This window comes from Balaenoptera physalus (assembly GCF_965194825.1).
Source record: "Balaenoptera physalus genome assembly, chromosome: 1".
Lineage (NCBI taxonomy): Eukaryota > Metazoa > Chordata > Mammalia > Artiodactyla > Balaenopteridae > Balaenoptera > Balaenoptera physalus.
Window position 1 is genome coordinate 44,966,786 of NC_138882.1, and position 1,100,042 is coordinate 46,066,827.

General features: G+C 36.8%; 5 protein-coding genes, 4 long non-coding RNA genes and 5 pseudogenes across 37 annotated transcripts in view; 9 read left to right on the forward strand and 5 right to left on the reverse strand.

Moving 5' to 3' along the window:
* The window catches only part of LOC309666474, a 55,254-nt gene extending 27,741 nt beyond the window's left edge, over window positions 1-27,513 (reverse strand). The window contains exons 1-2 of one of the 2 annotated variants that reach the window (XR_014267119.1): window positions 18,714-27,513; window positions 16,124-16,247 (exon numbers count right to left, since the gene is read on the reverse strand). This is a non-coding gene — a long non-coding RNA (uncharacterized lncRNA). Of the gene's footprint in view, window positions 1-16,123 lie in introns of both variants that reach the window. The other variant, XR_014267120.1, reaches the window with a different exon arrangement.
* Window positions 27,514-42,629: 15,116 nt separating this feature from the next.
* PDC (phosducin) lies at window positions 42,630-68,825 on the forward strand. The gene is made up of 3 exons (XM_082473834.1): window positions 42,630-56,062; window positions 58,143-58,294; window positions 61,138-68,825. Exons 1-3 carry the CDS (start codon window positions 56,002-56,004, stop codon window positions 61,660-61,662), a joined length of 738 nt encoding a protein of 245 aa, XP_082329960.1. The 5' UTR covers window positions 42,630-56,001; the 3' UTR covers window positions 61,663-68,825.
* Window positions 68,826-87,070: 18,245 nt separating this feature from the next.
* LOC309666293 (small ribosomal subunit protein mS38 pseudogene) lies at window positions 87,071-87,914 on the forward strand (annotated as a pseudogene). The gene has a single exon. The product of its transcript is annotated as a small ribosomal subunit protein mS38 pseudogene (transcript).
* Window positions 87,915-95,821: 7,907 nt separating this feature from the next.
* Window positions 95,822-138,082, reverse strand: ODR4 (odr-4 GPCR localization factor homolog). Its single transcript, XM_082473808.1, is given in 16 exon segments — window positions 95,822-100,022; window positions 101,264-101,374; window positions 110,326-110,511; window positions 117,797-117,905; window positions 118,610-118,738; window positions 122,215-122,283; window positions 123,125-123,220; window positions 124,228-124,368; window positions 125,275-125,311; window positions 126,350-126,456; window positions 128,360-128,455; window positions 132,363-132,497; window positions 135,046-135,057; window positions 135,059-135,167; window positions 137,012-137,115; window positions 137,923-138,082. Coding segments are annotated over 14 exon segments (1,383 nt in total). The 5' UTR covers window positions 135,146-135,167; window positions 137,012-137,115; window positions 137,923-138,082; the 3' UTR covers window positions 95,822-99,954.
* Window positions 138,083-138,199: 117 nt separating this feature from the next.
* On the forward strand, window positions 138,200-211,368 carry TPR (translocated promoter region, nuclear basket protein). 5 transcript variants are annotated; one of them, XM_082472503.1, is made up of 52 exons: window positions 138,200-138,340; window positions 138,706-139,023; window positions 140,544-140,648; window positions 142,872-142,945; window positions 144,825-144,921; window positions 146,042-146,145; window positions 146,485-146,649; window positions 160,007-160,099; window positions 160,539-160,619; window positions 160,700-160,787; window positions 161,514-161,654; window positions 162,069-162,160; window positions 162,588-162,785; window positions 164,951-165,058; window positions 166,049-166,275; window positions 166,938-167,101; window positions 167,554-167,687; window positions 167,776-167,924; window positions 168,949-169,111; window positions 170,421-170,555; window positions 171,073-171,213; window positions 172,182-172,347; window positions 173,378-173,544; window positions 174,535-174,687; window positions 175,119-175,235; window positions 177,042-177,245; window positions 177,350-177,534; window positions 177,990-178,137; window positions 180,123-180,260; window positions 180,363-180,494; window positions 184,786-184,916; window positions 186,123-186,333; window positions 187,275-187,418; window positions 187,788-187,986; window positions 188,971-189,176; window positions 189,383-189,444; window positions 190,133-190,341; window positions 191,435-191,707; window positions 192,566-192,714; window positions 193,376-193,459; window positions 196,406-196,603; window positions 197,428-197,559; window positions 197,770-197,860; window positions 200,428-200,612; window positions 201,828-201,896; window positions 202,008-202,102; window positions 204,506-204,612; window positions 205,843-205,950; window positions 206,091-206,247; window positions 207,936-208,054; window positions 210,451-210,546; window positions 211,170-211,368. In XM_082472503.1, the coding sequence occupies exons 1-52, from the start codon at window positions 138,271-138,273 to the stop codon at window positions 211,223-211,225; spliced, it is 7,338 nt and encodes a 2,445-aa protein (XP_082328629.1). In that variant the 5' UTR covers window positions 138,200-138,270; the 3' UTR covers window positions 211,226-211,368. The 5 variants fall into 5 exon arrangements, with proteins under 5 accessions (XP_082328629.1, XP_082328630.1, XP_082328632.1 ...); XM_082472504.1 differs by having other exon boundaries at window positions 202,011-202,102; XM_082472506.1 differs by having other exon boundaries at window positions 202,011-202,102; window positions 205,855-205,950.
* PRG4 (proteoglycan 4) lies at window positions 211,320-235,642 on the reverse strand. 9 transcript variants are annotated; one of them, XM_082472540.1, is made up of 12 exons: window positions 233,629-235,642; window positions 232,937-233,038; window positions 229,945-230,067; window positions 228,521-228,640; window positions 220,200-220,346; window positions 215,328-217,808; window positions 214,672-214,749; window positions 213,976-214,112; window positions 213,537-213,693; window positions 212,874-213,071; window positions 212,298-212,435; window positions 211,320-211,520 (listed from the first exon to the last, which is right to left on the reverse strand). In XM_082472540.1, the coding sequence occupies exons 2-12, from the start codon at window positions 233,010-233,012 to the stop codon at window positions 211,423-211,425; spliced, it is 3,753 nt and encodes a 1,250-aa protein (XP_082328666.1). In that variant the 5' UTR covers window positions 233,013-233,038; window positions 233,629-235,642; the 3' UTR covers window positions 211,320-211,422. The 9 variants fall into 9 exon arrangements, with proteins under 9 accessions (XP_082328666.1, XP_082328669.1, XP_082328665.1 ...); XM_082472543.1 differs by lacking the exon at window positions 229,945-230,067; XM_082472539.1 differs by having other exon boundaries at window positions 212,298-212,423; window positions 232,937-235,642.
* Window positions 235,643-322,745: 87,103 nt separating this feature from the next.
* On the forward strand, window positions 322,746-333,594 carry LOC309649829 (elongation factor 1-alpha 1-like; annotated as a pseudogene). Its single transcript has 5 exons — window positions 322,746-322,836; window positions 325,026-325,204; window positions 327,694-327,796; window positions 329,629-330,458; window positions 330,783-333,594. The product of its transcript is annotated as an elongation factor 1-alpha 1-like (transcript).
* Window positions 333,595-346,815: 13,221 nt separating this feature from the next.
* On the forward strand, window positions 346,816-412,204 carry LOC309666507. The gene is made up of 2 exons (XR_014267128.1): window positions 346,816-347,385; window positions 402,524-412,204. It is a non-coding gene; the product is annotated as an uncharacterized lncRNA (long non-coding RNA).
* Window positions 392,754-900,400, reverse strand: HMCN1 (hemicentin 1). Of its 8 annotated transcripts, XM_082472451.1 has the most exons (107): window positions 899,693-900,400; window positions 790,721-790,791; window positions 773,183-773,341; window positions 772,253-772,375; window positions 712,747-712,918; window positions 710,867-710,973; window positions 700,216-700,336; window positions 699,005-699,268; window positions 697,547-697,691; window positions 693,544-693,665; window positions 688,449-688,724; window positions 667,653-667,794; window positions 666,437-666,564; window positions 664,075-664,188; window positions 658,622-658,780; window positions 645,664-645,858; window positions 642,909-643,004; window positions 641,258-641,385; window positions 638,896-639,040; window positions 635,337-635,449; window positions 633,471-633,630; window positions 632,677-632,845; window positions 629,120-629,247; window positions 627,014-627,286; window positions 625,922-626,017; window positions 623,181-623,375; window positions 622,061-622,191; window positions 621,761-621,908; window positions 619,681-619,807; window positions 617,135-617,289; window positions 607,805-608,083; window positions 607,007-607,288; window positions 605,864-605,972; window positions 604,358-604,527; window positions 603,022-603,176; window positions 599,179-599,302; window positions 583,751-583,852; window positions 582,653-582,829; window positions 581,956-582,107; window positions 580,707-580,830; window positions 576,257-576,432; window positions 573,775-573,871; window positions 570,343-570,465; window positions 569,421-569,582; window positions 567,127-567,408; window positions 564,502-564,669; window positions 560,144-560,257; window positions 559,475-559,561; window positions 551,194-551,385; window positions 547,493-547,666; window positions 546,095-546,208; window positions 545,110-545,255; window positions 541,126-541,276; window positions 539,594-539,788; window positions 538,013-538,126; window positions 533,522-533,709; window positions 531,848-531,944; window positions 525,586-525,747; window positions 524,728-524,841; window positions 524,413-524,615; window positions 524,038-524,119; window positions 523,797-523,928; window positions 522,972-523,121; window positions 517,727-517,886; window positions 515,496-515,620; window positions 515,084-515,267; window positions 514,412-514,509; window positions 513,241-513,519; window positions 507,251-507,447; window positions 500,680-500,761; window positions 498,937-499,073; window positions 494,894-495,035; window positions 493,709-493,853; window positions 493,197-493,324; window positions 492,738-492,894; window positions 490,929-491,050; window positions 490,563-490,727; window positions 488,833-488,940; window positions 488,255-488,392; window positions 488,006-488,140; window positions 484,526-484,795; window positions 475,785-475,975; window positions 471,762-471,975; window positions 470,497-470,631; window positions 469,897-470,087; window positions 468,250-468,331; window positions 462,551-462,820; window positions 461,482-461,652; window positions 461,178-461,348; window positions 453,243-453,413; window positions 452,899-453,069; window positions 452,142-452,312; window positions 451,803-451,973; window positions 448,816-448,965; window positions 448,388-448,525; window positions 446,712-446,833; window positions 445,834-446,071; window positions 440,356-440,418; window positions 438,892-439,011; window positions 437,834-437,968; window positions 428,617-428,730; window positions 422,049-422,174; window positions 419,768-419,896; window positions 417,509-417,859; window positions 413,785-413,904; window positions 395,994-396,120; window positions 392,754-394,362 (listed from the first exon to the last, which is right to left on the reverse strand). In XM_082472451.1, exons 1-107 carry the CDS (start codon window positions 899,958-899,960, stop codon window positions 393,996-393,998), a joined length of 16,908 nt encoding a protein of 5,635 aa, XP_082328577.1. In that variant the 5' UTR covers window positions 899,961-900,400; the 3' UTR covers window positions 392,754-393,995. The 8 variants fall into 8 exon arrangements, 7 of the variants coding, with proteins under 7 accessions (XP_082328577.1, XP_082328578.1, XP_082328579.1 ...); XM_082472452.1 differs by lacking the exon at window positions 440,356-440,418; XM_082472453.1 differs by lacking the exon at window positions 417,509-417,859.
* On the reverse strand, window positions 504,738-506,354 carry LOC309637829 (BAG family molecular chaperone regulator 1 pseudogene; annotated as a pseudogene). Its single transcript has 2 exons — window positions 506,317-506,354; window positions 504,738-506,186 (listed from the first exon to the last, which is right to left on the reverse strand). The product of its transcript is annotated as a BAG family molecular chaperone regulator 1 pseudogene (transcript).
* LOC309666357 (cytochrome c oxidase subunit 5B, mitochondrial pseudogene) lies at window positions 891,934-892,359 on the forward strand (annotated as a pseudogene). Its single transcript has one exon. The product of its transcript is annotated as a cytochrome c oxidase subunit 5B, mitochondrial pseudogene (transcript).
* Window positions 900,401-1,003,896: 103,496 nt separating the features above from the next.
* LOC309666450 lies at window positions 1,003,897-1,045,990 on the forward strand. Of its 4 annotated transcripts, none has more exons than XR_014267115.1 (3): window positions 1,003,897-1,019,431; window positions 1,034,833-1,041,817; window positions 1,042,187-1,045,990. It is a non-coding gene; the product is annotated as an uncharacterized lncRNA (long non-coding RNA). The 4 variants fall into 4 exon arrangements; XR_014267116.1 differs by having other exon boundaries at window positions 1,034,833-1,034,902; window positions 1,041,197-1,045,990; XR_014267117.1 differs by having other exon boundaries at window positions 1,003,897-1,018,323; window positions 1,018,921-1,019,431; window positions 1,034,833-1,045,990.
* A 2,227-nt stretch (window positions 1,045,991-1,048,217) lies between these two features.
* On the forward strand, window positions 1,048,218-1,083,802 carry LOC309666534. Its single transcript, XR_014267147.1, has 2 exons — window positions 1,048,218-1,048,806; window positions 1,082,785-1,083,802. It is a non-coding gene; the product is annotated as an uncharacterized lncRNA (long non-coding RNA).
* On the forward strand, window positions 1,053,466-1,065,703 carry LOC309638431 (RNA guanine-N7 methyltransferase-activating subunit-like protein pseudogene; annotated as a pseudogene). The gene is made up of 2 exons: window positions 1,053,466-1,053,490; window positions 1,057,815-1,065,703. The product of its transcript is annotated as an RNA guanine-N7 methyltransferase-activating subunit-like protein pseudogene (transcript).
* Window positions 1,083,803-1,100,042: the final 16,240 nt, after the last annotated feature.

Genomic DNA, 1,100,042 nt, shown 5'->3' on the forward strand with positions numbered 1-1,100,042 from the left:
TAAAGCTTTAAGGAGTTCAAAATGTTTTCTGGGAAGTGGAAATTCCAATTTTGGTAGCATCCCTATGAAGTCTTGGTTCAAAAAGTTCCACCAAAGCCAGACATTCCAACATACTTAACTCACGGCTTTTGAGACTGCTTTAAAAACACCTATGCCAGGAACATGAACACACCTACGAAAGAAACAAGGGAAGTAACCATCAAAGAAACCTTGTGGACCCCTGCTTGGGTTCTGCAAATATTGAAAAAACAACCACCTTGAGTTCAAGGAGGACAGAAATGAGTACTCTCTGAACCAGTCTGTCTCAACACGTAGGCGTTCCAACCCCAACCTGCTCTTGCAGCTCTCCTTCCTTCCATCACGATCCTGGATCCTAGATCACTCAGCCAACACTGCTTCCCTGGAAACCAGTCCTCTTTGGCATAATAGGCTGACAGCACTTGATTTTGCCATTACAGTTTTCCTTTCCCTTTTGATTCCACAGATTCCCATCACAGCATCTGATTCTACTTGAATGGGCATGCATTGTTGGAAATTTGACACTGGAGGCAAATAAATAGAGATGGCCTGGTGCCTGGTTAACAAAACTGTATTGTTGTCCCTGAATAGATAGAGCAAAAGAAACCAAAGATTTGGCTTTCATCCTTGAGGAGCCTACATATAGAGGAGAAAAAAATATGTGTACATGCATTATTTTACATTATATATAAATATGAAAGAACTCAAGTATAATTAGAGGAACAAGAAATAACACTGTCAAATAAAAATTGCCATGGAAAAGGGGGTAAAAGAATGATCAAAATGATGTGAAATAAATATGAGGAGGCTTCCTGAAGGAAGAGAAGTACATTCAAGATAAAGAAAATGGGATGGGCAAGAAGGCATGAAAACATAGTTCATTAAGTTTTAGGCAATCATAATTTTTATATTCTTAAAAAGCATATAGCAGTTCTAGAATAAAACAAATTCTGGAGAAGGATGTTTATTTATTTATTTATTTATTTATTTATTTATATTTCTCTTTGATTTGATGGCGAAGGAAAACAGGAATAATACAGATATAGAAGAGAATTTTAATTGAGTAGTAGTTTTGATTATGAATCCTAGATTTTAAATGAAATCAATATTGGCATTATCTAAGTCTAAACTCATGAATGTCACTAAACCTGTAGCACTGGCACAACCTTAATTTGGGAAGAATGCTTAGAGTATTTTACTCCTCTCCCTTGTTTTTTAATAGTATCTTAAAAATCTAATAAATATTTATGTTGTACATTTTATAAAAATAGATGGTTATGTGAAGAGCACAAATTTCATCTCATTACATGGACGAACTTGTAATGCTTAGAACAGTCCAAAGTGAGGACTGCCACAGGATTGAATAAATTTCAATCCACAGGATTGAATAAATTTCACAGCCACAGGATTGAGTAAATTTCACAGCCACAGGATTGCATAAATTTCCATTAATGAAAATATTCAAAAATGACTATTAAAGTCTTTATTGAGTTTGTTACAATATTGCTTCTTTTTTTTTATGTTTTGGTTTTCTGGCTGCAAGGCATGTGGGATCTTAAGTCCCCAACCAGGGATCGAATCCGCACCCCCTGCCCTGGAAGGCAAAGTCTTAACCACTGGACCGCCAGGGAAGTCCCATTAAGGGCACTTCTAACTTTGATCCTGTGATTTCATGGCTCTAGCTGAGAGATTTCCATATGAGCAATCATCTTTATTCATGCAGAGTCTTCAACAGAGGTAAAAATTCCACTTTATTCTAGCAATGAGCTACATAACCGTCTATGTCCTTCCCAAGACCACCACCAGGGATTCTCGGCATTGCCTAGCATTTCACAAAATTTGGCTCTGGAAGCATCTATATCACAGTTGCTGGAATGATTACTAAACTTTTAGATTCCTCGGCCCCACCTCAGACCTACAAAAGAAGAATCTTTTTGGGTGAATCCCAGAAATCTACATGTTTAACAAGCTTTCCAAGTGACTGATGTAACACTATAATTTGTGAACCACTGCTCTAATCTTTGACATTCCTGCTGTAAAGGGAGACCAGTGAGGACTATTTGCAGTTATGATGGCAGTTGCAGAGTCATCCGTTCCTTAAGGAGTGAGTTAAGCTTGCAAGTATCTCAAGCATTATTTAAGCATTCAACCACCTTTGGAGAGTAAACTTACAGCATATAAAATGTTCCATGATCTTTTCCTTACAAGAGACAATTTTCTATTTTCATGGACATTACAATTACTGACAGTAATCTTTCTCACAATTCTTTTTCTCACCAAAGAACATTGAGTGAATAAGGCCTCAGTTATCAGCAGTGTCTGGTCAAGATTTGAATCTATAAATATTTTAGCCTTTTTCATTTCTATTTGATATCAGAAAAGAACACAGTATTCAGATCATATTTGCAACCTAAACCACAGAACACGAGTTAAGAAATCCAAGGAAATCGCCTTACTTATCTCTATTTTACTGTAAAAATAATTAGCTATTCGGTTGTATTACCAAACCATAACTGCTTTATCATCCGTCCTATAGTTTATAATGGCATTAGCAAAATTGAAGATCCTGGACTCTCACCTACTATTTTTTCCATTACAGTTTTTTAAACTATATGGTAAAGATTTAGCTATTAGTAGTAAAAATATGGCTGAACTGGGCTAATTGAGAGAAAGCTAGTCCAAATTAATTTAAAAATTGATCATTAAGGCTTTTATAAAATATTATTTTCAATAATATATAAGATATCAAATTTCAAATATGAAATGCTAATAGTGAGCATAAATAATCTTTTTAGGCACATGAAAGTAAAGAAAAATAATTAATATTACTTAAGTTTTTGCAGATTTATTCTATAAATAGACCAGGTCCAAATTCTGTCTAAATTATCACAAATTCCAAATAAAAGGTTTTGAATTTGTACTATGTATCTGTCTTTTGGATATATATATATTTTTTTTAAATAAATTTATTTATTTATTTATTAATGGCTGTGTTTGGTCTTCGTTTCTGTGCGAGGGCTTTCTCTAGTCGCGGCAAGTGGGGGCCACTCTTCATTGCGGTGCGCAGGCCTCTCACTATCGCGGCCTCTATTGTTGCGGAGCACAGGCTCCAGACGCACAGGCTCAGTAATTGTGGCTCATGGGCCTAGTTGCTCCGTGGCATGTGGGATCTTCCCAGACCAGGGCTCAAACCCATGTCCCCTGCATTGGCTGGCAGATTCTCAACCACTGCGCCACCAGGGAAGCCCTGTCTTTTGGATAGTAATCGTCAAATTATTGTATAGATTAGTTACCTTTCATGCCTACCTCAACTTATCGTCTAAGGATATTTTTTATTAGACTAAGAGTTAAAAATACTCTTTAGACAGAAAATGTGTTTTTATTCTTTAAGTAATTCCTATAATACCCCTTAGGTAAAAATTAAACATAAAGGGCTTCCCTGGTGGCGCAGTGGTTGAGAATCTGCCTGCCAATGCAGGGGACACGGGTTCGAGCCCTGGTCTGGGAAGATCCCACATGCCGTGGAGCAACTGGGCCCATGAGCCACAACTACTGAGCCTGCGCGTCTGGAGCCTGTGCTCCGCAACAAGAGAGGCCGCGATAGTGAGAGGCCCGCGCACCGCGATGAAGAGTGGCCCCCACTCGCCATAACTAGAGAAAGCCCTCGCACAGAAACGAAGACCCAACACAGCCATAAAAAATAAATAAATAAAATAAAATAAAAAATTAAAAAAAAAAAAATTAAACATAAAGAAAATGTTAACATTTAAAGGTTACAAAATTTTCCCACAGGAAATATTTGAAAAGATCACTTCAATTTATAAGAATACATTTTGCCAAAGTTAGAAACATCTTATAATTTACAAATTCTAAATTTTAATTGGCTGCTGAAACCTAAGTTTCGCTTATTCTAGAAAAGGAGTAGTTTTGGTTTGGGAGGCTAAACAAGATCAGAAAAGAAAATAATTATTCATAGGAAATACTCTATTAGAACCCCATTTTAGGGGACCAGCAAAGTAAAATATTCTGAAAAGAATATATGTTTTGTTAGAAATGTGTTAAAATATGTCCTAAGTGAATAACTAGTGTTTCTTTGGTTATATAACTTGATTTAACCACTCAGATAATGACAGAACTAAAATTGGGCAGAGACTTAGTAAGGTAGTGGAGTATGATATTGGTAGACAAAATCATACAAATCTTGGAGGCAGAAAGCCCTTGTTTGGGCATGGACATATATACACTACCAAATGTAAAATAGATAGCTAGTGGGAAGCAGCCGCATAGCACAGGGAGATCAGCTCGGTGCTTTGTGACCACCTAGAGGGGTGGGATAGGGAGGGTGGGAGGGAGACGCAAGAGGGAGGAGATATGGGGACATATGTATATGTATAGCTGATTCACTTTGTTATACAGCAGAAACTAACAAACACACCATTGTAAAGCAATTATACTCCAATAAAGATGTTAAAAAAGAAAGCCCTTGTTTGTAACCCTACTCTGTCACATGACAGCTCTATCACTTTGGAGAATTTACATCATCTCTCTAAGCCTAGGTTTCCCTCTTTGGAAATAGGGATAAACAGTATCTACTTTCTAGGGTTTTTATGGAGACTAAATGAAATAACAACCTCAATGCACTTAGGACCAGAATTACTGTATGTGAAGCCTTCAATATATATTAATCATTATACACACACACACACACACACACACACACACACAAATATATATGCCTGTGCATGAAAACTCCAGAAAAAAATATAAAGGTATACACAGTAAATTGTTACTAAGTTCTGAGAAATAAAAAATGGATTCTAAATAAATCCATGTAATAGAATATTATGGACATTACATGCTCATTAAAAATCATATTTTTAAAAAATAATAAGTAACATAGGGAAATGGTAATGTTATAATGTTAAGTTAAAAACCAATACATAAAACCATAGATTCTGTGAAAAAAAATGTATGCATAAGAAAAAATATTGGAAGGAAATTCCTCAAAATGTCCAGGGGTACTCTCTTTTTGGGGCATTACACACGGTATTACACATGGTTGGATTTCCATCATCATGGTCAATGTCCTTCTGACATACTCCTGTTCATTCAAGTCCTTTTAAAACTACTGATTTTTGAAGCCCCTAATTGACCATAATATTCCACATGTGTTTTAATACAGTAGGATGATCACTTACTGTGATCTGAATACTCTTTAGACAACCAAAAGCATATATATTTATTGTGCATTTATCAAGCACATACTCTGTGCCCAGCACTGGGGACACAAAGATGAGATACAGAGTCTGCCTTAAAAAACTTAGAGAGAAAAAGAAATATAAAGGTATACACAATAAATAGCATTATTCTAGTAAAGGACAGAGGAAAGGTGAACAAAAGAAAAAGTATGATGAATATTCTGATAAAGAGTATTCAAACTTTACTATAGTAGAGGCACAGACGAGAACTGTCAATTATTTTTCTTTGATTTGGGGTAATTCACCCGAGTTTTGACACATGAGTAAGAATGGCTTTGATTTCACACCTGCTAAGTTAAGAATGCATGTGACATATCCTTATGGAATTATCCAGTAATCAGTGGGATACATGAGAGTAGAAATCAAGAAAAAGTTCTGGAATGGAGATGAGAATTTGAAAGCCACCAACACATAGGTTGAAGCCATGAGAATGCATGAAGTTGGTAAAAGCGAGTATGAAGAAAGAAGCAGGACTCTGATCCACAAACAGAAAAAGGACAAAGACCTCAAAAATATGCGTTAGGGATGTGAAAAGCAAGAGGGGCACACAAATAAAGGCTGAAAAGAAATGATTAAAGATGTAAAATAAAAACCAAAATAGAGCTGATGAAGAAGCCCTGCATGGAGTTTTTAGGGAAGGAAGGGGGTCGACGGTACTAGAAGTCTAGTAAGGTAAGACATGCAACGAATTCAAGGCAAGGATACAAGGACACAGCACACACTGCTGATAGGAATATGATATAATTCTCCATTTTTTCCTATCAACCTGGAATAACTGATCTCCCCTTCCTTTACGGCCCCATTTTATAAAACCTATAACATTTCATTGCATTTTATACTCTTCATGTATAACTCTCCCTCGATTTGGTGTACAAGGTTTCTGAGGATAGGGACCCAGTCTGACTAATCTCTATTCTCATTAGTCTCTAGCTTCCATCATAGGACCTGACTCATGGTAAGTACTTAACAGATGTTTGTTAAATGAATGCATAAGGACCAGACTTCCTGTTTCAATACATGTTATTCTAGCTAAAATTGACAAAATTCACCCCAAATTTGAATGTTATAATGCAAAGAAATTAAGCCAGAAGAAATTATTTCCTTTATGAAATTCAGATAATGTCTGTGTAATCAGATATAAAGGTGGGTACATATACTATGCATATCATGCATATCCACAAATATTTATGCTGTCCAGACGTTCCTTCTATTTTGTTATTATAATTCTGTCAGTGTATTTTCCTTTTTTCAAGTCTCTATTTATCACTTCATCATTCTTTGAATATAAATTTTAAAAAGCTATCCAAAGCTGCCTAGTCAGTTTAAGACAGTCACACCCTCTGCAGTTCAGCTGGACATATGACTAAAACTATGTCTAACAAGTTGATTGAAATTGATGAAAGTGGAAAAAGTATAAATTCAGTTGGTATTTGAAGAAGTGGGAAAGTAAAACATGAGTAGGCTTTAAAGCGTATTTTTAATGTGCTTCATATTTCCTAAACTGTAATTTTAATGAATCATCAGAAATTATTGTGTCTGTATGTACTATTCAGGGAATCTCGGGAAAAGTACAGTCATCACTGGGCAGTCAGGAAAACAGGTATAAGATTTTATGATACCTCTTCCGTGAGAGCCAACGTACCCCCAGTGTCAGCATTATGTGGTGTTATTCTTCCAGGACTGAACACCACCTGAAGAGTGAACCAAGCCAGCTCCTTCAAAAAACTTGACAAGTTTCTTCAAATATGCCAAAATTGCACCATTATTCTTTTGTTTGCTCCTGAAAATACTGAAATGAAGACAATTTCTCTTATTACGCATTACTACCCTTTATGTGCTAAATCAGTGGTACTCAACCAGGGCAATTTTGCCCCCCAGAGGACATTGGCAATATCTGGTGACATTTCTGATTATCACAACTCAGGGTGGTGAGGAGGGCTGCCACCAGCATCTAGTTGATAAGGGCCAGGGATGTTGCTAAACATCCTGTAATGCACAGGATGCCCCCACTCCAACAAAGAATTATCCAGTCCAAAATGTCAGTAGTGCTAAGGTTAAAACACCCTGTGCTAAAAGATAGAATGTGTACAACTTTCTGAGAACTCTATCCATCTTTTGAGGCTCAACTAAGCTACCAGCCCTGTCATGAGGCTTTCTCAGATCAACTCACAATGACACCTTCACAGCTTAGACTTTCCATAATTTAGGTTTCATTTGATGATGACCCAACTCAAAGAGTTTTCTGAGGGATCAATTGTTCAGTATTCACTGCTGTTACATCTTACTCACCTTTTCGTAATTTGCCTGTGTTCTATGACAATAGTACTAGATAGTTTTATAAATCAAGAGACTCACTATTATGTTACTTTCTCTTTCCAAATTGTCTGTTTTGTTTGCTTGTTTTACTTTTCCAGGATCTTTACTGTAATACTGGTTTCAGAGATAATAAGTTTTGAAGTGGGAAAGAGTAACTAATTATCCCATTGTTTTTCCAGCTAAAATGTTTGGGTAATATTTCTAGTAACCCATATTGTTAATGTCTATTGTTTGGTGATTCTAATAAGAATAAAAACAAACAAAAAGGCTATGATTTTTGGCCTCTGATCAATCATGTAATTCTCCTCCAATTTAAAGTTTGAAGATTTGGTTTGTTATTTCAAATACCAGGAATTCACACCCCCATGGGCCAGTAGTGGTAGGAATGGGAGACATGAAAAAAAAAGTTCTGAATTAAAGTCAACAGTTAAATATAATTCATTAGCAATACTCTTATGAAACATGTGATTTTCTTGAAAAAGAAAGTTATTTTAATAAGTCACTGCCATATTGGTCTTTTTTTCCCCCTGATTCTTGAAAGCCCTTTAATGTGTTGGTCATGTACAACCATAGAACCTATAAGTGCACATGGAAGTTTGTCAAGGATATAAATTGTTATGCAAGGTGATAGTAAGACTTACAATAATTATTCTCAATTGACTTACCCTTTTTTTTTTTTTTTTAAGCTAGCTAGATAGCCAGGTTACTTGGTTGTACATTTCTAAGAAAGGAAAGGCCAGGATGATAAGATCTCAATTTTGCCTAAGACTGAAGGGGATGGTGGTAGAGTCACTAGCAGAGGCCAGCTAGAAGATTTCAGTTTTCATTCTGAACTGAAACCTGCTTTCCTATTACTGCCATGCTGCTCTCCTTCTGAAGCAACCCAAACCAAGTCCAATCTGTCTTCCACAGAAAATTCCTTCAGATACTTAAAGACAGCTGCCCTATTCTTCCCAAGTCTTCTCTTTGAACTCATTTTGATATATGAAATGTCTATTCTAACAAAAGACAGAACAAATTCAGAGAGCCAGTGCTCTGTGGTGCTGACACCTGAGTGTAACCCAAGAGTGAGCAGTCTATCTTTCAAGATTTAAATGCAATTTGACTTGAACTACAATCCCCATATGTTGAAGGGTGCCACCTACAGCTGTCTTCAGGGATTCTTAGATGGGGAGGGGAATTGAAGATTCACTTTTCTCCTGGTTACCCCTGGCTCAGAGGTTATGCTTTCAGTGAGTAGTCAGTCTTACTTGATTATCACCTTCTGTGAATATTCTCTTTCTCTTCTGTCTTTAGCACTAATTCTAAAATTAAATAGTAGGCATCCTTGTTCTTAAAAGTCCTTTCACCCTCCTGTTTAATCCTGTGCCCTTTTAAATGCTCTCCCATAGATTTCACCCATTCTTTTAGCTCCGGCATCAACACATGACATTTGTAGCCTTGAACTCCAGCCTGTCTCATTACCTCCTATGAGACAGGGTCTGGTTTCAGCACATTTGCATTATCAACGGTACCACTATCACACTCGTCAACTTGGCTCAAAACCACTTTAGTGCATTCAGGTGTTCCTTTCTTTGCCATCAAGTATTGTCCATTCTTACTTTAAATCATAACTTACATATAACCTGACTCCTTCATTTGCAAAAGCTGGTTCTCTTTCACCACATATGTGGCTTCTGCTTTCAGTCTCTGTCTGATGGAAGCCCTCACACTACTGCCGGATTCAGCTTTCAAAGACAGGGCATTCATGGTCCACCTCTGTTCCAAACCTCTGACCAGATCCTGCTGGTTTAACTCCCACCTTTTTCAGGACAGTATCATATCAGCTTGCTTCTCCAAGAAGCCAACTCAACATTTCCCAATACCAAACCACTATTTTCTTATTAGTCCTCCTCCAAGGAAACACATATTTCTGTTTCCACACTTGGTTCATAATTTCCCCCACTGTGTTAGCTTGTTAGCACTACCACAACAAAGGACCACGAAATGGGTGACTTAAACAACAGAAATGTATTTTCTCATAATTCTGGAGGCTAGAATTTCCTCTTCTTATAAGGATAGCAGTCATATTGAAGTAGGCCCCACCCTAATGACCTCATTTTAACATTATCTCATTAAAATCCCTATCTCCAAATGTAGTCACATTCTGAGGTTTTGGGGGTTAGGAGTTTAACATATGAATTGGAGGGGGATACAATTAAGTCCATAACAGCCACCTAAGTTTTCTTCTTCCTCCTTCTCCTTTCCAAATCCCAACCAATATTTAAGGCCACATTAAAATCCCACTTCCAGTTCTTTACCACTTAATCATTCTAACTCAACTTTCTTTTTCCTCTAAGTTCCAACCTCATTCACTCTGGTCCTTGTATAGCTTCACCTTCCTGAATCAGTTCTTCGATTTAAGGTCAAACCAGACAGCAGGCCTGTACGTATGTGATTATGCTGCCCTCAAGTGACAAACATTGTGAACTGGAAGCAGGGTGGACTGCTAGCTGAGACTATGAAGTTCAACGCAGAGGAGCTGAGAGTAGCTACCCCACAGCTGTTCACTGACCACTTTCAAACCCACTTTTACCTGTGACCTCAAAAAGCCAATGCAGTTTTCACATGAAGTTAACTTACTTCACAGGAGAAACAAAGTGGGAGACCATTCAATCAGTGCAGGTATTTACAGTACTGTGCATTTACAGGTTTCATATGCATTTTCAATTCAGTAGTAGGAAATATCAGAAATGCTCTCTCACAATCCTGCAGCCTGTGGAACAAAGACCACATTCACAGAAAGATAGACAAGATGAAAAGGCAGAGTGCTATGTACCAGATGAAGAAACAAGATAAAACCCCAGAAAAACAACTAAATGAAGTGGAGATAGGCAACCTTCCAGAAAAAGAATTTAGAATAATGATGGTGAAGATGATCCAGGACCTCGGAAAAAGAATGGAGGCAAAGATCAAGAAGATGCAAGAAATGTTTAACAAAGACCAGAAGAATTAAAGAACAAACAAACAGAGGTGAACAATACAATAACTGAAATGAAAACTATACTAGAAGGAATCAATAGCGGAATAACTGAGGCAGAAGAACGGATAAGTGACCTGGAAGACAGAATGGTGGAATTCACTGCTGCAGAACAGAATAAAGAAAAAGAATGAAAAGAAATGAAGACAGCCTAAGAGACCTCTGGAACAACATTAAACACACCAACATTCGCATTATAGGGGTCCCAGAAGGAGAATAGAGAGAGAAAGGACCAGAGAAAATATTTGAAGAGATTATAGTTGAAAACTTCCTTAACATGGGAAAGGAAATAGCCACCCAAGTCCAGGAAGCACAGAGAATCCCATACAGGATAAACCCAAGGAGAAACAAACTAAGACACATAGTAATAAAATTGGCAAAAATTAAAGACAAAGAAAAATTATTGAAAGCAGCAAGGGAAAAACGACAAATAACATACAAGGGAACTCCCATAAGGTTAACAGCTGATTTCTCAGCAGAAACTCTACAAGCCAGAAGGGAGTGGCATGATATACTTAAAGTGATGAAAGGGAAGAACTTACAACCAAGATTACTCTACCCGGCAAGGATCTCATTCAGATTCCATGGAGAAATCAAAAGCTTTACAGACAAGCAAAAGCTAAGAGAATTCAGCACCACCAAACCAGCTCTACAACAAATGCTAAAGGAACTTCTCTAAGTGGGAAACACAAGAGAAGAAGAGGACCTACAAAAACAAACCCAAAACAATTAAGAAAATGGTCTTAGGAGCATACATATCGATAATTACCTTAAATGTAAATGGATTAAATGCTCTCACCAAAAGACATAGACTGGCTGAATGGATACAAAAACAAGACATGTATATATGCTGTCTACAAGAGACCCACTTCAGACCTAGAGACACATACAGACTGAAAGTGAGGGGATGGAAAAAGATATTCCATGCAAATGGAAATCAGTAAAAACTGGAGTAGCAATACTCATATCAGATAAAATAGACTTTAAAATAAAGAATATTACAAGAGACAAGGAAGGACACTATATAATGGTCAAGGGATCAGTCCAAGAAGAAGGTATGACAATTATAAATATATATGCACCCAACATAGGAGCACCTCAATACATAAGGAAACTGCTAACAGCTACAAAAGAGGAAATCAACAGTAACACAATAATAGTGGGGGAATTTAACACCTCACTTACACCAATGGACAGATCATCCAAAATGAAAATAAATAAGGAAACAGAAGCTTTAAATGACAAAATTGACCAGATAGATTTAATTGATATTTATAGGACATTCCATCCAAAAACAGCAGATTACACTTTCTTCTCAAGTGCGCACGGAACAGTCTCCAGGGTAGATCACATCTTGGGTCACAAATCAAGCCTCAGTAAATTTAAGAAAATTGAAATCATACCCAGCATCTCTTCTGACCACAACGCTATGAGACTAGAAATCAATTACAGGGAAAAACATGTAAAAAACACAAACACATGGAGGCTAAACAATACGTTACTAAATAACCAAAAGATCACTGAAGAAATCAAAGAGAAAATCAAAAAATACCTACAGACAAATGACAATAAAAACACGACGACCCAAAACCTATGGGATGCAACAAAAGCAGTTCTAAGAGGGAAGTTTATAGCTATACAAGCTTACCTCCAGAAACAAGAAAAATCTCAAATAAACAATCTAACATTACACCTAAAGGAACTAGAGAAAGAAGAACAAACAAAACCGAAAGTTAGCAGAAGGAGAGAAATCATAATGATCAGAGCAGAAATAAATGAAATAGAAACAAAGAAAACAATAGCAAAGATCAATAAAACTAAAAGCTGGTTCTTTGAGAAGATAAAGAAAATTGATAAACCATTAGCCAGATTCATCAAAAAAAGAGGGAGAGGACTCAAATCAATAAAATTAGAAATGAAAAAGGAGAAGTTACAACAGACATTGCAGAAATACAAAGCATCCTAAGAGACTACTACAAGCAACTCTATGCCAATAAAATGGACAACCTGGAAGAAATGGACAAATTCTTAGAAAGGTATAACTTTCCAAGACTGAACCAGGAAGAAATAGAAAATATGAACAGACCAATCACAAGTAATGAAATTGAAACTGTGATTAAAAATCTTCCAACAAACAAAAGTCCAGGACCAGATGGCTTCACAGGTGAATTCTATCAAACATTTAGAGAAGAGATAACACCCATCCTTCTCAAACTTTTCCAAAAAATTGCAGAGGAAGGAACACTCCCAAACTCATTCTATGAGGCCACCATCACCCTGATACCAAAACCAGACAGAGATACTACAAAAAAAGAAAATTACCGACCAATATCACTGATGAATATAGATGCAAAAATCCTCAAGAAACTACTAGCAAACAGAATCCAACAACACATTAAAAGGATTATACACCATGATCAAGTGGGATTTATCCCAGGGATGCAAGGATTCTTCAGTATATGCAAATCAATCAATGTGATACACCATAGTAACAAATTGAAGAATAAAAACCATATGATCATCTCAATAGATGCAGAAAAAGCTTTTGACAAAATTCAACACCCATTTCTGATAAAAACTCTCCAGTAAGTGGGCATAGAGGGAACCTACCTCAACATAATAAAGGCCATATATGACAAACCCACAGCAAACATCATTCTCAATGGTGAAAAACTTAAAGCATTTCCTCTAAGATCAGGAACAAGACAAGGATGTCCACTCTCACCACTATTATTCAACATAGTTTTGGAAGTCCTAGCCACGGCAATCAGAGAAGAAAAAGAAATAAAAGGAATATAAATTGGAAAAGAAGAGGTAAAACTGTCACTGTTTGCAGATGACATGATACTATACATAGAGAATCCTAAAGATGCCACCAGGAAACTACTAGACCTAATCAATGAATTTCGTAAAGTTGCAGGATACAAAATTAATGCACAGAAATTTCTTGCATTCCTATACACTAATGATGAAAAATCTGAAAGAGAAGTTAAGGAAATACTCCCATTTACCACTGCAACAAAAAGAATAAAATACCTAGGAATAAACCTACCTAGGGAGACAAAAACCTGTATGCAGAAAACTATAAGACACTGATGAAAGAAATTAAAGATGATACCAACAGATGGAGAGATATACCATGTTCTTAGATTGGAAGAAGCAATATTGTGAAAATGACAATACTACCCAAAGCAATCTACAGATTCAATGCAATCTCTATCAAATTACCAATGGCATTTTTTACGGAACTAGAACAAAAAATCTTAAAATTTGTATGGAGACACAAAAGACCCCGAATAGCCAAAGCAGTCTTGGGGGGAAAAAAACGGAGCTGGAGGAATCAGACTCCCTGACTTCAGACTATACAACAAAGCTACAGTAATCAAGACAATATGGTACTGACACAAAAAAAGACATACAGATCAATGGAACAGGATAGAAAGCCCAGAGGTAAACCCACCTACCTATAGTCAACAAATCTATGACAAAGGAGGCAAGGATATACAATGGAGAAAAGACAGTCTCTTCAATAAGTGATGCTGGGAAAACTGGACAGCTACATGTAAAAGAATGAAATTAGAACACTCCCTAACACCATACATAAAAATAAACTCAAAATGGATTAAAGACCTAAATGTAAGACTGGACACTATAAAACTCTTATAGGAAAACATAGGAAGAACACTCTTTGACATAAATCACAGCAAGATCTCTTTTGATCCACCTCCTAGAGTAATGGAAATAAAAACAAAAATAAACAAATGGGACCTAATGAAACTTAAAAGCTTTTGCAGAGTAAAGGAATCCAAAAACAAGATGAAAAGACAACCCTCAGAATGGGAGAAAATATTTGCAAATGAATCAACGGACAAAGAATTAATCTCCAAAATATATAAACAGCTCATGCAGCTCAATATTAAAAAAACAAACAACCCAATCCAAAAGTGGGCAGAAGACCTAAATAGGTCTTCTTCTTCTGCCAAGAAGACATACAGATGGCCAAGAAGCACATGAAAAGCTCCTCTACATCACTAAATATTAGAGAAATGCAAATCAAAACTACAATGAGGTATCACCTCACACCAGTTAGAATGGGCATCACCAGAAAATCTACAAACAACAAATGCTGGAGAGGGTGTGGAGAAAAGGGAACCCTCTTGCACTGTTGGTGGGAATGTAAATTGATACAGCCACTATGGAGAACAGTATGGAGGGTCCTTAAAAATGTAAAAATAGAATTACCATATGATCCAGCAATCCCACTACTGGTCGTATGCCCAGAGAAAACCATAATTCAAAAAGATACATGCACCCCAATGTTCATTGCAGCACTATTTACAATAGCCACGTCATGGAAGCAACCTAAATGCCCATCGACAGACGAATTGATAAGGAAGATGTGGTACATATATACAATGGAATATTACTCAGCCATAAAAAGCAACGAAATTGGGTCATTTGTTGAGACGTGGATGAATCTAGAGACTGTCATACTGAGTGAAGTAAGCCAGAAAGAGAAAAACAAATATCGTATATTAACGCATATATGTGGAGCCTAGAAAAATGGTACAGATGAACCGGTTTGCAGGGCAGAAATAGAGACACTGATGTAGAGAACAAACGTATGGACAACAAGGGGGGAAAGCTGCGGCAGGGTGGTAGTGGTGGTGTGATGAATTGGGCGATTGGGATTGACACGTATACACTGATGTGTATAAAATTGATGAGTAATAAGAACCTGCTGTATAAAAAAATAAATAAAATTAAATTAAAAAAAGAAAAGAAATGCTCTCCTGTGAATGCAATATGTTAATAGAGAAAGTGGGTATATGAAATTGAAAATTATATTTTAAAAAACTGGAAAATTTTTGAAATTTCTCCAGGGGTATATATAATTTACCTATTTGATTACACATCCTGAAAAGGCTTGCCATTTTTCAATCCTTTTAATATTAATCTTAGAAACATGGAATTTAAAACATTAAACTTAAATCCTCTATTCATAATTATGAGTATAGAAACAGCCTATGTTGATTAAATAAAACAGCAGAAAAATAATAAAAAATAAAATAAAACAGCAGAGACTGTGCCCTACAACAAAACCCAAGACAGATCTGAAAAAATGTCCTCTTTACCCTTTGATAAACTGCCTATTGGCTTGCAAAGGCAGTGGCTAAATTCCCCCTTGGTAATAATTTCACATGATAGTCTCACTGAGTGTGGAGTTAAAAACCAGACACAGAGCATCAAAATTCCACCTCAGATGATGTAGGGAGCTGCCTAGAAAATGTGAATCTGAGGCTAGCAAAAGGCCTCCAAATTCCCTCTCAAACTGGCCTGCACCCAAGCCTAGGATTCCTGCCACTAATACATTTTTTCCTACTTACGTGATGTTTCTTGGAGTTTCTCTGGCAGTTGCATTTTGAAATATCACAACACAACATTATCTGGAGAAATAAGACACTATAAATCACAAATTCTTTAGAATAGATTAATCTATCAGAATACTTACTGTCAAAAGGGAAGCAGCAAATAATGAGGGAAGAGGTGAACCTGCAGGGAGTGTTGAATGGCCGGGAGGCTGGAGGAATGGTACATACAGCATACAGCACTGCTAGAAGAACAGCCAGTGTGTGCTGTAGGAGTGGGAACAAGGCAAGATCAGCTAAGCAAGGAAGCCAAATGTCAAAAGGGAAAGGGATCAGAGGCTAAACACAAAACTCGGACAACTTGGGAATTCTACGTGGGACTGGCCTCGTTGACCAAAACTAAAATATGGAAATTATCCAATAAGGAGGGAAATTTCATCAGTCTACAAATTAAATTAAGCAAATAAAGGGTAGAATGACCAAATTTGTTTTAAAGAATTTTAAAATTGACAACTTTACTACAAATAAATTCTCACAGAGATACTGAAATGCACACAGAGATACTGAAATGCACACAGAGATACTGAAATGCACACAGAGATACTGAAATGCTAACTTCTCTGCTCAGTATTGAACAGGTTGTTCCACCTCTTCTCAGCCAGGATTAGGAAAGGCCCTTATTGTGTTGCTAAAGATTCTATTCACTTTATATCTTGAAATGTTTCCAAAAAACTAAATAAATGTAAAAAAAGGGGTGGGGGAGGAAACGTAACTAAAATAACGTTCTGCGAAATAAGGAAAAGAGGTTGCTGACTCTTAAAATCTAAATAGAATCCTCCCAAACTGTAAAAAATGAGCACTAGAAAGTTAGCCACGTTAAGTGATAATGTAATTAAGTTTGTTTTGTTTTGTTTCTGTACATCTGACGAAGCAATTGTTAGTTGGTCCTTTTCTGGTGATGTCCTCTTCCAGGTTACACACTGATTTGCATCATAATAGTTCTTTCCAAGAAAATACTGATACAGTGATACTCATCACCCAGTGAAACTTACGTTTCTCTCAGTGATTATGATAGCTCTTTAACACACAAAGACAATATTCTGAGATCCCTTCTGCCTAACTCCTTCTCTTCCGTGACTAGGAAAGACCTCAAGAAACAGTAGGAATACAAACTTGAACAAGGGGTAAATAGCATCAGACTCCTTGAATGACTCTAGCATCTGAACCAGGGCAAAGACAGCTGGCAGCACTGCTCCTTCCAATAAAGGGCAGTGCGGTGTCCTAAGCTGGGTTCTCTTTTATCTCTGCCCTTTTCCCCAGTTAAAAGACAATACACTTTAGGTAAAGGATCAATTTTTTATTTACAGTCCCTAAAGATGACATTCAAAATATTTTCTTTAAAAAAGGAAAGGCAGAACAGATTCTGGATATAAACAGGTATTTGGCTACCTTATTGTTTCTTATACATTTTGCTCAACCTCAATTCCATATTTCATTCTTATTAGTTTTCAATTTTCATAAAACGTAAATACCATGATTTAAATAACACCTATTTTGAAAATAAAGCCAAAATATGTGTTTCTTAAAATTACAGCCAAAATCTACTAGTAACTTAGTTAAGCTTAACATAGTCATGCAGCTACAGAAAGAAAGAAAGAAGAAAGAAAGAAAGAAAGAAAGAAAGAAAGAAAGAAAGAAAGAAAGAAAGAAAGAAAGAAAGAAAGAAAGAAAGAAAGGAAAGAAAGAAAGAAAGGAAGGAAGGAAGGAAGGAAGGAAGGAAGGAAGGAAGGAAGGAAGGAAGGAAGGAAGAAAGAAGGAAGGAAGGAAAGAAAAAGAATGAGAAAAGGAAAGAGAAAATCAAACAAGAATCAACAACCTTGACACCATCAATATGAAGAGTTAACACACAGACTTTTTCCTAAGGTGTTGATCATATTTTAATAGCACATTTACCATATCAAAAGATATGTCAAGAATTTTGAAGGTGGAAAACAAGAATATATATAGTCTATTCATTTGAGACCATACAAGGAAGAATATTAAATATCAGATGTAGAAATATTACTAGAAAAAGTAGAGACATGTAATAGGAATAGAAAAGCCCATCTGGAGCCAAGTTAATGTCAAAGCCCTGGTTCCAACTCTTATTGGCTCTGGGATCTTGAGCAAGTTACTCAACCTCTCTCAGTCTGTTTCTTCACCTATTAAATGTAACAACTCTGCCTCCACTTGAGTTATTGTGAAGATCAAGGTGAAACCATGTCAGTGAAAGTGTTCTGTAAATTATTAAAATTTATTCAATGTAATAATAAGGTAATATCTTTGTATGGTGACACATGGTGACTACACTTGTCACGGTGATCATTTTGAAATGTATAGAAATATCAACTCACTATGTTGGTAACAGGAACCAACTAGTGTCATAGGTTAATTATACTTCAAAAACAAGTAAACAAACTCATAAAAAAAAAGAGATCAGATTTGTGGTTACAGGTGGGGAGTGTGAGGTGGATTGGATGAAGGTGATCAAAAGATACAGACTTCCAGTTATAAGATAAATAAGTACTAGGAATGTAATGTGCAACATGATTAATATAACTAACATTACTGAATGTTCTATATGAAAGTTGTTAAAAGAGTAAATCCTAAGTGTTCTCATCACAAGGAAAAAATATTTCCTTCTTTTTCCTTCATTTTTATTTATCTGAGATGATAGACATTCACCAAACTTACTGTGATAATCACTTCATGATGTATGTAGGTCAAATCATTATGCTGCACACTTTAAACTTATACAGTGCTGTTATGTCAATGATATCTCAAAACTGGAAGAAAAAAGTGGTTCAATATTACCCAATTAAGCATTAGAGTAATAACAATACTAATAATAAGCTAAATCCTAAAACAGATTCATATTTCCTCCAAGAAAAGTTGTTTTCTTCACAAACTATGCCCTAAGATAGTAGAAATGTGACAAGAATGTAAAAGCTTGACAAATTCGTTAGGAACTAACTCTGAATTTAAAAAGGTGGTAGGCTAGACAATCTCTCATCACCATAACTACACCTTTGTATCTCACACTTGAAAGTGAATGTTATTTATAGATAAAGCCGTTCAGTTAATTCTCACAAGAGGATTACCAGATTGCCAATCAAGCAAAGGCCCCAGCAGGTGGGGTTTATGTGAGGTAATAAGACAGGTTCTGTCAAAGCACTTGTGGAGTGTATTCCAGAATCATTGACTCTCCCACACCTTATTCTTAATCCAAAAAATTATATCCTCTGGCCAAGAACAAAAAATAAGGGCCGGGTATTAAATAGATGTATTCCACCTAAAATACACTGTAGGTTATAAAGAGATTGTGTGTGTTCCATACACCTAGATTTTAGAAACTGTACTAAGAATTCAAAAGGCCACCTGGTGTTTTCAAGCGTGTCTCAAAATAAATTATATTTCTCTGTCACCTATAAGAATCATATTCTACATCCAAACTTGGACTCTTTACTTAAGCTCCAGGCTCAAATTTCCATGTGTATTTAGGACAAATCTACTTGGACTACCAAATAGTCTATACTCACACTAGACTGGACTATTTCATACTCATTATGTCCAGAAACATACTGTCCCCAAACCTCCTTCATGAGGATTTGGTCTCAGTGAATAGTATCACTATTGTTCTAGCCGCCTGATGAAAACGTTACATCATATTTGACCCCTTCCTCAGCCCTACTCCCACCACAGCCATTAATAAATGAATGTCTCTGGCTGATATCTCCAAAATGTCTTTTGTATTTATTCAGTCCTATGTTCTATTCCTATTGTCACTACCCTTGTCTAAGTATTCATCGATTTCCACTAAATCATCTGGACAATGTCTTAACTGTTCTCACTGACTGCCTCACCTTTCCAAATATATTTTCCACATTCCTAATGGAGGAGTCTTCTAAACAGTAAGATTAAAAGTTCTTAGCGAGGCATTTAACAATCTAGGCTATATCTGTCTTTCAGACTTATTTCTAAATTGATGTCTCCACAAACTCCATTCTCCAATCATACCACACACCATAATAGTTACTATTCCATGGGTACTGTAGTCTATAGTTCAGGGCATTTACTCATGCTATTCTCTGCATCAAGAAAGCTCTTTTCTCCCTTCTCCAAAAAATAACATATTATTTATATTTCCAAACCCAGTTCAGGTACTATTTTCTCCACCTCCTCTCATTTGAGCTATACCCCAACACTCAGAATTTATCTCCATCTCCTACAACCTTATAAAGCCCTGTTTGTATTTCTTAAAAAGTATTTCTTTCATACATGCATGTTGCTTTCTCATTAAATTATAAATCCAAATACTGTAAGCATACTATTTTTAGCTTAGCATTTCCTATGGTCTCTAGCTGTGTGTGTGTGTGTGTGTGTGTGTGTGTGTTTTATCCATCAGTAACTCGTTGCATGTTTATCAAAAATAATGACAACCATTAAATGAGTGCTTATTATGTGCCAGGCTCTATCGGCAACATTTTACACTATATTAATTGAGTCACTTAATCCTTAAAATAAATCTATGAAGTAGTTAACATTAGCCCCATTCAATATGTAAAGTAATAACTGTCCCCAAAAGTTAAGCAGTTTACCCAAGGTCAGCACTAGTCTAGAGTCAGAATTGGAACCAAGATCTTTCATAATTCACAGCTTGTGCCTTCAACCAACTCACTACACAGCCTTTAATGTATAGCTCTGAACACTTAACCATTAAAAAACTATAGTAGATAAAAATGCTACTATATGTATACTGACTAAAAACATTGAAAACATTGGTGCCTAAAAGGTAATATGATTAGAATCCATAAATTAAAACTCTCTCTGTAAAGAATAATATTTCCTACCTCATAAGACTATTTTGAAGATTAAATGAAATGAAGTATGTAACATGCTTAGAACAGTACTTGGAACACAGTAAGAGTTCAAACAAGTTTGTATTATTTTTTCATTTGTGAATAATATGGAAAGTACACTCAAACTTATTTCCTAAATCATAAAATACTAGGGCAAGGAGACATACTTTAAATTCAAAGTGGCCTGAATGTCAGATAAAAGGGAATGTTTTAAATTTAAACCTAAATTTATAAAACATTTCCCAGTGTATCTGCTATATATAGAAAATATAAATATATTAACAATTGTTTGGAAAAAGTTATGAAAAATGTTCTCACAGATGAGATCACAAAGAGATTTACTAAACTTTCAAGGCTGATGGCATCTTCCACATTTCTACATTCCTCTCCTCCTTTGCTGGGAATAGGGCACTGGAGTCTGTGAAATTTGGACCATGAAGTTCACCCAGCAACAATAATCATACCAATGACTATTAATTCAGCAATTATGCAGTTCATATGTATCGACATTTTACTTTTCACAAAACACCGATGAAGCTGGTGCTGCTATTATTATTGCTGTTGTTGCTAGTATTATTATTCAGATGAGGAAACCAGGGTTTGAAGAATCTAGGTAATTTGCCCAAAATTACACTACTGTAAGTGACATAGCCAGAATTTAAGTATGTGTCTGTCTGACTCTGAAGCCCAACCTCTTAATCACTCTATTTTCACTCAATCTCTAATCTACAATTGCTTTGGATTTTTTCTTTTATAAAGAGAAGTTTTTAGTGTGATTCATGACATTATAAATACTAGCTTTTTTAAAAAAAACAACTCATTCAAGCAAAACACTCAGTGTCTAGGCAATCCAACTTCTTTTAGTTTAACACAAAGAGTAGGCATAAACAAATTATAATCTATGTAGTCTGAATTCCAATACCATAAAACCGGAAGGCATGATGTACATTTATCTGTCCACAGAATCTTTTCCTAGAATGGTCTGAAACCAGCAATGACATCACTGGGGGGTAGACTTACTTCATTACCATATGACTGTATGATGATGCGTTCTGAGTATGTTTTTATCTTGCTTTTTTAAAATATCATATGGGTAATACATCAAATAAGGTATTTTTAAAACTTCAGCTTTTCCCAGCTGTTGTCCAGTCTTTATATCTATATATTTGCATTGCCGTTTTCATGGTGATTCTCTTTTTCTAATTTGATACCTACCACTGCTTTCTTTACGGCCTGGGCCCTCACTTTAAAAAATGCCCCTGTATATAATGGTTCACTTGAAAATTCCATCCCCTATATGAGAATTTAAGTTTTGAATATTTATATTGGACCTGCTCACTAAAATAAAAAAGGGAAGCACTCAGACTTTACCATAACTATTTCTGAACTCTCCTTTCTCCACCACATAAAGAAGCAGAAAGATAAACACAGAATTCAGAGGGTTTAATTTAACATGATGCTGGTTGGGGGCCCCAGCATCTGATGACAGTAATTATAGACTTCTCTTGCAAAATTCAGTATTTTGAAGTTGAGACAAGCTTTCATTTAAACCTAACTTTCAACTATTCAAAATGTTTAAGTTATTTTCATTGTTTTGTCAGACATCTCAAATGCTGTTTCTCAGTGATTATCCTGAAACTCCACAGATACCCACTAAAAGATTCTTTTTTCCTTAAATAATTTGAAGTGTTATGCTTTTGTGCCACTACCCTTTCATCATTTCCAGCTTCGTGTTTCTGATTCTTTGATCAGACCTAGAGTCATTAATATCTAAAGCTATTCCAAAGGGAGTTAAGATTCTGGGAAAATTACATTGCATGCTCTTTTCACGCATTCTGTCCTAAAATACTTTATTTGGATGAAATATTTAAATTAAAGTTTAAATTGGAAAACTGCAAAATGGCAAGACAGTCCAGAAGGGCGTACATGGAAGGAAAGAGGGGCAATACTCTTGCTGAAAATAGGACATGTGGAAATAAAATATTGCCCGCCATATCAGTAAACAAAGGATGTTGCAGCCATCAGTGATTATAGCCACTCCCCGTGGTGAGCCTTGAGAGAACTGAGGATGAAAGCAAGGAATGCCTGCCATCTAGCAGTCACCAGACTGCAGTCACCCCTGATGGTGCAGTCTGAGGAAACTCAGGATGAGAAAACACAGGATAACTGGTCCCAGACAGCTGAGGTGAATATCAAAGGAATGACTTCAGTGAGCCCAGAATCTTGCATCTTCCCAAACATAGAAGAGCACTAAATTCCTTAATTTGAGACATCTAGTTTTCTTTTGTTAACAGTAATCTTTTGTTTCAGCTACCTGGTGCTGTTGCAAAAACTCCTATATATTCTGGCTTCCCCCTCCTCCTCTTCGGAACAGTTTTCTCAGCGTTATCTGAGAGGCTGTCTCCTGGGCTTGAAGTCCTAAGAATGTCCGCCAAATAAAACATAACTCTCAACTTTTAGGTTGTGCATTTTTTTTTTCAGTCGAAGTGTTATATTCTGGTTGTATGTATAGGAGCTCTCTACCATTTTTTTTTTTAACCAGCTGGAGAGATACAAATTTCTCCTAACCAAACATCTATAAAAATCTGTGCATATCAGTTTATTTTGTTGTTGCTATTAGAATTGAGACTTTAATTTAAACCACCATCTTGGTCAGTCAAAAACTGACAAGGTATTTCCTCCTGCTACCTATGTAGCACTTGCAAAGTTATTGTTTAAATTCTTACACAATCCTCCAATAATATTTATTCTGTCCTGCAATGAAACCTAGTGTGATCAATTCATAAAAATTTCTCAAGGTACATTTAATAATCAGAAAAGGAAATGATACTTTTCTAAGCACATTGGTGGTAGACTGAATAATGGCCTCCAAAGATATCCAGGTTCTAATCCCTGGAACCTGTGAATGTTACTTTATGTGGCAAAAGGAATTTTGCAGATATGATTGAGAATTTTGAGATGGGGAGATTTTCCTGGATTATCCAAGTGGGTCCTAAATGCAATTGCAAGTATCCTTTTAAGAGAAAGGTAGAGGAAGACTTGACTACAGAAAGGAAGAAGACCATGTGATTACTGAAGCAGAGATTGGAGTGATGTGGCCAGAAACAAAGGAACACCAGCAGCCTCTAGAAACTGGAAGAGGCAAGGAATGTATTCTTCCCTGGAGCCCTCAGAAGAAACCAATCTTGCTGACACCTTGATTTTAGCCCCAAAAGACTCATTTCAGACTTTTGGTCTCCACATCTGTAAGAGAATACATTTCTGTTAGTTTAAGCAGGAAGTTTGTGGTAATTTGTTACAGCAGCAATAGGAAACTAAAACAACATTCTACATACCTGACTGTATTTTATAAACAGGAAAATTATGGCTAAATATGTTCAAGTTAATTTACTGACCTTTCAAAACCAATATTCTCAAAGGTAAGAAATAAACCAAGGGAACTTCCAGTTTCTAGTCCAGCTTGTAAGATGCTTGGAAGTTGCCACTCTGTCCTAACAACAAGTAGAAATCTGAACAAACTGAAAAATCAACAGCTCTTCTTAGATCTGTCAGAGAAGTGAGATCACAGGCAAGCCATTGCCCCCCAAACTGGAGAGACAGGCAGATAGAATCACAACTTACCAGAGCAGAAACCCACCAGCAGAAACCTCCAGAAATAGTAGCAGCATAGGAAAATTTGAACTTTAATAGACAAATTGCTGAAGGCTCAATGTAGACAAGTCTGAGAGTTAAAAACTCCAGGGCATTGGATCACTCAACCAGGAAACTATTCTCTTATCAAATAAATAGTTACTCATCATGATCCTTTCAAAACCCTCATCACTCTCTGTCTACCAATTCTCAATTATCATATCATGAATTCTGAATTGCTGCACTGAAAAACCCACCCTAAAAAAAGAAAAAAAATTTGAGGCATTTTACCTCCTGGAGCTCAACCAAGTTCTCACAGTGAATATCAAAGAAAAATCTCCTTGGGCTTCCTACAGGGAAGGGAGAAAACTAACCATTTTGGAATATGCAGAGCATTCTGTTCTTTTAACAAGTCTGTGCTCAAGAGAAACTATTTTACCAGCACCTAACCTATTTGGGTTTTATTAAAGCCTAACTGACCCCCTCTAGCCTTCCATGAGGGGCAAGGAAAATATTCAGCTCCACCCCCCTCCAGCCAACTCTCCCACCTAAAGTGTGGGAGTAGGGGACTGAGAGGCACTTGTGAAGTTCACAGTTCAGACACAGGCTCACTAAAAGACTAAGACCTAATCATAGGCCCCTAGGACAGTGGTCCCCAATATTTTTGGCACCAGGGACCGTTTTCGTGGAAGACAATTTTTCTATGGACCAGTGGTGGGGCGGGGGGATGGTTCAGGTGGTAATGCAAGCGATGGGGAGCGGCAGATGAAGCTTTGCTTGCTTCCTGCTTGCCTCCTGCTGTGCAGCCCAGTTCCTAGCAGGCTGCGGCCCAGTACCGGTCCGTGGCCCAGGGATTGGGGACCACTGCTCTAGAACATTTCTGCTCTCCCACACCTTACCAGCATATCAATAAAGGCCTATTTCTGGGAGTTCCTTTCACCCAGTACACCATGTCTAGCTTTTAGCAAAAAATTACAGGCATACTAAAAGGCAAAAATCACAGTTTAAAGAGACAGAGCAAGCATCAGAACCAGCTTCAGAATGTAAATTTAAAACAACTATGATTAATATGCTAAGGGCTCTAAAGAAAAAAGTAAACACGCAAGAATAAATGGATAGTGTAAGTAGAGAGATGGAAATTCTAAGAAAGAATCAAAAAATATGCTAGAGATCAAAAACACTGTAACAGAAATGAACAATGTCTTTGATGGGCTCATTATTAGACTGGACATGGCTGAGGAAAGAATCTGAGAATATTCAATATCCTCTGGATATTGAGAATATGTCAAAAGAAACTTTCAAAACTGAAAAGCAGGGCTTCCCTGGTGGCGCAGTGGTTGAGAATCTGCCTGCTAATGCAGGGGACACGGGTTCGAGCCCTGGTCTGGGAAGATCCCACATGCTGCGGAGCAACTAGGCCCATGAGCCACAACTACTGAGCCTGTGCATCTGGAGCCTGTGCTCCTCAACAAGAGAGGCCGCGATAGTGAGAGGCCTGCGCACCGTGATGAAGAGTGGCCCTCGCTTGCCTCAATTAGAGAAAGCCCTCACACAGAAACGAAGACCCAACACAGCCAAAAATAAATAAATAAGTAAATAAATAAATAAATAAATAAAAGAAAACTTCTGATTGGAAGTTCTTTAAAAAAAAACAAAAACTGAAAAGCAAAGAGAAAAGAGACTTGGCTGGGGGGGGGAAACAAAACAAAACAAAAAAACCAGAACAGAATATCTAAAAACAGTGGGACAAATACAGGATAAGTGCCAAAAAAGCTATACCTAGTCATATATTTAAACTGTAGAAAATCAAAGATTAAAAAAAAATCCTGAACAAAGCCAGAGGGAAAAACACCTAATGTATAGAGGAGCAAAGATAAGATTTATATCCAATTTCTCAGAAACCATGAAGACAAGAAGAAAGTGGAGTGAAATATTTAAATTGTCAAGAGAAGAAATGAAGCCAAAACATTCAATAAAATTAAAACAATACTTATTCTATATCAGACATAAAGGTAAATATATTTGTCAAACAAAACTATATGAATGAAATCAAATATAAACAAAATATGAGAAAAGAATACTTAAGAACCATGAACCATTTATATGTCAATCTTTAAGATCATTTCTTGAATTAGAAGCCACAAAATAACATTACAGTTGCTTAACTGGCAACTACAACTACAACTCAGAGGGTAATGAGAGATGCTCATTGTGGAAAAGAATCTACACCTACACAGAAAAACTGGTTACCCTCAGTAACACAATGCATAAATGTAAGAGAAAATAGCAATACCTAAGGTTTATTGCCAACTTACCAAATGTAAATTTGGTTACATGTATTTACTCATTTAAGTGGATTAACACAACTATGCCCATTTTAGAGACACAGAAATGTTAAGAAACTTGACCAAGGCCACACAAGTGGTGAACCCAGGCAGCCTGGCTCCAGAGTCTACACCCCTAAGCACTAGACTGTCCTCAGTGAATTCTAAAAAGGAACTGCATTGTTTTCCTCCCTAGGACATGTAAACTCTATCCATGTAAGTTAGCTATTTTTTGAGGTACCAGTTTGAGGTACCAATTCAAAGAACTATCATTATTTAGGCTCACAAAAGATAAAATTATAATTTTAAACACCTTTAATCCAAATTTGTTATGATTTTTTCAAATAAAAGTAGTTTTATTTGGAATTCTTTAAAAATTATTTTCAACTTCTAGCATCTCCTGAGGTTGAATCCCATAAAATTTCTAACTTCTGTGTGAAGATAATTTCTTGCATCAATTTGCTTAAATTTATTTCTTTGAAACTTAAGATGGTGTTTCTTATGTTGAATAAGTCCACATTCATAAGGCCCACAGCCTTTAAGATTTTATGAATTACAAGTATATCTATTCTAAGGCAATGTTTTCTCAATTCTTTTTTTTGTACAAATTTTTTTAATTGATGTATAGTTAATTTACAATATTGTGTTAGTTTCAAGAGTACAGCAAAGTGATATATATATATAGATTCTTTTTCAGATTCTTTTCCATTATAGGTTATTATAAGATATTGAGTATAGTTCCCTGTGCTATACAGTAGGTCCTTGTTGTTTTATCTATTTTGTATATAGTACTGTATATTGATATATGTTAATCCCAAGATCCTAATTTATCTCCCCTCCCCTCCCCACTATCCCCTTTGGTAACCTCAAGTCTGTTTTCTATGTCTGTGTGTCTATTTCTGTTTTGTAAATAAGTTCGTTCGTATCATTTTTTTAGATTCCACAAATAAGTGATATCAATACTTTCCCAATTCCTAAGATTTGATTCAAAATATACTTTATACGAGTGCTTCCAATCATTTTGATATTAATTATCATTTTTCTGGAAGCTTTCCAGCTTTATTATTTCTTTTTTAAATGAATCCAATGTTTCCAATATGGGTATACTATGGTTTTATACAAGAGCAAAGTCATTGGCCAATAATTTATGTAATAGTCATCAATTCCAAGTTCTCCATTATTGTGAAATATAATTGAGGTGACATTCTCTAAAATGTATTGATTTGCCAAATACATATGAAGATCCTGCTGTGTATTAGGCACCACTGAAGTACAGAGTTGGCCATGGAGGAGCTAATAATCTAGTGAAGAAACACCATGAATAAGTATAGCAAAGAGAATGTCAGATAAATCATTTCCAAGTAAATGCTTCCTTTATTCATTGAGTTTAGATATTTTAAAACAACATCGAATGTATTTGTTTCCCTAAGTTTTATCTTTCTTGATTGGGGTCAGAACTTAACCTCTATTTTCTTATCTAATATTTTCTTTATCAATTGCCCACTACCAATGACTGTCTCAATTAAACAACTGTTATATAATTTAGCTTAAAAGAAGGAGGGGGAGGAGAACGGAGGGGAGGAGGGAAAGGCATCATGAAGGACAAAAACCACTGAGCAATCTGATCTAAAGGCTATTAATGGTTTTATTATTTTTAGCTCAATGAATAAATTACTGTGGTAAAGGTAGCTGAATTATAGACTCACAATTATGTTTAATGTCTGCTCAGTTCCAGGAAGTTAAACCGCAAAGTACTTCCTACTTTATGAGTAATATTTTTACTAATACATAGAATTTACCTTTTTCAGGTGAAGTATTTCATGTAATACAATATCTGTAATAGCACTGACAAGCCCTTTTCCCACAACTTTTCCCAGCAGCAATTCGAGGCTCAATTAATCGTAAATCTTGATAAGTCAACAATGTATTACAAGGGTAATAACAAGTAAATATTCACCTAATTAAAAAAAAAATAACTCTTCAATGTTATATTTATATTGGTCACATATTTAAGCCAGAATGAGAATAAACAAATAGCTAAAAGAAACATAATCCAACCCAATAAAACAAAGAGTATATTTCTTACTTATTTTTCAATATTTGACTTGTAACAATGTGTAGATCCTATTAATAAGTTTCAAACTCTAGACTCAAAATGTGAAGTTAAAAATCAGATAAAACCGCCAAAGAGAAATAATATGAATACTTTCATTAGAAAGGTTTGTATTTCTAGTCCTCAAAGGCCAGATATATAGATGTCTGAGAGTGCTGAATTAGTTTCCTACCAAAAACAATGAGCCTTAAACATCCTGGAGTAAAAGGAAAGGGTAAAGTTTTTAAAGCAAGCACTGAAATTATTTGAATTACATCAGGAGAAGAGAAAGGATACACAGAAATGAGAGCCATAGAAGAAAAATAATAATAATAGTTAGATTATTGTCTGCTCATTGTGTGTCAGTTTATGGTGTTAACTAATTAACAAACATTAGATTCTCACACTGATGCTCTAAGGTCAGTATTCCTATTTTACACGTTAGAAAACTGAAGTCAGAGAAGACTGTCGCAACAGTAAACAAAAGAGCTAGGAACTGAACATGGGCATCTCTTATTCTAAAAACAGTGTTATTAACCACTACCTGATGCTACCTACCTAGCAAGTAAAAAGCAGTAGAAAGAAAGTATTCACTCTTAATTTTTTGTGGTTTTCTATTTTGAAATAATTTTAAGCATACCTAGGAGTTGCAAGAATAAGACATGAGAAACAATGCTTAAACAAATGTAAAACATTAACAGTTGGGGAATATGGAAGATGAATATACTAGAAGTCCTTGTACTAATCTTGCAACTTTTTGGTATGTTTACGATGATTTCAAATTTAAAAGTAAAAAATAAATTAAGAAAGTATGCATTTTTATACATTTTTCCCTTAATCAGAATTATTGGAGTAAATTTGCAGACATGATGCACAATTTCCTCAAAATACTTCTATGTGTATTTCCTAAGAACAAGAACATTCTCTTTCATAACCACAGTATAGTTGTCAAAATCAGAGAATATTGATAGAATACTATTATCAAATCTATAGACCTTATTCAGACTTCACCAATTACCTTAATGATGTCCAAGTATAGAACAAAGTAGTATTGCAATCTGGGACCCTGTAATCCAGGATCACATATTGCATTTAGCTGCAATATTTCTTTAATCTTTTAAAATCTGAAATGGTTCTTTATTCTTTATCTTTTACAACATTTTCATGGCAAGTCAGTTACTTTGTAGAATGCCCCTCAATTTTGTTTTTGTCTGATTTTTCCTCGTGATTAGATTCAGACTATGAATTTTTGGTTAGAACTTCACAAGAGTGATGTTGTGTCTTTCTCAGCGTCAAAAAGCACATAATGTCAGTTTGTCTCATTGCTGGTGTTGACCTAAACAATAAAACAGCCAGTTATTTTGTCGGCAAAATGGGTTTATTCAAGAACAACAAAGAATTGCAATTTGGGACATGCAACCTATGGAAAATCACAGACAAGTCCTGAGAACAAAGGTGAGGAACATTCTTTTATAGAGAAGGGAGAGTTAGGAGGAGCTGTTATAAACAAAGTGTCCACGGGAGGAAACTGGGAGTTCAAAGTGTTGTGGGTTTTTTATTGGCTGAGTTGTGACAGTCTCTCATTGGCCGGGCTGTTGCTAGGCCAGGAGAAGTTCTTCCCTCCTCCTGCTGGGTAGTAAAGTAGTAACTTCCTGTTGGAGATGCAAAGGTACATCTTTCTCTGTTGGATCTGCAATTGACATCCAGTGGTAGGGCATGAGAGCTTCTGACTCCATTGTAAATAAGGTTTCTGTTTGTTAATTTTCACATTGATGATGGTAACTGATCACTTCATTAGGTAGTTTTTCTCAGGTTTCTCCACTGTAATTTGTTATTTTTTTCTCTTTGTAATTAATACATAATTTGTGGGGAGATACTTTGAGACTGTGTAGATATCCTGCTCCTTACCAAACTGTCACACAATCGTTTTAGCATTCACTGGTAACTCTACCTGAATGAAATATTACCCATGATGGTTCTGAGAACATACTAGTTTGATGCTATAAAAAAAATACAAGTATTTATTTATTTTTAACATCTTTATTGTAGTATAATTGCTTTACAATGTTGTGTTAGTAACAAAGTGAATCAGCTATACAGATACATACATCCCCATACCTCCTCCCTCTTGTGTCTCCCTCCCACCCTCCCTATCTCACCTCTCTAGGTGGACACAAAGCACCAAGCTGATCTCCCTGTGCTGTGCGGCTGCTTCCTGTTAGCTATCTATTTTACATTTGGTAGTGTATATATGTCCATGCCACTCTCTCACTTCGTCCCAGCTTACCTTTCCCCCTCCCCATGTCCTCAAGTCCATTCTCTATGTCTGCGTCTTTATTCCTGTCCTGCCCCTAGGTTCATGAGAACCTTTTTTTTTTTTTAGATTCCATATATATGTGTTAGCATATGGTATTTGTTTTCTCTTTCTGACTTACTTCACTCTGTATAACAGTCTCTAGGCCCACCCACCTCGCTACAAATAACTCAGTTTTATTTCTTTTTATGGCTGAGTAATATTCCATTGTATATATGTGCCACATCTTCTTTATCCATTCATCTGTTGATGGACACTTAGGTTGCTTCCATGTCCTGGCTATTGTAAATAGAGCTGCAATGAACACTGTGGTACATGATTCTTTTTGAATTATGGGTTTCTCAGGGTATACACCCAGTAGTGGGATTGCTGGGTCATATGGTAGTTCTATTTTTAGTTTTTTAAGGAACCTCCATACTGTTCTCCATAGTGGCTGTATCAATTTACATTCCAACCAACAGTGCAAGAGGTTGCCTTTTTCTCCACACCCTCTCCAGCATTTATTGTTTGTAGATTTTTTGATGAGGGCCATTCTGATCGGTGTGAAGTGATACCTCACTGTAGTTTTGATTTGCATTTCTCTAATGATTTGTGATGATGAGCATCCTTTTATGTGTTTGTTGCAATCTGTATATCTTCTTTGGTGAAATGTCTATTTAGGTCTTCTGCCCATTTTTGGATTGGGTTGTTTGTTTTTTGATATTGAGCTGCATGAGCTGCTTGTAAATTTTGGAGATCAATCCTTTGTCAGTTGCTTCATTTGCAAATATTTTCTCCCATTCTGAGGGTTGTCGTTTCATCTTGTTTATGGTTTCCTTTGCTGTGCAAAACTTTTAAGTTTCATTAGGTCCCATTTGTTTATTTTTGTTTTTATTTCCCTTTCTCTAGGAGGTGGGTCAAAAAGTATCTTGCTGTGATTTATGTCAAAGAGTGTTCTTCCTGTGTTTTCCTCTAAGAGTTTAATAGTGTCTGGCCTTACCTTTAGGTCTTTAATCCATTTTGAGTTTATTTTTGTGTATGGTGTTAGGGAATGTTCTCATTTCATTCTTTTACATGTAGCTGTCTAGTTTTCCCAGCACCACTTACTGAAGAGGCTGTCTTTTCTCCATTGTATATTCTTGCCTCCTTTATCAAAGATAGGGTGACCATAGGTGCATGGGTTTATCTCTCGGCTTTCTATCCTGTTCCATTGATCTATATTTCTGTTTTTGTGCCAGTACTATACTGTCTTGATTACTGTAGCTTTGTAGTATAGTCTGAAGTCAGGGAGCCTGATTCCTCCAGCTCCGTTTTTCTTTCTCAAGATTGCTTTGGCTATTCAGGGTCTTTTGTGTTTTCATACAAATTGTGAAATTTTTGTTCTAGTTCTGTGAAAAATGCCATTGGTGTTTTGATAGGGATTGCATTGAATCTGTAGATTGCTTTGGGTAGTATAGTCATTTTCACAATGCTGATTCTTCCAATCCAAGAACACGGTATATCTCTCCATCTGTTTGTATCATCTTTAATTTCTTTCATCAGTGTCTTATAGTTTTCTGCATATAGGTCTTTTGTCTCCTTAGGTAGGTTTATTCCTAGGTATTTTATTCTTTTTGTTGCAATGGTAAATAGGAGTGTTTCCTTAATTTCTCTTTCAGATTTTTCATCATTTGTAATACAAGTATTTAGGTCCTGATATTTAGGTCCTGATTGGTTACTCATTAGAAATGTGTAATGATTGGTTTTCAAAATCACTTGAGTAAAAAATAGATAATGGAAAGAGCTTTATGTGTAATTATAGCTGTGCTTCCTGTCGGTAATACTGTTATAGTGAGAGGTCCGGAAGCTTTTCCCTTTTAGTTCTTATAGAAATACAGACCTTAAATACAGAATTTATTTTTAGAAAGGAACATTTACTAATATTAGGAAAACACTTTATTCTCAAAGTAAGTATTTCCAGCATTAACACTTTCCAGCCAAAATCAGCCCTTCTAGAAGAACTGTTAAATAATAGAGAGAACACTGAACATCTGATCAGGACAGGTAAGTTCTTGGCCACTAGAATTTGTGAGACCTTAGACACCTAATGTAAACTCATGTGGCCTGAGTTTCCTTTTTTATAAAGTAAAAGGCTTGATTTAGGCCAATGGTTTCTTGACTCTGGATGCATGAGTTACAACATAGCTTTTTACAAATACTGATATCTGTCCAGCCTCCAGAGATTCTGACCTAATTGGCTTGGATATATCTCTCCAGGTGATGCTGATGCCAATTATGTTTAAGAGTCACTAGGTTAGGTGATCTCTGAGATGAGCCTAGCTCTGATTCTATGATTATGTGATTCTATTTCTCCTTCCCATAGCAAACCAGAGAGGTGGTACACTTCTCTTTCTCCTCCAGTCTTAATGTAAGTTTCTGGCCCATGCTCAGGGTAGTGATTTTCAAACTTTAGTGGTTAGTAGTAAATAGCTAGTTAAAAAGGCAGATTTCTAGGATCCACCCCACAAAATTCTGATGTAGTAGGCCTGAGACATTGTCCAGCAACCTGTATTTTGTACAAGGACCCAGGTTCTGAGGCTACTATTTGAGAACCACACTTTTAGAAACACCTTCAAGCGTATAATATGTAATCTCAAGGATGGGGTTCTATCTGAGGAAGCTTCGGGAATCTGGTTCACTCTGGAATACAATTTTTGGCTAAATTATGAAGTTGATGCAGTAATTCCAGACCCTGAGTTTCATAGCTCTGAGCCTTCTTCTTCATTTGAACTCCAGTCATATAGCCAGGATCCTGGCTTTCATCAAAACCTGCTCTAAATAGGTCAGAGAAAGAGAATTAGAATCCAGAATAGACAAACAATTTCTACAAATAAATAGAAACATTACAAAATTACAGTGGAAAAATGGGCAAAGGACATGAACAGGCAATTCACAAAAGAATGAATCCAATAGTAAATAAGCTTTAATAGTATCAGTGAAATAAAAATTAATAAAAGAGTGAGACACCATCTTTCATGAATCAAATTGGCACACATTTAAAAGACTGATAGTATCAAGTGATTATTAGGGAAACTGGTACCATCGTGCATTCATAGGGAAATACAAACTAGATGAGCCAGTTGAGAGGGCATGTTGATAGTATCTATTGAATATGTTCATATTCAATGATGCTAAAAATGTAATTCACTTCTCAGTATTAACCTTAGGAGTACTGGAACATAAACAAGAGAAAACATATTCAATAACGATTTTTAAAAAAGAAAAATGGAAACCACCTATATGTCCCTAAAGGAGCAAATGTCTAAATATGTGGTATAGTCTTGGTAGATATTATGCAACAATGAGAATAAATAGAAAGGATCTATATGAACTAACTTGGGTAGCTCTCCAAGACTGAGAGCTGAGTGAAAAATCTAGTTAAAGAAGGCTATTCAATGTGGTACCTTGTCTCCAAGGTAACACCATCAATTCCTTCCTTTTGTACATACATGCCATTCCCCCATCAAGAAGCTAAGTCTGTTCTTGCCCTCTCCTTGAATCTGAGCTGATTTTAATGACTTTCTTGACCAATAGAATGTCACAGAAGTGATTTTGGACTTTTGAGGCTAAGCTGTAAGAAGCTTTGCAGCTTCCTCCGGGTCTCTTGGAACTTGTTATTACTTCTCGCTATGTAAAGAAGTCCGATGGTCCTGAGAACAGCATGTAGAGAGAAGATGTCAGCAAACCCTGGCTATTCTAGCCCAGGCAACATGTGACATGTGAGTGAAGCTACCATCTTGGGCATTATAGTCCTAGCAGATGCCATGTATTAGAAGAACCAAGATCCCAGACATAGGGTCCCAGTCAAGCCATTCCAGACATCCCCTTTTGAGCTACCTCAGTTGAGACTCCAGACTTGGTGGAGTAGGGATGAACCATCCTTACTATGCTCTGCTTAAATTCCCAACTCATAGATTGGATGTTGGTTGTTTTACACCAGTAAAAAAAAATATTACTATGATGGTTACCAAATAGTGATTTTTTAAACTCCTTCATTCCTACTATATGTTGATTGGCATTTTATTCTAAAGAAGGGATTTTCCTTCTCCTCTATTTATTTCTAATTCATTCATTTATGTATATCAGAACACAGTCATATAACCTTATTTTATTCTATAGATTATAATCCATTATTATCATTATTTATTTCGATGCTTAAATTGTCCCAAATTTGACCAGTGGGGCTCTTTCAAGTGAGTTCCAGTATCATTTGAACAGTTCCCCAGATTTTTTAAAAATATTTATTTGGCTGCGCTGGGTCTTAGTTGCAGAACACGGGATCTTCATTGCGGCATGCAGGATCTGGTTCCCTGACCAGGGATCGAAACCAGGCCCCCTGAATGGGGAGCACAGAGTCTTAACCACAAGAACACCAGGAAAGTCCCTCCCCTGATTTTTGAACATTCATTAATTTTTGGCATAAGATGATATCCCAGGCTCATTTTATGCAATAGTTTCTCTGATCCAGCTCTTATTTCTTTTTCAGGGAGCCCTGGCTACTTTTAGTGAAGATGTTATTTAGAAACCAGGATTTGGGTAGTCCTCATTGATACAGGAGTGTTGTTTCTATGCCCTCAGTACACAGAGCTAGAAAATGTATGTATGTGTGTTTGTATATATACACTTGCACACTGCTAGGTAGGTGGGAAGATGATAGATAGTAGATGGATAGATAGATAGATAATAGATAGGTAGATAGATAGATAGATAGATAGGTAGATAGATAGATAGATAGATATGGAACAAACCATGAATTCATACTGATACCTCAAATCCCAATCCAAAATCACTGGCTTCATGCTAATCTTCCCCCAGTGCATAGTTGTACTCCTGTCAACCATGGTGATAAGTTAGACTTCTTTTACCCTCAATGTATATACCTGTTTGCATAAAGTAGTAATAGATTGCTTACCCACAACACTGCAAAAAACAGTCCTACTGACTAGAGTTCAATATTTGTGTACAGTTCTTTTGGCATTTATTCTAAGATTAAGTTTTCAAAATACTGTATCCAAAATTTACCTGGCCTCATTGCCTCTCACCTTCAATGTGGTTCTACTTCTCATTTGAAACTGCTTAATTCCACTTTTTTCTGTTTGTATTCCATTTTAGATTCCCCTCATTCTTACTGGCCTTACTTTACTTTGTGGGTTTCATTTGAGTATGTAAAATATTAGTGTGATTATGAAAGTCAAAACTGTATGAAATATTATACTTGGAGATGAGTCACTCTCTCATCCCCAAACCTTCATTCCTGCTCACTCCCAGTAGATAGCCAATCTTTTTAGTTTCTTAGCTTTTCCTTCTTGTGTTTATTTTTTGGAAAAATAAACAGATGCATGTATATTTTCTTATATCTCCTTTCTTACACAAAAGATAGCATACTATGTACTACTTACATTTTTTAAGGATTATTTTTATGATGAATTTATTGGCTTAGCACAGGTTTCTCTTTTTTTATTTATTTATTTTATTTTTGGCTGCGTTGTGTCTTCGTTGCTGCATGCGGGCTTTCTGTGGGCTTTCTCTAGTTGCAGCGAGCGGGGACTACTCTTCATTGTGGTGCGCGGGCTTCTCATTGCGGTGGTTTGTCTTGTGGCGCATGGGCTTCAGTAGTTGTGGCACGCAGGCTGTAGAGCGCAAGCTCAGTAGTTGTGGTGCACGGGCTTAGTTGCTCTGCAGCATGTGGGATCTTCCCAGACCAGGGCTTGAACCCATGTCCCCTGCATTGGCAGGCAGATTCTTAACCACTGCGCCACCAGGGAAGCCCTACTTACAATTTTTACTTTTCTTCTCTCACTAAACAATAAATCCTGCAAATCACTCCATATCAACCTTAGAGAGCTTTCTCTTTTAAATTTCCAAAGTACTTCATGATACGGATGTACCATTGTTTATTTAAACAATCTCCTATAGATGAACATTTATATTGTTTCTAATATTGTGCAATTAATAGCAATGCCACAATGAATAATTTTCTGCATATTAATTTTCTTATAGTTGGAGATAGTTTTCAGGATAAATGCCTAGAAATGGAATTTTTAAGTTGAAAGGTAAGAGCATATGAAGTTTTATTAGGTATTACCAAACATCCCTCCATAAATTTTGTACCAATTTGCATTCCTGCCAGTAATGTATAAAAGTGACTGTTATCCACAGGTGCCAAGCTTTAAAATTTTTGCTTATCAGATAAGTGAGAAATGGTATCTTAGTGTAATTTTAATTTTTCATGTTTCTTATTTCTCATATTATGCATAAAGTTGAACATATTTTCTTATGCTTAAGAGCCATTTATGTATGTAAATATTTTATACATAATATACATTATAAGTATAAAATCTATGGTTTAGGATAATGGTTGCTCTTGGAGAAGGACAAGTGGAGACTGGTAGTAAAATATGGAAATTCATTGAGCTTTTGGTATGTGCACCTTTTGAGTAAATTTCAGAAAAAGGTATTTTTTAAATGAGTGTCTTATATATGCCTTCTAAATTAGAGGAAGAAATTAAAAGGTATTAAAGAATATAATCAACTCAAAGAAAGTTTGGATATGAGTGAGAAGGGCAAAAATAAAATCAAGAAAATATCATTAAAAAGCAGAACAGGGGCTTCCCTGGTGGCACAGTGGTTGAGAATCTGCCTGCCAATGCAGGGGACACGGGTTCGAGCCCTGGTCTGGGAAGATCCCACATGCCACGGAGCAACTGGGCCCGTGAGCCACAACTACTGAGCCTGCGCGTCTGGAGCTTGTGCTCCACAACAAGAGAGGCCGCGATAGTGAAAGGCCCGCGCACTGCGATGAAGAGTGGCCCCCGCTTGCCGCAACTAGAGAAAGCCCTTGCACAGAAACAAAGACCCAACACAGCCAAAAATAAATAAATAAATAAAAATAAAGGAATTCCTTTAAAAAAAAAAAAAGCAGAACACATGGAGAGCACAAAATAAGATAAGCATTAAATATATGAGTAGTCACGATAACTGTACATGGACTAAGTGCTCTAATTAAAAAAGAGACATTAGTAAACTGGATAAAAGACAGTATATACCTATATGTTATTTAAAAGAGACATGCATGAAACATAAGGATATTAAAAGTAAAAATATGAGAAAAGCCAACTCAGGCAAAAACTACCAATAGGCACTAAGACAGAAAAGAATTGTTATATATAGAGGTGGTTAATACATATGATAAACAATAATTAAATAGGAAGCTTTAACAATTTTAAATTTATGTACACCTAAAAAATGGAGCCTCAAAATAATATTGACCAAAGTGTAAAGATCAGATGTTAAATTCATAACCATAGTTGTGATAATAACAGATCAAACTAACAAAAAGTAGTAAGTATATAAGAAATATGAACAACTAGCAAACAAGAAGCAAACTTGATCTCATGGTCGTATACAGAATGTAGAACTCAACAGTTAACAGAAAATTGTTTTTTCAAGAATAGGAAAAATACTTACTAGGTCATAAATGAAATCTTTGTTTCAATAAATTTCAGATTTTGTCATACAAACCACATCCTCTGACTGAAAGCAACCCAAAGCAACACTTCAAAAAGAGATAACTTTTAAAAAATCCCCTATGTTTGAAAATGAAAATGATTGATTTACAGATATCATAAACCTGTAATTTCTCAGTACAAATTGAAATATGGCCCAAGGGGTTAAGCAGATAGCATCATTAGGAGAACTGAGATGCAGATTCAGATGATCAGACTGACAGTCTCATGTTCTGTCAAACTGATCAAATAAAGAAAAAACTCTGAAAGAGTTAGAACCTCTCTGGCAAGAGCTTTTTTTTTTTTTTTTTTTTTTGAAATAAATTAATTTCAATACATTTTGGCTAAAATAATGTAGAAAATATACATCCCATATAGTCTGGGCAGGAATAAGGCAAGAGACTGTCATTGGCTTTCCGCATTAACATCTCTGTTGGCCAGTTCAACAAACTTTCTATTTTGCTATTACCTGGGGTGAAGGGATGCAAAAATAGCCTCTATCGAATATTAGAATGGTGGTTCTTAAATTTGGAAGTATATTAGAAACACCTAGGAAATTCTTTTAAAAATGTAGGACCCACCCAGGGCTCATTGAATCATAACCACCAGGGGCCAGAAATGTGTATTTCCAAAGTCTCCAAGGACAATTCTGATGCACAACCAGGATTCAGACCACCAAAAAGACATTTTACAATAATTTTACAGAAAATTATTTAGAATGTTATATAAGTTTAGATAAAAGAAACATTTTAAAGTTGTCATTAAAAATATTGTGACCTATTTCAGAAATGAGACCAAAAAGAAATGGCCCATTCCAAGTTGTTCTTTAAAAAAATATTCAAAAATTGGTTTTACTGGTACCATCTAAGAGAATTAATTTAAGATTTTGCCCCCAAACAAGCAAACAAACAAAATGAAGCCAGAACAACAGATGAGAAAGAATAGTAAAAAAACTTTGTCATCAATTTTGCTCTACTTTGTTCCTAATTTTTATTTTTAGTACCTTGGAAGACCAACAGGTGACTTCCCTTAACATGACTGAATACAAAGCTTTAGGAGAAAAAATAGTCCTCAGGTGATCTTGTCTTGTCCTTTGATTTGCTGCCATTGTATTATTATTATTATTATTATTATTATTGTAAGAACATTTAACATGAGATCTATCCTCTTAACAAATTTTTAAGTGTACAATACAGTACTGTAAACTATAGACACAACGTTGTACAGCGGATTTCTATAAGTTAATTATCTTGCATAACTGAAACTTTATACCATTTTAATAGCGACTCCCTATTTCCCCCTTCTCCCAGCCCCTGGCAGTCACCGTTCTAGTCTCTGCTTCTATGTGTTTGACTATTTTGATGCCTTATGTAAGTGGAATTATGAAGTATTTGTCCTTCTGTGACTAGATAATTTCACTTAGCATAATGTCCTCAAGGTTCATCCATGTTGTCACATATGACAGGATTTCCTTCTTTATTGTAAGGCTGAGTAATATTTTATTGTATGTATATACCACATTTTCTTTATCCATTCATCCATTGATGGCCATTTAGGTTGTTTCCACATTTCAGCCATTGTGAATAATGCTGCAATGAACATGGGAGTACAAATAGTTCTTCAATATTCTGACTTCAATTCTTTTGGCTAAATACACAGAAGCAGGATTGCTGAATCATAGTATATTGCAATTTTTAATATTTTAAGGAACCTCCATACTGTCTTTCATAGTGGCTGAACCATTCAACATTCCCACCAACAGTGTGCAAGGGTTCCAATTTCTCTACATGTTCAATTACACTTGTTATCTTTTGTTTTTTTGATAATAGCCATCCTAACAAGTGTGAGGTGATATCTCATTGTGATTTTTATTTGCATTTCCCTGATGATTGGTGATGTTGAGCAACTTTGCACATACCTATTGACCATTTGTATATCTTCTTTAGAAAAATGTCTATTGACATCATGTCTTTTTCCTATTGAGTTGAAGGAATTCCTTGTATGTTTTAGATATTAACCCCTTATCAGATACATGGATTGCAAATATTTTTCTCCATTCTATAGGTTGTCTTTTAGTTCTGTTAATTGTTTCCTTTGCTGTGCAGAAATGTTTTGGTTTGATGTAGTCCCACTTGTCTATTTTTGCTTTTTTGCCTATGCTTTTGATGTTATAGCCCTGAAATCACTGCCAGGATCAATGTCATGAAGTTTTTCCCTTATGTTTTCTTATAGGAGTTTAACAGTTTCAGGTCTAACATTTAAGTCTTTAATCAATTTTGAGTTGATTTTTGTGTATGGTATAAGATAAGAGTCTAATATCATTCTTTTCCATGTGGATATTCAGTTTTTCCAGTAATGATTTGTTGAAGAGACTATCCTTTCCCTATTACGTATTCGTGGAACCCTGGTTGAAGATCACTTGAGAGTATATGCATGGGTTTATTTCTAGGCTTTCTATTCCTTTTCCATTGGTCTATAGGTCTGTATTTTGCCAGCACCATACTGCTTTTTTAAAATTAATTAATTAATTAGTTTATTTATTTATTTATTTTTGGCTGTGTTGGGTCTTCATTGCTGCATGCAGGCTTTCTCTAGTTGCGGCAAGCGGGGACTACTCTTCATTGCAGTGCGAGGGCTTCTCATTGCAGTGGCTTCTCTAGTTGTGGAGCATGAGCAGTAGGCTGTAGGCTGTATTTCTTGAAAGCCATCAGGAATATAACCAAAAGAAGAGCAGTGGTAAAGATTCATAGGAATTCAAAGAAAATTCAAAATAATTGGAAACAAATTGTAAATAATGATAGCATATTTACATGGGACTTTAGAAATTGTGACACTATACTATTATATCATTTAATCCTCACAACAATATGTGAAACCTACTATTCCCTCCATTTTACTGAGGATGCTGTTTTAGAGAGGTTTACTAGATAATTAATGGTCACACAGCCAAGAAATGACAATTAGCATTCTAACTTAGATTCCAAGTCCACTATTTCTCCACTGTATCACACATAATCTATTTCTATACACTGATATATGGACCATAAGTAATAAATTTAAAATTTCAATAAAAACAAGTAAACATGTCTTGGCATTTTCCACCAACATTTGGTGTAACAGAACTCAGGAAAAAAACCCAATAAAGCATGTTTAAAAACATAAGTTAATCTGAAGGTGAGGAAGATTATTCCATATGTCCCCCAGAAAGGAAACATTTGGAAATCTATGTTACTGAGCAGGTAAGTATCTTAAGGTATGAGGAAAAAAAGCAGCAGAAATAAGATGATAGTGATGTTGACATGTACAGCACAGATAAAATGAGAGACTGGAATGTTCCCTATACAGATTATAAAACTAATGGAGAGTCCACTTTTTAGTCGCTTCCTTCAGTGCAAATGAAAATGTCTTGATTACTTTTGTTGACAATATTTTTCAGAAGATAGAGGATTGAAACTAAGTAAATTGCTACCCCAGAGTTAATTCTGACCAGCAAAGAAAAACCATCAAGTAACAAGAAAATGTTGGAAACCTTCAAAAGGAAATAACCGGGGCTTCCTTGGTGGCGCAGTGGTTGAGAATCTGCCTGCCAATGCAGGGGACACGGGTTCGAGCCCTGGTCTGGGAAGATCCCACATGCCGCGGAGCAACTAGGCCCGTGAGCCACAACTACTGAGCCTGCGCGTCTGGAGCCTGTGCTCCGCAACAAGAGAGGCCGCAACAGTGAGAGGCCCGCGCACCGCGATGAAGAGTGGCCCCCACTTGCCGCAACTAGAGAAAGCCCTCACACAGAAACGAAGACCCAACACAGCCAAAAATAAATAAATAAATAAATAAATAAATAAATAAAAATTAAAAAAAAAAAAAAAGGAAATAACCAAGGGACTTCAGAACTTACCAGGGAAAAGAAAGGAAAGGCTGGGTACAGGAGAATACATAACTGCAGACTCATAGAAAAGAGTCAGATATCATTCTATGGCCCAAGACTCTAAAAGGAAAAGTAATCTGGAGATGACAAACTAAAATTCTGACAATAACCATCTCCACTTATCTCTAGGAAAGGTGAAAGATAAAGTGGGTGATTGTGTAGCATCACAGGGAGTGTCCAAATGAACTCAGATTTGTTAAAGGGTATCTTTGGAAAGAGGGCACGCAATTAAGTATGATAAAATAATCTTAGAAATACTACAGTCCAAAATAGACTAGGTTTCATTAAATTGCTAAGAAGAAAAGGAGATTTAGAATTATGTCCAGAGCAAGACAATGAAGGAAGATGTCAGTCTCTTCTTTAGAAGAATAGTAAATTGCAAAGAGAAAGAGAACCATGAAATTCTTACTTTTCTTTCATTTCCTCAATCAAGGAGAATAAAAGTTAAATAAAGAGACGAACACGTATTGGAAAGGGAAATAAAATACTAAACAAAAGAGATAACAGCACTATTTCATTCTGGTAAGTCATTTCAGCATTTTGGTCTAGTTTCCAAAATTTCCTCCCAGCTGTAAATTTTATTCTGCTATTTGAAGAGTGAGAGAGAAGTTTTCGAGCTCAAAATAAGGAAGGATTTATTTTTAGTAAAAATGATGTCACTCACCTATGGCCTTTATAACCAAAAGTGCCCCAGCCCCTTCTGAAGAGGTAGCCCTATGTAGATCACATAACCTTGCCTTCTGGCTAAAGCTGATTAAACCAAGGGTGTGACCTTTGCCAAATTATGCCAATCCATTGGGTGAAGTGACTTGAAGCAAAATGGTTTGAGCTAAACCAATCAGATTATCTCATAATATTATTTTGGAACATGGAAATAACCAAGCAGTTATCATAGGTGTTAAAGCTTGAAGAATTCCCATAGATAGGGACTCAGAAATAGAATCAAGGCCATGAGGGGGTCATGAGAAACTGAACATATAAAGAAATATAAACTATGAGTAAGCAGAGACTGTAAAGTAGAGAAAAGATACACGAACATGAAGAAACATGCAAGTGTCATTACTGACAGCAAGGATCAGCCATGGGGAGACGACCACAACCTTGGTGGTGGAGCCCTACTGGGAATATCAGTAGACCTCTGTTGCTGAGATGCTTAGAGAAGCATTGTATCCTCCAAGCTTCTGAACGACCATTCCATTCTCCTAGGGCCAGAGTGTGTACTGTCCTTGAGTTCCCAAGGAATCCATTCTTTTTCATCAATTCTACCTTACAATAAACCTTCTCATACTTGAAAAAATGGGGAAGGTAGATATGTGATAGCTCTGGAACCAGAAAACCTGCACTGTAGACTGTTTAAAGAATATTCTATAATTTCATCTTTTTAAAGGATGTTTAATCTGCTGTAGGCAGGATGGATTACTGGTTAATAGTGTGGGCCCTGGAATTAAATCAGACATGAATTCCAGACCTGTATTCTTCATAGACATAATGTCAATGTTTGAACACAAAAACTTTGTTTTGTCTGCTACCATATACCTTGTCCACAGAAGAGTGCTTATCATATAGTAGGCATTTCACAAACATTTGGGAATAAATGCATGAAATTGAATAAGTTACAAGACCTATTTAAACCTGTTTCCTTATCTGTAAAATTATACTTGACTTACCTTAGAGGACTGTTATGAAGATTAAATGATGCAAACATATAGTACCTCACCTGGCATGGTGAGTACTCAGAAAGTGTGCTAATTATTAATACTTTTCTTGTTTTGTAAGACATTTTCAGGTAGTTTATAATGTTTTTGATTTGTAAAGTGACAGTACTCCAGTCTCCTTAAAATCAGATATAAAATCTCAACATATAATTCTACTACTCTTAAATATTTTTACATCAGTCAGGAATCATATAAGTGAAATAATGGACCTTGTGGGCTTTGACTCTTTTTGGTAAGTTTTTATGATTTACAAAAATTGCTCAATTCATGACTGCAGCAACTGGATCAAACGTACTCTTACATACTCCCAATTCTGTAGTAATTAAACACTTCATTGTGCACCTCATGACATAGGGGATAGAGTCTAATTTTCTTTGCATCCTCAGTGCCTAGGTAGTGCTTGCTTGACACAACATAGGTGCTCAATACATGTTTATGGGACTAATGAATACATATTCATTTTATTGTAATAAATAAATATTCATGTACTTGCTGTCTCTCGGCCATCTGGTGCATCTTGTAAACTATAAATAAGCTGACTACTCTTAGATCAAAGAATATACATTCTATGGGGTAGCCTTGAACCAATGAGCTCATTGCAAAAGTCTAATTTCCAAAGACTGCAATAACACTTTTGGTAAGCATCCCCTAGCAAAGAGGCAGTCAATAAATTGTTTTTGAATAAAAATTCATTGTTTTGAATGGCACATGCAAGAACAGTGAAATGACTAACATGATGAAACAAACAAGAACTAGGAAAGATACAATAAAGCAGATGGAAGATATAAGGCAGAAGTCATTAACATTACTGAAAACTGTATTTGAACTTTTCCAGGATTTTTTTTTCCAAAACAAAAGAATAAAGATTACCAGAGATTTTAATACACAAGATATTTCAGGGCACTAAAAAGGGAGAAGAAAATAGTTGTTTGACCAATTTAAGAGGAAAAGATGGACCATGCCAGAAGAAGTTGTTGAGAAGGATAGTTATTACTGTTGGATCAAGACAAATTTCTTGATCAGAAAAACTAATTTTTTCTTTCAGAAGATGACAAGTGAATTTCTGAGAATTGTTATCAGTCTATGCTAAAAAGAGATAATATCAATTTTTTTTCTCAAATAATGTAAAATTGGTGGGGCAAAGATTGTATTTACCACAGGACTTGAAGCTTTTTGGTTTTTTTTCATTTATTTTTTGTTTTTGCCTTACTGTTAATAAATAGGCTTTGTTAATTCTCTTACCTCAATCCTATTACTTGTTCAGAGCTATTTCTGTAAAGGTCATCAATATCCAGGGATCTTAAATCTGAGCTTAAACCTGTTCCACTTCGAGAGGAGTTCAGCAGACAGTAATTCTTATCCACTGAACACAATCGAGGACACCAGGCACTAAACTGTGAGTCTACAGGTAGTCTTCTTGATAATATAACTTTTACATTTTTACCTTAGGGGAAAAATAATGATTTCACTATTTATATATTATTGTGTGTTCTTTTAAAATATTGCAAAGTAACATTAAGTAATATTTATCTACTATGAAGATAATTAAGTTCTGTGTATCTTTCTGTTTTAAAGTAATTTGCACCAGTCATCTTCACTAATGTAAGTTCAGAGTAAACACACAATCTTGAGTCTGATATTCTAGAAAGTTAAAACCATGAATAGAGTATTAATTTTGAAATTTACAATTCTTCAGTCCTTCCTTTGAGTGAAGGGAGAACTGAAAGAAAGAAGTGATGATTCCTTGAACTTTGTATTTGAAGAGTTGACTCCCAAGCTGTGAGAGGGAGTATTAACGTTCAGCACTAAAGCACTCTCAGACCTCTGAACCAAATATTTAACAAGTTGTTTGTTCTTGGGCTTTCTTCTTGATATTATATTTTTTGTTTTGTGTTTTGTTTTTTAATTTTTAAAGTGGGAAAATGATGTCTGTTTCAAGAAGTTTACTTCAAAAATTTAATGAGACAGAAATGATGTTTTTAAAAGAAAACACATGGAGTTTGTTGATATTTGTTAAATTAGGTAAAATTTTTCTTTCAGTTTTTTTCTTTTGGCATTTTGCTCCTGTGGAGGTGATTATTATTACTAATAAACCTTACAGTTTGCATCATGAAAATGAATGAAGTAAGGTTTTCCCATTCTTTTGCCATGGAATATTTTTATTAACTGCAAAAATAGCTCTTAATTATAGCATCCATTTTAAATATAAATATATTTTTGACGATTATACATGCTACTTAGAATTACCTAATGTTAAAGCTAGAAAAAACTTTAGAGATCACTTAATTCTCCATAGCAATTTTTTGCCTAAATATTATGTTTGTAAACTGGATTTAATATTACATAAGTTATTGTCAAATATATATATAAACCATCTGTGATGTCTATAATGGAATTCAAATAGTATGTCCTGGTATAGTGTTTTTACAAGATACAGAGATTATTCAAAACAAGATATATATGCTCTGAATTTCCCACCAGATTCTGACATTTCTGTTTTCTTCAGAACAAGTAAGAGAATATCTGTATGTAGTAAGAGCAAACCTGGATAAGTTAATGTCTTCTTCATTTGTTAGGAGCAATAATTCAGTTATAATTTGAAAGCTCCTATTTTCCCAGAATATTTTTTACTGATGATACTGGTTGACAAATATGATTGTTATTTGTTATACATTCCTGACATACAAATTGTTCAAAAGCCTCCCTACATCTCTCACTTGCCTGTCTCATTTGTTGACAAATCAAAACTATTTGAGAAAGGTAGAAGCTAAGAAAGCATTCTATCTGCTCTGCAGTGTCTTACATGAAAGTTTCTATCACAGTTCTTCTATCAATGTTATTATAAACTTTAGACACTAGGGAGGAAAAAAGTAAAAAATAAAGTAAGGGATGTTTTCAATAGCATCAATATGTGAGTTTTATATGTAAAGAAAAGAAAAAGAACATTTGCTTAGAGCCAACCATTTGCTCAGCATTATTTGTTACAGCCATTTTGAGGATGGTGTGTCCTATGTTCCATTCATGCTTCTGGGGATTTATTTCTAAAGAAAACTCTCCTTATGATATAAAAATGTAAAAGTTGACCTACCCCCAAATTAACAACTAGAGTGACTAAAGGTGGCAGCAGAAATCTTGAGTGTTGTTACTGTCTCTTTAAAGTCCTACTCTACTAGACAACTGAAATTCAGAAAATATATATGAAAAACTATGACATAAATGCTGAAAGGAAATTCAAACAGAAAATCACTTACAAGCTGAAAAATCAGAGTTAGAGAGATAATTCATTGGAAAACAAATATGTCACATTCAAATTAATACCTCCCATTTTCCACATATGTACACATTTACAGAAAACCTTTTTACTGTTGTTTTCAAGGCAATTTCATGTACATTTTATTAGCCTGTATTTCATGACTTCAAATTAATCTCCTTTTCAGGTTTCTCATTCTTAAATGCCTTGTGGCAAACAGACCTTACTAGAAGTAAATCAAAGTATGATGGTAAAGGACCTTAGTCAGTAATGAGACAGGAGAATGTAAAACAGCTTTGAGATAAATGTACAATATGAATGTGGATATGTACATACACACACACAACACACACACATACACACATATATTTGAGTGAGGGAGATAATTAGACATAAGCAGTGCATATACATATTGATTCCAAAATGATATTTATATTAGTTTGACAATGTCTGTTATTAATTTTAAATATTTGGTTCTAGTATCTAAAATTTTAAATTATTTATTAATTATCATTCTACTCAATACTTATTAAGTTCCTACTATTAAATACTATATATTTTATATAATACATTTTATATCATTTAATCCTTACACAGTCATTTGAGGTAGACACTATTATCACCCCAATTTTACAGATAAGAAAACTAAAGTACAGAGAATTTTAGTGATTTGGTCAAGGTCACACAGCCAATAACTGGCAGAGCTAGATTTGAACCCAAGTGTTTATGTGTTGTTAATCGTTATGCTATACTGTCACTTGGAAACATTGCAATGCATGGTTCCTGCCCACAAGAAGCTAATTCCTCACTGGGTAGAAGACATATATAAATAAACCAATTTGAGAGTAATTCAAGAAATTAACTGATATATTATGAGGCATAAAATCCCCTCTATATTAATATTAAACCTAAGACCACATCACTCTTACTAAAAATCTCTAGTTCTCAAAGTCAGTAAATAAAAGAGTGGGGTGGGGTAGAGAAACAGGAAATTATGGCTTGGGTGAAATCATCAGAGTTAATTTTGTGATTTGAGAGATAATGCAGTCTTCACAAGCCCAGTAATAGCTCCCATGATCTGAGGCAGTGCTGTCAGACCTATCTGATGTGAAATTCCCACCACTGATGACTTTTTTTTAATAAGAAAGAAAAAGCAGAACTGTTTTCTACAGGAGCCCAATATGACATTGGGGAAGACAGTCGTAGCAGGGCTTAAGGCATCTGACATTAATATATTAGCACTGGTGAGAACATTAACCCGGCTTAGTTGATCAGATTAGCTCACAGTCACCTTGAAAAACAAAGGAAGGCACAGATCTATAAAGATGTATGGTTAGAGGTGGAAAAGGGTAGAACATGAAGCCCTGCAAGGGTGAGCAGCAGAGTGTATTACCCGTATGGAGCATAGACCAAGACACAGAATCTAGGTTTCTATCAAAAGTGAAGGTGAAGCAGAATTTCTATAGATTTTTCTCACCTAGCAGTTTTGCTTGGTTTCAGCCACCTAATAACACAGTATGTTCCAAGTATGCCTTAAAGATAGATAATTTGCTACATTCCACTTCAGTTAAGTTAAAGAATTATTTTAATCAAGCACTTCAGTACTTTACTCCCAGTTGGTTATTTACATCCCATGACTAATCATGTTCAGACAAAATAATGTCATTTTTAGTATAGCACCTTCTCTAAAACAGCTTCTTATTCCATGTTTCCAGAAGGGAACATATGCATTCATGTATAAGAGAGAGGGAAGGTTATTTGTTTTAAATTGCACGACAACAAAAAAATATTTTGAATATTTCACAATGAAGATACTTTAATGCTCTGTTTTTTATATTTTTTATGTCCATGGAAAGATGTCATGTATGTCATAGGAAGTTCATTTTAATCTTTGGTTATTTAACCTCTTTACTTTGTACTTAAGGAAACCAGTATCAGAATACAGAATCTAAAACCTTAAACTACAGTTAAAAAAAGAAAAAGAATGAAAACACATTTACCTGAACCTCAGCCCTACTAAATAAAATGGAATACTTCTATTGCGCCTTTTCTTCCCCCTGGCATTTATAGCTTTTATTTCTCAACAGAAAATAATAGTTATTGTAATGCTTAAAACAGTTTTTTTCCCTCTATATGAAAAATACTGATACACAGTGTATTCTTAGATCTACAACTAGTTATTTGATCTGACCTAGATCAAGGTGAACCCATACATTCTAACCAAAGTCTATGTATCACTCTTCTGATTTACTTTTACACAACACTCTAGATTGTATTGCAATTAGTATAGAACACCAATATTTTCCTAAGGACATCAGAACAACCCAGAGACTGGCCAAGAAAATAACTGGCATTTGTATTATTTGATATGTAGGGGTTTCCTGGCCTATATTTTTATAGGATCTTCTGTGGCATCCCAGGAATGCGGGTCCAGAAGCAAGGAAAGAACTAATAAGCAATCCAAAAATTGGACAACATAATCCTAGGTATGCCTCATTTCCCTACCTGCAATTCTTAAAGGATAGATGGGGAACCCTGAGACATACAGAGGCCCCAAAGCTTTAGAAATTAAGGAAAAGATGGGCTATTCAGGCCCAAAGCACAGAAATAGTGGCCACCATCTATTACATAATGTAGATAATTCTTTACAAAAGTAAGAACCAGGTGCTATGAACTGAACTGTGTCCCCCCAAATTCATATGTTGATGACCTAACCCCAGATGTGATGGTATCTTGAGATAGTAATTAATAAGGAAATAATTAATGGTTAAATGAGGTTATGAGGGTAAGACCCTGATCCATAGGATTAGTGTCGTAACAGGAAGGGACACCAGAGCTCCTTCTCTCTCTGTCATATAAGACACAAGAAGGTAGCTGTCTGTAAGCCAGGAAGAGAGGCTTCACCAGAACCCAACCCTGTCAGACCTTGATCTGAGACTTATAGCCTACAGAACTGTAAGAAAATAAATTTCTGTTGTTTAAGCCTCAAAGTCTGTAATATTTTTTATAGCAGCCCAGGAAGACTCAGTTACCAGGAAACTATGTTTACATGTGAGTTTTGACAAATAGAAAAGTGGCATAAAGTTTGAAAGACTAAAGTGTTAGTTTCCAAAGATATGCCACACATTGAGAAGATTTTTATATAAAAGTTGAGCTACATAAAAACAGGACTAAGAAACAGGCTTAATTTTAGAAATTGATCTTAAAGATTGCTGAAGCCATAGAATTGTTACTTCAATTACATTTAAAAATTCAAATGTCATTCTTTGGAGTACAGAATTAATTCTTTTAAAAAGGTTGAGGTGAGTCCTTGAGTGAAGTACCTCACTTAGTTGCACAAATCTCCACACAAAGCTCAGTGTAACATTTCCTTAATTTTGCTACACAAGCAAGAGTAGTTCTATAAAGAGCATTTTGTAGTTTTATTTTGATACATAATTGTTGTATATTGCCTATTACACTTGCTTTTATGAGTGATCCAGAGACATAGGATTGATGATAAATTCTCAATCAGTATGTATGATTGTCAAGAACCAACAGCAGGCAAAGCCATTTTGTCTTCTGTACTAACTTTCCAGTCATTATCAGTCATTTAGAATTAATTCAGATAACTTGAAATAAATAGACTCTTCTATTACATTTAGAATAAATGAATGAGGTTTAATCCAAAACAGAGACATATATAATTCATATAAGTACTATCTCAAGAAAAACATAATTTAAATAAATACTATCTCAAGAAATATATCATTAGAATAAACACTATCTCAAAGAACAAGGACATGGTGACTTACTGATCTGTTATTTTTCATATTCTCATCTTGGTTTTAATGCTTATGCAAAAATTAGGTTGATTTGTTTCATTCATTCATTCATTAAGCATGCTATTAAATAGGTGATGGCATAGTGGAAAAAATAAGTATTTTAGAGATTTGAAAGTCAGAGAAACCTGGATTTGAAATTTAGCTCTATCTACTCCATACTACCTCTGTGAGCTTTGGCAAGTCACTGAAACTCCCAGAGCCTGAGAATTCACATCTGAAAAGTGAGGAAAATTGTTCTGTGAAAATTTAAAACAGTGTGTATAAAGTACATAGCACTTAGACTCTTTCAAAATTGCTGCTGTCATTTACGGATTTTTTATAACATGTGAAACAGTTATAAGAAGTAAGGCAATGACAAGTGAAGACTAGTCTCTGTCCTGGAAGAACTTACAGTAGTAAAGCATGTAAAAATAAGTTCTATAAATTGCTGTGGATGCTAGGAGAAAAATCAGTTTAAGGTACAGTGATGAGATGAGCCCACTATTTGAAAACCTACCAGTAAATTACAACAGTTAGTATTGAAAGCAAAGCTCTTCTGGAACACTGAGAATCTACGGTAAATTCTAAACTAGATGTTCTGATTAGATTAGATCAACATATATGAAATGATAAACAAATGTCATCATCACGGTATCATGTGAACAAGAATAATGATGATAATGAAATATTTTAGGGGTGGATTTGGGGATTTTAGAGAGTTTTTTAAAACAAATACTTAAGAATTTTACTTACTTCCTTTCTATTCTAGATTATCACTATTATGTGCAAAACAGGAACTAAAAGAAAAATTGTTTTAAATTGTGTCATTTTATTTCTTAATAATTTCTATTCCATGGATGGGAGGTGTTAGAGTTTTGAGGACAAAGTTCGAAAAATCTTATCCCACATAAGCTATTATTTTAAACTACTATTAAAATCCTAAACTAAGAGGAAAATAAACACTAACTTGGTAGAATTATGCTTTTAAACTATATTTCTCACCAATATTAACTTTACTTTTACTTTTGAAGAATTTGGTATGTAAAATTTATGGCTAGTGGGAAGCTGCTGCATAGCACAGGGAGATCAGCTCAATGTTTTGTGATGACCTAGAGGGGTGGGATAGGGATGGTGGGAGGGAGGTGCAAGAGGGAGGGGATATGGGGATATATGTATACGTATAGCTGATTCACTTTGTTGTACAGCAGAAACTAACACAACATTGTAAAGCAATTATATATACTGCAATAAAGATATAAAAAAAAAAAAGAGTTTGGTAGTACCCATTTGAGTGAGTGACATTCTGTCAAAGGTCATCCAAACACAATTTTTACTTAACACAGATTTCATTAATTGAAACAGTATTATAACTGTCTAAAATCAAAAAGGAAAAACATCACAGATTTTTATAATATATCATATGGAAAATACAGTAACTCTTGAACCACAGTAAATCTTGGGGAAGGTAGCAGATTATTTTGTCTTCTTGCCCTACTTTATCACTAATTTCCAATCACACAGCATGTGTTTACAATAACCCAAAGTCTTGTAATAATCCTATTGTTACTTTAAATCCTTTAACCTAAATCAGACATGGAATTTTTTAGCCACTAATAATACCATTGCAAGCCAAATATTGATCATATTTTTTAAATGACTGTTACATTATATATGGAAACATAAAAGATAGAAATGTAAAAGATATATTTTTATTTTATTTTACAGACTTATATAGCACTTACTATGTGTAAGCATCTGAGCACCTTCCAAATACTAACTGGATTAATTTTAGGATATTAAAGCAAATTTTGAAGAAGATAAATTATTTGAGATAATCAGAAAGCCCCATAGTAAGTTAATGACAGGGGATATTAACAGGTGGGCAGGTCAAATATATCAATAGCTAATTACAATAGACTTGTGTCTTCCTCTACAGTGTCTTCAAGCAGTGCAAGCAAATATGCCTCATATTTCAATATTTTTCTTCAAATTTCTGTCTCTGTTGACTGGTTCCCTTACTAGTAAATTTCACCAATCTTTGTACTCAAATGGGGGCATTAGGTAAGGAACAGACTCTGTCTTTTACTACATAGGTAACCCAGCTGACTTCAGTCTTAGTATTTGTGAATACCATACTAGAAGAGTTTTGTTCTTCATGTAATTCAGAGCCCAGGGGAATGCCTGGCCCATAGTCTATTCTTAACATATGCTAATCCAATCAATGAAACAGGTTTTCCCCCATGTAACTGGATTATCTCTTCAGTAAAGGGATTCCTTGAAATTGGTGAAAGTCTTTTTGAAAAGTGAAATTTCTTTTTTTCTCCACTAGATTGCCAACTAGGTTGGCAAGAAACAGGTCAAGAAATAAGTTATGCTTCTGTCTCTTCACCATTTGAAATAAAATTATTTTTAGGTTTTCTTAAACTTATTTATATTTATTGTGAATAGTAGCTACCCCAAATTATTAATCTACTTTTGCAAAATAAAAGAGACTGTCTTGAGTCTCTACTTTTCTGGGGACTAAATAGCTATTGAAGTTATGAAATAGTATCCATTACTTTGTTCTGTAGTGGTCTTTTGAAGCAAACTTATAATACTCATTTTTCTTAGACGTAAAAATTATTTTTAAATAATTGCATTAAGTAATTAAGTAGCCTCTTTTGTCCAACAATTTATTTATTTCCATTTTCTCTTATTTTCATTTTCTTTTATTCTTTTTCATTACTAAATCCATTCAGATTTAAAATTCTCTATTACATTTATAGCTACATAAATACTGTGGAATGGACTGGCATTCCTTTGACAGCCTTCTCTTAAAAGTCTTTTCTTGTTCAAATTGGCAAATCAAATTGGCAAAGACCTTTGACCTCCAGTGATTCTGGGTAGGAACTGTAATGAGGGAAACAATAAAATTAAGATACCAGTCCAAATGTTGGGAGCAGAAGTCCCAGCCAAAAAGGAATCAAGACAAAGAGCTCTGTTTTACCATTCTGTGCCTTGGGAAATCACCAAACAGACCAAGCTCAGTGTTTATCAACAAAAAACTAAGATGGGATCAAAGCATAAGCTGGGTGATATCATTGCGTAAAACTGACTTTGAGGACTTCCCTGGTGGCACAGTGGTTAAGAATCCACCTGCCAGTGCAGGGGACAGGGGTTCGAGCCCTGGTCCGGGAAGATCCCACATGCCATGGAGCAACTAAGTCTGTGTGCCACAACTACTGACACTTGCGCACCTAGAGCCCATGCTCCGCAACAAGAGAAGCCACTGCAATGAGAAGCCCAAGCACCGCAGCGAAGAGTAGTCCCCGCTCTCCACAACTAGGGAGAGCCCATGAGCAGCAATGAAGACCCAATGCAGCCAAAAATAAATAAATTAATTAATTTATTTAAAAATAACTGACTTTGAAAGAAAGAGGCAAAGGGGAAAGGGTAGAAGAAGGAGAAAGGGTAAAAAGATAGCATATCCCCTGTCAGTATATTCTCTTTGACTTGAAAAATTCAAGAAAGTCACAACTATATGGACCTTCTTGGGGAATGTGTTAGTATGTATAATAGAGTTTTCCAGATAAAGGAAAAATAAATAGGCAAATAAGTTGGATTTGAATGTGAACTAAGAATAAATAGGTTCTACATGAAGGCATCAGGGAGTTTCCTAAGAATAAAACTCCATGTGCTTTTGATAGATTTTGTGACAAATTTTAGCTTCTCAAAATTCTATAGGCATAGTTACTGGCTGTTTTCATTTGCTTGGTGGGTAACGTCACCAAAACGTGCTTTATGGTATGGAGAGAAGTTATAGTGTTAGGCTTCGAATCACACTATTCCTTAGATAATAGTTCTTTAATGCCAGTTCAGAAGCTGGATTTGTCAAATCACACTGAGAAAAAATGATACAGTATCTTAACTTCCATTAATAGTGTAATGCTTTAAGACAGCTCTAAAATCAAATGTAGATTCAAACCCTTGCTCCACCACTTACTATGTGATCTTAGGCAAGTAAAACTTAAACTCCCTGTCCTTCACCTTCCTCACTTGGCATTAACAATTGTCCCTGCTACACATGGTTGTGTGAGAATTAAGTGACTTTTGACACAATAAAATGATTGGTACAATGCCTGGCACATACAAGTGTTCATAGTAAGTATATAATTATTATTAATTAAAACATTATTATTATATAAAATGATTAGAATATAATTTTATGAAATTTAGTAACAAACAGTAATAATAAAGAAAATCAGTAATAAATAATGTTTACTAAGTACAAAGACCCAAGCTGAAGGCTTTTTAAGTAAAAAAAAAGACAAACTATAAATTATGTAAAATTCTTAGGTCCAAATATCTTTAAGGACACAAATATTAAATTAATGTGCTTTTACAAGGTAGATAGAAAACTAAACACTGCATCACTTAGTGATAACCCTAACCCTTAACTTACATGGAACCTGGCAGCAGAATATATACATATATTTTCTCCTAGAATTCATCTGTCGTCATTACTTCTTTGTTTATCCTATAGATTATATCAAATCTGAATCTCTAAAATGGAAGGAGCCAAAAGGCAAAGTTTGGAGGAAGACTCTGAAGGACAGGCCACACACACAGGTAAGCAAAGTTAAAAGAAAAAAATAATTATAAAATTAAAATTAGATCTGTAGATCTCTAATGTTCTTATTGCCACTATTCAGTATGAAATTTAAGTAATACCTTTGAATGGGTTGATGGAATCATCTAAAAAATATTTGACTGGATAAATTAATGTGAAATCAAATACTTTTAGAACAGTTTTAATTAGATGTCGATTTGAGTTTGAATGAATTCATATGAGTACTAAATAAAAATGCATGAAAACTAATTTCATAGTGGCAGTGTTTGGAATACCTTCTAAGTATGACACAAAACCAAGAAACCATAAAGGAAGATTGATAAATTCAGCTATAGAAATGAGGAAAGGAAGGAAGGAAGGAAGAAAGGGAGGGAGGAAGGGAGGAAGGAAAGTGGGGAAGCAAATGTCTGCTATCTGGTAAAAGTCACCAGGAGCAAAATCCAAAAAAAAATTAACAAATTGAGGAAAAACATTTGCAACTAACTGACAAAGGGTGAATTTCCTAATATATACTAAAATTTCTACAAATCAATAAGAATAAAACCAACAACCAAACGGAGAAATGGGCAAAATATAGAATAGACTATTTAGAAAAAAAATTTTATAGGCACTTACAAAGTTAGAACTATATAGTGAAATACATTTTTTTCACATGGTTTGTAAAAGTAAAAAAGTTTAATATCACACTTTGGAAAGGCATATTCATACATTACTGGTAGCAGTGTAAATTGGTACAACCTCTTTAAAGGTAGTTTAGCAATACTAAATTAGAAATATATATGCTTTTTGACCAAGCAATTTTACTACCATTACCTATATGTAGACCTGCACAGAGAGGAAAAAAGATGTATGTGCAGGATTCTTCACTCAGAATCATATGTCAGAGAAAAAATGTGGAGCAACCATTTACATCAATAAGAAACTAAGTAAATTAATATCTACACAGTAGAATACCATGCCGCCATTTTTTAAAAAGGATGTTTATGTATATATGTGAAAAAAATCTCTAAGATATATTATGAAGTAAAAAAAGAAAAGTGAACAGAAGTGTGCATAATATACTACCATTTGTAAAAAAAGAGGAAAAAAAGGGATTCTCTTTTCTTCACACATAAACGCATGCTATACACATGCATATTTTGTATATGCAGAAGACACATCTGGAAAACGAAGACTACACAAGTAAAAAAACATCGATTGTCTGAACATAATTAATATAAATAAATTTATATTAAAATTGTATATTATTATTATATAAATAAAAATTATTAGGAAATATGTGGGAGAGAGAATACATCTACATACATAATACAATATTAAAATATGGATATGGCTAAGTTTTAGTGAAGGATATTTAAAACTCCATATTTTCAATAATTTAGACCTTCTTCCAAACACTGTTATTATTTATCAGGGCAACTGAACATCAGAACTTCAGTTGGATCATCTTTGATTTAATTAATATTCTTAAATCTGAAAATTCCATCTTTTCTATATTTGTAAAAAGATTCTTAGGATCTTAGGAGGAATTGAATGGTTATATAATAAATTTCTTAATGCCATTTTAGTTTTAATTGAAGTCAGGCCTCCCTCTTACTGGTTGTCTTTTAAGTGCTATTGTCATTATTGTTCTCTGGATATTGATAACATTTCAATCTGTTTCCCCCCAAATCCTAGTTTCCTTTGTTAATAGTATGCTTCCAATTTTAGTTTATTGCTGAAGTTTCTTTCTTATTTAATGACAGTACTATTTTTCTAAAATTCTAGTTTCCTCTCTATACTCTAATTTTTTAATACCTTTCCCACAATTTTTTCCAATAGCTCAAAGTGCATAATTTGTATTTTCATTAACACAGATGTTATAGAAAGATTCTTAGTCAAAACCCACTTAACAAGATTAATGTGGGAGAACATTTCTATGAGCAAGGCATTCAGAAATTTCTAGCCCAAATAAGATAATTTTTCTGATATAGAAGATAGCAAGTCTATTCCCATGGCAATACTTATACAAATATCAATTGTGTAAATAGTCCTTTTGAAAGTAAAAAGGAAAACAATTTGTTTTAAATTTTATTCCAGGACCCAAAGGAGTAATAAATGATTGGAGAAAGTTTAAATTGGAGAGTGAAGATAGTAATTCATTCCCACCCAGCAAGAAGGAGATTCTCAGACAAATGTCTTCTCCTCAGAGTAGAGATGACAAAGACTCAAAAGAAAGATTCAGCAGAAAGGTAAGATAAGAAGAAATCAAAAATAATCTACAGGGTGTTTTTATTATAGTATTGTTTGTATTAGCAAAAATAAAAGGAAATGCAGTAAACGCCTATGCCTATAAAGTCATCCCATACTAAGAAATACATGGCAACTGTTAAAAGAATGAGTTACAAATACATGAGTTGACTTAGAGGTAGTTCTACAACATGAGAAAGCAAGATACAGAGAATTTTAAGTTATATGATCTCATTCTCTAGAGCAATGGAAAACAAACGAACACTGTATATGTGTTTATGCTTCTATGATTATATGAGCATGTATGTAGAAAAGTATGGAAAGACACTCACCAAATTGACAATATTGGTTAATTGGAAGGGTGAGATTGGTTGACAGTTCTCAACCTCCTTTCCAAGGAGGAGGAAGAAGGTAAGCAGAATAAGCCACACTATGAAAAAAATATATCCATGATTTTTTTAAGAGCAGCATTTTAAAAAATTCTCACTTATTTCTTATTATATAATGTGTATGTCATACATACATAAAAAAGCGAAACATGAAAAGATGATCTCTAAAATCTTGATGGAGATTATCTTAGAGTATCAGAGTGGTAAAATTTCAGTATTTATTACTTCCTTCCTTTAGCTTTTAGTTCAGTTTTGAATCTTTATAATTAGCACATATTATTTATATAAAAACAACAGCAATACTAAAGAAATACTAAAAGAAACCATAAGGTGATTTTCATTGTGGGGAAAAATCACTTTCATGGTTTATTTATCTCCAAACCAGCATATATGAGTTGTTGTATATTGATTGCTGTATACTGATTCTCAACAGACAGTCTGTGCATCAGAAATATTCTTGGTTCTAGGCTTCTGGCCATTGTAAAAAATCTTCAAATCTAAGATCTCATTTTCAGGGACTTCCCTGGTGGTCCAATGGGTAAGACTGTGCTCCCAATGCAGGGGGCCTGGGTTCAGGGAACTAGATCCCACATGCATGTTGCAACTAAGAGTCTGCATGCTGCAACTAAGAAGTGCTCATGCTGCAACTAAAACCTGGAGCAGCCAAAAAAAAAAAAATTAATGCAATAAAATGTTTGTGAGGGAAGTGGAAAAAAAAAAAGATCTCGTTTTCAGATTTTGGTTCCTTCACTGAGTCACTATGTGATGTGGATGAGACAATTAAATTTTCCTATCTGAGGAACTATAACAATACCTCCTCTGCTTGTTTTAAAGGGATGTGAAGAGAAAATAAATGAGAACGTATTTTGAAACACGTAAAATGCTATACAAATGTGAGACACTATAATGATTAAAAATATTGTATTAAGGTTAAGCTTTAGAAATGTATCTGAATGCCTAAATATCTATTTGCCTGAAGATGTGAATGGAACAAGTTCTCATAAGAATGCTCAAATGCATATGTAAATCAGTATTTTGTGGTTCAGCCTGTTAAATTAGCAGAACTATGGTAGCAACTTAAAAATTATATAAAACATTTAACAATGTTTAGGATTAAAACAAATTAAGTTGGAACAATAATTTTAAAGCAGAAAACAATAAGAAGAAGAATGAGGACATTAGAAAAACAAATATAGGAGGAAGAAACAAGAGAAGGAAATAATGAGAGCACCAAATACTTCTACTTAATCTCAGTATCTTCTGTAAAAAAATTAACTGATAGGTTTACTGTGAAGATTAAGAAAAATAATCTATGTAAATTGTCTAAGACATAGTAGATTTTCCATAAATTTGGGAGTCATCCAACTTCCCTGGCTCTGGGCTGCTCCACATCTCTTAGTCACACTATGTCCCATCATCACTCCTTTATATCTTCTGTGTGTGTGTGTGTGTGTGTGTGTGTGTGTGTGTGTGTGAAGGGAAAGGGTGTTTAACATTCTATTGACTAAGTTAATAATGACATAGCTATTAAGAAAGGCTCTGCAGGTAATTTTATATTCCAGCTTCAGTGAAAAGTAGCTGTCTTGGAAGATGGAAGTTAGGTCTTTTCTCATTTTAGCCTAAACCAGTGCATATGAATCACCTAGAGGGCTTGTTTAAACATGTCTCACTCAGCCTCACACTTACAGAGTCTGATTCAGTAGATCTGGGGTGGCATCCCCAAATTTGCATTTCCCAGAACTTCTCAGGTAATGGTGATGCTGCTGGTCTTTTGGTTAATCTGGTGAACTCCAAATAGTAGTAAAAGCTGTCTTTCTTAAATTCCATCCTACATGTTCCAAAAAAATTAGTAAGTGATAAGAAAAAATCTTTTTCACAATTTTTCTGGAGGAGACAATAATGTCCAAAGGCATTTGCTGGAAACACATTTAAGTGCGTGTACATGCACTTGTGCATGCATGCGCATGTGTATACACTTTTATGAAAGTCACTCTAGAGTAGACCTTGCTGGATTTTTTTCACCCAAAGTGGCACATTTCATGACCATCTCATAGCTCAACTATATTTAGCAATACTTATGCATGTATTTAATCATGAAATAATTACTGAACCCCTATTGTGTGCCAGACACTAAATTCTGCCCCCATACAGCATAAAAGTTAGAAAAACTAATATTAAACAATGAAACAAATAAACATATACTATAATATCAAGTAATGTTTATTGCTACAAAGAAAAATAAACCAGCATAAAGAACAGAAAGCACGGGGCAGGGACACTTTTAGGTAGAATAATAAAGAAGGTGACATTTGAACAAATGAGGTGAAGGAGAAGGCCATCTCAGGAGGTGGGGGGACAGCCAACGCAAACTCTTTAAGTTGAGAATGGGTTTGGTATTATAAGGAATATAAATTTCTGACTGAATGATCTCTATCATTTCTTTCATCTATTTCCAGATGAGCGTTCAAGAATATGAGCTAATCCACAGAGAAAAAGAAGATGAAAATTGCCTTCGTAAATACCGTAGGCAGTGTATGCAGGATATGCACCAGAAGCTGAGTTTCGGGCCTAGATATGGGTTTGTCTATGAGCTGGAATCTGGGGAGCAATTCCTGGAAACCATTGAAAAGGAGCAGAAAATAATCACAATCATTGTTCACATTTATGAAGATGGTATTAAGGGTTGTGATGCTCTAAACAGTAGCTTAATATGCCTTGCAGCCGAATACCCTACGGTCAAGTTTTGTAAAATAAAAGCTTCTAATACAGGCGCTGGGGACCGCTTTTCCTCAGATGTACTCCCCACACTGCTCGTCTACAAAGGTGGGGAACTCATAAGCAATTTCATTAGTGTTGCTGAACAGTTTGCCGAAGAATTTTTTACTGGTGATGTGGAATCTTTCCTGAATGAATATGGGTTATTACCTGAAACAGAAATGCATGTCCTAGAGCAGAGCAACACGGAAGAAGATATGGAATAAAGATTCACTATGTCAGTGTCTCATATTTCTCCTTTAAGCATTGAACACTGATTTTGGTAGTATTTATATTCCTTTAGAGAACACCAAGTGTAGCAATGGCTGTTCTAATTTGGGAAAAAAAAAAACCCAGACTGACACTAAAATTATATGATTAGCATTTCTTAGTTTTAGTTACTCAAACTGATATAATGCTTTACTTCAAAACATTGTAGTCTTCAGTAATATTTTAGTAGACAAAGAGGATATGGATAATATTGTGACAGTTTTCAAAAATCCCTTTCAAGTTATATGTTGGCTTTTTTACTCCATGTTTTTTCCTCATTGTTATTACTGGGTTTTTCAAATTATATTTTTAATGTAATTTTTTTGCTTGTGTAATAATAAATTCTCATAAGAAAATACATTTCCTATTTAAAGTCTATTCTTTCTCAAATATTACATTATCAAGGCCCTAAAACATTATATAACTTAAAATACAAAAAATTATCATTCAGTAAGATATCTTATATTCCAACCAAACTAATACATTAGAAACTTAGAAACATTGTGGCACATTAAATTTGTTTTAAAAGTAATTGTTTAAAAATACAGTTTCAGAGTTTCAGAAGCTAACTTTATCTAGGAAAAAAAGCAGGGTAGAAGCAAGGTCTTTTTATTCTTTAGACAAAATAATATTTAGTGGTAATAATAATTACAACTATTATTTATTGATTGTCTTTTATGGGCCAATATTTTATATATATCATTTCTAATAACCACAATTCTGCAAGTAGATATTACTCCCATTTCATAAATGATGAAACAAATTCAGAGAAGTAGAAGTTCTACTTCCATATCTCTTGAAAACATTTGGAAAACTCTCCTCCTACACAAAACACATGGAAATGCAAAATAAAATATAATTTGAAAAATGTTTTTAAACACACGAATGAGCTGAAGAGCAAGATAAAAGAAATTTCTAGGTGTCTGAATCGGAGTGGAAAATGACAGCGAATGAGAGCCAAAGTGATATAGCTTATCTTTGAAGACATGGTGCTTGATAAGTAACCAAGTGTGGGTTCTCAGAGACAAGTGTGCTTAAAACAGGTTTGCACATTTTCCTCTGGTGAACCAATGTTGACACCAGACATTTGTCACAAATTCTAGTCTCCATTCTCCTAAACGACTATTTTATGGCTTCTCTTCTTTCCTTAAAACATTTTTACCCCATGCCAAACACTTCACCTTGCCCATATTTCATTGAGAAAACAGAAATTATCAGATGAGCCCTACCTCACCTTTCCATTACCAATCTAAAATATGCACCTGCATGTAAACACGGTTTCCATTAATGTTAAAATGGAAGAAGCTCATGCAGCTCAGCCCGACTGATCAAACTGTGCTATGGATCCTATGCTCACCCACACAGTAATTTTATTCCTGAAATTATTTCCCCTCTATCTGCATCATCTATTTCTCACTTTCTCTATGCTGTATTATTCATATTGGCTTACAAATGAGTTTTTAAATTGTCCACTATTTAAAATATGCCCCTTATAATTTAAAATTTCCAGCTATTCTTCACTTCTCTGCTTCCCTTTAAAATCACATCTCTTGGGGGACTTCCTGGTGGTCCAGTGGTAAAGAATCCGCCTCCCAATGCAGGGGACAAGGGTTCGATCCCTGGTTGGGGAACTAAGATCCCACATGCCACGGGGCAACTAAGCACACGCGCCACAACTACTGAGCTCTCGCGCCTCAACGAGAGAGCCCACGTGCCGCAAGCTACAGAGCTCATGCACTCTGGAGTCTGCGCCACAAGAGAAGGGAAAACCCGCAGGCCACAACTAGACAGAAGCCCGCGCACCACAACAAAGAGCCCGCGCGCTGCAACGAAGATCCTGTGTGTCGCGACTAAGACCCAACAGAGCCAAAAATAATAAATAAGTGAATAAAATAAATATTTTTAAAAATAAAGTCACGTCTCTTGATAGAAGTGTCTAAAGTCATCATCTTTATTCCTCATTTCTAATTTTTTTCACCCCACTCCAATCAGGCCTTTGTCCCAAGCACTCTAATTACAGTTGTAATCACCTTGTCAAACTTAAGTTTATTCCTTATAAGTCTTATTGTAACAGGGAAGGACAAATCTGACTCCATATTGGATCTATTTCTTTTACTTTAACCTTTGTATTATACTGTTTTTGTTGCAAGTTAATCACTAAAATAATGTTGCTTATAGCCTGAAATACACAGGATAGCCCATTCTCAAGGTGTTGACCTTTAAAGGTATAACATTTTTCCATTCATCTAGAGATATAAAGTTGCAGAATTGAGTATAACATTTGTCTTGTTGGAGGTTTATAGGAACACTGTGACCAGACTTACATGGACAGATGCAAGAACAAAGGATTATGGCACCAAGAAGTTTGCAACAATCTACCACACCCCTTCCCCTTTTAGTATAAAACAAACCTGAATTCTAACTCAGGTGAGATGGTTCTTTGGGACATTAGTCCACCATCTTGGTCTGCTGGTTTTCTGAATAAAGTTGCTATTCCTTGTCCCAACAACTCATCTCTCGATTTATTGGCCTGTTGTACAGTGAAGAGTATGAGTTTAGACTCAGCATTATTCCTTATTTTATTCTATCTCCTATAAGCATGTGTCAGAGCTGACCACCTCCCCTATTTTTAAGTCACTTTTTTGGCTTCTTTGAACACATCCTGCTTCTATCCTACTGACTATTCTTCTAAGTCTCCTTCTCTAAGTTCTCTAAACATTCACCCTAGGTAACTCCCTCCTGTCTATAGTCTTAAATACCATTTATATTCAGACTGCTTTCAAACTCACATTTCCAGCTCTACCTCTCTCCTAGACCCCAAAATCCTATGTCTCAACTGGAGGAAGGGAAGAAAAAAGGAAAAGAAGAATGTGAAAGAAAAAGAAGGTCTGCAATTATACTAGATATTGGTGATTCAAATATGGGTGAGATAGAATTCCTAACTGTGACCAGCTTACATTGACCAGTCCTTAACATGTAGTTACTGCAATAGGTAGTTTCTGCTTATGAATCCAAAATTCCACCTTCTATTCCTCTTTATCAATTGGGAAAGGCATTTTAAATACCCTATGGCCTATTTCTAAATTGATGAATGCTAGGAGGGAGACTGAAGGGTAATTATATATAAAATGAGGCGATTTTAAAAAGAGTTCCACATGTTTTCTCCTATTGAGTAACTGCTAATGAATTTATTAATCCCTTACAGTGTTCTCTGTTAGGGAATTACTGGACTTAAAAACCATAGCAAAGAACAGGATCCTTATATGTGATATTTATCATTTAAAAACTCCTTAGTGGAACTGGTCTTTTAGGGTGATATTAATTCCATGGACTGGAAGTAAATACTTAAAAAGATGATCACAAGGCAGTGGGGAAGGATAGTCAAACATGTATCTCCAAAGAGAACAATATTTTAAGATTAAAGTATAAGTTCTTTTCAATCACCAGTCATTATTAACTGCAGTGTAGTGTAGCTTTGTAGGGCAGAGGGGAGAAAAGCATCACTTAATGGTGAAAGAAGTCTCTCATCTATAGAAAAGAATAAAAATGAGTGCTTTGAAAGATTCCTGTTTAATGAAAGCTTTACTCTTGTAAGAAATGACCCACTGTGCATTAATTTAAAATAGAGAGCTAGCAAGCTTAAGCAGGACTAAACTCTGGAATGTATTTAACCCATAATTGTCAAAACAAAAGTAACTAGGTGGCACCTATGTAAAGGGAGTAGTGATGATAGCAACCATTCTCAAAATAAGCACTCAGTGACTAATAGATGCCAGAGTGAAGCTTTGATGGTAACACTCATCAGGAAGAGTCGGAAAAAGGCAGGATTTGACTAGAATATTTGAAGCCCGCTGCTGCAGAAATCCTGGACTACAAACTCCCCTCATGTAAACACTTAATCTGCTGTGATATTTGGCAGGAGGAGAGGAAGAGATAATTTTTGTCTCAGCAAAAGAATGAAGTTTTAGATGTAGAGATTTAAAATGTCATAACATGTCTCATAACAAACCACCCAAATAATAACTGGAATAGACTTGAAAGAAAAGCCAAGAGTGTTAGTTGAAAAGTAATATAAATATAATAGGAAAATCTGTAGGAAACAGCAAAATTATCTTGGAAAGTGAGAAGATTTTTCATTAGTTTACAATATTTATTGATAAGCTGCAATGTGCCATGCAATGTCCTGATCTTAGGGAGCTCAAGGTAAAGAAAACAGACATTTAAGCAAGCAGATGATAAATGCATCTACACTGGTATCTAAATCTATGTCTATATTAGTAGTGGTAGTTAATATCCTGAGCACCAGTGCCAGACTTCCTAGGTTTGAATCTACTCACTAATTTTGTGATCTTAGGCAAGTTAGTTAACCTCTCTATACCTGTTTCTTCATCTGTAAAATAAGAATAATAATAGCACATTTTGGAAAAAATGAGTAAATCGTGTAAACTACTTAGAACAGCACCTGTCACATAATAAACAATACCCAATGTTATTATTACCGTTATAATTACTAACAGTTATATATGAAGTAAAATGGTAATATAGTACATAAATATAAGATCTTAAAGATATGCTTACATAAATAGAGGCTCATTTATGAAGAAGTTTGAATGCGATTATCTATCCCAAACACATCACTCACATTCCTCTATATAAGGAACTTATTTTTAAAATCTATATATTTGAATTGAAAGAGAAAGATCCTTAAAAAAACCTGCCATTTCAAATTGACTGTAGATACCACAATAAATACAAATTAAATTAGTTCTGAAAACAGAAGTGCCAAACAAACATTAGCATACAAATAAGAAAGAAATCTACAGAATTTTGAGGAGTTTTATACTGACTTTATTGCAGAATATAATTACGATCATATACCTAGCTGCTCAAATATATCTAGTAAGCTATTATCTTATAATGAAAATTTGATGTGTTTTTCTTTGTTCTTTTTTTCAAATACTCTACAAATATTTGAGTATCTAATACATGCATAGAATTATGTTAGATAATAGAGGGTGGTAATTAAAATGGGTAAGATATAGTCATATCAGGACTTGCAATTAGGAGCACACATTTCTGAAATTTAAAAAGATAGGGATTTATTTTTATTTTGTTTATTACTGTCTAAGGTCTTATATTCTGGAATCCAGCTGATATAGAATTTCAGTGAAGAAATTGTCATCCACTCATGCCTCTCTGATTAGCTAACACACTGTCATATCTATTCAGTTCCTCCCTTACTTTCACTACTCTTTTAAAAATCTTCAATTTCAATATACCATTCTCTGATGATAGGCATCTACCCCTCAAGCTCTCTCAGCCCTTTACTCCCAATGCACATTCTTTAAGACCTCAAATTTCTCAACCTTGTCTTTTTAACACTATCTCCATTTTCATGGTTTCTGTCCTTCCCATGTAGCTTAGACACTTGGCAGATGACATCAACCACCTTCCTGTTAGCACACTCCGTATTTCATCCTCTTATTCTTCCAAAGCACTTCTCTTTTAAATCCCCAAATTTCTGGACATTTCAACTACAGTCCATAGCTTATCCAGCAAACAATTCCCTCTTCCATTTCCCACAGCCACCATTTCATCCTTTATCATTCCCTGTCAGTCTTCCTCTCACAAATCCTTCCCCCTCTGAAAAAAATGACATTGCCTTCAACATCACAGAAGAAACTGAGCCTCCTCAGCAAGAAGTTCCCTAATTATTTACCCCACATATATTAATCCTCTATTCACCATTTCATTGTTCTCAAAGATGTCTCTCTGTACAAGGCTAATCCTGCCATCTGTGATTTTAATCAGATTATATCACATTCAAATTTCACAACTTTTTTGCTTATATTATACAATTTTTCTTCTCCTTCTATATTAACTTCTTATTCACAACCTAAAATTAAGTCTACATCTCTCATTAAAATTTTTTTCTCTAGTTCTTCAGAATTCTCACTAGCTATGATGCTCTCTAGCATTCTCCTTCCCTTCACTGCCACACTCTTGAAAAAAAAATCCATGTCCTTAATATTTTTCTTTCTTTCTTTCCATTTACTTCACCTCTCTTCCTCAACCACTCCACTAAAAGTGATTCTAACAAAGATCAACAATGACCTCTGTGTCAGGCAGGTTTCTGGCAAGAAACAGCACAAACAGAAAAGGTATGATTGAAGGGAATATAATGAAGAGACTGTGTATACAAGAATGTGGGCAGGAAACTAACAGGGGATGGTAAAGCACCACAGGGCTAGCAACAGGTGAAAGTGACTACTACCCCCAGGCCTTGAGGAAACCAGAGAGACATAGTTATAGGAAAGTGCTGCCCAACAGGAGCTTTAGTTGTTGGGAGAGAACACTGCCCCTGCCAATCTATGACCTAGGAGGGAGAGAGATATCAAAATAAATAACAGGAGTTATCTCTCTTTCTGTTCTCTTATCTCTCTTCAGTGCCTCCCATTGTCCAAACCCAACCAGAAGCCAGAGGGCAAAAGAACATTGTTGATGTGTATTAGGTTAACTTTCCCTGGGCACAAAGCAGGTTGGAGAAGGATAGAAAGTCGTTCTTAAGGGGCAAATGGGGGATATAAAACACAGCCACCTAGCACCAAACACACTAGACTCTACAATCCTCATCTTGATTTTTGGCTTCATTGAATGCTGGTGTCCACTCTCAAATTCAAATCCTTTCCTCCCAGGTTAACACCCCTCTTACAACAATGGACAAATCATCCAGCCAGAAAATCAATTAGAGAACACTGGCCTTAAATGACACATTAGACTAATGGACTTAATAGATATATATAGAATATGCCATTCAAAGCAGCAGAATACACATTCTCTTCAAGTACTCATGGGATATTCTCCAGGATATATCACATGCTAGGCCACAAAACAAGTCATGGTACATTTTTAAAAAGTGAAATCATATCAAGTATCTTTTCTGAGCATATATCTATGAGACTAGAAATCAACTACAAGAAAAAAACTTCAAAAACCACAAACACGTGGAGGCTAAATAATATGCTACTAAACAATCAATAGATTGTTGAAGAAATCAAAGAAGAATTTTAAAAATACCTGGAGACAAATGAAAACATAAATACAACAATCAAAAATCTATGGGACAGGGCTTCCCTGGTGGCACAGTGGTTGAGAATCTGCCTGCCAATGCAGGGGACACGGGTTCGAGCCCTGGTCTGGGAAGATCCCACATGCTGCGGAGCAGCTGGGCCCGTGAGCCACAATTACTGAGCCTGCGTGTCTGGAGCCTGTGCTCCGCAACAAGAGAGGCCATGATAGTGAGAGGCCCGCGCACCGCGATGAAGAGTGGCCCCCGTTTGCCACAACTAGAGAAAGCCCTCGCACAGAAACGAAGACCCAACACAGCCATAAATAAATAAATTAATTAATTTTTTTTAAAAAATTAAAAAAATCTATGGGACAAAGCAAAAGCAGTTCTAAGAGGGAAGTTTATGGTGACACATGCTTACCTCAGGAAACAAGAAAAATCTCAAATAACAACCTAACCTTACATCTAAAGGAACTAGCAAAAGAAAAACAAACAAAACCCTAAGTTGGTAGAAGTCAAGAAATAATAAAGAATCAGAACAGGAATAAATAAAATAGAGACTAAAAGAACAATAGAAAAGATCAATGAAACTAAGAGCTGGCTCTTATAATAAACAAAATTGATAAACCCCTAGCCAGACTCATCAAGGAAAAAACAGAGAGGACCAAAATCAGTAAAATCAGAAATGAAAAAGGAGAAGTTAGAATGGAAACCACAGAAATACAAAGGATCATAGGAGACTACTATGAGCAACTATATGCCAATAAAATGGACATCCTAGAAGAAATGGAAAAATTCCTAGAAATGTACAATCTCCCAAGACTGAACCAGGAAGAAATAGAAGATATGAACAGAACAATTACCAGTAATGAAATTGAATCAGTAATTTAAAAACTCCCAACAAACGAAAGTCTAGGACCATATGGCTTCACAGATGAATTCTACCAAACCATTCTAAAAAATTTCAGGGGAAGGAACACTTCTGAACTCACCCTATGAAGCTATCAACCTAATACCAAAACCAAACAAAGATATCACAAAGAAAATCACAGGCCAATATCACTGATGAACATAGATGCAAAACTCCTCAACAAAATATTACAAACTGAATCCAATAAGACATTAAAAGGATCATAAAACTTGACCAAGTGGGATTTACTCCAATGATGAAAGGATGCTTCAGGGCTTCCCTGGTGGCACAGTGGTTAAGAATCTGCCTGTCAATGCAGGGGACACAGGTTCGAGCCCTGGTCTGGGAAGATCCCACATGCCGTGGAGCAACTAAGCCCGTGCGCCACGACTACAGAGCCTGCACTCTAGAGCCTGTGAGCCACAACTACTGAGCCCATGTGCCACAACTACTGAAGCCTGCACACCTAGAGCCCGTGCTCTGCAACGAGAAGCTACTGCAATGAGAAGTCTGCGCACCTCAACAAAGAGTAGCCCCCACCCGCCAAAACTAGAGAAAGCCTGCATGCAACAATGAAGACCCAACACAGCCAAAAATAAATAAATAAAATAAATAAATTAAAAAAAAAGTTTTTAAAAAGAAAGGATGCTTCAATATCCACAAATTAATCAATGTGATACACCACAATAACAAATTGAAGAATAAAAACCATATAATCATTTGAATAAATGCAGAAAAAGCCTTTGGTAAAATTCAAGATCCATTTCCAAAAAGTGGGCATAGAGGGAATATACCTCAACATAATAAAACCCATATATGATAAGCCCACAACTAACCTCATATTTAATGGTGAAAAGCTGAAAGCATTTCCTCTAAGATCAGGAACAAGACAAGTGTGCTCATTCTAGTCAATTTTATTCAACATAGTATTGAAAGACCTAGCCACAACAATCAGACCAGAAAAAGAAATAAAATGAATCTAGATTGGAAAGGAAGAAGTAAAACTGTCACTGTTTGCAGATGACATGATACTGTACTTAGAAAATCCTAAAGACACCACCAAAAAACTACTAAAGCTCATCAATCAGTAAAGTTGCAGGACACAAAATTAATATACAGAAATCTGTTGCATTTCTATACACTAACAACAAAAAAAGAGAAACAACTAACAACTATCAAAAAGAGAAATTAGGAAACAATCCCATTTGCAATCACATCAAAAAGAACAAAATACCTAGGAATAAACCTACCTAAGGATGTAAAAGACCAATACTAAAAAATTAAGACACTGATGAAAGAGATTGAAGATGACACAAACAGATGTCCCATTAAAGGGGTTACTATCCAAAATATATAAACAGTCCACACAACTCAATATCCAAAAACAGAAACAAACAACCTGATTAAAAAATGGGCAGAAGACCTGAATACATATTTTTCCAAAAGAGGTATAGAGATGGCCAACAGGCACATGAAAAGATGCTCAGTATCACTAATCATCAGACAAATGCAAGTCAAAACCATAATGAGATGTTACTGCACACCTGGCAGAATGGCTATCATCAAAAAGACCACAAATAATAAATGTTGGCAACGATATGGAGAAAAGGGAACCTGCTACACTGTACACTGTTGATGGGAAGGTAAATTGGTATAGTCACTGTGGAAAACAGTATGGAGGTTCCTTAAAAATAGAACTACAATATGATTCAATAATTCCACTCCTGGTGTATACAGCCAAAGAAAATGAAAACACTAATTTGAAAAGTTATGGGCACCCCAGTGTTCATAGAAGCATTATTTACAATTACTAAGATATGGAAGCAACCTAAGTATCCATCAACATATGAATAGATAAAGAAGATTTAGATATATACAGTGAAATACTACTCAACCATAAAAGAGAATGAAGTTTTGCCATTTGCAACAACATGGATGAACCTGCAGGATATTATGCTTAGTGAAATAAGTCAGACAGAGAAAGACAAATACTACATGATATCACTTATATGTGGAATCTAAAAAATAAAACAAACAAATGAATATAACAAAAAAGAAACAAACTCACAGATACAGAGAACAAATTAGTGGTTACCAGTGGGGAAAGGGAAGAGGGGAGGAGCAAGATAGGGATATGGGATTAAGAGATACAAACCATTATGTAAAAATAGATAAGGAACAAGAATATATTGTACAGCACTGGGAATTATAGCCATTATTTTCTAATAACTTTTAATGGAGTATATTCTATAAAAAGTGTGAAACACTATGTTGTATACCTGAAACTAATGTAATATTGTAAATCAACTATACCTCAATTTAAAATTTTTTTAAATTAAAAAATACTTAACAGCAATGATTTAGTCAACTTTCAAGCGTTTGATCCCTAACTGAATGTTTGAAGCCTAAAAAGATTATAAAGACTACTATGGTATTGACACAAATTTAGGTAAAGACCTGCAGGTTTTATGAAAAAAGTTATTATTTTTTACAGCAATTTTACTTGAAAATTTATATATATATATATGTTGTTTCAATAACCCTTGTGCCTTTAGCAAGAAAATTTGAGAAGTTATTTAAGAACAACTACATTTGTCATGGGCAGCTGTTTGTATATCCTGTTATGAAAGTAAAGCACCTCACAAACAAATTAAATATTAAATTACTGAAACAAATATAAAGGCAAAAACACCATGTAAGTTGTGATTACTAAAGAATTCAAGTGAAGGCAATACTATCCATGCTATGCAATAGTAGCTTTGGAGATTCCAAATAACATAGCTAACATTTTTATAATGTGTTATAATATCTATAAGAATTTCACATACATTACCTCATTTGATTCTCACAATTCCTCTATGAGATAGGCAGAGCAATGTTTTTAATACATCCTGCTCAAGGACAGAGACAATTTTTTTCAGCTTATTTGGGGTATAATTGACAGAATTGTAAGACATCTAAAGTATACAACATGATGATTTGATATACATATACACTGTGAGAGGATCTCCCCCACCACCAATCAAGTTAACTAACACAGAGGATGGAGGAATTGAAGTGTTTGTGGTTAGTTCATTTGTCCAGGTTTATAAAGGTTCTAAGATGTAGAGTTTGAACTTAATGCCTAGTGCCTACACTATTCACATTACATCATACTCCTCACAAAGCAGTCATCAGTACAAAGAACACAGGAACAACCAAAATTGGGATTCTGTAAGATTAGAAAATATGTTTTAATATATTCAAGTCCATATGGCAATTCTACAGAAAACAAAACAAAACAAAAGTTACATGGAATCCAGACAAAGCTTCAGTAAGTCTCACAACTCCAACAACTAATGCAGTGGCCATGGTCCTGGGCAGAGAGAACAAGGTTAAGTATACACTAATCTCAGTTTTCAATTATAGGTTTTCCTTATTTGGGCAATAGCATTTAGCGAAAACATTGCATTTTATCTTTACTTGAGGTTCTCAGTTATAACGAGTGTCAAAGTCCTTATATCTTTCAGGGCTCTTTTATTTTGCCATAGTATGTAAGATAATGCTTCAAAAATTAGTTTTCACAAAACCAGGTGTTTCACCCTAGGCTATTTTATTTCTCAGAGTGTCCATCCCCACTCCCAATCCCTGAACACATACTAGTTTGATTTAATCATGGTATCTCAAAAATAATAATTCATTTTTAAACGCTGACATTTATTCATTGCTGACAACATATAATTAACTCCCCTACACTGTTCCTGTTCTAACAAATTAATGCACTTTCAACAGGCAATGATAATCACACATGAAATTCAACTGGCTAGGCAACTTGAATTACAGAGGCTTACATAACAAGCTACATAAGTCCCAAGAAGTTTAGAAGAATAAAACCATGGCTTTACAGTATATTTATCTTTTATTAAAAATACAGATGCCATTTTTGCCCATCATTTTCCTACTTTGAGTGTTTAAGGAGAAGAGGGATTTATAAATAATTTTGTTGTAGCTTTTGTTTTGGTGGGGGAATGGGAAGGAATGTTAAACCTGATTTGACTTTTCCTGAGGTGAATAGCAGTGAATTGCTATCCATTTGAAACGAGCATTATCTTCTAAGTGGCAAAGTGAACATTTAAAGTAGAAAGAGTTCCGAACATAACAATAGTAACAAAAACATAAATGATTTAAACTCACTAGTTAAAAGGCACATATTCTCAAATTAGACTTTAAAAATCAAGGTACTTGCTGTTCAAAAGAAATACATTTAAAACATAATGACACAGAAGCAAGAAGAACTACAATCCTGCAGCCTGTGGAAAGAAAACCACATTCACAAAAAGATAGACAAAATGAAAGGCAGAGGACTCTGTACCAGGTGAAGGAACAAGATAAAACCCCAGAAAAACAACTAAATGAAGTGGAGATAGGCAACCTTCCAGAAAAATAATTCAGAATAATGATAGTGAAGATAATCCAGGACCTCAGAAAAAGAATGGAGGCAAAGATAGAGAAGAGGCAAGAAATGTTTAACAAAGACCTAGAAGAATTGAAGAACAAACACCTAGAAGAATTAAGGAACAAACAAACAGAGATGAACAATACAACAACTGAAATGAAAAATACACTAGAAGGAATCAATAGCAGAATAACTGAGGCAGAAGAATGGATAAGCGACCTGGAAGACAGAATGGTGGAATTCACTGCTGTGGAACAGAATAAAGAAAAAAGAATGAAAAGAAATGAAAACAGCCTAAGAGACCTCTGGGACAACATTAAATGCAATGACATTCACATTATAGGGGTCCCAGAAGGAGAAGAGAGAGCGAAAGGACCCGAGGAAATATTTGAAGAGATTATAGTCGAAAACTTCTCTAACATGGGAAAGGAATAGCCACCCAAGTCCAGGAAGCACAGAGAGTCACAGTCAGGATAAACCCAAGGAGAAACAGGCAGAGACACATAGTAATCAAATAGGCAAAAATTAAAGACAAAGAAAAATTATTAAATTCAACAAGGGAAAAACAACAAATAACATAGAAGGGAACTCCCATAAGGTTAACAGCTGATTTCTCAGCAGAAACTCTACAAGCCAGAAGGGAGTGGCATGATATACTTAAAGTGATGAAAGGGAAGAACCTACAACCAAGATTATTCTACCTGGCAAGGATCTCATTTAGATTTGATGGAGAAATCAAAAGCTTTACAGACAAGCAAAAGCTAAGAGAATTCAGCACCACCAAACCAGCTCTACAACAAATGCTAAAGGAACTTCTCTAAGTGGGAGACACAAGAGAAGAAAAGGACCTACAAAAACAAACCCAAAACAATTAAGAAAATGGTCATAGGAACATACATATCAATAATTACCTTAAACGTGAATGGATTAAATGCCCCAACCAAAAGACATAGACTGGCTGAATGGATACAAAAACAAGACCCATATATATGCTGTCTACAAGAGACCCACTTTAGACCTAGGGACACATACAGACTTAAAGTGAGGGGATGGAAAAAGATATTCCATGCAAATGGAAATCAAAAGAAAGCTGGAGTAGCTATACTCATATCAGATAAAATAGACTTTAAAATAAAGAATGTTACAAGAGACCAGGAAGGACACTACATAATGATCCAGGGATCAATCCAAGAAGAAGATATAACAATTATAAATATATATGCACCCAACATAGGAGCACCTCAATACATAAGGCAACTGCTAACAGCTATAAAAGAGGAAATCGACAGTAACACAATCATAGTGGCGGACTTTAACACCTCACTTACACCAATGGACAGATCATCCAAAATGAAAATAAATAAGGAAACAGAAGCTTTAAATGACACAATAGACCAGATAGATTTAACTGATATATATAGGACATTCCATCCAAAAACAGCAGATTACACGTTCTTCTCAAGTGCGCACAGAACATTCTCCAGGATAGATCACATCTTGGGTCACAAATCAAGCCTCAGTAAATTTAAGAAAATTGAAATCATACCCAGCATCTCTTCTGACCACAACGTTATGAGACTAGAAATCAATTACAGGGAAAAACATGTAAAAAACACAAACACATGGAGGCTAAACAATACATTACTAAATAACCAAGAGACTACTGAAGAAATCAAAGAGAAAATCAAAAAATACCTACAGACAAATGACAATGAAAACACGATGATCCAAAAGCTATGGGATGCAACAAAAACAGTTCTAAGAGGGAAGTTTATAGCTATACAAGCTTACCTCCAGAAACAAGAAAAATCTCAAATAAACAATCTAACCTTACACCTAAAGGAACTAGAGAAAGAAGAACAAACAAAACCCAAAGTTAGCAGAAGGAAAGAAATCATAAAGATCAGAGCAGAAATAAATGAAATAGAAACAAAGAAAACAATAGCAAAGATCAATAAAACTAAAAGCTGGTTCTTTGAGAAGATAAACAAAATTGATAAACCAATAGCCAGGCTCATCAAGAAAAAGAGGGAGAAGACTCAAATCAATAAAAGTAGAAATGAAAAAGGAGAAGTTACAACGGACACCGCAGAAATACAAAGCATCCTAAGAGACTACTACAAGCAACTCTATGCCAATAAAATGGACAACCTGGAAGAAATGGACAAATTCTTAGAAAGGTATAACTTTCCAAGACTGAACCAGGAAGAAATAGAAAATATGAACAGACCAATCACAAGTAATGAAATTGAAACTGTGATTAAAAATCTTCCAACAAACAAAAGTCCAGGACCAGATGGCTTCACAGGGGAATTCTATCAAACATTTAGAGAAGAGCTAACACCCATCCTTCTCAAACTCTTCCAAAAAATTGCAGAGGAAGGAACTCTCCCAAACCCATTCTACAAGACCACCATCACCCCGATACCAAAAACAGACAAAGATATTACAAAACAAGAAAATTACAGACCAATATCACTGATGAATACAGCTGCAAAAATCCTCAACAAAATACTAGCAAACAGATTCCAACAGCAGATTAAAAGGATCATACACCATGATCAAGTGTAATTTATCCCAGGGATGCAAAGATTCTTCAATATACACAAATCAATCAATGTGATACACCATATTAAAACACTGAATAATAAAAACCATAAGATCATCTCAATAGATGCAGAAAAAGATTTTGACAAAATTCAACACTGATTTATGATAAAATCTCTCCAGAAAGTGGGCATAGAGGGAACCTACTTCAACATAATAAAGACCGTATATGACAAAACCCACAGCAAACATCATTCTCAATAGTGAAAAACTGAAAGCATTTCCTCTAAGATCAGGAACAAAACAAGGATGTCCACTCTTGCCACTCTTATTTCAACATAGTTTTGGAAGTCCTAGCCACAGCAATCAGAGAAGCAAAAGAAATAAAAGGAATACAAATTGGAAAAGAAGAAGTGAAAATGTCACTGTTTACAGATGACATGGTACTATACATATAGAATCCTAAAGATGCCACCAGAAAACTACTAGAGCAAATGAATGAATTTGGTAAAGTGGCAGAATACAAAATTAATGAACAGAAATCTCTTGCATTCCTATACATTAACAACTAAAGACCAGAAAGAGAGATTAAGGAAACAATCCCATTCACCACTGCAACAAAAAGAATAAAGTACCTAGGGATAAACCTACCTAAGAAGACAAAAGACCTGTACTCAGAAAACTATAAGACACTGATGAAAGAAATCAAAGATGACACAAACAGATGGAGAGATATACCATGTTCTTGGATTGGAAGAATCAATATTGTGAAAATGACTATACTACCCAAAGCAATCTACAGATTCAATGCAATCTCTATCAAATTAGCAATGGCATTTTTTACAGAACTAAAACAAAAAATCTTAAAATTTGTATGGAGACACAAAAGACCCCGAATAGCCAAAGCAATCTTGAGGGGAAAAAATGGAGCTGAAAGAATCAGACTCCCTGACTTCAGACTTACTACAAATCTACAGTAATCAAGACAGTATGGTACTGGCACAAAAACAGAAATATAGATAAATGGAAATCCCATTGGATTAGGATAGAAATCCCAGAGATAAACCCACGCACCTATGGTCAACTAATCTATGACAAAGGAGGCAAGGATATACAATGGAGAAAAGAAAATCTCTTCAGTAAGTGGTGCTGGGAAAACTAGACAGCTACATGTAAAGAATGAAATTAGAACACTCCCTAATACCATACACAAAAATAAACTCAAAATGGATTAAAAACCTAAATGTAAGACCAGACACTATAAAACTCTTAGAGGAAAACATAGGAAGAACACTCTTTGACATAAATCACAGCAAGATCCTTTTTGACCCACCTCCTAGAGTAATGGTAATAAAAACAAAAATAAACAAATGGGACCTAATGAGACTTAAAAGCTTTTGCACAGCAAAGGAAACTATAAACAAGAGGAAAAGACTACCCTCAGAATGGGAGAAAATATTTGCAAATGAATCAGTGAACAAAGGATTAATCTCCAAAATATATAAACAGCTCATGCAGCTCAATATTAAAAAAAACAAACAACCCAATCAAAAAATGGGCAGAAGACCTAAACAGACATTTCTCCAAAGAAGATATACAGATGGCCAAGAGGCACATGAAAAGCTGCTCAACATCACTAATTATTAGAGAAATGCAAATCAAAACTACAATGAGGGATCACCTCACACCAGTTAGAATGGGCATCATCAGAAAATTTACAAACAACAAATGCTGGAGAGGGTGTGGAGAAAAGGGAACCCACTTGCACTGTGGTGGGCATGTAAATTTATACAGCCACTATGGAGAACAGTATGGAGGTTCCTTAAAAAACTAAAAATGGAATTACCATATGACCCAGCAATCCCACTACTGGGCATATACCCAGAGAAAACCGAAATTCAAAAAAACCCATGCACCCCAATGTTCATTGCAGCACTATTTACAATAGCCAGGTCATGGTAGCAACCTAAATGCCCATCAACAGACGAATGGATAAAGAAGATGTGGTACATATATACAATGGAATATTACTCAGCCATAAAAAGGAACAAAACTGGGTCTTTTGTAGAAACGTGAATGGACCTAGAGAGTGTCATACAGAGTGAAGTAAGGGAAAACAAATATCGAATATTAATGCATATATGAGGAATCTAGAAAAATGGTACCAATGAACCGGTTTGCAAGGCAGAAATGGAGACATAGATGTAGAGAACAAACGTATGGACACCAAGGGGGATAGTGGGGTGGGGTGGGGTGGTGGTGGGATGAACTGGGAGATTGGGATTGACATATATACACTAATATGTATAAAATGGATAACTAATAGGAACCTGCTGTATAAAAAAATAAAATAAAATTCAACAAAATGGAAAAAAACATCAGGACCCAAAAGTTGGAAGTAAAATAATGGAAAAGTTATAACACGAAAATAATTTTTTAAAGCATGAATCACTAAATTAATATCAGACAAAATAAGTTTAAAGAGAAAAAGCATTATTATAGAAATGGTCATCACATAATGATAATATGGTACATTTCACCAGGAAAATCTATCAATTTTAAACTTAACACATACCTAATAAAATGTCATAAAATATACACAGTACAAATTAATAAAATACAGGGAGAGGGGGCTTCCCTGGTGGCGCAGTGGTTGAGAATCTGCCTGCCAATGCAGGGGACGTGGGTTCGAGCCCTGGTCTGGGAAGATCCCACATGCCGCGGGGCAACTGGGCCCTAAGCCACAGCTGCTGAGCTTGCGTGTCTGGAGCCTGTGCTCGGCAGCGGAGAGGCCACGACAGTGAGAGGCCTGCGCGCCGCGATGAAGAGTGGCCCCCACTCGCCGCAACTGGAGAAAGCCCTCGCACAGAAACGAAGACCCAACACAGCCAAAAATAAATAAATAAATAAATAAATTTATATTAAAAAAAAAAAAAAAAGCAAGAAGTTTAAAAAAAAAAAAAATACAGGGAGAGGAACTTCCTTGATGGTCCAGTGGCTAAGACTCCATGCTTCCAGTGCAGCAGGTGTGGGTTCAGTCCCTGGCTTGGGAACTAAGATCCCATATGGTGCAGCCAAAAAAAATTTTTTTAATTAAAAATTTTTAATAAAATAAAATGCAGGGGGAAAGTGACTAATCCACCATCAGATATTTCAGTTCAGTTCTTTCAATCTTTAATAGATCAAATAACAAAAAATTATTATCGATGTAGATATTTACCACATAATTAATAAGCTTGATCTAAGGGACATATAAAACACTGCAACCAAGAATTAGTGAATTAACCATTTTTTCCCAGCTAGCACACAAAGAAGATTTTCAAAAGTTAATAAATTATGTCACTATTAGACAGATTACATTTTAGGAAACTGAGATTAAATCTGCCATGATTCTCAACCTTGCATTCAACACAGTCAACATCCAAAGTGAAAGCTCCCCAACCTCTTCCCATTCACTACTGCTTGCCCACTCCCAACTTGCTGTTTGCCATAATACTCTACTGTACCATTATCCCCATTCACTTACACTTCCCCTCTAAAAGCAGCACACTTCCCTTTATTTTCAACCTTTTCTTTAAGCATTCCTTCTACATCTTTGCCATAAGTAAAACCTAGTTCTTAAAAGAAAGTACCCGTTCCCTTTATTGCTTTCAAGTGGTGATTGTTTATTCTTTCAAAATCCAAACAGCATTTACACTGTAGATCATTGTTCCCACTTGCTTCTGTAAAAAATCTTATGTGTTTTTTAAAAGGCTCATGCTGTTTGTCTGTATCACTTTTCCTCCATCCTTGGAATTGTCAATTAGTGATATTCTAATCACTCTTCCTCATTTATCAAAATTTTGATACTCAATTCACACAGCCTTCTCTTATGCTTCAAATTCTATTATCATGTTGGGTATTATCATTATTCTAACAGACCACCCTTCCATAATCTGGACTCTGTTCCTTGACCTCCTCATCTCTTGACCTCCAATAACCTACTTTACATCAGCCACTCACTTCATTTGCTATCATCTATGTGTTTCTTCCCAAATCACTATTCCAAGCATTCTTGTTTATGATCACAATCATGTTTCCATATTTACCTGTCAACTACATGCAGGATCTTAGTTCCCCAACCAGGGATTGAACCTGTCTGTGCCCCCTGCAGTGGAAGTGTGGAGTCTTAACCCCTGGACTGCCAGGGATGTCCCTCAACTATCAAAATTTTAAGTCTTTTATTTTTTCTCGATCTCCATGGCACTGATGCACTTACAATTCACCAGAACATTCTCTTTCTTTCTCTCTCATGGTGTTCTCTCCCTTTTCTCTTTCTTCAATTTTTTATTCAGTTTAGATTTCATAGTTCATCCTTTAAATAATATCCTTTAAATAACAGTATTGGCAGTATCTTACATTTCTTAGCCTTTCTTTGCTTTCAGCTTATCTGTTGGATGAGACCCTCAAATGCTGCTATTTACTTTTTCTATTCTTAAATCTGAGAAGTCAAAGACTACTGGGGGCAAAATAATATAAGTTCATTCATTTATTATTACTAAACTCAAATGGGGCTTTACCACTGTCTGGTAATCCTGCTATGTTTGTTTGTTCGAATTGACCTCCCATTATTTGCAACAAGTCTTTGAAGTCTTCTTTATGCTCCTCTTTCTTCACTCACAGTAGATGACCTTGCCAACTTCATAGAGATCTGAAGCCATCAGATAAAATTATCTTTAACTTTCCACTACTGAACCTATAAGCCCATATACACATGCACTAATTTTCTTCTCTCTCTGAGCTATTATATTATAGAGTTCCTTCTCTCAAGGTCAATGCTTTAGAGACTATCCCCTTCCACCTTTTCAGGAATCTTACTTTCATGTTTTCTTCTGTATAGTCATCCCTCTTGCTTCTTCATATTCAATACCTCCCTTTCATCAGTATCTTTCCCCTGAATATGTATATGCCCCACTACTATGTTTAGCAAATTACTTTCCTGAACCTCAATTTCTGAATTGTTAAAGTATGATAAAAATGAAAATACTTTGTAAACTGTAAAGCACTACATAATGAGAGTTAGTTTAATGTTAGAATTTGTTTCAACCTAAAGATAAAAGGAATTAAGTGATTTCCCAAGGTTTTGTTTCCTAATTGAAAGACCTAGGGATACAACTCAACTCTCCATTATCAACAACTATTATTTCATTTATAATTAAAATCTAGAAAATTATTTTCAGTAGTACTAACTTGAAAGCACAGAAATATTTTTTAAATGAAAATTTTTGTTTAGATATAGATATTGCAGTCAGCATCTTAGTTTATTGACATTCAGAATTTTAATCATGGGGACAGGCATCAGGCGCGTCTACAACTAAATTGGATTTGACTAAAATAGAATCTGAGCTGATTAAAGTACCTTCATCCCTATCATCAAGTTTCCCTTCACAATTCTGTAAACATAAGATCTCCTTAACAAACTGAACAAATGGATTGAAAAATCTTTTCCTAAAAAGAATATATATATATACGGGTAGGAATAAGTTAGGAGTATGGGATTAACAGATATGCACCACTATATATGAAATAGAAAAACAAAAAGGATTTACTGTATATAGCACAGGAAACTATATTCAATATCTTGTAATAACCTGGAAAATGTCCTGAAAGAGAACTATATATGTGTGTGTGTGTGTGTGTGTGCATGCATGTATAACTGAATCACTTTGCTGTATAGCTGAAACTAAAATGACATTGTAAATCAACTATATTTCAATAAGAATTTTTAAAAAACACAAATTCACGTACACACACATATGCACACACAAAAGAAAAATCTTTTCCTAAAAGGTAAGCCTTTCTAATTAAAATTTTTTGTACAGGGTTATTTTGGGATCAGAATTTAAGTAGTTCCACAGTACAGTATAAACTCTACTTTTATTTGATGGGGCTAATTATGTAAAATATTTACAAAATATTTTTACAAAGATGAAAAAATAAGGAATAATCTGATTATTGAGATAGTAATAGTTACCCAAATGTCTACTCTTCCTAACTATATGTCCTTGGATACAACATATAATAATCAATGTGTGGGGACCTTCAAGATGGCGGAGGAGTAAGACATGGAGATCACCTTCCTCCCCACAAATACATAAAAAATACATCTACATGTGGAACAACTCCTACGGAACACCTACTGAATGCTGGCAGAAGACCTCAGACTTCCCAAAAGGCAAGAAACTCCCCACGTACCTGGGTAATGCTAAAAAAAAAAAAAACCCAGACAAAAGAATAGGGATGGGACCTGCACCTCTGGGAGGGAGCTGTGAAGGAGGAAAAGTTTCCACACACTAGGAAGCCCCTTCACTGGCAGAGATGGGGTGTGGGCAGGGGGGAAGCTTCAGAGCCATGGAGGAGAGCACAGCAACAGGGGTGCAGGGGCAAAGCGGAGAGATTCCCTCACAGAGGATCGGTGCTGACCAGCACTCACTGGCCTGAGAGGCTTGTCTGCTCACCCTCTGGGGCGGGCGGGGGCTGGGAGCTGAGGCTCGGGCTTCAGATGTTGGATCCCAGGGAGAGAACTGGGGTTGGCTGTGTGAACACAGCCTGAAGAGGGCTAGTGCGCCACAGGTAGTCAGGAGGGAGTCCGGGAAAAAGTCTGGACCTGCCTCAGAGGCAAGAGACCATTGTTTCAGGATGTGCGAGGAGAGGGGATTCCTTTCCCGTCTGACCACAGAAGGCACAGCACCACCTAAACGAGCTCCAGAGACACGGCTTTCAGCTTGGACACCAGAGACAGGAATGAAACGTTAACGCTGCTGCTGCAGCCACCAAGAAGCCTGTGTGCGAGCACAGGTCACTATCCACATGCCCCACCCCTCCCCCCACCACAGGAGCCTGTGCAGCCCACCACTGCCAGGGTCCCGTGATCCAGGGACAACTTCCCCGGGAGAACACACAGCATGACTCAGGCTGTTGTAACGTCATGCTGGCCTCTGCTGCTGCAGGCACACCCTGCATTCCAATTATAACTACTGTACCCCTCCCTCCCCCTGGCATGAGTGAGCCAGAGCCCCCTAATCAGCCGCTGCTTTACCCCGTCCTGTCTGGGCAGGAACAGAAGCCTGAGGACAACCTACATGCAGAGGTGGGGCCAAAACCAAAGCTGAACGCCAGGAGCTGTGAGAACAAAGAAGAAAAAGGGAAATTTCTCCATGCAGCCTCAGGAGCAGCGGATTAAATCGCCACAATCAACCTGAGGTACCCTGCATCTGTGTAATACCTGAATAGACAACAAATCATCACAAAATTGAGGCGGTAGACTTTGGGAGCAACTGTAGACTTGGGATTTGCTGTCTGCAACTGACTTGTTTCTGATTTTTATGTTTATCTTAGTATAGTTTTTAGCACTTGTTATCATAGGTGGATTTGTTTATTGGTTTGGTTGCTCTCTTTTTTTAAATTACTTTTTTGTTTTTTTATTTTAATAAATTTTTTATTTTAATTATTTTATTTTATTCAAAAAAATTTTTTTCCTTTCTTTTTTTCTCACTTTTCTTCTGAGCTGTGTGGTTGACAGGGTCTTGGTGCTCCAGCCTAATGTCAGGCCTGAGCCTCTGAGGTGGGAGAGCTGAGTTCAGGACATTGGACCACCAAACACCTCCTAGCCCCACGTAATATCAATCGGTGAGAGCTCTCCCAGAGATCTCTGTCTCAATGCTAAGACCCAGCTCCACTCAACAACCAGCAAGCTCCAGTGCTGGATGCCCCATGCCAAACAACTAGCAGGACAGGAACACAAACCCATCCATTAGCAGAGAGGCTGCCTAAAATAATACTAAGCTCACAGACACCCCAAAACACACCACTGGGCGCAGCCCTGCCCACCAGAAAGACAAGATCCAGCCCAACACACCAGAACTCAGGCACCAGTCCCCTCCACCAGGAAGCATACACAACCCATTGACCTAAACTTACCCACTGGGGGCAGACACCAAAAACAATGAAAACTATGAACTTTCAGCCTGCAAAAAGGAGACCCAAAACACAGTAAGTTAAGCAAAATGAGAAGACAGAAATATGCAGCAGATGAAGGAGCAAGGTAAAAACCCACCAAACCAAACAAATGAAGAGGAAAGAGGCAGTCTACCTGAAAAATAATTCAGAGTAATGATAGTAAAGATGATCCAAAATCTTGGAAAGAGAATGGAGAAAACACAAGAAAGGTTTAACAAGGACCTAGAAAAACTAAAGAGCAAACGAACAATGATGAACAACACAATAAATGAAATTAAAAATTCTCTAGAAGGAATCAATAGCAGAATAACAGAGGCAGAAGAATGGATAAAGTGACCTGGAAGATAAAATAGTGGAAATAACTACAGCAGAGCAGAATAAAGAAAAAAGAATGAAAAGAATTGAGGACAGTCTCAGAGACATCAGGGACAAGATTAAACACACCAGCATTCAAATTTTAAGGGTCCCAGAAGAAGAAGAGAAAAAGAAATGGTCTGAGAAAATATTTGAAGGGATTATAGTTGAAAACTGCCCTATTATGGGAAAGGAAATATTCCATCAAGTCCAGGAAGCGCAGAGCCCCATACAGGATCAATCCAAGGAGAAACATGCCAACACATACTAATCAAACTATCAAAAATTAAATACAAAGAAAAAATATTAAAAGCAGCAAGGGAAAAGCAACAAATAACATACAAGGGAATCCTGATAAGGTTACCAGCTGAGCATTCAGAAGAAATTCTGCAAGCCAGAAGGGAGTAGCAGGACATATTCAGAGTGATGAAAGGGAAAAACCTACAACCAAGATTACTCTACTCAATAAGGATCTCATTCAGATTTGATGGAGAAATTAAAACCGTTACAGACAAGCAAAAGTTAAGAGAATTTAGCACCACCAAACCTGCTTTACAATAAATGCTAAAGGAACTTCTCTAGGCAGGAAACAAGAGAAGGAAAAGACCTACAAAAACTAACTCAAAACAATTTAGAAAATGGTAATAGGACCATACATATCAGTAATTACCTTAAATGTAAATGGATTAAATGCTCCAACCAAAAGACATAAACTGGCTGAATGGATAAAAAAAAAAAAAAAGACCCGTACATATGCTGTCCACAAGATACCCAATTCAGACCTAGAGACACATACAGACTGAAAGTGAGGGGATGGAAAAAGATATTCTATGCAAATGGAAATCAAAAGAAAGCTGGAGTAGCAATTCTCATATCAGACAAAATAGACTTTAAAATAAAGACTATTACAAGAGACAAAGAGGGACACTACATAATGATCAAGGGATCAAACCAAGATGAAGATACAACAATTGTAAATATTTATGCACCCAACATAGGAGCACCTCCATACATAAGGCAAATGCTAACAGCCATAAAAGGGGAAATCGACAGTAAGACAATCATAGTAGGGGATTTAACACCCCACTTTCACCAATGGACAGATCATCCAAAATGAAAATAAATAAGGAAACACAAGCTTTAAATGACATATTAAACAAGATGGACTTAATTGATATTTATAGGACATTCCATCCAAAAACAACAGAATACACTTTCTTCGCAAGTGCTCATGGAACATTCTCCAGGATAGATCATATCTTGGGTCACAAATCAAGTCTTGGTAAATTTAAGAAAACTGAAATCGTATCAAGTATCTTTTTTGACCACAATGCTATGAGACTAGATATCAATTACAGGAAAAAAAACTGTAAAAAATACAAACACAAGGAGGCTAAACAATACACTACTAAATAGCCAAGAGATCACTGAAGAAATCAAATAGGAAATCAAAATATACCTAGAAACAAATGACAATGAAAACACAATGACCCAAAACCTATGGGATGCAGCAAAAGCAGTTCTAACAGGGAAGTTTATAGCAATAAAATCCTACCTCAAGAAACAAGAAAAACCTCAAATAAACAACCTAACTTTACACGTAAAGCAATTAGGGAAAGAAGAACAAAAACACCCTGAAGTTAGCAGAAGGAAAGAAATCATAAAGATCAGATCAGAAATAAATGAAAAAGAAATGAAGGAATAAATAGCAAAGATCAATAAAAATAAAAATTGGTTCTTTGAGAAAATAAACAAAATTGATAAACCACTAGCCAGACTCATCAAGAAAAAAAGGGAGAAGACTCAAATCAACACAATTAGAAATTAAAAAGGAGAAGTAAAAACTGATCCTGCAGAAATACAAAGAATCATGAGGGATTACTAAAAGCAACTATATGTCAATTAAATGGACAACCTAGAAGAAATGGACAAATTCTTAGAAAAGCACAACCTTCTGAGACTGAACCAGGAAGAAATAGAAAATATAAACAGACTAATCACAAGCACTGAAATTGAGACTGTGATTAAAAATCTTCCAACAGCGGCGGCGGAATGGTCAGTTGAGTCTCCCAGTTGCGTCTGGGAAGAGTCGGCGTGAGGCCGTGGCATGCAGGCTTCAGGGACGGTGGAGGCGGCCGCGGCCGTCTGGGGCTCGGGACCTAAGACCCGAGCGTTGACACCACCCGCGCGCTCCGCTGAGTGCCTGGGGCCGCCGCCAAGCACAGACCATGTTCATGGTGCGCCTGACCTCCCAGCTGCTCAGGGCTGTTCCCCGGGCAGGTTGCAGTGGGCCTTGGCCTGTCTGCGGGGTGTTGGGCAGGCATGCCTGCAGGCCTCGCTACAGCATGCAACCAATAGGCCCAAGTGGGGTTGCCTCCCTTCCTGACAGGCGGGGCCACATGGAGCTTGAGGAGATGCTGGTCCCCAGGAAGATGTCTATCAGCCCCTTGGAGAGTTGGCTGACCGTTCGCTACCTCCTGCCCAGACTGGACGCTGGGGCCCCAGGGACTGTATCTCCAGCCCAAGTCTATGAGTGTCTGCCCAGCCAGGGGGGGGAAGGGGTCACGCAGGGGGGTAAGGAGGTCTGGGACGCGCCCCAGATACAGTGCAAGAACGTGCTCAAATCCGCCGGCGGAAGATGAATCATCACAAGTACCGCAAGCTGGTCAAGAGGACCCGGTTCCTGCGGCAGAAGGTCAGGGAGGGACGCCTGAAACGGAAGCAGATGAGGTTCGAGAGAGACCTGAGGTGCATCTGGTGGAAGGTGGGCCTGAAGGAAGCCCCCGCAGGCTGGCAGACCCCCAAGATCTACCTGAAGGGCAAATGAGTCTCGTGTGTCTCTCCCCCAGCCCTGTTACTGCTGATGACCCGTTGTAATAAAAATTCGGAGAACTTAGCCATCAAAAAAAAAAAAAAAAAAACTTCCAACAAACAAAAGCTCAGGATCAGATGGCTTCACAGGCAAATTCTATCAAATATTTAGAGATGAGCTACCACCTATCCTTCTCAAACTCTTCCAAAATATAGCAGAGGGAGGAACACTCCCAAACTTATTCTACAAGGCCACCAACACCCTGATACCAAAATCCAAGATGTCACAAAAAAAGAAAACTACAGACCAAAAACCATATGATAATCTCAATAGATGCAGGAAAACGTTTTGACAAAATTCAACACCCATCTATAATAAAAACTCTCCAGAAAGTAGGCATAGCGGGAACTTACCTCAACATAATAAAGGCCATACATGACAAACTCACAGCCAACATTGTTCTCAATGGTGAAAAACTGAAACCATTTTCTCTAAAATCAGCAACAAGACAAGAATGCCCACTCCCACCACTATTATTCATCATAGTTTTGAAAGTTTTAGCCACAGCAGCCAGAGAAGAAACAGAAAAGGAATCCAAATGGGAAAAGAAGAAGTAAAGCTGTCACTGTTTGCAGATGACATGATACTATACATAGAGAATCCTAAAGATGCCACCAGAAAACTACTAGAGCTAGTCAATGAATTTGGTAAAGTAGCAGGATACAAAACTAATGCACAGAAATCTCTTGCATTCCTATACACTAATGATGAAAAATCTGAAAGAGATATTAAGGAAACACTCCTATTTACCATTGCAACAAAAATAATAAAATATCTAGGAATAAACCTACCTAAAGAGACAGAAGACCTGTATGCAGAAAACTATAAGACACTGATGAAAGTAATTAAAGATGATACAAACAGATGGAGAGATATACCATGTTCTTGGATTGGAAGAATCAACATTGTGAAAATGACTATACTACCCAAAGCAATCTACAGATTCAATGCAACCCCTATCAAAATACCAATGGCATCTTTCACAGAAGTAGAACAAAAAATTTCACAATTTGCACAAAACCTAAGACTCCAAATAGCTTTGCTTTCTCAAAGCAATCTTGAGAAAGAAAAACAGAGCTGGAGGAAACAGGCTCTGTGACTTCAGACCATACTACAAAGCTACAGTAATCAAGACAGTATAGTAGTGGCACAAAAACAGAAATGTAGATCAATGGAACAGGATAGAAAGCCCAGCGTTAAACCCACACACATATGGTCATCTCATCTTTGATAATGGACGCAAGAATATACAATGGAGAAAAGACAACCTCTTAGTAAGTGGTGCTGGGAAAACTAGACAGCTACATGTAAAAGAATGAAATTAGAACACTCCCTAACACCATACACAAAAATAAACTCAAAATGGATTAAAGACCTAAATGTAAGGCCAGACACTATAAAACTCTTAGAGGAAAACATAGGAAGAACACTCTTTGACATAAATCACAGCAAGATACTTTTTGATGCACCTCCTAGAGAAAGGGAAATAAAAACAAAAATAAACAAATGGGACCTAATGAAACTTCAAAGCTTTTGCACAGCAAAGGAAACCATAAACAAGACGAAAAGACAACCCTAAAAATGGGAGAAAATATTTGCAAATTAAGAAATGGACAAAGGATTAATCTCCAAAATATACAAGCAGCTCATGCAGCTGAAAAAAAAAAAAAACCCAATCCAAAAATGGGCAGAAGATCTAAATAGACATTTCTCCAAAGAAGATATACAGATGGCCAAGAAGCACATGAAAGAATGCTCAACATCACTAATCATTAGAGAGATGCAAATCAAAACTACAATGAGGTATCACCTCACACCAGTCAGAATGGCGATCATCAAAAAAATCTACAAACACTAAATGCTGGAGAGGGTGTGGAGAAAAAGGAACCCTCTTGCACTGTTGGTGGGATGTAAATTGATACAGCCACTATGGAGAACAGTATGGAGGTTCCTTAAAAAACTAAAAATAGAACTACCATATGACCCAGCAACCCCACTACTGGGCGTATACGCTGAGAAAACCATAATTCAAAAATAGTCATGTACCACAATGTTCATTGCAGCACTATTTACAATAGCCAGGACATGGAAGCAACCTAGGTGTCCATCAACAGATGAATGTATAAAGAAGATGTGGCACATATATACAATGGAATATTACTCAGCCATAAACAGAAACAAAATTGAGTTATTTGTAGTGAGGTGGATGGACCTAGAGTCTGTCATACAGAGTGAAGTAAGTCAGAAAGACAAAAACAAATACAGTATGCTAACACATATATATGGAATCTGAAAAAAAAAAAAAAGGTTCTGATGAACCTAGGGGCAGGACAAGAATAAAGACGCAGACATAGAGAATGGACTTGAGGACACAGGGAGAGGGAAGGGTAAGCTGGGACGAAGTGAGAGAGTGGCATGGACATATATACACTACCAAATTATAAAATAGACAGCTAGTAGGAAGCAGCCGCATAGCACAGGGAGATCAGCTTGGTGCTTTGTGACCACCTAGAGGGGAATAGGGAGGGTGCGAGAGAGAGGCAAGAGGGAGGGCATATGGGGATATATGTATACATATAGCTTATTCACTTTGTTATACAGCAGCAACTAACACAACATTGTAAAGCAATTATACTCCAATAAAGGTTTTTAAAAAAAATCAATGTGTACTTCGATTGTATCCATCAAATTTGGATCCATTCAACAAATTCTTGCTCTGCTTACAACAGAAGAGTGTTGTAAAAACCCAATGAGATAATGTATGTGAAAACACTTTAGAAATGGCAAAAGCCAAGAAAAATAACTGTCATTTCTAACTCCAGTTTTTTCTCCTGTCTTTAATCAATTAATCAAAACCCATTAAAATATTACTTTACCTTCTAAGAGGTTATGAATTATATGAGAACTCATTGACTACCTTTAGTGAATATTTAATACCATATTTGATATTCCCAATATAATTACTTATTAGGTTAAAATGAGAAATCAAGAAAAATTTACTAGATATTTTGGCTAATTTATATTTAGACAAATCCTTTAGATAATGGTCAACAAACCTAACAAGCATTTTAATAGAGCTTGATGATCCCCAACAATTATGGTAATACGGTTTTGAACCAGTTGGCATTTGAGCATTATAGGAATAAGTAAAAGGGAAAGATATTTTATATTTTCACCGAAATGTCACAACAGAAAGAAGAAAGACAGAGGCATTTTAGTAAAAGGCAGACTATGGTAAATATAATATTTGGATTATGCTTTTAGGTAATAGTAATTATTTCTCTGGGAACTTCTTTAATAGTCTCCCATTTCTCCTGCATTTTTGATCATTTTTATTATTTTACTTATTTGTTTATTTATTAAGAATAAATTTATTTATTTTTATGTATTTATTTTTGGCTGAGTTGGGTCTTCGTTGCTGCGTGTGGGCTTTCTCTAGTTGCGGTGAGCGGGGTTTACTCTTTGTTGTGGTGAGCGGGCTTCTCATTGAGGTGGTTTCTCTTGTTGTGGAGCATGGGCTCTAGGCACGTGGGCTTCAGTAGTTGCGGCACGCAGGCTCTGTAGTTGTGGTGTATGGGTTTAGTTGCTCCATGGCATGTGGGATCTTCCCAGATCAGGGATCAAACCCGTGTCCCCTGCATTGGCAGGCGGATTCTCAACCACTGCACCACCAGCGAAGCCCCTTGATCATTTTTAAAGTTTGACATATACTAAAGTATATATATGTGTAGTTAGTCTTCAGTGATGAATGCCATCAACTCTTTCCCTCTCTGTATGCATGTGCTACTCCTCCCCTGAGAAATGTACTTTTTCCCCTCCCATGGAAACTAGGCTGGTCCTGTTTGCTCTGACCAACAGAATACGGAGGAATGACATTCCAGGACTTTTGAACGCTGACCTTAAGAAGTTAACAATTTCTACCTACTTCCTCTTTGAACATTGAATTTGGGGGCTCTTTTTTTGGAATTCAACCACCATGCTGTGAGAAGCCTAAGACCTATGGAGAGGTCATGTGGAGGAGAAACAGATAAACTGCCAACCATGTGGATCAGGTATTTTCGATGTCACAGTTCTTAGGTAATTGAAGCCCTGGCCAACGTCATGTGGAGCAGAAGAACCTTTCAGCTTAGCCAGTCTACTCACAAAAACATGGTAGTTTAATGCCAACAATTTTGAGGTTGTTATGAAGCCAGAGATAACCAATAGATGTTGATTGGTACCTAGAAATAGGATTCTATTGGGCCAAAACCAAAACATGTAGCTTTAACTTTGGAACTGAGAAGGAGATGGCTGTACAACCTTCAGGAAACAGTGGTGGTAGAATAACAATGAGGAAATTGTCATTAAAAGGCAACTGTTGGGTTTCCCTGGTGGCGCAGTAGTTGAGAATCTGCCTGCCAATGCAGGGGACACGGGTTCGAGCCCTGGTCTGGGAAGATCCCACGTGCCGCGGAGCGGCTGGGCCCGTGAGCCACAATAGCTGAGCCTGCGCGTCTGGAGCCTGTGCTCCGCAACGGGAGAGGCCGCGATGGTGAGAGGCCCGCACTCCGTGATGAAGAGTGGTCCCCGCTTGCTGCAACTGGAGAAAGCCCTCGCACAGAAACGAAGACCTAACACAGCCATAAATAAATAAATAAATAAATAAAAATTTTTTAAAAAAAGAAACTTGCTTTCAAAAAAAAAGGCAACTGTTGTTGTGAAAGGCAGCACTTTCACCTACAGTAATGCAAAAGGTAGAATAAACTTGTGGAAATTGCTAAGGGGAAGAAGTAACCTAATAAACTTGTGGATCTGGCTGAGGAGATTTCCAGGCAGAATACTGAAAATGCCAACTGACTTCTTCTAGCTGGCTAAGATCAAATATGAGAAGAGAGAGATGAACTAAATCAGAAACAGTTGGGTTTTGGAGAAAAATTTATAAAAAATATAAAGGACCCAGAACACCTTTTCCAGACAGCAAAAGGTTCTCAAGAAGGAAATGCCCTATGGGCAGAGATCAAATCCAGGGAATTGCTAGTGAAACAGAGCATCAGGGTAAGTTAGGATCAAGGGTGCAGCTGTAATAATCTTTAAGATTTCAGAAATATTTAAGCCAGTGCCTCATAGATCTCTTAGCTACACAAAGACTTAGAATCTTATGAGCAAAGACTGTACTCCTCTTAGCTAGACAATGGGTATCTAAGATTTTTAAGGGTATTGTCCTTCAGCACCCTCTCTGCTCAAAGTAGAAAGAGAGAGGTCCGTCTTGAACATTTGTGGGTGTGCCTTTTGTCTAATGGAATGGATAATTTGATTCATAGTAAATACATGATATTTTAAAAGGAATTACATCAGTTTAGTCTAAAAGGGAGAGACAGCTCAAAATAAAAAGATGCTTCTGGGTCTTGAACCTTTCTCAACCTGCTTCAATAGAAAGCAGGTTGAGAAAGCTACTCAGCTTCAAATATAAGCCATTTCTCATGGAAAAAGACTCAGAGTAGAGCCAAAATCTTGTATGGAAGAGCCAAGAGATGAGGACCACTCTCAAGAAGAATTAGGTTCTAACTGACATACATTCTCTGCTCGTAGAATCATGACGAATTAGACATGTGTCCCACTGGAGTTCTGAATTGCTATGGAGCATTCACTGCATTGTACCTCCAACTTTCCCTCTTTTTGAACAAGAGTGGCTATTACCTGTCTTGCCATTGTATGCTGAGTATGGGGAAGAAAACTTGGTTCTTTAGTTCATGCATCATTAGATTGAGAGCAACTGCAGTAAAGGTTGCCCATGTGTACCTGAAACCAATTTAGATGACAAAATTATGAGCCTTGAGCCTGAATCTGATGACACGAGATGAGACTTTAAGGTGTCTAGGGAGGTGGTGAATGCATTTTCCACATGTCAGGAACATGAACTGCTATAACCCGGGGTATATTATGGTAACTAATTTCCAAAGATGGCTTCCATCAAGCCCTTTTCTTCTTGCATATGCATAACCACTGAGAGGTAAAGGTTCTCCTTCCCTGTCCCCTTTGATCTAGGCTGGTCCTGTAGATTAGTTTGACCAATACAATGTAGTGAAAATGATGTTCTGAGACTTCCAAGCCAGGGCTTCAAGAGAACCCACAGCCTCTACTTTTCTCTTCTTGGAATTCTCACACTTGGGATGCTACTTCTTGGCTCCCAGCCATCATGACAGGAGGAAGTCCAGCCACCATGATAGAAGAACCACAAGACACATGGAGAGAACTGACGTGTGATAGCTTAGTTCCCAGCAAACAGCCAGCATCAACTGCCAACCATGTGAATGAGCTGTCTTGGATGTTTCAAGCCCAATCAAGTTCTTAGAAAATTGTAGCTCTAGACAACACCATGTAGAGCAGAATCAGCCAACTGATTCCTGTCAACTCAGAATTATTAGAAAAATGAAATGGTTGTTGTTTCAATTAAGTTTGGGGGTAGTTTTTTAGTAACAGACAACCAAAATAACACATATGTAAATGTCATGAAGTAAATAAAATGATCAAGAAACTCATTTCAAAAAAGAAACAAATGGAACCTAATCAAACTTACAAGCTTTTGCATAGCAAAGGAAACCATTAAAAAAATGAAAAGACAACCTACAGAATGGGAGAAGATATTTGCAAATGATGCAACCGACAAGGGCTTAATCTCCAAAACATACCAACAGCTCATACAACTCAACAAAAAAACAAACAACCCAATCAAAAAATGGGCAGACCTTAATAGTCATTTCTCCAAAGAAGACATACAGATGGCCAGTAGGCACATGAAAAGATGCTCAACATCCCTAACTATTAGAGAAATGCACATCAAAACTACAATGAGGTACTACCTCACACTGATTAGAATGGCCATCATTAAAAATTCTACAAATAACAAATGCTGGAGAGACTGTGGAGAAAAGGGAACCCTCCTACACGGTTGGTGGGAATGTAAGTTGGTGCAGCCACTATGGAAAACAGTATGAAGTTCCTCAGAAAGCTAAAAGTAGAGTTACCATATGATCCAGCAATCCCACTCCTGGGCATATACCTAGACAAAACAATAATTCAAAAAGATAGATGCACCCCTATGTTCAAAGCAGCACTACTCACAATAGCCAAGACATGGAAACAACCTAAATGTCCGACAGATGAATGGATAAAGATGTGGTATATATATACAATGGAATAATACTCAGCCATAAAAAGAAATGAAATAATGCCATTTGCAGCAACATGGATGCAACTAGAGATTATCATACTAAGTCAGTCAGAAAGAGAAAGACAAATACCACATGATATCACTTATATATGGAGTCTAAAATATGGCACAAATGAACTTATCTACAAAACAGAAGCAGACTCACAGATATAGAGAACAGATGTGGTTGCCAAGGGGCGGGGGAGAGAGAGGGATGGACTGGGAGTTTGGGGTTAGTTGATGCAAACTATTATATTTAGAATGGATAACAACAAGGTCCTACTGTATAGTACAGGGAACTATATCCAATCTCCTGGGATAAACCATAATGGAAAAGAATATAAAAAAAGAATGTATATATGTGTATAACTGAGTCACTCTGCTTTACAGCAGAAATTAGCACAGCACTGCAAATCAACTATACATCAATTAAAAAAAAAAACTCATTTCAACTCAAGAACTAAAACATCACCAATACTGTTTCATTTGTTCATTTGTTCCTTCTTGCCTTCCTATCCTGCCATCACTCACTCTGAAATCGTAACCATGAATTTTTACATGATCCTTTACTTAAAAAAAACAAAAAAAAAGTTTACACAAATATATGTATTCCAACATAATATAGTTTAGATTTGCTTGTTTTTAAGCTTTATAAAACTGCATGTAGGCTTCTAAGACTTGCTTTATTTAATCATCACTTTATTCTCAGGTCATTCTCACTGCTAAATAAAATTACAAAGCCCACAATTTATTTTTTATTCTCTTGTCAGCGAACATTTGGGTGGTTACAAACAGGGCTGCCTTGAACATTCCCACACACGTACTCTTGTGCACATATGCAAGAATTTGTCTAAGGTATGTATGTAGAAGTAGAATGGTTAGGTTTTAGAGTTCATGGATGCTTAACCTTATAAGATAATGCCAAATTGCTTTCCAAAGTTTATTAGTTTACAACCCCACCTTTAGATATCTTCTTGATGTACATCTTCTTCTTGGTATTGCATATTTCTTAATTTTGCAATCTGTCAGATGAAGTATTATTCATTGTGGTCTTAGTTGATCACTTGAAATTAAACATCTTTTCATGTGTTCCATGTGTTTAAGGGGGTGTTTAAGTCATATCCCCTTAAAATACCTGGTTTCTTTTGCTCATTTTTTTACAGGACAATGATGAACAGAAGTAGTGATAATAGGTATCCTTGTCATGTTCCTGATTTTTAATGTATGCAACTTCATCATGATGCGTTATCCTTTTTTACATAATGTTGAATTCAGTTTATCAATAATGCTTTTGACTTTCAGATCTGTGTTAATAAGTGCTATTAGTCTGTAATTTTCTTTTCTTCTACCATATGTGTCTGGTTTTAGTATCAATAAAAGTTACACAGGCCTCATAAAATGAGCTGAAGAGTATTCCCTCATTATATATTCTTTGGAAGAGTTTGTATAATATGTTGAAATAGTATGGTCCTTGAATGAGTAAAACATCTGTAAATATGAGCTAGATGTTCTTTATCAAAAATTTTAAAACTATTTTCTATTCAATACTATTAAGTTCATGTAGCTTTTCTATTTCTTCTTCAGCCAATCTAAGGAAATGGTACTTTTCTAGACCTTGGTCTATTTTGTCTGTTTTCAACTACATTAAGATGCTCCTGGTAGTCTCTTTTCATTTTCATCTCTGCTGTGGGTTAGGACCCCTTTTTCAATCTTTATATTGTTTACTTTAGCCCTGTTTTCTTCTTGTTCAAATATGGCAATTTGTTTTGTCATGAAAACAACTTTGACATTGTGATTCTGTTTTCTAATTCATTGATTTCTTCCCTTTCCTCTGTCTCCTTGCTTCTATACTGTGTTTATTCTGTTGTTCTTTTCCTAAGTTATACACTTAGCCTTTAATTTAAGCATTTAAAACCATTTCCCTCTAAGCGCTCTTTCTGCTGCATCACCCAATTTTTCCAAATGTAGTATTTATAATTAGGTTCTAAGTATGTTTTTTTTTTCATCTATGAAGTTTTTTTAAACTTGTAAAACCATGATTAAAAAAAATTAACCTAAGTTATTTCTGATTATTCATTTAATATTAATTTTTTGAAATTTATTGTAACTTACTTCATGCCTAATACATGGTCAATTTTTGCTAATACACAATGCTTAAGAATATTCTGTTGATTATTCTAAATATGTTCATCGAATCAACATTGTTAATTGCATTATTCAAAACTGTGTTTTCATTCATTTTTTTGTCTGGTTGATTTATTAGTAATTGAAAGCTGTTAAAATCACCTGTTCAATTTGTTCGTTCAGCCCTAGAGTTTATACATTTTGAGGCCATTTTATAAAGCATATACAAATCTAAAATTGTATATATTCCTAATAAATTGATCCTTTTACCATTATTTAGTGGCCTTCTCCATCTTTAATAATACTATCATAAAGTCTAATATTGAGTTGATAGCACCAAAGCTACATAAGTTTTCTTTTGCTATTTGCCTAGTGCAGTTTTTTCATCCTTTAAATAATCCCGTATCAGCCTATAGCTGATTTTTAAAAAACTGAATCAATGTTTTTAACTGGGTTTAGCCTATTCACAGTTATTTTAATTATTTGACTTGTTACTATTTATCTTACTAATTTTGTACTTCCCCCACCCTAATTTCTTTCCCTTTTCTTGTATTGAGGTATTGCCTTCTTATTCCATATTTTTAACTTTTTTCTTTGGAATGATTCATCCCATATCTATTATTTAGCGGTTACACTTGAAATTTTACTACACATATTTAACATAATTTCAAAGTTAAACAGTACCTTAACCCATTTTCTGAATAATAAAATACTTCAGAACACTTTAATTCTAATCACCCTCCCATCTTATAAACTACTGTCCAGTTTTTCAATTATATCCTATTTTAAAAGTCCACATTAATGTTGCATAAAATGTTTAGTTTTATTTAGTTACAATCTTGCTTCTTATAAACACTTCTTTCATTACGATTGTTTTATACAAACAACACTTTTGATTTACATGTTTTTCATTTATTTGCTTACTAGTTCTTCAATTTCAGATCATCCTTTTGGAATCATTTTCCTTCTTGAAGATAATCCTTTTGCAATTTCTTTAAAGAAGTTCCACTGATGGTAAAATCTGTTTTTCACTTGAATATGTCTTTATTTCAGTTTTGCTTCATACAAATTCCAAGATGATAATTTGTTTTTCTCAGAATTTTGAAGGCACTATTCTACCACCTTTGGAGTACATTGTTGCTATTGAGAAGCTTTCTGAAGTATCTGTCTTGCCTTCACTGATAATCTTTTTCCCCCTTTGATTGCTTTAAGAATCCTCTGTTTGGTATCTCACAGGTATACTACATTGGGTTTAGGCTTGGATTTTATCTATATATGCTTGGGATACATTGTGCTTCCTGAACTTATGAATTCATGTTTTTCCAACAAATGTGGAAAATTCTGTTATCTCTTCAAATATTGCCACTCCTCCATCCTCTCTATTCTCTTCTGCTGGTACTTCTAGTATTCATAATTCTTCCTTCTGTATCTCTTATCTTTTCCTTAATATTTATATTTTCTAGCACCTTGTTTCTCCTTGCTGCACAGTGGATAATTTCTTTATATCTAGCTTCCAGTTTATGTATTGTCTCTTCAGCTGAGTCTAATATGATATTCAACATGTCTAAGGGATTTTTTTTTTTTTAATTGCAAGTAACGTATTTCTCATCAAGCAGTTCCACTTGTTTCTTTTTCAGATCTGTCTGTGGTTCCATCCTTCATGTATGTTGATGATAAGACCTTGGAAAATTGAGTCCAAAGTTTATATCTACAGCTTCTTTCTCAAGCTAGCTAGTTTCAACTTGCACCTGGTGATCTCCAGCTATGAATAATATTGCTTATCTTAATCTATGGGAATCTGGGGCCTATATCTTGTTTCTGCCAGGAACTATAGGGTATTACAAACTGAGGCCCACTTCAGCTGTCCTGGATGGGACATCTCAGATTCAGATATATCTCCTTGTTTCCGGTCTAAGGAAAACTGCATATGGCAGTGCTGCAATTGGTATTTGTCACCCACGCAATCACTGTCAACCTTATGCTTAATATAGTTTTCACAATTTCCAGATCAAAATGTGTTCATTTTGTCAGGGAGAAAAAATAGAGGTGTAGCTCTTGGAGATTTCCCCTACTTTCTTTGAGCCTATTAATGTATTCAAAAGGAGATTTTATTCAGGATCTAGTTGTTTTGCAGTACCTAATATATTACTGGAAGCAAAAGTCTTATTTAATATATTAGGTTATGATATACTAACCAGAGAAAGCTCATGATTTATGACAATCCTTGCTGATTCAAGAGGTCTGGAGACGTTTCCTACCCCTCAATTGGAACTCAATCAGTATTTTGGAACTGAGTATAGAAAGGTCCTAAACTATGAACTTATCCAATAAGTTTTTGCCCCACTTTGTAGAAATTTCTCCTATTGTTCTATTACTAAGATATTCAGTCAACCCTGACTATTCAAATTTCCAATGTCCTGATCAATATGTGGTTCAGGTCAATAGGACTAAAATCTATGAAAATAAACTATCATTTTGAACATTTTAAAAAATAGATAATAACGATTTGTTACATGCAACTTCCATCTATATTCATAACTTTATTCTTGGAAGCCTGAGCCACCTATAATATAAGCAGGGCTAAACAAGGCAACTGGTGATTTCATTTTAGTCAGAAACACACCTAATAGGCATTATGGCAGCAGATCTGACTGCTATTGTCTTAGACGCAGATGGATTGTTTGCATCATTATTATTCATAATTGTTGGTCAGTGTTCTCTGGATGATCAGGAAGCTCTTTGTGCCTCACCCTAATCACTGAAGTAATGAAAGGAGATACCCGCAGCAAGGGCTGCAACTGCAAATGCTGCAATCACACCTAAAAGTAAAACAAACACAAAACAAATGGAAATGGAATGAGCAAAAGAAAGGCTTAAGTGATCCTAGGCTTTGAAATGCCGGTAATTGATGGGCCTAAACAACAATAACAACACACACACACACAAATACATATACTTACGCACACACATATACAGGCATGAAATGCCAGCAAAGTCTTAGAGGAAAATATAGCAGTAGGTTGAAAATTATATTTTACAAAGTTGGACTGGTAATCATATACTTCACCACCTTTGCAACACCTTAAAATAAAAAAGTATCTTTCTTATACACATGAGTGCACTCACACACATCTAAGAGACAATCTAAGAGACAAACTAATACATACTTAAAAAGGTTTCTATAAATATTTATATTGACATTTCAGCTGTCTCATGCTACTTAGCTTAATCCAAAAAGACATCTCCAGTGGGCAGGAGTCCTCAATAATTACCATGTGAAGTCATTTATATAGCTATTGAAAACTACAGAAACTAAAATCTAAGAATTATTAAGCTTGGGTTGGTAACTTTTAATTTTTTTCCCTGAGCATTTTAAGTTAAAAAACAACAACAAAAACAAAACTGACCACAGTAGTCCAGACATACACACACACACACACACACACACACACACACACACACACACACACTTAGGTACAAAGAATTTAGGTAATTAACTTAAGAATAAGTGACATGAAAAATAACCAAAGTTTCTGGCTTCTCTCAGTCAGTCAAAAATCTTAATGCTTATAAAGCATTTCTCAAATTGGCATTCAACTAAACAACAGTCTATATGTTCTTTGATCAATAAGTCTGAAAAATGTTAAAGTGACTGTCACACTTCTTGGAGCCTTTAAAATACTAAAATGCATTAGAATTTCCAGACTTGAATTTGACTTTTTTCATAGAGCACCTATCAAAATCTTTCACAATAGCAATCCTGGGAACACCAGTTTGGAAAACACTGGCCCTACTATACTAATTGATTCCCAAAACTCAACATGTTTTTCTTCTAAAAACACCAAAACATTTAATAGGAAGTGTCATCTTTTAGGGCACTTGAGACAATGCTTTATTTATAAATCTTTCTATCTCTTAGGGTGTACCACTTTCCATAATACTGAATAAATACTAGCTTAATCTAGTTCTTTTAAGAAATGAAATGAAAATAATTTTAAAGTAACAAGAAAACTCAAATCCAAAATACCATCTTTTCAATGTTATAGAAGAAATATAATACCTATGTTTTGCTGAATTTTCAACACTATTGTAGTTTTAATTGGCTGTTTTGGTGGTTCATCATCTGTGTTGTCCAATGAAGCTTCAGTATTCATAGAGGAACTTACACAGGCTGCAAGAGGATAATAAAAATAAATCCTAATTAAAATGAGAATAATTACCGCTTAAAAATGAGTTTTAAAGAACATTATAAAAAACATACAGTGAGCTCCATTTTCCTTCAACTTGACTTTTATTTTTTTTTTCAGCTTGACTTTTTAAACTTGTTCTTTATCAAATGCGAGTGAATTAAATTTCGTGGACTATATATCAAACTGATGTACTTCTTAAAATACTTTATGGGGACTTCCCTGGTGGCGCAGTGGTTAAGAATCCACCTGACAATGCAGAGGACACGGGTTCGAGCCCTGGGCCAGGAAGATCCCACATGCCGCACAGCAACTAGTCCTGTGTGCCACGACTACTGAGCCTGAACTCTAGAGCTCACGAGTCACAACTACTGAGGCACGCGCAGCTAGAGCCCGTGCTCTGCAACAAGAGAAGCCACCGTAATGAGAAGCCCGTGCACCACAATGAAGAGTAGCCCCCACTCTCCACAACTAGAGAAAGCCTGCGCCCAGCAACGAAGACCCAATGTAGCCAAAAATAAATACAATTTAAAAAAAAGAAAAGAAAGATTCAATTCAATGACCTCAGCTTCTATCTTAAAAAAAAATACTTTATGTACTTTTATAACTGATCCAAACCAAGGAGCCACAGAGCCAGTTCTGAATGACTCCCACAAATTATAATCTGATTACTATATGGTAGTGGAGATAAATGATACCAAAAATCGAACTAGATAGAACAGGGTAAATTTTGCTCTTAATTGGGATTAATTTATAATATTCTTATTGATGGTTTTGGCAATTAATAATTTTAAGTAATCAGTAATAATAAAAGTAGGGATCAGCAATCTGTAGCCATGGGCCAAAGTGCAGCCCATGGGCCAGACCTTACATGCCCTGCAAAGCCTAAAATATTTACTATTTAGCCCTATACAGAAAAAGTTTGCTGACTCTTGATCTAACCTGAATTACATAAGCAAATTGGGACCATAAGTTTGACCTTAAAACAATTCAATGTTAAGCAAAGTAAGTACATTATCTCATTTATAGTTGGAAAATAAAACCTGGGACATTAAGTGCATATTTGAGGGTCATAGGCAACAGAATGAGGATTCAAATACAAGTTCTCTTTCTTTTTTTTTTTTTTTTTTAAATTTATTTATTTATTTATGGCTGTGTTGGGTCTTCGTTTCTGTGTGAGGGCTTTCTCTAGTTGTGGCAAGTGGGGGCCACTCTTCATCGCAGTGCGCAGGCCTCTCACTATCGCGGCCTCTCTTGTTGCGGAGCACAGGCTCCAGACGCGCAGGCTCAGTAATTGTGGCTCACGTGCCCAGTCGCTCCACGGCATGTGGGATCTTCCCGGACCAGGGCTCGAGCCCGTGTCCCCTGCATTGGCAGGCAGATTCTCAACCACTGTGCCACCAGGGAAGCCCACAAGTTCTCTTTCTACTTCATTATGGTGACAATAATTTGTGTAGGTCAGCCAAGCTGAATTTATTTAACACTGACTAAAAGTGTCTGAACTGAAAACATCCTTAGGGATCACATAGACCAATGGTTTTCTTTTTTTTAATTAGTGCTAGAAAATCTGACAGAAAATCCAAGTATGTAAAATAGATGAAAGCAGAATTACTCTGGTTGAAGCAGGTATGAAGGGCTCCTGGAGCCAGACTCCCTCCTTCCCCTAAGAGGTGACAGCAGAGTGCTGTTCTATAGAACTCGAGGGAACTATGTTTGAAAACAACTGCAGTTGATCCTTAAACAACATGGGTTTGAACTGCGTGGATCCACTTACTTATACGCAAATTTTTTTCACTAAATACATACTATATGATCCATGGTTAGTTGAATCCATGGATAGGGAACTGCCCATACGGAGAGCCAACTGAAGCTGTATGTGGATTTTCGACTGCGTGAGGGTCAGTGCCCCTAACCCCCATGCTGTTCAAGGGTCAACTGAACTTCACGTTGATCCCTTTATTTACAAAGAAGAGAAGAGAACCACAGACTGACACAGTAAATACTACTGTTTAAATTCAAAGTAAAATAGCTTATTGCTTGGATTTAAAATATCTTTTATAGACATCTTTGTATCCCAAAATACTGGCACATGCGGATGTGCTCACAAGGATGACACATAACTTACTGAAATAATTATCTGTGGTACCGAAATGGATGAAAAAAAATTTGCCTGCTTCTCATCAATTTCCTGTGAAGAAAAGTTTGTCATTTTGAGAAATAATCCTTAGTAGCCACCTCATTAGAATCAAGGGCAAAACTGTTATTTTTTTCCCTCTTTGAGCATATGACTAAAGTACTTTAAAAACAAACACAAAACGTTTTTCTCTTTTGTTCTACTCCCATATCAAACTAGTCACAAAGGCCAACAAATTCTCATGAACTGTCTCCAGAATTATTCAGTCTTCCATATTTCTACAGCATCCAGTTTTCTCGGGGGCCATAACACTTTACTTCTAGACTACATTAGCCCACCAGCTTAAAATTTCCCCTAACTTCATCCATATGTCTAAAAGTTGAATGGAGAGTACAATTTTATTCATTTTAAAAACATACACTCCCACACACACAGAACTTTGGCTTTTTCTTTTAGCAAATATCACTGCTAAAAAGCTTTTTCTTTGGGCCACTAAAGTCCTTATCTCAGATAAAAACAAAATTAATGAATGAAGCATGAATTATACCTATTTGCTACAGGAAAATTTTTACTTTTTTACTTGAGTACCTATAGATAAAGAGCACAAAAATGGTTTTATTTGTCATGACATATTACTCACCCATTTAATACTGATTTGTTATTTGTGAAGAAGAGCATGCTCTAAGAGGTCAAGTCCTCTGTATAAACAATTCACTTCTATTAAAAAAAGACATTCTATTGCTCTGCTATTTCCATTTTAAAATCTCTCATTCAAAATCATATTGATTTGATACAAAGCTGAGACAATTTTACTGAAGCAGAGCATTTTTCAAGGATGAATAAATCCTACCATAACAATTTGTTTGTGTCTGTTTTTGGTGGGGCTATGTAGAACTTAATTCAAATCTCAGATACTGTCATTTTTACCAATACCTTAACGTCATCTGAACTTTAAATGCAAATAACGTGATTCAATAGGAAATTAGATCTTAACCATTCCTTAAAACCAGGTAATTTTAACTGCAGACAAATCTCAAATTATTCATGTAAGAAAGCAACCTTTCTTAAGCAACTGTCAACAAAGGAGAAGACAAGGGCCATGATGAATGCACGCTAAGTTGTATATATATTCAATTTCATTCCAAGCTGCTGATAGGTAAGACTATTTAGAAGCTTAAAATGAAATATTAGCACTTGAACTCCTTAGTTCAGCATTACTTTTTTTTCTTTATAATTAAATTATCAATGTTTAACCAAGCAATGAAAATTAGTTTCACCTCTGATATCAAGACAGAATTGGCAAAGATGGGTTTCACCAGATTTTAAAGGTGTGTCAAATTTGCTGATACTGTGGATAAAGTACATCTGAATTATTAAGTTAATATCTACCAGGAGATGATTAATACATTTAAGAAATTTTAAAGCCACAGTTATCCCTCACCTTAAGTGAGTCATTTTGACAAACAAATTGTTCTTCATCCCTTAAGTCATTTTAAAGTATGTTATTTTAAAATACTTACTTGGCAAAATACGTATTTTAAACATAGCAACTACTTGGCAACTACATTACAGAACAGAAATAATTAAATAATCAAGCAAATAATAACATCAAATACTTGGAAAATAAAGCTAGATACTTATAACAAGTTTAACAATCCTAAATGTACAGTAATTGATTTCAAGTTTGAATTTGAACATTTGAACTCCACTTTTCATGGTTTATTTTACCTGGAAACCCTAATTTCAAATAATTAGCAAAATCTATGCACACTACATAGCATTACTCTTATACTTTAATGTTTTTCATTATAATTCAGAAGGTCCATTATTTAAAAGTTTTATAATAATCCTAGTAAATATCACCTTACATTTCTATATCTCTTTCTGTTTAGAAAGTATTTTCCCTAACATTTTTACTAAATTCTAGTACCAACACCAAAAGAATCCGGGGTTCAGAGAGGACTTGTTCAAGGTTACACAGCTGTAAGTGGAAGACCTGGACTCAGCTAAAACATCTTGGTAAAATAATGCATCTAATATTTTTGAATAAATTAATAAATGAAAGAATAGATGCAAAAGTGAACATAATTCTAAACCAACAGAATGTATATGTAAAAGCACTTAATTTTTCTATTAAAATGTTTATGTTTTTACCCTATCCCATAATTTGGAATGTGTTATTTTGCTACTAAATAACTATATCATTCCTTCTAATTCAACAAATACTTGATGAAGCAAAAATAATATAATTCTAGACAAGTCTTATTCTTGGCCACAATAAATCTGATGTCAATGTTCAATTCCTAAACAGCTTAGAGTTACTTTTACTGTATTCATCCTTGAAAATGAACTCAAATGTTACCTGCTCTGAGAAGCTTTCTCTGAATCACCTACAGGGATAATGCCTGTGCTAAATGTTCTGATAATTCTCTGTTCATTCCCCTGTTATGGAACTAACCTCTAGTTAAAGTGAAATATAATAGTAATAATAAAGAAAGAAAAAATGGAAAGAATTTACTAAAATTTGAAAATATTAATGTCAAACCTTTCTTACTATAGATTACAGGTTATTGCTAACCTACCATCAAAATATTTTTTCTGATTGAATTATTAGCCAAATCACTAGAGACCCTAAAATTATGATCATTAATCTTGATGTTCTTGAGTTCTTAGTTACTCTTTGGAACTCACTACATGCCCTGCAATAATTAATAATGCATACAATTCTATCTTCCATGTCAGATTATAGGCTTCTTGAGGAAAGGAATCTGGCCATTGACTTGTCATCTATAACACTACCTTGAACAGAGCAAATGCTTAATAAACATCTAACAAATAGACATATTAAATGCTATAAATTGGAATATTTACGGGGCAACAATTAGTGTTACATGTTGTCATATGTTTTTAATGTTCTATATCCCTTAAAATGTTCTGAACTATTGAGCCATAGAGCTATGACCATTATATCCTTTTAAAATCTTCATCATGTTCAGTGTAGTGTACTACACAAACCTTAAAAACCTTTATCTCGCTAGGCATAAGCTTACAATTTTTCAAGCATAAAATAAGTATTAAAAAAAGCTGTGCTATAGTTTCCTAAAAATGACCAATTCAGTATATGTCAAGTCAGTTAGGAACAAATATTTATGAATGCCTATCACGTTTTAGGCATGGAATTCAGACAGATAAATAAATACTCTCGAGAAACTTGCAGTCTAATATGAAAGATTAATATTAAACATGCAACTGATGAGTTCAATAATGACAAGAATGGAAACTAATGCAAAAAAGCAGCAAAAAACTATGATTAAGTATAATGAAGGAACTCACCTAGTCTGAGCACATAAAAGTATCTACACAGGTTAAAAAAAAATTCTATTTAGCTCCTTGAAGACAGGATCAGTATCTTATTGAATTTTGGTCCCCAAACCCTAGGACTGACAAAATCAATAATTTGTTCAGTCAACAAATATTTACTGATTACCTACAATGTGTTAAGGCTAGGTTCTTAGGAAAGTGCTAGAAATGACAGCAGTGAGCAAGAAAGGAAAAGTCCCTTTCCTTGTGACTCTTATGGAAAAATCAATAAATGTTTGCTGAAATGCAATATAAAATTGTTTCATACAGGTTTTAATTTATTAGGTTTTAGTTTTATTTGGGGGAGGCTGTCAAGCAAGGCTGCCATAGTTGCCTCCTTAGGAATGTATTACAGTGGTGAAAGCTACTTGGATTTTTATTTTAACCTGTCTTAGCAATTTAAACAATGGATATTAATCTGTTATTAATTGAGATGAATAATTATAACTATTTTTAAAGTATAACTTATAAAGTATTGAATAAAATACAAACTAGTCTATAAATGCTTATGTTTAAAATATGACATAAAATTAAACAAGATAAAAATATTTCAGACAGATGGTAGTTTTAAAAACTCTAAATGAAATCTCTCTCTTCCTATTCTTTTATATCTGATTTTTAAAGTAAGTTGTGAATGGGCCAAGTTTTGCATACAGTGCTTCCCTTAGTCATACTTAATTCAGCAATGTAATATGCACTAAAAGTGTGACAAATAATTCAAAAGAATATGAAAACTATATATGATAACAGATCCAAGCTTCTAGCCAACAAGTGAGAAATTACACTGACATAAGATGAAATTAAATGAGGATGATGTAACATCATTTATTTAAGTTAAAAAAATTGTTTTAAATGATGGAATTAAGAGGGCTAGGCTACCTAGATCATGGAAAGTAATAACCCTATAGTCTGACCTGGTTAAGTGTCACAGAAAGGCAATAAAACAAAACTGTCGGAAAAAAAGCACAGACTCTAAAACCAAACTGCCTAAGTTTAAATTCCAGCTCCACCATTTATTACCTATGTAACCCTGAAAAAATTACTTGACCTTTCTGAGCCTCAATTCTCTTATTGGGAAAACTGAGCTAACAATAGTATAATAATCATTATAGGGTTCTTATAAGGACTAAATGATTTAGCATTTGTAAGGCTCTTAAAACGGTGCCCGGCACATAGCAGGTTCGATAAAAACAACAGCTAATATTATTAGAGTATTAGGTTCAATTCAGGGTAACATATTTCAAGAAAGGCAAGCCAGTCTATACTGATATTTTAAAAGGCAGTTTTTAATCCTTCTTAGGTCACCAACCCTTTGAAAGCTATAGATCTTTCTCCCAGAAAAAAATTATACAATTATGTTCAAGCGGTTTAGGGATCTCCTGATAGCCAACTATGACCCAAAAATTTTGGACACCACAGGTTAAAAATTCCTAACCTAAAGAAAGGTAAACAAGGTGGTAAGGAAAAATAAGGTCTAGAAACGGTAATAATGAGAACAGTTAAAGGTATATGGGAGTATTTGGCTTTGAAATATTTAGAACATGACAACTGCCCTCAATTTAAACTTAAAGCAAGGCCTCAATAAAGAAGCAGTACAGTTGACACTTGAACAACATGGGTTTGAAATGCACAGGTCTACTTATACTTGGATTTTTTTCAATAAATACATACTACAGTACTACACAATCCACGGTTGGCTGAATCTGTGGATGTAGAACTGCGGATATGGAGGGCCAACTGCAAAATTATACATGAATTTTCGACCAAATGGAAGTCAGTGCCCCTAGCTCCTGTACTGTTCAAGTGTCCACTGTACTCATGTTTAATTGCTCCAGATTACTGAAAAAGTAGAGGTTTCAGGAAGGCAGACTGGAATTCAGAATAAGGAAGAAAAAAGTCTAAATACCCATAGATTTCAGTATTATATGAAAGAGGATGAACCAGGTCAACTCTAATGATCCCACGTAAAACTAATTCAAGTTATCAACAATAGAGTTGGTCAAGAACTACTGTTAGGCACTAGTGACAGAAGTAAACAAAAGCAAACAAAAATCTCTGCCCTCATGACTCTAAGATTAGTTGGCAGAAATAGCATAGTCGCTAATCTGGAAAAACATATTTCACAAAGTAGCAAACATTTCTACCAGTCTACTCCAAAATCTATCACTTAGAGAATATGCTATAGCTATACCTTTAAAAATATTAGTTTTCAGAACACTGAAACATAGCTGCAGCTTTAACATCTTTTACTGAGCAATTTCGAGGGGTTTTTTTTTTCCCCTTTAAAACAAACTTACTATTCCACATGATTAATATGAACTTGGAGTTGTTGAAAAAACAAGCCTGGTGATCTCCAACTAACCTGAGGCTTTACTGACAGATTTGAAATTCACCAACCAAATACTTACTTGATTCACCATAGAAACAACAGGACTCAATCACTCTACTCTTGTGGGGAATGGGAATTAGTTAAGCAACAGAAGAATAACTAAGAAATTAGAATTAGAAAAAGGACTTAAAAATGGTTATATTCAAATTTCATAAACATTTATATTCAGAAGTAACCTAAAGACTTTCTACTATGATATCAGAAATTTCAAGACTGATACATGGCTAGATACTCAATATTTATGGATACTTGCAAATAACTACCTTTACCACATTATTTTTAAAATGTTTCAGGAAGACTGTCATACACATTTATAGACACGTTTTCATATCCTACTCTCACTAGAAACAAAAACAAAGCAAAGCAAAGCAAAACAAAAAAACCTTTTAAAATGTAAGATGAAATATGAAAATAATGGTTAGGGGAAGAATATGTGTTACACAATTACATAGTATGGCAAATCTATGCTCTGTAAAAATAATCTTGATCTAATTTTTGGAACTGCCCATTTTAGCTTAGTATCCCAATTATAATGAAGGGGATAGGAAAATAATAGCAAATAGTATGGAGATGTTTAATAGAGTGTTTAAAAAACTTCTGTAACTTGATGCTTAACCAAATAATTAAAATAACAGATTTTGAGAAAACTTCTCTTATAATAAAAGAAATCCCTTAAAGCTATATATTTCTACCTGTTTAAGACTGAACTTGTTTTATGAAGATCTACTTGCTAGACTTGGAAAAATCTAAAGTATCTTAAATTTTGATACAATTTTCCAGGAAAACACTGCATGTTTATATACTGTGTAGAAAAAAAGACACATTTTTAAATGCCTCGAAAGTATCAAACAGAACTAGCTTTAAGGAAATCTAAAGACATGATACTTAAACTAGATGTCCCATAGGTAACCTCAGCTATAGTCTAATCTGGTTCTTTTTTTTTTTTTTTTAAACATCTTTATTGAAGTATAATTGCTTTACAATGGTGTGTTAGTTTCTGCTTTATAACACAGTGAATCAGTTATAGTTCTTAAATAACCTCATATAATTACCTGTGTTTATTTCCTCTGCAATTTCCAAATCTTCTATTTGAATCATCTGATCTAACATCTCTATAAAATGGTCTCTTATTTCTTCAGCTGACTCATCACCAAATTTATAATCACATAACATTACAGTGGATCCCGGAATGGGGACAAAAACTCGGTGAGGGAGGATGTGGAACTCTTTTTCAGAATCTAAAAGGAGAAGAAACAATATCAATATTTAGACAGGTCTGTCACTCGTATCAGTGATAAATACTGTATAAGTATATGAAAGCATATGCCAAAAGAAATAAAACCTTAAAAGGTCTTTTCATTTTCTAATTGATCTCGCACAAAATTGCTTACTGAATTCTTTAACTCAATACCTAAGGCCTCTGCAAGGGACATAAATGATACTCCCATGAAATATAAACTCACCACTGCCTTCAATGTGAAGACATTGTTGATTATACATTCTTATATTATCCACTGTCCTATGAAGGAATACCTAGGAGATAATTTTGTCCCTGGTCTCAGAAGTTGTTTTTCTTGTTTGTTTTAACCTTACAAGTACTGAATTTTCTGAACAATCTTTCCCTTTTTCATGCAAGTTTATAGAGCCAAATTAGTGGCTCACCTACATCAAGTGTACAGGTCATGATAGCATTCATTTCTGTATTAATCTCACCACTGACTTCATCTTACATGATGTAGCCCCCTAAATCAAGCATGTGTAGGACATTAAGTTACACATTTTCTGTACTAATCTCACCAACTCCATCTTGCTTTCTTTTTCATTTTCCCTTTGCCTTGTTCTCATTATTAATACCTACTTTACCTTCTTAACTTGTAATGCCTTTTTGTAAATAGCCTTAAATCATTTTTAGAAAAAATAATCTGGACCTAAGTAAATAATGAATATTTCATTCTTCTTTCAACACACACATTTTGCTCAATTTCTAACATAAACACATAATTATTGTTTGGCTCAAAACCATGACTCTGATGCAAGTAACAAGATAGAGATTTTGTGTAAAGAATGACTTTTTTCAGCAATGGATATGATTTCAAAAGCTACCAATGTACAGATCAAGTAGAAAACCAGGGCTCACTTTAACAGTAACCTACCTTTCCTTGTCAAGAAACAAGTGGTAGCTTTATATAACTACAAACAGATGACAATGAAGAATGCCTTAAGTGCCATAGGAAATGTCGTGACTTAAATATGTATTCCTGCCAGATTCTGCTTAATATATTGTTTTCAGATGAGAACTGGGAGAATTTTACTCTTTGACCAGACTGCCTCCTAGCTGTAAAATTATATTACTGCAATTTGTCTTATAGCATGTAAACTGTCCACACATTGATATTGGGAATATAGTATTTTATTTTGGGCCATAGTTTCTTAAAACAGGTTAAGTTCAAAACTTTCAAAGGTGGCCTAAGTGTAATTGGCATGCAAAATTTTAAAACAATTTCAAACTGCATTAATTCTAGGTTTGCCTGAAAAAGAGACAAATATGCTTGCTTATAAAATCAAATGTTAAAGAATTGGTTGCAATGAACTTATATTACTGATTAAAAAAAAAGTGCTTACAATTTTCAAGTTAAAGTTAAACATTTATTATCTAAATAAGACCAAGTTTTCTAGCTGGTCTGAGGTTTAAAATGGGAGAGGAAAGCTTTAAAAAAAAACCATACATCTTAAAAAGTACTCAAAAAAACAATCCTTTAGGCGTATTCCCATAGCAGAGTATTTAGTTCAAAATTATTTAAATAAGTTCAAAACAGAGAAAAAAATTTAAAGTTAAGCCAATATGATAAGAATTGAGATTTTGCTGGTTAAGTATAGAATCCTAACTCATACTGGAATATTATAGAAAATTTTGTAGAATAGGCAATATCTGAGCTGACTCTTGAAAGATAAACAGACATTTGCATGAAGGGATGAGAAGCGCGATCCAGACAGTGGAACCATGACTACAGGCAAAGAGGAATATAAATGTTCTGAGAGGACAGGCAGTATGGATGGATGTGGATGTAGGGATGGAAGAAGGTAAGAGATTTCATAGTTGATGACCTCAGTTTTCACAATGAGTATGTCATCTACTGAGAGTAAGTTGGGCAGGACTGAATGCAGGCGGATAGAGAATAATGAAGAAAGTATGGAATACTTGTTAAGGGAAAGAAAAGGGGAAGACCAGAATAAGTAAAAGGACTGACTGGAGTTCTTATTTTATTTATTTATTTATTTTTTTACTGTCACCTGAAGTATTAAGTTCTTTCGTCTGGATAGCCAGAATTAAAAAATTATGTTTACTTTAAAGATTAAGAATGTAATGTTAATATGCCCTTTGCAGACTTCCTTATGCATGCAAAAAATATTCTAGTTCAGGTTAATTTCATGGCATACATTCTAGATTTTACCATATTACAAACCTACAAGATTTTACCAGTATATAAGAAGCATAAGCAAAACAAATATCGTATATTAACGCATATATGTGGAACCTAGAAAAATGGTACAGATGAACTGGTTTGCAGGGCAGAAATTGAGACACAGATGTAGAGAACAAACGTATGGACACCAAGGGGGGAAGTGGCGGGGGAGGGGTGGTGGTGGTGGGATGAATTGGGAGATTGGGATTGACATATACACATTAATATGTACAAAATAGATAACTAATAAGAACCTGCTGTATAAAAACATAAATAAAATAAAATTCAAAAATTCAAAAAAAATAATGATATTGTGTTAGCTATTCTAGGTCTTGTGCCCCTTCATACAAACTTTAGAATCATTTAGTTGATATCCATAAAGTAACTTGCTGAGATTTCGATAGGAATTTCATTGAATCTATGATCAAGTAGGAAAGAATTGACATCTTAACTATATTGAGTCTCTCAATCCATGAACAAGAAATATCTATCCATTCATTTAGATCTTTGATTTCTTACATCAGAGTTTTATAGTTTTCCATATACAGTTTCTATGTATATTTATTAGATTTATACATAAGTGTTTCATTTTCGGGGCCCTATTGTATTGTATATGTTATTTTTTCATTGCATATTCCAATTGTTCATTTCCATATATAGGAAAACACTGACTTTTATAAATTACCTTGTACGCTGTGAACGTGCTAGATCACTTATTAGTTAAAGAGTTTTTCGTATCCTTTTTGTGACTTTTCTAGATAGACAATCATGTTATCTGAAAAGTTTTATTTTTTCCTTCCCTATCTGTATATATTTTGTTTCCTTATTGCACTACCAAGGACTTCCAATAAAATGATGAATAGGGAATAAAAAAAAAAAATGTCCTGCTGGGATTTTGACCTGCATTATGTTGAATCTATAGATCAATTTGGAAAAAGCTGACGTCTTAATAACATTGAGTCTTCCAATCCATGAGCATGGCATCTTTCTCCAATTATTAGGTCTTTTCTAATTTGTCTTGGCAGTGTTTTGTAGTTTTCAGTACATAGATCTTATATATATTTTGTTAGGATTTATCTCTAAGTATTTTATGGTTATTTGAATGCTATTATAAATGGTATTTAATTTTTAAAAAATTTCCAGTTTTTTCTTACTATAGAGAAATATAATTGAGTTATGTATTTTGACCTTATATTTGACCTGGGACCTTGGTAAATTCACTTATTAGTTCTAGTAGTTTTATTTTTAAAGATTCTTTTGGATTTTGTGTGTACACAATCATGTCACCTGAGAATAAAGACAGTCATTATTTCCTTTTAAAAAAAAAAAAAAAAGAAAGATAAGCTAAGTAAAATGAGGACTAAATTTAAGATCCAACAATTGGGTGTATATATACTCAACTTCAAAATTTACATGTTCGTATTATTATACTTGCAATATATTTTTTTATCTTGATATCTTAAAATCTACTAACATGTTGCTGGAATAATTATCCTCTTACTACAGTTCAAAAAATGTATACTTATACTTGGTTCATTTTTGAAATATAAAGTTTAAGTTGCACAAAACTTAAAGTTAAGAAAGTTTAAATACAACCATCATTAAATAATTCTCTTCCTTCAGTACCTCCAACTTAATAGTCACTACTACTTGATGAGGGCTTGGCCTACCAACCTGTATTAGGGACTTTAAAAACATCATCTTCTTCATCTCACAGGCTCGAAAAATAGCTACTATAATCCCTGTTTTTCACATAAGACAGTGGATGCTTAGACAGGCTAAATTATTCGCCTGAAGTCACTCCAGTAGTGTTAGAGAAGACACAGAACCCAAGAACTTCAGTCTTTGCTCCTTCCACCAAACTACACTGTTTATTCTCTCTTCCCACAAGCTCAAAGGCCACTCAATTATCAGTGAAAATATTCTTTCATTTTGTAAAAATGTAAGATTGGATGATAACATTAACTTCTAATATATCAAATTTAATGTATAAACAACTGCTATTAGAAGTAATTAATTTTACTGATTGGACAGCAGCAAAAATTTCAAAATACTAACTCACTTAATAGAATACTAGAGCAGTCATTTGATACCCTTTTTATGAAGCATTTGTAATGGAAAGGAATATTTAACTAATGTGTGTGATAAGGCAGATCTTTGGCATTATTGGTGGATATATCCCCATGTCCCAGAAAATCCTCAAATTCACAGTTCAGTTGTAACACATACTGTTACTCAGAAAGTGAAGTAGTGTTTAATACCATGAGTTATCACACACACAAAGTCAAGTAGCAAAAACAAAGCCACAGAGATGAGACTGCTAGACTAATTGGGTGGCTAAGTGACCAGGTTTTACATACTTCCCAAAACAAAACTCTCAACCCAATTGCTGCATGTAAAATTCAAATTCATGTCTCAGCAAAACTATACATTATTAGTGGATGAGTTATTCCACTAATAATAACTTCAGGGTTATTTGTGAAGTACATGAAGGGCAGATGTTAAATCTGGAAATTCCAGGTATCTATCATACTAGGGATAGAAAAAAGATTATAATCAGTCCACCAAACCTGATATACTAGCTATTATAACTAAAAGAAGTTAGTTATATACAGGAGCTATGTTTTTCTCCTATAAAAATAAACATATTCCCTTAACAAGCTAATATGTATGTTTCAATTATGTACATATTCAACCGTGAATTGCAAATCCACCTGAATAGTAGAAAGGCAGATAAATGTGTAGCTTCAAAAAGCATACTCAGGGCTTCCCTGGTGGTGCAGTGGTTTAGAGTCTGCCTGCCAATGCAGGGGACACGGGTTCGAGCCCTGGTCTGGGAAGATCCCACATGCCGTGGAGCAAATGGGCCTGTGAGCCACAACTACTGAGCCTGCGCGTCTGGAGCCTGTGCTCTGCAACAAGAGAGGCCGCGATAGTGAGAGGCCCGCGCACCACGATGAAGAGTGGGCCCCACTTGCCACAACTAGAGAAAGCCCTCACACAGAAACGAAGACCCAACACAGCCAAAAATAAATAAACAAATAAATAAATAAATAAAAATAAATTTAAAAAAAAAGCATACTCAATATTATAATTTTCTTTTTGAGTAAAAAAAAATTTTTCTAATACAAATTACTGAAAAGGTATAAATTGTTCATGTTTCTCAAAAGATGGAATAGTTATAAAAGGTTAAGACACCATGACTCAGCCTTTTTTAAATCTAGTAAAGTCTGTTAGAAATAGATGAGAAGTATATAAACTAGTACACACACACAAAAAAAAATTGGAAAGAAAAAGAAAGATCAATTGCATATACACCTATTAAAGACTCTATTATATATAATGGTCAACACTAATAAATTAATGGCTTTAAAATGGTAACACAGACAGTCTCTTCAGTAAGTGGTGCTGGGAAAACTGGACAGCTACATGTAAAAGAATGAAATTAGAACACTCCCTAACACCATACACAAAAATAAACTCAAAATGGATTCGAAACCTAAATGTAAGACTGGACACTATAAAACTCTTAGAGGAAAACATAGGAAGAACACTCTTTGACATAAATCACAGCAAGATCTTTTTTGATCCACCTCCTAGAGTAATGGAAATAAAAACAAAAATAAACAAATGGGACCTAATGAAACTTAAAAGCTTTTGCACAGCAAAGGAAACCATAAACAAGACGAAAGGACAACCCTCAGAATGGGAGAAAATATTCGCAAATGAATCAATGGACAAAGGATTAATCTCCACAGCTCATGCAGCTCAATATTAAAGAAACAAACAACCCAATCCAAAAATGGGCAGAAGACCTAAATAGACATTTCTCCAAAGAAGACATACAGATGGCCAAGAAGCACATGAAAAGATGCTCAACATCACTAATTATTAGAGAAATGCAAATCAAAACTACAATGAGGTATCACCTCACACCAGTTAGAATGGGCATCATCAGAAAATCTACAAACAACAAATGCTGGAGAGGGTGTAGAGAAAAGGGAACCCTCTTGCACTGTTGGTGGGAATGTAAATTGATACAGCCACTATGGAGAACAGTATGGAGGTTCCTTAAAAAACTAAAAATAGAATTACCATATGATCCAGCAATCCCACTACTGGGCATATACCCTGAGAAAACCATAATTCAAAAAGACACATGCACCCCGATGTTCACTGCAGCACTATTTACAATAGCCAGGTCATGGAAGCAACCTAAATGCCCATCGACAGACGAATGGATAAAGAAGATGTGGTACATATATAAAATGGAATATTACTCAGCCATAAAAAGGAACGAAACTGAGTCATTTGTGGAGACGTGGATGGATCTAGAGACTGTCATACAGAGTGAAGTAAGTCAGAAAGAGAAAAACAAATATCATATATTAACGCATGTATGTGGAACCTAGAAAAATGATACAGATGAACCAGTTTGCAGGGCAGAAGTTGAGACACAGATGTAGAGAACAAACGTATGGACACCAAGGGGGGAAAACCACGGTGGGGTGGGGATGGTGGTGTGCTGAATTAGGCAATTGAGATTGACATGTATACACTGATGTGTATAAAATTGATGACTAACAAGAACCTGCAGTATAAAAAAACAAACAAACAAAAAAACTAATACTAAACTTTCTTTGGGTTATTTGTATGGAAATATGTTAATATAAATGTTTCAGACATTACATGAAATTTCTAAAAATCTTATATGTTCCGGTATAATGTTATAAGTCATAATTCTAGTTATTTCTTTAAAATGTATATCTCAGAAATAACTTAAAAAAAAAAAAAAGGTAACACAGGTTATCTATTCTGGCAAAAATTCGCACAAAATTTTTCTTTTTAAATCCTCCCTGAAATTATTAAATGTTGACAGATTTACTATTACAAGGTGTTCAAAAACTTTTTTTTAGGTGGCAACTGAAAATTTTCATTCAATAAGAAAAGTAAATGATGACATATTGTTTTAAAAAAGATATATGCAGTTAAAAAGATGATATTATCTATTATATCTTGACATCCTAATATATCAATTGAACACATGCAAGAAAAGTACTAAATATTATACTCATAACTTTTTTTTCTGAAATTTCATTCAAAATCAGATCCTCAAATAGTATTTCACAACGATCAGCAACTGTATTCAATATATCTCTTTTCATGGCCTATGGAAAACCAAAACAAACCACAATAAGAAATAAAATCCATTTCTTTAAATTTGCATTATTTTATTACCAAAACCCCCCACATGAATGACTTCCCTGTATAATCATGTCCACTAAAATAACTAGTACGTCATTCCATTTGTCCATTTATGTAACAGGTTTATCTACACATTAATAGTTTAACAGCAAATTTACCCAGACTTCATCTAAACAGTAAATTTAAACCAAATAAATGAACAAAATTTTGCATCTGAACAAATAATGCTAGTGGTCCAAAGTAGAAAATGCATAACTATGACAAAAGTGCCAGTCATCATTTTTTAAATTTCTAAATTATATTGATTATAGAACAATACCTAATAATTCTTTGCAGGTGTACTTTTCCTGTTATTTAAAAAGTTCAATTTCCCTCAGAAGAAATGATTTCAAATATTCTAATATGTTACAACTGTGGAACACTTAATACACTTGTATAATCACTTCAAAAAGGTATAAAAATAGACATTCTACATATGAAAATCTTGGGACCAATTACCTGGTATATTTGGACTGCCCAACAGACTGGACTTTTATCAGTTAAAATCAAATGAATAATTATGACATTTGAGATTGAAAAAAGGTAAAATTTTAAGATTCTTGAATAATTATGTTAACATGCTTCAGTTTTTCATATACCAGTTATTCCTTTTTGTTTTTTTTTTTACCTGTACAGCATCTTTAACCTTGGGTTTATTGCTATGAATATAAGCTCTGCATTTCACAGCACCCTTAAGGTTTACAGAGCCACTGCAGATCTGGACTGTGGCTGTGGATCTGTGGTCTGAATTCAGAAGCTGAAAGACAAAATCTGTTTAGATTCTAATAGCCAATGACTATTAATTATGTGAAACATTTAAACATTATATATGTGAGTCATTTCATGAAGCAAGAAGGAATTTTTAACTGAACCAGGTGTCTGAAAATATTCCCCATAAATTTTTAAAAGGCCTTCATATTTCTCCTTATAAGTTACATGTTATTTTCTGAGTATTTTGAACATACTCTGAAATTAAATACCCTACACCTAATTTTTTTCTTACTAATATAACCATCTAAAGTACCAATATTCATTCAATATGTTCATTAAACATACATTATTTGCAGATTACGCAGATAAGTACTATTAAGATGAAAAGATGTAAAAAGAAGATATGATCTAGTAAGAGAAGGTACGCTATGCAAGATTTGCACAAAAATAACTGGAATACAAAGCAGGATGTGATAAATATGATAAAATTACAAGCAACATATAGACATTTATTCATACATTTTTAACTCATAACTTTTATAGACTGAAAGTAATGTTATAGGCTTCACAGCAGAAAAAAAGCAAGTCAACTATGCCTGTCACCAGAAAATGATACCAGTGATTGTCATTTTCACCTCACAGACCCATTCTTATTTAATCTAAGTAGGGTTAGTTTATGCATGGTTTTGAGCTTTTTCACAGACATTTTTAACCTTATCATTTCAATAAGTGCCAAAACAAGGAGAGGATCGAAACTTTGAAAGTACTACTAGAGGCCCATAAAATCACACTGGAACCAAAAATTATGATTAAAAAAAAAATAGACATGGTAAAAATATATGTTCTAAGTGTACCTGAAATAAATATTCAACAATAGGGTCAATTCTGAAGAACAGAAACAAATCATACAACTCGTGACCAGTGCTAACTAACCATGTGCCTAGGCAGTAAGAAACAGTCAGGAAGTGATGAGGACAGATGGTGAAGAAATCAAAAGACTTGAATATGTAGCCACTGAAAGAGCATGAATAGTCAACGTCTAATGTAATTCAGGCAAAGGCTAAATTTTTTTTAAGAATTTAAACTTAAACACAGTCAAGATCTTGGTAAAAAATTTGTCACAGACCAAATAAATAGACCAGAAGATTCCAGGTCCATGCAAAAATGTCAATCATCAAACCAAGCAAAAGGGTGGCGATGCTGATACTCTATTTGGAATAAGCTTCTTATGATACTTGTGGAGATCACTGATATATCAATAAGTGGAGCAGAGGAGGAGTAATGGGCTTCCCTCATCCACTCAACAGAACTTTACTATAAAAAATAATGCTCTATTTTACATACTTAATATCTAATTTACAATACATATTATATAACACATTTATAGCATATATATTATATATGCATAAATTAGAACATTATTTTCCAACTGGACTAGACTATATATATGAAAGACTACACACACACACACACACACACACACACACACACACACACCAAGGAGAAGACCTTTTAAAGAATAAAAGGACTGTTTCACTCCTTTTCGGCGGAAATGTACCTGGGCTCTATACAGGTCAACTCGCCTTGGTTTCTTTGGACTTAGGAACAAACTAGCTACTTTGAGAATCTAACCTATTCATAAGTGGAGGAACTTCTGTGATGCTGACATGATATTTTGGAAAAGGAAAGACCCCTCTGGTTATGGCAACCAAATGAAACCTTACCGAAATGGTAACATTTGGGCTAGATCTTCATGTACAGAATAGGAGTTTGACAGTCTGGATGATAAGAGAAAAAAATGGCACTAGTAAGACAGACAGCTCGGGAAACACACAGAACTTTGAAGGCATAGAAAGCATACTTCTAGAATAGTAAGTTAGAAAATAACGGAAAGGCATGTTGAGGCCATGAAAAGCCTTGAATTAGACTTTTCTAACTAGTCAACATAGAGCAATTAAGGAATTTTCAGCAAGGAAAGTAACACAATCGGTGTCTAACCCTTATACACACTTAATAAATACTAACTGAAAAAAAAACTAGTAAGTAAATGAACAGTGAATGAATGCAAACTGTGATTCAGAAAGGATAATCTGAGGTAATATGCAGGATAGATCAGAAATACGGCAGATATTCCAAGAGATATACAAATAAAGGTATCAGGATTTCGGAGAATGAATCACTTTGGACAAGAATGAATAGATGGAGAGAGACTAGTTAAGAGTTACTTGTGATAAACTAGGTAAAATAATTATGTTGTAAGGCTAATGGCACTGGGACTATAAGGAAAATAAAAGAGGAGCTATGCTGCAAAGAAAAAATCAACAAGACTTGATGAAGGGTGACTGGGAGGAAAGTGGCATCAAATACTTATTGACTACTTATTATATATTGGTCATTTTAAAGTTTCCAGCTGGCTGACCAGTGTAATTATTGACAAAAATATATGATACCATATACTATTAATTATAATAAATTATCTCATGATATTATCTTCTACTCTTCTCTCTATATTCCCACCCTCTACACATCTTCTAACTGCAATTTTATAACTAAAATAATTTTAACTGAATTGTTTAATAAACCGAGAGGTCACATAAGCATAACTAGTAAAAAGCGTATAGGTAGAAGAATAGCCTTAAAATAAAGAACACTTCTAAAATCAAAAAGGAGGAGGAAAACTAAAGACTGAAAGTACTTTTAAGATACTGAGAAGAGAAACTGAGAAATGTTTAGTGGCGTAAGTCCAACAACAATTTAGTAATGTTCTATTGCTAAACACAGAAAAGGAAAAGAAGAAATTAAAGCATCCTCATATGACAAACTGCTTTTGAGTCATTTTATTCAGTTAAAAAAATATATAAGTCCTGGTAGTATTTCCCTGTTTCAACATTTTCAGTATATTGAAATGAAAAGTTTTCTAAAAACATGGATGTTCTTTATACCCTATCTGGCCTCTAGGATAATTTCCAGCAGGATTAAAATCAAAAGTATGCATACTTTTAGGAATAATTATGCAACTTTAAATTCCTGAAAAGAGATGTGTAATTTAAAACAACCATATAAAAACATAAACCTTGCTAATACTGTGTGGGTTTTGTCAAATCAGAGGTATAAATCTGCTTCAAATTAGGTATATAACAACTCTTGGCACATCTGTGCACACTTATTTTTAAGTTAAGAATTGCAACTTTGCTCATAAAACTTACAACACCAAATATCATACACATGTATATGTGTGTACATATATATGTGTATGTATACATATATACATTTTTTCCTAATTGCTATCTACTTGATGTTAAAATTTTAATAGGCTTGAGACAATAGACCCAAATAGATTTTATTAAAATAATGTATCTTGGGAATAACTTTCTTAGAACTGAACATTTTTTATAGTCCTTTACGTCTCTAAAATTCTTTGACTCTCTAACAATAACCATAAAAACAGAAACAATTTCATTAAGCTTATTCTAAGAAATACTGTATTTTAATTTTAGATAAGGAGTATGTTAAAATATTTACCAACTGTGTTAGCACTCTGACATCAAAAGAATGATTAGCTGCTTGAGTATTTCCTCTAGAAGATTTTTTCTGAAACAACACAAAAATTTAAAAAATTAGATTGTTGAGGTTGGAGTGGAACATAAAAGACAATTTAGGGACTATCCGACATACACTAAGTAACTCAGAGGGAAAACAGGTCTTATTATTTGTCTTATTTTAGCTTTTTCTATAGATGTGTAACTTTGTGTAGTCTACATCAATTAACGTGCACTCTTAAAAACCATTAATCTCCTACTTTTATTCCCCTAAAGCAAGGATCGGCAAACTATGGCCTATGGGTCAAATTCAGACTGCCACCAGTCTTCATAAATAAGGCTTTACTGGAACACAACCAAGATCAGTCATTTACATATTGTCTATGGCTGCTTTCATGCTACAACAGCAGAGCTGAATAGTTGTAAGAGAGAACACATGGCCTGCAAAGCCTAAAATATTTACTGTTTGGTTTTTTACATTAAGTTCACTGATCCCTGCTCTAAAGGGAGAGATCACCAAAGTTCCTCCTCAAATCAAAGATATTTTAGAAGCCCATATAGACCCCTCTTATAAAATGGCCAAATTTAGTTTTTAAACTGTTATTAGGGCAGAACATGACTTTAGTTTTAAGCAAGCAGTTTACACTGTAGAAATTAGATGTTATTTAGATGACACTCTCTCCTTTAGGTTTCAAAATTCCTATGATTTAAGAAATAATCTCGTATCATTTTCTGAGAAAAACATTTGCGCTTTAGTTTAAAAGACCTTAGAAATAAAAAGTAGATGAATTGTTTTCATGAAGGCAAGGCCTAAAGAACTAAAGATAAGTCATCTTTTATTTTTCCTTAAGCACAAATAATTTCATAAGAAAGATGATTTTCTCTTAACTCACCTGTCCTTCTAATAGGTCACAATCTTCATCTTTAACTTGTCCATTAATCAAATAAATACTATTTTCTATTTGCTTGGCCCAATGTATAAGTCCATTCTTAAAAGAAACACAACATGGGTATCATTCAAATATAATGCCATCTCAAACTCCCTCAAGTCGACTTTTTTCTACCTAGTATACTGAAATATTAAAAATCCCTAAGTATCAGCAATGTGGCATTTAAATTCAATATCATAAACAACAAAAAAGTGTATCCCCAATTTTTGGCACTTTACCCATATTTAATAAGAGTTTTTCTAATCTTTTTCCCAAACTAACATTTATGTCACAGACCTAGGAGACTTAATAACCACAGTCAAATAAAATTCAATAATTCCTGTTATCTTAAAAAAAGTGAGAAAAGAGAAAGAGCCTCAAACAAATATATAAAGCAGTATTAAAGAAGAAAAAATAAGCAAGCTCCATTTACCTCCTTCAATATGAAAAAAGAAGAGAAATAAGTTATGAACAAAATGGTACAGAAATACAAAAAAGAACTGGAAGATGGAAAGCAAAACTAAAGATGAAGATAGTTCCCTGTGCTATACAGTAGGACCTTGTTGTTTATCCATTCTATATGTAACAGTTTGCATATGTTAATCCCAAACTCTCAATCTATATTCAATATCCTGTGATAACCCATAATCGAAAAGAATATGAAAAAGAATATATGAATCACTTTGCTGTACAGTAGAAATTAACACAACATTGTAAATCAACTATATTTCAATAAAATAAATTTTTTAAAAAACTAAAGATGAAGAGAAAGCAAAAAGACCAAAGAGTACATCTTCTTACATAATTATATTTTACAATGTACATAATTACATGTTAATTAACAAATATTTATGGAGCACTTATTATGCTAAATACATTAGTATGATAACAATGTCCCACCTCTAATTTTTTAATCTGGGCAGAGCAACAAATTAGTTACCCATAACAATATTATTATAATTAGAATGCAATTTTTGAGGATTATAAAATGAATTACACACACAACCAGAATAAAGGCAGATCATCTATTCAGCAATCACTAAAGAAAATTCATTTTACCCTGATACCTTTGTATTTTTCTCCAGAGTATAGCTGACAGAAGTAGTAGACAGTGGGACATGAATATTAATATATACTGTACACTCTAAAGAAAGCCATGAAGCTGATAGTCCATTTTGATACTTCCAATCTGCTGGTTTTGCAGAACTCTTTAGCAAAGGGGGAAAAACATAAAATATGTGATTTACATAAAACACACGGAGCAATAAAACATCATAAAATGTACAACCCAGTAACTTATACAAGCTGTTATCTAATATATTTGGCCAAATTCCTTCATCAAAGGGTAATAGGTTAGAACTAAATAAAAATAAAGCATGCATTAAAAGTTCAGTATTCTTCAGCATATCCCAGGCAATCTTGGCAACTCCCTCGCCCAGTGAAAGGCTTGCTTAAAATTCTGACAAGTCCTCTGGTCCTGTAGTTCCCATCTGTAGCTTCAACAGTGTCAATTCTGAAGCTTCTGATGGACAGTAAATAATCACTGAGCAAATACTAAGTGCCAGACATTTTCCTTTCTGTCCTATCCTTGCTAACAGAACTGCATTACTTTTTCACACTGCTTCTTTTTTTTTTTTCTTTTTGGCCACACTGCATGGCCTGTGGGATCTTAGTTCCCCGACCAGGGATCAAACCCATGCCCCCCTGCAGTAGAAGCATAGAGTCTTAACCACTGGACCACCAGGGAAGTCCCTCACATTGCTTTTTAGACACCTTGGCAAAATGTTAGTCTGGATTCTGCTGAGTACAGACAGCTTGTTTACTGGGCACTGTGGCTCCAAAAGCCTAGACACTTTTACTGCTAGCCTCTCAAATATAATACCAGACACATAAACAAGGTAGGGACAGCTTAACAAAAATATTTTAACAATAAAAAAAAATATAAATTGTCCTTGTCTGTAGTGAAATTAATCATATTTCAAAATAAAAAACTACAGGTGGTTGTGGACATTAATAGGAAGAGATAGCACTGAAAATTATTAAAACTAAAAATTGAATTTTATTTAAAAATAGTTTGCAACACAGAAAAATCTTTAAGGAGCAGTTTTTCTTACCTTTGGATTGTGGATATCATAAGTTCGACAAAATATTCTTTATTAATTAAGGATAGAAATAACCAAAAAAATAAAAAATAAGAAAGCAATTCTTTATAATCAAAAGAAAATAAACCGTCAAAAAATAAAAATAAAGTATATGCATCCAAGAGTTTTTACAAAATCATACCACTTCATGGCATGACACTTAAAGATATGTATACACATATATATGTATGTATATGTTTGTGTAAATACATATACTTATATACATATAAATTCCTTTGACTATAATACTTGTGGTACTTTAAACTATTTCCTACTGTTTATAAATCCTGATAATCACAATGAACAGAATGATAGTTCTTACAAAACTGTCCTCAAATATAGACCCTTTTTAACAAATAGGAGTGCTGTTTTGAATGAAGTCAAGCCTGGGAATGTTTATTGGGTCAAAGGGTCTGTACATGAAACTTTCTAGTTAAATACCAAAGGAGTTAACAGCCCACCTTCTACAGGAATGATCCCTTTTTGAATTTTGTCTTTTTGCAGGTCCTAATTTATTGGGCCCTTGCATTGCTTCACTCCCTTGGTGAGGCTGCCTCATGCTTGGGAGGTACTTGCCCTGGTAATATGTAGAGGAAAGAAGCTAAGAAGGCCCTATAATTGGCTTTTAGTGTCACTTGATCTTGGCCAAAGATATAAAAATTGCCAGCTCGGTGCACCTGTGCTTTGCATTGAACATTTTATCTATAGGAACTGGAGGTAAACAAAATAAAAGCATTACTTTGCCTAAGCTGTACCTTTCTGTAGGGGCCCTACTGTATTTTAATGTACAGGGGTGGAGAGCTGGGAAAGAGTTCAGAATGCCCAGTCCTTGCCACCTCTCTCAAACTCTTTACAACCCTGACACATGATTAACAACCATTCTTACCATTATTATTGGCAGTCCGAATTATGTGTTATTTACAGAAAAACGTACAAACTAAGCCTATTTTTTAAATGATGACTTAAATAAATGTTTGGGGAAAAAACCTGCAGGAACATTATTTTGGTATCATATACTTTAGAACATAAACACCTAAATAAAAGATACTTTTTTGTAGAAGAGCAAAAGTGAAGTGTCACTCGTTCTGAGACCTCCTCGTCTGTGAAATTCCACAGTCTCTTTTTATTCATAGATTTTTCCACAGCAAATACTAGCTGAAAGAGAGGAAAACACATCAACTGAATGCAAAATAAAATAAGAGAGTGCAGAAAAAGACAATTATAATATCCTTAAGCACCCATCTAGCTTTAAAATTCCATGATGCTATCATTAAATTTCCTTTTTCTCAAAAGAAAGAGTGAAACTGATTATTAACCATTTAGATTCCATGTTTAGGGATATACAAAAATTAGGTATTAAATAAAAAAATATAATTCACTGTCATTAACGATCAACTGAACATGATTTGGGGCAACTAACATTTAAGTGAAGTACAGAATAAAGACTTTAAGTAGAATGAGAAGTGACAAGTGATTTTTAACCTATAAAAATGGAGCGTGTCACCCATTTGGCATTTCTTATTTAAATGTCACAAAAGATGTAAGGTAATACATAAGGGCACATAAAATATAGTAATAACATAAATTCTAAGTGAAAAAACATCAGAAATAGTGACAAAAATCTATGCCACATGTAAGAATTATAAAAATGCATACTTGATATGGGGAGAGGGTTCATAAATTTGGCTCTAAGCTTTCTAAAAATAATGTGCACAGAGAAACCCAATCAGTTCCCTAATTCGCACGGTCCAGAAGCTAAACAATTGATCAGAAGAGGCATAACTTTCTTAATAATGATAGCAAAAGAAATTTCTTCAAAGACAATATTATGTAATATAACAAACAAAGTTCTTAGCAATGACCTTATGGGAGACAATGACAAGTTTTATAAGGTTACTTCATATACTGTCCCTCAGTGCAGGTCAATGGAAACAAAGTTAGATAATTAAAACGCTACAATTTCTGAAATAGGGCATTTCTAAAATTTTACATGCTTCTTAGAAACGAAAGAGATACAAAAAGCAAGAGGACGGAGGATCTACTGCATCTCTCTAGCACTGAGCCCACATTCAACCCAACCACAAGAGGATGCACAGCCAATGCTATCAAATACACATGGATATAGATTACATTTCAAAATGCCAAAATAGGATGAACGATTGTGAAAGAGGTACATTTATTTAAAATGGTAAAAATGGCAGAAGGTTGAATAACTTGCCAGGGGAGGGATTATCACCATTTTCTTCCTTTACCTCCATAAGTACAAATATCAAAGGTTTGAAGGTGGGATATTTGATGGGAGAGAATGTTACAAAACTGGAAGAATCTGTAGCACCTGGATTCTTAGCTGTACACTTTTTTACTAGAAAAAGGTTTGGGGGGATTCTGTGGGGTTTTTGCACTTCTCAAGATAATGAGGTCTCCTTCTCTCTTGGGGTGGAAAATAACTTTTGAAGGCTTATTTGGATCTTAAGTACTAAAAGAGATGAAAACTGGCTGCACAGAGTTTGCTTTAGGTTTGGGCTTAAGGGGAAACAGCTTGTGGACCCTCACATTTACTTGTAAACCATGTTACCCAAATAACTGACATAGGAATTAAACAAAAAGCAGGGGATTCATAATAGATACTCGGTCCAGAAATAAAGAATAAGTATCTGACTGTCGTTATTTTATGTCTTACTCTCAGGATCCTGAGAGAATTGAAGAGGTGAAGAATTGCAAAACCTATTAATTTCATATTACAGCAATCACTTGGAACTAAATGGAAGGTCTAGCAGAATACTGCTACTGCACAAGAAAAATTGTTAAACCATTATAACTTGTTTCACAATAGTAAAAAATTATCTTTAAAATAATGACTATTTTAAAAATATGTAGCTTTGGTTGAAAATATAAATACTGACATGTATTACACTCAAGATACCAAGCAATTGGGTGGAAAAAGCTGTTTCAACATAATCCCAGCATAGAGAATTAATCTAAATATGCCTAGGATCACTGTATACAAGTATAATCAATTAAGATATAACTTTAAGAATTTCTGATATTTCAGACTTACTCTATGTAGGATATTTTGAAATTCATTTCCCATTTCTAAAGTTGTAATAATAAATACTCCAAGAACTAAAAGTCCCCCTGGTAGCATTCTGGATACCTAAAAACAGAAATATAGTATTAGCTAACAAAAGCATTTGACATCATATGCAATCTTTTGTGTTTGAGAAGCTAAATATTAAATCAGCAAATGCCTACCTAGTACCAACTATATGCAAAGCATTGAAGTAGGGGCTTTGAAAAAACTGGTTAAAATATTGAGAAATGGGGACTTCTCCGGTGGCACAGTGGTTAAGAATCCGCCTGCCAATTCAGGGGACACTGGTTCGAGTCCTGGTCTGGGAAGATCCCACATGCCACAGAGCTACTAAGCCTGTGCGCCACTACTACTGAGCCTGCGCTCTAGAGCCTACAAGCCACAATTACTGAGCCCGCATGCCACAACTACTGAAGCCCGTGCGCCTAGAGGCTGTGCTCTGCAACAAGAGAAGCCACCGCAATGAGAAGCCTGCGCACCACAATGAAGTGTAGCCCCCGCTCGTCGCAACTAGAGAAAGCCCGTGCACAGCAACAAAGACCCAACACAGCCAAAATGGATGAAAACCAAGACGAATGGGGTATTATTATGCACACAATCTTCCTAGAGTGTTCTTAACTTTTTACCTTAAAACTACTTTATAAATAAAACCATTTAGTAATGACACTCTTTAGCTACATCAATAAATAAACTCCTTTCTCCTAAGATCGAAAACTAAAATATCTCCTAAATTTTTCAATGGCTTCCACTATCAGCTAAATAAAATACAAATTTTTACCTTAGACTGGTATTGCAGACTCTCTAAAATCTGGCTGATCTGATATTCAGAGCCTCATTTGATACTACTGCCCACGAAATATTCAAGCATCAATCACAAACTTCTCACTGTTCTCCACATATATGGCTAGGCTTTCTAACTCTATACCTTTACTCAGGCTGCTCACTCAGCCTGAAAAGACTTTCTCTTACACGTCTACATGTCTGAACTCTACTGAATACCTCGAAGTCAGCTTGAGGAAGCTGCCTTCCCTGATCCTTTGATCTCCAAACTCCTGCAGGACCTCAGTGTAGTTTTCCCATGGAGCTTATCACATGAAAGTGTACTATGGTTATGTCTGAACCTTACTAGTTGATCTGGGAGCTCCTTAATGGAAGAAGTTAATTCTCAACTACCTTTGTATCCCTATAACATTCAGCAGAGTCTGGGATTTGAGCAGAGGGGGTCCAACTTGAAACTCCATTGTTTCCTGTTGTTTAGATTTACCTCAATTTTTAAAGCCTTCTTATTGATATTGGGCATTTAATATTATTTCCAATTTTTCTGTACCTTAAAATAATATTGGTTAAAAATCCTAGCAAGTTTCTGTGTTCACAGGATTATTTGCTTATAATAAATCTCCTGAGGTGGGTAACTAGGTTAAAGGGTCATACATATTTTTAAGGATTTTGACACATCCTACCAGTTTGTCCTGCATAATATCTGTGATTTTCCTTCCACATCATTGTGGCTAGTTCCTAGTGCCACATGTATTCCTTTCTACCATCTATACTCATAGTGCTCTGGTTACCTTTTATGTACTTAATATATGAGCAAACTGATCACAAAGTTAAGTCTTCAGAAAATTAGATACCATGGTCTAACCCCTAATATATTTGCATTATGTCTGCTGGTGGTTCCCTCTGATTTCATAAATTCTATTTACTACAGTGACACAAGCTTGACATACATAAATAAGGAATAAAGCTTTCATACTTAGCATGGGGAACTTGCACATCTTTTCAAAATCATCAACAAATAAAATTAACCATTTCTTTCTAGAGGCAAAAAGATTATCTATTTTACTACATAAGTTTTATGTTTGTGTGTATAGATGTATATAGACTAGACATAGATATAGATATAGGTATGTAATTTTACAGAAGGCCAAAAGCAAAATTAGAGTAGAAAGTTATTTACAAACCATTGGAAATTTAAGTTTAAAATATTTAATATTTCATTAGAAGTTGGTATTAAATATTTATTGCATTTTTCAAAAATATAACTACATACTACCCCCCATCACAAATGCAGATAAACATGTGTGTTTGAAGATTTAAAGATAATTGGAGAAGGAAATAATTTTATTTTTACCTAATTTAACATACTTTATTGGATGATATAATCCATTCAATAACTACTTTTAAGTGAATTTACTCATCATTCCCTCTGACTCACCCCAAATCTGTTTCCTCTTCGTGTAATGGCAACGCCATCTTCCTAGACCCAGGCTAAAAACAAAATCTCAATAATTTTTAGCAACTCTCTCACAATATCTTTTTACTGCCAATCTACTTGGTCACTGAATCATCTTAATACTAGCTCTTTCTCTGAAATGTTTTGGCAATGAGGTTTTAGCCCACTGCTTTAGTTTGCTTATTTATCCGTTCACTTATCCAATATTTTGGAGTTCTCATCATAAACCATGGGAACACTATGCTTGGCACTAAGGATACGGCCATAAACAAAACAGCCGTGACCCTGTCCTCAGAAAGCTTAGAGTCTAGTCACTAGCTCATGTCACCTTTTTTTTTTTTTTAATTAATTAATTTTATTTTATTTATTTTTGGCTGTGTTGGGTCTTCGTTTCTGTGCGAGGGCTTTCTCCAGCTGCGGCGAGCAGGGGCCACTCTTCATCGCGGTGCGCGGGCCTCTCACTATCGCGGCCTCTCTAGTTGTGGAGCACAGGCTCCAGACGCGCAGGCTCAGTAGTTGTGGCTCACGGGCCTTGTCGCTCCGCGGCATGTGGGATCTTCCCAGACCAGGGCTCGAACCCGTGTCCCCTGCATTGGCAGGCAGATTCTCAACCACTGCGCCACCAGGGAAGCCCTCATGTCACCTTTTTTTGAACTATTACTGTAACTGTATATTTTCTGCTCTCTCTCTCTCCAATCCCTCTACTCTCCATTTACACTGTACCAAGGCACTGCAATTACTTTCTCAATTATTGGCAGGATTATTTCTCAATCCTTCTCAAAATAGGGAGCTCTGAAAGTCTACCATAGAGCTACTGGCTCCAAAAGAACTCCTTCCTTCCTAGAATGACACTTCAAAACCATCCATAAACTGGCCCCATACAGTCTTACGTCTAAAAGCATTCTTTTATATACACCATGCTTCAATTATACCCAATTGTGTGCTATTCTAACATACCTTTAAATTTCCTGCCTTTGGGTCATTTATCCACTGTCCTTTGTGCATTCAATGTGCTCCTTGACTTCTACTAGCAAAGTCCTATTCATCTTTCAAGTTCAGAGCCTTCTGTGAAGCTGTTTGAATCCAACCTTTGACAGATACTTAATCATTCCCCACTCTATATTCCTATAGTACTGTCCTATTTTTAGTCACTTCTTTTACAATTTGTTTTGGTAATAATGTCTTTCACTTTGCTTAAAATATAAATTCTAAGGACATTAAAGAAAAATTTAACCATCATTTTATTTCCTCAGTACCTGGTTTAAGTCTTTAAAACAATCTGACCAGCAACAATGTTACCAATAACTAATATTATTTTAAAATAAGGAAAAATTGGAAATAAGGTAAATGACCAATAACAGGATATAGGTTAAAAAACACAACAGATAAAAGTTAACAATGGAAAAGCATAGTGTACAAGATCAAAGGCTTTCAAGTCACACCGCCTGGGTTCAAATCCCAGTTTCACTACCTATTACACTAATCTTGGGTGGATTACTTAACTTCAAGTAAGAAAATGCTTTTTTAAAAACTAGATGCAAGTAATCAATAAATAAAAAATATACTCATGGATGAAACAGAGCAGAAAATACTTCTATTTTTGATATACTACCCAAGTTTTGAAAACTTAAGAACGAGTACTCTGAAATCCTAGTCTAGTAACCTGAGGATAACGTACTTTTATTTTGTTAGTCAATAAACACAAACTTAACTATATAAAGAAACAAACATGATGACCTGGTTGGCATGTTCTGTGGCCCATTCTTCATCCAAGTTATCCAACTTAGCTTTGGAATGTTTGGAGCTCTCATCTTGTTCCTCTTTGGGTGGTGTTCTAGTGGCAAGAATCACGTAATCCTTTTGTGAAGAACACTTAAAAACAAATTAGAAAAGCTTATTAGGGTGATAACTGACTGAGGAATGCAAAGCCCTTATGACATGCAAAAACTGAGCAATATTTATAGCAGCTTAAATTGTTTATACCTGTATTATACCAGAATCTACAGAGTAAACAATTTTCATGGATAGCCTTACAACATTTTCCTCACATGTTATTTATCTTTTAATATATTTAATACCAGCTCCTTATTTATTTGGGCAACCTGAATGTGAATCATGCAGTGGTCCTTAAAAATGGCTTACTGGAACAGATTAGACAGTTCAACAAATATAAAAACCCAATAAAATAAAGCAACAAATGACCTTGTGCATCTTACTTTCATAAAAACAATGATAGTGGGGAACGTGTTCATGTGTGTCCACAGAAAAACAAAGGTGAAGTGATATTAGATTTATGTTCCTCAGTTTTAATAGCAATTAAACGCTAACCAGAAGTGGGAAACCTAAAGATAAATTTAGGGAAAATTTAATAGCTCAGTCTCATTACAGTGAAAATTTCCTATAAAGAAAGAGTAAAAATACAAGTTAGCACAATGTTATCCTCACACATGACCTGAAATTCTAATCGTTAGTGTCATCCTGGAACAGAAAATAAAGGAAGAGAAATTATTTCAATAAAAGTTATTTCCAGAAAGTTACATTGAAATGCACACAAGGAAAAGGTAGGTGCTGATTAAGAAAGCTCTTTCTTTTCATAAAATCTATGATTTTGAAAAGAAAAAGCAACTGACTCTGGGAGTAGGAGACAGGCAAGCCTGAAGGCTTGAGCGGAAGGAAAGAAAAGTGATGAATCCTGGAACAAAGAGAAAGAAGAAGCATGTAGAATACTGAAAGGAATGAAAAGGCAGCATGAAGAGAGATTGGAATTCTCCCTAAATTGTGGGAGACTTATATGTAAGATGGTGATTTTGCTGAGCTCTAGAAACAGCCTATGTGCTGTAAGGCAGGTTTGGAAGAGGGTATTTCTCCCTGACCTTTCACCTTTACTGATCACTTCTGTTCCTAGCAAAAAGAACCCCATACTAGATGTTAAGTAACCTGAATCTAAAAGAAGTTCAGATTGTTGCCAGGAGAGGTTGTCTGGCTGTCTAATGAGAAGCCTCAGAGGGTGGTATTACCTGGGTGAACAGTGCAGGGTCTGCCCTCTGTCTTACAAGTTAAGAAATTGGATTTGTGAAAACTCTGAGAATGTACCTGTCTCTCAGGGCTACGCTGACATTACCTAAGATCATTCAGAATTATGCTAAAACTAGAATACCATGAAGGGATGTGAACATGCAAGTCCTCTGCATGGTGCATTCTTTATAAGTAGGCAACATAGGGCATCAAATTATAAGAGAAAGTAGCTTGGGAATGTGGATAGAATCAGAACAAGTTAATTATCCAATTTGAAGGTTCTAAGCCATCATGTTAAAATATCCAGAAAGAAAACTGCCCCCAGTAGGGTTTTATTTGCTATTAGGCCTCAAAATTAATCTTTGGACCAGAGTACACTCTCCCCTAAATAGTGTTTAGATGTATGTAGCCAGTTTGTTTGTGTGACTCTCCTTTTTTCATTTCTGTGTACTGCTGACAAGTCCTCCCTGCTGATTAACACATTCTTTTTTTTTTTTTAATATATTTTTCTTAACCGTATTTGCTTATTTATTTATTTTTATTTTATGGCTGTGTTGGGTCTTCATTTCTGTGCGAGGGCTTTCTCCAGCTGCGGCAAGTGGGGGCCACTCCTCATCGCGGTGCGCGGGCCTCTCACTATTGTGGCCTCTCTTGTTGCGGAGCACAGGCTCCAGACGCGCAGGCTCAGTAATTGTGGCTCACGGGCCTAGTTGCTCCGCAGCATGTGGGATCTTCCCAGACCAGGGCTCGAACCCACGTCCCCTGCGTTGGCAGGCAGATTCTCGACCACTGCGCCACGAGGGAAGTCCCTGATTAACACATTCTCCCTTCAATTATAATAAATCAGTGGGTGCTTATGCTTTTTAAAGTAACTGTCCAAATATCCATTCCATTTTGGTTTGATTTTTGAGCCTTAACTCTAAGAGGGAAATAAAATTTGTGTAATTTCCAAATTTCTCCCAGTCCCTTTCCCTCAATCTCCACTGAATCAATATTAAAAAAAAAATTCAATAAATGGGTACGATAATATACAATAAAATATATGACCTATATTTGCTACAAGTCTGAAATAAGACAAACTAGAAATAAAATTGTAAAAAGCTACCTTTGTAAAGAATTGGACAACCCGGAATTAAAGATTAAAGGGGTGCAAAAGTCACTTTGGAAAGACAATAAAACGTGAATAATCTGGTCAGTAGAATTCTAATTTTGCAGTTTCTACCTTATAAGTTACTTTTACATTGTCAAAAGGGAATGTGTTCTGACTTGGGCAAACCTGGGCTACATTCTTCTTTTTCATTCCATCCCTCCATCCCCTAACTTGAATTTATTGTTAAATAGCATATTTTAACTTTAAATCAACAAATTTGCTTTATCAGTAAATGCATAGGAAAAGGATACATACCTGTCCTATTAAAAAGACCAGAGACAAAAGCTTTTCCTTGGAGACTGATGTTTGAAAGATACTGGCCGACAGTCTCTTCTACAATGTAGGTTCTTCCCATTATTAAGAACTAATTCAACCTCCTAAATGACAAGAAAAAATACAGAACATTTTTAGGCAAAAAATATAATTTGCAATGTTTTCCTCATGGGGGTAGTATAAAGAGAGAAGTTGTACTACCCTGATACTACCCCATACCTTACAGTGACTGCTTATTCAATAGGGTATTCTTTCTTGCAAAGGTTGAATGTAGCTTCAGAATTCTCAACAGAGTGTTGCAGGAAATGACTACCAATCAACCAGAGTTGACATGAGCGATAAAACCTACTCCCATACCTCAGATAAAGAAGAGAACACTAAACTACTAGTAGCCAACACACCTGATTTCTCATTCAGATCTATTACTCCTTAGTTGTATCATCTTTGGTAATTTACTGCTGAGCCTCACTGTACTCATTTCTAAAACAGAAAAGATGAGAATTTCTGAGTTGCTCAATGGGAGGTAAAGGGAATCAAATTCATGTATTCAGTAAGCACACTATAAAGAACCACTATGCACAAGAAATTGTGCCAAGTGGGATGGCACGAAGATGAATAATACTTGGCCTCTGCCCTTGAGGAACTCAGAGTACAGCTGGAATGATGGAAGTAGACAAATAGCAATACAGTAATAACAAACATTTGTAGCTCTTCCATTTTGTGTAAGGCATTGTTCTAAGTACTTAACATATGGTAACATTTAATATTCAGAAAAACCCCCATGAGGTAGGGGATATATATACACCCTTTTTTTATAGATTTAGAAACTGAAACGAAAAAAGGTAACATAACTTGCCCAAGTGACAAAGCTGGTAAGTGGCAAACGTAGGATTTAACTTCAGGCAGTCTGGCTCTAAAATCCATTTCTTAAATAGGATTCTTAAATACTGTGCTCATACTAAGGAGTCATACCCAGTCTCTCAATTAAACTTTCACTAAGGGGGGACTCCTGTTCTGCCCTCTCACCAGTTTTGGGATGAAAATCAGCATATTCCTCTTACTGGCTCACGCTCCTTTGATTTGAGTTTCTGTAGCTTAAAATCAAAGATGCTGAATAAAAGAGGTAGGAAATAATAAATGATGATCTCAAGGAGTTCACATTCAATGTGGGAGAAACAAATGTAAAGACATGATTCCAAAAAGCTATAAAATAGCCACAGAGAGACTGAAGAAACACAGTTGCAGCATTCTGAATAGCGGTAATAGTCACTTAGGTCCTGCAAAAAAAATTCCAATCTTATTCAGGACAACAAAGTCCAGGCAACTCTAGATGTGCTGAGGTGGCTTATCTGACATCAGTAAAATAAACTGCCAGTCACAATGATTTACATTACTCTAAAACTAAAGCCCAGAGAATTGCTTCCAGTTTGAAATGGCATATTAGATGGTCTTTTTCCAAAGTTCCTGTTTGGTTTTGTCTCAAAATGCATTAAATTTCTTCTTAGCTCTCAGGTTTGCACTTTTTTTTTTTTGGTGAAGTCTAGGACTGCCTGTCTAAATCATTAATGCCTCTAAAAAGTTAAGGGCCTTCCACTTTTACCACCCTAAGGTATGCATTTCTGTGTATTAAACTTTCTTCTACTTCATCATGCTATTCTACTCCTTTTCCTTCTGCCCTACATAATTCTTAATTCTTACAAGAAATAGCAGTTAACAGTGACTCCAAGGTTATGATATGTAACTTTCTAATCTTACTTTTTCCAAGGTGTCATCTACTAGTCACATTAATGTGTAAGAAACTGAATGCAATAGAAAGATGAAAATCTTTGGGTTATGAAATCTGGTTGACTGTCGTATATTTTTTTTCTTTAGTGCTCCTTCAAAACTTTGAAATGTAGCTAACCATACTTTATAAAGGACACTAATAAAAATGTAGATCTTCTCTTACACAGTTCAATTTTTCCTGAAATGCTGTGTATCAGCAGAAGCTTTGCAAGTTGTCCAAACGCTGACTTGAGACCACTCAACTTCCCTGGACTCTGGTTTCCTAGTCTACAAAATAAAGAATTTGGATCATAGCAGGTCGGAAAACCTAATTTTAGGATTCTCGAAGTCCAAGTACAGAACATCTGCGTTTTCCAAATGGTAGATCAATGATGATAATATTGTGGCCCTAGGACATAATACAGTACTGCACATACAAGCAACCTTAATTAAAGTGCTTATATAAAATATTTTGGGGGAAAGAAACAACCTTAAGCTCCTTACTGCTAGTCTCAAAGGTCTGCTACTGTGGGAATTGTAGGGAGAATGACATTAGGAATGCTTTATTTTCAATAAAGAATTTAACAAATTCTTTTAGAAGAGTAATCAAACATGAAATAATCTACGGATTCAGCTTAGAAGTCACAGAACTACAATTTGGAAACAAGTAGCTCTGTTATGGTGGCAGGGTGAGAAGTGGTTTTTAAGAAGGAACGTGTTTAACAACTTCCGTTCCAACAGTTTTTCAATTTTAACAATATAAACACAAGACAACATTTTCTGTAACGTTACCTTAAAACACAAATAAAAGCTACACTCAAACTCCTCTTGGTTTTTTAAAATCCTCTTCCTGGAAAATAAACCGAGCTCCTTAAATTCCTATTAAATCACTGTTACCAACTCCGCCACCAAAAAACCGAAAAATCTAAGTAAGATAAGTCTCACAACTGGACTTGAGTGTGTCGTACAGGAGTGACCGTCCATATGTTTCCTACACTCTATCCCTTTCTGTCCTCCTTGAAAAGGCAGTTCTCTGTGCCCGAGTGCACACACATCACACACACACACACGGATTCCACCCTCAGGCTGACTCACCTGTACTCAGACTGTGCACGCGTGGCAGACAACTCAGTCGAACTGTCAGACCACCTGAGAAAGGTGTTTAGAGTGCAAGTACCAGCCTCCAGGGACCAGATTCGTCTCCGGTCCCCATTCCACAGTCAATGAATTCATCAGAAAGCGACGAACTTCCCGCACCTCACTTCCTACTCCACACCCGTGGTCTCTGGAGTCAGGTGGCTCAGATTGATGACGCACGCTGGCCCCCTGCTTTCACCGCAGCGCCTCAGCCAAAGCGACTGCGGTCGCCACCCCGCCCCCTTCCGGGCGCCATTAAGAGCGTGGCGGTAGCCCGGCGTCTGCCGGCCGGCCCTGCTGGGACCGATGCCCTCTAGCGGCCCAGTGTCTAAAAGCCGCCAAAGAGGACGACCCATGGCATCCCGGAGCTATGACGGTAAGGTCGCTCTCCTCTTCAGGGAGGAACGTAGGTTAACGGGTATTATGTGGCGCCACCTCGCGGATAAGTGGTCGCGCGACAGGCAAGGAGAGCCGGGGGGCGGGGAGAAAGGAGGAAGCGGACTTGGTGGTGCGGAATTGGGCTCACGGAAGGGATTGGGAAAAACTACGTTTCCCAGAAGCCTAGGCGGCTAGAAGCGGGTGGAAACGGGGGCCGGAAAGCGGAGTGCACGACAGGGGTCAGAGGCTGCCTCTGAACTCGTATTCCCAGGGTGCACAGCTTCCGGTGGTTGCGCGCGCACTGCGGACGCGGGCGCTGCGGCGCGTCCGGTGCAGCGGTTAACGCGGGACTCGATTTCCCAGGGTCCCGCCGTGGAAGTCTCCGTCGGGCGGGCGCGCGCGAGCCACCGAGCGAGGTGGCGGAGGCAGCAGCCCACGCTTCTGGGTCCTCTTGGTCTTCGCCTTTCTTCTCCGTTTCTGCTCCGTCGGCCGCTGCCGCCGCCGCCGCCGCGGTCCCCGGCCCGATCGACATGGCGGCGGTGTTGCAGCAAGTCCTGGAGCGCACAGAACTGAACAAGCTGCCTAAGTCGGTCCAGAACAAACTTGAGAAGTTCCTTGCTGACCAGCAGTCCGAGATCGATGGCCTCAAGGGGCGGCACGAGAAATTTAAGGTGGAGAGCGGTAAGTGCGACGCTCTTCCCGCCCTTGTTTCTGGGCGCGACCCCAGTGATGGCTGGTCTCCTCCCCTTGCAAGCTCGCCCCGTCCACGGCTTCACTGCTAGCATCGCTTCTCCGGCTCCGTGGACACCATAGGCCTTCTCGTAACTGCTTCCTTCACAGTTTGATACGAAGGAGCCTGTTTGTTTGTTTTTAAAATGTGAATCCACATTGAGTTCCTGTTTTCTTTGTAATTAGGGTGGTCTCATTTAGGGACGCCTAACGTCCGGCAAACAGAAATTGTGAAGATTTGGGTCTGTTTACACCGGGCTAGGGGTCTGCGACTCCTAACTCTTCTAAGCCTAGAGTACCCTGTCTGTATGTTGCACGTTAAATGATAGTAATTTCTGCTCTGTTTTCTAGTCATTTGCCTTCAAAGGCCTATGTCTTTAATGATAACTTTCTGCACTTGTTCTGAGTCTGTCTCGCTCTGGTGCGTTTTGTGTTCACAGAAACGAGTAGGTGCATAAGACAGCGCTGGAAACACAGTGCACGTGCAGTAAATGTTTAATGTATCCGACTTCTTTCTAAAAGTTGGAGTTTGATAGAAAATATATTACGACCTTATAAATACCTGTAGTAGTAGACCCTCAGATAAGAAAGTTCCTCACAATGGTGACTTGAATATCGTTGAAGAAAGATTAAGAGCATAGTAATTACCATTAGTAAAATACAAATCGTCTGTTGTGTGTCTTGGTTTACCAGGTTGTGTGTCTTGGTTTACCAGGTTTTTTTGGTGGGGGGGCGGTGCGGGACTGGTAACTGGTTTTTGCTAAGTGGATTGAAAATTCTGAAGAAGTTTTCATTTTAAAAAAATAAATAAAATTACCAAGCAGAATTGATGTTGAAAATTAATTCTCTGAATCCCAACACTGAATATAGTACACTGCATTCTATGTGTTAATTTACACAATAAATATTGAGCGTCTTCTATGTGCTTCTAATGTGCTGAACAGTACACTATCGGTCGCTTCCCTTGGAAAGTTAACATGTTTATTTTTACATAAATTTAGTAATTTTATATGTTCAGGCATTATTTTGGCTATCTTAAGACAAACCTTTTTAAAGCAAAGCAGTTTTTAACCTAAATAATTTTTTCTCCATTTAATAAATATATTTTTTGGGTCTGCTTTATGCTAAGAAGTCTACTGATGTGTGGGGGAAATACTATGATAAATGAGACATGTTGCCTGCCTTGAAGAATCTCATAATCTTGTGGAATAGGCAGAAAAATAATTTGTTAAAACCCTCTCAGGCCTTATTTTCTTTTGTCATTTTACATATGTCGGTTGGAAATGTTGGATTAAAGTCCTTTTCTGTACTTGATCTATTTATCTTTACTCAAATTCTCTCTTATTTGCAGTGTGGGTTCCAATACTATGTCTTAAATTTTAAAATCAAGGTTATCAAAAATAAATAGCAGTATTGACAGTGTGTACATGTATGTTTGATTTTTTTTTTTTTTTCCCTCTGATCATCTGTAGAACAACAGTACTTTGAGATAGAGAAGAGGCTGTCCCACAGTCAGGAGAGACTTGTGAATGAAACCCGAGAGTGCCAAAGCTTGCGGCTTGAGCTGGAGAAGCTCAGTAAGTATTTAATTATATCTTTCTAATATTGGAGTATTGAGATCTTCAGATACTCCTTTGTATGCTTTGGAAACATTTATTTACTATATATGAAAATAGTGATTGTCCTTGTTTTCATTTCTGGTAATATTATGTTTTTTTCTTTCAGTGTGATTTTTTTTCAATCAGTGGTAAAGACTTTGAAAGAGGACAGGGCTTAGTGGTCAGGAGGCATGTGTTCTAATTCTGACTGCTATTAAAAACTCTTATGTCGGGCTTCCCTGGTGGCGCAGTGGTTGAGAATCTGCCTGCCAATGCAGGGGACACGGGTTCGAGCCCTGGTCTGGGAAGATCCCACATGCCGCGGAGCAACTAGGCCCGTGAGCCACAATTACTGAGCCTGCACGTCTGGAGCCTGTGCTCCGCAACAAGAGAGGCCGTGATAGCGAGAGGCCTGCGTGCTGCGATGAAGAGTGGCCCCCGCTTGCCACAACTAGAGAAAGCCCTAGCACAGAAACGAAGACCCAACACAGCCATAAACAAATAAATTAATAATTGGGGGAAAAAAAAGTTAAAAAAAAAAAACAACTCTTATGTCATATGTAAATCATAACTGTTTGATTATTGTTTATAAAATGGCTAGAACCACTTGTCTATCTACTTAAACAGCTGTACAGGTCAAATGAGGTATATATGAAAGCATTTTGAAAAGGCTAAAGCATTATCTAACTGAAAAAGTAAAGAGAGTGACTTAATTATTTTTATGTTGTTGAAAAATTAAAGTCTATTAGTTCCATTATTATATTCATGTTTTAACTCTTGTTATGATATTTATAACTACTTATGAACCTAAGGATGTAATTTTCTCTTTAAGGCCTAATTCCATTGAAAGATGAACAGCTATTTTTCTTCTTAATTAATTTCTTACATCATTAAGTCCTAGAAAGTACACAAGATCTTAAAGGTCCTGACATTTCTTGGGAGGATGATGTGTTTTTATGTGCCTTGTTTACAGAGAAAAAAGTGAATGTCAGGAAGATCTTTATAGAGTAGGGACATAATATTTGTTATTAGGTATAGCTGGATTTTAATTTCATTGGGAATGCAAGAAGCTAATAATCAAGAGAATGGCTGAAACATTAGTCTTCTTTCTTAACCAAGTCCATGCCCATCGGCTGTATGTTTGAGTCGAAACCCTTTTCAACTAATTTTGGCACATCTCATTTTTAAAACATGTGACGTATACATATGATGGTATATATACATGTGTAATGAGGGTATGAATACTTGAGTAGCTACATCTGATTTATCACCTGTACATAGTTTTGTCTTGGCTTTAAAAGAAAAGGTTTGTAGAGCAATAGTGCTAAAAAATTTCAAGAAAATGACTGTGATCCCAGCTTCTTTTATGAGATCTGGAAAAGGGAGAGGGAGGAGAAGATGGGGATAAACCTAGATAGACATGCCTTCCTGGGGTGTACAGTTTATATTTTTTTAGTTTGGAAGCAGTAAATAACATTAAAATGACATAGAAAATTTGGACAAATTTAGCAGGTTTTTTGTTTTTCTTTTAATAAACGAATTGTTTAACTTGGAAGTAATAATAATGTATTTGTTCATTAAATTACCAGCACATAACATAGACGTGTTTCAGTGGAAGAAAGTTTCAGAAAGTATACTCTTCCTAATTATTGGAATATGTTTAGAAGAGAAACTATAGGGGAGATAGCCCATTATGAGTGGAGATTGTGGGACTGAAAATTCAGTATCAAGCATAGCTCTTTTTAACGTGGTAAACCAGCTGAATTACAGTTATCCATTATTGTGATTTACTCTGCATACATTTCATGTAGTTTAAATGTTATTATTTATTCTCTTGATTTTGTCTTTTTTCACTTAATTTTTAAATTTGCAAATACAATTAATTCACTTTTTTATGATTGACTTAGAAGATGTCATTGAAAAATAAGGAAATTGGTAATTGCATATACTTTTTCCTAAAAATGTTGGCTAAAATGATCACAAATATGATTTTGAAGACAGGATAGCATATTTAAAAATTTGTACTAGAAATACAGTAAATTTGGGTTGTACTCACGAATTTGGAACGCAGTGTTGTGCAGCTCAACCTTTCTGAAACTCAGTTTCTTAATTTCAAAATGTGTATGGGTGGCCGTTGAATACAAACTGTCATCGCAAATTTTAAGCTTATGTACGTGTGTTCATAAAATTCCTTTTATCCAGACAGTCAACTGAAGGCGCTAACTGAGAAAAACAAAGAACTTGAAGTGGCTCAGGATCGCAATATTGCCATTCAGGTAAAAGTTATTCCTGTGAATAAAGCTACTTGTAAACCTGATACTTGAGGAAGTTTTCTATTCTGATTGTGCTTATTGGTTATTTAGTCAGTGGGAAGATGAAATATGTTCAGTTAGGAGAAGCTACTAACAAAAATGTATATACATAAATTCCTTAATAGGATTTTATGTTTTAATGATTGATTGGATATTCCTTTTACTTATTAGAATAGGTAAGTTCTTGATATAAAAAAACACTTGCTTTTAGCTGTGTAGCTCTTAAGTCATGAATTAAAAAAATTTCCTTTTGCATTATAAGTAAAGTGCCATAAATCTGTAAGTAGGGTAGATATTCATAGATCCATCTGTCTGTCTATCCACCCACTCACCCACTGACCTACCTATCTTCCTTCCATTCTTTTAGAAATTATCTATTTAATGCTTACTATTGCCTAGGCATTATTTCCAGTATTGTGGTACAGTTGGGGATATGTGTGAATCCACATTGGTAATCATTTCCTTAGAGTAGTGATTAAGAATAACAGATTGAATATGATTACAAGAATTGCGGGCCAGTTTGTTTAATAAAGTGGTCATACCCAGTGATTCTTTGATCAGATAGACCTTTAGACTCTTGCCATTGCTTTTTAAAAATTTGTGTTTGATTTGAGGTTAAAAGATATTTGATATATGGAAGACACTTATAGTGGGAAAGAGTGATAGACTTGATCCAATAGAAATTTAAAATTTTCTACATAAAAGGAATTAAAAAGCAAATAAATCATAGAAAGTATTTTCTCAATAAAAATATGACTATATATATTCTTAATACATGACTGCTTTTCAAATTATAAGAAAAATTATTCAAAGGGGGAAATGGGCAAAGGTTTTTAAACCAGACAGGAAGCTGTACAAATAGCCAATAGCAATATGAAATATTATTCTACATCACTTGTAATCAGAAAAATGCAGATAATGCAACAAGGTAATTATTTTTCAACTCCCCATGTTAACACTGATTTTTTTTTTCTCCTTTTTTTTTTTTTAAGCATAATCTTCACTTCTGGCATAAGTGGCTTGAGATTGGCAATTATGACTTAAAGAAAAGCCTATAAATTGCTGTTGTCTTGCTGCAAAGCAATTTGACAAAATATATTAAGAGTTTTAAATAATTCTGTTTCTGGGGATCTTTCTTGAGAAATAATTTGAACCAAGATGCAGTGATATTCATTTAAGTTTTATTTTATAACAGCAAAAATTAGAAGTAAGTTAAGTTTCTTATAAAGGCTTGTTGAAGTAATTATATAATTATATGACACTTCCAAGTGATTAAAAAGTGACATGGAAATTTTTTTGTGAGTCTAGGAAGAATAATTTAAAAAAACCCAAAATACGGGGGCTTCCCTGGTGGCGCAGTGGTTGGGAATCTGCCTGCCAGTGCAGGGGACACGGGTTCGAGCCCTGGTCTGGGAAGATCCCACATGCCGCGGAGCAAATGGGCCCATGAGCCACAATTACCGAGCCTGCGCGTCTGGAGCCTGTGCTCCGCAGCAGGAGAGGCTGCAATAGTGAGAGGCCCGCGTACCGCGATGAAGAGTGGCCCCCGCTTGCCGCAACTGGAGAAAGCCCTTGCACAGAAACGAAGATCCAACACAGCCATAAATAAATAAATAAATAAATAAATAAAATTTAAAAAAAAAAAACCCAAAATATGAACAGAAGTGTTGAGATTATGGTTAGTTTTTAAACATTTTGATGTATAAGCCATAAGTAAGAAAACCAACCATTTTTAAACCACTGCTAATGTTAACTAAGGTGCCAATTCCATGTTCATTTCTATATATTTGATCAACTTGATTTTCTTATTTAAATGTTTTATGCTTACTCCTTTATATGACAGAGCCAGTTTACAAGGACAAAGGAAGAATTAGAAGCTGAGAAAAGAGACTTAATTAGAACCAATGAGAGACTATCTCAAGAACTTGAATATTTGACAGGTATGAACAAGGACCTTAGTCTCTAACTTCACTCTTTCCTTTCTCTTCTGACAGTGCTAAGATTTAATCCCCAGTCCATTTCTATTAGCTGGTGTTTGTCATAGCTCAGAATAGAGTTCAGAGTAATATCCTGTTGTTTCTCCTACTCATTTATCTCTAGATCATTCTGAGCACTTAAAGAGGTGTCTATAGACAAGTACACAAATGAAAAACATCTGAAAGAATTTGGACCAAGGTTTATGTACTACAGTATTATTTATAGTATCAAATTGGAAACTGTTTAGATGTTCAGTTGTAGAGGCTTGAACTCCTTCGTTTTATACAGACACCCTTGCTGGTGTAAGCTGTCCACAAGCACTCAATATAAGAACCTAAAAGGCGAGCCCATATTTAAAAGCACAGGCTGAAAGAATTAGGAAGCAAGAAATATAAGATATTTAGGTAGACATAGAATATAATATGTAATACAGTTGATGTATTCAAGTGAATGTGACTCTTAAGCAGTTTAATGGTATCCAGTTCCCTTTGGTTCCTTTTTATAAGATTTTTCAGAATTTTTATTTCTACTGAAGGAAGAATTTTCAAATACTTATGTTACTGTACAATAATAGTCAATTAGTAACTATTCTATTCTCAGAAAAATTAATTCAAAGTATTTGTTGATGATTTTGATCAGCTAATGGGTAGGTAAAATTAAATTTTTTCATAAAAACCTTCATGTAAGGAATACAAAAAAAATTAAGCATGTATATTCCTGCTGTTTTGAATGTAAGGTTTTGATGTGTATCATTGCTTTTTACCTTAAGAAATGACTAATTTGTGAAATTTTAATAGACCTTTGGTTCATATGAGGAAAATTAATGTTAATGTTGTATATTTAGCTTTAGATACTGCATTTAAAATAAGATAGCCAGTATAATTTACATGTTTGGTTGGATGCGTGAATTTGGCTTCATCATCTATTTGTTTAAATTTGTGATTAAGTGTGGCAGAAACAAGTTAAAATAGAAGAGTTGAGAACTACATATATAAATATTTGTATTCCTAGAGATGCATTTTTGATGTTTGGTTCCTCTGACCATTCATTAGTCATTTTCACATTCTCTTCTGACCCTTCTAGAGGATGTTAAACGTCTAAATGAAAAACTTAAAGAAAGCAATGCAACAAAGGGTGAGCTTCAGTTAAAATTGGATGAACTTCAAGCTTCTGAGGTTTCTGTTAAGGTGAGAAACAAACAATTTCTAATGCACAAAATACAACTTTTGATTAAAACTCACCTAAATTAAATGTTAAATATAAGCAAGTTATCTATAAAGGAATTAAAAGCTACATTTTTTTAATATCAGGGAATTAAGTTTTAAGACAGTTTTAATTGAACTGTTTTGCTTATATGATGTTTGTTTCATATTGTTCTTACCTGATTCTCTTTTCTGTTAAGAGTCCATGCAAATACTTATTTCTGTTGTAAAAGTTCTGCCTGTGTACCTTAGCTACACACAAAAGCTTTCGAATAACCGTATATTATATTTAACTGTAAACCTTTTTTTCTTGGATTTCCTTAGTATCGAGAAAAACGCTTGGAGCAAGAAAAAGAGTTGTTACATAATCAGAATACTTGGCTGAATACAGAGTTGAAGACCAAAACTGATGAACTTCTGGCTCTCGGCAGAGATAAAGGAAATGAAATTCTCGAGCTTAAATGTAATCTTGAAAACAAAAAAGAGGAGGTAACTTAGTAAAATTGTATCTTTATGTTACTTATAATTTACATTTGTGTGCCAGCTTACACAAATTTATTCAGTGGCGTACCAAACTAAATATATTGTAAGATTAGGGGTCAATGTGGAGGACATAACTCATGAACATTTGGCCTAAGAAATTAACCAATCACATTTCTTTAATCAGATTATAATTGATTTACAATGCTGTGTTTCTACTGTACAGTGAAGTGAATCAGCTATATGTATACATATATCCCCTTCCTCTTGGACCTCCCTCCCACCCCCCATCCCACCCATCTAGATTATCACAGAGCACTGAGCTGAGCTCCCTGAGCTATACAGCAGGTTCCCACTAGCTGTCTTTTTTACACATGGTAGTGTATTTATGTCAAACCTAATCTCCCAGTTCATCCACCCTCCCCGTTCATCCACCCTCCCCTTCCCCCACCCCCGCTGTGTCCACACATCCGTTCTCTATGTCTGCGTCTTTATTCCTGCCCTACAAATAGGTTCATCTGTACCATTTTTCTAGATTCCACACGTATGCGTTAATATACGATATTTGTTTTCTCTTTCTGACTTGCATTTAAATAAAGAACTTACATATCCTTGGATGAATTTTCATACTATCTACTGTCTTATGGTGTGTCTTTCCTAAGATACATGTTTAAGAAGTGGTGGTGAGTTTCTCTGAGCTAAATCTAAACATGTTGTTCTGTGAGCCATTATTTTTCATTTTCTTTTTTTTTTTTTTTTTTTTTTTTGCTCAATGTTTCCCTTTTCAAAGCACCTACACTGTGTTTTCATTAGTGGCTCTTTACATGCCCCCCCTTACAACCGAAGGTACGCATTTCTCCACACTCCCTTCACGGTTTATTTTTTGCAGCATTTTTCCTAATGGCCATTCTGACTGCTGTGAGCTGATAGGTTTTTTTTGTTTTGTTTTGTTTTTTTTCATCTTGATCTTTTGTTAGCACTTTTATGAGTTCATCAGTTTTTCATCAGAGTTCTGAAAATGCTTATTCATTCAGTTCAGCAGTACAGTCAGTTACCAGAAACCTGTACTTGTCAGAGTCTTTTCCATGAATTTCTTGATGATGAAACCCTTTTATAGGAACATATTTGCAAAATCATCAGGGTACACCCAGAACTGTCTGTAAATGACAAAAGACTTAAAAATGACCACGGTAAAAGATTTGATGAAAGTTCATAATAATGCAGTTGACAAGAAAATTAGTTATTTCTGAGATATACATTTTAAAGTAATAACTAGGATTATTACTTATAACATTATACCAGAACATATAAGATTTTTAGAAATTTCATGTAATGTCTGAAACATTTATATTAACATATTTCCATACATATTTCCATACAAATACAAATATAAGATTTTTAGGAATTTCATGTAATGTCTGAAACATTTATATTAACATATTTCCATACAAATAACCCAATGAAAGTTTAGTATTAGTTGTTTTGTTTGTTTTTTTATACTGCAGGTTCTTATTAGGCATCAATTTTATACATATCAGTGTATACATGTCAATCCCAATCGCCCAATTCAGCACACCAGCATCCCCACCTCACCGCAGTTTTCCCCCCTTGGTGTCCATATGTCCATTCTCTACATCTGTGTCTCAACTTCTGCCCTGCAAACTGGCTCATCTGTACCATTTTTCTAGGTTCCACATACATGCATTAATATATGATATTTGTTTTTCTCTTTCTGACTTACTTCACTCTGTATGACAGTCTCTAGATCCATCCACGTCTCAACAAATGACTCAATTTCGTTCCTTTTTATGGCTGAGTAATATTCCATTGTATATATGTACCACATCTTCTTTATCCATTCGTCTGTTGATGGGCATTTAGGTTGCTTCCATGACCTGGCTATTGTAAATAGTGCTGCAATGAACATTCGGGTGCATGTGTCTTTTTGAATTACGGTTTTCTCTGGGTATATGCCCAGTAGTGGGATTGCTGGGTCATATGGTAATTCTATTTTTAGTTTTTTAAGGAACCTCCATATTGTTCTCCAGAGTGGCTGTATCAATTTACATTCCCACCAACAGTGCAAGAGGGTTCCCTTTTCTCCACACCCTCTCCAGCATTTGTTGTTTGTAGATTTTCTGATGATCCTCATTCTAACAGGAGTGAGGTGATACCTCATTGTAGTTTTGATTTGCATTTCTCTAATAATTAGTGATGTTGAGCAGCTTTTCATGTGCTTCGTGGCCGTCTGTATGTCTTCTTTGGAGAAATGTCTATTTAGGTCTTCTGCCCATTTTTGGATTGGGGTGTTTGTTTCTTTGATATTGAGCTGAATGAGCTGTTTATATATTTTGGAGATTAATCCTTTGTCCGTTGATTCATTTGCAAATATTTTCTCCCATTCTGAGGGTTGTCTTTTCGTCTTGTTTATGGTTTCCTTTGCTGTGCAAAAGCTTTGAAGTTTCATTAGGTCCCACTTGTTTATTTTTGTTTTTATTTCCATTACTCTAGGAGGTGGATCAAAAAAGATCTTGCTGTGATTTATGTCAAAGAGTGTTCTTCCTATGTTTTCCTCTAAGAGTTTTATAGTGTCCAGTCTTATATTTAGGTCTCTAATCCATTTTGAGTTTATTTTTGTGTATGGTGTTAGGGAGTATTCTAATTTCATTCTTTTACATGTAGCTGTCCAGTTTTCCCAGCACCACTTATTGAAGAGACTGTCTTTTCTCCATTGTATATCTTTGCCTCCTTTGTCATAGATTAGTTGACCATAGGTGCGTGGGTTAATCTCTGGGCTTTCTATCTTGTTCCATTGATCTATGTTTCTGTTTTTGTGCCAGTACCATATTGTCTTGATTACTGTAGCTTTGTAGTATAGTCTGAAGTCAGGGAGTCTGATTCCTCCAGCTCCATTTTTTTGCCTCAAGACTGCTTTGGCTATTCGGGGTCTTTTGTGTCTCCATACAAATTTTAAGATGATTTGTTCTAGCTCCGTAAAAAATGCCATTGGTAATTTGATAGGGATTGCATTGAATCTGTAGATTGCTTTGGGTAGTATACTCATTTTCACAATGTTGATTCTTCCAATCCAAGAACATGGTATATCTCTCCATCTGTTGGTATCATCTTTAATTTCTTTCATCAGTGTCTTATAGTTTTCTGCATACAGGTCTTTTGTCTCCCTAGGTAGGTTTATTCCTAGGTATTTTATTCTTTTTGTTGCAATGGTAAATGGGAGTGTTTCCATAATTTCTCTTTCAGATTTTTCATCATTAGTGTATAGGAATGCAAGAGATTTCTGTGCATTAATTTTGTATCCTGCAACTTTACCATATTCATTAATTAGCTCTAGCAGTTTTCTGGTGGCAGTTTTAGGATTCTCTATGTATAGTATCATGTCATCCGCAAACAGTGACAGTTTTACTTCCTCTTTTCCAATTTGTATTCCTTTTATTTCTTTTTCTTCTCTGATTGCCGTGGCTAGGACTTCCAGAACTATGTTGAATAATAGTGGTGAGAGTGGACATCCTTGTCTCGTTCCTGATCTTAGAGGAAATGCTTTCAGTTTTTCACCATTGAGAATGATGTTTGCTGTGGGTTTGTCATATATGGCCTTTATTATGTTGAGGTAGGTTCCCTCTATGCCCACTTTCTGGAGAGTTTTTATCATAAATCGGTGTTGAATTTTGTCAAAAGCTTTTTCTGCATCTATTGAGATGATCATATGGTTTTTATTCTTCAGTTTGTTAATATGGTGTATCACATTGATTGATTTGCGTATATTGAAGAATCCTTGCATCCCTGGGATAAATCCCACTTGATCGTGGTGTATGATCCTTTTAATGTGTTGTTGGATTCTGTTTGCTAGTATTTTGTTGAGGATTTTTGCATCTATATTCATCAGTGATATTGGTCTGTAATTTTCTTTTTTTGTAGTGTCTTTGTCTGCTTTTGGTATCAGGGTGATGGTGGCCTCATAGAATGAGTTTGGGAGTGTTCCTTCCTCTGCAATTTTTTGGAAGAGTTTGAGAAGGATGGGTGTTAGCTCTTCTCTAAATGTTTGATAGAATTCACCTGTGAAGCCATCTGGTCCTGGACTTTTGTTTGTTGGAAGATTTTTAATCACAGTTTCAATTTCATTACTTGTGATTGGTCTGTTCATATTTTCTGTTTCTTCCTGATTCAGTCTTGGAAGGTTATACCTTTCTAAGAATTTGTCCATTTCTTCCAGGTTGTCCATTTTATTGGCATAAAGTTGCTTATAGTAGTCTCTTAGGATGTTTTGTATTTCTGCAGTGTCTGTTGTAACTTCTCCTTTTTCATTTCTGATTTTATTGATTTGAGTCCTCTCCCTCTTTTTCTTGATGAGTCTGGCTAATGGCTTATCAATTTTGTTTATCTTCTCAAAGAACCAACTTTTAGTTTTATTGATCTTTGCTATTGTTTTCTTTGTTTCTATCTCATTTATTTCTGCTCTGATCTTTATGATTTCTTTCCTTCTGCTAACTTTGGGTTTTGTTTGTTCTTCTTTCTCTAGTTTCTTTAGGTGTAAGGTTAGATTGTTTACTTGAGATTTTTCTTGTTTCTTGAGGTAGGCTTGTATAGCTATAAACTTCCCTCTTAGAACCGCTTTTGCTGCATCCCATAGGTTTTGGGTCGTCGTGTTTTCATTGTCATTTGTCTCTAGGTATTTTTTTATTTCCTCTTTGATTTCTTCAGTGATCTTTTGGTTATTTAGTAACGTATTGTTTAGCCTCCATGTGTTTGTCTTTTTTACGTTTTTTTCCCTGTAATTCATTTCTAATCTCATAGCGTTGTGGTCAGAAAAGATGCTTGGTATGATTTCAATTTTCTTAAATTTACTGAGGCTTGATTTGTGACCCAAGATGTGATCTATCCTGGAGAATGTTCCGTGCGCACTTGAGAAAAATGTGTAATCTGCTGTTTTTGGATGGAATGTCCTATATATATCAATTAAATCTATCTGGTCTATTGTGTCCTTTAAAGCTTCTGTTTCCTTATTTATTTTCATTTTGTATGATCTGTCCATTGGTGTAAGTGAAGTGTTAAAGTCCGCCACTATGATTGTGTTACTGTCGATTTCCTCTTTTATAGCTGTTAGCAGTTGCCTTATGTATTGAGGTGCTCCTATGTTGGGTGCATATATATTTATAATTGTTATATCTTCTTCTTGGATTTATCCCTGGATCATTATGTAGTGTCCTTCCTTGTCTCTTGTAACATTCTTTATTTTAAAGTCTATTTTATCTGATATGAGTATAGCTACTCCAGCTTTCTTTTGATTTCCATTTGCATGGAATATCTTTTTCCATCCCCTAACTTTCAGTCTGTATGTGTCCCTAGGTCTAAAGTGGGTCTCTTGTAGACAGCATATATATGGGTCCTGGTTTTGTATCCATTCAGCCAGTCTATGTCTTTTGGTTGGGGCGTTTAATCCATTCACGTTTAAGGTAATTATCGATATGTATGTTCCTATGACCATTTTCTTAATTGTTTTGGGTTTGTTTTTGTAGGTCCTTTTCTTCTCTTGTGTTTCCCACTTAGAGAAGTTCCTTTAGCATTTGTTGTAGAGCTGGTTTGGTGGTGCTGAATTCTCTTAGCTTTTGCTTGTCTGTAAAGCTTTTGATTTCTCCATCAAATCTAAATGAGATCCTTGCCGGGTAGAGTAATCTTGGTTGTAGGTTCTTCCCTTTCATCACTTTAAGTATATCATGCCACTCCCTTCTGGCTTGCAGAGTTTCTGCTGAGAAATCAGCTGTTAACCTTATGGGAGTTCCCTTGTATGTTATTTGTCGTTTTTCCCTTGCTGCTTTCAATAATTTTTCTTTGTCTTTAATTTTTGCCACTTTGATTACTATGTGTCTCGGCGTGTTTCTCCTTGGGTTTATTCTGTATGGGACTCTCTGCGCTTCCTGGACTTGGGTGGCTATCTCCTTTCCCATGTTAGGGAAGTTTTCGACTATAATCTCTTCAAATATTTTCTCTGGTCCTTTCTCTCTCTCTTCTCCTTCTGGGACCCCTATAATGCGAATGTTGTTGCGTTTAATGTTGTCCCAGAGGTCTCTTAGGCTGTCTTCATTTCTTTTCATTCTTTTTTCTTTAGTCTGTTCCGCAGCAGTGAATTCCACCATTCTGTCTTCCAGGTCACTTATCCGTTCTTCTGCCTCAGTTATTCTGCTATTGATTCCTTCTAGTGTAGTTTTCATTTCAGTTATTGTATTGGTCATCTCTGTTTGTTTGTTCTTTAATTCTTCTAGGTCTTTGTTAATCATTTCTTGCATCTTCTCAATCTTTGCCTCCATTCTTATTCCGAGGTCCTGGATCATCTTCACTATCATTATTCTGAATTCTTTCTCTGGAAGGTTGCCTATCTCCACTTCATTTAGTTGTTTTTCTGGGGTTTTTTCTTGTTCCTTCATCTGGTATATAGCCCTCTGCCTTTTCATCTTCTCTATCTTTCTGTAACTGTGGTTTTTGGTCCGCAGGCTGCAGGATTGTAGTTTTTCTTGCTTCTGCCTCATTTTCTTAAACATTCATATTTTATGTAAAATGCTTTTTTGGGTGTGGGGGATTATTTTGCTTTTACTTGGCAGCTAAACTTTATTTATTTATTTATTTTTAACATCTTTATTGGAGTATAATTGCTTTATAATGGTGTGTTAGTTTCTGCTGTATAACAAAGTGAATCAGCTATACTTATACACATATCCCCATATCTCCTCCCTCTTGCGTCTCCCTCCCACCCTCCCTATCCCACCCCTCTAGGTGGTCACAAAGCACCCAGCTGATCTCCCTGTGCTATGTGGCTGCTTCCCACTAGCTATCTGTTTTACATTTGGTAGTGTATATATGTCCATGCCACTCTCTCACTTTGTCCCAACTTACCCTTCCCCCTCCCCGTATCCTCAAGTCCATTCTCTACGTCTGCATCTTTATTCCTGTCCTGCCCCTAGGTTCTTCAGAACCATATTTTCTTTTTTTTTTTTTTTTTAGATTCCATATATATGTGTTAGCATACGGTATTTGTTTTTCTCTTTCTCACTTGCTTCACTCTGTATGACTGACTCTAGGTCCATCCACCTCACTACAAATAACTCAATTTCATTTCTTTATATGGCTGAGTAATAGTCCATTGTATATATGTGCCACATCTTCTTTATCCATTCATCTGTCGATGGACACTTAGGTTGCTTCCATGTCCTGGCTACTGTAAATAGAGCTGCAGTGAACATTGTAGTACATGACTCTTTTTGAATTATGGTTTTCTCAGGGTATATGCCCAGTAGTGGGATTGCAGGGTCGTATGTTAGTTCTATTTTTAGTTTTTTCAGGAACCTCCATACTGTTCTCCATACTGGCTGTATCAGTTTACATTCCCACCAACAGTGCAAGAGGGTTCCCTTTTCTCCACACCCTCTCCAGCATTTATTGTTTGTGGATTTTTTGATGATGGCCATTCTGACTGGTGTGAGGTGATAACTCATTGTAGTTTTGATCTGCATTTCTCTAATGATTAAAGATGTTGAGCATCCTTTCATGTGTTTGTTGGCAATCTGTATATCTTCTTTGGAGAAATGTCTATTTAGGTCATCTGCCTATTTTTGGATTGGGTTGTTTGTTTTTTTAGTATTGAGCTGCATGAGCTGCTTGTATATTTTGGAGATTAATCATTTGTCCATTTCTTTGTTTGCAGATATTTTCTCCCATTTTGAGGGTTGTCTTTTTGTCTTGTGTATGTTTTCCTTTGCTGTACAAAAGCTTTTAAGTTTCATTAGGTCCCATTTGTTTATTTTTGTTTTTATTTCCATTTCTCTAGGAGGTAGGTCAAAAAGGATCTCGCTGTGATTTATCTCATAGAGTGTTCTGCCTATGTTTTCCTCTAAGAGTTTAATAGTGTCTGGCCTTACATTTAGGTCTTTAATCCATTTTGAGTTTATTTTTGTGTATGGTGTTAGGGAGTGTTCTAATTTCATTCCTTTACATGTAGCTGTCCAGTTTTCCCAGCACCACTTATTGAAGGGGCCGTCTTTTCTCCATTATATTCTTGCCTCCTTCATCAAAGATAAGGTGACCATACGTGCATGGGTTTATCTCTGGGCTTTCTATCCTGTTCCATTGATCTGTATTTCTCTTTTTGTGCCACTACCATACTGTCTTGATTACTGTAGCTTTGTAGTATAGTCTGAAGTCACAGAGCCTGATTCCTCTAGTTCCGTTTTTCTTTCACAAGATTGCTTTGGCTATTCAGGGTCTTCTGTGTTTCCATACAAATTGTGAAATTTTTTGTTCTAGTTTTGTGAAAAATGCCATTGGTAGTTTGATAGGGATTACATTGAATCTGTAGATTGCTTTGGGTAGTATTGTCATTTTCACAATGTTGATTCTTCCAGTCCAAGAACATGGTATATCTCTCCATCTGTTTGTATCATCTTTAATTTCTTTCATCGGTGTCTTATAGTTTTCTGCATATAGGTCTTTTGTCTCCTTAGGTAGGTTTATTCCTAGGTATTTTATTGTTTTTGTTGCAGTGGTAAATGGGAATGTTTCCTTAATTTCTGTTTCAGATTTTTCATCATTAGTGTATAGGAATGCAAGAGATTTCTGTGAAGTAATTTTGTATTCTGCAACTTTACCAAATTCATTGATTAGCTCTAGTAGTTTTCTGCTAGCATCTTTAGGATTTTCTATGTATATTATCATGTCATCTGCAAACAATGACAGCTTTACTTCTTCTTTTCCGATTTGGATTCCTTTTATTTCTTTTTCTTCTCTGATTGCTGTGGCTAAAACTTCCAAAACTATGTTGAATAATAGTGGTGAGAGTGGGCAACCTTGCTTGGTCCTGATCTTGCTGGAAATGGTTTCAGTTTTTCACCATTGAGGATGATGTTGGCTGTGGGTTTGTCATATATGGCCATTATTTTATTGAGGTAAGTTCCCTCTATGCCTGCTTTTTGGAGGGTTTTTATCATAAATGGGTGTTAATTTTGTTGAAAGCTTTTTCTGCATCTAGTGAGATGATCATATGTTTTTTCTTCTTCCGTTTGTTAATATGGTGTATCATATCGATTGATTTACTTATATTGAAGAATCCTTGCATTCCTGGGATAAACCCGACTTGATCATGGTGTATGATCCTTTTTTTTTTTTTTTAAATGAGCTTATTTATTTATTTATTTTTGGCTGTGTTGGGTCTTCGTTTCTGTGCTAGGGCTTTCTCCAGTTGCAGCAAACGGGGGCCACTCTTCATCGCGTTGCGCGGGCCTTTCACTATCGTGGCCTCTTGTTGCGGAGCACAGGCTCCAGACGCACAGGCTCAGTAGTTGTGGCTCACGGGCCTAGCCGCCCCGCGGCATGTGGGATCTTCCCAGACCAGGGCTCGAGCCCATGTCCCCTCATTGGCAGGCAGATTCTCAACCGCTGCACCACCAGGGAAGCCCATATGATCCTTTTAATGTGCTGTTGCATTCTGTTTGCTAGTATTTTGTTGAGGATTTTTACATCTATGTTCATCAGTGATGTTGGCCTGTAGTTTTCTTTTTTTGTGACATCTTTTGACATCAGGGTGATGATGGCCTCGTAGAATAAGTTTGGTAGTGTTCGTCCCACTGCTATATTTTGGAAGAGTTTGAGAAGGATAAGTGTTAGCTCTTCTCTAAATGTTTGATAGAATTCACCTGTGAAGCCGTCTGGTCCGGGGCTTTTGTTTGCTGGAAGATTTTTAATCACAGTTTCAATTTCAGTGCTTGTGATTGGTCCATTTATATTTTCTCTTTCTTCCTGGTTCAGGCTCAGAAGGTTGTGCTTTTCTAAGAATTTTTCCATTTCTTCCAGATTGTCCATTTTATTGGCATATAGTTGCTTGTAGTAATCTCTCATGATCCATTGTATTTCTACAGTGTCAGTTGTTACTTCTCCTTTTTCATTTCTAATTCTATTGATTTGAGTTTTCTCGCTGTTTATCTTGATGAGTCTGGCTAATGGTTTGTCAATTTTCTTTATCTTCTCAAGGAACCAGCTTTTAGTTTTATTAATCTTTGCTATCGTTTTCTTCATTTCTTTTTCATTTATTTCTAATTTGATCTTTATGATTTCTTTCCTTCTGCTAACTTTGGCATTGTTTTGTTCTTTCTCTAATTGCTTTAGTTGTAAGGTTAGGTTGTTTATTTGATGTGTTTCTTGTTTCTTGAGGTAGGATTGTATTGCTATAAACTTCCCTCTTACAACTGCTTTTGCCACATGCCATAGGTTTTGGGTTGTCATGTTTTCATTGTCATTTGTTTCTAGGTATTTTTTGATTTCCTCTTTCATTTCTTCAGTGATCTCTTGGTTATTTAGCAGTGTATTGTTTAGCCTCCATGTTTTTGTATTTTTAACAGATTTTTTTCTATAATTGATACCTAGTCTCATAGCGTGTGGTCGGAAAAGATACTTGATATGATTTCAGTTTTCTTAAATTTACCAAGGCTTGATTTGTGACCCAATATATGATCTATCCTGGAGAATGTTCCATGAGCACTTGAGAAGAAAGTATTCTGTTGTTTTTGGATGGACTGTCCTATAAATATCAATTAAGTCTATCATGTTTAATGTATCATTTAAAGCTTGTATTTCCTTATTTATTTTCATTTTGGATGATCTGTCCATTGGTGAAAGTGGGGTGTTAACGTCCCCTACTATGATTGTGTTACTGTCAGTTTGCCCTTTTATGGCTGTTAGTATTTGCCTTATGTATGTAGGTGCTCCTATGTTGGGTGCATAAATATTTACAATTGTTATATCTTCTTCTTGGGTTGATCCCTTGATCATTATGTAGTGCCCTTCGATGTCTCTTATAATAGGCTTTATTTTAAAGTTTATTTTGTCTGATATGAGAATTGTTACTCCAGCTTTCTTTTGATTTCCATTTGCATGGAATATCTTTTTCCATCCCCTCACTTTCAGTCTGTATGTGTCCCTAGGTCTGAAGTGGGTCTCTTGTAGACAGCATATATATGGGTCTTGTTTCTGTGTTCATTCAGCCAGTCTGGGTCTTTAGGTTGGAGCATTTAATCCATTTACATTTAAGGTAATTATCGATATGTATGTTCCTGTTACCATTTTCTTAATTGTTTTGGGTTTTTTATTGTAGGTCTTTTCCTTCTTTTGTGTTTCCTGCCTATAGAAGTTCCTTTAGCATTTGTTGTAAAAGCTGGTTTGGTGGTGCTGAATTCTCTTAGCTTTTGCTTGTCTGTAAAGGTTTTAATTTCTCCCCTGAATCTGAATGAGATCCTTGCTGGGTAGGGTAATCTTGGTTGTAGGTTTTTCCCTTTCATCACTTTAAATAGGTCCTGCCACACCCTTTGGTTTGCAGAGTTTCTGCTGAGAAATCAGTTGTTAACCTTATGGAGATTCCCTTGTATGTTATTTGTTGCTTTTCTCTTGCTGCTTTTAATATTTTTTCTTTGTATTTAGTTTTTGATAGTTTGATTAGTATGTGTTTTGGCGTGGTTCTCTTTGGATTTATCCTGTATGGGACTCTCTGTGCTTCCTGGAGTTTACTCAATATTTCCTTTCCCATGTTAGGGCAGTTTTCAACTATCATCTCTTTAAATATTTTCTCAGTCCCTTTCTTTATCTCTTCTTCTGGGACCCCTATAATTTGAATGTTGGTGCATTTAATGTTGTCCCATACGTCTCTGAGACTGTCCTCAATTCTTTTCATTCTTTTTTCTTTTTTCTGCTCTGTGGTAGTTATTTCCACTATTTTATCTTCCAGGTCACTTATCCATACTTTTGCCTCAGTTATTCTGCTATTGATTCCTTACAGAGAATTTTAAATTTCATTTATTGTGTTGTTCATTATTGTTTGCTCTTTAGTTATTCTTGGTCCTTGTGAAACGTTTCTTGTATTTTCTCCATTCTATTTTGAAGATTTTCGATCATCTTTACTATCATTACTCTGAATTCGTTTTCAGGTAGACTGCCTATTTCCTCTTCATTTGTTTGGTCTGGTGGGTTTTTACCTTGCTCCTTCATCTACCCTGTGTTTCTCTGTGTTCTCATTTTGCTTAACTTACTGTGTTTGTGGTATCCTTTTCGCAGGCTGCAGGTTTGTAATTCCTGTTGTTTTTGGTGTCTGCCCCTAGTGTGTAATGTTGGTTCTGTAGGTTGTGTGGGCTTCCTGGTGGAGTGGACTGGTGTCTGTGTTCTGGTGGATGAGGCTGGATCTTGTCTTTCTGGTGGGCAGGACCGTGTCTGGTGGTATGTTTTGGGGTGTCTGTGAGCTTGTTATGATTTTAGGCAGCCTCTCTGCTAATGGGTGGGGTTGTGTTTCTCTCTTACTAGTTGTTTGGCATGGGGTGTCCAGCACTGGAGCTTGCTGGTTGTTGAGTGGAGCTGGGTCTTAGCATTGAGATGGATCTCTGGGAGAGCTTTCACCATTTGATATTACGTGGGGCTGGGAGGTCTCTGGTGGACCAATGTCCTGAACTCGGTTCTCCCACCTCAGAGGCTCACGCCTGACACCCGGCCGGAGCACCAAGACCCTATCATCCACACAGCTCAGAAGAAAAGGGAGAAAAAAAAGAAAGGAAGAAAGAAAGAAAATTTAATTAATTAATTTAATTAAATAAAGTTATTAAAATAAATAATAAAAGAATATTAAAAATAAAGAAAGAAGAGAGCAACAAAACCATTAAACAATTCCACCAATGATAACAAGTGCTAAAAACTATACAAAAAAATAAAGAAAGAAAATAGACAGAACCCTAGGATAACTGGCAAAAGCAAAGCTATACAGACAGAATCACAAAAGAAGCATACACACACACTCAGAAAAAGGGAAAAAATACACGTATTTTTTTTTAAAAAAAAAAGGGAGAGAGCAACCAAATCAGTAAACAAATCTACCAATGATAATCTCTAAATACTAAACTAAGATAAACATAAAACCAGAAACAAATTAGATGCAGAAATCAAACCCCAAGTCTACAATTACTCCCAAAGTCCACTGCCTCAATTTTGGGATGATTCGTTGTCTATTCAGGTATTCCACAGATGCAGGGTACATCAAGTTGACTGTGGACATTTAATCTGCTGCTCCTGAGGCTGCTGGGAGAAATTTCCCTTTCTCTTCTTTGTTCGCACAGCTCCTGGGGTTCAGCTTTGGATTTGGACCCGCCTCTGCGTGTAGGTCGCCTGAGGGCGTCTGTTCCCCACCCAGACAGGACAGGGTTAAAGTAGCAGCTGATTAGGGGGCTCTGGCTCACTCAGGCCTGGTACTTGGCAGCTAAACTTTATACCAAATTAATTTCAGTTAATACAATATCCTTCCCCCCACCCAACTCTACTTTTTTGTTTCTAGGTTTCTAGAATGGAAGAACAGATGAATGGCTTGAAAACATCAAATGAGAATCTTCAAAAGCATGTAGAGGATCTGTTGACCAAACTGAAAGAGGTGTAGTTGACCAGTTTAAAATGTCTCTTTTACAAAAATATTATAACAGTTAGGAAGCTATTGATTCATAAAATGATTTCATGTTTTGAACCATTCCTGGCACCACAAAATGGCCAGGGCACTTTCATATGATGTAACTAGGCTAAAATTGCTAGAATCAGTTACATACTATATCCAAGGTACTGTCTAAAAATGAGTATGGTTAATTTTAATGACATTTAAATATTGTACTTTAAGATAAAAATATCATTAACATTTTATCCTTAAGATAACTTATCTCTATAATGACAACTGATTTTAATTTTAGTGCTTTAATCTTCATCTCTTTACTTTCAAAACTGAATTTTTTATCTTGGCATTTGATAAGCATTCTAAATTCAGTTCAAATCAGACTGTTGTAATTGGGTTTTTAGTGTTGGCTTTTTTTTTTCCCCCTCAGGCCAAGGAACAGCAGGCCAGTATGGAAGAGAAATTCCACAATGAATTAAATGCTCACATAAAACTCTCTAACCTTTACAAGGTAGGTACCATACCATATGTTGTAGTGTCCTAATGTTGCATTATTGGATGTTGGGTAACTTCTTTAAGATTAAATTTCAGAGTGCTGCTGATGATTCAGAGGCAAAGAGCAATGAACTGACCCGAGCAGTGGATGAATTACACAAACTTTTGAAGGAAGCTGGAGAAGGTAAGACTTTCCAATTATGGGAAGATTATTTTGTATTTAGAGAGAAGGTACTGTTTTCTTTACCCTTCTGTAGATTTTTGGATTTAGAGGTCAGATACCTTATTAGGGACAAAATTGGATGTAGAAGGAAGATCCTTAGGTCAAGAAATTTTAAATTCTATTTTCAGCAAATATTTGAAAATATAAGTAGCTAATATTTTTCCGTTTCTTTCATTTGATAACCTTATATATTCTGATTTGTAATAGGAAATTTTTCTTCCATTTTTGAAGCATTTCCTTTGATAAATACATATAGGTTTATAGTTTCGGTACTCTCTTAATCCATAAATAAGCCTTTTTAAGTTATAATGTATTTTAAAGTCTATGATTTCATATATTCCTGCTTTTTTTTAATGTAAGTTATTTATGTATGATCTTTTCCAGGCATTTCCTATGTTCTAGACATCTAAGATCAGATTAAAACCAAAGAGACACTTAGGGCCACTTTTTTATAATTTGAGTTCCCCTATTTTCCCCTCTTATAAAAGGGCCATCAAAAGGAGAAATAGATTCACTAGGCCAGGACACCTCAGGAATTATACGTACATCAAGAGCTTCCAGTGGGTAATAACTGTCAACCACAGCCTCTGTAGAATTTAATATTGTCTGCTGACTATTCTGTTACATTCTGTAACTCAAAGATTTTAATTATGTGCTTGATTATTCTGTCTCTAAAAATGTTTTTAGCCAATAAAGCAATACAAGATCATCTTCTAGAAGTAGAGGAATCTAAAGATCAAATGGAAAAAGAAATGCTTGAGAAAATAGGGAAATTAGAGAAGGAATTAGAGAATGCAAATGACCTGCTTTCTGCCACAAAACGTAAAGGTATGGATTAATAGATGCTTATTAAAGCTTTGAAATACTAGAACTTCCCTACATAGTCCTCACTTAACTTCACTAATAGTGTTTGTCATGTTGTGATGTAGGAAACTCATTAAGTTATAGCATTACAATTTATTTATTTTTAGTTCAGCATTACTTTATCTGTATCTTTATTGTATTGTCAGGTGTAAGTACCATTTGATCACACATAATTGTGTGTCAATTTCCAGAATAGTTTTAACTATAATTACTGCATGATTTTTAGAATTGTGTTACATGACTACTTGTCATATTTTATAGTCTTCATAGGAACTTATATGTAATGTACAGTAGGTATCACTTTTACTTGTAAGAAATATTAGTGGCTTTACTTTGAAATTTTACAAAAATATACTTGATTTCTGTGTGTTGGCACAGGGGCCATCTTGTCTGAAGAAGAGCTTGCAGCCATGTCTCCTACTGCAGCAGCCGTAGCTAAGATAGTGAAACCTGGCATGAAGCTAACTGAGGTAAAAATGGTATTAAATCTTGTTATTTTCCTTCAGCAAAGGTGTTCACATCTCTCTGACACTTATGCCCCAGAAAAATTATTCTTAAAGTTGCCTAGATTAACGGATCATTTTAGGAAAGGCTTTCTTACTTTTTTTGTTTATTTGTTTGTTTTTAGTTGTGCCTCACGGGCTCCTTAGTTGTGGCATGCAAACTCTTGGTCCCCTGACCAGGGATCGAATCTGGGCCCCCTGTATTGGGAGTGTGGAGTCCTAACCACTGTGCCACCAGGGAAGTCCCCAGGAAAGGCTTTCTTGGTTCCTGGTTCTGTGTAACATACAGTAAACATTTCCATCTTGTGTAATTGCTAATGAATGTTTATAAAGAAGCTAGACAGACTGTATATATCTGTTATGCTTAGATTTGAAATGTCCCCTCTTCTTTCAGCTGTATAATGCTTATGTGGAAACTCAGGATCAGCTGCTTTTGGAGAAACTAGAGAACAAAAGAATTAATAAGTATCTAGATGAAATAGTGAAAGAAGTTGAAGCCAAAGCACCAATTTTGAAACGCCAACGTGAGGAGTATGAACGTGCACAGAAAGCTGTGGCAAGTTTATCTGTTAAGCTTGAACAAGCTATGAAGGTTGGTTCCATTCCTAAACTTTAATTGTAGAAAAAATACATATGAGAAATCATTTACTAGATAGGGTAGTTCTTTCTTAGAATTAAAGAATTTAAGTTAAAAGGCTAACCACTTTTTCAGTGATAGGGAATTATATATTTTAAAACTTGTCATTACATTATTAAACATCTGTAATTGCAAAATGTTTTATCTTTATTCAGCTAACACTGAAAACCTTTAGCATTTTTTAAGACATTTGGGATGATTTCTGTAGGGTTCTCTAGTGGATGATAAATAGCCAGATGTCCCTGGGCTACTCTTCAGATTAAAATAACAATCTCTCTTTGTTAATAGAACCTTTCTAAATTTAGCAATAGTCATTTTTTGTCAGGCAATTCTGATATTCTGTCTAGAAATGATATTGTTTGACTTACCATTGAAAAGAATTCCTTTTTTTAAATATCGTTTCACAGTTTGACAAATCTTTATATACATTATTTTATTACTGTTCCTTTGCATATTAGAAGTACCAAGGAAGCTTGTAAATATTCTTTACCTCTTAAGAGTCCTTTTTAATAGATAATGGTTTAAAAAGAGTATTTATATGCTGATAATGTTGTTTTTAGGATACAACTATTATTAGTGAGAAATCTTCAAGATTTATTAAGCAAGTTTTATTGGGGAAAATCAGTTAAATCAACTTGTATCTAAACTGATAAATTTCTTTTTCCTTTTTTTTTTTTTGAGAGTATAAATATATTGTATAAATTAATTGTATCCTTAATTCAACTTAAACTTTTGTTGCTGTTGTTATTACAATTCAGATATCAGTTTAAATCAGGGTGTATTGTGTCTAATGGTCTCTTTCTCCTGAATCAAATGATGTCTAGCAGTCTTGCCTTGACAGGATATTGGGTTTTTATTGGATTTTAGACACACCCCTGCCCCTTTGATGTGGTTTAAAAAGAGGTCCTTTGGATCTACTTGACTTTCTCACTGTTGAGAGTGAGCATTTTGCCTGGAGCTTATTGTCTGAATCAGGTAGTAAAGTAGAGGGACTTAAAATTCAGATAATAGCAGCTGTTCATTGTGGGAAAAACCTATTTGTTAATTCATCACTAACGTACAGGTACAGTAATAAATACAGACTTTTTTCATAACTGCCAAAGACTTTAAACATAATTTCTGTATGTTTTTCATAGTTGAATCTTCTGTCCATAACATACATTATGTCCAGTCTAGATTCTGTGGTGCTTATTTGTTAGATTCTTAGAGTTTTATAACCAAATTACTTCCTTCCTTGGCATCTTAATTTATCCCAGTTTGAACTCAGTAGATTTGTGTCGTTACCACCTTTCATGAATATTTGCCTGCTTCATTTTGTCAACTGAAATTGGTTTATCCACGTTCCCTGAGGGCACTGTGCTCAAAGGTACTTTAAACACCAGGAAAAATATGAGCCATCTTTCACTCAAATAGTGTGTAAAACATTATTATGTGAAAACAATACATTAAGAAGCAAAGTTTGCATGAATTTGAGATAAAACATAAGGTGTTAAAGATATTTTGTGCTTACATCAAGCTTCTTAAAACTGTGCCCCTAAATCCCTAATGATATTGTGATGCTAAACTTTACAGAGCACTGCAATATGCTGTAATTTCTTTCCTTTTTTTAACAGCCTTGTGACATTGGCTGCTGCTTCTTTAGAATTAATTCCTGATGCATTTTTAATAGAACCAAGTCTTTTATGCATCTTACCCAACATTTTTTACTTTTAACATTTATTTCCAGATAGTATAATAATGATTATCGTTGTAATGCAGTCCTTTGTTTTTGTCTTAGTAACGAAGCTTTTTGAGAGTATTTCTCTGATATCATTTGATAATACACTATGAATTTGCTGTGGCTGTAACATTGTAGTTCACAGTTAACTTGGGAATTCCTCATCATTATCATACAGTGATGAACGTTATAATGAGCAATATTTGAGATATTAAGAAATACATGTATTCATATTTTTAAGAAATTTCTCTTTAGAGGCTAGTATATTATATAGAATATTTTTTATATATAAGTTGATTACTGTGGTATTTGAGCACTGTATATTTTTGTTGTTTGTGTAACTGCTATTTATATAGATCTTAGAAGGAAATACAGAATCTTCATTTGACTTTTCATTTTGAAGGAGATTCAGCGATTGCAGGAGGACACAGATAAAGCCAATAAACATTCATCTGTGCTTGAAAGAGACAATCAAAGAATGGAAGTACAAATAAAAGATCTTTCACAACAGGTAAGAATTTTTTGTTTCTTTTCCTATATTTTTTCCCTGAACTGACTGCCTAGTAGTGTTTGAATCTGTTTGCAGGTATGTAAGATAGAACTAGCACATATGAAATTCTCATCAACTAAGAAAACCACTCTAGCAGGATTGCAGCCTAGTCATTGTTTTCCCGTAGCTGCTCCCCCTTTTCTTTTCTTTACGTGTTTGATAAATTTTCAAATCGAAGGTACTGGTTGTAATAAATGAAGTAACTCAAAGATAAATAAAAGTTTTCTTCCCCCTGCCCAAGTCCCAGAGTTAACAGAATGGTGTTATTCTTTCACGCCTTCTTACACGTACAGATACACAGGAGCTTATGTAAACATATGTAAACATTCTTTGTTTTTACTAAAATAAAATCATGCATTTTGTATATGCATCTATAAATGCATTACCCTACCACTTTTTTTTTTTTAACTGAACAGGTTTGGAAATGTAGGTCTGTTTTGTTCATATATTTTACCCTAATTTTTGTGTGTGGGTATACACACATACACACAAACATAGATCAAAATTTCACATGAATGAAATTAACATCTATTTTCCATGCTCCTCTTCTGCCCCACCACTTAATACATACATAAGCATGCAAGTGCAAGCATACACACACACACACACACACACACACACACACACACAAAATGGGTATATATTTCTGTGTGTTTTATTTGGTCGTTGTTTTAGAAAAATGGAACCATGCTTTTGGAATCTGTTTTTTAAAAAATAGTAGTTTTCATTATGTACGTCCATAGAAATGAAAAATAAATTTTTTCAATTTTCTTTATTTAGGCCTTAATATCTAAAATGATAAGCTTGATGTTTTGTTTTTCAAGATAAATTAATACTAAGTTGACAGTGTTGATAAAGTAACATTGTCATTTGAAAATTTTTACTTTTCTTCTAAACATTTCCAGAATCAAAGCCAATACTATTTGATAACATATTAAAACCCTTTTTTAGATTAGAGTGCTTCTGATGGAACTTGAAGAAGCGAGGGGTAACCATGTAATCCGTGATGAGGAAGTAAGCTCTGCTGATATAAGTAGTTCATCTGAAGTAATATCACAGCACCTAGTATCTTACAGAAACATTGAAGAGCTTCAACAGCAAAATCAACGTCTCTTAGTGGCCCTTCGGGAACTTGGGGAAACCAGAGAAAGAGAAGAACAAGAAGCAACTTCATCCAAGTAAGCAATAGACTACTTTGGTTTATTCAGCAAACATTTATTGAAACCTTTTATGTGCCCCTAACAGTGCTGGATATTGGGAATATAGTGATTTAGGAGAAAAAAAAAACAACTGAGCAACAATACCAAAAAAAAAAAATTCTACTCTCAGGGACCTCAGTTTGTGGATGAGACTGATAATAGATAAGATAGATAATAAGATCAATAAATAGATAATTTTAGTTCAGTGTGATTAGTGCTGTAATAGATAAGCCTATCCGTGGGAGCATAGGGTATGAGACCCAGCCTAGATTTTAGGGAACAGGCCAGGCTTCATGAAGAAGATATTTAAGGAATTACAGTAAAGAATTTTTTTTGAAAAAATGGTTTTGGTACTAGAGGAGGAAGAATGGCTCTGAAAGCAAGAAGACTGGAGTTTGGACTCAGTGGAATTGGTTTAATTTTTGCAAACAAATTTTTCAGATGACGTTGGTGAGTGTCTGTGTCCTATATGGTGGGGGTTTTAAAAGTGATTCTTAAAATAGCAGAAGAAAGAAAGGATAAGAGAGATGAAAATACTGTGCTTAACGATAGGCGATTAAATGCTTAGTCAATTTGCAATAGAAATTATAAGTGCCTCTCAATCTCAGTCCTGTGAAATAGACTGATTTCTTTTCCTGCAGAATAACTGAGATTCACCTCAAACTTGAGAGCGCCCTCGTTGAAGTGGAACAACTCCGTGAATCACGGCGACATCAAATGCAGCTTGTCAATTCCATAGTTCGTCAGCGTGATATGTACCGTATTTTGTTGTCACAGACAACAGGAGTTACCATTCCTTTACAAGGCAGGTTTTTATATGTTATCTTAAAAATTTCCAAGTATTTTTGGGAAATATTTCTGAAATGTATATTAGGGAATGGATTTTGCAATATAACTAGTATCTACTTTAATAGTGATAACTTCAAATTTGACTACCACATATGAGTGATCATAACACATCATCAATTCTAAAATACATTATTTTAGGTAAGAAAAATGCTGATCATTGTTGAAAAATATGCATCTGAGAGGCAATGAATTACAGTGTTTATTCTGGTTATGTTTTAACATTTAATCTGCAAAAATTACCTTTATTTAACTAGAAGTCATAAATAACTTTAATAAGTTGTTTAGTAGGTTCTTTGTTTCATAATTTCTATAATCTTATGATTTCATTTAAATGAGTCGACTTGTTGATTTTTGGTAATGATGTATTTTGTGAAGAAATGTTACATCATTCTTTTTACGTTTCTGAAGCTTCAAGCTTAGATGATAGTTCTCTTGTGTCAACTCCAAAACGTTCAAGTACATCACAGGCTGTTTCCACTCCTACTCCAGTACCTGTAATTGAGTCAGCAGAGGCTATAGAAGCCAAGGCTGCCCTTAAACAGGTAAAGACCCCACCTTTACAGCTTTATCTTGGGTCAGGTTTTTTGAGAATATGGACTATCATCTTCTAATAATTTCTCCAATATTTAGTTGCAGGAAATTTTTGAGAACTACAGAAAAGAAAAGGCAGATAATGAAAAAATGCAGAATGAGCAGCTTGAGAAACTTCAGGAGCAAGTCACAGATTTGCGATCACAAAATACCAAAATTTCTACCCAGCTAGATTTTGCTTCTAAACGGTAAATTTTCTTTTCAAAAATTAAGTCTAAACGGTATACTTAGTTTTCAGTTGAATCAAATCCAAGTGTTAATTTGCGATAGTGTTACTTTTTTTGGTGGATTCTGATCCAGGATGAGATGTACAGGGGTTCATTTTTTGTTTTTGGTTAATGATTATCCTGGATATTGCTAAGGAGTCCAGGTAGTTATTTAGTTAAGTTGAAGTTCATGTAAGGAATGTTGCTATTTTTCCTTCCTGAGATTAAAGAAGATACTGTTTCCATAGGACTTAATTACTTTAAGTAAGGAGGATAAGAGAACTGTGAGCAAATTTCATTCAGCCTTTTCTAGTCTAGGTAGAAGAGAAGCAGGCTCTAGAGAGTTAATTTGGGAAAATTCACTTTCTTGGTCACTTACAAAGGAATAATGGTAAATTTCATTCCATAGTTATTACCAGAGCCATTGAATACTTGTTAGTTTATCAAGTTAGGAAAAAACTTATTTCTTTGTATACTACATGGTCAAACTGTTTTTGTAAGTATGTGACAAGCAGTTGTCTCTGTACATTCCAACAGTTTGATATCCCAGTAAAAGCACCTTTTTTTTTCCTATGTTGATAGCTCTAGCCAGCCATTTTCTAAGCTTTCAAGCACATAAGAAAATAACATGAAGAATTTTAGAGAGAAAAAAAAGGATTGGCAAAAATCCATCACTAACCATGAGTGAATATCTTAAATTGCATACTGTATTGTGGTGGGTGTCTCGTGTATCAACATTATATGGCATTATTTTGAATATGATTAAAATACTTGTAAATGAGTAAGATTAAAAAATTAATTCAGCATGAAATACTGTGCTTAATTAGAATTTGAATTTGACTGCTAAATGTGGAATTTAGAAAAAAGAATGAAGGTTTTTACATTATTACATAAGCCGCTGTTTTCATATTATTAATCATGTAAAATTAAGTTCTTGTGAAAATCAAGGAACTAAGCTAGGATATAGTACTATAGTTGCTTATGGAATTTTTTTTTTTCATATAAGTTATGAAATGCTACAAGATAATGTTGAAGGATATCGTCGAGAAATAACATCCCTGCATGAGAGAAATCAGAAACTCACTGCAGCAACTCAAAAGCAGGAACAGATCATCAACACAATGACACAAGATTTGAGAGGAGCTAATGAAAAGCTAGCTGTTGCAGAAGTGAGACCTATTTCCGGCATCTCACTTGCGTTATAAGTTGCATTTGACACTTGTTTTTTAATTATTACTTTGCTTTTACTGGTTGGTGTAATGTAGATACTTGAGGTTTGTGAATTACATGTCCTTATCAAATAGTTTCCAGGCATCCACTTGTCCATCAGATCAGTTGGGTGATTGTTTCTAATAAAACTGGAGAGGGAAAGAAGTTTGTTTGTCTGGACTAAGATTGTCTTACAGATTTTCCATTTCAAAATAAATTTGTAAGTCACTGTTGCTCTAGTTACAACAAAGGCAGTGGGTGAATATTTTATCCATTCTTATTTCTAATAAAGGACAATATAAAAATTTCAGTAGCATTGAATTATATTTCTGAATTTCAATGAATGAAATATAATTGATGAAATGAATGATGAATATAAATGTCAATCAGAAATTGACAGTACTGTCAACTAAATTCTAAATTCTTTGAAGATAAATTTTCATACAATGTTTTACTTTTTATAAAGTTGTCTCTCACAGCATTTTAATCATTACTTATGAACCTAGGTACAGTTGTCCCCCATATTTGGCCTATCAAGAAACAGACTCAGAAGCTAAGTAGTTTGCCTGTTTTGGGGCCATCATGAGAGATGGGTTGGTTGGGACTTAAAAACCTAGCTTTTCTAATTCTGTTGGCTATATTCTTTCATTTTTGTCTTGTACCCACTCCTTTGTGGAGACTAGACAGCAGCACTTTTTCAAACTGATGGAGTAAGCTTTATGATTGATAGTTTTTGACTCATCCTGAAAATATGAATATTTGAGGATATTGATTTTCAGCGAACCCTCCTATATCCCCTGAAACTCAGAGTGTACTCTTTATGGGGAAAAAAAGTTTAAATAGATCAGTCAGCACTTTCAAACAGATACTTAGAAACCAAGCTTAGATTCCAAAACTTGCATAATTTAATAGTATGCAGGTATGACTATAGCACAATTTTTCAGTTTTGCCTCTTACGCTCTGGCATTTTAGATTTTTTTATTGTTTGTTTTAAAGTCTGATTTGTTAGAGCAAAGATAGTGTAAGTATTTGTGGTAATTGCAAGATTTTTTTCCTTTGATCCATTAGTATTTCCAATATTTGCTTCATATTTCAATACGTGAAACTAAGAGTTGTATTTCCTTATATAGTGAAGAGATGTAGTCTCTACTGTTAGTTTCTAACATTAAGAAATATGTAGTAATGAAGAATCATTTTAATTTTATAACTGTTATTACATTTGACACATTGTTTTTCAACATTTTTTCTTTAACTTGTATTTGCCTCAAGGTAAGAGCAGAAAATTTGAAAAAGGAAAAGGAAATGCTTAAACTTTCAGAAGTTCGTCTTTCTCAGCAAAGAGAATCTTTGTTGGCTGAACAAAGAGGGCAAAACTTGCTGCTAACTAATCTGCAAACAATTCAGGTAACCAAATAAAAAAGGACATGTAGAAAAATTAAGTTAAATTTGAACAATTTTGACATTGTATTTTCTCAGGTTTCTTAATGAGAAAATTCACGTCATTTTCGTCATGCATTATGATCATTGAATTTGAAGTTTATTAAGACGTCAGTATTCTAAATAAAACATTTAAAGAGAACTGACTGAAGCCATGCAATTGGCAGTTTTAATCCTCAGGTCTATATTTATAGAGTTCTGTACAGTTTAATTGTTTACAAGATTAAATCTTTGGTTTATATTCTTTAAAACTTCAAGAAATCTGAATGGCCATTGGTAATATGGTTTTTATTTTCCCTAATAAATAGATGTTTTAGTATGGAAAATGTCGAAATACCTTCTTGGTAAATGTTTTAGATCTTAACCTCTTCATGTAGAAATGAGTTGTATTCCCATAATTTTCTATTGCGTTTGGTTTTTTTTTTTTTTTGGTGGGGGTGTTTACTTTTTTCTTAAGTATAACCAAAATCTTTTTTTACCTTAGGGAATATTGGAACGATCTGAAACAGAAACCAAACAAAGGCTTAGTAGCCAGATAGAAAAACTGGAACATGAGATAGCCCATCTAAAGAAGAAGTTGGAAAATGAGGTGGAACTAAGGCATACACTTACTAGAAATCTAGATGTGAGTCTGTGTTCTGAATTTCTATAGAATGTTTATGTTTAAAAATTAAGCTGGTGTGTAGATAAGTTGTCATCTCATGTTGAAGCATAGTTTTGAAGAGATCTCTTAACAGACTCTTAAGTTTTTCTTGCCTTTTTGTATGCCTAGTAATTTTTGATTGGGTTTTATCCTATTGGGTGCTGGATATTTCTGTATTTCTATAAATCTTGAGCTTTGTTCTGGAATGCAGTAAAGTTCATTGAAAGTAGTTTGATTCTATTGAATATATTTTTTACGATTTATTAGGCAGGCCCAAAGCAGTGCTCAGTTTAGAACTAATTATTCACTGCTACCAAGGCAGTATCTTCCTGACTACTAGTCCCAGTGTCCAGTGAATTAAGAGCTTTTTCAGTCAGGCTGCTGGAAACAGGCATTATTTATTCCTAATATCTGTCTCTGAGCACCAGAGAGTCTTCATTCCACTCTCTTTGGGTGATTCTTTACCCTGTCTAGGGTAATTTCATAGGCATGCACTGATCACAGTTTTGCTGAATATTCAAGAGGGATCCTGTGCAAATCACAGTACTCTGTGCAGCTCTCTTCTCTCTGATAGTCTGTCTTATGAACTCAAACTAGCCGCCTTCTACTCTCAGTTCTATGTTCTCAATTCAGGAATCCTGTGGGCCTCATTTCCCTTTCCCTATGCCTTAGCCTGGACACTCTTAAATCAATAAGCTGGGAAATTGTAGGGTTCACCTCTTTTGTTTCCTGACTCAGGTATCACAGTTGTTTTAATGTGTTTTGTCTGGGGTTTTTTGGTTGGTGTTTGTTGTTTTGATTTTGGTTGTTTCAGATGGGGAGGTAAATCTCATCTCTGTTACCCTGTTTTAGCCAGAGTTTTAAAGTTCTGTAAAAAGATAACTTGAACCTCTAGTTACTTAAGAACTTAAAGGTAAGTGTTTGTAGGGTTAATGTATTTTTTCTTATAGGTTCAACTTTTAGATACAAAGAGACAGCTGGATACTGAGACTAATCTTCATCTTAACACAAAAGAACTGTTAAAAAATGCTCAAAAGGAAATTGCTACATTGAAACAGCACCTCAGTAATGTGGAAGTCCAGCTTGCTTCTCAGTCCTCACAGAGAACTGGTAAAGGTAAATAATTAAGTAGGCTGATAAAAAGTACCTCTTTAGGTTTATAACATATCCTGTAGATAAATAGCCTATTCTTTGTGGATACTAGCAAAAGATTTAAAAAACAAAAAACCTTTACTATTCATATAGTAAAGCTCAGTTTTCCACTTAAATTAATAAATTTGCAAACTTGGAAGATTCAGAATAGTTGTACATATGGCAGCTGACCAAGATATGCTCTTAGTTTTCCAATTATTGAAACCATTTTACTGATACTTTAAGAATGTTTCTCTTGTGGAGGGTTAATATTTGAATTTTTAACTCTCCCTTTCGAGATGAGGTTACTTGTTGAATTTGTAATGACATGGCTCACTTACAGAAATAATTGATTGGCTTGGTCTCTTTTAGAGCAATATTTCTAATCTTTGGTCATTGATAGCCGCAGGTAAAAAATTTGTCTCATTAGGTTTTGCTTCTCTTTGTCAATACATTATTTCAAATGCAAAGCCATTGTGTCCAGATAATCTTTCTACGTGGTTTTATTTCTTAATAGAAGAGAAATTTAAAACATAAGTATATATGTGTATATGTGATATATATAATATATATATAATTATCCAATACTTCTTTCTTGTTATCATATGATATGAAAACATTCTTTCTAATCTGCAATTTCTTCCTTTTCCATGAATTTTAGAATGAAAATTGTGCTAAATGATTAAGGTGTAGTGTTTTGGAATAAACAACGTTTAAATAACTTAAGAATGGTAATTTCTGCAAGTAGCTGTCTCAGTTTAGTGGAAATATTTTGTATTCTCTTTTTAAGTATCTTTTTTTTTTTAAATATTTGTAACAGCGGAATTCTTTTGAAGAAATAACATACTGACAGTAACCTGTTTTTATTTTGGTATTCAGTATGGGTTGAAATATACTTTCTAGATAGTTAATTACTTATTTCAGCCTTAATCCTAACTTCACAGTCAGGATTGATAACAGTCATCTCTAATATCTTTTAAAATGTTAATTTTAAGAAAGCTGTTAAATCTTTTAGGTCAGCCTAGCAACAAAGAAGATGTGGATGACCTTCTGAGTCAGCTAAGGCAGGCAGAAGAGCAGGTGAATGACTTGAAGGAAAGACTCAGAACAAGCACTAATAATGTGGAACAGTATCGTGCAATGGTTACCAGTTTGGAAGAGTCCCTCAACAAGGAAAAACAGGTATATACAATTTTGAAATCAGTTTGCATGCACTTATTAACTTTTTTTTTAAAGTTAGGTTGTTGCTATGTGTAAGGCACTGTGTAAAAGTATGGATTCGACTGACATCATTGCACTTACCTCTTAAGAGTGCTTGAGTCTAATAAGCCAAATAAAACAAACAAAAAGATCACACAAAATTTGTGAAACATGGAAAGTGTATTGCTGTAGAAAAGGTATAGATGAGATGTTGGTGTGAGTGGGAGGTAGGTGAGATTATTTGTCTTTTGAGTATGCATAACTTCACAGGAGAGAAGGCATTTGTGTCCAGCCTTGAAAGAAAGCATCATTTGGAGAGTTAAAGGTAGGAAGTTATTCCACGTAGAAGGCACCATCAGCCAAGATAAAAAGGCTAGTTAGTGTATTGCGTTTATGAAGTGAAATAGTGAGGAATATAATTATAAACGTAGTCAAGAGCCAAATGTGAAAGGTTTTCAAGTCATACTAAATTATATGTTGTAAGATTACTGAGGCATTGATTTTTTCCCAACATGTCATAACCAGAATGTGCTTTAATTAGAAAGATTAATGTAATAGATTGGAGGGTATGAAGTTTGTTTTGGAGGCTATAGCAATAGACTAGGGCCACAGTTTTAAAAGATCCTTTCGTGGCTGGCATCATGGAAATCAAAATATGTGGGGAGGAAAACCCCTTTCAGTGGTAGAATGGACAGATTTGGCAAGTGGATATGAAGATTGAGGGGAAAATGAAAATTGGAAATTTCACTTCAAAAGAGAAAAATGACCAGTAAACAGGTAGAGAGGTAAATTATGCATAGTTTTAAGTGATGTTTTTGAACTCTTTAATCAGAATTTGATGGATTTTTTAAAAAAATACGAGGCAAACATTAACTTTAGTATTTTTAAAATTTAGTTTAGATTTGGGGAAAGTAACTGTATAATTTTAAATGTGTATATTCTTTGTATCCTACTGTTTGGTTGATGGTGAAGGTGACAGAAGAAGTACATAAGAATATTGAAGTTCGCTTAAAAGAGTCCGCTGAGTTTCAGACACAGCTGGAAAAGAAGTTAATGGAAGTAGAGAAGGAAAAACAGGAACTTCAGGATGACAAGAGAAAAGCCATAGAGAGCATGGAACAACAGGTAAATTAAGTTATTACCGTATCAATCACTTTTCTATGGTAAGAATTTAAATTCTTTTAACCAGCTCATTAGTTACTATTCAGTTCATCTCAACAGATATTGAATGAACACATACCCAACAATTTTAGTTTTATGTTTTACTCTACTCTGTACATCTGTATATGTTTCCTTTTGGATATTTAAGACTACTTTATGGTACTAGGTATCAGTGCTGCTTTTTAGAAGCCTCTGCCTAAAAATTGACTTTTGCACATAGTAATATGGGGTCAACATAGACCTGCAAAATTTGTCCAGTAGATTATATCAGGTTATGACTATTTTAAATTTAGTAAGAAGTCTTTGGGCTACTTGTATTTTGAAAAATCTATCTTCAGTATTTTTAAAGTATGTTTGCAATTAACTCTGGTTTTAATCTTGTTCTTCTGATTTAGTTATCTGAGTTAAAGAAAACACTCAATAGTGTTCAGAGTGAAGTACAAGAAGCTCTTCAGAGAGCAAGCACAGCTTTGACTAATGAACAGCAAGCCAGACGGGACTGTCAGGAACAAGTAAGTGTCACTCTTAGAGCCAGTTATTGAGAAGTGAGCTTTGATCTTAGGGAACAGTTCTTGGAGTATATTAATGCATTTTGGGGATTGGTGAATCTTAAAAAAATGCAGGTTATTTCCACTCTTGTGGAACTTGGAATAACATCAGTTGAAAAGTATAGATGAAGGCTAAAAGTAAACACAGGTTTCCCCTGCTGTCCAAAAGTAGAAAGTTCCTATGAAGCCGTGTGTAAACTGAAATGGCATAAAGTGAAGAAACAATTATCTTAGGACACATCTTGCTAATGGAAGCACAAAATAAATTGAGATAAAGCACAGGTGCTCACAGACACAGTTCAAAGCTATGACAGCTTGATGTTGAGATGCTGAGTGTAGTTCTCAGGGAGGGAGCTTGGCGGTGCCTCTCTTGCTATTCGGGGTGTGCACAGCCTCTATCATGGCTCCTGCAAAACAAACTCTGAACACTGTTTTCATTTTTCTCCTTTTTTGTAAAAGCAAAAATGCTCTTTGGATTTCTTTTGGTTAGCAAAAACAGATGCTAATGTAGGTTTTTCATAAAAGCAAAGTGGCATAAAGCAAACTTTCAACAAGTAGGAGATACCTGTAGAGCAATATCCATTAACAAAACAATGCTGATAAATGGGAAAAATATAGAAAAATAGGAGTCGGAGATTAAATGTGTACTTGCTTTCATTTGAAAACATTCTTTCACTATTATAGTCCTTCACTAATTATGGTTGTAAAGCTGTACTACAGACAAGATAGAGATACTTTTCTCAACAAAACAATTTTAATACCTTTTTAATGCATTACTGAGCTTACACAGATTTCTATACACCACTGTTTATAAGCTTTAAAAGTACAAAACCACATTATTTAAGTATGCATACAACATGCACACACATATATGTGATACTGCTTTTTATAATTTTTTATGAACAAGAAATGGTAAAACAATTCAGGAAAATGGGGATTATTGAAATGGTGGAATGGGAAAGAAAGACATGTAAGGATATTGGAAACATTCTCATTTTTATGTTTGGTGGTATATTAATAGCTATTCATTGGGTTACTATTGTTTATTGGTTACATAGTGCTTATATACATAACATGTATATATATCAGGATTACTTTAAAAATGGAATACAGGGGAAAGTGCTTCAAATTGAAGGTAAATTAGACAAAAATGAATTGTCTTTGGCTTATTGCCAAACAGCATAACATTGGAAATTAGAATCAAAGAATGTATCCATAATTCAGTATTCAAATAGATTGTTTTCATTTCCCTTCATTCACTTTGTGTGTATATATGTATTTTATGTAACTCAGTTATATTTAGTCTTTTTTTCATAAAGACTGTTCCGAGTTACTATATCATCTTCTTAAGTTTCATTTTGAACAGATGTTTAATATTTCATTAAATAGATACAGTGTGATTTTTTTTTTTAATTTTTTAACATCTTTATTGGAGTATAATTGCTTTACAATGGTGTGTTAGTTCTGCTTTATAACAAAGTGAATCAGTTATACATATACATATGTCCCCATATCTCTTCCCTCTTGCGTCTCCCTCCCTCCCACCCTCCCTATCCGACCCCTCTAGGTGGTCACAAAGCACCAAGCTGATCTCCCTGTGCTGTGCGGCTGCTTCCCACTACAGTGTGATTTTTAATCATTCTCCTATTTTGGTACATTTAGAGATTGTCTTCACTTTTATTACTTTAAATAATACAATGTGCGTCTTTTCAAAGACTAGCTTTATGGGTTTTTAATCATCTGTGTCGTTGGGGAAATAATTCCTTTCAGGCTAAAATAGCTGTGGAAGCTCAGAATAAGTATGAGAGAGAATTGATGCTACATGCTGCTGATGTTGAAGCTCTACAAGCTGCCAAGGAACAGGTTTCCAAAATGATGTCAGTGCGTCAGCACTTGGAAGAAACAGCCCAGAAAGCAGAATCACAGTTGTTGGAGTGTAAAGCATCTTGGGAGGAAAGAGAGAGAATGTTAAAGGTATTATTGTACATCATAATCAAATGTTTGGAGAATTGAAAGCTTTGGGTTTTTTTTAATGTACATTGGAAAATCTGCTATTATGATAGACTCTTGGCTTATAGGATGAAGTTTCCAAGAGTGTGTCTCGCTGTGAAGATCTAGAAAAACAAAACAGATTACTTCATGATCAGATTGAAAAATTAAGTGACAAAGTCGTTGCTTCTATGAAGGAAGGTGTACAAGGTCCATTGAATGTATCTCTCAGTGAAGAAGGAAAATCTTCAGAACAAATTTTAGAAATTCTCAGGTAAATCCAATATATTCTTAATGCTTTATTACTTCTGTAGTTAACAACAATTATGAAGTGACACTATAAATGTATAAATTAGACAAGTGGGAGTTATATGATATTTAGGTATAAAGCTCATTTTGTCTCTTATTAGTCAACAAACCCACTATCACCCAATTAGTGATCACTTTCGACATTCAGACATATGCCAATTTAAATAAATTAGTTCAAGTTGAATCTAATAGTAAGAACTTGAGTGGGTTCTTTAGAAAATTAAATGCCTTTCGGATTATTTTAAAGGTAGAAGCCACTGTCTGTAATAAAATATATCTCCCATTATTTTTTAATGAAAACATTGTATAAAAATAGTTTTTAAAGTGAATGATTTTTGTCATCTTAAAAATTATCCAAGTTTTGAAATGTCATGTTGTTGGCATTTTTCTATTCAAATAAAATCTTACATATTCTTGTAGATTTATACGACGAGAAAAAGAAATTGCTGAAACTAGGTTTGAAGTGGCTCAGGTTGAGAGTCTGCGCTATCGGCAAAGGGTTGAACTTTTAGAAAGAGAGCTGCAGGAACTGCAGGATAGTCTAAATGCTGAAAGGGAGAAAGTTCAGGTATGTATCCTAAGCTTTAAGAAAGCACTTGTTAAATCAAGAGATGAGCTCATTTCAGTTTCTAATAACATAAAATTTAGTTTGAAATAAGCATTCTTTTTAAACGCCTAAATTCATTAAACATCATTAAACACTGGCACAATACAGTGGTGAGAGACTAATGGTAACCAGACTGACTGGTTTCAGATTCTAGCTTCACACCATGAGATGTGTGCCTTGGATACATTGTTTAACTTCCTTGCTCTTAAACTTCCTTGTCTGTAATATTGGGGTGATAATGAGGATTGAGTTAGTGCACATGAAGCACTTAGAATCATGTCTGGTGCACAGTGAGTGCTTAATAAATTTCAGTTATCTTAATTTATTACTGTAGTTTTCATTATAGATTGATAGTCATTCTAGAAAAAAAGGTAGGTTGAAACTGCTACAGAATATTCCTTTCTCATCAGAGGTGCAAAATGTAGTCAAAACAATTGACCAAAGGAGAAAAAAAGATGCTTAGTGAATATGTGATCACAGCATAAGCTTATTAACTCCTTAGTCCACACTACCACCCAAAGGCTTACTATTGCATAACCTCATTCTGAGGAGAACAGTAATATAACTCCACATCTGGAAGGAAGGAAATTAAGACCTTGAATCATTGATCTTCTTTTAACTGATAGTTGGAATGGCTGCTAGAGAGAAACCATTGAAACAAGGGAAAGTGAATAATTGAACAATTAGATGTATGGGATTTACATTTTCAGACAGAAATTTAAAATTCCAGAGTTATATCCTATTGAGAAAACAACCCAAATTCAAACATATCTCATTATGGAAATAATAAACAGACCCTCTAATTCAATGGAGTTAACACTTGGAGGAAAAGAGCAGAATCGGGGTTTCTAACGGAGATTGTATATTCTCTCAGTCTCTTCTGCTTTCTTTGCTGTTCCTTTGGGCTGTAGAAAGGCAAATAATACTAGAAAATGCCCAGCTCAACCAACTCTTACATACAGTCAGAGGAGAGTCAAGAAGTAACATACATTATGTCAAAAATAATAGAATGTCTACCAAAGATTAACAGTGTAGCATGGCAGTCATGAACCATAGATTTAAAAATGGTGAAGGAATAAAGTAACGTGTGCAAAAGATGGATAATTATACTCAATGAGAACAGAAGAAAAGTTCTTCACAAATGAACAAATATTCAGTAAAATTGCTCAGAACCAAAGTGATGAAACAACTGAGTGAAATGAAAAAGAGTTTCTGGGGCTTCCCTGGTTGGCGCAGTGGTTGAGAATCTGCCTGCCAATGCAGGGGACGTGGGTTCAAGCCCTGGTCTGGGAAGATCCCACATGCCGCGGAGCAACTCGGCCCGTAAGCCACAATTACTGAGCCTGCGCGTCTGGAGCCTGTGCTCGGCAATGAGAGGCCACGATGGTGAGAGGCCCGCGCACCACGATGAAGAGTGGCCCCCGCACCGCGATGAAGAGTGGCCCCCGCTTGCCACAACTGAAGAAAGCCCTCGCACAGAAATGAAGACCCAACACAGCCATACATACATACATAAATAAAAAGAATGTAAGCAGACAAGAATAGCATTAAAAAAATAAAAAATTAAAAAAAAAAAAAGAGTTTCTGAAAAAGGGGGAAAAAACTGAGGATCAAAATAACATTGTTTTAGAACTATTTAATTCAGTGTAGGAAGAAAAAGAATAGATACAGAAAGAGATCTGGATTGATGTTCTCTTATCTAATGTAAAAACTATTTGTCAGCAGGATTTGTAGTATCTTTTTACTTTCATCTTTTAATTTCTAGTATTTGTTTAAACTCTGTCATTAGCATGAATCACAGAAAAACATGTAAGACTTCTAAGAATTTGTTTTAAAAGTTGACATTTAAATCGTTTTTACTTTTGTAGGAAAGATTAGAACTGGTAGGAAAAGGTAGGTCTTAATCTATTGTTATATGTTGCTGTATACATGTTTGAAACCTTTAGGTAACTGCAAAAACAATGGCCCAGCATGAGGAACTGATGAAGAAAACCGAAACAATGAATGTAGTTATGGAGACCAATAAGATTCTGAGGGAAGAAAAGGAAAGGCTAGAACAGGATCTACAACAGATGCAAGCCAAGGTTTGTAACGTACTAATGAAGAGTAGAGGCACATTATTTTTAATAGTATTTTAAATAAATTCTCACATCAGGTATTAAAAAAAATACTGGAACTATTTTCAGGTGAGGAAACTGGAGTTAGATATTTTACCCTTACAAGAAGCAAATGCTGAGCTGAGTGAGAAAAGCGGTATGTTGCAAGCAGAGAAGAAGTTATTAGAAGAAGATGTCAAACGTTGGAAAGCACGTAACCAGGTAAGTGCAGTTAAACCCATTCCAAAATATGGAAACATGTTGGTTTAAAATAATAGGGTAAAATTTAAGGGGATAAAAATGTATGATGAGCTAGTGGAAAGTATTATGTGTTTATCAGTAAAAGTCTAACGTGTAACCTGTACATATGTGACAGGCATTAAACTTATAACTCAGTTTTTAAAGTTTTGGTTAGGTTTTGTATATTTTTAAAAACAGCTAATTTATTTACTTGGATTCCAAATTTCGGCTTTTGCTTTATCTCTAAAATGCTTTGGTACATGAAAAATGGATTCATGTAGTTTACTGAATCACTTTAAGAAGACTTGTTCACTGACTGCTACCTTTTTAGGAGGGACAAAACCATATAGCATAGTATGGTTAGAAACGCCAGCTCTAATCAATGAATTTAGTAAAGTAGCAGGATGCAAAATTAATGCACAGAAATCTCTTGCATTCCTGTACACTAATGATGAAAAATCTGAAACAGAAATTAAGGAAACATTCCCATATACCACGACAACAAAAAGACTAAAATACCTAGGAATAAACCTACCTAAGGAGACAAAAGATCTGTATGCAGAAAACTATAAGACACTGATGAAAGAAATTAAAGATGTTACAAACAGATGGAGAGATATACCATGTTCTTAGAGTGGAAGAATCAACATTGTGAAAATGACTATACTACCCAAAGCAATCTACAGATTCAATGCAATCCCTATCAAACTACCAATGGCATTTTTCACAGAACTAGAACAAAAAATTTCACAATTTGTATGGAAACACAAAAGACCCCAAACAGCCAAAGTAATCTTGAGAAAGAAAAACAGAGCTGGAGGAATCAGGCTCACTGACTTCAGACTATACTACAAAGCTACAGTAATCAAGACAGTATGGTAGTGACACAAAAAGAGAAATACAGATCAATGGAACAGGATAGAAAGCCCAGAGATAAACCCATGCACGTATGGTCACCTTATCTTTGATGAAGGAGGCAAGAATATAATGGAGAAAAGACGGCCCCTTCAATAAGTGGTGCTGGGAAAACTGGACAGCTACATGTAAAGGAATGAAATTAGAACACTCCCTAACACCATACACAAAAATAAACTCAAAATGGATTAAAGACCTAAATGTAAGGCCAGACACTATTAAACTCTTAGAGGAAAACATAGGCAGAACACTCTATGAGATAAATCACAGCGAGATCCTTTTTGACCTACCTCCTAGAGAAATGGAAATAAAAACAAAAATAAACAAATGGGACCTAATGAAACTTCAAAGCTTTTGCACAGCAAAGGAAACCATAAACAAGACAAAAAGACAACCCTCAAAATGGGAGAAAATATTTGCAAACGAAGCAACTGACAAAGGATTAATCTCCAAAATATACAAGCAGCTCATGCAGCTCAATTATCAAAAAATAACAACCTAATCCAAAAATGGGCAGAAGACCTAAATAGACATTTCTCCAAAGAAGATATACAGATTGCCAACAAACACATGAAAGGATGCTCAACATCTCTAATCATTAGAGAAATGCAAATCAAAACTACAGTGAGGTATCACCTCACACCAGTGAGAATGGCCCTCATCAAAAAATCTACAAACAATAAATGCTGGAGAGGGTGTGGAGAAAAGGGAACCCTCTTGCACTGTTGGTGGGAATGTAAAGTGATACAGCCACTATGGAAAACAGTATGGAGATTCCTTAAGAAACTAAAAATAGAACTACCATATGACCCAGCAATCCCACTACTGGGCATATACCCTGAGAAAACCATAATTCAAAAAGAGTCATGTACCACAATGTTCATTGCAGCTCTCTTTACAGTAGCCAGGACATGGAAGCAACCTAAGTGTCCATCGACAGATGAATGGATAAAGAAGATGTGGCACATACATACAATGGAATATTACTCAGCCATAAAAAGAAACAAAATTGAGTTATTTGTAGTGAGGTGGATGGACCTAGAGTCTGTCATACAGAGTGAAGTAAGTTAGAAAGAGAAAAACAAATATTGTATGCTAACACATGTAAATGGTTCTGAAGAACCTAGGGGCAGGACAGAAATAAAGACACAGACGTAGAGAATGGACTTGAGGAAACAAGGAGAGGGAAGGGTAAGCTGGGACGATGTGAGAGTGGCGTGGACATATATACACTACTAAATGTAAAATCAATAGCTAGTGGGAAGCAGCTGTATAGCACAGGGAGATCAGCTCGGTGCTTTGTGATCACCTAAAGGGGTGGGATAGGGAGGGTGGGAGGGAGATGCAAGAGGGAGGAGATATGCGGATGTATGTATATGTATAGCTGATTCACTTTGTTTTAAAGCAGAAACTAACACACTATTGTAAAGCAATTATACTTCAATAAAGATGTTAAAAAAAAAAAAGAAAGAAATGCTAGCTCTGTATTCAAACAAAAGGTTGGGAATTGGCCTTACCACATACTAGTTATGTGATTTGTGAAAATGAGGACATTAACCTTTCTGAGCCAATTTTCCTTATTTGTGAAAATGAGGACATAATACCCCTCTTCATGTTACAAAAATTAAACAATAAATGAAGCAGTTCACACAGCACCTAGCACCTGGAAAATGCTCTAGGGAACCACTCATATCTGAAGAGGACAATAGAATTTTAGAGCACATTTATTCTTTTTTTTTAATCAAACAAGCAATCTGAAAAATCAAGAAAGGAGGATAATCTTCCCAAATCTAGATATATTCCTGGTAAATTATGATGCCTTCTTTCCTAGTTAATGGAATCAATTACATTTAGGATTATTTTCATATTTTTGTTTAGATTGTAATGCATTATGACATTTTCTTCCCTTGTATATGTCACTTCAATGAAATTAGGTATTTAATATTAATATTAAAAGCTTGTAGATTCTTTTTTTTTTTTTTTCACACACACACACTGTATTTTATTTTTACAAGAGATAAATATACTGACACCAAGCATTGTACATGGATGACCACAACAAAAGCAACAATGATTGCAATTACCAAACATGAAACACACTCATACTATGTCATAATATTGACATTCAGTCCAGTAATCCTCCACTGTAACAGCTCCTTTACTTTGCAGTGAAAATTGATTTGTATATTCTTTGCCTCTGAGTCCTTGTGGGATTTTTTTTTTTTTTTTTAAATTCAGACAGAAAGTCACAAAAATTATACTCATCCTCATCAGTTCACTCAGTCCCATGTAATTAATTGTTGTTTTTTTTTCATCTTGATCTTTTGTTAGCACTTTTATGAGTTCATCAGTTTTTCATCAGAGTTCTGAAAATGCTTATTCATTCAGTTCAGCAGTACAGTCAGTTACCAGAAACCTGTACTTGTCAGAGTCTTTTCCATGAATTTCTTGAAGATGAAACCCTTTTATAGGAACATATTTGCAAAATCAACAGAGTACACCCAGAACTGTCTGTAAATGACAAAAGACTTAAAAATGACCACGGTAAAAGATTTGATGAAAGTTCATAATAATGCAGTTGACAAGAAAATTAGTTATTTCTGAGATATACATTTTAAAGTAATAACTAGGATTATTACTTATAACATTATACCAGAACATATAAGATTTTTAGAAATTTCATGTAATGTCTGAAACATTTATATTAACATATTTCCATACATATTTCCATACAAATACAAATATAAGATTTTTAGAAATTTCATGTAATGTCTGAAACATTTATATTAACATATTTCCATACATATTTCCATACAAATACAAATATAAGATTTTTAGAAATTTCATGTAATGTCTGAAACATTTATACTAACATATTTCCATACAAATAACCCAATGAAAGTTTAGTATTAGTTGTTTTGTTTGTTTTTTTATACTGCAGGTTCTTACTAGGCATCAGTTTTATACACATCAGTGTATACATGTCAATCTCAATCGCCCAATTCAGCACACCACCATCCCCACCTCACCGCAGTTTTCCCCCCTTGGTGTCCATATGTCCATTCTTTGTAGATTCTTTAGATCCCTTTTTTGGCTCCATTGTAATGGCTCTGAAATGTTCCTTTGCAGCTATGAAAAATAATAGTGAATGACATTTTATTTTCCCCTTCCATTTTGGCTAAACATCTTAGCTAAACAAAGGAACTAAAGCTTTGATCTTATTTTCTTGTAGTTTGGTGCTTGATCATTATGTATGCAAGTAGCAAATGTAAACACAATTAGATACTCTGATATTTTATTATAGCACATTAGTTTCATAAAACCTATAAAACCATATTATACATTTTTGCTGTTCTAGCATCTAGTGAGTCAACAGAAAGATCCAGATACAGAAGAATATCGAAAGCTCCTTTCTGAAAAGGAAGTTCATGCTAAGCGTATTCAACAATTGACTGAAGAAATTGGAAGGCTTAAAGCTGAAATTGCAAGGTATGTGGAAGAAACCTTAAGTTGTATACAATTCTTGAAATCTTAAAGAAGTTTGTTTCTATTCTTTATGTGACCCCCTAGGTGCTTCCTGATTTTAGAAAGAATGGAAAGTGCTGGAGCCCTTACATGTGGCTTTCCTTTTATTACTTTATAGAGCCAAGCAAGCAGTAATTTAGTTTTATGCCTTCATATATGCATTATTTCTTAATATTTTATTACTTTTTGAAAAACTACATAGTTGGTATGAATCTAAAGCAAACTTTTTTAAATAGTCAAAATGACTTTTGCAAGTAGATTTTTCTTTTATTTTTTTTTTTGGTTAACATATATTCATGAATCTATTTTGAAAGTTTTTAATAAAGAAAGTTTTTAAATGAACTTATAGTGAAGTATTGCCTTTTAAAGATAAATGTAATATTAAAATTAATGTTTCTGGTTTACTTCTTTTAAGCTTCAATGTCCTTTGTCCCTGTCATAGCCCCTATTTATGTGATACTTGATAGCTTACAAATTTTTGTCATATTTATTCTCTTATTTTTTTCATAACAGTAGGCTGGCATTTTCAGTAGGAGAGATATTACTTAATTTTAAAATGAGGAAGCTAAGATTCAGAAAGGTACCCAAGCTTATAAGGTTAGTAGCGGTTAAACCCATGTTCCTAATTCAGGTCATCTGATTTCAAGTTCGGTTCATGATAAAAGTACAGGGGTTGGCACACTATAATCCACAGGTCTTTTTTTGTACAGCTGGAAGCTAAGAATGATTTTTACATTTTTTAAGTGTTGTAGAAAAGGAGGAAGAGGAACATGTAACAAACACTGTATGTGGCCTATAAAGCCTAATGTACTTACTCAGCACCCAGTAGAGTGGAAAGCGTGTAGATTTTGCTATCAGGCAGATGTGGATTAAACTCTGTGTACCAATGCAGAGTAAAAGTGTGCATGTTACTTGACCACTTGTAGCTCAGTTTTTCTCATCTCTAAAATGGGCATGTATGACATATAATAAGTAAATCAGATCTTTCTAAAGGACCACAGGTTCATAAGTTAAGGAATTATCTTTTGAAGTGTGTGTATGGTTTTCTTAGAATTTTCTAAATAAAAAACAGACTAAAGCAACACAATAAAAATGTAACTTAAAGGATTTTAAAATTTGGAAAGTTCCAAATATTTAGTCTTTCTCCTTTACCCCATTTTTTTTGCTTAGATCAAATGCATCTTTGACTAACAACCAGAACTTAATCCAGAGTCTAAAGGAAGATTTAAATAAAGTAAGAACTGAAAAGGAAAGCATCCAGAAGGACTTAGATGCCAAAATAATTGATATTCAAGAAAAAGTTAAAACTATTACTCAAGTCAAGAAAATTGGACGTAGGTACAAAACTCAATATGAAGAACTTAAAGCACAACAAGATAAGGTATTTTGAAGCAGTTTTCTTTTTATGTATTCTTCATATATATATTATCATTTTTTGATATACACAGTTTTGATCTACACAATTTACACAGTTTTTATATATATATTTGGATATATGAGTGGATATATGGATATATATTTGGATATATATATAAATATTTGGATGACTTACAAAAACCTTATTCATAATTTTTAATTATTGGTTTTTAGATTCTAAACAAGGGTAAGTTTATATGTGATATCTTTATTTGGTTTAAGATTTGCTCTTTAGTATGTCCCAAAATGAACTATAAATTCATATAGAAATAGTAGTAAATGCTAGGTATTTTAATTCAGTTTCCCAATTTCAAATATTGCTCCTTTTCAAAACTATGTTCTTGTAACTCATTGCTGATTGAAATTGTGTATATCAAAAAATGCTAGTTCTTTATAATTGATCAGGTTGTGTTATAGTTTTAAATAAGTAGTCTGTGTTAACCACCTACCAAAAAGAATTTTTAAATCCTTGTTTTACTTTGGATCTGAATTTTGTTTTTAATTCCCAGTGGTAAAGAACTTGTATATTGACTTTATTGTGTATTTAGTACGTTAGATGAAAAAACATATAAAGAAAAAATTTCAAAATTCTTACGTCTCAGTTAACCATTGTTAGCACTTTAGTATGCTTTCGTTTACATATGAGTGATTTGTTTTTCCAAATAACTCTATGTCAAATAATGCATCATCATTTTGATTAGCTGGTTAATACCTAGTGGTATGGAAAGCCCTAACCTGTTTAACTAATAGCTTACTTTTGGACATTAAAGTTGTTCCATAGAAGATTTATTTATGAATACCCTTAAAAATAAATTTCTTTACATACTTATGATTATTTTCTTAGATGAATTTGCAGAATTATTGAATATAAATGTGCAGGTATATTATTACTCTTTGTCATCTTAGGTCATGGAGACCTCAGCTCAGTCTTCTGGAGACCATCAGGAACAGCATGTCTCAGTCCAGGAAATGCAGGAGCTCAAAGAAACCCTTAATCAAGCTGAAACAAAGTCAAAATCACTCGAGAGTCAGGTGGAGAATCTGCAGAAGGTATGAGTGGAAGAGTAGTAGAAGGTGTTGAAGGAATTGTTTTCTTGTTGAAAAGCTAAAGAAGTACAATGGAATTTTACTCAGTCATAAAAAGGAATTTTGAAAAGAGAAAGATGTGTTAAACACTGATACTTTCTCTTATATGGAAAGGTATATGTTTTATCCTTTTACTTTGAATGACTTATGTATGTAAATAATACCTAATCATCTTTAAGTGTTCACTTGCTTGGTTTGACCACCATTTTATATTTATACTTCCATTTAATCTAAATAAGCAAATTAATAAGTTTTACATTTTAAGTCTGTAGGGCATACAGTTATATTGATTTTGTTGAATTACATAGTGAATACTTTGTCTTCCTTTAAAAGGCATTATCTGAAAAAGAGGTGGAAGCAAGAAATCTCCAGGAACAGACTGTGCAGCTTCAATCTGAACTTTCACGACTTCGTCAGGACCTTCAAGATAGAACCACACAGGAGGAGCAGCTCCGACAGCAGATAACTGAAAAGGAAGAAAAAACAAGAAAGGCTATTGTAGCAGCAAAATCAAAAATTGCACACTTAGCTGGTAAGTTTCTGTATACTTTAAGATTTAAACTTGATGGTGAAAGTTGGTTACTTGATACAGGCTTAAAATTAAATAGGAAGGAAAAAAGTGACTATACTATAAAGTGACTTCTGTGTATGTGCGTGTGTGCTTTAGATATTTAGGTTTATTTAATTAGACACAAATTACAGCAATTTTAATTTTCAAGTGATGAGGATGTCCTTAATTTATTTATGAAATCTTTCTTAATTGTTAACTGGTAGTAGATAGTAGATAGGGAGTACAGCCATCCTTCTGCTTTACTGTGTAACTGTTACTACCTTTTGATGGTGATCCTTTGGGTCCACAGTATACTGTCCAGAAGCCTTCTGTAAATTCCTAGACAGCATTAGATCTTACCAGCCAAGTGAGTTTTCTGTGCCTCACTTCACGGAGGGCCCCTTTAGCCCTTCAGGGAGAATATCATGTCAAATTTATGAGGAGCCCAGTGCTACAACGCTCAGGGCCTTACTGCACCTTGCTTACCAGTCTGCTCGTAGGTAAATAAAATGCCAAATCAGTTGAGTTTTATTATATGCAGCTTTTTAAATGATCTCTAAGATAGTGCCCCTGGCAACTTATTTCATAAAAGAAGTTACTTAATTATTCTTGAGTATATGCTGTAGGTTATATGAAATGAAAATTTTATAATTCCTAATATATTAAAATATTAAAGACCATATAAAAGGGCTCCTGCTGACTAGTTTATGGTAGATCCTTTGTCTTTTTGAGATCTTAGGAAAAGTAAAATGTTTTATTTTGGAGTATACTTTATATTACAGTAATAAAGCAAATACAGATAGGTTTAGAACTTTACTTATTGAGATGTATATCAGAATTATTGTCGATGTTAAAGTTCAGGAATAGAATCTGATACGACTTTTGAGTACTTATTACGCACATAAATGCGTTTTATTTCCAGTGTTTGATTATGATATTAATAGAATCATGTGGTTACTTCTGTAGGTGTAAAAGATCAGCTAACTAAAGAAAATGAGGAGCTTAAACAAAGGAATGGAGCCTTAGATCAGCAGAAAGATGAACTGGATGTTCGTATGACTGCTCTTAAGTCCCAGTATGAAGGTCGAATTAGTCGCTTGGAAAGAGAACTCAGGGAGCATCAAGAGAGACACCTTGAGCAGAGAGATGAGCCTCAAGAACCTACTAATAAGGTAATTAGCTAATTTGGTTTAAGTGACAAATCATTTTTGCCCTGTGCATTTTACTTGAAGATGTCTGGTGATTTAGGAGCCTTTGTCAGACTGAATTTTGACTAAACCAGGTATATAGAGAGAATTAACAAGTAAAATATTTTGATGGCATTGTTTAGTGGACTCCTGTGGGATAGGTACAGTAATCCAAAGTTTTCTTTTTATAGGTCCCAGAACAGCAGAGACAGATCACGTTGAAAACAGCTCCAACTTCTGGTGAAAGAGGAATGTGAGTTTTGTTCTTTGACAGTCTGTTTACAGTCTGTTCCCTGTTTTTCTTTTAAAATACAGGAAGGATCTAGTGATCTTTGGGCAGAAAAAATCTGTATTATAAAAATATGTAACTAAAGAGCCATTTATCCTGTGCAAAACTGCATCATGTAGTTGCTGAGATTTTTTTTTCCAGAACTCTTGTTTTCAGTATACTTTCAGTCCTATCAGATAGGTAGAGCTTTGTGACAGAGAAAGTGTCTTTCATCTTTTAGTTTGTGATTGATTTCTAAGATAGGCTACTGATGTTCCCTGTGATGTTATATGATACAAGGATAAAAGGCTGAGCACAGTTGAATACTTTCTACATTGTCAGGATGCACCACTGCAGAACATTTCCTGCACAGTTTTTAATGCTTAAGTTCAAAACCTCTTCAATAAGAGTTTTGTAATATTTAGTGAACAAAAAATGTAGAACTATACTCAACTGTCTCTTTAATTTTTTTTCTAATCTGCCAAAAGTCTACCCAAAGCAGTGTTAGGAAAACAGAGTTAATAAGGTCTGAATGCATATTAAGGTCATAATTATTAGACACTCACTTCAGGAAGCATATGTGCTTTGCTTTTGATAGAGTATATGTACTTTATAAGGAATATTTGTAGTAATCTTTTATGATTTATTATTCTTGCATTTTCCCCTCTGTAAGTGCCAGCACCTCAGACCCACCAACAGCCAATATCAAGCCAACTCCTGTTGTGTCTACTCCAAGTAAAGTGACAGCTGCAGCTATGGCTGGGAATAAGTCAACACCCAGGGCTAGTATCCGCCCAATGGTTACACCTGCAACTGTTACAAATCCTACTACTACCCCAACAGCTACAGTGATGCCCACTACACAAGTGGAATCACAAGAAGGTAAGTAAAATAATAACAGGTCTGGTTGAACTGTTTACTTAGATTTATTACAAGAAGATGACAGTAACTTCAAGGATAAATGAGGCTTCCACTAAAGCTACAGTCAGACATCATGTACAAGTGGGCATTTAATATTTTCAGGCGTATGCCTCCTGGGATACTTGTTAATGTAGCATATTTCCTCCCTCCCTTCCTTTTTGCTTTTTGTGTTTTGAAGCTAAAGAAGGAGGGAAATACACCCCTATTAAGTATATGGCATGCTTTTCCAGGACCAAATTTTTTTACCTCTATTAACTAAGAAAGATGATATGAAATCCACTTTAGAAAACCATATTAAATCACTGGTTCAACCCAAGCATCAACTTCTTCCCTGATAAACTGTCTGACCTTGTAATTGCTTTCTGCACTTTCTTCCCGTGTCACTTTCTTACTCGTTACAACAATTACAACCACATTTTATTCAGTTGAATACATGTTTTTTTATTCCGCTAGATTGAGCTCCTCAAGGGTGGGAATTTGTTTCTCATTGTTTAATCGCTTTACCCAACCCCAAGATAGGTGTCAGTAAAAGTTACTAAATACAATTTTCTTAGATTCTTGTCTTAACAAATGTTAGAATTCAGTAAATTAAGTGTTTAGAAATATATAAAATATATATATGCTATGAAAGGACAGAATATTTTATTTGAACTACATTCAGTAAAATAATTATGAGATATATTACCAATTAAATTTAACAGTCATTTTGTATTAGTTGAAAACAAAATGATACTTAATAAAAACTTATAATTTGACTTTGAGTTTCTTAATATCATTTTATTTGGTCATCATTTACATAGAATAATAGATGCAAAAACAGTTTATTTATTTAATTCAGCCAACAGTTTACTGCACACTTTATGTCTGTCACATAGGCAATTCAAAAATGCGTAATACATTATTTTTACCCTCAGTGTTTTTTGTCTAGTGAGTGGAAGAGGTATGTACATAAATAACTATGCAAAATGTCACCTGTAAGAGAATAGGGAAGGACAATTCCGGCTTTGGTAAGAATAGAAAACTTAATATATTAAATGTTTTAATTATTTTTCAGCCATGCAATCAGAAGGGCCTGTGGAACATGTTCCAGTTTTCGGAAGCACAAGTGGATCTGTTCGTTCTACTAGTCCTAACGTCCAGCCTTCTATCCCTCAACCCATTTTAACTGTTCAGCAACAAACACAGGCTACAGCTTTTGTGCAACCCACTCAACAGAGTCATCCTCAGATTGAGCCTACAAATCAAGAGCTATCCCCAAACATTGTGGAGGTGGTTCAGAGTTCACCAGTTGAGCGGCCTTCTACTTCCACAGCAGTGTTTGGCACTGGTACGATTAATTTTAAAATGAGGTTAGAGTAGACCTGTGCATTTATAGTTTCTTGAGTATAATACATATTTTGAATGTTCTTTGTACCTACTTGTTTCCTACCAGGTATGAAAATGGATGACGATATTCCTAACATCTTATTTTATGTTTACTGCTGAATTCTATTTTAGGTCACTCGTTTTTGTCATTAAGATCTTTCTTCCTTTCCAGTTATTTTTTGACTAATTTTAAAGGTGATACAACCTGAAACTTATTTTATGTACAGTTGACCCTTGAACAACACAGGTTTGAACTTAGTGGTCCACTTAAATGTGGATGTTTTTCAATAGTAAACACTACAGTACTATACATCCTCAGTTGGTTGAATCTGCAGACACAAAGGAATGGCTGATATGGAGGGCCAGCACCCCTAACCCCTGAGTTGTTCAAGGGTCAGCTGTAACTTAATACAAGTCCTGAGCACTAAGAGGTATCTAAAAGAACGTCAAGTAAGAATTTTCAAGTCTAAACATATAAGGAAAATTTTTTTATCCAAGGAGTCCTGGGTTTTATAAATTATAAGATGGCCCTATATAAGCTTTGTGAGTAGCAATTCTATATCAGTACAGTCACAGTGAGTCAGATGTATTGTTGTAGAAGTTAATTGGCTTTATTAATCAAAGGTTAAGACCATTGATTCAGAGCGTAAATTGCTCTTTGTTTACACATAGATGAGCAGGAACAAATTATGTTGTTCTGTCCAAATTTTTACGTGTTTTTTTTTTTGGTTAAATGACCAAGATATTTTTTAAATTAACTTTGTCTAAATTGAGTGATTATCACGCTCTAATTCGAGATTTAAATTATGTAATTTCAAAGTTTCAGCTACCCCAAGTTCTTCTTTGCCGAAGCGTACACGTGAAGAGGAAGAAGATAGCACCATAGAAACATCAGACCAGATCTCTGACGATACAGTGGAAATGCCTCTTCCAAAGAAGTTGAAAAGTGTTACACCTGTAGGAACTGAGGTGTGTAAAGATCTTTCTGTTTACTTTTACTTCTACCAATAGAACCAAGATATTCTTTCAGTTACAGCATTATTAAGAGAATGGACCTTTTGGGGTCTAAATCCAGAAAACTCTCTTGTTGAACTTACTGTAAAATTTCCACTGAAAACCCAGGTATTGTTGCTGTTGCCAACACTGTTTTATATTCTTTGAGTATGTTTAATTGAATTAGTTCCCATTTCAATTTTAAGAACACAGTTACAAAAACGTAGGATGAATTCCATTTCAATTTTGTTTTTAATTTAAAGAATAAGGAAGTTATAGTCTCATGGGAATTTTAAACTGGTACCTGCCAGCTTTTTCTCTGATTGACCAAAATGGTATTCCTTTATTTTCTTTTGTTGAAGATAAGTTATAATGAATTGTTTTATTATCAAACATTGAGACTACTAAATTAATTTCACTTGCATGTATTTAATTAATGTTCATGAACCTTATTTTATATATACCAAAGAGGAATGTGATTGTTTATATTTTATAAGTAAATATAAGTGAACATTTCTGATGTACAGCTTCATAAAATTACAGCTTTGAGTTTTGTTTTATTGGGAGAACTCACTGAACAGGTGATGCTTCATCTAGTGAACTGATATGGTTACCACACTTGTATGTCATGATTCAGGAAGAAGTTATGGCAGAAGAAAGTACTGATGGAGAGGTAGAGACTCAAGTATACAACCAAGATTCTCAAGATTCCATTGGAGAAGTAAGTAAAACATACTTAAAGTAAACAAATTATTGCTTATAGTGAATGAAATGAGCTTTGACAAATTGAAATATTATTTGGACTTCTGTTTTCAATTTGCTGCTTTTATATTTAATGAAATATTGTTAGAATTGCCAGTGCAATTTCTGCTTTACTTCTAATTAGTATCCTGCCTTCTAAACTTTATTAAAGAAATGTTTTTGTTTATAGTTAGCACAGATTTTCCAAGCTAAGGTTGTCATGAGTAAAGATTACCCACTCTTTTATTTGGAAGGATGAGCTGGTTGAGGCTGGAGTTCATCCGGAAGTGCCCCACTTGGTATCCTTTGTTGCTCCCTCTATTGCTTCCCTTACTGAATTAAAATAATCTGTGAAAGGAAACGCATTTGTATACCTCTTCATCTTTTGAACTCTCATTGAGGCTTCTCCAGAGGCAGCCTAACTAATGGGAATGCATAGACTCTGAAGTTACAAAGCTCTGGCTTCTGTCCTTAACTGCACCACTTAGATGCTGTGTGACTGTAAGCAAGACATTAATTCTCTCTAAGCCTCAATTTTCTCATAAGATAACATAATTTTTAGTTTTGTAGAGTACCTAAAATAGTACCTGCCACATATTAGGCACTCAAATTATTACTTTTCTTCCATTCCTCCGCCCTACAAATTGAGAGTTCATAATTTATAGTAATTCATATTTATAGTAATATTATAATATTAGTTAATACAACTCATTATTATATGCCAAGTGTGGTTCTAAAATATTTGCATTTATTAACTGACTTAATCCTCATAAGAAATCTTGCAACAACCCTGTTTTACAGGTGAAGAAACCAATGCCCAGCTAAGTCATGCACCCGGGTTTTCATAGCATTGGAGCTAGGGTTTGAACTCAGGCTGTCTGGTTTCCATTTGTCTTGTTAAGCTTGAAACAGTACTTTCTGTCTGGATAAATTTTTAGGATCATTTTATTCTAAAATTATTTTATCTGTATAAAATAAAGGAATTGTTTCAGGCTAATCATAAGTAACCATAGATTGAAAGTAAATTTTAGTTTCTTAGATGCATTAATTTTGTAAGTTAATTTTTTCAGTTTTCCTTGGCTAAGAACAGAAAACTAAACCTCCAAGATGAATATGTAATACTCTAAATGACATCGATTTTGTGTATATTTCAGAGCGGGTCATACCTGAAGAGCATAATAACAATTTTGAAATAAGATGTGAATTTCTGTGTTATTGCCAGACTTGGTTAAATTATACTGAAATCTTTTGTGCAAAGCTTTTTCTTGAGATTGGCAAAATTATCTGTGACTCAAAAGTGCCATTGGGCTTTCCATTTTGTCTTCTAGCACTGTCTACTTAGTGTGTGAAAGTGTAACAGTTCATTTTTCTAATTTTCTGACAATGAAGCAGATGTTCTAAGTGTTGCTTTTCTTGAAATAAGCATGTTAGTTTGTTACGTTTTTAATTATACCATGACTTACTCATTTTTTCCATTACAGTAAACATCTTTATGAATGATTTAGTTCATAAGACATTGTTTCTGGCTTGTATAAAAAAACAGCTTTTGGAATTCCCTGGCAGTCCAGTGGTTAGGGCTCCTTGCTCCCACTGCAGGGGGCATAGGTTTGATCCCTGGTCACGGAACTAAGATCCCACATGCTGCGTGGCATGGCCAAAAAAAACCAGATATTGCTGAGTGCTGAACTAAAATAAAAAGTAAACATTTCACTTTTTATAGTAAATATCAAAAATAAAGTTAAATTGCAGTTTATTTCAGTAGCTAAAAAAATGGAATTGTGAGGAAATAGATTAAGGGAAGAATTATTTTTACGTCTAGTATATCTTTAATGCAGTTTAAAGGCTTAAGATAGAGTTTTGAGAGGGGGAGAAGTATTTTTGTAAAAAGACAATTATAATAGTTTGTTTTAGTGTGTTTTACACAGTATTTCTGATTTGGGGAAAATTTTTTGTCTTTTTTAAAATTATATGTTGCAGTTCCATGGATAGTCTTTTTTCTGCCTTTGGTCCGCACTGTTAACTAACCACGTTGGCTGTTGAGCGCTTGAAATATGGCTAGTCCTAACTGACATGTTCTTAAGTGTGAAATATACATTGGATTTTGAAGACTTATTACAAATTTTAAAATGTAGGATTAATAACTTTTATATAGGTTACATGTTGAAATAATTTTTGGCTATATTAAGATTATTGTTAAAATTGATCTCACCTGCTTTTTTTTTTTTTTTAATTATTATTTATTTATTTATTTATTTTTGGCTGTGTTGGGTCTTCGTTTCTGTGCGAGGGCTTTCTCCAGTTGCGGCAAGCGGGGGCCGCTCTTCATCGCGGTGCGCGGGCCTCTCACTATCGCGGCCTCTCTTGTTGCGGAGCACAGGCTGCAGACGCGCAGGCTCAGTAGTTGTGGCTCACGGGCCCAGTTGCTCCGTGGCATGTGGGATCTTCCCAGACCAGGGCACGAACCCATGTTCCCTGCATCGGCAGGCAGATTCTCAACCACTGCGCCACCAGGGAAGCCCTGCTTTTTTTTTTTTTTTATGTGACTGCTAAAAAATTTTAAATTCTGTATGGGAAATGTATTGTGGCTCACATTATACTTCTGATGGACAACACTCATCTACAGTAGTACCACACTGGTAGATTTGACACATATATACCTGTGTGTCTATATAAAGTATTTTCTCTCCTTTTTATTGGAGTATTACCCAGTGGGATTTATAATAATTCTTCTATAGGAAGACTGTAAAGAAACCCAAAGCATTTATTTTAAATTAATTCTGCTTTCAAAACCGTATTTTTAAAAATAAAATTCTGGTAGTCCATAAGTATTCTTTACCCTTTACTTATATCTACAGTATGTCACTGATAGTTTTAAGTATACTTGACTTTATTTGTTTGTTTATTCATTTATCTTTTGCTTTTAAAGGGAGTCACCCAGGGAGATTATACACCAATGGAAGACAGTGAAGAAACCTCTCAGTCTCTACAAATAGACCTTGGACCTCTTCAATCAGATCAACAAACAACATCATCACAAGATGGTCAAGGCAAAGGAGATGATGTCATCGTAATTGACAGTGATGATGAAGAGGAGGATGATGATGAAAATGATGGGGAACATGAGGTAAATTTGGATTTGAAATCATTTATTGTTTTAAACTGCTGGATGAAATGCTGAAATCCTTGGGAATTCTAATGCATCAACCAGTAAATTCTGATTCCCTGTCACTTTAAATAGATTATTATGCTTTTCTTTTATCCTGATTAGTTATGAACTTAACATTTTGCATAGAATAAGTGATGGAAAATCTCATTTTTTTTTTAATGATTACTGAGTCCTTTAGGATTTGGTAAATTTGTTAGATTAATTAAACTTAAATCTCACTGATAAGTGACTATAGATTTAATTGTAAGCACTGTGGTTTCTGGAAATAAGGTTTTTTTTTTCTTGTGGAGCCCTTATAGTTCTTTTCAAAAGAAATTGAGGTGTCATGATAATTAAAACATATTCTAAGTGAAACTTTACATTTTATTTTGGGAGTTAATCCTATATTGACAGCGCCTCATTTTTAGATTCTTTTATTAATCAATGTTTTTTAAAAGCTTATAGCATAGTATAATTTCACCATTTTCTTATTCAATGCCACATTTTAAATTTAGAATTAAAGTGGACCACTTGACATTCTGTGGACATCTGGGAGCTTTAATCTTTGAATTGATCCCATACGAATAGTTAGAATTCAGAGTTGATTATTACTGTATTAATTCCAGTAAGCTTCATAGTTTTGATACTTGTTGCCACTGAAGTAATCCCATACAACTCTCAGGACAACTCCTGTATCCTGGTCAATAATGAGTCACTTAAATTTCTAACCATGGTATCAAGATATGCAGAACATGTGTACCATGTCCTAGATCTTTATTTATACTTGGGGAGTTTTTAACTAGGATTATGAAGAAGATGAAGAAGAAGACGATGATGATGAAGATGACACAGGGATGGGAGACGAGGGTGAAGATAGTAATGAAGGCACTGGTAGTGCAGATGGCAACGATGGGTATGAAGCTGATGATGCTGAGGTAACTGGCCGGAATTTTGACCATCAATTTTCTTTAAGAACTTGCTTAGTATTGTTTTTCAAGAATATAAAAAGGCTTGTATTCTCAGAACGCTACAGCTTTTCTTATCTTTGGGTTTTTGTTTGTTTCTACTGTGATTTGGTTTGGTTAATTATTTTTTAAGATAACTACTTGATTTATTTGCATTTAGCATTCATATTTTATTTTTAGGGTGGTGATGGGACTGATCCAGGTACAGAAACAGAAGAAAGTATGGGTGGAGGTGAAAGTAATCAGAGAGCAGCTGATTCTCAAAACAGTGGTGAGATTTGGTTTTGTTTTTCTTTCGTTATGTTTTGTTTTGTTTTTCTAGTCTCTTTTTAATTGAACACTTTTAATATTTTGATTTAATTAATTTAATATTTTAACCTGACGTTTTCTAAACTAAGACTGCACTTAATTATCACATAGGTAATAAAACTTGGTTAGTAAACTGGCAAGCAAAAGATAGGCTCTTGTTCTTGCTTTGTCATTATTATTCTCATAAAGTCTACTATGTTTATATCTAAAATGTAGTCATTATACTATTTTTTCTACCTCATTGGTCTGCTGTAAGATTCAAAAATTTTAAATCTATAAAGCATTATAAATGCCGCGTGTTGCTGCTGCTCTTAAGCGGAAAATTAAGTCAGGGACTTCTAATAGTAATGGCAGTTCACAACCAGAAGAGGTCAGTCTAATCAAGCTACATGTTTCAAGATTTGTGGGTGTAGGAGTTTTGCAGTGTTGTCCAGTTTTCCAATGAATAAAAGATTTTTTCATCAATATAGCATACCTTTTGTTAATTCTTGAAAGGATGAGTCCTGGAGGTCAGCTGAACTGTTGTAGGCAGTAAAGAATTATGGAATTTATAGAAAATAATTTTATTTTAGAATTGTTTTAAAATGTTTTTTAAAGAATTGGTGATCGTCTGGTATGCCATTCTGGTTTTAACAAATACTGAGCCAGAATCATTAATAGTAATATAATAAAAACTTTATATATGTAGACTAGTGGGAAAACAGTATATCTGAGTTTCTGTGTAAGCCTGTGTATTTAAAAGTGCAAATTTTATGCTCATTTGAATTAAAGCAAAGGCAGGCAATCTTTTCAACTTTTAATTGTTTAAGAGAAAAATAAACTAATGAATACTGAACCATATAATGAAGATAGTGTTGCTTTTTAAGGGAGATGAGCTAAGGAGAGAGATTAATTATAATAATCTACACTTTCTAAAACATTTTATGGATTTAAGAAGCACCTTTTTTGTGTCACATAACTGGGTTATAGAGGGAAATTTTTTGCCTGTTTAGGTAATATTACTAAAAGCTAAGTCTTGTGAGGGTGGGTGTTCATAGCCATTTTTCCTAGATACAAAACATATAACAGATGTTCATTGAATACTTGTTGGAGACTTTCTTTTCTTTTTTACAATCAAGCAAAAATATGCCTAGTAGTCTAGATAATTTTAAGTTAGTGGATGGATTTGGTACATTGCTAGTAATTACAAAATAAGTGCTTTTTCTGAGCAAGTATACTTGTACTGAATTATTTAATTCTTAAAATAAGCCTATCAGATTCAGGTACCAGTGAAGAATCTGAGAAGCAGAAGCAGAGTGATATAACCAAGATCACATAGCTATTAAGTGTTAGAGCTGGCTATTTACAATAGCCAGGACATGGAAGCAACCTAAGTGTCCATCGACAGATGAATGGGTAAAGAAGATGTGGCACATATACACAATGGAACATTACTCAGCCATAAAAAGAAACGAAATTGAGTTATTTGTAGTGAGGTGGATGGACCTAGAGTCTGTCATACAGAGTGAAGTAAGTCAGAAAGAGAAAAACAAATACCGTATGCTAACACATGTATATGGAATCTAAGAAAAAAAAAAAAAGGTCATGAAGAACCTAGGGGCAAGACTGGAATAAAGACTCAGACCTACTAGAGAATGGACTTGAGGATATGGGGAGGGGGAAGGGTAAGCTGGGACAAAGTGAGAGAGTGGTAGTGTATATATGGACACATATACACTACCAAATGTAAAATAGATAGCTAGTGGGAAGCAGTCGCATAGCACAGGGAGATCAGCTCGGTGCTTTGTGACCAGCTAGAAGGGTGGCATAGGGAGGGTGGGAGGGAGGGAGATGCAAGAGGGAAGAGATGTGGGGATATATGTATATGTATAACTGATTCACTTTGTTGTAAAGCAGAAACTAACACACCATTGTAAAGCAATTCTACTCCAAAAAAGATGTTTAAAAAAAAAAAAAAGTGTTAGAGCTGGAATCTGATTCTAGACCTCAGACTTTTAAACTACTAAATTGATATCCTATTCAGCTTTTCACTTTTGTTGTTTTACTTTGTATGTAGAAGACCTAGACATCTGAAGGGCCATTGACATTCAAAATTTAGGAAAACCAGAATATGAAAGTTATTGTAAGGCTTTTTACCAATCTCCTTCACCCTGTTTGAGTGTAATACTAATAACTGTAGTGGTCTGATCTTTAGGCAATTTGCCTATTTTAATAATATGAGCCAAAATTTATTAAATGTTTATTTTATCATATGTTAAGCTAGGTGCTTTATGTCCATTATCTTCAGAAAAATGTTTCTTGTACATTACATTTTTGTTCCATTAACCAACCAAATAAATAGAAGGGAGTTGCTAAGGCCATACCACTGTTAACTGCACACCCAATATCTCTGGGTCTACCACACCTCACTACTTTTTTTCTGAAAATATTAGGTGAACATTCCTAGTGGTAAGATTTATACTTCTAGGGACTGTCCAAGTTACTTTGTGGTAAACATAATAGTTCAAAATAAGCTCTCTCTTCCTATAGGTGAAGGAAATACTGGTACTGCAGAGTCCTCTTTTTCCCAGGAGATTTCTAGAGAACAACAGCCATCATCAGCATCTGAAAGACAGACCCCTCGAGCACCTCAGTCACCAAGACGCCCACCACACCCACTTCCCCCAAGACTGACCATTCATGCTCCACCTCAAGAGCTAGGACCACCAGTTCAGGTATTAAAAATACTAGTCATTCTGAAAATTTTACTTGAAAAAAATGTTGGTTTTTTTCTCCCTTTCTTTCCATTAGCAATTACTTTGTTTTTCCCCAGAAATTAAGTGAACTTTCTAATGTTTGGTATATTTTTGTAAAATTTTTGAGCTGAAACTAATCTCTGATTTCTTTTCCCTGAAATATGGCAGTAATTTACTTCATAGAGGAAGTGAACTTTGGAAAGGCAAGGCTTATTAAAGTTGTGTGTAAAGTGAGATGATTATATTCATAGAAAATAAAAGTCTCCTCGCTGTTTTTACAGGTTAAAGAAAATTTTCTTGGATTTTAATTAAAATAAAATGTATTTCAGCAGCTGACCACCATTTGTTTTGAAGGTTTCTTTCTCTAAGGTGCACGTTTTTTTTTTTTTTAAAAAAAAGGAAATTTCTGTTCTGCTTAACAGAACTTCTTTTCCTCTTATTTTTTTGCAATCATATATTAACATCCACTTTTAAAGTTCATGAAAGTGTGCATAACCCTTTACATGTAACGCTCTTTGTAGTAGGATTGGGCATCTCTTATCAGAAGCTCTTGAAGAAATAGCAGGAAAAGTACAAAGGCTCTATTAATCATGTAGCTTGAGTCTCACTCTGTAGTGTACTAAACACTGTCAAGTGTAGATTCTACTAAAATACCACTGATGAAGACAACCTCATCTTCTGAAAATATAAAGTCTTACAGGATTGTTTATGGATCCTGCAAAATATACCGATTCTATCAATTTAGAATTGTCTAAATTGGGAAACAGTTTACAAGTAGTCAGTACTGCTGTTTGAACTCCAAAGGATAATTAAACTTTAAGATCAAAGGATACTTACTAACACTTAAATTAAGGAGATAGGAACTAAATTAGATAGGAACCTACAAATAAGATAGGATGAGAGTTTGGTTTTACATATTGGTTAATATTATCTACTGGCTCATAAAATATTTGTCTATTGGTTAATATTATGGTCTATATAATTAAAAACATGTCATTGTTTACAAAATGGATTTCTTTAGTACTGGTACAAGATTAGTAGCAGTTTTTCCTAAGAAAAATCCCAGTGATTACATTATCTGCTAACATTTCAGTTATTTTATTACCAGCGTATAATAAGCCGTACCTTTTAATATTTGGTGTTTCTTTCATTGCCTAGTTCCTTAAAACAAATGAAATTCCTTTCTTGACATAGAGAATCCAGATGACCCGGAGGCAGTCTGTAGGACGTGGGCTTCAGTTGACTCCAGGAATAGGTGGCATGGTAAGTACCTACCTGTCGTGTAAAAGTGATTCATTTGTTCAGCAGTTATTTGTATAGTCCATACGTATGCTCCTGTCAGGCCTGTTTAGTACTTGTTTTCTGTCTTTTTAGCAGCAGCATTTTTTTGATGATGAAGATAGAACAGTTCCAAGTACCCCAACTCTTGTTGTGCCACATCGTACTGATGGATTTGCTGAAGCAATTCAGTAAGTCAGCGAGAGGGAAACATACTTTGTGACTAATCAAATTCTTCCTGTTTCCCTGTTAACTTGATTACATTTGATTGATTCATTATTTGTTAAGTCCTATGCTATGTACTAAGCAGTTGAGGGTAGGAGGGTTGAGGGTGTAGTTTTGGGGAAAATCACATAGAGGTGAATGAAGTACAGTTGCTTCCATCAGGAATTTGAAATTTAAAGGCAGTATAACAATGGTTAAGCGCATGGACTTTAGAGTTAGAATGCCTGGGTTGGAACCTAGCTGTACTGCCTACTAGCTATGTCAAGTTACTGGGTTCTTTGTTCCTGAGTATCTTCATTTTATTAATGAGAATAATAATACAATAGTTCTTACCTCTTAAGTTGTGAGAATTAAATGAATTTATGTTAACATGTTTGTAATATCACCAGGCACATAATAAATGCTTTATAGATGTTGGTGAAGGTATTGGTAATTACAGTGATCATGATGGAAAATATTGTTGTGAAAGCTAAGCATATGCACAACTAACGATAACCTAAACAATCTAGGAGAATAGAGGCATAAGCAATAGACTTTGTTTATATAAACGAAGGAATGATTTATTCTAACACTTAGGGGAAGAGAATCTGAGAGGACTTAATGGGGACAACATTAAATTGAGTCTTGGAAAAAAATACCTAAAACTTACTGAGCATTCCCATGAATCAGTTTATTTAATCTTCGTAACTATGAGGATAGATACTATTATTTCATTTACAGATAAGGAAGCACAGAGATGCTAACAAATTTGCCAGAGGTCAGACAGCTAGGAAGTGACAGCTTTTTTATTTCAAACAAGTCTGGCTCTAGAACCTATTTTAATGCTTGTGCTATACCACTCCTTTTAGAGAATAAAAAGGCTTTCCACGTGGAAGTGCACATGTTTAATTGTGGCTGAAGTATCAGTTGCATGACAGGATGTACCTGAAGAATAGAATAAAAATGTTTCTACAGATTTAGGGAATGATTGATTTTTCTGTAGTATGTGGTAACATATGGCCATCAGAACCAGTTTTAAACTTGCTCAGTTAACCACAACTCACCTCAGCTAACACAATTTTACAAGCCAACTGATCAATGTCAGCCCCACCCTTCCAAAAGTTAGCCAATCAGAAACAGACTCACTCCTAAAGAACTGCTGAGTACCAGCCAATCAACAACATTCTCACATAACTCAGAAGAATTTAAGGTCCTTCTAATAGAAGAATAACTTATGGAGACAGGTTTAAAAATTCACCTGAGGGCTTCCCTGGTGGCGCAGTGGTTGAGAATCTGCCTGCTAATGCAGGGGACACGGGTTCGAGCCCTGGTCTGGGAGGATCCCACATGCCGCGGAGCAACTGGGCCCGTGAGCCACAACTACTGAGCCTGCGTGTCTGGAGCCTGTGCTCCGCAACAGGAGAGGCCGCGGTGGTGAGAGGCCCACGCACAGCGATGAAGAGTGGCCCCCACTTGCCGCAGCTGGAGAGAGCCCTAGCACAGAAACGACCCAACATAGCAATCAATCGATCAATCAATAAATAAATCTTAAAAAAAAAAAATTCACCTGAAAGAGACTGTCCTTAACTAAAGCAATAGTGTGAAACAGAAAAGAAAATAGATTCAAGAGTTACTACTGAGGTAGAATCCATAAACATCAGTAGCTGACTAACCAAGAAAGGTTAGGGTAAGGAGTGGGCAAAGAGTGAGATAATGCTATTTTATATCCTGGATTATGGGCAGAAAGATGGATGGTAGTGTTATTAGGGCAGCGAGAAAACAAATTTCTAGCCATCTAATACTAAAGTTTTTTTCTAGACCTTGGGAGCCACCTAGTGAATTCTTTCAGATAAGAAATGGGCTCGAGAGGTGACCTGATTTATCTATGACTAAACATTGAAAACTGAGACAAAACTTTTTTCATGACTTTATTCTTTTTTTGTTACATTTCATGTTCAGTTTATGTTGCTTTCAATATGTCTACATAGAGATTTCTAGCAGATTCAAGAAATGTGAGGTGTAGTTCAGGACAGCTGAAAGCTATTTATGTATAAATCATGTATGTATAAATCATGTATATATAGATCACATAATACAAATCACATGATTTATATTATTGCTAAATTCTTGACAACTGATATTTTGAAAATATTTTCATAAGTGAGAATTCCTTTATCAACTTTATTTTCAAACTGTTTTCTTTCTTCTTTGTTTATGCTTATTCTTCCTTATTCCTCATAAGTGAGAATTCCTTTATCAACTTTATTTTCAAACTGTTTTCTTCCTTCTTTGTTTATGCTTATCCTTCCTTCTTCCTATAGTCTTTCCATCATTGCAGTTTAAACAAGGTAACTTTAAGTGTCATCTTAAATGAATTTTTGTCTGTTTAGTTCCCCACAGGTTGCTGGTGTTCCCAGATTCCGTTTTGGGCCGCCTGAAGATATGCCACAGACGAGCTCTAGTCACTCTGATCTTGGCCAGCTTGCTTCTCAAGGGGGTAAATCGCTAAATAAAAGCTTAGCTCTCCTGGATTTGCATGTATTTTGCTAATAAGCTGTTGTGACATGATTTTTTTTTTTAAGTGAGCAAATATTAATATAAAAAAGTTTATCTCTAAATAAACCTTATCCTAATTTATGGAAAAAGCTATAATATATTTACTACTTATTAAGCACTGCCTTACATATTAGTCTTTCCAACAAAATTTTCAGTTCTTTGGGCATAATGACTAGCTTTTACATTTGTATCTCTTTTGGCTTTTAGTATAGTATCAGGAATATCTGTTGTGCTAATAAATATACCTAGGTACTACCAGCCATTGTAAAGTTGTTGGAAGGAATACAGCATATTTTTTGTTTAGTTTGACATTTGACATTCCTAGTTAAGTGTATAAAACTAGTTAGATATTTTCCATTAACATTAGAAATAAGAAAAATAAAATGTTAAAAATACGTGGAATAAAATGACCCCTAACTTAAGTAATAACAGTTGGTTATTTGGACATGAATTGTGCTATTTCTGGAATTAATTACCTTTTAATCATTAGTTGGCATTCATAGAACCCGCTATATTTCTGGGAAGCTATTATGGCATTTTGTAAGTGAATAGGGAATGCATACTGTTTTAATAATAAGCCCAAAACAAAGATTAATATGCAGCCCTCGTGTAAGTCATGCAATACATCTTAGTCCCTGGTGGTTTAGGATGTGAGGTCTAACACTGCTTCCCTCTACCAATATGAAATTGTGAGTTGACTTCAGCGGAATTCACAATTTTATGTGGCTTTATTATAGGACACTTGCAAGACTTGGAAGTCAGATCTAGGCTTAAATTGGAATGCTACCACTTTACTAGTAACTTTGGGAAAGTTAATTAACCTTTTTGAAATTCAGTTTCTTTAGCGAAAAGGAGACTAATAATACCTTACTGTTTTGGTGTAGAGTAGATTCAAACACAGTACCTAGTTCATAGTTGGGCACTCAGTAAAGTTAGCTTGCACGAAACTTATAAGAGCACTTTAGCTGTTTTTTATTTAGCGTTACTTAAATTAGTGTTAGGGAGCTTAAAGGATACATTTAAATTGTATTTACATTTTTGAGGGATTGATTTTTGCTTGATGGGCTAATTGTGGGCTTCAACAAAGTTGTGTGTCTCCACTGATTAGTTTTTTTCTTTTAGATGTCTGGGATATTGACAATATTTTGTTCTTTCAATCATTAATATTCAGAATTGTCTTTAGGTTTGGGAATGTATGAAACACCCCTCTTCCTAGCTCACGAAGAGGAGTCGGGTGGCCGAAGTGTTCCCACTACTCCTCTGCAAGTTGCAGCCCCAGGTAGGTATCAAAGGCAGATCAATAGATTATGTGTTATAATGGTAAAATGGAAACCTGTGATATATCTTCTAGCTAAAAATTAGAGAAACCACAAAGTTGTTAAAGTTTTCATTGCTTTTCTGGTCTTTCATTTTTTCAAGTGACTGTATTTACTGAGAGTACCACCTCTGATGCCTCAGAGCATGCTTCTCAGTCTGTTCCAATGGTGACAACATCCACTGGCACTTTATCCACAACGAATGAAACAGCAACAGGTGATGATGGAGATGAAGTATTTGTGGAGGCAGAATCTGAAGGGTAAATGTTTACCGTGTAATTTTTGCTTGCTTAAACTTGTCAGACTTTTACAATTTTTTTTTTTTTAAGCCAGGAAGCAACAGTCTCTTGAGCTGTATTTTCAATAACATCCTGTTACAAAAGTAAACCAAGCCATATATTTTGGAAAACTAATTTTTGCACAAAATAACATATTTTAAGACTTAAGACATTGTTATTACAGAAGACAAATAATTTTTTAAAAGGTTATCTCCTTGAAAATTGCATGATGCATTCTAGAACAAAGTATTCTTTAGAATCACCCTTCCATTAATGTCGCTGCTTGAACTTTTCCCCAAGAAAGAAGGCTTTCTGTGAAAATTAGGAAATATTAGGAAATGACTCAATTTTCCATTTAGTAGTGGGCTCTCAAGCAAACCTCACCTATTTTTTATTTACGTGCATTTAGAACTTGGTCTGAAACACTAACTTGTTAAAAATCAGAAATCTTCAAGACCTGACTGTTTTTAGCACATCAGTTATAAACAAAGGTTAACAAAAGAAGTATTTCATAACAAATCATCTGGGCTTTTTTAAACCAAAGGAGGTGGAGTAATTTAATGGGAAGAACCATTGGACAGTGGTCTTGGAGAAGTTTAACTTCCAAGGTGGAACCTGATTCTTCATAAAATAACAAAAGTTGGACTGCTTCGTAGTCAGAAGCATAGCTAGAAGTAGAACCCAGATTTCCTCGGTAGAGCTCAGAGGTTTTGTTTTATTTAGCAACATTTTCTTAGTGTAATTACAGGCCAACTCTAGTATATAAGAAAAAAGGCAGGTCTATTATTATGCCTCTAACACAGTGCTGCTTAATTTGGGGAAAGTTACAGATCCTGCTGAAAATACTAGCTGCCTTTAATTCCATACCATGTATGCAGGTCCCTTTATATATGTCATTTCTAAACCACACAGTATCTCTGCAAAGTATTATCTCCATTTTACAAATGAGAAAGCTCAGACTCTGAACATGTTAAAATAACTTGCGTAGGCTGCACTTCGCCAGTTCTTCTCAACTTTAGCAGAGTCATGAGAGGTATCTTTCAGGTACATTGTTATTAATAAGTGCACTGAAGTTTGCATATGATAAAAACTGGAACTGATTCAAGTTATTCTTGTACTCTTATCTCCCTCACTTGCTTTTTGATGTACTTTCTTGAATGGGAGAGAGAGAGAGAGATGGAGTTATAGCTTTGAGCCAGGAATTCACCTACCCTAGCCTGTCTCATCTGGGCTAGAGCCCATGGTGAAATAGTGGTATATTATTAATAGTTGTAACTGTTGTGAATTATTTTAGTGCTCTGCTTTCCTAGAAAGTTGTTTTGCGATATATCAAAATCTGGATAATATATCTCTTGTGAATATCAAGAATGTGAACATCTTTTGTCAAAAAGAAAAAACAACAACAGCAAAAAAGAGGAAAAAACAAAAATTCAAATTGGAACATGTCCTAGTGAGAAAAGGAGTGAGGAAAAAGGAGCTTGAGCTCTCTTTTCCCCTGCCTTTTAAAAAAATGTATGGTTACCAATATCAGAGACTGCAGTTTTGAGTTGGAGGGGAGCTCTGGGTTATTTAAATGGTAGACTATCGGAAAAAAAAGTTTGGGAAAAATTTAGGATACATTCTAGGATCAGTTTTGTATTTTCTAATCAATTTGTGTTTTTCTTTCTTAGTATTAGTTCAGAAGCAGGCCTCGAAATTGATAGCCAGCAGGAAGAAGAGCCGGTTCAGGCGTCTGATGAGTCAGATCTTCCTTCCACCAGCCAGGACCCTCCTTCCAGTTCTTCTGCAGGTAAGTTCCTGCTCTTGGCTACAGTACAGCTTTTATACATCAAACTTGTTTGCAAAAGATCCTGCTCTGTTAGCTACAATTGATAATTCTTTTTTCCTTGACTTTTAAAATGCTTCATTTAAAAGGGAAATTTTATGTTATTAAAAGGAACTTGGTTTATATTAAAGGGAATTGGTTACATTAGAGGTGCTATAGGGGCTGTGAGGGATGGGTTATTAGGAGAGAAGCTAAGGAGTAGTAGTACTCCAGGCCTCCTGCCTGTGTTTAAACCAGAGCAGCTCCTTTTTTATTTCTTCTACATATTAGGTTCTACGTGAGATTTGGTATGGAGGGTTGAGGGTTGGGAGGCCTGTTGCTTCAACAACAACAACAAAAAAATTGAAATTTACTGATATAAATAGTTTTAAAGTTTGGTTTTTCACGTTTTTGAAGTTAACTTTGAAAAGGGCTATTTTATGTATCTTTCTTGTAATAAAAATCAATTCTGCAGGACTTTTAAAAAAATAATTAACATTCGTTGAGCACTTACTGTATATCAGACAGTATTCTAAGCCCTTTACCTGTATTTACTTATTTAATTCTCACACCAACCCAACGTGGTAAGCACGCATACCCATTTCATAGTAATGGAAACTGAGTCACAAAAGGTTGAAAAATTCCTCCCAAGTCACATAGTGAGTAAATAATGGGCAAGCCAGGATGCAAACTCAAGAAGTTCAACTCCAGAGACTCCACTCTTAAACAGTATACTACACTAGCTTATCTATCTCAAAGTTTTTAGGTAGGGAATTACATTTATTATTGAAGAAATATATACTCAGTCATCCTCTCTGTTTTCATTTTAAATTGTTTATAGCAGTAATCCTCAAACTCTGTCATGGAACCTTCAGGTTTTATGGAAGACCTGCTTATTTACTACTTTTTTCAATCATGGAATTTTCCTATCTCAAGATCTCTTCTCCCTTTCAGCCGCTTTTCTGTGACACATCAACCTATAGCCAACATCCCCAGGTTCAGATCCTGTATCTGCCTTTTAACAGCTAGTAACTTTAAATCTCTGCTCATTTCATTGTGAAATATGGGCATTCATAACTCATCTTGCCATCAAGATTAAAAATAATGTATGTAAATTATATAACTCAATGCTTTACACACAGTAAGAAGGCCCCAAAAAATTGTAGCTGTCATAGTTACTAGTAAAACAGTAATATTATTAATAATATAATAACTGAAGTTCTTTGCCCCCAGTTACATCCTGATGTCCCATGAGAATTGTCTTTCCTCAACAGGGGAATTGGTAGTAGCTGTATCTTACCAGAGCTTGCATAAGAAAATATGGTTCTTGTTCCCTTTTACAGCATAATATGAAATTAGGGTGTTTTTAAATTTATTTGATAACATAAAACACTAAACCTCCCCATCTAAGCAATTATCCATTTGGTCAGCAAATACTTAAGTGCCCACCGAGTGCCAGGCAATTTCACAAAAATGTTACTAAGAAAATGGTATTTAAGGAAAGACCTGAAAGAGGTAAGGGAGCGAAGCTGTGCAACTCTTCAGGGGAAGGTGTTCCAGGATGAGAGAAATAGTAGATGCAAAGTCCATAAAGCAGCAGTGTGATGTGTTCAGGGTCAGCAAGGAGGCCTGTGTGGCTGGAGCACAGTCAGGACAGAGAGAGACTAGCAGGAGGTCACAGGGTGGGGGAGGAAAGATCTAGCAGACCATTGTAATTTCTTTGGCTTTCATGGATGTAGCAGGTTTTTGGAGGGCTTCAAACAGAGTGGTAACATGATCTGCTTTAAAGACTTAACAGTATCAGTTTTGCTGCTGTGTAGAGAAGAGACTGAAAGTGAGTAATGGACAGAAACAAAGAGAAAGTTTGGAGGATATTGCAGTAATTCAAGGTAAAGATGATGATGTTTTAGACAGGATGGTAGAGTCAAGGTTGTGAGAAGTAGTCAGATTTGGGATATATATTTAAATTAGAGCATGCAAGATTTGCTAATGATTGGATTGGGGGCATCTGGAAAAGAGAAGAGTCAGATATGACTCATGTTATATTGTAATGGACTGTTGTTTCCTGAGGGATGTGGTATTTTGTTTCCCATTGTATTCCCCAACCCCTAGCACAGTGTCTGATAAATGGATAGGCACCAAGTACATATTTATTATTAAATTAGTAGAGTGAATGAATGAAAAAAGTCAAAAAGAACATTTTTTTAAACTTTTTACCTTTTCTGTTTGTTAAATGTCCCTTGTTAAAAAAACATTTAAATATTGAAAGCAGTGGACACCTCTGCATTTTATCCATGCATTCATTTAGTAATTAGTTTTTGTCACTATAACTGCTTTCTTGTTTATTAACTTGCTTTCTTGTATATTAATGCTTTTCTTAGATACCAGCAGTAGTCAGCCAAAGCCTTTCAGACGAGTAAGACTTCAGACAACATTGAGACAAGGTGTCCGTGGTCGTCAATTTAACAGACAGAGAGGTAAATTTCTAACATATTGATCACGTGATAGGATGTGGGATAGTAATAAAAGGAATGAGTTTTCTAATCCTTAAGCCTCCAATGTGTATCTAGTTTTTTAAAAACGTTCCAAGGGTTGATTAAATAAGTACACATTGAGCATGTGATGTTTACTAATCTGTAAACATCTTGCAGACAAGTTTGTATGCCATAGGTATATCATGAATATGTGCTTACATTTTATTTTTATTCATTTCTTCCTTAAATTCATGGTGTAATCTGGAAAAGCTAAAATGTTATAGTGCTATGTAGATGTAACTACTTGTTACATCTTTGCCTATTGTTGTTATACTTTTTATACAGCAGAATAAAGCTTTGTGACTTGTTTAGCTAGTAAAAAAAATGTAAAATTTCAATATCTCTGTTTTCCAATGTAACTGTTAGTGATTGCATTCATGTAATAAAACATTAATCTGATTGTTGTAAGTTCCATTGAAGATGTGACATATCTAACAGTTTTTTGTCTACATGCCTACACACTTGATCTTGAAAATTTTTATAATGAACTAGGGTAAGTGAATACTCTAGTTTTGAGCTAACTTTTTAAAAGATGCATTCAGTTTAATTCTTTTTTTCTCTTATAGGTGTGAGCCATGCAATGGGAGGGAGAGGAGGAATAAATAGAGGAAATATTAATTAATGTTCTATAAACTATAATAACTGTGAATAAGATAGTCAGATCTGTTTTAGTGTAATGATTGTTGAGTTGAAAAACATTTTTGTATTTAAATTGGTATGCTTATATCAACATTCTTTATTAATAAAATGTATTTCAGTGTCAAAGTTTATCATTCTTTTCTTCATTTTAATTAGTCGATTCTTCCTTTGCCCATCAGTCTACGGACAGTTGTACCAGACATTAGATAAGGTCCGTCCAGAACGAGTAGTAATGGCTCTTGCTGTTCTAGTTGTCACATCGATGTTATAGTATTGATCTAAACAAAAGAGAAGTCATTTTTTCAATTAAAAAGGAAACAAAACACTTGAACTTAAAAATAGTTTATATTTATTATTATACTCGAAGACAGTATTTATCATTTTAATATCAGAAATGTATTAATTAATTTGAACTTTCTGACAAGGAGAAAAACAATTGCCTTGACTGATCTTTCACCATCTTTCAATAAAATTAGGTTTAACTCTGCTTTTTCAAAGTAAGAATTTGAGAAAACCGAGTTAGTTTAAAAAATAATTCATTTGGGTTTTATTCTTTAAAAAAATACATTCTGATGTCATTTATATAGGCAGAATAACTTATATTTTTATGGATTTTTCAAGGAAAAATATCCCAGGTAATATAATTTCATTAATAAAATTAGTTTCTCAGCAACTTCTTTCTGATCTTACAGACTGTGTAATGATGTAAATCAGTACAACTTCGTGGCAAACAAGACCTCTGTTAAATGCCACAGATAATAGAAGTAAAATACTGTCTTCAGTAGCAGTTTTACTCAATTAATTGGATGTTTCGTCGTAATAGGCTTTAATCTCATGAATGATAGGGCAGAAATGAATTGCAATCCATTCAATTTAATTGAAAGTAAAGCAAAAATCTAAACTTTCTCTTCTTCAGAATAATTAGAATAAGTGATATAATTTAATTTCTCACCTTTAGTCACCACTGAACACTTGTTTTTGCTTTGAATTTATTCATGTTTCAGAGATTAGATCCCATCTTCAGAAAGCTATTAAGACTTTACTTAATAACTTACCTTTAGAAAAGGCATAGTAATCGTAGCCATCAGGTTTTCTGATGTTGGGCAGTGATACAGCTGAAGTAACCACATTTGGAAGTCCTCTCCACAGTGTACTCACTTTAACTTCATTATGGAGGAAACCTGCAGATGACACTTTAAAGGTATCAGATTGAAAGGCAATGTACTGTATTGGAAAGAGCAGCTGTTCGAGTCAGACAGACCTGGGTTTTAATCCCAGTTTGGTCACTCAGGAGCTCTGTTACCTTGGGTGAGTTAACTTCAATGCCTCAGCTTTTGCTATCTCTGATATGGTACAAATATCTACCTTTTAGGACTGTTTTGAGGGTTACAGATTTGGATTTAATGTTATTGGTTAATGGCATTATAATTAACAAGCCTGAATAAATTGCCTTTCTTAGCCACAAAGAAAAAAGTATTGATCTTTGGTCATTGATTGAAGCAAATTTATGTTTTGCATTAATAAGTATTAGGGTTATATGGTCAGTATTTATATTTAATAAGCCATACTCTATAAGAAACTATTACATCTACTTCATGTGTAAGAATTTTTAACACAGTAAAAAATATTACCTTTGTCTTGATAAGTGACTCTGATGGGTGAATAGTGAATTCTGATGGTGTGTGTTTGAGAAGTTTCTATAGCACGTTCAAATCGACGTCTCCTAACCTGTGTCGTTTCTCCATACACTGAATAATTTATCGCAAGCTTTCTTCTAGTACACTTTTGGGTGGGTTCCTGTTTATAAGTATACTGCTGAATGCTGCCACCTATGATGAATTAGAAAATCACATACAATATGAAAATTAATTTTAATTCCCAAAAGAGATGGAAAAGAGCTTTTACAAGGTAGAGGAAACAATGTTTTTCATAAAGTATGTCCAGACATTAATAATGGTTATTATTAGTCAAGGTATTATAAAAATAATTACTAAATCTCGAAGTACTTGTGAATAAAGCCAACAGATTGCATATTTATATATTTAACTTTGAAAATAAATGACATTCTATATATCAATGTCCTGAAAACTCATGAAATTGTGATTTGCATGTTAAGAGAGCTAAATACTTCTTACTGCCCTTAATTTTTATTTTTTAATTGAAAATACTTGATTCTAGCCATTAAAGATATCTTTTGACAGTAAACCCTATAATAAATGGAAATATTGAATAAAATTTTCCTGGCAGATCACTTCTTAAAAGTTTTTTAATTTTGTCAATTATGTAACACATACCTCTCTTGAAAAAATACACAGATTCAGGTCTGTTCTTGTATTTAGCTATTGAGAGAGCTGCCACTATTTTTCCATTTAGTCCTCCAAATCCTTTGGGAATTAGTTTGGGATACCCTGCATCTTTTATATCATTGGTGAAACGCCAGTACTGAGAATCCTGGTAATTAAAAAGAGGAAATGATGTGAACAGCTTTTTTAAAAGGTTAAAAAGGAAAAAAAAAAGGTTAGGAACTCATTCTTAGATTTAAGTATAGGGAGAAAGTTTTAACTTAGTTAAGTATTTGAATAAGTTGACAATGTTACCAAATTGAGTGTTAACTATTTATTAAATTTTAATGATAGTTTATTAAAATATGGAGACCCTTCTGAACTGGAGGTTAAATTGTCATAATAAAGAATAACTATTTGCTGATTTCTCTCACAAAGATTTTTTTCTTACCTTAAAGAAGAAAGTTTTTCCTTCACAGTTGCATCTAGTAAAAACAGTATCAATGGGGGAGGGAATGCCCCAAACTTCAGTAATTCTACGAGGTGGAGATGGTGGACTGAATGCATTTAGCATCCAGAAATAATGACCTAAAATTGAAAGTGATGATCAGCCTACAAGCTGAATGAAGACTAAAACCTATCCCAGAAGAAATCAAAATGAAATCTTTTAAGAACAGTTTATCATAAAGAAGCAGATTGAATGTGTTAACAAGCATTCTGTGATGTTTACTCAGAATTTTGAGTACTAATACAGAAGGTAGTATTTGAACATTTCTGAGAGTAGATATTTCTCAAGTCTGAAATTTAGCATAACTTAAAATATTTTAGTTTCCCAGCTTCTCTAGAAAGAGCCTTCTGGCTTTGTGATTTACAGAAAATCACTTATCTCTCAATTTCTTTACCTGTTAGAATTAAGGAGTTATAATTAAATAACTTTATTTTGTTTGTTACTTTACTATGTCTAATTTTGTTAATCCAATATTTTGGTATTTACCCTCAGGTCCTTATAATATTGTGTGAGGTAAGTTCATCAATCAGGTTTCCCTCCAGGAAGCTCAGCCCAAACTTGTACTCTCCTATGGCTCTCGCTTTCATAAACACCAAGAAAAAAACAAGGGGCAGAAAGACAAATGTGTGCAAAACTCACCTCGAAATGCAACTAGTGTCCCATTGCGCAAAGCAGTCAGTCCATCTACTGGCCTACCGTTGCATAAATTAGTCTCATCTAAAACAAATTAACACAAATTAAGCCAATATAAAAATGAGAAAAGTGTTCCCATTCTTTTCAAATCCTCCCACTGGGTTCTATTTCCTCTGTTTGCCCTTTCCTAAGCTCTTGAAGAGTATAGTTTGAAGTACATGTATTTCAGAGGTGAAAAAGAAGTGACATATTTCACAGTTGTTTTACTTAAAGGTGATATTATTCAAAAAGTGTTATATAAAAATAAATTATGAACTGGAATGGGTCAGGGTACCTGATCTTCATGTAAATTAGACAAGTATTGGATATTTGATCTCAGTGTGAAATTCTGTTTCTCAATTCTGATTGCCCTGTGGAATTGGTTTGGAAAAGAATATTGCAGATTTTTGCAATCCTAGGTTATTACTTGATTTTCCAAATAACGAAATAAACTTACTGTGATTACCCCTCTGCTTACCTGTAGAGAAGATGTAAAACTTCACAAGTTCAGGGTTCTAAATAATATATATCAATAGAATAATACTAAATCAGGGCATCCTGGTTCAGAAAGATTTAAGTTAACATTGCCAATTTTAAACATGAAAGTAACTGATTCATATTACCTGAAAACATGGGGTTGATGCCAATGCCTTGACTGGGTCCTCTCCCTATGAAATCAGTGGCTGGAATAACTATAGGAGTTAACACAGGGGGCCTAGGAATCATGTGAGGTTTTTCTCCTTCAGTAGCATCTGCATCTTCATTCTTTGGACTTACTTCGATTATTTCTGAGTTGGGAGTTTGGTTAGGGCTGGTGGTGGTTTGGAGCTTGGCTTCTGCTAAAGAGGTAGGGTTTGCTGATGTCATCTTTGGGGGAGTTGGTGTAGTCTTTGGTTTTCTCACTCTAGGTGTTTTTGGCTTTTTGGTACAAGTGAGCTTTTTGGGTGCTTTGGTTGGCTTTTGGGGTTTAGGAGTTGTCACTTGAGAGTTAGTAGCTGTACCTTTTGGTATAGCTGTTGTTGGTTCAGGTTTGCTTGTAGTCTCTTCAGTTGTCTTTTTTGTTGCTGTCATTACTTTGGGTGCAAGAGTTGTTGCTTTAAGAGTAATTTTGGATGATGCCATGGTATCAGTTGTGTCTTTTTCTGTGGCCTTGTCTTTAGCTGTTGTAGTCATTTCAGGTTTGGTCACTTTAGGAGCCTTGGTTGTAGGTACAGCAGGCTCCTTGGGACTCTTTTCAAGAGTCTTTGGTGTGGGTTCTACAGGAAACTCAGGAGATGATTCAGCAGGGCCCTTGGGAGTAGTGGGAGGCTCCATGGTGGTAGTTGAAGTAGAGGCCTCTGAGGTGGTTGGAGCAGGTGTATTAGGAGAACTTGGAGTAGGTTCCTTGGGGGTGGCAGAAGCTGGCTCCTTGGGGGCGGTGGGAGCAGGCGCCTTGGTGGTGGTGGGAGCTGGCTCTTTGGGGGTGGTGGGAGCTTGCTCCTTGGTGGTGGTGGGAGCTTGCTCCTTGGTGGTGGTGGGTGTAGATTCCTTGGTGGTGGGAGCTTGCTCCTTGGGGGTCGTGGGAGCTGGCTCTTTGGTGGTGGTGGGTGTAGATTCCTTGGTGGTTGGAGCTGGCTCTTTGGTGGTGATGGGTGTAGATTCCTTGGTGGTGGGAGCTTGCTCCTTGGGGGTCGTGGGAGCTGGCTCTTTGGTGGTGGTGGGTGTAGATTCCTTGGTGGTTGGAGCTGGCTCTTTGGTGGTGATGGGTGTAGATTCCTTGGTGGTGGGAGCTTGCTCCTTGGTGGTGGTGGGAGCTGGCTCTTTGGAGGTGGTGGGAGCTTGCTCCTTGGGAGTGGTGGGAGCTGGCTCTTTGGTGGTGGTGGTTGTAGATTCCTCGGTGGTGGGAGCTTGCTCCTTGGGGGTGGTGGGAGCTGGCTCTTTGGTGGTGGTGGTTGTAGATTCCTTGGTGGTGGGAGCTGGCTCTTTGGGGGTGGTGGGAGCTGGCTCTGTGGTGGTGGTGGGTGTAGATTCCTTGGTGGTGGGAGCTGGCTCTTTGGTGGTGATGGGTGTAGATTCCTTGGTGGTGGGAGCTTGCTCCTTGGTGGTGGTGGGAGCTGGCTCTTTGGAGGTGGTGGGAGCTTGCTCCTTGGGAGTGGTGGGAGCTGGCTCTTTGGTGGTGGTGGTTGTAGATTCCTTGGTGGTGGGAGCTGGCTCTTTGGAGGTGGTGGGAGCTTGCTCCTTGGGAGTGGTGGGAGCTGGCTCTTTGGTGGTGGTGGTTGTAGATTCCTTGGTGGTGGGAGCTTGCTCCTTGGGGGTGGTGGGAGCTGGCTCTGTGGTGGTGGTGGTTGTAGATTCCTTGGTGGTGGGAGCTGGCTCTTTGGTGGTGGTGGTTGTAGATTCCTTGGTGGTGGGAGCTGGCTCTTTGGGGGTGGTGGGAGCTGGCTCTGTGGTGGTGGTGGTTGTAGATTCCTTGGTGGTGGGAGCTTGCTCCTTGGGGGTGGTGGGAGCTGGCTCTTTGGTGGTGGTGGTTGTAGATTCCTTGGTGGTGGGAGCTTGCTCCTTGGGGGTGGTGGGAGCTGGCTCTTTGGTGGTGGTGGTTGTAGATTCCTTGGTGGTGGGAGCTGGCTCTTGGGGGATGATGGATGTAGATTCCTTGGTGGTGGGAGCTGGCTCCTTGGGAGAGGTGAGAGCAGGGGATTTGCTTATAGTTTCAGCTTTGAGTGTAGATGTAGCAGGAACTTCAGATGTGGGTGCAAAATCTTTAGTAGATGTTTTCTCTGCATTTTGTGTCTCTTTAGCTGAAGTAGTCCTCTCTTTTGCAGTAGTTGAAGTCTGTTTATTTGTTGTAGAAGTCTCTTTAGTTTCATCTATTGTCTCCTTATTGGCTGTCAAAGGCGTCTCTTTAGTTGTGTCAGAATTAGGTGGAATACTGGGTTTAGATAGTATCGGTTTTACTATTTTTATCTTGGGAGTTGTGGTAACTTTATTACGTTGAGTGGTGGGAATGTCAGGAGTTGGGGTGAGCTTGAAATCACCATTGTCTGGTCCATTTCCAGCTTCATCTATTACTGGTGGTTCTGGGGTAGGTTTCTTTTTAGGGGTTCTTTTCTTCTTGTTGTCTTTTACTAGTGAAAAAAATATACATCTTTTATTTTTGTATAGTTTTTTTTCTTTAATAGTGACATAAAGATGCCATCCTTATCATTGACTAGCTGTGTTGTCTCTAGGCAAATTGCTCATTTCTAACATGTCTATTAACTTACTGTAAAATGATAAATACTCAACCTATCTTATTGGGCTATTTTAGGGAATGAATGGGCTAAGGGGTGAAAAACACAAGTAAAACTCAATAGAATTAATACATGGAAGCAAGTGGCAACTTTGAAATGATCAATATGATCAATAACACTAATTCTACTCTTTATGTCAATGTTCTTTGCCCGTCACTTTCTCAACTCTTCTTATTCCTTATTGCTCAGTGCCACTTCCTTCCTACTGGAAACCTAGTTCCAACATCTTTTAGACTCACTGTGCCAGTTCCCTCAGAGGCCTCTATAACTACATCCAAGGAATCTGTTCCAGTCACCCCCATGGTTCTTGCTTAGTCCTGCTTCTGTGCACATGGCTTTTAACTGCTTTCTTTCCTCTGCCTGTATAAACTCAGCAGTCTCGGGATACAGAGAGGAGATTAGGATGCCATGGCAGCAAAAGGACCCTGTTTAACAGGATTTCCTATAGCAGCTACCCCATAGGTGACATACAGAGCCCAAGAGGCACATCACTGAGATGAGCTCCATTTAGCAAACACTTCTATTGTGTGCAAGACTCTCTGGATGACTCAAAGATTAAATATCTGGCTATTCAGCTGGAAAGAAGGCTTCGGGGAAATAACCACCCAGGAAATGAGTTCTTCAAAACTCCAGTATCCAAAATCCATTATTTCCTGGAGAATGAGAATGTATTTTAGAAATTCAGGAAATAATAAAAAAGCAGAACAAAGGGAATCTCTTTTCAGGAGGTAATAGCCAATTCTGTAGTTTCTCTACTACAGAAAAATCAGCCAGATATGATGGATAATTTATTAGGAAAATAATAAAGAGGATCTGTAGGGCTTCCCTGGTGGCGCAGTGGTTGAGAATCTGCCTGCTAATGCAGGGGACACGGGTTCGAGCCCTGGTCTGGGAAGATCCCACATGCCACGGAGCAGCTCGGCTCGTGAGCCGCAATTGCTGAGCCTGCGCGTCTGGAGCCTGTGCTCCGCAACAAGAGAGGCCGCGATAGTGAGAGGCCCGCGCACCGCGATGAAGAGTGGCCCCCGCTTGCCACAACTAGAGAAAGCCCTCGCACAGAAATGAAGACCTAACACAGCCATAAATAAATAAATTAATAAAAAAAAAAAAAAAGAGGATCTGTAAAATGTGGGTAATAATATTGCCTTTCTCAGAAATGTATGAGAATTTAATGGATTAACATTTTAAAACACTTAAGGAAGTATATAAAAAATAAATAAAATAAATCTGGGTAAGGAGAAATGAAAACACAAGATAGAGGAAAGAGAAGAAAGAAATGATATCAGGTAGACAGGACTTGAAATAGAAAACTATTAATAGTCATCTCTGGTGCCATCCTGTGGTTCTACAGTTGCTTCTATAGTATCTTCTTCCTTTGCTTTATAGAGTGGTTTCCTAGCTGCTTGGCACTAATTTCCTTTAGGAAATTTTCACTGGTATCTTCTAAAGTAATTTTTATGAAGTTACATACCCCCCCAAATATTGAAATGTCCTCAAATCATTCTACCCACACGCCTTACTTTTAGGTCATTATTGTTAAGATGGCATTGATATAGCCACTGATCTTTATCAATGCTCAAACCTTTGGGTTTCTTCTTTAATTCTCTATTAAGCAGCTGAATTTTTGGAAAACTTGATTTTCCGAAAAGTTGAAGAGGAAGAGGAGGAGGAAGACTCTTGATTTTCAGAAACAGAATGTTCTATAAATCAAATTAAAAAGTTGATCACACCAACTGTGATTTAAAGCAAAAAAGTACTGCCAGTTCAAATACAACAAGAAATGCTGTTTATTTATCTACAAATGTCTGTGTTCTGCTTTTGTTTTATCAGTACTATGAGCAATGGCTCTTGTAAATGTCAGTTAAAAGCAAGGCACCTGAGCTTGTCACAGATAACTAGGAGTATAACTATATAACTTTCTCTCAACTTCCCCATATCTTACAGAATCAAATTGTTCTGCAAAGAAAATCATGGCTTTTTTTTTTTAAACAATAAGACTTGTTTCTTCTGATTATTTTAACCTAGTCCCATACTGAGTTTGGTAAATAGGGAAAATAAATAACTGAGCATTTATACTTTGGCTTAAACTCTGCCCTAAAACAAGCAGTGTGATGAGCCTTTAATGACTCAGAAGATCACCCTGTACTATGAGGAGTCTCATAAAAGTCCACCTACAGGTTATTTCATCTCAGAAACCTCCTTTTGTTACATCTGTCATCTTCCTACCTTCTGTTATTTCCTCTGATTCTATAACTTTCTTAGTCTTCTTGCTTGATGATTTGGGTGAAGGTTTGGTTGTTGATTTGATGGTCTGAGATGCTCCTGGAGGTGGAGATGCAGACTTTGAAGGTGGTGGTGATGCAGGACTGTGCACTGAGACCAAGCAAGATGGGTCGGTTAACTTCTTGTTCATATTCATCAGCAACTCTGTGAAAGGCACTGATGCATCTGGCTTCAAGAGTAAATGCTGGTGAAAACCTGTATAGGCAGGCTCTTAGCCCAACACCAACTACTCCAAGCTATCTGAAGATGCATTGCTACAAAAAAAAAATTGGTTCTCAAATTGTAAATTATGATGGGGAGCAAAGGCTCAGGAGTCAGAAGACTTCCAATTCTAGACCTACAAGGGTCTATTGTTGTGACCTTGGGCAAATGGGCAAACCCTCTTGAACCCCTCTTGCCTGCAAACTGAGATGTTTCTTCTAGATGATTTCTGAAGGTATTTGCCTGCCTAAAAAATACTTTATGAGCTCTATACTTTGTGCCAGCCTTCTGTGATATCAAAATAATCACTGCATGTGGTTGACAGATGTTTGTGCTCTCGAGAAGCTAAATATAAAAATTACATTTTCCTGTTTTCATATTCATTTAAATCAAATGATACCAATTTACCTTTCTTTTTTTCTTTCTTTTAATTACAAAAGTTCTACATAAATATTAACTCGTGGAAGAATTTCACATCTTCACATTATGGTTTCCTCAAAATGTATTGCCCTTCTCCAAGATAAACAACTTAGTGGTTTGATGTGTATCTTTTTAACCTACATGGAACATGTTTTGACCATTAGGAACCAGAAGAAAAGAAGAGGGACTTCTGAAAGATAAGAAAGCAGAGAACAGGGTGGGGGGAAGCACTCTGGGTAGAGGACAGTGGTGATAAATCCTCCTGCTCTTACCAAACTTCTCCTCAGAACTCTGTTTTTGCAATCTGCATGAACTGACCACCATACCTTCCCCTCTTTCTCCTCCCACCACACAAAAACACCAGGTACCTCAACTCAAGAAACAGTTTTACAACATTCTAGCTAGTGATCTTGAGCAAACTATTTAACTTCTTGGATTGTTTTCTCACCCACATTCAGAGGCGCTTGACTGCTTCAGTTCTTGAAATGTTATGACTTTGAGATATATAGATGCCTACAAGAGATATCTATAGCAATCTTAAAACACGTAAGTGTTCTCTGGTGGCACAGTGGTAAAGAATCCGCCTGCCAATGGAGGAGACACAGGTTCGAGCCCTGGTCCAGGAATATCCCACATGCTGTGGAGCAACTAAGCCCATGCACCACAACTACTGAGCCCATGTGCCAGAACGACTGAAGCCTGCACACCTAGAGCCTGTGCTCTGCAACAAGAGAAGCCGCTGCAATGAGAAGCGTGTGCACTGCAACAAAGAGTAGCCCCTGCTCACCACAACTAGAGAAAGCCTGCATGCAGCAATGAAGACCCAATGCAGCCAAAAATTAATTAATTGATTAAAAAAAAAGACTAAGTGGTGAGTCGCAAGATAGTTTGATTGTTATTTTTTAAAAATGAAGTAATAAGAGCTACAATCCTGCAGCCTGTGGAACAAAAACCACATTCACAAAAAGATAGACAAGATGAAAAGTCAGAGGGCTATGTACCAGATGAAGTAACAAGATAAAACCCCAGAAAAACAACTAAATGAAGTGGAGATAGGCAACCTTGCAGAAAAAGAATTCAGAATAATGATAGTGAAGATGATCCAGGATCTCGGAATAAGAATGGAGGCAAAGATCGAGAAGATGCAGGAAATGTTTTAAAAAGACCTAGAAAAATTAAAGAACAAACAAACAGAGATGAACAATACAATAACTGAAATGAAAACTACACTAGAAGGAATCAATAGCAGAATAACTGAGGCAGAAGAACGGATAAGTGACCTGGAAGACAGAATGGTGTAATTCACTGCTGTGGAACAGACTAAAGAAAAAGGAATGAAAAGAAATGAAGACAGCCTAAGAGACCTCTGGGACAACATTAAATGCAACAACATTCGCATTATAGGGGTCCCAGAAGGAGAAGAGAGAGAGAAAGAACTGGAGAAAATATTTGAAGAGATTATAGTTGAAAACTTCCCTAACATGGGAAAGGAAATAGCCACCCAAGTCCCGGAAGCGCAGCGAGTCCCATACAGGAGAAACACGCCGAAACACATAGTAATCAAAGTGGCAAAAATTAAACACAAAGAACAATTATTGAAAGCAGCAAGGGAAATACAACAAATAACATACAAGGTAACTCCCATAAGGTTAACAGCTGATTTCTCAGCAGGAACTCTACAAGCCAGAAGGGAGTGGCATGATATACTTAAAGTGATGAAAGGGAAGAACCTACAACCAAGATTACTATACCCGACAAGGATCTCATTCAGATTCGATGGAGAAATCAAAAGCTTTACAGACAAGCAAAAGCTGAGAGAATTCAGCACCACCAAACCAGCTCTACAACAAACGCTAAAGGAAATTCTCTAAGTGGGAAACACAAGAGAAGAAAAGGACCTACAAAAACAAACCCAAAACAATTAAGAAAATGGTCATAGAAGCATACATATCGATAATTACCTTAAACGTGAATGGGTTAAATGCTCCAACCAAAGACACAGGCTTGCTGAATGGATAAAAAAACAAGACCCATATATATGCTGTCTACAAGAGACCCACTTCGGACCTAGGGACACATACAGACTGAGTGTGAGGGGATGGAAAAAGATAGTCCATGCAAATGGAAATCAAAAGAAAGCTGGAGTAGCAATTCTCATATCAGATAAAATAGACTTTAAAATGAATGTTACAAAAGACAAGAAAGGACACTACATAATGACCAGGGATCAATCCAAGAAGAAGATATAACAATTATAAATATATATGCACCCAATATAGGAGCACCTCAATACATAAGGAAACTGCTAACAGCTGTAAAAGAGGAAATCGACAGTAACACAATAATAATGGGGGACTTTAACACCTCACTTACACCAATGGCCAGATCATCCAAAATGAAAATAAATAAGGAAACATAAGCTTTAAACGACACAATAGCCCAGATGGATTTAATTGATATTTATAGGACATTCCATCCAAAAACAGCACTTTCTTCTCAAGTGTGCATGGAATATCCTCCAGGGTAGATCACATCTTGGGTCACAAATCAAGCCTCAGTAAATTTAAGAAAATTGAAATCATATCAAGCATCTTTTCTGACCACAACGCTATGAGATTAGAAATGAATTACAGGGGAAAAAACGTAAAAAACACAAATACATGGAGGCTAAACAATACGTTACTAAATAACCAAGAGATCACTGAAGAAATCAAAGAGGATATCAAAAAATACCTAGAGACAAATGACAATGAAAACACGACGATCCAAAACCTATGGGATGCAACAAAAGCAGTTCTAAGAGGGAAGATTGTAGCAATACAAGCCTACCTCAAGAAACAAGAAAAATCTCAAATAAACAATCTAACCTTACACCCAAAGGAACTAGAGAAAGAAGAACAAACAAAACCCAAAGTTAGCAGAAGGAAAGAAATCATAAAGATCAGAGCAGAAATAAATGAAATAGAAACAAAGAAAACAATAAAAAAGATCAAAAAACTAAAAGCTGGTTCTTTGAGAAGATAAACAAAATTGATAAACCATTAGCCAGACTCATCAAGAAAAAGAGGGAGAGGACTCAAATCAATAAAATTAGAAATGAAAAAGGAGAAGTTACAACAGACACCACAGAAATACAAAGCATCCTAAGACACTACTACAAGCAACTCTATGCCAATAAAATGGACAACCTGGAAGAAATGGACAAATTCTTAGAAAGGTATAACCTTCCAAGACTGAACCAGGAAGAAATAGAAAATATGAACAGCCCAATCACAAGTAATGAAATTGAAACTGTGATTAAAAATCTTCCAACAAACAAAAGTCCAGGACCAGATTGCTTCACAGGTGAATTCTATCAAACATTTAGAGAAGAGTTAACACCCATCCTTCTCAAACTCTTCCAAAAAATTGCAGAGGAAGGAACAGTCCCAAACTCATTCTATGAGGCCACCATCACCCTGATACCAAAACTAGACAAAGATACTACAAAAGAAGAAAATTACAGGCCAATATCACTCATGAACATAGATGAAAAAATCCTCAACAAAATTCTAGCAAACAGAATCCAACAACACATTAAAAGGATCATACACCGTGATCAAGTGGGATTTATCCCAGGGATGCAAGGATTCCTCAATATATGCAAATCAATCAATGTGATACACCATATTAAGAAACTGAAGAATAAAAAGCATATGATCATCTCAGTAGATGCAGAAAAAGCTTTTGACAAAATTCAACACCGATTTATGATAAAAACTCTCCAGAAAGTGGGCATAGAGGGAACCTACCTCAACATAATAAAGGCCATGTATGACAAAGCCACAGCAAACATCATTCTCAATGGTGAAAAACTGAAAGCATTTCTTCTAAGATCAGGAACATGACATGGATGTCCACTCTCACCACTCTTATTCAACATAGTTTTGGAAGTCCTAGCCCCGGCAGAGAAGAAAAAGAAATAAAAGGAATACAAATTGGAAAAGAAGAAGTAAAACTGTCACTGTTTGCAGATGACATGATACTATACATAGAGAATCCTAAAGATGCCACCAGAAAACTATTAGAGCTAATCAATGAATAAGGTAAAGTTGCAGGATACAAAATTAATGCACAGAAATCTCTTGCTTTCCTCTACACTAATGATGAAAAATCAGAAAGAGAAATTAAGGAAACACTCCCATTTACCATTGCAACAAAAAGAATAAAATACCTAGGAATAAACCTACCTAGGGAGACAAAAGTCCTGTATGCAGAAAACTATAAGACACTGAGGTAAGAAATTAAACATGATACCAACAGATGGAGAGATATACCATGTTCTTGGATTGGAAGAATCAATATTGTGAAAATGACTCTACTACCCAAAGCAATCTACAGATTCAATGCAATCCCTATCAAATTACCAATGACATTTTTTACGGAACTAGAACAAAAAATCTTAAAATTTGTATGGAGACACAAAAGACCCCGAATAGCCTAAGCAGTCTTGAGGGAAAAAAACGGAGCTGGAGGAATCAGACTCCCTGGCTTCAGACTATACTACAAAGCTACAGTAATGAAGACAATATGGTACTGGCACAAAAACAGAAACATAGATCAATGGAACAAGATAGAAAGCCCAGAGGTAAACCTATGCACCTATGGTCAACTAATCTATGACAAAGGAGGCAAGGATATACAATGGAGAAAAGACAGTCTCTTCAATAAGTGGTGCTGGGAAAACTGGACAGCTACATGTAAAAGAATGAAATTAGAACACTCCCTAACACTGTACACAAAAATAAACTCAAAATGGATTCGAGACCTAAATGTAAGACCGGACACTATAAAACTCTTAGAGGAAAACATAGGAAGAACACCCTTTGACATAAATCACAGCAAGATCTTTTTTGATCCACCTCCTAGGGTAATGGAAATAAAAACAAAAATAAACAAATGGAACCTAATGAAACTTCAAAGCTTTTGCACAGTGAAGGAAACCGTAAACAAGACGAAAAGACAACCCTCAGAATGGGAGAAAATATTTGCAAACAAATCAACGGACAAAGGATTAATCTCCAAAATATATAAACAGCTCATGCAGCTCAATATTAAAAAAGCAAACAGCCCAATCCAAAAATGGGCAGAAGACCTAAATAGACACTTCTCCAAAGAAGACATACAGATGTCCAAGAAGCACATGAAAAGATGCTCAACATCACTAATTATTAGAGAAATGCAAATCAAAACTACAGTGAGGTATCACCTCACACCAGTCAGAATGGCCCTCATCAAAAAATCTACAAACAATAAATGTTGGAGAGAGTGTGGAGAAAAGGGAACCCTCTTGCACTGTTGGTGGGAATGTAAATTGATACAGCCACTATGGAGAACAGTATGGAGGTTCCTTAGAAAACTAAAAATAGAATTACCATATGACCCAGCAATCCCACTACTGGGCATATACCCAGAGAAAACCATAATTCAAAAAGATACATGCACCCCAATGTTCATTGCAGCACCTTTTACAATAGCCAGGTCATGGAAGCAACCTAAATTCCCATCGACAGATGAATGGATAAAGAATTTATGGTACATATATACAATGGAATATTTCTCAGCCATAAAAAGGATCAAAATTGGGTCATTTGTAGATACGTGGATGGATCTAGAGACTGTCATACAGAGTGAAGTAAGTCAGAAAGAAAAATAAATATCGTATATTAACACATATATGTGGAACCTAGAAAAATGGTACAAATAAACTGGTTTTCAGGGCAGTAATTGAAACACAGATGTAGAGAACAAATGTATGGACACCAAAGGGGGGAAGCTGCGGGGGGGGGGGGATGGTGGTGTGATGAATTGAGAGATTGGGATTGACATATATACACTAATATGTATAAAATGGATGACTAATAAGAACCTGGTATATAAAAAAATAAGTAAAATAAATTTAAAAATTTAAAAGAAAATAAATAAAAATGAAGTACTGAAGATCTAGTTGATGCCTTCATTTTTCAGTTGGACCCTGACTATCTCTGTGAATTCTGTAAATGATGCACTACCTTCATCAATTTTTTATCCTTGAGTTTTACAAAAACGTCAAGTAATCTGACCCACCACTTGGTAGCATAAACTATCGTCTTTATTAACATGTTCTCTCAATGCTTTGTCATTCTCTAACCATCTTCCCTCCCCATCCATCCTCTGCCCAAAATAAATTCTTAGTTTTTTGTCTCACAGCCAAAACAATTATCAGAGTGATGAGTAAATATGGAGCACTCATATGTCCTTCTGAAAGCTGCAGGAACTCTGAACTCTGCGATTTTGATTACAGGGGGCGTGTCTCCATTATTTTTGGAATGCTTTCCAATGAAAACATTGAAGAGTTAAGAAATATTCCTTAACTAGGCTGATTAATAGTTTTCCACCCTATTTCTCCACTGTTTGAAAGAAGCAGAAGGTGCAGCCTTGTTTAAATAAAATAAGATTATGCAAGCAATGATAATTTTCACTTTTACCCCCATAGATATTCTTGTTTTAACAGAGTAGGATTTAAGAACAAACATTTGGTAAAAGAAAGGAATTCATTATTTAAGTACATTGTTTAAAGTCTTTTTTTTTTTTTTTGGTAAATCTGGAGGGTTTTATTATGCTCTCAGAGTACTCCTTCAGGACCTATAACCAGAGAAGAGGATTTTAAAATGGAACTACCTCTTTTTATTGACTCCTTCACACACAGGCATTTAGATAGAGACCATTGAGGGTACTGTAGAGATCAGAAGGGAAATACAACGGACAGTTAGCTTCTTGGTTTGCCTATCAACTTAGTGCTTTAAACTGACTCAAATTTACTAGTTCAGAGAAGCTGGATGTGTTGATTCTGTCCTCAAATATACACTCAAAAACATTGAGAGCAAAAGCACAGATAGCTCAAAGGACAGTTGACTTTGTGGGGTCAGCACCATAGGATTAGACAAGAAATCATCAAATGAGCTGCTTACTGTTGATTTAACCTGAAATGGAACCACACCTGGAGGAGAAAAGCATGTATGCCCAGCCCCTATCCTCTCCGTTACTCAACCTGCAATCACTTGCACTCCTGGAGCCTGGCTGAGCCAGGGAGTGCTTTACAAGAAGCATTCCTGGGCTTCCCTGGTGGTGCAGTCGTTGAGAGTCTGCCTGCCAATGCAGGGGACACGGGTTCGAGCCCTGGTCTGGGAGGATCCCACATGCCACGGAGTGACTACGCCCGTGAGCCACAATTACTGAGCCTGCGCGTCTGGAGCCTGTGCTCCGCAACAAGAGAGGCCGGGATAGTGAAGAGGCCCGCGCACCGCGATGAAGAGTGGCCCCCGCTTGCCGCAACTGGAGAAAGCCCTTGCACAGAAACGAAGACCCAACACAGCTAAAAATAAATAAATTAATTTAAAAAAAAAAAAAAGAATAATTCCTCATTCTTTAAAAAAAAAAAAAAAAAGAAGCATTCCTTCTCTAATTCATCTTGGTGAAACAAAATTAATATGAAATAGCATATATGTTAGTAAAATCAAGACGTGAGTTGGACCACACGCATGTTAAGACATTATCAGTGAAGCTAAGATAGGTGCCCAGGTCTGGCTGTACTGAGAGGCACTGATTGGTACTGGGATGCTTACCTTTTTCACAAAAACTGTCATAATCGAAGCAACACTTGCCGTACTTCTTACATTCTGAGTCACAGTCACACGCCCTCCCTCTTGTAAAGGACTCGAAGCAGCGGCCTTTACAGGAAAACTCTACCCAGAGCAAAACAAAACATTATGGATTACTGGTTACACAATCAGTCACACCCATATATTGATAGCCATTTCCCACCATATAGATGACTAGAGTTCCAAAAGTGCATAGCTAAGTCTTTTATTTGGAATTTGGAAGATAGATGGTTTCCCAAGTGGAGACAGCCCTGGTCAAGAAAGAAATATGGTGACTAAGGAAAATTTTCTTGCCCTTCAAGGCTCCAAGAGACACCCCAATGCTGTCTGAGTCATTTCATGTATGGACAGTGGAAAATTGGGAAATGTCTAAAGAGGTAAGTACACTTCATATGAATTCCCACTATTCTCTCCTTTTGATACTGCTACTTTTTAAGTAGATTTTTGTCAATTGAGCGTGCATATTCTACAACAATATATTCTAAAGAGCTGGCTTAATATAACTAGGTCACTGTTTAGGCTCAAAAATCATTTATAATACAGAAACCGTTGTTATGACAAACTGGGCATGGTGTAGAGTTGAAAGATTTCAGCCTAATCCCATGATATGGACTATATAAGAAGCCTACTCATTTCCAAAAAAGCCTTGGTTAAAGCCACGATGATTTACCCAGGCCTGTCTGAAATAATTACCTTACACAACAAACAAATTGTACAACAATATATTTATCAACTTCACATGCAAATTCTGAAGCAAATATAACTTTGAGCCACTTTTAATTATAACTTTCATAAATTAAATATGAAATATTTGCACATTAACAAGAAAATGGTCCAAAGTATGTTTAAATGAAGTATCATAATTTAAAATTCATACCCTTTGGGATGTAACTGAAATTCATCATTATACACTCATTATTAAACACTTTTAAAGTGCCTTTTTCAGGTAATTTAGAAACATATTAATACCAAAAAGTTAAACAGTAAGCAAGATTATTTTATGTCCATGAATTTTTTGATGAAGCTATTGAAGGGCTCCATCCCTAAGCAATTACCTCCCTGGTTAATAGCAAAGAATTACTCATTACGATTTACTTAATGATTCCCGAGTCATAGTATTGTCTCTATTTAAAACAAGACATGATACTTGGCACTAGTCAATAACCTTGTGCAAGTGACAGACTTCCAGGCTCCCCTTAACCTCCCCCAGTGATCACAAGCTTTGACACCACCCTCAGGCGCAGCACACTGCAGCATTTACGCGAGGGAAGGGAAAGGCACTTCAGCACAGAGAAGTGAAATAGTGTGACAACAGCACTGCAAGGGGTACAAGGGGACTCTCACAGGACATGTGCTTGACAGAGGAGACACCAGCTCTCAGGACTTACCTACAGTGCAGACTTTCTTGAAGTCAGGGCAGCACTCCATGTAGTGTTGACAGTTATAATCACAGTTGCAGATGGCATCTCTAGAATACCCTTCCCCACATCTCCCTGCACAGCTTGATAAATCTAAAATTATACAATACTAGTGTAAACAGGGCCAAACCACTTTGTAAAAAGGAAGAAATCTAGGGAGGAGGACAAAGCTGCTTGGTGAGGCAGAAGTTTATCAATTGGAAAGGTTGGGAATGATGGTTAGCAATGGGTCCAGGTGACCTTTGCCTGGTCTCCTAGGTGACCTTGATCATGCCATTTTATTCGTTACTAGACTGAGAAGATAAATGCACTTTTGAAAATCAGGGTGAGTAATGGCTTTGCACAAAAGAGCGTGGTATTCCTGGAGGAGGGCTGGCAGCTACAGCTCTACTAATACTGCTACTAGGATGATGACTAGTTGCCATTTACTGAGCATCTCTGTGCTGGGCACTGAGTCACACATTATCTCCAATGCTTATGAAACGTTGCCAGGTGAGTATTAGTAGTCTCATTTTTAGAGATAAGAAAGCTGAAACACAGAAATTTTAATAACTTGCTCAAGGGCACCCAGCTACTTAATAACTCCAGTATATATGTATTACAGGTCAATTAACACCCATTAATCATTCATAGTGGACTTCCCTGGTGGCGCAGTGGTTAAGAATCCTCCTGCCAATGCAGGGGACACGGGTTCGAGCCCTGGTCCGGGAAGATCCCACATGCCGCGGAGCAACTAAGCCCGTGCGCCACAACTACTGAAGCCTGCACGCCTAAAGCCCGTGCTCCGCAACAAGAAAAGCCACCACAATGAGAAGCCCACGCACCACAACCAAGAGTAGCCCCCACTCGACACAACTAGAGAAAGCCTGGGCACAGCAACAAAGACCCAACGCAGCCAAAAATAAAATAAATAAATTTTAAAAAAAATCATTCATAGTGACCTCTTTCACTGTTAGAAGTGTCCTGATTTGCATAGTAAATTATCTGGTCATCCTAAGTAAACAGCCCACCTAGAATTTGAACTCTGATATATTTGATTCTGATGCCCAGACTTTTCCTAATCACATTGCCTCTCATTCCTGATCATACATTCACAGCAAGCTAGTCATGCCAGCACAAACTTTCCTAGGCTCCTGCTCCTTTCACGGGTGGGGATAACTGAGCACTATCAATGTTGGGGAAGTCAGATGCTTACGACCACCACTAAAGAGAGTACCAAATAGGTGACTCTTGAAAAGCATCTGGACTTGAATAAAGGTCATGAACAGAGTTATTTTGGGTAAAACAAAACAAAAACAAAAGCATAATTATCCTTAAATATATTTTTTAAGTCATTTAGAAAACACCTTGAAAACCTCCCTGAGAGATAACCTCAGAAATGTAACAACTGAATCCATCTCTGGAATAGAAACTGGCAGGTGCAATGTCCTAAATCCATAGAGGGACGCTGAAGCACAGTAAAAAATTACGCAAAATAATGAGTCCAGGAAAGTTAAAGTCTTAATATGCAAATAAAACAGTAAACATCAGGACAACTTTCAGAACTTTTTACATACACATGTGCACAATACATACAAAAATGCATATCATATATAGTGTATTATATAAATACATATATATAAAGAAAAAAGAATGGGAAGAGGCTGAGAAGGCAAGAAAAGCAGACAAGACAACATCAAAACGTTATTCTTTTATAACTAGCAGATTTCTGAAATAGGAAGTCAATCATCTTTACAGGAAAATTTATTTCCATAGATTTAATGGCTGTCCTACTTTTATTGATGATGATTTTAACAACTAATTTTAATTTCATTTATTTAAAGGAGAGTAAAATTGTTCTAGTGAACAGCCAATTGTACCACAGAGGAGATGTAGCTTAGGAAATGCACCCAGTGTTATGAACCTTGTAATATTATTCTGAGAGAGCAGAGGGTTTGGATACACCCTGGTATTCATCATTCCTGATTAAATATTTATATTTGCTTTCACCTTATCTAAGTGATTCTGAAACTATGTCCATGGCAGGCAGCTATCTCCCATGCTCAGGCTTATTTAAGTGTTTTACTGGAAATGTAAACAATGCCATAACAATCATGCACCTTGATTTTTCTTCTCTCAGATTTTGCTTATCAAAGAAAAAAAAAGAAAAAGAAAAGGACATTGTAAAGCAACCATACTCCAATAAAAATTAATTTAAAAAAAAACCAATAACTTGAAACAAAAAAAAAAAAAAATGAAAAGGAAACAAAAATCCAAAGCTTGGTGTTATTGTTAAGTAATTTACCTTGTGATGCTAGAGACTTCTGTTAAGGTGATTACACTGAATGTACCTTAACATTCTCTAAAAATGAATAACAAGAACTGTTCATCCAGGACTAACTCTGTTTTTGGAGGGCTGTGAATGGTTCAATATTATAATATAAAATGACATTCATACCTCTGTAAATTTATATCTGGATGAACAGTCCTTATAAGAAAGAAGGCACATTTTCAAGATTAATAAAATGTCATTTGAAACATTGTAAATGTTCATTGTAATATAGCTGTATCGACATGATGCCATAATTTATTTGATGTAAAAGATTAAATTTCTTTGTAAACATGTAGGAAAAAAATTATATGCTATATACATATTGTTCATTTCAGTTAATCTGATATTGTATCATTTTAGCATAGTTTTATTATGTAAGTGTCTATATTTTTTTAAACCTTTGGGAGAACTATAGGAATAATGAGTACAAAATTTATTCTATAGAAAAACTCAAAACTTCTTGAAAAACTTCATAATACAAAATGCTTATAAATATGCTATATATTCTATACATAATTTTAAGGTTTTATTATGTATTAAACTCAAACAAATATATGTTTTTAGAAATCTATTTCTTTTGTTGTCATAAAAGTCAGAACTGAATGATTAGCAATAGCTGTTAAATAAAAGTATTTTTGATGGTTAAGGTACCTTGAGAAGAAACTTGCTGAATCAAGAAAACAGAAAGCAGCAACAACAAGTAAATGGGAAGTATTTTCCTCTCCATAGTTGTTTTCAGGTACTGAGCCCTCGCTGAAAAGAAAAAAAGCATCAGAAAACTGCTCCTGAATCTCACCACTAATTTATGCCTGTGTTACATACAGTGTTTCAGTAATTTTTAAAATGCAGTTTAATGACAAAAACCATCTCATTCTTGAAACAAGACTTTTAAAAGTAACCAGCCTTAATTCATTGTAAATATTTGACCATTAGATTTCATCTTATACAGAAAAAAATAATCAAATCACCATCCCAGTCATGTTACTGACCATTTTAATACTTTAGAATCTCCCCAAATAGAAAACAGGCTTATCTTAAAACTCTATTCAAATTACAGCATGTACGTACAGTGCAGGGTTTAAATCCTATCTTGGGAAAAAAAAAAAAAAAAAAACAGCTTCAGTAAAATTTAATTTAACAAACAAGAGTTATCGTTCCAACTTTCCCTTGACTCTCAACATAAATTTATAAGCTTCCAGCAGGTGTATTGCATAAATGTGATCCTTTTCAAAACTTTCCAACCACTATCCTTATAAATCTTTTCAAACACCTTTAATAAGGTATATCCCTATTGAACTGAAAACACATTTAGTTCCATGAAGCAAGTTAACGTTGACACTTACCCGTAAAAGGAGAGATGAATTTCTCCAATGTCCTGGAAGTCTTATATATCAGGGCAAATATATTGGGATGAACAAATTAGTCCAAAGGTTAGACAAAATCAACAGTGACAACCTATGAAATCAAACTTTCCTCATTTATTGGAAGAGGTCCCAGACGACTAGACTTAGGCAACATCTGGAAAACACTTCCATTAAGAAAAATGACTACTACAAGTAAATTTAGATTTGTTGGCCCAAACACAGTTCTGATTTCTAAGTGAAGTGAACAAATTGTTCTGAGATGGTAAATTGCTCTGGCAGGCTTTGACTAGTGCAGCAACTTTAAAATAGTCAAATGCTGGTATCATTTCTTTCTTTCTTTTTTTTTTTCCCCCAGTTAATCCAGCAAAGAGTGATTTTGAAACTTATCTAGTGTCAGTTTGTGGCATAAATTTTCTGAACTTATACTATTAATTCTAATGTGCGTTTCTTGAGTATTTTCATTTCCACTGAGCGCAGAAAATATGCTTTCGATTCTACCTATTGGTAGATGATGTACACTGTGGATTTTAAAACTTCCTTTACTACGTAAAAACCTGCTTAAAAATTGCATTGATATCTCCCTTAGCCCCTTTATTTAAGCCCAGCATTGTTTGGAAAAGGTCTTTTTACTTACTAATTAACTTCCTTGCCACAGAGAAAATGTGAACTGTCAACCTTGCCGAGCTGGGTCAACTAGCTCAAGGTTTTACCCAGTTTGATATGCAGCTTCCTGTTCAAGTCCTATCTACCTCCATAAGACCCAGTTTATGTCCTAGCACCCCCTGAAACCTTGTCAGATCGATCCAAAGCCCATCCAGAATCATTATTGAATTAACTGTTCATCTGTCTCCTCTCCACTCCCCCCCACCCCTCCTCCAAAAGTCTGTGAGTTTCCCAAGGACAACAAACACCTATGTTTAATTCTTTTGCCAGCATCTAATCTAGTGCTTCACCAAGGATGTGTTTAATACAAGCTCGTTGAACCAAACTGTTTTAACCTGGATTCTGCTGTTTACTATGTTTGGTAGGTGCCGCACTTAATTATCACCAAAAAAATGCCTTTAAGTTAAATGTAATCATCCATATTTTACAGATAAGATGAAGAGCCACAAATCAAGAATCTGTGACCCATCTAGGGATACATAAAGGAGGTTTCATCATGTTTCCACTATATTCAGCTCCCTTTCGATCAAAGCCATCACTTCAGTACTTAAACACAGTACTAAATTTTACTCCTTCATGATTACATGTGGGCTTATGAGATTGTAACCTTTGTAAAGACAGGGATTATAATATAAACATCTCTTTTGTTCCCAAAATTCTTATTCCAGGCTAAATATATAATGGATAAGGACAATTTAGAGACTATCTGACCACCTCTAAATAATCTCCTTTCTCTGGGAACTACCTCCCTAACTTTAGGGATATTTCCCTTTTAGCTGCTTTCGTATATGGGATCTTGCCACATCAGCCTCAGCTGGCAGGGTTGGCAGTAGAAACCTGAAATAAACTGGGCTAATATGTTTCCCTGTCCTGGAAATTTGGAATTGCAATCCAGAGATTACCAGTTTGTCTATGGTCGAAAGAAGTAGAGAAAGTCCTTCAGAATAAAGACATGCAAATAAACGAAGCAGTCACGCAGAGAGAGGCAGAGAGTGTTCTGAGAGCTTTCTAGGTCTTGGTTACTCCTTGTTCCTGAGACCCCAGATGACTTCTTGCTCTGTATCTTTATGGCAGACTCTCCATTTGGGGGGTGAAGCCAGCTAAAGAGTATGAGTTATCTTACTTAAAATCACTAATCGATACTTAGTAGATATACAGAAGATCCTTTTGGATGGAATTGAATTCTCTTAATTCTTAGCTTTCCTGAGGTCCAGAAGGGGACGCTAGAAGCTTAGTAATTTGTTCAAGTCAGACACAGTGTTTTCTTATTATTTGTTTGAAATGCTGGGAATACCAAGAATATCAGATACAGATATACACACAGACCCATATTCTTAAAACATAAATTGATTTCTGATTATTGTTTTTAGAGCTATCTGTAATATCATTTTCCTTCTTTGGACAAATTCATTAGAATGACGGCAAGTGACATTTTTAAAGTGATTGAAAAATCTGCTCTAGTAACTCTTGTTAAGTTCATCTTCTAGGCTTGGAAAACTGACAAGTAAAACAACACCCACACACACAATTATGACCAATAATAATTTTAAACATATCCACTGAGACATTCTCATTGTCATCAAACGTGTTTTCTCTGCATACTAAAGTATGAAAAAAATGAGAAACTTTATTAAATATCAAGTTCATGAGGTTTAACCTGATTTGTATAATTCTATTGGGTAATGAGGCTATCTGGGTAAGTAAAGTTTGCCTTTAAAGCATGGCAGCATTTTAATTTTATCTACTAAATATATCTTTATGAATTGTACTAAATGCTTGATTCTGTGAATATTGGGCCATTTAACCTTCCTTGTTGACCACACAGAAATTGTTCCATTAGATTACAGGTTCCACCTTTGAGATTTCTTTTCTCATTAAATGTATTTTCTTAATGTTCGCTTAAATCTCATTTAATTGGGATAGAAATTATCTCAGGATTGGTCTTTGGTGCAGGAGAGATAGGGAGGAGGATAAAGAGAGGTGGAGAAAATGTAAATAATATTGGATCCTATACCCATCTTCTAGGGGTGTTCTTCACCCAGTTCACCCTCATGAACATCAGTTTCTGTGCTTGGCAGCAGCACAATGATGCTTTCAGAGAACATTCAAGTGTGTTTAGGGATATTTTCACTGTATTAAATTATCCCAGACCCACGTACCCTTCTGCTTGGCATGCCCTGTCTCCATCCCTGCTGTGAGCTGTCTCTTTGCCCTGTAGCCAGTGTGTCTGTACCGCTTGGTTTCTCTCTGCCTTTCCCCACCTTTGATATGTTTCATTTTCTTCCAACAGCAGCCTAGGAAAAACTGAAGGCCACCAGGGGAAAACCACAGATGCAAGCTTCCTCTCTATTGCCCTAATTTCGCTCACAATGTCAAATTAGTGTATTCTAGAAGTGCAACATCTCTCCTCTCCTATGGAATAGAGATGAGGATTTGGTTCTCACCTGCTCTGTCTGCTTTGTTCATGGCATTTTCACAGAGCTGCGGCTTTTTTTCTGGATGTGGATCAAAAGTCTGACCATTAGATAAGAATTATTGCATTTGCTTTTGGAGATCGTGGCCATCTGATAATTGCTCCGGATCTTTTCTACCTTTTTCTAGCTGTCCAACTAGAGATTCCATTGCCCAGCTCCCCCTTCAGTTGTGTGTGACCAGGTGACTACATTTTCTCCAGTGAAATGTCAGTAGATGGATATGTACAACTTCCACTCTGCTTTCCTAACAGGAAATTGCTTGACCTAAAAGTCCTCTTTTCCCCCTTCTCGCAGAAGGCTACGTGGCACATATGCATGGCTTAATTGACCTTCCCAGTGATCTGATGAGATAATTATTATAATTAAACCCATTTTATCTTTGAGATAGTTGAGACACAGAAGATTAAGTAATCTGCTTAAGATCGAAAAACTAGAAAGCCAGTAAATGGTAAAGTTAGTATTTTAACCCAGGCCTGTCTGGCTACAAAGCCCAAGATGTTAACGAATTCTATGACCCATATGCTGTCAAATCCAGGGTTAATAACTGCTTACTTTGTACTGCTATATAACTTTATTTGTAATCTATAAGGCATTTCATACTTGTCAATATCCATTTTCCACTAAGTCATAAGCTTCTGAAGGTTCCAGAGTGATTACATCTTGCTCATTTTGTAGCCTTTTTCGTAGCTAGCGTAGATTCTTTTTGTACCTGATTGATACTCTATATCTGATTGTTGAATTTAACTCAAGTTTATTGTCTTTCTTCTAATGGCTACTTTGCCATCATATCTCTGTTTTCTAACTGTTACCACTATAGCATTGTGATCACTCCACTCTACCGCACTTGGATTCCAGATGTCAAGGAAGCATATTATATGACAGCTCAGAAATAATCATTACAAATTTATTTTCCAGGAGCCAACAACATGAGTAATTTCCACATAACTATTTAAGTGAGTGAAAGTGAATCAGGGTGCTTTAATAACTCAGTGTGACAAATACTTGAGATTGGGAAATTCAGAGAGTGGGAGCAAAGTTTGGGTGTGGTTGAAGGACCACACATACGTGGGACAGGAGGTAAGTCTCCCAAGAGACACCGTGGAGGACATTTCATTGAGTCATTCCAAAGCAGGAACGCCAGGCTCTTCAAAGATACTGAGCATAATACAGTTTTGGCTGATTGTACGACATTGCATAATAATCCTTGCAAAATCCCTTTGTCTGCCATGGTAGCTAGTTTCTGTCAAAAGAATTAAGAAGCAGGACATTTGCGATGAATTGCCCCAGTGAGGCTTTTATTAAGCTTGATATGGAAAACACAATCAGAAGCTTAAAATAAAGCTCAGCATTTTTTCTCTCTTGACCCTTTTTGCTGATCCCTTATGAAACCCAGCACCAGAGGATCTTTACGTCTCTGGTGGCTCCATAGATGTTGGTTGAATGAATTTATGAATAAACGTTACAGCTAATATTAGCACCTGTCCTACCTCTCCCTTGGGCTGGGAAGGAGAGTCTTGGCTTCTTTGTATGTGTCAACTAGTCTACAAGAGTGAAGGGATGGAGAGGGAGAGGAGAAGAATGGTTATTTATTTATCCTTCTATTTGTACTCTGCTCTTTCCGCAAAGGAAACATTTACGGCAGGGGTGTTGGTGGAGGCCAGATCTTTTTGTTCCCTCAAGCCCTCCTTGAAGTAGTATCAGGAGGAGCTGTGCCCTTTATGGAGGTGAACTCAAGGTCAATGTCCCCCGGAGTGCGGTCAGGCTTTGGCCAACACTCCCGCCAGCTCCCATCCACGTTTACTGAGTACCAAATAGATACCAGGCACTTATTCTTCTTAAAGCAAAACAAACATAAGCAAAACCAAAACAAGACAAATAAAAAAGTCGGTCTTATTATTCTCTTTCCAAGTAAGGAAATCGAGTACTAGCATTTCAGTAGCTTTTCCTGTGATTGGAAGGAGCTGGATTCCAGCCTACATTTGTCTAAAAATTATAGAAGTCGATTTCTTTTAATATTACATTCCAAGTTCTAACATTGAACTACTGTAAGGACCCAAAGAAGCTTTGGGTCTTTAAAAACTTATTCCAGTTTCAAAGATAGATGTGGGTTCTTCCTTCCTAGGTGGGCTGTCATCATAGATGACATCATAGGTGATGAATTCAGTAGAAAATGACAACTGTCTCAGCTTTTGATTTACTTTTTTATTTAATTATAAAAATATTTTAATTAATAAAAGAAAAAACATTCACGTACAATTTTACCACCCATAATACAACTATTTACATGCTTACATATGCTCTGCAAGAATTTGTCCCCAAGCCATTAAAATTTTACAAATGTATTTAAAATCAATAATAATTTTTATTCTTATGTTTTAACTTATTGAATTGGCAAACACATTTATATTTTCTTCATAATTGTCATGTTAATTCTTCTATAATACTCCAGGTAATTGAGGTATCATAATTTAATTTTACTGAACTATTCCTCTGTTATAAGACTTTTAGGCTATTTTGTAATAAAAATGTATACTTAGCTTTTTTCTTCTATTAAAGACAACTTAGGGGCTCTATATAGAAAATATAGATAACTTGAATGTTTTTGTATTTTTGGAGGTTAGAAGAAGCAGTCATAGAAACAGCCTAAGCTTCAGCTGCGTAAACTTAAACTTTGGCTCCCAAAGAAAAATGTTATATCATGCAGCCTATAGTCAACTGTTCCCCCAAAACTTTTTTTTTTTTTTTAATGAGGAAACTTTTTTTTTTTTTAATTAATTAATTTATTTATGGCTGTGTTGGGTCTTCGTTTCTGTGCGAGGGCTCTCTCTAGTTGTGGCAAGCGGGGGCCACTCTTCATCGCTGTGCGCGGGCCTCTCACTATCGCGGCCTCTCTTGTTGTGGAGCACGGGCTCTAGGCACACGGGCTTCAGTAGTTGTGGCTCACGGGCTCTAGAGCGCAGGCTCAGTAATTGTGGCTCACGGGCCCAGTTGCTCCGCGGCATGTGGGATCCTCCCAAACCAGGGCTCGAACCCGTGTCCCCTGCATTGGCAGGCAGACTCTCAACCACTGCGCCACCAGGGAAGCCCCCAAAACTTTTTTGTAATATATTATGGAGTCTCCTCTCTCAGTGGCCAGTGTATAATTCTTGTCTGTTTAAAAGAGATAGCCTCTCCTTGTCCTAATTTCTATAAACTCCCTGACCCTATATATTGATACTATACTTCTTAGGGTGTATTTATCCTTAAATCTGTCTGATTAACTATAAAAATGAAATTGAGCATGCCTCCATAATGAAATTGAACTTAGTAAATGTCAGTGGTATATCCTTATGGTTAATCTTCCTATTTCGTCTTCACAACTATTATTTTAAATGACAATATTTTATTTTAATCTTTACTTAACTATACTTTGTTACTGACCTCTATACAAGTTGTTTCCAGTTCCTTTGGTTATGATTCATGCTGCAATAAACTCCTTTTATCATGTAGTTTATATTGGATCTTACCTTTAAAATAAATTGTTAGGAGTAGTAACATCTTTATGACTCTTGATAACTATTGTCAAATTATCTTGCCGTCTATTGTAAATTCATCAAAGAAAGGAAATTGTCTCATACACATTTGTATCCCCAGCACCAGCAAAGGAGTTGCACATAAGATGTGTTTCATGAAATATCAAGTTGAGTTTCGTGAAACTGTAGAAGTATCATCAGTATAACAGGCATTTTAAAAATTCTTTTTTCCCATCCCAACAAGGCAAATGAGTTGGTACTTAGATACACTCCTGGTTATTCTTCCGTATGACAACAGGCATTTGTAGAAATGAGACAAATGATGGATGTGACCCAGTAAGGTAAGGAACAGTGCTGGGAAACAAGTGACTTCTGAAGGAAACTTCCATTGAATGACCCCAGAACTCAGAAAACTTAACAATCAGCCCTCCACAGCATTGAAAACAGAAACTGCTCTCTCCTTTGGTTCTTTTCCTTTCTTTCCTTTTTTTTCTCATCTTAAAGTATATGGCTAGACATGAAAGTTAGCTGATGAATGCTGAAGGTCAAAGTTGAGGTGAGCAGCCAAAAACTAATATCTTTCCCGTCACCTTTTATCTCTTCCATGCTTCCTGTAGAAAAGGAATGTGGGAGACTTAAGGAGAAAAGAAGTAAAGGGCCAAAAAAGATAAACTTAGACGTAAATAGTTGACGCAGTCTTGCACAGAACCATCTATCCTGATATAGTAGAAGGCAGGTAGGAATACCAGAGGGGGAAAAAACAGAGCAATTTATCTGAATGCCAGTAAAACTAAAATTGGGATTGTTTAAAACTTTTGAGAAACCAATTGAACTATTTTGTGGCTCTGTTTTTGGATCTAAAAAATTAGTTTGACACGGGAAAGTCAAGAAACTACAGATTGTATAATGCAATGATCTGGAAAATCACATTTTAAAGCAACAACTCAAATTGTACTCCGATGTTGCTTTCCTGAGAGAGACTGGTTGGTTGAAATAAGATTTTTTAAAAAATATTTATTTATTTAGGCTGCACCAGGTCTTAGCTGCGGCACATGGGATCTTCATTGCTCACGCAAGATCTTTAGTTGCGGCATGTGGGATCTAGTTCCCTGACCAGGGATTGAACCCAGGCCCCCTGCATTGGGAAAACATAGTCTTAGCCACTGGACTACCAGGGAAGTCCCGAAATAAGATTTTAATAAACCCTTAGCAAAGTAAAAGCTGGCCAGCACCCAGGAACTCTGCATAGTAAAGAATGGTAGAAGGACGCAGAGGGAGTGAGTGCTGGGTTGGAGGGAAAAGGGAGAGAGAGGAAAGTATCTCCAATGGGAAATTTAAAACAACAGCAACCGACTAATGAAGATTTATTGTCATGTGCTGTGTGGTGTGCAATGTCACTCCTCCTTTCCCTGCTCCTTACACAATCTTTAACAAATCCCACAATGTTCACAAAAACTTTTGATATCAGTGGATTTGTTGACCATAGTCATGGTTGGCACTGGGTAAAACCAGAAGCTACATGTGGACTACTCTCACACTTGACCTCTAAAAAAACTGAATAACCAGATGATGTCTAATATGTAAAATATTAGGAAAAGCCACCTCCTCATCAGAGCTGCTTTCAGAGGCTTCAGAGGCTGAGAGTCACGAGGAGGGGTATGGGTTGACAGGCTGAATAGCTCCAATGAATTAAGGAATAGTTAGAGCTAATCAAAGTGTTTGAGAGAACATATCTGACCTGAAGACTGACATGGAGAACAGCGGGGCAGATCCCTGCCACTGGGGCCTCCCTGGGGCCCAGGGAGCCTGGGGCTCACGGAGGCTTCCCTGGGGCTCACTGGGGCCTTTCCTGGGGCCTCTGTCAGACACAGAGTCCTGGTGGGGCTAATTCTTGGTCTGTTTCATGTGGCAATTCCAGAGTCCTGGGCTGAGGTGTCTAAGACAGGAAAGATAACAGTGTGGTTTTTTTGTTTATATCTTATCATTGAACAATAGTGAATCATGATATAAAGAAAACACTTCAAAAACAAGTGAACGTTTTCAAATATAGAATGGAAAAGGTAAGCGTAGCTCTTTGCTCTTCATGGGTTATGGCCAGTTCCTTCCTCCTTGATGGTAATTCTTAGAAGTGATGCACTGTTATGAACCGGAATGAAGTCTGACAGCCAGAGTGACTCACTGACGGGATCATGGGAAATTAGTCAACAAACTACAGCAACTTTTGGGTAATGCGTCACATTATATCTTCTGGTTTGAGCTACTATTTCTCTCCCTTTGCTCTTGGAATTTCACCTGATCATCCTTTTCTCTTTCATTGCATCAAGGAAACTTGGGTTCAACAATAATTTTGTAAAGCGTCTTACAGGAAGTAAACCTATGAATCAAAGACTCAGTGGGAGTGACCTAATCGCTGGTCCAAGCGTCCTGCCATTGGCAACGCTCCCAACCATTCACTCCTTCAGAAGATTTCTCTTTAGAAGCTGCTAGTGCTAATTATTTTCAGCTGTTGCTGAGCTTTCTGTGACAACCAATGTGTTCACCCTAGGAGTCTGACAGGCTGACCGGCGTATGTGGGGTTATTGACTGAATCTCATGAAAACTAAAGGAAGGGGGAGTAAAGTTATATAGGAGAAATCTTAAAAGAAATCTCAGAAAAATCTAGTAGAAAAGTATATTTTCCCTAAAAGCAGTCAATTTCAGAACTGCTAGTGTTAGTGAAGAAGTATCAGCAGAGAATTGTAGAACGTAATAAAAAGGAATGATCGGTGAGTGGGTTTAAAGAAGGAAAGAATGAGTCATTACTTGAGACTTGGATCTGGGAAGATAATTGTTCTCCAGGGGGGTAGGTTGGAGGTGGGTTGACAACCCAGCCCCTCTGAACATACAGGAACAACAGCAGTCAGGGGATATTTTAGATGTGGTGGCAACCTGCGGATAAGCATGGGACAGAGCTGACCAAGGAAAGGAGGTGAGGACACACTGAGGCCTGATGAGGTAGAGTGCCAGTGGGTGGACACCCGACCAGACGCGCTGGAATACTTATCACTTACAGCCTTCCTCAACAGACAAAAGTGCTGTGTTTGGAGAACTGGGAAGTCAGGAGTGGTATCTTTTTTTTCTCCTCGATACTTTGTGAGGCTGGTGCCTCAAAATATCATGTTTTAATTAATACATTTTCCATTATTCATAATGGCAACGGCAATAGTGACAGAATTATTGCAGGTGCGGTGAATGCACAGCACCAGAAAAATCCAGATGTGCTGGAGTTGAGTGTTTGAACAAAGGCACTTTGGTTTAACATTCAGGCAGAGGGGCACCGTTCCCTGAGGCAGTACGAGAGGTGTGGTACCACTAAAAGTCATCTAATGAAAAATATATAAAGAAAGAAATTTTTATAACATTGATGAGTTGTCTTATATTTTAAAAAATCTATGTATTTTCAAAAATGTACATTTTATAGTTCACGTCAAGATAGCTGAGGCAAGTCTATTCCGTTTAGAGAGCAGATGTTAGAGTTAAATCATTCTTCCTAGTCAGTCTTTGTACGGTCCATAGGGAATTAGCAAATAATATCCTGAAACAACTGATGCATAGAGAAATTTACATTTTTTCCCCCAAAAGTTAAGTTGCATTAAATAAGTAGCCTTCTATAAAATGGAGAGACAATATACTATCTCATCCTTGGCTTTTAGAGTCAGAGAGCTGGAGGGCAACTGTTTTATACCACACATCAGTTTGCGTCCTGGGTCTCTCTTGGCTTTCTAATTATGTTACTAAGTCCAACCTCACCTTGCTCACCCCACAGCAGGCCAATGAATCGGAGACGAGGTGCTGAGGCGAGGAATATGACTTTATTGGGAAAGCCAGCAGACCCAGAAGATGGCAGACTAGTGTCTCCGAAAAACCATCTTATCGGGGTCTGGATGTCAGTTTCTTTTATAGAACAGAGAGGGGGAGGAGGTGAGGAAGTAAAGTAAAACGGCCATAAATTTTGCAAATATCCCCTGGAATGGCCAGCCTCCGGTAGGGGATGTGTAAATTTCTTCTTTCTTGCAGCCATCCACAGATGGACGGGGTCCGGATGTTTCCTTGAACAAAGGCATTTTGGTTTAACATTCAGGCAGAGGGGCAGGGTTCCCCGAGGCAGGCCATTACGTATAGACAGTATCCTTTTAGTGAACAAAAGCAACGGGAAGCAAAAGTTAAAGAAATAGATCCAACATGTAGTCAGATTTGGCTCTTCCCTGTTATAATTATGCTAACTTTTGAATCTAATATTTTCTCCCATTAAGAGATGCTCCCCTGTCCTCCCCTCAGGCATCAATGTCCTGAGGCTATGGCTTCCTATCAAAGCCATCCTATCAAAAGCAAGCCTTTGGAAAGGAAATGAATAAATTCAACCATGAAGCTGATGAAGATTTAAGTGTTACCTCTCTCAGTTGAATTTGAATTTTTAAAAAAATCACAAAATCCCCTGAAAAATATCTGTAAAGAAATTTCTCAGATGAAATCATTATAAGGAGTCAACATTTTATTGCAAGCCTGCTACAAGGGAAAAGTTCTCTGAGAAAACCAAGTGAATGATTTATCGCCTGGTAGAGAAATTTGATAGTAAAGTAGAGAGCTTAAACACTTATACTTAGATAAGAAAATGAAGGACTATAGTCTAAGATCATTTGACTCTTTGAGAGTTTCTCCCAGGGCTGAGAGACAAAGGGTGGGGTTCACAGAAGTGGCTTTTAAACGCATTAAAATCTACCAAGTAGAATTCTAATTTCTTCTCAGAAGGAGCAGCTAATTACATCAGATATGTCAATAAAATCTGCCCCAGCTCAGGACTGGGACTATTTTCTCTCTTATATGTGACCTGGATATTTTTTCATACTTTTCCTTGACTTGCTTTTTTAGACATTAACAAATGTTTAATTAAAGAAAACTGTATTTTTCTAAAAAGAATGGAAACTCATAACTGCAATTACAGTGTCAAGCTTTATCAAAGCTGCTTTGAGTGATTTAATAAGCAAGGTTCACACCTTGATTTTTTTTTTTTTTTTTTTTTTTTTTTTTTGGTCACGCTGCGCAACCTGCAGGGTCTTCGTTCCCTGACCAGGGATTGAACCCTCAGAAGTGAAAGGGTGGAGTCCTAACCACTGAACCGCCAGGGAATTCCCTACACCTTGATTTTAAACTTTGGGAAAAGGAACCATGTCTACCTTCTAACCAATTTATCATTAAGCAGAGAGCTAGGAGCCCACTTGAGTAGGTTTCTGATTATTAGGGCTGCTAATTTATATAATCATAAAATAAGGCACAGGAGTATAAAGTTTGGAGGTAAATCCAGATATAATAGAAAACTTTATAAATTTAAATAAATGTAAGTATACTATGTGGTACCTAATATGTAAGCATATTTAGCAAAAATAGAATAAATAAAATGTTAACACAAGATGAGATACAATAGATAAGATATTTGTTTTGTTCCACATAAGCTTTAAAAAGGTATTCTGCTATACTGTGAACTAACAGGGAAGCATGAACTCATAATCTAATTGTTGAGCTTCAAAAACTTTTGAAAAGCTGTTGAAAACTGCCCCTGTTGATAGGAGAATACTATATGAAAATTCCTATAAAAAATGTAACTCAAATCTAGGCTCTACCAATCACTAGTTGTGTAAACTTGGGTGCAAATGCTGCCTAATTTGGAGGGATGTTGTAATGCTCCACATGAGTTAATGCATATAAAGCACTTAGAATAATACTAACTACATAGTGAACACTCAATGAAAGTTACCTTTCAATATCATTGCTGTTTTTATTTCATCAGTTTTTTGTTTTGTTTTTTTTTAAGATTTATATATTTGTTTATTTTTGGCTGTGTTGGGTCTTCGTTGCTGGGCGTGGGCTTTTTCTACTTGCAGCGAGCGGGGGCTACTCTTCGTTGTGGTGCGCAGGCTTCTCATTGCGGTGGCTTCTCTTGTTGCGGAGCACGGGCTCTAGGCTCCCAGGCTTCAGTAGTTGCAGTGTGCAGGCTCAGTAGTTGTGGCTCTTGGGCTCTAGAGCGCAGGCTCAGTAGTTGTGGTGCACAGGCTTAGTTGCTCCGCGGCATGTGGGACCTTCCCAGACCAGGGCTGGAACCCGTGTCCCCTGCACTGGCAGGCGGATTCTTAACCACTGTGCCACCAGGGAAGTCCCTATTTCATCAGTTTTAAGAATTACTTGATGTGATACCAAATTCCATGGTAAAAAAGGCTGTCTTCTGAGATTTAACAGATTATCCTATGAAAAAGTATGGGATTTTCCGATAGAAAGTGGGTTTACAGTAGAGAAGGAAAAATATATGTTGGAATCAGAAGAGTTCACGGGTACATTGTACAGTTTTGTCACAGAATCTCATCTAGACTCTCCTTATTCTTGAACCCCATCCAAACCCCCAACCCCCATCAACTGCCTGGGTCAAATATGAAGCTCTACTCCTTCAATGTTTTATTCACAAAAAATACAATCTATGCGTAGAGCATTTTTATAAATTTGTGAACTTCCATGACAATTTCACAGGAAGTCAAAAAGGGATTTGTGTTCAGTAACTCCTACCAACTCACTAGTTCTCTTCTCCATTCTGCCTACATTCCAAAGTACTTTATGAAATGATTATGATGATAAATTATTAGGATCCGTGTAAGATCAAATAACCCTTTACTATTCATACTGATAACTAGAAAGTTTAAGGCTAAATTTATGGTTTATTATAACAAGAGTCTCTTGAGTCACATAATTGTTTCTGTAAAGTAGCATGTAATTCCACTGCTTCAGTGAATTCTCTGCTACAAAATTTTTAAAAAAACATAGGAGATACGTTAAAATAGGTTTTGTAAACACCACTCATTTTCTTGTCTGCCATATTAAATTAATATGAACAATAAACAATTTATGAGAAAGCAAATATATTCAGGTGTTTATGATATGTATCTAAAAGTCATGACGATATCCAGTTAATATCCAAATGACCGCCTACAACCAGAGCTGGGAAGGGAAAACTATGGCAACGACTGTCACAAAAAAATACTGGAATAAATGAGAAATATAGAGCCAGTTAATTTTAGTCTTCACATGGAAATTAAGGAAGAGAAACTGGGCACAGAGCTGGATTGCATTTATCTGCATCATTTACAGTTAGGTGGAACCACGTGGCTGTAATGGCTCATGGGCAGAAGTGAAATGTATCTTTCATTTGGCCCAACGCTGAAGACTCCAAGGCTCTCCATGACGGCAAGCTACCACGTGGAAGAAGCCTGGATCCTTGAATGATGACTGTGGATTGGAAGTCCCCCTCTCCTATTCCCTACATTAGATTGTGCCATGAAGAAGAAATAAACTTAATTGTGTTACAGAGACTTGGGAGGTTGGGTTTTTGTTTTGTTTGTTGTGTAACACTTAGCATAGACTAATACAGAAATCTTAAAAAACCGGTAAAACGTAAACTGATTTTTCTTCCAGTGAAGTAGAACACACCCTTCAGATAAAACTGAAAGACCTTCCCATATCTGGTGAGTAATTTTATGAAGTGCCCCTGGCAACTGATAAAAAGAGACCAAATGGAAAAATCCCTTGTATCAAATTGTGAGGCGTGTCAGGCCTTTCCAGCTTGGCCCTTCACATCAATCCTGAACTTCTCCAGTTTGGAGACCTCAAAATATTGTGGTGAGCCATTTAAATTACACCATTCCTAACTTTTTTTTTTTTTTTTTGGATTCCATATATATGCGTTAGCATACGGTATTTATTTTTCTCATTCTGACTTACTTCACTCTGTATGACAGTCTCTAGGTCCATCCACCTCACTACAAATAACTCAGTTTCGTTTCTTTTTATGGCTAATATTCCATTGTATATATGTGCCACATCTTCTTTATCCATTCCTCTGTCGATGGACACTTAGGCTGATTCACTTTTTTATAAAGCAGAAACTAACACACCATTGTAAAGCAATTATACTCCAATAAAGATGTTGAAAAAAATAAAATAAAATAAAAAATAAATTACACCATTCCACAGTGCATTACGTTTTTTTCCTCTTGACACTTTAAAACACTCTGCTATGTTGTTTGGATGGTTTCTGAGGAGGAGTCAGCTATAATTCTTATCTTTTTTCATCTATAGGTAAGGTTTCCCCACCCGCCCTGCTTCTTTCAGGATTAAAAAAATATATATATGCCTAGGAGTAGTTAGCGGGGGTACTTATCCTGCTTGGCATTCTATGAGCTTTCTGAATCTTCAGTTTGGTGTCTAAAATTAAGTTGGGAAAATTCTTGGAACTGAGCAGAACCCTGTGGGGTCCTTCTAGACACAAAAGCCTTTCTGCGTACCCTGCTGTTTGTAAGAAAACAGCTTCATCCTCCTAGACCTTTTCTGGGTTTCAAAGAACAGATTCAAACAAGTACTAATTAGGGAAGTGACGGGATACAGAAACAAAGGGAAGGCAGTCAAGAAACAGCAGGGCAGAGATGGGGCAGCACCCCGATTCCTCCTCGGGGGTGTGCACAGTCATCTGATATATATCTCGGAGCTCTTCTACAGGTGCTGGGGCCCCCACCCAGATGGAGGATGGTAACTTCAGGCTGAGCATAAGCACATAGACTCCAGACTGGTTGGAACCAAAAGGCTGCTGATCAAGATTCCTGGGACACCACCCTGTTACCTCACCACCAATCAATCAGAAGAAAGCCACACACCCTGCAGCCTTACCCCCAAATTTGCCTTTAAAAATTCTTCCCTCAAACCCATCAGAGAGTTTGGGCTTTTTTTTGAGCATGAGCTGCTCGTGCTCCTTGCTTGGCCCTTGCAATAAACCTTTTTCTGCTCCAAACTCTGACATTTCAGTTTGTTCGGCCTCACTGTGCATTGGGCACACCAAGTTGGGTTCAACAACATTCTCAGTCACTATTGTTTCAAATTTTTCTTCTGTTCCTTTATCTCTTTCTTCTCCTCCTGGTATTCCCACTATATATATGTTACATCTTTTGTAGTTATTTTACAGTCCTATTCTATTTTTCTCAGTCTTTATTCTTTTTCCTTTTCGGTTTTTGAGGATTCCATTGATACATCCTTGAGCTCAGAGATTCTTTCTTTTTTTTCTTAATAAATTTATTTATTTATTTAATTTTGGCTGAGTTGGGTCTTCGCTGCTGCGCGCAGGCTTTCTCTAGTTGCCGTGAGCGGGGGCTACTCTTCGTTGTGGAGCACAGGCTCTAGGCACGCAGGCTTCAGTAGTTGTGGCACATGGGCTCAGTAGTTGTGGCTCGTGGGCTGTAGAGCGCAGGTTCAGTAGTTGTGGCGCATGGGCTTAGTTGCTCCGCGGTATGTGGGATCTTCCCGGACCAGGACTCGAACCCGTGTCCCCTGCATTGGCAGGTGGATTCTTAACCACTGGGCCACCAGGGAAGTCCCAGAGATTCTTTCTTTGGCCATATCCAGACTACTAATAAGCCCATCAAAGGCATTCTTCATGTTTGTTACAGTATTTTTAAATCTCTAACACTTCTTTTTGGTTCTTTCTTAGGATTTCCTTTTCTCTGCTTAAATTGCACATCTATTTTTGCCTGCTGCCTGCTTTATGCGCTTAGTATATTAATCATAGCTGTCTTAAATCCCTGGTCTGATATTCCAGCCATATCTGGTTCTGCTTGCTCTGTATCTTCAAACTGTGTTTTTTGCTTTTTTACTGTATCTTGCAATTTTTGCTTATACCCAGACATGATGTACTTGGTAAAAGAAACTGCTGTAAATAAGCCTTTACTAATGTGATGGTGAGGTATGGGGGCAGGGGAAGCATTCTGTAGTCCTATGATTAGGTCTCAGTGTTTCAGTGAGCCTACATCTCTTGACTGTGAACTTCACAAGTGTTACTCTGACTCACCTCCTCTCCTGCACCCTCCATCACCTCCCCTCCCCCACACCTACGTCAAACCGGAAGGCTAGAGTGGGCTGGAGTTGGGTATTTCCCTTCCCCTGGCTCAATTAGCCTCTGATAAAACCCCAGCAGGTTAAGTATGGTTAATTAGTTTCTCCTAAGGGCAGACCTTGTTAAGAAGAACTAGAGTGCTCTAGTGTTTTTCAAAATGGTTCCTTTTCCCTTCCCACTGCTGGAAGCAAGAGGATATTTTTCTCCAGTACTCACTGTGAGAACCTGGTCAAGCTCCTGGAGGTGAAAGTCCCCAAAATGTGGTGGTGGCCCCCTATAATTGGGTTCCCCTGGAGTTTTTCACTCTCAGACTTGTCAAATCTGAGCCTCCAGCAATTTATCAATTACTGTTCTGGTTTTCCTAGCAGGGTATTTGTTCCCACGGAGGTTTCAGTTTGCAGGTTTCTGCTCTGGTAAGTTGTGATTCTCTGTGTTCCCCAAATTTAGGGGTAGCCTTTGCCCTGTGGCCTCACTTCCCTTATGGATCTAAGAAGAGTTGTTGATTTTTCAGTCTCTTTAGCTTTTTACTTGTTAGGGTGAATCCAAGCTCCTTACACACAGACCTCGAAACCAGAAATCCCATTACATTTTTTTAAAAAGTATTAATCATCATTATTTTTGTGAGGATATGGAGGATATTTACTTGCCATAAATCCCTGGATTCAGAGGCAAAGCCAGTTTCTAACAGGAAGGGAAAGAAGCCTGCGGACAGAGTTGGATACTAGTGTTCTAAGCAGAAAAATCTTCCCAAAGACAATCTCCTTTGGTCTCCATCTTTGAATATATCATGTAATCAACAGAGCTTTCCATAGGACCCAGCAAGTTGGGATGATCTCTGTTCTCTTTGAGACAGTATAGTCAGAAGGACCCTCTGACAGAGGTTCCAAAAACAGAACCATGCCTCTTTGTCCTTAGGATAATGTACAAAAACTCAGTATAGAATATGAGTCCTTCATGTGCTGGCTTTTGTTTATCTTCCAGCCTGACCTCTGTTGACTCCCCGCATCATTCTACATGGACCATACTGAACATTTTATAGTTTCTTCATTTACCCATGTTACTTCTCAATTCCATTTTTCTTTGTACATGTTGTTTTCCTTCTCAGAGCTAGTAAAAAAAAGATCTTTCTAACTTTCCCCATGACTGCTGAGTTGGACAGAGATTCAAGGAGGCAACTGGTTGTAATGAAAGAAATGGCAATCTGAGGGGATTCAAAGAAATATGGTTAGAAATTCTAACCTTTTTAGTCTCCACTTAGATGCTCTTTCTACGTGGAAGATGTTAGGGAGGAAGAACCTCTAGGTTTCTGTGACTGGTCTAAGAATTTAATTGACATGGGATAAATTAACAGGAGAAAGTAAAACAAAAGTTTAATAACATGTGTACATGGGAGGGACCCAGGAGAACTAAGTAACTTGTCAAAAAATACCATCCCCAGCTAAAGATAAAAGAGGATGTTGACGTCTTTTTAAATTCCATATATATGCATTGGCGTATGATATTTGTTTTTCTCTTTCTAACTTACTTCACTCTGTATGACAGATTCTAGGTCCATCCACCTCACTACAAATAACTCAATTTCGTTTCTTTTTATGGCTGAGTAATATTCCATTGTGTATATGTGCCACATCTTCTTTATCCATTCATCCGATGATGGACACTTAGGTTGCTTCCATGTCCTGGCTATTGTAAATAGAGCTGCAATGAACATTGTGGTACATGACTCTGTTTGAATTATGGTTTTCTCTGGGTATATGCCCAGTAGTGGTGTTGCTGGGTTGTATGGTAGTTCTATTTGTAGTTTCTTTTTTTAAAAAAATTATTTAATTATTTATTTATTTATAGCTGTGTTGGGTCTTCATTTCTGTGTGAGGGCTTTCTCTAGCTGCGGCAAGTGGGGGCCACTCTTCATTGCGGTGCACAGGCCTCTCTTGTTGCGGAGCACAGGCTCCAGATGTGCAGGTTCAGTAATTGTGGCTCACGGGCCTAGTTGCTCCACGGCATGTGGGATCTTCCCAGACCAGGGCTCGAACCTGTGTCCCCTGCATTGGCAGGCAGATTCTCAACCACTGCGCCACCAAAGAAGCCTCGATTTTTAGTTTCTTAAGGAACCTCCATATTGTTCTCCATAGTGGTTGTATCAATTTACATTCCCACCAACAGTGCAGGAGGGTTCGCTTTACACCACACCCTCTCCAGCATTTACTGTTTCTAGATTTTTTGATGATGGCCATTCTGACTGGTGTGAGGTGATACCTCATTGTAGTTTTGATTTGCATTTCTCTAATAATTAGTGATGTTGAGCATCTTTTCATGTGCCTCTTGGCCATCTGTATATCTTCTTTGGAGAAATGTCTATTTAGGTCTTCCGCCCATTTTCTAAGACGCAAACATAGAGAATGGACTTGAGGACACGGGGAGGGGGAAGGGTAAGCTGGGGCGAAGTGAGAGAGTGGCATGGACATATATACACTACCGAATGTCAAATAACTAGCTAGTGGGAAGCAGCCGCATAGCACAGGGAGATCAGCTGGGTGTTTTGCAATGACTTAGAGGGGTGGAATAGGGAGGGTGGGAGGGAGGCTCAAGAGGGAGGAGATATGGGGACATATGTATGCATATGGCTGATTCACTTTGTTGTACAACAGAAACTAACACAGCATTGTGAAGCAATTATACTCCAATAAAGATGTATAAAAAAACAAGAAGTAGAGATTTAGGTATCCTGAAGGGTTCATCAGATTCCATCAATTGCCTTTTGAAAACTTCAACCTGAATAAAGTTGCAAATTCTTGCCCTGATTTTGAAGGTCTTCTAATTTCTGACCACAAAGTAGTACCTAGAAGTTACCGTATCAAAACAGGGCCCACACTCAAAAAAAAAAAAAAAGGATGTTGGAGTTAGTGGTTTAGGACTTTAAAGCAGAGGAAAGCAAGTCACATAGAGATGGAAAAGGAAATGTTTGGTAAGCAAATGTTTGCTGGGCAAGGCAGAGACAATGGGACACAGAGTGGACTCTGTCCTCTAGGCCCTGCTGAGTTTCCCCCACCACACCTAGCCCATGTTCTTTACAGATATTTCTGATGATAACTCTTTTCCAGGAACAAGCTCTTTATCTAAATTCTTTCAGGCAGTTAAGGAGGAGGTCATAAGAAAATCTTCCTGAGTCTTCTGTTTCTTAAAAGTAATCAGCCTAAACTAATCCTCATGCTAAAGAGACTCATTTTAAGGTGGGAAATTTTGCCTCCCTACAAAGACATCTGGTAAGTTGCTTCCTCTACGGCCTGTAATAGCCCTGTGTGTTCCAATGTTATTCAGTGATTTCACTTTACTCCTCAGTGTACCCTCTCCTGCAACACCCCAACACACACACACACGCACACACAGATACACACACCCCCCCCCACTGTGAGCTTCTTGAGAACAGTGCTTATGTCTTCTTTATTCCTGTTCTCTTTCAGGCCTCAGTGCCTAGAAAATTGTTGAATGATTAAATGAATGCATCTACCACTATCATCAAAATAAATAGCTGAAATGGCCCCACCCTTCTATTTTTCCTGCTTCAGGCTACATGTTATTTTAATTTTCACTTATTTTCTCTTTGAGGCTGCCATTGATATTAACTTAAAATTTACAACTTCTGTATTATAATGCATAAGGAAAAGAAATATATGCTGTTTTTTATCTGCAGAATTCTGTTCTGGCCTATGGACCGCTATACTTATTACTCATTGACTTTAACAATGGCATTTTTGGGGGCTTCCCTGGTGGTGCAGTGGTTAAGAATCCTCCTGCCAATGCAGGGGACACGGGTTTGAGCCCTGGTCCAGAAGATCCCACATGTTGTGGAGCAACTAAGCCCATGCGCCACAACTACTGAGCCTGCCCTCTAGAGCCCGTGTGTCACAACTACTGAGCCTGTGCTCCACAACAAGAGAAGCCCGTGCACCGCAACGAAGAGTAGCCCCCACTCACTGCAACTAGAGAAAGCCTGCGTGCAGCAACGAAGACCCAACACAGCCAAAAATAAATCTATTAAAAAAAAAAAGGTATGTTTTTTCTTTTCTTTGGTTCTCTTTTCATGAAGGCAACTCAGAAAAAAATTAAAATAGTTGTAACTTGCATCTTTGAATTGAAAATAAAAAGCTCTATTGAAGGAAAAATATATATTTACATAACATACTATTGAAAGAGAACTATCAATAAAAAGGGTACCACTTTAAAACTACTATTTTTAACTTTTCACTTTAAATAATTTCAGACACAAAAAATTGCAAAATGACATAAAGATTTCTCATATATATTTCACCTAGATTTCCTTAATGTAAACATCTTACACCACCACAATTTCAAAATCAAGAAATATTATGACAATACTATATCTAATTTATACTTTACACACTTTATTTCATTGTTCCACTAATGTCCTTTCCTAGCCCAGGGTCCAATCCAACATCATACACTGCATTTAGATGTCATGTATCCTCATTCTCCCATATTTTGGAAGATTTCATCAATTTTTTTTTTTTTAGTGATGTTACTGAACATCACTTGGGTCCACTTGCCCACCGTGCAGCAAAGCCAATCTACTGCCACTGGGCTGTGGTGAAGGAAAGTTCAGCGTTAATTTGTGGGGCACCAAACAAGGAGAATGAGTAGCTCATGCTCAAAAGACCCAAACTCCCCAGTGGCTTTCAGGGAAGGGTTTTTAAAGGCAACATTTGGGATGAGAATTGCAGCTCACAGGCTTTCTTCTAATTGGTTGGTGGTGAGGTAATAGGATAATGTTTCAGGAATCTTAATCATCAATCTTCTGGTTCCACCCAGTCTGGGGTCTACTTACTTGTGGTCAGCAGTTAGTCACCATCCTCCACTTGGTCTTAGTTTCTGCAGAACAGCTCAAAAATATATGTCACATTTTTATACATATCTCTTGAGAAGGAACTTGGACTGTTTTATTGCTGAACTATTGTTCAAGCTATCTTGTTTAATTGCTCCCTTTGTTTCTGCATTCCATTACTTCCCTAATTAGTAACTGCTTGACTCTGCTCTCTGGAACTCAGGGAAGGCCTAGGAGACTAAAGCCTTTTCCTACAAATAAGAAACAGGGGATATGGAGGGGTCTTTGTACCCAGGAGGGCCTCTCAGTGTTCTGCTCAGTTTCAATCCTCCATTTTCTTGATACTCCTCAATCTTGAACAAGTATGAAACAAGAAATGGAATAAAGTTTTGGATAGAGAGGTTAATCATAAACTTGGCAGGGGAATTTGCTTTTAGGGGTACTAGGTTTCAGTGACATTGACAATTTGGAAGAGTACTGGCCTGTTATTGTGTCAAATTCCCCTAAATTTGGGTTAGTCTGATTTTTCTTCATGATTAAGTTCAGGTTATGCATTTTTATCAAGAATACTACAGAAGTGAAGTTGTCTTCCCTATATATCTTATCAGGAGGCAGATTTTATCTATTTGGTCACTTGGCAAAGGTGGTATCTACCAGATTTTCCACTGTAAAGTTACTTTTTTTTAACCTTTGTAATTAATAAATATCTTGTGAGGAGATAATTTAAGACTACATATTCTGTTTCTCATTATACTCTCATCCACTCATGTTAACATCCCTTGGTGACTTCTGCCTAAAACAATTATTAAGGTGGTATTGGCAAACAATAATTTTCAATTTCTTCATTTCTTCTACATTTATTAGTTGGAATCCTACTAAAAGGAAGAGTTTTCCTATTTATTCAGAATGGACTTATGGATTGTTATTTTATTGAATGGGTTATAATCTATTGCATCATTATTTATTTTATTGTTTAAAGTGTCCCAGATTTGGCCATCGGGAGTCTTACCAAGTCCCATGTCCATTAGACATATCCCCATCATTTCTTAGAGCACTTCCTACTTTCTGGCACTACAAGATGTTTCCTGCAGCACTGGAATCAGCCACTTCTCCAAGGAGCCTTAGTTCCTTCCCCCCACCCCCCCAGTAGGTGGATGTTATTTAGAAATCAAATCTGAGCACTAGGTGTGCTCCTTGTTGCTGGGATATTCTTGCTTCTAGGCCCTGAGGACAGAGCCATAAAAAAGGAAATACACACTCGTACACTCTATATCTATTTTTATGTCTATCCATCTGCATGCATATTAAAACCTCGAGTTCATACTGTGATACCTCTAATTCCAGTCCAACAACACAGTATTCACCCTTTTAAAATTTGTAACAGCTTACCCCAACAGTGAGAAACCTGGCTCTCATTGTCCACAATATATTTACTTATTTGTTTAGTCCTGGAATACGCATAAAATAGTTTCATGTGCTAACAAATATCCCTATGAAAAACAAATCTACTGAGTAGTATATTTGTGCATAGTTCTTCTTGTCTTTAACCTTGGAGTATATAGTGTAAATAGACTATTATCCAAAGTTACTTAGTATAGTTTGGTTTGTTCCCCATCCAACTTCACTGGGATTATATTATTCATTATGTAATTTCCCTCAGCCTATTCCCTTTTCCCCATTTTCCCACCATGTTTACCCTCATTCCTCTTAGGTAAATAATCTTATGAGTTTCTGATTTATCTCTCCTGTGTTTTTTGTTTGCTTATTTGTTTGTTTTGCACAATGTAGCAGATACATATATTTTCTTATGTTCCCCTCCCTCATATTATAGATACTCATTTGCACTTTGATTTTTTATTTAACAGTTATTTTGGAAACTATTCCATATCGGTTTACAGAGATCATACTTATTCTTTTCCTACAGTTGTGTAGTACTCCACTGTATAGATGTACCATTGTTTATTCAACTACTCTTCTCTGTATAAGCATTTAGGGGGCTTTAAGTATTTTATTTTATTTTTTATAAATTTATTTATTTCTTTTTGGCTGCTTTGGGTCTTCATTGCTGTGCACAGGCTTTCTCTAGTTGCGACGAGTGGGGGCTACTCTTCATTGCAGTGTGTGGGCTTCTCATTGCAGTGGATTCTCTTGCTGTGGAGCACAGGCTCTAGGCATGTGGGCTCCAGTAGTTGTGGCTCACAGGCTCTAGAGTGCAGGCTCAGTAGTTGTGGCTCATGGGTTTAGTTGCTCCACAGCACATGGGATCTTCCCAGACCAGGACTCAAACCCGTGTCCCATGCATTGGCAAGCAGATTCTTAACCACTTTGCCACCAGGGAAGTCCAGGGAGATTTAAGTATTTTAAAATTATGGGTAACACTGCAATGAATAACCTTGTGTCTAATATTTTTGTATAGTTGGAGGTACATCTTCAGGCTAAATTGCCAGAGTGGGATTACCAGGTCAAAAATTAAGTGCATATGTTGTTTTGTTAGAATTTGCCAAATTTCCCTTAAAACATTCCACCAGTGATGTATGAGAGTGTCTATTTCCCCACAGCCTACCACCAAAATGCATTGCCATCCTTTTAATTTTTCTTTTTTGCCAGTACATAGAAGACAAGTAGTATTTAAGCGTAGTTTTAATTTGCATTTCTCCCAATTACAAGTGAGGATGAACGTCATTCCCTATGTTTAAGAGCCATTATTACATCTTTGTGTGTATGTGTGTGTGAATTGTGTGTTCATATATTTTTTAAAAACCTTTCAACTGGATTTTTTACTCTTTTCTCCTGGATTTTTAAAGAGCTATTTATATATTATAGATATTGAGCCTTTATTTGGATGGCACTAATTTTGAGCCAGTAAAATAGTAAATTTAAACAAAGTACCTTGAATAGCCAAAGCAATCTTGAGAAAGAAAACAGAGCTGGAGGAATCAGGCTCCCTGACTTCAGACTATACTACAAAGCTACAGTAATCAAGAGAGTATGGTACTGGCACAAAAACAGAAATACAGATTGGAACAGGATAGAAAGCCCAGAGATTAACCCACACACATATGGTCACCTTATCTTTGATAAAGGAGGCAAGAATATACAATGGAGAAAAGACAGCCTCTTCAATAAGTGGTGCTGGGAAAACTGGACAGCTACATGTAAAAGAATGAAATTAGAACACTCCCTAACACCATCCACAAAATTAAACTCAAAATGGATTAAAGACCTAAATGTAAGGCCAGATACTATAAAACTCTTAGAGGAAAACATAGGAAGAACACTCTTTGACATAAATCACAGCAAGATCCTTTTTGATCCACCTCCTAGAGAAATGGAAATAAAAACAAAAATAAACAAATGGGACCTAATGAAACTTAAAAACTTTTGCACAGCAAAGGAAAACATAACCAAGATGAAAAGACAACCCTCAGAATGGGAGAAAATATTTGCAAATGAAGCAACTGATAAAGGATTAATCTCCAATACATAGAAGCAGCTCATGCAGCTCAATGTCAAAAAAACAAACAACCCAATCCGAAAATAGGCAGAAGACCTAAACAGACATTTCTCCAAAGAAGATATACAGATTGCCAACAAACACATGAATGGATGCTCAACATCACTAATCATTAGAGAAATGCAAATCAAAACTATAATGAGGTATCACCTCACACCAGTCAGAATGGCCATCATAAAAATCTACAAACAATAAATGCTGGAGAAGGTGTGGAGAAAAGGGAACCCTCTTGCAGTGTTGGTGGGAATGTAAATTGATACAGCCACTATGGAGAATAGTGTGGAGGGTCCTTAAAAAACTAAAAATAGAACTACCATACGACCCAGCATCCCACTGCTGGGCATATACCCTGAGAAAACCATAATTCAAAAAGAGTCATGTACCACAATGTTCATTGCAGCACTATTTATAATAGCCAGGACATGGAAGCAACCTAAGTGCCCATTGACAGATGAAAGAATAAAGAAGATGTGGCACATATATACAATGGAATATTACTCAGCTATAAAAAGAAACGAAACTGAGTTATTTGTAGTGAGGTGGATGGACCTAGAATCTGTCATACAGAGTGAAGTAAGTCAGAAGGAGAAAAACAAATACCGTATGCTAACACATATATATGGAATATGAAAAAAAAAATGATTCTGATGAACCTAGGGGCAGGACAGGAATAAAGACACAGACGTAGAGAATGGACTTGAGGACACGGGGAGGGGGAAGAGTAAGCTGGGACGAAGTGAGAGAGTAGCATTGACATATGTACACTACCAAATGTAAAATAGATAGCTAGTGAGAAGCAGCTGTATAGCACAGGGAGATCAGCTCGGTTCTTTGTGACCACCTAGAGGGGTGGGATAGGAAGAGTGGGAGGGAGACACAAGAGGGAGGGGATATGGGGATATATGTATACATATAGCTGATTCACTTTGTTATACAGCAGGAACTAACACAGCATTGTAAAGCAATTATACTCCAATAAAGATGTTTAAAAAATATAAATAAAAGCAAGTAAAATAAAATGATTGTTAATAGAAAAAAAAACCAAAGTATTTCTCAATTTTTCATCTTATTTCCAATTTATATCATAAATAGAGAAGGAAAAAATGTAGGCAGCTTTCTAAATTTGTCTATGTAATCTGGTTGCAAGTCATTTTGATAATGTTGTTCATCACATTCCTTTCTTCACTTCACCACTGTCTGGGATTGTTATTTGAATTGTTCCGTCATTGCATGGTGTTTCTGCCTAATAGTTTTACTAGTACTTTGGGGATAAAAGGGATTTAATTCTGTGTACCTATGGTTCCTGCCACAGGGCAGACACAGTGGATGCTCAAAAAATATTTGCTAAGGTGTAAAGAATGCTAAAGGAAAAAACAGAACTTGGTTATTCTTTACACATAAGAATGAGGGAGGGAATACAAATTCACTTTTATTTATAGATTACTTCTAGAAAAAGTAAAGCAGCTTGGTAAAAACAAATGATAAACAATACAATGTAAAGTAGAAGTAAGAGAAGGTTGATGCAAAGAAAAAACTAAGAGAAGAATAAGGCTAATGCACAGAATATATATCTTGGTGATCTATACTTTTGCTGAGAACAGAAAGTAGAATTTTTTGTTTAATAAAGCACAATTGTAATGCCAATAATGAAAGCAGAATTGCTTATTTCTTCCAGATCATTTTGAGACTGAGGTTTCAAGCCTAGAGGTGAAAGAGTATGTGTTTTTTTAAAAAGGCACTATGGCTATCATATTCTTCAATAATAAATTGCTTTCTTAATTTTAAACAGATGTTTAAAGGGAAAAGGGTGAATTTGATGTACAAAAATAAATAAGTAAATAAAAAAATATCATACAAAGAATGAGAGAGAATGTTCCACTCTTGACTTCCTTTGGCCTTTTTAGAGTATTGCTAAGAAACTCTCATCTGTGCCAGCTTCTGAGTCTTCGCAACTTGACTCGCATCCCTGCTTTTCTTTTATGGAAAAAACAGTCTAAAACCAAACCCTCCTACAGGGAGAGGTTGACAAGCCATGTGGGGTCCCTCTGGGAACCAGAGCAATTTACCATAGCCCATTACAGGCAGGCAGACGTGCTTACATAAAGACCAATAGCAGCCGAGCAAGGCAAAAAAAGAGCGCAAATAAAAATAAAAATAATTAAAAATAGTTTTTATTGTAGTGCTTAAAGGAAAAACATATTTGGTCTCTGCACACTGGAGTTATACCTCCAGGAAAGCAACAAGCTGCCCCCAAAGGCACTGTAATGCCCTGCATTAGTCCCCTGGGTTCTTGTGCTTTCATGTTTCCCTTACTATAGGCTACTCCAAGCCTTTAATATGCAGTTAATGTGCAGCATGACTTTCTAAAAGGGGAACGTTATATAAAGCACTTTCCAAAATATCTTGGAATATGTGGGGACATTCCATATTCCACATGGACATTTTGTAGTTCTCAAATTTCAGCATGTATCAGAATCACCTGGAAGGCTTGTGAATCCAAAATACTGCCCACCCTGACTGGAGTTCCTGATTCAGTCAGTCTGTGGTGGGGCCCAAGAATCTGTATATCTAACAAGTGTGCAGGTGATACTGATGCTGTAGTGCTCGTCCAGGGACCACTTCGGGGACCACTGGCCTAGGTATATGGTACTCGAACCATTTTGGTTTAAATATATTTTCAGGGGTCCTTTGTATCTTTCAACTCCCAGCAAGAGGCAAACTAAAAATTAGCTCTTACTTTGTTGGAATTTTTGTTGTTGTCATTAAACACAGTCAAGTATTTTCAAAAGTTTAGACCGAGAACTACTAATAATCCACCGAGGTTCTCCAGGGACACACAGGTTGTTTTATTACAGCATTGACGTGTGTAGTACTCATGATATGTGCTTCAAACAGGAAAGAAACATTGACTTATGGTATTCCATTGATTGGTGTTTCATCCCACGGGTGATTCACTAAGAGAAACCTTAGTCTTCTTACAGATGATGGTGGAGATCTTTGTATCAGAAAGTGTACATTGTACAGGCATGTGTTTATTTGGCTTTGTTGTTTATTTTTGTTTTTCTTTTAAGCTTTTGGTCCCATTAAAAAAATGTTTAGGAAAAAAAAAAAAAACACTTCTAAGCACTTCCTGGAGGTGCTAAAGTTTCTTTGTGGCTGTGATAGAAGATGGGAGGTGGTAGATATATCAACAAAAACCTCTGAGAGCTGTGAATTCTGTGAATTAAGAACCAAACATAGTTTACAAACCAACTTTAGGTCAGAGGTATCTGCATAGATCATAGATAGTCCCTTTTTGTTCTAAGTGTCTAAGAATGCTTTCAGGCCAAGTAACCCCATAGTAGCCTTTTAATTAAACATGTATCTGTTCACTGTAGTCTTGGGCTACAAGAGGGAAACCAAAATTGAAGATCAGTATTTGTCATTATGCAAGTGGTTATGAATAATAAACTAGGTTCATGGTTGTTATTCAAAAATCCCTGGAAACTGTCCTTAAGTATTCAGAATTGCTATCACTTTAGAATGGTAAAGAGCAAACACATTTCATAATATGTAACACCTGTAGCAGGGCCCAGGACAGCAGTTGATAAAGAAATGCAGTAATATTTCTGCAGGAAAATGTATGAATAGTTACACTAAGTGGCATAAAGAAAGACAATGAACAATTTTATAGTAGATTTTGCTATCAGATGAGTTTGCCATATTTTTACTTTTAAAAACAACTTTACTGAGATATAATTCACATACCATAAAATCCACCCTTTTAAAGCGTACAGTTCAGAGGTTTCTAATATATTCATAGAGCTGTGCAACCATCATCACTCTCTAATTTTAGAATATATTCATCACTTCCCATTTCTCCCTCCCCTTTCCCCTGGCAACCACTAATCTACATTCTGTCCCTATGGATTTGCCTATTCTGGACACTTCATATAATCAGAATTATACAATATGTGGCCTTTTGTGTCTGCCTTCTTTAACTTAGAATAATGTTTTTAAGGTTTATCCATGTTATAGCATATATCAGTACTTCACTCCTTTTCATTGCTGCATAGTATTCCATTGTATGGATATATCACATTTTGTTTATCCATTCATCAGTTGATGGATATTTGGGTTCTTTACTTTTTGGTTATAATGAATAATACTCTTATGAACAATAAGGCACAAATTTTTTTGTGTGAAAATATGGTATATACCTATGAGTGGAACTGCTGGGTCATATGATAATTCTGTTTAAATTTTTGAGGAACTGAAAAACTTTTTTCCAAAATGGCTGCACCATTTTACATTCTCATCAGCAATGTATAATGATTCCAATTTCTCCTCAACCTTGCCTTGTCCGTCTTTTTGATTGCTATCCCAGTGGCTGTGAAGTGGTTTTCATTGCAGTCTTGATTTTTATTTCCCTGATGGCTAATGATGTCAAACACTTTTTCATGTACTTATTGGTAATTTCTACAATCTTCTTTGGAGAGATATTTATTCAAATCTTTTGCCCATTTTAAATTGGGTTATTTGTCTTTTAAATATTGAGTTGTAACAGTTCTTCATAAATGCTCCTTGTATTATTGTGAGTTTTGGCTATTTCTTAGAATTCTGAAAAAGTTGATTTGACACTTTTTGCCAATATTCTCATTGCCTTTATGGAGGAGCTGATTTTCAGAATTTCTTATTCTGTTATACCAAATATGCTTCTCAGGTCATATTTTATAGACTATATAAAACTTTAAATTTTTCAGAACTTTTTTGAATTGTAGAATTGTGAACAGGTTTTGTTTGAATATGAATCATGTTCTCTTTTTTCTTTTTAGCTAGTTCACCTTTTCAGAGAACATATGACCTGAATAAAGGAGATAAAAAAGTCATATGATTGAAATTACAACTTTCTCAACATACAGTAAAAAACTACTGATGAGGTAGTAGTTAAGCATGAGTACTAATTTTTTTATGTTGGTATTATGGAGTATCATTTTATAATGCTACCTCCGTGAGAAGAAAAAATAATATTACTGCTGATTTATACTTATTTTATGTTAAGAAACACTTGTTAGTTTTTCATAAGAACAAGCCAAAGCCACATGTTTTAGTTTTTACTGGCAGAAAGTAAAACCAATATAAAATTTAATTAAAGTTGTAATTTTTTATAAATTTACATGTATTGGCTGACAACTAATTACTCTGTTTTATGATATTTTCTGCCCTTTAAAAATATGGTTTTTAGAAAATATGGCTTAATTTAAAAAATTCATTGGAAAGCCATCAGATTTTAAGTACTGAACTATTAGGAGCTTCAAACAGCCATGTTTCGCTTGTAGATTTTTAGATGTCAGAAGAGGATACCAGGAACAGGCTGGCTAGCAAAGTAGAAGACTCAGCAGCTCTAGAAACCAGTATTTATTGTGTGTGCTCTATAAGCCCTGCTATATATCTCTCTTAATTGTTCATTTATCTCACAAACATGTGTTTGAACTGATCTAGGTAGACAGGAGTATTGAATAAAATGGACTTAAGTTCCTACCTTGGGAAAAAATATGCCACAATGTCAGGCAGGTACTAGGAAGAATAAAAGAAATCAGATGGCATGGCTAAAGAAATACGGTGTATGTGGCAGGGGGCAGTTTGCTAAATATGATAGGGTGGCTCAGGGAAGACATCTCTGAGTAAGTGACATTTTAGAGACTTGTGTAAAGGGAGGGAGTGGGCCATATAGACATCTGAAAAAGGATTATTCCAGGCAAAGGTAACAACAAGAACAAAGGTTCTGAGGTTGAAATGTATTTGTCACCTCACATGACCCCTCTTGCACTCCAAGACCAGGCAAAACAGGTTCACCTTCAAGAAAAATATGGGTGTGGGTTTGGTTGGCCTGAAAGGCCTCCTAGACACTTAGAGAACTGGGGAGACCCATGCAGATACCTTTTGATCTGAAGTTGGTTTGTAGCTTAGCTCACAGATTTGGTACCTAACTCACAGGATTTACATATCTCAGAGTTCTTTAGTGATATTTCCACCATCTCTACTCTTCAATCATGGTCACAAAATAACTTTAGTGCTTCCAAGGAAGTACCTAAAGTTTGTTTGTTTTTAATAAAAGCTTTTTTTAGTTGAACCAAAACTTTAAAAACAAAAACCATCTATAAGGTTGAAGACATAAAGAGAGATCTAAGATCAACGGAAAGTAATGTTTTGTCTGATTGTAAATTCCATCTTTTATATGCTTACAAGTCCATGTTTTTAAAAACAATAGAGGCTTAAATAAATTTCAAACTCTTAGGGAATATTCAGATGGTTTGGTTGTGCAATCTATGGTGTCATCTAGTGGTAATTCCTTTAAATTTCTACCAAATGTCCCAGAGGGTCATGCTAAATCATTAGAAAACACGACTAAAGCAAAGTTCCTCTAAATTAAAGGCTGTCGAATTATAGCCACCAGTTTTTAAAAATAATTATAGATCAGAGGAAGTTATAAAGACTATACAGGGAAGACCATGTACCCTATATCCAGTTTCCCCTATGGGTTATAATTTATGTAATTATAGTACAATAGTACTATTATAATAGTATTATATTATAAATACAACAATACCCAAACCAGGAAATTGATATTGGTACAATGAACATTCATGTCATTTTATCACATGTGTAGATTTGTGTAACCACCAACATGATCAAGATACAGAATAATTCTGTCACCCCAAATGTCTCTTTTGTGCTTCCCTTTCATTGTCACATCCCTCATTCCCCACTATCTCTAACCTCTGACAAATACTAATCTGTTTTCCATCTCTATAATTTTATATAATACATATAATATTTCAAGAATATTATATAAATGAAGTCATGTGGCATATGCCTCTTTAAGATGGACTTATTTTTCCCACTCAGCATAATTCCCTGGAGATTCATAGAAGTTGTGTGTATCAATAGTCATTTCTTTTTCTTGCTGAAAAAAGGAATATGGAATATTCCATGGTATGATGTACTACAGTTTGATTATCCACCTGTTGCAGTGCATCTGGGTTGTTTCAGTTTTGGGATATTGCAAATAAAGATTCAATTAACAATAGTGTGAAAGATTTTTGTGATCATTTTTCCATTTTTTTAGAGCAAATGTCCAGAAACATGATTGATGGGTCATATGGTGGGTGTATGTTTAGTTTTTTAAGGAACCACCAAACTATTTTCCAAAGTAGTTGTACCATTTAAATTCCCACCAGCAACGTATGAGTGATCCAGTTTTTCTTCATTTTCATCAGCATTTGGTATTGTCACTATTTAAAATCTTTTACTATTATAATAAAATTATGTGTATATAATAATATCTCTCAGTAGTTATAATTTGTATTTCTCTATTATCTAATGATTTTGAGCATCTTTTCATGTGCTTACTTGCCATATGTATATCCTCTTCAATGAAATATCTCTTCATGTCTTTGGCCCATTTTCTAATGGATTGTTTATTTTTTGCTGTTGGATTGTAAGAGTTCTTTATATATTCTAAATATGTCATTTGTAGTATAAATGGTTTGCAAATATTTTCTCCCAGTCTTTAGCTTGTCTTTTTATCCCCTTAACAGAAGTTTTTCACAGAGCAAATATTTAAAATTTTGGTAAAATCCAATTTGTCAGTAATGTCTTTTATGGATCATGTTTTTGGTGTCATGTCTAATAACTCTTTACCAAGCCCTATGTCCTGAAGATATTATACTATGTTGTTTTTTTTTGGGGTGGGGATTTATCTTGTTTGAGGTTCATTTAGTTTCTTGAAGCTGTATGTTTATGTCTTTTGTGGAATTTAAGAAATTTTCAGTTATTATTTTTTCAAATATCTTCAATCCTTTTCTTTCTCCTCTCCTTCTGGACTTTTATTACACAAATGTTAGATCTTTTGTTATAGTTTATTGTCCCACAGGTCCCTAAGGCTGTGTTCACTTTTTGTCAGTCTGCTTACTGTTGTTCAGATTGGGTAATTTCTATTTTTCTATCTTCAGGTTTTCTGATTCTTTCCTCTACCCCCTCCATTCTGTTGTTGAGCTTATTCATTTGGTTTTTTATTAAGGTTATTATATTTTTCAGTTCTAAAGTTTCCATTTGGTTCTTCATTTGGCTGTTTTAAAATCTTTGTCAGGTGATACTAGCATCTATCTACATCATCTTGGTTTTGGTGTCTGTTGATTCAAGTTGAGATTTTCCTAGTTCTTAGTATGACAAGGGATTTTTGTTTGAACCTGGAATTTTTATATTCTGTCATGAGACTCTGAATCATACTTAAATGTTTTGCTTTAGTAGCCTTCTTCTTTTTATTGAGTTCTACTTGATGTATGATATTATATAAGTTGCAAGTGTACAATATAGTGATTCACAATCTTTAAAGGTCATACTCCATTTATAGTTATTATAAAATATTGGATATATTTCCTGTGTTGTACAATATATTCTTGTAGCTTATTTTATACATAAGAGTTTGTACCTCTTAATCCCCTCTCTCCACTGGTAACCATTAGTTTGTTTAGCAGGTTTCTTTGACATCATTCTAGTGGGGTAAGTGGGATGCTGCTTTATTACTATTAAATGGAGGTGGAAGTCCAGTTTCCATTGACATGCAGGGTGGGGGAAGTGCTCCTCTTCACAGTTGGGTGAGAATGAGCATTCCAGCCACACTAAGCTTCCATTGATATCACCTTGGCTGAGAAGGGCAGGGGTGTCTCATTCCTGTTCCCCACATGGCCTCCATTGGCACTGTTTGGGGTGGCCTTGTTACTACCACATAGTAGTGAAAGCCCTGACTCTCCATTAGGCCTTCTCTGACACCACCTCAACAGGGAGGGGAGGGACCCCTCTTTACCTCTGGTTGGATGGGAATCTAGGCTCCCCACTCAGCCTTTGTTAATGGGGGTCAGTGTGGAAGCTGCATTTTTTTTCTGTGCTGTATCGCTAGTTTAGGGCAATTATTGTTGAAAAGCTTTTGTCTTGCCAGGCTGTTTCTTTCTTGGTCCTTTTGATGGAGAGAGAAGTCTTTTCTTTGGGCTTTTTCTTTTTTTTTTCTTTTGGTCTGTACTACTGGGGTTTCCAAGTTTCTGGCTTCTCCATTATCCAGTTTAAGATATATCAAGCAAAAAGAAAACCCAAGGAATATATCACCATGTTGCTTCTCAGATCCCAAGGTCCCTAGACAGTGTGACTTTTTCTCTCTACGTTTCAGAGTCTCATCATGTTTTTTTTTTGTTTTTTTTTTAATTGGAGTATAATTGCTTTACAATGTTGTGTTAGTTTCTGCTGTACAATGAAGTGAGTCAGCTATATGTATACATATATCCCCTCTCTCTTGGACCTCCCTCCCACCCCCCACCCATCCCACCCATCTAGGTCGTCACAGAGCACCGAGCTGAGCTTCCTGTGTTTTATAGCGTGTTCCCATTAGCTATCTATTTTATGCATGGTAGTGTATATATGTCATTCCTAATTTGTTTTATATCCAACATCCAGGGGAGGAATTTATTTAGTAGGAAGAATGGGGAAAGTGTGTCTATTCCATCTTGTCCGGAAATGGAAGTGGAAGTCTGTCACCACGTAAAAAAATTATTTATTGAGGTGAAAACATAACATGCAATTAACCATTTCAAAGTGAAAAATTCAGCGACATTTAGTTCATTCAAAATGTACAACCATCACTTCTATCTAGTTCCAAAGAATTTCCATTAGTCTAAAGTAAAACCCTTTACCTACTAAGCAGTTCCTCCTTTCTCCCCACTGTCCCCAGTCCCTGGCAACTACCAATCTTCATTCTGTCTCTACGGATTTATCTCTTCTCTGTATCTCATATAAATGAAATCACACAATATGTGTGTGATCTTTTACACAATATGTGTATCTGGCTTCTTTCACATAGCATAATGTTTTTGAAGTTCATCCATGTTGTAGCATGTATCAGTACTTCATTCCTGAATAATATTCCATTGTATATGTATATCTCAACTTGTTTTTCTGTTGATGGACCTTTGGGTTGTTTCTACTTTTTGGCTGTTATGCATAGTGCTGCTATGAACATGTGTGTGCATGTACTTTTTTGAGTACCTGTTTTGAATACTTTTTTTAAAAAATTATTTATTTATTTATTCATTTATGGCTGTGTTGGGTCCTCGCCTCTGCGCGAGGGCCCTCTCCAGCCACAGCAAGCGGGGGCCACCCTTCATCGTGGTGCACGGGCCCCCCACCATCGTGACCTCTCCCGTTGCGGTGCACAGGCTCCAGACGCGCAGGCTCAGTAATTGTGGCTCACGGGCCTAGTCACTCCGCGGCATGTGGGATCTTCCCAGACCAGGGCCCGAACCAGTGTCCCCTGCATTGGCAGGCAGACTCCCAACCACTGCGCCACCAGGGAAGCCCTTGAATACTTTTAGATATACAGCTAGGAATAGAATTTCAGGGTCAGGTAGAAATTATATGTTTAATTTTTTGAAGAATCAACTGTTTTCCAGAGGCTAAACAATTTTACATTCCTGGCAGCAATGTATGAGGGTTCCAATCTCTCCGTATTATCACCAACGAATCTAGCTTCTGGTGTTTGCTGGCAATCCCTGGTGCCCCTTGGTTTGTAGATACATCACTCTAATCTCTGTCTCTGTCTTCACACGTCATCTTCCCTGTGTAACTGTGTCCAAATTTCCATCTTATATGGACACTCTAATCCAGTATGAACACATCTTAAATTGATTACATTTACAAAGACTCTATTTACAAATAAGGTCACATTTACAGGTACTAAGGATTAAGACTTCAACATATGTTTTTGAGGGACACGATTCACACCATAACAGTCCATTCCAGTTTCAAAGCACTCTAACTATTAAAAATTTCTTACTTGACGGAAACTAGGTCAGCCTTCCTATAGCTATAAATAACATGACTAGCTTGAATCAGAAGCTCAGTGTTGTATCTTCAACTCAGCTGCTAACTGCCCTGTGACTTTAAGTCAGGGTTTTCATCTCCCTGAGCTAACTTTTCTGGTCTGCAGAATGAAGAACTTGGACAAGGAGAATAACTCTTCTAGTTCTCAAATTCCAGGTTCCAATAACATATTCACAGGACCTTGTGATATGTCAAGGCAACTATTATCTTCCCTGTAGGTTTTCTTTTTGTGCACTACAGTTATAAGCTTATTCATGCACTATGGTTTCCAGATCCTTCACAATCCTTATTGTCCTTCCCTAGATATTCCTCAAATTATCCATGTGCTAAGATGTGGTAATCAGAAATGAACAAATAAATGTTCCAAGTGTAGCCTGGCTCCTTAAGAAAAATAACCTTAAAAGGTTGAAAAAAGAGAGAGAGAGAGAGAGAAAGTAATGAGGGAGTGAGGAGAGAATACCAGGCAAATAACAGTCACAAGATGACAGGTTAAGGATTATAAACAAAACATTATTTAATGCAAAAAAAAAAGGAACAAGGAGAGAGAATCTTAATGGGAAATAGAATAATCTACCAAGAAGGCCATGAATTGTTATATAGCAATATCACAGTGTCACCTCAAAATATGTTAAGTAGTAACTAATAGAAATATAACAATGCATCATCAAGTCACAGAGGGAGCATTCATAACACTTTTCACAGGAATCTACAAATCAGGTAGATAAAGCATATGAAACATACTGTGATAGAAAATAGAATCTATTTGCTAAATGGCTTTAAAGTTGAAATACAATCCAAAGTGTAAATTAAAAACACCTCAGGACTGAAAAACTCTTGTTCATTCTAATCCATTATCCATACTTTATTTATTATGATGTATGTAAGTATGTATTTATTTACTTTGCTCTTTAAAAAATTTTTTTATTTTTATTTTTAATTAATTAATATATTTTTTATTGAAGCATAGTGTATTTATAATGTATTAATTTCAGGTGTACAGCAAAATGATTCAGTTTATATATATATATATATTCTTTTTCAGAATATTTTCCCTTATAGGTTATTACAAAATATTGAGTATAGTTCCCTGTACTATAAGTAGGTTTTTGTTACCTATTTTATATACAGTAGTGTGTATATGTTAATCCCAAACTCCTAATTTTTCCTTCCTCCCCACATTTCCCCTTTGGTAACCATATGTTTGTTTTCTTTGTCTGTGAGTATGTTTCTGTTTTGTAAACAAGTTCATTTGTGTTACTTTTTAGATTCCACATATAAGTGATATCATATGATACTTGTCTTTTGCTGTCTGACTTACTTCACTTAGTATGATCATCTCTAGGTCAACCCATGTTGCTGCAAATAGCATTATTTCATTCTTTTTTATGGCTGAGTAGTATTCCATTATCTATATATACCACATCTTCTTCATCCATTTCTCTGTCAATCGACATTTAGGTTGCTTCATGTCTTGGCTATTGTAAATAGTGCTGCAATGAACAATGGGGTGCATGTATTTTTTCAAATTATGGTTTTCTCTGGATATATGCCCAGGAGTGGGGTTGCAGGATCATATGGTAGCTCTATTTTTAGTGGGTTTTTTTTCCAGTTTTAATATTTTTTTAATTGAAGTATAGTTGATTTACAATGCTGTGTTAATTTCTGCTGTAAAGCAAAGCAATTCAGTTATACATATACATACATTCTTTTTTTAATGTTCTTTCCATTGTAGTTTACCATAGGATACTGAATATAGTTCTCTGTTCTATACAGTAGGACCTTGTTGTCTACCCATTCTATGTATAAAAGCTTACAGCTGCTAACACCAACCTTCCACTTAATCCCTCCCCCAACCCCCTCCCCCTTGGCAACCACCAGTCTGTATTCTATGTCCATGATTCTGTTTCTGTTTCATAGATAAGTTCATTTGTGTCATATTTTAGATTCCACATATAAGTGATATCATATGGTATTTGTCTTTCTCTTTCTGACTTATTTCATTTAGTATGGTAATCTCTAGTTGTATCCATGTTGCTGCAAATGGCATTATTTCATTCTTTTTTATGACTGAGTAGTATTCCATTGTATATATGTACCACATCTTCTTTATCTATTCATATGTTGATGGACATTTAGGTTGTTTCCATGTCTTGGCTATTGTGAATAGTGCTGCTATGAACATAGGGATGCATGTATGTTTTTGATTTACAGTTTTGTCCAGATATATGCCCTGGAGTGGGATTGCTGAATCATATGGCAACTCTATTTTTCATTTTCTGAGGAACCTCCATACTGTTTTCCATAGTGGCTGCACCAATTTACATTTCCACCAACAGTGTAGGAGGGCTCCCTTTTCTCCACACCCTCTCCAGCATTTGTTGTTTGTAGATTTTCGGATGATGTCTATTCTAACAGGTGTGAGGTGATACCTCATTGTAGTTTTGATTTGCATTTCTCTAATAATTAGTGATATGGAGCATCTTTTCATGTGCCTTTTGGTCATCTGTATGTCTTCTTTGGAGAAATGTCTATTTAGATCTTCTGCCCAGTTTTAGCTTGGGTTGTTTGCTCAATGTTGAGCTGTATGAGATGTTTGTATATTTTGGATTAATCCCTTGTCAGTCATATTGTTTGGAAATATTTTCTCCCTTTCTGTGGGTTGTCTTTTCATTTTGTTTATGGTTTCCTTCGATGTGCAAAAGCTTTTAAATTTAATTATGTCCCATTTGTTTTTTTTTTTGTATTTTTGCTTTTATTTCCTTTACTTTAGGAGATGGATCCAAATAGATATTGCTGCAGTTTATGTCAAAGAGTGTCCTGCCTGTGTTTTCCTCTAGGAGTTTTATAGTATCCAGTCTTACATTTAGGTCTTTAATCCATTTTGAGTTTATTTTTGTGTATGGTGTTAGAGATTGTTCTAATTTCACTCTTTTACATGTGGCTGTTCGGTTTTCCCAGTACCACTTACTGAAGAGACTGTCTTTTCTACCAGGAAGATACTTTTAAAACTTGAGTCAGATCATGTCACTTCCTTGCTCAAAACTTTCCATTGGTTTCATATCACAATTATAATAAAACCTAGAAATATTAACCATGGCCTTGCAGGTCCCATCTGGTTTTCTGTCCTTCAACTTTCCTCTTTACTCTCTGCTGTTCCCACACCCACTTCCTTCCTCTGCAGCAAGTTACTTACTGTTGTGCTTACTGTTTTTACTTACTGTTTATGCCTATTTTGATTTCCTTTTGGATACTTGTTTGGATTTTTGCTCATTCTTGTTCAACTTTACCTCGTGAGAGGGGCATTTTCTGTTCAATCCATCTAAAATAAGAGTTGAATGTAAGTTTCATGAGGGGAAGAACTATCTAGTTCATTCACTGTTGTATTTTTAGCAATTAGAACAGTTTTTGGAACTCTGTAAGTGCTCAGTAAGTATTCACTAAGTCAATAAGTGAAAGAATGCACTGTATAATAAGACCTGTAGAATGTGGCTAAAGTAGTATTTATAGGAGATATTTAGTGTAATGAAACCAAACTAACTGTTATTTGAAAACAGTGAAGCTCAAAATTAAATTAAGTAATCTTTCAATTCAAGAAACCAGATAAAGTAAAAAAAATAATCCAAAGAGAGAATAACCAAAGAAATGAAAAAGAAGAAATTGATGAAATAGGAAACAGAACTAAAGAAATAAAAAAAGTTCTTCCATAAAACCAAGCCTAATATTAAGACTAAAAAGGTAGAAAAGAGTACCAAAATAACCAAGTAAGAAGGAGAATCCACAAATAAGCAACATCAAGGAAGAAAAATGAGACTGACCTCAGATACTGAAGAGATGCTTTAAAATTATGAGAATACTACCTACAACATTATGCCAACAGTTTATAAAATATAATTTAATTTATATTTTATTTAATGTTTAATTCCTAACATCAACTCATCAAATAGTAAAAAAGAAAAAAAACCCAAATAGACCAAGATTCATATAAGAAACATATAGTAGTAAGATATATCTCTAAAAGGCCCTAGATTCCTACAGAATTTGGGCAAGCTTTGCTTATCTTCAAGAAACAACTTTCATTTATACAAATGTCCCAGAATCTTGGTAAAGATAGGAAGCTCTTCAGTTCATTTTATGAAGCTAGGATAAACACTGTACCAAAATTGGGCAGAAACTGCAAAAGAAAACTTGAAGCCAATTTTATTTATGAATACAAATGCAAGTGAAACATTAATAAATTGAATACTGCATTGAGTTAAAAGAAAAATACTTTATGGCCTAGATTTTTATGTTAGAGTTTTCTTAGAAATGTAAGGATGGTTCTACATTAGAAAATTATTATTATAATTTACTAAGTTATATTAAATGGGGAAGACCATTTGATATATTAATAGATGTTGAAAGTCGTTTGATAAAATCCAACACCTATTCACAAGTAAAGACACACACTCACACTTAACAAACAAGGAATAAAGGAAATTTTCCTTGGCTGGAAAAAGCATATGCAAGAAAGACTAAAACAAATATACGTATTGGTGAAACTTTAGAAGCATCCCCATTAAAGTCAGGGAGAAGAAAAAAAGGCACTCTCTTCTCGACTATTCAACATTGTATTGGAGGTTGTAAGAAATGCAATGAGTTATACAGATTGGAAAAAAAGGAAAATAAACTGCTAATTTTAGATGATAATGCTCATCAATCCAGCAAAACAAAGTGAATCGAGTGGCAGACTGTTAGCACTCAATGACATTTTTTACCCTACAGTGTAATGTGGCTCCTGCCTCATGTCTCCCTGACTCTCTGTGGTCCAGACACACTAAAAGTCATTCAGTTTCTTGAATATTCTTCTCTTGATACTCAAGAGAGTATGTGATCTGAGGACCAAAAGTATCACCTGGGAACTTGTTAGCAATGAAAATGCCAGGTTCAATTTTGGATCTATTGCTTTTTAATAAGACTCCCCCCCAAAATTCTTTTTCAATTCAACTTTGAGAAGCATTGCCCTACGTCACTTCTCTTCTTAGAGACATTGCACATGCTTTTTCTTTTTTTCTGGGATATACTTGCCCTTCTTCTGAATTTCCCAACTCAAACATTTCAACTCAAACTCAAACTTCCCTAATATTTCAGACTGAGACGGGAGCCTCCCATGTGTTCTCTCGGAGCACTCTGTACTGTTTCTTCATAGCATAGCATTTGTCACAGGTCATTCTTAAATACTTATTTATATGACTGTTTAGTTAATGTCTGGCTCTTTCTCTAGACCATAGGTCCTTGAGGGACCATGTCTCTTTGGTTCACTCTTGCTTCCAGTGCCTAAGGCTTGGCTTACAGTAATCATTCAATAAATCTTTGTAGAATGAAAAAATATAGTGGAAAGTCTGAACTACATGGCACCTTCCTCTTGGTTATGAAAAGAACTTTTATTATCATTGCAACTTAAACCTTGTTTCAATTATTTAGTTAATTTACACAACAGTATAATTTAACCTGAAAAAATGTCCTTCATTATCCTAAACAAGGCGTTCTTTTTGTATTTGTTTTCAGATATAGAGGTGTAAACTTGTGATTCTCAATACTGGATGAACTTCAGATCACCTGGAGGTTAAAAATGTTCCAATACCTAGGTTCTGTCCCAGAGACTTTTATTTCATTGGCCCAGATACTGTTGAAAATGTTGTCTCTGACACGCAAGTGGATAAGCGTTCAAAAGTAAAGTCAAAGAAAATCAAATAATATTACCTTTCAGTATTCATATAAGTAAATTATGAACTGGTTACCAAGGCAAAGCTTATTATAAACAAAAGTTGCTAAATTACAACTTTTAAAAAGTGAAATAAAATAAAATCATATAAAACTTGAAGGATTATATCATCTGGTGTTAGGTGATCTAAACCATGATGTCTATGTCATTTTTTTTGGTTCCTTCTAGGAACTGATTGGTATTACAGCTTTAAGAATCTTTGAATTATATTGTTATTAACTTCTTCAGATATGTGATTAGTAGACACTAAATGTCTAAGGCTTTTCTCCATCATTTATTTATTTTTTTATTTTTTATTAATTTGTATTGAAGTATAGTTGCTTTACAATGTTGTGTTAGTTTCTGCTGTACAGCAAATGGAATCAGCTATACATATACATATATCCCCTAGTTTTTGGATTTTCTTCCCATTTAGGTCACCACAGAGCATTGAGTAGAGTTCCCTGTGCTATACAGTATGTTCTCGTTAGTTATCTATTTTATACATAGTATCAATAGTGTATATATGTCAATCCCAATCTCCCAATTCATCCCACCCCCCCCCCTTGGTATCCATACGTTTGTTCTGTTTGTTCTCTATGTCTGTGTCTCTATTTCTGCTTTGCAAATAAAATCATCTATACCATTTTTCTAGATTCCACATATATGCGTTAATATACGATATTTGTTTTTCCCTTTCTGACTTACTTCACTCTATATGACAGTCTCTCGGTCCATCCACGTTTCTGTAAATGACCCAATTTCGTTCCTTTTTATGGCTGAGCAATATTGCATTATATATATGTACCACATCTTCTTTATCCATCCCTTTGTTGATGGACATTCAGGTTGCTTCCACGTCCTGGCTATTGTAAATAGTGCTGCAATGAACATTGGGGTGCATGTATCTTTTTGAATTATGGTTTTCTCTGGGTTCCTCCATCATTTAGATGGCTCACACTACTCAAGAAAATTCATATTTCACACTCTTACTCTTAGGTTATTATGTCTACAATTGCTAGAAAGTCATATCAGAGCTTTCCTATCCCTCACGGAGGGAAATGGTACTAAATCTTTGGCTGAATTGTGTCAAAGCCACCAGGCAAAGACTACAGGAAATATACTTGTAGTTAAAATTAGGGTTTTTATTCCTTTGGCTACAGCAAAGAGAATGCACTTGGAAGGAACCATGGGGTGTTTCAGAAACGGGGAGTGGGGAAGAGCTTCCCATAAGGTCTGGGCTTGTGTTGAGTGGTTCTAAGGAGAGATTAGGGTAGAGGGAACACAATCTGGATTGGCTAGTCTGGAAACAGAGATGCTTCAGCAACTTGATATTTCAGAATCCTTTCCCTTTCTCACCTGAATAAGCCAGAGAGCAAACTTGTTTTCTTTTTCAACAATTAGGAGTCCGTGTCTGTTAACTTCACTATCTGAAGCTTCCGCAGGTCTGGTTTTTCTTCTTCCAGTTTTTATTCATGTTATGTGTTTTCTTTATGTGCCTGGTTATTTTTGATTATGCCAGATTGAAACTGGAATTCTAGGAAGATGTAAACTTCCTCCAGGGTGGATTTAAATTTGCTTCTATTCGGGTCCTTCATATTATTCCAACTCTAGGCATTGAGATAATCGAAGCTGAGACACATTTTCTTCATTTTCTGGGCCGTCAACTTCTAGTTCACCCCTGCTCCTAGAGTGCAATTCTCTTTTCTTGAAATTAAAGAAAGAAGGCTCATCAGACACACTTTTGGTAGGTTCTGGACCTCATTTTCTGTTTCTTTGTGAGGCTGTTAAAGCACCATTCAACCTCAGCCTCTGCCTCTGGGGTTGGTAAAGGAGTCCTCCAGGATTGGCAAACATCCCCAGGGGAAAAGTGACCCCAAACTCCAGACTTCCTTCCCAGGCCTATGTCCTCCACTGGCTTCTGGCTCAGTAATTCTTCGCATTTTATTAGCTCTAACATTCCATCAAGTCATTAAAAAAGCTTTTTTTGTCTAGATTTTCTAGCTGTCTTCAGTGGAAGCCTTGGTTTGCCATTCCCAGAAGCGCAAATCCATACCATATAATTTTTGAAAATTGATTATATTTTATTATACTTAAAGTCCTTGCATAAAATTATCAAGCTAGGTATGGCATAGTTATAATTCTTTCTTAGTAATAATAAGTTGTTATCCAGTGCCTCACTCTCCCAAACCATGATAGATAAACAAATTAATTGGACTCTCTAGAAGATCAGTTTGCATTTCTTCAAATGAAGAGTCATATGAAATTTAACTTCTAGAGACTTGTTGTTACATCCCAAGGCTCCACAATTAAGTCAGCTAGCTCTGCATTTCTCCTACTGGGTCCTCTTTAATTAATTTAGAAAGCAGCTCTCAATTTATGAAACATTAAGGCCCTCATGAGTAGAAATACCTGTTATAATCCTCCACAAATTGAAGTAACAAATTTATTCATTTAGCTGTTGCTTTTGCAAGACTTGCCACCAAAGAAGGTAGAATGTCCATGGTAATTTTAGAGATATTACTTCATTATAAATGGATCTCAGGCCATAATCGGTTTCTTTTTTCTCAACCATGTGTATCATGCACATGTGTTAAAAGAAAGGTTGTTTGCATCAATGCAGTTTTGCCATTACAAAGGGGCACAGCAACAGAGTCCCTTCCAAACTTACAGTTGAAACATAATATTTTTCTTTACCTACTTTCCTGATGAAGTTAATTTAAATTTAAACTAAGCTGAAGGAAGTTTATGGTTTGAAGGAAAATCCCCAGTTGGAGCCACGGGGTTGATGGAGCAGAGATGGAACCTTTCCAAACTGAAACTGTTTCACAGTATGATTTAATGGTGGCAAAACAGGAGTTCCCAGAAAAATATAATTTCCATTTCCCTTGCTGCAAGTGTTCATCCAGTTTGAATTGTTAATATCCCTGAACCTAGAGGAACATCAGAAAGAGTCCTGAAAATAAGTCACTTTCCAGTTATTTTCCCCAGAAATGGCAGGCAAAAATGCAGCAGAATAGAAATGGGCACAATTATTTGTATTACATGTATCTTGAAGAAATTGATTGTGGCCAGAAGTATTGAAAGATTATAAAGTATACATTTAAGAGTATTAGAGATATGTGAGATAAATGGGAATATTAACGGCCATCTTCACGACTGGGCAAACTTGGACTAGATGCTTATTCTGAATAATATTAACTAAGAAAGACATTAACAATGGAAACTTCACAAATCAGTAAGTTAGAAAACATGAAAGGAACTGATGGTGGCATTGGTTATATTTTTGCCTCTCAGGATTGCAAACAAATGAACAACAACAAAAACACCTTGAAATACAAATATCTTTAATCACTCTAAACTCAAGAGAGGGAAAATAAATGACCAAATAAAAATCACATCTGACCTCCAGCATAGAGACTACATGTAGTTGCTGATCGTTGACTGCCTGGTCTTTCTATGTGGTTTCTGGAAAAATAGTCCATCATTCTTTCCCTCCTGTAAGCAAGCTTACCAAGAAAACAGAAGCAACCCTTTAAAGGTTTTGTAAGAAGCTGGTATTGGGTCTAGAGTATATCATTTTATTATATTGCCCCTATGAGCAGAGCTAATTAAGAGTGCATTATCATATAAGTCAGAAAGTTCCCTTAGAAATTGTGAAATGAATCAGTTTCAGTAAAGATGAATCAGGCTTGTTAAAAGTGTTGAGGAAAATGATCATGATTTAACCCTTAAATATTTGGCAAGAAGATCTACTCAGTCTTTTGTAAAGGCTCTGGTATTCAGCCTGTATTGCACTTTCCCAAAGAAAGATATTTGATTTTTTTTTTTTGACCACACAGTGAAGCTTTTGGGATCTTAGTTCCCTGACCAAGGACTGAACCCATGTCCTCAGCAGTGAAAGCACTGAGTCTTAACCACTGGACCGCCAGGGAACTCCCAAAGATATTTGATTTTGAATCATGGACCTATTTGAAGATATATTCCTTAAAACTGTGTTGATTGTCAGTTTGCTATAAGTTCTTGATCTTCCTTGGTCAACAAAGTCCATACAGATGATTGATTTAATACTCTCTCATGTGGTCTGATGACATTAACACACTCTTGTTGGGCTGATCATGTAACATGGATGGTATATGAGTTTCCTATTGCTGTTCTAACAAGTTACCACAAACTTAGTGGATTAAAATAACACAAATTTATTATCTTACAGTTTTGAAGGTCAGAGGTCTTATAGTTTCAAAGGGGACTAAAACCAAGGTGTCGGCAGGATTGCATTCCTTCTGAAGGAAGAATCCTTTCCTTGCCTTTTCCAGTTTTTAGAGGCTGCCCACATTCCTTGGCTCTTGGCTGCATCAGTACCCCTGCTTCTGTTGTCACATCTCCTTCTCCCTCTCTGATGGTCTGGCCTCCTTCTTATAAGGACCCTTGTGATTTTATATTGGCTCACCGTCAAAGATAAATGCAGTCAGGCATTAGTTAAAGTGATAAAAACAGATTTTATTCAGTGACTACTGAGAATAGGGGAAAAAGCTGAGCTCAATTCTGATTTGTGCAGAGGTGATTGGGTATTTTAAAGGGAGAATGAGAGAGTAGGGAGTGGCAATGGCTTGAGCAGAGTCAGGAAAATGAAAAACTATAAAAAGCAGGAAGTGAGGATTGGTTCATGTAAAACCCACCTGGGTGTGCTAGCTGGTGTTCATCATAGTTAGGCTTCTACTTTCCCACAGAGATTGGGAGACAGGGGCCCTACCTTCAGAGGTCGGCTGGAACAAATAGTAAATTCTTTTGGCAGCCGTGAGTTTTCTCTGGCAGGCACTTTAAGGAGGGGCTAGTATCTTCCCTAGATGCACACTTGAGCTGTTAGAAACTATGTTAGTGTTTGTTCAAGTCTTCACAGGCCATGGTTGAGGCCTAGTCGAGAAGAGGGCTCAGAGGAGCCTGACCAGAGTTTGATCAAGGAGAGTCTCTTTCACCACCTGGATCATTTCTCCATCTCAAGATTCTTAACCCAATCACATCTGCAAAGTTCCTTTTGCCATATAAGGTAACATAGTCACAGGTTCTGAGGATTAGGACTTCTACATCTTTTGCAGGGCGCATTAGTCTGCCTACCGTAGATAGCAATGACAGAACTCTACCCCCAACAAAGTACATTTCTCTTATCATTTTTAAGTTTTGATAAACTTCCAATCTATGATCACTCAACTGAACCTCATAACAGTCTTTTGAGATAAAAGGACAAATATCTTTGACCCATTTGCACATGCGGGAGCCTAAACTAAGAGATACTAAGAACCTCCCCCAAAGGTGTGATGATGATGATTGCATTAAAACCTAAGTTTCTGATTTCTTAATTACAAGTTTTTTACACAATATGTCACTGAGTTTTTAAAAATTTTTTAATTTTATTTATTTTTGGTTGCGTTGGGTCTTCGTTGTTGCGCGCGGACTTTCTCTAGTTGCGTCGTGCGGGAGCTACTCTTTCGTTGTGGTGTGCGGGCTTCTCATTGCGGTGGCTTCTCTTGTTGTGGAGCATGAGCTCTAGGCATGTGGGCTTCAGTATTTGTGGCCCACGGGCTCCGTAGTTGTGGCTTGCAGACTCTAGAGCATAGGCTCAGTAGTTGTGGCACACGGGCTTAGTTGCTCCGTGGCATGTGGGATCTTCCCGGACTAGGGCTCGAACCCACATCCCCTGCATTGGCAGGCGGATTCTTAACCACTGCGCCAGCAGGGAAGTCCCAATATGTCACTGATTTTAAAAGCATTGCACACATACAAAAATGTGAAAACAAAACAAAACAAAACAAAACATATTTATGGCCTGAAAATAAGGACCGCTTCATTGCTTTAAAAGCATTTTCAACTTTTATCAAAAGCTCATATCTTTATATTCTGACTGCTTTTCATTTCTCTTAATTAAAAGTGCTGTTTTAATTCCTTCAAGATTTTAGGTCAATGGACCCAAGGAAATGTTCTCAACTTTTGAAATCTACTTTATGCTCTGTTGACCTAATCACAGAGGATATTATAACCACCAAAGTTATTTTTTTATGGCTAACTCTGATAATACTGCATCTATCTAGCTTCCAAATTAATTTATTTATTAGTATGATTAAAAAATAGTGAGCATGAACTATAAAATTTCTGTTTCTTCAAGGGGTTTTCAGATAGAGATTATTTTCTTTTTTTTTTTTTAATTAATTAATTTATTTATGGCTGTGCTGGGTCTTCGTTTCTGCGCAAGAGCTCTCTCCAGTTGCGGTGAGCGTCGGCCACTCCTCATCGCGGTGCACGGGCCTCTCACTGTCGCGGCCTCTCTCGCTGTGGAGCACAGGCTCCAGACGCGCAGGCTCAGTAATTGTGGCTCACGGGCCTAGTTGCTCCGCGGCATGTGGGATCTTCCCAGACCAGGGCTCGAACCCGTGTCCCCTGCATTGGCAGGCAGACTCTCAACCACTGCGCCACCAGGGAAGCCCGAGATTATTTTCTTTACCTCCATATCCCTAGTCCTTAGCACAGTGTCTTGGACTTTGATAATCAATAATTGATGAAAATAAGTAAACAAATTCTATGCAGCTATGAGAGAGGTGAGCACAAGGAGATCTCCTATGGATATGGCAGCACTTAACACAGTCAGGGGGGAACAGGGGGTCAGTTAGGCCCATTAGATGAAGGGATCTCCTAAAGTGTACTGTGAAAGAGGAGTAACAATAGAAAGAATAATAACAATAGTTCAGATGGGGATGGGGAAGGGCATTCTAGGAAAAGGTGGGAGAAGATTGTAGGGATGAAATTGTAGAGACCCTCCTATGACTTTGGTTGTCACATAATATGATATTGAAATTTTTCTCTATTTAATTTAAGAAGTGCAGGTTATTTTCTCAGGTGTGTGAATGTGTAAAATAATTTGACTATTTGATGCTTGATAAGCCACAATTACCTAAGTTGCCATATAATAATATCATATGAATCTACTTGTAACTGTTAAAATATGAGGTGTGTGTGACATTAAGACATTTGGAGATGACATCATAGTTCTTAAATTTTTTATAAATTTATTTGTTTTATTATTTTATTTTATTTTTTTGGCTGCGTTGGGTCTTCATTGCTGCATGCAGGTTTTTCTCTGGTTGCAGCGAGCAAAGGCTACTCTTTTTTTTTTTTTTTTTTTTAAATTTATTTATTTATTTGGTTGTGCTGGGTCTTAGTTGCGGCAGGCAGGTTCCTCGGAGAGGGCTACTCTTTGTTGCAGTGCTCAGGCTTCTCATTGTGGTGGCTTCTCTTGTTGCAGAGCATGGGTTCTAGGCACTGGGCTTCAGTAGTTGTGGCACACAGGCTCAGTAGTTGTGGCTCACAGACTCTAGAGTGCAGGCTCAGTAGTCATGGCACATGGGCTTAGTTGCTCCGCGGCATGTGGGATCTTCCTGGACCAGGGCTCGAACCCCTGTCCCCTGCCTTGGCAGGCAGATTCTTAACCACTGCGCCACCAGAGAAGCCCCCATAGTTCTTAAATTGAAGCGATCTTGTGAAAATCACTAGAAGTGAAAATCATAGAAGCAAAAAAGAGATTGATTAGTCTTCACCACTGAAGTACAGATAATGGTTATAATTAGAGAATGCTTGGACCCTCATAAAAATTTAGGCAAATAGTGAAAAATGAATCTGGTGAAGGGATCTTATAAAATGCCTCTCAAAAGCTTCCACACCGAATTCTCTTAGCATCTCAGGCAAATTAAGAAATTCAAACCTGAAGCTGCAAAGAGCTATAGAATCTGGAAATCCTTTAATTTTCGATTTTTTTTCCTCTGATAAAAAGTGCTTAACTCATTACACTGAAATTTTCATAATAAAAACAAAGTTTTCTTTTTTTTATGACTTGGAGAGAAATGGGGAGTTAGCTTTCCAGCGTATTCCACCAAGTGTCAATCCCGCTGACACTTGTTATTTATATGTGTATTTCACATGTATTTCTTGATCAGTAACGTCTCAATGCACTTCACCAACTTGGAACACTTTCTCCCTCTCTCAGTAAATGACACCATATTTTCAGCTGCTCAGACCATCTTGAGTCCTCTCTTCCTGTCTCACCCCACATCCAAACCAGCAGGGCTTTTTTTTTCTTGTTTATTTTCTGTCTCCTCTCCTTGAATGTAAGGTCTGAGGGAGAAGGGATGGTGTCAGTCCTGTTCACAAACAAATCCTCACTGTCTAGACAAGCAGATATTAAATGCATATTTATTGAATGAATTAAAAAAATATTAATGACGTCTTTTTGTATAAAATTTGCATTCTCGTGAGATTTTTGAAAGGCACAGAAAAGTGTAGAGCATAAAAAAATGTGTAAGAAATCTCCCAGGAGCCCCTATAATTTTTGTTTCCAGAGATAATCACTATTAATATTCTAAAATATTCCCTCCAAAGATGAGTTAATATTTTCAGACATTTTGTAATAGATGCCTAAAAGATGAATTAAGCATCAAAGAAAATTAACTTTAAGGCTTTTAAGACATACCTGGATATTGTATAAGCTGTTTAGAATCTTGATTTTTCCTCTCATAACTTCATATAAGCATTTTCTCACATTATTAGAATTTGAAGATATATTTTTAATGTTTGCATATTTCACTTCATGAGTGTACTATAATTTATTTGTTTATATTTAATTAAGACATTAAGTTGCTTACATTTTTTGAATTTATAAGAGACATAATGATGAACATCAATACATAGTCTTTCTGGATGTTTCTTTGAAAAGTAGAAGATGAATTACACCAAATTATAAAAACATTTTTAAGGCTGTTGATGTATGCTGCCAAATTATTTCCTAGAAATATAATGGTTAGTACCTAATAAACTGAACATGGGTACCTGATTTATTATCCCTTTGTTTTGTATGTAAAAATATGTATATTTAATTGTTTATTTGTGAATTCAATAGACAAACTTCTTTTTCATTGTTTTAATTTTCAGTGATTTGATCACTAGTGTGGCTGAATATTCATTCAAAGGTTTTTCCTCATTGATTTACATTGTGCATCTAACTAAAATATTATTAAACATATTGCACCCAAAAATATATATGTAATTTAAATGTGCACTCTTAAGAAAATCATAAATAGTAATAATAAACTAGACCCTTGTGTAGCCATAATTCAGTTTATAGAATAGAACTCCTAAGATTTTTAAGATTCCTGTATATCCCATCCCAACCTATCTACTTTCCTCCCTACAGAGATAATCACTATCTTGAATTTCTTTATTTTCTTTGTAGTGTTACCAAAATAAATTTTTCCCTAAAAATATTTTGCTTAATTTATCTTTTTAAGACTATTTAATAAAATTATGTTTTATGTATGCTCCTGTCACTTATTTTCATAATTTAACAATCTCTTTGGAGAGTCATCTGTGTTGCTAGATGTAGCTACTATTTACTTATTTTTTTCAATTCTACATAACATTCCATCATAGCAATATCTCACAATTAATTTATTCATTATAATTTAGATGAAAAATTGAATTATTTCCATTATTTAGTTATTTTAATTGATGAAGTTTTATATGTATTCTTATAATTATAATGTGTATATGTGTTCTTTTATAGGAGCAAGAGTGAGTATGTGTTTAGGATGAAAGAGTTGGGTGTAGGATTTATGCATCTTTAGCTTTATAGAGGAATCCCCAATTGTTTTCCAAAGTGATTGTACAATGTACATGTGGAACAGCATGAAAATTCTCATTGCTTCCCAACTTTGCCAGTACTTGGCATTGTCAAACTTTTTATTTTTTGCCAATCTGGTGGGTAGGAAATAACAAATTATGGTAATTTTACTTTTCATTTCCCTGAGTACAAATGAAGTTGATTATCTTTTCATACTTTTCCTCTACTGCAAACATTTCTTTTGTCCATTTGACTGTTGGTCTGTTTCTATTTTTCTTATTGATATAAATGTATTCTGAATACTAATCCTATGTTTGTTCTGTCTACTGTGTATATCTTTTCTCTGTTTATGGATTAACTTTTCAGTCTATTTATGGTGTCTCTGAATGAATAGAAGTTTCTAACTTTAGTGAATTAGAATATATAAATGTTTTCTTATTTTGGGTTGTGCTTTTGTGTGCATTTTAGAAATCCTTCCCTTTCTTAAGGTCTTAAAGGTATTAAGTTTTCTTCCAAATAAGTTAAAGTTTTGACTTTTCACATTGAAATCCTTAACGCATTTGGCATTTATTTTTGTGTGTGGTGTGAAGCATGGATTGAACTTTATTTTTTCCTGTATGAATAACAAATTATCTCAGCACCAGTTATTGATCAATCTGTCTTTTTCTGTCTGACCTACAGAGCTAACTCTATCATACCTTGTTTCCATAATTTATGACTCTTTCCTATCTCTGTATAACACCATACCATCTTAATTACTATGAAGCTTTAACATAAAGTTTTGCTATTTGTCCTACTGCCTTCTTTTTCTTCATAAGTGTTTTGAACATTATTCATAAATACTTTGTTCTTTTACTTACATTTTGATATCAGCTTGAAGAGTTTCATGAAAAACTACATTAATAACATTTTAAAGTTTTACTTTAATAATATTCTAACTAGACTTTTAAATTTAGAATAATTTTAGGCTTACAGAAAAGTTCATGTAAAAGGGAGTATGGAAAAGTTCCCACATATCCTACACCTAGTTTCCTTTATTATTAACATTTTGAATTACTAAATCATAACTAATGAATCAATATTGATACATTGTTATTATTATTAAGTAAACTTCATATTTTATTCAGATTTTATTAGTTTTTTTTCTAATGTCCTTTTTCTGGTCTAGAATTCCTTCTAGGATACCACATTACATTTAGTAATCATGTCTTACTTAATCTCCTCTGTGAGTTTAAATGTGACAGTTTCTCAGATCTTACTTGTTTTAATGACCTTGATAGTTTTGGAGAGCACTGTTCAGGTATTTTTGTAGAATGTCCTCAAATTAGTTTGGTTTGATGTTTTTCTCATGATTTAACTGAGAGGTTATTAGTTTTGGGAGGAAGATCATAGAGGTGAAGTGCCATTCTTCACACATCGTATCAAGAGTATATGGTATCAACATGACAAGTCCTTAGAGTTAACCTTGACCACCTGGCTAAGGTAGTGTTTGCCAGGTTTCTCCACTGTAAAGTTACTTTCCCCCCCATTTTTCAAATTCTTTGGAAATAAGTCCCTAAGTAGAACCTGCCCTAAAGGAGTGAGAAGTTATACTCCACTTTCTTGAGGAAGGAATATCTACATAAGTTATTTTGAAATATTCTGCATGGAAAATTTGTCTCTGTTCCCTCATTTATTTACAGCTGGCCTTTGAACATCACAGGGCTTAGAAGCTCCAAACCCCACACAGTCAAAAATCTATGAATAACTTTTGACTTCCCCCAAACTTAACTACTAATAGCCTACTGTTGACTAGAAGTCTTACCAATAACATAAACAGTCAATTAACACATATTTTGTATGCTATATGTATTATATACTATTTTCTTACAATAAAGCAAGCTAGAGAAAAGAAAATGTTAAGAAAATCATAAAGAAAATATATTTATAGCACTGTATTGTTTTTATCGATACCGTGAGTTTACGTGATCTATTCACAAGATGAACTATCTGTCCCTCAGTACCTACATCAATATTGTCTTATGTGATACAAATACTATAGATGTTTTATGTGTTACTAATACTAGATATCAGAATTGAAAAGACAGTGTGAAAAAGAAATTCATATTTATTTACAGGTATAACCAATATACGCATTGATAACAAAGAAGCAGCAATACAATTGCTTTATTGTAGCCTAGTATAATTAATATGATTGCTTCCTGGTAGCCTAGTCTATATACTAGTGAAAGAATCATTGTAAAATTTTTATAAAACTGTAAAAAACTGTCCCTTACTGATAAGGTACCTCCTGACTTCAAGTACAAAGCATCAATGCAACCAATCCAGAAAAAGTGTTCTCATTGTCCAAATCTTCTTGTACAATCAAAAAACTGGCAGCTGGTGTTTATCTTTTCTCTTCAAGGCTCAGGATTAACAGCTTTATAGGTAAGGGAAGTCCTAATCATAAACCTTGACTGCATTTGCACAAAACAGTAGAGTTAGCCTATCTCTTCCTGCCTTTAAATCCTGATGCTTGCTTCTCTTCTTTAGTGATTAAAATATCCTTTGTGGCTTTCCCCCCCACCTCCCCAGAATAAGGCAATTTCCTCTGATTAAAAACCTGTTCAGGCAAATAATCTTTCTCCTCCATGATTTTTTTAGTGACATCTGGGAACTCGTCTGCTGTCTCTTGGTTGGCAGAATCTGCTTCTCCTGATATCGTGACATTTTAAAGCCAAATCTCTCTCTAAAATTATCAAACCTTCCTTTGCTGGCATTAAATTCTCCAGCTTTAGACCTTTCACTTTCCTTTTGCTTTAAGTTATCATGTAATGACTTCGCTTTTTCTGAAATCACAGTAGAGTCTATAGATACGCCTTTCTTATAGCAATCCTGCACCTATATAAAAGCTGCATTTTCATCGATGATCTGGTAGAGAAATGCAAAGTGCTCTCAGATGAGCTGAAAACATTCCCAGGAAGGTAAGCGTGGCTAGCACTTTCCCAATATGATTGGCAGACTAGAAAAAAAGTCCCTTTCCTTGGAGACTGATGTCCTGTGTGCAATAGAGAAGGGATGGGGGGAGTGGGGAGAGAGGAATTGAGGCCATGCGCTCAGCTGGCAATAATCACAGGAAGATCGTGGCAGGAAGAAGAGCCAGCGCTGACAAGCCTGTCCCCTATGGTTTCTAAAGCCTTCTGATTGTACTATGCTAGGTACAGGTAACCGCTCTTCACTTTTCTTCTTTCTGCAGGAAGATTTGGCTATTCCTTGCAATATATTAGAAAAATACTCTTTTCCCGCTAATTAGAAGCCTCCTACATGGAAAGGCGACAGGTGGACCCAGCCTGCTGACTTAACCATCCGTGCACACAAAGTAGCAAGTTTGGGTTTGGAGTTGCAGGAGAAAGACACTTAGGCATCGGAAGGGTTTTTACACATGGCCTTGATTTTTTTCCCCAAGTATAAACGAAGAATTTGGTGACGTGAAATTGAGTCCAAAATGAAAACAAAAACACAAACCCATGAACAAAATGCAACCCACCACTCTTCAAGTTGATGACATTTAAAAATTCCCCCAGTTAATAAAAAATAGCCACTGGGGGGGAAAAAAATCTCCTGTAAGTTTTGTTTACTACAACCAGACTTCCCTGTTGGCGCAGTGGTTAAGAATCCTCCTGCCAATGCAGGGGACACGGGTTCGAGCCCTGGCCTGGGAAGATCCCACATGTTGCGGAGCAACTAAACCCGTGTGCCACAACTACTGAGCCTGAGCTCTAGAGCCCGTGAGCCACAACTACTGAGCCCGCACGACAACTACTGAGCCCATGCGCCTAGAGCTCTGCTCCGCAACAAGAGAAGCCACCGCAATGAGAAGCCCACGCACCACAATGAAGAGTAGCCCCTGCTCGCTGCAACTAGAGAAAACCCGGGACGCAGCATCAATGACCCAATACAGCCAAAAATAAATAAATAAAATTTTAAAGTTTTATTTACCACAACCTTATCGTTTCTCAACTGGACCGTGTTCGGGAGAACACTGGTTTGTTTTGAAGAGGCTATTTGGTTTGCAAAATAATGAGCAAAATTTCTTCATTAGCATTTTCTTCGGATATTGCTAAATTTTTACAAGTGGTGGTGACACAATTTTAAGAAGTTCTACTTTAGGGGTAACTGGGGAGGCTCAGAGAAACCTGAAATCCCCTTTCTAGCCCTGGTCTGAGAGGATGTGATGCAGTTGAAAGAATTTTCCTGATTCTCACAAATTAATCTGAAGTTAAGGCTCAATTTTCAGTCATCCCCAAACCACCAAGCTATTTGCTCACATTAACAAATTAAAGTGCCTGAAGCATAATTCATTCTTTACCTGTATACTAAAAACCCCGTTGCATTGATTTTTTTATAAGCCTTTTTACCTCTGTGTAAAAAATATATATATACAAGTGTATGATGTACATTTTAGTTCTTAACTTTTTTTTGTGGTTTCTAATATGTATGACCAACGTAGCTATTGCTTTAAATGTGCCATGTAAATATAAACACGTCTTATCAGATTAAAAAAAAAAAAGCTGCAGTTTCAGTATGTGATAAAAAGGTATTTTGCAAAACGTGCAAGGTTTTCATGCCTGCTGGCATAGCTGCAGTAATGGTTTCACAAATTTCCTTTTGTTTTTTTACAGTTGTCCTTAGGCTGGATTCACTTACCTTGAAGTGGAGGGCAACCACAGCTGCAGACCTCAATTACGGTACATATCAAGCAGTTCAACTTCTTTTTTGTAATGTTATGACTTTTTTCTGCTTCTTAGAAGGAGCACTTCCAGCATCCCTAGTGGCATTTTGTATTAGTCCCATGGTGTTATTCAAGGTCTACGGTATTGCACTAAACACAATGAAAAAATACATACAAACCCTGAGAGATCACTTTTTATTGTGATATGCAATTTACTGGAGAGACGAACTGCTCACACAGAGATGATTAATGACACATGGCATTTTAAGCAGATACAACACTTAAGCTCACTGCAACAGCAACAGGAGGTGGCCATGAAATTATTACAGTAGCACAATATGTACAACAGTTAAGATTTAGTAATGCATCTTTAAGTTTGTTAAGATTTCTCTTGACTTTGAATGGAGACATCTATGGTTTGTGCTGTGTGCATAAGTTTTGATACATTTTAGCTTTTTGTAATAGTTTTGTGTATATTTTATGGTAGTAAATAATAGACTAGTATCTACATATATTTTATGCATTTATGACATATGTAGCTTTTTCTTAATTTTTTTGAATTCACAATTCATCTGTGTTACTTCAAATTGTCACAAATTTCCAAAATATTTATTGAAAAAATCCATGTATAAATGGACCCATGAAGTTCAAACCCAAGTTATTCAAGTATCATCTGTCCTCATTTGATCATGTATTTAAGGATAGTATGTATTTATGAATATTTATTTTATATACATTTGTGTGTCTATTTAAATGGCATTTATTTATTTTACTTAATTGTATCTAATATATTTATATACATTGATATTTTGCCTATAATTATATTAAATCCATAGATTATTTGGGGGAAAACTGATGAGATATTGAAACTGTCTATCCATGAGCATGGTATGTCTCTCTTCATTTACTTAAATTTTTATTTTTTGCTTTTATTTTATTGAAGTATAGTTGATTTATAATTTTGTGTTAGTTTCAGGTGTACAGCACAGTGATTCAGTTATATATATTCTTATTCAGATTCTCTTCCCTTATAGATTATTACAAAATATTGAGTATAGTTCCCTGTGCTATACAGTGGGTACTCTATTTAAAAATTTAAAATTATCTTTGAATAAAATTTTTCTTTCTCTTCCAGAAAGATCTTAACACATTTTAAGATCTTAATTAATTACTGGATTTTATTTTATTTTTGTTGCAACCCATCAGTCACGATTCATGTAAAAGAAATCATACCTGTAATTTAATCAAAGAAAATTTAAAGAATTACTAACTAGAAAAAGGTGATTAGCTTCTAAAAAGAGTAAAAGAGGATTCTAAATAATACAGAAATAGCAAATTTAGGCAGTAGTTACTGCTTCTAGGACTGAAGGAAAATTTCTAAGGAAGAATACATTTGGAAAAGCTCTCCTCCTGTGGCTGAGATTCAGATCTCATTGAAGAGAGAGTGTCTGTGGCTCACTGGATGCTGGCGAAGTTCAAAAAGAAGCTAAAGCCTGAACTGGTGAGCAGGCTATTAGGGTGCCGGTACTTGGCAACAGGAATCTATCTGCTGAGGTGTCAGATAAATTTGTTTGTGGGTGTGCAACACTGCGTCTCCCATACATCACTGACAAGAAAGTCACTCCCTGGGATATCAGCAAAATGTGGGCACTACTGAGTCTTTTGCACACCACTGACAGCCAGACTGTAGGGATAGAAGGAAGGTACACCAAAACCAGGAAGAGAAGCTCTTTCCTGTTACACCTTGCAGTGGCCCAGTAGTGTCCTCTACTGACAAATCCTAACATTGTGCCAGCAGGCAAAGGAGAAATGTTTACAGGATCCAGATGCAGCATTACAAAGCAAGATAAAGAAGGGTAGATCCCGCATGCTATCAAATATAGTATTTTTAAAAAAATAGTATATTCTCATTATTACTGGTATATGGAATTATCTTTAATTTTTATCTATTGATATTATATTTGCCAACTTTTATATAGAGTATTCTAATTATTATTAGTGCATAGAATTACCACGAATTTTTGCCTATTGATATTTGGAAACTTTGATAAACTCTCTTATTAACTCTAATTTATCTGTGTATTCTTCTGGTTTTATATGTTGACTATTATCTGTGAATAATGACTCCTTTGTTTCCTTCTTTATAATCCTTACACAGGTTTTTTTTCCCCTTTCCCTTGTCTTATTGAGCTGAATAGGACTTACAGAACAATGTTAAAAAGAATCAGTGATAGTGGCATTCTTAACTTGTTTCTGAGTTTTAAGGGAATGCTTTTAATATTTCACCACTGAATATAATATCTAGTGTAGGGTTTCTTTTGGTAGATTATAGGTTTAAGAAAGTTCCTCTGTTTTCCAAAATTTAGGAAAGTCTCATCATTGGAGTGATTTTTCTTTAAAGGCATACTTTCAGGAAGACATTTATTAAAATTACAGAAAGTTGGGAAACCTAAAATTAAATTTATTAGTTTATTAGAAGCAGAGTATAGTTAATAATATTAAGAACATTTCACATTTAATATTTTATAGTTTATGAAAATCCTTCATATTTGCTGCTTATTTGAGCCACAAAACAACCATTTGATGTAGGAGGAGAAGGTGTAGCAGAAATTGCTACTTGCTTTCTAAAATCCCATCTCCCCATTTTCCTTTTTCTTAGCTGCAGCACATGGCCATTCAAAATAAATATGCATTTCTCTTTGCAGTGGGAGTGGCTATGTTACTTTGTTCTGGCCAATGGGATGTAAGTTGAAGTGTCCTGTAGCACTTTCACAGGAATCTTTTTAAAGAGATAGTTGATGTGCAATCTTTGCCTCTTTTCTTCACCCTTCTTACACCTTCCTGCTTGGAACATGGATAACACCATCCTGGGCTGTGAGCATGAAGACTGTCCCCTTATGACATCAGAACAGTGAGCTGGCATCCAGGAGCTGGATCCCTGAGGGTTCTGTGGAGCAGAGCGACTGTGCCAGGTCATTTATGCGCTTTTAAATGAGAGAGAGAAATCAACTTTGTATCTTAATATCTGTCTATCTATCTATCTATCTATCTATCTATCTATCTATCTATCTATCTATCTACCTACCTACCAACCTACCTACCTACCTATCTATCTATTTATTTATGGCTGCATGGGTCTTAGTTGCGACACTCGGGATCTTTCATTGTGGCGTGTGAGCTTCTTTCTAGTTGTGGTGTGCAGGCTCGGTAGTTGTGGTGCACGGGCTTAGTTGCTCTGTGGCATGTGGGATCTTTGTTCCCTGACTGGGTATCAAACCCACGTCCCCTGCATTGTAAGGTGGATTCTTAACCACTGGACCACCAGGGAAGTCCCTGTATCTTATTTAAGCTACTTCTTGCGCTTTCTCATATTTGATCCATTTATTTAAGAAAGAGAAGAAATATGATTATATGTAAATATAGGTGCTAACGTTAAGTATATGATAGGGTAAACCATTAAATTTAAAAAATGTATTTACAAATAGGGAGTTTGAGGGAATAGGGTAGATGGAACAGGAATACAATCTAGACTTATGTGACTATAAGGGTAGATTTGCCCTTGGATCATGTAAATATATCATATACATATAAGCATAAATTAAAATATCAATCACTTAATATAAAAAATAAGTGAAAACAATTGAGTGTCGTGTATTGAGTTAGTGACATAACCAAACAGGGAAAGACTATTTCAAATGACTTTGTCACACAGTAATTTGTCCATGGATCCCTAGTATGATATACTTTAAGAACAAAAAAAAATTGCAGAAATATCTTAAAACAATAATCATACTATTGTTGGTAGTGTTGATATTGCTATACATACAGTTGTGAGATAAATTTAATGGGCTATTTATGTTGGTGTTGTTTAGAATAAGAATATTTTTATGGGAGAAAGAAGATATAAATTAAGATTAATGGTGTTAAATAAATATCCCATAGTCTAATTTAAACTGGAATTGAAAGTATGTATTCATGACGAATTTCATCTTAAAAATTTGTGTTATCTAGTTCTGTTCACTGAAAAGTCCTGAAACAAAGGCCAACCCAGTAATACTGAACATCATTAGTGCTAAAAGGCTTCCAAATACCCCTTCCCTTTAAAAGTTACCAGGACTTCTTGAAAAAAATGGCCGATTCTAGCTCTGGGGCAAAAAATGTACAAAATGAGACTGGAAATTTTTTTTTTTTTAACAAGTGTTTTTTACTATTGTTTTTGATAAACACTCTTAATTAAGGCTGAAGATTTAAGTATATTTTCATTCTTCTAATTTAATTTTTTAATTTTTATATTTATTTTTTATTGGAATATAGTTGATTTACGATGTGTTAATTTCTACTGGACAGCAAAGTGATTAATATATATTATGTTACATATACATTATACGTATTATATATATATACATTCTTTTTTATATTCTTTTCCATTATGGTTTATCACAGGATATTGATTATAGTTCTCTGTGCTATATGGTAGGACCTTGTTATTTATCTATTCTATATATAATAGTTTGCATCTGCTAACCCCAAACTCCCAATCCACCCCTCCCCACCCCCCACTTTGGCAACCACAGATCTGTTCTCTATGTCTGTGGGTCTGTTTCCGTTTCATAGATAAGTTCATTTGTGTCATATTTTAGATTCCACATATAAGTGATATCATACGGTATTTGTCTTTCTCTTTCTGACTTACTTCAGTTAGTATGATAAACTCTAGGTTCATTCATGTTGCTGCAAGTGGCATTATTTCATTCTTTTTTAATGGCTGAGTAGTATTGCATTGTATATATATACCACATCTTCTTTATCCATTCATCTGTTGATGGACATTTAGGTTGTTTCCATGTCTTGGCTATTGTGAATAGTGCTGCTATGAACATTGGGGTGCATGTATCTATTTGAATTATAGTTTTGTCTGGATATATGCCCAGGAGTGGGATTGCTGGGTCATATGGCAACTCTATTTTTTGTTTTCTGAAGAACCTTCATACAGTTTTCCCTAGTGGCGGTACCAATTTATATTTCCACCAACAGTGTAAGAGGGTTCCCTTTTCTCCACACCTTCTCCAACATTTATTATTTGTAGACTTTTTAATGATGGCTATTCTGACAGGTGTGAAGTGGTACCTCATTGTAGTTTTTTGTTTTTTGTTTTTTGTTTTTAACATCTTTATTGGAGTATAATTGCTTTACAATGGTGTGTTAGTTTCTGCTTTATAACAAAGTGAATCAGTTATACATATACATATGTTCCCATATCTCTTCCCTCTTACGTCTCCCTCCCTCCTACTCGCCCTATCCCACCCCCTAGGTGGTCACAAAGCACTGAGCTGATCTCCCTGTGCTATGTGGCTGCTTCCCACTAGTTATCTATTTTACATTTGGTAGTGTATATATGTCCATGCCACTCTCTCACCCTGTCACATCTTACCCCTCCCCCTCCCCATATCCTCAGGTCCATTCTCTAGTAGATCTGTGTCTTTATTCCCGTCTTGCCACTAGGTTCTTCATGACCTTTTTTTTTTTTCCCTTAGATTCCATATATATGTGTTAGCATACTGTATTTGCTTTTCTCTTTCTGACTTACTTCACTCTGTATGACAGACTCTAACTCCATCCACCTCACTACAAATACCTCCATTTCGTTTCTTTTTACGGATGAGTAATATTCCATTGTATATATGTGCCACATCTTCTTTATCCATTCATCTGATGATGGACACTTAGGTTGCTTCCATGTCCTGGCTATTGTAAATAGAGCTGCAATGAACATTTTGGTACATGATTCTTTTTGAATTATGGTTTTCTCAGGGTATATGCCCAGTAGTGGGATTACTGGGTCGTATGGTAGTTCTATTTTTAGTTTTTTAAGGACCCTCCATACTGTTCTCCATAGTGGCTGTATCAATTTACATTCCCACCAACAGTGAAAGAGTGTTCCCTTTTCTCCACACTCTCTCCAGCATTTATTGTTTCTAGATTTTTTGATGATGGCCATTCTGACCGGTGTGAGGTGATATCTCATTGTAGTTTTGATTTGCATTTCTCTAATGATTAATGATGTAGAGCATCCTTTCATGTGTCTGTTGGCAATCTGTATATCTTCTTTGAAGAAATGTCTATTTAGGTCTTCTGCCCATTTTTGGATTGGGTTGTTTGTTTTTTTGACATTGAGCTGCATGAGCTGCTTGTAAATCTTGGAGATTAATCCTTTGTCAGTTGTTTCATTTGTAAATATTTTCTCCCATTCTGAGGGTTGTCTTTTGGTCTTGTTTATGGTTTCCTTTGCTGTGCAAAAGGTTTAAAGTTTCATTAGGTCCCGTTTGTTTATTTGTGTTTTTATTTCCATTTCTCTAGGAGTTGGGTCAAAAAGGATCTTGCTGTGATTTATGTCATAGAGTGTTCTGCCTATGTTTTCCTCTAAGAGTTTGATAGTGTCTGGCCTTACATTTAGGTCTTTAATCCATTTTGAGTTTATTTTTGTGTATGGTGTTAGGGAGTGTTCTAATTTCATTCTTTTACATGTACCTGTCCAGTTTTCCCAGCACCACTTACTGAAGAGGCTGTCTTTTCTCCACTGTATATGCTTGCCTCCTTTATCAAAGATAAGTTGACCATATGTGTGTGGGTTTATCTCTGGGCTTTCTATCCTGTTCCTTTGATCTATGTTTCTGTTTTTGTACCAGTACCAAACTGTCTTGATTACTGAAGCTTTGTAATATAGTCTGAAGTCAGGGAGCCTGATTCCTCCAGCTCCATTTTTTGCTCTCAAGATTGCTTTGGCTATTCGGGGTCTTTTGTGTTTCCATACAAATTGTGAAATTTTTTGTTCTAGTTCTGTGGAAAATGCCAGTGGTAGTTTGATAGGGATTGCATTGAATCTGTACATTGCTTTGTGTAGTAGAGTCATTTTCACAATGTTGATTCTTCCAATCCAAGAACATGGTATATCTCTCCATCTATTTGTATCATCTTTAATTTCTTTCATCAGTGTCTTATAATTTTCTGCATACAGGTCTTTTGTCTCCTTAGGTAGGTTTATTCCTAGATATTTTATTCTTTTTGTTGCAATGGTAAATGGGAGTGTTTTCTTAATTTCACTTTCAGATTTTTCATCATTAGTGTATAGGAATGCAAGAGATTTCTGTGCATTAATTTTGTATCCTTCTACTTTACCAAATTCATTGATTAGTTCTAGTAGTTTTCTGGTAGCAACTTTAGGATTCTCTATGTATAGTATGTCATCTGCAAACAGTGACAGCTTTACTTCTTCTTTTCCGATTTGGATTCCTTTTATTTCTTGTTCTTCTCTGATTGCTGTGGCTAACACTTCCAAAACTATGTTGAATAATAGTGGTGAGAGTGGGCAACCTTGTCTTGTTCCTGATCTTAGTGGAAATGGTTTCAGTTTTTCACCATTGAGGACAATGTTGGCTGTGGGTTTGTCATATATGGCCTTTATTATGTTGAGGTAAGTTCCCTCTATGCCTACTTTCTGCAGGGCTTTTATCATAAATGGGCATTGAATTTTGTCGAAAGGTTTCTCTGAATCTATTGAGATAATCATATGGTTTTTCTCCTTCAATTTGTTAATATGATGTATCATGTTGATTGATTTGCGTATATTGAAGAATCCTTGCATTCCTGGAATAAACCCCACTTGATCATGGTGTATGATCCTTTTAATGTACTGTTGGATTCTGTTTGCTAGTATTTTGTTGAGTATTTTTGCATCTATGTTCATCAGTGATATTGGCCTGTAGTTTTCTTTCTTTGTGACATCTTTGTCTGGTTTTGGTATCAGGGTTATGGTGGCCTCGTAAAATAAGTTGGGGAGTGTTCCTCCCTCTGCAATATTTTGGAAGAATTTGAGAAGGATAGGTCTTAGCTCTTCTCTAAATTTTTGATAGAATTCGCCTGTAAAGCCATCTGGACCTGGACTTTTGTTTGTTGGAAGATTTTTAATCACAGTTTCAATTTCAGTGCTTGTGATTGGTCTGTTCATATTTTCTATTTCTTCCTGGTTCAGTCTCGGCAGGCTGTGCATTTCTAAGAATTTGTCCATTTCTTCCAGGTTGTCCATTTTATTGGCATAGAGTTGCTTGTAGTAATCTCTCATGATCGTTTGTATTTCTGCAGTGTCAGTTGTTACTTCTCCTTTTTCATTTCTAATTCTATTGATTTGAGTCTTCTCCCTTTTTCTCTTGATGAGTCTGGCTAATGGTTTATCAATTTTGTTTATCTTCTCAAAGAACTAGCTTTTAGTTTTATTGATCTTTGCTATTGTCTCCTTCATTTCTTTTTCATTTATTTCTGATCTGATCTTTATGATTTCTTTCCTTCTGCTAGCTTTGGGGTTTTTTTGTTCTTCTTTCTCTAATTGCTTTAGGTGTCAGGTTAGGTTGTTTATTTGAGATGTTTCCTGTTTCTTAATGTAGGCTTGTATTGCTATAAACTTCCCTCTTAGAACTGCCTTTGCTGCATCCCATAGGTTTTGGGTCGTCGTGTCTCCATTGTCATTTGTTTCTACGTATTTTTTGATTTCCTCTTTGATTTCTTCAGTGATCACTTTGTTAATAAGTAGTGTATTGTGTAGCCTCCATGTGTTGTATTTTTTGCAGATCGTTTCCTGTAATTGATATCTAGTCTCATAGCCTTGTGGTCAGAAAAGATATTTGATACGATTTCAATTTTCTTAAATTTACCACAGCTTGATTTGTGACCCAAGATATGATCTATCCTGGAGAATGTTCCATGAGCACTTGAGAAAAATGTGTATTCTGTTGTTTTTGTGTGGAATATCCTATAAATATCAATTAAGTCCATCTTGTTTAATGTATTATTTAAAGCTTGTGTTTCCTTATTTATTTTCATTTTGGATGATCTGTCCATTGGTGAAAGTGGGGTGTTAAAGTCCCCTACTATGATTGTGTTACTATTTCCCCTTTTATGGCTGTTAGTATTTGCCTTATGTATTGAGGTGCTCCTATGTTGGGTGCCTAAATATTTACAATTGTTATATCTTCTTTTTGGATCGATCCCTTGATCATTATATAGTGTCCTTCCTTGTCTCTTGTAATGGTCTTTATTTTAAAGTCTCTTTTGTCTGATATGAGAATTGCTACTCCAGCTTTCTTTTGATTTCCATTTGCATGGAATATCTTTTTCCATCCTCTCACTTTCAGTCTGTATGTGTCCCTAGGTCTGAAGTGGGTCTCTTGTAGACAACATATATATGGGTCTTGTTTTTGTATCCATTCAGCCAGTCTGTGTCTTTTGGTGGGAGCATTTAATCCATTTACATTTAAGGTAATTATCGATATGTATGTTCTTATTCCCATTTTCTTAAATGTTTTGGGTTTGTTATTGTAGGTGTTTTCCTTCTCTTGTGTTTCTTGCCTAGAGAAGTTCCTTTAGCATTTGTTGTAAAGCTGGTTTGGTGGTGCTGTACTCTCTCAGCTTTTTCTTGTCTGTAAAGATTTTAATTTCTCCATCAAATCTGAATGAGATCCTTGCTGGGTAGAGTAATCTTGGTTGTAGGTTTTTCTCCTTCATCACTTTAAGTATATCCTGCCACTCCCTTCTGGCTTGCAGAGTTTCTGCTGAAAGATCAGCTGTTAACCTTATGGGGATTCCCTTGTGTGTTATTTGTTGTTTTTCCCTTGTCGCTTTTAATATGTTTTCTTTATATTTAATTTTTGATAGTTTGATTAATATGTGTCTGGCGTGTTTCTCCTTGGATTTATCCTGTATGGGACTTTCTGTGCTTCCAGGTCTTGATTAACTATTTCCTTTCCCATATTAGGGAAGTTTTCAACTATAATCTCTTCAAATATTTTCTCAGTCCCTTTCTTTCTGTCCTCTTCTTCTGGGACCCGTATAATTCGAATGTTGGTGCATTTAATGTTGTCCCAGAGGTCTCTGAGACTGTCCTCAGTTCTTTTCATTCTTTTTTCTTTATCTTGCTCTGCAGTAGTTATTTCCACTATTTTATCTTCCAGGTCACTTACCTGTTCTTCTGCCTCAGTTATTCTGCTATTGATCCCTTCTAGAGTATTTTTAATTTCATTTATTGTGTTTTTCATTGTTACTTGGTTCCTCTTTAGTTCTTCTACGTCTTTGTTAAATGTTTCTTGCATTTTGTCTATTCTATTTCCAAGATTTTGGATCATCTTTACTATCATTATTCTGAATTCTTTTTCAGGTAGACTGCCTATTTCCTCTTCATTTGTTAGGTCTGGTGTGTTTTGCCCCTGCTCCTTCATCTGCTGTGTGTTTTTCTGTCTTCTCATTTTGCTTATCTTACTGTGTTTGGGGTCTCCTTTTCACAGGCTGCAGGTTTGTAGTTCCCGTTGTTTTTGGCATCTGTCCCCAGTGGCTAAGGTTGGTTCAGTGGGTTGTGTAGGCTTCCTGGTGGAGGGGACTAGTGCCTGTGTTCTGGTGGATGAGGCTGGATCTTGTCTTTCTGGTGGGCATGTCCACGTCTGGTGATGTGTTTTGGGGTGTCTGTGGCCTTATTATGATTTTAGGCAGCCTCTCTGCTAATGGATGGGGCTGTGTTCCTGTCTTGCTAGTTGTTTGGCATAGGGTGTCCAGCACTGTAGCTTGCTGGTCGTTGAGTGAAGCTGGGTCTTGATGTTGAGATGGGGATCTCTGAGAGATTTTCGCCGTTTGGTATTACATGGAGCTGGGAGGTCTCTTGTGGACCAGTGTCCTGAAGTTGGCTCTCCCACCTCAGAGGCACAGCCCTGATGCCTGGCTGGAGCAGCAAGAGCCTTTCATCCACACAGCTTGATTTTGTCTTATTAACATCTCGTTGCAAGAACAATCTCATTCGAAATTAAATCAAACAGTTTGGTGCCGTGTGTGTCAAACCGGGATGACATCTAGGATCAGCTTTTGCTTGGAGAGTTTTTGTCTGTTTTTTGGTGTTTGCACATCATAGGTAACACTGTGTCTGTTTTGGATGTCAGCGTCAAGGACACGCTGCAATGCACGACAACCAAAACGACTCCCTCCTCGAGGCGCACAACCGCAGGACAGAAGAAAGCCCTCATTGTAGTTTTGATTTGCATTTCTCTAATAATTAGCAATGTGGAGTAACTTTTCATGTGCCTTTGGCCATCTGTTTGTATTCTTTGGAGAAATGTCTGTTTATGTCTTCTGCCCATTTTTCAATTGGATTTTGCATGGTTGAGCTGTGTGAGCTGTTTGTATATTTTGGAAATTAAACCCTTGTCAGTCACATTGTTTGCAAATATTTTCTCCCAGTCTGTAGGTTGTCTTTTCATTTTGTTTGTGGTTTCCTTTGCACAAAAACTTATAAGTTTGATTAGGTTCCATTTGTTTCTTTTTGCTTTTATTTCTATTGCCTTGGGAGACTGACCTAAGAAAACATTGGTACGATTTATGTTAGAGAATGTTTTGCCTACGTTCTCTTCTAGGAGTTTTATGGTGTCGTGTCTACTTAAGTCTTTAATCCATTTTGAGTTTATTTTTGTGTATGGTGTGAACGTGTGTTCTAACTTCATTGATTTACATGTGGCTGTTAGACTGGAACATCTTATCGTTCTGGAAAGCAAGATAGTACTACTATCAAATACCACTATGGTCATATCAAAAAGAAGCATGAACTAACCTAAAGATGGTATTTTAAGGATACTAGTTGCAATTAATGCACATCAAATATGTTTACATCCACAAGTTAATAATTATGCTAAAAGATGAAATAAAACAAAAACTCTTGTCACCTTTGGAAGTTGTTAGTAAAACAACTCTTTATTTGGAAAGAAGTAAATAAAGGGAAAGAAGCACTTTCTTGCTTCTCCTATATGAAATATTCCTCAAAGTAACTACACAGTTGATAAGAAAAAAATTCTCTTTATAAGAGGATTCCAGCTAGTGATCGTGGAAGGAATGGTAAAATTAGCATTTCCCATTTTGCAACCTGAGTGAATTAGTGGATCTAGGCAATGATTGTTAGTAGCCAGCATCACAAAAAGAGACATCCGAACACTATATATGTACCACTACTTATGAAGTATTCTTGCAAAGAATTGAAGCTGAAGCCAAATAAATTTATTTATCTAATTTCTGATAAATTGGAAACACAGGGGGCAGAGAAACACAGTAAAGAACATTACAGGGATATAATCAGCAAAATACAGACTATGGGAAACTTTACAGAAAACAAACTTTTTTCTTCAAAGAAAGATTTAAAAGAAAAGGAGAGAGGATGATGGAAGGAGCACCTGTAAATTAGGAGTGACTAAGAAACTATATCCTCTGAATACAAGGTATAGATCTTTGGATTCTGTTTAAAACATTAGTGAAATAATAATCATTAGATAACACTGTCTGGATATCTGTCAATATGAAGGAATTAGGATTAATATTTTAAGGTGCAATAATGATATTGTGGTTTAGTTTTTAAAGAGTCCTTATTTTTTAGAGATACGTATCAAAATATTTACAGATAAAATAACATGATGTATGGAATTTGCTTTATAATCACCTGGAAGTGGGGGAAAAAGCCATGATAAAACGATATTGATAATTGATGAGTTGATAGTTGATGAAACAGAGTGATTCTTGGCTATTAAACTATATTTGTATGTGCTTGAAAATTTTTTTAATGTAAAAAAAAATTGATGCCTTGATTCCACCCCAGATTCCAATTTAAATAGATGATCTGGGTGGCAGTAAGTCCTTGAGACAATGAATTCTTATTTAGTCTGAGTTAAGCAAGAAACCAGGAGCTGAAACTGCAGTTTCAGGTAAACAGAGCAGATTGAAGAGTAGCTGTGTGATATAATAGAAAGAGCACTGGAGGGAGGTCGGGGGAATTTGATTGACTTGGTTTTACCTCTAGCCAGTCAAGTGGAACTAGACAAGTCAGTTTACCTCTTTGGGCCTAAGTTTCTTCATCTGTAAAAAGCAAGTTTAGGTTATTTAACGTCTAACTTTCTTTCCAGCTTTTGCTGTGCATGAGAGGAGTGAATGATCTTGAGTGTATTGAGGTGCCCAATCTTACACCATTATTTTCTTAACTATTTTTTTTTCCAACCAAATGATCCCTTTGGCCTTTGGGATAAATGTGTTTGCTTCTCCTTGGAACCTAACTGAACTCTCTTATACTCTTAGGATTGTTCACATTTAGCTGCTCACCTCACTGTGGGGCTCAGCTAGCAACAGCTGCCTGGTCCCCACGTGCAGTCCTTTTCTTTCACTGTACATACATTTAACGAGTCCTATAGAGTTAAGGAAGGGTGTTAGAGACTGAGGCAAAAAAAAATTTTAAACCAAACAGACAGTAATAAACCATCGTTTTTGTCCTTGTAGAATTTATGATTCTTGTGTGGAGAGTTATATAAACGTTAACACACAATGAGTTGAATGTGTAAAAAGTATAATACATGCACAGCTGGATCAGTGGGAAAGTATCAGAAGTTTGTCAACAGGGGAATGACAAGTGCATTTTTGTATATTTGATATATCTTTGTGGCAATGGTGTAAAGTGATCTCCGTTCAGCAAGGCAGCTCAGCTTGGTGGTTAAGAAAATTGATCTCTCAATGTGAGACTTGTTTGTGCTTGAAAACCGGCTCTGCTGCTTATTAGCTGGTTGGGGCAGGTTATTAACTTCTCTTTGTTTCAAATCCCTCATCTGTACAGTGGAGATCATTATCCGTATGGTTTCCACTAAATGCATATCACTTTCACACTATCATAAAGTTGAAAAATTGTAAGTCAAACCATCGTAAGTCAGAGACCACTCTAGTATCTTTTTTCACGGGGCTGGTTTAAGGATTAAATGAGTTAATAAATGTTAAGCACTTAGAATAATACCTACCTCAGAGTAAGTACTATATAACAATGTGAAGTACAAATAAACATTATATTTTATATAATATAAAATAATACTTTGCTATTATTATTCATTTACTTTACGGCATAAAAAATACTTATACTAGTACCAATTCTGAAGAGAGTCGTCCCTGGAGAAGGTATTTGGTTGTCATAATTCTGCTACATATAATGCAAAAGGGGGCATAAAATATACCTCCATCACTTATGAAGAAGTATAAAATAGAAGTATAAAGTAAAATAGTATAAAATAGAATGTGCAAAGCAAAGAAAATAATTCTGAGAAGAAATGAAACAAATGAAGACAATTATAAAAATGTGTCTGGAGGGAATTCTCATTAGGTTGAAAATTATGGTGAGCAATTTATTTGACACATTTTAATCAAATGTCCTGAATTAGGAGTCACAGCTAAATATACCCATGATGAAATCTTGTCGGCTGGAAACACACAGACATATAATAGAGAAACACGCATTTTTCTTTATTTTCAAAAACAGATGTTCTGAGGTTTTGAAATGTGTATTTGTGCCCACATATCACTAGGGAATATTAAAATTACTCCCTCCTTACCAGACTGGAAATCTGTTTCACTAAAAGAATCATGGTTTCCTTGGCTTATGTTTGGGAGGGCATTCTCAAGTTGGTCAGTTCTTGAAAACATGAGCCACATCTTCTTTTAGGAGGTTAAATCTTGCCCTAATTAAATAGTAGTCACCACATACTTAGCCAATCATAACAAAAACATGTGGTGAAATATTTGAGCTGGAGAGAAAATGTATTCCTTGAGGGCCCAGTGGATCTCTTGAGGTGACAGAAGAGGCCATGTAGAGGAAAGCAACTATATTAAATAAATCAGTGGCTGGGTTGGTGATAGTGGTAAAAACTGTTAGTGTCTTTGGCCTTACAATTAGAGGATGCTTTTCAGGGCAACATCTCAGAGACATATACAAGTAACTTCTTAAAGGATGATGATAAAACATGTAGCCACCTATTCATGGCGATGAAGTGAATGTAAACGAAAGGCCATTCCCTGGGTCCATATAAAGCCAAGATTGGAAAAAGGATTTCGATCAAGAAGGCTTCCTTTATTCATGTATGGTTTCTTCGTTTAAAGACTTGAATTTTAGAGGCTCATTTTTCGAAAATTCTAGCTCCTTCCCTCCCTAATCTCTACTGTCATCTAGCAGATTTCAGCACGTTGAGGAACATTTTTTACTTTATGACGGATGAGGAAGATGATTTTAAAATTACACATGAGCTTGTACCCTGTGATGATTTTTGCCAAACAGTAAGACTTCTACAGGAGCCCACAGGATGTGGTGTGACTGAGGGGTCCTGGGGAAAGCTCCTGGGTCATGAATGAGGTCATGAAGGAGGTTTATTCCTTTAACTATTTAAATACATACATTGCACAAGGAATGGTTAGAGTTATTGACTAGCCCTGTATTTGGGATCAGTCTACAACAAAGTAGTTCTTGTGAAAACAGGACCCTGGGAAGGGCTCTGGAGAGGACAGGTATTAGAAATCAAGGTATGAGGGCTTCAAAAATATAAGTGGAATGTCACAATATAATCAAGAGCCTGACTGATTTTCTACATGTATTTTTTCTACTTCTTGCCTGCCTCCTTTTCATCCTCTCCACGTGCATGGCAACTCACTCATTTTGTTCAGATCTATTACACACATTTACTCACCCTTGCCTTTCAATGGGAATGAGTATTGTGCTGTAGCTGCTAACTAAGTGTCCACATCTTCATTAGGCTGTGATTGTACCGTCCCATGCTAAGGATGCCTGAGTGTATAAGCTATCTTCCAGGTATTAATTTGTTCGTGTTGTTTCCTCTTAAGCCATGTGGACTCCGTGACCTGGAAACCTGGGAAATAGATATCATTGCACATAGATGTCTAATCATTATGATGATGATGATGATGATGATGGTGATAATGATAGCTGATTAGGAACTATTATTATTCCCTTTTTACAGATGAGGGAATTGAGACCCTTGGACCTCAAGTATCCTATCCAGCTCCACACCAGAGGTAACCCAGGCTGTGTCTTTCTGGAGCTCATGCTTTTAATTCATTACCTGTACTCGACTTTTACTTCCAGATACCCAGCTCAAATAACTAAAGAATATTTATATCAAAATTTACAGATTGTTCTGTGCAACTTAGTTGAAAATAGTCTGTTTCTGCCTTTTCTTCTGTCTGCCCTTGGGGAAACCTCAAGGTCACTTGCAGATCACCAGGGCCCATTGCTTTCTGTTGGCAACAGCCACTCATAGGTTCTGCTGCTCCTGTGTGTACCTGTGACCTGAGGGGTCATTTCACTGAGGCTCTCCTGGGAGTTGCTTGCACATCTCCTCATTGGGAACGGCCCCCTCAACCCTAGGGTGAGAAGGTGTCAGGGATCAGACGTGTGATGCCTCCCCAGTGAGTCACACACCCCTCTCCTCCCGAGATCCTCTTGTCCTGCTTCTGCCTGGATATCACCAGCTCTGCTTCTCCACTTGAAGTTACTCACCCCTGCTGTCCTTTCAGTCCTGCTCAAAAGTGGGTGGCTGTCTTGACCCGATGGAACAGTTTAACTGTCTTGAACTTTCTTTTCTTTAAAATGCTGAGGTACTTCAGGCAAACCCAGTACCTACGTAAACAACAAACAGTGCCCTTCCAAATAATCGCCATGGATAGTCCATATACTTACCATACACTCTCAGCCCATACAGATCTGTGTACATGCTTTTATTTCTCTAAGTGTAGTGGCAGGTGGTAGGCACCAGAGAGGTCTTCACCACTAAGCTAAGGCAAGACAGAAGTCACCTTGGAACAGCTAAGGATAGCCCTCTTAGTTCTAGGAAGAGAGTGAAATTAAACCTATTGTATTTTGAGAGTTTTTAAAAATTGGGATTCAACTCTGAGGGGTAGAAACATTAGATCTAAGGCTGACTAATTCTCTTGGGGTGACTTGTACAGGTTCAGGGAAGTGTCTGTGTAGGTGAACTAAGTGAACTTATTGACAGAGGATACATCAAGTGTTAGTATTCAGATGCAGTATGGACAGAGGGTCCATGGTGCTAGAGATTTTCTTTCCCCAAGACATTGTTGGGAAAGAGCCCTATCCTGGCACCCATAGGAGCAGCTCTAGCAGAGGATTCTATCTTTACCCCTGGCTTTAGATCCAACATGTGTGAAAGGCCTTGTTGGTACAAAGAATATTTTTCTTCCCAGCATCTTCCATCCTAAGACTCATTCTGGATTGCCTTGTGTCTTCTGCCAAAGTGATTCCACTATTGTTATGTAGCTTGGTTCTATCACAGGCCAAATTTCTACAACTTCACACCTGCAGGAAAACTGGAAACTAAAAGAACTTCCATCAATAGGACCCTGGGCATCTTGTCTGGGAGCTTTTCACTGAGCATAACACTGAGGTATGAATAGACTGCCATAAAGCGATTGGCTTCTGTGGGGAACTATGTTGCCCCACTGGCTGTGGCTTTTATTTAAGATTGGGGCTTTGCATTACTTTATGAACTTCAAGGCATGATTCACCAAGGCCAATTTCTCATCAGAATCAGTGACTGTCTACCATAATTGCATACATCAAGAGAGGTCTGAGATGGATTGGTCTCTCTCTCCAGACTCTTAAACATGAGGGGAATCTCTGGAGGTAGGAATCTGGAGGATGATAGTTTTGATTTCTAGATAATCTGCTATTGCCACAAGTGTAGGCTCAAGCATTTGCATTTTGGAAATAGATAGGGAGAAGCCAGTGTGAACAGATACCCCAGATATCATATGTTTATAGCCGTATGTATGTATGCGGCTGTATATATATTTATGCATGTCAGGGGTGATGGGAAGGAAAAGTTTACTTTGAATAGTAACATATCATCACTGGGAAAACAGAGTAGATACCAGACTGAGGTTCAAAAGTATGGATTTGATTCATTTTCTATAAATATAGAATGTCTATTCATTCTTCCAATAAATTCAAACTTCTAGTTACACCTATAAATCATGACTCACCCAGTATAGATACAACATCAGAACCACGATTTAATAAAAATCAAGTTAAAAAGTTGGGCAAAATTTCAGACATGCTAAGCAGTTATAAGGATTTTACATGCCTTTGTCCTTACTTTCTTCCAAATTACTAAATATGACACACCACCGTGCATGTTGACATGTTGGTCTCAGTAACACTAGCTGCTGTAACAAATAAATCCCCACATTTCAGTGGCTTATCACAATAAAAGCTTGTCTCTAGCTTAGGTAACATGCCAATGAAGAGGCTCCTGGTTGGTAAAGTGACCAACTGTCCTGGTTTACCTATGATGGAGGGGGATCCAGAGATGAGAGATTGTCAGTGTTAAAACTGGGAATGTTCTGGGCAAACTAGAACAGTTGGTTACCCTACTGATCAAACAACTCTTCTCAAAGGGGTGATCAGGGTACACGGGTTTCTTCCACTTTATGGATTCAACATCTTTACCATTTGACCTCCAAGGTTGTCCTGAGGGCTATATTCATTCCCATCCAGCCATAAAAGGAAAAGAATATGGAAGCTCTCGTGGGAGTTACACATAAAAAATTGCAATATCTGTGAGGTGCAATAAAGCAAAGTGCAATAAAATGAGGTCTGCCCATATATCACTTCCACTTGGCTGGAATTTGGTTACATGGCTACATGTAATTTTAACAGAGTTAGGAGGAAAATAACCTATTTGTGCTCCCAGGAGGAAAAGGAGAATATCGTCAATCTCTACCATACCTAAGGAGGTTGGACCCCAAGAGTCAGGGTTTCAACCTTGATAAAGATCCTAGCCCATAAATAAGGCATTGGACCAGTGAAGTCACCCATCTTTGAAGGGCCATGCTTTCATAGACAATTGTTTACTAGCAGTGACTTATATGGACTAATAATCAGAGTCCCTAATGCTCTGTACCTTATGTAAGACCCCTGAGATCTTTGTGAAGGTGACATCAGTAATGACTCAGTTTGACATTTTCTCCATTCAGGGAAAAGGAAGATGTTAATCTGATTCAGAGGATGTTTTAGCTATAGCTTCACAACAAACCACCACAAAATGTCAGTGGCTTAACACACGAGCTTTTCTCTATTATGTGTTGGCGGGTGGGCTGACTTTATCTGACCTAGGCTAGGCTTGGCTCTATTCTGTAGGTTGGATACAGGTCTGTTGCATGTGTCCCTCATCCTTCTTTGGGCCAGCAACATGTTCTCCTCATGGAGAAAGGCAGAAATGCAAAAGGAGTGAACAGAAACATATGATTTTTCTTAAGGCCTAGATTCAAACCTGGCCCAGTTTCACTTCCCTCATATTTCATTGGTCAAAGCAAGTCATATGACCAATCCCAACATCTATGGAGTAAGGAAGTGTACTCCTCTCATGGAGATGGGGAGAAGAGAGAGCAAACATATGCTTGTTAATAATTTAATCTACAACAGAAAAATGAAGTAAAGATTATATATTACCTGAATTTAGAATTATGTTTACTTCTTAAAGATAGAAGACCAAATAAGGAAGACCGGAAACTATCTCAGAAACAGCACAAACTTTTGGTGTCTCTCTCTGTGACAGGATGGAATATACAGCAGGACTCCTAAAGAACTGGAATGATGGTCCATCACCATTGAAGATAAAATCGCATGTCTACTGATCCAGCCATCTTCTGTTCCCCTGATGAGTGGAAGTCTATCATTCCCACTGCTTTTTCTGAATGCACTGAAGGAAGGGTCTCATTGAGTCATCAATACTTGTTCCCACCCAGTATTGGGCTATGTTTCCTTCGTTGTTACCTCATGGCTTATTGAATTTCCTTGGGTGTTAGCACCAATCATTAACCCTACCAGTTAGCAGAGCACAAGACCATCTGTATAAAAAATTGCCTCTCAATGATTTCCTCAAAGGGAAGTCCTGGGTATAGCAGAGATTTAAATGTTATAGATTTCCTGAACATTGTCATTCATTCATTCATTTGTTCATTTTCAATATTCATCAAATACCTGAGGATATGAGGATAAAGACAAAAAACATGTAAATAGGAAAACATACTTTAATGGGAAAGAAAGAAATACAAATAAAACTGTGTTCCTTGAGTCTATAACGTGTATCTCTTTTTACATTTTAATGTTTCTAAAATACAAAAGTATCTTATAATTGATATCAGTGAAACTTTCTAGGCATTAGGCAGTGAATAAGGTGTGATATAGTTCTGAGTGTACAAACAGCTTCTTATCAAATCTATCAGTTCATTGTAATCTTGCGTAAATGGTTTATACTGGTAGCACAATCTCTGGTTTGAATTTTAATTTAAATCCTGAATTTTACTTGAACTTAAAACAAAAACTAACTTATGATGCAATATTAAAATGAGAAAGTATTGTATATCCAGAAGGTTGCCCACTGAAGCCAAAATATTTAATTACTGAAAGTGTGAACTGCTAAATATCCTAGAATAGATTATAGATTATGCAAAATTGGGAAGATTTGGTGTGATTGATTAATGTATAGTGAAGAAGTATTAATCAGGTGCTCATATTTGCCAAAACCTTCCAACTTTGAATAGGAGCTTTTAAATTCCATGATATTTAATTCATTAAAGAAGAGAAATTATGAATTTAGTCCATAGGAAATTATGTTCTTTGATAAACCTCAAATTTATAATGTGATCCCTAAATACACTGTTGAAGTAGAGGTCCTGAACACAAACTATGGAAGCAGTGTTGCTGTGATGAGATGACTGACTACCAATTACCAAAGTTGATTTAAAAGATCTTAGATTTTGTTTTGAATTTATTCGATCCTTTATTTTATTTCATATGGAAAAGCTAATTTCTTCTTAAATTTACATTGCTTACGTTCTCACTAGCTACGTTCTACAATCCAAATACTGCCTTTTAGTGTAATATCACCTAAACAAATGAAGACAAATGGAACATTCTCTATCAAGTTACAATTATGCTTGAAATATGAAAGAGCCTGATAAAGTTTTCTATTCAAAATGTGTTTCTTTCAACATTGTTTTGCTCAAAAACATAAGTGAAGTTCCAATCAACCACTTTTTCCCCTTGAAACTTCAAGATAAATCTGTGTTAACTTTTCTAGATTTAGCTCCAGTTTAGAATTCACTGTTATAAAATCAATTATTGCAATTTTCTAAGAAAATAGTCCTTTCATTAACAACAACAACAAAACTATTCAAGTTTACAACAAATAAGCTAAATTCAATCCATAAATTCTTTTTTTTAGAACTAAAGTTTAATATATCTTCATATAAAAACTAATTATTCTCAAAAAAACTTCCATTAAATATTATCTGTCACTTTGACCAATTATCTATTCCGAATAGTCTTATTTAATTAATTAATTATTTATTTACTTTCCCCAATAGTCTTTATTTATTTATTTATTTTTAACACATTATTGGAGTATAATTGCTTTACAATGGTGTGTTAGTTTCTGCTGTATCACAAAGTGAATCAGCTCTACGTATCCATACATCCCCATATACCCTCCGTCTTGCATCTCCCTCCCACCCTCCCTATCCCACCCCTCTAGGTGGTCACAAAGCACCAAACTGATCTCCCTGTGCTATGCGGCTGCTTCCCACTAGCTATCTATTTTACATTTGGTAGTATATATATGTCCATGCCACTCTCTCACTTCATCCCAACTTACGCTTCCCCCTCCCTGTGTCCTCAAGTCCATTCTCTACGTGTACGTCTTTATTCCTGTGCTGACCCTAGGTTCTTCAGGACCATTTTTTTCTTTTCCTTGTTTTTAGATTCCACATATATTTGCGTTCGCATACGGCATTTGTTTTTCTCTTTCTGACTTGCTTCACTCTGTATGACTGACCCTAAGTCCATCCACCTCAATACAAATAACTCAATTTTGTTTCTTTTTATGGCTCAGTAATATTCCATTGTATATATGTGTCACATCTTCTTTATCCATTCATCTGTCGATAGACACTTAGGTTGCTTCCATGTCATGGCTATTGTAAATAGTGCTGCAATGAACATTGTGGTACATGACTCTTTATGAATTATGGTATTCTCAGGGCATATGCCCACTGGTGGGATTGCTGGGTCATATGGTAGCTCTATTTTTAGTTTTTTAAGGAACCTCCATACTGTTCTCCATAGTGGCTGTATCAATTTACATTCCCACCAACAGTACAAGAGGGTCCCCTTTTCTCCACACCTTCTCCAGCATTTACTGTTTGTAGACTTTTTGATGATGGCCATTTTTACTGTTTGTAGACTTTTTGATGATGGCCATTTTGACTGGTGTGAGGTGATACCTCACTGTAGTTTTGATTTGCATTTCTCTAATGATTAGTGATGTGGAGCATCCTTTCATGTGTTTGTTGGCAATCTGTATATCTTCTTTGGAGAAATGTCTATTTAGATCTTCTGCCCATTTCTGGATTGAGTTGTTTGTTTTTTTGATATTGAGCTGCATGAGCTGCTTGTATATTTTGGAGATTAATCCTTTGTCAGTTTCTTCATTTGCAAATATTTTCTCCCATTCTGAGGGTTGTCTTTTCATCTTGTTTATGGTTTCCTTTGCTGTGCAAAAGCTTTGAAGTTTCATTAGGTCCCATTTGTTTATTTTTGTTTTTATTTCCATTTCTCTAGGAGGTGTGTCAAAAAGGATCTTGCTGTGATTTATGTCATAGAGTGTTCTTCCTATGTTTTCCTCTAAGAGTTTTATAGTGTCAGGCCTTACATTTAGGTCTTTAATCAGTTTTGAGTCTATTTTTGTGTATGGTGTTAGGAAGTGTTCTAATTTCATTCTTTTACATGTAGCTGTCCAGTTTTCCCAGCACCACTTATTGAAGAGGCTGTCTTTACTACATTGTATATTCTTGCCTCTTTTATCAAACACAAGATTACCATATGTACGTGGGTTTATCTCTAGGCTTTCAATCCTGTTCCATTGATCTATATTTCTATTTTTGTGCCAGTACCATACTGTCTTGATTACTGTAGCTTTGTAGTATAGTCTGAAGTCAGGGAGCCTGATTCCTCCAGCTCCGTTTTCTTTCTCAAGATTGCTTTGGCTATTTGGGGTCTTTTATGTTTCCATACAAATTGTGAAATTTTTTTTTTCTAGTTCTGTGAAAAATGCCATTGGTAGTTTGATGGGGATTGCATTGAATCTGTAGGTTGCTTTGGATAGTATAGTCATTTTCACAATGTTGATTCTTCCAATCCAAGAACATGGTATGTCTCTCCATCTGTTGGTATCATCTTTAATTTCTTTCATCAGTGTCTTACAGTTTTCTGCATACAGGTCTTTTGTTTCCTTAAGTACGTTTATTCCTAGGTATTTTATTGTTTTTGTTGCAGTGGTAAATGGGAGTGTTTCCTTAATATCTTTTTCAGATTTTTCATCATTAGTGTATAGGAATGCAAGAGATTTCTGTGCATTAATTTTGTATCCTGCTACTTTACCAAATTCATTGATTAGCTAGTAGTTTTCTGGTAGTGTCTCTAGGATTCTCTATGTATAGTGTCATGTCATCTGCAAACAGTGACAGTTTTACTTCCTCTTTTCCTATTTGGATTCCTTTTATTTCTTTTTCTTCTCTGATTCCTGTGGCTAAAACTTCCAAAACTATGTTGAATAATAGTGGTGAGAGTGGGCAACCTTGTCTTGTTCCTGATCTTGGTGGAAATGCTTTCAATTTTTCACCATTGAGAATGACGTTGGCTGTGGGTTTGTCATATATGGCCTTTATTATGTTGAGGTAAGTTCCTCTATGCCTACTTTCTGCAGGGCTTTTATCATAAATGGGTGTTGAATTTTGTCGAACACTTTCTCTGCATCTATTGAGATGATCATATGGATTTTCTCCTTCAATTTGTTAATATGGTGTATCACGTTGATTGATTTGCGTATATTGAAGAATCCTTGCATTCCTGCGATAAACCCCACTTGATCATGGTGTATGATCCTTTTAATGTGCTGTTGGATTCTGTTTGCTAGTATTTTGTTGAGTATTTTTGCATCTATATTCATCAGTGATATTGGCCTGTAGTTTTCTTTCTTTGTGACATCTTTGTCTGGTTTTGGTATCAGGGTGATGGTGGCCTCGTAGAATGAGTTTGGGAGTGATCCTCCCTCTGTTATATTTTGGAAGAGTTTGAGAAGGAAAGGTGTTAGCTCTTCTCTAAATGTTTGATAGAATTCGCCTGTGAAGCCATCTGGTCGTGGGCTTTTGTTTGTTAGAAGATTTTTAACCACAGTTTCAATTTCAGTTCTTGTGATTGGTTTGTTTATATTTTCTATTTCTTCCTGGTTCAGTCTCAAAAGGTTGTGCTTTTTTAAGAATTTGTCCATTTCTTCCAGGTTGTCCATTTTATTCGCATAGAGTTGCTTGTAGTAATCTCTCATGTTCCTTTGTATTTCTGCAGTGTCAGTTGTTACTGCTCCTTTTTTATTTCTAATTCTGTTGATTTGAGTGTTTCCCTTTTTTTCTTGATGAGTCTGGCTAATGATTTATCAATTTTGTTTATCTTCTCAAAGAACAAGCTTTTAGTTTTATTGATCTTTGCTATTGTTTCCTTCATTTCTTTTTCATTTATTTTTGATCTGATTTTTATGATTTCTTTCCTTCTGCTAACTTTGTGGGTTTTTTGTTCTTTCTCTAATTGCTTTAGGTGTAAGATTAGGTTGTTTATTTGAGATTTTTCTTGTTTCTTGAGGTAGGATTGTATTGCTATAAACTTCCCTCTTTGAACTGCTTTTGCTGAAACCTGTAGGTTTTGGGTCATTGTGTTTTCGTTGTCCTTTGTTTCTATGTATTTTTTGATTTCCTCTTTGATTTCTTCAGTGATCTCTTGGTTATTTAGTAACGTATTGTTTAGCCTCCATGTATTTGTATTTTTTACAGTTTTTTTTCCTGTAATTGATATCTAGTCTTATAACGTTATGGTCAAAAAAGTTACTTGATATGATTTCAATTTTCTTAAATTTACCAAGGCTTGATTTGTGACCCAAGATATGATCCACCCTGGAGAATGTTTCATGAGCACTTGAGTAGAAAGTGTATTCTGTTGTTTTTGGATGCAATGTCCTATAAATATCAATTAAGTCCATCTTGTTTAATGTGTCATTTAAAGCTTGTGTTTCCTTATTTATTTTCATTTTTGATGACCTGTCCATTGGTGAAAGTGGGGTGTAAAGTCTCCTATTATGATTGTCTTACCGTGGATTTCCCCTTTTATGGCTATTGGCATTTGCCTTATATATTGAGGTGCTCCTATATTGGGTACATAAATATTTACAATTGTTATATCTTCTTCTTGGATTGATCCCTTGATCATTATGTAGTATCCTTCTTTGTCTCTTGTAATTGTCTTTATTTTAAAGTCTATTCTGTCTGATATGAGAATTGCTACTCCAGCTTTCTTTTGATTTCCATTTGCATGGAATATCTTTTTCCATCCCCTCACTTTCAGTCTGTACGTGTCCCTTGGTCTGACGTGGGTCTCTTGTAGGCAGCATATATATGGGTCTTGTTTTTGTATCCATTCAGCCAGTCTATGTCTTTTGGTTGGAGCAGTTAATCCATTTACATTTAAGGTAATTATCAATATGTATGTTCCTATTACCATTTTCTTAATTGTTTTGGGTTTGTTATTGTAGGCCTTTTCCTTCTCTTGTGTTTCTAGGCTAGAGAAGTTCCTTTAGCATTTGTTGTAAAGCTGGTTTGGTGGTGCTGAATTCTCTTAGCTTTTGCTTCTCTGTAAAGGTTTTAATTTCTCTGTCCAATCTGAATGAGATCCTTGCTGGGTAGAGTAATCTTGGTTGTAGGGTTTTCCCTTTCATCACTTTATATATGTCCTGCCACACCCTTCTGGCCTGCAGAGTTTCTGCTGAAAGATCATCTGTAAACCATATGGGGATTCCCTTGTACGTGATTTGTTGCTTTTCCCTTGCTGCTTTTAGTAGTTTTTCTTTGCATTTATTTTTGATAGTTTTATTAATATGTGGCTTGGTGTGTTTCTCCTTGGATTTATCCTGTATGGGACTTTCTGCACTTCCTAGCCTTGATTGACTATTTCCTTTCCCATACTAGGGAAGTTTTCAACTATCATCTCTTCAAATATTTTCTCAGCCCCTTTCTTTTTCTCTTCTTCTTCTGGAACCACTATAATTCTAATGTCGGTGTGTTTAATGTTGTCGCAGATGTCTCTGAAACTGTCCTCAATTCTTTTCATTCTTTTTTCTTTATTCTGCTCTGTGGTAGTTATTTCCACTATTTTATCTTCCAGGTCACTTATCCGTTCTTCTGCCTCAGTTATTCTGCTATTGATCCCATCTAGATAATTTTTAATTTCATTTATTATGTTGTTCATCATTGTTTGTTTGCTCTTTAGTTCTTCTAGGTCCTTTTAAAACGTTTCTTGTATTTTCTCCATTCTATTTCCAAGATTTTGGATCATCTTTACTATCATTACTCTGAATTCTTTTTCAGGTAGACTGCCTATTTCCTCTTCATTTGTTTGGTCTGGTGGGTTTTTACCTTTCTTCTTCATCTGCTGTGTATTTCTCTGTCTTCTCATTTTGCTTAATTTACTGTGTTTGGGGTCTCTTTTTCACAGGCTGCAAGTTTGTAGTTCCCATTTTTTATGGTGTCTGCCCCCAGTGGGTAAGGTCGGTTCAGTGGGTTGTGTAGGCTTCCTGGTGGAGGGGACTGATGCCTGTCTTCTAATGGATGAGGCTGGATCTTGTCTTTCTGGTGGGCAGGACCACATCCTGTGGTGTGTTTTGGGGTGTCTGTGAACTTATTATGATTTTAGGCAGCCTCTCTGCTAATGGGTGGGGATGTGTTCCTGTCTTGCTATTTGTTTGGCATGGGGTGTCTAGCACTGGAGCTCGCTGGTTGTTGAGTGGAGCTGGGTCTTAGTGTTAAGATGGAGATATCTGGGAGAGCTCTCGCTGATTGATATTATGAGGGGCCAGGAGGTGTCTGGTGGACCAATGTTCTGAAATCGGTTCTCCCACCTCAGAGGCTCAGGCCTGACACCTGGCCAGAGCACCAAGACCCTGTCATCCACACGGCTCAGAAGAAAAGGGAGAAAAGAAAAAAAAAGAAAAAGAAAGAAAAATATAAAATAAAGTTATTAAAATTAAAAATTAAAAGAAAATTATTAAAATAAAATATTAAAAAGTAATTAAAAGATAAAAAAGAAAGGAGCAACCAAACCAATAAACAAATCCACCAATGATAACAAGTGCTAAAAAGTATGCTAAAAAAAAACCGGACAGATGGGACCCTAGGACAAATGGTAAAAGCAAACCTATACAGACAGAATCACACAAAGACGCATACACATACACCCTGCAAAAAAGAGAGAAGGAAAAATTAGTGTGTATATATATATATATATATATATATATATATATATATATATATATATATATATAAAGGAAGAGAGCAACCAATTCAATAAACAAATCTACCAATGATAATAAACTCTAAATACTAAATTAAGATAAAGATATAAATCAGAAACTAGTCAGTCACATACAGCAAACCCCAAGTCTACAGTTGCTCCCAAAGTCCACTGCCTCAATTTGGGATGATACGTTGTCTATTCAGGTATTCCACAGATGCAGGGTACATCAAGTTGATTGTGGAGATTTAATCCGCTGCTTCTGAGGCTGCTGGGAGAGATTTCTCTTTCTCTTCTTTGTTCGCACAGCTCCCGGGGTTCAGCTTTGGATTTGGACCCGCATCTGCATGTAGGTCGCCTGAGGGCGTCTGTTCCCCACCCAGACAGAACGGGGTTAAAGGAGCAGCTGCTTCAGGGGCTCTGGCTCACTCAGGCGGGGGGAGGGAGGGGTACAGAGGAGGCGGGGCAAGCCTGCGGCAGCAGAGGCTGGCGTGACATTGCAGCAGCCTGAGGCGCACCGTGCGTTCTCCCGGGGAAGTTGTCCCTGGATCACGGGACCCTGGCAGTGGCGGGCTGCACAGGCTCCCGGGAGGGGCGGTGTGGAGAGTGACCTGTGCTCGCACACAGGCTTTTTGGTGGCGGCAGCAGCAGCCTTAGCGTCTCATGCCCATCTCTGGGGTCCGCGCTGATAGCCGTGGCTCGCGCCCATCTCTGGGGTCCGCGCTGATAGCCGCGGCTCGCGCCCGTCTCTGGAACTCCTTTAACCGGCGCTCTTAATCCCCTCTCCTCGCACACCAGGAAACAAAGAGGCAAGAAAAAGTCTCTTGCCTCTTCAGCAGCTCCAGACCTTTTCCTGGACTCCCTCCCGGCTAGCTGTGGCACACTAGCCCCTTCAGGCTGTGTTCACGCCGCCAACCCCAGTCCTCTCCCTGCGATCCGACCGAAGCCCAAGCCTCAGCTCCCAGCCCCGCCCGCCCCGGCGGGTAAGCAGACAAGCCTCTCAGGCTGGTGAGTGCTGCTCGGCGCCGAGCCTCTGTGCGGGAATCTCTCTGCTTTGCCCTCCGCACCCCTGTGGCTGCACTCTCCTCTGTGGCTCGGAAGCTTCCCCCCCATCCCACCCCCGTCCCTGCCAGTGAAGGGGCTTCCTAGTGTGTGGAAACTTTTCCTCCTTCACAGCTCCCTCCCAGAGGTGCACGTCCTGTCCCTATTCTTTTGTCTCTTTTTTTCCTTTTTTCTTTTGCCCTACCCAGGTACGTGGGGAGTTTCTTGCCTTTTGGGAGGTCTGTGGTCTTCTGCCAGCGTTCAGTAGGTGTTCCATAGGTGTTGTTACACATGTAGATGTATTTCTGATGTATTTGTGGGGAGGAAGGTGAACTCCACGTCTTAGTCCTCCACCATGTTGAAGGTCCCCTTGATCTTAGATTTTTGAGTGAAGAAGATTTAAACTCAAATTTCAGAGGGGAATCAGGGAAGGCTACCGGGAAAGAGAAAAAACCTGAATTAAATTTTGATTATGAATGGCAGTTAGCTAAATAAATAAGTGAAGCAAGGACATTCTCTGCAGTGGTAATAGAATATGCAAAGGAATGGAGATGTGATGAAGGGAGTGGGGTTCAGTGAAGTATTTCTACTTAACCAAAACCTGTGATACGAATGCAGTGGTGGAGAGAGACAAACAGAGAGAAACAGGACAAGAGTTGGGACAAGAAACATCTTTTGTCCCATAATTAGGGTTTAGAATGTATAATGAAGGCACTGGGGAGCCATTTCAAGCTTTACATCAGGTGAGTGAAATGATCAGATCTGTTTCAGAAAGGTCACTCAGGAAAGAGTGTGGATGTGGGTAATGGATCAGCCTAGATGTCTCACCCCAGAGGGAGACTGGAGGCAAAAAGCCCAGGTAGGAAATGATAAACACAAGCCTAACCCAGGACAATGGTGGTGGGGATGGAATGGAAGGTACGTATTTGAGAAATATTAAGAATATAGTGTTCCAAAGTGTGCTGGTGAGATAGTAAGACAGGTAAGGCTCCAGAATAACTTGGGTAAATGGGTGGATGGTGATGCCATTCCCTCAAAATAGGGAAAAAAGGAGGTAGATCTGGGAGAGGTGGGAAGCAGAGACAATGAGCTTAATTGTGGACTTGTTTGAGGTGTCTATGAGACATCTAAGGAGAGACATCACATGTACTAAAAGCATAAGAGAGTGCATTATTCTCGTGTGTCATGAAACCACAGTTCACATTTAGCATATTTCAATTCTAGTTGCCCTCTTCCATAGGCACCTCACACTAAAAAATATATATATATGTTTTTCTGATGAGGTCTAGATTCCAGGTGTTAGGCACCAAGAATTTTCCATGTGAATATAATTGGAATTTCTTTATAAAAATATGGAAAAAACATATAGCCCTAACCTGTAATATTTTAATGAAACTAGATGAGATAAATTTTAACTTAATCAAATCTAGGTGAACTGAGACCTCAAAACATGGAAGTAGGCTTAAGATGAAAACAGTAAAATATTCTTACCCTAGAGGATAGTTAACTTATAGACCTAGGGTTATAAAGGTAAAATACAGGATGCTCAACAAAACAAATTTCAGATTAAAAAAAAGAATGTTTTTAGTATGTCCCAAATATTGAATGGGACATATTTACACTAAAATATTACATGTTGTTTATCTGAAATTTAAATTTAACAGTGTAGGGGCTTCCCCAATGGCACAGTGTTTAAGAATCTGCCTGCCAATGCAGGGGACATGGGTTCGAGCCCCGGTCCGGGAAGATCCCACATGCCGTGGAGCAACTAAGCCTGTGTGCCACAACTACTGAGCCTGTGCTCTAGAGCTCGCAAGCCCCAACTACTGAAGCTCACGCACCTAGAGCCCATGATCTGCAACAAGAGAAGCCACCGCAATGAGAGGCCTGCGCACTGCAACAAAGTGTAGCCCCTGCTCACTGCAACTAAAAAGAAAGCCCGCACGCAGCAACGAAGACCCAACACAGCCATAAATTAATTAATTAATTAATTAATTAATTTAAAAAAAAATTTAACGGTGTACTCTGTATTTTTATGTGCTAAATTTGACACCCCTATAGAGGCATTCATTTTATGCTGAAAATATGAAATCTAGTAGCTGTATTAATTTCCTCTTGGTTCTATAACAAATTACTGTAAATTGAGTGGCTTAAAATAACACAAATTTATTATCTGACAGCTTTGGAGGTCAGAAATCTGAAGTGGGTTTCACTGGGCTAAAATTCAGGCATTTTCAGGCCTGCATTCATTCTGGAGGCTCTAGGGGAAAAATCATTCCCTTGCCTTTTCCAGCTTCTAGAAGCTTCTTACTTTCCTTGGCTCTTGGCCTCTTCTTCCATCTTCAAAGTCATCAGCATTGTATGTTTCAATCTCCAACTGTTTCTGCCTCCCTGTTTTAAAGATTTTGTGTTTACAGTGAGCCTACCTGGATAATCCAGGATAATCTCCCTATCTCATGATTCTTAACTTAATCACATCTGTAAAGTTTCTTACATAAGGTATATTCACAGGTAAGGTTAAATATTCACAAGTTCCGGGGGATTAGGACATGGGCATTTTGGGGGTCATTTTTCCACCTACCACAGCAGCTTTTCAAAAACATTAGACTCATGGATGTCGACTAACTTTTTTATCCTGTGTGATATGTCACCTCCAGTTTTCTGCGATTTTTCATCAGTTTTGTCTGCCAGTCTTAGGACAGAATCCTGTAAAGTAGCTGGTTTACTAGCATGGCAGTAACATCTTTCAAATCCTCCTGAGCTGAGTGTGAGGAAATCCAACTATACTGGGGTACAAGACTATCTTGAGTTATAACAGGGCAATGGAGGGGATGGGCTGGGGGCTGAGGCTGAGGGAGAGTACATTATTTTAAAGATGCCCTGAAGCTCCTCCTGGATGCTGTCAAAACTATGGATATTAGAAGGCAGAGGGATGTGACTGGAAGGAATTCTAAAGTGTATTATTTCTCTTATTTTTACCTAAACTTTTTTTAAATTAAAAAAAAAAAAGCATCAAGGAAGAATGCAGACAAAGTAACTAAAAGGCCGGTGTCTTATTCCATTTGGGCTGCTATAACAAAATGCCACAAACTAGATAGTTGATAGACAACAGAAATTGATTTCTCACAGTTCTGGAGGCTGGAAGTCTGAGATCAGGGTGCCAGCATGATTGGATATGGATTGTCTGTCCAGTCTCAGACTTCTCATTGTATCCTCACATGGCAGAAGGGTCTTGAGAGCTCTGTGGGTCTCTTTTATAAGAGTACTCATCCCTTTAATGAGGGCTCCACTCTCATGACCTAATCACCTTTCAAAGGCCCTACCTCTTAATACCAGTATATTGGGTATTAAGATTTCAACATATAAATTTGGGGTGGGGATGGACACAAACATTCAAACCATAACAGCTGGGTCAGAATAGCAAAGCAGGGCTTCCCTGGTGGCACAGTGGTTGAGAATCTGCCTGCCAATGCATGGGACACGGGTTCGAGCCCTGGTCTGGGTAGATCCCACATGCTGCGGAGCGACTAGGCCCGTGAGCCACAATTGCTGAGCCTGCGCGTCTGGAGCCTGTGCTGCACAGCAAGAGAGGCCGCGACAGTGAGAGGCCCGCGCACCGCGATGAAGAGTGGCTCCCACTTGCCGCAACTAGAGAAAGCCCTCGCACAGAAACGAAGACCCAACACAGCCATAAATACAAAAAAAAAAAAAAAAAAAAGAATAGCAAAGCAACTGATGAATTTGATCATTTCAGTCAATTGGACAATTTCCCAAGTTCGTTGAAAATACATCAGACTTATCATTTGGTGTCAGATAGAAAAAAAATTGATATTTGCTTTTACTTCATCATTGATTATGACCATATAAAAGTTCTATTAAATACCTATTCTGTCATAGGTACTGTGCCAGAACATTTTACTATGTTGTTTTCTTTACTCCTCATAATAATCCTTCAAGCTAGGTATTATATTCACCATTTTACACCAGCAGAACCTGAGCATCAGAGAGATTAGCTTGTCTGTCCAAGGACAAACTTAATGTCAAAGTCAGATTTAGTTGCTGGTTTGTCTTTACCCCAAGTCACTTTTCTCCACCGTGTTATGTTTCTGGGATGTTGTCATATTTGTTTTAAGAGCTGCAAAAAGGAGCAATGAAACTGCAATTAGGGACATTTTTAATTGTTCTTTGTTCCTCCCGAGGAGAAAGCCCTGTTGGTCACGTATAAATATCCTTCAGCTGCATGAGAGTAGCCATGTAGCATTTACTTTACAAGGATAACCATGTCCCTTTATAGAAGAGTACAGAACCTTGCTTTCCATTCTCTTTGTGGCCCATCCCTTCCTTACCCCACGTAGCTCAATATTTGCTTCATGAGATGATTAGACTGAGGTAATACATTCTGAATGTTGAGGCATATTTTGGTCTTCTCTGGACGAGACATGGATTTCTGGCTCTCCTTCACGTCCCTGTTTTGTTCTTTGTACAGTGAAGCTCCAGGGAGCTTTCTCCTTTTTTCCACCAGGATTTCACTGTCCTGAGACATTCAGGGATTGGAAACCCAAAACACTAGTGAGCCAGTGAAAGGCGTTGGCCCACAGTCAGACCCAACCCAATGACATAAACTGAGACAATCTCAGTCTGCTGCAAATGTGTTTTTCTGAACACACCCAAATCTCAAAGATTTTCATCTTCTCTTGGCTCCCCAACATCTGCTTTGTCAAATTACAGGCTATTAGAGAGAAGCAAAGCCAGTCTAGATTCCCAGAGGCAATGGGTTTCAGAATCGTCTTTGAACATTTTATTGGTCGAAGATTTTCAAAATCATTTGTTTTGATTGAAGAATCCAGAGAAAGGGAACCAGGTACAAAGCTGTCTGAGTTTGGCAAATGCGAGGATCCTTTAGCAGCAAATGACTTAACAGAAATACATGGAATGTTTTGAAATGAACTTGGTGATTTCTTTTCCATTCTTGACTTTCAGTTTTCTTTTATAAGTAGCTGCATAATTTGCTGGCAGGGAGGAGCAAGTTGGTACTTAAGCATCTATCAACATGGAAAGCAGCACAGCATGGGCAAGTGAGGCAAACCTGGGCTTCAGTCCCAGCTCTGTCACTTACTGACAGTATCACCCTGGATAAATGTTTGAACTTTTCACATCTTTATCTTTCTCGGTTGTGACTTAATAATGCTCTTCTTGGGATGCTAACACGAAGATCTATGTAAGTTGCTTGGTATACAAGATGCAACTCAATAAGCAGTAGCTAATATTCTTCCTTTTTGAAAAATAAACTTATTTATTTTTGGCTGAGTTGGGTCTTCATTGCTGCGCACATGCTTTCTCTAGTTGCAGCGAGTGGGGCTACTCTTCACTGCGGTGTGTGGGCTTCTCACTGCGGTGGCTTCTCTTGTTGCGGAGCACGGGCTCTAGGCACACGGGCTTCAGTAGTTGTGGCTTGCGGGCTCTAGAGCGCAGGCTCAGTAGTTGTGGCGCACGGGCTTAGCTGCTCCGCGGCATGTGGGATCTTCCTGGACCAGGGCTCGAACCCATGTCCCCTGCATTGGCAGGCAGATTCTTAACCATTGAGCCACCAGGGAAGCCCTATTCTTCTTTTTTTCGTCCTCAGCACCTGGAACATAGTTGGACTTTAATCAATTTTGGAGGAAAGGAAGGAAAGAGGACGATGCCTAAAGTCACAAAAGCTTCTCTTCTTCCAAATGCCATTTCCCTTTCCCAAGCAATCATTGAACTTCTCCCTCGCTCCTCTTTGCTTTGCTCATGCTCATCCTGTGTGCTATTGCCCTCCGTCAACATTTTTTTACCTCTTGATTATAATGAATCAACATTCCTTGAACTTCTATGAAGTAATTACTCTGGCATCGCTGAGAAAATAAAAATAAATAAAACAAAAATCCTTCCCTCAAAGCACTTACTGGTTACTGTTCAACAAAAGGTATAAGACATAAAACTGTAACATAAAGGAGGGGAAAAGCATGTAATATAAGTCTACTAACGTGCTTTGGGATAAAGATGGGGAAGGGCTTCCTATAGGCAGCAGCATTTGTGCTGGACTTAAGCAGGATTTGGACTTGCAGAAAAGGAGCCAAATGACATCCCAGAAAGGAGCCAGCAAAAGCCAATGGATGCTGCATAAAAAGGGTAACACAACTCATCATAATAACTACAAGGAACCAAGTACCTACTATGCATCAGGTGCTATTCTAAATGCTTTACATGTATGATTTCATTTAATTATGAAAACAGACTATGAAGATAAATTATGATAGGCCCAAAGTATCTGTTTCTGTCTTGATTAAAATTAATATGTACCCAGAGGGCCCAGGCTCCAACAGAAGGAACTTTAAGGGAGTTAGAACAGTTGAGCTATTAACACAGTGCTTTCAGAATATAGAGCACTAAGTAACCTTAACTTCCTTTTTATACTAAATGTAAGAAAGAAGATGAGACTATTCACCAGTCTGGTAGTTTGAATATATAAACACAGGGCCTAAAGGGGTGAAGAAACTTTCTTATCATATCTATACTTATCCCGTACCTTGTCATTATAAAATTGTGTGGTTTGTTTATAAGAAGATCCCTGTGGGAATCATCTACTCTAACTACAATAATCCTTAACTTAGAGTCTATGATACTTGTTTTAATTAAGAAATTATATTCATTGTTTGAGAAGATTGCATTTACTCATGAATCCTATCATAATAATTGATTTTCTTATACTTAACCTTATAAAAGGCCATCATGTTCTCTTGGAGTTAGAAAAAGTTTGTTTCTTTCCTTGCAAAATTATGTAAGGAAAAATTAAATAGTGATGTTAAAAATTAAATTAAAAATTAAATAGTATAGTTATCTTTAACAGACAATGCAGGTATCTTGGCATTTCACTGCCATGTGATTTTGGTACTACCCCATTCGAAAGACGAGGAAGCTGATTCAGAGAAGTTCAGTGTGGAAGCCACAAGAATGCACCTTGTAGAACTCCAAATAACTCCAGCTTTGTTGTTAAAAAACTGCTTTTGCATTTGCTTCCACCAGAGCCCTGTTTCTCCGTGGCCAGTGGCCAGTTCATCAGGGATACTGGCAGATCCATTCCTGAGAGACGCAGGACTCCTCTGACAGCTGACTTTGACTTGAGGATGTCTGACGGCCTTGCTGAGCTCTCCTTAGACTGCCAATCACTTCCTTCCCTCCTTCTATCTGTCACTAGGGGTCAGGTTTGCACCGTGGTCTGACAGCTCTTCCAGCCTTCCCCATTCCCCCTGTTTTCTCTCACAGATGTTTCCCTGACACAATCCTTGCTCATTTAATCCTGTGTGAACATCTGCTTCTGGGGGTCCTGGACTAACATAACCAATGACTGACCCAAGGTCACACGGTGATAAAGTGTCAAAGCTAGGTCTCATGCCCAGGTTTTGTACCAGAACAGGGGGGTGAGTGGTAGGAAATATGGCTGGAAGAGTGGTTGCTAAAAATAATAATAATAATAAAATTCTGTCTAAATCTCCTTGGTGAAGAGGTTGGTCAAATTACAGTCAATAATTCCCCAAGACCTTATTTTAGAGATAAGGTAGTCAAACACAATTTGGCTTTCTGTCTCAGTGAGTTCCCTTTTGGAAGGTAAATGCCTGCTGGGTTGGTATTTCTTAAATCTTCTTATACAATTTAGCTAACACTTTAGTTGACACATAGGTGTGAGTAAACCTCTACTATAATTGACAGGAGGACTGACATGCTGAGTTTGGAAGTTGAGTATCCAGAGGGAAAGGATCAGGCTTGCTAGGGGTGGGAAGAACTTCTCAAAAAAAGGGGAGATATTCTTTATGTTACAACTGTGCCTCAAGCCAACCTGAGGAGTCTTTATAATAGCCAAACCGAATCTTGCAGAAGCCCTAAAGGATTATGAGTGAGAAGTTCTACTATAAACTATTAAGCCCTGCTCCTGAAAACTGGCCTAGAGTCTAAAAAATGAGTTCAAGAGTCCGAGTTATAGTTAAATCACAATGCACGTTGATGACCCTGAGACTGATAGGACAGGGCCCTTTAGGCAAGCTGTAGGCAGGAATGTGAAGTTGGCCAAGTGGACTCTACTTGCCTTTTCGTGTTCCTTCTAACTGGCGATGATAGACTGACCAATCAGATTGCAGTTCTGCCCTTATTTGCTGTATGACACTAGGAAATACACTGAACCTTTCAGAATCTCAGATTTTTCCACTACATGTAGAGTGAGTAATTGTGAGGATTAGAAGAAAAAAAGAAAGAAAGGCTCTTGATCTACTTCTACCTACCGCTCTTTCCCCATTTCCCTATCTTGCTCTGCTCCCCACACGTGTGTTCCTGCTTTTCATCAAATTGCTCAGCCCCTTGGTGCCTCAAGGCCCTTACACATGTCTATGACTTTTAATAGGGAAGACTCTTTGTATTCTATTACAAGTTAATCTCTAAGGGGATGTTGCCTATGAGCTTAAATTATACATAATGACCCATCTCTGGGAACCCTGCCACCCAGGTAATGAGCATTAAGTTAAAATACCTTTGTTTAGCTCACCTGAAACATCCTGACCAGGTCCACCTGTGCATAACTGCAGGAAGGCTGAAATTAACACATCCCCTCTGGAGGCTGACCGGAACCAGGAAATGTTTGGCTTTACTCCCTCCCCTTTTAGTATAAAAGAAGCCTGAATTCTCACTCAGGCAAGATGGTTCTTTCGGACACTAGCCCACCATCTTCTTGGTCTGCTGGCTTTCTGAATAAAGTCAATATTCTTTGCTCCAATAACTCTTCTCTTGATTTATTGGCCTGTATTGCATCAAGCAGTACAAGCTTGGACTTGGTAACAAATTTTGAGGCGCCAGCTAGGAGCCTTACTGCTCATGGCCAGCCAGCTCCACTTGGGAATTTTTGGGCTAGGCCTTAGCAGCTGCTGGGACCACTTATTCTGAGGACCTGCCCTTCAGAATACCCCGAAGCAACACCTGCTGCCCCAGTGCTTGGCAGTTGGATCAAGGAATCAACATTTGGCAGCCAATGGGCTCCATATAGTAGGGTAAGTCACTCTGGTGTGTACAGCCAGAACTTTATTTCCTCTCCATTTGGGGCTTTTTCTCTGGAATAAGCCAATTTGTTTTGTATTTGAGTGGGGTACCCTGTTGGAGAGAGGAAAGTGTTGTTAGACTTTAGCCGATTTGTGAACTGGTTAGTTTGTTTCTTTGGATGCTAGCATTTGTGTGTTCCATTTGTGTTTTGTCTTGAATTTGTCTTTAAAAATGGGGACTATTTCAACTATCCCTAAAGATAGTCCTCTGAGTTGCATTTTGGGTAAGTGATCTGATTCTAGCCGTGAACCCATGAGTGAGAAGATGTTATTTTATTGTAAAAATGTGTGGTCCGGTACCTATCAGGATCTCAACAAGGGGTTTATGCAGGGTTAGTTTGGGACCCTGTGCACCATGTACTGCTACCCTTGCTGTGTCAATTACGTTGTTTACGATCTCCTGTGTTGTTGGCATATGTAAAACCCTGAGACCAAACTTGGTGGTTTATTTAGGATTTTGGTTGTCCCTTGGGTTTTATGTTTCATTTTGTTGGGTACTGTTTCTCCATTTACAGCCAAATAAATTTTGTGATATTTAAAACTTTTACTGATGTCAAATGAAAGAAAGGAATAGAAAAAAAAAAAAAAACCTGTCTGTGGGATATTTACAGGGAGAAGAGAAAGGTTCCACTCGATTCCTAAAATCACCAAAAGCCCCAGCCCAGAATTCAGCCCAGTTGGTAGATGTCAAGGCAAAAAGGCATCCTTTTAATGGTTGGACGTGATCAATTGCTATCTATGGTTTTCTGGTGGCTAGTCTGTGAAGAAGAGGGGAAGAATGATGGAATTCTTTATGTATAAGCATTTGTGCTATCACATCAGGGAAAATAAGAAAAGAGGACGAGAGTGAGGATATGTTGCTTCAGACTTTAACTCCTCCACCTGAACTAGCTGTTCCAGTCACTCTGATATATCCACCCCTTCCTCCACCTTTCATTCTTATCCGTCCCCAGTCCCGACACTAAGGCTCAGGACTGCCCTTCCTTATAGGGACCACTTAGAAAACCTGTGTTAGTTCCTTGGGCACAGGGTCTTGGTCTGATATCACCATCTAAGACCTGACAGGCACTCAGTTTGGGCAAGGAGTCACTCCCAGGGCAGGGAAATTTCCCTTATGCCCTTATCTCATAGGGGGCTTAAATGCAGATGACCAGCCAGTTGGGTTTCTCAGACTTAATTGGAAAGATCACAACCCTCCTTTACAGGGAGGATCCTCTACACTTGAAGCCTACTTAGCAGTACCCACAGCTGAACCAAATTGGGACCCCAATGAGGGAGGAACACTTATTAGGGCACTGCTTTTTGGTGCATCTTGGCAGGGCTTTGAAAGGAGAACCAAAGCAATAGAGTTTGAATAAAATTCAAGAAATTCAGCAAAAAAAGCAAATGAAGACACCTCCAAATTTTTGGAAGAGATTTATCAGGCCTACAGACATTATACTAATGCAGATTCCAGGGCCCCTGAAAACATTAGAATGGCAAATTTGATAATTTTTGGGCAAAGTGCCTCAGGTATCAGGAGAAAGTTGCAAAGATTAGATGATGCATTTGGAATGAACCCTTCTCAATGGGCAGATTTGCTTTTAAAGTGTTGAGCAGGGAACAACAACAGAAGAAAGAAGATGCAAAATGAAATGAAATGCCACTTTTTTGGCAGTGACATTGGATTCCCAGTGACCTGAAGAGAGGGAAGCCACCACTGAAGAGGAACAATGCACTTACTGTAAGGAAGAAGAACACTGGAAAACAGATTGCCCTAGTCTAAAACATAAGAAGAAAAACAATAAAAGATGAGAGCCTCTCATATATGGTAGAAAGATAGAAACACTCTGAATGAAGAGGCCCAGGGGCTCCCTTGGACTTGAGGTGCCTACTCCCTACAGGAGCCCTGGGTGAAATTGAGTGAGGAATGAGCTGATGAACAGTTTGATGGACCTCACCCTGAAGTTTTTCACTAGAACAGCTTGACATCAGAGTCTCACCAGAACACACTTTAAGCCTACAGGTGATGCTCATGAAAACCCCAGGAAAAGAGACAGAGCTCTTTCCCCCAGAGGTCTAGGAAAAGGGAAGACCAGAGTATGTGCTAACTGCACCCCAGGGAAGGCCAAAAACTCATGGCCAATAGGAATCCCATTAAAAGAGAATGCTGGGACACCTAATCTAAAACCATACGCTCTGAGGCAAGAGGGTCACTTCTCCCACAGATTGATCTGTCTAAATACCAGCCAGTGTATTCAGAAAGGACAAAGAAGGCCAAGAGTTGATTTCACTTAGATCACACCTTGCCAGGCTGGGAATGTAGTGCACAGTTGGTTCGATCCCTGAGGTGACCTGGGACACTGTGCTGTAGCACATTCATAATAGTACCCATTATGGGAGAGATGCCACCTTACAGTGGACTCAAACATATCATGGGGTCTAACCTACAAAAGACTATCCAGCGAGTCACTCAGAATTGCATGCTTTGTGCTAAAAATAACACAAAGGCTGCTGTTGAACCTCCCCAGATGGGGACCCAATACAGAGAAACTTGCACCACTGAGGACTGGATGCAAATGTCTTGAGCTGTAGGAAATTTCAGATACCTGTTAATGATTGTGGACACTTTTTTCAGGATGTGTGGAAGCATATCCCACCTGGGCAGAAAGACTCTGAAGAGTATGCCTGGGTCTTGGACAAACTGAAAGATGAACATGAGTATGATTTCACCATTGACATCTCCCTGTGGAAATTGGAGACCAGCAAGTACTATGTGACCATCATTGATGCCCCAGGACACAGAGACTTGATCAAAAACATGATTATAAGGAAATCTCAGGCTGACTGTGCTGTCCTGATTGTTGCTACTGGTGTTGATGAATTTGAAGTAGGTATCTCCAAGAATGGGCAAATCCATGAGCGTGCCCTTCTGGCTAACACTCTGGGCGTAAAACAACTAATTGATGGAGTTAACAACAAAATGGGTTCCATTGAGCCACTCTACAGCTGGAAGAGATATCAGGGAATTGTTAAGGAAGTCAGCACCTACATTAAGAAAATTGGTTACAACCCTGACACAGCATTTGTGCCAATTTCTGGCTGGAATGGTGACGGCATGCTGGAGCCAAGTGCTAACATGCCTTGTTCAAGGGATGGAAAGCCACCCATAAAGATGACAATGCCAGTGGAATTATGCTGCTTGAAGTTCTTTATTGCATCTTGCCACCAACTCGTCCAACTGACCAGCCCTTGCGTCTGCCCCTCCAGGGTGTCTACATAATTGGTGGTATTGGTACTATCCCTGTGGGTCTAGTGGAGGCTGGTGTTCTCAGCACCTGGCATGGTGGTCACCTTTGTACCAGTCAACTTTACAACTGAAGTAAAGTCTGTTGAAATGCACCATGAAGCTTTTTTTTTTTTTTTTTTTTTTTTTTTTTTTTTTTTTTTTTATTTACTTATGGCTGTGTTGGGTCTTCGTTTCTGTGCGAGGGCTTTCTCTAGTTGCGGCGAGCGGGGGCCACTCTTCATCGCGGTGCGCGGGCCTCTCACTATCGCGGCCTCTCTTGTTGCGGAGCACAGGCTCCAGATGCGCAGGCTCAGTAATTGTGGCTCACGGGCCCTTTTGCTCCGCGGCATGTGGGATCTTCCCAGACCAGGGCTCGAACCCGTGTCCCTTGCATTGGCAGGCAGATTCTCAACCACTGCGCCACCAGGGAAGCCCCACCATGAAGCTTTGAGTAAAGCCCTTCCTGGGGACAATGTGGGTTTCATTGTCAAGAAGGTGCCTGTCAAAGATGTTCATCATGGCAACATGGCTGGTGACAGCAAAAATGACCCACCGTTGGAAGCAGCTGGCTTCACAGCTCAGGTAACTATCTTGAACCATCCAGGCCAAATCGGTGCTGGATATGTCCCTGTGCTGGATTGTCACACAGCTCACATTGCTTGCCAAGTTTGCTGAGCTGAAGGAGAAGATTGATCGTCATCCTGGGATAAAGCTGAAAGATGACCCCAAATTCTTGAAATCTGGTGATGCTGCCATTGTTGGTATGGTTCCTGGAAAGCCCATGTATGTTGGGAGCTTCTGACTATTTTCTTCTGGGTCGTTTTTCTGTTCTTGACATGACTGACTGTTGCTGTGGGTGTCTTCAAAGCAGTGGACGAGAAGGCAGCTGGAGCTGGCAAGGTCACCAAGTCTGCCCAGAAAGCTCAGAAGGCTAAATGAATATTATCCCCAATACCTGCCACTCCAGTCTTAATCAGTTGTGGAGTAACGGTCTCAGAACTGTTTGTCTCAACTGGTCATTTAAGTTTAATAGTAAGACTGGTTAATGATAACAATGCATCGTAAAGCCTTCAGAAGGAAAGGAGAACGTTTTGTGGACCATTTGTTTTGTGTGTGCCAGTTTTAAGTTTTTAACATCAGTACCTTTTAATTGGTTAAAGCCCGTCTTAAGGAAGTTATCCCCTGATTTGGATTAAGGCATTGGAATTACATTCATCCTGGAGACCACAATCAACAGAAAAACTGAGAAAATAAATACTAATTTAACTTGGGATAAGGCCTTGTCAGTTGTTCTGTTACAGATCCATGGCTCCCAGAGCAGGCTTAAATTAAGCCCCTTTGAAATATTGTATGATAGGCCACTCCAGGTGTCTGCCCAGGCAAGAGAATCTATAAATTCTCTAAAAGACCTAGCAGTTGACAATTTTGTTAAAACTTTGGGCACTATAATAACATATATACATACATATATATATATTATAACATATATAACGTATATATACATGAGTTTGCCTCCAACAGGTCTGCCTATCCAACTGAAGTAAATGGTGATTTCATTATAGCTGGAGAAGGGTCAGATCAACCTATTTGCTTAATTTTGTCCAAATACTAAATTCCTGTGCCACTTATATGTATTGGGAACTGGAACTAAAACCCCAAGTTCAGTTACAAATTAGACAACAAAGTGCTAAGGGTTTTTATCAGGTTCAAATAGCTGTAGATAGAAAAGGAAAGCGGATTTTACTACTGACTAAAGTCTCTAAGGCAGCGGTCCCCAACCTTTTCGGCACCAGGGACTGGTTTCGTGGAAGACAATTTTTCCACGGACTGGGGAGGAGGATGGTTTTGGAATGATTCTAACACATTACATTTATTGTGCACTTTATTTCTATTATTATTACATTGTAATATATAATGAAATAATTATACAACTCACCATAATGCAGAATCAGTGGGAGCCCCAAGCTTGTTTTCCTGCAACTAGATGGTCCCATCTGGGAGTGATGGGAGACTGACACCTGAAGTGTTTTCTTTGTCTAGTCTACTCTGTAATCTTTTGGTTGCTGTCACTGCAGAAAACGCTACTTCACAAAGATAGGATGTTGGAAATGGAAACAGGCTTTTCAGGGCTTTTGTGGCAATCTCAGGATATCCTGCCTTGACTTTAATCCAGAATGTATGGAGATTTGAAGTTATCTCAAATATACTTTTAAGGGCACCGTCATTTGCAATCTCAAGCAGTTGATCCTTTTCTAGCACGGACAAAGTCAATTCACCTGGCTTATTCACAAAGGGGCCGTGGATCCATTCCTTCCCAGTTTGGGAGTCTTACTTCTTGGGAAGTAATGCTCAAACTCTTTTGAAAGCTGAAATAGGTGATCATGCATCAGCTGGGAGAAAGAAGGCCCTGGCTCAGTCTCTTTCAAAATCTCTGCTAATGTTTGAAACATGTCAAAAATGCCAATGTTCACCTGTCGTCCCCAGAATTCTAGTTTGGCTTTGAATGCAGCCACTTTATCTGCCGACTTGAACACAGTTGTCGTTTTCCCCTGAAGTGACAGATTGAGTTCGTTGAGCAGGTTGAATATGTCACACAAGTAAGCAAATTTTGCGACCCATTCTGTGCCACTGAAATATGTTGCCAGTGGTGACTCTTTCTAAAAGAAATCTCTAGAGCAGCTCTCATAACTCAAAAACTCTGGCCAGTGATCTACCTTTAGAAAGCCATCTCACTTCTGTGTGTAAGAGAAGACGTGTGTGCTCTATGTCCATCTCCTCACAGGGCTGCGCAAACAGACGTGAGTTAAGGGCAAATACTTTAATGTGGTTGATAATTTTAATCACATCCTGCAAAACGCTGTTAAGTTCAGGTGACATTTTTCGGCTAGCCAGCATTTCTCTATGGATGACACAGTGCGTAGACTCACATTCAGAAGCAACCTCTTCGACCCAAGTAGTGAAACCAGAAAGCCGTCCAGTCATGGCAGCTGCTCCATCCATGCATATACCGACACAAAATGACCAATTCAGTTTTCCTGATATGTAATCATTCAAAGACTTGAATAGTTCTACAGCTGTGGTGTTGGTTGGCAACAAAAGTGCACATAACATATCCTCATGCACATCCTCCTGAAAAATATATCGCACAAAAACAAGCACTGTTGCCTTGTTGTCAACATTGGTAGACTTGTCAACCTGGATTGTGTACCACAGTGACTCATTAATCCTCTCTAACAATTGTGCCTCAATATCCTCTGGTATTTCATTAATTCCTCTAGTTATGGTGCTAGATGAAGGAGGAACGCGTACCACCTTTTGAACTGCAGCCTCTCCTAAAAGTTCACAACAAATGTCCTTAGCAGCAGGCAGGATCAACTCTTCACCAACAGTAAAGGGCTTCTTAGCTTTAGCAATGCAGTTAGCCACTAAGAATCATGCTCTCAGTGCAGTCACATTTGATGAAGTGGTGGCCTTTAATAATTGCTTCTGTTCTTCGTGTTAACATTTTTTTCTTTTGAAAAATTCCAGAGGCTTGTCTTTAGATGCAGGGTGCTTGGTCTCCATGTGGCGAAGCAGTTTTGAAGGTTTCATGGCTTCGTTGGATAGCTGGTTGCCACGTATTATTCAAAGCGGGCTTGGAGAATGTGAATCACCTGTTGCAATGAACCCGTAATTTAGGTAGGACTCTTGGTATTTTCTTTTCTTTTTATTTTTTAAAAATATTTATTTATTTTCCTTATTTTTTCTGGCTGTGTCAGGTCTTAGTTGCGGCACACAGGATCTTTGTTGAGGCATGTGGGACCTTTTTTTTCATCACGGCGTGCAGTCTACTTGGTTTTCTCTCTAGTTGTGGTGCTTGGGCTTCTCTCTAGTAGCGGCGTGTAGGCTTCTCCCTAGTTGTGGCGTGCAGGTTTTCTCTCTCTAGTTGTGGCACGCAGGCTCCAGGGCACGTGGGCTCTGTAGCTGTGGCGTGGGGCTTCCAGAGCACGTGGGCTCTGTAGTTTGTGGCACACAGGCTCTCTAGTTGGTGTGTGTGAGCTCAGTAGTTGGGGTGCATGGAGTTTTTGCCCCATAGCATGTGGGATCTTAGTTCCCCGACCAGGATTGAACCCACATCCCTTGCATTGGAATGTAGATTCTTTATCACTGGACCAACAGGGAAGTCCCTTGGTATTTTCTTTCTTTTTATGGGGGGGGGGGTTAAACTTTTTTTAAAAATTTTTTATTTTTTTGGTATTTTCTTTTAAATGCAGCTCTCTTTTTGTTGGCAGTCTTAGAGTCTTCTGCTGTCTCATCATTGAGTCTTTCCCTGTTTTCAAAGAAGCTCTCCAGCACCTTTTGATTTTTTTCTCATTTTGGCTAGGATTAGCTTGTGGACTTACCAAAACTGTGACTGAGACAGTGCACAGGGCAGGAAAGAGGTGCAGATGGAAATGGTAAATAAAATAATGGGCAGGCCATGTGTGGACTAAAATGAGTGTCAGATTCTGACTTAAAGGCTGCCACTAGATGCAGCTGTACAATTGAAGTACATCAACTCACTCGCCACTATAAAGCCTGCCACCAGATGCAGCTTAATTGTCACTTGCCACTCACTGATAGGGTTTTGATATGAGTCTGCAAGCAATTGATTTATTATGGTCTCTGTGCAGTCAAACCTCTCTGCTAATGACAATCTGTAATTGTAACTGCTCCCCAGTGGTAACATCACTGCCTCAGCTCCACCTCAGATCATCAGGCATTACATTCTCATAAGGAGCGCGCAACCTAGATTCCTTGCATGTGCAGTTCACAGTAGGGTTCGCACTCCTATGAGAATCTAATGGCACCGCTGACCTGACAGGAAGCAGAGCTCAGGCAGTAATGCGAGCGATGGGGAGCGGCTGTAAATACAGATGAAGCTTTGCCTGCTTGCCTGCCACTCACATCCTGCTCTGCGGCCCGGTTCCTAACAGGCCATGGACCGGTACTGGTCTGTGACCTGGGGGTTGGGGACCCCTGCTCTAAGGAATATTCATCACCCCTGTTCAGTAGGAAGTAGCTAGAGCAGTCTTCATCCCTTTCCCCACAAGATTATGGAATGGACATTGACAGTGGGGATTTGTAATAGAGAAGAATCTTTGTACTCTATTACAAGTTAGTCACTAAAGGGATGTTGCCTATAAGCTTAAACTATACATAATGGCCCATTTCTGGGAACCCTGCCTCCCAGGTAATGAGCATTAAGCTAACATACCATTCTTTAGCACACAGGAAACATCCTGACTAGGCCCACATGTGAATGACTGCAGGAAGAATGAAATTAAGACATCCCCTCTGGAGGGTGACCAGAACCAGGAAATGTTTGGCTTTACTCCCTCCCCTTTTAGTATAAAAGAAACGTGAATTCTAACTGAGGCAAGATGGTTCTTTGAGACATGAGTCTACCATCTTCTTGGTCTGCTGGCTTTCTGAATAAAGTCGCTATTCCTTGCCCCAACAACTTGTTTCTCAATTTGTTGGCCTCTCGTGTGGCAAGCAGTCCGAGCTTGGTCTTGGCAACACTTTACTTGGATATTCTTCTGCATATCTTTGCATGACTTCCTCTTTCCTACCATTCAGATCTCTGTTTAAAATTTCTCTTCTGAGTGGCCTTCTTAGACTTTTTAAAAAAATTAATTAATTTTATTTTATTTATTTTTGGCTTCATTGGGTCTCTGTTGCTGCACATGGGCTTTATCTAGTTGCAACGAGTGAGGGCTATTCTTCGCTGCGGTGTGCGGGCTTCTCATTGTGGTGGCTTCTCCTGTTGTGGAGCACAGGCTCTAGGCTTGCGGGCTTCAGTAGTTGTGGCATGCGGGCTCAATAGTTGTGGCTCATGGACTCTAGAGTGCAGGCTCAGTAGTTGTGGCGCACGAGCTTAGTTGCTCTGCGGCATGTGGGATCTTCCCAGACCAGGGCTCGAACCCGTGTCCCCTGCATTGGCAGGCAGATTCTTAACCACTGTACCACCAGGGAAGCCCCTTGGACTTTTCTATACAAAATAGGAGTCATTCACCCATCATTGTCTATTTCTTTAGCATTATTTTATTGTCTTCATAACTCTCATCATGAAAAGAAATTATGTAATTCATGTATTTATACTTACTTGACTAGCTCTCCCACTAGCTGAAGGCTCCAAGGGAGCAGGGTGTTCTTTTCATTGTTGCATTGTTTTTCATGGCTGAATCCCTGTGGTGTAGGAAAGCACCTGGCATGTGGTAGAGGGTCATTAAATATTGTTGCATGAATGAACAAATAAATGAATAAAATGAATGTGCTCAGCTCCAAGTAGATCTTGTGAAAATCTTTGCTTCTTTCCCTTCTGGTATTCCATTAAAGACAATCAAGAGTTTTAAGTTCAATAGTTTTCCAAGAATATGTGCATTTAAAAAGGAGTGTCTAAGAGACAATGTCAAACCATAACCTAGTCGAATGACTGTCTAATGCGAGCATTCAGAGCCTGTGCCTAATTGATATTTTTTTTAATATAAAAGATTTTTTTTAACGTGGATCAAATTTGTCTATCTACTTCTATTTTTATGGTTTTCATATATACAGACAACAACTAGATAGAAACTATTTTAAAACATTAAAGTTTCTTTAATAATAGCAAAAGACATAAAATATATACAGAAAACTTAACTAGAAATGTAGACAAACTATACCAAGAGAACTGTAAAACTCACTTGATAAACACACAATGTAAACTTTTCTAACTGATATTTTTGAGCAGAGGTATTAACCCTTGGCTTCACACACCAGCTAACTGCTAAGCTGTGTCAACGCTAAGAGTCATAAAGGATGACAATGTTAAATTTTAACTGATCCTGGAAAACGGTGAAGGTTAAGAAATCCCCTCTACCTTTGTGTTCTGGAAAATGTCTTACTGAAAAATATCACCTTTCTTCTTATGACTTAGATAAGACTCATGGATTCCCCATTTGTTTACCTAAGACAAGGCCAGACACAGTCCCTTCAAATTCCCATTCTTTGTCTCATAAGTATTTAGCTCAACTACTTGTCCCTATTGATCAATGGGAACAAAATACTTGTTAGCAAATGATTTTGCACTTCTCTCCTTCCCCTAAGTGCCTGAACCTTGCCCCTCACTCAAGTCGGCACACAGCCTCTTCTGAGAATGCACCAGACTCAGGGTGAAACATTCTTTAATCTACTATCTGATCATACCACCCTTTCACCCTGCCTCCCCACACTTGGTTCTTCCCAACCCTGTTTATGACTATCACTTTGCCTAACTCTTGAGACTTTTGCAGATCTTAGGGTCACAGTGCTCTCACTACAACAGTCCCTCCCCCTCCCACCTTGCAATAATCTCTTTCATAATAAAGTCTCTCCTTAAGATGTCTGAATTTGTTGTTATCTAACAAAGACTAAGAATATTGCTTTTTGATGATGGGTTCTGGAGGGAAGTGCTTTTGGTCAAACACTCATAGCTGAGACAGTACAGTGCTTTATTACAACACCACTCTTACACATTCTCTAGATTCTTTAGTTACTTTAATAGTATCTCTATATCAGGGTTGCTGTGAGAACTAAAGATCTAAACACACATACATAGAAAGAGTGTTTTGTTGACACCTTCCTTCTCTGACGCCCACCATTCCATAATGATGTCTTTGGGTTTTACCTTTCAAATATGTTTGCTATTTCTCTCCATCTCCACTGCCATTGCTCTTTATAACCGCTTGCCATCTATCTACTCTTGGCAGGATTACTGCAGTGATCTGCTCACCGATCTCTTCATATTCCTTTTTATCCCACCCTAGTCTCTTCACCACAGCTAAAGCAATGGTACTAAAAAGCAAATCTGAGCAGGTCACTGCACTATGTTCAGCACTTTTGTAGGTGGCAGTATAAATTTTTGGAAGTATAATTTAGATTGATTTTTCCTCTTAGTTTTCTCCCTTTCCTTTTTTTTTCCCCCCCAGTTGAAAAGGGAGCTGATTCTGGGCTTTTTTCTTCAGAGGAGGTTTGTGGCATGGCTCCCTATATTTTTGTTTTTGTTTTTGTTTCCCCAAAATTCCCATTGAAGAGGCTCTAAGAGGAATACTGGCAGCTTTGAGAATAGAGGGAGTGTCTATGAGAGAAACTTGGTGAAGAATTCCTACTCCCCCCACACTCGCCCTCCTGCCCTGGACAAAATAAAATACAATAAAAGACCTGGGGAGGGGAGAGTTGACAGAGGTCTAGGGATTCCAAAATCTCTAGGGCAGTTGAGCTGGGCTCTGTAGCAGAGAGTTGGTATCAAAGGGCTGAGGCCAAGGAAGTACCTGGGCAAAGCCAGTGCTGGTGGGCAGCATGCGGCTGTTGTCAGAAACAAAATGGTGTCCTGCATGTGGATCTGGAGTCGGAGCAACTTGGATTCCCATCCAGCTCTTGCACTAACCAACTCTAAAACAGTTATTTCACCTCTTTTGTTTTATAACCTTGAATTAATTTAATTTTTTAATTTTTTTAATGTTTAAATTTTTATATGATTTTTAAAGCTTACTTTCCATTCACAGTTATTACAGAATATTGGCTATATTCTCCATGGTTTTTTGTTTTTTAAAAATAAATTTATTTATTTATTTATTTTTGGCTGCATTGGATCTTTGTTGCTGTGCACGGGCTTTCTCTAGTTGTGGCGAGCGGGGCTACTCTTTCATTGCAGTGCACAGGCTTCTCATTACGGTGGCTTCTCTTGTTGCGGAGCATGGGCTCTAGGTGTGCGGGCTTCTGTAGCTGTGGTGCACGGACTCAGTAGTTGTGGCTTACGGGCTCTGGAGCGCAGGCTCAGTAGTTGTTGCGCATGGGCTTAGTTGCTCTGCGGCATGTGGGATCTTCCCGGACCAGGGCTTGAACCCATGTCCCCTGCATTGGCAGGCAGATTCTTAACCACTGTGCCACCAAGGAAGCCCTCCATGGTTTTTTAATTTAATTTTTATTTTATATTGGAATACAGTTGAGTTACAGTATTGTATTAGTTTCAGGTGTACAGCAAAGTGATTCAGTTACACATATACATATATCTATTTTTTTTCAGATTCTTTTCCCATATAGGTTATTACAGAATATTGAGTAGGGTTCCTTGTGCTACACAGTAGGTCCTTGTTGATTATCTATTTTATATATAGTAGGGTATATATCTTAATCCCAAACTCCTAATTTATCCCTCCTACCCCAACCTTTCCACTTCGGTGACCATAAATTTGTTTTCGAAGTCTTTGAATCTGTTTCTGTTTTGTAAATAAGTTCATTTGTATCATTTTTTTAGATGCCACAGATAAGTGATATCATATGATATTTGCCTTTCTCTTTCTTACTTCACTTAGTATGATAATCTCTAGATCCATCCATATTGCTGCAAATGGCATTATTTCATTCTTTTTTACGGCTGAGTAATATTTCATTGTATATATGTACCACATCTTCTTTATCCATTCCTCTGTCGATAGACATTTAGGTTGTTTCCATGGCTTGGCTATTGTGGATAGTGCTGCAGTGAACATTGGGGTGCATGTTCATTTCTTGAAAGAAATCTTTTTGAATTATGGTTTTCTCTGGATATATGCCCAGGAATGGGATTGCTGGATCATATGGTAGCTCTATTTTTAGTTTTTAAAGGAACCTCCATACTGTTCTGCATAGTGGCTGTACCAATTTACATTCCCACCAACAGTATAGGAGGGTTCCCTTTTCTCCACACACTGTCCAGCATTTATTGCTTGTAGATTTTTGATGATGGCCATTCTGACTGGTGTGAAGTGATACCTCATTGTAGTTTTGATTTGCATTTCTCTAGTAATTAGTGATGTTGAGCAGCTTTTCATGTGCTTTTTGGCCATCTGCATGTTTTCTTTGGAGAAATGTCTATTTAGATCTTCTGCACATTTTTTGATTGGGTTGTTTTTGTGATAATGAGCTGCATGAGCTCTTTGCAAATTTTGGAGATTAATCCCTTGTCAGTCGCATGGTTTGCAAATATTTTCTCCCATTCTGTGGGTTGTCTTTTTGTTTATGGTTTCCTTTGCTGTGCAAAAGCTTTTAAGTTTAATTAGGTCCCATTTGTTTCTTTTTGGTTTTATTTCCACTACTCCAGGAGGTGGATACAAAAAGATATTGCTGTGATTTATGTCAAAGTGTGTTCTGCCTATGTTTTCCTCTAAGAGTTTTATTACCATCTGGTCTTACATTGAGGTCTTTAATTCATTTTGAGTTTTTGTATAAGGTGTTAGAGAATGTTCTAATTTCATTTTTTACATGTAGTTTTCCAGTTTTCCCAGCACCACTTATTGAAGACTGCCTTTTCTCTCTTATATATTCTTGCCTCCTTTGTTGTAGATTAATTGACCATAGGTGCATGACTTTATTTCTGGGCTTTCTATCCTATTCCATTAATCTATATTTCTGTTTTTGTGCCAGTATCATACTGTCTTGATTATTGTAGCTTTGTAGTATAGTATGAAGTCAGGGAGCCTGATTCCTCTGGCTCCATTTTTCTTTCTCAGGATTGTTTTGGCTATTCGGGTCTTTTGTGTTTCTATACAAATTTAAAGATTTCTTTGTTCTATTTCTGTGAAAAGTGCCATTGGTAGTTTCATAGGGATTGCATTGAATATGTAGATTGTCTTGGGTAGTATGGTCATTTTGACAATATCGATTCTTCCAATCCAAGAACATGGTATATCTTTCTGTTTGTGTCTTCTTCAATTTCTTTCATCAGCAGCTTATACTTTTCAGAGTGCAGGTCTTTTGCCTCCTTAGGTAGGATTATTCCTAGGTATTTTATTCTTTTTGATGCGATGGTACATGGGCTTGTTTCCTTAATTTCTCTTTCTGATCTTTCACTGCTAGTGTATAGGCATGCAAGAGATTTCTTTGTATTAATTTTGTATCCTTCAACTTTACCGAATTTATTGATGAGCTCTAGTAGTTTTCTGGTAGCATCTTTACTTTCCATTTACAGTTATTACAGAATATTTACTACATTCTGCACATATACAATACATCCTTGAGCTTATCTTACACCCAATAGATTATACCTGTCACTCTCACCCTTCAATTCCCCACTTCCACTCCCCATTTGTAACCACGTGTTTGTTCTTTATATCTATGAGTCTGCTTCTTTTTCATTTTATTCACTAGTCTGTTGTATTTTTTAGATTCCATATATAAGTGATATCATACAGTATTTGTCTTTCTCTTTCTGACTAATTTCACTTAGCATAATACCTTCCAAGTCCATCCATGTTGTTGTAAATGACAAAATTTAGTTCTTTTTTATGACTGAGTAGTATTCCATTATATATATATATATAATCTCACAACTTCTTCATCCATTCATCTGTTTTTCTTGTGTGCTTTTTTTTTTCTGCAGTAATTTAAAGTTTTTATTTTCACAATCCACAAGTGCCATTTAGAAGTTACATGAGTATCTTAAATACACATCACACATATTAACATTTTAAGAAAGATCATTAATTTTTTTTCAGTAGCATTGTTTAATCAAAATAATAAAATAAATATACAATCAAATCTACATGAGTAATTATGCAAATATCACCCCACCTACAGCAGTGAATTCTTTTTCTTTCTTTTTTTTTCACAACTCACACACACACACACACACACACTGTATTTTATTTTAACAAGAGATAAATAAACTGACACCAAGCATTGTAAATGGATGACCACAACAAAAGCAACAATGATTGCAATTACCAAACACGAAACACACTCATACTATGTCATAATATTGACATTCAGTCCAGTAATCCTCCACTGTAACAGCTCCTTTACTTGGCAGTGAAAATTGATTTGTATATTTTTTGCCTCTGAGTACTTGTCGGATTTTTTTTTATTCAAACAGAAAGTCACAAAAATTATAATCATCCTCATCAGTTCATTCAGTCCCATGTAATTAATTTTTCTTTTCATCTTGATCTTTTTTTAGTACTTTTATGAATTCATCAGTTTTCCATTAGAGTTCTGAAAATGCTTATTCATTCAGTTCAGCAGTATAGTCAGTTACCAGAAACCTGTACTTGTCAGAGTCTTTTCCTTGAATTCCTTGAAGATAAAACCCTTTTATAGGAACATTTTTGCGAAAGCATCAGAGTACACCCAGAACTGTCTGTAAATGACAGAAGACTTAAAAATGACCACGTTTAAAGATTTGATGAAAGTTCATAATAATGCAATTGACAAGGAAATTTAGTTATTTCTGAGATATACATTTCAAAGTAATAACTAGAATTATGACTTATAACATTATACCAGACATATAAGATTTTAGAAATTTCATGTAATGTCTGAAACATTTATATTAACATATTTCCATAGAAATAACCCAAAGAAAGTTTAGTATTAGTTGTTTTTTTTTGTTTATTTGTTTGTTTGTTTATACTGCAGGTTCTTATTAATCATCAGTTTTATACACATCAGTGTATACATGTAAATACCAATCACCCAATTCAGCACACCACCATCCCCACCCGACCGCGGTTTTCCCCTCTTTGTGTCCATACGTTTGTTCTCTACATCTGTGTCTCAACTTCTGCCTTGGAAACTGGTCCATCTGTACCATTTTTCTAGGTTTCACATACATGCATTAATATACGATATTTGTTTTTCTCTTTCTGACTTACTTCACTCTGTATGACAGTCTCTAGATCCATCCACGTCTCAACAAATGACTCAATTTCGTTCCTTTTTAAGGCTGAGTAATATTCCATTGTATATATGTACCACATCTTCTTTATCCATTCATCTGTCGATGGGCATTTAGGTTGCTTCCATGACCTGGCTATTGTAAATAGTGCTGCAATGAACATTGGGGTGCATGTGTCTTTTTGAATTATGGTTTTCTCTGGGTATATGCCCAGGAGTGGGATTGCTGGATCATATGGTAATTCTATTTTTAGTTTTTTAAGGAACCTCTATACTGTTCTCCATAGTGGCTGTATCAATTTACATTCCCACCAAAAGTGCAAGAGGGTTCCCTTTTCTTCACACCCTCTCCAGCATTTGTTGTTTGTAGATTTTCTGAGGATGCCCATTCTAACTGGGGTGAGGTGATACCTCATTGTAGTTTTGATTTGTATTTCTCTAATAATTAGTGATGTTAAGCAGCTTTTCATCTGCTTCTAGGCCATCTGTATGTCTTCTTTAGAGAAATGTCTATATAGGTCTTCTGCCCATTTTTGGATTGGGTTGTTTGTTTCTTTAATATTGAGCTGCATGAGCTGTTTATATATTTTGGAGATTAAACCTTTATCTATTGATTCGTTTGCGAATATTTTCTCCCTTTCTGAGGGTTGTCTTTTCAACTTGTTTATGGTTTCCTTTGCTGTGCAAAAGCTTTGAAGTTTCATTAGGTCCCATTTGTTTATTTTGTTTTTATTTCCATTACTCTAGGAGGTAGATCAAAAAAGATCTTGCTGTGATTTAGTCAAAGAGTGTTCTTCCTATGTTTTCCTCTAAGAGTTTTATTGTGTCTGGTCTTACGTTTAGGTCTCAAATCCATTTTGAGTTTATTTTTGTGTATGGTGTTAAGGAGTGTTCTAATTTCATTCTTTTGCATGTAGCTGTCCAGTTTTCCCAGCAACACTTATTGAAGAGACTGTCTTTTCTCCATTTTATATCCTTGCCTCCTTTATCATAGATTAGTTGACCATAGATGTGTGGGTTTTTCTCTGGGCTTTCTATCTTGTTCCATTGATCTATGTTTCTGTTTTTGTGCCAGTACCATATTGTCTTGATTACTGTAGCTTTGTAGTATAGTCTGAAGTCAGGGAGTCTGATTCCTCCAGCTCCGTTTTTTCCCTCAAGACTGCTTTGGCTATTCAGGGTCTTTTGTGTCTCCATACAAACTTTAAGATGATTTGTTCTAGTTCCATAAAATTGCCATTGGTAATTTGATAGGGATTGCATTGAATCTGTAGATTGCTTTGGGTAGTGTAGTCATTTTCACAATATTGACTTTTCCAATCCAAGAACATGGTGTATCTATCCATCTGTTGGTATCATCTTTAATTTCTTTCATCAATGTCTTATAGTTTTCTGCATATAGGTCTTTTGTTTCCCTAGGTAGGTTTATTCCTAGGTATTTTATTTTTGTGTTGCAATGGTGAATGGGATTGTTTCCTTAATTTCTCTTTCTGATCTTTCATTGTTAGTGTTGTTGTTTATTTCTTTTTCTTCTCTGATTGCTGTGACTAGGACTTCCAAAACTATGTTCAATAATACTGGTGAGAGTGGACATCCTTGTCTCATTCCTGATCTTAGAGGAAATGCTTTCACTTTTTCACCATTGAGAATGATGTTTGCTGTGGGTTTGTCATATATGGCCTTTTTTATGTTGAGGTAGGTTCCCTCTATGCCCATTCTCTGGAGAGTTTTTATCATAAATCGGTGTTGAATTTTGTCAAAAGCTTTTTCTGCATCTATTGAGATGATCATATGGTTTTTCTTCTTCAATTTGTTAATATGATGTATCACATTGATTGATTTGCATATATTGAAGAATCCTTGCATCCCTGGGATTAATCCCACTTGATCATGGTGTATGATCCTTTTATGTGTTGTTGGATTCTGTTTGCTAGTATTTTGTTGAGGATTTTTGCATCTATATTCATCAGTGATATTGGTCTGTAATTTTCTTTTTTTGTAGTATCTTTGTCTGGTTTTGGTATCAGGGTGATGGTGGCCTCATAGAATGAGTTTGGGACTGTTCCTTCCTCTGCAATTTTTTGGAAGAGTTTGAGAAGGATGGGTGTTAGCTCTTCTCTAAATGTTTGATAGAATTCACTTGTGAAGCCATGTGGTCCTGGACTTTTGTTTGTTGGAAGATATTTAATCACAGTTTCAATTTCATTACTTGTGATTGTTCTGTTCATATTTTCTATTTCTTCCTGGTTCAGTCTTGGAAGGTTATACCTCTCTAAGAATTTGTCCATTTCTTCCAGGTTGTCCATTTTATTGGCATAGAGCTGCTTGTAGTAGTCTCTTAGGATGTTTTGTATTTCTGCGCTGTCTGTTGTAACTTCTCCTTTTTCATTCCTAATTTTATTGTTTTGAGTCGTCTCCCTCTTTTTCTTGGTGAATCTGGCTAATGGTTTATCAATTTTGTTTATCTTCTCAAAGAACCAGATTTTAGTTTTATTGATCTTTGCTATTGTTTTCTTTGTTTCTATTTCATTTATTTCTGCTCTGATCTTTATGATTTCTTTCCTTCTGCTAACTTTGGGTTTTGTTTGTTCTTCTTTCTCTAGGTCCTTTAGGTGTAAGGTTAGATTATTTACTTGAGGTTTTTCTTGTTTCTTGAGGTAGGCTTGTATAGCTATAAACTTCCCTCTTAGAACTGCTTTTGCTGCATCCCATAGGTTTTGGATCGTCATGTTTTCATTGTCATTTGTCTCTAGGTATTTTTTGATTTCCTCTTTGATTTCTTCAGTCATCTCTTGGTTATTTAGTAACTTATTGTTTTGCCTCCATGTGTTTTTGTTTTTTACGTTTTGTTCCCTGTAATTCATTTCTAATCTCATAGCATTGTGGTCAGAAAAGATACTTGATATGATTTCAATTTTCTTAAATTTACTGAGGCTTGATTTGTGACCCAAGATGTGATCTATCCTGGAGAATATTCCGTTCGCACTTGAGAAGAAAGTGTAATCTGCTGTTTTCGGATGGAATGTCCTATAAATATCAATTAAATCTATCTGGTCTATTGTGTATTTAAAACTTCTGTTTCCTTATTTATTTTCATTTTGGATGATATGTCCATTGGTGTAAGTGAGGTGTTAAAATCCCCCACTATTATTGTGTTACTGTCGATTTCCTCTTTTATAGTTTTTAGCAGTTGCCTTATGTATTGAGGTGCTCCTATGTTGGGTGCATATATATGTATAATTGTTATATCTTCTTCGATTGAGCCCTTGGTCATTATGTAGTGTCCTTCCTTGTCTCTTGTAGCATTCTTTATTTTAAAGTCTGTTTTATCTGATGATATGAGTATAGCTACTCCAGCTTTCTTTTGATTTCCATTTGCATGAAATATCTTTTTCCATCCCCTCACTTTCAGTCTGTATGTGTCCCTAGGTCTGAGGTGGGTCTCTTGTAGACAGCATATATATGGATCTTGTTTTTGTATCCATTCAGCAAGCCTGTGTCTTTTCATTGGAGCATTAACCCATTCACGATTAAGGTAATTATCGATATGTATGTTCCTATGACCATTTTCTTAATTGTTTTGGGTTTGTTTTTGTAGATCCTTTTCTTCTCTTGTGTTTCCCCCTTAGAGAAGTTCTTTTAGCATTTGTTGTAGAGCTGGTTTGGTGGAGCTGAATTCTCTTAGCTTTTGCTTGTCTGTAAATCTTTAAATTTCTCCATTGAATCTGAATGAGATCCTTGCTGGGTATAATAATCTTCACTGTAGGTTCTTCCCTTCCATCACTTTAATTATATCAGGCCACTCCCTTCTGGCTTGTAGAGTTTCTGCTGAGAAATCAGCTGTTAACCTTATGGGAGTTCCCTTGTATGTTATTTGTCATTTTTCCCTTGCTGCTTTCAATAATTTTTCTTTGTCTTTAATTCTTGTCAATTTGATTACTATGTGTCTCAGAGTGTTTCTCCTTGGGTTTATCCTGTATGGGACTCTCTGCGCTTCCTGGACTTGGGTGGCTATTTCCTTTCCCACGTTAGGGAAGTTTTCAACTATAATCTCTTCATATATTTTCTCTGGTCCTTTCTCTCTCTCTTCTCCTTCTGGGACCCTTATAATGTGAATGTTGTTGCGTTTAATGTTGTCCCAGAGGTCTCTTAGGCTGTCTTCAGTTCTTTTCATTCTTTTTTCTTTAGTCTGTTCTGCAGCAGTGAATTCCACCATTCTGTCTTCCAGGTCACTTATGCGTTCTTCTGCCTCAGTTATTCTGCTATTGATTCCTTCTAGTGTAGTTTTCATTTCAGTTATTGTGTTGTTCATCTCTGTTTGTTTGTTCTTTAATTCTTCTAGGTCTTTGTTAAACGTTTCTTGTATGTTCTTGATCTTTGCCTCCATTGTTTTTCTGAGGTCCTAAGTCATCTTCACTATCATTATTCTGAATTCTTTTTCTGGAAGGTGGCCTATCTCCAGTTCATGTAGTTGTTTTTCTGTGGTTTTATCTTGTTCCTTCATCTGGTACATAGCCCTCTTACTTTTCATCTTGTCTGTCTTTCTGTGAATGTGGTTTTTGTTCCACAGGCTGCAGGATTGTAGTTCTTCTTGCTTCTGCTCTCTACCCTCTCCATTCATCTGTTGATGGACACTTATGTTGCTGTTATTTCCTCTCTTTGAGATTCAACTTCCTCACAGGTAAATAGAGATAATTATTATAAAAAAAATAAATAACTTTCTTATAAGAAAGCTATGAGACAGATACATAACTTGGTGCTGGCATAGACTAAGCACTTCATAAATATGAGTTTCACTTCCTCTATCAAAACCACAAAGTGTGGTTTAAATAAACCTGAACACGGGAGCTTCCCTGGTGATGCAGTGGTTAAGAATCCGCCTGCCAATGCAGGGGACATGGGTTCAAACCCTGGTCTGGGAAGATCCCACATGCCGTGGAGCAACTAAGCCCATGTGCCACAACTACTGAGCCTGAGCTCTAGAGCCCACAAACCACAACTACTGAAGCCTGCATGCCTAGAGCCTGTGCTCCACAACAAGAGAAGCCACCGCAATGAGAAGCCTGCACACCACAACGAAGAGTAGCCCCCGCTTGCTGCAACTAGAGAAAGCCTGTGCACAGCAGCAAAGACCCAACTCAGCCAAAAATAAATAAATAAATAAATTTATAAAGTAAAAAACAAACATGAACACAGCTACGTCCCACTGAGCCAGTCAGAGAAAAGTCTTGTTCGTACAGCTCTTTTTCAGTAGAGATAAGCAGCAAGGCTCTACTTAGATCTGTGCTATTTGAACAATTTTGTATTCACCTCCCAAGGGGAAACTAAGCCACCTACCATTAAATGAATCTATAAGGACACCTACAGCATATATGCATTGACTCTTCTTGATATGGAATCTCCCATAATATCATTTTTCTCGGCTCCTCTCTTAGATTTTCCAATGTTTTGGATTGGGTGATCATTTATTTTAGGGCTTTCTTATTCTGAGTCCCCATATTTTTAATGCCTTTTAGGCATGAAGGCATGAGTTTTGATCAGTGCTGTAACATTATTCATGCAATATGGTTTCTTTTTACTATAATTTCACTGGAAGACTGCTCTTTTTGTTTGTCACACAAGCACAGACTTGCTGCGAAGAAATTTCTGTTGACCAAATACAGCAACACCTTGTATTTTCATGATCAACATTCTGGTATTTAATAATCCCTTCATACCAAACTGCTTATGCTAAATAATAGTTTTATTTTTAAGAATTTATTTTCCCTGGTAATAGTTTTCAATATGGAATGCAAAATACTGATTTATTTAGTCTCATATATTGTGCATATACTGTATACTTGAATTCTAAAAATAACTTGACTCAATACTCTGATCAGATTCCAAAGCAATTATGCTTAGCTCATAAGGATCAAATATCCAGAGTGTCTCAACTTGGAGTATTCAAAAGGCAATTATTGCCATCAGCCTAATTAAATCATGATAATTCACAACCTATGGCAGGTTTCAATGTATCTTAATGAGATTTAACAGAGATTTTCCTTTAGTACTTTTAGGTCTCCTACTCACTTAAGCATACAGTACTTAAAAGTATGATATCTGGGGACTTCCCTGGTGGCCCAGGGATTAAGAATCCGCCTGCCAATGCAGAGGACATGGGTTCGAGCCCTAGTCCGGGAAGATCTCACATGCCACGGAGCAACTAAGCCCGTGTGCCACAACTACTGAGCCTGTGCTCTAGAGCCCGTGAGCCACAACTACTGAGCCTGAGTGCCACAACTACTGAAGCCCACGCCCCTAGAGCCCATGTTTCACAACAAGAGAAGCCACTGCAATGAGAAACCCATGCACCACAATGAAGACCCAACACAGCCAAAAATAAATTTTTAAAAAAAAGTATGATATCTGGATCACTTATATGTGGAATCTAAAATATGACACAAATGAACCTCTCTACAAAACAGAAACAGACTCATAGGCATAGAGAACAGACTTGTGGTTACCAAGGGGTGGTGGGGGAGGGAAGGATTGGGAGTTTGGGGTTGGTAGATGCAAACTATTACATTTAGAATGGATAAACAACAAGGTCCCAATGTATAGCACAGGGAACTATATTCAATATCCTGTGATAAGCCAAATAGAAAAGAATATGAAAAATAACATATATATGTGTATAACTCAGTCACTTTGCTGTACAGCAGAGATTGGCACAGCATTGAAAATCAGCTATACATCAATAAAAAAAAATATGGTATCTGGTTACCTTAAATAGTCACCTATTAGCAAGCAGAGACTATTTTTTGATCTGTCATGTGCTTTATTCTGAAAGCTAACATTATAAATCAAATATAATAAAAATTCAGTAAACTCACAATTTTCATTGTCTATTAGGAGAGAAGACTGTAGCTAGCATTTAATTCCATGCTAAACTGCATTAATCCATTGTGCGTGGATTAACGTTATCTTTATCAGAATTAAGCTGCTTTTGGTTAATCAACTAAGCATTGCTGTTCAGTCCATCAAGTCTGGAGAGATTTTTGGAAATGGTTGAACGTGAGACTGCATTGTAAGGACCAGAGACACATTCCACTGCTGTTAGAGCCTGTCCTAAATGCAACCCTGTTGAACAGCATCCCCTTGAAGAACTTCTGAAGCCTCCAGGATCATAAGCTTTGGTTGTTATTTCAGTAATGCCAAAGGCGCGTGGGTGGGAAGCTCTGTGGGTAGCCGCCATGTATACAGAATCACACTATGTGTAACTGGAGGGTGTAGTCTCAGATTCCAGCTGCATAAAGTCATGAGCAGACTGAATCTCATGTCGTCAATGGTTGTATTAAAAAGTCTAGGTCTTTGACATGGGACTCCTACCGCTTTCACCAAAGTGATACTTGCTTCCTGGGGATGATGACATAGAAGGAATTCGAGTGGATATTGAGATTGTTTAAGAATGCTGGTTTTTCTCAGAATGCATATGGCTTTTGAAAATTTTATTGAAGTATAGTTGGTTTTCAATGTTGTGTTAATTTCTGCTGTATAGCAAAGTGATTCAGTTATACATACATATACATTATTTTTCATATTCTTTTCCATTATGGTTTATCACAGGATAACTGTGCTATACAGTAGGACCTTGTTGTTTATAGCTTTTATGTCCATTTTCCATTTTCTTGATTCCTATAAGCTACTTTCATTAGGTCAAACACAGTATTTATGCCGTTACTCCTCATGACCGGGAGCCTATTTTCTTAGTTATTATCTGGCCATCAGATTGGAATTGACATGTAATTTAGTTAAGTAAGCCAAAGATCAGCCTTAGTAATGCTTTAGAGACAGAAATAACTCATATTTACATACAACATTGTGCAAAATAATTGTGTATTGTGCTTTGCATTGTCTTGTGTCAACTTACCTAAGTTGGAACTAGGTTTCCCAGTATTTTCCATAGTTTTAGGCTAGTGTGGGTCATAAGAAACACCTTGCATGTGATTTGCAAGGTGTAAATAAGCAGCAGCCATATTATTTTTACACTCAGACAGTTGGTGCAGCTTGCACACATAGTTCTGGATCTGTTGGCTTGTCTTGTCGACATGGGACAACAGCTCAACACCTCCAGCTCCCACCTCTCATCCTTCAGCTCCTACTCCTGGGAAAATGCATGTCTAGCTCCATTATGAAGAGTGCCAGCTCCTTTTGTAGGTTACTCGCATCATTGAAGTTGGAGACTTGGAGCCTATAAGAGACCAACATGGTTTCCAGCTTGTCCTATGTGTTCCAATTTGTCATTGCTCTCCACCATTTCACAACCACCTTTCTTCCTTCCTGATTTCTTGCCCTGCTGCCCTCAGGCCCAGCAAGAGATACAGAAACAACAGCAGAAAGTAAACTACTTAACCAGCTCCCATCATTTTGTGAGATCAAATCTCTACAATATAATCTCCTATTACATGCATAACTTTCTAGTGATTTTGCTTCTCTGATCAAACCATGACTGATACAACTGGGATTTGTTTTGGTGCCCAAGAGTATATAAGCCAGAATTTCTTTCCCTAGAAAAATGTAGCTCACAAGGAGTTACAAACTAAGGACCCATATTGATGCAACTAGTCTGCTAATAGGTGAGCTGGAAGGAAATTTAACAAGAATCTGAACATAAAGAAGAAAATGGCTTACCAATTTTGATGACTTTCAAGATTTCTTTTCCTATATATTTACAATCTTACTATGTCTGATAATAGTTTTATGGAGGGATAATTTTATAGGAATAGAAATTCTCTACTGAATCTATGATAGATACATCCTTTTATAACATAAAATAAGATACAGGATAGAAAGCCTGGAATAAGCAGTATGCTTTGTCTTTGATTTATGAGCTAAGCTGATGGATTGCATTGGGTGGTAGTCAGAGCTTGGGTTTTGGAATCAAGCCAAACTGGATTCAGACTTTTATTGTTGTGCAACTGTAGGCAGGTCACTTAACCTCTCTGAGCCTTGGGTTTCCCATACATAAAATTCTGCTTATTCTAGAATTGTTGTGAGGGCTAAGTTAAAATAATATATCAAGACCAAACAAGGTCACAGATGAATGCATGACTTGCCATGTATTTCCATGTCCAGTTGTTATCTGTGCATCTTTTTTTTCCAATTTGAAGACGCCCTTGAGGATGTGGTTGCGTCTTTTTCATCATTGTTCCCAGCACTGTGTGGCATTCAGTTACAGGCATGTAGTTCATGTTCAGTATTATATGAGACAAATGAATGAATGTCCAGAAGCACATCTTTATTGTTGATGCAGCACATCTAGACCTACTGGTTATTATATCTTCTCTTCTGAGATTCAAAGTAAGTAAAGCTGGTTGCTATGTTTGGAAACTTAGGAGAATTCCATGGATGGATGTCTGAGAAGCACCATGCCTGATAAAATGTTTAAGTTAAGGATTTCCTGTTTGCAGATCTTCGAAGCCCTGGCACATGCAGTTATGATTATACACCAGTGGATGTCACTCTCAGAACACACATATGTGCTCAGACCCTCTTTGGGAAGGCAAGGCAGACACTCCACAGATGTTTGCTTCTTTTCCCAGGGTCATGTGAGAAGTAATGTTGGTCTCCAGATGTCACTCATCATAACAGAGCCCTCCACACTGTGTCTTCATCCAAGGGTAAAAACAAAAATTGTGGAATGCTTTGCAAAGCACGCTTTTATCTATAGGAATGGTGTCCATTGATGGATGGAATTTGGGGAATGCCTCTTAGTTAATTAATAGCATTTAAAAATGTTGTTTGGCTGTAATCATAGTTGCCTCTGGGAAGGAAAGTAGGAGATTCAGGCATAGACATGGGAAGAAAACTTACTTTTCACTGTATCTGTTGTTTGTGGTTTTGTTTGTACTTTGTTAATAATGCTAACAAATCACTCATTCAAAAGTAGAGATTAAAGAATAATAATATTTGGCAAAATTTTCATAGTGTACTCTTTCTTCTTTTGAATTGTTTGTCCTATTACTTACTAAGGACATTTCTGTCGTGAAAAAAAAAACACTGATAATGTTCTCTGCAATGTTTCTTATTTCTTTTCCTCAAACTGGTCTCTCATTCAGACGTTAATTCATATTCATTTATTTAAATTTTTATTATGCACGTAACTATGTGTTACCTGTTGGACAAATGCTAAGGTACACTGGTATATAGAAAAAACCACAAGATCTTAAAAGAGAACTCTAACAAGAATTAGAGTTGAAGAAACACATCGGCTGTAAAATTATCCTTGACTGGTTTATAGTTTATAGGTAGATTTACGAATAGGTAAGTTTACCATAAAATGTACAGCTTATAATTTTATAAGAGTAAAAATGTATTTCAAAGTTGACAAAATCAAATGTTTTCCACCTGGGAGTGTAAATTGGTATGTGTTCTCAGAACAATTTGGAGATTTTCTCCGTAACCTCAGGCGTTATCATGATTTTTGACACAGCAATTCCACTTATAGAAATCATTCTTAGGTGACAAAGATATACTTTAAAAGTATGTAAAAGAAACAACTATTTATGATGAAGAAAAATCAGAACTAAGAAGGAAGAAGTATAGTAATCACACCTTAGCAGAAAAAAGCAGCAGGATGTAGCAGTTGACAAAGCATAAATGCAAAGTTGCCTCAAAAAATCCAACCATCCCTTCCCCACTGGGTTGCTTTGTGTCACTTGTGCCCTATGTAAAGTCCCAGATAGGAGGATGGCAAGAGGTGAGTCCTTTTTACTTTGACTTTTGGGGGAAGGACTGAATAAGGTACTGTGTGTACCAGCAGTACTACACACGATGCAAGATACCCCACCAGATAGGCAGAGGTGTGTTTTCGGCAAAAAACTGACACAAGTCCACATGTTTAGCTTGGGGAAATGGAACTTCTCCAGATCTAATTGGTTTCGGTTCTGTCTATTGATAAGATTAAACTTCAGGTTGAAGAAGATAGAACATCGTCAGGATGACACTACGGTGTAAGCATGGGTTGAGATTCACCTGGCTGCCTTCAATGAGTTCCAGTCTCTAGAACTGGAAGATTAAATCCTAGGCTACTGACACAACTGGCAAATGAAATCATCAAGTTGGCTTCAGAGATCTCTGTCCCACTGTGAAGAAGTAGAGAGATGCTGAAAAGCTGAACGTAAGCAAAGATTGTTTTGATTTTCCAAAGGGTAAATATACTGACCATGTTAGGCCTTTGAGCTGAGGAGTGAAGCCCCTTAATTCTACTTCACATCAGGGTACAGTTGGATGACGTCAGGTGCAGGCTTCTCCTCGTGTGCCCCATATTAGTCTCCCAGGGCTGCTATAAGAAAGGACCACAGACTGGGTGACAAAACAACAGGAATTCATTCTTTCACAGTTCTGGAGGCTTGCAGTCCCAAATCCAGGTGTCAAAAAGGGCTCTAAAACCTGTAGGGGAGGACATTTCCTTGCCTCTTCCTGGCTACTGTTGGTGGTTGTCAGTCCTTTTTGTTCATTGACTTGCAGCTGTATCACTCCAATCTCTGCCTCTGTCATCCTTTGACATTCTCCCTGTGTGTCTGTCTCTTCACATGGCACTTTCCTCTTCTTATAAAAACACCAGTCACCAGATTAGAGCCCACCCTAATGACCTCATTTTAACTTGATTGCATCTGCAAAACCCCTATTTTCAAATAAGGTCACTTTCACAGGTACAAAGAGTTAAGACTTCAACATTATATTTTTGAGGGACAAAATTCAATCTGCAACAAGCACCCTATTTCTTCTTTTTCTTTATCTCTTTCTTACTTTATTCTGCTCCATATTTTATAGTCTATTTCTTATTCTATTCTATATTATATGTCCACACCCACAACTCCTACTACCTCCAAACTCTTTCCCATATTTTTATTAGGATTATTTCCATTTTCCATACTCAGGTGACTAAGGCAAATTTTGATTTATAAGTGTAACCAAAAATGAAAAGGTTGGGAAATGCCCTATTGAGTGGCATCCAGCTTAAGGTAGGACCTAAACAACTTGACCTTACCCATAGCAGTCATCCTTTCTGCCCTCGGCTTTCTCACGTGTAAAATGACCTCTAAACTTGCCAGCTTGAAAAGTAATAGTATGTGTGAACAAACTGTGGTAGCCAGCATTTCTGAAACAGAGGTCTTTGATTAGGGACAGAGATTAGGACAGCCTGAAACAAGCCCTACTCTTTGGTCTACTGGGATCTGCAGATAAACTGCCTCCTTATTTGGTACATCCTCATTTCTCTATTGGAGCAGATGTATCAACAATCGTTCTCTTGTTGTTTTTGGCTCACACCTCAAGCTTTCCTCAAAACCAACATCTGAAGCAACCTGCAACAGAATGGAAGAACTGCGGAAGCAGCAGTTTGAAAGAGCCTACCAGGCCAACAGTCAAGTTCAGTCTGTAGGTCTGGTCATTGTTTCTGTTGCATATCAAAGATGCCTATTTTTCATCTCCATACCATGTTGCCAAAGAGGTAATAATAACGAAGTGTGATACTGTGAAGCAACAGCCCTATATCAAATGCGTGTCCTTCTTTGATCCAACTGAGCCAGATGATAGTGATTTTGCTGTCAAGAGAGCAATGACAAAAGGCCAGCCAGTGCTGCAACATTTTAGCTGAGTGTGTGTCAATTGAGGACAGATGCGTGTGCCTGTTCTAACTGGAGGCTAAGGAAGCTCAGCTTCATTTGCTCAGAAACCAGATGTAGCCATTGGTACTCAAAAGTCAGTGTATAGAAACGAAGCTCCTGAGGTGTGAGAAAGATTAAAGTGTCTCCATTTTTTTACCTTTTGTCTGTGGACTAATACCCTGAAGGCAGGAAGCTGAGTGGATCGATGGAAACATTACTTCTTGTTCATTCTCATCTGTTTTGAATGATAGTTTTTGTGCTATGAGGCAATAAAGCATTCTCTCTGTCTCTCAATATATTCTCTCTCTCTCTCTCCTTCCCCCCGCTCCATGTATACTTCTACTTTTTTGGAGAACCATTTTCCTAGAGTGCAATCAGATATTTTGAGTTGTGGTTTATTTCACAATTAAAAACTGCAAACAGGATGGAACACTACTTAGCTTGATAATGTCAATTTAATACATTTTATCCTTGCTTTTAATCTTACTTGATAACAAGTACTTTGGAATTTTGCCTGCCTATTGTAATGGCTTTCCAAATGCTGCCGAAGTGCTCTATTTCCTTCTATAATTTTCCACAATTGTTGGTACCTTTGACCTCACACCAGGGATAAGAATTATCATGAAGACAAACACCCCATGTATCAGCTGCAGCAAGGACGCTGTTTACCTTTTAATGACCAGATTCAGGCTTTTCCAGGGAAGCAGTGGTTGGGCAACCTCAAAATTTTGAGGGAACCCCATTTCTAAGACAGAGAGTACTGGTCTTCTGGTGCCAGTAATTCCACCTTTGACTTCCCGGCCTCCTTGCTAAGTATCTGGTACATCTCATTTAAGAAAGACAAGACTAAAACTCGTTCGACTTCACCACCTAGAATAAGGGCATTCACTCTTGCTTTATGGAAAATAAATGAACTTTAGCAAAGGATGAAACAATCCATTCCTAAATTTCCTCTTGTTAACATGCCTCAGTTTGGGACAAGGACCAACTTCCCAGGGTGGGTTTCATTGAGTCTAGCCTTTCTGGGTCTCTCAAAACATTCTGTTTAACATTACTCTGGAAATAAAGTCAAAACTCCTTAAAGGGCTTTATGGGACCATTCATATTTTGGCATCTGCTTAATTCTCCAGCCTTTTAGCCACACTGAACTACTCACTCACCTCTGAGCCTCTACAAAACTGATGATCTCTTTAGAAAATGGCCTTTATCCACTGACTCACCATAATCTAGGAATAAATTACAGTCCCTACCTCAAGGGATTATTAAAGTATTCATTAACCAATTTAGGTAATATATGTAACTCATGTAGAACTGTGTCTGGCTTAATAAGGGTTAGCTAACGTTGCTGTGATTCAGATTTTCGCCTAGCTGTTACATTCTTCGGGGACCACTTCGTCCTGGTTTAATGACCCTGCATGTGCCCTAATTGCTTTCTGTGATTATCACTTTCATATCACTTATCATGCAGTATTTTCATGTGGGAAAGACGTCTATGCTGAGATGAGGTAGCACAGTCCTATGTGTGGTATTTAATACTATCACCACAGAGTAATTATACTTCATCTCTTTTTACTCTCTCCTGTATTCAATAGTCAAGTCACTTAAAGAATGCCCCTTAAATTCCCAAACCACTAACCTTCAAAGATACCACATAAAAAGTTTTGCTTTCAAAGGAGGACAAGATGAAAGCCATATCTGTGAAACATCCTCTTCCTTTCCTACTGGGTCCACAGAACTTCTTTCACATGCTCATTCTCTACGGTGACTCCAGGAAGCTGTTTTATTTCCTTGGAACGTGACGTACTCTCTTTTACCAAGTTTCTCTATCCCAAAAGGATAGGCTGCTTTGCGGAGTTCAACCTCTGTCATGGATCTATTTCCAGTCCTACATCACACTTGATACATATTCTGATGTATGTAGTACACAGGCAGGCACATATGTCTCATCACACATCTTTTACTACTGCTTCTAAGGCTATTGTCCATATCCTGGAAATGCCATAGGATATACACAAAACCTTGCCCTGTTGGCAGCTGTGATCATTTGGCATTAGGAAATCACTGTTTTTCCAGCCATGTGCTTACTGGGAGTCTGAGCCTTGACTGTGCCTCATCACACAAGAGAAACCCAGGAGAAAGATGAAGTGTTCATCCACCCTTCTGAATGCTTTCAGATATTGGGGAGTGAGGTTTTGTGTAGACCAAACATCTGGGAAAATGACTGATTTTTCATTTGCCATCCAGATGGTTCTATGTTCTGGCCAATTTCTTTCATCTCATTTGGTCTCCTTGACATCAAGACAGCTAATCCATTTAGTAACCACTCTTCTCCACCTCTCACTAAATACTTCATTTGGTCTTACTCTGTACTCCCAAGCTCCTGCTTGTTCCACTTAATTGTTAACTCTTTAAACAGTTCTGTTACTGTAATCTACATGGAAGTGAGTGTGAAGCATGAAGTGAATATAATATGGCATGGCAGAAAATTGGCAGCTTTAATCCCATTAGCCATAACTTCAGGGACCTTTGATTTTGGAGACAAAGATGCCATCCTAAAGAGTTTCTGAGCAACTTTCAAGGATCTTTAAGTTAATGCTTAATATAGTTTTTTTCCTTCCACCTAAAACCAGGCAAATCAGTAAACTTTCCTTACTGGGCTTCCCTGGTGCCGCAGTGGTTAAGAATCCGCCTGCCAGTGCAGGGGACACGGGTTCGAGCCCTGGCCCGGGAAGATCCCACGTGCCGCAGAGCAGCAAAGCACGTGTGCCACAACTACTGAGCCTGCATGCCACAACTACTGAAGTCCGTGCACCTAGAGCCTGTGCTCCGCAACAAGAGAAGCCACCACAGTGAGAAGCCCATGCACTGCAACAAAGAGTAGGCCCTGCTCTCTGCATCTAGAGAAAACCTGCACGCCACAACTAAGACCCGATGCAGCCAAAAATAAATAAATAAAATTAAAAAAACAAAACAAAAACTTTCCTTACTGACCACAATGGGGTTAGGCATATGTACATTCACCCATACATTTATCAAAAGTTCATCAATCCTACTATATGCTGTGCTGAGTGCAGGAGATATATTTATTAAAAAATGTATTAGTATGCACTTACAAGAACTGTGTAAACAGATAATTACCATATAGTATCATTATGGACTGAATTATGTCCCCTCATATTCATTTATCAAAGTCCTAACCCCCAATACCTCAGAGTGTGACTGTACTAGGAGAGAGGGCCTTTATTTTTTTATTTTATTTTTTTAATTAATTAATTTATTTTTGGCTGCGTTGGGTGTTCATTGCTGCACGCTGGCTTTCTTTAGTTGTGGTGAGCGGGGGCTACTCTTCGTTGTGGTGCACAGGCTTCTAACTGCGGTGGCTTCTCTTGTTGTGGAACACGGGCTCAAGGCGCATGGGCTTCAGTAGTTGTGGCACGTGGGCTCAGTAGTTGTGGCTCGCAGGCTCTAGAGCTCAGGCTCAGTAGTTGTGGTGCACGGGCGTAGTTGCTCCACGGCATGTGGGATCTTCCCAGACCAGGGCTTGGATCCGTGTCCCCTGCATTGTCAGGTGGATTCTTAACCACTGTGCCACAAGGGAAGTCCTGAGAGGGCCTTTGAAAAGGTGATTGAGTTAAAATGAGGCCAGTAGAGCAGACCTTAATCCAATCTGACTGGTGTCCTTATAACATGCATTTTGAACACACAGAAACAACAGGGCATGTGTGCACAGAACAATAACCACGTGAAGAAGCCAGGATGTCAATGATTTTTTTCACATTTAAAAATGTATACTATAAGAAGTATAAAGTATATAAACAATTAGGTAAACTTGTGGAGAAGCTGACCAAGATACATGAATTAAGAGATACAAGTGGCCATCCAAATTTTCTATATTTCTTTTTTTTTCTTTTACAGAATATTTGTTAAACTTGCTTCATGTACAATTTCTCATTTATCACTTTGGAAGTTCTTTATTGTAAAGACAATTGTTTTGTCTGATGACAAAAAACAGCCACCTTGTCAGTGATTACGCTGGACCTCTATGGTGGAGTTAAGGAGTGACACCTTTAATGGAAGGAACCAAAGGGTTAAAAGCCTGGGCTTCTATTTGGTGTGTTCTCTTTCTTTCTTTGAACTTTCTCCCTTGGGATTCACAGTCTCTCTTGAATTCTATAGTCTATCTCCCATGCATCTATGGGAGCTACCCCTTTCCTGGAAATGCCCAGGAAAAAGAAGCCCAAAATATCCCTTAGTCTGATTTTGGTGAGGTCCTTGGACCTACTCATAGTGTAAACAAGTGTTCCAGTTCAAGAAGGGCCTATAGTGTCATCCTAACTTTGTATATCTCTCCATGTAAACCGACTGTAATTGGGTGGCAAATGGTTGAGAATCATGGTTGTTGGCTTAATACCAACTCTACATCACGAGCAAGTATTACTGCAGGTTCCAAGGTGGGAGACAAATCCTAGTAGAGGTGATTCTGCTACTGAGTGCAGACTGATGTGAAAGGAGGGAGAACCTACAAAGATGGAAGTAAGCTGATGCAACTAAGATGTCTCATGGCCAGCATGAGGCTTGAGGTGGTAGAAATGAGGAGGGAGGAGCTCATCCAGAAACTTCTGTGAAGAACTTCCAAATTCCCAGGCTGTTCCTCTGAGAATAGAGAATTTGAAACAGAATCTTGGCAGAGGACTGTGATTGGGAAACTACATTTGTTCTGACCAGTTGCATGTTCTACTGCTGCCCCAGCTTGGCAGTGAGCTTTCTGACTCAGTGGAGAGGTGAATACACACTGAAAACTTGGCTTCAGCTTCTCCCCTCCAAGGACCCCTGGGACGCTGCAGTTAATCAAGGGTCACTTGACATTTTGCAAATGTGTTTTAGATACCTGGGCAAGTCTGTTGATACATTCTTTCAGTGTCCCTACAGAGTTGGAACAACCTGCAGCCAAAGGGGCATGTCAGGCATTGTCTCCACACATGGAACTGCTTTACTGGGTAGCCTGGGCCAGAGCACGATGAGCTCCATCCTGCTGTCTGTCTCGGAGGTGGAGGAAACTGGGAACATCAGGATAGTGTGGATTACAAGCTTGAAATCAGGCCGTCTGGGAGCTGAAAATGAATAGGATAGAACAAAGTGGCTCAGGGTGCAAGGGTAGCCTCCTAGCACCAGAAAATCAAGTAGACTTTGTCCCATTGGATCAAAGTCCATTATTATCATTGGGAACATTCTTAGAGTGGCAAAAACACAAGGCTTCTCCTTGGGCTTAAGTGAAATAACACCCCTCCTCTAACACACACACATCCACCTATGGGCACATTATTACTCTGTGAAATCGAGTAAGAATGGTCATTAGTCATGATGAGAAAAACAAATCTCAACAGGAGAGGGAGATAAAACAAAATGCCTTCTTGACCAATTTTTCCTTGAGAATAGTGAGTAGGTAGCTTGTGTGTTGGTTGAATGAATGTAAAATCGTGGGAAGTCTTTAACTTTTTAAAGGCAGCTGGTGGAGTCAATACTTCTTCCTTTTCACAGTCTTCCTACTAGGCTTCATCCTCCTTGTTCCCCATCAACACCCATGCTACCTTAGTATCCTCTACCCACTCAAAGCAACAAAAGCAGAGGATCCCAGGCAATCTCATTCTCTTGCAGAAAGACTTCTTCAACCTGTAACTCTTTGTATCTTCAGTTGCCTACATAGTTCCTGGCATAGAATAATAAATGCCAATATGATAATCATGGCTAACAAGAAACACTGTGCTATGGGCTTAATAGGAAATGTATCTATTGATTCTGAAAAAGTAGAAGCAGGTATTATTATTATTATTATTATTGAATTTTTAAATTTAATTTTATTCATTTTTTTATACAGCAGATTCTTATTAGTCATCAATTTTATACACATCAGTGTATACATGTCAATCCCAATCGTCCAATTCAGCACACCACCATCCCCACACCCCCATGGTTTTCCCCCCTTGGTGTCCATATGTTTGTTCTCTACATCTGTGTCTCAACTTCTGCCCTGGAAACTGGTTCATCTGTACCATTTTTCTAGGTTCCACATACATGCGATAATATACGATATTTGTTTTTTCTCTTTCTGACTTACTTCACTCTGTATGACAGTCTCTAGATCCATCCACGTCTCAACAAATGACCCAATTTCGTTCCTTTTTATGGCTGAGTAATATTCCATTGTATATATGTACCACATCTTCTTTATCCATTCTTCTGTCGATGGGCATTTAGGTTGCTTCCATGACCTGGCTATTGTAAATAGTGCTGCAATGAACATTGGGGTGCATGTGTCTTTTTGAATTATGGTTTTCTCTGGGTATATGCCCAGTGGTGGGATTGCTGGATCATATGGTAATTTTACTTTTAGTTTTTTAAGGAACCTCCATACTGTTCTCCATAGTGACTGTATCAATTTACATTCCCACCAACAGTGCAAGAGGGTTCCCTTTTCTCCACACCCTCTTCAGCATTTGTTGTTTGTAGATTTTCTGATGATGCCCATTCTAACTGGTGTGAGGTGATGCCTCATTGTAGTTTTGATTTGCATTTCTCTAATAATGAGTGATGTTGAGCAGCTTTTCATCTGCTTCTAGGCCATCTGTATGTCTTCTTTAGAGAAATGTCTATTTAGGTCTTCTCCCCATTTTTGGATTGGGTTCTTTGTCTCTTTAATATTGAGCTGCATGAGCTGTTTATATATTTTGGAGATTAATCCTTTGTTCGTTGATTCATTTGCAAATATTTTCTCCCATTCTGAGGGTTGTCTTTTCATCTTGTTTATGGTTTCCTTTGCTGTGCAAAAGCTTTGAAGTTTCATTAGGTCTCATTTGTTTATTTTTGTTTTTATTTCCATTACCCTAGGAAGTGGATCAAAAAAGATCTTGCTGTGATTTATGTCAAAGAGTGCTCTTCCTATGTTTTCCTCTAAGAGTTTTATAGTGTCCAGTCTTACATTTAGGTCTCAAATCCATTTTGAGTTATTTTTGTGTATGATGCCAGGGAGTGTTCTAATTTCATTCTTTTACATGTTGCTGTCCAGTTTTCCCAGCACCACTTATTGAAGAGGCTGTCTTTTCTCCATTGTATATCCTTGCCTCCTTTGTCATAGATTAGTGGACCATAGGTGCGTGAGTTTATCTCTGGGCTTTCTATCTTGTTCCATTGATCTATGTTTCTGTTTTTGTGCCAGTACCATATTGTCTTGATTACTGTAGCTTTGTAGTATAGTCTGAAGTCAGGGAGTTTGATTCCTCCAGCTCCGTTTTTTTCCCTCAAGACTGCTTTGGCTATTCGGGGTCTTTTGTGTCTCCATACAAATTTTAAGATTTTTTTGTTCTAGTTCCTTAAAAAATGCCATTGGAAATTTGATAGGAATTGCATTGAATCTGTAGATTGCTTTGGGTAGTATAGTCATTTTCACAATATAGATTCTTCCAGTGCAAGAACATGGTATATCTCTCCATCTGTTGGTATCATCATTTTTTAAAAATTAATTAATTAATTAATTAATTAATTTTTGGCTGTGTTGGGTCTTCGTTTCTGTGCAAGGGCTTTCTCTAGTTGCGGCAAGCGGGGGCCACTCTTCATCGCGGTGCGCAGGCTTCTCACTATCGTGGCCTCTCTTGCTGGGAGCACAGGCTCCAGACACGCAGGCTCAGTAGTTGTGGCTCACGGGCCTAGTCGCTCTGCGGCAAGTGGGATCCTCCCAGACCAGGGCTCGAACCCGTGTTCCCTGTATTGGCAGGCAGATTCTCAACCACTGCACCACCAGGGAAGCCCTGTTGGTATCATCTTTAATTTCTTACATCAGAGTCTTAAAGTTTTCTGCATACAGGTCTTTTGTCTCCCTAGGTAGGTTTATTCCTAGGTATTTTATTCTTTTTGTTGCAATGGTAAATGAGAGTGTTTCTTTAATTTCTCTTTCAGATTTTTCATCATTAGTGTATAGGAGTGCAAGAGATTTCTGTGCATTAATTTTGTATCCTGCAATTTTACCAAATTCATTGATTAGCTCTAGTAGTTTTCTGGTGACATTTTTAGGATTCTCTCTATATAGTATCATGTCATCTGCAAACAGTGACAGTTTTACTTCTTCTTTTCCAATTTGTATTCCTTTTATTTCTTTTTCTTCTCTGATTGCCGTGACTAGGACTTCCAAAACTATGTTGAATAATACTGGTGAGAGTGGATATCCTTGTCTTGTTCCTGATCTTCGAGGAAATGCTATCACTTTCTCACCATTGAGAATGATGTTTGCTTTGGCTTTGTCGTATATGGCCTTTATTATCTTCAGGTAGGTTCCCTCTATACCCACTTTCTGGAGAGTTTTTATCATAAATGGGTGTTGAATTTTGTCAAAAGCTTTTTCTACATCTATTGAGATGATCATATGGTTTTTCTTCTTCAATTTGTTACTATTGTGTATTACATTGATTGATTTGTGTATATTGAAAAATCCTTGCATCACTGGGATAGATCCCACTTTATCAGGGTGTATGATCCTTTTAATGTGTTGTTGGATTCTGTTTGCTAGTATTTTATTGAGGATATTTGCGTCTATATTTGTGAGTGATATTGGTCTGTAATTTTCTTTTTTAGTAGTAAGTTTGTCTGGTTTTGGTGTCAGGGTGATGGTGGCCTCATAGAATGAGTTTGGATGTGTTCCTTCCTCTGCAATTTTGTGGAAGTGTTTGAGAAGCATGGGTGTTAGCTCTTCTCTAAATGTTTGATAGAATTCGCCTGTGAAGCCATCTGGTCCTGGACTTTTGTTTGTTGGAAGATTTTAAATCACAGTTTCAATTTCATTACTTGTGATTGGTCTGTTCATAATTTCTATTTCTTCCTGGTTCAGTCTTGGAAGGTTATACCTATCTAAGAATTTGTCCATTTCTTCCAGGTTGTCCATTTTATTGGCATAGAGTTGCTCATAGTAGTCTCCTATGACGCTTTGTATTTCTACAATGTCTGTTGTAACTTCTCCTTTTTCATTTCTAATTTTATTGATTTGAGTCCTCTCCCTCTTTTTCTTGATAAGTCTGGATAATGGTTTATCAATTTTGTTTATCTTCTCAAAGAACCAGCTTTTAGTTTTATTGATCTTTGCTATTGTTTTCTTTGTTTCTATTTCATTTATTTCCACTCTGATCTTTATGATTTCTTTCCTTCTGCTAACTTTGGGTTTTGTTTGTTCTTCTTTCTCTAGTTCCTTTAGGTGTAAGTTTAGATTGTTTACTTGAGGTTTTTCTTGTTTCTTGCGGTAGGCTTGTATAGCTATAAACTTCCCTGTTATAACTGCTTTTGCTGCATCCCATAAGTTTCGGATCATCGTGTTTTCATTGTCATTTGTCTCTAGGTATTTTTTGATTTCCTCTTTGATTTCTTCAGTGATCTTTTGGTTATTTAGTAACGTATTGTTTAGCCTCCATGTGTTTGTGTTTTTTACTTTTTTTTCCCTGTAATTGATTTCTAATCTCATAGCGTTGTGGTCAGAAAAGATGCTTGTTATGATTTCAATTTTCTTAAATTTACTGAGGCTTGATTTGAGACTCAAGATGTGATCTATCCTGGAGAATGTTGCGTGCACACTTGAGAAGAAAGTGTAATCTGCTGTTTTTGGATGGAATGTCTTATAACTATCAATTAAATCTATCTGCCTATGTTGAGTGCATATATATTTATAACTGTTATATCTTCTTCTAGGATTGATCCCTTGATCATCATGTAGTGTCTGTCCTTGTCTCTTGTAACATTCTTTATTTTAATGTCTATTTTATCTGATGATATGAGTATAGCTACTCCAGCTTTCTTTTGATTTCCATTTGCATGGAATATCTTTTTCCATCCCCTCACTTTCAGTCTGTATGTGTCCCTAGGTCTGAAGTGGGTCTCTTGTACACAACATATATATGGGTCTTGTTTTTGTATCCATTCAGCAAGCCTGTGTCTTTTGGTTGGAGCATTTAATCCATTCACGTTTAAGGTAATTATCGATATGTATGTTCCTATGACCATTTTCTCAATTGTTTTGGTTTGTTTTTTAGGTCCTTTTCTTCTCTTGTGTTTCCCTCTTAGAGAAGTTCCTTTAGCATTTGTTGTAGAGCTGGTTTGGTGGTGTTGAATTCTCTTAGCTTTTGCTTGTCTGTAAACCTTTTGATTTCTCCTTCAAATCTGAATGAGATCCTTGCTGGGTAGAGTAATCTTGGTTGTAGTTTCTTCCCTTTCATCACTTTAAGTTTATCATGCCACTCCATTCTGGCTTGGAGAGTTTCTGCTGAGAAATCAGCTGTTAACCTTATGAGAGTTCCCTTGTATATTATTTGTTATTTTTCCCTTGCTGCTTTCAATAATTTTTATTTGTCTTTAATTTTTGCCAATTTGATTACTATGTGTCTCGGCATGTTTCTCCTTGTGTTTATCCTGTATGGGACTCTCTGCGCTTCCTGGACTTGGGTGGCTATTTCCTTTCCCATGTTAGGGAAGTTTTCGACTAAAATCTCTTCAAATATTTTCTCTGGTCCTTTCTCTCTCTCTTCTCCTTTTGGGACCTCTATAATGTGAATGTTGTTGCATTTAATGTTGTGCCAGAGGTCTCTTAAGCTGTCTTCAATTCTTTTCATTTTTTTTTCTTTAGTCTGTTCTGCAGCAGTGAATTCCATCATTCTGTCTTCCAGGTCACTTATCCGTTCTTCTGCCCCAGTTATTCTGCTATTGATTCCTTCTAGTGTAGTTTTCATTTCAGTTATTGTGTTGTTCATCTCTGTTTGTTTGTCCTTTAATTCTTCTAGGTCTTTGTTAAACGTTTCTTGTATCTTCTCGATCTTTGCCTCCATTGTTTTTCCGAGGTCCTGGATCGTCTTCACTATCAGTATTCTGAATTCTTTTTCTGGAAGGTTGCCTATCTCCACTTCATTTAGTTGTGTTTCTGGGGTTTCATCTTTTTCCTTCATCTGGTACATAGCTCTCTGCCTTTTCATCTTGTCTATCTTTCTGTGAATGTGGTTTTTGTTCCACAGGTTGCAGGATTGTAGTTCTTCTTGCTTCTGCTGTCTGCCCTCTGGTGGATGAGGCTATCTTGAAGCAGGTATTATTAATACCCCCATTTTAAAGATAAGGAAATTGAAGTTTAGAGACATAAACTTGTCCAAGATTATGCTGTGGGAAATAGAACTAGAGGTGAATTCAGGTCATCTGACTCCAGTATCTATTTTGCAACCATTTTTCTATGATACAGGAATAATTTTAATCTCCCAAATTTATCTATAGCTTTAATATAATCTCTACCAAAATCTCACAGGCTCTTTTGAAGAAATTGACAAGCTGATACTAAAATTTATGTACAAATGCAAGGGACCCAATATAGCTAAAATATTCTTGAAAAGGAACAAAAAATTAGAGGACTTGCACTTCCTGTTTACAAAACTTACTATAAAGTGTCAGTAATCAATTTTTGGTCAATTAATTTTTGACAGTAATACCAGGGCAATTCAATGGGAAAGAGGAGCTTATTCAAAAATGGTGCTGGGACAACTGGATATCCTTAGACAACAAGATGAATTTAGATCTTTACCTCATCGCATACACAAAATTAAATCACTTTTTCATAAACCTAAATGTAAGATCTAAAAATCTAAAGTTTCAGAAGAAAACATAGGAGAAAATTTTTGAGACCTTAGTTTAGACAAAGATTTCTCAGCTACAGCACTAAATACATGATCCATTAAGAAAAAATTAATAAATTGAACTTCACAAAAAATAGCATTTTTGCACTTCAAAAGACAGTATTTAAAAAATGAAAAGATAAGCGACAGACTGGGAAAAATATTTCCAAATCAGATATCTAACATATATAAAGAACTCCTGCAATACATTAATTAGACAACCCAATTTAAAATGGGCAAAATATTTGAATAGATATCTTGCCAAAGAAGATATCCAAGTAACAAATAAGCACATGAAAAAAATGCTCATAATTCGTAGGGAAAGGCAAATTAAAATGAGATACTACAAAAGGATTTCTGGACCCATCTCCAAGGTATGTTCATGGAGGCATCCCTACACCAACAAGCAGTACTTGGACTCCAGCAGGGTGTCTGAGAATTCAATTCAATTCTATATACCTGGGAGATTGATTCAAGATGGTGGAGTAGAAGGATGTGTGCTCACTCCCTCTGTGAGAGCAATAGAATCACAACTAACTGCTTAACAATCATTGACAGGAAGACACTGGAACTCACCAAAAAAGAAACCCAATATCCAAAGACAAAGGAGAAGCCACATTGAAACAGTAGGAGGGGTGCAATCACAATAAAATCAAATCCCATAACTGCTGAGTGGGTGACTCACAAACTGGAGAACAATTATACCACAGAACTCCACCCAATGGAGTGAGGGTTCTGAGCCCCATATCAGGCTTCCCAACCTGGGGGTCTGGCAACAGGAGGAAGAATTCCCAGAGAATCAGACTTTGAAGGCTAGTGGGATTTGATTGCAGGACTTCGACAGGACTGGGGGAAACAGAGACTCCGCTCCTGGAGGACACACACAAAGTAGTGTGCGCACCAGGACCCCAGGGGAAGGAGCAGTGACCCCATAGGAAACTGCACCAGACCTACCTGTTAGTGGTGGAAGGTCTCCTGCAGAGGCAGGGGAAAGCTGTGGCTCACCGTGGGGACAAAGACACTGGCAGCAGAAGTTCTCAGAAGTACTCTTTGGTGTGAGCGCTCCTGGAGTCCACCATTAGCCCCACCAAAGAGTCTCTAGGCTCCAGTTCTGGGTTGCCTCAGACCAAACAACCAACAGGGTGGGAACTCAGTCCCACCCATCAGCAGGTGAGCTATTAAAGTTTTACTGAGCTCTGCCCACCAGAGCAACACCCAGCTCTAGCCACCACCAGTCCCTCCCATCAGGAAGCTTGCACAAGCCTCTTAGATAGCCTCATCCACCAGAGGACAGACAGCAGAAGCAAAAAGAACTACAATCCTGCAGCCTGTGGAATGAAAATCACATTCACAGAAAGATAGACAAAATGAAAAGGCATAGGACTATATACCAGATGAAGGAACAAGATAGAACCCCAGAAAAACAATTAAATGAAGTGGAGATAGGCAACCTTCCAGAAAAAGAATTCAGAATAATGATAGTAAAGATGAACCAGGACCTCAGAAAAAAAATTCAGAATAATGAGAGTGAAGATGATCCAGGACCTCAGAAAAAGAATGGGGACAAAGACTGAGAAGATGCAAGAAACGTTTAAAAAAGACCCAGAAGAATTAAAGAACAAACACCTAGAAGAATTAAAGAACAAACAAACAAAGATGAACAATACAGTAAATGAAATGAAAAATACAATAGAAGAAATCAATAGCAGGATAACTGAGGCAGAAGAACGGTAAGTGACCTGGAAGTCAGAATGGTGGAAATCACTGGCATGGAACAGAATAAAGAAAAAAGAATGAAGAGAAGTGAAGACAGCCTAAGAGACCTCTGGAACAATATTAAATGCACCAACATTCGCATTATAGTGGTCCCAGAAGGAGTAGAGAGAGAGAAATTACCCGAGAAAATATTTGAAGAGATTTTAGTCAAAAACTTCCCTAACATGGGAAAGGAAATAGCCACCCAAGTCCAGGAAGCGCAGAGAGTCCCATACAGGATAAACCCAAGGAGAAACACTCTGAGACACATAGTAATCAAATTGACAAGAATTAAAGACAAAGAAAAATTATTAAAAGCAACAAGGGAAAAACAACAAATAGCATACAAGGGAACTCCCATAAGGTTAACAGCTTATTTCTCAGAACTCTACAAGCCAGAAGGGAGTAGCACATTGTTTTTAAAGTGATGAAAGGGAAGAAACTACAACCAAGATTGCTCTACCCAGAAATGATATTCACATTCGACGGAGAAATCAAAAGCTTTACAGACAAGCGGAAGCTAAGAGAATACAGCACCACCAAACCAGCTCTAGAACAAATGCTAAAGGAACTTCTCTAAGTGGGAAACACAAGAGAAGAAAAGGACCTACAAAAACAAACCCAAAACAATTAAAAAATGGTCATAGGAACATACATATCAATAATCACCTTAAATGTGAATGGATTAAATTCTCCAACCAAAAGACACAGTCTCATTGAATGGATACAAAAACAAGACCCATATATATGCTGTCTACAAGAGACCCACTTCAGATATAGGGACACATACAGACTGAAAGTGAGGATATGGAAAAAGATAGTCCATGCAAATGGAAATCAAAAGAAACCTGGAGTAACAATACTCATGTCAGATAAAATAGACTTTAAAATAAAGAATGTTACAAGAGACAAGGAAGGACACTATATAATGATCAAGGGATCAATCCAAGAAGAATATATAACAATTATAAATACATATGCACCCAACATAGGAGCATCTCAATACATAAGGTGAATGCTAATAGTGATAAAAGAGGAAATTGACAGTAACACAGTAAAAGTGGGGGAGTTTAACAGCTCACTTACAACAATGGACAGATCATCCAAACAGAAAATTAATAAGGGAACAGAAGCTTTAAATGACATAATAGACCAGATAGATTTAATTGATATTTATAGGACATTCCATCTGAAAACAGCAAATTACACTTTCTTCTCAAGTGTGCATGGAACATTCTCCAGGATAGATCACATCTTGGGTCAGGAATCAAGCCTCAGTAAATTTAAGAAAATTGAAATCATATCAAGCATCTTTTCTGACCACAACGCTATGAGATTAGAAATCAATTACAGGGAAAAAATGTAAAAAACACAAACACATGGAGGCTAAACAATATGTTACTAAATAACCAAGAGGTCACTGAAGAAGTCAAAGAGGAAATCAAAAAATACCTAGAGACAAATGACAATGAAAACACGACGATACAAAACCTATGGGATGAAGAAAAAGCATTTCTAAGAGGGAAGGTTATAGCAATACAATCCTACCTCAAGAAACAAGAAAAATCTCAAAACAACAATCTATCCTTACACCTGAAGGAACTAGAGAAAGAAGAACAAAGAAAACACAAAGTTAGCAGAAGGAAAGAAATCATAAAGATCAGAGCAGAAATAAATTAAATAGAAACAAAGAGAATGAAGCAAAGGTCAATAAATCTAAAAGCTGGTTCTTTGAGAAGATAAACAAAATTGATAAACCTTTAGCCAGTCTCATCAAGAAAAAGAGCGAGAGGACTCAAATCAATAAAACCCTGATGGCACAGTGGTTAAGAATCTGCCTGCCAATGCCGAGGACACGGGTTTGATCCCTGGTCCAGGAAGATCCCACATGCCACAGAGCAACTAGGCCCGTGTGCCATAACTAATGAGCCTGTGCTCTATAGCCCGTGAGCCACAACTGTTGAGCCTGTGTGCCACAACTACCGAAGCCTACATGCCTAGAGCCGGTGCTCTGAAACAAGAGAAACCACCACAATGAGAAGCCCATGCACCACAACAAAGATTAGCCCCTGTATGCTGCAACTAGAGAAAGCCCACACACAGCAATGAAGACCACTGCAGCCAAAAAAAAAAATATTTTTAATTAAAAAAAAAAAAGAAATAAAAAGGAGAAGTTGCAACTGACACCAAAGAAATACAAAGCATCATAAGAGACTACTACAAGCAGCTCTATGCCAATAAAATGGACAATCTGGAAGAAATGGACAAATTCTTAGATAGGTATAACCTTCCAAGACTGAACCAGGAAGAAACAGAAAATATGAACAGACCAATCACAAGTAATGAAATTGAAACTGTGATTTAAAATGTTGCAACAAACAAAAGTCCAGGACCAGATAGCTTAACAGGCGAATTCTATCAAACATTTAGAGAAGAGCTAACACCCATCCTTCTCAAACTCTTCCAAAAAATTGCAGAGGAAGGAACACTTCCAAACTCCTGCTACAAGGCCACCATCACCCTGATACCAAAACCAGACAAACTTACTACTAAAAAAGAAAATTATAGAGTAATATCTCTGATGAAGAAGATGCAAAAATCCTCAACAAAATACTAGCAAACAGAATCCAGCAGCACATTAAAAGAATCATACACCATGATCAAGTGGGATTTATCCCAGGAATGCAAGGATTCTTCAGTATACACAAATCAATCAACGTGATACACCATATTAACAAATTGAAGAAGAAAAACCATATGATCATCTCAATAGATGTAGAAAAAGCTTTTGACAAAATTCAACACTCATTTATGATAAAAACTCTCCAGAAAGTGGGCATAGAGGGAACCTACCTCAAGATAATAAAGGCCATATATGACAAACCCACAGCAAACATCATTCTCAATGGTGCAAAACTGAAAGCATTTCCTCTGAGATCAGGAACAAGGCAAGTATGTCCACTCTCACCACTATTATTCAACATAGTTTTGGAAGTCCTAGCCACGGCAATCAGAGAAGAAAAAGAAATAAAAGGAATACAAATTGGAAAAGAAGAAGTAAAACTGTCACTGTCTGCAGACGACATGATACTATACATAGAGAATCCTGAAGATGCCACCTGAAAACTACTAGAGCTAATCAATGAGTGTGGTAAAGTTGCAGGATACAAAATTAATGCACAGAAATCTCTTGCATTCCTATGCACTAACAATGAAAGATCAGAAAGAGAAATTAAGGAAACAATTCCATTCACCATTGCAACAAAAAGAATAAAATACCTAAGAATAAACCTACCTAAGGAGGTAAAAGTCCTGTACTCAGAAAAGTATAAGACACTGATGAAAGAAATCAAAGATGACACAAACAGATGGAGAGATATACCATGCTCTTGGATTGGAAGAATCAATATTGTGAAAATGACTATACTACCCAAAGCAATCTACAGATTCAGTGCAATCCCTATCAAATTACTTACCAATGGCATTTTTTTACAGAACTGGAACAAAAAAATCTTAAAATTTGTATGGAGACACAAAAGGCCCTGAATAGCCAAAGCAGTCTTGAGGGAAAAAAACGGAGCTGGAGGAATCAGACTCCCTGACTTCAGACTATACTACAAAGCTACAGTAATGAAGACAATGTGGTACTGGCACAAAAACAGAAATATAGATCAGTGGGACAGGATAGAAAGCCCAGAGATAAACCCACGCACCTATGGTCAACTAATCTATGACAAAGGAGGCAAGGATATACAATGGAGAAAAGACAGTCTCTTCAATAAGTGGTGCTGGGAAAACTGGACAGCTACATGTAAAAGAATGAAATTAGAACACTCCCTGGCATCATACACAAAAATAAACTCAAAATGGATTAAAGACCTGAATGTAAGACCGGACACTATAAAACTCTTAGAGGAAAACATAGGAAGAACACTCTTTGACATAAATCACAGCAAGATCTTTTTTGACCCACTTCCTAGGGTAATGGAAATAAAAACAAAAATAAACAAATGAGACCTAATGAAACTTCAAAGCTTTTGCACAGCAAAGGAAACTATAAACAAGATGAAAAGACAACTCTCAGAATGGGAGAAAATATTTGCCAATGAATCAACAGACAAAGGATTAATCTCCAAAATATATAAACAGCTCATGCAGCTCCATATTAAAAAAACAAACAACCCAATCCAAACATGGGCAGAAGACCTAAATAGACATTTCTACAAAGAAGACATACAGATGGCCAAGAAGCAGATGAAAAGCTGCTCAACATCACTCATTATTAGAGAAATGCAAATCAATACTACAAAGAAGTATCACCTCACACCAGTTAGAATGGGCATCATCAGAAAATCTACAAACCAAAAATGCTGGAGAGGGTGTGGAGAAAAGGGAACCCTCTTGCCCTGTTTGGTGGGAATGTAAATTGATACAGCCACTATGGAGAACAGTATGGATTGTCCTTAAAAATCTAAAAACAGAATTACCATATGATCCAGCAATCCCACTACTGAGCACATACCCAGAGAAAACCATAATTCAAAAAGACACACGCACTCCAATGTTCATTGCAGCACTATTTACAATCGTCAGGTCATGGAAGCAAGTTCAATGCCCATTGACAGATGAATGGATAAAGAAGATGTGATACATATATACAATGGAATATTACTCAGCCATAAAAAGGAATGAAATTGGGTCATTTGTAGAGACGTGGATGGGTCTAGAGACTGTCATACAGAGTGAAGTAAGTCAGAAAGAGAAAAACAAATATTGTATATTAATGCATATATGTGGAATCTAGAAAAATATTACAGATGAACCAGTGTGCAAGGCAGAAACAGAGACACAGATGTAGAGAACAAACGTATGGACACCAAGTGGAGAAAGTGGGGGGGCTGTGGTGGTGTGATGAACTGGGAGATTGGGATTGACATATATACACAAATATGTGTAAAATAGACAACTAAAAAAAAGTTCTATATACCTGCAGATAGAATTAGATTCCACAGTTAAAGGGCTCAGTCCCACAAGACCACCCTCCACTTCAGATGCCAGTTGCAAGCCCAGGTTGTTACCCGTGCTTCTGACAATTCGGATATCAGATGTTCCCACAACCCCATCCTTGGGTTCAATTAATTTGTTATAGTGTCTCACAGAACTCAGAAAAACTCATTTACTCACTAGATTATCAATTTATTATAAAAGAATAATAAAGAATGCAAAACAACAGCCAGATGAAGAGATACACAGAGCAAGGTTCTGAACAAAGGAGCTCTGTTCCTCATAGAATGTAGTGGCATGCGGAGGCTTTCTGGTTCCCCAACGTGAAAACTCTCCAAAAGAGGCCGAGAAGCTGTCTTTTGGGGGTTTTTATGGAGGCCTCATTTAGTCTTAGTTGAGCAAATCATTGACCAATGGTGATTAATTCAACCTCAAGCTTCTCTCCCCTCCCTGGAAATCAGGGAGTGGGACTGAAAGTTCCAACCTTCTAATCACAAGGTTAATGCTCCTGGCAAACAGCCTCCATCCTTAGGTGCTTCCAAAAGTCACCTCATTCACATAACAAAAGACACTTTTATGACTCTCAGCACTTAGGAAATTCCAAGGGTGTGGGAAGCTTTGAGCCAGGAACTGTGGACAAAGACCAAATATATATGAGAATGACCTGAATGATCAAATATATATTTCTTATAAATCACACTATTGGAGATACCACTCCATACCCACTAGAATAGATAATAACTAGTGTTGGTGTGGTTGTGGAGAAACTAGAATCTTCATATATTACTGATCAGAATATAAGCGTTGCAGCCACTTTGAAAAACAGGTTGACAATTTCTTAGAAACTTAAACATAAATTTACGTGTTAAGTCTTTGTGTAGACATCTCTTGCATAGATACCCAGGAGTAAAATTGTTAGGTTCTTGGGTGTTCAAGGTATCTATGCAAGAGAAATGAAAATATATGTCTGCACAAAGACTTACGTATGAATTTTCATGGCAGTATTATTCATAATAGCCAAAATCAGGAAACTGAGTCACAGGTAAATAAAAGTGGCATATTCACACAATGGAATACTATTCAACAATAAAAAGGAATGAAATACTGACAGTATGGATGAACCTCAGGAATGTTGTGCTAAGTAGAATGAGCCAGATGCAAAAGACAACATACTGTATAATTCCATTCATATGAAATGTCTAGAAAAGGCAACTTTATAGAGACAGAAAATTAATTACTGGTTGTATAGTGTTAGAGGTAAAATTAGGGAATATCTGCAAATGGATATGAGGGATCTTTTTGGAGTGATGGAAACATTCTAAAATTAGATTGTCATGATAGTTGCACAACTCTGTAATTTATTAAACATGATTAAATTTTACACTTACAATGGGTAAAATTTATGGTTTATAAATTATACTTCCAATAAAGCTGTTGAAAAGAGAAATAGTTTTCAAATGAGCAAATTAATCTTCATGCCTTTAAATTTTCCTTGCTTTTTTGGTCTTATTATTCATTTCTTGGTTCCACTTTTTTTTTTCTCTCTGGCCTACACTCCACATCCATTTCTTTAGACATCGCTCTCAGTAACACCATCAACTCCATTGCCCCAACTTCCCAGCACTTTACCTGCTCAGAAAAGCTCGGATTGTGGACAAATTGAATCATCTACATTCTCCACTCCATTTCAACTGCTGACACAGCGTTAACTGTACTGTTGTCCATAAATATTCAAGTTTTCTGATGATCTCTGTTATGCTCTTAACAACATTTGCCAATTTTAGTGCAGGTCCCTGTGATTCTGATTCTTCTTGGCTGCTATTCCACAACTTGACTCTTCTTCTCAAGCCCCCAATTCCTCTGTTTTAACATCTATTTCACAGAAAAAGCAGAGGCTGTCTAGTATGAACTCCTAACTTCTTGTCTTCATAATGACAATGATGTATCCATTTGTAATGCCAATTATCACTCCACACATCAAACATTTGTTGAGTTTGACAATGTTTCTCCTCTCTTCAAAGACTGTAAACCCTTAACTCTGCATCAAAATATCTGAGGAGGCTCAAAGTCTCTTGTAAGGGCTTTAGGAGAGACCATTACGGGCTATTTAGACAAAGAAGACTAATTTCCTCAGAGGAAGCACTGTCTCTATTGGTGGAAAAGACACATCAGATTTGGGGTTCAAGTTTTCTAACTTCATCAAAATCTGCTCATATGCTTCCATCCCAAGTTTTAGGATCACACTTCTTTTTCAATCAGTGCTCTAACTTTAACATAAGAGATTGGGAGTTAAGTTTGTACTGTAATCTAAGCACTCTCAGAGCTAGATCTTTGTTTTGGTTTTTGGAGAAATTGGCTCTGCAGTTATAGGAGATCAAGGTTTCTTTTTCGTCATCATTCAATTTTTTTTTTAATAAAGTCTTTTTAAAATTTTTATTTGTTTTATTTTTGGCTGCGTTGGGTCTTCGTTGCTGTGCGCAGGCTTTCTCTAGTTGCAGCGAGTGGGAACTACTCTTCGTTGTGGTGCGTGGGCTTCTCATTGTGGTGGCTATTCTTGTTGTGGAGCACAGGCTCTAGGCACGTGGGCTTCAGTAGTTGTGGCACACGGACTCAGTTGTTGTGGCTCATGGGCTTAGAGCGCAGGCTCAGTAGTTGTGGTGCACAGGCTTAGTTGCTCCGCGGCATGTGGGATCTTCCTGGACCAGGGCACGAACCTGTGTCCCCTGCATTGGCAGGCAGATTCTTAACCACTGCACCACCAGGGAAGCCCTCATCATTCAATTTTATATCATTTTGCAGAACCTTAGTTGGGAATTTAAAGCCCTGAACTCATTATTTTCTTTCTCCTCATTCTCCAGTGCACTAAGAAGCAAGCAAGCAACATACTTTCCGTTTTCACCAAAATGATCTGTGGGAGTAAATACTTGACTGTTCAAAGGCTTGCCTTCCATAAACACTTGATAGGAATGTCTATTGGAGACAATCTGAGTACCATTTTGGCACTGCCTCCCATGAACTATCAGTGTCCACTGTACCACTTGAGGCAGCTTATTAATACTAGTAAATCTGACTAGATCACACACCAATTCAAGTTAACTCAGAACCAATTCAGAGAATCCATTTAAAGTCTGTATCATCTTTATCCATTCATCTGTCGATGGACACTTAGGTTGCTTCCATGTCCTGGCTATTGTAAATAGAGCTGCAATGAACATTGTGGTACATGACTCTTTTTGAATTATGGTTTTCTCAAGGTATATGCCCAGTAGTGGGATGGCTGGGTCATATGGTAGTTCTATTTTTAGTTTTTTAAGGAACCTCCATACTGTTCTTCTTAGTGGCTGTATCAATTTACATTCCCACCAACAGGGCAGGAGGGTTCGACAGATGAATGGATGTGGCACATATATACAATGGAATATTACTCAGCCATAAAAAGGAATGAAATCGAGTTATTTGTTATGAGGTGGATGGACCTCGAGTCTGTCATACAGAGTTAAGTAAATCAGAAAGAGAAAAACAAATTCCGTATGCTAACGCATACATATGGAATCTAAAATAACAGTACTGATGAACCTAGTGGCAGGGCAGGAATAAAGATGCAGATGTAGAGAACAGACTTGAGGACATGGGGTGGGGAAGGGGAAGCTGGGACAAAGTGAGAATAGCACTGACATATATACACTACCAAATGTAAAATGGATGGCTAGTGGGAAGCAGCTGCATAGCACAGGGAGATCAGCTCGATGCTTTGTGATGACTTAGAGGGGTGGGATAGGGAGCGTGGGAGGGAGGCTCAAGAGGGAAGGGATATGGAGATATATGTATACATATAGCTGATTCACTTTGTTCTACAGCAGAAACTAACACAACATTGTAAAGTAATTATACTCCAATAAAGATATTTAAAAAAAAAGTCTGTATCAGTCAGGTTCTATCACAGAGACTTAATCATTAGGAGACTGTGTGTGTGTGTGTGTGTGTGTGTGTGTTTGAGCTTTTGCAATTGGAGTGTGAATTAATATCACTATAAAGTCTCTATAAAACATTGCCTTTGAGGTGGGAGTTTGATGTCAGCAGAGCAGGGACTTGGGAAGATGGATGTGCAAGGGAGAGCAAGGCAAAACTGAAATCCATGAATATGAGTTGGAACCCATGAGGACAGACTGGAAGCGGTGTTAGTCTCTCATTTCCAATCTTCTGGCTTTGATGGTCTGGGTCTCTTGCAGGAAGAGATGGGGCTCTTTGACACAGAGATAAATACTTATGTGGCCCAGAGATTGTAGAAGGAGATCCATTGAGAGGTAGAATAGCTGACCTGCACCAATGACTATCTCACACCAGCAAGGGGAGACAGACTATAGTGACAATGTACATGAGTTGCCACAGTACCTGGGACCCCTGCACTGACCTTCAAAGTGTAAAAGCAGTTGACTGTATCTTCACTTCTGCCTCCCAAGTCTTGTGAGAAATGTCTCTTATGGACACACTCTGAACAGTGCAGAGAAAGGATATGTAGTTCCAGCTTACCTAAGCTGACACAGTAGGGAGGAACCAGATCATATAAGAGTTTTAGCCATGAAAGAAAAGAATGGAAAGTCATTGATGGAATGACACGGTCTGATGTTTTTAAAAGATCTGTCTGGTAGAAAATGGAGTATAGCAGAGAAGTGGAGAATGAACCAGTAAGGAGTGTATTGTGTGAGATGATGGTGGTCTTGCTTAGTGTCTTAGTCAGTTCTGGCTGCTTTAACAGAATATCATAGCCTGGGTGGGTTATAAACAAGAGAACTTCATTTCTCACAGTTCTAGAGTCTGGGAAGTCCGAGGTCAAGGCATTGGCAGATTAGGTGTCTGCTGAAGGCCTGCTTTCTGGCTTAGAGATGACTGTGATTTTGCTGTGTTCTCACATAGTAGAAGGGGCTAGGGATCTCCCTGGGGTCTCTTTTACAAGGGCACAAATTCTATTCATGAGGTGGAGTACTCAGAACCTAATCACCTCCCAAAGTCCCCACCTGCAAATACCATCACACTGGGGGTTAGGTTTCAACATATGAATTTGGGGGAGATACAAACATTCAGTCTATAGCACCTAGGGTAATAGCAGTAGAGGTGGAGAGTTATCATTTCATGAATTGAATTTGGGGAGTTTGGGTGAGTGAGACATTATGAGTGAATCCCAGGGTTTCAGCTGGAGTAACTGGTTGAATGGTAGTACCATTAACTTAGTTGGGGAAGACTAGGGAAGGATAAGATTTGGAGGGTCATGCCCTAGGCATGAATGTATAGACAATGCAACAAACAAGGGATTGAATAAGCAAGGGGTTTATCGCCCTCACACAACCAGAAGTTATTCCAGTGCTTATAGGGTGGTTCAACAATGTCACATAAGGTCTCAGCTCTTTCCTTCTTTCTCCGCCTTAGTATGTAGGTCTTCATCCTCAGAATTGTTGCCTCATTGTTGCAAATTGGCTGCTACCTTTCTCTCCACGTTCTGAGCATGGAAAGATGGAAATCGGCAAAAAGCCAAACTAGCATGCCACCAAAACTTCCCTTTTATTTGTTTTGTTTTGGAGGGGTAGAGATGTCTTTTTTTAGGTGTGTCTGGCTTCTTTTGCTTCTTTTATTCTTTTTAATTAATTAATTACTTAAATTGAAGTATGATTGATTTACAACGTTGTGTTAGTTTCAGGTACAGCAAAGTGATTCAGTTATATATTTTTTTTCAGACTCTTTTCCCTTATAGATTATTACAAAATATTGAGTATAGTTCCCTGTGCTATACAGTAGGTCCTTGTTGGTTATCAATTTTATATATAGTAGTGTGTTTATGTTAACTCCTAATTTATCCTAAATTAGGAGTTTGTGATTAACAAGACCCTCCCTTTTAAAGCAAGTTCCCCAAAATCCCAAGTGACTTCTGCTTACATTTTATTGGACAGAATGGAGTCACATGACCACTGTAGTAACTCGAATGTTGCTAGGGAACAGGGAATACGTGGACAGGGTTTGGGTTAACCATATGTTGGATTATAAATTTGAGTTGATCATGAGACAATAGCAAGTAGTCAGTTTGACAAAGGGTCTTGGAAGGGAGTGTCATATCTCCTCCCTACCTTGCTCACCCAGACAGATTGAAATGTAAAATAAGTTCTGGTGAGTGTGCTGTCATCTAGCCCTGCAAAGCATGTTCCTCTGGGCATGGCTGTGTTTATGAAGGGAGTGTGAGGCTTGAACATGATTGCTATTTTAACAGCTAAGTCTACGGACTGGGATAATGTAAAGATTGAGAATGGGTTAGAGAGATGCGGTAGGATTGCATATGCAGACTCCTGTTACAAAACTTGATCAGAGCCATTGCCTAGTGTCTGTACTTTGAGCTTGGATTAGGCTGAATGATAAAAAGAATTATACTCATTGTGTAGAGCATAGGTTCAACTATGTCCCACAGGCCAAACCCAGCCTGATTTTGTAAATAAAGTGATAGTGGAACACATGTATACATACTATCTGTGGCTGATTTTGTGACAAAACAGCAGAGTTGACTAGTAGCAAGAGAAACCATATGGCCTATGGAGCCTAAAATATTAACTACTTTTCCCTTTACAGAAGAAGTTTGCTGACCACTGGTGTAGATCATACTTCTTTCTACGTTAACATCAGATTACTTAATTATATCGTAGGTAGACTTCCTATGACATATAAGGAATTGTAAATATGTGAGTCTTCTATTACCTATTAGATTTCTCACTTGCCCCTTGGTTTCCTGCCCTTGGAGACCTTCCCTTTTATGCTATTATGACTGTAATAACAACATACAAGATGTGGACTTGCTCCTTACAGCTTTGCTAGATGCCATGGAGAGCTTCAACACCCTGTCTTGTCATCCTAAGGAAATATTCAAGCTTGATAATTGATATCACTGTCAAACTCTTCTCAACCACTAGGGTTGTAATAGGGAAGAAACTATGTACTCTATTACAAGTTAATCACTAAAGGGGTGTTGCCTGTAAGCTTAAATTATACATAATGGCCCATCTCTGAAAACCCTGCCTCCCAGGTAATGAGCATTAAGCTAAAATACCATCATTTAGCTCACCTGAAACATCCTGACCAGGCCCACCTGTGAATGACTGCAGGCAGGAAGAAATGAACACATCCCCTCTGGAGGCTGACCGGAACCAGGAAATGTTTGGCTTTACTCCCTCCCCTTTTAGTATAAAAGAAGCCTGAATGCTCAGGCAAGATGGTTATATGGGACACTAGTCTACCACCTTCTTGGTCTGCTGGCTTTCTGAATAAAGTCGCTATTCCTTGCCCCAGAAACTCATCTTTCGACTTTTTGGCCTGTTGTGTATCAAGCAGTATGAGCTTGGACTTGGTAACAAATTGTGAGGAGCCAGCCAGGAACCTTGCTGCTCGTGGTCAGCCAGCCTGTTGGGGAATTTTCAGGTCAGGCCCCAGCAGTTGCCAGGACCACTTGTCCTGAGGACCTACCTGCCCTTCAAAATTCCCCAAAGGGGCACCAGCTGCCCCGGTGCTTGGAAATTGGATCAAGGAATCAATATTTGGGATCCAACGGGCTGCATACATTAGGGTAAGTCGCTCCGGTGTGTACAGCCAGAAACTTTATTTCTTCTCTGTCTGGGGCTTTTGTTCCCCTGGAATAAGCCAATTTGTTTTGTATTTGAGTGGGGTACCCCACTGGAGAGAGAAAAGAGTTGTTGGACTTTTACCTGATTTGTGACCTGGGTCATGTTTCTATGGATGCTACATTTGTGTGTGCCATTTGTGTTTTGTTTGTCTTGAATTTCTGTCTATAAAAATGGGGAATGTCCCAACTATTGCTAAAGAAAGTTCTCTGAGGTGAATTTTGGATAAGTGATTTGATTCCAGCCATGAACTCATGAGTGAGAAGAAGATGCTCTTTTACTGTAACAATGTGTGGTCACAGTACCTGTCAGGATCTCCACAAGGGGTTTAGGCAGGGTTATCTTGGGACCCTGTGCACCATGTACTGCTGCCCTTGCTGTGTTAATTATATCCTTTGTGGTCTCCTGTGTCATTGGTATATGTAAAACCCGAGACCAAACTTGAGGGTTTATTTAGGATTTTCTGTTTGACCTTTGGGTTTTCCATTTCTTTCTCCATTTACAGCCAAATCAGTTTTCTGATATTTAAAACTTTTACACGTGTCAAATAGAGGAAAGGAATTAAAAAAAAAAAAATGACCTGTCTGTGGGATATTTACAGGGAGAAGAGAAAGGTTTCACTTGGTTCCTAAAATCACCAAAAGCCCCAGCCCAGAATTCAGCTCAGTTGGTTGATGTCAAGGCAAAAAGGCATCCTTTTAATGGTTGGATGTGATCAACTGCTATCTATGGTTTTATGGTGGCCCTTCTCGAAGAAGCGGAGAAGAATGATGGAATTCTTTAATATGCAAGCATTTGTGCTATTACATCAGGGAAAATAAGGAAGAGAATGAGAGTGAGAATAGATTGCTTCAAACCTTAACTCCTCCACCTGGGCTAACTGTCTCAGCTGCTCCAATATATCCACCCCTCCCCCACCATCTGCTTCTATTCAACCCCAGTTCCCGACACTGGGGCTCAGGACTGTCCCTCCTTACAGGGACCACTTAGAAAATCCTGTATTAGTTCCTGGGGCACAGTGACTTGGTCTGGTATCGCCATTCTAAGACCTGACAGGGCATCCTTTTTGGGCCAGGAGTCACTCCCAGGGCAGGGCAATTTCCCTTATGCCCTTATCTCATAGCGGGGCTAAACGCAAATGACCAGCCAGCTGTGTTTCTCAGACTTGTTTAACTGGAAAGACTGCAACCCTCCTTTATAAGGAGGATCCTCTACACATGAAGCCCACTAGGCAGTACCCACAGCTGAACCAAACTGGGACCCCAATGAGGGAGGAACACCCTTATTAGGGCACTGCTTATTGGTGCATCTTGGCAGGGCTTTCCCTGAAAAAGTTCCCCTGAAAAGGGGAACCAAAGCAAAGAGTTTGAGCAAAATTCAAGAAAATCAGCAAAAAAACCAAATGAAGACCCTTCCAAAAATTCGGAGAAAATTCTTGGAAAAGATTTATCAGGTCTACAGACATTATACTAACGCAGATTCCGAGGTCCCTGAAAATATTAGAATGGTAAGCTTGAACTTTTGGGGGGCAAAGTGCCTCAGATATCAGGAGAAAGTTGCAAAGATTAGATGATGCATTTGGAATGAACACTTCTCAATGGGTAGATGTTGCTTTTAAAGTGTTGAACAGGGAACAACAACAGAAGAATGAAGATGCAAAATGAAATGAAATGCCACTTTTTTGGCATTGGCATTGTCCCAAGAGAGGAAAGCTACTACTGGGGAAGGTACAATGTGCTACCGTAAGGAGGAAGAACATTGGAAAACATTGCCCTAGAGTAAAACATGAGAAAAAAAAACGAGATGAGAGCCTCTCATATGGTAGAAAGAGAGGGTCACTCTGATGAATGAAGTGGCCCAGGGGCTCCCTTTAACTTGAGGCACCTAATTCCCCACAGGACCCCCAGGTGAAACTGACAGTGAGGAATGAGCTGATGAACAGTCTGATGGACCTCACCCTGAAGTTGTTCACCGGAACAGCTTGACATCAGAGTCTCACCAGAACACACTTTAAGCCTACAGATGGCGCTAATGAAAACCCCAGGAAAGGAGACAGAGCTCTTTCCCCCAGAGGTCTAGGAAAAGGTAAGACCAGAGTGTGTGCTAACTGCACCCCAGGGAAGGCCAAAAACACATGGCCAATAGGAATCCCATTAAATAAGGGATGCTGGGGCACTTAATCTAAAACTATGTCCTCTGAGTCAAGACGAACACTTCTCCGACAGATTGACTTGCTAGAATACCAGCCAGTGTATTCAGCAAAGGCTAGAGAGAGGGCCAGAGTGGGGTCTGACTTGGATCACACCTCGCCGGGCTGGAAATATAGTGCACTATTGTTTTGATTCCTAAGGCGTTCTCAGACACCGAGCTGCAGCACATTCATAGTAATAGCCATTACGGGAGACATGCTGTTGCAGGAGAGGGAAATGTCACATCCTGGGACCCGCAGGAGCCCTTAGGACGGACCACCAAGTGAGGGTTCTTGGATCTGAGCAGGAAGGAATTCAAGAGCAAGCCAGAGTAAAGGGAAAGCGAGTTTATTTAGAGAGATACACATTCCATAGGCAGAATGCAGGCTGTCTCAAAGTGAGAGCGACACCAGGGCATGGGGTCATAGGTGTTTATGGGCTAAGTAATTTCACAGTGGGAGGAATATTCTTGCTATTTTGGGGTAGGGTGGGGATTTCCCAGGAATTGGGCCACTGCCCACTTTTTGGCCTTTTTTGGTTTTCCTCGGAACTGTCATTGTGTAAGGGGTAGTGATTTTTAGTATTACAATGAAGGTTATAACGAGCTAAATGTCAATGCCTGGATTATTCTCAAAGCCCCCTTGGTTTCAGCTGGTTCCAGCCAGTCTTTACTGCTTCCCAAAGGCTGCACCCCTTCTTCAATATCAGTGTTCGTGTCCTGCCCCTTTCCCTCCTAACTCATTCCTCCCCTGAAGATTTTACTCCTATTCTTATGGGAAGCAGAGAGGCAGTGGTCCATCTTCAGTAGTTGGTTCAGGGCTGAGCAGTGGTGTTGACCCTGCCTATCAGAGAGTGAAAATCTCTGGATGCCTGGTCTGGGGTCCCAAGGGTAGGACAGTTTCTTGCTTTAAGTCAGGGTTTTAGGGGGTGGAATCCTCACATAGCCATCGTTTTGAGGTGGAACTGTTGTAACCTGGAAGACACGAACTTAACCAAGAGGTTAAAGACGAAGGGTCCAAAGAGGAGGAGGAGGAGTATGACCCTTATTGGGTCCAGGAGGGGCAGGAACCAAGTAAGGCTAGGGAGGGTGCTGTTAATCATGGACCACGTGGCGTTAGGGCCTGACCCCCGGTTGTAGTGGTGTAACCATGACGCTTGTTCATAAATCTTTTTGATGTCATCTCAATCTGGACCAAATTATTAACATGGGTACAGCAGGTTTTGTTTATGACCGCACAAACACCACCCTGCTCAGTCAGCAAGTAATCCAAGGCCAATCTATTCTCCTAACTACACTGGCCAGTGAGCTTAAAGAAGTTGAAAGTCTATTTAGGGCACTTTCAGTGGTCATGGCTAGGCTCTCCAAAGTGTTGCTTAGATTTTCTAGGGTTACCTCATAGTAGGCAAAGCCTCCCTGTGGAGCTGCCAATTCCCCTGCCATTCCTATTCCTGCCGACATTAATCTGATGGCCCCTCTAGGATGGTGTTGAGTATTACATATTGTGACTGTGAATGGGACCAAGTGTCCTAATGTACAAGCTTCCTTGTGCCACACATTATTGATATAAGGATAAGCAGTTACATAGGGGCCAAATATTCACTGGCGTGTCCTTGTCTTTGGGCCCTCATTCTAGGGAGTGCTACATAACCAGATATATCCTGAAGGTTCAGTAAGAGATATGGGAATAGAAGAATTTAACAAGGAAGCAGCCGTCCAGATCTATGGACGGGACAAGTCATGAACACAATGCGGAGACAGGGGCCCATTAGTATATTCAAAATCATGAAGTCTGGGAGTACTCCATGCCCTCGGCTTAGATGAGATGGTAAAGTAAGAGGATTTCACCCATTGTTGCCATAGAGCCTGACAATTTCTAGCCCAACTTTTAGTCCATTCCATCCCTATCCAGTAGGCACCTTGGGTCTGGTCTTCATTATAAGCACACAGAGTAGAGGCATTTGTGGGAATGCAGTTTCGGTCTGGGTTCCAAAACACTGGTGATATTAGCATCTGGTGGCCAGGGGGTTGTTCCAGAGAGGCTCACCATACCCAAGAGAACCATTAGAGGTGTAGTGGCATTGGAAGCATGACTGGTTTTCTGAATAACGAAAGTAACCATGATTAATGGAAAAGGTATGTAACCCTTTTAAAAGGAGTCAAACATAGGCAAGGTATTGGACCTGACGGGGGTATTGCCCAGTGTGCTCGAATTGGTGGAGAGCGGGATTTTCCCTGTGTTTGAATTGATCAAACTCGTTGTACGAACATATTTGTACCTGTAAAGCGTGTTGTAAGCCAGGATTTTTATGGCAGACCCGGCAATTAACTAGTTTTTCTCCCTGGGGCACTATTTTAGATGTTTACTGAAGCATGATTTTCCATTCTTTCTGAACTGCAAGTATCACGAGTATCATGGCTTTTGACATCATATTACATATTTTTTTTCAGACCCAGCAGGGGCAAATGTTTATCAAGGGGGGGGGGTTCTGAAAAGCAGCAGAATAAGTGCATGATAGTGAGGAACACAAGGAATACTAGGCCTGCCCACCACCACAGCCACATGGAGTCACTTAACTGTTTTGTTTTGTTTTTTGGGGCTCACTGCACTATTTATTTGTTAATTGAAGTATAGTTGATTTACAATGTGTTAGTTTCAGGTGTACGACAAAGTGGTTCAGTTACACATATACATATATCCATTCTTTTTCAGATTCTTTTCCCCTATAGGTTATTACAGAGTATTGAGTAGAGTTCCCTGTGCTCTACAGTAGGTCCTTGTCGATTATCTATTTTATATATAGTGGTGTGTGTATGTTAATCCCAACCTCCTAATTTATTCCTCCTCCCTTTCCCCTTTGGTAGCCATAAGTTTTTCTATGTCTGTGGGTCTATTTGTATATAAGTTCATTTGTGTCATTTTTTTAGATGCCACATGTAAGCGATCTCATATGATATTTGACTTTCTCTCTCTGGCTTACTTAGTATGATAATCTCTAGGTTCATTCATGTTGCTGCAACTGGCATTATTTTATTCTTTTTTAAGGCTGATTAATATTCCACTATATATATATATATATATATATATATATATATATATACACACACACACACACACACACACACACACACACACCACATCCTTTTTATCCATTCATCTGTTGATGGACATTTAGGTTGCTTCCATGTCTTGACTATGGGAAACAGTGCTGCAATGAACATTGGGGTGCATGAGTCTTTTAGAATTATGGTTTTCTCTGGATATATGTCCAGGAGTGGGATTGGTGAATCATATGGCAGCTCTATTTTTAGTTTTTTAAGGAACCTCCACACTGTTTTCCATAGTGGCTGCGCCAATTTACATTCCCACCAACAGTGTAGGAGGGTTCCTTTTTCTCCACACCCTCTCCAGCTTCTATTATTTGTAGATTTGTTGAAGATGGCCATTCTGACTGGTGTGAGGTGATACGTCATTGGAGTTTTGGTTTGCGTTACTCTAATAATTAGTGCTATTTAGCATCTTTTCATGTGCTTTTTGGCCATCTGTATGTCTTCTTTAGAGAAATGTATATTTAGATCTTCTGCCCATTTTTTGATTGGGTTGTTCCCATACTGAGCTGTATGAGCTGTCTGTATATTTTGGAGATTAATCCCTTGTTGGTCGTAGCATTTGCAAATATTTTCTCCCATTCTGTAAGTTGTCTTTTCATTTTGTTTGCTTTCTTTGCTGTGCAATAGCTTTTAAGTTTAGCTAGGTCCTATTTGTTTACTTTTGTTTTTATTTCCATTACTCTAGGAGATGGATCCAAAACGATATTGCTGTGATTTATATCAAAGTGTGTTCTGCCTACGTTTTCCTCTAGGAGTTTTATATTATCCAGGTTCACATTTAGGTCTTTATTCCATTTTGAGTTTATTTTTGAGTATGGTGTTAGAGAATATTCTAATTTCATTCTTTTACATGTGGCTGTCCAGTATTCCCAGCACCACTTATTGAAGAGACTATCTTTTCTCCACTGAATATTCTTGCCTCCTTTGTCATAGATTAACTATAGGTGCATGGGTTTATTTCTGGGCTTTCCATCCTGTTCCATTAATTTATATTTCTGTTTTTGTGCCAGTACCATACTGTTTGATGACTGTAGCTTTGTAGTATAGTCTAAAGTAAGGGACCCTGATTCCTCCAGCTGTTTTTCTGTCTCACGATTGCTTTGGCTATTTGGGGTCCTTTGTGCTTCCATACAAATTTCAGAATTATTGTTCTAGTTCTGTGATAAATGCCATTGGTAATTTGATGGGGATTGCATTGAATCTGTAGATTATTTCGGGTAGTATAGTCATCTTGACAGTAGTGATCCAATCTGAGAACACAGCATATCTTTTGATTTGTTTGTATCATCTTTGATTTCTTTCATCAGCATCTTATAGTTTTTGGAGTATCGGTCTTTTGCCTCCTTAGGTATTTTATTCTTTTTGATGTGATGGTAAATGGGACTGTTTCCTCAATTTCTCTTTCTGATCATTCATTGTTAGTGTATAGAAATGCAACAGATTTCTGTGTATTAATTTTGTATCCTGCAATTTTACCAAATTCATTGAAGAGCTCTAGTAGTTTTTTGGTAGCATCTTTAGGATTTTCTATGTATAGTATCATGTCATCTGCAAACAGTGACAGTTCTACTTCTTCTTTTCCAATTTGAATTCCTTTCATTTCTTTTTCTTCTCTGATTGCTGTGGCTAGGATTTCCAAAACTATGTTGAATAAAAGTGGTGAGCGTGGACATCCTTGTCTTGTTCCTGACCTTAGAGGAAATGTTTTCAGCTTTTCACCATTGCATACGATGTTAGCTGTGGGTTTCTCATATATGGTCTTTATGCTGACGTAAGTTTCCTCTATGCTCACTTTCTGGAGAGTTTTTTTATCATAAGTGGATGTTGAATTTTATAAAAATCTTTTTCTGCATCATATGGCTTTTATTCTTCAATTTATTAATGTGGTATATCACACTGATTTGCAGATATTAAAAAATCCTTGCATACCTGGGATAAATCCCACTTGATCATGGTGTATGATTCTTTTAATGTATTGTTGGATTTGGTTTGCTAGTATCATGTTGAGGATTTTTGCGTCTATGTTCATCAGTGATGTTGGCCTGTAATTTTCTTTTTTGTGGTATCTTTGTCTGGTTATCAGGGTGATGGTGAACTCATAGAATGAATTTGGAGATGTTCTTTCCTCTGCAATTTTTTGTAATAGTTTGAGAAGGTTGGGTGTCAACTCTCATCTAATTGTTGATAGAATTCACCTGTGAAGCCATCTGGTCCTGGACTTTTGTTTGTTGGAAGTTTTTATTTTATTTTTTAAAATTATTTTTGTTCATTTATTTGGCTGCATTGGGTCTTTGTTGCTCTGCGTGGGCTTTCTCTTGTTGTGGCGAGCGGGGGCTACTCTTCGTTGTGGTGCACAGGCTTCTCATTTTGGTGGCTTCTCTTGTTGAGGAGCACGGGCTCTAGGTGCACAGGCTCAGTAGTTGTGGCTTGCGGGCTCTAGAGTGCAGGCTCAGTAGTTGTGGTGCACGGGCTTAGTTGCTCTGCGGCATGTGGGATCTTCCTGGACCAGGGCTTGAACCCGTGTCCCCTGCATTGGCAGGCTGATTCTTAACGACTGTGCCACTAGGGAAGCCCCAGTTGTTGGAAGTTTTTAAATCACAGTTTCAACTTCAGTACTTGTGATTGGTCTGTGCATATTTCCTATTTCTTCCTAATTCAGTCTTGGGAGATTGTACATTCGTAAGAATTTGTCCGTTTCTTCTAGGTTGTCCACTTTATTGGCATATAGTTGTTTGTAGTAATCTCTTATGGTCCTTTGTATTTCTGTGGTGTTGGTTCTAACTTCTCCTTTTTCAATTCTGATTTTACTGATTTAGGCCATCTCCTTTTTTTTGATGAGTCTGGCTAAAGGTTTATCAATTTTGTTTATCTTTTCAAAGAATCTGCTTTTAGTTTCATTGCTCTTTTCTATTGTTTTTTAGTCTCTATTTCACTTATTTCTACTCTGATCTTTATGATTTCTTCCCTTCTACTAACTTCGGGTTTTGTTTGTTCTTCTTTCTCTAGCTGATTTAGGTGTAAGGTTAGGTTGTTTGAGATTTTTCTTGTTTCCTGGGGGTAAGCTTGTATCACTATAAACCTCCCTCTTAGAACCACTTTTGCTGTGTCCCATAGGATTTTGGATCATTGTCTTTTTCATTTGTCTCTAGATATCTTTTGATTTCCTTTTTGATTTATTCAGTGATCAATTGCTTGTTCAGTAGCACATTGTTTAGCCTCCATGTGTTTGTGTTTTTTGCAATATTTTCTCTTGTACAGTAAGTCCCCTATATATGAACCTTCAAGTTGTGAACTTTCAAAGATGTGAACGTGCATTTGTATGTCCAATCATGTAAGTTAGTTCACATGTCTGGTGTACATTGTCATGTGCGTGCTTCCTCTACAAGTGGTTGTGTTTTTGTGTACTTTACTGTACAGTGCTGTATAGAGTACAGTAGCACAGTATCTTTATTTCAAGCCTGGGATGTCCGGAAGCAAGCGTAAAAGCAGCAGTGATGTAGCTGGTCCTGCTAAGAAGTGCCAGGAATTGGAGGCCCAGAGAAAGGATGAAGAGGGACAAGAGGAAGAAGTAACTGAAGAACCGAAGAGATTCACAATGCAGGAAATGGCAAGGGAATTTTCTTTATTTGAGGAGGCACTGTTAGTTTTTGAGGCACAGGACCCGAATGTAGAACAGTACATGAAGGTTGCAGCAGCCATCCAGAATGCAAACCAGGGCTACCATGTCATCTGTGATGAGAAAAAAAGAGCTACTACCCAGACATCACTGGATGGTTTTTTTCAAGAGGGTAGGTAAATTGAATCCAGCAAGGAACCAAAACCTGTACCATTGATGTCAGGCGTGAGTGAAATTGCAGCTTGCCCTTGCTCTCCATCTCCTATTGCTGATGATCCTTCAGCTCTACCATCTCCCACCTCCTCTCCTGCCTCCAGTCAGTAACTCTTCTTGCCTGTTCACTCGATGCTGGCCCCTGTATGCCATCTGTTGTACTGTATTACTGTACATTCAAAGGTACTGTAAGATTAAAAGTGTTTTTTGTTTTTTAATGTATTATTTGTAAGAAAAGTATTATAAACCTGTTACAGTACAGTACTATATAGCTGATTGTGTTAGTTGGGTACCTAGGCTAACTTTGTTGGACTTACAAATTGGACTTATGGACACGCTCTTGGAATTGAACTCATTTGCATGTAGGGGACTTACTGTAGTTGATGTCTAATAGCGTTGTGGTTGGAAAAGATGCTTGATAAGATATCAATTTTCTTAACTTTACCGAGGTTTGCTTTCTGGCCCAGTATGTGATCTATCCTGGAGAATGTTCCATGTGCACTTGAAAAAAATGTGTATTCTGCTTTTCCATGGAATGCTCTATAAATATCAAGTCTATCTGGTCTAATGTATCATTTAAGGCCTGTGTTTCCTTATTTTATTTATTTATTTATTTATTTATTTATTTATTTATTTATTTATTTATTTATGGCTGTGTTGGGTCTTCGTTTCTGTGCGAGGGCTTTCTCTAGCTGCGGCAAGTGGGGGCCACTCCTCATCAAGGTGCGCGGGCCTCTCACCATCGAGGCCTCTCTTGTTGCAGAGCACAGGCTCCAGACGCGCAGGCTCAGCAGTTGTGGCTCACAGGCCTAGTTGCTCCGCGGCATGTGGGATCCTCCCAGACCAGGGCTCGAACCCGTGTCCCCTGCATTGGCAGGCAGACTCTCAACCACTGCGCCACCAAGGAAGCCCCTGTGTTTCCTTATTGATTTTCTGTCTGGATGATCTCTCCATTGACGTAAGTGGGGTGTTAAAGTCAGCATGGTTTAATTAAGAAGAAGCTCAATGGTCAAGGTCATGTGCTGGAATTGTTTACCAAAGTAGGCTGTAAAGTATCCTTTCTAAAGACTAAGGAGTTGAGCAGATATCTTGATTATATTAAACCAGCATTCTCCAAATGTTCAGTGATATATTACAATACATTGGGGGCAAATGTTTGTGATTAAATATTTTGGTAATTGTGGACTTGAACAATTTAAATTTGTTTACTACTGAATTTCTAAGATTATTTAAGTATCAGTACTCATAGTAAATATTTAATAGGAGGACATGATATATAGTGTTTCACAAACTTCTTGATATTGGAACTCAGTTGACTCAAAGTACCTTACCTGGGCTATTGTTCTGTAGAATATTCTTTGGCAAACATTGATTTAGATAATCACCCTCCTGACTGCCTGGCTGTGGACTACATGATTTTTCCAGGTTTCTTTGAATAATGTGAGCTAGGTAAACATTCTTCAATCAATCATAGGCCATGATCAGAACTTTGCTAGCTTATTACCTATCAATCACAGGTAGATGAAGTCACTTCATGTGATATAAAACTGTTTAGCTAGGTGAGAAAACTGTCATGAAATGGAGATACTGTTTAACTTGGAGTCATGGGAAGTAGAAGGTATGACATTTTTGTGACTAATTAGCTGTGTTGTCTTAAGGAAGTTACATAAGTTATCTGAATCCTAGGATCCTGACATAAAAAATGTGACTAATACTATCTCAAGAGTTGTGATGATTAAATTATGATATGTATGACATACACATATATGTATGTGTGTCTATAAACTTTAATACTTTAGCTATAAGGAAACAAATTTTAGGTTTTAAAAAAAGTTAAGAAAAAGGATGTGAAAATTTTATTTAGGCGGGTTTTACTGTAACAATGTTATTTTTTTATAAAATAACTTTATAAAAGAGTCCATCAAGATATTATATAGAAAATACACACTAAGGAAATATATGTACACTTCATAAAAATAGAATACATCCTGGCAATTGCTTCCAGAGTTTGTTACCACCATTTACAGTGTATTGACGTTTAACGTTTATGCTAATTTGAACATACAAGATTTTCAAGAAAAACAAAACTGTCCCACTGGTATTTAAAAAAAATTGTTTCCAATTGACAGGAAAATTTAAAAAGTCTAGAATGTAAAAGTTATGGAGATGGGACTTCCCTGGCAGTCCAGTGGTTAGGACTTCACCTTCCAATGCAGGGGGTGTGGGTTCAATCCCTGGTCGGGGAGCTAAGATCCCACATGTCTCATGGCCAAAAAACCAAGACATAAAACAGAAGCAGTATTGTAACAAATTCAATAAAGACTTTTAAAAAAATTAAAAAAAAAAGTTATGGCGCTAACTGAATGGAAGGCCATGTCAAAAATGTTAGAGCAAAGATCCATGCCATAAATAATCATTGAGGACAAAAATACTTTTTTCCTACTATCCTAACTGGTTCAGCTGGTTCCAGAAAGTCACTGAAAATAATCTCCTTATTTTGGATGTTCAATCAAGGTGAGCATCATTTGGTATCAAAACTTTCTAGAAGCTGTACTATATTTCTACAATGAGTGGTATTTCTTTCTTTCCTAAGTGAACATAAGTAAGTCCTATTATAAAGTATTAATACATAAAAAAGCATCTTCATAAGTTACTTGGTAAGCTTTGATCAAAACACATAGCAACCAGTTTTATTATTCTAAAAATGGTTAAATGCTCAAATCCACTTGGCTTTTTTTTTTTTTTTTTTTTTTTTTTTACAGGAAATTATCTTAGCTACTATGTTACTATAAACACATCACTGATGGGTCCTGTTAGATGTTCAGAATAATCTTTGCAAAGTAACTGCTCCAGTGTAATAAATAAAGAAAATACTAAGGGACTTTTCTAGACCTTACCAAAAGATATGACCATGGTGGGATCGTGAAAATACCTCAGCAGTACCAAGGAAGGCACACAAAAGAGCATAGCACCATTTTCAAGTTGCCAAGATTGCAACTGTTCAGGAGACAGTAATCTGGAAGAGAACTTGATTCCCATGATATATGCAGTTTAATTATGTGGATTAGGCTTTGGAGAGCTGCTTAGTATGGATAGGCAGACACAGCTATATAAACTATGAATGTGGTCTGATATTCAATGGTCCTGTTGGCACTGTAGGATAAGGCTTGAACCCTCATGCGGTAGGTCTCTGGTTCTCGTAGTGGTCGTGTTGTGTACACCACTCCTTTAAGGTTTTCATCCCTTAAGGCAAAAGGAACAGTCTGTTCCTCATCTATCATGAGGAAAGTTGTCCTGGGATGCATCACTCCATCCTGTGTGTATGCAACCAGCCGGATCAAATCCTGATTGGCGTCTATTCCAAATGGGAGGGAGACAAGTTTGTATTCCAAGGCATACGGGCTCAAGGCACATTCCAAATCATTGGGTGGACAGTTCTTGAGGCAGAACCTAAGGACAACAAACACATGAAATGTATACAGTTATCTTGTCTTGGAAGCAGGAGAAAGCATGATGCAGGTGATCGTGATGCATGACAACTTTTGGGCGTTAAAGGCAGGAGACAGTCTGACTGCAAAGCACTAAGGCTCACCCCACGTTCTGTGTCATTAACGGAAACCAGATGCCAGATGGTGATGAGAATGTGCTGGTCTAGAGTCATATATCTCTCTCTCAGCTCTATTAAAATCAGAAGCTTTGGAACCACTGAAGAAAGTATGAGTACCACAAGATTGTCTTTAATATGAAAAGTCAGTTTTGGAAAGAGAAGCATCTGCACATATATTGGAAACAAGGACTTCTTAAAGAGAGGAATATAAATGATTTAAAAATTTTAACATCTACCCTAAGACTATTTGAAAGCAGAAATAGAATATATTGATATTTGGTTTACTTTTCCAAAAATAATAAAAGGTCAATTAGGACTCCTGAAAAAAAAACTTCCTTCTGTATTTGCCTTCCACATGATTTTAGATTAAAAATACTATATTTTCTTTTTCCAGGGCCCACAGTGGTTGTTCTTGAGTCGTCGTGACTTTTAAATTGTCTGCCAGAAATCACTGGTAATAAAGAGTAAAACTAAAAAAAAAAAAAGAAAGTACAAAGGACCATGTTCTGAAGATAGGGATTCTTCAGTCATAGTATTTTTTTTTTTTTTTTTAACATAGCTACTTTATTTATTTATTTATTTTTAGCTGTGTTGGGTCTTCGTTTGGTGCGAGCAGTCATAGTATTTTTAAAAGTATCCTAAGTCTGCACTTTTAATTTTTTCCCTTTCCTTCCTATTACCCTCAGACAGATTACAAATAGGTTTTTGATGGATCCTGGCCAGTCCGCACTTGACCATGTTACAGTAACATGGTAGTCACCGCTGTGAGGAAAACAAAGTGTGAGATCCAACCAGCATTTGGTTTCAGAACCACCTTATTAGTGGATCCTATTCATGATGGCCATTATCTCATTTTCCAAGCACCCCACTAACTTGGTACCTAAACAGAATACAACATTTCTGTAAGGGGAGGGAGAAAATAGAAGAGTGGTTTATTCAGAACCCAGAAAAGACAGTGTTTCAGACAGCAGGATACGTAAGCAAGATGAGTTGTGAATGGACAGACCACTGACTCATCTTTGCTCTCCTCCACGCTCTCATGGAGTCATGTTGACTCATCACCGTAACAGCCGTGATACTTCTTGGAGCGCTCTAACGGCTGAGAGCCCTGAAAACCCTGAGGCAACACCAACGGAAATGAGACAATTTCAAAGAAAAGCAGGCTCTATCACCCTATAAAATGCTTCCTGCTGAGGCGGAATTCTAGATGTTGCCTGGTGAATTACATGCTGGGGAGACTTGCTCCAAGAAACCCTGCAGCTCAAAGTGATGGTTTCAGCTGCAGTGGCTGCTGCAGGATGAGCTCATTTTTTTGCCAGTTCACTGAAGAAGAAACACACCGTCACTCTCTGTCCCCTGGGGGGCTATTGACGTCCTGTGAGTGAAACATGACTGCAGACAGGGGTTGTTGGTCAAGGAGAGAGAGGAAGAAGGATGTTCAAAAGCATGTCTGGGAAGAGAAGGCAAGACATACCCTGACACAGGATCCCGTTGGTAGTCGGGCGGACAGGGCGTCTGGATGCACTGGTAACTTCCCCTCATATTGAAGCACATGCGATTCGGCCCACAGTGCACATTCTGCTCCAGACACTCATCAACATCTACGATAGCACAAGGAACATGCAGCATCAGCAACTCGGGTCAGAACACGCCATCAGGGCAGGCATTGTGGATACCGGACTGGAACGTTGAGGGCTAGCTCTCTCCTCACCATGAATGAACCTGGTAGCTGCACTTAAGCTTCTTCACCCACCAAGTGGGGATCCTGATTCCTGGTGTGCTATTTCCCAGACTGCTCTAAGTTTTTTTTAAACATACGTGAAAAGACATTGAAAAATACGAGCTATAAAAGTAGAAGGGAAGCTATTAAGAAACCTGTTCTTTATATTTAGGAAACAGAATGCATTTGAGTTTTGTAAAGCCAATAATACTTTAAGTTCACTAAAAACAAGCTAAAAATTTAAAGGACACTTGTGAACCTTTCTGTAAAGTGAAGAATCTCTTTAAAACATGAGTGATCCTTGATCCTTCCCTAGTATTTTCTTTTGTAAGTTCAAATTGTTGAGTCGGAAGCAGGGTAGTGGAAATTAAAGAAGTTATAAATTTAGGGGAGACTGTACAGGTCATTCAGATCTTGTGGAGAGAGATGGAATAAAGAAAAAAAAAAAAAACAGAATCAAGAACCATAATCCAAGTTTGATCAAATCTGAACTGTGTAGAAGCCAGCCTCAGTTGTTATAGGTGGGATGCTTTCCCTAAAGTATCTCTCCCTAGGATACTGGGGGGACATGCAAATGAAATGCTCTTTATTTTGTTGTTTTCTATACAAAGTTGTTAAATAAAAACACTCTTAAATCACCAAAATTAAGAAGCATCAAGATGAAGCTAAAAGAAACTTATTTTTGAGCTTTCTGAAAATCAGTGTTTTTAAGCCATGATTCTTAACTTGAGGTCCATATTTGAGCATCAGGAGATCTGTGAATGAAAATGTTTCTGTGCGTGAGTGTGTAGGTACACATGCATGAGTAAGCAAGAGAGATAAAGCAAGGCTGAGACTGGACCCTCCTTCCAGAAAATTTATCATAGAGTTCAACACAATTTAAAGGATTGAGACCCCAAAGTTAAGAATCATATTTTAGAGCAATAGTTTCAAACTGTGCTATCTGTGTTCCCCTGGTAGTGCATGAAAATTCCCAGCAGTATGAGAGCAGGCAAATATTTTGGGAATCAATTTCCATTCAGATTTAAAAAATTTTTTTTAGTAAAGTACAGTTGATTTACAATGTTGTGTTAGTTTCAGATGTACAGCAAAGTGATTCAGTTATACATACATATATATATATGTATATATATTCTTTTTCAGATTCTTCTCCCTTATAGGTTATTACAAAATGTTGAGTATAATTCCCTGTGCTATATAGTAGGTCCTTGCTGGTTATCTATTTTATATATAGTAGTGTGTATATGTTAATCCCAAACTCCTAATTTAGCCCTTCCCCCTTTTCCCCTTTGGTAACCATAAGTTTGTTTTCTATGTCTATTAGTCTATTTCTGTTTTGTATAGAAGTTCAATTTTTTTTTTTTAGATTCCACATATAAGTGATATCATATGATATTTGTCATTCTCTGACTTCATTTAGTATGATAATCTCTAGTCCATCTATGTTGTTGCAAATGGCATCATTTCATTCTTTTTATGGCTGAGTAACATTCCATTGTATATATATACCACATTGTCCTTATCCATTCCTCTGTCGATGGACATTTAGATTGCTTCCATATCTTGGCTATTGTAAATAGTGCTGCACTGAACATTGGGGTGCATGTATATTTTCGAATTATGGTTTCCTCTGGATATATGCCCAGGAGTAAAGTAGCAGGATCATACGGTAGCTCTACTTTTAGCTTCTTAAGGTACCTCCGTGCTGTTCTCCATAGTGGCTGTATCAATGTACATTCCAACCAACAGTGTAGAAGGGTTCTGTTTTATCCACACCCTCTCCAGCATTTATTATTTCTAGACTTTTTGATGAGGTCCATTCTGATCAGTGTGAGATGATACCTCATTGTAGTTTTGATTTGCATTTCTCTCATCATTAGGCATGAGCATCTTTTCATGTGCCTTTTGGCCATCTGTATGTCTTCTTTGGAAAAATGTCTAATTAGAGCTTCTGCCCATTTTTTGATTGGGTTGTTTTTTTTGGTCATGAGCTGTATGAGCTGTTTGTATGTTTTGGAGATTAATCCCTCTCAGTAGCAGCATTCACAAATATTTTCTCCCATTTTGTAGGTTGTCTTTTCATTTTGTTTATGGTTTCCTTTGCTCTGCAAAAGATTTTAAGTTTTTTTTTTAATCAGTCATCAATTTTATACACATCAGTGTATACATGTCAATCCCAATTGCCCAATTCAGCACACCACCAACAGTGCAAGAGGGTTCCCTTTTCTCCACACCCTCTCCAGCATTTGTTGTTTATACATTTTCTGATGATGCCCATTCTAACTGGTGTGAGGTGATACCTCATTGTAGTTTTGATTTGCATTTCTCTAATAATTAGTGATGTTAAGCATCTTTTCATGTGCTTCGTGGCCATCTGTATGTCTTCTTTGGAGAAATGTCTATTTAGGTCTTCTGCCCATTTTTGGATTGGGTTGTTTGTTTCTTTAAAATTGAGCTGAATGAGCTGTTTATATATTTTGCAGATTAATCCTTTGTCCGTTGATTCGTTTGCAAATATTTTCTCCCATTCTGATGGTTGTCTTTTCATCTTATTTATGGTTCCCTTTGCTGTGCAAAAGCTTTGAAGTTTCATTAGGTCCCATTTGTTTATTTTTGTTTTTATTTCCATTACCCTAGGAGGTGGATCAAAAAAGATCTTGCTGTGATTTTTGTCAAAGAGTGTTCTTCCTATGTTTTCCTCTAAGAGTTTGATAGTGTTCAGTCTTACATTTAGGTCTCTAATCCATTTTGAGTTTATTTTTGTGTATGGTGTTAGGGAGTGTTCTAATTTCATTCTTTTACATGTAGCTGTCCAGTTTTCCGAGCACCACTTATTGAAGAGACTGTCTTTTCTCCATTGTATATCTTTGCCTCCTTTGTCATAGATTAGTTAACCATAGGTGCGTGGGTTTATCTCTGGGCTTTCTATCCTGTTCCATTGATCTATGTTTCTGTTTTTGTGCCAGTACCATATTGTCTTCATTACTGTAGCTTTGTAGTATAGTCTGAAGTCAGGGAGTCTGATTCCTCCAGCTCTGTTTTTTTCCCTCAAGACTGCTTTGGCTCTTCAGGATCTTTTGTGTCTCCATACAAATTTTAAGATGATTTGTTATAGTTCCGTAAAAAATGCCATTGGTAATTTGATAGGGATTGCATTGAATCTGTAGATTGCTTTGGGTAGTATAGTCATTTTCACAATATTGATTCTTCTAATCCAAGAACATGGTATATCTCTCCATCTGTTGGTATCATCTTTAATTGCTTTCATCAGTGTCTTATAGTTTTCTGCATACAGGTCTTTTGTCTCCCTAGGTAGGTTTATTCCTAGGTATTTTATTCCTTTTGTTGCAATGGTAAATGGGAGTGTTTCCATAATTTCTCTTTCAGATTTTTCATCATTAGTGTATAGGAATGCAAGAGATTTCTATGCATTCATTTTGTGTCCTGCAACTTTACCAAATTCATTGATTAGCTCTAGTAGTTGTCTGGTGGCATTTTTAGGATTCTCTATGTATAGTATCATGTCATCTGCAAACAGTGACAATTCTACTTCTTTTCCAATTTGTATTCCTTTTATTTCTTTTTCTTCTCTGACTGCCATGGCTAGGACTTCCCAAACTGTGTTGAATAATAGTGGTGAGAGTGGACATCCTTGTCTCGTTCCTGATCTTAGAGGAAATGCTTTCAGTGTTTCACCATTGAGAATGATGTTTGCTGTGGGTTTGTCATATATGGCCTTTATTATGTTGAGGTAGGTTCCCTCTATGCCCACTCTCTGGAGAGTTTTTATCATAAATTGGTGTTGAATTTTGTCAAAAGCTTTTTCTGCATCTATTAAGATGATCATATGGCTTTTATTCTTCAATTTGTTAATATGGTATATCATATTGATTGATTTGCGTATATTGAAGAATTCTTGCATCCCTGGGATAAATCCCACTTGATCGTGGTGTATGATCCTTTTAATGTGTTGTTGGATTCTGTTTGCTAGTATTTTGTTGAGGAGTTTTGCATCTATATTCATCAGTGATATTGGTCTGTAATTTTCTTTTTTTGTATTATCTTTGTCTGGTTTAGGTGTCAGGGTGATGGTGGCCTCATAGAATGAGTTTGAGAGTGTTCCTTCCTCTGCAATTTTTTGGAAGAGTTTGAGAAGGATAGGTCTTAGCTCTTCTCTAAATGTTTGATAGAATTCGCCTGTGAAGCCATCTGGACCTGGACTTTTGTTTGTTGGAAGATTTTTAATCACAGTTTCAATTTCATTACTTGTGATTGGTCTGTTCATATTTTCTGTTACTTCCTGGTTCAGTCTTGGAAGGTTATACCTTTCTAAGAATTTGTCCATTTCTTCCAGGTTGTCCATTTTATTGGCATAGAGTTGCTTGTAGTAGTCTCTTAGGATGCTTTGTATTTCTGCGGTGTCTGTTGTAACTTCTCCTTTTTCATTTCTAATTATGTTGATTTGAGTCCTCTCCCTCTTTTTCTTGATGAGTCTGGCTAATGGTTTATCAATTTTGTTTATCTTCTCAAAGAACCAGCTTTTAGTTTTATTGATCTTTGCTATTGTTTTCTTTGTTTCTATTTCATCTATTTCCACTCTGATCTTGATGATTTCTTTCCTTCTGCTAACTTTGGGTTTTGTTTGTTCTTCTTTCTCTAGTTCCTTTAGGTGTAAGGTTAGATTGTTTACTAGAGATTTTTCTTGTTTCTTTAGGTAGGCTTGTATAGCTATAAACTTCCCTCTTAGAACTGCTTTTGCTGCATCCCATAGGTTTTGGATTGTCGTGTTTTCATTGTCATTTGTCTCTAGGTATTTTTTGATTTCCTCTTTGATTTCTTCAGTGATCTCTTGGTTTTTTAGTAACGTATTGTTTAGCCTCCATGTGTTTGTGCTTTTCACGTTTTTTTCCCTGTAATTGATTTCTAATCTCATAGCGTTGTGGTCAGAAAAGATGCTTGATATGAGTTCAATTTTCTTAAATTTACTGAGGCTTGATTTCTAACCCAAGATGTGATCTATCCTGGAGAATGTTCCGTGCGCACTTGAGAAGAAAGTGTAATCTGCTGTTTTTGGATGGAATGTCCTATAAATATCAATTAAATCTATCTGGTCTATTGTGTCATTTAAAGCTTCTGTTTCCTTATTTATTTTCATTTTGGATGATCTGTCCATTGGTGTAAGTAAGGTGTTAAAGTCCCCCACTATTATTGTGTTACAGTCGATTTCCTCTTTTAGAGCTGTTAGCAGTTGCCTTATGTATTGAGGTGCTCCTATGTTGGGTGCCTATATATTTATAATTGTTATATCTTCTTGGATTGATCCCTTGATCATTATGTAGTGTCCTTCCTTGTTCCTTGTAACATTCTTTATTTTAAAGTCTATTTTATGTGATATGAGTATAGCTACTCCAGCTTTCTTTTGATTTCCATTTGCATGGAATATCTTTTTCCATCCCCTCACTTTCAGTCTGTATGTGTCCCTAGGTCTGAAGTGGGTCTCTTGTAGACAGCATATATATGGATCTTGTTTTTGTATCCATTCAGCAAGCCTGTATCTTTTGGTTGGAGTATTTAATCCATTCATGTTTAAGGTAATTATCGATATGTATGTTCCTATGACCATTTTCTTAATTGTTTTGGGTTTGTTTTTGTAGGTCCTTTTCTTCTCTTGTGTTTCCCACTTAGAGAAGTTCCTTTAGCATTTGTTCTAGAGCTGGTTTGGTGGTGCTGAATTCTCTTAGCTTTTGTTTCTCTGTAAAGCTTTTGATTTCTCCATCAAATCTAAATAAGATCCTTACCAGGTAGAGTAATCTTGGTTGTAGGTTCTTCCCTTTCATCACTTTAAGTATATCATGCCACTCCCTTCTGGCTTGCAGTGTTTCTGCTGAGAAATCAGCTGTTAACTTTATGGGAGTTCTCTTGTATGTTACTTGTCGTTTTTCCCTTGCTGCTTTCACTAATTTTTCTTTGTCTTTAACTTTTGCCAATTTGATTACTATGTGTCTCGGAGTGTTTCTCCTTGGGTTTATGCTCTATGGGACTCTCTGTGCTTCCTGGACTTGGGTGGCTATTTCCTTTCCCATGTTAGGGAAATTTTCGACTATAATCTCTTCAAATATTTTCTCGGGTCCTTTCTCTCTCTCTTCTCCTTCTGGGACCCCTATAATGCAAATGTGGTTGTGTTTAATGTTGTCCCAGAGGTCTCTTAGGCTGTCTTCAGTTCTTTTCATTCTTTTCTCTTTAGTCTGTTCCGCAGCAGTGAATTCCACCATTCTGTCTTCCAGGTCACCTATCCGTTCTTCTGCCTCAGTTATTCTGCTATTGATTCCTTCTAGTGTAGTTTTCGTTTCAGTTATTGTATTGTTCATCTCTGTTTGTTTGTTCTTTAATTCTTCTAGGTCTTTGTGAAACATTTCTTGCATCTTCTCGGTCTTTGCCTCCATTCTTATTCCGAGGTCCTGGATCATCTTCACTATCATTATTCTGAATTCTTTTTCTGGAAGGTTGCCTATCTCCACTTCATTTAGTTGTTTTTCTGGGGTTTTATCTTGTTCCTTCATCTGGTGTATAGCCCTCTGCCTTTTCATCTTGTCTATCTTTCTGTGAATGTGGTTTTTGTTCCACAGGCTGCAGGACTGTAGTTTTTCTTACTTCTGCTCTCTGTCCTCTGGTGGTTGAAGCTATCTAAGAAGCTTGATGGGAGACTCTGGTGGTGGGTAGAGCTGACTGTTTCTAAAAGCTTTTAAGTTTAATGAGGTCCCATTTGTTTCTACTTTATTTTATTTATTTAATTTTATTTTTATTTCCATTACTCAAGAGACAGATTCAAAAAGATATTGCTATGATGTATGTCAAAGAGTATCCTGCCTCTGTTTTCCTTTAGGAGTCTTGTAGTATCTGGCTTTATATTTAGGTCTTTAACCCATTCTGAGTTTATTTTTGTGCATGGTGTTAGAGAATGTTCTAATTTCATTCTCTTACACGTAGCTGTCCAGTTTTCCCAGCATCACTTATTGAACAGGCTGTCTTTCCTCTATTGTATAGTCTTGACTCCTTTGTTGTAGATTACTTGACCATAGGTGTGTGGGTTTTTTTCTTGGCTTTCTATCCTTTTCCATTGATCTATGTTTGTTTTTGTGCCAGTACCATACTGTTTTGATTACTGTAGCTTCGTAGTATAGTCTGAAGTAGGGGAGTCTGATTCCTCCAGCTGTTTTTCTGTCTCAAGATTGCTTTGGCTATTTGCGGTCTTATGTGTTTCCATATAAATTTTAGAATTATTTTTTCTGGTTCTGTGAAAAATGCCATTGGTAATTTGATAGGGACTGCATTAAATCTGCAGTTTGCCTTGGGTAGTATAGTCATGTTGACAGTATTGATTGTTCCAATCCAAGAACATGGTATATCTTTCCATCTGTTTGTTTTCTTTGATTTCTTTCATCAGCATCTTATAATTTTCAGAGTATAGGTCTTTTGTCTCCTTAGGTAAGTTTTTTTTTTTTTTCCTTAGGTAGGCTTATTCCTAGGTATTTTATTCTTTTTGATGCAATGGTGAATGGAATTGTTTCCTTAATTTCTCTTTCTGATCTTTCATTGTTAGTGTATAGAAATGCAAAAGATTTCAGTGTATTAATTTTGTATCCAGCAATTTTACTGAATTTATTAAGGTCTAGTAGTTTTTTCGTTGCATCTTTAGGATTGTCTATGTATAGTATCATGTCATCTGCAAATAGTAACAGTTTTACTTCTTCTTTGTCAATCTGGCTTCCTTTTATTTCTTTTTCTTCTCTGAATGACATGGCTAGGACTTCCAAAATAATGTTGAATAAAAGTGGAGTGTGGATATCCTCGTCTTGTTCCTGATCTTAGAGGAAATGCTTTTAGCTTTTCACCATTGAATATAATTTTAGTTGTGGGTTTGTCATATATGGCCTTTATGATGTTGAGGTAGGTTCCCTCTATGACCACTGTCTGGAGAGGTTGTTTTTTTTTTTATCATAAATGGATGTTGAATTTTATCAAAAGCTTTTTCTGCATCTATTGATATGATCATATGGTTTTTATTCTTCAATTTGTTACTGTGGTATATCACACTGATTGATTTGTGGATATTGAAAAATCCTTGCATCCCTGGGGTAAATCCCACTTGATCATGGTGTATGATACTTTTAATGTATTGTTGGATTTAGTTCGCTAGTATTTTGAGGAGTTTTGCACCTATGTTCATCAGTGGTATTGGCCTGTGTTTTTTCTTTTTTTGTGGTATCTTTGTCTGGTTTTGGTATCAGAGTGATGGTGGCCTCATAGAATGAGTTTGGAAGTGTTCCTTCCTCTGCAATTTTTTGGAACAGCTTCAGAAGGATAGGTGTTAACTCTTTTCTAAATGTTTGATAGAACTTGCCTGTGAAGCCATCTGGTCCTGGACTTTTGTTTGTCTGAAATTTTTTAAGCAGTTTCAATTTCAGTACTTGTGATTATTCTGTTCATATTTCCTACTTCTTCTTGATTCAGTCTTGGGAGATTGTACCTTCCTAAGAATTTGTCCATTTTTTTCTAGGCTGTCCATGTTATTGGCATATAGTTGCTTTTAGTATGGTCCTTTGTTTTTCTGTGGTTTCAGTTGTAACACCTCCTTTTTCGTTTCTGATTTTATTGATTTGGGCCATCTCACTTTTTTTCTTGATGAGTCTAAAGGTTTATCAATTTTGTTTATCTTTTCAAAGAACCGGCTTTTATTTTTTATTTTCACTTTAATACTTTGACTTATTTTTATTTTATTTAAAAAATTTTATGGAGTATAAGTGATTTGCAATGTTATGTTAGTTTCAGGTGTATAGCACAGAAATTCAGTTATACATATACATAGGTTCATTTTTTTTTAAGAACCAGATTTTAGTTTTACTGATATTTTCTACTGTTTTCTTCATCTCTATTTCATTTATTTCTACTCTGATCTTTATGATTTCTTTACTTCTACTAATTTTGGGTTTTGTTTGTTCTTCTTTCTGTAATTGCTTAGGTGTAAGGTTAGGTTGCTTGAGACTTTTCTTATTTCCTGAGGTAAGCTTGTACAGCTATAAACTTCTCTCTTAGAATTGCTTTTTCTATGTCCCATAGGTTTTGGATCATCATGTTTTTGTTTTCATTTGTCTCTTGGTATTTTCTGATTTCCTCTTTGATTTCTTCAGTGATCCATTTGTTTAGTAGCATACTGTTTAGCCTCCATGTGTTTGTGTTTTTTGCAGTTTTTTTCTTGTAGTTGATTCCTAATCTCATAGCATTGTGGTCAGAAAAGATGCTTATGATTTCAATTTTCTTAAATTTACTGAGGCTTGCTTTGTGGCCCAGAATGTGATCAGTCCTGGAGTATGTTCCATGTGAACTTGAATGTGTATTCTGCTGCTTTTGGATGGAATGCTCTATAAACATCAGTTAAGTCCATCTGGTCTAATGTGTCACTTTAGCGCTGTGTTTCCTTACTGATTTTCTGTCTGGATGATCTGTCCATTGATATAAATGGGGTTAAAGTCCCCCGCTATTACTATGCTACTGTCAATTTCTCCTTTTATGTCCGTTAATAATTGCCTCACATATTATGGTGCTCCTATGTTGGGTGCATATATTGGGTTGGCCAAAAAGTTCGTTCGGGGTTTTCTGTAACATCTTAAGGAAAAACCTGAAAGAACTTTTTGGCCAACCCAATATAGTTACAATTGTTATCTCTTCTTCTTAGATTGATCCCTTGATCATTACGTGGTGTTCTTCTTTGTCTCTTGTAGCAGTCTTTATTTTAAAGTCTCTTTTGTCTGATATGAGTATTGCTATTGCAGCTTTCTTTTGATTTCCATTTGCATGGAATACCTTTTTCCATTCCCTCACTTTCAGTCTGTATGTGTCCCTATATCTGAAGTGGTCTCTTGTAGACTCTATATATACCAGTCTTGTTTTTCTATCAATTCATCCGTTTGTAAACATGTCTTTTGGTTAGAGCATTTAATCCATTTACATTTAAGGTAATTATTTATATGTATGTTCTGACTGCCATTTTGTTAATTCTGTTGGATTTGTTTTCATAGGTGTTTTTTCTTCCCTTTCTCTTTTGTTCTCTTCTCTTGTGATTTGATGACTATCTTCAAAGTTGTGTTTGGATTCCATTTTTTTGTTTGTTTGTGTGTGTATATCTATTACAGATTTTTGGTTTGCATTTGCCATTAGGTTTTCATATAGCTGTCTATGTATATACATGATTGTTTTAAGTTGTTGGTCTCTTAATTTCAAGTGCACTTCAAGTATCCTGCATTTTTACTCTCCTCTCACGATTACTGGGTTAGATATCATATCTGAATATGGATGGTTTCCCACCTTTACTGTAGGTGTGCCTTTACCAGTGAGCTTTCCCATTTTGTAATCTTCTTGTTTCTAGTTGTGGCCTTTTCTTTTCCACCTAGAGACGTTCCCTAAGCATTTGTTGTAAAGCTGGTTTGGTGGTACTGAATTCTTTTGGCTTTTGCTTGTCTGTAAAGCTTTTGATTTCTCCATCAAAATCTGAATGAGAGCCTTGCTGGGTAGAGAATCTTAGGTTGTGGGTTTTTCCCTTTCATCACCTTATTTATATTGTACCACTCTCTTCTGGCCAGATTTTCTGCTGAAAAATCAGCTGATAACATACAAGGGAACCCCCATGAGGTTACTTGTTTCTTTTCCCTTGTAGCTTTTAATATTTTCTCTTTGTCAGTTTGATTACTATGTGCCTTGGCATGTTCCTCCTTTGGTTGATCCTATATGGTACTCTCTCCACTTCCTGGACATGGGTTTCTGTTTCCTTTCCCATGTTAGGAAATTTTTGGCTATTATCTCTTTATATCTCCTCAGGCCCTTTCCCCCTCTCTCCTCCTTCTGGGACCTCTACAATGTGAATGTTGGTACGTTTGATGTTGTCCCAGAGGTCTCTTAAACTATCCTCATTTGTTTTCATTTCTTTCTTTATTCTGTTATGTGGCAGTGATTTCCACCACTCTGTCTTGCAGCTCACTTATCCATTCTCTGCCTCACTTATTCTGCTACTGATTCCTTCTAGTGTGTTTTTCACTTCAGTTATTGTATTCAAGTCTGTTTGGCTGTTCTTTATATTTTCTAACTCTTAGTTAAAAACTTCTTGTAACTTCTTGCTCTGTGCATCCATTGTTTTCCTGAGTTCTTGGATCATCTTTATGATCATTACTCTGAACTCTTTCTCAGGTACATTGTCTATTTCCACGTCACTTAGTTGTTCTTCTGGGGTTTTATCTTGTTCCTTGGTCTGGAACATACTCCTCTCCCCCTCATTTTGTCTAGATTTCTATTTGTATTTTTATGTATGTGGAAGGTTAGTTATGTTTCTTGACCTTGGAGAAGTGGCTCCCTGTAGGGGTTGTCCTATGTGTCCCAGAAGTACATTCCCTTCTTGTCACCAAGGGCCAGAGACCAGCTAGTCCTGGGGTAGGTTCTTATCTGTGTTTGTGGACTCAGTTCTGCAGGCTGCCAGACTGTAGTTTTCTTGCTTCTGGTGGGTGGAGCTGGGTCTTGACCCTCTGGTGGGTAGGGCCATGTCAAAGGGCATGTCTAGAGGTGGCTGTGGACTCAGGAAGTCCTTATGCAGCCTGTCTGCTGATGTGTGGGGCTGTGTTCCTGCCCTGTTGCTTGTTTGGCCTGAGGAGTCCAGCACTGGGGCCTACAGGCTGTTGGGTGGGGCCAGATCATGGTACCAAGATGGCAGCCTCTAGGGGAGCTCATGCTAATAAATAACCCCTGGTATCTCTGCCACTGGTGTCCTTGTCCCCACAGTGAGCCACAGCTGCTCCCCCACCTCCCCAGGAAATCCTCCAGGACCAGCAGGTAGGTCTGGCCCAGGCTCCTAATGAAGTCACTGCTTTTGCCCTGGGTCATGGTGTACACAAGACCTTGTATGCACCCTACAAGAGTGGGTCTCTGTTTCCCCTACTCCTGTGAAGCTCCTGGACTCAAGCCCCGCTGGCCTTCAACATCAAGTGCTCTGGGGGCTCCTTCTCCCAATGCCAGACCCCCAGGCTGGGAGCCTGACATGGGGTTCAGAACTCACTCCTGTGGGAGAACTTCTGTGATATAACTGTTCTCCAGTTTGTGGGTTGCCCACCTGGGGGTCATGGGGTTTGATTATATTGTGAGTGAGCCCCTTGTACCGTCTCATTGGGGTTCTTAATGTCTTTGGATGTAGACTATCTTTTTTGGTAGGTTCCAGTCTTTTTTTAAATCAATGGTTGTTGAGCAGTTAGTTGCGATTTTGTTATGCTTGTGAGAGGATGTGAGCTCAAGATCCATCTACTCCACCATCTTGTCCTGCTCTCCATTCAGATTTTGATTTTCCCTAAGTAAGTTCTCCTTCCTAAAATCAATCTGCTTGAGAATTTCCTATGGCCTGGAGTTCTCCTTTCCCAAACTCTTCCCTCTTACATCCTTCTTCTGCTTTACAGGAAAATGTTTCCACAAATTGCAAATCTCTTTATGATACAGGGTATACAATGCTTCCAGGCACATAGGAAGCGTAAGAGAATTGGTGGCATATGTTGATAGTGGCAGGCCTTATTTCATCATGGCTAAAAACCAATGGTCTTAGCTCTCCATTTTAAATTAGATTTCAGAAGTGAGTTGGCTGTCATAGGAACACCTACTAACACTTTTAGTTGAACAGAAAAATGACTTTAGACATTTTTCTGACAGTCTGGTTGGCTTTACAATGAGTACACACTTTTAAATTATATGGTGGTCATCCTCCAGTAACTGAGTTAAGTGTGCAGTTCCAAAGTTTTGATGAAAATACATTGAAAGCACGTAAACACCAAATAACAATGCCAGAACTCACATTCTCTGTAACTATTTAAACATGGTAAGAAACTTTGGAGGTTGATTTTTACAAGTATGAGTGAAGTATAAGGTTTTCAAATTTCTTTTTGGAGTAGGTAAACAAAAAATATGAAGACTAATTTTAGAGAAAGTTTAAGTCAATGGGCTGCACAGAGCCACTTGTAACATTTTCTTCTTTAGTATTTGAATAAACATAGATTCTGATGTATAATTGGACCCAAATCAGCTTTTTGGAGAGAGAGGTTCTAACGGTCAAATGTACTTCAGTCATGGAATTGGTGCCACAAGCAATGGGTATGTGTAACTATTATGTCATTTCATAGTAGTGACTTGGTATCTGCATGATAGTATTTATATTGATCTTGGGTTAAATTCGTGAAGTTCTTTCATGAACTTGTAAATAACTTGGAATATTACTATAAAAAAAAGGCGAGAAGATATTCCAAGAGACAGTATATAAATCGTGGAGAATAAATGTTAAATTTTAAAATTATTTGCCATTTGCATTTCTGTGTCAAAAATGAGCATTTTTAGATTTGGTTCTAAATATATTCCATTTCTTAAGGAAATGACATACAATGTAATTAGTTACTTTAAACTTAACAATAGTCTGCACAACGTCAAAAGATATTAAGCTAGAATGATATGGAGTAAATCACTTACTTGACTTTTTAGTGACTTAGATGTGCTGATAATGACATAATGTGCTTTCTATTACTCATTTTATATTAGGACTAGTTTTCCTCCAGGAATGGAACAGAGTGAAACATGTTTTATTTCAGTTAAATCTTGCCTTTTGTTTCTGCAAACCAATTTCTAATTATGATTTTATCTGCCAGAAGTGCTCCATCTCCTTGACAAAATGAGATTGTCTCAGAATGAAGTAAAAAGTCCTTTAGGAAAATGTGAAAGAAATTCAATTAATCTTATCTTCTTTTCTCTCCATAAAAAAAAATTCCCTTCCCATCCATACTCCAAATTTCATTTTAGCTTTAATTTTTAGAGTGAACTCATGCAGAAACATGGAGGCCAGTGGGCTTCTACGGTCCATGAAAATGGTGATTGGAGGTCAGAATCTGGACACACATCCAGGCATAATAAGAACAGCTACCTTATCACAGATTTTCATTGGCTGCAAATAAATCTATCAGAGATATGAGAATCTAATATACTAAGTGTTTGTCTCTAGCTCCATAATAATGTACACTTGCTATAGAAGAGCTTTCATAAAGCATTTGAGCTTTGGGGAAGGTAGTAGCTCTCCTTTGTCTTCTGTCTACTGCTATCTCCTCAGGAGTAAGTATCCTGTAGGCATTCACTCTAGTCACTCTGTTCATTCACTTTACTCATTGGTCTTAAAAAAAAGAAGCTAGTAAAGATGGAGAAATCAGATTGTCTTCTGTTAACTGACAGTGTGGTGATGTCTGGTTTTTATAAAACATTATGAGAAAATTATGATTAAAAATTAAAGTATAGGGATTTCATAACATAAATATTATTGCTACAAGAAAAGAATACCAAGATGAGCTGGAAAACTTTCACAATAATAGCTTTAGAACATATGAATGCATTTAACCAAGTGCTCTGGATACATTAAAAAAGTAATTTAGGATAAGCATACTTGAAACATTTGTCTTATAGAGGGTGTAGAGTAATTCAGATTCTTGACAAACATTATGAATTGCTTCTTAAAAACTTGGATAGATTAGAACACTCATTTCGAATGCAATGCCAACATGTAGCGTTCTTACAGTTTTAGAATTAGATTAATGGTGCTTAAAATTAGCATATGGATTTTTTTAGTTTCTCCTCTCTGCTTCTGGGGCAAATTATGATTGGCATGTTTTTTGTTTTTCATTTTGCAGTCTGGTGACTTCCACTTTAGACTAGTCTTTGTCCTCATTCAATGTCAAAGTCACTTTAATATCCCTTTCATTACTGACGTTTCTATCACTAATGTATAAAGCTTCAAAAATTTATCTGTGAATGAAAAGTAGCATTTTGTTCCTCATAAATGCCTCAAACACTTTCTAAAGCTATAAAGACTCCAAGTTATTCTTTAGAGTAAAGACTTCTTTAAAGGTCATAATTGTTGTCTCTCATGTCTTTTCTTAGACAACTTTTAAAATAATTAATTAATTAATTAATTAATTAATTTTTGGCTGCATTGGGTCTTCGTTTCTCCATGCAGGCTTTCTCTAGTTGTGTTGAGTGGGGGCTACCCTTTGTTGAAGTGCGCAGGCTTCTCATTGAGGTGGCTTCTCTTGTCACAGAGCATGGGCTCTAGGCGCGCGGGCTTCAGTAGTTGTGGCACGTGGGCTCAGCAGCTGTGGCTCTCGGGCTCTAGACTGCAGGCTCAGTAGTTGTGGCACACGGGCTTAGTTGCTCCACAGCATGTGGGATCCTCCTGGACCAGGGATCAAACCCATATTCCCTGCATTGGCAGGTGGATTCTTAACCACTGTGCCACCAGGGAAGTCCCTCATGTCTTTTTTTAAAACCACAAAAATATGTAACTCATTTAAATTGCAAACATTTTAAATGACACCTGTTTCTGATTTGTGCACATTATTTTCCACTCTCTGGAGTACAAGTGAAAGCTGAAAAATGTTTTGAACTGAATGAGTGACAAGGGCAACTAAAAAAAACAAACTGGAATAATTTAGAGAGGAAAAAATCCTCTAATGAGAATATGACATAATATAACCCTTAAAAATCTGGCTAAAGGGGCTTCCCTGGTGGCGCAGTGGTTAGGAATCCACCTGCCAATGCAGGGGACACGGGTTTGAGCCCCAGTCCGGGAAGATCCCACATGCCACAGATCATATAAGCCCGTGTGCCACAACTACTAAGCCTGTGCTCTAGAGCCTGCAAGCCACAACTACTGAGCCCACGTGCTACAACTACTGAAGCCCACGTGCCAAGAGCCCATGCTCCGTAACAAGAGAAGCCACTGCAATGAGAAGCCCGTGCACCGCAACGAAGAGTAGCCCCCACTCGCCACAACTAGAGAAAGCCCGTGTGCAGCAACGAAGACCCAATGCAGCCAAAAATAAATAAAATAAATAAATTTATATAAAACAAATCTGGCTAAGGAGTTTGCAGTTAGTTGGCTGGTTATTCCAAATGCTTCAGTATCTACCCCCTTCCTTCCTTGGTGCCTGGTGCACCTGTAGAGAGTGTAATGTTAGTGTTGTGCACTGCCACCTCTTCAGAAGGATTCTTGGATTGAAGAGCTGGAGAAGTTATAAAATATGGACAACGTAAGTGCTCTAACCTCTGTCTGCTCCCACAATACAATGACCCTGCTGTTCACAGCATCACAGGAGAGACAAAGGACCATTCCTGACATTGTGAGATCTGTGATCAAGTCCTACCCTTGCTCTTGATGGTTCTAGGACATTGAGACTCACATAATCACTCTGAGAATTAGTTTTATCATCTGTAGAATGGGTACAAATTATTGTTCTTGACAAAACTATACTGCTGATTAAAATGAGGTAATAGTTGTTTTGGAAAAGCATAAAACTATAATGTAAATATGTTCTTCCAGTATTTCAAAACTTAGTAAGATGTTCCTCACAGGGTAAGTTCTTCATAAATGTTTGAGTGATGGCTGGGAGTAAAGGTTATTATTGAGTTCATTTTCCTTCTCCAGCCCACATGATCAGTGGGGGCTCTCAGGGAGTGTGATGGGTGAATGAGTTGAGTAAGCGTGTGGAAGCTCATGGTAGCTCAGGTGAAGCCATTGTGCATCCTGGTCTTGGCTTCTGGAACACATTTCCATGAGCTGCATCCTAGCAAGTCTTTTGTGAAGGGAAGTCTTTTATACATGACAGAAACTAATAAAATTCAGAGGCTTATTAAAACCTATATAATATTCTTAGATTTTGTCCATGGAATTGAGGTGGTTTCTTAGAAGATTTTAACGATTTATACAAGTTCATATTCTTTTGATCAAGGACATGTTACAACATACTACACCTCATCAATATACAATGCTCCTTTCACATTTTTGTGTAACAATTTTGCTATTGAAATTGATTTTCTTTCTACCATCACTACACATTATCTAAAACAGTTATAACACCTACAACCTTGTATGTTGATTATGCACTTATTTGCATGTCTGTCTCCACTAGACTCTAAGATCATAAAGGGAAGAGAGTGTACATTATTCATCTGTTTTAACCTCCTGTATCCTGCAACTCTGTCACATGATTGTTACTCATCATTTGACTCAAAGAATGAGTGGATTAATCAATTACCCACTGATCACTAAGACAAAGTATAAAATAATGCCTAATACTGAGGTACGTTTACTGAGAACTCTTCTCATTTCTCCTTTCTTCTTAGCTGAACTGTGAAAACATGTTTGAAGAGGTCTATTTCCATTTAGTTTTAAATATATATATGATATGAAGTGGCTTAGGCATTCTTGCTCCTTCTAGTAAGACCATACCAAAAGTGCTTCTCAACTCTTCCTTTGCTTAATTGCTTTCTCCTGCTTGCAAAAGCAAGGATTATAGATAAGTCGGACCCATGGGAATGTGAGAGGAGAGGAAGCAACTAGAAGAAAAATTATTCAAAAAAAAGACATTTCTCACACTATCCTGTACTGGTTTTAGGTTAAGTTGTAGCGATAAATGTCCCAACATTTTCTCACCTTGACATGTCTTTCCATTGAGCATGAGTTGATAGCCAGGTGGGCAGATACACTGATAGCTCCCAAAGGTATTTTTACACTCATGCTGGCAGGTGTCTCTATTTTCACATTCATCAATATCTGTGCAGAAAAAAAGCAGTGTGTGTAACCATGCAAAACAAAGGCGGAAACTGTGACAGAATCAACTATAAACAAGTTGTTGACATACAACAGAAAACTTGATTTTATACTTGTGCTTAAAAATGTTCAAAGCTGTTTCATATCAGTATGTTTTTAATGGAGTACAGTATAAACTGTCCTGTATTATAAAATATGAACATCTCTTCTGTGTATAAGCATATATGAGCTGAAGCCCCAAACTGGCCAATTGCAATATTAGTTAAGTAATTAAGATTGGAATGACAGATGAAACAGACCTGTACAGGATCCTAAACCACCAAGGTACTAAACTCTTGACAGAACACAGTAGAATTTACCTAAAAGATAAAGTTTCTATTGAGATTAATTGGGAAAGGAAATACTCGTTTCTATTTTATTTAAAGTTTAGCGGGCCCTCTCTCTCCAACAGCCATGCCTGTAGCTTTCCCATACGCAGATATCATTAAGTGGAGGCGGTTTTATCTTTGTGATAGGAATATTCATCCAACTTCATACAATTGTAAAGTACTAATGGCAACTAGATATACATATAGTTGCTATGTTACTTTGGGCCAGTCACCTAACTTCTCAGGATCTCAGTTGATTCTTCTGCCAACAGGAGTCACTGATACAATCTCCCTACTTCACAGGCTTGTTGGAAGGTTCAAACATGTAATATATGAAAAACATTGTATAAATTATAAAGAGCTAAGCTACCTGCTATTACTAAACAAAGTCAAGAAAACAGCAATAAAAAGAGTGGGAATAGATAGTAAAAAATTAATGGATATTTGCTTTCAGAATGAGAGATGGGATTTGAGAAACCTCAGATTTCTTGTCTCAGTTGTGCTTTGCCTAATATCAAAATGTGCCAACCAGTGTTAGAAGGAAGAGAACGTGGTATGAAATGGGAGCAGGAGTGCTGAGGGCTGGAAGTAAAGGGAAGACAAAGTGAAACCTGGAGATGACTCAGCAAAAGGACCTGTTCATCGCGCATATGCTCAGACGATAATTGCAATGACTCAAAATCTGTTAATGACAAACGCTCATCAAATATTTGTCACTGTTTCTGCCCCAGTTTGGTTAACCAAAGCACTCGTGGCAGAACTTTTGCTATATTTTTACTTTTTCCCTTTATAATCGGCTTTAACCTAAGATAACAACAGAAATGTAAATGACGTTGAACTCCAAGTAGTCGACATCACACTTTCCAGAGTATGAGTTTTAAAGTGGCCCCAAGTGTGATTTTGGTGTTCAGAGAAGCAATGCAACGTTCGTTTTTCTCTATTAAGCTTTGGAATCAATTCCCTAAAAAGCTAAATCTTAGCCCAAGTCTAACAAAATTCCATGGTGTTAATCTGAATCTTTTGTAAGCTGTCTATCCTAGATGGGTAATTAAAGGCATTTGGTGTTTACTGCAGGTTGCTTGTTACATAATTCCAAAGCTGTCTGCAATCTTAGTGTAAATTTCTTTATTAGTACCAACGCCAGAAAATACTCACCATATTTTAAGAAATATTTCTAAATGTCTAAGCCTATTTATTACCCCCAAATAAAACTTAAATATCCAGTCATGGACTAGTTATAGAAATTTACTTTAGAGTCTCCAAGATTGGTTCTCACTCTGAAATAGTAGCTCGCTCACATAGTAGATGGTTTTGGGAAGGTAATTCATATAAACATATTAGTGTAATATAAACACAAAGACACAGAAAACATTCATAAGACTCTACTGTGATGAAACTACAGGGCACAGATTGTGATAAAGAAATGGAGAACTGGTTATTAATCAGGGACTCTTTCTTCAAATGACTTGGACCTTCAGATGATCTAGAAGAAATCGACTAGATGGTGTGGGAAATACCGTTTCACTCATTTATCAGAGCATAAACAAGGATTTTTGGAGCAGGAGAGTAAAGGTAGAAGAGTTGTCTAAGATGAAGGCAGAGAATGGAATGTTAATAGGATATGAAAACCCTTCAGTGGGAATGACTATTCAGAAGAAACACTGAAAGACAAAATGTCAGATGTTAATTCTGTCAATAAAATAGTGAAAAGTTTCACTAACAAAGAGGTAAAAATTGTGGGCATGAAAAATTACCAAAATTACCACTGGAAAAAAACCAGTAAGAATGGTTTGGAGCAGGCTGAGAGCAATGTTTGACATACTCCCAAGGACAGTGGAGTCCACAGGTTTAGTAATTAAGTAGTGTTTGACCATATGGGGCAAAATGTTGAGAGTTGTTAATGAACCCATGAATGTTTCAAGTTCAAGGAGTGAAAGAAACTAGCACTGTCCACACAGTTCTAGGAAGCTGATCACAGGGAGGAGATTCCATGTGCATCATATTACGCTTTAGGTACTTCAAGACAGCCAGACAGAAAAGTTCTGGGAACACCTGGGCCTAGAGAATAAAGGTTAAAGAGTAAGGATCCAGAGGGTTTGAAGGTCCAGCTGAGTGGAGATAATGTGAGAAGCTGAGTCTGCCTAAGAGTGACTAAGGAAGCATGTCTAAGAAGATAATGATGCAGGAACAGGGCTTGGAGAAGGGTAGAAAAAGAAATGACAAAAACTGAAGTCAGAAAATATTTCTTTTAAATATCTAAAAAATGTTTAACAGAGAGTATATCTGGGAGAGAATAAGCAACGTGTGGAACGCTTAAGAAAAATTCAAGAACATGAGGTTAGCATAGGGGTCTTCAAATTTAAACAGAATTTCTTTCTTCCCTCCCCTCTTGCCTCCCTCCTCCCTTTCTTCTTTGCTTTCTCATTTCTTCTGACAAACTGTGGGGCTAATTTGTGTTTGCTAATTCCCCTTGGTGCATAGCTCAGTGACATGCAAACTGTGGATACTCACAGCAAATTGAATTAAATGAATGACAGATGGAATTGTTTGCAACTTAACTGAAGACAAGGTCTCAATTTTTGAGCTGCAAATTACACTTCACTTTTGCAAACAAGTTAAATTACAGACTTGAGTTTAGGTAAAGATACTGAAAGCACATATGTTAGAACAATGGAAACAAATTAGTTTTGTCCTGGCTTACATTATCTTTTCAGTGACTTACATATATACAAAATAATTGAACTGAGAGGTTCCATGGGGAGTGTGTAACAACAGTCAGGGCAGTGCTGGTTGCAGACAGAACAAGCAGTCGACACAGTAGCTGAGAGTTTCACTTTTAACCCACTGCTTTGGCACCCATCACATAAAGCCATAATCTGATAGTATTATATTATGGTGGCAAGATGCATATTCTTTTTTTAAAAACCATATTCTGGATGCCACTGAATTTTATTTCTATATAGCATTAAATTTAGTAACACTTTCAGGGGTGATCAAAAAAGAGAAACTGACAATACAAAACAATACATTATCAGAATGTACACATGTAAATACATCATTTGATAAAACTGGCAATAGTTTTAGGTGCCAGAGTAAATGTCTTGAAACTTGGGTCATCCCAGATTTGAGATCAGCTGTAGTTCACTACACCCAAACTCTCACAGGTGCTGTATATATGCTTAGACTCTGGTCCATGAAGTGAGCCCACAGAAAGGAAATGGAATATGGCTGACATTTACCTACACATGTGTCATGGCTCGCCTCAGAGCCTGCAGGGCAAGTTTTTCTAATAGTCCTTCTAGTCTTGGAGAGAGACGTTCTGCTGTTCCTATACTCTGAGTAGGAGCTGTAGAGATGTGAGTACTGTCTGTAATGCTGTTGAGGTTGATAGTTGTTTCTCACGGGGGAGAACCGTGCAAGGTTATAGCTATTGTACTGAGTGCCATAATTTGGCAGCCTCTCCAATCCAGCGCAAGATTTCCCGTCCCCTAATAAATGTTGTCCTGGTGGACAGATACACTTGAAGCTGCCGGGGGTGTTGGAGCACTGATATGCACAAGGCTTAGGCACTTGTTCACATTCATTAATGTCTGCTCGTGTGCCATGATACATAAAAAAGAGAAAAAAAAACATACACACATATACACACAGAAAACACAGGAATAAAGAATCAGTCTGTGAAACAAACTGAAGACATTATGTTACCCTCCAAAGCAGGGAATACAGTAATTTCTCAGCTGTTGTGAACTTTTGAAAAAGCTTTCTTCATTCAGCTATGAATATATAGATTCTATGACTCTCCCTGAAGATTGTTTCACATGTACAGTAGAATCATATAGGGTCATAATGGAAAATGTGGTCTTGAATCCAGAAAAACTAGAGTTCAAAGCTAACATATAGATCTTAATTTTGTTGGTGGAGTGAAGAATGCAGTCAGATCTCTAGTTTGCATTTAATTACAATATTGATCACTAGTGCTTCTAATCTTTTATATAATTACAAGTTTCAGATGCAAGAATGTACAATGTACACCTACAAATAGTTTTATTTTCCTTTGTTTCTTTTGCATCAATAATTATTAATGAATAATCAGGTCAAGCACATTTTCTTAAAAAAATTAAAAAGAAGGAAATGAAGATACAGAATCATTCTTCCTGAGATAAACTCAAAGTTCAAAAATTAAAGTTATTTTTCTTTCTATTCCTACGTCAACACAGAGTATGTACTCCTAACTCTTCTTGTAAATTGAAAAAGTGAATAAAGACCAGAGATCAAAACCAAATTCTTTAATTCATTACCACAGTGGCATGAAAGAAAACAATATGAATAAGTAGAATAAAAGTAGTAAATTGTGCTTTAAAAATTATTTTAGTAGGCAAAAGTTAAAATTAACATTTTACATCTCTTTAAGGCAATGGCCCTACCTTCTTCACTGACTTATCCCCCAGCCCAATTTCTGACATTCAGCTTCAAGTCAAATTAGTGAACAAATAAACACATTTCATTCTGCTAGGTCACTGTAATGACTGATCAAAATGTTAAATTATATACAAATCACAATATCTAAATAGAAGACTAAAATGATATATATTCCTGCTATTAAAAAGTATTTATTTTAAAAGCATTCATAATAATGATACTACATTAAACATTTTCTATGCGCAAAGTACTATGCTAGGGACTACATAAAGACAGAACTAAGTCTTTATGGAAGAATTTGCTATAAAGAATTAAATAGACAACCAAGGCATCCAATTTTAAAAGTATTGATATAATAGCATGCAAACCAAAGGCCAGTATTTAAAAGCTCACACAATTTTTTTTCTGCGTGTAAATGTAAATATTCTAAGGTGAAATATAATTTTATAGGTCAGTTTCTTGATTGTAAATGTATTAATTAAAAAAAAAGCATATGGTTACCTTCTTATAGACATCTTCTACTATCGTTACCTGCCTTACTTTACATTCAACTATAAGATGGAAACAAATAGGCAATTGGGAGAATTAAATGAGATTCTTAGCACAGGGAATGGCATATAGTATGCACAAAACATGATAAAGTAATAATTATCAATTCACTTAAATTGTGTGTTCACATTTTAATCCTTCATAACTAAACCTTCATAGTACATACAGATATACTTTATATTCAAATAAAATATATCTATGCAAACATTTACATCACATGCATAGAGAGATACTCAATGAGCTAATCTTCATAATTAAGTTGTCGTGGTAATTATACCACAGCCTCACTTTGATACGTATAGTGCATAGTAAGCACTCCGTAAGTAGTTATTATTATCACTTGAAAGTCAGTGTAAATTGAGTTCAATATGAAGTCTCTAAGAAGTAATTCAACTTATGTAATGGACTACTTAAGCCAACTTACAAATCTAATTGTAGCAAGAAAGTATTTGAGGATAGAGTGGTCCTAACCAAGCTGGTAAAATAGTTACCCAGCCTTTATTACTCAATAAGAGTTCCTGTTAACTTACCCATACAGGGTCTTCCAATTCCTTGAGACCAGTAACCTCTTGGACATACACAACGATAGCTGCCTCTCATATTCTCACATATCTGGTTATATCTGCACTGATGGGTCCCATCTCTACACTCATCAATATCTAGAGACATGGAGGGCAATAAAAAGCAATAACATTTCCTATTTCAAAACCTAAAGTCATTATATTTATTTATTTATTTATTGTTTAACATCTTTATTGGAGTATAATTGCTTTACAATGTTGTGTTAGTTTCTGCTTTATAACAAAGTGAATCAGCTATACATATACATATATCCCCATATCCCCTCCCTCTTGCATCTCCCTCCCACCCTCCCTATCTCACCCCTCCAGGTGGTCACAAAGCACTGAGCTGATCTCCCTGTGCCATGCAGCAAGTCACTATATTTAAAATGAACATTTTAATTGCTTAGAACGTTGCATTTCTCACCACGTGGTTGAGACCTGGAGTCAGAAAACCTGGGTTCAAGTCCCAGCTCTGCCACTTGTTAACGGGCCCCTTTTCCTCTTCTTGCTCCCTACTACAGGAAGAGTTTTCTTCTCAGCTTTCCCCCCTTCACTATATCCCTCCTTTTTTGGCCATCCTATTTATATTAGTGACTCTAGTGAGCTTGCTGATGTGGACTTAACAGCAACATTTCCACATTGCTACTTATCCACAGTCCCAAATTTCTAGCTGTTGGCTGCTCATCTCCAACGCCAAGTTTTACTAGTATTTCAAACTCAGCATGTCTCCAGTATCTTATCACTACTCCCTGATTTATAATAACAGTATTCTTTCATCCCCAGTCAACCTGGCTGTGAACCTCAGAGTTATCTTTAAACCTATTCTGTTTCCAAGATTGGGTAATTCTACTTCCTTCAAACCCATATATCCCCACTTTCCATTTCCTCATTTAGCTATATTTTTGCTGTAGCTTCTTAAACATCTTCTGATATTTCAGCTTCTCTCATTTCTAATTAATCTTATACATAATTACAGAATCAATATTCTTAAAAATACTTAGTTACACATAACTGCATATGATGCTGTGAGTTGGCTACTATTCTTAGGAATTAAGAAAAATATTTACCTATATCCATATTGCTGAGGAGTCTTTGAAATCTGATAGTCCACCCCCCTTACTATTTTTTTAAATTATACTAAATTTCCATTTACCTCAACTAGTATCAACAAGTGGTCAATACTCCCTCATTTATATCTACACCCTCCCCTCACTCTTATATTATTTTGAAACAAATCCAAGACAGATTGTAACTTTATTAATAAATACTTCAGTATGAAATTCTTAAAATGTCCCATTTTTTAAAATGAGAAACTTAAACTCAAATTTCTGTGTCATCTTAAGACTTGTTCAAGGTCAGATAGCTGTCAAGAAGGGAGGATGAATTTTAACATGTTTTCTCTAAATCCAGTTCTTTCCCCCTCATACAGGGCTATTTATCTTTCCTTTTTCTACCACCTCCATCTATTAACATTCCATTCAAGACTATATTTAAATGTGATCACTTCTATGACACTGCTGATAGTCACTCCTATTAGATATGATCATTCGTTCAAGTACTCTGGTACAATTTTATTTGTACCTCTTTTATGATATTTCATCCCAACTTGAATAATAGTTTTTTTTTTTTTTTCTTTTGGTGAGGGGAGTGGAGTTGGCCAATCTATCCCAGTTGATTGTAAGTACATGAGAGCAGGAATGCTATCAGTTTCAGTTTTGTACATTGTGCAGTTCATAGTTCTGCTAACTATGGCAGACTGGTACAGAATAGGCACACAAAGAACAAACTTAGGGAGAAATATAATTTACTTTATTGCCTGGTAATTGATTTGACATTTAAAGAATATTTAGTTTTAAAATAATTATATTTTGAACTTTTAATAAATCTCTACAAACATAATTTTTTTCTTAACCCTTCCAATGAAATTCTTAGTATATATGCTAAATTTCATATTAGAAATTATATGACATAATATTAATGTATGTGGATAAACTATATAAACCAATTGTGTAACTGATGGGAGCTCAAAATGGGCTATGTCTCCCTGGTGAGCTTTCATTTCCTGGTACAGCCATGACCCTGGGACCCCAGAGCTCAACAATACTAGAAGTTGGGAGTAAAAACCTATAGAAAAAGATATTTCCTTGTTAGATTAAATTTATTCTAATCATTAGTTTTAAGAATGGATGCCTTATTTGGCTTGTTGATGGTAAATGAATCTCAGTCACTGAGACAGCCAGACACTCACCAATGCAGGTTCCGTTTTCTGCCTTGGTCATTCCATTTGGACAAAGATCAATGCATTTATAGCCACCGCGGGTGTTCTTGCAGTGCTGATCTGGTCTGCATACATTCTGTCTACACTCATTTACATCTTGATAAAAGGACAAAGGTAATGCAGATTGAGAAAGTGATTTCTTCTGACTTTACATAAAAATTATACCTTCAGATTTTAAGGATATCATAAACTAATATAGATGATTATATAATCATGGTGTAAGGTTAAAGTGTTTAAATCAATCAAGTTATATAATGTACTTTATTTTAAAACGTTATGATAAAAATAAAAAACAAAATATTACTTCACATAGCTGGTAGCCATACCAACCACTTCCTCCTCCTAGAAAAAGAAAAATTATATATTTATACATTATATATAAGTATATATATATACATATACATTATGATTTTGTGAAAAAAATTGGTAATATAATAGGGGAAATGTTAAAAAAATGGTTATGTAATTAGAAGATGAAACCTGTAATGTATAGCATTTGCTTCCATTTCATTTTTGCATGGATCACATACATGATGCATGGTATTACAATCCAGCCCAGGACACAGCACATGGATTAGATAAGGCACCATTAAGAAGTTACAAAGGGAGATTGGAACCAAGATGGCGGAGTAGAAGGATGTGCTATCACTCCCTCTTGTGAGAACACCAGAATCACAACTAGCTGCTGGACAATCATCAACAGGAAGACACAGGAACTCACCAAAAAAGATACCCCACATCCAAAGACAAAGGAGAAGCCACAATGAGTGGGTAGGAGGGGTGCAATCACAGTAAAATCAAATCCCATAACTTCTGGGTGGGTGACTCACAGACTGGAGAACACTTATACCACAGAAGTCCACCCACTGGAGTGAAGGTTCTGAGCCCCACATCAGGATTCCCAACCTGGGGGTCCAGCAACAAGAGGAGGAATTCCTAGAGAATCAGACTTTGAAGGCTACTGGGATTTGATTGCAGGACTTCAACAGAACTGGGGGAAACAGAGACTCCACTCTTGGAGGGCACACACAAAGTAGTGTGCACATCGGGACCCAGGGGAAGGAGCAGTGACCACAGGGGAGACTGAACCAGACCTACCTGCTAGTGTTGGGGGGTATCCTGCAGAGGCGGGGGGTGGCTGTGGCTCACCGTGGGGACAAGGACACTGGCAGCAGAAGTTCTGGGAAGTACTCCTTGGCGTGAGTCCTCCCAGAGGCTGCCATTAGCCCCACCAAAGAGCCCAGGTAGGCTCCAGTGTTGGGTTGCCTCGGGCCAAACAACCAACAGAGAGGGAACCCAGCCCCACCCATCAGCAGTCAAGCAGATTAAACTTTTACTGAGCTCTGCCCACCAGAGCAACAGTCAGCTCCACCTACCACCAGTCCCTCCCATCAGGAAATTTGCATAAGCCTCTTAGATAGCCTCACCCACCAGAAGCAAGAAGAACTACAATCCTGCAGCCTGTGGAACAAAAACCACATTCACAGAAAAATAGACAAGATGAAAAGGCAGAGGGCTATGTACCAGATAAAGGAACAAGATAAAACCCCAGAAACAAAACTAAATAAAGTGGAGATAGGCAACCTTCCAGAAAAAGAATTCAGAATACTGATAGTGAAGATGATCCAGGACCTCGGAATAAGAATGGAGGCAAAGATCAAGAAGATGCAAGAAATGTTTAACAAAGACCTAGAAGAATTAAAGAACAAACAGAGATGAACAACACAATAACTGAAATGAAAACTACACTAGAAGGAATCAATAGCAGAATAACTGAGTCAGAAGAATGGATAAGTGACCTGGAAGACAGAATGGTGGAATTCACTGCTGTGGAACAGAATAAAGAAAAAAGAATGAAAAGAAATGAAGACAGCCTAAGAGACCTTTGTGACAACATTAAATGTAACAACATATGCATTGTAGGGGTCCCAGAAGGAAAAGAGAGAGAGAAAGGACCAGAGAAAATATTTGAAGACATTATAGTTGAAAGTTTCCCTAACATGGGAAAGGAAATAGCCACCCAAGTCGAGGAAGCACAGAGAGTCCCATACAGGATAAACCCAAGGAGAAACACTCTGAGACACATAGTAATCAAATTGACAAGAATTAAAGACAAAGAAAAATTATTAAAAGCAACAAGGGAAAACAATAAACAGCATACAAGGGAACTCCCATAAGGTTAACAGCTGATTTCTCAGCAGAAACTCTACAAGCCAGAAGGGAGTGGCCTGATATAATTAAAGTGATGAAAGGGAAGAACCTACAACCAAGATTACTCTACCCGGCAAGGATCTCATTCAGATTCGATGGAGAAATCAAAAGCTTTACAGACAAGCAAAAGCTAAGAGAATTCAGCACCATCAAACCAGCTCAACAACAAATGCTAAAGGAACTTCTCTAAGCGGGAAACACAAGAGAAGAAAAGGACCTAAAAAACAAACCCAAAACAATTGAGAAAATGGTCATAGGAACATACATATTGATAATTACCTTAAATGTGAATGGATTAAATGCTCCAACCAAAAGACACAGGCTCGCTGAATGGATGCAAAAACAAGATGCATATATATGCTGTCTACAGAAGACCCACTTCAGACTTAGGAACACAATCAGACTGAAAGTGAGGGGATGGAAAAAGATATTTCATGCAAATGGAAATCAAAAGAAAGCTGGAGTAGAAATACGCATATCAGATAAAATAGACTTTAAAATAAAGAATGTTACAAGAGACAAGGAAGGACACTACATAATGATCAAGGGATCAATCTAAGAAGAACATATAACAATTATAAATATATATACACCCAACATAGGAGCACCTCAATACATAAGGCAACTGCTAACAGCTATAAAAGAGGAAATCAACAGTAACACAATCATAGTGGGGGACTTTAACACCTCACTTACACCAATGGACAGATCATCCAAAATGAAAATAAATAAGGAAACAGAAGCTTTAAATGACACAATAGACCAGATAGATTTAATTGATAGTTATAAGACATTCCATTCAAAAACAGCAGATTACACTTTCTTCTCAAGTGCACATGGAACATTCTCCAGGATAGATCACATCTTGGGTCATAAACCAAGCTTCAGTAAATTTAAGAAAATTGAAATCATATGAAACATCTTTTCTGACCACAACGCTAGAAATCAATTACAAGGAAAAAAACCATAAAAAACACAAACACATGGAGGCTAAACAATACGTTACTAAATAACCAAGAGATCACTGAAGAAATCAAAGAGGAAATCAGAAAATACCTAGAGACAAATGACAATGAAAACACGATGATCCAAAACCTATGGGATGCAGCAAAAGCAGTTCTAAGAGGGAAGTTTATAGCTACATAATCCTACCTTAAGAAACAAGAAAAATCTCAAATAAACAATCTAACCTTACACCTAAAGGAACTAGAGAAAGAAGAACAAACAAAACCCATTGTTAGCAGAAGGAAAGAAATCATCAAGATCTGAGCAGAAATAAATGAAATAGAAACAAAGAAAACAATAACAAAGATCAATAAAACTAAAAGCTGGTTCTTTGAAAAGATAAACAAAATTGATAAACCATTAGCCAGACTCATCAAGAAAAAGAGGGACAGGAATCAAACCAATAAAATTAGAAATGAAAAAGGAGAAGTTACAATAGACACTGCAGAAATACAAAGCATCCTAAGAGACTACTACAAGCAACTCTATGCCAATAAAAAGGACAACCTGGAAGAAATGGACAAATTCTTAGAAAGGTATAACCTTCCAAGACTGAACCTGGAAGAAATAGAAAATATGAACAGAACAATGACAAGTAATGAAATTGAAACTGTGATTAAAAATCTTCCAACAAACAAAAGTCCAGGACCACATGGCTTCACAGGTGAATTCTATCAAACATTTAGAGAAGAGCTAACACCCATCCTTCTCAAACTCTTCCAAAAATTTGCAGAGCAAGGAACACTCCCCAACTCATTCTATGAGGCCACCATCACCCTGATACCAAAACCAGACAAAGATACTACAAAAAAAGAAAATTACAGACCAATATCACTGATGAATATAGATGCAAAAATCCTCAACAAAATACTAGGAAACAGAATCCAACAACACATGGAAAAGGATCATACACCACGATCAAGTGGGATTTATCCCAGGGATGCAAGGATTCTTCAATATACGCAAATAAATCAGTGTGATACACCATATTAACAAATTGAAGCAGACAAACCATATGATCATCTCAATAGATGCAGAAAAAGCTTTTGACAACATTCAACACCCATTTATGATAAAAACTCCAGAGTGCGCATAGACGGCACCTACCTCAACATAATAAAGGTCATATATGACAAAGCCACAGCAAACATCATTCTCAATGGTGAAAAATTGAAAGCATTTTCTGTAAGATCAGGAATGAGACAATGCTGCCCATTCTCACCACTATTATTCAACATAGTTTTGGAAGTCCTAGCCATGGCAATGAGAGAAGAAAAAGAAATAAAAGGAATACATATTGGAAAAGAAGAAGTAAAACTGTCACTGTCTGCAGATGACATGATACTATACATAGAGAATCCTAAAGATGTCACCAGAAAACTACTAGAGCTAATCAATGAATTTGGTAAAGTTGCAGGATACAAAATTATTGCACAGAAATCTCTTGCATTCCTATACAATAATGATGAAAAATCTGAAAGAGAAATTATGGAAACACTCCCATTTACCATTGCAACAAAAAGAATAAAATACCTAGGAATAAACCTAGGGAGACAAAAGACCTGTATGCAGAAAACTATAAGACATTGATGAAAGAAATTAAAGATGATACCAACAGATGGAGAGATATACCATGTTCTTGGATTGGAAGAATCAATATTGTGAAAATGACTATATTATCCAAAGCAATCTACAGGTTCAATGCAATCCCTATCAAATTACCAATGGCATTTTTTACAGAACTAGAACAAAATATGTTAAAATTTGTATGGAGACACAAAAGACCCCGAATAGCCAAAGCAGTCTTGAGGGAAAAAAACGGAGCTTGAGGAATCAGACTCCATGACTTCAGACTATAGTATAAAGCTACAGTAATAAAGACAATATGGTACTGGCACAAAAACAGAAACATAAATCAATGGAACAAGATAGAAAGCCCAGAGGTAAACCCACACACCTATGGTCAACTAATCTATGACAAAGGAGGCAAGGATATACAATGGAGAAAAGACAGTCTCTTCAATAAGCGGTGCTGGGAAAACTGGACAGCTACATGTAAAAGAATGAAATTAGAAGACTCCCTAACACCATCCACAAAATTAAACTCAAAATGGATTTGAGACCTAAATGTAAGACTGGACACTATAAAACTCCTAGAGGAAAACATAGGAAGAACACTCTTTGACATAAATCACAGCAAGATCTTTTTTGATCCACCTCCTAGAGTAATGGAAATAAAAACAAAAATAAACAAATGGGACCTAATGAAACTTCAAAGCTTTTGCACAGAAAAGGAAACCATAAACAAGATGTAAAGAGAACCTTCAGAATGGGAGAAACTATTTGTAAACGAATCAGTGGAAAAAGGATTAATCTGTAAAATGTACAAACAGCTCATGCAAGTCAATATTAAAAAAACAAACAACCCAATCCAAAAATGGGCAGAAGACCTAAATAGACATTTCTCCAAAGAAGACATACAGATGGCCAAGAAGCACATGAAAAGCTGCTCAACATCACTAATTATTAGAGAAATGCAAATCAAAACTACAGTGAGGTATCACTTCACACCAGTTAGAATGGGCATCATCAGAAAATCTACAAACAACAAATGCTGGAGAGGGTGTGGAGAAAAAGGGACCCTCTTGCACTGTTGGTGGGAATGTAAATTGATACAGCCACTATGGAGGACAGTATGGAGGTTCCTTAAAAAACTAAAAATAGAATTACCATATGATCCAGCAATCCCACTACTGGGCATATACCCAGAGAAAACCAGAATTCAAAAAGACACATGCAGCCCAATGTTCATTGCAGCACTATTTACAATAGCCAGGTCATGGAAGCAACCTAAATGCCGATCGACAGATGAATGGATAAAGAAGTTGTGGTATATATAAAGAATGGAATATTACTCAGCCATAAAAAGGAATGAAATTGAGTCACTTGTTGAGACGTGAATGGATCTAGAGACTGTCATACAGAGTGAAGTAAGTCAGAAAGAGAAAAACAAATATCGTATATTAACGCATATATGTGGAACCTAGAAACATGGTACAGATGAACCAGTTTGCAGGGCAGAAATAGAGATGCAGATGTAGAGAACAAACGTATGGACACCAAGTGGGGAAAGCGGCGGGGTGGTGGTGGTGGTGGTGTAATGAATTGGGAGATTGGGATTGACATGTATACACTGATGTGTATAAAACTGATGACTAATAAGAACCTGCTGTATAAAAAAATAAATAAAATAAAATTCAAAAATTAAAAAAAAAAAAGTTACAAAGTTGTCACTGCTTTGAATTCATAGTCCTCTCCTTACCCACGCATTTTCTGCCTTTCAGGTGATACCCAGGTTCACATCCACAGTGAAAACTTCCTATGGCATTGAAACAGCGGTGGTGACAGGGGCTGGATTCTTGACATTCATTAATATCTGTTAAAGAAAACAAAACTTGCTTTACATGCTGTTAGAAAACTTGGGTTAATTTACCCCAAATGTTAAATATTTTAGTGATCATTATGATTAAGATCTTTCCTAAAAAGAATCCAATTGAAGTGCTCTCAAAGGATCTGCTAGATAATTGATAGAATTAACTGCTGGAGAGGGTTATTCTCTTCAACACTACTACAAGGTAGAAATTTGCTGATGATTCAGAACTATGTTGATGCAAAACTTCTCTACTTTAACTATTTTATTTACCATATGGCTCCCATTCCAGTTTCTAGGAACTTTTATTCCTGGAGTGTTGCTGACAGACTGGAGTACTGAAGGTAGAATAATAATAATAATAATAATAAAGTTAAGTCTTCTGCAACAACTTTTGCAAGTTGACCCTTCTTCCCAATTTTTGCTGCTATTAGTCTGATGCGGGTGTTTATCACCTTGCACTCTAATGACTGCAGCAACTTTAACTTTTCTCCTCATCTGTAGTCACTGCCAAATTAATCTTCCCAAACACCATCTGGGTCATAGTGCAATGGAAAAAAACCCTGCAGGCATGAATTCCCCAAACTTGTGTGCAGTTGCCTGTATTTTGTAACTTCTCCCCTTTCCTTTCTTTCATTCCAGAGAAAGGGAGACCACTCCTTCCATTTAAGAAGAGTTCCTCTATTTGAGTTTTTGATCTCTGCAGCCCATCTCCTCCTTCCTCATCACTATGACTGTGGTCCACTGATCATTCCCTCCTCTTCTGTATTTTTTTTTAAATAAATTTATTTATCTCTTTTGTATTTTTAACGCCCTTCTCCTTACTGTCATCTTTCCCACAACCCTGTAGACATAATCAAATCTTTCCTATCCCAACAAAATCCCTCTCTCAGGTCTCTACTCACCTCAAGCTCCTGCCACTTTTCTATTGTTCTATTACAAACCCTCAAAAGAACAATCTCACCATATTTTAGGCTCTTCATGTTCTAATCTTACATTCCCAAGTTCGAGATTTCCAATGTCTTATTTTGTTCTTGTTTTCTATTTCAGATCTTCTAATTTAATATTTCAAAATCTGTACGTCACACAAATGCACAAATGTGATAACATATTTTTTAAATTTAATTTTATATTGGGCTACAGTTGATTTACAATGTTGTGTTAGTTTCAGGTGTACAGCCAAGTGGTTCAGTTGCACATATACATATATCCATTCTTTTTCAGATTCTTTTCCCATATAGGTTATTACAGAATACTGAGTAGAGTTCCCTGTGCTATACAGTAGGTCTTTGTCAATTACCTATTTTATATATATTAGTGTGTATATGTTAATCCCAAACTCCTAATATATCCCTCCCCCCACCTTTGGTAACCATAAGTTTGTTTTCAAAGTCTGTGAGTCTGTTTGTTCTGCAAATAAGTTCATTTGTATCATCTTTTTAGATTCCACATATAAGTGATATCATATACTATTTATCTTTCTCTTTCTGACTTACTTCACTTAGTATGATAATCTCTAGGTCCATCCATGTTGCTGCAAATGGCATTATTTCATTCTTTTTTATGGCTGAGTAATATTCCATTGTATATACGTGCCACATCTTCTTTATCCATTTCTCTGTCAATGGACATTTAGCCATTCCATATCTTGGCTATTGTAAATAGTGCTGAAATGAACATGGGGGTGCATGCATCTTTTCGAAGTATGGTTTTCTCTGGATATATGTATGGTTTCTCCATACATACTGTTTTCCATAGTGGTTGTACCAGTTTACATTCCTACCAACAGTGTAGGAGGGTTCCCTTTTCTCCACATCGTCTCTAGCATTTATTATTTGTAGACTTTTTAATGGTGGCCATCCTGACTGGCGTGAGGTGATACCTCATTGGAGTTTTGGTTTGCATTACTCTAATAATTAGTGATATTTAGCATCTTTTCATGTGCTTTTTGGCTATCTGTATGTCTTCCTTAGAGAAATGTATATTTAGATCTTCTGCCCATTTTTGGATTAGGTTGTTTGTTTTTTCATATTGAGCTGCATGAGCTGTTTGTATATCTTGAGGTTTATCCCTTGTCGGTCACTTTTTTTGCAAATATTTTCTCCCATTCTGTGGGTTGTGTTTTCATTTTGTTTATGATTTCCTTTGCTGTGCAAAACTTTTAAGTTTAATTAGGTCCTATTTGTTTATTTTTGTTTTTATTTTCATTACTCTAGGAGGTGGATCCAAAAAGATGTTGCTGCGATCTATGTCAAAGAGTGTTCTTCCTATGTTTTCCTCTTAAGAGTTTTATAGTATCTGGTCCTACATTTAGATCTTGAATCCATTTTGAGTTCATTTTTGTGTATGGTGTTAGAGAATGTTTTAATTTCATTATTTTACATGTAGCTGTCCAGTTTTCCCAGCACCACTTATTGAAGAGACTGTTTTTTTTCCATTGCATAGTCTTGCCTCCTTTGTCATAGATTAATTGACCATAGGTTGTGTGGGTTTATTTCTGGGCTTTCTATCCTGTTCCATTGACCCATATTTCTGTTTTTGTGCCAGTACTATACTGTTTTGATTACTGTAGCTTTGTGGTATAGTTTGAAGTTAGGGAGCCTGATTCCTCCAGCTCTGTTTTTCTTTCTCAGGATTACTTTGGCTATTCAGGGACTTCTGTGTTTCCATACAAATTTAAAAATTTTTTTGCTCTACTTCTGGGAAAAATGCCATTGGTAATTTGATAGGGATTGCATTGAGTCTGTAGATAGCTCTGAGTAGTATAGTCATTTTGACAGTATTGATTCTTCCAATCCAAGACCACAGTATATCTTTCCATCTGTTTGTGCCATCTTCAATTTCTTTCATCAGCATTTTATAGTTTTCAGAGTACAGGTCTTTTGCCTCCTTAGGTATGCTTATTCATAGGTATTTAATTGTTTTTGATGCGATGGTAAATTAGACTGTTTCCTTAATTTCTTTTTCTGATCTTTCATTGTTAGTGTATAGAAATGCAACAGATTTCTGTGTATTAATTTTGTATCCTGCAACTTTACCAAATTCATTGAGCTCTAGTAGTTTTCTGGTAGCAAAATCTTTAGGATTTTCTCTGTATAGTATCACATTACCTGCAAACAGTAACAGTTTTACTTTTCCTTTTCCAATTTGGATTCCTTTTACTTCTTTTTCTTCTCTGATTGCCATGGCTAGGACTTCTAAAAGTATATTGGAGAAAAGTGGCGAGAGTGGACATCCTTGTCTTGTTCCTGACCGTAGAGGAATGCTTTCAGTTTCACCACTGAGTATGATGTTAGCTATGGGTTTGTTATATATGACCTTTTTATGTTGAGGTAGGTTCTCTCTATGCCCCCTTTCTGGAGCATTTTTATCATAAAGGGGTGTTGAATTTTGTCAAATTTTTCCTGCATCTATAGAGATGATCATATGGCTTTTATTCTTCAATTTGTTACTGTGGTGTATCATACTGATTGATTTGTGCATACTGAAAAATCCTTGTATCCCTGGGATAAATCCCAGTTGATCGTGGTGTATGATCCTTTTAATGTATTGTTGAATTCAGTCTGCTAGTGTTTTGTTGAGGATTTTTGCGTCTATGTACATCAGTGATATTGGCCTGTAATTTTCTTTTTTTGTAGTATCTTTATCTGGTTTTGGTATCAGGGTGATGCTGGCCTTGTAGAATGAGTTTGGGAGGGTTCCTCCCTCTGCAGTTTTTTGAAACAATTTCCAAAGGATAGGTGTTAACTCTTCTCTAAATGTTTGACAGAATTTACTTCTGAAGCCATCTGGTTCTGGACTTCTGTTTGTTGGAAGTTTTTAAATCACAGTTTCAACTTCAGTACTTGGGATTGTTCTGTTCATATTTCATATTTCTTCCTGATTCAGTCTTGGGAGATTGTACCTTCCTATGAATGTGTCTGTTTCTTGTAGGTTGTCCATTTTATTGGCATATAGTTGCTTGTAGTAGTCTCTCAGGATCCTTTGTATTTCTGTGGTGCCCATTGTAACTTCTCCTTTTTCATTTCTAATTTTATTGATTTGGGCCCTTTCCCTTTTTTTTCTTGATGAGTCTGTCTAAAGGTTTATCAATTTTGTTCATCTTTTCAAAGAACCAGCTTTTAGTTTCTTTGATCTTTTCTATTGTTTTCTTCATCTCTATTTCATGTATTTCTGCTCTGATCTTTACGATTCCTTTCCTTCTACTAACTTTGGCTTTTGTTTGTTCTTCTTTTTCTAGATGCTTTAGGTGTAAGTTTAGGTTGTTTATTTGAGATTTTTCTTGTTTCCTGAGGTAACATTATATAGCTATAAGCTTCCCTCGTAAACTGCTTTTGCTGCATCCCAAAGTTGTTGGATTGTTGTGTTTTTGTTTTCATTTGTCTCTAGGTATTTTTTGATTTCCTCTTTGATTTCTTCAGTGATCCATTGGTTGTTTAGTAACATATTATCTAGCCTCCAGGTGTTTCTGTTTTTAGCAGTTTTTTTTTTTCTTGTAGTTGATGTCTAATCTCATAGCATTGTGGTTGTAAAAGATGCTTAATTTCAGTTTTCTTAAATTTACTGAGGTTTGCTTTCTGGCCCAGCATGTGATCTATTGTGGAGTATGTTCCATGTGAACTTGAAAAGAATGTGTAATCTGCTGATTTTGGATGGAGTGCTTAAATATTAATTAAGTCCATCTTGTCTAATGTGTCATTTAAGGGCTGTGTTTCCTTATTGATTTTCTGTCTGAATGATCTGTCCATTGAGGCAAGGGGGGTGTTAGAGTCCCCCACTATTATTGTGCTACTGTCAGTTTCTCCATTTATAGCTGTTAGCATTTGTCTTATATATTGAGGTGCTCCTATGTTGGGTGCATATATATTTACAATTGTTATATCTTCTTCTTGTATTGATCCCTTGATCATTATGTAGTATCCTTCTTCGTCTCTTATAACAGTCTTTATTTTAAAGTCTATTTTGTCTGATATGAGTATTGCTGCTCTAGTTTTCTTTTGATTTCTATTTTCCTGGAATACCTTTTTCCAACCTCTCACTTTCAGTCTGTACGTGTCCTTAGGTCTGAAGTGGGTCTCTTGTAGACAGCATATGTATGGGTCTTGCTTTTGTATCCATTAAGCCAATCTATGTGTTTTGGTTGGAGCATTTAATACATTTACATTTAAGGTAATTATCGATATTAATGTTCTTATTGCCATTTTGTTAATTGTTTTGGATTTGTTTTTGTACATCTTTTTCCTTCATTTCTCTTTTGTTCTCTTCTGTTGTGATTGGATGACTATCTTAGAGTTGTGTTTGGATTGCTTTTTCTTTTTTGTGTGTGTATCTATTGTAGATTTTTGGTTTGTGGTTACCATGAGGTTTTGATATAGCAAGCTATATATATACAAGATTATTTTAAGTTGCTGGTCTCTGAATTTCAAATGCATTTCTAATGTACTGCATTTGTACTCTCCTCACGATTGCTGGTTTTGATGTCATATTTGTGTGTAGATGATTTGCTACCTTTACAGAATGTTTGCCTTTACTGGTGAGCTTTCCCATTCATAATTTTTTTGTTTCTAGTTGTGGCCTTTTCTTTTCTGCCTAAAGAAGTTCCTTTAGCATTTGTTGTAAAGCTGGTTTGGTGGTGCTAAATTCTCTTAACTTTTGCTTGTCTGTAAAGCTTTTGATTTCTCCATTAAATCTGAACAAGAGCCTTGCTGGGTAGAGTATTCTTGGCTGTAGGTTTTTCCCTTTCATCACTTTAAATATATCGGGCCACTCCCTTCTGGCTTGCAGAGTTTCTGCTAAAACATCAGCTGATAACTGTATGGGGATTCCCTTGTATGTTCTTTGTTGCTTTTAATATTTTCTCTTTGTCTTTAATTTTTGTCAAGTTGATTAATATGTGTCTTGGTGTGTTCCTCCTTGGGTTTATCTTGTATGGGACTCTGTGCTTCCTGGACTTGAGTGAGTGTTTCCTTTCCCGTGTTAGGGAAGTTTTTGGCTATTATTTCTTCAAATATTTTCTCAGGCCCTTTCTCTCTCTTCTCCTTCTGGGACCCCTTTAACGCGAATGTTAGTGTGTTTAATGTTGTCCCAGAGGTCTCTTAAACTGTCCTCATTTCTTTTCATTCTTTTTTCTTTATTCTGTTCTGCAGCAGTGATTTCCACTCATCTCTCTTCCAGCTCACTTATTCGTTCTTCTGCCTCATTTATTCTGCTATTGATTCCTTCCAGTGTATTTTTCATTTCAGTTATTGTATTGTTCAACTCTGTTCATTTGTTCTTTAAATCTTCTAGCTCTTTGCTAAACATTTCTTTTATCTCAGTCTGTGCCTCCATTGTTCTTCTGAGATCTTGGATCATCTTTACTCTCATTACTCTGAAGTCTTTTTAAGACAGATTGCCTATCTCCACTTCACTTAGTTGTTCTTCTGGGGTTTTATCTTGCTCCTTTGTCTGGAATATATTTCTCTTCCACCTCATTTTGTCTAACTTTCTGAGTTTGTGGTCTCCTTTTCTCAGGCTTCAGTACTATAGTTCTTCTTGCTTCTGGTGTCTGCTCCTTGGTGGGTGAGGTTGGTCCAGAGGCTTTTGCAGGCTTCCTAATGGGAGGGACTGGTGCCTGCCCACTGGTGGTGGAGCTGGGTCTTGTCCCTCTGGGCAGGGCCATGTCAAGGGGTGTGTTTAAAGGTGGCTGTGGATTCAGGATGACTTTAGGCAGCCTGTCTGCTGATGGGTGGGGCTGTGTTCCCGTCTTGCTGGTTGTTTGGCTTGAGGTGTCCCAGCACTGGAGCCTACAGGCTGTTAGGTGGGGCCAGTTCTTGCTGCCAAGTCCTCTGGGAGAGCTCACATTGATGAATATTCCCTGGGGTCTTTGCCTCCAGTGTCCTTGCCCCCACAGTGAGCCACAGCTGACCCTCACCTCCCTGGGAGATCCTCCAAGACCTGCAGGTAGGTCTGGCTCAGGGTCCTCTGTAGTCACTGCTTTGCCCTGGGTCCCAGTGCATGTGAAAACTTATGTGCATCCTTCAAGAGTGGAATCTCTGTTTCCCTCAGTCCTGTGGAACTCCTGCACTCAAGCCCCAAAGGCCTTCAAAGCCAAATGTTCTGGGGGCTACTCCTCCCAATGCCAGACCCCCAGGCTGGGGAGCCTGATGGGGAGCTCAGAACTCTCACTCCTGTGGGAGAACCTCTGTGATATAATTATTTTCCAGTTTGTGAGTCACCCACTCAGTGGGTATGGGGTTTGATTATATCACGGAAGCACCCCTTCTATCATCCTGTTGTGGTTTCTTCTTTGTCTTTGGATGCAGAATATCTTTTTTGGTAGGTTTTTTTGGTAGGTCATTTTTGTTGATGTTTCTTCAGCAGTTAGCCATGATTTTGGTATTTTCATGAGAGGAGGTGAGCTCAAGTCCTTCCACTCTGCCATCTTGTCTCCTCCCTGATCTGTGATCATATACTTTGAAAAGATTTTCTTAGTGCAGTTTTTTCTTCTTCTTTCACTTGGCTTCCCTTGTCCTCCCCTTGTCCACCAAAGCCAACTTACATTAACAATCTAATATAAATAATAACACATCTCTTTTATGTAAACCTATATCTCTCCCTAAATATATAAATCCATTTCCTTTTTCTTTGGTTATTGTTTGTTTTCCAGTCACATAATCTTTTCTACACAAGTTGTATACACTCTTTTATATCTTTGTTCTCACTCAACAACGTCTCATGGAAATTCTAAGCCAAACAGTTGTTGGCTGTTTGTTTAAGCCAAACAGTTGAGCTTCATTCCATTTTTTATGATGGCAGCATAGTGGTTCATGGTATAGATGTACCATAATTCATTCATTCTTTCTACTATTGATAAGAATTTCATTTTGTATCCAGTGTTTCTTCCTCTGGAAAATCCTGATAGCAGCTTTATTCATAATTGCTAAAATTTGTAAGTGCCAAGATGTCCTTCAGTAGAATGGATATATAAACTGTGGTACATTCATACAATGGATTATTTTTCAGCACTAAAAAGAAATAAGCTATCATCAAGCCATGAAAAGACATAGAAGAATCTTAAATGTATATTACTAAGTGAAAGAAGCCAATCTGAAAAGGCTACATACTGCATCATTCCAACTACGTGACATTCTGGAAAAGGTAAAGCTAGAGAGAAAATAAAAAGATCAGGGGCATCCCTGGTGGCGCAGTTGTTAAGAATCCACCTGCCAGCGCAGGGGACACGGGTGCGAGCCCTGGTCCAGGAAGATCCCACATGCCATGGAGCAACTAAGCCCGTGTGCCACAACTGCTGAGCCTGCGCGCTACAACTACTGAAGCCTGCGTGCCTGGAGCCCAAGCTCTGAAACAAACAGAAGCCACCGCACTGCAACAAAGAGTAGCCTCCACTTGCCACAACTAGAGAAAGCCTGGCGCAGCCAAAAAATAAATAAATTTATATATATATATAAAAAAAAGATGAGTGGTTTCTGGAGGTTGGGGGAGGAAAGGATGACTAGGTGGAACACAGAAGATTTTTAGGGCAAGGAAACTATTGTGTATGATACTATAATGGAGGATATATGACGTTATTCATTTGTCTAAACCCATAGAATATACAACACCAGGAATGAATCCTAATGTAAACAATGGACTTTGGGTGGTAATTATGTGTTAATGTAGGTTTATCCTTGGTTAAAAAAAAAAAAAAAAAGTACCAGTCTGGTGCAGGATGTTGGTAGCAGGGGAGGCTGTGTATGAGTTGGGGCAGGGAGAATATGGAAAATCTCTTTATGTTCTACTCAAATTTGCTGTGAATCTAAAACTGCTCTAAAATAATAAGTTCTATTTAAAAAGTCCTGCAATAAATATTCATAGTCTTATGAAATGGAGTTTTATTAAATAGATTCTATTAAGATCATGCTGTATGATCTCTTGTCTCAAATATTACAGGCAAGTTTTATTCAAAACCACTTTGTTACAAATACTTAAAATAGCCATGGCATATTACATTTAAACATTTTACTAAGAAGCTCAATCTATTAAAGAGAGTTTACTCTAAGTGATTCAAAAGGCAGGGGTTTTAATTTGTAATACAATGAAGATAAAGCAAGGGCCTCCATTTGTATACCTTGACAACTCAGGCCATCACTGGTTCTTCGAAAGCCAATTCCACAGCGGACCACACAGTGATAGGATCCAATGGTATTGTCACAATCCTGACCAGCATGGCAAGTGTGTCCACTCAAAGCACACTCATCAATATCTGCAACAAAGTGAGTCATTCAACTAGGGGGAACTGAAGAAAACCAACCAAAGAACCTGTTGTGAAACGGGGATAAGAAAAGCAATGAATGACACTTGAAATATACAAGAGCAAAAATGGTGAATTTTGGGGGTGTGTCATTTCAGGTGGGTTGAGTAGCTGACAAGCTCATAGCAGGACAGTGTGGTGTCTTCACAGACCAAGCCATCCAACAGACCATTTATAAATTAGGTGGCTGAAAAAACGTACTTCTCCTTTCTGACATCTCAGTTTTTTCATGTGTAAAATGAGGATAATAATATCCACCTCTCAGCATTGCTTTGAAAATTAAATAATGTTTATGAGGTGCCCAATCCATACTGGACATTCCATAAAAGTTACCCCTATGCCCTCCTATGCCCCTGCTCTCTCTCTCTTTTGCATTTAGAAGGGGGTCTCCTTGGGCATAGAGGGATAAATCCTTTCTTCTTTTCATCATTTTTTTTTTTTTTCATCATTTTTAATTTATTATACAACTAGGCTCTTATACAAGTTCTAACTTTGAAGCATAGAATCTGATAGAAAAGTGCACTTTTCTTTAACGTTCCCAAAGTGCTACCACGATTGTGCAATTTACTAAATTTCTTTATAACCTCTTCCTTCCTACTTTTATCCCTGTAAAAGGAGTATGGTAATAGTCCTGCCTGCCTCTTCTCATTGTGTTGTGGGGATTGAGTGAGTCACTACAGGCATTCCTGCCCACAGAGCACACCATATGAAGGCAGTGTGTGAGCAGTATTCCCTCTTCCTTACTTTTTCAACTCAATGAAGGTGGGGGCAGAAAGAGTAGGAAAGAAGAGCACTGGTCTACCACGCTTTTCCTAGGAGAGAGATTGCCATGTCCACTGCTTAAATGTGTTGATTAGACTTAGCTTTGTGACTACCTTGACAAGTTCTTCCATCCACAGCTATAGTGAGGCCTTTTGGGCAGGAGCAATAATAAGTTCCCATGGCATTGTGACAGATATGGGAGCAGGGATTCCCTGCTGCACATTCATCTTCATCTGAAAGAAGAAACAAAAAGACCCAATTAATATGAAGAAGGCCTACTTTCAAGGAGTTATTAAAGTTGGTGAAAAGAGTTGCTTATAGAGGCCAATGAATGAATCAAATGTAACAGGAAATGCTCTAAGTGCCACAGGATGGAAACATGAAATAAAAATTAATTTGGGGTCCTCAAATTATCTCTGAGAGTGAATAAATGGTTAGATTAATTCTAAAACAACAATGATGACAGCTAAGATATAATGACAATTTATTGTGATCTAAATGCTTTTTACCTACGTTAACTCATTCCTCAACATTCCTAGGAGATAAGTATTTTTATTCCTATCCTCATTTGCATGATAAAACTGAGGAACAAAGAGGTTAAGTAAATTGCTCAAGGTCACATAGGTCATTATTCGCAGAGCTGGGATCTGAACCTGGGCATTGTAGTTTCTAAAGACTACCTTTTTACCACTCTACTACATTACATTGCCTACCGGCAAAAAGAAAGGCACTGTGGGGCTTCCCTGGTGGCTCAGTTGTTAAGAATCTGCCTGCCAATGCAGGGGACAGGGGTTTGAGCCCTGGTCCAGGAAGATCCCACATGCTGTGGAGCAACTAAGCCCGTGCGCCACAACTACTGAGCCTAGAGCCCGTGCTCCGCAACAAGAGAAGCCACCGCAATGAGAAGCCCGTGCACCGCAATGAACAGTAGCCCCCACTCGCTGCAACTAGAGAAAGCCCACGTGCAGCAACAAAGACCCAACGCAGCCAAAAATAAAATAAATAAATAAATAAATTTATTTAAAAAAAGAAAAGAAAAGCAAGGCACTATGTATGCTAACTTGAGCTCCTCAAGTCATTTACTTAGCTATTTACTTATCTGTGACCCTCTTGCACTGGTACTTGGATGGCACAAGGCTGGTTTAGTCATTAGTCCTCCACCCACAATCCAGCCCTATCCTACGATTAAGCAATTCTAAGGTTAGGTGACTTAGAGTTGAATTACTGCTGTTCCACATTCATGGCAATCAGGTGGCCAGACGAAGTCCAGTGTTTTGTCCCTGTGTTCCCTCTACCCCTTTACTTGATCATGAACCTTGACACACTTGATTGTGGACTAATTGGAAGAGCACGGGCTTTGTATCTATCTTAAATTCAAATCTAGCTCTGCCACTAGATAGCTGAGTGATCTTAGGCAGTCAACTTCTTCACATCTCAATTTCTTCACCTGTAAGATGGGACATTTATAGGACTGTTGTGATTCTTAAATATCTAGCAAAATGACAGTAAATGTCCATTAAATGGTAGCATTAACAGCTTAATAAAAATAAAAATGAATAATTTATTCCCGTCCTTACCAGCACAAAAGGGTCCAACTGAATCTAAGGCAAACCCAGAGGGGCACTGATTACTGCGATCTCCTACCATAGAGAGAAAAGCAAAATTAACTGGCTTGTTAGAACATTAGGATCTTGTTTCTCCCCAGGACCATCTTCTCTGGGAACATATGCCAAGGATGGAACACATGACACAGTAAATGCAATAGGTGAAAACAAGCAGAATGGAAAAATTTTACTGTTTCTCAACCAAGAACTAAATGAATCATAATACAGAGATTGTTGGCAAGCAGCCACTGGAAGCAGATTTTCTGTTTAAGTTGTTTACATTAATCAAAAGAAAATTAATTACTCTTTGATAATGAAAAAGGATCCAAATCAATATGAATGTCAGGCATAACCACAGGCAAAGTCCTATTCTTCCAGCCATTTACTTATTCTGTTTGTTCTAGAAGTAGGATTGCTATTTTGAAGCCACTTAAAATAACTTATGCCAGTGAAAAACAAACTCTAGTGAAGAAACCCTCTCCTTTTGTAGATCTCCTCCATTTGTACTGTGAAGAATCTGGGTCTAAGTCCTCCTAGGTGTAACCAAGTGTTTTCCTTCCTGGTAGTCAAAGCAAGAAGAAACAGGCATATCATTATAGCAATAGAATAGATTTAAGTTAGATGTCAGAAAAAAAAAAATTAACAAGAATAAATAGGTTAGGGAATCTCCTTGGAAAGTAAACTGTTTTGACTGGTGTAAGCAGTTTAGCAAATATTTTTCAAACATTTTTGAGATGCAAAAACTTAAATGAAACATTTTTCAAGTTAACAAAGTAATCACACACACACACACACACACACACACACACACCTTAAAAGACAATCATTGATATAATAGGTATAGTAGATTTCTCTCAAGGGAAATTTTATGTTCAGTTCATATTCAACCTCTTAGAAATTATCTTAGATTTTCCTTAGATTCTAAATGCATGAAATTGTTTATTTTTATTATTGTTTTAGGTGCTCTTCATAGGGGGAGTCTGGGCATTCATTAATTTTTCAGATTCATTCTACTTTGGAGAGTCTCAATTACAATATTATTTAAGCCCTGCTGAGAACATGAAACTGTTCAAAACTCTTCTGTACATTTATATATTTGGAGGGTGGAAGAAACACGCTCCAATGAAAACATTTCCTTGACTAGAAAGCTAGAGCCCTACTTGCTATTTCTAGGCAATCAAATTGCTTTAAACCATGAAGCGAAAGCAGAGAGGTTCATGATCCATTTCCACCCTGAGTGTAAAAATGACCCTGAGAGCATCCAAGCCTTCCTGCACCTTCAAGGGAATGGGGACAGCATGGATGGGATAGAAACGTCCAGAGCATGTTGCTAAATGATTGTTGAGTGTCCTACAGTACTGTGAGCTTCATGTGCTGTATTTCATTTAAACCTCAGAACTGCCCTACTCCCATCATAACCAATTTTCAGATGAAGAATCTGAGACTGAGGACATGTAAACTGCTTAAAGTCAAAGTGCTAATATAATCTGCAGCAAGGATTTAGATGCAAGTCTGTGTGACTTTCAACCACTGAACTCAAGAATACAATTCAGGTGGTGATTATAATTCATGCTTCATTTTTATTTACTATACAAATAAACATTCCTTAATGCAGCCAGTATGTTGTGTACAGCACTGTGTTGGGGACATAGCTGTGGAAAAATGTGTAACATAAACATAAATTATTATCTGATAGAAGCTTTAGATTTCTGGTTCTAAATGGGGAGATATCTTCCATGGGGTGGCATCTGGGAAGGTTTTTGGGAGAGACTTTGGTTGTCATGGTGATGACATGATTTAATAGGGAAGCCTATTTAAATTTAGGGAGTGGGGAAGACCCTGGGGAAGGTTTTAAATATTGCAATGTGTGGGATAACGATGCAAGATGAAGATGTGTCCCTTGCCCTGAAAGACTGTCGTGGAAGCTGTTTGTAATTATCTAAGGCTAGAACCCATCTTCCACATATTAAACGGTTTTTTTGTGTGATTAAAAATATACAATGAACTTCCCAGAAATGCAACTGTCATATAAATGGATGGTTGATTGTACATTGTTTTATTCAGAACATTACCAAGAATTACTCAATGTTTTTTAAAAAAATCACACTGGGGCTCTAAATATTGGTTCAGCCATGTAAAATACTTCTCTCTTAAACTTTCCAGTGTAGTAATGTCTAAAGATTTTCATATTGAAATACATAATATTTTGTTATCAACGATTTTCCTTTTATTTATTCTTTCTGTTATAATTAAATCATGTTATTTTGAATTATATTATGATTTACTTTTTGACACAGTAGGGAGACAATATAAAATATTTGTTTGTGTTACAGTAATGTGTAATTGTAGAAACTTTAAAAAGTATAAAATTCCCTGTAACCTTGTCACTTGGAACAAACTACTGCCAAGATTTTGGTGCTTTTCCCTGCAGTCACTTCTAACAGTATATACTTCAAAAAATTAAGTTAGGATCCTTTACAGACTAATAGTTGCCAAACTTTACTGACCGTAAAATCTCTTGGAGAGCTTATTAAAAATATAGATCCCTTTGGTCCTACCCCAGTCAGAATTGCCAAGGAAGAAGCCTGGGAATCTGTGTTTTTTAACCAGTATAAAGGTTTCCTTACAATCACTGTGATGTGGGCAACCCAGGTTTGGATCATATTGTGTACTATTTTTCAATGATTGTTATGTCATGTACATTCTCCTTTGTCACTTGTTTATAGCTATATTGTCAATACCTAGAGCAGTATGTGGTATACAGTAGGTACTCAATAAATATTTTTAAATGAATAAATAAGCAATCATTAGAGTATTTTTGAAGGAATATTTAGTTTAAGAGTTTATCATACATCTGTGCCATCATTTACATATTTACCTCTTTCAGGACATTTATTCTTGGCCATTTCTGTGATTTTCTTAGGGCAGACTCCTAGAATGAGATAACTAAAAAGATGTGAACATTTGAGAGGCTACTGATACATACTGTTTTCCAGAAATGTCAAATAAATCTACACTCTCTGCTGGCAGTGTAGGAGGGTATTTGTTTCCTATACCTCTCCAATACTGAGTGGTTATCCTATATTTTAATCTCTGACAATGATAACTGGAAAACGGAACCTCATTGTTTTAATTTACATTTCTTTGCTTATTAAGGAGGTACAGTTTTTTCACCTTCATTTTGTCATTATTATTTCTTCCTTTGTGAATTTCCTGTTCACAGACTACGTATTTTTTCTATTGGGGTATTTGCCTTTTTTCTTATTGATTTTTTAAGGTTCTTATATATATTAAGGGTAATCATAGTTGTCCATAATATGTAATGCAAGTTAAGTTTAAATATACACAAAGAAAAACTATATATTTTGTTTTTCTCCCATGAGGAAGCTTTAAAAATTTTATTTGTAGTTAAATTTCTTTTCCTTTATTGTTTCTGATATCTTCTTCTGCTTAATTTGTAAAAAATATAAATATGTTTTATAACTATATTTTGAAAATCATTTAATTTTAAAGATATAAATTTAAAAATTTTCTATATTTGTGAATTGTCTTGACTAGTAGTTTCCAAATGCCAGAGTAAAGACCAGTTTACAATAGAAATCATTTAAATTTTTAAAGATATAAAATTTCATATAATTATTAAAAATTTCTATATTTGTGAGTTGTCTTGACTAGTAGTTTCCGAATGCCAGAGTAAAGACCGGTTACAATAGAATCATTTAGGGGCTGTGTTAAAAATACAGACTCCAAGGCCCTACCTTAGACTAGCTAAACTAAAATCTTTGTACCTAGAAATCTGAACTTTCATCAAGCTCTCTGCAATTCTAATTGCATTGTAACCATAGGTCTAGTCTAGACCCAACAAAGAGAAAGAACATGCTGGTCAAGCAACTAAGAATGCAAGCTTGCTCCCTGGTGGTCAAAGAAATTGCAGGTACAAAACTCTTGCAACTCACAGGAAGAATACCAACAACCAGTGGGCATCTACATCAGATGTAATTCATAGAATCATAGCATCCAAGGATAGTAAGGGGTTTTAAATGTCCTATAGTGTTTCCTTCTATTGTGGGACCCAAGTCCCCCAACACCCTTAAACCATAAAGATCTTCAAGCAGTTTCAGGTTTAGAGGACTTACACGACTGGGTAGAAAGTGTACATGACTTTTCAAAAATCACTTTAATGTCTCTGGTCCCAGATGATATAAATTCATTTTTACCTAAAGTCTTGTGCTAAGATATCTTTTTAAAAATTATATGGCGTACTGGAAAAAGTAGAAACAGAGGTTAAATTTGAAAAGTAAGTATTATTGGGGAAAAGAAAACATAATTCTTCATTCCAGTGGCTCTTTTCTTTTGTCCAAGTTACCTTAACATGCATGACAATAGTAAAATGAGGTGGTGGTGACAACATTTGGATGGAGAAGGTGTAGGGCTATGGGCTCTACTGGCTATGAGGCTTCGTGAATCTGTGATTAGCTCAAAAAAATGTGAATATACTCCTACATTACTATGACCTCAAATTTGATGAAGCAGTTCTGATAGATGCTGAAGAAGAAAACAGTCACATGCACAACTGATGAAAGCAAGAGTAAACAGTGAAAATGAATTTTAAGTGTATGTGCTGAGCATGATTGATAAGCAAAATGATGGTTAAAATCTACTTGCATCTATTTTAGGAAAGCTGGCACAAAGCAAAACACATACATTCACCAGGCCACTCTGAATCATTTGAAGTGTCTCATGGGAGCCTAAAGTTCAAAGCTAAAGTCATTCAAACAGTTAGTGCCTATAACATAACCACATGCAAGTATCTCCTAGCATCAAAACCCCGCTGGATGTGGAATGCTAATTGTCGTGTTGCCTCTTACAACTGAAAAGGAAATCTCAGCGTATAGACACATCAAAGCACCACACAGCATAGGGAGACTGCTGAGATCAAGGGAAAGCAGTTCAAAAGTTATAATTTCCAAGAACAATAAATGACAGCTGAAATTACTGCCTCCCGGTTTTTAAAAGCTGCTTTTAAAATGTGGAAACATTTTTGGCTAGTTTAGGTTCAGATACACCTTTACATCATGCTTCAGGAATTAAAAAAATTCTTGTCAAATATAAGATTCAGAACAAGAATAAATGGACTTTACTACCCAAAGAAAAATCGTTGACAGAGGATATATTTTTAAACCTCTCTGTGTACATAGGCTAGAATGGTACCAACTCCACTATGCCATATGAAGATGCCTATTAGTCAACTAAATGTACTAGAATGCCAATGGGATTGGCCTTACCACAGGACTTTACCTACAAAACATGGGCAACACACATGAAAAACATGTTATCGTGTTCAGTCTATACCTTAATATCCTTATTTTGAATGGCGTCAACGCGATTCTTTTACCCATTTAGAAAGGACTGCATAGCTTAAAGACCTGTACTTTCCTTTAACCGAATTACCTTTGGAAATTGAAGCATGGATTTTAAAACCCAATGTCTCTTCTAAGTGGTCGTAGTCAGATTCCACAGAGGATGCATGAAGTGTTTCTACCAAGAAAGGCATTCTTCCCTGTGCCTCATCATAGAAAACAGTGTGGTTCCATGTGTATGGGACGCTGATGCCATCAACGGAGAACAGCCGGGTTGAGTAGGCATACAGCTGCCCAGGACCTGTTTGAATGTAGTCCTCTGTGTAATCCTAAGAAGGACAGTATAGATGTGAAGATTAGCACGGCTCATCCTATTTTTTTTCTTGAGGGTACTGTGAGATGTAGAATGAGATTTAAAAAAAAAAAAAAGGCTTAGGGGATAAAAATATATAATTCTAAATAAAATCGTAATGGTACAGTAGTGTTCAGGAACTAAAATTTGAACCTTTTAATTGTAAATACCTTAGTTTCATAATTTTAGTGTCATAAGTTATAGTTTAATAAGGGACTCAGTTGTAGGTCAAAAAAAAAGAAAAAATGTGAAAGGGTGATTGTTACCATTCTTTAATTTCTGGAATACTTCTACAGATGGTCTACAAAAACTTTAATGCAACAATTACTATCCTCTTTGTCTACAGAAAGTTAAACAAATGGCTTAAATCAACAAAGCTGTGATCTTGGTCCTGATAAGCAGGGTAATAAAACTACTAAGAGCTTATAAAGACTTGTCCCTAAAGATTTTTAAACAAAGACCAGATAGCCATTCCTAACTTCAGTGGTTTAGACATTTACTCCCCAAAGTGAACAAGGGAAACTACACAAGTTTTCTGCACTCTTGTTATGATCTTTAACTCCTACTCTTATTGTTACTCCAATAAACAGCGAAGGCAAGTTATCCTAGCATTTTACCTTCACAGTGACTTCAGCAGGTGACTGCAGCTGCAGGACATAGCCACTCACAACGATATCTACCAGCAAAGCTCCATCGGGATCCAAGCCCCGGGCAACGTGAGTCATCCGCAAGATTTCTCCTAGGAATTAGAATTCGTTCATTTCAATAGCAATATATATATATATATATATATATATATATATATATATATATATATATATATATATATATATATATATATGTATGGTTTGTGTAAGCACAGAGCAGATGTACTTTATATACCAGTTCAGCTATGTTACTGTACTTCAAACTTGATTAAACACAGATCATAAGAGAATTAAATTAGCACTTAGTCCCCAAATTAAAGACTTAGGTTGATTGAATTAAGTTGATTCTAAAATCTCTTTTTATGTGGCAAGAATGTAGCCTATGATTAGGTGAAGGATTCCACACTTTTAACTCACAAGCAAGAGAAAGGCAGCTCTACAAAAATGGATCGCTTGCCTGTGAAAAGGGACAGAAAGCTTGACCAGGCAGACTGGCAATAGCCAGAAGTCTGGCCCCAGGGCTTTGTTCTTTTGGATGCTTTAAGAAGTTGCAAAGGGGATCTTCATTGCCGCGTGCGGGATATCCCATGTGCCACAACTAAGACCTGGGGCAGCCAAATAAATAAATATTTCAAAAATGCTTAAAGAAAAATAAGAAGTAGCAAAGGCACATCTTCGTAAGTGGATTGCCATACAGAGACCCACATGTCTTCTGGGCTGGTTAAAGCTATGCCCTCCCTCAGCCCTTCTTTCTTAAAGATCACTGCTGCTGAGCTGACCACCTTCAAAGATGCTAGAAATGGAGGTCTATTAAAAGCTGTAGGGCTTCCCTGGTGGCGCAGTGGTTGAGAATCTGCCTGCCAGTGCAGGGGACACGGGTTCGAGCCCTGGTCTGGGAAGATCCCACATGCCGCGGAGCAACTAAACCTGTGAGCCACAATTACTGAGCCTGCGCGTCTGGAGCCTGTGCTCCATAACAAGAGAGGCCGTGATAGTGAGAGGCCCGCGCACCGCAATGAAGAGTGGCCCCCACTTGCCACAACTAGAGAAAGTCCTCGCACAGAAACGAAGACCCAACACAGCCATAAATGAATAAATAAATAAATAAATAAATAAAAAGAAAGAAACCACTTTCAAAAAAAAAAAAAAGCTGTAGACCCTTGGAAAGGGCCATGAATACGTATTCATTAAGACTAAGGATAAAGCGAAAAGTGTTTAGATTTGCTTGTTTTTATTTCCATTTTTTTGATTAAAGAATCCCTATAAGATATCCTAATTGACTCTCAGGTTCATAGACAAAAGCCTTTAATTAATATTAGCAACGGCTCATCTTCCTGCTCTGTTTGTCCTTCAAAACCCTCTCTAAGGATTTAAAGAGAACAGATACAGGAAAGATGAGGAAAAATAAGTTTTTAGACTATAAAAATCACTAAACTATTTGAAAACACATGGCCTCTTATAGAGCCACATCAGTAAACGTTTATAGGAAAATATAAACTTGCTTTTATATCATTTATGCTAAGATGGCAACAAAACTTAGAAATTATTCTCTGTGGGAACATATAATGTATTTTTCTTAACCATCAACATTTAAAGTAATCATATTTTTAAATAGCAATAGAATAATAAGTTCAGCTGGTACTAACCAGTTGCAAATTCCACTTGGGTTTCTCTCTTGAAGACCGCGTTGGTGAGGGTAAAGCCATTGACTGCTTCTCCTATTTCCTTTGCTGTTGTCCAATAAATGGGATTTAGAATGGAAATTATCTTTCTCATTGCTGGACCTAGAGAAAAAGGGATAAATAAGATATCAGAGCAAAATATTTACAGTCCATTATTATTATTCACAGCATGTTATTCAAAAGGATGAATCCTAAATAAACTTGAATAACAACAAAATAAATATCAGTATCTCATGTGTCTTTAAGTGTTTACCACTGGTAAAAAACTAAGGACTATTACACTGATCATGTAGTAGTCGCATCCTCTAGAAATTTTAATAATAGATGAAAAAGAAAAATATATGTTTTTAAAAAGAGGCTTATTAACAACTTTTGTAAGCAAAGAGACTTACCGAGACTGCGAGGTACATTGGTAATTCTGGCATGTATTATTCTGGTATCAGAGTTTGGGCTATCTGTTACCGTGGCGTTAAGGAAAGCAATTCCAAATTCGACATCATTAATACTTCCAATAACACTTCCTCTGGCTCGCTGGGGCCCACCTATTGCGGGAAGAAAAAACATTCTTGGATAAGGAAACAATTTCATCAACATTACATGGGAGAAAAGAAAGCCAGTATTCAAAGATGCTCCAAGTCTTCTCTCAAACATTTAAAAGATCATATGACATCTGAATTTAAGAGTGAAATAAATAAGCTTTCAAAACATTCTACTCTCATGTAACACTCATCAACCCATATAAATCTAGGATCCTTCCAATCTACGCACATCATAGTATTATTTCACAATCCAAAGAATTCATTCGGCACCCGGTCCCAAAGCCAAAATAAAGTATGTGTTTGGTGATGGTGATGAAATGATGATAATAATGAGAGTTTATTGAGCATGTCATGCGTGCTACAGTAAGCACTTAATACGCATTAACTCTTTAAATTCCAGCAAACATCCTATAAGGTAGTTTGAAATAGCCACAGTTTGCAGACTAGGGAAATAAAGTTCAGAGAAATCAAGTGACTCTTCCCACGATTACCCAGCTAAGAGGCAGTAGAGTGAGGATATGAACACAGATCTGCTTGTCATCAAAACACATATTCTTTCATCTATCGCCTCCTTCAAGGGAACATGGAGGGGAAAGGAGGGATCGCCAACAAAACAGCTCCAAAGTCCTGTGACAGGTCACTGTCAACATAAATGTGAAGTATCTAAGGGTTATTGTTCAGTCTTGAGTTTCAGATCAAGGGCTTACCAAGCTCTTCATACTACAAATATATTGGAAAATGTTTAACTTGAGAAAAATTTGAGAAGAATATTGTACTTTTAACATTGTTGCAAAACCCATACCAAGACAATTATGTTGAAAAACAATCATACAATCTTTTAAAAGTAACTCTACAGTAATTTTATGCCTTCTTTCCATTGTTCAACAAAATTACTGGTTACTAACACAGAACTGGTGGTTAAGGAGTACATGCTTTGACAAGAGAGGGAAACGTACTGGGAAGAGGCTAACAGTTAAATTTAAAAATATTCATTATTTAATGCCTTTTAATTGAATATATTTTAAAACAATCACTAGGTGGTTCAGATATTGTTATCATGTATTATACACTGGGGAGAAATACAATTGTATTCAGTCTGAGAAAAGTCAATAAGTAAAGTGTTTCACCATTTTAATTTGCATTATTTTACTAGTGAGAGGAAACATTTTTTTCGCATTGATTCACCCTTCATGTTCTGGATTATATTCATTTGTTCATCAAGTACTGAGGATACAATGGTAAGAAAGAAAATAAAAAAGACATGAAGCCTGCCTTCATAGCACTTATGTCTGAATAGGGGAGATAAACATTAATTAGAATTCCACAAATAAATGTAAAAATGAAATGTATATCTTAATGAATAGGATATCTACTACTCAGGGAAGTCTGAGAAGGAGGTAAAAATAGATTGAAGATCTGAAGAAAGTGAAGGTCTTAGCTAAGTCAAGGAAGGCAGGAAAAGGGCTTTCCGTGTAGAGGAAACAGCATATGTCACCCTTTTGGGAGCTGGTGGCTTGTCACATCTGAGAAGCCAAGAGTAGCGAGCTTAGTGAGTGATGGGAACCATGCAGCAAGATGATGCAGGAAAGTACACAGGAGGGCCAGTCAGGACCTGGTCGGCTACATTTGTTTTTATCCTTAGTCCTAAGCAGGGCAAGAGAAGGGTAGAAGGATCACTAATTTACTTAGTTCTCTGGATCATCACTAAGGAGCATGGCCTCCCATTTCGACCTTGATTCTCTAGTCTCACAGAGGAACTTGAATCTCAGTGCTCGACAGACATCTCCTAGTTCTGTCTACCTAGTTGGGATCCTTCAAACTCTCTGCCAGACCCTGTAATCCAAATTGTCTGCCTATTTGGACTTCCTTCTGTCACCGGGGCCCTGATACCATGAGAGGTTGAGCTACAAAATGTCTCAGCTGAAATGAGACCTATCACCATGCCTACATGTTAGAGCCTCAACATCCTTGGTAATCAGCGACATGTTAAGAAGATATGGTGAACATCTGACTGATAGATATTTGCCCTTTCAGCATGCCTACAACTTATAAATCTTTTCATGTAACTCCTTTCTCTCACTCTGCCAAATGGGCCTTCTGGATTTTCAGGGATATTTTAATTCTAAGACAACTTGAAACCTTTGGAAAGTCCAACGGTATCTCAATATTTCAACAATGTGAAAATATTCTTTTTGGTCTTCTTATAGCACTTAGGAAGCCTGTCCTTTGAGATAAGTACCCTTAGTATTATCCACCATTTCTTGGGACTCCAATAAACTCCTTTTAAGGTCCATGAGTTCTAGAATTCTGACTTTGTTCCTTCTGAATTTTTGCATCACTTACAATATCTAGCCATGTTGCATGACTGATTGAAATATGGTAGTTGAACTCCCCCTAATCTTTTTCCTTGAGCTGAATTTGCCCTATTTTACTGTCTACACTCATGTTCTCCATATTTCCACCTGTGAAAGAACAGCCTCCAGTTGTGTATTTCTATTAGATATTCAGTTTCTACCCCACCCTCATTTTTCCGCCTGGAATCTCAGCCTGGCTTTCCCACTCTTCCACGCCCTTTTACCCCTCAAGCCCAGGACTACTATACGGCTGTGCAGACTATTTCCTTTTACAAGGGAGCCTGGAAGAGGGCAATCAGAGACTAAAATCCAGCATGAGCTTTGGTGTAGAGCTGCACCAACGAGGGGGAAAAAAGTGCACTTTTCCTATTTCTTCCTCCCAGAGTTGGCACTGTTTTGTAATTTGAGGGCTCAGAGTGACACCTTTCTTTAATATGTGGAAAGTCTGTAAATGTGGTCCTGCCAAAGTCTAACTTAGTTGCTTACCTGGGCATGCTTGTATATTGCATCTGGATACCTGAGTAGCATCTCCTAGGCAGGGGCGACCACTTTTGGATGGTATCGGATTGTTACACTGCCGTTTTCGAGTCTTTTCACCTCCTCCACAAGAGGCAGAACACCAGCTCCAACTATGCCAGCTTCCCCAACTTCCATCCACTGTGAACAAGAATGGAATGGTTGATATTAACAAATAGGTTTTAAAACCTACACTTAGGGTAACTCTGCCTATACAACTTCCATTTTAAGATCTGAAATGATGGGCTACTACAATGAGCACTAATGAAATGCTTTACTTGTTCTACGGCCAGGAGTCGGGAAGCTCACCAGGACATATGTCAGTGTTGCATCTCTGGATCTGGGAGTCTGGGCCCCCACAAGCTCTTCCTCCATTGGAGGGACGAGGGTTATCACATGTGCGGTACCGCCGCATCTGCCCCCCATTACACGTCCGGCTGCACATTCCCCAGCCACTCCAAGGACTCCAGTTACCATGAGCTACAACACAGAACCATTGGAGAAGTGCTAAAGAATGACATTCATCCAAAAAATACGGAAAGACTCTCTCCAGGAACTGAAAAGAAACACACAAATCTATAAATAAGCAAATTCCAAAGGCAGGTGGTTTGGTTGCTGGTTTGACTAGAAACAGAATACATTCCAGTGACTGTTCAATTCCATTTAACCTACATTTACTGAGCCTTAGAGTTTTCCAGGAGCTGGAGGATAGGAATGAGAAAAGATCTCTGAGGAGTCAAGCTATAACATTCAGGATACAGTGAATTCAAATACTGCTATGGTCTAAAATTCTAGCTTGGTGACTAAATTAAGGCAGAGAGCCACCTGCCTGCCTTCATAAAAGAATCAACATCATTACCAGTTAGCGTGGAAGGGTGCCCTAGCCCCTGCCCATATAAATCAGCGGCATCTATGGTATTAGACAAAACAGAAACCATGCAACATTTTGATATCCTAAACCAGAGGTAGACAAATCAAGTAACAGATTATATTATAACTTTACGGACTTGAGTCCATAATGAAACTTAAGAAAGTATAATGTTGACTCACTATTTCCAACACTCACTTGGACAAGAGTCACTATTGCAAAAATCACTCTGCACATCACTCCCTTCACACTTGTTGCCTCCATACTGGGGCACAGGATCAGAGCAGTCCCTTGTTCGTTGTCTGGCGCCTCCTCCACAGGACACGGTGCAGGTGCTCCAACTGGTCCAAGTGGCCCACTTGCCATCAACTGGGTTAAAGAAAAACATATGTGCTCTGTTACTACTTCAAAATGATCAAGTTAAACTCTGGGCATTGATAGGTTGAGTGGTGTTCTTATTGACACTGATTCTTATTGAAATATTCCCTAGATCAGAGATAGATGTTAATTTATTAAGGGTACAAACGTTGTATTTATCTTACCTGGACAGTGTCTTTCATGGCAAACTTGCATCTGTGTTTCTGCTCCATCACAGTAGGATCCATCAAACGATGGTGGTGGGTTATTGCACAGTCTTGTTCTTGTTTGGGTACCCTTCCCACAACTTACGCTGCATGTACCCCAAGGCTGCCAAGTACTCCATGCTCCATGAACTGCAAACATCCCAAGAGACAGAGTTTCAAGTCACAGAACGATGTTTGTTAAAAAAACAAAATTATACAAATAAATAACTCAGTAATGAGTTCAATTAGCCCAGAATCTAAAATAATTGAAATTGAACCAAAGGAAACATAACAAATGATGTTCTTCCTTTCCCATCCTGGTTAGATTTTCATGAGAGTTAGTGTCTATCAGGAAATTCAGAAGGCTACCTAATGCCAAAATAAATGCTTTAAATTATTCAAAGGGGCTATTTTATTAAAATTAAATTTAAGCAAACTACTATATGTAAATAAAATCTGAGCTTTTAACCCTAGCTAAGTATTTGTACTCTAAGCTCTGGGGAAAGTGGAAGGGACCAGAAGCTAAGAAGCAAAGATGTATAAAAAATCTAGATGCGGTTATGGACAATACAAATGTCTCCATAATGATAACTTGGACCCCAGACTGCAAGGCCACATCTTTAAGCCTGATTCAGCTTCACTTTAAAATGTACTTGGACTTTTCAACAACATGATGATTTGCACAGTTGTAACTCTTTGAAAATTTTTCCCCATTACATAATATTCATGAATTAAGAGTTCTAAATAACACACTCACCTGCTTCCTAAACAACAGTAAAAATTGACCAGTAGTTTCCAAGGAATGATATTAAGGCCTTCCTTTTAGTAACTAACATATTACACCATCTGACCACAAGACTGGAACAACATTATGTTTCCTACCAGATGCAGGGGCTGAGAATCAACATTATGGTTTCTCTTATGTATAAGTCAGTATCAGGTCATAGTTCTGTTGAGGGGTATTTTCTAGATGTAGGGCTCAAAAAGTTTGTTGTTGTGGTCACCCAGTTTAACCAAGATATGAACCATAGGGCCGTAAGGTCTTGTCTAAATATTCTCTTAACACAATCTATAAGAATAAGTTGAAAAACAAGGAATGGAATTATCATTTGGTTGCTTTGTTTGGAAAATATTTTAAAATACATCTTGAATTTTCTTTTAATTAACTGTTTTCTAGTTGAATTGACTACATATTCTTATACTTTTTAGACACAGTCACACAAATTTATTTCAGCTGACAAGAATCTGTAATAAAAATTATTTGACTAAACATAAAAGGAAAGAAGAAAGCCTTTAATTAAATGGCAAGAATTACTCAAGACTACTTCTTTATTAATTCAGATTACTGATGCTCATGGTTCTTATATATGGACTATGGGATTTCAAAATTCTGCCATTCTAATTATTTTAATATGTTCCATTTTCAAGGCTGTTGGTTAACAAAAGTCTTTATCTCTTACAATATAAAGACTTATGATACATGCATTTTTTGGAGGACTACAATTAGGTGACATTTATTCATTTATTATCTGTGTAGTTTCTATTATATATGAATAGAGGTTTCCAGCTTAAGATCCTTTTAATTTTTTTAAGTCAATACAGAAAACCCTAACCAAAATTAAATTTCATGGCATAAAATGTGGTAGAGTTGAAATGTTTCTTTTATGTGAGTGGAACGATAGCAAGAAAAAAGAGGAAAGACAATATAAACCAGAGAAGGCATAAAACATCATGGTATCTAAATAATATAATACAAAAGAAAACAGCTATGGAGGAATTAGTACATTGAAAAAAAAAGTAAAATATAATAGATGAGTTGGTTGTTATACTATGTTGCAGTTCTGATTCTGGAAAGGTAGGAGAGCATGGTGCTTATGAGCAGGGATTCTGGAGCAGATGCCCTGGGCCTGAATAACCTCTCTGCCCTTACTAGCTGTACGATTCTTGACAAGTTACTTGGCTTCTGTGTGCCTAGTTTCACCATCTGCCATATGTGGATAAGCAAAGAACCTACCTTATTAGGATGGGCATGAGGAATAATGAGTTGATAGATGAAAAGTCCTTGAGCAGTATAAGACACACAGTATTACATGAGTGTGAGCTCTGAGCTAGTACTGCTATTCTTCACTCAAAGTTCTCAACGATTTTCAGAATAACACTTAAAAAAAGCTCATTCTTTAAGTAATCTGTAACAATATATTTTTTATGATTGACTCAAATGGCAGCAGGATGGCCTACCCCAGAAGATACCCATCTTTTTTAGAGGGAGGATTGTCAGTTTAGAAATATCTTCTAACTGGAGGAGGACAAGATAGGCCTAAAATATCAATTCGTACCAGAAAGTCGAAGCGTTCATGAAATCATGGGGACATATCAAGAGGACACTGAAGCTAGGATCCCTCAAGGGATCTCCACTAACCATATCTAGGACAATTTGTGCATCACAATAAATGAAGACAGTAGTGCATTTTAAACCACTGAATGAAATGATATTTGAGTTCTTACTGATATAACTGAAAAAAAAAGGAGAAAGAGAAAGAAAATTCTTTCTTACAATAGAAAGCCAGTAGGGGACTTCCCTGGTGTTCCAGTGGTTAAGGTTCTGTGCTTGCAATGCAGAGGGTGTGGGTTCAATCCCTGATTGGGAACTATGATCCCACATGGCGCACGGCATGGCCAAAGAGCAAAAAAAAAGGAATGAAAAAAAAAAAAAAGAAAGCCAATAATAGATGTAGAAGATATGATAGAGTTATAAATGTTTTGTAAGATCATAGCAATAACTGATTTAAAACAAAAATAAATCATAAGTAGATGCTAAAACTAGTAGACTCAAGATTGATAAGAAACAAGATGTTTATGAAGTCTTAAAGTTTCCCTACAAAATACTTATTAGTTACAAAGGTAAAAATAGTAACTACACAGTGGAAGACACCACTTTAAACAAGTGAACAAAGTTAACATCACCAGCTTGGGACAAATTCTGACATCATGTGCTATCTCATATGATGCACTGGGAAGGACACAAAACCATTTCTGTGATGTTTCTGCCAAAATGCAAAACCCGAATCTAATCATGAAGAAATATCAGACACATCTAAATGGAAACTCTTTTACAAAATGATTAGCCTGTATACTTAAAAAATAGCAAGGCCATAAAAGGTAAAAAGTGACTAAGGAATTGTTCCAGTTGAAAGGGACTAAAGAGACTTGACGCATAAACGCAAGTGTGATCCTGGACTAGATCTTGCAGTGGGAAAAAGAGTTATGAAGCATATACGACTGGGACAACTAATAAAATTTGAATGTGAACTATGGATTAGGTAATAAGACTTAATTAGTATTGTATGAATGTTAAATTTCTCGATTTTGATAACTGTTTATAAAACATAATGTTCTTGTTTTAGGAAATATACACAATAGGTGAATCTGGGTAGGGGTATACAGAAGTTCCTTGTACTATTCTTGCAACTTTTCTATAAGTTTGATTAGGCACAAATTTTTACTAAAAGAAAATCTCATTAAACCATGTGAGGCAAAAACTAACAGAACTGCAAAGAGAAATGGATGAATCCACCATAATAGACGGAGACTCCAATACTCCTCTATCAGAAATGGACAGATCCAGCAGGTAGGAAATCAGTAAGGAAATGACTGAACTGAAGAACAACATCAATCAACTGGATGTAGTTGACATCTATATACTATTTCATCCAACAACAGCAGAATAAACATTCTTCTCAGGCTCACATGGAACATTCACCAAGGTAGAACACATTCTGAGCCATAAAATACACTTTAACAAATTTAAAAGAATAGAAATCATATAACGTCTGCTCTCAGATCACAATGGAATCAAGCTAGAAATCAATAACAGAAAGATAGCTGCAAAATCCCCAAATATGTGGAGACTAAACAACACACTCCTAAATAATACCTAGGTCAAAGAAGAATCTCAAGAGATATTAAAAATATTTTGAATTAAATGAAAATGAAAACACAAGTTATCAAAATTTGTGGGATGCAGCAAAAGTAATGCTTAGAGGGAAGTTCATAGCATTGAATGTATATATTAGAAAAGAAGATCAAAATAAATTATCTACATTTCTATGTTAGGAAACTAAAAAAGAAGAGCAAATTAAATCCAAAGTAAGATGAAAAGAAATAGTACCAATTAGAGCAGAAATCAGTGAAAATGAAAATAGGAAATCAATAGATAAAAATCAATGAAACCCAAAGCCGGTTCTTTGAAAAGATCAATAAAATCAATAAGCCTCTAGCCAGGCTAACCAAGAAAAAAAGAGGGAGAGAATACAAATTATTAATATCAGAAATAAAAGCGGGGGCATCTATTAAAGAAATTGAACCAATAATTAATAACCTTCCAAAACAGAAAACACCAGTACCAGATGGGTTCACTGCTGAATTTTACCAAATGTTTGTGGAAAAAATTATACCAATTCTCTACCTTTCATTCAGAGGATAGAAGCAGAGAGACTACTTCCTAACTCATTCTATGAGACCAGCATTACCCTAATACCAAAACCAGACAAAGACATTATAAGAAAAGGAAACTACAGGCCAATATCTCTCATGAACGTAGATGTAAAAATTCTCAACAAAATATTAGCAAGTTGAATCCAACAATGTATAAAAAGAAAATCTCTTCAGTCCCTAAGATGCTGACATACCCCCCTGGATGAAAAAGACTATCTTTAGCTATTTGCCCATTTTGCAGTGGTATACTGATAAATGTTTAACAACCAGCTCTCTGGGAGTAGGGAGGGAAACTCTGATTTATAGCATCTGCAATATTTGTGGTGTGAAACACTCCCACTATGGTCAATATCTTCCTACTAATATGATGTCACTAAACTCTCAGTGGGAAGAGACACATGCTCTCAGTGGTAAGATCCAGAACACCACTGACAATATGCCAAAATCACAGCTAAATTCAATCAATATAGAGGCTGGGAGATAACCAAAGAAAGTCTGAAGAACAGTAAGCCAATAGAAGAGTGAGCAAACAGCAGTAAGCCAATAGTTACTCAACATGAAGAGAAAAAAAATCCTGACTTTTGTTTTATGACATTTACTAATATCATTTACCTTTTCATTATATAGACATTAGATATCATAGCTGACAAACTGTACAAAGATTGCTCTAATCCAGTATTTCTGGTTCTTTTTGCTTTGATATATTATTCTATTATAATTAGATTTCTAATTTTTCAAGATTAAAGAAACTTGGCTTTTGGTTTATTTTAAGATTTCATAACAGTTATTTAATTTTTGTAATGTAATAGAAGTTCTGAACTGCAAATCAAGACACCCAGGATCTAAGCAAATTGGCTTGGGAATCAGACAGACCTGGGTTCAAATCCTTAATTCACTTTTTAGTAGGTATGTAACCTCAATGAATTAATTATCATATACTTTCTGAATCTTAGTTTCCTTTTCTGTACAATAGAATGCACTATCCAATGCAGAGGGTAACTATCTCATTTTTGTTTGTCAATATCCCTTTTTTAGACCATCTCAGCTAGGGTGGCTCTCCCAGTTATGCTCTATCACTTCAACTCTTTGAGTTTGTCCTGTCTGCTTATCAATATCTGAATGATATTCTAACTCCAGCAGTTAGAATGGTGCTCAATAAGTATCTGTTGGATGAATGAATGATTAAAAGAATGAACTAATGAATGAACAGCCACTCTTCTATTCCATATGATTTCTTTCAGGCTGTCAAACAAGAAACCCTGTCCCTCTTGATACACAGTGGGCAAGTAGCCCAAGCTGGCTCTCAGATCAGTATCCTTCTCCTGGACTCCCTGAGTTCAGAGGTGAGCCTGGGACCTAAACGAAGTCAAACAGGGTTCTTTCTCAGAGGCTGATACAAATTATGAGAGAGAGAGAGGAACTTTTTTCCTCTGAGGCCTTAGATTATAAGGCCGCTGTGAGCCAGCTGCCGGAAGTCATATTTCCCACCACATGGAAAGAGTTTAATGGAGAATAAAGCCAAAGAAAAGAAAGCAGAGATGAGAGATGGAAAACATGCTAGTGAAAACATGCTAGTAAAAACATTAGCCAAATCCCTGGATTCAATCATACCTGAAAGTAGAATTTTCTATGTAAGCTTAGTATTTAAGTTTGATTTCTGTCACTTTAACCTGAAAGAGCCCTAATATACCACACCCAGTATATTCACTGTAAGAATATTTGCCCCAAACAGTTTTGCCACCAGCTAATTGGCTGTAAGGCAATTTTGCTGTGAAAGATAAAACAACGATCGACAGGTTTGACAGTTTGGTTTCAACTAGTTGACAGTGGTTTCATTTCTCCATTGACTCAGTGCTCCCATTTTTATATTATATACATCTTAGGCTTCATAATGGTCGCTACAGTGACGAGCAGATGTGAGGGTCTTAAAATAGTGGATGATAACAGCTCTGTATAATGACTTGATAGAAAATACGGTGATAAGAAAACTTACTGGAAATGTGAAATAAGAGAGTGTAAAGCCAGATCGCATACTATGCTAAAATGATAATATATCGGTTTGCAAATCCTTTGGTGAGCACACCACCCCTCTCACCTGTCAAAAGCAAAAGTTTACCAAGCTATGGCAAATATAAAAGGGGCGGCTAGTAATTCATAACGGTCTTCAAGACCATTAATTATTGATTCTTTAGCTAATTCAGATACTACAGATTGCTCTCTAAGCTGTCTTTATCAAATCTATCCCACAATATTAGAAGTTGGAGGCAAAAGAATCAACCTCCTCTTATCCCCGCAAAAGGAAACGGTTACATGCTTCCCGGTAAGTTTCTTGAAAATGGTGAAAATCTTTGCTATTTGATAGTGGAGAACATTATGTAGCCAGAATTTTGGTATTTGGGACAGAATCTGGCTTAGATGATTTGGTGAAATATAAGGACTGAGAATGTGATGGAACATTTAAATGTAGTCCAGATATGTATGACCAGTTATATATGTTACATATATTGATAAGAAATAGCAGTGTCCCTCGTCTGTTCACTTTAAGTTCAGGGATATCTGAAAAGACTTACAGCAGATTTTTTGTATATCAAAAAGAACTTATGTCCAACATAAGATCCTGAATCCTTAATGATAAACTTTGAGAAAGGAAGTATCATCGTTTTCTAAGACATACCCCAATACAACTATAACATGAATTTACACATATTTTAAATGTATTCAAATATTTTCTGTATTTTCATTTTTCATGACAAAATGTTTTAAAAATTTTGTTTTTAATTTTTCATCTTAATTATATCCTTTTAAATGTCCCTCTTTTATTTTATTTTATCTTTTACAGCAAAATTGTCTTATGGTCTGTTTAGTTGTGCAGCAAAACTGCCTGCAGCAAAGATTCTTACAGTGAAGATACTTAGAACCCCAAAATACCTATGTTGTAGTGTTGTTTCACAAAGTCAAAAACATGTAGATAAAGTACTGAGCATGGTTCCTAGCACATGACAGGTATTTAGTGAATGGTAGCTAATATCATTTTACTCCTCACCAGCTGTGTGTTTCTGGGCAGGTCTTTAACCTCTCTAGGCTTCAATTATTTCATGTGAAAATGAATGACTGGATTAGCTGTTATCTAAGGTCCACATTATCTCTAAAATTCCATTAATTTGATTAAATCTACATGATTAAAAATACACCACAGTTTAGAGCCTTTTATTATGTTCAGTTATATCAGGTATTTGATGTAACACTGATTAATGTCCTACCTTCACAAGTTCATCCATGAGACAGGACTAAGAACACAGAAAATGAATATGTTCAAGGGTTGAGGCCATAACATCTCTTCACAATAAAGAAGAAAAGGTAATTATAACTCCTTTGTAGGAGTTAGAAAGATGCAAGTTTTGCTTATTGGTGGATTCTCACCTGGGCAAGGTCTAATGTTGCACATGATTATTTCCACAGCATTCCCTTCACATGGCTGCCCACCATGTTGAGCTGATGGATTATTGCAAGTTCTGGTCCTGGTTCGGTTGCCATGTCCACAGCTCCTTGTGCATTCTTCCCAAGGGCTCCACTCTGACCAGTTACCATCCACTATCCAAAGGTGACACATTACACCATTAGATATATTTCAGTTGAATGAACTAATAGTGAGACAAGTCATAGTTAGGGAACAGAAATGAATATCTACTGAACACATGCCCGTCCGGTGAATAAAGAGGTTTACCTGGACACAGCTTATGTTGACAGTTCCGCATTTCTGAATCCGATCCCTGGCAAGGCTTCCCACCATTGGCTGGAGAGGGGTTGTTGCACACACGACTCCTCTTTTGCATGCCTTTTCCACAGGTGACACTGCAGGATCTCCAGGTTGACCACTGGGAAAAGCCACCATGAACTGCAAGTAAAACATTGTACTTGGTCTCTGTTTTTGTAAGTAAAAAAACTGTAAGTCAGATTTCATTTAAGATAGGCACTGCATCTAGTGCTGAACCTATGAAGGCCGAGAGATTGCTTATGGAAGCTCTTCTTTATTGTAAAATTAAAACCTAAGCATGAGAGAAGAACTTCAAACTGTTAACTAGAGTTTCTTCCCAGCTCCAGTCCTGACTCATCAGGACATGGCTGTTGAAAGAGTCAGCGACCAAGAAATTTATATGCTATTTACCTTTTGGAAAGAAGTCATTCTTTAAAGCAAAAATATGCATTGATTTTTGAGAATAAATTTAACCTAGTTTTGAATACAAAATTCAGTTCGGGATTTTGAATTATTAACTTGGTATTCTGCAGCTTTCATCTGTATTGTTTCAGTCCTTTCAGTCTGTGATGTGATTTTTGTCCTAGCCCTATAATCTAGAAGTATCTTTTTTTAAAAAAAAGTTACTATTTTTTAAATAATTAATTAATTTTATTTATGGCTTTGCTGGGTCTTCGTTTCTGCGCGAGGGCTTTCTCCAGTTGCGGCAAGCGGGGGCCACTCTTCATCGCGATGCGCGCGGGCCTCTCATTATCGCGGCCTCTCTTGTTGCGGAGCACAGCCTCCAGAGCACAGGCTCAGTAGTTGTGGCTCACGGGCCCAGTTGCTCCGCGGCATGTGGGATCTTCCCAGACCAGGGCTCGAACCCGTGTCCCCTGCATTGGCAGGCGGACTCTCAACGACTGCGCCACCAGGGAAGCCCTGGAAGTATCTTAAAGGTAGAGGAGACTTGGACTAAGATGCTTAATGATTTTTATGATTTGGATCACTCCAGGTGCTGTTCAACATGAATGTCCCTGGGTGAACGAATCACACTCACCCTGGACGATGACAGGCACTCGGACAAGGACAGAACCCATCAAGTTTCGAGCAACACATTCATATTCGGATGTATCTTCTTTCCGAGCAGCGGTGATATATAATGAGTTGTTGGACAACACATTAATTCGCTCATCCCAGGGGATAGAGTGCCCTTGACGGGACCATGTAATGGTTGGATGAGGCTCTCCAGTTGCCTGACAATTCAAGACGACTTTGCCACCAGCATTAATAATAGTTTCTATCGGCTCAAGAGTGATAACAGGAGGACCTATGGAAAAAAGCACATAGTATTTCTTAGCTTTTGGGGAATTATATGAACAGTTTATGCCATATTATATAGTAACATTATTTTGAAAAAAAATCAGGCTGATTTTTTAATACACTGTAGCTTCTCAACTATTAAGGTTGTAATGGCTATTGATAGAATGTTTTATTTAGTAAATGGCAAAAATTTAAAATCCCCAAGCAGTCTAGCCTAGAGCATGGGCTCTACAGTCATGCTGTTCTGGATTCAAATTTTGTCTCTGCTCTTTACTACCTTTTGGAATCACTGTGTCCTTAAAAATGGTCCCTAGTTCACAGGATCTTGTCTGACTCGACTAAGATGATGTAAGCACAGCTCTTCAACAAAGTAAGCACACAATATTATTAGTACTGTTGTTATTGTTAACAAGGTAAGCACACAATATTACTAGTACTGTTGTTGTTATTATCATTGCTTTTGTCTGTGTTTTACATGGTGAACATTCAATTCTTTCCCTTACATTATTTTTGAGGTAAGGAGTCATTATCAACTCATTCTTTCACCAGTGGTCATCATTCTTTAATAAACATATATTAAGAACCTACTTTTTGCCAGGCACTGTGCTAGATGCTGAGGACACAGATATAATTTCTAGTCTCAAGGAGCTAACAGTCCACTTATAAGACAGACAAATAACCCATTATTAAGCTGTGCTATAATATACCTGCAGAATTTGGTAATAGAATAGGTAGAATAGAATTTAGTATACAATAGGTAAATGTGTGGTAATCTGGGAGCATAAACAATAGTGACTCAATAGATCATACAAAAGCATGTCACTGGAAATGAAGAGGAAAAGGAAAATATTCAAGAATTATTAAGAAGGTGGGAGTGATAGAACTTAGCCATTGAATGGTACGGCATAAAGGGAGGAATTGTTGACTACAGGGTTTTGATTTGGGCAATATAGTATATCTTTGGGCAATCCAGTAGAACATAGGAGAAAGAACAGATTTGTTGGGAGGGAGTAAGGAATGATAATTTGCATCCATGTAGAACTGCTGAGCTTGAGATATCTGTAGGACATTCAAATGGAGATGTCTAGACCACAGTTGGATATTCATATCCAGAGCTCAGAACAGAGATATGGGCTAGAAATACAGATTTGTGAGTCTTTCATGAGTGGATAAGATTGCTTCAGAAGTGAGTCTAAAATCAGAGGAAGAGATCCAAAGACATAAACTATGACAACATCATTATTTAAGAAATGTACAGGGCTTCCTTGGTGGCTCAGTGGTTGAGAATCTGCCTGCTAATTCAGGGGACACGGGTTCGAGCCCTGGTCTGGGAAGATCCCACATGCCGCGGAGCGGCTGGGCCCATGAGCCACAACTACTGAGCATGCGCGTCTGGAGCCTGTGCTCCGCAACAAGAGAGGCCGCGATAGTGAAAAGGCCCGCGCACCGCGATGAAGAGTGGCCCCCGCTTGCCGCAACTAGAGGAAGCCTTCGCACAGAAACGAAGACCCAACACAGCCAAAAATAAATAAATAAATAAATAAAAGAGCCTTCCCTAAAAAATTAAAAAAAAAAGAAAGAAAGCAGCTTCATTATAAAAAAAAAAAAAAAAAAAAAAGAAATGGACAGAAAATGAGCCTGTAATTGAGTTTCTTCCTTGAAGAAACTCAGCAGAAAATGGTATCCTGGCAACCAAAGGGAGTTTCAAGAAGGAGGAAGAGGTTAACAGTATCTATACTGGATGATAGCTGTTCAAATAAAGTTGTTGGAAAGAATGTAAAAGGAACTGCAAAAAGCTGCTGACAGAATGTTTATCTTTATACTGGTCTACAGTGTCAGGATAGAATATGAAAGACTTCATGGAGAAGAAGCTTGGACTGGATTTTTAAAAATGAGTAAGATTACATATAGCAGAAAGGAGGCTCCCTGGAGAGAAGGAAATAGCATAGAGATGGGTTTAGTTTTGAAAGGATGATTCACCCAGGAGAGCAGTAGCATGCAGGTTTTAAACATTTGGTTAAAATCTTATAAGAAAATCAGAAGGGTTTATGTTTGAATAGGTAAGCAAAGGGGAGTGTGCTTATTCTTGATAGAGTATGTCGGGATGACAGCGGTGTTTTAGTGAGACTGAATTGAATGGTGGAATGATTTGCTCAGTGAGAGTTAATGCAATCATATAATTCAAGGCAGTGGCTGCACATTATAGACCAGGAAATGTATCTGGAATGATGGAACATAAAACAAAAATAGAAGTAAAATGTGTTTTATTGTGATATTACTATGCTAGTATTTTATGTAAAGGTACCACTGACATGTTGTCTTTTACAAAAGTAATTATTTCATATGACGTTTGGATCCCTCAGTGAGTGTTATTAATGTACTATTCATATATATGCCCACATCATCCTATACAATTGCCTTCTTACTTGATGTTTACATTAACATCTCTCCAGGAACTTTCAGGGCTGGTGCTTTTCCTTCTCTCCCAGTGTTCAGATTACATTATGTATTCAATAAACTGTTGCTGAATAAAGTAAATGCCTCAGACTAATCACGCAACACTAAATAACAACATAATAATATGAACAGACAAGTTCATTTATTCATTATGGTCAAAGAAAGTGTTAAATAAAACTTAGAATCTTTTTTTTTTTTAAATTTAATTTATTTATTTATTTTTGGCTGTGTTGGGTCTTTGTTGCTGCGTGCGGGCTTTCTCTAGTTGCAGCGAGGGGGGCTACTCTTCATTGCGGTGCGTGGGCTTCTCATTGCAGTGGCTTCTCTTGTTGTGGAGCACGGGCTCTAGGCACGTGGGCTTCAGTAGTTGTGGCTCGTGAGCTCTAGAGCGCACACTCAGTAGTGGTGGCGTACGGGGCTTAGTTGGTCCGCAGCATGTGGGATCTTCCCAGACCGGGGATCGAACCCGTGTCCCCTGCATTGGCAAGCGGATTCTTATCCAGTGCGCCACCAGGGAAGTCCCTAAAACTTAGAATCTTAATTTAGATTCCACATTTGAACATTTCCAACTGCACATAAGGCTATAAATTAATTCAACAATAAGATTCCATATGTACATCTTTCAAAGTTGAATTAATTCTATATCAGTCACATAATGATCAGTTAAATACGAGCATTTTATCTAAATGAAGACATTACTTCTGGTGCTTTATCTTAATTTTAAACAAATTATATTTTTGGCTTTTTTATTTCCCTCATTTATTACAATGAATTTATTGTCAGTATGTAGATGAGCTAATCTAATCTAATGCAGCTTTTCTTAAACTGTCAGTGGAACACTCTTCCAGGAGAGATTAATCATGAGATGACCTACCTACACTCACCCAACAAAGGGGTGAGGAAGGTTTCATGGAAATAACATTTTTGGGGGGAAATGTAGAATATTATATTTTCCTCTTGTTGAGTTATAACTAACTCATGTCTGCATATTAACATTTCTGGAAATATCTGCAGTAAAGAAATTGGTGCACCTAAGCAGGGCTTGGCATATAGTAGGTGCTCTTCATATATTTAATAAATGAATAAACTTTGTTTAATCTATTTTTTTCTCAGACTTATTTGATCATGGCACTCCTTTTTTCCTAATGACATCCCACAAAGTTATCATTTGGTAGATATGTATTTTAATAAAACATTGTCTTAGCAAGACATACAAACAACCTGAGTGTCTCTCAATGGATGAATGGATAAAGAAAATATGGTATATATATATTACATATATGGTATATATAATATATTCTATTCTATTTTGTATACACACAGACACACACGAATATTATTCAGCCATGAAAAGAAGGGAATCCTGCCGTTTGTGACAATATGGATGGACCTGGACAGCATTATCTTAAGTGAAATAAGCCAGACAAAAAAGAGACAAATCGTGTGTGGTAAATCACTTACATGTAGAATCTTAAAAAAAAAAAAAAAGAAGTCAAACTCAGAAACAGAGAATAGGGGCTGAAGGGTGGGGGATATGGGGAGATACTGGTCAAAACATACAAACTTTCGATTATAAGACGAATAAATTCTGAGGATCTAATATACAGCATGGTGACTACAGTTAGTAGTACCATACTGAAATACTTGAAATTTGCTAAGTGAATGGATCTTAAATATTCTCACCAAAAAACCCACAAAAAACAAACCAAAAACAATGACTGTGTGAGGTGACGAATGTGTTAATTAACTTGATTGTGGTAATCATCTTATAATGTACACGTATATCAAATCATCACTGTACACTTTAAATATACGTAGTGTTTTTTTTTTAACATCTTTATTGGAGTATAATTGCTTTACAATGGTGTGTTAGTTTCTGCTTTATAACAAAGTGAATCAGTTATACATATACATATGTTCCCACATCTCTTCCCTCTTGCGTCTCCCTCCCTCCCACCCTCCCTATCCCACCCCCCCATCCCACCCCTCTAGGTGGTCACAAAGCACAGAGCTGATCTCCCTGTGCTATGCGGCTGCTTCTCACTAGCTATCTATTTTACGTTTGGTAGTATATATAAGTCCATGCCACTCTCTCACTTCGTCCCAGCTTACCCTTCCCGCTCCCCGAGTCCTCAAGTCCATTCTCTACATCTGCGTCTTTTAAATATACGTAGTTTTATTTGTCAATTATACCTCAATAAAGCTGGTGGGGGGGAACCACTGTCTTAAATATCTGTTAAATATCTATTCAGAGTTGAAGTTTTAGAGAACAGTAGTTTGGCAAACAGCTGTTAGTAAATGCTAGTCTACAGCATCTCTCAATAGTGAATAAAGAAAATGTAAATAAACTCATCCCATTAATTACTGAGGCTATTCACAAAATAAGCTGATTTCCTTAAATTCTCAACCTAATGACACTGTTCTCGGGTCAGCCCCTGAAGTGGTTCTGGGGACTGTCCAGGGAGCCATTGGAGTCTTTCATGTTTTTCTAATTATGAAAACCTGTCTTCCAGTGGTTTATACTGAGGGATTTCATCATGAGCATGATAATCCTGCCCAGAACACATAGTTATTTCACGGCAGATTGACAGCAATCGAGCTGGAGCACTCTTGAGTGACTTCATTTACATTAGTCTTTATTTTCAACACTTATTTTTAAAGTGCCAGAAAATATCTTTGTAAGTTCATCACAACAACTGTGAGGAGCTATACGAAGGGTACTCGACTGAATATATTGCAAACAACACAAAAAGCTCTGCTACCAAGCAACTGCAAGCGTGAGCTGCATGTGTTAGATAAAATATATTGCAAAATTATATCAGTCTTATGCTTGGTAACAGCTGCTCCATCAGCAGCAGAAAAGTAAGTTAGACAGACTCTGAAAGCTACCATTAATGTACTTGCTAGAAAGTTAAACGAACAATTAAATGGACATTTCTTAAAACAAGTGTTTAATTAGAGTTTGATTAAGCAGCTTACTCTGCAGAGTCAGACTCATGCTGCGCTCCACCACCCCAGCTTCATTGGTAGCTACACATTTATAGTCACCGGCATCTTCGTTCTATGGAAATAAGCAGTGTTTTAGAAAAATATGTGCCTATAGAACAGCGCAAATCACTTTTTATTACCCTGATGCTTGTTTATATGCAATTTTTTTTTGAGATGGTATTTCAATGGAAATAGAAAAACTTACATATATTTAACCACATAAATACATTTTTTTTTTAAAGAAAAGAAGAGAAAGAAATTCCTAGCTTAAATTTTTTCTGAACAACCTATCATTGCTCTCAGGGAATGATAACTGGCAGGAAACTTAAGCAGAAAATCACATTTTTTACGATCATTTATCCGAAATTATCTTATTAAAGAAAAATGCCAACACTATTCTTATAGATATCTTAAAAAGCATTAAATAATCAGAACAAATCAACGAATATCTAGTTCTTTCTTATGGGGGTTATTAAAAAAAAACATTAAGCTTAGCCTCCATTTAGAAAGCTTGAAATGTAGGAAAGAAAGTGAGAAACTAATTTACTAATGATGACAAATCACAGAATGTAAGTCACAAATTTATACGTATATGGTATAGAAAATAAGGACCACATGAGTTTAGATTTGATGACTAATTAGAGACAGATTTTGCTAAGGTCTTGTGAACAGAAGAATTCTGGTCTTGTTAATAGAAAGAGTAAGTCAGTTAAGGGGAACTGAATTGAAGGAAGTGGAGGAGGGTGGGAGGAGAGAGACAGATGTTGATTTAGATGTTTAATCAGGGTATCAATGCATTATCCAAATAGAGATTTCTAGTAGGAAACTGTAAATGGAACTTGAAAGAGTTTCAGCGTTGAAGGTACAGGGTTAGGAATCTGAAATTGTATGGTGGAAAATAATTAGTATTAGTATTAATATTGATATTAGGAGAAGTACCAAGGACTTCAGAAGTAGTAATGTTTGTGTAGAGGAAAAGGAGGGTAAAGCAGTAATGAAGAAGCCTGAGACTCATTAGTGTAGCTAGAGGTAGAAATCATCTCAAAATTGAAGGGACAATCAATAACATCTAAGGTTGAAATAAAGCCAAGGAGAAGAAAAGACTGAGAGTGGCCCATTGGAGCAGGTGATAGGATAGTATATACTAATTAATTAATTCAACAGTAGGTTAACAAATTACCCTCATTTAGTCTAGTTAAGAATTTTTCAGATAAAATATCTCATTCACTTGACCCCCAAATTAGAATAACTTAAAGTACTAATCACTGTCTGAATTACTGAAGCTTTTGGAAAGCCTAATATAGGTATCGACTTGGTGATGAAATCTAACATTTATTTGTAATTTACAATGTTGTAATTCTTCAATTTCTGCATTCTAAAACAGATTTGAGGAAGTTATGTTGAACAGTAGGTCAATGATGGAGAACAAGTAGCAAAATTATTTTATTGCTTGTACTTCTTTGAAGGGCTAAAAATCATCAATTTGAACTATTGTTTCAGTTTTTTAAAAGAACCCATTGATTCAGATTTTATGATTAAAATAGGAATGCATGAGAAACTCTTCCCATCCATGGCACCTGTAGAGAGGCATTGATTGTGACACTTAAAGTGCATACTGACAATTCCAGCGTGACTTACTATAGTGCCATAAATGGCCAGGGAGCCGTTTCCAAGTTGCCGAATTCTGTGGCTAATTTCAATATCCATCCCTCTTCTGCTCCACTGGATAGTTGGGGCGGGATCACCTTTCACCTCACAATTCAGGATTGCATTACCACCAAGTGGTTCAATCCAGTTAGAAGGGTAATCACCTTTGAAGACTGGAGGTTCTGGGGAAATAACAAAAGATGAGTATAAGAAAAAGGAAGTTCCAATAATTTCTTTGTGATTTTGATCTATTTAAAAGATAATTTAGTGAAGAGGGGAAAAGCCACTTTTGAGCCCCATGAATCTTCCAGAATTAATTGCTCATGCTAATCAATGAGATAATTTTGTCCATTTCAATAACCTAAGTGGATGATTCCATTTTGTGCCAAATGATCTCTTTACATACTGCTTACCTACTTTTGAGTTGAATGTTCATAATTTTTTTTACGTCATGAATTTGCATATCTGTGAAATGAGACTAAATGGATTAATAACCTGAAGTTATATTGTATTACTATACAATAAGGAGGTAAAACACGAACCATTCATCATAAATAAATTACAAATTAAAAATAGAACACTTTTATCTACCTTTCACATAAACAAATCCAATTGCCTTTACAAAACCAACGCTGTTCTCTGCAGTGCACACATAAGTACCCGAATCTTCTTTTGACATCCTTTCAATAACAAGTTCACTGTGTCCATTTACACTGTCAAAGTGGGCTGAAGGAAACAAGGTAGAAAGCAACATAAATGCCTCTCAGTAACCTAGGAAAATAATCACTACAGCTCAATATTTTTCAGGTTAGATTTATGAATTGGTCAGCAATTGAACCAAAGAGATCTCATTATGACATTGGAGGAGAGAGCCATTTCCAGGGATTTCTTCCTGAGCTATTTGCTGTGTCTCTAGACACTTGTTTGAAGAATGAAAAACGGCAGAAGGAACAGGAGAAGAGAATGAAAACAAACATCTTTTAAAATTAATTTTCGATTTGAAGTACACCTTTCATCTCAAAGGGTTGCCTAAAGCTGGCTCACAGTCTCTCTGGGTTTCAAAAAATCTTTCATTCAGAAATATGACATTTTCCATTTCATTTCTCTCACACCACTTTTCCTCCCAAACAAGTTACATCAAAATATAATTCAACTGACCTGGTAGCTCAGAGGGGAAATCATGAAAATATATGCTAGTTAGGTAATAAATAATGACAACAAGATTAAATTTGTAATAATCTGAACTTCTCCATAAGTGATGATGATATAAATATTTACAATACTTGGAATAGAGTATAAGATAAACGTTCTAATCCTAAAATAATCAATACTAAATAAGGTTTTGATTAGACCAGCCAATATCTAATTATGTTAAGTATGTTTACCTTGCATGTTCTCTCCCATTCAAATTATCCTTTAAAGTTTCATACTGCTGAATATTATGTGGAAAATTAAGCTTTAAAAATTTAAATAGCTAAGTTAGTACTACACCTTCAGAAAAGAGTACTGATTAAGTGTTTTAGAGTTTATTTTTCCTTAGTAAGGTATACTGTTATTGTTAAGGTGATACAGTTGATGAATTCTAGTGACTAACATAAATCTTTATAGCAGAGAAAACTCAAGCTTATTACTAATTTTCCAGCAAGGCATTTGTAAATGCAGTACTTCAGAACTCAATTTTGGGATGCAACAATTTCTCTTTACAGACAATATCTTTATGCTGGTCATAAAGTCTAACAAATAGAGACACTTGTCCTCCCAGGGGTGAGGGCTCCTGGGCTTTAAAACAAAAAAGGAGATTGGTTTTGAGTTCTCTATGGTTGTACTATTCACTTCTTAAGAATTAAATTACCAACCTGGGATAATATTGTTATTGAAGGTCCATGTTAACTTGGGCAATGGAATACCAGTTGCTTTACAGTTTAATCGTAGCTGTTCTCCTTTATTTAATGACACATCTCCAGGAAGTTCAGTGAAAGTGGGGAGAACATGCACAGTCAGGCTGACGGTGTGTGTGTCTTCACCTGCAGCATTCTTAGCAATGCAGGTATAGGTGCCAGAATCCTCTGGCTTAAAGAAAGAAAAATCATAGGGCTTAAAATTACATCATCTTACATTCTACTGCATATAATACATAAAGTTGCATAGCTTGGTCCCCAAAGGAGCACTCTTCTTTAAAGCCAGTTTAAATTTCCATCTTGTAGTCTGAACCATCTGGCTAGCTTTTAAATAACATAATTTAAAATGTATAAGAATTTAAACAAAAGCCCATACCTTATAGAACTATAGAATTTATAATAATAAGATCTCAGAAAACTTTAGGTTATAAAGTTTATTAAACATCAATTGCTGTACTGCAATGTACAAATACAGAGCAAATAGTCCCAAAGGCTGTTTGTTAGAATCTTGACAGCATAGTTGGCTCTCTGGGTAATGTGGCACCAAAGTCCACCAAAATTATCAAAGGAAATGGCAAGAGTAAGGGCAATAACACCTGCAATTCCAAAATTTCACTTGCTAAATCCAGCTCTTGGCACTGACTTTATTAGATGTATTGGCAGTATTTGACACAATTCTGGCTTCCTTCGTTTTAAAACCATGTCTCCACTTGGCTTCCAGGATACCCCATTCCCCTAGTTTCCTTCCTACTTCACTGGTTGCTCCTTTTCCATCTCCTTTTGCTGGCTTCCCCTCCACATTAATGTCTTTATGATGGTATGTGAAAGGGCTCAGTCTTAGTCCTCTTTTCTTCTGTATCTGCACTCACCTCTTTGGTGATCTCATCCAGTCTTATGGCTTTAAATATCATCTATCTATTGATGAGTACCAGGATCTCCAGCCCAGATCTTTCTTCCAAATTCCAACTACATTGAACTTTTCATTCCAACTCTCTGCTTAGATGTCTAAAAGACATCTCAAACTCATGTCCGAAACTGAACTCCCCATTTCCCCTTCTGGTTCTATCTGCAGCCTTCACACCATCTCAGTTGATGGTTACTTTGTTCTTCCAGTTGTTCATGCCTTTGTTCTCAGACATTTGAGTTATCCTTTATTCTTTTCTTTTTCAGACTCTATTTGCAATCTAGCTAGGAAATCCTAGCTTCAAAGTATGTACAAAATCCAATCACTTCTCACCCCTTCTCTGCTAATGTTCAGCTTTTTTAAATTACTTTTTATTGGCGTATGGTTGCTTTACAATTCTGTGTTAGCCTCAACTGCACAACAAAGTGAATCCACCATATGCATACAGATATCCCTTCCCTTTTGGACTTCCCTCCCATTTAGGTTACCACAGTGCACTAGGTGAGTTCCCTGTGCTGTACAGCATGTTCCCATCAGTTGTCCATTTTACACATAGTATCTGGATAAAGAAGATGTGGTACATATATACAACAGAATATTACTCAGCCATAAAAAGGAATGAAATTGGGTCAGAGATGTGGATTGACCTAATGTTCAGCTTTGAGTCCTATAATCTCTCCTCTGTCTCCAGACCATCTTCCCAACTGGTCTTTTCTGTTTCTATTCTTTCCTCCTTACCATGTATTCTCATGGAATAGGAGGAGGAGGAAGAGGAGCAGGGGGAAGGGGGAGGAGGAGCCAATGCAATATTGCAAAAACATAAGCAGACAACATTGTTCCCCTGCTCAAAACCTGTAATGGATTCTGATTTTACTCAGAGTAAAATGCAAAATTGTTATGACCTACAAGACACTACATGTATCTGGCCTTCATTTTTCTCTGACTTCTTTCTCCCTCTTTTCATTCTTTTTCTTCTTTGCTTTCACTGGCCTTCTGTTTCTCAAATACATCAGACATGTTCCTACCTTACATTCTTGCGTTCTTTGCACCCACCTTAATTTCTCTGCCCCCAAAATCTGGGGGAGGAGCATCCCAGTTTTCTCTGCCTGGGCTGCTCCTCTTCCAGATATTTGCTTAGCTAACTCACTTCCTTCAAATTTTGCTCAAAATGTCTCCTTCCCAAAGGGCATTTACTCTGACTATGCTATTTAAAAATGTAACCTGTACTCCTCCAAATTCTGATCCCCTTTACCCTGCTCTTCTTTTATTTTTCATACCAGTTGTTTTCTTTTGGCAACTGGTATGAAACAATACATTGTTTAGTTTTATTTGTTATTGTCTATCTCCCTCCTCTAGAAATAAACTCCACGAGCGCAAGGATCTTTGATTCTTTTGTTCCCTGATGTATTTATTCCCAGTGCCTAAATCAGTGTTGATCACGGAGAAGGTACTCAATAAATATTTGTTGAATTAATGACTGAATGCTTCTGACTGCGTTAAGGTCCATATTACAGACTTTTTCTTCTTTTTAAAAAGTTTAAGAATATATATATATATATATTTTTGCATTGAAGCATCAAAAAACTGATTGGAAATGCAGCATAAAAACTGTAATTACTCATTATAGATATAATCTAAATTTGGTTGGTTGTATACTAATTTTTTTAAGGGCAAACAGGAATAAATCATATTCCATGGAAAGGTCTCCCCACTCTGACACCACTTAGCTATTCTTAAAATTCCCAGGTTATAACAACTTAAGTTTTAAATCAAGGATTTTATGGCAGTAAAGCTTTTGAAAATCTGGATTGTACATATTATTCACAAATAGACTTCTTATCATTTGTGTCCTTCATCTAGTTTTTATAAGCTACCTTATTGTTGATATATTTCTTAATGTATCTGAGTCACTGTCTCACTAAAAGTCTAAACTTTTCTTATTTAATTTCTTCAGGTCTAAGAGTGATTAAGGGGCCTAATTCAACATTCTTGAACCTGGGAGTAATCCCTACCGGAGATGTTTACCAGCTTAAACAAACAAACAAGCAAACAAATTTATCCTTATTTTATCAATTCTAAAATTCATAGTTTTAACTTTTAATATCTCTGAATTTGGGATACAACTTAAAAATTGATGATCTTCTCTAGTTTACTTGACTATTTTTTTCTTAGTGGCACATAAAATATTGGTGCATCTTACAATTGATGGAAACTTAGATTTGAATAAATACAATTTCTACTAGCACATGAGACAGAGTTAGCCTATCAATCACTAGAACTATTTATCTGGTAATTCCAGGAGTCTGGCTAAAGGCTGAAATTATACTGTGAAGTGAATGTGATCAATTTTATCATTTTAATTTGTTCAAATTTAATTCTATGAAGACTTTGTAATGAAATTTAGGCACTTTGAAGGGTAATGAAAAGGAATAAGATAGGCACAAAAGCTCTGAATATGATTCACATTTTAATCATGTTTAATATTTAGTACCAAGTGTTGATACTCTCAAACTACATGATAATTTTTTAAAAAGTCATGTGGTATACATAGATACAGATTCCTCTTCAAGTGGGCTCATACTGAAAAACTAAGATGCTTCCCATAGCTACAATTTTGCAAACTGGTGAAGTACCACCTAAGAATATTCAAAAACCCCAGCTTGCCCTGATCCCTAAGACTAAGAGTTATTTAAAAACCTGAAAAGAGCAAAAAGCCTGCTTTTTGTATTTGCTTAATAATACATCAGACATTCTTACATCTCTACTCTTCTAACCATCCTCATGCATTGTTACAAACATGGAATATAACAGAGGCTTAGAATTTTTCCTGATAAACACAGATTTCCACAAAAATAAAATAATTTTAGAAGGAGGCCACTTATGAGTTCTCATGATCTGCTAAATACCGTTCTCGGGGACATAAAATGAAATATGTGTAAAATTAATTTTTTGACCTGAATTTATAAGAGTACCTTCTTTCATTATTAAAAAAATACATTTCTGAGCTAAGTCACTAAATGTAAAAAGGTGAATTAATAATCTGGCTTAATGCATCTATTCGTGTCTATTAAACTTACCACAACATTTTCCAGAATGAGCTCCCCATAGGGTTCGACAGTGTGTTTTCCTAACAAGTTAGCCAAAAGAACATTGTCTTTTTTCCAGTTAATTGCTGGTGTGGGGATTCCATCAGCCACGCATGGAAGAACGGCTTGTGAATTCTCATTGACCGTGTAATGTACTTCTGTACTTTGAATTCTAGGTGGTACTATGAAGAGTTTAAAAATGATAGGTATTCAGGATGTTGAGTTCAATAATATCTTTATTCACACTGAAAATTAACACACAATAGACTTTCTTGAGGGTAACTTGCTAGAAATACTAACAAAATTTATCAAGCCATTTACTTGTTTGTTACTATGAAAGCAATCCATATTTTTGATGCTAGCAAGAATTCTAATGCATCTGTACTTGCTGAATATCAATTTCTGAAAAAATGACATAGAACTAGTGAGAAATATTTAGATTTTATTTGACTTCCTGACTTTTCCTTACTTGAGTTTCTTTTGCTTATTGCACTGAAGTAAAATAAACAAGAGCAACTAAAACCAAAAATGCTTCTATAGTTGTAGAATTGCTAGATTTGTATCACAGAGATATTGTGAGGATAGACTAATAAAAGTCCCTAGTTAAAAACACTGTAAAATACTCACCCCATATTAAATATCACAAAGTGCTAAAGAAAAAAATATTTATTGCAGTATTTCACATGTGTTACAACAAATGCAAGTAAAACCGGTGAAGACATTTAATTCAGTTTTTATACTGTCACAGAGAAATTTTTACAGTGATTTCATAATTCTGTGCAAATACTGCCGTTGCCTCAAATTTTTTTGAAGTGGAATTTAGGCAATATAGAAAGGTCAGTTGACTATTTCAGGGTACTAAGAAATACTTTAGTGAACTTGGAACTAAGATATTCACTTCTAAAAGAAAGGCTTAAAAAATATTAAGAAGACTTGGCTCAAAAAGTAAAAATAGAGATTGGTTCAAGATGGTGGAGTAGAAGGACATGCTCTCACTCCCTCTTGCGAGAACACCAGAATCATAACTAACTGCTAAACAATCATCAACAGGAAGACACTGGAACTCACCAAAAAAGATACCCCACATGCAAAGACAAAGGAGAAGCCGTAATGAGATGGTAGGCAGGGTGCTATCACAATAAAATCAAATGCCATAACCACTGGGTGGGTGACTCACAAACTGGAGAACAACTTTGCCACAGAAGTCCACCCACTGGAGTGAAGGTTCTGAGCCCCATGTCAGGCTTCCCAACCTGGGGGTCCGGCAATGGGAGGAGGAATTCCCAGAGAATCAGACTCTGAAGGCTAGCGAGATTTGATTGCAGGACTTCGACAGGACAGGGGGAAACAGAGACTCCACTCTTGGAGGGCACACACAAAGTAGTGTGTGCATCGGGATCCAGGAGAAGGAGCAGTGACCCCATAGGAGACTGAACCAGACCTACCTGCTAGTGTTGGAGGGTCTCCTGCAGAGGCAGGGGGCAGCTGTGGCTCACCAAGGGACAAGGACACTGGCAGCAGAAGTTCTGGGAAGTACTCCTTGGTGTGAGCCCTCCCAGAGTCCGCCATTAGCCCCACCAAAGAGCCCAGTAAGGCTACAGTGTTGGGTCATCACAGACCAAACAACCAACAGGGAGGGAACCCAGCCTCACCCATCAGCAGACAAACAGATTAAAGTTTTATTGAGCTCTACCCACCATCAGTCCCTCCCATCAGGAAACTTCCACAAGCCTCTTAGATAGCCTCATCCACCAGAGGGCAGAGAGCAGAGGCAAGAAAAATTACAATCCTGCAGCCTGTGGAACAAAAACCACATTCACAGAAAGATAGACAAGATGAAAAGGCAGAGGGCTATGTACCAGATGAAGGAACAAGATAAAACCCCAGAAAAACAACTAAATGAAGTGGAGATAGGCAACCTTCCAGGAAAAGAATTCAGAATAATGATAGTGAAGATGATCCAGGACCTCGGAAAAACAATGGAGGCAAAGATCGAGAAGATGCAAGAAATGTTTAACTAAGACCTAGAAGAATTAAAGAACAAACAAACAGAGATGAACAATACAATAACTGAAATGAAAACTACACTAGAAGGAATCAATAGCAGAATAACTGAGGCAGAAGAACGGATAAGTGACCTGGAAGGCAGAATGGTGGAATTCACTGCTGCGGAACAGACTACAGAAAAAAGAATGAAAAGAAATGAAGACAGCCTAAGGAACCTCTGGGACAACATGAAACGCAAAACATTCGCATTATAGGGGTCCCAAAAGGAGAAGAGAGAGAGAAAGGACCCGAGAAAATATTTGAAGATATTATAGTTGAAAACTTCCCTAACATGGGAAAGGAAATAGCCACCCAAGTCCAGGAAGTGCAGAGAGTGCCATACAGGATAAACCCAAGGAGAAACGCGCTGAGACACATAGTAATCAAATTGGCAAAAATTAAAGACAAAGAAGAATTATTGAAAGCAGCAAGGGAAAAATGACAAATAACATACAAGGGAACTCCCATAAGGTTAACAGCTGATTTCTCAGCAGAAACTCTACAAGCCAGAAGGGAGTGGCATGATATACTTACTGTGATGAAAGGGAAGAACCAGAACCAAGATTACTCTACCCGGCAAGGATCTCGTTCAGATTCGATGGAAAATTCAAAAGCTTTACAGACAAGCAAAAGCTAAGAGAATTCAGCACCACCAAACCAGCTCTACAACAAATGCTAAAGGAACTTCTCTAAGTGGGAAACACAAGAGAAGAAAAGGACCTACAAAACCAAATGGAAAACAATTAAGAAAATGGTAATAGGAACATACATATTGATAATTTCCTTAAATGTGAATGGATTAAATGCTCCAACCAAAAGACACAGGCTTGCTGAATGGATACAAAAACAACACCCATATATATGCTGTCTACAAGAGACCAACTTCAGACCTAGGGACATATACAGACTGAAAGTGAGGGGATGGAAAAAGATATTCCATGCAACTGGAAATGAAAAGAAAGCTGGAGTAGCAATACTCATATCAGATAAAATAGACTTTAAAGTAAAGAACGTTAGAAGAGACCAAGGAAGGACACTATGTAATGATCAAGGGATCAATCCAAGAAGAAGATATAACAATTATAAATATATATACACCCAACATAGGAGCACCTCAATACATAAGGCAACTGCAAACAGCTATAAAAGAGGAAATCAACAGTAACACAATAATCGTGGGGGGCTTTAACACCTCATTTACACCAATGGACAGATCATCCAAACAGAAAATTAATAAGAAAACACAAGCTTTAAATGACACAATAGACCAGATAGATTTAATTGATATTCATAGGACTTTCCATCCAAAAACAGTAGATTACACTTTCTTCTCAAGTGCACATGGAATATTCTCCAGGATAGATCACATCTTGGGTCACAAATCAAGCCTCAGTAAATTTAAGAAAATTGAAATTGTATCAAGCATCTTTTCTGACCACAACGCTATGAGATTAGAAATGAATTACAGGGAAAAAAACGTAAAAAACACAAACACATGGAGGCTAAACAATACGTTACTAAATAACCAAGAGATCACTGAAGAAATCAAAGAGGAAATCAAAAAATACCTAAAGACAAATGACAATGAAAGCACGATGATCCAAAACCTATGGGATGCAGCAAAAGCAGTTTTAAGAGGGAAGTTTATAGCTATACAGCCTACCTCAAGAAACAAGAAACATCTCAAATAAATAATCTAACCTTACACCTAAAGGGACTAGAGAAAGAAGAACAAACAAAACCCAAAGTTAGCAGAAGGAAAGAAATCATAAAGATCAGAGCAGAAATAAATGAAATAGAAACAAAGAAAACAATAGCAAAGATCAATAAAACTAAAAGCTGGTTCTTTGAGAAGATAAACAAAATTGATAAACCATTAGCCAGACTCGTCAAGAAAAAGAGGGAGAGGACTCAAATCAATAACATTAGAAATGAAAAAGGAGAAGTTACAACTGACACTGCAGAAATACAAATGATCATGAGAGATTACTACAAGCAGCTCTATGCCAATAAAATGGACAATCTGGAAGAAATGGATAAATTCTTAGAAAGGTATAACCTTCCAAGACTGAACCAGGAAGAAATAGAAAATATGAACAGACCAATCACAAGTAATGAAATTGAAACTGTGATTAAAAATCTTCCAACAAACAAAAGTCCAGAACCAGATGGCTTCATAGGTGAATTCTATCAAACATTTAGAGAAGAGCTAACACCCATCCTTCTCAAACTCTTCCAAAAAATTGCAGAGGAAGGAACACTCCCAAACTCATTCTATGAGGTCACATTCACCCTGATACCAAAACTAGACAAAGATACTACAAAAAAAGAAAATTACAGACTAATATCACTGATGAATATAGATGCAAAAATCCTCAACAAAATACTAGCAAACAGAATCCAACAACACATTAAAAGGATCATACCCCATGATCAAGTGAGATTATCCAAGAGATGCAGGGATTCTTCAATATATGCAAATCAATCAATGTGATACACCATATTAACAAATTGAAGAATAAAAACCATATGATCATTTCAATAGATGCAGAAAAAGCTTTTGATAAAATTCAACGCCCATTTATGATAAAAACTCTCCAGAAAGTGGGCATAGAGGGAACCTACTTCAACATAATTAAAGGCCATATACAACAAACCCAAAGCAAACATCATTCTCAATGGTGAAAAACTGAAAACATTTTATCTAAGATCAGGAACAAGACAAGGATGTCCACTCTCACCACTTTTATTCAACATAGTTTTGGATAGCCACAGCAATCAGAGAAGAAAAAGAAATAAAAGGAATACAAATTGGAAAAGAAGTAAAACTGTCACTGTTTGCAGATTACATAATACTATACATAGAGAATCCTAAAGATGCCACCAGAAATCTACTAGAGCTAATCAATGAATTTGGTAAACTTGCAGGATACAAAATTAATGCACAGAAATCTATTGCATTCCTATTCACTAATGATGACAAATCTGAAAGAGAAATTAAGGAAACACTCCCATTTACCATTGCAACAAAAAGAATAAAAGACCTAGGAATAAACCTACCTAGGGAGACAAAAGACCTGTATGCAGAAAACTATAAGACACTGATGAAAGAAATTAAAGATGATACCAACAGATGGAGAGATATACCATGTTCTTGGATTGGAAGAATCAATATTGTGAAAATGACTATATTATCCAAAGCAATCTACAGATTCAATGCAATCCCTATCAAATTACCAATGGCATTTTTTATGGAACTAGAACAAGTCATCTTAAAATTTGTATGGAGACACAAAAGATCCCGAATAGCCAAAGCTGTCTTGAGGGAAAAAAATGGAGCTTGAGGAATTAGACGCCCTGACTTCAGACTATACTACAAAGCTACAGTAATCAAGACAGTATGGTACTTGCACAAAAACAGAAATATAGATCAATGGAACAGGATAGAAAGCCCAGAAATAATCCCATGCACCTATGGTCAACTAACCTATCCCAAAGGAGGCAAGGAGATACAATGGAGAAGAGACAGTGCCTTCAATAAGTGATGCTGGGAAAACTGGACAGCTACATGTAAAAGAATGAAATTAGAACACTCCTTAACACCATACACAAAAATAAACTCAAAATGGATTAGAGACTTAATTGTAACACCGGACAGTATAAAACTCTTAGAGGAAAACATAGGAAGAACACTCTTTGACATAAATCACAGCAAGATCTTTTTTGATCCACCTCCTAGGGTAATGGAAATAAAAACAAAAATAAACAAATGGGACCTAATGAAACTTAAAAGCTTTTGCACAGCAACGGAACCCATAAACAAGACGAAAAGACAACCCTCAGAATGGGAAAAATATTTGTAAATGAATTTTCAGACAAAGGATTAATCTCCAAAATATATAAACAGCTTATGCAGCTCAATATTAAAAAAACAAACAACCCAATCCAAAAATGGGCAGACGACCTAAATAGACATTTCTCCGAAGACATACAGGTGGCCAAGAAGCACATGAAAAGCTGCTCAACATCACTAATTATTAGAGAAATGCAAATTAAAACTACAATGAGGCCATGGCTTGGAGTTAAAGAGCAGAACTCCTGACTACCATTCTGTGACCGATCAAGAGAGTAACAGTTAAAAACCTCAGCAGGCCTTGTTCACGACATGCAGAAAAAAAAGTGCTGCAGTTCAGATACCTCTGGAATTTTTCCACAGTGTCACAGGTTTGTAATACTTGAAGCCCTACATTTCTAAGAATATATTTCTTGCTCAGTTGTTTCAGGCAAGTCCAAGACTTTGTAATTTTTAAAGGGCCCAAGATTATTTTTTTTCAATAACAGACCAGCTTCTTTTTCCTGCAGTTACAGATGTAATTTCCTTTTTGTTGTCAAATATAAGGTACCAAATATGATGCAATAAATTGTTTTGAAAAACAAACAAACAAACACACAAACAAAAACTACAATGAGGGATCACCTCACACCAGTTAGAATGGGCATCATCAGAAAATCTACAAACAACAAATGCTGGAGAGGGTGTGGAGAAAAGGGAACCCTCTTGCACTGTTGGTGGGAATGTAAATTGATACAGCCACTATGGAGAACAGTATGGAGGTTCCTTAAAGAACTAAAAATAGAATTACCGTATGACCCAGCAATCCCACTACTGGGCATATACACAGAGAAAACCATAATTCAAAAAGACGCATGCACCCCAATGTTCACTGCAGCACTATTTACAATAGCCAGGTCACGGAAGTAACCTAAGTGCCCATCGATAGATGAATGGATAAAGAAGATGTGGTATATATATATACAATGGAATATTACTCAGCCATAAAAAGGAACAAAATTGGGTCATTTGTAGAGACATGGATGCATCTAGAGACTGTCATACAGAATGAAGTAAGAAAGAGAAAAACAAATATCGTATATTGACGCATATATGTGGAACCTAGAAAATGGTACTGATGAACCAGTTTGCAGAGCAGAAACTGAGACACAGAAGTAGAGCAAAAACATATGGACACCAAGGGGGGAAAGCCGCGGGGGTGTGGGGGTGGTGGTGTTATGAATTGGGAGATTGGGATTGACATGTATACACTGATGTGTATAAAATGGATGACTAATAAGAAAAAAAAAAAAGTAAAAATACACTCCCCTCCCAAAACAATAAATTTTGGAATTATTCAAATACATTGCTGAGAAATGGATCAATCTTAATGACATTTTTAGAACAATTGGTTTCAGCAAAAATTATTTTTTTATGATTATATTAGTAAATATACAAAGACTATGTGAATGATTATATGCATAAACAATAGATAATATGGAAAAGCCAAAATTCTATTTTGCTGAATGGTATGTCATAAATATTCATTTTTCATTAATGTATGCTATATTTTTAGTATCTCCTTTATCCTGGTTTCCTTGGGGTTTATATTTCAACTTTTCTAATGGTTACAAAGTTGCAGTATTAGTACATTTACTTAAATTCATTCTTTTTCAAAATGAAAATTTTAAGGCTGTGACTTTATATTTCATTATAGTTTTGCCCACACACCATACATTTTGATATGTGGTGTCCTTATTTTTATTATTTTCTAAATAATCTGAAAATAAAACCATATTCTTTGACCTACTTGTTGACTAGAATGGTATTTTTTAATTTGGCTGGGGTTGGGATTTTGGCATTAAAAGTTCATTACACATTTCTAGCTTTATTGTGTTGTGGGCAGGAATTGTGGCCTATACTTTTAAATTATTATTAACAATTTCTTTGTTGTTTAGTATATGGTCAATTTTCATAAATTTTCTACAAACACTTGAAAGAAGGAATATTATTTACTTGAAACTAAAGGACTAATGTGTATTAATTAGTTCAATTATATTAACTGAAAGCAGGTATAAAACTGTAGAAAATTCAAATACACCTGAAAGATAAAAAACAGCTTTCACAAATTTTTTAAAAAGGAAAAAGTAGAAACTCATCATTAAAACAAGAGTTATCTCTGAAAATAGTAGTTGGAAACAGTTTAATTCACTTATTGTGTCTTACCACTGATATTAATAGGTATTCTACCTTTAGTCTTAAAAGTATACAATTAAAAAAAGTAACAAAATAACAACTAAAATATTTCACTGCTGATCTTTAGATATTTTGTTAGTTGTCTGAATGCAAAGGAAAGTATGGTATTTTTTCTATTATTCAAATATACCTGTAAATATTTTGCTACATACTTTAAAATAATGAATCAAATAGATCTCCAATTCTCATTAGATTCACATTACATTTATAATGTAGGTTACATGGTGATTAGTTTTGAGCCAAGATGACTTGCAACTTGAAAAGTAAAGCAGAAGAGTAACAAAACAAATGGACTCCTCATAAGCCAAATTAAAGATCCCAATAATCACAATATGAGGGGATTGGCAACACATTAATTATCCTGGCTTTATTAATAAAATCTCTCTTTCTCACACACATATGTGCACACACAAATAAACATAGCCTACCAAAAACATATCTGAAGGGCAAGTGTACCTACATACCACATGCACACACACACTCCACTCTGGATTACTGTTTTACATTGTTTGGATTTTCATCGTATTTTTTTCCTGGTGGTTTTTTTCTTTGCCATGGTAATGTAGCACACTGAAATGATTTATGCTAAACAACCTACCATGGACAGTGAGCTTGGTGCTCGTGCTGCTTGATCCGGCCACGTTAGCTGCTGTGCACGTGTACTGGCCAGCGTCACCAGGCTGAGCAAATGCTATTTGCAGAGCTCCAGAGCTGAGGATGCGCTGGCGGATTGATTCCATAATTACGTGCCCATCTTTATGCCACGTAATGTCAGGTGGTGGGAGGCCATCTGCCTCACAGGGTAGCATGATGGGCTTATCCACAGCAATGATATATTCCTTAGGATGGGGGCTAATGACTGGAGGAACTAAAAGAGACAAGGTTTGAACGTTATCTTAAAAGCTGGAATGTACCATTTACACACTACAGTATCACTCTAGCAAAGTGACGTCACATTAACAAGAAACAAAGCCCTGACTTTACCATATCATCACCAAAGGATTGCTATAGCTTGTTTGCGTTGGAAAAGAAAATTCATTGAACCCACTGTAGAAAATTATTCTCTATCTAGTTAACAAATATAAATGATAATCAATTTTAAATAAGGATATAAACATGTACTTGTGAGGGATTTCATGTCTAGAAAACTTAGACTGTGTCGACAGAGGTATTTTCTTTAACATACATGTATTGTGATTCATCAGCTACTTAAAACTTCCAAAATAGACCCCTTCAAGGTTTGGAAATTGTTCACCTGCTCAAAGATTCTTTTATTCACTCATTTCCTACAGTGCTTATGATCTCATATACAGTGGCCATATTTAACAAGGTATTTTGTTAATGAATAAAGGAATAAAGAAGTAGAATATGGAAAAGAATTACAATTAACCCTTGAACAACGCAGGGGTTAGGGATGACAACCGTGTGTGCTACCGAAAATCTGAATATAACTTATAGTTGGCCCTCTGTATCCTTGTCTCCTCTGTATCTGTGGTTTTGCACCTGCAGATTCAACCAACCTTGGATTGTACAGTAATGTAGTATTTACTACTGAAAAAATATCCACGTATAAGTGGACCTGCACGGTTCAAACCGTGTTGGTCAAGGGTTGACGGTATATAGATAGAACTCTTTCCACTTCTTCAGAAAATGGTGGAAGGACTTATGATTAGGATTTCCCTTCCTAGTGTTTACAATAGATTACACTAAGGATATTCTACTGAGCTTTTCTTACCCTCTCCTGCCTTGGGGCCATTGCACAGGCTGCCCTCTCTTCCTTGGACACTCTGCTACTTTAACATGGCTAATCCCAGCTCATCATCAAGGTCTCGGCTCCAGTGGTACCCGCCTCAGCTCCAATAGTATTCCCCCCCCACCCAAGTAGTTGTTAAAGCTTACTTTAACCACTAGTGTAAAGTGGTCCCCACATTTTCCCATTTTGGAATATTGAAATGCTGTTAGTTGTTCAAAGTGTTTCCTTTTCTTTTTTGAAAAAAAGTGTTTCTTTTTTTCATATCAATAGTTTTAATCAATTAGTGAAGGAAAAAAACCCTCACTACTTCTTTTCTATGACCTCAGTGTTGCCAAAACCAATGAATATTTCTTGGTCATCATCCTAACTGACCTCTCGCTTGCATTCAAAAAGCTGTCTACTCCCTTCTTGAAACACTGACCTCTCCTAGCCTCCATCTAGTTTTCCTCTGTCATCTCTTCCCTCTCCTTTGTATTCTTTTCCAGTGTTCTCTCTTTTCTCAGACCTCTTAACAATGCAGAGTCCTGGGGCTTTGTCCTTAAGCTCTTTTCGGTCCAAATTCTCATCCAGTCTTGTAGACTGAAATACCCTGATTACTTCCAAATTTATATCTTAGACTATACTTCTCCCTTGAGTTCTGAATTCATAAATATTCAACGCTTTTTGACATCTCTGCTAGATTTCTAATAGTTTTCCACATCTAACATGATTAAACAGAAATCACGCTTTCCTTCCTCCCAAACCAGTTCCTCCCCTTGCATCCCTCACAGCACTATCTCCATCACTAGCTCAGGCCCAAAGCCCAGGAAACAGCGTTAACTCTTCTCTTTTCCTAACCTCCCAATCTGATTAATCAGCAATCCTGGCAATTACATCTCCAAAGAGTTCTTGAATCCACCACTTCTTTTTCATTTTCCCCTGCAACTCACACACCCACTCGCACTCCCAGCCAGACTGTGTCACATGATGCCTAGAGCACTTTACTAGTTCTTCCAGCTCTAGCCTTTTTCTCGAAATCTAGTCCGATTTCTCGAAATCATTATCTACATACCAGCAAAAGAGGTCTTCCTAAAACCAAACAACAGTCTTGGTTAAATCATTAAAAGGCTTCAACATTGCACACAGAAGGAAATCTTACCCCTCCTCTGGTCCTTCGGGCACGCCGTGCACTGGTCCCACTTTCTCTTCTGACCTCCTTCACATTTTGCCAGCCTTCCCAGGTTCATTACTGTCAGCCACACTGGCACGCTTCTTTTCTTACCCTTTCCTGCCTTGGGGCCATTGCACAGGCTGCCCGCTCTTCCTTGGACACTCTGCTACCTTTACACGACTCATCCTAGCTCATCATTCAGGTCTCAGCTCCAATGGTAACCCCCCTCAGCTCCAATGGTACCCCCATCAGTAGGTTAAAGTCTACTTTAACCACTAGTGCAAAGTGGTCCCCACATTTTCCCATTATTCTCCAACTCAGCCTATTGTTTTCCCTCTGCATAGCATATGTCAGAATTTATCATAATTTCATTTATTTGGTAGTTTCATTTTTTTCCTTCTCCACACTATACGGAAATGATCATATCTATAACGGTCAATGTATTTCTACTTATTATCCCAATAAACACTTGTTAAAGAAGTGTTGAAAAATACAAATAAATTAGATTTACAATCTGCAGGTAAGTGAGCTTTACTACAGTTATTAATTCACCATAAGAAAATCACACTACAAGGAAATTCAAATCAGCAATGCAAACTGAGCAGCTCGGAACCCATCTCTAGGTCATGTCTTGATCCACAAAAACAATGCATGTAAGATATGAACATTACATCAAGAAAATATAAGTTAAATGTGAAAAACACCCCACTGTCTTCAGAATATTTTTTTCCATCAAGCTGGTTTAATTGCAATTATGATTTATTTTTTTGTTTCATGACTCTTATTGGTGATTCTTTAAAATTTTAAAAATTTGATTTGTTTTTTAAGTGGATATTACAATCCAGTATTTTGTAATGTATACAAAGTAGTATTACAGAGAGAATAGTTTTAAAAATCACCTTAAATATGTGCTACAACGAAAGTACCAAATAGAGGTTCACAGAAATCCAAAATATCATGAGATGCTTCAGTTTTCTTATACAAATAATGCCCCAAAACACCCAAGCACTAACTTTTTTCCTTCATAAGGTTAATAGAAAAACATATAGGATAACATAAACTAAGAATGTTAATTAAGAACGATGGCGGCATCATTACTTTAGATATATGAATTCTGATATACACTATTATAAGCATCTTTGCAATGAAGGCATAGAGATTTATTATTTAGGTACCTTGGACATTTAACTTGATTTTGCCCAAGGCTGTGCCAGCTGGATTCTGAGCCACACACATGTAAGTACCAGCATCCTCTCTGACAGCTCTGGAGATCTGCAAGCCACCACGAGGAAGAATTGCATGGCTTCTACCTACATCATAGTTACAAAAGCGGAGTGAGAAGAATTTTTATTTTCATTAAAAAATCATATCGACTTCTGAATTATAAAACTGAGTTGCCATTATTTTCTTGATTGAAACGGTACCTGAAGTGATGACATTGATACCTTCCTTTTGCCAAGTGATGAAAGGACTGGGAGTCCCTGTTGCTTCACATGGTAATAAAATGGGATTGTTTAGAATGACGGCTAGTTCACTTGGCTGAGGCTGAATGACTGGAGGCTCTATGAGAACCAATCAACAGAAATAAGCAAAGGCTCTAGTTAGTAGCATAAACGTCTACAGTAGCCATGAGGTTAAACATGCCTGAATTCAAAATTCCAAAATATTAGTGATTTCATTGTCCCAGGGAAAAGCAAATAGCGGCCATATCACATTTTTTGAGTCTTGTTACTGTAGCCAGTTTCCATTAGAAGAGCGCCAGAGAAAAGACTAAAATCAGAAACAGATCATAAAAATTCAAGAAGACAAATAATTGAGGGGTTGTTTTGTGTGGTTTGTCATCTGTATGTTTTCTTTAGTCTATTGAAGAACACCTATCAGGCTTTCCTATCCCCAAAATATTACTGTGGTTTATGACTCTGGACGGTACCACCTGTCAAGAATAAACATGACTTTAAAAAGTACAACGGCAAAATTTTAATGAATAAATAACCTTTCATACCTTGGACATAAAGGCTCACATGTCGATGTGCAGAACCAGCTGCATTCCTGGCAACACAAGTGTATCTTCCAGCATGGCTTAATTGAGTGGCAAATATTTCAATTGCTCCTAAAAAGGAAAAATTTTTCATGCGCAGTGCATCCCGGTTTTTCTGGTTTGATAAACCACGTCTCTTTGATTTTGTGTGAGTCTGTCCCCCTAGCACAGTAGTGCGTGGCTTGTACCCATACTTGTACTCCCTGTGCTTACCTACCACAGTATTTTTAAAAAAATCACTATTAACAGCTGTATTTAGGCAAAACTTACAGACCATAAAATTCACTGATTTAAATGTACAATACAATGATTTTTAGTATACTTACAGAGTTGTGCAATTACCACAACTTAATTTTAGAAAATTTCCATTATGCCAAAAGAAATCTCACCCCACTTATAGTCCTGCCTCACTCTCAACCCCAAGTGTAAGCAATCAGTAATTTAATTTCTATATATATTGGCCTTTTCTGGAAATTTCATATAGATGGGATCATACAGAAGGCTTTTGTGTCTGATGTCTACTGTGCGCATAGTTTTTGAGTTTCATCTGTTGTAGCAGGTGTCAATATTTCTGTTCCATTTTATTGCTAAATAGAATTCCATCCTGTGAATTATCCACATTTTGTTTATCCATTCACCAGTTGATGGACATTTACATTGTTTCTATGTTTTTGGCTATTGTGAATGATGCTGTATGAACATTTGCATATAAGTCTTTGGGTGGACATATGCTTTCATTTCTCTGGGTAGAGACCTAGGAATGGAGTTGCTGGGTCATATGGTAACTGTTTAACATTTTGAGAAAGTTCTAAACTGTTTTCTTAGCACAGTACTTTGTGCTGAAGAGTAGTTAATTTATATTTTATGATTTTAATTGCTACCCATTTATGCAGATTTCTGAGATAGCCAAAATACTATGCTTTGAAAGCCAAGTTCCACCCTGAGAACAAATCTTTCATTATTTCCCTTCTACTGAAGAAATAAACAAATTCTCTTAGAATAATATGCCCCCACTCATAAAGCCTCAGGATGTTAGTTGCTACTTTAGTTTATCTCCAGTGTACCTCCCCAATGCAGGATGAATTTCCAGAAACACAAATGTGAATCACTTATACTTTCATTTAGGTGATTTTTTTTCTCTTTAATATTATAAAATTTTCAATACTTAAATTCTATAAATGATGGTTACTACCACCCTCAAAAATTATCCATATCATAGCACTTAACACCCAGCCCTACTTGCTAAATTATTGAAACCTTAAAAGCAAGAACCCTGTCTTAGTTTTATATCCTCAGAAACTCAGTGGAGTTTTTAGCCTATTTTAGGTACTAAATGTTTGTTGAATGAATGGACATTCTACTTGGCCAATTAAAGAAGTGTGGTTCACTCAAAGGCAACCAGTAAATTTGTTAAACCTTAGGTTTAGTAAATACGCACATAAAATCCCAGTGGTCATGCTTAATATATTCATATCAGTCCTAGATATTATTTGTTATTTTGTTTTTAGACTTTTTTTCTATCCCTTTCCCAAGTTCCCCCACCCCACTCTTAAGTGCATTTTTTCCCAGATGCCTAAGCCCAGGAATGCAGATGTACTTTATTCTTTTATTTTGGTGCAACAGAAGTCCAAGTAAGGCCATCCAGTAAAAACGAATCCAATCAATAGCTGTGTAATCACTGAGCTGGGTCTTACCTGAGGACAGAATTCTATAGCCCTCTCCTCTGGGAAGCAGTCTTATACCATTTTTCGCCCAGTGAATTGAGGGAAATGGAACTCCTGAAGCCGTGCAGGTGATCACGGTGGGGCCGTGTGTGGTTACTAGGAAGTCAGTAGGCTCATCAGCTATGGAAGGTGGAACTAAAACAAAAACAACAAAAAGAAAGAAAACTACATGTTCCCAACCCTTACAGATTTCCAAAGCCTCCTCATATATCTTTCTCTTTCTACACTGAAAGTGAATGCTTGGTGAGTGGAAAAGGAAGCTCTCTTGTGAAGTAGAGGAATGATGGAATGATATCATTGTAATAACTTTCAGTCCACATAGTAAGCCAGTTCTACCTTGGACAGTGAGATCCACAGTTCTCGTATCCTCTCCCGCATCACTTGTCACAGTGCACTCATAGGTTGCAGTGTCATCCACCGAAGGGGAAATAATTACTAGTGAACCTGAAGACAGGAGCCTAGAAGAGAGATTTCAAAGTAATGAGGTGCTATATATCAATCTTCATAAATGTTTCTAGTTGGTTCAACATGGTACTATCTTGTGAATTGAGGGAAATGGAACTCTTTCCTCATGTTAAAATGAGCATCATTTTATGCATCAGACTTTAAGTTTATATGGCAGTGGGTTAATAGGACCTCACCCTTGACATCTGCAGGAAGCAGTGGTGTCAAATGATTGTGTGAAGAGGGAATCTTGAATTTTCTGAATGCTTATAACATAATCAACCATGTTCTCCCAGGTGAAATACAGTGAAATGAGCACACTGATAGCCATTGTTGATTGACCATTGAACACATTCCTGGCACCATCTCAAATGCTTCACATTAAACATCTCTAAATTTCACAATAACTTTGCAGATTGGTATTTATTTCTACTGACAGATGGGTAACTACAAGTCTGTCTGTCTTGCACTTTTCTCTACTTCACACGTCTCCTTACATGTGGTGGATACCTTGGAGATGGATAGTACATAAATCAAAGAGTCTTTTCCTTAACTTTGAATCAACTTAAAACTAAAGTGATCTGAATCACTTCAAATGTTCAGAAGGTTGAGTGAATACACATACATTATTTAAAGTAATCTAATGAATCACTTTGCTGTACAGCTGAAACTAACATAACACTGTTAATCAACTACGCTCCTATATAAAATAAAAATTAAAGAAAATATGTATCAAAATGAAAAATCAATAAATCTTTTAAATTTCCAGTGGTTGAACACACTAAAAAAATTAAAGTAATCTAAATAAGAATATCTGTATTCTTACTTCAAACTGTGCAATGATGAATGGAAGTGATTTGATTCAATGGAAACATACTTGACCTGCTTTTTTATTCAAGGGCATTGTACATTTTCCCCATAGTACATGCTTTCAAGTCACTAAACTCCCAATGCCAAAAGATTAAAAGGGTGAGAAAGAGGGAGAAGCAACAGAGTTTCAAGTGAAACACTCCTAGTTTCATGTTTCCTGATGTATCAGAACTGATTTTTGTTAAGGTAGGTCTATGAGAACATTTGCTTTCAGTACTATGGCAAATCTTTTGCAAGATATCTATTAACTTGAGATACAAGAAATGATGCTTATCTAAAGCATCAGAAATTTCTAGTTTTTTTTTTAAAGTTTAGTCTTTAAAAAATATGATGTCATATTAAGAGCAATGGTAGTCAAGCTGGAAGAATACAAAAAACTGGGAGAAAATGCTGTTCTTCCTCCCTCCACATGCTGCCAAATACCTATGCTGTATTTCAAGGTATAAAATTTGATTTTTATTCTGCAACTAAAACTTGTATTATTTCTACAGACAGGTTTTTCTTTTATACCAAATGATGTTTTTATCTTTTGTCTTTATAAAATTCCAAAAGATACTAAAAAAAAAGCAGAATGGAAATCTAATCTTTTAGAGCTCAGACAGTTACCTACAGGACTTATGGATAGAGAAGTTGCACCTATAATTCAGAAATAAGATTTTAGGTTGAAAAACTAATTCTATAGTAAGAAAAAATAATATGCTCTCTACATACTAGCGAATTCTTCATACTTTATATATTTGCTGTCCCCATTGATAGAGTTTAAGTATTAATTCTTTCAAAGAATATGTTTCTAAATAACAGGTGGGATTTTCCAGTTAAATTATTCCTTACCGGTATGAATTCTGATTTTGATCCACATTAAGAAGATGCCCATTTTTTCTCCAGTTGACTGATGGTTTCGGTATCCCAGTAGCCTCACAAGCCAGAGTGGTTTGAACATTTACTGTTACAGTTATGTTGGTAGGACCCAGAGCAATAGATGGAGGAACTAAAACCAAGTCACCAAGTAAGAAACACGTTCAGCAAATAGTATGCCATTCGAAGTATCTCTGCCAAACTGAAATTAATCATTGCTAACTTGCTTTACAGTTATGAACACAATAAGGTTCTGTGAATTTACACAGTGTTGTGATGATACGCTTCATAATGGGTCTTCACTGCTCATAATACAGTGTAATACATTTAAATAGCACTAGATATGAAGGTCTTTATGTTATGACCTCACTGGTTTTAGGCTACCAAAGAACATCTGACCCAAAGATTGGATGTTGTTCATAAAAGTACATTTACCATGGACTTGTAAATCTATTCGCCTGCGATCTGTTCCAGCAGCATTGGTAGCCATACACAAATATCTCCCACTATCAGTCACATGTGCTGACTGGATGTGAAGGAATCCATTTTCCAAGATGGAGTATCTATAAGAAAGATCACAAGTGAGGTCCTCTGGATCAGCCTTTCTGATTATGCACATTTTGACTGAGAGCATTATAAAATACCCAGTAAAATCCATTTTTAGTCCTTTTCCTACTTCAGAAATTTATAATACCCTTGGTGGAAAAAAAAGGATATTCTGCAAAGGTGCACAGCAGATGGGCTTGTGATCTTGGATAGATTATAATCATTACATTTTGAACATAAGCCTTAAGAATTATGCTTTTGAAATACTATATTTTGATCCTCATTTAAGATGAAGAGACTCATTTTAGAATGAAAAGACCCAAATAATGCATTGGATCAAAGATTTAAAAACTTATATTTCAGTTCTTACAGTATTTTTTATCCTTTTCCAGAATTGTTACCTTGCATGATTCTCAGAGAGAACAGCTCCATCCTTTCTCCATGTTATCCTTGGGGTTGGCACACCTTCCGCAAAGCATTCCAATACAGTTGACTTATTTAAGTGAATGACAAGACTCTGGGGGCCACTCTTTATGCTTGGAGGAACTGCACAAGAGATGCATGTGGAAAACTTCCTTTATATCAATAACACAGCCTGAACTAAGAATCTTAAGAGGTAATACAAAGTGAGATTTGAGTCAAATGTATGGCTTTGCCTACAGCTAATTCAGGTTAGTATAAATAGAATTGGGGTTTAATTCCTAAAGTCTAATTCAAGATAAGATTTTATTTAAAAATTTAGTTAAAAATGAAGAGTAAATGGGTGGGGAAGCTTTAAATCCCTGATATGGTGTTTGAAATCTGGCTTTCTAATGAAAGAGGCTTGAATAGAATAAAAGTCAGCTCTGGTATGATACAAATTAAAGATGATATTTCTTATTTCTCTTTGGCCAAATAATGGTCAGAGAATGTTAATATTGGAACAACTTCACTTTAAATAAAGGATAGAAAGTCGGCTGTTATAACAAAGCACATCTGTGACTAATCATGCAAGTCTCAGAGTGTGTATTTTATTAATCATTGAATTCATACGGGAATAGAAAACTTGAATTTTAATTTTAGTGTTAGAGATATTATCTGCCTGGGTCACTCAACTTGTAAAGTTTCGTATATTAAAAATCCAAACAGACGGTTTTGAAAAAGTCTGTATCATATTCTTGAAATTTGGCAGATTTTAGTGTTTAGATTTTATATTTGAGAAAATTACAGTCCCATTGACAGTCTCTGTCTAGCACATATATAATCAAACATCAACATCAACAAAGGTGACTAAATAGTTGGCTACTTGTCATCCAGAGATTTAGTGTATTAACTTCTCCAATGGCTCTGATCTGAATGACGCAAAACATCAGGATACGCTGATAACAACTGGACATATATTGTCCTCTAAGAGAAATGTATCTTTTTTTTTGGAAATTGAGTTAGTTTGAATATAGTGATAGTACAAATATCACATGTTGTCTTTATGAAAAGAAATAAGCACAAGAATTTGTTTAGTATGCTCATAAAAAATAAAAATGTTATCATCTCTTTAAATGCCCTTATCTAAATTTTTAAATTGTGAAACAGTGATGAATTTTTCTTACCATTTACAGTGAGAATAAATTCTCTTGTAGTCTTTCCTGCAATGTTGCTGGCAGCACAGGTATAATTGGCTGTATCACCTAGATCTGCATTATTAATTTGCAAGTATCTCCCTCCAGATAGGATTCTTACTCGAGGTGTTGCCTGGATTCAGCAAGTAAAATATACCATTAAAATGTTGGACAAATAAAATAAAATATTAATCATCAAAAGTAACTAGAGTGAACTGTAGTGCACCTGTCTCCCAGTATCTTTGCTCCCCCCACCGCTATCCTGGTATCAAAAACTCTTGGGAAATATTTCTATGAGTGTAGTTAAGGCAAGAGCACAATCAATGTCTTCAGTTCTTCACAGTGTTGGCCACAATGAACCTCTCAAGGATGAAAAGTTGTCTCGAGTTGGGCCCATTCGAGCTCCCCAGAAAGACACTGCTGGAAGTGTTGGAATAAGGCATATTTTTACTGGAATCACTAGTAGTGAGGATGACATAGCTTGGTGGCAGTCTTACCACCATGTGGGGACAGCTTGCTCTGAATCTAAGACATTAGCAGAGTTGGGATTCAGAGAAAGGACAGAGATGCTTGACTACATGGTTAGAGCTTCTGGATCTAGTAATGCCTAAAGCTTAAGTTCACCAATTACTATAGCTAATAAATATATATATTTTCTCCATTTAAATTATTTTGAGTTTGAATTCTGTCACTTAAAGCTGAACGTTTCCTGACTAATTAACTTTGGTTAACTTACAGGAAATAATTATCCTTCAACATTTTTAACATAAGTAAATAAATGATTTTAGTCTACAAATATTTATTAAGCACTTATTTTGCGTCCAGGCATGGGACCGAGAATTGTGAAAATGCAGAGACCTATATTGAAATGAAATACTGAAATATAATGAAATCTAATCTCTGCTATAATGTTCAATTGGGGATTGTTCATAGACTTTAAAAAATGCCAGGTAACATCAGAGACTGATATCTTCTGATTGTGCCTAAGTGGAACTACTTCAGGAAGAGCCCAAATAAGATTTTTCTACCATATGGGTTCTGTCCCAGATAAACATATATTTCTAATGAAAAATGTTGTTCACACTAACATAGACAGTTCGGGTCAATTTATCTTGAAAGTCCACACATTTTCTCTAGGCCTTTCCTTGTTACAGGGGCTATTAATGGTAAACTTTTATTACTTCTGATGAGAATAAGTGATTTCTTAAACATACATGGTAAGTTCTACAAAACATATTTTAATTTTGATATGGGTATAGCAGGATTTTAGGCTAATAAAAAAACTCTGAGTTGATTCTCATGTCTTTCTTCCATGAACATCAGTAAGTTCTGCTAACTCATTCAGTCTCACTACAATTTTCTCTGGTTCTCTTCTCATTTACTGCCAGTGATTCTTCCAAATTTGATTTCTTTCCTCAGATAGAACATCATTCTCAGCTGATGACCTTAATTCCTACTTCACTGAGAAAATCAAAGCCAGGTACCCGCAATTTCTCCCTCTCATCTCTTGCAGATGAATGGAACCTTCCTTCCTATTTTTCCATCTCTGTGGAAAAAGGTCAACGCTTCTGTCCAAGGCTAGTCTCTTCACCTGTTACCAGGGTCCCAACCCTTCCCCACTCGACACACTTAGTCCTGTATCTTCCATCTCTTTCAGTAAATAAGCATATACAAATCTCTTTTGTATTTAAGTAACAGTCCACAATCATTTCCACTTCCTCTTCTTTAACTCCCCCAGACAGCTGTAACCTGTCTTCTACTTTGATCACGCTATTGAAGAACCGTTGTTCAGATCTTTAATCAAGTCTATGTATTGCCAAAGCCAGTGAATACAACTTAATTTGCATCTTAACATGGACTCTGTTAACCGCTCCCTCTCTCTTCCTTGGCTTTCAGTACACCAATGTCTCCTATATTTAATCTTATTTCTCTGAGTCCTCATTCTCAGTCCCACTCTTCTCTTCTTCCTTTGCTCACCTTTTAATAGTCAATGTTGCCTTAGGCCTTATTCTCATTTACAGGTCTTCTCACACTGTGTGCTTTCTGGTTGACCTCATAGAAACCAATGGCTTCAGCAACAGGTTACACCATTGAGGACCACCAAATCAAAGATGTTTTTGATGAAATATGGACCCATATTTCTTAGTGCTTCTTAGAAGCTCCACTTGGATAATATATAGGTAATTTAAACTCAAAATATCTATAAAACTGGACTCATTTTTTCCCCCATAACTGTTGAAATCAGTCTGTCCCAGTACTGACATCGCTTGGTCATATCTGAGATTAGCCTGAATTTCTGTATCATCAACATGCACTCAGTCCCTATCTGAACACCTAATGGTCTAGAGTGAAATGCACACATGGGAGATAAGACTATGGAGGAACAGTCAGAACATGAAGGGCTTTGTGAGCTAAGCTGGGCAGTTTAACCCGAATCCTGAAATCTATGGAGAATCATCAAAGGATTTTAATCATGGTCTACTTCAACCATACCAAGCTACCTGCAGTTCCTGGGACACCAGCATTCCTTCTCCTGTTATGTCTTTGTACATGCTATCACCTATGTTTGGAATCCCCTTCTTCTTTCTCACCCAACATCTACCCAACATTTAAACTGAACTCACCCTTTCCAAGAGGCTCCCCTGGGCTATTCCTTACCTTTCTGTCTGGATTACTTGCTTCTTCCCTCTGTTTCCATAAAATGCTGTATATCCCTCTAAGATACTGTTTATTGAATATCAGCGGTATCAATTTTCTACAACGTTTGATATACTTCTGTATATTTTCAGATAGTCTGTGAGCTCCTTGAGAATCAAGATTATTCTCAGGGGCAATCATAGTTCCTAGCATTATAATAGGTACACAATAAATAGAGAAACTGAGGCACGGGACTGTTAAGTGATATGCATGATGATTTAACAAGGAAGTAACTCTCAGAACCTAGTCTCTCTGTGTTTGGCACTTGTGTGATTTGATGATGGCGAAAGTCTTTCTGCCTTATGTATTAGGGACACAATTTCCTTTTATTTAGGCACAGTGTACCACAATAGGTTATACTAACAGGATGAGGAAGAACAAAGGAGAAACAAAAGAATAAGTAAGTACTAGGATGAGGACAATCAGAGCATTCAAAGTCAAGGCTTTGAGCGAACCCTCAAAGCCTATTTAGGATTCTGGGCTGTGACACTATAGGGCAGCAGACAGGTATCACCTGAGCATGGGAACCTTTGAAGAGCCAGTAACTGTGTTTTCAAAGATTCCAGTCCATATTCCTGGTGTTGCACAGATCCTTGGGGTCACTCCTGAGCACCAAGTTTAGACTAGGGAAATTCAGTAATAGGTTTACCCTAGGGAGTTGGCAGGACAGGTCAGGTCTTTTGAGACTCTGATGGTTTCTTCCCTCTCAAATAAAGACATAAATGGTACAGATGAACCTATTTGCAGAGCAGGAATAGAAAGGCAGCTGTAGAGAACGGACATGTGGACACAGTGGGGGAAGGGGAGGGTGGGATGAACTGGGAGATTAGGTTTGACATAAATACACTACCATGTGTAAAACAGATAGCTAGTGGGAACCTGCTGTATAGCACAGGGAGATCAGCTCAGTGCTCTGTGATGACCTAGATGGGTGGGATGTGGGGGGAGGGAGGTCCAGGAGGGAGGGGATATATGTATATATATGGCTGATTCACTGTACAGCAGAAACTAACACAACGTTGTAAAGCAATCATACTCCAATAAAAAAAAAAAAGACATAGCTTAGTGTTTTAATTCAACTTTAATCTACGGTCTCCAGGAGATATATACTTGGGCCAATTTACGAGTATATGAATCAAAATACCTGTCTTTTGCCTCATAACTAGCTACTAACTACTCCAAGAAGGCTGAGAAAAAGGTTGATTAAAGGACCCTGTGCCCACCCCTGTAATGTTGAATAACTAGTAATCTGACATTGTTTGGTTTTATCTCCCTAGCAACGACTCTATTGCTGATTTTTTTTTCTCACAATGAATCTGGAATTTAGCAAGATTTACCTGTAACCGTTCTCCATTTTTAAGCCAAGTGATTACAGGTGGGGGCACTGCATCCGATTTGCATTCCAATGTCACTTGTCTGTTCCGTAACACAGTGAAATCCTGGGGCTCATCAGTTCCAGCAATATTAGGGGGGACTGGGCATGAGAACAAATACACCAAAGGCTTTTAATAAACAGGATATAAAATGATCTGGATTATCTGAGGTGTTCAACGAATGTTGCTTCTGCTGTATGAAATAAAAAGCATAAACTTAAAACATTACTCATTCAATTTATAGTACAATGATTACAAATAGTAAAAAATTTTTTACCTTCCTCAGTACTTTCACATATATTAAGTAATGAAATTCTTCCAATGGCCACATAAATGACAGGATAAGTAATATAATCACATTTTATCATCTTTTAACAGATAAAGAAACTAAGTACCAAGAAGGGATTCCTTGTCTAGCTCTACACTTGGTAATAATTTTCTCTGAACATCATATTTTAAAACTTCTAAATTAGGGTCTGCCCATTATAATATACAGAAATATATACATTTTTCTTAATATGCAGAAAGGGGGAGGGGCAAAATAGGGGTAAGGAATTAAGAGGTACAAACTACTATGTATAAAATAAATAAGCTACAAGGATATATTGTAAAGGGAATACAATCAATATTTTATAATAACTTTAAATGGAGTATAATTTATACAAATTTTCAATCACTATGGTTTACACCTGAAATTAATATAATATTGTAAATCAACTATATCACAATTTAAAAATGTACCTGTTTTATGTGACTCATATACACAATTTACATGTCAATTAGTGGCAGGTCTAATTTTTTGTGTAGGACTGGCGGGGTGAGGGGAACACTCCTATATTACGCCAGCCCTACAGTTTGTGTTGCCTAGTCGTTTAGGCTATGAGGAGATAAAGATCTTCCGTTAAGTTCTTTTAATGTTCCTCTCCATGAAGAGTAATTCGCATTTCTATGTCAAAATAGTATCGGCCACAGTCTAATTGGCCTAACTTTTCTAGAAGGTAATTTGGCCTTAAATGTGTGTGTGTGTGTGTGTGTACATGCATGCGCGGGTACTTGCATATAATCAAGTAAATATACCTACAGAAATTTATCAAAACAAAATAATTAAAGGAAGAGGCCAACACACATGTACAAAGATGTCTATAATAGTGTGGCTTATATTGGTAAAGATACAAAACAGCCTAAATATCCAAAAATAAGGAATGTGTTAAATAAATAATGGCATATTCATAAAATGGGACATCATGGAATCACTAAAAAGTAATGTTATAAAAATACATTTTTTGACATGAAAACATGTTCACCATACCACTAAGTAAGATTAAAAAAAGTTAAATACTATATGCTGTATGATCACATTTCTGTGACAATATTTATATGTAAAAAGGTCTTATCTTTGTGTGATGAGATTATGATTGATTTATATTTTTATTTTTATAATTTATATTCTATGATTTAAAATCAATGAATATGAATTATTTGTGCAGGAACAAAACAAATAACTCAAAAAATCCATTAAACTATTCCCAACAATAGTTTAATGGACTACTGTGATCAAATATATACATCAGATTTGCAAAATACATTTTTCCTAATATATAAACATAGTTTTATGATATGTTAGATAGTTGCTCTATGTTCCATAAATTATGCCTTTTAATTAGGTATTAATGTATGATGGACTGCAGGATATTTTGCCAACTTTACCATGCACTCTCACTAAATATTCTTTATCATCATCTCCTGCAGGACTGGATGCCAGACACGTGTATCTTCCTGTATCTTCCACCTATAAAATTCGAATAAGTGAATGACACAATGTTAACATGCTGGTTTTGGTGATGAGAATAAACATCTATTAGAATGAATATAGAAGTCTCACACAAAGCAAGATATCGTTAAGAGTACAGTAATAAAATTTAATAAATGGTTTTAACATTTGTGATTAAATGTAACTTATACATTTAATCAGTTAAGTGTCTCAGTTACATTTGATACTGATACTGAGCATGGTTTGACATCTCTGTTACATGTAAATCTATGTATTTGACATAGATTTAACAGGGTTTTGGTATTTGATCTCAGAATGTTTGCATATTAGGTATATTTAATGATCTCAGAAAGGGCAGATACATATAAGACCTACCACCATACATGACAGACTAGATACTACTCAGTATTTATTGAAGAAATAAGTATTTATGAATTTAAATTGCAGACTGAAAATTCTACTGGAGTCTTCCTGAAGAAAATAAAATACAATAACCAACCAATCAACTAACCAACCAAAAAAGTAAATAAAATATCAGGTTATTTTAATAAAGCGCATTAATACCACATTTTTAATCTACCTTTGATATACATGGTGAAACAAAATAGCTATATTATGTAATTTGGCTGTAAATAGGTCAGGCTGACAGCAAAATCTACTATTTTCTGACGAAAACCAGAAACATTTCTTTAAAAATCTCCATACATAGTTTCCACTGGAAGTGTTAGTCTTCATTCATATTTGACATTGTGTAGACACAGCCCACGCTTATGTATGTGTAAAGGATACACTAAAAAACAGATGATCTTACTACTGTGAAAAATATATTTTGGAAAAGTAGAAAATCCTGTTTTCATTTATTTTATTACTTGAATACTCCTAGAACACTGGGAATTTTAAACTTCTTACATTCAAAACTGACTTTATAGATTATGGAAAAACGTTTTGGTAGGCTGCAAAAAGTCCACTGAAAAAATTTAAGACTAGTATGTTTGGAAAATTACTAAATATGACTTTAGAAGAATGACTGTCCCATCATCCTTCAATTAAGAATTGGAAGTGATGCACTACTGCCTAGAGAATAATTTCTAAATTTCTCCTCATATCTTTCAAACCTCTAAAAGTCAACTCTTACTCCACAAATTCAGTTTATTCCCAAATCATACTGCCCCCTCCACTTGTCATGACCTAGCCAAACTTGCACCATCACTCATGATTGTTTTGAGATCTTGCCTTCTCCAAGAAACATTTCCTGACAACTTATACCCTTCTGAATATTGACAGCTACTATTAGTAGCTACATTTCCTAAAGTGTGTTCTGTTAATAGGGTGTTTGAAAAATTATAGTTAGGTTTCTTTGGAGTAAGATTTTGCAGAGTTGTTGACATGCATTATGGCTCACAAAGGAGAGGAAGGTACAGTATATAAAGTTTTTCAGATCTACTTGGTCAACAGAATTTTTCTCCCTTTGGAATAAATGACAGAATGAGGGTTTGATGGAAAATGTCTTAGCAAACTTTTGTCTTCACCACACAATTTGGAATTTGCAAAGCATCCATTAGGTAGCAGGCATAACTACATGCTATAGATACATACACAAAAAAGACACAGGTAACTAAGATATAATTTAGTAATAAGTGCTTTAACAGAGATATGTACCAAATGTTGTGAAAACACAGAGGACCAGAGGAACCAAGAGTAGTCTTGGGACTTGACAATATTTAATTTTTCAATTCTATAATGTTTTTAATGGTTTTCTTATTGTTTTCCTAATTTTGTCATATGTAGTTTTATTTTTCTTAGAAAACTGTAAATTTCTTCAAGGCTGAGAAACGTCTTATGATTACATTTGTATTCTCCACAAAAGCTAGAATGTGTGGATCACCATTTAACACTCTATGGAAGCTTTGTCTTGTTTTGTTATAACATAACTTTTCCTTCTTACATTTAAGACCTAGTGTAATGTGGCCTTAATTTCCCTCTAAAGCTTTATTTACCATGATTCCTTTATACTTATGGTTCTAGTGCACACACTTCCCTGTCTCCATGCTATTCCCTATGTTACAAAATTCTTTCTGCTTCTTTTTTGGTCTGTTGAGATTATAACATTCAAGGGTTTTGATTCAGTATGTGGTTTGACAGTTGGACCTGAGTTTTCTCTGGGTTATTGAAGTGCTTGACAGAGGGAAGAGGGGAATGGAAGGTGTGTTCTCCTTGATGTTAGAAACAAGAACTGGGCTGGGTTCCACTGGCTATGCTTTTTTTTTTTTTTTTCATTCTCCAAAAATTTATTGAGCACCTAATATAAACCAGACAATGTGCTTGAAATATACTGTTAACAAGACGAAGAAGCTCCTTAACCCAAGGAACTCACAGTCTAGCCTAAAGGCAAATATTAATTGAATAATCCCACAAATAAATCATCATAGATCATGATAAATGCTGTTTATTGTAAAAAGTCATGACAAGTTGTGACAGGATATCACCCGAGGGCTTGATGTTCTCAGACAGTAGTAGGTGAGGTTTCTCCATGGAAGAGACATTTACGTTCTGAAGGATGAACAGGAGTCACCTAGGACAGGGGTAGGAGTATGGGAAAGACGGTGTGGAGGTGACCAAGCACAGGAACAGTGTGTGCAAAGACCCCAGGGCGGGAGAGGGCACAGAGCACCTGAGGGCCTGAACTAGACCAGAGTGGCTGACAGCAGAGAACAAACAGGACAGTGGCCCGAGATGAGAAGGGAGCAGGGTAAGGACCTTGGCCTTTATCCCAAGAGAAATGGGGGCCACTGAGGTTTTTCAGCAGGGGACTGACATGATGTGTACTTCATGATCACTCAGCCGCCCTGTGGAGAATGAACTGGAGAGGGCCAGAGGGGAAGTGCAGAGGCCAACATGGGAGATAAACAGAAGGAAAAGAGAAAATGAGAGGGTGTGAGCAGCCCCATGTCAGTTGGGAGGCAAACCGGTAGAGATTAAGAACATGGGCTCGGAATCAAGCTGCCCAGTTTGTGTCCTTTGTTACTTACTCTATGTTCTTGAGCAAATTACCTAAGCTCATCTCTAGACTTTGTTACTTACTCTATGATCTTGAGCAAATTACCTAAGCTCATCTCTAAAACAGGGATAGTATCTGTCTATGTCCTAGATTGTGTGAGGATTAAATGACAAATACACCTCAAGAACTCAGAATGGTATCTGGCACACAGGAACGCGCTGTGGCCCAAGGCCACACAGCTACTACTAGAAACAGAGAAATACTGGACTGCTCTGATTAAAGCTGGGGGGGGGGGCGGTGGGCCGGGCCCCGAGCCTCATCCACTTGTTCACCCCTAACCACCACCTTGTCCTAGTCCCACCCACGCAGCCCTAAATGCCTGGGACTTCACAGACTCCCTCTCTGCCAAAGAAGGTTGGCCTCAGAGTGGCCTGTTGGGAGCCTGTCTCCTGGGCACTGTGTGAAAAAATGGGGTGACAGCAGCTGACCCGTTTAAGAGTTCTGGCACACAGGGCCACGCTCAACTTTATAACATAACTAGACTAGAACCTCAGAAGGCTTTTGCTTCCCTTACTTCATCTACCAAAAAGAAAAAAAAGTCTAAACACTCTTCTGCTTGCTGATGTCTATATAAACTGTTTTATTTTTTAAATAACGATGAAGGGGAAAAAGGCCACAGAACAGACAAAAATAGCCTCGAAGGAACTTGAAGGAAATGTAGATCTCAGAAGGGTACGGTTAACAGAAATGCCTTTGAGGGAACTCCTGAGAAGTGGCCCTCACTACCTGCCTGCTTTATGCATTCTGTCTCCCCTCTCTGCCCCTCCTAAGCCATGGTTCTGATCCGGTTTCAAGCAGAGACTTAGTCAACTCTGGGTTCTAACCTCCTAGAGATTTGCTTGGGGACAAGGAAGTCCATGTATCAACCACAGGCCCCACTGCAGGAATGGCTCCCTGAGACCTCACAGCCTGTGGCTGGTCAGGTCACAGGGTCACTGCGGGGTGAAGTCAGGGTATATGAACCCACAACCCAGCCAGCTGTTCCAGAATTAGGTCACAATGAGAGATACTTGCACTCCCTGTGTGCCAAACACCTGTCCTGAGCCATTCCCGACATTCCTGACCAGACGCAGCCTCCTGATGATTCTGGTTTACACAGATGGGACCATGGGATCATGAAGGCAAAAAGGCCTCACATATCTGAAGACCAGGATAGTTGATAAACCCGGAACTAGCCCAGGACAAATGAGAGCTCTCACCAGCCCAAAGAAAGCACCCAAAGGTCAAAAGAGCTGGGAAGACTTGGGCAGGGGAGGCCCTCTCCAGACAAGGTGGGCTGCTGGACAGCACAGATATACACAGACAGAACGAGAAACTGACAGGAGCACTAAAGATTGTACAGACAATACTTGTTCATTGGCGGGGGGTGGGGGGGGGGCGGGGGGGAGATAAGGGGAGGAAAACTGGCAATCGGCCAGTTGTCCTCAGCTGCCCCGGGGAAAGCACGTAACTTCTGTTCCGGAGAGACCAGAGCTGGTGGAGCTGTTCTTCAGGGCAGCACAGCCTTCTCCGCCGCACCTCAGTCAGCCGGGGCCAAGTCTGTGGACTGCCGTCGCTCCGTCTCCTGGGATGCTCTGCTCCACTGTGTCACACTCGGCTGGGAACGCCGGAATCCTTTTCACCAAACCCTTCCTTTTCATTCTACTGTCTTTGCAATTTTCTGGCAGAATTAGTGTGCCGATCTCTACCAAGATCTTCATGAACTGCTCGATTGTGGCTTTCACCCTCCCATCGAGTTTGCAGAGAGCTTCAGCTTGCAAATCCTTGTCTGGGAAACCCTGCTGGATTTCGGAAAGCTCTTTAGTCCACTCTTCCAGTTGGTCAGCTATCGTCTCCACAGACTTCTCCAAATCTTTCAACTTCTTTAGTTCAACTTCTTCCTCTGGACTGTTCTTTTCCCCAGGTAACATGACCCGGCAACCATTTCGTATTCCAAGTGCTGACACCGGCGTCCCCGTTTCCTTCAGAGATTTTCCCTTAAATATGGGTTTCTGAAAAGGCAGCGGGACCCCTGTGGCCTCTGCAAAAACCTGGGCCAGGTCTTGGACCATTGGTTCACTACAGCCCTCGTGCGGGATAACTTGAAGATCGTGCTTCTCATTAACGTGGGTGATGGTCCCGCTGAGCTTGGCAGCCGCCGTTTCCTCGCTCCGGGCCGAGCGAGGCCGTGCTTTCTTCTACACCCGCGGCCTGCGAGCGCAGGCGGCGGCGCCCCTGGTGGATCCGGCATGCCCTCTGGTCGCACTCCGGACGGCTGATCGCTGGGAGGGAGGCGGACCGGCCTCGGCTGGGGGCACCGACTGGGGCGGCTCTCGGGGGAGAGGGCGGGTCGCCTCGCGGACTCCGCGCGCCGCCGCGCTCCGCCGGACCCGTGCTTTGGCTCCGCTTTTGAACCAGACCCAGGATTGAGACCAGCTCCATCACCGAGCAGTGGTTAATTACTTGGCAGGTGAATACTTAATCTTTCTGCGTCTGTTTCTGGATTTGTAGAAAGGGGATAAAGACACTGCCTCACAGAGTTGTCATGATGGTCACGGGTGTGATAGAGCCCATAGCTAAACATAAGACTGACACGATTTACAACCCTTAGCTCTCTTTTCCAGCTCCCTTTCTTTTCTGTTTCCTCAGTGAAAATGTACATGAAATATGATTAAATAATGTATTATTCTACTTTTAAAGAAATGATGATTATAATAACAATAAAATCAGCAACAACAGCAATCATACTAACTCGGTTTTAGCACCACTTCATGCCCGTGGCACCAGTCTAAGCACATCAAGTTAGACTGTCTCTAAAACCCCAAGTATATACGTTCAGTATTATTACTGTTTTTATACCCAGTTTACAGATGAGGGCGTTAAGGAACACATGCATATTTGTAATATAAGGTTTGCCTTTGTTTGTAGAACAGTATATTGTTACAATAAGACATCCCAGGCATACTTCTCTTTAATATATTTACATTTCAGATTAATTTCCTTAAACACAAACTAAAAGAACACTTTTATTGAATTGATCATTTTTTGAAAAATTGTGTCTCTGCAGATTTTCACGTCTGAGATTTCTTTCTAGAGATCAAAAGTGCTCTCTGAAGCCTCACATATATGTACATTGGATAGCTTTTTGCCATTTCTGTAAAGAGCTACATGGCACAAATAAGGGCTTCGGGAAATATGTTATCACTTATAGAACTGTGAAAACTTGCAAAAATTAATGTGAAGGTAACTTGCTTTCTTCTGTGTTTAATATGATAATTTCACTTCTTCCTTCTAGGCATGTTACTTTGTAAGTGTCTACCCAATCATGCATGTCATAGAACCAATCTACCCTTGCTAGTTACAGAGATCTGTGATATATTCAGACTCCAAGACAACTTCTCCAACATTTCTCATAGATTAGCAAGTAAGAAGTTTAACCCGGAAAATAACTGTATGAACTCTGAACTTACCTGAGCACTAGATATTCGAAGAACCTCTCCTCCTCCAAGAGTTTGCATCTGATCCACCTGTGGAAGGGGCCGTCCGTCTTTCATCCAGGTAATTTTAGGAGCTGGGATTCCAGAAGCAATGCAGGTAAGTTCAAGTGGATTATTAACAATTACTGACATCTCTACAGGTTCTTCAGATCCATTGATATGAGGTGGTTCTATTTAAAAGGAATGAAAAACAACAACAAAATAAACTTGCTGTTTAATAAAATACTGCAGATTAGAAAAACTTTAAAATTCAACTCAAATTTATGTTCGTACAATGCAAATTGATTTGAACAAGGATACCAAAATAATTCCTAGATGTTATTATAATTTGTCACTGGAACTATTTTTTTTTTTTTGCAATTTATTGAGGGACAATATATTAAATGCCAGCACTATATAAGTCTGTGTGCATTATCTTTTCACTGGCACTATTTAAAAAAAAAAAAAAAAGATTTATTTATTTATTTATTTTTGGCTGCCTTGGGTCATCATTGCTGCGTGCGGGTTTTCTCTAGTTGTGGTGAGCGGAGGCTACTCTTCGTTGTGGTGCGCGGGCTTCTCATTGCGGTGGCTTCTCTTGTTGTGGAGCACGGGCTCTAGGCGCATGGGCTTCAGTAGTTGTGGCCCGTGGGCTCCGTAGTTGTGGCTCGCGGGCTCAGTAGTTGTGGTACATGGGCTTAGTTGCTCCGTGGCATGTGGGATCTTCCCGGACCAGGGCTCGAACCCGGGTTCCCTGCACTGGCAGGCGGATTCTTAACCACTGTGCCACCAGGGAAGTCCCTACTGGCACTATTTTAAAAGAGATGGATCATGCCTGTGATAGATCATGAAGTAAATGGCAAGCCATTAAAGGTAATTATAGCTCAGCAATTGGGATTCAGATAATTAGAGCAGTCTTACTTAACTGTAAAGATTTGAAAACTATAAAAACTAAAGTAATCTTGTACTATTTTTAAAAGAGAGTTACTTAAATATAGTAGTGTATTTTTGCACCTTTTAAATATCTATTGGTTCTACAAAAGCAATGGGCAAATGCTATGGGATTTCGCAATCATTTTTTCCGTGCAGAACTTTAAGAGGAAACAATGACTAAGCAGAAGAAAAAACAGTTATATTTGGGGACCATTTCTGTATAAACCACATTTGTTATGTCTGGGCAGAAATAACTTCCTTTTTTGTTATTTATACTTCTAAATTACCTTTCTCAAGAGGATGTTAAGAAATCTAAACACTTGGAGGAAACAGTAAAGTTTCTTAGTCCAACTATTCCTAAGTTTAGGAATCACTTTAAAACAGATTTCCCTTACATAGATCATTCAAATTTTCTATTAACGTTTCCAGCTTACTATTTCACGAGGCAGCAAAAATAGCTGTTGGACAGCTCCAAGGATTAGCTGTGTGTGTGTGTGTGTGTGTGTGTGTGTGTGTGTATGTGTTTAAAGTCAGGCACATAGTTTAGAGCAGAGGTTCACAGCAGAGGATCTGGAATCAAATAGCCTGAATTTGGATCTTAGCTCCAACAATTATTAGGTTAGTGGATTTGGGCAAATCTCTAAAATAAGTATAGTACTATTATTTAACTAACAGAATTGTGAGGATTCAATGAAATCATCTATAAACTACATTTCTTTTGTGTTTCTGAATCTGTTTTATTTTATAATTAAAGGTTTTAAGAAAGTTATAACTACTACTAAGTCTACTACATCTGTTGGCATTATTATTAAAAACTGCCTCCTAAAAAATTGTATCTTTGGTCCTCGTTTTCCTTTCTGGAAAAAGATAATATATTTTAATACATTATAATTAAGAAGTCAGAGTTTCTTAACTATGGTCCCACATGACTACTCTTTTTCACTTTCATGCGTCTTATTGCGTTTTGCTGTCAAAATACATTTTCTTAAGTGCATTTTAGATCAATCCAAGATTTCTTGGTTAAAAGATGTCAGTGTCTCCATGTTGCTCATTGAATTAAATACAAACTCCTCATCATGGCTTCCAAGCCTTCCACAACATAGCCTCAATCTCTCTTTAGAACATTATTTACTTTTAATACACTTTATGTAACCTAGACTTCAAACTAGACTACTTTTCTCCCTCAACAAGTTCAGTCCCTTCTTGCTCTGTGACTTTACTAATGCTATTCCTTCTACTGGAATATCTCCAGTAGTCCCACCATCCCCTAACTGAGCATGTTCAAGTACTCTCAAGGTCACTTTAGTATCATTATGTTCATTTGTAAAAACCATAAGTCCTTTCTTGATTCTCTCAACAAACTATAAAATTTCTATCCCTTTTAATTTCCATAGCATGCTGGATGGAAAAGCACTTATCTGATTCTCCATTTGACTAGAGTCAATTCTTTATTCCTCTCACTTATTGGTTATTTACTATGTGTCTGTCACTGTGGATTCAAAGATTATTTAAGCACGGCCTTAATCTCAAAAGCTTATAGTACTAGATTTAAAATAACAGCATGTTCCCAACTGGTTCAAATACCAGTCATCAGATCTCACACGTGTTAAGTGATTGCGAACCATTTTACTCTGTATCTTGTCCATATGTCTTGTACTTTGAGCAGAATAGGAGTTGTCCATACTCTGATGACTCCAAAACTTATATTTCTAGCCTAGATCTCTCTGCTGGGCTCTAGATCCATATATATAATTATCACATAAGCATCTTCAGTGGGTTGTTTGAAAACAACTTCAAACTCATCATGTATTCAGACTGAACCTGTTACCTTTTCCCTCAAAACCTGGCCTTTTTCCAGCATTCCCTGCATTTGCGTGATGAACCCACCAATTGTTCAGTCACATAAACCAGAAGCTGGGAGCCATCCTCGGTATCTTCTTCCTTGTCATCCCTCTCATATGGCCAAATCCACCACCAAGTCTTAATACTTCTATCTGCTAGTAGAAGAATAGTAGAACTAGTTCTAGAATACATCTTTTCCTCTCACCTGCATCGCTAATCTGAGCTATAATACCGTTTGCTTGGACTAATATCTCCTCCTTCCTGGCTGTAGCTGCCTACCCAATATCATTTACTTGTTTCTTTCTTATTAACAGACCTCAATTTTGTTAGGGCTGTCAATGTGCTAAAAACTACATTTCCTAGCCTCTTTAGTAGATAGTAGATGGAGTGGCATGTGAAGATTCTGACCAATGAGATATATAAGTAGAGGTAGTTTTGTGGGGATTCTAAGAAAATCCTGAAAGGGGCAGTTCTTTGCCTTTCCTATTTTTTCTGCTCTGTTGTTGCCTATAGTGACGCTGGGGGTGAGCAGCCAATGCATGATCACGGTCTGACTATGATATAAAGGCCAAAGGCCAGGAGAACTGTTAAGATCTGAACTGCAGAACCAATGCAACTACTGCCCATCTCCAGACACCTCATTCGGTGAGAAAAACAAAAGTTCTTTAAGTCACCATGTTTAGACTCTCTGTTAATCACAGCCAGGCACAATTCCTAATAACACACTGTCTCTCAGAACCCACTCCAAGCCGCTCTCCACTTTGCAATCAGAGTGGTCATTTCAAACTGCAACTCTACTCGTGGCATTCCACTTGTTAGAACTTTTAATGGTTTCCCATTGTTCCAGGGCAAAACACAAAATCCTTAATGTGGTCAACAATCCCTTCATAGCCTGAACCCTGTCAACTCCCCTACCCACCAGCTTTATTTTGCATGATCTTCTCCCTTGTTTTTAGTATTTTACCCATAGTGGACTTTCAGAACCCCTAATACACCATGACACCTCCCACCAGGTGGATAGAATTAAGTTGAGATTAGTGGTTCACCAAATCAGGACACTTAAATTCACATTTCTACTGTAATATAGATCAGAGTGAAGTTTTTCCGGTTTTAATGGAATTAGCTTTCAACAGATGCTGAAATGCTAAAACTGCTCATTCTTCTGTTAAGCCAGTTTTCAAATCTGTTTTAAGAGCATATCCTTATAAACCCTGCGGGTGGGAAGGTTGTTCTTTGTATGTGACTCTAACAACATTGGTGTTATTTTTCTTTTTGTGTGTTCTACATCCAGAAAGGTACTGGGCCCTGATTCTGTTCATGGGTTCTAGAATTCCTGCAGAAGTCTTCCTTCTCTTTTTCTCCACTGCCACATGCTACACCAGGCCCCTGTATTTTTAGGCCTGTGTGAGTTTAACAGACTCTCTGATTCATTCTTCACTCTGTCATCAGAGGGATTTTTTGGGAAGCGAAATCTGACTGTAACACATTCCTGCTTAAGCTTCTTCTACTGCCTTCGTAATGAGGCCCAAATTCTCTAACTGAGGCTCTTCACAGTATGGCTTTTGTCCAGGTATATTTCCAGTCTTGTCTTCTACTCTTGCTGTTACACTCAGCTTCAGTAATCACAGATAGACAACTCAAGGTTTATCATTTCTAGGTAAAAGATGTAGGCATCTCCTCACTCATCTCTATAGTCTTACTTTTTAAGGCTTAGATGTATCCTTGAAGAGACCTTCTTTGAACCTTCCCACAGAATTTAATTTCACCATATCATCCTCATCACACTCATAAGTAATTACTTTTTCAATATCTGTGTTCCCCACCAATGCAGGAACTTGAGGGCTGAGACCACATCCTTCCTATTCAGTGATGCAGTCAAGTACTTGTCATACCATATGTCACATAGTAGGTGTCCAATAATTATCTGTTACATGTTGACTAGAAACATGCCTGGCACATAATATATAGTCAATAATTAACAATTAATAGGTAATTAATGTACAAGATGTCATCTCTTGATATTCCTCATATTCTGTGAATTGCTATACGGGAATTTGTTATTCCATCCTTCCTTACAAACACATGCTTTCTTCTGCCTTTCGTCTCTAAATATTCTGGTGTACTGCCTCCACTACTACCTTTCATTCTATGGAATACTCATCTACACCACAGTATTTCTGTTTGTTTACTTAGATATTGTTCTGTCTCCTGCTACAGTTAAAACTCACTTTAATCCACCTGATAAGTACCTAGTTCCATTCAGTTCAAGCCAACAGATAAATATTATGTGTCAAATGCCATGCTAAGCCCTGGGAGTAATAAGATAATAATAATAATAATAATAATAATAATATAAATATTATGTGTCAAATGCCATGCTAAGCCCTTTTTACAATAGGTTAAAAGGGTACTGATCATCACAGAGTTTAACTAAGGATGAAACAGACTTTTAAGGTTACACAAATAATTAAAATTGTAATAGGTACCACGAGAAAGATTATAGGATGTCCTGAAAACATTTGGCTAGACTCTTGCCAAAATTCTTATTTTTCCTTGTGGGGTGCATTTTGTTAGAAAAAATGTAAAGAGCCTGAGGTTTTACCTCAATCATCGTGAAAACAAAAAACTCCAAAAAATTATTGATTATTGAAATAATTCATTTCATTCATTTTCATTTCTCTTCCAAAGTCAAACTTTTTTACTTCAAGGAAAAGATATGTTTTCCCTTTATACTATTTATTTGCATGTAGAACACTGGAGTACCTATTTAAAATACTTATTTTAATGCACAAAAGAGTAAATAGAACTAGACTATTTGAAATGACCATTACAACTATAATCTACAGACTGGGTAATTTAAAGATTGTTTGGAATAACATAATAGTATAAATATCATGCTTTTCCATTAAATTACTAGCATCAGAAGTGATTTCAGTTCTCCGAAAAAGTTAAAAAGCTACTTATCAATTGGTTGTATGACATTGTCAATGAATAATGTTTTACAAGTGGGAGTGTTCATCCTTTTACACAGATAAGAAACACAATAATTTAACATGCTTCAGATACTAAAAGTAAACCTAGGTGAATTACAGAACAGAAATATGAAGTACAATGAAGTTTTTACAAATTTTGTCCTATAGCCAATGATTCTAAGAATTATACTTACTTATTGTCTTTATTATCACTTATTTTCCAATTATTTTACTTACCTAGGACCTTCAGGATAAAGTGTTTACTGACTTCTCCTGCTTCATTTGAGGCAATGCAGGTGTACCTTCCTGAATCTTCGGTTTCTGCTTTGATGAGCTGAAGGACCATTTCTTGAGAGCTTATTGACAGATGGGCATCAAGCCCCAGAGGCTGGCCATCTCTAAGCCAGGACATCCTGGGAGTTGGGGTTCCATCGGTAAAACATGTCATGGAGATGGAACTACCCTTGACAATTGTGATTTCCTCTGTTCCCATCCCATTGTCCAGTTTTGGTGGTACTGTATAGAAAACAAAACAAAATTATATATCTATTATAATTTGAGATCAATTTAGATTAAAAAATTTAAATGGTTCAATTAGTTCTATAGTGTTTCTATGATCTATAAAAATATAGAATTTAAAATAGCATATAATTAGTTGATGACTTTACTATAAAAGCATGTGTTATGTAGACTAATTTTTAACCTTCCAAAATATTAGCAATAAGACCTCAATACTGTTTCCTTGTAGAACAAACTAAATGTGTTTTAAAATTTGGCCATTTTTTAACATCTTAGGTTTTTCCTTTTAAATTGTTATAATGTATATTATTACAGAAGTATACTTCCAGCTATTTTATGTGGAATAAATAAAATAATAATAAGTTCCAGAGTAAATTGTATATAATCCAACATAAATCATTTGTAGGCTATAGTAAATAGTTACTTAACTGTTCTGAGAAATTCTTGGGGATTGTGAACTCTGGTCTAGCAAATCTTAATAATTCAGAAATTGAATGTTTTGAGTTCTAACTCTACTTAACATACACACAGAGATATTTAGTATATATGCACACATCCCTTCATACTTTAAATACTCTCAGTGAGACACTAACATTATTAGAAAACAGTCTTAACTTCCTCTTTGTATGAAAAGACTGGTCTTGTGTCTGGATTGAAATACTATTTTTAAAAATTTAGATTTCATTGAATGCAAAATTCCAGGTTAGAAAAGTATGTTGACAAACAGTATGCTCCAATATATATGGACCCCTTGGGAGAGCAGGCATTCCAGAAACCCTAGTTAAGATCCTATTTTACCACTCCTTTCTGATACGTCAATATTTAAATTAAGGCTGTTGTTTAATATTGGACACATAGTATAGTACTAGGATTGTTTCTGGTGACATACCAAAAACTTGAAGACTGTAATGTTTATTATCCACCCCGGCTCTGTTGGAGGCCACACAAGTATACACAGCAGCGTCAGACACCTGAGCTCTCACAATCCTGAAAAACAGTTCGAGCCAGCGCTTCGTAATTTGATCCCATTCAACGTATACAAATACAACATTTGTGATAATACAAAGATTAAAGAAGGTGATTTATTTTGGGAAATTTTAGTTATAAAGCTTATAACCATCCATCACAAAACATAGATGCCTCCAGTACCATTTATTCGACAGAGCCACTGAAAATATAACACAATATGAGAGGTGAATATTTTTCAAATATATATTAATAATGATGAAAATCATGAAAATCACATGATTGTAGTAAGCATCTTCCTATCATTTTGCCATATAAAGTTTTAGCTATAATAGTAGTCCTTGAAAAAATATATGATACATATATGTCTATGAAAGACCTATTTTATACAAACTTACTAAAACATGAGCATTTAAATAAGAATAATAAACCATGCCAAACTTATATTTGCTATCCCCCCTCTTCTAAAAAAATACTGAAAGGGAAACAAAAGTAAACGCTTAGGGAAAGACATTTTAAAAACATTATTTAGATGAAGTTAAAGTTTACAATCACAGTAACTTTGTCTAGCAAATCATACACAATGAAAGCTGACCTGACAACTTGTCCTCCAGACAGCAACCGGACATGGGAGGAGAGAGGCAGAGGAAGTCCATTCTTGAGCCAGTTTATCTGTGGTGGAGGCATCCCTGTGGCTCTGCATTCAATATTTATTGAAGTATCCACCAAAGCCATTAGTTTCTCTGCTTCTTCTTTGTTACCCCTAATTGCAGGTGGAACTACGTCATGTAGAAAATGAGAGAGAAGGGGGTGGGGTGGGGTGTGTATTACCAGTTCCAATCATTTCAACTACATTTACCCATATTTCTGCCTTGTATCCCAAAAGGAAACAACAAGGACATTGCATTTTAGAACTAAATGCTTCAGACACCTACTGCTGGACCTTCATTTCTTCTGATCAATTCCTAAGGCAGCATAGTCAAAAGAGGGTGAAATTTCGTATTTACCATAGACGTTCAAGTTAAAAATTCGGTCTTCTTCTCCAGCAGGATTAGTAGCAACACACGTGTATTTCCCCATGTCAGATGGGAGGGCTTCGTAAATGTTTAATGTGCTGCCATCTGCAGTCACCCTATAGAAAAGATTATATCAGAGGCACTGAGATGATATATATGGAGCTATTTCTGGAAAACTCATTCCAGATTATTAGATTCTTTAAAAAAAGTCACCCTAAAATGCATCTTCATCTTGGATATAATGGTTCAAATCTTTTCCACTAAGTACATGGAAGCCTGTTAAAGTCAGAGCTAGTGAAACTGGTAGAGATTTCAGGCAACCAGCTAAACTGCCACAGTAATGGATCTCATATATCCACTGCCTCCTTATGAGAAAAAAGGAAGTGAACAAAATCAGGTTAGGAACTTTTCTACCCAAATCATGGGCAAAGACATGTTTTTCTCAGAGACAGAATGTTTTGTCCTTAGTTATCAATATAAGGCTGGAATTAAATGAAAATTATAAAAACTCTGGTATAAAAATTGAAGAATGTTACAGTGAAAAATTAAAGTGAAAAATCCAGCTATAAACAACTTACTAATACTCTTAATGAGAAGGAGCAGGATAGGATAATTTATTTAAACACTGACAACAACTTAGTATTTATGTATGGGTATAGTTTGCAAAAATTTTTCTACAAATTGCTAAAGCTTTTCCTTTGATTTACATAATAGTGAATACTAACTATACAACTAGGTTATAATGATATCTAAATTAAGATGATTGCATTATTGATTCTCTTCACACACCATTAATTATCAAATAAAACTTCCTGTGTTTTACAAAGAGATTAAATTGCTATCTACAGTCACTCTTACAATAGTGATTTTATTAGATTCTCCCACTGTCAAAAGTAAATACTCCATTTCTACTATATCATGTTATTAAATATAATTATTGAGAATTACAATTTTATTATTTGGGTCTATTTTATTTTTTCTTTTTCAAAATATGAATTTTAAAATTCCATGAGTTTAACCATATGAATAAACAAAAAGCAAGTTGCCATGACCAAAGGAAAGTAGTAAGTTGACTTTGGAAAAATTACTGTATTTGACTGACAAATTGGCCCATTTACAAACCTACACATATTGTGGAGCTGGGAACAAATAATAAAGTGGATATAAGAATAAGTATATTTGGGATCTTAATGTGAGAGGAGAAGTAATAGAACCTAAATTCCTCGGTACAAATATTATCTTATAGATCTTGAGGTCCCATCAACTATCTAGTACTTGGTTTAGAATAGGGTTGATATCAGCTGATTTAATAAATAACTAAATATTTAACTATTCAGAAATGTCCACACCAGAGAATTGAAACTCAAAATGTACCTCTAAACTAAAACATTGTTTGGCAATTTACCTAATCTTGTAAAGGGGACAAATGTGTAAATTTTAACGTAAAACGATTTCAAAGAAAATAACATTTATTTTTCTTTAAATTATGTATATTCAATTCATTGATTAGAAAATATACTGCAAACCCTTAAACTTAAAATACTGGTTCAAAATGATAAAGTTTGCAATACACTTAATTAATGCCTTCTGAGGTATATATAATTCTTCGAGTAATTATAATTATTCTGGTATGTGTATATTATGGGGCTTTGTGATGAAATAATATAGTGGAGTGTAGAATTCTGCAGTGTCCTTCAAAAGGCATTTGTTGTTGAAAGTAGCAGGAATCCCTTACCACATTATCATTCCATCTCTATGTGGTTTGTGGTGTGAAGTGTCAGCTGAAAACGGGATTTGGACAAATCACTATAGGAGATGAAGAGGTTATGATGATAGTATCTTTTCTCAAAATGAGCCAAGCACTATGGCATGTCTGGTGGTTTGGTGATTTCAGGACACAAAATCATATCTAAGAGATGACTGATGAATCTTTTGTAGGATGAAATTGGTTTGATGTTAGCAAGAAAGAAGAACGAATTATTTTATGATGTAGACTTTGGTATAAATGTTCTGAAATTAGAGGAATAAAATCTACAACGGTTAACTAACACTTGCAGGAATGAACATGTGAGATTTTATAACACAGAGTTGATAAATAAGGAACACATACACACACAGACAAATACTTTTGAGTGATTCTCCAAGGAGAATATCTGTGTCCAACTCTCTAAGACTGTAGAGCACATTACAATTAATGATGCAAAAATTCTTTTCACACATACCGAATTCTTTCTGTTTCACTGTTAGTTATGGGCTTTCCATCTCTAAGCCACTGAATAAGTGGGGTAGGAATACCATTTGCATTGCAGACCAGCTCAACATTTTCCCCAAGAAGGACACTGACTTCACTCGGAATCTCAGCACCAGCAACATTTGGAGGAACTTTGGAGAAATAATTGACTTTCATTAACAAGGTACAAGAATATAAATTCTAATGAATGCAACAGAATCACAGAACAATATGCCATTTTTATTTCATATTCTTTCTAGATTGTGGTTCAAGATCAAACTCTTGTTATTGCCATAAATTATTTTTAAATGAGGAATAGGTAGAGGAATCACTTCAATATTCCTGTTATATTGTAAGTTGGTATAATTATTTGCTCATGGTGGTTGGTGACATATCTACCTCACGGGCACCCCTCCTGGCCAAACGGAATTGCTCTTAGAGTAAATCCTCAATAGATAGCTCATAATTAATACAGTTCAGGAGAATCTGTTTTATAAAATTTTGGCATAAACATCTAAGAAAAGTATCTAAGTTGGTTAATTCTTTCTCTATTTAAATATTATTTATTCTGAACAATAGATAGGTTTATTATTGGTTTCAAGATTTAATCATTTCTATTCCCTTTTTCTAGCCATCTTTGTTTTTCACCTTAATGATTCATTTAAGAAATAGTGTGTACTTAAAAGCTTTTGCACAGAAAAGGAAACCATAAACAAGATGAAAAGACAACCCTCAGAATAAGAGAAAATATTTGCAAACAAAGCAACTGACAAAGGATTAATCTCCAAAATACACAAACAGCTCAGGCAGCTCAATATCAAAAAAAACAAAACAAAACAATCCAATCCAAAAATGGGCGGAAGATCTAAATAGACATCTCTCCAAAGAAGACATACAGATGGCCAACAAACACATGAAAAGATGCTCAACATCACTAATTATTAGAGAAATGCAAATCAAAACTACAGTGACGTATTACCTCACACCAGTCAGAATGGCCATCATTAAAAAATCTACAACTTTGTTACAGAGCAGAAAGTAGCACACCATTGTAAAGCAATTATACTCCAATAAAGATGTTTAAAAAAAAATCTACAAACAATAAATGCTGAAAAGGGCATGGAGAAAAGGGAACCCCCTTGCACTGTTGGTGGAAATGTAAATTGGTGCAGCCACTATGGAGAACAGTATGGAGTTTCCTTAAAAAACTAAAAATAGAACTATCATATGACCCAGCAATCCCACTACTGGGCATATACCCAGAGAAAACCATAATTCAAAAAGACGTGCAGGGCTTCCCTGGTGGTGCAGTGGTTGAGAATCCGCCTGCCAATGCAGGGGACACGGGTTCGAGCCCTGGTCTGGGAAGATCCCACATGCCGTGGAGCAACTGGGCCCATGAGCCACAACTACTGAGCCTGCACGTCCGGAGCATGTGCTCCGCAACAAGAGAGGCCGCAGTAGTGAGAGGCCCATGCACCGCAATGAAGAGTGGCCCCCGCTTGCCGCAACTAGAGAAAGCCCTCACACAGAAATGGAGACCCAACACCGCCAAAAATAAATAAATAAATTTATTAAAAAAAAAAATAAAAAATAAGACATGCACCCCAGCGTTTATTGCAGCAGTCTTTACAATAGCCAGGACATGGAAGCAACCTAAATGTCCATCAACAGAGGAATGGATAAAGAAGATGTGGTACATATATACAATGGAATACTACTCAGCCATGAAAAGGAATGAAATTGGGTCATTTATAGAGACGTGGATGGACCTAGAGACTATCATACAGAGTGAAGTAAGTCAGAAAGAGAAAAACAAATATTGTATATTAACGCATATATGTGGAATCTAGAAAAATGGTATAGATTATCTTACTTGCAACGCAGAAATAGAGACACAGACATAGAGAATGTATGGACACCAAGGGGGGCAAGAGGGGGGGTGGGATGAATTGGGAGATTGGGATTGACATATATAAACTACTGATACTATGTATAAAATAGATAACTAATGAGAACCTACTGTATAGCTCAGGGAACTCTACTCAGTGCTCTGTGGTGACCTAAATGGGAAGGAAATCCAAAAAAGAGGGGATATTTGTATACGTATAGCTGATTTACTTTGCTGTACAGTAGAAACTAACACAGTATTGTAAAGCAACTATACTCCAATAAAAATTAATTTAAAAAAAGAAATAACATGTACATACAACTTAACAACAAAAAAACAAGCAACCCAATTGAAAAATGGGCAGAAGACCTAAACAGACATTTCTCCAAAGAAGACATACAGATGGCCAACAGGCATATGAACCAGATATTCAACATCACTAATTATTAGAGAAATGCAAATCAAAACTACAATGAGGTATCACCTCACACCAGTCAGAATGGCCATCATCAAAAAGTCTACAAATAACAAATGCTAGAGAGGGTGTGGAGAAAAGGGAACCCTCCTACACTGTTGGTGGAAATGTAAATTGGTGAAGCCACTATGGAGAACAGTATGGAGGTTCCTCAGAAAACTAAAAATAGAATTACCATATGATCCAGAAATCCCACTACTGGGCATATATCTAGACAAAACTATAATTCAGAAAGATACATGCAGGACTTCCCTGGTGGCGCAGTGGTTAAGAATCTGTCTGCCAATGCAGGGGACACGGGTTCGATTCCTGGTCTGGGAAGATCCCACATGCCGCAGAGCACCTAAGCCCGTGCGCCACAACTACTGAGCCTGCACTCTAGAGCCCACAAGCCATGACTGTTGAGCTTGTGCGCCACAACCACTGAGCCTGCGTGCTGCAACTACTGAAGCCCACGTGCCTAGAGCCCATGCTCTGCAACAAGAGAAGCCACTGCAATGAGAAGCCTGAGCACCACAACGAAGAGTAGCCCGTGCTCATCACAAGTTGAGAAAGCCCGCGTGCAGCAACGAAGACCCAATGCAACCAAAAATTAAAAAAAAAAAAATTATATTAAAAAAAAAGATAAATGTACCCCTATGTTCATAGCAGCACAATTCACAATAGCCAAGACATGGAAACAACCTAAAGAAGATGTGGTACATATATACAATGGAATACTGCTCAGCCATAAAAAAGAATGAAATAATGCCATTTGCAGCAACATGGATGCAACCAGAGATTATCATACTAAGTGAAGTAAGTCAGAAAGACAAATACCATATGACATCACTTATATGTGGAATCTAAAATATGACACAAATGAATCTATCTATGAAACAGAAACAGAATCACAGACATAGAGAACAGACTGGTGGTTGCCAAGGAGGAGGGGGTTGGGGGAGGGATGGAGTGGCATGCTGGGGTTAGCAGATGTAAGCTTTTATATATATTATAGAATGGATAAACAACAAGGTCCTACTGTATAGCACAGAGAACTATATTCAATATCCTATGATAAACCATAATGGAAAAGAATATTTTAAAAAAAAGAATGTATATAGATGTATACCTGACTCACTTTGCTGTAGAGCAGAAATTAACACAACATTGTAAATCAACTATACTTCAACAAAAAGAAATATTGACTAAAAAAAAAGAAATAATGTGTAATAAAAATATTGACAGTAGTATAAGACAGAAACACATTTTAATTCTTTCTAAATAATTATAGTGGTGTGCTGGAGGCAGCTCACACCAGCTTGCAAGAGCCAATTTTGCACATCTTTCCTACTCCATGTTCGGTGCCATCATATTCGTACCTTGAAATGGGCCACTGTGGGAATACTTACACCATAGAAACTGACAAATGATTGGTTACAAATCAAGACCTTTTTGTCTGCAGAGTCAACTGTTAAACATTTACCAGCACATTGCTATATAATATCTCCAAATCTCATTTTAGTCGTCCAGAAGATGATAATAATTATATCAAATTTGTACAATTTAGAAGTTGAATCAAGAATGTAAATGAGACATCCTATAACAAGTATATAATATAGGAAAAGCACAGACTAGGCCCTATGTGTATATACAATTTCTAGTCCTAAGACATAATAGCATATATAAAAAGTCTGGCAAAATGTTTGGTCACACCACATATCGCATGATTGGCATCTCTTATTATTAGTGCATTAAACATAATTAAACATGCAATTTCTGACACTGAATCTCTGAATAGCAGTTTTTCCCTTTTTACTTCTGAAATCTTAAAGCATCACTAATAGGAGAAACCACTGTTACTCATCAACATCTTAATTTTTCTTTAATTTCAGTTTTTAGGTGGTGGGTTTTAACTAATCTTATTGTGATCACTTTGCAATATATACATATATCAAGTCATTATGTTGCACACCTTAAACTAATACAGTGTTATACGTCAATTATATCTCAATAAAACTGGAAAAAAATTTCAATTTTCTGGAGTTAGCTTTAACAGAGCTTGCAACGGGTAGATAATACATATTCACAATTGCATTTATAACTGATGAGAAATTCTTTTCAGTAACTATAATAAAATTGGCAAAAGCAAGCATTTCAACTTAGTTTCAAGTTAGACTTCCATTTCAATTTAAGCATTAGGCCAAAAGTAATACCCCAAAGGTTTGCTGAAAATCAAAAGGATGCAAGTTCTCCCTGCAGTGCTCAATTCTATGCTGGAACATAGTAGATGTTAATTAAATATTTCTTGGATGAATCAATGCTCCTTATTCCAAAATAGTATAAGATTCATGATTATTTAAGCTCACCTAATCCTTGGCCAGCAATTAGAACATATTTAAACTCTTCATGAGATAAATCTTACTTATCTATATAAATAGGAAGAGACCTATAGGCTTAGCATCAAAATAAGTTATTCCAGTTTTAAATAAACAAGTAATTCAATAGAATATATACTATAGGAAGGTAAACATTTCAGGAAACATGAAAAAAAAAAGATTTTGAAATTTCTACTATTCTTTTCTCCACATTTATGTCCATTTTCATGAAAATACTATCTACTGGCAAATGTAGGACAGAAAATTGACAGTATTTTTTGTTTATCTAATGATGTTTTGTAAGTCAAATCATTGTGCTGTGCACCTTAAATTATACGGTTCTTTATATCACTTATATCTCAATAAATTGGAAAAGAAATAAAATATCCAAAACATGCAAAAAAGAGATATTTTGAATCCATCATAAATGATCTATTTAGATGTACTCTTATTTTGTACTATAGACAGAATGTAATAAAGAAACTGAAGACAGATCAGAGTGTACCACACATACCTTGAATTGAAAGAATGTAATTTTTCTGTGCTTTTCCCTCCATATTTGATGCAATACATGTATAGTTTCCACTGTCTGAATGCTGAGACCGGGCAATTTGGAGTTTGCTACCTCCCGACAAAATATGAACTTCAAGTGAGTCAGAATTTTCTTGAGGTAGAAACAAAGCAAAACAAAACATAAAAAAGCTTTTATGTTAACATCTCTACAAGTCACTGTAAAAATGTCTTACTTTATGTGACAAATGCATTTTTTTAAGTTTTTCCCTTGTACTTTGATTTTAAAGGACAGCCTTTTTTTGAAAATGGAAAGGAGAAAAATCTCTGTAAAATGAAGAATCCTTTTGTAGGGCTTCCCTCGTGGTGCAGTGGTTAAGAATCTGCCTGCCAATGCAGGGGACACGGGTTTGAGCCCTGGTCTGGGAAGATCCCACAGGCCGCGGAGCAACTAAGCCTGTGCCACAACTACTGAGCCTGCGCTCTAGAGCCCGCGAGCCACAACTACTGAAGCCCGCGCGCCTGGAGCCTGTGCTCCGCAACAAGAGAAGCCAGCACACTGAGAAGCCCGTGCACCGCAACAAAGAGTAAACCCCACTCACTGCAACTAGAGAAAAGCCCACGCGCAGCAACAAAGACCCAACGCAGCCAAAAATAAAAATAAATTAAAAAAAAAAAAAAGAATTCTTTTGTAAGTTTATATTACAGTACATTAGGCTTTATGAACTAAACACAGCTATGTGCGTAATACTGAAAATGTGCTAGTTTATTAACGTAGTGAATCAAGAGCAAAAGAAAACAGTCATAAAAGAATGCACAGCTACATTACCTATGGGTTTGTGGTTCTTTAACCATGCTATCATGGGAGGTGGGATTCCAGTGGCATCACATGTTAAAGTCACAGGATTGCTGATTGTCTCCACAATGACTTCTTTTTCAGGCCCTTCAATACTGGGTGGCACTGTAAAAAGACAGAAGAAAATCATGTGTCCTCATTAAGTTAATTCAGGATACTTTCTTTCATTTGCATATCTGGGGGAAAAAGACTTATATTAGAGGCAGATGCTCACCATATACATTGAGGTGGAAATTTTTATCATCCCGTCCTGCTACATTTATAGCTCTACATACATACTGGCCTGTGTCAGATACCTAAAAGAAAAAGATACTATTGTATGTGCTCCATTAAGTTATAGATGACCAATCACACCGCTCGAGTGTAGATTAAATCATCAGTCATCTTTATGCTTAAATGCCCCAGTCCTAATTGCCTTCTACAATCCTGCTTTTTTTTTAAATGAAAAATGAGGATAATGGCATTGATGATGTTATTTTTTAAATGAAAATAATTTTTCACTGTAGTAAGGGGAATATGCAACTTCCAATTCTCCCTTCCATAATCCCACCAAGGAGTCATGGCACACAAACAAGAATAAAAGATGCACCTCAGCTTTCGTGATGTGCAGCATTTGTCCATCGGCCAAAATCTCCAGCTGAGTAGACTCTGTTAGCATCCGCCCATTCTTATACCAGGTGATGACTGGAGGTGGGACAGCATTCGATTCACACTCCAATGACACTGAGGTGCCCTCTCTTACATTAACTACAGAAAGAGATTCGCTGCCATGATCTTTAATGCTTGGGGGCACTGAAGGAAGAAAATAAGAACAGAGGATTTTTTTTTCATAGAATGCTCAGATAGAAAATATCTAATACCAGTTTAAAAATGAAAAAATCTTATGAAAAAAGTATAAGCAAACCATAAACAGTCAGGGAAACTTTTTTCTTGCTTTCACCAGCTTGGTTGATAGCTATACAAGTGTATTCACCACCATCAGATACCTTGGCCCGGATAATTTGTAAAGTTCGACCACCTGTGGGCAAATATAATGCAAACTGAAGTTTGGTACAGAGGTTGTTGTAATAACTACCTTATCAATAAGATAAATAGCAAAATATATCCTTACCCTTAGAGGAAAATCTAAGCATAGATAGAAGCATATAGAAGCATTTCATATACAAAATGAAAGAATTTAATCAGTTTCCTTTGATCCTTTCATTACTATTTATTCTACTTCCTTATAAAAGAAGAAATTAATAAAATTTTCTCTCCAGTAACCAAACACGGATAATAGAACTGTTTCATATAGATTCTAGTGAGCAAACCATAATTGTACTATAGTCAGTATATGTCAACAAGTATTTCTGGGTTTAAATCCCCCACAGTGCAGAAGTGGCTGTCCGTCTGTTAGTCTGTCTACTGATATTAATCTATCCTCAAGGAGCTTTAGGATCAATTGAAAACAACCAGTGATTTTATCCAATGAAAGCACTATTTACTAGTCTATCACCCCCAAGTAATTGCTAAGCAGTTCTGTTCCTAAATTTCATAATTTCTTGAAGTAGACCTTGTTACTGTACATTCCCACTGAAATCACAAAGTCTTTACAGTCTTATCCTAATGGCCCCAAATGGCTGAAGAGAGGCATTTAATGTGAACAAATAAATGCAGCAAGACAAAAGTTTGGAAAGAGACTAAGTTGAAATGCCATTTGTATTAAAAATAAAGAAAAATGAGAAAGTGTTGCCCACTTCATAAAGAGTTCTAAGTTCCTTACCGGGCACAATGAGAGCATTTGTGTTTAGCTTGATAGGCTGTTCATTCTTGAGCCAGCTGAGATCAGGAGGTGGAAAACCGGAGACCTCACAGGTCAAAGAGATGAAATTGTTCACCACAACAGTGAGATTTTCAGGGTTAGGACCAATGACACTTGGAGGAACTATAATAGTAAATATATTAAGAGTGAAATATATTGGTGTTAATAGTAAACATATTAAAAGTGAAAAGTGATATTATCAGTAATACATATTCCAATTTATTAATATAAGCCCAACCACTGTACTCTGCTAAAGCACTGAGTTAATGATACTGTTAATTATTTACCTTTCTTCTTAGAATTCCCTAATGCCTTCATCAAACTCATGTCCATCAGTTTTGTTTTTCCCAATTGAAACAATACTAGAATTTTCAGACAGAATTATTCTGCATTTTATTTGTAAAATGTAGTTGCCAGTTCCTAAGATGGTTTTGTCAATGTACACACACCTAATACTGCTTTTTATTAAATACATTTGAATATTCTTGTTTTTAATATTATATCCTAAAAGTTTTTATTTTCTTGCTTACAGAAATAATAGAGTAGACCTGTTATTTTAGGGTATCTATCAATAAATTATACAGGTTATTTCAACAATGTAAATCATTGACTTTCAAGATAAGCAGAAAATTTAAGAAATAAGCAATACAATGGCTTATTGTTCAAAACCAAAAAAGAATTCCAAAAGCAAAAGCAGTACAGAGAAAAAGTGGAGTAAAAAAGCATAAGGTTAATAATGCAATGCCAATTATGCATGTTAAAACACATGCAGATGGAATAATAGATTTTTTACAAGAACACATGCACGTGGAAGGAATAACATCGTACATATTTGAATGGTTTCTATGTGGGGGGTGGGAATAGGAGCGAGGAATGAGCATAAAAATGAGTGAATACATTAATGAATGAAAACATTAATAAATAAAGGCAGAGGTGGGTTTTGCTCAGGCCAATGAAGATAGTAAGACATGAAGTAAAGAACACAACTAATGTTAACACTCTATTATTATATTATACTCTCTCTATATTATACTCTCTATGTTACATTATACTCTTTTATATTAAGACTGAGGTCTTCAAATAGCATCAAAAACAAAAACAAAAGATCAAAAGGCAAAATTGCTTTTTAAATTTTACTCGGTTTTTTTATCCACCAATTTTCATATTCATTCATTCACTCATTTATCAAATATTTATTAAATACCTACTGTATTTCAGATGTGCTAAGTGCTGATACAGTATGAAAAATGCAATAGATAATATCTATAAAGAATTAATAATTTGGTGATAGTGACAGACATTGAACAAAAAATAACAGCTAACATTTTTTTGAGTGGTTATGCTGTGCCAGGCACTGAACCAAACGCTTCATGTATACCATTTCATTGGAGGCTCAGAAACCTTATGTGTTAGATACAGTTCTTATCCTCTTATTTATTATAGATGAGCAAGCTGAGACAGAGAAAGGTTAGCATCTTGCCTAAGGTTTCACAGTTAGATACTGGAAGAAACTGGAAGACTGCTGTCTGGCTCTAGAGCCCTGTTCTTAGCCATTGTCCGATACTGCCTAGTAATTACAAGTGTGATGAGTGTGAGTGTCAATCAGAAGACTAGGGTGACAACAGGGAAATAACCTAGTTTGGGGGTCAGGAGGAAGAAGTGACATATAAAAAGATGCTGAAGTATGACCAGGAATAAGCTAAGCGGAAGACAGATAATGGATGTGTCTTTCAGAAAGAAGGCATGGCACATACAAAGGCCCAAATGGGGAAAAGAACATGGCACCAGAAGGTTGACATGACCAGAGTCTGAAGAGCAAGGCTGCTGGGGAGTAAGGTGGAGAAGGCAAAGATTAAAGGACTAAATAGTATAAAATCCTAGAGGGTCTTCTGGGCATCATTAGAATGCTGAAATAACAGCCTAAGGAAAGGAAAGCGGAAGAGTGGTTTACTCAAAAATTAGCTTAAAAGGTATCCATCTGGCCACAGTGGAGGGAACTGGAGAGAAGGCTAGAAGGGACTCAGAAAGACCAGTTAGGAGACTATTGCTGTAATAAGTGCAAAAGATGATAATGCTATGCCTAGGATGGTGTCAGAAAGGACAGAAAAGTGAGTGGATCCAGAATATTATGTAGGTAGAATATTTAGGACTCAATACTTTGGGGGTGAGTTTTAAGGAGGAGGAGGAATCAAGGACGACATTCATTTTACTGGCTCAAACAATGCGAAGATGGTGATGCCGTTTACTGAGACAGAGATCCCTGGAGGAGGAACACATTTTTGGGAAAAGGTAATGAGCTCAGTTATATACACATGGTCTTAGAGTGACTATTAGGCATTTGTGTCAATAAGAAGTACAGGACTTCCCTGGTGGCGCAGTGGTTAAGAATCCGCTTGCCAATGCAGGAGACACGGGTTTGAGCCCTGGTCCGGGAAGATCCCACATGCCGCGGAGCAACTAAGCCCGTGTGCCAAACTACTGAGCCTGTGCTCTGGAGCCCGTGAGCCACAACTACTGAGCCTGTACGCCACAACTACTGAAGCCCGCGTGCCTAGAGCCCGTGCTCCACAACAAGAGAAGCCACCGCAATGAGAAGCCCGCGCGCTGCAATGAAGAGTCACCCACGCTCACCGCAACTAGAGAAAGCCCCCATGCAGCAACGAAGACCCAACGCAGCCAAAAATAAATATAAAAAAATAATAAATAAATTAAAAAAAAAATAAGAAGTACATATTTGAACAGAAGAGTCTAGAGTTCCTGAGGTGGCCCTGGCTGAAAATAAAAATTTGGAAACTATTTTGCACATAGATGGTATCTGAAATTTGGGAATTCATAAGATCACATAGGAAAAGAGTGGGAAGAATAAAGTCTAGAGCTTGGAAAACTAAAGTGTAATAGTCAAGTAGAGAAGGAGGAACTGGCAAAGACAACTGGGAATGCGAGACTGGAAAGGCAAGATATCAATAAGGGGTGTGGGCATCACAAAAGCCAAAGGAACAGAATTTTTGAAAAACATAGTCAAATGCTCAAGAATGTTGAATGCTCAGAAGTAAGAAAGATAAAGCCTGAAAATGCCTGTTGGACTTCTGATGTCATTTCATGAATTCAGTGAGCAGTTTCATTGGAGTTGGGGTGAAATCCGGTGAGCAGTGGTGGGAGGAGTGAGGAAAAGGAGACAGTAAATACAAACGGCTGTTAGAGAAGGTTGCTTTGAAATGGGGGAAAAAGAGAAGGAGGCCGCTGAAGAGAAAGACTAGGTCTAAGGGAGAGTTGTTTTGGGGTTTTTTTGTTTGTGTTTTTGGTTTTGTTTTAAGAGGCAAGAGACGAGTAAATTTAAGTGCTCTCGGGAAGGAGCCAGTAAAAGTGTGAATTTCAATACTGGAGAGGAAGAGAGGAGATTGTGAGATTTTTGAGGAGGCGGTCGCCAGGGATGTAGAGTCAAGTCAGTCTTTAGAAGGTAGAGGAATGCTCCCATCTTGTGTTGTAACGGAAGGAAGAAATGGCAGCATCACATGCAGCTAATATTCTCATTTTGATGGTAGGAATTTGAAGTGGTTTCAGCCATATGCCTTCTCTTTTCCCCGTAAAACAGGAGGTAAGGGCACTGACTGAGTGAAAGTGAGAGGTGACTGTGATTGACTGAATGTTTGTGTCCCCCCAAAATTCATATACTAAAGCCCTCTCAGTGTGGTTGTATTTGAAGATGGGGCCTTTAAGGAAGTAAGAAAAGATAAATGAGGTCATAAAGATGGGGCACTCATCCTATAGGATTATTGTCATTATAAAAAGAGACACCTGAGAGCTTCCTTGCTTTCTCTGTCCATGCGTGCTCAGTGGAAAGGCCTTGTGAGGACAAAGTGGCCATCTGCAAGCGAGAAAGAGCCTTCACCAGAAATTGAACCCTGCTGGAACCTTGATGTTGGACTTTCCAGCCTCCAGAATGGTGAGAAAATAAACTCCTATTGTTTAAGCCGTGCAGTCTCTGGTATTTTGTTAATGGCTGCCTGAGCTAAGACAGGGGCCATCTGACATTCAAGAAGGTATGAGTCACTATGGAGTAGAGCCATGAAGAGGCAGTATAACGGGCTCATTTCAAGCGGGATCTATGAATTTATCATAACACCAATATTCCTGACACCAAGAGTTCCTCTAGCCATAGTTAGCTACCTAGGTGCAGGTATGGAATTCGGTGAGAGGTAATACAGAAAAGCAGCTAAGTTTAAAGCCTCTGGAATCAGACTACCTGAAGCTAAAATCCTGGTTCTGTATTTGCCAGCTGTGTAACTTTGGGCGTGTTACTGAATCTCACTGAGCCTCAGCTTTTTTATCTGTAAAAGAGGTATAAAATAGTACCAACCACCTGGGGTTATTGAGATAATTAAGTAAAATAACATATATAAAACACCTGGCACAGCACTTGGTCGGTATCAAGCAGTCAGTGTGTTGTGTTGTTACATGCAGAGTTGAGCCTTTATTGAGCAAGAGCGCTGAGAAGGCGTGGGCTAAGAGAAGTGATTGATGTGCTGGTCCATGAAAGTTAAACTGGATGTGAAGGCAAGTAAAGACACAGAGGGTTGAAAAAAAAACTGGGAGGTCAACAGACTGAAGGTTAGGGTCCAAAAGAAGCAAGCGATATTGTACAGGGAGATAACAAATGGTGTGGTTTTAAGTGAAAACAATTTAAATTGTTTCTCCCCCACATGAATTTTCCAATATTTAAGTATGGGTTCCTGGCTGCAGGCAGGAGCTCAAGACACTGTTAACCAGTAAAAGAGAAACCCCTCCTCCTGAACTCCAATTCTCAATAGTAAACACGAGTGGCTTCTGCCTCTCAAGTCACGCAATGCTCCTACTTCAGGTGTTTTTCCTATGCATTACAAAGAGGAAATGGATATGAAGGAAATATAATAAAGGAACAACAAATATTTATTTAGCAACTACCATGACTCTAGGCTAGGTTTAGGAAGACCAAGGTCCGTAAGAAATGACCATTTGCCTATAGCATTTGTAATAAAGTTATGGGGTAGAGGTGAAGATACAGACGTATAAAGATAACAAGGTAGCATATGTAACTGCTAAAACTGGGGTATTTACAAGATGCTTTTGATCACATAAAGGAGGAAAAATTAATTCTGCCTTGTGGAATCAGGAAAAATGATCAACATTTTTATTTTTCAACATTTATTCTACTGTACTTTACAGATTAGATTACAAATTAGATTACAGATTACTTAGATTAGTACAGTATACTTTCACAATGATTATATTTGTTTAATTTATTCTTCTGGGGAATTCATAACACATTTCTTCTATTTTGGTCAGATTTACTCAAAAAAAACTTGCTAAGCACTGGCAATAAAAAAAGATAAGAGTGCTTCAAATATCTGTTACACAAACACCAAACATTGCTGGACATCAATACTCCCTACATACCACACCAAAAAAGAATATCCATTATACTAAATAAAAGTCTTTTGAAGGAAGAAATTTTTCACTAATGTCAAATTTCAGCTATTTCCAAAATGAGCTAGAATTTTGTATATGAATCACATGTTTAAAGAAAATCTTTTATAATAATTGTTCAGCATTTCCAATATTCTGGAAGCAGCTGTTCATGATGAAAATAAAACTATGGCTGACATCTAACTGCTTTTTTAGCAAAAAGTTAGTATTTATGGAGTGTTTAGCATTTATTGAGAACTTCGAATCTAATAAATAAATTAGGTGTACTGATGGTTTTCAGGAATTATTTAACTCTATAAAGTTACTTTTTCTTCTTCAGGAAGTATATTACATACCGGAGGGTGTAACTCAACATGAATTCTACAATTGAGGACAGAAACTGGTTCCAAGCAGGCCCAGTGGGTAACCTTTTATGGGTAGAAGAGCTACATTTGGTTCTAACTTGATATAAACTTGTAATCTTTGGGATTTCAAATTGTGATTTTTTTTTTTTTTTTTTTTTTTTTTACTTTTAAATATGTAGGAGTAACTATTTTTTCTTAAGGGACTGAAATAATATAAAAACAGACTCCCTAAAAGATTTGTACTTTATAAATCGCACCAGCTGTGGTAGAAAGAAAGAAGGGGAAAGGTTGAATGAATGCAGGCTCCACACATTGTTCAAGTTAAAAAATGCAAAATAAGCCTACATAATCTAAAATACAGTTTTCCTGCTTTTCCAAGCATACTCTAACAGATGTTTTTGGAACTGAGCTCTTACCATGAACATTGAGGTTAAAATATTTTTTGGCACTTCCAGCTGTGTTCTCAGCAATACACACATACCTGCCGATATCTGTTATTTGAGTGTTTAGAATCTAAGGAAAAAAATGAAGAAATTCCAACTGAAATTTTTTTATAAAGCAACTTGTCAATTTTTGAGAATAAACAAAACATACTCTTTCTAGCTAATGCCAGATCAGCATAGGAAAAAAATGTTGTACATAATAGTGCTGATGCTGGTTTTTATTAGTCAGGTCAATCAAATAAATATTTATAAAGATTCCTAATCAGAAAAGGCAAATGTATACATACTTGTATATTGGCTATGAAAAGTCCCAAATCATTCTCCCACTTTCCTATCTACATCCCTGGCAGTGTGACTGTGAATCTTCTCCCATCAGGGAGTGGAGTAAAGATGTAGAATTTGTGTTGGCCTTGTGACCGGCTTTGACCAACAGAGTGTGATGGATGTGACAGTCTTCCATTTCAAACCTAGACCATGTGCACCCTGCCACCACCACTGTGTGAGGAAACCAGGACTAACCTGCTGGAGGGTGAGAGATCATGTGGGAAGAGTCAGCCTTGTTATTGCAGCTGAGGTCCCAGATACGTACAAAGAGCCCAGCCAAGATCAGCAGAGCCACGGATTCAATCCACAGCATGCAGACACTTGAGTAAGCCTTGCCGAGACCAGAAGAATCACCCAGCCAACCAGAAAGCTTGTGAGCTAAATAAATGCTTATTGTTTTAAGTTGTTTGGAGTGGTTTGTTTTATGTAGCAAGAGTTAGTTAATATAGCAGTTATATTTTCTTTTTTTCATTATACAGAAATTTCTATCCATCTATATATCTTTTGGCCCTAGCCAACAGAAATATTTAAGTATTTAGATAGAGGTTGTATGAGCATCAAAAAGAAAGTCATGGTGTTCAGAAGATACTTTGAGAATTAAAGGTTATTTACAAGCAGTGAAACTCATACTTTTTTTTTTTTTTTAATAAAGAACTCCATGGAATAGGTCCTGTGTTGGATACACTGATGATTAGATTCTTGGGCTTATATAACATCATTCATGTTTGGGAAATAATTTCTTAAGTTGCATCCTAACAAAAGAGTTGGTGTTATTTCTACAAGTGCCTATCTTCCTTTTAAGACCCTTGAAAACAAAAATATAGACATGCCCATTAGTGAACAACAACTCAGGATATTTATGTGGTTTCCATTATTATTTATTATCAATTCTTTGCCAACAGAGGACAAATTTTAATCTACAGGGAATCTTAAACCATCTAGAATTTAATCATCAGAAATCTGCAATGGAAAGAATTGTAATAATTTGGTTTTTATCACAGAGGCCATATTGTAGTAAATTTAGGTGTGTGTGTGTGTGTGTGTGTGTGTGTGTGTGTGTGTGTGTGTGTGTGTGTGTGTGTGTGTGGTGTGCTGAATGTACAGATAATCTCTGGAAGAATTCACACAAAACTTAACGGTGGTTACCTTTGATAGTGAGAAAAGAATGAGTAAGAAGAATTTTATTTTATATATCCTTTTTATGATTAGTTATTTTTGCCAATATTTATAAACCAAGACAAATTATTTTTAAAAGCAAAAAAGACAATTATTATAAAATACAAAGTCAAATAGCTATTTTTAAATTAGATTTTTTACTTTTACCTGCAGAATTCTTCCATTAGATAGAAATTTATGATGCTCATCTTCTAGCAAGAACTGCCCATCTTTTTGCCAGGAATTTCTCGGCGTGGGGCTGCCACTGGATAAACACTCCACCAGCATGCTCTTGTTCACCAGCACGGTGACCTCTTCAGGGAGATCGCTGTCTGCTCCCTGGATAACTGGTGGCACTAATAAGTGATTGCAACAGAGAGATAACGACAGGAAACAGGGTCTTTTCTGAATTATTCTAGTTTTCTGACAATTTAAAAAAGTTTGGGATAATAGAGGAACAAAAGTGGAAGAGGAATCCATGATTCTGAAGTAACACTTTACACTAATAAATTAGGGGGGGGGTGATAAATCTATGTGAATTTGGGTTTATTCTCTTCCCTTTCTTTACCTATCCTGGACTAACCCCTCCCATAGCTTCCTTCGCATTTAGGTTAATCCCAATTCTTCCCCAATATATCTTGTCTAGTTTCTGTCTCAGCCCCTTCCATGGTGCCCTCTGGGTTTGCAAGCACACATGCAAGTGGCATCTGCACAAATTAACAGTTAAGTCTACTTGGTCATCTAGACAAGCCAGGTAAATCTTTAAAGTGTATTTGAAATGTACAGGTTTGGTCTCATTTGCAAGGGAATTGTCTGGGTTACTCAAAGTGTGTTTCCCCAGCCTCGGTATCAGCGGAATCACGATAAGCATCACCTGGGAGCTTGGCTAGAAATGCAGATTTTGGGGTCTGACTGAGCCTTCTTTAGTTGGCATCCCTAGGAGAGTCAAAGAAGTTTGTGTTTTAACAAACTCTCCACGTGACCGTTATGCATGCTAGAGTTTGGGAAGCCATGCTCTAGATCTTTCTACATATTTTCATTCTCATTTAAAACAATAATACAGGATCAATCCAGGTTCATGCCCACCTGATGTTAGACTAGTCAGTTATGAAAAAACACATACTATCTGTAGAATTTTTTAAAAAATGGAAATGTTAAACCAGGAATGCATGTGTTGGCTGGTTCTGTAAATGTAGAAATTCATTTTCAAAACGAATAATCACTTTGTTTTGCTTTGAAAGCTTAGGTATTTTGTTTTACTCTCTTAAAATGTACCATATCTTTATCAATCAGTAAAGAATGTATGTTTAATGCAGATGCCTTCTTGTAGTATTTGGGTCTCTCCAAAACTAAACTGAAAGTCTATAAAGTAAATAATCAAGGCTACAAGGCCCCATAATAAAATTTCAGTGTTATTTTGAATGTAAACTTTCACATTCAAAATTAGATGATTTTTGCTGTACTTTACATAACATAGAATATATAGCTTGAACTGCAGATTAGTAAATAATAAACTTGAATTTCAGATTAAATGAGGCTATCAGTACCTCCATACCATGAAAACAAATCAAATGAAATGTTGGGACATAAAGATTCAATGTTTTCTTCAACTTTTACCTGGAGCTGAATCATTAGGAGCTACCAGGAGATGCACTACAGGCCCAAGGTCTGACCTGTAGAGGCCTCCACCAAAGCTCTTTGCTCTGACCTGCCCTCCAGCTGGATTACACCTCTCAGAATTGTTCTTAGTGGCACTTAGGAGGTGAGCATCAAACATTGTGAAGTATTCCTAATTTAGACAGACTTTGTGGGCTGTTTTTCTTGCTTTGTTCGTACTTCTCTAAATTCATCTCCAACATGCTTTCCAACCTCCTCCTAATTAAAAATAACAGACTGAAGACATGAACATCTCCCTTTGACAACCAATCCCTAAATTCCATTTCAATTTAACCAAATTCCAGTTCTTCCCAACCTATAATATCTTGCTACTTTATCAGATCCTTCCACTCAGTCCTAAACTAAACTCCTTCCAAACTTAGGTCAAATTAAGCCAGGTGGTCTAAGATATTCCTTCACTGCTCTTGATGATGTTAGCACTGATTTTAATTGTCTTCTTATCACTACCTTGTAGACTTTCAAATCTATGTTGATGACCCATCCCACCCTAGTTTCACCTCTACCCCACTTCAGCCAGCCACCGACTGTCATACCTTGGACCATTCAACATAAACACTTCTGCCCTTTGCAAGTTCATAAGCTCCCTGAAGAAGGTCTGATGTCTACGGTATTCACTGCTGTATCCTCAGTGCCTGGCACAGTGCCTGGCACAGTGCCTGGCACACAGTGAGTGATCAATAGATATTTGTCAAATAAATGAATTTTGAATTCTTGTGTTTTCTCTATTTCACATCTTTTCAGGCTTCCTTCATAAGCTGGCTTTTTGTTTGTGCTGAAAACTCTAGCCCTTCCACTCCTCCCCCTTACAATCAATCTATCAGCCTTCCTGCAAGCCCATTTTTCCTCTTCTTCTGCCTAGGTCTCAGAGTGGGTCATTTCAGTGATGCTCTGTCTCACTGCACATACTATGACCCTTACCCTCCAGTGCTTCCACAAAGTGTACCTTTGTTACCTTGTGGCACTGCCTCCATGGCTCCCCTCTCCCCACCCTTAGGTCACATCAACTGTTTTTTCTACCTCTGAACCTGGGCTAATGAGGGTGGGTGCAGAAAGCTATGACTAAGCCAAATAGCTCCAACTTCAGTGTTTGACTGTCTATCACACCCCCCATAGTGGCAATCTCTAAGGTTCTCTGTTTTCCACAGGCCCAAATACCAGCCCTGCCACTGTCTTTCTTCTTCTCATACTTAAGGAAAGGACTAAATACATTTGATACACATTCCCACATATTCCTTCTTACCATTCCAAGGTACGGCAATTCACTACCATGAAAGGCTAGTTGACCCCTCTCGGTTTCTTGATTGCATTTTTCCCCTGTTCTAGAACTTGCTCCATCAATCCTTGCCCCCTCCTCCCATCAACACACATACTTGAAACTTTAACTTGTCTCTTTCTGTTGGATCATTTTCCTTGGTCTGTAAGCAAGTTCAAATCTCTCTTAAATATGTTTTTTCAAACAAGCTCTTTTCTTAAAACTCTATTTCATCTCTTCCTGCCTCTTCAAAATGTCTTAAGAGTACTCTATATTTGTTTCCTTTTCTTTCTGATTATTTGCTCGATATTTATCCTTTTGTTCTGTGGCTTTGTATCACACCATACTATACATAAATTGATCTTCGGAATTTCACTAATGATTTCTTAGTTTCAAATGGCCTTTTCCTCCAGTTTTTATTTTCTTAAACTTACTTTAGCATTCCATACTAAACCCACTTCTTGATAACCTTTTCTATGCCTTGAATAGGTGATATGGTAGTTTACTACTTTTCATTAACTCCTCAGATTGTTTCTCCTCTATTTTCTTTTTCCTGTCTCCTACTTGTAAATGATCCCACAATGATTTTTTTTTTTTATCTTCTCCTAAGCTATCTATGACCCTTTCTGTTGGAAATCTCATGCCTTTGAATATCACCTGTTTGTGGATAACTCTCAACTCTATATTCTTAGTTCAATTCTCTCTCCTGTGTTGTAGTTCCATATTTCCAATGTCTCATTCAACATCTTCCTAAGTATCTTGGTATCATGCCAAATTCAATACGTCCAAAACAAAATTGACTTCCTTCTTCCCAAGTTATGTTGTTTTCCCAAATCTTCTATTTTTATTGCTCTTGCTATAATTTTCTTAATCACCCAGGATAAAAATCTCAGTGTCATCTGATACTCTCAGATAAGTGCCTAATGCTTCATATCACTTAATCACTTTCTCTGTAAAATCTTTCATACCAACTGCTTCCTATACATTCCTACTGCTACTTCTCTAGCTCATCTCCTTCTCATGGAAGCATCTATTTATTCCTGCTTCTAGTAGCAACACCTTTCTTTCCCCTTAAAGGTGCAATACTTCTTCGACTCTCAGTCCCTGCATTCATAATATGACTGTGATCCAAGGGTGGACATATATATTACGCCTTATCAATTAGGCCTCTTGGCCTCTGTAATTGGTTCAGAAATGGATATGTGAGTCACGCTTGGCCAGTTAAAGCCATGGAAATCCAATTCTGGGACTTCAGTTGTAAATACTGGATAAGAAAAGCTTTCACTTCGGATGTGAAACTAAGAAGATGTGAGATTATAGAGTTTCCAGGGGCCCGCTTGCTATCCAAAGGGATTCCCCACCTGAGAGTGATGCTAACAGAGAAAAACAAAGCCAAGAGGAAGAGAAAGGTAAAGTTTGGTGGACCTCTTTTGAGCCATAGAAGTCAGATATGACTATAGCCAGCTCTACTCTGGGACTTTTCAGGTTCATGAATCAGTGATTCTCTCTCTCTCTCTCTCTCTTTTTTTTTTAAGCTAGTTTGTTATTTGATACTTCAGGAGTCCTAACTAATGTGCTTTCAATTTGTATAAGGCAGCTCCCTGGGAAAGCTATCAGTTTCTGATTATGTCTCTAAAATGCTTAGTGCAACATCATGCAAACATGTGTTCCTCAAAAAACTTTTGAGTGAGAGAATGCAAAACAAACAAAAAAACGAACGAAGAACTCACAGAGTACACGGACATCATACTGAAGGGAGTCTTCTCCAGCCTCATTCACAGCCACACACATATATCTCCCAGCATCTTCTACTTTAGCCCGGGGAATCTGTAACACTCGCCCTCCTGAAAATATATCCCAATACATATTTTTACTTCTCTAAATCTTAGGGTGAAAGTGATCATAAACAGAGATATAATTTTTCAGGTCTAATGACTTCATTACATTTCCTTTCAAGGCTCTTACTTCATTCAGTGTTTCAGTGTGAATCCCACATACCACATTTAGGACAAACACTGCATTATTGAAAAGTGACCCAGCATATGAATGAGACCTCCTGAGAACTAAATAGCTTGTACAGAGCAAGGGAGGAATGTCGCTCCATGGCCCTCTCACATTCCATGTGGAATGTTGCTATGTGGTGACTTCTTGCTTTTACAGTTTTGAACACATGTAAAAGAAGTGTACACTGTTGGAGGCAAGTACTGATTTGAGAAAATAATAGCCAAGGATATAAAAGGTATAAAGTATACCTTTATACATATGATCTTGAAAGAATAACTGTGTACTTTTAAACTTTTCATGTTGATGTAATATCAAACTTAGAGAAAAGTCGCAATAATTATATTAAAAATTTTACCTGTGTTTATCAATAATTTGTATTTCAATCCAATTGTTTGATCTGTCATAAAAATGTACATATTAACTTTATTTATATATATAAATGAGTAATACTCTCAAATGATTCAGAAAAAGATTGAGAGTATATTGGAGACATGATGCCCCTTCATCCTTAAATATTCATAAATATGTATTTCATTAAAACAAGGTATAATGATCAAAATCAGAAAATGTAAAATCCGTGAAAAAAGTACTATTGAACCATAGTCCATATTCAAATTTCACTATTATTACAATATTGTCTTTAATAGCTATTTTTCCCCAAGCCCAGATCCAATTTAGGATCACAGGTAGTTGTCATTTCTATCTAGTCTCTTTTCTTTTTTTGCCAAGATATTTTTTTATTTAATTGAGATGAAATTTACATACATTGGAAGGCACTGGGCTTTAAGTGTACAATCTGATAAATTTTGACAAGCCTATTTGAATGTTTGCTAAAAGTAAATAGAAGCCTTGAAAATATTATTTTCCCACAATTTAAAGATCTCCTTTTCCATCGATAAACATGTAATAACTAAAATATTTGAAACTAAAATCTTTACTATCGATTTGTGAGTAATAACTACTTGCAAATATATTCTAGAATTTATCATTAATAATGTACAGAAACAAAACTGATTATTTCATCACACTATTTAGAAAAATGGAGGCACAAGGGAGCCAAAGGACTTTCTTAAGTTGATAGAATGATCGCATAGTAGATATGAAAATTAACTAGGTATTCTATCCTATGTCAGATTCTCAGCCTAGGCTCTCCTAGCTTGAAGCTACATAGATACCAATGGCATTCAGTATCCTGTGTCAGTTAAATTACAAGGCCAGAAAGTCAATCAATTTGACTGGTCTAATAAATGAGAAGAAACACATTTGACAGAGATTCAGATTTTCATCCTGTTCCTAGCAATCTTTACCTGGTAAAATCAATACTCTATCACTTGAGGTCAGAGGGTGGCCATCTTTATACCATGTCAGTGTAGGAGGAGGAGCAGCGTTTGTCTCACAGTAAAGAGAGATGGGATTGTTGATGATCACATCCTTGGCTTCACCACTCCTGCCAGTATCCAGCATGTTTCCTATTTCCCAGAGCTTGTGAAAACTTGGAGGAACTATGGAGAAAAGACATGAAATTTTGGACTCATGTAAATGACAGTGTCAATCCATTAAAGAAAGATCTTGGTGGTATTTTCACAAGAGTGATTCGTACATGTAATAAATTAGACAATGTGAAAATATTTTCAAGTACTTATACACCTACCAACTTAGCCCTTGGCTAAAAAAAGTAGCAGACAGAAGTCAGAGCTGGTTCTCCAGTGGAAGAGCAAGAAGTATGGAGCTCAGAATGCTGTGCTCATGCTTTGCTCTCCATTCCTGTTCAAAGGCTCTAGCATTTAGAAGATAAAATGTCCTGCTCTCAGGAAGGACCTACTATAATAAACATGGCTAAAGAATATGATCATAGCAGGGAAAACTAATTTTGAGAAATCATTAAAAAATACTGGCTCAATAGAGCATTTCCCAATGATTTGTCTTATTCAGAAAACTAAAGAAGTTATGCAGCCAAGATGAATAAGTCTATTAAAAAATATAATGGGACATTCTCAAAGTTTTCTGGGTGACAAGTATGAACTTTCTAGAAGGTAATTTGCCTGTACATCAAAAGCACTGCAAAAGTGTATAACACTTGACCTAAAATTTCCATCATTAAGAACTTATGAAAAATAAAAAATGTGCAAAAGTTTTAGGTATAAAGATGTTCAATGAAGCATTATATATGAGTAGTAAAAGCTTGGACACACCCAGACATTCAACAATAGGAGTCTGGTTAAATAAATATTTGGATACTCAACTGATAAAACAGGTATAGTTATTAAAAATCATGTTGAGAGTAATAATATCAACAATAATAGCAAATATCATTTCTTAAGCATTTTGCTAAGAGTTTTATATACTTTATCTTATTTAGTACTCACCACAATTCTACAAGGCATTAATTCTAAAAGTGAGAAAATGGGGTTTAAAATATTTAGGTAACTTGCCCAAGTCACAAAGCTTGAAGGAGCCTAAATCATCATTCAATTCCAAGTGTGACTACTTTAAATTCTGATATAATGTTACATTAGCTTTCTGATAAACTTCATGATATAATGTTAGGGGAACGCTAACGTAACAGAGAAGTATGTATTGTGTGATCCCAATTTATAAATGAACTATACATTTACAAAAATATATCAGAAGGAAACACATAAAAATAACTGAGGTAATCCTGAATGATGGGATTATTTTCTTCTTTGTTAATTTCTTGAGTCCGAGTTTTCAATAATGAATTTATATTATTGTCAACAGAAAAAAAACACTATTTAAAATAAACCAAGTCAAATCTCTCTTTCATTGCTTTGCCAGATCATATAAATTAAATTACATACAATAAACATATTAGTATTACCTTGTATATTCACATCAAAATCCAGCTCATCTTCACCTGCGATATTAGACGCTATACACGTGTATCGTCCAGTGTCTGATATTTGAGCCTCCCTGATTTGAAGTGTGTGTCCACTGCCAGCAATAGTAACATGATCATCTGCTTTAAGGGGCTGTGATTCAATTATAATAATGTTATCATTAAGTACTCCAGTAAATCCTCTAGGGCACCATGCAGTTGAGAGTTTTTATGATTCTTTAATAAGTAAAAATAAAAATTTAGGTGAAATACTCAAGACAACAATAACAATTTACTTTGAATAAGCTGACTGTTTTTGAGTAATCATGTCTTTATTTATTGAAAACTGAAATTCCTATAGTTTACATGTGTGCCAGGTGTTTCTGGGTGGTGCATTTATAAATTATTTATGATGAAAAATGTTCTTAGGTGCCATATCCATTTATCCATGTTGCAGAAAAAGAACTTCAGCTGATCCCACATTGTAGTAAAAAAGTGTATCTTTTCTTACTATTTTGTAGCAAATGCTAGAGTTTTATAATGAAAGACTGAAGGCATTAGCATAGTCTGATTTAAAAATCACTATTGCTCATTCAGAAACATCATTACTTCATAAATGAGAAAATTTAACCTAGATATATTTATATTATGATGTTTTATTGAAAACATTACTGACATTTAATAGGACATTTCTCATCTTCTAAACATTTCCGAATATACTAAATTCCCTCTTATTCCTTGAAAATTTTAGTTCCTGGCTCACTGTTACTCCTTCCAATGATACTCTTCTCATAATTCTTGGTGATTTCATTACCCACATAGACAGTCATCCAATGCTTTGTGCTCTCAGCTCCTTGACCTCCTCTCTACTTTTTTTTGCCCCAACACTCTCTCAGCCACTCAATAGGAGAGTCATACCTAGAACTTATAATTACCAATAATCACATCTCTTCAGAATCTCAGTTTCAAGTTCTCACCTTCTGACCACCACCTCTTAACTTACTAACTCTTTTCCTCTAGAATCCCAACTCCCATAATATTTTGATCCCATGGGAGGACCCAAAATTCACTGAACTTGCAATCTTTTCCCTATCACTCACTCTCCTCCTGACCCAGAGAAGGTCTATTATGGCAATCACTCCTTGTATAAACTACTATAAAAAAATCAACTCCTTTGCCCCCTCTCCCTTTATCTTATTCCCCCAGCAAAACTGGTTAATACCAGTTTCTGTCCATTCTGAACATCCCCTGATCTACTCAAGAACATTCCTCCAGCAACTGTGTCCTCTCTCATGTGAATCATCATCAATTGCTTTTTTTCCACTGGATGATTTCAATGTATACACAACAGTATAATTTCCGCATTAAAAAAAATCTCATTAGACTGCAGCCTAACTCCACATTTTTCTATTCTGCTTTAGAGCCAGTGACTTTAAAAAGTTTTCTACCTTTGCTGTCTCCATTTCCTTCCATCTTTTCTTGAATCCTCCAGTAAGACTTTCACCATCTCTACTTGACCAAAATTGATGTTGTCAAGGTCACATGACAACCATGTTGCTAAATTTACTGGTCAATTCTCAGTCTTTATTTTACCTGATCAGTGGGATTTAACACAGTTTAACTGGTCTTTATTTTGAAAACTTTTTTTCCTTATCTTTAAGGACACATCACTCTCTGCCCCACAGCCTCTAAATGTAGGAGTACCCCAGGGCTTGATCCTTGGACCTCTTCTCTTTCTACCTAAACTCACTCTCCTAGTGATCTCATGCAAAACCTTGGACTCATCTTTGACTCATCTCTTTCCCTCACATCCTGCTACCACCTTCATTCAAGCAATCACCATCTATCTCCTGGACCATGGCAATAAATTCATTTCTGGACCCCATTCTTCTTCAACTAGTAAAGAAGCCAATGTGATCTTTTTAAAGCCTTAAGTCAGATCACATCACTCCTGTGTTCAAAATTTTCCAGAAGCTTTCCATCGAATAAGGGAATAAGGCCTACTGATGTACAAGCAGTATGATTTAACCCTAGCTCTCACCTTTCTCTGTGTTCCCACTAATCACTGCACTCCAGCCAAATGCCTCAGGGCCTTTGCCCCTTGCTAGTCTCTCTAGAATATTTTTCTCTCAGATATCTTATGTCTGCTTCCTTCAGTTTCTGTAAGTTTCTGCTCAAATATCACCTTATCAGTGAGGCCTTCCCTAGTGTAAGAGATCACACCTCTCACACTCGCTATTCTTCCTGACTGAATTTTCTTCATAACATTTACCTTATCTGGCACTGTATGCTTTACTTGTTTGTTTAGTTTCCCCCTCCTCCCCAAACTCCATATGAGCAGAGATTTTCGTTTGTTTCCTTCATAGCTGTATCACCTGCACCTAAAATAGTGTTTGGCAAATACTATGTGCTCAGTAAATAATTTGGGACGCAATGTATCATTATTAACATTATATCACTTATATAAAAATAGTATAATTTAAACTTTCCATGTCAAAGAAAAACTTCAGAGCATGAATAAACAAAACACATAGATTCTATCAAAATTTACTGTGGTTAATGCTGCCAATATTTTTGGTGGCTTTTCTCAAAAACACTGTTTCACTCAAGTAGTGTTGCTTATCTGAGAAATGAACTAGAACTCATTTCTCTTATCTGAGAAATGAGAAGAAAGGATATGGAAAATAAACAAAAACCAGTATTTTTTGTCACATTTTAGGGGACCAATCCCAAATCTTGAAAAATTCAGCAATTTAACTAAAGCATCATAATTGGATCAATTTCGGTCTGGATGTGAAACTAATTTAACTATTCATTATGAAACTTAAAAAAACCTAGCCCTAATTCCTAGTACAAATCTAGACTTTATCCTATTTTTATGTGTGTATGTGCTTGTGTATATGTGTGCATGGGTATAAAATGCAAGGAAAGAAAAGGTTTTAGGTAAAATTAAAAATAAAATATTAAAATTTGAAAGGTGAAAGGAATTGTTTCCATGCTAACTCATATACAGTTGATATTGTACCATGAAGTGTGCTTGTAGTCAGAAAAGAAACTGTAAACAGAACAGGGTGGGAGTTCCATATTTTTCCTTTTGCAATGGCTTCCAGATGAAACTTGCTTATAAGAGATATTTTTTTTCCTGGCTGCCAGGATTGCAAAGTCCATCTGTGATCTGAAATAATAAAGTTATATCTTTCTGCATCTTAAATCATGACTCTGACCTGAACATCTACAACTGGAATTTGACTGACCATTTAGTTGATTATGTGTAAAACAGGACAAACATCAGCTTAGCTATGTCACATCTGTATTAAGCTGAGTGTTAACAGCAGCTAAAAAAAAATCTATTTTGGTCTTAAAACACCAGCACATATGTTTTTAAAACATGCATGTTAGAAAATGAGTTGAATGAGAAATAAAGGCGTGTGGTCTGAAAGCCAGATTACATAATTGAAGGATGTGTCTTTTACTGAAAGTTCTTCATTGCCCCCAATTAATTGTATTGAGCACTTAATCATCACATTGCGCTTATTTTTTTCATCTTGGAACATTAAAAATGTTACCCTTTGTAAAAGAGTTAAAGGTGTTTAGAGAAAGTTCTGAATAAACTTAGCACCTGTGTTATGCCTATCATTCTAATCTGGCTCAGCACTGTCTTTGCATTTCTTCTCCACAAAGTTTACTTACTCTGAAAAACCACAGAGAACAAAAACCATTCCCCAGTGGGAAGGTGGCTGGATTTTCAAAGAAAATTGCTAACGTGTATTAAAACAGTCCTTCAAACTTTAGAGTGATGAAATAATACTAAAATTGTTGAACATGGTTCAAATTTTTGCAGTTTTATACTCTAGGAGCATGGGATTGTGCTAGTTTTAAGGTCACATTGATTCTCTGAGTTATGTGTGTCTGGGTGTTTTGTTTTTTAATTTAACTGACCATTTTAGTCTATAAAAAACCATCAGCAAATGAAAAAACTTGACTGGCCTGTCCATCCTTGTACCAGCTGAGAGAGGCAGAAGGAATTGCATAGACTTCACATTCCAAGGTCAGGGTGTTGTTTACTTTGATCTTCACTTCTCTGGGGGAAAGACCTGGCCCCAGGAGGTCGCTTTTACTGATTATGGGTGGAACTGCATAAACACGAATATTAAAGTATTAAACATTAGTTCTTTTAAATGGAATGACATGGAACACAGTGAGGATCACTTAATAAGAAAACAAGGAAATAACTTAGGCATTTTCTATGCTCTCCTTGCATCAAGGACCCAAGTTAGCATCTTATGAAATGGCAGTGTTCATATACAGAATGTGAAGAAAACTACCTTTCTCCCCTCATCATTATAATACTGCCAATGAGGTTAATGTCCTTCACAGAACAGTTAGTTTAGGTTGTTCCGGGTCCCCAGACACAGTCTGAATATGACCCATAGAATGCATTTTATTAGTCACTAAGGGGAATGATTCAAAGAATAAAAGACAATCAAAAAGATGCTCTTCCTTTTTAAAAACAAAATTCTGAAATTTATTGCCTATCAGTGGTAGCATTAGTTTTTTTTTAATAGGTCAACGTACAGTGGATTAGCCCAAAGTCACTGACAAACTCATCGTAGGTTGTTGAATAGAGCATATATATTTAAGGAAGAGTTTTGTGCATGCAAGTACTTATACACAGCAGAATTCAGAAGAGGGTAATTCACAAGAAAAAAATAGAGAAACTTAAGGAAGTGCCACTGACAAGTTCTCCAAAAAGTTGAAGAGAGCAGATTCAGTGGGCTTTCACATCTTTAAGCAATTGAAGTCATGGGCACATTGCTTAATTCAACTTCCATCTTAATGGAGCAAGCTGGATAAACGATAAACTTTAATGATGAATATAAATAATTATGAATGAACCCATAATGAAAAACAGAATTGAAAAAGTTAGAAAACCTGGAGAAAACTAGGAACATAGTGTTCTTTCGGAACTTACTGTAGATCTTCACTTCATAGTGCTTTATCATCTCTCCTGCCTCATTAGTGGCTACACAAGAGTATCTCCCAGCACTGTCCTTCTGTGCATTTAGGATCTGCAGAGTCCTACCTCCTGAAAAACAATGGAATACCAAAGAATCTCTGAAGTCACAGTGGCAGCAGGGTTTGCACAAACCACCAGGTTTTAGTTCTTACTATTAACACATTTCTTCTTCTCTATGCCAATTCTGTAAGAGACATTTGTCATAGACAAACTACAATACAGATGGGCATTACTTGGTGGATGGAGACATTCACTAAGTCCACGATGGTCCTCCGTGGTAATGACTCTCATGCTCATTCTGACCCTCCCCTACCTCTCTGCACACACTGTAATTAAGGTTCTTATTTTACTCTCTTCACAAATAGGTCTTCTGCCTTTGTCATCTTCTTCCTCTCATCTACCTGGCCTATCAGTAGAGATTGATCTTGCTAAAACACAATTTTTATTATGGTGTCTTTCTTCCTAAAAATCTTCAGTGGTTATCAATTGACTAAAGTATAAACTCAAAACTCTCAAATACAGGTATTTAAAACATGACTCCAACATTCCTTCCTGATCTTATCTCCTACCTGCCCCCTTCCCTGCCATACACACATGTACACACAATGTCTCCACTCAAGAAGGAGGCGAGGAATCTGTTTGTTATTACTTGCACATAGATATGCCATTCTCCTTCGTACTTTCCCATACTAGACATCCTGAAGGATCTGAAATCTCTCCTAACTCATTTCCAACTAACAAAATTCTATAACTTTCTTTAAGGTTTGGTTCAAGTTCTGTCATGACAAAGCATTTCCTGACTGCTTCAGCCCACGGTGGCCATTCCTTCTTTTGAATTCTTCTAAAACTGGTCACTATCCCATTTATCATAACCTATGACTATTCAGAACCCATGATTATTCGTGGATTCCTGTTGTTAATTAACTTTCACATGTATTATCTCTATAAATTTCTTACAGCCAGTGATCATACTTTTAAATTCTTTCTGTTTTCATACATATTATCAGGTATTAAAGAGGAATAAATAAACTCTGTCAATCTAAATACTAACCTTCAAGGGTCAATTCAACAAAAAGTGAATTTCTACTCTTTTTGGCATTCTACATTATATTTGAGCAATTAATTACACTGTAGTATTTATTTATTTGCCTTTTATTTACTTTATTGGTCTTTCAAAAAGTAATTTTAGATAACTTAGATTACAACATACATACAAAATATTAAAAAATAAGATAGCAATAGTACAATACCACCAACAACATAAGTATTTTTATAAAAATAGTCAATGATTCTGTTCTTCTGTAAAAGTAGATGGCACAAATGCAACCTGGGCATCTGAAGTAAGCTAATTACCTGGAAGAATACGGATATTTCGGTTGGATTCTAAAGGAGTTCCATTCTTAAACCAGGTGATGGTGGCTGGGGGATATGAATAAGCTTCACAGACCAAAGATGTGGGGCTGTTAAGGATAACAGTGACATCTTCAGGGATGCCATCGCTATCAACACCGGCAATTGTAGGAGATACTGAAAAAGATTTAAAACTTGATCAAAGAAATATATTCAGAAATGTCTTTATTTGTACATTTCGAAGTTTCCATAGTACTTATTTGTGTAATTCCGTTCCCTAACAATTACAGAAACAATTGATTAGTGTTCTCATTCTACGCAAAAGCAGTGAGAACCTCAAAAAGCTCACAGAGTAATGGAGGAGATGACACATAAAAAGGAATCATAACACAATGTAGTATGGGCAATACTGGGAATTTTGGTGCAGGATATATGGAGGCATGGCATCCAGTCCAATCTGAGGTGTGGGGTGGTGTGTGGACTCTCATCAGGGAAGATCTCCTAACGGAGCAGATTTCAAACTGAGCCTCAAAGGACTGGTGGTGGTCAGAAGGTGAAAGAAGGGAGACTACTAGGAGGAGGGAGCATATTGGGAGCAGAGTAGTGTAAACAATGAGGGGCAAGCAGGAAATATATAGAGGATGGATTCAAGGGGGTCAATGTTGGAAGCAGGGGAAAGACAGACAAAGTACATTTGTTCCATAAAAGATAGTGAGGGCCTGAACTAGAGCACTGAAGAAAGGCATAAAGAGGAGGGAGCAACTAAAGAAAAATTTAGGAAATCAATTGGCAGGATTTGATGATAGAATTTAAGAGGTAAAGAAACCAACGTCAAAGATAACTTCCAATTTTATTGCTTGGGAATGAACCTAGGTAAACTTCAATGAAGCAAAATAAATAGAAAATATGGAAAGATTTGCTCACTTAGGAGGGGAAGATGATTTGTTCAGTCTGAATATCTTGAATTTTAAGTGCTTGTGAGAATTCCAGGTAGAAATGTCCAACAGGCAACTGTATATAGAAATCTGAACCTTGGGAGAAGGATCAGGGTTGCAGGTATGGATTTTAAAAAGTCTCCAGTTGATAAGAGATGATTATTAAACCTCTGGGAATTAAGTTTTTGTTACTTGATGAGAGTATCTAGAGTAAAATGAACACTGAAGTAAGGACAAAATGTGAGGGGACTTAACGTTTAAGAGACAGATTAAGTAAGAGTCCATAAAGGAGGGAGAAAGCGAGCAACCAAAGGGGTGCAAGGATAACTGGGGAAGAGCAGTGTCCAGGAGAAAGTGATACATAATATCCAAACATTAAGATAAGGACTGAACAATGTTTGTTGGATCTAACAACAGGGTAGTCTTCACCACAGAAGTGTCAAGAATGGTGTGGGCAGAAGCCCATATTTAGTGGGACAAGAAGTATAGATAGGGAGTGGTGACTATATGAAGTGATGGAGACAGTAGAAGGTAAAGCTGAAGGTAAGGCAGATGGTGGGCATGACTGGCAGACCAAAGAAGGGGGAAAGATACAGGATCAAGGGCATAAGCAGAAGCAGTAACTGTGAACACAAAGGATAACACCCTCTGGGAAAAGAAAGGGTAAAGACACTGAATTATGGCTGGGTAGACTGGAAATTGCCGGTGCACACACTTGAATAGGCTCAACTTTATATGAAGTTGGTGAAAAGAAGACTTGAATGCAGATCCCTCATCTTCAATGAATGAGGGAAAATGATAAGAAATAAGTAACTAGGAAGGGGGTAGGAGGCAGAGGAAGGAATATAGTCAGAGAGCATGACTTGAGATGCCTGGGGTAAAGAATAAGTGATCTCCACTGGAGAGAGTCCCCAGGGAGCTAATGTCTCTTGGGAAGTCAGATTTCAGTTACTGAAAGGAGCCAGAAAGAGTGTTAAATCAGGTTTCCAGACGACAGGGATAGGATTTGGACATGAGCCAGTATTGGGAGGTGAGTCAGTGGTAGGAGGAAGGAGGCATGAGGAACATAGAGCTCTAAGAGAAGCAATGGGCTACAGGAGAGGAGAGGAAATCCAGGGTGGGGCATTTGCCTTTCACACGCTGATGGGTATGCAGGGAAGACAGGGGTGTCAGGAGACAACTGGCTCATGAACTCTCATTCTTACTTATCCATGCATCTGTTATTCACTGCTGTGTTAGGTGCTGGGGCTATATCCTTTTCAAGATAAAAAGGGTTCTGTCCTAGGGATTTTATAGCTTCATGTAATTATTACTTATATATACTATTTATTTGACACTTATTAATACATTATCCAGTATTCTGACTTAACATTTCTGGCCTATATATCTCTTCTACTCAATTAGACTGTAAGCTGCCTGAGGGCTGTGTCCTGTATGGGAGTTTCTATGTATGGGACTACATATTCCCCCAGTCTAGCCAATAGCTATCAAAACATACAAACAAATAAAAAATTGCAAAAGTTTACATCCTCAATTATAGGTCAGTTTATTTAAGTAGAATGAAACGTGTTTTGATATTAGTAATCAAATACAATACATTTAGGTGGTGCATTTTAAATTTCTAACGTGAGCAGAAATTAGGAATCTATTTTAATATCATTTCCAAGACATAAGTATAATTTTAATGCTGCAGAAACTGAATGTGTAGTTATTTCAACATTCCTACTCCATATTTTTTCATGGTGTAGTTTTTATTGCTCTCAAGGGGCTTGATATTCAAATGTACAAGCTAATCTGTATTAAATCAGAAGGAAACCATGTGAGATTTAAAACCTACACTTGAGGTTGCAGTCTACATTTTAACCTAGGAATCTTCACAGCTTATCATTGACAAAATAGAATTTACACTTTATATATTAATTTCAAGGGGAGGGGATTTATCTGGGAAAAAATAACTATTAATTAAATGGCAAAATATCTAAATTTGCAATGTCCAGGTAATTTACTGCACAGCAATACCTGTCAACTGTCTTCCTTTAAGATTTTTTAGGGATTAGTGAGTTAGCAAATGACACAGATAAACACACATAAAGACAGATGAGCAGCATATTATGTTAAGAAAAAGAAAATCTACAGTAGTTGCTCACCCCAGCGGGAGCAGATGTTCTGCTCACAATACTGCTATATAAGTTGGCAAAGGGAAGGAGGGGAAATGTGTTTTAAGACAGAGGAAAGCACACTTCTAAAATAAAATCATTTTAATGATGTTTTGTTTTGTTTGAACCCTTCAACCTCGCAAGGGACTGTGTTAATTCACTATCGCTCATGAGCAAGCATACAATTTTGGTGTGCCTTTCTGCATCTCCTCTCCTTCATCATAGTTACCAACAGAGATTTCAGTGTGGGCAATTACTAGTAATAGCAGAGTCCCACAAAGAAAGATAAAACATCTCACAGTGATCCTCTATCACTGTTGACCTGCTTCTTTTTGACCGGTATTTATTTTTCCTTTACTATTGCTTATTTAATGTCTATCTTGTGTATAGTTGTACTTCGCACAAAACACAGTACCTGGAATATAGTAGGTATGCCAAACATAATGAATGAATGTATGAATTAATAAAAGAAAACCAGCAAATGTACACAAGCACTGGTCCTTCTTAAATAATGAAATTCTATGGTAGAAATATTAAGTAAACAGAAAAAGAAGAGAATTTAGCCTATTGCCATGGCTGATTCTTCAAGATTTGCAGCAATGCTTATACCTACCCAACACATTAAGACTGAAACTTCTGCTCTTGTCACCAGCTGTATTAGAAGCCAAACATGTATATCTTCCAGTGTGTGACACTTGGGCATTGGTAATCTGAAGAAAACGGCCACCAGACATAAGATGATGGGTGTCATCTTCTTTGAGGAACTGCCCATCTTTCTGCCATGTAATTTCTGGCACTGGATTCCCTATAACAAAAAGCCATTTCTGAGAGTTGGCTAATAATCACATGTCTACAGTTGGTAACTAAAAGGATGCATTTTCATTCATTTCCCTTTTAAAATATTCTACTTCTGAAACAATGTAGTAGCCATTCATTTTAAAATAAATTTGCAAACATAACTGAATTTATAATAATAATCATGCTATGATTTAAAAAATCTATAAGTGAAATAGTTATGTTAGTCTCTGTGTTTAACTAAATTTATACCATACCTTAGGCTATTACAATTAAATATTTTCATAGTAAAATACACTTAAAAATAATGGAGCATGCCTGTTTACTAAAATTATTACTCATGAATACCTTTGCATTCATATTAAATTTTTAAAGAAGATTTTTATTTTTGAGGAAAAGCTGTAAAAAAGGAAAAAAAAAACCTTTAATTAAACAATTCAACAAGCAGATATGTATACCAGGATTCTAGCACAGATATATAGATAAGTAGAAAGATAGAAATATATAGTAATTATTCCTTTAATATTTATAGCCTAGAGAAAAAAGAGCTTTCATATTTTTATGGGACTTCTGATAAATATTAAGTTTTAAATTGCTCAAACATTTTTTTTTTTGAAAATTTAAAACTATAAAAACAAGCTCTGTTAGGAAAGAGGATTAGGATGATATCATATTAAGGCACAACTGTATTGGCCATGGCACTTGTTCTATGGCCCTGCCTGGGCAGGAAAGCAAATTCACAGGCCCACCCAACTGCTGAGTATAGCACACAGTCCTATCCAACTAGGAAGTATGACCAGAGAATCCAGGTAACCACAGGCCTATTCTACAGTTGCACTTGGGCAGGAAACCAAACCATCAGTCCTATTCAACTGTTCCCAGACAATGACACCCCTGCCCCAACTTCACATCTCAGGCAGAGGCAGTGGCCTCACCCAAATAGAGACCCTGAGAGAAAACCCCACCTGCCCAACAATGCTACCAGCTGACCCATCCAGAATCCCAAGGTGAGTTGAACGGTGAAGGACAATCTCTGCTGAAGCAAACCTGTAAAGTCTGGAATCAGAGACCCTTTACTCAAGTGTGCAGATACCAATACAAGGAATCAGGTAAACATGACACCTCACAGGAAACTAATAAAGCTCCAATAACTCAAAAACTGACCCTAAAAAATGGAGATCTATGAACTGTGAATTCAGAATAATACTCTTAATCAAGTTTAGTAAACAAAATGAAGAAAACAATGCATGAACAAAATGAGAAGTTCAACAAAGAAATAGAAATCATAAAAGAACCACAATCAAACAAATGAATCCTAGAGCTAAAGAATAGAATGACTGAACTAAAGAATTCAAAAGAGAGCTTCAACTTCAGACCTGACGAAACAAAAGAAAGAATCAGTAAACTAGAAGATAGTTCGTTTGAAATTATCCAGTCAGAGGATCAAAATGAAAAAAGAATGAAAAGTGAAGAAAGCCTACAGGAGTTATGAGACACCATTACAAAAACAATATACACATTATGGAAATCCCAGAAGGAGAGGAGAATGAGAAAGGAACAGAAAGTATATTTAAAGTGATAATGTCTGAAAACTCCCCAAACTCCAGACTCATGAGGCACAAAAGATCCCAAATAGATTGAACTAAAAAAGGGCTACACTGAAACACATTATAACTAAATTTTGAATGTAGTAAGAAGAAAGCAACAATCACATACAAGGGAACCCCCCCATAAGAGTATAGGCAGATTTCTCATAAGAAACTTGGAAGGCTAGGAGAGAATAGCATAAAACATTCTAAATACTGAAAAAAAAGCCTGTCCACCAAGAATACTATAGCTGGCAAAATATGAATGACAGATAAAGATTTTCCCAGACAAACAAAAGCTGAGGGAAACAAACAAAAACAAAAAAACACACCAGACCTGTCTTACAAGAGATTCAAAATGGCATTCTCAAGCAGAAATAAAAGGATGCTAATTATCATCGTAAAATCACATAAATGTAAGTGCAAAACTCACTGCTAATGGTAAATATGTAGTCAAAGTCATATTCTTTAACACTGTAATGGTGATACGTAACTCACTTTTAAAATTTAAAAAACAAACATTTAAAAAATAACTGTATCTACAATAATTTGTTATTAGATACACAAAATAAAAAAACATATAAATTGTAACATTAATAACCTAAGATGTGAAAGGAAGAGAAGTAAAAGTAAAGTTTATGTATGCTATCAAAGTTAAGTTATTATTAGTTTAAAATAGGATGTTATACATATAAGATATTTTATGTAAGCCTCTGGTAACCACAAAGGAAAAAAATCTTTAATAGCTACACAAAAAGTTATGATAAAGCAATCAAAGCATATTGCTAAGAAAGTCATCAAATGACAAAAGAAGAGAAGGATAAGAAGCAAGGAAGAAAGGATCTACAAAACAATTAAAAAACCCCAACAAAATGGAGATAGTAAGTCCTTACCTATCAATAATTACTTTAGATGTAATGGATTAAATTCTCCAATCAAAAGACATAGAATAGCTAAATGAAGAAAAAAAAAAAGCAAGACCCAAAAGTATGTTGCCTACAAGAGACTCACTTTAGCTTTAGAGGTACATGTGAACTGAGAGTAGAGGGATATAAAAAGATATTTCAAGAACATGGTAACCAAAAGAAAGCTGGGGCAGCTATACTTATATCAGCCTAGACTTTAAGCTAAAATTGGTCAAAAGAGGCAAGAGACAATGAAAAAGGGGTCAATCCATCAGAAAGACATAATAACTGTAAATATTTATGCACCCAATATTGGAGCACCTAAATACATAAAGCAAATACTAACAGAGCTAAAAGGAGAAATAAGCAGCAATAAAATAATAGTTGGGGACTTTAATACCCCACTCTCAACAATGGATAGATCATCCAGTCAGAGAATCAATAACAAATCAGAGATTTGAAAATTACTGTAGACCCAATATACCTAACAGACACATACAGAGCATTCTATCCAACAAAAGTAGAATACACATTCTTCTCAAGCACACATAGAACATTTTCTAGGATAGCTCATATGTTAGACCACAAAACAAATCTCAGTAAATCTAAAATGATTGAAATCATACCAAATGTCTTTTATGACCACAATGATATGAAACTAGAAATCAATAACAGGAAGAAAGCTGGAAAATACACAAATGAATGGAAATTAAGCGACATACTCTTGAACAACCAATGTATCAAAGAAGATATCAAAAGGGAAAAAAAATTTCTTGAGACAAATGAAAATGGAAACACAACACACCAAAACTTAAGGGATAGAGCATAGGCAGTTTTAAGAGGGACATTTATACTGATAAATGCATATATCACAGAAGAAATAAGATCTCTAAAAAAAATCTAACAGTACACCTCAAGGAACTACGAAAAAAACAGACTAAGTCCAAAATTAGCAGAAGGAAGAGAATAATAAAAATTAGAGCAGAAATAAATGAAATAGAGTACAAGGAAACAATAGAAAAGATTAATAAAACTAAGAATTGGTTCTTTGAAAAGATAAAATTGACAAAACATTAGTTAGACTAAGAAAAAAAAAAAAGACAGGACCCAAATAAATAAGATTATAAATGAAAGAGGAGACATTACAACTGATACCACAGAAATACAAAGAATCATAAGAGACTACGCTCAACAACTATAGCCAACAAACTGGACAACCTAGGAGAAATGAGTAAATTCCTAGAAATATACAACCTGTCAAGACTAAATCATGAAGAAACAGAAAATCTGAACAGACCATTTACTAGTAAGGAGATTAAACCAGAAGTCAAAACCTCTCAACAAGGAAAATCTAGGACCAGATGGTTTCAGTGATAAATTTTACCAAATGTTTAAAAAAGAATTAATATCAAGTCTTCTCACTCTTTCAAAAAATTGACAAGGGAACATTCCCAAACTCATTTTACAAGGCCAGCATTACCCTGACACCCAAGTCAGGTAAGGACACCACAAGAAAAGAAAACTACAGGCCAACATCCCTGATGAATATAAATACAAAATTCTCAGAAAATACTAGAAAACTGAATTCAGCATCAAATTGAAAGGATCATACACCATGATCAAATGGTATTCATCTCTGGGATGCAAGGATGGTTCAAGATACACAAATCAATATAATACATTATATCAATAGAATGAAAGATAAAAATCATATGCTCATCTCAATAGATGCAGAGAAGCACTTGACCAAATTCAACATCTATTCATGATAAAAAATCTCAACAAATTCTATACAGAAGGAACATTCCTCAACATAATAAAGGCCATATGACAAATCTGCAGCTAACATCGTACTGAGTACTGAAAGATTGAAAGTTTTTTAAGATCAAGAACAAGATGAGGGTGCCCACTCTCATCATTCCTATTCAACACATTATTGGAAGTCCTAGCCAGACAATGAGGCAAGAAAAAGAAATAAAAGGCATCAGAATTGGAAAGGAAGAAGTAAAGTTCTCTCTATTTGTAGATGACATGATTATTTATATAGAAAGTCCTAAAGACTCCACCCAAAAACTGTTTGCTTTAATCAACAAATTCAATAAAGTTTCAGATACAAAATCAACATAAAAAAATCACTACATTTTTATACACTAACAACAAATGATCTGAAAAAGAAATTTACAAAAAACTCATTTACAATAGCATCAAAAAAAAAATACTTAGGAATAAATCTAACCAAGGAGGTGAAAGATCTCTACATTAAAAACTATAAGACGCTGATGAAATAAATAAAAGAAGACACAAATAAACGGAAAGATATCTTGTGTTCATGGATTGAAAGAATTAATATTGTTAAAATGTCCATATTACCCAAAGCTATTTATAGGTTCAGTGCAATCTCTATGAAGATTCCAATGGCATTTTTTACAGAAATGGAAAAAAAAAAATCTTAAAATTTGTTTGGAATCACAAAAGACACTGAATAGCCAAGGCAATCCTGAGAAAGAAGAGCTGGAGGCATCACATGTCCTGACTTCAAACTACATTACAAAGCTACAGTAATCAAAACAGTAGGGTACTGCCACAAAAAAGACACATATACCAATGGAACAGAATCATAAGCATAGAAATAAACCCATGCATATACGATCAACTAATATTAGTCAAGAGGGTCAAGAATACTCAATGGAAAAAGACCGTCTCTTCAATAAATGGCAGTGAGAAAATTGGATATTCACATGCAAAAGAAGGAAACTAGACCCGTGTCTTACATCAGTCACAAAAATTAACTTGAAATGTATCAAAGGCTTAAATATAAGACCTGAAACCATAAAACTCCTGAAAGAAAACAGAGGGACAGGGACTTCCCTGGTGACCCAGTGGTTAAGAATCCGCCTGCCAATGCAGGGGACATGGGTTCGATTCCTGGTCCATGAAGATCCCACATGCTGCGGAGCTGCTAAGCTCGTGAGCCACAACTACTGAGCCAGCATTCTAGAGCCCGTGAGTCACAACTACTGAGCCCACATGCTGCAACTATTGAAGCGTGAGCACCTAGAGCCTGTGCTCCACAACAAGAGAAGACCCCGCTCAACACAACTAGAGAAAGCCTGCACACAGAAACGAAGACCCAATGCAACAAAAATAAAATAAATAAATAAAAATAAAAATGAATTAAAAATAAACATGAAAAAATAAATAAAATAATAAAAATTTTTTAAAAAGCAGCTGAAATTAAAAAAAAAAAAGAAAACATAGGGACAAATCTCCTTGACATTGGTCTTGGCAATGATTTCTGTGATATGACACCAAAAGCATAAGCAACGAAAGCAAAAACAAATGGGCCTACATCAACTAAAAGGCTCTATACAGCAAAAGAAAACATCAACAAAATTAAATGGCAACCTACAAAATGGTAAAAAATATTTGCAAAACACTATCTGATAAGGGGGTTAATATCCAAAATATGTAAGGAACTCATATAACTCAATAGCAAACACACACACACACACACACACACACACACATACACACACACAAAGGATTCAATTAAAAAAATGGCAAAGGACCTGAATAGACATTTTTCCAAAGAAGATATTCAAATGGCTGACAGGTACAAGACAAGCTATTCAGCATCACTAATCATCCAGGAAATCCAAATCAAAACCACAATGAGATATCACCTCACACCTGTTAGAATAGCTATTATCAAAAATACAGGAGCTGACAAGGGTTGATGAGGATGTGGAAAAAAGGGAACCCTTGTGCACCTTTGGAGGGAATGTAAATTGGTATAGCCCCTATGGAAAACAGTATCAAGGTTGCTCAAAAAACTAAAAATAGAACTACCATATGTGCAGCAATTCTACTTCTAGGCATATATCCGAAGAAAACGAAATCACTATCTCAAAGAGACATCTGCACTCCCATGTTCACTGCAGCATTATTCACAATAGCCAAGACATGGAAACAGCCTAAGTGTCCATAGATAGATGACTGGATAAAGAAAATGTGACATATATAAAACTATACATATAATTTAATATTATTATTAAATACTAAATATTACTATACAACATATAATACTAATATTATTTACTATATATATATATAATTTAATATTATCTAGCCATGAAAAAAGAAGGAAATCCTATCATTTGTGACAACACAGATAAACCTCGAGGATATTATACTAAGTGAAATAAGTCAGACAGAGAAAGACATACTGTATGTTCTCACTTATACATCAAATCTAATAAAACCAAACTCATAGAAACTGAGAACCCATTAGTGGTTATAGAGGTAGGAGGTTAGAGGTGGGGCAATGAGTGAAGGTGGTCGGAAGGCACAAAGTTCCAGTTATAAGATGATAATTGTGATTACAGTTAACAATACCATATTGTGTAATTGAAAGCTGCTAAGAGAGTAGATTTTAAAAGTTCTAATTACAAGAAAAAAAGTTGTGTAGCTATGTGCAGTGATGGATGTTAGCTAAACATTGTGGTGATCATTTTGTGTGTGTGTGTGAGTGTGTGTGTGTGTGTATAATCACCTTAAACTTATGCAATATTATATGTCAATTATATCTCAATGAAACTGAAAGAAAGAATAAAAAAGAAATATCTTAAAAAACCAAATGTCAATGTTAAAAAAAAAAACTGGAAGGCTCAAAATGGGATGCTACAAAATTTAGGCAGCTGTTCTCTATGCAATAGTTGTTACCACATCATTGCAAGAAAAAAAAGAAAACAGGTTAAGTAATAGTATATGTGAAACTTTTTATAACTGTCTTTCTTAAAATGAAAGTATTTCCTTGCTTACTTAAATGTATTGCTCATGCAAGGCATGTAAACAACGAAATAAGAAATTAATTGAATCTTCCTTAAAATGCTTGCTTTCTATAAAATGTATGGACTGTTCTAGTCGTTCCATTAAAACTGCAAGGCTGTGCCTTTACTAAAAAGACAGTCTTGAACACATTCTCTTAGAGATTTGTTTATTTTTATTACATGCAACACAATGATTCACTGGTAAAGCCAGTGAAATTGGTTTTAGAATTTTCATTTTTATTTTTAGTCTTCTCCATTTCCTTTGTAATATGCAAACATGTTTACAAAAGGTGACAATTTTGATCTTGGGTAATTCTCACTATCAGTGATGCTGTACTTTCACCAAAATTCCTATTTCTTTGAAATAAAATTTAAGAAAACAGTAAAAAGGAAAGGAAGGTACAAACATAGGGAAGGAAAGAAAAAATAAGAGGAGGTGGGACAGGAAATCTTACCCACAAGTAGGAACAGGATTAAAAAAAAGAAAGAATAATTTACAGAGTTGAAAGAAAAGACTAATGTGTCTTTTTCTGTCTCTCTCTCTTCCTTGCTTTCCTTCCTCCCCTACTCCCTCTCTCCTTCCTTCCTTCCTTCCTTTTTTCAGTGTAGGAATCTCCTTTTTATCTCCACAGAATCTGAAAGGTTTCCTTCTATACTTCTACCATCTATACTGGGCTAGAATTCAATGTCAAATGCTTGATTTTTCTCAACTAAGAGATAAGTGGAGGCAGTGAATAACCAGTGAGTTTGAGCAGAAATGCAAGAGCTGAGCCCCTTACCTGTCACTTCACAAGTCAATGCAACACTCTGTTTCTCTTTTACCTTCACATCTTCAAATGTATTTTCACCCACAATGTGAGGTGGTACTAAAAAAAAAAAGAAAAAAAAAGACAGAAAAAGTAACAGTTCTAACAGCAGAGTGGTTATTTATAGGCATCTATTTCCATATTTTTTATTAGGCTGTACCCTTTAAAACAGTCCCTCCAAATTCTCATTATTATTTGTTTACTAGAATAATGTTACTATATTGTTTGATCAATTCTAAGATATACTATAAAGTTATGTGTCATAAATTCAATTATAATGAATTTTATTGTATGTAAATCATAAAATCTGGATAAATATGTCAACAAGTCAATGAGTAACAAAATCTATCAGACACTTATTTCTCCCTCTATAACTCTGAGAAGCACTCACATTAAACAAGTTATCAGAGCCTTAGAACACTGTTGAACAATTGTGAACTGATAAGACATGGCATTTCAGCCATTTTAATCCAACTGATTACGTACAAACCATTCTAACATTGAATTCTTGCCAAGAGTGACAGTCCAGGGGCCAAAGAATACATAAATGTAAGTTCAAGCTGCAGATAGATTTTAACTCTGCTTCCAGAATGTATTTAAGACAATTTTATTTTGTCTAGATATTGTAAGTTATATAAATACCTAATACTGAAAGCCCAAAGGTTTTTCTTTCTTCACCAGCTGCATTCCTTACAACACAAGTATACTGGCCAGCATCTTCCATTCTGGTCTGCATCAACCGCAGAGTCCTTCCTCCTGGAGAAGCAAACCACCAGATGACGCAAAGATAAATCTGTAACTTTACAAGCTTGCCGTGTAGTGCTGAATTTCAGGAAAATTTAATCAATTCACTTCAAAGGCCTTTAAAATGCATTTATGTCAAGCTTTTTAAAAATATCACGTTTTAAGGCTATACGAAGCAGAATAGACAATTCAGAAGAAATTTCCGATTTAATGGATAAAAAAAGTTAATACAAACCTAGGTGACGGCAAGTAAGAAATGGAGTTTCACAGAGGTATTGTTTGAACATAATCTCGAAAGGTAAGTATTCTTTAACACAGAGAGGAGTTAAGAGACACCGCTGTAGGTAGAGAATGAATGAGGATCTAGAGGTAGAAAGCAGATGTGAGGTGTGGCACCTAAAACAGAACAGGCGGAGAAAACAGTGAGAGATGAGACTAGTTGGAGTATGACCAGATTCTGTGGGCCTTCGAATGCTATGCTAAGGAATTTTGACTTTATTGCGTTCACTAAAGGCTATGGAAGTACGTACACAAAAAAGTCATGATCTGATTCGTGCTTTAGAAAAACAACTGTGACAGGATGTTTACGAAAAGATTCCCAGTTTGCCGTGGAACACATGAAATGGGAACGTTAGAAAGAGGACTAAGCCAACGACCCAGATTGGGATGACGTCAATATACAAGGGATGAATGAAACCATGAAGACTGACTACCAGTTTTCAATTGAGTTTCATGGAATTCTAGAACTATTTATATCAAAGTTTATGATGGTCACTTTGTTCATTAGCATGACTCTGATTTTGTTCCTCTTTATATTTTGAACTTCTATGTAATGAAGAAAGATTCTGGTAGACTGGGAATGAAACTCTGATATGCTGAAGGGTGTAAGTTGGAGGAAAACTCCTCTTAAGGACCAACGAAGAGGAGCCAGCAGATGAGACTGAAACAAAGCTGGCAGAGAACAAAGAGACACACTGAGAGAGTAGAGTCCTTGAGGACACGGGGAGGGGGAAGGGTAAGCTGGGACGAAGTGAGAGAGTGGCATGGACATATATACACTACCAAATGCAAAATAGAAAGCTAGTGGGAAGCAGCCACATAGCACAGGGAGATCAGCTCGGTGCTTTGTGACCACCTAGAGGGGTGGGATAGGGAGGGTGGGAGGGAGACGCAAGAGGGAGGGGATATGGGGATATATATATATATATATGTATAGCTGATTCACTTTGTTATACAGCAGAAACTAACACCATTGTAAAGCAATTACACTCCAATAAAGATGTTAAAAAAAAGTGTAAGTCATTTCTTAGGTTTTGTAATAATTTTCCACTCCGTGTATTTTTGCTTAGTACCCTGAATTTGAACTAAAAAAATTGAAATGGTTAAACATAAAATTTTCATGTAAATTATTCACCTGGATCTGAATTTATCAGGAGTTTCTATCTGCTTTACGTTTTTATAAACACAAGGCCTCATTGAGCTTTACCTATAAGCAACCTACTCATCCTTAAACCAATAAAAGGTGAACTTAGTAGTATCTTATTTAGACAGACAAAACTGATTACCCAGATTCAGTCTTTTTCCCCAGTTGAATTTAAGTAAGCAAAGTTGAATACAGAAATTCCCTAAACATGTCAAAAAACTTATGTTAATTAGGAAAGGATTCAAAAGCACTCACTGCTACTTCAGATTAGTGAGACCATAATATGATTCCAGTTGAGAGATATTAAAAAAATACAACATTTATGAGTCATTGCTGGCTCTGCAAACCTCAACCTCATAAATCTCATGATCTTTCCTTTCTCTTTGTTTCCTGGTCCTCTCCCTTATTGCAGTGAAAGACAAAAAAGGGTTGGACAGTAAATTATACTTAGATGGAGACATTTCTCGTACCTATTAAACTTTTATAGCAGCTATCTGTTCTTGGCAGATAACTTCATAACAATGATAGGGCCTTCAACAAAGTACTTCTTTTAGAAAAGCTTGACTTAACGTCTCAGGAGGACTAATCTTAATGAAACAGAAATGTGCAGCCAATCAAGGAACAAGCGAGTCATACGCCATTCATCTGATTCTCAGTCATCGATTGCACAACACACATGTTCAGATTGTAAAACTGAATGACTCTTCTGGCAGCGCCACAAGGTGAAGTACATTTAATGTATTCGCTCAGGGATCTCCAGCTGCTAGTCAAGCAAAACAAAACTATACAATAAAACCAAAACACTACTCCTGTGGATCTATAATAAGCCAGAGTACCTCATTTTATCTTGCCTTTTTCATTTCCAGGAGCCCTGATGTAGTTATTATATTTAAAAAGAGTTCCTACTTTTTCAGCAATTGATAATTAAAAAAAAAACAATAATATGAGGATGATTATAAGAGAAGAAGATAATGTGTTCAGGTTTTTGGCAACCAAACTGCAATGATATCTTTGACATCAGTATGCATTCCTTAAGATCAACAGAGGCAGGCAGTCCTTCAAAAATGAAAGCATTATAGGACATAGGAAAGCTTCCTAGGAGAGGGAGACCCAAATCTTTTACCAGGTTGTCTATGGCAAATAACAACAAACATGTATTGGATGCTTAGGATATAAGCAGGCACTGTGTTAGCTGCTTTACACATATTAACTCATCTTTACAAAACCCCCTAACAGGCAAATACCACTAGTATCCTCACTTTACAAGTGAAGAACTGAAGTTAGCAAAGTTAAGAAACTTGCCTGAGGTTATAAATCTAGTATTATAGGCAATAGATATAATAATTATAGCAATGTATATTCCTCATTAAGCCCCTATCATTTACAGACCAAGATCTTGAAGAAACAGAGGGACCTTACACTATTTAGACCTAATTCAAATACTAGCAAAGTATCTTTTCTGAAAAAGCCTTCAAAAGTGAGAATTTAAACTTTGAACAAATTTAGGGGCAGGGAGCTTGTTACCTCTTAAAATAGCTCATCTTGATTTTCAACAATACAAATATCTTTTAAAGTTGTTTGTATTCAGACCCAAATCTGTCCCTAGAATATTCCATACACTGGTATTACTTTTAACCTCTGGAACTAGACGGAACCAACATAATCTTTTCTACGCCATGGCTCTGCAAGTATTTAAATGTAATTTTCACTATGTTGTCATGAGTTGCACAGGGTTTATTTTTTCAGGTTAAATAGAATCGGACGCATAGTTTACTTTGCAATCATTTGCCACCATGGTTATCCTCCTTCGAAAATACTGTCAATAAATCCTTCTTCTAGTCTTCCTAATGAGTAAGTTAAATCCACAATACAACTGGTGTTTTACTTGTTTTATTGGTGAAAATATATTTTATTCATGTGGCAAAACATTGCATCTGTTTTCATGATAAACACATTATACTGTTAATGCATACTCAATAACCAAACCAATTCAGAGATCTTTTCATATGAAGAATTCTGAAGCTGTATCTCACCCTAATTTTCACCATTGGTTTTTGAATGTGAGTGCAGGAGTTTACTTAACTTTCATTTTGTTAGGTTTAATTCAAAAGTTCCAGAGTGAGGTGTGTTTGAATTTGGATGCCTTCATTCAACACATTAGGTATTCTTCTAAATATCCAAGCTTTTTATTACCCATAAACTTGGCGAGATTATTTTCTTAGTCTGTACCCAATTTATTACTGAAAGGGGCCAAGCGCAGATTCCTGTGGCATGCCCCTAGACACCTCTCTCGACACTTACACTGATCCATAAAGAATAAGCTAATAGATTTTCCTACATAATTAGATAAGGAATAAGAGGAATATCTTTTTTACAATAATGATAAAATCTTAGCTCACTTGAAACTATTCTATCTTGGAAATATAAATCTCACTCAGATTAGAGTTGTGAAAAAATTCAAACTCGTGGTTATAGAGATATGTTATATAACATTATTCACTCTAGGCTCTGGCTTCAAGTATTTCTTTTCATTCTTCACTTTTCAGATTGGTTGGTACTCATTCCAGCATGAATGCTCTGACATCCCCATGATTTAAGTAATAAGTGAGTGCCAAGATTTCTTTGTCAAAAGGATATAGAGATATTTAGAGATTTCCCCCATTGTCATATAGCTTCTGATGTCCTAAATTTTTTTCTTAATATGATCAGTGGGTATTATAGTAAGCAGCTAGATCATAAAGAAAAAAATAAGACATGGAGTTATGAGAAATTAAGGAGAAACTGTGGCCACAGGAAGCTAATCAGATTACCAGGCTACAAGAATTTCTAATACCTGAGAGAATTCTCAGAGAACTGCTAAAGTTGACAGGCCACCCATCTTTAAGCCAGGCAATTGAAGGCAGGGGAATTCCTGAAGCTTCACAAGTTAGGGACACTGAGTTTTTTTCCACCACACTGATATTTTCAGGTGTCCTGTGGTTTCCTATGATGCTTGGAGGTGCTGTAAGACAAAACAAAACAAACAAGAAATGGAAAGGAGGGTGGCTAGTATGTAACAAACACCAAATTCTAAACAGCTTATTCTTAAAAATAAGGCTTCCATTTTCTAGTCAACAGTAAGCAAAATAAGCAGTCACAACAATAAGATGATGATGATGATGATGATGACGACGACGATGACAACACTCCTGGAAGTAAAAATGTCGCTTCTTCCTCACTAACAGCAACATATGACTTTTTAAAAAAAAAAAAATTTATTTATTTTATTTATTTATTTTTGGCTGCGTTGGGTCTTAGTTGCAGCACTCGGGCTCTTCATTGCAGCATGCGAGCTTCTCTCTAGTTGTGGCGTGCGGGATTTCTCTCTCTAGTTGTGGTGCGCGGGCTCCAGGGTATGTGGGCTCTGTAGTTGTGGTGCGCGGGCTCCAGAGCGTGTGGGCTCTGTAGTTTGCGGCATGTGGGCTTCTCTAGTTGAGGTGCCCGGACTCAGTAGTTGTGGCGTGTGGGCTTAGTTGCCCCACGGCATGTGGGATCTTAGTTCCCTGACCAGGGATCAAACCTGCATCTGCTGCATTGGAAGGTGGATTCTTTACCACTGGACCACCAGGGAAGCCCCCAAATGACTTTCATATTGTTATTCTAATAGTGGTGAATGATTTTCTGTGAGTCACTCATCTTTTCTGGTAATATGGATTCATGACTTTCTTATAGGCAGAATTTTCTAACAAATAATTCTAGTATTAAAAATTAAAAACAATCAAACAAATTAGAAGCTCAAAACCTCCTGAAACACACCAGCTTTCATGTTATCTATACTAACCACATTTTTGTTCCTTGGGCTAGTTGTTTCCTTGCTGGTTTTTTCCTTATTTTCACCCCAGTCCAGCTCATGGAGACAAATGTGGTTTCAACTAGAATAGGAGGAGTAGAGTTGATGGGACTTAGTGACACCGGATATGAGAAAAAGAGGAGTCAAGGATGATTCCTGGGTGTTTTCCTTGCTCAATCACATTAGGGGGTGGGATTGGCACAATCACCCATGAGAGAGTGTGGAGAGAGAAGCAGGTATTGCCCATTTCAGAGCCTTGGGGCATTCTAACACTACAGGCTGGAAGAGTAGGGGGAAACAATAAGAGAGGTTGAGAGGAAGGAGTTGGCTGAGAGTTAGAGAACAACCAAGAGGGGCAGGGGTGGGGCAGTTCCAGAAGCCTAGAAAAGACTGAGTGACCAGCTCCTCGGGGTCAAATATGCATTGTGAATGCAAAAATGTGAGCCACACAAAGTGGGTTGAGAAGACGGGTTTGGGCAATGAGCAGAGTGGAATCAGGATAGTCTGAGGATAGAGTGACAAGTCACATTGACCCAACAGGCCTGGACAAGTGCAAGGGCTGGGTCAGAGGAGAACCAGTGTTAAAACCCAATTAAGCCAGCACTGGAACATAGATAAAACAAGGCTACACAGAGGCCTTGAGTGCCTCTATGTCCCTCATTAGCCCCATGGAAAGTTACCCCTCCATCATGTTTTCTTCCTGCACAGAGAAGGGCCAGTGACACCCTCCACTTTCAATGGTCTTGCAGAATTGAAGTACATGGAAGATTGAGCCAACTGGAATTTAGCATAATCTGAGACCTTGATTTCTCAACATCAGTCTTGCCTAGGAAATTTTATGACAGAAATTCTTGTTAATACAACTAACCTAAATGTCCCTCCCTAGAGAACTGATCAAATAAAGTATGAAACATTCAAATAATGAAATAGTAAGCACCTGTTAAAAAGAATGAAAAAACCACAATCTAACAAAACGATACATAGGACTGATTCCTTTTCAGTCTTTAGCTTTGGTTTACACATTGGCTGCAAACTACAAGATATTAATACTGGACTTTGTGCATGTTCTAACTGGATTTAAGTTACAAGACCATGTCTATTAGATTTACCATTGTTTCTATAGATTTTAAAAATGCAATTCAAATTGTATGCATACAAATAGGTGTCCTTGAGTACCTGTATGTTTGGTCCATTCCTATGGACATTTACTGTTCATTACTTAGAATTTTAAAGCTGACTTCAGCACAACTTATGCCCATCTGATGCTCAGTCAGTAAGCTCTAAGGAACCTAGACTTACACTAGCCAAGTCAGCTAATGTGGAAAACATAGAATCATGGAATATTACTTGGGATAGCACTGGATCAAAAGTACTTGAAGAAGATAATTATCTACTTTACTATGTGCTTTCCTAAAAGAATATCCAATATATGCTTATTTCACCAAGGTAAGATATGGAAGGTCAGGCATAGTAGGATGAGTGATGAGACTGATCTAAAGAAGTGGTGCAAATGTAGAAAATAATCGACTATAAATAAAAGACTCAACACTTGAGGCCTATATCTCCCATCCAGGAGGCTATAGATTATATCAGCCAGTGAATAGACCTATTGAGCCTGTTTATACTTACTGTGTACACTTAAGTCATATTTTCTGTCAGTCATTCCTGCTATATTCACAGCAACACACACATAACGGCCTGTGTCAGACACGTGGACATTCTTCAGCTGAAGGATATGACCTTCATCCGTTACTTCCATTCCCCTTCCCTTAGTCAAAGGGCGGCCCTCTTTCATCCAGGTCACTGTCGGTTGAGGAATACCCTCCACCTCACACTCTAAGGAAATGCTCTTCCCTCGAGTTACGATGATTTCAGTAGGGTGGTTGCCACTGTTGGCTATAGTTGGTCGAACTGGGAAAAAAAAGAAAAGAATAGGAAATGTTTGCCTTAAGTCTTATATAAGAATTTTCATCAGGCAAAGTTAAATTCTTTTTTTGAAAGAAAATGTTTTATTGTTTCTTGTGGTCATACAAGCAGTACAAATTTACAGCAAAACAAAAATCACGAAATTCAGAAAAGTATAAAGGTCACTCACCATGCTATAATCGAATATACCCACTGAAAACATTTAGGTCTTCATGAAACCAACCATTACAAAATGAAATTAAAGAAAACCTACTAAGCACAATAACATAAAAACAAATATCTAGGAATAATATGACAAAACACACTAAATTCATTTTTGATGTCAAAAAATTAGCTACTAAAGAAAAGACCCAGGACTAATAGACATGGCATTGCTGTACTGAGAGGTAGAATTCTTCTCCAATGTACCTAAATGGGTTCGTAACTAAAATAAAGCTATCAATATAGTAAGGAAAGAATACTGCATTAGCTACTTTCCCTGCTTTTGAGAAGTTATACAACTATTTGAATTATCATTTGTAGCTCTAACCCAGGGAAGTCTTCTAGTACTAATTTTAAAGTAGATATGACAGCCTAGCTCATGACCTAACGTCTGTTACCAATTCCTTTCTTCCTTTCACTAGAGGAGTTGGAAAAGCTGAGACTTTCTCAGTCTTCTTTGGAAATTGAGGTTACCTCACGAATCACTGTAGACCTAAAAAGTCTAAATGGAGGTCTGCTGGCGGGGGTGAGGTGAGGGGGTGGGTTTGGGAAATTTTTTGCTCTCCTGCTAAAAGAGAAAGATACCATTCCTTCCCCTTCCCACACTGCCTTCAATGTGGACTTGATACTACAAATGCAGCAACCATCTTGAGATAACAAAGGCAGGACCAGGAGGATCCTAGATCTCCTGTCCTGATAAGAGTAAGGTGCTGACCAACTCCAGTGACTGTCGGCCTCAGGCTTCTCATTACGTGAGAAAATAAACCTCTATTTGTTTAAGCCACTGATGGCCAGTGATTCTGTAAATGTACAGCTAAATTCACCTAGTGGATACTGATTCCAAGAAAGAAGATTAAACCAACTCAAATACACATGTGTGTGGGAAAGAAAATGGACCAGTGTTAGTAATCCTGTGTTCCAGGGCCAATCCTGTCACATACAAGCCATGTGACCTCAGCTGGTCATGGAAACCTCTCTGGGCTTAAGTTTCCACATACATTTTTGAGGCAATATTTTTGTCTCATACCACAGCTATGTAAAGGTTAAATGAGGTAATGTAAATATTTTAAATACTTTAAAATCTTATATAAGTTAAATATTCTTTACGATGAGATATTTTTACATATTGTAAATATACCCTATGGTACAATGCCATCTTCTCCATTCCGCACGTACACTATCCTGCCCCCCAAAAATTACAGGCACATTGATATATCTGCCAGCAGCAAGCTGATGCAGATGTTCAGCTGTATTACTGAATAAATAACAGCTAGAAATAAGTAATTACTCTCTTTATTATGTCAGCACAATTAAAATTTGTGGGTCTTATGAAAGGTATAGTTGTCCCTGGGTATCCACAGGGGACTGGTTCCAGGACGCCCTCAGATACCAAAATGCTCAAGTCCATTCTATATAAAATGGCATAGTATTTGCATATAACCTATGTACATTCTCCCTTATACTTTAAATCATCACTAGATTAGTTATAATACTTAATACAATGTGAATACTGTGTAAATAGTTGTAAATACAATGTAAATGCTATGTAAACAGTTGTCTGGTGCGTGGAAATTCAATTTTTGCTTTTTGTAACTTTTTGGATTTTTTAAAAATATTTTTCAATCTGCACTTGGTTGAATCCATGGATGTAGAATCTGTGGATATGGAGGGACAATTGCATACTATAACCATACTACTTTGAATGACTCTTAAAGATATGAAGAAAAAGTAAAAGGGAAGGATGGAGAGGTTTTTTTAAAAAAATTGTGCCAAAGCCTGGCTAACTAATAACTTACTGTAAACTTGCAGACTGTAGTCTTTCTTTGCTGTTCCAGCAACATTTGATGCCACACAGGTATAGAGCCCTGCATCAGATTCTTCTGCAATTGAAATCTGCAACTGCCTGCCTCCAGATAAAGTTCTGACTCGCCCTGCAGAATCAGCCAGCACTGGGGAGCCTGCAAAGAAAACCAAGGGGCAGAATGTGAAGCATAAATTAAGGCGTTTTGTGTATATACTCTAATGAGTATATATACATATTTATTTACTTCCTAGTTCACATACTTAAAAGGCAGAGGACACTGTATAATAATCTATGCAAAAAGGAGGAGGAGGAAGATGAAGAGAAGACTATCTTCTGCAAATTTTTCTTTCAATCAATATTGCATTTAAAAGAAAACATACTTAGTAAAATAAACAAAATAAAATCTTTAAGTAAAACAAAAATTATTTTTTAGATCAGCTAAAAATTTAGATAATCTGATACTTAATGGAAACAGATATTTGTTGATGAATAACTAAAAATCTGTTCAACTGCACAATTCAATCTTAACGTACATTACAAAACTGTCACAAATACAGCAAAAATGTTTGCTTTAAAAAAAGAGAAAAATTTTAAACCTATTTTAAAGAAGAAAGAAATAGTTCATTGAATGGTGGATTCTTGATCATTATAGCTGCCCTACCATACATTTGATTAAAAAAGAGTTAATGGAGAAAATTAATTTCTTCTTGGGAGCAGTGAGTCTCAAAACTGACAATTTTCAGGTTGATACTGTAGAAGTATCGCATATGGCACATTTAACACAAAGCAATTCTGCTGTCTAGTATTTTCGCGTGCAAACCGTAAGAAAGTTTGTTGGCATGTTTCTCAAACAAAATATAAATTCACTTAATATTTATATTTAATTTTATAAATGTCAAAGGATGAAAACTGACCTTTCTTCTTCCAAATGAGATTTGGGGGTGGAATACCACTTGATTCACACAATAGACTAGTAAGATGCCCTTCAATGACTGTAAGTTGAGCAAGTTCATCAGAACCATAAATATTCGGTGGTACTGAAAGATTAAAAAAAGGAAAAATACTATTTTACACTCAAATATAAAATTTCCCTAACACTTTGCATGTAAAAATAAAAAAGGTTCCCACTCAAATGGTACAAGTAAATAATTTAGCACTTGAGGTTGACATATCAACACCACATTAAAAGTCAACAGTAAGACCTAGAATAAATACCTAATAGCAGACTTCCCATTTTCACAGATAGAAACTTAATTATCAAAATACTCAGAGTGATATAAAAAGGAGATACAGTCTAGATATTTAGACATCTTGCACCAAAAGAAATGATGACACTTACCAAATTTAAATTTAACCCAGTCATTTGTGCCTCTCCAGCTTTGATACCTCAGATGTTGAACAGAATAGAAAGACATCAGGCATATAACATATAGTAAAGAACAGAGGTAAGGAATTTGATCTGAGAAACAGACATGCTACCTATCCTAGACTGCACAGTCTGCCTTCCCCCATTGATCTCCAGCTTCTCCTTGGAACCCTCAAAGTGAATTCTGACTACCCACACTTTACTCAAAGAGGCTGAGTCTGCATTTGCTGGTTGAACTCTCCCTTGGGACACTTTCCTGGCTGCAGTATTATCACGTGATAGATGCTTATTCTCCCAAGCTCCTGGGAGTTGAGGAGTGGGAGAATCCTCCCCACCTCCAATGCTGCTTCCAGCCATTGTTCAAACACCCCCATGAAAGTCTCAATTCTTTTGAGGCTCATGTCACCCATTTACTTCTTTTTTTCTTATCACCATCTGTGAACCTGTCATTCTTTCTCCATTCACTGAACAATTTGGTACTTGTTTTTATCCTTTCTCTTGACATGAAGACCTGCCACATTCTGTATGAACTCAATATCCACACGTCTAAACACCTGGCTACTCAGTTCCTTGATCTGCTCATCCTGTTCTCCATCAGAGGCCATATCCTTTTCACCATCTAGAACATTTCTCCTATTAATTTATAAATTTAGGCCACTTTCTGACAACTGCTCTATCCTTATAGCTCTTTCACTCAACTATTCCCAATTCTCAATGCAATGACCTAATTGAATCTCAAGTCCTTAAATCTCTCAGAAGCCTCCCAACCTAGCTGCTTATTCTTTTATTTGCCAACTTCACTATCCAACTTAGATTTCATGATCAGTAATTTCAGCTAGTCCTCTGCCAATATTTTCAACTGCCTGGCACCATTGCTCTTCCTATTTGGCAATACCCTTACTTGGGATGAATCCTATAGTTTACTCTGTCATCACCTATGCCACAGATGAAAATTCTACAGAAGAAAATGACAACTACACAAATTGTCACCACTATAAATTCATGATCTCCAACCCAAACTCCACCTCCTCTACTCCCATGGCTTCCATTAATACAAATACTTGCAAATCTGTACCTGTAATGCAGATACTCTCTGAGATCTGGACTTCTATATCTGACTACTTAACATCTCATCTTGGATGCCTTAGAGGCACTGTCAAACTCAACTTGCCCCAAACTGAACTCAGTAACCAGTGTCATTGTCTTTCTTCTTAAGCTCTCTATGCCTACATGTGGCATAGTACCTAGAACACTTGAGTCACACTATAAATAATTTTTGAGGTCTCAACTTTCTCTCCCCTATCATCCATTCTTACATTGACTGCGACCTGCTTTCCTCTTTAAGAGGCATTGGTCTACTCAGTTGTAAAGTACACTTTGTATTTTATGTCCCATTTGGCTTCTCTGCAATGTGTGCCATTATTCATTCATTCACTCATCTATCTAACCACGTCCAACTTATTTGTTGTCCGTGTTCTTCTGGGAACACCATTGTCCTTAGTTTCCATGACACAAGCTTTACCCAGTTTTCCTCCTCCCTCTTTGACTGTTCCTTCTCAGTTTCCCATTTGGGGGTCTCTTTTTCTGTCTCCCTTCTTATGTGATATGTGAGGGTCATTCTATACAGTACTCTTTTGTACACATTCTTCTTATTCTCGCTAAGGGATCTCAACTACTACGTATACACTCATGTCTCTAACCTCACATTTTTAACTATTATTTCTTTCTCCTGAGCTATGGGCTCATAATTCTGATGGCATAGAGGACAGCTTCACATGAACAGTCTACAGGCATCTCTAATACAGCATTTTAAAAATGAATTCTTCACCTCACTTTCTAATTGATCATCACTCCAAATTTTTCTTTTTCTTTTCTTTTCTTTTTTTCAACCTTTACTTGATAAGACTCAGCTCAGTGTTGTCCATATTGGGAGTTACACAACTATTTTCCCCATTTGAAAGAAATGAGAAGAGAAGGGAAAGAAAGGAAATATGAAGGGAGAAAAAGGATGGAAGGAGGTAGGAACAGAAGTGAATGATACATAACAAATATGTAGTAAATATAAATGTACTGCATAGTAAATTTTGTTGTTTAAAAGTAAATCCTTTTACAGGTGAATGATAATATTTCTTACAATTTTCCTCAAGATTTTTTAAAATGATAATAATGATTTATAATTAACAAGTCATTTTATACATAAAATATTTATTCTCTATTGGAATTAGATTACTTCCTCTACCTATTTTTATTTTAAAATGTGTTTTTGAATTAACTTTTATAATCAAAGGTAAATTTCAGGTTATTATGTCAAAAATTAAAAAGTTTAAACAAATACAATCAAAATTAAGAGAGCTTAATATGTTATAAGTGAATTTAAAGAAGTACTTAAAATAAATGTGAATATGTAGGAATGGGAACACTTTTAAACATAGTGTAACAGACAGCTACAGTGATATAAAAGTTGTGACTATTCCTAAGAATTATCTTAATTAGTAACAGTAAAACTTCAAACGAGAATAGCTTTGCACATTCGTCAGCGGAGTAATCCCGTCTCCCACCCACAAGTGCATGTGTTCTCTTTCTCTCACACAAATATAATTCACATACACAATTTAGCCTTTTGATTTATTTTCAATTGACCAACACACTCTCTGTTCATGGAGAACACTCAATCATTAGAGGATCTCAGTTGTAGAAGCTAAAAGGCATATTAATCAGGCAGGAGAGCAGAACTGTTCTACATCAAAGTTACAGTGACCAACATGTTTAGGTTCAGGAAATCTGTCTAGTTGCTCTTGAATTAATTATATAAGCTGATATTCAGGACAGTTCAGCATCATTTAAACATATTAATTAGTGTCCATGTCTGTATTATGATCAATTTTAGTTACGTGGTTGGTTATTTTAAGAACTGACACAAAGAATCAAAGATTAAACCACAAGCTGTATCATTTGCTTTACAGGGGCTGATCCCACTTACCCCAAATGTTGACATTATAGTTTTTCTCAGTTTTTCCAGCAACATTTGTTGCCTCACAAGTATAACGACCACTATCTTGAACCTGAGCATCTTCAATCTGAAAACAAAATCATGCTTTGAAACCACAGTTTCTATTTCGTAAGTAATTGGGGCTTTTCTATTAATGTTATTTGTGATCTCTGATTTTTCATTTGTGTTCTGAAGGTTTTCAAACATATAAAAAAATAGAGGGAACAGTAAAATGGATGGCTATATGCCCATCACCCACATTTAACACTTATCAAGATCCAGCAATTCTCATTTATGTCATACCTTATTTGAATCTCATTAATTTTACTGGTTGAAGGTCTAGAAAGGCCTTTTAAATATGATTCAGATAAAATAACAAAAAAAATCACAACTAATTTCTGAATATGTTATTCAGGGCTTTAAATATACAATCTTTCCATGCCCAGGTCCTTTTTCAGTAAAATAATACCCATACTATTAATTTATTATGTCTTCTCCCATATTGGGTTTGTAAGCTTCTTCAAGCCAGGTATTATACTCAATTAGTCTCAATCTCCTAATACCCAGTTTGGTGCTTGGTACATAGCTGAATACCAGTAAATACTTTCCATATATTTATCTGCAACATACATTAATACTCATTTATCATTTATTCATAGACCTTTCAGCAGTTATTGAGAATCTTGTACCAGGTACTATAGGTAGAAGATACAAAGAAGTATGGTGTAATATATTATTTCTGACTTGAGTTTTCAGTCTAGTTGAGAATATAATGTATGTGAACATAAAAAAAGAGTTTAATAATAAACAAGGTATAAATAAGAATATAAGATAATCTAAGAGGTACAACAAACAGTATGGAATTGCTAAAAGCTTTGAAATCAATTGCTAAAACATTCAAAAGAGAATCATTGGAGTTGGAGTTATCATTAAAAGTATTTAGTACAGCAGGGGTACACTAGAAGTTTTCATTTCCCTGAGGTCTTCTCCCTATGTTCCTTCCTATGGACCCAAACATTCCAGGGTGCCTGGCTAGCCTCAGTGGTGGAGACTCGGTGGATCCTAGGATTTCTTCACCATCACCTCTCTCCTGGCTTCCCAACTTTACTGGGATCTGTGCTCTGAAGAAATGAACTTCTCTACTCAGTAAAATTTGCTAGGAGAGTTCTAATCATGTATAGCTCTCCCCTAGCAGTGCTGGGACCTGTGGTTTATACAATCGTCTCCCTCTATCATTCAGTCAGAGCTGAGGTTTGAGAATTCTGCCAGCTGTTTTCCTGAACTCTGGGGTCTGCCTCTGAGAAGGGGCAGTGCTTTTTGCTTTTTTTTGCTTTTTTTCCCCCTATATAGCTCAATTGACTTATCCTACTTTCCTCCATCAGTGACTCCAGACTTTCCTTCCTCACCAGCTCCATCGTTACAGGATCATAATTCCGAACGACTCCATCCTCTTGCCTCCAATATACACTTTCACCCCCCCTCTCACTCTCTCCTATACTTCTATCCTCCTTGTGTAAGCGTCTTAGCTTCCTTTGTGTTGACAATCATTATCCATTTCCCAAGACTCTCCTTGTTTGACAGTAATAATATTCCTTTACCAAGAAACTATGTGGTGTAGTGGTTAGCGCATGGATTCTGAAGCTATACTCCTGTATTCAAATCCCATTTCTGCCGCTTAGTAACCATGGGCAGATTACGTAGCCATTCTTTCAATTCTAAATACGGTTATTATGAGGATTTTATAAATATTCCAATGGCCTGTTGGCTTCCTGAATCCTAATTCCTTAAGTTGGCTTTCAACGTTAGCTCTTATTTCGCTTAAGTCAACGTAGTCAACTTTATTTCCAAAATTCACTTTGTTAAATTGTTTCAGTCACACTAGCTTACTTGCTTCCCATAATCAGGCCTTTTGTCCTATCTACCCATAAAAAGCCAAGTAGCTTTCCAAGACTATTCTGGACAACCACAGCCTCACTTTTTGCTATCTTTCCCAAATGTACTGCCTGTACCATCCACTTGGTAATTAACTTAGAGACTTAGAGCACTCATTGCATTTTTCATGAGCTGTTAAATTCTCATATATTTATGCAAAATTGGAAGACATTTTGCATAAATGTGTCATACTTTTTTGCATCCCTATGCAGAGCACCTAGAATGGGTATTTGCTGATTGGCTGAATGACTGAAGATGATGCACTCCTTAGAATATTTCTATAATATTTTCCTAGAAGTATTTTTGAATGGCTTCTGGCTACAAACATGAATTGACAGTTAAGTATAATATTTAAACCTTACTAAGCATAAAACTAAAAAATATTACAAACCTCATTAATAAAAGGGTTCCTAGAATTTTATAAGATGAAATTAGTAGAATACTTGTGAAGTTTAATAAGGGTACTATTTTGATAGTGGTAATACCAAAGCCATGAGCTTAGGAATAATATAAGAAGCAATAAATGAATCTATAGGCTTACCTTTAACACACTTCCATTTTCAGTGACACTGAGGCCTGGTTTCTTCAGCAAAGGGTGGCCGTCTTTTAACCAGGTCAGAGTCGGTGGGGGAATAGCATCACTTTGACATAGTAACTCCACAGCTTGGCTAATGAGGACAGAGACGTTCTGTTCTTCTCCCATGATATTTGGTGCAACTAAGTGAAAGATGGGTTTTCCCTCAGGATAAAAGAGGCCAGCATACTGCTTATCTTTATTAATCATCGGGACATATATTGAATAACTTTATTCGTTCTTTTAAGATGTAGGATCACAGTAATTCTAACATACCCTCTGCATATCATTTGGTTCAGAATCAAGTGTTCATAAATCACTGATTAATGTGTTCCTGTTGAACAGAAATAGTTTTTTCACTAACTTTTCACGTAAAAAAGTTTTAGAACTGGAAGTTCTCACCAAGTGCCCACTTAAGAAACTTCTTGAACTAGATGTCACCACTTAAGATTTTCAAAGTATTAAACCACTCATGAAATATTTTGGAAATAACAATGAATTAAAAGCAAACACATTTTTGATGCTTATTTATATTTTTTTGCAAAAGAAAATAAATTTCATAAACACAGAGGCAAAATAAAAAAATAGAGTTGAAAGAGATCATCCTGTCCCACCTCACAGTTTGCAAAACATAAGATGGGGGACAGATAAGAGCTTATTTGAAATAACGTGACTAATTGGTGGCAAAACTAGGAGTCTTCTGACTTGCAGTTTAGAGCTCAATTTGATTTTCCATGGTGCCTTGTCAGCTTTCTATGGAATAAAGACCATGTGGGATAAATGATACATTAAAGACCAAACTAAAACAGTGACCAGCTGTACAGCATACAACTACATAAAAAGAAGAAATGAGTTGAAATTTTAATGAGATTAAAATTAGAATTCCCTGGCTATAAGGCTTGTCAGATTCTGAAATATGTTCTTGGAGAAGTTTAAGGAACTGCATTCCCTTGGGTGTATTAAAAAATAGAGTAAACAATCATTTGTCTCAGATGGTCAAGGTACAGCCCTGCCAAGAATTAGACGGTGGGCTCCATAAGCTCTCAAGGACTCTTTCAGGCTTATATTTATAATAATTCAAAATCATGAACTAATGATAAAATCAGGCCTGTTATAAAAGGGCCACTCCAAAAAAGCACAGAGGGGAATTTCCTCAGCCATTTCTCACTAAATCCCATAACTATTTAGGATTGTAGGAAACATACCATATTTGTAGTTTTTTTGGTTTTGTTTTTTTTTACAAGAAAGGTTAAGTTTCACTGAAATGAATCCTAAAGGATTTTCCAAATGCTTTGGTAGAAATAAGATTTTTGTGGTAAGGAACATTATGCTAGTCCATTGGCCATTGTTTCCAGCTTGAGACTGTTGCATGTGGCAAAATGACAATGAACGCAGGGCACTTAAGCTAGTCCCTATAGCTTAAGGGACTTTAACCAGGAGGTTATATAACCGTGTTCTATAACCAGGAGGTTTCTCTGCTACCATGTCTTTTACACAGGGAAAGGCATTTGAACTAGAGGGTATTTCTTAAGCTGTTTCTGGATGCAGGACTTGTGCTAAACCCAAAGGAAATGAGGCTAACAAAAGAAACTCCATGCACAATGGTTGGAACAGATCAGTGGAACTTCTGGGCAGAGATCTGTGATGCCGTCCTGCTAAATTTAATAGCACAACAGACATCTGGCTTTCCAAAAGTTTACAGTAATCTACGGGTGACAGAAAAGAGTGGGATTGTTTTTAACATGTGAGACAACAGATAAAAGATATACAACTAGTCTGTTTGAGATTAAAACTTCTATAATCTCAGCAAAATCAGCACAATGAGTGCCATCTTCTAAGATATTATGAAAAAAAGATATATTCACCAGTCTTAGCACAGACAGTCCTAAATAGAATTTCACAGGTTGGAAATCATTTCAGGTTAAGTCTGTCCTCTGTGGATAAAAATGTACCACAACTATATAAAAATATGTTTATCTTAGATTATTTGTAGAATTTACAAAAGAGCATAGATTCTTTATGACTGCTTGTAGATGTAAAAGTCAGAAACAATTCAAGAAAGCAGAATGCTAATTTATTTCCAAATATTTTTCCTTCAATTACTTTTCTTTACAGCTAAATGAGTTGAATCAAGCTCAAATTTTTTCATTTGAGAGGAAAAATACAAAAACAGTAGAGTATTTGTTTCTTAAAGAACATAAATTAAAGCAAATCTAATTACAGTCAAGGATATATATTACCGCAGCACAACTATTTTTTTCTGCCCTGTCTTTCATTTCCAACTTTTTGTTTAGTCTGAGAAGAGAACAAGCTTCTACCCTTTAGATCCTCAGCTTCCTTAGATGTTATCCCTAGTCTGCTTTGAGGTCATGTTGCTTAGGAAGGGGTGTGTTGTGTCTGTTTCTCATCCTATGCACTATACTTGTGAAATGTAATTACACAAGTCAGAATTGCCACAGGGTTATGTTTGTTGAGACACTGGGGAGTGTGTGATCTCTACGAAAGTTCTACAGGAATCCAAATCATTTAAAAACTCTATTCTCATGTTTCAGCACCTAAGAGTATGGTGACGCATACTCCGAATTTATACCAGGGAGAAACAGTTTTAATGAACTACTCTTGTAATTGTAGGGAAAGCTATTTTACACAATGTCTGCTCCTCCTACACCACCACACTCTACAATGTAAATCTGACGGACACTTACCTCTGAGGCTGCAGACTCATTATGTACCAAATAGATCCAAGATTGCCAAGGTTACTACCACAAATTTAGGAATATAATAGAGGGACATAATACTAATAGTAGAGCATAGATTGGAAGCTAATTTCACATTAAAAACCTGTTTTAATCTGGCACTTCTTTAACATTTAAAATATATACACACAGCAAGCTACTAAACACATACGTACATTCTAAAACATACGTATGGGCTGGCTAGCCACTTGACTTTTATAACAGAGGGAAGATTCTGGTTTTCAGGCTAAAAAGGTAGTATGGGAGTATCTTAACAAATGATAAAAAATAGTCATGCACATCTTCATAACTCCAGAAAAATATCAACTCTCTATCACCTTCCAGGTCCACTATTGACATTAACCAGTGCAGAAATGGAAGGAGCCAATCCCAGATTTTCAGTGTTGACTAAAACCCGGTGAATACCGATGTCAGTCCTCTGCTTGCTTGCTCATGATTGAAGGAGCTACTGTGTCACATACTTAGATTGATGTATCATTCTCTAAGGATAGTTTAGATTGGAAACATTCCAGTTCTTCATAAAGCATAAAAGTGACCCATTAAGGGAAGGAGTTAGATTCCTTGCAGTTGGGCATTTTAGACCCTCTGTTATCTCGGACACAGAGCGCCAGCTGGAGGCTAGATACAGACCCATGCCAACTGCAGAAGCTACACAAAAGAGGGATGCATAACGAGCCTTGGGTAATTTATTGATGCCAACTGGGATTTTTTAGCTTAATTAGAGATGCATGGCATCCATGTTGAAACAAGGGGCCTTTTTATTAAAAAATTAGGACTTATTATATAAGTTATTTGTGATGATTACATTTGTTTTGGCAAACTCAAAAAGGGAAGTCAATCCACATGTCCTGGAGGTAAAAAAAAAAAAAAAAGTAATATATTTTGAACAGGAGTAAATTATTTGGAAGTGAGGTAGGACTTAGAAGAGAAGGCTTGCATTAAACAGAGACTCTTTGAGGACTACAGAACAAATTCATTACTCCACGAACCAAGAATATAATGCAAATAAAACCCTGAAAAATTTCTAAACGCAAAGGTATACTAAAATGTGGAATGACAAGTGTAATCTATGAATGGAGGCCATTGAGGCCCCAACTTTGTTCCAGGGGCCTCTTGGTGTGATGGAATCAGACCTTTCCTTTTGTACCTTACAGCTGCATCATAGGTAGGAAGAAAAAATACTTGAATTTTGTCTAAGTTTATGTTTAGTTTAACTTTTGCTTCTCAAATATCCTTTAATTCATAGACATAGTACTGACTATAAAATATGCTGATTGTACATATAATTAAAAAGTAAGAAAATCCAGGCTTCGAGTAGAACAGATCAAGAGAGCTACTTGAACAGAGCCTTGTTTTAGGGAGAAGAATATGTCTTCCAAATTGCAAAGATCTCTCCATAGTCATGTTCTTCAGAGGGCTCCATAAAACCAACACCCTACATGCTGGATGTATGCATTTTTAGTTCTCAGAACTTCAATAAAGGAAAATTAAAGTCAAATATAAGGCAGAAAGGGTGAATCTGATTTAACTAACCTTGTAATATTTTGATAATTTCTATTGTTCATAGCTCTTTATTGTCAAAAACTTGCGTAACTTCCTCAATGATATTAGGACTTAAACACAGCTGTATCAGAGCAGAAACAATTATTAAAATGTCTTACCATATACTCTGAGGTCAATGTCCCTTTGTTTCTCCCCAGCAGCATTTACTGCCACGCAGGTGTATCTCCCCGTATCACTGATTTGTGCGCTGGTCAAGGCTAGGATGCGGCCCCCAGACAGAACCTGTTGATTAATAGAAAGCTAAATAACCAATATATCTCCTGAGAACTGTAGGCGTAAACACACTTTTTCAATTATTTTATGACATTGATCAATTGAACATTTGCCTCTAGAAGCATTTTTACTTGGATGTTTTAAAGAGGGCAAGCATCATTTAATCCCCTTCTCATCTTATCTGTGGAGGACGACAGAGGCTAGAACCAAACTTGGTAATAACCACTGAACACAACTCTCTACATACAGGATCAAGTGAAGATCCAACTTTATCAACACTTACTACAGAAAGAGAAAAAGCCACCAGGGGAGAAAGATAAGAAGTGGGAATAAGAGGAGCTAATCCTCCTCTTAATTTTTCTTTGAGAGAACAAGTAAGAAGGTAAAATTAACAGCACAGTAGCAGTCAAATAAATTAATTAGTCACATTCATTGTCCTTTTATCCCATTGATGTAGTTGTACCTTTAATATTGACATGGACTCTGGATAGCCTATGATCCCAAATTCTGCAAGCAATGGATTTTCAAGAAAATTTCAAGAAGTCGAATGGTGGAATAACTATGCTCTCTGCTAAGCAAAGCAAAATTGAAGTACACTTTCAATGAGATAATATGTGTTTCCATATTTTAAATTTTGAGTCAGTGCAATGTACTTACATTTTTTTGTCAGACTCAAATTTCACTTCTCATAATGTTGCCTTTATAATTTTTCTTTATATGATGTTTTAGTAGAAATAAATATACTCTGTGTGGTTCTCTGATTATTTCCAGACATTTAAATATAACGTCTACCAAAAAATTCCTGTTTTTATTGTTGATGAACATTTCTTTGCGTAGGGTATCTTTTATGGTGGTGGCAGAGAGTGGGGGGGGGGAGTAGAAAGTATCTAAAACAATGGTCAAAATACAGCACTACATATGAGATAAGGGAACTCTTAGATATACTGAGCTTTTAATGAATTGTTTAGAAATCACAATTGTGTGCCCATGGTATTTATGGATGTATATGTGTACATGTTTGGATAACATTTGTGAATCCTTGCTCTCCAAATCCCTTTAATAGTTTTACTTGTTTATACTTCCTGTATTGAATAATTAGATGGTAGATTTCACTTAAGGAATGACAGAGAGTACCTGTATCCCATTAGTGAAACTAGCGACAGGGCTCCCATCTTTCAACCAGGTCAGACTTGGGGCAGGGATACCTCTGGCTTCACATTCTAACCTCACCAGGTTATTAACTACCACTGACACCATGTTATTGCTGCCAGAAATTGATGGGGGCACTGAAAAGGAATAAAAAAATAAATAAAATTAAGATATGTTAACATCATGGAATATTACATCTCAAAATAATAAAACTATATGTTGTGTCCACAATAATATGTTTTACATTTTTATTTCTTGATTTCCAGGCTTTGTGTGTATCTGTGTATGTTTCCTTACACTATATCTACTCTAGTATGTTAACTATGAACTACTCTTAAAAGCATTATTAGAGATAATAACTTAGAAACATTTCTTGAACTAAAACCTATGATTCTGACAGACAATATTTACAAACAGGGCCATTGTCATTGGCTGGTAAGACTGTTGATGACTATTTGCAACAATTCATCTAAAGAAAACTTAAGTTCAACAGCATGTGAAAATAGAGCATTTAATGGGAATCAGAAAATATAAACGCTTATCAGTTTTAGAACACTGCATTCTTAAGTAAAGATGACAATAATACATTCTGTTAAATATTTACACTAGAATTCTATAGATGCACTTAATCATTTTGAATGCTTCTTCACCCCAGGATGAATCTAGGAGAAGTAGCACTAACCATGGACCTGTAGACTATAAAATAACTCTGTAGCTCCAGCTGAGTTGATGGCCACACATTTATATATGCCAGCATCTGTGATCTGGGTGCTTTCGATATTGATGATCTGTCCTCTGTTCAAGAAAGTCATACTACTGGAACCTAATAGTGGACGATTATCTTTGTACCATGTAATAGCTGCAAGGGGAAGAGGACAGAAACCCATCTTTTTAAAACTTTTCATTTAAAAGCTCAATACACACACTAAATCGAAGCTTAACTACAACAGTAACAATTGCTTTATTCTTTTTTTTTTTAATTGCTTTATTCTTATGCTTATCATCTTAGTTTAATCTGTTTAATTATCTCTTTAGGGTTGATTTTTAGGAGGAGGTAAACTTTAGAAAAACATGAATAGACAATCCAATATAAGAGTCCTGAAGTGAACTTATAAAAATAATATTCTTTACATTATCTCTAATGTACTGGGTTGGCCAAAAAGTTCATTTGGGTTTTGCCATACAATCTTACAGAAAAACCTGAACGAACTTTTTGGCCAATCCAATATCAGTATTTGTTTGATAGCAAACTTTTAACCGATTCTATTTCTTTTGGTGTAGTATATATTCCTCTCATCTATAAAATTTTGTTTATGCATCTAATCAAAACCAAACACTATACATACTGTTAGCCTCAAAATTTTTATATTATTATTGATTCGTATGAATAACTTACTGGTGATGAAAATCAACAAAATAATAGTCTCATCAAATGAATGATTTATAAAGATAATCAATTGAGACTAGATAAAAATATATTTTTCAACAAAAATTTATATGCAATACCATTGTGGGTTTTGTGGCCATAGTAAGGACAATAAGATAATTATTCACATATTTCTACATTGTTTAAATGGGTAAATTATTTCATGTAGTTAAAAGCAATGAAAATTCAAAAATATCATCCACCTAATGATATCCTTATCAATGTTTTACCCTTGAAATATATTCTGTAATATTTCCCTTATTAGTAATTACTATATTATGCTTATAAACAGATTTAGCAATTCGCAGAAATCTTAAAATGTTAATAAGTTACAGAGTCCACAAACAAACCTACCAGGAGAGGGATTTCCAGTTGCCTTACACTCCAGCTGTATGGGGTTGTTCACTACCACGGTCTCATTCAGCATCTTCCCTGCATCCTCCAGACTGGGTGGTTCTGTAAGAAGCCCAAACAGATAATTAGCAAACACAAATAGGATATTTAAACTGAAATTGTTTGCTCACTGGGAGTTGTCATTTCTTTCTTTCTTTCTTTCACTTATATACAATGATATATTTGGAATAAAACTAAAGTATACTATTAAGTAGTACTGAAGAACAGGATGGAAAAAGATGTTAATAGCTTTTCGGATCATCCATTTCTCTATGCCTAGACAGGAAAAGCCTTAGAATTGTAGATTAGTAGAGCAGTAAAAGAAAGTTAAAGGAGTATTTTTTTTAATTCCAGTAAATCTGACTGGTCTGATGATGAATTGCCTTTACCAAGAAGTAATTCTCTTTCAGGGAAGGACATGGGTATTCCTCAAAATATCTGACTTTACCTTAGTAAGAACTATCTTAAACCTTTTCAGAGGGATTAAAATCATTTTTTGTTTGTTTATTAGAGTTTTTTCTTTTGATATGAAAGTTACAATTAAACTGTTAGTAAAATAAAACTACATTTTCAACTTTAAATACTCACAGATAATGCTGCTCTATTTTTAATGTATTTATAAAGTAGGAATTCAGAAAGTCTAAGAGGCATAGTGTAAAAGTAATGACAACTTAGAACAGAAATGCCATACATCTTCTCCTATCTCAAGGAGTGTAGGAGGGATGCCAGGAGAAAAACAAAAGTACAAGTAAACTAGAGATCTTATCTTACTTGGAAAAGATGCTACAGATATGTTTGCTTTAAGGTTTATATAAAAATACATTTTAAAGATTTGCTAAATTTAACTTATCCAATGCATGAGAGCGCCTGACCTCTGCCTCATATACAATTAAACAATTGATCCATTAATCTAGCAAAAACAGAGAAAGGGGAAAGGAGAAAAGGGAACAAGAAAAATGATGAGAACTAAATAAGATGGCAGAAATAAAATCAAAAATATAAATCAAGAGCATAAATGTGAATCAGTTCATTTTCTTGGTCAATAGAGAAAGACTTAACACTATTTGAGGGTTAACAGTATTTTTTAAAATTAAAAAGCAAAAGTAAAACAATTGCAAAAATGTTGACAATAAAGAGCTGGACAAAGGTATACCAGAACAAGTGTGATATCAATTTCTGACAAACTGTTATACAAGGCAAAAATAATGCTTTCTATTGACTGAACTGTTACAATTCAGAAAGAATCCACTATAATGATAATGCTTTATGCACTGAATAAAAAGGCAAAAATTGTTAAATAGCAGAGAAAATTTGAAAAACCAAAAAGTACTATATTTTAGTACACCTTTCTTAGAAATTGACTATGCAGTGAAACAAAAAATAAAGTTACAAAGAATTTGAGAACTAAAATTACCCATCCATACTGTATGTGTGTATGTATATTACATATATACACATACACATATGTATTAGTGTATTTATGGTTAACAAAGAATATGTATTATTTTCAAATGCCAACAGAATATTTTCAAAACAGACTATATATTAGGCCATAAAAAAAGTCAATAAAGCATTTATAACCACAAGTTAATAAAACCATAATAAAAAAAAAAGAGAACTCAGTAATAAAATATAAAGTTCTCTACATGGAGAAAAAATTTATTATAAAGGAAATCAAGACAAAAGTATAGAAGTAGAAAAAATAAATTAGAATGAGATTGATTAAAAACTAAAACCTATGGAATGTCACTAAACAGTATATTATTCAAAGAAAATCTTAAAGCCCTAATTAATATATTAAAAACTAAGAAATAATGAAAATAAATGTCCCAATCATTCAACTCAGATTCCATAAAAAGACCAATAAAATAAGCCAAAGAAGTCAGGAATAAAGAAATAATAAAAATAAAAGCAGAAGACTACACCAAAGAAAACAAACAAGCAAAAGAAATAACAAAAGAAGACAATAAAACTGGTTTTTGACAAGTTTAAAATAAAGTCTGTCCTCAAAAGTAGATGTTCTTGTGAGTCATATTTGTTTTCTTGGAAGTTGTTCCTAAAGACAAAGCCTAGACTCCACTCCTCCTTCATACCTGTAGTTCCTTTGTATCCATCTAATGAAATGTATTAACCCCTCCTGCTTGAAATGCCTAAAATGTTTCTGTTTTCTGCACTAAATTCTGATTTATGATATGGTATTTAAGGACAAAAGACCTTTAAATATGGCTATCTGACTTTTCCAACTGGAAAGGAAAAATAATTAATCCATGGCGCATTCTTTCAAAACAGTTATTTAAATACTAACTTGAAGCCTTCTGGACTAAAGTGATCACTGAAGGCTTTGACAGACTATGCAGCAACTGCAATAAAACAACATGGTAAGAATAAGAAATAAAAGAGCTGTGGAGTGGGCTGGCTATTTTTCATTCCACTAAAGGACTGAAAGAAAAAAAGATTAGATGTCAGCAAGAATGGCAGAGTAAAGACTGAAAATCCATGCCTCCATTAGAAAACAAAAAAGAACACTGGAAAAATTATCAAAACCAACTTTTTCACAACTCTGGAAATTAACCAAAGGCTTGCAATAATTAAAGTGCTTATTCAAGAAAAACAGCAAAATCTAATTAAGAACAACAAGGTTTATGACATTTTATCTCACTCTATTCCCATCACTCTCTCCCTACCTCAGCAGTAAGCTTGAAAGCAAAGAGCTCTGCAACCACAGTGAAAAAAGCAGCCAAGTAGAAACTGGAAAGTAGAATGCGTTTGGTGCTACCTAAAAGGTTCCTGGAAGGACCTTCAAGAGGGCGGAGGAGTAGGACGATGGAGATCAACTTCCTCCCCACAAATACATCAAAAATACACCTACATGTGGACCAACTCCTACAGAACACCTACTGAACGGTGGCAGAAGACCTCAGACTTCCCAAAAGGCAAGAAACTCTCCACGTACATGACCGTGTGGCTGACAGTCTTGGTGTTCCAGCTGGGTGTCAGGCCTGAGCCTCTAAGGAGAGAGAGCTGAGTTCAGGACATTGGACCACCAGAGACCTCCCAGCCCCACGTAATATCAATCAGCGAGAGGTCTCCCAGAGATCTCTGTCTCAATGCTAAGACCCAGCTCCACTCAATGACCAGCAAGCTCCAGTGCTGGACACCCTATGCCAAACAACTAGCAAGACAGGAACACAACCCCACCCATTAGCAGAGAGGCTGCCTAAAATCATAATAAGCTCACAGACACCCCAAAACACACCACCGGACACGGTCCTACCCACGAGAAAGACAAGATCCAGCTTCATCCACCAGAACACAGGAACCAGTCCCTTCCACTAGGAAGCCTAAAAACCCCGCCAAACCAACCTTATCCACTGGGGACAGACACCAAAAACAACGGGAACTACGATCGTGCAGCGTGCGAAAAGGAGACCCCAAACACAGTAAGTAAAGCAAAATGAGAAGACAGAGAAACACATAGCAGATGAAGGAGCAAGGTAAGAACCCACCAGTCCAAACAAATGCAGAGGGAATAGGCAGTCTACCTGAAAAAGAATTCAGAGTAATGATAGTAAAGATGATCCAAAATCTTGGAAACAGAATGAAGAAAATACGGAGACAGAGACATTAAAACCTCTACAGACAAACAAAAACTAAGAGAATTCAGCACCACCAAACCAGCTTTACAACAAATGCTAAAGGAACTTCTCTAGGCAGGAAACACAAGAGAAGGAAAAGACCTACAAAAACAATTAAGAAAATGGTAACAGGAACATACATATCGATAATTACCTTAAATGTAAATGGATTAAATGCTCCAACCAAAAGACACAGACTGGCTGAATGGATACAAAAACAAGACGTATACATGCTGTCTACAAGAGACCCACTTCAGACCTAGGGACACATACAGACTGAAAGTGAGGCAATGGAAAAAGATATTCCATGCAAATGGAAATCAAAAGAAAGCTGGAGTAGCAATTCTCATACCAGACAATAGAATTTAAAATAAAGACTATTACAAGAGACAAAGAAGGACACTACATAATGATCAAGGGATCAATCCAAGAAGAAGATATAACAATTGTAAATATTTATGCACCCGACATAGGAGCACCTCAGTACATAAGGCAAATGCTAACAGCCATAAAAGGGGAAATTGACAGTAACAAATAATAGTAGGGGGCTTTAACACCACACTTTCACCAATGGACAGATCACCCCAAATGAAAATAAATAAGGAAACACAAGCTTTAAATGATACATTAAACAAGATGGACTTAATTGATATTTATAGGACATTCCACCCAAAAACAACAGAATACACATTCTTCTCAAGTGTTCATGGAACATTCTCCAGGATAGATCATATCTTGGGTCACAAATCAAGCCTTGGTAAATTAAGAAAATTGAAATCGTATCAAGTATCTTTACTGACCAAAATGCTATGAGAGTAGATATCAATTACAGGAAAAAACTGTATGAAACACAAACACAAGGAGGCTAAAGAATGTGCTACTAAATAACCAAGAGATACGGAAGAAATCAAAGAAGAAATCAAAAACTACATAGAAACAAATGACAATGAAAACACAACAACCCAAAACCTATGGGATGCAGCAAAAGAAGTTCTAAGAGGGAACTTTATAGCAATACAATCCTACCTCAAGAAACAAGAAAAACCTCAAATAAACAACCTAACATTACACCTAAAGCAATTAAAGAAAGAAGAACAAAAAAAAACCAAAGTTAGCAGAAGGAAAGAAATCATAAAGATCAGATCAGAAATAAATGAAAAAGAAGGAAATGATAGCAAAGATCAATAAAACTAAAGCTCGTTCTTTGAGAAGATAAACAAAATTGATAAACCATTAGCCAGACTCACCAAGAGGAAAAGGGAGAAGACTCAAATCAACAGAATTAGAAATGAAAAAGAAGAAGTAACAACTGACACTGCAGAAATACAAAGGATCATGAGAGATTACTACAGCAACTGTATGCCAATAAAATGGACAACCTGGAAGAAATGGACAAATTCTTAGAAAAGCACAACCTTCCAAGACTGAAACAGGAAGAAATAGAAAATATAAACAGACCATTCACAGCACAGAAATTGAGAGTGTGATTAACACTCTTCCAACAAACAAAAGTCCAGGACCAGATGGCTTCACAAGCAAATTCTGTCAAACATTTAGAGAAGAGCTAACACCCATCCTTCTCAAACTCTTCCAAAATATAGGAGAGGGAGGAACACTCCTAACCTCATTCTACAAGGCCACCATCACCCTGATACTAAAACCGAAGATGTCACAAAAAAAGAAAACTACAGGCCAATATCACTGATGAAGATAGATGCAAAAATCCTCAACAAAATACTAGCAAACAGAATCCAACAGCACATTAAAAGGATCATATACCATGATCAAGTGGGGATTATCCCAAGAATGCAAGGATTCTTCAACATACGCACATCAATGTGATACACCATATTAACAAACTGAAGGATAAAAACCATACGATCATCTCAATAGGTGCAAAAAAAGCTTTTGACAAAATTCAACACCCATTTATGATAAAAACTCTCCAGAAAGTAGGCATAGAGGGAACTTACCTCAACATAATAAAGCCATATATGACAAACCCACAGCCAACATCGTTCTCGATGGTGAAAAACTGAAACCATTTCCTATTAAATCAGGAACAAGACAAGAATGTCCACTCTCACCACTATTATTCGACACAGTTTTGGAAGTTTTAGCCACAGCAATCAGAGAAGAAAAAGAAATAGATGAATCCAAATCGGAAAAGAAGATGTAAAGCTGTCACTGTTTGCAAATGACATGATACTATACATAGAGAATCCTGAAGATGCTACCAGAAAACGACTAGAGCTAATCAATGAATTTGGTAAATTAGCAGGATACAAAATTAATGAACAGAAATCTCTTGCATTCCTGAACAATAATGATGAAAAATCTGAAAGAGAAATTAAGAAAACAATCCCATTTACCATTGCAACAAAAAGAATAAAATATCTAGGTATAAACCTACCTAAGGAGCCAAAAGACCTGTATGCAGAAAACCATAAGACAGTGATGAAAGAAATTAAAGATGATACAAACAGATGGAGAGATATAACATGTTCTTGGATGGGAAGAGTCAGCATTGTGAAAATGACTATACTACCCAAAGCAATCTACAGATTCAGTGCAATCCCTATCAAACTACCAATGGCATTTTTCATAGAATGAGAACAAAAAATTTCACAATTTGTATGGAAACACCAAAGATCCTAAATAGCCAAAGCAATCTTGAGAAAGAAAAATGGAGCTGGAGCAATCAGACTCCCTGACTTCAGAGTATACTAAGCTACAGTAATCCAGACAATAAGGTACTGGCACAGAAACAGAAATATAGATCAATGGAACAGGATAGAAAGCCCAGAGATAAACCCACACACCTACAGTCAATTAATGTCTGACAAAGGAGGCAAGGATATACAATGGAGAAAAGACAGCCTCTTCAATAAGTAGTGCTGGGAAAACTGGGCAGCTACAAGTAAAAGAATGAAATTAGAACACTCCCTAACACTATACAAAAAAATAAACTAAAAATGGATTAAAGACCTAAATGTTAGACCAGACACTATAAAACTCTCAGAGGAAAACATAGGAAAAACACACTTTGACATCAACCACAGCAAGATCTTTTTTGACCCACCTCCTAAAGTAACTGAAATAAAAGCAAAAATAAACAAATGGGACCTAATGAAAGTTAAAAGCTTTTGCACAGCAAAGGAAACTATAAACAAGATGAAAAGACAACCCTCAGAATGGGAGAAAACATTTGCAAACGAGTCAACGGACAAAGGATTAATCTTCAAAATATATAAACAGCTCATGCAGCTCCATATTAAAAAAACAAACAACCCAATCCAAAAATGGGCAGAAGACCTAAATAGACATTTCTCCAAAGGAGACATACAGATGGCCAAGAGGCACATGAAAAGCTGCTCAACATCACTAATTATTAGAGAAATGCAAATCAAAACTACAATGAGGGATCACCTCACACTGGTTAGAATGGGCATCATCAGAAAATCTACAAACAACAAATGTTGGACAGGTTGTGGAGAAAAGGAAACCCTCTTACACTGTTAGTGGGAATGTAAATTGATACAGTTACTATGGAGGACAGTATGGACTTTCCTTAAAAAACTGAAAATGGAATTACCATCTGACCCAGCAATCCCACTACTGGGCATATACCCAGAGAAAACCATAATTCAAAAAGACACATGTACCCCAATGTTCATTGCAGCACTATTTACAATAGCCGGGTCATGGAAGCAACCTAAATGCCCTTTGACAGACAAATGGATAAAGAAGATGTGGTACATATATACAATGGAATATTACTTGGCCAGAAAAAGGAATGAAATTGGGTCATTTGTAGAGATGTGGGTGGACCCAGAGAGTGTCATACAGAGTAAAGTAAGTCAGATAGAGAAAAACAAATATCATATATTAATGCATGTATGTGGAATCTAGAAAAAAGTTACAGATGAACCAGATTGCAAGGCAGAAATAGAGACACAGATGTAGGGAACAAACTTATGGACACCAAGGAGGGAAAGCAGGGGTGGGTGGTGGTGGGATAAACTGGGCAATTGGGTTTGACATATATACACTAATATGTATAAAATAGATAACTAATAAGAACCTGCTGTATAAAAAATAAAGAAATAAAATAAAACTCAAAAAAAACAAAAAAAGAGCATGGGTAGGGACTTCCCTGGTAGCACAGTGGTTAAGAATCTGCCTGCCAATGCAGGGGACACAGGTTCGAGCCCTGGTCCAGAAAGATCCCACATGCCGCAGCCGCAGAGCAACTAAGCCCGTGAACCACAACTACTAAGCTTGTGCTCTGGAACCCACGAGCCACAACTACTGAGCCTGAGTGCCACAACTACTGAAGCCCGCACACCTAGAACCCATGCTCCGCAACAAGAGAAGCCACTGCAACGAGAAGTCCATGCACCGCAATGAAGAGTAGCCCCCGTTCACCACACCTAAAGCTCACATGCAGCGACTAAGACCCAACACAGCCAAAATTAATTAATTAATTAATTAATTAATTTTAAAAAAAGAGCACTGGTAGAGGTAACTAATAGTAAAGACAGTAAAACTATATATTTTGCATATAACATTTTTTTCTCCTCTCTGAATTAAAATACAATAGCATAAAGCAATTATAAATATGTACTGATAGGCACATGATGAGTAAAGGTGTAACTTGGATGACCATAATAGCACAAAGGAGGGGAAGGGAAGGGACCTATAGAGTAGCAAAGTTTTTTATACTATTGAAATTAAGTTAGTATTAATCCAAATTATAACATTATTAATTAAGGTGCTAATTGTAATACTCAGGGCAACCACTAAAAATGAACTCAAAAATATAGTAAAAAAAAGAAAATATCTATTTAACACAAAAAAGGTAGTAATGGAGGAACATAAAAACAAAAATGACATAATACATATAAAAACACATATAAATGGTAGACATAAATCCTGTCATCTCAGTAATTACGTTAAATGTAAATGTATTAAACACTCAAAGCAAAAGGCAGAAGAGACTAGCAGAATGGATTTAAGAAGCAATACGACAATAAAAACACCACCTGACTATATGTTGTCTACAAGTGACAGACTTTAAATTCAAAGACACAAATAGGTTGAAAGTAAAAGGATGGAAAAGATATACCATGCAAACAGTAACCAAGTAAGAATGGAGACTATATACCAATATCAAACAAAGTAGATTTTGAAAGAAAAACTGTCACTAGCAACAAAGTAGGACATTTTAAAATGATACAAAGTATCAATTTATCAAAAAACATATGAGAAAACAAGAGTCTCATATATTCACAAAACAACAGAGTCTCAAGATACATGGAACTAAACCATGCAGAATCAAAGGGAGAAAGACAATTCAGCAATAAAGGTTGGAGATATCAATATTCCACTTGCAATAATGAATAGAACAATTAGACAAAAATCAACAAGAAAATAGAAAATAGTATGAAGTTTCCTCAGAAAATTAAAAATAGAACTACCATATGATCCAGCAATCCCATTTCTGGTTGTATATATGAAGGAAGTAAAATCAGTATCTCAAAGACATATCTGCACTCCTATGTTCATTGTAGCATTATTCACAATAGTTAAGACATGGAAACAACCTAAGTGTCCGTAGACAGATGAAAGGATAATGAGGATGTTATCTTTCTTTCTCTCTCTCTCTCCCCATCTCCCCCTCTCTCATGTGTGTGTGTGTGTGTGTGTGTGTGTGTGTATTATATGTATTATCATACAACATATACATATGATGTATGTTGTATATATACATATATATGGTGTGTGTATACACACACACACACCCCCACACACACACATAATGGAATATTTTTCAGCCAAGAGAAAGCAGGAAATTCTGCCACTTGAAGCAACCTGAGAGAACCTATAAGACATTATGCTAAGTGAAATAAGCCAGACAGAGAAAGACAAATACTATATGATCTCTTATATGTGGAATTTAAAAAGAGTTGAACTCATAGAAACTGGTGGAATGGTGATTACCAGGCGCTGGGGGGTGGGGGAAATGGGGAGTTGCTGGTCAAAGGATACAAGCCTTCATTTATAAGATGAATAAGTTCTGGGAAGCTAATGTACAGCATGGTGACTATTCTATTACTAATACTGTATTGCTAAGAGAGTAGATATTAAGCGTTCTCACTACACACTCACAAAAATGGTAACTATGTGAAGTGATGGATGTGTTAATTAACCTGATTGTAGTAATCATTTCACAAACTATACATGTATCAAATCATCACATTGTACACTTTAAACATATACAATTTTGTTTATCAATTACATCTCAATAAAGCTGGGAGACAAAAAGGAATAAAAAATACAGAGTGGTACTGGCATAAGGATACACACTTAGGCAATGGAATAGAATTGAGATTAGAGAAACACACCCTTACATCTACAGTCAAATGGTTTGCAAAAAGACTGCCAAGCCATTCAATGGGGAAAGATTAGTCTTTTCAATAAATGGTGCTGGTTCATTTTTAGGTTAAAAAGTAAATACAAATATAAATGCTATTATTCCCTTCTAGCATTAAAGAGATGGTCTTGGAAATCTGAATTTAGGTGAACGCTGTTCTAGAAGAATTAGTAAGGTAATAATATCTTACGTTAACAGTAAGAAGATGTCTGCATACTCCAAGCAGAAGATTGAATTCCATTCAACTTAACTGTTTTTTTCCTTTCTTCTAAAAGTTCTAGGCGTATATCACGCCAAAACCAAAATACCTTCTTCTGGACATATTGTGGGTCTAAATTTTGCCTATTATTTTAATCATTCAGAGGCATAAATTCATTATTTCAAACTCTGGTTAAATTTGAATTAATACATAACTGATCTAAAAGTGATTTGGGTGAGATAATACACCTTAACCACCAAAATTATAATATAGTAAATAATAAATTCATCTATACCGAGAAAATAGTATAGTAGAGCCCGGAACTGAAGTTATCCTTTAAAAAAGAAAAAAAATTCCCTATAATATTCTCAAGTCTCCTTTAAGCCACAAGTGAGCTATTAAGCAAAACACAGAAATGCTATAGAAACCTTTTTTTAAGTGGGTGTTAGCAGATGTTAGCCAAGCAAATACTTTAAAATAATAAAATTAAATTAAGGGTGCTCTATTAATGTTTTAACCAGACAGCTAATACAGACTCAAGATGGTTCCTGGCCAACAGTAAAGACAGCAGGACTTTAGACATATTTGTTAAGATGTTGGTACAGTGAGAAGTGCCAGAAGCCAAATATGTGTTTGGCTGAAACAGTCATTAAGCTACTACTTACAGATGATGACTAGGAACCAGGCACCAGGCTAAATTTTTCATGTCTAGTCTTGCGTTTATTCCTCAGAACAACTTCCCTGATTATGGTATTATCTTCATCCTTCCCATTTTACAGATGAGAAAACGGGGCTTTTAAAAAGTTAACATCTAAGCCCACTGTCCTCCAGATATCACTTGAGAGTATAGGAGCCTAAATTCAAAGCTTTTAACCACAACATTCTACTTCTGGGCGCTTCACTTGGTTGATTTCAGCTAGGAAATAATTAAGTGCAGATGAAATGAATGCTTGAGCCATTAGACCCCAAATAATCATTTGTTCGTGGAAACATCTGTCTCACTTGGCAAATATCTGAGGTTTAAATATAATTTCATAGTTTGGTCTAGAGAATTAGAACTTCCAGAATTATGAAACTTTGATCATCAAAAGGACCACCTACTGAGAGCCTCAGCCTTTTATGATTGACAGAACTCCCCCTGGAAAACCCAGGGGATCATGAGAATATTCCTCTTCTCATGATCATGACTTCATCTTCTAGCCCACGAGACCATGCACCCTTACTTTTGGAAACACTTTTTTCCATGTTTGAGAAGAATGGAAGCTTCTACAATCTTTTTTATAGGAAAGCAAAATACTAAACAATCTGAAAGCTGAGTTTCTTTGATTAAATAAATTGATAAATGAACTAAATTAAATAATAGTTGCTTCCCTATAGATTTTTCAATGTCCCTCAATATATAGCACCAGAATTAGATACAACACTTTGGAAGCATTCAGAGAGCAAGAATATAAGAGGGCTACTATAAGCTTCTATTACTGACTTCTAAGATTGATTAGCTTTATTATGAAATTGAATTATCAAATCTACAGTAATTGGAGAGAGCCATTAATACCTCAAGTATTTCAATGTGTGGTATCTTTAAGCCATTCTATCTCTATTCTTATGCAATTTTTGACGTCAGGTTAACTTGTCATTTTAACCTCTGAGGTCTTTTTGAAATCTATCAACCCTTAGAAATTCCTACACCTTTTTTAACATCTGCAGTTCTCACCGAAATTATTAATACAAGTATTGAAGAGGACAGAATCAAGTTTGGAGCCATTTTCATCCAATGTGACACTGCCCTCATGAGTGCCAAGATGATACACCAACTTTCTGTTCAGATTCCTGTCACATGCTCTTAGCCAACTACTTCCTCCAAGTTGACCATTATCAGTATTAGATTAGAAATTCACTTCATCATTTATTCTCCCTTCAGGTTGATGAAATGGTGTCCAGACAAGTCAAGATTGTATTAGATGAAACATTTTCAGCTACTAATATATCTTACCTCTATCCTATTGCTGATTCGTATGAAGAAGATTGTTTTATGTTCTTCATCTAATTTGGTAGTTTTTTTTGGGGGGGGGGGTATAGTTGCTTTACAATGTTGTGTTAGTTTCTGCTGTACAGCAAAACAAATCAGTTATATGTATACATATATCCCCTCTTTTTTGGACCCATAAACAAGATGAAAAGACAACCCTCAGAATGGGAGAAAATATTTGCAAATGAAGCAACTGACAAGGGATTAATCTCCAAAATGTACAAACAGCTCATGGAACTCAATATCAAAAAAACAAACAACCCAATCAAAAAATGGGTGGAAGACCTAAATAGACATTTCTCCAAGAAAGACATACAGATGGCCAAGAGGCACACGAAAAGATGCTCAACATCGCTATTAAAGAAATGTAAATCAAAACTACAATGAGGTATCACCTCACACCGGTCAGAATGGCCATCATCAAAAAATCTACAAACAATAAATGCTGGAGAGGGTGTGGAGAAAAGGGAACCTTCCTACACTGTTGGTGGGAATGTAAATTGATGCAGCCACTATGGAGAAGAGTATGGAGGTTCCTTAAAAAACTAAAAATAGAACTACCATATGACCCAGCAATCCCACTACTGGTCATACACCCTCAGAAAACCATAATTTGGTAGTTTTTAATAAATCCTTACAATGACTAACCTTCTATTTCTCTTTCTTTTCACATTAACTCGGACATCTTCTAGCCTGCATCCCCTGTCTCTGATGATTTTCCATGTCAGTATGTACACTAATTGCATCTCCTGCTAACATACATTGTGTTACCATATTCAGACAGTACATTTATATACTTGTGTTTTCTTAGGTAGTGAATCTGTTTATTCTATTCTGTTGTTGCTAGGTAGTTGATGGGATACTTGATTTCTTTTATGGATTCTAGTTTTCAGTCATTCTTGACTACACTGGCAAGTCTCCAGGCCAGTCTTTACAGTCTGAGCCAACGTACCTCCACGTAATGGCACAGACTACTTGCATCAGAGATGCTGTTTCAGGAGATGTGGGAATGGGCCCAGGAAGCTGTACTTTTTTTTTTTTTTTATTTTTTTTTATTTTTGGCTGTGTTGGGTCTTCGTTTCTGTGCGAGGGCTTTCTCTAGTTGTGGCAAGCGGGGGCCACTCTTCATCGCGGTGCACGGGCCTCTCACTATCTCGTCCTCTCTTGTTGGGAGCACAGGCTCCAGACGCGCAGGCTCAGTACTTGTGGCTCACAGGCCTAGTTGCTCCACGGCATGTGGGATCTTCCCAGACCAGGGCTCGAACCCATGTCCCCTGCACTGGCAGGCAGATTCTCAACCACTGCACCACCAGGGAAGCCCAGGAAGCTGTACTTTTAACAAGCAATACCTATGATTTTTATGAACACAAGTTTGAGAGCCTCAAATACTGAAGTTTGGTTCTTCCCAGTTCTGGAGACATATATTCTGTTCTTCATTACAGAGTCTTCATTTAAGTAATTTAAACCAGTCTAGAGAACAAAACCAAATCTTTCTTTTTGATAACTCCTGAAAGAGTAAAAGTGGGAAATATTTTACGTCTAATACCTCTAAACCTCAAAAGCACTCTGCAAGTCAGATACTCAGAGAGGTTAAATCGTTTGCTCAAGGTTACACAGATCACGTTTAGCATAGAATTTAAACTAAAGTCGGCATGACTCCAGTGCCTGAGATGACTACAACACATCATGCTGCTATCCCACTCAACTATTTCCTTTAGCCAACAATGGAGATCAGATAAGGACTGAAATTGTTGGAAGGGAGGGAACAAATAGCCTGTATAAGGAGGAGAGAAGGAGACTCAGAGCAGAAAAATGGGGAAGGAGAGCAAGCCCACCCTGAGCACACTCTTAGATGGAAGTGGAGGTCTGAGTATATGCTGGAGACAGCTGCCAAAGAACACTAGAAAGACATACAATGCCCTACGAGGAACAAGGTAAATTCAAGGAAACTTAAGGGAGAGCAAGGTCAGCCTGTCCCCCAACCCTCAATTATAGTGAGACCATTCCAAGATGGTTCCACTCAGATATTGGTCTTTAGGTTAATTATTCAATGAAAAAATAAAGGTCCTCTTAAGGAACATGGTTTGTGTCTATGACATCTGTAAGTCAGGTGTTCATACTGGAAGAACTGGGGAAAGAATAAGCTGGTTTATTGGAAACGTTTAGAGAACTGATGATTTAAATCTTTTAACTGGGTGATTTAAATAAAAGAAAATATGTAAAGAAACAGATTAGAATTCAACGTTCAAATTAAATTTTTTCATTCACTTACTATTTACTCTTTCATTTGTTAAATATTTATTGACTGCCTGCTACATACCTGGAATTAAACTAAGTGCTGGAGTGTTCTTCTAGGTTAAGATTGCTCAGAAAATGTAGAGTAAATATATGAATGCATGGATGGATGGAATAAATGAATGAATAAATGTTTAACAAGCAATCCCATGAATTAGAGAAAATGAACAACACGTACAATGAGAGCTTGGCTAGCTCTCTGCAAATATCCTTGGCTGAGTTAGGAAAGCTCAAGCCTACAATTCTTGGCCTTTTCTGATGAGCCTCTAGAGATGTGAAGTCTTACACTCAAAGTCAGATAATCTTTCAAGTTTACTGTGAAGCTACAGTATTCATGAAGTGTTCCACAGCCAACCAGACTTTTTATTAAAGCACATGAGAGAAGATCCTGAGTCAAGAATAGCTTCTGCTCACAAAATCTATCTTACAGGCAGGCAGGATAATCACAGACAATGCTAAGGAAAAACCCTGCAACTTCTGGGTTTTTTTTTTTTTTTTTTTTCAATAAAAGTTATCTGTACAAAGTTATCAGTTGACAGAATTCAAATAATTAAAACACAGGGTAGTGCATTTATTTATTTATGAGCTCCAGCACTTCCTATTTGACAACCTGAAAACTGAAGATCTTAATATGAGCAAGTATAATGAAAATAATGTAAAAAAAACTATATACTTTTTTTATACAGATTAAAATAAACACTTGCTTATTTTATACTACAATTCAATAAAAATGGGCCCGCTATGTTTTAAAAAAGCCACAGAAATACCCTTGTTAAGACGTGAAGATGCCATTACCATGCACATGCAGTTGAATGTGCTGTTGTGTTTCTCCAGCTGCATTGGTAGCCACACATGTGTATCTGCCAGCATCTTCCATGAGGGCTTTGGCAATTTGTAGAACTCGACCAGAAGACTGTATCTAATTGGGATCAGAAAGCATGGCAGCATTTTGTACTTTATACTTGGACTTGAAAACATCTGCTGAATAGACAAACTCATTTAAATTTGTAATATCTAGTTATATTTTTATGCCAGTATCTTAATTATCTTTTGATAGATTAGAGCCAGATCACTTCATCATGCACAAGAAAATAGACTATTTTGATTGAAAAGCTTTTCTTAGTCATTGGAAAACACAAAACAGTGTTACCTAAGGCAAGCCTGCTGGTACAGTCATAAAACTCCACTGAATAAAAGACTTTAGCACTGCAACTATGAGGTATGTGATGAAAATTTAAGCTATTTGAAAAAAACATGGTTACATTTATGCAACACTTCATAAATAGTTTTAAAACAATCTTTTTTGATTAAATGGTCATGGGGGCCAGAAAAACAATAAAAATTGTAAAATATGAGTAATGGAAATGCAGATAAATTTCCTTGACTGGTTTTCCTTATTTCCCTCTTACACACATTGCAGCTAGCCTCTACCATTTTGGAACTGGTGATTCAGTGGTTACTTTTTGAAAATGATTATTCAGAGGTTACCAGTTAACTTCTAATCACAGCATCCAGCAGCCTAGGCAGTGAGCTCATACTCTCCTTCACCATCTACAGCATTGGGCGTTGCTGACTTCCTGCTCCTTCAGTCACTCTGCCCTCTGGGAGCTGAAGGTACAGCATTCCCTCAGTTCTCATTCTCTGACTTTCTTAGTAGATTACTTTATGGAATCTGCTTCCTCTTCCTGTCCCATAAACAGGAAACTTAGCTTTCTGATAGTTTTCATCCAAACCCATGGCTGTGATGAAGAATCCCATGCAGACTCCTAAATTTACAGCATTGGCCTTAACTTTTCTCCTGAGCTTCCAACTATCTGCTGGACAGGTTAGCATATGAAGTTGAACAATCCAAAACAAAGCTGTTTTCCTGTATTTCTAAACCAAATTCTCATTGTGTGTTTCCAATCTTGCTTAATGGCACCAGTCATCTGGGTTTCAGAGCCCACTTTGACTCTCTTAGTAATTATACCACTCTGTGTTTCTCAGATCCCCTGTCTCCATTCTCACAGCCACTGTGGGATTATAATGGCTCCTTAATTTATATTCCAGTGTCTCCAACCTCCCGAACTGTTAATCTGCCTTGCATACTGTTGCCAGAATAATTTCTAAAATGCAAATTTGATCCTTTTACCAGTCCCCCTTCAAAGCTCATTCATGGCTCCCCACTTTGCCCAGAATGAAATCCGAACTCAGCAAAGCCTTCCAGGCTTACTGCATTCTGACCCCATATGATCTTCTCTCCATACACTCCCACGTAGCTTATTCTTCATCCATACTGTACTAAACACGTTAAGCAGCACATTCATATACTTATGTTCACTTCTAGACTTTCGCATACGGCCTTTAAGTGCAGTAATTTCTTAAGATTCTGAACTAGATCATTTTTTTTCTATTTCTTCTTACTCTTTATTCTGCCCTTGGATTAACTCATCTACGTCCATGTGTTTCAAATATGATCTGTGTGCCAATATCCCAAGCCAGAACTATCTTTTGAGCTCCAAAACCATATATTCAATGGTCTACCTGGCAACGCCACTAGTTTATTTCAAGGTCAACTCAACACCCAGAAGTCTAAAACTCAAATCACAGTTATTCCCCCTCAAACTTATCTTCCTCCAAAGTCTCCTTTCTCACTGGATGGCAACACTATTTATGCACTTGTGTAGATTAGCTTCCTACTAATTTTTCTTGATATTCCCCACTCCCTCCCCTTTCATCAACAATCTATAATCAAGCCCTAATGATTTAACCAATAAATAACTCTCAAATATATCCATGTATCCTCATATCCATGGCCAGCATGTGAGTCCAAATTTCTATCTTCTCTCTCCTAGACAAATGCAAATAAGTTCAATTGATTTCCACATATCTACTCTTGACTCCTTCAATTCATTCTCCAAACGGACCTAGGTAACTACTGAAAATATAAGCCTGATCATGTCACTCTTCTCTTAAAACTGTTCAAAAATTTCGCATTGTGAAATTCGCAAAGTGAAAATAAAATCATTAACATTACTTAAATGCCTCCTACCTGTCCTCTGGTCTCCTCTAATACCATTTCTCCCTTGCTCTTGGTTCCCTAATCCAATGGCTTGCTTTCACGTTCTCAAGAGGTGTCGTGCTCCCCTTTACTTTCAGTTGTTTGCCCATGCACATCTTCTCTGAAAGATTCTACTCACCTCTCTTCTATTAATTTGCCCACTTAACTCCATATGTTCTTCAGATCTCTGCTTAAAGACTTTCTCCATAAATTACCCTCCCTCACGCTGTTGGAGGAGGTCACTGAGAGGATGTGACCGCAGGGATGACCTGTGAGCTGGACTCAGGCATTTGGAGGCTCCTCATCCTCTCCCCATTTTTGGAATGTGCATTCCATCTTCTTTCCCAGTGCTAGAAACTGCCCAAGGACGCAGCCTTGAGATAGTAGTGTGATGTTGAGACCATCTGGACAGGATATATGACTGAACCCAGTTAAGACCTCTATATAAACTTTTAAGATTTGGTGGGCACGTGAGGAGATCTACTCATCTTGCAGTCATCCAAGACAAGCCTGGTAAGTAAGTTCCCTTGCTTATTAAACCTGCCCCCTACCAATCTGGAGCGCTGTGCCTCTTTCTTAGATCTCTCTCTGCCCTCTCTGAATAGGGGGCCGATTTCAGATGACACCCAGGAAGCTCCAGGGGTTGCAAACCAACACACGCTCAAAGGCTTTCCTCATTATCTGTTCTTATACCTCTCTATACTGTCTCCTAAAATTACTCATCACAGTTTGCAATCATACTTTTGTACGACTGTATGATAAATATCTGTCTCCCAGGTAAACAGTTGTTTACCTGCTCTGTGTTAGAAGGCTACATATTAGATCTTTTGCTAGTGCAAATGTGTGAGATTAGTTCCACCGAATTTGGAATAGGAATGATAAATGAACAGATATCCATCACTTCTGCCGGGAGAAGAACTTGGCACATCCCTTGTTACTGAAACCTACCTCAAGCAAAGCTCAAACCCACATTAGTCAATTAACTTGATCTTAGTAGCAAAATCTATTAATTATTTTAATTGTATCATGTAGATTACGCAGGTTTGCAATCTGCCTATTAATTCAACAAATATGTACTGATATATAGTTATATGCCAGGGACTATACTCAATATGAAAGATACACAAGTAAACTTATTCATAGAGTCTGAGTCTCTGCCATCATGATGTTTATAAACTAAACTATGTTTTTCAAGAAACCATTTCACTTAGGTTTATTTATCAATAGAAATAACTCTACCTTAATCCTGGTCAATGGTGAATATACTGAGGATACTCTGACTTACTTAGTACTGATGAACAATTCATCCATAAGATACCAGTTTTTAAATAATTAAAACAGGCATAAATTGAAATAATAAAAATACCAACCACTATGTTAAAATTAACATCATTGTTAAAGTTATTAGTCTTCAATTAATTTCATTTTTCAAATCAAAATATTAAGTTAAATTCTGAAAAACCCTAAGGAAAACACATATTGTTTTAGTACATTTCCTGCAAAATCTATCCAACAGGAAAATCTATAATTAAGAAAGGAGAATATGATAGTTCCATATATAGCTTTCTCATCTTGGGCAAAATAATATTCATACTTACTTTGAGGTTTCCTTGGGCAATGTTGACAGGTTGGCCATCTTTTAACCATGTAATGGATGGCTTTGGAATGCCATTGGCTATGCACTGCAAGGTGATGGGCTTGTACCTTACTACAGCTCTCTCAGAAAGCCCTGAGGATTTGATTGTTGGAGGAACTAGATTTAAGAAAAAGAGAGGAGAAGAAAGGAAAGAAGGAAGAAAAAAGGAAGTGAGGGAGGGAACGAAAACTATAATCAGTGGGATCAAACACTTAAAAGTCTGTATCCAAGAACTTGAAACTTCAAAATTTAGAAAAGGGCAGAGGCCTATTTTAACAAACAGAATAATTTCATTCCATGGATTTCACTTATAACTTTTAGCAATTTTAGAGATTACTGATCTCTTAACTATGGGTCTCTAATTCTCCAGAGAATAAGTGAAATGTATTTACAGCAACTGCGATCCACATGTATGTTTGGTTTACAACCTCTTAGTGTGTTTCCCCAATCTACTATGACCTGCCCTTTCTCTAGAACTGCCTCATTAAATTGGGGTGGGTTTCCAGTACCCATATTTATACCACATGACTCTGTCCCCAGCAAGGCTGATTAAATCCAGGAGAGTAACTTGATTTAAGCTGGGCCTGCCAGATTCCCTCCCTCAAGAATTGGAATTGAGACTGAGAAACAGGATTAGCTGTATTCCATCAAAATGCAGGAAAAAACCAGTCCGCCTGGGAAGAATGAAGTTGATGTTCATAGAAACCTCTGCTTGTTGCTTCCAAACACTCTCTAGTTTCTCATTGCAGTCCCTCCCTTCCCAAGGTCTGCTGGCAAGTGAGACACCTGATACCCTGGCAGAGGGTTGCTTCTGTCATTAGATGAATGGTTCTAACCCAATTGTGCCAGTTCCATGAGTGCACTTATGTGCCCTGGACCCTGCATAACACCCTCAGCCTCCATTTCTGGAAATGACTTTATTCACACTCCCTCCTGTTTTGGATGAATCTTTGAACACTCGTATCCCACCTTTATTTGAAATTTGCTGCCTGCCTCTTCTATCTTCTTTGATCTCATTCCTCAGACCCTCACATTCTATGCAGAATATACCTCCTACCATTTAAATTCTGTCTCAGTTCATTCACATGATACCTCTTGGTTAAATCTTCTGTGTTAGTAAAGTGCCTTAAAATTTTCCACTATCTAATTCAAATTTGCATCCAAATTCTCACTCAAATTAGCACTACTTTCCACAACTCAAGATTTATCCAGATTACTGAGCTAAGTTCTGAATTAGATACTGAAACAATGCATAAATGAATTTTCAGTGAAATGCTCCTGCCCCTTCTTCAGCATACCATGAACAGTCACTTCAAATTCCTTCTTGTGGTCTCCAGCAGTGTTTGTCGCTACACACCGATAAAGGCCTGTGTCTGACACTTGAGCTTGGGCAATAACCAGTTTGTATCCATTTAGCAAGATCTTGAATCCATCCCTTTCATCAATTAGCTGGCCATCCTTCAGCCACCTACAGAAATAAGGCAAAAAGAAGTCTGGAGACATATTTTAAATAACTATGTTCCTAACTATATCTTAAATAACTATGTTTCTAAAGCAATCTATCTATCTCGGAGCAACTACATTTATTCATATATTCGACTTATATACTTATATATATGTATGTATATGTGTATATATGTATATATGATACATTTATATATATGTATTCTCAATTATGTACTTGCCTAATTTCCCATCTGCTCACTCTAATAAAATAAACTGTAAATAGGGAAAAGAAAAAGGAAACCTAGTTTAACAAAGAAGCTGGCATATTATTGGAACCCAAGAACTATGTGTACAGTTCTTCATTATTCTATTAATGCTGGGCTACAGAAAGAGGCAAATGCCCCTACATATCACTCACTTCAAATGTTTAAATAATATTAACCAACAAAACACACATAATCTTAAAACATCTGTAAAATAGAATCCTAAAATCATATAGCATTATAATTTTTAATTTATTATGAATTATCACTTTCCATTTAGTTTTATAATCATGTGTGAACATATTTTAGCCCAAAAGTTAGTTGAGTATCTGTTCCTTTGCATACCCCATAGCACTTTGGAGATGAAAGATAAGTATTCAAGAAATACTTTGTGAATGAAGGAATGAGAAAAAAGTATTGGTAATCATATATTCATGTTAACTTCCTCTATTCCTTAATATGTCTGGCATACTGTTTTAAATTCCGTTGTTCATTTAACATTTCAGTGCTTCAAGAAGATCTGACAGATACCACTTAATAGTCTGTCTCTATGAACTGAAAATGTAATTTTTAAGAGCATATGATGAAGTCTTCTAATTGAGCAGATTTATGGGCCCTGTGAGTATCAAACAAAAGTTGCCTTGAATATAGAGTACGTCTTTTAAAAGAGGGATATAATTAGTATAATTTTATAAATCACTTTTGAATGACACAGAACCTCTTTCAAGATAGCTCTAAAACACTCAAATAAAGAAGTGGGAGAGGGGGCTTCCCTGGTGGTGCAGTGGTTGAGAGTCTGCCTGCCGGTGCGGGGCACGCGGGTTCGAGCCCTGGTCTGGGAGGATCCCACATGCCACGGAGCGACTGGGCCCGTGAGCCACAACTGCTGAGCCTGCGCGTCTGGAGCCTGTGCTCCGCAACGAGAGAGGCCGCGATAGTGAGAGGCCCGCGCACCGCGATGAAGAGTGGCCCCCGCTCGCCGCAACTAGAGAAAGCCCTCGCACAGAAACGAAGACCCAACACAGCTAAAAATAAATAAATAAATTAATTTTAAAAGAAGTGGGAGATATTTAGAAGACATACCAAAACGCTTACATGATAGTTGGTGGAGGAGAGCCTGTCACCTGACAATCTAGCTCCAGTAAGTTATTAACCATCACAATGAAGTAAGACATTTCATCTCCTCCTTCTATAGCTGGTGGCACTAGAAAACAACAAGGATGTAACATACAAAGAAATGTTTACAAGAAAAAATATAGCATCACTTTTAAGCAATACTAAGTTGCACTTAGAAGGCTGATAAGTATCATAGTCATTTGGTACAGGAAGGAGACTTGAAATGTATTGTAAAATACCTTTTACAATACACATTTGCCACGATCAATAAATATACTTTTGACACACTGTGAATTTTTCTCAGTTAATCTAGAACTATGAGGCTGATGATGCCATCAAAACATAAAGTTGGGGCTTCCCTGGTGGCGCAGTGGTTGAGAATCTGCCTGCCAATGCAGGGGACACGGGTTCGAGCCCTGGTCTGGGAAGATCCCACATGCTGCAGAGCAACTAGGCCCGTGAGCCACAACTACTGAGCCTGCGCGTCTGGAGCCTGTGCTCCGCAACAAGAGAGGCCGCGATGGTGAGAGGCCCGCGCACCACGATGAAGAATGGCCCCCGCTTGGCACAACTAGAGAAAGCCCTCGTACAGAAACGGAGACCCAACACAGCCAAAATTAAAAATAAATAAATTAAAAAAAAAAACAAAACAAAACATAAAGTTGATTCATATTTTATGTTGTTTATTTTCATAAGAGTAAGATAAGGGAACCTCAAAAATTGGGCCTGCATTGAAAGCCTTCAATTTATAAAGAAGCAGAGATGTAAGGTTACAAGATGACTTCCCAAGTCCCACAGACTAAGTTTCCTGTTGTTTAGCACAGTGTTCATGACAAGAGACCATGCCGTCACTCACTACAATCAGATATTGTCACAGATGTAAAAAGGCATCTACCTACTTACAAAGTGTACCTATCAGGGCAAGTGGAAGATTTATGTGGGCTTTTAGATCTTGGGACTCTGGTGATCAATTCACCACTCAGTAATGTGTAGTCCAGAGTTGAACAGATCACTAAACCTTCTCTAAGATCGTTTTATTATTCCATGAACACAAAAGCATTTAATAAACTAGTCAGGTTTTGCTATGAATATGAGAATACAGGTGGCAGCATCCTCATTTACCTAAGACGTCAACTTCGTATTTGATTTCCTTTTCTCCTGCCACGCTGGTAGCCACACATATATACTGTCCCCTATCGACTTCTAGGGCACCCGTGATTTCTAGTTTCTTCCCACCAGCTTCTATGCGGATGTTGTCGCTCGCTTTCACGGGTACACCGTCTTTCAACCAGGTGAGAACTGGAGGAGGGTTGCCAGCAGCTTTACATTCCAGTGTCAATGAATGAGCAATAACCACTTGCTTATTGAGAGGCACAGCCAAGTCACCTTCAATCATTGGAGGAACTAGGTAGAAAAAAGTAATATTTCAGGCAATTCTTTAAAATCCTAATGAAATAAAGGGGATTCTTTTCATTTTTAACTCACGTAGTTTGGCTACAGAAACTACCTATATGTCCATCTCCCCGTAAGCTACTGAGGAAAGAATTTCTTGGTTCAGCTTATCTGCAATTAGTCTAAATATTGTAGGATACTCTATACTGTGTCTGGCTTAAAAAGGACAAATTGGAGAGAATGAGCTTAGTCCTAAGAACTACTTTACCTTCTCCGTAAAAATCAAATGGTCTAGATTCCCAAGTGCCATAGGCAGACGGTTGACTGAATGAATGGGCCCACTTCTTGCTAACCTTAGCTTTTTAAAATATTTTTCCAAATCATGAGACAAATTCTTCTAATTACAATGTATGCATATCGAAGACAACCCAACCCAACAGGGATTTATTAGTGAACAAATTGCATGTTGCCAGATTAGAAAGCATAGGCAGAAAAGTACATAATTAAAACATATATTTTTTTCCTTACCATAGACATCCACATGGAATGATTTTTCAGCAGTCCCAGCAACATTGGTTACTTGACACTTATATGTTGCTGAATCAGAGACCTGTGCTCGAGGGATATGAAGAAATTGTCCTTTATCAATATAAAGTGCTTGTGAGCTGGATATGATTGGTTGGCCGTCTCTATACCAAGTAATAGCAGGCATTGGAAGTCCCCGTGTTTCACATTCCAGTTTAATTATGCTGTTGATCAGTGCTGATATTTCTGTGGTGACATTCCCTCCTTTAATACTAGGTGGAACTACAAAGGATTTCAGAACAGAAACAAGTCTTCTAAGTTTTAGCATCTGCATCAAAGTCTCAAATGCTATAGATATTTAAATAATGCATTAAAGTAAATATGAATTAAAGACAATTAGGAAGTCTGTGATTTACCTACTGATAATTAGTTGCCTGTTTTGTCAAAACAGTCTTCATCACTGTCCTTTTGGGTTTCAGATTTCAGTAAAAGCAGAAAGTCAGTTTTCATTTCAGGGGTTCATTTAAGCCCAATAGATCATATTACAGTAACTAAGAAAGTCGTGTTTAACAAAGCAAAACAAAATAAATCCCACTTAAAGTAAATACAATAAGTTTGAAATGAGGCCAAGGGAGCAAAAATGTCAGAAGAGGTACAACTGCATGCCATTTCCCCAGGAAATACAAAAGGCCTAAGTGCTTTCAGATCCAGCTACTGGTAATAGCTGTGGAGTCTTTAACTTTTGCTTCTTCTTATTTTTTTTTTTGGAACCGCCACAGCGAGTTCATTCACTCAATTATACTCATCTAATTGGCTACATGTGTATCTTTCATAATTCAGTAACCACATGTCTGGCCTCTCACACCACATGAGGACTCTGCTGCTGGAAAAACACCACCACTGACTCAAGCCCTGCTACATACTCTGAACACGATCCTTCCAGGATTGTGCTATCACTGCAATAACTTAAAACAAATTAAATGGCATGTGCCTGAATTTGAGCGCCTTAATTTTTTAAAATAAACTTTTATTTTAGAAGAGAATGTTTTCCTTATGGTTGGACTAGGGTTATGGGTTTTGGAAGCACGATCACAGAGTGCCATTGTCATCAATCCTATCAAGGGTACACACTATCAACATAGCTTATCACTGATGATGTTGACCTTGATCACCTGGTTCAGGTAGATTTTGCTAGGTTCCTCCACTGTAAAGTTACTCTCTTTTGCCCTTTTGAAAAGAATCACTCTTCCCAGCCCATATATATGAGGGGGAGAGCTATTCTACTTCCTTGAGAGGGGAATACCTACATAATTTATCTGGAATTCTTCTGTATGAGAGATTAGTCTATCTTCCCCAATTTATTTATTTATATCACTATGCACTCATGGAGATTCATTTTATGCTTTGGGTATAATCCAATACTACATTATTTATTTTATTGTTCAAATTGTTCCAGTATGGCCTTCGGGAGCTATTCCAACTGGCCCTATGTCCCTTTGATATACTCACATCATATTATTTTAGTATTTCCTTACTTTCTGGCCCTACTACATGCTCCAGGCTCATCTTTATACTCCCTGCCCCAGCCTTAGAATTAACTATTTCTCCTAGAAGCTCTGGTTCTATTTAGTGGAAAAGAATATTAGAAAACAGTATCTGGATCTGAGTGGAATTCCTTAATGTTTTCTGATAATTGTTCTTAGAACTAGTTCATAGTGACAAACATTAATATACATACTTTTTTCCTCACACATAAATGAAGGCAAGATCTACTATACAGGCATACTTCATTTTATTGTGCTTTGCCTTACTGTGCTTTGCACACATTGTATTTCTCACAAACTGAAGGTCTGTGGCAGGCCTGCACTGAGCAAGTCTATTGGCACTATTTTCCAACAACATTGGCTCACTTCCTGTCTTTGTCACATTTTGGTATTTCTATCAATATTTCAAACTTTTTCATTATTATTATATTTGTTGTGGAGATCTATGATCAGAGATTTTATTTTATTTTATTTAGTGATCATGATGGATTCTTTAATAAAAATATCATCTTTTTTTTTAACATCTTTATTGGAGTATAATTGCTTTACAATAGTGTGTTAGTTTTCTGCTTTATAACAAAGTAAATCAGCAATACATATACATATATCCCCATATCGCCTCCCTCTTGCGTCTCCCTCCCTCCCACCCTTCCTATCCCACCCCTCTAGGTGGTCACAAAGCACCGAGCTGATCTCCCTGTGCTATGCGCTGCTTCCCACTAGCTATCTATTTTACATTTGGTAGTGTATATATGTCTATGCCACTCTCTCACTTTGTCTCAGCTTACCCTTCCCCCCCACCCCGTGTCCTCAAGTCCATTCTCTGGTAGGTCTGCATCTTTATTCCCGTCTTGCCCCTAGGTTCTTCATCACCTTTTTCTTTAGATTCCATATATATGTGTTAGCATACGGTATTTGTTTTTCTCTTTCTAACTTACTTCACTCTGTATGACAGACTCCAGGTCTATCCACCTCACTACAAATAACTCAATTTCGTTTCTTTTTACGGCTGAGTAATATTCCATTGTATATATGTGCCACATCTTCTTTATCCATTCATCTGTCGATGGACACTTAGGTTGCTTCCATGTTCTGGCTACTGTAAATAGAGCTGCAATGAACATTGTGGTACATGACTCTTTTTGAATTATGGTTTTCTCAGGGTATATGCCCAGTAGTGGGATTGCTGGGTCATATGGTAGTTCTATTTTTAGTTTTTTAAGGAACCTCCATACTGTTCTCCATAGTGGCTGTATCAATTTACATTCCCACCAACAGTGCAAGAGGGTTCCCTTTTCTCCACACCCTCTCCAGCACTTATTGTTTGTAGATTTTTTGATGATGGCCATTCTGACTGGTGTGAGATGATATCTCATTGTAGTTTTGATCTGCATTTCTCTAATGATTAATGATGTTGAGCATTCTTTCATGTTTGTTGGCAATCTGTATATCTGATCAGAGATTTTAATGTTACTACTATGACTTGCTAAAGGCTCAGATGATGGTTAGTATTTTTTAGTGATAAAGTATTTTTAAATTAAGGTGTGTACTTTTTTTAGACACAATGCTTTTGTACATTTGATAGACTATAGTATAGTGTAAACATAACTTTTATTTGCACTGGGAAACCAAAAAAAATTTGTGTGACTCGCTTTATTGCAATATTTGCTTTATTGTGGTGGTCTGGAACAGAACCTGCAATATCTCTGAGGTATGCCTGTATTGTGAGGTAAATTTGATGGTGGAATAATTTTTCTATAAGGTGGTTTACTATATAAATCAGGGCAGCCAATTATGGCCCACAGGCCAGGCATCAAGATGCTGAACCAAGCACAGTTTTTGCATTTTTAAACGACAGGAAAAAATCAAAATAATGATAATATTTTGTGACATGTAAAAATTATATGAAATTCAAACTTCAGCACCTATTAAGTTTTATTGGAATATGGTCATGCTCATTTGTTTATGTACTGTCTATGGCTACTTTCACTTCTACAATGGCAGAGTTAAATTGTTGCAATAAATACCAAATGTGGTGTTCTCATTGCTTCTCACTGTTGCTTAGCTCACCATAAATTTCAGTGACACAATTATAAGCCAACAGCATTTCAAGTGCCATAAATATCACCATACCGTGATATTTTACTTTACTTTTATTACCAGTGCATACTCCCCAGGTCAAAACACACACAAAAAAAGAAAAGTAAGCTTTAAAACGTAACATTTTTAAAGCACAGAACAGTGTGGATTATTTTGTTATTAAGTTCAATGGCAAAGCACTGAGTTTATTTTTTAATAACACTATAGCTGTTTTGAAAAACTACAGTGTACACTAACTCTATTAGCCTAAGCACTCATCACAATATATCCCACTCAAAGAAAAACAACCGATAAATTAATATAAAATGGAATGTCTCATTAGGCAGAATTTCTTTACAAAGATAAAAAGTCAAAAAGGCTACCATCTAAGTTTCTGAGTGGCTCATTTGTTAGCCAAGGAAGGAGAGCCATTTACCAACAGTGATTTAATTAAATCAAGAATGATTGCATTAGCAAACAATTATGCCTAAACTAATCAATCTGTTTAAGATTATCAGCCTTTCCATAAGAAAAACTGCTTGAAGAGTTGAGAAAACTGACAATATCAATAGTCATTTTTTTTTTTAAAGGCAACTTTTCTGAACAGTATTCTTGGCTCTTGATAAATTGACAGATGTTACTGATACTGCTTAGCTGTCTTTTATTTGAGGAGTCAATGCCACGTTGAAGAAACTGAAGAATTAGTCTCTAAGAATAGTCTGCATGGAACAACTACAGACAAAAATATTTTCAAAGAAGTTGAAAAAGCACTAATTTATTACAACCTGAAGTGGGATCTGCTAAGACGTGCTACAACTGATGGTGATAAAAATACGTGTGGGGCAGAAAAAGGTTTAGAGAAATTTACAAATTTTACATTTTAAATTTATTAAAATGTAAAATTCTAAAAGTCTATCATTATTCCTTGTACTATTCATCAGCACTTGTGTAAAATATTCATGTGTTATTGAAACAGAACTGTCCATGGGGTATTTTACTTGCTCTTATGGACTTAAATATCAGCAGTTCCATGAAATTTTGTCAGAAGTAGAAGGTGAATATAATGACTTGTTCTACCTTATAGCAGCTTAATGTCTTAATGGTGGTAAAGTTACATTTTAATTTTTGGAGCTTAGGACTGAGACTGAATTTTTTCTGAATGAGAATTGTCCTCAAACACTATTATTGAGTACTGAATGATTTTGGAATTTAGTTTTGCCATAAACTTGACAATGTTTCTTAATAAATTCAACCTAAATTTACCAGATAAAACCAGCACTTGAATGCAAAATCTATACTGTTAGTAGTCATTCTGTTGTTTGACTCACAAGTAATGTCAAGCTCCTCTACACATTTTCCATGCTGTCAAACAAAACTCAGATCTCGATTCCCCTACAACTTTGCAGTGAATATATTTTCTGAGCTCAACTTTCAGTTTCAACAATGTTTGTCAAACTTTGATGCAAATGCAATTTCCACATTTTACGTTCTTTTATCTCTGAAAATGAGGGCCTTCCATCTAACCTTCAATTGGAATTGATTAATTGGGAGTAGAATGGCAGGCCAAAAGTCAAATATCAAGAGAATATAACAGAATTCTACAAATGTCTTTCAAGTAATGAATATGAACAATTAAAATCCTGTGTTTGTGAAATGATATTAGTATTTGACAGCATCTACAGTATCTGCATGAAAAGACATTTTCAAAAATGAAATACATAAAATCTCATTACAGATCAGTATTAACAGATGAACATCTGCATTTAATTTTGGTGACAGGAATCATTAACTTTGAACTCTAATTAAGTAAAATGTTATCCCTCCAAAAGAAATCCATTCTCATTAGTAGACCTGTATTACAACAAATTTTACAATTTTTAAAATTACCAGAAAAATAGAATATCATGAATAAACGACTGGTAGACATTTCTTTCTGTTTTGTTATGTAAGTACCTACATAATGTCCTTGATTTTGCCTCACAGTATGCAAAGCCTAAAATATCTACCAACCCGCCCTTTATAAAAAAGGTTTGTCAAGTCCTGCTATAGATAATTAATATCAATTCAAGCCACCATTTTGAAATCTTAAGAAAGAACATTCTACTCAGACTTTAAATTTTAATTTTGATTTGAGCCTATTGATGTAATCTGGAAACATATATCAAATTTTTGGCTGAAATTGTCTAAATAAACTGGCTAGCCTAATTAGTTGGATGATACATTAATGAAGTCAAGAACAGATGGGAACTCTACCTAACGCACTGTGGTAACCTAAATGGGAGGGAAGTCCAGAAGGGAGGGGATATCTGTATGTGTATGGCTGATTCAAATGCACTGCATTTGTGCAGTGGAGGCTAACACAACATTGTAAAGCAACCATACTCCAATAAAAACTAGTAAAAATAAACAAATTAAATTAAATTAAAAGAATGAAGTCAAGAACATAGGTTCAAACAACCCCTTACCCTCCATGAATGCTTTACAAAGGAATATCACTTGTACTGAAAAGAGTTCATTTTAAAAGTTTGTATTTATGAAATTGAGAAAAAAATTACTCAAAGAACATTTCCAGCTGAAAGCAGAACAACAAACCATCTACTGTTTAAATCCGCCAGATAAATATTTCTTCCTGTTTCAATTTAATTCATATATACTTTCCTGAGACCTGTACTTCTGTTTGAGGAAGGATGTTACAGGTAAATGTTATGAACCCACTGCACATTAAAATTTACCATGTATATACACTCAAAGACTTTTACACCATTTGGGGAAACTCTCAGACCTCTGAAACTTATACACGGACCGCAGGTTAAAAATCTTTGCCTCAGAACTACTAGCTATGAATTTGCACAGTCTCCCCATAGGTTATTAAAAGCTCTTTTATTTCCTTTTTTTCCACATTCATTCCCCCCCCTCATTTCCCCTCCATCTCTTTTATTTTTCATCATATTTTGTCTCCATTTCTTCCCTAATTCAGGCAAAATGTGCATTTCTGCCTTTCAGATGCATCGGACCCACCTGCTTTTTCCTCATGTTAGTATGTAAATAAAGAAAGTGAATGAATCAACTGCAGTATGAACCACATTCGCAACCTGAAATCTGTATAAATATTTCTCACAGTTAGCCCAAGTATGGCATCTGTTTCATTTATTCTTAGGAATAAAAGCATTTTCACAAGTGAAATAAAATAAGCTTAAGATTACCCACTCAGAGGTGCAGACAAGCTTGCTAGAGAGGAAATGGCATTATTTCCTGAATTACTGAATACTTAAAACTTCACAATGTTACAGTGCCTTTCATCTCAGACAATCTTAGAAGGTTTAATCATTACAAAGCCCTCTCTTCTCGGTGCCTTAGGGCATCATACCAAATGAACAAGAAAATCTGAAATGAAAGAACTCAACTCCTATGGAAATAGGAGTCTTATTGAATCACCAAAATGTATTCATCACATTCTTTGGCAACAATACAACAATGCAGAGAAAACTATGCAACAGCTTAGGGGAAGTATTGCACCTATTGTTTAAAAGGTTGGTTCTGGTAGGAGGCCAATGGTAGCAATAACACTTTTGTTTAACTTGGATGCCCGTACAGCTAATCTTTCAGTAACATTACTGTTTTTTGGAGGACATGTCTGTTCACGACTGATTTCTTCCACAGGCTTCTATTTATAGAGAGAAATGATTTAAAAGCCTGCGTTAAATAAAATTTCTTTGATTCAAGAAAGCTATTTGAACTTTATATAAAGACAACTAACATTAAAAAAGGGAAATTTGCAATTCAGTGAAGTTATATAGAAATCAAGCCAGATTCTCTATATATTTCAAGTTGCAAGACAATACAATCACTAAGTAGATAATAATAAATGAATAATATTCATTGAACTTGTACTGTAAGCTGGGCAATATAAAGTATCTAGCAATTGATCCTTACAATAATATTATTAAGTAGGTACTATTATTATCCCCATTTTATAGATGAGAAAACCGAAGCTCAGAGGGGTCAGGCAATTTGTCCAAAGTTGCAAAGTTAGTAAGTGGCAGAAGTTGGGTCTGAACCCAAGTCCACTTACCTCAGAAGCCCAAGTTCCTTTTTTTTTTTTTTTTAATTCTTATTGGGGTGTAGTTGATTTACAATGTTGTGTTAGTTTCAGGTGTACAGCAAAGTGAAGCTGTTATGCATACACATATATCCACACTTTTTGGTTGTTTTTTTTTTTAGATTCTTTTCCCATATAGGCCATTACAGAGTACTGAGTAGAGTTCCCTGTGCTATACAGTAGGTTCTTATTAGTTATCTATTTTATACATAGTAGCATGTATGTGTCAGTCCCAGTCTCCCAAATCATCCCCCCCCGCCACCTCCCCACCTAACCTCTGGTAACCATAAGTTTGTTTTCTACATCCGTGACTCAAACCATCACCGTCCAACAGAATTATAATTAAGACCACATATATAATTTAAAATGTTCTAGTAGCCACATTAAAAAGCAGGAAAATAATACATTTTACTTAGTCCAATATATCTAAAATATCATTATTTCAGATGTAATCAATGTAAAATTATTACTTAGGTATCTTACATTATATTTTCATATTAAGTCTTTGATATCTGGTGTGTATTTTATACTTACAGCTTGTCTAAATTTGGACTAGCCACATTTCCAATGCTCAACAGTCACGTGTGGCTGGTGCCTACCATACCGAACGGTGTATCACTAGACAATTCATTCACTGAGCAAGTATTTCTTGAGAGCTACTGTGTATCAGACATTAAAGTAGAGAACATGCAAAACAAGGCCCTGCTTTTATGAAGTTTAGCTTCCTTTGAGAGAAATAGCAAATACGTAAATAAACCCATAAGTAAGCAATTAAACTATCAGACAGTGATCCGTGCTATAAAGAAAACTAGGACAATGTAATAGAGAGTGATGACGTGATTGGTTTGGTTTGGGAAGACCCTACAAGGAAGTGACATTCCTGAGGTATCTAAACTTTTCTTGAGGGTCAAACGCTATACAAAGCAGAAGATAGTGCAGGAAGTAGAGCCACAATAAGCATGACTGGCCTAATGAGCCCTATTCCTTTCTATCATGTAATTCTTTGTGCCTGCAACATAATGTTCAAGTGCCTTCCTATGGCTCCTGGCATGAAAAATAAATGACCTTGGCAGTCACCTTCCTCAGGGGATGTTGAGAATTTTAGTGAAATGACGGCTACATACCTCTGATGGGGACTTAACTGAGAGAAAATAGCAGCACAGCCTAAAACATTTAAATATTACCATGTGGTCTGAATAAAGGCCAAGATGGAATGAGAATAGAATAATTGAGTTGTTCTCATACCATCATCTTCATTCTATTTCATGCATCTCTACTCTTTTTAGAGCTTTTTAAAAACCCCTTTAGGGATACAGACATTTGATTTATGTTACACTAACAAATCAGGGAATACTTGACCTCTTAAGTGAGGTCATATGAAAATCACTAGACCCCTTGAAGAAATCCATACTTAATGATAAAATACATTAAAATTGGACGCAATGTTATAGCCTAAAACACATGAAAATAGGCTTTTTCTTTTAAAGTAAGTAGCATTCCAAATTACTTAGTATTGAATCAAAGAGCAGTTAACAGTAGAGCAAACCCTGATTTTCAACGTATAGTGAGAACTGATAATAACAGTAAAAAGCATAAGAACGTCACACTTACTATAGAGAGTCAGTTTTATATCCTTGGCTTGTTTGCCAGCTGCATTAAACACAGTACACTGGTAGCGTCCCTTGTCACTTCTTCGTGCATTCTTTAAATGTAAAATTTGTCCTTTGTCTAGAAGTTCAATATTAGGGTCTCCCAAAAATAAAGGCCTAGAAAAAGTAAAATTTTATTCCATGGGCCCATTTTTGTTTTCCTAAATGTTTTCTCTTCTATTAATCACAACAAAAATCATTAAGTCATATGAGCTTAAAAATATGAATCAAAGTTGAATTTTTTAGTATGAATCTAAAAAAAATACAATGATATGATTAAGTACTTCTGTTCAGAAGAACAGAATTATTAAACCACTTTACTAATGAAAGTAGATAATTATCACTTTGAGAAAAAACTTCCCTTAAACTTAAATTGAATGAATATCATTAAATTATTAAATTGAACTTCATTTCAAACTTAAATTGTTGAATAATATTACTACAAAACTTTATTTCTTTCATTCAACCCCCCCCTTTTTTTTTTTGGTTTACAAAGTCAAAATTTCTACCATCATTCAGAAAAGAAAAACTAAGTGTCCAGGAACTTCAAACCAAGCAATATTATTTGTAAACTAATATTATAACACTTGGAAAAATATTTACAATAGAATGAATGGTTATTACTTACTAAAGACAATGATCATGCCAATTTTCCTAAAAAGTAGATATTGTAATAAATATGAATGCTTTTATAATCATAAATACTGAAAGATATTTACCCCAAAGGCAGCTCATATATATTTGTCAAGGAAGTCTTCTTCTACTATACAGAATCATTTACTAACTACTATAAAATGCTTACTTTATGTTTGGCAGCAGCTTTATTTAATACTTAAAACATCACGGTAATTAAAGTCTATGATATCCTAAGAGTCATGCCTTTAAAATCCATTGACCTTTCAGGAAGACCCATAGCCAGTTTTTAAAAAGCTGCAGTGAATTAGCCCCATGATAAATAGATGCACTGCTATATTAATAAGCCACCATCAGACTGCAAGATTAAATGGAAACACATTTAATTTTCTGTGGTAGCATCCCATACTATTCCTTGGTATGACTCTTTTAAGTTCTCTAAAGCTAAGAGAAAAAAGTACCTTACTTTAATGCATTTTAACTGTTTAAAGAGGTGGAATACTTGATAATGCTACTCAAATTGAAGTAACTTTAAAACTTTCACTGACTGTTAATTATGCAAGTAACACAAAAATTGAAACAAACAAAAAAACATTATAATAAGAAAAGGTCTCCTTGGTTTATTACCCCTAATGTGAGTCTTTTCTCTAGACTTCTTATGATTGTCAGTTTAGTTTGTGTTCTTCCACATGTTTTTCTAAACATTTTTCACCCATAAGTTTATTGCTAGAGGAATCTAAAGTTGTTATACATAATGGTATTGTATTATTGTTCTACTTTTCACTTGACAATAGCTATGGAGATAGTTTTGGTACATATAGCTTGATCTTACTCTTTTTAATTGCTATCCAGTGTTTCATAATAAGACAATGCCATACGTCATCTATCCTCTCTCCCAATGTCAAGCTTTAAGCAGTTTTCACTTTTCTGCTTTCACAGTGTTTCAGGGAGTATTCAGGGAGTCAAGCCTTCCTGCAGAATAGATGACTGGCTTCCCTGTCCTAGACACCAGAAGTGTAATTGCTACATTATAGCATATGACCATTTAAATTTTAATAGATATCAACAAATTGCCTTTCAGAGTACTAATTTACATTGTCCCATCAGAGTCCTATATCCTGATTTCCTTCCCATACTCTAAGCCAACACTTGATATTTTTCAAACCTCTACTTTTTCTTGCCAAACTAATCTATGAAAAACAAAATCATATTATTTTGCTTACCTTCTCCAAATTATTGAAGGTAAGCATCTTTTAATATATTTATTGCTTAACTATATAACTTTTTAATTGCCTATTTATACCCTCCACACATTTTTCTATGTTGTTTGTCTTTCTTATTAACATATAAAAAGTTTTTACACAATCCTTTATTTTATACACTGCAAACCTTTACTCTTTGCTATTTACGTCTTAGACAGCTGCTTTCAGAAATTATAATAATACACAAGGGCTAAGAGAAACATCTAATTGCTCTTTTGTGGTTGTTCCTTTTTGACCATATATTAAACTAGCTTAAGCATTCATCTTGCTGTCATAAGCAAGTTTTCCTCTTTAATAATTCAAACAATTCCATGTAAAGCCAAGATTATCTCTGTACTTGGATCTTGCATTTTTCATTTTTCATTCTTAGCTCTTAGTGTATATTTAGTGTATAATAAATGTGAGTTCCTCTGTGTCTCTAAAATAAATTCCCAGCATTTCTAAAGTCTTACAATTCATAAATTCATAAATTTGAGACCATTTTTGAACAATATTGTTTTTCCTTCATGTTCATTTAATAATACTCTATGTGGTAAGATAATTAAGAGGGGGAAAATCCACATCTATTTCCAAACAATTGGATCCTTGTAACAAATACAGAAGAGGTACTCACTTGCCATCTTTGAACCAGTGAATAATGGGAAAGGGAGTGCCTTTGACTTGGCATTCAAGGGTGGTATCCTGGTTGAGGGCAACTGAGACTTCACTTGGGGAGCTGGTACCTATTATGGTGGGTGGGACTTGAACAAAGACATTTTATCATGAAAATCTATGATTTAGCAAAAGGAGTGGGGAGTGAGAGAAGATAATGACTTCTATAATATTTCAACAAGATCTTAATGTTAAAAGTAAAATATCATACAATAATCCCTTTCATATCACATCTGCGGACCCAAATGTCAAATTTAAACATAGGAACACGTTCATGAAAGATTTGATAGCAAGACAATTACTTGGAAGAATTACAGTAGTAAAGAACTCATTTTGAGGAGTATTAAATCAATGTACAAAAGGAGTTGAGAATACAAATGAGCCATGAAGCTCATATAATGAAATTTACTACTGCTATACGTTTTAGATAATGAATGACATGGTCAATGACAATCTTATAATGTTTAAATTCTACCATAGTGCTGTTTGAAATATATTACCCTTGTCTCTTTTAAAGGGCTCCTATGCTAAAATTGTATATGAGATATAATGTGAAAAGATTGCACTAGTTTTTATTCTCGGAATTATAAAGCATATTAAAGAGCTCCCATAAACTTCCCTGGTCTTTGAATCCTCCCCCTTTATATCACGTTACGGTGTTTGATCTTAATCTTCAGAGCAATGATCAGCCACTAAAGGGTTTCAATAAGGGAGGGCTGTGATCAAATTTGTTTTAAGACCACACTGGCTTCTGAATGAAGATCGGATTCCACTGGCAAATAATGGATGAAGGGGAGTAGTTAGGAGGTTATTACATTAATTCAGCTTATAAATTATAATTAACATGGAATTAAGAAGCAGATTTAACAGGATGTAGACAGATTTACAGAGTCAGGGAGAGGGAGGTAGGAAGAATGAGTACCAGGTTGCGGCAGAAGCAAGTGGATGGATGGAAGTGCTGGTCACTATGATGGGGGTCACTGAAGGTGACCAGAACAGGCATTTACTGAGACCTTTCTGTTTTCTATGCCACTGAGATATTCAAGCCAAGATATTGTGGAGGAGGTCAGATATATCACCTGAGAGCTCAGGGAAGAAGTCTGAGTTGGAGATGAAAATGTGGGAGTCATCAGTGCACAGATAGCAGTCAAAGTCATGAGAGTAAATGAGTGCCAAGAGAAATAATGCCAATGAGACTAATGATAGAAAAGATCACTTTGTTTTTATAACCTATACTAATAATGGTAATTTTAGCAGAGGAAATTCAAAGTACTTCAGGCTTTGAGAAGACTTATGAGAGAGAGAACTTTTATGTTTTAGCAGTTTACGAATGGTAATTCTTAATGCAGCATCATTCCCAGACCTCACTTCCACTCCAGACTTACAAATCATATGCCCTTTCGATGAGCAAAACATTGAAAAGGAAGGAAGTCATTTTATCACAAAGTAAACTTTGATCAGCAAATATAATTTCACAAACTAAACTTACAAAAATTTTATGATTATGATGAAAACATTTTAAATGTTTTAAATCCCAATTTATTACAGCTGCTACCCATTCTCAGCATTCTCCCCACTTAATTAGAATCAGGGCTGAGGTTGTTTAGTTATAAGAATTAATTAGAATGCAGGGGAGGGTGAATTTACTACCTTCCTCAGTTCAAGTACAACCTAGCAGCTTTAGGAGATGTCAGCAACATGAATGAATTTTACTGTGCATCATCCGGCATAGTTACTTCCCAAAGAATTTCCTGACCACCTCATTAGAGAAACTAACAAGAGCAGTAATTTAGTATTTTCTGTACAAGACAGTACCAAGTACCCATAGACATCGCTATATGATAATAACAAATACCTATAAACTTTCTGTATCACATGGTTCTGATTAACCAATATTAAAGACAAAAATAATAATAGAATAAAATGAATGATATTTCTCCTATCAATTTATTTTTCATCTCTTTACTCTTTAATACAGTTAATGCTGTCCTATATAAGAAATGCATCTGAATTGAAGTTTTTTAAAAGAATGTTTTCCTTACCTAGCACATCGATGTTAAAATACTTTTGAGAAGTGCCTGCAGTATTAATTGCTTTGCAGGAATATCTTCCTGCATCCTCTGGAGTGGCTTTGAAGAGCTTTAATATCTTCCCATTGCTCACAATCTGAATAGTGATGCTTTCAGTCACCTGTTAAGGCCAAAAGGGTCAGTGTTATTTCCAATCCTAATAAAAATTTGAAGTAAAATTTTTATCCTATTATTAATAAGAAAGTCACATTTGAATGATTTACTTCAGAGGGAGAGGCAAGGACCTATGCATATTTGGATGTCTCCATTTACCTGGACATCATCTTTATACCACATAATGATGGGAGATGGAGTACCTTCAACTTCACAAATGAGACTGGTCAGCTGGCTGACCAACACGGACACATTTGTTACTTGTTCTTTGTCTTTAATTACTGGAGGCACTGCAGAAAGTGAGAAGTTGTAGTTAGATAGTTTTAAATAAATATTATATACAAAGTTTCTTTACAAAGGACTTTAGAAAGCAAATTCTGAGATACTTGATAGCTAGAAAAGCTGGTCATACTTAAGACAGCTTTTATTATGAAATGAAGAGTCTTGACCACTATATTTATAAGTAACTCATTGAATTTTTACTTTAGTTATTATTTCAGAGTTTTGAATTAAGGATAAATTTAAGGGAGATCCTATTTATTTCACATACCACTCAAAATGCAAACTGCTAGAGTCTCAAGTTATGTGAGACTACTTTGCTGATGAGAATGAATATTGCCCAGTGTTTCTGGAAGCCAATATCCATCAAATTTCAAAATGCACATATCCTTTGACGCATGCAAAGTACCATATATACATGATTTCATTGAAGCCTTACTTAGAATAGTAAACAAATGGTACCAAACCAAATGCTCATCATTAACAGAAGAAGGTTAAGTAAATCATGGTACGGTGGGATGCTAGGTAGGCATAAATAAGAGTTAGGAATATTGAATAATCCCCAAGTTAGAGTGTTTAATGAAATAGGCAAGGTGTGAAGTAATGTATATAATGGTCTACTATAAATGCTTTTTGTATCTAAAAAAAAGAGGATGAAATATATATTCATATTTCTTCGTTTCTGCATAAAAATATCTCTGGGAAGATACATACATACACACACACATACCTAACAACTTTCCTTGCCCATAGGGAGGAGAAGTAGATGGCTTAGCTCAGGTCCAGGGGACTTTTGATTATGTATCTTTTTCTACCATTTGAACTTTCAGTGATATAAAATAAATCAATAAATGCAGTTAGACCACTACTTTTCTGGTTGATAACACGTCTATTCACATAAATATTAAATAACACTAGACTGAAAGAATAACATATATAAAAGAATCTGAAAATGTCATATATTCAGTTATACGATTTTAGCATTTCTATCTGTATTTACCATGGACTCTGAGGTTATATTTTCTTTCTGTGGTTCCAGCTTCATTGACTGCCACACAAATGTACTCCCCACTGTCATACGGCGTAACAGAAGCAATAACCAACAATGTGCCATCTTCTAATATAGAAATACCAGGATCTCTGGCTGTCAGCTCTCTACCATTCCACAACCATTTGATGGTTGGTTTGGGGGTACCTAAATAAGAAATTAAAGCTTTGTGATATTTTACAGCAAAATTAGAAGTCACTATTGAATATCAAATATCTTGAGTAGAAATAAAATTTGTTATGATTATAACAGGTACCCTTAGGTACTATGCTTCTTTGAAGATATTGCTCCTGGCATGGGATTTTGACGAGATTACAGTATTTAATGCCTCTAATTCCTGATCAGTCTTAAAAGATGTATGGTCTGTGGTGTAGAATTTGATTAAAGTTGTTTTTATCAAGACATTCAGATGATAGTAAGCAAAGCAAAATATCTTCTTGAGTGAGTTCATGGTGCTAGTGGGGGAAAAAAGCTATATTAATTAAATGTACTAGAAATGGGGAGAGTTTTTGGATGAAAATAAAGGAAGAGCAAAAATAAGATACTATCAGAGGAATATACATGAAGATTGCTCAGAGTACATAAATGATGTACAGAAATGATGCTTCATAATTCACATTTTAAATAGGCCTAAGAGAGCAGAGATGAGGAACTTCTACTATCCACACATCTTCTGGGGATCCCATTCTGTTAAACAGAGGGCAATAGATTAATTCTTGACTTTTTATACTGAAAAGAAAGCTGAGAAAGCAGTGAGCAGAATTGCTTTCCTCAATTTATTTATGACCAAGAGAGTGAATGGAAGTTACATAACTCATGAATGAAAGTGATAAAAACCATCTTAAAATGCATAATGGAGCCAAAAGGACATACTTGAAATAGACAAACAGTAAACTCTATAATAAGAATGTATTTATTTAGCAAACAATGTGCCAGGCACTATTCTAAGTACTTTCACATTTTACTTAATCCTATAAAAATAAAAAAAGCACATTCAATAAAATTAATAGAATTGTATAAGACATGGCTAATAATCTTATATTAAAGCATAATAAAAATATTAAAGAATGGTCATATATCTAAGTACAAAAGAATGCCAGGAATACATAGAATGTGTCATTTAGGTTAAACTCAAATTGAGTTAAGGAATTATAAAAATGACTGTGATTGACTATGAATGACTATGAACTAATGAAATGACTATACTTATGGGAAAAAATACAACAAAAATATTGGCCTATTTCATCATCCTCATAGTAAGATGCTGACTGATGAGGAAGAGAAGATAAAACTGATGGACTGCAGTTGTTCATGTTGTCAAGGAAAAAAGGGGGTTATAATCATTTCCTCACACCCTACTCATTCTTTTATGTGGTTCTCAAACTTCTCAATTAATATTTGTGAAGTTAATAAATGAAAAAGTAAATGAATGAGCAAAAGAAAGAAATTGTGTTCTATTTTATTTCTAAATGGTAGAACCACCATGGTCAAGATGAAATTAATGGCAAATAAAATGAAAAGGCATCTAGCTGTTTTAAATGAACTCAAGAATTCTATCCCAGGTGAAAATAGAGTACTAGGAAGAGGTGGTATTTCAAAATGGAAAAGGGAAGTCCAAGCCAGCTTGGGAGTCAGGGATTCAGTGGAGAGTACAGAGCAACAGTGCCACTGGCAGGGCTCCATCAGTAGGAAGCACCCACAGAACTCAGCTGAACTTAAACCTTTCTCAAGGATCTTTCTCCAGGCCTTGTCTCCCTCCCCACTGGCTCTGGGAATAGTTACTGACAATTCTTTAGATATCTGAAAATCTTGTTAAAGTTATCTTTCTTTTAATGCTGTTAAGAGATGCAAAATCTTGCTACAGTAACAGAGACAGCCGCAGGGACCTTCAACTGCCACTGTCTCCAGGGACAGGAGAGTTAAGAGTGACACGTGGGAGCACTAATGCTACCAGCGGCATGGAGCCCTCCGGGAGGTCACGGAAAGAATACTGCTTGGTCTTTGCCAGAACTGTTACAGACTCATTTGAGTCATTGCAGATGAACGCATATGCGAAAGAAAGGACGTTCTTAACCATCTATTGGGCATCCAGAGTAAGGTGATGGTGACAGTGCCTTTGTCACATCCTCTAGAGGAGAGAGAATAACAATCTCCTGCCAGGAAACATGGTGGGATAGAAAACCCAGAAATTCAGGGAGAGAAGGAGTTTGGACAAGCATCAGAGAGCCAAGTTACAACCGGGCTCCAGAATTACCAGTAGAGGATAAATTTAGAAAGACGTTTTTAGAAAAGAAGTATCTAGAACAAACAAGGGGATTGCCCTAATTTATACCCCTGACTGAGATAGATATGCAAAAGTTTGAATAGCCCTATCTGTCACATTTTAAAGAGAATTCTTGTCAAAAATAGAATGAACTAAGAAGTAACAGGAAGGAGCATGAACGACCTGGAAAACATGCTAGATGATGCAAGTTTGAAAGAACAGAAGGTATTTCCAGTGAAGGAAATAAAATACCTGGGAGGGAAAAATACCTATTCAACCTAGTTGTTATTTGAAGAGGGATTCGTTTCCGTTATGCCCAAATGTTATAATGTGGACTGACAAGTAGAATTTTATGATCTTTGGGGTTCAATATAGAATTCTGGAACAATACAACATTATGCCAATGCCCATGTGTCCGAGTATTACACACCTTTTGCAGGACATGGAAATGCAATGCGTTGATTGGCCACTCTTTCTTGGAATGGAGTGTTATATGGAGGCTCTAGAACTTCCAGCGTAGGTGGTTCTGTTAGAAAAATAAATGCATTATCACAGGCTTTCCTTGGGCAATATCGAACTCTTCTGAGGCTAAGTATGACACCTGTTTCTCTATTTCTACCTTTGCAATGGTATTCTCTCTGACAGGAGTGCTTTTCCTCCTGATTGGACATGGCTGGTTCCTTCCAGTCAACAAGATTCCACTATAAATATTATTTCTTCAGAGAAGTCCTACATGACAATTCAATCTAAAGTAGCCAACTGCTGGGAGCATCACCCTATTTTAATTTTCTACACAGCATGTCTCACGATCTGTATTTCTTGTTTATTTGCTTGCTTGCTTTCTGCCTACTTACAGAACCGCTCACGAGAGCAGGTGTGTTACCTTTGTCACTATTTCCTCCTCACTGCCCAGATCATGACAGACACCTGGCAGGAACCTGATAAACACTTGTTGCTTGAAGGAATAAAGATTCATCTTTTTTTTTTTTTTTTTTTTGGCCGTGACGCATGGCCTGTGGGATCTTAGTTCCCTGACCAGAGATCGAACCCATGCCCCCCTGCAGTGGAAGCTTGGAGCCCTAACCACTGGACCACCAGGGAAGTCCCCAAAGATTAATATTTAAACCCTCAAAATAAGGCCTACATCATTACAGGGGACAGTGGACCTCGACTTTCTAGGGATTAATATTGAGTGCAAATTACCACTATGAGGTAAATCCTACTCCAACCCACTCTGCCCACAATTTCTTCCAAACCAAAAATAGCGGGTGGGGCACTTATCTAGGATTGTTTCCACTGTCTACATCATCCAGGGCAACTCCATTTTCAAAGGTAAACAGTTTTGTAACATATAGTTTCATTTCTTTCTGGAATCATTCTCCTTTCAAAGTTAACTAGAGAGTCATAAAAGTTATATAGAAATCTTCTAAAAGTGATCCAAGACCATCCAAGACTATATATTCTGTATAGACTCCAGGGTTTTTCCCCCACTGTACAAATATTTTCCTAGGCCAAAAATCACCTTGGACATGTAGCGTTATCTCCGTCTCATCACTGCCTGCTATGTTAGTAGCGACACATGTATATATGCCAGCATCGGAGAGCACAGCTTGGTCGATGCTGAATGTTCCATCTGGATGACTAATATGCTGCAGTCCATCAACCAACATGGCGCTTCCACCTGTAAACCAGGTGATTACAGGAAGAGGTGTCCCTTGAGCACTGCATGGAATGTCCACTCTTTGACCAACTTGGACTTTCATAACTGTAGGGCCACGCTGTATCTTTGGAGGCACTGGAAACAACAACTGAGTATTAATAATCCAACTTTTAAAAAACTCCTCCTTTTCTCACTTTAAATGAGAGCTCCTCACCAAGAGACAGCATGAGAAAGTGGAATAATCTCAGGATTTGGACCCAGGCTCAGGCCACTTAACTAGCTGTGTGATCTAGGGCAATTCAGTAAATTTCCTGAGGCCTGTTTCCTTGATAATCCAGGCAAAATAACCTCTTCAATACCAATACACTGCAAGGATTACGGGAAATAATGAATATAAAACTCCTCATTCCAAACTCGAGGAAAAGTAAGCATTTAATGATGTCAGATTTCTTATAATATATAAATAACTTAAGGTTTAAAGCCCTCTTAAATGGCAAACCAGTTAATTTCTATCATCTAAGTGAGTAAAACAAAAAGCATTTTTCTCCATGTATTCTTAGTTTTTGTTCTCTTTGTGGAAGGTTTAGCCAGAGTGTACGAAATATTTCTAATAAAAGCTTTTGTTAATTTCAGAGAAGAAAATCAAGATAAAGCCTCTATTATTTCCCTTTATCTACATTCCTTCAGAAATTTAAATGAGATAATTTATCAAAACACTGGCAAGTAGTATTGGGTTCCACATACAAGCATTATGAACTATAGAATCAAGTTGACTCCTAAGAATATGATTAGAATTTATGTACTTTACTTCCCTAATAATCCCCATTCCTCTGTCCTTTTGTTAAAACTTAATATTTAACCAGTATATTCTAAAGGTTTTCCCTTACAACAAACTTTTAAGTTAGATAGTACAGGCATACTTTATTTTATTTTATTGTGCTTTGCTTCATTGCACTTCACAGATATTACAATTTTTACAAATTGAAGTTTTACGGCAACCCTGCATTGTCAAATGATGGTTAGCATTTTTTAGCTGTAAAGTATTTTTAAATTAAGGTATGTACATTATTTTTAAAGACATAATGCTATTGCACACTTAATGGACTACAGTACAGTGTAAGCATAATTTTTATAGGCACTGGGAAATCAAAAAATTTGCGTGACTTACTTTATTGCCGTATTTGCCTTATTGAGATGGTCTGGAACTAAAACCGTAATATCTCCAAGATATGCCTGTATTATTATCATCATTTTATGAAAGAGAAAATTAAATATAAAAGAGGGTAGGTAATATGCCTAATGCTAGTAAATGACAGAACTCTCATTGGATTTCATATCCCACAGTCAAGAGGACACTACTGCAGTGACTGATCTGAGAGTGAAATCAGGTCAAAACTATTTGAGAAAATTTCTTCTGATATTTGAATGCGTGGCTTACAGTATGTGCTCACTAAGCATGTGTTGAATGAATGAGTAATTATCAATAGATAGACTATGGCAAATTGAGAGAAGAAAGCAGACTACCTAGAGAGTTTTAAAGTAGTTAAAGAATCCCAGGAGCAGAATGTGTTCAGTGGCTGGGCTCTATAAACATTGAAAATGACCATTTATATGCTATTAAGTTCTTCCTTGAGCATTCACATTCGCTTCTACAAAAAGCCACCGGTCTAAACACATTTTCTTTTTTTTACGGTGTATCAACAATAGTCATAAGTGACTATAGACATCTAGTAAAATTGAGATCCAAAATTTTAATACTGTGCATCTGAGGAAAAAGGGGAGAGTTGTTTACAGATGGCAGATAAAGATTTCAGAGTAAATGAAAGAAAATCACAAGTCTCAGATTTTAGAAAATTTTTCTATAATTACTCTCTATACAATTTGAGGTTCACTATCAAAGAAACTGGGACAGTAGGTCTCCCTGTGGCCAGTATATGCCATAGCATATGCCTTCATTTCAAAACTCACCATGGACATTTAATTTAACAGACTGAGTCACGTTCCCAGCAATATTTGTGGCAACGCAAAGATACATCCCACTATCTGAAACGCGGGTCTCAGTGATCTTCATTGAACCAGAAGGAAGGAACGTGTGTCTAAAAGAAAGAAACCAGAGAGTAGACCATAAAGTATGAGGATTTAAATATCCCCTATGCAGCTACAATTCAATGTGAAATTACTACTCTGCAAGTTCTTTTTCAAACCATTCTCCCATCTATAATGTCATTTCTATACACCTTAAAAGTCAGGAATTTTAATAATTATCAAAATTGTCTTGTGTATTCTGTTTGTTGTTCTTACAAATACCAAATCAGTTTTCTTTTACATTTAAATCTAATGTAAGGGCCTGACATCGTCAAATAATTGTACATCTCTCTGCTTTGCTAAGTTGCAGCTTTACAAAGTAAATGTAGGGGCTTCCCTGGTGGCTCAGTGGTTGAGAATCTGCCTGCCAATGCAGGGGACACGGGTTCGAGCCCTGGTCTGGGAAGATCCCACATGCCGCGGAGCAACTAGGGCCGTGAGCCACAATTACTGAGCCTGCGCGTCTGGAGCCTGTGCTCCGCAACAAGAGAGGCCGCAATAATGAAAGGCCCGCGCACCGCGATGAAGAGTGGCCCCCACTTGCCGCAAGTAGAGAAAGCCCTCGCACAGAAACGAAGACCCAACACAGCCATAAATAAATAAATAAATAAATAAATAAAAATTGTATAACTTAAAAAAAAAACAAAGTAAATGTACATTTTAATAAACTGTAAATATACTCTGAACACATTATTGCTTTTTTCTAAAATGCTTCATTTAAAAATTTAGCATGTTAAAATAAAGGCAAAAGAAGGTACGTATGCAATTCTCAGATATATACTGAATATATTCCTCTTATGTAGTTAGGTAAACCGGATCTACATATAAAAATGTTATGTTAATTGTGCTAAAATAGCTTTAAGAGGGAGGGGGTCAAATAGACCTACTTACTATCAAGGTTTCTTATAAGCTAAGACAAATAAAGTGTGCTATTGGCCCAGAGACAGACAAATAGATAAACCATTAAAGATGGAAACCCCCTTTCAAAAAAAAGACTTAAGCATGTATGAGAACTCAACATGTAATGTGCAATATCAGAGGTGGTGTTACAAAAAGTCAGGAAAGGATTGACTATTGAAAAATGGTGTTGGGCAAGTGGCTCTCCACATGGGAAAAATAAATAAATAAAATTAGAGCACTACCTAATATTACACACAAAATAAAAATTCAGATGTATTAAAATCCAAAATATGAAAACAAACTTTAAAATTGCAATAAAACATTGCAGTTCTGTTTATGATCTTCCTAAAGTACAAATCTAAAAAAATGATAGATTAACACCTTGAGCTACATAGAAATTTTTAAATTCTGTACAACCAGACACCACACATAAACCTGAAAGGCTAGGAGTAGACTGAGAGAAGATATTTTCAACACATACAACAAACAAAGGATTGTTATTGAGAACAAAAACCAAATTTCTACATTCAATAAGAAAAAGAGAAACAAGTCACCAGAACATTGCAGCAGGTTTAAAGAGGCAATTCAAATATAACACAAATGGCCAACAAACAAGGGAAAACATTCCAGGCTCACTAGAATTCAGTCACGTGAAAAGTAAGACAGTTGCAAGACACCATTTCACATCCATACGAACGGCAAAAAATTTTAAGTCAGTCAACACCACGCAGTGATTATAATGTGGCAAAAGGTACACCTATATTCTGTTGGTGGAAGGTAAATCAGGATTGCCCCTTCAGAAGGCAGTCAAGCAGTGTCTACAAAGCTGAAAATAGTAATTCATTCTAACTAGAAATTGGGGTTCTAGGTACAAGTTGCAAAGAAACATGCATATGCATACAAAGGGAGATATAAAAAGATATTCCCTGAAAAGCCTTGTTTCTAAAGCCAAAAAAAAAAAAAAAAGAAGAAAATGTAGAAAGACAAAACAAACAAGAACATGAATGTCCATACACAGGGAAATGTATAAATAAAATGTAGAATATGTATATGGTAGTTAAAATGAATAAACTGAATATATTAAATATTGAGTCAATAAAGCAAGCAGTAGAATAATAATATAGAACATGTTACAATGGTAAATTGAAAACAAGTACACAAAACAAAACTAAAAATAGAGAAAACAATATTCTATACTATTTAAGGATGTATGCATAGGATATACACCAAGTCTGTGTCAGTGTTTGTGTCCCTGGGAAGGGAGAAAAGAGATTATGACTGAGAAGGGGAACAATGAAATTTCAACTTCATCTGAAATACGGTATTTCTTCTATTCAAAAATATTTGAGGCAAATATTTTTTCAAAGAAATAGTAAAGTCGTTCTTAATTGTTTACTTTTTTTCTCACCAGTCGTAGGGAAACTACTGTGGCATGAATTTATAGCTTCATAACTATACATCAACAAGTCTAACAGACAATAGCTAGAGACTATAATTCTTATTCCGCCAGTAACTTCTGGCATGATGTTGAGTTAAAACAGTAATTGCTACCATTCTTTGAGAACCAGAGATGGGATATGGAATGTACATTATCTTATATCATCCTTTCAGGTATTATCCCCATTTTATAAACAAGAAATCTGGGCTTCCCTGGTGGCGCAGTGGTTGAGAATCCACCTGCCAATGCAGGGGACACGGGTTTGTGCCCCAGTCCAGGAGGATCCCACATGCCACGGAGCAACTAGGCCCGTGAGCCGCAACTACTGAGCCTGCGCGTCTGGAGCCTGTGCTCCGTAACAAAAGAGGCCGCGACAGTGAGAGGGCTGCGCACCGCGATGAAGAGTGACCCCCGCTTGCCACAACTAGAGAAAGCCCTCGCACAGAAACGAAGACCCAACACAGCCAAAAATAAATAAATTTATTAAAAAAAAAAAAAAAAAAAAGAAAGAAATCTGAGGTTTGAAGAGGCCCACTGAAAAAACTGCCAAAAGTTTCAGGTAAGCTTTAAGTGGTGGAGGTAAATTAAAACTCACACCTGCATGGCAACAAAGGTTGTGCTCTTAAGGGCTGTGGCATTCTGCTTTCCATGTCACTTAGCCTATCAAATATATTGTTTCAGTGGGCCTTTATTTGGGTTTAAGTTCAATCAAGAAGATTTTTACAAAGTCATCTAATGAAAGTCAAATCCTAGATATTAGAGAATGTATTGTGTTTTATTGCTCCTCTGGGATTAATGGAATTTTATAATATGCACTTTGTGCTAACCAGAATCTACATACAAATCCACTCCATTTTCGTAACTACCTTGTAGAATGCACCAGTGGGAAATTATGTCAAAGCTGGGTGTTAGCATTTCTGCTATTAAAGAATGACTTAGAAGGTATATATATTTTCTGTAGGCTCGAATGTACATGTAAATTATCTCAAATTTAAAAGGTTTTTTTTTTTTTTTTTTGAGACATTTGAAAACCTGAACAAGTACAGTCACCTGTCCCAAGAGATTATGTTTCACATGTTTCGATTCATCCCAGGTCCCCTACCTTGGAGAGAATGGCGAGATGAGCTGGGTTTCTTTGGCCCAGGTAATGATGGGTGGGGGTAAGCTCTTCACTTCACATGGAAGTGTCACCTCTACCCCTGCAAGGACTGAGATCTCAACAGGCTTATCCTGGGACAGTCCTCGTTGATCTCCGAACACTCTGGGCCTTACTAAAATAAACACAAGTTTTGAAACGGAAACAGTACGTTGAAAACAAAGCACACTTTAACTCACATTAAAATGTGGACTACTAATATTCTTCAGTAATTTGCAAAAAGATGCTGTTTGTTCCAAAGTTTCAGGACGTATCTAAAGCTTTCCATTAACACACATTGTGAGAGCTTAAAGGAAAATGACTAGAAAGTTTTCCTTTTTAGCTCCTTCTTTCAGAACACAATGCAGAGGTCAGCTGAAATGCCCTTTTAGAATCTAGCATCTGTAAAAGTAACCTCTCAAGGCAGAGCACTAACCAAGACATAGCTGAGGTTTGGCTTTGCTAGGAGTTTTAACTAAGTGGTGTTTCTAAAGAGGGTTGGGTACCATAAGCATACTCCTTGGGAAAACACCATAAAATTTTTCCGAAACGCTATACAATTCCTCTCCCTTTAAATCAGAATCTAAGTAGAGGAGATGTTGGTTGGCAGGAAAAATGCATTTTTGTACAAAACTATAAACTTGGAAGAGTAGTTCACTTTAGGGGTACAGCTCTCTAGTAACATTATTTGGGAGAGAAATGTGAGTTTTGGCACAGACAGACAGTGTCAAAGAAAAACATTCCTCCCCGAGGGCTCTCACCATAGACGGTCAGCTGCACTTTCCTTTTGGCGTAGCCGGCTGCATTGGTGGCGGTGCAGACGTACTCCCCACTCTCCTCACCTCCAGGGGACACCACATATAGACTTCCGTCAGCCCCTGCGGAAAACTTAGCACTGCTGGTGGAAATCCGCTCGCCTTTCTGCAAAACAACACAGAGCAAAAAGTGTTTTTTAAGATAATAAAGGAGTGACTTAACGTCTGGAAGAGGAAGAGAGGAAGAAAAAAATCTCTAAAGGGGAAAATACTAGATTGAAAGAATGCTAATTTGAAGAAAGCGCTTTGTAAGAAAAATTAAACAAACAATGCAAAGGTGACATTTCTTCATACCAAACTAGATCCCCTTCATTCCAAAGCTACTTAAAAGTGGAGGGGATGAGGTAGCAGCAGATGGGATGATTGTTTATGCTAAGCCAGGTACCATTTTGAGCACTTCACATGAATTAATTATGTTAATGCTCACAGCAATCTTATGAGTAGGAACCACCACAATCCCTGTTTTACAGATGAAAGCATTCAATCTGGGGGCTTGGTAGAGTAACTTGCCCAGGGCCAAACAGTCAGTCAGTGGTAGAACTGGAACTCGAACCCAGGCAGGCAGGCTTGGGGGCCTAAACTCTTAACTTCTGTGCGTGATCCCAGCTCAAAGGCCATCCTGTAAAGACGATTTCATTTTTATATTTCCCTAAAATGCATTAAACTTCTACTCAGTACCAGAGACTGTGCAGTTTGGGGGATCAGCTTCACCACCATATTTTTGTGCCCAGGAGGCAGAAATCTTAACCTTTCAATTTAATTTACAGATGTCAAAACCAACTTCTCTATATTTCAGAGATTTTTAGAAGTATAAAATTAGATGTCATGACAAAATACTTTGGTTGTGACCCTAAATATACAAATGCCATATTTCATTATTATGCCATCATTTTATATTACTTTCTCTCTACCAGATTTAATCTACAGAAAATATGCCATCTTCATGGCTGTTGAAAGATGGAAAGGACTTCCTCAGGAAATGGAAGAAGGAAGTCCTTCTTTCCTCACTGCAAGAACATAAGGAAAAGCCAGAGAACTTCACGAAAGGGGGATAAATGAGTTCATATATGTGTCTTATTTTGGCTTCCAGAAGAGCAGATTCCAAGATAAAGATTTGGAGTCAGGAAGTTTACTTGGAAAGTGATTCCCAGAGGCTTGAAGAGGACAGTTGGAGAGTGAGGCAAGAAGGAAGGAAAGCTAATAAAGGGTTTCACTGCCCTGGTTTCCTCCATGGCTGGGCTTATAAGCTCAGTGTGCTCGGGGCCCTCTGAGAAACTACGTAGATGCACCCCAGAAGGATTCTTCTGATAGATGAGAAGTGGGACATTTATATGGGCCACCTCCCCCTCCCAGGAGTTAATGTTCTTGTACTTCCTGACCACTCAGCAGGCTAAGTGGCCTTGTGGGGTTTTGGAGAAAGCCCTGAGTCCCCAAACTAGAGAGGTACATGCATGAAGAGTGACCCTGGCAGAGAGCACGGAGCAGTCCACCAGAGCTGAGCTTAAGTCAAAAGGGTTTAGGGGATGCGGCAGGGAGTAAAAAAGGATCTGCTACAACATGTGAAGTGCTTAGAAAAGTCCCCGGCGCAAAGAATGTGCTATATTAGTGTTCACTGTTGTGTTAATACTATTTAAGCATCAAGTAGTTGAATGCACTAAGGACATTTTAAGGTCCCGTCTAAGAGGTATGACTGCATGGGTTTTCCTTTCTGTAAGGTTCTATGGTACAGTGACACGTTCCATGTATGAAAATATTCAAATATTGTTGTAGCAACACATATTATTAACAAACATCTCTAGATACGTCATTTACCTTGGACCAGATGATAGATGGTTTGGGGATTCCACTTGCCTTGCATGGTAAAGTTACTGGAATGCCTTCTATGGTACTGAGTACCTGCTGCCCATGCTGGATGGTTGGCAGAACTGGAAAAGGAAGCAACAGGCAGAATCTGAGCACCTGTCCTTCCATTCAGCCTCACAAGTTTAACGTTGAACATTTTCAGGAGATACGAATATTTCTAAAAACTAGCAAAGACAACCTTTTCTGTTAGAAATGTATGGCAATTTGTAAGGGAGTGTAATAAAGTAAATAAAATAGTTGCAATCTGAAGAATTTAATAAAAACTTAAAATCAAGTTGTAAATTAAGTTGATTTTCCTAACAAAAATAAGAGAGGACTGAAGGAAATCGTATCTTCAGGAAATTCAAGCTAGAACTACATCCTAACAGTTACACACTTAACATATCTTTCACCATTGTCCATTACCCCATTAAGCTGCAGTGAGCTGACTTAACCTCACCTCCAGAGAAATGGACTGTTTAACCACTACAGATTAAATACCTGTCTATACACAAGAATCACTTAGCAAGCTACTAAATTTAACCTCGAAAATAGAATCTATTTTTGTAAAAGGAATTCAAGAGTAAAGCTTGAAAGGCCTCAGGAGTTTACATTTAAAAGTCTAAAATACAAGATTCTAAGTCAATATTTTTCAGTAAGAATGCATACCTTTTGACTTTAGAAAGCAACTAAAGAATTGACATTATATGATTGGAAGCAAAAGGAAAGGGAAGACTTCATCATTCTATTCTGTATATATCTGTTCATCATAACCAACTTGCATACAAAAAATTATCAATACTCAATGTCCTCAAAATAAAGAATTTGATTAAAGAAGCTCCCAGGGACTTTACTGGTGGTCCAATGTTAAAGAATCCGCCTTCCAATGCAGGGGACGCGGGTTCCATCCCTGATCAGGGAACTAAGATCCCACATGCCGCGCAGGGCAACTAAGCCCACGTGCCACAACTACTGAGCCCGGGTGCCTCAACTAGAGAGAAGCCTGCGTGCCACAAACTACAGAGCCCATGCATTCTGGAACCCACGCGCCACAACTAGAGAAGAGAAAACCTGCACACCACAACTAGAGAGAAGCCCGCGCTCCACAACAAACAGCCTGTGCGCTGCAACAAAAGATCCCGCATGCCTCAACGAGGATCCTGCATGTCGCAACTAAGACCCGACGCAGCCAAAAATAAATAAATTAATTAAATAAATAAATAAATAATAAATCTTAAAAAAAAAAAAAAAAAAGCTCCCATACGTGAAAGTACCTAACACAGCGCAAGGAACGTAATAAAAGTCCAATATATACCAGGAATTTCCTTTCCTTCCCCCAGAAAGATGAGACTGGAGCTGTTCCCTAGAGCTCAAGCACTCACTGTGGCTCTTGTTTTTAAGTCAGATTTCTCTAGAATTATCCCAGCTACCCTGGAGTAGAAGTTTGCCAGAACAAGAGAAACCAGAGACCTCAGTGCAAAAGCTTCCTTTTGAAAGGCTTAGATGAGCTTTGCTACATCCTTGTATTTTCCTAAGGCTGGGATTATTCTTTAGATCATATCTTCTTAAAGAATTGGCAGTAAATTCCCAGCCCTAGACAAGAATGTCAGACTACTCTCTAAAGCGAGAAATTTAATTTCCAGAATCATCATGGAATAGTCAACTTACAACTTTGCTGTCATTTTATGGCAACATGGAATAAGCCATTTTTTAAAATACATATTCAGTTTGACAGCTATAAAGGTAAGTGGCAAATTTAGGCAACAGTTTTTCAAATCTGATGACATTTGAGTATGGAAGAGTTTTTCTCTCCAGATTGTCAATCTATGTAAATCAACATGACAATTAAATAGTTTGTCATTTTAATTTGCACTTATACATGCATTCGTTAATTCAATTCTTCTAAGAATTCATTGAGAGCCTTTGATTTACAATGTTGTGTTAATTTCTACTGTACAGCAAAGTGACTCAGTTATACACACACACATATATATATATACATTCTTTTTATAATATTCTTTTCCATTATGGTTTATCTCAGGATATAATAAATACTCTTAAAAGTGGAGAGGCAGAGTGATGAAATTAACATAAATACAGAGGTATAGAGAAATTGTGATACTGCATCACATCCAACTCAAAGGCAAATCTGTCCTCTAAATAGCTGTTTGGTTTAGTTCATGTCAAACGCTGGGTTAATTTTTCTTAATCTTATTAACTAAATCAGTTACTCATTTTGGCCTAAGATGGATGAAACAATGTTGTGAAATGACCTTTTAACTTTTAATTGTTATAATTTTTCGCATCTTGATAAACCACATCATTGGTTTGTCTTGTCTTCTCCATACTCCTCGGATTTGGCAGACATCACAACTAATCGTGTCACTCTTTCACCCAAGTGAAAATTTATATCAGAATTCTTCTCAACACAATATTCTAGGCAGTTGCTAGACGCCAAAGGGAGATGACATGAATGCATTTCTACCGTAGATTCTCAAACTGGTCCATAAGCACCCTCCGCAAAATGTATGGACTGATCTTCTTTAAAAAATAGTTAAACAGCTATACCCAATTTGACATTACGTATTTACTCAACTAATTTAATGTTACTTTGGTATTTCTTCAAGAATATCTCACATAATTTTGGTGGAGATTGGTACAAGATTGGTATAACACTGAAAGAGGTGGAAGAGGCTATTTACAATGAGAAGCACACATTAAAAAGAAGATGGCCTGTATCCACTGAAAATTTCCACAGAACAAGCAAAATTTGGAAATTACTGGATTCTCCACTCCAGACCCTAAAAAAGACTGAATCAACTACTAAAAATAAATGTTCTTGTCTACTTTCATCCCTGTACACAGAGCTAGTTTTTAATACAACACTTTAAAAAGCAAATGTTGCAAAGTCTTTAAAGGAAATTTAAAAAGTTACGACAATTTCTTAAACTATGAAGCTGTTATTTATTGAGATGTAAAAAGTTGGTAATGGTTACTCACGAATGGAAAAAAGATAGTTTCTGGATTTTTTATTTGTGAACTTAAAGTTATTTAACACGCAAAAAGATTGTTTGGAGCACATGAAGTGGCCTTTAGAAAAGTTTAGGTCATTTCTAGCAAACACACAAAGGGGTCATTAGTAAGAAAATGCTTGTTGCACAATCAGAGAAGAAGAGGCAGTTTGGATGGTACAATAAGTTCAGCTTGCCTGAAATTAAAATGTACTTTTAAACATAACTCTTTGAGAGCTGAGTTCACTTTTATCAATTAAGAAACCACTTACAAAAGCCCTTGGAGAGACTCAGCGAGTGACTCCCAATAATGTCTTTTTGTATATACAGAAAAGGGAAATCTGGAAAAAAGCCTTAACAATGTAAATATTGTTCAAGAAATAAGGCTTTTTGTTAAGAATAACAATTAGAAAAGATATCTACTTCTTAAAACTAGAAGAACGGAGTTATTTGATTTAAAGATATGAACCCAGCTTTGAACATGGTTTGGAAAGCATTATGATGGGTGCGCCTCTTACCATGCACGTCCACAGTGGTAGTTTTGCTAATGGTTCCAGCAACATTACTGGCCACACAAGTATACTCGCCCCCATCCTGCAGCCGAGCTCTTTCAACATGGAGACTCCCGTCACTGCGCACAGTGATGTAAGGATTTTGGACCAACTTGAAGGAAAAAAAAGTTATTTTATTTTATTTTTTTTGAATTTAGTTTTTATTACCATTGTTACAGTAGCCACTTAGATTTAACTTTATGGTTTCAGTGTTGCTTGAAAGGCTTATTATTTATTTATAATTTTTATTGAAGTATAGCTTACTTACAATATTATATTAGTTGCAGGTGTACAACATAGTAATTTGATATTTTTATAGATTATACTCTGTACATAGTTATTATTAAACATTGACTATATTTCCTGTGCTGTATATTACCTTCTTGTAACTTATTTATTTTATACCTAGTAGGTTGTACTTCTTAATCCCCTTCACCTATTTTGCCCCTCCCCACAGCCCACCACCCTCTGGTGACCACTAGTTTGTTTTCTGTATCTGAGTCTTTCTGTTTTGTTATATTCATTTGTTTCTTTTATTTTTTAGGTTCTACATATAAGTGAAAACATGCAGTATTTGTCTTAGTCTCTGACTTATTTCACTATGTTTAATACTCTCCAGGTCCAACCATGCTATGCAAATGACAAAATTTCATTCTTTTTTATAGCTGAGTAATATTCCATTGTCTCTATATACTATATCTTCTTTACCCATTCATCTGTTGATGGACACTTAGGCTGTCTTGGCAATTGTAAATAAAGCTGCTATGAACATTGGGGTACATGTGTCTTTTTGAATTAGTTTTTTTGTTTTCCTTGGATAGATACCAGGAGTGGAATTGCTGGATCACAGCATGTGAAAAGCTTATTAAAAGTATAATTTCTGTATTGGGTTCTTAATTTTAATTCATGTCTTAGTTAGCTGGAAAATAACTTCAAGTAATTAAAAAAAATAAAGACCTCTCAGTGGTTTATATTTTGTGACTGTGCACATATGAGAATGACTTTTAATTAAACAGGCAATATTGCGTAAGCCCAAACCAGATCTGCTTTCTTCTCCAACTGGTTTATTAAATGTGTTATAAAATAACAAAATATTTTAACACGCTTAAGTGAAAAATGATGAGCATAAAATGTTACCAAGAGTAGCATCAATTGTATGTCACTGTGATATACCACCAAAAAGTCTACCCACTAACATCTGTCAGAATTATGCACATATTGGAAAGGGAAAGAAATAGAAACAACACTAATTCCCTGTTTCTGTAATTTTTGTTATCATGAAGGACCCAAATTTCACTTTTACTTTTGGCTTAATTTGTTCTTTTTCAAGAAGGTTTTACTACCACTTGCAAGCCATTTGACATTTTCATTCTGGCAAACAGGCATCATTCAAGCTGAGAGAATGTGACTTAATCTCAACATGCACCCTTTTCAGTGACAGATACAAATAATATTAGAGGGCAATGTATGATATAGGAACTGCATGAGAGAAGGTTGACAACGGTTTCTGTTAAGAATCATCCCCTCTAACTCGGTAACATTTATGCATTTTGTTCAATAATAGGGTACTTTAGTGCTCAAACAGTATCATCCTATGTTATAAGGGCATTTATTATTGAGTGAGGTGCACTCATTTTTCTCAGGTTTTTATGCAAATACGAACAATTTTACATCTTATCCCATGGAGTCAATTCACTTTTAATTGGTACTTCACTAAGGGAGTAAGTCTAGATACTCTGGAAAATGGAAGGAAAAATGCTCTGGACTAGGTGAAAATTTATTGCCATAGATAGCATGTTTACAGAATAATTCCTTACAACTGTGAAAATTTTTCACATTCCTTCATAATCAAAAGTTACTCATTGAAAAACAATGACACAAAATAGATCCACATTTTAAAACAGTTCACAATAAAAGAATGTTTGATGATAACAATAAAGATTAATATATAAAATGAAAGAATGTTATGAGAATATTAACATTTTATTATGTCCTGCAAAGAAGGATATAAAATATTTAAATCCTATGGAAAAAAACTTCATACTTGCTTCAGTTATTACATATTCTGAAGAGAGTTTACTAGTTACAAAATTATAAAAATTACACCATTGACTATTTCTCCATCATATTAATTTCAAAATAATATGAACTGCATAAACATGTTAATACTGAAAAGTTTTGGTACTCTTAAAAAATATATGTTTGTATATTTATTACATTAAAATTTCAATGTTTGGAATACATTGCCTCTTACGCAAGAGGCAATATATGAATATGAATTCATATTACGCAAGAGGAATATGAATTCATGGATTTAAAATGTTCTTACCATGGCTGAATTCTTAATCCACCGACGTTCTGGAATGGGATTTCCAGCCAATAGAACACAAGGTAAAGTCAGCTGCTGTCCTTCAATTACACTGGTCACTGGAGGGCTGATTCCAATGAGTGGAGCAACTAAATCAGAGAGAGAACACAGGCACTGTCAGTGCTATTTCATCCAAAGGAAAGCAAATTCTTTTATAGGCAAAGATGACTACTAATTATGCTATTAGAAACTGAGTTTTCAAGAACAAGATTTTTAAATGTACATGGGTATGAATTGGAAGATAGAGATAAAGGACCCTTCTAAGCAGAGGGAATGGCAAGAGGACAGGTAATAGCAAAGAAGTAGAGAAAGTAAAAAAGAATAAGTCTATGGCATGAAAGGGCAGAAAAGTCAAGCCAAGAAATTTGCAATGTATTCAAATGGAGAGCGACTGAAAGCATTGATAAATAGAAGAGTGGAATCATCAGAACCATTTTCAGGAAATATCAATCTGAGAACTTACTGGACAAGGGAAAATTGGAAGGGATGAGATTAGTGAGTAGGCTGTCATAAGAGCTCAGGCAGGGCTTCCCTGGTGGCGCAGTGGTTGAGAATCCGCCTGCCAATGCAGGGGACACGGGTTCAAGCCCTGGTCTGGGAAGATCCCACATGCCGCGGAGCAGCTGGGCCCGTGAGCCACAATTACTGAGCCTGTGCGTCTGGAGCCTGTGCTCCGCAATAAGAGAAGCCGCGATAGTGAGAGGCCCGCGCACCGCGATGAAGAGTGGCCCCCGCTTGCCACAACTAGAGAAAGCCCTCGCACAGAAACGAAGACCCAACACAGCCATAAATAAATAAATAAATGAAGGAAGAAACAACCCCTTTCTAAAAAGAAAAAAAAAAAAAAAAAAGAGCTCAGGCAAATAAAATGAGGTGGACTCTTAGATGGAAATCAGTGAAGTAACTCAACATAAATCAAAGCAAAATCTCTAAGACAGTCTTCCTGGAAAATTTAAATATACGTAGATGAATTAAGGGAGATACATAAAGAAAATTTTATAGAAGTGTATTAATGAGATTTAAAAATCACAATAAATGATGTAATCATTTAAACAATGTAGGACTAGTGCATAAATAGAATTCCAAGGAACAGACATAAGATTATAAATTTAGCATGTGACCAAATGGGTATTTTACTCAGTGGGAAGAGAACACGCAATAAAAATATTAAAACAAATGTCTTACTACTTGGAAATAACAGATATTATATTCTTACTTCATATCATACACAGAAATAATTCCATGTGGACTAAAATAATAAGTGTAAAGAAAAGAACTAGAAAAGCACACCACCACCCTAACATGTGTGTGTGTCTTGTGTGTGTGTGTGTGTGTGTGTGTGTGTGTGTACTCAGACTTAAATGAATTTATTCAATTGACCTTCATTTCTTCAAATGGAAGATAAGGAGCTTGAAGAGGATGATCTCTATTTCCAGTTCTAACATCAAGAAATATGAAATAGGGTGGGGAGAAGGAAGGCTAATGTAGTAATCAGATGTTTACCTGTTTTTGTTTGTTTGTTTGTTTTTAATGGTACAGGCAAGAGATGAGGTACTAAGAGGAGTCTGATATTTTCAAAAAGTGTGGTGTCTAAGTACTTAATTGATCTTACCAAGTCCTGTCACTGTTACTGTTGCCTGGGACTGGATCTTTCCAAACTGGTTTTCAGCTTCACAAATATATGTTCCTTTATCACTTGCCCATAAGTCTAAAAAGAAGAGATAACTTACTCATTCAACATCATCTGTGGAGCATTAACTATGTGTCAGGCACCATGCTTGTGATCTGGTAGTTCCCATTCTAGGGGAGGAGACATACCTTGAAAGCAACAATCATACCACAGTGTGACGACTGCTCTAATTCGAGCTTCAGACAATGAGCTATGGGGACACAGAGACAGAAGTGACTGATGGCACAAGGAGGAGTTCGGGAAGGATTCACATAGGAGGTAATACCTGAGCTGTACCTGAAACAGTAGGTAGAACAGAGGAAGGGCAGTCCAAACCTAATGGGCTGCAAAGGCAAGAGCATGACTTGAAAAATCATGGTGTGTTCAAAGAATGGAAAGCTGCAGTACCACCCTGGGGGCGTTTTGGAGGTTTGCAGGGGCCATTGCTTTCACTGGTCCAATGATCAGGGGAGTCTACTGGCAAAAACTAGGGAGACAATGCATGGGGGGGATTCACGAAAGGAACAATATCCCAAGTTCACCAAGACTTTTGAAGGCCCCACTGGAAATTCATGGATGTGATGACTTAGTTTATAATTATTTGAGCCTACAACCTAATTCTGTATAAGTGGAAGAAAGAAAGAACTTTTGCAAGAATTGCCCACCATTTCAGAAAATCACTTCACCAGCCTGGAGTTTCTGAGTCATCAATCCCATATTCCTGGGTCAGTCTACATTTTAGCTCTCAAATTCATGGTGATGTACATAACGTATATGCATATTGTATGAGCATTGCCAGAGTATTTATCTATTTAAATACAGATTATTTTAATAAAAATTACTTTCCTTTGTTTTCCTTTGTACTACATTTTGCAGGTTAAAATAATTTTTATTATGTAGGTTGATCAAATACATAGAATTTTCAGTATAATAAAAAGGATATTTATAAAATATTTAAAATTAAAGAGTGTGTTAGGGGATTAGGATGAGGATCGCTGGGTTACAGGCTGTGTGGGCATAGTCAGGAGCCTGAAGATGAAGAGGTAGCCTGGTGTCTTATAAAACAGTAAAGTTTTATCTTATGAGCAACTGGGGAGTCAAGAGAAGATTTTAAATAGGGGATTGATCGTCACCTTTGCAACTATCTTAACTAAAATAGGCACAGTTTAATCTATTGATAAGATGTTGACAGAGAAAAACACAGCCTTCCATTATGAATAGTTCCATACTATCCCAAATAAAGAGCAGTGACCAAGTTTCTACTCTGTTAACCACATGCATATAACTGCAGAATTGCATCTGGTACGCACAGACAGTGTTCACTCTCAAAATTAGCAAACATTCATTTGCCAAGGAAAGCTCAGCAAATCACCTGCTTAATAAGTTATACATTGTTTCTAACCAAGATAGTCTCCATATTATCAACTCGGGCTAATTTGTGTAGAAATACAAAATACCAGGGAGAGCTAAGTTTCTCATCACTAGTTTCCTTTTAGATGATTTAATTTGAACAACTGGGCAACCATCGGTGAATACACTGCCCTCCTTTATTCTTACTTTTCTTTCATTTCCGCTAACTGATATGTTTTCAGGTCTCATTTGTTTCCCTCTGGGTTGTTTCTCATCACCACCATCACCCTACCTACATGACCCTCCCCATTCTTCCCTCCCACTCCTGTCTCCTCATATCCTACAGGGGAGCTGTTCTGAAACAGTACTTTCACATGCCTTTTCGTGCCTATGAAGCTTGGGGGTCTATTTTCTACCTCACCAACTACATTTCTTCACCTGCACGTTTCAGTTCCTGCACAATCTGACCCAATCTAATGAGTAATTCTGGTAGGTACTTTTGTGACCATCCACTCAGACAGTAGATTGTAAAATGCCTGAGCGAGGAACCCCATATTTGACTTCTGTCTTCACCTAGCACAGAGCTGTAAGCACTTGTAATTAGACAGTTTAATTTGTATTGAAAGTTTAAGTGGCTAATGCACATTTAATATTGTTAATCAACATGAAAATCACTTATTGGGGGCTTTCTACAAAATACCCTAAAAATGCAATTTTATTAAAAAAGTCAATTAATCATCTAAATGTTTTTACTCCTCTGGTGCCAGTATCCAAATAGTCTTAACAATATTTGAAAAAGTACTAAGTATTTACAAATATCTGAATGCTTAATAACTTACAGGTAAAAGTTTGGGATGATGGCATATTTGACTTTTTAAAAAATGTTTTGCTCCGGATAGATATAGCTTTTAATCAAAAAATTTTGATAGTTTATAGTGTCCCTATGCACGTGGTTATGTATTCTTGGCCCAAAATAATTAACATTAACTAACTACTAGTAATATTTTACCTTTCTATACAACCGGTGGTACAAGAGTCAATAAAATGTGATTACTTATCCACCTACAGGCCCAGGAGACTCTATTTGCAATAAGAAACAGTGAGATATGAAGAAGTCATATTGCTTCATAAGTCTATATGACATAGTAATGACATAAAATTGAATGAAATGTTATTCATTTATGACAATCCCCAGATATGAGTTCAGTATTACTTTAAAATGAAACGCAACAAACACAAAATATGTTGGCACGGTTAATTCACTATTTTAAACATAGCAACACCTATGTATAAAAAATGTATAATTTATATGTATATATTTGTATAAAATATATTTCCTTTAACCTACTTGAAATAAAGAGAGCTCCTGTTCTTAGTTGGCTGATGGAACTCACTGAAAAAGGTCTTGAGTAGATGGGCATGTTGTCTAACCTTCGCCATTTAATCTTTGGTTCTGGATAACCCTGGACATAGCAAGGTAATGTCACATTTGAGCCAATTTCCATAGACACATCAGCAGGTTCTTGTATAAAAACTGGAGGTGCTGGAAGATATTTAAAATGAAAAAAAGTGGTCATTGGTATAGTATACATGTGCATTAAATATAAATTAATTATTAAACTATCAACAGATTGAATTCAAATCAAATCATGGTTCATATAATATTATAAATATATGCTTTAAGTATTCCTATCTGCTATTGAAATAGATTTTTTAAATAAATGAATAGAGGCACAAAGAAGTTCAACTATTTCCTTAAAGTGATAAGATGGAAAGGGTGGGAATTTAAATCAAGATTTCCTTAACTAAAGGGAATCTTTCATTTTTGGAATTTGTTTTCAATTTTAGTTTACGCCATACTCCTCAAAACTTAAAATTTTTCTACAAATAAGTCTGCCTTGCAATGAAATATTTTTGACACTTTCCAAAACTTACTTCTTTAGGCGGAATTTTTAAATAAACTAATTATATCAGAGTTCATTCTTCAATAGATCACCATATAACAAGGTATATTCTTGGTGTATATCACATTCTTGCTTCTCAATATCTTTCACATTTTTTATTTTTGTATTTTTGAGTTAAAGAAATTGAAGCTTGAGAATCAATAATTCAAATTAAAGTAACAGAATAGCATTTGATAAATGGAGAATACGGAGTACTTAATGTTAGAGCTAAGAAATGATTCAGAAATTATAAAATTATAGGTAAGAAGTCTACACTTATCTACATAATTTAGGTAACCACAGAAGCCAGGGGGAAAAAATCAGAGGTAACAGGCATACCCTGGAAAACAGAGGAATGCAATATAGGGAGGACACTGTCAGAAAGCCCAAATAGATGAGGCTCTCAGTATGTCCCACGGAACTTATGAGTAATAATGTTTGAGGTATCAGGCAAGGAGAAATACATAAGATACTATTAGAGGTAATAGATGAAACCTGCTCGTGTAGGACTCTAAGAGGAAGTACCCTAGGGATGTCTCCTTGATAATGTCAAGATTAAACAATGGTTAGGAACTACAACAACTATCACTTATAGAGCCAAAGACTCTGTTAAGTCCTCTTCATTAATTACCTCATTTGATCTTCAAAATATCCCTATGAGGTAGGTACTGTTATTACCCCAATTTTATAAAACTGAGACAGAGATAGTTAATTTGCTAAGTGTCACATGGAGTTGAACAGTGGAACTAGGATTGAAAACCAGGTTGATCCGACTCCAAAGTCACAATTCTTTATCATTTTATCAGCCTCCCCTTTTCCATGGGTTCTTATAACTGCCCATACTCAAGCTGGTTATCAGGCTAGTAAGAATGTGTGTGGAGATCACTTCTCTCCTTCTCAACAGGAATTCTGGGACTTGGATGTACAGCTGTCTCCCAAGTAGCATTAGTGCTTTATTAGCCTGGGCTAAACGACCTCCTTTAACTTTACAGCCACATTTTCGATTATTTCTCCACACAAATCTTATTCTCTGGACAATCAGAACTTACTCTTCTCCAGTCAAGGACTGACCTTTCCGAAATCAGCACCTGTGTTACCACCACCCCTTTCAAATGTGATGTCTGCTGTTGATCTCTGGCTACTGAAATACTGACAATTCTTGAAGGCAGTTCAAAAGGCCCTTCCTCAATGCCATCTCTTACCATCCTAAACGGATATGATTTCTTCCCTCTCTGAGCTTTCACAGAACTCACTCTACACCACCCTCATGGCAATGGCTAAATTCACCCTCTTACTAGACTATATGTTTGACTTTCCCCAGAGAATTTATATTTGTAACCACATTTTTACCTTTTATAGCAACTAACATGGTACTTTGTGCATTATACATGGCTGCTAAATATTTGTGAATGATTGAATCAATATTAAAACACTTCAACAATAACCTTGTGTGTGTGTGTGTGTGTGTGTGTGTGTGTGTGTGCATTAACTGTATATGATGATAACAACACTGATCCACTACATTTGAACTTGCATTTTTGAAGAAACATGGCAATTTCAGAAGTGCCATTGTTCGTTTTTTGAAACTACATAAAATAAAATTAAGTTAAATACTACAACTGAGCAATGTGTTTTTAAAAAGAAGTTATGTACCTGTGTTTAGATTTCTCTTACATATATGTGGGAATTTGACTAATAAAAAATAATAGGTAAAATAAACGTATTTAAAAAATAGCTTAGAAAGCAGCTGATTGTGTGCTTATCTTACGTATGTAAGGTCTAGTTACTTTTCTCTGGAGTGATACTAGTCATTTATTCCAGAGCCAGTTGCTTGTCTGAAACAGAGAGGTATAAAAATCCCAGAATATGTTAGGCTCAGAGTGTGAACAGGTCAATATGGAAATAAGACAGAAAATAAATTCTAGAAGAGCAAAAAGATATGCAGAAGCCTGGGATTGATCAAGTACTGGGGAGGAAACCAAGCTTAATAACATAAAGAACATAGACATCAGTGAAAATGGAGACAAAATGAGAATTTTCAGATGTAAGAAAGCCAAGAACAAACTAGATTTAAAAAGGATAGGGGGCAGAGTCAAGATGGCGTGTGGAAAGACACCAAGTTAGCTTCTCCCCACAACTAGGGTGCCTGCCAGCGGCTGGCGAGGGGCCCTGACACCCGAGGAGACGGGAGGAACCCCCAAGTGAACCAGTAGTACATGGGGGGACTGAGGGGGGAGAAGAAGTAGAGGTCAGACAGGATTGGCACACTTGAGGCTGGGGAGATCAGGAGAGGCAGGTGGGAGGGGCCCTCCGGGAGGAGCAGGAGAGAAGCTAAGGGTGACTGCCCCACCCACTCAGGCCTGGGGAGCCTGCTGAGCTCCCAGGCAGGTCCCCTGCCCCCCAAGGCCTCCACGTCCCCCCGGCCACATTGGTCCTGGGGGCATAAGAGGGAGGCCGGGGAGATCAGGAGAGGCAGGCAAGAGGGGCCCTCCAGACCAGAGAAGCAGGAGAGGAAAGGAGGGCATTTGCCCCACCCACTTGAGCCCAGGAAGCCTGCTGGGCTCCCAGGTGAGGTCCCCCACTCTCTGAGACCGGGGCCTAAGCCCCAGTCCCCCACAGCCCCCAGGGCCTATTCCAGCCCTGTGGGTCCTAAGCATAGGCGCTGCCCACCGCCCAAACCTCGCCCTTGCTTAGGTCTCACCTCCACAGCCAAGGCCTTTACCCTCCTTTTTTTTTCTTTTTTCTTTCTTTTTTTTTCCTTTTCCCTTCTCTTTTTTACGATTGTGGTACTGATGTACCTTCCAGTTGTTGATTCATCTATATTTTTATTTTTATGTTCTTTCTAACATATCTGTTAGTTTCCTAGCCTAACTTTATTTTTCACTTTGTTATTGTTCTCTCTTTTTCTTTTCTTTTTTTTTTTGCCACCCCATGCAGCTTGTGAGATCTTGGTTCACGACCCAGGGGTCGGGCTGAAGCTCCTGCAGTGTGAACTCCGAGTCTGAACCACTGGACTAACAGAGAATAGGGGTATTGCCTCAGACTCTAGGGAAAATTCATCAGAGTGAGGTCTCACAGAGGTTCTTATCTTAGCACCAAGACCCAGCTCTACCCAACAGCCTATAAGTTCCAGTGTTGGAAGCCGCAGGCCAAACAACCAGTAAGACAGGAACACAATCCCACCCATTTAAAAAAAAACAAAAAAACACATGAGATGGCAAAAAAAAATGTCACAGCTGAAGAAGCAAGGTAAAAACCTACAAGACCAAATAAATGAAGAGGAAATAGGCAATCTAACTGAAAAAGAATTCAGAGTAATGATAGTAAAGATGATCCAGAATCTCAGAAATAGAATGGAGGCACGGACTGAGAAAATACAAGAAATGTTTAACAAAGATCTAGAAGAACTAAAGAACAAACAGAGCTGAACAACACAATAACTGAAATGAAAAAAACACAGGAAGGAATCAATAACAGAATAACTGAGGCAGAAGAACGAATAAGTGAGCTAGAAGACAAAATGGTGGAAATAACTGCCGAGGAGTAGAATAAAGAAAAAAGAATGAAAAGAACTGAAGACAACCTTGGAGACCTCTGGGACGACACTAAACGCACCAACATTCGAATTATAGGGGTCCCAGAAGAAGAAGAGAAAAAGAAAGGGTGTGAGAAAATATTTGAAGAGATTATAGTTGAAAACCTCCCTAACATGGGAAAGAAAATAGCCACCCCAGTCCAGGAAGCACAGAGAGTCCCATACAGGATAAACCCTAGGAAAAACACACCAAGACACATATTAATCAAACTAACAAAAATTAAATTCAAAGAAACATATTAAAAACAGCAAGGGAAAAAAAAATAACATACAAAGGAATCCCCATAAGTTTATCAGCTGATTTTTCAGCAGAAACTCTGCAGGCCAGAGGGAGTGGAAGGATATACTTAAAGTGATGAAAGGGAAAAACCTACAACCAAGATTACTCTACCCAGCAAGGATCTCATTCTGATTCAACGGAGAAATCAAAAGCTTTTCAGACAAGCGAAAGCTAAGAGGATTCAGCACCACCAAATCAGGTTTACAACAAATGCTAAAGAAACTTCTCTAGGTGGGACACACAAGAGAAGAAAAAGACCCACAAAAACAAACCCAAAACAATTAAGAAAATGGTAATAGGAATATACATATTGATAATAACCTTGAATGTAAATGGATTAAATGTCCCAACCAAAAGACACAGACTGGCGGAATGGATACAAAAACAAGACCCATATATATGCTGTCTGCTAGAGACCCACTTCAGACCTAGGGACACATACAGACTGAAAGTGAAAGGATGGAAAAAGATATTCCATGCAAATGGAAATCAAAAGAAAGCTGGAATAGAAATACTCATATCAGATAAAATAGACTTTAAAATAAAGACTGTTATACAAGATAAGGAGGGACACTACATAATGATCAAGGATCAATCCAAGAAGATATAACAATTATAAATGTTTATGCACCCAACATAGGAGCACCTCAATACATAAGGCAAATGTTAATAACCATGAAAGGAGAAATCGACAGTTAACACAATAATATTATGGGACTTTAACACCCCACTTATACCAATGGACAGATCATCCAAACAGAAAATAAATAAGGAAACACAAGCTTTAAATGACACAGTAGACCAGATAGATTTAATTGATATTTATAGAATGTTCCACCCAAAAGTGGCAGAATACACTTTCTTCTCAAGTGCAGCCAGAACATTCTCCAGGATCACATCTTGGGTCAAAAATCAAGCGTTAGTAAATTTAAGAAAATTGAAATCATATCAAGCAACTTTTCTGACCACAACACTATGAGATGGAAACCAATTACAGGAAACAAACTGTAAAAACCATAAATACATGGAGGCTAAACAATACATTACTAAATAACCAAGAGATCACTGAAGAACTCAAAGAAGAAATAAAAAAATACATAGAAACAAATGACAATGAAAACACGGTGACCCAAAAACTATAGGACACAGCAAAAGCAGTTCTAAGAGAGAAGCTGATAGCAATTCAATCTCACCTCAAGAAACAAGAAAAACCTCAAATAAACAATATAACCGTACACTTAAAAACTAGAGAAAGAAGAACAAAGAAACCCCAAAGTCAGTAGAAGGAAAGAACTCATAAAGATCAGAGAAGACATAAATGAAATAGAAACTAAGAAAACAATAGCAAAGATCAATAAAACTAAAAGGAGTTTCTTTGAGAAGATAAACAAAATTGGTAAACTCTTAGCCAGACTCATCAAGAAAAAAAGGGAGAGGATGCAAATCAATAAAATTAGAAATGAAAAAGGAGAAATCACAACTCACACCACAGAAATACAAAAGATTATAAGAGACTACTACAAACAACTATATGCCAATAAAATGGACAACCACGAAGAAATGGACAAATTCTTGGAAAGGTACAATTTTTCCAAGACTGAACCAGGAAGAATTAGAAAATATAAACAGACCTATCACAAGTAATGAAATTGAAACCATAATTAAAAATCTTCCAACAAACAAAGGTCCAGTACCAGATGGCTTCACAGGTGAATTCTATCAAGCACTTAGCGAAGAGCTAACACTGACCCTTCTCAAACTCTTCCAAAAAATTGCAGAGGGAGAAACACTCCCAAATTCATTCTACAAAGCCACCATCACCCTGATATCAAAACCAGAAAAAGATATCACAAAAAAAGAAAATTATCGACCAATATCACTGATGAAAATAGATACAAAAATCCTGAACAAAATACTAGCAAACAGAATCCAACAACACATTAAAAGGATCATACACCATAATCAAGTGGGATTTATCCCAGGGATGCAAGGATTCTTCAATATACACAAATCAATCAATGTGATACACCACATTAACAAATTAAGGAATAAAAACCATATGATCATCTCAATAGATGCAGAAAAAGCTTTGACAAAATTCAGCACTCATTTATGATAAAAAACTCTCCAGAAAATGGGCATAGAGGGAACCCACCGCAACATAATACAGGCCATATGTGACAAACTCACAGTAAGCATCATACTCAATGGTGAAAAACTGAAAGCATTTCCTCTAAGATCAGGAACAAGACAAGGATGTCCACTCTTGCCACTCTTATTCAACATAGTTTTGGAAGCCATAGCCACAGCAATCAGAGAAGAAAAAGAAATTAAAGGAATACAAATTGGAAAAGAAGAAGTAAAACTGTCACTGTTTGCAGATGACATGATACTATACATAGAGAATCCTAAAGATGTCACCAGAAAACTGCTAGAGCTAATCAATGAATTTGGTAAAGTTGCAGGATACTAAATTATTGCACAGAAATCTCTTGCATTCCTAAACACTAATGATGAAAAATCTGAAAGAGAAATTAAGGAAACACTCCCATTTACCACTGCAACAAAAAGAATAAAATACCTAGGAATAAACCTACCTAGGGAGACAAAAGACCTGTATGCAGAAAACTATAAGACACTGATGAAAGAAATTAAAGATGATACCAACAGATGGAGAGATATACCATGTTCTTGGATTGGAAGAATCAATATTGTGAAAAATGACTATACTACCCAGAGCAATCTACAGATTCAGTGCAATCCCTATCAAACTGCCAATGGCATTCTTCACAGAATTAGAACAAAAATTTTTACAAATTGTATGGAAACACAAAAGACCCCGAAGAGCCACAGCAATCTTGAGAAAGAAAAATGGAGTTGGAGGAATCAGGCTTCCTGACTTCAAACTATACCACAAAGCTACAGTAATCAAGACAGTATGGTACTGGCACAAAAACAGAAATATAGATCAATATCTTGTACCTGATAGATCTATCAGGTACAAGATAGAATGCCCAGAGATAAACCCACGCACATATCGGCACCTAATTTACAACAAAGGAGGCAAGAACATACAATGGAGAAAAGACAGCCTCTTCAGTAAGGGGTGCTGGGAAAACTGGACAGCTACATGTAAAAGAATGAAATTAGAACACTTCCTAACACCATACACAAAAATAAACTCCAAATGGATCAAAGAGTTAAATGTAAGACCAGACACTATAAAACTCTTAGAGGAAAACACAGGAAAAATACTTTTTGATGTAAACCACAGTATGATCTTTTTTGACCCACCTCCTAGAGTAATGGAAATAGAAACACACACAAAAAAAAATGGGACTTAATTAAACTTAAAAGCTTTTGCACAGCAGACGAAACCATAAACAAGACAAAAAGACAACCCTTAGAACAGGAGAAAATATTTACAAATGAAACAACAGATAAATGATTAATCTCCAAAATTTACAAACAGCTCATGGAGCTCAATAACAAAAAAACAAACCATCCAGTTAAAAAATGGGCGGAAGACCTAAGTAGACATTTCACCAAGGAAGACATACAGATGGCCAAGAGGCACATGAAAAGATGCTCCACATCACTAATTATTAGAGAAACGCAAATGAAAACTACAATGTGGTATCACCTCACACCAGTTAGAATGGGCATCATCAGAAAATCTACAAACAACAAATGCTGGAGAAGGCGTGGAGAAAAGGGAACCCTCTTGCACTATTGGTGGGAATGTAAATTGATACAACCACTATGGAAAACAGTATGGAGGTTCCTTAAAAAACTAAAAATAGGACTACCATATGACCCAGCAATACCACTATTGGGCATATACCCTGAGAAAACCATAATTCAAAAAGAGACGTGTACCACAACATTCATCGCAGCTCTATTTACAATAGCCAGGACATGGAAGCAACCTAAGTGTCCATCAACAGATGAATGGATAAAGAAGATGTGGCACATATATACAACAGAATAGTACTCAGCCATAAAAAGAAACAAAACTGAGTTATTTGTAGTGAGGTGGTTGGACCTAGAGTCTGTCATACAGAGTGAAGTCAGAAAGAGAAATACAAATACCGTATGCTAACACATAGATATATATATGGAATCTAAAAAAAAATAAAATGGTACTGATGAACCTAGTTGCAGGGCAGGAATAAAGATGTAGACATAGAGAACGGACTTGAGGACATGGGGTGGGAGGGGGAAGCTGGGGCGAAGTGAGAGTAGCATCGAGATATATACACTACCGAATGTAAAATAGTTAGTTAGTGGGAAGCAGCAGCATAGCACAGGGAGGGAGATCAGCTCAGTGCTTTGCAATGACCTAGAGGGGTGGGATAGGGAGGATGGGAGGGAGGCTCAAGAGGGGAAATGGGGACATATGTATGCATAAGGCTGATTCACTTTGTTGTACAACAGAGACTAACACAGTATTGTGAAGCAATTATACTCCAGTAAAGATCTATTTTTTTAAAAAAAGGGTAGGTGAAGCTCAAGTTGTGCCCATAAAACTCAATTAAGATGAGAGAAGTCACCAGTGGTGAAGAAGCTTTGGGAAGAGTGTCAGGCACGAGACAAGCACAAGGTCAGGGAATAAATGTACTGGTACCAGAAAACAAGGCAAATGAGAGTACCAGGCACTAGGTAAGCAGCCAGGATAGCATCAATGACAAGCAAACATCAAAATGAAGCAGCTCCTACCTCAAGCCAAGAAGCCTTTTAAGTACTTCCTACTCCTGAGTGTGGCCAATTCGGACTCCAAGTGAATTACACTGGGTGGATGGTAAACAGATTAACAAAACCAGTGGGAAAGGAAGCAGAAGTGATTATAGTACAAAATATGGAACTTGTGCAGAGGAGCTGCTTAGAGAAGTAGCTTAGGGAAGCTACAGCCCACCAGGTGGTTTCAAATCGCAGCTCCACTATTTCTTAGTCTATAAACTTGGAAAATTATTTTACCTCCCCCAGTTTAAATTTCCCCACGAACAAAAGGGCGATAACATATCCTATCTCACGTTGTTAAAAGAGAGAATCATTATTAATCATTTAGCATGTAGTAATCACCCAACTATAAACTATCAATGATCATAAATATTGTATAGTTAATTTATTAAATCATAGTTCTGGAGTTTAATGTATCTAATGTTAGTTTCAATTTTGGCTTCTGCATACAGTCTGTTGGATTTATTATGCTGGATCCTCTGTGATCCCCTAAATATTTGTGTGCAGGCACTTTGAGGAATGCACAGGGTTAAAGCACGGTACACCTCTGTTGTCACTTACAGGTGGATACGGCTGTGTGCACACAGTATTTTGAAAATATAAAAGTTACAAACAGATTGACCATCTTGCTCTGACACCTATTCTATAAAATTATTCTAGTTCCTTTAGTGATAATTAAATCTATCCCCACTATGCAAGTCTTGCATTAGATTAGTCAACCTGAGATTTTCTTTCCTAAAATGGCTGAACATACTGTTTTGGTTCTACCAAACCACAAAACATGAAACCACAGTCTAAGTCTAAAACATCACCCTCTGTGGTGTGGAATGCTGCAAATATAGTCACTGCCAGGCCAACTTTTTGTTTGATGTAGCCAATCTTCTTCTCTTCCAAATGACACCCTTTTAAAAAACGTTGAAAAGCATTGGTAACATTCCCTGAACATTGACCTGAAATGTCCATAACGGAGACTCACTACAAGAAGCTAGAACTCATGAATAACATTAAATGGCCTTTTTATGATTATTTTTTGATCTAGTATTGTTTATGTGAAATAATAGGCCCACAAAAACAATCTGAAAGTCTAACTAGTTACATGATATGGATAAAAGCAAGTTTTTCTTCTTAAGTCATAATCTACTTAAATTTATGCCCAGTAGTTTTGGAACTCAAATGAATAATTTTAGGCACCACTAATAGTAGTACTTAAATTGTCTCAAGCCCTTTTTAAAAAAAAATCAAGTTGAAACAGTGACTATCGTATTAAAAGCACAATGCTTAATCTTAAACGCTATACCACTATTATATATGCATTTCTATATTATTTTTCAAGACTCAAAGAATCAAAGTGACCATTCAGTTTGTAAAGTTAATATTCACCTATTTGATACATGTTCATTAAGCAGCTTTGGAGGAAAAACAGTAACCGCTGACATGCTGAATGCACATAGGCGATAATACCTCATTTCATCTTTACAACCAACCTATCAGGTAGGTACTGTTAAAAGTCAGGTAGAAAACCCAGTCCCTTTCTAGAGCTCATTCTCTTAAACACTATATAAATTCTAGGGAAAACTTGTTCTTTTGTTTGTTTGCTTTTAAACCTAATAGCAATAATCACAACTATCACTCCAACTGTGATTTGCACGGTGCTTGGCAGTTACATCCTCTGTCTGCTAGGATATGTAACAATAGCTTTATGTGGACAGAAAAGGTCTAATCAAACTTTGTAAGCTACAATGATCAGAATTCTAATGGTGAATAAGGAAATAGTTAAGGCATAGCAGAAACATGAATGGCACTGATGTTAATATTAAGTTATTTGGCAACTTTTAACAGTGATCAAGGTTACAGTAAGCAAACAATAGAGTTTATGTAAGTAGTTCCATCAGGACAATTACTGGAATAAAAGTTAAGGAAGCCATTGTTTTAGAAAGGGTCATTGCGAGTGAAGATCTTGAATATGAGTGGAGATAAAACAAAATTCAGTTCAAGGAATAAGGGATAAATATAAAACTTTTGTTAGGATGTTTCCTATCTACTCCAAGTCACTTCAGCACAGACAGACCTAACCCTTATATGGTTTGTCACTAATCCGAAGAGAGAACCTGGAAAGTCCAGAAGCTGAAAAGATTTTCAAGAAGACAGTAAGTAAGCAAAGAAACATGTAAGATGTTTAGATTTTCTACAGTCTTGGAGGGGTTGAGGGTGTCATTCCCTTTTTGCTGGGCTATTTCACTCTTCCTTCTAGAGCTAGACAACTCTACAAGAACATTGGGTGAATAGAAAATATCTGTGCAGGAAAGAGAGAGAAGCAAAACTAGAAAATGTTGAGAAGTGAAACTTTGTATATTTCTTGAAAACAAGAATTCTGTATCTAATCACCCTCTTCATTTGGGCCTTATATTTCTGAAAGCATTTCTTGTATTTTACACTCTGCTGGTAGATTCAGAGACCCTCCACCCAGAGATTCCAATCTTATTTCCAAGGCGCTTCTCTTAATAACCACAGAGTTTAGTCATGGTTCAAACACATCTTGCTGTGCCCTAGACAGATTCTACAGTGGTCTTTGTGGCCATTTTCAGCTTTGTTGATTCTACCCCAAGGGCATAATCACCAAGAATGCAGAGTGTTCACCAGACAGCCTAGGGGCTTGGGGATCATAAAAGATCCCAGCAGGAAAAAAATTTTAGTTTATATGAAATAAAATACGAAGCTTAGAGGGTCATGATTTTCATTTAAAGAACAAAGATAGTAGAACTAAAATGTTTTGTGTTAACTTTATTCTAAATAAAAAATGCATTTTCTTTATAGTTCTTAACTTTTGTTAAAAAAAAAACAGCTTTGGCATGAAAATCATCATGCATAAATGAAAATACAATTTAATGAAATGTCATATTTTATAAATTTAAGTGATGCAAACAGTTGACTTATCTGTTAAAATTAAGCTGCCAGGGTCTTGTTCACATGAAACAAGCTCTGTTTTATTTCATGTGTTACCAAACTGTGTAATTTTATTTTTCAAGAAACATGAGATGAGACGGAGAGATGAAGAAGGAGGGAGGGCCAAACTTCTTGAGTAATCCGACTAAAGTTGTCATGCACATGCTGTATCATTCACATTGTGATTGACATTTATTTGTAGTTTGTACTTTGTTTTATACATAGAGGAGTCATTGCTAGTGAATTTAAAAAAAAAAAAGTAAGATAACAATCTGCTACCTTTGCTGTCATCAACATCTCCAAATTATGGTCTAGGGCCAAAGTCTAAGTTTTGGCCTCCAGATGTTAATACTTAGGAATTTGGTGTCCAAATGGATGACTCCTGATAGGAAAATGTTTGGCAACAGATGATAGACCAGTGAAGCCTACAGTCTCTGAAATCAAACAACCTAGATTCAAATATCCAGGCTCTGTCCCTCCATAGCTCTTGACCCTGGTCAAGTTGCTTAGCCTTCTTAAGCTTCCATTTCCTTACCTATATAACAGAGAAAATTATAGTATCTTCCTCTTAAGATTGTTATGAGGGTTTAATGATATAATGCATATACAAGTTCTTAGCACAGTGCATGGTAAATAGGAAAAAACTTGGTATATGCTAACTACCATTATTATATTAATAATCTGAAATGCTCTCTAATTTTGCCATTCTGACAAATATTTCCACCAACTGCTTCAAAGTTATTAGTGTCAAAAAATACCAGGTCAATTTCAATACAAACTTGTCTATCAGAGACGGGATGCTTACAGCCAACATCCAGAGTTATCTTGCCAGTTGCTCTTCCGGCATCATTGACAGCAACACACGTATAATCACCAGCATCCAGATCTTGAGTTTCTTGAATCTTCAAAAGTCCCAAGAGAGGGTCAATAATGAGAAATGGTGAGGGCCTCAGCTCAAGATCCCCTAAGTCAAAACAAAGTGGAGAACGTTAAACAGTTAAATGTTTACATAGTTTGCTATTGATTTGATTGCAAAACTTCTGAAGAAAACGATTGTCAAGTTTTTAAATACAAGTGTCTTGCACAATGCAGACACTTAAACAGTGTTTATGCAAATGAAAGAATGAAGTGTTTCTTGGTAATGAGCTGATTTATTAGTCTGTATAATTCCACAGGCTAATCTATAGTCAAAAATCAGGCCCTAAATGAATTATATACAAATATTTCCTACCGTATATGTACCTAAATGAGAACAAACTCTCTGAAGCTATGTTGGGGGACTAGGAAAGAGTGGCAGCTGTCACCGTGGCTGTGTTAGGTAAGAAGGGAATGGGAAGATGAAGGTTGAAATGAGGTTTCTACCATCTTTGTGGCAGGATGAATTTCAATGACCCAGGAAATGCTTCGGAGACTATGGCTGTTCTTAGTTTGGCTAATGACCAGGTTTCTGGTTTGCTGAATGTTCTCAGTCAGATTTTGTCTTGTGAAAGGTATGAGCTGCCTGAGAGGAGTCTAAGGATGGTTCGGGAAGTAGGAACCACAGCTGACTAGAGAGGGTAGGGAAGAGCTTGCTGAGAGAAGAGAAAGAATGGATGAGGAACTCTTGACAATGGCCAGAGAGAAGTATTGTTATATAAATCTCCCAGGATACCTCTACTAAATCTGTATTAGGCATCAAAGTTCTTTAAGTTGGAGTTAGAGGAAGAGTTTTTTATTATGGAGTTTTTTGGAAGAAGCAGGCAGGGGATAAATGAGTGGAGGATGGAACCAGATATTGAGTTTGACATCAGTATGAGGGTGGAATGACCCAAGAAAGATGACTTATGTCTGGGTTGCCTGTCCCTGCAGTGCCTCAGATCCCCTGAGAACCATTTCTATTTGAAGGCAGGCAATGCCTCAACAAATCTCTAAGCTGAGTTAGCCTTTCCTTAGGCTTCCCTTCCTCCAAGGTTTCTCCTCATCGAAGAATGAATTTCACCAGGATGACAAATATCATAAAAAATTACCTAGTACTGATGTTTAAGTGGCAGCCTAGTGTCCGTATCTTTTTTGTTTGTTTTTGTAAAGGGTGATGTCAAACTCTTTGTGGGGATCCTAAAAAATTCCAGGAGGTTTAAGGGCCATTGCCTTAGGGTTTCACAGCATGCCCAGATGCCAAGTCTGAAGAGGTACTCTCCAAAATGCCATATACTAGCTTAGCCATGTGCCCTGGGACTAAGGACTGTGGAAGTAACTCCCTTAGCTTTTAACAGGCTAAAACCCCAGAGCTAGCAATTCTCTAGGACACTACATAAAGCAGCCACCAACAGACTCAGAGCAACAAACAATTCTCCTTTTGTTTTTATAATTTGGGGAGGAGAAGAGGTCAAAGGAGCCATAAATTTAAAAACAAAAAAATTACATTAGCAACTGTCAGTGCCAAAAATAAAGTATTTTTCAGCATTCCAACATTTAAAACCCCAATCATCCTTTTAAGCTTGCTACTGGATACCACGCGAGAATGAGAGAAGCAACTAAAGCCTTGTCTGTGTGCCTCTGGGAAACTTTCATAAGTAAAAGCAGATGATGTTGACATAAACTTTCCTCCCTCTAGGGGAGGATGCAATGTGACCAAGCTGTTCATCAAGCATTAAAATGTTTGGACTAAAATGCATTTAGATTTTTGGATTTTACTTCTCCTTTATTTCTTCTGTATATGTCAAAGGACATAACAGGTTGAAATAAAGACTAAAAAGCTACTTTTTGCTAGTAGCTTTTTTTTTTAAAATAAAAGTGTTTAAGGAATAGCAGCAATGAAACAAAATATAAATTGGAAAACACTGGTTATATCAAGTTTGCATTTTGATCACATTTTGGTCATCTCTCTTGATTTCTACTGAACAATTAGTAATCAAATTACTGAGAAGCCACAGAGAAATACAGAACCTTGCGATGAAAATGATTGAGGGAGAATTTACTTTTAATATTAGATAAGATTAGAAGAATGTTTACACACATAGTAAAATATATAAACTTTGCTGACAATCTATTCTAGGATTGAACAATCATTACCATTAAGGAGGATTCTTTCTGCTTTAGTTTAAATTCAATTCTGGCCTCTGTGGATGCAAAGACTAACAGAGAGATCATTATCCATGACATAAGACCCTTTAAATTGTTGAAGGTTCTTTAGTGATTCTCAAAAATGTTTGTCTCAAGACCTTTTTATACTCTTAAAAATTATTGGGGACTTTAATGAATTTTTGTTTATGTGGATTATATTTGTACTTCACATTTTAGAAAGGAAACTGAAAAATTTTAAAACATATGTATTTAGTTTCTAATAACTCATGATATTTTAACATAAATGTATTTTATAAAAAAAAATTTCCCTGAACAAGAGAAACTTAGTGAGAAAAGTGGCATTGTTTCACATTTTTGCAAACCTCTAGAATGTCTAGCTTAATAGAAGAGAGTTGAGTGGTCATTTTTACTTCTGCATTCACTTTATTGGATATCACATATCATGTAGCTGAGATGAGTGTGAAAAAGCCAAATAACATCTTAGTATCATCAGGAAAATAATTTTGATCTCATGGATTCCCTGAAAAGAATTGTGGGGAACCTCCAGGGATTCCCAACTACACTTTAGCAACAACAGATCTAAAGAAACAAATTCAATTTCTTTACTATTTTACCAGAAATATTCTTTATACAACATTTTAATAGTGTCCCTGATTCTTCTTTGAACCCACTTTATGTTGCTCATTTCTTTTTTAAATTTATTTATTTATTTATTTATTTATTTATTTTTGGCTGTGTCGGGTCTTCATTTCTGTGCGAGGGCTTTCTCCAGTTGTGGCAAGTGGGGGCCACTCTTCATCGCGGTGCACGGGCCTCTCACTATCGCGGCCTCTCGTTGCAGAGCACAGGCTCTAGAGCGTAGGCTCAGTAGTTGTGGCTCACGGGCCTAGTTGCTCTGCGGCATGTGGGATCTCCCCAGACCAGGGCTCGACCCCGTGTCCCCTGCATTAGCAGGCAGATTCTCAACCACTGTGCCACCAGGGAAGCCCTATGTTGCTCATTTCTAAAATCTAAAATTTTGGGGGGCATTTGTATGTACGAAATTCCTTTTCTCAAATGGTCTGAATGAAATACAATTTATTAATGAATGATGGTTGCCAAGGGCTGCAGGGCAGGGGAAATGGGGAGCTGCTGTTCAACAGGCATAAAGTTTCAATCATACAAGATGAATAAGTTCTAGAGATTTGCTGTACAACAGTGCCTAGAGGTAACAGTAGTGTACTGTTGCTTAAAAATTTGTTAAGAGGGTAGAGCTCGTGTGTTCTTACCATAAATAAAAAATAAACAAACGACCACCTACTTTATTCAATAAGAACTGCCTGGAAAAAAAGCTATGAAGAAAAAGTTATTCTTATGGTTAGGGAAAGAACTCTTCTTTCCCACTGTGGTTTCCATAAGGTAGGATCTTCCTAACCTTGTTGTTGTCTCATCCCCAGCAGAGGTGGCACAGAAAGGTCCAGCTGCCTCCTCGTCCCTTTCTTTTTGGAGCCAGTTTGCATGTAGAAGAGTTTGTCCCCTGGCTTTTCTCTTTATGATCCAGATTCTGCTTATGGAATAAATTGCCTGCCTGGGACTGGAAGAGGAAGTGATACTGGGGTTCAGGGCAGCTCTGCATATTGGTGATGAACATCAATCGAAGCAGGTCCTCCAACATGATGTGTCAGTGCTTAATGCCCACATGCTAGCTCTGTTGGTGCATAACTCGAACAGAGAAATGGGATATGATTTACTAGGCGCACTGAACTCCAATGTCTCTGGTTGAGAAAAGAAACTACTAGGCAGTCAATTCTAGAATCTTCCATGGTGGTAGCTGCACAGCTCCCTAACTCCTCATTCACCTCCCAAGCCATTTGTGGGACCAAAGCTGACATACAGACTATTCAGGAGAGTAGCACCTACTTGGGAGAATAAAAGACTTTCTCTCTGTGACTCAGCTATTTACAGGCAGAGAAATCAGCAGGTTCCATTACTTTAAAGATTTTTTTTATTATTAACATAAACTACTGATTGATATTTTTCTGGATTTATTTAATTAAGATGTGCGTTTGAAACTTTTATCTACTTCATTTGTAAGTTAAAGATTTAAGTTTTTCAAATAAGGAAAATTAGTTTTTGTTGACTGAAACCTAATTAAGAAGCAAATCGAGAAATGTTTTCTTTTCAGAGAAAACACGAAGACTAAATCATTTAACATGGAAAACTATGAAAATGACATTATCTTCTAGTTTCCCTCCCTGTTTTAGATTTGTATTATTGAAAAGTATTTGTTTTCTACATAAGGCCTTTCCTTTTCACCTCGTGTTCCCTAAGAGTTTGAACCCGAGGTGAATTCACAATTTTGTAATTATGACATCAACCTGTTGCTATGGGAATGTCTGTGATTTAACAAACAGAATCATAACAATAGTGCTTTGTACTATTTAGCATTTTTCATCTGAAGATTAAAGAGTATTTTGCAAACAGCATCTCAATAATCCTAGCAACCTCCCTCTTAGGGTGTTTGTGGGGATTTTTCTTTCTCATAGATTGGAAAAACTGAGAGAAAAACAGAAGCAGCACATTTTATACAGATATCTACTGTCAGCATTTGAGCCTAGACCAGGACCCAAGGACATTCTCACCAAGGACAAGCAGCACATTATGGTTATTTTATTACAGAATCACAGAGGTAGAATCTTTATATCACAAATAGAGGCAGATAATTTCTATACTTGATATAAACAGCTGCCATGCAATGATGAAGCTGACCACAAAATACGTTTGTCTTTCAGTCAAATGTCATTCAACTGTAATTTTCGAGGTATGTCTTTATTTGAGCACTTTATAGAAAGCGTGCTAATTGTGAGAGCCTAAGCAAAGTCAACTGAAATAAGTGAAGCTATTTTAAACATTAACTGAGTATTCTTGGACAATTTTCTACAGGAAACAATCCTAAACTAATAAAGAGAATGTTCAGCTGGATTAGCAAAGGCGAAGTTTTCCTGCTTAGATTTTCACGGTCCTATAATCCACACCAGATGTCAAGTGCTGAAATTCAGAGTGCAGAATTTTGAACTATCGTCTCTAGTGAGACCATAAACACATTTTATGGGGCTGCTAAGTCACACACCAAAACAAATTTTTAACAAATCATTTTTATCTAAAAGAGAAAACAACACTAAGTGAACCGGACATGAACATACTTAAGAAATGTACCTTTGAACCATTTAACCTGAGGTGGAGGAACACCAGACGTTTTACATTCCATAACTGTTGTATCCCCAAGGGCAACCAAGAGCTCACTCTGAATTACGATCAACTTCGGGGCTTCTGAAAACAACAAACATGCAAATAATTAATGTCTAGCACAATGCCACTTACACCTTGTTTATGTTTACTAAATGAACCAATAAAAAAAAACTATTATTATTTATGTGCTTGTGGCTATCTCAGTTTTTACAAACAGAAATAAACTCATGATGTATATGCACACAGATGTGTGTGATGAAAAGATCATCTATAAGGCCAAAAGAACATTAGGAAAAAATAATTCTGATGAAACAGTGTCCAAAAATTTAGGAAATTAATTGATGCACATTTTCTAGGTGATGCACATTTCAATTAATCGATGCACATTTTCTACGTGATTTTAAGGATATTCATGTCTATCTACAGAGAGACAGTTGTAGTCTAAGGCTAAAATTTGCATCTATAAAAAGTAGAATCTCCCACTTTTAACTCTATTTTTCCCTTTGATGTTAAATACAGACATTCTCTAAGTTTCTTTCCTTAGCTCTGTTTGATTCACCCCTTTGCCTAATGCTTTAGTTCATGCACATATTTTTTTCTTAACTGAACATTTTAGGACTTCCTAACTTCAATTGAGGTAGTTTTAAACAAAGCCAAGAGTTAATTTCTCAAAGATCATGTTACTCCTTGGCTAGAAAACTTTGGTGATTGCATTTCATAATTCCCTAGTTTGGCTTTCAAAAATCATAAACTGGTGCATGGCTTTCTTTTGAACTTCACGCTCCATTACACTTCCTTACTTATCACAAGGTATGGAGCTACACTGGTAGTCCAAAACATGCACTATTCCCTCCCATCTTCCTGCTTTTGCTAAAGTTTTTTTCCTCTGCCTGAAATGCCCTTTGCCACAACTCTTCAAATCCCACTCATTCTTCCAGGCTGAGCTTAAATCCTATCTCCTTTAAGAAGTGTTTGCAAATTCCCCAGTCAGAATTAATCTTCCCCTCCACCAACCTTCCACTTTTGTACTTATTTGTCTGCCTTATTATATTTATTTACATATATCCACTCCCATTAATCACGCTCTTGAAAAGTAAGGACCTCATGACATACATTTTTTATTTTACATTCCACAGTCTCTAGCACAGCATTTTACATACTTTGGGTGATTACTAAGTTAAATAAATGGGTGAAATATTTTGGTTTCTTTGTGAATGAACCAAAATTCATTTCTGCGATGCAGAATCTGTTTCAGCCCCCATTCCCAACTGTTTGTTCCCTCTCCACATGGCTGTTCTATGAACGTTTTTAATTGTCATCTCTAAATCTGAGCCCATCTTCCCTTCTAAACTTATTCACCACGTGCCTTCCTCATTTCTATAAATGAGACTTCTTCCCAGGCTTTTAGGTCCAGTATTTGTGACATTTTTGTTACCTCCTTCATCTATACACACCATCTACAATTCTCAATCTTTATTGTGGCTCTTTTACACTCCTTCCTCTCCACTGCCAATTTTACTACCTTACTATGAATGATGAAGAAAAATGAGAGAAAGGGTGGATTGCTAGTCATTAATTATTCACAGTTTACAAAATGACACTGAGCATATAATGCCCTTGTCCTTTATTTGTCTAAGAAAGACCAAAGTAAAAGAAATATTCTATTCTATATTACATATTCTTAGAATATACAATTATGTATTATAATAGATTCGATTACATTATATATGTTAGAATGTATTATATTCTACTATATTATGGAATATTATATTATAAAATAGTTGTCATAAAGTATATCTTCAATAAATGTCTGAGTTTGGAGGGGAAAAACTGAAGATGAAAAGCAAAAAGTAATATCTAGATAAGTGACAGAGATGTTGTAAATATTTAATTATAACAGAAATATTATAAAGGTTCATATGTATAAATATATTTATACATATATATAAATTCATATATATATGAACATAAGTGGAAAATGTAAAATGAAAGTTGAGGTAAACTAGGAAGGATACAGAATTTATTAATTTGTAAGTAAAATATTACAAAGAACAGATGAATCATGGAAGGATAGAACTCTGTGGACATTCTGGAACTCTTCCATAATCTGGAAGCTTCCTTGATTTCTGTTGATTACCAAAGCTATTCACCCCCTGAACTTTTAACTTAAATTAGTTACAATATTGCTTTAATCAATGTGTGAAACAAACAATAAATTATACAACTGGGTATAACTCATTCCTAATATTAATTTTCAAAAAAGTACTTTTACATTGCTTGATATGACATTCATACTATTTGTACTGCCTTTTAAACTGATTATACTTGCCAGTGTATCTGAGGGTAGAAGTCTGTTTATCCATCCCAGCTGAATTACTTGCCAGGCAACCATAGATCCCTGCATCTTTGGGAACTGCATTTTTGATAAATAAGGTACCTTCTGAGGTCATCCTATACCTACAGATAAAAAGCAAATAAAATTGAAAATACTCTAATAATAGTATCAAGGAACTATAGCACCTTCCTTTCAAATATTTTAGAGTTATGTTTGTGGTGCTGATTGCAGAAATGATTAACACCATCATTTCATAAGCAGAAATGTATAAAGATAATAACAATAGGTCCCACATATCTAGTACTTGCCATGTATTAGGGCTGCTCTAGTAGCTTTACATTTATCAATGTTTTAAATCTTCCTAACAACCCAATGAGTTAGATACTATTATCTCTGTTATACAGATGAGCAAAGAGGTTATACAACTTGCCCGGAGTCAGGGTTAGTAAAGGGAAGAAGTGGAATTTGCACCCAGGCAATCTTGCTCTGTGTGAACTTCTCAGCTAAACAGTTCCTCAAAATGAAAACCTGAGAGATGCAATGCCTCCCATCTCAAGTCAGTCTTGTGAAGAGACCAGGAATGGAATCTGGCTCACACCTAAGCCCTTCTCCTCCTGCCAAACCCAGAGTAATGGAAGCCCGATGGCTGGAAACTTCATTGCTTATGCCCCTCGTGTTCAGTACTCTCTTTGAGCATGAGAGGATTCATTTTCTTTTCAAAGCATCCAGCAGAATGTACGATAGTATGGCAACAGTGAGCAGGAGTTACGAACAATGTCTGCATACACTTTCATTAGAGCTACTGTTCTGTCCTTTGTCTCTCCCTCTCTCTTCTGTTAAATCTCAGGACCAAACCTCTAGCAGACGGGTTAAAACTACACATTACTTTACCCACAGAAAGTCCATTATCCCCATTTCAATTATTCAAGGTAAACCAACTGTTACAGTGTTACGTTTGCAAAGCAAAGTATTAGGAAGCACTTAGTCCCAGCTATTGAATTCAAGACTTAAGAACCTCAAACTCTATACATTTATACATTCATCATTTATTATTTTACTGACATTTCCTGGCCTATTGAGAAAATCTAAAGCTGTGGATTTGGGTCAAATCTCCCTTAACCTTAGGGACTTGGTCAGATTAGTATTGTCCAGAAATTTCACCAACTTCTCTCACTCAGTAAAAACAAAGAACATGATACAAACCCAGTACCTGTGTGACCCCACAATAAACATATCATTCATGGTCCAGGTGATCTTTGGTTTGGGATAACCTGTTGCAGAACACATGATGGAGACCTCAGATCCACCTGTAAAAGACTGATTTTTGGGCATCACAGTGACTTTGGGCGGTTCTGCAGATAAAAGGAAACACACAGAGTGAAATGTCAATGATGTTAGCAGATTTGCAGGCTTCTCACTGTCACCCCTTTACTTTTAAAAATACATTTATTTGTTTATTTAGTTATTTTGCACTTTCAGGAGTGTACAAAACTGGAGTCTGCTCCTTCCACTCCCCCAGAGCTCCTCCTCTCCCTGAAAGACCGATGCAGGCTGTGGCTGGGCACCCAAAACCTGACTCCGCACCCCACAGGCCCAGGCAGGACCACAGAGGGCCTCATCTCTGGCCATTCATCCCAAGGCCTTGCAGCCCAGCCCAGCCCAGCCCTGTCAGCCGATCTGGAGCCCCAGGCCTGCTCCTACTCCTGGATCTTGCAGGCATGACAGTGGGCAAGGATTTGCCTTCAGAGCTTGGTGAGGGTCTGGCACACTTTCCTTTGAGGGGACATCAGGGGCCTGGGTCTGAGGCCAATGACAGAAAGAGGCTTCCACTTGATGGGGCCTGAATGCAAGGGGGAGAGCAGCCGGGCTACTGTGACATAGTATTATTTGGCAGCCAGGGCTGGGGTCCCTCTGTCCATTCTCTAGCCAGGTCCTGCCCTCAGCTCCTGACCCAACCCATGGCCTCAGCTACTGGGCTGGCTGGGCACCAGGCCCTGCAGTGGCCCCGTTTTTCTGGGGTATCTTGGACGTGCAGGAGAAGGTGGTCTTCAAGGTGGTCCTTGGGACTTGGATGTTCCCAAGCTCATGGCAGCTGGTGTCCGTGAGGTTGGGAACATCCAGGCATCCAGCACCTTCATCGTGACCATTCCTGAGGTGAAGAGCTTCCTCTTGGGGTTGCAGAAGGAGAAGGTAGAATATAACACAGAGGTGAGGGGCAACCAGACTTAGATCACCAGGTAGAAGGCCCCTCTCTTGAAAGGCAGCAGGTCCTATTGTCGTTCTGCACGCCCTCAGGGTAGAGTCACACTTCAAGGTTCTCTCTGACCACGCCCAAGCCCACGTGTGCCATCATGGTCCTGGTACTTTGTTAGTTGATGATAGAAGAAATTTTCACAAATTAAGGTATGGGGAATTCATCCTAGTTTATACATGATTTGGCTTGAACTTTATGCTAATTAGAACAGCCTGTCTATGTGCTGTCAAGCATGCATTGTACATGGGCTTTAACCATTAAAGAATGTATTTAAAAAGTAAAAATGGAGTAACTGTGGTTCAAGCATTCAAAACGGAGCCAGGTGGCCATTGTGGGTGTGGTTTCAGACACGCTCCTGCATCACTGAGAACTTGAATTTTCTGAACTGTGTCAAACTCAAGGACACCACCAACTGTTCTCAAAACAACATCTGCTAGCAGTTGCCTGCTGCAACCTTATGGTCTCAAGGTCTCCCCTTATAACTATGCAACCATTCAGTCCCCAAACAATCCTTGCTTAACAAGCACCCTTTCTTCTTGCCGGTTCTAATCCTAATTCTTGACAAACAACTTATGCAACTTTGTGGGTTTTGCCTATGTAAGCCTCCCTCATTTTGTTTGTTCAGGCAGAACACAATTCAAGTGCTTCCTGAATCTGTGTCTCCAGGGCTACAGTCCTCAGTTTGGCTTGAATAAAACTCTTCTCTATTCCTATTATAGACTGTTTACTGATTATTTGCATTGGCAATGAAGATGCCCCAAGGTACACATGATCAGGCCCATGCATCCTATGAAGAACAGCTCCTGCTTGGCAATCTGCATTCGGGAAGGGCCTCCATGAGACCATGATGCCCAGGATGCCCTGGTGGTTAGAGATGATGACACAGGGGTGGTCCACCTCCAGCTTCTGGCGGCCCTTAATCTCAAAGTGAATGCAGTATATGTACTTGAAGGACTGGATGAGCCCACGGACGATGCTCACATTCTCCACTATCTGGCCATGGCGACACAGCAGGCAGGTGACCGTGGCCACGGTGACGACCATAAAGCAGAGCACGCAGTACAGGGTGACCTTGGCTTAGAACTTGGCCATGCAGCTCAGCGGCACAAGCAGCAACAGCTGCAGCAGTGTGCAGTCAGCCACGGCCAGAGTTCCACGGCCAAGGCCGCGCTGGGATCATGCATGTACGGCGGCCCCCTTGGAGCCTCGATGGCACTGGCCTCAGGCTCCCTCCTTGGGCTCTGGCTGGAGAGGAGCTCTTTGGATAACCCCTATCAGGGATCTGGTCCAATCCGTGCAAGAGAGAAACCAAAAGTAATGAAAGCACGGGAGGTAAATTGCTTTTGAGAGTAGAATGAATCTGATCCCAATGTTGTGTTTCTGCATCTCCACTGGTTACTATGGGGCCCCTGGCTACTTTGCTCCCACTAGCTGACTACTGGTTTCCATCTGCTCATCTGGAACTTCAATATAAACGTGTTTTCAGGCAAAGTCTCTATACTGGGTCTTTTGCCTCTTTCTATCTAGTGAACATAGGTTTGGAGCCAATCTTGTCCTGACTGCTGCCTGTTTTGTTTGAGTTGCTCTTTCCCTTTTTATTTGTTTGATGATAAGTTTGTTGAGGTCGAGACCATGTCTTTCTTATTATTCCATATCCCAATATATTCCACAGTACATAACATCTCTTTCATGTTATGCAGTGACTTGCAAATGAAAGACACTTAAAGCCATTGATGGAATACAGGTCATTCCTAAAAGGTAACTTGGCTCTGAGAATTTTTATGCCTGCCGGCCTCTGGAGATCCTGCGATACTATCATTTGCCTCATGCCCATGGATTCATAGGACCTCAACTTAGAAAATATCAAAGTGCCTATTGCATTCCACTTCTATGGCAGAAAAAAGACTTTTGAAAATGAAATATTAAATCAGAAATTTATCTTCAAAAAGGATACAAGAATTCTCTGGGGTAGCTGGGATGTTGATATATCTGGTCTAATCAATTATATGTTTTACATCTATACTACTACAGAGTAAGAATTAATCATCAAAGAAGGTACCATCAAAGAAATATTTAATCATTTTCTTTCTCTTTAAAGCCTATTTTTTAATTTTATTGAAGTATAATTTACTCATAATATTATAATAACTTCAGGTGTATAACATAGTGATCAGTTATTTATATAGATTAGGCACCATACAAAATTGTTATAATATTGACTATATTCCCTGTGCTGTACATTATATACCTGTGACTTATTTATTTTATAACTGGTAGTTTAAATAATTTACTTAGTGTAAATATCCCCCACTCAATCAGCTAGAAATAAATTCATTTCCACAATTTTTGAAATAGATGTCATGAGCATTAACAAAACTAAATTAATTGAATAATGTGCTTTTTGCGCAATTATTATGTTCCAGGCTCTGTGCTAACTTATAGGGATACACTGATGAGCCAAACAGACATGGTGTCAGCTTTCCACTCAACTGGGTTTTTACTATAAATGAAATTGAGAATTCAGTTAGTCAGTTAGATCTGGATATATTTATGATGTACCTTTATTATAAGTTAGTCTGCAAACTGTGGTTTGGTTTCACTGAGAGGAATCCCCAAACATTTGAAAGAGATACAAATGGTGCCGCTGAAGTGGGCAGCTAAAGAATGGAACAAACCTAATTAGTGCCTAATTGCTAGCAGCTTATAATCGCCCTTCTTTTTTCTCCTGTTTACATTGTGTTTTTCAAATACTGTTTGCCTTTGAAGTTAATGTTTAAAGGGTTTTTCCAGCCGGTGGACTTGGTTGATAGCCTCATTATTCCATGGTTTCTTCTTGGTGAACATAGGGCTAGAGAAATGTGTGAGGTCAAGGGCAGATTGGCCATGGCCAGTAAGTTCAAATTGTGATTGCATCTGGAGTCCATCAATTCTGAAATGCTGGAGTACTACACATGATGTGGGGATGCTGCAGACAACCTTCAGGGGAAGAGGTGGAAAAAAATGAACAGTTGTTTCTCTTCGGAATTTTTTGAATACCTACATTTATTCCCACCTTCCTAAAACAAAAGGTTTTTCACGTCTACCTCATTTTGACATAGGATTGCTGCAAAGATTCGGCAGCTCTTGGGGTTTCTGTCTAAACATGATGCCTTCCAATGGCGTCTGCCAGAATTGGTTTGGCAAATCTCCCAGCGAGAATCCCACTGGTAGGCTCTGTAGTTCAGATATTAAAGTGAAAATAAATGTCAGTTACCCAAGCCAGGATGTAGAGAGCTAGGAGGTCATTTCTCAAATAACGCCTGGGTATAGGGTGCTGCTCAGGGTCATGAAATAAGTCTGTGTGCAACATACAGATGGGATGACATCATCCCACAGAAGGTGAGAAATTTACCACTGCTCTGGAAAGAATATTTCTCCTGATGATAAGAAAATTAGAAAGGACATGAACAAACACAGGGAAGCATAATGGGATTTCAACCAAATAACAGTTGAATAAAGATGATCAGAATGATTCAGACTTTACTTGATTAGGTTAAATAAGGATATAATAGACCTCACTATAATTATTTCAACTGTTAGATTTCTTTTAATCCCTAGAAAAAAGCTCAACTTGTTTTTAAAAAGTAGTTGTAATGGAGCAAGAACAAGGTATTGAAGAACCATAGTTCAACTCCATCAAAGTCCAGAGTCTAATTTTAGGCTTTAAGGAAAAGTAATCCATTCTCAGTTGGTTTTCAGTCTCATTTCAGCATCACAATCATCACCATTATCATCACCACCACCAACACTAACCATCTGCACCACCATCATAAATAACAACTTGCTGTTCATTAGCCAAAGCAATGGGAACATGGCACTCTATTAGGTATTAAGGCATTAATTCATTCTTTATATTTGAACCATAACGAAAGAAAAATATGTGAGTTTTTATAATTCGTCACCAATGATTTTAAAATGTTAAACATAAATTAGGATACTAAGAATAAAAAATACTACTTTAAGACTTAGGTGTCTTTACATAGCATTAATGCTAAGGTTGCAAAATGCATTATAAGAGAGCATGAAAACAGCCATTGCTCTGACTACAAAGACCAAGGAAGATAAAATCTCACCTAACTCTTAAAAATCTCCAACATCACCTTCATACGCAAGAGGCATATTTCCTGTTAGTCAGGTCATTTGGGTCTGATTTGTTGCTGCTATGCCTCTGGTAGGAAACTCTCAAAGACAAGACCTAAGGCCTTTTTCTTCAAGGTGATTTAATTACCATCAACAAATTAATCAGACAATGGTAATGATTTGAATTACTTAAGCAATAATTTAAAATATTTTTCAGCACTGGTATATTTACAGTACTTGGGCAAACTTCTTTGGGTTTTCATTCTTTCACAAAACAAACAGTTATTGAGTACCTACTGTATTTCTGACACTTTATGACCTCAAAGATCTCACAGAATATTGTATACAAAGACATATTATGTACAATTAGGAATTAAATCTCTTTCTAGTAGTCAGTTCATTGAAATAGAAAGGTGGGCAGAAGTTACTGAGTATTTATGTGCCAAGAATCTAACTCTAGACCCCTCATTTATTTTTCTCAATAACCCTATGAAGTATTACTGCCATTTTACAGATAAAAAACCAAAATGGTTAAATAATCCATGGTATCTGGTTTATACTTCAATGGAGATAATAATGGTATCTATACACTAATATGTATAAAATAGATAACTATTAAGAACCTGCTGTATAAAAAAAAATTAAAATTAAATTAAAAAAAAATCAAGATGAGTGTTTTTACCTTTGTGTAAAAAAAAATAATAATAATGGTATCTAACTCATAGGGTCATTGTGGATTAGCTAAACTAATATACATAAAACACTTAAAAAATTCCTGGCACATAGTAGGCACTATGTAATTTTTGCCATTATATTCCATTATATGGTAAAGTATGACAAAGAATGATAAAATAAGTATACAGTATTTACAATATATGTGTACAAATGTATTATCTAGACATTTACACATGAAACTTGATCACAATTCTCACACTTGCATATAGTATTTAGGTTACACATCCTAGTAATAAATAATACTTATTATATATTATTCGATTCTTCTGAAATTTGAGATGTTTCTAGACACTCAAAATGTATTAGAAATTTCAATAAAAACAGATAAATTTAGTTTTACTGATGGAAAAAAAACACACCAATACCTATGTCACCTGGCACATGTTAAAAAAGAGTTATGATGATGTAATGAACATATGGTTCTGATAATATCAATTTCATTCTTAGTGAAGTAATTCTGGTCATTAGGGACTTACTTCATCAATCAGTTTGAAAACTATTTCCTTTTTTGTTGCAAAATTCTCTCTAGTGACCTAGACTAATTAGTGACAGACATCTACCCTTTCCTGACACCACAGAAGACAAATAAATACTTCTCATGTTCATACAGACATAGAAGGAGGAAAGGAGGCTTTGTCTGGCCCTTTGCGTTCCATGTGGCAGCATGTGATTATGGAAGAAATGTCAGCTCTACACTGAATATGCTCAAATTTAACCAGGACACCTGTGTTCATCTTCAGCTTCAAAAATCATCCTCATAAAGGAGCAGTCAATGGAATCAACGGAAGATAGTCTGTTTTAAACAAAACTTTAAGGTCACATCATGTAAATAAATACCACTACACTTATTCTGATTTTTACTCCTAAGCCTGACCAATACAAGCATTTGGAAATTTAGCGGCCACTGTGCCACCTTAAAAGTGATAAATTGTTTTAGCCGATTTCACAAAATTTTGCAAAACTCACCTGACAGAATTCCTAAATTAGGGTGAACTAGTTTAAACACTACTTCAAAAATAATATCTGTATAAATTTTTTCACCAGGTAATTATCAGATTTTGTTGTAAAATATGGTTTTAAATGTAAGCAGTCATATGCTGGCATGTGCTATAACAGGAAAAGAAAGTACTTATATAATGAAATCTAAAATTGTTGACGTGATTCAAATAAGCCATTGAAGTTAACATGGAAACATGAAAGACAAGGTTCGTGACCCCAATTTTCCTTATAGTCTGCTATTGTTACTTTGAGGTCCATTCAGCAATTAAGGAGCACACATCCATTGGGTACAACTGTGTTTTTCTCTCTGTGCAAGGCATTATGATTTTTTTTAAAAAAAGGGCAATAAGTATCACACAGTGTATATAATATGATTGGGGAAAAACAACTAGACACATGAAATTGATCATGACTAAGTGCAGGCTTGTGTGGCAAAAAGTAAATAAAAGTTCTACAGGATACCAGAAAAAAGAAACCAACAATTTTCAGAAAGGAGGTGGTTTATGAGAGGGGCTTAGCATTATAGGTAGGATATAGGTAGGGAACATTAAAGTCCAACAACTCTATGAGCTAAGTCACAGAACTGGAATGAGAATGAAGTACTTTGGAGGCAGTCAGAACGCCCCTGTGACTCAAGTATGAGAAGTGGAGTTGGGGTAAATTATGGAGGGATGGAAAATAACAGGGCAGGGGCTAGAGTTGAAGCACTAGGAAACAGAAATTCACTGAAGGTACAATGAACATGGAGCTTGACAGAAAACATTTAGTGGCCATCAAAAACTCAATTCTGAAGACTGATAACAGGATATGTGTAGTACCTATCCATCTTTTTGAGAAATTTAATACAAAGAAAATTCAAACCTCATATATGGACACCAAAAATTATTTGCCTGATACTACTCTGACATATAAAATTTAGCAGCATCAGTAATATTTTATGGACAAAAGAATTATCTACCGGTTTCTCTACTTTTAATCAATAATTAGAGGTGAAGCCTTAACAGCAAGTTCAAGTATGCAGTTATCCATATTAAGGAAACATGAATGATGGAAAAATATATGAATATCTAATTATTTTAAGGTAAACAGTTTTCTTGTATTGAAAGGAAACATTTTTATTTCTTTTTGCTTATCCATACATGGTTTTATGTGGATCAAGGGTGAAGATCAAATGTTGAAAGTATTATGAAAGAGTCAGCTCGTGGAGGACTGAGGGGTGTAAATTTTATTCTGGGGTAATTAGGAAACCACAAAAAGGGTTTGACTAGATGGATACAAAGCAATATTTAGGGAAATTTCACCTGATGGTACTATGGAGTAGAGTGGGGCAACAAAATCAGAAGAAAGGAAGTCCCTAAAAAGAGGATTTTTATGGATTTAGTTTAGGCATGTGAATCACGAGGGGGATGAGGGTGGTGTCAATGGAGATAACAAGAAAGGGAGTGATGTGAGAGGCAGTGAAGAACTGAACTAATCCATGCATAGAGAAAGTGAGAGGCGCCTCAGCCGAAAAATATCATTACAACTGGGATAATTCCATTTGAACTCTAAATTTCCCATTAGATCATTCACTCTGATCCCTATCAGCATAGCCAATCATCCGCTGATTCCAGCATCAATGTCACATAGAAAATGTGTCCCATATAGGTGTCCATAAATAAAAAGGATGTGGGAAATTCAACTTTAAAAACTGATGTACTGTGTTTGTGTGGCCTGGGAAAAAGAACAGAGAGAGAGAGAGACAGAGAGAGACAGAGAGAGACAGAGAGAGAAAGAGAGAGAGAGAAATAAGGCATGATTCCTGAAAATAGATCTCAAGTACCCTACTTCCTGGTCTAGAGCTTTTGTTACCCCAAAAAGCAAATTAGATTAACAGAATCAACCATGAAAGGATTTTTATCTCAAAAACTTCTTGTGTTCAAAAGAAATAGGGTTACAAAGTTTTAGAACCTTTTATTTCCCAATTCCAAAAGGATTTGCGCCCAAAAGGAACCTAGTGGAACAACTGATTATCAATTGCTGTTGTTTAAATAGGCATTAAATTACATTCTGGAAAAAAAGTATTTCAAGGCTATCAATTGATCTCTGTGATGTAAGATTCCCAGGCTTCTAAATGTTCCTAATGATAAACTTTATGTCATGAGGAATTAAGACTCTGATGAGAAGAAAGATACTCCATTAACGAGTTTTTAGTATTAAGTTTCTTTTCTTGAGTTCTCTCCATAAAAGCTAAGTAAAGATCCTCATTTTAGAGACTGTTTAAACCTACATTCAGCCCAACCACCTAATTGACTTATATTTCTGAAAACATATTAGAACTGTTTTACAACTGTTCCCCAAAATATTTTTCATTGTGGATAATATATTCCCTTAAAATGTTGCATGGCCTAACATCAAGCCATGCTACATGAGAAATTGGAAAATAATTAGTATTTAATTACTGAACCTAGGTTCCATTGAATCCTACAGCCTGAAAATATATTTTACAGCATCTCTGACCCTTCTAAATATCTGTATTTACTATAGAAAAAGCTAACTTCAAAAGGTTACATAATGACTATCACTGAGCCTGCTGAGAATTGTAATTAGTAGTTGCTGTGTCCTATTTTAACAGATGTGTACCTACTGATTTACCTCAATCAGCTTATTTAAAACGTATTGACATTGTTCTAAAATGCATTACTTCAGTTTCTGATTAGGAAGGTAACTCTAGCTAGTTCTGATGGTAACTAACTTTTAAGTGTGAAGCTTGTACAATGAGAGTAACAAAATTTCACTAAGAATGATTTATAATGGATAGATGTGCTTGCTCACTTAATTATTCCTAAATCTTCAATCAGTAGAAATGGCAATCGAATATATTTTAATATTTTTAAGTTTTTCCAGGACTACTAGACAGTTTGCATAAGTGGCCAGGGAGTCTTTCCAAACAGCAAAGGATGAAAACTTAAAACTAACCAATCAGCCAAATGATCAAAAACAATGAAAACAGGTATCAATGGCCTGGGAAAAGAGGCAAGGGCCACTGAAATTCCAAAGATATGGAATCAAATGCAACATTTCCAAATGAAATCTCATCAATAGAAATATGAAGACCTGGCTACAACTTTCCCAAAATGGTAGAATTATTCCTGAATGGCAATAATTCAAATGAATTACGATAGTGGTTAGTCTACAGGGCAGTAGCAATAAGTTTCCTAAGACTTCAGTTCTTGCTATTTCTGCCTTTCTTTTTTCTCCAGAAAAACTGGGGCTGTCTCCAATAGCTACATGCCTATTTAAATTCAAATTTAAAATTTCCAAAACTAAGTCAAATTTCAAAACAAGCTCCTTAGGTGCATTAGTCATATTTCAAGTGTTAAATTGCCACATACAGCTAGTAGCTATTATGTGGGACAGCCAGATACACAACATTTCCATCATTATATAAAGTTTTACTGGACAGTGCTGGACTAGAGAGCAAGTCTATTAAATCTCAGAGAGAAGGTCACTAATTCTTTGACTTACCAGTAAGTGGGTACAGTGGCAATAAAACACACAGGCAAAGACTAAATATTGACAGTTGCATGCTAGATTTGCAAAAAAATTCCACACCCAAATTCCAGTGTGGTTATGAAATTCAGTTAATGAGAGAAAGGCAATAATTTCAGAGACAAACAATGATAAATTTAGGCTACATTCTATTTTAATGACAAAATCTTAATGGCAAATATGCATCAAGATTTCTTTTCTTCAAAATTTACAACTGTTATTTTTCCAATATAAGATATAAGAATATGTAAATATACCAAATGTTTGCTGCCTTTATACCCATTTTAAGTAATTCCTAATGTAAAATTATTTATACATTAACATTGTTTCTATTTAATGCTATGTTTTCTTTCCTTAACAATAACAACAAGAAGTCATGAATTCAGGAGCTTCTCTGGATGATTAGCTAAAACAGATTAAGACAATAAATATGGTTGATCAGAGGAAAGAATTTTTAAAGTTTAGTTTTTTCTTAGTTAGAAAATCTTGTAAATCAACTAACTCCAATAAAAAGTTTTAAAAAAGAAAATCTTCAACTAAATAATGACTAACATTGCCTATTACATTGCCTTTTCTTTAGTGGATACTCTTTATAACAATTTTCCAAAATCAGAGAATTTCCAAACTAAAGAGGAAGGCCAAAGCGTAGACTTACATTCTCATTTGACTTGGATAAAAGTGGCAAATTACCATTATTACTTCTTGGCATATTAGAAGGATACTATTAAAGCTTTACATATATCTACTTGCATCTCCTGATTCAGAATCAATTATAGCAAGAATATCTTTTGACTATAAAAAGCTGATCACGTTCATTCAGACAACAGAATATTATTCAGTGCTAAAAAGAAAGGAGCTATCAAGCCATGAAAAGACAGGGAGGAATTTTAGTGAAAGGAGCCAATCTGAAATGGCTAATTACTGAATGATTCCAAGGATATGACATTTTGGGAAAGGCAAAACTATGGAGATGGTAATAAGATAAGTGGCTTCCAGCGGTTGGGAAGGTGGGAAAAACAGATGAACAGGCAGAGAAGAGAGGATTTTTAAGGCAGTGAAAATACTCGGTATGGTTACTATGATGATAGATACATGTTATTATACACTTGTCCAAACCCATAGACTGTACAACACCAAAAATGAATTCTAATGTAAACTATGGACTTTGGGCGATTATGATGTGTCAATGCAGGTTCATCACTTACATAACAAATGTACCACTCTGGTGGGAGATGTTGATAATGGGAGAGATTATGCATGTGTTGGGGCAGGGAGCATATGGGAAATCCCTGTACCTTTGTTTTAATTTTGCTGTGAATCTAAAACTGCTCTGAAAAAAAAAGTCTTTTTAAAAATGTGGCCGCACATTTTACAAAAAAGGGATTATTTTTACAAATTATCATGCAACAGGCATAGAATCAAAAGCATATGAAAGTGGATCTACCTAGCACTTCTTGAAGGAAAGATTTTAAGATCTGGTAATTAATTTATCTTGCTAGACAAATTCATCTGCTACCTTAGTTATCTTATCAGGGAAGCAACCCACAATGGGACTGGAAGAATATTTAGTCTTGGGAGTCCAGTTTGAGTCACAACCTCCCATCCTTCCAGCTGTCACTTCCTGACTCCCATACTTCCCTTCTCCAAGTTCATCATGGCCTCAACTCCTTTGAACCTTCTTTTTTATTCCAATCTATCAGACCATGCCTTTAACCCTCTCTTCTTTCTTCATCCAGCCTAAACTCCACGGAGCGTCACTACAAACACTTTTTATTCCCCAATTACCTTGTCTTTTGCTGAACCAACATCGCAAAACCACAAACCTATATGATCCTTCTAGGTGTATTTTGAAAAGATTACTGAAGACAGCACAGGAAAAAGCAAACCACACCTTCGTGAGGACAAAGCTTCCAATTCAGTCAGACCCTCTACTCTCAGCAAGCTCACATTTCTGTGCCCTCATTTTTCCATGGCTTTGCACGTGTAGAGTTCTCCATCTAGAAAGACTTTCCTGACTTCTATCTGGCAAATGCTGACTCATATTCCAGTGGATACCTCAGACACCATCTCCTGTGTGAAGTCCTTCTCAATCTCCACTCATTACTGAGACAGTATTCAAGGCTCCTATAGTACCTTGGTGAAGTTCCTATCCCATTGGGTAATAGATATTTATTTTTTAAATTTGGTTATGTCCTTTTTTGTACTGTGGACTTACTGAGGGGAAGGATGTTGTTTTCTTCTCATTTATATCCTCAGCAAGGAGCAGAATGCCTGACATTTAAATTTTTGGTGAATACATGAGTGAACGAATACATGTATAAACAAATGGACAAACAAGATACCACCTCTGACCTTTTGTAAAAATGTGTTTTAAGTCAAGGCACTTCATACATTTCAGTATTAGTTTCATTATTATGGAAAAAAAGTATACCTGACATAGTATGACTTAGATAGTGCCGTGGGAAATAGCATAAATGAAGATCTCATCAATATAACAGCTATCTATCAGCTTTGCAGTCTCAATAATCAAATGCTCCTAACATATCCTACCCTTCTGCAGATGCAGCAATAAGTACTCCTATTTTGGGTATTAGCTCTACTTCAATTTTTATTCATAATAGTCAAATATCAAAGCTCCTTCCTCATGTATAAAAATAGTAAGTCATTATGTTTTTCCTGTATTACAAATATCTAATCTTTAGAAACAGAATTTGCTTTTTAGCTGGGTCATTAATTTATAAAACAATAACTCAAAGAAACATTAATTAACATTTCAAGGGAATCTGAATCAAGTCAATTTTTAGTACGTGTTCTGACATAGGATTTTTCAGACTTGGTAATAGTTCCTTTGCCTAGCTAAGCACTCTGCTTTTCATTCAGTCTTTCCACAGACATGCATGCACACAAAACTATGTGCTAAATATTATGTCAGGCACTAAAGACCCCAAACTGCAGAAAACTGGGTCCTGCCCTAATGTAGCTTACAGTCTAGTCATCTTACATGGTCTCTGTGTTCATATTCCCAGTCCTCTCTTTCCTCTAGGCTGTTACCAGATGCTCCATCAGAACTTAGGTCAACGGATTCACCAAACTTTTTTTTTTTTATATATATTTAGATTTAGATTTCCAGCTATTCTTTACCCATGTGACAGGAACTTGCGGACACTTTGTATCTTTTCTATTTAAAAAAAAATTATTTCAGTACTCTCACTTTCCTATTCATACTCAAGGACTCTTTATTTATTTTCTCTTTTTATACTTTATTCTACGCACCTGTACCTTAGACCTGCTAATAGCAGGTGTAGGCATTTCTGTACACTATGCAGAATGATGGAAAGACCTAGTTCAGATCTGGGCTTTGCCACTTGCTGGCTTTGTAACCTAGGGCAAGCCACTAACCCCCCATATACAAATACACACAATTTGTGAGGGTTAGATGGCATAATGTATGTCACGAACACTCAAAAGTTTTAAAATGGGTAACAGTGGATTGAAATGCTTCATTTGGATAACTTAGTGGATTGAAGTGCTTCATTTGGATAACTTAGTGGATTGAAGTGCTTCATTTGGATAACTTAGTGGATTGAAGTGCTTCATTTGGATAACTTACTGGATTGAAGTGCTTGCTGATTCCTCATCCGTTCTATCTCTTCCCAGCAGTCCCTGAACTGTGAAAGTTATCACAGCCCATCATTTAACCTCTCCAACATCTGGATATCTTTCTAGCTCACTTAAATCCATCAGGCTTGGCTTAATACACATTTTCTAATGGTCCATTTTTGCTGGAAATTAAAATGTCCTTGGTGTCAAGCTTCTTTATAACAATGTCTCATATACTTGAAGTATTTATTAGGCCATCGCATGCCTTTTTTTCTTTTTACAATGTAAATAACTAATTCTTTAACCTTCCTTATAACTTCTATTTAAAGACATTTTAATAATGTTTCTGTCTTCCAAGATTTAGAGAAATAGGATTCTTTCTATCTACAAATAAAGTGGTCTAAGATCTATATACCACATAGATGCCTTGCATGAAAGACAAAAAAATGAAATGCATAATATTTATTTATACATTTTACTGCATGGAATTGAATCGTATTATAACAGAAGATTGCCCCTGACCATGGAGTCAGCAGAGGACATTAGTCAGATAAAGTAAGTGAATATTAAACTTTTCTCTTCATAAAGTTTACAGTCAGCCTATAAAGAAGTAGGAAGCAAACATTTCTGTAGGAAAACTACACATTCTGTGGATATCACTGCAGGATATACTTGATGTAAAATTTCACTAGAATATTTTCCTTCAAATCTAAAAGCCTCCAACTCACTCCTTATTAGATCCCTAGTATTCCATAGACAACAAAACCCAGTATTTTAACAGAGCATCTTATTCATTTGTGCTGATTCACACTGAGACATCAAAGAACCAAAGCAGTGAATAAAATTAACTTTTGACAACAAGTAATGATTTAGAAGTTTTAAGTATATGATTTCATCTCATCTAAATGAAATCCACAAAGATGGCACTAGTATTTGAAACAGACATACATATGTCTCAGGTCAACCTCCAAAAATAAAAAGCTTAACTAGCAAGACTTCAATGTATTAAAATGTCTAGGAAAATAGATGAGCTAATTAAATTCAATTTTTATTATTCAAACATAGATACAGACTTCTATAAGTGAAAATTTATTCCTGTGAAAATCTTGCAAAGGGGAAAGTTAAGGGGATTTTCATGATTCTCTTACTGGACTATTAGTTATAAGAAAACCTAATTTAATTATCAATTAATATTCTGCATTTCTCCTTTTTCTCTTACCTCACTTGGGTTCAGAAATGATTTAAAACAGATTACTCTGTGATATAATCCTATAAAATTCCAGACCTTTAAGCTTTCAAATATGATTTTTTATACTGTCAAAATTTCTCACTTGACACTTTTTGAGAGGCATTATTTCCTAATTTTTCTTAATTATTCCTTATTTTTAAATTATCTCCTATTTACTTTCTTAATTATATCTTAATTATTTTAAATATAAAAGTGATAAAGCAAATTTATAGAATATTTAGCAAAGAAGGAACACATATTACCCACATATAATTTGATCTCCCCAATAAAATTAATGTCAGCATTTTCAAAACTTTTAAAATCCTATTTACACAAAGGTTTAAGATAATTCATTTCTATTGAATACTTTTTTTCAAGTACAGAAAAGCATAAGTAAAAAGTCACTTATAGGTCCACTGCCACCAACAATCACATTTTTGTATATATCAATCTAGTTTTTTTTTCCTCCTAGAAGAACTGTGTGTGGCTTTTATTTGATTGTTATTTTGTTTGCATAGCTGTACTTCTGAGTCTTGTGGTAAACCCTGCTTGAGGTAAGCAGAGTTTTCTGAAAAGTTTCCTGTGTCTAGTTATACCATGATCTCCACAGTGAGGAATTCTCATAATGAAATAAGCGTATCAACCCATTCACATTCTCTCATGCTCATTAGTGAGACTGATTGAACAGCCATAGTTTCTGCCATCAGCATTTCTTTTCAAGGCTCTTCTGATAAATTGATAATGAGCCTATTAGTCACTGAGGGAAATTAGAGTGATGGAAAAAGGCCACTGGGACATTTGTTTCTGCTGCTGCTGGACTCAAAATTCCATCATGCTGCCAAAATTGAAGTCTTTTAAATGTCCATGGTCTTAGTAAGAACTAAAATCCCATGGGGAATATCTGAATGGCTGACTCTAGGTAATGTGACCTGCAAGGGTTTAGGGAAAGGTAATTATCTGATCTCATCTGTTTTCCACCTTTTTTATTATTGAAGTAGAGTTGATTTACAATGTTGTGTTACTTTCTGCTGTACAGCAAAGTGAATCAGTTACACAGATACATATAGCCCCTCTTTTTTAGATTCTTTTCCCATATAGGTCACCACAGAGTATTGAGTAGAGTTCCCTGTGCTGTACAGTAGGTCTTTATTAGTTATCTACTTTATATTTGGTAGTGTGTATATGTCAAACCCAATCTCCCAATTTATTGCCCCCCCCTTCCCCCTGGTAACCATAAGTTTGTTTTCCAAGATAGTAAAGAATTCCTCTCCAAATTACAGAACATGTTCAGACCCTAAGAGCCAAAATATGACAGATATCCACTTTAATTACTTTCCAGCCTTTAGCATATCTGAGAAGTTTGACACCAGTCTGATTTTATCCCTCTGTTTACAATGTATTGGTTTAGTCTGTATGCTGTGGAGTTTTTTCCCCTCATACTAGCAATTTGAAATTTCAGCCAGGATGTGTCTAGATGAAGTTCTCCCTTCATTGACCTTGCTTGATTTGCTCACTCAGGACAATTTTTTTTTCCTCCCTAGTGCACTTTTCTTCAATTATATCTTTGACTATTTTTTTAGTTTCAGTTGTCTTTGCTGTGTACCTATATATGTTATATACCTATAAACCTTAAAGTTCCATTCTTTGTTTTCATTTCTACTAAAAATATCATATTATTCGACTCTTAGTCCTTTGCCTCAATATTCTGAAAGAACTTCTCAAGTTTATGCAGCACATCCCTGATTTTATTTTATGTAGTACAAATTCTGTTCTTCAGTATCTCTGATTCAGACTGCATTATAATATTGCATTTTTAACATCAAATCCTTTTATTTCTTCCATCACACTTGCTATTGTGCTTTCATCTTAGCCAGTTCTTCCTTTATAAATATATACTCCCACTTAAAGGAGGATAGGTCTTTCTGAAACACAATGGTGACACTAAACATTTTTTTTTCCAGTCTTTAGAATAAGCTACTACTTTCAAAGCATCAATTTCTTCTAAGTCTTTCCCCCTGCCTTGTTTTGTTCCCCAGTATTTTTTTCTTAGGTCCCATGCTTTATTTTTTCCTGTTCTGCTGCATCTGTTTTGACAATCTTCTGTTTATTAACCCTCAAATGATGTGGCATCTCTCCAGACTCAGTGTCAGTCAACAAAGTGTTTGAATGGACCTAACTTCATTCTCTGTCTACTTTTGTTCTAGTTGAACCCTCTTTGCAGCTCTGTAGCTAAGAGTCTGATGTGCATAGCTCCTTGCCTGATTCTCACCCATGATGCCCTTCTGGCTGAGATGGGATGCTCCCCTCTGCTACCATTTGTCTCTAAAATCCCTTCTGACATACCCATCAATGTTTCTCTTGCTTCCAAATATTTTCACTTGGTGAGAAACATATCTCAGGTTCCAATTTTTTACATGGTGCCAGGTTGCCTGTCCACTTCTTGTCCTACTGTTTTCCTAACTAGATGGTTATAGCTATTGATAGGTTTAAGGAGATAGCATGCTGGCTCCCTAAAGAGTAACATTTTCTTTCTGAAGCAAGCTATGAAATGAAGGAACAGAGATACACCCTCCCTGCTTTCATGTGAACATAAGAAAAGATGGACCACTGATTGAAATTTTCATTCCATTGAACTTAAAATATAAGTGAAGACTATATACTTATTTATACAAATAAGAATCTTTATATATAACCTACAAAATTCCTCCCCAAATTTTTGCCACTGTATATTGCAACTGGTTTTTAGTATTCTTCAGTTTTGTCTTTTTGAGGTCTTTACAGATATTTTACTGTTAATGAGAAGAAGTTGCAGTAGCTAGACATATACTATTTTTAACCAGAAAATCCTTGCTAACTACTACCAAAATTTGTAAAATCTGGATGTTTAACTTTTAAAAGTATTCCAGGACTTCCCTGTTGGCACAGTGGTTAAGAATCTGCCTGCCAATGCAGGGGACATGAGTTCGATTTCTGGTCCAGGAAGATCCCACATGCCCTAGAACAAGTAAGCCCATGCGCCAGGACTACTGAGCCTGCGCTCTAGAGCCTATGAGCCACAACTACTGAGCCCGTGTGCCATAGCTACTGAAGCCCTCGTGCCTAGAGCCCATGCTCCACAACAAGAGAAGCCACCACAGTGAGAAGCCTGTGCACTGCAACAAAGAGCAGCCCCCGCTCGCTGCAACTAGAGAAAGCCAGCACACAGCAACGAAGACCCAACGCAGCCAAAAATAAATAAATAAAATAAATAAATATTTTTTTAAAAGTATTCCAGATAGAAACAGTTTCCAAACAGATCTGTGGAGGCAGAGTAACATAAATGATGTTATAAATTAAGCTACTGATTCCCCTGTAAGCAAGAAAAATATTCCTAAAGTGTGTATTCACTCCAAGTAACTATTATATCTTTTAAGCTTTCTTGAACTATTTTTTATTTTTGCTTTTTAAAACATTTAACTGCATAAAAATGAAATTAATTTACAATTTATGATTCAATGTCAATAGTTGGCAAACATATTCGCATGAATTATAATCCTAGGTACAGCAGTTTATTTCATCAAATATCCACTGCTTTTCAATAATGTATTCAACCATAAGATAATCAGATGGCTACAGTTAACTAGAGTCTCTTATTTTTTATTAAACAGCGCCATCAATTCTAGAACATATTTTGTTAGATTTTTAAAACAAATTTTTCATCAAAATTGTTCCCTCAAACTCAAGACCAACTAGACAGGTCATAAAATAATGCCTCTAAACAGATTTACACCACTAGAGATTATACAGGCTAGCCAGTAATCATGTAATGACATGTGTTTTTTGTATTTATATTTTGCACATTATGTAACATCTTACCTCAGAACTTAAATCATTAGATAATAATGAGTCTATTTTACCAGAAAGAAGAGAGTTTAGGGTTTCCTTTAAAAGTATGCATTTCTATATCATAGGATTCATACTTTGGAATAGATTCAAATGCTGTTTTGGAAAATGCTGTCCCTGAAACCACCTGAGAGGTCTATTACAAATGCAGATCCCCAGGCCCTATACCAGGCCTGTGAAATTAGAATCTCTGGGTGTGGGGTTAGAATTTCTGCTTTTTCAAAAGTTCCTTGGATAATTCTTTATTCATGAAAGTTTGAGAATCACTGCTCAAATTGACTAAACAATACTAAAGGATTAAAAGTTAATCTGGGGAAACAAGGAAGGCTCTGATTTTATTTTACAATCCCATTCTAAGGGACTCCAGGGAAAGAACCAAGGTCACATTTCAGAAATCCATGAGCACTTATCCTATCTGAAACAATCAGTTTGGTAAAAATACTTCCAAAACTCTAGTAACTCAAGTTACTACTTGTATTGACTCAAATGATCTAGGTAGTTGACCACATAGAAATGCAGTGAATCATTTACGAAAGTAATGTTCCCCCAGAGGTTTCAGCAGATCAACTAACAAAAGACACACAGCCATACAGTCGGATTGCAGAATATATCTCAACTACCAGCGAGAAAACCAGAATCAGATGTCAACCATTTTATTAAGTCTCATGGCAGTTTCACTTTTTTGCCATTAATAACATTCCAAGAGCTAGCCTCCAAAACTCAGTGGTCACTCTCTTAGATAACCATGTTAAAAAAACATCTGACAGTGTTACTTGAGGCATGTTATAAAGTTGTTGCTAGTACCACAACCAAGGAGCCAGACCCGATTCCGATGCAATCAGTCTCCCACATCAAGGATTTGAAATGAAATATTCTGCTAAGGCAGCAACCAAACCTTTCAGCTAAACTGTGTAAAACTGCCAAGAGTAAGTTGTTCATTACATTAAGACTCTAGAGACATTTAGAAGCCAATTATGATTCTACTGAAAGAGATACTTAGGAATAGTTTCTGATCTTCATTTGATGGTAGCGATTAGACCACATTGTTAATGCACTTGTTTTCAGCTATCTGAAACTATCATTTAGTCTATATAGACAACTCAGGTTTGGCTTACCATTAGCTTACTTTCAGTAAGTACCCTGTGTGTGTGTGTGTGTGCGTGTGTGTGTGTGTGTCTAACATAAATAAGGTAAAAACAGCTCTGCTAAAGTTTCAATAAAATTTCACCTAGATGAGAAACATCTTAAAACTTAATTAAACCATAAAAGTAAATTAAATATGCAAATAATGCACTCAAATCGGGAAAACAATGTTTTTTATTAATTATTAGCGATTAGTTTTTTTTTAAAGTTCACAGGATAAATGAGAGAATTTAAAACCATTAAATCATCCAGAGACAATTTCTATTTCTAGGTGCTTAAAATAAAGGTCTTCAACTACTAGGATTAGCTGTGTTTGTTTTAAAGTCACCTATTTGTTAGTGATGTTTTAGTTTCCAGTTTAGTCAGCTTCAGACCCTCAAGGTCCACAAGCATTCTATCTTTCAAAACTGTAATTGTTTGCGTAGATACCCTCAGACAGACAACTTAAGGGAATAGAGATCGAAGAAGGAAGGCAGAAAGACGCCATGATTCAGAAGTTACCATAAGCACAGTACCTTGCACTGTGAGGAAAACCGACGCAGACGATGATCCTCCTTCATTGGAAACCACACAGTGATATTCTCCGGCATCGCTGAATTTCACACTCCTCAGCTCCAGGGAAAGGTTGGCCAAGATCCTCATTCCTGCTGGATCTGCCAGCCTGACATCTCTGTCATTCCTCTGCCAGGTTAGATTGTAATCCACTGCACTGATGACGAGACAAGTCAAAAGTGTTCTTTCTCCAGGAGTGACTGTAACATTATTAGGCACTTGGATGACTGGCGGGGGCTCTGTGTGAAATGAAAAGATTCAAATTGAAAGATCCAGAAGTCATTTTGCTCACTCATAGAGGTGGTTTAAAAATTTAATGAGCATGTGTCGAATATCTAGTAGGAAAGATGCAGTACAACGGAACATATTCATTAATACATATGTCTGTCACCCCAAGAAAATTATCATCTAGTTGAAAAATGCTTTCAATAGGAGTGCATGTTTACATACCAAAGTACACTCAAGTCCAAATCCATAAATTATATATATGAGGATCAAAGAGGCATGGCAAAATGATATGACTTGACTGATTCAGGATTGCAGAATGAGTCAAATTTCGATTTGAATTTTGAAGAAAGTAGCATTTATGGATTTTTAAAATTTAAAACCATTTACTTAGTGTTTCAAAGAAAATAGCGCATGAAGTATGGTAGATATGGAAAAGATACAATGGTATCAGCTTTAAGGGGATTATAATCTTATTAAGACACAGTACAACAGTAGAGTAAGATGAATTTCTCCCAGTGAAGATGAGGAATGTTTGATTTAAGCAAGTCAAGTTAATGGTAAGGCATAGAGTTTTAAAAAAATTATACACATAGGACCATGTACACAAAAGGCATTGAGTAATGCATGCGCATTTCAGATGTGGTCAAAAGGCACTTACTAATTAAATATTTAACTACATTTCTAGAGAAAATCACATATTGCTCTCGTTAGGTTTGAGAATACTGTAAATCTAAATGCCCCTGTAAAGCTCACTCTGCCCAAATGCTTTAAAATAACCTGCCATAGCAAGCCATTATTGAGCAATAATATAGCAATAAAAACTAGCTGGAAACCCATGTGTCTGTTTCAGTTTAAATGTGAAAGAGTATCAGATATTCAAGATCCAATTTTATACTTCGTTATTCAAAACTATATATACGTGCAGATGAATAACATAAGCCTAAAATAAAACCTGGAAGTAATATGCCAAAACCATAGTGGTTATCTCTGAGAGAGAAAAATGTGTATATTTTTCATATTTTCCTTTATATTTATCTTTGTTTTCCAAACATTTTTAGAGGAGTATATGCTATTCTAAATCATTTAAAAAATCCTTAATTTTTACAATTCTGCTATGTTTTTAAAATCTCTTATGAAAATAGCTAATGAATCAATTGGAAAGAGTACATGAGAAAGTTAGGAAGTTCTGACTGAAGTCTGGTTAGGTTTGACAGATAAAATACAGGATGGTTTGCTAAATTTGAATTTTAGATAAACATCAAATAACATTTTAGTATAAGTATGACTCATGAAATATTTGAGACACATTTAACTGGGCATCTTATGTTTTTATTTGCTGAGTCTGGCAAACATAGGCTGCCTAGCTTTATCCCTAGCTAGCTGTATGACCTTAGATAAGCCAATTTATTCACAATGTTTGTTTCCCTATTTGAAAAATGAGATGATTAAATTAGGTAATCTGAAAGACTCTTTCTAGCACTAAGGCTCTGTGATGCTAACATACAAGATGGTATGGACCATCAAAGACCCGGAGGCGAGTATTTGTGAACACGTGTTGACACCCTATCAAAATCTTTTTGAAGACCACAAAACATTTTGTATGGTTTTCTTTTTTTGTTCTTTTTAAACAAACTTCTTCAACTAGACTAGGGATTTTTAGAAAATGTAAAATCCCATATTATGGGCATACAGGGGATTGCTGGGTGCACACCTAGTTCCTTCTCAAGGACCTAGGCACTCATATCCCTAGCTGCTCTGCTTGTTGGCTACTGAGCTCATGGCCAAGGGAGCTAACATGCTCGGGTTAGGCCCCCTTTCCAGTGCAGCCCACTTCCAGGGACCACTTAATGAAGGAAAAAGACGCAGCTCTCTTGCCTCAATTCAGGGTCACCCCAGCTCCAGAACTCCCTGTAGGATCAGCTGAGGGCCCTGTTGTGATTACATCACAGTTTAACTTCTTCCACTCCCTTACAGGTGCTCTTCCCTAGAAAACTCAGCAATAACCCTCTTGCGTGCAAAATCTGCCTCAGAGTCTATTTCCTCTTCAAATATAAATTCAAATACGTAAAATGCCAACTTTCTGCTAATATCCAGGAGGAGAGGAGATTTTAAATATGACATACAATACCATCACTGCATAAATATGTACAGAAAATAAATAGTATATGCACTGAAATATTTATGCACACATCAATAAATTTGGTGGTGATGGAGGAGATGATGAAGGAGAATTACAGCAGTTTGCAAAAGAGGCCAAGATAACAAATTACTGGAAACAGCCTGGTCCCGGGAGGATGAGGGGGAGTCATTCCTAAGTGAAAGAATGGCTGAGGCTAGGATCAGGGGACCAGAGATGAAACCTCAAAACTGAGAAAGAATGATAAGCATAGGCCTTATGACATTAGGTAAAGATCGCTGGACTGAGAGTCAGGAGGCCAAGAATCTACTTCTCACTACCTATCCATCTGATCAGAAATGGGGCACCTGCCTGCTCTGGGCTTCAGTTTCTTTAGCTACAACATGATGAGGTGGTATAATATTATTGCCAAGTCTTATCCTGCTCTAAAAGAGTATCCTGAAATTAAAATTTAAGATTGCCTGTCACTGACATGCCCTTGACAAGTTTTCTCTTTTCAATTTTACTTAAAGCCAAAATTTTGGTATTGTGTGTATGTGTGCATTGGGGGTGGGAGACATTATGCGAAAAAAATAAATTCAGTAGAGAAAATTAATATAAAGTACAAAATATCATTTGTAAAGAATTTTTTCCTGCTTCTGCAGTTTTGTTCATTGGTTTCTATATGTTTATATGCAATAAAAGAGGTATAATTCTTTTTACACCCATTTTGCATTTAAAACCAATATATCAATAACCAATATCTCCAATGAACCAAAAATCCTTAAAAATGTTGGCTAGAAGGAAATGCTGGGAAAAAAAATGAAGTAACATATTGCTGGGAGCTTTAACTTTTCTTGAAACAGTTCTTGGGTGCTACTTGACTTTATAAATGTCCATCCACAGTGATACAAAAACAACACCATTCCATCATGCCGTGTTTTCCCAACACTCCTGTCCAAAATATAAGATCTAACTATCCTGTGAATTCACATCTGATTCTGGTGTGCTGGTTAGTAGTGACAGTAGGGTGGCTGAGCCAGGACCTGGGTGGAGGTTTGAGGCTGGAAGATTAAACAAAAGTTAGCCCAGAAAGAAATGTCCACTCTTTCAAGTCCAAAGGGGCACTTGCTTGCTACTTCTGCTGTTACAGTCATTGCCATACAATCCACGCTTCTGCCTTTCTTTCATAATTAACCAGTGGGACACAATTCCTGAAAAGTGGCTTTGGTACAGTACAACTTCCTAGCGATACCATGGCTTGGCCGGCACAGATTAATACTAGAAGGGCACGTGTAGAGTGTATATTTGGAAGTTACTGACACCACAGGGCCAAATTCTTAGCAGTCAGTTCAGGAGTTCTTTCTGGCACTTTCGAGTTATTTATGCAAGATGTCTGAATCAACTCACTCAAACCTCTTTCCCTGTTGTCCTTCCCTTAATTAATATTGCTGGGAAAAAAACCCTCAAGTGCTCAAGTGTTTGTTTCTCCAGAAGCTGAGGAATGTTGACACGATTCCAATGCTTTTCATAATTACTGGAGATGAAAAAATGAATAGTTTATGGTGCATGTCAACTTGCTAAATTGTTTCAGAACACGAACTTAATTTTTCTAAGAATAAGAGAAAATGAATAATTTACTGCAAGAAGAACAGGCTTGCACGCCTCTGTTTTAAAGTTCAGCTTGGACTTAATGATAACAAACATAAATCCTAGGCTTCTAAACAGCCCTACAGTTATAAAGCTACTTTTGTCTTAAATTTTCCAAAGAAAATGCACATCAATACTAATTTGACAATTCAGACATTGTTATAAACTCAACAGGCACATTTAGGCCAGAAGAGGCTTACTATTAAACACACAGCAACCCTAGGCTACGAGGCAGGTAGAAAATAACTGAGTCAAAACAAAGTTTCCAATAAATTCTAGATATATGCTGAGTAAGTGGCTTAAGTCCTGATCAATGATGATATATGGTAGTCTGGTTTCTAACTGATAATGGTAGTCTTTTTGGTTTCTAATCTGGGAGATTAGAGGAAAAAATGAATTTTTTTCACTAAAATATATTCTACCTCATAAAATAATCTGAGCCTTGCCCATTTATTCATAGGAAACATACTATTTAAATGTAAATTAATTAGCATGACTTCTGCCCTTCTTAATACCAATATTGTAGCCACTGAGGTCCTATGTTTTTTGAATGTGATACTTTCCTTATTGTCCTCAACTTAGATGTCAGAATCCATTCACAAAAGCACTCCGCTCATTATAAATATGGGAGAGGGAAGGGGAAAGTTAAACATTGCTATAATCAGAATGGATCTCTCCCTTTTCTTATATTTTATTTTTTCAAAGGAAAATACTATATGGAGATTAAAAAATATTTATTAAGCCCCTATAATAATAATAATGATAATAACAACAACAACAATAAAAACAGCTAATGTCTATTAGGTGTTTCTATGTGCCAGACTCTCTTCTAAGTGCTTAACATACACTATCTCATTTAATCCTCACAGTTTCTCCATGAGATAGAGACTGTTACTCTTATTGTCATCATTTTATAGTTAGGAGATCCAAGGCACTGAGTTCTTAAGTAATTGGCCCAAGGCAGGTCACACAGCTAATATGCAATGAAGCCTGGATTAACAAACATCCCATTTCCATAGCTGCATTAATACTTAGGCAACTGCAAAGCAATTAGGGATAATTACCTGACACGTCAAAGAACGTCTGTGCCCGTCCAGTCCCTGCACTGCTGACAGCAATGCATTCATAGGAGCCTTCATCAGACAAAGTGACCTGTTCAATATCCCAGATCACAATGGCCGATTCTCTGGGGTAAGAAAATAGAAGCATGTTTAGTTACTACAAAACAAGACCAAATTGAAAACAGTGATTCCACTATTTGTTTTATGCATTCAAAAGAACGGCTTAAAAAAAGTTCTTTATAGCTTAAAATTATACAGAGTTCTTTTATTATCATAATTTTATTGATAAAATTATGCAGAGTTCTTTACAGCTTAAAATTATACAACTTTGGTATTTTAATTAGAAAGTTAAGCTTTGCTACTCTGAGCAAAAAACATAACAAAGACAGTAAGTTCTGTTGTTTTTTTTTTCTATTGATCTTCATAGGCTCTAACAAAAGAATTCACTTCCACACAGGGAGATCAGCTCAGTGCTTTGTGACCACCTAGAGGGGTGGGATAGGGAGGGTGGGAGGGAGGGAGACGCAAGAGGGAAGAGATATGGGAACATATGTATATGTATAACTGATTCACTTTGTTATAAAGCAGAAACTAACACACCATTGTAAAGCAATTATACTCCAATAAAGATGTTAAAAAAAAAAAAAAAAGAATTCACTTCCAAATGTGAGAAAAACTTGAAAGAGGCAGAGGATAGAAGAGTGGAACTTTTTTACTGAGAAAATATCAGGGAGACATCTTTAATCTTCCCTCAAAACTCATTTAATTCAAACTAATGATCATTTTACAACTTTTTTTTTCCCACATTTTCACATTCATATGTCTTTCTTTTTTTCTTTTTTGAACAGGCCTGTAACTTTGCTGTTGAGAACTATAGCCTGTGTCTGTGTCCAGTTAGGGTCACTGGAAATTTCTTTAGGAGACATTCTCTGGCTATGTCAAAACATAAGATACAAAACTGGCACAGAAACACTCTTTATATCCTCTCTCCTTCCCCTCTCATTTCCAGGTTTTGGTCATGTTCAGTGGGGTTCTAGCCAAAGCAACTCAACCAGTAATTTACAAGTGTGAAGGCAGAAAACAGACTTTTTGGTTCCCAAAAGATAAATTCTCTTTAACTTTCTTATATATAAGCTCTACATAAGGTTATATACCATAACTGGTTCAATCTATGTATATAATAAGTAAAGAAAAAGATTATCAGTTTTATAGTCAAAGTTGTCATTTAGGTAAAATAAATCCCTTTGCTATATTACATATTCATTCATTTAATAAATATTTATACTTTGTCCTCTAACACTCTTCAAATTGTTACTCATTTTTTGGAAATGTCTTAGTAATAGCTATTTAATCCTTATTTAAAACATTCCAATAATCTATAAAACAAGCATTATATTCTTTTAAAATATAATTGCAATGTCATAAATATTTTCATAATTTTTTCTTATAATCATCCATAGCTATTTATAAACTTTTTAAACATTCAAGATACAGATGAGATGAAAAGCCCACTGCAGTCAAGACACCTTCCACTGAAGCTGAAAGTGGTACAAGATATGATACCTCACAGTAATAACTCCAGATCGCTCCCCATCCGAATGAACCACACCCATCACCAAACCACTATGAAGAATTCACTGAGCTCTTAATGTACATTTACCACTAACCTAGAGTTTGTAAGAGAAAGTCAAGACACAGGTTCCTGTCATTAGGAAAGTGAGAAAATAAGCAAGGTGATCCTTCCATATATTTTAGCAACTGAGAATATTCACTTAATACTGTTTCCTTTCACTTGCGTCTGCATTAGGTGTCAGTGGTCCTTACTGTCACGTTCAGAAGAAAACGGAGTATGACTTATTCTATGCTGCATTGATCACCTAAGATGTATCTTGAATGCTTAAGAGCAGTAGGCTAAGCCCAAATTTACAAATGCCATTGTCTAGGAGGTACTGGTAAGTTCCAGGAAGGTAGGAGTTTGAAATACACACATCTTTCATGTCTTCTGCAGTGCCTACTTCAGAGCCAAGCAAATTTTAGGATTCATCAAAAACTCAGACATGCAGAAATTTTAGAATAGAAAATGACAATTCTTCTAGTCTTAAGGCCCTTTATTTAAAAACAAGAAAGTCGAGGAAGAAGGACAAGTAATTTATTCAAAGGCACAAAACGACTGTATGGAGTGCTTAGAGAACATTCTTTACAGTTATACTTGTTCCTCTCTTATTTATGAAATATTACATGAAAACAATTCTCTTTTTCATATACCCTTATCAGTTAGCATTAAGATTATATGGCCACGATAAAAAGTTTTGAAGGGATGACCTTTGGAACAGGGGAAGGAACATGTCAGATAGAAATGTGTCTTGTTACTGATGGAAACTAATTCTCTCCTACATCCCCTAGAGACCACAGCGACTCACATAACAAAGATCCAGTCATGCAGCTGGAGTTATTAGGAAATCTAGGGCAGAGATGTGCAAGTGAATTGGGATTAGAGTATCAATCCATCATCACCCATGCCCAATTTTGTCTTTAGCCTCTTACATACAAAGAACTTAACAAATGTCAGCAAGGCATGTCACATCTCTGGGCCACAGAGCTGGAAAAATGAAAGAAAGAATCCTTGTGGTTTACCTCAGAGAAATTGTATGGAATTAATAAATTAATGCTTAGAAAGAATCTCAAGTGTCTTTGAAAAATGTTACTGTTTAAACACGAAGCAGAATTGTTTGATTTCATCATTCAGTTATGTAACTTCATCATTTGATATCTTGGTCAGTTATGTTGCTGATTATTAAATATGCAGCTAAGGAAATCGTCAAGATGTATGTTAAGCAAGTAGCAGGAAATAATACAGTCCAGTCTTTAAACAATGGAAAATTTTCTCAAGTTATAATGAACATTCTTGCCATAGCTTCTGCTTAAAATGACCCCATAAGGAGATTGTATAAGCTAAGACTGTCAAATATTTAACATGTTACACAAGTTATTTATGTGAATATTGAATTACCAGTGTAAAAGCTTTGCAAAATAATTCTTAAGAGTTTTTCCCCCAAATGTAGTTTCATAGTAAGTTTTAAAAAAAACGTTTTCCAGAAATCATCCTCTAGTTTTCAAGGCCTACTTAATTTTTATCATTAGATTCCTTAAACTTGTCTAGAAAATTCACCCATCTTCACAACGGACGTTGGTGCCCTCTAGCCCACTTCCCTTGACTGTTGGCTGCGGTAGTGACCACACACGCTTCTTCTCCATCTGGCCCACACCCCCAGCACACACCTCATTTCTACCCTTCTCCTCCTGGCTCCCTGGGCTCCAGCTACACTGGCTTCCTTCCCATCTTTCTTTCCCACGTGCCTGGTGGACTCTGGCCTTAGTGCATTTGCATTGCCTGTTCCTGGTGTGTGAATGCTCTTCCCTGGATATCTGTGTGATCTGGATATCTCACCATGTTCAAGTCCTTGCTCAAATGCCCCTACTCTGAATTTTAAAATTGCAACTTGGCCAAAACCACATGTACTCCACCAACCAGTAGTACGTGCCCCAATTAACCTGCTCTACTTTTTGCCATAACACTTTAAATCAGATTCAGAGACATGTTTATGCTCAAGCCACTAAAGCTTAAGTTTCAGGGTCGTTCATTTGCAAGGACTCTTGCAAAGTTCAGTACCTAACTTTGTATTCATAATTTTGTGTTCTTTGTCTTATCCAGGGACCCTTAAACTGTGTAAAATTCAGATTCTATAAAACCTGAATCAATTCTTAAATGTAGTTTAGCATTTATTATATTATCATATTATATTTATTATCTGTTTCTGTCTTCCTCCTTTACAATATAAGCTCCACAAAGGTTCAGAATTGTGTCTGTTTTGCTCACTGCTACATTCCAAGACTATGAAGCAAATAAATAAGAATGTCTAATGAAAAAAGTACATTAAAAGTAAGTATCTACTTGTATTTAGATATTTAGTGCTATAAATTATTACTAATGGAAACATTTACACACTTTAAGTACTGGTCTACTCCAAGTGTAACTCCATTTCTGGCAAAGCTCAAGGTAAAGGGCAAAAGACTCTCAACAGAGCAGTGAATTTGGCCCGGCTGCAGGTAGTATCCCGGGGTTTTCTCAGGCATTGTAACTTTGGGAGCATCTGGGAAAAAAAGAACATGGGCAAGAAGGTCACAATGATATTTGGTACTGCCTGTTAATCCATTCAAAAGCTTCATACTTAAATTATTCCAGTAAATTCTCTGCATTCCAGTTAATCTAAATCATGAAAAATCACTTTATCTTTCTTTGTTCAAAGGTTATTAATTTCTAGATTATCTCCATGGACCCTTTACTAAGGTACTCATTGAATCTAAGACTCCACTGATCTTAAGGCATAACACTTTTTGTACCACCAAGATAGAAAACAAAGCTACCGGATAAGTTACAATACATCATCAATTGTAGAACATAGTTCAATTTCAAAAATGTAAAACTATGAAAAGAACACACATATCCTAGAATTGAATTCATAGGGCAACTGTTTCCAAAAAGGAACGAAAAAATTGATTTTTAAGAATCCAATAGCCTTCTTAAGCATTCAATTCAGGGGCTAACACAACTAACTTTGAATATTGCATATGAGGAAATACTAAGGTTGGTTCTATTATTTCCTTTCTACAGCTATTAACCAATAGCTATAGAGTGGTTCCTGAATTTCCCAAATCATAACCTTACGTATAAATGATAAACTGTTATCCCTCTACCCAAAAGTACAATATTAGAAACAATCCTTCTGTATCCTTGTCAGTCCATGGTTCAAGTTACATACAGTTCTAAAGTTTTGGTCAGAATCCAGTCATCAGCCTTGAGAAATAATAGCAAATATATAAGTAACTAGCTTACTAATTAACTAACTAACCAAAAAAGGCAAAATCATCACCAGTTATTTGCAAGGAACTACTGTTCACAAAGTAGAAAGGTTTCTGACAATTGTATATAAACATTTAGCCAAATCAGATCGCTAATCAAATATTAAACACATATGCCAGGGGGAGTAAAAGCACGAGAACTTCCCAGTTCAAATTCTCACACTGATTGAAGTAATCAAAATCCTCAGATCTACAATCACTGAGACTTAACATGAAATTTTGAATGTGATATTTTATGGTTAGGAAAACTTGTGTTACCTAAGTGTAAATGCTCTTCTACATGGTGACCCAGTAATAATGTGAGGATATTATTTTTGACTTTAGAGTCCATTCTTCTTATTTTTCTTTTTTTTGGCCACACAGTGCAGCTTGAGGGATCTTAGTTCCTTGACCAGGGATCAAACCAGGGGCCCCCGGCAGTGAAAGCCCAGAATCCCAACCACTGGACTGCCAGGGAATTCCCTAGAGTCCATTCCTTACTCATAGGACCCCATCAACCCCTTAAACTATCAATACTCCAGTGTTGAATAAAGTGATTTCTTACCTGGGACGATACTAGAGAAGGAAACACTTGATACTCTCTGGAAGAGATAATCATCCTTATCATAGCCTGTTACTTTGAGAAAGAAAGCTTCATTTGGTGGTGTAAAGTCAGAAATATTCCATATGCCATAAGGTTTTCTATCTGGATAATATTTAATAGGAATTGTCTTAAGAGAGCTGCCTGAGATACTCAGAAGTTCAAGACGATCTACTCTAGCTGGGATGGAAATTCCAGAAGTATTCAGCAGCACATAGGTAGGTATTCCTACAAGAGAAAGGATCTGTCATCATGTGCAAGTAACATGCACCTGAGGTTATCTATCAGATAAGTTTTGAATTATAATAACAGGTAACAAGGACATATGTATGAGTACTACAGACAGTGCCACAAATTGTGGCCCAGTTGTAGAATCTTCTCTACATAAAAGACAGTTTATTCATGACCAGAGAAACTTAGGAAACCTTAAGTAATTATTTTCATGGTATTTAATCATGTTTATATGTAGAAAGAATAGAATTATGAATATTGTGTTATATATTTGTTATATGAATACTTTTAAAGATTCACTATTCTGTATCCTTCCAGTAACTGCAGCAATAAAAATAAAAGAACTATCAGAAAAAAGAAATTTAAAGTCACAGTAGGATTGAGCCTTCTTTTTAACTACAAATCTTCTTGCATGAATAAAACAAGAGGAAGAAGCACCTTTCAAATCAACAATAATTTCACCTTGGAACATATAATGCTACATGGTATCTTTAATGTTTTAACTACACACACACACACACACACACACACACACACGCAGCATTTTCACCTTGACAACAGGCAAGTAAGATGCTAGTAAGGAAAAAGTCTCAAGATCTAGGTGATCAGTTTTCAAAGTTTAGTAAGTATAGGAATCAATGAGGTGCTTGTTAAAGTGAGTATTCCTGGGCCCTACCTTCTGTGATTCTCATTCAGGAGATCTGGGGTGGGCCCCAGGAATCTTAATTTTTGATAAGCTCCCTGAGTGATTTCAATATCACTGGCCTCGGTACCACACTTTGAGAAACAGTTACTAGGTCAAGAGTGCGATCATATTTAGAATAAAGATGCTATGTTTCCCAATTTTATTGAATACCACAAAATTATAAAATCACAGACAGTCTGAGAACTATTTTGCACTTCAACATCTACTATGCCAACTGAAGTAATGCGAACATACAAACCTTGCACTGGTCTGCTGACTGTGTTTTTGAAGTCCAGGGTGGGCTTTCGGGAAAAACCAGCTCGAAAATCAATAGTACTGAGGCCGGTGATGCGAACAGAGTGCCTTCCACTGCTAGACGTCTGAAAAATGTTTAGTGACAAATTCTATCAGCAGTTGATCCAGGATGCAGGTCACACTAGACACTAACCAGTATGGGAAACTGCAGAGTGTTTAACTAGGATTGATGTCCAATCATTGAGGTTTTGATCTGGGTGTTTTGAACTTAACTGTGATTCTGTAACTTCAATACAAGTTTTGTAATACATATCCCAGGGGACTAAAGTACAGTTGAGTTTTATATTGCACGCCCAGTGGTAAAAGACAGAGGGGTGTAGTCATAGTGAATGGACTTGGTTCACATGGTGAATGTTCAGGAAATATTTGTGAAATGAACGAATGACTAAATCTTCTCCCCTAAATACCATCCAGGTTCTGTTATGGAAAATATTTCCCTTCTCTTTGCCTCTGGGAAGAGACAGCCAGAACAAGCACAAAAGCCGACCATTCTCCAGCTTTTAGCCAAACGGCATCCTCAGCTCAGCAGTGCCCAGCCAAGGCACTCAGTGCTCAAGATACAAATATGAGTAAAAAGAAGGTCCTGACCCTGTAAGGGTCTATGGCCAGTGAGACAGTCAGGTGGAGAAAGCGAAATCTTCAAGAGGATGCAGTAAATGCAGTGACAGAATTACAGAAAAGGCACATAGAAATATGTATATAAAAGCATAGACTAGCCTGTAGTTCAGTTAACACCTCCTAAGGGAGATGAACAAGATATTGAATAGCTAAGCACTGAAGTTACCCATATGTGCATAAATAATAAATATTGATAATTTGGATTAGGGTCACAGGATAAAACACTAACATTTATTGGGCACTTCCTCTGTGCCCAGACTCTTTGAATACATTGGCTTATTTAATCCTTATTACAACCCTATAAGGTAGATATCGTCATTATCCCCACTGCACAGATAAGGAGGTTGAGGCACTAAAGCTATTAAACAGTTTGCCCAAGTTCACAAGGTTTCCTAAATTTCCTATCTTGCAGAGGTGGGGTTTTAATGCAAAAGTCAGGCTCTGGGCTCTTTCCCACCATGCTACATTGTCTCCCAAGGGCAAGGTAAGTCAGCGTTAGCCTCTACATCAATATCTCTCCAAATATGATTTAAGGACCACCTATATCTACACCTACACAAAAGCACTTCAGTTATCTGCAAAAATATGGACTCTGAGCTCCAGCCAAGATTTACTGAATCAGAATCTCTAGTCAGTGGAGCTTAGGAACATGCATTTCAAAAACCATCTAAATGCTTATGAACAAGAGTTCACCATTATTTTATTACATTGATCACTGAGATTTTTGTCTCAAAATAAAATGATTACATGATACCAGCATTTAGGTAGAAGCAGAATATAGGAGTAAGAGAAAGCATTCACAGGATAACACCAGGATGCCAACATGGCTCTCCATCTCAACACTGAGAAACACATATTTAGTTATCATAGCATGACAGAAGGTGCTAGAAAGAGATATATATATATATATATATATATATATATATATATATATATATATGATTTTAATATGGTGAACAGCTAGATTAAGCCACGGCATGGTTAAAGATAAGCCAGCTCCAAGGCTCGGCAAACCACACAGTTTTCCCTAAATCACTGTGACTCATTATTTGGCAATGAGGACAGAAAGGATGAGGAGGTATGTCCCTGTTGCTACCAATCATATTGCTCATTGAGCAGAACTTGCAGGAACTCACAAGAAAGGAAAATGAAGGTGAGGGAAAAGAAAAAAAACACATCTTCATGAAAACAGTGTTGTATTCTTAGTATAAATTATGCTGCTTATCGCTATGGCTCATTTTCATAGGGGTAACAAAGGATTGTAAGTGTAAGTGTAGGAGTCTCAGTACCACCACTTATTGCATTATTTCTAAAGGAAAATGTGTTCTGAATTTCACATAACAGACAAGAAAAAAAAAAACTACAACCATAAACCAATTTTAAGTCGAGGATTTCCTACAAGGCTATACAAAACCTTGCTAAGTCTAATTTCAACTGCTTTAGATAATGTAGAGCTATACTAAAGACACTATTGTCTACTGGTTTCTTGTAAAAGAGAAATGAAATGGTCAATATTGTGAGTTGATTTAGATTTTTTCACTGACATCATCTATTGCTGTTAGTTGTCTTGCTGCTCAGAAAGTCCCTTGTGATAAAACAGCTCTTGAGGCTACCAAGGGTAAATATCACACGCAATCCGCCTAGTGACTGTTGTCAAGTGCTAATCATCTACCAAGTGTCTGTGCACAAATCAACTGATAACGAGTCCATTTAAAAAATGTTGCTTAATAGCTAAGTGAGAAACTTAAAAATTACCTAAGTGTTTGAAAATATGCTATCCTGTTGCTAAATAATACATTAAAAATAAAGCTGAGTTGATCAAGAGGGAGTCCTTTACAATCTCTACAAAATTATTGGAAAATAAATTAATTTTGATCCACATAACATAGCAAAAAAGTAGGTGGAGATAAGGACATAGTTTCACTATTCTCTGAGAAATGCTAAGAATAGGAAGCATAATTAGTTAAGAAAATCTTAATTTATTTATATATTATACTGTAAACAGTAGGAATGCCTGCATAGAATTTAAAAGAGTTTGTAAGTAAAAGATATTTCCAAGTGAGTCAGTTTTTATGCACAATGACATCCAACTCTGGGTTAATCAGAGTAATGGGAGCAAGGGACATCACAAATAAACCAAAATTATAGTTTAAAAATATAATGCAAAGAAAAATTTTAAGCTAACTTATTTAAAAATGACCTCTAATACTCATGTCTGCATTTATCATTCTTGAATCATTCTCTTAAAAGAATTACAACAATACTTGGACATTATTTTAGGAACACAATATATCACATTAAATTTCTTCATGAGAAAGTGCCAATAATTTATTATTTTAATCTGTTTTCTTAAAGTAAGCTATTATTTTAGTCTGTTTCTTAGCTGAGTTCCCTTTTTTCAAGTATTATTGACATAGGAACAAAAAGATTTTATGTATAATGATGGTTAAACAAACCAGTAAATGGAAAAAGGAGAAAAGTACCAACATATACAAAATGCATTCTGTACAGCAGGCAAATCTTTTATGTAAATTATCACGTTTAATCCTCACAAAAGTCTCTGTGAGATAATACTATTATTATCTTCATTTCACAGATCAGAAGGGTAAAGTGACTTGCTCAAAGTCACAGATAAACAGTGGGTAGCAGACCTGGGATGTAAACTCAGTGAGGTTCCAGAAACCGACCTCTACTGCTACCCCATGCATTTCTCATGATCATCTCAGTGAACTGGATTATGCTGGTTTTGGGCTAAAAGCTGAAATATACCCAACTGCTCCACATAATAGAAGAGTAATATGGAATTTCTGAGTCTATCCACAGGAGAGAAGCAGAAACAAAATGGGGAGAACAAAATGGCAAGGAGAGAGCAAAGGACACAACTCACTTAAAGATATGTCCCCAAATCTACAGGCAAATCTACTAAACTCACAAAAGATTCTTGTTAGTGGATTTCCTACGAAATTTTTGAAGGGCTGAGCTTTACCCTCCATCGAAGTACAAAAGATTAGAATCAACACACAAATAATCAGGAGGCAAGGAGACCAAAAGAAAGTAAGTCTTCAGGAAACTCCAGAAGCATTGGGAGAAGGCTTTGGATTCTCACATGCTATGGACAGAGTGGGGTTGGAGGAGAAATAAATGATAAGAAGGTCTTGGAGGGGCGAAGAAAATTCAGCTAATTCCGTAATGAAGTTAAACAGAGGGGAAGTCCAGCTGTGTATTTCTTATTCCTCTCTTCCCTTCTGAATTATTTTAGCCATCTTAGCACCATTTTTCTATATACATAATTAAATTAGTAAGACAAAAATTACTGATTTAATGTTTTTCTACTTGCTTTTTATATCATGTAGATTTAAACTGTGGGTTATAATAAAATTAAAATTTGGCTCCAAAAATCATCTCTCCAACACAGAATATCTAGAAGTATCACTCTGACACAGAGCCATCCTCACCTCATGGTTTCTGTAGTTAAGAAGAGGGAAATCTTATGCTTGGAGCATAATGGCTCCAAACATAACAGGAAAATTTCTAGGCACTAGACACTGAACTGGGTTTGTATTGGCTTGAAATTGTGAGAGTTATATTTTAAAGAATATATTTATTCATACAATTTATAAAGGTTCATAATGAGCTACACTACTATCCTGAGTTAAAATGTCATGTTGATCAAGTTGCAGAAGAATCTGAATCAGGAATACAGAGGCTGCTGTAGTATGAACAGACCTGAGGCAAAGATGAGGTTAGACTAGATACCTACTGGCATTCTATAATTGTAAATAGGTAGCCATGATCCACAAAGCAGTAAGAGGAACGAAGGAGCAGAGTGGACCAGAGTGTAGGCTTCTGAATTGGAGTGAGTCTATGAGGAATGAAAAAGCAGGACAGGCTAAAATACCATGAAGCAAGCACCATGGAGAGCTCCAGGGAAAATTAGTTGCTCCTCTGATACCTTCCTGGTCAGTTCTATTGCAGATGGATCTACTTTTAGTTTAAGGATAAAGGCTTATTAAATATTGAAAGCCCTCTCTACACTGAAAGCCCTTGAAGTCAATAATTATATTGTATATATCACCTATAAAATCTTACTCAATAGGCACTTAATACATGTAGGTTTAATAAATGATACTAAAGTCATCCAAATGCTTAACGTTGGCACTTTTCCTTAGATTCCCCTAGGACCAACTAATGCCAGAGTCATCAAGAATTCATTGAATTTTTCTAGACACATTATGCTAAGTGTGTTCACACATTATCTCATAAAGTCCTCTTACATCCAAAAATGATTTTATAGCACCATAAAGAAACTGGGGCTCAAAGAAATGATTACTTGCCTAGGTTTAGACAGGAAGTTAAATGGCAATTACTCCAAGCTCAATACTCTTTCTAAGTCTATACACAGCATTTTAGGATAACATAATCTCTGAGTTGATTTGGACACTATGACATAGAAAACAATAATACCACCTAACTATTCATTTGCCATTCTAAATTTCTAAATACACTCTCATTTAGGAGGGGTCAGGTTAGTGGAGTGTTGGTAAAATTCTCTCTGAAAAGAGAAAGCCCTAATTTGGGGTATTTGCCAATTTCTGTGATGTAAATACTACCACAGTGGCTGACTTCAAGCTTTCAACAGGATGTCACTGAACACGGAGCTGGGAAGAGAAAGTGCATAACTGACTCTACACGAGCCATTTATGAGCCAGCTCCCACAGACCATTAGGCCATGACAATAGTTCTGGCCAATGGGTTATAAAGGAAGTAAAGCGTGTCTGTCACTCACAAAAAATCCTCATCAGAGAAGTGACACAATCCCTTCCTTTTTTCTATTCAATGCACATTGTCCAGTCTTTTCCCCACTAAGAGAGGCCACGTGTTCAAAATATGATGGTGTCTCCATCAGCTTGGGTTCCTGAGTGACCATGTGAAGTAGAACACCTGTCAGCCCTCACAGGACATGTGACATTAGTGAGGAATGAACTTTCTTGTATTAAGCCGGGAGAATTCCTCCTGGTGCTAAATGTGAAGCGTGCCCTGTTATAAACTGAATTAAAATGTGATTGATAGAGCTGGCTTTAACTTCTCTCTCCTAAGGAGTTTCAATGTTTTATAAAACAATAAATAAGCCAAGTAAAAAATAAAACCTTTATGTGTATCTGAATTCATAGAAAATATAAATACAATTTACAATTTACACACATTCAGGAGAATAAGAATAACGGATTTAACTACTTTTACCATTCATGTGTCAGAAACCATTTAAGCATTTTGCCAACATCTAAATTAATCATGACAATATTAAGTAGGTATTATTTTCCCCCATTTTTCTCAGACTTGGAGAGGTTTAGGTAATTTCTTCAAGGTCAAAAAGATACTAAGTAGTGTATCTTGAATTAAAATAGACATCCATCTCTTTTTAAAGTATTTACTCTTATAGGACATACTGTTCTTTACAAATTAAAGAATATTATGGTTTTAATCAAATATTTATTGATAATCTACTATGGGCTAGGCATTGTGCCAGCCATAAAGATATAATAAAGCCAGCTAGATTTAAATACTATCATTTTATTAGGTATTATATGTTTAAAGAAATGTGATACAAGGAGAGAAATGTACCCAAAACAAAGAGTAAATTCTGTATATGTTCACACACACACACACCTCTACACATTTATACAAAAACACAAGAGTACAGATATGTCTTTAAAGGAAACATTCCATTTGGTTGACAATCTGATATTGGCAGACAAAAATAACTGGGAAATATTCCAGGAAAAAAATCTACTATACAGCATTCCATTGACCCTAAACATTGAATTAATGCCATATCTAATCCATTTAAATAACCCACCTGGTGTAGTCTGAAGGCTTATTCAAAAGAGGCACCAGGTGAGAATAATTGGAGGCCAGCATAATATTCTACTTGTGCAGTCCTTTGTAGACTTGAGGCTTATTTAATTATGATTCCTTAGCAAGTTTGTGTCACTTGAGTATGATTTCTAAAATATCCTTATCCTATAGAAAATGCATTAGTAGGCTCTGGCAACCAAAATAACTATCTACAAACAGAATATTTCTACTAGTCTCAGAATCTCAATATAATCATGTGGTTGGGTACATTCCCTTCTCTACTTAGGAGATTATATAAGGACAGTTTATCCAAATTTACTTAATGGAAACACCCCAGGGCATGTGCTAAATTACATGATCACACTGATAATCCTAGACTAATAGAAACAGTCTGTACCACCTAAACCTAATGGGTGCTGACAGTTATTTAATGTCTTTGCAGGAAGTTTCCCTTAAAGAGCAGAGCACACAGTTTGGCCTGAGAGTTTCCGTGGTTATGTTCAAATACTCTATGTACAGATACAGCTGCCCGAATGGAAAATTTAAATTTTTTCTCAGAAATTAGATTCAGGATTTGTAGCTTCCCTACAAATGAAAATTTAGGGCCATAAAACAACCTTCTCTTTTGTTTCTAATAATACTTGCAGTTCATTTCAGTGACTTCTTTTTGGCATGTTTTCCCCTGCATCAGAGGCAACCTAAAACATCCGAGTCATTTATATGAAATGTACTGATGAGTTGACTCATTGCCTGTGTTTAGTGAAAATGTCCTAATAAATCACAGAAAAGAAATTACCAGGGTTTCAGAGGAAAACCACAAGAGAAAAGAAATCGCCACTCTCATAGCATTTCAAATGATGGACATAATAAAGTGTTCTGTGTCAGTATATCAACTGTGGGTGAACTAAACCAATGCTTCTGTCTGCTTCCCTAGGTATCATCAGAATAAGTATATTAATTTTTATTCATTAATATTTATACAGTTCTTTCCCAGGCACTATGGCATATATTGGTGACAAAGTCTGGTCTATAGCAAAATTGGAGGACAAAATCTGTACAGAAATAAATATGATATAAAGGGGCAAAATAATGTAAAAGGGAGGTGCAGAAAAATTGCAATAGAAAGCCAGAGGGAAAAGAGAATGTTCTGGATGAAAAAAGTCGGAAAAATCTTGATGAAAGTGTTGCCATTTGAGCTGAGCATTAGTGGGTAGTTATCAATCAGACATAAAGTAAGAAGAGAAGAGCATTCTAGAAAGAAGCAACAGCTTGAGACAGAGCATGGACCATGAGAATGTGGTAAGAGAGAGGGTGAGAGACACTGCAAAAGCATATTAGATTAGAGTGGAAAGGCACATGGTAGAAGATAACCAGAAAGATTGGTTGAGGCTCAATTAGGTGGTCCTTGAATACCAGGCTAAGGTCAATTAAGAGATAGGCTGTGCTCCATACTTGAGATTAAAACTGTTATGTGAAACATTCAAAAAGCCATTATTAATTCCATTGATAGAGCAGACACTTTCCAGATAGCAGAGTGCACAGGAGACGGCACCAGGGGTGTGCTATCTTATCTCAGACATTTCTCCACTTGAGAAAGCACACGTGTAAAACGTTATCATTCATTAGCCATCCAAAAGGGAGATCCAAAGTCAACAGCCATATTTATGTCAGTAGATTCAGCTCAATTTCCTTTGCACCAACCCAATACATTATTTTGGCATTTCGTTTAGGAGCAAAATAAGTTTATTATCTATACTTGCATTGTAATGCTTATCCTTTGTTTAGTTACCACGAATTGTACTCTAGAAATTGTGTAACATCAGGACCAGAAGCTTTTTTGGTGATGACTAGATATAAATTTAAGGTAATATGATAATAGATACTGTGTCTTTTTATTGTTTTCTTAATTATAGGAGACCGAGCTTAGAAACTTGTCTACAGTGTTCCCACCATCTTATCCTCTCTCTCCTCACTCACAGACTAATCCTCATTGCTTCTCTGTTCTAATTACCAATTAAGATGTACTCAGTGCCCATTAAGTATCATGGAACATGGCCAAAAGCAGACACTCAGTAAATGTTTATTGAATGGATGACTGAATGAATAGGTGTGTTAGGCACAAGGAAAAACATGAGACATGTAAAATATCCCTCTTCTAGGCAAGAGTTTTACTAGAGGAAATACCACTGCTAGCAATCCAAATCACCTGCAAAATGGATTCAAATACTTCACAATAAGTTGCTAATAATACAGAAGAGTGGTATCACTTGTACATATTTCAAAATCAACGATAAACAACTTAACGTCACTATTCAGAGAGCAAGAATGAATTACCTTAGTGAACTTGCTAGCTCAGGACACTGCTGGCTTAGGTCATGCTTAAATTAAAGTGTTTGGGGGATAAAGAGACTCAGAACCTTCTTATACTCCTTCTTACTGTGGTCACAGAAAGTCAGACTCAATCTAGTCATATTTTGGGCAAGTTGGTCAAAATAACCATAACATCAAGTTTGGCCACATTTATTTAAAATGTAACAGCAAAACGCTTCATTGTTGACAATCTAATGCACTCAATAAATATTGAGCAACTACTATGTGCAAGGAACTGGGTGAATAAAACAGGCAGATGGGACCATTTCTGATCTATTCAATAAAAAATTACTAATTTTATTTCACATTGCCTTTTTACTTACACCCTTATCCCATATTATCCATGTTCAAAAATCCATATTACAGTTTCTATTTTCCTTATAAGGCTGAGAGTTCTGAGAATAAAAAATTGATATTCTAGGATTTAAATGGAGTTACAATGAAAACTTTCATTTTTTAAATTGGTAAGGTTAATATAAGTATTCCTTAAAAAAAAACTGGCGTGCAAAAAATGGCACCTCGAATCTCTACAGTGTAACACCTCCGCATACTTTCACAGAAGCTAAATAATTTGAACTATGAGCCCATTGATCCCATTTTTTCATGCAGGGAAGCTGAGACAATGAAAGAGTAAATGATGTAAGGGGTATCTTCATTTGAATTGTCCCAGAAGGATTCTAGAGTAAGTTGTTCATTTGGGAGGTATGACGGCTGCTAATAAGCAAAGAGCAGGTAACACAGGAAAAAGAATGCAGCCCATAAAGGGTGTGCTTTTAAGCCTGCTCTCACTATAGACAACTGGAGCTTATTCCTGCAGGGGCTGAAAGCTGCTTTTGAGGGGCTTCATCCTCCGGAAGAACAGCCTTCTCCTGTTCAGGTTAAAATAAAAAAAGCCTCTCAGACACAGAAACACGGGTACCTGAGTTGGAAATAGGCCAGAGCACACTGAAAATTTTGAGAAATATGGGCAAGCCACTCAGACCACATACTAGAGTGGGTCCCACATATAATGTGCAACAGAAATAGATCTCAGATTTATGGCATCCTGAATTTTGAGGGTATGTTCTTTCCTCCATACTGCCAAACTACAGTGCTTTCTTAGAGTGAATATATACTACTGAATGTAATTCTAGGATACAAATACCATTCTGTGTTAAAGTACACAATGAATGTACATCCACCAAATACCAATAACCAGCAGTGCTTGAGAGCTTATTTTGTAGCAGGAACTATGCGAAGTACTTCATTTGTACCATCTTAATTTAATTCTCAGCACAATTCTATGAAGGAAAGGACTATTATTGCCATCCTACATTACAGAGGTGGAAAGCAAGGCACAGAGAAGTAATAGTTCTGATGTAATGCAGCTTTTAAGTAGTGGTGTTGAGATTCAAACCCAGGGCAGTTCCATACTGGGGTCTATGCCCCAACCATCATTCTCTACTGGCTCCATCTCTGATTGTTTTGGAAGCAGACAGTGGCTAACACAACCAATCTACAGATTTGATGATAGGAAAACTATCCAAGAATTTTAAGTCTATTTATAGTGGTATTGATGCCTTTCATGGTCATCAAAACTTAACACTATCAATTCATGTGATCAAGACACCTCCTACAAATGCACCATGTATATTGCTTTTTAGTAAAAGCGTTCTCTCTGATTGCTAGAGAAGATATAAATAAACTATTGTATACACTTTATAAAACATGCCAACACCAAAATAAAATAACAAATAGACTTTATAAAATACCTTCACCGTCCATATTCCAGCCTCTGGCTCTTTAACATTCACCACCTTGGCAGAGTTATGAATATTTAATAGCTCATTCAGGCCAAATCCCTTTTTTATCAGCTTCCCTGAAAGACAGACATAATGGTAACAATCATAATCTTTCTTTCAGCTATGTATATTAGCTGTATACATTTCCAGTACAAATTACCTGATGGACATTTGTGCCTCTAGCTCAAAATATTATTTTATTTATATCTAAAAGATACTCAACTTTAGCATTTCTGGACGTTGGAATTGAAGTAACAGATTCCTATTCACTATGCTGATTTGATCTTATAAAGAGAGTAACAAATGACAGGCTGTAATCATATTTCCAAAGTCAGCCTAGGTAACTATTATGGCTACCAAGAAGTTATGTGCAGTCCCCAGAGACATTTACACTTAACAGATGGCAAAAACAGTAAAACAGAATAAATGTCTTTTTGAAGATCACTCAAGGTGTTACTAACATAAGAGCCCTGGGCATATCTTTGCATAAAGTGTAAAACTTCAGTTTTCCACAAAGCACAGCTTGAAGGCTTTTATTTGTCACAGGAATAGTTAAAGGAGGCAGTGTAATGAAGTAACATGATAGGTGGAACTTAGGAAGAAAAGCAAATTTGGAATTAAGCCACAGTTTACTTATTCACTTCACTCTTCGCTCTCCTATGGACTACTTCTGCAGTTATATAAACAAATCAATTATAAGAATTCTATGTTTGCATCAAAAGCTTTACAATCACTATAAATGACTTTTAAAATATCAATATCAATGACTTTTTAAAGTAGTAGAAACTTAATGCAATGGTTACAGGTACTTTTAAGTATCCAGATAATGAAAAACACAAATCTTTCCTGGATAGGTAGCCTGGATGGTATTAGAAGAATGTTACCTAAAAAGACAAATCCATTTCTAAAGACAAATCCATTTTTAAGACCAAACCTGTAGAAGTCTTGAAAAACAGATTTTGCTTGCTTGTAAATTTCAATTTGATTGTTAGTGTGGATGAAGCCTTTGAGGACAATTTCATATGCTATTTTCTTTAAGGTATTAGTTATTTTCTAAGACTCAAATAAGTAAGAAAGGTAGTTACTCCCTCCCCATTTATAAATATTCAAAAATAGGTAAAAAAAAATGTAGCACATACTAAAGCTACAATGGGAATAAAAATATTTTGCAAACATCAATAGGTTTAAAAAAATTTCTAAATGCAAATATTAAGAAAAATGAGGTTTCTGTTTTTATTAGATTACTATTCAACAATAAGTCTTATTGTAATATTCAACCAGCAATAGAATCAAGCCAAAACTTAGGGTTATACTATACAATTATTGAGGAAGCAAAGTAAATTAAAACATCATTCTAATGAGAACATGAATTTGTTTTTTAATGATTGTCTCCTATAAAATTAAAATTTATCAAGAAAATGATATAGTAAAAAAATTAATCAGTGGTTTTAAAAGGAGTTTTTTCATGTGATTCACTTAAAAATAACATAAAATACAGAATTTTACAGAATAAGTTATTGTGAAGTATTTCCCCACATAAAGATGAGGAAAATATGATTTCAGGTTCAATTAAAATATTTTTTCTTTTGGATACTTTACCTACAATTAAGTTAGTACCTGTGATCTGTTTAAATTATTAGGAGTTTCAGCTTTTTGAATCTCATGTTAAGTCAACAATACTTAAGACTAAAAACATTCAGTTTTAATTTTTAAACATCTTCCCTAGTCACTTTTGAAGTTATTGAATTTATTTATAAAATTAGCATTAATTTGAACAAGTAAGTGTACAAAAAATCTTCTACCTTTCATGGTTTTTCTATTTTATTATATGAATGTCCCATATATCTCACCTAAAGGATTGCGAATTTCAATCATTGGAGAAGGGCCACTCAGAGACACAGTAACCTCTTTTAGACTGGGATCAAAAGGAATTTTCCAAGTGTTTACAGCCTGTTCCAAATGATCTGTTGATAAGAGGTGAACTTTGGAAGCCTGCACCGCTTCCTCTACCCATTTTAACACCTATAAGAGAAAAAGAGACACGTGAGTGATATGAAAACATTTACAGCTTTATACTACCTCGAATTCCTGGTGCAGTAGTTGACTTTGCTTAATTACATGACTCCGTCACTTTCTGTACTAGTGTGAGGTTTATTTCCATCACAGTTAAGACAAACTTTCCCAAACCTCAGAATGGGAGAAAATATTCGCAAACGATAAGATCAACAAGGGATTATTCTCCAAAATTTACAAACAGCTCATGCAGCTCAATATCAATAAAACAAACAACCCAATGGAAAAATGGGCAGAAGACCTAAATGGACATTTCTCCAAAGAAGACATACAGATGGCCAAGAGGCACATGAAAACATGCTCAACATTGCTAATTATTAAAGTAATGCAAATCAAAACTACAATAAGATATCACCTCACACCAGTCAGAATGGCCATCATCAAAAAATCTACAGTTAATGCTGGAGAGGGTGTGGAGCAAGGGAACCCTCCTACACTGTTGGTGGGAATGTAAATTGGTAGAACCACTGTGGAGAACTGTATGGAGGTATATATACAATGGAATACTACTCAGATGTGGTATATATGCAATGGAATACTACTCAGCCATAAAAAAGAGTGAAATGATGCCATTTGCAGCAACATGGATGGACATGGAGATTATCATACTAAGTGAAGGAAGTCAGACAGAGAAAGACAAATATCATATGATATCGCTTATACGCAGAATCTAAAGAAATGATACAGGCAGATTATCAACTTTGAAGAAATAAATTTTAAGGAGGTATGGGGGGAAGGAATACATTTTATAAAACGTTACAAGGAAGCTCATGACTGACCTTTGAATAGTAGGAGTGTTAAGTATGCTGTTAAAAATCTGTAAGGGACAGTTAAGAAAATTATCAGACCGTAAGAGAAATGTGTGAGTTTGCCAAACAAGGATTTCAGTGTAGATTTTGTCTTTATCAAATGAAGTTAAAGGAACAAGTTATAGTTAAAGTTTGAATGGAAGAGCCTGCCATTGTTGTTTCACATCTGGTTGTTGCTGTTTGCATTCCTTTATTGAGCCTACATCTTCATAAGCTTTTTGGCAGGGTATATGTTGAACACTTGTTTCATGCTCAAGACAGGATCAGAGAGCATGGATACTGACAACTGATTTGTCTGTTTTCTTCTTTTTCCATGACTATATCTACTGCCTCATCTTGATTTACAAGCAAAACCTAGAAAACCTACAAAAATAAGTGTTTTGTGGTTTATCTAGGAATAATACAGAAAATATTGCTGTTATTTTTGGTGAAGAAAATCAATTTTGTATAGTTTATTTCAACCTAAATGAAATGTGAATTTTGTTTAAAAAAATTTTTTTAAATGATACAAATTAACTTATTTACAAAACAGAAACAGACTCACAGACTTAGAGAATGAACTTGTGGTTACCAGGGGGGAAGGGGGTGGGGGAGGGTTAGACTGGGAGTTTGGGACTGACATGTACACACTGCTGTATTAAAAAAAAGAAAAAAAAGACAAACTTTCCCTACATCCACTTATTATAGTAGGTTCAGAATAAAATGCTAGTTTAACTCATGCACAAATTTCAATTTTTATATCTTGGAATAATATATTCAAAATGAGATTACAGTGTCCAAAAACCAGTTGTGCAGAGATATTACATGCAGAGGTATTACAGACAGTTCTATTTCTCAAGAGAAATGAAAAGAACCTATAAAAAACATGGTAATGGCGATACTGAGATTCTTTTTCCCCTCCATTCTTTCTTTCTGGATTTCTTTCAAGGTCCAATTTATAAAAGATAATTAGCAAATTATCAAATCCAATTTCAATATATTGGGTATTGAATTATTGTAATAGAGTATACTATAATTATATATTGTATATTATAATATATATTATAGTATATTAATTATTGAAAAATAATTGCCATGCCAGCAAAATATTCATTTTTATGATAAAATAAATAAGTAAAAAATAATGGGAAAAGTAACAACTGTATTTTTTTTAAATGGAAAAATATTTCACCACCAATTTAAGTGCTGTGTCCTTGAAAATTAGGCTTTGGGAAAATATTAAGAAACTGGGTTATAATAGGGTATTAATGCCTCACTGTGAACAAGGAAACCTTTCAGTCCACAGAAATGTTCTGCAACAGCAAACACAATTCCTCATTAAACAAACAGGTCATGACTGGACAGGTACTGCTTAGTTAAACTTACTACAATTACTTCTAAATCATACTAAGCTTTAATCCATCTCAGATCTTTCTCTGGTTCGTATATCCTTTAAGACTATATCCCGTCATAACAATTTCCCTTGTAATTATGCATAAAACACTGAACAGTGCTGGATATTAAGCTACAGCCAAGCTACTCAAAATAAACAAAAACATATTTGAAATTTCAATAGTAGTAGCCACGAATCAATGAATCAAACAAGTATTGTGCAATAACTTAATTCTCTGTAAAAAGGATCCCATTTTTTTTTTTTTGTCCTCAAGGATGACGAAAATGGCTAAGACATATTATCATAAAATTAACAGTGTGAGGCAATTATGTTCATTCATTAAATAAAGTTTTATTATTCAAAGTACTCTTCCAGGTACTGTTGATGAACATATTTTTAGTCAATATTTAGTAATCACACTTCTTCTCTGAACTAGTCTCTTTTTGCATTATTTTGTAGTCTGCATTATTCGTTTTTAATAAATCTTCTTACCTTTCCTCCAAGGTCAAGAACCACAGCTCCTTTATCATTGTATACCCTGAACCAAGCGACCTGCTCTACACATAATAAAGGTGGGATATGGACTAATGTCCATGAAGTTGGTCATAATGATGATAATAACAATGTCTTCTTAAATAAAAGACTGTTATGGGAATTCATGAAACAGGGAGCCCTTGTTGAAATAATGTATATAAGGTGCCCATCACAGTACTTGCCACATAGTGGATATTCAGATGTTTTCCTCCATCTCCAACTAAATTCCCTTCTCTTCCCCTAATTGAATATTTCAATAATGACTTCATGGGCAAAGTGAAAAAACTTACCCATGAAAGTCAGATAAGATTTCTGTAAATGAAAAAGAGACACAAAGTCATTCCAGGTAGAAGAGAAGTTCTGAAGAAACACAGAAAGACAGAAGTACTCATATATGTTAAGAACATGAGTGCATCCAACTGGCTACAGTTAAGTGCTCAGAAAAGGGAGAAGCAGAAGATGAGGTTGGAAGCGTGTGTCAGGGGCAGACTATGTATAGTCACAAAGTCAAGCTATGACAATCGGATTTTATCCTAAAGACCCAAATGAAAAATTCCTGAAGGACTTTATGCAGAGGAGTAATACATTGAATGTGGTATTTTACAAAGTAACACCTGTAGGGGTATCATCAACTAACTGAGCACAAAAAAAAAAATCTATTACAGTTAATTACTCCATAAATCAAATGATATATTTCCTCAAAGTTTAACCTGATAAAGCACCTGGAATTGTATGTATGAAATAAAGCATGTATCAAGATAATTGTCTAAAGAAGCAGATGCCATATTTTGAAAAATGGGTTCTGAGTGATCTATCATGCTTGAACAGAAAGGTATGAATCATTTTGTTCATCAAATCTATCCATATGGCAATAGAAACCAGACTGATTATCACTAATATCTGACCTTAAATAGAACACATGTTTCAATAATCAGAGTGTTGACATTCTTATGTCTTAAACATAGAATATGGCTGCCTTACTCAAGGAAGTGCAAAGAACTGACTTATTGTCTGAGAAAGCACTTGATAAATTTGACTGGGGATAAATAACTTTGAGGATAATGTCTGATTTAGAGACTAAAGAAGGCAAAGGACAAGAGAAATCAGATAAACAGAACATTTGTTTTAAGGACAAGACACAAAATGTGGCCATAAATAATTCTCAATGTAAGGGAAGAAAAGAATTAGAAAACAAGGATAGTATAGAATCTCAAGTTCAACAATGAAATGCAATAGCGTTAAGTAGAAAAAAAAGTGAAATCAATTTTTTATACACCTTTACTTAAATGTATAGTGTATTCTGGGTGACTCCTCAAATATACCTCTCCTTCAAACCCAATGAAGAAAGGTTATATCACTGGAAATCTATCCTGTTGTCTGTTAGTTATGGATGGAAAGCACTAAGTTCTAGGCATTCTTATGAAAATGGAAAACTATTTAGTTGCATTTTCATAAGGCAATTGTGTTTAAATGGTACGAAACATAAGCAGGCTTTTGGTTTATTCTTAATACTGTTTCCAATTCGTCAACATTTATTAGGCTTTCACAAAGGGATTACCACGTATCATGATACTACTTGTTGGGAAAGATACTCATGATACTTTTTTCATCCACTTACAGATAAAAATCAAATTGAAAACAGATGCAACTCACTTTGTTAGAAAATACAGATATTACCTACATGTGAGTAAAAGTAGATCCCTGCAAGCCACAGAATCACCATAAGTGAGGTTTCTGGCCTCTCATGTTGCTACATATAAGAAAAAAAAAAAAAAAAAAAAAAAACTTTGTCTAACCATGAGAAATATTCTCATGAGACTGGAAATGATCTTATACTGATATTGTAATGACAAAAAGAAGTGAACTAGAATAATGTGAGATCCTTTGAATCAGTACATTTTCACTAACATAAAAACTGTTTCAACCCACGAGGGAACCATTAATTGTACATTAAGTTGTAATGTAAAAATAGTCTCTCATGATTTGTAGCAGTTTAAACCTCAAAGGGCCTTTGAGAACATCTAACCCAGCTCTTTTATTTTATAAATGAGGGAAACTGATATTTGAAAGAGTTCTTGTACCTTTTAAACACCTAACCAGACTGATTCTGGCTCAGTAGTTATTTTTTACATAAGCCCCTTTGTTCCTGAATACACTCTCTTAGTTTAAATATTTTGCATCCGATGTAATAATCAGTACTTAAAAATAAGTTCATATTTCTATTCCACTCAGGAAGGAAATGCAAATATTATTGCAAAACACAAAACTGGCCTACATTATTATGTATTATGAAATATAATACATAGTATTACGTAGAAATGGAAGTGAAATCAACTTTGCATACAGAATTTGAAGAAAATTTGAAGAAATTTGAAGAATTTGAAGAAAACTTTGGAAGGATATTTTTCTTTTTTCTTTTTTTAATCAATTTGAAGAATTGAAGAAATTTGAAGAAAACTTTGGAAGGATATTTTTCTTTTTTCTTTTTTTAATCAATATATGGTTGATAAGTAACATTACATTCATTTCAGGTGTACAATATAATGCTTCGGTATCTGTACATATTGCAAAATGATCACCACGATAAATCTAAATAACACCCATCACCACACATAGTTACAATTTTTTTTCTCTTGTGATGAGAACTTTTAAGATTTACTAAGCATCATTCAAATATACAACACAATATTATTAACTATAGCTACCAGGCTGTACATTACATCCCCAGGACTTACTCATTTTATAATTAGAAGTCTGTACCTTTTGAACCCTTTACCCATTTTGCCTACCCCACAAAACCCCTACTTCTGGCAACCACCAATCTGTTCTCTGTATCTTATGAGTTCAGTCTTGTTTTTGTTTTAGATTCCACATATAAGTGAAATCATACGGTATTTGCCTTCTTTGGTCTGACATTTCACTTAGCATAATGCCCTCAAGGTCCATCCCTGCTGTCAAAAATGACAAGACTTCTTTCTTTTTATGGCTGAATAATATCCCAGTATGTGTATGTATATATGCCACATTTTCTTCATCCATTCATCTGTAGGTGGGCACTTAGGCTGCATCTATGTCTTGGCTATTGTAAACAGTGCTGCAATGAACATAGAATGAATATATTTTTTGAGTTAATGTTTTCATTTTATTCAGATAAATACCCAGAAGTGGAATTGCTTGATCATAAGATCATTTTTAATTTTGGGGGTAACCTTCATACTGTTTTTCATAGTGGCTGTACCAATTTACATTCCCACCAACAGTGCACAAGGCTTCCCTTTGCTCCACATCCTTGCCAACACTTGTCATTTCTTGTCTTTTTGATAATAGCCATTCTAACCAGTGTGAGGTGATATTTCATTGTGGTTTTGATTTGCAATTCCCTGATGATTAGTGATGTTGAACACCTTTTCATGTACTTGTTGGCCATTTGTATGTCTTCTTTGGAAAAATGGTTATTCAGATCTTTTGCCCACTTTTTAATTGATTGTTTGGGTTTTTTTGCTATTGAGTTGTATGAGTTCGTTAGGTTTTGAATATTAACCCCTTACCAAATATATGATTTGCAACTACTTTCTCCCATTCAATAGGCTGCCTTTTCATTTTGTTGATGGTTCCCGTCACTGTGCAGAAGCCTTTTAGTTTGTTGTAGTCCCACTTATTTTCGCTTTTGTTGCCTTTGCTTTTAGTGTCAAATCCAAAAAATCATCACTAAGACCTATGTCAAGAAGCTTATCACTCACGTTTTCTTCTAGGAGTTTTATAGTTTCAGGTCTCACATTCTAGTTTTTAATCCATTTTGAGTTAGTTTTTGTGAATGGTGTAATATAGTGGTCCAGTTTCATTGTTTTGCATGTAGCTCTCCAGTTTTCTCAACAGTATTTATTGAATAGACTTTCCCCATTGTATATTCTTGGCTCCTTTGTCATAAATTAACTGACCATATATGTGTGGGTTTATTTCTGGGCTCTATTCTGTTCCATTGATCTATGTGTCTGTTTTCACGTCCATACCATAATTGTTTTGATTACTATAGCTTTGTAATATAGTTTGAAATCAGGCAGCATGATGCCTCCAGCTTTGTTCTTTCCCAAGACTGCTTTGGCTATTTGGGGTCTTTTGTGTTTCCATACAGACTTTATGATTGTTTGCTCTAGTTCTGTGCAAAATGCCATTGGAATTTTGACAGGGATTGCATTAAATCTATAGATAGCTTTGGGTAGTATGGACATTTTAACAATATTAATTCTTCCAATCCATGAGTAGGGAATATCTTTCCATTTATTTGTAATTTATGTCATCAATGTCTTATAGTCTTTAGTATACAGGTCTTTCACCTCCTTGGTTAAATATTTTTCTGAAGTATTTTAAGTATTAAGTATTTTATTTGTTTTGACACCATGTGGAAGGATGTTTTTCATGTAAAAAATTACATCCAAATGAATTTCCCCAGAACATCTTTTGTCCTTTTGGTGGGAAAATGGAAATATGGTAAAGTGTTAGATACAACTTGTAATTATGCATATATCTGTATCTTTGTTGTTGTTGCTGTTTATCATCTGTCATCTCTACTAAACTGTCCCATGAGACAGAACAAAAACTATGGATGACATGTTCACTACTATATCCCCTCAATCTAACACAATGCATGAGATATAGTAAATTCCTAATAAATATGTATGAGAAGGAGGGAAAAGAGGAAAGAGGGAGGAAAGAGAGAGAAATTGTATATCAGATCTTTACCCTCAGAGTTAAGAGTATGGAAAAGGTAACATTTGGGCCCTGTGTTCATTTGTGACAAGCCCTCTCTCTGCACTAAATTTTCAATACTGAGCTGAATAGGGTAAGAACTTGCACGTGTGGTCTTAAATGTGAGCATTAGGCTCTAATTAGTTTTGATTTATTTGGTTAGCTAACTTGGGATTTAAAAATGCAATGGAGATATCTCTAGAATTAAGTCCATTTTTTAAAAAATGCCAGTGTATGCTTTTCAGTAGGACTGGATGAAGATTTTTCAAGCTCAGTAGTGGTAGAAAGTTGTTCAGTAAATGAATGCAACAAAGCAAAAGTAGTTTAAAAGGCTGGGTTAGGCATAAATGCACCCACCTAATAATCAGAGCCTACCCAGAAAACCATCCATGTAATATTACTATTAATAATAGAAAGCACTTTTATAGTGTTTATTACATGCCAGATACTTTTAAGAGCTTTACAGTGATCTTCAAAAGAGCTCTTTGACATAGGAATGGTTATCTCCATCTTACATATGGAAAAACTAAGGTACATTCTCAAAGTTCATAAGTCACACAACTAGTAAGAAGGCAGGGCTGGCCTTTTGATTTCAATAATCTTGTCTATTTTCTAAATTTATCATAAGGAAAAATCAGTTTTCAAGAGTGAATCAGAAATAATATCTAGTGAAAAAAATCAATGCAGGTGTTTTAAATGAGAAATGGCTTGCAAAACAGTGATTTGATTATCTGTATATTATTATCACTACTTGAACAGCAAATTGTCAAGAATTAACTTACATAAAAATACTAAAGCCTTTAAATCTATATTGAATTTGATGCGAGAAAGACTTACTACATTTCCAAGACAATCATTTTGTGGTAAACCCTACATGATAGCAGAGGCAGGCTTCACTCCACTCTGATCTGGCTAAGAGAGACACTCCTCTGGGTAACCAGGAGAGCCTTTCCCCCCAGGTTCAAGTTCATTTTTACCCTGCAGCATAGCATAGAACCCATAATTCAGAATCTGCATAGAAGTCACTAAGCATTTATTGAGCATCTACTGAATATAAAGGATAGTATATGATATTATAGAGAATACCAAAGAAATAGAAACACACTCCCTGCCTTACAAGACATGACAATCTAGTTGGAGAAATGAGACAAAGACAATAAAAACAAATTAACTAGCTCTTACCTTCAAGTAATAAGTTCAAAAGATCAGATTTATAGTCTCAATTTTATATTATAAATGATCAATTTATAGTCCTAAACTGGGATGCACTTTTCTACTCAAAAATTTTAATGATTCCCTGTTACATTCAGAATGAAGCCCAAGCCAGGAGTATACTGAGGGCTGGCAGTGGGAGTAGTCTACCCCAGATGCAGATAATAAAGGGGTGCACTGTCTGTGGAAAATTTAAAAACAATAAAAAAACGTACTAAAAGTTGCTCTGCTTTCTAATATCATCATGTCTTAGTAATCCTAACCAATTCCCCCTTTAAAAAATTCTGTTTGTCTAAAGTCTAACCAGCTGTTATTACCGTTGAGTTTTAATCACACATGTAAGCTTCAAGTTAGCACATTTTTATTACTTGCCCTTTAAGAAACATCATATTCTGCATAGACATTAACTCAGAGAACTCCCAGTTATATATCACGTACATGGTCATGCTAACTCTGTTACTCACTTTCATTTCAAGAGTATATGTAGTACTGTGGTCCTACATTTTCCTGTATTTAGACAGTAGATTCAAGCTATACCTTCATAGCTCAGGAGTTACATGATATGACATGTGTTAAAAGGATCACTCTAGGCTCTGTGTTGAAATTAGACTGTAGGGGATTAAAGGTCAGAAGCAAGGAGATCAGATATAAAGCCACTGCGTTAATCCCAGTGGAAGGTGATAGTGACCCAGACCAGGGTTGTAATAGTGGGGCAGAAAGAAGTGGCCAGTTTTGGATGTTTACTGAAGCCAGAGTTGACAGGGTTTACTGAAGACCAGAAGTGGAGCCTGAGGATGATACCTCAGTTGCCATTAACTGAGACAGTGAAGACCGCAGGAAGTTGATTTAAAGGAGTGATGGACTGAGGAGGAGAATGTAGGCTCTCAGCTTGGGCATGCCAAATTGAGACGTCTGTTAGACATCAGGTGGAAGAAAGAAGCAGGCAGTCAGATATATGGATCAGAAGTTCAGTTGAGAGGTCCAGATTGGAGATATAATGGAATTTAAAATCATGAAGCTCTCCTCACAGCCCCTCCCCACCAAGAACTTACACAAAGGGGGAAGTACACCATCCTATGAAAATAAACTTAGATGTTAATACACAATGGCCCAGAAGAAAGCCTTGGAACAAGTCTCCCCTTGTTCTGACTCCAGGCAACCTTCAGATGACAAGGTCCCCCCCACATTGTATGTGAGTCTGTAAGGAGGGAATGCACTAGTCATGCCAATACAAGTGTTCTGGACTTATGGCAATGAGATTTCTCATCATAGATGAATGAGTAGCATTCTAGTCTTATACAACACTGCTGTGAGTTTGGCTAATGAGTGTCTATTCCTGAGGAGGATGGGTCCACTTTTGGAATGCTGACAAACCCAGGTCCATAGTTTGCAAATCTTAGCAAATCCACCACAGAAATGTCACACTTTGAGGTCTCTTAAGAAGGTCTTCTGCTGATAATATCCATTTTTATTACCCTCTGTGTACCTTATACCTACTTAATTTGGAAAATTCCACAGTGAGCTTTTCCAACAGTAAGTGCCCCAAAACAAGTGTGGTTGGTAATTCATGGAACAGACCATAAATGCTCGTGCTTGAAGGTAGGCAAATTAAGAAATAATTTATGTGTTACTAGGTTTTTGCCAAGAAAAGGCTTTCTGGTGGAACTAAATTTTACTGAGTTCAATATAGAGAATATGGGTTGGGGGAGGGCTTAGAAATTGGAAGAGCAATAGAAAATTTGGGTTCAACGGGGACACTACAGAGGACTAATGACAAAAGGGACCATCAACTTCAACTCTATGAACACCTAAAACTTGTGTAAAACTACCACACCTTCAACATGATGCAAGTTCTCTAATGCAAAGCAGCTGAAAAAATAAAAGCACGCTTCAGACATTTCTGAAGGGTGAAATCATTCCTGCTGTTAAAAAGTGTCAAAGTATATTTCATTAATTTATCTTCATAAAATTCTTATGTGTCACAAGCTCAATGTGCTACAAATGACTGAGGAAATTTATCTTGCAGAAAATATGCATTATTTAAAATAATAAAAATATACAGTATTGACTTCTATACATTAGATCCTTGGACCTTATTCATCTTAGAGCTAAAAGCTGGTATCCTTTTACCATCTCTCGCTGTTTTCCTAACCACCCAGCCACTGGCAAATACATTTCTACCCTGTGTTTCAATAAGCTTGACTTTTTTTCTTTTTTTGTAGATTCCAAATATAAATACCATGCTGATAACACTGTATTGCATAATTGAAATTTGCTAAGAGAATAGAACTTAAATGTTCTTACCAAAAAAAAAAAAAAAAAGATAAATATGGGAGGTGATGGATGTGATACTTAACTAGATGAGGAGAATCCTTTCACAATGTATAATTATATCAATAGGTATACACATCACAATATACACTTTAAATATCTTAAAATTCACCACTTAACACTTTATATTATCAATTATACCTTATAAAACTGAAATGATAAACTATTGACTTTTTTTTACATATTTATTGGAGTATAATTGCTTTACAATGGTGTGTTAGTTTCTGCTTTATAACAAAATGAATCAGTTATACATATACATATGTCCCCATATCTCTTCCCCCCTGCGTCTCCCTCCCTCCCACCCTCCCTATCCCACCTCTCTAGGTGGTCACAAAGCACCGAGTTGATCTCCCTATGCTATGCGGCTGCTTCCCACTAGCTATCTATTTTACGTTTGATAGTGTATATATGTCCATGCCACACTCTCACTTTCTCACAGCTTATCTTTTCCCCTCCCCATATCCTCAAGTCCATTCTCTAGTAGGTCTGTGTCTTTATTCCCGTCTTGCCCCTAGGTTCCTCATGAATTTTTTTTTCTTAGACTCCATATATATGTGTTAACATACGGTATTTGTTTTTCTCTTTCTGACTTATTTCACTCTGAATGACAGACTCTAGGTCCATCCACCTGACTACAAATAACTCAATTCCATTTCTTTTTATGGCTGAGTAATATTCCATTGTATATATGTGCCACATCTTCTTTATCCATTCATCTGTTGATGGACATTTAGGTTGGTTCCATGTCCTGGCTATTGTAAATAGTGCTGCAATGAACATTGTGGTACATGTCTCTTTTTGAATTATGGTTTTCTCAGGATATATGCCCAGTAGTGGGATGCTGGGTCATATGGTAGTTCTATTTTTAGTTTTTAAAGGAACCTCCATAGTGGCTGTATCAATTTACATTCCCACCAACAGTGCAAGAGGGTTCTCTTTTCTCCACACCCTCTCCAGCATTAATTGTTCGTAGATTTTTTGATGATGGCCATTCTGACCAGTGTGAGATGATATCTCATTGTAGTTTCGATTTGTATTTCTCTAATGATTAATGATGTGAGCATCCTTTCATCAGTTTGTTGAAAATCTGTATATCTTCTTTGGAGAAATGTCTATTTAGGTCTTCTGCCCATTTTTGGAGTGGGTTGTTTGTTTTTCTGATATTGAGCTGCATGAGCTGCTTGTAAATTTTGGAGATTAATCCTTTGTCAGTTGCTTCATTTGCAAATATTTTCTCCCACTCTGAGGGTTCTCTTTTCATCTGGTTTATGGTTTCCTTTGCTGTGCAAAAGCTTTTAAGTTTCATTAGGTCCCATTTGTTATATTTGTTTTTATTTCCATTCCTCTAGGAGGTGGGTCAAAAAGGATCTTGCTGTGATTTATGTCATAGAGTGTTCTGCCTATGTTTTCCTCTAAGAGTTTAGATAGTGTCTGGCCTTACATTTAGGTCTTTAATCCATTTTGAGTTTATTTTTGTGTATGGTGTTAGGGAGTGTTCTAATTTCATACTTTTACATATACCTGTCCAGTTTTCGCAGCACCACTTATTGAAGAGGCTGTCTTTTCTACACTGTATATGCTTGCCCTCCTTTATCACAGATAAGGTGAGCATATGTGCGTGGGTTTATCTCTGGGCTATCTATCCTGTTCCACTGATCTATATTTCTGTTTTTGTGCTGGTACCATACTGTCTTGATTACTGTAGCTTTCTAGTATAGTCTGAAGTCAGGGAGCCTGATGCCTCCAGCTCCATTTTTCGTTCTCAAGATTGCTTTGGCTATTCGGGGTCTTTTGTGTTTCCATACAAATTGTGAAATTTTTTGTTCTACTTCTGTGAAAAATGCCAGTGGTAGTTTGATAGGGATTGCATTGAATCTGTAGATTGCTTTGGGTAGTAGAGTCATTTTCACAATGTTGATTCTTCCAATCCAAGAATATGGTATATCTCTCCATTTATTTGCATCATCTTTAATTTCTTTCATCACTGTCTTATAATTTTCTGCATACAGGTCTTTTGTCTCCTTAGGTAGGTTTATTCCTAGATATTTTATTCTTTTTGTTGCAATGGTAAATGCGAGTGTTTCCTTAATTTCACTTTCAGATTTTTCATCATTAGTGTATAGGAATGCTAGAGATTTCTGTGCATTAATTTTGTATCCTACTACTTTACCAAATTCATTGATTAGCTCTAGTAGTTTTCTGGCAGCATCCTTAGGATTCTCTATGTATAGTATCATGTCATCTGCAGTGACAGCTTTACTTCTTCTTTTCCTATTTAGATTCCATTTATTTCTTTTTCTTCTCTGATTGCTGTGGTTAAAACTTCCAAAACTATTTTGAATAATAGTGGTGAGAGTGGGCAACCTTGTCTTGTTCCTGATCTTAGTGGAAAATGGTTTCAGTTTTTCACCACTGAGGACGATGTTGGCTGTGGGTTTGTCATATATGGCCTTTATTATGTTGAGGAAAGTTCCCTCTATGCCTACTTTCTGGAGGGTTTTTATCATAAATGGCTGAATTTTGTAAAAAGCATTTCTGTATCTATTGAGATGATCATATGGTTTTTCTCCTTCAATTTGTTAATATGGTGTATCACATGGATTGATTTGCGTATATTGAAGAATCCTTGCATTCCTGGGATAAACCCCACTTGATCATGGTGTATGATCCTTTTAATGTGCTCTTGGATTCTGTTTGCTAGTATTTTGTTGAGGATTTTTGCATCTATGTTCATCAGTGATATTGGCCTGTAGTTTTCTTTCTTTGTGACATCTTTGGTTTTGGTATCAAGGTGATGGTGGCCTCACAGAATGAGTTTGGGAGTGTTCCTCCCTCTGGTATATTTTGGAAGAGTTTGAGAAGGATAGGTGTTAGCTCTTCTCTAAATGTTTGATAGAATTCGCCTGTGAAGCAATCTGGTCCTGGACTTTTGTTTGTTGGAAGATTTTTAATCACAGTTTCAATTTCACTGCTTGTGATTGGTCTGTTCATATTTTCTATTTCTTTCGGGTTCAATCTCAGAAGGTTGTGCATTTCTATGAATTCGTCCATTTCTTCCAGGTTGTCCATTTTATTGGCATAGAGTTGCTAGTAGTAATCTCTCATGATCCTTTGTATTTCTGCAGTGTCAGTTGTTACTTCTCCTTTTTCATTTCTAATTGTATTGATTTGAGTCTTCTCCCTTTTTTTCTTCATGAGTCTGGCTAATGGTTTATCAATTTTGTTTATCTTCACAAAGAAGCAGCTGTTAGTTTTATTGATCTTTGCTCTCGTTTCCTGCATTTGTTTTTCATTTATTTATGATCTGATCTTTATGACTTCTTTCCTTCTGCTAACTTTGGGGTTTTTTTGTTCTTCTTTCTCTAATTGCTTTAGGTGTAAGGTTAGGTTGTTTATTTGAGATGTTTCTTGTTTCTTAAGGTAGTATTGTATTGCTATAAACTTCCCTCTTAGAACTGCTTTTGCTGCATCCCAAAGGTTTTGGTTCGTCGTGTTTTCATTGTCATTTGTTTCTAGGTATTTTTCGATTTCCTCTTTGATTTCCTTAGTGATCTCTTGGTTATTAAGTAGTATATTGTCTAGCCTCCATGTGTTTTTATGTTTTACAGATTTTGTCCTGTAATTGTAATCTTGTCTCATAGCGTTGTGGTCAGAAAAGATACTTGATACGATTTCAATTTTCTTAAATTTACCAAGGCTTAATTTGTGACCCAAGATATGATCTATCCTGGAGAATGTTCCATGAGCACTTGAGAAGAATGTGTATTCTGTTGATTTTGGATGGAATATCCTATAAATATCAATTAAGTCCATCTTGTTTAATGTATCATTTAAAGCTTGTGTTTCCTTATTTATTTTCATTTTGGATGATCTGTCCATTGGTGAAAGTGGGGTGTTAAAGTCCCCTACTATGATTGTGTTGCTGTCGATTTCCCCTTTTATGGCTGTTAGTATTTGCCTTATGTATTGAGGTGCTCCTATGTTGGGTGCATAAATATTTACAATTGTTATACCTTCCTCTTGGATCGATCCCTTGATCATTATATAGTGTCCTTCTTTGTCTCTTGTAATAGTCTTTATTTCAAAGTCTATTTTGTCTGATATGAGAATTGCTACTCCAGCTTTCTTTTGATTTCCATTTGCATGGAATGTCTTTTTCCATTGCCTCACTTTCAGTCTGTATGTGTCCCTAGGTCTGAAGTGGGTCTCTTGTAGGCAGCATATATATGGGTCTTGTTTTTGTATCCATTCAGCCAGTCTATGTCTCTTGGTTGGAGCAGTTAATCCATTTACTTTTAAGGTAATTCTCGATATGTATGTTCCTATTCCCATTTTCTTAATTGTTTTGGGTTTGTTATTGTCGGTCTTTTCCTTCTCTTGTGTTTCCTGCCTAGAGAAGTTCCTTTAGCATTTGTTGTAAAGCTGGTTTGGTGGTGCTAAATTCTCTTAGCTTTTGCTTGTCTGTGTAGGTTTTAATTTCTCCATCACATCTGAATGAGATCCTTGCTGGGTAGAGTAATCTTGGTTGTAGGTTTTTCTCCTTCATCACTTTAAATATGTCCTGCCACTCCCTTCTGGCTTGCAGAGTTTCTGCTGAAAGATCAGCTGTTAACCTTATGGGGATTCCCTTGTGTGTTATTTGTTGTTTTTCCCTTGCTGCTTTTAATATGTTTTCCTTATATTTAATTTTTGATAGTTTGATTAATATGTGTCTTGGCCTGTTTCTCCTTGGATTTATCCTGTATGGGACTCTCTGTGCTTCCAGGACTTGATTAACTATTTCCTTTCCCATATTAGGGAAGTTTTCGACTATAATCTCTTCAAATAGTTTCTCAGTCCCTTTCTTTTTCTCTTCTTCTTCTGGGACCCCTATAATTCGAATGTTGGTGCGTTTAATGTTGTCCCAGAGGTCTCTGAGACTGTCCTCAGTTCTTTTCATTCTTTTTTCTTTATTCTGCTCTGCAGTAGTTATTTCCACTATTTTATCTTCCAGCTCACTTATCCGTTCTTCTGCCTCCATTATTCTGCTATTGATCCCTTCTAGACTATTTTTAATTTCATTTATTGTGTTTTTCATCATTGCTTGGTTCCTCTTTAGTTCTTCTACGTCCTTGTTAAATGTTTCTTGCATTTTGTCTATTCTATTTCCAAGATTCTGGATCATCTTTACTATCATTATTCTGAATTCTTTTTCAGGTAGACTGCCTATTTCCTCTTCATTTGTTAGGTGTGGTGGATTTTTGCCTTGCTCCTTCATCTGCTGTGTGTTTTTGTCTTCTCATTTTGCTTAACTTACTGTGTTTGGGGTCTCCTTTTCGCAGGCTGCAGGTTCGTAGTTCCCGTTGTTTTTGGTGTCTGTCCCCAGTGGCTAAGGTTGGTTCAGTGGATTGTGTAGGCTTCCTGGTGGAGGGGACTAGTGCCTGTGTTCTGGTGGATGAGGCTGGATCTTTTCTTTCTGGTGGGCAGGTCCACATCTGGTGGTGTGTTTTGGGGTGTCTGTGGCCATATTATGATTTTAGGCAGCCTCTCTGCTAATGGATGGGGTTGTGTCCCTGTCTTGCTAGTTGTCTGGCATAGGGTGTCTAGCACTGTAGCTTGCTGGTCATTGAGTGAAGCTGGGTCTTGGCATTGAGATGGAGATCTCTGGGACATTTTCGCCGTTTGATATTACATGGAGCTGGGAGGTCTCTTGTGGACCAGTGTCCTGAACTTGGTTCTCCCACCTCAGAGGCACAGCCCTGACACCTGGCTGGAACACCAAGAGCCTTTCATCCACATGGCTCAGAATAAAAGGGAGAAAAATAAGAAAGAAAGGAAGGAAAGAAAGAAGGAATGAACGAATGAACGAAGGAATGAAGAAAGAAAGAAAGAAAGAAAGAAAAAAGATAAAATAAAATAAAGTAAAATAAAGTAATTAAAATAAAAAATAATTATTAAGAAAAAAATTTTTTAAACTAATGAGAAAAAAAACCAGACAGACAGAACCCTAGGACAAATCGTAAAAGTAAAGCTATAAAGAAAAAATCACACACAGAAGCATACATATACACACTCACAAAAAGAGAAAAAGGGAAAAAATATATATATATCTTTGCTCCCAAAGTCCACCTCCTCAATTTGGGATGATTCGTTGTCTATTCAGGTATTCCACAGATGCAGGGTACATCAAGTTGACTGTAGAGATTTATTCCTCTGCTCCTGAGGCTGCTGGGAGAGATTTCCCCTTCTCTTCTTTGTTCGCACAGCTCCCAGGGTTCAGCTTGGGATTTGGACCCGCCTCTGCGTGTAGGTTGCCTGAGGGCGTCTGTTCTTCGCTCAGACAGGACGGGGTTAAAGGAGCAGCTGATTCGGGGGCTCTGGCTCACTCAGGCTGTGGGAAGGGAGGGGTACGGATGTGGGGCGAGCCTGCGGCACAAACTATTGACTTTCTCATTTGTATCTCTCATTGAATCTTTTTTTGTTTGCTTGGGTTTTTTCATTTGTTTGTTTCATTTTTTTTCCCCTCTACTAACTACCTTTCTATTTTAGAATAGAAAAATCTCAGTGAATTCAAGTGTCCCATTAAAATTCTTCCTAGTTATGAAAGGAAAAGAAATTATAAAAACACCTGAGTATATAAATACATACATTCATATACCTACATACATATACACATACATGTAAACATACGTAGACTCATTCAGGTCTTACTCCTGGCTACACTGAAAGCAGGAAAAAGTCCAAACTTTACTCAGGCTCGCTCTGAGTAACAAAATAACCCAGAGTTAAGAAGTTACTTGAGTACTCTTAAAATTAGCCTTCTTAGCAAAATTTACTTCCAGAATTATATAATTATGTGGGCATAGTACATGGGAGGCAGATTCATAGTTTGGCCAGATTCTCAAAAGTATATAGGAGGGGGGTTTTGAAAAACAACTTTGCAGAGGTACCATCTCTTCTTTAGAACAATCATTTATATTACTAAACAAAATATTTCTTTAAAAGTATCTGAACATCTTACTTAAAACAGATAAATTAAAGCATGAAATAATTCACATTGTGAAGGAATTCCTCACTTCATAACTGAACTACAGTCTCTTTTCAAGTGTTTATATATAGTCCTTAAATAATTAAAAGAAGTATCTATGAGCTGAAGTATTACAGAGTATGAAAACAAATTTTAACTTACAATGACTAAGAAAAGTAGGTATTTATGTGTCCTGATCTGCCCTCCACCCCGTTTCTACCAGAACAAAGCTAAAATACAAGATTGCCTGGTTTATACTTGACATGTAAAAATCCTATCAGTCCCTTACAGCATACATGTTATGAAAATTAGCAACATCTTTCCCCAAAAACCTCAAAACAGACTTCGTTCCCAAGAAGAATTTACTAAGGGGTAAGATCTGGCTCTTAAATATAGAATAATTTGGGGTGGAGAATTTATTCCTCTGGGGCAGACACATATACACTGAATCTCAAAAATTGATAATGTCAAGTCATACATTTACAAGGAGGAGGAATCAGAACAATTATGGCCACAAGACTGCTCCACTGGCTTCAAGATGCAGACTTACTTCTTCTGGATTCCAAATCATAACTGAATGGTTATTTTGATGGCTGCCATTTAAATAGCACTTACATGCTAAGCCCCATGTTAAGAACTTTACAAATTTTACCTCATATAATTTTTCCTATATCCTGAAAGTATTTAAATTTTATAGTAACACACTGCTAGTAAGTATAAGATATAAGATTCCAAAAAAAGCACAGGACTCCAAATCACATGCTCTCAACCACTGTAATGTAATATACGGTAAAGTTGTTTGGGTGCCCATTGCCCCTCATTCCTACCTTTGAAAGAAATCTCATATTCCAACTGGACCAGGACAAAGAAAAAAAAAGAGAAATAGAGAGGGAGAAGGGAGAGAGAAAAAGGGAAGGAAGGGGATGGGGAGAGAGTGGCGGGGAGAAAGAGAGAAAAGGGAGGAAGGGAGGGAAGGAGGGAGGAAAGGAGGGACAGGAGGAAGGTAAAGAAATAAATTAGATTTTGAGCTTCTAAGCCTAAGTCCTAGGAATTTAAAAGTGATTCAAAAGATTTCAGGCATAATTTTGATTATATACAAATTTCAAATTATGTCCTGGTCTAAGATGCACCCCTACACACACTTAATATGTAAATCCACTGTACTGTCATGTGCTTGTTGAGTTTGGGAATAAGACAGAGGAAGTGATTCAGATGCATTAAACACCAATAGCACTTGGTTGATTAAGTTAATCTCACAATAGATCTGCTCTTATCAATGAGATGGGAAAATCTCACAGTCCATAGACTACAACTCTTTCATCACTAATCGGAACCATTAGGACCAAACAGACCCTAACTCAGCTGATGGAGGCTCACTCACTTTTAGACAGAATGTGGATGGGCACTGCAAACATTTATCTTAATGACTTAGCATGTTGATTTGTACCCATTCTTACTGACACATTATTGAGATATTTTAACACGTTCGGTCAAGCTACAAGCAAGTTTCATTGACCCCTGGGCCATTCAGTCACGAAAAGGAGTCTTTTGTATATCTTTGCTCTGATTATGTGTTGGTTTTAAAGTGAAATTCTCAAGATCTCATCATACTTTCCATATTTCCAAATAGCCTCCTAAGAACGAATAATGTACTCAAAAACAAGAAGCTTTAGGAAGTATATATTCAAATGTCATATAATATAGCTTTAAGTGCATTTAGTGAGGAGATAAATTGGAAGATTTAAAGACCCAGTTATTTCAGAGGTTCCACAAGGTACAAATGCTAGTAACAATGTGTGCCTCAGACAGTCAAGAAGAGGAGCCATCGGTGTGGACTAAAATTATTGGGAAACGCTTTATAGGAGTGGTAAAACTTCAATATTATACAGTTTTTTAAAACCTGGCACCATGCACAAAAATCTCAGTAACACTAACTCTTTCCAGATTCCCTGTAATCTTTAGTAAGGACCCTTAAATTTATATAACAGCCTGGGTTTTACTGGTAACGCTTGAAATAATATAGGTGAATATTCAGTACTTGCCAAGCATCTTCAGTCTCCCTTTTAAATTACAGTGAAACTTTATTAGCCCCACAACTAAATCATCACTCCAGAGACGGTAGTTGGAAACAACTGTACATATCTTAGCAACTCCCAAGGGGGAAAGAGAAAAAGTAAAGCAAGAATCTAAATTTGGGAAGTAAATGAAAGCGATGGATTAAGAAAGAGAAAGTCTGACCCATCAGCATACCAAAAGGTAATCTAGATGTTTGAAAAAGAAGAGATTGGAAAGTAAAGGTGATACAGAGGCAGGAAGACATTTTCAACAATGGGTGGGGGTAGTGAAGGAGGAGGTAAAAAAGAAAAAGCATCCAACGAATAATCTAGTAAGGTCTTTAGAGTACATACTATTTATATAATATTTATCTTAAATCGAATTATCACATTTTATTAACAACCAAAGAAAAAATGACAGTGATTAATGGCCTGAAAAGAGATTTTATGCTAAGTTGATAAACATTTAATTACAGTCATTTTATCAAATACTAGGATCTACACTAAATCCATAAGGGAAAAGGTATGTTCCCTGCCTATAATAGTTTACAAAGCCAGATGTGAATAACTAAAGTACAGGCACTTGGCATTTGCTATCATAAACTAGGATAACATATCCTCTCTGTTTCACCCCTAGTAAATTCATGTTTTTTGAGCAGGGGGACAGTTCTGGGTCTCTGACTAAGAGCAGTGAGAGATGACTCAGCAAAAGATAATAGATCATAAATGTTTTCCCAAATCCTTCTATTCAAGGACAGACACAGGTTCTGTGGGCCTAAAGCTTATACAATCTGGGGGTCCTCTTTAAGAGAAATACAAATTCACAGCTATGAAAGTAGGTACAAAAACAGTCAGCTGTAATAAGAAAATAGTTCACATGCATTTCAAATTATTAAAAGCTGACAAATACTGTAAATCCCACAAAATCTAGAAATTAATTTTTAAAAGTTACTATTGTTAACTGACAAGAGGTTATGATATTTTCCCCCTTGCATATCTGGCTGCATACTCTTTGAATGTCTGTTCCCATGACAAAAAAAAAATGTAATGTTTTATGTAGAGAAAATAGAAAGCCTTTAATATATCAAAAGAAATTTTTTATTATCTGGGATGCTTTAAGAATTTTGACTTCATACATGACGTACTTTGTGTTTGAAGTACTGCTAGAGCTATGTATCCCCAAAAAACGCCAAGATTACCCCAGTGTCACTGGACACAAGGGCACATGTGTCAGAGGGGAAGCTGAAGTTGAAGGAGACAGTGGTCTTAATCAATCATGGGTTAAATATCTTACCTTTGCAAACATCCCCCTTCAATTTTTAACTCTCTGAACATGTTTCAGTTCATTTCCCAGAGCCTTGGAAGGGATTCAAATAAAGAAAGTGCCTGAATTTAAATTTTGTTACTGTCACTGTAATCCTGCCTCCACTCCCATTTTTGGAGGATACATTAATTTCAACTTCCTTGCCCATTTACTACACCACTCAAATGGCAACCATCAATGTCAATTTTTTTTTTTTTTAGCTGCCTGAAGACCAGTCAAGAGTGAGTTTCACTATCTCCTTGCTTGGTAAATATTGCTATACATTGCAATTATATCACAGTCTTGGACTGATTATTGAGTAAATGATCAGGGACCATTTTAAGTAATTGCCATTAGGTTCTACAAAAGCTCTAAGATGAACTAAGCTAGACATGTAGCATTCTCCTGAGAGATCAGCAATGTGGCAGTTAAAATAAACCAGGCTAAAAATAATGAAGCACCAATGATACTGGGAATGAAGAAGAAGAAATAGAAGTCAAAGATATCTTAGATTCAATGTAACCTCAGTGGTAATTTAATGTGGACATGAAAAAGAAGGAAAGTCTGGAATGACTCTCAGATTTCTGGCATGAGAAATAAGAAGAATGATGATCCTTTTTAACCATGACCAGAAATACAAAAGGAAATTTCAAAAGGTTCAAGAATCATTACATTAAAGGTCAAATGTTTCTACTACTAAGATGAAAAGGGAAACTATAACAACATGAAAACATATTTCAAATCAGCTACAAAGATAAAAGTTATACTAATTATAAAGAATGAGAAAAAAATTCAAGTTAATGTGCACCTATAAAGTCAAAGAGTAGGTAAGCTCATTAGTTTTGGATTACTACACTACAACAGAATGACTACAAAACTATTCTGTTCATGACTATTAAACCGATTTACATATTGGAATTAGAAGAATCCTGGTTTCTCTGTCAACTATATAACACCGAAATTCAGTTGGACCAAGAGTTTTGAGGGATCAATTCTAAGGATCCTGCTGTTTCTGTATCTGACATACATAAAAAGTTAATAAACAGAAACCTCAATTAAATAGAGTTGGGACACAAGAAGAGGGCTTTCACACCCTGTAAAGACAGCAGAGCCCAAGAGAAAGAAGAAAGACTCCTCCTCTTTACTGGCAAGATTTCAGCTAGTGAAAAGCCACAGACTCTTTGTTTACTACAGCCCTCCCAACTTCCTTTTTGTCTCTATAAAAGCATTCTCCTTCTGGGGACTGCCATGTGGCTTTGCCATGGCTGCAGACTCCGAATTGCAATTCTCTGCTAATCCCAAACTCATCTTTCTTGGAGAAATATGTGGCAGTCTATTTGTTTTAGGCAAACATATAAATTAGATAAACTAATATTACATTTTTATTTTCAAATTTTATATTAAACCTGTTTCTTGTAACAGTACTATATGCTATGTAAAAAAAAATGGAAAAGAGACAATCATATAAGGAGAATATAAATAATACCCACTAGATTTTGGTTCAAGACAGTGAAGTAGAAGGACGTGTGCTCACTCCCTCTTGCAAGAGCACCGGAATCACAACTGCTGAACAATCACTGACAGGAAGACACTGGAACTCACCAAAAAAGATACCCCACATCCAAAGACAAAGGAGAAGCCAAATGAGACGCTAGGAGGGATGCAATCACAATAAAATCAAATCCCTTAACTGCTGGGTGGGTAACTCACAAACTGGAGAACACTTATACCACAGAAGTCCACCCACTGGAGTGAAGGTTCTGAGCCCCACGTCAGGCCTCTCAACCTGGGGGTCCGGCAACGGGAGGAAGAATTCATAGAGAATCAGACGTTGAAGGCTAGTGGGATTTCATTGCAGAACTCCAACAGGACTGGGGGAGACAGAGACTCCAATTTTGGAGGGCACACACAAAGTACTGTGCGCGTCGGGACCCAGGGGAAGGAGCAGTGACCCCATAGGAGACTGAACCAAACCTACCTGCTACTGTTGGAGGGGCTCCTGCAGAGGTGGGGGGTGGCTGTGGCTCACTGTGAGGACAACAACACTGGCAGCAGAAGTTCTGGGAAGAACTCTTTGGCTTGAGCCCTCCCAGAGTCTGCCATTAGCCCCACCAAAGAGTTGGGTAGGCTCCAGTGTTGGGTCGCTTCAGGCCAAACAACCAACAGGGAGGGAACTGAGTCCCACCCAGCAGCAGTTAAGCAGATTAAGGTTTTACTGAGCTCTGCCCACCAGAGCAACAGCCAGCTATACCCACCACCAGTCCCTCCCATCAGGAAACTTGCACAAGCCTCTTAGATAGCCTCATCCACCAGACAGAGGGCAGACAGCAGAAGCAAGAAGAATTATAATCCTGCAGCCTGTGGAACAAAAACTACATTCACAGAAAGATAGACAAGATGAAAAGGCAGAGGGCTACGTACCAAATGAAGGAACAAGATAAAACCCCAGAAAAACAACTAAATCAAGTAGAAATAGGCAACCTTCCAGAAAAAGAATTCAAAATAATGATAGTGAGGATGATCCAGGACCTTGGAAAAAGAATGGAGGCAAAGATTGAGAAGATGCAAGAAATGTTTAACAAAGACCTAGAAGAATTAAAGAACAAACATCTAGAAGAATTAAAGAACAAACAAACAGAGATGAAGAATACAATAACTGAAATGAAAACTACACTAGAAGGAATCAATAGCAGAATAACTGAGGCAGAAGAATGGATAAGTGACCTGTTAGACAGAATGGTGGAATTAACTGCTGTGGAACAGAATAGAGAAAAAAGAATAAAGAGAAATTAAGACAGCCTAAGAGACCTCTGGGACAACACTAAAGGCAACAACATTCACATTACAGGGGTCCCAGAAGGACAAGAGAGAGATAAAGGACCCGAGTAAATATTTGAAGAGATTATAGTTGAAAACGTCCCTAACATGGGAAAGGAAATAGTCACCCAAATCCAGGAAGCGCAGAGTCCCAGGCAGGATACACCTAAGGAGAAAAACGCCAAGACACATAGTAATCAAATTGACAAGAATTAAAGACAAAGAAAAATTATTGAAAGCAACAAGGGAAAAACAACAAATGACATACAAGGGAACTCCCATAACATTAACAGCTTATTTCTCAGCACAAACTCTACAAGCCAGAATGGAGTGGCATGATATATTTAAAGTGATGAAAGGGAAGAACCTACAACCAAGATTACTCTACCTGGCAAGGATTTCATTCAAATTTGATGGAGAAATCCAAAGCTTTGCAGACAAGCAAAAGCTAAGAGAATTCAGCACCACCAAACCAACTTTACAACAAATGTTAAAGGAACTTCTCTAAGTGGGAAACACAAGAGAAGAAAAGGACCTACAAAAACAAACCCATAACAATTAAGAATATGGTAATAGGAACATACATATTGATAATTACTTTAAACGTGAACGGATTAAATACTCCAACCAAAAGACACAACTTGCGGAATGGATACAAAAATAACACCCATATATATGCTGTCTACAAGAGGCCCACTTCACACCTAGGGACACATACAGACTGACAGTGAGGGGATGGAAAAAAGATATTAAATGCAAATGGAAGTCAAAAGAAAGCTGGAGTAGCAATACTCATATCAGATAAAATAGACTTTAAAATAAAGAATGTTACAAGAGACAAGGAAGGACACTACATAATGATCAACGGATCAATCCAAGAAGAAGATGATATAACAATTATAAATATACATGCACCCAACATAGGAGCACCTCAGTACATAAGGCAACTGCTAACAACTAAAAAAGAGGAAATCGACAGTAACACAATAATAGTGGGGCACTCTAACACCTCACTTAAACCAATTAACATTTCATCCAAACAGAAAATAAATAAGGAAACACAAGCTTTAAATGACACAATAGACCAGATAGATTCAATTGATATTTTTAGGACATTCCATACAAAAACCGCAGATTATATTTTCTTCTCAAGTGCACATGGAATATTCTCCAGGATAGATCACACCTTGGGTCACAAATCAAGCCTCAGTAAATTTAAGAAAATTGAAATATCAAGCATCTTTTCTGACCACAACGCTATGAGATTAGAAATCAATTACAGGGAAAAAAACGTAAAAAATACAAACACATGGAGGCTAAACAATACATTACTAAATAACCAAGAGATCACTGAAGAAATCAAAGAGGAAATCAAAAAATACCTAGAGACAAATGACAATGAAAACACAATGATGCAAAACCTATGGGATGCAGCGACAGCAGTTCTAAGAGGGAAGTTTATAGCAATACAAGCCTACCTGAAGAAACAAGAAAAATGTCAACTAAATAATCTAACATTACCCCTAAAGGAACTAGAGAAAGAAGAACAAACAAAACCCAAAGTCAGTAGAAAGAAAGAAATCATAAAGATCAGAGGCGAAATAAATGAAATAGAAACAAAGAAAACAATAGCAAAGATCAATAAAACTAAAAGCTGGTTCTTTGAGAAGATAAACAAAATTGATAAACCATTAGCTCATGAAGCTCAATATTAAGAAAACAAACAACCCAATCCAAAAATGGGCAGAAGACCTAAATAGACATTTCTCCAAAGAAGACATACAGATGGGCAAGAGGCACATGAAAAGCTGCTCAACATCACTAATTATTAGAGAAATGCAAACCAAAACTACAGTGAGGTATCCCCTCACACCAGTTAGAATGGGCATCATCAGAAAATCTACAAACAACAAATGCTGGAGAGGGGGTGGAGAAAAGGGAACCCTCTTGCACTCTTGGTGGGAATGTAAATTGATACAGCCACTATGGAGAACAGTATGGAGGTTCTTTAAAAAACTAAAAGTAGAATTACCATATGATCCAGCAATCCCACTACTGGGCATATACCCAGAGAAAACCATAATTCAAAAAGACACATGCACCCCAATGTTCATTGCAGCACTATTTACAATACCCAGGTCACGGAAGCAACCTAAATGCCCATCGACAGATGATGGATAAAGAAGATGTGGTACATATTACTAAGCCATATAAAGGAATGAAATTGGTTCATTTTTAGAGATGTGGATGGATCTAGAGACTGTCATACAGAGTGAAGTAAGTCAGAAAGTGAAAAACAAATACCGTATATTAATGCATATATGTGGAACCTAGAAAAATGGTACAGATGAACTGGTTTGCAGGGCAGAAACAGAGACACAGATGTAGAGAACAAACGTATGGACACCAAGGGGGGAAAGCGGTGGGGGGGTGGGGGTGGGGGTGGGATGAATTGGGAGAGTGGGATTGACATATATACACTGATGTGTATAAAATGGATAACTAATAAGAACCTGCTGTATAAAAAATAAATAAAATTCTAAAAATAAAAAAGAAACATTTTATGTTCATGAATTTGAAGAATTAATATTGTAAAACATCCATATTATTCAAAGTGATATACAGATTCAATGTAATCCCTCTCAGTAATATTCACTATTGTACTACCTGTAAATAATCACTGTTCAATACTTTGATATTTCTTTCTGTATTTGTGCATTTGTGTGTGTGCTTATATACAGACTTATTTACATAATTAGGTTTATTACACATTTAGTTTTCTTTTTCTTTTTTTTTTGAATTTTATTTGTTTTTTTATACAGCAGGTTCTTATTAGTCATCTATTGTATACACATCAGTGTATACATGTCAATCCCAATCTCCCAATTCATCCCACCACCACCATCCCCACCACTTTCCCCCCCTGGTGTCCATATGTTTGTTCTCTACATCACACATTTAGTTTTCTTATTTCAATACATATTTATAAACACTTACTCTGTACTGACCCATCAGGTAAACATTTGGGAATACAAAAGAAATTAGAGTTCATGGCCTGAAGCAGATTTTTAAGTTATTAAATTAGATTGTAATAAGAAACTTAAGGTTGGAGTCAGAAGACAAAAACTAAAGGCAGTAATTTGTAGAAGGTGAATTAATCAGTGTCCAGCCTCCCAGTGGAAAAGGCAATCCTAAAACTAGATATTCTTCACCCAATGACAATGTAAGAAAGATCTTACATATGCTCATTCAGTAAGAGGCTCTTAACATGTAATCCATCACAGACTGGTTGAACTTAGCACTCTGAATTTCTAGACAACTAAAGAAATAGTTGGAAATTGACCATGGTTTCATAAAAGTACTGCACGGATCTTTGGTTATTTTTTAAAGCCTTGTTTTGTAAATGGGACATTGTGATAGAGTGAGTACACCTTTCTCATTTCTGAGCCATAATTAATTTTTATGGTAATTAGTCACACAATCTGTACAAACCTCTGGGGTGAAATATACTGAAGTCAGCATCTTTGATTTCAAAACAATTAAAAAATATAGCTTTATCATTCAGTAAGAAACAAGATGTCTTGGCCGGAAAATGAATAGGAAAGAATATTGGCAAGAAAAATGACCACAGTGTTTCTCTCAGCAATCACAGGGTAGAGAAATGGAATTACAGGCTAATTATCTAGTACTTCAAGCACATAAAATATTTTGGAGCACATGAAAAATCAATGAGAAATATTAGTTCATTAGAGATTTAATGCACAGATTTGAAACCATGGCTTTCACTTGCAACATACAATCACAGTAGATAATAGTTATAGTATCAATGGGGCTCAACATTTTATTACTAACTTTACCTACCCAGTAAACAATGCTGGTATTAATCAGAGATATTTATAAACAAAAAAAATGGCAAATGATATTAATCTAAAGAGGTAATCAAGAAAATGTTAATTAAGTTGTCCCCAGCTCCCAGGAATTAGCATAACTAATTCTAAACTCAAGAGTTAGGAGAGCCAAATAGGTAACTCTAGAGATATATGAAATGCTCAGTAAATTTTCACAAAGACAAAAATGATTACAGTTAAATGTCACCAGAAAGATATCACTAGAAACAGCCCCTAATACAGTGTTTATTAGTCACACAGGCATTGAACCATAGCCAAGCAAATATCCAAAGTGAGTAATGGTAACAGCTTTAGTAATTATTTTCATGTGAATCCTTAAACTCAACCCAAAGTGATTATATTCAATAACTGTCACATTTCTGAAGGAAAATCCAAAAATTTTGCTGGAAGCATTTTCTTATCTGTACAAAAAAATAATAATGATGATGATACCATACACATCCATCATAATGGCTAAATTGAAAAAGACAAACACCAAGTGTTGGTGAAAATGTGGAACAGTCAGGATTCTTACATACTACTGATGAGAATATAAATTGAACCAACTTTCAAAACAGGTGGCATCTACTGAAGGTGAATTTATACTCTGTGACAGAACATTCTTTCTCCTAGATATTTAACCAAGAGAAATTAATGCATATGTACAACAAATGAACACCCTAGAATGTTCAGAGCAGTACTATTTGTATTAGATCAAAACTGGAAATTACCCAGATATATATCAACAATGGAATGGATAGACTGTGATATAGTCATAAAACTGAACTCAACACATGAATGAGGATGAATGATTTACAACTATGGGTAACAATGTGGCTGAGTCTCACAAATAACAATGTTGAACAAAAGAATCCAGACATTAAAGTGTTCACCCTGTATGACTGCATTTATGTAAAGGACAGAATGTGCCAAACTAATCTATGTTTTTTGAGGCCAGGAATATAAGGGTACCCCTTGTAACTGGAAGGTGGCCTGAAGAGGGTTTCTGGGGTCCTGGTAATGTATTGTCTCTCAATCTGGGTGTTGGTTACCTAGGATGTGTTGAGGTTGTGAAAATGTATTAAGCTGCAGGTTTATGTGTACTTTTCTGCATGTATATAATACTTCAGTGAAGAGTTTAAAATAAAAGAAAAATTAACAATGATTCACAAAAGCCCTTTTCTAACCAAGCACATGCCTTTATTTATTTAGTTTAATTTAACTGAAATAAAGTTTCACTAATTAATTTCAAGAAATTCAACTATACACATAAAACTAAAGGGTACTCACGGGAAGATTAAAAAAAAAAAAAGATTTCCATGGTAAAAATTTACAATAACACTGGATAACACATCAGATACATGGGAAAACAATAAATAAAATATACACTGATTTTTCAACTCTTAAAATACCATAAATTATAAGATGCACCACTATGTTATGTGCCAATTAGAAAGGTAAAACACTTGTAATCAATCTGTGACATGCCACTGATTGTAAAATAAATTCCATTAAAAACATATTAAGTTTTTTTAAGTGTCACTTATAATGGATAAAAAGTGTACCATAAACAAATAGTAATAACTGTGGGTACTCAGACTAGGAAAGGCTCCACGCGGCAGGTATCCTCTGGGAAGGGGTTATCTATTAAGTGGGACAAAAAAAAAAAAAAATGGTCTTTGAAGGATAGAAAGGAAAGAAGTTAAGAGCTGCAAGGTGAGGTTATTCTAGGTTAAGGAAGCTTTAGAAGAAGAAGTGCAGAGGCAGCAAAGTACCCAACAGTGTGTGGAGGTAGAGAAGAGATAGCCTAATTAGAGTAGGGAATGGAGTATTAGGAAATATCTGGAGATATAGCTGGATGGCAAGGTGAGGCCAGATTATAGTAGGTTGGAATTCCAACAAAAACTATCTGGATACCATTCAATTGGCAGTCACTGTCGGTTTTTAGAGCAGGGACCACATGTGATTAAAGTGATATTTGAGGAGGCTTATCTTACTGGATTGGATGGGGGAAACTAGAAGTAGAGAAAGAAGAAATTACTGCAGTAATACAGGTGTGAAGTGATGAACACTTGGACTAGAGTGCTGACATTAGAAAATGCATTAAACAAAAATTTCCACAGTGTATCTTTATGATGCATTCCATATGTAAAACTAAGTTTGATGTTGTAGTAAGTACAACTTCGTAAAAGTAAACTACATGCTTTTCTTTTTTATAAGACATTTGACTTATGATTAGAAATTTGAACATGAGTTTGATTTATATTTTGTGCAAGTAAAAGAGATGAATAAAAAAGAGTTATAATGAGAAATAAATATTCCCAACCTTTTCAAAGGAGATTCATTCAAGCTTCATCTTTTTAAGACCTGAAATTTCTAAACACCTAACTAAACAAACTCTTGGGTATTTACCTACTTAACTACGTATGTTGGATGCTTACTGCATTTAGATCATGAATGACTATTAGCTATTTAATAAGTGCATAAATGGATTTCTCTTTCTCGCTCTCTCTCTCTCTGTCTATCTCGATCCCTTTTTCTCCTCTAGCTACTTTTCTTCCAACAGAACATGCACAGCACAGGCTCTCAAGTGTTTATAATCCTTATACTAATATTAAGACTTAGAATGTTTAGTAAAGTTCTTTGTTCAATGAAACAGGGCAAAATCTGTGTGGTCTTCTTCACTGAGTTATGCAAATAACGATTATCTGTCTTTAGACAGGATCTTAGGTACACAATAAGCATTTGGACACTTTTTTAACTTAAAAAGGTAGATTTCCAATTGGTGAATCATTATAGAATAACTACAAAACTGTCAAGAGACTACTTTTAGATTAAATTTGGTGTAATCATTCACTTCAGCCATAATCTTATGAAAAGCACAGTATTACCAACACAGTAAGAGAGACAAGTGGAATCAATTTTTCTCTCATAAGTTTTATGGATTGCTCGGTAGAAGACTGGCTGTTGCCCCTCCTTTACTCAGAGTAGATATAATTAAAGGGGATAATGTGTCTGGAATTGGGAATTAGAATTTCATATCTACTCATTCAAAATCTTCTGATTCATCTGGTTATAGGCATGTATTTGTGTTTATAAATCTTAATAACAGAGCAATAGGAGCAAAGCCTATACCTTAAGAGACCTAATTGAAAGGACTGACTATAGGAACACAGTCCTTTACTGTAGTGACATGCAGTATAATCATGCTGGCAATTTAGAAAAAAAGAAATACTTTGGTCACAACTTCAAAGTAAAGAGGTAGTTTTTAACATAGCTAATGATAAAAGACTTACTATTTACCTATGGAACATCATGATTTCAGAAAAGGATGGAATCAGATTATCCAGTTGTCTGCTTCAATTATGTCTCAGACTATCAAAAGAGATGGTGGTAAATGTTGCTTAATGATTTTTAAAAACTGTAAAATTGTGGTCTTTATGTCTGCATGCATTTTTTAAAGTACACTATGGTTATTCTCATTCTTCCCTGTATGAATTTGTTGAGATATTATCTATCCTTTTCTCTATATTTTCTATATATTTATGAAGTCACTTAGTAATGTAACTACATTCTTAAGAATAATGAATATTTTCTCATATACTGAATTTATAATTCCTTCAGTAACTTTTGCTTCTCTGGAATTCCTCAAGTTTTTCACAGGTCTTCTGATGAACAAGGATTACTATCAGATAAAATATAAAATATAGGCTTATTCAAGGATGGCATTTTTCCATTAATTTTTATAAAACACATTCCTTAAGATTTACTAGTGTATATTACCTAACCATTAATGCTGAACTTTACAACATTTTAAAATTTTAGGTTTTCTGTCATTTACAAATCGCCTATTTTACCACTTAATATGTAGTAGTTTGCATCTGCCTCAGCAAAATCAATATTGTTGAATCTTTTAAAACAACAAATGCCATTTTTTGCAAAATGACCATTTTACGACATGATGAAGTAAAACAGCTTTATCTGATTCTGAGGTATCATGCCCTTTGCAGTTTCCTCCATTTGGTCCCCATGAGCCTTCTATAAAAAATTCTCTGCAAAGTAGTATGTGCTTTCCAAAGCTGATACAATGTTTTATTGATTGGCTTAGTAACCTGTTTCAGACACTTTCAAACCAATTTTGTTTCATCAGGGAACACCAAGCTAGAAATTACCCTCCCCAAAACAACTAAAACTACTAGATAATAGAGAGAATTAACTTTTTAGAAAACATAATCCAGAAATAGCAAAGGACTGTGATTCTTAAAAGATGACAAATGAGAGAAGCCTAGGATTACTAGCTGGAGGCAATTTCTGCCCTGGAAATGAAATTGAATTGAGGACACACAGATCTGAGTTTGGAGAGGCTGAAGCAACTAGAATTTTAAGAAAAGAATTCTACAGAAGAGAGAGTTTTGAAAACAAAAAGATCCAGATATTTGCGTAGGAGGCCTCTTGAGTCTTGTTTGAGTAACAATCTATGTATGCCTGGGTAAACCACATGGGGACAAGACAGAACCACTTCTCACAAAAGGAAATTTTCTTGGGATAAGTAAGATAAAAATTCCTAGAGATCACACAGGACCAGTAATTATATGAGTTCTTTTTTGCCAGAGCAGAGAGACCTTGTTGAATTCATGGTGAAATCAGTAGAGACAATAGAAGGGCCATCCCTTATATGTAGGACTAAATTACCCCTAGAATAATGGCATTTTTCATTCACTCTATTAGAGCTTAAATACAAGCCTCAAGGATCAACCTAATCCAGAAGCAACTCAACTCCCTGTCATATAAAGTCCAATAATCCTTAAATGAAAACAACAATATCCAACACTTAATGATATAAAATTAACAATGTCTAGCCTATAGTTCAAAATCACTAGACATACAAAGAAGCAGGAAAACATAAACCATAACTGGTCAACTGAAACAGACCCAGAAATGACAGTAATCATAAAACTAGCACACAATGATGTTAAAACAGAAGATACAAATATACTCCATATGCTGAAGGATACAAAGGAAAACATGAACATAATGAGAAGAGAAATGAAAAATATAAACAAAAACTAAATGAAACTTCTAAAAAATGAAAAATAGAATATCTGAAATGAAAAATACACTACATGAGATTAACAAAGGATTAGACACTGTAGAAGTAAAGACGACCTAAAGAAATAGCAGTAGAATCTATTCAAAATGAAACACAGAGAGAAAAACTATTAAATAATACAAACAAAACTTCAGTATTCTGTGGGTTAATATCAAATGGTCTAAAATATATGTAATTGAAGTCCCAAAAGGAGAACAAGAACAGAAAAATATATATAAAGATATAATGGGGTTTCCCTGGTGGCGCAGTGGTTGAGAGTCTGCCTGCCAATGCAGGGGACACGGGTTCGAGCCCTGGTCTGGGAAGATCCCACATGCCGCGGAGCAACTAGGCCCGTGAGCCACAACTACTGAGCCTGCGTGTCTGGAGCCTGTGCTCCACAACGAGAGGCCACGATAGTGAGAGCTCCGTGCACTGCGATGAAGAGTGGCCCCCGCTTGCCACAACTAGAGAAAGCCCTCGCACAGAAACGAAGACCCAACACAGCCAAAAATAAATAAATTAATAAATTAATTTTAAAAAAAAAGATATAATGGTCAAAACGTTTCCAAATTTGATAAAAAACTGTATATCCACAGATCCAAAAGGTTCAACAAAACACAAGCAAGATAAAGACCAAAAGAACTACATAAACAAAATGATGAAAACAGGTGATAAAGAGAAAATATTAGCAACCAGAGAAAGGGGAATATTACCTACAGAGAAAGAAACCTAAGCATGACTGCAGACTTCTCAGCAAAAACTAAGCAAGTCAGTGTTAGACGGAAAAAAGCAGTCAACTTAGAATTCCATATACAATAAAAATAGCAAAGGCAAAAATAACACTTCTCTGGAGAAAAAGAGACAGAAAGAAAAGAAAGAAAAGAAAGAAAAGAGAGAAAGAGAAAGAGAAAGAGAAAGAGAAAGAGAAAGAGAAGGAAGGAAGGAAGGAAGGAAGGAAGGAAGGAAGGAAGGAAGGAAAGAAAAGGAAAGAAAGAAAGAAAGAAGGAAGGAAGGAAGGAAGGAAGGAAAGAAGGAAAGAAAGAAAGAAAGAAAGAAAGAAAGAAAGAAAGAAAGAAAGAAAGAAAGAAAGAAAGAAAGAAAGAAAGAAAGAAAGAAAGAGGAAAGCTGAGATAATTTGTCACCAGCAAACCTGTAGCACAAGAAATATTAAGGGAAGTACTTTGGGCACTAGGAAAAAAAATACCTGGTTGAAACGTGAACCTACTCAAAGTAATAAAGAGAGCCAAAGATGGCATATCTAAAGGTAATTATAAAACACTATTTTTAAAACTTATTTAAAAGATAATTAGCAATTTAAAACATTGTACATTAGTAGCAATATATTATGGTTTTCATTAAATATGCAGAAAAAAATTAATGACAAAAATAGCTCAATAGATGAAAGGAGAGAAATGAAAATATACTATTGTAAACATTATTTTTATAATATGTGAAGTAATATTACTGAAGGTATATTGCAATAAGTTAAAGTTGATATTAAACATTAAATCAACCACTAAAAATATAAAACATTGAGCTGTAGTTAATAAGTCAACAGTGGAAGTTAAAGGAGCAATAAAAATATGTTCAATTAATGCAAAGGAAAACAGAAAAAAAGGTTTTAATGTAGCAAAGAACACATGGAACAAAAACAAAAACAGATAATGAGCTGATATATTTAAGCCCATGCATATTGATAATTATATTAAACATGTATGGTCCAAACACTCCAGTTTTTAAAAAGGGAGTATTACTCATGATACAAAAAGCAAGATGCAATCATTTGCTGTCTACAAGAAGCACACTTTAAATATGAAGACACTGGTAGATGAAGTGCAAAAGAATAACAAAAAAGATTTATCGCATAAACATTAAACATAAGAAAACTGAAATTGCTTTATTAAAATAAGAAAAACTAGATTTCAGAATAAAAAACATTTCCAGAAATAAAAGAGAGAGTTCAACATGATACAGGGTCAATTCATCAAGAACATATAACAATTCTATATAAATATGCACCCAATAACAGAGCCTCAAAATACATGAAGCAAGACCTAACATAACTTAAAAGACGAATATACAATTAGATTTTAGCATTTCTCTTTTGATAACTGATAGAACAAGTGGACACAAAATCAGTTAAGTATATAAATCTGAAAAACACTACCAAACAATTGAACATAATTGACATTTATAGAACACTCAACCTAACAACAGAAAAATACACAATCTCAAGTGCAAAAATCCACATATGGATATTTGAAAATTAAACAAGATACTACCCAGGAAATCATGGATCAAAGAAGAAGGCACAAAAGAAATCAGAAAATGTTTTAAACAGTACCAGTGAAAACACAACAGATTCTAATTCCTGGGGAGTCGCTAAAACAGTGCTTTCAGAAACATTATAGCATTAAATGCTTACCTTAAAAAAATTTTGAAAAGGTCTCAAAGTAAAATAATGATCTAGGTTCCCAGACTGATCAGACAAAAGCTGCTTTAACCAAAATAAACACTGGAAGCACCCAACAGTCTGACAACAGAGAAATGGATAAATTGTGGTCTATTCATGAAATAGAATGCACTAAATAAAAAAGAATGAACTAATGTTACACACAAAAGCATAGATGAATCTAAAAAACATTAAATTAAGTGAAAAAACTAGGCACAAAAGTTTCCATCTACATGAAATTTTAGAGAAGACTAAGCCAATCAGGTGACAGAAAGCAAATCAGTGGTTGACAGGCTGAAAGGCAAAGAACAGAACTGACTGGGATGGGGCATAAGGGAAGTTTTAAGGGCGATGGAAATGTTCTATAACATGATTGTGGTGGTGGTTACACAAGTGTATAAATTTGCCAAAATTCAACAAAAGGTACCCTAAATATGGTTGCACTTTAGTTTATGCAAACTCTACCTCAGTAATATTGGCTAAAACATATTATGTGACTATACAGCATGTACAGAAATATGGTTAGTGTCATAAGAATGCAAAGATATATATATGTTATAAGCATGCTTTGTGTTCATATGGGGTAAAGTAGTAAATATATATGCATATATATTTATATAAGTGTATGTGTGTATACTGTGATTCATTCTCTCATTCATTGTTCAGAAAGCATGTGATTGAAGTTCACAGTAGGATAAGATGCTCAAAGTGTTTAAGACAAAACCCCTGCCCTCAGGGGCTCACCATCTGGAACCATAATAGAGATGAGAGAAACAGGAGAGTATGAGGAAAGGAAAGATTAATTCAAGTGGGCCCAAGGATTCAAAAGGCAGCTACGGAGAAAGAGAACTCAACTTTTTGTCATCTTTATAAATGGTCTCCCTCATCAACTATAAAACATACAGTTTTTTAGCCCTTGATTTTTGCCAAATATGAGCACATATTTTCTTTTGATAACCACTGAAGAGTTGACATTATAAATAACTATTTCTTGTAGCTGTAGACTCAAGCTGATGCTACCATTGACATAGACATCAGAGAAAAAAAATTCATAAAATAAACATCATTTGATATTTCAATCTCCAAAGCTAAATGTTATTTTTACCATTCTTTATATTCTAATTTCTGAAATGGGAAGAAGTGGTTTCCAGACTTGTGGTTTTACATGAATGAATCCCAAATAATTTCAGTTTTAGTGGCAATTGACAACTGTATCAATGCTCCTCAAACTTTTTTTTTTTTTTTTTTTAAACAGCCTTATATGTCAAATCAAGCCTTACGCAGAAAAAACACAGAAAACAGGTACAGGCACAACTGTTCCAGTAGAAACTAGAGTACGGTCCACTGCAGAGCCCCCAAGATCTACCCCAAACAAGCTCCAAGAAGCACAGTTTACTATATGGGAAAAGAATCTAAAAAACAGTGGATATATGTATATGTATATGTATAACTGATTCACTTTGCTGTACAGCAGAAAGTAACACAACATTGTAAATCAACTATACTCCAATAAAAATTTTAAAAAATAAATGTTTTTTAAATATGATACAATATTTAATTTTTTTCACAGATGGCCTTTATCAATTGTGAAAGTTTCTTCTATTTCTAATTTGCTGAGTTATCATGAATATATGTTGAATCTTATCAAGTGCTTTTTTTAAATATTGAGATGATCATATGTTTTCTATTTTTTATTCTGTTAATATGATGAGCTACATTGATTTTTTTTAATGTTAAGTCAATCTGGCATTTCTGGGATAAATCACACGTAATCATAATGTAGTACCCTTTCATATATTGCTGGATTCTTTTTGCTACAATTTGTTAAGATATTTTTGTCTATGTCACAGAAAATGTTTTTGTAATTTTCCTTTCTTGTAATGTTTTTGCCTTGTTTTGATATCACAGTAATTCTGATTTTATTAAATGAATTGGGATATCTCCCTTTTCTACTATTTTCTGCAAAGAAAAGAAAAGAAGCACAGTTTAAAATTTCTTTGCTGCATAATCATAGAATAAAATTATAACGAAAAAACAACTCATTCATTTATTTGAGACAGGCACAAAAACATTAATTTGCTTATTATTCTTTCAGGTAGGGATAATAAGCTGTGGATGTCCCGTTAGAGTTTATTCAATGAAGGGAGGCTCACAGAGTCTCTCCACGTGGGAGTCAGCTTTGCTTCATTCCACAACTGCAAAAATCAATGTACACTTGAAAAATCTTCTATGGTCAAGAGAGCTAGCCAAGCATGTTTATGTGTCCTTTAAAATAACACTTAAATACTTATAGTCTAAAGAAAAAATAAGTTTAAACCTCTCGAAGTTATTCAGTCTGACAAACCTTCAAATATGTAATGAGCGGTTTTCCATTAGGGTCCTAGTCTTTTCTACATCTGTTTAGGCTAGAAATTTCTAAAAGAACAGTTCTTTTGTGAAATTCTGAACTTCCAGGCCCCAGCTAAAAGAGGAAGTATAAGGAGTGAGTGAAATGAACAAATACTATAAAACTTATCCATATATTTTCGAGGCTGCAAAAGTATTCAGAGTAAGTTTGGAAAAATTACAAATTGGTTTTTATTTCATAAAAACTGGCTATTTCTATAGTGTTTACTTTGGAAACCTCTTCTGTAAATGAGCTTTTTTCTGTTTGATATTGCACCCTGAATTCATAAATGACATTTGTCTAAATCCACGTACTGAGTATTGTCTTATAATACATTTCTAATAAAAAATGAAGAACATTGTGGACAAAAAGCAAAAACAAAAACCAAAAAATCCAGAAAGCCAGGATCAGAATACCTATTCTTGTGACAATTCTTCTACTACAAAATAATGGAAATTCAAGACAAGTTATTTATTTCCTAAAGAAGATACGAAAGTGAAATAAATTTATTAACAATCAAATTGGTCTTTTTGTCTGATATTTCCCTATCTGTAATTTTCTTAAATATATTGTGTAAGACAGTATTATGTCATTAAAAACAGTAAAGTGTGGCTTCCCTGGTGGCACAGTGGTTGAGAATCTGCCTGCCAATGCAGGGGACACGGGTTCGAGCCCTGGTTTGGAAAGATCCCACATGCCGCGGAGCAACTAGGCCCGTGAGCCACAACTACTGAGCCTGCGCGTCTGGAGCCTGTGCTCCGCAACAAGAGAGGTGGCGATAGTGAGAGGCCTGCGCACCGTGATGAAGAGTGGCCCCCGCTTGCCGCAACTAGAGAAAGCCCTCGCACAGAAACGAAGACCCAACACAGCCATAAATAAATAAATAAATAATGTGCAATTGATTTAAAAAAAAAAAAAAAAAAGATTGGAAGGGACCTAAGAAAAAAAAAAAAAAGAGTAAAGTGTTAGGTATTACCGATGACTTTCTCCACCACAACAGACTATGCTAATGTAGATATTGCTACAAAAAGTTCATCTTTGTCATATATCAATTACCTCATAGAAAGTAAATCCATGTAACAAATTCTAACAGCACTATGATATCTCTGCATATTTACTTTTTTAGCGCTATACTCTTTAGCGCTGGTTATCCTATCAGGAAAATAAAGAAGCCCAAAGCAGAGGGAAAAGTATATTCACCAGCAAGAACAATCTGAACAACTGAATCTGTGATGTACAAAGAAAATAACATCAGCTGATGGACAGGTTGATTCAGAAGAATTAAGGAAGGGTTCAGAAGGGCTTCTGAAGGGTGGCAGAATATGGCACCTCCACATATGCTTCTTTGGCACAGGATTATTTTGAGCTGATTATTTTGAGAAACAGCAGACACAGAAGAGGCTCTGAAAACAGAGTAGAGGCTACACTTTTATAAGGGAAATGTGCATTTATAAAGGAAATCTCCATTTGTAAGGGTATCTCCCTCTCCATATCAGGAAGACAAGAATGCCTCGAAGTCACAAGAGAATCCTCTGACTTAAATCTGCATAACAAACCTTACCTTTGTTAACCTTGCTTTTCCTGGTCACCTGCCCAAAACTGCCTCCCCAGCCTTTCCTTCTTTTGACTTATCCTGAAAATAGTATTTAGGCCTGAGTTCTAAGCCATCTTGGAGAGCAACTAATTCTTCCCCTGGGTATCTCCCATGTGTACATAAGGTATACATGTTAATAAACTTGGGTTTGTTTTTCTCTTGTTAAATTGTCTTTTGTTACAAGGTTCAGCTGAGGCATAGAAGGATAGAGGAAAATTTATTTTTTCCTCTCCTCACCTCCAAGATCCCACTGAAGTAAGTTCCAGGCTCTTGGCAGAAAGGAATAATAGAGAGAGCCCTGGACACTAAGTCAGAGTACCTGGGTTTGACATCACCCTCTGACTTAGAATCAGCATCCCTGCTTACAAGAGATGTGACTAAATTTACATACAGGGTCTCCCTGTGTGGAGTGAAACTATTAGCCAAACAATTCCTTTCTTCTTCAATTTTCTATAGCATAGAGTAGAAGACCTGAGATTTTATGTAAATGTGGAAATCACTGGGGATTTCTTCTAGTCCAAATATCAATGTAATTCCACCATTTTAATTCTTCATTCATTCAGTCAACAGATATTTTAATATCTGTTGATATTAAGTTTCTTCTAGTTTACTATACGCTTGGCACTCTGGCAGGCAGCAGAAATATAAAAACAAAAGCAGTTCGTGCTCATGTGAAGCTTATAGCCTATTACAGTAGATACACTGTTATAATAATACAACATGATGATACAATAAGAGAGGGACAAAGGACAGGCACCTAGCCCAAATTTGGGGATTCAGGGAGGTCCACTGAGGGAAATCACTTCTAGCATGAGATTGAAGGATGAATGGGAATTAGCCAGGTTAAGGGAGGATGAGGGATTGATGGTTATGGGTACAGAGTCTGGAAAGTTTTCTGGGAGGAAAGAACAGCCCATCCAAAGTCTCAGATGATAAAACAAAATGCATCAGAGAAACTAAAACAAGTATATTTTGTAATCAAAACAGTATGGTACTGGCACAAAAACAGACACATAGATCAATGGAAAAGAATAGAGAGCCCAGAAATAAACCCACACACTTGTGGTAAATTAATCTCAACGAAGGTGGCAAGAATATAAAATGGATAAAAGACAGTCTCTTCAATAAGTGGTGCTGGGAAAACTGGACAGCTACATGTAAAAGAATCAAATTAGAACATTCTCTAACACCATATACAAAAATAAACTCAAAATGGATTAAAGACCTAAATGTAAGACCGGAAACAATAAAACTCCTAGAGGAAAACATAGGCAGAACAATCTTTGACAAAAATCGTAGCAATATTTTTTGGATCTGTCTCCTAAAGAAAAGGAAATAAAAGCAAAAATAAACAAATGGGACCTAATTAAACTTAAAAGCTTTTGCACTGCAAAGGAAACCATCAACAAAACAAAAAGACAACCTACTGAATAGGAGAAAATATTGCAAATGATATGACCAAAAAGGAATTAGTATCCAACATATATGAACAGCTCACACAACTCAACATCAAAAAAAACCAAAAAAAACCAATTAAAAAATGGCCAGAAGATCTGAATGGACATTTTTCCAAAGAGGAAATGTAGATGGCCAACAGGCATGTGAAAAGATGCTCAACGTTGTTAATCATCAGAGAAACGCAAATCAAAACCACAGTGAGATATCACCTCACACCTGTCAGAATGGCTATCATCAAAAAGAACACAAATAACAAATGTTGGCAAGGATGTGGAGAAAAAGGAACCCTCATACACTGTTGGTGGGAATGTCAATCGGTGCAGCCACTGTGGAAATGAGATAGAGGTTTTTCAAAAAACTAAAAATAAAACTACCATATAACCCAGCAATTCCACTCATGGGTATATATCTGAAAAAAGCAAAAACACTAATTCAAAAAGATACATACACCCCAATGTTCATAGCAGCATTATTTACAATTGCCAAGATATGGAAGCAACCTAAGTGTCCATCAATAGATGAAGGGATAAAGAAGATGTGGTGTGTATACACACACACACACACACACACACACACACACACACAATGGAAAACTACTGAGCCATAAAAAAGAATGAAATCTTGCCATTTACAGCAACATGTATGGACTTGGAGGATATTATGCTAAGTGACATAAGTCAGACAGAGAAAGACAAATATTGTATAGTATCACTTCTATATGGAATCTAAAAAAACAATAAACTAGTGAATATAACAAAAAAGAAGCAGAATCAAAGATGTAGAGAACAAACAGAGTTGTTACCAGTAGGGAGAGGGCACAGGGGAGGGGCAAGATAGGAGGAGGGGATTAAGGGGTACAAACTATTATGTATAAAATAAGCTATAAGAATACATTGTACAACATGGGGAATATAGTTGACGTTTTATAATAACTGTCAATGCAGTGTAACCTTTAAAAATTGTGAATCACTATATTGTACACCTGTATAATACTGTACATCAACTATACTTCAATTAAAATTAGGAAGAAGTACATTGTAACTGAACCCACATGGCTCACTCTACATTAAACCTAGTCATCCTCTAGGATTGAAGTCCCTTCAATTATCAGTTTCTTTTTGTTCTGTCACCCTCATTCTGTTCTACGCTTTCTTCCCATTAACTTTTCACTCATCCTTCTAGCCGAAAGTTTCCACTGTGATTTCTAAAAGCTCCATGTCACTTATGGACTCCCTTACTTCCAGTCTTCACCAAAAATTCAAAAATTCAAGGTACTTCCTAACCTCAAGGGAAATATGTCACTTAGGCTAGTTTCTTCTCCAATAACTTTCTTTAATGAAGGCTGTTCATTCTCCTGTAGCCCATACATTTTAGAGACCTGAGGCAGCTTTCTCTTTCCTCCCTACTGATTTCCCCACCCCGAATAAAGCCCTGCTCCTTTGAAACCTGTATCAGTCCATCTTTACTGCTCTGTTGCTGATGGTCCTCATTTATTGAAGACTTTGGCACCTGGCCTGCTGTCTTTCTCTCTATCCCAAGCCTTGTCAACACAGTGATTTCCACATTCACACAGATGACTTGTCCCTTGCTGACTCCTGGTCTCCTATAACCACATCACCACTTCATTTCAGCCACAAACCCCCAGAGCCACATCATGGGACTGGCTATCAACTAGGGCAGCTCCAGACATCTTACTTCCTCACCACAGTCTCTAAATCCTTCAGTCTTTATACTTAGTTGCTCTCTCTAAAACCATTTTGCACCATGAGAATGTGTACTACATCTATTTTCGCTTAAAGTTGAATCCTTAAAGCCTAACACATAGTAGGGTTGGCCTCAACGTTGTTTGTTGAATGAATAAATGAGTGAAGTGAATAAAGCAAAGAATGAAGATATAAATAAATAAGAGAATGACAGAGAGACAAGTAAAAATGACCCATGGCCACAGACTAAATGAGCCATGAGGTGAGGAAAGCATGCACTGACTGGGAAGGCTAGTATGAAAGTAGAATGGAAAGAATTTTAATAACTGACTGAATGTGAACAGCAAAGGAAGGGAAGGTGTCAAGGATGACTCAGGCCATCTGGGCTGGGATGACTGCAAGAAGGGTGGTAATATCAAGAGCAAAGGGGAGCTCTAAAAATGAGCATGCCTAATGGTGAGATTCTAACTTAGAGCTGTGGGCAGCAGAGTCAGGTTAAGATGACCAAAGGGCAGTTGGAATACAGGACGAGAGCTGGGGAAGCAGTCAGGGCTGAAGATGTGGACTTAGCATCTGCACAGAGTAAAAGAAAAATCAGTGAGATTTGTTCATTCAAAGCATTCATTTAATAACTATTAATTGAGCACACACTATGAGTCAAAATTATTTTAGGCATAAACAAAGGGTATGTAATATAATTCTAGCACAGAGAAATGCTGTAAGAAATGAAGTAGAATAATGGGAACTAGAACAGAAAATGAGGAGTGTTATTTTAAATAATACTTTCAGGAGAAAGACACATTTAAGTAGAGATCTAAATGAACTAAGGAAAAGTGTGATACAGAAAAAGAAAGAAAAGACTGAATTAAAATATCAAGAGAAAGAGTATGTTCAGAGGCTAGGCAAGGTTGGAACACAGACACTTAGAATAATAGGAGGAAGAAGTACCAGTAAAGGAGACAGAGAAGGAACAGAGATCCACTGGGAAAGAACATCAATCATATCATGGATGCTCAGGGCAAGAGGGTTACAAAAAAGCAAAAACGATCAGCAGTGTCACCTTTTACAAAGAAGAATGAGGACAGAGGCTACAGTCTTGGATTACATGAAAAGAACAGTTCTAACTGGGTACAGAGAGTGAAAATTAGATGCCAGAATAAATAGGTAGGAGGGGACAAAAGAAGTAACTATCCCTCAAGAAGTTTGGTGAAGAACGAAGAAGCAAAATTTAGAAGGTGAAGGTTGGGTCTTGATTTTGCTTTTGGATAAGCAAGACTGGATCTCTCTCCTCTTAGATTCCAGAATCTGGCATCTTTAGACACTAGGTCTATGTGTGATTCATCCTTGCAGCCCCATAGCTCACAGCATAGAGCCTTGTTTATAAACCTGGTCTGTAAGTATATGGAGTGCATTTGAAATTTTCTTTTTTTAGTGAAAATGCCTTCACTGCTTTTATTTTTAAAATAATACATACTCATTATTTTAAAAATCAAGAAAGCACATAAAGCAAAAAAAATTAAAATTACCTGTCCCGTAATTGCCATCAACATATTTGGGTATGACCTTTCCAATTTTTCTAGAAATATGCATATATATGTAAATGATTAATGTATTTTTAAAACTGTAATCTAACAGATATAAAATTTTAATGAACATCATTTGAAGTAACAATAATTTAAATTACTTGTTTTTATTAATTTATTAAATTTTAAAATTCATTATCAAATTATTGAGTTAATATATTAATTTAATAAATATTATTTGAACAATGGGCAAATGTTCACAAATGGGTTCACTAATGCCGAGGACTTTCTTCCTATTCCCAGAAGAAATTTTCAAATTTTAAATGGTTTAACCAGACTATGTGTTTTTTCCTAAGTTCATAATTGTTAAAGGTGATAAAATATCCCAACAATGATATTTTAAAAGTAAATTACTTATTTGTACCTATTTAAAATTATAATCAAGGATTTTGAAAATTTTTTTCCTTTCTCTTCCTTCACACCAAAGCTGTTTAAATTGTATGGTAAATGACCTTAAAATACAGTTTTCTTCTGGGGCCTTTAGCAAGAAAGAGAAAAGCTATTTGTAATTTTTGCCACAAAGCCAAATCATGTCCAAGATGTTACAAGGGAGCTCTAAAAGTAGCTCATACCATCTCTCAAAGATTTTGCTTTTATAACCCTATTACAGTTGGTTCATTCCAGGAATGCATAAGGAAACCTGGAAAATATATGAAGCATGGACTCTGTTTCCATTTATTTACCCTAGATCATAAGGAAATTTCTTATATAAAACTTCCTCTACTTTGACTCTTAACTCTTTCATCTCCTGTTTGCTACGGCAGAATAGAAGCAAAAATTAGATTGCCCCTGACGAATTTTTCTAATTAATGCTGAAACAAGTGCAAATAAGGATAAATCATGATACATATTTGGCATTTACATAGCATTTGCAACCTAATATCTTCATGGAACTGCTTACCACTTCACTAAATAAGCCTACTGATTTCAAAGTTGTCTGTTGGTTTATTATTAAATAGAAATATTAGAAGTAAAATCATGAGTTTTCTTCATTCTTTGTACAGGAAATCCTTTAAACTGCCTTTCAAAGAAACAAATTCAGGGACTTCCCTGCTGGCGCAGTGGTTAAGAATCTACCTGTCAATGCAGGGGACATGGGTTTGAGCCCTGGTCCAGGAAGATCCCACATGCCGTGGAGCAACTAAGCCCGTGTGCCACAACTACTGAGCCTGCGCTCTAGAGCCCATGAGCCACAACTCCTGAGCCCATGCACCACAACTACTGAAGCCTGTGCGCCTAGAGCCCATGCTCCGCAACAAGAGAAGCCACCGCAATAAGAAGCCCATGCACCACAACAAAGAGTAGACCCGGCTCGCCACAACTAGAGAAAGCCTGCGCACAGCAACGAAGACCCAATGCAGCCAAAAGTAAATAAATAAAATAAATAAATTTATTAAAAAAAAAAGAAAGAAACAAATTCATATGTTTCCTCCAGAGGTATTAAGCCACTTTTAATTGATACAATTACTTCTGCCAAAGGTACTAACCAAGTCTTTTCTTGCAACTGTAAAATAATATTTATCTAATCCGTTTAGTCCACAAGTTACGACTTTTTTCTTTCAGATCAACAGTAATTACATAACAGGACTTCTGGATAGGTAATTAAAAAAAGAAAATTAGAAGATTATATAAACTCTTCTATGTCTAGAGATTAGCAACAGTCAATTACCTTGGGCCAAATTATTAAATTATCATTATTAAAGGAAAATACTAGCAATAGGTATCTCTTGATCTGGACAAAATATGTAGTACCCAGACCTTTTTATATCCCCCCTTCTATGATAAACAAAAGACTGACTTTTGGTATCCTGGACACACAGATTTCTTGGTCAGATGGAGCACTTGGCCTACACATTCAGAAGCCTTTTGGGAAAGAAAGGACTAAGATTCCAAAATTCTTCTTCCCAAGATTCAAGATTAGGTCCTTTTCAAAATAATCTGGATACATGATTTCACTCAATTTTTACCAAAAAAAAAAAAACTTGCTGCCTTTAATAATTCCTAGATTGGATGATTAAATGATAATTGCTTTCTTTTTTTTCCATTAATTTTTTTAATTGAACTATGGTTGATTCATAATGTAACATAGTGATTCAGTTATATATATAAACATATATATAAATATAAATATATATATATTCTTTTTCAGATTCTTTTCCATTATAAGTTATTACAAGATATTGAATATAGTTCCCTGTGCTATACAGTAAATCTTTGTTGTTCTGTAATTGCTTTCTTCACAACGATATAAAAACTTTACAATACACAAATACAATATTTTTGGAAACAATAGGTATATAACCTCTTAAATGTGTTAATTCTCTTGTTCTTTCTGAATTAATATAAGATCAGATATACTCTGGTGTGTGTTTGTAGAGAGAGAGAGAGAAATCATGCCTACTATTTTACCACAGACATATGCCTTCTCTAAACAAAAAACTTTAAAATGAACCTTTAAAATTTAAATAGATAAAATATGAAAGGAAACATCCAAATTGTTGAAGCTCTCTGAAAATGCCTCAATAGAATTTTATTTGCTTCAACACTGCAGATTTTCTTCATGTTTTCTTGTGTTCCTTTGTGGTTCCCAGCAGGAACTCTTCAAGAGATCATGGTCAATGACTTCAAAGGCTAATTAGTTATTTCACTTTTAAATATCAAGCATTTGGGACATATTTTTTCTCAACTCAAACCTTTAGTTTCCATCACAACTCCAGTAAAAATAAAGACCAAGCCTTCTAAATGGAGATAAAAGATCATTTCTTTCAAGTCAGTGCAGATCTGAATAAATTTTTCAAAGACTTTGAGTCTGACACTGTAACTTTCTGATAGTTAAGACTCTTGCAAATCCAGAGTTAGTTATACAAGTAATTGATTGATTCAGTTAAAACTGACATCTCATAGTCAAAATTAATATATTATTTCAGCTTCTAATCAAAACAGAGTCAGCTAAGTAAACAGGTTTATTTCTTTTTCTATTTATTTTGGTCCTGTTGAATGCATGTAACCTACTGGCTAACATTTGCTCTTAAATAACATTTCTTTTTTTTTCTTTAAAAAATATTTTTTCAGGGCTTCCCTGGTGGCGCAGTGGTTAGGAGTCCACCTGCCAATTCAAGGGACACAGGTTGGAGTCCTGGACCGGGAAGATCCCACATGCCACGGAGCAACTAAGCCCGTGCACCACAACGACTGAGCCTGAGCTCTAGAGCCCTCAGGCCACAACTACTGAGCCCACGTGCCACAACTACTGAAGCCTGCACACCTAGAGCCCGTGCTCCGCAGCAAGAGAAGCCACGACAATGAGAAGCCTGCACACCACAACAAAGAGTAGCCCCCGCTCACTGCAACTAAAGAGAGCCCGTGCACAGCAACGAAGACCCACACAGCCATAAATAAATAAATAAACTTATTTTTTAAAAAAAGAGAAGAAATATTTTTTCAGGCATTTATATAAGCTTCTTTTCTCCTTTCTCTTTGCTTTTTTGGTATTTTAGAAAGACGCTTTAGTGAGTGGTATCCATTCTGTTTTCTGAGTTTTGTAGACAAGTAATACCAGGGGTCAAATATCATGACTGTCTTTGGAACACTTTCATACTGAAACTCACATTTCATAGGCAGTGAGTTTTGTTTTGTGGATATGACTCCCACGGCCCTTATAGAATGTACTGCCACAGTTTGTAACTAGTACTTCAAATAGTTCCCAGAGCCACTATGTACATGAAACCATGAAATGAAAGATGGAATTCCCATTTTTTTACGGAGTGTATCCTTTTAAACATTCCCTATTCTCCACTATTTCACATTGCAGAAGGGCTCTATTTGACTCGGTATATTTTGCCTAAATAAGATTCTATTGAGAACAGTCATCTTTTTTTTTTCCACTCGCAAGGAATATTATGTACTATGTATACTTTAAATGTCATTTTGAAAAACTGTTTACTTTCTCAGAGGTCTATGAGCAATAAATAGTTTTTTAAACCATAAATTATGTTATGTTTTGTTTTTTTCTAAACAAATGGAACCATAAAGTACACATGGCTTCATTTAACCATATTGGTGACCTATAAAGCACTCCCAGGTGCCCTGGAGTGATAACTACAGGAGCATTAGTTCCCAGCACACACTCATGACATGTCAATCTTAGCATAGTAATTAATAGAGGAAGAAATCATTCCACTGGAACTAAGGTACGTATTCCTTTTTTGGTATTTTTGTGGATGTAGAGACATCTGTATTATTTTAAAGTATGTGGTCTGAGCTCTCCACTTCATTTGCAACATTTAATTAGGTGAATTCAAAGAAGGGATAAGTGGAAACACTTATGCCTTGTTTTCATACATTTCCTGAAGCTTTCTAGATGTTATAATTGTCTCTGATACATTTTCAAATTTCAGAGGAAACACCCATTTCTACTTATTGTCAAGGTCAGCAATAAGGTTATGTTTTTGAAATAATGTGTGGAGTGACACTTGAAATAGAGGAAAACAAAATGGCAGATACCTCATTTCAGAGCACTGACTGTTCAAAACCCTGAGTTTCAGAGTCTCATCATTAAGCCCATATACAGAAAACTCTTGGTCTGAATTCTAGTCACAAGTAGCCTTTAGTCAAAATTGCAGGAAGCGGCTGTGCTGAATTCATACTCCAGCAAAGCTTACAGTTTTTCTTTTTTTTTTCTTTTTTTTTTTTGGCGGGGGGAGATGCACTGCATTTAATTTCCATGAAGCTGTGGGAATGGACAGAGTCACAGCTGCTTTTAAATTGGTACATGCTACTCTATTCTCACTGGTATTAAGGTAATTAGTACTTGATTTTTTAGAAATCGATCAATACAATTCTACAGATTTTATTTTTTATTGATATTGCTACGCTGACAATCAAAACCGACTTAGGCTTGCTTTTATTTCACAGAGTTGCCTACAAGTGAACAGGGTATGTATGCGGTGTTAACATCAGCCTCCATACAGTTTTTCTAATATCAATACTGACCCCTATGAAAAGGAGCATGAAACTAGCAAGAGAAATACATCCAGTAATCTCTAATCAATGAGGGTTTTTGTTGCCAGGTTGTTGGTATTTTGAACCAATCAGTTACAAGATTGTCATTTCATTTTCCTCGGCTTTAGTTACTTCCTCTGAAATATCTAGTGAGTTCAACTCTTCCCTTCCCATTGGAAATTCCTTAGTGGAAAAAAATAAAGATGTTTTCTTTATCTTAGAGTCTCAATTCATGTTACAGACAGAAAGATGATCATCTGCTCTGTCTTCCTCTAGAAGAACTCCATGGACCTATTTCTCAGCTCCAGGATACTACTCCCAGCCAATCAGCCCTCATCTTACCATGCAGGACACCCAGGGACTCTGCCTACTTTCCTCTCCTCTCAGTAGCTGCAACTACACATGCTGACTCCAGGAAGACTCCCAGGGGAGTGGGATTTATTCTCCTCGGGGCTTCTTGTAGACTGCTTATCATGTTATTATTATTACTAGTGTTTTATAGGTCACTAATATGGGTAAATGAAGCCATGGGTACTTTGTTTCCATTTGTTTAGGGAAAAACAAACAAAAAATAACATAATTTATTGTTCAAAACATTATCTATTGCCCATATGTCTGTGATGATTAAAGGAATGCACTCAGCATAGTGCCTGCAATAAAATAAACACTCTATAAGGATGACCTATATTATTATGACTATAATCAATGTTATTATTATTCCCAAAATAAGGAGTTAAACCCTTTACCTTTAAATGGCTTTACTGCAATGTGAAAATAAGAAAACATGACAAATACAGGGAAATTGTAAATGTTTGAGAATCTTACAGTCTTTAGTAGTTCTGAGTCCATTCTCCCTTAGGTATTTATTTGTAAATGTGGGGCTCACTGAGCCCTCCACAGAATAAGGTCATCCAGGACCTACAATCAAAGCAAAACCATAGGTCCTCTCTGGCATCAGAGGACCTCCAGGCTCGCTGATTTCCATTTTCCTGAGATTCTATTCAGCTTATTATACGTATTCCTTATTTTATTTAAGCTTCAGAACAATCCTGTGAGTTAATTAGTATGCCATTTTTCACATGAAGAAACAGTCTCAGAGACGTTATATAAAGTTACATAAAGTTGTCCAACTAGTTAAAGACAGAGAAGTCATTCCAACCCAGATCTCCCTGATTCTAAGGCCTCATCACAGCATGCTGCCTTTGTCCATCTCAACACAGATGGACAGTAAATATATATTTCTTAGTTTTAGGAAAAATTATACAAATGTTGGTGGAATGTTTTGACTAACATGTATCACTAAATAAAAGCATTTAATATTGATTGGTATGTTCTAAATACAATAACCTTATGAGGTAGGTACTGTCATTCTCCCCATTTTCAGATGAGGAAACTGAGACAGAAAAACTATGTAACTTATCTAATGTCACATGGCTGGGATATGAGCCATGGTCCCAGAGCCTGGAGTCTTTACTGCACAATACTGCTTGTGCTGGATACTTTCATTTTGCCCCTCCAGATCCGTTCTCTGCACTTCTCCATTAGGCTCTGTGTCCAGGGATGCTGATCTTTATGGACCGCCTCACTAGGGGCTCCTTGGTCTTGAGGCAGGAGACAGATGGGCCCCAGGCTGAGCAGCTTGTTCCCTGAGGACAGATACTCCAAGATGAAGAGGAGGAGGAGCTGAGCCCTGCCCACAGAGACCACATATTTCTCATTCTCGAGGTCAAGGAAACCTTCCCGACTATACATGTGCAGAGAGGCTCCTTGGAGGTCAAAAAGGGAGTGATGTCAACCTACCCATAGGCCTCTTCGCTAGAATCCACCTTGGCTAAGAGATGCGCGCGCACACATGGGAGGACCCAGAGATTAACCAAATACGGACTCAGAACCAGACAAAGCAAGATGATTGGCCAAAGGAAACCTGGGAGAAATGCCCCATATAAGTGATTCAAACTACCACGAGGGCGCAACTCTTTCTCTGAGTCCGCCTGTGCGTCTAGCCACAGGTATTCTTTTTCCTCCTAATAAACACTTTACTTGTTTCACTACTTTCCGTTTCTTTGTGGAAATTCATTTTCTGCAAAGCTGTACGGGCCAGGGCCTTGTCACTGGTCACTGGTCTAGTGGCTACGATTCAGCTCTCCCACTGCCGCAGCCTGACTTCAATCTCCGGCCGGGAACCGAAATCCTGCTTCAAATCGCTTCAGGCTGAGGTCACCCGAGATCAGTGGCCCAGCTTCCAGTTAGATTGGGTGAAATGAAAGGGATAAAGAAAAAGAAGTTGAGTATTTATTCCCCTGGTTCCATCCTCCAGGGCTGCAGTTTGCCTATCAGAGGTCCTTAGCCTTGATCTCCCTGGGTGCTGGTCCAAGCTCTCTCCTCTACTGTTGCTGGACTCCTAGTGCTTCACCATTCCCTGTTGGCTGCCCTTAGGCCTACCCACACCTTGGTAATCTGCTATTCAGTAAACTCTCTTTTGCCCCTGTTGAGTGAGCCATCTGTTTTCTGCCCAGATGATTACTGATATCCTGCTTCTTTAATCATTCTTAGAGAAAAATTCTGGGATGACCTCCCCTCTCTCCTTGCTGTTGTAAGAAAATTGATGGTAAACTCCCAGAGCATGTTGACTTTAGCAGTGGTTGGAACAGTCTTGCCTAGGAGGGAGGAGAACTTAGAATGGAGATTCCTAATGTCCTGGACTTTTACCACCCTGCCACATATTCAAAGAAAAGTAGACAGCCTTTCAGTGCCTTTCCAGCCCCTTATAAGGTAGAGAGTAGTAAATTTAGATCAGATGCCCAAGTCTATTGTTAAGAGATAGAAAGGACAGGGGGGAATGGGGTTTGCAGTTTTGCTACTTGAAAAAAAATATTAAAAAATAAACATAAAATGTTTTCAAAGGCTTATTATGTGCTGGGTACTACTGAAATTTCCCTATTTGCTTAATCTTATGTGGTTGGTATATATGTATCCTATCTATCAATGAAGAAATTGAAGCACAGAGGAGGTAGATAACTAAGGGTCACGAATCTAGTAAGTGGTGGAGCTAAGATTCAAAACCACAGAATCTGGCATTAGATGCCCCCTGTTCACTCCACTGGCCAAGGCAGCAGTTAGGACCCTGAGGAACAGAGTGTGTGCCCTGGTCTTCAAAGACACCCACGGCCCTTCTTGAGTGAAGTCTCTGGCTGGTTAAGGAGTTGGGGTGGTCTCCATCAGCTATTATCACCCTGTAGTGTAATTACATCCCCTTTCCTCCTCTAGGCTCCTTCAAAATCAGGACAGCATCTTGTTGGTCTTTGCCTTCCCATGGTGTTTAGTGTGGTAGCTAGCGTCAAGTAGACAAACATCTGCTGAACAAATGAATGAGGATGGAATCTCTGATGTGTCACTTTATTGTTAAAACTGCATCCTCTGATGAAAACAAAAGACGAAATCAGAGGCAGGACTCACAGTGGTTAAGGGTGCAGTCTCAGGAGAAAGCATGCATACGTCCCCTATGTTCAGACACTTAGCAGCTAGCAGCAGTTTAACCCTGAGCAAGATGCTTTGCCTCCCTATGCTTCATTTTCCTCATCTGTGAAAAGAAGGTGATGATCATGGTGTCTTCCTTATAGGCTGTGGTAAGGATTAAGTGAAATGAAATGAAATGAAGTGAAATAAAATTCAACTCTTGTTGAATGGCCATAAGAAGCACACAATCATTCTGATCTGGTATTATTTTCTTAATCACAGGGCAATCACCAAAGAAAGGAAAGAGTCGTGGGAGTCTTTCACATCTAACAGAGAATGACAGTCGAGAGGAGTATGCCGGTGCCAAACAGAGCAGCACAGGGAACCACTCCAGAAGAAAGCACTGGGTGTTAAAAAGGAACGCTGGGGCTTCCCTGGTGGCGCAGTGGTTGAGAATCTGCCTGCTAATGCAGGGGACACGGGTTCGAGCCCTGGTCTGGGAAGATCCCACATGCCGCGGAGCAACTAGGCCCGTGAGCCACAACTACTGAGCCTGCGCGTCTGGAGCCTGTGCTCTGCAACAAGAGAAGCCGCGATAGTGAGAGGCCCGCGCACCGCGATGAAGAATGGCCCCCACCTGCCGCAACTAGAGAAAGCCCTCGCACAGAAATGAAGAGCCAAAAACAGCCAAAAATAAATAAATAAATGTAAAATGTCAAACTATACAACTTTAAAAAAAAAAAAAAAAAAGGAACGCTGGAACTAAAACATCCTACACCAAAGACCTGCAAGTTATATGATAGAGTAGTCATTAAGATACATTCTAATGGGACTTCTAAATATCATCATTGACCTCCTTCAAAAAATATAAATTTCCTGACAATTATTGCTTTATTTGATAAAATTTCCTTCTGATATAACATAGTCAGCTAGCCAGCATTACTTAGAAGTGGGAAATAAAACCAATCCACAAGTCTGGGATGTCCAGGGAGAGGTTTTTTTGGGGGGGATTGGAAGGGGAGATGTTTGAAGACGTGAGTTGGGAGAGGTGGAGAGAAAGGATGGGGAAACTCAGAACAAGTGAATTATCCATTTGATAATGGATTTTTTTGTGTTAGGTTCTTGGACACAAGAATATAACATCTGTGGGTAACTTTGAGATTTCAAACTTGGACTTTGCTTAAACCTAGGAAGCATTAATTAGATCATTGACAATCACCCCGTTTACAAAGAAATGAAAGAGTTAGACTGTTTAGTTCCTTTTCATCTTCAAAGGTGAAATGTTTAAGTACATCCTTTAGATGTGTCTTAACTTGTATTTCCAAACTGTAATACCATACAATGATTTATATGCCCCTGATGTTCAGCCAAATGATTTCTTTACTTTGGTTTCTCTTTTATGTTAAAAAAAGATGAAAGATACCTAGATCTTCTTTTAAAAAAGAACAAGAAGAAAGAAAAAAACTACAAGTTATCTCAAGAGAGAGGATACAAAATATATCCCACTAGGTTAGGAAATTGATGAACTAGGTTAAGAGAGTAAAGCATAATACTCTACAGATTCCTTTAGAAACAGTAGATGAAAAATCGTTCTAGTAAAATGAAAGGACTCAGTACAGGCATGGCTTCACTGCAGTTCTTAAATCTATTAAATGTGCAGTTATCATTAAAGCATCTATATTCTCTAGAGTTTAAAATATTTATATAATAGGAGAATCTGGAACAATGAGAAAAGAAAAATGGCTCAATTATATGCTAAAAATTTTGCAAATCCAATTTTAACACTGTCACTCTGCTTTTTGTTAACAAAAGCTTTTACTTTGGTGGCTTTAAAGAATATATTGACTCATACAATTCCAGTAAGCCCTCACAGTATCTTTTTGCACACACATCAAAAAAGAACCATCTCTCCAGCCTTTTCCTGGACTCTCCCACTCAAATTTATTTCCCAGCAACCGACAACTAGCCACCTGGTTTCTAACAAACACAGTGGCACAATTTCCCCACTTTGAAAGCAAAATAACAACATTATGAGGATTATAACAATACTAGTTAACATTTATTGGGCACTTACCCTGTATCAGACCTGTGTAGAACATTTTACATGCATTATCTCATCTAACCTTATAATAACTTCCTGAAGTGTATAATTCTATTATCCTCATTTTACCAACAAGGAAACTGGGACTTACAGAGACCATGTCACAAAGAAATATAGAATTCTTATCAGTTAGAATACATTTATCTTTAGGTAACTTAATACTCAACTCTAACTGGCTTAAACAAAAAGATCACTTCCCTGATTCAGAGGCTTAGAGGTAGGATGGTCTGAGTGTTGACTTAAGCCAAAGGCTCTGGATTTTCTTAGCTCTTTACTCCCCCTCATATTTGTTTCATCCTCAGACTTGTATGAAGATGCCTGTACCAGATCTGGAATTCACATCCATGCAGGACAATATCTAGAAGACAACTTTTCCAAGACACCCTTAGCTAAATTTCCCTGCATCTCAGTGGCACAAAGTACATGAGATGACCTTTCCTGAACAACCTGGAAGGGGGATTGGAAATGCTATGGTTGACATATGAATTAAAGCCCATCCCTGTTGGCATCAAACTCCAGCTTATAAAAACGGACGATTTTAGCAATGCTTTTTGCTAGTCTTTTTCTGCCTAGCTAAAGTTAAAGATCAAAATATCAGTTGATGATCTGGGAGAAAAACACTATTAAGATTACAGTGGGTTAAATTTATGTTATATAGCTATATCTATAAAATTTTCTGTAATTCACACCAAATTTTTTAAATTGTTCCTATATATTATTTGGTAATTGTCAGAATTATTAGGACTACAAAAAATATGCATTACCCCATTTGTTTAATAAGTAAGCCTGTACCTCTGTAGGGCTCATATTCTCCATTTAAGACAACAGTATTTTCTTTTCTTTTTTTTTTTTAAGATTTTTTTTTTTTGATGTGGACCATTTTCTTTTTCAAGTCTCTATTGAATTTGTTACAATACTGCTTCTGTGTTTTTCTTTTTAATTAATTAATTTTTATTATTTATTTTTTTATTTTTGGCTGCATTGGGTCTTTGTTGCTGTGCGCGGGCTTTCTCTAGTTGCGGTGAGCAGGGGCTACTCTTCATTGCGGTGCACAGGCTTCTCATTGCGGTGGCTTCTCTTGTTGCAAAGCACGGGCTCTAGGTGTGCGGGCTTCAGTAGGTGTGGCACACGGGCTTAATTGCTCCGCAGCATGTGGGAACTGCCCGGACCAGGGCTCGAACACGTGTACCCTGCATTGGCAGGCAGATTCTTAACCACTGGACTACCAGGGAAGTCCTGACAACAGTATTTTCAATTTTGCATAAATCAATTTTCTCTGAGTATATGAATATAGAGTTACATTTATGGGACAGACGAGCTTATATTCTAGCTCTATGGCCCAACTCCTAAAAAAGTCCTATGGTTCTCCCTAAAAGTTTACCCATTTGTTTTGAGAACTTCCAAGTTATGCCTGACTGCTCACAGCAGGTTCAAGCAACTGTTCTTTCAAATGCTCTAGGTGCTGACAATGGCCATGTCTCTTCTCACCTCTTCTCTAGTACCTTCTGCTGAGAACCACCCTGCCCACTGGGCATGGTATCCTCTGCTGGCAGCAATGCCCCATCTGTCTACACTGAACACCACTGCCACTTCTCCCAAAAGCCTCACAACCCCCTAAGCGGATGGGATCCCCATTGATGCAAGAGAGAATGTTGCTTTTCCTCACTTATGCCCTACCTTGTGCTGATGATACTGACTGTACCCCAGAGTCTTACAAAATTCCAGGTTAAAAAGCAACTCCAAATAGTGGCCTTTCTTTTTTTTTATTGGAGTAAAATTGCTTTACAATGTTGTGTTAGTTTCTGCTGTACAATGAAGTGAATCAGCTATATGTATACCTATATCCCCTTCCTCTTGGACCTCCATCCAACCCCCCATCCCACCCATCTAGGTCATCACAGAGCACTGAGCCGAGCTCCCTGTGCCATACAGCAGGTTCTCACTAGCTATCTATTTTACACATGGTAGTGTATTTATGTCAAACCTAGTCTTCCAATTCGTCCCACCCTCCCCTTCCCCCCCGTGTCCACATGTCCATTCTCTACATCTACATCTCTATTCCTGCCCTACAAGTAGGTTCATCTGTACTATTTTTCTAGATTCCACATATATGCGTTAATGTATGATATTTGTTTTTCTCTTTCTGACTTACTTCACTCTGTATGACACTCTCTAGGTCCATCCACATCTCTACAAATGACCCAATTTGTTCCTTTTTATGGCGAGTAATATTCCATTGTATATATGTACCACATCTTCTTTATCCATTTATCTATTGTTGGACATTTAGGTTACTTCTATGTCCTGGCTATTGTAAATAGTGCTGCAATGAACATTGCGGTACATGTGTCTTTTTTGAATTACGGTTTTCTCAGGGTACATGCCCAATAGGGGGATTGCTGGGTCATATGGTAGTTCTATTTTTAGTTTTTTAAGCAACCTCCATACTGTTCTCCATAGTGGTTGTATCAATTTACATTCCCATCACCCGTGCCAGAGGGTTCCCTTTTCTCCACACCCTCTCCAGCATTTATTGTTTGTAGATTTTTTGATGATGTCCATTCTGGCCAGTGTGAGGTCATCATGGTCAAGCTCAGTGTATGGGATGCAACAAGAAACCCAGTTCCTGAGACAGTCCTGCACTCTTCTCCAACTCTTCTCTTCCCAGGCTCCCAAATTCTCATGCAGATGTTTATTCAAATAACTGCTAAGGGCTCAGCAGTTGAGTAGTTGTCAGACCCACCCAGGCATTTCTGGATCACTACAGTGGACACAATATGGACTCAAGCCATATATCGCTCTAAGGCTGTTTCTTGCAAGAAAAAAAAAACGTTTGGACTAGAGTAACCTCCCAGGTTTGTATATCACATATTAATAAAAAATATTTTTGCTAAAATGTTTATTCTAGAAATTTGCAATGTCCTATTAGTTCCACCATGATGTAATAGGAACTCTTTAGTTATAAGAGGACTACTGAACCATTTCTTTCAAGACAAGGAAGTTCGTCATGAAATTCATAGAACCTGTATATTGACTATATTCCCTGTGCTGTCCATTACATCCTTAAACTTATTTATTTTATACTTAGTAGTTTGTACCTTTTAAACCCCTTCATCTATTTTGCCCCTCTCCCCCACCCATTCCCCTCTGGTAACCACTAATTTGTTCTCTGTATCTGTGAGTCTGTTTCTGTTTTGTTACATCTGTTTGTTTTATTTTTTTAGATTCCACATATAAGTGAAGATATATAGTATTTGTTTTTCTCTGTCTTACTGTACTAAGCATAATACTCTCCAGGTTTTATATATATGTATATATATATTTATACATATATATATAAAATCCTGTCCTACAAAGAGAAACCCATATTTTTAGCCCACATCAGAAACTTAAATATTTACCACATATTAGATCACAAAGAAAGAGGAAAAAAAGAAAACATACACACACAAATATACATCTACATATATGTACATGAGTATGTGTTAAGTATCTGTGAATATATATATATATACAGTCAATCATGCTTGTTATCTTTCAATCAATAGTTGAAAAATTGTTCATTAAGAAAAATTTTAAATAATACTAATTGCAGTAATGACAAACAAACAAACAAACAAAATATAGAATTTTTTTGATACACTGACCACATCAAATCAAATGTGAATTATACCCATGTAAAATCTTATCTTTGTTCTGGCATGTTCCTAGAAACTTAAGTGGGAGCCAAATAAATAAATAAATAAGTAAACAAAATTTTATCATCACAAGTAAGGTCAAGGCAAGGTAACAAAAAGAAAGAAATAATCATGACAATTAAATATATCTCAAACACTTCTTTAGAAAGTACCAAGATTTTCTTAGCATATAAGTTATAGATTTTATTATCATAAAAATTTTTAGATAAGTATATAATTACTGAGTTATAGTTTTTTACTTTTAATCTTAGAGATCAAACTTCATTAGAATTTGGCTTAATAACTAATTTTTATATTCTACTTCAGTAAACAAATGTAAAATGAGTCAAGTAAAAGTCAAATCAAGCCTCATTTTACCAGTTATCCACAAGCTGTACATCAGAAATACAAACTGACCTTACTAAACAACAACAACTACAAAAATTTTCAAGTTCCACTAAATGAATTTTAAATAAATATATGCTTAAATCTAAATAATTTATCAGTATAGCATAATACAGTCTAGAGATAAATACCAGATAAATCTATGTTTCTCCACATTGTTTTAATGACTCTACTGACCTGTGGGGAATGGGGGAAAATTTTGTTTGTTTGTTTTTGAAATCAAAACTGACACAATTAGGTTTGCCTAACTGATGTTGGTAAGGTAGCTGGTAATAAAGTAGACCCACTTTATTAAACTGACCTCATTAACTTGTTTTTTGTCCAGATGGAACACTTGACCAGAACTTGTAGAGGCAATTTCTTCATAGACTCTATATCCAATATGGCCCCTGTCATCACAATCTCCAGTGAGCACAAATACCACCTATGATTTTTGAAAAAAGAAGATAGTTTAAAGGGTTCTCAGAAATCAATATATATTTATTGAGCACTTACTATGTATTAACATACTACCAGGCAAGTGGAAGATATATAGATATAGATATGCATTCTACTGGTTCTAAGCCTGCACTCAAGAGGCCTTGGGTATTTCCACTTGCTCTCTAGTGTTTCTGCCTTGGTCATGAGAAGAACATGCCTAAACTAGCTTCCTGGTCTCAGAAAGAGGCTGAGAAACCTGCAAGGCAGAGCCAAGTCACCCCAGAGATCACCTAGATAAGCCAAACCCAAACTATGCCCAGATACACAAGTGAGCAAGCATAGTCTAGCATAACTGAAACCTGCAAACATGTGAGAAATAAATGATTATTGTTTTAAGTCATTGAGAGAACAGCTTGTTATGCAGCAACAGCTAACTGATACAATGAGTAACTGACTCAGACAAGATTCCACACAGGAGGTGATATTTGAAATACAGCCCTTTTCTGTCAGGGCTATGTTTTTGTCAGTTATAAGGATAAGATGGTAACAAGCATCTTAATTAAACCCTAATCATTTCTTCTCCATATTATGAAACAAGGCATTCATATGCTATATACAAATATCACATATCCATTTAACATGTTTAGATTAAATGACGCATACATATTGGAGTCCATATATATGGATCAATAGTTGTAATTATTGGCATTTGTCACACACAGTATAGTCAGGGAGGGGAGGCAATCTCTTGTATTTCTTACAGCTGTGTTCAGATGGAAAATTCAGTGGTGGGGAGTTGATTCCTACTCACTTGTGACTGTTTCTGTTGGATAAGCTGCAGCACCTCATGAGTGAGCCGATAATCCTTGGACCGTGCATCAGTGAAAACATAGATGAAAGAACCAGGAAGAGAAATTTCCAAGGCAATTTTTATAGCTCCAATACTCATTTCTGGACAATCGCCACCACCCTGTTGAGGAGCAGTGAGAAAAAAGTCAATTATTTCATTAGCAGGAAGGAGATACCTTAGCTATTACAAGTTGCTGTAGGAGCTCTAGAACTGAGCGGTTGTCTTCACTTTTATTTTCTGTCAGTTTGCCACTGGATTAACCACTTTGGTTACATGGAGATGGAAAAGATATAAAGTGATGCAGAGATAGAAAAACGTGTATTTATGGATAAATTAAAAATTCACCCATATGATCCTACAATCCCGTTCCTAGGCACATATCCGAAGAAAACCATAATTCAAAAAGATACATGCACCCCAATGTTCACTGCACCACTATTTACAATAGCCAAAACATGAAAGCAACCTAAATGTCCATCGACAGATGAATGGATAAAGAAGACGTGGTGTGTATGTATATACAATGGAATATTAACTGTAAAAAAGAATGAAATAATGCCATTTGCAGCGACATGGATCGAACTCGAGATTATCATACTAAGTGAATAAAGTCAGACAGAGAAAAACAAGCATCATATGATATCACTTATATGTGGAATCTAAAAAAAATGATACAAATGAACTTACATACAAAACAGAACTAGACCCACAGACAGAAAACAAACTTATGGTTACCAAAGGGGAAAGGGGTGGGGGAGGGATAAATTAGGAGTTTGGGATTAACATATACACACTACTATATATAAAATAGATAACCAACAAGGATCTATTGTATAGCCCAGGGAACTACACTCAATATTTTGTAATAACCTATAAGGGAAAAGAAACTGAAAAAATTAGATGAATATGTATATATAATGGAATCACTTTGCTGTACACCTGAAACTAACACGACATTGTAAATCAATTGTATTTCAATAAAAATAAGTAAATAAATTAAACTTAAAAGAGTCAGGAAAAGAAAAAAATAATAAAAATTCACCAAAAATACAGAAAATAATAGAAATTGTTATATGCCTTTTAACTAATATTGACTCCCACTCTCATACATGACTATTTTATACATTCCCTCTTTTCTTATCCCTTCTCACTCTTATTTGATGACTTTTCTTCTATTGTACTGAGAAGACAGAAGCAATCAGAAGAGAACTTTCGTAAACTCCCGCACCGATACCAATTAACCTCCAGCAACAGCAGGCACATGCCCTGCCTTCATGGTGAAGGAATCATTTACACTCACAGCTTAGGCTAACTTCTCACCTGGGCCTAATCAAGGACATGGCTCCTATGGCTGTCCCTTCTCCCCACTCCATTGTCAAACATTTCCTCTTTACTGGATCATTCCCACCAGCAAACAAACACACTGTTTCATCTCCTATACCCAAGTTTCTCCCCAAATGTGACTTATCAGAGAAGCCTTCCATGACCACCTTATATAAAATACACCCCCTCTGTCACTCTTTTCACTATGCTTCATTATTACTACTAACACATGATCTCTGTGTTTTATTTTCTACTCGATTAGGTTCCATATACCTTCCTAAACAAAAATAGCCCTCACCCTAAGAGGAATTCTTGTCACACTTATTTCCTTCCAATACATGTGAATTGATAGATAAAACTGTGAGCATGCTGTAATTACCATTTTATACATTATATTTTAAATTTAGAGCTATATCCTACTTATGTTATCATGTCATCAATGTTCTTCAAAATCACAGGTTTTAATGATTGTATGATATTCTGTCTACATCCCATAATTTGGTCAGGCATTTCTCTATGGTTAAATATCAAGTCTCTTTCAAATTTTCCTCTGTTATAAATAAATACAAATCTATTATAAATATGCTTATATTTATAATATATATAATATATTATAGTATTTTATATTTTTTTTCTCATGTCTGATTATTTTCTTAGATGTCAATAACTACAGGGCCAAGGAAATGGACTTTCAACCAATATGTTTTGAGCAATGAATAACTGCTAAACACCCTGCAAGGATTTAGGCACACAAAGATGAATAAGCCAAAGTATCTTGTCCTTAAGGAACTCATGCCTAGAAAAGACAATCAAATAAAAAAGCAGGGCAGCTTGGGATCCTGGGGGACTTCGTAGTTCCATGGTCCACTAGAACTCAGTGAGTAAGAGCTCTTTCTCAAAAAGAAAATAATTACTTAATGAAAGGGATAAGGTTTTACCTCTAAACTCTGAAGATTCTACTTGATTCTCCTATTGGGGCTTTCCCTAGGCTCCAAACAATCTCTGATTCTGATACAGATACCCTGAGCACCACAGATCTAATCAGGGTCATAAGAACCAAGCACTAGAATTGTTTACACTTTAGCCTGGACCACCTGAAGAATCTTTTCTTGCACTGGATGCCACTCAGTACTTACAGCCTTTAAACATCATTTATTCAATGAGTTGGAACTGAGCACCAACTATTACAAATTACTTCTAAAATTGAGACACCCATTAAATATTATGCCACTTTCTTAATAGTAGAGGGCTGGACACTGCAGTAACTTTCGAGAAGATAACAGTTACCGACTCCCAGAAATTTTATTGAGTTAGCAGTTCCTTCTATTTTTTCAGTAAATATCTCCTATCCTCTTTTACTTATGTGCATTTTCACAGGATCTAGCTTAACAGATAATACTGTTCTCAAAAACTTGTATACTTGTATCCTCAGACTGTACTTATCTCCCAAATTCAAATTTTCTATTTACAAGTGCTTGTTAGACATCTACTCCTAGACGTTTTACAGGTGTCTACAATTCAGTGCATCTACTATGGAACTCACCGTATTTTCCCCAACCATATCTTCCCTATTTTTGTTAATGGTAGCATCTGCCTAGATGTTCAGTTCAAAACCTGAGTCATCTTTGACTCCTCCCTCTTTCTTCACCTAATAAGTGGTCAAACCATTTTCCTTCTACGCCCATCATGAATCTGTTCCCTCCCTTCCTCTTTACTTCCTACAATTCACTCTTATCATTAATTTTATTATAAGTATAGCCTCCTATCTAATCTGCTCTTCCTACCATCAAACTTAATATTTCCTGAAGTAAAGAACCGTCTATATCACGTTCCTAGTTAAAATCTTTCACTAACCACTGTGTTGGATCAAATTATCTTTCTGGCTTTCTATCTCCTGATGCTCCCTCTTCAAAAATTGCTTCCTTGGTAATTAGACTTACCTTGGTGATCATTGTGAAATGTATAGAAATATTGAATTAATATGTTGTGTAACAGGAACTGTGTTATAGGTCAATAATACTTCAAAAACAAACAAACAACTCACAGAAAAAGAAATCAGATTTTGGTTACCAGAGGCAGGGGGAGGGGGAATTAGATGAAGGCAGTCAAAAGGTACAAACTTCCAGTTAAAAGTAAGAGAAGTACTGGGGATGTAATGTACTACATGATAAATATAGTGAACACTGCTGTGTGTTATATATGAAGGTGGTTAAGAGAGTAAACTTTAAGAGTTCTCATCACAGGGAAAAATTTTTATTCTATTTCTTTGGTTTTATATCTATATCGGATGATGACTGCTTACTAAACTTATTGCGATAATCATTTCATGATGTATGGAAGTCAAATCATCACGCTGTACACCTTAAACTTAATACAGTGATGTATGTCAATTATATCTCAATAAAACTCGAAGAAAAAAATTGCTTCCTTTAATCTGAGGCTATATCCTGTTCTTTAATTATGCCCCTTGCTTCACATCTTAATTCCTTTAGTACTTTCATTCAAGTAATCTTTCTTCTGCTGCATCTCCACCATCAAACATTCCTTACCGATGTATGCATGTCTAAAATCTGCCATTTTCTATAAGCTATTTGATGGCAGGAACTGTGTGCTAAGTCCTTGAGAACTCAGTTCATAGCATTTGCTGACATACAGTAATTATTGAGTAAATATTTGTCAAATTGAATGATTTTCCTTCCAAGGTTGAGATAATATGCCTTCCCCTCTTTAAAATGTTCTCTTTTCTCCCATTCAGATGTACTTCTTCCCTCTTCAGATGTACTCTAATTTGCTCTATTCTTTAATAATGAAACATATTTTCCTTGGCATAACAGTTATTTGGAGGGATTACCGTGTGCAGCAAATGCCCCTGAGTGAGCATTTGTGGGCTAGGAAAGTGGGAAATAGCTACTGGGCACATTGGTAACTTTAGTATGTTGGATAGGAATAATTTTTACTTGTAGCCAGCTCTGCATATCTGTAATGAATATTCTGGACTGCTCAAAAATGTATTCGATTCCTACTGTATTTTCAGAAGCTTAAGCAAAAAACAATTTCTCACCTGCACTTGACGTTGTGCACCTGAGTGGAATCACAATATAAGTTTCCCATTCCACAGCATTTGTTAAATGGCCAAGTACGCAATAATGCTCTGTGGTAAATAACTCTATGGAGAGATGGATTGCTTTTTGCTCAATGTCACCTAGTGTCAAGGGGCTAGGAGAAGTCATCTGTCTGTGGGCCAAAAATCAGAACAGCTAAGTCATCTTCAGAGATACTTGTTAGGAATGGCAAGAATGATAAATCTTGTCCAGTTACTGAGTGGAGAACAATCTTTGAGCCATTTGACTTGCACTCAAATTTACTCTAAGAGAACCTCGGGATGCTCATCCCTCAACATCACCCAGGAGTAGACTCTAAAGACCACTAGAATCCTTGGAAGTTTGCCTATCTCATTGTACATGTAGGTTCTTGAAAAGAAAAATAAGCTTCTTTTTTCCAAAAGAAGTTAACATATAATGTTATAGCCTTATAAAAGGTCCCTCTCTGATACTTGAGTTTAATTTTCTAATCATTTTAAATCACAAATAACCATTAAAATGATCTATAAAAGGAAGACTTCAGATATGTGCTATCTACTGTAGTAGCCACTAACTAGCCTTATGTGGCTACTGAACACTTGAAATAAGATTAGTGAAACTGAGGAACTGAATGTTTTATTTTATTTTAAAATTTAAATTTGAAAACTGAAGTACTGATTTTTATCCTGATGACATGTTAAATTGATAATTTTTAGATATAATGGGTTAGATTATTTAAATTAATTTCAACTGTCTTTTAAGATTACATATGTGGCTCACATTCTACTTTTGTTGGACAGCACTGCTTTAGAATGATATGTTTGGTTTAGTTATGTAGGCTTCATTCTAGACTATTATTTGTAAAGCTGTTGATCTGATCTAAAAGTCTTCCATGAACTTTGCTTCCTGGAAGAAGTTATTAGAAACAAAAATTCAAGTTGTTTTAATTTACTAAGGTTTAGGAATCAAGCTAAAATCTACTCCAAAAATCTATAAATCACTTACTTTGTTTAAACATACACATACACACACACACACAAAGTTTATAAATAAAGTTTTTATATATTTACATAAACATATAAAATATCTTAGAAACTTAACTCACAGGTTGGCTAATAGTGTTTCCCAAATCATTAACTGATCTTCTGATCATTAAATTTAGCTAAAAGGTAAATTTGTCAGAACAGGACTGAGAACCATTGTCAAAACGTCCATGCTTATAAATAAGCCTAACGAAGTCAGATACTTTAGGTTAATTTGGGTCAAATTCATGTACAGATTATAAAATTAGTGCAATGGGATTGTGACTGAAATTATAAAAACAAACTGTTTTAAGTTTTTAGTTCCAAACTTAAAAAAAAGGTAGTCCTTTAAAAGTCTTAACATTTTCTGTTTTGACCTGAATACCAAATGGATAAGTAAAATAATATTCTACAAAACATCTATGATGAAGAAATTTGGAATAGATGAACGTGAATCTATGAAAAGTCTCATTTATTTAACTGATACTTTGTTGGTGATGACACCCTACTTGTATTAACTCAATGGATATCGATTGTGCACCAAGCACTGAGACGGTATTATCACACATGCTCCGCTATTTATGCTTTACATCAATTGATGGGGGAGGTAGCATTTTTAGCATATTTTATTGACAGAGCACTAAATCTCGAAAACCCTTTTCCCAGGATCATACAACCAGTACGTGAAAGAGCAGGGATTAGGAACTCAATTCTGCCTGGCGACACGCAAACAGCAGTGTGGCATTTTATTTCCTCATCTACTTCTGTGGCTGCAAGCAGCTTGTCAGGGACACTGTAAAAGCAGCAGAAGAAAGATTCTCCTTCTTCTGGATGGCCACAGAATACTGTTCATTCTATTATAGAATTCGCTGACTTGTACGTATAACTTATCTGCTTCCTCCCACTAGATCATTGTTCCTTGGGGAACTTAGTAAGTGTTCCATTGTTGTTTGATGAATGAATGGATAAGTGAATGAATAGTGTGTAAATGGGTGAATGAGACTGTGCAAAGCAATCCTGACACAATCTAGACACACTTGCTGTATTCAGTCTGAGCTTTGCTCAAGCCTGGACCATCTCATTTCAAGTAGTAAAATTCCAAGAGCTAAGTCTCCTGAAAATACAAGTGCCAAAAGTTGTTCTTTAAGTAAGCAATACATATATGAATATATATGTGTGTGTGTGTGTGCGCGTGTGCGTGTATATATATATATATTCTTGTGATATATAAAACTAACTCCCCCCATGTCTCCCCTCTCCCCCTCCTCCCTCTTCTTCCCTCTTATCTCTCTCTCTCTTTCTCCCTCCCCACCTCCCTCCTCCCACCCTGCATCATGAGGTCAATTTTTATATTTAACAGAAGCAAACACAGCAATGTATATGCATCCCCCGAAACCACATAAACCTGCACAGACACATGAAAATGAAAGTTGTGAGGGAGATAAAGTTGCATAATGCATTGAACTGCATAATTCCCTAAAGGTATATAAGAAGGGCCTGACTTTGTTAACTTAGAGTTTTTTATTTGAATTCTGAAATATAACTAATTTGTATCAGTAGTTTCATTCATCATTTTGTCTTTATAATTCTACTGATGGCGACAACTTACCAAGTTGCCAAAGACACTTCAGATAGAAAAAAACGTTTACTGAAAAAACAGAAGTATGTGTCCTTTCACAGGAAACACTGCTCTTGAAATTAAAGGGAAAAAAAATGGTAATCTCAGAATTACAGTGATAATTATGTTCAGAAAATAAATTCCTGTCAACAAGATTAAATAAGAATGAATAGAAATGCTATCAGTCAAGGGAGTAATAAAACAGATTACCATGCTGTCTTTTCTAAATACAAGACAGTGTGGGAGTGGTACTGGAAGAAACTGAACCTTTAAACCCTGAGAGGAGTTGGAGAAAAATGAGGTCTCTGTCCAAAACCTAATGGGAAAACGCTCATCAAACAAGGGATCAGAGAAGGAAGAGGGCTAATCTCAAAGCAGGCCCTTGCCCATGCCTTATTATTTCTCTTCCAACCCATTTCAATTCTTCTATTCTCATCAGCCATTTTCAATGAATTAGTGTTTATAACAGTTGTTTTCCAGTTACGCCTAACTCTAAGCAATCAAAAAATGAAACATTTTTGGTAGGCTCATGCCTGAGTCCAAAAGAATGTCTATTGGCATTACAATATTTACCCTTATTCTAACATGACTACAACCTACTAAGCCTAGTTTCAGAGTCAAACTGTATTTTCCTTTCACATTGGAACACCCATTGTTTTGGATGTCTTGTTTGCATAATTTTCCCTTTACATATAAAATTTATAAATGAAACTCAGTTACAAGCTAAACAAAAGTTTACCACCCTCAGTTCTCTTTCTAAAAATACAGCTGTGCGATTCTATAACCCAGAAAACAGAATGTACATGTGGAAACCATTAAATTACATTGAATTTAATTAAAGTTGCTCCCAATCAAGTATAAAGTAAATCAAAATGACTGTAGAATCCTAATGCATCAGTGGCATTTGGTATTCATCACTTGTAGAAAATACAGCAGGGATGTACTGAGGGACAGAATATTTCAGAGCCCAAACTTCAAATCTCCATAATCAAAAAAAGAAAATACCGCATCCCAGGCAGTCCACCATGCTGCCCTTTACTAGTCTGAAGAAGGTGGAATCCAAATCAAGGCATCAAAGAACTGCTGATCTCAATTCCAGGAATATTAAAGGTTAACAATGACAACCCTTTCCAGGCTTTCAGGTTATCACCTGTCAGTAGTAGGAGTCTAACTCTTCAGAAATTTATCTTTCCATTTATTGGAACTTATTTCATGTTGAGCCTTAAGAGGATATTCAGTTCACTTCCATTTAAATAATCATAAAGAAGAGACTATGTACCAGACGCTCAATATCTTGATTAATAAATCAGAAAATAATGTGCCTTCATACCTTAAAACATTTCAAAAGCTTCATAATTTACATGAATTATAATAGACCATGGTCCTTTCAAGAGGGAAACAGCGTGGAAGCAACCAAGCATAACAAAAACACCACCGAATAGCTTCTCGTGATCAGGAGACATATAGAAGTGTGCAGGGTTGCCTCTAGGCAAAAATGGGAAACTGCAAAATGATATCTTGGAATTCTCAGTATCCATTTCAGTAATCCTCCTCTTCTCTGCTACTTAAGAGAATTCCCTCCTCCTTCAAGGATTCTGTACCTTTTTATTGGGACCTTTTCTTTTCCCATCAAATTAAGACACTGCCTTGGTCTCTGGTTGGAAAGGACTCCTGGTCTCCAAATGTCTCTTTGAGAGAGATTCAAATGTCTCTCTTGTTTGCTCAGTGAGAAGGAGCCAGAAGAGGGCAGGGGCATGGTCTAAGGAGGCCCTTGTAGCCAATCATCATTTGCTTATTCAAGGGCTAGGCATTCACCCTGCCTGCTTGCACTTCCTCTGGGAAGGCTTTCTTTCTTCCTGTCTTCTCTCTGCTATGACCCTTCTCTACCTTTCCTCTGTACTACCTCAGACTCTACCTGCCCACTTCCTCTTCCTTTCTGTTCCAACATTCACATATGGATTTTACATGCTTTCCAGCACATTTGGCATTATCTCTGTTACTAATTGAAGAAGTTGTAATGTTGTGATTCTTTTTATTTAAAGTGATAAAAATATATTTATACTATGTAGGTTATAATAGGTCTTCATGAAAAAAATTAATAGAATGTATTTTTACTAATAAAATCATTATAATTTGTGAATATTACATTTATATAGAAGTTGGCGATAGATAAGTTTTTGTTTTTTTTTTTTTTAAGAACAAGTAAGTAGTCATTAAACAAAATTGGTGAACTAAGATCTAGGTCATCTCAAAGGAGGAGACTAATATATAGAGATAGTAGATAAATGAGGAATTTTAAAAATCAACATGAATATAGAAGAATGGAGACCAGGTTTAAAGATTGCATAAGGAAACCTGAGGGACTTAGCTGGTGACTGGACCAGTATTCAGTAATGGGATACTCCTGCCCAAGAAAGCCTGTATCAGCCTTGAACACCAACAGAGGCTCCCAGATATTGCTCCACAGGAGCCCCAGGTATCATCTGCTGAGGAAGGCCAGTGCTATCAAATCTCTAACTGATGCTAGTTCATGCCTGGGGTACTGATAAGTTTCTGGAAGGGATCCGAACATCTGAAGGGATAACTGAACAAATAATACGCAAAGTCAATACCAAAACCAAGACTCTACTAGTCTTCTTGAGACTTTTTCAAGGCCTAAGAAGAAAAAAAGATGGCTTCTTGAGAACTGCTTCAGATCAATTTGGATTGAGAAGAAACTCTTTAATTTTCCTTAAAGAAACTCTTTAATTTTCCATTTTGTTGAAAGTGAGGTTTATAGGTTTTTTCTAGGAGTCATGGCTTTAGATCAAGAAACATTCTCCCAAGAAAAACATTTCGACCTCCATCCTTACCATCACCTAAAACCTGACAAAATCAGGTATAGTACTTATTGTGGGGAACAGAGCAATCCCTTGATTGACTTAATAGCATGAATGGAATAAATCCAGGCATCACAGGTCAAAGGAGTCCTCTTCCTAAATGTTATTCTGTCACATATATTTGCAATATTTACTCCACAATGACTTATGTATGTACCCTTAAGAACATCCCCACACATCCACACTTTGAAAAGAAAATCAAGAAATGTCCCATCATAATCCACACCCACCCCATTCTAAGTGTGTGTGTATTCTGCTTTGAAAAAGCAATGCAACGGTCAGAATACCCTTCTATACTCTTTGTCCTTTGAAGTGCACACAAAAGATCATTAAGAAATCAGCCAACTCTTTGCTTCTGGATAGGAATACCAGGATGGACAGCTAGAAAGGAGCCAATCATTCCCACTCGGTGCCCTCCAGTCACTTATTTTAGTCCCCATCCCTCACTTCCTGGGAATACAGGATTGTTTGTCCCTCAGAGAATTTATTACCCTAGCAGAAAACTCCAGCAGCAAACTAAAGTTTGAATAGATGCTTCATTCAGGCACCAAGAAGTTTCAACAATAAAAATAATCAAAACCACCTACAAATACAACTGCAGGATAAACACTACCTTTCAGTCTCTTAAAATGCATCTTGTTCTCGTGTCTCTCCAAGGTGACTGTGAGGTTACACTTAAATAAGCTTACCACGCTAAGTAGCATGAACACATGCTGAGCAAAGGGAGTAATTTTCAATTTACAGTTATCATTCTCATTAGCTGCTCAGTAACTTTAGGTGAGCCAATAACCCAAAGTGACTGGAGGTAGAAGAGGAAGTCAAAATCTTTAAGAAATAAACTTGTTTCGTTGAGGATGAGACGAGCCCTAGACCTACATCTGTCTTTAATTCTCTACTTTCCTACTTTGAAGTAAAATACAAAGAGAAATTATATAAATAAACGTAAATTTGATTAGCTTAATAAGGTTACTTAAACCAATCTTTAGAAGAAAAGTAGCAAAGTGAAAAAGGACACTGGCTTTGACATTAAATACCTCCACTTTTGAGACTAGCCTTGCTCCTTGCCAGTTTGGTGACCTGAGTAAGACATGTTACCTAAGATCTCAAAGCTTGAGTCTCCTCATTTGGAAAAAAGGAAGATTAATATTTGTGTAGGTTTGAAATGAGAGGACGACTTTAAAATACATGCAAAATCTTTCACAAGGCACATGTTCCATAGTTGTTGTTCATTTATGGTATAATTATTTGGTGATTATTTCTGTTAAAAGAACCTCGGAGTACTAGAGATAGTAGTAGTAATAGCAGTAACAATAGCTAACGTTTATCAAGCCCTTATTTTGAGCCAGATGCTGGTTCTACTATTCTTGTAGCTTTCACACATATTATGAATTTTATGTATTGGACTCTATCTCACTTTCTTCCCTAAATTAAATACATGCCATTCCTCCTGTAAAAGTGTATATGTATGCTGATATATATGCATTTGTAAGTCGAATGCATATTTGTAAGTCAAATGCATATTAAGAAAACTTAAATGGAAATGAAAACTGCTCTCTTCAGTTGAATCATGTCCAACACCAAACATGAAAATCACATCTTTTATAGCTCTACATTATATTTATCCTAACATATAATCCTTTCCCTTTTCTTGTTCTAGTCAATTTTTCTTTTTACTTTCTTAATTTTTTTGGTTATGTATCAGTTTTGTTTTTTAAATTCATATAGAAGACTTCTATAAATATAGAAATAAAAAGGACACTTTTGCACAGTAGCATGATTTAGAATACTTGAAATTAAATAAAATGTACACTGAATTGACATCATAAATCAGCATTATCCTCTGTTTTAACAGTCTTTGCCTATCTGGCCACAGTTTTTCATATTCCCTGTTGGCAGTTAATTCTAACATCAACTGTTCTTATACTACAGCAGAACATTTTTTCCCCTTAACCTCAGTTTATTCTTCTGTTTCAGTTAAAGAATGACAATAATTGGACCTTACCCTAACCTTCACAACTCTATCTTGTTGCTATGTCATGATGCTGTTCTACATATTTTTACTCTTATTCTTGCTTTTATTAAGGTCAATTTTATCAAAACACTTCTCAAAGAAAAACTAAATTATGTGTGAAATTTTTCAGTTCTGGGGATCAACCATCTATATGAAAAAATTGTAATTCCATTACTGTAGAAATATCTTCCTTCTCTACACTTCAAATGTTTGACTAATATGCTTTTTGTCCTTTAAAATGTTTGGATAAAAGGCTTGAAAGCATACCATTGCCAATACCATTTTCTAAAAATCAACAAGCTTTATAGTTTCTTACAAAGAATGTGACCTGAGGCAGGACTTCGCACTGCATATCTACAAGGATATTAATTCCCAAAGCCCTGTGTGATTTGAATACCATTGCTATCATTTGTCTTCCCTTCTTTTCCCCAGAGAGAAAGCTCAGATACTTTTCAAGTTACTTCTCTGCATTCCAGATGAAAGAAGATGAAGGAAAATGAAATTAATGTTATAAATTTAATGATTTAAGTTTAGCTACTTTTGTCACGTTTTTCTTGGAAATTTTTAAATTGCTTTTCCTCAAGTTAATTCCATATCCCTACAGGAAAAATAGCTGAACCTAGTAAAAAGTTAATGGGCAATTATTTAATTTACTTCCAACTGAATTTACTTTTCTTGCTTTCAAAACGATTAAAGTGTGAAAGGAATATTTTTTAAGGTTTCTTTTTCAGAAAATCCAAGTTAATTTTAATAAGATAGCAATCCTTGTTGCTCTTTATATCAGTGATTTGGGGGGAGTTACTAAAAATGGTAGAAGGGGAACTGAAGAAGTGTCTGGAAATTATACACACACACAATTTAGTATTATTCTAAAATTTTATGAAATTTGTAAATTTTAGTTTCTCAGAGTGATTTATGAAATAAAATATTCTCTAAGAAAACACTGAAGAGAAAACAAAATATATTCTTTAGGTTAGATGTTAAGCGATAATGTAGCCTAGTGTCTTGTCATATTTGAACCTTACTTGATGAAATTTTTTGCCATTGATTAAAAAAGGAATAATTCACTAGAAACTTTGAAAGTAAAAACATTTCTGTGGTATTCCCAATGCCTATAACAATGCATGATTTTGAATGAAGAGAAAAAGTAAATATTTGATTTCTTCCTTGGCTGGTTGTTCTAATTAAGCATCCCCTTGGATCCCAAGACAATTCAAAAATAAATTCCATAGGATGCAGACAGTAAAGAGGAAATCTCCAGAGAAATGGACACCAGCTTTCATTCCAGGGGAGAAAGAAAGATTATTTTCTTGAACAGAGATGTTATATGACCCTATAGAGTGTCTGTATCAAGTTCAATTCCAGAGGTTGGCTGGGGAGAGAATCAATGGAGTATGATTAAGAATCACAATCCTTCACCCTGGAGACAAATGGAGCAAGGAGGATAAGGGCACTCCCTGAAGATCTGTCAGAACAAAAGAAGGGGAGAGACAGGAAATCAGGAAGTGCCAGCGCCAGGTCTCATTGAGAATGTAGGCATTTTCATTCGGGCCAGATTTCCAAGAATATATCCCAGCTGAATTCTTTTTTGCAGAGAAAAAAAATGAATACAGTAAATCTCTTCCTAACATTCTATCAGCTAGAAATCTCCATTACTTGGCCCTTCTGAATCTTTATATAATGAAAACTGATGATTAGGTTTTTAAGTATTTTTGTACCACCAAAGTAAAGCTTGTATTATATTTGATATAGTTTAACTGTTAAATATACATTTTTAAAAGAAGCCACCCGTGTATGACATTCATTTATAGCTATTTAAGTCCACTCTACTGCCGACACTTGTTCATCCCAGAGTGGACCAGAGGCTCAATAAGAGCTACAAGGCTCTTGCCCTCAGGAGCTCATGACAAAATACCAGAACATAAAAATTTTAAACAATTAGGGCAGTACAATTTCTAATTCCTATGATCCATGTACAGGATAGAAATTTTTCTGTAAAAGTTTTTTTCAAAGAATGTGGACATCCAAAGCGGCAAAGAAGTTGTTATATCAAGGGATAGAAAAGTAAATTGTCAGTAAGTATCAAGATAATGACTGAAAAAGAATGACATGGTATAAGAGAAAGGAAATGGAGGATTAATGAAAAAGATTATCAGAAGAAATTGAATAAAAGAGAAAAACAGTCAAGGGATAACTATATACACCTATTTAGATATTTATGAAACATAATTCAATTTAGTATGCAATTTAAAAATAAAGACAGTCACAATAAAAGAATCACGATGGAATACATATTTGGAATGCCAAACTTTTGAGTCTTTTTCATCCTATGCCCCAATTATGCTCATACCATACATAATTCCAAATCAAGTCATGCACCCTACAGTGAACCAATAAAGTATTAAACTTCAAACTCTAATTTGGACTCTGTTAATTTGTACATAATGGTTCGTTCCTTAGTTCGTTCATTCATTCTTGCATTCATCAAAAATTCAGCACGTTGTATATGCCAGGCATTTTACTAAGGGATTCACTGATGAGCTAAATCAGACATAGTTCTTCACTGTGAAATACCAACTAGTTTGTGACAGAGAGAGGCAGTGAGATATGACCAAGCCTGGAGGATAGGGCAGGATTTTCTGAGGAAGCGGTATTCCAGATGAGATTTTGAATATAGGATTTTAAACTAGGTTAAAGGAGCATGGACGTGAGAGCAGGATGAAGAACAAGAACTTCCTATGCAAGGAGAACAGCATGTGCAAAGGCCCTGTGGGGAGACAGGTGGGGATACAGACAGGAGGAAGCTCTATGCAAGGCCCCTATGGCAGAGCTCAGGGTCCAAGGGAGAGAGCGGCTCTAGGTAGGGCTCTAGGTTGACAGGCCTCAGGTCACTCATGAACTTGGGAAGACTTTGATGAGATGGGGGTAGGAGGTGAGTGGACAGGGTATTAGGAGGAAATATTCAGAGATGTATTTTGAGATTATTTTGTCTGCCTGTCAGAGTAGAGAAAGGCCTGGAAAAATAAAAAGAAGAGTAAATGAAGGAAAATCACTTAGAAGCTTTTTTGCATTAATTTAGCCTAAAGATACAGTAACTGGGACTAGGACAGTGCCAACAGAAAAGGAGAAAAGTCAATTGATATCAAAATTATTTAGAAAGTTAAAAACCAAGACTTGATTCATGGTTTGTATACTGGGGTTGGGGGTGGAGAGGCAGGGAATGGATATAGTAAGGATAACTTAGATCTTTGGTAGTATAACCAGAATATTGTAGGCATCATTCACAAAGATAACAAACACAGAACAAAGAGCAAGGATTTAGGACTAGATTTGGGGCAGTGGAAAGAGAACATTTGTGAGTTTCACTTTGGAGGGCCATTTTGACATCCAAGAGCCTGACACAAGGGTCTGTTTCTCAGAGGAGAGGCCTAGGCTAGAAACATATTTATGTGGGTATGGATAATTTCTCCTAAAGAGAAGATATAAAAATGAGAGAAAAAATAGGGCCACTTTCAAAACCTTCTAGGATCCTAAACACTTAATGGCCAATTGGACAGAAATGAGCTGCCTAGGAAGCTGAGGAAAAGTGGGGAAAAAAATGAGAGCATACGTAAGGGAAGAGAATGTCTCAAGAAGAAGGGAGAGGCCAATATTGCCGAGAATTACAAAGATATTAATCTAATATGCTGACAAGTGAAATGTTACCACTGCATTTAGCAAAATACAAATCATGTATCACCAACTAGAGCTACTTTGACAGAGCAGGGGTGTGGCGACTAGATCGAAATAGACTGAGGAGTAGATGGGGAAGGGATGTGAAGAAAAGATGGCAGTCAATACAGACAATATTCTTGACACTGAAGGAACTGAGAGAGCTAAGTTATTTGTAAGAGGATTTGAGAAAAACAGAGATTTGTTGCTGTTTATTTTGTTTTGCTTATAATGGTTTGATTTGTTGGGATGCATTTGTTTTGGGGGGGAGACTTAAACATATTTAAAAGTAAATGGGAACCCTTAAGCAGTTGAAAAAAAAAGAAAAGAACAGTTTGATAGGTTAAGATCCTGAGAAAGCTAAGGAGTTGTGATTAAGTAGAGAATGAGGATAGGATGGATACCAGATGTAGGTGTATGACATGCTAGGTATGGGGAAGCAGAGGGCTTCCATTTATATATGCCTGTGTGTGAAACAGTAAGTGAGATAGCTTGCTCAGAGTAGATCATTAGCTGAAATAGCTAGTAGTAAAAGGGTAATGGGATAGAGGTTTAAGAAGAATAGATAAGATCTGCAACTGTCATTGACAGGAATGGGAGATTTAATTGACCAAAGAAACATAGTAGGATCATGGAAGTATTAAGAGTCCAGTGAAAATAGGTGGTTATGTATTTACAGTGGAAGCAACCTGCCATGTTGTGAGGTTTCAACAGCACTTGACCATTGGTGGACATAATTGCAGTCATTCAGGAATGAGGTTTTGCCTTTTGAACAGAAAAGCAATGGACAAGAAAGAAAAAGGAGTGTTTTTGAAATGATAGGACTCTGAGCTAGATTGGAAGAAAGTGAAAAAGGAGAGATCTGATGGCCTGGGAGACAGGATAGGGGTCAATGGACTAGAGTGCTTGATGAGGGTGAAGGAGTAGTTGTAGTGTAAGTAGCTGCAAAAACAAGCTTGGTGGAGCTGCTTGAAGTAGTGATCTGAGAGATGGAACAGATTGGGATGATCATAAGATCCAGAGGGTGTGTGTGAGAATAGAAGACTGAGATGGAGTAATGACAAGGTCATTGAAGACAAATAGCAGGTCAAAGAACTGAGAGGAGAAGGTTCTGACAGGTCATTCCCATCAATGCTGAAGTGCTCCGGAATGATGGCAGCCCGAAAGGGGAAAGGTAGCCAATGATTCGGGTATCAATAGCTTAAATGAATGATGAGGAGTGGCCAAAAGATCTGTAGGTGATTGCAGCAGAGACCATCCATGGAGGATAGGACAGTAAAACAGCCTCAAAGAAGCAATTCTTTTTTGATGAATCGATTTGGGAATAATGACCTCAAAGCAGCAATGAGGAGAAGGTATATATCAACCCTATCTCCAAGTCCTGTTTTCAGAATAACATTTAAACCAATTATTCATCTTCTCTACTAACAAAATTATACTTACAGTCAAAAATTTTATAAAGATGACTTACAGCAAAGAATATCAAGATTACCGTAAATATACCATTACTATTACAGGGAAAGAATTAACTGCTCCTTGTGATTCTCAGTGAAAGGAGTCATCTGGAGCAGGAGTCAGTAAACTTCTTCTCTAAAGCATCATACAGTCTGTCACAACTATGGAATTCTGCCATTGTTGCCTGGAAGCGGCCATAGACAATGCATAAATAAAGGTGATATTTTGAACCCAATCTGTCCCACTACCATAGCTATCATTCAAATCAAGTCAGAAAAAGTGGTATTAGAATTTAAAAACCAATAATCCCTGCTTTCAGACTTAAAACTAAAGAAAATCAGCCAAAAGTTCATGATTTTCCTTTCCCTTAAAAGAAATAAAATTGAATGCAAGAACTCACCTGAACGTAGAGTTCTCTGAGTTCATACTGAAACTTCTTGGGATCTGTGGTAACTGTTACTGGGCCAATTTCTGTGGAGATAAAAATGACATAGGTCAAAAATAGTGATCAATAGCGTTAAAGACTTTAATGTACTATGTCTGCAAGTGTCTTTTCACTATGCACTACGTGGTTATTTAACAATTAGAAATGGCAAAACAACAAAGACCACTTCTCAATTTATAGCAACCAAAGAATACCTTAAAATTTGCTGTAAATTATGCATACCTAAAAAAGTGGATTTTTAGCCTTAGAAAATGCAAAGAGGTAGTCAAAAATGTCACAGGACAAAGAGTCAGGAGACCCCAGTTTCGGTCTCTTTTTACTCTCACCAGTCAGTGATATTAATTGCGCACCTACTTTGCTGTTGAAGTCTAAATGAATCACTTATTCATCTTTTAATTCTGCTTTCTCAACTATAAATTGTAAATTTGTCTGCAAATAAAAAATTTAATACTAAACAAAAAGAAAACAAATGACCCTTCCCTGTCTATCCCACAGGGTTTTTAAGAACTTGTAGAAGCACAGATATGAGGATATTAAAAGTTCAGAAAAAAGTCCCTATCACTTCCTTCACCATGCTGGTGTTGCTGTCCATCACTATCACCATTCTCCTAAGCTGGCTTTGACCACCATAATTATCTTTGAGGTCATTGACACCCTCATAACTGCCTTAATGTACTGCAAAAACCATTGTTTCAAGTGGAAACAGGTGAGGGGACCACTGCATTCCTTGGAAAACCAAGATCTAAGTCAGGTGAAGAGAAAGAGCCCAGATACTGGTGTGGGTTAAATTGATTGATTGATTGATAGAATGATAGGGAGACAGATATATAGATATAGATATATACAGCAGGTTTATAATAAACATTTTAATGTGCCAAGACCATTTTCTAAAAACAGAAAATCAACCTTTAAAATAGACAAGCAGAAACTAGCCTTTACAGGTATCAATTACTTCCCCCAGGAAACATTCATATATTTAAGTAATAGTATTAAAATTCATCCGAGTATCATGTGTACAGACATATCACCTTAAATTCCTAGGCTGGATGAAAATTTTTCTATTTTATCTAATGAAGATAACAATACAAAATTATAAAAATACTTAACATTTAGTTTTTATAAGACATTATCTAGCTTCAAATGCTTACTGCTAGAAAAGGACTTTATGACTTCAAAGGCTAATAATTAATTAGCCAGGCTTTCTATAATGTGCTAACTGTGATATAAAAACAGACTTTTAGAATTTTAGAAATAAATGAGGTAAATTGGAAAGGAAGCACGATATGCCTGTCGTAAGCCATGTAATTTTTCTTAGAAATTACATGAAAAAAAGGTCTCCATCCTGCACCATAGATTAGACACCTTGCAGTATGCAAAAGGAATGGAGAGGCGATTGAAGAAACTGTGTGAAAGTGCAAACATCTGCATTCTATACAGAGCAGAACAGTCACTGGCTGTGTAAATGTCATGTACTGAGTATATGGAAAATCGGAGAAGCCCACTCCCTCAAGATTAAACAAAGGCATACTTTGCAAAGGAATGCAAAACAGCAAAGAATATGCTAGGCAGTTACACCCTGACATATAAATTGTCAGCAGCACTGTCAAGCCAAGCTTCTATGTTCCTACATGGTATAATACTGAAGTAATTCTAGAATTCCAAACTCAAGAAGTAGAAAGAAATACAAAGAATACTAGAAAAAAAAATCAATTACATGAAAATAAAAAGTACAGACATGCCAGAACATTCCCTATAATAATAATTTTTAAAATAACCCTGATATATGTCTGTTCTTCAATAGTGGAGATTAAGGGACGCTATTAAAATAGGAGGACGGATTAGCCTTCATTTAGTTATTGAGAGATTCAAATATCCACCTGTTTTCAACAAAGATAGGAAATATCTCCTGAAGCTCATTCGTATACATTTTTGCAAATCACACTGGACAGCTGAGATAAATCTTCTATCAGTTATGAGCAATACTCCGGAGAGGTAAAGGCCCGCTGAGCTGCCACATCCCTCCAGGTGTAAGCATCTTTTCTAACTCTTTTGAATTGAATGATATAACCATTTGGCAAAATCAGCCCTCCTCCCTTTCAGGACCTGTGTCCATTCCAGTCTTTCTCTTCGTTTAACAGAGCCCTTTGACAGCTGTGTCATGAACAATTTCCTCTTCTCTTCCTTTTTTCTCACGTTGGTTTCATCCCCTGCCAAGCCTTTGATGACATTCAACAGGTACGACTTCGTCTTCTCTTCCTGCCTGAACATGGTCCTCTATTGCTTATAAAATTAAATGGGAACTCTCCAAGGCATTTCAGGCCCTCTCTTCTATTTATCTAATCTTCCAACTTCGTCACACCCCTTAGCATGAAGCTACTGCTCTTCCTCATCACATCCATGGCCATCCCCATGTCTTTCATCTGCCCATACACCTCTTATTCTGTAAAGCCTGATTCAAGTCCTATCTTCTTGAATGTTTTGCCTTTTCTTCAATATGCTTTAATGTTGTTTGATAATGTCTGTATAATAAAGACATGGGAAGAATGAAGGTGAATAACATTTAACAGAATGCAGGGATAATATCTTATTTTATTCAACCATCAATCTCCAAACAGAATCCTCAAGCTAGATGTGGCATTAAAGATCATTTGGTTCAATTCTCTTATCTACAGACAAGAAAACTTGAGGTTCAGAGAAGATGACCTTGAAAGATTTTGGTAGTGAAGAAAGAGGTTAAGATATCTAAAAATACTTTCTACACTGAGCAACCTCCACACCTCACTAACATTTCCTCTTTTCCAAGATCTCCATTCTGTCAATGATTACATCACTATTAACTTTCTTCTTTCCTCTGGACCATGGGCAAGACAGGCCATGTTCGGAGTGCCTAATTCGATGCACACAATATCTAGAATTCTTTATTGTCACATGCCTGGATATTATCTTTAATAGAACAAAGAAAATTATCTCTCTTGCCTAGTAGATATTATAATTAAAAACACAAAGAAACCTCACTAGAAAATTCCTTCTCTAATCTATTTAACAAACACACATTGATCATGTACTATATGGTTGCCACCGGTAACATAAGGATGACCAAACATGAACCCTGCCCTCAAAGTCCTGATGGATCTAGTGGAGAAAATAAAACTAATATGTAATTACAGTACAATACAACAAATGCATAAAGAGAAGTATGGAAAAGGTAGTGTGGGAGTACTAATTAACATAGAAAAAAAATTTTTTTCAGAATGAACCATGGGGATTTCAAAAAGGAAATGAAAATTTAGGATTTCATATTAGAGAAAACAAAAACGTTCTTTAGTAAAACCAATTTCTTTTTAAATTCTATATATCAAGTTTTCACGACAGCCCTGTATTTTATCAAATTACTGCTATTACCTATAACTATCGATATTTGCAAGTACAATTCACAATACTTTGTAACATATAGTGGCTTCCTTTGAGCCTCACAACAACCTCATGAAGAAGCTAGAATACATATAATTATACAAAAAACTGAAGGTTGGATGATAAGCCAAAGCAAACCAGTCCCTTTGAAGGCTACCACAATACTGTGTGCCTGCGACATGATGGCATCTACCACATAATAATGTGACTGCCATTGCTTTTTTGTCTCCCTCACTTGACTGTCAGCCCAAGGAGATGAACTGTCTTAGTGTACCTATAATAGATTATCAGTAAATGTTTGAAGACGGGAAGAAGGGAGAGAAGGGAAAAAAAAGAATAAAGGTTAGCCCAGGGCTTCAGACCCTTTATTTTGTGCTATTTTCATTTTCCCATGGAGCCTCCACGCTATAGCTAAAGACCATGCTACATGATCAGCATGATGGCACTGACTAGTCAACTGAGAAAGTCTTCAGTTTACCCTTTTAACCAAATGTTTTGCTCTTTAATCAAGTTCTTGATGCAGATAATCAATAGATACAATTTTCCACATACAGCTTATCTTAAAAAGCAAAAGAACATCAAGGTAACGTGTTATTAAAAATATAAGGAGTATGTCACGCTTCAGAACACCACTTTTGATTTAAAAAAATAACTGTACTGAAACTCTAAAAAAGTCTTTCCTCTTCTCATTAATTGTGTTATTTCCCGTTTCCTAGGGATTTATCAGATGGGTTGGATTTATTTCCAACATCTCAGCCATTGTTCTCTTAACCTGAGTTGCTGGATTGAATTTGAGAAAATAGTGGAAAGAAGTTCACAGTGTAATATTTTCTTTCACTGCTTCACTTGGCAAGATCGATATCTAGTTCCTCACTTCCTTTTTCCCTTCCACTAACAGATTTCTGCTCCTTATAGTTTTTCTTTACTCATAGTGGCTCCTTGATAATAAAAGGAATATTTACTGCTGCTTGCTGGGGTCTCAGTACTGTCTGTGAATGATTTGATAACAATGTTCACAATTTCCTTGCTTTTCTGAAAAAAATTATGTAGTTCTTGGCTTTATATTTATAGTTACACATAAATATGTGAAAAGTTAAAATGAAAATCCCTAAGCTGCATTATAAATTAATCAATATTTGCAAAGCACTGTAAAAGAACAAAAGAAATATATAAATCACAGGGCTTGCCATAATGGAAATTTAAATATAGTTGAAAACTTAAAAAAACAGCAAGATATGAAAAATTAAACAGTTTAATCTAGCATCAGAGAAGGGCAAGTGATATAGATGCAGAGGGACAGCAAATTTCTTCAGTGTCCAGAGAAAGACCCCCGAGCTCTAGGGAAATACACAGTGAAGGTATCAGGGAGAAGATGTGGTATGGGACTTGAAGAGAACACTGGATTAACAGAGGGTGACATCAGAGCAAAGAAATTCCAGGCACTGTGATATGGCCTATTCAAAATGCCTTCCATGAGCTGAATCTCAACACATTCCACTTTGTAAACATTCCACTCTTAGTCAATAATTTTACACAAATCAATGATGTCTTCTATGTGCAAAGTTGCTAATATAAATATATACATATTCAAAATATTAAAATTGTTTACATGAAAATTAATAAATTATGTTTCTTGCCTTGGGATGGTACAGAAAATCAGATTAATAACTATATTTACTTTCACTGTTTTCAGTTTAATCTACAATACACTCTTTCCAGATTTCTCTCTCCTCATTTAATTATAATGTTGCTGTCCAGCACCATTTTTAAATGATTTGCATCTAAGCCACAAAAACAGAACTGTTTCCTGACTTTGAGCTGAGCCAGTGCCAAGCATATTTCAGGCCTCATTTAATTGAGTACATGCCTACTCACATTAGAACAGGTAATTTTCAAGACCACTTAAAGGCCCTTAACGATTGTTTTGACATGAAGTGATGTACTTGGTGTGTTTTATAAAACTGAGTCAAAGATGAATTCATGCACAGCATGTTATCTAATATTGATTACATAGCATTCTGCTTTAATTTCCAAAAAGATTATTCATTTAACAGTGAGTTGCATAACCTTAAACGTATGCACTTAGCAACACTGCAGATAATATATGTATAATGAAAGGCTCATTTCACTCGGACTGAACAGGATATAGAAAAAGTCATGAACATGAATTCAGGAATGTTTCACAGCTGTTTAGAGGAGGAAGCAAAGAAGAATGCCTTAATAATTGACAGTCCTCACAGGACCGTGAGGTATACTGAGTAGGATGTTATTGCTTAGACTGGACTTTGGCCAGGGATCCAGCAAGCATTCTTACAACAACAGCCGCGGGATTTTTAATGGCCAACAAAATTCAGACGCTCAGTTTCACCTGTAATCCTAAAAATGGCATTTTTTTTTTTTTGAGCAAAGATGTTGCTGATTATACGGATCTGAAAATGAAAACTCCAAGATAACAATTTTTTTTTAATACATCTTTATTGGAGTATAATTGCTTCACCATACTGTGTTAGTTTCTGTTGCAAAACAAAGAGGATCAGCCATATGCATACACACGTCCCCATATCCCTTCTCTCTTGAGCCTCCCTCCCATCCTCCCTATCCCACCCCTCTAGGTCACCGCAGAGCAGCGAGCCGATCTCCCTGTGCTCTGCTGCTGCTTCCCACCAACCAACTATTTTACATCCAGTAGTGTATATACGTCGATGCTACTCTCACTTCGCCCCAGCTTCGCCCTCCCACCCCATGTCATCAAGTCCATTCTCTATGTCTACCTCTTTATTCCTGCCCTGCAACTAGGTTCATCAGTACCATTCTTTTCTTTTAGATTCCATATATAGGTATTAGCACACGGTATTTGTTTTTCTCTTTCTGACTTACTTCACTCTGTATGACAGTATCTAGGTCCATCCACCTCACTACAAATAACTCAATTTCATTTCTTTTTATGGCTGAGTAATATTCCATTGTATATATGTGCCACATCTTCTTTATCCATTCATCTGTCGATGGACATTTAGGTTGATTCCGTATCCTGGCTATTGTAAACAGTGCTGCAGTGAACATTGTGGTACATGACTATTTTTGAATTATGGTTTTCTCAGGGTATATGCCCAGTAGTGGGATTGCTGGGTCATATGGTATTTCTATTTTTAGTTTTTTAAGGAACCTCCATACTGTTTTCCATAGTGGTTGTATCAATTTACATTCCCACCAACAGTGCAAGAGGGTTCCCTTTTCACCACACCCTTTCCAGCATTTATTGTTTCTAGCTTTTTTGATAATGGCCATTCTGACCGGCATGAGGTAATACCTCAAAGTAGTTTTGATTTGCATTTCTCTAATAATTAGTGATGTTGAGCAGCTTTTCACGTGCCTCTTGGCTATCTATATGTCCTCCTTGGTGAAATATCTATTTAGGTCTTCTGCCCATTTTTTAACTGGACTGTTTGTTTTTTTGATATTGAGCTCCATGAGCTGTTTGTATATTTTAGAGATTAATCCTTTGTCTGTTGTTTCATTTGCAAATATTTTCTCCCATTCTGAGGGTTGTCTTTTTGTCTTGTTTATGGTTTCCTCTGCTGTGCAAAAGCTTTTAAGCTTAATTAAGTCCCATTTGTTTATTTTTGTTTTTATTTCTGTTACTCTAGGAGATGGGTCATAAAAGATCTTGCTGTGGTTTATGTCAAAGAGTGTTTTTCCTATGTTTTCCTCTAACAGTTTTATAGTGTCTGGTCTTACATTTAAGTCTTTAATCCATTTGGAGTTTAAGATAAACTCCAGAAAAAGCTATCACAAAAAAAGAAAATTACAGACCAGTATCACTGATGAACATAGATGCAAAAATCCTGAGCAAAACACTAGCAAACAGAATCCAACAGCATGTTAAAAGGATCATACACCATGATCAAGTGGGATTTATCCCAGGGACGCAAGGATTCTTCAGTATAAGCAAATCAATCAATGTGATACACCACATTAACAAATTGAAGAACAAAAACCATATGATCATCTCAATAGATGCAGAAAAAGCTTTCAACAAAATTCAACAACATTTATGATAAAAACTCTCCAGAAAATGGGCATAAAGGGAACCTACCTCAACATAATAAAGGTCATAAATGACAAACCCACAGCAAGCATCATACTCAATGGTGAAAAACTGAAAGCATTTCCACTAGGATCAGGAACAAGACAAGGATGTCCACTCTCGCCACTCTTATTCAACATAGTTTTGGAAGTCCTAGCCATGACAATCAGAGAAGAAAAAGAAATAAACGGAATACAAATTAGAAAAGAAGTAAAACTGTCACTGTTTGCAGGTGATATGATACTATACATAGAAAATCCTGAAGATGCCACCAGAAAACTACTAGAACTAATCAATGAATCTGGTAAGGTTGCAGCATACAAAATTAATGTACAGAAATCTCTGATATTCCTATACACCAACAATGAAAAATCAGAAACAGAAATTAAGGAAACACTCCCATTCACCATTGCAACAAAAAGAATAAAATACCTAGGAATAAACCTGCCTAAGGAGGCGAAAGACTTGTACTCAGAAAACTATAAAACACTGATGAAAGAAATCAAAGATGACATAAACAGATGGAGAAATATACCATGTTCTTGGATTGGAAGAATCAATATTGTGAAAATGACTATACTGCCCAAAGCAATCTACAGATTCAATGCAATCCCTATCAAACTATCAATGGCATTCTTCACAGAATTAGAACCAAAAATCTTACAATTCATATGGAAACACAAAAGACCCCGAATAGCCACAGCAATCTTGAGAAAGAAAAACGGAGTTGGAGGAATCAGACTCCCAGATTTCAAACTATACCACAAAGCTACAGTAATCAAGACAGTATGGTACTGGCAGAAAAACAGAAATATAGATCAGTGGTACAGGATAGAATGCCCAGAGATAAACCCCTGCACATATGAGCACCTAATTTACGACAAAGGAGGCAAGAACATACAATGAAGAAAAGACAGCCTCTTCAATAAGTGGTGCTGGGAAAACTGGACAGCTACATGTAAAAGAATGAAATTAGAACACTACCTAACACCATACACTAAAATGGCATTTTAACATCAAAATATATCCAAGCATTGACAAGTTATACTTAGATAATAAAACATATAATATTTTAAGTCATGCTATTTAATAAAATTTAATTAACAAGCTTTCCAATGTGATCAAGATACTCTGAAAGCAAACAAGAAGAAAATTAATACTATTTTCCAGAACATTTTTAAATTTAGATATGATATTCTTATAGGAAACTGTGTTTTAAACTTTAAAATGAAAAATATCAGAATTCATTTCAAAGTTTTAATTGTTCTCTTAGACAATTCTTTAGCATTAATAGTCTTCTAAATAAAAGTAGACATCGGGGGGATAAAGAAAAGAAAAACTATAAAAGGAGCAGTAAAATGTTTTTGAAAAAGAAAAAAATATGCTTGCAAATCCTTAGAAAAGAATCATTAATACTGCTGAAATTTCCACATGTTAGGAAAACACACTTAACTTCAGCCCTGATTGTTGCCACAACTAAACAAATACATGCAGTCCTTTGATCATGTTTTCAGGGAAAATACAATTCAGTGGTCCAAAACCATATTTACGAAGTAAACGCTTTATTTGCAAACAATGAGAATCAGAGGCATGGAAAAATATAGATGCTTTTCATGTGTCTGTATATATGTTATAATATGTGCATGCTTTTCCCTAAATACTTGCATTCATTCATTCATTCAACAAACAGGCACTCTATCCTTGAGTTTGGTTCAAATAGGCAGGAGAAAGCAAATACATTTAAAGAGTGGGGTCTTGAGTATAAGAGTCAGAAGTATCTGGGTGTATCTTATAAACAAAGAGGTGGCTGAATGGACTTGTGACTGGTACAGTTGTACAAGGCCCTACTCTCAAAAGAACCCCTGCCTTGGTGTTTAATGCTTTGCAGTCACTGTCTTGAAATAATTTTACGTCTGAATTTATGTTTCGTAAAGCAAATTTCAATGGGAAGATGTAACATGTACTCCAAGTTTGTAGCCTCATCTCATACATGGTCCTGCCCCCTATCACCTTCTGGGGACAGGTTCTCAGCCACCGGTTCACCCACCCCCATATGCCCCCGGCCATACCCAGCACCCCAGTCCCTGCTTCTACCATCTGCCCCAGTGAGGACCTGGATGTGAGGATGGGGACGGTTAGGATGAGGGCATGCAAGTGCTGGCCAAGGTTAGAGGCCAAGTCTTAGCCTCTCAGCTGGGACAAGCCTTTTAATGAACTCCCAACCCATACACCAGGCACTTCCCAGCACCAAGGTTTAAAGATCCCTGGGGGTCATCTGTCTGCCAAGAGTTGAGGCAATGGGGCCAGAGACAAAGGAGATACCTGGCTCAACTTCACCAGACCCTGTTTCCAGCTTGAGCACAGTGCTTGGGTCCCAATGGCAGGAGGGGGAATCCGACAGCCTGCATCCCTAGGTGGGACCTCAGGGACCACAGGGGCCAGTGTGGGTCTGCACTTGAACCACAGGTATCCTGCTACCCAGGGGCGCTCCCTTCGCAGGTGCCATGCCAGGAGGACCTTCTCTTCCTCCTTGCAACCCTCTGTAGCCTAGCTTAAACCATTAAGCAAACTTTACCATCCATCTTTATTTTGTGCAATGTCAATATTAGACGCAAATATCAGAGCATTTGACTATTATGTAGATTTACCCAAATTATACAATTTGTATTTCATGGCTGATACCAGCTGGTGCCTCCAGCTTTCCAGAAGAGACACACAAGTCAGATTTGGGAAGGTTGAAGGAGGAACCATTCATTTATAATCCCAGCAACAGGATGAATGTTCCAGGTTTATCATGACATTGAATTAAATAGTACTTCTTATTGAAAAACATAAAGGATTTTTTAAGTGAAAAAAGACCATGGTTATATAAAGGAAAGCTAAATATTAAAATGTTATTCTGCCAAGTTAATTTATGGATTTAATACATTAAAAATCTCAAAAAGAATTTTTTTTGCTTATGTTTTAGAATACTTAGCAACAATATTCTTAAATTTATTCTGAACAGCGCATGGGCAATCATATCAATGAAAACTGGCCAAAAAAACTATAAACAGGACATCATGAGCATGAATAACTAAGAGGATAGAAGTGCTGACATACAAATAAATATGTAATAAGTGGAAAAGAATTAATAATTATATACAAACTAGCATCTGAAGACAAGATGCATAAAGTAAGATTATTTATTTTAAAAATATTTATCTCTAATTCATATTTTACAGTATCTAGTAAAAATAAGCTCCAAAGGGTTAAATGGTTCAATATAACCATTGTAATTATTTTAACTGAATCTAAATTAGAATATATATCAGATATATATAGAAAAATAACATTCTCCTTTTCAAAGTAATAGAAGAAATCACAAGGGGAAATACTGACAGATATGAATATATAAAAATCAAGTAAAAATTAAAATCTAAAAAAGATATAAAGCCAGATTTGCCAACATTTATGTCATCAATTAAAATAAATTAAAATCTATACTATCTGAAGAGATCAAATTTAAACAAATAATAATAATAAAGTACCAATCACTAAATGAAAGGTAAATTCATTAAAAGAAGGTTAACAACAAAAAAAAAAGACCAGAAACAAACGCTCATATTTAGTTATAGCAAAAGAGAGTAAACTGCACCAAATTTGAAGTATCTTTTAAGAAAGAAAATGATTTTGTTTAACATTATCACTCAAACCAGTATCATAATAAACCTGCAATACTGGTACTGTTGTTAAGATTATAAGTGGTTGTAGCTTTTGTGAAATTCACTGTAGTTATGTGTATGATATGATTATAGGTATGATAAGTCTTAAAAGTACCTTGTGATAAAGTCATTTCCCACTTTGTTATAAGCTGCTGAAAATAGATATTGATATTACTAGGATATCAATAAATAATGTCAAAATAGAGAAATGATTATAAACATGATTCTCTAAATAATATTAGGCAGCAATTAAACTACTGTTCCATGTAGAAACACAAGTGAATGTTTATTATATAACATTAAAGAGCAAAACATAGAATTATAGGTACCTTGACTGCAACTATCTACAAAGACACATACTCATAAAAACAAATTCTGAAAGGTCACACCACAGTAAAAATTGATTCTTGGAATAGGTGGAGTGATGATTACTTTTTTCTTTCATCAAATTTTTCAAATTATTTGTACTTGTAATTTAAGGAGAAAGAGAAGAATTTCACTTGATCACAGACAAGTTTGAGGTTTTGCTCATAAATTCTGACTGACTGTCGTTCTTAATTGGTTTAAATTGGTCACTGGAAAAAAGAGGCAAAAATATTTTTCAGCATTGGGCAACATAATAAGAAAAGCATTGATTTGAGACATTATCTGTTAATGTTGTGAGGCGAAATATTTTAACTATTTAGAATCTAACCAGAACAGTCATTGTCTGGATATGGTATTCTTTTCTAATCTTCTCACTTCCAGCTTCCATCTTTCTTTCAAACGCCCAACTCTTGGCAATGTCATCTTCCTACTGTTAGTTAGTCTTTATTGAATATACAAAGAATTCCTCTTGATTGGATGAAATAAAACACTCTCCACACCTGTAACACGGAAGCTCAATCACAGTCACATTTTGTTTCTCTTCTGCTTATTACTGACTTTCTTCTCTACACACTCTTGCAGTGACGTGTGTTTATTCATATACACATGTGTGTCTTCTGTTTTGCTTTTTTTCTCTTCATAGAAAAAATATGGGAAATAGGAAATACCCAGTATAATTGTAAATATTGAACATGAAACCAAATCATCACTGTGAATATGCACTTTAAATTTAAATACCTCTCCTACTGGGAAGAAGTTCAGAGTATCCACCTTAGTTGGTAACTAAAAGCATCCCAGATTTGGAAGTTACTATAGTCTAAGGTAATGAAGTTAATTTACTATGTGCCATTGTGAATAGACTCCAAAGGCATTTTCAACTCAAGACAAACCCATGCATCGTGCCCATACCTGGTAATAGGAAAGCATCCACATAGGAGCCATCTCACTTCTTCTCCTCCCACATCACCAGTGCACCCACTACTGCATTAGCAAGGAGAGGGATGTCCCCATAGATACCAAGAGGCTGTGGCACATATCCAAATCAAGGACAAGAGACACTCTGTGGCATTTCTCTTGTATCACAGTGATCAGTCCTTTCTTACCATTGGTTTCAATACCTCTGCTCCAAGCTCCCATGCTTCTCTATTTTACTCTGAAGAACATTCCTATTAACCAATTATATCAAGCCTTCTCTTTAAAACTTGAACTGCAAAACGCAGGAGTTGTTTCCTTTTTGTACTACGTTACTCAAACCAAAATAATTAATATGTTTTACAGATATCCATTAATAAAAATTAGCAGAGACACTGAGAGGGAGGTTTGGCCAAGTGAAGTTCCCAACCAAACTGATTAATAATAGTGCTTAGATAGGTGCTGATCCAGACGCCACCAGAAAATCTACATAGTCTAGATGAAAAGTGACATTGGATTTCGGAAACTGTCCACTCACATGGCCCTCATTTACTAAATGTTTGACCGAAGAGTCAGTCGGTTGTCCTTCTTAAGAGCTCAGGCACTGGAATCAAAACTACTTTGTTTTTAATTTTTATCCAGTTCCTAAATCTCAATGACTTTCAGTTTCCCCATCTATAAAGTGGGGAAAATAATCATAGCTACGCCACTGGGTTGTCGTGAGAGTTTAATCAGGATAGCATGCACGACGCAATGCTTGGAATGGATTAAACACGCTAACTCTGCTATTGCTACTGCTGCTACTGCCAGTAACTTTCATGACAAAGTAAAATACATTATGCTAGGTACTATGATTGGTTAAATAAAAATCTACTATAATATACGGAACAAATTCAGTCTTGGAGTTTAGAAAAACATAATACTTTTCTTGTGCTTATCACTGCTTAAGATGATTTAATGAATTTGAATTTCCAACTCAAATAGCATTAGTTAAGTAAGGTGTGTTTTGTTTTGTTTTTTTAAGTAAGGTACGTTCTTATCAAGCCATGCCTCCTAAAAAATCTTCATATTTTTACCTTGCATCAGATAAAAAATGTCAAACTTTTAGACAAATAAAACTCTTTCTGGCCTTTGGAGATAAAAGAACAACATTTCTCATACTTGTCATTAAATCAGATCTCAGAATCTGAAGTTACATGATCAAGCATTTCAAAAATATGTTTGATCTTTAATTTCCACTTCTCTGATAGTTAAAAATATTAATACCCAAATAGGATTGAGATAAGAACAGCATTTATCAAAAAGAGAAAACAGGTATCTGATTTAGGGTTGCTAATTAATATGTAATAAGAAAATAGTACTGTCAAGTTATATTTTCTATTCACTCTTCCCAAAGTAATATAGAAAAATGTCCACCTCTACACCTTTGTTCATATTTTTTCTATATAAGAGACTGTTCTCTCCCTTATCAAACTTTTCTTTAAGATTTAATTCAGGTCCCAACTTTTTTGGAACAAATTCCTGAGTGTTTCAATCCTTAGAGGTCGCTCCTCTGAATTCTTTTAATGGCATATCTCAACTGTTAAGTATTTACCCAATGTGGTAAATGTCCTCTAAAATGGCCTCCAATGACTCCCACCACCTGATACTCACACCCTTGTGTAATCTCCTCTCCTTAAGAATGGGCTGAACCTAATAACTTGCTTCTAATGAAGAGAACAGGGCAAAAGTGATGGGATGTCACCCACCACTGGGATTAGGTGCAAAGAGACTATGGCTTCTGTCTTGCATGTACTCTCTTGCTCTCTGATGGAAATTACCCATATGAGCTACCCTATTATCCTATGGAGAGGTTCACGTGGCAAGGACAGAGGGCATCCTCTGGCCAACAGCCAGCAAGTAACTCAATCCTGACAACAGCCATGTGAGTAACAAAGTGGACCTTCTCCAGTCAAGCCATGCAATGACCACAGACTCAGTGCCTTAATTGTAGACTTGTGGGAGACCCTGACTCAGAGGACCCAGCTACGTTTTACTGGGATTCCTGACTCCCAAAAAGTATGATTTAATAATTGTTTGTTATGTTATAACACTAAGGTTTGGAATAATTTTCCATGCAGCAATAGATTCATTTAACTCCATATTCAGTCTCCATAGCTAGATTATAACTGCTCTGATGACAGCAACTGTGACATTTTGAATCTCCATCATTTCGACAGTGACCTTCACTGTGTGATGATGGTAAAGTTACAGAAATACTTAGACAACAATTTTGAACAGTATATACAAGTATTACTTTAAAATAGTCACTATAAATTGCAGTATCTTCAAAAATCTGTAATTTAATTTGCAAAACAGAGCAAATATAAACATATGTATGTATATATGCATGTGTTTATAATAAGTAAACGCCCACAATAGAAACAGATCATTAATGACCAAATTTAGAAGAGGCAAAGAAGTAATAATTAAGGAAATGAAAAGTGTGATATCTGGGAAATCAGAAAACAGTATGGCTATCTGAAAAATATTTAAGAAAAAAATACTAAGCATTACAAAATCTCTTAAAACAACTATGGCATCTAATCTTAAAAATTAGAGAAATAGTGAACATTAACAGAAATGATGTCAGTCATACATTATCTCTAATGGTGCCTATGAATTTCATCATGATAATTAAAGCAATAAAGTTAGGTGGATGAATTAAGCAAAGAAAATTCAAAGAAATTGAAATTGAATTCAAGACTCTAAAGAAGTTATTAATAAGGTATACACTCTGCCAAAGAATAAATGGACAAAAATTTAAGCTCTCTTCTGGCAAACACTCTTCTTCTAACACTTTTTAATTCAATAAATCATCTTTCAGTCCCTACTAGGTAATCAATCATACCCCATGCCTGAAGCTGACCACCGGAAGCCTGATAAAACAGTTCACATTGCAGCCCAATTGCTTTGTGAATTTGTGATGTTTTAATTCTGTAAATCTCAACTCACCTATCAAGTTTACTGTAAAAAAGCGGAATATGTTTGGCACAGGTCATAAGGAAGAAAGTTTAGAAGGCATATTTCTGAGACGGAATACAACAGACTAGCATAGAACAGAATTGTGAAGTGCACTGTTCTTAGTGCAAGGGAACCAACTGTGGAGGACACAGACGTGATCTCCTTCCCCATGGATTTCACAGTATGAGAGAGAAAATGGACAATAAAACAAGTAAACGAGCAAAGAGAAACAAAAATAGCAACAGGTTGGAATAAGTGTTGTGATGGAAATAAGCAGGCTATGGGACAAATAACGGGCAGAGGGGCTGCTTAATAGTACAGCATCAAGGAAGACCTCTTTCATTTCCTTTGTGCAAAACGAATGTCCATAATCTTCGTCCATTTTTATACTGGGCTGTTGCTCTTTTTGTGTCAATCTGTAAAAGGTGTTTATATTAAGGAAATTAGGTTTTGTCTGTGACATGAGTTGCGAAAAGTTTTTTCTACCTTGATGTCTCTTGTGGCAATTTTGGTCACGTAGAAATAGTTTTCTTTTATGTAGTAATAAAATGTATTACTCTTTTCCCTATGGTTCTTGGTTTTTATCATAGTTGGGAAAACTTTCTTCATGCTGAAGTTATATAGAGTTCTCCCATGATGTCTTCTAGTCCTTTTAAGGTTTATGTTTTAGATTTACATCTATGGTCCATTTGAAGTTTCTGCTGGTGTAAGCTATGAAGTATGGATCCACTTCTCTTCCAGATGGCTACCCTGTTGGTTCATCATTATTTATTGAAAAATCAATTTTTCCCTACTGATATTACATGCCACTACAATTCATGTATGTATTCTACATTTTTTTCCATTAATCTTTTGCTTCATGCCCAGAACCAAATTGTCTTAAAAACTGAGGCATAATATTTTAATCTTAGCTGGGGCTAATTTCCACATCATCACTCTCCTTTTGCTGAATTTTCCTAGCTATTGGTGCTTATATATTTTCTATAACAATTTAAGATCAGCCTATCTAGGTCCAAAAACATCTTGTAGGTATTTTTGTGTATGTCACATAAATTTATAGAATGAATTAGGAGAAACTGACAAGATGCTGAGATTTTCCATGGTGTATTATTCCTATTATTAAAGTATCCTTTTGGGAATATTAGAAGCTTTTTATAGGGTTTTTTCCACATAGAAGTTTGCATATTTCTTGTTAAGTTTATTGCTATTTCATGTATACTTTTTGATATCGAAAATCCATTATGTCTTCTAAATGTCTGTAACTTTGTATATCCAAAAGCTACTGATTTTGTATGTTAATTCATCTTTTACCACTGTTTAGATTTTTTTTTACTCTTTGTAAGAATTTTCAGCTGATTCTTTTGGTTTTCCAGGTATAAAATCATATAAGCCACAATGATTTTCTATTTTTATATCTCTAATTTCTTTCTCTAATTGAATTGGTTAGTATTCCAGAACAATGTTAAATAATAATTGTGATAATGAACATCATTGTCTGGTTCTAAAATTAGCAAGAATACTTCTAGTCTTTCCACATTAAGTATGATACTGGATTTGGGATTAAAATATATATATTTTATCATATTAAGAAAATATTATCTATTCACAATTACACTAGAGATTTTTCTTTTTGGTGTTAATTATAAACATTAAATTTTGTTGCTTTTTCATGTGTATGAATATAATCATGTGCTTTTCTCCTTAAATGTAATGTTAATAGATTTCCTTTTTTTGAACCATTATTATATCCCTGAAGTAAACCCCCTTAATCAGGATGTTTTATTCTTTTAATGTGTTGCTAGATTCTGTTAACAATTTATTTAGGATTTTTGTGTAGTTATTTGCATGAATATGAATGATGTAAAGTTTTCTTTAATTGTAACCTTTATTAAATTTTGATGTTAATATCATGCTCATATTATTTTAAAAATTGATAAATTTCCTTTTCCTGTTCCCTGAAATAGTTTAAATATCACTGATATTAGGTTTTAAAGGGTTTGGTAGAATTCCCTTGTGAAATCATCAGGATCTAGTGCTTTTGTTGATGGGGGTACTATATATTTCTCCACCCTCCTTGCCCCCCCCAACTTAATAAGTCTGTGTTTATTTTCTACATATTTTGGAGTCTTTTAGTAAATTATCTCTCTCTGGAAATTTAACCACTTTATGCAGTTTTTCAAATTACTCATCTAGAGTTTAGAAAACAAAATCTCTTAAGGCTTAAATTTTCTACATTTTGAGGTATTTTCCCTATTATCCTTTCTTACATTATGTATTTTTGCCCTCTACATTTTTTGTAATTTCATTAGCTAATATTTTAGTTTTCCCAAAGAAAAAGTTCATCTCTTATCTAATTCATTTATTTCTGCTTTTATTTTTTAAATTATATCATTTTACTTTGCATAGATTGATTTTGTTGTTTTCTTCCAGCTTCCTAACTTACTACTCAAAGTAGCAAATGTATACTTTTTCTTCTGGGAGTTATTTATCTACATATCATAGATACTGATAGGCTGTATTTTTATTATATTTATTTTCTATATTTTAACAATTTTAGCTTGGATTTCCTTTTTGACATGACTTTGAGAGAAAGATTTTCTAATTTGATGAATTGTTTTAAATTTTATTCTCTTATTAATTTCTAGTTTTACTGTATTATTATTAGTGCAATTTTCCTTGTAGTACTGCAAATGTTTCATTTTTGTTAACATTCCATGCTCACTTGGAAAGAAGATGTATTCTCTGTTTTAAGGAAACATAGTTTTATACATCAATCAGATCCATCTTATTAATTATATTAACTAGGTCTTATAGATTTACATAGTTTGGGCCACTTGGTCTGTCATGAACTATGGAAGAAAATCAAGGCTCCTCATTCTAAATTGCTTATATTTCTTCCCCTAACATTACTTTGTTTTATGAATGGTACATAGATATATTTCACTGTTATATCTTCAATATGAATGCTTCAACCCTTAATAAAGTATTATTTTATCTTGTTTAACATTATAGAGTGCTCTTTTTATTTCATTTTAGGTTAATTTGACTTAGAGTAAAACTTGCCTTCTATCATCTAGATCATGACCCTAGCTTGCTTTTAATTTGCATTTGAAATAAACATACTTATTTTACCTGCCATTCTCTTTCCCTCTACTGTCCCACTTTTGTAAGGTTTATTATTTCTACTGTCAGCACAACTAAGATTATAGTCTATTTTGTTGCTCTAATCCCCATATTTGCTCTACTGTTAAAGAGTTACGTGGATCTAGTGCTCCTGGCTAGTACTTTTGCTGTAGTTTTTTCAGACATCTTCAAAATTCCTGAAGACATTTCATGGGAACAATATTCCCTGAGTTGCGCATGATCAAAATTGTTTACTATTGCTTTTGTACTTTAACAACATTTTTGCTGGCTATAAAATTCTTAAGTCACACTCTTTATCTGAAGATTCTGTAGATGTTGCTCCACTCTCTAGCACTGAACGTGTTATAGAACAGCTTAAGGTCACATTAATCTTTTCCTTCTACAAGTGACGCTTTTCTTGGCCACCCAAAGGATTCTTTCACTGTCTTCAACGTTAAGCAATTTAATGTGGATGTTTTTACATGGATGCCTCTGGGGCAACTTCCATTGGGCTTGATATGCTTTTTAACATGTAAATCCAAGTCTTTTTTAATTTATGGAAGTTCATTTAATTTATGTCTTTTATTTTGTCACATAATTTCTGTTTTATTTATTAGCAACTCCAGTAATATGCATGATTGACTTCCTTTGCCTGTATTCTATAGCTATCATTTTATCTCTAATCTTTTTGAACTCTTTTTATATTTGTTTCCTTTTGCTCACTTTTCTCACATCCATCCTCTAGATTTTTGCTATGTTTCAGCAGTGTTATTTCTTATTTTCCTGCCAACTTTACCTTTATTTCTGTGATGGTTTTATTGCACTCTTCTATTTCTTTCTTGAGCCTCCTCACTATTCACCTACCATCTCTTTTCTGAGTTCTTGTGTTTTACAGTTGCACTAACCCTTCAGAGAGACATTTATTTCTTTAAGGTTTTGTTTTGCTTTATTTTTAAATTTATGGCACAATGTTCAAGAACAATTTTTGTCTCTTTCATGGTCACATTGTTCTGTTTTGTTTTGTTTTCTCATGATCTTTCCTTATCTAGCTTTTGGTTTTCCTCTTCACTTCCTCATATTTTCCTTGTGATTTTCTTTAAAAAGATCTTGGGCTGGTTCTTTTTTGTATCATAGTAGTAACACTGGTACTTTTTTTCTGTACCAGCTGTTTGCTGGAGATTCATGTGGGGACGGACCCAGGGACACGTTCTAGGATAATAGCACTTTTTCTCCTGATAAAGGATTTTGTTTGTATATTTATTTGCTTTTTACATTTCCTCAGCCAATGGACATGGCAGCTGTGGCAGTTTTCTTAACTCAGCATTCTTTTCTCCACTGCAACAGAAACTGCCTGTTTGCTGAACTATTCCCTGTATTTTCTTATGATTAACCCATCTTCACTGCTGAGAACCAAACCAAACCAAAGGGTCTGAGAAAGCCCTTGCTATCTGCTGGTTCACCCCATGTGTGCTGTTATAAAAACAGAGGTCAAGCATTGCACCTCAGTATGTGTCCCCCTTCTTCAAAAATGGTCCTCTTCTAGAGCATCGGCTGCATTCTGTCTCCATTCTGTTCCATTTCCACATCCTACTGTACAATGTCCATAGCTTTGGCTAGAAATTCATTTTGGGGGGGTATCTGGGGTTTTAGTAGTCTCCTAGTTTCACCAAAAATGGTTCTTTACATTTTTGTTTCTCTTTCACCTTCTTTTTTTGGATAATTTTTGGGAAGAGGATGCCATCATGTGATTGTAAACTACCACATTCAAATCAGAGGTCCAATCCTAAATTCTTTAATTTTTAGTCTTAACAATTGAACATTCTCGGACTTCCCTGGTGGCGCAGTGGTTAAGAATCCGCCTGCCAATGCAGGGGACACGGGTTCGAGCCTTGGTCCGGGAAGATCCCACAGGCTGCGGAGCAACTAAGCCTGTGCGCCACAACTACTGAGCCTGCACTCTAGAGCCCACGAGCCACAACTACTGAGCCCATGTGACACAACTACTGAAGCCCGTGCACCTAGAGCCTGTGCCCTGCAACAAGAGAAGCCACCACAATGAGAAGCCCACACACCGCAACGAAGAGTAGCCCCTACTCGCCACAACTAGAGAAAGCCCACATGCAGCAACAAAGACCCAACACAGCCAAAAATAAAATAAATAAATAAATAAAATTTAAAACAAACAAACAATTGAACATTCTCAAAATCCACACATTTTATATGGTTAGGAATTGAGTTGGAAGTACTAAGAAATAATAGTAGCCATCTGCTTTGTATCTGGCACTGGGCATACACATATATTTATTTTATTCTGTAGTCCTTAAAACAGCCCTGCAAATGAGGTATTATTATCTTCATTTTACAAATGAATAGCAGAGCCCAGATTTCAACCTGGATCTATCTGACTCTAAAGCCCACATTCTTTACTCCAAACCACACACAAATAAATTCTTTTTCTCTAAAGACAATTTTTAAATGTTTAATTGTTGTGGAAACAAAGGAATTCAGATTGATTAGATTATGGCATTATTTCCTTGTTCTGGAAATTAAATTTCTTTAGTCTCCTCCAAATACTTTTTTAAACCACTGGTTACATATAGGAGGAAAAATTTTAGAACAGAAATGGTTGCATGCTATCGAACAAGGACTGGACTTCCTAAACTGTAAAACCACAAAGCCCAACATAACACAACCAATATGCTGTTTGGTTTTGTCCCCTAAGCAACTGACCAAACACTACTATAAAAGTGCCTGCCAATGGATTTGACAAAGATTAAGAATGTTGATATACCCCTACCTAAAAAGTAAACTTTGAATAAACATAAATAATAAACAGGCGAGCATTCAGGTGACAATTTGAGAGTAAATTACAAATGCTTCATTTTGGACATAATTGATAAAATTACTTCATGAATGTTTTAAACTTGCTACATGTATGAAAACTACAGACACATTCACTATTTCAAACAGTTACAGATAGAAATTAGCAATTGCTACCATACTTTTCTTGCCATTCAAAACAAAGAAAGCACTGCACAAATCTTCCCTTCTTTCAAAATAAAGTTTTATTTAAAATTTTTCATAGATATCCTCTAAAGACAGCACTGAAGAAGACACAATAGAAGAGCACTGTGTTTCAAATTAAGACTGGAGTTTTTATACCAGTTCTACACTATTAATGGTGTGAATCTGGGCAAGTTACTTAACCTCTAAACTTCAGTGCCTGTGTGTATAAAATAGACTTGGAAATACCTCTCCTCGGTGTTCCTGTGTGGTTAATACCTGTGTAAACTGGCTAGCATAGTTTCTAACACATAGTAGATTGTCAGTAAGTATTTACTGAATCTGAGTAACATTATGAACAATTTCTTATTTCTCCGTTCTGCTGCACTGATCTAATATAATAATAATTATATATCATAATATTATGATATTACGATGAATGATAACAAACTTAAGTTGCTATCAACTTAAAATCGACTGTTACAGACACAAGTTGACTCATCCATATGCTGCCTACAAGAGACACACTTTAGCTGTAAGGACCTACACAGGTAAAAAGTGAAGGGATAAAAAAGATATTCCATGCAAATGGAAACCAAAAGAAAGCTGGAATACCTATACTTTTATCAGACAAAATAAACCCTAAAACAAAGACTGTAATAAGAGACAAAAAAGTGTGTTACATAATGATAAAGGGGCCAATCCAAGAAGAAGCTGTAACATTTGTAAATACAATAACTGTAGAGAACTTTAATACCCCGCTTACATCAATGGGTAGATTTTTGAGACAAAAATCAATAAGGAAACAACAGCCTTCAATGACATGTTAGACCAGATGAAATTAACAGATATCTACAAAACATACCATCCAAAAGCAACAGAATACACATTCTCCTCAAGTGCACATAGAACATTTTCCAAAACAGATCACATGTTAGGTCACAAAACAAGCCTTAATAGATTTAAGAGGATTGAAATCATATCAATGGTATGAAACTAGAAATTAATTACTTGAATAAAACTGGAAAATTCACAAATATGTGGAGATAAAACAACATCCTAATAAACAACCAATGGGTCAAAGAAGAAATCAAAAAAGAAATCAAAAAATGCCTTGAAAAGAATGAAAATGGAAATGTAACATACCAAAATTTATGGGTTACAGCAAAAGCAGCTCTAAGAGGGAAGTTCATAGCAATAAATGCCTACCTCAAGAAACAAGAAAAATTTCAAATAAACAACCTAACTTTACAACTCAAGGCACTACAAAAACAACAAAGCCCAAAGTTAGTAGAAGGAAGGAAATAACAAAGATTAGAGCAGAAATAAATGAAATAAAGACTTAAAAGAATATAGAAAAGATCAATTAAACTAAGAGTTGGTTCTTTGAAAAAGAAAAAACAAAATTGATAAATGTTTAGGTAGACTCCCTAAGAAAAAAGTGTGAGGACTCAAATAAATAAAATCAGAAATGAAAGAGGAGATATTACAACTGGTATCATGCAACTACAAAGGATCATAAAAGACAACTGCAAACAATTATATGCCAATGCATTGGACAACCTAGAAGAAATGGATAAATTCCTGGAAACATACAACCTATCAAGACTGAATCATGATGAAATAGAAAATCTTAACAGACTGATTACCAGCAAAGAGATTGAATCAGTAATCAAAAACCTCCCAACAAACAAAAGCCCAGGACCAGACAGCTTCACTGGTGAATTCTACCAAACATTCAAAGAAAAATAAATACCAATCCTTCTCAAATTCTTCCGAAAAACAGAAGAGGGGGAAACTCTTCCAAACACATTTTACAAGGCCAGCATTACCCTGATTTCAAAACCAGACAAGAATGACACAAAAAAGAAAATTACAGGCCAGTATCTCTGTCGAACACAGATGAAAAAATCTCAACAAAATATTAGCAAAACAAATTAAACAATACATTAAAAGGATTATACACCATGATCAAGTGGTATTTATTTTAGAGATGCAAGGATGATTTAACACCTGCAAATCAGTCAATATGATATACCACATTAACAAAATGAAGAATAATAATCACATAGTCACATAATCACCACAATAGATACAGAAAAAGCATTTGACAAAATTCAACAGCTATTTATAACTAAAAGCTCCCAACAAAGCGGGTATAGAGGAACGTACCTCAACATAATAAAGGCCATTTATGATGAGTCCACAACTAACATCATACTCAATGGTGAGAAGCTGAAAGCTTTTCCTCTAAAATCGGGAAAAAGACAAGGATGCCCACTCCCACCACTTTTATTCAACATAGTAATGAAAGTTCCAGGCAGAGCAACTAGGCAAGAAAAGGAAATAAAATGTATCCAAATTGGAAAGGAAGAAGTAAAGCTTTCATTATTTGCAGATGACATTATATTATATAGAGAAAACCCTAAAGACTCCATCAAAACTCTGTTGGAACTCATAAACAAATCAGTGAAGTTGCAGGATACAAAATCAATTTGCAAAAAATCTGTTGTGTTTCTTATTTATACTAATAACAAATTATCAGAAGAGAAATGTTTTTTAAATCTCATTTACAATTACATCAAAGAGGTAAAGTACTTAGGAATAAATTTAACCAAGGAGATGAAAGGCTTGTAGATTGAAAACTACAAGATAGTAATGAAAGAAATTGGAGATGACAAAAATAAACAGAAAGATATTTTGTGCTCATGGATCAGAAATATTGATACTGTTAAAATGTCATTACTACCCAAAGTAATATACAGATTCAATGCAATCCCTAATAAAATTCCAGTGTCATTCACTGAAATAGAACAAACAATCCTATAATTTGTATGGATACACAAAAAAAACATAAATAGCCAAAGCAATCTTGAGGAAGAAGAAGAAAGCTGGAGGCATCACACTCCTTGGCTTCAAGTCATATTACAAAGCTATAATAATTAAAACAGTATGGTGGGACTTCCCTGGCAGTCCTGTGGCTAAGACTTTGCCTTCCAATGCAGGAGGTGCAGGTTTGATCCCTGGTCAGGGAGCTAAGATCCCACATGCCTTGCAGCCAAAAAACCAAAACATAAAACAGAAGCAATATTGTAAAAAATTCAATAAAGACTTTAAAGAATGGTCCATGTCAAAAAAATCTTTAAAAAACAAAGATTTGCTTTAAAAATTTTTTTTTAAAGAAATAAATAAAACAGTATGATAGTGGCATAAAAACAGACATATAAATCAGTGGAACAGAGAGCCCAGAAATAAACCTATGCTTATATGGTCAAGTAATTTACAACAAAGGAGCCAAGAATATACAATGGAAAGGGGAGAGTCTCTTCAATAAATGACGTTGAGAAAATTGGACAACCACATACAAATAAAATGAAACTGGACCACTATCTTACACTGTATACAAAAACTAACTTAAAATAGATTAAAGACTTGAACATAAGACCTGAAACCATAAAATTCCTAGAAGAAAGCAAAGATGATAAGCTCCTTGACATAATTCTTGGCAATGATTTTTTGGATCTGATACCAAAAGCAAAGGCAAAAACAATAAATATCTGATACAGAGCTAATATTCAAAATATAGAAAGAACTCATACAACTCAATAGCAAAAAAAAAAGCAATTATTAAAAACTGGGAAGAATATCTGAATAGACATTTTCTGAAGAAGACATACAGATGGCCAACAGACACATGAAAAGACGCTCAACATCACTAATCAACAGGGAAATGCAAATCAAAACACAATGAGATATCACCTCACACCTATTAGCATGGCTTATCAAAAAGCCATTCTATTGGAAGGCACTGTGTACCCTGCAGAGAGGGTAAATTTTATTGGGTTATACAATTTGAGTGTTCTCAGTTTTTTCAACCCCTGATCCTGAAAGGTCTACAATTTAGTAGGAAGAAAAAAATGAACCAAATAAGTGCAAATAAGACTGTGTAAGATAAGTTTAGTGCAAACAAAGCCACAGGAGTCTAGAGAAAGAGAGTATCTCTTTCACCTGGGTCAATAAGCCTAGCAGTTACACACTCGGAGTTTGAAGGAGAGACAGCCTGTGCTCTAATCCTGATCAACCACTAACTAGCTGCATGACCTTGAGCAATTTACTTAAACTTCTTTAGCCTCCGATTTCTCATCTTTAGAATTGGGGTTGTTGAGAGGATAAAACACACCAAAGCGTAAGGCCCAGCACTCAGGACCCATGAGTTAATGATAATATCACTGTCATCATCTAAGTCACACAGTTGAGGACAGAAAAGTTTTACATCTATTCCCATTTCTATCAAAGATATGCTGTCAGTTCCCCCATAGAATGTTGTTTATGGTGATTTAAACAAACAAACAAAAACCTACTTGCTGTTAGTTCTAGCTCACATATGTTTGGAATAAAAAAATAGACGAAGATATTATAAAGCAATAAAAACACAATAACATACTTGACTGCACTATCAACGAGGTAATTTAATTACTTGTTTCTAGGAGTCTAGCTTGCTTTAATTCTAAATTGAAAATGCTGCTTCTTGTTTAAATTTCAATTCTTAATTTAGAAATAAAAAGACTTAAGGAAACACACACAGGTCCTTTAGGTAGTTTATTTTTCTAGAATGGGATATTTTACTTCGCTTCTAATCTTCTGGCATTCAGTCCTGTGAACTGCTAGACAGACCTGAGTTGGATTTTGCCAAAACCACAAAGCCAAGAGATGGCACCTGGGAAGTTCATGACTAACTTTAACCTTAAAAATAAGCATCTTTGCCAGAAATCTGTAGTAGAATGAGGCAACACCAAAGTTGTAGTCAACTGAGGCAACAACAACAACAAAAATACCTATCAATATTTAGAGCTATGAAATTAGCATTAAACATCATTTACACTTTAAATTTCTAAGAGCATTTTTTTGTTGCCCACTCTTTCACACTTTCCATGTTTGCCTTAGATATGACAGGAAGCTTGTGAAAATGTCAATATAAAGATTTTTGATTTTGCTATTGACTATGGAATAAAAGAAAATGAACTACCTTTTCCCATAAAATGTCTCAACACAAGAACAGATTGTTTCCAAAAAATTTTTCTAATCACCCCCTTTTTAAGGGGAAAAAAATCTTTTAATGTCCAACAGAAGATAATCAAATAAGTGATGATCCATATGTAATATTTTAAATAATGTTTTGGAGTAAATGTTAATTCCTTCTGGAAATACTCATCATGTATGTGTGTGTGGGGGGGAAGCACAGTACAAAATAAATATCCCATATATTCTCCAACTGAAACAAAAAGGAAAGACAGAACAGTGAAGGGAGGGGAAAGAAAGACAGGAGACAAATGAAGTATGCCAAATTTTAACAGTGAGATTGTCAGAATTTTGCTGATTTTGTTGTTCTCTATACTTTTATAGTCTCCAAGGTTTCTACAAGGAACATATTTGGTTTCATAAGCAAACAAATGAAAAATCTTGAATCTGAAGTATTATCTGTTAAATGGGATAATTCCTGCCCACTACACAGACATTTTCCATCAAGAAAAACACTACCAATTCTTAAAATTATGAAATCATAAATGAGGAAGCCCATATCTTCAGTTAAAATGTTATTCATTTTAGATGTATTAACTCTTGCCGGGCAACCAATATGCCATTGAATCTTTGTCACTGAAATAGATTCGCCAACAGACTAATTTCTAATGCTAACCTAAGACAGATTTTTTTTTTTTTTTGAACCTAACCCTTTAGTTTAAAACACTTATTGGCTGCAGGAAAGCACTCCTAGATATTCTAATGGACTTAATCAAGTACGTTAATGCAGTTGTGTAAGGAAGCGTTTGATTTAATTTACACTGAACACTATCAAGTCCTTCAGGTTAATAAGAAAACGCTGACCAAGCAAGCAGAAGCTAGAATACTAGCTTTGATATGTTTGAAGCTCTAGTTTCCTGGCACATGGAGAAAAAAACATAAAGCTTAATATACAGCAAAGCAATCAACAGGTAATAATTTCATATCCCAAGCCAGGACACACTATCTCTCATTCCCACAGAATCATCTCTTCCTGCTCAACTACTCCCCAGTTGCCTAGCCTCCTCCTTGGCTTTCCTGAGCCTTCCCCAGTTTGGCCAAGCAGAAGGGGACCATGGGCAGGCCCTGCTGCTAAGCATCTTCCTAGGCTCAGAAAATAAGATACAATCAGACTGGCCTCACAGCTCTCAGAAAAGCTGAAAACGCTGAGCCACACCAGGGCTGAAACTTACTTGTCACACACACACACGCACACACACACACACATATATACACAGAATATGATTGTCACCAGACTCTCACAAAACTGATAAATGAATTACATTCTAAAAAGTTGGTTTGGTTGCAAGAATTACAAATATCGACTCGGGGGAAACAAATTGCCCACCGCTGTCTGCAACTCAGTAGGGATTACAGTATGCTACCCTTAAGCTTGTTTATTACAACTATTAGTTTTTTACTAATACATGACAGAATATGAGTTTCCTACACCTTTCTATCCATAAGAAAATTCATTTCTCTTAGATCAAACATATGTCAAATACCTAATGACATACAGTTACTATAAATTTTAAAAGAGAGAAAATGAAACTTGAAGCGAACCTCAGAATTCCTCTCAATGTATGTATCTTTAGTTAAATTATGCCAGAGAATGCAATCCTTTACATTGGTGGTCTCTACAGTGAGGTACACATATCCCAAAAGGGTGTATAAGAATATCTGTGTGCAAGAAATCTCTGCTTATATTTAATTATCTCAAACATTTATATTTTCTGGAGTTTTTCAGTTAACATAATTTATAAGAACAATAGTACATGCATGTGGTTTATAAATTAATATGTATATTATTACAGTTATATACTCAATATTTTTATCAGTAAGGATGTTTGTTTTTAAAAGTTTGAAATCTGATAATCAGAACTAGAAAAGGAAAATGTCTATATAAAAAAATCTATATATAAAAATCAGTGTGCTAATCTCTACCTGAGCAAGAATCTTTACCCAGCTCAAGGCAATAGACAATTCATTTCACTTATAGTTTATCACAAGCACTTCAGAACCAGAAAATATTGCTATAAAGCACTGAAATATTATATATTCTATCAATACTTCCCACAAAGTGTCTCTAATGACTCAAATATATTTGGCTAATGGGCCGCAGCTTGTACCCTTTATCACACTTCATTGTGCATTTTTCCTTTCTGCTACTTCCTTTATCTACTTCCTGCTCCTTCTCTGAGTTTTTATTTTCTTGTCCTGTGCTTTATTACATATGTTTAACAGGCTATATGGCATGATACATTGTTAGTAAAAGGAAAATAAAACTACATTTCAGAATCTTGGTTGGGGTTCATAATATTGAATTGTTTTATTGAGTATTTCCATTGAGAAAACATCAGTGGTTCAATATACTTCCTTGATCTATTCTGGATTTCTCTTGTTTTTAAATATTTGGGGCAATTTCTTATAAGACTGCTTCTTTCTCCAATTCTTTCCAAACAACAAAAGAATATTTTCTAAAATAAAATATTTAAGAAGATTATATGGAGGTATAATTATGATTATATGGAGGTATTTTTTTTAAAGCCATTGTAATCAGAGAAGTACGTACAAAATCATTGAAAAGACAAGAAGAGAATAATCAATCAATTTAAATAAGATATTTTTCTCCAATTTCTGACTAAACTACATTTTAGTTTCTTAAAGACCATACACAAGGGTGCAGATTGATGTACTATCTCAGAATTCATGGACATAAGAAAATGTAACAGAAAATGACAAATAGGAAAAATTTTTTTTTTCAAAAGAGTGACAAATACTGAAAAGCATATATGGACTGGTAAATTTAATTTTAAATTCAAGAAAATGTCTAAAATGGCCATGAATATTTAGAAAAAGATGTAGCTGCATGTGAATAAAAAACAAAATATATCAAACTAGCAGCAGTTCCTTTTTAAGAACATGGTTTCCATAGTGATAGATCAAGGAACTGCATAACATAGCTTGATTTCAGAAAAAAAAAAAAAAAAAAACTGGTAAAATTTCTTAAATTATTCATGTTCAATGAGATGGCAATTTTAGCCCAAGTGAAAGGTTTTGCTTTGGGTTTTTATTTTTTAAATTGAGATATAATTGACATAAAACATCATATTAGTTTCAGGTGTATGGAAGGTTTTTAAAGATGGGATTTAGTTAGGATGAGTTTTACATTCTATCAATACATGTTTTCAAAAGTACAGAATGGTGTTAGCTGGTGCCATTCATTTACTCATCCAAAACCACAGTTATTGGGCACATACCATTTCAATTATTCTGAAAAATATGTTTAGACTTTAGCCAATTGCTAGCTTTATATCATTCAATAATGTGAAATCACTAACAAAAAAGCTAAAAATCTTAGGGTTAATAAAGATGTTGTATAATATCAAGGAGGGTAAGAATTCACTACACTCAGTTCTACCCAATTCACCTTTGCAGAACTGTATGCCACTACATATTTTAAGACAGGAAAGTGACCAATTAAAGTATATCCAGAGAAGGGCTATAAGGTTACAAGACGTCTTAATCTGGAAACCATTTCATATGAATATTTAGTAACAGGAAAATCATCTTCAAACTCTTATAGCCATGTCATTTAGAATGAAAAGAATTTAAATCAACAGTAATAGAAACAGATAAACAGTGCAATATAATGAGGAATTTTCTAGTATAGGCATACCTCGGTTTATTGCACTTCACTTTATTGCACTTCACAGATATTGTGTTTTTTTACAAATTGAAGGTCTGTGGCAACCTGCATCCAGCAAGTCTATTGATGCCATTTATCCAACAGCACTTGCTCACTTTGTGTCTCTGTGTCACATTTTGGTAATTCTCACAATATTTCAAACTTTTTCATTATTATTATATTTGTCATGGTGATCTGTGATCAGTGATCTTTGATGTTACTACTGTAATTGCTTTGGGGTGCCACGAACCAGGCTCAGTGATGTTGTGTGTCCTGACTGCTACACTGACCGGCCGTTACCCTGTCTCTCTCCCTCTCCTCAGGCCTCCCTATTCCCTGAGACACAATATTTAAATTAGGCCAGTTAATAACCTTACAAGGGCCTCTAAGAGTTCAAGTGAAAGGAAGAGTCAATTGATGCAGCAAACTTTATTGTTGTCTTATTTTTTAAAATTGCCACAGCTACCCCCAACCTTCAGCATCCACCATCCTAATCAACACTGAGGCAAGACCCTCCACCAGCAAAAAGACTGACTCACTCAAGGCTCAAATCACGGTTAGCGTTTTTTAGCAATGACCTATTTTTTGATTAAGGTTATGTACATTTTTAGTCATAATGCTACTGCACACTTAACAGACTACAGTACAGTGTAAACATAACTTTTATGTGCACTGGGAAACCAAAAGATTCATGTCACTTGCTTTACTGCGGTGGTCTGGAACTGAACCCACAATATCAACAAGGTGTGCCTGTAACTAAAACTGGTGTAAGATGATATTTCAATCAGTCATTCGAAATATTTAAGGGCAATTTAGATCATCAACCTCAGGGATCAAATCAACTTCAAGGATCAACTTCAAGGCTTGGAATGAGAGAATGATTAACTGATCCATTCTTGAAATCAAAGATGATTGTTGTGCAGTGAAAGAAATATGAGGAGAGGATACATTCAGGTGCAGATGTGGGTCCATTTGCCTCATAGATGTGGGTAAGCTGAAGGAAGGTTTCGGGAGAAGCACAGAAGAAATAACAAATGATCTGAGTTTTGATGAAAAAGTTGGGTTTAGCCACATGCAGGAGATGGACTGATGGTGGCAGGAGGACCAAAGAAAACAACACAGGTAAAACCACTAATATTAGAGAAAAAAGAGTAGCTGCAAGGGACTAAAAGTATTTAAGCTTGGTTCCATTGTCTTCCAACTCCTGACCTTTTATGAGCCAAAAGAGCTCTCTGTGCTCCACACAGAACGATGATTTTCAGGCTTTTCTCAATCTTCCTTCCCTATGTTTCAAATCTGGATGTAGACTTCCTTCTTGGGCCACTTTACAATAATTATATTAGATATAATGCCTAGGCTTTAGTGAATTTAAATCTGAAACAATCTAAACAATTTTCTGAAACTGTGTAATATGCCAAGAGCTATAAACTGTGGCTAGTGACCTTCAGGATTTGAGAACTGACCCTTACCCTTACATTCCCTAATTCTAAGTAAAATCTTCACTACCTAAAGTGTGAACTTCTTTATCATAGCTTTGCCAGCCCTCCATCATCTGGCCCCGGCCTTCCCCTTCAGCTTTCTCTCCTACCTTGTCCTCTTACATATCCTACCCTGGGTCCAACCTCTCTGCTTATTGCTCTGCAATCATGCTCTGATGCTTCCACCCATCTTTGCTCCAACTGTGCCACCAGCCTGGGTGCACCCTTTCCACTGCTGCCTCTTGCTGCCAACCCATCTCTGAGGACCAAGCAGAATGTCTCTTACTCCCGGGGAGCCCTGCAGTTCTACTCCTGAAGTTCCAGAGACTTCATTCACCACTGTGGACCCTCAGGGATATTCTGTGTTGTCTTATATGCACATGTCTTCCCTGCTAGGCTCTGGGCTGGCTGAGAAAAGCAGAGTTTTTCATTCATCTTTATTTCTCCTGTCACACCTACGAAATCACTTTGCACAGAGTCGTCTCTTGGCAAACTCTCTTGTTCAATTTATTCACAAATATTTACTGAGCTCCTACTATGTACCAGGCTCTGTTCTAGACACTGAAGATACATAGGTGGGAGGGGAAAAATAAACAATCAGCAACCCCTGCCCTCATGGAGCTTCCATTGGTGGGTAGAGGGAGGTCTAAGCAGTAGACTAGAAAGAGGTCCAGGCCACAGCATCAAGAACATCCTGCAATAAAGACATATTAAAAAAAAAAAAAAAGAACATCCTGCAGTCAGCCATCAAGCCATATGATAGTCAAAGATGAAGCCCTTGCCACCTTCTACTTCTGTCTGTCTCCTGGCTTCCCCTCAGCTAGAACTATGGATGTATCCGATTCCAGGCACTAACCCTAGCAACATCTGACATTCCTAAAATCTTAAGACAAGATGTACTTAAATGCCTCATCCCCGACACTGGGGCATTGGTACTGAGTCACTCTCGCTGCTAGAATGTTACCCAATACTGACCATGGGGTTTTCCATGTTATGTTCCAATGTGCTTTTATTGCTAATCAGATACAGCTGACATTATCATGCAAACGTCATCCATTGTTATCTAAAACTTTCTCTGCTATCGGCGGAGTAGAGATAAATTGTTTCAATCTCTTTTCCTACAACCAATAAATTGAATGTATATTGGGAAGTCACAGTGGGATGAGCACTGTTTAAGAGATTTAAAAGCTGCGATCAAGCTAAGGTTATAAGAGTCTGGGAAACTCCTCTCCATTAAACATACTACAAGCATCCGTCATTATACAAGACTGCTTTTCAAACATTAAAGTGGTAGAAGGAGATATCACTGACCACTTTACAAGGTCAGCTTAGCACATGGATTGATGAATCTGAGTTAGTAACTGCCTATAATTTATTATTTTTTTGGGTCCCTAAACCTTCTAGTCTGACTAGATAGTGACACCATCCCATGACCATGCTAGATGCCCTTCCTTAAAAGGGAAACAAAATGGAATTTTTTTGGTTAAGGCAAAAGACTTTCCACTCTACCGGTCCTAATTTTTCCACATGTCAAACTTAGTCCATGAATTCTTGCCTGGTTTCTGACCCCTGAGTACATTCATTACATAGTCTCATGGGTAAAATATTCCTAAAAAAATAGCATTATCACCAAGAAATGGAGTACACAGCAGCATCTGAAATTATAATAAACAAACCAAAATGGTGTTCAGCAATATAAAACAGTAAATATTTTAGCAAGGAATTCCAACCATCTGCAAGTCTTAGGTGGCCAAATATGAGAAGTGACAATCTGTGAAAACAGCAATAGTCTCAAAACTGAAGGGCTGTTTTCATAGACAACCAGGCTGACAAAGCCTAATGGCACTACTATCAGTTATACTTACTTTCATGGATTAGTGTATATGCATTTTCAAAGTCAGAGGAAACAAATATTTGCATACCATTGTTACTAACTTGTTATCGAGCACACTAAACTGCTTGATTTGATGCTTTTAATACTATACCAAAATCACCTCTACGGCAAATAATCTAAATAATGAAAGTAAAGATTTGCAAGTTCCTATTTAGAATAAACACATTCTTTCATTCACTTATCTTCCTGGAGTACCTTCAACGTGTAAGCACAGCTCTCGGAAGTACAGATGATAAAACATGGTACCCATTTATAAGAAACCTAGATGACTATAGGCACTTAAGAATAACTTATTCAGTTTGTAAACAACTGACACACCCACTTTTTACCTAGAAAATCTCAAGCTTAGGACTTGACAAATTTATCATCCTACTTAATTTCCTTAGGGTCCATGTCGAACAATGTTTCAAAAGTTAATTAGATCATTCTTAGGATACTGTGCTTCAAATTATCTAGTTAGTATTTCTGAGTAATCCATCTATCATTATAAATGTAAAATTACTCAGATATAAAGCTTCTGCATTTGCCATTGGTTTTAAGCATGTTTTTCTTGTCAAACTAATGACATTGTTCACTTTTCTCTTTTTTACCAAGATCTTTTTCAAAAGATCCTGATTTTTTTACCCTCCACAACCCCTAAATTATGCTAATTATACAATAATATTCAAAAAATACTAAGTATAACAATATAATTAAAAGATAACCTCCTGAGAAACAGTGTGTAGGAGAGATAAAATAGATGCCTTCGTTGCTACGTGAGTCCCTAGGAGCTAACTGATTAAATATCGCCAAGCACCAAATTTGCCTTCTATTGAATAGATTGTTTAAATAAAAAAAGAAGCATGAAAACAGATTTTCATCTTCAACTATACCCAGGTAGGACTGGGAGTAATTTCTCAGAAACCAACTTTAACTGTCTATTAAAATTCACTGTGTTGTGAAAACCAGTACACATTGGGAAATATTCCCTCATCCTTGTTTATAGCACTGATTTTCAATTTTATAGTATATAGATGTTCCAGAAAAACATCATGTATTTAAGGCAGAAGAATAAACGTTTAAGTCAGAGACTTATCAACAACTGCTTCAAAAAGACAGCTTATACAATTACTGGTTTAAGGGAAGAAAACAAGACTCAAATTTGAAGTAAGGCCTTTTCCATTTTCAAGCTGTCAGGTTCTATTTCTCTCCCAATTAGAGGTTAAACTTGACTGTTCTGTTTTACTTTTTAGAATTCCAGTTTGTCATTCAGAAAAAAAAATATGCAGTGCCTTAAGCAGTGAATAACAAGATGCCATAAATGTAGAAGTGATGTAAGCCAAACATGCTTACATGAACTAACATCTAAAACTCCACTATAGCTCCTCTATCACTCATCTTTCTTCACTCTTTCTTCATGATGAGTCTATACCTGGCTTTGCAGTACTTCTGGTATGTGTATTTTGTTAGTATACATTGAAGATAGATCAAATGTAATATAGCAAAATTATGACTGCTTTCATGATAGCAAACTCATGGTTCAAATCCAACAATGAAAAGGAGTAAAAAAATTTTTCTATTAAACTCCAAATTATCTTATATACAGAATTTAAGATGTGCACATCATACCATGATATATACAAAAATCCCTTATAAAATTATTGACCAGGATTTTGGTCCTACCACATGAGTCAGCCCTCTAGAAGGGTCTATTTGTTATTCAGCACTGGAAATATAGAGCCACTTACAGGTACTTTTAGATCCAAGTTAAAAAACTATTGTAGACTAATCTACCTAAATTTATGTTTATTCAAAACTGACTTAAACCCTCCTACAGTAGTATATCTTACAAGAATAATTAGGATTTGATTCGCTTAAAATGTGTCCAAAAGTAAAATTAAATAGAAATTACTCTGCTCCTGTACTAAGTTTCTGTTCTGGCTTATATTTTCACATTTTAACTAGGTGGTCAAATAAAACCTCAGTAATTAAACTTTTACCCTGTTTCCATGTACCCAAGTTTCAATTTTAATAAATGAACAAAAGTTACATAATTAAGTATCCATTGATTCATTCATTCATTCACTCACAAATATTAATTGAGCATCTACATATAAAGAGCCAAGCTCCATGTTAGACTCTGGGAAGCAGAAAGAAACAAGGAAGACCTGGACTTTACAGTGTAGTTCAGGTTGTCACTACCACTTCAATCAGATGCAGTGAGGAAATCATCACAAAATGCTCTCATGAGGAAAGCATGTCAAAAGTGTACCCATGCACACTGTGTAGAGAAAACTCATAATTGTTATCTCTGTGAAAGTACAGTATTGAAAATTTGGAAATCTTATCATTTTGCGCTATATATTTCCTCTTAGATTAAAAAAAAGTTAGGACTCATTCCCATCTCATTTAGCATGATGCACAATGAAGGCATGTGTGTGTATGTACATGAAAGTGTTCATACTGGGATAATTAAGAGCTAGGAAGCAATTTCGTGAATAACAAAATTGCCAAAAAACATTTTCAATACTTTCCCTCAATTATTCAATTATTTTTACTTTATGTACAAATATAAAAACTATTTCAAAAGCCTAATGTCTGCACTAAATATTTACCTTTAAAAATTCACAAAGTGGGCTCTGTGATGGGAAGCAGATCATAAGTATAATTTTCATTTCTTAGATTTCAATATTATATGTTGTTAACAGCAATAGATAACCAGAGAATGTGAAAAAGCTACAAGGCATTTCAAATAAGAAATCACTTTAATTTTTCTTGGAGCTGAATATGGCAATGCAGCTTTTTTTTTTTTTTTGGTCAAAATTAGATTCATTTGTCCATGTCAGCTAGCTCTTATGATGATCCAATTTCTTCTATAAGTGTTTTCCATTGGTTTGAGTGTGTGAGTGTGTGTTTTTCAGTCAAATATAATACTAAAATCAATATTTCAGTGGAAAGATATTGACTGAGAAAAAATCAGCCAAATAATTTGAGAGGACACAGCTGCAATCAGCCCACCCACCAACCACTCCTTGTTATCATCACTTATATCTTGCCCTAAAAATACCAACATACTATTAAGCAGATATAAATTTTTTAAAGTTGACTATCTGAAACAACTGTATACTACCTAGAGATTAGCTGATGGGTTACCAAAAGCTGAGTATTCTAGAGCTCTGACAGGATCTACCTTAAATTGAAAATAAATGACCTTTGTAAACGTTATTAAATGTGTCTCTAGTTTTCTCTCACATCACAATTCTTAAGGAAATGCCCTAGAAACTACTTCATCTCATTAACTGAGGCAATCTTAAAATATCGAGCAAGTATTTAAAAGAAAAGTATGGAAAAATAATGTCAAGAAGGAAGTTCTAATAGGTTAGTTTAGTATGTTCAGTATTTTCTTTCAATCTTTTAGTTAAAACAATTCAATGAAGGCATCTGCATACGTGTTCATATATACATTTATTTTTTTCAGAGTGAGTGAGAGAGATCACATTGCCTTTCTTTCTTTTTAGTCTCCTAACTTAAAAAACAGATCCATGAGAAAAATGAGTTGTATCAACAGACACTCACACGTTTCTATCAAAATCCTATTTCCCTGTTTCAAGTAGCCTGATATGTGGAGAATGGTATATTCATGGCCCTCCGTAAATGTGTGGAATTCAGTTGATGAAGCACCTTGGAGGGGGACACACATAGTTCTTTGTGGAGCCCATATAAGAGAAACTACCCTGTCCCTCAGACTAAGACCCCAAATGATTATTTTCTTTAAGCACTTTTTTCAAAATTCTATCTTAAGTCCTAAATGTAAGAATACATGGAAATGAAATAAACAAAAACTCAAATGAAATAAGCAAATAAACTAAAACTCATAGATACACAAAAAATGTGAGACTGACTTTCATGCCACTTAAAAACATTTCGTGACAAACTTAACTTGTTTGAGAGACTGGGGGTGTGGGGTGTTTTTTAATAAGCAAATGCAGATGTTGAGGGAAAAACGTTTAGATTTTTGACACTGTTCTTTGCTAACAGAATTGCAAATGTTTTCCATAAGCAAACAATGTTGAAATGTCTGAATATTTTTTTCTTAAACCACCACCCAGTTAAACTTTGAAAAATGGAATTTATCAATTTACCATTATTGAGATCATACATTTGGTATTTTCTGATCAATATTTCTTTGTTCAACTTTAACTTATTCTCCATGCACTTTATAAATTGTAATCAATTATGAGAAGAATTCATGGTCTTCCCATGTTGTACGCACAGACATACATATACATATACACACACACACATACACACTAAGTATTTATTCAAGTGTCACTCTCTAGGAACATACTGAAAGTTGTTTGTAAATAGATTGTGGGATGAAATATTTCATTTTACTACACACAGCAGTTTGGGTTCACATTTATATAACATGCAAAACTACCTGTATTTAAGTACTCACTGCCAAATCAGAAAAGAATACTCAACAAGTAAAACACTGATGCAGGTTTTCTCACACTTGAGTTTTACTTTCAGTCATTACTGTGATGCCCCTGAATCTTTTTATCAGGTCAAATATGTTTTTTTCCTTTTAGACTTAAAATAGTCACTGATTATATTGAATAAGTTTCACTTGTCTATCTCTTCCCAAACACTGTGTGCAAAATTGCCCCAACTATTAAGGAAAACTTTGTAAATTCAGTTATAATGCAGTTCCCCTATTGAGATCCTAAGAGCTTATTAATCAATGGAAAAAATGACAGATTAAAGCGGACTAAGTTGAATAATTTAACTGCAAAATATGTCTTCCCCTTCATTCCATTTGAGAGTGTGATGAAAACTCAAAGGAGTCTGACTCTCCTGTGCTTTTCAATGCTACAACCCAAGTATCAAAAGATTACTTTTCAATTACCAATAATCCCTAAAAAAGAGCTTCCGTGATGAGCTTGCCTTGCCTCTTCAAGAATTTATTTCCTCACCTCCAATCTCCTCACTAGATAAGACTTACAATAAATAGGGCCAAAGGAATTCCAGGATACAAAATAAAAATTGATACCAAGGAGAAAAATAATACTATAAAGACAGGCTACATTCTGCAACAAACATTTTGAAGTTTCTAGTGGGTAGTGGTAGGAGTTTGAATTGCTTTGGAAAGTATCTTAAGCCTTTCAAAGTGGTGATTGATTAATGACTGAAAGTAGTTTACTAAATCTGATAAGTATAGACAAGATCTAAATGCTTTTGGAGTACTTCATACCTGGCTGACCCCAACATCCATATATCAGGAAGTATGTCAAGATCCTACTTAATATTATTTCCAGAAATGTTAACTCTACCAGGGCAAGGATCATCTTTTCATCAACATTATCTTCCTATGTTCATCAACCAAGTACAAGATGCATAGTAGGCATTTCAGGAATACCTGACACTGTGTGTGTGTGTGTGTGTGTGTACACACTAGGAATTTCTAGTGAGATATATATATATATATATATATATATATATATATATATATATATATATATATATATAAAATCACGTGTGTAAATATGTACATACATATGATTGTGTGTGTGTGTATATATACAATTGTTAATGGAGTAAAGAAGAGAACATATTTTATTAATCATGAGTATCTCAAATATTCTTATTAATAAAGCTTATTAAAAGAAAGTATTTCAAAATTAAAATTCTTAGAGAAAACTGCCAAAGTCTGTGTTCCAGAAAATGGCCTTATGGTCCAGCCCTGTCTGTAAAATGGGGTTTTTACTATTGTGAAGGAATAAACTTGGCATCTATCTTATTTTTAGACATATGTTAGGAATGAAGGAGATGTTAATACAGTGCTTATATGTCCTTTGGGAGAAAAATTCTATACCAAGGGCTATCATAAGGTAAGTCAAAATGTAATTTGACAAAAAGGTAATTACCATTTGAAACCTTTGGCTCTGGATCAGAAAAGAGGAGGGTGGGTAAAGTAACCTTGAACAAGTGGTCTGGAATAAATTAATAGCTATCCATTCCAAAGAGCTAATGCATTACGTACTGCCTGTTGCTATTTCCCTTCTGAATACTTTTGACTCTTGTAAGAGTTGCCCAAAGATCCATGTTGGATGCCATCACATCATTAACAGTCAAAGACAGAAATATTGATCTGCCAAGAAAAATGGAACAGTTAACCTCTCATGTCATTCAGATGCCTGAGAAGTAGAGAAAGTAGAAGGTACTTTGAAGGATTCCATTATTTCACACAGTTGATCAAGTTGCAAAGATTGAAATATAATATGAAATGCAGCTGTAGGCTTATTTCCACAAAAAGAAAATCTTGTACGAAGCATCACAACCCATTCAAAAATTTAATAAGTAGTCCATACCACATGCAATAACAAAGGCAAATTAGAGATAATTTGATTGGTTTTAAGTAATTATTCAATTAATTATTTTTATAATTATTTGGAAATTTCAATATAAACCAGAACTGTCTCTCTACACCCAAAAATTAGATCAGAAAAGTCCATGTCTTAAATATTTCTAAAGGAGAAATTTTCTGTCACTTGTTTCTGAACACAATAACGTTTCAAGATGCTTACTTTTTAGAAAACTGGAAGAGTTGTACCACCTAATTTGTTATCTCTTACCTTTCAACTACAAGAGAAAAAAAGAAGTCTTCTTGTCATAAAAGAATCTTTGCGGAAAGAATCTAATGTAAAGAGATATAAAATTCATAAATATGAAGGAAGTGATACTAAAGACAGGAATGCAAGGCTCATTCTCACAAATTATAAATAATGTTGGAAAGCTTATTTTAAAGGAGTTTTTGAATCCTTATACCAAAACACAGTCATCCAAGAACAGCCCTTTGGCCACAACTAGTCTTACTTTCAAATATGTGTGTATATGAGCATGAGTGCCTATGTGTGTATGTATCTATGAGCACATGTGTATATTTGTGAGTGTATATATGAGCATGCACAGGCATGTGTGTGTATGCACATGTATGCATGTATTTGTATGTTAGTGTACATATGTATTTGAGTGTGCATGAGCATGTGTTTGAATCTGTGTATGAGTGTGTATGTGAGTGTACATAAGCATGTGTGCATATGCATGCACATGTTTGTGCATGTTTGCATGCGAGTGCATGCTAATGTGCTAATTTGCTGTTCTCAACCGTATTTATTCTTCATGTTTTAAGAAGCAATCTATTTTCTTGTTTGTGAACTATGCAGAATGTATACAAGCCATAATGTTGCATGCAACTATTGGGTAGAGGATAGGGAAGGTGGAAAAAAGTCTGAACATTGATTCTTCAGTACCAAAATGCCACTGTTTATTTTGCAAGGACTGTGTAATCTTCCACAGGAAACAATCACACTGAAGTATTAAAATTTTTCATATCATTCAAGGTTTTTGAATGTTCCTAGGTAGTTGGGAGAAGGACTTTAACAGAAAACCTGTTTTATTTATTTTACAATCTTCAACATATAAGTAGCTCAAACAAACATCCATCCTCTTACTAACTGCTGTTATAATCATAAATTCTAGTAAAATTAAAGTTATTTCAAAGTCAAATGCATAATTTTAAGTATTTTCATTCAGTGAGGAAAAACCCTAACTGTTTCATCAATGAAATGTTAGGAAAAAAATTTACAAGACAGGAAATAAGAAGGGAAGGCCTCTCATAACAAAACTAATTAATTCAACCTTCTCAACAGATTGCCTGCATTAAGCCATGTCAAATAGCGTAAACACAACCAAAACACAGTGATCATTTTACATATCTATTCATAATATTACATGAAAACAAATCTTCGTAGTGGATTATATTTAATTTTCAAACTCTGAAACTTTAAAAGGCTCTAAGAAGCAAGACAGTTTGTATAGGTAAATGAGGCAAGAAGCAATGCCAATGTACATGAGACATGCTTGGTAAATATTGCTGAATGAAACTTCTGTTAGGCCTCAGAAACACAGTATGTAAATCTGAGAAAAGCACTCCCAAGTTATCAGAGGTGGTAAAGCCAAATGGTTAAGAATGTGGACGCTAAAGTTAGACAGTGTTCAAAACTCATTTCTGTCTCTTCTTAGCTTTCCGAGCATTTAACCTCTTAGTGTCAGTTTCCTTACCTACCAAATAATAAAACTACTCTGTAGAATCATTGTACATTTAAATGAGTTAATAAATGAAAGCATTTAGAACAGTGATCAATAGTATGTGCCAAGCTCACAATAAAATTTACCTATTATTATCATTATGTTAAGTTTGTTTATGCTTAGATTCACTCTACAGTCAGCTCTACGTTTTTTCAACCATAAATTTTTTTCATGGAAAATGAGCCATGACGCAATCATGAACGTGGCACCAAGTCATAATGAGTAAAGCATCTATATGCCTGCACCAAGATCAACTAAAGAGCTGGCTGTAGAAACACTGGAGCATTTCAGGAAGAAGGCAGAGCTGAAAAAAATCTTCAGAAGTACTTTTGTACTCCATGGATGAGCGTTAGGCATATGAGGTAAAGAGACAGAGACAGAGATTGAAACAAAGAAAGGGAGAGAAAGAAAGAAATACCACATGTGCCACAGCAAAATCCTGCTTTCCCAGAATGAATACACCAAAAGATCAAATGGTTTAAATATTTTTTTTCAAAAATAAGTTTCGCTAAAGATAAAATACTCATGTTCCTTTTTTGTTCTTTGTTAATAATGACGTGTGACAAAAACTCAACAATAATTCCCACTAAAGTTAGGAAGCGTCAATCAAATTTGATATTTACTTTCATTTCACACACACAAAAAGTAACATTTTTAACTAGATGTTATTGATAGCAATGATATTTTTACTATTCCAGAAGTAAAAAATTTAACTTTAGCCTCTCCACTTGATCATTGTGGAATGGGGGAGTACAAAACTCTTAGTTGTCCACTTTATAGGCATATGTGAGGGGTCGGATTACTAATTTAAAAAATACTGGAGATTGGTTCAAGATGGCGGAGTAGAAGGAAGTGCTCTCAATCCCTCTTGCAAGAACACCAGAATCACAACTAACTGCTGAACAATCATTGACAGGAAGACACTGGAACTCACCAAAAAATATACCCCACATCCAAAGACAAAGGAGAAGCCACAATGAGATGGTAGGAGGGGCGCAATCACAATAAAATCAAATCCCGTAACTGCTGGGTGGGTGACTTACAAACTGGAGAACACATATACCACAGAAGTCCACCCACTGGAGTGAGGGTTCTGACCCCCACGTCAGGCTTCCCAATCTGGGGGTCTAGCAACAGCATGAGGAATTCCTAGAGAATCAGACTTTGAGCACTGGCAGAATTTGATTGCAGGACTTTGACAGGACTGGGGGAAACAGAGACTCCACTCTCGGAGGGCACACACAAAGCAGTGTGCGCATCAGGACGCAAGGGGAGGAGCAGTGACCCCATAGGAGACTGAATAGACCTACCTGCTGGTGTTGGAGGGTCTCCTGCAGAGGAGGGGGGTGGCTGTGTCTCACCGTGGGGACAAGGACACTAGCAGCAGAAGTTCTGGGCAGTAGCCTTGGTGTGAGCCCTCCCAGAGTCTGCCAGTAGCCCCAGCAAAGAGTCCGGGTAGGCTCCAGTGTTGGGTCGCCTCAGGCCAAACAACCAACAGGCAGGAAACCGAGCCCCAGCCAGCAGCAGTCAAGCGGATTAAAGTTTTACTGAGCTCTGCCTACCAGAGCAACAGTCAGCTCTACCCACCACCAGTCCCTCCCATCAGGAAACTTGCACAAGCCTCTTAGATAGCCTCATCCACGAGAGGACAGAGGGAAAAGCAAGAAGAACTACAATCCTGCAGCCTGTGGAACAAAAACCGCATTCACAAAAGATAGACAAGATGAAAAGGCAGAGGGCTATGTACAAGAGGAAGGAACAAGATAAAACCCCAGAAAAACAACTAAATGAATTGGAGATAGGCAACCTTCCAGAAAAAGAATTCAGAATAATGATAGTGAAGATGATCCAGGACCTTGGAAAAAGAATGGAAGCAAAGATCGAGAAGATGCAAGAAACGTTTAACAAAGACATAGAAGAATTAAAGGACAAACAAAGAGAGATGAACAACACAATAACTGAAATGAAAACTACACTAGAAGGAATCAATAGCAGAATAACTGAGGCAAAAGAACGGATAAGTGACCTGGAAGATAGAATGATGGAATTCACTGCTGTGGAACAGAATAAAGAAAAAAGAATGAAAAGAAATGAAAACAGCCTAAAAGACCTCTGGGACAACATTAAATGCAACAATATTCGCATTATAGGGGTCCCAGAAGCTAAACAGAGAGAGAGAGGACCCGAGAAAATATTTGAAGAGATTATAGTCAACAACTTCCCTAACATGGGAAAGGAAATAGCCACCAAAGTCCAGGAAGTGCAGAGAGTCCCATACAGGATAAATCCAAGGAGAAACATGCCAAGACACATAGTAATGAAATTGGCAAAAATTAAAGACAAAGAAAAATTATTAACACAATAATAGTGGGGGACTTTAACACCTCAGTTACACCAATGGACAGATCATCCAAAATGAAAGTAAATAAGGAAACAGAAGCTTTAAATGACACAATAGACCAGATAGATTTAATTCATATTTATAGGACATAACATCCAAAAACAACAGATTACACTTTCTTCTCAAGTGCGCACGGAACATTCTCCAGGATAAATCACATCTTGGGTCACAAATCAAGCCTCAGTAAATTTAAGAAAATTGAAATCATATCAAGAATCTTTTCTGACCACAACACTATAAGATTAGAAATGAATTACAGGGAAAAAAACATAAAAAACACAAACACATGGAGGCTAAACAATACATTACTAAATAACGAAGAGATCACAGAAGAAATCAAAGAGGAAATCAAAAAATACCTAGAGACAAATCACGATGAAAACACGATGATGCAAAACCTATGGGATGCAGCAAAAGCAGTTCTAAGAGGGAGGTTTATAGCTATACAAGCCTACCTCAAGAAACAGGAAACATCTCAAATAAACAATATAACCTTACACCTAAAGGAACTACAGAAAGAAGAACAAACAAAACCCAAAGTTAGCAGAAGGAAAGAAACCATAAAGATCAGAGCAGAAATAAATGAAATAGAAACAAAGAAAACAATAGCAAAGATCAATAAAACTAAAAGCTGGTTCTTTGAGAAGATAAACAAAATTGATAAACCATTAGCCAGATTCATCAAGAAAAAGAGGGAGAGGATTCAAGTCAATAAAATTAGAAATGAAAAAGGAGAAGTTAAAACAGACACTACAGAAATACAAAGCATCCTAAGACACGACTACAAGCAACTCTATGCCAATAAAATGGACAACCTGGAAGAAATGGACAAATTCTTAGAAAGGTATAACTTTCCAAGACTGAACCAGGAAGAAATAGAAAATATGAACAGACAAATCACAAGTAATGAAATAGAAACTGGGATTAAAAATCTTCCAACAAACCAAAGTCCAGGATCAGATGGCTTCACAGGTGAATTCTATCAAACATTTAGAGAAGAGCTAACACCCATCCCTCTCAAACTCTTCCAAAACACTGCAGAGGAAGGAACACTCTCAAACTCATTCTACGAGGCCACCATCACCCTGACACCAAAACCAGACAAAGACACTACAAAAAAAGAAAATTACAGAACAATATCACTGATGAATATAGATGCAAAAATCCTCAACAGAATACTAGCAAACAGAATCCAACAACACATTAAAAGGATCATATACCATGATCAAGTGGGATTATCCCAGAGATGCAAAAATTCTTCAATATATGCAAATCAATCAATGTGATACACCATATTAACAAATTAAAGAATAAAAGCCATATGATCATCTCAATAAATGCAGAAAAAGCTTTTGACAAAATTCAACACCCAGCTATGATAAAAACTCTCCAGAAAGTGGGCATAGAGGGAACCTACCTCAACATATTAAAGGCCATATACGACAAACCCACAGTAAACATCATTCTCAATGGTGAAAAACTGAAAGCATTTCCTCTAAGATCAGGAAAAAAACAAGGATTTTCACTCTCGCCACTATTATTCAACATAGTTTTGGAAGTCCTAGCCACAGCAATCAAAGAAAAAGAAATAAAATGAATACAAATTGGAAAAGAAGAAGTAAAACTGTCACCGTTTGCAGATGACATGATACTATACATAGAGCATCCTAAAGATGCCACCAGAAAACTACTAGAGCTAATCAATGAATTTGGTAAAGTTGCAGGATACAAAATTAATGCACAGAAATCTCTTGCATTCCTATACATTAATGATGAAAAATCTGAAAGAGAAATTAAGGAAACACTCCCATTTACCATTGCAAAAAAAAGAATAAAATATCTAGGAATAAACCTACCTAAGGAGACAAAAGACCTGTATGCAGAAAATTATAAGACACTGATGAAAGAAATTAAAGATGATACAAATAGATGGAGAGATATACCATGTTCTTGGATTGGAAGAATCAATATTGTGAAAATGACTATACTACCCAAAGCAATCTACAGATTCAATGCAAGCCCTATCAAATTACCAATGCCACTTTTTACAGAACTAGAACAAAAAATCTTAAAATTTGTATGGAGACATGAAAGACCCCAAATAGCCAAAGCAGTCTTGAGGGAAAAAAACGGAGCTGGAGGAATCAGCCTTCCTGACTTCAGACTATACTACAAAGCTACAGTAATCAAGACAATATGGTACTGACACAAAAACAGAAATACAGATCAATGGAACAGGATAGAAAGCCCAGAGATAAACCCACACACCTATGGTCAACTAATCTATGATAAAGGAGGCAAGGATATACATATGGAGAGAAGGCAGTCTCTTCAGTAAGTGGTGCTCGGAAAACTGCACAGCTACATGTAAAAGAATGAAATTAGAACACTCCCTAACACCATACACAAAAATAAACTCAAAATGGATTCGAGACCTAAATGTAAGACCGGACACTATAAAACTCTTAGAGGAAAACATAGGAAGAACACTCTGACAAAAATCACAGCAAGATCTTTTTTGATCCACCTCCTAGAGTAATGGAAATAAAAACAAAAATAAACAAACGGGACCTAATGAAACTTAAAAGCTTTTGCAAAGCAAAGCAAACTACAAACAAGACGAAAAGACAGCCCTCAGAATGGGAAAAAATATTTGCAAACAAATCAATGGACAAAGGATTAATCTCCAAAATATATAAACAGCTCATACAGCTCAATATTAAGAAAACAAACAACCCAATCCAAAAATGGGTGGGAGACCTAAATAGACATTTCTCCAAAGAGGACATACAGATGGCCAAGAAGCACATGAAAAGCTGCTCAACATCACTAATTAATAGAGAAATGCAAATCAAAACTACAATGAGGTATCCCCTCACACCAGTTAGAATGGGCATTCAGAAAATCTACAAGCAACAAATGCTGGAGAGGGGGTGGATAAAAGGGAACCCTCTTGCACTCTTGGTGGGAATGTAAATTGATACAGCCACTATGGAGAACAGTATGGAGGTTCCTTAAAAAATAAAAATAGAATTACCATATGATCCAGCAATCCCACTACTGGGCATATACCCAGAGAAAACCATAATTTAAAAAGACACATGCAGCACTATTTACAATAGCCAGGACATGGAAGCAACCTAAATGCCCTTCGACAGATGAATGGATAAAGAAGATGTGGTACATATATACAATGGAATATTACCCAGCTGTAAAAAGGAACGAAATTGGGTCATTTGTTGAGATGTGGATGGATCTAGAGACTGTCATACAGAGTGAAGTAAGTCAGAAAGAGCAAAACAAATATTGCATATTAACGCATATATGTAGAACCTAGAAAAATGGTACAGATGAACCGGTTTGCAGGGCAGAAATGGAGACACAGATGTAGAGAACAAACGTATGGACACCAAGGGGGGAAAGTGGCAGGGGAGGGGTGGGGATTGTGGTGTGATGAATTGGGAGATTGGGATTGACATGTATACACTGACATGTATAAAATGGATAACTAATAAGAACCTGCTGTATTAAAAAATTAATAAAATAAAATTCAAAAATTCAAAAATAAATAAATAAAAATAAAAATACTTTGGATATATAAGACAAAATACTATAAATTCTACTATAATTATAACTTTTGTGTTTATATATTTAGTGTCTTTGGAATGGAAGAAATGTGAATTTTTTTTCTCATACTTTTCTCATCCTCCCAGTCTAAGGCTAGGTAAGTAAAGTTTGAATAAAAGTCTACCACAAATTTAAGGAAAAATCTACCATCATAATCATTTTTCTCCACTAAAAATCTAATTGCAATGTTTCAGGATACAGTTTCCAATAGAATCTGTCAGATATGCTCTTCCTTCCAAATGCCAGTCTCATCTATTTTCTAACCAAACAATCAAAGCAGGTCAATAGGGAAATAGTATTAAAAAAAAAAAAATCATTAGGGCAACAGACATTACTTCAATAAAATGCACATTTTTTCCAAAAGCAGGAATCTGTAGTCTTGTCATAACATTCTAAGACCCCTCTGAAGTTTAGAGAGCAAGGATTTAGGAAGAGGAACTGCTACAGTCAGGACAGGAAACAATTAAGACATAAATAAGAATTTCCGCAGAATCAGGTCAAAGTGAGGACACATTTGACATGTCCCAGAGGTGAGAATAACAAATAATGAGGTAATGGGTAGAAGTGGGGGTAGGAGATCTGTTTGGTGGTAAAAGAACCCATCTTCAAGTACATGAAAGCTTTGAGTTGAAAGTCATAAAAGTATTTTTTTTTTTTTTATGCACAAGTACAACAAAATTTCATAAGGACTTTGGGTTGTGGGGTTCCATGGCCAATCCTGAGATTTTGCAGGAGGTGAAGTTATACTATGAGTTTGAGGTAAACTGGGCTTTCTTTTTCTTTAATTACTCAGTGAAGCACTCTCGAGATATTGTATTTAGAAGAAAAAGATCTAATCATTTGAATTTAGGTAATATGCATTCCAGAAGACTGTCAAGCAAACAGACAACACTAAATAGACACCAAAATCATGATGACTGCAGTTAAAATGTGCAAAGTAGTCAATATTTCAGTAAGCAGATATTATACCAAAAAAGGGTTTGTTAGTGCTATTTTTGTGATGCTCTATGTATAATTATTGTTACTCACTTTTGAAATGATCACAATCATTCTTTGATTACCAAAAATTTATCTTGAAAGCATGGAGTATACGGTGTGCACTCTTTAGCTATTTCTCTCAATTTTCAAATGAACATAAAAAACACACTGACTTGTAAACACTCTGTAAACCAGCTGATCTAGGAAATGTGGTGAGCGATGGATAAAAATGCCCTCCCTTTTCTGTACCAATTCACACATCTGGAGCTTTAAGAGGGCTATTTCAGAAATAAAGAATTTATTTTTGTTGACAGATAACTAAAGGATCCAAGAAGACTTATTCTGAGGGAAACAAGTGACAGCCAAAAAGCAGTGACTAAAGTTTACTGGATCCTGGAATCCTAGATCAGGAAGGAAACTTGGATGTCTTCTCTTCCAGTCCTTTTGTTTTAGAGATGACAAAATTGAAGGGACTTACCTAAGTTTACACAACAAGTTAGAGGGCACTATAGGAGAAGATAAGAAGGTTTTAACATAATTTTTTTTTAATTTGGCATCAAAAGCAATGTCTGACGTATAAGGAAATTTTAAAACAACTAGAATTATACTTAACTCTACTTCCTTCTTTCTAAGCAGGTACCAACTATCAAAAGTAACTTTTCCACCTCACTCTTTTTTGTCTTATTCTTTAAATGTTGGGAGAACATGTGCTGTTAGAGATTTGTTTTTCATCTCCTTCTGGAAGGTAAAACTGACTGAAAAAAAATGGCTATTGAAAAAAAAAATGGATCTTTCAGCTTAAATTGCCTGAATTCCACAGATAGACATTCATCATTGCTTCTATCGACTTAAGTTACTATGGTGAGTGCTTATAATAAAACTACTTTATAATTATAAAAAAGTTAAAGTAGACATATTTAAAGGTTTTTATGAAGGTTAAAGTAAGTTTAGAGGAATTTATCTTTCCTTGTCTTTCTTATCTCACCATTTTTACTCCTCAAAGTAATTTCCTCCTTGTTTTCTTGGTTCTGTTAATTTTAGTGGAGGCATTTAACAAAGAGGACAGCTTTTCTGGTGCAAATAAGCAATCAGATTCTGATTAATAAGCAAAGAGAAAAAACTAATTCTAAATATGCAGTACGATTCTTATTTTTTGGATTATTCGATGTTCTACTGTATATATCTAAGCCATCCCTCTTTCCCATTAGCTTTTGAACTTTCAAATTCTCCAATTTAAACCAAAAAACCACCTCCTGTTCCCCTCATTCTCCTCCACTGCTGCCCTATATTCCTCTTCCCTTCTGTAGGAAAATTTATCAAAGTATTTGGCTATGCTCACCATTTCCTCACCTCCCTCTGAAGCCTCAACTTTAGCCAAATTCAGCTTCTTCCTCCAGCACTTCACCAAAACAGCTCTGGGTGAAGTTACCAGTGGCTCTCCTCACAACCAAATAAGCACTTCTCAGTCCGTATCTTGTAAGATCTCTCAACGGCATTTGGCAACGCTCCCTCTTTCTTGAAGTACTCTCTATCCTTGGTGACCCTGACATCACATTGTCCTGATTTTCTCCCTCGTCTTTTATCATTGATTCTGGGTCTCTCAGCTGCATGTTCATTCTTCCTCACCTGGCCAATAACGATTCTGCAGTTCCTAAAGTCTCATTCATAGGCCATCTCATTGATACTTTTCCCTAGCCGATCTCATCCATGCCAGTGACTCCAGTTAAAACCTAGGCCAACAGTGACTCACAAATGTACATTTAACTAAAATGTCTTTAAGTTACATATAGTTCAATATATAAAAGAAAAACTTATCATTTTATCTCTACCCTCCCATCTGGTCCTCTTCCAGAAAAGTACCTACATTCATCCAGTTGCACAATACAAAACCTTCGGATTTATCATTACTCATCCCCCCAGCCTCACTCCTCCATTACCTAAACCATCACCAAACCCTAACCATTTTACCTACTAAATACCTCTTGAATCTTTCTACCTTTCCAAATCTCCTCAACCACAACCTTAGTCCTAGCTCTACCATCTTTTATCTCTTAGAGGACCTAGGCTATAGAAAGAGCCCTGAACGGTTCTTTCATAATTCGCTATGAACTTCTCTCTAATCCATTCCACACAGGGAGCCATAGTGATTTTTCTGAGACATAAATCTAATTATATCATCTCCCAATTAAACCTTTCCAATGACCTCCTATGGCTCGTAGGATAAAGTTGAAATCCCTAAACGTGGACTTTGTTGTCCCGGCACGGACTGGCTTCCACCTATTCCTCCAACAATCCCTAATCCTCTCCACACCTTTTATTTTCTCTTACTCATCTGCTCACTCATTCCATAGGACCTTCCCTCTGTGTCCCTACCCTAGAGTGTTCTTCCCTCTACCCTTTTCTCTGGTTAACTCCTATTCCTCCTTGGCATTTATTTCTGTCTTCCTTACCTTGGGGAAGCCTTGCCTGAATCCCCCAACTACATCATACTCTCTAAGTTGCATTTTCAGCTGCTTAATTTGACTACTTAATCAATTTCTATCATTCCACAAGACTGTTAGCCAAAGGAGGAAAGGGCTGCATCTTGTTTTTTGTTTCTCAACCATCCCAGTGTCAAGTGAGTGCCTAAGACATTGTGGAAAGAATATTTGTTGAATAAAAGAATACGTGACCAAACTAGAACCTCAGAGCACTGAACCATCAGAACGACCTGCAGTTGTTGGAGATCTGCAAGAAATGGAAGACGAATGTATCCAGTCATTTTGGCTGTTACTTTTCCAGAACATTTCTTTTTCTTAGCACACAAGTGATTATATCTTAACCAATTGACTTTTTTCTGTTTCAGCACTCATCACTAACACGAATCATTCTGAATTACTGACCAAACTCTAACCAGGCAAGATTTTCATAACTGCAGTATATGATTTTTGTTCAGGAAGGAGTTGTTGTTCTACTCAATTCAACTGAAAACAGTAAGTGTTTCTGTGTAACTGGTGTTACACCATGTGCTGTGCTACTGTGCTTGTTTGTTTTCATGTAGTTGTTGTTTTGTTTTATTTTTAAATGTGCTGAAACCAGCTCATCTTTTGCTTTGTGTAATGTAGTTTATTTTCTTAGCTGCCATATAAATCTTTTTTTTGTTTTTAATTTTTGGCTGTGTTGGGTCTTCATTGCTGCATGTGGGCTTTCTCTAGTTGTGGTGAGCGGGGGCTACTCTTTGCTGTGGTGCCCAGGCTTCTCATTGCAGTGGCTTCTCTTGTTGCGGAGCACGGGCTCTAGGTGCGCAAGTTCAGTACTTGTGGCTCACAGGCTCTAGAGCGCAGGCTCAGTAGTTGTGGCACAGGGGCTAGTTGCTCCGCGGCATGTGGGATCTTCCCGGACCAGGGCTCAAACCCATGTCCCCTGCATTGGCAGGCAGATTATTAACCACTGTGCCACCAGGGAAGTCCTGCCATATAAATCTATATTTTTTTAAAATGCTTTATTTTCCACAAAAATAGAAGAGATGTTATCAGATATTCACGTCTCACACGTGGCCTAACATATTTTCAATAGTAGGCATTTATTTTCTCTTTAACATAAACAATTCATAAGTAGTAATAACAATTCATAAATTAGATATGGTTAATTCAATTATTTTGATGCATGGAAATTTTTACTGAAGATCTAATTCATCTGCAACACAATATAATCATGAAACAAAGTTGCACTTATTCCATTTATAATTATTTATAATAATATTTCCTACCATTTAATAAGTATCTACTATGTATTAGGTGCTTATCACTAATCTTCAAAACAACCTGTAAAATTAATATAATATAATATAACATAACATAATGTCATACTTAACAGAGAAGGAGCTTGAAAATGTTAAAGACCAAACAGATGATTGGATGATTTCTAACATGTAGTTAAAAATAAGCTGACATAACTATGGAAACACCACTAACATTATTCTCTCAGTCAATCAACAGATATCTAGCGAGTACTTATTGGGTGCGAGACCTCAGGATACGACAAGAAACAAGACACAGTCCTTCACCCTCACCGAAGCTAATAAGCGTATCTTTTAAAACCGGAAGAGGAAGAAATCAGTGCTGCAATTTAAAAGGGAAACTCCAAGACCTTGGTTCTTTAAGGAGCTGTTTTCTAGGATTAAAGAGGTGAGAAAATTCTTATTTTTCATATGCTGGACATGCTCCTCTTCATGACCTTATCAATGTAAACAGAGATCACATCTTTTTCTGAGAACTTTAAGCAATGAGGCAAGATCCCCACACTCAATACATTCCTGTGAAGAACTGTAAAGTAGAATTTGGCACCCAAATGCTCATCATGGTTTTCACGAGCTGAGTCTTTGGCATGAGGGCACCAAATTTAGTATGTTACTACGAGGTTATTTCAACAGTCAGAAATTGATGATTTGTAATACAACCAACTCAACATGCAGCTCCTTAGGAGATAAAAGGGCTTCTCTTGGGAAAATATTTTGAAAGGATTCTGTAACTTATTATTTTAGGATTCAGTGATTATATGAAGTAACAAGATAAAAATGTACATTTCTTGGACAGCTAAGAGACTGAAATATTTGGGTTGGCAACCGAATGTTCTAAGTAAGTCAAAGGCCCTATAGCTTCTGTCAGCTAGTGGCCAATAACTATGGGAAAGAAATTTCACAAGCTCAACTATGACCCCTCCTACCTTTAAAACCCTACTATTTGACACTCAGCTGTGTGACTTTTTTGTAAAGTCCAGTGTGTCGTATACTATTCAGGTATACTCGCTTCTTTCTAATGCAACACACACATACATTGTTCCTTCAATAGTAAGCAAAGATTTCTAGCTGCTTCCAGAAATAGACAGTGAATCTTAATGGAGAATGGAAACAATTTCCAAACTGATTAATATTCCAAGAGCTAAGGTTCTAATCTAACAATTCCTACTCTAAATATAGTGACATTACTTTCATTTTACTTACAAAAGTCATATCTTGGCATTGTTATTACAACTCTTTTTAAAAACTAACGCCCTGCATACATTCAGTAAGACATAGCTAAATATGTAATTTGGGCCTGAGATTGTGGTTGCATTTCAGACTTGTTAGAATACCCCTACTATTTTCAACAAGATTTTTTAAAGTTTTCTCCTTTTAGAAAGAGAAACCAAAAATGGCAAGAGGATCTATCAAACAAAGACTAAACTCTGGATAATTAAGGCAATCATAACATTTCCCAGGGCTGTCTACTTATCAAGAAGTTTTACAGAAATCAAATAACAACGTTGGCGGTGGTAAATTAACACCATTAAAGTCAGAAATTATTAGCATTTGGAATACATGGATATTACTTACCTAAATACAGTTAATGGCTCAATCTTCTGATAGTCCCTAAAAATTGAATTAACTGGTTCTGAACCATTTTTTAGGTCAGTATATGGTTCATCTGCACAAGACACTCCAATTAGTATTATCTCTCATTACACGTAGTGATTCTTAACGGAGGGGAGGGTAAGGGAATGCAACCCTTAACCCCCATGTGGAGTACGTAAGAATCTTCTTAGAGGCACATATTATTTGAAAAATGCCCCCCCTAAAACTTAAATGATTCTTAAAATGCTTCCCCATTCCGTTTTGAAAATTTCCAATTTCAATATTTGATATCAATCGTCTTCTGATATTAATCAGCATTTTAAATGTTAGTTAAAATAATTCTTAATGATTTAGACACTCTTATTTTAAGGCATCTGTGATAGAGAGAATAATGGTCCCCTAACGATGTCCATATCCTAATCCTCAGAACCTGAAAATATGTTACCTTGCGTGGCAAAAGGGACTTTGCAGACGTGATTAAGGATCTAGAGATAGGGAGATTATCCTAGATTTTTCAGGTAGGCCCTATGTATTCCCCAGAGCTCTTACAAGAAGGAGGCAAGTAGGTCAGGGTCAAAGGAGGAGATATGACTATGGAAGGAAAGTTGGAGTGATGCAAGGGGCAAGGGGCCTCTAAAAGCTGGAAAAGGCAAGGAAATGGATTCTCCCATAGAACCTCCGGAATAAACACAGCCCTGCTGTTACTTTGATATCTGGACTTCTGTCCTCCAGAACTGTAACATAATAACTATTGTTTTAAGCCACTAAGTTTGTGGTAATTTGTTACAGCAACAATAGGAAACTAATACAGTACCACTATGTCAAGAATTGTAAAATCTATCAGAACCATGCTAGAACTGACATAAATTGCTAACTTGTGACAACCTGAACTTATCTAGACAAAACCATTAAAAAAGGTGTTGAAATCACAGCCATCAGTAGGTTACTTTTTCAATGAAAAGCTGGCTCCTTTTATATACTAGATCGTATATTCTTAATTCTAGACACTGAAAATATTGCTATAAAATGTATTATTAATAATAACTATAAAATTACTTTAAAGTAATATACTATTGATAACCCATTTTTTAAAATCCATTCCTGTTAATAATCATAGTAAGTTTGCTGTAGTGTGAGGGGGTGATCGTGACCTACCAGAGGTTGGCAGGTGATGTCACTGCAGCCCCAACCATGAACTACTAATAGGAGGTGCAGTCACAGGGAGGATTGTGATGTGATTGCAGACTAACGGGAAAATTCCCAGTGGAAACCATTCTCAGTTATGTCTGTCTTTTAACAGGTAACAATCACTTCGAGAGATTTAATGATACCATAACAGCATTACTTAAACCATAATAATGGAAATAAAAACCAAGAAAACGCACAAAGAAAATGCTGAACTGAATGGGTCAAATTTATATACTGACATCGTGCCCTTTTGGAGCCAAGACATTTAAATACTAAATCTATCATTAATTCAAACAGCTCCTTAGCACTGACATGCTGGAGAAATTATTTTCTACTCAAAACGATGACAGTACTTAGCCACCAACAATAACTAATAGGACACTTTGAACGGTTTTCCTTATAGTCAAGAAGGACTTAAGTCAGTCCATTAAAATTTTACCTCTATATCTCACTTACCACAAGACTGTGATTGGGAATACAGTTTGTGGTTATAGAATCGATGAATATTAAATGGTCCGTGCAATTAAAAATAATTGCTCTTAGTAGCATAGTGATGGTCCCTTACCAAGAAAGCCAAGCAATTTTATCATCATACCACCTTCAGAGTTGTCCTTCTAAAATGACTTCTATACTTCCACTGCATGGCTTTTGAGTTTTTATTATAGCTATTTTTTCACGTCTATTTACTCATCTCTGTTCCCTCATTGCCTGTAACACAGTAGGCATTTTATAAATGCTTATTCAATTAATCCACCTATCCATCAGTACCCTTCAACCACATTTTGGCCTACACCTGGGTGAAGCATCGCCCACGGCAAAGGACAGCAAAATCACCTGTGCAAGCTCAGGATTTACATGGGTTCACAGCTATTTAGGATTATCCTGAACCTTCGTGACATGTTAAAAATTGCATCATTCAATTGGAATATATGAACCAATTTACTATATGAACTAATTCAGTCTTTCTGATTACTCCTTTTTTCTCATGCATAAGACAAATATACTCCTAGGCAGCTAATGGTTCAAAAATTACTGAATAAAATTGGCAAAAAAGTATTAAGAAAAAATGAATTCACCTGGTTTTAAGCATTAACTAAGTTTTTGTTTCCAAACAAGTGGTTATATATATTAACGGTTAACTGCAGTGCTCTAAGGCAAAGATCTTTTCTAGCATTCATTACTACTAGAATAAGAAAACTACATAAGATCCTTGGGCAATGATTTGGTTTATTAGCTACAGCACAGTTCTTATTGACAAAATTAGAACACTACTAGGAAACCAAATCAGCATCTTATCTCTTGAACCACATAAAACCTTAAATAGCACCAAAAAAATGAAGATTAAGGCCAGGTAAATACGAGCAGATGTACTTATGCCCATTGAGTAGCATCTAATATTTATCTGTGGGCTAAGGGAAAAAAGACTTCTACACAAAGCGGCTATGCCAACTATTAATAGCTGGAATAAAGTAACTGGACAGAGAATTGAAGACAGGCTCATAAGAGTAAACGGAACAGAATTTTGAGAACATAATCTGGCAACTAGAAAAAGCTAAGGTTTTTTTTTTTTTTTTTCTTTTTTTTTTTAGAAATTCTTTATTTATTTATTTATTTATTTATTTATTTATTTATTTATGGCTGTGTTGGGTCTTCGTTTCTGTGTGAGGGCTTTCTCTAGTTGCGGCAAGTGGGGGCCACTCTTCATCGCGGTGCACGGGCCTCTCACTATCGTGGCCTCTCCCATTGCGGAGCACAGGCTCCAGACGCGCAGGCTCAGCAATTGTGGCTCACGGGCTTAGTCGCTCCGCGGCATGTGGGATGTTCCCAGACCAGGGCTCGAACCCGTGTCCCCTGCATTGGCAGGCAGATTCTCAACCACTGCGCCACCAGGGAAGCCCAAGGTTTTTTTTTTTTAATTGAAATATAGTTGATTTACAATGTTGTGTTAGCTTCTGGTGTACAGCAAAGTGGTTTGCATATATATATATATATATATATATATATATATATATATATATATATACATACTTTTTCATATTCTTTTCCATTATGGTTTATTACATGATATTGAATATGCTTCCCTGTCCTATACAGTAGGGCCTTGTTGTTTATCTATTTTATATACAGTAGTTTGTATCTGCTAATCCCAAACTCCTTATTTATTCCTCCCCCCAACCCTTCCCTTTGGTAACCATAAATTTGTTTTCTATGTCTGTGACTCTGTTTCTGTTTTGTAAATAAGTTCAATTGTGTCATATTTTAGGTTCCATATATAAGTGATATCATATGATATTTGTCTTTCTCTTTCTGACTTACTTTGTTTAGTATGATAATCTCTAGGGCCATCCATGTAGCTGCAAATGGCATCATTTCATTCTTTTTTATGGTTGAGTAGTATTCCATTGTAAACATATCTTCTTTATCCATTCACCTGTCAATGGACATTTAGGTTTCTTCCATGTCTTGGCTATTGTAAATAGTGCTGAGAAAAAGCTAAGTTTTAAAATAAGGGTTTATTTTTTTTAATATCCTCAATGATAAAGATATGGGGTTCAGAAACTATGAAAAATAATTCTCAAAATCCATTTAAATCTCTGCATTAAAGAGGTACAGCTCATTGCTTTTTTTCAACTTACTCTTGTTAAGAGAGACCCTAACTCTTCTTCCTTTCCCAACTCTGACCTTTTGAAATCTTTCTGAATAATCACAATCCTTCATGTTTCTAATTTCAACTTTATAGTTTTTTCAGTCTTGCACTGGGGGTTTTGAAAACTACTTGAATAAAAATAAGTTTACTATAAAGACATTCTTTCTAAGCTCAAATGGGAGCAGATGCTACTTCAAAGTCTGTTTATCCTTTGTTAACTCACTCTCATTGTCAGGATAAGAGCATTAAAATTTCCCTCTACATTCCAAGTTTTAACATAGCCCATCTCACTCTACAATGTTCATAACCAGTTAATATAAGCTCTTTCTACCTAAAAATTTTTCTGAATCTAATTATACTTTTCTTTTTGTTTTATTCACATAACAGTAAATATTTACTGAGGGTCTACAATATGCCAGACAGTATACTAGGCATGAACAAGATAAAGTCTCTGTCCTTGACTGTATTGAGAGAGATGGACGTGAAAATAGGCAGTGGATTTCAGTACGACAAATGCTCTGCAGGTGGTAAAGGGCGCTCATAGGAGGCAGCTCCTATATCTACAGGACAAGGAGGTTAGGTCTTGGTATGAGTAGCATGATTCCAAAGTATGAGTAGGAGCTTCTCAAGCACAACAATTTCACATTAATTAAGATAGAGGCTTGGAAGTGAAGAAAAAAATAAGTTTGGAAAAGTATGAATAGGATAATAGGTGCACATTTTGTGACAGAGGTAATAGAAATAAATGATGCTGGACCTTACATACCACGCTAGTCTCTCAAAAGAAATAAGTGAGTAAGGGCTCATGTGCGATGTGAAGGACTCTCTGAGGAAAAAGCTAACCATAGCCTCCCATTTCCCCTCAACCCAAGGCAGTATCACCTCTGCAGAAGACATTTGGAAAAGTGTGGGGCATTTTTTGGTTAGCACAATGGGGATCACACCAAGTCTGAGGTTCCCACCAAGTCTACGCGATCACAAAGCCCTGCTCCTTCCACGAGTCCGGATAACGCTGTGGTATGAAAGCCAAGCACAAAGGCAGTGTGTGTTAAAAAGGACTGACGGTCAGTAGCAACACAGTCTACAAAAAAGGGAAGGAGAACGAGACTGACCAAATCACTGTTTGCTTTGGCAGCAAGCATGTTGTTGGCGACCGCTGGAGAATAGTAGCTTTTTTTTACAAGGAATACAGGAAGGGGTGATTAGGAAGTGGAAGTTTCAAGTAGATTTAAAATGTGCTTTCAATAAATGTGACAATGAAGGAATGCATGATATTAAAGTAGCAGTTTGAGAGAGCTGTTGCATTGTAGCCACAAATTTTTGTTCTTATTGTTGTTTTGATCAGGAGACTAGGATATGGTGTGTGTGTGTGTGTGTGTGTGTTTCACAAATGATAGGAGAAACTGTTTGCAAGAGCCCATCAAAACTGACTGAAGGACAGTGTCTCAGAGGAATGGAAATAGAACAGATATTTTTCTAGGAAATATGGATCTGACAAATATTCAAGTATTGAAGATCTCTCAAACAGAAAGACTCAGGCAGACTCTATAGTTCTTAGCAGGTTGAGCCTAGAGATGGGACCAAAAACAAAAAGAAAAAGAAAGCATAGAATTAAAGACTACACCAGCAAGCTATAAACGCAGAGATTATCTCTGACCCTGGAACAGAGACTCTTCCTGAGCCCACAGGAGCTAAGAGATAGCAAATAAAATTGCCTCTGCCAATAGCCAGGACAAAGTCATAGAAAATATTAAAAGAACATCACAAGGTACATCGAGTATAATCACAAGGCCACAATCACACAAATGGTCTCCACTCAGAAACATGGTAGAGAAAACAGCCAGGTCATATGTCATTCTTTAGATTGCCACCACAATTGGTGGCATAATTGAGTTAAAATTTACAATATTTCTGTGGTGTGTAACATTTACAATATTTCTGTTGCACAAAATCACAAAGTAATCAGCGTATATGACATGCTTCCTAATTAATGTAATCAGGCATGCTTTATCATGTCATAGTGAGAGTACGGTGATTTTAAAACGCAACCTGACCTATGCTGAGGTCTGAATGCCATGTCCTGTTAAACCTCCCTGTAGCTATTGCCAGTGTCTCTGTGATTACTAGAGAGGGCACCACAAACCACCTCAAACTTAAGACCCAAAGAGCTAACTCTTTTCTCACACACCCTTGTTCATTCTCTTAACTAACAGAAAACCCATTCACCCAGCTGCTGAAGCTAAGAACATAAAATAAATGCCTTTCAAGTCACATTAATATCCAGTAAGGTACCAGTGTTTCTGATGGCTTTTTATTGTTTTAGTCATATCAAATATTATATGTGAATTTTAATTTTATAAAAGTAACTTACAAGTCTTTGGGAATTTCTAATAAAAACAAGTGTAATTAAAGGGTTTTATTTCTCTATCTCAAAATACGTATAAAGCTTTATTTCATAATATTTCAGAAAACCTTAGGTTAACCAAATATTTTGAATTTGTTGCTTTATTATACAGGTATAAAAAGGCAAATAAAAAAAATCAAATCCCCATGATTTCTTCAAACTAAGTATGGAACATTTTTACTGACTATATTACTTGAACTATTTTTTTCTGAATATATTTTTTAATATCCATTAAAAAAAAACTGCATCTGGGGGCAACATTTTTTCACAAAACGAAACAAAAGCTCTGTTCTTCTGAGAGGAGACTTGGGCATACCAATGTACAATTCAAGAGAGCTCAGGAAATGTTTTAGTGATATTCCATTATCCCTTGAGACACTTAACTTCAGCTCATGAAAATACCAGTGTCTAAGGGATGAAAATTACAATGGCTTCCTGCAAAAGCCCCCTCTAGGCTATGGGACTAATTTAAACAATATGCATAACTCCAACCAAACCACTAGCATAAGCTAAAACATCTATTATTTAAAAAGCTGATCTGTGCATTTATCTGTCAATACTAAATCTTTTCTTTTAGGTTTCACATGTTTTACATGTTCCACAAAAATAAAAAGAAACTATCATGTATTCTAATGTAATATTAATTTACATTTACACTGTCTCTCTCTTTTTTTCTTTCTTTTTCTTGTCTTTTTTTTTTTTTTGGAGAAGGAGAAAGGGGAGGGGAAGGCTGGGCACAGTGCCTTACATATGTATGTACAGATGTGTTGAACTGGGTATTTTATCATGGCATTTGAATAAATGCATAGATGAAGCTATGTCTTCTTTCTGTCTGTTGGCGTTAGAGAAATGCCAAAACTTTGCAATAGTCCATAAAGTCTATCAAGAACAAAAAAATCAAAATAAAAGGCAATATCATACATTTCAAACTTACCAAACCGTCAGCCTAAAATCAATTTAATGTAATTCACTGGGTTATGGCCTTTAGGAGACAGCAAGCTAAGCTGATGTTTAATATGGACAGACTTGCTACTTTGGATATCAGTACTTGGGGGTGAGCAAGTGGGAGAAAGGTTTAGTATATATTAGTCCAAACATACACTCTGAATCCAAATACTTGGGCCTGAATTCTAGTTACCATTTACCTGCTATTTGGCCTTCAATAAGTCACCTGACTTCTCAGAGCTTTGCCTTATTACCTATAATTTGGTATAAAGAAACAAACAATCTCATAGAAATAAAAGAGAAAATGCACGTTAGCCCAAAGGATGTTAGTTTCCTTCCTTATCTCTTCTCCAGCATTTGTTCCTTCTGCCCTGAGCTATGCAGATAAAATATATTCTACCATTTTGCTGAGGATTTCAGTCACAGAGAGAAAAGGACAAGGAGAGCTGAAAAATGGCAATGGAAGTGTTCAGGATTTTTGAGGCTTTCTGTCCTCTGTCTTCCCACCCTGGTGATTCCCTCCCCAACACACTTTCCTATGAGCGCTCAGAAAACATGGCAGCAGATCTTACAATATTAGCATACCATGTGCTTTGGTCAAGCGGTGTCCCTGGGTCCTGGGTGTGCTTCTGCCAGTCTCTCCAGACTCTAATTCGGTGTGGCACGCACCTGCTTGCTGATTCCCACCCTCCCAGCCCAGAGTAAAACACCAAGCCAAGTTGGAGTTTAAAGCAGCTTCTGAAAAGGGCATTCTCTTGCTACCTTCAAGCCTGGTCTTAACCTAATTCCTCTCATATCTGATAGAGGAGGTACCTCAGAAGGTATATCTTTTCTCTCTGCCTCTTAGGCAAATTTGTCATCAAGAAAACTTACATATAACACCCAACCACACACACATGCACACATTCACCTCACAGGTTCAAATTTAAAGAAGTGTATTTTAACTTGTGAAATTACATTTAAAAAGAGGAAGAGAAAGAGAAAACATTGAAAAGCAAAGTCATCTCATACTGCCAGAGGCAAGTCAAAAAAGCATGTCCCTTCATTCCATGTTTAACTTATAACAAGCCAAGCCTGGAGGGAAAAGGGCTCCCTATGCATGTTGGCAAATGCAGCATTGGGGTGACACATAGTATAGGATATACTGATGCTAGCCACAAATGGGAAATTAGGCCATCACAACGACCCAAACCTAGAGACTGGGAAAAATTCAATAGTTTTAATTTGGTTCTGCCATATTTGATTTATATGAAAGCTTCATGTTGGCTTGGTATGTGGAAATGTGTCCTTCTTCAAATAGTTTTAGCATTAATAATTTGCAGATCAAAATCTGTGGTTGAATACATCTTTAAGAGGGTATTTACAGCTAGCAAAGATTTGCACAATGCTACATCACAACTGCTGGAATCAGACTGAGCGGTAGAACAGATTTCCAAGGAAGCCAAAGAAAGCCAAGATGCAAGAGAATCCCAGATGAGGCAAAGAGAGCCAAGACACCATTTTTAATACAAAGCCCAGCCTCCCTTTGCCTATGTGCATTTTCATCTTAAAACAAAATTAGGATTAGTTCTCATTGGCCAAACAGTGAGTGCCCTACAAAGAAATAAATGACAGGAAAAAAAAAAAAAAAGGATAATCAACATTAATAGGGAAAAACTCAGGCTAAATACAAAGTAACGGGCATGCAGAGAGAACATGGAAGAATACGTATCACATAAATTCAAGTTCCAAATACAGTTTTCTGCATTTCCATGGAAAACCTCATGTTAGGGAAAATGATTTCTGGGCCTTCAATTTGAAAACCAGAAGTGGCCTCCTTGGAGCCAGATAAATAACAACATTGTCACAAAGGCATTTTTCTTCGAAAATATCTCAAAATGTCTTACAGACATCTCTGTGTTTATTGGCATGGGACTCCCTGAGATACACACATAGCATTTTACTGATGGAGGATTTCAATCACAGAAAAAATTGTCACTTGCCAACAACAGCTGATAAGTGGAGACAGGACTAGGCACAAGGTCATACAGTGTATAGAACAGACGCCTATCCCAGAGGCAATGCTGTTTCAAAGGCAAGTACATTCACAATAGAATGACTTAAAATCCTGCAAGTGAAGAGAATTACCCATGTATTTTAAAACATCCCACTGAAGAAGATGAATCTTTCTCAGAATTGTCCTAGGATTTGTTCATGTTAATGAAGTGTTTGATTTTTAAGGACAGAAAGTCTCCTATCAGGCACAAACTGAATCACATTACATTTGTTGTGCTGAAAAACTATTTTCCCTATTTGGCCATCAAAACAGATTTACTGGACTTCTGAGGGAAGATGGCAGAATAAAGTCAAATTCAGTTTTAAAATATATATCTGCTTTGAGAAATATTTATAATGCATGGAAAGGAGAACTCTGAATTAGTTGAGCAATTTTCAATATTTTATCTGCTATACATTGGACTTCTAAGGAAAACTAGCAGTTTGAAGCCAGATCACAGAATCATCCTTCCCACAAGCCCAACAAATGAAAGAAAAAAAATACGTTAAAACTAACCAAGAAATTTATCACAGCAATCAAATAAAGTAGGAGGCACAATCTTAATGCCACTTTCTTTTTAAGAAGCATGTCCAGCCAATGTTTTCTTAGGTCAGTCTCCCAAGGTAATAGAAATAAAAGCAAAAATAAACAAATGGGACCTAATCAAACTTATAAGCTTTTGTACACCAAAAGAAACCATAAACAAAAGGAAAAGACAACCTATGGACTGAGAGAAAATATTTGCAAATGATGCGACTGACAAGGGCTTAATTTCCAAAGTATAAAAACAGCTCATACAACTGAAAAACAAAAAAACAAACAATCCAATCGAAAAATGGGCAGAAGACCTAAATAGACATTTCTCCAAAGAACACATACAGATGGCCAATAGACACATGAAAAGATATTCATCATCGCTAATTATTAGAGAAATGCAAACCAACAATGAGGTACCACCTCACACCAGTCAGAATGGCCATCTTTAAAAAGTCTACAAATAACAAATGCTGGAGAGGGTGTGAAGAAAAGGGAACCCTCCTACACTGTTGATGGGAATGTAAATCGGTGCAGCCACTATGGAAAACAGTATGGAGGCTCCTCAAAAAACTAAAAATAGAGTTGCTATATGACCCAGCAATCCCACTCCTGGGCATATATCCATACAAAACTATAATTCTACATTCATAGCAGCACTATTTACAATAGCCAAGACATGGAAACAACCTAAATGTCCATCAACAGATGAATGGATAAAGAAAATGTGGTACATATATACAATGGAATATTAGTCAGTCATAAAAAAGAATGAAATAATGCCATTTGCAGCTACATGGATGGACCTAGAGATTATCATACTAAGTGAACTAAGTCAGAAAGAGAAAGACAAATACCATATGAAATCACTTATATGTGGAATCTAAAATACAACACAAATGAAAATATCTATGAAACAGAAACAGACTCACAGATATGGAGAACAGACCTGTGGTTGCCAAGGGGGAGGAGGGTGGGGAAGGGAAGGATTGGGAGTTTGGGATTAGCAGATGCAAACTATTATATATAGGATGGATAAACAACAAGGTCCTACTGTATAGCACAGGGAACTATATTCAATATCCTGTGATAAACCATAATGGAAAAGAATATGAAAAAGAATATATATATGTATAACTGAATCACTTTGCTGTACAGCAGAAACTAACACAACATTATAATTCAACTGTACTTCAATTTAAAAAAATTTTTAAAAAGGAAACATTGCCAGAGGAGAGAAAAAGTAAAGATTCTAGAAAGTAGCTTACTCATCCTAAACCACATTCTACATATACCAGAGCAGTAAGTAGTGACAAATTCCCAAGTTTTCCACTAATATCTCCAATTATTTTTTTTAAAGAAGCAGCTTAAGCAATCCTAGACCAAACAATGCATTTCCAGATATTTATTCGAGAGAAATGAAAACATATGTCCACAAAAGGACTTATACAAAAATATTCATAATACTCAAAAACTAGAAGCAACCCAAATGTCCATCAACATAAGAATGAATAAATAAATTGTGGCATAATCATATAACTGAATATTACTTAGTCATGAAAAAGGAATTCATACATGCAAAAAGAAATTGAATCATGAAAAACACTAAATTGAGTGAAAGAAGTCAGTCACAAATGAATACATATTCTTTTGACTTCACTTATATGCAAAACTAATCCATGATGACAGTTATGAGAAAAATGGTTATCTATATGGTAGGATGATTGGCAGAGAAGGAGCATAAGGGAACATTCTGGGGAAATGGAGAAGTTCACTACCTCGATTGCCCTAAAGGTTACATGGTGTAAACATCTGTCAAACTCATCAAACCATAATCTTAAGATGTGTACGTTTTACTGTATGTAAATTATACTATAATTATTTTTTTAATCCAAAATAAATGAATAAAAGCAGCTGCTGAGGGGATAGGTAGACAGCCCAGGAAAAATATATAGAAAACCCCTCACATGAACAAGGCCTCCCTACCACCACAGGGTCTCACAGGTTCAGAAATTTCCACTGAGTTGTCCAATGAGAACTATTAAAACCAACCCACCAGGCTTCCCTGGTGGCGCAGTGGTTGAGAATCTGCCTGCCAATGCAGGGGACACGGGTTCGAGCCCTGGTCTGGGAAGATCCCACATGCCACGGAGCAACTGGGCCCGTGAGCCACAATTACTGAGCCTGCGCGTCTGGAGCCTGTGCTCCGCAACAAGAGAGGCCGCGATGGTGAGAGGCCCGCGCGCCGCGATGAAGAGTGGCCCCCGCTTGCCGCAACTAGAGAAAGCCCTCGCACAGAAACGAAGACTCAACACGGCCATAAATAAATAAATAAATAAATAAATAAATAAAAAGAACGTGAATTTCAAAAAAAAAAGAAGTGGTTACTTAAGAACCATTCCATTTAAAACCAACCCACCAAATTTCCATCAGTAAAGAGGGATTGGCAGAAGGAAAAATAAAAGGGAAAATAAGATGATTTTCTGAGGGAACGGGAGATGCTTCAGAGAGAAACACACAGAGGTCCCTATAGAAGTCCTGACACCTCTTTGAATTAACAGGCTATGGCCAAAACCCAGAGTTGTCGCTTCACGAACTGGAGAAAGGTCTGAAACCCCCCAAAATAAAAAAGTTCTCCCAAATAGGTGGAGGAAACTCTAGCCCATGTATTTTCATTGGCCTTTATGCAAACAGAGATTGGTCCACCAATCACCATAGCCAGCCAATCCCTTGCAAGTTCTACTATCCTCCATCCTCACGCTGTCAAAGAAAAGCATATTGAAGACTCAACATATCCAGTCCCAGAAGAGTAGTAAAGGGCATGACAAACAGGCCTCAAATAGGGTGAAGACAAAAGAGAATTGAACAAGGCCATATCACAATCAATTAGAGGCTGATGGAGCTGCTTGCATCTAACGTGAATAAGATGTAAAGGAACGGCATGTTGCACCAGAATTGTGTATACTGGAATCCCACTTTAACACTGTGTCAAACATCTGAATTTGAATAATCTTTTATAATAAAACTATAAGATTATAGAGAGTGAGTTACTGAACACAAGCAATAAATGCCTACTTTGAGATATCAGAAGATGAATTGCTCTGAGTTGATGTCGTCGTAGAACAGAGGCAGGAGAGGAGACAGCAAGAAACCAACCTGTATACTCTTCTCTTCATCCCCACCTCTCTACGTCCTTATCTATCCAAAGGGAAAAAGTAGAAATGAGGGATGGGAAAAGGCACTGGAACTTAAAGCAATTCCTGAGTACTGAAAATTATGCAAAATAAGACTATAATAATAAATATTTCCCTGTATTGACCTACAGACTTCACATTTACACTTGAACGGTATGTCAAAAGAGTAAAACAAGTAGTATGACTGCACTCTCTCTTGTACTTATTTTTTAACTGGCTATGCACAAACCATACTTTCAAAGGCAGTGCAGACCCTATTTTTGACAATAAACAGTAATACAACAAAGTGGGGTTCACCAAATGAAAACAGAAATTACTGAAATAAAATCTGTGAAGTCTTACAAAAAGTGAGTATTCCACCAGGAACAAGATAAAAGAAAAGCAAGCATCCTAAATAGGCAACCAGAAGATGTGCCATTCATATTAAGCATTTTGATGTAATCATACTGTCATCGTAGAAAAAGTGAAGTATTTGTGGATGCTAAAAGCTTATGTATTTTTCCCACTCTCAAAATAATCTTATTTATTTTATCAACCTTTCAAAACTATTTACCCCCAGCAGAGACCTAATGAAATGAGCTTCATCCTTAGTGAGATTTTTTTAATCAGAGAAAAAGGAAGCTATGAGAATGTAATTGTTTAAAAAGAGATTTGTATTTACTTGTATTTACTCCACATTATAGTATGGCTATGTTCATTGAGTGAGGAAGGAAGGAAGAAAGGAAGGAGTTGAGGCAAGGAGGGAAAAAGGGAGAGAGGGAGGGAGGGAGGGAGAAACAGAGAGAAAAACATATACAATTATTACTGATACTGAAAGTTAATCACCTCCTCAAGGGCATGTTCCTCACTTGCCCAAATGTGGGAAAATTCAATGACAACAACGGACATTCCACCAAAAGAGTGAAGAAAGCATATGGCCCCTAAAAACAAACTATCTAATTAAAATGCAGAAAGACAGCTCAGCTCTCTAATTATTAAATACACAAAAGAGACCATTTAAAGGTTCATAAACAACTCTAAAAAGAAAACTAGAGTTTACAAAGAATTTAAATATGAAAACAAACTAGACCTAATAATAAATATAAACAGGAAATACCAATGGCTGATCACTTAGTAAACCATATGCTCTGAGCCGTGATTTGGGTCACTTTAAAAAACAAACCCAAACTTTACAGTATTGCATTTCAACATATAGAACAGTCAATAAAACCTGCAGGGAAAAATACACCTTCTCTCTCCATCCTGTTCCTACAAGCTTGTCAATTACTGTAGGGCACAGCAGAGGTTGAGGAACACAGCTGACCTCTTTCAACAATGTTAAGGCTTTCACCAGCCCAGCCTAATAAACACATGTTCCCAATAACTTCTCCAATGAATAAGCCCCTTTCAAAAGAGAAACAGGACTCACATGAACACTAACCTCTTGATTAGAAAGCACATACTTAGCCAGTGGACTGTGAAGGTCTCCCCCAATTCGCATGCTTCAGGCTACATTCCTAATCAATTAGTTACATCAAATCCCCTTTTGTTTCCCTCCAGTGACTTTCTGCCACCCTGTTACTTGACTCCTAAGCAACTGCCTCACCTGGCTTTCATCCAGATTCCCTGCAAAGTTTGCCCTTCCCAGACCATGGGAGCCAGCTTCTAGAGATGTGACTAGCCTTCTAGAACTTCTACAGTATGGTAGAGAAATGTTTTCAAAACAATTCTGCAGATCAACTGAGGCATTTGGAATATTTGTTCAACTGAAGAATCTGAAAGATACTGAAGAAAAGTGTCTTTCTTTTATCTACTCCAGAACTGCTCCCGGAAGAGCATATTCAGCTGAAAACAAAGATATCCAGGTTATAATCTCAGTTTAGTCACTAAAAGCTACCTGACCTTGGGCATCTGCCCTTGGCATCTCTGAAGCTCATATTCTTTATCTAAAAAGTGGGTGAATTTTGGTAAATCCATGTCTATTTTTAAAAGTTATTAATTTGTGAAACAGGACATCCAAGACATGATCTGTTGCCTTCAATTACACTTTATCCGGTTCTCATTTTAAATAAATGTTCAAGCCCTACCACCACCCCCCAAACCTCATCCCTGAGAGATCACTTGATGCCTAATGATGCATTCTAACCATTCATAATTCCCACTGTGTTCTTTAATACCCTAAGCATCAGAATTTATCTGAATGTGCTTCTACTGACAATGTGATTGATGCTCAGTAATACCAGCAACTTTCCTACCAGCATTTACAATTATTCCTTTGCCATTTTACCTTCTATTCTACCCCTCCTTCCAATCTCCCAGTTTGGATTAATACAACTGTTTCCTTTCAAGAGTCACTGAGCATTGCCAAGGGGAATCACATAAATATGCTAACTGATCCATCACAAATTTATTAGATTCAACTTCAGCTGCTCAACAATCCATTAATTTATTTCTCCTCTGCTCCATTTTCCATTGCCTACAAGTAGTTATTCCAAATCTTTATCACTCACTTCAAGCACTAGACTCCCTGCTTCTGCCCTCCTCATTCCCAGTGGACAACTGTCAGAAAAAAAAAAAAAAAAAAAAATCTATGACTTTAGCCAAGAACCCCCTCAATTGCTCTCCCTTTGATTTACATTGTATCCATTCTTCCCACCTTCCCTCCTGCAGTAGACCAACTACAGTTAGTGATGCTTCTTTTCCAAAGGTATACACTCCTTCTTGAAGTGAACTCACATGCAACTTTTCACATCTCTTCCAAAGCTATCAATCACATCTTCCATTTCTTTTATCAGTGTTTCTCTTCCACTCCATAGCCTTTTTTCTCACCTGCCTGGGATATGCACTCAAAACTACCCCAAACTGTGAATAACAAATTCTCTCCCATTAGACTTTCTTGAGGTTAGAGGGGTCTGGGAAATGTAGTTTCTGGCTGAGCATCTGCATCCCAGTGATTCTTCCACAGTATGGAACAAAAAGCAAAACTTTTCAGAAAATGGCAAGTTGTCTCTATCACACTGTATCTCTCATTAGGTTTGGCACTTAGCTTTCCTGACTCCTTTCAGCAACTCTTTTACTAAATCTTCCTCTTAGACTCACAATTTAAGATTCTACCCTTATTGGCTTTCCTTCTTGCTCTCCAAGCCCTGCTTGGATTAGATCATCAGCTCCATGACTGTGCCTATCACCTTTATATGAAATCTTTCACAGCTCTAACTCCAGGCTTAACCTTTTCCCTAAGCTCTAATATCACATTTTAACACTACCATTCTGAATCATCCACAAGCAACTCAACATGGCAGTATCAGGATGCTTTAGCTTACAAGTAGTAGGAAACTTCTACTCATTCTATCTTAGACCAAAAGCAAATTTACAGCCCCATGAGGTAGAGCAGGCTACAGGCACTGCTGAGATATACATCAAGGCTCTGAATCCTTTTCTCTGCCCTTTTTTTTTTTTTTTTGGCCCTGCCCTCCTCTGCATTGGCTTTATCCTCAAGCTGACGGCAAGATGAATGCAACAATTCTAGGTGTAATATTCAAACATAACATAATCCATAAATGAAGCGTTTCACTTCCCTAAGAGAAAAACATTACAGAAGTCCCAATGAAAGAGATCCATGTTTATTTCTAAACCAATCACTGGCAAATGGAATGAGAGTACCATACTTAGTTTAGACCAGGGTTTCTCAACCTTGGAACTACTGACATTTAGGGCCAGATAATTCTTTCTTGTAGGGGGCTATTCTATGCATTGTAGAACGTTTAGCAGCATCCGTGGCCTCTACCCACTACATGCCAATAGCATTTGCCACTCTTGACAACCAAAAATGTCTTCAGACATTGCCAGATATCCCCTGGGAGGCAAAATCACCACTGTCTGAGAACTCCTGGTTTAGACTAACCATGATATAGCCTTAGAACACAAGTACTGGAAAGGTCATCTCTTAAGAAAGGAGATAGGAAATTAAAGTTGACTAGGCAACCAATAGTGGCCACTGCAATGTCCAAAAACAAACTTGTTTTCTACTTCCCACGTCCAAAATATATTTCTCCTCCTGAATTTCTGATATTGATTAACATACCACTGTCTAGATACTCAGTGGCCCAAAATGAGAACAACGGCCCAAACTAAGAACTCTAGCATCATCCTTATACCTTCCTTATTTCCCGTATCCAGTGGTTAACAGTTCTTATCAATACTGATGATGAAGCTTTTTGTGGATCTGTTCTCATTTCTCCATTTCCACTGTCACCTAAATATCTCAGTGGTCGCCTCCTTACTATGTTTCCTGCCTCCTAGGCTTTCCTACAGTTTTGATAGTTATCTTCTAAAGGATAAATCTGGTCAAATCAACCTTCAACTTAAAACCATTTGATGACTCTTCCTCATCACCCACAAAACCAAATTGAAAGTCTTTAGCCTACTATACAAGGCCCACAATGATTTATCCATTGCCCAGTGCTGCAGCCTCAACTCCAGCCCCTCTACTTACCTTATTCTGTACCACTCCAGATTATTTATTGTTCCTCAAACCAGACATTTGATATATCAGTGATTTGTTTGTGTCAGTCCTTCTGTCTGGAATGACCTCTCCACTCTCACTTCCTAATCCGTCTTCAAGTCCTTCACACTTCTCATGCATTATTTCTTTTTTGGTAACTTCTACTCTCCCCATGAGAAAATTAATTACTCTCGCAGCTGTATCCCCATAGTTCTTATTAAAAATATAATTCTGATTGAGCACTTAATGCATCATATTATAGCTTTATTCATCTGCCCAGCTAGATCAGGGCTACTAAAGGTGAGGTATTATCTCTACTTATAACAACAATTTCTGGCACAGTGCCTAGAATGTAACAAAACAGCTCTAAATGCAGAGCTTTTGAAATGAAGGAACTCAACCAAACTGACTTCAATGTATTTGCCCAAAATTATTATAAGTCTCAGGGACTAAGTCTAACCAGTCAGTTAAAATAATTTTTCTCTAATAGTAAGCCAAATAATCTGAAAAATGTATATACCATATAAAATGCTAATAAATACCTGTTTAATAATTAAATAACAAGTCAAAAACTGAAAATCAGTGTGACAAATAAAAATAAAGCAATATCGGGCTTCCCCGGTGGCGCAGTGGTTGAGAATCTGCCTGCCAATGCAGGGCACACGGGTTCGAGCCCTGGTCTGGGAAGATCCCACATGCTGCGGAGCAGCTAGGCCCGTGAGCCACAACTACTGAGCCTGCGCGTCTGGAGCCTGTGCTCCGCAACAAGAAAGGCCGCGATAGTGAGAGGCCCGCGCACCGCGATGAAGAGTGGCCCCCGCTCGCCACAACTGGAGAAAGCCCTCGCACAGAAACAAAGGCCAACACAGCCATAAATAAAGAATCCTGGTCAAAAAAGGTGATGATTTACTTTCTTCTAGAAATACAAAAGGAGAAATGCCAAAAGACAGTACCAGAGTAAATCTTTATTGACTTCATTTCTAATAAAAAATAAATTGGATCTAAAAGTGATTTAAAAAATAAAAATAAAAATAAAAAAAAAAATAATAAAGCAAAATCGCCTATAAAATCATTGAAGTGTTAAGAGGGATGATAATTTCCAAGTCTTTGCATGATTCAGAGAGGCTTCTACACATGTGCATTCCCACAGACTACCTAAATCCCTTCTCATACTTCACCCTCAATGATGAACAGGGTCTGAGTGGGGTCTCTGAGAATAGGGGCTCGAATACAAGTGTCCTTGGGCCCCAAGAGATGCTGAACTAAAGAAATTAAGCACAAGCCACATTTCCAAAAGATAAGAAGGAAGGTTTTTTGTTTTTTGAGTTTTGTTATTGTTGCTGTTGTTGTTTTTAATCCAAACCAAAGTAGAAGCTGAGTACAAAGCAAAGGAGTCAGGGTAAACAGAGACTATCTGCGGAGAGTCACTAACAGAGGCATCATTGCTTTTGGTCTGTTGTTATGTTTCTTAGTACACAAGATGCCTGAGTAGAAGATAAATATCGAGAACAGAATTTATAAAGGCCTATCGACGGGAAAAGCAATGGGGCAATATGTGTCGAGTCATAAAGATGTGACTTCTCTTTGTCACAGAGGTTCTGCTTTGGGAATCTTTGCCAGGCAAATAATCCAAAACCCAGAAGGAAGTCTGTGAGCACCTTTGTTTATAAAAAAGAAAAAACAGAAGTGACCTACAAATCCCCCGTAAAAGACTGATTACATCTTCTTACATTCTTTCAATGAAATTAGCTCTGAAGACTATGTAGCATCTACGTGAAAACATGAGGAAGTGCTTAAGACACCTGATACTTATGTCCCAGTCACAATTATATTGATAAAAAAATCATATGTGTAAAGGCTCTACCTAAATATATCAGAAAAGACAATGGCTATACCAGAATGTAGCAATTTCTAAACTTTATATTTTCATTATCTTCTAAACTTTCTATACTGTGGTTATGTTACTTTTCAAAAGTTTAATTTCAAGTCGGCAAGAGAACCACAGAGGCTGTGTCACAAATAAATTTCATCCATTCATTCAAGCAGCACAAAACACCCATGTTCAGAAAGGCCAATGTTTGGGTGGAATGCCACTGAGAAAGATCTACATAGCCTGTTGGAGGCCCTGGCCAGTTTGATCTCACTTCTTGGAAAGTCCCAAGAGCTTAGAATTCAACTCAAAACTGCAGTCATAAGCTTCATCAGCAGTGTCCCAAAGAATATGAATTAGTAGACAGAAGTTTGTGAGGTTTCACTCAAAAAAATCTAAAATTAGCTGCTCTGGCACCCTGATGGAAGCCCCAGACCGGACACCTATCCTGCCTGGTCAGGGTGAAGAAGCAACTGTGATTATCTGCCAAACCTTGCTGACTGCATCTCTTCTCTGCAGAGAACCTTAACTGTGTTAGCCTGTGGACCATGGTGCCCAGGAGTCAGAATTCTCAAATACGGTAGTTCATCTTATATCCAAAGTGAGATTTGTATAATAATGCTATAATGTGGCTCTGTTCTCTCTGTCCCTTAAATTTCTATTTAACCCTGTTTCTCAGAAATAGCCCAGGATCCAGCTCTTGTCCCTAATAATATAAAACTGCCACAGGCACCAAGATAGAGGCAAGAGCTAGTAAGATGGTCTTCGCTGGGCTGGGTGTGGCGTGATCCTATTGCCCTTAACTAACAGTCTGGTGACCATAAACACTGCCTTAATAAGGTCCCTGCCCTTAAATGTCCCTTGTATTTTTGTTTCCTGCTTAATCAGCTGGAATAGAGTGAGAGTTACTGCTAAATGACTGCTCCATGGTGGAAGCAACTGCATATTAGTGATGGGCACATAGAGAGTATAAATTCTGAAAAAGGGTTTCCCCCATTGCCAGAACTAGAGGCAGTTTGTAGTGCTGAAGAGACACCACTTCTCCTCCCTCCACCCTCACTCATCCTGTTTACAAGGGTAAAAAGATCAGATTTCCCAGAAATTCCTGTTTGCATCTGGGTATCCTAAAATGGAACTTATTGCCTTATAAAACAAAAGCACCACATTTCTACAGGAAAAAAAAAAATCATAGATAGCTATATGTCATATTTATATTTTTGGATAGGATCTGGATTTTTTTTCTGTGTTCCCTTTCTCTTCTTTTTTAACATTGATACACTCCACCTGACTTTCTCTATATTGCAATTACCCAACCACTGACTTCAACATTTTATCTAACTTAAAGTTTAACACGAATGATTTCTTTTCTCTCTAAAGTTAATTTCTTTTATCTATAGAACACCTTAAACACATATTCTCTCTGAAAAAATTTAAATCCCCATTTGCACCTCTCTTCAGTATTCTTCACAAACAGAGTTCCCATCAAGTTCTACATCACCCTTCTAGGCCTTTCTAACCACCACTGTTGGGAAAATTGTTGGGTTTGGTGAAATCAGTCTCCTATAGTTCCTTCTCAAGATCTTTCGTTCTCATCATAAAATCTACTAGAACTCACTCCCCTGCTGTAGCAGTTTGCAAAAATGGCCACAACTATCTACATGCATGCCCTCTGCAATGTGACTGTACCTCCCACCAGGAGGCAGCATCTATTTCCCCCACCCCTAATCTAGACTGGCTTTGTTACTTGCTTTGGCCAATAGAATACGGTAGAAGTAATGGTGTGCCAGTTCAAACAGTAGACTTTAAGAGCCTTTGCACACTTCCCCTCAGTCTCCTGGAACCCCTCATTCCCTTGGATGAACCCTAAGCTAGCATCCTGGATGATGGAAGACCACAAGGAGCAGAGCAAATCACCCCAGCTGAAATCATCCTAGAGTAGCCAGGCCCTAGCTGACTAAGCAGCTTATCAAAGATGCATCAATGAAGGCAGCCAAGACCAGAAGAACTACCCAGCTGAGTTCAGCCAAAATTGTCGGCCCATAGAACTGTGAACTTTAGTAAATGATTGTTGTTTAAAAATCATTAAGTTTGGGGATAATTTGTCACACAGCAAAAGCTAACTAATACAGCTGCTTGTACACATTCCTTAACAAACAAGCCTCCTCTTCTTTACCTTGCTACTTTTCTATTTATAGGATAGGGTAAAGGTTTCTCTTCAATTATGATATCCTTTCACCTAGCACATATTATAAATTCCTATAGTTCAATGCAAAAATTATCCTCATTCCCAAAGTATTTGGACAGAGTGTTCTTAGCCATAATGATATCATAGGAAGTATTATGTAAAAATTTCCCTCAAGAATCAAATATGTAAGATTATCCTACTCTGTAACAACCTAAATGGGAAAGAATCAAAAAAGAATAGATACTTAGATCTGCAAAAAAAAAATTATCCTAGTTCATACAATTGTCATATAATATAGAAACAAATCCTTTCCTAATCCTTTCAGGATTATAACCTGCTATGTGCCAGATATTTTACAAATTATATCTCCTTTCATCTTTTCTATGAGAAAATAGGTTAATTCATGTCTTCATGTCCTTCTGATTCCAGAGCCTATGCTTTTTTCATTAAACCATATTTTCACCTTGAGAGTATATGATTAACGTCCTAATTTCTTAAAAGACTTAGATATACTAAATTTTGCATCAACTTATAGAACTAAAACCAAAATCCTTTACTTTGTTTGTTTACTCATTCATTCAAGCGGCAGATGCAGCCTAAGAATGGTGCACTCTTGATCCCACCATTCTCAGCATTGACCTACCTACTTTCCTGCTTTTTCTCTTCTCAGAGGTCATGACAGTGGACTAAGCCACTTTCATCTACTCATTTCTACATGTGCTTTCCTGTCAAAAAAAAATCAGCCATCTCCTCTGAAAGGTCTTACTTTTTCCAGCCTCTCTCCTAATCTGTGACTGAGGTAGACAGAGGAGAAAGATGGAATACAAATCAAAACATTCATTAAATGTAAGACGTCAGCTTACTCTCACCTATGAGATTCATCCCTGGCTCTGGGTTATACATATTGTAAGCTTTCTGGACAAAGTCTACTTCCTTTATATCTTGACATGAGGGGTGTTCAGTAAATGAAAGTTGAGGAATAATAATACCAAAGTGGAAACTATGGCCCCCCTCCCCACTGGCTTCATGTTGCATTCAAAAGAATTATCTTTTATGGCATTTAACTTGAACTTTATGTTTTTTTCTTGCTAAGAGCTATTAACATTACTATTGCACCACAGAGGGGATTTTTGTTTTTCTTCTGATAGCCGTCTTTCAACAAGTCTGGCTGCAAGTAAATGAGATCAGGATTTTAAGAGCCAATTATTGTGTGGCTTATTGTTTGTACTTGCTAAACTTTATTTTCCCCATAGTTTGCCTCCGTTTCTATCACTCACTCTATCTTGTAATGAAAATTAATGCTCTGATTTAAATGAGAGATATGAAACATGATCTATTACGCCTGCTGGCACACAGTATGTTTCACCTCATTACCACATTATTAAAGAATAATTAGCATCTCTAGGGATGAATTGGATATTACACATTCAACATTTGTAGATAGATTTACTCACAGTTAGAAAACGGTGGTTCTATCCTTTCCATACACTAAGCCTCAATTATATGTTTTACCAGTCCTGAAAATTGAAATTATTCTCTGGGGAACACAGATTGTGTTAACTGCTGAATCACTTGCATGCTAGTGGAACCTAGAAACTTTCCACTTGCATGCTTATATACTGACCCTATTGTCATATCTGCCTTTCTTCCAAAGTTATTTATACTCAAGTTGTTAAATAAAATGGAGACTGACACCATTTAACTTAAATATTTGGTCTCAAAATCCACAAGTGTTCATGATATATTCAGATAAGTAAGACCAATTTAGGCCACTGTTTAATTTATTGGAGAGGTCACTCATACAGCTATATCATTATCTATACTTCAGTTGAATGTAGAAACTGAAATACAGATTTAATGTAAGTTTAATGCACTTTGAATTATCTTTATGTACTGACGAGTTAGAATTTAAACATTAAACATGTCACTTATTCATTAATTTCAAATAAATTTAAATCAAAAGTTAACCACATAAAATATAAGATCTCACAAAATCTACTCTTATCAAAAATATAGAAGGTTAGAGTATAAAATAGTGTAGTTCAATCCTCTGTTATCAGTCCCTTGGTTTAATTTTCTTTTTACCATTCTTTTCTTTTCTCTAAATTCTATTTTTTTCCCCTCAAATCTGCTAGGATTGCAGTTTCCTATTTCCTTAAAATATTTTCAAGTTCATCTTACTGCTTTAAAGATAGGACTGTGTCTTATACTCTGACAATTCAAAAACCTTACATTCTTGTGTGTCTGTTTTGGCAGCTGCTTGTTCCTGATTGTTCTTACCCTTGGTGCCTGGCTTCCATGAGTGCTCGATTAAATTTTACTGTGATTTTCCCATTTCACTCATGGAACTATTGGGTTGGCCATAAGTTTGTTCGGGTTTTCCACAACATCTTACGGAAAAACCCAAAAGAACTTTTTGGCCAACCTAATGTTCCTGGGAATTCCTGGGAGCCTAGGAGCTTCATTTGCTTCTACTAGGTACACACAGGGCACAACCAGTTCAGGACCACCTTAAACCAAATCCACACCTAGCATTCTTGAAAATTCCTAGGTGAGGTGTATTTAAGCAGCACATCCTTGAGAACATAAGGGTTTGGCTGTAACTTCTCAATGATTTATTTCATTTTGGTTTGGTTTTTGTGCCGTCTTCTACTCAGCACTAAAGGTGGGAGGGCAGGGAGTCTTGACCTCTGGCTCACCCTTATCCTGAGGGGTCAGCCTTGGGATCTCAGCTTTATGCAGACAGGTTTCCCCTTAGACTCCCTACCACAGGTGGGCCCTGGGCTCAAAGTGACCAGGTTTTGCAACCTAGAATAATCCCTGCCCATGTCCTCAAGCAAAAGTGGCTTCAGTGTTCCACTTACCTTTCTGGGTTCTCATTTTCCTCTAAGATTTTAGCCAGGTAATTCCTTACTGTTTTTTAGTTTTCTGATGCTTTTAAAATTATATATGTGTTCATCCCAGGTTTTTTAGCTGTTTTCAGTGGGAGCATTGGTCTGAGTATCCTAGCCCACTATGTTTCCAGAAATAGAACCCTCCCTAGATTTAATAAGCCCCATTAAAGCAAACACATTCTATGTGTCTGAAGTGGTTATTTTAATTATATCTTCTAATTACAAGTAACAAAAATAGCGCAAGCTATCTTATATAACAAGATATATATATATCTTATATCCTAGTTATAAGGCTACCGGTGCATAGGGTCCCAGGAGTAACTGAACAATCCAAACCACAGAAAGAGAAGGAGCTTTTTACGATGTGCCGAGATGGGAAGAACTGAAGACAGTAGGAGACTGTGAGCCTTCACTCCGCCTCAGAGGTTCTCAAACTTTAGAAAGGTTCAGAATTGCCTGGAGGGCTGTTAAGAACACAGATCGCTGTGTCCCACCTGCAGGGTTTCTGAAGTAGGGCCTGAGAATTTGCATTTCTACTGAATTCCCAGGTGATGCTGAAGTTCCTGGTCCAGAGACCACCCTTGCACCACCTTATTGCAGGAAAGCTCTGGAGTTGCACTGCTTAGATCCCAATCCTAGTTGCCCCTCTACTACACCTGTGAATTTAGACATATTTTCTCACCTTCTCCAAGTTTGTTTCCCGTCTCGGTGACTAAGATTCCTCATCTGTAATAAGGAAACTGGTAGTACTTACCTCAAAGGGTTTGTTGAGAAGATTAAATGAAACGAAAGATGTAAAATGCTTAGAATAGTGCCAGTATTTAGCAAGCACTTGGTAATATCAGCTATTACTAATATCATTATCACTCACCTATTTTAATTACATCATATTTCAGTATTTATTCTTTTTACCTATGTCCAATCTTATTTTCTTTTGTGAAGTCGCTTTTGCTCCCCTGACTCCCTCCCTCCCGCATATGCCTTTAAATATATTCTAGCATAGTTTCCTTGCAACTTTAGTTTACATGACACTCACAGACCAGTCGTCACTATCCCCCTTCATGACTGTCTACTTTATGACTTCTCTGTTGCCAATCTTTTGAGTTTATTAATGACTACTGTATACTTAGTTCTTAATTATACTTCTTAATTACATACTTAATTCTGTCCATTTTTCCCAGTTTAAATTCCCAAGAGAATCTGACTAGTCAAATTATCATTTGCCGCCATGCCACATCACAATCCATGAATTCTCTGCCGTTGGACCAGGTCACCCTCCCTGGTCCAATCAGCTGTGGTGCAGCAAGACGAGAGGGTGAGTGGAATAAAATGAGGCTGCAGAGGGCTATCTTCAAGCAGTGACTATGAATGGGGAAGATGCACTAAGAAAGGCCTGGAAATGAAGCACACACCATGACTGACAAGTCTAAATACCATTACAGCTTAAAAACATTTAATGTTGTTGCTCAATTAGTTCTCATTAAAATTAAATACTGTGATTAAATTCCCTTATATCCAATAACTTCTCTTTTTATACAGACCCTATTCAGATATATCTGAGCTCTCATGTCATGTGCTTCACACATGTTAAGAACATTGGAGGCTGTCAGCAATAAGTATAGCAGGACCTTCATGAATGGGAACAGGAAGAAACTGATCCCATCACAGGGGTGAAGTTCTACTAAGTGTATATTTACACTATCTGCTTTGATATTATTATCAGATCCATCAGTCAGGAAATATGATAAAAGGGATAATTTTTGGAAACTGCCTGAGAGAGTGATATTCAAAAGAAAATCCATAAGACAAACATGAAGAGCACAGCAAACATTAATAATGATGAAAACAACATTCCAACTCTTTCTAGAAATGGCATCAGATAATAATTCTATACAAACTGTGGGAGTTCCTTTAAAAACACCATCTTGAAATACGAGCGCAGCAAACATTAATAAGGATGAAAACAACATTCCAACTCTTTCTAGAAATGGCATCAGATAATAATTCTATACAAACTGTGGGAGTTCCTTTAAAAACACCATCTTTAAATACGAGCACAGCAAACATTAATAACGATGAAAACAACATTCCAACTCTTTCTAGAAACGGCATCAGATAATAATTCTGTACAAACTGTGGTAGTTCCTTTAAAAACACCATCTTGAAATACGAGCGCAGCAAACATTAATAAGGATGAAAACAACATTGCAACTCTTTCTAGAAATGGCATCAGATAATAATTCTGTACAAACTGTGGGAGTTCCTTTAAAAACACCATCTTGAAATACGAGCGCAGCAAACATTAATAATGATGAAAACAACATTCCAACTCTTTCTAGAAATGGCATCAGATAATAATTCTATACAAACTGTGGGAGTTCCTTTAAAAACACCATCTTGAAATACGAGCGCAGCAAACATTAATAAGGATGACAACAACATTCCAACTCTTTCTAGAAATGGCATCAGATAATAATTCTATACAAACTGTGGGAGTTCCTTTAAAAACACCATCTTGAAATACGAGCGCAGCAAACATTAATAACGATGAAAACAACATTCCAACTCTTTCTAGAAATGGCATCAGATAATAATTCTATACAAACTGTGGGAGTTCCTTTAAAAACACCATCTTTAAATACGAGCACAGCAAACATTAATAACGATGAAAACAACATTCCAACTCTTTCTAGAAACGGCATCAGATAATAATTCTGTACAAACTGTGGGAGTTCCTTTAAAAACACCATCTTGAAATACGAGCGCAGCAAACATTAATAATGATGAAAACAACATTCCAACTCTTTCTAGAAATGGCATCAGATAATAATTCTATACAAACTGTGGGAGTTCCTTTAAAAACACCATCTTGAAATACGAGCGCAGCAAACATTAATAAGGATGACAACAACATTCCAACTCTTTCTAGAAATGGCATCAGATAATAATTCTATACAAACTGTGGGAGTTCCTTTAAAAACACCATCTTGAAATACGAGCGCAGCAAACATTAATAACGATGAAAACAACATTCCAACTCTTTCTAGAAATGGCATCAGATAATAATTCTGTACAAACTGTGGTAGTTCCTTTAAAAACACCATCTTGAAATACGAGTGCAGCAAACATTAATAAGGATGAAAACAACATTCCAACTCTTTCTAGAAATGGCATCAGATAATAATTCTATAGAAACTGTGGGAGTTCCTTTAAAAACACCGTCTTGAAATATTAACCATAACAGCCCTAACTTCTTACAGAAATACTGGTTGTGGATCCATCATCTATGAGTTTATTATTGAAATCTTCACTGAACCTATTTGTAATGTTGAAACATTACATGTACACTTCTATTCTCCCTCATTCTCCACTTCACCATGCAAACTAGAAAATGTAGGTTCCTCATCTCAAAATGTCCACTAACACATTATATGTACATATATACTGCATATATGTTCATATATACTTATCTTTCTTGAGTTCATTTTATGGGATTCCACCAGCTGTTTCAAGAAGTTAAGAGTTGTGAGCCATTCTTTTTTTTTTTTTTTAATAATTATTTATTTATTTATTTATTTATGGCTGTGTTGGGTCTTTGTTTCTGTGCGAGGGCTTTCTCCAGTTGCGGCAAGCGGGGGCCACTCTTCATCGCGGTGCACGGGCCTCTCACTATCACAGCCTCTCTTGTTGCGGAGCACAGGCTCCAGACGCGCAGGCTCAGTAGTTGTGTCTCACGGGCCTAGTCGCTCCGCGGCATGTGGGATCTTCCCAGACCAGGGCTCGAACCCGTGTCCCCTGCATTGGTAGGCAGATTCTCAACCACTGCGCCACCAGGGAAGCCCCAAGCCATTCTTAATGATATACGTTTGTTTTCCATTTAGGAAACTGGCTGGACCTTTTCTCATGGACCCCATCACAGGGTTGGCATCCAGCTCCTGGGTCCTAGAATACATTTTCTCTTCCTGACCTGAATAAACGACTTGCATAAACATTTTTGTTCAGGTATTCCTCAATTGTGAGAGACTGTCATATCATTTGAACTTTGAATTATAAAATAAAAAATGTTACAAACATTATAGCACATAAAACTTAGAGCATGACTAACTGTCCAACAGAGAGAACAGGTGACCAGGTGAATTAAGTAATCTCTCATAGCCTTACCCTTCTCATCTGTAAAATGTGTATACAAAGAACTTATATCAAGCCAAAATTGTGAGAGTTCAATGAGACAATGCATGTGAGCACTTGGCAGAGTATTTATTTTTATGAAATGTAAGTTCCTTTCCTTTTCTTCTACAATATATAATAGAAGACAGAGCCTGCATTAAAATGTGATGTTGCTCTTTATTTTTACTGAGCATTTACGAAGAGATACTATAAAGTTCCTTGAAGAGCAACCACTAGCTTGTTCCAAAAGTTAATTAACATAAAGAGCCAGATTTCAGCCAGGGGAGGAGAGAGCAACAGTAAAGGATATCATTTTATACAAAATCTTTTCTGTGTCTCTACATTCAGCTAAATTGTTCTAATCCTCCCTCAGATGGATCCTTTCAGCAACGAAGTTCTCATTTTGGGAATGTGCCTTTGTGTCTCTGTAATTCCAGCCAACTCTTGACTCCACACTTCACCCTTGGAATTTTCCCTCAGGCCTAAATTCATCTCTGTGGTTGTCGGCCTGCTTCTAGCTGCCCCAGTACTAGTTCTCAGGTTTCTGATATCACGTCTGGTATCAGCTCTCCCGCACATTTTGTTGCAGAAAATGGAATCGCTCCAGGCATGATCAATTTACCAGTGTCCCTGGGTTTGGGGGCCTAGGTACTCCCAGTCTCAATGCTACCCTTTTCTAGATAACCTCCCCAGAGGACAGATCTCCTCTGTTCTTCTCATGCCCCTAGCCCTGTTCCTTAACCTTTGGGCTGTAACAGCTTTAAGCATAAATAAAGGGATAAATAAGTTAACCAAAGAAGAAACTTCCATCATTTGAGGAAGACAAGAAGGAGGTGGAGAGTAACAGGTGGAAAAACAACAACCACTGTAAAAGTCTTAAAAAGTTTTGCATAAACATCCCCAGTATTAAAACAACTGGGATCTTGTGGTCTTAACCAACATCTAAATCTCTTCTACACTAAAAGCTTTCAATTCAGGTTCTTGAGGTGTTTTTCTTTTAAGTTATTGTTGACACTTTTATTATCAGAACTAGGGTCAAAATGGATTCATTTCATTACCTATCTTCTGCTACAGTCAATTCTGCTGAAATCCATCTGTCCTGTCCTGTTAGTCTCTCTGCCTGACTTCATCACTAGGAGGGGTAAAATTTGCTTCTCCTCTGATTAGTGAATGACAGATTGATACAACTTCTAGTTTCCCCAGTTTTCTTATTTACTAGGAACCATGACTATGGGAACTAAAGTTTCAGGATTAACCTAAAAAAGACAAGCACAAACTTCATTCACTTTGCTTTAATAACCACAGTGTCCAAGCTAAATATGAGCACCTTAACACAAGTTACAAGTACCCAGAAGATGTGCGCTCAAAAATGCCACGTGTGCCCAGCCATCTGTAAATGAAAGTCCTACATAACATCTGCAAATGTTTCCTGGTGAAACTAGAACTTCATTAAAAAAAAAAACCCAATAATTTGTTTTAAAGTACAGAGACATATAAAACTGCTCAAGGAAACCCCCTTCAAAAAAATAATGTCAGTTATTCCTTTCCAAACAGAATTGAAATGCAGGGTAGAGTGTTAAGTCTTCCCCTAGAAAAAGGAAATCATTCTTCTAAAATACTTTTCCCCTCTTTTTTCCTAGAGTACAAATCACACAGAGTATTCTACATGGAAGTTCTTCTGGTCCCCTAAAACTGGTAAAACTGAAACGCCTATTATGAGCCTGTTTAAATAGGGTACCAGGCCAGGACATTATCCTTTGTACACAGTCAACTGTAAAGGTGGATATTGTTTTAAGACATGCCTTCATATTTATCACTATTTTTTCTCTCATACTAAAACTTAAATTTAGTATTTTTAAGATTAATTATGTAAGACTTATGATCTTATTAATAGTCAAGTATCTCTCTCCTAAGACTTCACTTGACCATCTTACTCTCCTGGTCATGTTCTTCTTTAGTTTTTATGTGTCTACAGTCAAAAGTCTCTCCCCATGAACCTACTAACTTCAGCTGAAGCTCACACATCAGCCAACAAAAACAGCTCTACCACTCACCTTGACTGACAGACTGCTCTCCAATTTCACCATCTCCTTTTTGCCTTTGAGTCCTGAACATGCTTCCCCTCTGCCCTGTGCCATCAGCCTTTCTCCCCAGCTATATCTCCATCCCTTCAGCCAAGTCTAACTGCAATGCCCCAGATTGGGGGAATGTTTCCTCGTTCCTTGTCCCAGTCCCACCACCTTCCACTGAAGACTGGAAAAATTAATAGGCCATGGCAGGGGCGGGGGGGGAGCGGGGTGCGGTAGGAGAGTATATGGACTAGGAGCTTGGATCCTGGAGATGAATCCTGGATTTCAAACCTCAGATCTACCATTTACTAGTTATGAGGCCCAGGGCAGGAAACATCACTTCTCTGGGCCTCTGTTTCCTCATACATGAAATATAAACAATATCGCTATTTTGTGAGGATTAAATCTGTTAACGCATGTAAAGCACTAAGAACAGGACCTGATGCACAGTAACTATTCAATAAGCATTAGCCATGAGTATTACTGCCACAAAATCTGGATTTCCCACATTCTATTATATGATGTTATAATGTAATTATATTATTATAACAAAATAGTATAATTACAATATATTATTATATTGTAATTGTATATTGTATAATATATTATAATATAATTACAATATATTATTATAATTATAATATAATGTTATTATATTATATGTAATTATATTATTATAATTCTTATTCTTATAGCATGATCTTCCAAACATTATAAGCTCTGTAAGAGAAAGGATCTTGTCTGACTCATTTATTGCATTCTAAGCACTAAGTATTGTATAAGGCATAGAATAGGCACTCAATAAACACTTAATGATTCAGTGAATAAGTGAATTATTGTCAGACAATGACTCTACCTCCAAGTCATGAGTCCAATCTTCCATTTAGGGAACTGTCACTGTATCCCTACAAGCCCATGTCCCCCACTAACAAACTAGAGGGGTTCAACTGCTCTAGAATGACTTCTCAACTTCTCTCACACCAAGTTCCACTGTGCATTACCTTTGAGGTTTTTGGACTTGAGTCAGCTGTTGGAATACTCTAACTTGATGTTTTGGAATCTGGACTAAACTAGTTGATCCGTAGACTTGCTGAGTGTTTGGACTTGGTTTGTTTCCTGGACTATTTACAGGACTTGGTATCCTAGCTGTGCATAAGAAATACCCTGCTCTGGGTCACCACCTGAACGAGCATTTCCTCACATTTAGTCTATATCTTATCCCCACCAGGAACTGAGGAAATTGACAATATAACACCCCCAACTGTAACTTTGTTCACTAACTAGGTGGCTTTAAAGAAAAGAAAAATTATCTGTTCTGAATATCAGTTGGAATTCTATTATTTGTTACTTTCTCATTATTATGGTACAATGACAATAGGTGTTAATAATGACTTGACTCAATACATTCAGTATCAGTTTACTCTTCTGTGTTTTATTAGTTGTAATGTTTAAGATCTTCCAAATTCATAACACCATCCTGTTGTCCATGACATGTAACAGAAAATGTTTCATGCTAACAAAATCATGGGACAATACTACAAAGTTATATACAAGTCCATATCAAGGGCACTAAAACAATGGCATTTCATCTGTTCATTCAAAAACATGTATTGAATTCCTACTATACTGTTATGTATTAAAATAAAGGCTAGAGATGTAAAGATGAACAAATCATATTGTATGCCTTTAAAAGTTCATAAATTAGTCGATTTAAATTTAGGTTAAAATAATACTGAAGCGTTTGAAATTAAAGCAGTATCCAGTTTTGTTCTTCACCAAAAAAGATGGTGCCATCATGATCTTGAAGGATAGCTGCTAAAATCATCTCTTTTGAAGTGTATTACTTCTATTAAATCTTTCTAAATATATGTAGAACAGATCTAAAGGACTCTCTCTCCTTATGACCCTTCATTTTTCGGTCAGTATAGAGTCTAATAGAATAACAAATGCATTATAATGCTCTGGTCTTAATATTCAAGGAACATCCCAGGAAAGGCAGAGAGGGAATCAAAGTTCAACAGCCACAGACCTGCTCCCTCCACAATTCTCCTCGTCTGTACAGCACACTCACATTTCTGCTACGTTAAAACAGTGAAAATGTGTTCATATGGCAAGAAGGAAATAAGGGGAAAGAACAACACTCTCAAGTGTTTATAATCATAGACAGTACAAAAAACAGGCTCTGGTCAAGCTATGTTTAAATGTATGCATTTTTCTTCCAATAGAGCTGTAGCCTGTCAGGAATAGATGTAATCTGCGCTCTTAAACCTCCAACCATGGCCTTCACTAATGTTTCCATTCTGTTTTGCCTATTAATACACTTTCAAGGAACACTTTTGGGTTAGTCTACAGTCCTGACTTTGGAAGTAGAAATACCTGGATTTGAATCCCTCCCCCACTACTTGCGGGCATCTTGAACAAGCTCTTCAACCTCTCTGATATTCATGTACACAATGACAGAAATAACAGCTACTTCATAAATAACATACGAAGATGCCTAACAAATGTTGGTTCTCTAACTGTTGAGTCAAAAATTAATTTTTAAAAAAGGAGAAGGAGTAAGACGATGAAGGCAGGAGGGAAAAAAAAAAAAGAAGAAGTCAGGGGGAAGTAACAGGAAGAGGAGGAGAAAAAGAAAAAGGAGAAGGAGGAGGAAGACAATGGAAAAGTTTTTTAAATCATGTCATCAAGTATGGAAACCATAACCCACTGGCTTCAAAAGCAGAACAGCTATAAAATTAAAAGAATAACAGGAAATAAAGCCATAAACTGGTGGTGTGCTTGAAATGCTGTGTATCAGTGAATAAAGAATGAATGAATTGTACCAACCTAATAGGGCTGAGAAAAGGCAGGGGCATGTGTAGAGCATTCCTAGACAATGTATATAGTTGACCCTTGAACAATGCTGGTTTGAACTGTGCAGGTCCACTTATCCGCTGATATTTTTCAATAGTAAATACTACAGTACTACACTGCCCATGGTTGGCTGAATCCGGGGATGAAGGGGAACTGCAGATAATGAAGGCCAGGGCTAACTGTAAATTATACGTGGATGAACGCCTGCAGTTATTCAAGGGTGAACTATAAATCTTCCAACAAGCCTAGTTATGGTCCAAATGCCACAACTGTCAAAGAATATTGAGAAGTGGTAGTGAGCCAGGCTATAGCCATTTTCAGGACTGCCTCTTCTATCAGTATTTTAAATAAGGATGATTTTATTGTTTGTAATTGATTCATCAATTCAACCAATATTTATTGAATGCTTGCCCTCCAGTTCTGCCCTCCAGCAGTCTATGGTCTAGTAGAGGATATAGGATAACACCCACAAATAACCAAAATACAAGATTTGTGATAAATATAGTGAGAAATGCAAATGAAATATAATAAAGACTCAAATAAAGAAAGAAATACCTTTGGTGGGAGTAGTCTGAAAAGGCTTCATGAAGGAAACGATATTAATTCATTCATTTATGCATTAAGCAAATATATTGTGGCATTTTCCCATATACCTGATACTATTTTAAGGAGTCAAGAAACACATCCGTGATCAAGACAGATGAAGCAAACTTTCAAAGAAGAAAATAATAAACATGCATATAGATTTATACATATATAAATAAGTTTAGGCAATGACAATTGTTTTTGAATAAATTGAAATAGGGTAGTCTGATGGAGAGCAATTTCAGGCAAGAGGAGGCAACTTCGGGTAATGTAGTCAATCAAAATCTCTCTGAAGTTTTAGCATTTGAGCTGAGAATTGAAAATATTCTTGGCAGGGACTTCCCTGGTGGCGCAGTGGTTAAGAATCCACCTGCCAATTCAGGGGACACAGGTTCAAGCCCTGGTCCAGGAAGATCCCACATGCCACGGAGCAACTAAGCCTGTACCCACAACTACTGAGCCTGCGCTCTAGAGCCCGCGTGCCACAACTACTGAAGCCCGTGCACCTAGAGCCCGGGCTCTGCAACAAGAGAAGCCACTGCAAATGAAAAGCACGCACACCACAACAAAGAGTAGCCCCGGCTCGCCACAACTAGAGAAAGCCCGCATGCAGCAACGAAGACCCAACGCAGCCAAAAATAAATAAATAAATTTATTAAAAAAAGAAAAAAGAAAGAAAATATTCTTGGCAGAAAGAATAGGAAGTGTAAAGGCCTTGAAATGAGAATGGGCTGAGCATCACAGAGCATTCGTAAGAAAGAAATTGAAAAAAAGTGCACAGAGAGGTACTCAGGTGGCAGATCACATAGGGCTTCCTAGGTGGAGGGATTTACCAGAAGGAATTTACATTTTACTTAAAATCTGTAGGAAGCTGTTGAAATGTGATTTATTTCCATTGTTAAAAAGACTACCATGGCTTTTGTGTGGATGGAGGCAAGACTGACAGCACGGAGAACAGGTGGAAAGCTATTACAAAGTTAAGAGAGATGCTGGTAACAGTTGACAGTAGTGGCGACTGAGAGAAATGGACAGGTCCAGGCTGTATTTTGAAGTTAGAGCAAAACATGTTGAATAAGTGTGTGTGTGTGTGTGTGTGTGTGTGTGTGTGTGTGTGTGTAAAATTGACTGACTTGACCATTTAGAATATTGGTAGAGAAAAAGGTAGAGAAAGATAGAAAAGTGGAAAGGAATTCATGTTCATTGGTCACCTGCTATGTCTAGGCACTTTATATCAATTACTTCATTTAATGCTCACAACAATTGCAGAGGTAGATATTATAACCCCTCCCTTTTTTTTTCTGAGATAAAATTAAGGGAGAAATATGTTAGGTAAATTGTCCAAGGCCCCATGACTAGGAGAGAACAGTTTCAAATCCAGGTCCATCTGACTCAAAACCTGTGTCCTTTTTTGACCTGGTATCTCTCTGGAACTGTGAAAAGGCGTCAGTAAAGACACAAGGTAAGTAAAGGTATGCACAGGAAACATCAATGTTTCTCAGTGTGACTGGACAATGTTCATAGGGGAATAGTAAGAAACTGCACTGGTTACAGCCTTTAACAACTCTCTCTTCTCCCAGAATTTCACCATGGATGTCCCGTAAAACTCTTGGCTTAAAGCATCTCTCCAGCTCCACCTCCCCAGCCATCCACACTTACTGACTTCCACTGCCAAAACTCCATTTGTGAGCATTTTCTGTCCATCCTCTGGATGTGATTTTCTAGAAGAGTCCATGTTTTCTGAGTGCTGCACAGGAGATAAGAAATTTGGTTCTCCTCTGCTCCACTCATGGGGAGCCCCTTTGCTCCTATTCCCATCTCTCTGGAACCTCACCAGCCCCAGAGAGAATAATGGGGCTCCCAGTCTCCTGTGATTCTCATCAGGCATGGCTGCCCTGGCCTGCCAGTCCTCAGCCCGTTCCTGAACCCCAGACAAGGTTTACAGAGCAGCTGTGATCTCCTCAGCCAGCTGATGAGGTGACACTTGAGACTTTTCACTCTAGGTTTCCCAGCCTCATACAGGAATGTCCAAAGCAGCACATGATGGTCTCACAGTGGCCAAGGATGAGTTCTAGAGCCTTCCCCTAGCACTGCACCCTGAGGCTTAGCAGCACCCTCCACTGGAAAAACCAGTGAAAGACAGCCTTCCAGGTTTTGACCAATCCTGATGCTGTTTGGCCTAGACATCTCCAAACCACCCTGGACAACCTGCTGAGTTGGCCTTCGGCCAAGCTACCTGACCCACAGGATGTGGCTTTTTCTAATCTCCACAGAGGCAACTAGATCAGGTAGAGGTCCTGGATTAAGAAGGATACTACTATGTAATAACAAAATGGATAAATCCACCAGGTAAATAATTTTATATGCACACAACATTATAGCATTACAACAAAGAGTGTAAAGACTGGCCAAAGTACAAGAAGAAAAAAACAGATGATAGTGTGTGATTTCCATATATCTCTATCACAAATGTATAGGGCAAGCAAATAAAAATAATTAGAAGTATAGATTTGAACAACAGGATTTTAGACATATTCTGTAGCACTTAATATGTGCCAGGCACTATTATAAACACTTTACATATTAATTAATTTAACCCTGAAAATAATTCTATGAAAGGGTACTATTATTATGCCTATTTTACAGATGAAGAAACTGAACATAGAGAGGTTATGCCCAAGTTCACAGAGCTAGTAAGTAGCAGAGCCAGGCTTGAAACCCAGGCAGTCTACCCCAGAACCTATGTTCTTAACCACTATGTTACATTGCCTCTCTAAGTAATATAATTAACAAACTCATCTAAATTATATATAAAGAATCACATATCCAATAAGCAGAGAATACTGTTTTTCAAACACACTCAAAATATTTAGAAAATAATAATTGACCAAACTGGCTCATTCACAAACGTAGTCTTTACAATTTTTTAAATAGAAAAAAAGTATGAATTAAGGTTAAAAGCCTTAAATGTCTGTATTATGAATAAGATAGGTAAAAATAAACATATAAATTTCGAAGTTAAAAAGGAACAACAGCACAAAACTAAGGAAAGTGGAAGCTAAGAAACAATAAAAATAGGGCCACAAATTAATAAAGTAGAAAACAAAAAAATAGAGATGATCAAAAAACCAGAGGCCATTTCCTTGAAACAGACAAACTGATCATGAAGAAAGAGAAGGCACAAAGAAATAACACTGGAAATAAAAACTGAGTCATTGGTATGGATACACTAGAGTTAAACTTCCTTTATTGCCATCTTTATCTTGGTTGCAATTTCAATGGGAAAAATTTTAGTTTAACCATCAAACATGATCATAACTTTAGTGTTTTTTGAAGAGGTTTTTTTTTCTTTTAGATTAAAGGAGTTATTGTATATTCCTAGTTTTCTAAGAGTTGTTTGTTTCCTTATTTGATAATAAATAGATATATAATTATATCGAATGCATCTACTGAGATGATATTATTTTTCTCCTTTTATTTACTAATATGATAAATTACTATTTATTTTCTAGTGTTAAACTAATCTTCTTAGCCTTGGGATTAAAACAACCTGGTCATTACATATGTCCCTCTTTATATATTGCTGGATGGATTTGTTAATATTCATTTTTGCATCTAGATTTATGAGGGAAGTTGACCTATAATTTTTCTTTCTTGTATTAGCCTTATCAGATATTGGTACCAGGGTTATGCTAGCCTCAAGGAAAGTGTTCCCTTTTTTTTTTTTTTTTTTTCATGATGCGGTTTTATAGAATTGTGATTATTTTTCCTTGAATACCTGGTAAAGCTCTCCTGAGCAATCACCTGGGCCTAGAGTTTTTCTTGTAGGTAGATATTTTACTATAAATAAAACTTTTTTAATGGGAGAAATTTGGATACAGGAAAAGAATACAGAAGGAAAAGTATGAAGATATGAGAAGTGACCTTTCGGCAACATGGCAGACTGAGTTGACAAGGAAGACACTTGCCCTACAAAACAGAAATGCTGGATAAAACATAAAATTTCCTTTTTAATAAAAAGCCAAGCTCAAATAATAAAAATAAAGGGAAATCTCCCAAGTACCTAAAATAAAAAAGGAATTCAAACCAGAAGTAAACTTCAGTTGTCACCATGTCAGCAAAAGAGGGTGTCAGAACCTGATACAGGGCTTGGCTGCTAAGATTTTAATGCCCACTGAGTACAGTTTTCAGAGTACCCTGTTTAAAGCCAAGTCCTATCAGTGAAACAGTGATCAGGAAAAATTCCTCACACTAACCTAGAAAATTGGTAAGAAAGTTTACTATCTATTCAGGTCTATAATTGGAGGAATAAATCTCCTGAGGCTAAATTGAAACCCTAAGCAAGAAACATATAAGGGTTAGTAGGAATTGTACTAACTGCATAGTGCAGGAACCCAAAGCCAAAGAAAATTTGCCCACAAGCTAATTTTAGGACCTCAACAAAATGAAATGCAAAACCTCTCTGTAGAAACACTAGTAAGTACACAATCCAGGGTATACTAGACTCCCTGATAAGGATGCACTCACAGTCAACAATCAGCAACCACACAAGGAAACAAACCACAATGAGGGAGAGTCAGCAGACCAAACAGTTGGAAGAATCTGCACCACTCTAAGAGGTAGAAATAATACAACAATATTAAAGAGACTGTAATATTGAAGAGCCTACAACACAAAACAAAATAGGCAGATTTGAAAAAGAACCAAATGAAACTTCTGGAAATAAAAAAAAAAAAAACCTATGGTTATTGAAATTGAAAACAATGGATGACTTAAAGAGTAGATTAGAAAGAGTTGAAGAGAACTTACGAAAGATTTGAGAAAATCATCCAGAATGTAGCAACGAGAGAAAAAAAAAGGAAACTATGAAAGAAAGAAAGATAAAAAGGCTTGGAGAATCAAATGAGAAGATCCAAAATGTACTTAATAATATTTTTTTGAAGGGGATATTACAGAATAAAGAGAGAAATATTTGAAAGATAAGAACTGTCCAGAAATGAATACAAACTAAAGTCCTCAGGTTGGGGCGGCAAACCAGGTTCCAAGCAGGAAAAATAATATCAAATCCAAGCTTAGACAATAAAGAACTGCAGAAACAGAAAGGCAAAAGAGATCAATCTTAAAATAACCAGAAAGAAAAGACAGCTTACCTAAAAAGGAATGACAAACCGAAAGAAGACTTCTCATCAACAAGTCAGAAAACGATAAAATATCTTCAATGGGCTAAGTTAGGTACAGAATTCTACCTACCTACTAATCAAAAATTAAGGTGCTATAAATAGACTCTCAAAAAAAAGAAAAAAGACCAAAAGGATTTCCTATTATTGGAGGAGGTCACTGAGGGGACGTGACCTTGAGCTGGAGGCTCCTCACCCCCTTTTCTCTCCTTAGAATGTACGTTTGTTCAGACCACTGTTCCCACATTAGGAGCTACTTCAGGGGCAAAGCCTTGAGAGACTAATGTGTTTTTGAGATCATTCTGTACTGTATACATGACTGAACCCCGTTAAGGCCTCCACATAAACTCCAGTTGGTGGATGTAGAAATCAACTCATCTTGTAGCTACCCAAGACAAGTCTCGTATGTAAATTCCTTTTCTTATTAAAACTGCCACTTATGAATCCAGAGTGGTCTTCCTCTTTCTTTGGTCCCTCCTTGCCCTCTGTATATACCGGGGGGTTCAAATTTCTCCTGGGAACTCCTGAGGTTGTGAACCAACACCTACTTATATACAATTCCTGAAGAAAACTACTAAAGAGTGTAAATAATTTAAGAAAGAATGGAAAAAAATACCTTAATATCTGTTATAAGGTAGAAGGGGGAAAAAAACAAGTGAAGTTATCAAAGGAACAAATTAAGTCCGTATAAGGTACAATTGATAGGTGGCATATTGAATGACACTTTTCCAATACTCCAGAAAAATTCCTTGGAAGAGGTGAAATTTTGAAAAATCTTTTAATTACAGAAGAGAAAATGTCTGGCACACAGAGAGACACTCCAACATAGGGTGTGGCTTAGGAGAAAACTTCAAGGCACAAGTGTGATCACCTGACCCAAGGGCCAGTGAACAAGTTCACCTAAGAAAAGCAGGGAAGACCCTCTGGGGAATGTGAAACAATAAAAATGAGGTTTTCTGTGTGTTCCAGGAAAGGACTCTGAAGAGGAAATAATGAACTAAACAAAAAGCAAAACAGATTTCACTTTGAACCTAAAAAATTAATATTCCAAGTAGTATAATATCTTTTTAGAATTTTGTTCTCTACTGCTTAATGAAATAATGTATTCTCTGGACCTTCTACTTGGTAAAAAAAAAAAAAAAGAAAAGAAAGAGAAATATTAAATATTCATCTCATGTATTTATCTCTTCCCCATCAACCATCAGTCTCATTTAACCAGCCTCTCCCAGTCTGATCTAGGCCAGAACAGCTACTGAGTTGCCCTGAAGCATTTTCGACAGCAAACAGAGTGACTTCCGGCCTGGGAACTTCAAGGAATTCCTCCCACCTAAGAATAAAACAATGCTTAAAGGGAACCTCTCAGAGATTTAGTGCTAATGGAAAAATTGCTCCAATGTGTGTGTTTGAAGTTTCCTAGAAAAGAAATCCATAGGTATACAAACCCAAAATATTTTGGAACACACACATAATTCCCAGAATTCCTAGCTTCTGTAAAATTTCCCCCATTTCAAAATAAAAGTAAATGTCTCAACATCTCCGAAGGGAAAAAAAAAAATCAAATAAAGCTTTATTAAATGTTTTAAGAGTAAATGCTCTAAAGTATTAAGTGATTTAAGAGTAGAATTCACAATTTTTTGAATTCAAATTATTTTAAGGACTTAAATAGCATCCCAAACATATTAATACCTCTCTCTGTAACTCCCACTGGGAACCCTGTTCCTATCCAAAAAGAGCTCAGAGCTTAGAGTCCATGATACTCCCTGATGCAAACATTTTTATTAGAAACTTATAGAATGAACTGAGTCTTTAGCAAAAGAGTTAAAGAGTTTTGTTTTATTCAGTGTTAATCACTGGATGGTCTTAATATGGGTTGAATTGTGTCCTCCCCAAAATTCATACATTAAAGTCCTATCTCCCAGCACCCTGGAATGTGACCTTTTTTTTAGAAATTAGGATGTTTCAGATATAGTTAGTTAAGATGAGGTCATACTGGAGTTGGGTGAGCCAATAATTCAATATGACTGGTATCCTTATCAAAAAAGGAAAAACTGACACAGCACACAGGGAGACCACCCTTGTGAACATGAAGACAGAGATCTGTGCGTCTACAAGCCAAGGAACACCAATGATCATCAGCAAAGCACCAGGAGCTAGGAGAGAGGCATGAAACAGATTCTCCCCTACAGCCCTCAGAAGGAAACAACCCTGCCAACTTCTTGATTTCAGCTTTCTAGCCTCCAGAACTGTGAGACAATAAATTTCTGTTGTTTAAGCTATCCAGTTTGTGGGACTTTGTTACGGCAGCCCTCACAAACTAACACGGTGTTCCCTTTGCCATGCCTTCCTGGGCACATCTTCTCAATTTCACACATTTCTCAAGACAGAAGAAGGTGGCAAAAAATAACTTGTAGAAAGCTATTCTTCTTCAGGAAATTTTGTACATAATGTGAGAGTTCATATAAGCCTCAGTTGCCTCCTACATAAAATAAAGTTAACATCGACCAGTTAGATTTTTTTGTGAGCCACGCAATGTAACTAGTTCCGCGTCGGTCCATAGGAATGACTCAAAAAAATAAAATGGTAGCTGTTATTATTAGAAATAAAAATGATTCTACTAAGCCTGTGTCGCTAAGATGTGTGAGCTGAAGTGTTCCCTCAGGAGTCCCTTCCAGCCATGCTGTCTGCCACAGATGACTTCATCAGGCTCCAACTCTCCCAGGGCCTGAACTGGTATCTTAAATTTATATGCAAGTCTCAGACTTTGCAACCAGCATATCCTGCCCTGCTTTACATCACCATCACCTGTGGTCACTGCCTCAAATGCAAACCATTCCTCTTCCCTTTTCCTCTCATCCTGTTTCCTCTCTCCTGACCCATTCATTCACATCCTATTTCCTTACAAGTCCTGTGGCCTTCCAAACTATCTTCTCACAGGAACTCCCCATCTAATTCCCACTTGAGCTGAAACAAGGTTCTCCGTAGATGGCACCACCTCTCCTACAGCCCTCCCCAGTGCAGTCTGATCATTCTTCAACATGCCAGCTACATGAAGGTCAGGAGGTGGATCACCATTTTATCCACGTCCAGTCTGCCATTTCTCTACCTTCAGAGAAAACACCTTCCATTTTGAGGTGTGTGCCACCTATGACACCCTCTAACCTTCTTCATCATTGTCATCTCCCATCTGCAGACTTCTCAATAAATCCTTATTAAATAAAAATTTGATGCCTGACTCACTGGCTTCCTCAGCATTTTAAGCTCTGTTATTATCCAGGTTACTTTAACACACATGTTCAACGCTGCAGACTCAAGTTCCTTGATTTCAATCCCACAATCTTCATTTCTACTCAAGCTGAATTCTATGATCAATCACTCTGGCTATTCTTACCAATTAATCCCAAATTCCTTGTTATACTGTCCTTCACATGCAAAATCTCAACTCTTGTCAGTCCAGTACACCCAGATTTGACTCTATGATCTGTCACTTCAGTCTCTCTCTTATCAATATTCTTCTCAACCATATCTTATTTCTTTAGCCACACCTGCTCAACGAAATCCCAGTCCTAGGTCAAACAAGTGATTAAACTCAGCAATTATACCCAGGCTGCCGAGAGCTACTGGAGAAAATCACAAAGGTAGGCAGTATTCAAGCATCACAAATTCATCTTCTGAACCACAGCTCATCCTGGGAAACTGTCTCTGTGTCCACAGGTACCTTCTACCTCCAAAACTCCACCATTTTTCTAAAATCCCTCACTTAACGTTCTGCCACTTCCCTCCTCTCAACAAATGACCCTCCTTTCTGTTTGAGAAAAAAAGAGTCCATCAGACAGGAAGTCACCCAACATCCTGCATCCTCACCTACCACCTTGTCCACGACTATACCTATCAACGGTCTGCTTCTCTCCTATCACACTCAACCAAAGGTCTTCTCCTGCCAACAGCCAATCCTTCTACTTCGCATTCTATCTCCTCTTGCTTCCTCAAAGTCCTGGTTTTATAAAGTATCTGTTCTCCCTTTGGCATATTTTATCTCTTCTATTCTACTGACTTTTCTAGCAGTATTTAAATATTTCTCCTCTCTCCCACCTTAAAAAAATGTCCTTTCTCAACTCTAAATCCCAATAACTAACGATTATTGAGAATTTACTGTGTGAAAGGGATTGTGCTAAGTTTTGGACATCTAGTATTTCACTCCTCACATCAACCTTATAGAATAGATAATACTATCCCCAGTTACTGAAAGGGAAGCACAAAGAAGTTAAAATCAGACAACAAGTAATTGGTGGAGCCAGTCTTCCAACCCAGGCATCAGACTCCAGAGCCTATGCTTTAAACCACAATGTTATGTTTCATGACAGAAACACACTGCATTCATTAGCTCCATTTTCTTACCTGTCATTTCAGCCTCCTGACTCCGCAACTCCAATGAAACTGTCTATTTTATTTTAATCTTTTGGTTAAAAGCCTTTATTTTCAGTAACTTATAAATGGATAGAGTTGACAACTTCTCCTGCTTTAAACTAACAACTTTTTAGATTTCCAGACCCTGCTCCTTCCTGTTTCTCTTCCTATTTACCTGGACTCTCCTTTCCAGAATCCTTTATGAATGTCCCTTCTTTTAAACGCTTGTGTTCACCATAATTCTTGCCTGTCTTCCTTCTTTTCTCAGCCTACATCCTCTCTTTAGATGATCTCATTCACTCCGATGGCTTCAGCTATCACCTATATAAGTTTCAAGTGGAGAGGACAGTTACCTGGCACTATTGACACTAACAGTGACAGCTGGAAATGCTGAGGGGTGGAACCTGGAGATTGACAGGCCACCCAAACAGATCCACACAGGGAGACATTTACTTTCATAAATTTACCATCAACCAAGATCTGGCTCTCAGACTTGCAAACTCAGAAACTTTAACTTGACACTGTCAGAATACTTTAAACAGTAGAGGCAGATGTACAAAACTGGTGTGCCAAAATATGAGTTACCAACGAGGAATATAACTCTCTGTGAATCTGAGGTATATGCCAGTCTGACCAGAGCATTCTCTCACCATAAGTAAAGTTCATGAGGTTAAATTATTTGGAGGCTGTTTGGTGAGCATGGAACCAAAACAAGGAGAGTTAATAGTATGATCCAAATATGTAATGACATCATTACCTATTTATAAAGATAAACAGTCTATCACCACAGTTGGAACATTGCTCATGATGGACTAGTTATTTAAGTGTAGAATGAACTAACACTCCAAACCATAGATAGAACTTGGCAAAAATATATATATCTGATTTAAAAATGGGCAGAGGATCTGAAGAGACATTTTTCCAAAGACATGCAGATGGTCAATAGGTAAATGAAAAGTACTCAACATCACTAATCACCAGGGAAATGCAAATCAAACCCACAATATCACTTCACACCTGTCAGAATGTCTATTATCAAAAAGACAGGAAATAAGAAGCGTTGGTGAGGATGTGGAGAAAGGGAACCTTTATGTGCTGTTGGTGGGAATATAAATTGGTGCAGTCACTATGGAAAACAGTATGGAGGTTCCTCAAAAAATTAAAACTAGAGCTACCATATATATGATCCAGCAATCCCACTTCTGGGTATTTATCAAAAGAAAACAAAAACACCAACACAGAAAGATATATGAACCCCCATGTTCACTGCAGCATTATATACAATAGCCAAGATATGGAAGCAACCTAAGTGTCTGTTAATGGATGAATGGAAAAAGAAAATGTGGCATGCATACACACACACACACACACAGAGGAATATTATTCAGTCATTAAAAAAAAAACGGAAATCTTGCCATTTGCGACAACATGGATGGACCTTGAGGGTTTTATGCTAAGTGAAATAAATCAGATAGAGAAAGACAAATACTGTATGTTCTCACTTATATTTGGAGTCTAAAAAAATTTTTTTTAAAACTAATAGATACAGGGCTTCCCTGGTGGCACAGTGGTTAAGAATCTGCCTGCCAATGCAGGGAACACGGGTTCGAGCCCTGGTCCAGGAAGATCCCACATGCCACAGAGCAACTAAGCCCGTGCACCACAACTACTGAGCCTGCGCTCTAGAGCCCGCAAGCCACAACTACTGAGCCCACATGCCACAACTATTGAGCCCACATGCCACAGCTACTGAGCCCGCCTGCCTACAGCATGTGCTCCGCAACAAGAGAAGCCACTGCAATGAGAAGCCCACGCACAGCAACTAAGAGCAGCCCCTGCTCACTGCAACTAGAGAAAGCCCACGCGCAGCAACGAAGCCCCAACACAGCCAAAAATAAATAAAATAAATTAAAACAAACAAACAAAAAAAACTAATAGATACAGAGAACAGACTGGTGGTTGTCAGGGGCAAGGGGTGGGGCGGGCAAAATGAGAGAAGGGGGTCAAAAGGTACAAACTTCCAATTATAAAATAAGTAAGTCATGGGATTGTAATGTAGAGCATGGTGACTACAGTCAATACTGTATTGTATATTTGAATGATGCTAAGAGAGTAAATCTTAAAAGTTCTCATCACAGAAAAAAACAGTTTGTAACATGTATGATCACAGATCTTGAGTTATCGTGGTGACCATATCACAACACAGCAAATCATTATGTTCTACACCTGAAACTATTATATGTCAATTATGCCACAATTTTTTTTAAAAGGAACTTGGTTGTACAATGTCTAAGTCTGTTTCTGTAACTCTTTTTTCATTGCTGACCTCCCACACTTTTGGTTGAGACTTTATTTTGGACAAGTTAATGTATAAGGAACTTATAACAAAGACTACCACCCTGAGAGTAACAGTGCATCTTAAAGCTAACTTTACATATCTTTTCTCTTTCATTGTATGCCTATTTCATATTTTAATCTGCAGAAGGCAATCATATTTCCCTTTTTTCCACGTTCTAAGGGCCAAGTCCAGTCTTTTGGACTTTACTAATAACTCAGAAACCCATACCCTTCTTCCTATGCCCAAGTCCCCTCAATTTTCCTCCCTGAATTGCTATGATGGCCTCAGATTTCATCTCTCAGCTCTCAGCACTGCCTTGCTCCAATCCATCCAAGAGATAATGATCTAAAATGAAAACCCAATCATGTCACTTTTCACTTACAATCCTTTCAGCCTCCCAAAAGCTTTCAGGATGAAATCCAAACTCCTTAATATTTTCGATTAAACTGCTTTTACTCATGCACTTTCTCCAGGTAACACTTCTTCCAGAAAACCTTTGCTGACCATCATCACCCTCTTGAATTCGGGATCAGGGACATGCTCTCAGCTCACACAATTCCCCATGCTTTTTTCCCCACTATAAAATGCTTCACAGCATATAATACTGTTATTTCTCTTGCCTTTCTCCCCGAAGACTGTTAACTTCTTGTAAGCTATACCTCATTATCTTTGAATCAAAAGCACCTAGCACAGTCCTTGACAAACAGTGAGTTTATTACCTATAAATAGAGATAAGCAGTCATAAACATCTTTGAGAATGGTTACTGTTTGTCTGACAAGAGACAAGCTATAAGCAAAACCAAATTCTGATTTACTATCAATTAAAAGGCTGTCCTCAACTTAATAAGGAAAAAAAAAAAACCCTTCATCCTGTGGGAGTCATAGACGATTTTTCAAAATAGAAGCATCCCTAACGCACTTAACATATTTGATATATCAAAATTTGATTCCAAATGCTGGTGTTTATAGCTGGCGTGATGGCTTCAAGTTTACTCCGCAGAGCTGAAGCGCTGGCCGTGCAGGCCCTGACGGCCCGCGGTCCCAACGGAGCCTCCATGGTGCCCTCTATGGCGTCTGGAGGTGGTGTTTCTACTGATGATGAGCAGGCAACTGGGCTGGAGAGGGAGGTCATGCTGGCTGCACACAAGGGACTGGACCCGTACAATATGCTCGCCCCAAAGGCAGCCTCAGGTACCAAGGAAGACCCTAATTTAGTCCCCTCCATCACCAATAAGCAGATAGTGGGCTGCATCTGTGAAGAAGACAACAGTGCTGTCATCTGGTTCTGGCTGCACAAAGGCGAGGCCCAGTGGAACCCATTACAAGCTGGTGCCCCACCAGCTGGCCCACTGAGCCCCTGCACTAACTCACTCAAAATGTGATGTAAAGTTTCTTCTTTCCCATAAAAACTAGCCATTACATTGGCTCCTCCTCCCATTACAAAAAAAAAAAATTAGATTCCTACACTTTGAAAGTTTTCAGTGTGCAGAGCAAAACGTCTCCATATCCTCAGAAAACAACCAGTGACATGGGATCTACACTCTTCAGGTTAAAATAGTCTATCATCCTAGGAAACAAAGTTATCATTATCATTGTCTAACCAAAATCTCTCACTCTTAAATTTTAGTTCATTTCCTTTAGTTAGATTTCTCTTTGACTTAAAAGACCAGTCCATTTCCTCATGAAAACCCTTTTCCTGTAGGATGTGCCAGAGGCAAAGGGAGACTAATAGCTTCTTGGCTCCTTTTTCTACATATACTGAAACTGAAAACATTCAACTTGAAGTTTAGTTCATGTAAATTTGTATAGGTTTTCAAGGTCTGAATGTGCAATACTTTCCTAGTAGAAATCTTTCTATTCTATTGCTCAGAAAAATATTCTAAGAGAATCTTTTCATAAAAGAAGTCCTAGAGTTTTTTTTTTAACACTGTGTAGGTCCTGGAGAAACATACAAAGTCACTGAGGGTTCAGTTTTATTACAATGAAACTCTTAAGCGCAGAGACATGTAATGCTGCTATTTCTCCCAGTGAATCAAGTCCTTGTCACTTTGAGTCTCTTTGCAGTCCCGTATCTTTCACTATATTATGATCATTAAAACCATGGCCTTCAGTAATAATCTACCAATGCACTGATTTTATAGATAAAGAAACAGAAGTCTGGCAAGGTTAAACGATTTGCTTACATGACAAGAATAAGGAAGAGAACACAAATCTGTTCCAAATTGGACGTTCTTTCTACTACATCACATGGGCATTTTGTAAAATACTGGCTGAATCATTTATCAAAACTAGTTTCTATTTTGTTCTATTAGCTTCATGAACAAAACAACCTTTCCAGTAGCTGGAAACAGCAATATAATTCCAAAGATTTCCAATTCCTCTACTCCCATTCTCTTTTAAATTCTCTCCAAACAGGCTTTCACTCCCAACATTTCTTGTTGAGACATCAATGATTTCCACGTTGCTAAGTAGATTAGCCAATTCTCGGTCCTCTTTTTTAACTAAACAATTAGTGCTTCTTCCTTGGAATACTTTCCTCTCTTGATTTCTAGTTATACTCTTCTATCTTCAGTTTCTCAGGCTACTTTGTTCTTTTATCATCATCTCTGACTGCTAAACATTGGAGTATTCCAAGGCTGAGTCCTTAGACCTTTATTAATTCTTCATTTAATCATTCCTTTAGTGGTCCTACCTAGCCTCACCGCCCTGATTACCATCTTATATGTGCCTTTGGATCCCAAATTTATGTATCTGACTCAGACCTGTCCCCTTGAATTCTAATCTTATATATCCAACTGCCTTTGTAATATCTCCACTTGGGTAACAAAGGCATCTCAAACTTAAACATACCCCAAAATAATAGGCTGAGTCTCCCACTCTTTCTCAAACTTGCTTCATGCTTGTTCTCCATCTCAGTAAATCGCTATGCTATGCTTCTACTCACTCAAGACAAATCCTCAGAATCTGTCTTATCTTCTATTATTTTTCTCTCACATCTAGTTCATCATTAAATCCTTTTGGTTTAATCTCCAAAATATACATAGAATCCAACTATTTCTCAAAACTTCCAACTACCAACTTTACCCAAGATACACCGTCCTCTTCTGCACCTGGCTCTGATGACCAGGGAAACTGTGCCACTGGGTCCCACAAGACACTTTCTATATAAGGCCACTCTTTCAAGACCAGGAGACACAGTCGATATACTTCATATATAGAAACAAACACAAAGAGTTAGGCAAAAGGAGAAGACAAAGGAATACCTTCCAAATAAAAGAACAAGATAAAAATCTCAGAAAAGAACTAAACAAAACAGAGATAGCAATTTACCAGATAAATAGTTTAAAGTAAGTAATAGTCATAAATAAGCTTAACGAACTTGGAAGAAGAATGGATGAATTCAGTGAGCTTCAACAAGGAGATAGAAAATATTAAAAAGAACCAATCAGAACTGAAGAATAAATGAAATGAAAAATACACTAAAGGGAATCAACAGTAGAATGGAGGATGAAGAGAACAGATCAGTGATCTGGAAGACAGGGTAGTGGAAATCTCCCAATTACAACAGCAAAAAGAAAAAGAATAATAAAAATAAAAGGATAGTTTAGGATACCTCTGAGACAACATCAAGTGTAGTAATATTCACACTATAGGAGTCCTAGAAGAAGGAGGAGAAAGAAAGGGCATGAAACCTATTTGAAGAAATGATGACTGAAAACTTCTCTAACATGGTAAAGGAAACAGACATCCAAGTCCGGAAAGCACAGAAAGTCTCAAACAAGATGAACCCAAACAGACCCACACAAAGACATATTATACTTAAAATGTCAAAGGTTAAAGAGAGAATCTTAAAAGCAGCAAGAGAAAAACAACTAGTTACATACAAGGGAACCCCCATAAGACCATCAGCTAATTTTCAGCAGAAACTGTATAGGCCAGAAGAAACTGGCACAATATATTAAAAGTGTTGAAAGAAAAAGCTTACAACCAAGAATACTCTACCTGGTAAGGTTATCACTCATAATTGAAGGAGAGATAAAGAGTTTCCCAGAAAAGCAAAAGCTAAAGGAGTTCATCACCACTAAACTGGCCTTACAAAAAAAAAAGTATTAAAGGGACCTCTTTAAATGGAAAAGAAACGCCCATAACCAAACCAAAGCAAACAAAACAAATTATGAAACAGAAAATCTCACTGGTAAAGGCAAACATACCAAAGGTAGTGGTTCAACCACCTATAAAACTAGCATGAAGGTTAAAAGACAAAAATAGTAAAATCATTGATATCTAAAATAATCAGTTAAGCAATACAGAAATAAAGAGATTTAAATATGACATCAAAAGTATAAAACGTTGAGGGTGGGGAAGTAAAAATGTAGTGCTTTTAGAATGTACTTGAACTTAAATGACCATCAACTTAAAATAGCCTCCTATATGCATAGGTTGTTATATATGAACCTCATGGTAACAACAAACACAAAACCTATACCAAATACACAAAAAATAAAGAGAAAGAAATACAAACACAGCACTAAAAAAAAGTCATCAAATCACAAGGGAAGAGAACAAGAGTAAAAGAAAGGAACAGAGGACAACTACAAAAACAAAGAAAACAATTAACAAAACTGCAATAATAATTATTAATACTATTCTATGAATTATAATTATTCCTATGAATAATTATTCTAAATGTAAATGGACTAAATGCTCCAATCAAAAGACATAGGGTGGCTGAATGGATTTTTAAAAAAAGACCTATATATACACTGCCTGCAAGAGACTCACTCACTTCGGGTCTAAAAACACACATACTAAAAGTGAAGGAATGAAAAAAGATACTCCATGCAAAAAGAAAACAAAAAGAATTGGTGGAGTAGCAATACGCATATCAGACAAAATAGGCTTTAAAACAAAGACTGTAACAGGAAACAAAGAAGAGTATTACATAATGATAAAGGGATCAATCCAATAAGAGGATTATAATACTTGTAGTATGCACCCAACACAGGCATACCTAAATACATAAATACTAACATACATAAAGGGACAAATTGACAGTAATACCATAATATTAGGGGACTGAAACATACCACTTGTATCAATAAATAGATCATCCAGACAGAAAATCAATAAGAAAAAGTTGGCCTTAGACATAATAGACTATTATAGAACATTCTATCCCGAAACAGCAAAATACACATTCTTTTTAAGTACACACAGAACATTCTCCAGAGGTTAGGGGTCGGACTGAAAGTTCCAATGCTCTAATCACAGGGATGAGTCTCCTGGCAATGGGCCACCATCCTTCAGTGGGGTCCAAGAGTCACCTCGTTAACATAACAAAAGATACCTTTATGGTTCTCCTCACTTAGGAAATTTCAAGCGGTTTAAGAGCTCCGTGCCAGAAAAGGTGACAAAGACCAAATATTGATTTCGTATTACAAATCACAATATCACATATGTTCACACAGAAAAATGCACACAGATGTTTATATTAATAGAAGCATTATTCATACCGGCCAGAAAGTGGAAACAACCCAAATATACATCATAGATTAAAAGATAAACAAAATGTGGTATATCTATAAAATGGAATATTATTTGGCCATAAAAATTAATAAAGTACTGATTCATGCTACAACATGGATGAACCTTAAAAACATTATGCTAAAGTTAAAGAAGCCAGTCAAAAAAGACCACATATTATACGATTCATGTGATTCCATTCATATGAAGTCCAGAAGAGGAAAATCCACAGAGACAAGAGGTAAATTAGTAGTTGCTTAGGGCTGGGAGGAGGATGATAAGTGGCAGCGGAGGGGAGGGGTAGAGGACTGATACCTAAAAGGCACAGGGCTTCTCTGTGCAGTGAGGAAAATGTTCCAAACTTGACTGAGGTGACGGTTGCATATATATCTCTGAATATACTATAAACCACAGAACTGTACATTTTAAATGAATGATTGTATGGTAAGGGAATTATATCTCAATAAAGCTGTTAAAAATTAATACATTAAATGTGATTCTGGAAGTGAAAAACCCATCTTAAGCAGAGGTAGCATCAAAAAGTTGACTTGACTTGCCATGACCCTGGTCCTCTCTGGTACTTCCTCCTACCACGGGTTATGCTGTTGCCCCTCTAACACTAGCTTCCTACATACACATTTTCTGAATGATTTTATCACCTCCTTGTCAACTTGTAGGACTTACTCCTCTTGTATGTCTGTATTTTCCATGTATTTTCATTTTTACCCCCACCTGAAAACACACACCTTGCCCCAAACTGTAACGCAGAGGTCCAAAGCAATCATCTGTAAAGGCTTGAAGGTCTTTGTCGAATGCCTGAGACTATAGCCCAGATCTTATCCATTATTTCATCTAGCTAAATGCAAAAGCAGATGTCAAAGGATTTTGAAAAGCTGTAAGTAGTCGAGGTGATTAATATAATTATACTAAATTACACACATCTTTTCTTTGCCTGTCAGTTGTGTCAGGGACTGTGAAAAACCACCACATGTACAACAGTCGTAAAATGTTACAGTTGGACATGACCTTAGAGATGTTCAGATCCAATTCTGCCATTTTATAGTTGAGATAACAGATACAAAAAGGTAGATAGACTTTTCTAATGTCACTCAGTAAGCCAGCAAACCTCCATTCAAGGCCCTTTCTGTCCACTGGTGAGTCCAAACTGATAACCAACCAGAAGTACAAGGGAATCAGAAACTCTTTATGACTGTACACACACACACACACACAGAAAATGACACACAAAGATAATACTACAATCCACTACAGTGAGTTAGTAAACTTAACTAAAGGTTATTAGTATGTTTTCATTTTTATTTCCCTCTTTATCTTCAAAAACACTTTGGTCTTAGTCTCTCTACTCTGAATCACAATGGAACTAGAATTAATCATTTTTGCTGAATTATACATACAATTAATTTTATGGAACCAATTTAAGTTAATCATTTTCTCATATTATTTAACTCAAAATAGCTATAATTTCTTGGCCATTTGTTATTAGCATACCACCTTTCCCCTACTTTGAATCATGATTGCCAAAGTATAGGAAAGTCAACTACAACAAACTTCCCCATTTGGTTAACAACTGGAAGGCGGCACACTACGATACAATTTATTCCAATAATTTTTCGTATCGCATCAAAATATCATGGTGATCTAGTTTCCATTTATGACTAGAGGCAATTTTTGTGTTCTGCTTACAGCAACATCATTTCATAACAGTTTTTTGGAGGAAATCAAATTGTGGCGTTAGAGAAAACATTTTTTACTTTATTTTTTACCCGATTTCAGATTCATCCCTATAGAAGAAACATATTTAGCCTATTCCAAAATAACAAAAGTCTTGGACCACATCACAATCGGCATCTTGACATTTAATAAATTAAAACATTATAACACATGAGGTATCTCACGGAGGCAGCTAACACAGTAAATGATCATTCAATTCTTTATGCAAATATAAAGAACATATCACGTTTGATCAACGTAGAAATTACTAAAATATATGTATATCCCGGAAGAGTAGGATAGGTTATGGTTTTCATCATTTAAAGAACAACAGCAAACAAAAATTCCAGAGTTCTAGTTCCCTCTAAATTCCTCCCCCTGCCAATTTTTTTAATAGCTAAAACCTGCCACATTTAATACCCAGCAATAATTTGAACTCATATATGCTTGTCAAATGCATGAGGAAAGAATTTGAGATTCTCAGTATCAAACTCTCATTGTGAAGAGGTTGTGTCAAGGTCTTCCAGTGAAGAGAGGGATTTCAATAGAAATGTGGGAGAACAGTGGGGGAGGACTTTTAAGAAACCACTGCTTTATTTCTTCAACTGGGCAGCCACTTGTGCTAATGAAATTCAGGTGGATGTTAGACAGCCAACCCCAGGGCTCCCCCAGCAGTGCTACCCTCAGCAATGACAATGAAGGCTCCTATGAGCCTCACAGAAAGGTGCCACTTTAAAGAGAAAAAAGTAAAGAGGATCAAATTCCAGTGGAGCAGCTGAAACCCATGGCTTTAGGGCAAAAAATAAAGTGATTGTGCTTCAACTACCTTTAAAGAGCACCACCATACCAAATTTCATGCATTTCTACTGGATGAGATATGGACATAACATTTATTACCATCTGTGAACCTAACTAAGAATGATCTGGTGCAAAGAATTTGAATAGATTCAATTAAGAAATGGATGGCTTCTTCTTATTTTCATCTCTTCAATTCATTAGCAGTCATTGCTTACAAGCTTCCTTGGGTCTCACACAACAAGTTTTTCTCTCCCTTACTTGAGAGTTATCTTGAGTATGCTCTCAAGCTGGATGTTAGCTCTTAAAGTATTGCTGCTGAATACCCATGTCCCAATCTGCCTTAATTAAACATTCTTTAGTTCTAAAAATTTTAAGTTAATTTTTAAGTAAGTTAATTAACTGCTTTTGACGTCGTTGCTCTGGTTCTGATTTTCATAATTCCACATTTCCAGGTTTGGGTACCACCGTACAATCACCCTAAACAAGCCGTCTCCATGGCTGAGACTTGAGTAGGTATCAGAGCAAACCCAGATACAGGCGAGCAATTCTTTGTTACAACTGTATTCAGCTACACATTTTTTAAAAATTGTTTCGAAACTCACACAAAATTTCACAGCATAAGAAACAATGTAATCATAAGGAATAACAAAGAATAAATATTTCCCTTACCTGGATCATGGAAAGGCACCAAAGCAAAGTTGAAAAGAGGTCTCTTAGGTCTTTTCAACGACGTCTCCAAAATTTTGGAAGCCCCCTCGATAACCTGAACTAAATCATCATACATGGAACCCGTCACATCAAACACAAAAGCCAACGTGGAGGCCCCCTCGGGAATTTCCTCAGCCCTTATCTCTGACTGGGGGCTTGCATCCTGAGCCTGGGAAGTATAAAGAAGAGTGAACAGGAATACTGTGCGGACAATGCCCCAGGAAATCATTTTGTCTTTCTTTCCTTTTTTTTTTTTTTTTCCTGAGCGCCTAAGCACTGTGCTGAGTCCTCCTCAACAACAGGCAGCGGGTTTCTTCTCGGGGCAATTCATTCGACTCCCGAAACCTCTTTGAACTCGCAAAAAACTGGGGGCTGAGAATCAGATGGGGACAAGCACCAAACCCGAAACCCTGCAGGGGCCGGGCGGGCAGAGATGCGGCAGCTTTTGTCCGGACGCAGCCTCCTCCGGGACAGCCGAGTGCCCGCGGCCCGGGCGGCGTGTGGCTGAGTGCGGGCGGCGCGCCCGGCCCATGCCCCGGGGGCCGCTCCGAGCCAGCGGCGCCGCACCGAGTCCGCTGCCCTCGCCGCCGCCGCCGCCGCCGTTGCCGCCGCCGCCGCGCCGCTCTCCACCGCGCCAGCCGTCGCGGCTCCCAACTTTCCACTGCGCGCCTCCCGCCCGGGAGCTGGGAGGGGAGGGGAAGCCGGGCTCGGCCTCGCCTCCTGATTGGCCGGTGGACGCCCCCCTCCTTTGCTCTTGTGCGCCCCCCCACTCCTGGAGGCCGACTTCTCTCCACTGATTCTCGGGTCAATTCAGTACCTGGGAAGCGCTCCCAGTATCCCTTCCGCACCCACCCGCGTTGCTTCTCACCTCCAAAACCCCAAGGTAAACAATGGCTTTCAAGAATGTGTGGCAAGGACCCGAACCGAGGGACACCACGCTAACCAGCACAAAGGGAACTGTATTTTTCTACGATGCACAACGCTGCTTCAGACACCTCTATCATAATTCCCCCCCTCAAGAAGCCAAGACCTCCCCCCCTCGCCAGCCCAGCCTCCCGCTCTCAGCCCGCAACTCAGCCCAGCCGGGAGGGGGAGCTGGAAAGTTCTCCTGACTGGGCTGCAGCCGCATTCTCACTCTTTGATCTCCTCAGGGACTGTGGAGCTTTGGGGAAGGGAGCGAGGACAGAGCTGGATGGGCCAGAAACGGGAGGAAGGGGAAAAGGCTGTTGAGGGAAATGAGAGAGAGACAGCTGGAACTGGGTAGTCACTGATTGTAGTTAGGAAAGATGGTAGAAGGGAAAGCAGCTGGGTGTGGAATACAGGGTGGAAGCTCAGTGCAAAGGATGAGGAGGGAGAGAGGGAAAGGAAGGGGGTGCGGGGGGGAGAGAGATCATACTGAAGAGAAAAGTTAATTTTTTTAAATTTCACTATCAAGATTCATGTTTGCTGAGCAATATGAATCCTCGCCTCAGCATGGTGTGGCAGAATAATATCCTCATTTCACACTTCCTTCCATAGAACACCCATGTGCCAAGTCTCAGCCAAAGATCCATTGAAAAGGTGTTCCCTTCTATGGCATTTTCTTGCTGATAAGTAAGGAAACCTCGCCCTGTAAAACTACAAAGTTTTCCCGTGTTGTAATTATTATACACATTTGGGTACTAATAACAGAGATAAGAAGGGGGACAAAGAAAGTCAACCATAAGCTAAGGATTCCTTGCCTCTTTGTAATAAAAACATATTCACATCCTGCAAAAGGAGCTGTTGTCTGGATCCTGGCATTTAAAGAGGGGCCAGCAGGCATCTTGATCTGAGTTGGAATGTGTGTCAGACCACCCATCCAACACGGAGGCAGCCTGAGGAAGAGCCAGCTCCCCCGAGCCTTTTATAGTCTGCAACTGTCTTCTCTTTCAGACCCAGGGGCTCTGGACCCTGAGTTTATGATACCTATAAGTCACGTCATTTAAAGGAAGCAGCCTGGCCATTTGGACTGAGTGGGAATATGAGAGGAAAGGGGGAAGGTTCTTCCTTTCTAAATAGTATTTAGAAAATGCTATTTGAGTAACCTACTCCTTTGTTTATCTAAAAGGGATTGCATTCTAAATCCTGGAGATTTCACCGAGACCTGAGCTGTTCCAGGTGTTCAAGGGAGGTGGTAGAGCCTGGTGATTAAGGCTTCTGGGTCAGATAATCTGGGTTCAACACCCAGCTGTGACACTTAATAACTGTGTATCTTCAGCAAGTTACCTATTTCTTTATGCCTTCGTTGATTCAGCTGTAAATGGAAATAATGACGGTACCTACCTAATAAGGATTCAATGATCTACCTTGGTAATTGTTCCGTGCATACTTGAAAAGAATGTTATTTGGTGGAATGCTCCATAAATGTCAATTAGGTCAAGTTTCATAGTGTTGCTCGAACATTCTGTATCCTACTGATTTCTGCCTTCTTGTTCTATCAGTTATTGTGAGTGGAATTGAAATCTATGACTATAATTGTGGATTTGTCTATTTCTTCTTGTAGTTCTATGAGGTTTTGCTTCATGCATTTTGAAGCCTGTAATTAGAGGCATAAACACTTAGGATTATTATGTCCTCTTGACTGACATTTTTATCATTATGAAGTTACATTCATTATCCCTGGTAATATTATTTGCTGTGGAATATGCTTTGTCTGATATTAACATAGCACTCCAGCTTTCTTTTGATTAGCGTTAGCATGATATATCATTTTCCATCCTGTCACTTTTAAACTATTTGTGTATTTATATTAAAGTGTGTTTCTTGTAGTCACCTTACAATTGGGTCTTGCTTTTTTCATGCAAACAATCTCAGCCTTTTATTGGACTATTAGACTATTTACATTCAATGTGATTATGGATGTGGTTGGGTTGAAATGTACCATCTAGCTATTTGTTTTCTTTATGTCCCATCTCTTCTTTGTTTCTTTTTTCCTGTTTTTCTGACTTCTTTTGGGTGTACTGAATATTTTTTATGATTCCAATTTATCTTTATTGCTAGCTTATTAGCTATAACTCTTATTTTAGTGGTTGCTATAGTGTTTATAGTGTACATCTTTATCACAGTCTTCCTTCAAGTAATATTATACCACTTAACCTCAGAATAATATACTTCCATTACTTTCCTCCCAACCTTTTTGGTTAGTCATCCATTTTATTTTACATTACTGTATTTTAAACCCCACACTGTATTAATGTAATTTTTAAAGTAGTCAATTATCTTTTTAAAAGATTTAATTAATTCTAAAATTAATATATTTACCCATGTAGTTACCATTTCTGGTGCTGTTCATCTCTTTGTGTAAACCCAGGTTTTCATCTGATGTCATTTTCCTTCTCCCTGTAGGATTTGCTTTAATACTTCCTGTAGTGCAGTTCTGCTGGTGATGAGTTCTTTCACTTTTGTGTGTTCAAAAAATTCTTTATTTCACCTTTGTTTCTGAAAGTTTTGGGGTTTTGTTTTGTTTGGGCTTTGGGGTTGTTTGTTTGTTTGTTTTGTTGGATAGAGGATTCTAGGTTGGCAGGTTTTTATTTTCCTTTCAGTACCTTAAAGATGTCACTCGACTGTCTTCTTGCTTGCATTGCTTCCAGTTGAGAAATGTCTCTCATATTTATTTTTGTCCTTTTATATGAACCATATCTTTTTGTCTCTTGATGCTTTTAATAGTTTTCTCCTTATCACTGATCTTGAACCATTTGATTATGGTGTGCCTTGATGTGGTTCCCCTCATATTTCTTGTGCTTGCAGATTGTCAAGATTCTTGCATCTGTAAGTGTATGGTTTTCATCAAATTTGTACATTTTGGGGCATTATTTCTTCAAATATATTTACCTCCTTTCCTTTGCAGACCCCAATTCACACATATGAGGCCACTTCAAATTGTTGCGTGGTAAACTGATGCTCTGTTCAGTTTTTTAAATTAGTATTTTCTTTTCTCATTGTGTTTCATTTTTTGATAGTTTTCATAGTTATTTCTTCAAGTTCACTAATCTTTTCTTCTCCACTGTTTATTCTGCCAATTGTCCCATCCAGTGTACTTTACATCTCAGACATTGAAGTTTTTATCTCTAGAATTTCTATTTGGATCTCTTTTTTTTTTTTTTTAATATCTCCTATGTCTCATTTTAAGTGTATGAATATCTAGAAGACAGTTATAATAACTTTTTATGTCCTTGACTGGTAATTCTGACATCTGTACCAGTTCTATTACACATCAGTTTCAATTAATCAGTGTTTCTCCTTATTATAGGTTATATTTTCTTGCTTCCTTTCAGCCTTCATATTCTTTGATTGGATGTCAGACATTATGAATTTTGCCTTTACATGATGAATTTATACTAGATATTTTTGTGCTTTTATAAATATTCTTGAGCTCTGTTCTGGGACAGAGTAAAGTTATTTGGAAAGAGTTTGATCCTTTTGAGACTCACTTTTAAAACTTATTAGGTCAGACCAAAACAGTATTCAGTCTAGAACGAATTCCCCATTGCTGGGAAAAAACCCTTCTGAGTACTCTACCCAATGCTCTTTGAATCATGAGGTTTTCCAATCCAGCAGGTGGGTACAGACCTATCCCCATCCCTGTGTGAGTGTGGGCACTGTCACCTTTATTCCTTCAAGTGGCTCTTTCCTCACATGCACAAGCTGGTCAGTACTCAGCTGAATATACAAGGGGGACCCCCTCCACCTTGGTTCCACCTCCACACACCATGGCCTGTAAAATCTCTCTGAAGATGGTAAACTGGGACAGTTATAGGACTTGCTTCATTTGTTTCCCAACGCTGTGGAATCATTGTCCTTTTTTGCCTGAGAGTAAAATGAAAAACATGCTTACAATGCACTTGGCACAATAAATACTCAGTAAAGTTTGGTATTATTATTACCATTATATTTATTTGAAGTTACAGCACTGAAAGTTTGAAGCTATGTGTATATGCATTGAGGAAACAATGCTTTGGAAGGGACAGATAACTAGGGAGGCTGTTTTACTTGCTTATTTATAGAAGATCTTTTGTAGCTTCACTAACATCCTGAAATCTAAGTGGGTGGTAACACTTAAGAACTTAATGTTTAAGGTCCAGAAGGTACCATGACAGGGAAAGATGGGTGACAAAGAAAAGGAATATTTAATGTCTCAAAAGGCATTTCTACTTACATATGTATATATGTAGAAATACACATTAACTTCCGTAATCCCAGTGCATCTCTCCACTTCAGTCTCATATAATTGATAACTGAATGATTTGGAACACATGAGAGACATACATGGGCTCTCCCACTCCTTTTCAATAAAATTTGATCTTTGTTGAAATGCAGATCTCTGGGGACAGAGTAGCCCTGTGGACAGAAATCTTATTTACACTTTAAAATAAATGAGTCCCTGAAAGTAGATTTTGGCAGGCAGTCAGCTGAGAACACCAAGAATGTAAAATGGGAGAAAGTAATTGGGTTAGGAAGAGGGCATGGCCCAGGACAGGGGTAGGAAGGGTTGGGCAAAAAAGACAGTGACGCTTAAGTCAAAGTACTGCCCAGAAATAACAATATATCCTAGGCTTTTTCCTGCTTGTGTTATTAAAAACAGTCTCTATGATGTTGGAAGGAACACTAGTTTATGAATTTAGTCTCTTCAGCCACTAATTGTTTCAGTTCTGTCACTCACAAGCAAGTCATACTAAACAATTTCTAAAATTTGTTCCAGCTGTAACGTTCTCCGATGGTCTTAGCTGAAGTTCCCCAGAAAGCAGAGCCTGAAATGAAGGGCTGGGGTGTGATTCCAGGGTGCAGGCATGAGGGATAGGGGGAATGAAGCAGCAGAGAAGGGGGAGCCAGTATAAAAGTGCATTATCAAGTTGGCCTCTTCTGTGAGCTACTAGTTACTGGGTCCTGTGGAACTGACTGAAAACCCTTATGTTAGGTGCCTCAAGACTGTGAAGGAGAAAGAGTAGTGAATGAGGTAAAAGGGCAAAGCAAGCATCCTCATTGGTCAAAGGCTTAACCCATCAGGCTAAAAAACCCCAAATTTTTGGGTCCCACTTATATGGGTGCTGATCTTGTTTCCTTGGCATCCTGCTCCAAGGTGTCAATAGAAAAGCCCAGGACAGAGACAAGAGAGGCACACGAGACACCTGAGACAAGATGCTCAAGATGCTGTCAGGTTGCACCTGCATGAAGTTGGTTGGAGCTTGATTATATCCTGAAGACATGAAAAGACACTGAAGGAATTTAAGCTGAAGAGCAAAAAGATTAATACTTCAGCAAAATCAGACAATGAGTGGAATAAGGGAAGTAAGTTGGGGAAAAAGACAAAAATAGGAGTAGGCTGCAGTAATAATATTAACAACATCCTTCATCTAGCAAAACTGAGACTTGGCAAGTTTATGCAGTTTGCCTAAGGTCATTATTAGTGAGCAACAGAATCACGATTTGGACCCAGGCAAGCTGATTCCCAAGCCCAGGCTCTTCACTGCTTTGCACTGCTGCCCTCAGGCTCCAAGTTCCAAACTAAAATAATAGCAATGGATAAGACAAGGAGAAACTGTTAATACGTTAGGAGTTTGGGATTAACATATACACACTACTATATATAAAATAGATAATCAACAAGGACCTACTGTATAGCACAGGGAGCTCTACTCAATATTCTATAATAACTAAATGGGAAAAGAATCTGAAAAAGAATAGATATATGTATATGTATAACTGAAACACTTTGCTGTATACCTGAAACTAACACAACATGGTAAATCAACTATACTCCAATATAAAATAAAAATTTTTTTTAAATGTCATTGCTTTTTAATATATTGACTTTGTATACTACAATCTTGTTGAATTTGTTATTAGTTTAATAAGGTGTGGTTTTTCAGACAGATTCTTAGGACTTCCTATATATATGATTATGTTGTTTGCAAATAAAGACAGTTTTACTTTTCAAAAAAAATTATCAAAAGTAGGTGGTAGGGACTTCCCTGTGGCACAGTGGTTAAGAATCCGCCTGCCAATGCAGGGGACAAGGGTTCGAGCCCCGGTCCGGGAAGATCCCACAGGCCGCGGAGCAACGAAGCCCATGCGCCACAACTACTGAGCCTGTGAGCCACAACTACTGAGGCTGCATGCCACAACTACTGAAGCCCATGCGCCTAGAGCCCGTGATCCTCAACAAGAGAAGCCACCACAACGAGAAGCCCGCACACTGCAAATGAAGAGTAGCTCCCGCTCGCTGCAACTAGAGAAAGCCTGCGTGCAGCAATGAAGACCCAACGTAGCCAAAAATAAATTAATTAATTAAAAAAAAAAAAAAAAGCATGTGGTAATTTTCCATTGCTTTTTATAAAAGATCTGCATAGGTAATTCCAAACAAGCACAAGTCAGAAACACCCTTTAAATTCTCTATGGACAGAGACAAGGATGAGAGGAAAAAGTAAGTTTAATGGTAGCTGATACCTATCCTTCCTTGGTCTACCCTAGACACTATCCTAGATAACCTCCAGGATGTCCTAGAAGATCCTAGGAGGTAGGGAATAGGAGTAGAGAAGGGAGTAGCTCCTCCTGGAAATTAATACACAATGCAGGCTTTGCAGTGACGTGTAGTAGATTACAGAACAGCTCCAGTTTCATGCTAACAATCACCAAATTAGCTCTCAATAGCCTCGTTACATAGATTCTCATCTTTGTTATATTTTAGGGGGAGAATATGAAAATGTAATGTGTTTTAAAAAGTAGTCTAGCACATTTACAGCAAATTCAACACTAAAATCTTCTCTTCAATTCAGTTTTCTCCCTTGAAATTCTTTGACCTGCCCTCGAGAAGATCAGACACTGCTCACTGGTTAAGTATTTCAAGAGATCACCTAATTGGAAGCATTTATCACACTAGGCCTGATAAAGCCTAGCTCAGAAAAACATTGCCTTAAAAGAGTGAGTTCTCAAGACGATTGCTATAAAGTAGTGTGTCCATACACTGCTTTATTGTAAACTGCCTCCTGCAAATCACTAGATGGTTTGACATTATCTTCAATGATCTTTCCTAAAATGTCTAGTTCTCTATGTAATGAGGCCCAGGATTATTTTATGTTTACTTAGCACATTTCTACAGGGTAAGTAACGTGCTATTACAACTAAATTAAAAGTAGAGTACTTCTACACCGACCATAATGGTTGTACTTGGCACCGCTATGAAACTTAAAAAAAAAAAAAAAGTTTGCTTATTTTTTCTTGTCTCCCTTAAGAAGGCAATAAAAGGACAGAAAGCCATCATGTTGTAACTGGAAAATTAATCACATCAAATATTCTCTTATACTAATCAAGTTATAAGTCAGGAATTGGCTTATATAAAACAGATGTTTATATTCTTATTCTCCTTTGGTACGAATGTCGAGAGAAGAAAGCACAGAATAACTCTGTCATGGTGTGCTTTGGAGAATGGAACACTCTAACTTTTTTAATGGAGCCACAAAGCCTGTGGTCAGCCAAGGGGACAGCCAGAAGAGGGAAAAGCACGGGGGCCAAGTCTTCTACTCCTTATATAGGCAAAACTCCTGTTGTCTGTAATGGAATGGGAAGTACGCTGCCTGAGGAAGAGAGAACACGTGTCTTATCCAAAGGGAGCCCCACTTTTGGCTCAGCCGCTGCCCCAGTTCTCTAGGACTCATGATTCTGGTTTGCATTTCAATTGTGAGCTCTTCATAAGGACCACAGATACCCACCGCCTCCTAAAATAAAGATCAAGAGACCTACGAGCTATCCTCAGACTACTTGGGGAGAAGTTTTGAAAGCTTAACTCAATGCTTAATGGAGAAGAGAGCCTTGAACAAAGAATGCCTCAGCTTCCCTTTCTGAAAAGAATGGAAGAAATTAACATTACTCCTCAATGACCTCTCTCCAGATGTCTTCTCAAACCTCCATCCTCTTTCACAGGTGGATGCTGTCCCCATAAAGTCAGGGCAATATTCACACACCCAGTCTTTTCCGCTCCTTTATCCCAATTCAAATGCTGGAAAAGATTTTAGAGATCATTTTTCCACTCCAGGGCCTTCAGTTTACAGAGAGAAAACTGAGTCCCAGAGAGTGACTTGTCCAAGGTATTACAAAATTTTGAAGTAAGGCTGGAAGTATATTTTGGACCTGTATTTATCACTTTTCTATCTCACCAAATGTACTAGCTAATATTTATTGAGGACTTACCAGGCACTCTTTTAAGTACTTTTTATGTATGAACACAGTGAATCATCTTCAATTCTCATTCCAAAACTATGAGGTAGCTAACATAATGATCCCCATTTCACAGAAGAGGAAATTGAAGATGAAATTCACACAAAGAGGTTAGGTCATCTGACCTGGTTCTCACAGCTCATCCTTCTCTTCACTTTTATTCTCTTCCTTTTGCCTTCAGTCCACATTTTCCCTATTATTTTACAGTAAAATTGAAAATTTTAATAATCAAACTTTGAAGTATATAATTACTTTATAGTATATTTCAAAGTTTTATTAATAATATAATAAACATTCTATATTGGCCTTTTCAGAGAAAAAAAAAGATACTACAGTCTTGATTTCTTTTGCTTTGTCAATCATCCATGAAGCAGTCTTTGGCTTTGAATGAGCTTTTCCTGCCCCTAAGCCTACTTTTGAGCTTTCTCCCTCATGATTTATCAATTCAAACTAATTTTATATTTTTCCCATGATGCCATGAATTCCTTGAGAAAAAGGGCTGTATTTGAGTCAATTTTATAAACACATTGTGCTCAACATGCAATAGGAATTCAATAATGTTTCTTTAATGAACTGCTAAATTCATAATGATTAATAATAATGACAGCAGTAGTAATAACCACTGCCATTTAAGGGGTAATTTAACCATGTTCCTGGCACATAGGTAAAATGAATACATTCAATATTCACAATAATCTTGTAAGAGAAATATTTCTATAACCGTTTCAGAGATGATCAAACTAAACTAAGAATGGCAAGCAATTTGCCCAAGATCACATTGGTAGTACATGGTACAGATGGGAGTTAAACCCAGGTCTTTTAGGACTCTTTCCAATACACTCCATTACCACCATGCAAAATAATTTCATTATTAGCCTGAACCTGACATTTCTAGGAAAAATAAGTGTTCTGCAGAGAAAGTTATTCATTTTAAGGCCAAAATATTTATTTAAATCATCTTGCTTATGTGAATCTATCTTTACTTAACGCCAGATACCTAATCAAAGAGTTGTAGAAGTGAGGACAATTTAGCAGGATGTAGCTTTGGAGAAAAAAAAAAGGAATAGTATGAAGCTGTGAATATTTTATTTAGCTACTCATCTGTTTATTAGAAACATCCATAAAACATCTATTTTTATGGAAAGGGAAAGATCAATGTTCTAATATGGATTTACCTGATACTGAAAGAATATGAGAAGGTATTAGAGTACAGTTCAGATGGTAGATATAACCCATTTTCTGTTTTCACTGTTAGTCTAACTATGATATATTTTTAGGGATGAAACATCCTTTCTTCTCTTCTTGCAGATCTCCCTTCCATGTCTTCAAAATAGGGATTTTCCTAGGCTAAGGCTTTGATTATGGATGTAAAGGAGTCCTAGAATTCAGGGAGGAAAAGAGCTATGAAAATCAGAAAACACCTGCTGTTTTAGACAGCTGGGAATCTGTCCTAATTTCAAACAGAGGAAGAAATTCTAACTTCTTATCTTACATTCCAACATTCAGTAACTCTCTTTATCAGAATATTTCTCCTTACATTTCTTCTAATATAAGTTAAGCCTCTTTCTTCTTGTTCTGTTTTCAGAAGTACTACAGCTGGTCACAGCCTTCCAAATATTTTTTTTTCTCTATAAAGTCATGAAAGGGTAAAGGTGTTAGCTTCAATAATAATTACCTAGATCCAGGTTTTCTGCCTTTACTTTTTTTTAATACCTTAGTCTTATTCAAATCATATTAATCAAAATATGATAAATAATTCCAGGTTCCTCTGAAGAAATAGGAAATATATCATAAAAATCAATCTTCTTTCTTTCATTTTTATTTCCAGCCTACACTTAGTTTAAAATCAATATTTTTTTTGAAAAATTTTAATTAAAAACAAGGCTACACCAATAGCAATGATACACCAATAGCAATGATACACCAATAGCAATGAACACACTTAGTGCCTAAATCTTGGTTTCTAGTGGCAATTTCCAGTAAAAGGAACCAGAGCTCCTTGGAGAAATGGCTGATTCTAAGGCTGGAACAGGAAATATATAAGATGAGCTTAGAGCATCTTATTGGGCCACAAATGAAGGAAATGCAAGACAAAACAAAAAAGGTACACACACACACACACACACACACACACACACACACAAATAGGATATGTCAGAGGGACACAGAAGCCAACTGAAAAAACTCCCAGTGTCTAAGCTGGAACAATTTGAACAACAAAACATAATATTAAATTATAACCCAAAGTATAAAATAAATATCCTTCAGTCTAGAAGGATACAAATAAATGATTGGATAAATAAATAAATAAGGGGTTCTTCTCCCATGCAGAAGAATTCCAAATAATATATGTAGAAACACCAGCCTCAAGGAGATGGAAGATAAATACCCACCCCTTATATGTGGTAACTTGCTCCTCAAAAATAAAGAAAGGGGGAAAACAATTTTACAGAGGAGAAATCTAGCCAACATTAACTCCACCAGGTGATCAAGGTTAACTAACATCAACAATGATAAATCGTGTTGACAGCATGTATTCTTGATATGACGTGATGAGAATAGCATCTGTCATTTTCCTTCCAAGAATCCCCCCAAGACTTCTTGTTATAGACTAGAGAAGTCTAATGTGCAATTTGGTATCCGGAATGGGATCCTGGAACAAACAAGGAGCATTAAGTAAAAAACCTAGCAAATATGAATACAGTATGGTGGAGTTTAATTAATATTTAGTTAATACTGATTCACTAGTTGCAACAAATGTACCATACCCATGAAAGATATTAACAATAGGGGAAACTGGATATGGGGTTTATGGAAACTTTCTGTTCTATCTTCACAAATTTTCTATAAATCTAAAACTGTTGTAAAATAAAAGGTTATTTATAAAATAAAACAAATATGTAAATAGCAAAAGTAGCCCCGAAACCATTTTTAATGAGGCATGAATATGATAGCATCAAAAAATACAAGTAATTTTTATTAGTCGTTTGTCATCCATACAATGAAGTGAATTAAATAATTCATGGTAATTCATTAGTGTATTTTATCAAGAAGAATAATGTTTTGCGCTTAAAAGACAGAACATCTGAAAGAAATTCTACTGGGCCTATTGGAAATTAGACAAAAGGCATTATATAGCATAAATAAGCATTGAAAAATGTACCCTAAAGCAAAAATACTGCTGTTGCTTATTGCCGTATGGCAAATCACTGCCACTTAAGCAAGGCTATAGTGTTAGTTACTGAAACATTAAGGGTGGAAGACATTCATGATTATCTTTTTCAAAAAAAAAATCCTATCTATAATAAATTGCAACTGCTATTTCAATCAGAACAGCTTGCTAATGAACCCAAAGTCATTAGCACGTGTATCATTTAGTTTGACTATATTTGGTGACAAGCTCTAGCCCCATAACAGCTTGTTGCCTTACAGTCGTTAGTCAATGTGAGACAAGAGTGCGCCTAGATCAGCATAAACCTAAACCCTTCCCTGGATAAACGAATGCCTTATTGATGATAGATCAGGTATGTTACTATCTATGGAAACTGACCTGCATTAACCTGGGAAAGAACTTGTGCAGAGGCAAAGCAAGTTCTACCATAAATGACTCTAGTGGGAGAACTTTGCTGAGATTTGACAGACACATTTCAGCAAAATCCTTCCACTCACACTGCAGCTTATCCCAGACGTCTTGATAGAGGATTTTCTGTACTACATTTAAAACATCTCCACAAATTTCTTTTGCTGTGACTTATAGGCTGGCCAAGGAACTGAACATTAAGATTGCACAGACAAAGGTTTCTTCCCACTGGGCTTGTAGTTTACGGCTTAGGGTTGATTTTCTAAACACAAATGTACAATGAGTTATTAGAAGCATGAAAACTCATTCAGTCATCCCCAAAGAGCATTCTTTAATGCTAAATATTTAGCTATATGCCGAAACTGAGTATAAAATTAGAACCATATTTAAGAGATGTTGAAAAAAAAATGGTGTTACTCCAACTAATTCAAACTACCAACATTGCTGCTATCAACTTATATAAAGAACAAAATAATAATAATAAAATAACTGCACACCAAAATTGACAAAATAAGATACAAACATATCCAGCAAACATATGACTTACAATTTGTATCATATCTCTCAACTAAATTCATCCTAAAAAAGTCACAGTTTCACTCTTTCTGACTTTAGTTCTTATGAAGCGTCTCATTTAGTTCAACCAGAAATTGATCAACAATGGTTTAATTTTCCAAAGCTTGCTCTTCACAAATCCAATCTATCCAAATATCTTTACCAATAAAGTAAAACTCAGAACGCTTCCATGGAAAATTCAGCAACTGTGTTTGTCTTCTACTAACGCAGAGCTAGTTGATTTAAGGTTACCCTAAAATTTTCAAAATGGCCAGAAACTACTTTCCAAGGTGCTACCAGAAACATTTAGAGAAACCATGAACAAAAATGATTCCATTCTCAATGAGAAGGCAGTGTGGGAAGTTTTCACCCTACCCTCAGTCTCTACCCTAACCCACACATGGATATATTTGGTCAGCATTATCTATTCATAAGTCATTCAATGTATAGTCATTGAGAAACTTCTATATGCTAGACACTAGAGAAATACCATAAAGAGATGGCAACCCTCCAGCCACATTATAATCAGCCAATATCTAGAGTTTTCATGGAAAGATAAATAAACTTAACTCTTACCAGAGATGTTAAGATTTTGATAATTAACAGTTGCCTGATCTTTGCTTCTAGTATGTTACTAGCATTATTTGCCTAAGATTTCTACTAAATAGCAATTTTATACTTAATGGTTTAGGATCAGTAGAGGTATTAGGAAAGTGTGAAAACTAATATTGCCCTCTGCTGGCAGATTCCTCAAGTAAAAAGAATTGCGTTCGTTTTGCCATTTTACCTTATTCCTGTCTTTGGGGATACATTTTGACATTAAAAGATTAGAGTTTGCTTCTTATAAGTAATGCTTGGAATTCCTTCTGAAACAAATTCCAAAATGTCTAGGCAATAATGATAAGCACAGTCAGCACCAACCAAAATAAATACTTTAAAAAATATAGTTCTAGCCACATCATGTGAAGACATTGTCTCACAGCATAGCGGTTCAGGGGTATCTTCATCTCATCTTATTGAACCTGAACCTAATGAGCCAAGGCTCTCCAGTTTCCTGAGAACTAGGTAGCTCTGACATTTGAGTAGACTTTGTCAGTCCACGTGACAGACAATTATGCCTCTCTTTTCACCATCGAGGTGTATGAATTTGCTCCTGTTCAAACTTCAGATGCAGCATGAGATCTGGGGACGTAACTATCTCAAGATATTTGTATCAACTCTCAGTTTTAGATGATCCTATGTTAATAAATTGAGAGGCATTAGGACATAGAAGCTCCTTGTTAGTGAAAAAGATTTGAATCATACTTGGAAGTTGATTCCAACATTCTTCAATGAATTTCTCTTTTTTAGTGCGTATAGATGGATACAAGAAGCTTTGGTTGTGAGCAAGCACTCAATTTCATCTCTGTATTTCTAGCGCTTAGCACAGTGTCCCATAATTAATACATATTTAAGGCAGGCTTGTTGAGTAGATAAGTGAATTGGTCAATTACATTTATTATGTTTAATCAAATTAAGCCTTGTTTCTCAATAATATGCTTCGGGTAGAATCCGGTATGGTGTGTAGGAAGAACACATGCTTTGGAGTTGAACACGCTTGGATTTAAATCCTAGCTTTGATACTCAGCTGTGTGGTAGGAAATTCACCTAACTTCTCTGTGCTGCAGTTTTCTCATCTGTAAATAAGAAACATATTTCTTCTTGTGCTGCTTTAGAGGTTAGATGAGATAAAGTATGTAAAGTATCTGGCACATAATGAGCATTCAAAAATTTAGTTCTCTTCCTTTTCCTTTTAGATAAATTGTCATTTTTTTCTTTTTAATCAGTATCACAGAACATTTAGCTCAGATACATCTTGAGAAGAGAAGAAAGAAAATGTGCTATAGTCACACTATTTATTTAATTTGCAAACCTTTCTTTTCCCCACCAGCAATAAGAAGATGTATACATAATCTCCCATGTTTTGCCTGCTTTAGGGCTTCTACCAACATCAAAAGAGCCTACCTACATTGAAAAAGGCACTAAGGAAATTTATTTTACTTACCGTCATTTTCCAATTAAGTAAAAGTGGAGAAAATTACAGATTCCAGAACACTTTAATCTATACTCTCTCACTTCAGTTTCACATTAGCCTCCGTTTTAAAGCTAAGGAAACTGGGAGGAGAAAAAAAGGGGGCTGCCAAATATGGGGAATAAAACCAGAAACCATGTGTTCTGACTTGTCCAGGGATCATTCCTGACCCACCTGGGCTGCACTGCTTCATGTGTTCTCCCGAGCAGTTGCCATTACATGCTCGCCAGCGCTCCCTGCCCTCCACTTTGGGCACTGCATCCTGGAACCCAGCCTTTTCCTGCTGCCAGTGGGACTGTGATCTCCTAGTCAAGGGAGACACCCGAATCATGAGTCCTGGAGCTCATTTTTTGTTTGTTTGTTTGTTTTTGTTTTCTTGGTAACTCACAGCAAGATATCTGGTGAGTTGTTTGGAATTAACTACTTTTCCAGCGTTTTACAAAGGCTAAATGCCTTTGGTGGTATTTTTAAACAATTCTGGGGAAGTTCTCAGGTTATTTCAACATTAAATATGCTACAGCAAGTGTGAGCAGAATGGAAAAGTTGAAGCTCTTGTCTGTAGGGCTACAGACTCAGAGTCTCCATTTGAAACAGCTGTGCCTTCAGTTTTCTTCTATGATGGATTTATTGACATTCTTGTGTTGCCAGTGCTAGCTGGTGGCCAGCTGTTCTCATAATATTTTAATTAAAGACGCTCCCACACCATCAAGCAATATTCTGTGTAAAGATGTGTAACACCTTCCTGTCACTTTTCCTGTATCAAATCTATCTCCATGCCTAGACCTTAACAGTATAATTCATTCTTAGCCTTGCTGTCCTACATCCCAAATAAAGTATAGTCAACTGGGATACCTGTACCTTTAAGGGAATTGGATCCCCCTGAAACTGTATACAAATTTGGATTTGCATATTTTGATGAAGAGAAAGCTCATACTTTCAACGGATTTTCAGATGGATCTGTTATTCAGAAAAGGAATAAAGAAGATTGACTGTAGACAGGTACCCCTTTATATTAATTTTCAGTGGAAATAAAATAATACTTATTTCTCGTCTTAAAACTTCAATCAACAATGGGAGACTTCTAGGGGTAAGCTAAAGACTAAATAAAGTAGGGACAAACATGGGAAAGGAAATTTAAGTACAAATAGTTATTTGTTAATAGGCAATAGATGATGAATTACTTGTAAAGTGTAGGTTATAAAATAGAAACTTTTCTACCATAATTTTACCTTAGTCAACATATTAACAATAAGTGTATGTAAAACCTTCTGGAAGAGGATTTCTGGAAGGCAAAGGTCATCTTTCAGGTTTACAAGCTCATGCTGCATCCAAAAAGAAAATACATAACCAATTTTAATAATCATTTATAAATCAACAGATTATAATTTGCCAATATTCACTGTTTTTCTCTGCTTACTTTCCCATTTGTCAAGTGAAGCAGCCAGTCCAAAGCCGTTGTCCATCTTGCTTCTCTATCATAGAATAGAAAAGATCACAGAAGTTCTGAATTTGCCTATGCCCAACACCAAAACATGATACGGTATTAGCCAAACTCATCAATGTATTCCCCCAGTTGCCTTCAAACTCGGAATTCAATAAGAAATCTCATTTAAGTTCCTACTGATATACAAGGCATCCCACCCACACCGTTATTCTTTCCCCCTCTTTCTTCAACATTCCTCCCTGGCCCTGCTTCTGCTGCCCACTTACCCTCACCCTCTTTCCCCAAAAAAACAGGGAAAAAAATGACATTAAGAGTAGACTTTCTCTGGGGGCAGAGGAGTAAGCCCAGGACTGACTGACATAATAATTGAAGAAATATCCTTGAATATGTGACGACAATTTCTACCGCCTTGCCATTTCCACCTTCTTTAAGTTACTTCTGTTGCCTTTCTCTTAAGAATCTCTCAATATTGATTGCCTTTAAGAAGCCCTAAAAAAACCCACTCTGTCACTAAAGCCATCTCAAATCCAATGTTTCTCACCACCTTCAATTTGGCCAAAATTAGAGTCTTTGAGAAGAGAAGGAATAGCACTAAAAAAAGGGAACTGAGAAAATCTTTATTGTTTTTTCCCTCTTCCTCTCTGAAAAAAGAAACTGTTCGGTACAGGAAAAGGAATGGACAAGTAAGGAAACAGCAACAAAATGCACACACATAAACACAGCATAATGGTCAAAATTTTCATTGAAAAGAATAAATGAATGGTAAGATGAAGTCCATGTTAGTAATGAAGTGACAATTCTAGCACATAGTTTTGGGGGAAAGTTATACTTGGCTCACTTCTAGTAAAATCTCAAGTTCTTAACCCTATAGATTTATTAGCACAATAATGGAGTATAACCAGGCAGTAAAAAGTTACTACTTTGAAGAGCAAAAGTTGATTCTACATTAAATTGTAAACTTTGTTTCTTCGGTGACCGAGGTACTGTTTCCAGAAGATTTTTAGCCTAGCCTGTATGTGCACATACAGAATATCAAAATAAAACTTGAAGTGGGAAACTTAATAATGTAATTTTTTTTTTAAAGAAAACTAGTTTTAGTGTGAGATGCATGCTAGTCCTCACACTCTTAAGATTTATTCCAACAGTAGTAAAAAATGTTCATATTTACAATCTGGTTCAGGACAAGTTAATAATTAGTCCTGAGTTCGACTATATTTCTATATTATGTCAATCTAACAAAATTAAGTCAATATTCAAACAAAATTCATCAACTGTTTTAAGACTTCCTGAAATTCTAACTCCTCCACAAAGACTTGCCTGAGTAAGGTAGCAATTTCCTGCCCTCTTACCCTATCCTTGTTTTAATATAACATTCATAAATCTGATCCCATGGTCAGCACTTTTAAAGAAATGATGGAGCTGTGCCAGAAGACCAAAGATAGGCAAATCCCTGATCTTCAAAGGAATGGGGAACAGGAAAAACAAACTTATAAGGTCTTTGAAGTGAAAGGCTACATCTTATTTACTTTTTTATTGTCAGCACCTAGTACAGCATCTGTAACATGAAAGAATACATGAATGAATGAACGAATGAATGAATGAATGGCAAACTCAAATAGATTCTGAAAACCACAGGCTGGCAAATATAACATCTACCTCCTCTTGAAGTGAGAAATATGTAGATGAATTGTGACCCCTTAGAAAGAGAGCCTGGATTCACTAAAAACAAATCATGCCAGGCTAAATCCACCAGGATCTTATTCTTTGCCATGTCCTGACCAACTTGGATCAAAACATAATCAGCATACTAATCAAATTTGTGAACATTACAAAATTAATGAGGAAAGTTAATATACTAGATAACAGAATGGAGATTCTACTTTATTTCAAAGATCTGAAAAATGGACTGAAATCCATCTGTTTGAAATTTTAACAAAGAGAAATGTAAATGACTTTTTAGATTCATGAAAATAATTTTAAAATGTAAGATGAGAGAATCTGGACTCAATGGTAAGAAAAATATGGTATGGTAGTTATGGTATGAAAACATAATAGCAAAGGTTTCAAATGACCACAGATCAGTATGAGCCAATGATGTGAGATGGCTACTAAAAAGTTAATGTAAAATTTAGTAATAATAGAAGTCTTCTATACAGATCATAAGAGCAAATAGTCCACTGTATCCTGCATTAGACAGAAGCCATGTTTGCCCTCTGGTGTGACACTTTGAGAGAAATGCCGACTAACTGGAGAGCATTGAGAAGAGAATGACCAAGATGATGAGAAGCTCTAAAGACACATCAGATGAGAAAAATCTAAGAAAACTAGGGCATCCAAATGAGGTAGATAAATAGTAGCCTTCAGGTTTGTTTGTATTTGTTTCACTGGACTGCAGTGCACCAAAGTATGATAATCATAATACTTTATTTAAGACACATTCTCATCACCAGTCCATGAATGTTCTTAATGATTTATTTTTATGTTTCATTGTCTCCTTGCCTACTTTTAATAATGTAGCACCATCCCATGAATCACTACCCCGAAAGAAAATAAGAACCTTGGCAATAAGTTACTTCCACCTCTGACAGAGGCCACAAGGATATATCTCTGGCAGATGGCCACATAGATAGTCCCCATACCTTCCTCTTGAACCTGGGAGGACCACTGTAATTACCTTGACCAGTAAAGTCTGGCAAATGTGACACTATGCAACTAGCCTAAATCATAAAAATGTCACGCACTTCTGTTTTTCTCCCTTAGGATGCTTGCTCTGGGGATCCAGTCATCATGCTGTGAAGAAGCTCAATTAGTCCACACTGAGAATCCATGTGGAGTGACCACATATAGGTGGTCCAACCATTAGCCAGCATCAACAGCTAGACATCACCAGATAATTCCAGTTCCCAACTGCCAAGAAAGTCAGTCCCATCCTTCAAGTCTTCTCAGTTGAGCCTCAGACATCATGGAGCAAACACAAGATATCCCCATTGTTTCTTATTCAAATCTCTGATCTATAGAATCTGTGAACGTTATTGAATGGTAGCTTTGTGACACTAACTTCTGCGTTGTTTGTTACTCAGCAACAGTAACTGGATACCAGAATGTGGTCATCAACACTGCATTTCCCTGTTACACTCAAAGTAACCACCATCTGTACCCTGTGTTTATGCAGCCCTTCCTTTCATTTTATTTAGTAAGATCTCATCTGCAAGTAAGCTTAAAAGTATATTTTAAATTTTAATTGATTTTTACTTTATAAAACAGATCATATTTAATATATTCTTTTAGAACTTTTTCACTTAATATTACATTTGTAATATCCATCCTTATTGTTTTTGTTCAATAATTTCTACTGCTAAATAATATTCCATTGAATGAATATACAAAGTTGATCATCCACTTTCCGGTCAATGGGGCTGTTAGGCTGTCCCAGGTTTTTGCTATTGTGAATAGTGCTGCCAAGAACATTCTCATATGTCTCCTGGAGAATTTTTACAAAGGTTGATCTGGGGAATATAAGTGAGAATGGGATTACCTGAAAGTAGGAGATGTAAATGTTTGGTCAAATATTTAAAGGAGCATCGTAAGGAAGAGGACTACAATAATTAAGGCACAATAGAACGAACTAGCCCTGGAGTCAGATGACTTTCAGGGGAGTCCAAGTTTTGCAGCTCAAAGGTTGTGTGACCACGGACAACTCATTTTGTTAATCTCTAAGAAATTCTTCTTGAGGTTTAATGTGATAATATAAAATCTCTTTGTAAATTACAGTGATATATAAATATGACTTTTTAAAATAGACAACAGAAATTTACGGTTCACAGTTCTGGAGGCTGGACGTCTGAGATCAGGGTGCCAGCATCGTCAGGTGATGGCCCTCTTCCAGGTTGCAGACTTCTCATTGTAAAACATGGCATTATTTTTTCAAATAGATATATTATTTTGTGTGTTACTACAGAAAAAAGAAAAGAATTAGGACCAAATATAAAAAAGACCTCTTAACAATTTAACCTAAACAAAAATAGAACAAGCTTCCTGGAATGGCTGAGTTAAGACTGGTTCAGGGGTAAGGCTGATCTGTGAGGGTCTGGAATCTCCCTGAAGAGCCAGGTCAGGCAGGTAGGTGGTCACAAGGAAAGAATGATGGGCTAGGCTTCAGGACTGAATAGATGTGGAAGATTCTTAGCCAAGAAGCCAAGAACAGAAGCACAAGTAATGGGACCTACCCAGGGTACTCATTTAGCTCTTTCAGGTACACTATGGGTTATGGATTGAAATATAACACCCTCCCCCCAACCCTACCCCCGCCCCTGCCAAAAATACATTGAAGTCCTAAACCTATTTGGAAATAGGGTATTTGCACATGTAACAAAATTAAGTTGAGGTCATAAGGGTGGGCCCTTAATCCAATATGACTGGTGTCCTTATAAGAGGGGAAGACAGCCATGTGAAGAGACAGATACAGACAGGCAGAGATTGGAGTTATGCTGCCACAATAAGAAACATCTGGAGCTACCAGAAGTGGGAAGAAACAAGGAAGGATCCTCCCCTAAAGGTTTTGGAGGGAACATGGCTTTGCCAATACCTTGATTTCAGACTTGTAACCTCCAGAACTGTGAGAGAATAAATTTCTATTATTTTAAGCCACCTAGCTTGTGGTAATTTGTTATGGCAGCCCTAGGAATCTAATACACGATGAATCACTGAGAGCCCAAGGAGGTATAGACAATTCCCTATTATTAGACAATTATACGGCAAGGATGTTGTGAAACAGATATCTTCATTGAAAGAGAATTTGGATACGATGATCTCGAAAGATCTCTCCTGATTTTGAGATTCTCAACGTACCCATCCAGTAAAATTTTCATGCCAATAAAAATGTAAATTGCAGTTAAGGGGTTAGAAAGGTCAGGCAAACTAACACGTGAATTCGTTTAAACCCCATAGATTTAAAACTAGATGTGCTCAGCTTCCCAAAATACCATAGGTGTCCACATATCTCTACCCATCAGTTCCAACATTCTCTTCTGAGGAGGTATAAGAAGGGAATCGTAATAAGTTAATCCCATGAAAGCCATTTGGGATTATTAGCTACAATAAAAGTAAAAAATAAAATATGGATATGACAAATTTGTGCTTCTCAAGCCTTGTGTCCTGCCAAGAAATCTCCAGCCTCGAGATTTTTTTGAAATAAAGAAATATAAAGAAAGAATGTCAGGGTATATAACTCTACTTTCTGAATTGAGGACCAGGAGTAAGAAAGTCCAAATTATTGAACTAGTCTCTGTACCACCATAATAAAGCAAGCTCATGATTTTCCAAAAGGTAGAAGGTACCACTGACATATTTTTCTCTATGAAATGTTCACAGAGCATTAGCTACTAATGGCACATGATTTATATCTCTGTTTAATCTATGTTTCTGTTCAGTATTTGCAGTTTTATAAATGTCAGTATTTTCTTACATTTACCCAGTATCTCCTGGATTATACGCTGAGAGGGAAAGAGACTCTATTTTACAGCTACGTTATGCCATAAGACAATTGGAGATTTTAAAACTAGAGCAAATGGTGATTTAATTAAATATCATTGTGTTTTGCCTTAAACTGTATAGTAAGGGTACTTTTTAATTACCCTCATGGAGCTGTTGGGATAATTAGACAACCAGGGCAAAGCACTTGCACACTGGCTAGCGATCAGTAAATCTCCATTAAATATCAGTTCTAGGTTTCATACCGAGGAAAGGATTGAGAGTCCATATTTGTGCTTAAAATTAAATGTGTAAAATTTCAAGATCCTTACACCCATAATGATATGGTGAGAAGTGGCAGAGTATAGAGTAACCTCCCTAAAGCACAAGCTTTATTGGAGCCCAATAATTGAGGGTTTAGACCATGACTCGTATTCACTAACTGTGTGACCTCAAGTAAGTTATCTAATATTATAAAAGAGTTATTTTTAGGGTCATTATCTGAGAATTAGACATAGTGCTAATAAAACACCTAATGTGATACCTGGTACACAGTAAGGATTTGATAGATAGTAGTAGTAATTCCAAGGGGGCCTACAGTCTATGCTACCCCATCTCAAGGCTTCCTCTAAGTACTTTCCCACATAGTTACACACATATTTATATAATGTCTATACTACTAAAAATATACAATTAATTGTTTAAAATTAAACGTCTTGTTAAGGAAAAGTATCCAACACTGGAAAAAGGGGAAAAAAGTAGATGGTAAGTCTGTCAGGATCATTTTTGTTGAAGACCCACCCAGCGATATCTAGGGGATGTCATTGTTTAATTTACTATTTACTGATTAAAGGTCCTAGACTTAGTGAGGTTCCCATGAAACTTACAGATTTTTGTCCGGTAGAGATGCAAATACTGTCTGTTTTGTGGAACAAATAATCCCAAAGGTCATGGTTATTGCCCCGTAGGATATTAACCAGTTTTTTGGGTATCCAGCAATCATATCCTAACATTCTTTTATTAAATTGCCTGTAAGAATCTAAGTCCTCAACTGCTCTTTGAATGAGTCTTAACATCTTCCCAATTCCCTCATTAATAAATGAGTGAATTAAATCTTTGACATGTATTCATTTTATATTTTCATGTGAGTCATGGCTTTACTTTTCTAAAAATTATGTTAGCAGCCCCAAGAAAGCTTATTAGGAAAGTAATTACCATCATCTTTTACATAATGAGAGATTATTTGGCAACGTGAATGATCATTTTCTAGTTCATCTGTTAAATCAATTCAGAGTTTTTCTGCATATTTTCCTATAGCTGGGCATTCCTGTGTTCAGGCCATTGGCATGATCAAGCAGAGCAGCCACTTGCCGCAGCAAGATAAGTTGGCAGAAGTTGTAAGTCTCGTACAACTGTATTTGCAATGAATTCAAAATCACTGTAGCAATTGCGATTGGCTTCCCTTTCTTGCTTATTCCAATCTTTAGTAATGGTCTGAGAGATAAGGCTCATGTTACCACATACTCACAATGTCTGGCCAGCTTCGCACATACAAAATACAGTTTCATTCCAGTTTTCCTGCCAACAGAACTAACAACGCCAGACTCTGAAGGAGTGGGCTTGTTGGTTTAAGCTGTTTTGCACCTTGTTAATATGTAACACTCATCAACACAGAAACCATTTGGCAAAACTTGGAGCCAACTTTCTCCTCAGTTTATGACTACTTTAAGCCATGTGAATTATCATAGGTTCACATACCCAAGGTTTAGAAGAAAGAAAGATGTGGACAATCCAGACTTGAATTTAAATTTGTATGAATAATTGAGTCTAATGAGCCACGTTTCCATGGACAAAAGTTGAGGTATACAATGAATTCAATAGACTTAAAATAAGAAAAACAGAAAAGATACAAATAGGGAGAATTTTTCTCTTCATAGAAGGATTCTCCACTGTACAAAACAATTCATAATAAGACCTTTTAGGAGCAAAACTCCTCGGGGCTCTAAACTTTTTTCTTCCTTCCTTTATTTTTTCTCTCTTTCTCAATACAAATGCTTAAAGCAGTGCTGTAGAATGAGCAATGCCTTGGTACTACTGGCGGTGTGTGACCTTAGAGGAACCTATTCATCTCACTTGGATAGGAGTTCCTTATCCAAGAATGAATGAGTGGGCCTAATGGAATTTTAAGACTCCATCCAACTTCATTTCGTGACTTACAGACAACTTTCAAGAGGGTACATTACATAAGACATTCCTAAAGTAATATGAGGAAAGTAATCGCCAGAAAACTTGCATAGCCTCAGCTCACTTGACTTAAGGGGAAAAGGACAGTGTCCTGTAATGGACCTACTCACGCTGCTATCTTGTTTTGTCTAAGGAAACAGAGTGGAAAAGAACACCATAAGAAGCAAGTTTTAAGGGTTCCAATCAGAGCTTTGCCAAGAACTAGTTGTCTGGCCTTGGGCATGTCACTTTGCCTCTGTAAAATGAGGACGCAGACCAGATCTTTCTTCCAGCACTACTTTTCATTATCTACCCAACTTACAGATATCTAGCTAGTTGCAAGGGTAGCTAGATCAAACCTACATTTTTCATTTATTGGCACTACAAAGAGGCTTTAGGGGCATGAATCCTAGCTTTGAAGCTCACAAGTTGTGTAACTTTGGGCGAATCACTTAAACTTGCAAAGCCTCAGTTTCCTTATCTGTAAAATTGGGACACAGATACTACTTATAGCACATATTTTGAAGGCTAAATGGCTAAGTATATTTAAAATGCCTGATATAGTAACTACTATGCAGTTTTACTCAATGAGAGCATTTATTTTTACTGTTGCAGCCATGATTTGGTAAGACTTCATAGCTGAAGGAAAAATTTTGCATAATTATTTTTAAAAATTTATCTTCAAAGCTGTGTATGCCCTTTTTGACTCAGAGTAACTCACTTACTCGGAGTAACACCAAGATATCCTGTCTAGAACTGAAATTAAATTTTGGATTTCACAATAATTCTCTCATGAGTGTGTAAAGATTAGTAATAATTGTAATATTTTGTTGCCCTGCAAATGGAAAATACTACATCTCTGTCCAAGGCTTTTTATTGTATTAAAAGAAGTAAAAATATCTGCATCAACAATGAGACAGAATGACAATTACAGAGGATTACGATTAAACTATAATTGTTGAAGGAAGTTTCCTTAGCAAACTGTAAAGTCTCTTCATCTGAAATAGCCTCTAAAATGTTTTTACAATGTCAGTATTAATATTAATTCAAATGGTATGTTACTGTTCACAAGCCCTGAAAAATATGAACAGTATGGACTTTTAGAAGTCAATTTGAGCTTCAACTTTTAAATTTTAAGCATCATGCCTAAAATTTCAAAAAACATGAAATTCACTTTAACTGCCAAATTTTACAGATTCATTTATAAAAGTTTGTTGTGACCATCATCTAAAGTAGTAAATTATTCTAAGCTTAACACTGGTAACATTTCAGCTTTAGTTACTGTATACTAATTTCTATTTAATAACATACCTCCCTCCAATTTACCACTCTCCAACTAGTATAGAGCTTATTACTGTTTTGAAGTGGAAAAAAATCTCTCTTCAAGGCATTATGTCCAAAGGACACTTAGATTTTGAGGGTAAAATAAGTCTTCAAAGTCATAAAAACAGGGTGAAAACAGTAATACTACAGTCCATTGAATATCTACAATATCTACCTCTTATTGAGCATTCACTATGGGTCTGAGATTATTGAGTACATGAGCATTTAATTTAATATTTATATACATAATTTAACAACCACAAAAGTAAACATTATTTCCCTAATTTATCAGACAAGGAAACAAGGTCAAGGAAGTTCAGTGACTTGCCCACAGTTGCAGAGCCTTCGAATGACAGGGCTGCAAGTATTTTTTTTTTTTTTTAACATCTTTATTGGAGTATAATTGCTTTACAATGGTGTGTTAGTTTCTGCTTTATAACAAAGTGAATCAGTTATACATATACATACGTTTCCATATCTCTTCCCTCTTGCATCTCCCTCCCTCCCACCCTCCCTATCCCACCCCTCTAGGTGGTCAAAAAGCACCGAGCTGATCTCCCTGTGCTATGCGGCTGCTTCCCACTAGCTATCTATTTTACATTTGGTAGTGTATATATGTCCATGCCACTCTCTCACTTTGTCACATCTTACCCTTCCCCCTCCCCATATCCTCAAGTCCATTCTCTAGTAGGTCTGTGTCTTTATTCCCGTCTTGCCACTAGGTTCTTCATGACCTTTTTTTTTTTTTTCCTCAGATTCCATATATGTGTGTTAGCTACTGTATTTGTTTTTCTCTTTCTGACTTACTTCACTCTGTATGACAGACTCTAACTCCATCCACCTCACTACAAATAACTCCATTTCAGTTCCTTTTATGGCTGAGTAATATTCCTTTGTATATATGTGCCACATCTTCTTTATCCATTCATCCGATGATGGACACTTAGGTTGCTTCCATGTCCTGACTACTGTAAATAGAGCTGCAATGAACATTTTGGTACATGACTCTTTTTGAATTATGGTTTTCTCAGGGTATATGCCCAGTAGTGGGATTGCTGGGTTGTATGGTAGTTCTATTTTTAGTTTTTTTAAGGAACCTCCATACTGTTCTCCATAGTGGCTGTAATAATTTACATTCCCACCAACAGTGCAAGAGTGTTCCCTTTTCTCCACACCCTCTCCAGCATTTATTCTTTGTAGATTTTTTGATGATGGCCATTCTGACTGGTGTGAGATGATATCTCATTGTAGTTTTTGACCTAAAGTTTGTGCTTTCTCCACCACGTCACATTCCTCGTTAACAGATTATCGTAAGGCTCTGGAGCCTCTCATCTTCATTTCTACCCTAGCTTCCTGCCTATACAAGCTGTATCTACTGGCTCACCCCTGGGAAAGGAGGGGAAATGGAAGGAGAGAGACTTGGGTTGTTTCAATTCATTCATTCAACTGTACTAGGATATGGAATGTGGTTTTTCCCATCATCCCACAATAGAATTTAAGTTTCAAGTCCAGAGCTGAGGGTAAAAGGCACTTCACACTTCCACATTTCAAGTTCCTAGAACTGCCAGCATTTAGGGTCAGCCCTACCACCACCAAACTCCATCATAATTTAAAAAATTCATCTATATATTCAGTTTTCTCTTGTGCAGAGCCTTCTGTTGATGGAGTGTCGTGGAGTCCCCAAAGGGAGAGAGGGTGAACTAGGACGTGCACAGCCCTACAAGCAGGTTTAAAGTCTAGGCTTGATTTTAAATTTGCGTAAGGGGAAGGTTTAAGAATAGGACATAACTGGCCTTGACCTGTGCAGAATCTTGGGGGTGAGACTGCAGATGGGGAGCCTGGCTGGAGAGGTGCAGAAATGATGAATGTGCGATGATGGCGGTGGTAAAGATTTGAATTTGAGCCGGGGCAGGGGGTGGTCTTTGTCAGGTGAGACTGAGTTGGAGATAGAAGGGCAGAACTCACGTCTCTGGTGTGGAGAAAGAAGAGGAAAAGCCCACTTTGTGAGGGGTGGGGGCGGGGGGAGTGTTGCTTCATCCCTGGAGCAGGGACCAAGGAGGATGGACCATCCCTCCTACCCATCCCTGGCTCCTTGCTTGGGAAGGGCCCTCTATCATCTTCCCAAGGTTAAAATTTTGAGCCCAGGCTGAAGCCAGAGAGAAATAAGGAGAAAAAGGAAGGGCCCAAAATGGAGGCAAAGTCCATAGCATGGGGCCTTGCCAGGTCCTATGAGAAGAAGACTGAGAGAAGAGGTCATGTCCATGGTTCTGAGGGTCAAGTGTCTGGGGGAAGGGGGCTATTCCTCCACTTTCTAGTGGAGAGGTAGAGGGAGGTTTTTCTTCCAGAAGGCAAGTGAGGAAAGCACTGAGAAAATCCCCAAAGGACAGCAGGTGCCTGCAGAAAGGGGCATCATTTCCTGGCTGGATCCACACTGGACGGGAGAGCCCAGGGGTCCACATTCATCTCAGCACAGGAGCCAAGCTTGGTGAGACTATCCTCAGGGTGGAGGCAACGCATTCTCAGAGAAGTGGCCCATGTACCATGTTTGCCTTTACAGTCTCCTCCTCAATCTGGGGCTGAAGGAAGGGTCGCTTAACATCTGTTCCCATGTTAGGAGATCCCAGAAGGAGGCTACATCTGCAAGGTTTGATGGGACTGTTCTGTGACATGTCTAGGAGGAAGATGGGGTGACCCCCTACCCAATCCCAGTTCCCCAGGGCCCTTAGAGGGTATGTACTATCACCCCTCTCATTCCTCGGCTCCATAAGAAGGTACCCAGAGATTAGCAAAGGGGTAGAAGCCCTGGGAGCTGCCTAGGCAACCCAATGTAGAAAAGAGTTTAGAACTTTTCCTCCTGGCAGCAATGAAGGGGCCAAAAAGAAGCTAAACTGTGACCCCTAAAAGCCACCAATAGTCCCTATGCAGAGACCACCATATTAACAGAGGCTTCCAGCATGAGGCAGAAACAAGGGAAATTGGAATGAGCAGAGGACTCCTCTGTGCCTTGCTGCTCACATGTGACTTCTGATAGGCAGTCTGAGCATCACCTGGGAGTTATTAGCAATGCAGAGTCTCAGGCCCCACCCTCAACTTTCTGAATCAGGATCTGCTTTTTATCAAAACCAGTAGGAGTTGAACCTACACATGAAAGTCTGAGTAACAGTGCTGTAAAGCAACAGTCTGTCACCAGTCAGGGCAGCAAAGCTTCTGCTCCCTTCCTGCTAAGTCTCTGCAGTGGGCACCTGTGGGAGTCCAGGGTCTGATGAGAAGCGAGAAGGAAGTTCGAAAGGGAAGAGAAAGAAGAAAGTACGTAAGATAGTCCACATAGCTTCGTTTTCAGCAGGTAAACAGTGTCAGGGAAAGGGGAGGAGAAAAGCTTTAAAGTTTAAAAATGAAGTTTTCAAATGAACAGTTGTAGCTACTCAAAGACTGACCCAATAATTAGATTGACAAGAATAATAGGAAAGTGGGCAAGATGTTTTTTTAAGGGGCAGTGCAACAGAGATCATCTGGAATCAGTAATAAGAAAAAATACAATCATTCCATGTTTATATGTTCAATAAGTTGAGAGCTTTCAGGAAGTTACCTCAACAGTCATTCATTTATCCACCAAACAGGTATTAAAAATCGAAGTGGGGGCTTCCCTGGTGGCGCAGTGGTTGAGAGTCTGCCTGCCGATGCAGGGGACGCGGGTTCGAGCCCTGGTCTGGGAAGATCCCACATGCCACGGAGCAACTGGGCCGTGAGCCACAACTACTGAACCTGCGCGTCTGGAGCCTGTGCTCCGCAACAAGAGAGGCCGCGACAGTGAGAGGCCCGCGCACCGCGATGAAGAGTGGCCCGCGCTTGCCGCAACTAGAGAAAGCCCTCGCACAGAAATGAAGACCCAACACAACCAAAAATAAATAAATAAATAAATAAATTTTAAAAAGAAAAGATGACTACTATCTTAAAAAAAAAAAAAAAAATTGAAGTGCTGGGCACTGTGCTGGGTGCCACGATGCAAACGAACAAGATGTGGACCCAAGGAACTAAAGACCAATGGGTGAGACAGCCATTCATTCGGGAAATACCTACTGTTACCCACCCTGGATCCAGGAACTGTCGTGAGCACCAGGAATACAAAAGCTGACAAAATAAGCAGAATCTCTACTCATGGTGCTTACATTCTAGTGGACGAGATGGATAATACACGAGATAAATAAGTAAAATACATTATAAGACTAAGAAAGTAAAATAAAGCAGTGAAGTGGGATTGGGGATGTATGGGGAGTGTTGCAATTTTAAATAGGGTAGCCAGGAAAGAAACATGAATTTTAAGTAATGCTGAGGAGTGAGGGAGCACGCCTCGTGGGTGTCTGGAGGAAGGGCACTCCAGGCAGACAGGGCAGTAATGCAAAGCCTTTTCTGTGCCCAGACCACCGAGGAGGCCACCGTGTAGCCGCAGCAGAAGGATGGCAGGTGACAGTCAGAGGACGTGAGGTTGGAGAGGTAACACCACCCAGGTAGTGTGAATCCTGAAGGCCACTGTGAGGACCTGGGCTTTTCCTTTGAGTGAAAGGGAGTCATGGAAGGATTCTAAGCAGAGGCGTGATGGGAATTTGACTTATGTTCTAATAGGATGTCTGGTTGCAATGAACAATGGAAGTAATGAAAGGTTATTAGATTCTGGATATGATTTTCAGGTAGAGTCACCATGTGCTATTAGATTCTGACAAAAAGATAGGAGTCAAGGATGATATGTAACCAAATAAGTATCGTAAAATATTGTGTTTTGTTAATCACATTCTGTAAATCAAATCTCATGTAAATCCAAAGAGCTCTAATCTTGATCCCAGCACATCAGGTCTACCCTTAGCAGGACTTCATGCTGGAACTCCCTGGTCTGTAAGCTGCACAGAGCCATGCTGTACAGCAGGTGAATGTCATACAGCTTTTCTGTAATGGTAACGAAGAAACCTAGAAAATGAAATCACAGTATTCCTAGTTGTCACTTATCTGCTTTCTTGGACCACGTTAAACCACATGTTTGAGTATTTTGTACATTTTTCCCCAGAGTTCGGTGGTTGTAAACTCTGGAACCGTTACAATCTACCCATTGGAGTTTACTGAAGGCAAAGGAAGACATTAGTAATGAGCTGTCTCTTATGGGTTCCTTCTCTACCAGCTTTAACACAAAAACTGATCTCTGAATGTCTCTTCAATACTTAAGAAACTTAAAATTAATTTCTCAAGGTAGTTGAACCAAAAGTGGCAAATCTGTCCTTCAGAGGAAAAACTCATGCTGGAGTAAACTAAATCTGAATTATAAATTTCTAAATACCCAATCATAAGTCTCCGTTATTTTCAGACAATGTCATCTCATTTAACTTATCTTCAGACAACATCCTTTCTGACTTCCTTTTAAAAAGAATCTATAAGCCAAGATCATAAAATCCAAAGGAATTTACATTTTAAACATCTAACCACAAGGTGGAGATCTAAAGCAAAGATTAGCTTTCACACCAGGGTTCAGTTTAGAATCCAGAATTTCTCACCTAAGATTAGAGTGGTGCATGTTCTCAGATTCTGTCAGAAATTGACTTGAAATATTTTAAGCTAAAGGAAAGCATTGCTTATGTATCACTGCTGTTTTGTATAGATTGGAAATATACATGGCATGCAAGTATTTCAGGAAGTTCTAAGCACAATTTCAGGTGGCAAAGTGGAGATATTGTTTAGAAATGTCAAGTTTAGGTCTAAAGGAGGGAGAACACCATTGTTTTATCACTTGATCATGAGCACATATAACAAGGGGTTAATGTGATTATTTTAGTCCAAATATTTTATGGCTGGTATTGAATAACTAAATCCCTTTACCTTGACAGATAGCAGTGCTAGACTAATGATTCTGAAGATTCTAAGCCAAGAGTATGACTCAAAGACCCCTCTAGTTTTATTTCATTTTCATATGGTAGTAGGACGGACTTACCAAGTGAAGCCCTGGTGACAGCAGAAAACCCTCACCTTCTTTTTATTTTTTTAATAAGTTTATTTATTTTTGGCTGCGTTGGGTCTTCGTTGCTGTGCATGGGCTTTCTCTAGTTGTGGTGAGCAGGGGCTACTCTTCGTTGAGGTGCATGAGCTTCTCATTGCAGTGGTTTCTCTTTGTTGCAGAGCATGGGCTCTAGGGGTGAGGGCTTCAGTAGTTGTGGTTCACGGGCTCAGTAGTTGTGGCTCATGGGCTCTAGAGCGCAGGCTCAGTAGTTGTGGTGCATGGACTTAGTTGCTCCATGGCATGTGGGATCTTCCCAGACTGGGGTTCGAACCCGTGTCCTCTGCATTGGCAGGCGGATTCTTAACCACTGCACCACCAGGGAGGCCCCTCACCTTCTTTTTAGATGAGTGGGTTTTATCAGTTTCCGAAATTACACACCAAATGCACTTGTTTGATTCACAGATTATCTTCTCAATTTACTCATCTAGAAGTCTCATTATTTAAAAAATAATCTAAATTTCCTTTGGTTTCTTGCAGTATGAACAATTATTCTTCCTATAAAAACAAACAAAAGACTAAAAGCAAAAATCTAAGCTATATAATACATAGAAAACATGGTATGATCTTTTTTACTCTGTTCCTTCTACTTCCATATGCCTTAACTTATTTTAGAGATTATATAACAGAAGTAAATTAACCAGTCTCAACAGCAGCTAAAATTCTTGGCAGAGTAGCTCCTTAAAGCTCTTCTGCCACTTTTTATCATAATGAAAGAACCAGTTTGTGGAAATTGTTTTTCTTCCTAGTTTACTCAGGTTCTAAGACTTTTACTCTTCAATTTATTATAGGTTTTGATCACCTACACTTAGAAAATTAATAAGGAAGGCAACCACAAGCTCAAGGATTGTTGCTTTCAGCTATTCGGTGGGAATTTCCCCCTCATTCCTTAGGGCTGATTTATCTCTTTATCTCAGTCACCTATGTTACAACTAGTAGCACAGAGTCCCAAGCTGTTTATTTAGATAAGCATCAAAGTTTGGGACGCTGATCTGTACTTAAAAGACCTTTGATCCTGTGCACCTTGATTTGGAAATTAAATTGGAACTCTAACAAGAAAGGTTTGTCTCTTCCGCTACTTTCTGGGCTCAGCCAGTCCGGAAATACCAAGAGCAGACTTCATGGTAGTATTTAGAACTTCCGCTTCCTGTTCTGAAGGAAAGCAGAAATGGAGAAACATGAACATGTTAACCGAAAAGAACAATGACCTTTTGCAAGCCACCACAACATCCAAGTAAAATTTTGTTCAAATGTTGCCTGTTTACTTAACTCAGTGTACGCTTATGTGACACCATTTCAAACCCAAACAAAATCTGTAGGTTTTCAGCTTTGGCTGCTTCCCTGAGGAACCTGAAAGAGTGAGAAACATTCTCCAGGAGTGGTGTCTGGGAAGGGAGTGTGATGTGTGGGCTATAATGTTTATGATCAGTTATAACCTTAGCGAGCTCTAAGGGCTGCTCAGTTCTTAATTCCTCCAGGCAGTGGTTCTCAACCTTCGTGTGCAACAGAATCGCAGGAAGGGCTGGTTAGAATGCAAATTACTGGGCTCATCCCATCCCCATCCCAGTCACTGATTCAGTAGGTCTGGGATGGGGTCAGAGAATTTGCACTTCTAACCAGGTGACTCTGATTCTTCTTTTTTTTTTTTTAAACATCTTTATTGGAGAATAATTGCTTTACAATAGTGTGTTAGTTTCTGCTTTATAACAAAGTGAATCAGTTATACATATACATATGTTCCCATATCTCTTCCCTCTTGCATCTCCCTCCCTCCCACCCTCCGCTTGGAAAACCACTGCTCTGAGTGATTTTACCTGTGACAAATGGGGAAAACTTAAACCTTAGCAAAGGTTGAGATCTCATTTTAAAGAGGAAGTGAGACAAAACAGGAGCACAGAGTTTAGAACCAGTCACACTTGGGATTTGAATCTGGAATCTGTCCAAAACTGTGAGTCCAGGCAAATGGCTTAACCTCCCTGACCCATACGTTCCTTATCTGTAAAATGAGGCTTAATAATCATATCTGCCTCTGAGAACCAAATGAGATACTGTATGTAAGGTGTCTGGCACATAGTACTCTATAAATGGTTATTTTTATTTTAAAAATTATACACAATTAGTAAAAACAAACAAAAAAAACCAGTTCACTTGTAGGCAATAATCTCTGAGATCTAATACAGGGGAAACTTTGGTCAGGATACAATATGTGTTTGTTTTGGATTCAGATTAAATAAAAAGAGATTGATATAATCTGAAGAAAAACATTTCTCCTTTAAAATAAAATCTCTCATAAGATCCGTGGTTCATTCTTGAAACCTATTTTTAATTCTCATTTCTTATTGTCATCTTAAAACTCATTCTAACATTTGCTTTTTTATTCCGTCTCTTGCTGCTGTATTTCTCTACCCTGCTGTTTACACCTCCCCTCCCCCCAAAAGAATTTTTTTTCTAATATGGAAAAGGTCTGGGAGCCCTAAACTCTTAAGTAGTGGAGTTAACCCTCTCCAGTTACCAAATTAGAGTTTGAACACAAAGGGATAATTAACAAATTGAAGAAAATGAAGGAAATTAACAACATATGTTAATAAACTACTCTAGTGACGTTAGAATTAATTTGTACTGCCTAGTTTCCATCTTAATGAGGCATCTGTGCATTTCCACCAGAGTAATAGTCTATTACATCCCAAAACAAAGGGAGAACTAGAGGAAAATGATCAGCAGTTCTCCATCTCTTCCAATGATTAAAAATGGGCTCAATCCAAAGCATGAGCTGGTTGGTAGACAAAAGAAACAGTTCATTCATCTATTAGGCATATATTCATTGTGAACTTACTATGGTCTCTCTCTGTGGGAATATACTGGGAATGTACTTATGAGTAAAAGAGACCCAAGTCCTCATCCCATGGAGCTTATAATCTAGTTGGGAAAACGGACAATAATCAAATAAGCACACAACATATTAATAAAGAGAAACAGTGATAGCTGCAATGGACCAAAAATATGGGTTAAAATAACACAGTGACAGTGGGGCTGGAGAAGCACAGATGAAAGCCTACAGGAGCTATTACGGCCTGTGCAAGGATATACGAGAGGAGACTAGAGAGGCTGGAGGTGAGAGTTAGGAAGAGAGACAGGCTAAGTCACGATTATGAAGGGCCTTGTAGGCCATGCAGGTCTTCATCCTAGCAACAGCGGGAAGCCACAAAACGGTTTTAAGCAGGGAATTGGCATAATCTAATTAGCATTTTTAAAAGGTCACTTGGGCTTCAGTGTACCAAACAGATTACCAGCTATGTGGGGATAGGGATGGGGTGGGGGGGGGAACAGATGGCAAAGGGGTAGCTGCGGCAAGAGTTAGTGATGTTTAGGGCAGTTACAGTCAAGTGAGAGAAGTGATGGTAGATTGGACTTCGTGGTGAGAAAGTATTCACTATAACCTTCTTTAGTGGAAATTTGCACAAAGAAGAAAAAAATGTCATTTCTCATGGGGGTCAAAGTATAGATGTGCCTAAAAGCTTACAGAGGGACCACATGATCGTTCAAAATCCCTTCTAATACTCTGACATGATTTAGTGAAGTTCTAATTCACACTGTCACATAACCAGCCTTATGAGTGATATTCCATTGTATTTCAGGACTATTCAATAGGTTGCCCAAAAGGCCCGCCACCTTGGTGCCTGACCTCATCATTTGCATTTCATCTTTCGTGTGGTAAAGGCTTATCATTTTTCAGGAACTACTTGAATGCACAATTTTAATTTGTTTTCTGGTTAAGTGACCAATGAGGATTACATAGCAACTAGCTGAGGATCAGCCTCTGGAAAGATAGGACCAAGGGTCTGCTTTAGTAGACCTGAGGTGGTGAAAGAGGAAGGGTGCTGAAGTAGGTTGGGAAAGAGGGGATGGGACACTAAGGACAAACTTCACCTCTTCCTCAAGTTTGCCTGGGGCCAGCCTTGTAAATGAGAAGCTATGGGAGGTAACCACAGGTAGTAGGCTGCCATTTTAAACTGGTTTTACACAATATCTTCCCCCTATAGAATAACAGCCAAGGGTGGAGATGAATCCCAGTAACACATTTTCTAATCGGACCCTTTATTATTGGAAATGATCCCAGTAAAGGCAGAGGGATATGTCCATGAACATAGCCTTTCTGTCCACCACAGCTCAGGAAGTCACTACTTCTCCATTTCCATCCATTTGTGTGCTGAAGGCATCCCCATAAATTTCTACATGGTTCCTCTCTGGTGAGGGTGATATGGAGGGCTCATAAACTGGCCACTCCCATGGGACCAGGCTGTTTATTTCTTCTCCCTTCAGATAAGTCTGCACCCTGACCCACTTGACTTACATATGAAAGTCAAGACTACTGCTTTCTCTTCCTCTAATATAGCCCTCAACCTCCACTAAGAACCTTTCCCATCCCCTACATGCTGTTATTATAGGGAGTTTTATTGTCAGTTGGTCTGTAAGATTCTTCCTGGAGTTGAAATCTTCTAAGGAAGTATCTATAGAAAGGGTAGAGAGAATGGATAAAGAAGATGTGGAATATATATATATATATATATATATATATATATATATATATATATATATATATATGATGGAATACTACTCAGCCATAAAAAAGAATGAAATAATGCCATTTGCAGCAACACGGATGAACCTAGAGATTATCATATTAAGTGAAGTAAGCCAGAAAGACAAATACCATATGATATCACTTATATGTGGAGTCTACAATATGATACAAATGAACTTATTTACAAAACAAACAGACTCACAGACATAGAAAACAAATTTATGATTAACAAAGGGGAAAGGGGGTGGGGGAGGGATAAATTAGGAATTTGGGATTAACAGATATAAACTACTATATATAAAATAGATAAACAGCAAGGTCTTATTATATATTTCATATATATATATAATACATATATATATGAATTACTTTGCTATACACCAGAAACTAACACAACATGGACTGTAAATCAACTATACTTCAATAAAAAATTAAAAATAGATAAAGAAAGAAAGAAAGAAAAGAAAAGAAAGGGCAGAGAGGTAGCAACTTGAATCACATTTATATGGAGTGATTCTGTAAAATGCAGGTCCTGAACCCTGGCTCAAATGTACTAGATCAAAATCTACACTGTAATAAACACTCCAGGTGATTCCTAGCATGCTACAGTTTAGGAACCACTGCTCTATGGCAGCTATGTTACCACCCTATATGGATGCACTGCTGGGTCTCTAGCTAATGGGAGGGAAAGGAGTAGATTGCACATAACCCTCAGCCTTCCTCACCCATGCAGTGGCCTGAAGAGCTCCATTCATGAGGTCAGTCAAGTAGGTTGATCAGGAATTTCGCCTCTGACAAAAAGGTTGTGATCTTTCCTCTGGAATTCTTTTTAGAGTGAGGTTTGAGTACAGGGAGGATGTTTACCATCTCGTCTCCACATGGGATGGAACCACCCCTCTACCGGGCATTTGGGAATGTAGGTGGGAAGGTCACATTGTTGACCTATGGGTGCTATGGACATTTTGTGGTCTGGGGCCAGAGATGCTAAATCTCTTGCCTTTGGGGGGCCTCCCACACAACAAAGAATTGTGCTGCCCAAATGCCAGTAATATCCCAGGTGAAGAATCCTTCAGTTTTGATGCCCCTATAATGAACATGGATCCAATGTTTAAGATTTGCTATAGATCTTCTCTTTGTCCTATGCATTGAATACAATATATGTGTTTCTATGTCGCTGAAGAGCGTGTACATAAAATCCTCAGCACATTACTGGTTTTATTCTAGGTAGCTCTAGGAGTTTCAGATTTACATGGATTTGATCAGTGCAAATGAGTGATTACGGATTAATTAATAAGATTATCTTTCCCTAGGGCTTGCCAGTTTGAACACAATCCAAAGTGGAAAAGATGGAAGAAGGTTGATATGACCTTTTGTTAACTTATAAGGTCCGTGTGAAACCTCTTAATTACTCAGGAAAGCCCAGTATCTGACCACGATTCTCCATCATCTTCCCATCATCTTCAGTTAACAACATTATTCAACAGATCATGTAGAATTTTACTGAAAGCTGGGAAGATAGAGTGCTTGCCATTGAAATACTGTGCATCAGTATTTGGCCTTAGCTTTTATTGCTGTTAATGGTAGTTTCCAAGACAAGTTGAGCTTTCTATAAAAATAAATCCCATTGTTAGGAATCATAATTTGTACCAGATTCAGGAAAAAAGATTCTTGTACACACACACACAAAAGAGTGCAGTTGAAATGGTATTCTTGCCAGAAGCTATATACCATTCTGCGATTTATTTCCTTCTTGGTGGAAGAGAGAACTTCAAAGACATAAGTATACACATATGCTACAAGTATGTCTAAAATCTAAGTGTAGGAACCTCTGAACCAACTTCCACATGATATAATTAGCAAGCCTATCACTTATATTACTAAATAATATAAAAATATATTTACTACATAATATACAAATAAGGAGATGTAGTTATTGAGAGATAGCACAAATTATACAAGTGAAGAATAATTAGGTTTGGAAGATAAAACTTTCTAAAATTCAAATGTGATCAGTAACTCCCCATCACCTTTAAGATACACCTTCCTTTAACATGTCCTACAAGTCCCTTCATTATCTGACCCTTTCAAAACTAACAAATCAATATATATTTTAAGTACTTGTTTCAAAAACAAGGAAGAGCACGTGGAAACATAATATAAAAAAGAGAAAGCACTGCTCTGAGAGATGGAGGGCGTGATGTTCTAGCATCCATTTTGCCACTAACTTCATACAGGGTACTTTTCATCCTCTGTGAAACTGTGAGAGAAACTACACAACAGCTGCAATCAATAGTGAGGCTAACAATTTATTAACGCACTTGAATTTCTACTTCATTGTCAGAATTGCTTAGCATGTCAACAGGGCTTATGATTGGTCTGTTTCACCTCTTATTCTTTCCTTATGAATTGTGTCATGGATTAACATAAATTTAAGAAGCAATCGCTAAGAATAGTTTGAGCACTGATATCTTTTTAAAGTGGAAAAAGGACTTTTTTGATAGTGGAAAGCAAGCAGTAAAACTCATGATCTCTTTTATTTTATTGGAACGTAAACGTTTTTAAAACTCTAAGTTTGGTACTTTACCCATCTGTTTCTTTGAATATTTGAGAAAAATCCATTAAATTTCAGTAAGTTTGCAAATAGTTGTTTTGATAATATATCCTATTGAAGCGATTCAAGTTTGTGCTGATTCAAAATGTAAGGAAACCTTCCTTGTAGCAGTTCATCAGAGGATATTTTTGGTGTCTTTCACAGTGACATTAAGAATTTTTAAATACGTGAGTTCTCCCAAAGGTTTTCAAAATAAGCATGTTTCGAAATAGGCTTTTAAAAGAAATCCAATAAAAGCAAAGATGGCAGCAGCTGCATAGAAAAGGAAAAATAAAACCTCATAATTGATCTATAAAAATTTCTTCTAAGAAGCCCATGTTGCTTAAATAAAACTCTAAAATAAGTATCAAGGTTTCATTCCTAGTACACAAATTAGTAGACTATAAAATACTTACACAAATATAAAGTAACTGGCCCAGACTAGATAATCGCTATTTTGCCGCTAACAACTCGAAATTTTATCCAGAACAATCCAGTCCCCAGAAACAAGTTTGATACTAAGAGGATGCACTTTTACGCATTTCTAAAATCTGAATCCTCCCAGAAAACAGCTTCTTGGGAGTCTGCTCATAGCTTCCAGCCTGACACCTCCCCAGCCTGCCACCCCTCCTGCTGAGCAGCTCCTTCAAGAAAGAGCCCCAGGGTGCCTCTCACCCCATGGGGGGAATCCAGGCAAAATTCTGAGACTTGAACAGTGACATTCCAAGTAACTGTACACACCGTGAAGGCACTGATGTTGGAATTTTCTATTATGTGGCAGAGCTCTGTTCTGGTGAAACAGGAGAGAACAATTTTAAATATAATAATTAGGATTTTCAGTCTTTTGGGAAATAAGCATTAGTCAGGGTCTCATCGTCACCCAAATAGGTGTCGAAGAACCTAGAAAAGTTTGTGTCATGTAAGAATGACAGAGAAAAGACATTACTGTATAACCGCCTCTCTGCTCCCATCCGGCTGAGGATATGTCCATCTGGCCTGCTGGGCTCGGGGGGAACAGGAGAGGCCTGGCGTCCACCTGGATCTATATTAGAGGACAGGAAAACAAAATAGTCGAGAAAAGGCTAAGAGATGAAAGATCGAAGACAGCCTGTGTGAACGCAGGGCATGAGAGAAATTTTAGCAGGAGAGAGACTTAGGAGAGAACATTTGAAGAGATTCCCTATGATGAATCTCCCCAGGAAATTTTCTTGGGACATTGCAATAAATATTAGGTTCCCTTTAAATAATTTTCATTGCTAGATTGGTGTGGTCTTGAATGTGACACCATCTGCAAGGATCTACTGATCTCTCAGGCAGAACTGGAAATCACAACCTTTCCAAAATGCAAATCTGATCATGCCCCTCCCCTCCTGAAAGTCCTCCAAAAGTTCCTAACCACTCTGCTTAGCACTGCATGATCTGGCCCCTATTGGTTCAGCCACATTTCCTATCGTTACCCCAGTTCTAAGCTCCAGCCATACATAAAATGGATAGCTCTGTGATCTCACAGGGCTTCAGACCTTCACACTCACTGCTGTTCCCTCAGCTTGAAATGCCTCCCTACCCATTCTTTCATTCGTCCACTTATACAATAAATATTTGTTGAGAACCTATTATGTGTAAGCACTGTTCTAAGCACGGAGTGACCAAAACGGTGAACAACTACAAGAACGATTACAAAACAGTGAACAAAACACACAGAAAAGTCCTGCCTAAGTCACATATTATCTTGGCTACTTCTTTATGCCATTCAAACACACTCCGAACTCAACACAACACAGTGTGTGGATCCCATTTGAATCTTGTTTCAAGCATGCCATCTTTGTTCTGTTTTGTTTTTTATATAATGTATTTAAACTAAAAAGAATAGTTCATCCATTTCTCCCACCCCTCACTCCCCACCTCTGGCAACTACCAACCTGTTCTCTTTGTCTATGAGCTTGGTTTTTGTTTATTCATTTGCTGCTGCTGCTGTTGTTGTTGTTGTTTTTAGATGCCACATGGAAGAGAGATCCAATGGTATTTGTTTTTCTCTGACTTATTTCACTTAGAATAATGTCCTCAATGTCCATTCAGGTTGTTGGAAATGGCAAGATTTCATTTTTTTAATGGCTGAATAATATTCCATTGTGTATATATATACCACATTTTCTTTATTTATTCGTCCGTTGATGGACACTTAGGTTGATTCCATATTTTGGCTATTGTAAACAATGCTGCAGTGAACATGGGTGCATATATCTTTTCAAGTTATTGTTTTTGTTTTCTTCAGATACATACAGAGGAGTGGAATTGCTGGATCATATGGTAATTCTATTTTTAAGTTTTTGAGGAACCTCTGTTTTCCATAGTAGCTGCTCCAATTTACATTCCCACCAAAAGTGCACAAGGGTTCCCTTTTCTCCACCAACACTTGTTATTGCTTGTCTTTTTGATAATAACAGCCATTCTGACAGGTGTGCAGTGATATCTCACTGTGGTTTTGATTTGCATTTCCCTGATGATTAATGAAGTCGAGCATGTTTTATGTATCTGTGGCTATCTATATGTCTTCTTTGGAAAAATGTCTATTCAGATCATTTTAAATCAGATTGTTTGTTTTTCAGCTATTGAGTTATATGAGTTCTTTCTGTATTTTGAATATTAGCCCCTTATCAGTGCTATAGTCCCACTTGTTTAATTTTGCTTTTGTTGCCTGTGCTTTTGATGTCAGATCCATCAATGAGCATAATGTTAGCTGTGGGCTTGTCATCTATGGCCTTTCTTATGTTGCAGTACATTCCCTCTATACCTGTTTTGTTTGGAGTTTTTACCATAAGTGAATGTTGAATTTTGTCAAAAGGTTTTTCTGCATCTATTGAGATGGTTATATGATTTTTATTCTTCATTTTGTTATTGTGGTATATCACATAGACTGATTTGTGGATATTGAACTATCCTTGTATCCCTGGAATAAATCCCACTTGATCACAATGTATGATCCTTTTAATGTGTTGTTGAATTCAGTTTGTTAATACTTTCCCGAGGATTTTTGCATCTAAGTTCATCAGGGATCTTGACCTGTAATTTTTTTTCTTGCAGTGTCCTTCTCTGGATTTGCTGGCCTCCTATAATGTGTTTGGAAAAGTCCCTCCCCCCATCTATTTTTTGAAAGAGTTTGAAAAGGATTGGTATTAATTCTTATTTAAATGTTTGGTATAATTCACCATTGAAGCCACCTGGTCCTGGACTTTTATTTGTTGGAAGTTTTTTGATTACTGATTCCATTTCCCTGCTAGTAATCAGTCTCTTAAGACTTTCTATTTCATTATGATTCAGTCTTGGTAAGTTGCATGCTTGTAGGAATTTATCAGTTTCTTATAGGCTTTCCAATTTGTTGGCATATAATTGTCCATTGTAGTCTCTTATGATCCTTTGTATTTCTGTGGTATTGTTGTAACATCTTTTTGCTTTCTGATTTTATTTGAGCCCTTTCTCTTTATTTTTCTTTTTCTTTCTTTCTTTTTTTTTTTTTTTGGTGACTCTAGCTAAAGGTTTATCAATTTTGTTTATCTTTCAAAGAACCAGCTCTTAGTTTCATCAAGCATGCCATCTTAAAAAATCATGAGACAATAGAGGAAATTTGAAACTGACTGGACATTTGAAAATATAATTATTATTAATTTTTAGGTGAGATAATAGCATTGTCATTTTGTTTTTTTAATAAAACAAGAATCCTTATCTTTTTTGTTTTGTTTTTCATTTATCATTTATTTAATAGTATTTTCCTGCAAAATAAAGCAAATTAAATGTACACACTTATTTTCAGCAATAGATACACATATATCTTAAACTGTATAAAAACTTAGAAATATTAAATATCCTTACAGAAAAATTTGAAATTATGACAAGATATATAACAAAAACCACTTACTGAAAAGAGCATACATGTGGTAGTTAGTTGGTAAATGCTGCCTCTGTATCAGTATACACACTTTGAATATCATCCTTCTGTGCTGTTGATGTGTTTAATTTTTTCTTATATCTGCAAATATAAATTTCACTAATATTTTCCCCTTGAAATAGAGAAAAATTCTGCACTGTTCCAGGGATCCCATATTGAGAAATGCCCTTTTGTATTTACCATCTCAAGTCCTTACAAGCTCTTTATCCTCTTATAGAAATCATGTATACTGTTTCCAAGGTGCACTCTAAATTTTTTTAAAATTTTTGTTTCATATTGGAGTATAGTTGATTAATGTTGTGTTACTTACAGGTGTACAGCAAAGGGATTCAGTTATATATGTATCTATTCTTTTTCAAATTCTTTTCCCATTTAGGTTACTACAGAGTATTGAGCAGAGTTCCCTGTGCTATACAGTAGGTCCTTCTTGGTTATTTATTTTAAATATAGCAGTGTGTACATGTTAATCCCAAACTCCCAATCTATCCCCACCCCACCTGTAACCATAAGTTTGTTCTCTAAGACTGTGAGTCTGTTTCGGTTTTGTGAATAAGTTCATTTGTATCATTTTTTTAGATTCTGCATATAAGCAAAATCATGTGATATTTGTCTTTCTCTGTGTGACTTACTTCACTTAGTATGGATCTCCAGGTCCATCCATGTTGCTGCAAATGGCATTATTTCATTCTTTTTTAAAAAAAATATTAATTAATTAATTAATTTTGTTGCACCGGGTCTTAGTTGCGGCAGGTGGGCTCCTTAGTTGTGGCTTGCCAGCTTCTTAGTTGCGGCACTTGGGCTCCTTGGTTGCGGCATGAGGGGCTTCTTAGTTGTGGCATGCGAACTCTTAGTTGTGGCATGCACGTGGGATCTAGTTCCCTGACCAGGGATTAAACCCCGGCCCCCTGCATTGGGAGTGCAGAGTCTTAACCACTGTGCCACCAGGGAAGTCTCTATTTCATTCTTTTTAATGACTGAGTAATATTCCATTGTATATATGGACCACATCTTCTTTATTCATTCATCTATCAATGGACATTTAGGTTGCTTCCATGTTTTGGCTATTGTAAACAGTGCTGCAATGAACATTAAGGTGCATGTATCTTTCGAACCATGTTTTTCTCCAGATATATGCCCAGGAGTGGGGTTGCTGGATCATATGGTAGCTCTATTTTTAGTTTCTTAAGGAATCTCCATACTGTTCTTCATAGTGGCTGCACCAATTTACATTCCTACCAAGAGTGTATTAGGGTACACTTTTCTCCACACCCTCTCCAGCATTTATTGTTTATACATTTTTTTTTTGATGATGGCCGTTCTGACTGGTGTGCGGCAATACCTCATTGTAGTTTTGATTTGCATTTCTCTAATTAGTGATTTTTAGCATCTTTTCATGTGCTTTTTGGCCATCTGTGTGTCTTCTTTGGAGAAATGTCTATTTAGATCTTCCACCCATTTTTTTGAATGGATTTTTTTTTTTTGATATCGAGCTGCACGAGCTGTTAGTAAATTTTGGAGATTAATCCCTTGTTCATTGCATTGTTTGCAAATATTTTCTCCCATTCTGTGGATTGTCTTTTTGTTTTGTTTATGGTTTCCTTTGCTGTGCAAAAGCTTTTCAGTCCCATTTGTTTATTTTTGTTTTTATTTCCATTACTCTAGGAGATGGATTGAAAAAGATATTGTTGTGGTTTATGACAAAGAGTGTTCTGCCTATGTTTTCGTCTAAGAGTTTTATAGTATCCAGTCTTACATTTAGGTCTTTAATCCATTCTGAGTTTATTTTTGTGTATGGTGTTAAAGAATGCTCTAATTTCATTTTTTTACAGGTAGCTGTCCAGTTTCCCCAGCACCATTTATTGAAGAAATTGTCTTTTCTCTATTGTATAGTCTTGCCTGCTTTGTCTTAGATTAATTGACCATAGATGTGTGGGTTTATTTCTGGGCTTTCTATCCTGTTCCATTGATCTATATTTCTATTTTTGTGCCAGTACCATACTGTTTTGATGACTGTAGCTTTGTAGTATAGTCTGAAGTCAGGGAACCTGATTCCTTCAGTTCCGTTTTTCTTTCTCAAGATTGTTTTGGCTATTCAGGGTCTTTTGTGTCTCCATACAAATTTTAAGATTTTTTTTTGTGTGTGTTCTAGTTCTGTGAAAAATGCTGTTGGTAATTTGATAGGGATTGCATTGAATCTGTATACTGCTTTGGGTAGTATAGTCATTTTCACTATATTGAAGAATCCTTATCTTTTAAAAATACATGCTAAAATACTTACAAATAAAGCAATATGAGGTCTGAAATTGGATTCAAAGCAGTCCAGTGAGGGATTAGAGGGAGTGAAGAGAGTATGAATTTTTAAAAAACTGGCCATTTGTAGATAACTGTTAAATTATCTCCCTACATTTGTATATGTTTGAAAATTTCCATTATACAAAGATATTTTAAAAGGAAGAAAAAAAAGGTAAGGGTATATTGGACTTCCTGTCCTCCAACAAGCCTTCCCTGGAGTCCCAATCCCAGCTCCACTCCTGAAACCCAAGGACCCCTTTTGCTCTCCTAGCCCCTTAGTTCACCTCATCATTACACCATTTTATGACTATCTGCATCACCCCCATGAGACAGTCAGCTGCTTGAGGGCAAGAATTGTCTGTGTCTGTCTAATCATTCTTTCATCAGCTTCAATTACAGTGCCTGGCAGAAAAAATAGACACTAGACATCATCTCTGCAAATGAAAAACCAAAGAATAAAAATCAGATTTCAATGCACGTGACACTGGTTTTAAGGAAACCGAAACTTGGTAGCTGTCTTCTGTCCTAAGTAAAATTATCTGGCAGATGTAATACCATTGACTCAACACATATTTATTGAGTCCCCTATTGTGTGCAAGACATGGTGCTGGGGACCATATACTCCCTATTATTGATTGTTTTCCTTTGGGGTCTCCATGAAAGACTGGGGGAAGATGCAGGGGTGTCCGTGCATATGCGCACATGCATGCACACATACTTAGTTATTTTCTCATTGTTGGTTCTTTTGTCGGGGTCTAGTTGAAACAAAAAAAACTTAGTATCCCTATAGCAATATTTAGCATTTCTGTTTGCTCATTTTATGTACCATATTGATAAACAATATAAGATTCTTTGTTATTTAAAATAGTTTCTAGTCCTCTTTAATAAAGATTAAGTTAGCTAAGGATAAAAACAGCTTTGGTCTTTCCCCCAGGGTTTATTTCCTTCTTAAAATAATTAAAAGACAAAATATATATGTATGTTATTTATTCTACTAATAATATGAAACTTGCTAAGTCCTGACAGATTTCAGTAAGGGGTAGGTGATATGAGTCTCTACTCAATCTCTCCCAATCCCAAATTAAGTATAAATAATAAAATCCACTTTATGATAAGGTAAGATGGATAAATCACTCTAGTTTTGAGATCGTCCTCTCTCCTTGGGAGGTTACTTACCCTTCTTTGAGTAAAACCAAATCATCTGTCAAGAAAAATTCACATCACATAAAGCGTAATTCTCAAGGAATATATACTTAACTCACTTCATTCTTTTACCTTAACTTTGTTAAGTGCTTGAAGTGTGTCAATATTTCAGAAACCTGTGAAAATCTTGCTCAGTGGTGGCTCAGTCTGACAGCTAGAAATATTCTTCCACACATTTAATTCCATCAATTTAAGATAAAATATATTTTGCAAGAGCTATTAATGAGCCATGGGGTATAAAAAACATAAGCCAGGACTGCTGTTGCAAAATTTCCAGTACACCTGTACTAAGTGGAGCCAATTTATTGCGATCTTCACTATCATAGGATCACACAGGGCGCACACCCCATGGAAGCTGAATGCATTCTTATTGAATGAGTAAGTGAATGAATCTCATCAGTATGGACTAATGAAGCAGAGTCAAATAGTAAAAGCCTATGTTATAGAAGAATATACATACATATGGTTATTATTCTAAGAACGTACCAAAGTTGTATCCAGATAAAAGACTTTAGAGAAACTCCTTTAATAATGATAGCCAAAAATATGTTTTGACTAATTATCCAAATATAAATACCTTTATATATTCTAGTATGTGTTTAAAATATTTCAGTATAGTAATTACAGCATCAATTTCCATTATCTATGAAGAAATATTTTATTAAACCAAGAGAAATGCCCACCAATTAATTCTCCAATATGGAGGATGGCACGCAGGTGCTGATGCCAGAAACCTGGCTTGAACTCTATCTTGGACTCTCCCTTTTTCTTAGTCCCATCTGCCTGATTACCAAAGTGTGTTGTGCCTATGATCTAACCATCATTTCCTCTTGTCTGTTTGGAAAACTCCTACTTTTCCTTCACAATTCATAATTCTGTGTAGCCTAAACTGACTCTCCCAGACAGACTTAGGCCTTCCTAATGTCTAATGTACCTTAGTCATATTTCTATTACAGCATATTCATATGTTATAATATTGTCATTATTTGAACTCCTCCTCTCAGGAATGGGGTGGATCAGAGCCAGTTCTGACTAGATAAAACTGATGGGGCATTAAAAAAAAAAAAACAAAAAAAACTGATGGGGCAAACCCAAGCCAACATCCACAAGAGGGAGCCATAAATCAGGAATCAGAGATCAGAAATGCCCTAGAATCAAGGGATCAGATTAAAATGGTACCTGGAGATGGAACTGATATATGGAAGATGGAGGAAAGACAGAAGTGGGTGTAGGTTAGAAAGTGGAAGAGGGTCCAGAATGATTGCCACAAATATTGGTGGTCAGAGGCTAACATTTACCTGATTCTGATACATGGGGAATATTAAGCTACTTAACAGAGCCAAGTGACGGCAATCAGTCAGGAATGTTCTGTTTATGCTATTGGGAGAGCAGAGGTCTGACCTCCTCTCTTAAGTAAGAGGAGACAGGGCCTTGGTTCAGCTAGAATTCCAGAGTTAGGAGGGTGTGGCGAATGAGTCTGGGGGCGAGCCGTTGCTGCAGGGTGAGAGCAGAGGGTAATTGAATCTATGGCTCAGGAACCAGGAATAGTACTCATTAATTTATTCAACAAATATACATTAAGTGTCTAATATGTGACAAGCACCGTGCCAGTGTCTTATTCAGCTTGGGCTGCCAAAACAAAATACCACAGATTGGGTGGCTTAAACAACAGGAATTTATTTCTCACAGATCTGGAGATGGAATTCCAAGATCAATGTTCCAGCAGGGTTGGTGTCTGGTGATATCTCTCTCTTTGGGTTGTAGATGGCTACCCTCTTGCTGTGCCTTCACATGGTCTTTCCTCAGTGTATGCCAGTCAGGGCGGGGCGAGAAGAAGCTCTCTTGTCTCTTTTTATAAAGGCACTAATTCCATAATGAGGACCCCACCCTCATGACCTCATCTAAACCTATTTACCCAAAGGTCCCCTCTTCAAATACTATCACATTGAGGGATTAGAGCTTCAACAGATCAATTTTGGGGAACAGAATTCAGTCCATAGCAGCCAGTGTGCTATTACATTCGTGGTAGAGAAGATCCTTCATGAGTACAAGTGAGAGAATGTTACAGAAAGGAAAAACAGGGTTTTAAGAAGAATGTATTTCAGGGTTGTTAATCTAGTCATCAAGTTTAAGGAAATTGTGGAAGACAAGAATGGGACCCAAAACCAGAGTCAGGAGCAAAGTCAGTGAACTGAAAAGAAGAGCCAGTGGAGTTTAGGACGCCAGCCTGGGAAGATGTACAGAGGCAGCAGGACATGGGGAGAGTGTGTGGCAGGGGCAGGGAGTCTTTCTGGTGGCTGAGCCCAAGGGGAGGCCAAGTGAGGTGTTGAACCTGTTCAGAAAAGAGGGAAAGTGTCTCGGACACAAGTTCCCCTCCAGGTTGTAGCAAACAAACAGCATTCAATACACATTTGCTGAGTAATGTAATAAATATGACTGTCTTGCTTTTAACACTGACTTAACTGGTCTGATCCATGAGGAGTGTTTTCTTTTTTCTTTTTTTTTTTTTTAAGTCTTATTTATTTATTTATTTATGGCTGTGTTGGGTCTTCGTTTCTGTGCGAGAGCTTTCTCTAGTTGTGGCAAGTGGGGGCCACTCTTCATCGTCGCGGTGCGCGGGCCTCTCGTTGCGGAGCACAGACTCCAGACGCGCAGGCTCAGTAATTGTGGCTCACGGGCCCAGTTGCTCCGTGGCATGTGGGATCTTCCCAGACCAGGGCTCGAACCCGTGTCCCCTGCATTGGCAGGCAGATTCTCAACCACTACGCCACCAGGGAAGCCCCCGGAGTACTTTTTTAAACCAGTAATTCTTATCAACTTCTGTCCTGGTTGGCCAGTTTACAGATAATCTAGCTCCTTTTCTTCTTTCTACTACCCTATTTCCCCTCCTGGTCCTCCTGACTCTCCCCGAACATAAAAATCTTTTTGAATCTTATAAACCAAAAAAGAAAGGGAATGAAGCTGAGCAATCAAGTTGGATACTTTTAGGGAAGTCATAGCAAAAGACCTGATTCAGAAACAATCAGTTGTGATTTTCATCTGGCTGTGTAATAATTTTCTCCGTACCACAGGCCGAGTAAAAATTGACTAACCATCATTTCCTTTTGCCAGTGGAGAAATTGCTCAAGTGGTTTTACAGTTCACAGCTAAATAAATGCTGTTTGGTTCTTGTTGAAGCCTTGTTAGGATGTTATGTAATAGAGGAGGAAGCCTAGAGGGACGGCAAGGTCACTTGATGCTCAGCAGCACGTATGATCTTCCCACTCATCGCCTTGCCAACTTGGGTGTGTGCACGTGGTCCTTCCCGGAGCTGTTCCACTGGGCTCCTGGAGCTGCCGCTTCCGTCCTTGGCTGTGTTGCTGGGAATCTGTCAGCTAGATGCTCCTCACCCCTAGAGGGGAGACGCCTGAGGAAGTTCAATCAGGGTCAAGGAGGCTTGTTTTCTCTTCCCCGTCAATGGATTGACTCTATAAACTGATTTGTCCTGCTGAATAGAAGGAAATCCTCATTGTCTTTTCACACTTGGGCTTCCCTAACGCAAGCACTAACTCAGGAGTCATGATTAAGTCACAAAGCTATTTCACGTACATTTTGTTTTTTCCTGGAATGATGATGAGATCAAGGCCTGTATCTATGAAAGAGTCTGTGAGAACCTCTGGAAATATAAGGTGTTTATTGGGATGGATGGTGGGGCTTTGAAGTTACTTTATTCCTTTTCACTTCTGTTATTCTCTAAGGATTTTAGCCATGTTGCCTGAAACGTCATCACACAAATGCTTTAGTGATACAACTTTCCAAAGAGCAAAATGTTGGAAAGCTCCAGTTCATGATCTAGCCTGTGTCTAGTGATATTCAATTCCTCAAATTTTCAGGATTATTAAAAAATGAGGCTTCCTAAAGTTGCAATAAACCTTTATGTTTCTTCAGACAATTGAAAGGATACCATATATTATTTTTAAGTGCAAAAGTATTAGATCTCCAAGGAGCTATGATCAGAAAAATAGGATCTAGAGAAAAATAGGATCTAGAGAAAAACTAGCCAAAAAAAAAATTCCCATAGAATTTTTAAATAATAGGGTGAAAATAGTCTTAAAGATGAATGAAATAGTCAATACCGTCCTGTCACTTTACGAGTGAAGAAGCCAAGGCCACACAGTTGACATGATGTGTACATAGTGACAAAATTCATGGAGGGAAAACCAGGACAAGAATACAGGTCTTCCATTCCTCAAAGTCCAAGTCTGTGCTCTAGAAAGTTCTAGTCCACTGCACGTCCTCCCTTCCAAAACTGCATATTTAGAAATACATGTTTCACATTAAAATTCCAAACCAGTATGCAGATTGAAAGATATTTTTCCACATATTTTCTTAAACGTTTCAAAACAGGCTTTTTGTTTTCAGTTTTGCATTTGGCCTTTATTCTTAACTTAAAAGCTTAGTTTAAAAGCAAGTCTTTGGAATTTTTGAAAAGATGGAGATTTCCTTTGCCTCCGAGACCTTAGAGCTTCCTCAGACCTTATTTTGTCTTAGGTAGTTGGATTTTCCATTTTGAAACGTCTTTGTTTTCATTTAACTAAGTAAGTGTGCTCATCACTTACCTCTTTGCCACTTGAAATCATTGTCTTGTTCAGCCAAAAAAGTCTAAATACAGTTTAACACCTAACAAGAAAAGAAGTATTATTGGAAAACTGTGACAATTTTGCTAAATTGAGCAGTACTTCTTAGAAAATCATAGGGAATCCGAATTCTCTGATTGTGAACTATACACCTTTTAGCACTGAATAATAGCTACCACCTTCTCTAAACTCTACCATTAAGGTATCTAATCCCGATGACATTTTACCAAGGAAAGGTATGGTCATTGTCTTGGAGATCTGAAGATAACAAATATTTATTAATTAAATTAGAAAGATGAAAGATTATTAGAGTGAAGATTTTATTTCTCCGGGCTGACTGCAGTTCCAAAGAATAAATATTAAATGAAAATTATTAAAGAATTTTAATTCAAATCTATTTAAAATTCTTGAGAAGTTCATCAAAAATAACTGCTGACATGTCATCATCCAACAAGCTTAAAGCACTTCCTACTTGGTATAAAAGAGACCTCATGTTCTGTATAATCATGCTGTCTAAAGAAGAGAAAAGACTTTAATTTTACAGAAAGTGTTTTTCATCCCCAGGAATTAAAAGGAGGGATAAAACCCAAGTTGTTAAGTGGAAATACAATTGCTACAGTACCAGTATTAAATTTGCCTACAAACAATATCAATATAATTTACATCCAAAGCAGTATCATTGGAATTGCTATCATGGATGAATAGCTATTTTTCAATATAACATGTATTTTACCAAAACACCTCCCTTATGTAACAGAAAAGTGAACAAGTTTAAACACAGTGACTCATGACCACCTGCTACTTCTAAAAGTCCAGTGATATGCATACCTATTATTCAGAGGTTAGTAATGCCCTCTAGAGCTCTCTTTTTCTTCTCCACCTTTGTCAGCCAACTCACTTTATGACTATTAAGTCCATAAAGCTTCTGAATCCTCTACAGCTCATCTCGTAACAAAAGTTGACCACCTGACATCCAGGCCTAGTTTTGTGAAAATACGTTAATCCCTCCCTAAGACCATGATAACCTGAGTCAACAGTGAGCACATTAGTGAAATACAATTGTTGGTTTACGGAGTAATTCCAGTTAGCCACTGAGCATGAGGTATCCTCTAGTTCTTCCATTGTTTAGAGATTCATTCAGTTTGAATGAGTGGGCATAAGAGAGGAGGCAATGAAATCATGAGTTGATCTGTCCATCTAAAATAACCCCCATTATTTAAAAAAAAACATTTAATATTAATTCAGAGACTAGACAGAGACTTTGAACTGTAAGTAACAATCTTCAAACTATAGAAAACTTACTAAAGTGCTTTCTATCAGATATTTTTATTGACCTTTGGGATAGTCTAGAGTTCTTGAAAGAAAATTAAACACCAGATAAGTTAACCGACTTAGAAGTAAGCACGGGTCAGTGGCTAATATGTGAATAAACTAGAGATAGACTAAAAATCACATGAATCTCTCTTCTCTGCTCTTTGTCTGTAGGACAGAGGTCACTGTCATCCTCCCACCTCCCCTTTTAGGACGCCCCCTCATGTCCCCTTGTTCCAAGTGCCTAGGCTATGTCCTGTTCCTAAAAAGTCTGGATTTCCCAGTTAACTATTGTTTGGAAAAAAAATCTCTTAAGCCACTATGTGGTCTTAAACCAAAATGTGTTCCATGGCATAGGAATAGATGTTGCCTTACAAAAGTGGTCTGTGATCAAATTAGGTTTGGAAGTTCTAGGTTAAATAAATTTTTCCCAGCCTTTAATATCTCCAGATATTCATATCCCAACTTTAATACATCATTTTTGTTGTTTTCTAAAACAAAGTATATGTCACAGACACTATAATAAAATAAAACACAATTGGGGGGACTTCCCTGCTGGTGCAGTGGTTAAGAATCCACCTGCCAATGCAGGGGACATGGGTTTGATCCCTGGTCCAGGAGAATTCCACATGCCTCGGAGCAACTAAGCCCATGAGCCACAACTACTGAGCCTGCACTCTAGAGCCTGTGAGCCACAGTTACTGAGCCCACGAGCCACAACTACTGAAGCCCGTGAGCTTAGAGCCTGTGCTCCACAACAAGAGAAGGCACCACAGTGAGAAGCCTGCGCACTGCAATGAAGAGTAGCTCCCACTCACCACAACTAGAGAAAAGCCCAGGTGCAGCAACGAAGACCCAGCAGAGCCAAAAATAAATAAATAAATAAACAAATTTATTTTTTAAAAAAACACAATTTGGGAAACACTGTGACAGAAGCTAATTCCTATGAGTTTACCTAAGATGTGTCCTTTCCAGAAAGATACTTTTTTTTATAATTATGAATGTCATTTTGAAAATTTGCCAAATACATAGTAGAAAATTAAACTGACCTCTAGTCATACTAGTCAAAGATGATAAGATGTCTAGAATATTTGCATTTTAAATTTGGCTTTTGGAAGATTAAAAGGCTTTAAGATGTGAAGAAATTACAATTTAAGATGACATTTCATGTACTGTGAATAAGATGCTCAAATTACTTCACTTATGTATCTTCCTTGGGAAGCTGATCCTAATAATAGAGGTGCCATTTATTGAGCACTGCATGCCAGGCTGTGGTAAGCATTTTTCGTTATTCACAACAGCCCTTTAAAGTAGACCCTTTTAAAATTCAAACCAAATTTGTCTAGTTTCTAGGCCTATGCTATTAACCTCACTATGACACACCTTCACCAGTCCATCCAATTACCAAAGTTCCAGTAATTCAAACATGAACTCTGCTTTTTCCTTCATACCACAGCTCCAGAAAGTGCCAGGATTTAAGCCAGGATTCTGTCTATATTTCAGAACCATTTCCCTCTCCTTGTATAGGAAATGTTGAACTTCTTTAGAGTAAGTACTTTGATTTCTGCTATGGATAACAATGTAATAAACTAGGCAGGTGCAAGGCATGCAACCGAATTGATTCCACCCTCAAAGGGGCTCACTGGTGACCCTGGTTAGTTCCCTGTGGTTTCTTCTTTGAGCTGTGTTACTCAAAGTGTAGTCCTGCCACTCCCAAACTATGTGTTATGGGTCTGTGATAAGGGGCTTGTTCCAGAAAACAAATCAACTACCTCATTAAGCACATTCTTTAGTTCAGCTGACATTTGCTTTCAAGGCAAGAGCTTCTTGACGAAGGAAGCAGTGTGTAGATTTACATTCTGGTACAAACTCCTTACCTCACTGCAGATGGGTACAAACAGTTCACAGACAGGCTATGAGCAACACTGCTCTAATTGACTTGGTTTGGCATTATTTTGTTTTGACCCTAAGGTCTAGGTGGTAGAATAAAAAGAGCATGGACTTTGGAATCATGCAATTTGGGTTCCCAGTGACAATTCTGTTGCTTACTTGCAATGTAATGTTGGGAAATTTATGTAAAGTCTTTGAGTCTCAGTTTTCTCACCTATAAAATGGAGAAATTCATTCTTTCCTCATAGGTTGGTTGCAAAGATTAAATCAGTCAATGTTTTTAAAGTTCCTAACCATATGTGGATAATATATTTGTTAATATGTTAATAAACCTCACTCTCTTTCTGCTTCTGCCACATGGCTTCCAATACCATGTATTGGAATTTTGGTATTTTTGGAATTGGTATTTTTCATTGAGACAGGTTTTTCATTGCAATTTTGGACTATAATAAAGCAGAAGGAAAAGGTAAGAAAGTATGGCGATGGTAGGAAAAAATAGACCCTTAAAAATGCACAATTATTAAAATTTATACAGAATAAAAAAATCATTCATTTTACTTGTTTTGACAGATCTTCTAGGGAAAGAAGTTAAGGATTAGAAAGAAATGTTAGCCTGTCTTTGATGATTTCTGAAATCCAGGGAATACATATACGCTGGTCTCTATTATCCCAAAGAACTATTATTCCTTATCTTTTTTGCTTCAGTTTATTGCCCAAGAGTATTGTATTGAATCTATTTAGAAAGATATGGGGACTATGACTTGTCAAAGTTAATCAGAATTCATAATACTTAAAAAATTTTTTAAATAGGCTCTAAAAAATTTAAAAAATTTTCAAGTACACTTGAATAGCAGAGTTCTTGCTGAATTCTACTGGTGGGCTCTTTCTGTAATTGGCTTATTATTGGTCCAGGCTTAATTCATACAACTGTTATTGTTAATAAACATGAGGAGAATCTTTGGAAGAGCATAGTAATCTTTCACATTTGAATAGCTATGGTAGGATGTTGCTAAATAAATCTACTTGAAGAAGTTTTCTGATGACCTAGAGTACAACTTTATGACATGGGCAATTAATATTTTGCTTTACTACAGCAATTGCTTGCAAGAAATTTTGCTTAAGTTGCAGGATTTATATTAGGACAGCACTTCCAATATACTCTCAAAATTTATTACTCAATATATTTATTATAGAATATATTTTCTTACCACTGTAAACTTTGATAGAAGTATTAACACTACCACCAATACATAGTTCATTTTTAGGTACATAGTTTTAAATGAAAAGTGCAGTCTAAATAAAGAATAAAATAGAAGGTCAAATAGAGAATAAGAATTTTTATTTCACTCAATAAATGCCTATAATTTTAATTTTTTGAAAAAATCAATCTAATTCTAAATGCATCTATTCAGCACAGTAAGGATAGACAAATACAATAAGAATAGACCTTTCTCAACATACTTATACCAATTCCACCTGTCTCTAGAAATGTTTTCTCAATCAATAGAGATAGGATATAATGAATTAATTTACTTTACATGGAAAAATCTTTTGCTTAACACTCCATATAGCCTGAGTTAATTGTTGTAGCACATTTTTCTCATTCATTAAAAGAGAGACAAAAGAAACTTCTTTTGTATGCTCTCCATTCCTTTGTTTTGAGATTTCTCTGCAGGGGATTTAAACTCTCCAGGTGCCTACATTACACATAAAGGCACAGTGGAGAACTAAGCAATCATCCAACTATGTCAGATTTTGCTGAATTTGCCTCAATAATCTGAAATTTCAGAAAAACAATATCTGTTCAGAATCACCTAAGTGGTTGCCTCAGTTTCTTCCACTAACTTTTTAGTAGTCTATACATAGTTCCATAACCTTTAAAATGGGATACCTTGAACCCTGTTACACTGTTGGTGGGAATGTAAATTGGTGCAACCACTGTGGAAAACAGTATAGAGTTTCCTTAAAAAAATAAAAATAGAATTACCATATGACCCAGTAATCCCACTCCTGGGCATACACCCAGACAAAACTATAATTCAAAAAGATACATGCACCCCTATGTTCACAGCAGCACTATTTACAATAGCCAAGACATGGAAACAACCAAAATGTCCATCAACAGATGAATGGATACAGAAGGTTTGGTACATATATACAGTGGACTATTACTCAGCCATAAAAAAGAATGAAATAATGCCATTTGCAGCAACATGGTTGTAACTAGAGATTATCATACTAAGTGAAGTAAGTCAGAAAGAGAAAGACAAATACCATATGATATCATTTATATGTGGAACCTAAAATACAACACGAATGAACATATCTACAAAACAAAAACAGACTCACAAATATAGAGAACAGACTTGTGGTTGCCAAGGGGGAGAGGGGTAGGGAGGGAAGGATTGGGAGTTTGGGGTGAACTGTATTCAATATCCTGTGATAAACCATAATGGAAAAGAACATGAAAAAGTATATATATATATGTATAACTGAATCACTTTCCTGTACACCAGAAATTAAATACAGCATTGTAAATCAACTATACTTCAATAAAATTTTTTTACAAAGTAGATGAGATTTAAAAAAATATGAGATCCCTTGAAATTGCATTTTAAAAATAATCTTAAAAAAGACTCTACTGCTGAATACTTCTTTCCAGTCTCTGATGAAGGAAAGCAGTAACCTTCATCCCTGAAGAGTTGTGACAATGTAAACATAAAGTATTTATCTAGCATTTGGTCAGACAGACAAGCACAAATAAGCCATTAGAATGTGCTACAGCACAACCATGACTTAGAAATAATATAATTAGTATATTATAAATTACTATGTTCTTATAAATGATAACAATAGAAACGTAAGGAAAAAACTTGTCATAAGCTTATGGTCATGTTTTCACAGGGGTAGAGGAGCACAGAGAGGATGTATTTCTCTTCATTTATCTTGAGCAAATGTTTACTTTGGTCTATTTTTGCTTCCTCTCCCACTTCCTACTAAACAAGTCACACCAGAATCAATCATGTCAATATTTAAGGGACTCATTTAGCAGCTGCATTGTTTCCACTTCCTGTAATCACTGAACACTAATGTGTAGCTATTTTCTACTTTCAAAATAAGTTTTAATCATAGTTATCCCCATCCTTATGCCCTCTTCCCACAATCAGCCTCCACATTTTCAAATTAAACAACTTCTAATAATTCATCAGTTCTAGAATTCTGCTTTGTCTGTGGTTCATACCTAGTGCTTCAAAGAAGCTGGAAGAAAGGTACAAAATTAATTCATTAATCCAACCTACTGACCTTCTGAATCAGAGCTTTCCAGCGATAAACCCTGGGCATCTGCATTTTTCTCATACTTTTGATAATGTCCTTTTCTTATTTGGATCCCTTGTTAATCAGATATTGAATATTCTAGATTGACTCTGATCTTCTTATAATTCTTTTCCTATTGTCCCTTTCTATTGTTCTCTCTTTATTCTCCATTCCAGGATATGCCTCAATTTTATCTTCCAACCTTTCCACTGATTTTTTTATTTTGACATCCTTTTTAAAATTTTATGTTCCTTTAATTTTTCTTTTTTCACTGTGCTCTGTTTTTTTTTTTTTTTTTAATATATGCAGGAGCTAAACAAAACAGAAGTGCAAAGAGCTGAACATATTTAGGAGACTGTCATCCATTCTCTACAGAACAGCCAGAGTAGAGGTATAGACTAGTGAAGATAAAGATGGAGAATACAATGAAAGCTCCGATTCTCCCCTCTTCACCTTCCCCCACCCCGTATTCAAGCCTGTTACCAAATGACTTTGTAATTCCTCTCATTAAACAGATGGAATCTGTTTCCTGAACCCTGATCTGGGCCAGTCTTATGACCTCTGTTGGTCAATAAAATTTAGCAGATATGAGAGCATACCGATTCTGAGCCTAGACCTCAAAAAACCTTGTTTGTTTCTGATTACGCTTTCTTTTGCACCTCTGTGGTCCCCATAAACCACGCCCAGGCTAGCCTGCTGGAGGATGAGGGACACATAGTCCCAGCCAAGCTGTCCCAGTTTTTCCAGCTAAGTCTATCCTAGACCAGCCAAGGCCAGCCAACCCCCAGACACAAGAGCAATTCCAGCCAAAATCAAGAGAGCCACCCAGCATACCAGCCCAGACAAGATAGCAATAAAAGTTTCCTAAGTATGTTTCTGAGATTTTGTGGTTGTTTGTTACATAACATTGTTGTGGCAATAGACAACAGATACAGAAAGGTAGTCCTTAGCCAGATGTGGAGGATCATATATGTTACTCTGAGGAATTTAAGTTTATGCTTATGAAATGGAAACCCCTGAAGGGTGTTCAAAGGAGAGAAACATGACTTAGTTTGCATTTTGGAAAAGTAACTCTAGTTACAATGCATAGGTTGAGTTGAAAGTGGAATCTCTTGCAATAGTTCAGGTAAGAGATGGCAAATGCCTAAATGACCAACGTCAGTGGGAGTAGTAAGGAGAAGACAAATACCAGAGACATCAAAGAAGTAGATAATCTAGCAGAAGGTAAATGATTGGTTGAGGAAAGAGAGGGACAGGAGAGATGCTGGCATGTTTCCCAGGTTTTGGTGCCATGAAATGAACTCAAACTCGGTTCTGGGAGGAACTAGATTAAGTTCAGTTTTACTATATTAAATTACCATGTATATTAAATTTGAGTCCCTATGGGACATTCAGGTAGATGTTTGGCAGTCAGTATTATGTATAAGTCCGGAGGTCAGGGCTGAGTTCTGGAGTTTTGATAGCAATACTAATTTAGGAAACCGTAATGTGTGGGTAGTTAAGTAGAGTCATGAGGTTGGATGAAATTGCCCAGGGAGAAGGTGAATATATTAAGAAGAGAATCAAGGACAGGCAGGGCACTAAGGTGAACAATGTTTAAGGCACTTGCTAAAGATGAAGAGCCAGCAGAAAGAGAGGGGACAGAAATACAAGGGCAATCAGGAACATTACAAAAAGAGGAGTCATCATTATCTATTTGGTGTGAGTTGTCTCTCTCCCATTAACAATACATGTTTATCAAAATTTTAGAACCAGAAAGGGATTTAAAGATCAAGACTTCAACATTGCAGTGACACCTATAAAGTTATTTTTCAAACTAAATAAGTAATTTTATAGGAGTTGGGCCTACCAATCCAACAGCAAAATGAAAAGTTAAAATATTTCTGAAAATATTTAAAAGGTTCATTTTAATAACTGTAGAATCACTTTAAGTCCCATGAAATTTAAGAAAGAAAAGAAGCAGAATGATTCTTAACATCATAATAAGCTCTATTCTTTCTAATTTCAGGTGGCATTCCCTAGAGAACACTAGAACAGATGTTCAGGGAACACAAAGCTCAACTCTCTCTAGTGCAGGGCACTCTGTTTCTCTGATTATTTATAACTTGTCATTCATATCACCTGATTTAAAAACAAGCCAGGAAGTATTTAGACCAAATGTTCAAGGACTACAAGAAGTCTGCATTTTTTTGGATCTTCTAATATAGTACCTCCATTTTAATCTTGCCCTTCTAAAGGACAGAGACTAAACATAGATAAATTAATCTACCATGTTAGGGTTTTTTTTTAAATTTAATATCTGTTCCTGAAAAAACTTATTTCATGAGCCTCCCCTTGTAAAGGGGTGTGAAATTAACCCTTCCAGAATATAAGAAGCTCCATCCTAGTACTTAGAAGTCATTCAAAGTGGGATTTCTTAAACGATGCCATCTAAGTTGTACTGTTATCACTGCAGGCTAGTTTGTACAGGTTTTACCAACACAGTAAATATGAGGGGACAGTGGACTCTACAGGTAAGTCCTCTAAGGTTCATTTTAGGTCTCCTACCTGAAGGCAGCTTCTTGAAGAAGGAGAATACAGCAGCTTCTCTAACCACTGGAGGGGGCCATTTCATCAATTTCAAGCCTGACTATAATTAAGCAAAACTGTTTTTTGTACCAGAAGGCTTCCCACCTGGTGGTGAAAAGAACTTGCTTACCAGTTGCAAATGAGAAGAGCCAGGACGCTTTGTTGGTTGTAGCTTGGGTTGGGAGAGTGCCTCAAGCCTGTGATCCCCCCTGTGAGGACCGGGAGAGTTCTGGCAGCAGTGCAGGGCACCCCCAAACAGCTCTCCAACACCCCACAGCTGTTCCTGTCCTGTTACGGGCCTCACTCACAGGAAAGTAAGCACTCTCATGGACTTGCTTTCCCGTGGACAATCTAACACTTTGCTAAGTTGCCATACTAAACATATTTTTCTTTAAAGGGAAGCTCCCAAAATATGGGGGCAGGTGGAGAGCGATTCTATTTTAAATTTCTCACATTATTTCACCAGCACGCATCCTTGGAGATATTGGTGTTTAAGAACAGGAGATTTTTATTTAAAAAAAAAAAAAAAAAATTGTAAGGTCCGTGCCCATTCCAGTGGCCAAGAAAAAAAGCCCAACTCAAACTAGCTTAATAAGGACAAATAGGAATTTCTTGGGCCACGGAATAGAGAGGCCCAACAGAATACTCCCTTCAGGAATGGCAGGCTTCAGAATTTCATGTCTTGAGGATGCCGTTGCGCCCCCTTCACCTCTTGGGTCTGCTTTCATGTGTGTTGACCTCACTGTCAGGTAGGAGATCTTCTCATTGTAGCAGGTGCTCCTGGTCAGTTCCAGGTTAAATGGCTCTTACACCTAATGACCCCACCAGAAGGAGAGTAGCTCTTCTCTAAAAACTCCAGCAAAAGCCTAGGTCCTGGCATGGCTCAGTCCACCTTGGGATAAATGCCCACTTGTAACCAGTCACCGTGGGCTCAGCCAGGCCATGACCACTACCACCACAAAGCCTACGGGCAGTGGTGTGGATGCAAGGAGTTAGAATGAGGAAAGGATGGTTTCCAAACAGAAAAAAAAATTTTATTTTTGGAAGAAGAGGGAAGGGATGCTAGACATTAAGAAATCCATTTTATCTTACAATTTGTAAATCACCACAGTGCTTGAAACATAAAAAGAACTTAAAGGATAGTAGATAAACGAAAGAATAAGAGTAATAAAATGTTCATGATTTATAACATTTCTGAGACCCAAATAGATGATGATGTAGATAAAGATAAGATCATTGTCATTTCAGTATATAACTTCATTGTTCTTTGTACAACTTATGTGGTCTATTAAGCTGCAAACTTGGATATAAATGATGTCAGTGCTGTGTGATTATTAATGAGAAATAATGAAAAGGTGAAGAAAGCATATTCAGTGATGCAAGAAAATTGGTATTTGGGCATAATAAATAATTTTGTGTTCCAGGAAATGGATAGTTGGTTTGTGGTCCTGTTTCAGCCATCCCAATGTATCACTGGGCAAATTTCCCTCTCCTTTACCTTTGAGAAGAAATCCCTATTCTCAGCAGGCCCATAAAGCACGACTACCAACCACTGGGCCTTTGTCCAGGCTGTATTCCCAGCCTGAAGTGTTACTACCCTCCTCTCTGGCTCTCTAAGTCAGCCCACAATTTAAGGCCATCTCTGCCATAGATACTGTTCCAACTCTCACCCAACTCTCATCTATCTCATAGCACTTTGATAGCCTGTAAAGGCCTTGGGAAGACCAGCGAACTCTTACTTTATAGAATTTTGTGACTATAGCGCAATTTGACAGGTAATTATGCTATTTTGTATTATCCCCCGCATGTGAGGGACATAGGCTGAGCTACCTCTCGCTCACCCTACTCAGCTTTAAATGTTGTCTCCTCCAATGAGCCTTCCATGACCCTAAAAGTTAGGACAGGTATGCCCTATCATTTTCCAGAGCCTCTTCAGCCGTCCAGGTATGCATTTTCTTTGTGAATATTAACAATGCAAAATCTTCAACAAACCTTTGATCTACTTAGCAATTCAAAAATAACTCACAGGAAAAAAAAATTACAGAACAATTTAATCCAAAATGACATTGTACTTAAAGTACATGAGGAATTCAGCAAAAGGTAAAAATCAGAAAGGTTTCAGGGAATGGTGTGATTTATTCATCACAGTATACTTAACCCTATGCTCAGCACCTAGAGCAGATAGAACGTCAGTACCTAGACAAACAGAATAATTTGGAGGAATGCCTGCGGGATGAAGGGGGGCATATATGGAAGGGGAGAGGGAGGAAGCATTGAACCAAGTGCTAAGCAGGAAGTGAATTTGAACACACGGGGCTGAGTAGATTATTATTGTGTGTAGTTTGAATCTCCTGTGAAACTATATGAATCACACAATCCTTGATTTAAGGCAGAGGTAAAGAAGCACCTTTAAAAAGAGGATAGAAAAAAAAAAACAAGAAGAGACTAGAGGTTTGAAGCAGTGAGAAGGAGGGAAGCAAGAATGAATCACATCTACAGAGCTTTATAGTTCTATACTCATTTCTAGAATATCTAAAAACAAATTTATCACACCAAAGTCTGAGATTATCTTGCAATGGATTCTGTTTTAGAGAAGTATTGTTTTTAATCGAGTCAAATGCTTTAAACTTTGATCAGGAACTGAGAAATCATACAGCTTTTATCCCAAAAAACATCTCTCTGACAAATCTGGGATGTATTTCCTATGAAACAGAAAACAATCCGTTAGTGGCATGAACCTCAATAAGGAGTTTTGGGTGATCTATTATTTATCAAACCACTGGTCTGTGTACATGGGTCATAATGAAATAATCACTCCACAGGAACTTAATACACTCTGGGAAAGATCTCTGAGTGTTGTACCCAGGGAACCTAATAATGAAACTTGAAGCAACTGTGTAAGAGGAACAGGAAAACAACCCAAGCTGTTATCTCTTACTGAGGCTATTTTCTCGCAGAGAATCCTGAGAAAACAAAAGACATCTTGTTTGAAGTGTTTTTGCCTTCTTCAAGTTTGAGGGGGAAAAAAAAAAATCCCTTTGAAGTACTTACAAATTAAACATTGCTGAAGACTATTTCTTCCTTCATATCTGACATATTTACTAATTCTATATTTGGACAATTTTGTCTTTCAAAAAATGTATTTGTTTAATTAGCGTCTCCTTGTGCCTGGAGCTAAACATTGCAGAAGATACAAGAGATATAAAATTGCATCAACGTCGCCTGGGAACTGACTGGAAATGCAGATTCTCAGGCTCCACCTCAGCCCTAATGAATCAGAATCTGCATTTTAGCCAGAGCCCCAGGTGCTTTGTATGTGCTCGAGAGTTTGAGAAGCAACATTATGGCTGTACACTGGAATCACATGGACTTGTTTTTGTTTTTTTGTTTTTACTGCTGTTACCTAGATCTCAGTCCCAGAAATCTCTGTTCAATTTGTATGGGGTGCATCCTGGGCATAGGGATTTTTCTGAAGATTCCCAGATGATTCTAATGTGCAACCAAGTTTAAGAATCACTGCTCTGGAGCCAATGCTCTGGTGGTTTTGATCTTTGTTGCAGCCTGGGACACTCGCTAAAATGCAGATTCTGATTCTTTAGGTCTGGGGTGAACCCTGAGAACCTGCATCTCTAACCAGTTGCTATGTGATATTGAAACAATTTTTTTCTCTTGTATCTTCCTCCACAATACCTAGCTCCAGGCACAAGTAGATGCTAATGAAGTATTTTTTCAAGTGCTTGCTTATTTTTTCCAATACAAAGATAATTGTAATTTATGGCTATTTTTCTTTCTCTTTTTCTTTTTTTTAAGTAATGGCAGCACAAACTCAAACCCCTAAGAAATAATAAGAAGGAAAATTAACGTTAGCTTAAATGTTACAGCCTGGTACGGGCTGACTTGCGTCCCCCGCAAAAGACAGTGAAATCCTTACCTCCAGAACCTCAGAACTTATTTGAAAACATATACCATTGCAGATGTAATCAGTTAAGTTAAAATGAGGTCCTAGGGACTTCCCTGGTGGCACAGTGGTTAAGAATCCGCCTGCCAATGCAGGGGACACAGGTTTGATCCCTGGTCTGGGAAGATCCCACATGCCGTGGAGCAACTAAGCCTGTGCGCCACAACTACTGAGCCCAGGTGCCACAACTACTGAAGCCCGCACACCTAGAGTCCGTGCTCCGCAACAAGAGAAGCCACTGCAATGAGAAGCCTGCGCACCACAACGAAGAGTAGCCCCCGCTCACCGCAACTAGAGAAAGCCTGCGCACAGCAACAAAGACCCAACGCAGCCAAAAATAAATAAGTAAATAAATTTATTAAAAAAATAAAAGAGGTCCTACTAGATTAGGGTGGGCCCTTAATCCAATGTGACTCATGTCCTTATAAGGAGAAGAGACACAATGACAGACGCACACAGGGCTACGTGACAATGGAGGCAGAGATTGCAGTGATGTATCTGCACGCCAAGGAAGACCAAGGATTGCCTGCACCCACCAGAAGCTAGGAAGAGGCAAGGAAGGATTCTCCCCTAGAGCCCTCAGAGGGAGCATGGCCCTGGTGACATCTCGATTTCAAACCTCTAGCCTCCAGAATTCTGAGAGAATTAATATCTGTTGTTCTAAGCCACCCAGTTTGTAGTAATTTGTTATGGCAGCCCTAGGAAACCGATACACAGCCTACCTTCCTAGTACTTATTGCAAAGGCCAGGAATTTTTGCTGTTTTGGGGCTTTTTTTGCATCCCAGACATGTGGGCCCCTGTGTATTTATAAAAACTAGATTGATCTGCCAATGGCTACTTCAAATTTGGCTCATCATTTACTATTACATATAACTAGGGAAGGAATTATAGACAAGAAGCAACTGAATAGAGTTCTACTGAAAAAAAATGAAACGGGATACTTAAAACTCAAGGAAAGAAAAAAGAATATACAGTCACTTGTAAAGTTTATTATAAATAACCTTGAATTTGAAGAAAAGCAAAACAGTTCTCAGAATATTACCCTTTAATGGAAATATATTGCTTTGTGATCATACTGATCTAGATTGAAAACCCAGCAACATCAGTGTGATTTTAAAGAACTCACGTAACGTTCATGATTCTGTACAATGGGCACGCCAATGATACTATTTTTCCATAGAGGTTGGTGTAAGAATTTTTAAAGGTTCGGCAGTCTGTCAAAAACATTCAGTAAGTGGTAACTATTATTATCAGAAGACAGAAGAAAGAATATTGAGCGTAATTACTTAAAGAAGTGCCCCTCTACCACACTTTTCATTCATTACAAAATTAGTATGTTTAATCAGCTCAGCAAAATACCACCTTAAGCCCAATTCAGAACAGAAAATATGGAATCTGTTAAGTAAAAACAATGGTAGCAGCTTACCCTTCCCCCTCCCCGTGTCCTCAAGCCCATTCTCTATGTCTGCGTCGTTATTCCGGTCCTGCCCCTAGGTTCATCAGAACCATTTTTCCTTTTTTTTAGATTCCATATATATGTGTTAGCATACAGTATTTGTTTTTCTCTTTCTGACTTACTTCACTCTGTATGACAGGCTCTAGGTCCATCCACCTCACTACAAATAGTAGCATGGACATATATACACTACCAAATGTAAAATTGATAGCTAGTGGAAGCAGCTGCATAGCACAGGGAGATCAGCTCGGTGCTTTGTGACCACCTAGAGGGGTGGGATAGGGAGGGTGGGAGGGAGACGCAAGAGGGAGGAGATATGGGGATATATGTAAATGTATAGTTGATTCACTTTGTTATACAGCAGAAACTAACATAACATTGTAAAGCAATTATACTCCAATAAAGATGTTAAAGAAAAAAAAAAAGGTAGCAACAGCAGCGACCTCTGTGTAGGAGAGAAACCCCTGGAACCGTGGTCAAGTTCAGGACACAGGGCACTGGGGAGAAGCACCGGTGGGAGAAAAAGGCTTTCCAAGGGCATGGGGATGGCGGGGGCAGGAGCAGTGACCCTGAAAACAAACTTCCCTTCACAATTTTCTCATGTGTCAGTCTTGAGTAAATAAAATATTTTTCCTTTCTGTGTATTAAAAACACGTCTGATCTTATTGCTAAACTGTTTCGAATAAGAATGTCTGAGCAAAGACCACAACTGATAAAAACTTTATTATGTATACTTTTTTGTATAGAAAAACAAAAAAATAAAATTTGCTTTTGAGCTTTATTATTGAATTTCAAAACGAAAATAAAGTCAAGTTTATAATATTTTGAAACCAATTAAAATTCAGTACAAGCCAGTATTTTGATTTTTTAAATGTTCATTGGACAAGAAGAGATAAAAAAAAAAGAAGTGAAGTTTGTTCTGTGTAGAGAAAAAAATAAGAAATTTATTTCCAATAAGGATACAACATAATCTGTCTCTCTGAGGGCTTTTGGTCAGAAGAACTTCTAAACTACCGCCAAGCAGACAAATATAATTATAGCAGATATATATAATTTATTTTAACCTGCAAAATTATTTAGAATTACTTACTTTCTTGGATAAAAGGAAGAATATTGTCTATTTACTAGATTAGGGAGAAATTATTTTCTTGAGACATTTTGCTCATACCTGTATGCTATAGACTGAATGTTTGTGTCCCCTGCCAAATTCATATGTTAAATTCTAACCTCCAATATGACGATTTTAGGAGGTAGAGCCTTTGGGAGATATTGAGTGGAGCCTTCATGAATGGGATTATTGCCCTTACAAAAGAGACTCCAGAATTCCTAGTCCCCTTCCGCCTTGTGAGGACACAGTGAGAAGATGCTGTCTATGAACATGGCAGCAGACCCTGCATCTTGATCTTGGATTTCCCAGCCTGAAGAACTGTGAAGAATAAATGTTTGTTGTACAAGCCACCCAGTTTAGGGTATTCTGTTATAGCAACTGGAACAGACTAAGACACTGCATTAATACATTCTTCCTACTACACTGTAATTTATGACTATACAGGTCTGATTACCTGTGAAACCCTGAAAGACAGAAATTGCCTAATTCATGGTTATAGGCTCAGGACACTCTAACTGTTCCATACATTATACTGAATTAACTATTATAAGACTATGGAGTGGACCTTAATATGCTCTGGTGAACTGTAACACAAGACATCTTATATAGTGGACATTGTCAGTTTTTTGGTCTCCAATCGTCTAAACCTCCCTCATATATTTAAAGCTTTATACGATCCCTTTGTATAAAGCTAGATACTCACTTCCCCAAGCCCCTGGTAAACACAATCCCCCAATCACATTTCAAACTGGGGCATCATGACCCTGACAAGCTGAGACCCTGACAAGCTGAGACCCTGGCGCTTCTACCATGTTGGTGGCAGATGAAGCCCCAGCTGAAATCCAGTTTCCAAGGGGGGCAGTGCCACCAGCATGATATACCACGCAGGGTCCAGAGGTCAGCCTCAGCTGCGGCACAACCTTGCAGGACTGCTCGGGACATGTGGTCCTGTCCACTGCCCAGCATCCCCTGCTCCCAAGCCCTTCTGGGGATGTTGTGAACCACCCAATGTCTTCTAGATAAATTTCTTTTCTGCCTAAATCATTCAAAGTTCGCTTCAGTACCAGTAACTAAGAATCCTACTGAGTCCAATTGGGCTCTACCATTAATCAGCAGACTGACAGGCTCACCTAAACACTCTGGGATCAATTAGATGACCTATTTATGAACATGACCATTTTTGACTATATGTCTAAACTCCCTTCCAGTTCTAAAATTCTTTGATGCCATTAGGGCAGTTTCAGTGAAGGATGTAAACATAATATTAACACAATACCTGTGCTTCTCATTCACTCATCAACATGTATGTGTGCCTTCTAGATGGATAGACCAGACACCAGTTCTTCCAGAATTGCTTGGGTCTTTTAAGAACTCTAGTCAGTAGGGGAGTTCTGTACTTTTGGTGATTAAATTATATTAGGGCCAATACTGAGAATTCTACAAGCTCCACTGCCCATCATACAACCGTATCTCATATACCACTGAATGTATCACTGAGCAGAGGAAGAAAAGATGTTCTCTGGCCCCAACTTAATCATGATCTGTAGAGCTATTTGATAAAGTGCTCTCATGGGAGTTAAGTATGCTTAGCGTGTTCCTTCATTATTCCTGACTGTCACATGAATCAGACGAAGTCATTCTCTACCAAGATAAAAAGGCACTGGCAATTCAGTTGCTGGAGTGCTTTTTAAAGCAGTTATGTGAAAAGAAAATTCAAAGAAAGCCAAATTACACAGGGCGCGTTACCTGCCATCAAGCTGGTGATGGTTATCTTGTTTCCCTGGTCTTTATTGCTAACAAAGAGCTCATGTACTTTGACACTTATCAGAAAAAAAGGCACTAATTTTCTTTTCACTTACACTTAAGCTATCTCTTCCAGATATGATCTGAATAGGAGATTAGCATGGAATCCTTGCCCTTTCTTCTATTTCTATGATCTAGAGACCATTCAGTAGATCTGATAGGAGCTAGTTCTTTGCAGTTTGACATTGAGAGGAGAATTTTGAAGGGTTATTATGAGGGCCAAGCTGCATTTTTATTCTAAAAGAGTTAGGAAAAAGTATGTGAAATACAAAATGTCAATTTACTAAGATTCTTATCCCTAGATCCTAAAAAATTAGAAAATGCTTAAATTTACAAGACAATTAGAGGCCATGTAGTTGACATTAAACAATATCATGTCCATTTTGTTTCAGCAAGTCCTTCTTATAGCCAGGCATAAATCTACAGCTATGGACTAGCTTTATGATATGAAGAATAACCTTTACAGTTAGGATTTAAAGTCTTTTTTTTTTTGGCCGTGCAGCTTGCAGTATCTTAGTTCCCTGACTGACTAGGGATCGAACCTGGGCCATGGCAGTGAAAGCGCCAAGTCCTAACCACTGGACCACCAGGAAACTCCCAAGATTTAAAGTCTGTTAATGTCTGGAGTTCAAGCCATCAATACTTCTGGGAAGAAGAGCCTGGCAACTCCTGCAGCTCACCCCCTCCAGAGCCTCTGGGAGTGTAGAGGCAGAATGTTAGAGAAACAAAAGTTCGGGACAGAGGAGGGGTGGTGATAAGGTTGACTGTCATTCCCTGTTCCCTCTGGTGGTCAACACCCAAAAGCTTTTATTTATTTATGTATTTTTAGATAATCACCCTTACTACTTTATTCTTTCTGACCTTTGTCTAATATTTATGTATATATGTGTAAGGTATACATGCACATAGTTTTATTTTTTTATAAATTTATTTATTTATTTATTTGTAGTTTGGCCGCACTGGTTCTTCATTGTGGCACGAGGGCTTCTCTAGTTGTGGTGGGCTCTAGGGCACATGAGCTCAGTAGTTGTGGCACATGGGCTTAGTTGCAGTACGTGGGATCTTAGTTCCCCGACCAGGGATCGAACCCAGACCCCCTGCATTGGGAGCACGGAGTCTTAACCACTGGACCACCAGGGAAGTCCCCCAAAATTGACCTTTTGTCTACCTGAGTGAATCTAATAAAGATTTTTTTTTTTAAAGTAAGAAGGAATTATGCAAGAGTGAGTTTTCTTTATTAGTTATCTCCAACCTTGGGGTACAGAAAATGCACAATGAATAGTACTCAAAAATTGAACAGAAGAAAATGGAAATAAAAGAAATAATCTTCTAGGAGACATTCTCTAGTAGATTTATCTCCCACCAAGCAGGAACTTGTGGAATCATTAGCTACTTGAATACTTGGGTCAATAACTCTTTGACTAAATTACCATTTATCTAGATAGAAGCTGCACCAACATTCCTATGATTCTACAGTAGTAATTAGATATGTCTTTCAGGCATGTCACAGCCCAGTGCTTTTAGGCTGCACTCTCTGCATTGCTGGGCATGATTTTCTATTATACTGATGATCTAATCAGACATTTCTTCAGAACAATTGTAGGCTATTGTTAAATGAATGGCCAAGATTAGTAGTTTAGTCTATGGGTGTGGAAAATACCTGGTTATTTTAGGGCACCGGTTTGTGATGTTAGAATCATTTCAGCAACAATCATTTGTTGAACATCATAAAGCTACAAAATGTGGTGGAAAGAATGTGGATTCAGAATCAGACAGACTTGGGTGTGAATCCCAGTCGCATCATTAATTAATTTATCTGTGTCTCTTTTCTTTCTTTCTGTACAATGGTATGGTAGGCAGTCTCTAAGATAGCTCCCAGTGATGGCCTCCTGGTATTCACACCCTTGTGTAGTCCCCTCCCTTTATGGGTTGGTTGAACCTAGTATATTGCATCTAATGACTAGAATATAGCATATGGCAAAAGCGATCAGATATCAGTTGCAAGATTAGGTGCTCCCGTATTCATATTCATATCTTTCTCTCTCCTTTCTCCCTCTGTTAGGATCAATAGCCAGTGAAGATCTGAGGCCTGTCAACAGCCATGTGAGGTAGAAGCACGATCTCCTGGAAGTGTGGGAGTACACCCTCCCCTGGCTGATCCTTGGATGACTACAACATCAGCCAACTCCTTGAGCGCAGCTTTGTGAGGGACCCTGAAGCAGAGGGCCAAGCTAAGCCTGCATTTCTGACCCACAGAAACTATGGATTAAATAAACATGCGTTGTTTTAAGCTTCTATGGTTTTTTTTGGGGGGGAGGGTGTTACACAGCAATAGATAACTAACACAAATGGAAATAATAGTACCTCCATTCCAAGGCTATTGTGAGGGTTAGAAATGTGTGTACCTCATTTGGTCCACAGCCTCTCTTCAGTAAATGTAGCTCTGACTACTACCGAGCGGCTTCTGCACATGGCGAGCTACTCTCTGAATCACTCATGTATCTAAATTATGTAATGCAACATGGGTTACAGGAAAAAAAGAGTTCCCTTCAACCTCAAAAGTAATTTGAAAAGAAGAAAGTTGAGTTGTGTGGATCCTGGTGGAAAGGCCAACTGGCAGGTCTTTGAAAAGTATAGACTTGACTGAGGCAATAAAAGAAGAAAACAGAATGAGCTAAGGAGCTGATATGGAGAATAGAAATGTCCAATATGGAGTAGGATTTAATGCCTTAAGAATAAGAGCCTCAAGTTCCTTTCACTGACTTAACCACCCCTCAGGGCACAGTCATTTTCAAACCTTTAATGCAACACTTGAAAAAATTAATGATACACAGACATAGAGAACAAATGTATGGTTACCAAGGGGGAAGGGGGGGGTGGGTGGGAGGAACTGGGAGATTGGGATTGACACATATACACTATTGATACTCTGCATAAAATAGACAACTAATGAGAACATACTGTATAGCACAGTGAACTCATACACTGTGATGACCTAAAAGGGAAGGAAATCCAAAAAAAGGGGATAAATGTATAAGTATAGCTGATTCATTTTGCTGTGCAGTAGAAACTAACACAACATTGTAAAGCAACTATACTCCAATAAAAATTAATTTAAAAAAATTAATAATAAAAGAGTTAATCATGTTTTACTTGGGTAAAAAAAAATAAATTTGTAGGAGTGAAACTGAAAAGGATATTGTAAAAATGTAAAGAGGGCTCCCTACAGAGGCAGTGTAGCATCAGGGAAAAGTCCCTGATTCAGAATTAGAAGCTTTGGTTCTGGGATTTGCTTTGCTTTCATTCTGTCACAAAACATGTATTAAGTGCCTACTGCATGCCAAACCCTTTTCTGACTCTATAGTTGCTGGGATATAGCAAAACAGACATAATCATTGCCTTTGTGAGCTAGTGGGACATGAAAAACCATATTTATTACAATTATGATAAGTACCAGAAGGAAAAGAACAGGGTATGATTAGAAAATGCAGGAGGACTTACATACACTGAATTGGAGGGTTTAGGGAAAGCTTCTCTTGAGCAAGTGACATTTAAACTAAAGGGTGTGCTTGAGTTAGCCAGGCAACTGAGTAATAAAGAGCTGGGGGAAGGGTATCAGAGAAAACAGCATAGTGAACGCTCTAAAGCAGAACAAGTTTGGCATGTCTGAGCCACAGAGAGGTTCATGGGGCTAGAACATGGTTGGCAAGAAGCAGCATGGAGGTTGGAGAAGCAAACAGGTCCAGATTATACAGAGACTTGTGGACATGTTAGAAAGTAAGTTATTGTGGCATTGAAGGATTTTAAGTACAATAGTGAAAGTTATTTTTAATGAATGATCACTCTGGATGGCATGTGGAAATAGGATTAAAGGCAAGAGGACCTGGTGTCAAACTAGAGTGGACACGGTAGAGATGGAAAGAAAAGGATAGATTAGAGATATGTTTTAAAGTTATAATCCAGAGGATTTGGTGATAGGTTGGATATGAGACATGAGAAAAAAGGAAGGGGGAGTCCGGAACGCTACCAGGCTTGGATTTACTGAATGATTAAAAACTGGAGCAGGAAGAAATTGAGGAAGGGAACAGAGTAAGATGAAAGTTTCAGTTCTGCACATTAAATGTGTGTTGCCTGCAACACATTCAAGTAGAAACCAGTGGGCTGTTATGCACGTGATTCTAGATCTGTAAGCAGAAGTCAAGCCACTTATCAGTAATGAAACTTTGGACAAGTCACCTTGTAACTCTGAGCTCAGTCTCATTTTCTGAAAAATGAGACCTAATACCTGCCTGCCGCAATAGGATGGAGGGAAAGACAGATGAGGCAGCATCTATGAAGGTCCTCTCTAAACTATAATTCAGTATAGATGTGCAGAGTGATTGACTAGTGACAGGTAACTTCTCACGTTGGTAAGGAAAATGTGAAATAGGGCTTATACTAAGTTTCAGTGTTTCCATATGTTCCTATTGACATATATACATACATTTATGGAGAAAGAGGAAGAGGGGAAAAGAAAGGAAGAGGAAGGAAGGAGGATGGCAGGACGAATGGAAGGAAAGAAGGAGGGAAGACAGGAAGGAAGGAAGGGAAGGAGGGAGGGAGGGAGGGAGGAAGACAAAACATGCAAGCAAAAACAAAAACATTAGTGATTTTTATGCTCACGTATTTGTTAAAAGATTAATTTTAAAGGGTAAAATTATGACAATTAATGTAAACATAAATGTATCACAGACTTTATTTAGCCCACTAATGAGGGAACTAGTAAGGTGAAATCAACAACAACAGCCAGTTCAATGGGGATTCCAAAGAACACACACACACACACAAACACACACACGTTTCTTTAGTATATATGTGTGGGTGTGTCCAGGAAAGGATTGACTCAGCAGGTTTGGTTACTCAACCCTGCACATTCCAAAGAAAGGACTGGTTTTCTGCTGACACCTGGGAGATGACCTCTGAGTCCTTGGAATATCTTGCCTGCTAAGGATGATTTTTCACGTCTGAGGCTTTGGGCCACACTGCATTAGTTTGAACTCTGTGGCATGGAGATTGCGTAGCTAATATCAGTCACTTGCATACTACATGCCTACATAACTGATCCTCAGTAAAAATCCTGGACTCTAAGGCTTGGCTGAGCTTCCCAGGTTGGCAGCCCTAGAAGCTTGTGCCTAGTTTGTCCTGGACTCTGCCCTATCCAGTCTTTCCTTTTGCTGATTCTAATCTGTAGTCATTCACTATAACAAACCGTAACCATGAATATAAGGGTTTTTTCTGGGTCCTGTAAGTCCTTCTAGTGAATCACCAAGCCTGAGAGTGGTTTTGGGGATGTCTGACACAATAGGTGATTAGGACTGCTGAAATACATTATAGATTTCAAACATGACTCTTTTACAGGGCAGATGGAAATTATTCACATTGCTATCAGCTTTCTTCCAATTACAGAGTTGTAAAAAAGTCAAAGACAATGAAAGACACAGACCCTTAAAGAATCAGATAACTCTGGAGCATACACTAGACAAAGAACAGCATTCTATTGAAAAAAAATACCTAGTAATATTTTTGCCCACTTCAAAGTCTTTTATAATGTTTTTTGGCATATTCATTAAACCACTACTAAATCAGTACTCCTTAAGGAAGTCCCTGGTCCAGACAATGAAGAGTCTCTTGAGGCTTAAATTAAGAAAATGGAAAATAATAATTTTTTTTAAAGGTGATTCTCATTTCAACTTGTGTTTGTTCAAATCAATGCTGTTCGATTCTCCAATTTATGAACCATAAATTTCCTAATAGTAAAATGAAAATTTTATCTTTTTTTCTCAAGAGGGATCCACGATTCCAGGTTGTTTGAAAGAGAAACATGTTTCCAAAGGAGTAACCTAAGTCTATATGTTCAAAACTAAAAAGGCTTAGAGACTTAAGCCTTTAAGTTTATTATCTAACAATTGTTGCTTTTTAGGGAACAATTTTAAAAGCATAATCTGGAGAAAGTCTTGACTAGAACAAAAGCATCATCAAAGGAGCTACCACATGAGGGCATGTTAACAAGACTGACTGAATTTGAAAAAGAAAGAAAACAGAATCAAAATTTTAAAAACATGTGGTATATATATACATATACAATGGAATATTACTCAGCCATAAAAAGAACAAAATAATGCCATTTGCAGCAACATGGATGGACCTAGAGATTGTCATACTGAGCGAAATAAGTCAGACAGGGTATAGACGAATATCATATGATATCATTTATATGTGGATTTTAAAAAATGGTATAAATGAATTTATTTACAAAACAGAAGTAGAGTCACAGATATAGAAAACAAACTTATGGTTACCAGGGGAAAGTAGGGGGAGGGGGGATAAATTGGGAGATTGGGATTGACAAATACATACTACTATATAAAAAATAGGTAACTAATGAGGACCTACTGTATAGCACAGGGACCTCTACTCAATACTCTGTAATGACCTACATGGGAAAAGAATCTAAAAAAGAGTGGATATAGGTATATGTATAACTGATAACAGTTTGCTGTACACCTGACACTAACACAACATTGTAAATCAACTATACTCTAATAAAAATTTAAAAAAATAATAAATTAAATTAAAAATAATTGCTGGAATGAGGGCAAACATGCAAATCCCAAGATCATAGAATATGAGGGCAACCCTTGAAGCCTGCTCCCCAATGCTCCCAATGCCAATCCATTCATTATCCACACCCCCAAAAGGGTAACGATCTTCAGAAACTAACAAAATTATGGCTATTCTCTGCCTATAGTACCCTCAATCACTGCCCATTATCTGTAGGATAAATACAGATTTCCTAACCTGATGTACAAGTTTCTCTCAAATCTCATTTTGTGCCATTCTTTAACAAGTATCCTTCGCTCCAGCCACAAATGACTCCCAACTCGGAATCACTTTCAGAGCTCGGAAAAATGTACTGCCTAGGTCTTCCCCTGGACGGATTAAATCTGCCCATACATCAATATCTTTTTAAAACTTTCCAGGTAACTCTAATGTGCAACAAAGATTGAGAACCCTGAACTAATTTTTCAAGGCTCCAAGAAAACATATCTGTACTGATTTTTCTCTCTCTAAAAGAAATAGTGGGGTACAACTTAACTTAGATCAATTTTTTCCTTTTCTAACATTTATTATTTCCAAATTATTTTAAAGGCTTTATTCAGAGGATTAAAAATCACAGATCATAGATTAACCTCTCATTGAGGAACAAATTCTTTTCCAATCACGTCACATTCTTCCTCCACATCCGAAGGAATTCAGTAGGGTAGAAATAACAACAGAGCTATGAGCACCTCTTGTTTACTTTGGTTCCTGTCAGCAAGTACAGAGTTATCAGGTATTGTTAAATTTAGGTTTAGGAAAATGACTATTATTCCCTTGTCAATGACTGGCTAGTCAATTAACGTGGGAAGCTGATACTAAGAAATGGCATTTAAAATAGTGTTCATGGACCCAACATTCTCTTTCTCACAGCCTTTATTCTCTTTTTTCCTTTCTTTTTTTTCTTTTTTTTTTTTGTTAGAGAAAGAAAGAGAGAGAGGAAGGAAGAAAGGAAGAGAAGGAAGGCAATGGAATAATCCAAGTGATAATCTTGGATTTTGTCATATTAAGTTCTGTGAAGAAATAGGCCTTGCACAGTCCTATAACAAAAGTTTTCTAGTTCTTTGACTATCCCCACCTTGATACCTAGGCCTTACACCTATTTGCTTCCCCAAGTACCCTTCCTACATGGGGTTTTCCATATAATGTTTCATCAGACAGATAAACTGCAAAGCTCATATTTTCTACTGGCATGAAGAAATATAGGGTGTATATTACTATATAGGTAACTAAACCAATTGACTATTTATTTTAGTTTGATTCAAGATAGATCTTTTGCAGTTTATTTCTACCCATTGTTTTACCCCTACACCAATTTAAGAGCCTTCTGTTAATTCTACTAATTGCTAAAGTATCAATAGTAAGTATCCACTTACACAGTCTCTCTAGAATTTACATTGATTATTAAGCCCAGCAAAACCCCTTGTGGTCTCAAGAAGTTCTCATGGAGGTATTCTTTCAGCTGATTTTTGCTCTTGCAGGACACACAGTTTTCGGTCACTTCCCTCTACTACCCCAAAGGAAGATTTTCTAAAATATCTATTTTCTGCTTTCCAGCTTTTCCTAACAAAATTGAGTCAAATGACTTCTGGCTTCTTCCATGGCACTCTCACCCTTGACCATAATGTCCTGCTTTCCGATTCCTGTTTTCACAAAGTTCCATTTATTCTTCCTCAGTCAATTCCTATAGTTTGTCCTCAGGGTCTCTCCTTGGCTTCAAGTCATCAGTTCTTTACAACACTAGCTTTCTCAAAACCCACACTTATATCCAAAGAAGACTCTGCTTCCTTTGATAGAGTATGCTTTAGTTCTCACATACTATGGAGGAGAAGTTCTTAGAGTCTTAAGACTGGTTGAGTTGTTTGAGTGACTTGAAGGACACGAAGAAAATAATCTAGTGTTGATTTTAAGATTTACTAAAAGAATGGGAAGTAAATAGGAAATTTTGATGAAATTAGATAGAAGAAAAAGTACAGCAATGAGGGTGGTATCCCTTTTAGAGTAGATAAACTCTCAATGAGGTAGAGATGCCCCAGAGTTACTATAAGCTTTTTTTTAAAGGCATTATACAGTATGCAATATATGAGATTCCAATAGAATAAAAGAGACAAATTGAATTTCTTTTGATTAAAAAATAAAGCTATTTTAGGGAGTAGCTTGAGACTACTTCAACTTCACCAATGAGGCCACGTAAGAAAGAATCACAAAAGCCAAGCTCAATTCTGCCATCTACTGCCAGGAGCAGAGACCATGCATGGTTGAGACCTGAGTCTGTTCCAGTCCCCAAGGTCATTGCTAGAGCACCAACACCCATTTAGAGAAAGATGAGTTAGAAGTCACTGAGATAATGCCCAGGAGATGCAGCAAGGCTTGCATCAACAGATAATAAATACTGGGTTTAATTTAACCCTGCGAATAAACCAAGCCAGGGTTTCTAATGTATCTATATCAAATATATAACATTATATTCCACCCCTTTTTAAAGCTTCACCACCCTTGGAGTAAAAACTCAATCTATAAAACATCTTTGAATGCTCAGCAACATTGTGGAATGATAGCTGTACCTTTTTTAGTTTCCTCATGGATCTGAAAGTGACAAACATTTTACTCACTCTTTAAGGGAAGATGGATCTTCAGATATTGCTATAGGGGATTGGAAAGAGCATCCCAGGTTTTCTGTGTGCTCCACTATTCTTGAGCAATGTTGTCTTTAAAGGGCCAAAAAAATGGAGAACATAACTTTAAAACTTGTATGTTTTTGCCTCCCTGAAATATTGACTCCCATGTTATATTCTTCCCTGAGTTGTATTTTGGCAACAAAAACTCATAGCATATGTTTGTAGTCAACAACAAGACCTTGTGTTCTTATCTGGAATAAAGGGCAAGGGATCACATTTTTTATTTCCATCTCTAGATTTCTAATTCAGATAGTAAGAAGAAACACTGATAAACTTTAGCCTAGTAACTCTGAAATTATCATTTGTTGCTGATCTCTTGTCAGTTGCCTAGACTTTAAAGGGAAAAGCAAAAATTTTGCAAAGACTGATGGAGGAGTTGTCCTTAAGAGTCTAGGCTTGTAGTCAGGAAGGCATGGGTCTGACTTCTCGCTCTATTGCTCACAAATTCTTAACCTCGCCAAAACCAGTTCCCTTCTCTTTGAAAACCTCCCTTATAGGATGGCTATAAGGATTCAATGAGATCACATAGGTAAAGAAACTAGAACAATACTGGCACGAAACAAATCCTTAATAAATAATTGTTGTCATTACTGTATGATTATAATCAGTTGGACTTCTGCTTTTGATAGTATAACCATAACCCCATATCTTTTGTGATACTTCATGGTTTCAAAAAAATTTGCTTCTATTAGATCATTTAATTTCACAAGGCTCTGGGAAAAGTAGGTGTAATCATCTCTCTCCCCCCCACCCACCCTGCCATTTTATAGATAAAGCAATTGAGACTTAAAGAAGTCAAGTCGTTTGCCAAAGAGAGCATAGCTGGCTTGGCAGCTGCAATAAGACCCTGGAACTCACATTTGGGTCTTCTGATGCCCCTGCAGCTGCTCTGAAGAGAGAAGGTGAATCTTGCTCAAGCTGGTAGTAGTGAAATACATTGTAAGCCTGGTTAGTTTTATCCTGCTCTTCATATATCCCAAGGCAGAGTGTTTTAGTTACAAAGAATTTTCTCAATCTTTAAGGAATAAGATTGGTAATACTGTGGCAATAGTCCACATCCAAATGTACAAACCAGATGGGTATATGCTTTATAAGCATTTAACAAATGCTTAGATCCTTCACATGTAAAACCCCAAATGGCATCTGGACCTGATTATTGCTACTTTCTCTGAAGATTCCTGACTGTCTACAGAAGGACTTTGAAATTATATCATGTGTACACAGACACCCTTCACACAGGAGACCTCTTGCCTCAGGCTCTCTCCTCTCACCGTTACCCAGAAGTTCACACGGCACACCTCTGTCCACACTGCCCCTCTTCCTGAAGCACCCTCCCCTGCCCCTCCCTCCACCTTCTCCAATACACGCTTCAAGGTCAAGCTCAGATATCACGGTCTCTGCAAGACTCGCCTTCACCAATCTCCCTTTCAGGATGAACTGCTTTTTCATCAGTATTTCCATGGCAGTTGATCACATTCCTCTTTATTGCACTTATATTTTATCATTAATGCTTGTGTTTCGAGATTCTCCACTGGACTGAAGACTCCTTAAGGGCAAAAATCACACGTCATTCATCTTTACAGCTCCAGTGCCTGGAATGCCAGTGTTTGATCTTTTGAAATATACTGGGTTTAAAAGCTACAAGTGGCATGCTGAAGTTAACTAATATTATATCTCACACATCTAATAAAAATAGATCTTTGCAAATCTACATGTGTCTGTTTCAGAAGGTTCTGCACGATTTGCAAGTGCTTATCAAAAGGCAGACTCAACACCAAGAAAGACAGAAATGGTACCACATTTCAGTTCTGATAGGGAACTGAAATATGAAGGAATTGATACTCTTATAAATTACATATCAAAACCACAAAATCTTTCCATTCAAGTTTTCAGCAAATAATAATGAATATTTAAATGATTCAGGGTGCATAATATATTTAATATTCTGTCTTTTGTACATTCATTGCAAGACTCTGAGTAAACTGAAGGAATTAAAAATTTTCTCTTTTTCTCAAACAATTGTTAGTGTCTCTGCTAAGCAGATTTTAGGGCTATAATATCAAATACTAGAGTCTTGTTTGTCGTGTCGTTCATGGCGGAATTTAGAAATCATGGTATCCAGTGTTAAAGTATGCACCTTTCAGATAAGATAATAAAGCTTTTTAAGGGCCTTATCTTAAAGGAGCCTAGAACTCTTGCCTTCTTCCAACTGTGATGAATGAGTAACTCTTTTTGTTTTTTTAAATTTTGTTTAAATCTCTTAATTTCGGGTAGACTTTAAGTCTAGTATTCACCAACTCAAACTTCAAAGGATATATACACCTACCCTTGAAACCGTAAGTTTTTTCTACATTGCTTTCTTAGTTTTTTTGAATTATCATTAATCTAGGTGCTCACAAATTCAGTTGGCATTTACCCCAACGTTCTCATGAAGATTTAATTTTAAAAGTTGTGTAAACAAATTCTTTCTCCAAAACAACAACACACCCAGATGTGGTTATTGCATCAGTTACATTTCCGAAAGAAATATGTCATTTTATGGCCGTTTCCTTGGTAAATTTCTGGTAATCACCATGAGATGAAAGATGGTAGAAGAGGTGGAGGAAGATTAGCAAATGTTGGGGAAAATAAACACAGGTTATCACATGTTTGCAAAGAATAATCCTCAAGATTCAAAACCTTCACAGCTCTTTTTGTCCTTGGGCTCCCTAGTGAAAACAGTCTAGGTGAAGCAGAAGCAAGCCCACTGTGCTCATGAATAACTTACATTCTTAAGCTGAGAGCAGCCAATTACCCTGGGACCAAATTCCTGTTTACTTTGTAGTGAATGTGGGAGACAAGCTGCCTGCCAGTAGCTGTTGAGGCAGTAAAAACACAGCCAGAGGCTGTCACAGGGAGGAATTCACAGAGCAAGTTAATTTGTGAACTTCAAGGACAGAGATTAAACAATGTGCAAGGAAGCCCAAATGGTGGCTTTGTCTGAAAGGAGAAGAATCTGGGCTGAGAAGCCCCCTTAAGAGTTTGGTAAAATATTTGCCTAATGAGTGGTACATCATTGTTCCCCTACTGGCTCTTTAATCAATAGCCTTCAAAGGTTTCTTTCCAAACAGTTATTGATTCACTATTTGGCAGAAATGCAAGTTTGTTTCATTCTGATTCTCCTGTTCACCGTGACATTTATCTGGTCCAGAAAGAATTAAAGCCAAAAGGACAGTATTTGGGGTCAAATTCTGAGCATCCCACATAACATTTGGAAACCAGGATAGCTCATTATGCTATTATGCTATGCATATGATATTATGCTGGTTATGAAGTTGCCATGTGCAGTGTTTCAGGGACTCGAGACAGCTGACACCTCTTATTTCCACTCAGAACTTGAGTAATTTTTGACCAACGGAAAAAAGGCAGACTGCTAAATCCATTAGTTTTGCCCATATCCACAAATCATGTACTCTTATACTCCACAGAGGAAAAAGTTTACTTTTTAAATCTTAGGAATTACACAGTGACTCTTAGTTCACTGGGACCTCACTATCATATCCATAGGTCTCATGCCATGAGTTTTACAATTGTTTGGACATAAAGTTTATTTTTAAAAAAATCATTGGCTAGAGGATGGGATGGTATTAAACCAATCTCCAGTGCCATGGCTAGTCATATTATATTGTGGTTGCAATGGAGTGGAAAATTGAATGCATCTACCACATGTCCTATTTTGGAAGACTTTGGAGGTGTTTTTCAATGTTTTATCAGGAAACATGAAAAATAGCCTGCCGGGTCCCAAATCCAGAAGCTTTATCCATTAGCACTCTAAATCTAGTCAGATGGAATGTACACACTGGTGTTGGGAGGTCTATGTGTCTGGGAAAGATGGCATAGCTGTACACCAACAAAGGACACATATTCAACCAACTATGAAGCTTACGGCCTTAAAAGGAAGCAACCTTTTAAAGGTTATGTTGTTGGCATCGTTTTGCATTTAGATTTATCAGTTAAAATACATGCCTTTGTTCATCCTTTAGTTCAGATTTTGTTTCCCTTCCTTGAGGCAATAAAGACTCTAATAAAGAGATTACTCAAGTCTATGCATCATTCAGACAATAGTTAGGCCATCTTCCAATTTTTCTCAAAAGTGTTATTTTCTTTTTTGTATACTTTTCTCTCCAGAAGAAAGGACATGGTAATTTCAAAGTGTCCCCAGATCACAACTGGAAAAAAAAGTCAATTAAGTTTCCCAGTATGGAAGCCCAGCATGTTGAACTATATTTGAAACTCTTCATTTATTTCTTTCTCTCGTCCCTTTCCATACTACCCCATATTTTCTTGGTGACAGTGGTTCCAAAGGAACATGGAAGAACATGGTTGTTCTTGCCATCACTTTCAGAAGTTAGAGGTATCCTAGTTTCCATCTGGAGTCAATTGTAGCTATCAGACATGAATTTATTTTAATCTTTTTGTTTTGGGTAGTTTGTTTATATTTTTAGCTTGTGACACTTCTTGAGATAATGAGTTCTACTTTCCGTATGAGAGAAAAATCATTTGTCTTCTATAAATAGCATTAATAGGAACAAAAAGGAAAGATCCAGGTCCTGGTTTACTATCCTGGGGAGTCAGACCTGGATCTGACCTTGAAGCAAGGGACTCTGGGCAGCTAAAGAATACTGTTCTGTAATTTTTGGTTCAGTTGCCTTCCCCCTGCAGGGAAGAATCTGTGTCTTTGTATTCTCAGCACTCAAACAGTACCTGAAATATACTAGGCCCACAATAACTGTGTTTTGGAAAATAATGGATGGATGGATGGATGGATACCTGTCTTGAGGAACTACAGGGAATGCAAGTGAGACAATATCACTACTTCATAATTTTGGCAAGAATACAGTACAGGGCTTCCCTGGTGGCGCAGTGGTTGAGAATCTGCCTGCCAATGCAGGGGACACGGGTTCGAGCCCTGGTCTGGGAAGATCCCACATGCCGTGGAGCAACTAGGCCCGTGAGCCACAACTACTGAGCCTGCGCATCTGGAGCCTGTGCTCCGCAACAAGAGAGGCCCGCACACCGCAATGAAGAGTGGCCCCCACTTGCCACAACTGGAGAAAGCCCTTGCACAGAAACGAAGACCCAACGCAGCCAAAAATTAATTAATTCATTAATTAATTAATTAAAAAAAAAGAATACAGTACATTTCTCTACTAAATTCTCAACTCTTGAATTTCCCACATAGCTCTTAATTGATAAATACTGATTCCACTTCAGAAGTCACCTCTTCCTATTCCACTTTGAAATATGCTTTTTTATTTTGCTTGTATTCTTTTGCTTTAATTAAAAACTGAAGTAGAAATATTAAACATGATGTCAAAAAATCATAAAAGTGAAGAACTGTGAATCCATTAGAAACTACTAAACTGGAGTTTTTCAGCTACATAGGCCAGGAGCTTTTGTGCCTTTTGATTTCTGTTATTATCTTGATAGTTTTAGTTTCTATTACTGTACGTGTCAGTGATTTAAATTGGGCTTTTACTTACGTGTATTTAATTAAGAAATATTATTAAGAAGACCTATTCATTCTCAAATCCCTGGCAGAAATGATTAAGATTTCTGTAAGCAAAAAGTAATAATTACCAGCAATAGAAACATAAAGAACCATTGAAAGCAATTGGTAGCAATTCCTCCTAAAACTGGAACAGATATAGTATCTAAATAGATCTTTTGTTTATTTAGCTTGGCACTGAAATGCTCAATATTGCCCAGGCTACTGCCTAGGATTCAGATGGTGAGAGGTCTGTATCCTATCTGAAAACAAGCAAAATGGAGAATACTAAACTTCAGTGCTTTTGAAAATTTACTGGCTCAAATATAGGTCCTCAAGTTCTCACTGACACTGTACAGCCAGTTCTCATAAAATGCATTGGCATGGGTGCCAAGGAAGGGGAAACTAAAATAACAAATCCGAAAGTCTGAGGAGCAGAGGTTTGTTTCCTGTCCCTGGTGTGGGCAGAAGGAGGTCTTCAAGATATAGAGGTAGAAGTGAGATATTAGACTCCAAGGTATTTAAAATATTTCTACTAAAATTTGGCAATGGGAGAAGTGACATTTGTTGACCTGTCACAGAAGGATCCATTTATCCAAGGTGTATTTAAAGGGCTGGTGTGGCCCCAAAACTGATTCACTTAAATCCAGAAATTTGATGAAATTTGGTGAGATTGTTGAAGGTGAATTTCTCACAAATGTTATCAACAGCATGGAGAAAGCATTACTGTTCATGTTGCAGAATTACCTTCTTCATCCCAGCAATCTGATTTAGGAAATTTCTCCAATAATGCATTTCAAGATTACCCACCGCATGGAATTCATATTGGAGCCCTTATACTTCTTAACTAAGTCAGATTTATTTTTCTAGTAGCTCAATAAAATACCTCTTCAACTGAAACCGTGTCATACCATGGCTCCAAACTTATTAACTGCTTCCATACCCATAGAAAGTATAGGTTGGTAGACTCTAAAAAACATTCAATCCTTTCTATATGTTCTGTCCCTCTAGGATTTCTTTTGTTTCAACAAGGTCATTGATAACCGTACACCATCTCAATAACTGTTTGGGTTTGAATCCCAGCTTGCCTTTTACTTAGCTCTGGAACCTCAGTTTATTCAACCTTTCTGACGTTAGTTTCCTCACCTGTAAAATGAATTAATAAATGTGCAGTACTCTTTGACATATAATAATAGCTCAATATCAATGACTCCCCATATAGAAATTCTATCCGACACTTCTGTCCTGTTCAGCCAATTGCTCTGGCTCAGTTACAATGACACTTAAAGATTCTACAGGCATCTTATGCCCCAAATTAAACATATCATATTCTTTCTGAAACCAGTTCTATTGTCTCCATTTTATTTTCTGAATTTGCTGTAATTCTCAAATCCAAGCAAAAATTGGAAGTTCCAGTTGCATCCCAAACCTTGGTTCGGTTACCACACAGTTTTCTATCTCCTTTTCAGGAGCAAGGAGATTAGACAGTTAGATCACAAATCTAAAAGCCTGGCACATAATTCTCAGTCTGCAAAGAAAACTGCATGGCAAATTTATAATTTGGTTTTTGGAGAAAAAGTGCCTTGTCCTGAACCTGCTCCAGGAACTTCATTATTTTTTCTGTATCATTGTTTATTTCTTAGCAAATAATATTTACATTCATTTATATGCCCCCAAACACAAATAAGTATGGCTGCTAAGTAATATCATGTTATTAAACTTCTTGTTTAATGCTTCTTCATTATGGTTCTTGTTATACGTTAACAAACAGTTTATGCTTAGTCTCTTAGTGGCAATTAAAAAAAGAAATAAACACTAAATCCCCTGTGAGCCACAGAAATAAATCAGTATGTCCTAATCTCAGAATGAGAAACAAAGATACAATTTATTCCTCAGACCCAACAAAGAAGAGATTTTCACATTGTAGGAGAGCCACTGAAAAGACTGAATCCCCAAATATGGTGAGCTTAGTCTAGAATGCTAAAATTAAAAGTCCAAGCATTAATAAAAGATTAGAACCTTACATCTGAAAAAAAAAGTATGAAAAGTTTTTATTATTGTGCTGAGAACTTTTCACACATAATTCCATCCAGCCAACAGAAGCACAGATATTTTTCGTTGTTTTTAGAAGAATTTATACACTCTAGATGCCAGGCTAGAATTCAACAAAGATGGTCCTTTATTTTGAAAATAGAGTATTCAAACTTGGCTTCTGGCATCCTAGAGGCCACCCACACTGGCTCAGATGCTGCAGCTGTAGTATTTCCTGGCAGGGCTAAGGCTTCTTGGAAAATTGCTCTGGTCAGTTGTCGCCCGAGTGGTTAATGTGGTACTGATACATTCCAAGGCTCAGGACTGTAAGGCAGGATAAGACATCCCTGGCTGGGAATGAGACTAGGACCTAAATATGCCTCCGACAGACTTAATGCAGAGCAAGAAGAACCGTAACGAACCAGTCAACAAATGGAAAGCCTACTCTCCCTTCCTCGCTGCTTTTACCACTTCCTGCCAAATAACCAAATGAGCTGTTGACAGAATCTCCCCTTTGCCTCTTTTTCCTTCTGGAATAATCAACATTTTGTTGTTCTTTCTTACCATAAATAAATTTACTTGTTTCTGAGGCTCATCTGGAAAAGTCAAAATCCAGCCAAGTCCTCAACATTTCATAGGAGTTGTTTTCTCAGTTTCCATGGCAGAAGGTCAAACAAGGAGAATTCTTATGAGCTGGAACTAATTACTCAGGTACAAGGTGAAAAAGAGGGAGGCTAGATTCATTTTTTCCTCTTTGTATCTCAAGTGCACAAAGATGGAGGAATCCTATTTCTCTGTTCATTTCATGCTACTATCACAGCTTCATGAAAGGTCTCATCCTTGTTTAATATTTTTTTTCTCTTCATCCCCTATCCACATCCCCATTTTCCTGCCTGTTATACAGATACCCACTCTACTTTGTTTAATATGTGTCAGTTATGTATGTATCTCTAAAAAATCATTGCTATGTACCAAATTGTGTCACTGTCACTTCTACCACAGGTTCAGGGGCAAGACTGTTTCCACCATTTCAAAGAGTAGGACCATCTCTCCAGTTTCAGGGGGTTAGCATGACCCCATTTATGCCTCAGAGGTGGGGGCCTTGCAAAGTATTGAATGAAAGAGGATTATTTTTGAGAATAGGTTTTGCTAGGCTTTGGACTTGCTTGAGATCTGTCATCCCTTCCTTCCTTCTGATGTCTTCCTTTTGGAACAGGAATATCCATCCTATACCTGCCTACCATTGTATTTTGGAAGCACATAACATGTCTGGTTTTACAGTTCACAGCTGGAGGGAATTTTGCCTCAGGATGAATCATACTTCAAATCTCAAACATACCTGACTTCAATGACATTTAGATAAAACTTTGGAGTTTAGAGTTGATGCTTGAATGAGTTAAGACTTTGGGGGCTATTAGGGTGGAATAACTATATTTTGCATGGATAAGGACATGAATTTAGGGGGGCTTATGGTGGAATGCTGTGGAATGAATTATGTCTCTCCCCAAATTCATATGTTGAAGGCCTAATCCTCAATGTGATTGTATCTGGAGATACGGTCTTTAGGAAATAATTATGGATGAATGAAGTTATAAGTGTGGAGCCCTAATCCAATAGGACTGTAGCCTTATAAGAGGAAGATATCCTCTCTCTCTGTCCCTCTCTGTCTCTGTCTCTCTCTCTCCCCCTCCCTCCCCCCCTTCCTCACTCCCACCCATGTGAGACAGCAGCCATCTGTGTGAGTTACATGGGAAAAGAACTCTGGTTAATTGCAGAGAGTATTTGGCTAAGGAATGATTTGTGAGTATGCTAGAGCAGTGGTTCTCAACAGGCGACAATTTTGCCTCCCAGGGGAAATTTGGCAATGTCTAGAAACAATTTTGACTTTTATAACTGGGAGAATGATATTGGCACCTAGTAGATAGAGGTCAGGAATGCTGAAAAACTTCCTGCAATGTACAAGACATCCCCAACAACAAGAAATAATCATGTCTAAAATGTCAGTAGTGCCACAGATAAGAAACTCTGCATTAGAGGAAAAGACACAAGGCAAAGGAAAGATGTTTCAGAAAGCAATAGACTGAACAATTCCCAGAACTCGTAAAGGCTGGAAATAGTTTATGTTCTCACAGGCCAAAGTGGAAAAACTTTGTAATACACAGGGCATTTAATAGAGCCCTCAGAAGGGTATTGCCTTGCTAGTGAAGCTAAATTAGCACTAGACCACAGGTTATTCTGTAAGTGCCCTAACAAACCTTAAAAGAAAGTGCTGAAAAGGTCTAATTATTTAAAACTAACTTTACTGCATGTGAGAATAAAATCTGACACTATTTAAAGGAATACAACAAAATCCAGTAACCAACTCCTTAAAATGAACTATGTCTAGCATCTAAACAAAAAGTACCTGGCATACAAAGAAGCAGAAATATATGACCTATAATCAGGAGAAAACTCACTTCATAGAAATAGACCCAGAAATGACAGATGATGGAATTAGTAGACAAGGATGTTTAAAATGCTATTATAGATATATTCAATTTGTTTAAGAAGATAGAGGAAAACTCGACATGATGAGAAGACAAATGAAATAAATTACTGAAAGTCTCAAATGAACATCTAGAGATGAAAAAATACAATATCTGAAAATAATATATACTGGATGAGATCAGCAGCAGATTGAATTCTGAAAAAGAAAATGTTAGTAAACTAGAGGGAAAAGCAACAGAAAATATGCAAAATGATATGTGAAGAGATAAAACGAGTCAAAATATTAAGAAAGCAATAATCACAGAATACATATTCTTTTTAAACGTACACAGAACATTCACCAATATTGACCAAGTCCAAATAAGTTAAAGAGAAAATACATAAAAATTTTTTACTTGACCACATTTGAAATCAGTAACAAACATATGGCTAGGATATCTCCCAAATACTGGAAAATTAAACAACACTTACTACATAACCCAATGATAGAGGAAAAATCACAACAGAAATTATAAAATGGTTTGATTTGACTAAAGATGAAAATACATGTCAAAACATGTAGAATATGGGTAAAATAGTTCTTAAAGGGAAATTTATAGCCTTAAATGTTTGAATTAGAAAAGAAGTTCCAAAATTAATTATCTAAACTTCCACTCCAAAAGAACAGTTAAAAAAATCAAATTAAACCAAAATAAGGAAGAAATAATAAAAAAGAATGCAATTATCTAGAAAGCAAAACAATAAAGAAAATAAATGACCTTTAAGAACGGTACTGATATACAACTGATAAACTTCTAGCCAGACCAAGCAGGAAAAGAAGGGAGATGATACAAATGAGGAATATTAGGAATGAAAGGGTCATCACTACAACTCCTACACACATTAAAGAGCAATAAGGAGATATCATAAATAATTTTATGCACAAAAATCTACAAATTAGACCAAATGACCAAATTCCTTAAAAGGCACAAATTATCAACACTCATTTAACAACGATAACAAAAATATTTACTCTGAATAGTCCTTTATCTAATAAGGAAATGAAATTCATAGTTAAAAATACAAGAGCTAGTTGGATTCACTGGTGAACGTCATCAAAAATTTAAAGAAGAAATAATACAAACACTATACAAACTCTTCTTGAAATAGAAAAGGAGGGACCACTTTCTTACTCATTTTATGAGGCTAACATTACTCTGATACCAAAATCAGATAGATGTTACAAGAAAAGAAAATTAAAAGACCAATATCCTTCATGATTAATATTTTAACAAATTGAATTAAGATATACATAAAAAGGTAATACGTCATGGCTACGTGGGTTTTACCAGAAGTCTAAGGTTGATATAATATTCAAAAATAATTCAACCTACCATATTAATAAACTAAAATTAAAAATATATGATCATCTCAATAGATGTAGTAAAAGCATCTGAACAATTTCATACCTGTTCGATATTTTTTAATCTCAGCAAACTAGGAATAGGAAGGAACTTCTTCAATCCAATAAAGGGTATCTGTGGAAACACTTAACGTTATGGAACAAATTGCACTGTGAAGAACAACTTTATACTTACTGGTGAAAGACTAAATGCTTTCTGCCTAAGTTTGAGAACAAGACAAAGATGTCCCCTTGTTCACTTTTATTTAGCATTGTACTGGAATTCTTAATATAATAATGCAAGAAAAAGAAAAGCCATACAGCTTGGAAAGAAAGAAGTAAAACTGTCTAATAGCAGTTAGCAGGAACAATGTGAAAAATCCTAAAGAATCTACAAAGGTAGATACTAGAAACAATAACTGAGTTTAGCAAGGTCACTGTACTCAAGGTAAGTATACAAAAATCAAACATATCTATATATTAGAAACTATTGGAAATTAATATTAAATGTAGTACCATTTGCAAAAAATCTAAAATATGAAATATTTAGGGGTTAATTTAACAAAATATATGCAAGGACTGTACCTTTTTTTTTTTAATTTATTTTATTTATTTTTGGCTGTGTTGGGTCTTTGTTGCTGTGCACGAGCTTCCTCTAGTTGCAGCGAGCGGGGGCTACTCTTTGTTGCGGTGTGCGGGCTTCTCTTTGCGGTGGTCTCTCTTGCTGCGGAGCACGGGCTCTAGGCACGTGGGCTTCAGTAGCTGTGGCACGTGGACTCAGAAGTTGTGGCACACGGGCTTAGTTGCTCCGCGGCATGTGGGATCTTCCTGGACCAGGGTTTGAACCCGTGTCCCCTGCATTGGCAGGTGGATTTTTAACCACTGCGCCACGAGGGAAGCCCAAGGACTGTACGTTTAACATTATAAAACATTGCTGAGAGAAATTTAAAAACTAAATAAATGAAGGTTACCATGTTTATGGGTTAGAAGACTAAATATTGTTAAGATGTCAATTCTTTCCAAATTTATCTGCAGATTCATTGCAATCTTAATCAAAATCCCAGCAGGTTTTTATTTTTGCTTTTTGTTTTTTGGGGCAGAAATTGACAAGATGACTCTAGAATTTATATTTAAATGCAAAGGATAGAAAATATAAAATAGCTAAAGAAATTTTACACAGGAAAATGTTAGAGGATTTCACTACCTGACTTCAGGACTTATTCTAAAGGTGTAATGATAAAGAGAGTATGATATTGGTGTAAGAATAGACATATATATATTAATGGAACAGAATAGAGAGTCCTAAAATAGACGATTTACAATCAAATGAAGCCTAAATGTTAACTGTCTTTCAAGAAGGGAATGACAGGCCAGTGACTGGAGAAGGTCATAGGATCAAGGGAGGTTTCTTTTCTTCCCCCCCGCCCCCAGATTTATTGAGGATAAATGACAAATACAATTGCAAGATATTTAAAGTGCACAATGTGATGATTTGATATATGCATACATTGTGAAAGGATTTGCACCATTGAATTAATTAACACATTCATTATTTACTTTTTTAAAATGAGAACATTTAAGATCTACTCTCTTAGCAAATTTCAGTTGTGCAGTACAGATTATCAACTATAGTTACCATGTTATGCATTAGATCCTCAGACCTTATTCATCTTATTCATCTTATAACTGAAAGTTTGTACTCTTTTTACCAGCCTCTCCCTATTTCCCCCACCCTCCAGCTTCTTGCAACCACTTTTTTACTCTGTTTCTATGAGTTTGACTTTTTTTTTTTTTTTTTTTTTTTTTAACATTCTGCACTAAGTGATACCATACAGTATTTTTTTCTCTGTCTGGCTTATTTTGCTTAGTATAATACCTCCCAGTTTCCTCCGTGTTGTCACAAATGACATGATTTCCTTCTCTTTTAAAGCTAATAGTATTCATTATCTATTCTTTATCCATTCATCCATTAGTGACACTTAGGTTGTTTCCATACCATGGCTATCGTGAATAATGCTGCTCTGAACATGAGAGGACAGATATGTCTTTGAGATAAAAAATACCCATGTCTTAATCCCTGAAACCTATGAAAATGTTATTTAACAAGGCAAGGAGGAATTAAGACAGCATATAGAATTAAGGTTGCTAATCAGCTGACTAAAACGGAGAGATTCTCGTGGATTACCTAGGTGGGCTCAATGAAGTCACAGGGTCCTTATACAAGGGAGGCAGGAGGGTCAGAATCACAGAGAGATTTGAAGATGCTATACTGTTAGCTTTGAAAATGAAGGAAGGGGCAACAAGCCAAGGAATGTAGGTGGCCTCTAGAAGTTGGAAAAGGCAAAGAGGCATATTCTCCCCTACAGCCTCCAGAAGGAATACAATCTTGTTGATACCTTGATTTTAACCCAGTAAGACTTATTTTTAGACTTCTGACCTCCAGAACTGCAAGATATTGCATTTGTGTTGTTTTAAGTCACTAAGTTTGTGGTAGTTTGTTGTAGCAGCAATTAGAAACTAACATAAGGTGAGGGTTCAGTAGACAGTGGTGAAAGTTTGAAATACTGCTTATGGGGATCAGGTGAGGTAACTGATCAAACCTGGAGGTTTTAGAAGGCATTAACTAGGTAAAGAAGGAAGAAAAAAATGTTCCAAGTAAAGAGAAGACCCTGAACAAAATCAGGAAAACAGGAAAGCTTAGCACATAGAAGAGTCACAGCTTGAAACTTAAAATATTAAGATAAAAGCTTGGTAAATGACGTGATATGTATGTGTCTGTACACATATGTTACATATGTCATGATCAATGGCAGAATTGAAAATAGAACTTAGGGTATATGCCAATGAGTAGCTCTAATTTGTAACTCAACTTTGGAAGTATGACTAATGTAGACACTTGCTCCAAAACTAAACAGTATCTTTTGTTTGTTTGTTTAAACAATACTTTTTGAAAGATAAAATTATTAAAAGTTATTACAAGAGCAGCATGTTTTGCGTTTAATTTCAGCCCCACCATTTATAAGGTGTGTGAGCTTAAGCAAGTTCTCTCTCAGACCTTCAAAATCCTCACCTATAAAATGAGGATTATAATTATACTTGCTTCATAGGGTTTTTTGAGGCTGAGAAAAGCTGATGCATGCAAAGTCAATGTCATAGTGTTAGCTACTTTTAAAGCTATTGTTATTTTTATTCTTGTGAAGAGTTTCTCATAGAATGTGTCTTAGATCTCAGGCAATGAGCTTGTTTGGAAAGCTGCTGCAGCATTTTTTTCTGCCTCTTACTCTGAACAGTGACTGATAATAAATAAATTAGTTTTCACTATACCTTGACTGAATCATTAGCACAAAAAGGCTATGCAAGAAATTGTAATTTTCAAAAGCAACCGTGAACAGAGTGTGGCATCAGAACCAACTGATTAGCTGTGGGAATTATGTAATATTATTTTGATGTATTTCTTATTTTGTGGGACAATAAAATTATTTAGTCTCAGAGACTGTGCCAAACAGAGCTACTATTTATAATTCCTGCAATGACACCGGATTTTCAGAGAAAAGTCAGTAGGTAGTGAACTAAAGAAATGAGTTTTGAGAGAGCATCTATGACAAGGCATTACAGTTATACTCTGCATAAGTAAAGTTAGTAAAATGACTTCATTCTTTAATAACTCCTTCTACAACCTGGGCCGTATATTCAATCCCATACCTTTTGTGTAACTGAGTGAGAAAATATTTCTTGATTTCTATTGTAAATAGGGGCTAAATTGTCTGGGCTTGATTTAGCCCTTGAGATAGCCCTGGTATCCTATGGTTGCATAAAGAACATACAGAGTATTGATAATCCGGAAGTCAGAGAGCCAGAGAAACAGAGGATTTGATACACTTATAATTATTGGCAGGATAATGTTTCAACATCATTCCAATATTGAATTTTTGTTGATTGATGTATAGAAATTAAAATATGTTGTGTACACATATATATGTATACACATTCACACTTAAAATAAAAATAAAGAAACAGTGTACAATTTAGATTTCTTCTCTTGAACCCTTTGGTTTTTAAGAATTTCTTTGCTTGTTTTTACTACAGACACCATTTACATCTTTACCTAATATGTCATGAAATAATGTTCACTAATTAATGAGCATAGCAAATTAAAAATTCTGTAGATTTGACATGAAACACTGTCTGACTCTTTTCACCAACACTTAAATTAGTAGACAGCATGCACCTGGACTTCAGGGATGATACCTTTTCGTGTTTGTATTTCCAGCACCTTGCTCGGTGTCTGGCAACTTGGAGATGCACAAACACATACTGGAACAAATGAGTGAATGACTACTGAAGAAAATGATAAAGACAAGAGTAATTAAACAAGTTGTTAGCTTTCTGAAGTTCTCAAAGGTTTAAGGAGATCAATGGTTGCCATGTATTTAATGAGGAACGTACCTAAGAGATGCCCCACGCATCTGAACACCAAGAGCTGGAAGGCAGTGGCAGCTGGCTGATCAAGCAGGTTGATCTGCTGCTCATTCAAACTCTTTTATTGGACACATATCTCTAGATATGTCCTTAAATCAAAGAGAGTATAACATAGTATTTGGTTAGTCTGATCCTTTTAGTATATTCATTTGCTATTTTATTTCTTTCCATGTTTCTTGCTTGAGAAGAAAGAAGAATTACCATATCAAAGACTAGCTCTCCTGCATCATGACAAAAATTTGAACTTGGTGTTTGAAGAACATGAAAGAAGCAAGGAAGAAGAGATGAATAGTCATGGATCCTCTGGTCATTAACTGTATTATGCTGAGGTGGCCACTGAGGCCATCGGGCCCTTATTTTTCTAATGTGCAACTTGAGAATATAGAATTGGATATTTACTGAATTCCCTTCAAATTGAATAGTCAGTGAGTCTTATTAAATATATGATATGGGGGGGGGTAAATACGAAAAGCATGGTAGCTAAGGGTCCATTTTACTTCCTCCTTCAGTAACTTTGCAGTAGCTTTTCTGAAACAGAGACTTGCCTTTTTCCCCCTTAATTTGTTAATTTATTAATGTCAGCTGTGCATATAACGGGACTGAGAATGATCAACACGTCCATAGCTCACCCCAGCCCTCTACCAGAACTGAAGCAAAGACGAAAAGGGGTGCAGAGGACAAGAGCCGGATCACCTAATTTCTCCAAGAAAAATAGTAGTAACAGGACAAACTAAATTTCCACTGGGCTCTGTCTGATAAGGAATATCTTGTATTAAGGAAGATGGAGCTTAAAGAAGGGATATAAGCAGGAAAGTGACCAGGGAGACAGATGGAGATGAGGGATGAATACAGATTTGGGGAGAGAGTCCATCAGTGAGTTTCAGAGAGCTGGAGAAGTAGAGAAGATTGTGGTCAATTTTGCTGTGAATTATATGCTTAGATTTCTTCTTCAAGAAATAAATGATTTATTTCTAATGCCATTTGAATCATGGATGGACCTAGAGATTGTCATAGTGAGTGAAGTAAATCAGACAGACAAAGAAATATTGTATGATATCGCTTATATGTGGAATCTAAAAAGAAATGATACAAATGAACTTATTTACGAAACAGAAACAGACTCACAGACTTAGAGAACGAACTTATGGTTACCACGGGGGAAGGGTGGGGGGGAAGGGTGGGGGGGAAGGGATAGTCAGGGAGTTTGGAATTGACATGTACACACTGCTGTATTTAAAATGGATAACCAACAAGGACCTACTGTATAGCACAGGGAACTCTGCTCAATATTATGTAACAACCCAAATGGGAAAAGAATTTGAAAAAGAATAGATACGTGTATATGTATAACTGAATCATTTTGTTGTACACCTGAAACTAACACAACATTGTTAATCAACTATACTCCAATATAAAATAAAAAGTTAAAACAAGAAATAAATAATTTATTTCTAGATTCCTTTAAAAAAAACCTTTTTATGTTAGAATAGTTTTAGCTTTATAGAATAGTTTCAAAAATAGCACAGAGAGTGTGCATGTAACCCACACTCCGTTTCCCCTTTTAACATCTTAGATCGCTGTGATATATTCATCACAACTGATGAACCAATATGGATACATCATTATTAACTAAACCATGCTTTATTAAAATGTCACTAGTTTTTCTGCGATGGCCTTCACCTGTTCCAGGATCCCATGCAGGATACGTTGCACTTAGTTGTCATGTCTCCTTAGGCTCCTATTGGCTGTGACAGTTTCTCAGACTTCCTTGTGTTTGATGACCTTGACGGTTTTGAGCATTGCTCAGATATCTTGTAGAATATCTATCATCACTTTGGTTTTGTCTGATGTTTTTCTCAAGATTTCCTTGGGGTTACTGGTTTGAGAAGGAAGACCGCAGAGGTAACGTGTCATTCTTATCACATCACGTCAAGGGTACAGGCTGTCGACATGACTCACCGCTGATGGTGTTGTTCACCTGGTGAAGGCAGTGTTTGCCAGGTTTCTCCACTGTAGCATTGTTTTCCCCTTTCCTTTCTGTACTCTTTGAGAGCAAGCCACTAAGCGGAGTCCACACTTAAGGGGTGGAGAGTTCTACTGCACCTCCTTGAAGGGGTAGTATCTACATAAATTATTTGGAATTCTTGTTATGGGAGATTTGTCTCTTCCTCCCATTTATTTACTTTTTTATATGAGTATGGACCCATTTTATACTTTGGGTTATAATTCCAAAGTTATTCATTTTGTTGTCTACATTCTTTTTTGTGGTTGCATTAATTTTCTTGAACACAACCCCTGAGGAGCTCATAGTTCCTCAGGCTTCCTTTGAGGCCTTTTCTATTAGTTCAGAAGACTGACTTGGAAGAGGTTCCTTGTATGCTCTTGTTACTTTCTCCACTCAGGTACATATTATATTTTGTTCATAGTCCTGGGACCAGGAGGCTTCTGTTATGGTAGTAAACCATTGCTTAGACGTTCCATCTAGAGAAATCACATGGAATGTCACAAGCCCCTGACATTTGGGATTTTTAGGCCCTACCCTCTAAGGGTTTGGATAGCCTCAGGAGGGTGGTTGAGAAAAGGCTTGCTTGTGTTCTCGACAGGCTATAAGATAATCAGGATAAGATCGTTGAGTGTATGCACGTATTAACCTTTTGCTCCTCCATCTATTATTAGTCTGTTTTAAACATAAATTTAAGATGTGATGCCATTCCAATGATCCTGAAACTTACATTCTTGCTAAAAGACAGTAAATAAAGTATCTGAAAAATGCATATTGTTAGGATGGCTGTGTTTTTAAAGTGTGTCAGCAATACCAAAAGTATAACTTAAAATGACATATCCCTATTTAAAATATTTTTTAAATTGTCTTATCAATCAAAGTGTGTTGAGTGCTATAATAAATAACCTCAATATCTCAGTATGTTAACAAAATAAAGGCCTATTTCCCATTCAAGCAAAGTCTGATATAAATATTTCTGATCAGGAAGCTCTCTCGTATGACCCCTCCATCTGGTCACATGGATAGGTAAGAGAGAGATGCACACAGATCACCTGCAATATCTTAGGGACCTGGCTTGGAAGTAGACTACGTCATTCCTTCCACCTCTACCTTCTTTTCATTGGCCAGTGTTCAATCTCTTGGTCCCACTTGGATGCAGTGGGGGACTGGAAAATGTAGTCTTCCTGGAACCTAGGGTGTGGTGGGATGGGAACAGATTTTTGAACACAGAGCAGTGTGTCTGCCACAGCTGCTTAACCTATTTTCCTGAAATAATAGTAAATTACAACAGAGTTTCTTTTTTTCCTTCCTAATTTTTCCATCCTTTCTCACCACTCTTTCTCACTTTTTCTTTCAAGACTCTCTTCTGTTTCTTCATGATTCGGTGTTCTCTGTGACTCCATCCTTGATCAAGAATTCATCTCTTCTTGGCCTGTGTTCTCCCTCAGTGATCTTGTCCATTTTCCTGGCTTCAGCAGCTGGGGGTTTCCACTTCCATCTCTACCATCCATATTTCTGTCTTGATTGGCTGGTTTGTATTTTCAAATGCCTGCCAGGCATTTCCATCTAGATGGCTCAGAGGCTCTCAAACTAAGAGGCTCCCAAGATAAATTTATCATCTTCCTCCAAATTTACTCGTGTTCATCTCTTCTGTCATTTCAGGAAATAGACCATCACACAGTGGTTTCTCAAACTACAAATGGGGGAGGGGTCATTCTAGATTTTTTTACTTCCCCTTCACAATACATCTGATCTCTATGTCTTTTTATCTGTATGCCCTAAATAGTCCTTTAAATTTCTTTTCTCTCCATGATCATTGCTAGTGCTTAAATTTAGGCTTTTATTATCTCTCATCCAGTCTGTTATAATCACCACCTAACCATTATTACTCTCTGAAATACTGCCTCTTCATTTCCATCCTCCATATGGCCACCAAAGTCATATTTATCTTTCAATGTCCCCTTACCTCATGAAAGCTATGAATCTTCTCTCAGAGGAAAAATTGAGACTTGTGACAAAATGGCCAACCTTCCCCATATTTCCAACTTCCTCCCTGCTTCCCAGATTGGCTATTCCTGCTTCATGAACAACCAGGATACCGAGGGGAAATTTTTAGTCAAGTCAACTCAGAATATGAATGGTAGAAAGTAAAAATAAGCTAAATATCATCTAGGGTAAATGAATAATTAAATGACATAAAAACCAATTATGGACATCTAATCCAAAGGGCCAGTGGCAGTACCAAATCTGTAAAGACAATACTTAAGTCCAGTAAGAGCCAAAGTATGCCAGTAACAAGCAGAAAGCATCTGAAGCAATTAACTCAAGCAACTTTGGGGTATCCAATCCACATCTAGCCTTTACTGTTTGGTTACCAGGCTAATGGATGTTTGCGGCAAAAATTGCAAAAAAAAAAAAAGAAAAAGAAAAAAAGTCAGGAGATCAAGATGGCGGAGGAGTCAGACGTGGAGCTCACCTTCTCCCCACAGATACATCAGAAATACATCTACATGTGGAACGACTCTCACAGAACATCTACTGAACTTTGGCAGAAGATCTCAGACTTGCAACAGGGCAAGAAAATCTCCATGTAACTAGGTAGGGCAAAAGAAAAAGAAAAAAAAGAGAGAGAAAGGAATCGGGAGGGGACCTGCACCTCAGGGAAGGAGCTGTGAATCAGGAAAGGTTTCTGCACACTAGGAAGTCCCCTCACTGGTGGGGACAGAGGGGGAGCTTCAGAGCCTCAGAGGAGAGAACAGCAACAGGTGTGCAGAGGGCAAAGTGGAGAGAGACCTGCACAGAGGGTCGGTGCCAACAGGCACACCCCAGTCTAAGACACTTGTCCCCTCACCCACTGGGGCAGGTTGGGGCTGGGTACTGAGGCTCGGGCTTTGGAGATCAGATGCTGGGGAGAGGACTGGGATTGGCTGCGTGAAGACAGCCTGAGGGAGATAGGGTGTAGTGCACCACAACTGAGGGAGTCCGGGAAGAAGCCTGGGCCTGCCAAAGAGGTAAGGGACCATTGGTGGGAGGTGGGCAAGGAGAGGGGCGGGCCCACCATTGGAGCTTCTTTCTCTGTGTGCTCACAGGCAACAGGGCACCACCTACACGAGTTCCAGGGGCAGGCATGAGCCGCGACTACTATCTCAGACCCCAGAGGTGGGCGCAGACCATTACTGCTGCCACCACTGCCGCCGAGGGTCCCATGAGCGAGCACAGATCACTGCCCTCACCTTCCCAGGGGCCTGCGTGGCCTGCCACTGCTGAGGGTCCCGCAATCTGGGACCAACGTCCCTGGGAGAGCGCACAGCCTGTTCCGTCTGTTGCAAATTCCTGCTGGTCTCTGCTGCTGCAGGCACTTTGCACATGTCCCAGCTATGGCCGCCTTATCCCTCCCTGGTCTGAGTAAGTAAGGGTGCCCCAATCAGCTGCTGCTTTCACCCCCTCCCGCCTGGGTGGGGAACAGATGCCTGAGGGTGGCCCACATGCAGAGTTGGGACCAAAGCCAAAGCTGAGCCCCAGGGGCTGTGTGAATAAGGAAGAGAAACGGAAATCTCTTCATGAAGCTGCACAAGCCTCAGTTTAAAACCCCATGATGGCTTGGTTAAACTCTGCATCTGTGGGATATCTGAATAGACAATGAGTGCTCTCACAACTGAGACTGGTCTAGCTTTAGCAGAATGGACTTTGGAGGCAAGTACATGCAGGAGTCGGGCCAGGTCAGAGTCTGAACTGCCCCCACAGTGCCCACAGCAGGTCCAGAGACCTACCTAGAGGTATTGGAGGGCCTCCTGGGGAGGCAGGTGTTGGCTGTGTCTCACTGTGTGGGCAAAGACACTGATAGCTGTGGCCCCAGGAAAAGATTATTATTACTACTATTTTTTTGTTTTGTTTTGTTCTGTTGTTTTTATTTTTTTAATTTATTTTTTCTTTTCTTTTTAAAAAATTTTAATATACTTTAAATTTTTCTATTTTTACTTTACTTTTTTGTTGTTTTTTTTCTTGCTTTTGTTTTTGTTCTTTGTTTTGTTTTGTTTTTATATACTTTTGATAGTTTTTGTGTGTTTGTTTTATGTTCTGTTTGCTTTTTTTTAAGTTTGCTTTCTGTTTTTTGTTTTGTTTTGTTTTTATTAGTTTTGCTTTTATTGTTTGTTTTCATTTTGGGGTTCTTTTGGTTGTTTGGCTGTTCTCTTGTTTTTTGTTTTGTTTGTTTCTTTTTGTCTGTCACTTTGTTTTTGTTTGGTTTTGCTTTCACCATTTGTCTTGGGTTTTCTTTGTTTTCTTTTCTTCTTTTTGTTGCTGTTGCTATTTGTTTCTGTTTTTGCTATTTGTCTTGGGTTTTGTCTGTTTTCTTTTTGGGTTTTTTTTTTTTTTTTTTTTTTTGCCATGTCATCCAGCTGGCAGAGTCTTAGTTCCCAGCCTGGGGTCGGGCCTGAGCCTCCAGGGTGGGAGCGCCAAGTCCAGGACTAGAATTCTCTGGACCGTCAGAGAAGTCCCAGCGCCAGGGAATATTTAGCAGCATGAACTCTCCCGGAGGTCTCCATCTCAACACCAGGACCTCGCTCCACTCAACTGCCTACAGGATCCAGTGCTGGATGCCTCCCGCCAAACAACCAGCAAGACAGGAACACAGCCCCACCTGTCAGAAGACAGGCTGCCTAAAGTCGTACTAAGCTCACAGACACCCCAAAACACACCACGTGATGTGTTACTGCCCATCAGAGGGACAAGACTCAGCTCCACCCACCAGAGTGCAGGCATCAGTCCCTCCCACCAGGAAGCCTACACAAGCTCCTGGACCAGCCTAATCCATCAGGGGACAGACACCAGAACCAAGAGGAACTATGACCCTGCAGCCCTCATTGTAGTTTTGATTTGTATTTCTCTAATAATTAGTGATGTTGAACAGCTTTTCACGTGCTTCTTGGCCATCTGTATGTCTTCTTTGGAGAAATGTCTATTTAGGTCTTCTGCCCATTTTTGGATTGGGTTGTTTGTTTTTTTAATATTGAGCTGCATGAGCTGTTTATATATTTTGGAGATTAATCCTTTGTCCATTGATTCGTTTGCAGATATTTTCTCCCATTCTGAGGGTTGTCTTTTCATCTTGTTTATGGTTTCCTTTGCTGTGCAAAAGCTTTGAAGTTTCATTAGGTCCCATTTGTTTATTTTTGTTTTTATTTCCATTACTCTAGGAGGTGGATCAGAAAAGATATTGCTGTGATTTATGTCAAAGAGTGTTCTTCCTATGTTTTCCTCTAAGAGTTTTATATGTCCGGTCTTACATTTAGGTCTCAAATCCATTTTGAGTTTATTTTTGTGTATGGTGTTAGGGAGTGTTCTAATTTCATTCTTTTACATGTAACTGTCCAGTTTTCCCAGCACAACTTATTGAAGAGACTGTTTTTTCTCCATTGTATATCCTTGCATCCTTTGTCATAGATTAGTTGACCAGAGGTACATGGGATTATCTCTGGGCTTTCTATCTTGTTCCAATGATCTATGTTTCTGTTTTTGTGCAAGTACAATATTGTCTTGATTACTGTAGCTTTGTAGCATAATCTGAAGTCAGGGAGTCTGATTTCTCCAGCTCCGTTTCTTTCCCTCAAGACTGCTTTGGTTATTTGGGTTCTTTTGTGTCTCCATACAAATTTTAAGATTTTTTGTTCTACTTCCATAAAAAATGCCATTGGTAATTTGATAGGGATTGCACTGAATCTGTAGATTGCTTTGGGTAGTATAAGTCATTTTCACAATATTGATTCTTCCAATCCAAGAACATGGTATGTCTCTCCATCTGTTTGTATCATGTTTAATTTCTTTCAACAGTGTCTTATAGTTTTGTGCCTAAAGGTCTTTTGTCCCCCTAGGTAGGTTTATTCCTAGGTATTTTATTCTTTTTGTTGCAGTGGTAAATGGGAGTGTTTCCTTAATTTCTCTTTGTGATTTTTCATCATTAGTGTATAGGAATGCAAGAGATTTCTGTGCATTAATTTTGTATCCTGCAACTTTACCAAATTCACTGATTAGCTCTAGCAGTTTTCTGGTGGCATCTTTAGGATTCTCTATGTATAGTATCATGTCATCTGCAAACAGTGACAGTTTTACTTCTTCTTTTCGAAATTGTATTCCTTTTATTTCTTTTTCTTCTCTGATTACCTTGGCTAGGACTTCCAAAACCATGTTGAATAATAGTGATGAGAGTGGACATCCTTGTCTTGTTCCTGATCGAGGAAATGCTTTCAGTTTTTCACCATTGAGAATGATGTTTGTTGTGGGTTTGTCATAAATAGCCTTTATTATGTTGAGGTAGGTTCCCTCTATGCCCACTTTCTGGAGAGTTTTTATCATAAATGGGTGTTGAATTTTGTCAAAAGCTTTTTCTGCATCTATTGAGATGGTCATATGGTTTTTATTCTTCAATTTGTTAATATGGTGTATCACATTGATTAATTTGCGTATATCGAAGAATCCTTGCATCCTTGGGATAAATCCCACTTGATCAAGGTGTATGATCCTTTTGATGTGTTGTTGGATTCTGTTTGCTAGTACTTTATTGAGGATTTTTGCATCTATATTCATCAGTGATATTGGTCTGTAATTTTCTTCTTTTGTAGTATCTTTGTCTGGTTTTGGTATCAGGGTGATGGTGGCCTCATAGAATGAGTTTGGGAGTGTTCCTTCCTCTGCAAATTTTTGGAAGAGTTTGAGAAGGATGGGTGTTAGCTCTTCTCTAAATGTTTGATAGAATTCACCTGTGAAGCCATCTGGTCCTGGACTTTTGTTTGTTGGAAGGTTTTTAATCACAGTTTGAATTTCATTACTTGTGATTGGTCTGTTCATATTTTCTCTTTCTTGCTGGTTCAGTCCTGGAAGGTTATACCTTTCTAAGAATTTGTCCATTTCTTCCAGGTTGTCCATTTTATTGGCATGGAGTTGCTTGTAGTAGTCTCTTAGGATGCTTTGTATTTCTGCAGTGTCTGTTGTAACTTCTCATTTTTCATTTCTAATTTTATTGATTTGTGTCCTCTCCCTCTTTTTCTTGATGAATCTAGCTAATGGTTTATCAATTTTGTTTATCTTCTCAAAGAACCAGCTTTTAGTTTTATTGATCTTTGCTATTGTTTTCTTTGTTTCTATTTCATTTATTTCTCCTCTGATCTTTATGATTTCTTTCCTTCTGCTAACTTTGGGTTTTGTTTGTTCTTCTTTCTCTAGTTCCTTTAGGTGTAACGTTAGATTGTTTATTTGAGATGTTTGTTGTTTCTTCAGGTAGGATTTTATTACTATAAACTTCCCTCTTAGAACTGCTTTTGCTGCATCCCATAGGTTTTGCATCATCGTGTTTTCATTGTCATTTGTCTCTAGGTATTCTTTGATTTCCTCTTTGATTTCCTCAGTGATCTCTTGGTTATTTAGTAATGTATTGTTTAGCCTCCATGTGTTTGTGTGTTTTTACGTTTTTTCCCCTGTAATTCATTTCTAATCTCACAGCGTTGTGCTCAGGAAAGATGCTTGATACGATTTCAATTTTCTTAAATTTACTGAGGCTTGATTTGTGAACCAAGATGTGATCTACCTTGGAGAATGTTCCATGAACACTTGAGAAGAAAGTGTAATCTGCTGTTTTTTGGATGGAATGTCCTAAAAATATCAATTAAATCTCTCTGGTCTATTGTGTCATTTAAAGTGTCTGTTTCCTTATTAATTTTCTGTTTGGATGATCTGTCCATTGGTGTAAGTGAGGTGTTAAAGTCCCCCACTATTATTGTGTTACTGTCGATTTCCTCTTTTAGAGCTGTTAGCAGTTGTCTTATGTAGTGTGGTGCTCTTATGTTGGGTGCACATATATTTATAATTGTTTTATCTTCTTCTTGGATTGATCCCTTGATCATTATGTAGTGTCCTTCCTTGTCTCGTGTAACTTTCTTTATTTTAAAGTCTATTTTATTTGATATGAGTATTGCTACTCCAGCTTTCTTTTGATTTCCATTTGCATGGAATATCTTTTTCCATCCCCTCACTTTCAGTCTGTATGTGTCCCTAGGTCTGAAGTGGGTCTCTTGTAGACAGCATATATATGGGTCTTGTTTTTGTATCCATTCAGCAAGCCTGTGTCTTTTGGTTGGAGCATTTAATCCATTCACGTTTAAGGTAATTATCGATATGTATGTTCCTATGACCATTTTCTTAATTGTTTTGGGTTTGTTTTTGTAGGTCCTTTTCTTCTCTTGTGTTTCCCACTTAGCGAAGTTCCTTTAGCATTTGTTGTAGAGCTGGTTTCGTGGTGCTGAATTCTCTTAACTTTTGCTTGTCTGTAAAGGTTTTTATTTCTCCATTGTATCTGAATGAGATCCTTGCTGGGTAGAGTAATCTTGGTTGTAGGTTCTTCCCTTTCATCACTTTAAGTATATCATGTCACTCCCTTCTGGCTTCTAGAGTTTCTGCTGAGAAATCAGCTGTTAACCTTATGGGAGTTCCCTTGTATGTTATTTGTCATTTTTCCCTTGCTGCTTTCACTAATTTTTCTTTGTCTTTAATTTTTGCCAGTCTGATTACTATGTGTCTCGGCGTGTTTCTCCTTGGGTCTATCCTGTATGAGAGTCTCTGAGCTTCCTGGACTTGGTTGGCTATTTCCTTTCTCATCTTAGGGAATTTTTCGACTATAATCTGTTGAAATATTTTGTCTGGTCCTTTCTGTCTCTCTTCTCCTTCTGCGACCCCTATAATGCGAATGTTGTTGTGTTTAATGTTGTCCCAGAGGTCTCTTAGGCTGTGTTCATTTCTTTTCATTCTTTTTTCTTTATTCTGTTCCACAGCAGTGAATTCCACCATTCTGTCTTCCACGTCACTTACCCGTTCTTCTGACTCAGTTTTTCTGCTATTGATTCCTTCTAGTGTAGTTTTCATTTCAGTTATTGTATTGTTCATCTCTGTTTGTTTGTTCTTTAATTCTTCTAGGTCTTTGTTAAACATTTCTTGCATCTTCTCGATCTTTGCCTCCATTGTTTTTCCAAGGTCCTGGATCATCTTCACTATCATTACTCTGAATTCTTTTTCTGGAAGATTGCCTATCTCCACTTCATGTAGTTGTTTTTCTGGAGTTTTATTTTGTTCCTTCTTCTGGTACATAGCCCTCTGCCTTTTCATCTTGTCTATCTTTTTGTGAATGTGGTTTTTGTTCCACAGGCTGCAGGATTGTAGTTCTTCTTGCTTCTGCTGTCTGCCCTCTGGTGGATGAGGCTATCTAAGAGGCTTGTGCAAGTTTCCTGATAGGAAGGACTGGTGGTGGTTAGAGCTGACTGTTGCTCTGGTGGGCAGAGCTCACTAAAACTTTAATCCTCTTGACTGCTGATGGGTGGGGCTGGGTTCCCTCCCTGGTGGTTGTTTGGCCTGAGGCAACCCAACACTGGAGCCTACCTGGGCTCTTTGGTGGGGCTAATGGCGGACTCTGGGAGGGCTCAAGCCAAGGAGTACTTCCCAGAACTTCTGCTGCCAGTGTCCTTGTCCCCACTGTGAGCCCCAGCCACCCCCCGCCTCTGCAGGAGACCCTCCAACACTAGTAGGTAGGTCTGGTTCAGTCTCCCCTGGTGTCACTGCTCCTTCCCCTGGGTCCCGATGCACAGACTACTTTGTGTGTGCCCTCCAAGAGTGGAGTCTCTGTTTCCCCCAGTCCTGTCGAAGTCCTACAATCAAATCCCACTAGACTTCAAAGTCTGATTCTCTAGGAATTCCTCCTCCTGTTGCCAGACCCCCAGGTTGGGAAGCCTGACGTGGGGCTCAGAACCTTCACTCCAGTGGGTGGACTTCTATGGTATAAGTGTTCTCCAGTCTGTGAGTGCCCCACCCAACAGTTATGGGATTTGATTTTACTGTGATTGAGCCCCTCCTACCATCTCATTTTGGCTTCTCCTTTGTCTTTGGATGTGGGGTATCTTTTTTGGTAAGTTCCAGTGTCTTCCTGTCAATTATTGTCCAGCAGCTAGTTGTGATCTGGTGTTCTCGCAAGAGGGAGTGAGAGCGCGTCCTTCTACTCTGCTATCTTGGTTCAGGGCCAAACATTTATTTTCTTGAATAAAACAAATATTGCTCGTAAAGATGTGTGAATCTTTCAGTATTTAAAATATTCTGGGTGTTCCAAATGTTCTTTCATTCTGTAATTTAATATTGAGTTGTGTAATTTAGTACCTATTTTGCATGAGGCGCTTTGCTGTACTCCATGGGAGGTGAAGCAAGAGTTGAGATAAAGATAAATCAGGGCCATTAATAAACAAATTTTGAAGGGAGAGGCAATACCTTTGCAAAAATATGTTTACTATAACAAATATGAAAAATGTCATAATGTAGGACAAATTCTTTTGAAGTTCAGAATAAATTTTGACTATCTTAACATTTTCAAATATACATTACTAATACGACCTTCTTTTCCAAGCTTGGAATGCAAAGGTAATTATATCTCCTTTGTAATACCAACTAATTATTTCATCAGCAAGAATCTCAATATTTCCCTTTAGGAACCACTACTTGTTCTGAACTATCCAAGTTTACTTACTCAGTTTACTTACTCAAATTTACTTATTCAGCCCAATGTGGCTATTCCTACTTCCAAATATCACATGGAGAGAACCAGGAGGTCTAACAAAACCACTAGTGTAATTGTTCAGTAGCAGCCCCATCACTTAACTACTGAGCACTGGATGCCCACAGGATGCTTGTCCACTTGTAATGATTTCTTTGCTGGCTCTTGCTGCAGTTCTTTTAGTTCATAATCAAATTTTCAGTCATTGCATCCAAATATGACCGCCAGCATGTTTCTGGCTGGGCTAAGAGTAGCTTCTACCATATCCACATTTTGTACATTTTGTGGATATGCACCACCAACATGCAACCTTGGTGTTAAAATTGGGACACGACAATTTTTTGCACATTTCTTAGGAACGTTTGGAGTCCTTCCTGCTGGAAGAGTTCAGTTAGCATCAACTCTGTCTACTGAAGATATTCTAATAACATTGAAACTCAGAAGAGAGGGGGCCAGGTTCTTGATTCTTCAGTCCCATAAATTCCCTTAGCTCCTATGCAAATTTTCCTACCTCTTCCCCAAAGGTCAACTCTGCCTACCAACAACTACTGGGAGGAGCTGCCTTAATCTAGCCACCAAGACTACCATTACACATAGTTATATTTTCCCCAATATTTGAGTTTGTCTTAAAACCACTTTGTATCTTTTGTTGGCTCTCTGGAAGAGTTTCAAAGTGGTTTTAAAAGTTACACTCTGATATTACTTAGATAATTAACTTAGAATATATGGTCTCAGTAAGACCAGAAGGAAAACATATTAGATCTTGGGTATGAGGGTTGCTATGGGATTGATGTGATGTACATTTCATTTTACAGACGCTCAACTAAGCAATTTGTCAAGAAAGGAGAAAAGAAGCTCAGAGTAGTTTTCTTTAAGAAGAGGCAAATGTATATAAGTCCATGCCACTCTCTCACTTTGTCCCAGGACATATATACACTACCAAATGTAAAACCGATAGCTAGTGGGAAGCAGCCACATAGCACAGGGAGATCAGCTCAGTGCTTTGTGACCACCTAGAGGGATGGGATAGGGAGGGTGGGAGGGAGGGAGACACAAGAGGGAAGAGATATGGGGATATATGTATATGTATAGCTGATTCACTTTGTTATAAAGCAGAAACTAACACAACATTGTAAAGCAATTATACTCCAATAAAGATGTTAAAAAAAAGAAAAAGAAAAAGAAAAAGAATAAGAAGAGGTTGAGATATATTTGCTAGTAGTAGGTAAGCCTCTGTCTCCTCACCTATAAAATGGGGAGAGCAATGATACCAACTGAAACGGATTACTGGAGAATTAAATAAGATGATGCATGTAAATATTTAATACACTAATAAGCATTTAATAAACGATTAAAAAAAAGAGGCAAATGAAACTAGTAAGTCTTCATGTAGCTGAGGGGAGAAATGTGATTGTCAACTTGGGTGTGCTGCTGCCTGGGAAAGGCACATCATATCTGTAATTTCTCTCCATCAACAACAGCCTTGTGAATCTGGAGGACAATTTTCTACCCCACTAAGGAGAAAGTAAGAGACTGATACATGAAACTTAGATAAAAAGAAAACTAAGTAGTGTTAAGTGAGGAAGCTAAAGACAAATGGAAGACTGCATCTGCAAGGAAGTTAAATCTTGTAGCAGAAATATAAGTGAAGCCAGTGAAGCTACTAAAAACCTCAGCACAGTGAGAAAGCCCCAGAAAGGTCTTTGGCCAAGTTAAGGAAGAACAGCTTCTTCCCAGACTAGAAACAGACTAGAGCTGAGGTTGGATGGACAACAGCTAAGGATCATCAACAAAGGTACAGAAATGTACCTAGGTTTTTATTAACATACTTTAAAGTTGTTTTCAATTTGGTACTTACTTTAAAAATAATAATGATGAAAAAAACCAAACAAACAAAAAAATAATAATGATGTTTCATAATTCAGGCCAATGTTTATACTTCACTATGTTAATAAGTTACCTTTTTACACACTAATATCAAAGTATGCAACTGTATAACATAAGGCACTAGCCAGCACTTTTTGGCCATATATTCTAACAGAAAGCAAAGCATCCAGAATAAATGAGGTAACTTTTGATGACTGGTCTTTCAAACCCGTAATTGATCCTGTAAAGAGGCAGCAAATGTCATGCAGATTAAAGATGGAAAGAGGTCTAAACCCCATCAAAGATTTGTTATGTTTGCACCATGGGTTTTTTTCCTGTTTCTCACATAAATATTGTTATCAGCAGAGAAACAAACACATAAATAATGCATAACTTATTTAAAAAAATTGATATCTGGGTAATTTTTCAGGAACCTATAACAAGACCATATTTTTGAGAAATAAATATATTTATCTGTTTATTGTATTTTGTGTTTCTGATAAAAGCTGCATTTTGTTTTACAGTTGAACACTGAATTCTCAGATGTTTGTGACTGCCAGTAATTCTGGTTTGTGTTGATTTAAGCAACAAAATCAAAGTATGTGGCATTACTGAGGGATTAATGGCCAGCTAAAACTGGCCATGGAATAATGATCTACAGGAATTATCTTTCATCAAGGTTATTATTGCTTTCTAATGCTGAAAATCAGAACAGGGAAAGTATGTGAAATAAAATAATAAGGTTTCAGTTATACAAACAACACCAAGGGATTATTTTCAGGAAATGAATGTTTGAGACGGATGAGTCAATTTGAATGATAAATAACATTTCAATGCCCCTTTTAAGTGGAAAGTTCATTCTTTCCACACCAGTTTAAGTACTTATTTCACTAACTCTCTGGAGAAATATAGGAGTTGAAATAAAGGAACTAAAGAACTGAATTCAATTATTGTCATTGACCAAGAGGAATTGATCAAAAGTCGCACTTTTGCATTAAATAGACCTTCCATGCAAACACATCTTTTAATATAGGACACATGAAAAAACTTAATTATGTCTAAAACTGTGTATTTTAAGGTACTTCAAAGTAGTATTGGGCAATCCAATCATTATTTTTAATATTCCAAAATATCCAATGAACATCACCTTTTAGTCTTTGTTAGAACTGCTTGGGATGACTAAAACATCCATTTGCTAAGTTGAATTCAGTCAACTTAGTATCAAAACGGTGGTTAACTTTTAAGAATATTGTTATTCACAAATATTGAGAAATTACTGATAACCTATTGTTCGTGGTTTAGGTGACAAAATATTCCACACCATGGGGCTCGGAGCAGGGGGAGTAATAAAAAGGTCTCTAGGTGGTACCTGCTCAGCTTCATCAGCCTAATTGGCTTTAATTAAGCCTAGGTCACAGACTGGGAGAAAAGGCACATGTGATTCTCCAAATCCCAGGGATTCTACAGTCAACCACCAAGGGAAAAGTGGGGAAGCAGAGATTTCCCCGGAGTATACAAGCAAGAGATCTGATAGATGGCAAGACCTTTTGGTATCTGAAAGCAACCTGTGTAATCACCTTCAGTATTTTAATGAATGTGTGTGCTAGTTTCCAATAGCTTTAAGTCCCGGAATGAGATCTTGTTCTTTTTCAATAATTTAAAATATACATTTAAATATCATACACTTAAATATGAATGTGTATGTATATGTATGTATTACATACATATGTATATGTATAGATATACATACGTATACATATATATGCATACATATACACATACATTTCCACTTCAGAGACTGGAGTGGCATAAACTTAAAAGACGTTTTCTCTATGTTTCTGCATTAGCAGAGGAATTCATCTTCATTACTTCCAAAGAAAGAGTTAATGGAATATTTTTGTCTGCAGTCTTTCAAAATAACTTGCTATATGCTAAAGGTCAGAAATTAGAGATTCAGATGCTATCCAAAGCAAAATCATGTCACCCTTGATGTCCGATTATCAAGGCTCACCTCCTTTGTTTTTACCTAGATAAAAACTGACATCCACCCTTCTACACTACGTTATTTGATGCTGGGGCTAGGATTCTGCAAATCACATTTCTGCTTTGCCTGTTGATCCCCTATCATTTTCCACCAATAGTGGCCGCTAGAGGGAGCCTAGAAGGTAAGCTCCTTTCTGCTCTCTTCCTGTTCTATCACTGTTGTCTTAGCAGTGGCGCTCCACCCTGTGATGGGCATATGGCCTCAGTGTCCTGCTTTATCTCAGTATTCTTAGAACTAACATGAACGATTCATTCTTAGAGGTATAGGTAGCAGCACCAACTGAGAAGTCTTCCTAGCTTTTCCAAGCTCCCGAGGTACCAGCACCTGCTGGCAGCACCTAGAGAGCCCCTCTGCCTCCACCCTCACCCCCTCCCACACGTGGTTCTGAGTTCTAGCTCCTCTGGGCTATAAAGATAGGACTTTGTGAGAGACTGGATGTGGGAGAGAGAGGCAATAAAGATGAAGTTTAAGATTCTGGTCTGGAGATGTAGTAGCTTCTTATAGTCACTCCCTCTCTTACTCTGATGTTCTCTCTTCCTACTCATTTCTCCAGTACCTGTGTAACCAACTCGTCTTTTAAATTCTCACTGCTGAAATGTCCAATGTGGTTTCTATTTTCCTGATTGGACCCTTACTGATGCACCACTTACCCAGAAAACCGCTTTCATGTGATGCCTAAAAGAATCAGATGAACCAGCTTTACCCATGTAGACTACGCCATTAACAAGTATTAATCAAGCTCTTCAATATATAGGCACAAGATATCAGGAAAATGACAAGACATAAAACCCAGTTCCTCGTTCAACCACTGTGTTCTGGCCGCGCTGGCCTTCTTTCAGTTCCTCACATATTCCACGCTTTCCTCCAGCTCAGGGTCCACACACATGCTGTTCCTTTTGCCTGGAATATTCTTCCTGACATTCACCTGGTTCACACTTATTCCTTTTCCATATCTAAATTCATTTATCACTTCCCCAGGGGAACTTTCCCAAACCCTCCAAGGTGCTCAGAGCACTCTGTACTTATTAAAAGAGTAGTATTTAAATAAATAATTGAGTAATTAGTTACTAAGGTTTAGAATTTAAACTCTACTATGGCAGAAACCATTTCTGTAGAATATTGCCTGTTTCATAACTGTTTCTCCAGTTCTTTTAATCTCAGGAGTTAAATAACAGTAACCATACAAATATAACAATTATTGAAGACTAGCTATGTGCCAAACACTATATAAACATGTTACGTGTATAATTTCATTTAACTCTCCCAACAACCTTAAAAGATAGATACTATTATCACATTGAACAATGAAGGCGCCTAAGGCATAGAGATGGTAAATGGTTTGAACAAGGTCATACAGCTAACCAGTGATGCAGCCAGGAGTCCAGGAACTCTTATTCCAGAGCCTGTACTTAGAATCAGTGAGGGAAAGACAAAGCTGATAGTCTAATTGGGAAGACAAAGCTTATATTTGACAGACAGGCAGTACACGTTAAGTTTGAAAAAACTAGTGTAGACATTGTGTGTTACCAGAACACAGAGAAAGGGCAGATCCCTAAGGCAGGGGTGGTGAGTCTTCATGGAGTGGCTGAGATTTCAACTGGACCTTGAAGTTAGAACTGCACTAGATGAGGAGAAAGGAGAGGAAAGGGCACCTGAGGCAGAGTAAACAGCCCAAGAAAATGTCCTTCAACTCCTTCACCTTCAGGTAACCTTTAAAAACAAAGAAAACCACTGAAAAAATTACAAGATGTATTTTTATTTTTTTTGGATTGAGGCTCTTATGACTCTTTTCCCAGTAGTCAAAAATAAGCAAGAGTTACCAATTTCCTATAAGGTACTTCTAATCCAAAAAGGACAATCACAAAAACACTGGAACACAGGGATGTAAGCCAAGGTACAGTTGGGCAAGTGGCAGACTGCATCAGGGGGCACCAGAACACGATGCTTACCATTGGCCACTGCAGATACAGTGGAAGACAGCCACAAAAAACAAAACAAAACAAAAAAACCTGGCACAGTAGCATTTGTCCTACAGAGCCAGGCAGGAAGTCTGTGTTCCAAAACTGACACTGAGCTGGGACTCAGCATACTCTCGATAAAGCACAGAATAAAAGGAAGCCTGTAGGATTCAGCTGACAAAATATTCAAAGCCAGAACTGAAAGAAGTCACTGATAGAAATGGGTCAGGAAGTGGAGCTGGTACTATTAGCAAACATAGACGGAGGCAGGTTCTTTTGAAGGATGGGCATATAGAAAATGGGAAAGTTTCAGGAAGGATCAAAAGACACCTGGATTCAGGCTGATTTTTTTCTTCACATAGGAACAGTAGAAAGTTCAGAACTAATATGGTCCTTGATGTGCTCAGGCTCAAATAAACTGAGCCGGATTTCACTCCATATAAGCCATCTTGATTTTGATACTTATCCCTTCACAAATGATAAAATTTGTCCTACCTTATGAAATCAAATATTATTATCTATGTTTGCACAGTTCTGTTTTCTTTATTCTCTTCATTTTACTATTTCATATTGTTAAATTTTGGTAAACACAATTCCATTTTGTTATTCTGTTAAAAATATTTCCAGACATTGATACATGAAATAAATTAATTGAATGAGATAAATACATTGATGTATATATATAGTTTTTCAAAAACAGAATTATACACTATATGTTATTTTTTAAACCCTTATTCCACTCAGCAATATGTTCAGACATCTCTGACAAGGAATATATTTCTTCATCGTTTATCATCTATTTTTCAAAATGGGAAAACTGAAATCCAGAGGAATAAAACAACTAGTCAAAGTTTCAAAGGGAATGGTTTAGAAAAGGCATTCATTAAACATCAATTTTTATGTAACACAACACAAAAGAAGTTAAATCAATGTGGACCTTGATCAACAGGTACGTACTATATAAGATAAAAAGAAAACCCACAGAAATTACAAAGCCTAAAAAAAATACTCCTAAAAATTTTCTTGAAGTAGTTCACAGTCTACAGAGGAGTTCTGCAGAAATCATTTGATTTTCAAAACAATCCAAAGAATTGGCTAAATCAGGTATTTGGTTAATGATTAATGTTGATAAATGTCTCCGGGTCTATTGTATCAGTCCCGCCTGCATAAAATATTCTGCCTCATTCCTCTGATCTCGACTCACTACAAACCTATTAACTAATGATTCAGAACTTGCTATCTCCACTTCCTCATTCAACAATTGATTCTTCAACCCACTCCAATATGTCCAACCTTCTTACTCTATTGACCTCCATTTGCTAAATCCAATAGACACTTTTCTGTCCTTATCTTTTCTAAACATTCCAGCAGTACTTCATGCATGTTACCACATCTTTCTTCTGAAAACTTTCTCTTCTCCTGGCTTCCAGGACACTATGTTTTCCTGGATTTCCTTCAGAATTACTAGCTGCTCTTTCTTAGTTTCTTTTGCCAAATTCTTCCCAGTTTCTTAGTGTTTAAGTGTCTTGGGAATTTTCCCCCAGCCATCTTCTCTTCTCTAGCTGTACTTTTGCCTTATTTACCTCATTCAGTCCAGAGACTTTAAAGGATACCCATGTGCTGACAACTACCAAAGTTGTATCTACAGCCCTAATCAACCCACTCCCAAACTCCAGACTCATATTCTCAAATGCCTACTAGACAACTCTATTTGAATGTCTAATAAAATTTCAAACTCAACAAATCTAAAATACTATACCCCTCCCAACAACAATGGAATCTAGGTATTCCTCCAGTTTTCATCACATCAGTAAGTTTTATCACCATTTAGCCATTGCTCAAGCCAAAAGTCCAGAATGCTTTTAGATTCTTCTCTTTCCATCACTCTCTCATACATAATCTCTCCAAGTCTTGGAGAGACTCTAACTTCTTTTTTTTTAATTTTTTTTTTATTTGGTTGCATTGGGTTTTCGTTGCTGCGCATGGGTTCAGTAGTTGTGGCTCGCGGGCTCTAGAGCGCAGGCTTAGTAGTTGAGGCGCACGGGCTTAGTTGCTCTGCGGCATGTGGGATCTTCCCGGACCAGGGCTTGAACCCATGTCCCCTGCATTGGCAGGTGGATTCTTAACCACAGAGCCACCAGGGAAGTCCTCTAACTTCTTAATAATTTTCAGATCTGTGCACCTATTTCTGTATCCACTGCTAGCACCCCACTTTAAGAAGTATTGGAAGGTCAGACTCTGGAGCTCCTCCACTTACTAGCTGTAAGGGCAAGTTACCTAACTTCTCTGTGCCTCAGGTTCCTCACCTACAAAATGGCCTATCTGATAGGATTGATAGGTTGTGAAAATTAATCAGTCAACATATGTAGACTGCTTACAAAAGAAACTGGAGTTTTTAGGTTAGGAACAGGTAGCTCTTGTTTTTATTTTACTTAAGTTGAAAAAAATCAACACTCTTCTGAAGAAATTAACAGAATCCAGAGTCTACACAAAATATTATCCACATGTCCAGGAGACAATCCAAAATTACTTTATATACAAAGAAACAGAAAAATACAAACCAAATTCAAAAGGAAAGGCAATCAATGGAGAATAACCCTAAAGTGATGCAGATGCAGATGTTCAAATTAGTAGACAAGGATTTTGAAGCAGCTATTATAATTATGCATAATATTACAAAGAAAAATACATAATGAATAAAAGAGCAGGAAAATTTGGCAGAGAAACATAAACTGTAACAAAATATCAAAAGAAGTTCTTGAACTGAAAAATAAAAAGCTAAAAAAATTTAAAAATCACTGAATGAGATTAACAGAAGATTGAAGATGACAAAGCAAAGTGCACTTGAAGATAGATCAATAGGTTATCCAACCTGAATAACAGAGACAAAAAAGATTGAAAAAAGTTTACAGAGCCTCAGGGACCTGTGGAATAATATCAAAAGTCTCATAAAGTGTCACTGGGATGCCAAAAGAAAAGGTGAGAAAATAGGGCATACATTGCTATATGCATTTGGCAAATGTGTCAAATAGTACATTTATATTTGTGCATTACAAATATGTATGTTTCATCACAAAAGAAAAAAAGAATCATAAAAAATTCAGATTCCTAGTTAAGTTTATTCATGCTGCAGTGTTTATGGGTTGTGTATTGATACCTGCACTTACTTTGAAATGCATCAAAAAAATAAGATGGCCTGATAGAGGGATGATTAGAGGAACAGACATGTGACAAAGTGAGAATAGTAAATGGTTATTTTAGAATCTTTGAGGTAGGTATGTACTGTAACACTCTGTAATTTTTTTCATGTTTTCTGTATTTTTATAATAAAGTGATGGAAATTTATAAATTAAGTAAAACATTTTCAGTGTTTTTTTATCCAAAACTTACCCAAAATTATCTATGAAAATAAAATTCTAAAAAGAGTGTAAGTGCTATAGACCCATTACTTATTATTATTTGAGCTACTTTTATCTTTCCTGGACAGCTGTAATAGTCTCCTAGCTGATCTCTTTACTTTCTCCCTCTCCAACTCATTCTCCATTTAGCAGCCAGAATGACACTATAAAAATGTAAATCTGGATATGCTGATTGCCTTGCTTAAAATGCACTAATGGTTTCTCTTGCTCTGAGAATAAAATGTAACCTCCTCTTAGCCTACAAGGCCTGCCTCCGTGAGTGCTTGTTACTTGACCCACCAAGCTCTTTCCCATTGGCAGGCTTTGCACTTGCTGTCCCTTCTGCTTGTAATGCCTTTCCGCCAGCCCTTTAGTGACTGACCAATTCTCATTCTTTAGCTCTATCTCATGATCCTTTTTTATTTCCTTCATAGCACTTATCACAATTTGTAATTATCTAGTTTTCTATTTATTTGCTTATTGTCTGTCTCCTCAGCTAGAGCTCATAAAAGTAAAAGATTTCACTCTTGTTCACCATTGTCTTCCTGGGGCCTGAAGTGGGCTCTGATTAGACATTAAGTATTTTGCCTGATATCTCAAATTTACTGAATTGCAAAACTGTGACTCAAACCCAGTTTTTCTGTGATCTCTTTCATGATACCAATTGGGTAGGGAGAAAGTACACTGCATGATTTCTATCCTCCTGGAGTTTCAAGTCCAAAAAGAAAAGATCAAACACAGAATCCAAGTGACAATTGGTTCCAAGCTCCAGAAAATCCCTGCACTTCATGCTTCTCACATCTTTTCCCGTGAGAATCCGGGCTCAGCATCATAAGGATTTATCATGTCCCTGATCTCCCACATAGTGTCTGCCACTAAATCCTGTTATTTGCCTCCCTACATCTCTCCATTCCCTACTACAGCTACACTGTCCAGGCCACCTCTGTCCTTTGTCAAGACTATGATGATCAAGTGGTCCCCCTGCCTTCAGTCTTGCCTCTATTCCCTACACTGCAGCCAAGGTAATCCTTGTGAAATGGAAATCTAATTGTGTTGTTTCCCTACTCCAAACCCTACAACTGTCTTAGGATGAAGTCCAGTCTCATTAGCATTTCTTTCAAGGCTCCTCAGGAGAGGTAGGTAGACACCTCCTTATTTCTGCAGGTCCATTTCCTGTTACTCCTCTCCCTGAACTCCAACATTTCAGCTCCCCAACCACCCATGACTCTCTCTCCCTGTCGGCTAATTCTCCTGCCAGAACAAGGCTCTGCCTGCTCTTGGGCTGACCTCCTCCCGCTCAGCCTCAAGTTTCAACTCAGACATCACTTCCCCTGTGAGAGCGTCTCACAGGTTACGTGTTTATGCGGTGTGTTCCCACGGTCTCCTATTCTTCCTCTATCAGAACACTTCTTCTATTATTTATATTTGCTTTTTTAATTGTGTTCCTTTGCTGCTCCATTATAAGCTCCCTGAAGTCAGAAACCCTGTCTATCCTGTCTTTCTCACCAGTATATGCCCAGTGGCTTGAACATACTAAATGGTTAGTAAATATTTATTGGTTGGATGGATGGATCGATGGATGGATGGACGGAGAGACAGATCATAGCACTTGAAAATGTCTCCAAAATAATCATACAAACCCTCTTAAATAAAATAAGCTGGATTACTCCATTTATGGATAGGAAGTCGTAGTCACAAGGCAGAGGCCTACTGGTGGCAGACATTGGTGGACAGAGAGAAGCTGTCCCATCTTGGTTACAATGTTCTATCCACATAATGGTTAACCAGCTTCTTCTAGTTAAGGGAGTTTATTTGATTACTTTGGAGAACCAATTCCTACAGAGAGCAGACAGACATTCTGGTAAGGTTTCAAGTGACACTAATAATTCAGAAGGATAAAGGGTTAGAGACCAGGAAGATAAAAAAAAAAAAATCTATTTCAAATGCTCTCATAGAGCAACTGTAGTATTTCACTACCAGGTATCTTTGCATGCCATTATTTATAGAGGATTAATTTTATTTAGGGTTTCTTGAGTTACACAGCTTTTGCTGTGCTTTTCACAATCCCCAGTCAAAATTCTGACCTAGTTTGCCTCTTAACTGGTGCTCATCAAAGCAGGTAGTTTCCAGGATGGACGACAGCTTTGAGAAGATAGGCAGAGAACATTATGATCAACAATATGAGCACGATTTTTCTAAAAAGCACAATACAAACTGTCATTCTTAGAAGAGATATTTCTGAGTCTTTCTTCCTTACTGCCAAAGAAAAAATATAATTATAATGCAGTTAAATTCAAAGGTTGGGACCTTAAGACACATATTAGTCTCTTGTCACGATTGTGGTCCCAGATGACAAAAATTTCTCTAGAAATACAAACTATGGCAATTCACAGACTTTCATTAAATGTACAGTCAGCTCCCTGATGCTCTCTTGAAGGACCTGGTTAGTGAAAACAAGGTCCCTAATTGAAAACACAGTTTTAATATTTACTTTCCAGGGAGTTGTAAAGGTACCATAAACAAACTCTAATCCCCTCTAATGTTTGCATAACTATTAGTCTTCTGAAACTATTAGACTTGTTCAGTTTTAAAATTTCACAGGTGTAGCACCAAATTCTTAATGGCTGAAGATTATTTAATAGGCAGTAAATCTCAGTCCAGGTGTATAAGAAGTGCAGCTATTTTAAACTTACTTTTAGAGTTCAACCTGTACAAGAAAATCCAGGAAGAAATAGATCATTACTATTTTGAGTACTTTCCTGTCACATTTCTTTTATCTATAGCAGAGCATGCATAGTATGTGGCAGGAACGTTTGTCAAACAGAACATTTTTTCTGACTGCCTCATGTGATGTGACTCAGGGTCCAACTTGCTGCAGTGAGAAGCAAGGGACACAGAGCAATGACAGGCTGAGGAGGTCACAGACACATGGTTCCTGGAATGTGCGTGATCCTTGACTGGTGAGTGTATAAGAGGGAGGTGCTGGGTCAGGGAACAGCTTTATCCAGACTGAGTACACGTTGACTTGATACCAGCAGTAGAGAATGTCTAGTCCCCTGGTTGGATCTAATTCTATGTGTGTTTGATCTGGCACAGACCTTAGCTGGCTCTACCCAAAGAATTTCCCCTACTGGGCTTCTGGCACTGTGTTATTTAGAGACAAGACTCTAAACCAGCAATGAGTATAGAGATAACTGATCAAAACTTCAGATGATTTATAACTGAACTCCAGGTGAATAGGGTACAGTAAAACAAACAAACAAACAACCAAACAAAAAACCCCAAAAAACCCCAAAATGAAACCAAAAAACCCCTGCACTCATTTAATCCTTCTTCTCCTCATTCTTTTCAACGCCCCTTGCTTTATGACTGACCTTTCACACCCTCTCTTCTTTTGTGCCTTCCCCTCCACTCCTCTACCCCTCACCCTCTACTGATTACTCCCCTACATTATTGCCTATGTAAATTTAGGCAAATTTCTCAGCATCTTGGAATCTCAGTTTCTTCATCTATAAAGTGGGGTTAATAATATGTCTCCATGAATTTCTCTGCTGCAGAGCGCTTCCACAGTGTTCAACTAAATGGCACGGATCTCAAGTTCTCCCCTCTGCAAGTGCTTCTTCCTTGAAGACCATCCCCAGTCCTGGCTTATCGTTGGAGATTCCAGCTGAATGCATAAGGGCACACTCACGGAGCACCAGCCACAATTTGCATGGGAAGAAAGAGGAACGCAATCCAAGAATAAAGGAGAAGGCGCTAACGCACTCTAAATGTGGGACTGCAGATCATGAGCTTGATTCGGCCTTTAAGACATTTCCTTTCACAGGCTGAGATTACAATAACAAGCGTGTACCCAGTTTCGTGCTAAAACCTTATTCATGAACCTGCCGCTCATCCGTAATGATGGAAGGTTAGACTCATTCCAAATAGAAGAGTGAGCTACAGCCAACTTTTGATTAATGAAGGACAGCTGATCTGATTTGGAGCTCCTCTGGGGGTCCTGCAAGACCACATTTCTGTCACATGCACCATTTTATCATCAATTTTCCTGCTCTGAGGCTGATCCTGGTAAGAAGCCGTTAATTACTTTCAGTCATGCACATGCCATCAGCCAGCTGGGGAGATGGGATGTCAATCTGCCTCTTTTTTGGGAAGAGGGGGAGGCTAGATGGAACCCTAAACATCCCAAGATGCTATTTCAGCTGACATTTTCTGCTTATCTCCTCCTTGCTCTTCCTGTCTTCTCCTGATGCTCCAGATTACAGCTGAGGATCTGGTAGTGCTGGTAAAGACATCCAGGCTTGAATGCAATGGGGGCAGCAAGGCTGTAACTATAATTAAGAACTCAAGTTCTAGGTAGTCCCTGATTAATTCATTCATTCAATCCATCAGTCAATAAGCATTCATTGTCTCTCCACATACCCAGGAAGCACTACATTCAAGCCTGTTCTAGTAAACTTACTTTTGTTGGAATAATTCCCAATGGTGGCTGTGTCTAAATATCCTGTGGAGTCTGGGGGTGGGAAGGTGGGGGAATGCATATTCCTGGGCCCTGTTCTCCAAAAATCCTGATTCAGTATTTCTAGTGGGGTTCTCAGCATCTGTATGCAGATGTGCAGCACAATCCCTCCGTTTCATTACCATGTGCCTATCATGAATGTCTTCCTCTAGTCATACTCTCTTTGGTCACGAACACTATCTATTCACATTACTTAGCTAATCAGATAAACTTAGTCAGGACCTTTCCTCTCCTACAAGGAATATCCATCCACTGGACAAATATATACAAGCCCTGAGCCAGGAACTCAGTATATGTCATATATCAATGATAAGCCCTGGTCCTCCCTCAGCTGTTTTCACAATGGTCTTCTGGAGACAATAGTCTTCTCATAGAATACACTAGAGGAGATTTTCAGACCAAGGGAAGGTGGTGCTTTCAGGGACGTTTCCAAAAACAGGTAGTTTAGCTGCCACTTAATCTGACCCAAGGTAGAGCTAGCCTACACCAGGTTCTCACGATTCGGGGGACTGGGGGCGATCTTCTTCCTTACCCTCTTTAGAAGTAACAGCCTGGAATTGGGCCTTCTGTTGAAGCATAGAAACCTGAATCCTAGAACAGACCATGACCTTAGGAGACCCCCCGAGAGAATCTGAAAAACAGATCAGCAACTTCAACATAATCAAGAGTTGGCAGAGAGCGCTGGATAAGCTTAGAAAGATGATTAGTTTGTGCCTGACTTAAATGTTCTGCCTAATTTTCATTATACAAGTTGACATATTTTAAATTTGAGATTATCTATGCCAAAATCTTTTTTCTTAATAATCTGGAGTTGGCCATATTACATTGTCTAAAGCATGTAATTCTTTACTATCCAACTCTGGAATGAACTACTGAGGAAAAATCTACGTGATCTTAGGCCAGAGGGGTCTAAATAAGTTTTGGATTTAAGCCTTTCATGAACACAAGGTTTGAAGGTGGTATTTTCTCAAGGGCACATCCATTCCTGTGAATCCAGAAAACACTAGAGATACTGAGGTTGATATGCAGAGGATGAACAATAAATGAGAGCAGAATTTAATTGTTTAATTCTGATTGAAAGGGAAAGATGGAAGAGAAACACCAAATTAGTATAGGCACTGGATAGAAGATTTTAAGAGTTGGAAAGTAAGAACCAAAACAAATGCCTGTTAGACTAATTGGAACTTTTAAATGAGCTGGAAAGAGTTGAACACATGTTATTTTGTGGTTTCTCATACCACCCCACCCTACCCTCAATCATTATGAGGCAGCAGTGGAATAACTTGATAAAGTAAGTTTTGCCTCACCGGCATATAACATTTTTGGTGAATGAGTAACTGGCTAGATCATAAAATCAGAATACAGACATTTCTTAAAAAGTCAAATGCTTTTGGAAAGTAACCTGAGGGTATCTTTCATGATTCCACTCACAGACTTTAGACTTCACCTGTTCCTCAGTTGACTGTGATGTGATGGCATCACATGGCTTAGGTGTGTCACAGGTTGCCAGCTGCACACACGGCATTGGTCACAGGCTACAGAGCTGGGAATCAGGGTTCATGAGACAAAGCTCATTTCAGATATCTGCCATTCCAAATGTCAGGACAAGTAAAGATTAAACGGAGGGAAACTGGAGACAAAAAGAAAGGAAGGGAAAACCTGAGGTCACAAATGAAGACCAAGTTTATTTCTCTATTTATTTGTTTTATTTGCTCTTCTGACATTTATCCCTTGACTTTTCTGTTTCACATGTACATATACACACATATGTATGCATATTTATATACATAGATATGCACAAATACACGGTTCCTATATTTCTCCTCTTCCGCTATTAAAATCGTAATATCCATCCTATTTATGTGGGAGGAGCATGAAACAGATAAAATAACAAAATCACATTTTGTTGCAGGAGGACTACCGCCTGAGGACATTTAGAAGTTAGAGACCAGAATAAGTAGAGAGAGAAGGGTGTCACAGTAATAAGGGAAAGTCTTCCAAGATACACTCAGCCAAGAATGTGTTTTCTTTTCCTTCTTAAATCCAGGGTGGTCTATAAAACCACTCTCATTAAAGCTTCAGAAAAAACTTTGACTAGCATTTTTGGTAGAGGGAAGGAGTAGGCATTTACAAGCATTTCCAATGAACTGGTTAACAGAATATATAACATTGGAGGAGCCTCCCATGTCTAACATTTCATACATTTGCTTGGATTCGTAAAATTGGAAATAGGAAAATAAATGACGGGAGGACCATAACGGTGAAACCAAGCAGAAAGCCTGAACTTTAAACAATTGCAGACTGAAAAATCAAAAGCTCTGTAACTATATGTGCACTCTAATTCTAAGTGACCAGTTTGATGGTGAACCAATGTGGAAAAGGGTTTGATGTGGAGCAGATGAGGCTCAAGAAGAAAACTAAAAACATGAGAATCTTTAGTCTAAGGGAAGATAGTCCCTAGCAAGAAGAGACTGGTAGTCAGAATCAAAACTATGGAACAATGGCTTGCCCTCCTAAACTTGCTTAGTTCACCCTCTCAAATATTGATGTCCTCTGTTACCTCTGGGAGGAGTTATCTTCAGCCCCATGAAACCCAAACCTGACCCTAGCTTCTCAAAAATCACCTGCCTAAGCTAGCTGTGGGGTCCCTGCAAAGTGGTAGGAATCTGATATTCTGGAGATCCAATTAAGTTGATCGGGTATATATTTCTTTTCATAACATTGCCTGAGCAAAATCAAGTTTTGTTCACATACTTTCCGCCCAACTAGACCATGATCTTTTCAGGGAAAGTTACTATGTCTTATTCATTCATATATCCCCAATGCACATAGTTGATGCTCAAAAATATTTACTGAATGAATAGACCAATGTGCCATGAAAGCAAAAGTGGCTTCAAAGTAAACTATTGACAGTCATGTATTCATTCAGTATACATTTACTGAGCACCCAGCTCTTATGCTAACTAACTAGGGATAAAAAAATAACAGGCAACACGTGCCCTCAAGGAGCTCACATCTCAAGGGGAGACAAGATCTATGATGGAGGGAGAGTAGAATAGAAAGAAGAGGGCAGACTCAGAGACAGTGAGGACATAAAACAAATAGGACTGGATACCTGTTTCTCACTTAGATGGAATGAATGGATGGTAAGGAAATTAGGAGAAGAGCTTGATAAAGGGAGAGACATAAGAAATTCTAGTCTAAGGGGAAAAGCCATTCGAGAGAAAGGAGATAGTTGATATAGTGAAAACCCTCAAGGCCCCGCCCCCCACAAAGTGAGACCCAAAGACAGGGTAGGTAATAAGTAAAGTATTCCTCCAATAATGGTAAGTCCTCTGCATATTAAAGCAGCCTAGACCATTTTTAGCAACTCTGAGAACTTAATGTCTACTTTGATATATCTTCTGCCCACTGATCCTAGTTCCATCTAGGAAAGCCACAGAGAATAGGTTAAATTCTTCTTCTATGTGATAGCCCTTTAAATGCATGCTCTCCTTTCCTTTTAACTGAAGTTCATATAAGATTTTCATACATTTCACCATTTTTCCCCATCCTCATGCTTCTAGATTGACTAATTGGAAAATGGAAACTCTAAGAGAATATGAAAGATAAGGAATCTGAAAATTATGGTTGGCAGTGCTAGGAGGTATGGTCATAGAAGAGGGAATATTAATCACCTACGTGTTAAGCACTAGGTTAGGACCTTTTTATACAAACTAAAATGCCACAGGGATCTGAAGCTAATTCCATGACACCTTATTCTCCTCCTCCAGTTCATTACCATTTACTTTCTTATAAGCATTCTCCTTTATTAGGTCAGTTATCATGTCCTTAAAATATATTCATTCTGTTTTCTTTTCCTATTCTTCCGTATGAAACTACTTATGAAAATAATGTGTTGGGCAGTGAGATAAGTATTTCACAGTCTTTTAGAAATAAGATATACTTAAATGTGAGGCCACAAGCAACGATGAACCAGCCCTATCTTTGGACATCTTAAGTCATCCAAACATTTCCTTTGTGGCAAGTTGTAAAGAAAAAAGAGTGAGTGTTTTTACTGTACCATATGCTGCAGTTATTTTTATACATCGAAGGTAAAGGAGTAGAGAGGTATAAATTCATTTTTAGATTTACATACATGGTATAATTAGCTTATAAAATAAGGAAAGACATTGCTGAATCAAGAAAGAAACAATTTCTTCTAGACATCAGAATCTATTTGGAAATTGTCTCTTCCAACTGGACTTTCATCTGACTCTCAACATTTCAAGTCAGATATCTCTTAAATAACATACTCCTTTTCATAGGTTGAATAGCTTCAAATGAGGCTCAATTTACTCCTTGTCTCTGTAAAGTCATTCACTTTACAATTCACCTTTCTTATCATCTTGTCACACTTTATGCTGACAATTTATACATGCAAACCCAACATTTCAGAATCAAAGACTACAGTGTCCAAACCAGCACCATCTTCTTCTCTTTAGGGTCTTGTTCTACATGTATAGGCCTTGAGACAAGGGTTAAAAAATATACTTCATCCATTATCAACATTCTAGGATCTTTTTTCCTATAAGGAGTTTTAGCATCACCGTGTTCCACAACTCTCTCTTTCCCTTTGAAGCAAAACCCAGCATAAACTGGACAAACCCCCAAAATAGGCTCTCCATTTCCTGCAGCCCCTGTAGCCTCTAGCAGTCTAGTCTATCCCTGGGCAATGCATTCAAATCTCCAACTAATTATGTAATCAAATCTGTTTAAAATTCCATCCCTTGAATTTGTGTTTGGCAAAGATGGGATCACCTGTTCGTTAAATGAAACGCTTCCCCTAAAAACGCACACCGTATATTTTGAGAACATAGTAGGACCTTGAACTTGTTTCAACGAGGATATTTTACTCCCACTGCCATTCTACCACACTTTCAACATATTATCCCTCTTGAGTTTCATATTTATATTATCAAACAAACAACATATCAATTAATATCTAGCATTTTGCATCTAGTACATTCTCATCACTTCCAGTTGGCTTGTGGCTCATTTCATTGTACACTTACTTCTCCACACTACTAGACAAGTTTTGTTTTTATAGTATTAAAAACAAAACAAAACAAAACAGGGCTGCTGTCAAACATTATATAAGGAAATGGTTTCCTTGACAACCATAACCACAAGCAAGTTGTTTGAACCTCTTCCTCATTGCACGGTTTGTTTAGTTACTAAAATATTTCAGAACATTTTGATGCAGAGTCAGGTACTAAATATCTGAATGTTTAGAACCAGCTGGAAGCAGAGCAGGTGATAAACTATCCAAACAGCTGTAAAGTATTTAACGCTAACCGTTTTCAAGTATTAGAGTTCAGCCTCGTGACACAGTCTCTAAAAGGACAACTGTTGAAAGCTTGATATTTAAGATCCAGAATAAATGGATCTACCCCAAAGACATAATTAAAAAAAAAATAGTAGCTAGACATGCCAAAGAAGTGAAAGACATTGTTTGATATGGAAAATGACATTTTGGCTGTATTAATTGCCAAATGTAAATTCTGTAACAGAAAAGAGGTCTGCTTCAGGGTTATCAGTAGAACTCCAGAAATTTGGTCAACAGTGCTCTTAAGAGTATGTCTCTTAACAAATTTAGACACAAAATAGGGAGTATCACTAAAACCGTTACTGAAAAATTGCAATGTAAAGAAAATGTCTCATAGCTCATAAGATTAAAAAAATCTCTATCTCTGGAAAACTCCCAAACTAAAAATATTTTCCCATATATCAGTTTTTCACCAATAAAATGGAAATATACAGCTTGCAAGGATTATAAAAAACATTAGAAAAATCAATAGGAGATTGCATACAATGTGATTAGCATCCCGACATAACACTACGAACAAGAGCATATAACCCCTATACTGTCCAATTCTCCTTCTGAAACCTGTCAAAGACAGAATATAATAACACAGTTTACTTCACTCCCAAACCATTCTGAATTTGGGGATGTCTTCAGACTATCTAGAATTAGAGTAACTGGACTGAAATAAATTATATAAACAGTTATGTTTGTGTTCATACGTGTTTATTAAGAAACAACTGTGTGAAAATATGGGTCAAAATTTAACTAAGGAGGACTTCCCTGGTGGTGCAGTGGTTAAGAATCCACCTGCCAATGCAGGGGCCACGGGTTCGAGCCCTGGTCTGGGAAGATCCCACATGCCATGGAGCAACTAAGCCCGTGCACCACAGCTACTGAAGCTCGCACGCCTAGAGCCCGTGCTCCGCAACAAGAGAAGCCACTGCAATGAGAAGCCCGCGCACCGCAACGAAGAGTAACCCCTGCTCGCCACAGCTAGAGAAAGCCCGCGTGCAGCAGCGAAGAGCCAATGCAGCCAAAAATAAATTAAATAAATAAATAAATAAATAAAAATTTAACTAAGGAAAGTAGTGGAAACTCTTTGAGAAATTGGAGCTGTGGGTCCCCTGACAGGCTGAGAAGCAGGTGGAGAAGACAAATAGAATTTTACTTTCAAGCTCTGAGAGAGTCTTTGAATTTAGATATGAATTAAGCAGCAGGGGTTGGGGAGGCAGGAAGGAAGAATGGATGGAGGGAAGGAGACAGGGAGGGAGATAAGAAAGGAGGGAGGAAAAAAAAGAAAAGAAAAGAAAGAGAGTTCTGGAAAGCAGAGATTCCAGGTACCATTCTAAGGCAGTTTTGAGAACAGTGTCAAAATGAAGCCAAAGAAATTTATCTGAGGCCTAGCCATAAAAGGACCTCAGTTCTCCATGACTGAGAGCTTAAACGTTTTTACATAATTACATTCTTAACATACTGCTCTACAGATATAGAATGTTAGAGCCCTTCCATTCAGCCATGTGTTGGAACAGAACCAGAATTGTAAGGAGAGCTTTGACACTGTCACAACCCCTCCTTGGCCCCCTCCTTGGCCCATAAAAGGTCTCTACTCAGGTGGCATCCATATTTGAATTCTCAACATTTGCCTGAGGAATTCTGTCCGATGGGTTCTAGACATAACTGGCCACAGAGGAGTGTGCATTCCAGGAGGTATTTGTCAGGCAGAATCTCATCAAACTCACTGCTTTCAGTACCTCAAGTGCTTGCTCGGGAAACATCATCATGGAGCCTTGCCTGAAGGATAGAAAATCCAGACATTCCTCTGCACACTCTAAAATCTATCTTTGGAGTGATCCAAGCCAGTAGAGATCTTCATATCTAGATGGTCTCATTTAGATCTTTCCCTCTTTTGATGAATTTTATTTATTTTAGTTTTAAAATGTATATATATCTGTAGTTCACTTTGTTCTGTAAAAAAAATTTAAGATAGGAATTTTGTTAAATTGAACTGTGGGATGACACCATTAGCCTTTATTTGAGGAACATTATGGGAAACATGTCTATGAAACTCCTATCAAGACACTATTGAGAATGTTATTCATTATATTTCAAAGTGTGCTCCCTAAGAAGACCCCCTGGAAAAAAGTGCCCTCTTGCTTTGGTACAAAGAAGTGTTGTACTTCTTTTCTTATGGACATTGACTCATATAATAGACCGTATTTCTCTCTGGGCACAGAGACTTGTGGCCTTTGTTTGTCCATCATACAGAACCTCGCGGCATACATTTTTGTGGATTCACTCCTGGACTCATCATTCTTTCCCTCCTCCTATTTTCTCTGCATTCAAATAGTCCCACTTTAAAAATTTTTGAATTAGTTAATATTCAAAAAAAGTACCACGGGTTAGGACAACGCATCTCCTCCTCACAGATGGAGAGAGGCAAGCGTACTACATTGGGGTAGGGCAGGAATCCTACCCATGCAGACCCAGAAAGGAGTCTGAGCCTCTCTTCTCCCCATCGAGAAAGAGTACAGTAAAATCACAGGCCACCATCATCAGCCAGACCATCTCATCCATGGGAGGGTAACTTTTAGGGAATGCATTTTGGAGTGTCATAAAGTACCACTCAGTTCTCCTGTACAATCATAAAATAAAATACGCAGCACTTTTTAAAAATGAAAATAAGAAACTAGAGTTCATGATTAGGATGAAATATTTACTTTATCCCTTGGATAGGATGGAGACAGCCTACTGCCCTAAAGGACAGTGCTGACTTCCTCAGTGTCTGGACACGCCCATGCCTGCAGCAGAAGGAATCAAATGAGAAGACCGTGATAGAAGCCAGCTCTTCTGTAATTCCTGGGGGGAGCAATCCTCATTAACCCCCTAGAATGGGTGTAGCTTGTTCTAATTTCTTTTGGCTCTACACAAGGACGCCCCTCACTCCCTAAAACTTTGACTTGGCTGTTAACCTCAGCCTCTCTACTTAACTCTGCTCTGGTCCTTTCCTTAACCCACTATTTTTGTTCACTGTCCCCAGGGTTCTATACCTGGCATTATACACCTGGCCTAGGTCACCAGGAGAACGCATCCATCCCCTATCCACAGTTACTCCCTTGAACTAAAGTGAATGACATTTCCTGGTTTTAAAACTGAAAACCTCACATCCTTGGAAACCTCTCAGTCCCAGGCAAACAAGGATAGCTGGTCACTCCCAGTCTACACTGAGCACATAGGAAGTTGATGGCAGAAATGGAATCTTGTTTATTTCATTCCTTATCTAATATATGAGTAGTAAAAAAGACAGCTCTGTGAGCAAAAATCACAGAACTAAGTTATCTAAGTATGTATGAGCAACATGGTAATAGCCATAAAACTTAAATCTCATTCTCCTCACCCTGCACGCTTCAGAAATGCCTCTGCTGCCTTTTACCACTGTATGCTTATGTAATATAATTTTTAAATTGGCCCAAGGAAAATGAGGTAAGACAGTATATCTTCTATCTAAAAATAAACAAGGAATTCTTGGACTTCCCTGGTGGCACAGTGGTTAAGAATCCGCCTGCCAATGCAGGGGACACGGGTTCGATCCCTGGTCCAGGAAGATCCCACATGTCGCGGAGCAACTAAGCCCGTGCGCCACAACTACTGAGTCTGCGCACCCAGAGCCCGTGCTCCACAACAAGAGAAGATACCGCAGTGAGAAGCCCCCGCTCACTGCAACTAGAGAAAGCCCACACGCAGCAATGAGGACCCAATGCAGCCAAATATAAAGAAATAAAATAACTTTATAAAAAATAAAAATAAAAAAACAATGAATTCTAAATCCAAATAGAAATGATTTTCAGATAATTCAATTTTATCACATCTCCATCTCTCTCCTCTCCCTTTCGTGTAAATACAAGAGCTGCCTATGAATCTATCTCAAAAGACAAAGGGAAAAAACAAAACTCTGTGCCCAGGGAAACCTGATTTTACAAACCAGGAAGTGATCAAATTTCCAAAACATAATTGCCATAATCCCTGATCAACAGAAAGGGCACTCTAGAAGTACAAATAGTCAATATACACAATAGGACTCACATCTTGCAAATTAGTCACTGATCCTTTATGCATTTCTTAACTCACCCAGTCTCAGAAAATGTGCACATAAAGATTCTTGTTTACATTACGGTCTCAATTGTGAGTTTTTAAGCAACCAACAGGGCAACCTATCCACATATGTTCATTATGACCCTTTCTAACAAAGAATATTTCCTTAAACTGTTTCAACAAAAAGAAGTTAATGCATAAGCATTTCAGAGTTCTGACTTTTTTAAGTTTGCATACTTGTTGATATATTGGAGAAAAGATATACTTGGTGTACATTGGAATTGAGAGTCAGATTAATTCCATCCAACATACATATAGTCCTACATCTAATTCTGGAGGTAATATAATCATTCTGTCATGTCTGATGGATGCCTGAATAGATTTTAGGATTTTGAAAGTCTCAAGTTAAGCTTCTAGTTTATTCCTCTAAATCTCCAAGGCTTTAGATAAAAATGATCTCTTATATCTTCACTATAAGACTCGCGTATGAAACTCTCCAGCAGGAAAACATCCTTAAAACTAGATATATTTTATAATTGATTGTGTGTCCACATTACCTGAATATAGGACACCAATGCTGAAGCTGCTTTAAAATAACAGTAGGAAAACTGGTTGCCAGTGGGGAAAGCCCCAGAGATAGGAACGTCAATTTACTGCAGACATTTGTGATAAAAGGGGAAATCTGGTCGTTTTTCTTAAAGGAAAACGAGTCAGACATGGCAAATCTGTTGGCACTAAAACCTAATACTATGCCTATTTTAAAAGAACAACACATTTTAAAAAATAGACTTTACTTTTTAGAGTAGTTTTAGGTTTTTAGAGGAAAAAGAGAGATTTCCGTATACCCCTTCCCCCTACACATACACAACTGCCACCACCATCTAACAACAGAGTGATACATATGTTACCATTGATGGACCTGAACTGATACATCATCATCACCCAATGTCCATAGTTTACATACAGTTCACTCTTGGTGGTATACATTCTATGGGTTTGGACAAATGTATAATGATACGTATGCACCATTGTAGTATCATACGGAATAGTTTCACTGCTCTAAAATCCCCTGTGCTTTACCTATTCATCTCTCCCAACCCCTGGCAACCACTGATCCTTTTACTGTCTTCACAGTTTTGCCTTCCCCCAAAATGTCATATAGTTGGAATCATATAATATGTAGCCTTTGCAGATTGGCTTCTTTCACTTTGAAATATGCATTTAAGATTCCTCCATGTCTTTTCATGGCTTGATAGCTCATTTCTTTAGAACCACACTTTTTTTTTTTTTTTTAATTGAGCTTTCTTCCTTAACTTAGAACTGTGATGTCCATGGTTGGAGGTAGAGTTTGTGTTTTACAAATTGGTAAACATAACATATTGGAGTAGGTAAGCCCTGGACTTAGAGACAGCAGTCATGGGTCCAAGTTCCAGCTCTGCAATTTACTAGAATGAGACCTTGGAGAAGTCACTTAACCACTGAGGTGAGTAAAGATTGAACATAAATAGGCTTAATTATCCATGAGGAAACTTGGTTTAAGATTGTGCCCGAAAGGTGTGTCCTTGAAATGGTGGTCAAACACTGATCTAGTCAAATCTTCTATTTTGCTAAGTGAAACAGTGAAATGAACACACATAAGAAATAGGGAGTTACTAAGTTTGAGGGAATAAAAAGAAGATAGATCATAAAACTCTGGAATTCTAAAATAAATTCAAGTTATACCCATACAGTGGAAAAAAATATAGCCAATAAAAATCACGATTTAGGGTATGGAAGATTTTACTAGTAGGGGATCACTCTCATAAGTAATTATGGGGGAAAAGAGATATAAAGATGCATATACAGAATTATACTAAACGTTGCCCATACATAGGATCATAAATGAAGGTGGCTAAGGAAATATACCAAAATGCTTATCAGTGCTTATCTCTGGGTAATAATTATAATTGTACCACCCAGGGTTTCAGCAGAAAAGAGATGAAACTCTTTAAGTAATTTAAGGAAACTTTATTAAGGGACTCTTTGCAAGATATGGGTGCAGAATGGTACAGGTTCCCAGAGTAGACCCCATTACCAGCCTACACTGGTACAGGCTGGGATAGGAAGTGGTTTCCTGAACATGTAGAGAGAGAATTCTATTAAGGGGGCTGCTTGGTAGGAGCTGTGCCCTTCAATCAAGGCCCACAGCCAGCTGGCAGCAACCCCACAGGGAGGAAATAAATAACCCAACCTCACTCACACTGGCAAAACCCAAGGGGAAGTCAGAAGGCAAGGGGGGCCTTTGGATGCAGGTGAGCCACCCAGGCACTCCGCAGCATGGAGAAGGATAGATCTAGAGAAACAAACAGGGTGGTTTAATTTTCCTTTTTTTTCTTATCTGAATTTTCTATATTTTCTCCAAGGAGTATGTAAAACATGTATTCCATAGCTTTACGTTTCTTTTTCTCCTGTGGCATTTCAAGTTTGTCATTCTTTGCAGACATGTGGGTGAGAAAAAAAGATTGAAAATAAACAGGAGGGAAAATGAGAAATTATGGAAAGGCTAACCTGTGGAGTGATGCAGGGGATATAAAGGACACACTTGGTGGCTAAAGAAAACAGGCGTCTGAGGGTCACTGCCCCAGCTCCACATTGTATGCTCATTAACGACTAATAATAATAGAAATAATAGTAATTTTTTTACATTTCATTTATTTTTTTAATGTTATTGAAATAATAGTAATTTTAAGGGAAATTTTAAGGGACTTTCCTGCATCTACTTTGACATACACAGTCAGCCCTGAATGGAAACATCATTTCAGAGCTGCCAAGGGCCTTTCCAGCATCCAGAAACCACTTTGTCTTCTCTTGTCTCTCATCTAAACGCATCTGCTTTCAAACCCAAAATGGGAATTTTTGCAAGTGTACCAGATCGAGTACAATCCAAACCTAGCAGATCTTACAGATGCGACCAGTTTCAGTACAAGCAGGGGTCAAGCCGAGCAAATTACAGTCACTGGCTAATTGCACGCAGGTGAAATTGGGAATAAGATGTGTGGTCTCCACCTCCTCAGAGCTCAGTTCTGTAAGGCTAACACTCTGTTCTTCAAAAGCCCTCGCTATGGGGCTTCCCTGGTGGCGCAGTGGTTGAGAATCTGCCTGCCAATGCAGGGGACACGGGTTCGAGCCCTGGTCTGGGAAGATCCCACATGCCACGGAGCAACTAGGCCCGTGAGCCACAACTACTGAGCCTGCGCGTCTGGAGCCTGTGCTCCGCAACAAGAGAGGCCGCGATAGTGAGAGGCCCGCGCACCGCGATGAAGGGTGGCCCCCGCTCGCCGCAACTAGAGAAAGCCCTCGCACAGAAACGAAGACCCAACACAGCTAAAAAAAAAAAAAAAAAAAAAAAAGGTCTTCACGATGCATCTAGGACGCCTATGGCCATCCAGTAGAGGGGAACAGTAGATCTAGCAGAGCCTGGCCCTCTGCAAGGACTCCCCAGTGGAGGCACAGCTCCAAATGGCTTCATCTGTGTCAGGGAGGCAGGGTCCCCTGAGTTCATTTCTCCCATCACAGTCTGGTCTGCGGCTGCTCCCTTAGCAACCCTGCGGCTGCTGCCAGCAGTCATGGGAACAGGAATTATGACCTTCACCTCAAACTGCAACCCTGAAAACAAAAGCCACAGCACCACCAGCCTCAGCAACATCTAATTTATGGCTGAGTTGCCTGCCTGTATATTTCAGACCCCAGGCAGCCCCTGAGTGAGGTAGGCAGAGGGCTACTCCACTAAAGGGGCAGTGGGAGAGCCAGAAGTCCCGAAGCAGACGTCCAAACCTAATCAAGAAGAAATCTAAGGGCAGAGAGAATCAATGCTGGTCTTTGGCAGGTCTGTGGCTCTTTAATTTAACAGACCCTTGACTTGACATTACAGTCAATGCAAGAGAGGTGAGGGTGGTTCTCAACAAGCAAAAGCCTGTTTCAATTGTAAAATCTCAAATAAGTGGTGGCAACTATTAGCATGGATTATTAGCTGGTAGGTACCTCTGGAGATTTCAAGCCACTAGGATTTTCTAGAAATAGTTGATTTAAGACAAGTTGGGGAAGCACACTGTGTGAGAGTTTCTCTAGTGTAACTTAACTTTCCTATTAAGGAAAACAACTTTAGTAATTTGCATTGAACCATTTATATGCAATCAAGAGTTAGTCTTCCTTTCAATGGCGTATAAAAATAGATAGCATGCGGGCTTCCTTGGTGGCGCAGTGGTTGAGAATCTGCCTGCTAATGCAGGGGACACGGGTTCGAGCCCTGGTCTGGGAAGATCCCACATGCCACGGAGCAACTAGGCCCGTGAGCCACAACTGCTGAGCCTGCGCGTCTGGAGCCTGTGCTCCGCAACAAGAGAGGCCGCGATAGTGAGAGGCCCGCGCACCGCGATGAAGAGTGGCCCCCGCTTGCCGCAACTGGAGAAAGCCCTAGCACAGAAACGAAGACCCAACATAGCAATCAATCAGCTAATCAATAAATAAATCTTTAAAAAAAAAAAAAAAAAAGATAGCATAAATGTTAGAGCTGGAAGAGACTAGACAGCACTGTTTTTAATTTGTTAAGCAAAGGAACCCTTTTTAAAAAGATAAATCTTTCATGCAACCTCAATATACCTAGAACAGATGAGAGAAATATTTTATTGACATAAATTTATAAGATCTCATTTCTCTCCAACGCTATAAATTTAGTCACTAAGAGCAAGGAAGTTTTCTGGGTGGACGTGATCTGGATTTAGATATGACTTGCAGACATATCAGTTCTAGAATCTAATTTTTTTTTTCGTATTTTCTTTGCAACTACTTTTGGGAGTGATGACAGTGGCTCCCACAGATAAATTGCTGCCGACGGTGAGGATGTTTTGTAACAGCTTTTTTTTCTTTTTTCTTTTTTGGCAACTTTAGGGCATTCTATCATTAAACAGAGCAAATGAAGTTTCCTCCCAAAGTCTTCACTAAAACAAGTTAACACTGGCAATGTTTTAAGAAGCTGTGGTCTCCAAAGAGTTAAAAGATTCTTCAAAAATGATTGTGGTGTGTTCTTAGCAAAAGTCATCTCTTTTTCCTTCTCTTCCTGGGTATACAGCTCAACCACGTTTGCCAGCCTTCTTTGGAGCCATTTGTGTGAGATCTACCTAGTGAAATGTGAACAGAGCTGATCCGCGCCACTCCCAGACCCCGCACCTGCAAACTCGCCACAGGCAACCCTCCAACCCTTTCCTCAGCAGCCTGCTGGCTAGAAAGGGCTCTGAGGACCCAGAGGAGAGGATGAGGCCCCAAAGTGGGAAGAGGCTGGGCTCCTTAAGGACCATGTAGAAGGCCACTTGCAGACCAGGAACATTTTACTAGATTTGGAATAGCAAGTAATAAACTTTAACTGTGTTTTAGGCAAGTAAGGCTTGGAACGTTGTTATGGCAGCTAGCGTTATTTACTCTTACTAATATAATGGTTTAGGTAAATATGGAAATAATATTTGAATCAAATGTTCACAGGACCCCTGAAGCACCCATCCAGAAGCCATGATTGGAGAACTAGAACTTTGATCCAAATTTCTACAGAGAGGTATGTCTTCCTTGGTACAGGACAAAAAGAACCAAAGCCACCAAAGCATCAGGAGGGCTTTTAGTAACTGGTGAGAATACTAATATAATCAAGATAACATCCATTTTTATGCAGTACTGTGAGAGACCTAAGGCTCTGTTCCCTCCCACCGTGAACCGTTATAACCCTGGCACACCTACCCTCCATAAATCTCAGAAGACTCACCTGCTATACCTGACATACTTGAAGGTATAAGATAGATCAGGACTTCCTTCTTCTAAAAAATTCCTATAACAGAGGGACACCTTCTCCGCCGTTTCACTCCTAGTGAATTAGCCACGATAAGAGGGGAAACTGGGGATAGCAAAAAGACCAGCCAACACAGAGAAGGTCCAAATTCAAATCCCACGCCCACTTCTTTTTCCTTAGCCATTTTATTGAGGTATGATTGACACACAAAAAGCTGTACATATTTAATGTATACAAGTTGGTGAGTTTAGAGATAAATACAAAACCATGAAACCATCAGTACAATCTATGCCAGAAACCTATCCATCACCTCCAAAAGTTTCCTCCCAACATCTTATTTGTTATGTTTTATATGTGTGGATAAGAACAATTAATACAAAATCGACCCTCTTAGCAAATTTTTATGTGTACAATACAGTTTGTTAACTATAGACACTGCTGTACATCTCTAGGACTTATTCATCTTGCATAACTGAAACTTTGTACCCAAAGCCCCTCAGAGAGCAGGGAAGAGAAGAGTTCACTCTAATCTTTGTTTCTGAAATAACTTTAGCTGAGAAAAAAATTAGAACAACTCCCATATTTCCCATTTCCCAAGCCTCAGTGATAGGAAGGGATAGGAATCTAGATGTTTAATTTTACTTAGTGCTGTTTTTTCTCCTATAAAATCAGAAAAAGCCTTTATCAAGAATTGCACAAAAGTAGCAGGATACAAGAAATCTGTTGCATTTCTTTATACTAACAATGAAATATCAGAAAGGGAAAGTAAAAAAAAAAAAATCCCTTTTAAAATCACATCAAAAAAAGAAAATACTTAGGAAGAAACCTGACCAAGGAGGTGAAAGGCTTATAAACTGAGACCTACAAAACATTGATAAAGGAAAATGAAGATGATTTAAAGAAATGGAAAGATATCCCATGCTCTGGGATTGGAAGAATTAATATAGTTAAAATGGCCATATTATCCAAAGCAATCTACAGATTTAATGCAATCCCTATCAATTTACCCATGACACTTTTCACAGAACTAGAACACCTAGTCCAAAAATTTATATGGAACCATGAAAGATGCAGAATTGTCAAAGCAGTCCTAAGGAAAAAGAACAAAGCTGGAGGCATAACCCTCCCAGACCTCAGACAATACTGCAAAGCCACAGTAATGAAAACAGCTTGGCACAAAAACAGACATATGGATCAATGAACAGAATATAGAACCCAGAAATAAACCACTCACCTACAGTCAATTAATCTTCAACAAAGAAGGCAAGACTAGACAATGGAGAAAAAAACCATCTCTTCAGCAAGTGGTGTTGGGAAAGCTGGACAGCTGCATGTAAATCGATGAAGTTAGAACACTCCCTCATACCAGACACAAAAATAAACTCAAAATGGCTGAAAGACTTAAATATAATACATGACACCATAAAACTCCTAGATGAGAACATAGGCAAAAGATTCTCTGACATAAATCGTAACAATGTTTTCTTAGGTCAGTCTCCCAAGGTAATACAAATAAAAGCAAAAATAAACAAATGGGACCTAATCAAACCTATAAGCTTTTGCACAGCAAAGGAAACCATAAACAAAATGAAAAGACAACCTACAGACTGGGAGAAAATATTTGCAAATGATGTGACCGACAGGACTTAATTTCCAAAATATACAAACAGCTGATACAACTCAATAATAAAAAACAAACAACCCATTCAAAAAATGGGAAGAAAACCTAAATAGACATTTATTCAAAGAAGACATACATACAGATGGACAATAGGCACATGAAAAGATGCCTGACATCACTAATTATTAGAGAAATGCAAATCAAAACTACAATGAGGTATTACCTCACTCCTGTCAAAATGGCCATCATTAAAAAGTCTACAGATAAATGCTGGAGAGGGTGTGGAGAAAAGGGAACCCATCTACACTGTTGGTGGGAATGTAATGTAGGCTGGTGCAACCACTATGGAAAACAGTATGGGGGTTCCTCAAACTAAAAACAGAGCTATCATATGATCCAGCAATCCCACTTCTGGGCATATATCCAGAGAAAACTATAAGTCGAAAATATACATGCATCCAGTGCTCATAGCAGCACTATTTACAGTAACACATGGGAGCAACCTAAATGTCCATCGACAGATGAGTGGATAAAGAAGATACGATATATTTACACAATGGAATAGTAGTCAGCCATAAAAAATAGTGAAATAATGCCATTTGCAGCAACATGGATGGACCTAGAGATTATCATACTAGGTGAAGTAGCCAGAAGGAGAAAGACAAATACCATATGATATCACTTATATGTGGAATCTAAAATATGACACAAATGAACTTATTTACAAAACAGAAACAGAATTACAGACATAGAAAACAAACTTATGGTTACCAAAGGGGAAAAGGGGTGGGGGAGGGATAAATTAGGAGTTTGGGATTAGCAGATACTAATTACGATATATGAAATAGATAAAAAACAAGGTCCTACAGTATAGCACAGGGAACTATATTCAGTATCCTGTAATAAACCATAATGGAAAAGAATATGAAAAAGAATATATATATATAAAACTGAATCACTTTCCTGTACACCAGAAATTAATACATTGTAAATCAATTATACTTCAATTAAAAAAAAAAGTATTGCACAGATACACCAATGGCCATCTCAGCAAGAGCATCTTCCAACTCAAGGCTCTCCCACAGACATTTCTCAGAATCATCCTCTGTTATCCCACCACAGGTTCTGCCTTGAAAAATTTTTTTGGTTCAAACATAAATACACTTTGAATGCACCTTCCTCCTCCGAATCCTCTCCCCATGTAAGGTTTATTTCCAAAAGGTGGTTTCAGAGGAAAGGAAAGGGCAGAACAACGCAACCACACACACATGCGTTAACACGCCTCAACTATCCCCAACTCAAAAATAAAGCGCTGTTCATTGAGCTTGCTTCAGAACATCAAAATAGTTACTAAAAGGGAACAATTCTACAAATCAAGAGGGAGAAGAAATGCCTAGGAGAACAGATTCTGATGAGATTTGCTTCTGTGTGCACTGGCAAAAGCAACTTAACCAGACAAACAACAGCCTATAAATAATGGCAATCACTCCCAGGAAACCGGTGATTCTGTAGAGGAGTGGTTTTCTTTATTTGGCTATCATTATTTTCCAAGGGTCTTGTTATTATATATAAAAAGCAACCAGAAGCTAGAATTCCTCAGGGACTGCTTATGGAAATAGCTGCTCTGAACCCAGCCTTGAAGATAGGTCCACAGAGTCTGTCAACTCCCCCCAGTTAAAACGCTGCTTGCAGTACAAAAAAAAGTATGCAATTTTATGCCACAAAAAAATATGCTGTTGTGACAGAAAATACTAATTAGATGTCTGGGGGGAAAGAAGTTCTGTTGTGGAATCATGAAGGAATGTTAAATACTCAATGCGTGAATATACTATAAATACAGAAGGAGGTGAGAAGGTGAAACAAACACTAAATGCCACGAGAAAAAATAATTTGTAAATATTTCTTTTGCGATAAAGTTAATGCTTTAAAAAAAAAAAAAAAAAAAAGTTGTTCCTTGATGGTATAAATAGCTAGAAATGCAAAACTAAGACATCCCCAGAGAAGAGACTTTAAATGCTAATCAAGGGAGCAATTTTCATATAATACGAAAATTAACATTGCGAAAAAAGAAGAGAAAGGACAAATGAAGTAAACAGGAAATTTTTTCCTTGAAATATTGATGAGAAAATCTTTTAATGTAGTTTCTATACAATATAAATTACATGTAAACAATATTTCTGATAATTGATAAACTTTTGTTTATTTTTAGGAAACATAGTCCAACATTTACAGCCAATTTGCTTTTTGGAAAGTCTTACTGGAAGGAAGAGTTATACCTACCCAAAGCCTCAAAACCTGTTTTACCCCTTTTAACCTTGAATATAACACTTTACAGACTGAAAACACTCCATCACTAGAAAGCTTAATTAAAAGATTTCCAAACTTTTCCCGGAAATCTAGGGAACCATGATTTCAAGTTAATATCTTCATAAATTTGGTGTTAAACTGTTACCAAAAAAAGTATGTATTGTATTTCAACTTCCCCTAAATACAGAGATGCAAAATAAAATTAAATCCATGATTCCTCACAGCCCTCTGAGATTATATTCACATCCCAGATTTACAGTAAACTATGGCACACAGGGTAACCATCCCCCAAAATGACAGACTCCAAGCTGACATACACAAAGCTCTAAAAGAAACTTTACTTGAAAGGCAGGTGTTTCCAGGATCCCAACACCAGGTCATTCAATTTAAGGCCTAAGGAAATTGAACTTTGGTCAGCAGGTTTTTGTATACCTGTCTTATTGTCCACCAATCAATCATGGGTGGCACGTCATTCAACAAATATTTATTGAGCACTTACTACATGTAAAGTACTCTTTTAGGCACTGAGGTTAGGGCGATGAACAGGGTCCACATTCCTTCTTTCCCAGAGTTTACAACCTAAACTAGAGGTAGAACTCGAGAGAGGAGAAGGAAATGTTTCCTAACTGGAGACGCTATTGGCACTTGAGGCCAGACAATTATTTGTGTTGTGAGATTATCCTTTAGTGGTAAGGAGCATATTACCACTAAAAGCCAAGATCAGCTCCTAGTCAATGGTGATAACCAAAAACATCTCTCCACATTTCCAAATCTCTCTGGGGGTAGGAGATGTCTTCAAAAGCGCTTGGATGAAGAAAAGAAGCTTTCTGTGCAAGATATGAACTCTCCCATCTGGGAAGGTGTCCCAAATTCAAGACAACCTAGGAATTCAGAAGCAGTCCTAATAGAAGTGGACCCTAAAAGAAAGGAAGGGTCTTAATGACAAAGTTATTGAGCATTTCCTAGCATTTCTTATTCATTCTGCCTTTGTGCTCCATCTCAGGAATTGAGAGAAAGGGCAAAAAGATCAACCTCCAGGCTAGGAACTCCTGAAAAACAGTGAGATAGTAGATTACTGTAAATTCTGTTTGGGATTTGTATTTGCTTTTTTTGCTACATCTGTATATTTGTAGCGATTCTTACATGCTCTGTGGCAAAAGAGTGATGCTTTGCAATTGAAGAAAAAGTTTTGGGATCTAGAGTGCTAAAATATCATATTGTAAGTCACTTTGATTCATTTAATTCTTTTTAAAATTTAATTAATTTATTTTATTTTTGGCTGCGTTGTGTCTTCATTGCTGCGCACGCACTTTCTCTAGTTGCAGCGAGCGGGGGCTACTCTTCGTTGCGGTGCGCAGGCTACTCATTGTGGTGGCTTCTCTTGTTGCAGAGCATGGGTTCTAGGTGCGCTGGCTTCAGTAGTTGTGGCTCATGGGCTCTAGAGCACAGGCTTAGTAGTTGTGGCACACAGGCTTAGTTGCACTGCGGTATGTGGGATCTTCCCAGGCCAGGGCTCGAACCTGTGTCCCCTGCATTGGCAGGAAGATTCTTAACCACTCTGCCACCAGGGAAGCCCAGATTCATTTAATTCTTAAAAGCTAACTATTTGTTATAAACACTGCTGAATTAGAAGTTTTATCTTAGTGTCCTTTCCTCAATTTTTTCAGAGTTGGTAAGTTAAAGTTTGCTCTTTGGATAAATGACCTTCAAATATAACATACTGAAATTTGGACTCTCAGGCATGTATTCATTTTGAATATTTGTGAATAATTTATTTGTTAATGAAAGGAGACATAGGTAAATTTTTTCTTAAATGCATTCTTCTAATGAATAACAAGGGCTATTTATATTTAGGAAGTTCATTCGGTTTTGCCTTGTCTTTGATGGTTTGTTTTGCTAAGAAAAACATCTAGAGTATCGTGATGGTTTTAAAATATGCCCACAAATTCTCTGATACTCCTCTCTTTAAGAAGTAAAGCTTAATTTCCATCCCCTTGAGTGTGGACTGGAGTTAATGACTCACAGCTAGTGCACAGCATATAGCAAAAGTGACAGTGCATATTTTCCTCAACTAGATCATAAAAGATGTTGTGGCTTCCTCCTTTTTCTTTGCCTTGGGTCACTCATTCTGGGAGAAGCCAGATGACGTGTCACGAGGATACTCAAGCAGATCTATGGAGAGGTCTACTTGGTGAGGAACTCCTGTCAACAGTCGTGGAAGCAAGCCGTCCTGGAAGAAGACCCTCCAGTCCCAGTCATGCCTTCAGATGACTGCAGCTCCTGCTGACATCTTGAGTCAAACCTCATGAGACACCCTGAGCCAGAACCATCTAGCTAAGTCACTCTCCAATTCAGACCCACAGACACTATGGGTTAAAATGTTTGTTGTTTTAAGCTGCTAGATGTGGGGGCAATTTGTTTCTCAGCAATAGATAAGTAATTTAAGTTTGTACTTTGATCAACAGGTCTAAATAAAAACCTAAAGTTCCAAGGTTATTTTTAACTCTCCACATCACAAACAAGTGTAACTCAGATGTCAGCATCAGCATCTGTCTTTCAGATGTCTAGACCTAATTGACTCTGCTCAGAGCCCAGTCAGTTCCACAGCTGTGAACTCTGAACTCCACTCTGTGGCATCAACCTGGACACAAAGTACTGACCCTTGCCTTCCAGACCTCTTTTTCCACCTAACCAGAGATTACCAAGACATTCTTTCCAAGTAAATACAGTGTTCTGTATTTATCTGGAAAGGAATTGAGGTAAGTACAAATTTCTCCATCTCATCATTCAATATTTTATTGGATTTTAATGCATGAACCTATAATCTCTGAAACAGACCAACATCAACATATCCTTAAGTACCAGACCCATTTAGTGGAACAACACCCTCATGCCACACATTTTTAATGTGTGTGATAGACAGCTTCTAAAATGGCTCCTAATGATCCCCACTTCCTGGTATTCATGTCCTGATATAATTCCCTCCCCTGAGTGTGGGCTGGACCTAGTGACGTGCTTCTAACAAACAAAATGTGACAAAAGTGATAGGATGTCACTTCTGAGATGAAGTTTCAAAAGGACTCCGGCTTCTATCTTGCACACCCTCTCTTGTTCTCTTACTCGCTCAGCTGATGAAAGCCAGCTACCATACTGTGAGTTGCCCTATGGAAAGGCACATGTGGCAACGGACAGAGGGAGACCTCCAGCTAACAGCCAGTCAGCAACAGAGGCCTTCAGTCCAGCAGCTCACAAAGAACTAAATCCTGCCAACAACCACGTGGGTGAGCTTGAAAGCAGATCCTCCCCTTGTCGAGCCTCAAGATGACTGCAGTTCCTGTCAGCACCTTGGCTGCAGCCTAGACCCCCACAATGTAAGGATAATAAGTGGTTGTTGTTTATGGTGCTAAATTTGGGGCTAATTTATTATGCAGCAATAGATAACTAATATAATATGGAAAAAGAATTACTTTTAAAACATACATTATGAAGTGCATGACAGTTATGTGTTTCCAGAGCATACCTAGCACAAAGAGCTAAATACTTACTGAACACGACTTAGTAACACCAAAGCCTAGATTACTGTATGCAAATTTATCCAGGTGTAACATGTGTTTTTTCCCCTGTGGTAATTTTCCCCAGATTCGTCTCTGTTGTCCTCAAGAAATTGGAATGAGAATATAAACATGGTTACAGGGTCTTAAAATGTTTTTCTGAAAAATCAGTTAGTGGTGAGTGGCCAAGATGGTGGAGTAGAAAGACCCTGAGATCACCTCCTCCCATAGATACACCAAAATTACAACTATTTATAGAACAACTATTGATGAGAAAGATGAGAAGACTAGCAGAAAAGATCTCTTACAACTAAAGGTATAAAGAAGGAACCACAGTAAGACAAGTGTAAGGGTGGAGAGGAGGTATAGTCAAGACACATACCCCCAGGTGGGCAACCAACATATGGGAGGATAATTACAACTGCAGAGGTTCTCCACAAGAAGTGAGAGGTCTGAGCCCCGCATCGGGCTCCCCAGCCAAGAAAGCCTGCATGGGGAAGATGAGCTCCCCAGAATGTTTGGCTCTGTTTGGCCAGCAGGGCTTACTTTTGGGAAAGCCAGAGGGATTTGGGAAATAGAGACTCCACTCTTAAAAGGTGCACACAAAATCTCACACACTCCAGGACCCAGGACAGAAGCAGTAATTTGAAAGGAGTCTGGGTCAGAATGATCTGCTGATCTTGGAGAGCCTCTCAGAGAGGCAGGAGGCACCTGGCACTCACCCTGGGAACATAGACACTGGTGGTAGCCATTTTGGAGGAGCTGGTTTTACCATAAGGACACTGGTGCTGGCAATCACAATTTTGGAATCCTCCCTCTAGCCTATTAGCACTGAACCCAGTCCTATCCACCAGCCTATTGACACCAGGACTTGTATGCTTCAGGCCAAGCAACTAGCCAGTCAGGGACACAACCCCACACACCAGCAGGCTAGCTGCCTTAGACTGCCTGAGCCCACTGCCACCCTGAGACACAACCCTGTTCCCCAGAGGGCCCAGGATCTGGCCCTGCACACCAGTACACTGGCACTAGCCTTGGGAATCCCAGAGCCCTGCACTCAGAAACCATAAGACCCAGCTTAGCCCCCAGTGGGTTAGCACTACCCCAAGAGCAGCCTCAGCCACCAGTGGGTGGGCATCAGCCTCAGAATCCCCTGGGCCTTGTAGCCTGTCATGTTAGGACTCAGCCCACCCACCAGTAAGCCAGCACCAGCTCTGGAACACCTTGAGCTCCTCAGTCAGCTGCCCTAGGATTTGGTCCCAATCACCAGTGGGCAGACACCCTGGACCACACAGCCAGCCATGTCAGGAACTGGCCCCACTCACATGTAAGGTGACACTAGATCCAGGAATCCCAGTCCTGAAACCACCTACCCTGGAACCTGGCTCCACCCACCAGTGAGCCAGCACTATCCTTGGGGCCCCCAGAGCTCTGCAGCCAACAGCCTAGTGACCTGGCCCTACCCACCAGTGGCCAAAAGAGTCTGCACAAGACAGGGCCTGGCAACCAACCAGACCGGGAGCCAGTCACACCTACCAGACCACCCACAGTACTCAGTCCATCACAAGAGAAGGACCCACACTGCCCACATAGGGGGCATCCCTAGAGCATGTAGCTCTGCTGGCCAGAAAGTAGTGCACTGCTGGGATGCATAGGATATCTCCTACAAAAGGCCATTTCTCCAAGGCTGGGAAACATAACCAACCTACCAAATACATAGAAATAAAAATAGCAAATTAGGTGAAATGAGGTAACAGGAGAATATATTCCAAACAAAGGAACAAGATAAAATCCCAGAACTAAGTGAAATGCAGATAAGTGATTTACCCAATAAAGAGTTCAAGGTAAAGATGCTCAGAGAACTCAGGAGGAGATTGAAAGAACAGAGTGAGAAGTTAGAAGTTTTTAACAGAGTTAGAAAATATAAAGAAGTAACAAACAGAGATGAAGAACGCAATAGCAGAAATAGAATATACACTAGAAGGAATCGACAGGAGATAAGACAATACAGAAGAACGGATCCATGAGCTGGAAGAGTCCTAAACAGGATCAACTGAAAGAGGACCACATCAAGACACACTGTAATTAAAATGGAAATAAATAAAGATAAGAAGAGACTCTTTAAAGCAGAAAGGGAAAAGCAACAAGTTACATACAAGGAACTCCTATAAAGCTATTAGCTGACGTTTCTGCAAAAACTTTGCAGGTCATAAGGGAGTGGTACTATATATTTAAAGAGATGAACGGGAAGAACCTACAACAAAGACTACCTGGCAAGTCTTTCATTCATACTTGATGGAAAGAACAAAAATTTCACAGACAAGCAAAAGCTATTGATAAAAGAGTTCAGGATCACTAAATCAGCTCTACAAGAAATGTTAAATGGACTTCCTAAGCAAAAAAGGAAAGACCACAACTAGAAATATAAAAATTATGAAGGGAAAAACTCATTAGTAAAGGCAAATATACAGTAAAGGTAGTAAATCAACCACATATAAAGCTAGTAGAAAGGTTAAAAGACAAAAGTAGTAAAACTATATATAACCACAAGAAGTAGTTAAGGGATACACAAACAAAAAGATGTAAAATATGATGTTAAAAACAGGAAATGTGGGTTGGGAGGAATGCAGAGTTGTTAAAATGTGTTTGAACCTAAGAGATCAGTAACTTAAAATAACTATACACACACACACAGACAGACACACACACACATACATATATGACTCTACAAGAGACTCACATCAGATCTAAAGACACAAACAAACTGAAAGTGAGGGGATGGAAAAAGTTATTCCATGTAAATGGAAATGAAAAGAAAGCCAGGTTAGCAATACTTATACCAGACAAAATAGACTTTAAAACATAGATTGTAACAAAAGACAAAGAAAGACATTACATAATGATCAAAGGATCAATCCAAGAAGTAGTTACAACAATTGTAAATATATATGCACCCAACATAGAAGCACCTAAATACATAAAGCAAATATTAATAGACATAAAGGGGGAAATTGACAGAAACACAATAATAGTAGGGGACTTTAACAGCCCACTTAAATCAATGGATAGATCATCCAGACAGAAAATCAATAAGAAAACACTAACCTTAAATGACATATTAGACCAGATAAACTTTATATATATATATATATATATATATATATATAAAACATTCCTTCCAAAAGCAGCAGAATACACATTCTTTTCAAGTGCATATGGAACATTCTCTAGGATGGATCACATGCTAGGCCACAAAGCAAGCCTCAGAAAACTTAAGAAAATTGAAATCATCTCAAGCATCTTTTCCTTCCACAACACTATGAGACAAGAAATCGACTACGAGAAAAAAATTGCAAAAAACACAAACACAAGGAAGCTAAATGATATGCACTAAACAACCAATGGATCCCTGAAGAAATTAAAAAATACCTGTAGACAAATGAAAACAGAAACACAATGATCCAAAGTCTTTGGGATGGGGCAAAAGCAGTTCTAAGAGGGACATTTATACTGATACAAACCTACCTCAGGAAACAAGAAAAATCTCAAATAAACAACCTAACCTTACACCTAAAGGAACTAGAAAACAAGAACAAACAAAACTCAAAGTTAGTATAAGGAAAGAAATCATAAAGATCAGAGCAGAAATAAATAGAGATTAAGAAGACAATAGAAAAACTGTTAAATTAAGAGCTGGTTCTTTGAAAAGTTAAACAAAATTGATAAACTTTTAGCCAGACACATCTAGAAAAAAAGAAAGAGGGCTCAAATCAATAAAATTCGAAATGAAAAAGGAGAAGTTACAACCAACAGCACAGAAATACAAAGGATCATAAGAGATAAATATGTACAATTATATGCCAATCAAATGGACAATCTGAAGGAAATGGACAAGTTCCTAGAAATGTACAGTCTCCCAAGACTGAACCAGGAAGAAACAGAAAATATGAACAAATTACCAGTAGTGAAATTGAATCAGTAATTAAAAAAAAAAAAAAGAACCTCTCAACAACCAAAGTCCAGGACCAGATGGCTTCACAGGTGAATTCTACCAAACATTTAGAGAAGAGTTAATGCCTATGCTTCTCAAACTATTCCAAAAAGTTCCACAGGAAGGTACACTTTCAAAGTCATTCTGACAAGCTAGCATCATCCTCATAACAAAACTAGGCAAAGATACAGCAAAAAAAAAAGAAAATTACAGGTCAATTTCACTATGAACATAGATGTAAAATCCCTCAAAAGAATATTAGCAAGCCGACTCTTGATCATACATGATCAAGTGGAATTCATTCCAGGTATACAACAATGGTTCAATGTCTGCAAATCAATCAATGTGATATACCACATTAACAAATTACAGAATAAAAATCATATGATCATCTCGATGGATGCAGAAAAAGCTTTGACAAAATTCGCCATGCATTTATAATAAAAAACTCTCCACAAGGTGGGTATAGAGAGAATATACTTCAACCTAACAAAGGCCATATATGACAATCCCATGACTAACATCACACTCAAAGGTGAAAAGCTGAAACATTTCTTCTAAGATCAGAAACAAGACAAGGATGCTCACTCTTGCCATTTTTATTCAGTATAGTATTGGAAGTCCTAGCCATAGCAATCAGACAAGGAAAAGAAATAAAAGGAATCCAAATGGGAGAGGAAGGAGTAAAACTGTCACTATTTGCAGATGACATGATACTATACATAGAAAATCCTAAAGATGCCACCAAAAAAAACCCCACTAGAGCTCATTAATGAATTCTGTAAAGTTGCATGATACAAAATTAACATACAGAAATCTTGCATTTCTATACATTAACAACAAATTATCAGAAAGAGAAATTAAGAAAACAATCCTATTTACCATCACATCGAAAAGAATAAAATACATAGAAATAAATCTAACTAAGGAGGTAAATATCTGTACTCAGAAAACTCTTAGACACTGATGAAAGAAATTGAAGATGACACAAAGAGATGGAAATATATACCATGTTCATGGATTGGAAGAATTAATATTGTGAAAATGACCATACTACCCAAGGCAATCTACAAATTCAAAGCAATCCCTACCAAAATACTAACAGCATTTTTCACAGAACTAGAACAAATAATTCTAAAATGTGTATGGAACCACAAAAAAACATGAATAGCCAAAACAATCTTGAGAAAGAAGAACAAAAATGGAGGTATCACATTCCGTGATTTCAAACGATACTACAAAGGTACAGTATCAAAACAGCATGGTATTGGCACAAAAACAGATACATAGATCAACAGAACAGATTAGAGAGCCCAGAAATAAACCCAAACTTATATGGGCAATTAATCTATGAAAAAGGAGACAAGAATATACAATGGGAAAAAAACAGCCTCTTCACTAAATGGTGTTGGGAAAACCAGACAACTACATGCAAAAGAATCAAATGGACTGTTCTCTCACACCATGCACAAAAATACATTTAAGTCTTTAATCCATTTTGAATTTAAGACCTGAAACCATAAAACTGTTAGAAGAAAACATAGGCAGTAAGGTCTTTGACATCAGTCTTAGTAATATTTTTTTGGATCTGTCTCTTCAGGCAAGGGAAACAAAGCAAAAATAAACAAATGGAACTACGTCAAACTAAAAGCTTTGCACAGCAAAGGAAACTCTCAAAGAAACAAAAAGGCTGTCTACTGAATGAGAGAAGATATTTGCAAACAATATGTTCAATAAGGGGTTAATATCCAAAATACAGAAAGAATTCATACAACTCAACATCAACAAAAAACAAAACAAAACAAACAAACAAAAAGAACAACAACAAAATACCAACCCAATTAAAAATGGGCAGAGGATGTGAATAGACATTTTTTCAAGGAAAACATATAGCTGGCCAACAGGCATATGAAAAGATGTTCAACATCACTAATCATCAGGGAAATGAAAATCAAAACCACAATGAGCTATCACCTCACACCTGTCAGAATGGCTATTAATAAAAAGACAGCAAGTAGCAAGTGATGGCAAGGATGTGGAGAAAAGGGAATCCTTGTTCACTGTTGGTGGGAATGTAAATTGGTGCAGCATCTATGGAAAATAGTATGGATATGCCTCAAAAAGTTAAAATAGAACTACCATATGATCCAGCAATTCTACTCCTGGGTATTTATCTGAAAAGAGACAAAAACACTAGTTGAAAAAGGTATATGCACCCCAATTCATTGCAGCATTATTTACAATAGCCAAGATATGGAAGCAACCTAATTGCCCCCACTGATAGATGAATGGATAAAGAATATGTGGTATATATATAGAATGGAATATTACTCAACCATAAAAAATAATGAAATCTTGCCATTTGTGACAACATGGCTAGACCCAGAGGGTATCATATTAAATGAAATAAGTCAGACAGAGAAAGACAAATACTGTATGATTTCACTTATATGTGGAATCTAAAAAACAAGTGAATAAACAACACAACAGAAACAGCATTATAGCTACAGGAAAAAAACAAAACGAAACAGAAAAACAACAGATGGTTACCAGAGGAGAAGGGAGTCAGGGGAGGGAAGAAATAGGTGACAGAGATTGAGGTACAAACTTCCAGTTTTAAAATACATGACCCACAGGGATGAAATGTACAGCATGGGGAATATAGTCAATAATGAAAAAACATTGTATGGTGACAGATGGTAACTAGAATGATCACAGTGATCATTTTGTAATGTATAGAAATATTGAATCACTATGTTGTATAACAGGAACTAAGATAGCATTGTAGGTCAAGTATACTTCAAAACAAACAAGCAAACTCAGAGAAAAAGAGATCAGATTTGTGGTTACCAGAGGCAGGTGGTCAGGAGAGGGGGAACTGCATGAAAGGTACAAACTCCCAGTTATACGATAAATAAGTACTAGGGATGTGATGTACAACATAATAAATACAATGAACACTGCTGTATGTTACATTTGAAAGTTGTTAAGACAGTAAATCCTAAGAGTTCTCATCATAAGGAAAACATTTTTTTCTATTTCTTTAATTTTGTATTTATATGAGATGATAGATGTTCACTAAACTTACTGTGATAATCATTTCATGATGTATGTAAGTCAAATCATTACGCTGTACACCTTAAACATATACAGGGCTGTATGTCAATTATATCTCAATAAAACTGAAAGAAAAGAAAGAAAGAGAGAGAGAAGAAAGGAAGGAAGGAAGGAAAGAAAGAAAGAGGGAAGGAGGGAGGGAGGGAAGACAGAAGGAAGGGATGGAGGGAGGGAGGAAGGAAGTCACCAAAAAAAAAAAAAAAAGTATTAAATAGAGACACATCTGGCATGTATAGATACATGGCTTCTGATCTCCTCACCTGGGTTTTATGAATTCACTACCTACTACATGGTTACGTTTTTGTTACAACTAAATATGTATGAAAAGGTAAATTGGAGAAGCTATTTGTCAGCACAATTTGTCTTAAACGCATGAATTTTATTTATTTTTAAAATTAATTAATTAATTAATTTTTTTTTTTTTTTGGCTGCGTTGGGTCTTCGTTGCTATGCGCAGTCTTTCTCTATTTGCAGCGAGCGGGGGCTACTCTTTGTTGTGGTGCTCAGGCTTCTCATTGTGGTGGCTTCTCTTGTTGCAAAGCACAGGCTCTAGGCACATGGGCTTCCATAGTTGTGGCATGTGGGCTCAGTAGTTGTGGCTCGCAGGCTCTAAAATGCAGGCTCAGTAGTTGTAATGCATGGGATTAGGTGCTCCACAGCATGTGAGATCTTCCTGGACCAGGGCTCGAACCGGTGTCCCCTGCACTGGCAGGTGGATTCTTAACCACTGCGCCACCAGGGAAGTCCCTTAAACTCTTAAATTTTAAAAAGGGAAAAGTGCTGAGTTTTGAGTTTTCTGTGAATCAGCATTTCTCTAGATGTGTTCCATGGAGGACTAATTATACAGACTATTTAAAGGTGGTATATTTTTAAAGGGTCCCATTAACAAATAAGTTTGAGAAAAGCGAGGTGGAATTAAGTAAAAACAGGATTCTTTTTTGCGTACCTCTAAGCCTTTGCTATGTAAATGAATACTGTGAATCTCCAAGATGAGAGTAGGTTATGCAATATTTTTAAAGCTTATTTGGATGGAGCACTGAAGTTTCTCCCGGAGCATGCCCTGGATGCACAGTTTGGAAAACCTGGAAAATTAAGAGCTTAACTGATGACTGACATCAGAATGTTGTTCCCTGCTCTCCCCTGTTAGAAGATCCCACCCCTCAAACATGGTCAAAGTCCTCTCCAAACCTCTCTCATGGATTGTAAGCTGTATTAGGTCCACATTTAAACGAGTTTAATATCTCTGACTACTGGTGGGTTTAGCTTCAAGCACAGTTGTTACAGGCGACATTACTAATAGCATTCTCACTCCTAAAATAGGGTTCATAGGTTATAATAGTAAACCCACACCAAATGTTAGCAATGTGCCATTCACTCTTTTGATGCAATATAATCTGTACCTACAGATGAAAGCATTGACACCCAGAGGGGTTAAAGGAATGGCTGTTTAAACACTGCCTCTAATATCTAGGTACCATATAGACATGGCATGAAATTCTATTGTAATATGGACATGACCAGCATCAGTTCAATTTGATACAAATTCATGATAGGATGAGCACAAATTAATGTCACAATCTATTACAACTGATCTCAGATCAATGCTACATTTTCCCCTATTGATTATTATGTTGTAACAGAAGCATACTGGCAAAATATTCTTAATGAAAATTAATGTTAATGCAGCAGGAATGATATAATCAATGCCAAGATACAAAAAATTAATAATCCATTAGGTATCTCTTACAGTCTTTTGAACTAAATTGGTTATAAAATTCATAATGTTATTTTTAAGCTGGACAATATCAAAGTGAGATTTTTTTTCTGGCAACTTCTATAAATCAAGTGAATATACATTAAAGTTGTATATGACACCAAGCGGTAAGAAGACTTACGATTTCCTTCGGCTCTTGTTAATGCCTGTAAGTCCACATGTATTTTGCACAATGAACATTAATGTATAAAACTACATGTGTTTTTATAAATAAGCATTAAATTTAAGACTTTTAAAGTCTTTTTTTTTAACATCTTTATTGAGTATAATTGCTTTACAATGGTGTGTTAGTTTCTGCTGTATAACAAAGTGAATCAGCTATACATATACATACATCCCCATATCTCCTCCCTCTTGCATCTCCCTCCCACCCTCCCTATCCCACTCCTCTAGATGGTCACAAAGCACCGAGCTGATCTCCCTGTGCTATGTGGTTGCTTCCCACTAGCTATCTATTTTACATGTGGTAGTGTATATATGTCCATGCCATGCTCTCACGTCGTCCCAGTTTACCCTTCCCCCTCCCCTTGTCCTCAAGTCCATTCTCTATGTCTGTGTCTTTATTCCTGTCCTGCCCCTAGGTTCTTCAGAACCATTTTTTTTAGATTCCATATGTATGTGTTAGCATACGGTATTTGTTTTTCTCTTTCTGACTTACTTCACTCTGTATGACAGTCTCTAGGTCCATCCACCTCGCTACAAATAACTCAATTTCATTTCTTTTCATGGCTGAATAATATTCCATTGTATATATGTACCACATCTTCTTTATCCATTCACCTGTCAGTGGACACTTATGTTGCTTCAATGTCCTGGCTATTGTAAATAGTGCTGCAATGAACATTGTGGTACATGACTCTTTTTGAATTATGGTTTTCTCAGGGTATATGCCCAGTAGTGGGATTGCTGGGTCATATGGTAGTTCTATTTTTAATTTTTTGAGGAGCCTCCATACTGTTCTCCATAGTGGCTGTATCAATTTACATTCCCACCAACAGTGCAAGAGGGTTTCCTTTTCTCCACACCCTCTCCAGCACTTACTGTTTGTAGATTTTTTGATGATGGCCATTCTGACCAGTGTGAGGTGATACCTCAATGTAGTTTTGATTTGCATTTCTCTAATTACTAATGATGTTGAGCATCCTTTCATGTGTTTGTTGGCAATCTGTATATCTTCTTTGGAGAAATAAGACTTTTAAAGTCTTAACTTTAAAAAATTATGCCACTCTGGTACTTTTTCTAACTATTAAAAATTTTAATTGAATATCATAGTGGAGTTTCCAATTGATAACAAAAACAGATCAGATACTCGTATAACCTAGAAGGAATCCAATTGTATTTCAAAGCTACTAGCCTAAGTTTAACACATGCCTTACCTCATGAGTAAGTTTAAGAAATAAGACAAAAACAAAATAAATGAAAAACAGTACTTGAAAATAGAATTCTTCGGAAGAGGAGTAAAAAGATTGTATGCAACCCCCTTTGTCATTAAAGCACAGAGGTAGTGAAAAGAGCTTGGGTTTTTGAGTTAGATTTATGTTCTAATTCCACTTCTGGCTGTTTTACATCAGACTAGTCACTTAACCTCTCTGAGTTATCAATCTATGAATTGATGTTAGCAGCGGAGTGATAATACAAGGATTAGAAATAACGTTAAGTACCTAGCACATGGTAAGCATTCAGTAAAGTCCTGGAAATACTATCATTACTCAATAAAAGGACCAAATGCTGAAACTTATTTTTTAAAACACTCTGTGTATCTGTTTTAATAAAAAGAGAAGGAAGCCCCAGCTAGTGACTGGTCATATGTCTGGAATTTGCTTGGTATGACACAGTGAATCTTAGGAGATTTTTTTCTCCTAGCTTAGGGAAAATCATTAGCCATTAGTCATCTAATCCTTAGAGCAAGCTTTAGAAGGGAGGAGGATGGGGAGGGGAAGAGGAGGAGGAGGAGAGAACTTTAGCAGATTTGGAATGGGTCTGTACAGACAAGGTGGAGGTGAGGAAAAGAAACCCGAGAGATGATTTTTACAAATTTGGTTTACTGCATTCTTTGTCTGTGTCTGTCTCTCTTGTTGCTTGAGAGCAATGTGAGAAAATGGAACTATGTCTCCTTTATCTTGTGTTGGCCACAATGCCCAGCATGGACTTTTAAACATGGTGTTGTAAGTGCTGGGAGTGGGGGAAGAAAGAATGAAGAGGTGAGGGAAAGGAACTTCAGAGAAAGGAAGGAGAAAGAAGTGGACAGATGAGCAAAAAGAAGGAAGATGAGAAGAAAGAAGGAAGGAAGAGGAGGACAAGAAAGTGGTTACTCTCTCAAACAGATCAGAGTAAAACTGCTCCCAACTGTGTTTTCGTGACTTTTTTTTTAACATTTCTTTTACTCAGTTGGTATCTATTCTTTGGTTCACCTGAACTAAGACTAAGAAAGCTTTGTGTAGTTGCGAGTAGAGTTATTGGTGATGGTGTCAGCAGCTACGCCATCTTCCAAGAGATTGGGGCTGGAGCTGTGAGATAGGGGAGCTGCACAGCAATCTGTTACTCACTCACACCCCTGTGATGGCTAATCCTTTCCTCTAACTCACACTGGCCAATCTAATTGCAGCCTGCTAACATCTAAGGCATAACAAAATCTTATCCATTTCTCTATGTAATCCCTCTGAAAGCCTTTCCTGAACTTCAACCTTTTCGGCTTTATCCACTGGTTTCTGAGATCCTGAATTCTTTCCTTTCAACTCCATTTAATAAATAGCTGTGAAACCTTTTGCTGCCAGACTCCCTGCTTCATAACCTTCCTTAAGTCCTTTGTCCTGGCTTCCTTACCTGTCACATAAACTTTGAGTCTATCAGTTTTGATCATAGTGCTAAAGAGGCTAAGGCCAAAGGTTAAATACCAGAAAAAGCTTATAAATTCGGGCACTCACGAACATTAAAGCATGAAAAGTACCTTAAACAATGAGTTAGTACAACCCTCTTATTTTACTGATGAGATCATTAAGGTCCGGAAAGATCAAGTTTTCATAGGAAAAAAATCAACAACTAAACATGGCCACAGAATGACCTTTAATCTTAGGCAATCATCTTGAAAATTCTTGTTTTTTTTATTTCCAGAAGTCAGGCAAGAATGTGGATTACATCACATAATCATTACCCTCTTGCAGGAGGCCAGGAAACCACAAAGCCCTTTTGGGTTCTCTTTCTCTAATTACCAGTACCTTTCTCACTGGAGTATTTGTCTTAATCCTCAACCCCAACTAGCATTTCTTTATTTTGTCACCTGAGGAGGAGAAAAACCATATAAAGGTCTCAGATAGGACATAGAGTGTAGTGGTGAGATGCAAGGACCCTAGAGACAGACAAGTTCAAGTCTCAGCTCTTAGTTATCTCCTGGCACTCTTACTTTGGGCAAATTTCTTAACCTCTCTAAGTTTTGTAATGAAAAACAGGGATAAACACCAGGTCCCGCCTTGTAGAGTTTTTCTGAGCGTTAGATGAGCAACACCAACCCAGTCTTCCCCATCACCATCTAGGACCTTATTTGAGACATGTGTCACAAGCCTAAACCCTCCCCTTCTTCACAGCGACTTCCTTCCTGGGTGGAAGAAACCTGGTCTCCTTTCCTGGTCAATGATTTCAACTGGAAGCACCTTGGTCCATGAGGTCAGAGATGTTCTAACAATATTGAACTTCAAAAGGGAAGAGATGAGGATCTCAATCCCTTTGATTTCTAAAAGTTTCTTTGCACCCCGTGTAAATATGCCTTCCCTCTTCCCATCCCACACACACCAACCAGCAATCCCTATCTACCAAGAACATAGAGAGGGGTTGCCATTGTCTGACCAAATAAAATCCTATTCCACCACTGTAATACATCTGCATTTCATATATTTGCTTCATCTTTATACTATATCTTTCCTATAACATGAATCATAAGTATTTGGTTCTACTGTATACTCAATTGCATATTCTTTTTGTTGATTATAATGTAAGCATTTTCATATTGCTACGTAAACAGGTAAGCTTGTTACTGAATATCCGCAATTCTGAGAAAAGCCATTAAGTGGTTCTTTCCAGAAAAAAAAGGTCTGGTCCAAGCTGACCTGATATTTCCAAAACCAGAAACGCACTCTTTTGGGGACTACCAGATGCAAAATATTATATATAGAATGGATAAACTATATTGTATAGCACAAGGAACTATATTTAATATCCTATAATAAACCATAATGGAAAAGAATATGAAAAAAAACACTTTTAAGTAGCAGTTATTCTTGCTATAAAACATTCCAATGTTTCTTCTCATTGGGCAATCCCACCAAAATGATAATAATATCATTTATTTTGTTACTATTCTGTCCTAAGCATTTTTGCAAATGTTACTTCATTTATTCCTCATAATCTTATTAGATCAGTATGGTTATGCCCACTTTTCAAATAAGAAAATTGAGGTGCAGCAGATAAAGTATTCTGCAAAATGTCACTCAGCTAGCAGATGAAAGGGCTGGGATTCAAAACAGGTCTATGGGATTCTGTAAGTCATGCCTATATCATCTTAATTTACAGAATTCTGCACAAACAAAATGTAAGCCAAAGGGCTTAAAAGGCAACTGTGGCAGAAATTTTTAAACCTAAGACTGTTAAAGTCACAGCTAGATGGTAGCTGTAGTGGTAAAACTATATTTTATTCAGAAACAGTTACAATGGGGGGAAAGAGATCTCAGTATAGAACTGGGCTCAATTCCAAAACAGCATGCACAAGTGGGGATTTCTAGTCAAGGGTGGAGGTCAGGGGGTGGAAAATTACGGAAAGGATTACTTACATTATCTACAAGGGTGAGGGGGATTTCTGCCTAAAGTGACTTGATAGAACTCTTGCTGAAGGCAAGCCAAGGTGATCATATATCACCTGGGGGAAGCTGGGGAATGTGGAATTTTCTATATTGAGGATGACCAGATATCAAGGGTAGGGGGCTCTCTTTAAACCAACTTAGCAAGATTCTTGCTGTGACTGGGTGATGCTGGCCCAACAAGGACAGACACCAAGGTCAAGGCCTAAAGGGTTTAAAGGAGCCTAACTAAGGTTTGGTCAAGGAGAGCCTTTGTCAAGACTCAGCCAGTGACTCTGAAGCTCAATAACTTCTTAGTGGCAGAGAGGACTTAGAGCAGAAAGTCACATGTAATGGGCCACACTTGCCACTGTCTATGAGCTGTTTGGTCGCCTGGATCGTTAGACACCTTGCTTTGTGCTCCCACCAACAATTCAGTACAGTATTGGCTGAGACCACAGAACGGCAGAGCCTATGAAAACTTTCCATGAGACATGCCATGTTCTAGTCTATGTTAAATCCAGTGACAAGCTGTAAGACACGTATAGAGTACAAAAATTGTCAAGGTGAACTTAATCCAGAGGCGCCATATTTTATAAGAAAATTTTAAGAGAAAAAGGTAGGCAAGTGGTTAAAGAAGATTCGAGATAGATAGATAGGCAGAAAATTCAGCCATGAGAAAGAAGGAGATCCTACCATTTGCAACAACATGAATGGAACCTGAGGACATTATGCTAAGTGAGAAAAGTCAGAGAAAGATAAAAACTGTACAATATCACTGATATGTGCAATGTAGAAAAGCTGAACTTATAGAAAAAGAGAGTAGAATGGTGATTGCCAGGGGCTGGGGTGTGGCGGGAATAGAAGAGATGTTGATCAAAGGGACAAACTTGCAACTAGTAGACAAATAAGTCATAGAGATCTAATGCAGAGTACAGTGAATGTAGACATTATTGTATTATAATCAGCAAACTCACTAAGAGACTAGATCTTAATTATTCCCACCACAAAAAAAATGATAATTATGTGACATGATAGAGGTGCTAACTATCTCTACAGTGGCAATCATATAAGAATATACAAATGTATCGTATCAACATCTTGTACACCTTAAATTTGCACAATGTTATCTGTCAAATATATTTCAATAAAAAGTAAAATACTTTTTCAAACCAAAAAAGAAGATAGGCATTATAAATGTATGTGTGTATACATATATATGTAGATATAGATATATAAATATATTTATACAAACAGTTTACCCTTGAACAGCATGGGTTTGAACCACACAGGTCCATTTATATTTTCAATAAATATGTACCACAGTACTACATGATCCCTGGTTGGTTGAATCTGCAGATGTTGACCGCAGATACAGAGGGCTGACATTAAAGTTATACATGAAAGTGGCCCTGTTACCTTGGAGAGCTGAAGGGGTCTGGAGATCCTGTGACAGTGCTCTGGGCCGGAGATCTAAACAATCTAAACATTAAACAGTACAGCTGCCTCAAATCCCTGGGAATTTCAGAAGGACTGACACTTCTGAAGCTGTTCCAAATTTTGAAGAGATGTTTGCCATAAGATTCACAGAAGATGACAAAGAGTACCAGGAATACCTGAAACGCCCTCCTGAGTCCCCTCCAATTGTTGAGGAATGGAATAGCAGAGCTGGTGGGAACCAAAGAAATAGAGGCAATCGGTTGCAAGATAACAGACAGTTTAGAGGTAGGGATAGCAGACGGGGGTGGACAAGTGACAATCGATCCAATCAGTGGCATGGACGATCCTGGGGTAACAATTACCCGCAGCACAGACAAGAACCTTACTACCCCCATCAATATGGACATTATGGTTACAACCAACGGCCTCCCTATGGCTACTATTGATAGAGATGTCCGCAGCTTTTAGTAAAACCATTTACTCTGTTAACATGACAAAAGTTTATGTTGTGTTTTCTGTTGGTCATAGTTTTACATCTGATTGTAGAGAGTGGATTGATTTTTTGGAACTTGAGACTTTTTTAAAATTAGATCTTACTGGAGAGATATGATGGCTCCTGGAAATATCAATAAATACCCCCCTAAAAAGGTTGTGGATTATATCACTTGACTTCTACCTCAGATTCTTCTTTATTTCATGACTTAATAGTGCTTTGAATGTTGTGAATTTTTTCCTTGTTTGACTTTCAGGAGTTCTTTGTTTTACACAGAAATAAAAATTTTACATAGAAAATGCTTGCTTTTACTTTGTAAGGTAAGCAAGTATCCCTATACTCAGATGTGCTCATTCCTAATATTTTACAGAAGTAGTACAATCAGCTCCTAAAGGCACAACTATGCTTACTTGTGATGTATTGTACATAGTAGTAGTTGAAAGGAAAACAATTGTAGTATATTTCCTTTGGCTTTTGTTATTATGTGACTGTGGTACTTTGTAATTACTCTATAGGTGTGAATCATCTTCACAATCTTTTTGGTCTCTCTTTAGAGGGATAGCAAGAATAAAGCTGTCAAATCAGGAAGGAATCATTCTCAGTTTCAATGTCTTGATCTAGTGGTAGGTGGGATTAAGGCACACAGTAATTTTATACAAACTCTAAGGTTTTTTGCTAACTTAAACATACCAGGTCAAAATTCACGCATTATACAAAAGTTTAACTCTGCAATGTTCCCTTCCTTTTCAATCATATGTAAATAATGCTGCATTTTGTATTTACTTTTATGGTATTTAATGTGGGTTGATTTTACAATGTTATGTTCACCTCCAAATGTGCACCTTTGCTGCTTCCTCTTCTGTAAATCCAGTGATGCTGTAACTTCCTTTCAGAGTGATCATTGTATTTCACATCATTTTAATGGCCATTATAATGGTTTTACTCAAATAAAATACTTGTTAGTAAAAAAAAAAAAAAAAAAGTTCTACAGAATTTTCCACTGCATGGAGGGTTGGCACTCCTAACCACCTCATTGTTCAAGGGTCAACTGTATACATACTGTAAATATCTAAATGAGGAATGAGATGTGTGTCTGTGCACATATATCCTCCAGGATTAAAAATCACCTGTAAAGATTGGAGAATCTATCCCCAATAGTTTGAAATGACAAATGCTTTACCAATAGCATTAGAAGTATTTGAACTCTGTATTGCTTATCTGGGCAGTTATGGCAGAGATCCTGTTTTCTCAGTAAGCCATAGTTCTTGAGAGAAAGGGCTTCCCAGCAGTCAAATGATCTTTTAAGTCCAGGCTACAGACACTGGAGCAGTGGTGGTATCTTAAGGAGGATGCTGGTTGGGACACCTTATCCAGAAACCTGCATGGCATTTGGTTATAAGCTGTCGAGTTCCTTCAGGACACTCTGGACACTGAATTCTCTGTACCTGGAACGTGTGAGCCATAATAACAGGCAGCTGGAGTTGGAAAGAGTCTCCCCCAGAATTCCACCCTTTCCTTGCTCCTATTTACAACACCAGACTTCCTTCAGGCTTCAGCCCAACTTCTTCTGTGGCTCCTGTTTCTTGCCTTTGCTTTCTTTGGTAAGGCTGAATGTTCAAGCCTATGTCCGCCCTTTGGTCCCATGAGCACTGACTCTTGCTTTGAGCCAGCTCCATCTCTGGATGGAACTCTACCCTGGCCTTGCCTTTGTTCTCAGCTCCTCCCTGTACTATTCCCAGTACACAATCCCCCACCAACCCCACATCCTACTTATTCCTTCCCTAGGCCTTGGGCTCCTGCCTGCCTACATCTGATGTGAGCTCCAACTCTTGTCCAGCTATCTGTGCTGGCTCAGCTCCCCCCCTTGCTGTGACAGCCAGAGAGTCACCAAGTCCCAAGCTGAGGCCCCAGCAGAACTAAGGAACCATTCCCCTTTCAAAATATTTCTTTCAAAAATATGTAAGGAAGTCCCAACAGCCTTGCCAGAGCCAAAGAGAATTCATATCTCAATAGCAAGCTCTAAATCCTGTTCTCCATCCCACAGTGTAGACACACTCAGGGCACAATGAAAGGAAGCACTTTCCTTGGAAGCCAAGAGACTGACCTTGCATCCCCAATCTCAACCACTAATCCTAGGAGCCATAAGGTCTTCAAATTTTTAATTGTACAGATTCACAATGAATGGAGAAGTTGTGACAGTTACACTTAAGTGTCAAATGTGTTGTATTTCCCTTACTAGAACTATTGAAGATTGAGCTAGAAATATCTGATTACAATTTAATAAACAAAGCTAGTTTCCAAAAACTTAGTTCTACTGGAACTAAAGCACAAGTTAAAAAAAAAAAAAAAAAGAGTGTATTATGTCTTGCAACAGCAAACAATGCCAGGAAAGTTTGGAGATTTTTTTCCCTTCATCATAAAGTTAATAAAAAATTTGAAACAAAAGAACATTTTAAAACTATTCCACTGCAATACATCAGTATTTCATGTATTTTCTTCATCTTTATGCTATATCTTTCTTATAACATAAATCATAAGTATTTGATATATTGTATACCCAAATGTGTATTTGTTTATTATTGGCATGTTTTTATAATGCTACATAGTCTTTATAACCATTATTTTAATGGTTGCATAATATTCCACAGACAGACCAAACTGTTTAACCCAAACATTTAGGTAATAAATTGGATATATAGGTTGTTTCTATTTTTTCCTGTTTTTAAAATTACTGCTGCTAATGTAAAAATAGAAAAAATACATATAATCGTCCCTGCCCCCAATTTTTGGCACAGAACTCCTAAAACCCTTGTAATTTCCTAAGTGACATGAGCACTAAAAGAATCTTGGTGTTCCAATATTTGGTCTTTGACCCTGATTCCTGACACGAAGCTCCTAAATTGCCTGGAATTTCCTGGGTGACGGGAGTGTCTTTTGTTCTAATGAGATGACTCTTGGTGGGTTCCTGGATGGCTTCAGAATGGGGACTGATCACCAGAAAGACCAAGCCATGATTAGAAGCTTGGAACTTTCAGCCCCACCCCCTCTCCAGATAATGGAGAGGAGCTGGAGACAGAGTTAATGATCTATCACATTTAGGTGATGAAGCCTTGATAAAAATCCCCAAAGTGGGGAGTGCAGAGAACTTCTGGGTTGGTGAATACATCTACATGCTGGGAGGGTGGCACACCTCAACACCATGGGGACAGAGGCTTCTGGCCTCCGGACCCTTCCAAACCCTGTCCTATGTATCTCTTCATTTGGCTGCTCACTCATATCCTGTATTATAGCCTTTAAAATAAACCAGTAAACATGTTTCCCTGAGTTCTGTGAGCCATGCTAAGCAAATTATCAAACCCAAGAGAAGAGGGTCGTGGAAACCCTGATTTATAGCTAATTGATGAAAAGTATGCATGACAACCTGGGACTTGCGATTGGCATCTGAAGTTGGGGGCAGTCTTGTGGGCCTGAGCCTTTAACTTGTGGGATCGGACACTTACTCCAGGCAGATAGTGTCAGAATTAAAGGGAATTTTAGGCAATCCAGTTGGTGTCATGGAGAATTACTTGATGTGTGGAAAACCCACACACCTGGTGTCAGAAGTGAAGTACTGTGCATATGGTAGCAGTGTGAGGGTAAAGGGGAAACACAGAAGTGCTTTTTCCAACTCCGCCAGTGATACCTTTGTGCCATTTTTCAACATTTAGAATACTGTCTTAGACTAAAATCCCAGAAATGGATTAATAATAGAGGGTATAAAAGAAGGTATACATACTTTTATCGTTCTTGATCTATATTGCTAAATTTCTTTCAAAATAAATTTTAACCAAGTTGTAGGAAAAGTTTTGATTTTACTCAGCTCTTGCCAAAATTAAGCATTGCCATTTTAAAATTATTTTTTATTCAATTAACTAATTTTTTATTTTAACTTAGCTTTCTTTGATTTGTACAGAGAATTAAAAAATCCATATTTACTTATTTTTCTCTGAAGTACCTTGAGCTTCTTGGGTACAGAAACTATATCTTTTGGTTCTTCATATTCCTCATATAATATAGTAGAAAGGGAGCAAGATTTGGAGCCTGAAGGCCCGGGTTCAAGTATCTATTTTGCTACTTGTTTTGTGACCTTGGACAACATATCCTCTCAGAGTCTCAGTTCTCTACTGTAAAACCGGATAATCAGTTCTACTGATTTATGTGGGGATTCCACATAAAATGACTGGTATATTCCAGGAGTCTAATATATATTAGTTCTTGCTACGCATTATACATAAGGAGCTCTATACATTTTGTTGAATAAATAAGCTCATGCCTTTCTCACTTAATGGCTGAATTGTTAGTCTTGTCAATTTGAGTACATTTTACACTATTTACTGAATATATTTTACTTACTAACATTTTAAGGAGCATCATTACTTTGATCTACAAACATCTGGGTTCTGTTTTATGAGGTCAAATCTCTTTTTGTGGTTTCTTATATTAGGGTGGATATTTGATGCAATAAATATGTGAAGCAAAGTCACCATAAGAAGCAAGCACACAAATGTATATGTCCAATTATGTGTTACCTGTACCTCCCAAGGACATTGCCATTGTTGGAAAGCTCTTCAAAAAGTCTTTATTGGAATTTCTGCCAAGTACTACCTTCAGTGAGAGTATATGTATATACGACCAAAGCTATTTGGAATATGTTCCTAGGGGCTCAGATGGATAGCAACAGGAAGAATTCCAATTTGGATTTAAAAAAAAAAAAGTCTTGCCACCATTATAAAATGAGTTTCTTTTGTGTGATTCATAAAGTGGGGTCTGGAAGCAATTCTAAAAGAAGAAGTGAAGAACAGCAAAGAATTTCAGTTAACAACATGCTTTGTACGAATTAACAATGTGGCCACCAAAAAACCAGCTAAGGCCGTATTAGCTCACATTAATGGGACTATAATTCCTAGAAGCAAGAAACTGATAACCACTCTCCTCTAGTTTGTCCGACCTTGAACAGCAGGGTTCAGCTCTGTGCAGAGCTCATTAAAGAGAACTGTAAACAAATAAGATTGTGTTCAGCTGTGTGCAAGCAAGACAGTAAAGGGACTCAAAAGTCATGCCACTGGATAAGAGAGGAGCAGAGAGAGGCAAATGATAGTAATACTGAGATATTTTAAAGACTGTCACGTGGAAGGGAGATTTGATTTCTTCCCTGTGACTCCAGGAAGCTAAATCTGAGCGATGGGTAGAAGACATCAGATTTAGATTTCAGACCAATGTAAGTCAGTTTTCCAAAGATGCTTTATAAGTTATGAGTGCCCCATCAATACCATCCATTAGAGGTATTCAAGTACATTCAATAGGCATTCAAATATTGAAATCGCTTCTACTAACAAGTGTCTCCTTCCACCAGCTAACATAGGTAAAATCAGTGCTTCTCAAACCAGAGTAAGTAACAGAATCCTCTGGATGGCTTGTTAAAACACAGATTCTGGACCTGACCTCAGGGTTTGATTCAGTAGATCTACAAAGAGACTTGAGAATTTGCATTTTTAACAAGTTCGCACTTGATGCTGCTGGTCAGGGGAATCACACTGAGAACTATTGAAACATCTGGATGCCTTAGAAATTCTAGCCTGAAATGAGGGCTTGGACTAGGTGACTTTTCTTTCAGTCCTACAGCAATTATAAGACATTCAATATTAATTCATGTGATATAAATTATAAGAGCAGTAGTAAAGGAGAATAAATACATTGAAGAGGGAAGACTTAAGCCAAAGCTTGAAGGAAAAGTACAGCAGGAGAGGGATAAAGGAGGAGGAAGAATGTTCTAAGCAAGAACAACCTGAGCAAATGTAAAAGCGTTGAAGTTAGTAGAGTGAGATAAATTTTTGTATATTAACTGACTATTTTCCCCCTAGTGTTTCATTCCTTCCACTCTCTTCACCTTTTCCCCCATACAGTCAGCAGGGCTGCTCTATGTGCCTTGCCTTGGGAAAAGTATGTAGCAACAAAGAGAAAGGAGTTTCCTTCTGGTTTTTTGACTTTCAAAAGTTCAGACTCTTCTCTATTTACAATAGCCAGGACATGGAAGCAACCTAAGTGTCCATTGACAGATGAATGGATAAAGAAGATGTGGCACATATATTCAATGGAATATTACTTAGCCATAAAAAGAAACAAAATTGAGTTATTTGTAGTGAGATGGATGGACCTAGAGTCTGTCATACAGAGTGAAGTAAGTCAGAAAGAGAAAAACAAATACCGTATGCTAACACATATATATGGAATCTAAAAAAAAAAAATGATTCTGAAGAACCCAGGGGCAGGGCAGGAATAAAGATGCAGACATAGAGAATGGACTTGAGAACACGGGGAGGGGGAAGGGTAAGCTGGGACGAAGTGAGAGAGTGGCATGGACATATATACACTACCAAATGTAAAATAGATAGCTAGTGGGAAGCAGCTGCATAGCACAGGGAGATCAGCTCAATGCTTTGTGACCACCTAGAGGGGTGGGATAGGGAGGGTGGGAGGGAGACACAAGAGGGAGGAGATATGGGGATATATGTATATGTATAGCTGATTCACTCTGTTACACAGCAGAAACTAACGCACCATTGTAGAGCAATTACACTCCAATAAAGATGCTAAAAAAAAAAAAAAAAATTCAGGCTCTTAATAGAGAAGGGACTAGGCCACGGAGAAAAGAACTGGAATGAGTGAGAGCAAATTGTCTCCACCGTAGATCTAGAAAATTATTCTCTGGGCTCAGAGGAGGGAGGGAGATAAAGAAATACTGGTCCAAGGACTCCAAGGAAATATGGGCTCCCTAATTGATACCTTGGCTCACCTTAAGCCCCTGGGACTTTTAAAGAGGAAAACTATGATTTTAATGAAAATGAGTTTTCATAGCCCTTCAGAAAAATGACTTGAAATGGAAGTCAAGCTGTTAGAAAAACAGTCACATTGTTTGCATACCTCGTGCCCTGAGATAAACACCTGCCACAAGACGGTGTTTGGGATGAAGAGGAGGCTAGCCTGCTTGGGGAGAAGATGTTGGAAAGAAAATGAGAAATTAGGTTGGGTGAGCAAGGTGAGACCAGAATATAGTGGACTTTGAATGATGGAGAGGAGCTTCGATTTAAAGCAATGAGTTAAGCTCCTGTGCTTAAAGCCAAACTGTTTGGCCTCTAGGGTCACCGTGAAGCCTGCTCAGATTTCTAGTACCCCATCCTCAAACTTCTTTTCCACAACTTAAGGAGAAGCCGGCACTTTTAGCATTCCTCACTTGGACACTAACAAACCATCCTCAGAAAGACTGTTTGCTGAAATTACTGAGAGGTCTCATCTCTTTACCACTCAAGGACTAGCCTTTCATTTGACATCTGGTAATACTTACCTGATGTGTTTCAGAATTATTTCAGTCAGCTATCACCTAGTCATATTCATAAAAGTTTGTTATAAATTAACCTATATATTTTTAAGTGGCTGATCTTGTTTTGCTTGATGATAGATGAATTTTATAGATGGGTGATCTCACTGGAAATAAATGAATCTTATCTTTGAACAAAAAACATGTATTATTTTTATCTCTTCAAGGGAGTTCTCCCAATCAACAACTGGGTAATTCTCTAAACTACCCCAAGGATTTATCTGGCTATTGTGTGAAAAAAATTCAGTTCTTTGAACTTAATCTTCCACATGTACATACAAATGCAAGTGCTTAAACTCAACAACAGAAAGTCAAGCAATCTGATTTAAAAATGGCCAAGGCCTTGAATAGAAAGAAGAGATTCAAATGGCCAATAAGTGCATGGGAAGATGCTCTACATCATTAATCATTAGGGAAATGCAAATTAAAACCACATTGAGATACCACCTTACGCCCATTAAGACAGCTACTATCCAAAAAATAGAAAATAGCAAGTGTTGGCAAGGATGTAGAGAAACTGGAACTCACTGTGCTCTTAGTGAGAATGTAAAATGGTGCAGTCAGTATAGAAAACAGCACAGCAGTTCATCAAAAAGTTGGAAGTAGAATTACCATATGATCCAGCAATTCCACTTCTGGGTATATATTCAAAATAATTGAAATCAGTGACTTGAATAGGTTTTTGTACACCCATGTTTATAGCAGTATTATTCACAATAGCCAAAGGGTGGAAGTAACTCAAGTGTTCATCAACAGATGAATGAATAAGCAAAAGGTAGTACACACAATGGAATAGTTTTCAGTCTTAAAAAGGAGAGAAATTCTGACACATACTACCACACGGATGAACCTTAAGACCATAATGCTAAGTAAAATATGCCTGTCACAAAAGGACAAATATGTATGATTTCACTCCTATGAATTACCTAGAGTAGTCAAATTTATTGAGACAGAAAGTAGAATGGTGATTGCCAGGGGCTGAGGAGAGGATGAAAACTCCTGGAGACGGATGATAGTGATGGTTGCACAATAATATGAAGGTATTTTATGCCACTGAACTGTACACCTAAAAATGGTTAAGGTGTTAAAACACACACCCGCATTTTAATCGGCAATTGTGTTGTTAGGGAGGTTGCATATTCTTGCAATATGCATTTTGACTTTAGGGTGGTTAGTTCTTTTGCTCATTTTTTAATTGAAATTGCCATTTTGTTATGAATTTTCAATATGCAATTATATAATAAAGATAAAACCCATTATCATGTAAAAAAAGTAAGTCCTTAATTTAGATGCTGTTGTAGGCAGAGATTACTAAAGGAACTGCAGACATTTATCAAAGGACTGCATCCTGAAATGTTAAATAGATTTTACCAAAAGTCAAAACTTAGAAGTTTTAAAATCAGAGATCCTCAGTTTAAAAATCAGAGATCAACTTTCTTGCCTTGATGTAATTTGGCACCATTTTATAAAGTGCTGGTTGATCTTGAAAGTGCTGCATTTTATATTTTTTCTAGCAATGATAAAACAACATTAATAGATTAGCTATACCCCTGCTGCAGATGTATAACAGTGGCTTGTTTTATAGGATATTGGATGAGGTGACTTCCGTCTCACTACTCCGATCGTATAACTAGTATCCACTTCGTAAAATTGACTTTATCTTATCTTTTGCCTTCCCCTCTGTGTATAAAACATTTATTTATTTGGTTTCCTAAAAGGAAGTTAAAAACATTATTCTGAGAATTGGCACTTGCTACCCACTCACCTGGCAATTGTAAAGAGGGAGAGAAGCTGAGGGAGAGAGCGAGACGGAGGGTCCGAGGGAGGCAACCTTAACAAGAGTTAAACAGGATAGATGAAAATCTGAGAAGATCCATTTCTCCAATTTTGGATTAAATTTTAAACTTTTTAAAGAATATAAAACATTTACATGGGAGCTAGAAATTAGGGTCTGTGCAGTAGGAGGGTAAAGAGGTTCACAGTTGGCAATGTAACATAAAGCCCAGAAAAACAGTGGCCTTTCCATGTTCCTGAAATAAATTGCAAGCCAAACCAGAATCTTGACTCGGTACTTTGAGCCAAGCAAAGCATCGGAGCATACTCAGTGTCCTGTACCTCGTGTGTACCTCTGACAGGACCAGGGCACAGTGCTTTCCCCAGAATGATCTTAGATTCATAGGAGGGACACATGCCACCTTCTGTCAACAAACAGAGCCATGAAAATAGCTTGGCCTCCACGTCCACTGGCCCACGTCCTCGAAAAAGTCAACATGGAACTGAAAGCAAACAAGCAGTATGCCCAAAAACTTAAGCAACAGGCTTTTGACACACTTTATGACTTTCCATATTCTGCATGTTTATGAGAGGAATCTATGCTTGTTCATAAAGTGATAGTTCATTGTTTTCCAACAATAAAAGATCATTTTTTAAACATGCTCATTTAATTGAATATTTACAATCTTTAAATATGTAATGATATGGAAAGATTTTTGATATACTGTCAAGTGAAAAAGAACTGTTACAAACCAATGGAAATTGTTAATTGTATCTTTTTGAAAAGGTGAAACCATGACTCTCATAAGATATAAAATATACACTTGTCAAAGATTTTTATTTAACTCATTATTATAAAATGAGGGAACTAGGCAAGTGTTTCAACCAATTCAAAGGAACAATTAGAGAACCACAAATTTATATAGGGTGAATGAACATTGAGATAAATTTACAAATGGACACAAAACTGGCTTTTTCCTAGTGATGAGTAGTGGGAATGGTCTCTCCGCTGTACAAAACTCATTTGCAAGTCTATAGACAAGAATTATTTGCATTTGCAATAATTTGTCAGTTATCTAAAAAACTACAGACTTGAAAAATATCCTAATCAAAGACAAAGATTCATATAACAATGTTGCTCAATACTTTTTTTCATTGTTATCTTCCTAAGGAGACTTTTTACCTAACTCTCTCCTCCCCCAAATTAAATATTAAAAAATAAGATTTTGTTGGATAGAGTTGAACTTTGGAGAGCCACAAATACTGTAAGAGCTAAGGGGTTTTTTTCCACCCCTAAAGAACCAATATTTTCCCCCTTTGGGACAATTAAATATCCATGCTCTATAGGACAGACAATCCCCAGAGGCTCCAAGATTTGAAAGGATATCTAGTAATCTCTTTATGATGTCATTTTTAAAAACCACCATATACATACATATATATATGTTATATGTTACATATACATTATTATACATATTACATATATATGGGCTTAAAGGATAGTGTATACAGAGGTCAGCAAACTATAGCCTGCAGGCCAAATCCAACCAGCCTGTTTCTGCAAATAAAGTTTTATAGGAACACAGTCACAAACATTGTCTACGGATTTTCTTGTCTTCTATTGCCTACAGCTGCTTTCACGCCACAACAGCAGAGTTGAGTGGTTGGGATAGAGAATGTAAGGTCCAAATGTGCCTCAAATATTTACTACTTGTTTATACAAAAAGTTTGCCACCCTTTGGTTCACACTAAACTGTTGATAGTAATTATCTCTGCTTAATGGGATAATAAATGATTTTTCTTTCAAAGAAATCTAAATTTCCTACAAATGTTTTACTTACTGATATGACAAAACTTTTAAAAATTATTACATGTCAATTGTGTAAAAAGCACTTGAATAGAAGTATGAGCCATGGTTCCCACCTTTTACAAAGCTTCTAATCTAATGTTGTTGAAGTAAATTGGTGGGTTTGCTATAGGAGGGTTGTTGCATACTTCTACTGAAATAAGCTAAAAATAGAAGTAGGTAGGGACAGCTAGAGGGAAAAAAGGTAATATTAGTAAACATGAGCTGGGTCAATGTAAATTTTTAGGTTAAGTTTTGGCCTTCAGAGCCTTAATTATTAATGGCAAAGCAGATTTAATAGTCCACTGTGACTGGAGTATTTACTTCAAATTATTATAAAATAAACATAAAAGAATGTGCTTGCTATAAATATCTAGAGAATATTATCACTCCATTCAGATTTTGGAATCACTGAAGTCATGAAATGCAAAGTTATCTTAAAAGCGACTATGAGAAGATATGTAATATTTCAGGACTTAAGCTGCTCTGATTCACATACATCTCTAATCTTTTCCTATCCAAGTTTTTAGATGTAACTTATTAGAGCACCTCAAGGTAATATGTGCCATTCCATTCAGTTCATTCTTTGCAGGTTCCAGAAAAAGGGGTCTCTTTAATACCTGAATGATATCTTAGTTCCCTTAGAAACTGTTCTTTGTAATATAGGACTCTTGAATACATAAAACCATTAAGACCCCCCAGAATGATTTTTTCTCACTGCTCAATTCTAAGAATTTAAGAACAGGGTTGCTCCAATCCAGTATGCTTCCAGAATAAGAATTTTACCTTTTGGTAAGATAAATAGGTAGATAAGTTAATGAGTCTTTTGGGGGGAAAATTTTTTTTGGTTTAAAATTCTCCAGGAAGTAATTCTAAGATCATTAATATTAAATCCAAATCGATTCAACAATCATTTGAACACCTAACAAAGCAACATTTCCCAATCAAGTTGTCATGATACACTAATGTGTTCCAATGAATCGTGAGGTGTGTTTCCAGTAATCTATCACTAGTAAAGGTTAAAGTACTGAAGTTTGCAAATTATTTACTTTTTTTTTCCCAGAAATTAAAATGGATGCAAGGTGATCTTGATAACAACCACTCTCATTCACCTGCCTTCTAATATGTGTTACTGATGAGCAAGAAAGAAGACTTTGAGGCCAGTGACTCAGACACTACCATCGGAAGTGTCTGGCATGTGAACGATGTCTGTCATTTGTATCACGGAGTAAAAATGGGACTTAAACTTGTAGCTCAAAGGAGAGCATCAACGGGGGAAAAGAAAAAAAGGGGGGAGGAGGAGGAGGAAGACCGAAGGCAGTGGAAAAGGAAAAGAGAAACAATTTGAAGAATAAGAAAGAAGGAGGAGAGCTCAGAAGAAACAAAGAATAATCAAAGAACAGGAGAGAGTGGCTTCATGGAAACCAAGAGAGCAACGTCTTGAAAAGGGGGGTGTGGTGGGCAGTGTCAACTGCTGCTAAGAAATTGTTACCCTGGTGACGTGAGCCAATTAAATGTCCCTGAAAACCTCGGTAAAACCAGAGGGCTGACATTAAACACTGAATTGAAGAAAGAGTTAAAGGAGAGGAAATAGAAGGACATCTAGACTCTACTTATTGATGCTTGGCCCTGCTGGAAAAGAGAAAGATAGGTTGGTAGTTAGAGAGGGCCCTGGGTCAAGGCAGGCACTTCTAAGGACTGGAGAGACATGAACATGTGTATGGGCTCCAAACATAAAGAGGAAGAGGTTGAAAATGGGAGGAAATAATCAATAGAACAAGGTTCTATTCCCAGAAAGGACAGAGAGGTAGGATCGTGAGTAAGGATTGGTCTTGAGCAGCGAGAGGCACTCTCTTCCTCATAAGCTGGAGGAGAGGATGTAAGCGTGAGTACAGGTGGAGGTCAGCTTGTTGCGGACAGAAAGCCAAAGGGATTCCCATCCAGCTTTCCCAGCCCTGCTTTCTCATTATAGGAGGGTCATGATCATCAGCTGAGAGGGAAGGGGTCAGGGTGCAACACGATGGCTGTTGTAGAAAGTGGGGGAGGAGGATGAACAGAAATAGGTAAAAATCATTTCTCAGGGGGGCCTGAGGCTGAGAGGGGAGAGCCTGAAAGAAAAAAGGGTCACAGGCACAACCTTAGGGAATGTACACATCTTCCAGAAGAAAGGAGAGAGGAACCAGCAAAGACATCAGAGAGGGCCTGGCCATAGAATTGGGAAGAAAATGGCATTGCCACAGAAGCCATGGTGAGGAACACTTAAAAGACTAGATAGAGAAAACATGGAGTTGATGAATAGAATCCAAAACTACAGAGAGCTTTGGGTGATAAATACAGAGGAAAATCCACTGGATTTGGCACTAAGAAAGTCATTCACAACTAAAAGCTTTCTATAACGGTAAAGATTAAACAGACTTGATGGAGTAGTAGTAAGAAGTTGAAGACAGTCATGGGAACATTTCTTACCTTTTCAAGAATTTTAGAAATTAATCAACTGTGAGATGGGGGTTACAGTTTGAGGAGATGGTAGTGTTGGGGTATTTTTTATGTGAGAGAAAACCGAACATATATGTGTATGTCTGTGTGTATATATGTTTGTGTGTCTGTGTAAGTGTGTGTGTTGGGTGTCACTGTAGCTCAACAACTCAGCTATCTGATATATAGGGTTATTGCAGGAATGAAATGAAAGCACTGTTTGAACTGAAAAGTACCATATTAATATTTGGTATTATTTTCATCATACACAAATTCTCATTTTTTGAATGTAAGAAAGATCATTCTTATATTTCCTGGTATTCAAAAGTCCACTAGTGTTTTATATGAATGCAGTAATAAATCAATAAACTTTATCTTCAGGGTCTCTCCCTGTAGCCACTAAAATTCTTGACAGCTCTGAAAGATGAAGTCCCCAGACAAATTGAAAACAGCAGTTGGCATCTCAGAAGCTGAACAGAGACAAATGGGAAAATTATGTTAAACTGATTTCTGTGGTCCTTATACACCTGCAGATTATAGGGACAATATATTGACTTTGGGGATTAGCTTGACTCTCTGCCTTAAGATCCGTTGTTAATTTAGTGAAACACATATTTCTGCTGGACAAGACCAAGGTAAGGCTTAGGTCAAGTTATAAACCCAAGCCTTTTATCACACTCTGACAGCAGGAAAAATCACGTCTGGAAAATGTCATTATCAGGAAAAAACAGTGTGTTTTGCTTTGGGCTCTTTGACTTGAGGTTTTCTTCACATTTTAAAAACCACCAAGGAGCTAAAAGGTTTGTAGCTAATAGCCAGTAAAGTAATTAAATTGTAGATAGGCCAAAATTTTTAAAATCCTTTAATTAGTAGGATTGCATTACACTCTATGATTTTGTCCCAGTATTTTTGTAAGAGCAGATTCTCAAACTCTTGATATGAAATCAGTGGGCCTTTGTAACAGGGCGATCTTCCTGTTTTGCTGTCATTTTAAATATTTGAGAGCAAGTCATTGAACTTATCCGAATCTCAGTTTCTTCATATACAAAAGGTAAATAATAAGAATTATAAATCTGAACATGCACACCCTTTTTGGGCACAATAGGCAATGGACATTTCACCCTTATCTTCACAGAGCTTTGTATATTCAAAAAGCAATATTACTAAAATAGCATTTCCATCTCTTAAGCACTGAAAAACCTTGGCACTTTAGCTGTGGATCTGAAACAGAGAATCTGTGGAAAAGCTGTAATTACAACCCAGGCCATGGAAAGGTGAGACGGGATACACAAAGACTCTTTAATGTTGGTCACTTTAGGTGAAGGAGGGGACAAGGTAGCTAGCAGTTGGCAGCTTTGAACATTATTTTAATGCATATGTCATCACCCTGAAAGGTGTTGTATTTTGTAAGTGTTGGAGGGGTTTTTCTAAATATTTTAAAATAAATTTAAATAGTCTATATCTCTTTACTCTCTTTAGTACAAGTTAATATATAGTTAGTTAAGTATACATTTTAGGAAGCATAAATGAAGATAACTTTATATAAACCCATATTAGTTTAAGTGAGGCAGCTTCAAGTTGGAAAACTTTTATAAAACTATCAAATGTAATACTTGGCTATCACATATTTCTTCACATCTAGTGAATTTCCTGGGCTGTCACCAAGAAGTCTAGTATGAGTGAAAAGATGCTTAGTAAGGCACGAGAACAATCTTTCATGCCAGTCTTACATAAAAATCACATTGGCAGCAAATCTTCCGAGGCTTCCTTGTCATATGCTTCTATCTGCTAAAGACATGAACAGTGCAGCAAACTGCTGGATGAGGAGTGAGTCACGGGCAAGACCTGCCACCCGCGTTATCCTCAAGGTAAGTGCATGTCATGAGACAAGGCCACAGAGGCCTAAAATAGTCTGAGCCTGTCACTTAGTACCCAAAATTATTACTCAAGAAATAGCTCTCTCTAAAGGGACAAATTACCCCATCAGCATAAAATGACACTGTCATGAGATTATCAGAAAATGCCTTTTTTTTCTCTAATTTCCTGGTGATCACCCTGACATTAAAATTATAAATTAAAATTACATCAGCTAATGGAAGCCAAGAATTGTTTTCTAAAATCTCTTCTCAGTTCTAGTCTAGGTTTGAAGTCACCCTCTCAGAAAGACCACAGCAGGAGCTGGTCAAGAGAATCCAGGGGAATCAACTGCCAGGTACACTGAAAAACAAATACCTTAGAAAGACCAGACAGACTGCAGGCTCCCCGTGGGGAGAGGCCAGGAGAAGCAGGCCCGCGGTCCACTTGCCTGCCTCGTGCACATGCCCGCTGGAGATATGTCCAGTCACAGGGCACATGACAGGGATGACGGAATGCCAAACTTTAAACATCGGTCAGGATCAGCCAAAGCTGAAGTTTGTCAGGTGTGTCCGTTTCCTAGAGCTGCCATAACAAATTACAACAAACTGGGTGGCCTAAACAGCAGAAATGTATTGCCTCATTGCTCTGGGAGCTCGAAGTCTGAAATTAAGGTGTCAGTAGGGTTGGTTCCTTCTGGAGGCTCTGAGAGAGAATCTGTTCTAGGCCTCTCTCCTAGCTTCTGGAGGTGACCAGCAACACTTGGTGCTCCTTGGATTGCAGCTGCCTCACTCCGATCCCTGCTCCCACTGTCACATGATGTTCTCTCCCTGTCTGTGTCCAAGTCCAAGTTTCCCTCTTCTTACAAGGACACCAGGCATTGAATTAGCTTCCACCCCAACCCAGTATGACCTCGTCTTAACTTGGCTACATCTGAAAAAACACTATTTCTAAATAAGATTACATTCACAGGTACTTGGGGACTTGAACATATATTCTGGGGGACACGACTCAACCCACAGCACCAGGTCTCTCAGAAGCACCCTGGCCATCTATTACCAGTACGATCTGGGACTTTGTGGCACAATGTGAGCAAAACATAAAATGTTAAAGCTCGAAGCAACCTCAGAAATCACCAGACTGGACCATCTGATTTTATAGATGATTAACAGATCTTTCTAAAGCAGCAATTTGCAACCAATCAACTGCAGTTTTGAGGGCCCGGGTACAATCAGTTGTGAATGAGGGGGCAGTAAACTTATTAATAAAAAGTACTAAACAGTGAAGATGATTCACTTTTTTTCTTATACACAAGGATTGATTAAAGTCTGTGTCCATAATCATCTCAAATTCACTTGCATTTCTTGTATAGGAGAGAAACCGGGGTGAATACGGAAAGATACAGCAAGAGGCTCTAAGACTTGTCCATAACCTGCAACCCATCTCACCTCTGCCTCCAAGGAAGTATGTCAAGCACAAGAATGTCATTCAGGTGTTTACCTCAACACAGAAAAGGCTGAAGATTTCCATTCTACAGAACTACTTTGCCAGGCAAAGACTGTGCGATATACCCGTGTACCTCCTAGATTCTAGACATATGCAGAATTGCAGTAGAGGGTGTCAAATGACAATTTTATCCCACCCCTTTATCTGTCCTTATTTATTGTTTTTACCTTCTTAGATGTACTAATCCTTGAGCCTGCTCTAAAAAGTAGGGGAATGGTGAAGCAACAGAAAGGAGGGTTTGAGAGAAATAAGCAAATGGCCCAGTAGAGCACAATCTCAAACCAGGAGGCTTGAGGCCAGGGCAGGCTGCAATGGAGTGCAAAGAAAATATGTAAGTGGCAGAATCAAAGGAAAATTTTCCCATGCTCTACTGAAGACCTATCCAGACACAAAATGACTGTCCCCAGTTCTCTCCCTTTCAGCAGGAGGAAAAGAAAGAGAAGCATAAGTTATAAAGAGAGGGAGAAAAGACAAGAGAGACAAGCATGTATTGGATGACTACTGTAGACCAGGAAACATGCTAGACATGGAAGATACATCTCATTGCATCTTCACAGTCTAAAGCATTGGTGTTGTCCTCACTTCACAGATGAGGAAATTAAGGATCAGTGTATCTGAGTATCTTGGCCATTGTTACACTGCTATTCCCTGACAGAACTACAGTGAAACCTAGGACTCTCTGATCCAAGGCAGCTCTTCTCAAGAAGAAAAGCAGAAAGAAGGTTGAAGTTATCATTTCAGGTTGTTTCTTGGAAATAAAATTCACATGCTTTTGGATATAAAAAATTTCTTTAAAAATAGGATAGATGAAAAAACATGATTTGGGTGCTGCTTCTGACTGTCTTGAAACTCTGTATAAGATGACAACAGCACAGAGAAATGAAGAAAACTATCTTTGGGTTAGTTTAATGGGAGGTGGGCGGCTGAAAAAGTCATGGGGCTTCACTGACATTCAAGACTAAACTATTTTAAAGTAACAGAACATAACCAGATAAAAGATGCTTTCTTTATTTTCACATTTTATTTTATTCATCTTAAGGTCAAGGCTACAGAGCCCTGGTCCCAGCTGGGGATAGGGTCTGAGCTTTCAGCAGACCAGGACTCTGAGGTTGTTTTTTCCATACAGCACTGGTGCACAGTGAGTGCTTGTCCAGATTCAAGTATTTTTCTACAACATTATCCCCAAATAAGAGAAGATGGCTTGGAGGATGGTGAAAGGTTCAACGTGCATAAGGCAGCTGCTGTCTATGGACAAATATAAATAATACATTCCTATCCATTACACTTGTCTCACTGTGGGTCACCTGATTGGAGATGGTTAACAACTCACCCATAACAGATGACTAACACATTCCTGGGCCTGTACCACAATTATGTTGGCATACTTCCTTGCCTCTTGCCTTCTCTGTCATGAAGTGTCTCTCTCACCTAAATTCATCCAAAGTGGCAAGTCATCTCCTTTGTCTTCTTTTCAGTTCATCAACTCAACGGCCACATTCATACCTAATCCTGGATTCCAGACTTATTTTATGCTGGATGGTCTCACAAGCATCTCACAGGCAGCATGGCAGGATGATAAGAAATGCACCAGATTGATCTGGATTCAAGCCCCAGCTCTATCTCTTGCTTGTAACAAGACTTCGGTTGCAGACTCTTCTCTAAGCTTCAGTTTCACATCTATAGGATGGGAAAAACCAGTACCTGGCTCATGGTAAGTGCTCAATAAATAAATATTATAAAATACAAAACTGAACTCACTATCTCCACCTGCAAATCTCTATCTTTCACCTAGTCGCATCCCCCTAGACTCATATTTTTCCATCTATATTACATCCAATGGGTCATTTAGTTCTACTTATAACTGGTTTTTTAAAAGACTTTCTGGGGCAATTTTAGATTTTCAGCAAAGTTGAGAGGAAGGTAGAGAGATTTCCCATACACTGCCTTTCCCCTCACATGCACAGCCTCTCCCATCATCAATATCTACCACTAGAGTGGTACATTTGTTAAAACTGATGAACCTACATTGACACATCATAATCACCCAAAGTCCATAGTTTATATTACAGTTCTCTTTGTTGCTGCACATTCTATGTGTTTGGACAAATGTATGACGACATGTATCCATAATTACAGTATCATACAAAGTATTTTCACTGCCCTAAAAATCCTCTGTGCTTCACCTATTCATCCCTTCCCTTAGGAACCACTGATCTTTTTCCTGTGTCCATAGTTTTGTCTTTTCCAGGATGTCATATTGTTGGAATCATACAGTACATAGCTTTTTCAGATTGGCTTCTTTCACTTAGTAATATGCATTTAAGTTTCCTCCTTGCCTTTTCATGGCTTGATAGCATATTTCTTTTTAGCACTGAATAATATTCTATTGTCTGGATGTACCTCAGTTTATTTATCCATTCACCTACTGAAAGACATCTTGGTTACTTCCAAGTTTTAGCAATTATGAATAAAGGTGCTATAACGTGCAGGTTTTTGTGTGGACATAAGTTTTCAGCTCCTTTGGATAAATACCAAGGAATGCAACTGGTAGGTTGTATGGTAAGAGTATATTTAGTTCTGTAAGAAACTGTCAAATTGTCTTCCAAAGTGGCTGTGCCATTTTGCATTCTCACCAGCAATGAATGAGAGTTCTTATTGCTCCACATCCTCCTTAGTATTGAGTGCTATCAGAGTTCCAGATTTGGGCCATTCTAATAGATGTGCAGTGGTATCTTATTGTTCACTTAATTTGCATATCCCTGATTACATATGATATGGAACATCTTTTCATATGAGGTTTTGGCCCATATTTTTATTGGGTTGTTTGTTTTCTTATTACTGAGTTTTAAGATTTCTTTGTATATTTTAGATAACAGTTCTTTAACAGATGTGTCTTTTGCAAATATTTTCTCCTAGTCTGTGGCTTGTCTTCTCATTCTCTTGATTTTTTTTTTTTTTTAGCATATAGAAAGAGAATTATATGTAATTATAAATTTTTTTCCCAAAATAAGTCTGACAAACTGAATAGTGTAACAGGAAAGACCTATCTGTAAAAAAGAGGTGAAGTAGAAAACAAGATGTATTGTCTACGGGTTTAATTGCTGTAATCTGAAGTCTCAAATACAGCAAGGTCAAAAAATAAAGATTTTATTTTCATTACAAGAAAATTTATCATGATTTTTCTTAATACCTTGAGAAATATTCTCCCTAACGCCTTAGACGTGGCCAGTGCCAAGTTGTATAATGCGTCATATGGCCTTGGAAAAATGTACCTGGATAAAGTGTTCCAGGTAAATAGCAGCACTGGGGAAAAAAAAAAAAAACAACTTCATGGGAAAAAGATAAAGAACAATCTGTACCTTTACCCTGCTTACCTAAGCAGCTCTAGAGTAACATGACTAAAAATATCCATTCTAGGCCCAGTCCCAGCTCTTCCTCAAGGCTGTATGACCTTGAACAAGTTACTTTAACTCTGTGTCTTGGTTTCCACACCTATAAAATGAGTACAATAGCAGTAACTAGGGCTGTTTTTGTTTTGTTTTGTTTTGTTTTTTGTGCATCCCTTCCATCTGACTGTTCCTGAGTTACAACCTTTTTCTTTTCTTTTTTTTTTTAAACGTGATGATCCATTTATTTATTTATTTATTTATTTATTTATTTATTTATTTATGGCTGTGTTGGGTCTTCGTTTCTGTGCGAGGGCTTTCTCTAGTTACGGCAAGTGGGGGCCACTCTTCATCGCAGTGCATGGGCCTCTCACTGTCGCGGCCTCTCTTGTTGCGGAGCACAAGCTCCAGACACGCAGGCTCAGTAACTGCGGCTCACGGGCCTAGTTGCTCCGTGGCATGTGGGATCTTCCCAGACCAGGGCTCGAACCCGTGTCCCCTGCATCGGCAGGCAGACTCTCAACCACTGCACCACCAGGGAAGCCCACTAGGGCTGTTTTAAGGACAAAGTTAATAGATATAAAGCTCTTAGAAGAGTTCCTGACACATAGTAAGCAATCAGTAATTACTAGCTATTATTTTTATAGTGCTATTTGTGAGGATGAAACATTTGTAATCTTTAAAAGCTATACAATCTAACCTTACACGTAAAGGAACTAGAGAAAGAAGAACAAACAAAACCCAAAGTTAGCAGAAGGAAAGAAATCATAAAGATCAGAGCAGAAATAAATGAAATAGAAACAAAGAAAACAATAGCAAAGATCAATAAAACTAAAAGCTGGTTCTTTGAGAAGATAAAGTTGATAAACCATTAGCCAGACTCATCAAGAAAAAGAGGGAGAGGACTCAAATCAATAAAATTAGAAATGAAAAAGGAGAAGTTACAATAGACACCGCAGAAATACAGCACATCCTAAGAGACTACTACAAGCAACTCTATGCCAATAAAATGGACAACCTGGAAGAAATGGACAAATTCTTAGAAAGGTACAACCTTCCAAGACTGAACCAGGACTTGAGGATATGGAGAGGGGGAAGGGTAAGCTGTGACAAAGTGAGAGAGTGGCATGGACATATATACACTACCAAACGGAAAATAGATAGCTAGTGGGAAGCAACCGCATAGCACAGGGAGATCAGCTCGGTGCTTTGTGACCACCTAGAGGGGTGGGATAGGGAGGGTGGGAGGGAGGGAGATGCAAGAGGGAAGAGATATGAGAACATATGTATATGTGTAACTGATTCACTTTGTTATAAAGCAGAAACTAACACACCATTGTAAAGCAATTATACTCCAATAAAGACGTAAAAAAAAAAAAAAAAGACTGAACCAGGAAGAAACAGAAAATATGAACAGACCAATCACAAGTAATGAAATTGAAACTGTGATTAAAAATCTTCCAACAAACAAAAGTCCAGGACCAGATGGCTTCACAGGTGAATTCTATCAAACATTTAGAGAAGAGCTAACACCCATCCTTCTCAAACTCTTCCAAAAAATTGCAGAGGAAGGAACACTCCCAAACTCATTCTATGAGGTCACCATCACCCTGATACCAAAACCAGACAAAGATACTACAAAAAAAGAAAATTACAGACCAATATCACTGATGACTATAGATGCAAAAATCCTCAACAAAATACTAGCAAACAGAATCCAACAACACATTAAAAGGATCATACATCACGATCAAGTGGGATTTATCCCAGGGATGCAAGGATTCTTCAATATATGCAAATCAATCAATGTGATACACCATATTAACAAATTGAAGAATAAAAACCATATGATCATCTCAATAGATGCAGAAAAAGCTTTTGACAAAATTCAACACCCATTTATGATAAAAACTCTCCAGAAAGTGGGCATAGAGGGAACCTACCTCAACATAATAAAGGCCATATACGACAAACCCACAGCAAACATCATTCTCAATGGTGAAAAACTGAAAGCATTTCCTCTAAGGTCAGGAATGAGACAAGGATGTCCACTCTCACCACTATTATTCAACATAGTTTTGGAAGTCCTAGCCACAACAATCAGAGAAGAGAAAGAAATAAAAGGAATCCAAATTGGAAAAGAAGAAGTAAAACTGTCACTGTTTGCAGATGACATGATACTATACATAGAGAATCCTAAAATTGCCACCAGAAAACTTCTAGAGCTAATCAATGAATTTGGTAAAGTTGCAGGATGCAAACTTAATGCACAGAAATCTCTTGAATTCTTATACACTAATGATGAAAAATCTGAAAGAGAAATTATGGAAACACGCCCATTTACCACTGCAACAAAAAGAATAAAATACCTAGGAAGGGGGCTTCCCTGGTGGCGCAGTGGTTGAGAATCTGCCTGCCAATGCAGGGGACACGGGTTCGAGCCCTGGTCTGGGAAGATCCCACATGCCGCGGAGCAACTGGGCCCGTGAGCCACAACTACTGAGTCTGCACGTCTGGAGCCTGTGCTCCGCAACAAGAGAGGCCGCGATAGTGAGAGGCCCGTGCACCGCGATGAAGAGTGGACCCCGCTTGCCACAACTAGAGAAAGCCCTCGCACAGAAAGGAAGACCCAACACAGCCAAAAATAAATAAATTAAAAAAAAAAAAAAACCTAGGAAGGAACCTACCTAGGGAGACAAAAGACCTGTATGCAGAAAACTATAAGACACTGATGAAAGAAATTAAAGATGATACCAACAGATGGAGAGATATACCATGTTCTTGGATTGGAAGAATCAATATTGTGAAAATGACTATACTACCCAAAGCAATCTACAGATTCAATGCAATCCCTATCAAATTACCAATGGCATTTTTTATGGAACTAGAACAAATCATCTGAAAATTTGTATGGAGACACAAAAGACCCCGAATAGCTAAAGCAGTCTTGAGGGAAAAAAAAGGAGCTGGAGGAATCAGACTCCCTGACTTCAGACTATACTACAAAGCTACAGTAATCAAGACAATATGGTACTGGCACAAAAACAGAAACACAGATCAATGGAACAAGATAGAAAGCCCAAAGATAAACCCATGCACCTATGGTCAACTAATCTATGACAAAGGAGGCAAAGATATACAATGGAGAAAAGACAGTCTCTTCAATAAGTGGTGCTGGGAAAACTGGACAGCTACATGTAAAAGAATGAAATTAAAACACTCCCTAACACCATACACAAATGTAAACTCAATGGGCTTCCCTGGTGGCGCAGTGGTTGAGAATCTGCCTGCCAATGCAGGGGACACGGGTTCAAGCCCTGATCTGGGAAGATCCCACATGCCACAGAGCAACTAGGCCCGTGAGCCACAACTACTGAGCCTGCGTGTCTGGAGCCTGTGCTCTGCAACAAGAGAGGCCACGACAGTGAGAGGCCCACGCACCATGATGAAGAGTGGCTCCCGCTTGCCGGAACTAGAGAAAGCCCTCGCACAGAAATGAAGACTCAACACAGCCAAAAATTAATTAAGTAAGTAAGTAAGTAAGTAAAAAAAAAAAGAAAAAGAAAAAATGCTTTAAAAAAAAAAAAAAAGTAAACTCAAAATGGATTCGAGACCTAAATGTAAGACTGGACACTATAAAACTCTTAGAGGAAAACATAGGAAGAACACTCTTTGACATAAATCACAGCAATATCTTTTTTGACCCACCTCCTAGAGTAATGGAAATAAAACCAAAAATAAACAAATGGGACCTAATGAAACTTCACAGCTTTTGCACAGCAAAGGAAACCATAAACAAGACGAAAAGACAACCCTCAGAATGGGAGAAAATATTTGCAAATGAATCAACGGACAAAGGATTAATCTCCAAAATATATAAACAGCTCATTCAGCTCAATTTTAAAGAAACAAACAACCCAATCCAAAAATGGGCAGAAGACCTAAACAGACATTTCTCCAAAGAAGACATACAGATGGCCAAGAAGCACATGAAAAGCTGCTCAGCATCACTAATTATTAGAGAAATGCAAATCAAAACTACAATGAGGTATCCCCTCACACCAGTTAGAATGGGCATCATCAGAAAATCTACAAACAACAAATGCTGGAGAGGGTGTGGAGAAAAGGGAACCCTCTTCCACTGTTGGTGGGAATGTAAATTGATACAGCCACTATGGAGAACAGTATGGAGGTTCCTTAAAAAACTAAAATAGAATTACCATATGATCCAGCAATCTCACTACTGGGCATATACCCAGAGAAAACCGTAATTCAAAAAGACACATGCACCCCAATGTTCATTGCAGCACTATTTACAATAGCCAGGTCATGGAAGCAACCTAAATGCCCATCAACAGACGAATGGATAAAGGAGATGTGGTACATATATACAATGGAATATTTCTCAGCCATAAAAAGGAACGAAATTGAGTCATTTGTTGAGACGTCGATGGATCTAGAGACTGTCATACAGAGTGAAGTAAGTCAGAAAGAGAAAAACAAATATCGTATATTAATGCATGTATGTGGAACCTAGAAAAATGGTACAGATGAGCCGGTTTGCAGGGCAGAAGTTGAGACACAGATGTAGAGAACAAATGTATGGACACCAAAGCGGGAAAACCGCAGTGGGGTGGGTGTGGTGGTGTGCTGAATTGGGCGATTGGGATTGACATGTGTACAGTGACGTGTATAAAATTGATGACTAATAAGAGCCTGCAGTATAAAAAAACAAACAAACAAACAAAACAACTAATACTAAACTTTCTTTGGGTTATTTGTATGGAAATATGTTAATATAAATGTTTCAGACATTACATGAAATTTCTAAAAATCTTATATGTTCTGGTATAATGTTATAAGTCATAATTCTAGTTATTACTTTAAAATGTTTATCTCAGAAATAACTAAATTTCCTTGTCAATTGCATTATTATGAACTTTCATCAAATCTTTAAACGTGGTCATTTTTAAGTCTTTTGTCATTTACAGACAGTTCTGGGTGTACTCTGATGCTTTTGCAAATGTGTTCCTATAAAAGGGTTTCATCTTCAAGGAATTCATGGAAAAGACTCTGACAAGTACAGGTTTCTGGTAACTGACTAGACTGCTGAACTGAATGAATAAGCATTTTCAGAACTCTAATGGAAAACTGATGAACTCATAAAAGTGCTAACAAAAGATCAAGATGAAAAAAAAATTAATTACATAGGACTGAGTGAACTGATGAGGATGATTATAATTTTTGTGACTTTCTGTTTGAATTAAAAAAAAAAATCCCACAAGGACTCAGAGGCAATAAATATACAAATCAATTTTCACTGCAAGGTAAAGGAGCTGTTACAGTGGAGGATTACTGGCCTGAATGTCAATATTATGACATAGTATGAGTGTGTTTTGTGTTTGGTAATTGCAATCATTGTTGCTTTTGTTGTGGTCATCCATTTACAATGTTTGGTGTCAGTTTATTTATCTCTTGTAAAAATAAAATACAGTGTGTGTGTGTGTGTGAAAAAGCTATACAAATTGATATTATTATGACAAAAATAAAGAGGAAAATGATATCTCCTTTAAATCAGATTATTTGGTACTTGACAAGGATTTATGGGGCTCTTCTGACATGATTGCTTAAATTTAAACTCAGCTATAGAAGATAAACACTGCTCTTTGAAATTCAGGTAACAGCATTTTTAAAATATTTTAAATCATTTAACTCTTATTAGTCAAATTTTGTATAGACTCATTATTTTGGAATCTAGGAGTCTTTCTAAATGTTCTCTAAATACACCGCATTTGAGTTAAAAACACATTAGACTGGTAACAGGAGTCTAGGGTTCAAATTCCAGCTCTGCTATGAACATGCTGAATGTTGAATGTTGTTTAGGTAAATCACTCAGCCTCTCAAAGTCCCAGTCTCCTCATACATAAAATTACCAGGTAGGAGCAGGTAATCTCTAAGGTCATATCCAATTACAAAATTCCATGAGTTTTAGGTTATGATAAGCATCACTACCTTTGTTTTGGCAGAAAGAGGCGGGGATAGCTTTTAGAAGACTTGCCTTAAGTCAGACATTTGGAATTTCAAACAAAAAAATACCATCCTCCTGACTCCCAGGCTGGAATCCCAGACCAGTGAATCTTAAACTTTCCAAATCAAAATGCCATAGAATTCCTCTACTGTGTAAAAATATTGAAAATAAAGACAACTGAAGAAAAGTAAACTCTACAATTCTTAGCAAGCTGACACCACCTGAAAATACTTTTTCAGTTTTAATCTCTTTCAGGCAAAATAATACCTCTTCTAGCTTGGTGGAGACAAAGATCAAAAATGTTTCCAAATGTATATAAAGCCTGTCATCCTATTAATATAGGCTGAGACCAACAAACTACTTGCGCTTTTGCCCTGTATTTGTCTCAATACTGCCCAATTTTAAGAAAATTGCAATAAACCCAATACCATCTGTAACTCCCCACCAATGTACTAATACTGCCTGGCAAAGGACAATAGGAGGGACAGTAAGTTGGCAGATGAGAGAAATAAACATAAAGCATTTTAAAGTCTATCATTTTCTTACTGGCCATATTAGTATCAGACAAAGTAGACTTCAAGACAAGGTATATTACCAGAGATAAAGAGGGACACTCCATAATGATAAAAGCATCAATTCATGAAGAACATATGGCAGTCTTACATGTGTAAACACCTATTAACAGAGCTTCGAAATACATGAAGCGAAAACAGAACTGAAGGGAAAAAAAGACAAATCTACAGACAGAGCTGGAGTATATATTCTTCTCTCAGTCATTATCTTAATGTATCAAATAGAGAAGATCAATAAGGATATTGAAGATTTAACCAACGCTATCAACCGACTAGGTCTACTTGATTTTTATAAAACACAACAACTGCACAAAATATTTTTTCAAATGCACATGGAACAAATGTCTAGAGGGCCTATATGATGAGGCATAAATCAAATCTCAAAATTTTCAAAGAATTTAGTCAGTATTTCTCTGACTGCAACAGAATTAAATTAGAAATCAGTTATCAATAGAAAAACCACAGAATCTGGAAATTACCAAAACTATGTCTAAAAATAATCCATAAGTCAAAGATGTAATTTAAATGTAAATTAGAAAATATCTCAAGCAAAACATTTATGAAGTCAAAATTTGTGGGATGTAGCTATATTGTGCTTAGAGGGAAATTTCTAGCTTTGAATGTTTATATTACAAAAGAAGAAACATTTAAAAATAATGATCTAAGCTTCTACTTAAAGAAGCTGGAAAAAACAAGGTAATTAAACTCAAAGTAGCAAAAAGAAAATACAAAAGAATGTAAAACAATGAAATGATAAGCAATAGATAAAATTTTAAAGTCAAAAGCTAGATCTTTGAAAAGATATTTTTTTAAGTGATAAATCCTGTGAAGACTGACCAGGAAATAAAACCCACAAAATACCATATCAGGAATGGAATAAGAACATTGATACAGGGCTTCCCTGGTGGCGCAGTGGTTGAGAATCTGCCTGCTAATGCAGGGGACACGAGTTCGCGCCCTGGTCTGGGAAGATCCCACATGCCGCGGAGCAACTGGGCCCGTGAGCCACAACTACTGAGCCTGTGCTTCTGGAGCTTGTGCTCCATAACAGGAGAGGCCACGATAGTGAGAGGCCCGCGCACCACGATGAATAGAGGCCCCCGCTTGCCGCAACTAGAGAAAGCCCTAGCACAGAAACGAAGACCCAACATAGCAATCAATCAATCAATAAATAAATCTTAAAAAAAAAAAAAAGTTAAAAAAAAAAAAGAACATTGATACAGACTTTATAGACCTTAAGAGATTAATAAGGGAATATCACAAAAAACTTTATGCCAATAAATTTTCCAACTTAGATGACATGAAAAAAATTGACTGAAAACACAAATTATGAAAACTGATACCAATAGAAATAATTTGAATAGTCCTGTAACTCTTCAAGACATTTAACTTTGTGTGTGGGAACACTTAAATTTTCCCAAAAAGAAACCTCCAGGCTTAAATGGTTTCATTGGTGATTTCTATCAAACATTTAAGGAAGAACTAATACTAATTTTATACAAACTCAGAAAATAAAAGAGTAAGAAATATCCCAATGTGTTTTTTGAGGCCAGAATAAACCTGATACTAAAACCTGACAAGGATATTACAAGTACATACTAATAACTATTGAATATAAATGCAAAAATTCTTTTTTTGGTGGGGGGGAGGGGTTGCCATGCTGTGCAGCTTGAAAGATCTTAGTTCCCTGACCAGGGCCTGAACCCGGCCCCGGCAGTGAAAGCACTGAATCCTGACCACTGGACCTCCAGGGAATTCCCAAAAAATTCTTAGCAAAATATTAGTTAATCAAATCTAGTAATATATAAAGAGTATAATGTATCATAACCAATAGGCTTTCTTGTGAATGCCAGATTAGTCATTCACTGTAGTTCACCATAATAGCATCTCATTAAAAGCATAAGCATATGACAAAATTCAAATTCATTAATTTGGAAAACTAGGAATAGAAAGACAGTGTCCTAAATCTAATAAAGGGCATAGAAGTAAACTACTATTTTCTTTCCTCTGCTCTCACCAACACTCTGACACCAAATGTGTGGAGTTTTTCTCCCACACTGACCAATTCTCTGATACCAGTTAGGTGTCCTACAATTCAATTCTGATACTATCTACCTGGAGTTAATGTTAGATCCCACAAGTAAGGTCTCAGTCTCACAGACTGCACCCACTTCAAATGCCAAATGCAACTTCCAGAACTCCTGTACCTTTAATTGACCAGCTCTAAATTGGGGGTTCCCATGACCTCCTCCTCAGGATTGATTTTCTAGAATGGCTCACAAAACTCAGAGAAACACTGACTTACATTTACCAAAACACTCACATTTACCACTTCATATAATAAAGGATATGATAAAGTATACAGATGAACAGGTAAATAGGGTGAGGTCTGGAAACTTCCTCGGAGTAATCTGTCCCTGTGGAGTTGGGATGTACCACTCTCCTGGCATGTGGAAGTTCTCCAAACACTGCACTTTATTTTTGTAAAGGCTTCATCATGTAGGCATAATGGATTATTAATTCGATCTCTAACCCCTCTCCCCTTCTCAGAGGATTGGAGGGGAGGCCTAAAAGTTCCAAGCTTCTAATCATGGCTTGGTCTTTCTGGTGACTGATCCTGAAGTTATCTGGATGATAATGAGCCCACCAAGAGTCACTTAATTAGAGCAAAAGGAGCTCCTATCATCGAGGAAATTCCAAGGGATTTAGGAACTCTGTGTCAGGAACTGGTGTCAAAGAGCAAATATTAGAACAAAAGATGTTCCCATCATCCCTATAACTCAGGAGATTACAAGGGTTTTAAGAGTTTTGTGTGTGGAATTGGTGGCAGATCATATAAGATAATATTATTTTGCAGGGCATCTATAAAAAACACAGCTAGCATTATACTTAGTGGTGAAAGACTAACATATTTGTCCTAAGATTAGAAACAATTTCTCCTAATAATGGCTCTTCTATTTAACTTTGAACTGGAAGTCTTAGTGCAATACGGCAAGAAAAAAATAAAAGGCATAAATATCAGAAAAGAAAATTTTTAATTTTCTTTATTTGTAGATGATATTGTTTTGTACATAGAAAATCCTAAGGAATCTATAAAGAAGCTAATATAACCAATAAATGGTTTTGCAAGATTTCAGGTTACAATGTCCATATAACAAAATCAGTTATTTCTATGTACTAGAAGCAAACAAAAATTTAAAAATTTTATTGTCATTTATAATATCATAAAAGAATTTAGGAGTAAATTTAATAAAGATGTGAAAGACTTCTATAGTGATAACTAAAATATTGCTGAGAGAACTTAAGGACCTAAATAAAGAGAGATACGTAATGTTCATGCGTTTGTAAGACTCAAGTTTGTTAATATGGCATTTTTTCCCCAAATTTATCTCTGGATTTAAAGTAATAACATTCAATAAAGAAGATATGGTACATATATAGAATGGAATACTACTCAGACATAAAAAGGAACAAAATAATGCCATTTGCAGCAACATGGATGCAACTAGAGATTATCACACTAAGTGAAGTAAGTCAGAAAGACAAATACCATATGATATCACTTATATGTGGAATCTAAAATATGACACAAATGAACCTATCTATGAAACAGAAACAGAATCATGGACATAGAGAACAGACTGGTGATTGCCAAGGGGAGGGGGTTGGGGGAGGGATGGAGTGGGAGGATGGGGTTAGCAGATGTAAGCTTTTATATATAGAATGGATAACAACAAGGTCTTACTGTATAGCACAGAGAACTATATTGAATATCCTATGATAAACCATTATGGAAAAGAATATTAAAAAAGAATGTATATATATATATATATATATATATATATATATATATATATATATAACTGAATCACTTTGCTGTACATCAGAAATTAACACAACATTGTAAATCTACTATAACTCAATTAAAAAAAAGAAAAGAAATAAAAAGTAAATAATCACATTAAAAACCCTACAAGGCTTTTTAAAAATAGAAATTAAAAGACTATTTCTAAAAGTTTATATGAAAATGAGAATGACTGAAAATAGTCAAAACAATCTTTAAAAAGAAAAACAAAATTAAAGTACATATGCTACCCAATTTCAAGATTTACTATAAACCACAGTAATTAAGATGGTAAAATATTAATGTACAGATATTCAAATAGATCAGAGGAGTAGAATAGAGTCCAAAAATAGATCCATGCTAAATGGAAAACTGTTGACAAAAGGTGTCAGTGCAATTGAATGGGGAAAGAACATCTTTTCAACAAATGGTGCCAGAAAAAAATATATATCCATGCACAAAAAGACATAGTCTGAACTTCCATTTCATGCCATACAAAAAATTAGAGATTGATCATAAAACTTAAAACTATAAAGCTTCCAGAAGAAAATTTAAGAGACTATCTTTATGATCTTGGATGGAAAAAGAATTTGTAGATAAGAGTTTTTAAAGTTCTAACCATAAATAAAAAGTAATCAATTGGACTTCACCAAAATTAAAAACATATTATGCTTCATCAAAAGCATATTAAGAAAGTGAATAAAAAATCCAGAAACTGAGAAAATATTTGTGACCCATGTATCTGATAAAGAACTTATATCCAAAATATATAAAGAACTACCACAAATTAATAATAAAGATGATCCAATTTTTTTAAAGAGGTAAAACTTGAAAATATACTTATAAAAAAGAGGAAACACAAGACATAAATGGCCAAGAATCACTTGAAAAAGTATTCATCATTAGTCATCAGGGAAATTCGAATTAGAACCACAATGAGAACTACCACGCAAACAGCTAAAAACTGACAATATAAATATTTGCAAGGATGTGAAACAATTGGAACTCTCACGTTACTGGTAGGAGAGAAAAATGCAGCAAACACCTCAGAAAATCATTTTTTGGTTCTTTGTAAATTATACATATCCCTACTCTATGACCCAATAATTCCACTCCTAAGAATTTACTCAGGACAGATGAAAACGTTTCCACACAAAGACTTTTTAAGAATGTTCATAGCAGCTTTATTCATAATAGCTGAAAACTGGACACTAAAATGTCCATCAATAGAAGTATGGTTAAACAAATTGTGGCATAATCACTAAATGGAATGCTCCAGAGCAATAAAAAAGAATGAACTACTAATACCCACAACAACATGAATAAATCTCAAAAACATTTTGAGCAAAAGAATCCAGATGCAGGAGAGTATTCCATTTATAGAAAGTTCAAGAGGAAGCTAAACTACACTGAGGTAATAAAAATTAGAACAATGGTTGGGAGGGAGGAAGGGGATTGACTGCAAAGGCACATAAGGAAATTTTACAAGTTGTGGAAAAATGTTCTACATCTTTATTGGGATGTTCGTCACCTAGGTGCGTACATCTGTCAAAACCCATCAAACTGTACTGTTAACATCCGTGTACTTTATACATTAGTAAATACAAATCTAGTATTTTCAAAACCTTATTTTAAATATGTGAAATATAAACCAGGTATGTCCTGCTTTTTTAAAAAGTTATAAAACAGCTAAATTGGGTTGTGATTAGAGCACAAGATGATTTTTGCTCTGGATACTTCCTTGGGAGTTCCTCTAAATAATAAGATTCCTTAGTGCACTGAAATTATTGACAAATACATAGTTTAAGGCAGCTTTTTAGGAACACATATGCTACATAGAATCAGCTCAAGAATTGGAAGATATCTCAGTCTTGGTTCCAAAAAATTCCTCAGGCATTTAACTTAGTCCCAGAAGCATAGGTAACTTGAGATCATTTTCCAAGGAAATAGTCGTCATAGTAGGCATGTCACAACTGGTGAGCTACCTATGTGAGTTTTCTTAGCACACAGGGAAAAAACACGTTTCAGAGGATTCAAGAGTTATAAGAAGCTTTTGCACTTACAAACCAATCTGACTACATATGACATTTTCCTGCATGGGCAAGCATCTTCAGTTTTATCTTGACATATCTATTCCTATCTTTCTAAAAGCTGCTTTTGCACATGAAAACTTGTCATTTCACATATAGCAAAACACTTTAAAATATACTTGACATGTACAAAAAGAGTCATATGATCTCTGGAAAATTGGTTATATTTTTATCATTACTGAGAACTGGTATAAGGTTATAGAAGTTTACTTTTATAGTAAACTTACCTATAGCTTTACCTATTATCTCATTAACAAGGTATGGTAAATATGATCTATACGTGATACATACAGTATAACCAAAATGTTTCCAATTACCTGTTTTCTCCATGAGCTTCTCACGATTTAAAGTCTAATCATACTATGTTTACATAAAAATAGAAAACAGAGGGTCAAAAAGACATAATCAGGACTCTGCTACTTGCAATAGTGTCTTTTGCTCCTCAGTAACAGACATCAATTTTACCACAGGCTTCCCATTCCAAAAAATCAGTGAGCTAAGGGCCTTCTCCTTGGAATCAGTATAACTCATCACTGCCATTAACGCTCCTCTGCTGCCATGGCCAATGTCAGAGCTCAGGACCAGGGTTGGGTGAAAAGAAGAAGGAAACCAACAGGAGATCCATGAACCTGGCAATAGCGCTGGGCTGGGTTTGGTCAGACAGAAAGATCTGCAGTGCCACTCCCAACAACTTGATCATCCATCCCATACTTAGCTAATACTGAGTGGGGTCAAAAGAAGCAATTTAACCTCATTGAACTGGGACACTATATTGAAAAATTATTATTTGTTAACTGGTGGATTTGGTATATACGTGATCCATCTTGGGCCATACCTAACTTACCGAAGAATCTGGGGGTGCTTTGTAGAAAATTTCACTGTTAAAAGCAATGTCACTTATTTGGCCTAAACTCTAAAAAGGAAATTGTGGAACACTTAAAGCAAGTCCTAGAATATAATAGGCTATCAATCTATATTTGTTGAGTGAATGAATGAATGAATGGTATAGAGCTTTAGTATATTGCTAAGCAACTCCAATACTTAGGCATAAAGGTAAGCATTATTTCCTGGCTTCATTTAAACAAGTATATTTACATAAAATAAGAATAGCTTGTTATCAAGTATCTGCTGCATAGCTGGTGGAACAAGGATAATATTTTAAAAATATTAAACTGGTATATTGCCTTGTTGCTCCCTACCCAGTAAAATCAAGAGCGTTTAACACTTTCACAGGAGAAATAAAGTTATTGTTCAGCTTCAACTTGCAAATTATACAGTTTTAGTTCCATTTTTAGTTTTGATCACTAGGTTCTGTTGAGAAGGAGTGGAATTTTGCAAACTCAAAAGGCTTTCCTTGAAATACTAAGAACCAGACCTGAAAGAAAAAGCAGGGAAACAAAGCCAGAAAGAACTCAGGATATGATACAACACTCAGAAGAAGGAGAAAAAGAAATCTTTGTCCCTGGGGGAGCTGGAAATGACAGGAGAGAGTGAGAAAAAAAAAAAGGAAGAAGTTCAGATTCAGGCATCCTGACTATCCTCTAAGAGTCAAAATCGTGGGGAGGAGATGCAAGTGGGAATAGAAACACCCCATTAATCCAACTACAGAAGAACTTAATCCTCATTTCTCAAGAGAATAGCCTTAAAAAAAAAAAAAAGCAAACTCCTTAAAGAAGGCTAGCATTTTACATGCTATTTTCAACAGGGTACAGGGTTAACAGCGTAGGAATGGCAGAGGGACTCATACCATAAAATTTAGAGATAAAACAGATGGAAATTCTGGGCATTCCAGGAAAATTGAAGCCAAGCAGCCTAGAGTCAGGAGGAAGGGCCACAATGAGCAGGGACTTTGTATATGGAGGCTATGGCAGGACCCAAATTCTTCGGGGGAAGATAACAGTTTGATGTCAAAAACTAGGCAGGCCCAGCCATACTTCAATGGCCACCAGCTCAAGATTCCAGGGACAAGATCTGACCAGCCACACCAGTCAGATGGACATCTGAGAAGATACAGGAGACCGCCCAAGTGCCATGATGATCTACATTTTCTTCCTGCACCCAGTTCACATTAGGGAAGGAAAGGAGAGGGGGGAGGTGAGACCTCATGAGAGAAGGGAGACAGTTTCATAAGGAGTTTGAGTTTTAAACTTATTGCTTTTGTATCTAAAAGATGCTATTTAAATTACCTCTTAATAGCAATTTTCAGTTCCCCTCCACACCCACACCCCACCCCCATTAGCAGAAATAACAGTTTGAAAACTAGATTAGTTATATAAAAATAATTTTAAGTTCCTTTCTTTGTGTGTCTGAGTTGTACTAAAATAATAATAATAATTAATGATGGCAATTATTATGTACCAGGCACTATTCTAAGCTCATTTATTAACTCATGTATTAATCAAAACTATTCTGTGAAGTACTATTCTTATACCCATTCTAAAAATGAGGACGTTGAAACACAAAACTCACCCAGTTAGTAGTGACAGAACCTGGACACACACCAGGCAACCTGGCACCAGAATCAGGACTCAACTCCTCTGGTAGAATACAGGTACATTTGAGTAAATTGGACTTTGCAAACCAGCAAGCAGTATAGCTGGGATTTAACTCAAATGGGTCTAGCTACAGTCATAAGCTCTTTTTATCATAATGTTTTTTTTCCTTTTTCCTTTTGTCTTATAACTGAACCACTTTTCCTTTGGGTACCTACATCTTTCCATAAAGGGATGTCAGTCAAGGATCCCCACCAAAACCAGCTTATCCGTGAAGCTCCTACTCATCTTACACAATAATTTGTTACAGGGGTCAGCAAAGGACCCAAGCAAGGCCAATCAGAATCTTTCTCAGAGATTGAAACAGACCCTGGGAGACAAAATCTCTCCTCTTCTAGGATTGTAAATGTTGTGGCAGACATTAGTCATTCTTTTTGGTAACCAGCAGCTGAATCGCCTTCTCAGGTGAGGAATCCGCCACCTTGGAAGCAGAGCAGAAAAGTCAACTATGCCAGATATTCACTGTCTCAAAATCCCTTGCAGCTATGGTGCAAGCATAAAAGCCAAGCCAAGACAGTCATACGTCTAGATTCCAGGTTTTGATTAGATGTTAATGACCCAAAGAAGTGGAGACTGCACAAAATCTACATCCTCTAGAGAAGAGGATGCATAATAGCATCTACTGATACATTCAGTTTCCAGAGAGAGGCTGAAGTTCTAGCAACAGTGTTTGATACCTAGCGTCCAGCGTTTCTGTCAACAGTGCAAGCTCAGTGGCTATGCCCCTAAGGGCACTGCAACAGTTCAGTGAATCATGTCCTCGGGAAGACTGTGGTATGGCTTCGGACAGGGAGCTTCTGTGCTCCAACCCTTCCCGGAGATTCTGAGAGCTATCTGATAAAACTCTTTCAATAAATCCCTTCTACTTAAAAGCCATTTAGTTTCTTGCGCTTGAAACTAAGAATCTGCTTTAGTTTTCTACTGCTACTACAATAAGTGACCACAAACTTTGTAGTTTAACACAAAATTATTCTCTTACAGTTCTGGAAGTCAGAAGTCCTAAAATCAAGGTATCAGCAGGGCTGCATTTCTTTCTGGAGGCTCCAGAGAAGAGCCCATTTCTCTGCTTTTCCCAGCTTTCAGAGGCATCTTCCTTCCATTTTTAAAGCCAGCAACATTGCATCTCTCTGACTATTCTTCCCTTGACACATCTTCCTCTGACTCTCTCCCTTCTTCTACCGCCCTCTTCCACTTTGAAGGACCCTCGGGGTTACATTGGGTCCACCTGGATAATCCAGGCTAGTCTCCCTATTTTAAATTCAGCCGATTGTCAACATTAATTCCATCTGCACCCTTAATTCTTCTTGGCCATGTAACTTAACACATTCACAGGTTCCAGGGATTAAGACAGGGGCATCTTTGGAGGCACTGTTCTGCCTATCATGGAATTTAAATGAGCAGATATCTGTATCAGGTATGAGGTACAAGCAACAGATGCCTAATGAAACAGGGGCAATCTGGAACCTATCATCTGACCTGATTGTAGCTAAAAAGAATAAAAACACAGTTGGTGTAAATGGATGAAACTCTGGTAGCCCACGGCAGCCAAGGGCAAATGGTGGTCAGCTGGAATGAAGAACTCATTGAAGCCAGGTTTGGGGAGACGCAATAGCATATAACTACTGTATAAAAGGACTGAAGAAATGCAAGGACATTTGATAGCTTAAAGAAAGAGAAGCTATAAAGTTTTCAAAGCTAAAAATACAGACCAATAATCAGGGGATTTCTCCAATGGTCCTATATGAGTCTCCCACCTCTTGCTCCTGCAGGCCTGTAATAGCCCCAAAACAAACTTAAAGATTGATCTTAGATGTTGCCAATTTACAATGTTCGATAAGTGTAATTTACAGCCTAGGCAAATATCTTAGGTGAAACTAAGGGCAGCAGTAATAAAAGACTAGAGCCCCAAGATTTGAAATAAGGACATATGGGAAGATTCAGATGACTGACTACCTTCAGCTGAGTAGTCTATTACCAGTGGAAAAAGCCTCACATCCTCCTTCTAATAAAACCGTCCTTGCCTTGCTTGAAGGTCTCATATGACCTCACCTAGTTATTGTCTATGAGCTAGAAATGCTGCATTGGAAATGGGCTCCACTGATTTCATTGAAAAATACCAGGATTCTGGGGTCGCAGAGGCCGAGTATTGGTATTTAATGATTAAATGCAAGGTACACAAATGCAAGATAACCTAATAGGCAGAACTGTCTGACATTCAATTATGACCCTTTTTGGTGGCTAGTTAATTGTGGGTCCCCTCAGGTTGAAACAGTGGGTAGCCCACTAAGGTCCTACTTGATTTATATAACTAAAAACTTTAGGTCTGGCTAACAAAGGGCTGATTTGAGCTACTATAACAGCCACTCTCCTCATCCAATTCTCTGATTGGAATCATTTCATAGACCTGGAAGGAAAGCAAGGCACTTTTGAGGAAGAAACCTGCAAGCACATGAAAGCAGGTATTATACATCCCCCTTCTAACTTTTCCTATGAAAACTGTGGGAAGCATGATCATTTGACAAGATAACTATGCATTGGAGAGGGAAATATCCGGTCCTTTGAATCTTTATTGACATTGGCTTCAAAATGTGCTAATTCCTGGAGACCCATCCTGTGGTACACCATTTATAGTTAGAGATCATCATACAGATAAACCCACCTATTCATAGGCCCAGGGTGGCCATAAACCTACTCTGTGATCATATCCCCAGTTCTGAGTGTGTAGCTTGAGTAGGTGTACCCAGAACTGCGCAGAATCTACACATTAGTCTCTTGAACTGTGGAGTATTATGATAGAAATGGAGAAGTAAAAACTCTTTGAACTCCCACTGCTATCACAAAGGCTAGTTCCACCATCAAAGACTTGAAAGATGCAGGGGTTGTGATTCTTATCACATCTCCATTTACCTTACCTTTTGATCAGTGTATCAGGAAGATGGGTCTTACAGAATAACCGTGGATTATCATAAGCTTAATCAAGTAGCATCTCTAACTGTACTTGCTGTTCTAGAGGCATTGTCCCTGAGGGACAACGAAGAAAAGAAACCCCACTGTGGGTAGAAACTTGAGATCTCTTAGTCCAGTATGCCTATAAATACTGATGGCTTGAGGTTAAATCTATACAGATTTATTGGAATGCGCTAATGTCAGATGTCCAAATTTTTGGAAGGAATGACATTGCAGGATTGAAGGTGAGGTTTGGAGAAAGGTATGTAACTCTCTGAATGGACTCAGATTGTGAGAATATCTGTGGCTCATATGAATGGTCACCAAAAGACCCCACTGAGGAATTGGACCAAATGACAGGCCACACTGTCTTCCAACTGCCACTCCAGTGTTTGCTGATAAAGTTCATGAGAAATGTAGCAATGTTGGCAGAAATGAAAACTGTACATGGACTCAACAGTATGAACTTATACCTATCAAGGCTATCTGGAAACTAAAGAATAAAGTCATCAAAAAGGAAAACAGCTAAAAGCTGTGGAGATAGAAGAAAAGCCTTGACACTTGAAAACCTAGATCCAGCTCTTTCAGTTATAAGAGCCAATAAATTCTCTTTTCAGATTTCACTGGTCGAATTGTTTTTCTAAAACACATTACAAAAAAGCATTCTTTTATACAGCCATGATGCAGGATTATCATACTCAACTAATTTGTGGAATAGATGTACTACAAAGATGCTTCTGTCTTTTACATTTCAGAAGGACAATATTTATATTTTCCTTTCTCCCAGGAGTCATTGGCAGGTGCCAGTTCTGACCATTGCCCAAACTCCTAGGTTTCTTGAAGTCAAAAAAACGGCAATTTCTTTTTTTGTACATTAATGATACATGTTCTTGATTGGGAAAAAATTAAAAATTGAAACTGAACATGAGTAAAAAGAAGAAAAAATAATTTACTTAAAAAAATTTTCCTATTACACAGCAAACTGTAGGGCTAATATTTTGTTATATATCTCTTCAGCCTTTTTCTGCATTTTTTCAAAAACAAAATGTAATGTAAACTTATAAGCTTTTTTCTTAACCTTACTACCTCTTCCATCATCATTTCATGATTCTCCACGTCATTTTTGGGAAGAGGACCATAATTTTTATAGAGGTAGATTTGCAGTAGAATTTACCAATTTTAAGTATAATTTAATGAGTTTTGACATAGGAATAAAATTGTGTAACCACCACCACAATTATGATATAAAATATTTCCATCACCCAAAAAATTACCTTCTTTCCCTTTGTAAACAATCAACTCCCCAAATTTTGCCCATTATTTCCACAAATTCTTTTTTCTGTTCTGTCCACCTCTTTTTTTAGGACCTATGTTTCTAGTAACACATGTGATAGACAGCATTATATTGGTTCACACATCACTGATGCTCTGTTCCTTTAAAAAATTTTTTAAATCTTTGCTCCATTTTGGAATGCTTCTATTGCTATATCTTCAAATTGATCTCTTCTTTGGCAGTATCTAATCTGCTGTTAATCTCATCCAATGTACTTGTTTCTGATATTTTATTTTTCATCTCTGAAAGTCCCATTTAGGTCTTTTTCTATATCTTCGATTTCTATCATCATCATGTTTTCCTCTACCTTTTTGAACATGTCAAATACATTTATAATAGCTGTTTTGATGTCCTTTTTCTGCTACTTTCTACATCTCTGTCATTTTTGAATCTCTTTCTATTGACTGATTTTTCTCCTGACTATGGGTTGTATGTTCCTACTTCTTTGCACACCTGATAATTTTTGATTGATGGCCAGAAAGAGTGAATTTTACATCATCGGTTGTTGAACTCTGTAAACAGCAGTGGATTTTGTTCTGGTGTGCAGTGAAGTTATTAGCAATCAGCTGTATTTTCTGAGTCTTGCTTTTAAGCTTTGTTAGGGCAGATCCAGAGTAGCCTTTAATCTAAGGCCAATTCATTTGCACTAATAAAGTGATTACTTTCTAAGGATTGCACTCTATAAAATCTTTGTACTCTGGCTATTGGAAACATGAATATTTCCTAACTTTGTGCGATCCAGATATTTTCTACCCATTCCTTCTAGCAGTTATTTCCTTAGGTCCAGATAACTTCCTTTCACATGTGTACAGATCAGCACTCAGTCGAAGACTCAAGGGGATCCCTCTAGAAATCTATGAAGCTCTCTCTTTATGGAGTTCTTCCTCCCGAGTACTCCACTCTGAAAATTCTAGCAGCCTTGACTTCCCTAAACTCTGATCTCTACCTCTTCAATTAAGCAAGGCTAGCAGAGACATCCACCTCCCCTATACCTCCTCTAGGTAGTAATCTGGTGCAATCTTAGTATTCTTTTTTTAAAACTTCCTTTCTCTCAGAGATTACAGTCCTACACTGTTGTCCAATGCCTGAATATCATTACTTTGTATAATTTCTCTCGTATTTTGTTGTTTAACACAGTATGGTAAATCTAAACCCTGTTACTCCACCTTAACTGAAGCAAACGTCTACAGCATAATTTTTAAATGGGTGCCTAGCATTTCATTTAATGGATGTACCTACTGAGTTATAGGTATTTGATAAGAGAAACCATGCCTTGTTCACCACTGTACCCCAAGATTCTGAGGAATGATGGAATTTGGCATATAACAGGACTCAATAAATACATATTGACTGAATAAATTAATGTTGAGACTGTTTCTCTTTATTTCTTAGTATAAAAATTGCTGAACATTTTTTGTCGCTAATCTTTACCAGAATCCCACAGTAATAATTATTTCTTTAGGATATATTTCTGTAAGTATAAACACTGTCTCAAAGAGAAGGCATATTTTAAGGCATTAATATTTCTTTCCGAATTGACCAAATGGAATCAGTCTACATCCTCACTGGCCAAGAAGCTTTTTGCGAATGCTTATTCCTCTATATCCTGACAAAATTGGATGTTTCATTTAAAAAATCTTTGCTACTTTCATAGGTTTAAAAGGTTATCTAATTTTAGTAGTTATTTTAATTTATTTGATTACTATTTAGGTTCATCATTTTTATGTTTTTGTTTTATTTGTAATCATCGAGTGATTATTACTGAAAAGTTTTGTGCTTTGTTCATTAATCAAATAGACTGTAGGAACTTTTAACCCCAAAACATTCATCCTATATTCAGTGCAACATCCAAAGCTTAGAGAGATATTTGTTTTTAATCATTGTTTTTCTACCATCATGTTTAGGTCAGCATAAAACCAGAGAGCTCATTTGCTACTCCAAACAATAGACAGCATGTTCAAAGGATCCAGCAGTCTGGTAGAATCAAACAGCAAAAAGAGAAAAAAAAAAAAAAGTGTAATTAAAAACACTTTTCCTATTGGTGTCAGTCTATTTATCTCTTGTAAAAATAAAATACAGTGTGTGTGTGTGTGTGTGTGTGTGTGTGTGTGTGTGTGTGTGTGAAAAAATAAATAAATAAATAAATAAATTACAAAAAAAAATAAATAAAATA

Coding starts and splice junctions, on each gene's coding strand:
- PDC (XM_082473834.1), top strand. CDS start 56,002: ATGGAAGGAGCCAAAAGGCAAAGTTTGGAGGAAGACTCTGAAGGACAG. Junction 56,063..58,142: donor AGGACAGGCCACACACACAG/GTAAGCAAAGTT, acceptor ATTTTATTCCAG/GACCCAAAGGAGTAATAAAT. Junction 58,295..61,137: donor AAGAAAGATTCAGCAGAAAG/GTAAGATAAGAA, acceptor ATCTATTTCCAG/ATGAGCGTTCAAGAATATGA.
- TPR (XM_082472503.1), top strand. CDS start 138,271: ATGCCCTCTAGCGGCCCAGTGTCTAAAAGCCGCCAAAGAGGACGACCC. Junction 144,922..146,041: donor AGAACTTGAATATTTGACAG/GTATGAACAAGG, acceptor TGACCCTTCTAG/AGGATGTTAAACGTCTAAAT. Junction 167,688..167,775: donor CCAAGGCTGCCCTTAAACAG/GTAAAGACCCCA, acceptor TCCAATATTTAG/TTGCAGGAAATTTTTGAGAA.
- PRG4 (XM_082472538.1), bottom strand. CDS start 233,057: ATGCTTTTTTTCTTTTCAGCGAGGGCTCAGTACCTGAAAACAACTATG. Junction 213,072..213,536: donor TGTGTATTTTTTCAAGAGAG/GTATGTGTTACA, acceptor AATTCATCATAG/GTGGCAGCATTCAGCAGTAT. Junction 211,521..212,297: donor TTACTATGCCTTTTCTAAAG/GTAAGTTATTAA, acceptor TCTTTTGTTTAG/ATCAATACTATAACATCGAT.
- HMCN1 (XM_082472451.1), bottom strand. CDS start 899,960: ATGATTTCCTGGGGCATTGTCCGCACAGTATTCCTGTTCACTCTTCTT. Junction 524,842..525,585: donor AAATGCTCTCATTGTGCCCG/GTAAGGAACTTA, acceptor ATTTGCCCACAG/GTGGTCGAACTTTACAAATT. Junction 394,363..395,993: donor CAACGGGATCCTGTGTCAGG/GTATGTCTTGCC, acceptor TGTTGTCCTTAG/GTTCTGCCTCAAGAACTGTC.